Source organism: Malaclemys terrapin, chromosome 1 (assembly GCF_027887155.1).
Source record: "Malaclemys terrapin pileata isolate rMalTer1 chromosome 1, rMalTer1.hap1, whole genome shotgun sequence".
NCBI lineage: Eukaryota > Metazoa > Chordata > Testudines > Emydidae > Malaclemys > Malaclemys terrapin.
The window spans coordinates 194,208,323-195,344,190 of NC_071505.1; the positions used below are offsets into that span (position 1 = coordinate 194,208,323).

General features: G+C 41.6%; 5 protein-coding genes across 7 annotated transcripts; 4 read left to right on the plus strand and 1 right to left on the minus strand.

Annotated features, from left to right (window-relative positions):
• Positions 1-736: 736 nt before the first annotated feature.
• Positions 737-71,053, plus strand: PCP4 (Purkinje cell protein 4). The gene is made up of 3 exons (XM_054016469.1): positions 737-834; positions 26,996-27,047; positions 70,714-71,053. Exons 1-3 carry the CDS (start codon positions 826-828, stop codon positions 70,839-70,841), a joined length of 189 nt encoding a protein of 62 aa, XP_053872444.1. The 5' UTR covers positions 737-825; the 3' UTR covers positions 70,842-71,053.
• A 58,080-nt stretch (positions 71,054-129,133) lies between these two features.
• Positions 129,134-760,036, minus strand: DSCAM (DS cell adhesion molecule). Its single transcript, XM_054049425.1, has 33 exons — positions 759,912-760,036; positions 667,246-667,563; positions 661,427-661,573; positions 389,687-389,833; positions 381,070-381,348; positions 379,008-379,283; positions 376,239-376,535; positions 375,134-375,409; positions 356,658-356,936; positions 342,315-342,434; positions 335,037-335,210; positions 272,438-272,634; positions 267,563-267,659; positions 266,008-266,136; positions 256,278-256,445; positions 248,611-248,681; positions 242,394-242,634; positions 240,545-240,691; positions 238,128-238,283; positions 222,256-222,389; positions 207,586-207,739; positions 192,133-192,250; positions 191,166-191,329; positions 187,075-187,173; positions 186,592-186,780; positions 184,971-185,261; positions 180,570-180,746; positions 172,322-172,352; positions 165,853-165,968; positions 162,511-162,660; positions 157,665-157,862; positions 152,139-152,441; positions 129,134-130,072 (listed from the first exon to the last, which is right to left on the minus strand). The coding sequence occupies exons 1-33, from the start codon at positions 759,952-759,954 to the stop codon at positions 129,732-129,734; spliced, it is 6,027 nt and encodes a 2,008-aa protein (XP_053905400.1). The 5' UTR covers positions 759,955-760,036; the 3' UTR covers positions 129,134-129,731.
• Positions 760,037-973,847: 213,811 nt separating this feature from the next.
• BACE2 (beta-secretase 2) lies at positions 973,848-1,042,202 on the plus strand. The gene is made up of 9 exons (XM_054049434.1): positions 973,848-974,650; positions 1,009,044-1,009,132; positions 1,023,252-1,023,468; positions 1,025,143-1,025,271; positions 1,027,577-1,027,711; positions 1,029,500-1,029,601; positions 1,033,763-1,033,912; positions 1,035,305-1,035,473; positions 1,041,347-1,042,202. The coding sequence occupies exons 1-9, from the start codon at positions 974,366-974,368 to the stop codon at positions 1,041,598-1,041,600; spliced, it is 1,530 nt and encodes a 509-aa protein (XP_053905409.1). The 5' UTR covers positions 973,848-974,365; the 3' UTR covers positions 1,041,601-1,042,202.
• Positions 1,042,203-1,060,585: 18,383 nt separating this feature from the next.
• On the plus strand, positions 1,060,586-1,078,951 carry FAM3B (FAM3 metabolism regulating signaling molecule B). Of its 2 annotated transcripts, none has more exons than XM_054049455.1 (8): positions 1,060,586-1,060,909; positions 1,068,731-1,068,874; positions 1,070,465-1,070,588; positions 1,072,014-1,072,072; positions 1,075,215-1,075,265; positions 1,075,855-1,075,942; positions 1,077,768-1,077,900; positions 1,078,746-1,078,951. In XM_054049455.1, the coding sequence occupies exons 1-8, from the start codon at positions 1,060,891-1,060,893 to the stop codon at positions 1,078,833-1,078,835; spliced, it is 708 nt and encodes a 235-aa protein (XP_053905430.1). In that variant the 5' UTR covers positions 1,060,586-1,060,890; the 3' UTR covers positions 1,078,836-1,078,951. The 2 variants fall into 2 exon arrangements, with proteins under 2 accessions (XP_053905430.1, XP_053905433.1); XM_054049458.1 differs by lacking the exon at positions 1,060,586-1,060,909 and adding an exon at positions 1,061,900-1,061,918.
• Positions 1,078,952-1,087,407: 8,456 nt separating this feature from the next.
• LOC128849097 (interferon-induced GTP-binding protein Mx1-like) lies at positions 1,087,408-1,114,616 on the plus strand. 2 transcript variants are annotated; one of them, XM_054049464.1, is made up of 14 exons: positions 1,087,408-1,087,758; positions 1,090,515-1,090,596; positions 1,094,112-1,094,304; positions 1,094,863-1,095,000; positions 1,095,950-1,096,104; positions 1,097,834-1,097,972; positions 1,099,265-1,099,463; positions 1,102,287-1,102,365; positions 1,104,668-1,104,790; positions 1,106,927-1,107,071; positions 1,108,160-1,108,318; positions 1,110,240-1,110,316; positions 1,112,256-1,112,498; positions 1,113,021-1,114,616. In XM_054049464.1, the coding sequence occupies exons 2-14, from the start codon at positions 1,090,543-1,090,545 to the stop codon at positions 1,113,249-1,113,251; spliced, it is 1,935 nt and encodes a 644-aa protein (XP_053905439.1). In that variant the 5' UTR covers positions 1,087,408-1,087,758; positions 1,090,515-1,090,542; the 3' UTR covers positions 1,113,252-1,114,616. The 2 variants fall into 2 exon arrangements, with proteins under 2 accessions (XP_053905439.1, XP_053905435.1); XM_054049460.1 differs by lacking the exon at positions 1,087,408-1,087,758 and adding an exon at positions 1,088,607-1,088,992.
• Positions 1,114,617-1,135,868: the final 21,252 nt, after the last annotated feature.

Genomic DNA, 1,135,868 nt, shown 5'->3' on the forward strand with positions numbered 1-1,135,868 from the left:
CTGCGCTAATGACTTTTTAATTACTTATCCACAGTGGAAAAGTTTCAACAGGACAGCTTGTGGGAGCCCCACATCGGAATATCCCATAGCTCAGTGGTTCGAGCACTTTCCTGAGAGCTGTAGGAGACTCCTCTTCAAATCCTTTCTCCCTCTCAGTCAATTCCCCTCTAGGTTTCCCACATCCCATATGAGTATTCTAACCATTGAGCCATAAAAGTTATAAGATGGACACCACCACTAACTGCTTTGTGTGCAGTGAGGTAGGTGCCTAATTCATTCTTCCAAGAAACACACAGAAAAGCTGGGTATGTGCAGGAAGTATGAGATTGTAATGAATATATGCATACACAAATACGGGACAGCACAGACACTCTTGTTTTCAGGAATACTGATTTATAAACTGGTTTGCTGTCTCCTCGCTCCTTTTGTTACAGATGATATGTTTTTGAATATTTTCATTTGTCACTCGGTGAAACCGTTGCATCTTGCATTTAAAAGAAACATTTCCTACTCACTATGTTTTCAGTCCTCATCACATATTTCCCCCTTATCAATGATCCTGAACTATGAACATTCCATTTAGTTGGAACAACCCAACCTGGAATTTGAATCTGCTTTTCAGTTTGTACCACTAGGTGGCCCTTTGTGCTCTCGGATGCATGCTGAGGAGTTCAGCAGGTGAATGCATCTTATTGGTTTACTAGCGGCATGATGCCACTGGGCAGCCCTTTTTAAGAGAAAAGCCAGGAACAGTGGAAAGAGCTTTTGTACAGTCTCCCTGTTGTGAGGAAGTGGAAATCTGTGAGCTGTCATTTCAAAACAAACATGAGTGAGGTGAGTGGATAAACCTATTATCTGGAGAGAGAGATGTAGGTATCTGAAGCAGGAATAACACCAGTAACAGGGGGAAATGCAGCTTAAGGAAAATCAGATGAGTTTTTTTAAAGTCAATTTAAATCAACTATGGAATGAAAAGTTTGAGAAATGAAGACATTCATAACTGAGTAAATTAATGAATACATATAGTTAACGGGATTATATAATGCTTTGTTTGAATATGTAAAGCACCCAGAACTAAATATTATACTTACTCTTATAAATAAGATTGTTTGGAAATGACCAGGTAGTTCTTATTTTTTTACTTAATTAAAAACAGAATGAGATCACACTGTACCTCTTAGCATAGCCTGCAGACATATGAAACGTCTGATCTCTGGTTGTGAAATATGAAATACATCAGTTTCTAACAAAGATTATTATTAATTCTTGTTATCTATTACTAAGTATAACTCCATAGGTGTGCATGGTACTTTGGAGATATAAAATAAGACAAGCTTTATCATTTTTTAAGATTTCATTTTATGTTTTTGTTCAATGTAGAAGAAGTGAGCAGAGAGGTCAGTGGTGTAAAAGTTAGATATTAAAGTATAAACCTCATTTGAAAAATGCCTTGTTTGTAGTTTGCCAGTGCTATGAACTGGGTAGCTATTGTCCTGGGAAAGATTATATCTACACTTGTCCTTATAACCAGCAAAGGAAAAATGCAAATAACATCAAGCATGAAAGGACCTTTGTGTATTTCGAAAAAGAAAGCTGAAAATTCAGTCACTACACTTACCCTATTTGCAGTGAAAGAGTTTGGCAGTGACAAGCCAATATTTTTATTTTTAAAAGTGTATTCATTCCAAATGTCGGGCAGGTTCAGCTAGTAGAACTCGGATTTCTATAGTTCAGCTTTTTAACTCATCCCAAATCAATTGAGCTAGTTGTAATTATGTCTTACTTAGCACTTATTTTTGGAGGCTTCTTTTCTATCACTGTCTTTTTTGACAGATGGGTGTTCCTTTCTTGGCAGTCAGGGTAAAATTAACAACCACACAAAGTATGTTTCTGCCTATGGCTATTGCTGTTTTCTACCACATCTTAAATGACTGACTTGTGATATAAACACAATGAGGAGACATGAGAGATGTAGTGCAGTGGTCTTTGCAAAAGGGTCATACGGCAGGCATATTTCCGTTTCCAGTATGCATACCCGAACAGGCTAAGAAATGGGGAATCCCCGTCATGTGTTCCTGCTATGTGTAATGTACATAGAATACTGAGATAAGGCACCAGTAACCCCACAGCTTTTCATCTGCTGATTGGATGTCTACATTGAATAAACTGGATACAGTTCATATTGTAGCTTTTATATACAAAGTATCCCTTTGTCACATACATTAACAGAAACACTTTGTCTGCTATGGCATCATTATGCTGGTAAAATATTAACTTTTCCTAACGTAAAACGATGACAGGTTGATTATTATTGTCTATATCTGTATCATGCCAACGCAGTTTTGTATTACATTGCCATTTCAGCAGCTGTTCATACAGTAGTGCACAGTGCAATAGTTTACATTAGGTTCCCTTCTTTGACATAACCTCTCTTTTCTCTAGTCAAGGAGCTAAGAGTTCTCATGAGCATCAAAGCCAGCACATCTATACAACAACTGGGATCCCGTATTTTTATTAATATAACCTGTCCCACACAAAATAGCACTTCTAGCAAGTCCCCATCACAGAGGATACTGCTTTCCTTCCCAGTACATTTCTCAGCCCCTGCCAAGTGTCTATTTAACAGTTTTTAACTCTATCATTGATGCTTCGGGGGACAGAGCTGCTGTCATTGTCATACAGAAGACGATAACACACGGAGCACTTATTTCTCAGGACAGAAAAACAAATGGAGCAGCCCAGGTTATCTTAATTAGAAGGGCTCTGGTTAAAAGAACTGAGGCAAAAAGAAAGATAGGCAGAAGACAATCACTTTAGTTGTCTGAGTGTGCAGTGTTTAGATTCCTGAAGTGGCTGCTGATGGATTTTGTCTGAAACATAGTAACTGGAAATGTTTAAGATATATATTTGCACCAGATCATTTTGTTATCCGCCATAAAATCAGAGGATAATATGACTGAAAAGCCAGACTCAAATATGGCTATCAAATATCCAGAAGTGGGAGAGGGAAAGCAGGGAGGATGGTGAGGATGGTCCAGCGAGTGTATTTTTTTATGCTAATCATTGTCACACTGTTAATGGACCAAGCAGTCAAACAAAGAAAAGAAAAAAATAAGTCATGATCGCAATCTGCGGCGACAATTCGGTGGGAGGTCCTTCGCTCCGAGCAGGAGTGAGGGACCGTCCGCCAAATTGCTGCCGAACAGCTGGACGTGCCGCCTCTCTCCGAAGTGGCCGCCCCAAGCACCTGCTTGGTAAGCTGGTGCCTGGAGTCGGCCCTGATAAGAACATAAGAATGGCCGTACTGGGTCAGACCAAAGGTCCATCCAGCCCAGTATCCTGTCTACCGACAGTGGCCACTGCCAAGTGCCCCAGAGGGAGTGAACCTAACAGGTGATGATCAAGTGATCTTTCTCCTGCCATCCATCTCCCCATAACTGAACAAAAATGAGACCCTTCAAAGCCCATTTGCTGCCCCTTGTTTTATTTTTCATATTACTGCTGCACAAAAGACATCAGTTTTGTTTCCTCTTTCTGGCCAAATGATTACAAATCAACTCCTGAAAAAAGCTGAGGAGCATAAAATAGTCACCAATGCGATCATGCCATTTTTTAATTTCTCTACATTTAACTTGGTTTTTGGGGGGAAGAGATAGAGGTTTTAAAGAAAAAAGCAACAAGGTTTTACTGTGGAATATTGACATCTGCAAATTTGTTTATGACACTAAGGGCTAGATCCACAAAAGGATTTAGGCACCTAACTGCCACTTTAGGTGCCTAAATCCAAAATTTAGATCCTCCACATTCCTGCACAGCTGCAGCCTAAATTACCACCACTGAGCATGCACCCAGCTGCCTATGTACTGATGCCCAGTATCTAGCTCATGCCTAAGAACCAATAGGATTCACAAATTAGGCCTTCCCCCACCTATCTTGCTTGCTCACAAGTCACCTTAGGCCAGGTATGTCTACACTGCAATTAGACACCCACAGCTGGCCCGTGCCAGCTGACTTAGGCTTGTGGGGTTCGGGCTAAGGGGCTGTTTAATTGTTGTATAGACATTTAGGTGCAGGCTGGATCCCAGGCTCTAGGACCCTGCAAGGTGTGAGGTTCCCAGAACTTAGGCTGCAGCCTGAGCCCAAACATCTACACTGCTCCTTTTAATTACTTTAATTAATTTAATTAAATTAATTAATTTAAACAGCTCCTTAGTTCAAGCCAGTGTAGTGTAGACATACCCTGTGAGTACATCTACTGGACTGGGCTCCACAAAAAACACAGGAAGCAGTGCTTGTGCTCTCGTTAATACTCATTGGTCATGACATTCACCCAGGATGTGTGAGACTGGGGTTCACAATCCCCACTCTGCCTGATGGGGAGCGGGGATTTGAATGGAGGTCTCCCACCTTCTATGGCAGGGGTGGGCAAACTTTTTGGCCCAAGGGCCACATCTGGGTATGGAAATTGTATAGCGGGCCATGAATGCTCATGAAATTGGGGGTTGGGGTACAGGAAGGGGTGAGGGCTCTGGCTGGGGGTGTGGGCTCTGGGGTGGGGCTGGGGATGAGGGGTTGGGGGTGCGGGCTCCGGGCTGGGATCGAGGGGTTTGGAGGGCAGGAGGGGGATCAGGGCTGGGGCAGGGGGTTGGGGTGCGGGAGGTGGTCAGGGGTGCAGTCTCCAGGCAGCTCTTACCTCAAGCAGCTCCCAGAAGCAGCAGCCATGTCCCTCTTCCAGCTTCCATGCAGAGGTGCAGCCAGGCAGCTCTGCGCACTGCCCCGTCCACAGGCCCCACCCCTGTAGCTCCCATTGGCTGCAGTTCCTGGCCAACGGGTGCTGTGGGGGTGGCACTTCGGGTGGGGGCAGTGTGCAGAGCCCCCTGGTTGCCCCTAAACATAGGAGCTGGAGGGAGGACATGCCACTGCTTTCAGGAGCCGTGCAAGCCCCCGACCCTGCCCCCTGGCTGGAGCACCAGAGTGCTCTGGACCCTGCTCCCCGGCGAGAGCTCGAGGGCCAGATTAAAACTTCTGGAGGGCCAGATGTGGCCCCTGGGCCGTAGTTCGCCCACCCCTGTCCTATAGGGAGAGTCCTAACCACTGAGATCCAGGACAGGGCTCTCTCAGTCTTGGTTCTTGAAGCTGCTCCACTCTGCATGGAAATATTTATCTATAGAGTGGAGCAGAGACTGGAACTGGACCCCCCATATCCCAGAGGAGTGTCTTAACCACTGGGATATGGAAGCACTTGTGCTTGTTCTCTCTGGCCCAATGAATATTTAAGTATCATCCAAAGTGGAACCGCTTCACCAGGAGGGATTGAGCTTGTCATAGGGCACTGTTTTGGGCATTCCTATGGGAGACCTGGGTTCAAGTCCCTGCTCCATAGCAGGCAGGATTGGGATTTAAACCCATCTGCCACAGCCTGGGTGCATGCTTAAACCACTGGCACATACAGGGGGTTCAAGTGCTGCCTCCTCAGGTTTTTTTTGTGTGTGAAAGGTCTGACCTGGTGTAAGCACCTAACTCCAGGAGCAGGTTCATGGCTGTGAATCCTTAGCAGCGATAGGCACCATTGAGCAGTGGGGCTTAGGCCACACACCATTCAGCCGCATTTTTATTGGCTAGCTTAGGCAGCTCCCTGCTCAGTGTGGAGGCTTTTGTGCATTTCATCCGGAGGCGCCTAACTCTCCCCATACATTGTATCGGGAGCCTGGGCATCTTGTTTGGGGCTTAGGATTCCACCAGGCAGCACAGACCCCCCACAACTTCCCAGTGCCCCATACAACCCCTCCACTGCCCAGTGTCCCCCACCCCGCTCACAATCTCCCGCCCACAATCTCCCCCAGAGATCCATTCTCCCAAGCCTTGCCCCCCGGCCTCACTCACTGGCCCCGCTAGGAGGTGGCGCTGTCAGCCGGGATGAGCAAGGAGCCCTCCAGCAGGGCTGCGTGGGGCCATCTGCCCCTCAGCCAGCCCCGCTCCCTGCCAGGACCCAGGAGCAGCAAAATTTGAATTTGTAGGGCCCCTAGAATACCGGCGCCCCTAAGCGTGTGCCTAATGGGAAATCTGGCGCTGGAGGTGGGATTTTTCAAAAGTACCTAAGCAGGATAGGTGTCTAAGCCCCATTGATTCCCATGGGAGTTCAGCACCTAACCTGCTTAGGCACTTTTGAGAATCCCACTGGGCACCTATTTGCATCTTTAGGCACCTAAACACCTTTGTAGATCTGTCCCAAAATAATTGTTCAATGAGGGCCTGATCCTTGGATCAATGGGAGCTTGTCAGTTGTCTCCAATGGGTTTTGGTCAGGCCCTAGAGTTTCAGTCTGAGTTCCTTAGCGATTTCCAGCTCCTTACTGTTCAATAGAGCTGGTCAAATAATGACAAAATATTGTGAATAAATTATTCACAGAAAAATGCCAAAATACATCAGATAAATTATTCACACCTAAGAGTTCTGAACAGCTTTACCATTGAGCCTTTAGACTCAAATCTGGCATAAACTTGACACACATCAGAGGAATCACAGCATCTCATCACAGACCATTTAATTATGTGACACTTCATGGGCGATGTCTGGTCATGCCGACATTTTCTTATGGTATGAGGGTTCACTGGAGACAGTTCATCACACGGTTTTTACAACAGTCATGGGCACATTTGTCTCCAGTATTAAATGTGAGGCTGTTGTTAGGAATCTGAGATCCAGGCCTAGGCATGAGCAGAAGTCTCCCATTAAAGGTCATGCAAGATGTTGCAGTCACCAAAAACATGAGCACTGTCATTCAGCCCTGCTGCTGTTTCTGTGATGAAGCATTAGCTGAAATAGGTGTGGCAGCTTGGAAACAGCTTTAGCAGGCATTTGTCTTGATGATTTTTTAAAAAGACATATAAAGGACCAGACTGAGGCTGGCCCTATCCAGGTACAGAAGGTGAGAGAGCTAGAGTACAAGGAGCCTTCCTTCTCTAATACGCTTGCAACAGCATGATTAGAGCTGGGTGAAATTTTTCAGCCAAAATGGTTTTGGTGAAAAATGCAGATTTGGTGACACAAAGGGTGTTGTGAATTTGTGTCTGTTTTGCCAAATTGTTTTGGTTAACCTCCCCCTTCTCTCTGTCATAACAACACACATACACACAATCCATAAAAAAACAAACATTTCATTTTGACATTTTCTAAACAAATGTTTTGATCTTTTTGTTCAAAACAACTTTTTGTTTCAAAAAGTCCTTTAATTTTATTTTTAAAATATTAAAAGCTTACAGGTGGTTAAAATCAAAACAAAATGTTTAAATTTTGTTGAAAGAAAACATTTAGTTTGACCCAAAATTATTTTTTTCCCCAGTTAGAGCCAAAATGATCCCCTCCCCCAATTTTATGGAATTGCCAGCAAACTAAAAAAATCCATTATTTTCCCAGCTCCAAGCATAATCCAGGCATGGAATACAAACACTAGAGTGGAAACTAACCTCCCTGAAGGAATTAAAAGGGCAGGGCCATGATATCTTAACCCCTTCACAATGCCTAGCAAAGCTGGGTGTGCCTGGGTAGAGGGAGTACATGCTACATCTTTCCCTTTTAATGATTGAACTTGCACTGTGTGAAGATCCAGGAGGAAATCTGTCTGAGCAGCTAAAATTCTCTGGGGATTGTCTTCTGCAATTTATTCTTCATCCCCCCACAACATCTGCCTCAGTGCAGCCAATTGTCTGTAGCCAAAATCAGGAGAAAATAAATATGCAAACTACAGTGGTAATATAGGGTGGAATTCTGCAGCTGGCATAGATTGGGGATGTGGGGAAGGAAAGCACAGCACTTTTTAATTTTATCTTACACCCATTTATTAGCTGGGTGGCAAACTGCAGCTCAAAAGGGGAGGGAAAAGGCAGAACCGTATATGTTAGACCTGTCAGTTTGCCTACTTTCTTCTTCAGCGTGGCATCAGAACATGATCGGGCATCTCTTAAAATATCCCTTAAATGTTAGAAAATTGGAAGTCAAGTTCTGCTTAAGTTTGAGAGACTGGTGACCATGTAGTTTAAAAAGAAAAGTATGAGTCTTCCTGCCAGGTGTGTAATTACTGCACATTTCAACACCATATAAATGTATTATTATTGACTACATTTAATTAATTAGAGATTTATTACTGGGTTTCATATCTTTCCATTTGCTTATGAGAGAATAACTACAAACTGGTGCAACTCTAAAGGGGGAAAAAAACCTCAAAACAGATTCCTTCCATGCCTGAGTCTGATGAGGGTTAGTAGGTTATCATGTTGTAACTCATGAAGACACGTTATTTTGTAGTCAAGTTTCTGGAAAAGAAGCAATCCATTTAGTAAAAGAATATGAGGTTTTGAAATTTTATTTTTGTTCTGAATTGGGGTGAAATGGAGCCCTTTTGAAATGAGAGCGAGCAACTTAGCACACAATAGCCCAGTGGTTAGGACCCTCACCTGCTATATAGGAAACCCAGCTTCAAGCCCCTACTTTGAATCAAACAAAGCTGAGGCTCTCACCACCTGGATGAGTCCCCTCCCCCATACTATCTGAGTGTCTCTCACTTTCCTGTCAAAACCAGAAATTCAATCCTGGACCTGAGAAACCTTCTAGATGACAACTTTGGTGACATTGATCTGTTTCTGCAAACAGTTTCAGGTTTGACTAACTGGCATTTTCTGACGGAAAAATATCTTATAAAAACATCCCAATCAGCTCTATTTAAAAGAGCAGTTCTTTTTCTCCCACAGTTTCTAAATCTTGGGCTTGATCCAGATCTCACTGAAACCTATGGCAAAAAGCCCACTGACTTCAATGGGAACAGGTTAGTCTTTTGATCATAGGGAAAAGTCACCAGTCATTTGCTTACTGATTTGAATAAAATGTATTTGGTTTCTGTGCCACCATTTGCCTGGCTTTCTTGTTCCGCTATTATGATGGCCAGGAAAATATCTGACTCCCTCAGAAAAACAAGTGGACTCTACCTATGGTCTATAACGGTGAACTCTAAAGCAGCGGTTCTCAGCTGGGAGTCTGCACCCCCCTGGGGGGTTTGTGAGCAGGTTTGTCAAGCAGGGCTGGTATTAGATTCGCTGGGGCCCAGGGCAGAAAGCCAAAGCCAGAGCCTCGCCACTGAAGCCCGAGCGCCAAGTTGCAGTGGGGCTGAGGCCCGGGTCCCACTGCAGCAAGGCTGAATCTGGGGGGAAGGCCAGAAAACCATTGTTGTGGCACAGATGGGCCAGGGAGTTTTTATAGCATGTTGGGGGAGCCTCAGAAAGAAAAAGGTTAAGAACCCCTGCTCTAAAGAAGAACCTGAAATACCACTAGAACTAGAGTGGGTGGCAAAAGATAGAGCAAGGATTGGCAACCTTTGTTTACCTGCAGCGTCCACAGGTTCAGCCGATCGCGGCTCCCACTGGCCGCGGTTTGCTGCTCCAGGCCAATGGGGATGGTGGAAAGCAGCGGCCAGCACATCCCTTGGCCCGTGCTGCTTCCCGCAGCCCCCATTGGGAGCTGCAATTGGCCGAACCTGCGGACGCGGCAGGTAAACAAATCAGCCCGGCCTGCCAGGGTGCTTACCCTGGCGGACCGTGTGCCAAAGATTGCTGATCCCTGAGATAGAGAATAGACCCAGGTCCACAACACAGGAAGGGGAAGAGGGGCATTTTCTTTTCAGACAAGAAAACTGGGAGAAAGAAGCATCCAACTGTGTATGTATGTGTGAGACTGTCTTTTTCTTTCTGCTATCTTGGTTACTACAGAGCCATCACATCATTCTGAGCCCCCATAACCCAATTTCCTTACACTGGCTACACTGTCCAGGATGCTCTAATGAAGATGGATAACCTGCAGCCCCTTATCTGACAGTATTCTACTGATCTTTCTCTCCACTTCCCTTGACGTTGTTTGGCAATAAAATTAAAAAAAAACATGCTAGTTAAGTTAAAACTCAAACAACATGCATCCATACATTTGCTTGAAATAGATGTTGAACCTTACCTAAAATCGAGATCCAGTGTTGCTGACCCCCACTTCCAATGCAAAATGACTTTCTGTTCTGATTTCTCTTTATCACAGAGATGGAAAAGAACTATTAGATCATGTAAGCCATCTTCCTGCTGAGGCAGGAAAATGGATGGCAGCATCTATGGAAAAGGCTCAAAGCTATGCAGTCACAGAACAGTTACAACTGCAAATGTTTTGTCTAATGACAGGATCACAACTCATCTCCACACTTGATGTCTGTATGCGTCATAGACAACACTCGAAAATGGTTATCATATCTCCTCATAGTTCTGGTTTGGGCAAGCTATATGTATGGGCCAGATCCCCAGCTGGTGTAATATGACACAGCCAATTTACACCAGCTGAGGATCTGGGATATTTATTTCTTTTAATATTTGTCTCAAAAGTTAATTCTGCTAATCACAGGAATTAGAGATAGAAAAACAAAATAAGTCAGCTAGTTCATACCCCTGCTGTTGCAGAATTGCTCCCTACAGTTTAGTTCCAGTGCTTTTTCCCATCTCGTTTTAAATGTCTCAAGTAATGGATCTTTTGCTACACCTTAAGGAAAAAATGTTCAACAATTTAATAGACCTCTAGACCCCGCCAAGGGCTAAATCCTGCTTCGCGTTTAAGGCCTGGAATGTTCTGGAAGCAGAGTTTAACAAAGGAGCCTTACTGGTTGAAACTCTCCCATACTACAAACTTCATGCATGTGTGTGCATGGCTTTATTTTCTCATTGTTTGTTAGTCAAATAAAATCTTTAGTAAATTGAAAAGCCAGGACTGGCTTATTGGATTTCAAGGACATAACAGGGAGGAGGGAGCTGGAAGGAAAGTTGGAAAAGTTATACACGATAGAAACAAACTTGAGGGGAAGAGGGAGGAATGAGACACTGAGATATACAGTCAAGGAGAGAAAAGGAAGAGCAAATACATTGGATACCAGGGCCAGCCCATAACATTTTGGCACCTGAGACGGGGAGCTCAAATGACGCCCCCATACCTCCTCGCTTGGGCCAAAACTTTGAAAGGTCTCAATTCTGCCTTCCTCCAGCACAGCTGTCCACCATCTCTATGCATCTAGAGCAGAGAGAATATATATGCACCAGCAGCAGACACAATTTTCTACACTCTGGGTCCTAGTGGTGCCCCCACACAGTCTGGCACCTGAGGCGGCTGCCTCAGTTCGCCTAATGGTAAGGCCAGTCCTGTTGGATACATAGCACAATTTGAAATGCATATGCAGGAGTACACATCCTGCAGTTAAGCTAGGGCAGCCAAATGCAAGCCAATGTCCCTCCAATTCAATACTTGGCTGTTTATTACTATTCTTCCTTTAGTTCATCCAATCAGCTTTGCAATCCAGGTGACAGTACTAATAGCCAAGCCAGTGTGAATTATCTTCTTAAGTAAGATTGTGAGGCACTCTATCATCATTTCACTGAGTTTGAGGGTTGAACATTTTTTTTTGTTTGTTTCATGTAAAAGTTCAAACATGTTTGAATCTTGAATGTGGGCTTTTCGGCCAGATCCTCAGCTGATGTAAACTGGTGTAGATGCATGGAAGACAATGGCGCAATGTCAGCTCGCATCAGCTGAGGAGCTGGCTTAAAGATTCAAAATTACAAAAATAATGTATATTGAAAATAATATGAATTCTGGCAGTACCCTTTGAGGGTTTTCCATGTAGTCTTCCCTCCCCCCTCCCCCCAGCTGTCTACAAAATTTTAGAAATAGATGGAACACAGAAGTGGATCTAAGCAACCAGAAATAGTGAACTTTCAACATACTTGGCTACTGTGCTTTCCTTGTGAAACTCTGAAAGGTACTTTTTTTTTTTTGCACATTCAATGCAACAATGAACTTATTAAATACATACATTTATTTTAAGGAGAAACATAATAGGACTGTTTTTTGGCTGCCTTTCACGATCAGCAGTCATTTTCACCTGTGCAGCATAGGTATAAAATGATATCATGATAATTTGATAGCATTTTAAATCCACTTTGCACAGGTGCAAATGACTACACTAGATACAAGGCAGCAGAGAATGAGGCCCAGTGAGTTTTGGGACCCATAGGCACACAGAGAATGTAAGGTTGAATGCCTGGTACTAGTTTCTTGGCTTTTCTTCAGCTTTGTGTCTATGAATGAGATAGAGCCGAGTAAGTGAAAATGCTTGACACTACTTCCTGGCAGTCACTGTAACCTTACATATCACCCTATCTATTTTCTTTCCAATGCAGTAGGGTCACTTCCAATAGCTTGGCTTCAGTTTAGGTTCACAGAGCCAAACCAGACAACAGGGTTTTGCTCTGACTTGTACATAATTTCAAGCTCTCCAAAGTCTTACCAGCTCAATTTCAATACTTTTGAACAATAAGGGGCAGATTCTCTGTTCACTTATATCTGATTTGTGCCACTCCAGTGTCTCAAAGCAAATTTAAAGCCACCGAAGTGGCCAGTTGAAGATTCTCCTTGCATAGGGGAATCTTCCAGTGGCATAGAGACAGCAATAACAGCTCTGCATCATGTCTCCATGCAGCTGCCAGCATAAGGATCGTGGCCAAGGACAAGGGGTCTGGATGCAGTGCACTCACCCTCAATCCCCAGCTTGTGGAATAGCCCCTGTGAAGTCACTGCAGCTGGCATAATCTAGACAAGCCCTGAGGCTGCTCTAAGTTGCTGCTTGTGACTGGACTGGCGGCCTGGACATCAAGAGTGGCAAAGGTGAAATATAGCCACTTTTGCTGCTTCTCCTTGGAGCTATACTGGATATTGAATAACTTGTCCTGTGGTTTTTGTCCTTCTATGAAAACAGGAAGCTGCACTGTATGACAATCTGAAACTTTCTTCAAATATCCTCTGTTCAAACTTTGACTGGTCAATTACTAGTTGCTAATGCAATATATACCAAAAGTTATTGAAATGTACAGTAATGCCTTTTTGTTTTATTTCTGTCTCTATTGAAATATGTAGGGAGTCCAGGGAGAAAGAGAAGACAAATGTGTTTTCAGTGTACAATTGATAAAAACACTTTCACTCTTCAGGCGTGTGAAGGAGATAAGTCTGTCTTAATAATGTTAGGATCAATATGTTCAGATACTGCGCAATTTGTTGGTGCAAACTTCTGCCATTAATAACTGTGCTGTCCCTTGAAGACAGCCTTAAACTAAATTACAGCTGGGTTTGTTTCCTAGCAAATTAAATTCTTGGGATTTCATGGAGGTTTGGAAAATGAAATATGAAGCAAACATTTGTTACAAAAACCCACCAATATTCATTTGGACTAGGCATGAACTAGGCAAAAAGTCTGATACTTATACTTGGATTAGGATACTATTCCAATTTGGGGGGGCCTAATAGTTGGGTAATATCAGAACCTATCATCTGACTCCAAATATCAGCATCTGCATGCCATTATCCAACAGCCCCAGGTCCCTGATCCACTCCCCACTGGACATTACAGTCAATACCATCAAATACCACGGATATTATTCAGAAAAATGAATAGAGCCAGATCATCCCTCTCCTCCAAACAGAGGTCTCTAGGGGCATTTCGGTGCACAATCCTGACTTCTCAGAATGTTGTTTAAAGGAAACTCCTTGTGGAGTGTCCTCTCTCCAGGGAAGACAAAAAGCTCTGGACCTGAATCCAGACTTCTGGGTCTGGCCCAATCTATATACATTTTGCAGGTCAGGAGATATGTATTGATGGTCTTAAATCTAAGATAAGAAATAGTAGTAAGAGGAAGAGACCCTTTTGCTTAAGAGGTTTGCCATTTTTTTATTTCTGTCAACCAGATTTATCAATTAAAAAGATTTAGAGCATTTCTCCTGGGCCACCTTGACATCTTTTTTCAACTTTAATTAGATACAGGCTGTATTACTGTAGACTGGAGTGGAGGTAATTTTTTTTTTGGCAAGCAGAGTGGTGAGGCTTGTTCTTTGGCCAACTGAACAATGTTTGCCCTTTGCTAAACAAAATTTAATATGTTGCTTAAAGGAATTTCATATTAGCACACCAAGGGCTTGGTCCTACTTCTCTTACTCTTGCAAGTAATCCTATTAAAGTCAATACAACTGCGTGCCTGAGTAAAGGTTACTACATAAATAACTCTTGCAGGATCAAACCCTCAGCCTCCACCAGAATAATGAAGGATATCTTCTTAAGGCCTGCATAGTAATTAACAGGATTTAGGGAAATACAGCACATTCTTGCAGCTGCTTTCAAAATTAACTGCAAAGATTCCATTAATTCCTGCCCCCTCAGAAAAATATGTGATTACAATGTCTTTGGAGAAATATCTGCTTAATAATGTTTTAATTCAAAATATGCTAATAAACCAAATATTAGACAGGCTACAGTTTGTGCTAATTATGTTGATTATATTTGCTGGTGGTGTAAATATTCTTTGTTGAGAAAATTACACTGAATTTGAATACAAAATCAGCGATTTCTCGCTGTGCTGGTTTATAAATTCCAGGATTGCAATGGTAAAAGAGAATGAGAAAGAAAGCTTTTTCCCTCTGTACCTTTACAAGACTTAAAACATGACTATTATATTTCCCTTACCCTGAATAAATCTGTTCTATACTTTATAAAATTTGTGGAATTCTATTGCAAATCTTTGCAATTGTAAACTATTAAGAGACATAAGAACAGCCATATTGGGTCAGACCAAAGGTCCATCTAGCCCAGTATCTTGTCTTCTGACAGTGGCCAATGGCAGGTGCCTCAGAGGGTATAAACAGAACAGGTAATCATCAAGTGATGCATCCCCACTGCTCATTCCCAGCTTCTGGCAAACAGAGGCTAGGGACACCATCCCTGCCCATCCAGGCTAATAGCCATTGATGGACTTATCCCCAATGAATTTATCTAGTTCTTTTTTGAATCCTGTTATACTCTTGGCCTTCACAATATCCTCTGGCAAAGAGTTCCACAGGTTGACTGCTCATCCCATCTGAGATTTCCAAAAATAGCTTTTGCTAATTATACCATTGTAAAAATAAATTAAGAAGGACATATTTTCAGTGGCAATATGACCTAAACTGGTAATTTTTAAAAGCTATGTCTGCCAGTTAATCAGTTAAGTATAGGGTCCATATTGACTTCAAGCAGGGCCAGCCCACAACATTTTGGTACCTGAGGCGGGGAGCTCAAATGATGCCCCATGCCCCCTCGCTTGGGCCAAAACTTTGAAAAGTCTCAATTCTGCCTTCTTCCTGTTCTACTCCTCTCATGGTACTGCTCTGCTACCTACCCCAATAAAGGAGAACTAAAAACTTAAAATGCCTTGTTCAAAAATTTTAAGTAACACTTCACTTTCAAACGCTTGAACAGCAAATGTAACTTTTCTTGTCTGCATAGTAAACACTGATATTTTTATCTGTTTCAATAATCAAAGTGGTGCTCTCCGTGCCTTCTTGGTTGCAAAGATTTGAACTGCTTCCTGCTGAAGGTCCACAGTCTGGGCCAGCTCATGCTCTATTGAGATGGTTGCAAGGCCAACCAGCCTCTCCTGTGTCATTGTGGAATGTAGATGTGTTTTTATTAACTTCTGCTTGGAGAAGCTGCATTCTCTGCTGGCAACTGTTACAGGAAATGTTAGAAGTAGGCGCAGAGCAACAAAAGCATTTGGAAAGAGGGTGGTCACCTTATTTGTGCACATATATTCCAGAACAGCCTTTGGAGTTGATCCTGCTGAAATGTATCTTGAAAGGGGTTTCAGTTCATCACCTAAATCACTCGCATCAATATCGTGCATGTCATCATGTGTCAACACTGTCTCTAGTGCCTTGCATTGCTGGTGTAGGTCTTCTTCAGGTATAGTGAGGAGTTTTGGAATATCCAACATCCCAAATATACTGCTGTGTTCCTTGAGCTGCATGAAACGTTCTTCAACTGACTATATTGCACAATCTAACACCTGGTTAAAGAATTCAACTTTGAATTGTTGTTTGGGGTCTCTTATGGGATTATCCCGTGCCTCGTAATCAAAATGTCTTCTTCTTTGGTGACTCTTGTATTCTTGAATGGGTGGAAAAATAGCTTCAAACTGGAACAGGTACAGAGAAGGGCTACTTGGATGATGTGAGGAATGGAAAACCTGTCTTATGAAAGGAGACTCAAAGAGCTTGGCTTGTTTAGCCTAACCAAAAGAAGGCTGAGGGGAGATATGATTGCTCTCTACAAATATATCAGAGAGATAATACCAGGGAGGGAGAGGAATTATTTAAGCTCAGTACCAATGTGGACACAAGAACAAATGGATATAGACTGGCCATCAGGAAGTTTAGACTTGAAATTAGACGAAGGTTTCTAATCATCAGAGGAGTGAAGTTCTGGAACAGCCTTCCAAGGGAAGCAGTGGGGGCAAAAGACATATCTGGCTTCAAGACTAAGCTTGATAAGTTTATGGAGGGGATGGCATGATGGGATAGCCTAATTTTGGCAATTAATTGATCTTTGACTATTAGCGGTAAATATGCCCAATGGCCTGTGAAGGGGTGTTAGATGGGGTGGAATCTGAGTTACTACAGATAATTCTTTCCTGGGTGTCTGGCTGGTGAGTCTTGCCCACATGCTCAGCGTTGAGCTGATCGCCATATTTGGGATCAGGAAGGAATTTTCCTCCCGGGCAGATTGGCAGAGGCCCTGGGTTTTTTTTGCCTTCCTCGGCAGCGTGGGGCACGAGTCACTTGCTGGAGGATTCTCTGCACCTTGAAATCTTTAAACCACGATTTGAGGACTTCAATAACTCAGACATAGGTTAGGGGGTTGATATAGGAGTGGGTGGGTGCAATTTTGTGGCCTGCTTTGTGCAGGAGGTCAGACTAGACGATCATAATGATCCCTTCTGACCTTAAAGTCCATGATTCTATGATTCAGTGTGAAGTTCCTCTGCCAACTTCTGTGCACTCTTCAAAACATTTTGAAATCCCTCAACTGACCGGTAAGACTGTAGGTATGACTTTGCTTTGTCCAGTTGTTCCATTGCTCCAGATATATCAAGGTCAACATCTTGGAGTCTCTTGCTTACAACATTTATTTCAAACAGTGTGTCATGCCACAACACTAAGACACACAGAAATTTGAAGTTATGTATGTTTCTGGTGATTCCATTTCCTTCTGCCACTGTTCTCCCATGAACAGTTCCTGTCATAGCATTATCCTCCATAATGGCAACCATGGCATCATCTATCTTCCCAATTTGGTGTTTGATAGGCTTTATCGCCTCCACTTGACTTTCCCATCGTATGGCATTCAGTGGTTTCAGTGTCAGAGAGGATGTTCCCAGATGTTGCTTCAAAATTTGCCATTGATGAGTTGATGCAGAGAAAAATACAGAGATGCTTTGAATTACATTAAAAAATTCAGCAGCCTCACTAGAAGCTGATGCTGCATCACTGACCACTAAGTTCAATGAATGAGAACTGCATGGGACAAAAAAAGCTCAAGGGTTTAACTCTTGGATCCATGTCTGCACTCCTCTGTTCTTTCCTCTCATGTTGGCACCATTATCATAACCCTGACCTCTCATGTCAGCTATCGCAATTCCCGTATCTTCCAGCTTTTTAAGAAGCAAATTTGTTATACCAGCTCCTGTAGTATCGTCAATGCCAATAAATTCTAGAAAATGCTCTCTGACAGTCACCATTGCAGGGACATTTTCACTAGGTTCTGTTGTTGTTACAAAATGCACCATTAAAGTAATTTGTTCCATACGGCTGATGTCACGTGTGAAGTCCAGAATAACACAGTAATATCTTGCTGACTTCAAATCTGCCGAAATCTTCTGTTTGACTTTTGTTGCCAGTACTTGTATGATATCATTTTGAATTGTTTTCCAAGCTAGTGGTGTGTGTACATTTCTTGGGTGGTGACTCTTCTTATATGCTCCTGGAGTACAGCATCAAACACAGCCATCAGCTCCACAATTTTAAGGAAGTTTCCATTGTTTGGCACATACAGCTGATCTGAAGTGCCATGCAGTGCTAGGTTGTGGGTAGCAAGCATTCTCACAATGTCAATGAGTCTTTTCAGAACATTTTGCCAATAAAGAGACTCTGATGCAATCTTCTCTTGATGCTGATCATCTATGGTGGCCTTTAACCTTAGTCTCATCTCAAGCTCTTTCCACCTATGGAATGCTCTCTGGTGATTTGCTGCCTTCTCATGGCAGGCCAGATTTCTAGCCAGATGTTTTCAGTCCTTTGTTCCTGTAGAACCCAATGTGGCTGGAACATTAGACTGGAAGAGTTTGCAACAAAAACAGTATGCAGCATTCTGGGTTTTTGAGTACATAAGCCATGGCCTCTCCACTTTGTCACCATTGGGGATTTCACACCAGTAATGTGTTGGATGGAAACTTCTATTTTCATTGTCTTTGGGGAACATGAAGTTTTTCACTTGCTGTAGCCCATGTGTTACAAGGAAGTCCCTCAGGCTACTGCTCAAGTGGGTCCACAGTCCTGGATCATCTAGACTTAAAGAACTAAACTGAGCAGGAGCTGTTTCTTGCGCCTCCACCACACTCTTCTCTGATCTACACTTTTCTTCAGGAATGTGCATGGTTACATCCATTTGAGATGGAGAGATGGATGCTGCAGTAGCTTCCGGGTCACCTGCACTCTGACTAACTGGAAGATCAGGCATCTCCTCACCACTCACATCTTCACTGGGGCCGGAAGGCTCACCATGAACATTTGTGTCTATGTATCTCAGGAGAGCGCCTTCCTGCTTAGATAGAAAAGCTTCCTTTGCTTGTTTTCTTTTTCTGAATGCTGCCCCACAGGGGCGTTTTCTTCTTTCATGCTGTTCTGTGCCAGCTATAGTGGCTCTCAGTACTCAATTGAAGGGGACAAATAAGCAGGCTGGTAGCAGGGCCTGAGTGAGGGAAGATATCAGCGGCTTAAGGGCCTAACTGGCTCCTCCTACTTCAATTGACTGCCTGTTCTCCTCAACTGGGTTCAGGGAAGCAGCAGGAAACAGGAAGCTCCCTGAGAAGCTGGTGTTAATCAGTCCAGGCTCCTGGGGGTGCTGGAGAGGTGCATAAGAGGCTCCTCCTCCTCTCTCTCCCTACAGCTCCTGCTGCTTTCTGTTATTCCCTCTCACCTTTTCTCCTGCCTCCCTGTTTTGTCTCTTGTGCCCTCCTTCCTCCAGCACAGCACTCCACCATCTCTGTGCATCTAGAGCAGAGAGAATACATATGCACCAGCAGCAGACACAATTTTCTACACTCTGGTTCCTAGTGGCACCTCCCCACCCCCAGTCTGGCATCTGAGGCGGCCACCTCAGTTCTCCTCATGGTAAGGCCAGCCCTGACTTCATGGGAGTTTTGCTTGTTTATAGACTAATGTATTCATCCTATGGATGTTGGGTGGGCTATTTTTCCAACGAGGTTTAAGTGGCCTGATTCCCCACTCCCATCCACCCTTTATAGACATGTACACTAGTGCAAAAAAGATGTAAGAAGCTACCCTCTGATTTGGTAACGTTTTAGACCCACTTTGCACTTATTTTACATAGGTGTAAGTGAATTCATAAGGTGCAGAATCAGGAGAAGAAGCAGGTCCCCTGTATCTAGAAGGCAGGTCTGCTCCATGTCTCCCCGTCAGTTCTGCTGGTTATTGAAAATATTACATCTGTCATTAAAATCTCATCATGTGCATATATGGTTGGTGTTTATAGAAGTGCATAAAATCATTACCACTGGCAATGCAATTTCTCAGCCATTGTAGTTTGGGTCAGGTCAGTTCATTGTAGTCCACCTGCAGCACTCTCACTCATAAAGCTAATAAGAGACGCCCAATCAAAATGACTGTCCTAGCAAAAATTAGTACAATCAAGAGATGGTTAAATAGCATACTACATGACCATGTAGCTACTGAGAGGAACTGCCAAAATGTCCAAAGATAATTTTTATTTTGACAGGTAGATGCTGTTACTGAGGGCCAGATTCTGGCGTGCTATTTTACACTGCTCTAATCGCACAAAACAACCAGAAAATTGGCTCCACTGGTACTTGTGAATTCCCAATGTGTCAGGGGATGGTGAAAAGCTGGCATACATAGGGGCCATAGCCAGGAAAAAGGAGATCTTGGATCAGTGATCAGCTAGGTATAAGTTAGAACAGCCTTTGTGCCTCTCTATCTTATGTCAGAGACTTGAGTCATTTCTGGTTAGTCCCAGAATCTAGGAGCTATAAAGGTAGCATACAGTGACATATGCCCCCTCCCCCTGAGTTGTGCTGAATACAGCTCAGACACATCTGTCTACCCAAGTAACTGTATATTCAAATATTTTGTTTATTGTAGCTTATGTTTACTGTAAGGTGCTCAGGCACCATTGCTTATGACTTTTTTTACATCCATATGTAAGACATAAATAATTGGGTAGCTTGACTCACCTTGTATTTATATCCAGTGTTGGCTGGGTGTTCTGCATTTGATGAAATTATCCCCAAAAGACTGATGGGGAATGACGATTTTGTCTCATTAATATTCAGCACCACTTCCCTAGCATGGAAACAAGCAGAGAAACATGAAGAGGAGGTAAAAGTAGAGCAACGAGAAGAAGAAAGGTTTCTTAACTATATTAGAGATTCTCTAAAGGATCCCTGACCTCTAGCTAATCCTAAAATAGTAACATAATACATGTTCTGCAGATGAGCAATGCCACCCATACAGATGAGCTGATTTGGCATGGAGGGTTTTGATTTTGTATATGTCAGCAGGCCACATGGCAGCCAGGTTTTGGGGAGGCAACACCAATGTTTTTTTCAGCAAGGGGTTTTCAGAGGAGAAGGGAGAGAAAGCACATATGTGTGTGTTATCAGCTACCAGCCAGTACTTGCTCTCTGTCTCTCAGTTCTACCTCATCCTCTCTAGTACATGGTCAAGAAGCAGGTGTATTAAAATAAATTTTAGCTTCACCTTTTAAAAGTCAGGTGTTCCTTATTGTCTTCATGAAGCAGAAGGTCCTTCTGTCTGTAGCTGGGGCATCAGCATCAGTGTTCCCCTTCTTAAAAGATTTTTTTTTTGGGGGGAAGATAGTGAATATCATTATGACCTTCTAATAATCCTTGGAGAAGACAAAGATCTGGTAAGTAGAAGACAAAGATTAACAAACTTTCTAGCTACATATGGAAGTACTGACTGCTACAATTACAGGTAAACTTCTGAACATATGCTAGCATGGCCAAACATAGTAAACAAGAACCCTTCATTAAGGAAAATTTTAATCTTCCAACTTTCATACACAAATGTACTTGGCACCCTAAATTTTCCAGGATGTATCTGTCGGCGCCAACTCATAGTTCCTTGGCTCTACCGTTCCTTAGTTGTATATTGGTCTTTCTGTTTTTCCTGTCTGCGGGCTGTTTGAGTCCAATGGCTACTATTCCAACAAGATACTTGTGTTCTCTGGACTTATAGGCCATGGGTGAAATTCTGACCCCACTAAAATCAATGGCAAAACTCCCATTGAGTTCAATAGAGTCATTTTGAAATGGCACTTGAAAGGATTTTGATCTACCAATAAGATGCAATATTTTCTCCAGTGTCAGCTGCCTATTTTTAAATGCAATTTAAAACCAAATGCAACTGTAGTCAATAGAAAACTTTCACCTGGTTTCAGAAAATACTCAAAAATGTAGAGTATTTGAAAACTTTCCAGAGTCAGGGAGTGCAGGGGTGTGTGTATATAGATTATATATGTAACAGAGAAGGAAGTCATGTTGAAGATCTGGATCCTGATTTTGGTAGTCAGGGTAGTCAGATCTGGGTTTTTATTTCAGACTTCTCTCTTATACTTTACCATAAATACTTTGTACAAATTAAAGACAATGTGATAGAATATAGGGCATTTTGATTGCAAAATTTTAAAAAAGCACTATATTAAATTTATACTGTAGCATATGGTAGCAATAGTCGTGCTAAATTGCATCTATCATGTACTTTGACCTCACCTGCCCAATTCCTAATTTACCTTCACCAGGGCTTATTCTAACATTCCAAACTTCTGAGCAGCTTCAAAAAGTCACCAATGTTTAAAAATCAGCTTGCAAGAGAAGTACTTCATTTGCCACTCAAATGTAAAAATTTTCCTCCAAAATTACATTTTTCTGAGGTGCTGGACAAGAAATACTTAGTCCTGGACAGACAAGGGGAAAGTTTAAGGTCTGGTATCTCATGACCGTTCAGGAGTAGAAATGGGAAATCCCAAGCTTTTCTTGCTTGGAAGCCATGGAAGATCCACAGATATTAGACATTAAAGGAGTAACATTTTTATGTATGGAAAAGCTATTATTATACAATTTGTAGAAGTTTTAAAAATGTATGAGTTATATATTGTCTCTTCCTCTCAGGTCTGTGCAGTTGGACACGCGGTAACCAAGGCAACTGGCTTTACAGGCAGAGAGATGAAAAATAGTAAATAGACATAAGACATTTGTGCAATAGTTTTTCTGTAAAATATGAGGTTGATACAGAATATATAATGGTATGGTATAAAGGCTTTACAGGTACCAATTTGGCATGACCTATATAACTCTCTCATGGCTTTTACCACTATGAATAATGACACTCCAAACTCATGAGGCTATTGCCTTTATGCCACATCACATCCGCATGCATTCTCTCACTCTCAATTCTGTTAACTCGGATTAAGATAGCAGTGAAGACATGGCAACTCGGCTTTTAAATGAGTGTGCAGCTCAGTTTCAACCATAAACTCCTACAGCTGCTAATCTGAGCAGTTAAGAGCTGGGTTGCTGTGTATTCATAAATATTTTAACCTAAGTTAGCTAACGAGGGTTAGCTAACACGAGTTAGCTTTTTTTTTTTCTTGCAGTGAAGGCATAGCCTATATTATATGTGTCTAACTTGGGGAGAAGGATAGCTCAGTGGTTTGAGCATTAGCCTGTTAAACCCAGGGTTGTGGGTTCAATCCTTAAGGGGGTCACTTAGGGATCTGGGGCAAAATCAATACGTGGTCTTGCTAGTGAAGGCAGCGGGCTGGCCTTGCTGGCCTTTCAAGGTTCCTTCCAGTTCTAGGAAATAGGATATCTCCATTAATCTTTAAAAAAAATAATTTTATTTATTTTTAACTTCATTGCTGATAGTGAAGTTTGTAATCGAGCCGTAAAATAGGACTTAGATGAGACCTATATGGTGCATAAACTTTGTTCTGCCTCTGTGCACATGGACAAATTTCACCCCACCTACTTATAACATTCTTATAACATATTTCCTCTTTACTAAGTGTCAATGAAATATGACTGTTTTTTGTCCTCCGTGCAAGCACATCTACTCCCCTTGCTTCTGATTTTAATTTTGAAAACAAGAACAGTTTATTTTCTCTTCCTACCCTTTAAAAAATCATAGCAGTTCACACACATCCAAAAATTGTTTTAAAAATGGTGAAATTCCAACAATTTTCTTTTTTGATGTTAACAAATTTTGACCAGTTCTATAGTTGGTCAAAAAATACAAACAGTTTCAACCAAAAATTTTTTTGTGGGGGGGGTCTCATCAAAAATAGAATTTTGGACATATAAAATCACCAAAAACTCAAAATTTGGAAGATGTTGACATGGATGATCAATGAGTGGCCAGTTATACTCTATAAATGCCTGTATCCCACTTCCACTTGAACTGTTCTTTACCCACTGAACACCCCATGGAACACCTCCTGTCCTTCACTTCTGCCTGTCTTCTCTTCCTTTGTCTAATTGCATAACAGTATACCTGTCTACGAGTCAAATAATCAGTTAAACAAACCAAAAAACACAACAAGCTCACACCTGGGGTCCCATTTTCCAATTTGTGTGCCTCAGCTAGTGTCCCCAGTTTTGCAGTTAAGTACCCAAATACATATTTCAGGTGCCTAGGTACCAACTGAAGTACCCAAATGGACATACTGGAAGCAAGGCTTAAAAGCTGGATTTCTCTTGTAACCCACTGTAAAATTATAGAAATATAGGGCTGGAAGGGACCTTAAGAGGTTATCTAGTCAAGCCCTCTGTACCGATGCAGGACCAGTAAACCTACACCATCCCTGACATGGTTTTTGTCCTTCCTGTTCTTGAAATCCTCCCGCAGTGGGGGATTCCACAGCCTTCCTTGGAAGCCTTTTCCACAGCTAAACTACCCTTATAATTAGAACATTTTCCTAATAGCTAACCTACATTTCCTTTGCTGCAGAATAAGCCCATTACTTCTTGTCCTATATCCAGTAGCCTTGGAGAATAATTGATCACAGTCTTCTTTATAACAGCCTTTAACATGTTTGAAAACTGTTAGCAGGTCCCAATCAGTTTTTTTTAACCTTTCCTCATAGGTGAGGTTTTTTCTAAACCTATTATAATTTTTATTGTTCTCCTCTGGACTCTCTCCAATATCACATCTTTCTTAAAGTGTGGTACCCCAAACTGGACACTCTATTCCAGCTGAGGCCTCACCAGTGCTGAAAACAGGGGGACAATTACCTACATTGTCTTACATATGATATTCCTTTTAATACACCCCAGAGTGATATTAGCTTTTTTTGCAACTGTATCACAATGTTGACTCTCATGAATTGGAGATCCACTATACCTCCCAGATCCTTTTCAGCAGTATTACTGCCTAGCCAGTTATTCCCCATTTTGTATTTGTGCATTTGATTTTTCCTTCTTAAGTGCAATACTTTGCACTTGTTTTTATTTAATTTCATTTTGTGGATTTCAGACCAATTCTCCAGTTTGTCAAGGTTGTTTTGAATTCGAATTCTGTCCTCCAAACCCCTCCCAACTTGGTGTCATCAATACATTTTATAAGCATACTTTCCACTCCATTATCCAAGTTATTAGAGAAAATAGTCAATAGTATGGGACCCAGGATTGCCCCTTGTGGATCCCCACTAGGTACAGCCTCCCAGTTTGGCAGTAAACCTTCGATAACTACTCTTTGAATATGGTCTTTCAAGCTGTTGTGTGCCCCCCTTGCTGTAACTTCAACCTAGACCATGTTTCCCTAGTTTGCTTATGAGACTGTGATGTAGGACTATGCCAAACGTCTTACTAAAATCAAGATATATCACACCTACTGCTTCCCGCCATTCAGTAGACCAGTAAATATATTTTCTCCCTCATTTCTTTACTTTTATAAATACAGAAGAGATCAAAAAGTAATACATTTAATTTGTTTAAATATATATTCAACTCAAATAAGGGGAAATAATTTTACAAAATATTTAAAAAATGGTTTTCAGGCTGAGACTTCCATCAGCCAAATTTTAGCTTAAAGGAAATTTCTATGGCTCAGTGATATAAAAAAGCCTTTTCCCCTCCAAATGTTTATTAACACCTGACCACAATCCCTAACCATAGCAGTGCTGATTGGTACAGTATAATAGCAAAGGTCAGTAAAATACAAGATAGGAAAAGAATCTGAGATCAGAGGCAAAATTGAAGCCTTGAAGCTTTTTGGGGCTGAAGAATACATTGAAAAGGTTCATATTATAATTTTAATTTAAGTCTCAAAAAAACCCCACTCCTGCCTGAAAATTCACTTCTGACCTTATTTTCTACATATAGGGGATTAAATTATCACTGTTTTAAATGCCACATTAACTAGATATTTTGTGTATTGCACTGAGAATTCTGTAGAAAAATATCAGGGGCAGAAAAGTAAACCCATTCCTTTCTTATAATATTTGGCATATTCTGTAGCCCTTTTCCCCCCTCTTCAGATAAATGACTAGTGACTTTGATTTTGGAGGAACATTTAATGATGTGCCTTTGATATTCTGCAGAACCACTGCGTTAAAAATTCATATGGCCCCAAGCATTCATAAACTATGTTTCCTCCTACGCATGCTAGCAACAAAACTGTTTATCCTGTTTTACTGTATAATCATTATGGTTTTCCACTTATATTCATTTTATCTTGAATATCTTATGTAATGCCTCTATCCTCTGATGATATCTGGTGTTTGCCTTAGAAAATCCTGGGGAAATTCCAGAAGGAATAAATAGTAAAACTGGCCAAAAGTGACATGTTGAATAGAAGACTGCTTTTGTCTCTTAAAATATGGTATATAGTTCAGGGCTGGTCTAGATATGAAAAGACAGTGTTGTGATCTGCAACATAATTTGTGATTCATTTAGTTTGTTGATTTTATTGATTCTGCTGTGTACAGGGAGAATTTATGCTATTACTCTCCCAGGGCTATGTTCTACTAATTTGTGACAATATCTACACTAACTACTTCCAGCTGTGTGTTCTTCCATACTTTGATCATGTTATTAAAAAGCTATCCCTTGTGTTGCACACCATGATGGCATCATTAAAGAGTGTAGAAGAACACAAAGACTCCAAGAGTTAATAATGCCAGCGTAGTACAATTTTTTTTAAAAAAACAGGACTGTTGACTGAACTAGATTAAGGCCAAATACTTTGCAGGAGGGTTGATGGCAGTGGATACTGCTTGTTTACAAGAGTTGCAATGCCCCTGTTAAGGTAAGATTGATTTTTCCCTTTCCTCCTGAATCCACTGCCATTAGCTGGAAGACAATACACTTCCTTCAGATCAAAGTATGTGTATGGCATGGAAGGCAAAGCTATCGAATGCATTTTGAAATGACTTTCACACATGGTCACCGGACTCTCATAGTCTCTGCTATTTTTGACTGAATTTAAACCAGAGGGAAATGTTCCGTCTCCATAGGGGGTTAAACCAGGAGGGACAGGGGAGTCTTCCCTCCAAACATAGGTCCTTATTCTTTTCTCCCTTGGACCTTGTGTGGAGATTTGCCTTTCTGCACAGGTGGTGTAAAATTCACCCCTCTGATTTTGCAGCATTTCAAATCCACTTTGCACTGGGGTGAATGACTTCACAAATGTGAGGCAGTCAAGAGAACCAGGCTCTAATAGCAATTCAAATGGAAGACTGCAAACCCAGGGAATTCATATAATAACATCCTTTTTATTTCTCTGTCAGAGACAAGATACTGGAGCAACAAATGGAAAAGACAAGACATCTGGTGAGAATGGTAAGACTAAATTTTATTTCATTTTGGAGAATATCAAGCCAAGTTGTTTTCTTGTATCAAAATGTTTCATTTACAATATTGACATACATCAGCCTTTCCCTTTTCATCAGTTTGAAAACTTGTGTTTGCTGTCTTCACATTTATGTTTTTAGCATTTAACTATGAGCACCAGAGCCCTCATTTTGAACTTACAGTAGTGTCAAACAGGAGTAACTCTACTGTAGTCAATGGGTTATATGGATATAAACTGGTACAAGTGAAAACAGAATCAAGTACCAAAATATTTGACATCATGGACAAGGAGATTAGAGGCAGGGCTGGCCTTCCCATGAGGAGAACTGAGGCGGCCGCCTCAGGTGCCAGTCTGCGGAGGGGCACCACTAGGACCCAGAGTGTAGCAAATTGTATCTGCTGTTGGTGCATATGTATTCTCTCTGCTCTAGATGCACAGAGATGGTGGAGTGCTGTGCGGGAGGAAGGAGGACACAAGAGACAAAACAGGCAGGCAGGATAAAAGGTGAGCGGGAATAACAGAAAGCACCACGAGCTGCAGGTAGAGAGAGGAGTAGGAGCCTCTTATGTACCTCTCTAGCACCCCAAAGAACCTGGACTGATTAACACCAGCTTCTCAGGGAGCTTTCTGTTTCCTGCTGCTTCCCTGAACCTACTCGAGGAGAACAGGCAGTCTACTGAAGTAGTAGGAGCCAGTTAGGCCCTTAAGATGCTGATATCTTCTCTCACTCAGGCGCTGCTGCCAGCCTGCTTATTATCCCCTTCAACTGAGTGTTGAGAGCCACCCTAGCTGGCACAGAACAGCAGTCATGAGTGAAAGAAGAAAACGCCCCTGTGGGGCAGCATTCAGAAAAAGAAAGAAAGCAAAGGAAGCTTTTCTATCTAAGCAGGAAGGCGCTCTCCTGAGATACATAGACACAAATGTTCACGGTGAGCCTTCCGGCCCCAGTGAGGATGTGAGTGGTGAGGAGATACCTGATCTTCCAGTTAATCAGAGTGCAGGTGACTTGGCAGCTACTGCAGCATCCATATCTTCATCTCAAATGGATGTAACCACGCACATTCCTGAAGAAAAGTGTAGATCAGAGAAGAGTGTGGTGGAGGCTCAAGAAACAGCTGCTGCTGAGTTTAGTTCCTTAAGTCTAGATGATCCAGGACTGTGGACCCACTTGAGCAGTAGCCTGAGGGACTTCCTTGTACTGCGTGGGCTACAGCAAGTGAAAAACTTCATGTTCCCCAAAGACAATGAAACTCCTCACTATACCTGAAGAAGACCTATGCCAGCAATGCAGGGCACTAGAGACAGTGTTGACACATGATGACATGCACGATATTGATGCGAGTGATTTAGGTGATGAACTGAAACCCCTTTCAAGATACATTTCAGCAGGATCAACTCCAAAGGCTTTTCTGGAATATATGTGCACAAATAAGATGACCACCCTCTTTCCAAATGCTTTTGTTGTTTTGCGCCTACTTCTAACACTTCCTGTAACAGTTGTCAGTGGAGAACGCAGTTTCTCCAAGCTGAAGTTAATAAAAACATATCTATGCTCCACAATGACACAGGAGAGGCTGGTTGGCCTTGCAACCATCTCAATAGAGCATGAGCTGGCCCAGACTGTGGACCTTCAGTAGGAAGCAGTTCAAATCTTTGCAACCAAGAAGGCAGGGAAAACACGACTTTGATTATTCAAACAGATAAAAATGCCAGTGTTTACTATGCAGACAAGAAAAGTTACATTTGCTGTTCAGGCGTTTGAAAGTTAAGTGTTATTTAAAATTTTTGAACAAGGCATTTTAAGTTGTTAGTTCTCCTTTATTGGGGTAGGTAGCAGAGCAGTACTGTGAGAGGAGTAGAACAGGAAGAAGGCAGAATTGAGACCTTTGAAAGTTTTGGCTCAAGTGAGGGGGAATGGGGGTGTCATTTGAGCTCCCTGCCTCAGGTGCCAAAATGTTGTGGGCTGGCCCTGATTAGAGATGATTCAGTATTATGGACTGGGTCATCAGTGTCTACTATATGACTGAGCAGAGAGCGTAAAGACAAGCCAGCTGTCCTAGGACTGCTCATATCAACAATAGTCTCTGTGTGCTTTTATTTTGGGGAGCATGTAATTGTGGGTTCTCATGCCCTTCTGGGGAGCTGGACACTGAAAAGGAGGCAAGAAGGGATAGGTTTGTGCCATTTGAATGCCGCTGTACAAGAGTTGACTCACTGATGGCTTGCCCCCTTGTGGCAGGGCATAGCATTGTAAGCTTTCCTCATCTGTCACTCCCTGCCAACAGCCATTCCAGCCCTGGCAGTTTGCCTTTTCTTGTGACTCAGTTCTCCAGGCAAATCATTTATAGTCCCACCTCTCCCAGGGTAACAGAGTCCAAGAAACAAAAATCCAACGTTTTTACATCAGGTCTTTAGGCCCTGTCTAGTCTCCATGATTCTTATACCCTGTTGTCTCAGGGCTTTCAAAAGTCCTTATCCCCTTATATCAAGGGGCTCCATGTCACCTTCCTGTGTGACTGGCCGGTGAGCCTAGGCCCACTCTCTCCTCTAGGTTCCAACCCAGAGACCCAGTAGTGAGCAGGCAAGGTCTATTCAGACCCACCCCTGATATCTGTATGGGCTTCTTCTGGGGCAGATTTAAGGGTCAGCGCATGATCAGCAAACATGCAGCATGCGGCCTAATGGTTATGTGACATCATGGCACATGACCCGAAGATGAGCTGTGTGTAGTTTTGAAAGCTTGTCTCTCTCACCAACAGAAGTTGGTCTAATAAAAGATATTACCCCACCCACCTTGCCACGTCACCTTAGGCTTTTTTAAACATAAACAGTTTAAAAAAAAAAACCCATACAGGCCCCTCCTGTTCCTGCCCAGTTGAGCCTGCTTCTAATTAGTGGCCTTCTTGTAGCCTACATCTCTCCCCTACTTGCTGTTTAATTAGGCCTACCTGGCCTGATTCACTCTCTCAGGGCCACTGTGGGGAATATACCCCATCACAGTCTCCTTCATTCTTCAGAAGCCTGTTCTATTTCATCTTCTGCATCAATGCTGTCAACTTCTTCAAGGGTCTAAAATGCATCATCAAGTTCCTCTTCTCTTTGAAAAACTGCTCTCTTGAGCAAGAATTTGAAGATAAAAATTATTTTTAGATTTAAGCATTAGTTTTCCCCATTGACAGGAAGAGTTTGCAAAATATTTATGTATTTCCTGCAAAGCTGGAAAGACAGCCTTCTGGTCCAAACTGGCCTTATCTTTATCAGCATGCACCAAAACTAGGTTAAAATAATGTGGTGGGCAATAGATGTATGTTGCATATACTTTGTCTCCCTTTCCTGAAAGAAACTTTCTCATTTTTGTTTGGAATCCTTCACGAGCTCCGGTTCATTGTACTGGCCCCATCATAACCCTGTCCAGATAGGTATTTGGAGTCTAATCCACACTTCCAGAATAAAACATTACTTAACAAGTCACACAAGGATGCAGTGCCTGTCTCACTTACTGTCCCAAAGCTTACAAAATGCTCTTTTATATCTACTTTTTTCCTTCAATATAATCAATACTAACAAAGTAAAGCTAAATGGACATTTGATCAACATATCCAGGGTTCCATCTACAATGACGGTGAAAAACAGCTGATTTTCAGCTATTAAGTATATGCCTCCTGGCTTTTGACGTTAAAAGACTTAAGTTCATCAGTAATTGTTGTGTTCAAGTATTTGATTATCTTGGTGTCACTATGTTGGGGAAAAAGTTGTATTACATCTGGCAAGTAGTTTATTGATGCTCAAGTAAATACCACAATTATTACTCTCCAGCACTTCACTGTGGCTGTGGAAAGGGAGACCCAAAATAGCTAAAGCTTTGATTGTGTCAAGCAATATTTTTAGTACATGCCATTTCCTGATGTTTTCATACGCTTCCTATGACCCTTCATGAGCTGTAGAGCTGCCACAAGTGACCAAGTATGTTGCCTGCTCCTCCATGAACAGACATTGACTTTAGTATATTCTTCCAATAGTTAGAACCTGTTATCCAAGTTGATTTTTGAGTTTCTGTATCCTCGAACATCCAACACAGTGACAGTATGCAGAATCTGAAAGATATGAGTATGCTAGCCACCTGATATGCAAATCTTCATGCAGTGCATTTTTCATTCTGTAAAATGAAAAGGAAAATGGTGGGTTGTAGGAAAAGAAATTAACTGTTCATTTGGCATATCACTGTTAGTGGGCTGTCAAGGACCAGTCCATATCAGCATAAGCAGTTGCTCAGTTGATAAAACTGAATCTTGAAAGTGACTTTTATCAGATGGGAACTTCAAACGTGTTTCAACAGGAAGATTGCTTTGACCTGATCACCTATGGGTCTTTGAGTTTTTGTTTTAAGATCATCTATGGGATCTTTGGCTTAGTTGGTTTGTGGCTTATCTTCAGGGACTTCAGCTGTGCTGGTTTCAAGCAAAGTTTCTCTGGAAATATCGTCAGCTACCATTACAGGTAAAATTTCAGTGGTACTGCACTAATAGTGTTCCAGACTTAATCGTGACACAACAACAGATTCATGCTTGCTGAACTGAGATGCAGTTCTTGACTTTCTACTTCAGACTGCAGGGGTTGATCAGGAAGTTTACAATGTAATAGTTTAGAGGATCTCTGGAGGCAGTTTGTAACAAAAAAATCTTTTTCTTTTCATTTTCTAAAACCAGACTTTTATTTGTGTTTGTTTTTTCATTTCCAGATATCTTCCAAGATGAGAATAACTAAGTTGGAAGTATAGGCCTAAATAAAGTGTCTTTTTATGCTGCTTAATTTAGCCTTCAGTTACGGAGGTAATCCTAAAAAATGTTGATTCTTCTCTACAGACTCTCCCCTGGGCCTTTTCTTTCAGTCTACCAGTCTCTCCATTCTCTAGTGCTACAAGCAGGATTGCTAAATTCTGTCTCTCTCCCCTTGCAGTCCCCTTCTACTCAGGGCTTCCTCTCTTTATAGTAACCACCCAGCTCCTCGCCCAGCTAAGACTACTATTTAATTGGGCCTGGTTCCCACTCCAGCTGCAGTAATTGAATATCCAGCTCTCCTTACCCCTTTTAGTGCCAATAAGAGATTTATACCCCATCACAAGCACAAAACTGCTATAAGTAGAGGTGGTTGGGAAACGTTTTTCTTTTTATCCTGTGGAAAACTTGACTTTTCATAAAACAAAACAAAACAAAAACCCACCAACCAAACACCCCCCTGAAAGTTTATGGCTGAAAACTCAATTTTCCGCAGAAAGCAAAAATTTTGCTTATTCAAAAACCTAATTATCCATCAATAAACACTTTTGAAGAACATTTTTTAACCAACCCTTGCTTTAACGCAGCTGAGAAATGGGGCCACTGTAAGCTTATGGACAATTCATGAACAGGAAAAGGACCAAACTTACCAAATAAATTGTCCATTTCAAATTCTTTGCCCAAGTCTAATCAAAAGAGAAAATGTTCCTGCAGCTCTGTGTAAGCTCAAAAGCTTGTCTCTTTCACCAACAGAAGTTGGTCCAATAAAAGATATTACCTCACCCACTTTTGAACTAACTGAAGGAAGGAAGAATTGAAAAAAAAGGCATGAACAAGCCTGTTCTCACAAGATTTCAAGCCCATTTTCCCCCAGAGTTGAGAGATTTGGATTGTTCAGATAAGGTTTGGATATGCCTATCAATTTTGTTATTCTGAAATGAACCTCGGTACCTCTTGAGAACTCATCCTGAGATGTTATTTCTGTTTTACTTTCCTATTAAGGATAGATGACTTTCCCATCAGTGTTGTTTATATAAAGTTATAGTGAAATGAAATGAGTACACTAGATTCCAAATATTCTAAAACTATGCAGTTAACAAAAATTAAAGAAGAAAGAGAAATACATATTTTACTAGGGTTTTTTAACACGTTGACTCATTAGGCACAAGTTCACACACACAGCAAAGTCATTCATGTCCTCAAGTTAACTAAAAGGATGTCAGAGAAAATATTTTAGTTATTGGTAAGGTTATTGGAGAGGTCTTTTTCTTTGCTGTTGCTGCACATTATGAACCAAGATTGTTTTCCTTGTGTTTCATCATGAATAAAACTGTCCAATTTCCTAAGTTAATACAGACTCAGAGACTCAAATCCTGCTGTCCTTTGATCTCAACAGGAATTTTGTCTGAATAAGGACTGCAGGGTTTGTTCAAAAGTAAATTAGATCTTTAGTTAAACGAGACATTTTTATGCATGGTGTTGACTATCTATTATGTACAATGTAAGCAAATTCGGTGTCAGTAACATTTTTTGTGTAATGTAATGATAACAAAGAGTGTCCTGTCTATAAAACAAAGTTCAGGGGCTCCCAGGGAGATGGGTGAAAGTCCTTTGTGCCATCTCAACCCCACACCCTTGCATGAGGGTCAGGGACAATCTGATTGCCCATTTGGAATTCAATTTTAAACAAAAATGAGGCAGCAAATATATGAAAAGGAAAGTTGGACCCACAACTTTAGATCTTGCTCCATAAACTGTGTATTGTAGGTACTCCTAGTTAATTAAGCAAATGTGAATTATTCCTTTGGAAGCTGTGCATATATTGTATACATATCTACACACGCTATACAGCCTCCTTAACATATTTTGGCTAGAAGACTGGAAAATGTCAACATCCTAAGCATGTTTCCATTGCTGCTGCTGCCACCCATTATCTCTGCTGATGCTCTCTCTAGGGTCAGGATGATGCTTTCCATTTTAAAGGAAGAAACCCCTTCTCTTTATTGAAGGCTGCCCAGCTGCAGAGTTATGCTAAGAAAACAGCACAAAAAGTGGCATTTAAAAACTAGTCATTGCCAATGTTCCCTCAAATTTTTCCCATGCATGTGCAGAATTAATTTTGCTATGTGCACCGATATGGAGGTGATGTGTGGTGGGTTTAGGGCCGAGAGGTTCAGAGTTTGGGAGGGGGCTCAGGGCTGGGGCAGAGGGTTGGGGTGTTGGGGGGCGGGTGAGGGCTCTGGCTGAGGGATGAGGGGTTTGGGGGCTCAGGGCAAGGGCAGAGGGTTGGTCTTGCGGTGCAGGAGGGGGTGAGGGCTTTAGCTGGGGGTGCAGGGTCTGAGATGGGGCCAGGGATGAGGGGTTCAGGAGGTGGCTCAGGACTGGCGCAGAGCGTTAGGGTGCGGGAGGTAGTGGTGGTGAGGGCTCTGGTTGGGGGTGCAGGCTCTTGGGTGGGGCTGGGGATGAGGAGTTTGGGGTGCAGGCTGCCCTGGGGCCAGAGGATTCCCCCCCAGCCCTCTCTCTGCCGGCAGCAGCTCTGGGGGAGAGGTGCTTTTTCCTGGCGGCAGGAGTTCCGGGGACAGGCCCGTGGCAGCCCAGCATGCCCCAGCTTGCTCCCCTCCTCATCCAACCCCTACTTCTCTTCTCTCCAGTCCCATGTGGCTGCGCACCTGCATGACCCTTTATAGCCTGCTGCGCAGCTGCGCAGCTTAGAGGAACTTAAGTCATTGCCCTTCTTCCTCCACCAGTCAATGATCTAACTGTTAAGAGGACCAGGAAGAGCTACTGGAGATTAGCGCTGGGTGAACCATAGAAATAATTACTTTCAAGCATTCTGATGAATTAGAGATGGAATTTTGATTCATCATGTTCAGATCCCTGTTTGCAGACACTGGTGCGGGTGAAGTTTTGTTCTTGCAATGTTTGTGGGAAATGAATTTTGGGCCCATAGCAGAAGTATACAACAATATGTATGTTGTTGCTGTTCTATTTGCTGATGTGTCATATGCTTAGAAAGGTTTATGTGAAACAGGTATGCCTCCTTGTGGCTAGGTCTGTGAATTAGCTTTTGCCCCATCTGGTGCCACCTTCTGTTGGTTACTCTCACTGAGTCTGTGACCCTTCTCTCTCTCCGTGACATGGGGTGCGCTCTCTTTGTTACTTGGCCCGCTGGTCAGGTCACTATATAGTTGCTGAGACTCCTCATGTTCCAGTTTCCCAGTGGGAAGACTGATTTATCATTTGAGCAATATAGTCACAGCCCCAAATTCACTCATCTGGGACTGCTTTGTGGTGACCCTATTGCTTGTTGGTTCTTGAAGAAGAGCAGCAGCAGAAAGTGGGCTTAGAAAAGGCAGTAGATCCCCTCCCAGCATCTAACACTGGTGTGAGCTGTGTAGATTTGGGGAGGGATGGAGTGGAGCAGTGCGGACTAGTTCCAAGAACTGTTTTGCCAGTGCAGGGTAGGATGGCTTGTAGCAGAGGGAGATCATGTGCACAAATCATATTCCTAACAAATTGGGGACCTGACTAGACCCCTATGGGATCATGGTGCACTAGCTGGACTTCCCTTCTGCTGCTCTCTTTAGTACTCTATCACGCTGCTCTGTGGGTCCAGCGGGGAAGGGTGTGGAGAAAAAGGCCTCTTCTCCCAGGCTACCTGTGCAAAACAGGACAGGATTTCTCTGCAGAACATTTCAAGGTGGCAATTCTCTGTATAACACACAACACCATGTCCTCCTCTTGTGTATGTACAGCAGTTAACACAGTGGGCCACCGACCCCGTTTGGAGCCACTGAATCCTACTATAATAGAAATACTAAATAATAATACCATGCAGCTGGAGCTCAGTGGCAAAAGTCACATTGACCGCAGTGGCAGCAGAATTAGATCATTAAAAATATTTATCTCGCCTGACAATTGTAAGTAGCCGTGGCATGGCTTAGTGTCCTTCTACAGGTTATGATCAAGTCACGCTGAAGACTGAAATTTTACCATTGTGATACCATCATGGACTGATCCAAAGCCCATGGAAAGACTCACATTGACTTCAGTGGTCTCTAGACGAGGCCCCAGTAGCCTTCTTGACCAATATTTACAATAGTCCTATTAAGAAGCTACAGTATTTCAGCTTGTTATCGCAGAGTGGGGAAGAATAAAATTATTATTAGGAAAAATGGCACAATAAATTAATGTTCTTAGGAGACAAGGTTGCTTGTGCTACTTACACAGAACAGTGAAAAAAATCATTCTCTGTTTTACTGATATTTTGTCATTAGTAATCTTTCCAAATAGCCTTTTAACCCCTATAGGCACTTAAATAAAAATGGTCGCGTTTGCACAGGCGCAGAAAGCAGATGCATCTCTCCACAGATTTCAGAGAGAGTTGGCAGTGCTCAACATCTCCGCAAACCAGGCCACATTAGTTTAGATGTCTAAATATGAGTTTAAGGACCTAAAAATGTATTCACTTATGTTTGAAATTTTTGCCCTAAATTTATATCTGTCTTCAATGCAGGACTTGAACTAGCATATCATCTTAAACACAGCTACCTGTGAATTCAGCATGTTTGATGTCCTCGTTATTCAGCACAGCTGCCACTGTTTGAACAAGGTCCCCAGTCTGCCCATAGAAAGAGGGAAACAAGAGATGATAAACTGAGGACACCAGCAAGAAAGCAATGTTTAGCTGGACTGTGGCACTGCTCTCTGAGGCATCAGACAGATTAAGCTTTGGTTTACACCAGCTTCAATGGTTGTAAACTCATGCTTAGAGCCCTGGCAGTAGGAAGGTTCAAAGCAGCCCGAACTACCAGCCTCGACTGGAAGATGTACAGAGGGCCTGGCACAGCCCAGACAGAGGGAGGCACTGGGTAAGAAGGGAGCATTGCCACCATTGGCAGGGGATTTACTGATTCATGGTATCCCTTCAGCAGTCTCTCCTAGCAGAGCTGCTACGGCACCCCTGCCATAACTTAAAGCTGCTCCCCCATGGTGGAAGACAGAAATGCTATCACCACTTGTCTCTCATGGTATAAATCTCACCTGGGCACAGGGAGCCAGAAGAGTGCAGGGAGGTGTAATTTACATTTCGTTTACCAATGGCGGTGAATCTGGCAAAGTGTGCTTTTAAGTGTCCTTTCTATTCTAGTGGAAAATAGTAGCCAAAGAAGTAGTTTTATTTCCTATCCATTCCAGGTGCATAGCCTCCTTGTGCTTACTAGTCTTGTGATGTCACAAAGAGGTTTTCCATAACTCAGCACTTGTCGCCGCTCACCTCATTTTACATCATCCTACATTCTTCTTACATAAATGACAAGCTGCCACCATACAAACAGCTCTTTACAACCTAGCACATTCTGCAGGAGAATAATTGCATCAAAACCAGTGGGCTCTGTCTTTAAATTTGGAAACATCCTTTTTAGCTATTAATAGAGCCCCTACTTATCTTCTGAAAGCGCACGAGGTACACAACTATTATTTTTGTATGGTTGTAAATTACATTCTCCATATGTCAACTCTACCATCAAACATTATGAACAGCTACAATTACAAAGTGTGTGTATTTTCATGTGACGATTGTGACAGCTTTCTGGGGCTGTTGAGTCAAGAGCAAAGTAGGACAGTTTTGCATTAACTCTTTTGGCAGGTAGAGTAGCCCCGTCCTGCGGGGCTCTGGTGATCATTTAACAAATGCTATTCTTCTTTCCAACTTTCTGTTCCTTTCTCAAATACTCATTTGATGTACGGTCTCTGCTTCAGAGTGTGTCCATAGAGATGCTAGTGGAACTGTGGTCTGGATCGCATAGTCCCCAAGGGTTACGATATGCCATGGCCACAACTGAAATTTTGCTTAAAGAACTCAAGCTATGGGCTGTTTTGCATTCCATCACTTCTGTTTCAGTCTTTATCTATATTTCGTCTTTCACATCTGAAACAACACAATCTGAACTCCCTGAAATATGAATGCTTATATGCCATATTTTACAACACGTGCGAAGAAGTCATCATGCTGTGCTTCTCATCATTATGTGAATTATTAATAGGCATGGAGATATCCATCATAACTCTCCAACCAGCTATTCCCATGCACTGTAGTCAGCACTCCATTCTGTAACAGCTTTGTCCAAACAAGGACTTATGGAGTACTTGCACAACGTAGGAGAGCTTGAGAACCAGAGAGAACTTCAGAATTGCTGTGTCGAGAAGACTAATCAATCATGTTTGCATTCACTTGTGTGCAATTCAGAGCATAATGGCACCAGAATCCTTGGCTGGGGCCCATAGGCATTAATGGGGTAAATACTTGTGTTTAGGAACTCAAAATTCACTTCCCACTAACATTTTCCAATACACACTCAACATTTATTATTTCTGGGTGCAGTCCTGCAAGTAACCTTGTTATTTGTGGAAAATGAACTCCAAAGGGAAGGGAACACCACTGAAGCTAATTTACTTACATATTCAAATTGAATATTCATGGAATATGTTTTGTAGTATCTGCTTAGCTATAGTTGTCATGTCCTTTTGTCACAAGGGAGGTTCATGACTGAGCTATCACACTGCATTATATACTACAGCATTCTTTATTTTGACCTTCTCTCTAATGCTGCTCATGTGAAAAAAGGTCTGGCAGGCATTTTCTGAATCAATGTAAAAAATTCTTTCCAGACTGAGGCTATCTCTGGTATTTTACCCCATGGCACCAGTTACGAGTTAGGTATGATGGCAGTGTCTGAAACTAATTAATATTGAGCTTTCTGGGTTTTAGGTAGAGTGGCAGGGGGAAGTGACCGTGCAGTACACATGTCCTCAACTGTTTTCATCACTGTATTTTACTAGTGTCCTCTCCTTAGAAGTGGTGTTTTCCAGAATGTGATGTCCAAATCAGTAACACATACCTTCCTCCTCCTTTGCACTTCTGATCCACAGATTCCAGCAGTCAAACTCTGGATCACCTTACACAAAGCCCAGCTGATGTCAATCGGGATGCATGACATGTCAGTCAGCACAGAACTTGGCCTCGTGTCCAACCTCTACCTCTTAAAGTTGCAAAAATACCCCTCTCAAAAACATCCATAGGCACATGGACATCAATTACAATTATATTACACCTTAACTAAGTGTGCATAAAAAAGTATCTACATCCCTGCCATAGTTAACTTAACCATACATTATGTATATCATTCCTAAGAGTCGCACGCTGAGAGTACAGGTGGGCCCTGCATCATGCTCTAAATGTCAATAAACTCAGCCTCTTTCAGACCAATGTAGGAAGCAAGTTCCAAAGTTGAGGGCCCTATACTGAGCCACCAGCCATTCATATCTAGGGACCATAGAAACAACACTCCAGCTGACTTATCTGCTGAGACAGCATTTAGGAGGAGAGCCAGACATGCAGGTAACCAGGTGCCAAACCAAACAGGTTTTTATAGCTTTATGTCCTCCCCATGACTGTTACTCCTTTAGTCATCAGATCTGATCCTCCAAATTGGATGTTCAGTATCTCCCACTGTCTTCCTCCTTCCTATCTCCTCACCTCAGCCAGCATATCTTAGATATAGCCAATCTTGTCCTTTATATTAGAGCTCTTAGGCTGTTCTCACATCTTCCATGTGTGAGGGAGTTACACATGAATTGCATTTCCTCTCCTAGGTGAGTTTCCACTTCTGAGGCGCAAGGCTAGGTACAGTTTCTGATCAGAGGAGCACTGTGTGCTTAGTTACCTAGAGGGAGAAATCAGCAGTCAAGAATCTTCTCCAAAACTTTCAAACCAAAACCAATTGCTTACATATGGTTTATTTAGTGTTAACACAACTTTTGCTGTGTGCATGAAATACAATCCACACCTTCTGAAATTACACACACATACACAAAATGCTGATTTTTTTTTTTTTTTTTTTTGGAGAGGACTGTCTGAGGGAATATTAAGAAAAAATATGAAAAAATCTATGATTTAAAAAATTGATATAGCATCTGGGAGAGAAGATACTGCTCTTGTTTCTTTCTTCTTTGACATTTCTAGTGTCGTTTTGCTTTTTATTGCAGCTGAATATTTCATCAAATAATAAAGAGAACTCTCAATTCCACATGTTTTCTTAACCAGTACCTTATTAAAAGTTGCATCAAGTAAATCAGCCCAGCTGTGACTGTATAGTCTGATCAGTGTTCTCTCTCTGCACAGGAAGTTTTCAGTTCTTGTATCATTTATCATGGATTGCAGTGACTCCACTTTGGTGTGCTTGTCTGGGAACATTTCATCAGATGAAAAAGGAATCTTTCTGTTCCAGTGTGTGGGGGTTTATCTGATGTGACTTTTAATGACACTGTTTAAAAAAAAAGAAATTTCTACCATTCTTCCTTTAAAGGCCCCCTCAGCAGAAAGCCAGCTAGCTGGAACATATGGGACAGAAAAAAATCCTTACGCCTGATGCTCCTGCCGCAAATCTGTCTGTGTAGGTACTTATATGGCCCTCAACTTCATAGTCTCTGAGTGCCTTCCAAGAGTTTAAAAATAGAGATAACAATAACTGTCTCTGTCTCTCTCTTTTTTTCCAGCCTGCAGGAGCAATAGTTTGATTAGTTTATACAGATTTTTGTGTTTGCTTCCTTATGCTTGTGTCTATGGGTGTATTTGGAAGAGATCTAAAATGAGGCACAGAGGAGCAGATAAGTCCACATTTTCAAAAAAATTAGCCACACTTTTGGGAGCTCAATACCAAAGCATGTGTGCAAGTTGGAGATTTGAATGCATACATACCTATGTGAATGTGACTCTGTAAATGCTTACTGGCCATTGCATGCTTGCAAGTCAGGCACACGTAAAAGTTCAAGTCCGTTTCTGAAAATGAGGGTCATAAAGAGCACTTTCCATGGGAAATCCTGGCTCAGGTCCCTGCACCATTGTTACGGAGTGAGAAAATCAGAACTGCAGTGGCTCTACAGCACACAGGTGGGAGGCAGCCTATAGAAAGATAGAGGATAGCTTCATTAATGATTATTACTTAAAACTGTACTATGGAAGTGTCTAGTGCAACTGAACCCCATTGTGCTAGATGGTGTACCTACACAGAATAAAAGAGTCCCTGCCCCCCCGCCCCCTCAAACAGAGAAGACAGGCAAAGAATAGATGGAGAAACAGAGGTCAAGTGACTTGCCCAAAGTCACACAGCAGGTCAGCATAGAGCCAAGAATAGAATCCAGGTCACCCGACTTCCAGTTGCGTGCCTTATCCATTAGACCTCACTGCTTCTCAATTACTGTCTTTTCTCACACACCCTTGTATTTCAGAAATTAGTGCCTCTCTCTCAATCTCTCCTCTGTCACACTCTGGTTTTGCATTGTGCTCTTTGTCTCAGCTTTCACCACTAATTCATGGTGACTGAAGCTATTCTGGGTAAGAGTCCGTCTTAGTTCATTTGTACTTTTAATTATGTCAGTCACTTAGGCCCAGATTTTAAAGGTATTTAGGCATTGCTATTCACAACATTGCAGTGCCTAACTGACTTAGGAACCTAAGTCCCATTGCCTTTCAGTGAGACTTAGACATGTAAGTGCCTAAATCATGTTGAAAATGAGACTTAGGCTACTAAATCAGTTGGGCATTGCAATGTTAAAAATCTGGGCCTAAGAGCCCCAAATGGGCATTTTTTATAATAGTTATACATTGAAATAAAGGGAACTTTGGACATGTCATTAGTTTTTTGCTGCTTAGATCACTCAGAAATGTGTTTAAGTTCCTGTCAAATGTTAGCGAGAAAGGGCGTAACTGAAATTATGCCCTTGACAAGTACCATATTTCTTTTTGAAGTCGGCTTATAATTATCAGTGTGCTGCTTCACCACATACCAGAAGCAATGAGACCGCTTCTTGTGATTGGCATATACCTGACACCTACTGACTTGCTCCTTTCAAATGACAGAGGTAACATTTAAAAACCTTCCTAGCACACACAGTGTTAGGATTCTGTCATGCTGCTGACATGGGAGTATGAGCCAAGTTCATCCATAGTAGAAACCCAGTGAAGTCAATGGCATTCCATCAGAGATGAATTTGGCCCAGTATCTTTAGGGACTCTATGGGAGTTTATATGCAGAATCAGGGGCAGATTCATAGCTGGTGTAAATCAACCTAGCTCCATTGAAATCAATCGAGTTAGGTTGATTTACACTAGCACATGATGTCAATCTCAGGGTTCAAAACCTCTAACACCATATGTTTAAAAAGCCTGATAAAAGTGGAGCAGCCCAGCAATTTACTTTCTAATTTAGTGGAAGTGAAAAATGAGGGAGGAAAGAAATCAGTACACAACACTAGTTACCAGTACATTCTAAAGCAGCAACATCACTTTTATTTTGACTACATGAACTAATTCATAGAACTACTCTTTCCCCACAGAAGACTTGTTTTTGGAAATGAAAAATGCCTCCCAATTATATAGTTCTTCTGTTAATAATTTGATAATCTATTAAGCATCTCCAAAGGTTTTTATGATTCTAATATATTGCATATTGCTGGCATAATGCATTTATCCTGATGCTCTACAATCACTATGTAATTTGGTATAATTGGAAGTCCCTGCTCAAGGGAGTGCCAGCATTTCAAATGGCAGAAGTGCTACAGGTTAGGACCGAAATCAAGGCTATTTTCAGTTGAACTGGTGTTCTGGACAGAGCAGAGATTTAGTGTTCTAAACCACCCCAGGTTGGGTCCTGTCTTCTATTATTCCCTCTTGACTCAGTGACCCTCCAGCTACTTACCTGTGTTTTTTTCACCTTCTCTCTCCCCCTCTCAGTCATTGAGTAATCATGTTTAGTTCCAGAGGTACCCCAAAATCCTTTCCAATGTTTACCACCTTGCTTTAGAGGAGGTACTGGAGTAACCAGCACAAAATATACTAAGTTTGCATCTGAGTCCCAAAGCCAATAGTTGCACTCAGCTAAGTGGAAAACTGCATATTTCCAGCTGTTGACATAAGTTCAGAGGGCAGCTCGGCTTGTGTTTAGCACCCCTTTATGTTAATCCCAAATTGCAATGCATGGGAAACAGAGAATCCTTAATGAGGCTGCTACAGCCCTTGCCCTGGTGCAAGTGGGCAGATCCTTGGCTGTATCATCCCCCTCACCACGCTGACTAACACAGCTACTCAGAGTCACTAGCTGCCTTCTGGTCTGGTCCAGGGGCAGGGCAACCATGGATTGTCCTTTGCTCAGTGCTCACGGCAAAACCATAACGGAGTCCATTATAATGCATGTGAATCCTTGTATACAAAAGTAGAAAAAGGCGAATTAAAGGGTTGTGACTTAAACTGTAATGTAGGAGAACAGAAGGCTGCCAGAAGGAGTAGGCTGGAAGGGGCTGGGAGTATGTGTGTGTGGTTGAAGGAGAATGGACAAGCACATGCTGGAAGACATCATGCCAAGGGATTGCTGCCGGTGGTTGGAGGATTCACAGGCTTAGAGAGCCAGCCGAAGGGAGGGCTGGCCAGGGTGAGCTTGAGCCCCGGATATTGCTGCAGCTGAAGGATTGAAGTGGGACAAAGAAGGTAGTTAGAAGATGGCATCACCGTGGCAGTGAGAAGAGTGCTTGTGTGAGGAGATAGCTGGCATACTAAAGTGTGGAACTGGCAGATCAGAACTTCCAGTAATGATACTAGTATTATTTAATAGTAATAATTAACAATAAATTAGATACTTGAGTTCTGTTTCTGCACTTTGAATTCCATCAGCGTTATATTTGTCTAATAATCCATATGGTCCCATAGATTACTGATGAGCTCTGCATATGGAAACTATTAATTCTTGATTAGTTATTAGTGAAACAACTGATACTTCCCAGTAGACAATTGAGAAAACCCTTTATTAGTAACACAGTAAGTATGGGGCAATATAAATAAATAGCCATGCTTGAATTTCAAACATATTAAAATCTGGGCTCATATCCAGGGACACAATGTGTTTATACATGATTTTGGAATTTATTCCTTGTCTATTCTAGTATCAGAGGGGTAGCCGTGTTAGTCTGGATCTGTAAAAAGCAACAAAGAGTCCTGTGGCACCTTATAGAATAACAGATGTATTGGAGCATAAGCTTTCGTGGGTGAATGTGGGTATTCACCCAAGAAAGCTTATGCTCCAATATATCTGTTTGTCTATAAGGTGCCACAGGATTCTTTGTTGCTTGTCTATTATAGTCAGTCCAAAAGCAATTGAGGTTCTCATCTAAATTAAAGATCTCAAATTGCTATCCAGTTAATGGTAGAGTGTTAACCCTTATAATCACAAATGGACAATTTCTTCCAAATAGTTTCTACTTTCACAAATCTCCCCCAACCCTCATATTTGAGAATGTATTGGAACAAGTGCCTCTCTCTCTCACAAAATCTAAGTCAGAGACTCTTTCACCTGCACATCTTCAGTTATACTGCGCATTAATGGTGCATTAACTTCCTAAGCATCAATGACCTTTGTCTTCCGTAGTTTGAAGCTCAGGCTAGCTTTGCTTTGTTACAATAATTCTTGATGGGATTTCTCTGAGTAAAAGATCATCATTGCTCCTGTACTTAGGAAATATTTTCTACAAAGAAGCTGCGATTCACTGTATATTCAAACCATATTAATTCATTATAATTTTATCTTGCTAGGCACAAAAGAATTTCATTTTTATGAGTAACTTTATGTACGCTGATATTTTACTTGCAAATTTTTTCATACTGTGATGTACTTTACACATATCAGTGTTTCATTTAGTTGTTATAAATATTTACATGGCACTGCAGTATCTGCATACACTGTGGGTATGTCTACCTGTCAGGGCTGGATCCCCACTTTGAACTTTAGGGTACAAATGTAGGGGCCTGCATAAAAACTTCTAAGCTTAATTACCAGCTTAGCTCTGGTTCGGCTGCCACCATTTTCAATTGATTCCCTCCCTGGGAAACCTTGAAAAACCTTCACCAAATCCCTGGTGAAAACAAATCCAACCCCTTGGATTTAAAACAAGGGGAAATTAACCATTCCCCTCCTTCCTCCCACCAACTCCTGGTGAATCAAGATCCAAAACCCCTTTGGATCTAAAACAAGGAAAAAAATCAATCAGGTTCTTAAAAAGAAGGTTTTTAATTAAAGAAAAAGATAAAAATCATCTCTGTAAAATCAGTATGGAAATCAACCTTACAGGGTAATCAAACTTAAAGAGCTCAGAGGACTCCCCTCTAGTCTCAGGTTCAAAGTACAGCAAACAAAGAGAAACACTCTAGTAAAAGGTACATTTACAAGTTGAGAAAACAAAGGAAAACTAACACGCCTTGCCTGGCTATTTACTTACAAGTTTGAAATAGGAGAGACTTGCTTAGAAAGATGTGGAGAACCTGGATTGATGTCTGGTCCCTCTCAGTCCCCGAGAACGAACTCACTCTCAAACAAAGAACACAAACAACAGCCTTCCCCCCCCCAAGATTTGAAAGTATCTTGTCCCTATTGGTCCTTTAGGTCAGATGCCAGCCAGGTTACCTGAGCTTCTTAACCCTTTACAGGGAAAAGGATTTTGGAGTCTCTGGCCAGGAGGGGCTTTATAGTACTGTACACAGGACAGCTATTACCCTTCCCTTTATAGTTATGACACGCCCCCCAAATCACAGATAGTGTTGGATGTTCGGTTCCACACTGGCTGTGATTTCTTCCTGGAGTTCTAGGAGAAAACAGAGTTAATAAGACACATGTACCTTTAGACATACTACTGATTATATAAAAACTAACAATATGTTTCATTCCAAAAACAATTGTTAACCAGTTAACTCTGGGAAACTTTCCCGGGAGAGTGCATCAACCACTTTGTTAGAAGCTCCCGAAATGTGTTGTATTTCAAAATCAAAATCTTGGAGAGCTAAACTCCACCGAAGAAGTTTTTTGTTATTTCCCTTGGCGGTATGAAGCCACTGTAGCGCAGCATGGTCTGTTTGTAGTTGGAAACGCCGTCCCCAAACATATGGGTGTAGCTTTTCCAGCGCGTACACAATGGCGTAGCATTCCTTTTCGCTGATTGACCAATGGCTTTCCCTCTCAGACAGTTTCTTACTGAGAAACACGACAGGATGGAATTCTTGATCCGGTCCTTCCTGCATTAAAACTGCTCCCATGCCTCGCTCGGACGCATCTGTGGTTACTTGGAACGGTTTGTCAAAGTCTGGGGCCCTTAGCACAGGGTCAGACATGAGTGTTGCCTTAAGCTGGTTAAAGGCCTTTTGACACTTATCAGTCTACTGAACTGCATTTGGCTGTTTCTTTCTGGTTAGGTCTGTCAGCGGGGCGGCGATTTGGCTGTAGTGGGGTACAAATCGCCTATAATATCCAGCCAAGCCTAAGAAGGATTGGACCTATTTCTTAGACTTTGGAACCGGCCACTTTTGGATAGCATCCACTTTGGCCTGTAGGGGATTTATAGTTCCCTGACCCACCTGGTGCCCCGGTAAGTCACTCTGTTTTGGCCTATTTGACATTTTTTAGCCTTAACAGTTAGTCCTGCCTGCTGGATGCGCTCGAAAACTTTTTCCAGGTGCTCCATGTGCTCTGCCCATGAATCAGAAAAAATGGCCACATCATCGAGGTAGGCAACTGCAGATTCTCCCAATCCCGCTAGGAGACCATCTACAAGTCTTTGGAAGGTGGCGGGTGCATTTCGCAACCCGAAAGGGAGTACATTGAATTCATACACCCCTGCCTGGGTGACGAAGGCTGACCTTTCCTTAGCGGGTTCATCTAGTGGTACTTGCCAGTACCCCTTGGTTAAGTCTAAAGTAGAGATGAATTGGGCATGTCCCAATTTCTCCAATAGCTCATCTGTGCGTGGCATTGGATAGTTGTCAGGACGAGTTACAGCATTTAGCTTACGGTAGTCCACGCAAAAGCGTATTTCCCCATCTGGTTTGGGAACTAGAACCACTGGAGATGCCCATGCACTCTTAGAGGGGCGGATTATACCCATCTGTAGCATGTCCTGGATCTCCCTTTGTATAGCAGTTTTGGCATGAGGTGACTCCCGGTAGGGTGGGGTTCTAATAGGGTGAGCATTACCTGTGTCAATGGAGTGGTATGCCCGTTCGGTCCATCCTGGAGTGGCTGAGAAAATTGGTGCAAAGCTTGTGCACAGCTCCTTGATCTGCTGTCGCTGCAGACGTCCAAGGGTCATGGAGAGGTTCACCTCTTCCACGCCACCATCCTTTTTTCCTTCGTAGTAGACACCTTCAGGCCACTCCGCGTCATCTGTTTCCTGGGCTGTAAACTGGCAAACGTTTAATTCTCTGGAATAAAAGGGCTTAAGAGAATTAACATGGTATACTTTAGGCTTTATGTTGGAGGTGGGGGAGGCTATGAGATAGTTAACAGCTCCTAGGCGCTCCTGGACCGTGAATGGTCCTTCCCACGACGCTTCCATTTTATGGGCCTGGATTGCCTTTAAGACCATGACTTGGTCTCCTACTTTGAAGGACCGTTCTCTGGAATGTTTATCATACCAGGCCTTTTGCTCTTCCTGAGCATCCTTTAGGTTTTCTTTAGCAAGGGCCAAAGAATGTCGGAGGGTGTTTTGTAGGTTGCTTACAAAGTCTAGAATGTTTGTTCCTGGAGAAGGCGTAAACCCCTCCCATTGCTGCTTCACCAACTGTAATGGCCCCTTAACCTCACGGCCATACACAAGTTCAAATGGTGAAAACCCTAAACAGGGATGTGGTACAGCCCTGTAGGCAAAAAGCAACTGCTGCAACACGAGGTCCCAATCATTGGAGTGTTCATTTACAAATTTACGTATCATGGCCCCCAAAGTTCCATTAAACCTCTCCACCAGGCCATTGGTTTCATGGTGGTAAGGGGTGGCAACCAAGTGATTCACCCCATGAGCTTCCCACAGGTTTTCCATGGTTCCTGCCAGGAAGTTAGTTCCCGAATCTGTAAGGATGTCGGAGGGCCAACCTACCCTGGCAAAAATGTCTGTTAATGCCTGGCACACACCTTTAGCCCTGGTGTTGCTTAAGGGTACTGCTTCCGGCCATCGGGTAGCAAAATCCATGAAAGTCAGTACGTACTGCTTTCCTCTGGGTGTCTTCTTTGGGAAAGGACCCAGAATATCCACAGCTACGCGCTGAAATGGGACCTCAATTATGGGTAGTGGCTGGAGAGGGGCTTTAACCTGGTCTTGGGGTTTTCCCACTCGTTGGCACACCTCACAAGACCGGACATAATTAGCAACGTCCTTGCCCATTCCCTCCCAGTGGAAGGACTTCCCCAACCGGTCTTTGGTTCTGTTCACCCCAGAATGGCCACTGGGATGATCATGGGCTAAGCTCAAGAGCTTTACCCGATACTTAGTGGGAACTACCAACTGCCTTTGAGGATGCCAGTCTTCCTGGTGCCCACCAGAAAGAGTCTCCTTGTATAAAAGTCCTTGTTCTACAACAAACCGGGATCGGTTAGAAGAGCTGAGAGGCGGTGGGGTGCTCCGCGCCGCCGCCCAAGCTTTCTGAAGGCTGTCATCTGCTTCCTGCTCGGCCTGGAACTGTTCCCTTGATGCTGGAGACATCAGTTCCTCCTTGGACTGTGAACTGGGGCTTGGTCCCTCTGGAAGCGATGCAGGTGCTGGGGCTGTTTCCATTGACTGTGAACCGCTGTCCGCTGGTGCACTATGTGGTATCTCAGGCTCTGGCTGAGCCTCTTGGGTAGGGTTATCTGCTGCTTCTGCCAGTTCAGGCTCGCTGGTGCCCTCTGGCGTTGGAGTTGTAGACGGGTTTGCAAGGGCTGGACTCAGGGCTGGCAATGGTTCTGGTGCTGGTTGCGTTGCCAGTTCCGGTTCTGGGACTGGCTTTGGCTGGGTCTCTGGGATTGGATCCACTACGGCTGTTGCAGTCGTTGGCAGAGGATCCAGTTCCACCACCTTTGTCTGGGTCTCCGGTAACACAGACGGGGCCCTGGTGGACGGCTCAGGAACAGGGATGGGGGTGAAAGCTTGCTTAGCCTGGCTGCGGGTGACTATTCCCACCCTCTTGGCTACCTTCACATGGTTGGCCAAATCTTCCCCCAGCAGCATGGGAATGGGATAATTGTCATAGACTGCAAAAGTCCACATTCCTGACCAGCCCTTGTACTGGACATGCAACGTGGCTGTAGGCAAGGTTACAGATTGTGACACGAAGGGTTGAATTGTCACTGTAGCCTCTGGGTTGATGAGTTTGGGGTCCACTAGGGATTGGTGGATAGTTGACACTTGAGCCCCAGTGTCCCTCCAAGCGGTAACCTTCCTTCCGCCCACTCTCAAGGTTTCCCTTCGCTCCGAGGGTATGAGAGAGGCATCTGGGTTTGGGGATCTTTGGTGTGATTGGGGTGTAATGAACTGTAATCGGTTGGGGTTCTTGGGGCAGTGAGCCTTTATATGTCCCAGTCCATTACATTTAAAACATCGCCCTGCTAAGGTATCACCGGGACGAGGTTGGTTGGTGGAGACTGGTGTGGTGGGGTGAGAAGGCGTCTGGGGTTTCCCTTGGGATGTGGGTGGGGCCTTGGGTTGTCCCCGGTGGTAAGGTTTTGTTTCGGCTTGCCCCTTCTGATATTCGCTCCAACTGCTAATAGTTTTTTTCTTTTCTGCCACCTCCACCCATTGGGCTCCAATCTCCCCCGCCTCAGTTACAGTTTTGGGCTTCCTATCTAGGATGTACCTTTCTATTTCCTCAGGAACACCCTCTAAAAACTGCTCCATTTTTACTAGGGAAAGCAGATCTTCCAGAGATTTAACATTTGCTCCTGATACCCAGGCATCACAATTTTTGTCAATGTGGTAGGCATGATGGGTAAATGACACATCCGGTTTCCACTTTAGGGCTCTGAACCGCCGACGGGCATGCTCGGGTGTTAGCCCCATTCTGAGTCTGGCCTTGTTTTTAAAAAGTTCATAACTGTTCATGTGTTCCTTAGGCATTTCAGCCGCCACCTCTGCTAAGGGTCCACTGAGCTGCGGCCTCAGCTCTACCATGTACTGGTCTGCAGTGATGCTGTATCCAAGGCAGGCCCTTTCAAAATTTTCTAAGAAGGCCTCAGTATCATCGCCTGCCTTGTAGATGGGGAATTTTCTGGGATGGGAAGTGGTACCTGGAGGGGGGTTGTTAGCATTAGCTGGTGCATCCTGCTTAGCCTTTGCTACTTCCAGTTCATGCTTCCTTTCTTTTTCTCTCTCCTCCATCTCTTTCTCTTTCAGCTCCATAGTTCTCTTGTGAGCCTCCTCTTTGGCTTTTTCCAGCTCCATCTCTCTTTCATGGGCCTCCTTTTTGGCTTTTTCTTCTCTTTCTCTCTGCTCTGTCTCGAGTTTTGTTAATTGAAGCAGTCTCTGATGTTTTCTTTCATTTTCTTCTGCTTCTAGTTTGGCCAGTTCTATTTTGTTAGCTACTTCTTTGGTAGTCATTTTCCTGTTTTCTTGTGCTGGGTAACCCCCTTTGCAGTTGACAAACTGGGAAGCTCTCAGCTCTGGCTGCTGCAGAGTTAACAGTAACTTTCTAACTAGCTACTCCAGAGGATGTAAAAAGAAAAAAAAACAATTCAGCTTGTAAATTCCCTTTAGCTTTGTTTGCTCATTTGAACACTTCTCTTAACAAAGGACCTGTTAAAAAAACTTAACACCTCTGCCTTCAGGCAAGGAGAGATAAGATATGCATCTATCTACTTCCAGCTCGGCTTTCCAAGCAGCTAGAAGGAGAAAAAAAAAATCTCACTGGCTTTTGGGTTTAAAATGATCCCACCGCTATTCACCATGTCAGGACTGAGATCCCCACTTTGAACTTTAGGGTACAAATGTAGGGGCCTGCATAAAAACTTCTAAGCTTAATTACCAGCTTAGCTCTGGTTCGGCTGCCACCATTTTCAATTGATTCCCTCCCTGGGAAACCTTGAAAAACCTTCACCAAATCCCTGGTGAAAACAAATCCAACCCCTTGGATTTAAAACAAGGGGAAATTAACCATTCCCCTCCTTCCTCCCACCAACTCCTGGTGAATCAAGATCCAAAACCCCTTTGGATCTAAAACAAGGAAAAAAATCAATCAGGTTCTTAAAAAGAAGGTTTTTAATTAAAGAAAAAGATAAAAATCATCTCTGTAAAATCAGTATGGAAATCAACCTTACAGGGTAATCAAACTTAAAGAGCTCAGAGGACTCCCCTCTAGTCTCAGGTTCAAAGTACAGCAAACAAAGAGAAACACTCTAGTAAAAGGTACATTTACAAGTTGAGAAAACAAAGGAAAACTAACACGCCTTGCCTGGCTATTTACTTACAAGTTTGAAATAGGAGAGACTTGCTTAGAAAGATGTGGAGAACCTGGATTGATGTCTGGTCCCTCTCAGTCCCCGAGAACGAACTCACTCTCAAACAAAGAACACAAACAACAGCCTTCCCCCCCCCAAGATTTGAAAGTATCTTGTCCCTATTGGTCCTTTAGGTCAGATGCCAGCCAGGTTACCTGAGCTTCTTAACCCTTTACAGGGAAAAGGATTTTGGAGTCTCTGGCCAGGAGGGGCTTTATAGTACTGTACACAGGACAGCTATTACCCTTCCCTTTATAGTTATGACACTACCCTACGAGAGTACTTCGATGTCACTTAAATCGAATATGTGGAATCGATATTACAAAGTCGAACGTGTGTTTCCACACTAAGGACAGTAATTCGACTGTGTGAGTCCACACTAACGGGGCAAGCGTCGACATTGGAAGCGGTGCACTGTGGGCAGCTATCCCACAGTTCCCGCAGTCCCCGCTGCCCATTGGAATTCTGGGTCGAACCCCTAATGCCTGCTGGGGCAAAAAATGTGTCGAGGGTGGTTTTGGGTAACTGTCGTCATCCAACCGTCACTCCCGCCCTCCCTCCTTGAAAGCGCTGGCGGGCAATCAGTTCACTCACTTTTCTGCTGAGTGACAGCGCGGGCGCCACAGCACTGCGAGCATGGAGCCCGCTGCGACCATCGCTGCAGTTATGGCCGTTGTCAACACCTCGCACCTTATCAGCCACCTTTTCCAGTGGCAGATTGTGAGAAATCGGGCGAGGAGGCTACGGCAGCGCGATGAGGACATGAAGTCTGAGAGTGGCACTGACCTGTCACAAAGCACGGGACCCCGTGCCGGGAACATCATGGTGGCACTGGGTCATGTTGATGCCGTGGAACGGTGATTCTGGGCACGGGAAACAAGCACTGACTGGTGGGACCGCATAGTGCTGCAGGTCTGGGATGAATCCCAGTGGCTGAGAAACTTTCGCATGCGGAAGGGAACTTTCCTTGAACTTCGTGAGTTGCTGTCCCCTGCCCTGAAGTGCAAGGACACCCGGATGCGAGCAGCCCTGACTGTCCAGAAGCGAGTGGCCATAGCCCTCTGGAAACTTGCCACGCCAGACAGCTACCGGTCAGTCGCGAATCACTTTGGCGTGGGCAAATCTACCGTGGGGGTTGTTGTGATGCAAGTAGCCAACGCAATCGTTGATGTACTGCTGTCAAAGGTAGTGACCCTGGGAAACGTGGAGGTGATCATAGATGGCTTCGCAGTGATGGGATTCCCAAACTGCGGTGGGGCTATAGATGGAACTCACATCCCTATCCTGGGACCGGACCACCAGGCCAGCCAGTACATTAATCGAAAGGGCTACTTTTCCATGGTGCTGCAAGCACTGGTGGACCACAGGGGACGTTTTACCAACATCTACGTCGGATGGCCGGGCAAGGTTCATGACGCTCGTGTTTTCAGGAACTCTGGTCTGTTTAGACGGCTGCAGGAAGGTACTTACTTCCCGGACCACAAAATAACTGTTGGGGATGTGGAGATGCCTATAGTGATCCTCGGGGACCCAGCCTACCCGCTAATGCCATGGCTCATGAAGCCCTATACAGGCACCCTGGACAGTGAAAAGGAACTCTTCAACTACCGTCTGAGCAAGTGCAGAATGGTGATGGAGTGTGCTTTTGGACGTCTCAAGGGGAGATGGAGAAGCTTATTGACTCGCTCCGATCTCAGCGAAACCAATATCCCCATTGTTATTGCAGCTTGCTGTGTGCTCCACAATCTCTGTGAGAGCAAGGGGGAGACCTTTATGGCGGGGTGGGAGGTTGAGGCAAGTCGCCTGGCTGCTGATTACGCCCAGCCAGACAGCCGTGCGATTAGAAGAGCCCAGCGGGACGCGCTGTGCATCCGGGAGGCTTTGAAAGCTAGGTTCCTGAGTGAGCTAACCTGTGACAATTTTGTTGGTTTACAGAGAAGCTGAACCTGCCCCCGTTTCTTTACCCAGTGATTGTTCACTATCCTCTCCAGTTTCATACCCCGTTCACCCCGTTCACCCCCTTCCAACCCATGTTTAAAAATAAAATCACTGAAAATTTGTTAATTAACAACGTTTTCTTTATTACTGTTTTCGCGGTAAAGTGTTGAAACTGGGACGCAGACTGTGGTGGGGAGCGGGTGTAGTGTACTGATGCAAAGGACGCTTCTAAACTCAAGGAATGCCAGGCTCCTGCTTCTACAGTGGTCCGCACTGGCGGACTGATTGTTTGAACGGAGACTGCCACCCCTCCTGTTCGGGACTCTGTGTGTGGGGGCTATGTGACTTTGTGGCAGGGGGAGGACGGTTACAGATTCCCTGCTGCGTGGCTCTGTGATCCAGGATAAGGACTGCTGCATAAGATCTGTAACCGCCCTCCCCCGCCACAAAGTCACATAGCCCCCTCTCCCCCACACACAGACAATGAAAACCACCTCCCAGACTGACCAGGGTGCCTACTGACTGCACTGTGTGTGTGACCTGCTGCTGAACCTGCCCCTGTGTCTGTACCAACCACCTTTCCCCCCCTTAAAACAGACTGTCCTCTAAAAAAACATGATGGAAACAGCAATTAACAGAAACGTATTTTTTATTAGCAAATGGACAGTTAGGGGATGAAACTGGGATGGGGGCTTGGGTGAGGCGGGAAGGAAAGGACTTATCAAATTTTGGGGAATGACAGCCTTCTTCCACTTGAGCAGTCTGCAGGGGTAGAGTGACAGTTTTCACGGGCTCTGCAGCCCCTCCTTCTTGGTACTTTCGGTGAGGGGGGTATGGGACTTTGTGGCGGGGGACGGTGGTTACAGATAGACTGCAGCGGGGCTCTGTCCTCCTGCCTCCAGTCCTGCAGAACATCCACAAGGTGCCGGAGTGTCTCCGTTTGCTCCCTCATTAGTCCAAGCAGTGTTTGAGTCGCCTGCTGGTCTTCCTGCCGCCACCTCTCCTCCCGTTTGCTGTGTTGCTCGCTGGTACTGGGACATGTTCTCCCTCCACTGAGTCTGCAGGGTTGCCTCGGCTCAGGAGCAGCCCATAAGTTCTGAGAACATGTTGTCCTGTGTCCTTTTCTTTCTACGCCTAATCTGCACCAGCCTCTTGGAGTCTGATGACAGGGTAGGTCGGGAGACAGCCACAGCTGTGGGACGGGAAAAAGGGAGTGAATTCCTCAGAAAGATAAATTTTTGGGTGAACAAAGAAAATAGTCTTTCTCTGTGAAAAAGACCATTCACAGCACCTATCACATGCGCACTCAGGACAAGGTCGAATTTTCGGCCTTCGCATTCAGTCTCTGGGGTCTTGCAGTGCAGATCACAGAATCGGAACAGCACAGCGGAATTTGGGTAGCGGGCTGACATGGTAAGCCGTAGACTTGTGGCAGCTTAAAACTTTAATAATAGCACTGCCCTACTTTCACGTTCAAAGCAGTGCTCCTAGCGTTGGCCAGTTCCTGCTGCCAGCAATCCGGCAAGCATGAACTCTGCCCCTGTCCCACCCCCTCGCGGCTGTCCCCGGGAAAGATCCCTCTATGCTGCCCCTCTCCCACCTCCACCGCATGGCTGTAAACCGGCGGTTACAGTTCTGTAAAGGAACAGGGAAGCAGTCCCAATACTAACATTCCCCTAATTCAAAGCAGGTCACCATGAGCGACATCACTCTGATGCGTATTTCAGACAGCCACAAAGAACGCATGCTTCGGGAAAGCCTGCAAAGACCAGGGCCGTATGCCGCCATGCTGTGCAAGGCAATGATACCGGAGTACTTGATGGTAGCCTGGCGCGGAAACGTTTCATACTACGGAGGACACAACAAGGCCGCTCTCCCAAGGAACCTCATGCAAAGGCTTTCCAATTACCTCCAGGGGAGCTTCAAGGAGATGTCCCATGAGGATTTCTGCTCTATCCCCGGACATATTGACCAAATTTTACTGTAGCTGCACTGGCAAGGGCTAAACAGTAGAGCGCCTAGGGCAAACCAATCAAGATATACCGGACATTGTTAGATTTTTTTGCAGCAGTTGCACTGCCAAAGACTAGAACTTTAAGTGCCTAGGACAATCTAATCATGAAAAACCCACAGTTAATATTAATGTTGTTTTCAAAATAAATGTTTACATGTTTAAACCACTTACCGGCTGATCCTTCCCCTGATTCTGGGTCTGGGTTAACGCCTGGGGACGGTTGGTATGGGATCTCTGTGAGGGTGATGAAGAGCTCCTGGCTGTCTGGGAAATCAGCGTTGTAAGCGCTGTCGACTGCCTCGTCCTCCTCATCTCCTTCCTCATCTACCCCGTCCACTACCATCTCAGAGGAAGCGGGCGTGGACAATATCCCATCCTCAGAGTCCACGGTCAGTGGTGGGGTAGTGGTGGCGGCCGCACCTAGGATGGAATACAGTGCCTCGTAGAAACGGCATGTCTGCGGCTGGGATCCGGAGCGTCCGTTTGCCTCTTTGGTCTTCTGGTAGCCTTGTCTCAGCTCCTTGATTTTCACGTGGCACTGCGTTGCATCCCGGCTGTATCCTCTCTCTGACATGGCTTTGGAGATCTTCTCGTAGATCTTTGCATTCCATCTTTTCGATCGCAGCTCCAAAAGCACAGACTTATCGCCCCACATAGCGATCAGATCCAAGACTTCCCGATCAGTCCATGCCGGGGCCCTCTTTCTATTCTTAGATTGCATGGCCATCTCTGCTGGAGAGCTCTGCATCGTTGCCAGTGCTGCTGAGCTCGCCACGATGTCCAAACAGGAAATGAGATTCAAACTGCCCAGACAGGAAAAGGAATTCAAAATTTCCCGGGGCTTTTCCTGTGTGTCTGGTCAGAGCATCCGAGCTCGGACTGCTGTCCAGAGCGTCAACAGAGTGGTGCACTGTGGGATAGCTCCAGGAGCTATTAGCGTTGATTTCCATCCACACCTACCCTAATTCGACATGGCCATGTCGAATTTAGTGCTACTCCCCTCGTTGGGGAGGAGTACAGAAGTCGAATTTAGGAGACCTCTATGTCGAACTAAATAGCTTTGTTGTGTGGACGGGTGCAGAGTTAATTCGATTTAGCGCTGCTAAATTTGACATAACCTGCTAGTGTAGACCAGGCCTGTGTATGGCTTGGTTAAAAGCATAAACCATTCTTCTATGTATAGTATGAGAAGCTACCACTCCTTGACCCAGCTCAGCAACAAAATTTTCAGTTGGAAGACACTGCCACTAGACCAAACAACAGAGGAAATGGAACTAGTTACTTATCAATAAGCCCAGAGAAAGAGGTGTGTCTTATAACGCATTGTGAAGGTGACAGGTGGAACTTGGGGAATCTCTGACAGTGACAAATACAAGGTGGCTTTAAGCCACCTTTGCTATCTTTTGATCCTGGGCTAATTTCTATTGGATGGACTCCCAATACAAATCTGAACAATCAGAAAAATAAGTTAACTTATACTAGCTACTTATGTCCCCAAGGTTCCATTGTAGCAGCCAAGGATGGCCAGGACATTGGGAACACACCCCTGGTGCCTGTGACAGGCAGAGAGTGTGGAATAGGAGCTGCAGGAGGAATCACGTGACTGGGGAAGCCTGCTTTATGGCTACCTCAGCTGGAATATACTGGAAGGTCAGGGCTTCTGCCTCCAGTTTCCTTCAGCTTTTTTTTTTTTTTTAAACCATTAACTTAAACATTCCATACAAGCACAGGATATGTGGCAGGTCAGAACTGGGGAGATGATTTCTGAGCTAGCTGGAGTCCAGGTCATTTTGGGTTTTGAGGTAGCCAGGATATTGCATATCAGCCAGAAGACTACTTAATAGTAGCTACTGCAGAGTACTGGAGTCATATACATTCACCAGGCTACTTTGCTTAGAAAGCAGGCAGGTATTTTTCATTAGGTGAAATTTCTGGGAGACCTTTACAGTTAGTCTACCAGTAACAAAAGCACGGAGGGCCATAGTAAGGTCTGCCTCAGAGAGGAAAGGTCAGTCTCTTGCCCTGCAGAAGATGGAAACAGGTGTTTCTGGCCTTAGGGTGACCCTAAGAGCATTGTAGTGACAGAGGCCAAGAAGGGGCTCACTGACATCAGGTATGAGTTTCAGCTGGCATGACCAATTCAGTGTACCTGGGCTGCTTCTGGGGCTCTACTACCTAATCCAGCTGGGGTGATTTCAGCTTTAATTGGTGGGTAGGAAGTCCTGAACCAGAGTCCCTTAAGTGGGCTGCCGCTCTCTTTGTGGCTTCAACCCAAGTTGTCTAGTTCTGCCACTGCTCCACATTATCAATCCCCTTGAAGGTGCTGCCACTGCTCTGAGCTGTCTATCACTTTGAAACTACTATCAGTGCCGCTGGGCATTGTCCATCACCTCGGAGCTGCCACCAGTCTGCAGTGTCCACTGTTAACAATCCCAGCCAAGTTCTCAGATAGGGATCAGTGGTGTCTAAGACCATTAACAAAGTGCTTAGCAGCAGAGAGGCAGCTCTAGCAGAAGCCAAGAACGTTTTCTCTCTTTCACTCTCCCTTATTCAGTGTGGCTTTATCCTCCTCTGGTGATGGGTCCAAGTAGAGCAGTGTTTCTCAAACTGGGGTCGCTGCTTGTGTAGGGAAAGCCCCGGCGGGCTGGGCCGGTTTGGTTACCTGCCCCGTCTACAGGTCCAGTTGATTGCAGCTCCCACTGGCTGCGGTTCACCGCTGCAGGCCAATGGGGGCTGCTGGAAGCGGCAACCAGTAAGTCCCTCAGCCCGCGCTGCTTCCATTAGCTCCAATTGTCCTTGAGCAGTGAACCGTGGCTAGTGGGAGCCAGACCTGCGGATGGGGCAGGTAAACAAACCGGCCCGGCCTGCCAGGGGCTTTCCCTAAACAAGCGGCGACCCCAGTTTAAGAAACACTGAAGTAGCAGATGACAACCTACTATTGCTTTCAGTCACTCCATGAGCTCAAATGACAGAAGTTAGGGTGGTGGACCCAAATGTTCCAACTTTGCTTATGACCTGGATGGATGTCAAAATGGTTCCACATGATAGAATTTCTGTTTGATATTAAAAAACCTAGGAAATAGCACATGTGTGCACATACACACAAATTTTGTTAAAAGAACATTAAGGTCGCCACATAAAAAGTTAGGAAAAGCCAGAATTAAAGTTGCCCATGCAACCCTAATTCAGCCTCCTTATATATATGCATCATGATACAGTCTTTAATTAAATGATCACTATTTTTCCACAATTCCCCCGCCTCATTCAGCTCAGGGGATGAATCAGGGTCATGCAATGGGGGTGGCTGCTGATTACAGGACCCCCTCCCTTATTTGTTATATAAGTTGGAAGGTTTTTAGTGAATGAGGTAGGGCACTGCAGGAAGAGAAAGAGCGTCTCATTGGTAAGACAACTGACTGTTGCCCTGGAGATCTGGAATTTACTCTCTTACTCTGCGATAGAGTTCCTGTGTGATGCCAGGTAGTCACTAAGTTTCTGTTCCTCATTTTCTGAGGGCCTGACTAGAAATCCTGGGGTCTGGCTTGCAGAAGTTCTTAGTACTCACAACTGCAACTGAAGTTAACAGGAGTGGTGCTTTGAGCATATGTAATGCTAAGAACACTAACAAAAAATTAGGCCCTAGTAATCTCAGATTGGGCATCCAAAATTAGCAGACACTTTTGACTGTGCCTTAGCTCCCAATCTGAAAATGGGGATAATACCATCTCCTCACCTTACCCAACTTTTGCGAAGATTAATTAAACACTCATTAATTAAACACACTATAGTGATGAGTGCCACAGAATAGCCCAGGATGAAATTAATACTTCTGTCTTCAGAGCAGGGTTTGAATTGTGTGCAGTAAATAAGGCTTGGAGCGACACATTGAACAATGAAGATAAAACAAAATATTAAACACTTGTTTATTAACTGAGCACCAGCCATCCTGTCCGCTGTAGGAGGCAGAGGTTCTGGGAAGAATAGTTTATGATGACATGATTAAAGATAACCATAATGCACATGCATAAGAGAGCTGAATTAAGGTTGCCCAGGCATCCTTAATTCTGGTATTTCTTAACTTCTGAATACTAAACTTTGCCACTTTAATAGCCTTAACTTTTGTTTTGATGTATTTACTCACCATACACGCACACAAACACCACTTAGTTGAGGGGAAAGCCTTTATTTCTTGGATTCAATTAGACTCATACTGAGTTTAATATATTTCTAATTGTGATTGCAAGTTCTTTGTTAAATCAATGCCCACTCTTCCCTAATAAAATAGATTTTAAATTGCAGTTTTGAAAAAAAGGCACCAAGTCAAATCTACATGAAAACAAATAGACAAAAACTCACAACCACCACAATCTTCTTTGTTTTCCTATCCCCTTCGCACTGGAAACTTTTCCATTTTCCTCATTGCAAAGGTTTTAATTGAAAAATAGACAATTTTTTCACCTTTTGAGTATCACAGAAATATTGTGAATCCACAAGATCTAAAATAGTGGACATGTTTTTTTTTCTAAGAAATATCTTTCTGGGTATTACCATTCTAGTACTTCATAGCATTTCTCTGCCTGAAGGTGATTTTTTTGAGGTTCAAGCAAAATCCATCCTCCTTTTTTGAGGTATGGAACAATACATTTTTCCATTATAAACTAATAAAAGCCATAAGGCCACTTCTGGTCATGCTCAGTGGGCATTTGCTAAACTTTCAGCAAAGCTTAACAAAGTCCTTCTTCCTTTGTGACATCACTGCATATTCTCCTTTCTGGTGCCTGGGCAAGGCGTAAGGGTTGCAGGTAAAAGCTAATCGGGGACATACTCCATAAAGAAGGTGATCATGGTATCACCCTTAAAGTTCTGTTACTACAGTTTATTTGCCTGTATATAGTCAAAGGGTAGATTGTGTCTTGGAAGGTAGACCCTACACTGGGACAGTTTGGTATCTCTCCATCCAAAGGGGAACACAGGAAGGCACTGTATTTTGAACAGTCACAATCCTTCCCTAAGTCCCTGGGACACCATACTTTCTTCTCAAAAACCTCAAGTTCAAAATAAGATGCTGGTTCGATGCCCCTTATGTAAAAGAAAAGTTGAAATTCTATTTTTCATTAGATGGAAAAAAGAAATGGTTGAAGAAAACTCTGTCTAATGCCTTTGGTGCCTGACCTTGCTCATTAGTCTCTCTTGCTTAAAAAAAAAGGCTCGGAAAATTGCATTACCCTATACCATCAACCCTCACTCAATACAGACACAAAAGGCCAGAAAGAGAAATCCCACAGAGCTCTAGTATTGACTTGTTAGAATTCCAGGCGTCTGCCAGCAATGTAGTAACTCTCTATAAGTAATGAACAAGCATCTGAGAAGGACACCGTGCCCTTTTTGATTCATGTTCTAGTCTTTTAGAGAATCTATTAATTGTCATTGTTTTTCCCCTGCACTTAACAATAAATTGTCCTGTATGCCAATAGGTGTTCTCTGCTACTTCTATGGGAGGAAATTTACCTTTTGCCCTGGTGGATTCTTTGTACAGCATGTTCCTCAATATCCCAGTTGGAAATGCATGTATTAGAGCTCAGACTGGGCAGAAATACATTTTAATCTTCTTAAGAACTCCTAATGTTTGTGTTTTATGTGGAGAAGTAACACTTTCCAAATTCTTTCTCGTGGCCACTAATAATTCTTTCTTTTGTGTGAATTTCGAGTGTAAAAATGTGTCATGTGAGATTTGTGCAAGTTTTCCAATAGTTAACACTGAATCAGTGATTTGCCTATTCTGGGCTTTTAAAAACTAAGATAAATATTTATACCATTTTCATGTGAAACTTGTATAGCAAATATCAAGCAATGTTCCATTCATAACTCAATGGGTACCCATGCACGGCAGGGAGGATGGATGAGTCCCAGTAGGGAGGGGGAGAAGATTCCCTACTTGGACAGCAGTGCTTGGAGGTACTCACTCTGCCTTTGCACATAGGCAATATGAGGACTTATCTAAAGGCCACACGAGGCTCCTGAATCAATAGGCATTGAATCAGGCCCATGGTGAGAAGCATCCTTTGCTGTACCTTTAAAAAGGCAGAGGCGCCAACTTTGAGTTCTCAGGGGGTGCTCGACAGCCACTCTGCCCCAGGTCCTGCCTCCCCACCACCCCTTCCTCCAAGCTCCCACCCCCCTCTTCCCGCCTCCCTCCCCCGACATCTTCTTGCCCCTGCTCCTCCTCCTCTCCCCAAGTGCCTCCTGCACACTGCTGAACAGCTGATCACCGGCAAGCAGGAGGCACTGGGAGGGAGAGGGAGGAGCTGATTGGCAGGGCTGCTGAGCACCCACTAACTTTTTTCCGTGGGTGCTCCAGCCCCAGAGCACCCACAGAGTTGGTGCCTATGTAAAAAGGGCTAGCCAGCGTCCCCTTGCCCAGCATGTCCATTCTAGTGAGCAAATAGGCTGTGCTGTGGTCCCATTAGACACACCCACTCAGTCCCCTCTGTCTCGCTATCCTCATTCCTGCAGCCAGTCATGGCTGCCTTTCCCATATGTGTGCTAGACATAAGAAAATTCCCCCACCCTGCAGTGCATGAGCATAAGAGAAGCCATAATTTGGCCTAATGTTAGCAGAATAATACAGCAGATTTTGTGTTCACCACAGGCAGTCAATTCCATGATTGTTTCCACAGCAAGTGTCACTTGGGTCCTTTTTCACATAAAGTATTTTCTCTTAATCACTATGTCGTTAACTTTAATCCCCTATTACAGAAGCATGAGAAACATTGCCAAGTTAACTTCAAAATTGTCAGCATAACTTTTGTTCCTGAAAATACTCAACCTATGTCCTATCAGCAGGTTTAACATTTCGTATCTTTGATCTAAATTGAAAGGAGAATAAAAGGCGCTGATGTATTTGACTGCTCAACTGCAAAAAAGGCAGCAAAACATGCTGACCAATCAGTAAATGTGAAAGAACTTTGTAAAAAGTCACCCTCCTAGTCGACACCCTTACTGTCAATATGCTGAGTTGTCCTTTCACCACAAGCAATGGGTTTGAAGCACATGGTTGGGGTAACATGTCTATTTTAAATCTGTCCCTTTCTGGGGCAGGTAAGGGGTTTGAGATTTTAATGCAGTAAATATAGAACCTTTTGTGAGTATTAAATTATAATTTTTAACATGAAGGATATTTAGATTAAACAGAATAAACATTTCCTCTGCACATAATTTTGTCCTTAACTTCCATGGAATCCACTTACGGCACTCCCTAGCTATGTGCTTCCTTCTCATCTTCTTTTATTACTACATTGAGAAAGGGGCCAACATAAAGCTGATTCATCTGTTTAAATAATGGGCAAGACAAAAGAAAAACACAGGAAATTATCTAGAAGTTTCCCAAGATACAGGCAGAAGTTGTTTTGCTCTAGGGAAGAAGACTCTATGGGGTACCAGTTTCCAAGGGAGTTAAAGGAACTAATAACCAGTATCCTTCATTTAGTGAATGCCATTTTTACTGTAGGCGATTTAAATAAACGTCTTAAAAGGGGTCAGTTTATATGCTCATTCAAGGAGTACCCCTTGTGCATTTCAAATAAATTGATGTGTATTATTATTCCACAGTCTTTGCCCAGATTGCGACCAAATCTCCTTGGGGCTGATTCAGCATTCTTTGGGCAAAATGGGAGCCTGGGATACAATGATACTGATTTTACTAGTAATCATCATCACATCGCTGCCAATCCAGTCGAGTCCATATTTCCTGAGTTCGGTTGGCAGGACATGGTGGGCTGCAGGGGGAAATGGTCAGACTTTCTTTTGCTAGTTTCTCTCCAGAAAGCACTGGCTCCTCTAGGCTGGTGCTCTGCCATGACAACTTTGTGACATCAGCAACACGCTGCAGTGCCTGAGTTCACTGACATCATACTTTTAGTGTTTAGATTTAAAATCAGCAATGGTAATTTGTGAGGGCTTATATTTCCCCCCTCACTTTTATTCTTAATCTGCCCAATAAAAGAAATACCCTTATATAATCTTATTTGGGAGCCATTCCTTGATATCATATCATAAAATGTAGAAGTTATGAAATAACTCCCTGCAACAATTACTTTGCTATAAATGACAAATCCCAGAGGTGTTGTGCCTTGCACTATCTGCTGATGGACTGTACAATTTATTACATTATAATCAACACACAGCGATAGCCTTTACTAAGAGAAAAATATACCACTGTGACTGTTACAAGCTCTAATATATCACAGTTACTTAGTTTAACTTTTCCTTATAACTTAACTTCTCATTAACTACTAATAGAATTATCCTGGTGTACAATGGTCTCCTGAAAGTGTCCTCATTTGATAGTTTGAAGATGGAGTAGCATAACATTTTGCTCTTCTCTTTCCTGAAATTTGTGTATTTAAAGACGCCCACTTTGACTCTATGCTGGAGTTTTTCTGAGTCCTCATTTTCCTCATTGACAAGTTTTCTGCTGTAACCTGTGTCATCTTTCTTGTCTCTTCTTACTTTTGCAGTGTATGTCACCTTTTATGCTGCTTTTGTATGGTACTTCATACTCACTTCCATTTCTTTGAGTTTATTCACTGCACTATCTTATTAAAGTCAAAGCAAAAGAGGCATTCTTGGAGAAATGTGGAAGTCATAAAACGAAGGAAGCTGTATCAGAGTTGAGGATGAATATTTCTTTTGTGTTGTTGTTCATCAAGGCCTTGGGTGCCATTGGTCATTGCAATTAATAATTTGTTTGAAGTCATTTTAATTACATTTGTTAGATGTCCAGGGTGGCACAATCTTCCAAAGGACTCGATATTCTACTTTTGAGTAAGGACTAAGGTCTTACTTTTAAACTTTACATTCTGAAAGTATTAGTGCACTTCATAAAAACTGTAAGCTCTTTGGGGCAGAGACTTATTCTGTGTTTGCATAGCACCTAACACATTGGGGTCCCAGTCCATGACTAATGCTCCTAGACACTACCACTATAGAAATAATATATTAATCAGTTAAAGAATATGTTCCGTTTCACAATAGATACACAGTGAAGTTAAATAACATACAATACTCTTGCTGGAATGTTGCAACATAACCCTACTTTATTTCTTAGAATTCACAACATTCAACACAAGAACCCAAAACTAAGAGAAACAAAGCAGGCTGCTCCCTAAGACAGAGGAACAACTCAACCCACCTTACTCTCTGTACCATGATCAATGGAACTGGAGTCAGGAAGCCCATGTTCCCTGGAGGGACTGCTATTGATAGGACACCAGGAAGGAACACAGGGACTTAGGCTGGGAGCCACTCAGGCACATGGACAGAGCAGAGCACAAATGTTCATGAAGTTCCACTTGTTCAACTTGCAGATGTTATCCTCACTGTCAGAAAGGCAGCAATGATACAGAAGCTGAATGAGACCATGACAGAAGACTATAAACTTTTCTACAGTGATATGGGGAAAAGAGCATAAAACTCAGCCTAGAAAAAAATGTGACTCAAACAGCGAAGGTGAATATATTGGATGTTTGCTCATAGCAGAGGGACTGAAAGCAGATCCCAACAAGATCAAAGCAGTCAGAGACATGCCAGCTCCAGTGGATGTTTATGGTCGCTCCAGTCTACAGACTGGAGCGACCATAAACAACTGCATTACAAATGAAGTCATTCCACTTTGTGCCCAATATATGACATTGACATTTTTGTGTGGAAAGTCTCCAGCTTTGCCCAGTGTGAGCAGTATAGTGTCCTCTATGGATGCTAGTGGGGGGATGGGTGTTGATAATTTGTTTTTAGTGTTTATGTAAAAATATTTGTAAAATTAGGACTCATGTATCATGATCAATGGAACTGAAGCCAGAGAGCCCATGTTCCCTGGAGGGACTTCTTGATGGGATGCCAGGAAAACTGAAACATGGGAAGTTAGGTTAGAAGACACTCAGCAAAATGTACAGAACAGTGCTCTTGTTCAACTTAGTCTCCATTCAGCCTCACTCTTCGCTAATGAAACGTTATAGGCTGGCTTTCTGCAGGCGGACTGTTGCTAGGCCCAGACTGCATACATCCCTACAGACCCCGTTAGCATGCATAAAGGACCATGAAACTTCTTGCATTTAAAGTGATAGCTTGTAATTTTCATGCAGTTTACAATACAGCAGAGTAGGGTGAGAGGGAGGTTCACTTCACACATTACTGAAATGCAGCCAGTTCTATGGTAGAACAGTGTAGTTGTTCATTTATACACAGCAATACGGTACAACAGCTTCAACAGAAAGTATAATGCAGGGAATTTAATAAGGCAGCATGAAAATTCCTAGTTTAAACTTGTCCAGTACATTGGGCTAATGCTCATATTCCTGCAAAGAGTCTCACAGGACCTTGAGCTGACTAAAAGTGGTCAGGAGGACCTTAGTTTTTCATATCATCATAAGTATAACACCTTCAACAGCATAGTACCTGCTGGTCAGGAATTGGTTCAGTAGTGATTCAGAAGGAAGAGGGAGTGCTGTCACATGACCATCAACACCATTTCCTGTGGCACCCTGAGTTTTCCCTATGTGCTAGCCACTTGAGGACTGATCAGGCACAACCTTAGCTAATAAGATCTGATTAGATTAGAAGCCTGAGGTGGTCATTACAACTGGCATGTTCTATGTGGTCATCATTGCATGAAGTAGAATCCCTGTATTGGTATTTTAATTATATAACTTTACACCCACAATCGCTCCAAGATCCCAGTTAGCACAATCTCATATTTCTAAGCCTTTTTAAAAGTCTACAATTGGTGCATCAATATAATTATTGCTGAAGAAAGAAATGACTTAAAATATTAATGTTTCAGTACAAACAATATTTGTCACCATGTTGTTGAAGAAAATCATCTTTAGCAGGCTAGATATTAGTTTAAAATAGAATTTTGTAAATGTATCTTTATGACTGTTCCTTTCTGTCTCATTATATTTTATCCGATTATACATAATTTTCAGCTATTGCATTTATCTTGTGTCAGAAATAATATTGCTGCTCTCTAACATTTTTAGAACTGGAAAAATATTAATCAGACACTTCAAAGGCCTTATGCTGAAAAAAACATTTTTAAACTCATAAAAGAACCACCATCTTTGCCCTACATCAAAACTAATTTTTCACATTTGAGATAAAAACACTGCATTACCAAAGTAAAGGTCAATCTGAGGGAAAAAAGGATTCTGGCTGACTAATAAAGTAATCTTTATACCAAACGATAATTTACAGTTTTAACAGAAAGATGTTAATTCCTTTTCCCTCTTGTTTCTAGGGATATTAAGGAGTTGCTTGCTGCTGGTCAGATAAATAGCTGTAGATTTAACCTGATCACTAGTCACAACCTTTATTTCTCTTCACATTGAGTCTGCAGTCATACTAGAGATGCAGGTTCTAGGGTTTGCTGTTCAGGGTTAGGTGGTGATTACTGTGGGGAAGTTATACCATTCAGGCACCTGTTTTTTTCAAAATAACCAACCAAAAATCAGCAACATGTACAGAACAGACTCTGTTTGAGAGTATGAGATTGGGTTTTATTTTATTTCTTTTGCAAGAAATCCCATACTCTCAAACAGAACTTGAGATTTGAAAGTGGTACCTGAAAATGTAAAATTATTCATACCATAAGTTAAGGAAATCAGAACCAATATATTGACATGCAGAGAAAACTCCATCTCACCAAGTAGAATGATTACAACAAAATTATATCCGTGTATACACTACCCTGTAGAATTTTAAATGCATAGATAGGAAAGCTCTTCTGTAACTCCTGAGCTAGTTGGTAGGAATGTCCTTCTTTTAAAATAATGAAATTATTGTGTTGATTCACATCTTTAGAATTAGATTCTGATATGCCATTGTACAGGGGTTGGGAGAGGGAGCTTCATTCCTCTCCCCCACCCCCAAATCTGTGTACCGACCTAACACAACTGCAGAGATGTGAAGGCACAGTACCCCAGCTGTGGCCTCAAAGTTGGTAAGGAGTAGATAGGGCCACGTTCCTCTCACACAGGCAATGACTTCATAAAGGCCTATGTCTTGGCATTATACCAGCAAGCTAGGCAAGAGCTGAGCCAGAATGGGACACTGGTCTTTCACATAAAACCAACAAGTTGGAGAAGATCAGCCAGGAATCTCACAGAGGGCTGTCTCTTTACATCAGCCCAGCAAGCTGTAGTTGAGCCATGGAGCTCACAGAACTTTGTGTCTTGACATCAGATCAGCCAACCAGTGGTGCTGAATAGGTAACTTCTCAGAGGTCTGGGCCTAGATATCAACTCAGGAAGCTAAAAGAGCTGGCCAGACATGCCAAACCTGTGAAACAAAAACAGAAATTGGGCTTGTTTTTGGCTTAATTGGCTTGTGAGTTGCTTGTTGGCTAATTTTTGGCTTGTAGCTTGTTGTATGTTTGGCTTGTAGCTTGTTGCTTCTTTTTTTTGATCCGCTCCCAGCAAGCAGGGGCAAGGGGCGGGGAGAGTCAGGGGTGCACAGAGGGCCCACCACAGTCCCAGACTGCACGCCGGCTGTATCTAGTCACATAGAGTTTTGGGGTTCTCAGAGATTGGCTTGTTTTGGACTTGTTTTGAAATGGGATTAGCTTGCTTCTTGGCTTATTGTGAAAGTCGGAGTGTTTATTTACTGCGTGGAAGTTGGCAACTGTGGAGCTGACCCATAGAACTGATAGACGATAAAGCCAGCCCAATAAGGTAGAGGTAGTAAGGCAGTAACCACACAAAAACCTGGTCTCTGACCAAGCAAACAAGCAAGATTGGTGGTAACCAGTAATTTCACAGATATTTTCCTTGACTCACTAAAGCTACTGAGCTGGTGACTTCATAAAGGCCTGAGCCATGACATCAGCCCACCAAACTAGAAGTATAGAAGGAGAGCCCTCTCAGAAACTAGTGCCCTGAAATTACCCCCAACAAGCTAGAGTTGCTGAGCCGGTGAGATCACAGAAGCACGTGCTTTGATATCAATCAAGTTCAGAGGAGCCTAACATCACCGAGAACAGCAAGGTAGAATTGCTGAGTCAGTGAGCTCAGTGGTATCTTTTAGTGAGTGATGCTGAGCAGGGGTTAAGGAAAAGGGGGAGCATATTGGAACAGAGCTTGACTCTGCTAACACCAGAAACAGTGTTCTCTCTGGGCGTGGAAGAGCTCAGCTCCTTGAAGTTTCCCTCCTGCCTGTTCACTGTCTGGTAAAATGAGGACATATCAGGTAGGAGTATCTGCAGTCCTGCATCAGAAGAGCAGGAGGTGCTGTCCCTGGCTGGGGAGTTTATAGGGCTCTAACCCTTCCTGCCAGTGGGTGGATCAGCACCAGCATCTGATGGGAGAAAAACTGTCTGAGCTGAGACCCCTATCTGCCTCCTTTCTTCAGCTGCAAGATCTGTCCTTCTGCTGGCTCCCTCTCCCATCCAGGGGGACAGAGAAGGAAAGAAGCTGTCTGACACCTCCAGCTCTCCCTCTATTCCAGGGACAGATGGAAACTCTGTCTCTGGCTTCCCTCCTTTAGCCTGAATCCAGGGGAAACAGAATGGTCTTGTCAGTTCTCTCAGCTCTCCTGGCCCTGTATAATGGAGAGAGTCTTTGGGAAGACCATGATTTGCCTATTGTGCTGCTCCACACTCTGTGCACAAACCCACACTCTCTGGCAGGGTATGAGCCTTCATGGGAACTGCTGTGGAGTTTGGTCAGGTATTCTCTTGTCCTATCACACAAGATGATGCACCATCCCTTTACCACATGGATGTAACATCCATGGGACCAGAAATGAGGAGCTCCCCACTTCAGTTTTGGTCTGCTTTAACCATGGCCTGTACTGGCTGGCTTAACAGACTAGGGTCAGGGAAGCATAAAGAATGGTGCAGCCTGTGTAGTCCTCTGAGAACTGGGCCACTTGAGGAGGTATTGACCCTACTGGAGGCAAAGTGCCTATGTGAGCTAGCTTTCTGTGGGGTGATGACATTCTTCCCCATCCCTTAGTTGCGCCAGTTGCTAAGTACTGCAATCCAATCCTTGAAAACAATGTATTTGTTGGGGTATATTCTACCCACGTTTCTGTAACTCCTGTTGATCCTTACTGGGACTAGGAGAGAGTGTGGTACTTAAGATCTGAAGTGTCATTACTATTTATAGTTTTCGGTCCATGCTCCAGTACAGTTTCATACCAAATGTTGTTAGAGGAAATGAAAAACAAACTGCTTCATTTATGGCAACATGAAGCTATTCTGAGAGCAAAGAGTGAACTGAAACTCTTAAGTTTAACTCTCTAATTTTCTAACATTGTTTGAAACGTGTATTTCCCTAAACCCTCTTGCTTTAATGCCTCATAGGGCTGTTTTGTATTCATGGCTTGGGAGGAAAATCTAATGTTTTTCCATTTTCCCGTGCTGTCATCATTCATTTTGGTACAGACTTGAGAAGTAAAGAAAGAAGTTAGCCAAAGGCATTTGTGAGTAATTACACTTGCACCACATTTCTCAGGAGTTAGCTGGGAAGCCTCGGTGTGTACAAGGATTGTTCGCCTCTTTACAGGAAGAGTCTGACAAAGTTTCATTATCCTTATCATTATCCAAAGTACTGGTTATTGATTATAGCTTTCTGCAGCACAAAAGAAGGTTAACATGCTAGTGTTTGTTCTGGAAATGGAATAGATAGTTCTGTAATACTCACTTATAGAATTAGAGATTTATTGGACACTGCACGTTCCAGTTCCAACTCCAGCACACACAGGCAGGAAGACTGAACTTGCTAACCACCCCAGATCAGAACAACAACAACATAATATACAAGACAACAGCTTACTGCTAAGATAAGGATATAGCACCATCTACTGATGGAGGCAAGACAAGGCAAGTTGTTCTGAATGAGTGGACCCCTGGTTCTGCACAGAGCCCTACTAACGCCATTGGGGCTCCATGCAGACATAGATGTCCACTGGCATGCAGTTCATTGTAGGACTGGGTGCTAAGTTTGGCTATAACATTTTATAAATAGAGCAGAGTGAAAATTTTTGGATGAAGCTTTTTTTGTTGTTGTTGTCATCTCCCAAGAATGCAGGTTGAAACTCTGTGCACGTTCATGTTGAATTCGCCATATTGTTTCAGTCAGAACTCCCAAACCCCTCAAAACAAAAATTCCAAAGAAGTCAAAATGTTTCCTTTTGACATTTTCAAAAGAAAACATTTTGACTTTTCAACTCACAACGACTTTTCATTTCAAATTTTACGCCAGTTTTATTACAAATACTTTTAAAGGTTAAAATAACCTTGAAAACAAAACAAAACTTTTTTGGTTCAGACACCAAATAAAGAGATCTTATTTATAATGAGAGCTCTGCTATAGTTAGAGCACCAATTAGAGCATTGGAGTTTCTGTGACCAGACTGTTAGTTCAGCTGCTGGGGCTCAACACTCTGTCACAGTTGCCTTCTGGTTCTCGAATAGCCTTTGTGGCTTCATAGACAGACTATGTGAGAGAAACAGGGGGGAGCGACTTCCATCTCATGGTGCAGTTGGTTAGCATATTCTCAAATTAATATTAATTTGTTTTTCATTTTCTCGGGACAGATGGACAGAAGAAAGTTCAAGAGGACTTTGACATAGACATGGACGCACCAGAGACAGAACGGGCTGCAGTGGCGATACAGTCTCAGTTCAGAAAATTCCAGAAGAAAAAGGCAGGATCCCAGTCTTAGTAACTACCTTGTAGTTTAAAGTGGTAGTTCTGAGGTGATCTGTCAGGAAATTAATAAATAAAACCAAGATGCATGTACAGAATATTTAAAACCCTATTGGCAGGTATATAACAATGAGCTTGTGAGTGGCTTCATCCTTGTGATCTCCAGTCCCTTTTCTTCTGTAATTCACCATTTTACTTGATGTTGTAATAAAAAGTTAGGATGAAGTAATTAAAGTGTCTTCTTTCATCTGTCTTTATATTAATCCAGCAAGCACAGTGTTAGAAACAAATCCAGCCCAGATGCCTATTTTCCTCTTCACTTACAGCTTGGAGACATAATGTAGCACCGTATATTATGAGATTTTTGCTGAGGGAAGAGAAAAAAGGTCTGAGCCCTGCTTACCTCATTTAGAGAATTCCAGCTGCCAGTCAAATGTGACAATAACATGATTTTTCCTGCAATGAGGTGAAAGTGAAAAATCACAGACAGGAGGTGGTATGGAGGAGGCAGGTGAGCCATTTATTTTTGTCTCACAATTCAGACGATAAAATGGTTTAGGTGAGGAAATCACCACCCATAGTGGGTCCCAAGATCGAAAACAGAGAACACAATACATCCCCATTTGGATCCTACTGGTCAGAATTACACAGCTTATGCCAGATGTCAACAGTTCTAGAAATAACCCTCCCCCTTCACCTCCCACCAACAACATACACATTCAGAGATTTGATGTAGAGGGAGATTTTCCCCTCTAAACTCTTTCTTTCCTGATTATAACTGTTCATTACCTATCCAAACAATGAATGTATTTTTCCTGACCCTCTATATTTTCCCATGGTTTGCTAAGTAAACCACAACATATGCTTTGCCTCCCACTACAGTTTTCTCTTTCTCTAGGTACATGTGACCATCCCTCCCTCCCCACCATCAGTGAAGTATGTTAGCTTTTCATTAATACATTTAATGAAACGCTCACAGCTCACAGCACCCTTGTAAGGTAGGGAAGCACTATTTTTCAGACAAAGTAAGTAAGAGCCAGGAATAAATTAAGATTTTCTGAATCCTAGTTCAGTGCCTCAATCACAAGATCATATTTTGTCTCTAGCTTTGATGCCTTTCTGTTGCTTACCTCCTTTAGAAATTTCACAAATAACTTGCCAATATGAGCCTAGTAATCTCAGGATATGGAACGTAGAGAACACAGACTTCCCATTTATCTTTCAAAAGGTACACCACATCATATAATAAGAGCCTCAGGATGTTAATTTTAAAATTGTAATGGGTTTTGGGTTGTGGTAATACCATTTTGTTTAGGTCAAAAGTCTTTATAAAATAAAATAAAATAATGAAGGATTGCATTAACCTGGTGCGCTATGTCATCTGAAATAGCATAAACTTTGTAATAGTTCCTTAACTGGATAAAAGCTATGGGCAAAGCAATAGGCTTTTATTCTTTATCTGACACCCCTTGGAGTAATTTAACTCACATGGTTAAATCATATGGTTGGGGCAGAATGAAAACCATTTCATTGTTGAATCACAGCAACTAGGGCTATTGGTAAATGGATTACTGGCCTTTCGGCAACAGGATTATTTTTCAGCTTCAAGATCAGAGTGCAACTCACAAATAAAGTCTGCACACACAATGGAACAATCAAGAAGGCGTGAGAGAATGACATTTGGATTGCTACAGACTTTGATGCAGACGATCCTTTTATAGCAGAGTATTTTTATACCACAGCTTCACTGCAGATTCCCATCCATGTGGGCAACATTCTAACACCTAACTCTTGATTTTTATTGGTTCTTTGCTCATGTTCAAGGCAGAAGAGTTTTAAACAAGGTTTTCCTTGTCACAAACCTGTACCATCAGTAGGCAAATATGGCTATTGTGGGAGGGGTTTGCAGACATAGGCATACTTTTCTGAAGCACATGACCTATATTCAGCCAATAACTTACCCTATACTTGGGGCTATGCTTATACTTTTCATTTGTATCTCATTTTTACTTCCAAACACCAAATGGGCACTCTAATTCACTTGCCTTGGGAGTTTCCTAGATGAGAATAGTTAATATCTCAATTATGTTTATGTTGCTACTGAAATACCCAGGTCCCAACAGGTAATCTGAAAGATTGTTCCACAACAGATGAGCTGAGAGAATAGAAGGACATCAGCCCCCAAAAATACCTATCACAAATGGGTCGAAGATAACGTAATAGTAGACAGTAGGTTGAGTGGATCTAGACCCTTGCCATGTGTGGGATTTTAACTGTGAATTCAATGCATAAAACCTCCAGCCAATCACGAGGTGGAAATGATGAAGATACCATCTTTCCATAAGCAGCTCCAGAGACTGCAACACTAAATGATTCCTGTGAGATGGCCCCACTAAATGGTTAATACTCAACCTCATCAGTGAATAATCAGCAATGCCATGGAGACAGGGATCAAATGCTTAAGTCATTTTAAAAAAAAACCCAGCAGCTTATTTTTTATAATTATAGCGGTGTACATGCCTGGTTAAGTGTAGTTAGGACAAAGTAAAAATGTTTTATTGTTAGCCTATACTTCAGTGGGGAAGGCTTGTAGAATAGTCAGCTACTCATTCCATGGTTGTTTACTTCAGATCAGAATTTAGGCAGATCCTGTGCGGTAATACGACCTATCTTCCTGTGTCTGTGAGCTAGACAGCCGGGGAACTGCAGTGTCTGCATGGGCCCAGCAGCCTCAATAAAGGAACTTCCTTATGTTTACTACACCTATACCTGTCTCTTCCCTGTTATGAGGGATCTGGCAAGTCCTCTAGATTTGCAAAGTGCTCTCCACATTATTAATTTTCTTCCTGGATTGCTTGCACATGTTGTTCATTCTCAGGCCAGTAGTACATTTTCTTCTGCCTTGGGACCCTGGTGAGCTGCCACCCCTGGGTGCCTCACTTGCATTATGGCCAATGGTTCTTCTGATCCAGTTATCCACCTGTTATCCCACAAAGTAGCCTGCAGCCCATGTGTGGTTGTGGTAGTGTTCCTGAATATCCTGTCCAGGCCCCAGTTCTGGCATCCAAGTAAGAGGTATTCAGGTGTCTTGTTTGTGCTTATTTCACTCCATGTGCTAATGATTAATAATGACATGTTGTTCTGGATGCAGCAGTAAAAAATATGCCTGTCTCCCGTTGTATTTGTACATCTTATATAATGCAGATCACCACAAGCCTTGCTAGACTATGCAAATGGCACCTCTTTTTGACATTCACCTTCTTGAGTATAAAGTGACCCATCTAGAATCAGCCAGGGAATCAAGCCCAATGAACGTAAAGGTGCAATGTTAAGAGATTGAGTAACTGGAAAGATAGTTTCAACTATATGTACCCAGTGCATAGGCAGTAACAAATACTCTTTTGGATTGCTTGCAGAGCAGACTTTTCATCAGATCTGTTTAGCGAAATGTATTTCAGCAGCTACTGTATAATCTAGTTCAGCCAGAAATACATCAGTTTGCAGCACATTTGAAATTGATCCAAAATATCTTGGCTGAATATAGCAGTGTAAATATGTCAGGAAAGATATTTACAGAAGTATGAATTGGGGAGGAGGGTGGCAGACAGCAGAGGAGGTTGCCTGAATAAAAAGAAAATAAATGTAGTAAATAAGGGGGGTGGGTGAAAGTTCACAGAATCATTTGAACGGATTTGTTAAAAACCACTCTTACCCTTTTTGTGTGGGTCTTCAAAACAAGTTTTTCTTCTTCAGTCTCCAAAAATACCCAACTGCTGTCTACTATGATGACACCGTTATGCTTCGGGCTGGCTTGAGGATTTGGGGAGATTAGTTAGATGATTCCTTGGGATACAACCAAACTCAGCTGATTCGTTTTAAATACAATTTTGTGTGTGTTTTGTGTGTGTTGAAAGGGAATCTTCAGATCTCCCAGTTTCCTGTTACAGAAGTGTTGCCCATGTGCTAGGATCCATGTGTAGTTGCCAATATTTGATAAAGTTTTTTCTCTTCAGGGTAAATTGTTCAAACAAACAAGGGAACTGGGGGTTCATACTGCCAGAGGGATTGGGTGCATTTTGGTGAATTTTAGCACATATAGCACTTTACAGACATTTAGGGCCTGGTCCAAAACCTGCTAAGGTCACTTGGAAAGACTCCCATTGACTCCAGTGGGCTTTGGATCAGGTCCTATCTCATTAATCAGCACAAAATTCCTGTGAGGTAATAACAATAAGTAAGAATTGTTATCTCCATTTTACAGTGAGGCAAACTAAGGCAGAGAGATTAAATGACTTGATTAAGACCACAGTGGGAGTCTTTGTCAGAGCTGGGATTGAAATGCTGGAGTCTCCTGGTCTCAGTACCACATTTAGTCCTTTAAATAAAGTTGTCTCTCATGGCCAGAGGTTGCAGGCAGTGGCAGTGGGACAGTTTTTATCAGCTTTAAGATCTGTTATTGCCAGAGTGGGTGACACTGAGCTGGGATCCTCTCAAATGTTGCGAAACCTTTAGCCATGGCTGCCACAGGCACCAAAGTTGATTACTGGGAAGCTGTAAGAGGGGTCGTTAATTATTTATGATTCTAATGGATATGTGTACACTTGACATTTTAGTCATATTTTAACACACATTAACTAACCTGATTGTAAATTCTAGTGTAGAAACTCTACAGATGTTGGATCCAGGACAGGTGTGTGTGTTCTGTGTACACTAGACATTATAATCATGTTTGTTAATTAATGTGTGTTAAAAACACAAGTAAAAATTCAGATGGAGACATATCCAAGGTAAAATCAATTTAGTATTTCAGCCTAGTGATTGGGTTGCATTAGTTTATATCTTCACAGTGAAAAGGTCTAGAAACTCATCTAAAAAGAAAGCTGAGATTAACTGTGACATTTCTAGTGCTCACAGTCCAGCTCTGAGTTGGTTACTTAGTCCATCTCCTATAATGTGGCACTGCTGTTTTTATTACCCTTAAACTGTCCCTGACAGATGGGCTCCTACCCTTCAATAGCTCTAGTCCTGGTGAATCTAAGACACTTCTTTGGCCGCTTGTTCCATTCTGAACTTTTCTTAAAGCTATAGAGATTACTTTGTATTTTACCTAAATCTTCCCTGTGTCACTTATACTCATTTGCTGTAGATCAAATATGCCCAGTTCCCTTAACCTTCCTCACAGGTCTCATATTCCAAAACTTTTATAATTTTTGTTGCTATACTGTGAACTCTGCCAGTTTATCTACGCGCCTGAAACTAAATGCAGTCATCCAGCTGAAACATAACCAATGCTAAGCACAGCAGAATAATTCCCTTGATTATTCTATATGCGATACTCCCCTTACCACAGATCTATATGGTTTCTGGCATTTTCATGACAGTGTCACTTTGTTGGTTCATATTCACTATCATTTCCATTAAGTCCCAGATCCTCTCTGTGTTCCCACTGTCTAGTCAATATTTTCCCATTCTCTACACAGTTGTCTTCATTTTTAAAAGAATGTATTGGCTGTTAAGTACCTCTCCTATCTTTCTAACTCATGTACAACTTTGTAATGCTGTAACAGTTCAGGAATCCAGGAAAATACCCTTTACCCACAGCTCTTTACCCTGTAGATTGGGCAGGAATTTTAATTAGATCACACTTTTGTGTGTGTTTTCTAGTACTTAATTATTTCAGCCAGGTGCAGAAACACCAATGAACTTTTTTGATCTTAAGAAAATGTTTGGATCACTTATTTTATTCAAAAGAGTTGGCTGGTCTCTCCTTGCAATGAAGAATTATTTGGTGGGAGAAGTCTGAATATGCTTATCTAAAAATAACTCATAAAATAAGCCTGAGGACTGCTACCCGCTTTCAATGTGTTATGACTTAATGCTGTTGTGCAGGGGCCAGACTGTGATGCTATTATTTACAATGAACAGTAGTTTACACCATAAATAGCCTTACTGAAGTCAATAGGTCTATTTGTAAAGTAAGATACTATTTCACATGATTAAGATTATCGTGATCTGGCCCCCCAGGAAATACATCAAATAGGTAAATTTAGTTTAGAGTTGAGGCAAACTGATATTGCTATTTTTCTTTAATCACCAACATTTCAGGAATTCAAGTATAGTTCACTTAAAATGTTTCACTATATAAATATTAATAGTGATAATAAAATACTGATAATAGAACAATAACAAAGCCAAAATCTTAAATTGTGGTAGCACTTCCAAAGATAGAAAAAAATACTGTCCCAACTTAAAAGTGTATAGACTGGTATTGAACAAATGCATTTTTATTGAAACTAGGATTATTATTTTTTTCAGTGCAATATATTTTTCAGACAATCAGTTGTAGTTTATCTTCACTTTCTTTGGGCCAGTTTCTGGATCCAGCCACATGCAGCTGCCACGGAAGCATAATGGGGAGTGGGCCACAAACACACACACACACACACACCTCATGCCCATGTTAATATCCCTCCATCCCTGCTTCCAGCAGTAGCAAGGGGAAGAGAATCTACATACCGAATATTTTTCCTGCCCTGTGCAGATGGGCAAGGAGTGGTCAGAGTGCATCATGGAAATAGGCAGAGTCTTGAATCTTTTGCACAACATATCAGGCAACATAGCTGAGCTGATAGTCCAATAGGAAATCATTGTCCCACCCCAAGTGCAAGAGAGAGGTCAGAGAAGGAATTCTGTGTTAAGTGCTTATTTAAATGGCCCTTATTAAAGATAGGCCAGAGATGCAAAATTTGGAATTTTTTAATCTTAATTTTCCCAAAGTTGTAGTTGTGTGTTTTTAGAGGCAGGGTTTTGGTTCAGCCCATTAAGGGTGACCGGAACCAGTAAGAACACTGGGATCTGGATTCAAACTTCCCCACAACTCAGAGAGTTCAGTTTGGGGATTCAGTTTGAGGACATTTCTAAAGGTTGATTTATATTAAGCTCAAATTCTCCTCTTGGATCTGCACAGTAAATCCTGATGCCAATATTCTGCTTTCTCTTCATGTGTAGGACTTCCAGGGCAAGGAGGGCAGAATATTAGAGTCAAAATCTGTTGGGAGAAGAAGTTTGTTTTGAATAGTTTAGATTCACTAATTGTTTAGATTTCTCTTAACAATGGAGGCCCCACATCTAGTTTCTGATGTAACATTTGAAGTCTATTTATCTATTTATATGTATAGATACAAAAAGGCACGTCTCCAGTGCTCTAGGTGCCCTTGACACCAAGTTAAAAATACATAATTAAATAAAACCAGCAGCCAATATGCCCCCATAGAACTCATACCCACACAACACCCCTGCCCCCACAAACATAGGGCCTCCAAAGCCCAAGGAAATGGATAAACCTTGCAGCATGCATAGGTCAATAATGTCAGGCTGTTTTGGACTGAAGATTAGTAAGGAGCCACTATGCTCTTCAGTTGATTAATTCCCACAGAATAAACTCTACCACCAGCCTGTTCCTTTAAATCAAGGGGAAAACACAATTTGAGCATCTCTTTTGGTCATAACTGTGGCAGCATGACATAAGGAGAGTGTCTCAGGCAGGCTTTAGATCTCATGAAAAACTACTGAAGCTGAACAGCTAATTCAGGTTTAGAAGAGGAAAGTTGGAAAAAGTTTCTAGCTCATATGTTTTGGGATGCATAAAAAGAAACCTTATAAAAAGTATTAACTTGTAAAGAGTTTGGCCTAATTTTTTGATTTTGGATACCTCCATTTTTGGTTGCCCATCCTGACACATCTTGAGGGGACATGATTTTCAGAGGATAGGTGCTCACCACTGTCTGAAAAATCAGGTCCCTTTATGGTACCTCAAGTTGGGCACTCAGAAAATTAAGAAACCCAAGACTGCCAGTCACTTTGGAAAGTTTTGGCCAGAATCCAGACAAAAACCTTGCCACCATGTAGAAAGGAGTAGTTCTGCTAAACTAAGGAAGCTCCTTTGTTTTCTCATGATTTCAAAGTAACACATCCTGAACAAAGAGCTCCACTGTGTTGACTGGCTGAGTCACTGACTGCTTATTAGTAAGAATCCTTCACAAGCAAAATGACAGAAACCAACAGAGTACATCTAATCCAGTGTACTAAAAATGCTGTAGATTATCTACAGTAGGTCATAAAACAGCAAAAGATAGGAAGGAAAAGCTATTAGTACTAAATATGTCATTTAGTTATATAAGATAAGACTGCTCTATAATCACAGACTGGATGACAAGAATAAAGACATTTGAATCAGCTACGCCTCCAGCACACGAAGATAAGATAAGGAAAACGGAATTGGATATCAGGGGTACAGCTTTGCTCATTGTTAATTTTAACATACATGCATTATATTATGAAGTGCTAATAAGGAACGGTATGGCTCAGGCAATTGGTAATAGGATACGAAAACTGTCACCCATTGCTTATTGGTTCAGATTTTCCCATAGATCTGGACATATGTAATTGGGGTTATTCTTTATAGGCTCTGTTTATTCTTTTCTGGGAGATCTCAGAGGGCAGTTCCAGGTATTTGCTTATTTACCCTCAAGGGCTGTCTTGTAAGGGATCCTGCAAGGTCACAGTCTAAGTTGTATGTGAGAGACTGCTAGATGAGAAAGTGTAGCATTTTGGGCTACAGTGCCATTATGATGTGCCAGAGCCTCAGCTGGTATAAATCAGTGTAATTGCACTAATTGATTTATACCAATTTACACCAGCATGCCCCCTAAGTCAGGGACTGCAAGTGGGGAGCACAGCATCGAGTCATTATGGCAGTTGTATGTTGCTCAGTGAACCCCCTTATCCCAGGGGTATTCCACTGGGACTATTTCTGTTGGCTGCTCATGCCACTAAAGTGATGTATAAGAGCTGGATCATAATGGAGAATCTGGCTCAGCACATCTTCGCACAGGATAAGTGGTTCAGCCATATTCTCAAGGGTCTTTCATTCCTCATATGTTCTTAGGGTTAAGATCAGTTGCCTAAAGCTTGGTAAAGAAGCAGCCCAGCGAGCATAGGTTTGCCCAGCTGCCAGGGTAGTAAGCTACAACCTACACTCATTGCAATTTCCAACAGCATGAACATGTTAAAAAAACATGGAGTTATCCTGTTTTTACATGGGAACCTTTGTGTTCGAGAAAGTCTCTCTTCTTCCCAGCTTAATATGGTTTGGAATTACTTTGGTCACTCTTCAAAGTATACTGGTTTTGTCTTTGGAAAAGTCACATTCATTAGAGCATTACCTAAGTGTTGCCTGCTTAGTTATCTAAAACAAAACTGCTTATAGGCAATACCTAGGCAACACAGGAAATCCTGAGGTACTATAAAATTTTAAAGTTCTGTAAAGCAACTGGCACATTTTTAAGTATCACAGCTTTATAACATACATTTTGTTTTAGAATAAAAAATGAAAACCTCAATATTTGATCACTCATCTCTTCCTATTTGGTTCCTAGAATTTTCCTGACATATGGTACCTACCAGACTCTGGAGAATGATCTAACATCTCTTACAACTAGGATAAAAATGGATTTAGATACATCATATATGGGGAAATTAAAATAATTATTTACAAGGAAAGGCAATGTTAGTAGAATTTTTCTGTCATCAATATCTACTTACTCACTGAAGTCCCATATTTACAGTAAATAACTCAATACTATCAATCATTTTAAAGCAGTGAATGGAAACGCATAGAATATAATTTGGTCATAGGTAAATACAATACTATTTTTCCACTCAGCATTAATGCACATATCCATGGATATTAGTAGGGGTGTGAAGCGACTAAAATAATTAATCGTGATTAATCGTGTGATTAAAAAATTTAATCACGATTAATCACACTGTTAAACCATAATAGAATAACATTTATATAAATATTTTTGGATGTTTTCCATATTTTCAAATACAGTATATTGATTTCAATTACAACACAGAATACAAAGTGTACAGTGCTCACTTTATATTTATATTATAAGTATTTGCACTGTAAAAATAAAAGAAATAGTATTTTTCAATTCACTTAATACAAGTACAGTAGTGCAATCTCTTTATCATGAAAGTTGAACTTACAAATGTAGAATTATGTACAAAAAATAACTGCACTCAAAAATAAAACAATGTAAAACTTTAGCGCCTACAAGTCCACTCTGTCTTACTTCTTGTTCAGCCAATCGCTCACACAAACAAGTTTGTTTACATGCTTCCCGCTTCTTGTTTACAATGTCACCTGGAAGTGAGAACAGGCATTCACATGGCACTATTGTAGCTGGCGTTGCAAGATATTTATGTACCAGATGCGCTAAAGATTCATATGTCCCTTCATGCTTCAACCACCATTCCAGAGGACATGCATTCATGCTCATGATGGGTTCTGCTCGATAACGATCCAAAGCAGTGCAGACCGGCACATGTTCATTGTAATCATTTGAGTCAGATGTCACCAGCAGAAGGTTGATTTTCTTTTTTGGGTTCTGTATTTCTGGCATCGGAGTGTTGCTCTTTTAAGACGTCTGAAAGCATGATCCACACCCCATCCCTCTCAGATTTTAGAAGGCACTTCAGATTCTTAAATCTTGGGTTGAGTGCTGTAGCTATCTTTAGACATCTCACATTAGTAACTTCTTTGCATTTTGTCAAATCTGCAGTGAAAGTGTTCTTAAAATGAACATGAGCTGGATCATCATCCGAGACTGCTATAACATGAAATACATGGCAGAATGCAGGTAAAACACAGAGTAGGAGACATACAATGCTCCCCCAAGGAGTTGAGTCACAAATTTACTTAACATATTTTTTTTTAATGAGCATCATCAGCATGGAAGCATGTCCTCTGGAATGGTGGCCAAAGCATGAAGGGGCATATGAATGTTTAGCATATCTGGCATGTAAACACCTTTCAATGCCAGCTACAAAAGTGCCATGAGAACATCTGTTCTCACTTTCAGGTGACATTATAAATAAGAAGCAGGCAGCATTATCTCCCATAAATGTAAACAAACTTGTTTCTCTTAGCGATTGGCTGCACAAGAAATAGGACTGAGTGGACTTGTAGGTTCTAAAGTTTTATATTGTTTTGTTTTTGAGTGCAGTTATGTAACAAAAAAACAAACAAAATCTACATTTTATTTTATTTTGCTTGATAATTCACTTTGTTCGGTCTGTCACTACTTGGAACCACTTAAATCCTACTTTCTCTATTTAATAAAATCACTTTTTGCTTATTAATTAACCCAGAGTATGTATTAATACCTGGGGGGGGGGGGCAAACAGCTGTGCATATCTCTCTATCAGTGTTATAGAGGGCGAACAATTTATGAGTTTACTCTGTATAAGCTTTATACAGGGTAAAATGGATTTATTTGGGGTCTGGACCCCATTGGGAGTTGGACATCTGAGTGTTAAAGACAGGAACACTTCTGTAAGCTGTTTTCAGTCAAGCCTACAGCTGTTAGGGGACGTGGTTCAGACCCTGGGTCTGGGTTTGCAGCAGGCTAGCGGGTCTGGCTCAAACCAGGCAGGGCACTGAGGTCCTAAGCTGCCAGGGCAGGAAAGCAGGGGCAGAAGTAGTCCGGGCACATCAGTTGGCAGCCCCAAGGGGGTTTCTGTGATCCAACCCGTCACAAATATATTTGAAAATGTAGAAAAAAATCCAAAATATTTAATAAACATTTCAATTAGCATTCTATTGTTTGACAGTATGATTAAAACAGCGATTAATCATGATTAATTTTTTTAATCATGATTAATTTTTTCTGTTAATCATGTGAGTTAACTGTGATTTATCAACATCCCTAATATTAGTATGGGCTGTGTTGAAAGAGAAGAGATTGTCTGGAGATTGGAAGACTCCTAAAATGGAAAACTACTACTTAAGACTTCCATAACACACACACACAAAAAGATTGATGCTTAGCCTGTCCATTTCTGCTCATTTTCAATACTGCTGTGCTGATGAGTGTAAGGGAAAGTCATGCATTATATATTCATAGTCTATACACTTACACAGAAGTGTAGTAGTAAATGGTCTTTTTATAGTCAGAGAAAGGCACTTCTCTATTACCATATGTTTTCCTTAGCATTAGCAATCTACCTAAAATGGCTCAATTCATACATATATGAATGAGCCACGCAGTGAGGTTATAATTCTGCAAGCCTTATAGTAAATAAAACTGATTTAAAGGAGCAATTGACAATAGTGTTCACAGTTCATGTCTGTGAAGGTTTCAATATTAACAAGAAGAAGAAAAAGAAAGAAATATGGAAAATGTCCAGTGACTGGGTAGGAGGGAAATTCTCCAATGACCAGTCAGTTACAGCTGTACCTCCAATATACATGCCATAAATGAGCCATTGGTGCAAGTGGACAGAGAGAATAGGACACACGAGAATACTATTGGGTGCAATGTAGTGATGTTTCCTTTGTGTATGGGCTTGGATCTTACCCTCAATTGTGTGGAGTAGTATTTCACTCCACAGGTAGTCCAACTGACTGGTACAAAAGGCTTGGGTATAGCTACTGGTAATTCAAGTAAGGATGGCACAATCACTCACTAAGTACTTCTCTCAGACTCTTGTTTGCAGTGCAAATACTTGCATTTACAAGTTCAAAATTCATATTCTGTATATATCCTCTAATATTCTCATAAAATTCACTCTACCCACAAACATTCTTGCCAGTAAACTTGGCCATTAAAATGCTCAAAATAATGGTTAGGCAGCTGGTGTGATGAGACTGCCTATCATGGCTGACTTAACTTGCCTCATTGTTTCCATGTCCTCCCCTATCTGTCTGTAGCGATCTGTTGTCTCTCACATGTAGATTGTTGTTCCTTAGGGCAGGGATGTCTTTACTCTGTGTTTGTACAGTGCCTAACACAGTGGGGTCCTGGCTCATGACTGGGGCGTCTAGGAACTACCACAAAGCAAACAACAACCAAGAACAATCAGGTTCACAAACAGCCAAGGGGGAAAATGTTTGAGGAATTTACCCAACTCTGCTTAACATACACACCCCTGTACAGCAGCAGCAGAATGAAGAATTCTTCATAGAATATCAGGGTTGGAAGAGACCTCAGGAGGTCATCTAGTCCAACCCCCTGCTCAAAGCAGGACCAACACCAACTAAATCATCCCAGCCAGGGCTTTGTCAAGCTTGACCTTAAAAACCTCAAAGGATGGAGATTCCACCACCTCCATAGGTAACCCATTCATTTCACTTCAGCTCTCATTTAAAAAAACAACAACTTGTGTTACAGATTCATGACCTGTACAATTTAATTTAAAATAACCTTTACATTGCAGAAGTGCAACAACACATGTGCCAAGGAAGACATTAGAATGGTGGCATTAAAGCCCTCAGATAATAATATGAACCTCAGGGAGACACTTAACAATAGTGGCACTAATAGGCACAGCCAGAATCAGCTGGACTTGACACTTTTTCCTAGCAACCAAAATGTCCTCACTTTTGTTCTTTTCTCCTTCCTTCTGCTAAGATACTATCAAACAAATGGCTCTACTGCTGATACACTGCAGAGAATGTTTGATTTATATTCTGCTGTTGCTGGTGTCAACATTTTTATTTTTAGGTAATAGGAAGGTTCTGTTGAATATCAGCTTTAAAGGTTACCCTTGTTTGCATGCCTTATACCACATTTCCCCCCCATTAATCCATTATCATGTACTGCTGTCAGTGACGATATTCTTTAGATGGGATGAGAAGTCAAGGTTAGTTAGTTTTTCTTGCTTGCCTCTTCTCTGAGCTATGCTGACCAGATGATTTTCACCTAGTAACTGCTCTGTCTTGGAAGGTGGGGATACTTGCATGATTGACTCCCCCAGTTTAGGCATTATTGTTACATTCCATTTTTATAGTTAGCCTCTGAAAGAGTATTCATTATTATGGATTTGTTTTTCCTTCCTGTCTTAGTGTAATTAATACAAAAGAAAGCCTAGTCAGACACATGTAATATTGGATGGCAATTCATTTTGGTTTTGTCCTGAACTAAGTGCAAAAATATATTTACCTTAGTCACAGAGGATAAGGTTCTCAAAAGCCCCTAAGGGATGTAGGAGCACAAGTTTCATTGAAAGTCAGTGGGATTTGTGTTCTTAAGCCTCATAGGGTATGTCTACACTGCAATTAAAAACCTGCTGCTGGCCTGTGCAATTGACTTGGGCTCACAGGGATTAGATGGTGAAGCTCTTTCACGGCTGTGTAGACATCCCACCTCAGGCTGCAGCCTCAGTGAGCTCCCACCTTGCAGGGTCTTAGAGCCTGGGCTCCAGCCCAAGCCCGGAAGTCTACACTGCAATTAAAAGCCTTCCAGCCTGAGCCCCACGAACCCAAGTCAGCGGCACAGGCCAGCCGTGAGTTTGTAGTTGCAGTGTAGGCATACCCATTGGCACTTTTGAAAATCTCTCCCAGAATTATGACTGTCCTATATCTTATTGTAACGATTCAGTGATGAACAAGGTTTCTGCCAGCTAGTGAGGTTTGTCAGCCCCCTTTCATCATAGTGCAGTACAGTATTGTTAAAGAATTCTCATCAATAACATGATAAACCACATATATTAAACACCAGCTTCCAATTAGTAACCACCACTTTACACTGTCACAATTTTAGTGATATCCAATTGTTTTTAGACCGAAAAATTAAAACCCAACATTCCATCTTATTTTTGTTGTTGTGAGAGCTGCATATGTTAACAATAGAGTAAAACTTTTTATCTGTAAATGGAGACATTTGAAAAAACACAATTAACATTAATGGGCAGATTTTTTTCCTGGAGCCATTGTATGAACAACTGCTCACAGTTAAACTAGGTGATGAAATGAATGAGCAAGATGGGCTTCAGGGAGGATTGCCACAAGATAATACATCACATTTATGCTCTACATTGGCTTTTGATTCCAATTCCAGGTCTAGTTCAAGAACCACAGCCCAGATCCTGAAAAGTATTTAGACACCTCCCATTGGGAGTTAGGTGCCTAAATACCTTTCAGGAGCTGGGCCTTGGTCCTTATCTTTAAAGCCTTCAACTGTGTGATAGGGTTCTCAGAGGGCTGGCCATCCTAGTGGTTAGAGCACCTGACTTCCAGCCTCTTGCCTCTCTGTCAGGGTGGTAGAGATGCCTGTTCCTGTCCCTAAGCAGGGAATCTTCAGCTCTCCACCTGCATCTGGGTCTTGGCCCTTAGGAGTGTGGTAAGGGGACCTGGACCTGGACCTGCTGGAGGGTTGCCAACTTTCTGATTGCAGAAAACCAAACACCCCAGCCCTGCCTCCTGCCCCATCCCTTCTCTGAGGCCCTGCCCCCGCTCACTCCATCCCCCCTCCCTCAGTCACTCCCTCTCCTCCACCCTTGCTCATTTTCACTGGGCTGGACAGGGGGTTGGGGTGCGGAAGGGGGTTAGGGCTCCGGGGTGGGGCTAGAAATAAGGGGTTCGGAGTGTGGGATGGGGCTCCGTACTGGGGAAGGGGGATAGGGTGTGGGAGGGGGTACAGGCTCTGGGCTAGGAGTGGGGAAACTGGGGTGAGGCCAGAAATGAGGGGTTCAGAGTGTGTGGGGGGGGCTCCAAGCTGGGGCAGGGGGTTGGGCTTCAGGGGGGTGAGGCCTCCAGCCTGGGGTGCGGTGCTGGCTCTGGTATGGGGCTGAGGGGTTTGGAGAGTGGGAGGGGGTGCAGGCTCTGGGAGGGAGTTTGGGTGTGGGAGGAGGCCCAGGCCTGGGACAGGGGGTTAGGGTGCGGGAGGGGGTACAGGGTAAGGGATCCGGGAGGGAGTTTGGGTGCGAGAGGGGGCTCAGGGCTAGGGCAGGGGGTTGGGATGCAGGAGGGGGTTCGAGCTCTGGGTGGTGCTCACTTCAGGCAGCTCATGGGCAGATGTGTACTGCTCAGGTACAACGACCCATGTGCACACTTAACAAAATCTAATACCTGCATGCACACAAATGTTATAACTTGAAGGCAAAAGATCCATTTGCACCAATATATGCTGCAGGTAAAAATTCTAACACTTCCACATGAGCAGATGTTAAAATCATTCATGGATGCATATGTAACCCTTAAAAGGCTTAATTATTTGAAGAGGATCCCTAAAGTAGGCTGTTTAAGCTTTATAGATGATTTCTAAATCCAAGATTCAGGGGTGGGAAATGGTAGATCTGCATATGAAGCAGCCATTTTGTCTGCGTGGCCTAGAGAAGAATTGGGAGCAGGAAAGGAAAATAACTTTCACTAGAAAGTAGGGTTGTCAAGCGATTAAAAAAATTATTCTCGATTAATCACACAATTAAAAAAATTAATCGTGATTAATTGCTCTGTTAAACAATAATACATACCATTTATTTAAATATTTTTGGATGTTTTCTATATTTTCAATTATATTGATTTCAATTAGAACACAGAATTCAAAGTGTATAGTGCTCACTTTATATTTATTTTTTATTACAAATATTTGCACTGTAAAAAAGAAACAAAAGAAATAGTATTTTTCAATTCACCTAATACAAGAACTGTAGTGCAACCTCTTTATCATGAAAATTGAACAATGTCAACCGAAAGTAAGAACAGGCATTTGCATGGCACTTTTGTAGCCAGCGTTGCAAGATATTTATGTGCCAGATGCACTAAAGATTCATATGTCCCTTCATGCTTTGCTCACCATTCCAGAGGACATGCGTCCATGCTGATGACAGGTTCTGCTCGATAACGATCCAAAGCAGTGCGGACTGACCCACGTTCATTTTCATCATCTGTGTCAGATGCCACCAAGAAGGTTGATTTTCTTTTTTGGTGGTTTAGGTTCTGTAGTTTCCACATAAGCCTGTTGCTCTTTTAGGACTTCTGAAAACATGCTCTAACCTCATCCTTCTCAGATTTTGGAAGGCACTTCAGATTTTTAAATCTTGGGTTGAATGCTGTAGCTATCTTTAGAAATTTCACATTGGTACCTTCTTTGCATTTTGTCAAATCTGAAGTGAAAGTGTTCTTAAAACAAACATGTGCTGGGCCATCACCCGAGACTGCAATAACACAAAATATATGGCAGAATGCAGGTAAAACAGAGCAGGAGACATACAATTCTCCCCCAAGGAGTTCAGTCACAAATTCAGTTAATGCATTATTTTTTTAATGTGCATCATCGGCATGGAAGCATGTCCTCTGTAATGGTGGCCAAAGCATGAAGGGTGATACGAATGTTTAACATACCTGGCACATAAATACCTAGCAATGCCTTGGTGCCATTAGAACACCCGTTCTCATTTTCAGGTGACATTATAATTAAGAAGAGGGCAGCATTATCTTCCGTAAATGTAAACAAATTTGTTTGTCTTAGTGATTGGCTGAACAAGAAGTAGGACTGAGTGGACTTGTGGGCTCTGAAGTTTTACATTGTTTTGTTTTTGAGTGCAGTTATGTAACAAACTACATTAATTAATTCCAGTTCTGCAGCTTCAAGTTGAAGTCTGTTTTTGAAGTTTTTTTGTTGAAGAATTGCCACTTTTAGGTCTGTTATTGAGTGACCAGAGAGACTGAAGTGTTCTCCTACTGGTTTTTGAACGTTCTGATTCCTGATGTCAGATTTGTGTCCATTTATTCTTTTGCATAGAGACGGTCCGGTTTTGCCAATGTACATGGCAGAGGGGCATTGCTGGCACATGATGGTACATATAACATTGGTAGATGTGCAGGTGAATGAGCGCCCGGATGGTGTGGCTGATGTGGTTAGGTCCTATGATGTTGTCCCTTGAATAGATATGTAGACAGAGTTAGCACTGGGGTTTGTAGCAGGGTTTGGTTCCTGGGTTGGTATTTTTGTTGTGTGGTGTGTAGTTGCTGGTGAGTATTTGCTTCAAATTGCGGGGCTGTCTGTAGGCGAGGACTGACCTGTCTCCCAAGGTCTGTGAGAGTGAGGGATCATCCTTCAGGATAGGTTGTAGATCCTTGATGATGTGCTGGAGAGGTTTTAGTTGGGGGCTGTAGGTGATGACTAGTGGCGTTCTGTTACTTTCTTTGTTGGGCATATCTTGTAGTAGGTGACTTCTCGGTGCCCTTCTGGCTCAGTCAATCTGTTTCTTCACTTCACAAGGTGGGTATTGCAGTTTTAAGAACACTTGATAGAGATTGTGTAGGTTTTTGTCTCTGTCTGAGGGATCGGTGCAAATGCGGTTGTATCTTAGAGCTTGGCTGTAGACAATGGATCGTGTGATGTGGTCTGGATGAAAGCTGGAGGCATGTAGGTAAGTATAGCAGTCAGTAGGTTTCCGATATAGGGTGGTGTTTATGTGACCATTGCTTAACAGACCTAAAAGTGGCAATTTTTCAAAAAAAACCCCTTCAAAAACAGACTCCAAGGTGAAGCTGCAGAACTGGAATTAATTTGCAAACTGGATACCATCAGATTAGGCCTGAATAAAGACTGGGAGTGGTTGGGTCATTACAAAACCTAAACTTAATTTCCCCAATACTAATTTCTCCCTACTGTTACTCTCACCTTCTTGTCAACTGTCTGTAATGGGCCACTCTCTTACCACTTCAAAAGTTATTTTTCCTCCCTTGGTATCCTGCTGTTAATTGATTTATCTTGTTAGACTGACCTCACACTTGGTAAAGCAACTCCCATCCTTTCATGTATTTATACCTGCTCCTGTATTTTTCACTTCATACATCTGATGATGTGGTTTCTAGCACACGAAAGCTTATGCCCAAATAAATTTGTTAGTTTCTAAGGTGCCACAAGGACTCCTAGTTGTTTTTGCAGATACAGATGAACACAGCTACCACTCTGAAACCTGTGAAGTCACAGACTCAGCAACAGTGCTTAAAGTATCTCCAAACAGGAGTGGTGAGCTGAATAATTCTGGTGAATGCATGTTGTCCTGCAGGAATGACATCACCTACTAAAGTTATATTTCAACATCAGGTGAGAGGGGACATACTATTGGCAAGAGAATGGGGACAGGGGAATAAACATATCTGAATGCGAGCAGCGGCAGCCAACAGGGCGGCTAACAGGGGAGTTTGAGAGGGAGTTCTCATTGGAGGAGAAGGTACCTGTATTTGCATCTGTCCTGTGTGTTCTTCGGTGTTCTTGTGTGTTTGTTTGTAGGGGCCGGCAGGGGCTGGGTGCTGGGACGGACGCCGAGCCCTGAGCAGGGGGCGGGGCTTGGCTGATCAAGGGGCCCATAAAAGCGGCCGCCCAGCCAGGCAGCGGTACAGCTGCGAGCAGCGGCAGCCAACAGGGCGGCTAACAGGGGAGTTTGAGAGGGAGTTCTCATTGGAGGAGAAGGTACCTGTATTTGCATCTGTCCTGTGTGTTCTTGGGTGTTCTTGTGTGTTTGTTTGTAGGGGCCGGCAGGGGCTGGGTGCTGGGACGGACGCCGAGCCCTGAGCAGGGGGCGGGGCTTGGCTGATCAAGGGGCCCATAAAAGCGGCCGCCCAGCCAGGCAGCGGTACAGCTGCGAGCAGCGGCAGCCAACAGGGCGGCTAACAGGGGAGTTTGAGAGGGAGTTCTCATTGGAGGAGAAGGTACCTGTATTTGCATCTGTCCTGTGTGTTCTTGGGTGTTCTTGTGTGTTTGTTTGTAGGGGCCGGCAGGGGCTGGGTGCTGGGACGGACGCCGAGCCCTGAGCAGGGGGCAGGGCTTGGCTGATCAAGGGGCCCATAAAAGCGGCCGCCCAGCCAGGCAGCGGTACAGCTGCGAGCAGCGGCAGCCAACAGGGCGGCTAACAGGGGAGTTTGAGAGGGAGTTCTCATTGGAGGAGGTAAAGGGGAAGGCAGGAGGGCGGGGTGTGTCGTGTGGTCTGTGTCCCCAGGTGCTGTGGGCAGAGACTGCAGCAGCCATGAGCCAAGCAGCAGCAGCAGACAGAATGCAGATGGCTGCATGTGGAAGCTGTGGTATATATATAGTCCTAGCAGGAGACCCGGAACAAAGGTATGTGTGTATGAAGTGTCGCCTTATAGTGTTACTGGAGGAAAAGATTAAGGGGCTGGAGATGCAGGTAGAGACCCTGGTGGAGTTTAGGCGGGGGTTTGAGCAGCTGATGGAGGATGGGCAAGGCGGGGCTGAAGGGGAAGGCTCTAGGGTGCAGGAGGAGGCAGTAGTAGATGACAGCGAGAGGGGAATGGAAGGAGGAGATCCAGGGAAGTGGAAGCATGTGACTGTGAGAAGTAGGCCAAGGAAAAGGAGGGCCAGTGAGGGGGGAATAGAACTCAGGAATAGGTTTGAGTGTTTGGATAACGAGGTAGAGGGGCAGCAGGTGGTGACTGAAGGTGGGAGGGTGAGGAAGAAGAGAAGAGCTGCTAGTCCGAGAGAGAGGGGGGAGGAGTTGATGGAGACAGCACCAATTATGGGCCACCAGAGGATACAGGAAGGCATAATGGGGAGCATAAGGGAAGATAGGAGCAGACACAGGTCAGGACTAGAGGGATCGGAGACTAGATTACTAGATCGCACTGTTGCCAGGCGACGGCAGGTGTATGTAATTGGAGACTCTTTACTGAGGAGATTGGACAGGCCTGTGACCAGGGCGGACCCGGAGAACAGAAGGGTGTGCTGTCTACCGGGTGCAAAGATACGCGATGTGGACCTGCGGTTGAAAAGGATCCTAAAAGGAGCAGGTAAGAACCCCTTGATAATCCTTCATGTAGGAACAAATGACACGGCTAGGTTCTCGTTAGAGAGAATCAAGGGAGATTATGCCAGGCTGGGGAAGACTCTCAAGGAGATAGAGGCTCAGGTTATCTTTAGTGGGATTCTGCCTGTTCCGAGGGAAGGGCAGCAAAGGGCTGATAGGATTGTGAGGATAAATAGTTGGCTAAGGGAGTGGTGCTATAAGGAGGGCTTTGGGATGTATGGCCACTGGGAGGCTTTCGGGGACAGACACCTGTTCTCGCGGGATGGGCTTCACCTGAGTAGGGAAGGAAATAGACTTCTGGGAGGGAGGCTGGCTCATCTTATCAAAAGAGCTTTAAACTAGGAAGTTTGGGGAGATGGTTGGGAGATGCACAGTTAATCTCCACGCCAGTTTCCAGTATTGGAAAGCTGAGTGTAATAAGAGGAGACATAGCCGGGGAGATGAGATTGGACATAGGAGGGACAGGGGGGACGAACACAAAGAGGCCCGCAACATACAGTGCTAGTAATGGGAGACAGGCTAAACGACATACATTAGGCTGTTTGTACACCAATGCGAGAAGCCTAGGTAATAAAATGGAGGAATTGGAGCTCTTGGTCCGAGAATTGAAACCGGATATCGTAGGAATAACTGAAACGTGGTGGAATGGCGGTCACGACTGGAACGCAGGTATGGAGGGGTATGCGCTGTTTAGGAAAGACCGGGATAAAGGTAAAGGTGGGGGGGTGGCATTGTATGTCAATAGTGAAATAAGCTGTAAAGAAATAATAGTGAATGGAATAGATAACACAGAGTCCGTCTGGGCGATACTCAAGCTGGGTAAAAGTACTACTAGAGCCTCTCCGGGGATAGTGCTTGGGGTGTGCTATAGACCGCCGGGATCGACCCAGGATATGGATAAGGAATTGTTTAATGTATTAAGGGAGGTAAATACTAATAGAAACTGTGTAATTATGGGGGACTTTAACTTCCCGGATATAGATTGGGGAACAAACGCTAGTAGCAATAATAGGGCTCAGATGTTCCTAGATGTGCTTGCGGATCAATTCCTTTATCAAGTGGTAGCTGAGCCGACGAGGGGGGAGGCCATTTTAGATTTGATTCTGGTAAGTAGTGAGGACCTTGTTGAGGAAGTGGTAGTAGGGGACAACTTGGGCTCCAGTGATCATGAGCTAATTCGCTTTAAACTAAATGGAAAGAGTACCAGAATTAAGTCAAAGACTAGGGTTTATAATTTTAAAAAGGCCAATTTTAACAAATTAAGGGGACTGGTAAGGGAAGTGGATTGGGCAAACGTATTAAGGGACCTAAAGGCAGAAGAAGCCTGGGATTACTTTAAGTTAAAGATGCAAGAGCTGTCAGAGGCCTGTATCCCCAAAAAGGGAAAAAGATTACTAAGCAAGAGACTTAGACCGAGCTGGATGAGCGACCGGCTGAAAGGGGCGATTAGGAAAAAACAGAAAGCGTACAAAGAGTGGAAGAGGGGAGGGATCAGTAAGGAAACTTACCTTAGTGAAGTCAGAGAATGTAGAGATAGAGTGAGAAAGGCCAAAGGCCGGGAAGAGTTGGACTTAGCGAGGGGAATTAAAAGTAATAGTAAGAGGTTTTACAGCCATATAAATAGGAAGAAAGCAAAGAAAGAAGAAGTGGGACCGCTGAAGACTATAGCCGGAGAGGATATTAAAGATAATCTAGGCATGGCGCAATATCTCAATGAATATTTTGCATCGGTGTTTAATGAGGCCAATGAAGGTATTAGGGATACTAGCACCGTTACAGAGGGGCATACGGGATGGGGGATTACCGCATCCGAGGTAGAAACAAAACTAGAACGCCTTAATGGGACTAAGTCGGGTGGACCGGACGATCTTCATCCGAGAATATTGAAGGAATTGGCGCGGGAAATAGCAGGCCCATTAGCGACTATATTTAATGAATCTGTAAACTCAGGGGTAGTCCCGTTAGACTGGAGAATAGCCAATGTGGTTCCTATTTTCAAGAAAGGGAAAAAAAGTGACCCGGGTAACTATAGGCCTGTTAGTTTAACATCAGTAGTGTGCAAGGTGCTGGAGAAGATTCTGAAAGAGAAACTAGTTGAGGACCTTGAAGTTAATGGCAAATGCGATAAATTACAGCATGGTTTTACGAAGGGCAGATCGTGCCAAACGAATCTGATCTCCTTCTTTGAGAAAGTAACGGACTTATTAGATAAGGAAAATGCGGTGGACCTAATATACCTGGATTTCAGTAAAGCGTTTGATACAGTACCCCATGAGGAACTATTGGTTAAAATGAAAAACATGGGGATCGATATGAAAATCCAGAGGTGGATAGGGAATTGGTTAATGGGGAGAATGCAGCGGGTCGTATTAAAGGGTGAATTGTCGGGTTGGAGGGAGGTTACTAGTGGAGTGCCTCAAGGTTCGGTTTTGGGACCCATCTTATTTAATCTATTTATAACTGACCTCGGGACCGATTGCAAGAGTGGGCTGATAAAGTTTGCGGATGATACGAAGGTGGGAGGAGTTGCAAACTCGGAGGAGGATAGGGATACTCTGCAGGGAGACATGAATGAGCTTGTGAATTGGAGTATCAGAAATAGGATGAAATTTAATAGTAAAAAGTGTAAGGTGATGCACTTGGGGACGAATAATAACAATTTTAGTTACAAGATGGGGACGCATTGGTTAGAAGTAACGGAAGAGGAGAAGGACCTAGGGGTCCTTGTGGACCGCAGGATGACTATGAGTCGGCAATGTGACGTGGCGGTGAAAAAAGCCAATGTGGTCTTGGGATGTATTAGGCGAGGTATATCTAGTAGAGATAGGGAGGTCCTGCTTCCGTTGTATAAGGCGCTGGTGAGACCTCATTTGGAGTACTGTGTGCAGTTCTGGTCTCCTATGTTTAAAAAGGATGAACTCAAACTGGAACGGGTGCAGAGAAGGGCGACTAAGATGATCAGAGGAATGGAAAACCTGTCGTATGAAAAGAGATTAGAGGAGCTTGGGTTGTTTAGTCTGACAAAGCGAAGGCTGAGGGGGGATATGATTGCTATCTTTAAATATATCAGAGGGGTTAATACAAGGGAGGGAGAGGAATTATTCCAGTTTAGTACTAATGTGGACACGAGAACGAATGGATACAAACTGGCCGGGGGGAAGTTTAGGCTTGAAATTAGACGAAGGTTTCTGACCATCAGAGGGGTGAAAATATTGGAACGGCCTTCCGAGGGAAACGGTGGGGGCGATGGACCTGTCTGGTTTTAAGATTAAGTTGGATAAGTTTATGGAGGGAATGGTTTAATGATAAAACATAGTAGCCAATGAAAACCAAGCAATGGTACATGAACAGCATAATGGCCAACAAGGGTCAGGCTAGAGACTCTTGCCTATATGCTCGGGGTATTACTGATCGCCATATTTGGGGTCGGGAAGGAATTTTCCTCCAGGGTAGATTGGCTGGGCCTCTGGAGGTTTTTCGCCTTCCTCCGCAGCATGGGGCAGGGATCACTAGCAGGAGGGTCTCAGCCGATTGAAGTCACTAAAACACAGGATTGGGGACTTCAACGGTAGAGTCCAGGGAAGGGTCTTGCGGCCTGCAGCATGCAGGGGGTCAGACCAGATGATCATAATGGTCCCTTCTGACCTTAATGTCTATGAGTCTATGAGTCTATGAGTCCATAGGTGCTCGAACTAGGAGTGCTGCTGCATCCCCTGTCTTGAAGTGGTTTCCATCATATACAGGGTTTACAGTTTAGTTCAATGGCTCTCAGCACCCCCACTGTACCAATTGTTCCAGCCCCCCGATGGAGTCTGTGTCCTCCACCAGGTCCAGAGAGTGTGAGGCTATGCAGAACAACCGCCCTTGTTTTCTCAACCACCCTTTCTACACAACCCTGTTATGGAGAGCCAGTAGGGTAAAGGTATCCCAGAGGGCTATTCTGTTTTGCTTGGATTCTGGCTAAAGGGAAATCGGTGGCATGCTCTCCCTCCACAGAGAATTGAGTGTCAGAGATTGCGGGCTCTACCTCTTTCCGCCTCTGTCTTCTTAGGGGGAGAAAAAGCCAGCAGGGGGCATAAATCTTTCCGTAAAATAAAGGCAGATAGGGGACCCCCAGCTTGGACAATTCTTTTTCTCCCATCAGGAGTGATTGTGGTCCACTGACTGGCAGGAAGGCCTGGGACTCTATAAACACCTCTGTCTGCTGCTTCTGCCATAGATTCTCCTGCCAGATGCGCAAACTTATTTTACCAGTCAGTGAATAATCAGGAGAGAAATTTAGCTCCCTCAAACAAAACCCAGGAAAATAATCTCTCCCTCTACTTTTAGTAGGGGGTAGGGAGGAAGCTGCTTTCCCTCTGACTTTAAGCCCTTGAATGTTTGTGAGGTGCTCAGATGCTGTGTTGATTGGGGTGGATAGTAACCTAGTTAGGTAACTCATTTTGCATATACACCTCTATCCTGATATAATGCCGTCCTCAGGAGCCAAAAAAATCTTACCACGTTATAGGTGAAACCACGTTATATCGAACTTGCTTTGATCGGCCAGAGAGCACAGCCCCGCCGCCCTCAAGCGCTGCTTTACCGCGTTATATGCAAATTTGTCACATTATATCGGGTCACGTTATATCGGGGTGGAGGTGTATATCATTTTACTCTTTCTCTCAAGATCCTTGCAGGTTTTGTATTCACTTAAACTATTAATGTCCACCCTTAAAGGGTTTAAAGGCAGCTCCACAATCTGAACAGACTTGCTCTCATTCTTAAGAGTACATCTTGGGACCCCATTTTATTCTACAAGAAAAGTTTCTATCATCGCCCCCGTTAGCTGTTCATGGCTATTTGGTAGTAACTCAGTACTGTTGGTTTCCTCTGAGTTTTCTGGTGGGTTTTTTTTTTTTGTTCTTTTTCTGGATAAAGTCATAGCATGAATCATTGGACAAAGTCATGCTCCAATGGACCATTGCTAAAAGAATTACTTTCATTTAATGCCTGCTAGTCTTCCATGGGAGTTGCTGGGTGCTCAGTACTTTTGAAAATCTGGCCAGCCACCTCTACAGTGGCCTAAATATGGACTTAGGCCCAGATCCTCAAAGTCAAAGGGAGTTAGATGCCTAAATTCCTTTGAGGATCTGGGTCTTAGGAACCTAATTTTAGGTACAGTAGTTTTAAAAAAAAATCTCAGCTATGATTTAACCTATGTACTCAAAGGTATTTAAAAGTATTCATTTCTCTAGCAAGAGGGAAAAAGGTAGAATGTTATCAAAGAGCAAAATGCACCTTTTGTAAGCAAGTGTTTATCAGAAATCCGAATAGAGATATGATGCTTCTCTTGGTGTGATTTAGGTGTGATGCTATGACTTCCAGATAACTTTCCTAATATTATCTTTAGTTAATGTATTACTCTTGAAGGTTCCTGAATTGACAGCCTTGGAGATTGAAGTCCTGTATACATGTACAGTATACTTACAGCATGGAAAGCAGAGATGTAAGCTTCTGCATGTTGTCCCACAATGGACAAGTTCTAGGGCATACTGTTCCACTATAAACTCTGGGGGTGATTTAGTAGTACGATGTCCATGTTCCTTCAAACTTTGGATTCTTTACAAAGTCATTTAATGATAACATTTTAGGTAACACAAACACCTATTCTCTTGGGATATGACTGAGATGACCAACTTATTTCCCATGAGCCAGTGAACAGCTAGCCAATGGAAACTTTGAGACACTACTCATCTGGGCTATTTTTGAACCCATGACCTAGAAGTGAAAGGTGCAATATCAGAATTTATTGAGTCACCCATCCCTTCAACATCATCAGCTTATTATAGTGTTCCGGGCCAAGCTTTTTACATCAAACTTCCTTCAGTTATGCCTGTGATGGGTTGCCCCCTTTTAAGATGCCTCCTGATGTACTGGGATACCACTGAGCCTGCCTGTTCTGCCAGCCTGGACACCCTTTTTACCTGTCTTGCTGAGCCAGGCTCTTAAGCCGCCTCCAGCACACACACAGGCAGGGCCACACCCTGCTGCAGAACGACACAGATACTGATATCAGCTCTGGGAAGGCTCAGCTTAAGGGACTTGCCCCAGCACTCAGGTGCCCACCTCTCTTGGAGTGCAGACCCAAAGGTATATTGTCTTGCGCTGTATAGAAAAATCTGAACAGCGCAAGCTCATAAATATTCGCCCTCTTCCTCAATGTGAAGAGAGATATGCATGACTTCTTCCCCCCCCTTTAGAAATTAAATAAACTGGGTTTAATAATAAACAAAATAAATGGAATAACTATAAAAAGTAGATTTTAAGTGGTTAAAGAGATAGCAAACAGAACAAAGATTACTAAGCAAATAAAACAAAACATGCAAACTTGATTCACTAAAGAAATTGGTTACAAATAGTAATTTCTTAACCTAAATATTGTTGCAGTCAGATTACAGAAAGGCTTGAAAGGCAGCTGCACTGGTCTGCAGCTTGAGACCTCAGGTATTGTTACTCACAAGCTAGACGCCCTTCCAGCTTGGGCTCAACTCTTCTCTCCCCAGTTCAGTTCTTGGTTCCAGGTGTTTTTCAGTGTCTCTTTGTGTGAGGAGGCAGAGGAAAAACATGATGATGTCACTCCCCTGCCTTATATAGCTCTTGTGTAAGGCGGGAACCCTTTGTCTTCCAGTGGAAAAACACTGGCATTCCAAAAGGGGAGCGGGGACGTCCAGTACCAGGTAACTTGGACCCATGTCTCTGCAGGCCTGTATTACTCGCAAGCTGTCTGGAGCGTCCACAGGAAGACTAAGCTCTTTCACAGTCCATTGTCTCTGCTAATGGGCCATCAGCCTTGTCTGGCTTTTTCATTGTTGTACCTGAAGGGCTAGTTGGGGGTGTGTGGTGGGCCTGGCACTGCACCGCCCCTTTGGGGCGGAGGGGAATGGGGTGTCAGAACTTCACCACTCCCAAGTTCACACGCTTGCCTCTCTGTGGGCGGCCGGATGTGGCCTAATAGCCTCCCTCCATGCAATCACCCCTTGGTCAGGGTAGTGTTCCCTAATGGCCAGAGTTCATATAAATCGCTCCCAGCATCAGAGCAGTGCGGCCCAGTGGCCAGAGTCTCTCTACAATCCCCCTCACAAGTAGGGTAGTGCAGCCTAACGGCCAGAGTCCAGGTAACTCACCCCAAACGTCTGGGCAGTGTGGCCCAATGGCCAGGGTCCATATAAATTGCTCCCCGCATTGAAACAGTGCAGCCTAATGGCCAGGGTCCATACAATCCCCCTCGCAAGCGGGGTAGTGCAGCCTAACGGCCGGAGTCTGGGTAACTCACCCCAAACATCCAGGCTGTGTGGCCCAATGGCCAGAGTCCATATGATTCCTGTGCCAGGGGGTGGGGGACCCGGGCTTACCCTCTCCACTGGCTCCCAACCTAGGGCCCTGGTAGTGGGAAGTTCCCCATGCCACTGGCTCGACGAGGATCTGCCCAAAATACGCCGAGCCTCTGTGAGGCTTTAATGCCGTTTTCCTCTAACATTCCCCTGGGTCACTTCCTACCATAACCTCCGGGTCCTCCATTTCACGGGGTCCGCTGGTCTGTTCCCATTCTGTGATGTACTCTGTCTGGGCTTCGGGGCATTTCCCAGCTTGGCTGGCCTACAGATCCTGGAACGCAGGCTTTCCCTCTTCAGAAGCTGGTGACGTGCCTCCTTCCCCTCCAGTGGTCAGCCTTACTGAGCAGCTTTTAGACTTGTTCTCTAGTTGGAGCATGCCCAGCAGAGCCCCAGGGGCATGGCTTCCTCTGCTAGGAAGGAAGGGTTAACCCCTACAGTACCAGTGTGGGGCCGCTCTGCCCCATCACAGGGTGTTACCCAAAATAACACATTTGAAATACAGATACATGGTCAATATTCCTAACTTCAGATACAGGAAAGATTCAGGCATACAGATTGGATAATCACATTCAGTAAATCATAACCTTTCCAATGATATCTCACATGAGCCATCTTGCATAAAGTCTATCTCAATTATGCTATATCCATTTCATAAGCATATTTCTAAAAAGAATATGGAGTGTAATGTCAAAATGCCCTTCTTTGTTTTACTTCTCACACTTAATCTCCTCTTATGGGGGAAAATGCTTTGTGACCATGTTTAAGATTTGCAGCACTCCGTCAGCTGAGAACAAGCCATGGCTTCTGACAAAAAGCGGCATGCTGGCCCCTAATGTTCTGCCACCATTCTGGCGGCACACAGTAAACTTTTGTCTGAATGAATTTGCACAATTCACGTTTGTTTATTGCCCAAGCTAGCTAAAGGCCACGAAATGCTAATATTAGTGCTGAAAGCACGTTACTGCTTCTGTAAATTATTTCAGCCAACTTCTTTTGATGGCATTTGGGTAAGCTAAACTGCCAGTTGAACTGAATTTCTTGGGTAGTTCAACATAAAAAAACATGCTGGAAATAGGAGATTTGTATTCACAGGCATCTAATTAGGGAAACATCATAATAGTCAATGTGAATGCCTCCCAAGGAGCTGCATCTGTTCACTATGCATCAATTGCATATTAAGATTGCTGTATCCATTTCTGAAGCCATTAAAGCTATACAACCATCCAAATTGCACTTACAGCCTGCCTATATGAAAAAGCAAGGCTTCCTTCTTCGTTCTTCGTTCTTCTTTGTGTGTTAATTATTTTCCTCAATGAAATAATTAATGAAATAGAAAACAAAATCTGCAATCCAGCACTGGTATGTCATTGGGAGCTTGGCAGTGGTGGGAAAAGTTGATTGTGTTTACAGATTTTTTCCCCTCAAAAAGAAAAAAAAACCTAGCTCAGTATGCTTCAAAAATTAACGTAAAAATGTCAGTTTCAATGATAAACTATAATGGGGCCAATTAGTATTATGTGCATTGCAGAGGTGTCTAGAAGCCCCAGTCAGGATTGGGACTCCATTGTGCTGGGCCCTGTACAAACACAGAGTAATAGGAGACTCCATGACCTGAAAAGCTTACAATCTTAGGCCCCCAATCCTGCAAGGAGCTCCTCACAGGTGGCCCCCTTCTCCTGTGTAAAACCCCAGTGAAGTCAAAGGAGCGCTGCATGAGTGCTGGGGACTGCCATGCAGAGCAACTTGGAGGATTAAGGCCTTAGAATTTAGTTTGGGGGGGGGGGAAGGTAGTGTACATAGTGGACCAAATTGTCCCTCAGTTACACCAGTGTGACCCTGCTGAGTTCAAGGCTCATCTCCATTTTTTTTGTTCATTGACTTCAACAAGGTTACTTGGAGATAAGCAGACCCGCTGACAGCAATTCCAGGCCAGAACAGTTAATCGGCGCCCTTCTGGCATGGCCAGGGCTTCCACCTGTTCGCCTGGCTGCCTTTGCCACTGCTGGTACCACCCCGTGTGCGCCTAGAAGCCCTGTGGCCCACCCAGGTGATTTAAAAGGGCCCAGGGCAATTGCTCGCTTTGCCCCCCTTGTTGGCGGGCCTGGAGATAAGTGAGGACAGTATTTGGTTCATTGGATACGCCATGATCCCACAGGCAACACCATTCTTCTTGCTGCATGACATCTTTCAGCATTTAAGGGAGTTATGCATGTGCACTGAGGGGGAAATTGATCCTGTGTGCCATCAGCACAATCCACATTCTTTCCCCATTCCCTAATTAAATAGTGCACTGTATGCTTCCTTCCCTCTCTCTTCCTTTCTGCATGTTACTACTGTAGAGACTAAACTTCTTCTAAGTAATAAAGAATTTCTCTTTTCCCTATACAAGGAATCACTTTTTACAGACAAGGATCCATTTCAATTAAATTTAGGCACCTAAAAACCTAATTTATACCTAAATACCAATGAAATTTAGGCAACTAAATTTGAGGATGTGGGCTAAAGCTACTAGGGTCTTCACTAGCAGTAAGGTGGAAGTACATTGAAAATCAGAGGGGAAAAAAGTCTCAGTATATACAATTATTGTTACATTCAAAAATCTATAGACTCGGATCCATGAGCCAGAGTTTTTGTCGGCTGAATTATCACATTTGTTCTCCATCCTATTGGAGTGCAGCACTTCTACCAGTTTCTCAGTAAGATAGTAAGAACATCTTGTATAAATTTGGCTAATATACTGGTGTTAACATTCTTTATGGGTTTAACATTAAGGCTATGTCTACACTACACGCCAGGAATGTGATTTCCCTGCTCGTGTACACATCCTTGCCCTAGCTTTCATTGAGCTAGCATGAGTATAAGTAGAGTGTACCCACAGTAGCATGGGGAGCAGCAGCAGGTGCAAGGCTGAGTCATGCCATGTATGTACCCATAGCTTTCAGGCAGGTTGTATTCAGCATGGCTCAGCTGTGCTTCCGCTACCGCTACTGTGGCTACACTGCTATTTATACTTGTGCTAGCCTAGCGCTCAGTGAGCTACTGAAATATATGCACATGAGCAGGGGAACCACACCCCTAGCTCACACTGTAGACTATGTTTCTTGTAGGGGTTTTGTGGCTTTTATTTAAAGTTTTTAAAGCACTTTGAGATTGTCAGATGAAAAGCGATGTAGAATAGCAGTAGAATTATTCCTGCACCTTTACAAATGATATAAAAATCCTTGAGGATCTATACATACACTCTCTAATCATAAAAATAAACTTGTTGACCAGCGATTTATCCTGGATAAAAAGTAACAGCTCCATTAACCTCAAAGGAACAAACAATTTTGTTCAGGTTCATTTGGAGATTTGACAATACATTTGAAAAGTCTGGCAATTTTGAAAAATCAAATAGAAAATTAGACTGAGCTAGCAGCCCTGTTCAGTTACTGTTCTTTTTAGTAAACAGACATAGCCTTTTCAAAAAGGCCTTGCCTAACGCATCCTTAGAAAACTGTTTTGCAGGAAGTCCTAGTTCAAAAATCACCACAGTTCTGTTTGTAGAACAAATGAGGCTTTAATGGCCTACATTCTCATTGGAATATTCATGATAATGTGCACTTTTTCATTTAGGAAATAATTGTGTAGTAACGAGGCATACTGATTAATTCCAAATGTAGTTGTTATAGGAAACTAATTTACTCTGATTCTTGACAAGACAGAGAAAATTACCATGTCCATTAGGGAAATTAAAAAAAAAAAACGTATGTTTTCCTTTACCTACTCAAGCCTTAAATATACCCAGCATATTTTCCACAATTAAAGCGCATTCTAAAGAGAATCGGTCAAGTAATAAAAGCTCAGATGTAAGGTCATAATTATATTGATGTTAATAAAAAGCCCGAAAAGGCCACTTCAAAGCTATGTACTCAAATATATGTCATATACTGGGAGTGAAGAAGAAAAGAGAATATACAGCAATGAAGAATTTAAGGAGGCATTCGATCTCTTTCTCAGGGCAGGTCTACACTACAGCCTAAGTAGACATAGCTTATGCCGCTCAGAGGTGTGAAAAAGCCCCTCCGCGATCAACACAAGTTTTGCGCTGTCCACACCAGCGTTATGTCATCGGGAGACTCTCTCCCGCCAACATAGCTTCTGCTTCTCGCCGAGGTGGAGTAATTATGCTGATGGGAGAGCTCTCCCGTTGGCACAGTGCGTCTTCACCAGATGTGGTACAGCGGTGCAGCAGCACCACTGCAGCTGCGCCAATGTAGCGCTATAGTGTAGACTTGCCCTCAGGTTCTGATCCTCTTCCTCACCTGGTGTAAATTGTCATAGCTCCATTCCACAGCTATCCAGATGTAGACAGATATACTCATTCATATGTGTAAACACACACACACACAAAACCTCCCTTCCTACTATACCTCTAGTCCCTGCCAAAAGAAAGTTATGATAAGACAATGGAGACTTATACAATGAGCTAGATTCATAAAGGAACTAAGGCAGATAATTCCCACTTTAGAAGGCAGCTGAGCAGGGGTTTTTGAGGATCTCAATAGCACCCAAACAGGGGGGACTTCAACAAGAGAGACTGAGAGAACCCTTCATCAGAATATCCCGTAGCCCAGTGGTTAGTGCAAATATTTGAAAAGCGAGAAACTCTTGTTCATATCCCATCTCCTCATTAGGTAGAGGGGGGATAGGAACCAGAACTTCCCACCTTCTGTTCCCTAACCACTGAGGTAAAGGTTAAAAGGTAGACTTCCACCTGGCTGTTTTGCGTGGAGCTAGGCATGCTTTGAAAATGCCTACTAGATCAGGCCCTGCAAGTGAGATCAGAGGCAGATTACGTTTTTTTGAGACCCTGGGCCAGAGCAAGATGGGGTCCCTCCCCACCTCTTCTGCCTGCAGTTCCCGCCCAGTGCTCCTGCTGGGGAGCAGGGGCGGGGCATGGGGGCTTGCCATGCTCTGTTGCCAGGCGGGCAGGTGGGGCGGGGCAAGCCCCACGCTCCAACCCCGCTCACCGGCTGGACTGTCGGGATGGCGGAGCTGGTTGGAGCGCCCATTTTTCAGGGGCCCCCCAATTGGCCAGAGCCCCGGGCACGGGCCCTGTTGGCTCAGTTGCTAATCCACCATTGGATGAGATAGGTGGGGAATATCTAGCTTGAGGCTCCTGCTGAGGCTCAGGTAAGAGATAGGTGCCTGGGTGCTTAGACTAAGGCATTGTGCATGTGCCCACAGTCAGAAATTTAGGTGCCATGGGGACCTTTTTGGTAAAAATTTAGGCACCAAGCAATTTACATGCCTCCTGAGTGAGGCAGCAGCTGAGAAAGGGTTTTGAGGATCTCAGTGGAGCCTAAATTTTGGAGTTACGCTTCTAAAGTGGGAGTTAGGTACCTAAATCCTTTAGTGGATCTAGCCCAAAGTGTATAATATTTGGGTTAGCTGTGCTTTTTGGATGCTGGAATTACAGAGCTCAGTTAAATACAGACTCTCTCTGTGATACCCATCCACAAACATCTTCCAGGCTGCTTTTCCAAAACCTGGGTTGAGGCTTGGCCAAGCCAGGAAACAGAATGCTTACCTTAGCATGTGAATTTCTCTGGGTGATCTCTCAATGATTCCCAGTCAAACCCCAAATGAACAGTGACACACAGTGTCTGGAGAGGTTTAGTAACACATTTTCATCTGTGCTTTCGATGAGAGATTCTTAAGCTTGGAATAAAATGTGAACAGAATCCTGTTGGTTCAAAAATGGAGCGTGACCCCAAAACTGGAGAATTTTATGTGATTTCAGTTTTTTTAAAGCAAAATATAAATAAAATATAATTACACAAGAAATGAAAATGAGTTAATTGTTCAAAACAAATCAATTTGTTATTAACTGGAAATTATTTAAAAGGAAACTTGATTTAAAGTGAAAGAATTTAAAATATATAGTATGCTTGTATTTATGCTTTTTGTTTACTTTTTGCATTTCGCTTTACTTGACAAAGAAAATCAATTATGCCAGTTCACTTTGGTTTATAGTCATTTTCACTTTCAGCATCTCCATGCTGAAATATTTGGGTTGTAAAAATTACAAGGGAACTTTAAAAAAAAAATAATTCCACTGGAATTTACAAAAAAAACCATAGAAAACTTTTTGTTTTACAATATCTAATTTTGGGGTCAATTATAAATTGACAGTGTTTCTTTACATATTTCCCATATCTTCTATAAATACAATGGACAATTCTGTAAAGGAACTTTGTTTTGATTTTTTTGTGTAAACAATCTCATTGTACTATATTTACAGATGTTCTTTTCCCAACAACTTCTGTCATAGTTGTTCCTTGTTTTCTTTATCCATATATAATATAATAAAATGGTGACAAAACAAACAAAAACAAGCAAAGGAAAAGAACCCCTAAAAGTATAGCTGCACTATAGCTCCTTTTAAGCAAAGTATTTAAGCATGTGCCTTACTTCAAGCATATGATTAAGACCCACTGACGTTAATGAGTGAAATCCTAGCCTTATTGAAGTCACTGGGAGCTTTGCCATTCACTTAAGTAGAGCCAGGATTTCACAGAATGGGTCTTAAGCACACACTTAAGTACATCCATAGATAGGGATAGGCTTAAATACACGTTACTTGCTTCACTGAACTGGGACCTGTGGTTGCAAGACCAAAGAAATGTAGCTGACAAAAATAAGGGAATTAAGAGAAATGGAATGACTTGGGTACCTGTATTAGGTTAACAGATGAACTATTGGAGGAAAGGTAGATCCTGTGGAATGAACTGATGAAAAAAACGACATAACATTTATAGTAACGGTACACATATTTATTATAACCTTAACTGCCTTTGCTCTGCTACCTTCCATTATAAACTTGTATAGGTGACAACCTTTCTTTAATCACCGATAAAAAATTACTTGTCCTGTCAACAATTCTGTTTACCTTTAATGAAACAAGTAGTAAACAATGAATTAAAACAGTGCCATTTCTGATATAAAGGTGATTCACCTTTAATTCCAGCTTCATCATGCGTTTCCCAAATCTAAAACCATCTGACACCTAACCCATAGCCCACTGGTTTGTTGCAAATATGTCACAGTATGTTTTTCTTGAAGTATTTTGAATTGTTTAAAATTAAATAGTTTTTCTCTTATTTTTTCAGCAACTTTGACTTATTATTTTGCTTCCCCAGAGGTCATTTTGATTCATATTAAATTCCCTCCAGCAGATATTTCTGCTGCTAAACTAACATTTATGTCTTCTAATAGGAATGCTAAGGGAATACAATTAGAGTTGGGGGATCCCTTTGGAATTTCTATATTCAAGGTCAGATCACAGTGATGTTAAATGAACTCCTTTCAATAATTCATTGTAGGCTTACTTTTACCGGGCTCTTAGAAAAAGGAAATTCAATTCATGGGCTTCAGTTTTGCAGAGCTGAGGAATTGCTGTCCAGTTGCTCCACCAACTGCTGTACTAAGGGGACACCCTTCCACCAAAAAACCAACCCAAAACCAAATATCAAAACCCAGCCAAACAAAAAACAGGTGCTTTGTCATCAGTCAAATAGAAAAGGTGACAGATTGAAAGGAGAATTTATAAAATACCTTCCAGAAAGAAAGGGTGAAGGCTTTTTAAATCACTGTTGGGCTGATTGGTAGGTTTAAATACATCTTTTCTTTTCTATCCTCTCATTCCACTAGTAGAAATAGATTTCAAGGCTGAATGTAGTCACTGAATGAATGAGATATACTGTACGTTAGTGTTGGGAGATGAAATGTGAATATTACCTAGTGACCCAGTGGGGGAATCTCATATTCAGTGCTGCATTTAAGATTTGCCCCTGTTAGGTAAAAAGCAAGTCCTCACTCACCTCTCCAGCACCCGAGTTCGTGCGGAGTTGGTATGGGGCTCACAATCTGTCAGAGACCAGACACCAATTCGTTGATCAACGGGCTCACACTATCCTTAGCTTGAAAAGCTTCAGAGTAAGTGTGGCAAGTTTATTAGGGGTGAGCATCAATATTTATACACAGAAGTAAACAAAGTGATTAACAGATCATAATGGTCATGTATAATCAATCAAGATTCTACAGGATAAAACAGGTTAAAATGTAAATTCAGAAAGAGAAAAGGGGAGATGACTACTTAAGGGGAGGGGGGTGTCATGAGTAGTTCGCAGGTCAGAGCTTTGATTAAAAGTTCAGACAGAGACATCAAGTCTGGGTTAAGTTTAAGCTCATCAAAAGTTCAGACTCAACACCCCCATTGGCCAATAATTCATAGGGTACATCCAAACCTGATTGAAGTCAAAGGCAGTCTTCCATAGACACTAGATTGGGCCCATATACAATAACTAATGACATGATATACCAGTGTGAAAGCTTTAAAAAAATTAAGAATGTATAGGCTTACATACACAGTATTGTATTATAAATATATGGACCCAAATCTAAGTCTCCCTTTCTATTATATATATAAATACACACACATACAGAGTCAAATTCTCAGCTGGCGTAAATCAGCATAATGGCATTAATTTCAAAGAAGCGATGCTGCTTTACACTAGGTAAGCGTCTGGTCTCCTGTGCGTCTGTCTATCTATTTGGGTTTTTACAAGGTTGTCCATCACCATGGTATCAGAGCATCTTCCACAAGAAGTGAACACAAATTTTTCTATCTCTAGAGCCTGCGCAGTGAAAGGGGAGCCCCATGGATACTAGATCCTCCTCTTCAACAATCCTGGCCCAAATTATGGTTTTGAATAAGGAATGGGAAAACGTGGAAGTTTCATCCAACATGGCAATAGAACAGTTCATTAAACTTTTCTCATAGGTTACCCTCTCCTGAAATTGTCAAATGTCAAAAAAAAAAAAAAAAAAATCAAACAAAAAAACCCCCAACCTTCTAGACCTCACCTCTTATTTTTGTATTTCTGCTGATCTTCCATTTGTTAAGCACAAGCTAGTAAATGTGTTTACAACTAAACAGCTGCAGAGTAGGCTGACTGGGGTCAAATTCAGCTTTCAGCAGGATTTTTGAGCAGTCCTACTGAGCTCTCAGAGGTAACATAAGAAGAGATAAAAGAAGGGACTTAAGTGAAGAGTTAATTGGATGACACTTTGGCTTCAATTTATAAGTTCCAACAAAGCAGAGAACTGTAAATGTCATGGTAGTTTATAACCTTTAAAATATATGCATGCTAAAAAAGGAGAGTACCCATGCAACGACCCTCCTCCTTTTCTTTGTACTTCAGAGTGATTTCATTAGAGGGTAGTGCAGTCTCAGTGCTTCTTACATGTTATCTTATCTTGCGAGATCACACTTTCAGGTGAGAAAGTCAAGTGCTTTGAAGAGCACTAGCATTCTACATTTGCCAGAAGACACAGATTAAAAGAGTCTGTTCCTCAGTATCTGGAGGCGAGTTAGGGCTCAGTCCTGCAACCATTTACACAGGAGTAACTTTAGTCTCACAGAGTCCCATTGAACTAAATGGGGGCAAGTTATGTGAAGAAACTTACTCATTTGCATAAGTGGTTGCAGAATTGGGCCCTTAATTATCAAGAATCTGACATCTGGTTGGTAATTGGACTGTTATCTTTATAACTAGTCAAGTACAGGGATTTTGTCTGCATGTATCCAGGAAGTTTCCATGTCTTCCCCTTTTCAGCTATGGTTTAAAAGGTTAGACAGGTTTCTGAAGCACTAAGGGTATGTCTACACTACGGGATTACTCCGATTTTACAGAATTCGATTTTTGGCAACAGATTGTATAAAGTCGAGTGCATGTGGCCACACTAAGCACATTAATTCAGCGGTGTGCGTCCATGTACTCAGGCTAGCATTGACTTCCGGAGTGTTGGACTGTGGGTAGCTATCCCATAGCTATCCCATAGTTCCCACAGTCTCCCCCGCCCATTGGAATTCTGTGTTGAGATCCCAATGCCTGATGGGGCCAAAAACATTGTCACGGGTGGTTCTGGATACATCCCTCCCTCCATGAAAGCAACGGCAGACAACCGTTTCACGCCTTTTTTCCTGGGTGAACACTGCAGACGCCATACCACGGCAAGCATGGAGCCCATTCAGCTCAAGACAGCAGTCATGAACATTGTAAACACCTCGCGCATTATTGTGCAGTTTATGCTGAACCAGAACCTGCAAAACCAGGCAAGGAGGAGTCGGTGACTGCAGCGTGGCGGCGAGAGTGATGAGGACATGGACACAGAATTCTCTCAAACCGCGGGCCCCGGCGCTTTGGAGCTCATGTTGTTAATGGGGCAGGTTCTAGCCATGGAACGCCAATTCTGGGCCCGGGAAACAAGCACAGACTGGTGGGACCGCATAGTGTTGCAGGTGTGGGACGATTCCCAGTGGCTGCAAAACTTTCACATGCATAAGGGCACTTTCATGCAACTTTGTGACTTGCTTTCCCCTGCCCTGAAGCGCCAGAATACCAAGATGAGAGCAGCCCTCACAGTTGAGAAGCGAGTGGCGATAGCCCTGTGGAAGCTTGCAATGCCAGACGGCTACCGGTCAGTCGGGAATCAATTTGGAGTGGGCAAATCTATTATGGGGGCTGCTGTGATGCAAGTAGCCAAAGCAATCGCTGAGCTGCTGCTACCAAAGGTAGTGACTCTGGGAAATGTGCAGGTCATAGTAGATGGCTTTGCTGCAATGGGATTCCCAAACTGTGGTGGGGTGATAGATGGAACCTATATCCATATCTTGGCACCGGAGCACCAGGGCAGCCAGTACATAAACCACAAGGGGTACTTTTCAATGGTGCTCAAGCACTGGTGGATCACAAGGGACATTTCACCAACATCAATGTGGGATGGCCGGGAAGGGTTCATGACGCTCGCGTCTTCAGGAACACTAATCTGTTTAAATGGCTGCAGCAAGGGATTTACTTCCCAGACCAGAAAATAACCACTGGGGATGTTGAGATGCCTATAGTTATCCTTGGGGACCCAGCCTACCCCTTAATGCCATGGCTCATGAAGCCATACACAGGCAGCCTGGACAGTAGTCAGGAGCTGTTCAACTACAGGCTGAACAAGTGCAGAATGGTGGTAGAATGTGCCTTTGGACGTTTAAAGGGTCGCTGGTGCACTTTACTGACTCGCTCACACCTCAGCCAAACCAATATTCCCATTGTTATTGCTGCTTGCTGTGTGCTCCACAATCTCTGTGAGAGTAAGGGGGAGATGTTTATGGTGAGGTGGGAGGTTGAGGCAAATTGCCTGGCCACTGATTATGCACAGCCAGACACCAGGGCGATTAGAAGAGCACACCAGGAAGCGCTGCGCATCAAAGAAGTTTTGAAAATCAGTTTCATGACTGGCCAGGCTACGGTGTGAAAGTTCTGTTTGTTTCTCCTTGATGAAAACCCGCCCCCTTGATTGACTCATTCCCTGTAAGCAACCCTGGAGGATTTCCGCTCCATCCCCAGACACATTAACAGACTTTTCCAGTAGCTGTACTGGCCACAAATGCATCCCAAGTCCTCAGGATAAATTAATCATTAAAAAACGCTTGCTTTTAAACCATGTTTTATATTTATAAAGGTACACTCACCAGAGGTCCCTTCCATGGCTTCATGGTCTGGGATACTGCTTTGGGAGGGTACTTCAGTCAGGCTGAGAAAAAGATCCTGGCTATTGGGGAGAACAGAGTGCTAGGTGCTCTCTGCAAGCTCGTCCTGATCCTCCTCTTCCTCATCTTCCCCGTCCGCAGAATCCTCAGGTGTGGCTGAGATTACCCCCTCCTCGGAATCCATGACAAGAGGTGGGGTAGTGGTGGCGGCCCCCCCTAGAATTGCATGCAGCTCAGCGTAGAAGCAGCATGTCTGCGGCTCTGCCCCGGACCTTTCGTTTGCTTCTTTGGTTTTCTGGTAGGCTTGTCTGAGCTCCTTAACTTTCACGCGGCACTGATCTGAGTCCCTATTGTGGCCTCTCTCCATCATGCCCTTGGAGATTTTTTCAAATTTTTGGCATTTCGCCTTTTTGAACGAAGTTCTGCTAGCACTGAATCCTCTCCCCATATAGCAATCAGATCCAGTACCTCCCATACAGTCCATACTGGTGCTCTTTTTTGATTCTCGGACTGCATGGTTACCTGTGCTGATGAGCTCTGCGTGGTCACCTGTGCTCTCCACGCTGGGCAAACAGGAAATGAAATTCAAAAGTTCACAGGGCTTTTCCTGTCTACCTGGCCAGTGCATCTGATTTCAGATTGCTGTCCAGAGCGGTCACAATGGTGCACTGTGGGATAGCTCCTGGAGGCCAATACCATTGAATTTCGTCCACACTAACCCTAATTCGAACCGGCAATGTCGATTTCAGTGCTACTCCCCTCGTCGGAGAGGAGTACAGAAATCGATTTTAAGAGCCCTTTATGTTGAACTAAATGGCTTCATTGTGTGGACGGGTGCAGGGTTAATTCGATTTAATGCTGCTAAATTTGACCTAAATTCATAGTGTAGACCAGGCCTAAGATCAGTACTGAAATTCCTAGGAATTGGTGACCAGTACTTATGCTTTGTAAAAATATTACAGCATTTCCATGTGCTTGGAAACAATGTTTTGAAAACAAGACATATAAAACGATCCCAGAATAACATACAAAATTCCTAATGTATGGAATTCAAAAAGTCCCTGGGAGTCAGTATAATAAAAACGATAACATGAAACGGAAGCATAATTTTTTATAAATGTCAGTCCTTTATTAAATATGTAGGAAACACTTTAAATGTATATCAACCAGCAAACCTTGCAAGCTTCTCTGCATATTAATGTGACCTTTTGTTAATAGTAGTTTTATTATCTTTGTATTTTTATATGTATTGCCCCAGTGGCCACTTTCTAGGGCTCTGGGATACTTTGACATGTGATTCAAAACTTCATTGTAAACCTGTACTTTAGTAAAAAAGATTTTTTAAAAATATTGACATTCCTGTAGACAGAATATATTTAGGCTTGGAACCAGGATTGGTCGAATGAATCACCTATAAAAGTTATTTCTAAACATAACTATTGGCTGACACCTATTCAGTATTTTTGTAATATTATATTTACTATATTATATCCATAAAACTAGGTTGCAAAGTGAAGCACACAACAGTTAGGAAATGCCAGAATTAAGGTTGCCTGTGTAACCTTAATTCAGCCTCATTGTGCATATGTATTATGATACAGACTTTAAGTACATGCTCAGCTAATATTTTTTTCCAAAAAAATCGAAAAACAAAAAACAATATTCAATATTTAATTTTATCCTCCACTTTCAGTGTGTAGCCCCAGGCCTTATTTAATACCTACCATCCAAATCCTGCACTGAATACAAAGTGATTAATTTCCTCCTGAGTGTTTTTATGGTGTTCTCACTTCAGTACCTGAGTGCTGCACAAACTTTATTTAATTTATCTCCACAACTTCTCAGGGAGATTAGGTGCTACTATTATTCCCGTTTTACAGCAGGGGAATAGAAGACTAGGGAGATTAGGCCCAAATTGTCAAAAATGTTCCTATAGGGCCTGATTTTTCTGAGTATTTAGTATTAGCTGATTTCAGTTGCAGCTGTGAATGCTCAGCACTTTTGCAAATCTGGCACCAGATGTCTCATATTGGGCACTCAGAAAATGAAGGACACACAGTTATTGGCCACCTGTGCACATTTTGGTTTAAGGCCCAGATCCACAAAAGCATTTAGGTGGCTAACTCCTATTGAAGTCAATGGAAGGTAAGTAGGGTGACCAGACGTCCCAATTTTATCGGGACCGTCCTGATATTTCCTTGTTTGTCCCGCGTCCCAACCGACATGCGGTCGGGACAACCGGACAAACAAGGAAATGCCCCGGAGCCTAGAGCCCGGAAGTGCTCGCACCCCCCCCGCCCCGACTCCGCCCCCTCCTCCCCCGATTGGCTCCCTCCCCGAATCCCCGCCTCTTCCCCGGGCTCACCCTTCCTCCCCCCTCCGCAAGCGCTGGAGGGAGTTCCCGGGAGACTCAGGGGAAGCGCGGGGCCAGGGTGAGTAACAGTCCGGCCTGGTCCCCAGCAGGCAGGACTCAGTCGGGTGGTAGGGAGAGGAGGGGGGCGGCCCGCGGGGCCAGGCGGCGGCTGTTGTTGTCCCCTCGGGCAGCGGGACACGGGAGCAGCCGCTGCTGCAGCTCCCACTGCCGCGGGGGAGGAAGCGGCCATGGCGCTCCGCGGCTGCGGCTCTGGCGCCCCCGAACCCCCCGAGCCGGGGCCTGCTGCGGGGACCCAGCAGCGCGTACGCTGGGCCCAGCCCCTGGCCAGTCGCGTCTGGGCTCTGCCCAGCTGGTGCAATCCCGCGGCGGCCCCGGGGCGGAGGCATCGGCAGCCCAGCCCCGTTCGTTCCCCTGCGGGACCCGAGCGGGACGGGCGGGCTGGGGCCTGCTGCCCCCACTCCGGGGCCGCCGCGGGATAGCACCGGCTGGGCAGCAGCCCAGACGCGACTGGCCAGGGGCTGGGCTGGGCGCAGCGTACGCGCTGCTGGGTCCCTGCAGCAGGCCCCGGCTCGGGGGGTTCGGGGGTGCCAGAGCCGCAGCCGCGGAGCGCCATGGCCGCTTCCTCCCCCGCGGCAGTGGGAGCTGCAGCAGCGGCTGCTCCTGAGTCCCGCTGCCCGGGGGGGAGAACAGCCACCGCCTGGCCCCGCGGGCCGCCCCCCTCCTCGCCCTACCACCCGACTGAGTCCTGCCTGCTCGGGGCCAGGCCGGACTCTCACTACCCCGGCCCCGCGCTTCCCCTGAGTCTCCCGGGGCCTCCCTCCAGCGCTTGCGGAGGAAGGTTTTTTTTTTTTTTTTTTTGGCCCCGCCCCCCGCCACGCCCCCCCCGTCACCCCTCCCCCGCGTCCCGATATTTGTCTTTGGTGATCTGGTCACCCTAAAGGTAAGTGCCTAACTCCTCTTAAGGATATGGGCTGAAGTGGGATTTGCCTAGTATTGCCATGGAACTCTGCGACAGCGGTAGGCATAGAGTCCCCTTCCCAGGGTGGCATGCAACTGCCTTAACCATGAGCCCAGACTTTCCCTTCCTACAGTCCACTGGCTCATCCGTTACACATTTCCCAACTTCTGCAACAAATGAGGTGTGTATTAGAGAAAAGCCTCTGAGGAAACAAAATAACAGCTTTCCTAAGACCTGTCATCCCCTGGCGCTATAGTGCTAGGAATGGCAGCTTTATCCACTTGGGAGGGGAGATTCCCCTCTTTGCAGTGGGACACGGCACTTGGACCTAGTCCTGTGACATTTGAGCTTACAATTGTGCCACCCTTACAACAACTGAGGTCTTTCCACTTACCTCATCTCACAGAGCAAAACTAACTTTTGACAATGCAGTTGTTCCTAAATGTTTAAACTTGGATTAAAGCTATAAAAAGAGCAATAAAAAGGACGCTACCGAGCATCAGTTTGGCTCTGTAATACAGACATGTAAATGTGTAGCAACGTCAACATTCATATCATGCTGGGTTTAAAACTGTTGCAAATTTCAATACACTGTGCAGTTTTCGCTTTTGAGCTGCAACTTTTTCAGCATTTGCGCACCCAGGAGATCATTTGCACAGCTTCTTGCTGGCCTAATCCAGCCGTACTTTGCTCACCATAAAACCCCCCTAAAGTCAGAGAGTTCTACAGGTTATAAAGTAGGACATAATTTGGGTCTGTAGTATTATCATTATTATTTTACTGTGAATACAGGTGGTTGTCACATAATTTGATCACTAATTAATCTATTGTGGGTGTTAATTTGTCTGCTCTCTAGGCACCAATTAATTTGGATTGTGTTTTTACTGGTATTTTGATCACTTTAATTGTTCAAGTAGGAGTCAGCGAAAACGCATCAAAAGTTGGTTGGGTTCTTTCAGACTGAAGGCGTCATCTAAAATAAGCATGCTGAAAATTGAGTGCTGGTTGAGCTCTGAGAGGGAACTAAGCACTATCACAGGTCACTGAGCATGGCGACATAGGTTTCTAGTCCATCACTGAGCAAGTTGCTTATTTTCTTGTCCCACACTTCCTCTTCCTGTCTCTCTTTCTGCATGGTTGGAAATTAAGAAGGGCTGCCCCTCTGAGAATTACTTACCCACTCAAGGTTAATTTGCAGCTCTTCACCCAGAGTTTTGGATCGGTTGCACAGGCACATGTGTTACTGCAGCATGCATGGAAAAGTTACCCTGTATTTTGGTAGAAATAGCAAAGTAGAGGAGTTAGTAGGTTGGGTCTGATTTTCCTTGTGTGGCCCAGGTTAAGCTCAGAGAGTTAGTTCCCTTGAGCCTGCACCAAACCCATGTTCTGGAAAGCGGTCTATTCAATTCAGGGTATCTCACATGATGGAATACACTCCTGTATTCATACGGTACACACTATTGTAATAATCTTTGTACACATTATGCCTTGTGAGGTATCATTTGAAAACTCATAACTTGGCAATCAGTAATATTCTGATAAAATATGTGTGGCAACATTGTATGTGAAGTTATAATGATGTTATTAACACAGGTTCCAAACTCCACAGCCCTGCCCAGGCACAAGTTGGCAAACAAGTCTGTCCTAAACAAAGGAATGTGTGCTTGCCTTAATTTGCGTTTAAGCAGTAGAGAGTCAGCAAGCAGAAAGGGGGGAAAAAGCTAGAAATGTTTTGGGGGACTGACAAACACCCCGAGACACTCCCTGCCCATCACATTCTCTGCACCTGAGAAGACAAAAGGAAATAGCCGTTGGACTTCTGGGGGTGGGGAGGTGGAGGGGAGGAACCTGACCCAAAGTGTTTGGTCAATAATCTTGCTGGTAGCATGTGGGGAGAATTTTTTTCTTGAATCTAATATAGTTTGTTAAGTTAAGGTACTAGAAATCATTTTATTTTTCTTGTAGCCATTTCTGACTTTTGTGCCTCATTACTTGTACTCACTTAAAATCTCTCGCTTTGTAGTTAATAAACTTGTTTTATTGTTTCCATCTAATCCAGTGTGTTCAAGTTAAAGTGTCTGAGTAACTTCATTTATCATGATAAACTGGTGTATATTAAAGGAAAAACAAACATACTATTTCTGGACTAGCTGGGAGTAGGCTGGACAGTGCAGGACATAGCTTCCTGGAGGAAAGTCCAAGATTGGGCATGTGTTTGGATCATCCTACAGTATAATTAAGTCTGATGACAGCCAGGGTCTTAGTGGCAGGCTGCAGTTACACATACACATCTGGGAGTGACCTGCATGGTGATGGCTGATTGTGAGCAGTCCAGGTTGGGGGCTACAGCAGCAAGGCCAGTCAAAGGGCAGGGGTGACACAGCACCCCACTGGTCTGAATTGTACCCTGGTATGTCACAGTACCATCTATTTTCCAGGCACTCTGCATATTGCTAGTGTGTTTAGAGGTTGCACATGGGGATTTGCTAGGCTCAGTTTTCCATGGATTCTGAGATCAATGGCAGGTTCAAATACATACGTGCTAATTGATCACTCCATTGGTTGAGAATGTCTGTCACTAATTTTCAGGGCAAAATTTCAAGTCCTCTCAGCTAGTGCCCATCATACTGCTAGTTGAGTGTTATTTGAAAGTTCTAGCTCAGCACTGTGCGCTGTTTCTATATGGGCTATACCAAATACTTTCATCAAGACTGCTTAGAACCAGTCCTAGTCTGGCTGTTCCATTTTAAACCACACACCATGAGGCATAAGTATTAATGTGGTGTTAATTGCTTTGTTATACACTGAACATGTTCCTTGTTAGAGTGTTAATTTTGTAATAACACTGCTTGCATATGCTTTAAGGGGCAAGACCTTGGCCCTTTCCCCACATCTGCTTAGGGCCCCTGATGGGGGAATTGATGGCGTTCTGCTTTACGGGTGGGGGGGAGGGGAGAGAACAGGTGGAGTTGAACTCAGCTTCATAGCACTGTCTGTGTGCAGAAGGTGGGTCAGAGGCTCTGCTGCTATGTTAAGCCACATCCCTTTGAAGAGGATATTTTAGGACCACAAGGACTTGTGTAGCTTTAGGACAGATGTAGCAGCCACCCAGGGCCTGGGGAGAGGTGTCTATTCCTCTGACCCCTTCACATCTTCCCTGCACTCAGTCAGCGATTCCAGCTGTGCACTGGACTGAGCATCCTATTCTATATAAGTTCTTATAACATATTCCTTTAGAAAACTGCCCATAAATGCTCTGATTCATGGCCTGGTGGGCAAAGGGTTTGAAAGCTCAACTCAGTACTGTGATCAATTCAGAATAAGAACCAAAAGACCAAAATAAGGAGGAGACACTGTCTGCTAGAAAGGAAAACATTTGCTAAAGGAGTTGGCCTTAAATTAGTAATACCTGTATATACACCCACAGAAGAACATTTCAAAGTGATGTGATTGCAAGTGGTTGATTGATGAGGTTTCACAAAGATAAGCAACTTTTCCTCCTCTGTTCCATTAAGAAAAATGTACAGTGATAGTAACAAGAATGTGATAGATTTCACATTGATCTTGAAGTTTTCTGTGCAGGAGAATGTCTATTCGTGTCTTTTTGTTATAACCACAAATAAACAAACCAATCACAGTATTGATGACAGCGGGATCTGCAATGCAAGACTGACTTGAGACTCCTTGAAATCCCATTCTGCTGTTCACTAGATAGATGAGAGTATGCGCCACCCTTATTGCTGTCTTTCAGAATGTGCACTTTCTTCAGCGTACCTGGCTGTACCAGTGGCAATCAAACTGCAGCCAAATTCAAAACGTCCTGTGTGTCATATGTTGTGTAAGTAGGTGAGTACACCAGCCGAGTGTTATATGTAATCTTGCTGGAGTGGCTACATGTCCGTGTACTAAACTGAAACTCAAGCAGTTTTTGGGAGTGCACTTTCAGTGAGGTGTGTAAGGAACTAAAGGCCAACACTTTCAGATTTGGGGGTCTAAAGATAGATACCTAAGCAAATGGCCCAATTTTCAGAGGTGCCGAGCACACAACTTGGTGCCTAAGAAAACCAGGCCACATATTTTGGTGCCCTTATATGGGTTTAGATTGCTAACTTTAGACACCTATGCCTAAAAAGTTGGTGTATGTAAAATCACGACACAATGGCACTGAAATATACCCCATTTCTCCTTTTCCCCAGTGTACCAAACCAGTTTTAAAATAGCTATTCTAGCTACACTCTTCTCCCGTTGTTACACAACATCCCTCTTGTTTATTAAAAACAACACAATTCTTGACAGCATTATGAAATTTGACTCTTGATTTTCTTCTCACTGAAGTCAATGTCAAAACTCTCACTGATTTCAACAGTACAGAATTGAGCCCATGCTATTACTTTTCAGAGCCACTTTACCTTGCATTACTCTGCTTATAAATACTGAAAAGGGTTCACCTTTAAGGACAGTGATTTAATTAGAGCTGGTGGGAGCTGTTTGCCAACAAGTCAAAGCCTAATGAACAAGCCCCTCTAGGCTGGCTTGGAATAGTTTACCAAACCACCTGTCAGTCACCCATTTCCCTATGTTCAGGATAAAAGACAAGTGAGGCTGTTACTTTTTGGTTTTGTTTGTTAAATAATAGCTATTAGATTATTTTAATAGAGACTGGAATCCCCAAACAACATTAGCAGCTTTCGGTTCTTTGTATATGTTGGTTCAGGTGTAAATCTATATTCTGCCACCAACTTTAATTACGCCTTCCGTTAGCTCCTGACTTGTGGGAGTTTTAAGATAACTTGCTCTGTTGGCAACAATGGTGGTGTGTGCTTGGCAATTTTCAAGTTCAAGTTGATTCAGGTTGCAGTTAATGTACGTTCCCTCACAAAAGCATATAATTACACTATTACTGAAGCTAGGGTAATTATAGAGAGGTGAAGAAACCGATGTGGCGTGCAACCTTATAGCTCCATAATGCTTTTCTTTTTTTTAATTTGTGAACAAAAGTATCTTCAAACTAGGCCCTTAGATTAGCACTACTTATATCAAACAATCTCAGTGAACTTTTAGAAACCAATTTGTCTTGGTGAACCTAATGAAAAGAAGGAGATATTAAAACATAGATTATCAATTTGTCTATGTAGAGACATTGACAGGTCCCACAGTGTCGGACTTCCAATGGGACTAAAGGATTATGAACCGAAATCCTTAACAATATAATTCCATTTAACCTATCTGATACAACAGGGTCATTTTAACTGAAATGCCAAAACTAATTAAACACATGCCACTTTTTTCTTTATGGTTTCCAGAAAAATAATTCAGCATGTGAAACACAGCAATAATCCTGTGTACAACAGCAGCATCTTTTCTAGGTCACAAAGAAGTGAAGGCCAACATATTCAAACCCAGGTGCTTAAAGTGACAAAGAATGGCCCAGTGGTTAGTGTGCTAGTCAGGAGTTGGGAGACCTGAATTCAGTTCTCTGCTATGCTACTCCTCCCTGTGTAACATTCATAGGAATGTAGGGCTGGAAGGGACCTGTAGAGGGTTTCTAGTCCATCTCCCTGTGTTGACACAGGACTAAGGATACCTACACCATCCCTGACGGATGTTTGTCTAACCTGTTATGAAAAATCTCATATGATGGCGATTCTACAACTTCCTTTGGAAGCCTATTCCAGTACTTAGCTCTTCTTACCGTTAGAAAGCTTTTCCTAATATCTAACCTAAATCTCCATTGCCCATTAAGCCCATTACATCTTGTCCTACTTTCAGTGGCCATGGAGAACAATTGATCACCATCCTCTTCATAACAGCCCTTAACATATTTGAAGACTGCTCATCAGGTCCCCGCTCAGTCTTCTTTTCTCAAGGCTAAATATGCCCATTTTTTAAACCTTTCTTCACAGGTCAGGTTTTATAAACCTTTATCATTTTTTTGTTCTCCTCTGGACTCTCTGCAAATTATCTACATCTTTCCTAAGGTGTTGCGCCCAAAACTGGACACCCTATGCCAACAAAGGCCTTACTGGCGCTGAATAGAGTGGAACAATTACTTCCTGTGTTTTACATATGATACCCCTGTTAATACATCACAAAATAATATTAGCTTTTCTGCAACTGAATCACTTTACTGGCTCATATTAAATTTGTGATCCACTATAACCCCCAGATCATTTTCAGTAGTACTACTACCTAGCCAGTTGTTCCCCGCTGTATAGTTGTGCATTTGATTTTTTGCCTTCCTAAGTGTAGTACTTTGCACTTGTCTTTATTGAATTTCACGTTCTTGATTTTGGACCAATTCTCCAATTTTTGAAGGTAATTTTGAATTCTAATCTTGCCATCCAAAGTGCTTGCAACCCCTCCAATCTTGGTGTCATCTACACATTTTGTAAGCACACTCTCCACTTCAAGTCATTAATGAAAATTATGAATAGTACTGGCCTCAAGACAGATCCTCTGAAGAAACCCACTAGATATATCTGCCTAGTTTGACAGCAAACTACTGATAACACTCTTTGTTTGGTCTTTCAACCAGTTATAGTAAGTTCATCTAGACCACATTTTCCTAGTTTGCTTTGACATCAGACAAGTCACTTAGTTTCTGTGTGCCTCAGTTCCCAAGCTGTAAAATGGGGATAAGAGTACTGCCCTACCTCACAGGGGTATTGTAAGATTAAATACAATAAAGAGTGTGAGGCACTCAGATGCTAAGTGTATGGATGCCGCAGATAAATAGAAAATGTTAGGCTCTTAAATCAATATCTAGCCACCAAGATAAAAGTGGCCATATTTTCAAAGAAGACAACAGGAGCTAGATATGCCCAACACTTTTGAATGCCAGGCCTCATTTATTTAAGTGCCTAACTATGAGTTTAGGAGCCTAAACTTTAGACATCTAGATGTGTAAATTTTGACCTAAGGCTGCGTGGCTAAATGTACATTGTTCACTTCATGCAATGTGAACCACTTTTACTATGAACGATTAACGAAGAATAAATACATATTAAATGTGTGTTTTTACTTGGGAGTTCAAGGTTACAGTATTTTTTTTTTCCCTCGGGCGAATCAGTGGCAACTTTTCTTATCCAATCAGGACATAGAGATGCCTAAAACAATGTTATTGCTCTCCCTCCCAACTCAACACCTTGAGACAATGAAACTCTCTCTAATTATCCGAGAGAGGAAGAAATCCATTTCAGGCTTTAAATTATTTTCTGTAAAAGGCCAATACCACCATTGGATGAGAAGCACTTTTCAATTAGTCAGTGGAGTTGCAGCCACTTACACAAAGACTGAATTTAGCCCGTCGTGTTCTCGGAATCATCCCACACAATCACACTCTCACATGTCCATATGCACAGACTCAGTCCTGCAAAGTGCTGAGGACTCTCCACTCCCACTGAAGGCGTGAAAGTTGCACAGCACCTTGCAGGATCAAGCCACACACAATATATCTATGGCTTTTCTTGTGTCACAGCCTGTTTGGTGACTGAAATGGAAACGTGAAAAATGTTTGTTTCAGCCAAATGAAACATTTTGTTTGACCCAAAAGTATTATAATTCTTTGTGCTGTTGTTTTATTTTTAATTCATGTTGTTTGTGAGTGCTTTTACTCCTTTTTGTTTGTTTGTTTCTTTTCCTATATCGGGCTACATTTCTATACAAGATCATTTTGAATAATAAAAAAAATCTAACCATTTTGTTTAGAACAGGGATCGGCAACCTTTGGCATGCGGCGTGCCAGGGTAAGCCCCCAGCGGGCTGGGCCAGTTTGTTTACCTGCCGCGTCTGCAGATTTGGCTGATCGCAGCTCCCACTGGCCGTGGTTCGCCTCTTCAGGCCAATGGGGGCTGTGGGAAGTGGTAGCCAGCACATCCCTCGGCCCATGCCGCTTCCTGCAGCCCCAAGTGGCCTGGAGCGGCGAACCGTGATCAGTGGGAACTGCGATCGGCTGAACCTGCGGACGCGGCAGGTAAACAAACTGGTCCGGCCCTTACCCTGGCGGGCCACGTGCCAAAGGTTGCCGATCCATGCTTTAGAAAATGACAGAAGAAAATGGTTCAATTTTTTCATTTTTTTTGCCCAAAACTGTTCACCAAATTTGACCCAAAGGTGCATTTTTGGTGACTAAGCTATTCATCCAAAAATTTTTGCCCAGCTCTACCCACAAATTGCCACACAAAGGATACCATTTCTGTAGACTCACCCAGACATTTACAGAGACCTCTGAACTCTCCCAGAATCAGCCTGTTATGACATTGCCCAGTAATTGCATGAAATCCACTATTGATGCAGTTCATAAATATGGAACCTTTGAAACTTAAGTTAGCTTTTTAAAGTATGCTGCATGGCAATGCTGATATAAGGAAATATAACCTATTGGATATAATTGTCAGCCTTAAACCAAAGCAGGTGTAGAATGTCCCCCTCACTGCATTATGGTGTGACCTAATATGTTCACTGGACCTGTGTATTTCCTAGTGATAGACTTGTCTCTTTGGGGAGGAACTGAGATCTCCCCTGGGAAGCTCAGGCAAGATCAAACAAAATTAACAGTGAAAAGCATTTTTTCCTTTCTGGAATTTTCCAGAGTCAGCAGCAAGAGACCATTAAACCATTGCCATGACCTAAGTGGAAATAATTTAGCAAAGACTTACAAAATTAATAGGCTGCATGTTTGATTTTATTTCTCCAAAGGGGATCTTCCCTCCATCCTCCTTTCCCCCCAAAATATTTGAAAAATAACTCAATTTTTAAAAATATATATAGAAGAATGGACTAGATTCTCATGTGGTGTAAATTGTGTAGCTACTTTGACTTCAATGTATCATTCAGAAAGCTGAAGCTCCCTCTATACCTCAGGGGAGCAAGGTGATGACAAAGTTTGAATCGACTGCTGCACAAGACACCAAATTATAGTTAGAAAGAAGAAGTGAGAAATCAGGAAGGTTGTTTGTTCTGTGACTTTTCATGGCAGGTCAGCATAAACTGCTTCAGCACAGATGTTCTCATCATTATGATATGTTGGAGGAATCTGTTGTATTCAGCACATTCAAACTCACCTGTGTGTTGTTTGCATTGTCTATATAAAAATAAAAATTACACATACACGCATTCATCCTGGTGAAAGGTGTTGGCTTGACAACCCTGGGAACCAGAATTCTTTGAGGGGGTCAACAAGCATGTGGACAAGGGGATCCAGTGGCTATAGTGTACTTAGATTTTCAGAAAGCCTTTGACAAGGTCCCTCACCGAAGGCTCTAAAGCAAAGTAAGCTGTCATGGGATAAGAGGGAAGATCCTCTCATGGATCGGTAACTGGTTAAAAGATAGGAAACAGAGGTTAGAAATAAATTAATAACTGATCTGAAAAAGGGGTAAACAGTGAAGTCGCAAAATTTGCAGATGATACAAAACTACTCAAGATGGTTAAGTCCCAGGCAGACTGTGAAGAGCTACAAAAGGATCTCTCAAAACTGGGTGACTGGACAACAAAATGGCAGATGAAATTCAATATTGATAAATGCAAAGTAATGCACATTGGAAAACATAATCCCAACTATACATATAAAATGATGGGGTCTCAATTAGCTGTTACCACTCAAGAAAGAAATCATGGAGTCAATCCACTCAATGTGCAGCAGCAGTCAAAAAAGTGAACAGAATGTTGGGAATCATTAAGAAAGGGATAGATAATAAATAATCATATTGCCTTTATACAAATCCATGGTATGCCCACATCTTGAATACTGCATGCAGATGTGGTCACCCCATATTGGAATTGGAAAAGGTTCAGAAAAGGGCAACAAAAATGATTAGGGGTATGGAACAGCTGCCATATGAGGCGAGATTAATAAGACTGGGACTTTTCAGTGCTAAGCACCCACGGAAAAAAATTGGTGGGTGCTTAGCACCCACCGGCAGCTCCCCGCCCCGCCCCCCGCTCCAGTTTACCTCCACCTCCTCCGCGAGCATGCAACTGTGTCCTGCTTCTCCCCACTCCCTCCCAGCACTTGTGCCGCGAAACAGGTGATTCATGGGGCAGGGAGGAAGGGGGGAGGAGGGGGAACGCGGCGCGCCGGGGCAGGGATTTGGGGAAGGGATCCAATAGGGGTGGGGGGGGCGGAGTTAGGGAGGGGACTTTGAGGATGGGATTGGGGCGGGGCCTGGGGCGGGGAAAGGGTGGAGTCGGGGTTGGGCCAGGGACGGGGGGGCGCTGGCATCCACCGGCGCCAGACAAAGTTGGTGCCTATGTAAGCGGGGATATGATAGAGGTCTGCAAAATTATGATTGGTGTGGAGAAAGTAAATAAGGAAGTGCTATTTACTCCTTTTCATAACACAAGAACTAGGGGTCACCAAATGAAATTAATAGGCAGCAGGTTTAAAACAAGCGAAAGGAAGTATTTTTTCACACAGTGCACAGTCAACCTGTGGAACTCTTTGCCAGAGGATGTTGTGAAGGCCAAGACTATAACAGGGTCCAAAAAAGAACTATATAAGTTCATGGAGGATAGGTCCATCAATGGCTATTAGCCAGGATGGGCAGAGTTGGTGTCCCTAGCCTCTGTTTGTCAGAAGCTGGGAATGGGTAACAGGGGATGGATCACTTGATGATAACCTGTTCTGATCATTCCCTCTGGAGCATCTGGCATTGGCCACTGTGGGAAGACAGGATACTGGGCTAGATGGACCTTTGGACATACTGACCCAGTATGGCCATTCTTATGTTCTTATATAGTCTGTGTTAATCCAAAATCATGTAAAGCATCGTCAACTGTTGTACAAGTTTCCACACAGACCTCCACATCCTTGACTCTCAATCTCCAAGTCCATGCAATCTTTGGCTTTTCCGCAGAGACTGCCAGTTAGTGTAAATGAAGATGGTCCTTTAAAAGATACAGAATGAGACATGGTCCCTGCAGCAAGGAGTCCACAACTTACCACAAACAAAACAAGGGACAAAATGTAAGTAAAAAAGGGTCTGATGAGATAATATCTAGATATACAGACCCGTCATCTTCTGGCCAAACAAAAATCTCAATTTATGTCTCTGACATCCCCTTGTTGATGTCTAGCCTTCAGTTTAAGCTCAACATGGCTAAAACAGAGTTCTTAATCCTCCCCCGAAAACTCTCCCTGCTACCTTGTTTTTTGAGCACTATGGACAACACCACCATCCTGCCTGTCACTCAGGCCTGTAACATGGGTGTCATCTTCAATTTGGATCTCTCTCTAACTCCTCACATCCAAACTATGTCTAAACGGTGCAGATTCTTTCTGTATGCCATCTCTGAGATGTGGTGTTTCCTATCCATCCATGTGGCTCGAACACTCAGCCAAGCTCTCACTATCTCGCATCTTGCTTATTGTATCATCCTTTAATCTGGCCTCGGTAAATATAATAAGGCTATGCCACACTCATATCCATTCCGAATACTGCTGCAAAAATCATTTTCCTTGCCTGTCACTGACCAGGCCATCCCTCTCTAAAGACCTCCACTGGCTCCATCTTCTGTATTCCATCAAACATAAGCAGCTTTTCCTCACTTTCATGGTCTTTCATGGCCTATCTGCTCTTTACTTATCTTCTCTCAGTCACTATTGAAATGTCATCTCCCACTTCCGATCAGCCTATGAGGTCAGCTTCCATGGCTCATTTGTTACATTTCCAAACAAGCACCTTTGTGCTTTCTTCCATGCCGTCCCTCATGCTTGGGAGCACTCCCTGTAAACAGCTGCAAAGCTAACTCCTTAGCCTCCTTCAGAACCATCCTTAAAACTCTCCTTTGCCATGAAGCCTACAAAAAAACTTGACAACAGCTAGGTTGCCAGTGTGCCGAGACCACAGCCTACGGTGCAGACCAATATCGTCTCATTGTTTTCCTTGTACTCCCCCGTTGGTCTGTCTGTACCTAGCTGTTATATCTTGTCTTATACTCTTTGGGTGCAGGGACTGTCTTTTGTTATGTGTCTATACAGCACTGAGCACAATGGGACCCTTAGATGCTACAATAATACAAATAATAACAACCCATTATGTTAGTATATGGCCCCCATTTCTGTAGTATCTGAGCATCTCACACTCTAATGTATTTATCTTTGCAACACTCCTGCGAGATAGGTGAGTACTATTATCACCATATTTCAGCTAGGGAACAAAGAGACAACGTGACTTGCCCAAGGTCACACAGGTAGGCTGTAGCAAAGCAGAGGCTGGACTGCAGGTCTTCAGCTACTGCCCTAACCACTGGACTACCTTTCTTCCTCTTAGATCAATGGAAAGGACATAGAACGGGTGGTTGGTGGACAGAAAATAGGAGATTATTCCAAGCATGGCTAGGGGTGGATCATTGGAGGAGGTATGATGTAGACAAATAGCAGTTGCAGCAGAATCATCAGCTCCTGCAGAAAAATCTGTGCAAAGAACCTTGGGGACAGGTGGCAATGCAGGAAGAATCCTCACTGAGGTTGTCCTTATTTAGTTTCCTACAGTTCTTTTTATCTGGTGGATGGGGTTTCACCTCTATCCCACTCCCAAAGCTGTAGAACATGTGGTAGGGTTTATCCCCCCAGAAGGTGTCAGTCTCCACACTGAGTGTGGGGAATCCAACGGAGGGCCTGTGTCTACACAGAGGCTCAGAGATTGCCTGCCCCATTACTTAGGCCCTGGGTCTCTAGCACCAAGATCCACTATTTAGGCTTAGCTCCTACACAACTACCTCTAGAACTCTCCCCGCCTCATTATAAATGTTTCGCAATAAGGAGTGGGCTCCATACAAGAGTTAATGCAGACTCAGGTTACATTAGCGTTTAGTAGAGTTACCACTGGTTGCAATGTGTGTCCTCCTGGCCATCTCTCTCTATGTAGATCTATGAAGGGCACATGTTGGAGGTAGTTGACACACTCACACCAGTGTAGGAAAGGGGAAACCTGCACGCAACCTGGATTCTTTTTGCCTGGATCCTGGTTATCAATTCCTCCCATAGCTTGTTATTTTTGTGAAACATGTAAGAATGTTAGACATGTTTCTACATGATCTACACGTAGTTTAATTGGGGTGGCTGCTCCATTTCTATTTTGTGGGGTTAAAATAATAAAAGCTAAAATGGAGACTTTGCCCCCAACCCTGGGCACTGTCAACTATTCACAGTTACTGTATGCACCACAAGAAAGCAATTTCAACCAGGCATTTCTAAGTCCGTTGCAATACATTCAAGCCCAGGTTCCTTCCCTGGGTCATTCACGTGGTTTTATGTAAATCGATTAATTCTTTAAGAGACATTTTAACAGGTGTGTGTTTTTCTCTTAATAATAAAGGAGAAAGTGCATAAGGGTCACAGAGCAGTAAGGACTCAGTTTTGTGGGGTGCTGTGTACTCTGTTTCTGATCCAGCATAGCATTGCAGTGTGTGCTGGGATTTTTCATTTGATTTTCAGAAGATGAAAATGTTGATTATGAAAAACCCAAACAAAATGGCAATTTCTATTTGAACCAAAATGAAAAAAAATTCAAGTGACAAGTTTGCACTAAAAATGTTTCCATTTTTCATAGGCAAGTTCTAAGTGAAATTTCATGTGAAAAATTGAATTTTTTTTTTTTAGTGTAAATTTATAATTTGGACATTTTTGCTGGAAAAAATCCCTGGGTTTTGACCAGTTGTAGTATCAGCTTGCTGAGGTTAGTGGCCTACATGGGGAAATGGTCATCACTAAGACTAAGATTTTGTCATGGTTATTTTTAGTAAAAGTCACAGACAGGTCATGGGCAATAAACAAAAATTCATGGAAGCTGTGACCTTTCTGTGAGTTTTACTGCTGCAGCTTCATGGTTTCCCTCCACCATGGTGGCGGGGAGCTGTGGGGTTCCCCCTCTGTCCGCAGCAGCTGGAAGCTGCAGGGTGACCATATTTCCCAAAGAAAAAATGGGACACCCCCAGCTGCTTGCCCCCAGCATCCCGCTCCCCCCGTCACTGGAACTCTGAGGAGGGCCCCCTCAGGAGTCTGTCACCTGTCGCTGGAACCTTGCAGGGAGCCCCTTGTCGCCTGTCACTGCTGTTGCCTGTCACTGGAACCCTGCCAGGGCCCCACTGGCTGCCAGCGCCAGTCCCACAGCCCCAGGGGCTGAAGAAAAGAATGTCACTGAGGTCTCTGGACGTCAGGGATTCCGTAACTTCCATGACCTCTGTGACATAAACATAGCCTAGTTATCACCCTCTATTTCTCTATTGGCCTGCCAGCTGAAAAGGCCTTTGGCCATCTTCATTTTGTCCCTTCTGCAGTACCAACCACATTATTAGTGCTTAGGCCCTGATGTAATGAAGCATGTAAGCACATGTCTAAGTCCCATTGACTTCAATAGCATGTGCTCAAATACTATGCTCAGGGTCTTTACAAATACATAATAAAATAAGATATACAGTATGCTACTTCATTGTTATGGATATTTTGTCAAAAAGAGAAAGACTAGAACACAGAAATAGGAGCTTAGAGATTACTAAGGTTATTTTTTTGTTGTGTTAAACCCACAAACTGCATTGGCTTAATACTTTCTATTTTCTGCAAAATAAACAATAGTTTTCATGTAAGCAAAAGGTGCAATGAAGATCCGTGAGTGGGGAAGTCCTTCGTAAAAAGAGGTCTTTGTCTTCTTAAAAAGAAAAGACAGGTTGATCGAAAGCACATTTCTTATAATTGCTTAGGAAGTAATGCGTACAAAGATTTTTCTGGATGGTTGGAAAGACCCACCTTGTCCTGTCATAGGGAGAAGCTTGACTATTCAGTCTTGAAGTAGACAACGTAACAGTGAAGCCAATGGAAATGATGCCTACATAAAGGACTAAAGATTTACCCCTAGATACTGAGCAAAGTAATACCAAAACACTTCTGGTTACATTTTCAAAATGCTAATAAAGGATTTGATCAAAAACCTATTGAAGTCAATAGAAAGACTCCCATAGACTTAAATGGGTTTTGGATCAGGTCTAAAGAGTACACAGAAGGTCCAATGCTGGTTTTGTTCCAAGCACCTCATTCCTTTGCAACAGTCTTGCCCTTTATCCCATTAGCAAGGGATCTCTGTCTGAGCAAACCCCAATACATTTTAAAGGCATGTCCCTGCTCTCCTTACATAGGCCAAACTCCATTCCAAATCAAAGATTCATAGATTCTAAGGCCAGAAGGGATTCTAAGGCACAGGCCATAGAACTTCCCTGAATTCATTCCTGTTTGAACCAGGTCATCTCTTTTTATGAAAAGATATCCAAACAGCAAAGTCAATGAAGGTTTTGCCTGTGTAAAGTATACAGGGAGAAGTGCTGAAATAGTTACTGGACATAAAGAAAACCAAGCACAGCAGAAAGCGATGCAAGCAAAGATCACAAATAAAGGCAGAAGACCCTTTTATTTCGCATAGACAAAATGCAAAGAGTGTCTCATTAAATTATTAAAAAAAAAAAAAGAAAGAAAAACCAAAAGCAAATTGATCCCCCCCACACTCCACTGACAGCACTCATCCTAATTAACAACAAAACAAAAAGATCGATCAAGGACCCATTTTCTAATTAAAAAAAAAGTGTGCAAACATGACAAAAGACTTTTTGATTTCCCAGATCAATGTCCCTGTTAAATTCACAAATAGGGTGATTTGTTTTCCTTCTTTTTAATCTTGTGTGATGGAACTTCCAGTTAAAATGTTTTATTTAGTCCCCATGCACTTTGTAGAAAATCAGTAAAAACACAAAAGCTTGTGAAGATCAGAAAACTGGACTTCTTTTACCCAAAAATTCAGCTGTCCAGTCAGATGAAGCTCACAACTCAGACAGAAAAAAAGCAGGAGAGTCTTTGCACTGTCTGTAGTTTGCATTTTTTTCAAATATTTTGGCAATCTTCTTTAATTATAAATATTGGAATTCAATAAAAAAGGTAGCTTTGATTGGTTTTTTTAATTGTAAGTATTTACAGCCACTGTCCAGCCATGCTCTTTTTGTTATACCAGGGTGTAAGATTTTGCGTAGGGATTGTTTCCTTTCAAGTGGCCCCGGGAGTCCAGCAGGGATTCTTGGGAGCTGCTCATTTTAGCTGCCTGTCCTAGCTCAGCCCCTTCTCGCTGAGGTAATGTTGCCACGGCACCAGGTTGCCATGACTGTACTTCTCTCGTGGAGGATGTTTCCATAGGTATCGGCTCCAGAACTGTGGGACGCTTCAAGGTTCGGCTTTTCTGAGGTTCCAAGCAGGCTTGGCCCAAACCCAGGTCTCTGCTTGTGCCTGAAACTCCTCGGTTCAACAAAAAGTCCATTCTAAGATACGGTGGCAAATGCATGAGGTCACCTGTGAAGAAAAATATGAAAAGACACCTCTTAGTTATCTTCATACAATTCAGTAAAACTGCCTATTTGGCTGATATAGACTCAAGCATTTAGGCAGCCATTTAATCTGATTTCAAAACAAGACTTCCCTGACCCAGTCAGAATGTTCATAACACAAAGGCAACGAAGCTGGTCAAAATGTATTTTATTTTGTATGAAAAAAAATGGAAGGACTTTTTTCATAATTTATCGTTAAAGACCAAAAAAAAAATTGTTTTTGGTTTTTGATTGTCAAAAACTGGAAGTCTTTGGCTACTGAACTTTGAAAAATATTGGTTTGGTTTTCAGTGACCCCCCCCACCCCCTGAATTTTGACTAAAGGCTCCATCTAGCACAAAATTAATGAATTATAAAACATTTGGATGAAATAACACTAGGTTACAAATTTAAACACCCCAAAGTTAAAATATAAAAAAGTGATGGCTCTTACAGTAATCTCAATGTGCCCTCTTTGTACAGCCTGTATGTATTATGACATCCATCACTGGTCCCCAACACAACACCATCTGAGTGGTAGAGAAGTTCTATCATCCCTATTGTACAGATGGGGAACTGAGGCACAGAGACTAAATCTGTGGTAGAGCAGGGTATTGAATCTGGGTCTCCAGATTACCGAGGTTAGTGGCCAACACACTGTAGCATCCGTCTTCCTTTCATTATGGTAGACATTTAACTACACACACATTCACTTATTAGCATACACATTAAAAGAGCAACACAGGGATACAAAATACAACACATGAACAATTAACACTGTTCAGTTAACATTACTATGAACCCTCACTTTTTTCATCTCCTGACTTTTGAGCATTTATAGTTGTAGCCAATAATGCTACACTGACAGGGCTAGAGGATTTATGATTGCATACATCCTCCCATCATTTTTTGCAGGCAAGGGCCTTCCTACAGAGCTAGGGAACCCACTCCCACTGTTGAGTTGTAATAGCCTCTTTGGAGCTGCTCTGTGGTCACTGTGCACCACGTGGGGAAGAAGATGTAGGGTATCCTTGTTCTTATGTATGCATCTGCCCATCTGCTAGTCCTGCTACACAAACCAGTTTAATTTAATCTAATATTGTCTTATTCTTTCATAGACTGACTTGCAAAAATTCAAGGAGACCAGAAAAAAGAAGCAAATTTAAAGCATGTCTCCTCCCAAAAAGCTTTGATGTTGAAGATGTATCCATGGGTGATGATGGTGGGAAATACCTTCAGATCTGGGTGCTTAGTATAGCACGATAATGACAATTCATCTCTTTTGGGCCTCCACTCCCATCCACAGCCACATTACCATATGACCCATAACATGAGGTGGCTCTCCTCAGTCTACCCCCCAAGACTCAGCTCTCTCTCTGAGTCCTAGCACCTTCCCTCTGTGAAGGGGATAGAGGGTGCAGCAGGATAGGGACTGCAGCCCACAAAGGCCACAAGGTCTCACCCTATCACATGAGCCCAAGGCCCATCACCAAAATCACAGGTCTTTTACCTCTGGGAACTGTTCATTTTATTCTCTTACCCACACTGGAAACCGGCCATAAGTTGAGATGGATAAACAGCTACACCCAAGTACCTCATTTAGGTTGTAAGCATGAGCCTACTTAACCCACGGTGGCTTTAAAGTGTTGCTAGGAAGGCAAAAATCTCACTGGTCTTCTGCCAAATGGCCCATGGGAGAAAAAATTCCTTCCTGACCCCCTAATTGGTAGATTGGCTAGACCTGAAGCATCTGTCAGGCTGGGTTCGCATTCCTTGTTTGGGTGGGTAGGGTGGGCTGCTGGAATAGAACTGAATAAGGCTCCACATGGCCCCTGCACTGGACTAAATTCTGGTAAGTGGGGAATGCTGGCCAATAAGCATCCCTCTCCTTGAGCTGGCCAATGGGTGCCAAAGACTCCCATGGGAGGAGCTACATATTGTGCCTTGGCAAGTTCCTCCCTCCCTTGCTACTGGGACTGTCCCCTTTCACTGCAGGTCCTGTCAATTGATGCGGGTGGGTGGTGTTTTTGACTAATCAAACTGAAAGTTGCCCAATACTTTAAAATAAAGCAGATTCTTTACCTGTCCTAAAAGTAAAGGCAATGTTATTGTTATCTAAAAATAGCTTCTAATCTAGCTTCTAATCTATTCATGATTTAAAGTCACGGACAGAAAAATTGCTGAGAAGTTATATTTGGACAGAATCACAGTTTATTCCTATGGATCTCCTGCAGGCACTGTCTGGCACCATATGTTTTATTCTAGTTACATTTCCAATAGAGATGTACAGTACACTGTATTTAACCCCCACATAGTAGGATGTAGTGCACGTCTCAGGATTCAGCTGACATACTGCAGCATCATTTATACAAGAACAGGAAAAACAGCGTGTGCCCATAATCATATGGTTACCACTAATAATTACTACTTTACACTTCACTGATACCTCATCCCAGAGCAGTTTACATGTACACGAGTCACTTTAACTACTGCAGGACTGCAGCCACCACAAGGGTGAAGTGCACCAGCACACAGCTACACTGCTCGGCTGGTAAGGACAGGACGTGAACGACAGTGTTTGCAACTGAAATGGGAGGAAGAATTATGGTAGATGGTATGTAATTACGTATACAGGCCCATGGGATTCACACCTTTATGCTTACAAACATTTTGAGGTTATTTAGGGTGACCAGACAGCAAGTGTGAAAAATCGGGATGGGTGTGGGGGGTAATAGGCGCCTATATAAGACAAAGCCCCAAATATCAGGGCTGTCCCTATAAAATCGGCACATCTGGTCACCCTAAGGTTATTAGCCATCAGGACCTGGGTTTTATGTTGCATCTGAACAATGACACACTCAGCAGCACAGAGCCCTTTAACACCATGTTGGAACATTGGTTCCATATGCTTCAGGGAACAAGCGCCACCTACTGTACTGAATCACCAAAACAATTTTTGCAGCAACGGCTTTTTCCCTGGAGATCACTCTCATCATAGTAATGATTTAGCACACTTAACTCCTACTACCCACAGTGCAAGATGATACAGCTGTACCACTTCATTAAGAGTAGCATGGAACTGGTCATGTCTCAAATATGCCATACAAACTGGCCATTTATACCCATTGCTACTTGCACTATTTGTTCCACAATATACTTTATGTAACAGTAACAAACTCAGAGTGAAATCCAGATCTTGCATTATTGGCAGGACCCACTCTCATATTAAATATGCATTTTAATCACTTACCACTTTGCTGCTTCCTGAGACTAGTGGATTAAACATGGATTGTAAAAAAGAAAAGTGTTTAACTTCATATAGTTGAAGTTTTACTTTCAAGATGCTGGATAAAAAACAATATATATACACATTTGAGAGCTTTCTGGACTATATGAAAGAAAAAGGGTTTCTCTGAATCCACTTCTGCTAAGAGAGTCTTTAATCTTTACAAACAATATGCAGCAATTTTTATAGTAATTTGCATACGAAGGGGTGCACAATTTTAACAGGATTGTATTAATACATCACAAACTAAGAAGTGCAACTAGATACAACCTAGATGGAGCTACTATAAGGTGGGTGCATAACTGGTTGGAAAATTGTTCCTAGAGAGTAGTTATCAGTGGATCACAGTCATGCTGAAAGGGCATAATGAGTGGGATCCCACAGGCATCGGTTCTGGGTCCGGTTCTGTTCAATATCTTTCTTCACCAGTGATTTAGATAATGGCATACAGAGTACACTTATAAAGTTTGCAGATGATACCAAGTAGGGAGGGTTTGCAAGTGCTTTGGAGGATAGGATTATAATTCAAAATGATCTGGACAAACTGGAGAAATGGTCTGAAGTAAATAGGATGAAATGCAATAAGGACAAATGCAAAGTACTCCACTTAAGAAGGAACAATCAGTTGCACACATACAAAATGGGAAATGACTGCCTAGGAAGGAGTACTGCGGAAAGGGATCTGAGGGTCATAGTGGATCACAAGCTAAATATGAATCAACAGTGTAATGCTGTTGCAAAAAAAGCAAACATCATTCTGGGATATATTAGCAGGAGAATTGTAAGCAAGACACGAGAAGTCATTCTTTCGCTCTTCTCTGTGCTGATTAGGCCTCAATTGGAGTATTGTGTCCAGTTCTGGGTGCCACATTTCAGGAAAGATGTGGACAAATCGGAGAAAGTCCAGAGAAGAGCAACAAAAATTATTAAAGGTCTAGAAAACATGACCTATGAAGGAAGATTGAAAAAATTGGGTTTGTTTAGTCTGGAGAAGAGAAGACAGAGGGGAGGTGATAACAGTTTTCAAGTACATAAAAGGTTGTTACAAGCAGGAGGGAGAAAATTGTTTTTCTTAACTTCTGAGGACAGGACAAGAAGCAATGGGCTTAAATTGCAGCAAGGGCGGTTTAGGTTGGACATTAAGAAAATCTTCCTAACTGTCAGAGTGCTTAAGTACTGGAATAAATTGCCTAGGGAGGTGGTGGAATCTCCATTATTGGGGATTTTTAAGAGCAGGTTGGACAAACACCTGTCAGGGATGGTCTAGATCAGGGGTCGGCAACATCTGGCACGCGGATCGCCAGGGTAAGCACCCTGGTGGGCCGGGCCAGTTTATTTACCTGCTGCGTCGGCAGGTTCGGCCGATCGCGGCTTCCACTGGCCGCGGTTCGCCGTCCCAGGCCAATGGGGGTTGCGGGAAGCTGCAGCCAGCACATCCCTCGCCCGTGCTGCTTCCCGCAGCCCCCATTGGCCTGGGACAGCGAACCGCGGCCAGTGGAAGCCGCGATCGGCCGAACCTGCCAACGCAGCAGGTAAACAAACTGGCCCGGCCCACCAGGGTGCTTACCCTGGCGAGCCGTGTGCCAGAGGTTGCCGACCCCTGGTCTAGATAATACTTAGTCCTGCCACGAGTGCAGGGGACTGGACTAGATGACCTCTCGAGGTCCCTTCCAGTTCTATGATTCTCCAAAATCCACTAACACAGTGTGTCATCTTATCTTGGATTTACTCTGAACACTAGCTATTTTGTGTGATGTGCACATTTTCATATTGTAATGAAGCAGTAGTTTTTGTAACAAGAAAGAAGCATCATTCCCTGCAACTTCTGAGATAAACAGATGATTAAAAGTGTTGAAAAAGAAAACTTTCAAGAATCTAACTTCCCCCCTACCCTCCTTGCTAGGACTGGAGCCATATCACGGCATGAAAAAAGTCTTTGATTTGTTAGAACTAATATTTCTGACTGAAAAACAGTCTTTGAAATATGACCACAGGGGTCCACTTTAGCTTCCTAGATCAAGGGTGAGGGTATTTTAAGAAGATTAAAAAGGATGGGAGAGCCAGGGCTACAGAAATAACACGGCAAGATTTCATTTCTCATATTACTGGATACATTGGTATATTTATTTTTTGGTTTGTTCCTACTCTGCCAAAGTTGAATTCAGTTGAATGTTAAATTTTTCAGGCAAAGTGTTATGAAGTTTTAAGATGGTTCATTGCCTTTGATGCTCTAATTACCTCTTTTCAGTGCTGTGTGTGCCTTATTAGCAATGAAAGCAAACCTTTCAACTGCGTAAGCACTGCAAATGAATACATTTAATAATTTATGCATTTAAGCTTAATTAGTACAAAAGCCATTCAGAATCTATAGCTTTCTGATGGGTTTAAAAATAAGAGATATACTGTCTGTGGAAAAATGGAGTATGTACATCAATACTAATCATCCATTCAAATATGAGCCCAGCAATTTAATTGAGCATTGACTTTGTCCTTCCTTCTGAGTGGCCAAACCTCTACAGCAGTTGAAATAGTTCACACAGTTCATGTTATGAAGTGATATCTTCTAGAAAATTAAAATAACCAAATACTGTGACTTCCCTACATACATTTATCATTTACAATATCTTTTTCCCAGAAAAAGGATGTTTCCTAAGGCTGTGACTGTACTGCAAAATAGGTGTGTTTTTACACTGAGAAAGCAAACGATGGAAAATCCTAGCTGAGATGAGTAATTGTTAACTTCATGCAGCTAAGGGAGGTCAGATCCAGGCTGGGGGCCATAGGGCTGACCTTGACTGGCTACAATGAGATAAAAACTACTTATGTTTCTCCTCCACTAGGATTTTACAGTGAGATAGCTATTTTGATCCAAACCAAACCAAACCACCAATTAACTCAAACCCAAACCAAGCCCACATCTTTTTTCCTGTGAAGACATAGCCTAAGTATCCTTCAAACTTCAGAAAGTTCCGCCACCTTTTTTTTAAAGTGTTCCACACAAGCCAAGGATCTGAGCCATGCTCATTACGGGAGTCTTGTAGGTTGTAAAAAGATACCCTTACCAGTTCGGTATGCAGTATCTGTATGGTGTGTATAATGGATCATGACTTTGCCAAATCAAAACCAATTTTCACCTGAACGCCCCAAAGTATTTCTCCTCAATGATGACTATTTTCCTAACAAATTTCAACATTCTATCCCCACCTCTTGAGGTGTGAAATGGGTTCAAACAAAGGGGGTAAGATTTTGAATAATCAAAAAGGGTTTTCATTCTCAAATATGGCTAAACAGTTTTCACTCTAACATTAAAAAAAATTCAGCTTGGCTGATCACAGGTTAGGAAACATCAGTTCAAAAGAGACATTTCAGAAAGTTAGAAGTGTCTGAATTGGATGACAGGAAATTCTTAGGTAGCCTTAAATAGGGCTGTTGTCTCAATCTAGCTGTAATACTTCTTACAATTGTTGCTGTCAGTATTTTGAAACGAGATCTTGCGCCCACATTGTCCATTTTATGCTGCACTGAACCAAAAGAGTTGTCTGTGTTGCATTACAATAATTTCCATAGCAACAGGCTATGGAGTTATAATAATCACAAGGAATAAGTGGAGCTATGAGAAAGAAAAAGCCTCTATTCAAACACAAACCTCTTAGGATTAGATAGTGCTTATGTTTTACTCAACTGAGTAGGGCAGTCAGAAGGATCAGGCTCGTGCCTCCTTGCTTGGCCTACACAGATCTTGGGTTTGAGTCTGACGGAGAGCACATCTCTTGCTTTGTGAATGCTAGCCCCAGAGAATAAATGGGCAGGGAGAAACTCTGCTCTGCTTCCTCCCCTTCTTACTCACTGGCAGAGTAACTGGCCAGCCATCAGGGGGAAATAAGCTCTATCCTTTCAAGAGCTAAAGTTACTTATTCGCTTTCACAGGAAAAGGGGATCACCTGTTCCTGGCAAGTAGAAATTACGTCACCCCTTACTAAGCACTGAGTCTCACGCTATGTCTATACTACAGCTGGGAGGTGTGATACCCTGCACAGACATACATGTGCTAGCTCTGCTTGAGCTAGCACCTAAAAAATGCAGTGTGTCCGCAGTTGTATAGGCTAGCTGCCCAAGTACAATCCCACCTGACCCCTGACCCCACCCTAGTTGAGTGGCTAGCCTGAGACACTGCCTGTGTTACCGTGGTCACACTGCTATTTTTAGCGTGCGAGCTTGAGCAGAGCTAATGTGCATCTGTCTACCTGTGCTGGGAATTACACCTCCCACCTGCTGCGTGGACTTACCCACAGGCTCAATTTAGCCCTTGAAGAAAAGGAAAAAGGAAAAAGATTAGAAAAATATTAGCCCAATATTTTTAAAATGTTCACTTTTTTTCAAAACTGCTCCAGTGTGCAAGTCCCTCTAAGCGAAAAACAGGGAATGAACACAGCCAGGGTGTTTTTAATTAATATACTAATACGGAAAACTGAACAGAGGGCAGAGTGTTCAAACAGGACTCCACTGTGTGCTGAAGACTAGTTGAAAGGGAACTGAAATTTTCCCATGCAAATTAGTGGCTGCTCAACTGAACAGAGCCCTCAACTAGCTCTCAACCAAATGAAGCCCTCCGGTAGCAATGGCCTATGGAAACCTAAGTTCTTTTGGGCACTTCAGAGCACATTGGGTAACCTCTAGGCCCTCTAAGAAAACAGGCAGGGTGACTGAACAACAGATGAAACAATCTTTCAACTTTAATAGGAAGCTTTCCAGAACATGTGCTTTGTAGCAGCCTCAGAGCTCTCTCTGGTTGCTGAATCCCTTAGATTAGCCTAAACCAGAAGAGGAAGTGTAACCGCATGCTTTATACCACAGCATTTGACTTTCTCCAGGGGAGGGAAAGAGAACCAGTGGAGAGGAGACATGGATCTTAGTTGGATGGTCTGTGCAGAGAGCCAGGCAGGGTAACTCAATTAGAAAGACCCAGAAACTTCCAGAACAGATTGTGGTAGTTACTAGGCATGCTCAATAACTGTTCTGACGCTGTATAGGAAATTTTCATTGAGGGCCGCTTACCTGGCAAGTTATACCCTAGTAGTCCTCTGGGAGTGGAGCCAATCAGAGCCTTATGGACTCAGTGACTGATCAGCACAGGACTAAGAAATGTTACTGCTGTGAGGGCTGAGTCCCAATTCCTGTACTACTTTGGATACAGACTTCTGTTGCACCAGCAACTGTGAGAACCAATCAGCTATTAACCCAAGGGCTGGAATGCTGCTAGCTGTGGAGATCCCCAGGCTGTTTGTTGCTGACAGGGCTCTGAAGTGCTTGAAAGGACTGAGGTGCTGCCAGTCTCCTCCAGCTCTGAAGACTACAGGTGACACACGCAATATACTATGGTCACACTATAAAGACTGAGAGGAGATCAGCGGGGAATGTGTGTTATGACGAAACCTTATATTTGAATCTTTGTAACAGAAACAAAGGGGGATAATACTTAGTCCTGTCCGGCGTGCAGGGGACTGGACTAGATGACCTCTCAAGGTCCCTTCCAGTCCTATGATTCTATGAGTCTATGAAAAGTCTGTGTAAGGAACACCAATAGATTTACTGTGTAATAGCTTTTGTTTAAAAGTCATTCATAGTATTCCCAATACCATTTACAATGTTTGATACTATTAATAATGTGTTTTGTGTGCATTAAATATTGGTGTATGGTATGCTCTCTTTGAAATTGACTGGGACCTATTAACATCTATTTACTAAGGTTTTACCTACAACACCCCTAAGGTTTAACTTGGTGTACTGCTTTTCAAAAAGTAATGAAAAGACAAAATGCTGGCCTGTGCTCCAGCAAAGAGTTAAGCTCAGGTGCAGGAAGAAGGAGAGTGCATAGTTATAAAAACTATTGACTGAGGTATCCCCTGCCTCCCCTATTACAGAAGGACTGGGCCTAGCCTATTCACCCCAAGGTAGCTAACATCTCCTAGACACACTAATATAGAGATGTCATAGAATTATTATCTAGCCTGAGTTGGAAAGTGTTCGTCAAAGAAAGAGTGGCTCTATTATTGACTAGGCATGTAGCACGGAGAAAAAAGGAAGTGGAAGTGTAACTCATTCTCTGATTGGCCAGGAACCTAGTTGTGAAAGCACTCACTAGTTCTTAGCTTGGTTTGAATGCCTTCAACTAGAGCTCAAATGCCTATGAAAACACCTCAAAGGGCTCAACTTTTGGCATATTTAAATGAGTTAAAGAGTTAATTTTGAATGGGATCCAATAGGGATACTAAATTTTTGATGCATTTTAGTAGTTTACTAGCTTGCAGTTAGGTGACTGTCAGCTTCTCTTTTTCATATGGGTAACCACCATGACATTAGAGCCCACGCCATTCCATATTTAGAGTTTCTCACAAAGATGGAGATAGGGGTTTTAATAGTTCACAGATGGCACTAAAAAAACAAAAACAAAAAATAACACCAACCCAAGACGAAAACACAGACCTATGCCCGTAAGCACATAATGCAAAAGAAGTAAAATCTCCATGCTACACTCCGCTAGTGAGGCACTCATTTGGAGATATCCAGAACTTCCCTGTAATATTTACTATATCTAGACTGGGATATTAAAACTCCTTTAGCTCCCCTCATGGTTGCACTTTATACTTGGGAAAGGAATTGTTTTTATGAAATCTCTGTAGAGCTATATATCCGCGCAGACCTATATACTTAACTGCTTCTTGCAAGCTGCTGATGTTTGCGTGTTCACAAAAGCTTTTCCCCCTCTAGTTTTTTGAATAATTAGCAGTTAAGTTTCACACAATGAAACAAACCCACCTGCTGTTGACTCCATTCATCATTGTTCAGCTACTCGTTGTTTATAATCATAATCTAAATATCCACCGGGGGACGAGTAATACTATAGTTTAGTGGCCAGAAACTCAGTTTGTGTAAACTGGCATAGCTATATGGATTTCAGTGAGACTAAACTGATCTACACTTGCTGAGGACCTGGCCCTCAGTGATCAAAAATGAAAATTCCATCTAATATGGAACATTTTAAAAGAATGTAATTTACTAAGATACTTAGGCTTAAGCCTTCTAATTCCTAAAACAGGTTCTTAATCAATGAGTGTCTTAAACAAAACCACTCCCACTATAATTGAACTGAGAACATACATTTGTATTAAATCGATGAAACATACTTAACAGTGCACCTATTAATTGGATACTAGGAGGCATAGACATTTCTAGTTTCAAGCCTCTAATAAAACAGTAAAAGAAGTACTTTTCTTCTTCTAACTATTGCAAGCAGAAGTGGGACTGACTTACAGCACTAGACTTTAAAAACTTGTCAATTGCCTCATACTTAAGTAAGCATTTGTATTTAGACAATCTTAGCACAACATCTTCAGTATCCAAGGTATTTGCTACAGTAGAAAGTACAAAGGAACATTGCAAAATCTTTGAAGTAATTTTTAGTTGTATGTATCAGGCAAAACTGGTACATCTTTAAGGGCTGCCACTGTACTGCTGGTGCTGGCACTAAGAATGAATTAACTCCAGAGACCATAATGGAAGTACAGAATCCTTTGGATCACTCCGCTGGTGGGTGGGAGTCCAGGTTTTGACAATACCAGCACAGCTGCAGATCTGAGGCTTTTCTAGTTCAATATGAATGCAGCAGCAAGACTGTAAGACCGACCTCTCTGGGTAAATCAACATCATCAGCCAAGCTGTTTCATGTTTTTAAGGGCACTTAGAAACAATGCTCTCCAGGCCATGAGGAGATACAGAAAACATACTAAAGTCATCACTCAGTTATGCCTGGTTAGTAACACTAGTGTTTAACACTAGTTTGCTGCTGACTGGATGAACTGAATGAAAATTCTTTAAATATGCACCGTCTCATAGAGTTGCCACTTTCTAGAACCTGGTACACCTCACAGTATATTCCTGGGATATTTTAGGATATTCATCTGGAAAATATAACCTGATTCAAAGCCCGATGAGGTCAATGAGAGTCATTCTATTGATTTCAATAGGCTTTGGATCAGACCCTGCTGTTGAAATCCATGGTTAAATCTGACATAAACCTTGTCTACATACAAAATACAAGTTGACATAGTCACATTGCTCAGGAGTGTGAAAAATCCACACCCCGGAGCAACACAGTTATGCCACCCCAGCCCTTAATGTAGATGCAGCTAAGTTGATGGAAGAATGCTTTCATTAACCTAGCTACTATTGCTTGGGGAGGTAGTGTTCCTACACCAACAGAAAAACCCATTCCTTCAGTGTAGGCTGTGTCTACACTATGTGATTATGTCAGTGTAGACATGGTCTTAGAAACCCTAGAAAAAAAAGCTCAAAGTTAGGCCGTAGTTTCAATCTCTACTAATAACCGTAGTAGGAAGATTTGGAAGCAGCAAAAACTCAGAATTAAAGACTGTTGCTGATATATAACATCCCTAAAGTGATGCTCAGAGCACAGTTACTGTAACTGGGTGTCCTTATGCTCACCAGTGGAAGTAATTTGAGTGGTGCTGACAGGGTGCATTGTGTAATTCTTGCTAATTTATCAACTAGGGCCAGAAATCCAGATTTTCTTACTTAAATTAAGAACTTTCTAGCTGCTGACATCAAAGGTTGAACAACATAAAAATATGTATATATTAAATGTTACCATCTAAAGAAGCCTTCACACTGAGAAAAAATGCAGTTATGATAAGGCTATGCTGTTAAATTGATTACCTGCACATACAATGACACTTGTTATCTTGCATATTATGGTCTGACAAGAGCATGATCATGTTCTTGCAGGTAACCACAAACTAACATTTCCAGCTGCCAACATTTGAGATTTGTTGTAAATCTAAAATTGTAATAAGGCCCCATGGCATAATGGAAAGAAACAGAACCTGAGGTATGGGCTAGTTGTAACAGGGACACCTGTAACTGACCACAGCAGCTTATGACACAGCTGGATCATTTACTGTTTCTATGGAAACAATTGTTTCTGGTTACTCTGGGACTGCCTTGACATGGCATATAAAAATCACACAGCATCTCACAAAACCAGCAAGATGAAATGTTTCACTCAGTATACATTAAAACGATGCTTCTTAGGTCAATTTAGGTCCAAAATTAAGGTTTTGTAAAACCAAGGTTTTAAAAAATATCAGATTAATAGAATTGTTTTCACAAACTATTATTTTCATTAAAATAAAAACAATATTTTTAATTTGGATTTGAACATTCCCTTGTAGTTGTGTTTGCCATCTAAACATTTCAGCAATGGGCTAGAGCATCGACTGAAAACAAACTATAAATTTAACCCCTGCTTTAAGTGCAAAACTCTGCCTTCACTATGGAGTTGCATCCATTACCTCCATGGTATAAAACACACTGGGCTGTTTAATTTTATTTTCAGCTGAGAGAAATACAAAGAAAGTAAACAATCAGAATTAGTAATGGAAAGTAAAGATTTTATAAATCTTTCATTTTTAATCATTTAAGTTGTTGCTAATAAAGGACATTTGTGTTCTTTTATACATACACATTATATATAAAAACATGGGATTTTTTAACCTGACAGAAAGTGAAAACAAACTACACTGTAAACTAAAGCAGTCTAGAATAAGTACTTGTGAAAAACCCATTATAAACTTTCAAATGAGAAAAATAAAAATGAAGCATCAATTGAGAACAAGATGAAAACAGTTCACAGTTCTGCTGTTTGACACTGTTATTGGAATCGGTGAGGAACTGGGCTCTCATTCTGTTTTCTTCTAACAAAAGGGTGGGATAAAGTTACCTTATATGAGCTTTACTGATTCATATATAGTAGCTGCAGAAGCAATCTCCAACTCTTTTACACCCATTGAATTGAATATAATGTTCAGGTCTATCACACTCTGTTTAAACTGAAATTTTCACACTAAAGCTGGCTGGAAAACAGGATTGGATCAAAAGAGCTGCAAGATTTAAGCATTCAAATCACTTCAATATAGTTTCCAGTTTGATACAAAACCAGTAGAGTCACTGATCTAATACCTCTGTTAGTCTTAAAGGTGCCACAGGACCCTCTGTTGCTTTTTACAGATTCAGACTAACACGGCTACCCCTCTGATACTGATCTAATACTGTTCTAGTTCAATATTAATGCAGCAGTCAGGTTATACAAATTGTAAAAATGAACCTCACTCTGTAAACCAATTAAGGAAATGACACAAGCCAGTGATTTAAACTCTGTAATGAGTCTCTATTAAATGCGGAATTAAGTGGTTTGCAGAACATTAGCTTGTCAAGGCTCTAAGATGGTTAAACCTCTGATATCCCAAGAAAAAAGCTGAGAGAAGATGTTGAAAATGTCTCTTTTCTTCACTGATGTGCTGCCCCTGTGACAAGATGCAGACTGCATGGATCTGAATTTTGATGAGGTGCTCCCGGTTTACCAACAGCACAATAAAACATAAATAATTATCCCAAGCACAGAGAAAAACATAATAAAATAAGATGTTAGATGCCATTCCTGCAAAGTTGATCCAAGGGAGTAACTTCGGAATCAGGAGACATGTAAGGGTTCTGCCACATAGTACATATTAGGAGACTTGCTGGTGAAGATTAAAAAAACATAGTAAAAATCTATGCACAAACATTCTACCTGCTCCATTGTTTTCCTGCCTGCTTTGATTAGCCTACTCATCCAGTTTTCTCAGCACTGGTCCTGGGTCCATTTAACTCTTTTAAAGAGTCAAGTTGATGATTTGAATCAGTCTTGGAACTGCTTCCAGCAAACAAAACCTTGACTGAAAATATTTTCTATTGCATTTTAAGCCACACAATGCAAATATTCAACTGAAAAAGCATCCCCCTCCATCTGGTCACCCCATCTCAAAAAGAATATAGTAGAACTGGAAAAGTTACAGAAAAGGGCAACAAAAGTGATTAGGGGCATGGATCAGCTTCCTTATGAAGAGAGGTTAAAAAGACGGGGACTGTTCAGTTTAGAAAAGAGAAAACTAAGGGGGGGATAGGGTAGAGGTCTATAAAATCATGACTGGTGTGGAGAAAGTGAATAGGGAAGTGTTATTTATCCCTTCACATAACACATGAACCAGTGGTCAGCCAATGAAATTAATAGGCGTCAGGTTTAAAATAAACATAAGGAAGTACTTCTTCATGCAACACACAGTCAACCTGTGGAACTCACTGCCAGGGGATGTTGTGAAAGCCAAAAGTATATATATGGAGAACTGGAAGGGGCCTCGAAAGGTCATCGAGTCCAGCCCTCTGCCTTCACTAGCAGGACCAAGTACTGATTTTTGTCCCAGATCCGTAATTGGCCCTCTCAAGGACTGAACTCACAACCCTGGGTTTAGCAGGCCAATGCTCAAACTACTGAGAACTGAGTTCAAAAAGGAATTAGATAAGTTCATGGAGGATATGTCCATCAATGGCTGATGGCTAAAATGGTCAGGGATGCAATCCTATGCTCCAGGTGTCCCTAAACCTCTGACTGCCTGAAGCTGGGACTGGACAACAAGGGATGGATCACTAGATAGTTGTCCTGTTCTGTTCATTCCCTATGAAGCATCTGGCACCAGTCACTGTTGGAAGACAGGATACTAGGCTAGACTGACCATTGATCTGACACAGTATGGACATTCTTACATTCTTATATCATCCATTTCACTCTTTTTAGTCAGAATCCCGGGACAGCTGAATGTCCTCTTGCAATTTTTGTGCAGGTTGAAGAGCATAGAATTAGTACTGCAAATCCAAGGATATTAAATAAGCTCTGTAAAGAACTGGCTAATGCTCCCTAGGATATCTCTAGCAGCTACTGAAAGTTGATGGTAACTGGAGAGGGAATCCAGGTCCCTTCAAAAAATAGAAAGGATGGGCCTGATTCTCCATTGCCTTACACCTCATGCAGTCATTCACATTTCTGCAAATTGGGTGTAAAATGCTGGTAGCATTTTGCCGATACTTTTCTCTCACTTAGCCCAAGTATGAGTGATTATCAGGTATAAGGCAATGGAGAATTTGGCCCAATTTTTGATGAAAAATGGAGTGACCATATAAGTGCAAATTTTTCACATAGAGTTCAAAAAAGCAGAAAGAAACCCAATGCTATTCTAACCAGTTTAATCAACTCTATAGACTTGTCATTATAAAGGATAATCTCAAATCACACAACCTGCAATTACACGATTTATCAGACAGCATACAGGTTTCAGTTTAGATGTGAACTTGAACCAAAACTCCAGATTGAAACACCCTGCATCTTTTAGGAAATTCAGTTTTAGTTCTGGAAACAGACTTTGGGGCTTGGACTCACCTCTAGTTTCAACCAGTGCAGAAATACAAGAGAGAGAAAAAAGGGGACATAAAACATTCATTTTCTCAGGTCAATGCTATTCTTGAGTCAAGCCTCACAGTCATTAATAAATCTCCAATGGCTGAGTTCATATCAGGTTCAGGTACTGCTGCCAGCCACTTTTCAGCAGAAATTGAGTTTCAAAATAGATTTCCTCTCCATGTTGCACTCTAATCTTTGCCAGGTAGAAAACTGAACCTCCAGCTTCAGCATCATTGAATTCATCACATACCAGTTCACATCTCTTTTGCCTGAGTTGCAGGGCTAATGTTTGAAAAGAAAGAATGAACCCTTTGAACTTTATTACTGCATACTTCATTTTTCCCCCTCATTGCACTGAGTAGCTTATTTTTATCCCTACTGTACGAGTCTGGAAAATAAGATTTGTGCCCAGGCAACTCTCTTAACTTTCACCTCCTTCTTGGGATCATAAAGCAGCATTCCACATGCAGCAACTAATCTTCAACATCTGCTTGAGGGGCTTTATGAGCAATTATTTCATGGAAGTGATTGCATTCTGCATCTCACGGGCTTGTCCTCACTTAGAAATTTTGTTGCTTTAACTATGCTGCTATACTTAATGTGGCAAAACCCACTGGCGTAGATGCAGTTATAGAGGTATAGCTTATTGTGGTTTGGTAAGTGGAATAAGATATACTGATATAAGATACCGTTATACGAGTATAACTGCATCTTCGCTGGGGCTTTTACTGGCAAAGTTATGTTTCCAAAAGAATCATATCCCTAACAAACATCGTTATGCCACAGTAGACCAGACCTCAGTCTTCTGGCAGGCATGCCTAGCATTGAATAGATTAGAAACTAAAGACCTTATACAAGTTGTTATTGATAAAGGGCATATAAGAGAATTCTTGGACAATGTAAGCATATTTAAATCAGAGGATCTGGATAACATGCATACTATATTGTGAGTAGTTCTTCACATGGCCACACAAAGGATAGAGGACAGCCAGGATTCCATCCCTCAGACAGCCTTCACTCTGGGTGCTGTGGGGACTGCTAGGGCTTTAATGCCTGACATAATCCTCAAGGAGCAAGTCACCAAGGAGGGGTGGGAAGTGGACAGAGCCATAATTCCTCCCCCAGCGAGTGACACTAAATCTATTTCATTTTATTATGACTTTGGTTGATGAGGCCATTACAAGATTTAAAATGATAATAACAGAAATGTATTTTTAATAAACTCCATGGCTGCTATGTTTATTGAAGTTAGAATAATTGTTGTGATAACTCAATTTTGTGTTATTATTTTCAAAGCAGAAAATAGCAACATTATGAGAAAACTTCAACTATGTCATGGGGTTTGCTACTCACTGCTGTGACGCCTCCCTGTGGCTGCACCTGGTGATTAGCCCTCAAACAGTTTGATGCCCCCTCCTTCAGTCTTTGCTCCCCCCCTCTCTGAAATCAACTGCTCCCTTTTCATGGCTTGGCCTCCAGCCAGGTAACTATTGTTTTCCCCTTCCAGGGTATCAAAGTCCCATGGGATGATCTGTCTCAGGGAGTCTTCTGTTCCGCTGGCCAGACTACGCCAATTCCCCAGGGGCTGGTAGGGGAACTCAGGCCTGCCCTCTGCTCTGGGTTCCAGCCTAGTGACCCTATGTCTAGCAATCATGGTCTAAGCAATCCTAAACCCTGCCACTTTTTCTCTGGGCTCTTTCCTTTCTCTGTCTTCTGGCCCATGCCTGAGTTACCACTGGAATCTCTGCCATTCACTGCAGCTACTTCACCCTCTCTTGGGCTCTTGCCAAAGTCTGTTTTCTCAGGCAGGATCCCAGAGTTTATTCCCCCCTAGGACTCCTCCTTGTCTCTTGCCAACTCTCCTCCTCTCTAGGGTGTGACAGTAGAGTTCCTCCCTACAGTCCCCTGTTACCACCAACTTCTTCTCTTTGTAAACCCAGCTCAGCTCCTCCCCGAGCTGGGCTTCATCAGCCATTAGGCCCAATCAGCCCTGATTCTCCTCCAAGTGCAGCTTGTCACAGAGTAATTGGCCCTTTTTACCTGCTCAGGCCTTGTGTGAGGTAAACACCCTTCTCACAAACTATTACAATTATCTTTTCTTATCTTCCATTTAAAAAAAACATTGAGAGGGCAGTGAAAGGCAAGAACGGAGCATGTCTATTTCAAATTAATAGATTCCAAGGCCAGAAGGGACCCTTGTGATCATCTAGTCTGACTTCCGTATAGCACATCCAGGCCACAGAACTTCTCCAAAATAATTCCTAGAGCATATGTTTTAGAAAAACATCCGATCTTGATTTAAAAATTGACGGTGAGGCAGAAGTCACCATAGCCCTTGGTAAATTGCTTCAGTCGTTAACTAAAAATGTATGCCTTACTTCCAGTCTGAATTTGTTTAGCTTCAACTTCCCAAGGACTAGGGCTTGTGCTGAAATGATAGTTCAGTCTCCATAACTGGTTCAATCACAGTCGAGACTGCCAGATAGTGGCAATAGGGGTGCAATCTGTGATGTGGACACCTGTCCATTAAGAACCGCCCTAAGCCCATCAGCTCTTCTCACCTAGATGACTGGATCACCACAAAATGCTAATTGATTGAGGCACCTACTAGCCTGAGCTAGTCTGACATTGTTGGCCAAGAGGTAAAAAATCTCTGTATTTCCAATTGCTTTCATTTGATTTATCCATTGTTCTCTTGAAGTTAGGTGAACTCCCAGACTTCCAGGAGCTTTGAAGTTGAGGATGATATTAAGTTCAATGCTAACAATATCTTGGCCTCATTTTTCACATATTACATGTTATTAGCACTATGAAGATGATGGGCATTGGGGGTCTGTGACACAATGGCCATTGGTGGGTCACTACTTTGTGTCAGCAACTTTTGTCAGGCCTGACATCTAACCACACCTAATATCCTGTTGTCATGACGTGTACCCAAACAGGTAGCATGTAATATAATACATAATACTCACTAATACTAATAACTCACTGATCATTAGTATTCTTGAATGATGTATTTATGAGGTGTGTACAAAGAGTTATGGATTCATGCTAGAATTATGTTCTTAAAATGTGTTTGGCAAGCAGTGCATAAGCCCAGTCTGCTCTAGACAATGGAACATGTATTTGCTTGTTGTCAGGTAGAGACAATGAAGGCACATTTACATAAAAGATAAAGCCATCAACCTAGTGAGTGGGGGAGACTGCCTCTTGCAGGAGTCTGAACCTCAGATGATAAGCAAGCCACTCTGACTAAAGGGCTTAATCCTGCAAGGTGCTGAGCGCTACTGTGAGATGCTATGTTCCCACACAGGAGCATTCAGCAGTTTGCAGGATTGAGCCCTAAGGTTTCAGAGTTTTGTCTACATTAATGAGAGCAACAGACTGAAGAATGGTTAGCTAAGTACCTGAGTGGTTTGAATGTCAGCCCAAAACATCCCAAAATCATTGACTCACTGACTTTGGCTAATATTGGTTCTATACAGCAAGTTATTTTATGCACCTATCTCTATCCATTACCTTGCTCTAAGGAGCTCTTACCATCAGGCGGTTTAGCCTCAATATTTCCAGTCTTTAAAAATATCCAGTTGTTATAATCTGGTGTGGAATGTCTTGTAAATTCCAAATAGATTCTATTTGTAATCCAAAACTCTCTTGGGATTATTTTTGAACAATAGCTATTATTTATGCAGATTCCTACAACCATAAATTGGCAGCAGGAGGGCTACAGAAGTTTGACTGAAAGGTGAGATCAGAAATTAGGAAGAAGGAGGCATAGGTTACAGAAAATGATGTAATACAAGAGACAGAGGAAAAGAAAAATACCATGGAAACAGACAGGTAGATGTGATCTTGAAAAAGAATGACATTAAATGAGAAAACCAGAATCAAAGAGCATTGTCAAGGTATGCACCTTCAAATGTTGCCATTAAGCAAATCTAAACATTTTTATTTCTTCATCATGCTACCAGATGCACAATGATATCTTTAAGTAATTATATTTCAATTATTATTAACTTCCTCATGATTTCTAAAAAATTAAATGATTGAAAATATTGCCCCTTGAGTCACCCATCAACAGTGTGGACACTGGGAATATTAATCTATTTTTTAGCATTCAAGAATCAACTTCCTTATAATTCCATATGTTGTCTTAAGTCTTTTTAGTTATAAAGTATCATTGAAAGCTCATGTTAAGAAACATTTATTATCAATGAGCCATAATTAAGGCTCAGAGTCTGTCACGGAAGTCACGGATTCTGTGATTTTTCAGGACGTTCTATGACTTCCGCAGTGGCCGGTGTGTCTGGCCCCGGGGTCACCTGAGCTGCTTGGGCAGCCCCTGGGCCACCCCCACTCAGCACCAGCGGGGGTCTTGGGCTGCTGAGCCCCCCTCACACCTCCCAGCACCAGTGGGGGTCCTAGGCCATGTGCCGGTGCCCCCGGGCCACCCCCCACCACAGAGCATCCAAGATTTAGTCAGGGGTACATAGTACAAGTCATGGACAGGTCACGAGCTGTGAATTTTTGTTTACTGCCTGTGACCTGTCCATGACTTTTACTAAAAACACCCGTGACTAAAATATAGCCTTAGCCACAATCATGTTGGGCCACTAGAACTTGCATCACTATTCCAAGTTATTAAATCTAATTACCATGTCACATGATAGATTGCCTCTCCTTAATGCAAAAGGAAGTTAAAATTTAGCAAGAAAATGGGTGTGAATTCAAATCAATTTAGCTGATGGCCTCAGGGCTGACTACAAATCTTTAATTCACTGGAGGGGAACTGCTCAGATCTTAAACCATGAAGCTTTCCAGCTCAAGCGTGAGGACTGAATTTTAGCACTGGCTGCCCTCAGGGAGCATGTACATTATTTAGAATACATTAGAACATTTAAAAATATTAAATAAACATAAATAATTTATTTGGAAAAATGAAAGGCGTTTACTTTTCTATTTGCCTGAGGAATTTATAGAATGTCTGTTGACTGACTGGAAGGGGCAGATTGTAATTTTCCTTCAACTGTGAAATGTGGATATTTCCCCTAATCAAAGTAAGAAAAAATAATTACCTTTAATTCTTGTTTTCTGTAGATTCACATATCCCAAGTGATCACCACTCTTGGGGTCTGTGTTACCAGTGTGTAACCAGGTGGAAATCAGTCATTTTCTCCACTAAAGTATTTCCTCTATCCATCCCTCCTTCATCCTTTTGAATGGCTTGGTAATTCCCTTCCTATATTATTACAACTTCATTTCTTCTTTTTCTGAGTCCTTTCAAATTCTTCTTGTATACTTCTCCCACAAGCCCCTCTTGGCTTCCCTCCATGCTACTTCCTGCTCCTGGACCAACCGTTCAACACTATTTGTTATGCTTGTTTCCTCTCTTCCCCCAAATCCCCTTTGTTCAATTAGTAGTATTTTTTATTTGTGTTAGGATAGCACCCACAATGTATAAGCTGCTTTCTAAATGTATAGGGAGCCCTGACACCAACCCAGCCTAATGAACAAACTTACTAAAAATGAAATTAAAAATAAAATAAATAACCTCATAATGTTTTACTGTGTATATCCTTCTTCACTTATGTCGTCTCTCCCTGTGTCATGTCATGCATTGTCTAAGCTAGACTGTAAACTCTTCAGAGAAGGGATTGTGACATATTTGCCTGCAGAGTACCACACATACCTATGCATTGTATAAATAAATACATATTATTAGGGTGTCACTAAAGATAGAATTTGTTGCCTTCCAGGAGCTGGACTAAAATCAATAGGCACCCATCAGGCATTATTAGTCACTAACAATTTGGGTTGGACTTAAGTTAGTGACCTACCAGTGGAAGGCTCCATATCCCATTGTCAGTCAGGGGGGCTGGAACAATTGGTACAGTGGGGGTGCTGAGAGCCATTGAACCAAACTGTAAACCCTGTATATGTTGGAAACCACTTCAAGCCCGGGGGTGCAGCAGCACCCCTAGTTCCAGCACTTACGTTGTCAGTCCCCCGAGGTAGCCTGTTCCCTTGATATTTTTAACATTTTTCTTTTTTTTTCCAGTTTCAAATAGTTGTACTCTCCCCTTGATGTCTGTGCTTACGGAATTATAACACCTCAATGACGTCCTTGAAAAGATATTATACCTATCCGCAACCAATTTCAATGAGATTTTTGGCATTCCTCTGAGATCAGTGAAAGGGTATTACTAGGCCATTGTTTTTAATTTGTCTGTTTACAGGAGGATAAACTTACACTGAATATAACATCAGTTATGATAAAAAGTGATTCTTTACTCTGTGAATACTTACCTTAAAGATGAACTCTTTCTTCCTTCATTCTGATATATCTTGTTCCATCTATCATGTTATGCATGCAGTGAAATACTCACCCAAAGTACCAAAAAGTTAGCTCAGTGCTCTTACCTGGCCGATGTGCCTTTGGAACTGCCATGTTCATCACACGCCCTCCGTCCTGAGGTTTGGGGGGCGAAGCAGTAAATCTGCAGATCCCCGATTCTGATGGTGTGCTTGAGGTCAGACTGTCTGTGTACTCATTAGTCCCTGCCGTTAGCTGCTCCGATGATGTGTCTGATATAAAGCATTCTGTAATTGTGAACTTGGCATGTCTCAGCTGCTCTTCCATCTTAGCATGTTCATATGCTCTCGCTAGCTCTTCGTACGTAGAGGAGGCACTTTCTGTGGAGACCATGCTGCTTCTTGCTCGATCTAAACATCCAAAAAAGATAAAAAACCAGTGTGGTCATTTCAGAACCTAAGTCATTAATATTAAAAGGGTTTTTACTAGAGTGTAGTTTTCCTGACTATGACTTGGTTGAAATCTACTTCATCATGAGTGTTGATCTTTCACACTTAAAATGAGGTCTCATTGCCTTACCAGCAGCATATGAATCAGAATTGACTTGTTTGCTTAGAAGCAGAAAAAAATGTTTATTCAGTAAGAAAAATTTGATTACTCTTCCCCCTGCCCCCGCACCTTTCTCTTTTGAAAAGTAAGTTTAGTGCTTTACGTGTCAAAAGAAAAACAGAAGGCCACTGTTTATCCTCAAAACAGACACAGCACTGCCAAGGACAGTTTCAATACAGTATCCTGTTAATGTGCCTCAGACATGTTTCAGAGGGCTCACCTCGAATGGTGAAAGGATAGTTCTCTTTCTATATTCATTCTGTTGAGAATGCCAACAAAGGTACAACAGAATGGCAATGATTCTGAGACAGACATCTGTTTTCTGGGAACTGGACTGAAACCACCAACTCATCTCACATAGAGCAAATGGCTGCATCAGAAGGTAACAGCTTTTGGTCATTACCAGTGTGCTTGTATTCTAGTGCCTGATTCATCACTAGTGAAGTCACTGGTAACTTCACCATTGACTTTAATGGGCACAGGATCAAGTCCTTTGTAATAAAGAAGTGTCTCTTTTCCCATTACCAATTCCTGGAGACATCAACTTCCCTTGAACAAGCATCATTATTCTTGAAGATTTACTTAATCACTTGTGTATGGTAAAGCATACTGCAAATACAATGCCAAACCCTGAAAAGTGAAGCAGATGAGAGCTTTCTATTTAATTAAATGGGAAAGTTCCTGGAATGCTATACTTTTCAGCTGTGGTGTATCAGGAGAGAAGAGAAGTTTCACAAGGTCCTTGAACAGGAACCATGTCTTCTTCCAGATTTTGTACAGTTCCATGCACATTACTGATACTCAATAAATTAATAATAATAATAATAATAGTAGCTGCAACAACAACTAGTTCATAACATGAGACTACTACAGTAACTAGATGCAACAGTTTGTTAATTGCAAGTCTTTATTTTTTATATCATATACTAGAGACTTGGTATCAGTTTCTATTCCATAAGAAGAGCAATACACCTGTCAATTATAAAGATGTAAATGAATTATTTTAATTCATAAGTATTTTTGATATGACTTAATTTGATTAGGACCTTCAAGCTTACCTTGAATGATTAAAGCACTTTTGGACATGTCTCCACTGAGTTTAAAGCTACTGGCCCATAAATCTGGGACAATTCATGAAATGCTAAACTCTGCCCTCATATGTCCCAAGCTGCCTTACTTGGCAAATCTGAGACCAGAGCTTGAAAGCAGATCAAAATTGGTAGACTCTTCATTCATTTCATTTATTGATTCTTAGGCCAGCCCTACATTAAAAAGTTAGGTTGATCCAGCTATGTGTCTCAAGGGTATGAAAAATCCACACCCCTGTGCAATGGAGTTAAGCTGACCTAATCCTCAGAATAGACAGCAGTAGGTTGATGGAAGAATTCTTCCATTGATGGCCTCTCAAGGAGGTGGATTAACTAGAGTGACGGGAAAACCCATCCTGTATGTGTCTACATTGAAGCACTGCAGCTGTGCTGCTCTGGTGTTTCTAGTGAAGACATCATTTTAGACATGTAGCAGAGCTATGTTTGGTTGTACAACTCAATACACAATTGTTTCATCTTTTAAAATAACAATAGATTTATCAATCTGACACCATTCCTTTCCTAGAAATCAAAAGCATAGCATATATACTGTTTTGTCATCCCTGTGTTGTGTACCCCTTCCATGACCCAAGTTTACTTTTGATTTAAAAACCTATTTTAATTCTAATATAAAACCCTGCACATCTTAAAGGGCAGGGATAGAGTTGGAAGGTGTCTAGTAAATAACAACTTTTGTTCAAATACTATAGGTTATGAAGCAGGCTTGTAAAATCATTGTTAAAGTTTACAAGCCCATGCAGTGAACCCACTTGCATGTCCTTTTCCATGATGATAGGATGATAATGAGAAAACCTAATGATATTTTACTTGTCCGTCAAATAAAATGACCCTGGGTGAGAAGAATCTTGCTGTGCTGGGATATGTGACAATATGCTTGTGACGCATGTGAGAATTTTCTGTAACATTTTTATGAACTGTCCATATGACTCTGTACCTATCACCTCAGTACTGTTACCCAATGAGTGACAAAGGGTTAACATGTTGCTCTAGGGGCAGAGCAGGACACATGAGGTGTTTGACTCACACAGCTGCCTGGCTGGAGACCAGAATAATTAGCAATGGAGGTCCTAGAAGAGACAATGGAAACTCTTATGACCAAAGGTTAACACCTAACTGCAGAGGCAGCTGAACATGTGAACACAGCCAGGCTGTGTCCTGAGAACAAAGGCAAGAGGTGTCAGATATCTGTGATAAGAACTGGCAACACAGAAACACAGCAGCTCTCACGGGAGACTGAAGGACAAAGAGACAGGGCCAAGGTGAATTCTAGAATAGCTTGGCTGGATGCAGCCCTGGCATTGGCCAGTCTGAACTCTCTCTTTATCTTTGCTTCTCTGTGCTAACCTAAGGACTTCCCATTGCTGTATTCTAGTTGATTAATAAATCCTGTTTTGAAAAGTCACACCAGATATTTGCTGAAGTGCATCTATCTCCCAAAGGGGTAAAAATCTCTGAACAGCAGTCTGCTTCAGTTGGACTCACTGAGAAAAGCTCACAGTGAGGAACAGATGTTCTGGAGCCTGGGAGGCTCAGTGCCAGAGGCACTGAGGCCATGTGGCCTACCTTATGGAAGAATGTGACTTCTTGGGGGGGTCTGGCACACTAAATGGGTGCCCCTGGAGATGGTTTACAGATTGGGGCATAGCAAATCCAGGATCATGCCCGCAATCTAGCATGCCCATAATAAGGTTTTCACCATCCTTCTAGATAAAGAAGTCTGGATGAAACTGGAGGCATGTCTGATGGGCAACATGAAGTACTCTCTCTTTAACCAAGATGGACACACTGCCTTCCTCAACTCTTCTACTTCCTGACAGCCCAAGAGAGAGGCACCTGGATTTTCATGCAGCTTTGCACAGCAATATCCATGAGCCATTAGGGCAGCCCACCATTGCACTTTTTTAGATTTAATTTGTACATTATTAGGGCCCAACCTTCCCTTTGAAGAATAAAAAATATATTCCACTGACTTAGATATGCATAAATCTTTTTATAGCAAAGTAAATGTACCTTGATTCTTAATTGAATAAGTTTTATAAGTCTTTTTATTTTTATGTATCTATCCACATAGTCATGTAAATTTCACATAATTTGATTTAACGATGTACCTTACAATGACAAAAGCACAGCCCATAGGAAGTTCCTGATATTAATGTTGGATAGCATATGTAAGCAGAGGGTAGATTTTAAAAGATATTTAGAAGGAAGTTGTCCATTCTTAAAAGCTAACAGCTTAGTCCTACAAATATTACTGGGCACAGTGCTTACTACTCTGAGTAGCCCAGTGGAAGTCAATGGACGATATGGAGTGCTCAGCACTTCTGAAAATCAAGCTGCATATTTAGGTCTCTAAATATGGATTTAAGGAACTATCTTTAGGAATATATTTTTGAAAATCTTGCGCCAAACGTTTTTAGATCAAGGCAAGGCTGATGTCTGCTTTTTCTTACTCAGAGAATAACTGGATTTTTTTTAAAAAAACCCTCATATTTCTATTTAGTGAAAAGCTATTTGTGTATACTGCTTTGGATGGTTTTCTCTTCTGGGGCCTGACTGTTTTGAGACTTTCCTGTGTAACCACTCTAAACCCAGAGGTGAAAGTAAGCTGGTAAGGTATGGTATGGTGTACCAGTAAGAAGGTGGCCGCCAGTACACAGCCGACCAGACCAGCAGGGCCCTTGATGGTGGGGGGCAAAAGGGGCAGCTGCCCCGGGGCCCGATGATTTAAAAGGCCTGGGGCTCCCGGCCACCGCCGTGGCTACCCCGGGCTCCTGCGGCAATTTAAAGGGCCTGGGGCTTCCGGACGCCACTGCTGCTACTGCTTCCATGCCAGCGGGCGGAGCCCTGGGCTCTTTAAATCACCACCGAAGCCTCGTGCAGCACGGGCTGGGCAGTGCTGAAGAGCTGGCTGGGGGAGTCTGGCCAGCCCCGCCCCTTCCACGTGAGGCCCTGCCCCTTCTGGGGGCCCAGAGCCACCCCCCCCCCCCCGCTTAGGACCCTGGCCACCCTGCGTACCGGTAAGTCTGTTAAGTTACTTTCACCCCTGTCTAAACCCCAAGGGATTACAAGCAGTTGCTTCTAGCCAGCCTTGAGCTAGGCAGGGAGTCACCTCCTTTGTCAGTGATATGCCTCAAAACAAACATTTTCCTTGTTTTTTTGTTTTTTAACCTATCTTTGGAGCTGCTGTGTGAGTGTTTCCCTGATCACATGATGTAACTCATTTAAGGCTGTACATTTCTTCATCTCTTGTTCAGTATAGAGGAAAAAGAAAATCAGCTTCACTTTTCAATCTCACAACTGCATTTTAACTGGGACACAACAAGGCTAATATTAAGATTGAGTGAAGAATTGCATCTTCAGGTTCCTCCTTCTCATTAGTTATAGATACAGTTGCTTCCAAAGAAAATAAGGGCTTTGTCCAACGCCCATTGATGTTATTGAGTACTGGATTGGTCCTGAAAGCTGGGCATTCCCCCTATGAGCAAATTACACCACTGGAAACGACTTACCTTATAGTAGCTCAAACCTTAAAACCATTCCAGTTTTGACTCCATTTTCCCAGGGCTAATACTGCCACTTCCTGGCTGGTGCCATTTCATGAAGCAAATTCTCATACCTGTCCCTTAGAACTCAGGAAGTACATCGTTTCAGTGACCAGAAAAATTACCCACAGAACCATCAAAAAGATTTTGGAGTACATTTTCGGCATAGGAAGTCACGTACACAATGCCTGTTATCATAAATGGTAGTATAACCCAGGAGCAGTTGCAGTTAGAAGGTACGTTTTTAAAATGCTTTAAAAAGAAAAGAAAACTCTTAATCCCAGCAGCGACCATGGTAAATCTCATGCAGTGAATACTACTCCAGTTATGCTAGTCCTGTCTTCAGAGGGGAATTCTGCAAATAACATTATACCTGTATCCTGTGAGGGGCTGACACTGTAGCTGTCACTTTCCTTGTCTACTGATCCTGCAGCTCTGGGTGTTGGCAGCCTCCAATCTGTGGTGAGGGTGTGGGCTGATATAGTGGGATGGGGTCTGTTGAGAGTCCATTGACTAGCGTACCTGTTGCGAGCTGTGGGCCCAGTTTTTGCATTCCTTCTTGTAGTAGGATCTGTGATTGACAAACAGAGATTGACCAACTTTGCCATTAAGTTCTTCATTAGTCAATGAAAAATCACCAGCAGAATAACTGAAATGAAGTGGTGACTGAGGTATTGTTAAAAACAAAAACTGACAAAAAGGAGTTAAGGATGAAAATGTGTTTCAGCGAAGTGCAGTGAGTACATCCCCAAATTAGGACATTTTCTTCACAGAAATTCTACATGTTTATACAATCACAAATGTTAAACAGTCTGGGAATGAACAGGTAAAGGGATTCAAACAGTTCCCTACTGCCATGTAACTCTACTTTACTCATTATCACTTCATATAAATCATAATAACTCCCCCCGACCACAAATTTATAAAATATAAATGAAAAGATTACAAATGGCTAAGAGATTATATTATCACATTTCTTATTCTAGGGATCTTGGTTGATGTTAACATACAACAGTATTACTCACTACCAAAACCCTATGTGTGTATTATTTATTTATTAGTTTACATTTGGGCTAGTATGTTATTGATCATGCATGCTAAAGGGCTGCTACCAGGTTGCTGAATACATGGCAAATCTTAAAATCCTCCAAGTTCTGATGGTAAATTTATCCATAAAGATTCTTACAGTGTCTGAAAAAAATAAAATCACCCCAATTCTTCCTTAGAAATTAAAAAAAAAAAATCAACTATTTATGTAGGGCCTAAAATATTTTATACTTTGCTGCTCCAGAGACAATCCATCCATCCTTCCAAGGGAGTACAAGTAAGCTATCTGCCAAAATTGACTGCTTAGGCTTTGTTGACATCATTAGTAGCACTGGTACAAAAACAAGGCTTGTTTTTCGTCAGATGTAGGGCCCTACCAAATTCACAGTCCATTTTCCTAAATTTCATGGTCATAGCATTTAACATTTTTTGAATTTCATGGTTTCAGAAATTTAAATCTTAAATTTCACAGTGTTGTAACAAAATATAAACATGTAAAGCCCTTAAGACTCGGTGTTTCTCTAACTGGGGGTTCTGACCGACAAGGGGTTCACAAACGATTGTGTGTGGGGGGGTCATGGTATTGCCACCCTTCCTTCTACGCTGTTTTCAGAGCTGGGTGGCTGGAGAGGTGCAACAGCTGGCCGGGTGCCCAGCTCTGAAGGCAGCACTGCCGTCATCAGCAGCACAGAAGTAAGGGTGTACTTTTGTATACGTTTACCGTATAGTATGGAGTAAAAGTACAGAAAAGACCAGATTTCATGTGGGACACCAGATTTAACGGTCTGTGATGCAATTTGCACGGGTATGAATTTGGTAGGGCCTTAATCATAAGCCAAAGGGAAAAGAAAAATCTTTAACTGGCAAATGGAAAGTGACTAAACCATCAGGGAAAGATTTGTCTTTTGAAGCTTCTATGGTGAGTAAAAGAATTAAACAGTGCTCTTTGACATTCAAATGGTAAGGCTGTTCTATCACTTAGGAGTGGGAGATTTGAACAGGAATGGGTTGAAGGATAAACCATCACTAGATACTGACTTGGACATTGTTTCTGAATCAACATTCCCTATGAAGCATTTACAGTGTGTTACTTCAAAGGTGCAGGTTATTTATAAATACAAAATGGCCATGCCTGTTTGACCTTCTGTTCAGATCCTCCTCCAAAGCAAAACAAAAATACAAACTCAATGCCATCGATAAACACTGTATCACGCCTGCTCTTTAGAACAAGGACAATAGTTAGATGGCTAGTATCTAGCTATGAAAAGATAACAGGTTAATGTTGGAAATTATTAAGAGACTAGATTGTAAATTTTCAATCTACCCTGAGCAAGGCATGGTGCATAGCTGCGCCACTTCAGAAGCAGACTGAAGAGGGCAGTAGAGGGGGGTGCTGGGAACTGTGAAATTACTACACCATTAGCAGATTTCTTCCTCCTTTGTGACAGCTGAGGTCTGCTGGATGGAGGGACAGAGCTTTGCCTCTGATCATTCCCCATTCCTGTCTGTCCACTGTTGCTGCTCTCCCCTAGTACTATGAATTGTGATATCAGTATTTGGATGGTCAGGAGTGGGGAGCAAGGCGGTTCCTTGTGCCTCCTTATTCTCCGGTGTTGCTTTGTAAGGGTAACTCACATCCTCTGCAGACGTGAAATCCAAGAGGCAGTGGGTGTGTGTGGAAGATGCCATCCACAAATTCCCCGTGTCTAACAGCTGCACTCTGCAATTAGACACTGGTGGCAGGCCTGTGCCAGTTGATTCGGGCTTGAGGGCTCGGGCTAAGGGGCTGTTTATTTGCAGTGTAGATGTTCAGGCTTGGGCTGCAACATAGTTCTTTGCCATTTAGCAGTGTTCCCAGAGCTGGGACATGAGTAGCTATTCCTTGACTGGCATTTGGTAGCTATACTGTTTAGAAGATCTCAGCTAGCCCAGAATATCACTAATAAATAAACAATTGTCCATGTTTTCAGAACCTTTCATCCTGAAGGATCCCAAAGCCCTTTACAACCTATTGTGAAGTATATACACAGTGCACCACTGAAACACAATCATCTCTAGCAGGAGAGGGCAACCACCAACAGTACACAACACATAGCACAGCATTGGGCAGAGGACAAATTTTGGCCAAGGATATTGGAACTGCTCTTACAAAGAAAAATGCCAGTGGATCTTTGAAATCCACGCAAGTCATGTAGGACCCTCTGTTTTTTGAGGTATAAAAGTCATCACGAAGACATGACCTAAATCTCCTGAATTTTATTTGAGTCCATTTCCCAGACTTAGTCTTAGAATATCTAGAAACATGCATGAACTTTAAAAGATCAAAGGTGAAATTATGGCCTTATTAAAGTCAGTGTAAGTTCTGCCATTGACTTCAATGGGGCCAAGATTTCACTCCAGACTGTGACTGTCCCAGTGCAGGTGAGCAGCATGGGTAAAAAGTGCAAGAAACTTTCCTCCTTCTGTGCAACTATGCAGGTGCCAGCTATAATCCTAGACTTTATGCTCCTTGAATGCAAGGAACAGAAGAGTCTAATCACTAGACTTCCAAAAGGAGACAGAACAAATGGAATGAAGGCCCTAGCAGAGCCCATTTGGATTGTGGACACGGCAACAGTTGTACCCAACTTTTGTCTTCTGAATAAAAGTTTAGATTTTGAACAACAATTGTGTTACAACTTAAAAAAGGATGATGAAACAGACTTTTTGCAATCTCATATATGGAGTCTGATGGATGGATGGTCTCTGCATTGAGGGGGATTGGCAATCTCAGACTTCCAGCTTGTTTGGAGAATTGTTACTTCAACAAATCTGTTTAAATGCTAGTAGCTATTCCTGGGCCTCAGCACAAACAGCTGGGCTGTTCTTCCCTTGCAGCAGAGAAGGCTGACAATTGCATATCCTTGAGCCCCTCAAATTCATTTAAATGAGTCAGTTAAATGTGGGAAACTACTCAAAATTCTAAGACCGGTCCTGCGCACAGTAGGGGTGCTGGAACAATTTGCATAGAGGGGGTACAGCCCTTGAACCAAACTGTAAGCCCTGTATACGATGGAAACCACTTCAAGCCTGGGGGTGCGGGAGCATCCCCAGCATCCCTAGTTCCAGCATCTATGGTGCACAGTGTTACTTTCAAATATTCAAGGAATATTAAAATGCACAATAAATATATTTTACACATTTCCCACCACACTTGCTGGGGTGCATGTGAACCAGACTATTGGGCTTGATTAAAAGCCCATTTTAAGTAACAGTATTTCCATGGACTTCAATGGGCTTTGATTTGGAGGAGATAAGGGATGGAAAGTGTAAGTATTCTGGGGTGTTGTCCAGCCTCTAATCATCTCTAGGAAAGACAAGTACTTTTGGAGTGCAGGATCTTGCAGCATTAAAGATAGTTAGATTTTAAACCAATGCAGTGTTCTATTATATTGTTCATTCTCATAATCTTGATTCTTCAATTTAATAAACATCAATGACAGTATTTGATCTTTGTATTTCTATACATCCTAGGAATTGTTTCTATACTTCAAGTATGCCACATTACACCATATTACTATCTAATAAGTATTCCTTAGATTTAATGAAACTTTTTCAATTATACCGATAGGGAACACATTTATAACTGAGTTTAGGAAGAATGTAGTGTAATAGTACATTTATTCATTTTGTTTAAATCATTGTAAGATGATCTCAGCATGGATATAGCTGGGGAAATGGATTTAATATAGTAACTAGAAATGTAAATTTTCAAAAATGCAGTAATCAGAAAATGTATTTCTCGTATCCTAGAACATTAGGAACAATCACAGTTAATTGAGAAATGAAATAAAGATTGATTGCTGAGAAATAAATACCTATTAGCTATGAAAATCCACTAAAAACATTTACTCAATAGAGTCTAGATGCTAAAATGCAGCATAAATTTCCTTTGAGGAATATTCAGGTCTGAATTACCTTAAATTACATCTACATTTTAACATGCAAAAGAAACTTTTACTGTATTAACCTTAATATGTACCACTTTTACAGTGAGTCCAATTGTAAAGAGACTATTTCCTGCTGCACAAAATAGTTTCCGCACTACATTCTAAATAAAGGAAATACCATGATAATATAAATACTGTGGTAATGATATCTGCTATAGATAATATAGTCTCTTTTATACTCACTTGTTCCTGGCCGGGCATCAGAAACATCAACCAATGGTCCAGTAGCTTGTGAGACAGACTGGTAATGTACTGTATGAGTAACTGTCAATGACTTCTGTTTAGATGTCTCTCCAAAATCAGCATCAGTTAATAACACTGTTGATCTGTCATCTATAAGCAATAGAAAATGAATATTAAAATAATCACATTTTTGTTGATCCTTAAAAATAGTTTAAGTCCTCAAGTTTACACAAAACTAAAGAAATGAGTATTGCCTGTGGGCCTTCATTTGAGATATGATGACTTTAAGGGACACAGATAGGCTTTTTGTGTATCCTAAAATTTAGAAACTCTCTATTGCCTGTAACAATCTTTTGCCTTAAGTACTTGGACTTTTTCCATTTTGTAAACACTGGTCCCCCCAGGCCCTTCATGTTTGTCATTAGCATAAGTGATTGTATCTGTGATGTTGAAAGGAGATTGGTAGCTCACTTGTGCTCTCTCTTCTGGCTAGCTTCGCCTCTGCAGCACCAGAACAAAAATATTGCAGCATTAGGGCCTTCATCCAGCAAAGTGCTTATGAGCTTGCTTTAGCATTTGAACACTCTTGCAGAAGTTGGTGGGACAAATCTTGTGCTTACAGTTATGCACATGCATAAATGCTTTTGTGGTCTGGAGCCCCTGGGCCAAATCTTGCCTCTTCCTTATGTTGCAAAGTTCCTGCAGCAGAGCTGACTCCACGTACAGCTGCATGGAGGCTTCTTCCTATCGGCACAGCAGGATTGGTGGAGTGAGGTACGGGAGGGAATTAGACCTCAGGCCGAGTAGGGGAGAAAGAAACACTTGTGAATCCACTACGTGGGGGAGCAGTTGGTCCTGTGGCAGCTAGTAGCTTTTTTCTTTACAATTGTGATCACAGTGCTGTTTTTTTTTAAAGAAGCTATACAGAATGCAGAGTATGATGCCCACTCAATCATACAAGATTTAATAATAAGTCCCTTCCTGCCCCCACTATAATCAATGGTAAATCTTCCATTGACTTCACGCTTGCAGAACAACTACATTTGTATGCTTAGTGTTTACTTGGTCTCAGACTCCAGATTTTATTTTTACATTATTACAGTCTTTTTCCTCTATTCTTAATAGCAATGAAAACCATGGGGAATTCCTGCTCTCATAGAACGTATAGCTTTTTAATGCATTTCTAAAGGGACTGCCAGCAATGGTGTTTCTGTGAATTTACCTATCAGCTGTGGCTGATCCACTGCTTCTAACAATTGTTTTTTGTTTTGTTTTTTTCAACTGACAAGAGAACATTAATGTGAACAATTCTGCACAGTAACATAACTGGCATTTTTTGCCCAAAAAAGGCCCTAAATAGAATGAACGTTATGAAACCAAATTACGCGGTCCCTTGCAAAAGAGGAGCTCTTAGTCTGGTCATGAATAAAACCTGCCAAAGCCTATGTGAAATCCTGTCAAAGTGCTGGCTTACTATTACTGCTTTGTGCCGCACAGTCTATTACTGTGGCACCGATCACATTGCTGTAGTTAAGGAACTAATGGCATTTCCATTATAAACCCCCTACTATAACTCAACTGCCCAACTACTATAACTCAAGAGTGAAATCTCTTTCACAAAAGATTGCAGCACAAAAATGAACTTTGGAAACATAAAGCTGGAAACAAAAATGTCCATGTTGCAGGTGATGTGTGGATCTCATCTTCAAAGCAACCTTATAAACTGTGAAACAGAGAAAGGGCTGAATCCTCTGGTCCAGCCAAATCAAGCTAGCCTGGCCCAGGATGTGATGGGACAAAGTTAGCTCATTCTTCTCCAATTCTGGGACTGAGTAGGACCCTCAGAACTAAGCTACATTATACCTGCTGGCTCCACTGTTCCCCTCCCCTCTGACCACATCCTAAATGTGACCACTACATATGCTCTATATCACTGGAGGATTCCTCTATACAAGTGGAATCCTCTGCTGACCACTTAATCATAGAATATCAGGGTTGGACAGGACCTCAGGAGGTCATCTAGTCCAACCCCCGGCTCAAAGCAGGACCAATCCCCGGACAGATTTTTGCTCTAGATCCCTAACTAGCCCCCTCAAGGAGGGAATTCACAACCCTGGGTTTAGCAGACCAATGCTCAAACCACTGAGCTATCTCTCCCCACTAACTTAAGCTAGCTTCAAGTTTGCTTTAGACTGCTTTTTGTCCAAAATGGTAAAAATCTGGCAACATCAGCTCCCTCTGTGAGAGCCCTGCTATTTTGTATAGCAAGACACTCATTAGATCAGTTGTTTTTGCGAGCTTTCAGCCATTTGGGGATGAACTCATAGGGAAATTGCTGTTTTTGTGAGATTTCAGATGCATCCCAGGCATAACATAAGTTATTTATGACTTTTGACCTGAAACCAGAATGACAGTGGTGATTCTGGTTCCAGGAGATTTGGTATCCAACCTTCTGAAATGTAAAAGATTTCAGCTTCAGGGTCCCAGTTTTAATTAATCTCATTTTTTTCCTTATTTATTCAATGTAGCAAAATACAGAATAACTTTTGCTATAGCTAGATAGATATATAATTACATAGTTTTATGTAGATTTGGGTGGGAAACAATTTTCTAGACCTGCAAAAGTTGTAGAGATTTTTTAATTTTTTTTCTTGTCCCAAATTTGGGGCAAAAAATTGAAATCTCAAACATAAGAATGGCCAGGCTGAGTCAGACCAAAGGCCCAAATAGCCCATTATCCTGTCTTCTGACAGTGGCCAATGCCAGGTGCCCCAGAGGGAATGAACAGAACAGGTAATCATCAAGTGATCCATCCCCTACCGCCCACTGCCAGCTTCTGGCAAACAGAGGCTAGGAACACCATCCCTGCCCATCCTGGCTAATAGCCATTGTTGGACCTATCCTCCATGAAGTAGTTCTTTTCATTTCACAAGCAGATAGTCTGAAAAAAATTTCAGATTGGGTCAATCAAAACATTTTATTTCAGTAATTTTGAAATGTTTTGTTTTAATTTCAACCTTTTAAAAATAACCTCTTTTATAATAAACAAATTAAAATTTCAAAACAAAAAAATCATTTTAAAATGGAAAATTAAAGTTTTCATGTTGAAAATGTCAGAATGGAACACTTCACTTTTTGCTGCCCTACTCCTACTTTAAATTTGCTAGGGTTCCTTAAAGCTCAAAATGATTCATATGTAGAAAAGGCTTCAATTCACTTTTCAACCGTGACAAATTATCCTGTAAATTAGGACCCTAGCCCTTTTTATGTGTAAAGGATGCAGTGCAAAGTCCACCAAAAACATGTATTATATAAAGCAACATAAATGCATTGACATTTTACCAATGGTCTCCATTGTGTCCCTTTCTTCAATCAGAAGCTGAGCTCTGGGAATATCTATGTGCATCCTCAGCGTCTGCTGCTGCTTGTTAAGTGTATCTGAGGTCCTGGTGTTCTTACTAAGCACAAAAGAGAGACAAACATGAAAACACCCCCCATATGAAAAGATACTTAAATATTTCCTTTTTAAGAATCCGTTCAACTTAAGCTAATAAAATTACCATAGTCACCAAAATTCTCATACATTTTATTTTCTTTCTTTGTACTTTGAAGCAAATAGGTGGTATTAATTTAAAGTATGTGGTAGGGAGATGAGAAAAAATAGGTGCGGGCAAGGGACTGAGTCTGCCATTATTCAGTGGTTTATCTATCGAAAGCCCTTATTAAATCTTTTCGATGTACCTGTTCAATATTGAAACTGATGGAAACAGTTATAAAACTGCCATTTTTTTGCATTTCTAAGATTTGACTAATGAACCCTTCAGCTGACCAAACAGGTCAGTGGGAAGATGGTGTCTTATATAAATTTCTCATATTAAGTAATTTTCAGCAATGATTTAAATCCAGAATATCATAAGAATTGGTAAGTTAAGAAATCAATCAAACATTCATTAGAAATTCCATTAATAATAATGAATTGCATAAGGAAAAGTGAAGACTTGAGTTCTGTTGACATTGCAGTAGTAAGAAATTATAAACCTTGTTAGCATTCATGGATTAACTCCTTTCATTGGATTTGGTATTTTAGAACAGGACTATTGTATCCTCACACAAGCTATAACAATTTTAAAGTCTGTGTACCAGAAAATTACTCTGAGAATGAGCCATCTACTAATAAGTAAATGAAAATGGGTAATAAAACTGAGCAGCGTAATCATATGCAATACAGAAATTGCGGTAAAATCCTCCATATTACACTAAAATCCAAGGACCTATTCACCCCTTTCCATGGAAATGGTGAACGGAAGGAAGGAACTCTCCATACGGACCCCCTTGTTTTCCATGAATCATTTTGTAAGAGGAATTTCTTCCCCTCACAAAATGGGCAGCAGTTATGCCTCTAAAACCAACAGATCCAATGGGACCACCAGAACTGAGCTAGGACATATCTGCCAGATTCGACTTTTCTAGTCTTTTCCCCACTCTATCTTAGGAATTATGGCCCCTATCAACAGTATTTAATGAGTTTATTCTCACAACAACCCTGTGAGGTTCATAGACTCTTCCTAGATTCTAAGATCTGAAGGGACCATTGTGATCATCTAGTCTGACCTCTTGTATGGCTATAGAACTTCCCCAAAATAATACCTAGAGCAGCTCTTTTAGAAAAACACCCAATCTTGATTTTAAAATTGTCAGCGATGGACAATCCACCATGACCTCACCCACAAGAAGCCTTCTTCACAAAAGTCTCTCTTTCTCTCTCTATCAAAATTCTATCCTGGAGATGAGAAACCCTCTTATTAAAACTGATTTGTCTCCATGAATAGATGTTTTTTTTCAAAGAATTGGTATTTTCCAACCAAAAAAAATTGTTGAAAAATTCCCAACCCACTCTAGTGACTGGGTCTTCGACATTAGAAAATCCAGGCTATTATCATCAAGGGATTATAACAGGAATCAGCAACCTTTGGCACGCGGCCCATCAGGGAAATCCGCTGGCAGGGTAGGACAGTTTGTTTACCTGCAGTGTCAGGAAGTTCGGCCAATTGCAGCTCCCACTGGCCATGATTCACCATTCCAGGCCAATGGGGGCTGCAGGAAGTGGTGTGGGCCAAGGGATGTGCTGGCCGCTGCTTCCCGCAGTCCCCGTTGGACTGGAACAGTGAACCATGGCCAGTGGGAGCTGCGATCGGCCAAACCTGCAGACGCTGCAGGTAAACAAACCATCCCGGCCTGCCAGCAGCTTTCCCTGATGGGCCACGTGCCACAGGCTGCCGATCCCTGGATTATAATCTCATAGATAAGGATTCCAGAGACTACTTCCCTAACAGGAAAAATATAATTTACTTACATTGTAATTACTCTGAAATGATAAAAAAAAGAGACTCTACTGATCAAAAGCCTTAAATTTGTCTCAAGGTTGCTAATTAGCTCCCTAGACATTGTGATGGCATGTACATAACATACCTCATTTAATGACTATGGATACATATTTTTGTTTGTTTGCTTTTTAAGCAAGTGAAATGCATGATGTGTTAAAGTTTGTTCAAAACTGATTAAAGAGATGAACATCATTTTGAATAATTGATCTAGACCAGGGGTCGGCAACCTATGGCACGCGTGCCAAAGACGGCATGCGAACCGATTTTTAATGGCACGCTTCTGCCTCCCGGGGTCCCGCTCAGCCCGCTGCCGAACAGCAGGCAGCAGCGTGCCATTAAAAATCCTGCCCAGCCCAGCCCGCTCTTCTCCGCCCCCCACCTACCGCTCTCTCTGGCGGGAGCAGGGGACAGAAGCAAGCTTGCTCCTGCCGGCTGCTGCTGTACGGCAGTCTCCGCCGGCAGCCAAGCTTCCCCCTCCCCAGCCTCTTCCCCCAGCGTGCTGCGTGGAACCCAGCCTCCTCTCCCTCCCTGCCACCGATGGCCCTGGCGAGGGAGGGGGGAAGAGCAGCTCCAGCGCCCTCGCTGCTCAGACCAGTAAGGAGGTGGGGAAAGGGGGTAGGAGTGGGGCGTATCCCTCCAGCCTCCTGCCGTGAGCTGCTCAGGGCAGGGGGCTGGGAGCACTCCCTTGATACCAGCCGTCTGCCCCGACCCCTGCACCCCCTTTGCACTCCAGCCCCCTGCATCACCCCCCACGACCCCATCCCTGATTCCTGCACCCTCCACACATACCCAGCCCCCTCACACCCCATGCCCTGACTCCTGCACCCTCTCACATGCCCCCAGCCCTCTGCCCTGACCTCTGCACCCCCTTGCACCCCAACTCCCTGCATCTCCCCCACACTCCATGCCCTGACTCCTGTACCCCCTCACATGCCCCCAGCCCTCTGCCCTGACTCCTGCATCCTCCACACATACCCAGCACCTCCATGCCCCTGCCCTGACTCCTGCACTCCCCACACATCCCCAACCCCCCCACACCCCCTGCCCTGACTCTTGCACCCTCCACATCCCCACCTTGAGCACCAGGTTGGCAGCGGGCTGAGCGGGGCCGGCGACTGGGACCCCAGCTGGCAAGGGGCCAGCAGCCAGGACCCCAGACCGGCAGCGGGCTGAGTGGGGCCGGCAGCCAGGACCCTGGCTGGCAGAAGCCAGCAGACGGAACCCCAGACCTGCAGCGGGCTGAGCCACTTGGCCCGCTGATGGTCTGGGGTGCCGGCCCCGCTCAGCCCGCCGCCGGTCTGGGGTCCCAGCCCCCGGCCCCACTCAGCCCGCTGCCAGTCTGGGGTTCTGGCTGCCAGCCTCTTGCCAGCCGGGGTTCCGGCCGCAGGCTCCACTCAGCCCGCTGCCGGCCTAAGTGAATGGAACCCCAGGCCCGCAGCAGGCTGAGCAGGCCGACGGCTTAAGATCAGCATTTTAATTTAATTTTAAATGAAACTTCTTAAACATTTTGAAAACCTTGTTTACTTTACATACAACAATAGTTTAGTTATATTATATATAGACTTATAGAGAGAGACCTTCTAAAAAACGTTAAAATGTATTACTGGCATGCGAAACCTTAAATTAAAGTGAATAAATGAAGACTCGGCACACCGCTTCTGAAAGGTTGCCTACCCCTGCTCTAGACATTAACCCCCCGCTCAATTGAATGACTAAAAATATATGTACATTCACAACAGGGTTGAATCTTACACACCCATTTATACACAAAGGGATTACATATGGCATCTATGTAAAACTAAGGTAATTTTGGATGCTTGGCCAACAGTCATGACTCTTCATTAATTTTTGGGGCTGAGGTCAGTAAGTAGGTTAATGCAAAAGAGGTATGGAAAACTATTCCTTTGTAAATGTGAAGGCTGGGTTAGAGATTTCAGGGGCAACGTATATTTTAGTCTATGCTCAGAATTAGAAACATGAGCCAGTTCCTTATGCTAATCAATGATGAACAGTTAAGAGGAATTTATCTGGAACTTGCTGCCAAAGGAAACATCACCAAGCTGAGCTCAAATACTAGTAACTGTTACTAATTTGAGGTGCAAGGGGCAAATCATACAACTTTCATTAAACTGTTAATAAGTGGGGCTTGCGTAGCTTCCCCTGGGATCTGACTTAAATACACCAAACCAAGGCATTCAACACAAAGACTAAAGCACCATCCTTAACCCTTTTTATTCTTAAATGCACTCACAGGGGCACAAATATCCCCAAGGGAGATTTCTAGACTTTCTAGATTTGTATAGGATACTAGGTTTTGGTATAATATAAAGAAATCTTATTCTTTTTTTTTTTTTTTTTGGAGATATCCCATCTCCTAGAACTGGAAGGGACCTTGAAAGGTCATTGAGTCCAGCCCCCTGCCTTCACTAGCAGGACCAAGTACTGATTTTGCCCCAGATCCCCAAGCGGCCCCCTCAAGGATTGAACTCACAACCCTGGGTTTTGCAGGCCAATGCTCAAACCACTGAGCTATCCCTCCCCCCTATTCATAATGTACCAACAAATTTAACATATGTGACTGTGGATTATTGGGGTTTTGTCTCCTTTGTCTAAAAAAGGCCTAAATTTTCAAAAGTTAACTAGTCATTTTGGGAGCCTCAGTTTTTGGTTACCCAATCTGAGGTAACCCTTCAAGGGGCCTGATTTTTCAGACTGTGCTGTGCACACGCCCTCTGAAAAGCAGGCTGCCAGAAAGTGCCACAAGTTGAGCACCTTTTGAAACTGTCGTAAATCACTTTTGAAACTGTCACTTTTGAAACTGTCCTAAATCACATATTTTTTTCAAAATGCCTATTTTGATAATTGTTTGCTGTTATTTGTATCTTTAAAAGATATATATGCAGTAGATTTTTTTAAATCAAGCAACCAGGTTTTTAATGGGATGGGGGAAGGAATGACTATCAATACTCACAAAAATTAAAGGTTGGAAGAAATGACTACAGATAAGTAACATGATAGCTGTACTAAAACTAAAACTAAAACTTTTGCCAATGCAACTTGATCTGATCTGCTATGTTAGTTCTGGGTCTCTTTTGAGCAGAGGCTTGCCAAATATGCTGAACTATGTGGGTTTTTTGGGAGATGAAGAAACACCAAAGAATGACTCTATTGACATTATTTTTACTTGTCGCTTACAGTTAGTGAGGGCTCCAATCCTGCAAACATGCACATATGTAATTGTACCCACACAAGCAATACTACTGAAGTCAGTGGGACTCTACAGATATGTAAGTGTTTGCGGGATGGGGGTCTATATTTGAATCTAGGTTAACTGATTAACCCTATGTATCACCAACACACTAGACAGAGATAGTCTAATAACTAAGGTGTGCCGTAAATTCAAATGAAATCTAAAATCTCAGAGATGGGGGAGTTTGAATTTTTGAAAATGGTCCAAACTGGCAAATCATCAGATATCCTGAAGGTTTTTATTTTCTTAAAAATAAGTACGATTTTCAGTTAATATGAACCAAAATGGTCCTATTTTCAAAAACCCACAATGGTTTCAAAGTTCAACATTTTTTCCAGACAAACCAATAAACACTGAAAATATGAAATTTCCATATTTGTAGGCTATTGTTGCAAGAAAAGTCATTTTGTTGTCATTTCACAAAAGAATTATAGTTCTGGATAGTGAAATGACTCAGAACAAAACAGCAAAATAATAAATAAACTGTCCCCACTTTCAGAAAGCTCTACTTATAATCAGCTAGCAATGATATGTGTGTGCGTGTGTGTGTGTATGTATGTGTATTGTATTTTAAAATATGTGCTTCCAGGCATTTATTGCCTTCAATAAGATGATCTCTGAAGAGCAATTCCCTTTATGCATATTATGAATACACTTCAGTGAACAGGCAAAATGTCCAAAGGGACCTAAACATGTTCTGTAATTTAATCCAGTACCTCCAAGGGTTCTCAAACCTTTTTATATTGGGGTTCACATCTTAATAGAGATATTGTCTCATAGGTCACCTTTTTTGCCACTTATGACTGTACTGATCACCTCTCTTTTCACTGATTGAATAAAATCCCTGAAGCAAGTTCAGCAACTGCTTAAATGCACATCCAATATTAGGAAAGTGTTCAATGCATCTTCAGCCTCTTCTAACATGATGGGGGAAACAAAGAGGTGAATCAGCACCATGTGACTGGCCAGATTTCTGTGGAACTCTGCTTGTCTCTGGACCATTAGAAATCACTGTCCTCATTCCTAAGAGACACTAAAATGGTGTGTTTGGCACATACATACAAAGAATTCAGGAATGGAAGGTTTAATAATTAAGTTGTTCCCAAGAATGATTTTGAATATAATCCCTTGAACCAGAAACATTATTAAATTTGGAATTAATAAACATTATTCTTACCTCATAAGCATTTCAGCCAAACTCTTTGCATCTAGAAGAAAACAGGGCAAATATTAGTACCCGATAAGTAGCTAGTTAACACTTTAATGTTTGTGCCACAATGAAAGTTTTTTGGTAGATGGATTATTAAGGAGTGGAAGATTCAGACCAGCCATTTATTAGAGATTATTCTCTTTCCTCAGATCAGCCATCAAGACATAATAGCCTCTAAAGCTCCTTATTTTTGTTAAAACTGCATTTGACTATCATATATCTTTCTGACACACAGAGCATGTATAATTCTCCAGTGGCAGTGAAAATGCTCAGGAACATATTAAAGGCTTTATTGCAAACTGTTCGTCTTGACTTTGAAGAAAACTAAATTTAGAACAGAATAGAATTTAACTTGAAAAAGCTAAAGAAATTCAGTAGAAGAGAGAGACAACATAAAAACGAGAACAGCCCTAATAAAAGCATTAGCACTGTCCCTTCTTCAACACAATTAGCTTAAAAGAAATCAAGATGAGTTAAAGCAGTTCACAAAGTTTCAGGTACCTCTGAATAGGAGCAGGTCATGACATGAATGACCAATCCCCTACCTAGGCACCACCAAACCAAATCTAATTGCCTGGAGAATTGGCCAAGGAAGATCACAAAAGGCTGAGCTTCTTTTGTCACTATCAGGTATCCACACCATTCCATTAGCTATTATGCAGAGCTACCCCTTTGTGTTCAGAGGGAGCCCTACATACAAATCAGTAGGTAGCAGCTTATTCCCATAAGAGTCAGTCATTCAAAACTATCCCAGTGGGTGGACCCTTATTCCCTCACAACTTCAATAGGGCTCCAACCAGGAGTAAAGGTCCATTTGAGTGCTTGTTTTTGTGTTTCAAGCCACTAGTTTTTAATTCTTATTTTAAAACTTTCCACGGTAATCCCCTAAGAACTAAGTCTCACACTGAGACTCTACCACCTTGAAGTTTCTTTTGTCATAATGGTTCGCTGTATCCTCAGCCTGACTTCTTTGAGGGACTTCATCTTCCAGACAGCAGTTGGGAACTGGCAGCAAGGACAAAGCAGTTCTCATGGGAGACCAGGCCAATGGAGGAGGGCTGTTCAGACAGATAGGAAAATGGGGTGCGTTGGGTCTTGTTCCTCCCAGGAGTCCCAATCCAATCTGACATCCAGTATTCAGAAACTGTCCCACCTGCCTCTCACAAAAGTCCATGGTGGCTCTTTGAGATTAGCTAGCTCCCCAGTTAATATATATTTCAGAAAGAGGAAGCTTTTTATATTATTTATTATGAATATTTATTTACAGGTTTTCCAATTTCCAATTTCTAAGATTATGTTTTTTTTCCTCCTAGAGATCCAAACTCAATTTGCATCTGTAGCCTCCCTCCCTTCCCCTCCTTCTGCTCCTTTTATCTGTTTATTCATTTGCTACAGATTATCTAATTTTTAGATTGTAAACTGTCTGGGGCTGGGAGTGACTTTATGTTATTTGTTTGTAAATGTCTCCTACAATGGAGTGCTGATCCCTGCTTGGAACTGCATAGCAACAGAGAAATACCCTTTTCTGTTTATGTGCTCATATGCTCCTTGAGGAGGGAAAATTGAAGGCACGAGTCCCATCAACAGCCCCAGTGCAAAGCCAGCAGTTATTTCAGGAACAATTGTAATGCTCACCACCTCTGAGTATATCACAGTCCTGATCACTTCACAAACCTGTGCCATGACAACCCCCACAGCTAATTTGCCAACTCCAGACTGGATAGCCAGGGACCTGTAGCAGATTGGGATAGCCAGCTTCCAGATGGCTATAGCAACCTGCATCTGGACTCATATATGATCTCCTCTACATGGGTGTCCTGGCACCTGATGGTTGGGGTAAACTGATCACCAGCCTCCAGAAACATCTGCTTCTTCATGCAAAAGTTCTGGAGCCACTGCAGATCATCCCAGGTCCGCATGATGATGTGATTTCACCAGTCTGTGCTTATGGCCCTGCTCCAGAAGCACCAATCTACATATGAGGAGTCTACAGCTAAGGCATGAACAGCATCAGCTGGGTTGTAACTGGCATGTGAGTGTCCCTCTCTGAGAGGTGCCTTCAGCAGGCCAAAAACTGACATTGAAATGCCCACCGGCATCTCGCAGATGCTCTGCCTGATTCCTGAAATAGGACTGACGGCATGTGGTGATGAAGTTCTTCCACTGGGTTAGAATCCATGCTGATGGCTCTGGCTCTTGGGGGTGTGCAGATACATAATGGCTCAGCTGGATATATTGATGGGCAAAAACCACTCAAAACACTTCCAGCGTACTCCAGCTGGACAGACAGACAAGTTCTCCCACATCCCACTATGAACCAAGCCTGAGAGTGACTACAGTTGGCGAAAGCGCTAGGAACTCTCGGATATCATCGTCTATGCCCACCGAAGCTGAAGTTCTGACTCAGATCTGAGCGGGGAAATACGGATACACTAGCGTGGTTGTGAAGCCCAGGTTTCAAATGCAATGTGGATGCTCAAGTGCAGGCTTGGAAACACTGAGTCTGCAGGCACAGGTCCCACAGACCCAAGCTTACAATGCTGTGTAGACATTCTCATAGGCACCACTGCAACTACTATTAAAATAAAGCCATTTCTGGGTATCATTATCAACAGAGAGAACAGATAAAAGTGAACCTTTTGAAGGCTGGTCGACTCAAAGTCTGTCTTTCAATGTTGCCTCTTCTATTTGTTTGCAAAACGAATATAATTATTTTTGTGGCATTTTAACAAAAGAAAGACTGATGTGCATCCCCCCACATCCAAAACATGAAGTAATTTAAAAACTTGTGAGTCCAGAGATCACAAGCTATCCCAGAACAACAAAGCAGTGTGCAGGTGCAACAGAGGGAAAGAAATGTGATAAGAAAACAAATCTCAAGTTTCAAGCTTTTAAGGAGTTGTTCTATCAAATACTGGTCATGTGGAACCCTTAATTTACCTTTTTCTCCCTTGTCTCCTTGTTTGCAAATCTATCAGCATGTACAGGATACTGGCAGAATTTGTCTTTATCTTCTCCCTGCCTCTGCTGAAATCTTTTACATTCCTTAATCACCTCCGGGGTCTACTGCATGTATTGCAAGTTCTTCATACACGGTCTTTTTAAATGTCACATTTCTAAACTTCCAAAGATGTAGGAAACAATGGGCAAACCATTCACATGTTCCAGGAGACAGGAGCATATCACCACTAGCTTAATGCCTCACTCTTAATGGATTTTTATTCAACTTTGACTATAATGCAAAATGGGTTCTCTTTGCTTTTAAAATCCTACAGGGATTTGCAATACCCTACATCTTGACACCAGCCACCTTATCCATATACGTTGGGTTTTATACCTCACTCTGACTGAAGTAGCTGAATGTTTGTTCTCCCCTTCTGCTCGTTCCATTCTTTCAGTTTTAACCTTCTCTTTCCCTATGCAATGCAAGAGCAGATAGCGGGGGACGGAGAGAAGAGGGGGCTTTTTCACTTGAAATGCCCCATCTAATTTGAATCACTGTGCCACTGAGCCTCTCTCTCTCTTACATCAACGGGTTTTGCTGTTAACAGTTGATTGACAATTTATACAAATGGTGCTACATAATAACAAGAGCAATATTTTTAAAATTATAAACCAAACCAAGGGCCTGCTTCTGCTTCCAGCTGAAGTCGATGATGGTTTTAACATTGACTTTTAAGGACTTGGCAAGGTCTTTATGTACAAAAGACAAGGGAAAATGAAGTTTATATTGCCTAGAAAATGCAGCCATTGATGCAAAGTAAGTTCTGATTTCTTGCAGCTCTCAATTGTGTTTCTTGGTGCTGACAAGTTACAGCAATATCTGGGATGATGGAGAGACCAGATCCAAATATTATCCACAACTCAGACTTAATAACATTGCTGTGATACATAAAAACTCTCCTCTACCCTGCAGGAAGCTTTAAATCAGCAACTCATAGTTCCTACCGTGAGACTACAGATAGCTAGAATGCTGGTTGAAACCAAGGACAAGTTTTTTCATTAAATGTTTGCTCCTTTTTTAAATTGCAGTCTGTCCAATTGGCTCTAGAAAGCAAATACACTGTGAATCACCCAGTGCCACTTGTCTGGAATAAATGCAATGCAGCATCAATATGCCCACGCGTGTGTCCTTTTCCCTTGGTTTCAAGCAACCTCTTTCCAGATATTCTCAGCTGCTGCTCAGCTATATTGTGCTCCTCACTGTATCTGGAAAAAAAATGGAGCGAGTTTATGTTCTCATCACCACAAATATGTGGTAGGGTATTCATATGCTGATTTAGCTGGCCTTACAACATTTGTGTAAGGGAGCATCTCCTCATATTTCACCCAGACTGCCAGAAGGAAACCTGCAGCCCTATGCAACGCTGCATAAAACGTTGAATGAGAAAATGCTGCAGTTTAACTGCAGGACCAATATTTAGCACAGCAACTGCCCAAGTTGGTCCATTGCCTCAGACAACATAACACACAAGGGCTATATGTGCCTTCCATGCTCTGCACAGAGCTTACATGTGCATGGCAGTGACTTACTGAATGAAAACTAATGTACCGAGACTACAGGAAGGGTTACTCATAAGGTCTGTGAATACTTTACACATTTGGTAAAAAACACCTGTGCCAATTGCAATAAGACAACAATATGTTCAAAACATTAACTGAAGCAGAACTTCACACTCATTGGCATGTTATCTGTACATGCTAGAAAGGTTTCTGGTGCATGACTACATCAGGATGTGAAAAATGGGAAATCGAGTTATATTTCTTAACCCATTAGGGTTGACTGGGGAAATCAGAACTGTACTGCAGTTTTAAATTGGGCTTTGCCATGTATCAGGTATCATTCTGTGCTGGTATCTCTTGCTTGGATTAAAGAGAGCTGAAATTCAAAGCAAAGGAGATACTGTTTCAGTAACAGTGGGGGCTAGATTAATAGCAGAAAAAGAGTGAAAGTCAGCAGTTTCCTTGGTTCTACTATATATTGACCTCAGGCATCACTTGACCTCCTAGTGCCTCAGCCAATATGGCTGAAAAATTGGGTAAACAACTGGTTGAAAACCAAGTAGTGTCTCTGTACTGAGAGTTCTTGAATAAATAAATAAATTATACATCATGCGATATTGGAGGAAGACAATTTTTTAGCTGTCTCTACATTTTAAACCAATCAGTAAAATGCTTTAGAAGGAAGAGAATACTGGGTAGGTTGCTTAATTTGCCTGGGCAGAACTGAAGTCATAACCCCATTCTAGATCATAACCATAACCCCAAATATAGATCATGGAAAGAATGCTCTTATGAAAAATGCACTGCAAGTGACATCAATCTATGAAAAAGATGTCAGGGCCATGTCAAACTTTAACTGTAAAAAATATTTTGACATTTGTTTTGATCCTGAAATGGGATGAAAAGTCAAAATATCAACTTCTATTCAGGAATGAAAAGTTTAGATTCAGACTTGTCAAAACAGAGGTGTCTGTAGTGGGGTTCTGTAAGGACCAGCTCTTGGCCCTATACTATTTAATAATTTTTATCAATGACATGGAAGAAAACATAAAATCTTTCCTGATAAAGTCTGCAGAAGACACAAAAATTGAGGGAGTGGTAAATAATGAAAAGGAAAGGTCACTGATACCAACTGGATCAGTTGGTAAGCTGGAGGCAAGCAAACAATATGTTTTTCAATACAGTGAAATGTAAGATCAGACATCTAGGAACAAAGACTGCAGGGTATATTTACAGGATGGGGGACTCTATCCTGGGAAGCAGTGTCTCTGAAAAAGATTTGGGGGTCATGCTGGATAATTAGAATAACATGAGCTCCCGGTGTGATGCTGTGGCCAAACCGGCTGATGGAATCTTTGGATGTATGAACAGAGGAATATTTAGTAAGAGTGGGCAGGTTATATTACTTCTGTATTTGGCACTGGTGTGACTACTATTGGAATACTGTGTCCTGTTCTGATGTCCACTATTGAAAAAGAATGTTGTAAAACTGGAAAGTGTTCAGAGAAGAACCACAAATAATTTTTCTCTGAGTTGGATTAATTTAATAAATTAGAAGAACTTTAGGGTGAGTTTCACACTCTATACAGTTTGACAGAATGGGGTCTTGAATGTCTTGATAATGAAATATTTACACCCACTCATTGGCATGTGAAAAGTCCCCATGTAATGTTCCAAAGCAGGTTTTCATTAGAATAGGTTGGCAGGATGCTGAGGATTCTTTTGTAGCATTCTGTGTGTATGGAAAACATGCCTTATATCAAAAGACTCAAGGAGCTATATCTATCTAGTTTATGAAAGAGAAGGTTAAGGGGTGAGTTGATCAGAGTCTACCTTCATGGGGAATAGAAATTGATAGTAGAGGGCTCTTCAATGTAGCAGACAAAGATACCATGAGATCCAATGGCTGGAGGTTGAAGCTAGACAAATTCAGACTAGGAACAAGGTGCACATTTTTCCATGAGGATAATTTACTATTGGAACAATTTAACAAGGGCTGTGGTGGATTCTCCATCACTGGCAATTTTAAAATCAAGGTTTAGAAGTCTTTCTAAAATATAGGTTCTAGTTATGCTTTAACAGGAATTAATGCAGGGAAGTTCTATAGCGTGTGTTATGCAGCAGGTCAGAGTAGATGATCACAACGGTTCCTTCTGGTTTTATAATCTATGAATCTATGAAAACTCTAATTATCAGAGTAAAATTACTCTGGATGTGCATAATGATAATGCTTTTCACCCAATGATCTCAAAGCACTTTACATCATTAAAGGATTGAGTCTCACAATATCTCTGAGAAGTAGGTAAGTATCAGTATCCCCATTTTTATGATGAGGAAAACTGAGGCACAGAGAGGCAAAGTGTGACATGACTAATGTCGCACAGGAAACCTACTGAAGAGCAGGAAACAGAATCCAAGTCACCTGACTCCCTGTACTGTGCTTTAAATACAAGATCATTCCTCCTCTGATTAACCTACGCATCTGCACAGTTCTAAGGGCCCTGCGTCAACACACACACAGGTGTCACTACAGGAAGGCAGGAAGCAACTTGAAGAAGAGGAGGGTGGATACTAATATTGGGGGGAAGATGAACAGGGATTTCCACATGTTATCCTGAAAAACCTAGGGTTGGCCCTAGTTTTAATCATCAAGAACACATGTTGTGTGAAATATCTATGACTAATTTTTTTTCATGCAGTACTTGGAAATAAACTCATTTTAAGGATTACAAATATTTTTGTTATTATGTAGTGCAGGCTGTGAAAGGCTTTTAACAAAATAATTTCAGTAAGCCTTGATGTCATGTACTATTCTCCACGCTTCACAAACACAGCCAAGTCATGAGGCACGCAGGGCAGGGTGCAGCTATGGTACTCTGCCCCCATTGCAATTAGTGGTGATGGAGTGATCAGTGCATTCATCAGAAGAAACAATGAAACTGCATTAATTCATAGCTTTAATACCTATATCAAGTGCAGACACTTATGTATGAATAGGGTATTGATTAGAGAAAGGGACAGCTCAACAACAAAGAAAACGAGATATAATAGGAGAGCAGAGTTAGATAGACAGTATAAAACTTTTTCCATTTGAAGTGAACAATGAAGAATGCTATTATTAAACTTCTCCTGCTATAATACAGTATATTATACAATATAATTAATGCCCATCCCAATAAGCAATATGCGATCACATCTTTTGCAAATATACATGAGCAAGTCAGAGAATTGATGGGTGTGTTTTTCTAGCTCATTGATATCTGGCTACTGCATCAGAATTATCCTAGATGCGTGGTTTATGTTTTCTTGAAAAGTGGATTTCTCTCTCCCCCAAAGAACAGCCAATATGATCTTTCAAAGAAATTGTAACTAGGGGATGCTGAAATTCTTTAAAAAAAAATAAATTAATGGAACTCATGATCTTTTCCCCCAGATAAAATAATCACTTTGCTTATGGAGATGAGACTTATTTTTCAAAAAGTTATTTCTTTACAATATTCATTTATGTAAAAAAAAGATTTTTTTCAAGACAAATCACCTGTATTACTATAGTTACTAACTTAATATCACAGGAAAATGACACTTTATGTAGAAAAATATCTTTGGTACACCATACAAAGTCTCACAAGCTTTTCTCTTCACAGCCCCATTTATACATTCACTCTAGGTGACTATGAGTATGTGGGAATAAATGCCAGATGTCCTCTCTTACCTCTGAGTCTCTTCAGTCTCTGCTCCCTCCTCCTCCTTCGCACAATCAGCAGAAGCACAAAAAGCAGCAAGACCCCCACCAAGATACAGGAAATGGTCACCAGCATCTTTAGCCCTTCGTTGGTCGCCAGACCTTCCTCACTTTGGACAACTGATTTAATGAGTGGAGGGATTGTACCTGGAAACAGTGTCATGACATTAGATGCCTATTAATGAAGAGAAAAGGTTGAGTTTTCATAGAAACTGTACTGTATCTTCCAAGGGCATACAAGCCATTAAGAGGGTTTTGTCAACGTGGTATTACCTTCACACATGACATATTTAACTATTACAAAGAAACTGCAGATCTAAAGTCTAACCTATGTGTTTCATTCTTTGCTATGGGAAATTAGTATTTGTGTAACAGATTTACATCATTTATCAGGTATTCCTTTAAAAAGGAATGTACATTCACTGCTATGTACATCAAATGGGCCCTTTAAACAGAAACATTCTTGTATCAGGTGTCTAAGTGGGCAGCACTGCATTGATCTTGAATTCAGATAACCTACCTGCTGCTAATTCTGGAGCTGATAAAGACTTTCTGAGGTTTAGCTCATGAAAGAAATAGGACAACAAGGGTATGAGGAAGCCATGAGATTTTAGAAGTGGAGTAGGGGAAGTAGTTTATAACGCACAGCCATTATAAGTCAGGCAACTTGCTCTTTTCATTTTGGGATGCATTTGCATTTTCAGCATCATTCCCTGATGTATGGTCTGTAATACTTCACTCTTTGTTTTCCTTTTCAGGGATATGAGCAGCATGCAGCACTTTCTAAAGAAAGCTGTTTAAATCGTGAGAAGGTTCTCATTCACTTCCTGATTACTAGTAACCTGCTATATGCATCCACAAATGAGGCTATAAAATGTAGATTTGTGTGGAACATGAGTAGAAATATGTAAGTATTGTGAACTCTAATGACTGCAGATGGATGTTATTTAATTTTAACCAGCTACGGAAGCATAAAACTGGCAATCTGCTTGCTGAATGGATAGGAGGTTAGGATTAAAAAACAGATACATTCTCTTTTACATCTGTACTCCTGTATTGTGTCATATGGCTGTCTCTCATTATGTAGCATACAAAATCATACGAGTATTATGATGTGATGCAATGTAAGTGCCATAATTACAGGTCAAATGTAAAGATCTACACCCTTTTTGCAGAATAGCTACTTGTTTTGTACATAATAAGCACAGTGATACCCTAAAAGACTTTGGGTAACCTTGCCAACGTCCAAGGTTATCTCAGATACTTCAGCACATTTATTTTCATACGGTAGCATTTTTCATACACATTGTGTAGGGTTTTTTTTTCCCTTTGCTGAACTACAGTGTTCACGTTATACCAGAAATAATGTGGTTTAATAGGAAACCGAGAATAATAACAGCTTTATAGAGTAAAGCATGAAAACTCATTTACACAGAACTAACGGAAATGGTTAGCTAAGGAAATGACAGAGAGAATGATCAGCTAAAGATATGGAAAGAGCTGCAAAATAATGAAGGGCAAACTAATCTCTGCAAAGTAATCATCCCAAATTCTCCTGAATATTAATGACTAAAATTTGCCTTCACTTACAGTTACATATACCCTTTGGCTGAGGAGAGAGTTAGGCTCAGTAGTATCTAAAAATATGTCTTTCGCGATGCTATATTTTGACTTAAGTGGTATTAAAATAATATCCTAACTTTAAATTAAAACCTCAGTTTTTAGGTAAATACATTAAATGTTCTATAGCTATTCTAAATAAAGTGCAAACCTGGTACATTATAGATGAGCACTGTTAGTTTAATACAATATGTACCACAAGTTTAATAGAATTATATATGCTTCACACAATCAGTGTATGATGTTTAGTGTGTGTAATTAGTGCTGAGCAAAAAACAAAATTTCCATCCCATGGCAATTTCTGATATTTCAACATTTGTTTTCATCCCAAATTGCCATTAAAAGTTAAAATATCAAGACTTTTCACAGAACAAAAAGTTATGAATAATTTCAGTTTGCAAATGTTTTGTTTTGGAACAGTTCAATATTCAGCTGCATCTGCCTGAGCTGCTGTGGTGCCTCATAGGAGTTGTAGTTCGGGGGCCTCATGACCCCATTTACCCCTATGGGCCAGCCTCCCCAGCCAGCCTACATATCCCATGATACACTCTGGACCTGGTACTCCAGAGTGTCTTACTGCATTCCAGCTATTGTTGGCTGTTGGATGGGCCTTTGTGGGCCTAGTCAACTAGTGTAGTTTAGAGCTGCTACTGAACTGGTCTAATTTATTCCAGGATTAGTACTGAACCAGCCTTAGAATTAGGGATCCAAAACTGGCTCCTTTGTATTCCCCGATGCCGTCCCCGCCCCTATGCTCAGTGGATACTTACAGCTAAGAATCCAAACCTAAGTATTTTGGTTTGAATGTAACTGAAACGCAAGCAAAAATAGAAGGGACACAAAATACTGCAAACTTAAACCACTGGGAAAGGTTAGCTGACATGTGTGGGAACTGAAATCAAAGAATTTCACAGAGCTCTAGTATGAATGCTCTAGCCTTTCAGACTAAGTGGCTGTACAGAGCTTTATGTTTTAGGCCATTTAACCTAACACCTATTAGCTGTTCCAAACCAAATGCAAACCAAATAACTGAAAGGATGTGCAATTCAGAACTTTCTGCTAACTTTCTGAAGGTTTTATCCAAATTCTACTATTGCTAATAAGCACTCGTCTGTAGCACTTTACATCTTAAAACCCCAGAACAATAGTCCTTAAAACAACTTACAGTATGTACATCCAGAAGTATTATTATTTCCTTTCTACTGGTGGGGAAATTGAAACAAAGACCGGTAAAATGACTTGCCCTAAGTCACACAATCAGTCAAAAAGGTCAGGATTAGCACTCATGAATAGAACTGGTTGGAAATTTCACATCTGAATGATTTTCTAATAGAAAATTCACCTTCTGCAAAATCAGAATTTTCCTAAGGAATATTTAAATTTTGCCAGAATATTTTGAGTTTCCATTGGAAAATTGTCTCCAGCTCTATGGCTCCCCCTATCTTGGCAGCCCACCAGAGAGCAGTTAGGAGCCAGAGAACATGAGGAGTATATTTCATTTTGGCAACACTGAAAAACATCCCTGCGGCTGGAATGTTTTGGTGTTTCTACAACAAATTATTTCAGAATTTCATGGTTTTTGTCTCAATTTGGGATGAAAAAAATCCTTTCATTTAGATAAAATTCTGCTTCCCATCCTGCTCTACAAACTCTTCTGATTCCCAGTCATGTGCTCATTTTTCTAGATCAAACTCTCTTTCTCTAAGGCTGACTGTAGCCACTTTGGCTGTAGATCTTCACTACCAAAGCATTGTTATCAAACAGGATAATCAGTGTCATAAATGTCTGCTGCTCTTTGTGAGATTTTTCCAGTTGACCAGAAGCAGTGCCCCATTGAAATATAAATACTTTTACAGTTTTATTGTCTTCTTATTGCAGATTCCATATCGCAGCACACAAAGTTAAATGGCACTTAGATAACGTCATGTGAATTAAATTATTTACCGTCTACTGACCAAAAAGCATGTGAGCTGCCTTTAGAAAACAGTTTTTCATATGAATTTAGGGGCTAACTGCTCTAGTTCTTTTATTATACATTCTGGTCTGCCCCTTTCACAACATCCCAACTTAATATGCAGCTTAAAACAGCAGATCCAGTCATGCGGTAATTATTGTGCTTGGCTTTTTTAAATGTCAGGAAAAGGCAGAAAAACTGTGTGTGAAAGGATTGAGAAGGAGGAGACAGAAGGGCCTAAGTAAAACACTAAGAAGTCAGCTGATGGTACTTGAGTTATAGCCAGCACTGATTGTATAACACAGTAAGGAAACCTCCTGCACCAAAATAACTTACTACACTCAAAAAGGACTAGTTTTAACTGTTAGTCCAGCACTCTGAGTTGTTCAGTGTTAGGTTACTTAGTGAGTTTGGAGTTCTGTCACAAAGAAACTCCAGGGAATGACACTGCAGCCAATCACACTCTTTCTGGTGATGGTTGCAGGCACCAGTCATAAAAAAAAATCAAAATGACTCTTGGATGGAAGAGAAACATTAGATATTACACAAAAACTGCATCTAAACCAGTGGGTCTCAATTTATTTATCATTATAGGCCATATATGTGGCCCACAATATGTTACCTGGGCTGCAGAGGCTGGGTGACAGGGCAGTGGCAGCCCCCACCCCGACCCTGGACCCCTGGAGTTGTGGGGCCAGGCGGCTGCCCCATCCTGGACCTCCGGAGCTTGTGGGGCCGGGTGGCAGCGGGTTGAGAACCACTGATCTAAACCAAATACATAAAATGGATGCACTTACTGCCATCATAGTTGAGTGTGGCAAATTTGGCCTGTTTCTCTGCACAGCCTGCACTGTTGCACACTCTCATTTGCAGTTCATACCAAGTTGCTTCCTGGAGGTCATATAGTATGTAGGACTTAGAAAGTGACGTCCGCTGAGCCGTTGTCCATACTGTGGTCCGAAATGGCCGGTACTCCAGAGTAAAGGAGGTGATTGGACAACCACCATCATTCCAGCCAATAAGGTTCAATCGCACTCGAGTGGTGTTAATACTGGCAAAGAGTTCTTGTTCTTTGGAAAACTGTGGCTCTAAGATAAAGTATATTTTAAGTGAAATACTTAAAATAAATAAAAGTAAATAAGGAATAATTGACAGGACGGTCCTGCCTTTTTCATAAATCATTCTCAAAGTGTCCACTAGTCAGCAAATTTTTCTCCCCGTTTTAAAATGTTTTTTTTTTCAGAGACCCAGATTTTTAAACCCAGAAATAGTGTGCATGCACTTCTGTGTGAACTGGACTTGCACAACTCAGTTTGCACTTTTGCACAAGTCAGTTTGAAAATCTACAACCAACATTTCAGAATGTTATTCACTGCTGCCCAAACAAAAACCAAATATATAGAAAACTAAGTGAAAGTGTAATAGAAAGGCAGGTAAACTTGGAAAAAAATTGTACATTAGTGAATTGCCCTTTAGGGCTATATTCTTCCTTTGAAGTAGAATTGATAAAAATTTTTCAGCCGTAAATTTTGGGAAATAAGGGGCTTTGTCAAAATCAAAATATTTTGTGGGAAAATGTTAATTTTGACATAATCTTCTGTTTTTGTGATGGAAAAACTCAAAGCAAAAGCATCAAAATGTTGACATTTTGAAATGAAACACTGTTTTGTTCAAAAATGTCCAATTTTTTTGTTTTGAAGTTTCTGAATCTAAACTTTTCATTCCTGAAAAGCAACTGATATTTTGACTTTTCATCCCATTTCAAGATCAAAACAAATGTCAAAAATACTGGAATTTCCCATGCTACGGAAATTCTGTTTTCTGACTAGCTCTACTTTGAAGCATATGGGCAAGTCTCATTAATGGTAGAGGGAACAGACGGTATATCTTTAAATTAACAAAAAAGGACAAAAAACTTCAGATTCAGAGGTAAAATTTACCAAATCATTTTGGGATATTATTACCTTAAATCAAGAAAGAGAAGCAGCTAAGGTGCACATAAGGGCTTGTACTGCTAACCTATTCTGTCATGATAAAGACATAGCTGAAAATGTTTTCAGAGACAAGGTAGCTGAGGTAATTTACCCCTTCTGCTTAACAATCTATCCCAACTTGTATTTAGTTCAGAAACTCTGCTTCCTTTTCCAGACCTTGAAAGCTTGTACCTTCCACCAACAGAAGTTGGTCCAATAAAAGATATTACTTCATCCATCTTGTCTCTCTCATGCCCAGGGACCAACATGGTTACAACAACAATGCAAACAATGTTTTCAAAAGCAATAACAATATACTCAAAGCAACTAAAATTGGAACATATGTGTTTCTCTTTCTAACGGTAACAACAGAATTACTTCTATAGCAGGATGGGAGAGTTCACACTCACTAACTGTGTGAGTAAACAGGACAGCAATTCGGTACCTTTTCCAAGTGTTTTGGCCTCTATGATCTCACTGATGCGTCCTGGTCCCACTCCATTTTGAGCAGTTAGTGTGAACTTGTACCAGGTACCACATTTCAAGGTCTCTAAACGGTAGGACCGTTCACTAGGGCTAATGGGAAAACTACCCCACTGCTCACTATTATCTTCAGAGTACTGCAGTATGTAACCTGCAAGAAAAGCAAAGACAATGATAAACCAGGTACCTAACTTCTTTAGAAGATACTAATCACAAATTCTGCTGAATATGACAAGATATTATGAGGATTTTATATATTAGGAAACCTTTTAGCACAGAAAGATATTGAACTCTCTTCTTACTGGATTATAAATATATATGTGACTTGCATACGTGACTTCCGTGACCTCTGTGACAGACACAGAGCCCTAATCATTATTAAATGCCAGGCCTATAAAGAGAGGATAATTTAGTAAGAAGCTGCAGTTAACCTGAATTCTATTACCTCGGATAGAACTACCACCATTGTCTCCAGGTATCCAGGAAAGAGTGATAGAAGAAGATGTGGTTTTGGACACAGTAAGTCTTGGCTGGTCTGGTGGCACTGGATGGGAAGGAGTTAAAAATAGAAAATAGATTTAAATGATTATGCATAGCTTTAAACCATTCTAACAGTCATTTATCAAATAACTGTTTTGTGTGGCAAAAATGCAAATTATTTCTGTCAAAGTGTCTGTATAGTTGACATCCTCAGTTAGGAGCGAGCAGACAAGCTCTCATTTTTTATATTTAAATTTCTATACAATTTTATCTTTCATTTTTCCCCACTTTTTCTCTGAACATCTGTATTTCTCAGCACTGCTATCCTGCAGGATCTCCTTCCAAATGACCAGGAATACACTTGGCCTCTCATAATTAACTTTCTATTCATTTTCATGCCTGTTTTAAGCGCAATGGCTGCAAGTTTAGCTGGGGGAAATTGAGGCCCGTTTGCAAATAAATGGCACAGGCAGGGATGCGTTTGCACCAAATAGTGGTAATTGCATATGCAAAACTGGGTACGTACACATTTTTCGTTCGGCTCCATGTGCTGAAAATTTAGCTGTGTGCGTTAAATGGCACAGGAATGGAGTATCTCTGCCATGAGGAAATCCAGCTTCCTCTTTGCAAAAGCTGCTTTTGCAAAGCCACAGCTCCTCCAGATGTTTCTCTTCCACTCGCGATGCCCATCCACATGGAGGAGATGCAGCACTACCAACAAGAGGTGGGTGAACCTGGAGAAGTTTTGGTTCTGTTGCTGTGCACAGTCTATCAGACCCAAGAGTCTGCCTGGACATAGAGGATGGATTCCCAGAGCAGAGTGCGTCTGGGGCTGATTGTGGGAAAGTGACCATCCCTCCCTCTTTTTCACTGTGACAACATATCATGATTCCATCACGTGAGCTCATCTTGCAATATTCTGGTTCATTTTGGCAGACTCATACATGGCTTTGATTTCCAACAGAACTATTTATCTAGTCCTATTATGTCAACTGAGAATTCCTGAATGTGGGGACTGAAAATGCAGTGCATCCTGTGGACTCCTCGAAGAGGAACATTTGCCAAGCTAATTCTGTTTGTTAAAAAATGAACAAGTAGTGGTAGGTGAAATTCCAAAGAGTTGATTCAGTTTGGATCAGAGGCGTAGGGTCTGAATATTTATCTAAACTTTATCTGAATCACTTGGGTTTGCAATTCTGAACTAGAAATTTGATGAGAAAAAGCTCTCGTATGATTTCTGGGACTGCCTGGTTAGAGTCAGGCCAGAAATATGGCAAGGAAAATTTGTGTGGTATTTAGTCACTTCACGTCCCCTTCTGCTCCTAGTTTGAACCAAGAGAGGCAGAGGTTCAAGATTATCATAAATTAATATTTTTTAAAAAGTTATATACACTTCACAATCACAACACAGGTTCAGTTCAAGTCGAGGTTTTGTCTGAGAGTTTGGATTTGTTTTCTCTCTACCAAACCAGGCTTATCCATTCTTACTTTCAGGTACTGATGAGTGGATAAAAACCTTTCTGCCATTTGCCCTTTTCTGAGGGAATCCCTGCCCCTATCATTTACACATCTACATGTTCCTCCTAAGAATTCTATGATGTATTCCATACTGTAAGAAACACCTCTGAAATCCCTAGGACTGGAAACTAGAGCTGATCGGGAACTTTTTTTATGAAACGTTTTTTTCATTAAAAAATGCCAATACATCAAAAACAAAACTGTCTGAGAAACAGGTAAGTTTAATGAAACTCCTGGTGTGAAATTTTTTTGGAGAAAAATTTTGAAACTTTGAAATTTTGTTTCACTGTTTTCAAAATGAAAAATTCAGTTTGTCCAATTTGAACTGACTTTTTGTTTAGAAACCTAAGTCAATTAGAGTGAAAAAGAGGCATGAAGAAAAAAAAAGTCAAAATCAAACATTTTGAAATGATCAAAATGAAATGTTTCACTTATCCTGAACTGAATTATTATTATTTTTTTTTGGTTTGTGAAAATTTAGTCCTGATTCAGAATAAGGAAATATTTTCACACTCTTCAAAATATTCCCAGGATTGGAAAACTGTTTCCCACTCAGCTCTGTCAGAGACATCCTGCCCAGAAATGCTTGCAGGGAGCAGAATCTTAATATAGGTTCCATCTCTTTTTTCACCATAGATGGAAGAAGTGAGAAAGAAACTGGAAGCTGAAGCAGGTGAAATTGAACACTATGGGTGAAATCCAGACTCCACTGAAATCAATGGCAAAACTCCCATTGACTTCAATGAAGCCAGAATTTCATCCTATTGGTCAGATTCACTAGCATGCTTCAGCTACTAAGCACTGTTCTAGTGACACAAAGCAGCTGTAAATACAGCTGGATTTATGGACTCTGTGTTCCCCAGAGCAAAGCAGATGGAGTAATCTTCTGCTGAAATTCCCATTCAAGTCACAGGACAGCAATTTGATCTGTGCTGATGTGAAGCAAGACCACCAATTTCACCTCGTTTATAGGGGGGCTGATCTTAGTTACTTAACTCGCTAAGTACAGTATCTTGCATAAATTTGTTAGTCTCTAAGGTGCCACAAGTACTCCTGTTCTTTTTAAGTACAGTATGAGTGCTGGAGAAAAAATAAACTCTATACTCCAGGGAAGATTAATTACATCAGATGTACTGTACCATTGCTCCCTTATTCCTTTTGCTTTGGCACATTCCACTGAGAGTTACTGAACATATTACACACTAGAAGAGTGAACATAAAATTTTTCATCACAGTTCTCACCTTCTCCACCTAAGATCCCACATATTGGATGCCAATCTCCCTTTATTCCAAGGAATTAATAGTGATTTGCTTTTAATTATTGCAGTTTAATAACTTTGAGAATATACAATTATGAAAGTATGTATCAGAGTACAAGAAACAAGGCTTCAACTTAACATTATTTCTGTCCCATTTCTCTATTTCGATCATGTTTCAGGCATTACAAAAAAGCATCCCTGCTTCTTTGTTGGATTTTAGGTGAGTTAATGCACTCACTGATATTTGTTTCAAGGCTTAATAGATAGGGATACATAGAAATACCTACACTGCCATCGAGCCCACCTCTCTCTTTGTGTTCTAAATTGCTGGACTGCTTGAGCTGACAATTTTTAGGATCGTATATCTGGGGACTGGGAACAGAGTGTTTTCCAAAGAGTGTTCCATGTGCTCAATTCAGTAATATATTTCCCATATCTGATAAGTTTTTGACAATTAAGGGTTATTTGCTCAAGCTTTGCACTGAGGGGGAACGAGGAGGAGACTCTTGTGAGTTGAGGGATCTTTCTGTTGTGTGCACATGAACATTGTGTGCTTTTGTTGACATTAGTGTTATATATATTTTTACACTGTGCACCTAGCAATACCATATTGGGTGACTGTATACATTTAAAAAATATTATATGAGGTACCTGGTAATACCTGCTAACTAAGATTATAGTACGGGAAAATATTAATACCTCCTCTTATAGTCACCATAGCTTTCTGTACATTTCTCCTTTCATGCTGAAGTTTTCCAGGCTAGGTCTCAGTCCAGCAAAATTTGATTTGGGAAGTTTAAACAAAATTCCTTCAGCTATTGTTAAATTTTGCAACTTTAAAATGATATATTTATATATACATAACAACAGTAAAGCATAAGATGCTATTTTCCTTGTGTAGAATTCAAAACCAATTGAAAGTGAACACTTTGGACCCGATTCTGCAAATGCTTATCCAAATGCTTAACTTTAAGTGCATGAACAGTCCCATTGAAGTCAGTGACTTTATCATATTAATTTTTAGCTTGCAAAATGTATACCATAAAATATACAGGATGATAAACTGCAAAGCAGCCAAGTCACCATTACTAGGAGAACCTTTCTTATGAGTTCTCATGTCTCGTTTTTGATTATTTAAATTTGCAAAAATATTGTTTATACATAGACATGCAAACACGCGCACACACACTTAAATATACATTACACACACTCTCACACATTAACTAAGAGCCATGATAAGACTGTCAAAACAATTATGTAAAAGGTTCAATTGGCTTACCTTGCACCTGCAAATTCAAAATAATTTCATCAGATCCCCAGTTGTTACTGGCCACACAGCTGTAATATCCAGAATCCTCTGCTTTCACAGTACGGATAACAAAGCTGCCATTGCTAAAGATGCTTCTTCGCCCATCAATCATCACTAGACTGGGCGTCCCGTTACTACCTCACAGGAAACAAAATGCATACATTAAAGAAGTTACAATCGGATTAAAACAAACAAAAGAAAGAACAGGACCCCCTTTAGTTAAAGCAGCACTAGAAGCCTGCTGCTGGAGAATGCCAATGGTCAGTATTTGGATAAGTGGGAATCCTGGCTATGATTTGAATAATAAAGGAGAGGGCTCCCTCCTTAATTATCCACCACTTCAAAAAGTACCACCAACTCAGGACATAATGTAACTTAGAGTTGTACAATACATCATAATCACTGGTATGGGCCATGGATTGCTCTCTCATAGCTTCCAAGTATCACTGCTGATCCAATATTTGGATCAAATTATTGCCCATACAGTTACAAGCATGGCTCTCCAATGCATGACCAGTATGTTTAGAAAAGAGCAAAATGTGTGTCGTGTACTATACTCATGAATGTTTTCTTTTTAAAAAATTACTACTATTGGCATTTACCGTGGATTTTGATTCACATTAGCAACACAATGATCACTGACACTACAGTTATATTCCCCAAGCCTGATATCTAAATAGCAATTAAAACTATATTTAAAGTATTTAATATTTATCCCCTCTCCTCCTCCCCATTTTCAGTACCTTCTAACCCTTAAAGTCAACAAGTTTTAGTCAGTCGGACATTCTGAACTTCCCTTCTGCAGCTGTAATCAATCTCTACACAGTGAAACAAGGGTATATTCCTCCGGACACACTCATGCAGTGTCATGCCCAATCTTGCCCATGATTTTAAGCTAAAGTGCCTTATTCAAGCTACACATATAGTTGCTGGTTACCTATCCTTCATCCATTTGACTGTAGGAGATGGGTCCCCAACGGCCTTGCAAGGAAGGACGATATCCTTCATCCAAGGGGTTGTTACTGTGCCACTGAATGTCAGAATTCTGGCTGGAGCTGAACAATAAGAAGGAAGACTGAAACAGAGGAGCACTTTTTCATGCATTCTTTGCAGTAGAAACACACAAATGCAAAATTAATTATTTTTTACCAGCATTATCAGCTATTTATTTGAACACAAATAATGTATTTTTAATATCTGGAGGAAAGAAGACTGGGGATGGAAGAGCCTTGAAGTAGAATAAATCCCCAAAGCTTTTAATCCCTGAGCCCTGTTTCCTTTCCTATACTTTATGAGAACTTAATCTTTTGTATATTTATTGGTGGGAGCTAAGATGAAATGTTATATCAAAGGGATTCCCCTCTTCGAATTATCTTCTAGTCCACATTTTCTGGTAGTCGTATCTACAACACGTCAGAATCTTAAAGACTCTAGTTACTGAAGAATAGCATATAAGCATCCTATGATAGCTCCTAGTTTCATTTTGACTAGCAAACACAAAATCTTATTCACCTCAGTGAAGTGAAAGTTGAAAACAGTCTGAATTTATCAATAATTGTTTTGATAATTTCTTTTATGACTAATCTATGTCTTCAATGGCCCAGATACTTCAAAAGTCAACACTGTTTTATTCCTGCTCTTGCTATAAACGAGACATTTTTTACAAGTGTCAAACCACCTTAGGCTTTGTCTGTATGGTCCTATGCCCCACTGCATAGTCTTTCTAAGGTAATCATGTGATCAGAGCTTGTCCCAATACCTGCTCTACTTCTATGTGAGTGGCATGGGTAGAAAGGTTCTTCTTTCTCATTTTCTAGCAGTTCATGGAATACAATGGGATCTTTTGAAGCAGTCTTGCCCATTATCTATGTTTCCATCAAAAGTAATGTTAATGTAAAAAAGGAAACTATTACCCCAGATAAAACATTGTCATCTTGAACTCCCGTGGGTATCATCACTATTCACAGCCTGGTGAGAGTTAGCAGTTTAGGCTAGATACCTACTTTACCACAGTGGGATTGCTGGTGGAACTGCCAGGGTTCATAACCTGATGTGTGATTTTCAGTTAGGTCTATATTTTCTGGCTGAGACTGGCTCAATGGGGAAAAAGAGTGCCAGTGATTAAATACTAACATAAGAACATAAGAACGGCCATACTGGGTCAGACCAAAGGTCCATCTAGCCCAGTATCGTGTCTACCAACAGTGGCCAATGCCAGGTGCCCCAGAGGGAGTGGACCAACAGGCAATGATCAAGTGATCTCTCTCCTGCCATCCATCTCCATCCTCTGACAAACAGAGGCTAGGGACACCATTCCTTACCCATCCTGGCTAATAGCCATTAATGGACTTAACCACCATGAATTTATCCAGTTCTCTTTTAAATGCTGTTATAGTCCTAGTCTTCACAACTTCCTCAGGTAAGGAGTTCCATAAGTTGACTGTGCGCTGCGTGAAGAAGAACTTCCTTGTATTTGTTTTAAACCTGCTGCCTATTAATTTCATTTGGTGACCCCTAGTTCTTGTATTATGGGAATAAGTAAATAACTTTTCCTTATCCACTTTCTCCACATCACTCATGATTTTATATACCTCTATCATATCCCCCCTTAGTCTTCTCTTTTCCAAGCTGAAGAGTCCTAGCCTCTTTAATCTCTCCTCATATAGGACCCGTTCCAAACCCCTAATCATTTTAGTTGCCCTTTTCTTAACCTTTTTTGTGCCAGTATATCTTTTTTTAGATGAGGAGACCACATCTGTACGCAGTATTCGAGATGTGGGCGTGCCATTGATTTATATAAGGGTAATAATATATTCTCAGTCTTATTCTCTATCCCCTTTTTAATGATCCCTAACATCCTGTTTGCTTTTTTGACCGGCTCTGCACACTGCGCGGACATCTTCAGAGAACTATCCACGATGACTCCAAGATCTTTTTCCTGACTTGTTGTAGCTAAATTAGCCCCCATCATATTGTATGTATAGTTGGGGTTATTTTTTCCAATGTGCATAACTTTACATTTATCCACATTAATTTTCATTTGCCATTTTGTTTCCCAATCACTTAGTTTTGTGTGATCTTTTTGAAGTTCATCACAGTCTGCTTTGGTCTTAACTATCTTGAGCAGTTTAGTATCAAATGCAAACTTTGCCACCTCACTGTTTACCCCTTTCTCCATATCATTTATAAATAAGTTGAATAGGATTGGTCTGAGGACCGACCCTTGGGGAACACCACTAGTTACCCCTCTCCATTCTGAGAATTTACCATTAATTCCTACCCTTTGTTCCCAGTCTTTTAACCAGTTCTCAGTCCATGAAAGGACCTTCCCTTTTATCCCATGACAACTTACTTTAATTAAGAGCCTTTGGTGAGGGACCTTGTCAAAGGCTTTCTGGAAATCTAAGTACACTATGTCCACTGGATCCCCCTTGTCCACATGTTTATTGACCCCTTCAAAGAACTCTAATAGATTAGTAAGACATGATTTCCCCTTACAGAAACCATGTTCACTATTGCTCAACAGTTTATGTTTTTCTATATGTCTGACAATTTATTCTTAACTATTGTTTCGACTAATTTGCCCGGTACAGACGTTAGACTTACCGGTTTGTAATTGCCGGGATCACCTCTAGAGCCCTTTTTAAATATTGGCGTTACATTAGCTAACTTCCAGTCATTGGGTACAGAAGCCTATTTAAAGGACAGGTTACAAACCTTAGTTAATAGTTCCGCAACTTCACATTTGAGTTCTTTCAGAACTCTTGGGTGAATGCCATCTGGTCCCGGTGACTTGTTACTGTTAAGTTTATCAATTAATTCCAAAACCTCCTCTAGTGGCACTTCAATCTGTGACAGTTCCTCAGATTTGTCACCTACAAAAGCTGGCTCAGGTTTGGGAATCTCCCTAACATCCTCAGCCGTGAAGACTGAAGCAAAGAATCCATTTAGTTTCTCCGCAATGACTTTATCGTCTTTAAGCGCTCGTTTTATATCTCGATCATCAAGGGGCCCCACTGGTTGTTTAGCAGGCTTCCTGCTTCTGATGTACTTAAAAAACATTTTGTTATTACCTTTGGAGTTTTTAGCTAGCCGTTCTTCAAACTCCTCTTTGGCTTTTTTTATTACATTCTTGCACTTAAATTAGCAGCATTTATGCTCCTTTCTATTTGCCTCACTAGGATTTGACTTCCACTTTTTCATAGAATATCAGGGTTGGAAGGGACCTCAGGAGATCATCTAGTCCAACACCCTGCTCAAAGCAGGATCAATCCCCAGACAGATTTTTGCCCCAGATCCCTAAATGGCCCCCTCAAGGATTGAATTTACAACCCTGGGTTTAGCAGGCCAATGCTCAAACCACTGAGCTATCCCTCCCCCACTTTTTAAAGGAAGTCTTTTTATCTCTCACTGCTTCTTTTACATGGTTGTTAAGCCACGGTGGCTCTTTTTTAGTTCTTTTACAGTGTTTCTTAATTTGGGGTATACATTGAAGTTGGGCCTTTATTATGGTGTCTTTAAAAAGCGCCCATGCAGCTTGCAGGGATTTCACTTTAGTCACTGTACTTTTTAACTTCTGTTTAACTAACCCCCTCATTTTTGCATAGTTCCACCTTTTGAAATTAAATGCCATAGTGTTGGGCTGTTGAGATGTTCTTCCCACCACATGGATGTTGAATGCTATTGTATTATGGTCACTATTTCCAAGCAGTCCTGTTATAGTTACCTCTTGGACCAGCTCCTGCGCTCCACTCAGGACTAAATCGAGAGTTGCCTCTCCCCTTGTGGGTTCCCGTACCAGCTGCTCCATGAAGCAGTCATTTAAAGTATCGAGAAATTTTATCTCTGCATTTCATCCTGAAGTGAAATGTTCCCAGTCAATATGGGGATAATTGAAATCCCCCACTATTATTGGGTTCTTAATTTTGATAGCCTCTCTAATTTCCCTTAGCATTTCATCATCACTATCACTGTCCTTGTCAGGTGGTCTATAATAGATCCCTAATGTTATATTCTTATTAGAGCATGAAATTTCTATCCATAAAGATTCTATGGAACATGTGGATTCACTTAAGATTTTTACTTCATTTGATTCTACATTTTCTTTCACATATAGTGCCACTCCCCCCCACCCGCACGACCTGTTCTGTCCTTCCAATATATTTTGTACCCCGGAATGATTGTGTCCCATTGATTGCTCTCAGTCCACCAGGTTTCTGTGATGCCTATTATATCAATATCCTCCTTTATCACGAGGCACTCTAGTTCACCCATCTTATTATTTAGACTTCTAGCATTTGTGTACAAGCACTTTAAAAACTTGTCACTGTTTATTTGTGTGCCCTTTTCTGATGTGTTAAACATTCACATAAAAAAGAATCTATCATCTGATCTGGCCCTTACATTATCCTCCTCCATCCTCTGCTCCTGACTATAACCTGGAGATTCTCTATCATTAGACTCTCTCCTAAGAGAAGTCTCTGTCCGAGCCACATGCTCCTCTGCAGCAGTCGGCTTTCCCCCATCTCCTAGTTTAAAAACTGCTCTACAACCTTTTTAATGTTTAGTGCCAGCAGTCTGGTTCCACTTTGGTTTAGGTGGAGCCCATCTCTCCTGTAGAGGCTCCCCCCATCCCAAAAGTTTCCCCAGTTCCTAATGAATGTAAACCCCTCCTCTCTACACCATCGTCTCATCCACGCATGGTGTAGAGAGGAGGGGTTTACATTCATTACTATAGGGATGCATGCTATAAAAATGCCTAAAATAGACAGATAGATTTGGACAATTAGGTCAGTCTATGGATGGTTCATCTCCTCTAATGATATGAGCATTACATTAAAATTATCCATAGTTGTGAACTCTCTGTCAAGAATTCACTTCAGATATAGAGTGGAGGGGAAAATGTGGCTTTATGTGCCTCTGACCCTGGAGTCAGTCCCTGGTGCAACTTAGAACAGCCCTTTGTCTGATCTAAGTTGTTTCAGGTTGCAATAGTACCCAAGGACCATTTTGGCAACTAGAAATCACCAGAAAAGAACAGATCTCTGGTCATGGGAAATGTGATCACACACATGCTAAAGTCAGCAAGGTATCCCATCTGAAAACATTCATGTGGATGTGTAATTATGTCCTAAATGAATGGCCCACAGACAATTTTAGCAATATAAAACACAATTTTAAAGGCGCCTTCTAAATTTGGTCTTGCACCAGTTTGTGCCTACAAAACTGTTATTTGTGTACTCAAAATGGGCTGTCTGCTTTGAAAATGAGGCCTTTATGTAGTATGGGATGAATCTATGTGGGACAATGAATTTTAAAAATAAGAAAAGTGTGGTTGTCAGGATCAAGGAACTATTTTATAAGATGGCTCATAGAGGAAACTTCATTTCGTTCCACTTTAGCACATGCTTGCTTAAGCCATGAATTTTAAATGTCTATGGCTGCAGCAGCAGGATGTTCAACACAAGTCAATAGTGTGTTTTCTTCAACATGCTATGAGCAAGCACAGACTAAAACATTGAATCTGGGGAAGATGAATTTTCTTATGAACTGGAAAAGCTCAGATTGGTATTTTGAGCTGTGGGAACTTGCAAAATAGATTTGTCATTTTTAATAGATTCCTTTTGTGCTACATAACACAAAGCTGTTTTGTTTTTCAATATGAAATTTGCTAACTTTAGGAAGGATAGTCTCACTGCAATTACTAGGGAGTTAGGCAAATAAATCAGAGGGTTCGGAGGGGATAGGAGTCTAACTTGAATCCACAAAAGCTAATAAATTCAAAGTTAAGATGGCAGCTCCATCTTTAACACATACTGTACCGAAGGATTTCAGCAAAATGTTACTGTAGTATTTTTGTTTCATAATACATAAGCCCTGTGGGGTCATGTTTTAGCTTTAACATAATGCATTTCCCAGGTATGACACTTAATGTAATTATTATTCAGTTTTAGTCCTTAAATCTGCATCTAAAAGCACCATGCTGAATTTGGATGCAACTATATTTCATAGTGCATTTTTAATACTGATATTCTTCAATCGTGCATGTTGATCAGAACTGACAGTTAATGATCCATTTTGTGCCAATTAGACAAACATGAAAATGAGAGTCAGCATCAAATGTAACTGAGATGTTTCATCTCAGTAGGTTCTTATCCTCTGCAAATCATATTTAAAGTAAAATCATACATAGAACAGGTCTTGAAGAGTGAAAGAAAATTACTTCTGTGGGCTGCAGTGGGACTGCTGGGATACATGAAGAGAAAATGAAGCCATATATTAGGTACCGGTAATCATTTTGAACTGTGATGCCTAGATTCTCTTAATGTGTGGTAGAAGCCTGAACTTATTAGGACATTTGCTCTGGTAAAAAAATTAATTAAAACATACACCAAAAATCAGTTCTAATGACTGAGAGGAACAGATGAAATGAAACCTAGGTAGTAGGACTACAGTATATTGCTAAGAGAAAAAGAGCCAGACTGAAAATGCCCATTATTTGCTGATGCTAAACAGCAGCCAACAAATATGTGCTTACTCTACACATGCAGGTACTTCTGAAACCACCATCCCATCAAGGCTAATGGAGCACTGTCTTGAGTAAATGATATCACCAGAATAGCATGAAGGAAGTCAGTCGTCACCTGTCAGTGATGTTGCACTGTTGTTTTCTGCAGTGCCATTTTCAGGCACATATGTTTTGGGAAAGACTAACACAAGCATGACAAGACCACACAGTAGGAAAAGGTAACTGGATAGTTAAAAACAAGCTAACTAAAACAAACAAAATCCCAAAGTCTACCCACAGACTGACCACCTGGAGTGAAATCCTGCTTCCACTGAAGTCAATGCCAAACTCTCACTGACTTCAGTGGAGCCAAGATTTTACCATTGGAGTGTTTTTTTAAGCTAGTCATTCTGTCTAAGAAAATAGCAGTTAATGCAGTCACTATAATTTACCTACAAAACAGACCCAAAGACACCTTGAAGTATCAGTAAAAGCTGCAATCCACTTGTGAGCAGAGATGGGAAACTAGAATTCCTCCTGTTCCACTGAAAATTCCAAATTTTCAACAAAAAATAATCATTCCAAAAAAGTCCAAAAAATGAATTTACAAAATTTCCCATGGAACAGATATTCATTTCAGAAGTGTCAAGAGAATATTTCATTTTGATATTTTCAAAATGTTTCTGAGACTACTTAAGCTCTCTTATACTGACTGAAAATTTCTGTTAGTTTTTACTACTGTTTTGGATTACTGCAAGATCCCTGACTTGAAGAAAAAAATGTGTTCATACAGCAGAATTCCAGTAAAAGGCCTCACCAGGTTCCTACCAACCTTCTTGTGTAGTTTTCTTACTTTCTGAAGGTAACTTCAAAAGTTAATTCCTCCCTAGGTTACAAATCAGATTAATAAATTCATAGATTCTAGGACTGGAAGGGAACTCGAGGTCATCGAGTCCAGTCCCCTGCCCGCATGGCAGGACCAAATACTGTCTAGACCATCCCTGATAGACATTTATCTAACCTACTCTTAAATATCTCCAGAGATGGAGATTCCACAACCTCCCTAGGCAATTTATTCCAGTGTTTAACCATCCTGACAGTTAGGAACTTTTTCCTAATGTCCAACCTAAAACTCCCTTGCTGCAGTTTAAGCCCATTGCTTCTTGTTCTATCCTTAGAGGCTAAGATGAAAAAGTTTCCTCCCTCCTTCTTATGACACCCTTTTAGATACCCGAAAACTGCTATCATGTCCCTTCTCAGTCTTCTCTTTTCCAAACTAAACAAACCCAATTCTTTCAGCCTTCCTTCATAGGTCATGTTCTCTAGATCTTTAATCATTCTTGTTGCTCTTCTCTGGACCCTCTCCAATTTCTCCACATCTTCTTGAAATGCGGTGCCCAGAACTGGACACAACACTCCAGTTGAGGCCTAACCAGCGCAGAGTAGAGTGGAAGAATGACTTCTTGTGTCTTGCTCACAACACATCTGTTAATGCATCCCAGAATCATGTTTGCTTTTTTTGCAACAGCATCACACTGTTGACTCATATTTAGCTTGTGGTCCACTATAACCCCTAAATCCCTTTCTGCCGTACTCCTTCCTAGACAGTCTCTTCCCATTCTGCATGTGTGAAACTGATTGTTCCTTCCTAAGTGGAGCACTTTGCATTTGTCATTATTAAACTTCATCCTGTTTACCTCAGGCCATTTCTCCAATTTGTCCAGATCATTTTGAATTATGACCCTATCCTCCGAAGCAGTTGCAATCCCTCCCAGTTTGGTATCATCTGCAAACTTAATAAGCGTACTTTCTATCCCAATATCTAAGTCGTTGATGAATATATTGAACAGAGCTGGTCCCAAAACAGACCCCTGCGGAACCCCACTTGTTGTACGTTTCCAGCAGGATTGGGAACCATTAATAACTACTCTCTGAGTATGGTTATCCAGCCAGTTATGCACCCACCTTATAGTAGCCCCATCTAAGTTGTATTTGCCTAGTTTATTGATAAGAATATCATGCGAGACTGTATCGAATGCCTTACTAAAGTCTAGGTATACCACATCCACCACTTCTCCCTTAGCCACAAGATGTAAGGTCCCTGCGGACATTTCAGTTTTGGTTATGACAGGAAATGGTTTTCAACATTTTGTGCTCTACATCTTTAGGATGTGCAGAAGTAACATATAACTTCACAGGAACACAAACCACTTGCAAACTGACAGAATGCAGCTCACAGGACATTAGGGTGACCAGATCACAACACTAAAATATCGTGACACATTGGGGTGCTGTCAGCCCTGCCCACAGTCCACCCCCACTCCTCCCAGGCTCTGCCCCCTCCCCCCCACCGTGCCCTTCCTCATCCCCACAGCCCCCTGCTGGCTTGCTGCGTCCCTCCTCAGTCCCTCACCCACCACTCGCCTCCACACCCCCGCGCGCCCGCCGCTCACTCGCTCACCTCCTCACCCCTCCACCCGCCACTCACGCCTACGGTGCCGACTTCCCCTCTGCCAGGTGGGTGCTCACCCACCCCCCGCCTCTTTCTGCCCAAGCATCCACCCTCGCTGCGCCCCCATTCCATCCCCTTCCCCCAAGTCCCCGCCCCTGCCCTGCCTCTTCTCCACCTCCTCCCCTGAGCGTGCCACATCCCCGCTCCTCCCCCTTCCCTCCTGGAAAGCGCTAAGCGCCACCAAACAGCTGTTAGGTGGCGGGAAGCGCTGGGAGCGGGGACACGGCATGCTGGGGGGAGGGGGAGAGAAGGAGGTGAGGAGGGGGGAGCTTGGCTGCAATTTTTCCCCATGGGGGCTCCCTCCCGCTTGCTTCCTTACCTGAATATCAGGACAAATGGCGTCCCGATTGTACATTGATTGGGACGCGGGACAAAGAGTTAAATATCGGGACAGTCCTGATTTTATTGGGACATCTGGTCACCCTAAGGACATGTTCACAGTATAAAAGAAGATGATGCTACTTTTCTTGGAATTTATAAATTTTAAATTATAAAAGGGCTCACTTCATTCGTACCACAAAATAGAGCCATGCACGGATACAAAATTTGTATCTGCATCTGATCCGCAATCTGCAAAAATGATCCACAGATCTGAAGTGGATGTCTGCCGATTTGCAGGGATCTACCACAAAGTACACCACAACAGCTGGTCAAACAGAAGTCTCCACACCAAACTAAAGATCAGATTATACCATGTGATTGTATTGGTCACCCTATTGTAGCAGAGACTTGACCACTGACAGTGGCTAATGAAAAGAGATGGCTGCCCATTACCATCACAGATGGCTAAGGAAGATTCTACACATTTCACAGAAAGACAAAATAACAAATGCGAGAGAAGGGAGCTCACAGAGCAGGACATGTTAACAAATATCATCAAAGAAAGAAGGATCAGATGGTTGGGACACGTACACCATACAGAAGATGGGAGAGGTGCTAAGCAAGCACTGAATTGAGTACCGGAAGGAGGAAAGAGAAAGCGAGGAAGGCCAAGGAAGAACTGGCAGAAGACAGTGACAGAAGATACTGAATGTGTTGGTATCACCTGGAAGTACCACCATAATTAGCATCATAATCAATGGAGAAACTGGACTACCCGATGTGTCAGCGGCACAGGAGGAACTAAGGTCTAAGGTAAGGCTCACTACTTTCCATACACTAGATACTCTTTTAATGTTATTTGCTTATAAAGTAGATAGTAAAGTAGCTTGGAAATCTGGAACACAAACATTTCTGCATAACTTAACTTCTAATAATCTTCTGACATGATTCTAAAAAAAAAATACAAACAAACTAACCTAGAAACAAACAAAATTCCCAAATTCCCCTTAGAAAACAATGACTAGCTTTGAAATTATAGCAGGCATATATGAGTATAAAATACTTTGATCCTCATAACTGAGCTGAGAGAGCTTGTTTTGCCCAAGCTATCAACAGCTTACTTGCAAGTCTCACATTATTTAACTGTGTTGTCAAAACACCCTGCATGCCTGCAAACTGCCTACTATCCTTATATTAGAGGATATGACATTGTATTAGTGTGACTTTTGCTTTCATATATTGTAATTTCACCAGTCCTTAGCTGACATAAAACAGCTTTGCACTCCTCCTTTCTCCCCCAAAGGAGCTTCTCACACGTTCATCAATGAACACTCTCTCCCATGTCATTGTTCCTGGAGGGAACAGAACTGTAGGCACTGAAAATAAGTCAGGCCTGCTGAAGTAATCACAGAGGACTACAGCCCAGCACCTGGTCTGAGACTGGGAGGCATGCAGGGCCGGCTCTAGGTTTTTTGCTGCCCCAAGCAAAAAAAAATTTGGCTGCCCCCATGCTTTTTTTTGGCTTTTACACATGTTTGCACTTTGCAGTTTTGTTTTGACTGTTTAAAATTAAAAAAAATAAAATGAAAACAGAGAATTTGTAGTTAGTGAAATAAAACAATTTCCTATTAGTGTAATTTTAACATTTAATTTTAACAAAAACACAATTACAAACAATTTGAGTTCAACTATACACTGTAATGAAAAACGTTAGTGTCTTCCCGTTTCTCATTAAAAGAATTTATATGAACTGAATTTTTCTGGTTTTTATACTTGGGTAGGCTTTTAATAAGTCAGTGAAATCTAAATTTTTTGCAATAGTACTTTCAATTGAAATTAATGCCAGTCCTGACATATGATTTTGAGACATGGTGAACCTCAAATAATTTTTTAGTAATTTCAGTTTTGAGAAACTGCACTCACCAGAAGCCACTGATACTGGTAATGTTAAAAGAATGCGTAATGCTATAGCAGTGTTTGGAGTGAAAAAATCATTTCTTGCTATAAATTCTAATACTTTTAGAGGAGAAGTTTTAGGACTTATTAGCTCAGATAAAGCTATTAATTCATCATACAATTCTACTGCATCAATGTCAGCAGCGATATCAGTACTGAGCGCTAAATGTAGGTCTTGGCACTGCTTCATGAGGTCTTCTTTGAAAAACTGATTTTTAATATTTCCAATATCGTATAAAAATTCAAAAGTTTCACAATGACCATGCAACTGACAAAATCTTTCTTCAATGGAAGTTATAGCTACATCCAAAATACAATAGAAACATTCAACTTTAAACCTTTCATTTGGATCGAGAATAGGATCATCATGAGCCTCATAACAAAACTGTCTTGGTTTTTATCGAGGACAAATGAATTTTTGAGGTGCAAACATTGGTTCAAAATCAAGATCCTCTGCTATTGTTGTTGCTTCTTTGACAGTTTCTTCAAATCCTTCACCTGAACGGTATTTTTTTAAATATTCCAGCGTTTTGTTCAAAATCATCTTTGCCTCAGATATGTCTATGGTTATGTTCTGCATAACTTCGCTGGTCAAATTAATTTGATTTAGAATATTGTGCCAAATAACCATGCAACATGAAAATTGAAACTGCATCATTTTCTGAGCCAATGTTTTAGCTTCATGTCGAAATGAAGGATTATACGACAAGTCGAATAGTGCATCGTAAATCTCTCCTGATGAATATTGGAATGGTCTAATAGCTTCCATCCTGCTTTCGCATCTAGTTTGACTCAGAGGTTTAAGTGTGAGTTTTTGTTCAAGATGCTTCTTCAAGACTGCCCAACGGTGTGTGGAAGCACTAAAAAAGTTGTAAATTGCTTGCACTGTGGTAAAATATGAAATGGCATCTTTAGATGATTTGGCAGCATCACGGACAACCAGATTGAGCGAATGCGCATGGCAAGGAATGAAAAAAGCTTGATTGTTTAAATTCAATATTCTTTGCTGTACACCTGCATGTCGTCCTTGCATGTTTGAGCCGTTATCGTACCCTTGGCTGCACATATTTTCTACAGGTATTCCATAGTGTTCCAATCTCTGTAGAATTACATCTGTGAGGGCTTTCCCAGTAATTTCATTCATTGGTATAAATTCTAGGAAGTGTTCACAAATTTTCACTTCTGCATTTTCATCAATTTTCAGAAATCATAAAACTATTGACATTTGCTCGGTTTTGCTCAGATCTTGAGTACAATCAACTATAATTGAGTAATATTTGGCATGTTTCAAATTCGATAAAATTTCATTACGCACTCCACTAGAAATTAATTCTATTATCTCATTTTGTATATTTTTACCCAAATAATGGGTGCGAATCTCTCCATCTTTCACTCTTCGTACATGCTCAGCCATAACGTTATCAAATTTTGCCAATAACTCAACCAATTTTAAGAAATTTCCATTGTTATTCTCATATAAAATATCCAAGGATCCACGGAATGCGAGGCACTGTTTGGCTAGGAAATTAATGATTGCCGGTAAACGTTCCAACGCTGCTTGCCAACATAGAATTTCTGAATTTAGTTGACATTGCTGTACCGCTTCGATTGTTGTACTGGTACATAATCTGTTTGACAGCTCAATCCAATTTGTCAATGAGCGTAAATGATTTTTTGATGTTTCATGTTCTTTCAAATGCTGATGCAAATTTCGCCAGTCATTAAAACCTGCAGTTGCCAGAAAAATGTCCGAGTTACAGAACAGTTTGCAGCAAAAACAAAAAACTACATCTTTGGTCTGTGAATACACTAACCACGATCTATTAATTTGTTCCCCATTTTTCATTTTTTCTTCATACTGGATGGCATAAATCGTGGATTCAACTCATTAAATGGATATTCAAATGTAGGATCTAGTTTTGAAGGACCTTTTTTCACAATAATAATTCGCATTGTATCAGTAATTATTGTCGGCCATGTACTTGGATCCGATCCTATGTCAGTCTCTCCACCTTCCAATAATTGTTCTTCAGTTTTAGATTTGGATAACAGTTCTTCATTTCTGGACTCTTCAGCTGAAGTAGTAAATCTTTGGATGGATTGTGATTGTTCGTCTTTATCAGTTAGTGAAGATAATCTTTGGTCAGATTGTTGTTCATCTTTATCAGTTGATAAAGGTAATCTTTGGTTCGATTGGTCTTCATCAGTTGATGAATAATCACCTTCAATGCATTACTTAGAGCTTTCTCCTTGATTGTCGACTTTTTTAAAATACTTTTTGAAGTACGAGATAGTTTTTCTAATTCTTTTTGCCATTTCTCTTTGTTGCCGGTAAGCAGCACCAGAAAGTCGTTTTTGTCCCGGCATTTTAGCCCTATAACCACTGGCACTGACGCAAAACGGAAATTAGCGCGAATGGCGCCAATAGGGCAGCACAGTACACATACGTAATTGTGATTTGAGTGACCGTGTCACAACGTGACATGATATTTTTCATGTCACACTCCTATTGCACTGCTGTACTTGCCGTAGGTAAGGCGCTAGTCATTGGGGTGAGAGAGCTCCCCACGAGCTCGGATACACACTGGACCCAGCCCTGCTGGCGTTTTCCCAGCACTGAGGCCGCCCAGCTGGGAGCCCGATGGTCATGCAATGGAGAGAGCTCTGTGGCTGGAGGAGCCAAGGAAGAGGTGCTGGGCTTGCTGGACAGATGCTGCTCCTCTCTGCCAGGTCGCTCGCCCCCTTCAGGGGCGGAGGCAGAAGGAGACTCCTGGCACTGGAGTGCTGTGAGGGGTTGGGGAGAGAGGCAGCAGCCTCTGGGGCTCCAGCAGGCAGAAGCTTCCCAGGGGTCCTGGGGACCCTCCTGCCTGGCCCGACTCTTACCTTGCTGCAGATATGGCCTGAGGTGGAGTCATCTTCAGTCACCGCCGCTCCCAGGGCCAGGGGTTGTGGCTGCTGCTGGATCCCAGCCCTGCTCATCCTTGGGCTTCGCCTTGGCCCTAGCACGAGCTGGGCTCAGCCCGGGCTGCTGCTCCACTCCCCTCTCCCCTCCCCGGCAGGAGGTGGCGCAGAGAGGAGGAGGAGGAGGAGACAGAGGCGGGGACAAGCCAAGGAGGAGCGGACTGCCCGGGCGCCATGTTCCCCCGTCCTCTGCAGCCGGAGCAGGGCCATGCTACCGGCTCCCGCCTGGGGGGGGGGCGTTGCCTGCGGGAGAGTGGCGCTAACAAGCCGAGGAGCGGCCCGTCCTCTGCAGCCAGGACAGGGCCGCTCTACTGGCTCCCGCTGCTCTCCCGCTGTTAGCGCCCACCCCCCAGGCGGAGCCTGTAGCGTGGCCCTGCCCCGGCTGCAGAGGATGGGCCGCTCCTCGGCTTGTTCGCGCCGCTCTCCCGCGGGCAGCGGCCACCCCCCCCAGGCGGGAGCCGGTAGCGCAGCCCTGCCCCGGCTGCAGAGGACCGGCTGCTCCTCGGTTTGCAGTGGCAGGGACAAGCCGAGGAGGAGCTGTCCGTCCTCTGCAGCCAGGGCAGGGCCGTGCTACCGGCTCCCGCCTGTGGGGGGGGGTGGGGTGGCCGCTGCCCGTGGGAGAGTGGCAGGGACATGCTCCCCACTTAGCCGGCTCCATGCCCCACCACACCCAGCAGCAGAACAGGATCCAGCCCAGGACATTGCTTGAGGTGAGCCCCCAGCATTTTGCTGCCCCATACATTTTGCCACCCTAGGCACCTGCTTGTTTAGCTGGTGCCTAGAGCTGCCCCTGGAGGCATGTGTGATTCCACTCCAAGAGAGATGTGATAGCTTGAGGCCTGAGACCTGGCGGGGGTGCACTCCCCCCCCTCCAATATGTCCACTGTCAGGGCACTAGCCCCCCCCCCCGCAGTTCTGCCATCCTTATACACTGTTGTTTTCAGCTCTACTAGCTCAATTAAAGCTAAGACAGGTATATCTCTGATTGCCATGCAGACAGACCATACAGTAAACTTAGAACTGAAACTTAAAAATAAACAAACCACAACACCAATTACAATTAAGGTATGTTAGTAACCGGTGTTCTTAAAAGACAAACAGACAGGCTATTTTATAAATGGCAGTCTCCATACCTTTAGCCAATGGTTCCACGGTGATAATTTCGCTGCTGTTGCCTCTTCCTGCAGCAGTGACAGCCACCACCCAGACACTGTATTGTCGATTCCGACTCAAGTTGGGGATTCTGTAGGAAAATGAGTCAGGAGAGGCTTCAAACTCGCTGATTACCTGTGATGGGAGAGACAAATGTTTCCAACTAAAATAAACAATATCTAGAGAAAGATTGTTGAGTGGAGTAGCTCAAGTCTTTTACCTTTGGACGTCTGGAGTGAATGATGGTAATTGCTCCAAACAGACTGCACATGGTACTTAATAGGATAGAACTACATTTTGAAATCAATTTATTCAGTGAATTTAGCTCTATTTTCTGTTTGCAAATTGTCTGTACGTAGATTGTGATTTTTATGACTTTGTTTCTTTTAATTAGGTTGATGAATAATTTTAATTAACATATTTGACAACGGTACTCCATGAATAGTTCTTATGAACACATTGCATAGTGGGTTATAGTCAAATCATCCTGAGTGAATATTCACTTATTTGTCTGATTAGATTCACTAGACATGCTTTGTGACGGGTCACCCACGTCTTAAGGCCTGGTTTCTATACCTTGATTGAAGGACTTAACCCAGTTTCTTACTCCGATTGGATGATCTAAACTTTATAAACTACCTCCACTCCAGGTAAATTTTGTTTAGTCACAAAATTAATTTTGTTTTCATGATTCAAAGATTCTCAGCTATGGGTCTTCTCAGCTACTGGGCTGGATCAGGGCGATAATAGGTATAGTGCGGGCAATGGAAGGTCAGTCTTCCCCAAATTGCCACACCAATATGCTTCAACTGTGTGCTGGAGAGATGCTAACAAGGTGCCAGCTAGTGCCAGTTGTGGTGAGATAGTTTACAGTGTATCCAAAATAACTTATGTAATTAAAGAAGCATGGGGATTTAAGGATGGCCAGAGATTTTGTATGTAAGTACACACCGTACAATGAGGCTTTATTCTTCTGAGGATTTGATCTGGGAAGGAAATTTTGTCTCAGGCTTGAACAGTAAATGCAACTGGAATAATACAACAGACAGGGCAGAGTACCAGGAGCCAGCTGTGATATTACTGCCTGACACCACACTATTACCACCTTACTTTCTCCTGCTGGAAGGGAGTTGCAGTAAAAATATTGAAGCCAGTAGTTAGCAATTACGTACAGTCAGAACATCCAGTTTTATTTCTAACACAGGTTCTGTGAATCTTGAATATAAAAACAGCCAGGATAGCCAATCAGTTCAAAGGAATAAAATAGAATAATTTTTAAGTGCAACATTACACTTGGGTGTCATTAGCTAATGCCAGGCTACTAGAGTATTAATGATGCAAATTACAATTGTGTTGAGATTTTTTTTTATTACAAATAAATATTCATATAATTCAAGGTTCATTAAAACAGACAGGTTGGGTGCATGAATGCCCTTTGATATACAAATATCTCAGGGTGGTAAAGGCCAATTCCAAGTAATTGGTATTTCAAAGGAGACTTTGACCTGAAAGTGTTCACATAAATTGTCCTTCAAAAGGAAATTCAGAATAAACGGGCTGTTTCTCAGGTGTCAATTAACACCTCTGTAGTCTGAACTGACAGGAAGTCTCAGCAAACTGGTGGGGCAATGCATACTCCTCTACCTTTGAGATGGCATCTTCTACACTGGGAAAAATGGATCATGTTAGAACATTTCAGGATTCAGAGTAGCAACTGTGTTAATCTGTATCCACAAAAAGAACAGGAGTACTTGTGGCACCTTAGAGACTAACAAATTTATTTGAGCATAAGCTTTTGTGGGCTACAGATGTGGGCATCTGATGAAGTGGGCTGTAGCCCATGAAAGCTTATGCTCAAATAAATTTGTTAGTCTCTAAGGTACCACAAGTACTTCTGTTAGAACATTTGTTAACTAACAACATGTTAAACTCCATTTTGCCTTTAGGGTGGAGAAGGAATGCTTTGTTTAAAAATGTGTTGTCTGATCACTACCTCCGTTGCCACTGGGGCATTTACTGCCATTCCATGGTGGAAGAATCACAACACTGGTGTCTCCAATTCCTTTTAAGCTCCCTCATGTTTGGCTCCTTTCCAACTGCCACAGAGACTGGAGAGCATTAGCAATTTTATCTGCTTCAATTAATTATTTACTCTTTCACTGAATCAATTCATTAATTGAATTTGGCATAACTAGCAAATGTATCCATACTCAATTGGTACCTTTTTAGCAAGATTATTTAGCAAACCATTTCAGTTTCTAACTGGTTAACAGAATTCTCGCATTTCAACATCTAACATTAACTACCAAACACTTGGGGACATTCCAGTGACAAGGAATTGATTTTACTTCTAGCTTTTGTTCTTTCATTTCAGCTAGACTAAAATGTCAGAGACTTACATTGCATGAGGGGGGAAAGGGAGCTTTATGAGCAAGAAGATTAAATAACAAAAAAAAGTTGTAATAAAACATTTTAAAGGAAATGTCTCCTTGTCATATATTAGGCTTTGCATGTCCCATTATGAATGCCCTATGCTGAAAGGAATGCTAAACTTGTTTCTTTCTACTGACTACTCCTGGGGGAATTCTGCACCAAAAAATTAAAAATTCTGTGCACAATATTTTAAATTTTGGCAAATTTTATTTGTCAAAATAACACTGTAGAATAAATGTTGGTAATTTATTTAATAATACCTGTCAGCAAGTATGTCTGTAACAATACAGACAATAAAAAAGATTCAGGAATTTTTTTCTTGACAAATAGATTCTTTACTAAGCATATACAGAACTCTGAATAATAATTCACTTAAACTACAATACAGAAATGCATTTCCCGCATCCCTCACAAGCAGTGAAAAAGCTTGGTGGAGTCAGAGGTAACAGAGTAGCTGAGGGAGAGGGAAGTAATTGCTTGGAAGAAGTCTGAGAATGAATCTGGAGTGTTGGGTGTGGGTGGGAGAAGTATTGGATAGTGGGATGGATTCTTAGAGAGTTGGGGAGCCTCCCGCATGACCGCAGCCCCTCCCATTCCATCAAGAACATTTGCCCCTGTCTTCATGTGTCCCTGTGCACCCCTTTCCCCCATCCCCATGTGTCCCTGCTCCCCCTGCACCTGTCTCCATGTGTCCCTGCACCCACATTCAGCCACTCCTGCACTTGTCCCCATGTGGCCCTTCACCCCCCTCACCCATCCCCATGTGTTCCTGCATCCCCGCTCAGCCACTCTACCTGTCCCCATGTGTCTCTGCACCTCCTTTGCCCATGTGTCCATGCACCCCTACTCAGACACCCCTCAGCCCCATGTGACCCTGCTTCTCCTGCCCCCATTCCCATGTGGCCCTGCACCCCCACTCCCATTCAGCCCCTGTCCCAGTCTGTCTCCCCCCACTAGCCCTTCTGAACACCAGTTTATGTGATGCCCCAGCAGCCCTCACTCTATCTGTCCTCCACCATATCCTGGGCCTTCTAACCTGGCCTAGTGGGCAGGGTGCTGTGAGGAAAACAGCCAGCTGCTTCTTCCGGTGAGCCAGCTGCTCTGTTTTGGCACCACAGCAGGCCCTGGTGGGAAAAAGTGTAACTGCAGCACCTCTCCAGCAGAATATAATTTTGGGGAGAAAAGCGAGAAACATGAATTCTGCACATGCACAGTGGCACAGAATTCCTCCCAGAGTAACTGTCTGAGCTGGTGCAGTGGCTTCTTCAGCTCTCCTCTGTTGGGTTTATTGTTTGCTGTTTCAGTTCACTGTCTGTGAAGCACAGCATGGGGCATGACCATGGAAAACCTGCTGGGACTGCACAAATGGAAGCTATGTGACACATTCTCCCTTCTGTGCATTCTCTCTTCTAATTATCCATGTAGACTGTCTACCTGCTGGAATCCAGGCAACAGAAAGAGACTCAGAGGACCAGCCATTCTAGGTAGCATACTTTCCCTCCCACGTAGCCTCAAAAATATTACAAAATAGATTAGTTAATGTTGTTAGAGACGGCCTTAACTATCCCTTCCAAACTCTGTGACTTCATCAGTGGGACTGCAAGGTGCGGATAATTAGATGGTGCCAGCTAGATGCAGAACAGCAGCTGGGCCACCTGTTTTGCCATGGCTGGGGCAAACCTATGGAAACTGCAGAAGAAGAATGCCTCTATGCAGCAGTCCAGGTATCCACAGGGTTAGGATCAAGGCCAGGATTTCCTGTGGATACACAGCCAATGGGACAAGAACAAGCTGCTTCCCCTGTCTGCACTGAATCTCAGCCAGTTCTGCACTGAGAACAATTGCTGCATTGGAAATCTCTCTCTGTCCTGACCCTGCTAAGATTCCAAGGGATCACAAGTGTTCCTCTCCTTGCACATTTTCCTATGGAATCACAGAGATCCAAGTTAGGACTAGGATGAATTGAAAGAGCTATTTGAAGACTGCTGAGAGAAGAATGCAAACTGGGACTCAGACTTATGCTGTGGCTTGTGAAGAAACAGCAAAGTCAGTGCAGCTAACACCCCCAGCATGAGCATAAAAAGCATCAAATTAAAATGTAAAAGAAATGACAGCATTACTAGAAAGTGTGATTCTATTCTGAAATGTGACCTTCTTATTCAATAGACCTGTTCCCTGGGGGTATTCAGAATCACAGCTCCTTAGATTAGTGACTAAAATAAGATGTTACTCCTTTTTACTCCTCTTAACACTGCAGAGTCAACTCAGCTAATGATAAACTGGATTCTATGCCTTCTTGTACATCACCATCAACAGAACCAGCTTAGTCCTTAGGTGCACCCTTTGCAAACCTACTGAAGACCATGGAGTTGCACAGGTGGTGCTGAAGAAATGAATTAGCGAGAAGAACCTTTATTGATGGGTGATGAGTAAGGCCTTGGCTACACTTACCCGGTAGTTCGGCGGCGAGCGATCGAACTTCTGGGTTCGACTTATCGCGTCTAGTCTGGACGCGATAAGTCGAACCCGGAAGTGCTCGCCGTCGACTGCGGTACTCCAGCTCAGCGAGAGGAGTACCGCGGAGTCGACGGGGGAGCCTGCCTGCCGAGTGTGGACCAAGGTAAGTTCGAACTAAGGTACTTCGAACTTCAGCTACGTTATTCACGTAGCTGAAGTTCCGTACCTTAGTTCGAATTAGGGGGTTAGTGTAGACCTGGCCTAAGACAAAACCCAGTTTGAATCTTCCATCCTGTAGTGCAATCTATTCCTCAATAATCCATTTCATGATTACTCCAATTGGACTGGGATTTAGGCAGACACTGAATGGGGCAGCACAAACTGTGTATCTCAGTTGGCAAAGCAGAGAGCCAGGGAGTTACAGAGCATATATGTGTCTAACAGCCTCAATAAAGAATCACCTAGCTGTTTATTCCAGCCAAGTCCTGTCTCTCATTGCTACACATCACTGGTAGAGTTTGTAAGACTGGCAGTTAGAAATAAACATCACTTTACTTGTAAACCGAAGATGATTGAGCTTGGAGACTTAGAGAGAAAATAATCACAGAACTCCAGCAATGCTATTTGTAATGAGCCACACTTTAAAGAACGACTCTTTAATTTACAGACTTAAAAAAACCTGTATGTGAAATCCTGACCCTAATGAAGACAATGAGTTTTGCATTGACTTTAAAAGGGTCAGGATTTCGCCTGTGCTTTTGGAGCTAAAGGTTGTGAATTCTATGATATATGTTTAAGAGGGTGTGAGGAATCCATACATGTTGAAATGATCAGATACTCAGTATTTTCTATTAAAATCCATCAGTTGCCAAATCTGAAGCTGGGTAATGAGACAAGTCCACCATTTTATGAAAAAGAAGGATGAGTTTTATTTTTAGCAGGGCTTTAAAAGAATATGTGTTTAAAATGATATTATATAGTATATCAGTGCCATTTGTGCATATCAGTTAATCTGTTATTTCCAATCTATTTTAGAGATATGCACTATGGCTAAAAATGTTAAACAAAAAAATTAAAACTGACAGATTAAAACAATGAATCTACAATTATTTGTGCTGGTAATAAAGCTGTAAAATAGTTATAAAATAAGACTGTTGTATGAATAGGTAAGTATTTTTAAAATAGCTGAAACATATAAAATAAGTCTATGTGTGGTTTATAAAAATAAGTATTAAATAAACAAATACTCTCATGCTGTATAAAGTGCCATGTAATCAAATTGACAGATACTTCCTATAATGCATGAACCTAAGTGAGGATTAGAGACAAAAGGCTCAGCACCCCTCCAGCAACGTTGACTCCAGCCATGCCTCCCTCTTGAGTGCACCTTTTATCCCCTTGGCTTACCCCTGACTCTGCCTTTTTAATATTCACCAATTTTCTCTTTCCTCTTTTAAAAAACTGATCATACTCTTAATCTACAAGGCCTGTAGAACTGTAATGACCATACCCCCATTTTGTTTATAACTGGTTTTGCATTATATTGTGTAGTTTTGCTCATGTCTTCAAAACTGGGGACGGACAGAGATGGATGCAAAGACATCTTCATCAGGGTTAGGATGCAGGCATCCCCTGTGCAACACCAGTTGTGTTCCTAAATCTGCCGCTAGAGAGCTAGAACAGGGTTGTATTTGTTCACCACAGGTCATCTGCCATACAGTGCCATGTATCCTTATGATATTTATATAAATAACAGTATAAATTACAATCAGTGTAATAACCAACCTTCCTGTATTTTCTGCTTGCATATGTTCTGCGCAACAAAATAATCGCTCAAAGTGAGTAATGATGGGCAAGTCAGAGAGAAAAGTCACTTCAATAAGAGGAAGACTGATTGTAATCTTTTCCTCCCATTTTATTCTATGGATCTCCAGTGAATGGTGTGTAGGGATCTGTCTCTTCTCTGACTGTACAATCACAGGAGCCAGCAGACAGAGCATGTACAGTGGTGCATGCAAAAGTCACAGCATGCAGGGATTATACCACCAGCAGATATCCATATGTTGTGTTTGACACTAGGACAAACAATGTAACATAAAACTATGTAATACATCTTTTCTATTGGTGGATTGGTGTACAAATAAAACCTGAATCAGATACTGACTACCTTACGAAGTAAGTTCAAGATGTAGTGTCTAAAATAGTGGCAGACAAATTTGGTTCAGGCAAACCAAAAGTCGAACAATCCTTAACCTTTGTCAATTCCTCAATTCAAATAATATTTTAGGGTCCAATTGGTTTGGTTCCCTGGCCAAACAATCTTATTTTCCCCACAACCTCTTTAGGTCCCTCTATCTCCCCCTCTTACTTTTACATAAGTATTGACAGACCTAGCCGAATCTCTGCTAGGTCCACTGCACTTCTACTTGGAACTTTGGGGGAGGGGTGGTATTTATTTATCAAAGCCATTTTTCCCCATATCCGTTGAACTAGGCAATTTTCAGAGTTTCAATGTGACCAGTAAACACTATGAAAACTAGTTTCAGTAAGATGAAGAGTGTGAAGCACTTAGTCAAAGGCAACACACTTAAGGATCACAATTCTTCCATAATCTGCTGAAGTATTATGATTTCGTATGGCATTGCGTAAGGTATATCAGATCACGCAGACTCTAGGGAACCCAGTAATAGCTGTGCACAACAAAGATAGCTTTTCAAAGGAAAGTGATGATACGAGTTTACATAACCATACTTTCCTAACAAAAAAAAAATCCCCTGCAGTGTGTTTTTCTATTACACACACACATACTTTTACAAAAATAGACCAAATGAACTTGAAAAGTAATTTAGAAGTCACTCTAGTCTACTGTTCAGCCATTATGATTTGTCATGTAATTAAACCTTCCCTAATTACGAAAAGTGCATATTATTTCTTTGTCTACCATGGAAATATTTATGCAGTAAGTAAAGAAAAAAAAATCAACAATTTTATAGCTGAGATGTAATCTTCTGAGAAAAATGGAATGTATAATGGCAGCAAAGATACCTTTTTAATTAGGCAGAGGATAAGGCACCACTGAAATCCATCAGTGGAGGTTGCACACTTTCCATTTCAACCCTCACTAGGTACAATAGGCCAAACTAATTCTGCTTTTAGACTTCCCTTAGCAGGAAATCAGAGTATTGTAGTGAAGTCATCTTACTCCACACCTTAATATGGGTGGAATAGAAGACAAAAGCTAACTGTCTTCCATTTAGTATCCTTTCAGCGTGCTGTTTTACTTAAATCGCTCCTTTAACCATCTCTAACCATCCCATAGACGGAATAGCTGATTTATTTTCAGTTAAATGACCCACTTCATGGAAGCAGCAGAATAACCTGCTTTAATGATTTTCCTTTCTAAATGTACTACCTCATGTGATGAGCTGAGAGCTTTTGTAACCGGTTATGCAATCTAGGTTTTAATACAGTATATTTCTGATAGATGTTATCATACCCTGTTGAACTATATATATAGTCCACATTTTGCATAAGGTCACGAGTCCTTCGTTTTTCGCTCTGCTTTCCCATCACATCTGAAGTCCTGCCACTCTTGCCCTCTGTTTTTCCACCAATGAAATCCTGCTCCTTATTCCTCATCCCACTTTGAGCATGAGACACGTGTCTTTGGTCTCCCTTTTCCTATCTTGACATTGCTATTTCCCCTAAGCAGGGAGGCTGCTGTCACTTGCTATTGTGATGCTGTTTTCCAGGCTCTTTTGGCTTCCCAGTTTTTATTTAATCTAAATTGGTTCATTCATCTCTTATATAAATAGAAATCTGTTTCTGCAAGCAATTAAGGTTAGCAGTCAGCTTTAAAACGTAGCTGCATTTTTGTATTTTTCTCTGTTTTGCACAATGAAAAAATATTCTTCCAAAATGAAAAGAAAAGAGAGTGTAGTTCACAATGTTGTGTGGTGTAGGGGTCCTCTCCTGGAATCTTGGACAGAAATTGGGAATTCAATGATAGTTGCTTTTCTGTTTTCACTGGTGAATCAAATTCTTGTGTTTGAAATATTTCAAGCAGATGCTGCCCTTTGGAATCAAAATGTTTCAAGCTGAAAATTTCAGTTTCCCTTTGCCTAAAGTCAGCAGAAATTCTATCAGAGTCTGCCCTTGCAAATTGAATCTGGCTGTGAGAAGTGCTGGCAAATCTGCACTTCAGAAACCTAGAGGGCCATTTGATGGATGCATTGCGTAGAAGTGTGCACAATATGGCCAGCAATAATTGTTCATTTTTTTGTTAATTCAGAGTGGTTTATTGTGGCTTTTATATACCCAGTGGACTCCCAAGAATTGTTTTTACCGGAAAGAACATTAACTGTATTTAGGCGTGGCAGAATTTAATTTTTAATTTTTTATAATTTTGATCATCAATGTTTATTTTGAAGCTTTTTTTCTGGTTTTTGTCCATTTCAATTTTCACAGTTGCAGGAAATTATGGGGAGGTCAGAGAATAATGATTTAATGATAGTACACTTGGAGATTCAAAAAGTTAAAGCTTTATAACCATTAACGCACAAAATATCAACATCACATGTCAACAAATGCTCCTTGTACCCTGGTTCTGGTCCCAGTTCCCCCCTTGACACACACGCGAGGAAATTCAGTTCCATCCAGTTTGTTTACCTTTAAAAGTCTTGCTCCTCCTGGGGAGATTTGTAAAAGTCCTGTCCCCCCTCCGCTCGCAGGAGCTGACTAAAGGAAACGGGGAATGTCCAGCATGCTTTCTGGCCTCCCTCCCCACCAAGAACAGCCAGGATCCCAGCAGCAAGAGAAGGTTCATCCCAGCTTTGCCTTTTAGTGATCAAAGGAGGAAAGTTCAGCCACCGGGAGAGAGCAGTGGGAGCTGGTGGGTGGACAAAGTTTGCAGAAGTTCCCCAGATGGGAAGATCACACAAGACGGTGACAATGTGTTTTAGAGGCCATTTTCAGGATCTGAGACCAGAGCCAGGGAAAGGGGGCTCCGGTTCAAGAGAAGTGCTCATCAGGGGTGTTAGACAGATGGGTCCTGCATTAGCAGGGGAAAGGTCTCGTACTGGGGGAGTCATGCGGTGGGCATCCTGCATAGCAGGGCAATGGAGAAATGGGGACCATGCACGGGGGTCCATTATGGGAAACAAGGAGCATAGGAGAAGTGTGATGCCTTTTAGGTGGTCGCCCATCTCTTCTCAGTGCCGCCTCCCACTCTGTGTGCAGGTCTAACCATTCCGGGGAGTGGATGAACTCTTGAGCAGTAATGCTCTCGTGAGTGGTCCCCTGACTCCTGGGAATCCTGGGGCTGAAGTTGTCTTGGCTGAAAATGACCTGGGTTTGGGGATAGGAGGAGAGGGTGATTGGGTACAAGGAATGTTTCTGCTTCATCAGGCACCGGTACTGATTTACTCCAGATTTCAAATGCAGTGGCAGCGGCCGGGATGGGTGGCCACGAAGCCTCCCTCTGGAGCAAGAAGGCAGCCTGAGCCCATGAGCGGGGGTGTGTGTGTCAAGGCTGGGGACAGGCAGCAGGCTGGGGAGGAGTTGCGCCACCCTCCTGGCAAAGGCAGGAAGGGGAAGAGAGGCTGCCCCCTGCAGTGAGGGTCTCTGAAAAGTGAAAACCGATGCAAATGATGAGCCTCCAAAGGGAGGTGAGCCACGCCTGGCATTTGCCTCCTGCATGGACAGCCTTTTCCCCCTGATACTTCAGGCAAATTATTTTGGGGAGGCTTAGCCTCCCCAAGCCTCTTATACATGCCAACCATCATAAACATAGAGTAATTAAAGAGATGTAGTCAAAGTTGGTCACCTTAATCTCTGACCTATTCTCTTTTTCCTGGAATCTTTTTGCGCAAACTGTGTCACTCCGTTAATGTGGTAGATTCTCTGCAATCCTACAGGCAGCAGATCAAGTAAGGGGGTGAAGTGCAGAGCACTGATCCTCTCCCTTTACTGAAAGCAGAAAGAAGGTTCTCCCCTTCACACTTTCTATTGGGCTCGGAGGAGATCGACTCCCCTAAAGCTCTACCTTCTCCTACCACCTCTTCACTGACTGATGGAAGAAGGACAAATGAAGAAGACTCTGCAGTGGCAGCAGATGTACCTGGCTGGGGGGGGTTATGGAACTCCAGGTCTTCTTGCCACTAGCTGGAGCTGCACCAGCACCTGATAGGAGTAGAAGAATTGGGGAAGCTGGAGGTCACCTATTTTTCTTCTCCTGAAGATCTCTTCCCCTGCTGAATCCCCTCCCTGCCAAGTGGGGAAGAGAGGAAAATAGGCAGAGCTTGGTGCCTTCAGCTCATCCTCCAGGAGAAAAGGGAGCTTCTCACACAAGTTTCCCCAGCCCAGCCAAAACAGAGGTGGTTGGGAGCATAAGGATTATCCCACTACATAGTTGCACCCTCTATGAATGCACACATGCACTCACGTACGCGCACACACACACACACTATTTTTGTTTGGCTGGCAATAGACCTGATTGAGGATAAGGACTCCTGCCAAATACATTTATTCCTTTGTCCTCAGACCAAGTCCCCCCACAGAAGAGGATACCGGGTCACTTTGTTACATGATATCCAAACCCATGATGGCAAACCACCACCAACACTGATGACCGCCTCCTTCTATTTTCATCTACTTTACGAATGCCTACAAGTTAACATATGGGACTGGCGGGGGGGAGAATTTAGGGACGAGTGCAAAATTATATTATGGTTTCTGGGGGTAAGTGAGGGAAATATCTGGCTCTTGTTTAGGACACTGTTTTCAACTGTGTAATGTCAAAGAAGTGCCCATAATAAATCAGTGAACGTTTTTTTTTTCCCCAAATGAAAAATGTAATAATGGTGGCTTTTAAAACAGAGCTCTGCCAGCTCCGGGGTACTATAGCAGCAACATGCAATATGAAAGCGCCGTTCTATTTACAATCTCTCTCTCTGTTTAGGTTTCAATAGACGATGGTAAATTCCTTATCTGAGGATGTTTTTATGACAAACCAACCAAACAACAAAAAAACAAAAAAACCCAAGACATTTTCTCTTAACAAAAAAAGTATCAGGCTGAGGTCCTAAAATGAGTCTTGTCTTACCCAAAGAGGATGCCTAAATTGTGGTTTACAGATGCTGACAATTTGGTGTGATTGGCCATCTCTGTTCAAGATGGAGTGCTCTGTACTGAATAGGAGGTGCTGCTGGGAAAATCATCATTATATGAATCAGCAGAGTTTTATGGAGGAGTTTACACAGATTTTTTTAATTTATAATGTATGCAAACAGCAAAAGGGTCCATATCCATAAGCTCTAGGAACCTTGACATTACATCACAAAATTGCAGCAGCACAATGCAACATAATCCAACACCAGCAGTGGCTCTAGTCAGTCCTAGCAGAACACTCACATTTACTCCACAAAACATCTCTGTAGCATAAACCATGAGAGAAGCGTTTTGAGCCTCGTATTGAGGTGTTAGAAAAAGATGGAGGTTAACACAATTTGTGAGCCACAAAAAAAAAAAAAAAAAAAAAAAAGGATTTGCCCAAGAAAGAATATAATCAGAGAGAACCTTCAAAACAAATTCCAGTTACTGGGTGTATTGTATGGTGCTTAATCTCCCTGTGATATAAACCCAAGTACAACAATGTTTCCGGCAAAGAAGCTGGAGGAAATGTGTGAGAAGTACACTAAAAGAAGCAGCAGCACCACCTGGTGTTTTTTCTAAACCATAGACACAGTGACTTAGTAATTAACCTGTTTGAAGCATCACAATCATGACCTAAAAAATACAGGCAGGGTCTGGTTCACTAAAACCCAAACAACCTTCTTTGAGCAACACCTACTCCCTTGGTAGTCAGTGCTGTAAAACCAATAGCTAGTTTAACACCAAAAGCAGCACATCATATCATCAAGATATTTTGGATTTCAACACAGTGATTTTTGAAATAATGGAATTAGGGGGAAAATGTCAAAAAATGCTTAGAAGACTAAGTCCCATTTCTAAAGGGCCAGATTTTCAAAAGTATTTAGGTGCCTGAATATGCAGACAGGCACCTAATGGGGTTTCAGAAGCATCTAGGCAGGTTAGGAGCCTATTTCCCATTGATTTCAATGGAAGGTAGGTGCATAATCTCATAGGTGCTTTTGAAAATTACAAAAGGGTCCTGCCTGCATTTTTAGGTACCTAATTACCTTTGAAAATTAGTCCTTAGGTTCCTAACTCACTTTTGAAAATGGGACTTGGGCACTTTTGAATATTTCCCCCTAAGCCTCATTTTAATTCAGGAACAACATTTTTATTGCATCATAAACTGAGGATATGTTCAATTAAAAGTACCATGGTTGATGAAAACTCTCATTTAACACTCCCACACCCTTCTGCCACATAGAGAAATAAATATAAAATGCAATAAATAAAACGTATTGATAAATATTGTGACAGACCCAGACCAGTGGGGTACAGGAGTCTGGTAGAGGGCAAATATACTGGTCACTGGATGAGTAGTTTTCTGTTCCCTGAGTGACCAGAGCAGGGGCTGCACTAGAGTAATCAGGAACCTGCTAGAACCAGTTCAGGCAGGCAGGCTAATTAGGACATCTGGAGCCAATTAAGAAGAAGCTGCTAGAATCAATTAAGACAGGCTAATCAAGGCACCTGGGTTTTAAAAGGAGCTCACTTCAGTTTGTGGTGAGAGTCTGAGGAGCTGGGAGCAAGAGGTGCAAGGAGCTGAGAGTGAGAGGGTGGGCTGCTGGAGGACTGAGGAGCACAACATTATCAGACAGCAGTAGGAAGGTCCTGTGGTGAGAATAAGGAAGGTGTTTGGAGGAGACCATGGGAAAGTATTCCAGGGAGTTGTAGCTGTCATGCAGCTGTTACAGGAGGCACTATAGACAGCTGCAGTCCACAGGGCCCTGGGCTGGAACCCGGAGTAGAGGGCAGGCCCGGGTTCCCCCCAAACCTCCCAATTGACCTGGACTATGGGTTCTTCCAGAGGGGAAGGTCTCTGGGCTGTTCCCTAACCCACCTGGTGAATCTCTGAGGCAAGAAAATCCGCCAATAAGCGCAGGACCCACCAAGATAGAGGAGGAACTTTGTCACAATATGTTACATTTGCATCAGAAAGACAACCATTGATGTTTATAAAGAATAGATGTTCCCCCAGATTTTAAAATAGCTGGTTTCCTTCCTGATTGAGGGAGAGAGAAAGGCATGAGATGGCTAGCCAATGTTCAATTCAGTTATCCCTTGTCACATTTTCAGCAAGTAATAATGTGCATATATAGGATGGGCAAATGTTTCTGGCACAAATACTCATATTCACAAGCAAATATGATCATTCACACATTATTACATTCATTCACAAATGAATGCCCAAGCCAGAACTGTAGGAACACAGATCTAAATGCAAGTTGGAGTTAGCAAATATGTTCATAAATAAATGTTTCCACAATTTATCCAGCTGTAATTGTGTCACAGAGAGCTGGCAGTTGGTCTTGTGAGAACCAACTAAAAAGCTTCAGAACCTGTGCCTTTAAAATCATTTAACCTTGGAATCCTATGATTTGTAAATTAGTGTGCTGTATTAAGCTTTAAGTACTGTCAAGAAGGATATATATTATGGGGGGGGGATGTTTCAGAGAAAGGAGAGGGGAAAAAAAGGGAGAAAATTCAATAAAAGTGTTAGGCACTAAACATCTGGAAATCTATATGGATAGATCAATACTGAACTTCTAAAGTTGTTTTGTAGAACTTACTGTGGGGTAGGGGTGTGAGCAGAACACGGTGTACTTTCGGATGACACCATTTAACTTAAATGGGGGGAGCCAGGACACAAATACTGTGGATGGTGATGCTGCAGCTGCTTTAACTCCAGCAGGAGGACCTGGAACTGAAAGAGCAACATGTATAGTTATCAAAGTGGACCAACGCAATCGAAACAGACTGACCTGTACAGTACAGCATATCTAACAAGAAAACAGCTCAGAGGTCTTAATGTACTCAAGAAATGGAAAAAAAGGGGAAGAAATCCTACCAAGAGTCAATTGCATCCAGTGAAGTATTTGTTATAATTAATATTTTATATATCATCCCCCCCGCCCACAATTATTGAATCTTTGCAGAGATTACATATGTGAAATTATGTGCTCTACATATTTATAATATAAATTTGCATATATTTATACATATCTATATGCACACAATTATTTATTTACAGTAGATCCTTATGTATTGCATCACAAACTACGTGAAAAAACTAATTAACGCTGCACAGTTAAATACTCAAGTCAGGAAATGCCACATTGAATTTTCTGTGTACAACATTAACCCTGCCTCCCTGTGTATTTGCATTATGAGAAAGAATTTAATGATATGCACTCATTTCTTAAGCATACAATATATTGTATAATTTTTCTACAACTTCAGATATATAGGCATAGCCTCTTCCTATTGTGTATGTGAGACCGTCCATGAAATATGAAACTTATATGAAAAGTATGCAATAAACTGTACTTATTACAACATGCTACAAGGTCTTTTTAGTGTGAGAGCTGGTTGAATTTTTTTTTTTTGGACAGAATAGTTTACTACTGAAAAATGCAAGTCAGTAAAAAATCTACTGTTTTGTGGGAATGAGTCTATTTCAACAACATTTTCTATGGGAAAAATTCAGAATATTTCATATTGATAATGTCAAAACATTTTGTTTAGATAGTGTTGAACATTTTCATTATCATCATCATTATCATTTCAACTTAGAATACATTAAATATTTTAATTATAGATACACCTGTAACATAAAAATTAAAACAAGATTTTCAACACTATCAAAAAGAAATGTTTTGATAGTATCAAAACAAACCATTTGATGGTTCCAAATACATTTTTTTCTGAATTTTTGAATGGGAAATTTCAGCTTGTTCTGATTCTGAATGTCTTTTTAATGTTGCAAAAAGAAGAACAGGAGTACTTGTGGCACCTGTGGAATGAAAAGTTCGTTTGCTGATCTGGTCTTTTCAGTATCATAAAAAAATCGCTACTAAATACACACCATCTTAGGCCCTGGTTCTGAAATTAATAGGCACCACGTAGGTGGTAAGGTCTGCTCGCAAGAAGAAGCTAGCGAGATTGGGGCCTATGTTAGTTTCATAGTTAGTTTAGATTGCAGCTAAAGTTAGTTTCATAGTTAAATGCCTCAGCCTTTGAAATGCATTTAAGGAAAACTTCAGTTTCTACATGTGCATAGATAAATCAGCTTTGTCGTACACTGCCACTCAACTGGATCTAATATTTTTCTAAACAGTTTAAGAAAGCTGATTGGTAAGTACCACTAACTACAATTTTGCCTAAGATGCAGCCATTCAAAATACTACGGAAGCTTCCTGTAATCCAGCATTTTCTATTTATACTGTATTGAGGATGTTACTAAAGGTCCAAATGAGGAGCTCATCATTATATTCACATAACCCCCCCCCCACCTTCCCACCAATCCTTGCTCTGAAAGGCTAATTCATTTAGTAGATTCTATCCAATCCACAGTAAATATTGATGTTTGACGGCATTCAGCTCAATATTTATATCCAGCTCATTAGAAATGCTATTTGTTACTGCTGCTGAAGAATGAAACCTGGCTCTCCTGGGTAATTACTTAGCCCAGTGGGAGATTCCTTTATGGTTAGTAATGTCTCCTGAAAATCACTGCAACTAGATAAGCGGGTTTAAAATAATTTATTGCCAAATTAGTGTTTGATCCATGGGGAGAGGTTCTGACGGGAGTGGCTCTTATCTGTCAACTGCTGAAGGATTAATTCAAAATTGATCTAGAGTTTTCCAGACACATGAAAAGGTTTACTTTTCACTGGATTCCTATATTTTCTCCTAGAAGGTGTAGATATTGACAAACTTTAATTGCTAATAATTTTTCATTTTAGATATTCATTCAGAAAACCCTGAAGGATATTGCTGTGACATGTTAATCCAAGTTTGTTTTTATCTTCTCCCTCTAGATATATATACAAACATACATACACACATATCCAGCTTCTGCATTCAGAAAAACTACATGAGGCTGTGAAAGTGTTCTATCCTGGAGCATAGAGTGGGTTTATATAATAAAATAACTGCAATGCTTATTAAATGTGATCCCTGAATATTCTGAAGAACCTATATTTGGTGGTGATATGTGCTGCTGACCTTATTATTGAGAGACATGCTCACAATCCTACACTGGTAGCCACTGTCACCCATTGTCACTCTTTTCTATGGAACTAATAGTACAGCTGGGCAGGAAATGTTAGAGTTTTTCCTGATACGGTTTTTCAGATTTTGAATGTTTTTCTGTCCCAAAACAGAATGAAAAATTGAAATCACAAAAAATGTTGAGAGTTGATAATCTAGAAAAAATACAGACAAAAATACAATCAAAACATTTCATTTTGAAAATGTCAGAACAAGACTGACAATCTCAATTCTTTTTTTTTTTTCAAAAATTTGTAGACAGAGAGATTGAAACCAACCCCTTCTCATTAAAAGTTTAGATTTCAAGTAACTGATATTTTCCCATGAAAAAGTATTTTGTTGGAAAATTCCTGACTGACTGTACCTAATAGCTTCTGGTTATAATAGGACAGATAATCCCACATGTTCTCTCAAAATTGGCTAATGGCTGTAGTGATTTTAAGAGGGTGAATTCAAAGGTGATCTTTTGGTTGCAGCCTGAGATTTCCATCATTCTCACAATCTCTTTGAGTCCTCTAATTCCTAACAATGACAAGCTAGACATGGCATGTACTATGGACCGCTTTTCAGTGACTGCCAGGGGTGAGACAGAATAAAGGTGAGTTAGGAGGAAAGAAAGACCCAACACCAAAACACTAAACACCACTTAAAGCTGTCCTTGTGATCAGACATTGGACCCCAAGCTTGTTCCCTGGACAATAGGAGCTTAAAAACAGCATAGAGATAGCATGTTTCATGACATGCAGGAAAGGGAGCACTTTGTGTTGTCCCTGTGGCTGCATGAAACTGTGTTGAAAGGTGGGAGAGGACAATTATACTGAGAGGACTAGGATGGGGAATAGAATTTACTGATGGTGGAGCATGGGGATCTAGAGTGGCTGTGGCTCCAGGAGCTCTCTCACAGCAGGTGTGTAGCTGACTATTTTTCTGCACAGTACCAGACACCCGGGAGGCAAAAGTGCCATGAGTGGTACATTTGAAGGCTCTATCACTCCTGTGAGAGCAGAGCTTTGCTCTGTACTCAGGATTTCGACTCTGCAATATATAGAGCCAAGCCACTAACCATTATGTCTGGCACCCAACTTTTTTGGGTGGAAAAAAAGGCATTGCTGCCTAAACTTATATTCCTGCTAGACAATATGAGCAGAATGTTTTAAAATAAAAAAGAGTGAATTTGAAAAGCAAGACAGAAAGACACATGTATCTTTCTGGATCATCAGAGTCCCAAAAGCTGCATATGGCAGCTATGCAATAATACAAAGTCAGGCATAGCAGATTAAGGCTGCCACAAGGCCAAATTGGGCTGTATGTACCCACATCTAAGTATCCCTTTTTAACAGAGCCTTGCGTGAGTTAATAGCCCAGATTCTCAGCTTGTGCAAATTGGCGTAGTTCCATTGAAATCAATGGAGCGGTGTTGATTTACACTAGCTGAGGGTCTGGCTCAATGGGTCTATCTAATAAAGAATAGAGATTCATTGTTTTAATTAAGGTTTTATAATGTATCATTTCCAATAAAGAAATATGAAGGAAATAATTCAATCCCCATGCCATCAAATATAGCTTGTGAAATGCAGTTTAAACCCAAGGAGGGAGAGAATTAGAAAATCTATTTTAATTTTTAATGATCAGTAAAATAAATCCACGGGTGAAGAAGACACTTGGCTTATGAGTGGCTCCATTGAGAGTGAAAAGGGTAGGGTAAAATGCAATGAATTCTTAAAATAGGAAGTTTCTGCTCCACTTCTCATGGTGCCACTAGGATCTCTGAGAGGAACAATTACTTTCTCCGAAGGCTCCTGGGGAGAAAAGTTACGCAAAAACATTAATGATGCCACCTTCAAAGGAAGCCTCACTTCATATTCTCAGCTGGAACCTCTCTCATTTCCTAAGCTCAATAGCAACCATGTCTGACCTCTGGTGTCTAAAATGAGTATTGATTATTACAAGAAATCCAAATGCAAACTCATTTTCTCTAGCCTGATTTCCTTAACACTTGGGTTACTGTTTACATTTGCTACTTGGGAAGAAAATATTTTGTCAATTTCAGGGCTGTTAAAGATATTCTGGATTTATGGACATGTATATCGGAGCTGGGAACCCATATTTAAGTGATGAATGGCCACAATGTGCCTTTATCAATAATAATGGGACATACCAGGCCCTTGATTTAAGGAAAACTTCCTACTGATGTAAAAACAAGAAACAAAAACAAAAACAAAAACGACACGATATAACCCAATAATAATAATAATAAAGAACTAGGAGGCTTGATGGTAAGGTAAAGACACTCAAGAATAAGTTTATTATTGAAGAGTGGGATACTCTGTCCTCAATTTAAGTAGAGTTGAGTGACCACAAGTAGAAGATATGAGCTCTCCAGATCTGAACTCTCCCGAAGATGTCATATATTTACCACCAGAGTTTGTTGAAAGAGCAGCCAGCAGCATCATTCAGCTGCTAACTTCCTCAAAGTTCAGGGGTGTTTGGCTCCAGGGCTTTGGTTTGGACCATTTCTAATTTTAACCCTCTCACTATCCTAGCAAAGATCTGTACCAGAATTAAAATAACTGCAGTGAAGCTGGTGTAAGATATGTATATAGATAATGTCACTATTTCATATCTACATATCTTAAATGAGATTCTCTTTGAAGAATTAAACAGTAGGGCCATTGAGCTGACTCTTGCAATATCTGAAAAGGTTGGGCTTACTGATTTAGGGACAGATACTGCTTAACACCTCTGTGGTTTTTCAGGGAGGAGGAGGGTTAAAGGAGCCCCCTTTTGAACCAGGCACAATCATTGCCTCTGTGCTTTTCAGAATGCGGAGACTGCTCACTCTATGCATCCCAGGGAGCAAGACACCCAAAAGGAGTCAGGGAGAAGGAAGAGACACGACCCTGGCCCTCCATCATAAGACTGGCCAGCACACATTTGGTAGTATGCTCTACTCTCCCTGAAGGGACATAGCAGCAGGTGCTCTCCCTCTGTACTCTGAGGGGCTCTGAGAGGAATTCTGCCTCCCTGAGACAGAATTCTTCCTGCGCTCCCCTGGAGCAGCGTGTCCCACTCTTGACATGGGGGCTGAGCCCTCAGTGTTAGGTCACTGGAATGGAATATTTACTCAAGCATTGCCACATTGGCTCTCCTGTCACCTCAAATGCAAAAGTCCATTGAGAACATTTTACAGTATTTTACAATTTTAAATTTATTTTTAGACATTTCTTGAAGCCAGAGACACATCTATAGCAACTTCAAATTCATGGTGTTTTGGAGTGCGACAACAAGAAGGTTGGTGGTGATTGGATGTCTAACATAGTGAATGTCAGTGAAAATAAGGTAGGATCAGAGGCTAAAATAGGGAAAGAACAAGTTAAAAATTACTTAGACAAGTTAGATGTCTTCAAGGCACCAGGGCCTGATGAAATGCATCCTAGAATACTCAAGGAGCTGACTGAGGGGATATCTGAGCCATTAGCAATTATCTTTGAAAAGTCATGGAAAATGGGAGAGATTCCTGAAGATTGGAAAAGGGCAAATATTGTGCCATTCTATAAAAAGGGAAATAAGGACAACCGGGAGAATTACAGACCAGTCATTTTAACTTCTGTACCAAGAAAGATAATGGAGCAAATAATTAAGCAATCAATTTGCAAACATCTAAAAGATAATAAGGTGATAAGTAACAGTCAGCATGTATTTGTCAAGAACAAATCATATCAAACCAACCTGATAGCTTTCTTTGACAGGGTAATAAGCCTTGTGGATGGGGGGGGGCGGGGCGGGAAGGAGAGTGGTAGACGTGGTATATCTTGACTTTAGTAAAGCTTTTGATACTGTCTCACATGACCTTCTCATAAACAAACCAGGGAAATGCAAACTAGATGGAGCTACTATAAGGTAGATGCAAAACTGATTGGAAAACTGTTCCCAGATATGCTGAAAGGGCATATTGAGTGGGGTCCCGCAGGGATCAGTTCTGATCTGGTTCTGTTCAATATCTTCATCAATGATTTAGATATTGGCATAGAGAGTACACTTATAAAGTTTGTAAATGATACCAAGCTGGGAGGGGTTACAAGTGCTTTGGAGGATAGGATTAAAATTCAAAATGATCTGGACAAACTGGAGAAATGGTCTGAAGTAAATAGGATGGAATTCAATAAGGACAAATGCAAAGTACCGCACTTAGGGAGGAACAATTAGTTGCACACATACAAAATGGGAAATGATTGCCTAGGAAGGAGTATTGCAGAAAGAGATCTGGGGGTCATAGTGGACCACAAGCTAAACATGAGTCAACAGTGTAACACTGTTGCAACCCCTCCCCCCCAAAAACCGAACGTCATTCTAGGATGTATTAGCAGGAGTGTTGTAAGCAAGACACAAGATGTAATTCTTCCGCTCTAATCCGCACTGATTAGGCCTCAACTGGAGTATTGTGTCCAGTTCTGGGTGCCATATTTCAGGAAAGATGTGGATAAATTGGAGAAAGTCCAGAGAAGAGCAACAAAAATGATTAAAGGTCTAGAAAACATGACCTATGAGGGAAGATTGAAAAAATCGGGTTTGTTTAGTCTGGGAAAGAGAAGCCTGAGAGGGAACATGATAACAGTTTTCAAGTACATAAAAAGGTTGTTACAAGAAGGAGGGAGAAAAATTGTTTTTCTTAACCTCTGAGGAGAGGACAAGAAGCAGTGGGTTAAAATTGCAGCAAGGGAGGTTTAGGTTGGACATTAGGAAAATCTTCCTAACGGTCAGGGTGGTTAAGCACTGGAATAAATTGCCTAGGGAGATTATGGAATCTCCATCATTGCAGATTTTTAAGAGCAAGTTAGACAAACACCTGTCAGGAAGGGTCTAGATAATACTTAATCCTGCCTTGAGTGTAGGGGACTGGACTAGATGACCTCTTGAGGTCTCGTCCAGTCCTATGATTCTACGTGTTCTGATGGTCCAAACATATAGACTTACAAAATGATTTGAAAGGATTTCACTGTCTTTTGGGGTGTGGCTAAGACATACAGAGTGGGAAGCAGCATCTCAAGGCAGGTTCAGACAGAGTAATTGCTGCTGATGAACTAAAGGAGTTTCTGGTGTTGTAGCTGTGTTGGTCCTAGAATATCAGAGAGACAAGGGGGCTGAAGTAAAAGACGGTTACTCACCGTTGTAACTGTTGTTCTTCGAGATGTGTTGCTCATATCCATTCCATTAGGTGTGTGCGCGCCGCGTGCACGATCGTCGGAAGATTTTCTACCCTAGCAACACCGGCGGGTCGGCTGTGGAGCCCCCTAGAGTGGCACCTTCATGGCGCTGAATATATACCCCAGCCGACCCGGCGCCCCCTCAGTTCCTTCTTGCCGGCTACTCCGACAGTGGGGACGGGGGGCGGGTTTGGAATGGATATGAGCAACACATCTCGAAGAACAACAGTTACAACGGTGAGTAACCGTCTTTTCTTCTTCGAGTGCTTGCTCATATCCATTCCATTAGGTGACTCCCAAGCCCAACTTAGGTGGTGGGGTCGGAGTGAGACATTGCTGTGTGCAAAACCGCTGATCCGAAAGCAGCATCGTCTCTGGACTGCTGCACTAGTTCATAGTGAGCTGTAAATGTGTGGACTGATGACCAAACCGCTGCTCTACAAATGTCCTGGATCGGAACATGTGCCAGGAAAGCAGTCGAGGAAGCTTGGGCCCTCGTGGAGTGAGCGGTGAGGTGCGGTGCTGAGACACCTGCCAGGTCATAGCAAGTCCGGATGCAAGACGTAATCCAGGAGGATAGGCGTTGTGAGGAGACCGGTGAGCCTTTCATTCGGTCGGCCACTGCAACGAAGAGTTGTGTCGTCTTTCTAAAGTGCTTTGTGCGGTCAATATAGAAGGCCAGGGCCCTTCGTACGTCCAGGGAATGCAAACGTTGATCCTGGACAGTGGCATGTGGTTTGGGATGAAAGACCGGGAGAAAGATGTCCTGGTTGATATGAAAAGGAGAAACCACCTTAGGGAGAAAGGCAGGATGTGGACGAAGCTGCACTTTATCCTTATGGAAAACTGTATAAGGGGGCTCGGATGTAAGCGCCCTGAGTTCAGAAACGCGCCTTGCTGAGGTGATGGCTACAAGGAAGGCTGTCTTCCAGGATAGGTACAAAAGTGAACAGGTGGCCAGTGGCTCGAATGGAGGACCTGTGAGCTTGGAGAGAACCAGGTTGAGGTCCCACGTCTGAACGGGCTGACGTTGTTGTGGGTACATCCGGTCTAAGCCCTTGAGGAATCTAACGACCATCGGGTTAGAGAATACCGAGGACGCGAGTTCCCCTGGGTGAAAGGCCGATATAGCGGCCAGGTGAACTCTAATTGAAGATATCACCAACCCCTGCTGTTTTAGGGAGAGGAGATATTCCAAAATGAGAGGAATGGGTGCCTGCAACGGGGACATGGCTCGTTGTTCGCACCAACAGGAGAACCGCTTCCACTTGGCCAGGTACGTGGTGCGTGTTGAGGGCTTCCTACTGCTCAGCAGAATCTGTTGGACAGAGTGCGAGCATTGCTGCTCTGCCTGGGTGAACCATGGAGCAGCCACGCCGTGAGGTGGAGTGATTGCAGGTCGGGGTGACGCAGCCGGCCGTGGTCCTGAGAGATGAGATCCGGACACAACGGAAGCGGGATCGGTGTCTGAACCGAGAGTTCCAACAGTGTGGTGTACCAATGTTGTCTCGGCCACGCTGGAGCGACCAGAATTACCTGTGCCTGGTCTCTGCGCAATTTTAACAGTACCTTGTGGACCAGAGGAAACGGAGGGAAGGCATAAAACAGGTGGTCTTTCCAGGGAAGGAGAAACGCATCCGAGAGGGAGCCCGGAGCTCGACCTTGCAGGGAGCAGAACACGTGGCACTTCCTGTTGTCTCGAGATGCAAACAGGTCTATCTGGGGAAACCCCCACCTCCGGAAGATGGAATGTATGATGTCCGGACGGATAGACCACTCGTGCGTCTGGAAGGACCTGCTGAGTCGGTCCGCTAGAGTGTTCTGGACTCCAGGGAGGAACGATGCCGTGAGATGGATTGAGTGGGCGATGCAGAAGTCCCACAGGCGAATGGCCTCTTGGCATAGAATTGACGAACGTGCTCCTCCTTGCTTGTTGATGTAAAACATGGCCGTGGTGTTGTCGATGAGAACTAACACACATCGGCCACGTAGGAGGTTGAGAAATGCCTGGCACGCCAGGCGCACCGCCATCAGTTCCCGAACATTGATGTGCAGGGCTAGCTGGGGTGCAGTCCACAGGCCCTGGGTATGGTGTTCGTTGAGATGGGCGCCCCAACCCAGAGATGAAGCGTCTGTGACCAGGTGCAGAGAGGGTTGTGGGGCGTGAAATGGCATCCCCTCGCAGACCACATTGTGATCTAGCCACCAGGTGAGGGAGGTCAGGACCGAGATCGGGACCGTGACCACCATGTTCAGGCTGTCCCGATTTGGTCGATATATTGACGACACCCAGGTCTGGAGTGGGCGAAGCCGAAGTCTGGCATGCCTGGTTACGTACGTGCAGGAGGCCATGTGACCCAGCAGGGTAAGGCACGACCTCACCGTGGTAGTTGGGAACGCCTGGAGCCCTTGAATGAGGCTCGTGATGGTGCCAAATCGGTTGTCTGGCAGGATGGCTTGTGCACGTCTGGAGTCTAGAACTGCGCCTATGAATTCTATTCTCTGGGTAGGTTCTAGAGTGGATTTGTCCTTGTTGAGTAGGATGCCCAACTCGTTGAATGTGTGCACTATTATGTGGACGTGAGCTTGAACTTGCTCCTTGGTGCGACCGCGTACCAGCCAGTCGTCTAGGTACGGGAACACCTGTATCCCTTGCCAACGAAGGTACGCTGCCATGACAGCCATACATTTCGTGAACACTCTTGGGGCCGAGGATAGGCCGAAGGGAAGGACTGCAAATTGGTAGTGCACCATGTTTACCACGAATCGCAGGAAGCGTCTGTGAGGTGGGTAAATTGAGATGTGAAAGTATGCGTCTTTCATGTCGAGGGCGGCGAACCAGTCTCCAGGATCGAGGGAAGGGATAATGGCCCCCAAAGAGACCATGCGGAACTTCAACTTTACTACGAATTTGTTGAGTCCGCGCAAGTCCAAGATGGGCCGCAGACCTCCTTTGGACTTGGGGATCAGGAAGTAACGGGAATAAAATCCCCTGCCCCTTAACTCTACTGGAACCTCCTCTATGGCCCCCATAGCAAGGAGCGTGGAAACCTCCTGTATAAGAAGTTGCTCGTGAGAAGGGTCCCTGAAGAGGGACGGGGAAGGGGGGTGTGAGGGGGGGATAGAAGAAAACTGGATAGTGTATCCCCTCTCCACTGTGCGGAGGACCCAACGGTCCGAAGTTATAAGGGACCAAGCACGGTGGAAGTGGGAGAGACGATCCCGAAAGGAGGGGGCTGGATCCTGGGGGATGACTGGGGCGCCGTCCTCGACCGCACCTTCAAAAGTACTGCCTGGGGCCTGAAGGTGGTCTAGGTGGCCCCTGGTTCTGGCCGGGTTGAGGGCCGGCCCACCTTCTTCTACCACCTCGCCCTCGCCTCCGGGTCGAGTCCTGTCTCTGACGAGGCGGGGGGGGGGTAGAAGCGCTGAGGCTGCGGCCTAAATGGTCTGCGCTGAGGGCCCACAACATGCATCCCCAGGGAGCGCATGATTGTTCTCGAGTCCTTGAGGCTCTGCAGGCGAGAGTCCGTCTTGTCCGAGAACAATCCATGTCCCTCAAAGGGCAGATCCTGTAGGGTTTGCTGTAGCTCCGGAGGCAAACCCGAAACTTGAAGCCAGGAGATCCTCCGCATAGCGATACCCGAAGCCAGGGTCCTCGCAGCTGAGTCTGCTATGTCCAAGGAGGCCTGCAAGGAGGTCCGAGCCACCTTCTTACCCTCCTCTACCATGGCTCCAAACTCTTCCCTGGACTCTTGGGGAATCAACTCCTTAAACTTCCCCATAGAGTTCCAGGAGTTAAAATTGTAACGGCTCAATAGCGCCTGTTGGTTCGCCGCTCTAAGTTGCAGCCCTCCGGCTGAGTAAACCTTACGGCCAAACAAATCGAGCCGCTTAGCCTCTTTTGATTTAGGCGCTGCAGCCTGCGGCCGTGGCGCTCTCGTGCGTTCACTGATTCCACCACCAGTGAACACGGTTGGGGGTGGGTATACAAGTACCCGTAGTCCTTAGACGGGACAAAGTACTTCCTTTCCACCCCTCTCGCTGTGGGTGGGATAGAGGCAGGAGTTTGCCATATCGTATCCGCATTGGTTTGTATCGTGCGGATCAGGGGTAGCGCCACCCTCGATGGGGCATCCGCTCCGAGGATGTTCACGATAGGGTCCTGTACTTCCACTATCTCCTCCGCCTGCAGGTCCATATTACGGGCCATCCTACGCAGGAGATCCTGGTGAGCCCGAAGATCTATCGGAGGGGGACCCGTACATGAAGTGCCCGCCACTGCCTCATCCGGAGAGGAGGAGGAAGACGCCTCCGGTGGTACTGGATCCAAGGGGGGGTCCTGATCCCCCTGCTCTTGGGCCGGAGCATCACCTGTACTCGGGTCTATGGTGTCAGGTGGCGTGGACACGGAAGCCTCCATGCCCCCTGGCGGAGGCCGAGAGATGGTGGATTCTGGGGCCCTTCTAACCGAGTGACCCGAGCGAGAGGTCGATGGTATTGGAGCCCCTTGCTCCTGGTGGTACGCCCACGGGGTCCAAAATGACCAGTGAGATGGTCCATGAGAGTGGTCCTCTGCCATCTCCTGCCAATGGCCCAAGTTCCGTTCCTCGGCTTGCCCTTGAGGGGGGTATGCCGATCTCGACAGGTCCTCCGAGGAGCGAGACACCGATCTTGACGGCCATGGCGGTGCCGAGAGAGATGAAACGACCCCCGTGGTCTGCGGTGCCGCACGGTACCGGTCCGGAGATGATCTATCTCTGCGCGGTGCCGGCGAACGGTGCCGGGACCGCGATCGGTGCCGATGACCTCGTCGGTGCTGGGAGTCGGATCTGGACCTCGACGAGGACCTGGAGTATGCCCGGTGCCAGGAGCGGCCTCTCGACGTCGAGCGTCGACCGTAGCGGTGCCGAGAACTACGTCTCGACGTTGATCGGTGCCGACGATCATAGCGGTGCCGAGACGTAGACCGGTGCCGTGACGAAGATCTTGGCCGCGAGTACGACCGGTGCCGAGGTGATATTCGGTGCCGGGACTGCGAGCGGCGTGGGGACCTGCTTCTGGACCTGGACCGGTGCCGAGGTTCCAGCCCTTGTGATGGAGGGCGCATCAAGGCAGGTTTCCCCCTTGACTGGACCGGGCGGGTCAACGGTGCCGTCGGTGCCAGTGGTTGAGGCGGTGCCGGCTCCGTGAGAGCTATCAAGTCTCTCGCCGCCACGAAGGTCTCCGGAGTCGACGGGAGTTGTATTACCGCCGGTCTCGGTGGAGACGCTATCTGCACCGGACTCAACGGCCTCGGTGCCGGAGTCGACAGTGCTGGAGGCACCTGTTTCCGGTGCTCCACCGGCGCACTCGGCTCTACCCCCGGCACTGGGGGAGCCGGCGTCTTCGGTACAGAGGTCCCCGTCTTATGGGCTTTTTTATGCCCCGGGGATAATGACCGGCGCCGAGGTGCCTGCTGCGGTGCCGACGAGGTCCGGTGCCGGGGAGGTTTGTCCGACACCGCCCGCGTTGTCGGCATTGCCGGTGCTGCTGGGGCACTGCGCACCGAGGCGCTAGGTGCCTGGGCCTGGCTCGTAGAAGGAGTGTCCGGGCTAAGTGCCGCCTCCATCAGGAGTTGCCGGAGCCGAAAGTCCCGCTCTTTCTTGGTCCTTGGTCTGAAGGCCTTACAGATCTTGCACTTATCTGTTTGGTGGGACTCTCCCAGGCACTTCAGACAGGAGTCGTGCGGGTCGCTCGTGGGCATAGGTTTAGCGCAGGAGGCGCACTGCTTGAAGCCGGGAGCTCTGGGCATGAGCCCGGGCCCGCGGCCGGGGGAGAAAGGGGGCGACGACCCCCTTAGTCCCCTGGACTATTATAACAAATCTAACAACTTTAAACTATTTAACTATTAAACTATAACTGCGAATAACTAACTAAGCTAGGGAGAGTGGAGAACAGCTATGCCGCGCTCCACAGTTCCAACGACCGTCAGGGGCGGTAAGAAGGAACTGAGGGGGCGCCGGGTCGGCTGGGGTATATATTCAGCGCCATGAAGGCGCCACTCTAGGGGGCTCCACAGCCGACCCGCCGGTGTTGCTAGGGTAGAAAATCTTCCGACGATCGTGCACGCGGCGCGCACACACCTAATGGAATGGATATGAGCAAGCACTCGAAGAAGAATGTCTGTTACGAAAACAAGTTGGTCCAATAAAAGATAAGCTCTTAAAAAATAAAAGATAAAGGTAAAAAATTATTCCCTCACCCACCTTGTCTCTCTAAAGGAGTTAAAACATAGCTGCTTTTACTGAGCTCTGGAAGTAGAACTACATTTATGAATCATAAGACATGCTCCTGCTTTTGCGGTTAATCCATTTTTGTTCAAAGTAATAAAAGGAACTATGTAAATATTGAAAATAAAAACAAGTCTGGGAACAAATACCTTAGTAAAGCTGAGTGAATAATGGAAAGAAATATACATTAAGGGCATGTGTCATAGGGTGGCTCTGCCTGGAGTGCCCTCTAGCAGCAGGCTGTGACAGAACAGGCATGACTGCCTCAGTTTACCTTCTCAGGCAGCCCAAAACCTCCATGACAATCTCTTGCCTAATAATGTCTTTCCTTGGGACCAGTTTATTACAAAAACATAGTTCAAATAGCCCATAACAACAGTCCCTGAACAGTCCATTTATCACCCAAGTGCAGATAGTCCCTTAAAACCCCAAGACATCTAGTTCCTTAACATCTCACATATCAAACTCCAGTGTCTGCCATCACTCCTGGGCTCTTCTTCAGTTCACTTCCGTCCTTTAACCAGTTCAGCTACCCCAGACTTCCGTCTGGGCTATAATCCACTCTTCCCAGCAGTAACACCCTTCCCCCAGCCACTCTGATGGAGGGCACCACCGCTCCTCCTGTTCAGTTAACTTTTCATATCCCACACAGGCCAGCAGATAGGCCTTTCCATTGCTCACCTGACTCCCGCTCTCCACCACAGAGGTGTCAGCAAATAAGCCCTACACTGCTCCCTTACCTTCAGCCCGCAGCTTTGGCTCTCTGGCTTAGAAGTCAGCAGGCAACACCCTCTCTGGCCTCCAGCCTTAGCTCACTGGTTTAGGAAGACCAGCCTGCAAACCCAACTTGCTGCTCTCCTGCTTTCAGCCTTCCCCCACAAATCCCCTGCAGCTTCCTTCAAGCACCTCCAATCTTTTGGTCCCTGACAGCTCTCACCTGTCCTTTCCCTCAAGTACTCCTCCAGGCAACTCCCATTTTATATGGGCCAGGTGCCCTCTTAAGACTCAGTTAGGAGGCAGCTGCTGAGTCACAGGTACATAGCCTCTTCCTTCTTAAAGGCCTAGTGCCACCCTGCAATAGCCTGATCCTCATTTGCTGTGAGGCCCCTTGACACCACTCTGTCAGCGTAAAGTGACATTAAAATGGGGGTAAATTTCAGAACCAACCCCTTAATACTTGGTTTGAGTAACTTAATGGAATTCTTCAATGAATGAAAGTCAGTAAGAGTTGGACACCCCCTCTCTGACGCACTTCTGTAAATCCCCTTCCCATATCAATTATACTAATATTTATGCATTATCTATAAATTGGATGAATAATAAAGAGAAAAACTATTGACTAATTTATTTGAAAAAATATCAGAAATGTCACTGAAGAAATTATTGAACTAATATTACTCAGACAGCTCTGTGCCTCACATTCCTATCTCTGCCAAAACATCCTTGACCTTTTGAGAACAGATTTTCAAAGGTATTTAGGTGCTCACGGATGCAGCTAGGTGCCTAGTGGGATTTTCAAAAGTGCTTAGCAGGTTAGGCTCCTACCTTCTATTGATTTAGAAAGTCTATCTCAAGGATAATTCAAAAACAGGAACATGTCAAAGTTGTTAAATAAACTATTGTTACCTTTTAAAAAAACACTAACATGCTTAAAATTAATCATATTCTTAGATGCTTTCCTGAACTGGGACCTTAATCCTTAACCTGGCCATAAAAGGAATGAATAAATAGAAATGCCCAATTTTTTTTAAACTGTGCACACAGCACTGAATGTGTGCTCACAACTCAAGAGCTATGCATGCAAATCCCAATTTTTGCATGCACGCTGGGTGTTGTATACAGATTGCTTTGAAAATCTGGGCCAAATCAATCAGTGTCATATGTCAGGCTGGCTATGGAGCAGTTCTTAGTTCTTACCATCCTCTTTAGTGCGGGTGAAAATTTGTTCACTCCTGACTCCATCTCCAGCTCGTGTGAATGCCAACACCTGGATGCTGTAGTTGGTATATTTTTCCAGCCCATCAAGCTCTAGTGAAGGCTGTGTAGTAGTGACATTTTTAATCTCTCCCAGCTCTAGGGAACAAAAAGTGAAACAAGTTATTGGCAATGCTATTCTTCTTTTAATCACACGTGTCTGTATTGGTATGAAAATAAAAGGGAAATCTCCTGATTAAAGAATATGCACTCATGAAAGAGAATATTTTGTGATTATTAAATAGATAGCTTAAATGCTCACACTGATCATTATTATAAAATAGAGCAGATGGGAAAAAATGACAACATTTGAAATTTTTATGTCAGTTCCTTTTCACATGATTAACAGCAAACTTGTTTTTAACTTTATAATTTATTTAGCTTTTTTTAATTGAAATTAAGCAAAAATATCAAAACCACTGTCAAAAAGGTTATTGAAATTTTGCATTTACTGAGAAACAGCTTTTCGGTAAATAAAATATTTCTATAATGGTACTGACAATACAATTTAAAAATTGATAATAATGATGCAACATTTTCCCCTCAAAATAAAAACATTAGAAAAAGTCAACAATTTCTACAACAGTTTTCATGTCTGAAAAAAAGCCATTTTGTGTAAAGTTAAACAAACAACGCTTTTTGTTTGAAAAAATTTGCCCAGCTCTACTGTAAAGTGCACTATGGTCAGAAGCATTAGTTAACGATAGATTTAAATGTGGTAAAACCAAATTCACTTGCACGGAGAGATGGGGCTCATCACATAAACCTGAATGTATTAAGCTGGAAAACACAATTCATGTGCAAAAATGCTTTAAAAGAACAGCTAGAGCAGAAAATATATCTAACAAGATAAGGACATTCAAAGATAAATTTCAGGTCCAATAGCTGTGTTTTGCGGGGTATAGTAGGCTATACTGTAATGTAGCTTTTCAGCAGTGTAGGGCCTAATCCAAAGCCTACCGAAGTCAATGAAAAAATATTACCTTGTCTTGAATCAGGACTGCATATTTTCTCATCTTTATTTTTCATTCCCCAGTGAGTAGTCACTGTACCTCAAAAGATTTCTTCCTTGACCATTACCACCAGTAATAGTGAGTCTCCAGGTTACATTCTGCCCTCATTTACACCTGTGCAACCTCATGTTTGAACAGGTGTAACTAGCAGAGGATAGAACTTGGCAAGACAATTGGCATTTAATTACGGTAACTACTCTATTGATGGATACACACAGCAGAATATAATCCAGCTCATTCTGCCAGAGCTGAGACAGCTTTGCATTGCTAGCAAGAGTTAAAAAAAAGAAAAGAGTTAAAATGTATTGTTCACTAAAGTCCACAAAAAGGAAACAAATATTGAGGTGATATCATCATAAATTGCAGAATGTGATAAATGCATGCACACTTGATCACCTCCCTTAGGATCTATGTTAACATTCCAAAGATCTGAGCACTTCAAATACATGTTGGGGGGAGGGGGGGGAGGGGAAAGCTGCCCCAAACCTGTTTCCTTCCTTCACTCTAATTGTGGAGGCAAAAGCACATTGTCAGCATAACTAAAAAAAAATATAGTGGGAGCAGATCTATTGAGGAGGATGGTGTTATATTTACAGTGTCACTACTTAGTGTACACACACACTTTACTATGTAATTTTTGTTTCAAATCACATGGAGATGAAAAGTGATACTGTCAGATAAACTGCAACTTGTTTATTTACCAAAATGGTTGAAATACTTCAAGCCATTTACTAATTACAAAACAGAAATCCCCTACATTGTGGGCTTCAAAAGCCAATCACTGAAGATAAGTCCATAATACAAAATGATTTCAGAGGCAATTCTGTTGACCTTAAGAAAAAGAAATGCCAGGTAGGTTTCTTTTTCCCCCTCTGAAAACAAGAAACCTTTGAGTATTTCAAAAAATATATTTTTAAAAATGTTTGTGGAATTTAAACAAGGATTCCTGTGTTTAATTTTGTTCTTCCTGGATGAATAATCAGATATCAGGTATTTTAATAATGCTGCTGAAACTAGCACAGTAATCTTTAAAGGAAAGGCAGTAGCTTCATCTCTGAGGAGGTAAAGAGGAACTGATGATACTCCCACACTTGCCAAAATTCTCTTTTGAACATGTGTGTGTTCATAAATAGTTTTGTAACAACCTGTCAACTACTCAAAGCTCTGTACAAAATGATCCAGACAGAGATGTATGATGCTCTGTGTAAAATGATGATGAAAGAAAATTTAAAGTTTTCTGGTATGCTTTTCATACCGGAGGACAAAATGATATTAACTGCCATGAATTTCCTGTTATCCTGTCATTGCTATTGGCACACACCTGATGGGTTGGTTAAAGCTGCTTACCTCCATCCAAGAGATTAGCCCAGTAAATAACTCTGAATCCTTGTAGAATCCCATTCAGGGCTTCTTTGGGAAGTGTAGACCAGGAAATGGAGATAGTTTCTGGTGATGTAGCAGTGGCTTGGACATTCCCTGGAGGGCAACTGGGCACTGGAATGAGATATTCACCAATTTTAGCTCTAGATAACTTCTGTGGACAAGTAAAACTGTACTTTTAAGAGATTATAGTCACCAATGTGAAACTGAATGCACATATACATTTTCTTCATAATTCATTGGAGACACAAATTAAATAATAATCATACCCACTTCTTGGAAGAGTCCCTTTCTACTACATTTTCAATTTTCGTCACTTAAGCAAAATCCATTATTTTAACCTGAGTTTCTACTTTGCTATTGATGGAACTGCTTGGTTACTACTACATTTGTTTTTGAAAGTACAGATCACTTCCCAGAAATGTCTTTGGACCCTCACTGACTTGCCCGTCATTAGGATTTTCCCTCGCTACTAAAAGGAAAATAAATTCTAGAGCTGATTAAAATATACAGAAAAATTGATTTTTTGAATATCTTTGAGATTTTTCTAAATCAAAATGTACAGCTTTTTGAAAAAAATTCACAAAAATTTAGAACGTTTTCAAACTTTCAATCAGCTTTAACAAATTTATATTTAGTAATTTCTGTTTCAAATGCAATGCTTGTTAATCTATCGTTTTGCCTTCTTGATTTATCTTATCCCCAATTCCCATAATGCCCTCACAGTGATGTTACAAAAATGTTGCCAAGAAAGAACCCACATGTGCCAGATATAGCAGAAAAACTTTACACCTGTGACAGTAGTAAAAACATGCATGTTTCAGTGAATTGTCTTCCATCATGCTGCACTCTGTCTAGTTTTAACAGGATCTGCAGTAAATGTAAAACACCAGTGTTCTCTGAAGCATATGCCTCAAACACTGTAACACTCAAGAATGTACAAATGTGTTACTCTGTTTAACATACATAAAGTCAGATTCTCAGTTGGTGTAAAATGGCATTGACTTTAGTGGATTTATGCCAATTTACATTGCTGGAAATCTGGCTTTTGATATCTTCCTTGGTTGCTTGTGTTAGAATTTACTTTTATACTGTTTTAAAGTATTAAAGTCCTCTCTATAGCATATGGAATAACTCTTTTTTTCCACTAGAGGACTCTCTATCATTATTTGAGAAGTGCTCTTCTGTGTGATTTAGAAAAATAATTCTGAATTGCTTTTCTCAGTGGACAGCCTGAAATATACAAAAAGTGCCAGTGACTTTTCTTTTATTAGTTTGGACATTCTTGGAAAAACTCATGTCTCATTTTAGGCTGGCAAATTATGTTACTGCATAAACATAGCTCTGGGTTTCACAGCAGACTTATCTGAAAAAAATAGTTACTTCAGTTTTAGTATTTTTACTTTATGAGATATCAAACCACACTATGATCCTATGTTGAGAGTATGAAACTGGCAACTCAGTCAATATCAAAACAAGGGTGTTTCTAAGAAAGGCTATGTTCTCAATCAAGTTCTCTCACAACTGCAGATGTTATTAAATCAGAACAGTCATATTTCTTAAACTGAACTATATTGCATAGCTAGCAATTTGAAATTTGTACACAACACGCAGGCTGATTTGTTCCCTCCCACCTGTCTATAATATAACTATCATTTCCCAATGTAACCATTCTCTTATCCACTATATAATGAACACTAATCAAGCAGTAGATACAATTAGGTCAACATATCCATCAGTGAGAATAAAAGGCCTGATAAAGAAATCAAAAAATGTGTGCAATGGTATATATGATATTTGCTTGCCTAGGACCTACCATCCTCTAGGGTAGTGGTGATGATTTCCTGAGAAGAAGGTCCTATTCCAGCCCGGTTACATGCCTGTACTACCATGCCATACTGGGTGAATTTTTTCAGGTTATCCAGGGTATAAACTTCACTATCTCCAGTGGTGTCAATACTGATGATGTTGAACTGGAAATTGCCCCCTGCACTGTACTCCCGGTAGCCTATCTGGTATCCACGAATAATTCCATTTTGCAAGTGCTTCTTTGGAGCCTGAACAGGATAGGAAATATTATATGTTAAGAATATATGTGGAAATGCAAATAAATTCTGTCCCTTAAGCACTTTGAACTGCACAGAAAGTCAACATTTTCTTTAAATGAACACCACTCTATTTTTAGGTCATAAATTGAGGGAGTCACTGTTCATAAGGCAACCACTCTTTACTATGCTAAACAAATTTCGGGCCAAGTTGTTTATTACCCAGGATATAATCACCAATGAGTTAAAAAGAATTCCAGACTGTTATTTTACTAAAATAGCTAATGGTGAAATATTTTTGAAGCCTAATTCAGATTTGGAAGTTTTGTCTGGATAAATCAAGACGTTGAGGCAGCCATGTCTGTTGTGGGCACACAGATGACCTCTGAAGGCAGTAGTGAATCAGAATGTAGGAATTTCTACACTGAATGGCTATTGAAACAAGTGTTTGATATCCAAGGTTAAAAAATATGCCCAGTAAATGTATTGTACACTATAGTTCTGAGTCACCATACAAGATTCCTGCACTCTGACTGACAGATCTTTCCATTTCAGTAGACTGTAGCATAAAATATAGTAGAAAATAAAATAAGCATTGTTAACTTGGTAAGAAAGTCTATTAGTAACAGAAATGTTTGTTATGTTTCCACTTACGTAGATGCTGAAATTTGTTGAACTACTCTTTATTTCATTTTGTAAAAATGTTCCCATCTAATGCTCTGGGTGCATATACAATTATTGTAAAAGTTATAACTACCACTTAGGGTCCATGTACAAAAACTAACACACACCACACACAGATCCCATCAGACTACCCAGATAAGCTCTCCCACTACCATCAGCACACCATACTGAAGTCTATGATTTCCTAGAGTAACAGGATTTTATTTTCAGATGCCTTGTTTATTTTCCACTGCATTTGGTTTCCAAAAAAGGAGACAAAGCTTCAGGCAGGAATCTTTTCTTAGGACAAGAATATACTTCAATTCCCCCAGTAACAACACATTTTTCTAAGAGAGTGGTTGCCTCCTCTTTTACTGTTTCAATGTGGACCTTTAGCTAATAAGAAGTAGTAAAGACAAATATACATAGCCTAATCACTAAGCCCTCACACGCCAAATCCTCACTGATTTCAGCAGAAGTATGCAAAAGAGATGCAGAATCAGGGCCTAAGTTCATCCATGAGACCTCAGGTGGGAGTAGAACCATGCTTTCTGATATATAATAGACCAGTTATCTTTCTTGGGTTCCTGAATAACTCTGTCCTGTTGGGTGACTGAAGACATTTCTTTAAAAAGTCACATCTTATAAAAAATGCATTAGCTGCCAGTGTGGCATCATAGTCTCAATACGTTTACAGTTTCTTGCTCTTTAAATGACTGTAAAACTTCACATTTTACCATGGGGCGGGGTAAGCTGGTTGGAATTTAAAAAATCTGGATATCTTCATGGGAATGCACAACGTTTGTCCCAGTTAAGAAGGAAATATCACAGTTATATTTTAGTGGTTAAGTGGGTAAGTAAAAGGCAAGTAGTTTTCTTGATGGAAGCACTCTGCACTCTGTTTCATAACCACTGCATAAAATGTGGACCATCTTTGTGAATGGACAGTGTAGTTTTGTTGTTTGAGTGAAAAAAACATCCAAAAACAAAAACAAAACAAAAAATCCACCAGAGTATAGACAGCAGAATTATTAGAATACTCAGTTAACTGGTCATTCATTCACTTTCTTGCTTATATGTCCTTTTCTTATAATTTGTTGACATTGAAAATTTGTTGAAAATTTTCTGTCAAAACTGTTTTTAGATGGAAAATTATTTTTTTTGTGAAAACAGTCTCAATGGAAAATTTTGATTTTTTTTTGTTCAAAAGCTGAATATCTGAAAACCAAAATGCTAAAATAGGGTGCAGATGTGGCAGTAGAGGCAGGGGCTGAGTGCCCTGAGTATGATCCTATTTGAAATGCTGGACACACACAAGGAGTGGCTAGACTTGCCTGCTGCTCCTGCCACCACAGCTACAGTCTATTTTCAGTGTGCTGGCTTGATTAGAGCTAGCTTGGGTCTGTCTCCTCAAGCTAGAATTTATACCTACAGGTTGAAGTGCAGACATACCCGATTAGCTATTCTGAGACAGGTGTCTTTTTCTGACCAGAAACTCCACCCTGTACTTCAGAAAGTTTTGCTGAAAATGATATATACCTCTACCCCGATATAATGCGACCCGATAGAACACAAATTCGGATATAAAGCGGTAAAGCAGTGCTCCGGGGGGCAGGGCTGCACACTCAGGTGGATCAAAGCAAGTTCGATATAACGCGGTTTCACCTATAATGCGGTAAGATTTTTTGGCTCCTGAGGACAGCGTTATATCGAGGTAGAGGTGTATTGCTGCACCAAGTTTCAGCTGGGACAAATCAGCATTTTCTGACCAAAAAATTCCTGACCAGCTTGTGCCTAAATATGGATTTTTGAGCCTTACTCTATGTGAGCAGGTTTGAAAATGTTAGCTGCAATGTTTTACTGTTGTACTTTTTATATAGCAAGAACCAGGGATCACCCAATAAAATTACTTGACAGCATGTTTAAAAACAGACATAAGGAAGTGCTTCTCACAACATACAGTCAACCTGTGGAAATCGTTGCCCGTGGATGATATGAAGGGCAAATGTATAACTGGGTTAAAAAAAGAACTAGATAAGTTAATGGAGGACAGGTCCATGAATGGGTATTAGCCAAGATGATCAGGGACACAACCCTATGCTCTGAGTGTCCATAGCCTCTGACTGCCAGAAGGTGAGACTGGATAACAAGGGATGGATCACTCCATAATTGCCCTGTTCTGTTCACTCCCTCTGCAGCATCTGGCACTAGCCACTGTCAGAAGACAGGATACTGGGCTAGATGGACCATTGATCTGACGCAGTCTGACCTTTCTTATGTTCTTATCTTATCTTATGCAAAGCAATAAGGATGCAGCCTGTTTGTATCCAAGAGGTTGTGTACATGTCACTTGTATAGCAAAGTGCTCATTCCACCCCTAAATGGGGCCATAGAGACTAAGGCCCAAAGTCTCCCTGTCAGAAAAGAAGTCTCCCAGTAAGGATCATGATGGGTGAACAGTAGTCCAAAGGGAAGGGCACAGGAGGGCTACTGGCAGAGTAGTAGCCTGAACTTAACCAGTGAGGGAGATCCTTGGTCAAAAAAGAAAAGAAAAGAAGAAGTCATCTTGTTTCAAACACCATGGTGAAACCTAGCATTGTTTAGATGAACCAACAGATCATCTGTGGACACTTTATATTCTAGAACGACTCTAAATACCACTGAATCAAAGTGACCGGTTTCTTGCCCGACACCTGGGGAACTGAGAGCAAGGGAGACTGGTGCAGCTGTAACCAAAATGTACTACTTCTTAACATACCGTACTGAACTGAAAATAATTTTAATTAAGTGAATATCATGCCTCTTATGGTGCCTCTCTAGAGCAGAAGAGTGAAGGTTGTGGTTCATGGTCTATGGTGTATGATAGCTGCAATAGAATTAAGCTGTATTTTTATGGTTAGAAGAATAGAGGGTCTGTATTGATATGTGGCTTAAATGTCCATTTCCTTGCTTTTGTGGTTTATGTCAGGTAGGTTGAGTGTGTAGCAACTTTAACCGTTGCACTATTATTATTAATACTATTATTTATTTGTATATGAGTTATAATAAATTATCTTACTGCTACATTATAGTGTATGTCATTTGTTCTTTCAGTATAATGTGCTCTTGCATGTTCCTTTTATTATAAAGTGTATAATGCCATCACTTGAAAAGTGTTGTAGTTTCACAGAGCAAATCAGTCTTGGCCTTGATTCTGAATGCCCTCTGTACAAGAAAGGGACCAAGAAAAATACAACTACAGCTGCACTCATTTAGACGCATTTACTTTCCTGACAGCACACCCAGACTAGGTAGTTAAATGTCTAAATGGATACAATTGCAGGCACAGCTAATTGTGCCCACATTTAATTAAGAATGCAAAATTGTACCTATGATGATGGAGGCAATTTTTGAAAATTTAGGCCAGGAAGTTTCATTTCAGCTGTAAATATCTGCGTGGATGTGAGTCCATAATGCTTACGAGGAGATTTTCAAAAGACACCAATGGGCACCACAGAAAGTCAATGGTGCCTAACTCCCATTTGTGTTTTTGGAAATCTCCAAAATCAGCCTTTAAGTATTTCTTCATATAAGGCCAGAGTCAGTACACAGTGTACATTATTTCAGAAGATGAATATGTGCTCTCCTGCTAATGGTAAAATATATTAAAGTATGGCACTTCATGTGCCCTCTTTAGCTTTCTCTACTGGTATGTTATGGAGCTTCATTTTGCCTGCTATTCTTTGTAGCCACAAACCATTGCTACCTGTGAAAACCAAAAAAGTATAACTGTACGACATGAAGGTGATGCAAATATTATCACTGTATATCTGACAACTAAAAAAGGACTAGCAAAGAAGTTTTGCCTGATTGAAGAAGTCAGAGCAAAATCACTTCCTTACACATCACAGGACTTTTAAATAGGATGCAATTTGCTGCATTTTATAATTTTATCATCTCCCCTCCCAATCTGAATAATTATATTTTGCTATTAGATTTATATACTAAATGCAATGCTTTGCAGATGACACATGCACACAAAGAACAGTGCATACCTCAGCAGCAAAGGAGAATCATCTCCAGAAACCGAGACCACTGAGGAAAAACCTTGTTTTGTGCAAAGCACCTTTAATATTATTTGTACTTTCATGTACCCTCATATTTGTGGGGTGGAGAAGAATAAATTTAGGACTGATGATAGGGAAACCTGTATTTGTACTTCAGTGGACAGCCCCTGGAGACAGTTTTTTCAATGTATCTATTTTTAACTACTACTAACCTACTCAAAAATCCCTAGCATGTGAGGTTTGTCGGCATTAGCCGGACAATTCATTAGATATAGTCTGTCTGTCTGCACAGACACTTCCTTTATATGCAGGATAATCTTGTTTCATCGTGAACTGTCTGAAATGAGAGTGTGCTGGTATGATAAATTGCCAGCATTCTACAATTATTACCACGGCACTCCAAAAGTTCTGTGTTACATGGCAAAGTTCACATCACATTACATAAGTTACAGTAACCATGTAGAATTTCTACATAAGTTTATGGCTATTAGGCCGTAACTTTATTTTAACAGTTTACCCTACATATTTCTGAATATGGTATGAAAATTGCCACTCTTATTAAGATTATACATAGTGACTACGCATCTTTATTCTATCTGTCAGGATGTACAGTTTGGTTTAATGTATTTATAAACCTACTGGTTTCACTGTCAAACAACATATGTAAAACTTTTCAGTTTTCAGAACACTGCATAAAAACAAACCAAGTCACAAGCATTAGAGTACAGCAGTTACAATGGAGATTTGTTTAAATGACATTGGAAAAATAGATAATTTTGACTAAAGTATGTATGAACTCATGGACTCTACTTTTGATCAAATTGAGACATAGCACCAAAGAGGGTCTCCATGCCTCTATCTGTGCAAGCATTCCTTTGGTAAGGGCCTGGGCCAAAATCAATGGAAAGACTCCCATTGACTCCAAAGGCTTTTGGGGATCATGCCCTATAATCATATCAGTCCTCAGTGAGCACTAATTTTGTCAGCACAATGCCCTGCTTGCAAACTCATAATAAGGACACTTAGAGCACAAATAGCAAATGTAGCTCAATAGAAACACAGGCCTGCAGCAATGATTTTCCTCTGGAATGTTCTTTCCTGGAATAAAATGACAGTCTTATTGGCAAAGCTTGTAAGATCTGTTGGCAAAATGATCTGCAAATTGTATTCAAAATAAAATACTTCTGATCCACAGGTATTATAATATTCCCCCTAACAATAGCTCTCTGAACATGCATAACTACTGCTAGACTCTCTGTTTCCCGCTATGGTTACTTACTTTCCAAGTGACCCGAATGCTTTGTGAAGATACAGGCTCAAGCTGAACTTCCTGAGGTGGGCCATCAGGAGCTGGTGAGAGAGACAGAGAGGGAGACACATCCATCATAAGGCAGGTTCTTATCATGTGGCAGAAATAAACAAAATATACAGTGTTGATGCCAACACTGTGGCATAGAACAGAGCTTTGGGTTGGTATGAAACCATTTAACAGCATATGAAGCATTGAAGGTATCACTTTACTCAAACAAAACTAAAAGGCTAACTAGCTGGTTGCGTGGTATTTGTGACAATGAAATGTTGTTTATTTCGAGATTTAGCAAGTTTGCAAATAAAACAGGAATGAGTTGCATGTGACTTTCCTTCAAAAGCCTTGTTTAGTGACATGCTCAAGATGCTTTTCTTTCCCTTTGAAGTCTTCTCTACTGATGTATCGAATGTGCTTTAAGCTGCTGTGAATGCGCTGGCACTGAAAAGACAGCAGCACCCATTCAGAATTAGGGAACATAGCAACTCTTCAGCCAGCTTTGATCATTTCAACATGTAGCTTCTGATTAAACTCGTTCTGTTAACTAAAGACTGAGCATGTTCAGTACAAAATTATTATTTTATGAAGTAAAAACTGCACAAATAGTTTTTCTGTGTCTAAATATATCAGTGTGGAAGCCATATAAAGAATATCCCGCCTGATTAAATGAACCCGGGACAGTTCCTGCTGGCTCAGTCAGAAGGAGTCTCTCTTATTATTTATATACTGCCAACAGTATGTGTGGTGCTTCACAAACAAGTGGGAAGACAAAGTTCTGGTCCTGAGAAACTTCTGTCTAAATTAGCAGTTACAATGCAATGATCGCTGATTGGAGGAGTTAGTGTTGCAGTGGGGATTTGTAAAAGAAAGCTAATAAAACCAAGCCATTTTAACGGAAGGATGTGAAGGAAGAGACGGAGATATCTCAGAGCTCTAGTAGAAGATTTCTATATATATGAGGTGGCATGAATAAAAAGTAAGAAATCACAAATTTAATAATATGAGAAAGGGAGAAAAGTAGACTAGGTTGTGAGAGGGAGAGCAGGAGGAAATGGATGTTGCAATGAAAGCAGTCTGAGGGGTAAACAGCAGCAAATGACTGGAGTGAAAGAAATCCATTTGGCTTACATGGGTGAAATTCACGCCTGTATAGAGACCTAGCACAAGGCTTATGCTTCACTGAAGTCATGTACAAGTCCTATTTTGTGGGATTTTGTTGGCCCTGTGCAGTGGGGTGAATTTCACACATGGTGAAGTGGAACCATTGCCTATAGATCATGTGGGTCCTTAGTTTGAGGGCATGTCTACACTGCAATCAGACACTTGTGGCTGGCCCATGCCAGCTAACTCAGGCTTGTGGGGCTCAGGCTAAGGGACTGTTTAATTGTGGTGTAAATGTTTGGGTTGGGCTGGAGCCTGAGCTCTAGGACCCTCCCACCACGCAGAGTGCTAGAGCCCAGGATCCAGATTGAGCCTGAATGACTATACAACAATTAAACAGTCCCTTAGCCTGAGCCCCACGAGTCCAAGTCAACTGGCACGGGCCAGCCGCAGGTTTTAGTTGCGGTGTAGACGTACCCTAAGTTTCCTATGCAATATCACACAGTAATGAAAACAGGGTAAGTACAACAGCAAGAGTGGGGTCTCTGCTAGTTCTTTAAGTCAACTCTAGACTCTGACCACCAGTTTACAGACACAAATGTCATCACTTCAGATATATTATTCTGTAGTAGATATGTGCAAAACATTTGGCCCATAAAATGAGCTGATAAAATCCTGGCTTTTCATTGGCATCACAATATGGCAACCATAAATCCCCTTTATACCCACAGTTTATTTCGTTCCTCCATGTGCAGAAACATATTCTCTGTCTCTGATGTGGAAGTTATTGCTGTGACATATTTATATAAGCTAAACCTTTGCTTGTCTGGTCTGAAGAATTCAGACTCACCACAGGAAGCTCGTGCAAGTAGGAAGGAAATCAGAGAGAAACACTGCAGCAAATATTAGCGATTGTGCCTTATTTTTTGTAAAGATTCTGGATTGCTTTGCTATGCTTGGGATAACACATCCTGCACCCAGTTCTGCTCTCACATTGGTTTCATACTATTACTCCTGATTTACATCTATGTAAGTGAGAGCAGACTCAGGACCTTGCCTGGGAGACTGTGAAGGAGATAGTTGCAGTTGAATGGGTGGTGATAAAGAATGTGGTGAGTCCATGACAGAGTGAATGGTTGTATACTGGGTCAGTGGGTAGCTGGAGGGGGGATGAGATAGGTGTGAGGGAAAGTAGAGGGAGATGGGTCCTGAGTCTTGGCAGGGGGTTAGATTAGATGACCCTAGTGGTCCCTTCTCGCCCTGTGGTTCTATGATTCTAATGGTCATGACAGATGGTGTTATGGGCTGTGGGGTGCAGTAGATGGTATAGTGGAGTTAGAGGTGAGGGGGATTATGACAGAGAGTGTAGAGGAAGGTGAATGGTGGAGGCAGATTGTGGGTGAGTTTGTGATGGAGAAGCCATGACAGGGGATATGGTGGGAGGGAGCAAGCTGTGACAGAGGGTATAGCAGAATGTGTTTGTGGGAGGGCATTGGGCTAGGGGAGAGGATGGTGACACAGGGCATAGAGAGGAGAGAGGGGAGTGTGCTGTGACAAAGTGTGTGGTAAGGAGGCTGTGACAGAGGTTGTGGTGGAGTGAAATTAGTGTCTGCCAATTTCACTGTACACATTCACCACAGCTTACATGATTATGAAGAGTTGCTAGGAATCTAACTACTACCCTGAAGGCAATGAGGTGAATTTCCAGTATGGTTTCCAGGAATTAATTTGGGACCAATAGGTGATTTTTTGCAAAAACTCCATCCAAAATGTGCAAGGTTATGTTAACGTCTTAGGGCAGGGGAAGGCAATCTGTGTCCTGTGGGTCACACACGGCCCGTCAGGGTAATCCGCTGGTGGGCTGCGAGACAGTTTGTTTACATTGAACTTCCGCAGGCATGGCCACCCACAGCTCCCAGTGGCTGCGATTCACCGTTCCTGGCCAATGGGAGCTGCGGGAAGCAGTGCAGGCCACAGGGTTGTGCTGGCCACCACAATGCAATTAAAAACCCGCGGCTGGGCCGTGCTATTTGACTTTGTCTTGCAGGGCTCAGGCTGTGGGGCTGTTTCATTGCAGTGTAGACTTCTGGACTTAGGCTGAAGCCAGGTCTGTAGTACCCTGTGAGGTGGGAGGGTCCCAGGGCTCAGGCTGCAGCCCAAGCCTGGAATGTCTATATCACAATTAAGCAGCCCCACAGTCCGAGCCCCGTGAGCCACAGATTTTTAATTGCAGTAAGTCTGCACTGCAGCTGGGAGCGAACCTCCCAGCCCAGGCAGACAGACTCACGCCTGTGGGGCTCAAGCTAGCATGCTAAAAATAGCAATATGGACATTGCAGCTTGGGTGGCTGTTCAGACTCTGAAGCCCGTCCAACACCTCTGGTTCTGAGCTTGAGTAGCTAGCCCATGTCTCTGCCAGAACCACAATATCCACACTGCTATTTTAGCATGCCAACTTGAGCCATGCTAGCGCAAGTCTGTGTACCTGGGTTGTTCTTAACTGCAGTGTAGTCTCAGCCTTATACACATACACTAAATCCACTGAGCCTTTGATAACTATTTGCATGTGGGAGCCAACTTTCCTGCAACCTGGCTTGCTCTAGCATGCCATACATTTCTCTAGGGCTTTCCATCTAAGCATCTCTACAGGATTTACAGACATGATAGATTTAAGCCTCACAACATCACTGTGAGGCAGGTAAATGTTTTATCCCCATTGTACACACGAGGAGACTGATGCACAGAGAAGATAAATGAGCATCTTAAGGTCACTCAGAGTCTGTGACAAAGCCAGAAAGAGAACCCCGATATCTCAGCTTGCACTGTTAAACTTTACCAATACACAGAAACAAAGAAAAACAAGCCCTCTGCTTTCCTGTCAAACACTGAAGGAAATGAGCTCTCCCAGTCTATTTTTCAAAGCAATAGCTATTAAAGGTTATAGGGGGAAGAGCTCCAATAGCCCTGAAATCAGCTCCAGATTTGTGAAAGGACAGAAAATATTGCTTGACTCTCGTCCTGCTGAAGGCATCCTTTTCAGTTTACTTTCTAATAAATAATGCCGGCAGCCTGGAGTCACACTAGTGTAGGATATGTAATCTGCACCTTTGCAGTGAAGGGGTTTGGATTTTTAAATTTTTAATGTTGTTTTTCTTAAGCCTTCATTTTGATCTCTTCCCTTAGGTGTCTCCCTCCTGCTCAGCACCCTGTGCTAATTTAACCCTCCTGATGTAAGAGCAGCAAACAGTAAACAATGACAAATGACTGCACTTCTGCATATTGTGCCACTGATCAAACCAAAACCAAGACAACAAATGTTGTTGCCTTGCCTAGACCTGACCTTCCCTCTGCTGATTGCTCCCTGAATAAATCAATGACTTTTGACTGCGGTTCCACATAACTGACCTTTCACTCTGACTGGACAGCTCCTTAATGAGAGCAGTGAAAGGCCCAGTCATCCTGAAACTAGGTCAGGAGGCAATGGATAAAATGTGACATCCAGGTTTCAGCCTAATGGGGAAGCTAGTCTTTAATGGGAGGTCAGTTGCTGATGCTGACATATTAATTATCAGAAAAAAGAAAGTCAGTAAGTAAGGAACACTCCAAGTTTATTAACAGCACATACTAATAACTTGTGTGAGTATATGAGAAACACAATTTCTTTAGGAGATTTTGGAGAGGGGAGAGTGGAAGGTGGAGGTATTCCGGGCTCTGGGGATGGGTAACCTGTTTCTCTAAAGATTTCATATTTCACCTTGCAAACAGGAAAAACATTTCTGCATTCAGCATGTAGTTTAAAAGCAAACAAATTACTCATCCTTTCCTTGATATATAGTAAAGAAATCTGCCCCACCACTGAAGAATCATATAAAATTAAAACCCATAATGCAGAGTTCTGTTCATTCTCTCTTCCTTTTCTAACACAGACATTATTTGTGGGTCCAATATATATGCTGAAAAAGGGCATCAAGGGAAAAAATGAATGCAGTTCATGTTGTCTCCTGTTTGCTTCCGTTTGCACAGTAAGCCCTTGTGCTCTTATTCTTTGTCACAAATCCTTGAAACTGAGAATCTGATCTCACAGCAAGGGGTAAATTTTCACTGCGGTGATTTAGTCTTCTATTAATATTAATAAGATTTGCACAGCCAAATTCTCATGTGTGGGCTGAAAACCACACCACTGAGTGTCTAGAACCCAGATCATCATGTAGCTTTAGAATGCAGTGGGCCTTTATCTGACACAATCCACCCCCAACCACTTACATTATTATTTTACCTCTCAACAGTACATAGATTCATAAATTCCAAGGCCAGAAGGGACCATGGTGATCATAGGCTGACCTCCTGTAAAACACAAGGCCCTAGGGCGTCCCGAAAATAACTCCTAGCACATATCTTTTAGGGGGAAAAAAACCCCAAGCAGGGAGGTATTAGCATGTTAGCATAGAAAACAAATATGCATGGTGCAGGTATGCTTTACAAACAAGATATGGCAGATTCTTGTATGGCCTAGAGTTTTCAAAGGAACCTAAGGGATATAGGAATTTCAGTGATGTTTGTATGTTGAATTTTCTTAGGCTCCTTTGGGAATCCCAGCTGTGATTTAATTGCAATATGTAACTTTGATAGGAGATATTTGCAGACATTCAACATTATGACGTATAATTCAAGGAAGAAAATGATATGGCATTGGCTTCAGAAAGAGGGAGGCGTCAGAGCAAAGGAGAGCAATAAAGGATAACTTCTTTCACTTCAGCAAGTGAGCTACATAGAGACTTGAATGCAAAGAAGCCACTGCATACTGCAATTACAGGCTCAAAAGGGGCTATCCCGGGCATTAAGGGGAAGGTGTTGGCAGGGTACTCTTGCCAGAACAGAGAGACAGTGGCACTGGTATGACTGCTCTGTGAAAAATCAGTCACTTGCCTCCTGGCTGGAGAGGAAGTGCTGCAATGGCCAATGCCATCTGTGGTGGTGGACAGCATTCAATTAAATTCAAGAAAACAATATTAATTAATTACAGCAAACTAATTTTAATTGCAGTCAGGACATTAAATGGGTGGAGAATAGCTCAATAATAACGTTATTCGTGTAAATCAACATTTTCAATCTTGGGAATCTTAAGTTAGGCACCTAAATCCATATTTGGGTGCTTAAATAGGGATTTAAATGCATAGCTTCAAGTCCCCAGGGTTGAAAATGTGGGGCATAATGTCTTCTTTGACCACTAGATGCCACTGAACAGTTCTAATGACAGGCCTGCACAATGACGTTTCTGAAGTAATGCTTTCTTGGAATATTTTAGCATCCTCTGTGAGATAGTTGTAGTAGCGTAGCTGGCATTTCAAACAGAAATTTCTAGTAAGGAAGAAAATTTGAGCTCAGGTAAGATTTAGACCAGCAGTTCTCAAACAGGGGGCTGCAGCCCCCTAGGGGTACACGAGACCTTTCAGGGGCTGAAACCCTGTGAACCAAGCCCTGGCACGACACCTCCCCCCCCAAAGCCGGCAGCTGTGCAGCGCGGAGCTGACGCCAGCAGCGGCGCGGGGCAGAAGCTGGGAGCCCTGGTGCCCCCTGGTCTGAAGCCGGCAGTGGCATGGGGCTGAAACCGGAAGCCCCTCCCCTCCCCCCTGCTGAAGCCGGGAGTGGTGCAGGGCTGAAGCCAGGAGGCCCGACATCCCCCCAGTCTAAAGCTGGGAGCAGTGTAGGGCTGAAGCCAAGAGCCCTGGTGCCATCCCCAAGGGCTGAAGCCAGCAGCAGCATGGGGCAGAAGGTGGGAGCCCCAGTGCCCCCCAGGTCTGAAGCTGGGAGCAGTGCAGGGCTGAAGACGGGAGCCCTGGTTCCACCCCTTCCCCCTGCTGAAGCTGGGAGCGGTGGTGGAGCCCCGGCGCCCCCACTCCCATCTGAAGCCAGTAGAGGTGTGGGGCTGAAGCCAGGAACCCCAGTGCTGCCCTCACCCCGGGGCTGAAGTTGGGAGCAGCACAGGGATGAAGCCTTCCCTGCAGGAAGAAGCCCTGAGCCTATGGGCAGAATTGGGGAGGCACAAGGGTGTTGCTCCCCCAAACTGCAGTGCCTTACACAGAATGGGGACGTCCTGGGGGCAGCCCTTGCTACCCCTCTCCCTGAACCCTGAGCTACCCCCTGTCCACACATAGCCCCTAGATACCCCCTCCCTGCACCCTGAGAGGTTTTCAAACGTCTTGAATTGAATCCCCACTTTGAGTTATATTTTTTGGTTGCATCCCCCGTGGGTGGCCTGCTGAGGTGCGTCAGGGAGTGGAAGTGGCACTCCCTCCCTGGACCGCATTGTGTGGAGCCGGCCCGAGCCCCGCCGGCCCTTGCCTACCACCAAATAAAAGTCAAACTACGCCTATGCCCAAGGCCCCCTCTCCTCTGCCCCCCTCTCTCCCCACCAGCCTGGAGCCCTGAGTCCCCCCTCGTCACCGCTGGGCCCTGGAGTTTTTATAGCATGTTGAGGGGGGCCTCAGAGAGAAAAAGTTTGAGCACCCCTGATTTAGACAATACAAAGCCAGAACGTACCTGCTTCATCTGTAGTGATAGTGAGCTCATTGCTTGCTTCGCTCTTGCCAATGCGGTTTTTGGCATACATGCGGATGTTGTAGGTGGAGGAAGGGTGGAGGTCAATGATAGTGGCCTGGTTCAGCTGAGGAGAGACGTCTTTGGTTCGCTGAACAGAATCCCAGGAGTCTATGTAATAAATGGGGGGAGAGAAAAAACTAAAGAAAATTTCGCATTCATTTTGTTATTTCAAATATTTAAGTAATTCAACCTTATAAGAGAAGACCTCCTGTTTTCAGCATCAGCACTGGGAACATTTTGCTAATACAACCTAAATGGAATATCATGTTTCTCTTCAGTACTCCTTCTCACTGATCAAAGCTCTTAAAGAAAGAATTCTCAACCTGGGGTGCATGAACAGGTCCAAAGGGCTTGCTACAACCCTCTTTTTTATAGTGAAATGAGAGTGAGGGATTCCCCCATTTTTTTGGGGGGGGGGTTGTGATGTGGGAAAAGGATGATATCCGCTGTCCTAAAGGAATTCCATTCAGTGCTCCTCAGAGGGAAGGTTGGTTACTGTGACAAAGAGCCTTGAAAGGAAGTTGTTCGACAGGAATGAAAAGGAGGACAGGAAGGATTCTTAAAGATGCAAAGGATCATTTAGAAAGATAAAAATGTTTTATATTTTAAATTCTTAAGGGCTTGCTCCTGCAAGCTTATTCAATTAACTATGCAGATAATTAAGCCTGAGCTTAAGTGGGATTGGGGCCAGAGTATTTGGCACCTTTCAGTATTGAGTACTAAGCCATTGAGATGTTTTCAGGTTAACGATGCAGATCCAAATTCAATGAGATTTAACATCGGTGCAGTCATTAATCCCATGAGTTGTTTGCATGTGTTTGTAAAAGGAGGAATTTTATCCAGATTAAATCAATATCTAAGGAAACCTGGGGTTATCCAAATTTAGCATAAATTATTCACTAAACTTGCTTGACACATGGTATTAGAAAGGAAAGAATTTGGTTACATATAGTAACCACTCGGCCTCAACGTAACATTGAATCAGTCCAAATAAAACAACGGGACTGATCTGTTTTAAATCATCTTGACATCTCTTATGTGTTGTCATCTGTCATTTCTTTCTCACTGTATTGCATATTCCTCCTTTAATCTCTGTAGTATCTTATGGGATTTAGCTCGGAGCTATACAGTGGTGTTGTATAGCGAGGGTCACTGCAGGCAGCATCATGTCTCACTAGACAGAAAAGTCTTGGTTAAAAATAGGAAAGCATAGGAGGAAACAATATACCGTGTCCAGTTTTTGAGGCAGTGTGCAATTCTCTCTCTCTCTCTCTCTGTGGCGTCCCTTAGAGATGGGCAAATTGTTTACATACTAAATAATTTTGTTAGTTGCAGAACAATTTCATTCTTCATCTGTCTGTTTGTATTTAAAAACGCCCAAACATTTATCTATCAACTGATGCTCATTTAAAAACTCCTAAACATGTAGGTATCAATTGATGCAGTGCTAATCAACTGCATCTGAATTCATTTACTACTCATCACTGCTGCCTTTGCAGTGGTGCTCCCAGAATGCCTAAAGGCCTTCTCTGCACATAGCCTCGATAACATTTGCTTGGAATACTCTTTGTACACTTTATGGACATTTTTAAATGGTGCTCTTGAGCAAAAACTGACACTATCCTGATGTGTCTTGGAAGACTGTTAACATTTGAATTAATGACAGTAGCCATCACCCTTCAAAATGCTGCAATTTGGGGATTGCCATACCAGAATAAACCAATTGTTCACTTAGTCCTGTATTCTGTATATGAGACTGGTTGATGCCTAATACTTCAGAATAAAGAATTAAGCCACCATACTATATGAAATGGGGAATCATTCAGTGATAAACAAACCTCAAAATGTTTAAAGTTCATAAAAACATCCAGAAATGGGAGACTCTCTTCTAGGTATACAGCTAGCAAAACATACTAGTATGCCACCCTCCCTGCAGCCATAGTCACTGAAGGGCAAGAAGGATGCATAGCTGGAATACACTGCATTCTAGCTCTCTTTCGCTGTCATATGGTCCTTCGGGGAACTATTGCCAGCTGATACATTTAAGAGCAGCCATTGGGCTATACTCATCCGCTCTAGGGCTGGGCAAAGTATCAGGGAGCTGCAACTGGCTCCCTGATGATCCCACAACTCAGATGTACTCCGCAGAATCTCAGGGCAGCAGAGAATCCGGACGGTAATATTTAGCAATGGTTGTTGTTGTTAGAATAGTGCATAGGGACCTCAGCCAAGATATGTGCCCCATTGTGCTTAGTGTTGTAGAAACATAAAGAATGATGCTGTCCCAGTTTATATCATGTCAACAGTTCTGGACTAAAAAGATCCAGTCTGTATGGAGGGTTAAGTAAACTTCCTTTGTGGTAGATGATAATTTTGCTTTGAATATTTTACAAAATTGATTAAGATTTTTAAAAAGATTTCCTTCAATGTTAGAGGGTTTTTTTAACTATTAAGTTAATCAAATTAGAGTATCCGGCCTGGAAAAAACCCTAGCTTCTTTATAGATTAAATGACGACGTACCAAGATAAGGGAGGAGATGGAAAACCAGAATCTTGAAGACTTCTAGATATATTTTGTTCCAGAATGATAGAGTGTATGTAATACATGGATTTTAGAGTATATTTTTATATGAATTTCTGAGGGAAAAATAAGAAAAGCTTGAGACACATAGTCAAGAAAGAAATTGTTTAATTTCTCTCCAATGCTGTCGCCAGCTGACACAACAAAAACTAAATGGTGATTTAAATTCTGCTGCTAAATGATAGAAATAAAATGATTGTTCCTGTGTAGGCAGTAAAATAATCATCCAGTGGGGTACTGAGATTGATTTATGGCTCTTTTGTTTTCCTGCTACCATACTAAAGCATTTTAAAATCAATGTATTTAATAGGGTTTCAACTTAGAAATAATATGCAGAACAGGTAAGAACCATACATAAATGAAGCAAAAAGAAAACATAAAATTTCAGTTCATTTTTCCCCCTCAAAGAGATTTTTTTTTTAAATCAGGCAACTCTCAGTGCTGTATAAAATGAACATAAACAGAAAGGGTTTATGAAAATCCATAGCTCTGAGTTGTATTTTTCACTAATTCCTAAGATACTGATTGACCCATAGAGGTCCATTTACAGACTCTAGCTCGGCTAAATACACCTCTACCCCGATATAATGCTGTCCACGGGAGCCAAAAAATCTTACCGTGTTATAGGTGTAACCGCGTTATATCGAACTTGCTTTGATCCGCCAGAGTGCGCAGCCACGCCCCTCTCCCCCCCCCCCCCGGAGCGCTGCTTTACCGCATTATATCCAAATTCGCGTTATATCGGGTCGCGTTATATCGGGGTAGAGGTGTATGTTTTATATTGTACTTTACTTCTGATTTGGGAGAAAGATTGTATATATAATATTTTTGCCAGTGTTAAAAGAACAGGAGTACTTGTGGCACCTTAGAGACTAACAAATTTATTAGAGCATAAGCTTTCGTGGACTACAGCCCACTTCTTCGGATGCATATGGAGTGGAACATATATTGAGGAGATATATATACATACATACAGAGAGCATGAACAGGTGGGAGTTGTCTTACCAACTCTGAGAGGCCAATTAAGTAAGAGAAAAAAACTTTTGAAGTGATAATCAAGATAGCCCAGTACAGACAGTAAATTAGCCAGTGTTGTGAATTTCTATGTTTTGTGTGAGGTGCCATCTAGTGATACTATTTAAAACTGCACACATTTGTGGCACACTGCTAAAAGCTGTATGATTTCTTGAAGCTATTCTTGTCAGGCTGCAGATAAAGACCTTGATTCTGCAAATCCATGCACAGCATGAAGCAAGGATTGCAGAGCTGTTGTGCTTAAATGCAAGTGTGAGCTGAGTCTATGTATGGGCATGAGGAAGGCTAAGCACAAGGCATAATCCTCCCTTTGTGCACCTTGCTCCCTAACTTTCAAGGATACAGTGCCAAAAATAGGCAGGGTATGGACAAAGAATGGACATGTTTGAGAAGACATAAGATGAAGCATGATGAGACACCTGGTTACATCGTGTCTCCTACCCCTTGTCCCTTCTCCTGCTAGAAGGCTGGAGTAATTTGGTCACCAGACAGCAGTAATTTCACTGCAAAGTTAGGTTCCTGGGCCATAGATGGATTAAGACACAGATAGGCACTATCAGCCCAAGCCTGGAATCTTAGTTCCTGAAGCCATGTGATAATATCAAAATCTCAACTTTTATTTTAAAAAAAGTTTCTGGCCCACCTGGTTGTAAAGAAAAGCTTGAAAACTGGACATATAAAGGATGCAAAAAATGTCTATCTAAGTCTGAAGGGAAAGAGACAACAGCTCAGAGAGGGGTGAATTACCCCATTCATCTCAATGAGGTGTTAATTCCAACACCAACTCCTCTGGAGAGCCCTGCAACCCCTCCCCACCCTTTGTCCTGGAGGACTGTCTGTGTGGAAGGAGGATAAGAGTCCCACCGATCCAACAGTGACACCCCAGTTGTTGGAATAAGTATGTGAAGCTCCCCTTGATGCCATCACTGAAGCCCTGCTTCCATTCCTGGTGGAGAGATGGGAGCCTCATGATGCCTATAAAATCATAAATATTGTGGAGAAAGTGAATAGGGAAGTGTTATTTACCCCTTCTCATAACACAAAAACCATTGGGGGTCACTCAGTGAAATTAATAGGCAGAGGGTTTAACACAAATATAAGGAAGTACTTCTTCACACAAAATACGGTCAACCCGTGGAACTCACTGCCGGGGATGTTGCAAAGGCCAAAAGTATAACTGGGTTTAAAAAAGAATTATACCAGTTCATGGAAGATAGGTTCATCAGTGCCTATTAGCCAAGATGATCAGGGATGCAACCCTATGCTCTCTGTGTCCCTATACCTTTGACTGCCAGAAGCTGGGACTGGATGACAGGGGGTGAATCACTCAATATTTTTCCTATTCTGTTCATTTCCTCAGAAGCATCTGGCACCTGCCACTGTCAGAAACCAAGATACTGAGCTAGATGGATCATTGGTCTGACCCAGTACAGCTGTTCTTATGTTGCCCTGCTTTTCTGTGACAGGAGAGGGGCCCACTGCCATTTCAAATGGGGAAAGGGCCATGGTACATGGGTGGGGCCATGAGAGCTCCCATGTTATGATGCGCCTAAACCAGAGATTGCCTTTATATGGTCCTAGGTTGCCCTGTGCTCCCCAGACTTGCTCATCACACTTTACCTTATAACACAACACTCAGCACCTGCATTGTACAGGATCAAACCTACAGTAAAAACATCATGGTGAGAGTGAAAAGGGCTAATGACAATGTTATGCAGTGTGATTGGGCAATAATTTCAAAAATAGATTACTAAACACCGCATGCCATTTTAATCTGCAGAATGCTTCTTTCCCATGCTGCTCCTGAATGGGCCCCTCATATCCTCCTCTGCCATTGCTACAGCTCATTCATTCATGTAAAAGGCCTTTGACTCATGTTCTCATGGAAGTCATGGAAACTGAATATTCTTATCTTCTGTGATTTCCCATGTTTAACTACTTATCAGTACTCTTTTAAAATTGCAGGAACTTCAGAGCTACAAATGCTTCTTACTTGGTTAGCAGTAGGTTTGGGTGATAGAAGATGAGCTCAGGATTTTTGTCAAAGGTTTGTGGCCATTTCTGTCATTCTGGAAGTGGCAGTAAAACTGGTTGCTTTCTGAGAACAATTACAAGTGGGTTTACTCAAGAGTTGGAATGAAGTTTCACTGGAGGGTGTTAACGTGGGTTTGGTATCAGAGAAAGGGAGATGACATTGGGTCACTGTTTAGGAACGGTTGTGAGAGACTTGTTGGTTGGACTAGGGGTTTGCTGGACCTATGACTTTAACCTTTTTTTCCCCAGTGACTTGTCCAGGAAATTTTTAAATATTCACCTAAGACTTACTGTAGGTAGAGCTTTGTTCATTATCTGATATTTCTAGGCTGACACATATTTTAAGACTTGCAAATAAGACACTCAAGTATAATATAATCAGAAAAAACAATTGTACACATGTTCATGTTGGGTGTAATGTGTATGGCCATAAAGCCATAGCTCGGAGAGTAGTGTTCTGAGGTCTTTTCATGAATTCTCACTTTAAGCAGAAGTTCCAGAATAGGTGGGAAAAGAATCACCTCTTCTGGTTTCTAGTCACCACTCTGACCGCTATACAATCACTAGGACCCAGGTACCTACGTAGTCAGTTGGCATATCTATCAGTAACCTGCAGTGTTATTTCTTAAGTATCTAAGGCTGGGTCTACACTACCCGCCTGAATCGGCGGGTAGAAATCGACCTCTCGGGGATCGATTTATCGCGTCCCATCGGGACGCGACAATCAATCCCCGAATCGACGCTCTTACTCCACCAGCGGAGGTGGGAGTAAGCGCCGTCGACGGGAAGCCACAGAGGTCGATTTTGCCGCCGTCCTCACAGCGGGGTAAGTCGGCTGCGATACGTCGAATTCAGCTACGCTATTCACGTAGCTGAATTTGCATATCTTAAATTGACTCCCCCCTGTAGTGTAGATGTAGCTTAGTTCTCTTTAAACATAACTATGCTGGTTATTTTCACTTGTATTCTTTGTAGGGTATTACAGATGCTTATCAACTGCTGTGTGAATGTTTTGCCTAAATTATCTTCTAGCCTGTTATTTCCTTCTTTCGTCTGTGTACACCAAGCACTGGGTTTAATATTAGTTCAAGGATCTTATCTTCCTAATATCACTTTCTCTCTTAACACCTGAAAAAATGCAGCGATAACCCCTCGACTCTCTTTTTCTTCAGCATTGCTTTCCCCAGCCATTCTGCATAAGTTAACTTTACCAGTGCTTTCGTATTTTTTGTTGCCTTTCTATCTTCCAAAAATTGGGCACAGTAGTTCAGTGAAAATGACCACTATACAGATTTTAAAGTTTTGTCTTATACACCAGTTCCTCCAGACCATTCCTTTTTTCTTTCCAGACTCAAACTTTTATTATTATAATGTGCCCTAGTCACATAACCACTTTTTAAACTACTGTGCTATCCTTGCTACTGGTTTATCATGTGGTATTGTTCAGATGCAGTTTTGAAATCCAAGTACATTGTGTTCACTACTCCCCCCTTGCATGCACTCTGTATTATCACCTGAAAAGATTCCACCAGATTTACTAGAGAAGATATAGACCCTGATTCTGGGCTGCATTCTTGCCCCTTTACATCAGTCCTCCAGCCTAGCAGGAGAGGAAAGCAGTAGGATGGCTCCAGGCAGGAAGTCTCCAGGTGCAGGGGATTCCCTGAGCAGTGTAGGGGTAGGCTCAGAGTTGGAGGAGGGTGCGTCAGGGAGGGATGGCATTCTAAACTCCACTTCTTTTGGGTTGGTGGAGTGGATTACAGGTGGATAGGGAAAGTCAGACCCAGAAACATGGAAGTGCACACATAACTTAAAGTCATATCACCTGTTAAACTGCACATCCTGGGCTGTGCTTCCAGGGATGATAGACTGAGAATCTGGCCCATAATCTTTAGGGAACCATACTCACTGGTATAATTTCAATTTTTAAATAATCTCATTTCTCCTTAAAAAAACAAATAAAAAACCCTGACTTATGAGAAGTTTATTCAACCAAGTGTGATGTTTGCTTCTATTTTGTGGCACAGCATCCTCCTAACTCCCACTTCCTAATCTAGCAATAGTAATATTATATGCTATTTTTGCATATCAAAGACCATGCACAGGTAGGATTGCTACCTCTGTGCTACACAAATGGGGATGTCCAGGATGATCCTGAACCCATAAAACTGAACAGCTGGTATTGTGTACTGAGCACCCTTACAGACTTCCTGGGACAGCTACCTCAAAAAAACAAAAACAAAACAACAATTCAGGGAAAACCTGCACAGTGGCAACCCTATACACAGGAAAAATACAATACAGACTAATCATATGCAAAATATTAAAGACATATAGTGGAATATAATTTGTACAATTAGTTAGCAGTTTCAAAAAGTTAAAAATATAATGTTTTACAAATACTCTATTATTAATTTCATCAGCAATATGTTTGCATGGATAACCACATATATTCAAAATGCATCAGTTAGACTATGTCCACAGATAATCTCCATAGACAGAGTACAACAAACACCAAGATGAGAAGCAACACAAAACAAACAAACAAATTCAATATCCCTTTAAAATATCTTTTAAAGCTTACTTATCAATAAGGTGAATCTTATTCATCTATAATTTTCTGCTTCCTTCCTAGTCCTTTCTTGGGCTGTGATATACGAGAGTATTTAAACATAGGCTTAAATTTTAAGCACAACCTTAACTTGTATGGACTTCAACGGAATGTGAACATGTGCTTAAAGACAAACCTGTGTTTAAATTCTTTCCTGATTAGGGATGATTTCCTGAACCAGGAGTTATGTTTATTTTCTTCCAGTTCTTCAAGTTCTCACCATTCTCCAATGACCCTTTCAGCTTTGCTCCATAATCCTTTATGTTTTTTGCATTTTCTATACCTATACAAGGTATTTTCCTTCCCCTCCTCCTCCCCCGACAATTTGAAAGACTTTATTTGTGAGTGTGTAATGTCTTACAAATTTGTATATAAAATGTTTGTGAAACAGATGGACACACATCTTTCATCTACACTAAATTAACCACAGTAGCATAACATACAGCAACAACATATTATATGCGAGAAAGCATAAATGAAAGTGATGTCATGACCTTACCGGTAACGCTTTCTGCCAACTGTCCAAACACAGTAGAAACTCAAGCCAACATGCACCTTTTATGTTACAGAGCAAATGAAGTTCAGCCCAGAGGCAGAGCTATGATATTTAATCCAAAAGTTCATATATTTAACAGTTTAAAATGTCACTGTGTCTCTGTATTTTCCCTTTAAGAATATGAATTAGCACACCTGTAGTGATACAGACAGATGGGCCAGCTTTACTTATGAGCTGCATGTTGATATGGCTGAATGCTGACCTAGCAGAAATATATCTGCTTACGCTGTACTGCAGATATGTTCCACTAGTCTGTCCCTTGCAGCATTTCAGAGGTTACTGCAAACTCAGTTTGGTGGCTCAGCAAGCTACTATACAGCTTGCTTTGTCTATCCTAGTACACTCCTAAGACTGCAGTTTGGCGCCTAACCCTGCTGTTCAGGTGAAACGTCACACAACCCTACGTACAACAGAAGAGAATTTCTGTAGCTCATCACTCCAGATAAAAGGTCACTGTTCAGAGAAATTACCCCCCTGGGAAAAATGGGCAGTAGGGGAAAAAAAACAGAAGGAGGTAAAGGTAATAATAATGGCCTAGTACCATTCAGCATCCATTGTGGCAGTCACAAGGTGGAATGGCTAAGGCTGGGTCAGGAAATCTGTGGATATCCCAATAAAAAAAGGGAAGAGCAACAATCCAAATATAAACAAAATGGTCATAATACAAGAAATCAAAAACAGTGAAATGGCAAAAGACAAAGCCCATTGTAGAAAAATAAACAGACTGTGGAGGAAGAATTTCCATCAAGATGTTTTAATTTATGATTCACTGTTTACAGTACAAACAAAATAATGAAGGAATAAAAACACGTTATGAGAAATGGATTATTTGCAAATGAAGACTCTCTCTTACCAGACTTGTTCTTGCATTCAATATCGTAGCCTGTGATCGGGCTATTTCCATCAAATCCCATGGTCCATCTGAGGGCAATGCTGCGTGCTCTCACCTCTCGGATTTCTATTTCAGGAGGATCTGGTGGCTCTGAGTTAACAGACAGACTCTGCTTTAGTCAAAAGAACGCTGGTACTAAGCATAAACTATAATAATGAGCATGGCTCTCATGTGGTCTGTTAACAGGATGATCTCATGCCATTTTCTCTGCTCCCTCATGAATATCTATACTCATTTAACCACCCATTGAAGAACATTTTGTGGAGGAAGGAAAAGTCACTTTTCAAAATAAGAGTGACTGAATTTGTCTTGGATTACTAACTAATGGTAGACCTGCATAGATGCAACATATTGTAGTATTGCTTAAATTCTACTCCCATTTGCAGTATTCATGCCAGGGGAGGTTCTGGCTATAACTGTCACACTGCATTGGTACTTCTACATTTTGAATGTATGTGATGGTATATACATAAAGACAGTACTTTTAGGGCTAAAACTATCGGTGGTTGGGGGGAATAAAAATCCCCACCCTTTGAATATAAATTCATAAAAGAAGGGTTCAAAACCGAGGGCCTGATTCTCATTAACACTAAGCCCACTTTATGCTGTTACACAATGTGGCATATATATATATATATAGCTTATGCCCAGTTTAAGATCCCTTTACATTGCCAGAGCAGTATAAAGGACCCTTAGGGCAAATGAGAATCTGGCTCCCAGTTTCCTCCTGAATTTCTTGACAGGTCTGGTTCAGACATGCTGTGGAACCTGTAGTTATGGGGAACCAAGGGTTGGGAGAAAGATTTTTTGCAAGTATTAGAAATGTTATGCTCCAAGGCATAAAAGCACATGAGCTAGTGTCATGTGGCAAACCAGCAATGGCCAGTGGCTGAGTTCTGCCTCTGCTCTGCATCTAAAATACCATCACCTTAAACCACTCCACAACCTGCTGCTGTCTGCCCGACTGAACTCCCCACAGGAGGGAGAACCCAGCCCCAAGCGATACAGGCTACTGGAGCCTGAGTTGCACAAATATATTAAAATTTATTTTGACTGATTAAACTTGAAATATTTTGTTTCTAAATATATAGTAGGTTTAATATTTCTCCTGAAAAAACATCACATCAAATCGCTTTTGCTTTATTTCACCTGAGTTTAAACCATTTTTTGATTTAAAAAATAAATAAACCTCAAGTATACCATCCCTACAGTATATGTGCTGGATGGATTTTTATGTCTGACAAGTAGATTGTCAACTAGTGAATATAAGAAATACTCCCTTTACTCATCTGTACATTTCTACAAAGACTCTGGAATTTAAGCTTCATTGTGATTGATTCTATGGTGCTAGAAAACATGAGTTTAAGATTCTGATGCAACTTCTAATTTCTCTGACAATTAGGAATATGTTTAATTAGGGACTAGCACCTCCCCCCCAAAACAGATTTCTGAGCATGGCATACACTTACTGTACTACAATAGTTGTGTTTTTTTCCTTATGTTGTCCTCTTCCTACCTTGCACAGTGAGCTGAATTATTCCACGGTCCTCCCCGTAAGAATTGATAGCGTGGCAGGAAAAGAAACCAGAATCTTCACGCACAGTTGGCAAAATCTAGAGGTGGATTGAAAAGAAGCCATTGATTCAACAATATGTACAGAAAACAAATAAATGTAAGCATAAAATGATACAAACTGTTTCTCTTTGCAGTAGTACACAGATATTGTGTGTGTGTGTATACATGGAATATACAAACACACATAACTATGCAGAATAAATATTAATGGCATGAGTGTAAGGTCCAAAAAGCTGGTATCTATCAAGACTAGAGGCAAGAGCTAAATCTATTAGAAAGCTGGGCATCTCCCCTTTCCAGTGGTAGAACCCATTTTTAGCTCTGTTGGGTTACATGAGGTCAGATCTTTAATTTTTCACTGATCCAGGGCTCAATACTCCCTATTCTGCACCTAAGATCACTTTAATATTTTACTTTGGGAGCATGAAAGAAACTTTTCTTTGGCAGGTTGTTTTTTTTAAAAAGGAGAATGGCAGATATTTGAAGCAACTTAATATCTGGAAGTAATCTTAGTGGAGATGGATTTGTGGGCAGAGTGCAGGTGAGGTGGTCAAAATGTATAATAAATGCAATTTAATGTACGGTGTCACAAGTTATTGCAGGAAACTCTAGATATAAGCACCCTAATAATGATATCTATACATTATATATATATATATATATACACACACACACACACATACATACATATTTTATAGGTGGAGCTGGTAGAACCAGCTATTATTAAGCTTGCTTATCATTTCCCATTATAAGATCCTGTTGCTTATAACTTTGCCAGACTTTAATAATTTGGGCTGAGATTTTTTTTATACCAGGTGTCTGCCTCAGGCTACTGTTTTTTTTTTTTTTTTTTAAATTTCAGTCACAATGGTCAAACCCCATGCTTTGGAACAGGGACCTGAAATTTGGCTGGGGAGTGACTGTGTCACAGATGTGCCTTTTTTTCATCCCCTTGAAAATCCACCCAAATGTAGTCAAGTTATGACTTTGAAAAATCCCAGTTTGTAAATGTACAATATGACTTCAGCAGCTAAAATCTCCACAGACTGCCTCCTAACTGAGCATGTTCAAACCTCTCCCAGCTCAAAGTGCTGACTAGACTGCTCATGCATCGTCCCCTCACAGATCCTACATGTGACAGAACTGCACATGAGCCGTCCACACAAATTTACTGAACGTGCTGCATCCTCTCTCTTCTCCTAGAGCTGACCAGATTCTGCATGAACCATACCCACAGAGTTGCTGAGCGTGCACCTTCCAGCCCAAGGCTACAACATAGAAGCTGGAGTTTCCCTGTAATGGCTGCTCCCAGCTGCTCCAGGCCAGCATGGGGCCAAGCAAAGGAACGGAGAGACAGGAACCTGTCTCTCCTGTGCTCTCAATAACTCCCCGGCTGGTGATCCAGGCAGTGTGGAGAAGGGATTGTCTGATTCTAACATAGAAAGGGCAGGGAACTGTGGGAAGTGAAAGGTTAAAGCAGCTGAATGCTGCCCTGGAGAACTAGATTCTATCACTGCCACTGTCCCAGAGTTCTTATGTAATACTCAGGGCTGCCCGGGATGGGGTAATTTGCCCCAGGCACCACTGGGGCCCCCATGAGAATATAGTATTGCAACTTTTTTTTAATGGAGGGGGCCCCCAAAATTGCTTTGCCCCAGGCCCCCGAATCCTCTGGGCGGCCCTGGTAATACTTGGCAAATCACTTAAACCAGACTTTTCACAGATGGTCTCTATTTGTGTTTTTCTCATTTCCTGGATGCCTGATTTGAGACCCTTGGATCTGATTTGCAGAAGTCCTGAACACTCATAGCTGCAACTGAAATCAATGGGAGCTGTGCTTTTAACATATAAAGTGCTATATCATGCTACATACTCTGAAAAATCAAGTTGTAGGTGTCTTAAAATGGACACCCAAAATTAGTGGAAACATTTGATCATAATCTCTCTGCACCTCAGTTCCTCATCTGTAAAAGGGGGATAATACCGCCACTTGTGGGGGGAGGGATAGCTAAACCCAGTATTGTGAGTTCAGTCCTTGAGGGGGCCATTTAGGGAACGGGGGTAAAAATCTGTCTGGGGATTGGTCCTTCTTTGAGCAGGGGGGTTAGACTAGATGACCTCCTGAGGTCCCTTCCAACCCATAGTCTATGATTCACCTCACCCAGCTGTCTGTAAAGATAGATTAATTAATGTTTGAGAAGTACTCAGATAGTATAATTATGAGTGCCATAGAGAATCCTATGAGGAAATGAATAGTTTTTTATTCAGAACAGGTTTGAATAGTGTGCAGTAAATACGGCCTGGGCCCCACACAGAACAACTAAAATAAAATATATATCTATATATTCAATAGCTGTTCATTAAGTGAGCACTGTCCATCCCATGTACTGAATAAGGCAGGGTTTCCTGTGGAAAAAACATTATGTGATCATGTAATTAAAGACTATGAGGGGGACAAATTAAGGTTGCACGGGCAACCTTAATTCTGACATTTCTTAACTTTTGAGAGCTTGACTTTGCAACCTTAATGTTCTTGTAACTTTTTTGTGCATTTATATCTATAGTTCTCTCTCTCTCTCTCATATATATATATATATATATATATATATATATATATATATATATATATATATATATATATATATATATATATATATATATCACTACCATATTATTTTATGAACAATTTGCTAACCAAGAAAGGGATTAATGCCCCAATCTTGCACACAGAAGTGCTATCACGTGCACCCAGATGGAATCACACTAAAATCATCAAGATGGTTGTGGGTGCAGGGACCCATGCTAATGTATCTATTTGCACAATAGATTCATTTGTATGTAATAAATATTATTCATCGCATACGTACATGCACACACACACTTAGGACCTTATCCTCTCTCACTGAAGTCAATGACAAAACTCACATTGACTTCAACAAAAGTAGAACAGGAGCTTTACTGGATATTCTCCAAAACATCTTTCAGCTAGTGAAGAAAGAGCTATATTTTACTGTGAGAGTATACCTTAGCATCATCACAGAGCTAAAGTTATTTCCTTGAGTTTGATATAAAACATCTCTCTCTTTTTTTTTATATAGTATAACTGAAAAGCAGTACTGGAAAATTAAAAGAATTTTGCCAACTTATGGAGAAAGTTTTGCATTGTTTTCTTTGGAAGGTTTTTTGAAAATCTGTGGGATATTTTTTGTTAATATATTACTAAATATACATGCAAAAACATGTTTTTACTAAATATACATGCGGGTTAGTAACTTATGTTTATTGATGAGTTTTAAATAAAACTCAGTGTTTAATTCACCTGATCTTGTCTTTTCTTAATCCTTCCCATCTGCTGAATATATTTTCTTCCCAAAAATATTTTTCTTTCCAAAGACCCCCCACTTCCTTTTATCCCTCCCTTTGTAGATGTTGTCAGTCCTTCCTCCACTACATCTTTCCATCCATCCCCAGACAGAATACAGTAGCAGCTCAACAGAGGAGCTGCAGAAAAGTGAAGTGTTGCTTAGCCCTGCTGCCCAGAGAGAAGTGGGGGGGGAAAGAACCTTGTTGGTGCCCTTCCCATGTAGAGGAGGGGGATAAAGGGAGACATCGGCACTTCCAGGGATCTAGAGCCTGGAGGGATTCTGATGACAAATCACACTGGAAACAATACTTAAAAGTAAAAGAAGATCAAAGAAAGGTGCTCCAATTGCTACATTAGGCATGGCATCCATCTAAATCTTTAAATACCGGGTATTTGGGCCAAAAAGTGCAGCAGCATCAGATGTCCTTAGTCCTGATGTCAATTTCAACACTAAGAAGGGCCGTATTACAAAACCATGTTAGGATTCATCACCTGGTCTCAGCTACTTGGATAGTGTGTTATACATGTACTGGTAATACAGACTCCAGGCCAAATTGTGGCTATGGCAGGCTGGAGGTGGGGAGAGGGCACAAGAAGCCCTTTGTCCCTTGCTTAGCACACTTGTGCAGGAGGCAGCATTATTTGGCTGCAGGCTGCCGTAATGGAAGAAGGGACAAGCTAGCACCATGAGAAACGATACTGTATCCAGAATGCATTTCTTGGCAGAGTGAGGGCAGGATCATGGCACCAGCCCACTAGGATAGCTTCACTTGTTTAGCAAGGGCTACCTCTACTCTTACTCCAACTACTGCCCATGCGACACTAATGCCATTAAGGTGGTACACCTCCTCCCCATACCCTTTCCAATGGAGCCTCTTCTGGCTTAACTGAGCCCTGTCTATATTTGACAGATAAAGCAAGAGTCATAGCTCTGATACCACCAGAGAGCTGTATTTCACATAAGTAACAGCAAAGCTGTGAAATATGACTTCTTGCCAGCTGGCTGGCTGATTTTTGCTACAATATCCAGTATCTGCTGAATATTAACAAACACAGCGCAAGTCCTTCTCATGTCCCTGAGGCACTTTTTCCTTTAACCTCACTTGGCTTAGGATATTGTAATGGACATTTTATCTGATTATTACTCTGACTGCCTGGATGCCACTAGAAGTGCAGATGGGAAGAGGGAGAGAAGGCACTTGAAAAACACAGGGCCTGATTCTCTTGATACACTGGTTTTGTACCAATATGACTCCACTGACTTCAGTGGGGTTACTCCTGTTTCAAACCAGTATAAGAAAGAGGAGCATCAGACCCAAAGTCATTATTTTTAGATTGGCAGGAGGGGGGAGGGGGAGGAGCAGCTGTGCCTGGTGTCCTCAGCCATAAAAAATAGAAGCAAGCAATGCTCTAGAATGTATAAACAGGTCATTGGTCGCTTTGCTTTAGTACCTGCAGGGTAGAGATGACTTCATCACCCACTTCCTTGGTGGAAACAAGATAGCGGGACATTTCAGGGTTAATGATTCGATCCTCTTTCTCCCAGCGGACTATGATGGGTTTCTCTCCATGTGCTGTGCAGCTCATCTCCTTCTTTTGACCCTGTGTTGCCAAAGTGGTGTTTGGATAGGAAGTGATCATAGCAGGAACTAAAATCAAAAACAAGGCAGCTCATCAGTGAGACAGCTATTGTAACTGAGGTCTGGCCTTGTAGTCTCAGGCTCAGCCATGCTCTTGATATGTCACTAGCTAGCACAAATACTTAGACAATGGTTTTATTTTCATTTTTATGTAATATATCATATTTTAGCTGAAAATGGACCTGAGCCAACATCTGAGATCCAAACAATTCTTCCTACACATTAGGGTTCTAGGAATCTAGATTTGAAGCTTGAGTCCATCCTTATCTTTAATAAATTAAAATATGCATAGATACAGAAAATTACCGTGAGCCATAAGCAGTCAGGTCCGTGGCCTGTAAAGATGTGATGGAAGAACTTTATACTCAGTGCCATGCTACTATGTTGAGATTCAGCAGAAATGACTGAGGAAGACCAATTGGACATGTATTTACATTTTTATTTATTTATAAATATATTCTGCATTATTGTCAGCATTACAGTGGAGATTAGAGCCCCATTAAGCTAGGAGCTGTACAAAAACACAAGAGACAGAGGGCTGCATAGAGGAACTTATGATCTATGTATGCAGAGTATATACCGTAATTATCATATGTACCGCACATGTTTATATATAAAGCTGATGCTAAATCTACCCTGATTTTCTCCTACTATATTGAGTAGTCAGTTTGGACATGATTTCAGCCTATTCACACTAAGTGTCTGCTGTGTTGGCTCTACAGGGCTAAGAAGAATAAAAAAGCTGTAAAATCTTACTTTTGTCACAATCTATATAAAGAAAATGCAATTTTCAAGTTCCATTTCAAAATCTACATTATGGCATAGATGTAATTATCTGTAGTGCTCAGAAGTCTTTTACTGCAGGTCTTCCCCTAACGGTTCCTTAAAAAGACCAGCTCAGAACTGACAAATCCAAAACTGAACCTCCTCTCAAAATACCATTTCAGCGAAATCAGACCCTGAAATCTCTGCCTTCTTTTTACACTGGGTGATGCAATAAAGTAAACCACAGCTGAGTGACTCACCAACAAGCACACCGGGTGCTGGGTTAGTTTGTCGTTGCTGCTCTGCACTGTCTCTCTGCTCTGCTTGTTCTGGTCTCCTGAGTCAGAAGGTAACTGACATTTAGAAGACTCCTAAATTTTGACAATAGCCTGATCACAAGAAAGAAGCAGCAGAGCCACACAGAGGAACAGTGTGGCATCAGCTTTGTGTCCAATTGTATATGTAAGTTTCTGAACAACATGCTCTAAAGCAGGCCAGGATGGACCGTGGAGCAATCAGACATGTAGCCCGTGAAGTGGAATCTGGAATGAACTCAGAGCCATTGCCTCTCCCCACCGCACACATTGGCCAAAAAGTGAGCACTGCCACAAATGCTGTGATCTGCAGCTGAATATCACACTACACTACACTCACTCTTGACCACCTATGGCTTTTCTACACAGCATTTTGGAGCAAGCCACCCAGCCTGCGTCAACAGCCTTGGGCTAGCAGGGCTTGTGCTAGAGCAGTGGCTCTCAAACTTTTGTACTGGTGACCCCTTTCACATAGCAAGTCTCTGAGTGCGACCCCCCCTTATAAATTAAAAACACTTGTTTATATATTTAACACCATTATAAATCCTGGAGGCAAAGCGGGGTTTGGGGTGGATCTCACAACCCCCCATGTAATAACCTCACAGCCCCCTGAGAGGTCCCAACCCCCAGATTGAGAACCCCTGTGCTAGAGCTCTAAAAATAGCTGTACAAACAATACTTTAAGTTGTAGCTCAGGCTCTGAGTCAAGGAGGGGTGTGGGCTTCAGAGCCCTGCTCCAGCCTGAGCTACAACTTCAGAGGCTCTCTATACAGATATTTTTAGAGTGCTAGCAAGAGCTCCTCTAATCCAAGTTGGTTGACTTCAGCTGGGAGATGATCTCCAAAATGCTGTGTAGACATACACCTAGATTCTGCTCCCTGAGTTGCCACCTGAGGGAGTGGAGAAGTGCTTTATTCACTCACACACCTGGCTCCCCGTTTATATGGAGATCATGGCAGGTGAGAAGAAAGAACCATTCAGTGATTAGAACCCAGCCTGACCTGCGCTGCTGCAGCAGCATCAGAATGAGACACGGCTGATGTCCTTCTTTCTGTCTGTCTGATAAACCAGCCACAAGCCTCCTGCTTCTTCCCAGGAAAGGAGCAAAGCCTGCTTCCTTTTCTTCATCTTGGAGTCAGGCAGGCTAAGTGTTCCCTTCTTCTGGGTGCTACCATCATTAAGCTGTTGGCTGAGCAGAGTGAAAAAACAGTCCCCATCTGAGGAAATGGACTGAAGTAAGTCTGCTCAAGAGAGCCACATCCATCTTTACACTGACAGGAAGTAAGTTTGCCCACAGATTGGATTTTGGGTACAATCTTGAAGATGTGTCCTCTGACCTTGGGTTTCCCGATAAGCTACCACAAGTATAAAAAATGGTGCCATGTTGTGCCTCACCCTGCTATCCAGTGTTTGGAATAACAGTGGATAAAAGGGTGTGGACATGAGTGTCAATGATAAGAACAGGCAGATATGAGGAGTGCCACCATTGTAATGATGCTGCTCTGGCAGGACACAACTGAGAGTATCAATTCAGGACAAATTGCTTAGAGCAGGGCAGTTATAGCCCAAAGCTGGGTTTCCTTTATTATTAAGGTACACCAAATCAGCCAAACAGAGAGGACTTCAGTCTCATCCCACTGGCTAACCAGAAGTCATACAAGCAATTCCCTTAGACACTCCAGTTTCCCAGTATCACCACCAGTGCCACTCGTTATGGGGATGAATGCTTCTGAAAACCAATACCCCAGTAAAAGAAAAAAGGTTCTTCCAATCCCAAAGGACCAAGCCCCAGACCCAGGTCAATATATAAGTCCAATCTTACCCACAAATCACTCTGTTACCAATCCTTTAGAATCTAAAATCTAAAGGTTTATTCATAAAAAGAAAGAAATATAGATGAGAGTTAGAATTGGTTAAATGGAATCAATTACATACAGTAATGGCAAAGTTCTTGGTTCAAGCTTGTAGCAGTGATGAAATAAACTGCAGCCTCAAATCAAGTTTCTGGAGTACATCCACAGCTTGGATGGGTCATTCAGTCATTTGTTCAGAGCTTCAGTTTGTAGCAAAGTTACTCCAGAGGTAAGAAGCAGGATTGAAGACAAAATGGAGATGATGCAGCTGCCTTTTATATTCTCTGCCATGTGGAAGGACACCCCTTTGTTCTTACTGTGGAAAATTACAGCAGGAAGATGGAGTTTGGAGTCACATGGGCAAGTCACATGTCCATGCATGACTCATTTCTTTACAGGCCGATGCCATTGTTTACATGTTACTTTGAACTGTTCCCAGGAAAGCTCAGATGTGGATTGGCGTCTCCCAAAATCCATTGTCAGTTAAGTGTTTCTTGATTGGGCACTTAATCTGCAGATTCCTTTCTCAAGAAGCTGACCAAATGCTTCACTAATGCTACTTAAAATCAAACACATTGAGATACAAGTACATAGCCAATATTCATAACTTTTACTACAAAATGATACACACATACAGATAGCATAATCATAACCAGCAAATTATAACCTTTTCAACAACAACCTTTGTACAATATTTGCTGCAAATATGTGACAGTGGTTGCAACAATGATCTATATGGTCACAGTTTATGTCAATAATGTCACACCCTGCTATCCAGTGTTTGGAATAATAGTGGATAAAAGGGGGTGGACATGACTGTCAATGGATAAGGACAGGCAGATATAAAGAGTGTCGGTGGATAGAGGCGATGAAGGATTAACCCTTTCAAATGCTCTGTACTGAGACTGAAAATGTTGCTTCACTGCCTCAGCCCTCTCCAAGCCTTGGAAAGTAATGAAAAAATAAAGACTTTCTGTGTATGGGTGTGTGTGTGTGTGCGAGAGGGAGCATAGGAGAAACACAGTATATTATTGTGATAATATGTTCATATGAAGAACATAAAGAAAGCGTATGACAGAAATAAAATCTTAAAGAAATGATTTCAGGTCTCCACTATCAGCCATTCAGGCAGTTAAATCTAGTACCTTTCCATGTCAACCCTTGCTGTAGGGTTGATATGCAGTCATGGATGAGAGGAAAAGGGGCCTGGGCAATTGCAAATAGGAAGGACGTCTGTCACTCAGTTAAGATCTGGCCCACACTGAAAAAATTTGAAAGCTCTGTGTGCTGAACGGAACCACCTTCCTCTGAATCGAATCAGGCCCTTTACTTGGAGGTGCCTGGGGACAGGAGTAGAGAGAGGACACTCCTTGCCAACCTCTCACATCCAGAGCTACTTCCATGGTACCGTTCTCTCCACTTCTATGCCTGGTGAGCCTGCCTCTTTCTGTCAGGCAAATAGTCAATTTGTTTCATTTACATTTTTGTGGGTCTCAATTTCAGAAAGAAAATAGCGCCACTCAACTTGATTCGGGGCCTTTCCAGTCTTGTCTTCCAGACTAAGCCACTGCTAGTGGACAGAAGAAGAAATCTTTTTTAAACGAATTACTATAATTGCTGTTTTGAAATGCTAATGTTTGGTGGCATGACCTTTTCACATGTCAGAGCTATTGATGCTTGGATATGACAATATGTCAGGCTGCAGCCCTTTCTGTTAGAAGGGTTTCTGAACCATAACAAACGGATCTGATAATTAACAGGGTTGTGGAGCTGTGGGTTAGAATTAAAAATTGGATCTAATTACTGAAGGGATTCTTAGAAAGGTTTTCTCTGAGATATGATGCACTTACCAGGCATCATTATGCAGTCTGATTACCTGTCTTGTAAAACTGTTTGTATATTAAATCCTGATAAACTTTCTTACAGAGAAGTGTTCCACATTAAAGATTACTTGGAAGAGGAAACTGAGTTGAGAGGAATTCCTGCTTTCATAAAAATAAGTTGTGGTCCCCATTTCTCCAGGAGTCTCACAAAATATAATACTGTACTGCTCAGCTGATTTATTTCACAAAAGCATGACTTTCCAACTATCAAAAAGGACATATATACAGGGGGTCAGCTTTTGGGGGCATGCACCCATTTGCATCTAAACTTACAAATCAGTAAACTAGGCATATACAGTTATCCAATTTATGGACACAAAGGTAGGTTTTATATGTGTACCTGGGGGCACTGGCACATTTTGGCCCTGGTCCTGCAACTTTGGACAGACAGCTGCACCTATGCACTACATGTCGTAGGAAATGAAAAGGAGGCCCTTTGAAAATGTGGCTTACAAGTTCTAGCGCCAAGTGCCTGAGCTTGCACCTTTGAATTTAGTCAGAGCGGGCATGGGGCTTAGAAGTTCACAAGCATTTTCTGTTTGTTGTAAACTATATTCAGTTGGCATTTCTACAATAGTGTATGAACTCAATATTCACAAATTTGGTTAATCATGGAAGCTAGCAATGGAAAAAAATGATTAAATTATCTAGTTGATTGATTCCCTGATAAGTATGGGATATAGTCCCCAAATAGGGGTTATAGCATGATGTAGAACTTAGTAAAAAGAGGAAAAAAGAGGACCTGGGGAATTATAGACCAGTCAATCTAACGTTGATATCTGGATATGAAACAATTTATTAAAATCCAGTTGTAATCATCCTATTATTCCCTAGGTGCTAAGTAATAGCCAGCAGGATCTGTCAAGAAAAAAATCATGCCAAGCCACCCTAATTTCTTTCTTTGGCGGGGTTACTGGCCTACTGGATAGGAAGGAAAGCAGTAGATGTGATATAGCTTAAGTTTAGTAGGGCTTTTGACACAATCCCACATAATATTCTCAGAAGCAAATTAGGGAAATGTGGTTAAACTGAAATTACTATAAAGTGGGCACATAACTGGTTGAAAAACCATACTCAAAGAGTAGTTATCAAAGATATGCTGTCAGATTGGGAGGATGTATCCACAGAAGTCCTGCAATGGTCTGTCCTGGGTCCAGTACTATAATGTATTTTCATTAATGACTTGGATAATGGAGTGGAGATTATGCTTATAAAATTTGGAAGTGATGCCAAGCTGGGGGGGATTGCAAGCACTTTGGAGGACAGGATTAGAACTCAAAGTGACCTTGACAAATTAGAGAATTGGTCTGAAATCAACATGATGAAATTCAATAAAGAAAAGTGCAAAGCAGGAGCAGCTGTAGTATGGATTCAATTGCACCCACCATGAAACCAAGCAGGCCAAACCTGAGTGGCACTGTGAATCTGTGTGCCAGGTCACAATGGCTGGAGTGGGGAGCCCAGCCCAGCCCCATGGGACAGGAGGCCCCACTTCAGGGTGAGGTCACTCTCCATTAGCCCCTCCCTTTGGGCTTCCCCTCCATATCGAGACAGGATTAGGGTTGCGGTGCTGGGGCAGAGGGTACTTCTGTGGGTGATTGGTGACCCCGTTGAATACAGTATAGTACATCCATTGAATCAAGCAGCTACCTCTGCCCTGGTACAAAGTATTACCACTTAGAAGGAAAAATCATAGGCACAAATACAAAAAGGAGAATAACTGGGTAGGTGGTAGTACTTCTGAAAAGGATCTGGGGTTACAACTGAATATGAGCCAACAGTGTGATACAGTTGCAAAAAAAGCTAATATCATTCTGAGGTGTATTAACAGGTGTGTCTTATGTAAGACATGACAGGTAATTATCACACTCTACTTGGCACTGGTGAGGCCTCAGCTGGAGTACTGTGTCCAGTTTTGGGTGCCACACTTTAGGAAAGATGTGGACCAATAGGTCAGCGTCTAGACGAGAGCAATAAAAACAATAAACGGTTTAGAAAACCTGACCAATGAGGAAAGGTTAAAAAAACTGGGCATGTTTAGCCTTTTAAGAAATGAAGAAGGAGGGGTGAGGCCACCAGGGGGAGGGGGATGGAGGGCTGAAAACAGTCTTCAAATAAGTTAAAAAGTTCTTATAAAGACAACAGTGATCAATTATTGTCCATGTCCACTGAAAGTAGAACATGAAGTAATCGACTTAATCTGCAATGAGGGAGATTTAGGTGAGATATTAAGAAAAACATTCTAACTATAAGAATAGTTAAACTCTGGAACAGGCTTTCAAGGGGGTTTGCGGAATTCTTGTCACTGGTGGTTTTTAAGAATAGGTTAGACAAACACCTGTCAGGGATGGTCTAGGTTTATTTGGTCTTGCCTCGGCACCTCTTGAGGTGCCTTCCAGCCCTACAATTTCTATGATTCTGTGTGTCATTGATTTTTTGGTTCAGGGGCCAAATCAAAAAATTTGAAAAAAACTCCCAGCGTTTCTAAACTTAATTTGTTTTATTTTCTCACCAAAATGAAAACAAAACAAAGTTTGTTTCAGATTGAAAAACACCCAAAATGAAACAAAACCATGAAACCATTTTTTTTGTAATAAACAGCTAAACTTCAGAATGAAAAGTTTCAAAATGAAAAGTCAAAACATTTAATTTCAAAATGGTCTAAATGAACCATTTTGACTTGTTTGAAAAAAATCCATTTTTTTCAGGTAAAACTACTCACCAAATTTGATCTCAATTCATTAATATTTTCTCTAATAGCATTTGAACTGATAACAAGTATCTCTCCCTCTACTACAGAGTTGTAGTTCAAGAATGTCCTGGACACAAGTCTGAGAATAATTTAATTTAAATACTTGCTGCATGAATTTAATTATTCAAACATTAAATCTCATATGGCCTACAGAATGAAAGGGGGGTATTTTAAATGCTTAACTCGAAAGGGTCAGCTTAATAAAAAAAGCTTTTGATATTTTCAGAATTTGAGTGAAGCGGTCTATAATGCTAATATTTCTATGTGTACTCAAAGTCCCAAACTGATATTTTACATCTGAGGTATACATAAGAATCTTAAAAATACATTGGGTGGTTATGAAACTAAGGCTAGGTCTACACTACCCCCCTGAATCGGCGGGTAGAAATCGATCTCTCAGGGATCGAATTATCGCGACTCGTTGGGACGCGACAATCGATCCCCGAATCGACGCTCTTACTCCACCAGCGGAGGTGGGAGTAAGCGCCGTCAATGGGGAGCCGCGGAGGTCGATTTTGCCGCTGTCCTCACAGCAGGGTAAGTCGGCTCCGATAGGTCGAATTCAGCTACGCTATTCGCGTAGCTGAATTTGCGTATCTTAAATCGACTCTCCCCCCCCCGTAGTGAAGACCTGCCCACAGATACTGCATCTACCAATTTGCATGTCTGAGTCACAATCTGCTTTTGTGGCAACTATACCTTGCCCCATACATTAAGCTAGTGGCAAAGGAAGAATTTAGCACTGTATAGCTGCAAAAAAATGTCAAGTTTGGCTCTGAATCTGAATTCCCCGAGCTTCAGGGAAATTTGGTTTTGGGGTTCTTTTTCATTTCTCTAGTTTTAACTGTGCCAGCAAACAGCTAACTCGCTGATATTTCAGTGCCAAACCAAACTCCATCTATCCTTTTTCCTTTATAAAAAAATTGTGATGATTTGGGAGAGTCTATCTACGTGCCACTTATGAATTCTGGTTGATATTGGGGACCTTCTGTGTTTCTGTGTCAGACTGAAAACGATTTTGAATGCAGAAACTGTTTGCCTTCTCTGTTGTCTTTTGCCTCCATATTGAGCTAAAACTCACAGGAGATAACAGGAGAAATTCTTGCACCTGGCACATGGCTAACAATAGATGGTCATTAACCTCTGATGATTGAACATTCAGATGGAATACCCTTGGACAAAGATGGCTGCCACCCAGTGAACACCAGTTTTTCAAGTCTGAACTTCAGGGGTGAGGTAACTAAGCAACGAATCACCTGATTTTGATCACCTGATGAGGCTGCCAAAAGGGATTGGAGGTTCTAAAAGAGAGGGCCTCTCATTGAATAGTGGATGGTGTGGGGAAGAGTATGTGTGGCGGGATACTGACTGGAAAGATCAGAGAGAGACACTCTATGATTCAGAGGAGAAACTATGAACTGCAGGAGAGGGATCAACACTGCAGAAGACTCTGACCTAAGCCCAAGGAATGTTCCAGGGCGGAGAGGGAACCAAGGCAGGGAAATGTTTATAGGATCTGTGTATCTTTTTTTCTTCTGGATCTGAGTATCTTTTGTGCTCGCTAATGTAAAGAGTAATTGTGTTTAGAAATCTTTGCAAAGCCTGTGTGTGTTATGTACTGTACCTATCATGTGTCCCTGAAAAAACTGAATGGTAAAACCACAGTGCGCACAAGGATACAGCTCTGGGAGAGGGTTTGGTGAAGCTACTGGAGGGTTAGCATGCAAGTCCTGGGGCAGCTGGGCCATCTGGGCCTGTTTTGTTAAACAGTAGCAGACACAGGGCCTGTGCCCAGGAAATGTGCCAGAGAGGCCAAGGAAAGAAACAGTGTGACAGTCTACTCAGAGCAAGGGAAGCTTAAGGACAGAAGGGTCTATAGCAGAGGTCGGCAACTTATGGCACACGTGCTCAAGGTGGCATGTAAGCCGATTTTTACTGGCGCACTGCTGCCAGCCGGGGTTCCAGCCACCGGCCCCGCTCAGCCCCCTTCCTGCCTTGATGAAGGGAATCCTAGGCCAGCAGTGGGCTGAGCTGGGCCGATGGCCAGGACCCCGGCTGGCAGGAGCTGGCGGCCGGAACTCCAGATCATCAGCTGGCTGAGCCGCTCAGCCCACCACCGGTCTGGGGTTCCGTCCACCGGCCCCGCTCAGCCAGCTGCCGGTGTAGGGTTCTGGCCACCAGCCCCTTGCCAGCTGCGGTTCTGGCCCCGCTCAGCCCACTGCCGGCCTGGATGGAAGGAACCCCAGGCTGACAACGGGCTGAGCGGGGCTGGTGGACCGGACCCCAGCTGGCAGGGCTGGCGGAGAGAACCCCAGACCGGCAGCGTGCTGAGCCACTCAGCCCGCTGCCGGTCTGAGATTCCGTCCGCCAGCCCCTGCCAGCCGGGGTCCCTGCTGCTGGCCCCGTTCAGCCCGCTGCCAGTCTGGGGTTCTGTCAGGGGCCCCTGTAAATGTAAAATTTATTTTGGCACATGAAACCTTAAATTACTGAAGACCTGGCATGCCACTTCTCAAAGGTTGCCTGACCCCTGGTCTATAGGGACCCAAACACAGCAGTCCGGTGAGTGTCCAGCAGAGGGAGTGTTACCAGGGCTGTGTGTGTGTGACAAGTAAATAAAAAACAAAATATTCAAGAAAACTTTCTTGGAAAGGACATTAGAAAAATTATATCAGAAAAAATCATTTTATTCTTTACTGACAACTTTATCCCTCCTTAGCCTCCGTTTCCTCTAACACAGTCATCAGCACTGACTCTTCATTGCAGAGCAAGGACTCGTACAGCTACATATTTCCTTTCCTTTCCTTTCCTTCCAGAACTGATTTCTTACTCTCCACAATCTATTTGCAATGATCCTAACCCATAAACTCTCCAAGACTCTCCTCTTATTCTCTCCATGTCAAAAGATTTCTGGTATCAAAGCCACATTCCTAAGACTGCATGTTTCTCTTTCCTTCTGTCTTTAACCAACTATTGTTAAGTGGTGTAAATAGCCTAATTAAATATCTTGGTTCTTTATTGACAAACCATCTTGAACAATCTATTTAATAAAATCAATAAAATATATTTCTCAGTAGAATTTACTTTACCCTTTTGGCTTTATTGGCATAAGAAATGTGCCGAAACCCGAATCCAAACAACTTCTGACATTAGGAACATTCAGATTAAGATAAATAGACTGTGGAACAAACTCCCACAGCATGTCATCAAGGTCAAAATTTAGTAAGATTCAAACAAGAACACTTATATGAACAACAAGAAGTCATAGTTGTAGCAGTAAATACTTACTTCTAAAGTGTTTTGGAAGGGATATAAAGCATCATGATTCAGGGCTTAACCATCTCCAGTTATTAGGATTTAGGAGGCGGCCTCCCTGGGGGTCAGATTGCCCACATCTGCCTTCTGGGGGGTTCTTTGCATAGTATTTGTTGCTGTGCTGACCCCTGTTGAAGATAGGATTGTGGACTATATAGACCATAGGTCTGAGCCAGTATGACCATTCATATCTTCAAGATCTGAATTTTGCAATGTGAGCCCAGATCTACTGGTTTGTATGTAGTCAGGGTTCTATATTTAAAGCTGGTCTTTGGCCTGGAAGGATGATGATTTAATTTTTTACATGTCAACCAGTTATCTTCCCCTTCCTTAAGTGGACATTGTAGGGAATAACTTCACTGGCAGAGATTGCTAACTTCCCCATCCAAAAATCAAGGTGCAGAATTCAGTTGAACAGGTAAGAACTGTTGAATTGATTCACATAAAATAAGAGCTTGTGCAGACACCTTACACCTAAATCTCAAACTAAACTGAACCTGGACCTTTACTGAGTTTCAGTAAAGTTTGTTAACTTGCCTTTATTTCCTCTCTTTAATGTTTGTCCACCACTGCCCTTATTATTTCATCAGGAACTGAAATTGGACGTATTGATTTACTGTTATAAAAGCTATTCTTATTCCACACCAAGGAGGCTCCAATAAGTTAGGATAAGCTTGAGATAACCATCTGAGCCAAACTTCTCAATCTTTTTAGATTCACCCATCACAAGGCATTAATAAACTGAAGTGAACTTGGCATGAATTCCACTGAAAATCCCTTTATAAGAAATTTGCAACATTGTGTGTTTTTTCATTTTTTTTTTTTCTGTTTTTAGCTGAGTTCAACCAGTTAGCTAAAAACATCCACCAAGGAAGAAAAATGTTAAAAATACCCTCTCTCTGAACATATAATGAATAATTACCACTATAGTGAGCTTCCAAGCAGCAAATAGGTGCTATATTCCCCAGGATTCCTAGAAGTTGAAGAAAGAACTGTTGATGGGATGATAGCACTGGCAGGCTCTCTATAGTAGGGTGAAGGAGCAAATGTGGTTTGCACAATTCCAAACCATCTTTAAAACTAGGGTGACCAGATGTCCCATTTTTAAAGGGACAGTCCCATATTTAAGCCCTCCTGCAGGTGTCTGACTTTTTCTTTAAAACGGGCAAATTGTCCTGTATTTTCTGTTTCCCCCACATCAGTGCTGATGGGTCCTGCTGCTGGCCAGATCCCTGCTCGCCAGCCACCCAGTGAGGAGGTATGATAGGGGTGGGTGTGCAAGGCTGGGGCGAAGATGCAGCATGCAGGGCCAGCCGTTCCCCCTGCTGGTCCGTCAGTGCAGCCCCCACTGCATGCTGACTCTTGGCCAGCAGGGTCCTACCCCCCCCCCCCATCCTGTTTCTGGCTGGCACTGGCTGCGTGCTGCAATCTGCGGTGGTCAATGAGCGCGGGCAGGCACCAGGCAGTGCTGGTTATATGTTGCCTCTGCTGCCCACCCATCGGCCATTTACGTGCTTCCCCTCTCACTGACCTCTCCCTGCTTTGCCCCTCCCCAGCCCTGTAGCTCCTCCATATCCCCTGCAGCAGGACACGTCCCATTCCCAGCACTGTGCAGAGAACCAGCCCCTGGTCAGCATGCTCAGCTCACTTACAGCCTGGCCGGCAGGCTCCTTCCTTCCCCCACTGCCTCTGGCTGGGATGGTGCACTGGGAAAGCCCAAGACCCTCCGGCCTGAGGCACTGGCCAGGAGGAGCTGAGCCCTGCATGTGCCAAATCCCCACACAGCGTTGGCACGGGGAAGCCTCTCTGCCCCTTAGCTAAGCTCTGGAGTGCAGGGGGAAACAATTTCTAGCCTGTTCACGCCCTGACCCTGCAGGCTCCACAGCAGCCCCCCAGGCAGGGGCTTAGCACCCTCTTCACCCACCCACCCTGCCCTGGGTTCTGCCCCCAGGGAGCGCAGGGCTGCTCTGTCCTCTAGGCACCCTCCTCTGCTGAGCCATCTCTCTGGCTGGGTTCACTGAAGCCCCTGCAGACAGGTTCCCTGGGCCCTGGTGCACAATGCATCCTAGGGCTTAACCCCTTCCTGCTCGTGCTGTAACCAGGGAACAGGAGGCAGCTGGGTTATGTCGGTGGCCAGCAGCAGCCTGGAGGTGTTAGGTGCCTTGAGACACTGTATGCGCAGGAAGTGACAAGCTGCTTCCAGCCACATGGGAGTGGTGGGGAGCTGGGGGGGAGAAGGAAGAGATGAGCTCTGCAAAGACATAGGCCAGGGCATCCCTTCCCCCCTCCCCTGCGTCTGGAAGTAGCTCCTATCCCTTCCCTCTCGCACAGTGCCAAAAGTCTGCTGCTGCCCATATTCTGGTGTGAACCCTGGCAGACATCTGGGGAGCAGGGGCATGTGACCCTGCATGCTGCCCCCTCCCCATGTGTTGCCTTAGGAAGATGTGGTGCCACATACTAGGAGAGGTGGGTCTATCCCAGGAGACCAGCCAGGTATGGAGGGTGGAGATCTCCGGGCAGCAAGGGTCAGATTGGTCAGTCACCCCGCCGTGTGAGAGAGATGTATGGGAGTGTGTGTGTGTGCGTCACCCCTCCCCGTGTGTGGGTGGGTGTTAGGGGTGCGTGTGTCACCCTTCACTATGTGAACCCTAAAGCCTTAAAGAAGGTAAATGAAAAGAATTCAACTACTCAGTGTTTCTTTTTAACAGGGGCTCAGTCAACTTGATGTTAATTTGAACATTTGTACGATTGATTGTCGTTGAACTCGCTTGAATTCGAGTACTTTTACCAGGTGTCCCATACTCAGCATAGAGAAATCCGGCCACCCTATTTAAAAGTGTTCAAAGGTTTGAGTCAAATCCAAACATTGCATGGATTCAAGTTCTGCTTAAGTGAGGTGATGAAAACAAAGAAGGAGAGAGGGTCCAATGAGAAAAAAACCCATTTGAAAAATGAAGCGGCAAATATAGCAGATAACAAGCGGAGTTAAAAAAGGAATACAAAGGGAACTCGAGTGGCAGTATGGTCGAGTAGAGATGATGATAGACTGCTGTCTCAGAAGATGTGGGCTCTATTCCTGGTGCTCTCACTGACCTGCTATGTGACCTTTGGCAAGTCATTTCACCGCTGTTTCTTCTCCCACTCTTGTCTATTTAGCTCTTCCGAGCAGGTCCTGTCACTCTTTGTCTGTACAACTTCTAGCACACTGGGGTCCTGAGCTCGGTTGGCGTTGTGATCCAGAACCCCATATTCTTCACAGTGATGTTATTATGATATGGTGATAGCTAGGGCCTTACCAAATTCACAGTCCATTTTGGTCAATTTCACTGTCATAGGACTTTAAAAATCATAAATTTCATGAGTTCAGCTATTTAAATCTGAAATTTCACAGTACTGTAATTTCACGGGTTGAGGTTCTGCTACCCTTACTTCTGCACTGCTGCTGGTGCCTTCAGAACTGGGCAGCTGGAGAGTGACAACTGCTGGCCGGGAGCCCAGCTCCACCAGCAGTAGCACAGAAGTAAGGATGGCTTGGTATGGTATTGACACCCTTACTTTTGCGCTGCTGCCTGCAGAACTGGGCCCTCAGTCAGCAGCCGCCACTCTCCAGTCACCCAGCTCTGAAGGCAGCAGTGCAGAAATAAGGGTGGCATGGTAAGGTATTGCCATCCTTACTTCTACACTGCTGCTGGTGTGGTGCTGCCTTCAGAGCTGAGTGCCTGGCCAACAGCTGCCACTCTCCAGCTGCCCTGCTTGGACGGCAGCACAGAAGTGAGGGTGGCAATACCATGACCCGCCTAAAATAACCTTGTGACACCCCTGCAACATCCTTTTGGGTGAGGACCCCCAATTTGAGAAACGCTGGTCTCCCCGTGAAATCTGTATAGTATAGGGCAAAAGCACACAAAAGACCAGATTTCATGGAGGGAGACCAGATTTCATGGTCCGTGATGCGTTTTTCATGGTCGTGAATTTTGTAGGGTCCTAGTTATAGCATAATTATGATGTATTTTATGCAAGATAAGTCATATGAGATGTCATTGAAAAGGTTATGATTTGCTGAATATGATTATCCTATTTGTATGCATGTATTGTTTTTGTTTCTGAAGTTATGAATATTAACTATATATCTGTATTTCAAATGCAGTTACACCTGGGTAACCTCCTCTAGACAAGATGTTTTCAGTCTAGATGGGCGTGGAGGGGAAGGGCCTATTCGGGGCTATGGGCCAATAGGAAAAAACAATAGGCCTTAGGAGAAACTTCTCTCCCACATGGTGAGCCTTCCTGTGAATGCTCCAGATAGCCTGTGAGTGATGACTGCTATGACTCTACAAGGACATGTGATGAGACCACATGTCTCTAGACTCCATCTTGGGATGTCAGTGTTTTTCCATAGACCAGTCTGGGAACCAAACTTTGAAACAAGGGGTTCCTGCCGTATACTAAAGCTATATAAGGCCGGTAGTGACATCATCTGGTATTCTTCACTCCTCACCCAAGAAGACTCCTGGAAACACCTCAGGAAAAAAGGCTGAACTGGGGGAAGTGCTGGACCCAGGCTAAAGGGATTTTTATCATGTGACTGAAACATCTGGGGCTTCCAAGCTGTAAAGCCTTTTAATATGCCCCTTAAGAATTCCTTGCCCCTTAAGCATCTGCAGCCTCCTTGTATCATCTCTTAGGGTGAGAATCTGCTATTAATATAAAATCTATTTAGTATATTAAGTTTAGTTTGCATTTTTTGTTTATTTGCTAGGTAATTTGCTTTGATATGTTTGCTATCACTTATAATCATTTAATAAACTTGTTTTTGCTTTATCTAAACTAGTGTGTGGAAACCATAACTCAGGGGCAGAAGACTGTTGCATATTCCTCTCCACATTGAGGGAGGGAGCGAATTTTATGAATTTACGCTGTATGGCTCCCTATGCAGCGCACGACAGTATAATTTTGGGTTTATACTCCAGAGAGGGGGAGCTGGGAGTAGCTTTCCCATGCAGGGGCTGGTCAGAGAGCTTTCTTGTAACTGCAGCTGGGTGTGTCCCTGTATGTGTGCTGGTGAAAGTGCAGGCTGGAAGGCTTTGTAGCTTGTCACAGCAGCACAGTGTGAGAGAGAGCCCAGGCTGGTGGGTCAAGGGGCTCAGTGGTACCCCAGATCCAGGTGGCACCCCAAGGGGAACCAGTCACAGGAGTTTCTATGTACTTCTGTAACTATAATAATATGAACAATGTAGCATGAAGCAGAAAAGAAAAAATGTGAATGAAAAAATAAATGTAATATTTAAAACGTATGCAGGAAACCCTCAGGGTATAACGAATGATCTCCTAGTGATAACACATACAGCAGATTTCACTTTAGCTAGGAAAAAAACATGTTTTTTTCAAAACTGAAACACCCTTAAAAATAAAAGAATTTAAACTTCAGGAAGAAAGTTCACAGTTTCTAAATAGTTTCGCTAAAACCAAAACTAGATCAACTGGTTTGCCCATATCTATTCTATTAATTCCCATTAGCTAATTTCCTTTCAAATACAAATAAACCTATAATATCCTACTGGTAAACCATTACAATTTGCCATTTAATTTCAATTTTCCCTGTTGGTAGAGGCTAAGTTTAATACATTAGCATCCATCTTTTAGAGACCTGAATTCAAATACATACACTGGCCCCTATCTAGCAAAGAACTTAAAGTCAATGGAACTACTCAAGTGCTTAAAGGTAAGCGTATTGTGACAAAGTTCCTCCTCTATCTTGGTGGGTCCTGCGCTTATTGGCGGATTTTCTTGCCTCAGAAATTCACCATGTGGGTTGGGGAACAGCCCAGAGACCTTCCTCTCTGGGAGAACCCACAGTCCAGGTCAGTTGGGAGGTTTGGGGGGAACCCGAGCCCGCCCTCTACTCCGGGTTCCAGCCCAGGGCCCTGTGGACTGCAGCTGTCTATAGTGCCTCCTGTAACAGCTGCATGACAGCTACAACTCCCTGGGCTACTTCCCCATGGCCTCCTCCAAACACCTTCCTTATTCTCACCACAGGATCTTCCTCCTGGTGTCTGATAATGCTTGTGCTCCTCAGTCCTCCAGCAGTACACTCTCTGCTCCTTGCGCTTCTTGCTCCCAGCTCCTCACACTCCCACCACAAACTGGAGTGAGCTCCTTTTTAAAACCCAGGTGCCCTGATTAACCTGCCGTAATTGATTCTAGAAGCTTCTTCTTAATTGGCTCCAGGTGTCCTAATTAGCCTGCCTGCCTTAACTGGTTCTAGGAGGTTCCTGATTACTCTAGTGCAGTCTCTGCTCTGGTCACTCAGGGAACAGAAAACTACTCATCCAGTGACCAGTATATTTGCCCTCTACCAGACTCCTGTACCCCACTGGTCTGGGTCTGTCACATATCCCTCCTCCCCGCTCAACGCCAAGGGGTTCAGCAGCTTGGGACGCCAGACAGTGCACACATGACAAGCCATCGGCGTTGCCATGATGGCTCCCTGCTCTGTGTTGCACACGGAACTGGAAAGGTTGGAGGGATAAGAACCATCTGGTCACCCTTGTGTTCTTCTCCTTGTTCTGCTGCATCCATTGAAGAGGGGCATGGTCAGCCACGAGGACAAATCTGCACCTGAGCAGGTAGTAGCGCAATGTTTCCATGGCCCATTTTACAGAGAGGCATTCTCTCTCCACCACTGCATATTTTTGTTCCCTTGGAAGGAGTTTCCGACTGAGGTATAGAATTGGGTGTTCCTCCTCCCCGACCATCTGTGATAGAACAGCCCCCAACCCTACTTCTGATGCATCCGTCTGCAGGATAAACTCTTTGGTGAAATCAGGGGCTATCAGGACAGGGTTACTGCAGAGGGCAGTCCGTAGGTCTGTGAATGCTTCCTCTGCTGCGTCAGACCATCTCACCAGATCAGGTCCACAGGCTTTCACTAGGTCTGTCAGGGGGCTTGCCCTTGTGGCAAAGTGGAGGATAAATCGTCGGTAATACCCCACCACATCTAGGAACGCCCGGACTTGTTTCTTGCGACTTGGTCGGGGCCAATTTTGGATGGCCTTTAACTTGTTCACTTGGGGTTTTACCAGACCTTTTCCCACAATGTAGCCAAGATATTTGGCCTCTGTAAACCCTACAGCGCACTTGGCAGGATTTGCTGTAAGGCCAGCTCGCCTGAAGGTATCGAGGACTGCCTCCACCTTCTCTAGGTGGGTTTCCCAGTCTGGGGTATGAATGACCACATCGTCCAAGTAGGCAGCAGCATAACTGTTATGCGGGCGTAATAGCTTGTCCATGAGGCGCTGGAAGGTAGCTGGGGCCCCATGTAGTCCAAAAGGGAGGACAGTATATTGAAAAAGACCCTCTGGTGTAGAGAACACAGTCTTTTCCTTTGCATCTTCTGCAAGGGGAATCTGCCAGTACCCCTTTGTCAAGTCTAGGGTAGTCAAGTACCGGGCATTACCCAGACGGTCCACTAGCTCATCTATGCGAGGTATGGGGTACGCGTCGAACTGGGATACTTCGTTTAGTCGCCGGAAGTCGTTGCAAAATCTTGTGGTGCCATCAGGTTTGGGCACCAGCACGATTGGGCTGGACCACTGACTGTGGGATTCTTCGATGATCCCCAACTCCAGCATTTTTTTTTACTTCTGCTTTTATTTCCTCCCTTTTTGCCGCTGGCACCCAATAGGGCCTCATTGTTACTCTGCCCTCAGGGTTCGTGACGATGTGGTGATATGTCTCGGTTGTTCAACCCGGTTTTGTCGAGAACACATCTTGGTTCCGGAAGATCATCTCAGACACCTCATTCTTCTGGTCTGGTGTTAAATTGGGAGATACTCTCACCTGTTTGGAAGGCTTGTTTTCCTGGGTTAGGTCTTTTTGGACCATTGTGCATGCCTCTTGTGCATGCCAGGGTTTCAGAAGGTTAACATGATAAATCTGTTCTTGTTTTCTGTGTCCTGGCTGCCGCACCTTGTAGGTTACTTCCCCCACGGGTTCAACCACCTCATAGGGCCCCTGCCATTGGGCCAGAAGCTTGCTTTCTGCCGTGGGTACCAACACCATAACCCAATCCCCTGGTTGGAACTGTCGCACTTTTGCCTGGCGATTGTAATGGGTTCGCTGGGCCTCCTGTGCCTTCTCCAAATGTTCCCATACAATAGGGGTAACCCGGGCTATCCGGTCTCACATCTGCATTACATGCTCTATTATATTTCTCCCCTCACTGGGTTCCTCTTCCCAGACCTCTTTGGCGATATCTAGTATGCCACGGGGGTGACGCCCGTATAATAACTCGAAGGGGGAAAAACCCAGTTGAGGCCTGTGGTACCTCCCGGATAGTGAACATAAGGTAGGGTAGTAGGGTGTCCCAATCCTTCCCATCCCGACTTACCACCTTCCTTATCATAGCCTTGAGGGTTCGGTTAAACCTTTCTACCAACCCATCAGTCTGTGGATGGTAGACCGAAATTCTCAGGGTATGTTTATGGAGCAGCGTACAGAGGTCCTTCATTAGCTTCGACATAAATGGGGTTCCTTGGTCGGTTAAAATCTCCTTTGGTAGCCCCATTCAGGCAAAGATCCCCACCAGCTCTTTGGCTATAGTTTTAGAGGCCATGTTCCGCAGGGGGACGGCTTCTGGGTAGCGAGTAGCATAGTCCAAAACAAGTAGTATATATTGGTGGCCCTGAGCCGTCTTCTCCCGCGATCCCATAAGGTCCATGGCTATTCGCTCGAAGGGGACCTCTATGATGGGAAGGGGTACTAAAGGTGCCCTCAAGTGGGGACGGGGACTGTGCAGCTGACACTCCGGGCAGGAGGCACAGTACCTCCGCACTTCTTCATGTACTCCGGGCCAGAAGAACCGTCGTAGGACTCGTGCCAGGGTCTTCTCTACCTCCAAATGCCCCCCCAAAAGATGACTATGAGCAAGACCTAATACAGCGTTCTGATGTTTTTGAGGTACTAGGATCTGCTGTACCTTCTGCCCCTGTACTGGTGCAACCCGGTATAAAAGATCCTTCTTCATTATGAAGTAGGGTCCTGGTCCCTGGGTTTTTCCTTCCACGGGGACCACATCTATTTCAGTCACCTCCTTCCTAATGTTGTCATACCTTGGGTCTTCTGCCTGGTCCCGTCCAAAATTTCCTCTCCCGGGGCTAATCTGCCCAAGATCTAGGGGCCCAGTCTCTGGTGCCTCTACTGGTTCAGAAGCATTAGGGTGGGGGTCAGACTCAGGTGCTTCTCCCTCCTGCGTGGCCTCCTTTTCAGCTGCGTGGGTCCACCTAACTACAAAAGCAACCCTCTGGTTTTGGGTCAGTATTCGGGTTCCCAAGGCCTTAGCTGCCCTTCTTTCCCTTTTTGTCTTTCTACCCTGTCTGGGAGTGGAGAACAAATCTGGGGATATTTCAGAGAAGATTGGGGGTTGACAGTCTGCTGTGGATGCCTCATCAATTTTAGGGTCTCCATCTTTCTCCAATCCCCCTACTGGGAGTAAGTTTCCAAACCCTGGGAAGTCCCTCCCTATGAGCACCGGGTATGGGAGTTTAGGGACTACACCTGCTACTACCTCAGTAGTGTTCCCTTGGATCTCGATTTTTACTGGGATGGTGGGGTAGTAACTAACTGTCCCATGGACACATGTTATCCCTGTACGTTTAGCCTGCAGCAGCTGACTACGCTTCACGAGCTTCCCTGAGATAAGCATAATAGCACTCCCCGAATCAACCAGTGCCGTGGTCCCTACCCCATTTAGTTTCACTGGTCTGGTATACATATGTGGGGTTAGTGAGACCCCCACAAGGTGGATTAGGGAGCATGGATTCACCTTCCTTATTCTCACCACAGGACCTTCCTCCTGGTGTCTGATAACGCTTGTGCTCCTCAGTCCTCCAGCAGTACACCCTCTCACTCTCTGCTCCTTGCGCTTCTTGCTCCCAGCTCCTCACACTCCCACCACAAACTGGAGTGAGCTCCTTTTAAAAATCCAGGTGCCCTGATTAACCTGCCTTAATTGATTCTAGAAGCTTCTTCTTAATTGGCTCCAGGTGTCCTAATTAGCCTGCCTGCCTTAACTGGTTCTAGCAGGTTCCTGATTACTCTAGTGCAGCCCCTGCTCTGGTCACTCAGGGAACAGAAAACTACTCATCCAGTGACCAGTATATTTGCCCTCTACCAGACTCCTGTACCCCACTGGTCTGGGTCTGTCACAGTATGCTTACATGGATTGCTGGATCAGGGCCTATACAACAAGTGAAGATACTCATCTCATCTTAGTTCACATCATTTGACAACTCCGGAGACGCCCAGGCCTAGAACAGAAATAACGTTGCCTGTCATGACTGACAGAGCTGTGTGAGAAAGATAGCAATGTGGCTGGTTCATATTAATCGAGCCCTGCAAAACTGTGGATATCAACTTTATATCCGTGGATGTGGCTATCCATGGATCACGTTTGCAGATCGTGGATCAGATGCAGATACAAATTTTATATCTGCACAGGGCTCTACATATTAATACTATATTAATCACTCACTTTTAAGAACACTAAATTCATTCTCAGTAATAAATTAGAAAAATCAGCCCTATCATATCTCGCCAATTCTTCTGTAAATAGTGCTATTTCTAATGGAAGCAATGGCTTACAGTGGAGCTGAGCAAATAATGGAAAGCATTTTCTATTAGTATTTATTCAAATTTGAAAATGAATTTCAGTGTGACTGCTTTTGGAGATCCTTTCATATTTGCTTGTCATGAATACTGAAAATCAAGCTTTTTGGCACAAATACTTGCAAAAAAAATTCTAAGCTCAAATATTTGAATAGTTGTTGGAACGGAATTTTACATTGTATATTTTATTATCGTGTTTGGAATTCATCCTGAATTCACGATATAAGTAATCTATTTGATGAATAGAAGCAATGCGAGGTGACTTATGTAACTAATTAATGTGGTATGAATTTCAAAGTTCAAATAGCAAATATTTTGGAATGAACTGTTAGTGAGGTGTTAATACAAGGGGAAGACATTACAGATCATTTCAAACAAATAAATGAAAATTTTGCAATCTGTTCATGAACACTGTGCAAACAGAAAATGAGGGAGAGTCTGATGAATTAATTATTCAGTATGAATTATTCACTCAGCTTTAGTTTAGAGTACTGCACTGAAATGCAGGATATTTTGCAATGTGTATGAAATTAGTTCAGGCCAGCTAGTTAGCTTATTTTTTTAAACAATCAAAGCTGGCACAAAATAAGGCCTTTCAACCTTATATTTACATGTGTAACAGCACTTGTTAATTGACAGTTGTCTTGCAACTCATTTAGGTTTCATTAAATGTTTTCTCTACTAGCAGGACAGTTGTCTGAAAGTAATACTTGTTGAGAAACAGTGGCATGTTGGATGAAAGATAAAAACACAGGAGGGATCTTGTCTTCATATTTGTTTATACAGCATCCAGCATTTTAATAGCAGCATATAAATAATAAACTAAAATTGTAAACACAAATAGAGTTCTTGTCAGTGACCTTGCAATCCCCAGATCAAAACATTTTTCTTACCCAAAACTTTATGATATGTAAAAACTGCAGCGTTAGGCCCTGATTACTGGGTAACCTTAATCCTTATGAATGAAATTATTTCTTCAGCCTGGAATTAATAAGCATTCAGCACATTCTTAAATATCATCTCTGGTGGCTTACTACAGTTATATAATGAAGTTACTTGATTAAAAAGTATTACTCAAACATTTGTTTCCAAACTAGAAAAGACCTTATTGAATGCTAATCTTTAAAAAGAATGACAATGTTTCGAACACTAGGCGGCTTCTCCGGAGCCTCATGATATGATTGAATGTGTCAGGGTAAAGGCTGTGAACATTTAGGGTTCATATCTTATTCACCCAGAAGCAGTTTCAGGTCAGATTATAGGAAAAGGAGTTGATATATTTTGCATGGCAACTATGAATTTTAACCAAAAGACACATTAATAACAAGTTTTCTCTCAGTTCACTACAGGCAAGACTTTCCCTTTTCCTGAGCTTTTTCTTGCACTCATTTTATGTTGGTACACTGCAGACTGCTGTCTGCAAATAACATACCAGAGACTAACAGTGCTTATATTTTTCATTCTTTCTCTCATCTGACATAGTTCTGAAATGAATGTGACTTGATTCTGCATTGCCATGTGTGTACAATCCCCACACTTCCTAATAACCAACAGAAATGAAAATGGAAAATAGTAAGTTGACAGCTATGTTCCCTGCAGTGAATTACAGTAAAAGCCTGAGGAAATTTGGGAGAAATTGTGATAGATCATATGAGACTTTGTGAGATAAATATCATCGAAGCTAGACTAATAGCTAATAAGAAGAATAACTAATTGGAGATTTATAAACAGTTATTTTTATTTTAGCATGATTCATGAAGAATTGGACAAAGACCAGCTTCTCCATGGGAAATTAATGAGCATTATTATTACATTACAAAGGATGGATTTCTCAAAAATGTATTGGTATTTGAAATGTTCATCCACTAAGAGGAAATTTTCTTGGACCCTTTTTTAATCAGCTTTATTATCTGCTGTGCAAAAGTTAAATCTCAGATCAATAGAAATGTTACAATAGTTAAAAGTAGTAGTAGATTATTCTGGATGTTTTTTCCTTTGCTCTGATCCTAGGTTAAGTTCAGTGCATGCACTGAAACACCATCAGGTTGTAATGTTAAATAATAATATATCTGTTACCACAATTTTAGACCCATTGAGTTTTCAAATTTTTGTGGCTTACTCTTACAGATTATAAATCAGTAAAAACCAGCAGAGGCTGTTAGGGTCATTGGGGAGAGTTCCTACTTACTCTCTGATTAGTTGCCATTCCTGAAATCTTCTGTTTGTGTCCTTTGATAAAACCATAACTGTTTACAAATTAAACAAAACAGGGGCAGAAAGTCCTTGGAAAACACAAGCTTTTAATCCGGAGATATTTTATAACCATGCTGCTCTCAGGGGCTTTTTAGATTTTTGAGCCTTGTGAAGTGACATGTGTAAATGTCCCTCCCAGGGGAAGAGAAGCAGGCACTAATTGAGGTATTGAGGGGGTTAAATGAAGCAGAAACACACTAAGAAGCTCCAGCTACAACAAAAATGAGTGCTGCTGAGCAATGCATGCTGGGACACTAATGGTTTTCATTCACTGCTCGTTCATGCAAGTAAGTATACTTTTAAGCACAGTGACTTGGGTGTATAACCGCACAGTTCTGAGCTAAAAAGCCATGAAATACGATCTGCTGATGTATACAAAGTAGAGCTCTGGTACAAACAGTCTAGTATTGTTTTGCCTTTTCAGAATGAATTATAGTTCTAGTGCATAGATTGATAGATAGCATCTGATACCATGGTGATGGCTGCAGCATAAGAACTAGAATAGAATAGAAGCAGGATATATCTATTAATATCTATTTGTGTGTGTGGTACATACACAGAGACAAGGTGGGTGAGGTAATATCTTTTATTGGCCCAATTTCTGTTGGTGAGAGAGACAAGCTTTTGAGCCACACAAAGCTCTTCCTCAGATCTGGAAAAGGTACTCCCAGCAAAATAAAGATATTACCTCACCTGCCTTGTCTCTCTAATATTCTGAAAACAACATGGCTACAACTACACCATATGGCACACACAGTAGATAGAGCTCCTCTGCATATAGATAGAAAGATGCGTTTATACACACACACACTCTATATGCATGGTTGTACATACATACAATCAAGCACTGAGTCTAATTTAGACAAAAACAAGGAGATTCATTATATCAATAAATACAACTTTCTGAGAAGGCAAGACAGTAGAATTATCTCTAGTTTGAATGAAAAACCTAATCAAAGTTCTGAAGACATTGTATTTACATTAACATACATCTATCTTGCTTCTCCAATCAAAACTTTAAGATTGTCCTTTGCTCCAGAGACCATTTGGGGAATTAGGCAGGCAGGTAGGAATCCTGACTGTGTTTGGACCAGCTCTGTGGCTGAGTATTAGCATCATCCACTGCCAAACAAAAACACCAAACTTGAATCCTAATCCACTAAATGTTTTGCCCTCTTTCAGCAATATGTTCATCTATGGCTGGTTGGAATGTCAGTAGTTTCTGCAGGGGAAAACAGACCCCTGAACTTTGGCAAGTAAAAGGAAAATGTTCATGAAGAGTGGGGAACCTGCTCAGGGAGTGAAAAACTAGGCTGCCTGGTCTAAAAGCAGACAGGTAGGTAGCTGTATTTACTGTGTGTACAACACCATTTTATGTAGGAAGACCTATGAAAAGTGAATATGGCATTAACCACAGGGATAAAAACCACCTAGTTCTTGCCTGTTGTAAATTAAAACTGCTTAACTGAATATGATTTAATAGAACATATTGGAAGATGTATATGTGACCTAGAATGGAGGAAGCAACAGATGACCACAAAGGGTAACCCTCACTTTGTTTGCCTAAATCTGGGTTAGGGCGTAGAATGGCTTACCTATCCCTTTGCGATAGGTGGGGAAGCCTTTTGCTTTTTACATGTATTGTACAGTCAGGGTACGTATAGATTTAAGGCCTAGGTCTTTATCCTCAAGGCAGTCAGTGAGTTGGGCCCAAGATACCTAAAAGATCACCTAAAGCTCTAGGATGAGGACCGTGGTTGACAGGTCTGATCCTTAGACACCATTGCAAAGAGTTCTATGCGGCTGAGAGAGCTTTCTTGCGGACCAGTCCAAGAACCAATGGCTACAGCATCTCAGCTCCATCTAGAACCTCCTCTCTTTCCATTCTAAGTGCAAGATATACTGCCTCAATTCACACCACTGCATCTACACAATAAAAGTGCTTTAAAGTTATTTTAAAAATCCAACTTTGTATAGAATTTTCCTCCTTGTGAAAGGAAGGAAAAAAGAATGAACCACATCTGACAGATGTTAGTCACCTCCCTCACCTCCCTTAATGATTTTATGAAAGGTGTCAGATGTAGTGATGGGCGTGCCGTGGTGTAAGAACTAAAATAGAATAGTAGCAAGACAGCAAGAGGTGCTCAGACACTGTACTGATGACCACTACATACATACGTGGCAACAGAGATACAAACTCTATGGCCAAATTTTGCTATTGATGATACAGAACTCGGTATTTACAGGTCCAGATCCTTGCACTGCCATCATTTTTTGCCACACTCACAGCACAAAGAAGCCATAAAGCCAGTGTAGCCAGCCATAAGAGGTTTGCCTCCAGTGCAGTGAACTCTTCCAGTGGCACCAAGCCAACACATCCTATGACTCACACCCTCCCTGAGTGCAGAGGAAAGTGGCATGGCCTGGGCATCCCTACATGCTGCTGCAATCTGGCTGTTGTATGAAGCCCTTGGGGCCAATGGAAGTTGATGCAACTTAAAGCAGCTTTATGGCTGCTCTGACTTATTCTAAGGAACTAACCTGTCCAGCCATTTGAGGATCAGGGGAGCACAAAACCATGTTAGTACTGCTCCTCGGTTGTACGTATTCTCATGGGCCATAGTTGATGCTTTGGACCAAAAGGATCTGATTTTTTAAAAGCTGTTTTTTAAGGAGTCAAATAACTTGGAATAAGGATTTAAAATATCTTGAAAAGAACAGAGGAATCCCCCATCACGCCCATACCTAGTGTTTCCATTATTATAAGGCTTTTTGTTTTCAGCATACTCTGAAAAGAAATATGTTTCTACTTCTCTGAAGACCATGTTTATCCCTGGGCTAAGGAAAGGCATAATAAATTCCAGTGCTTCAGGCTGGAGTAAATTATAGCTATCAATCTCATGGACAAAACACATGGTAAAAGACTCCAGACCCCTTTTTACCACCACTGACTGGCACATTTCATAAAATCTATGAAGATCTTCATTCGTTTGGTTTATAGTTTCCTTTAATGTTTTGCTTTAAATGAATGGAAACACCTCCACTTCCACAAATATGTCAATGTGCAGTGAACAAGAATGGCAATAGGGATATCATAGCTGCATGCAAAGTAAGAATTAAGTTATGTCACCCAGCATGGGTTAACACACGCTTTGCAATAGGTACTGAAATAATAAATCAAGCTAAGCCACCCGCTACAGTATTATGTTAAATAAGGACTATATTTTAGCATGACTTTTGATCAAATTGTCCATATTTGCCAACTCGATTGCACTCACAAAATGGGTCTACCCGTTGTGTGTACAAAACCCACACCTCAGCACTGGTCTAGGGACAACACTGCAAGATGAGTGGCTGATCCAGTCTAGTCAATGCAAAACTTTGCTCTGGCCAAACTCCCACCAACACCCCTGTATCTGGCCAAACTTCCCCCAGGGTACTGGAAGGCTGTCGTGCCTAATGGAGCAGATTTGACAGTGTGGTGCAATGGCTGTTGTGTATGGTGGTTGTGCTAATGGTGAGGTTTGTGTCTCAGGGTGGAAGAACAGATAGAATGCACTGTTAGGTGCCTTAACTTTTCGTTTCCCTGCTTTTCAGGTTGCGTGTTAAATATGTAAAGTGGGGAGCAGCTTTTACTGACAGTCTTTTTGTATATGCATTCCCTCCATTTTTTAGACTGAGATAGGATCTGTGATACAGCAGCATGAGTCTGCTTTCATGAAACACAGGATTTCCTTGAAAGCACCAGCTGGCTTAGGCATAGACCTGCTAGAAAAAAACAATGAAAGAGTGTCATGAAAATGTTGTTAAATTTGTCTCTTTACAGTTGTTCTCTACATTTTAATAGAATTAATCAAAATAATAATAAAAAATGATTAGCTCAACTCCAGAACCCCAATCCTGAACTGTCTGGACACTTTCCAAAAGATGCTGAGCCACTCAAAAATAATGCTGTTCACGTCAGCCAGTGTCTCCAATAGGGTCAGCTCAAAGTGATTCATCGTAACAATGGCTGATGATGACCTAAAAGAATTGGTATGAACATCAGCTCTATTCATCATTGTAGTAAGACATCACCAACCAAATTGACTAGGCCCAAATAGGGCATGGAGATGGCATTAAAGCCAGAATGAAAGTACTCAAGAAAGTCACAGTACTCAAGTTAATACTACAGGTGCCTTGCCATAACCTTATCAAATAGCCTAGTTCAAAAACAGGAGATTAGAGTCAGAGCAATAGTTGAAAAGACTGTCAAGAAAGGCATTTCTTGGGGGGCAAGGGGTGTCTATCAATTGGTTGCTTGGGGAAAGTTCTGCCATTGCTCATATTGAACTTGTTCAGTCAAGAAACAGAAGATGTTGGTCTCCTGTGTTGTCTGTCAAGTGTGTATGGAGTGTATACGTGGTTGGTAAAGATTGTCATTATCACCACCTCTTGACTGAGGCACACATCTTCTATTTATTCATCAGGAGACAAACATGTTCTGTTTATTAATTCAACAGTTACAACATGGATGGCAGCAATACAAGTTTTCCCCATACCTCCTTGCTAATGCCTCTCAGCTATTACTTGTACAGTCCATCCGCTGCCAAAGTGTTTTTGGGTATCCAAATTGAATCAGTTCTAAGCCTCCCTGTTTAAGATGTCAACTGGGGAACTGACTGTAACAGTTAGCTTTGTTATGCGGAAACCTGTCTATTCAAAAACTGGACTGAGAGCACCAAACAATTGTTAGATATTTTCATTCACACTAATCTAGTCCGATTCAAACTGGTGTCCTAGAAGGAAAAGTCTACTTATTCCATTATCAATCTCCAGAGCTACCAATTCCCTAGGTGGTCCATATTAATACTCTGACACATGGCGACCGATGTAGCCCATTAGAGTAAATCTACTTAGAATTACAGAAACCCTCTTACAAAGAATATTTATTATCTGACAAAAGCTGCTTATCTAATACGGATTGCACGATAAGCAGAGCATAGTGTATTTGTTTTAAATCTCCACCCTGCACCCTGCAGTAACTAACAACTAATATCTTTCTATAACTAACAAGAAAAAGCACCACCAAATGAAGACATTTAGAAAAATGTGGCAGAACTGGAGAAAGGAATAAAGCTATGCATCATGCTAGGGAAAAGAGCAGTGAGGGATATCATTTAATTCTATAAAAAGAACAGGAGTACTTGTGGCACCTTAGAGACTAACAAATTTATTAGAGCATAAGCTTTCGTGGACTACAGCCCACTTCTCCGGATGCATACCGAAGAAGTGGGCTGTAGTCCACGAAAGCTTATGCTCTAATAAATTTGTTAGTCTCTAAGGTGCCACAAGTACTCCTGTTCTTTTTGCGGATACAGACTAACACGGCTGCTACTCTGAAACCTGTCATTTAATTCTATATTGTCCAAATCTTCCTTGCCTTACTCATGCAAGATAAATCCTATTTTATACGTAAGAGTCCTGTAATCCTAGTTACAGTTGATTGGAAAATTACAAAATTAACTGAAAAATTTTTTGTTGAAATTTTGAATCGATATGAAAAGCCAGACAATATTTTTGTGAAAAATTTCCCTAAAATTCCATTCATTTTTGGAAGCTGCACTTCCTAGAACAGCAGTTCAAACTAATTATGGCAGGGATACTCAGACTGAGGCTCGGGAGCCACAAGTGGCTCTTTAATACATACAGAAACCATACATCAAATGAACATTTTTTTGGTTTGCAAAGTCCAGCACTCAAACACAGGGAAATGACAGAATTTAGGCTTCCTGGGAAACCTTAATTCAGCCCCCTTGTGCCTACGCAGTATGACACAATCTTTAATTTAATGATCACATACTGTTTGTTTCACAGAAATCCTGCCTCATTTAGTTTGCAGGATGGACAGTGTTCAGGCAATGATTTAGGGGTAGGTAGTAAATGCGGCTATTGTAGTATTCCTGTCTCTTTTACTTGAGAAATTCATGGCTGTACACTGAATAAGACAAAGAAGTGCAGGAAGACAAAGGATGGTTTTGTGGAAGGCATGTGGAAACTACACAGGATAACTTAGTCCTAGTCTATCTTCTGCCACAGTGTTTCTATATTACATTGGGCAAGTTGTTTAAACCAACATTTTGGCAGGTGGTCACTAACTGTGTGTTCCTCATTTTCTAGGTGCCCAGCTTGAAAGCCTGATTTACTGATGTGCGGAGCACTCATAACAGCAACTGAAGTCATCCTAAGAGGAAGTCCTCATTATCTGGGCAGTAAAGAATTTTCACTGGAAAAAAGTAAAGCAGTTGTTGCCTTTTAGAAATGGACCCATAACTAGAAGAAACAAAATTTTAACATTATGTTTGCCAAAGACTCAGAGTCTGATGAAGCAATGCTTTCTCCAGGGCACATCTGGAAACTTCATGAAGATCTGTGGGCTTAGAGCTCAAAATGTACCAATATTAATACTGTATATTTAATTCAGTTGCTTTGTATGAGTGTGGCATCAGCCAAGAGTCAGACAGTTCAGAGTTTGATCTACATGAGCAGCTCATTAGAAAGTTGACCTGTAGAGAGCTGTAAAAAAATAATTAAAAAAATGCAGGCTTATCCACAGCAGGGACAAAAGGAAAAGCCTGCTCAGTTCTGTCAATTCAATACATTTTTAATACTGCTGCTAACAAATAATAACTCTTTGATTCTCTTTCCAAAAGCCTGCAAAGTTGCTGGCAGCTCCAGTAACTCACCCAACTCCTATTGTCAGTTCTGCCATCTTCTGTGTTCTAATCTTTCACAAATCTCAATCCCTTCTACCTGTCTATCTGGAGCTCATGTTCCTTGCCTTGGCGTTGGCCAGAATAAAAGCCTGTAATACCATACACAGTATTTTTCCAAGTCTCTTCCCTTTCTCAGCAGGCTCCTGCTGGGTCCTTTAATTAGGTTGTGTTCCTTGTAGAGACTTGACTTGGAGGGAAGGAGGTGAAAAAAAGGCCAATGGAAATGTATTGTATGTATCAGGCAGACCTAGCTGGCAACTGCAATGCTGTAAACCTAAATAAGCAGGAGTTTTGCAGAAAACATTAAAGGTTTGGAACTTCAGTTCAGAAAAAAACAACAACCAAAATTTGGATCATTATCTTAATCATATCCAATCATCTGAAAATTAGGTTGGAAATCTTATGAAAATGAGTCACTTGTCAAGAATTCTATTCTATCCTACACAGGTTTTTATACCGTGCTCATCAGCATAGTATCTGGGTTCCTAAATTCCTATATTTACTACTTCTGGTAGGGATAGAAATATTGCAAGAACATGCATTCATACTGTTTTGGCACTTCCCCTTCTGGACTCAGCTAGAAACAAATAGTGCACAGGTGTGAACTGGAATATTAGTGTTTTAAATGTTATCCATGTGATTTCCCAAATCTCAAAAGGATTTCTTTGTGTTCAGACTTGCACTTGCTTTCAACTAGATTGTATTTGCTACATATCTGTATTTGCTACATAAAAAGGCATTAATTTCATGAGGATGTGTTTATTGAAATCCAAGGTTTGATAAAGGTAAATGGGATGGCAAAGGTCAGATTCTCTCCATTATTACTAGTATCTGAAGACTGAATAAAGCCACTGAAAGGAATAACGAGATGGTCATTCAGAAAAAGCACAGGTCTGTGAGAGAACATTTAGCTCTTATGTAGTGCTTTATCTCATCAGATCTCAAAATGCTTTCCAAAGGAGGACAGTGTCATTATCCGCATCTTATAGATAAGAGTTCTATTCTCAACTCCGTCACAGATTTCCTGTGAGGCCTTTGGAAATCACTTACCTTCTCTCTGACTTACGCCATGTCGACACTGCAAAACTATGTCGACCTAACTTACATTAGCATACAGCCACCACAGTTATTAAATCTCGTGTGTGTGTGTGTGCACACTTGGCTCCTTGTGTCGGTGGTGCACATCCTTACCAGAAGTGCTTGTATTGATTGTACTGTCAGTATGGATCATGCGGGATGGCTCCTGAAAGCCAATAACATTCAATGTAAGCAATGCAAAGTCTACACTGACACCGCGTCAAGCTAATTACATCTACCATGACTCTACACTGCTCAGGAATGTGGTGTTACTAAATCGGCATAGAGAGGCACTTACGTCAGCAGGAGCCAAACTTAAGTGAAGACACTTCCACAGCTAGGTTGGCACAAGGCAGCTTACGTCAACCTAATCCTGTAGTGCAGACCAGACCTTAGTTTCCCTTCAGTAAAATAGGGGTAGCAATATTTATCTAACACAATGGAATGTTGTTGTGAGGCTTGTTTCATTCATATTTGTGAGTTCCTTGAATGTACAAAATATTATACTACTCTCTGGAGTCTGGGAATGTTCACAGCTAGGATTTTAGTTTGGCTCTGCATAGAATTAGAAGCTACCAGAGTATTTTGGATTCCATTTCTGGATCCAAAAATTCCACTAAGTTGAAGTCTTCAGACCTAAAAATTTCTCTTGGAACCATCTCTACTTGCAACAAGACTGACATGAGATCTGCCAAATGCATGTGATAGTTACCAACATTGGAGGCCGAGGGGGGTGGGTGAGAGAGAGGGAACTGGTATATAATAAGAAGTAAACATTATTGCTATGCCATCTTATTGTATTAATATTCCCAGTACTGTAACAGAAAATACAATAGAACAAAAATATAGAAAGCAATTAACTGTAGCCTTATGGTTTAGAAAAAAAACCTTAAAATATAGCACAAATAAAAATTAAAAAAACCACCGTCAAAATGATTCGGAAACAATTATCTGCCCAGAATCTTCATTCATGCACTCCTGTTTAAAATCTGGACTGCTCTTCAAGCTTGGACTGGTTCAGATAAAGAAACCTCCAACTTTTCCCTCCATCTCCTCTTATGGATGTGGCTCCCTTGTATCTTTCTCATTAATCCTCACCAATAAGCCAAGATAAACTCATGGTCTGGTAAATGGAATGTGCTTAGACATGGGTAGCTCCCAAATAGTCCAGTTGCATTGAAATCAAAAGAGATCTACTGCGGATAAATGGGGCACTCTGAGCTTTCCTACAAATCAGCTATTAAAATAAATGACTCACTAGTGCACAGGCCAGGAAAACTACTCTCCTGAACTACTCTGCCATGGTACTCAGCAGGAGCTACAATATTTCGGTCTTGTCTGAGTTCGTGACAGAATGTGTGTCATCTGTCTCGCCGTTGTCAAGCCTCTCTCAATGAGCTGGTCTTAGAACTTTTCAGAGCCCATCCAAGAAGACTTTGAGGTACCAATCCATCAGTAAGTAATATATTTATGTGGGGTTGTCGTCTGTGACCATGCATGTACAGGCTTAAGACTAACTATTCATTCCTTTATGAGACAATATTAAAGTGCTATTGGATTTTTGTTGACAAGTAACTTTTGCATCAGTGAATTTTCTGGATGCTTACTCAGACTTACTGTGTATTTCAAACTGCCAACCAAGAATGTAGACCCTTCAAGATTAATCTACCTTCACATTCACACTCATTCATTTCTTTCTACAGGCCAGTATATTTGACACTTGAGTGACCTTCAGATCTAGTTTCCCCTAAAAAAATACAGTAACAGTAAATCTTCAATGGGAGTTTTGCTTGCATGTGACTGGGAATGGGCCATTCATATGAAGGAAAAAGAAAAGCAATGCATAGTGTAAATTGGATAGTGTGACTGAATCGTTTATACTTTATTTGTATGACTTTTAACTTTAATAGAATAGAGTCTACATTATTCATTGGGGCCCCCAACTAGCAAAGCCCTTAAGCTTGTGAGTAATTCCACTGACTTCAACAAGAAAACCCATGTGCTTAACGTTAAGCATATGCTTACAAGCTTTGCTGGATCAGGGCCTAAGGATGAAATTAACTATAATTGCAGGGGACTCTGCACTCGTAAGACCCTTAGAACTATTGGAGTGAAATCCTGGCCCCATTGAAGTGAGTGGGAGTTTTGCCATTGATTTCTGGGGGGTCAGGATTTAACCCTTAGCCTTTAATGAAAATGGGTTTATAGTGGAACTGCTTGACAGCTCTTAACTATACCAGTAGTCACTGACAACAGCTATAATGAGTATGTTAAATCAGATTTAACCACAGCGTGTTACAAGAAAATCAATTAGTATTTAGTAAGCATATGATAATTCACTTCTGCACATTTTTAATTCTAAAACAGTTATTGAATGCTACTTATTACCAGGTAGATCCTTGATTCATGATTAATGTACTGTTATTCAATCACAATAAAAGGCTTAAACAGTTCATTGTTGCATCATTCTGTGCATTTAAGATGTCTAAAATCTCAATTGTTTGCTCTCTCCACTATTAGTCACCTAATAAATTCACCAGAAATTCAGCTATGATGGTATTGTTTATCATATATGCAATGGTGACACCTGATAATTTCACAATCATTGCAAGACACCATGTGGTTTCTTTTGACATCTTGTGACAGGCTGTATTATCACTCACAATTGTTTTCATAGGAAGCAACTGCAGCACATGGTCCTTGGGACATTGTATTATCTCCTGGCAATGGTGTCATTACAAGTGTATACTATAATTAAAGACTACAAGAGTGATTCATTTGAGTAAAGCTTAGGAATCCATTTTATCTAAATAGAGTAGGAAAACCTAATATCTTTTGGGCTCAGATCCTAAAACCTACTCATTTACAACCTGCTGCAGCGATATCGGGTGACCTATTAATTGCGGCACATTAATCAAGAAGTGTTTATTCCCTATTATATTATGGGATCTTGGATTAGGATCATTATACTAATGATTGTTCTCATGGAGATCAATAAGAGAAACACAAACCTAACCGTGTTACAAACCCTTTGTCACCTTTGCTCTACCAACTGTAGCCTGAAAACAATTAAATTTCAGAGTTCTTGACTAACCTAATGAAGTTGAAGTAATTTAGATAGCAAACCTACTAAAGTTGATGCAACCTCCTCGGCCCACACAAGAGATAAGGCAGAAAAATACATTTCTCACAACCTTGTCTGTAAGCCACATACAAAGCAAAATTTCTTTAAGAGCTTTAGACAGACCAACTTTCTATATAAACCATAATTATTTCTATGAATTATGCTGTAGTAATATATACCTCCTTAGCCATGTAAACATATTGTCTACAAACTGTAAGAAGGAGTCACCTGCCAATGCATTTTGATGCTAATGTTGATTAATATTTTGATGCACTTATACCAGTTGTAGTACAGTATTATAGCATCAAGGTCATGGCACTTTGATTGCAAATCCCCATTTATAGCATTCTGGGATGGAAAAAAAAACCTAAAACCTTTGGGACTTCTCGAAATTTGTTTTCAGTACAAAATTTATTTCCTCCTCTCTTAAATTTGGTAAAATTCGAAGTGGTCTTTTTGAGTTATTAGAATTTTTTTAAAGTATGTTAGTGCTTACTGAATATTTTCATATAGATATCTGCACTTGGATAAAAATTGTTTGATTTAAGCAAAACTCCAAGCCTGTCATAAATTTAGCCCTCAACAGCAATTGCCTATGATACATTTGAAGAGACTGAAATTAGCTTAGACAATATTAAAGATCTATAAAAATCATCTCTTGGCATGCACGTCACATAAGCCTCTAAGGGCTAGTTCATATCCAATTCTACAAGTGGAGGAAAATCCACATCAGCTACATATTGTTATGACGGCTTCATGTCTCCTCCCCTACTCACTTCTTCCTGGGACCATAGGTAAGCTTCTCAGTTGGAATGAGAGGTGGGCAATGGATTATATTGAGAGTGGGCTTGAGGCAGGACTGGAAAGGACAGAGAACCAGTCAGGAATAATAGCAGCATTGTCCCCAGATTTTGAAGCAGAAATCTGATCTGGAGTGAATGCTGCCTGAAGCACCACTCATCCCAGCTAGGCTATCCTATGGCAATATGGCTCCTGTGGCAGTGTGCTGCCAAGGGCATGGGATGATGGGGCCCAGCAGAACAGCCCAAAGGATTGAGCTCTCCACCTCCTGGCCCTGAAGGTCCAACGCTTCCATTTGTAATCCACAAATGAGAGATTGTACATACCCCTGCCTACTCTATGCCCCACACCAGAACTCTACAATCTGAGAAGATGACTGCTTGGAAACTACAAAGTCAACCTCATTACCCTTCCTGTGCACCCTGACATATATTTTTATATGGCAAGGGAATATTTAATCTCAAAATTGTTAGCATTGCATTGAGGTGCAGCACACTAGGTACATATATATATTAAGCCTACACATATTGGCTCCCTGAACACTAAAAAAAACATTGTTGTGTTTATTACAATTCTTTTACATTGCATTTATTTTGGTGTGCAATGCTATATTTCTTTTAAACCAAAGAAAATTAAGCAACAACTAAAATAACAATAATATACTCTGTTGATGCAAAGAAAATTAACCAAGAACTAGAGCAACTCGGTTGATGCAAAATTATAGTTGAATATTTAGATGCATGAAGGTCAGGAAATTCAAAATTAGGTTTCTAGAACTGTAACTCAACAGCATAGTCTGTCACATGGATAAATTTAAAGTTTAGACTAATGCAATGCTAAAAATGTCCAAGGGGCCAAGTCATTGTTGCTGGGAGAACTATAATTAAATTTCCTAACTTTTATACATGTGCTTAAGTCTCCTTAACCTCAACATGCTTAAGTGCTGTCTAAAAGAGAGATGCTTTCATGAATCAGGGCCTAACATTCAACTATCCACATTGAATTAATTTGACTTTTTATTTATAGTATTTTAAATAATTACTCATTACCTCGTAGTCTAACATAACACTGTTCGTACAGCATACTTCCCAAAACAGTAAAAGAAAAAAAATCTTATAAGTCCAAGCAAACTCTAATGGTGCTGTAAGAAGCATTACCGAGAAGTATTTATTTTTATCTGAAACAATTCAATTTTAAGTAGATCACAGACCTTAAAACTGATGGAAGAACAAAACAAAATATTGCCATGAAGTCAATATGAGGGATGTAAAAGTTCACTGAACATTCAAATTTCTCATCTGACTCAACAGTTTGAGACACAAGTGCTGATAAAGCATTGTTTTTAGCAAATAAGAAGATGTATGCCTTGTCAAAGTTCATGAAAACATATTTCTTATAATCTAATACTACACAAAGTTTAGCTGGAAAATGTTTGTTTAATACAGACAACCACAAATGATACTTTAGAGCAACTAGTCTTATACTTTCACTGTAAATGTATATAGTGAATGATGTTAAAAATTAAATATTCATGGCCCTGGGTATTTTCAGTAACCATGGTATCTTCTTATACAGAGGAGATACCACTATACGCAATTACTGTGGAGTTTTAAATGTTGACTTTTTTCATGGCCCCATATAGGAAATGATATGAAGTGTGGTTTTTTTAATGTACTTGTAAGCAGAGTCAGGATGAGCTCTACCCTGACATCTGGTTGTGAATTATGGCGAGTGTGGAAAAGAACTCCAGGGGCTGATCTTGTTTACATAGGCACACCCACCCATCTGGCATGAGACAACAGCAACTGATAATGGTTACTTTGGATGGGGTGGGATCCCCAGTTTCTCTGTTATTGGGGCAGGATGAATAAAGTGTTGTTACCCTGATTATGTGAATCAAGGACAATGAAACTGTTTTATGACAGAGGATCTCACCATCACCTAAGTAGCACTCGCTAGACAAGGGACATGGGTTCCACAACCCAGTGAATTGAGAGAGGATAGAGACAGATATTTGTAACTGATGGTAAGGGGCCCCTTTGAGGACCTGAAACACCAATTGCACTGCCTTCTCTCTTCACTGTTAAATGTCAGAGCTAACTTTGATTCCATTAGGAGTCTAGTTACAGGCTGCTGAGCTGAATTCACTTTGGGCCAATGGTGCATCAGCACTGGGGCTCCCCTAATATGAGCTGAAATCACTAAGAGCTGAAATCACAAAAGAGCTAAAGTTACTAAGAGCTGAGTGCTGTGTTAACTAGTGGGAGAGCCTGAAGCTATATTGCTAAGCGGCTGGCAGAGCGGTGCGGAGCCTTGCGGAGATGGTTGGAGCGGCCCAAGGAACGGTGAGCGGAGCCGTTTGTGGGGACGGCTGGAGCGGCTCACAGGTCGGTGAGCGGAGCGGAGCAGCTCATAGATCAGAGCTGTTCGTGGGACGGCAGGAAGTGGACTGGCTCATGGTGAAGGCTGCGGCAGAACCCCATGGAGAGATGGCTGGTCGGCCTCGGATCATGTAAGGTGCCCCTTAACACCCTGCGTGCCCCCCTTTTACTCTGGGGCTGCACTTTGACCAGGGACAGAGACTTTGGAGGGGTTGTTGGACTTTTGGGACTTTGGGTGGTTGCTGGACCCAAGAGACTTTGGGGGTGTTGGACTTTGGGGACTCTGGGTAATTTTTGGGTTGCTGGATTCAAGAACCAAAGGGAAAGGACACGGCCCAATTTGCTGGGGTGGGTCTTTTGCTCATGGTTTGTGTTAGGAATCCTGTTTGTGGTGTTTTTTTTTTCCAATTTAATGCTGATGTCATTTACCTCATGTTATTAAACATTTTCTGCTACACTCAGACTCCGTGCTTGCGAGAGGGGAAATATTGCCTCTTAGAGGCGCCCAGGGGGTGGTGTGTAATTGTCCCAGGTCACTGGGTGGGGACTCGAGCCGGTTTTGCATTGCGTTATTGAAACGGAACCCCTAGATACATAACCCAGCCCTTGTTGCTGCCAACTTAGATGGGCAGAAGGGTTACATACTTTTTTAAAAAAAGAACTCTCATTTTAAAAGAATTCTATGCAATACCACACAAGTCAGATTTTTAGTGAATAGTCAATATTTTGCTAGGAAAATATCACACTGCATACATTTGGTATGCCAGACTCAAATTCCACTCAAGCATTACATTACTTGCATGAGAGCTATGAAAATCAATCATATTTCATTGCTGAAACGCACAATAAGAAGACTAAATGGATACAAATGCAATATCTTAATCTCATTGGAAGTATAGGAAGTAAAAAAAGGCAAAACAAAACAAATATAGTATCTTGATGATGACTAATTCTACTCATTAGATATGTAATAGGTTCTTAAGAAAAAGATGTAACCCTTCCCCCCCTTGACATTATGGGATGTAGAGATATCTATGAAGAGAAGGACAGAGCCTATGTGTCTTGAATTAAACTTGAGACAATTTACTAGTTTTTCTATAGCGTGGTGCTATATAAATGGGGCATGCTCTTATGTTGATCATCTTGGCATGGCTTGTCTTCTGGGATCTTCACCTCCTTTCATCTAAAGGCTTGTCTGTGTGGGAAAGTTATTCCAGTATAAGGTACGGTGTGAATTTAAAGCACTATATTTATACTGGCATAACTCCATATGTGGACACTCCTATTATAGTATCAGAGGGCCTTTTTCCAGTTTTGTTTATGTTGCTTTGCAAGTGGTTTAAACTAAGCTGAAAAAAGGCACTCTAAGTCCAGAATAAGAGTGTTCACATGCGAAGTTATACCAGTGTAACTATAGCACTTTAACTATACTGGTATATAGGAAGAATTGGAAAAATATGCCAGGTAGACAAGCTCAAATGAACTGAATGGAATGGTTGGAGAGCATTTATACTTGACAGCATGTGAGTGAGTAGCCATGTAGGGCGCCTGGCTCACCCTCCACCTTGCTACTGTTGCCCTCATGAGTCAAATAACCTTAGGAGCAATGGTTAAAGTAGATTGAAACAGGAGGGGGAGCTCTCGCCACACCAGCCAGAGCAAATGTAGATGGGGGAGCTGCTCCTCCAGGGCAAGGGAAGAAAAAGCAAGTATGCTCTTCTGCACAGTACCTTATTTTAATCCCTGCTTAAGAGCTTTGTGAGTTCTGCCAGTTTCGTGCTCAGGAGCTAAAGCCAAGAAGAGAGAATCCTGCACAACTGGTATCTTTATAGAAATTGTTTTGTTGATAGCAAATATTTTAATAAACCTGAACTATTACTACATGGAATTTATAAATTAACAAAATTCAAAAACCTTTTTCAAAACAATCTGGCTATAGGTGTGCTGCTTTAAATATGTTTGAGTTTAAGAGGGATTAGATGAGTAAAGCTGCAACTGGTATTTCATACAAATTTTCCTTTTGAAGAATATATACGTTTATAAAAATAGCAAGGACACAAGGCAATTGCATTTGCTTGTTACTCCCATGTCTAATGGATTATTTAGGATCCATGAAAAATGTGAGTCAAGCAGAGATGTTTTATGACGAAAAACAAAATCCTGTCTGGAATATTTCAAATCAGATTGGCTGTATGATCAGGTCCATGTATCACATGGAATCAACAAAAATCATGAGGGCTAGGGCTTTGGCAGTCATATTCACCATTTACATACATGCCCATTTGCATTAAAATACATTAACTTCATTAAGCAATTACTTATATCTTAATTAGAGAGGGACATTAGGTTTGCAAACAGTGAGGGGATTTTCACTGATAACACACAATCATTTATTGGAAGTCTGCTCTGCCTTATTTCACTGTTTTAAAAACTGATTTCCATCTGAAAATACTGGAGTATGACTTTAAATTTTTGGCAGGGAGTCAACCTTTGTCAGCCAGAGGTGTATGAAACAGCGTGACGTGCCTACATCACAAAATGCCTCTTTCTTGCTGTTTGCAGTGTAGCTGTAGCCATGTTGGTTCCAGGATATGAGAAGGTGGGTGACGTAATATCTTTTATTGGGCCAACTTCTGTTGGTGGAAGAGACAAGCTTTCAAACTACACAGTGCTCTTCTTCGGGTCTGGGGAAGGAAATCAGAGTGTCTGAGCTAAATACAATTTGGGACAGATAGTTAAGCATAAGGGGTAACTGTGATGCTTTGGGGGTTCACCTAGACCACTAAGAGGTTGTGTCACCACCTGCCTTACAACTTGGGGGTTCTTCTATGCTGTGCAGCTTTAGCTCAGATTTCTGACACCAGCAGACTGCTTTCAGCACAATTGCCTCATCCTGGCTTCCACCAGCCTAGTTATTCCTTGCAGGGTGATGCCAATACTGCTTCCAGGCCCAAGTCTCTCCAAAACCGTCTCCCCTGCAGTGATCAGTCCCTCTCACTGTAGTACTAATAAAACCTTACCAAGGTCACTATTCCTTTAAAGAGACAATACACAGCACCAGCCTCTTAGTTTGACTGAGGTTTTTACTCTTCAGTTTGAAACACTGCTCTGAGATGGTTGTGTAATAAAACAAGATTACATTTATTAACAACAACAAAAAAACCCAGATATTTAAGTGATACCAAGTTGAGGGAATTGAGCTAGACATGGTTTAAACAAACAAAAGTAAAAATATGCTTCTAAGGTGAAAACCTAACTTAACAAACTAGAGTTTTGTTCAGGGTAATTTTCTCATTACAGTTGTTCTTCCAGCATGACTGGCAAGTTCTCAGCCAGGATCCAATACAGAGCTCAAACCGCTTGCTTTCTTTGTCTCTTCAGGTGAACGATACCAAAATGACCTTTTCTCTCTGCTTAAACCCTTGAAGTTTTATCTTTGTTTTCAAAGTCAGGAAGCCCTCCTGGGGGCTCGGCTTGCTGTTTCCATGTTAAATTTTGCAGTCTCCTCCCCGTGTCATCATAGTTAAGTGGTTGCGCCGCTACATACTAGTTTGACGGCTTTGTTTACCTTTTTTGTAAAAGTACTTTCATTGTCTCTCTTTGCTCAGTTTATATTGGAGACGCATTCAAGCATGCAAGACCACATTCCTTTGTCTAATGTGGGGTGATTTAAGCCCTACCTGCCAAACATATGTTAAGTACATATTTCTAGTACATATTTATAATTTTTCATATATCACCCATACATACACCACATAATAATATTAATGACCAGCAAGTTACCAGTTTGCACATGATATCTTACATGGCAGCTTTTAGAGAAGGATGAGGACAACAGTGAGTTGGGGTACACTGAGTCAGGCCAGCTGAGACTCAACTAAATACCAGAGAGACCCTTGCCATCTGACACTGGAGTACTGTTAGGGTCACACTAACACATGTTGTAGGAGGTCACTTGAAATAGAGTGGACAATAAGCGTGGGTGAACACTTTTCACAAAATAATCACTCCATATCTGATCTTTCAATACTCACCCTCAAAGGAAACCTGCACAACACCTTCAAAAGGTGAGCCTGGGAACTTAAATTTATGACGCTGCTAGACACTAAAAACCATGGATAGAGATAGAGATATTGGTTTCATGGTTCATTACAACAATCTGTAACACGCAACGCATATTGGGGAGCCATACTAGTACCCATGGCAGTTCCCATGGTTTAGACAAAGTGTTTGTTGTTGAATGTAAAATTATTATGGGTAAGGATGAAATGGATGAGTTTGGCGATGTGTTTGGGGTGGATATCTGAGGATTGTCCATTTTCTTGTCAGTATTTGAGGCAGGTAGCTATCCTGTCATTACATGAGATGCTGGTGTAGAGAGAAGTGACATGCATGGTGGCAAGGCTGAGGGAGGTTGTTAATGTTGTGGAGTTTGTGGAGGAAGTTGGTTGTGTCCTGGAGGAAGCTGGCCCTTTGTATGGTGAATGGTTTCGAGGATAGTTTCTATGAGTCCTGATATTCCTTCAGTAAGAGTGCCGTGGCCAGATATGTATAGATACCCCTGAATTCCCCCATCCCCCCCGCACAGTGGTCAACTAGTTACATGTAATATTGCCAATTTAGTTGTTTTACAACCCCACTTGTAAATTCAAACACCTCCTCTAATTTCAATTCCTGGGAAGGATTGAGTTCCCTTGTTTGTGTATCTTGGGAAGCATGTAGAAGGTCCCTGGGGTAGGCTTTTTTGGAGGGGATGAATTTATAAAGTTTCTCTTGGAGTGGTCTGGGGAAGGATTTGATGATATCCTTAAATTCCTGGGTAAATTGCAGTGTGGGGTCTTCTTTGATTTCTTTATAGTTGGTGGTGTTACCTACCATCCCACACTGTAACCCATATGGGGTATCATCAGACAACTACAACCTATACTTGATGAGGACCCCATCCCAAAATAAATCTTTCCTGAAATCCCTCTTCTAACCTTCACACCCTCCTATCTCTATAAGCTCATCATCAGAATCAAGTTCCCCACAGACCAGGACAAACCAACCCAAAGCGGCACCAGACCCTGCCAGAACAAGAGATGCAAAACCTGCAGACTTATCTCCACTGTTACAATGATCAACACCCCCCATTCCACACCTTTCAAGATCCATGGGTCCTGTACATGCCTATGACAACATGTGGTGTATCTCATCCAATGCATTAAATGTCTCAATAACAACTATGTGAATGAAAACAGACAATTACGACACTCTCAAATGAACTGACACAGGAAAATGATAAAAGACAAAAAACAAAAGGAACGGCGAACCATGGCCACTGGGAGCTGCGGGCAGCTGTGCAAATGTAAACGAACTGATGGGCCGCAGGTTGCCCACCACTGCAGTATATAGTACTATCATAAATACTAGCCATCATTGTTTATTTTTCTTAAACGTTTAGGCCAAGATTTTAAAAGATAGTGCCTAAATTTAGGTGCCTAAATAAATGTCCAGCTCTTCAAAATGTATAGTATTAATCAGATCTCACTGAAATCACTGGGAACTATTGGTTATTCAGTATGTTTGAAAATCAAGTCATAAAGCATATAGGTGTATAAATATAGACTTAGGAAGCAATTTTTCTAAAATTGTAGCCTTGAAGATTACATTTAATGCTCATAAATATGAAAACCATGCATGGTGTTGGCAAGCTTCCCCATATGGTCTTAAAAAGTTCTCTCAAAATCTGTGTGTGTAAGTTCTTGTACAGGAGACTCGTGAGTAGAAATTGCCACCAGTATCAAAATGGACAGAACTATCTGATGGAGGGCCATGCTATGCAAAAACTAAATTAGAACTGGGCATTAGTGGAAAAAATATGCATAGCTATGTTTATGAAATCTGATTCCCAATATCAACTGACCATATTTGTACCCCTTTTTGTTCACTTTTCTGTCCCTTCACTTAGGTAGGGTACAGAATGCATCACTCTCTCTCTCTCTCTCTCTCTCTCTCACACACACACACACACACACACACAAAGTGTTGGTGACTGTGGCCAGTAATTAAAGGAGATCAAAAGGGGAAGGGTAGCTGAGTACTTTTTGTGGTTGTGTGTTTTAATGGATGATGACACAGTGTGACATTCTGCAAAACTAAGCATGGAAATATTCAGCACAAAAAGTTTTGAGTATACGGAAACAGGGTGTGATATAGAAACCATTTTACCAGTCTTAACTATACTGTGCAAGTTCATTATACAAGTGATACTGCTTCAACTTGTGTGATGGGAATAGCATGGGAAAGACACACAAATACAATAATAGTTATAACAATTACATAATGTTAATCACATGCACACACTTTGCCCACACAGATGGATATATTTAGATTTCCAACTAGCTGTCCACAATGAATGCTGTTTATAAGTAACTTAAATCCCTAAATAATATCTGAAGTTGTAAAAGATCAATTAGCACTATTACTGAAGCCAGTGGTTCTCAAAGCCGGTCTGCCGCTTGTTCAGGGAAAGCCCCTGGCGGGCCAGGCCAATTTGTTTACCTGCTGCATCGGCCGATCGCGACTCCCACTGGCCGCGGTTTGCCGTCCCAGGCCAATGGGGGCGGTGGAAAGTGGCGGCCAGCACATCCTTCAGCCCACGCCGCTTCTTGTCACCCCCATTGGCCTGGAGCGGCAAACCACGGCCAGTGGAAGCCGCAATCAGCCGAACCTGCGGACGCGGCAGGTAAACAAACTGGCCCGGCCCACCAGGGGCTTTCCCTGAACAAGCAGCGGATCAGCTTTGAGAACCCCGATCTAATCTTTTCAAAGCAGAGTGAGTAATAATGTTTCAGAGGCTCAAATTAATCCTGGAACTTTAACAGAAGTCCATAAGGTAAAGAACGTATTATCCTGTCATTCAATAATAACAATACTTTTCTTCAACGAAAGAGAAAAGACTTTGGTGTTTATTCTCATCTTGAAGAATCATGGAGTATTTTATGCACATACATCCCCACACATTAATCTGAAACTACATCCCCGTGGGCTACCTTTGCATTTGCCAGATGGAAACTAAGTGTTAAATAAATGACATTAAGGGAAGCAAAATGAGTTTTACAAAGTAGTCTATTACTGTTATGACAACACTCTTTTACAGGTTAAATGAAAATACTCAAATATTTCATCATATGATGGAAAAGAGAAAAAAGTCAATGCAGAACCTGATGGAGAAAGATACAATTAACTAAGACTGTTCAGTTTTTAAGGGATTAGGACAATATTCTGAGTTCTTTCATTGGCTAATCATGGCTCTTTGTTTGACAAGACTTAACCCTGTATTCCCCTAATGAGATTTATTTAAAAATTAAGATACATTTCTTTAGTTCTTTATGATGGACTGTGTACCATAAAGACATTCTTACAACAGTTTAAAGGTAACAGCCATTGTTATAAATGGACAGCTCCAAAGGCTGTCCTTGCTTCCAAAGAAACATGCAGGCAGTAGATTATGGTATGTATGTATGGCATCACACATTGAAAATATCTGAAGAAAGGAAAAAGAAAAAACTTTAATAGGCATTCAGACACTGATGCTGAGATGAAATCTTTGTTTAAGTATACAATTCAGGCCAAAGAAAAACAGTTTCCCACAGGGCAAATCTATCTAGGCTGCTGAAACGACTGTACTTTACTAACCATTTGCAAGTGCTTCTTTGTGAATTACTGTACATGATGAACGCACAGCAAGAGGCAGTCTGGGAAACAAAATGCCAGAAATTCACTTGTCTGCAGGGATCTTTGACCTATTGTATAGTCCTCCTTTAGTCCTGCATCTTCTGTAACTTCAGTGTGTCTCCAAACTGTATACTTAACCTTTGCTTTTACTGTGATTATTATAGGATACACACATGGTATTTATACTGAATAATCATAGGATTTTCATAGAAAGATATGATCACAGCTACCATGTAACTCTTGAATAACAGTTTGAAGTACAAAACAAAAGACTACTAAAATGCTGTTCTTTTATCTCTCAAGACAAAATTGCTTCCTTTACAAAAAAATGCTTATATGTATAATGATGGAAGCAGCGGGATGAGAACCTCTTTGGCTAGCAGATATACTTAATATTGTATTTAAAATCAAATATGCTTTTTGGATCCAAAGCATAAAATATTTGCATAGGAACTATGTTCTTTACATTTTCTTTTGCCACATGAATATTATGCAGCAAAATATATGTAACTACTGTGGAGTGTGTATGTCACTCAGTACTCAGGGATGGTTTATACTCTCTGCATATATTCTCAAAGGATGCTTTTTTGTTGGAATTCAGTGCCTTTTTTTTGAAAATGACATTGTTTTAGACTTAATAAAAGTCTTGGCTAAATAGTCTAGTATAAGATGCTAACTTATAAAATGCTCTCTAAGTTTTCCACGGTGTTAAAAAGCTTGCCTGGGGAGGGAGGAAGAATGAGGAGTCTAAAATTAACTTCTTTGTAAGGATCCAGAATGCAAGACCATTTAATTTTTATAACTAATATAGTGAGCACCTGGTAGAACCTATGATAGTAAAAACAGTTTTCGTTATAACCCCCATTTTCAAAAATGCATAACTTTTTGAAACAAACATTTTGTGCTGAAAATGTCCATGCTTAGCTCATCAGGAACACAGGAAACTGTAGGCATGAAAAATCATGGATTCATGTTTTAAGGATCTGTCCACAACTTCTGCTGCATTTGACAATATTCTTCAAATTCTACATTTTCATATGACAGGTGAGGGGAAGACAGCTCAGATATAGATTTTTGAATAATCAGTAAGGAGATGGTAGCTGAACATGCGTAAGTGGATGAGGTCACCTAGGGTTAAGAGAGGAAGGCAGGAGGAAGGGCTGAGCCTTGTAGAATACCAACAAATATGAGGTGGAGGAAGGAGGAACCTCATAGATTTTGGAAGAAGGGCAGAGAGATAGAAGAAGAATTAAGAGAGAACCAACTCAGAAAGCTGACTGGTAGGACAGGTTGTTGATGAGGCAACGACCAAGGATACCAAAACCTTCAGAGAGATCAAAAAGGATGAGGAAGGAGTAAAGGTCCTCCAATTTAGGCCTCAATCCTGCAATTCATTGCATGTGGTTAGACTGCTGTGCTCGCACAATGCCCCACTGAAGTCAACACATCATAGGAATGAGGCCTTAGTCAGGAAGGGGTCACTTAGGCTGGGGTAAGAGCAGTTTCAGTAAAGTTCAGGGAGCAGAAGTCAGGTTGAAGGGGTTCAAGGAGGAATTACATATACATGAGATTAAGTGAGTTCGAGTATAAGGAATGAAGATAGAAAGAGTTACATGTTAAACAAATAAAATACGCTTTCTAATGGCTAAGATTTAACAAGCTACAGTCTTTGTACACGGAAGATTTCTTATTAATCTTTTTTCTTTCCAGCCACGGCCGACTTTCTCTCAGTCAGGACCCTCCACAGAAGCACAAAAGGCTGCTTTCCCTTGTCTTCCGAGGTGAAAGATCTTTGCCTAAACAGGTTTCTCACCTATATTCAGTTTTCAGATACTTCAACCCCACATTGGTAGAACGACCCATCTTTCTCAGCTTGCAAGAGCTCGTTCCATTGTGTCTGTCTAGTGATGGATGCCAAAGATGGCTTCTGTCCTTGCATATATCTTCCAAAGTTCAATTAATTTGTTTCAAGAGGACGGATGACCTCATACTTTTCTTCATTTCCTGTAGGTTTTCCATTCCTTTGTATGTAAATGGGTCTTCCATTGTTTTGATTCCACGATGCTTAATTTATGTAGGAGACAGGTAAATAGCTGTGACGTTCCCTCCTCTCTGGGAAAGATCTGTTTTTCCCTTCATTTGGACACAGAGTGTAAAGCCTAATATCAATGAGTATCCACAATTCCTTATATAATGTCAATTCATACATTTTACCATGATATTAATCACCAGGGTGTCACAGACTTTCATAAAACACCTCACTCGATAAACTTGTTTAATACAATCATATTGTAATTTGATTGTCTGTACCCCTATATTCACCCCTTTTATGGGACTATGATACATTTTGTATGAAGTATGCCTTGTGAAGTATCATTTTAAAACTCATAATTTGCTTATCACTATTGCCCTGGTAAAATATGTGTGGCAACATTACATGTAAAGCTATAGAATTCCTCTGTATGGTATTACAAGACATATTCCAAGTCGGGGGGTGGGGGAGGGGGGGCAACCACAAACCAGTTTCCCAGGGACAAAAGGCTAGCCAACATCTCATCCAGTGTCAACAAAATCAAATAGACCATCACCTGGTTAAGTGGCCATTCTTTGGCAGGAAAGAGGATGTGGGTGCAAATCTACATCCTGAAAAAGAAACAGCTGGGGGTTCCTGTCCATGCAGACTTTCTGTTTCCTGAACCTTAGCTGGAGATGATTCTTGAAGAAGAAAAAGAACTATAAATGGAGAGAGGAGGTGCCCCAAATTATCTGTTCCTCCTTTCCTCCCTACCCCTGGCAACCACAAAACCTGGAGAACAAAGGAAACAGCTTTGGACTGGAGGAGGTATCCTGACTGAAAGAATTTAGCCAATAAGACTCTAGATCGTGGTCAGAGAGACCTTTGCTTTGAATTTACTCTAACTTGTTAAGTTAGGCAATAGTTGTGATTTACTTTTATTTTCTTGTAACCACTTCTGATTTTTATGCTTCATTACTTGTAATCTTAAAATCTATCTTTCTGTAGTTAATAATCTTGTTTATTGTTTTCTCTAGACCTGTGTGTTTGTGTGTTTGTATTGAAGTGTTTGGGAAGTTCCATTTGAGATAACAGGATTTGTTTCTATTAATAAAATGACGAATTTTATATGAGTTTGTATTGTCCAGGAGACTGCTGGGCAGTACATAATGCACATTTCTGGGGGGAAGTCTGGACCTGGGAAGTTGCTGGTGTTGCTCTGCAGTATAATTCAAGGATGGCTGGCTGTAGCATTCTTGCAGTATAATTTATATGCTGGAGGCTGTGTGTGAGCAGACTAGGAACGGTGGCTCTCACAGCAAAACAGTGTAAAAAGTGCCCCAGATTGGAGAACTGAGGGGACACAGTTGTTCATCAGTCCAGATTGTACTCTCAGTAATGTCACATGTATACAATCAGTTGATTCAATTGCTTATCACTTGAGGTTCTAACCCCCTGCCTTTTGTAGCTCAGATAAAGTTTAGTAGTAAAGATAAAGATAAAGTTATAATTTCAGCATATCTCCATAACTCTCAATAAACACTGTGTACATACATCATACAAGAATATTAATGATCAATGAATTATTAATTTTCCAATGACACATTACATGACACCTTTTAGATACAGATTATAACCACAGTGAGTTGGGGTACACTGAATTGGACGGGCCTGAAACTCGTTACCTGATACCAGTGAGCCCTGGCCCTCTGGCACTGGGATGCTCTTAGGGTCACAAAACTTGCATTTTTGCTCTTTATCATTTGAGAATACCAGCTTCTGCCTCGTACTTGAGTTTTGAAACATACTGTGATCAAAATATACTGAGAAGTGGCCCGATGACCTGTACGGAAGAAAGTGGCTTGGTGGGCTATGGATAGAAGAAAAGAGGGAGAGCAGGTGAAAAATGAGAAAAGTTATGAGCAACATCCATATCTGTTAGTCTTAAAGGTGCCGCAGGACTCTCTGTTGCTTTTTACAGATCCAGACTAACACAGCTACCCCTCTGATACTTGACATCCATATCTTGGTGCATCCTGGCCTTGGAGTGTATTTAAGTTGGTATATGCTTATAACTTTATAAGTAGGAAGCACCCTCAAGTTAGCACTATAGTAAGTAGAAAGAAGAAAAACTAAAAAGGAGAAATGTTCATTTCTTAAAAATAGGGATGAAGTAATCAACACTTCTGAGGAGGAAAATAGTCACATGTACTGTATATGGCTGGTAAATTGATTGGTATCTCGCTATCAGTTTTACCATATCTTCTTTAGAAGTATGCCATTTATCACTGATTTAAGCATATTCATTTTCTGTTAGCAAATTTAGCCCCAACTCCTGATGAACTGCAAATACAAAAATAAGTGATGATGAATCATGCATGTATTTCCTATAATGGGAATTTATATTCTGCTGGGTGCCAACACACACACACACACACACACACACACACGCCTTCCACATTAGGAAAGTAATTTAAATTTGCTCCATCACCAATGACAAAAATCTATTCATAATTGCACATATATTTTTAAACATTATTCAAGAAACAGGGTTGATATGACCACCAAATAAGGTGAATGTATAGGGAAAAAGTGGAGTTGTAGACCTGTGTCTATACGGTAGTATAAAAAACTCATCCGCCTGCATGTAAACTAATCAGAATCACAGATGAGCTGTGTGCATATACTAGCTAATACTTCCTATTATATATTGAATAAAAATTAAACTACCACAAAACTGTTTTATCAGAGTATTTTGGTGGCATGGTAACAACTCCATATTTAAGGCAGCATTAATCTTTTGACTTTGAGAGGACTTTAAAACCTCTCTGTAGCTCCCAGGTTCAGCTTCAGCTCATCTATGAGCTGACCTAATGCAAGTACTGGGACATCTTGGGGGTAGAGGTATGGTCATATGTGATGAAGGATAGGTAGAGCTGTGTGTTATCTGCATATTGCTGGCACTTTAGTCCTTGCATCTGACAAGTTCACCTAGTCACTGAATGTAAATGTTAAAAAAGAACCAGAGAGAGAATTGAGCCTTGTAGGATGTATTGGTGGAGGTCCAGTTTCCCATCACTATTCTTTGGGTGCATCCCTTCAGGAAGAACTCAAACATTTAGTGCACTACCCTGGACTCCTGACACCTGTCTCAAGTAGGGCTTGAGGATTTACAAAGACCAAAAAAATAAAATAAATAAAAGCCAAGAAAAGGAACCCTCTGGAGTAAGAGACAATAGTCTATAACTATATAAGTGATAAAGGGAGAGCACAAGTTGTCATCATTGCAGAGGAGAGACTCTGCCAGGAGGGATGTCTCATGAAAGGTAGATCTGAGCTTTCTGAACTAGACAAAAGCTGTAAGGATTGACTATTGGGTAAGAAGTACCTTATTAGATAGGAAATAACTTGTTAATCAGTGTAGGCTATTGTCAGGACTGAGATCCCCACTTTGAACTTTAGGGTACAAATGTAGGGGCCTGCGTGAAAAACTTCTAAGCTTAACTACCAGCTTAGCTCTGGTTCGGCTGCCACCATTTCAATGGATTCCCTCCCTGGGAAGCCTTGAAAAACCCTCACCAAATCCCTGGTGAAAACAAATCCAAAACCCCTTGGATCTTAAAACAAGGAGAAATTAACCATTCCCCTCCTTCCTCCCACCAACTCCTGGTGAATCAGTTCCAACCCCCCCCTGGGATCTACAACAGGGAGAAATTAACCATCCCCCCTCCTTCCTCCCACCAACTCCTGGTGAATCAAGATCCAAAACCCGTTTGGATCTAAAACAAGGAAAAATCAATCAGGTTCTTAAAAAGAAGGTTTTTAATTAAAGAAAAAGGTAAAAATCATCTCTGTAAAATCAGTATGGAAATTAACCTTACAGGGTAATCAAACTTAAAGAGCTCAGAGGACTCCCCTCTAGTCTCAGGTTCAAAGTACAGCAAACAAAGATAAACACTCTAGTAAAAGGTACATTTACAAGTTGAGAAAAACAAAGGAAAACTAACACGCCTTGCCTGGCTATTTACTTACAAGTTTGAAATAGGAGAGGCTTGTTTAGAAAGATGTGGAGAACCTGGATTGATGTCTGGTCCCTCTCATTCCCGGAGAACGAACACACTCCCAAACAAAGAACACAAACAAAAGCCTTCCCCCCCCCCCAAGATTTGAAAGTATCTTGTCCCCTTATTGGTCCTTTAGGTCAGATGCCAGCCAGGTTACCTGAGCTTCTTAACCCTTTACAGGGAAAAGGATTTTGGAGTCTCTGGCCAGGAGGGATTTATAGTACTGTACACAGGACAGCTATTACCCTTCCCTTTATAGTTATGACAGCTATTGATTGCATTTTATGTTTTTCTTTTACCTGGAACCTTAATTCCAAACCCTTAATACTCTCTTTTATTTCAATCTCTGTCTCAAGCTCCATTAAATAAACTTCAATTTGGTTTTACTATAAACCTAAGTGCATAGGTGCTGACTCTGTGGGTGCTCCAGGGTTGGAGCACCCACAGGCTGCGCCGATCAGCTCCTCCCCTCCCCCGCAATGCCTCCCACTTGCAGAGGATCAGCTGTTCAGCAGCAGGCAGTAGGCATTGGGAGGGTAGAGGGGAGGAGTGAGTGTGTGGTGTGCTTGGGGGAGGAGGCAGAACAGGGAAGGAAGAGGCGGGACGTGGGTGGGAAGAGGCGAGGCGGGAGTGCAGCCTGGGGGGAAGGTGTGGAGTGGGGGCAGGGCCTGGAGTGGACCGGGGATTGCGCACCCCCCAGGAACTCAGAAAGTCGGTGCCTCTGCCTAAGTGCCTTGTGCTAAGGAGACTGGAGAAATAGGACTCACTGCTTTCACGGAGGCAGCAGACCTCAAAGTGTACATTGTGGGTGTCCAGAAGAGAAGAGACGGGGCACTCGAGTGTAACAAAATGGCACGTGTAAATTGATAGCCTGAATTGGGAAAGAGCTGGGCTCCTGGGGGCTGGATAGGAGCGCCTGTGTTGCCAACTGCCATTGGGGAGGGTCTCCCCTGGTGGACACAGATCAGGCTCTCTCGTGCTGTAAGCAGGTGATAGTGATCCACACCAGATACCTTGAGTAACTCTGAAAAGTGTCATAATGGAATAACAATTAAGGGGGCAGGATAGAAAAAAATACAGAGCTCTCTCCAAATATACTGTAACAGTGCAATAAGCAAGTACAAGTAATAGTGAAACTCTGTTAAGCTAGTTGGCATATACTTGCTTAAAAGCCTATTTAGAAAAACATATATTATTCCAGGAATCTACATGCAGGCTTCATGTGATGGTACATCTAAACTGAATAATTTTGTTTTAAATTCTCTCTTTCAAAAAAGAAAAAGAAAACCCAAACTATAAGTGAGGACATTTTCCAATACACTTCCTGTAAGCCTTCCAAGATTAAAGTATGCCTCTTAACCAGCTTCCTTTATATTCTAGTGCCACTGACATTGCATTTCTATGACAAATGAATTAGACTTGAATATCGGGAGAAAAAAGAGAAAAAAAGAAAGAGAGGCGCTCTACATTTCAACGAGCCACCTATAATATACACTGGATTAATTTCCCTCTCTCCACAGGAATTGCACTGCTGTGATAGGTGAACTGTTCTCTGAGCGGGGCATACTGCCCCTTTAACTAGCTCAGTGATTCCCAAACTTATTCCGCAGGTTCGGCCGATTGCGGCTCTAACTGTTTGCTGCTCCAGGCCAATGGGAGCTGCTGGAAGTGGCGTGGCTCCCATTGGCCTGGAGCAGCGGACCGCGGCCAGTGGGAGCCGCGATCGGCCAAACCTGGCCCGGCCCACCAGGGGCTTTCCCTGCACAAGCGGCGGAACAAGTTTGGGAACCACTGAACTAGCTCGACTGTATCTTATATTTTAAATATCCATTTTTAATTCCACTCCCATCAACACAAAAGGTTTATAAGATTGATGAAGGTAAATATGAACTGGATAATTTTCTATCTAAATTAGCCAGCATGGAAGTACCAGAATATCAATGGAAAAATGGAAATATTTTACTATTATTTATTCTGGTCCTGCTCATAATGTGCTAGGTGCTGTCCATATACATAGGAGACACAGATCCCAACCCTGTGATGAGCTCTGTTGGGCAGACCCTTGAGTGCACGCAGTTCCATTGCCTTCAGTAGGGCTCTGTCTGGGTGCTCATTGCAGGATCAGAGCCACTATCCTGTCTCCAAAAAAAGTTACAGTTTAATAGGAAAAGTAACATACCAAGGGCAGGGAAGAGGGATTCAGTGAAAATATCTGTAGTTTTATACACATTTCACCGTGATTATTAAATAATTATTTAATAAAATTATTAAATATCGTGATTATTTATACATTTTTAAATATAAAGAAATAAAATATTGGCTACACTACACCATTTCCCTCAGACTATCCAGTAGTAATTGGCTAGTTTCTTGTAGGCCTCATAGCAAAATTAAGTTTGAAAGAAGGCTTTGAAGGAGGAAATGGTAATGACTTTATTACGTTGATCATCTCTGCAATGATGCCTTAATATTTTACCTCCCTTATGATACCTCTGACAGCAGAACACTTCTGAAAATAGAATTACAGTCCCAGCTGAATGTTCTCTATGTAAGTATTAAAAAAAATCCACATATACTTCATGTTTAATTTTGTTATGCAAGCACCACAGGGCTTGGAGAGACGACTATCTACAAGAAAAGATAATGAGTGTGATGGCGTTTATCCAGATAAAAAGATATTGTAGGTCTATATATACTTATCTATATTTGCCTTAGGGTGAGAATCTCTATGTTTCATCTTCCTGCTAGCAGCATTGCTGGTGCAGCTAGTCTCCTGGGAAAGAAAAAGGCGCTGCTATTTTTTTCCCTCCCGCATAGCCAATTACTACTGGGTTCTTTCCTTAAAAAAAGAGAGCAAATTTCCAGTCCCTTCTTTAAAAAATGATAGTAATGTAATGATTTGCATACAAAAGCACTTTAATATTTGTACTGTAGTGCATCTGGCAATTATCTGACGAGATATAGCAGTCGTTTCAGCCATTTGCCACAGGCTTGACATTAGTGAGAATAGTAAAAAGCATTCAGATCTACAAAAAAAAAGGGATATTCCAGTTTTCTACCAGCTACCTTGAACATACTTCACGTTTAATTTCACCCTGTTGCCACAAGCACTGTGTTGTTATGACAGCTGATCTGCCATGGAATAGCTGTAAAAGAAAATCAACAAAGGGTCGCTTCAGCGACTTTCAGTGCAATTTACTGGCGCTTGTATCTTGCGGCTGCTGCCGCCTGTCGGGGTAATGACACATGATGGGTGATTAAAGTGCAAGTCCTTAAATCAAAGCTGTGCCGATGGTCTGAAGAGGCAGCAAACAGCACTCAGAGCTTGTTCATTTCTCATAGTGGGAGGACCTCATTAGAATAAAAAGGGGCCTGTTATACTAACAAGAGTGAGTATTTGTGTCTAGGGAACCTTTTCATGTTTTCAAGATTTACCATAGCTTTTCTCTAGCTTCTCCCAGACTGCATTAAAAAATAAAAGTACTACAATCCATCAACATTTACTTGAAATTAGAACAGAGGCTCCCAATAGTTCGTTTATATCTACATATTTCAACAAAGATACCCCATCTTTTGGCCAGGAGGGTGGGGTAGAAAAAGGCAAGGCAATTGGGTCTGGCAAGAAAAAGGCACTTTTTGGGTGTATATGCTGCTTTCGGTTCAACTGAATTAATTTTTCATTATTTTTCGCCTTTACGTACTCCATTGTTCTGATGAGATGTTTAAGTCATTGAACTATGGAGTCTCCCTTTTCCATTGGCCAGAATCTCAGCCCTCTCTGCCTAAGGTAGCTGCAATAGATAAGAAATTTTAAACTTTGGCTCAAGATGGCAGAACATAGAAGGAGAAAATAATAAAACACAGAGTGTACAACCGGAGTTTTGTCATGGAAAACACTATGTATTGAACATGGAAATGCAAAATATGGAATAAGGCCAGATGAAGAAATATCAGTCAGAATAGTTGGGCTTGTTCACAGTGAACTTGACACCATGAGACAACTGTTCTTCCTACAATGGATTTTTGAACATGCTATGGATGGTAATTTTTATCTTCCTTTACAGCACACCATGGGTGATTAGTTGGAGTTACTTTGCTGAGGTAAGCACACTGAATGCTCCATTATCATCCACTGCAGGAACCAGAGGTCACTGAATGAAATTAATAGGCATTAGGTTAAAAACAAACAAAAGGAAGTACTTCTTTACACAACACACAGTAAACCTGTGGAACTCTTTCCAGGGGATGTTATGAAGGCCAAAACTATAACTGGGTTCAAAAAAGAACTAGATAAGTTAATGAGGATAGGTCCATCAATGGGTATTAGCCAAGATGGTCAGGGACACGACCCTATGCTCTGAGTGTCTCTGACCTCTGATTGCCAGAAGCTGGGACTGGACAACGGGGATGGATCATTTGATAACTGCCCTGTTCAGTTCATTCCTTCTGAAGCACCTGGCATTGGCCACTACTGGAAAACAGAAAACTGGGCTAGATGGACATTGGGTCTGACCCAGTATGGCCTTTCTTATGTTATTATGTAGGTATTTTGGTAAGACAAACTCATTTAAGTGTGTCTTTATCCTGCAGGGTAAAGGTACACAAAGGAGGACAGGTGTATATATTTTTTTCACCTATGACTACTGCAATGTCTCCATGATATGGTAGCGTGTTACCTTTCAATAGTGGAAGATATAGTTTCAGGGGACTCAAAGTTCCCTTATATAAGCCTCCATTTGTTCTTCTTTGTGTTTTTGTATTTAATTATCATAATTTCTTTGTATTGCAGTAGTACCTAGAGCCCCCAATTGAGATCAGAGCCTCACCATGCCAGGTGTTGTACACAGAGTGAAAGAATGAAAGACAACCTTGCTGTGAAGAGCTTACAATTGAAATGGAGTTACCAGATATAGGGTGGGAGGGGAAACAGACACAGAGAGATGAAGTAACTTACCCAAGGTCATACAGCAGGTCAAAGGAAGAGTAGGGACTAGAACCCCAGGCTCCCAACCCAGGGCCCTAGCCACTGGGAAGTGCTGCCTATCCCAGGCTGTTTTCTTCTCTACTCTGAGCTCTTGTCACAGATTTCTAGCAGGGTTTAGCTAAAATATTTAAAGTGGGGTAGCTTAGCATGATAACTATTATCTGCGACTAATACATTCATGCTGGAAGGATGCATGAGTCTGACTCTAGGGTACAGCTTTAGGTTTATGTATTAATCATGTATAATGCAAATTGTCAAGAAGTGTATTTTAGAGGAAAGTGAATGAAGTGATTTTATTGGTAGACAAGACTTGCTGGATGTGTTTTGGTGTTCAGATTAAATATCACCAGTCTCCCGGCTGGCACGCAAATGAGTGATAGATTTAAGAAGGATCAGGGAAATCACGGCTGAATCCAGTTGATGATTTGAATAGGAACATACCACAGATTACTTCCTATGTTTTATACTGAAGCTTGGCTCCCATTAGAAATTATTACCAAACTGTTTTAACATATTATATATGCTCTAGTTTGGATTCAGATGAACCAATCTGTGCAGTTAATTTTTGAATGGTGCCCATTTTAAATAGACATCTCTTCTCCTATGACTCCTGGACAACCTTCAATTAACTTTAGTCCTTTCCTCAACTTGAAAGGCTTCTTATCCTCTGTAGAATTTCCTTAGAATCCCATAATTCCAACCACCACTGGAAAAAGTCCATTTCTGGATGCCTTCTTTCAGGCCTCTCTCATTGGTTTTTTTCACATTTTATATATCCTGGCACATGTGAAGTTTGAAAATTGCATATGTTGAGCCCAGCAGAAAGACAGTCATACCCGATGGTAATCTTCAGATGGACTTATCAAATGGTAAAGGGATGGACAATAATTGTTAGGCATAGACTATGTTTTTACGGTTCTCAGTCTAGCCCTTTGGCTGCTGCTCCAATATCCACTTTGGAGGCTCTTTCTCCTCCTCACCCTCGGTTGATTTTCCTTGGGGCTCTGTCCTTTGGTACCATCACTCTTCCCTGTATGCTTATTCCTTACGCAATCTCCATCAGTCATGCAGCTTTAGCCATATTGTCTGAGGTGAATCATCTTACAACAAGTGCCATTTGGAGCGCTAAATAATATAAATGCATATGGAATTGCCACCCGGTGCTAGCAAGGTTGTTTTTTAGCCTATATGAACTGCACAGTAAGTCTGTTTATTTGAGAAAAAATGAGGAAGAGGCAATAAACCAGGAAAGTATATTAGTTCAAATGTTCATTCTAGCCAGTTATAAACTACCAATAAAAACACTTATCTTATGTTAACACCTACTGTAAATAGGGAATAACTTTGTATACTTGATACTAGAAATGATGGAAGAGGAAAGAATCCAGTCTTTCCAAAACATGAGATTTATCTCAGTTAATATAGAAGACGTCTCTGAAAGTGTTAAGGTAGACAAAGGAGAAAATGGAGTAGACATAAACACTCATTAAAAATGGAAAAAATAACCTGCGTATAAGATTATTATTTTTAATTCATGGTTATACTTTCAGTGGTTGGCATATGCGTACATATGTTGCTAGTCGTTCAAGAGATAGGCTAAAAAGGAGGGGTGGAAGAAACCACCCCTTATGTCTCCTTTTCAGAGTGGTTTCAAGAGCTCAATGACTTTAAGTCTGTATTAAGCCACTTATTTCTTTCTCAAGTGATCTGAGATGCTACGGTTTGGTATACAGATTGAAAATCTATATAGAGTGTCAAAGAATACGGGGAGGGGGAAAGGAAGCTGATTTGTCACAAGGAATCTTCAAAGAAAATAAGTAGCAAAATATTTGTGTTAATCTTTTTGAATTTTTGAAAGGATATTCCGTTCTAACCCTGTCACCCAGAAATCACTACCTGTAGCATATTTTATCCCCTTCTGCCTTTGAGTAAAAGGAGGCAGTTAGGGTGAACACATGGAGCTGGGCAAACATGTTATGCAGGATCAATTAATGACTAGCACAGTGAATTTCACTGAGGAAATCTGAGGCTTTCATCTAGTAGCAAGGATTTCCCTGAGGACTACAGCATAGAAGCCAGTGTGTGACAGAGTGGGAAAGGGAGCAAGAATAATCACAGGGGAAAATAAAACAACATACAAACAATAGAATACATCTGGAGAACACCACATGGGTAAAGGGTCTCCTTTGGAGTGACAACAGTTTATTACATTTCAACCATAATAATTCCTATTATAACTGGGGATTCAGCCATATCATAGGCACACAACTGCACTATTCTACTGATGTCACTCCAGAAACCAGATTGCCCTTAATGTATGTTTGATTACAGCTAAATCTGAATCTCCTTTAAGCATATACCCACATATAAACAGTGTATGTTATAGCTGCTTTACTAATCCCATGCTGGGAACAGTATGTGTGTGAGTGTGTATGTGTGAGAGTGCATGCATGTGTGTGTTTGCTATCTTAGAGCCAGAGGGGTTTTCATTAGATTCAAACAGTAACTAACTCTCCAGGGAGGCCCCTGCTCTTATTTGATAAGGGATGCTCTTTTATCACACATGAAACTGCATGCAGTGATCAGACAGGCACTGTGCAGAGCTGCCAAGAAGGGAGAAGCTGCTTTTCTATAGCGTATTACAGAAATGTACTGCTACTGTAGTTGAAAACTGGTCCAAAAATGGTCAATTACAGAAGCATGGGAAACTGGTGTTAAAACCTGATTTATGAAAACCATTAGTAATTGCTCATATTTTTGGTTTTGGAAATTTTGGATATCACATTACTCTGGTCATTTCTGCAGTGATCAGGAAAAATGGTCCCCTCCTTTGTACCAATCAGTGTGTCACTTTTGGCAAAAAAACTAGAGCGTGGAAGATGTTTGAGGCTATAAACTAGCAGGTGTAATAAGATTCACACTAGTCTTTGCAATCCATTTACAACAATCTGCAATTCTTGGTATTCTAGGGTTACCATATCTAATAAATAAAAAAAGAGGACCCTCCACGGGCCCTGGCCCCGCCCATTTCCCCACCCCAGCCCCGCCCCAACTCCGCCCCTTCCCCGCCCTAACTCCGCCCCCTCCTCTCTCCCACTCCCAGCCACAGGGAAAGGGCTGCCCCAGCACTACCGGCTTCACGGTTTGCCGGGCAGCCCCCAGACCCTGCTTCCCCAGCGCAGCTGGAGCCCGGGAGGGGAAGTGCCCGGCTGGGGGCGCAGGGTCTGGAGGCACGGGGGCTGCCCGAAGCCGGTAGCGCTCGGGCAGCTCAGCTCTTAAACAGAGCCGAAGAGTCAGGGGAGGAGCAGAGCCGCCATTTTCCCGGACATGTTCGGCTTTTTGGCAATTCCCCCCGTACGGGGGTTTGACTGCCGAAAAGCCGGACATGTCCGGGAAAAAGAGGACATATGGTAACCCTAGGTATTCAAAAACTGTACATCCTAGACTACAGATCCAATGCAGAATTAATAATCTGGATTTCCCCTCCCTTTCAGGGAAAAATACCTTTTTACTTTCAAAGATAGCCCTGTGTCAAGACAATTGACATCCAGAACTCCCAAAGCATTCAATCAATCTGTGAAATACAACAGACTTGAAAATGCATGCTGTCCCTGGCGATCTCCAGCAATGCTGTTCTAATAAGTCAACAAGGAATGTTTGAAGGATGGTGTGTGCTGGTGTGTCACTATTTTCTGTACCTCTCTATGGTGAGGAAATGTATCAACATTGTGACTTCCTCTGGAATATATCTGTGACACTGATAAACCAGCTCTAGCCAAAACCATAGGCCGATTCACTTGTATGTGAAGAAGGGTTGAGTGTTAGTATGTGTTCAAACTAATTCACTCATATGCTAATAGAGATCAAAGGGGGGATGTTGATTGTATGGTTTTTGTCTGTCTATAGCTTGTAGTTTGCTATTATATTACTTCTACATTATGTAAACCATGTAATTAAATAACCCTAGATCAAAAGTGTGGTAAACGAAGAGTGTATTCAGGTGTTAGAACTTCATGAAAACTAATGGACTGTTAGGTGTATTGTTCTCATTATCTATTCAAAGGAAGGCCCATGTGGGTACAGAAGCTGTCAGCTAGCATTCTGTGTGAAGAAGTTATAAAAGATGAATTCTAGGAAAGATCCTTCAACTCTGGACTGTTTTGGATTCCATCAGAGTAGAAATACTGAGGGAGTGGACAGAGATCCCCAGAGTTATATTGGGTAACCCTGAAAGACTTTTGGAGACTAGCAGATTACCAAATCTCTGCTATCATTTTGGACTTACAAACGTAGACTCGCCTGTTAGTGTATTTTATCTATTTTAACCTCTCAATAACTCTCATTTCTTTTTCTTAACTAGTAAACCTTCAGTTATTTTACTAGAGAAATTGGCTGTCAGCGTTGTCTTTGGTGTGAGATTGAGAGTATCCATTGATCTGGGGTAAGTGACTGACCCTTTGGGGTGGAGAGTAACCTGACGTGATGTGATGTTTGGTATAGCGACCAGTATCACAAAATCCACCTGAGTGATCAGATAGGCTGGAATGCTTAAGGGGGCTGTCTGTGACTGCATGGTAAGACTGTTCTAGTGATCCAGGAATACACATTTGTTACTGGCTTGGTGAAATCTAATTATGGAACATACCACCAGTTTGGGGTGTCTGCCCTGTTTTCTGACAGCCTGACCTGAGATTGGCACTTTCGGTTGTGAGCCGCTCCAGACAGTATGACAATATCATCATCTCTATATTCTCACCTGTGTTTACGTTAAAAGAAGTTGTGTAGATATTATTATGAAAATGTATTGTTTGTATTATTGTAGCACCTAGGAGCCCCAGTCACGGGGCTGGTCCACACTAACCCCCCAGTTCGAACTAAGATACGCAACTTCAGCTACGTGAATAACGTAGCTGAAGTCGAAGTACCTTAGTTCGAACTACAAGGTACTTACCGTGGGTCCACACGCGGCAGGCAGGCTCCCCTGTCGACTCCGCGTACTCCTCTCGCGGAGCAGGAGTACCGGCGTTGACAGCGAGCACTTCCGGGATCGATTTATCGCGTCTAGACAAGACACGATAAATCGATCCCAGAAGATTTATCTGAATTCGGAGGTAAGTATAGACGTACCCATGGTCCCAGGCCCCATTGTGCTAGGACCTTTACAAACACAGAACTACAAACACAGATGTTAAAAATTGTCCCTCCTGCCCGCACAGTAAAGAAGATATGTTTAAGCCCCGTAAAGATCTCAGATCAGATAGAAAAGGCTTTGACCAAATCTTTTGCAGAAGTAAATATGTATGTGTTTTCTGAAAACAATCGACCAATGACCAATTTAAAATAAATATAATAACTGCAGTACCTTGAGAATTAGTCCAAGAATTCTTCATCCTTCTTCTCAGCCAATCGTGGGGTTTGATAGCAGATACTCATAGTATTTCTCCTTCATTATTCATTCCTTGTCCTTACCCAAAGAATGTTCTCACCACATTCTTCACTGTTGAACTATAAGTAGTGTCAACGCTCTGCCTTTTCATCGGTTTTTTAACTCTCCTAAATAAACCTTACCCAGCTATACTGACATTCCAGTTACAAGAATATGCAATTGAATTTCAATGTTATCAGGAACAGGGAGGTAACAAACAAACCTCGGTAACTCAGCTTTGGATCAAAAAGAATTGCTTTTAGTTCTTACTTTTAACAGTGAGGTACATGGACTTGCTGACGTCTGCGCCCACATCATTGCTGACCTTGCAGAGGTAGTATCCACTGTCTTCCTCCAGCACATGTTTAATCAACAAGGAGCCATTTGTGAGAAGTTGGATACGGCCATTCAAGGCAATGGGCTGGAACTGGGGGACCCCAGCACCTACAGCAGAACCCAAAAGATTAATCAGAAGGGAAGAGGTGGGGAAAGAAGAATTTGTTTAAAAGGCAGCAACAACAGCTACTTATTATTACAGGCTAAATTCAATTAAAATGAAATGTTGCTTTCTGGCATTATAACCATCTACAGAACAATCTGAATGCCTTTTGCCAAAACTAAAGTCATTCAATAGAAAGAAACAAAAGTCTTATCTTATCAGTTATAACTGTAGTTACAATTCACTACAAGGTAGAGGGTGGAGACGGAGGGAAAAAGGAGTGAGAGGGAGAGAAAGATTTGCAGAGAGCTCCTGGGTAAAAAGCCTCATTTGTTGTACATTTAGTGGCTGATAAATTATTCAAAATTACAGCTGAACAGCCACAAAGTCTGGATTCCTTATGCATATACCAAATGAATTCCTTATGATCACGAGGGATGTCTATTGTAGTAAACATGAAATGCTCAAGGGACTTTAAGGACCTTGTTCACTAAACTCATGGTAGCATGTGGACAAGCACATCAGTGAATATTTCCTCCTGCAACTGACAGTTTGATCACACATAATCTCTGAGTCACTGTGTTCTGGGACAGCATTCAGATTGGTGCAAGAACACATCTAACTGCAGGTGCAGTTTGCCATTAAAGAACTACAGTTGGTGCACAACTCACTCAGAACATGCCCTGGTCACTTTTCTATCAACAGTGAAATGAGGCCTTGAACCAAATACAACTCTGGTGTAACTGCATTGCAGTCAAGGGAGTTCAGCAAGGACAAATTTAGCTCATTGATCTCTGTTATGAGGGACTGCGAGATGGAGTTGTTGATATTCATCTCCTTAAGAAAATCCTTACTTCTCAAGGTTAGATTTACAGTATTGTATAACACCCTCCTGCATGTGTCCATTAAATTCAGTTTATTTCAGATATATTTATTATTTGCTAATGGGTATCCCTTTCTAATAGTACATATTCTCATAGGGTCTGCATGAGGCCTACGCTGTGCTTAAGTCCCACTCTTTTGCTCTATTTTATTCCATTCACCAGTGCTGTAGTGTTATTCCCCAAATAGTGGCATCTGGGGTGGCACAGTATTGAGGTGTGCATGTAAGAGGAGGACAGCTTTGCAGCCCCACGCTGACTTGCGCAGAGCATTCCTTGGCTGGATATCAGGCAAAATAGGTATGATGCTCTTAGATAATTGTTACTTTTTAAATTGTTTTTATGGCTCCTAGATACCACAGTGATGGGTGAATTTTAGATGCATTAGATTAGATTAGACTGAGTACTGTAATATACTGGGATGTCTAATAAACGATACCAAACATTCTATTACCAGCATCAGTTATGCAAAAAGAAGCCATCTTAATAATATTTTTTGGACTGAAACAACCATCTAAAGATAAATCTATGATATCTGCAAATACGTAGACATGTAGCCAAACTTCACTCTTTGGCATGAGTAGGAGCAATGAAACCAAATTAAAATGCAATGTACAATTTAAAGGATTTCAATCTGTTAATTTTCTCAGTCAGCTGCAAAGAATGTAATAAGGTGTGAACAAAGCTGTTAAACTTTTAAAAACAAAAACAAAACCCAAACTGTGCACAGCCATCAGGGAGCAGATATGGAAACTGTCATAAGCTGCGTAAATGGCTCTGTGATGTTTCACTCTATATTCTTTATGAAAATATGCTTATGATATGGATATGACATAACTGAGATAGACTTTATGCAAGATGGCTCATGTGAGCTATCATTGGAAAGGTTATGATTTACTGAATGTGATTAACCAATTTATATGCCTGTATCATGTCTGTATCTGAAGTTAGGAATATTAACTATGTATCTGCATTTCAAATGTGTTACTTTGCGTGTCACCCCCAACCAGCCCTTCAGGTACAACAATGGAAAAGCCAAACAGGCTAATGGCCCGTTAGCAAACACAATGCACTGTAAAAGAGCTTAGTCTTCCTGTGGATGCTCCAGACAGCCTACAAGTCCTGCAGAGACATAGGTCTGAGTTACCTGGTACTGGACCCACCCCTTGGAACACCAGTGTTCTTCCACTGGGAGACAAAGGGCTCCCGCCATACACAAGAGCTATATAAGGCAGGGCAGTGACATCATTGTGGTTCCCCTCTGCCTCCCCACCCAAAGAGACACTGAAAAACACCTGGAATCAAGAATTGAACTGAAGGGAGAAGGGTTGAACCCAGGCTGGGAGTGGAAGTACCTGAAATCTCAAGCTGCAGGCCAGTGTAGCTGCCTTTCAAGACTTTCTATAAACTATCTGTGACAAGATTTAGGTGAGAAATTATATTTGTAACCTGTTTCTTTAGTGAATCAAACTTAGTTTGCGTGTTTTGTTTTATTTGCTTAGTAATCTGCTTTGTTCTGTTTGCTACCCCTTTACCCACTTAAAATCTGCTTTTTATAGTTAATACAATTTGTTTTGTTTATTATTAAACCCAGTTTCTTTAATTTCTAACGGGGGGTGGGGAGAGAGAAATTATGCATATCTTCCTCCACATTGAGGGAGGGGGCGAATTCATGAGCTTGCTTTGTATAGATTTCTCTACAGCACAAGGCAATATACCTTTGGGTCTGCACTCCAAGGAAGGTGAACACCTGAGTGCTGGGGCAAGTCCCTTAAGCTGAGGCCTTCTAGAGCTGATCTCAGTGTCTGTGTCGTTCTACACTTGGGTGTGGCCCTGCCTGTGTGTGTGCTGGAGGAAGCTTAATAACCTGGCTCAGCAAGACAGGTAAAAAGGGTGCCTGGGCTTGCAGAACAGGTGGGCTCAGCGGTATCCCAGCACATCAGGTGGCATCCCGAAGGGGGGATCCCATCACAGACTCAACTTAACAGCTAGTTTAAAATACAGAATTCAGATCCGTCTTATCACTTGGCAGACATGGAGGCTGGTTGGAAAGAAATGAATCATCTGCTTGGGGTTAGGATCATACGCTTCCTTTCACGTGTTAAAAAGGAGGACAGATCTAGAAGGCCTTGGGCAATTACACTTCCTGGAGGTGGGTCCACAAGCAGTGTGTACTCTGCCACTTCTTCTGACAGACAAAGATTCGCTGGAATAACAGAGTCTTGCCCCTTAGATCTCAGCCTGTCTGCTCCTCTCCCAGGCTTCCCACACAACAAGGCAGCACAGCATTTGTCTTTGCTGCGTTGACAATGGCTGAGCCCCGTCACAGTCCCCACTGGAAAAACTGCCGAGAGGGATTTACTCTTGCTCATGGCAGCACTACATTTTGGTACTTTCATGCTGATTTGATAGGGGATTAAGCCACACGGAGTAGTTGTTCCCTCAACTCCTTCCCACATCCTTCTGGCCGTACCCTACCCAGCTCTGTGGAGTAGGGCTTTTATATAACAACTGTCAAGGAGAAAAGGGCAAATAGACAGAGTTGGTTAACCTCCCATGTGGCCACTTTTCCCTTCCACCCTTTAGCTGAACACTTTGACTCCCTTCCACCACACAGCCGAGTGAAGCATAATACCCTTCAGTAGCAAAGTTATTGTGCATGTTTCTGATCTGGAATCATCATTAAACATCCAGGGTCTTGCTCAGGCAAGAGAATAAAGGTCCCATTTCCAATCCCAAATGATTGAGCTGAAGCCGTTTTTGCCTGGAAATGGAGAGACTGGATGAATCAGGGGTCAAGTGATAAGATGCAGTACCTCAGTTGCTTGAATTGGGCCCAAGTCTGTACTGAATATCGTTGCTTCTCTAGTCCCACTTCAACATGGGTGGTTTCAGTCCAGTTCTAATGCTACAAATGCTCTCCTCACAAAATTCACAAAGAACTGGATATGGCAACTAAACGACCTTTTTGCTTTTACAGGTACTCCTTCCAGAACAGACTAGAACTGAAGTGCGTTTAAAAGGAATCTTGCACTACCATTGTCTATGCTTTTGGCACTTAAGGTATGTCTACACGGCAAGTGGAGGTGCGACTGCAGCATGTGTAGTTCAGGGAATAATTAATTTTCATTTTGGTGGCTGAACTGAAAAAAAGACTTTCAATTTTGTCCACATTTTTTTTTCATTTTTGTTTTCATCTGAAATTATTTGACAAATTCAGCCTGAATTCATGAATAGTTTCGGTTCACCAAAAACTGTTCTTTTTTTTCAAATAAACTATAAATCCAAAAAATTTCACTTAGCTTTAGTGTAGATGTACCTGAGCTGGCTTTAATCTAGCTAGCAGGGGTACCAATAATAGTGTAGCCACGGCAGCATGGGCTTCAGTGCAGGCTGGCCACACGAGTAAGCACCCAGGGTCCCATGTGGACTTGTATAGTCCACACTGAAGCCTGTGTTGCCACAGCTTCACTACTCCAGTACCTGAGTTAGCTAGATTTAAGTTAGCTTGGGTAAGTCTACATGTGCAGCAACCACACACCTGACCACATGACATACCCTTTGATATTGTGTTGACAGATTCCTTGGAACACCTTAGAGAGATTACGTAGATAGTATTTGTATTGTTGACAGAGGATGCTAATTTCCATTGCTATCAATTTAGTTTACATTTAGATAGTTGATTACAATATAATGTTTACATTATCATAGTGCCTAGAAGCCCAAATCAGGATCAGTTCTCACAGTGTTAGGTGTTCTACAAACACTACAAGGACAAGAGCCCTGTTCCAAAGGTTTGACAGTCTAATTTGGGAGGCAGTAGGGGGCATTATCAGAGAAATCACATGGATATATTTTTCAATGGGATTCTCTTATATAACTTTCTGTACATGAATTTGATATCCATCGACATTAATTACTATAAGCAGTGAGCTGAGTAAGCCTAAAAGAAAATGGAATGAGAAAATACTATGGGGAAAGAGAACGCTATAACAACTCATGAATACAACATTTGGAATGTTAAAATTTAACATATGTGCAAATTTAAGCTTCTCTAATCCTAAAAGAGCTTACTTTTGGGACTGACAGTTACATGGAAGATTACCTAGGCAGATGCACTGAACTTGGTAACATTATAGGATAATGTCTGCACAGATATTAGCTGTCATTAATGATTTTTCAACTGTATTAGTCACATTAATGTTGTTTCTCTTTTCCTATTTCTTTTTCTTGAATGAACCAACTTTCTTGTGGTTAGTGCAAGGGAAATAGTTACACTTCATGAATTGTGTGTATTGGCAGTGCAAAGCCCAGGTATCTGTGCACAGATGCTCTCTTGTTGTTGTATCCAAAATTCTGTGGGTAATTTGGTGCTCATGGAAAGTGACTGAAGGGCTAATAGCACTGGTGAGAGACAGGCACAATTTGGGAAAGCATCTACATGTAGCTATGCAAAGGCATCTCACTCCTGACTTGCAAAACACCAGCTATTCCAGGCCAAAGTCCATCTTGAGCAGTGACCGTCAATCGTGCATTACTGTGTACTGATTTTTGTGACGTGACTGAATGTTCCTTAGTGACTAGGATAATACCACCTTGCTCATTATTACTTGGGTTCATATATTGATTTAGGTCATAAGTCTAGAGCAGTGATAAGGTTGTCAAACATTATCCCATTGTGCACAAATGCCATTCTGCCTTTCCTTTTGCACTAACTTTAGAAACCTTATATTGGCCATGATGCTAACTGGTTTTCAGATTTGTTGATAATCTGTAAACTGTACATGGCATCTACAAACTTGATGGTACCTGTGCACTTTGTTGCTAAAGACCTCCAGCACAGTACTTATTTTGGATCTGTGTACAAACCTGTCACAGTATACAGTGTGCCATTTTCAGACAAGATGGACTGTGAAGTCTAGAGATCTGTACAACATTTTAATTAAATCTTCTGATGAAATCATGATGTAATAACAAAATACAGTGTCAGCATGAAAATATTGTCCATGTCAGCTAGAACTGTTCTGGAAAAAAAATATTGGAACTTCAAAAATTCAAACAGTTTTGACCACTCCTAATATCAGCTAAAACTTCGTTCTGCATGACAAACCTATTTCATCCAAGATTCAGGAAGAGCTATGAATGGAGATCATTATAGGATTTTCACTTAGATGTGTAGAACATCATTAAAATGAAACTTCTCTTTTCTGCTACTAAAAAAAAGCCCTAGTGGTGCTTACATGCTGTTAGCTGGAATTTAGCTAGCCTGACTTGGTCTCCCGCTTCAGAATACAAATGGAATACAGAATAATTGTTTTTTTCTTATTAGCACAACATGGAAAGTGAACATAAAAGCACATTGTGAAGTGTTTAAATTAATTCCATATTTTCTTCCATGTACTGGTAAAGCAAAACAGTGCTATTAAACTGAAAATGACATGTAGTGTTGCCTCAGCTATTGCCCCAAACAGCACCAAATTTTAGCCAGAAGTCAATTTTTTTTGTCTATATACAACTTGGTGTGATAAGGTATTCTCTTTTATACAGTGGTAAAGGGTTAACATCTAACTCATGTATACAGTACAGTTGTTTTCTGGAAAAACACCAGCTTTGACACAAGGTAAGCATTAACAGATAATTGGCTAAAAGACACAATCTAGCAGGCAGCACATTTTAATTAAAAAGCTGTCAATTTCATGTGGTTAGTTGGGGTCAAGTGGGGCCAGTTTTAATGCTCTGTTACATAAAAATAAAATGTTAAAACATTATGTAAAGCGCATACTGAATTACTGGGTTATGCCAATACTATCTGACCTTTCTTCTTTGCAGAAAAGATATGATTGGCTGTGTTATCATGGATTTTAAAAGAAATAAAACCAAACCAAGTAGTACCAATGAACCTTGTTCTGAAGGTCACAGCAATCAAAGCAACATTTACCTTCCGTACCCTTCTTCTTGAGACTTTATTCAGATTTACTTTCAAGAACCTAAAATCACTGTAGACAGTCAAACGCCCACAGAGGAATGTATACACATACATGCAGATGCAGCACATGAATTTTAATAGTACTACTTACTCTAAATATCAGGGGAATAAATTGTGATATTCTTAACTCAAATTCAGTATTACTCCATGACTAGTGCTTTTAATTACATGTAGTAAGATGCTACTAAACAGAAGTATGAGTACCAGAATACGGACCCAAATGATTATGAAAGAAGTCATACCTTTTGAGTACTTCCAGACAATGGTGGGTACAGGATAACCCTCTGCAGAACAATTGAGGATTACAGCTTTACCATAAATCCCATCTTGATCACTTGGTTGAACCACAAATCTAGGGGGAACTGAGGGAAAAACAAGGAATCATTGAGAAATAGTGCAGCTGAGAAGATAATTCAAAAAATTATTGGCCAACTCTAGGAATTTTAATGGGAATAAAAATTAGAAATGGGCACAACATTTCACACAAAGCAAAATAAAAAAAGATAACTTTTCAGTATTCAAATCTAACAGCTAAACTTTTTACTTTTGATTTTTCTTAATTTTAATTTGCATTAATTTAAAGCAGTTTTTGCCATTGAAAATGAAATATATATATATTGTGCACCACTGTGTGAGAGATTACAGGGGGGGGAGAAAGGTTGAATGGTAAATTCCACTTGCTGACTCATGTGATCAACCTTAGAATCAGGCTCATATGATGAAATATCCTCACACTCTGCACAGGAGTGCTAGCTGTGGAAGACAGAGGTAGAACAGGTGTCTAAGAACAAGCAACAATTAAAAAAAAAACTGCTGCCCCTTTGTATCAGAATAATTATGTATGCTCACAGGTTTTAGAAAAAGAGGAAATCAAAGAAAATAAAGCAGAACAACAAACCTAAATATCATTGAACAAAGCAATATGATAACAAAAATATTAATACCACCTACCTTTTAGAAAGATCACTTTACTTTAAAATGATGTGTTTCAAGGCAGTGCCTATCGTTCTATAAACAAATGTGGACATTTTTGGCTGATCTCTACTTCTCTGAGGTCATGCTCCCTTGGGGAACAGATGGGCAGGATCCCCTGGGAGAATAACATGAAGGGCAAATGGGTCCAGGAGAGCTGGCTGTATTTTAAAGAATCCTTATTGCGGTTGCAGGAACAAACCATCCCGATGTGTAGAAAGAATAGTAAATATGGCAGGCGACCTGCTTGGCTTAACAGTGAAATCCTTGCTGACCTTAAACGCAAAAAAGAAGCTTACAAGAAGTGGAAGATTGGACAAATGACCAGGGAGGAGTATAAAAATATTGTTCAGGCATGCAAGAGTGAAATCAGGAAGGCCAAATCACACTTGGAGTTACAGCTAGCAAGAGATGTTAAGAGTAACAAGAAGGGTTTCTTCAGGTATGTTAGCAACAAGAAGAAAGTCAAGGAAAGTGTGGGCCCCTTACTGAATGAGGGAGGCAACCTAGTGACAGAGGATGTGGAAAAAGCTAATGTACTCAATGCTTTTGATACGGTCTCCCGCAGTATTCTTGCCGCCAAGTTAAAGAAGTATGGGCTGGATGAATGGACTGTAAGGTGGATAGAAAGCTGGCTAGATCGTCGGGCTCAACGGGTAGTGATCAATGGCTCCATGCCTAGTTGGCAGCCGGTTTCAAGCGGAGTGCCCCAAGGGTCGGTCCTGGGGCCAGTTTTGTTTAATATCTTTATTAATGATCTTTAATGATCTGGAGGATGGTGTGGACTGCACTCTCAGCAAGTTTGCAGATGACACTAAACTGGGAGGCGTGGTAGATACACTGGAGGGTAGGGATCGGATACAGAGGGACCTAGACAAATTAAAGGATTGGGCCAAAAAAAACCTGATGAGGTTCAACAAGGACAAGTGCAGAGTCCTGCACTTAGGACGGAAGAATCCTATGCACTGCTACAGACTAGGGACCAAATGGCTAGGTAGCAGTTCTGCAGAAAAGGACCTAGGGGTCACAGTGGACGAGAAGCTGGATATGAGTCAACAGTGTGCTCTTGTTGCTAAGAAGGCTAATGGCATTTTGGGCTGTATAAGTAGGGGCATTGCCAGCAGATCGAGAAACATGATCGTTCCCCTTTATTCGACATTGTTGAGGCCTCATCTGGAGTACTGTGTCCAGTTTTGGGCCCCACACTACAAGAAGGATGTGGAAAAATTGGGAAGAGTCCAGCGGAGGGCAACAAAAATGATTAGGGGTCTGGAGCACATAACTTATGAGGAGAGGCTGAGGGAACTGGGATTGTTTAGTCTCCAGAAGAGAAGAATGAGGGGGGATTTGATAGCTGCTTCCAACTACCTGAAGGGGGGTTCCAAAGAGGATGGAGCTCGGCTGTTCTCAGTGGTGGCAGATGACAGAACAAGGATCAATGGTCTCAAGTTGCAGTGTGGGACGTCTAGGTTGGATATTAGGAAACACTATTTCACTAGGAGGGTGGTGAAGCACTGGAATGCATTACCTAGGGAGGTGGTGGAATCTCCTTTCTTAGAGGTTTTTAAGGCCCGGCTTGACAAAGCCCTGGCTGGGATGATTTAGTTGGGAATTGGTCCTGCTTTGAGCAGGGGGTTGGACTAGATGACCTCCTGAGGTCCCTTCCAACCCTGATATTCTATGATTCTATGATTCTGTGATTCTATGCTCAAATGAGAGAGAAATGATCTGAGTTATCTGAGATAGATATGTGTTGCGGAGGTCACTAGATGTGTTGGTTTTGAGGAACTGACCAGAATGTGCCAATAAGTATACACAGGGTAGGAGATTAACTACTTGTGACAATATTGGCACTAAGAGCGGACCATGAGGTGCCACTACTAGACATACTTGCATAGACATAGACTTGAAAAGGTGACAACCATGATTTATGGCTTTCAGAGTTTGAAGTACTCTGAGCCGAAGGTTCTAAAAAAAAAAAAAAAAAAAAAAGAAGGCCTCAGGCATATAGGGTCTAATCTAACGAATCTAAAAGGCTTTGAATCAGGCCCATAATCATAGAATCATAGAAATGTAAGACTGGAAGGGACCTCGAGAGGTCATCTAGTCCAATTCCCTGCACTCATGGCAGGACTAAGTATTATCTAGACCATCCCTGACAGATTTTTGTCTAAGCTGTTCTTAAAAACCTCCAGTGACAGAGATTCCACAGCCTCCCTAGGTAATTTGTTCCAGTGCTTAACTAATGACCACTCATTTGGAAAACAGAAGTGTATAAACTATTTGTATCCTCAATATGTAAATATCTTCTTGTTGTTGTTTTAGTGCCAGACAGAAAACCATATTAGGTGACTGAGCCTGTAAAAGGTGTTTTTATTTAATTTGGTATACGACATGCAATGGAAGCAAAGCAGAAACAGCAGAATGACCAGTGCTATACTAATGACCTAAATTTTCCAGTATAGGTGGCTTAGTAGCTTATGTAAGTAGTACCATCCTTTGCAGGATGAGTTAGCACTTGTTGGAACAATGTTATTGAGGGCAGACAATCATTTTACGAGTTCCTTTTCTAAATTAAATCCTAAAGCTTTATCAAGGACACTGAATAATCTAATACAGTGTGAAGCTGTTAATTAACCAAATATGAATAAAGACAATGAGCAGAAAACAAGAAATGTCAGTATGTCTTAAATATTACTGCAATAAACCACAGGAGCTAACTGTGACAGAAACAATATCCACCTTTGCACTGAAAAAGGCCGATTCTCATTTATTACTTTGCAATGGAAAGGGCTACTGTATTTATTGTTCATAATTATTCTAGCTTTCCAGAGGATTGTCATGCTGTCAAGCACAAATCAAGTATTGCATTAATTCACATGAAAGCTATTCACCAAAACTGCAACCCTAGCAATCATAATCTTGGACAATAGTCCACATTATTCCATTTATTAACATAAAATATTTACATCACATATGAAATCAAATTATTATAAGTCCATTTCATCACCAAGCAAATAGAAAAGCAGAAAAGGGGCTCTGGGGTACTGATTCTCCAAGGTCTGCTAAAAAACTCCACTATTAGGCAGTAACACAAACATACTTGGTTTTATATGGCTCACAGTCTAGTGACATCAGCATGTTTCACCTGGAGAACTGTTAATGGGAAGCAAATTATCTTCAAGATTTCCCAAAATCAATAAAGAGGTGACCATCTGTAAATTCTTGCATGAAAATAAACTGCTAACATTCTGTAAAACAAATACTTTGCCTGATTCAGGAAACATCCTGTAAGGCATTTTTGGTAAAACGATATGGTGCATACAAAGGAGACTGCCTGAGACCCAGAAACAAAAGGCTACAGTTCTGATTAGAGTAGCACCTGCCTCATACAAGGATATGATGGAAAATGGACATATTTATAATAAAGGAGACATCATTTTAAAACTAATGAGATACTTGAATTTCCTCCAGAATTGGATGGAAATGTGTTGTACTCAGCTTGACAGGGCTTGATAGAGATGGGCTCTGAGTCAGTGGATAATGGGTCAATTCAAGAGCATAGGTATTCAGAGATTAAAATCCAAGTAACATTGTCAAAGGTTGAGAATAAAGATGTGTCCAGTACAGAATCAGTATCTTTACCCTTGGTTTTCCAAGGTGCAAGATACTATATCACCTAAACATTGCTAATACAATAATAAATGAACATAGTAGTCTAGTAACTATAAATGATACTCTAAGATAATACGCAACTAGATAAATACGGGACTTATTTTGTCCTTCAAAAAAGTGGAGGCTACAATGTTACAATACGGACCCATTTTTGTAAAGTGTTTTGAGATTCACAGATATATTTGTTATCTGTGAATCTCAAAACACATTACAAAAATGGGTCAGTATCATTACTCCAGGTTTACAGACAGGGTAACTACACCACAGAGACCTCATGTCACACACAGGCTTCATATAAACGGTGCTGACCAATCACAACTTCTGATGAGTTCAGCACCTCTGAAGATGTCAACTATGAGTTAGAATCTAGCTCTCCTGACTCCCAGTCCTATGCCCAACCTACCAGACTTTGGCTTCTCATCATGATGGGACAGGTGGCTTAGTGACATAGGATTAAAGTCTGACTCCCTGGAATCACTTGTTCATGTCCAGACATGGTCTCACATTCCTCCTAGAGCAGTGGTTTTCAAACTTTTTTTCTGGCAACCCAGTTGAAGAGAATTGTTGATGCCCATGACCCAATGGAGCTGGGGACGGGGGGTTTCAGGTGTGGGAGGGGGCTCAAGGCTGGGGCAGAGGGTTGGAATGCAGGGGTGAGGGCTGCGGGATGGGACCGGGAATGAGGGGTTCAGGGTGTGGGAGGGTGCTCTGGACTGGGGCAGGGGGTTCTGGTGAAGGGCGGTGAGGGCTCCAGCTCGGGGTGCAGACTCTGGGATGGGGCTGGGGATGAAGGGTTTGGGGTGTGGGAGGGGGCTCCGGGTTTGGGGAGGGGCTCAGGGCTGGGGCAGAGGATTGGGGCATGGAGTTGGAGTACAGGCTTAGCTCTAGCGGCTCCTGGTCAGTGGGGCAGCCGGGGTGCAGAGGCAGGCTTCCCGCCTGTCCTAGCACTGCAGACTACACTGCGCCCCGTAAGTGGTCCGGCTCCACGCGGCTCTCGCCCACAGGCACCACCCCATGCCAGCTCCCATTGGGCGGTTCCTAGTACAGGGTCATGGCCCAACGTTTGAAAACCAATGTCCTAGAGAGATAAGTTGAATTTCTTGTACTTTGGGGGTGAATGCCTTTCAGAGAAGGCCTTAAAAATCATACTCTGGGCTGCTCTTTATGGACACTACAGATTCCACTGTACTTCCATAATGTATGGTTTTGTTCAGATATCCTTAGCCAAAATTTCCCCTCTCAGGAGCAGCATGTTGTACATTAGCTGATTACCACTTTACCACAACAGTTGTGGTTGCTGTTCAGTGGTGCTATGTACAAACATAATTTTCCATAGGACAAGCTGGTCCATCACACACTCAGGCTATAGCCTACCATGAGCATGACGCTTAAGAGGATTTAAAAAAAAAAACCCTGTCAAGGTGTACCTGGTCAGTTGGGCGTACAGTGTTGTACATGAGGAGCGGGGGAGAGGAAATCCCAGTCCCACAGTGATCAGCCGATGCCCTGAAGCATAATATGTGATTACTTGTTTTACGAAAAGGAACAATAATTTTGTGAAATGGTTTGTATCCTTCAGGATCAGATGTGTGTATATAATTTATCATTATTAATTTATTGCTACTATTATCAAATTTAGTGCCAGATTGACAACTGTGGAAATTGGAGTCTAATATTTAGCTACTGAACAAATACAGCATGAACAGCAGCATAAAAGCTTTCCCACACAGATCCACAAATATAGAGTGCTTCAACCCTTACAATTATGAGTAATAAAGGAATTCATTTCTATGCCCATTCAAACTTTGGTCTCTCTGTAAAGACTACCTACAAGAACACCATTTTGTGCCAGTTGGGCTGGTATCTTTATTGCTATTACTAGATTTCCACTGGACACCAGAAATGTTGCTACAACAAAGCAAAATGACACAGACCTTTACAGTAGTTCAATGATAAATAAATAGAGAGATCCTATCTCCTAGAACTGGAAGAGACCTTGGAAAGTCACTGAGTCCAGCCCCCTGCCTTCACCATCAAGACCAAGTACTGATTTTGCCCCAGATCCCTAAGTGGCCCCCTCAAGGATTGAACTCACAACCCTAGGTTTAGTAGGTCAATGCTCAAACCACTGAGCTATCCCTCCCCCCCAATGATCTTTCAGCTACTTATTTTCTTTTTTCTTCTAGCCAAGGCAAAGGACTTCCTTCTTCTATGACTGGAATGGGAAGTAACCAGGTGATAAAAAGAAAGGACATCTTCAATTTCTCTTTTTATAATGCTTTTTTTGTTTGTTTTTTTTTTGTTTTTCTCAATCCCTACCCCCTGCAATTTTATTTGCAAATGAGTGATTACTTCAGTGTTACCAATATAGTTTTCGAACATACACACACAAGCTGTCATCTTTTGATTTTGACTTTTGATCTAGTTTTGCCCTATAAAGATGCTCTCATGGTCCAGTTTCTTCAAGGCATTCATTGGACCTTGGAGAAATCAAGAAAATCTGCCTAGTAAGGATTTCTTCAAGTTGACCAGGCTGATGAGCTTAAGTAAAGTCAGCTTTGGGAAGACAGCCATTAGTCTGGTGCACCTCTTGCTGTGTTATTAATGCTTTGGCCTACCCTGCCTACACATCACTTCACAAATACATTCAAAAATAGAATGAGACTATGATGGAGTGATTCCTTTCTGAATATTACCTTTGTTTCAGCAGCTTTGGCTCCTGAGCTTATAAAGGTAGACATTTTATATTGATTTAGCATTGAGTTTCTTTAAGGCTCACTGGTTTCCCGTGACCGATGGATCTGTGCTAAGGATTGAGTTGCCTAGGTCATCTCAAACTATTTAATGGCTGAAGTCAGAGGGACCTAAAAGGTATTTTCCCTCAATATCATGAGTAAAAGTTTCAGGCTTTAACAAAGAGAAAACAAAGGTTCAAAGAAATCAAAACAGATTGCAGAACATAAAATTTAGTGCCACGGTGACATTTTTTAGACTAGGAAATATTTTATCATCTGCTTCTCTGAAAAAGTCCCAAAAAGTTAGGGAAAGGTCAATCAGTGATCTAATTACACACTGTTCACCAGTGTCATATTGATGGACTTGATCCAAGGTTACTTAAAATAAATGATTACATAACCATTGCTGTTCTTTAATTTAATTTTGCTTTTCATAAACCCAGATATCCTTCCTGACCGTATTTTAAAAACAGTATTTTTTTATCCCAACTATCGTTAACAGTACATTATACCAGAGAGTAATTCTGAAGACTCCTAACATGAGCTTTTCTAGTGGGTCCCTGGAGTCAGAGGCAAAACAATCCAAGAGATTGGCCCAGAATACAATGTTCCATTTTTACATGGAACATTTGTAGTTTACATTTAGATCATACTGTCAAAATGATGGAAGAAATTTAAACACCAAAGCAGCCATTGATGTATTAATGAATAAGATCATTACACACTGTTTTTTAGCAGAGATGAACAGTTATTAAATTTGATAATTGGACCTATGGGGTCAATTTAGCGGGTTTAGTGAAACCATTTGCTCTGCAATTCTAGAAAAGAGATGTTCTTTGGCCAAGTGAGACAATGCATAGCAGTTCATGTTGATCAGGTACGTCAAATGAGAACACTAAATATGACGTGAGCTTTTCAAGAATAGCCTTCAACTGCAATGTAAATACCAACAAGGAAATTAAATGGAGTGTTCAATAACGACAATGACCGTTTGTCTTCCTTTCCTTACTTTTCAATCAGAGTCTATATTTGTTAGGAAATGTTTTCAAAATGTCAGTAAGCAGACACAGACTCTCTTCCTTTATGGAACATTCAAGGCTCTGGAACTCCTCATGGGCTGCTTAACTGTCTGACAATATAAGATAGACCAAGCAAGCACAAAATGAAATCACATTTCCACTAAATGCATTATGGGGGGTTATTAGGTACAGTATTTAAAGACCTTATCTCAATTTAAACTCATGATGTGTTCACACAAAAGAAGTTAAAATCATGATTTATGCATGCGCACATTGCTTTCTTTGAAATCTCTGTTCTAGTAGTATTTCAGAATTTGTGAATTCATAATATATTTATGAGGGTTTTTCTCACCAATTAAAACACTTCTGACTACACTTTTTATTTCACAGTTATTTTACTCCTGTATTAGAAAAGCCCCAGAGGAATTATTAATCATAACCTTTCTGCAGAATTTTTAACCAGCCTATTGAAGAGAGACAATGCTGAATTTAATTCTGTAAAATGGTTTAAAAATTCTATAGGAAGGACATAGTTCTCTGAAATTCTGTGAAAGCTTTTTACAGCAGGAGTCATTTTCTTTCTTTTGTGTTTGTATAGTGTTGCACATTGAGGGTGCGACCAGAAATAAAATAATCAAAATAATAATAATAATAATTAATATAGATTTGAGAGTAATTTTGACATAGCCATATTGATTTAATCCCTAGTAAATTCTAGAGGACTTTTCTATAAAAACTGACAGGAGCCAGCATAGCATGAGTTTATAAAAGTGAATCTCATTTTCATTCATTTGGCTTGATTTCCAGCTATCTTTGAAAGAAGAGAGTGGATGGATTTCCCTTCAAGTAGGTGAGTTTATTTTTTAAGACAAAGGACTAGAGGAGAGGCCTTCTAGTGATGTGTAGGCAGGGTAGGCCTAATTCAGACAGCACTGGGGTCACTCTGGCACTTTTATGTAGCACTACAGGGCTAGAGCATGGTGTAGGATCTGACCTAAGATGCACGCAATTCAAAGAAAATAATGTTTTCCACCATCACCATTTTTATTGCCTGCAAAATGTCAGAGTCTAAAGGCAAATTAAAACACTAAAAATAACACAAGACTTATTTGACAGCCCCCCAAAACTAACGAAGATATGCATGTTTAAAAATTACAGATAAATATGATTTGACAGAGAATAATTGAAGATTATTTTCTCCCCAATTTATGAGTCACCATATGGACCCTTCAAAAGTTTATACCCTCACCAGTAATAAACAATTTCCTATTCTGCTTTACAGTATTGTAGGTATTAATGATGTTGTCAACAGCCACTGCAGGAGAAATTCAGACCCCTAAAATCAACTGTTGGCAGATAAAATGCTCTTCAATTAAATTTTGGATTGCAGGGTATTTAGATGCTATTTTAAATCTACCCATGTGCTATTAAATTATCTAGACTAGCAAATATTTTTAAATGTAATTATCTATTTTATAAAAAGCATTTTAATTCAACTTTTAAATTAATAACATCAGTGTAAAGAGCAATAAGGGAGAATAATATTTACGATGAACAGTCATATTTCTCTTGACTTTTCCATACCAGCACACATGATTTCTCGCTATTCTTGTATAAAAAACCCACACACTTCACATAAATGAGACTTTCCCAAGAACCCATCCCCTGCCGGATGGTAAGCCCAGTGTTTAAGTCCAGAGCATATTGTTTAGAAGCTGTTGCACAATATGGATTAGAAACGGGAAGAGCTTAAGTACCATTTATTCTCCCGTTACATAGGGGAAAACTGCTTTGTTTATTTAGAAAACTAACACACACACACTCACACCATTCTGGCCTTGATTCAGGAAAGCATCCTTGTTCAGGTTAATACTTTAGCACATGCTTCAAATTATGCCCATACTTAAACCCCAAATGAAATATAAACATGCCTTCAAGTTAACAGTTAAGCACTTAAGTGCTTCTTGAATAAGGAGGAATTTAAGCATCTCCTTAAGGGCATTCTTGAAATGGGGCCCCAGCTTGTAAATTGGATCCCTGTTCCCCCCTGTCTTTGTCTGTTTTTGTCTTCATGGACAGTAAACTCTTCAGGGTAGGTACTGTGTCTTTGTACAGCACCTCACACAATGGGGCCCCAATTCTGACTGCGGTCTTTGGGTACTACTAAAACACAATAACAAAAATACTTGTAATAATATTATAATAGGATAGTAAACCTGAGAATATACCAAAGGTAATAATCTAGCACTGGGCCCCAGGAAATGGGTTAAATATAATATATAAAGCTGGTTGACATTTTTTTTTTTCAATTTTTTTCAATGACTTTTCATCAATAGCTTTTTTTATGAAATGGCTTTTTCATCAAAAGGAGAAATTTCAGTTGGAAATATCTACTTTTAATTATAATTTTTCAGAGTTATAATTAAAAAAAATCAAAAACTGAAAAATTTTGTCTGAACAAACAAAATTTCAATGAAACTAAACATTTTTCCTTGCAATAATTTTTTTTCATGGGGGAAGGGGTGCGTTTGGTTGCTGAAACTGAAAATACATCTCTCTCTCTCTCTCTCTCTCTCTTTGTAATGGAAACCCAAAAAATGTGGCAGAAAATCTTTTACAAAAACAAATTTTTTTGTTTTCCTGAATTTGTTTACAGGAAAAAGAAATTCCAGAGTATCTCTTCTAACAGGTCTTTTCCATCTCTAACTTTTGGGATCCTATATTCGCATTCCAGAGATTATGAGTTTAGAGCAGGTGCAAAGACACAGAAGGACAATATCTAGCTAATTACAATAATGTTTTAGAGTGGTATCCGTGTTAGTTTATATCAACAAAAAGAACGAGGAGTACTTGTGGCACCTTAGAGACTAACTCTAACTGTCGTCATCATGAATAGGTCAGAATATGAACGAGAGGCTGCTAGGCAGCTCTCTAACATCACATTCTACAAGTAATTACCCTCTGATCCCCCTGAGGGTTACCAAAAGAAACTACACCATCTGTTCAAGAAACTCCCTGAAAAAGCACAGCAACAAATCTGCACAGACACACCCCTAGAACCCTGACCAGGGTATTCTATCTACTACCCAAAATCCATAAAATTGGGAATCCTGGACGCCCCATCATCTCAGGCATTGGCACCCTGACAGCAGGACTGTCTGGCTATGTAGACTCTCTCCTCAGGCCCTATGCTACCAGCACTCCCAGCAGGGGTGAAAGTAACTTAAAGGACTTACCGGTATGCCGGAGTCCTGAGCGGGGGCATGACCTCAACTGGAAGAGGCCTGGCCTCAAGCGGAATAGGCGGGACTTTTCAATATTAAAAGGCCCTGGGACTCCGGCTGTGGCTGGGAGCCCCAGGGCCTTTAAATCACCCTGGAGCTACCAGCTGCAGAGGCGGCTAGGAGCCCCGGGGCTCAGGGGCGAATTAAAGGGCGCAGGGCTCTGACCGCTGCGGAGCTCCGGGCCCTTTAAATCACTATGGGAGCCCTGCTGCCGCTAACCTGGGGTAGCAGGGCTCCGGCGGTGATTTAAAGAGCCTGGGGCTCCAGACACTGAGGGGAGCCCCAGGTCCTTTAAAGTGCCACCCGAGCCCCGCTGCCGGAGCTCTGGCAATGATTTAAAGGGCCCGGGGTTCCCTGCAGTGGCTGGTGCTCTGGGCCCTTTAAATCACCGCCGGGGAAGACAGTCCAGTCTGGCACGGCATACCGGCTCTTGCCGGTATGCCGTACCAGACCGTACCGGCTTACTTTCACCTCTGACTCTCAGCTATCTTCGAGACACCACTGACTTCCTGAGGAAACTACAATCCATTGGTGATCTTCCAGAAAACACGATCCTGGCCACTATGGATGTAGAAGCCCTCTACACCAACATTCCACACAAAGATGGACTACAAGCTGTCAGGAACAGTATCCCCGATAATGTCACAGCAAACCTGGTGGCTGAACTTTGTGACATTGTCCTCACCCACAACTATTTCACATTTTGGGACAATGTATACCTTCAAGTCAGTGGCACTGCTATGTGTACCCGCATGGCCCCACAGTATGTCAACATTTTTATGGCTGACTTAGAACAATGCTTCCTCAGCTCTTGTCCCCTAACACCCCTACTCTACATGCACTACATTGATGACATCTTTATCATCTGGACCCATGGAAAAGAAGCCCTTGAGGAATTCCACCATGATTTCAACAATTTCCATCCCACCATCAACCTCAGCCTGGACCAGTCAACACAAGAGATCCACTTCCTGGACACTATAGTGCTAATAAGTGATGCTCACATAATCACCACCCTATACCAGAAACCTGCTGACCGCTATACTTACCTACATGCCTCCAGCTTTCATCCAGACCACCTCACATGATCCACTGTCTACAGCCAAGCTCTAAGATACAACCACATTTGCTCCAATACCTCAGACAGAGAAAAACACCTACAAGATCTCTATCAAGCATTCTTAAAACTACAATACCCACCTGCTGAAGTGAAGAAACAGATTGACAGAGCCAGAAGAGTACCCAAAAGTCACCTACGACAGGACAAGCCCAACAAAGAAAGTAACAGAACGCCACTAGCCATCACTTTCAGCCCCCAACTAAAACCTCTCCAGCGCATCATCAAGGATCTATAACCTATCTTGAAGGACGATTCCTCACTCTCACAGATCTTGGGAGACAGGTCAGTCCTTGCTTACAGACAGCACCCCAACCTGAAGCAAATACTCACCAGCAACCACACACCACACAACAAAAACACTAACCCAGGAACCTATCCTTGCAACAAGGCCCGTTGCCAACTCTGTCCACAAATCTATTCAAGGGACACCATCATAGGATCTAATCACATTAGCCACACCATCAGGGGCTCATTCACCTGCACATCTACGATGTGATATATGTCATCATGTGCCAGCAATGCCCCTCTGCCATGTACATTGGCCAAACTGGACAGTCTCTATGCAAAAGAATAAATGGACACAAATAAGATGTCAAGAATTATAACATTCAAAAACCAATCGGAGAACACTTCAACCTCCCTGGACACTCAATTACTGATAAAGTTGCAATTCTTCAACAAAAAAAACCTTCAAAAACAGACTCCAATGAGAAACTGCAGAACTGGAATTAATTTGCAAACTGGACACCATTAAATTAGGCTTGAATAAAGATGGGAGTGGATGGGTCATTACACAAACTAAAAATTATTTCCCCTTGCTAATTTCCCCCCCTACTGTTACTCCCACCTTTTAGTTAACTATTTGAAATGAGACATCCTGATTATCACTACAAAAGTTTTTTTTTCCAGCTGATAATAGCCCACCTTAATTGATTAGTCTCGTTAGAGTTGGTATGGCAACCCCCATCTTTTCATGTTCTCTGTATATATATATCTTCCTACTGTATTTTCTACTCCATGCATCTGATAAAGTGGGTTTTAGCCCATGAAAGCTTATGCTTATGCCAAAATACATTTGTTAGTCTCTAAGGTGCCACAAATAATATTTTAAAAACTGATAAGCAGGAGGAAACTGCTAAAGGCAGTTCCTAGAAATTTTCATGTTCTCCAGTTTATTAGCATGATTTGTAGGAGATACTGTTCTTCTAAACTAAAAATACGGAGAATCATACTAGAACACCAATAAAGGGAAACTAATATAATAGCAGTTTAAATGCTTTGTTCCTAAAATATGAGTGGGTTGGTGCTTCAAAATATTTTCCATAAATTAAATCCCATGGCACCCATCTGTGCCCTAATGAATTCCTTGGTTGCTGATTAGGTTCAAGGCTCAGTACTTTCAGAAAGAAAAAGTTATGTTTGTTTTTCTGCTTTATTGTTATGTGTTCTTTAAGATGAAAGAATCATAGAATATCAGGATTGGAAGGTACCTCAAAAGGTCATTTAGTCCAACCCCCTGCTCAAAGTAGGACCAATCCCCAAACAGATTTTTGCCCCAGATTCCTAAATGGCCCCCTCAAGAATTGAACTCCTAACTGTGGGTTTAGTAGGCTAATGCTGAAACCACTGAGCTATCCCTCCCCTCAAAGACAGAGCTTGTTAGGCCTGAGGGATTACCCCTTATATTCCACAATTTTATACCTCCATCAAACAGTGCTCATTTGGAAATATTGCTGACTTCTATTTAATTGGTGCCCTTCAGACTAATTACATATCTTACCTCTCACAATTAATTGGCTTTGGCGCTCCACAGCTGCAGCGTCATTTCTAGCTATACAGGTATAATTCCCATTGTGCATCAGTGAAAGATTAAAAATCCTTAAGGAGCTGGTGAAGTCAATGTTGTCAATAGTTACTCCAAGACTGGCTGGGATTGGCCTGCCATCCTTCTGCCAGGTGATTGTGATTGGCAAATCCCCTGAGACCACAACACATGGAACGAAGACTCGCTGTCCAATGGAGAACCTTGGAAACTCAAAAGGCTGGATGAAAGGTGGAACTGAAATGAAAAATTAAAAGAAAAAAGTTATTGCAAATATAGTATAATTATAGAAAACACTGATAATTGTTGAAAAGAAAACTATTCTCAGCCTGCCAGCTGGTATGTCACATATGTAATAGTAATAAAAAATAGTAACTACATAGCAGTTTTTATCCAAGGATCTCAATATGATTTACATTAATTAAATAAGTTTTACAGCACCTCTATGATGTAGGCATTATTTCTCCCATCTAACAGATGGATAAACTGAGGTGACAAGACCCTCAGAGATACTGATCACCTACAATTCCAACTGAAGTCAATGGCACCTGTGAGTGCTCAGCACCTCTTAAAATCAGACCATTACATGCTGATCCAGCAAGTTGTGGTTCCTGAAACATTCTCAGTAAGGCCTCCCAGAAAACAAAACTTCCATTTTGCAAAAAATGTTAAGGCTACAGCATTTGGTGGTGTTGTGCATTGGGACAAAAATTGAGACCTTTTAATTTTGTGTGAGAAAAATTAGAGCAAGAAGGAAACCCATCTCAGAATAGCCGAGGGTTAGAGCACTCCCCTGGGAGGTGGGGGAGACCCACGTTCAAGTTCCCGCTCCGATTAAGAACAGGGGATTAAACTTGTGTGGTCTGACATCCCAGATGAGTGCCCTAGCCACTGGACTACTGGCTATTCTATGGTGGATGGGTGTCTGTCCCTCTCTCTCAGTTCTATCCCTGATTTGAGAAACCTTCCCCACTAAAGTTTTATCAAAATCGATACCTTTCTGTGAAAAGTTTTGGTTCTGATGAAAAAATGTTTTGTTGAAAAATTCCTGCCCAGATCTAGTTCTGAGCACCCTAGACTCTCATAGAAATCAAGGGTGCTAAGTATGCTCTGGGAAGATTCAGCAGAATCAGGTCTTAGGCTGAGATCCTCAAGAGGTATTTAGGCACCTACTGCCAATTGATTTCAATGAGAAATCATTAAATACCTTTGAGGATTTAGGCCTTAATGACTTTCTGACATCACAGAATAAGTCTGGAATAGAATTTCGTGTTCTAACCATTAGACAACTCTGCAAACAGTTACTCACAGCCACATAATTATCCCTACTGTCTTCAAATGGGACTACTCAGATGCTTAAAGTTGAGCATATGCATAGGTATTTGCAAGATCAGAACCTTAGGGTGAAATTAATTTCTATGCACAAGGGCAGCAAAAGGTCTGTGCACTACTTCAGTCCCATGCAAGCCCTATTAAGAGGCCTAGTTCAACACATCATGTATTTATTAAGAAGCTTAACTGGAATTAAACATTGTGCATGGGCCTTGTATCTGAGGGGGAAATGAAGCACTTTAGGTTTAATATGTCAAAGACTATGATTTGTGTCTACAAATTAATCAGAGAAATAATAAATATGTGAAGTTCTGATATTAACTTCACCCATTTGCATAAGCTCTTATAATAGAATCATGGGATAGATGTCAAGAGACTGAAGAAAAAATAATTTGAATTTGGAAGCCTTGCTGTTGTTGATAGCAGAAACATTCTTTCAGGTAGCAGTGACAGTCCATACTGATCCAGTAAATTATTGTCAGATGTTGGACATTGGAACAGTCCCAATTCCCATTCACGTTGATGACAAAAATGGCTATACAGAGTGTGGGTTAGGGTTCTTTGAACTGTTCTTTCTTCAACTTGTATTTTTGAGATTGACATTTCCATAGTCGTGAAAATGGAGACAAAGAGGAACAAAGTACTGGCTTTCCCCCTTCCCCATTCAAAAATTCAGAGGACCCTAAGAGTAGTATAGCTTGAAGTAAAGATGCTAATTTAGGAGTACAGGCTCACATGCAGAAAGTCACCTGACATTACTTGTCATGGCTTCCAAATCTAGCAAATATTTGATAGAGATTGCATTAAAGCCTGAAAGTATTAGATACGCTGTACTAGACATCAGCAAAGCAGTTCAGACTGAATAGGGAATGTTTTTATGTAATATCTGAAAATAATTCACACATCTATACTTCTTGCTGGGATCAGAAGCAGGTGTATAGTCTGGGGCAATTTTTGGCTTAAGTACTCGTGGAAAGTTCCAGAAACTTGCAAGAAAGACTCGTCTCATGAAATTCCCACCCTAATTTTGGCGATTCTGAAGGATCAAATTAACATTCAAATTTTTGAGCAACTTTTTGCAAGGTATTGAATTTAGCCTCTCCACCCTAATCTCTTGCATTATAATATGTAGGTTGACTTCACCACTATGTAGCAGTTTTCAGATGGAATTTAGAAAGTAGTTGTGACATTTTGAAGACCAGCACATTGTCTCTCCAAACAGGTTACTAGAGCATAAATGAGACAGACCACTGTTTACTCCTGTTGTATAACCTTTAACAGGCACGTAACCTGTAGCAGTTTGGTGTCCTGGCAGGGAATATTTTTTAAAACCAATATGTTATTAGTATCATTGCTTTGATCAATTTCAATATTTCAGTGACAACTCCAACTTGTTGCTAACAGCTAATCTGATATTATATTTGTATGCTTGAGTTGCTCAAGACAGCTTCAATGAGCTAACCCGAGCAGGTATGTTCTTGGAAAACAAATATACTTCACATCTCAAGAACCCAATGACAGACAACAAAAAATCATTAGGCAAAATATGTCCCAATATTTCTAAAATAAAGTGGCTATAAGAGAGAAATTTCTGATATGTCATGTTTGAATAAATACAATTTGTACAAAGGTTGCATCTATCCCCAACTAAAGAAACTATTTCATTTCTTTTAAAAAATACAAAGCCCACCTTACCACTGTATTACTCCAGTTTTATGCTGGTATAACTGCAGTTACATTGGAGTGTAACACAGGGCCATATAGTACTTTTAGAAGTACAGACAAGTATACTATAACAAATACTTCAAAAATTGTGTTGCTAAAATGTACTGCTATAACAAACATTCTTTCCTGTTTGGCAAAAGCTTGGACTTGAGCAAACAGATCTCCAGAGCCTGTGGGCTTTTCCCCATATGCTCGGTGGATTGTTTTTCCAATCCCATGGTTAGGGATTGTCCCATGAGTAGGACAAGGAAAGATCCAGTGAAGAGTAAGCCTGGGGTAAAACAGTGCAAATTCCAGCTCTTGTAATGTTTTAGGAATGCTGAAGCTAAGAGCACTTATTTTATTTAAGAAGAGGATCATTGGTCAGGCTCACTAGTGCAGAAATGTTCAGATTATGTCTCCTTGCCCCAGCAAGCGCACCTGTGAGAGATTACCTTCAGTTTCACCACTGCCTTCCAGGAGAGAAGCAGCTTTAATATCTTGGCCAAAGGTCCACAGCAACCTTGTTGGAGGAAATTGCTGAGGGGATTCATTGAAACAGTACATCCTCCAACTAATCAGTCTTTGCAATCTTCCCTGTGAGCATTGCCACTCTCACCCCCTATGGTCCCCCACAGTGAAATTGAGGTTGTTGTCACTTTGTATCACTGTCCTTAGTGGATTTTTCTGCAGCATGTGAACAGAAACACCTACATGAATGGCTTCTGACACACCCTTTCACAGGGTACAGAGTGAACTCCCCTTCCCAGACTGGTCTAGATCCCCTGGCTGATACAAATAATGGCCTGACCCTCATCAACTTGTTCTGCCCCTTTGGGGCGCTTACTCACCTCCATTTGGACTGGAGTCACTTGGTTTTTATGCATTGAGAGTGCAAGGATCAGGACAGTGTCTGGGCCTTGTGCAGATACCCAGGACTAGCCACAGTCGAGCTCTTTGTAAATTTCCTTAACAACATCTGGTTTCTCCTAAACAGTTTCATCAGTTGTGTGTTACTAGGTGCAGAATCCAACTTAGTCACTGGAGCATTAGACTTTCAATTGTCTGCCCCTTACTGCAGCATATTGAACCTTATCAGCAGGGATTATCATTCATCAAAATATTTATTCCAAACTGAAAAGAGTGACCAAATAAACAGACTAGACATCTGCTAACGTTACATCTGCTAATGACATTTATTGATCTGAGCTACTGTCTCCGTATGTCCTGGGTTCATTGCTAAGTGTTAATCTAGCCTGTCCTGAAAAGGGAGAAACAATGTTCTAAAAGCCTTTGCTAAGCAACTGCATAAAAAAAGGGAGGGGGGCTGATCTGTGTGACTCTATTGCTGTGCAAAGACCCTCATTTATCAGGGCACTGTATCATAGTGCATTCTTCACTTCTATGCCAATGACATATATATAAAGTACCAACTCCCCTGAAATACCCAACCCTACATTAAAAATATTGCAAAATCAAGCACTCATAAATTAGGAAATGCAAGAAGGTTTACATAGATTCTAAGGCCAGAAGGGGGCATTGTGAATGCGTAGTTTAACCTCCCACATAACACAAGTTACAGTTTTTCACCCAGTCATTCCTCCATTGAACTGTGGTTGAGCTGGACTATGTACTTTACAGAGACATCAATCTTGATTTGAAGATCTCAGTTGATACAGAATCCAACATGTTCCTTGGTAAATTGCTCCAATGGGTAATTACCTTCACTGTTAAACATTTGCACCTTAGCTCTAGCCTGAATGTATGTAATATCAGCTTCCAACCATTGAGTCTTACTATGCCTTTGTCTGCACAGGGAGCTAACCATTTCCACAGTTTGGGCCTTAGCCACACTAGAGATTGCCTCTCTCCTCATGTTATAGGTGAGAGGTTGAGATCTACTAAAGGACTTGAGCTAAGAGCCACTGATGTAAGTGAGAGGGGACCACCGGCAGGATGATTTTAAAGGACTACTGGCTCTCGAATTGACTCCTGCAACTACTTTGACAGTCATACTGGTTTCACACCAACTCCCCTGCTATCATAATTCCAGAATTACACCCAGGCAGTTGGTTTTACATCCACTTTTCCATTATTCATAATCCTGATATTATAATCTTACATATATGTGTGTACACATATATAATATTCATGTGTAGTACATATATTATATATATCATACACATATACCAGCCATAACCCTCAAATAAATGAGTAAGAGCCAGTTATTAGAGAAGAAACACCCTGATATAATTCCTCTATCAGGTTTGCAGGAGGTAAGGTGGTGTAACTTCAGCAGGAGGTAGTGGGAAGGTCTCTAAATCACAGAGATAAATAAGCTTTATGAAATCAGTGACATCACTTCTGAACACTGCATTATTTTAAAATTGTGCTGCATCGTCCTCTCTCTTGGACTTCTTTTTCAATTAATATCAGTAAGGGAAATGAAAAATTCCCCCAAACAAGGGAAATTCAAATGCAAAGAACTTAAACCAAAACAAATGAAAACCCTGCATTAACATGGCGTTAAGGGTAGAGATGGATGACATTTTTCAGACAGTGATGGCTGTGCTTCCCTTAATGCTGTCAGCCCAGTAGTTAGCACACTCCACTGGGATATAGAAAACCCAGGTTTAAGACCCTGTATCTCATATCCAAGATGAGTGCCCTAGCCACTGGACTATTGGCTGTGCTGGAGTACCTCTCTCTCTCTCTCTCTCTTTCACAAGAAATTCCAAACTGGACTTGAGTAAAGTTTCATCAAAACTGCTATGTTTCTGTGCCCGATTTGATGAATTGGCATTTTTTGACGAAAAACTATTTTGTCAAAAAATTCCCAGCCAGCTCTACTACTCCTGTACACACAAATACAATACATTTCATAAAGAGTTATCAAACCAAAATTAATATGTCATACTTTTCTATTTGTATTAAACAACAGTACACAAAATATTTTGTTACATACATGTATATGACTAATTCTCCATCACAAATACAGTACAATCATAGCAATGTAACAGCTTCCACGTCTATTTTTCAGCGGTGCCATTGTTTGCATTTTTGGAAGTAAAATAATCAGAAATACATAGCAGAACAGATATATTGTCTACTGCAGGACTCAGGATACGTCACATTTGTGGTTTTTTTTTAATGGAATTCAGCAACCTCTACACTGTGTTAATGCATACAAAACAATTTTTAAAAAGTTGAGACGTGAATTTGGAAGGTTCCCACAGAAGATATTTCATGTGAACATAGCAATAAGAGCAGCAAGGTTGCCAATTAATATAAAGGTACTCCAAAATATAAAAATAAAACAGTACTAGGAAGGGGGATCATAGCTGATTTGCACCTGGCATATGCAATGGACATATCCATCAACTTTCACCTGACAAGACAGCACAAACTGTTTCCTTGCTTTGTTGAAAAGTATTACCCATAGACCATAGATTTTAAGGTCAGAAGGGACCATTATGATCATCTATCTGACCTCCTGCACAACGCAGGCCCCAGAATCTCACCCACCCACTCCTGTAACAAACCCCTAACCTACTATTAGAATAATAATACAGTATTAGACTATAGTGAAGTTGCAAAGCATATCAGCAATGAGAGGACACAGTGTAGGGCTGTCTTACCATATAGTGTTTTCTCAAGCCTATACAAGGTTAAAATATCATTTCACGCAAACTGTGTATTTAAGCTGTTCAGGCCTCAGTGCCTTGTCTCAGCTCACTTACAGCAGAGGCTAGGAAGGATATCAAAGCTAAAAATAGAACAGGAATACTTATGGCACCTTAGAGACTAACAAATGTTTCTCACCCCAAACCTTGCAACACTAGTCTCACTAGTGCAGAAATGGAGTAAGGCCTTCTTTATGTACATGCATGCAACGAAGCTCACATTTACTGTCAGACATATACTAACGATTGAACCAAGCATGAAAGAAAAGACGGTTACTCACCGTTGTAACTGTTGTTCTTCGAGATGTGTTGCTCATATCCATTCCATTAGGTGTGTGTGCGCGCCGCGTGCACGATCGTCGGAAGATTTTCTACCCTAGCAACACCGGCGGGTCGGCTGTGGAGCCCCCTAGAGTGGCGCCTTCATGGCGCTGAATATATACCCCAGCCGACCCGGCGCCCCCTCAGTTCCTTCTTGCCGGCTACTCCGACAGTGGGGACGGGGGGCGGGTTTGGAATGGATATGAGCAACACATCTCGAAGAACAACAGTTACAACGGTGAGTAACCGTCTTTTCTTCTTCGAGTGCTTGCTCATATCCATTCCATTAGGTGACTCCCAAGCCCAACTTAGGTGGTGGGGTCGGAGTGAGACATTGCTGTGTGCAAAACCGCTGATCCGAAAGCAGCATCGTCTCTGGACTGCTGCACTAGTGCATAGTGAGCTGTAAATGTGTGGACTGATGACCAAACCGCTGCTCTACAAATGTCCTGGATCGGAACTTGTGCCAGGAAAGCCGTCGAGGAAGCCTGGGCCCTCGTGGAGTGAGCGGTGAGGTGCGGTGCTGAGACACCTGCCAGGTCATAGCAAGTCCGGATGCAAGACGTAATCCAGGAGGATAGGCGTTGTGAGGAGACCGGTGAGCCTTTCATTCGGTCGGCCACTGCAACGAAGAGTTGCGTCGTCTTTCTAAAGTGCTTTGTGCGGTCAATATAGAAGGCCAGGGCCCTTCGTACGTCCAGGGAATGCAAACGTTGATCCTGGCGAGTGGCATGTGGTTTGGGATGAAAGACCGGGAGAAAGATGTCCTGGTTGATATGAAAAGGAGAAACCACCTTAGGGAGAAAGGCAGGATGTGGACGAAGCTGCACTTTATCCTTATGGAAAACTGTATAAGGGGGCTCGGATGTAAGCGCCCTGAGTTCAGAAACGCGCCTTGCTGAGGTGATGGCTACAAGGAAGGCTGTCTTCCAGGATAGGTACAAAAGTGAACAGGTGGCCAGTGGCTCGAATGGAGGACCTGTGAGCTTGGAGAGAACCAGGTTGAGGTCCCACATCTGAACGGGCTGACGTTGTTGTGGGTACATCCGGTCTAAGCCCTTGAGGAATCTAACGACCATCGGGTTAGAGAATACCGAGGACGCGAGTTCCCCTGGGTGAAAGGCCGATATAGCGGCCAGGTGAACTCTAATTGAAGATATCGCCAACCCCTGCTGTTTTAGGGAGAGGAGATATTCCAAAATGAGAGGAATGGGTGCCTGCAACGGGGACATGGCTCGTTGTTCGCACCAACAGGAGAACCGCTTCCACTTGGCCAGGTACGTGGTGCGTGTTGAGGGCTTCCTACTGCTCAGCAGAATCTGTTGGACAGAGTGCGAGCATTGCTGCTCTGCCTGGGTGAACCATGGAGCAGCCACGCCGTGAGGTGGAGTGATTGCAGGTCGGGGTGACGCAGCCGGCCGTGGTCCTGAGAGATGAGATCCGGACACAACGGAAGCGGGATCGGTGTCTGAACCGAGAGTTCCAACAGTGTGGTGTACCAATGTTGTCTCGGCCACGCTGGAGCGACCAGAATTACCCGTGCCTGGTCTCTGCGCAATTTGAGCAGTACCTTGTGGACCAGAGGAAACGGAGGGAAGGCATAAAACAGGTGGTCTTTCCAGGGAAGGAGAAACGCATCTGAGAGGGAGCCCGGAGCTCGACCTTGTAGGGAGCAGAACACGTGGCACTTCCTGTTGTCTCGAGATGCAAACAGGTCTATCTGGGGAAACCCCCACTTTTGGAAGATGGAATGTATGATGTCCGGACGGATAGACCACTCGTGCGTCTGGAAGGACCTGCTGAGTCGGTCCGCTAGAGTGTTCTGGACTCCAGGGAGGAACGATGCCGTGAGATGGATTGAGTGGGCGATGCAGAAGTCCCACAGGCGAATGGCCTCTTGGCATAGAATTGACGAACGTGCTCCTCCTTGCTTGTTGATGTAAAACATGGCCGTGGTGTTGTCGATGAGAACTAACACACATCGGCCACATAGGAGGTTGAGAAATGCCTGGCACGCCAGGCGCACCGCCATCAGTTCCCGAACATTGATGTGCAGGGCTAACTGGGGTGCAGTCCACAGGCCCTGGGTATGGTGTTCGTTGAGATGGGCGCCCCAAACCAGAGATGAAGCATCTGTGACCAGGTGCAGAGAGGGTTGTGGGGCGTGAAATGGCATCCCCTCGCAGACCACATTGTGATCTAGCCACCAGGTGAGGGAGGTCAGGACCGAGATCGGGACCGTGACCACCATGTTCAGGCTGTCCCGATGTGGTCGATATATTGACGACACCCAGGTCTGGAGTGGGCGAAGCCGAAGTCTGGCATGCCTGGTTACGTACGTGCAGGAAGCCATGTGACCCAGCAGGGTAAGGCACGACCTCACCGTGGTAGTTGGGAACGCCTGGAGCCCTTGAATGAGGCTCGTGATGGTGCCAAATCGGTTGTCTGGCAGGATGGCTTGTGCACGTCTGAAGTCTAGAACTGCGCCTATGAATTCTATTCTCTGGGTAGGTTCTAGAGTGGATTTGTCCTTGTTGAGTAGGATGCCCAACTCGTTGAATGTGTGCACTATTATGTGGACGTGAGCTTGAACTTGCTCCTTGGTGCGACCGCGTACCAGCCAGTCGTCTAGGTACGGGAACACCTGTATCCCTTGCCGACGAAGGTACGCTGCCACGACAGCCATACATTTCGTGAACACTCTTGGGGCCGAGGATAGGCCGAAGGGAAGGACTGCAAATTGGTAGTGCACCGCGTTTACCACGAATCGCAGGAAGCGTCTGTGAGGTGGGTAAATTGAGATGTGAAAGTATGCGTCTTTCATGTCGAGGGCGGCGAACCAGTCTTTAGGATCGAGGGAAGGGATAATGGCCCCCAGAGAGACCATGCGGAACTTCAACTTTACTACGAATTTGTTGAGTCCGCGCAAGTCCAAGATGGGCTGCAGACCTCCTTTGGACTTGGGGATCAGGAAGTAATGGGAATAAAATCCCCTGCCCCTTAACTCTATCGGAACCTCCTCTATGGCCCCCATGGCCAGGAGCGTAGAAACCTCCTGTATAAGAAGTTGCTCGTGAGAAGGGTCCCTGAAGAGGGACGGGGAAGGGGGGTGGGAGGGGGGGATAGAAGAAAACTGGATAGCGTATCCCCTCTCCACCGTGCGGAGGACCCAACAGTCCGAAGTTATAAGGGACCAAGCGCGGTGGAAGTGGGAGAGACGATCCTGAAAGGAGGGGGCTGGATCCTGGGGGATGACTGGGGCGCCGTCCTCGACCGCACCTTCAAAAGTTCTGTCTAGGACCTGAAGGTGGTCTTGGTGGCCCCTGGTTCTGACCGGGTTGAGGGCCAGCCCATCTTCTCCTACCACCTCGCCCTCGCCTCCGGGCCGAGTCTTGTCTCTGACGAGGCGGGGGGGGTAGAAGCGCTGAGGCTGCGGCCTAAATGGTCTGCGCTGAGGGCCCACAACATGCATCCCCAGGGAGCGCATGATTGTTCTCGAGTCCTTGAGGCTCTGCAGGCGAGAGTCCGTCTTGTCCGAGAACAATCCATGTCCCTCAAAGGGCAGATCCTGTAGGGTTTGCTGCAGCTCCGGAGGCAAACCCGAAACCTGAAGCCAGGAGATCCTGCGCATAGCGATACCCGAAGCCAGGGTCCTCGCAGCTGAGTCTGCTATGTCCAAGGAGGCCTGCAAGGAGGTCCGAGCCACCTTCTTGCCCTCCTCTACCATGGCCCCAAACTCTTCCCTGGACTCTTGGGGAATCAACTCCTTAAACTTTACCATAGAGTTCCAGGAGTTGAAATTGTAGCGGCTCAGTAGCGCCTGTTGGTTTGCCGCTCTAAGTTGTAGCCCTCCGGCTGAGTATACCTTACGGCCAAACAAATCGAGCCGCTTAGCCTCTTTTGATTTAGGCGCTGCAGCCTGCTGGCCGTGGCGCTCTCGTGCGTTAACTGATTCCACCACCAGTGAACACGGTTGGGGGTGGGTATACAAGTACCCATAGTCCTTAGATGGGACAAAGTACTTCCTTTCCACCCCTCTCGCTGTGGGTGGGATAGAGGCAGGAGTTTGCCATATCGTATCCGCATTGATTTGTATCGTGCGGATCAGGGGTAACGCTACCCTCGATGGGGCATCCGCTCCAAGGATATTCACGATCGGGTCGTGCACCTCCACTATCTCCTCCGCCTGCAGGTCCATATTACGGGCCATCCTGCGCAGAAGATCCTGGTGAGCCCGAAGATCTATTGGAGGTGGGCCTGTGCACGATGTGCCCGCCACTGCCTCATCTGGAGAAGAAGAGGAAGATGCCTCCGGTGGAACAGGATCCAAGGGCTGGTCCTGGTCTCTCTGTTCCTGGGCTGGAGCATCACCTGCGCCTGGGTCCAGGGCGTCAGGTGGTGCGGACACAGAAGCCTCCATGCCCCCTGGCGGAGGCCGCGAAATGGTGGACTCCGGGGCCCCTCTGATGGAGTGACCGGAGCGAGAGGTCGAAGCAATTGGAGCCCCTTGCGCCTGATGGTACGCCCACGGGGTCCAAAACGACCAGTGAGATGGGCCATGAGAATGGTCCTCTGCCATCTCCTGCCAATGGCCCAAGTCCTGTTCCTCGGCTTGCCCCTGAGGGGGGTATGCCGATCTCGAGAGGTCCTCCGAGGAGTGGGACTCCGATCTCGATGGCCACGGCGGTGCCGAGAGCGTCGAGACGATTCCGATTGGCTGCGGTGCCGCACGGTGCCGGTCCGGAGATGATCTATCTCTACGCGGTGCCGGCGATCGGTGCCGGGACCGCGACCGGTGCCGATGACCTCGTCGGTGCCGGGAGTCGGATCTGGACCTCAACGAGGACCTGGAGTATGCCCGGTGCCGGGAGCGGCCTCTCGACGTCGAGCGTCGACCGTAGCGGTGCCGAGAACTACGTCTCGACGTTGATCGGTGCCGACGATCATAGCGGTGCCGAGACGTAGAGCGGTGCCGCGAAGAAGATCTTGGCCGCGAGTACGACCGGTGCCGAGGCGATATTCGGTGCCGGGACTGCGAGCGGCGTGGGGACCTGCTTCGGGACCTGGATCGGTGCCGAGGTTCCAGCCCTTGCGATGGAGGGCGCATCAAGGCAGGTTTCCCCCTCGACTGGACCGGGCGAGTCAACGGTGCAGTCGGTGCCGGTGGTTGAGGCGGTGCCGGCTCCGTGAGAGCTATTAAGTCTCTCGCCGCCGCGAAGGTCTCTGGAGTCGACGGGAGGCACTGTATCACCGCCGGTCTCGGTGGAGACGCTATCTGCACCGGACTCAACGGCCTCGGCGCCGGAGTCGACGGTGCTGGAGGCACCTGTTTCCAGTGCTCCACCGGCGGACGCAGCTCTACCCCCGGCACTGGGGGAGCCGGCGTCTTCGGCACGGATGTCCCCGTCTTATGGGCTTTTTTATGCCCCGGGGATAATGACCGGCGCCGAGGCACTGCTTGCGGTGCCGACGAGGTCCGGTGCCGGGGAGGCTTGTCTGACGCCACTCGCGTGGTCGTCATAGCCGGTGCCGCCGGGGCACTGCGCACCGAGGTGCTAGGTGCCGGGGCCTGACTTGTAGATGGAGCGTCCGGACTAAGTGCCGCCTCCATCAGGAGTTGCCGGAGCCGAAAGTCCCGCTCCTTCTTGGTCCTTGGTCTGAAGGCCTTACAGATCTTGCACTTGTCTGTTTGATGGGACTCTCCCAGGCACTTCAGACAGGAGTCGTGCGGGTCGCTCGTGGGCATAGGCTTAGCGCAGGAGGCGCACTGCTTGAAGCCGGGAGCGTTGGGCATGAGCCCGGCCCCGCGGCCGGGGGAGAAAGGGGGAGACGACCCCCTTAATCCCCTGAACTACTTAGAACAACTAGAACAACTTTTAAACTATTTAACTATTTAACTATAAACACTAGAACTATAACTATAACTATAACTGTGATACAACAAACTAAGCTAGGGAGAGTGGAGAACAGCTAAGCAGCGCTCCACAGTTCCAACGACCGTCAGGGGCGGTAAGAAGGAACTGAGGGGGCGCCGGGTCGGCTGGGGTATATATTCAGCGCCATGAAGGCGCCACTCTAGGGGGCTCCACAGCCGACCCGCCGGTGTTGCTAGGGTAGAAAATCTTCCGACGATCGTGCACGCGGCGCGCACACACACCTAATGGAATGGATATGAGCAAGCACTCGAAGAAGAACTAGCAGATTGTTTGATGAAAGTATAAAGAGATCCAAAGAACCCTTGAAAGATTCTAGTTTTCTCCTTTCATGCCTATATAGTTTTCATTTTCTAAAGCAGCCTCCCATGCTCTGATCTGCAATGCAAATCAATGGGCAACATTTTATTTATTAATTAGAGAAAAACAGACATTTCCCAAGAAAGGCAAAGAGGAGCTATTGAGACAGTTGTAACATAAAATACCTTAGAAATAGCCCATAATTGGCTTTCCTGTTACCAGAGAAGAAACCCTCTAATATAATTCTTTTATAAGGTTTACAAAAGGTAAGGTTGTGCAACTTCCTCTAAACCATAGACATAAATAAACTCTATGGAATCAGTGATATATTACATTTTAACACTGCATATATTTAATGATGCTGTATCCTCCCCTCTCTTGGGCTTCTTTTTCAATTTGTTTCAGTAAGAGAAACGTGAATGAGAGCAGGCCGTTCAGCTGGGAAGCATCTCCTATGAGACTGACCAAAAAAATCACCACTTAGTTCTGATGGGTTTTACTATAGCTTGAATATATAATAATAATTTTGATCTCACAATTTGAAGGGTTAATTTTTCAACAATATGTTTCAAAAAATATCATTATATATATACACACACATACACACACCCTGTATTCAGTTACTTTAATGGTCTGGGCTGTAATTGTACATGCTGGGTGTCTGCCACGGGCTGACATTTTTTTGAAAATTTCAGCCACAATCATTTGGCTGTTTCCAAAACAAGGTTGGGGGAAAATACATTGTTATGCTCATGTAAACCATTCTAATAATCTTTCCTTCAAGAAGATCTCGCACTCCCATGCTTTAGGGCAGGGACTTCACATTTGTCAGGGAGGTGGCTTTTGTGCCAGGGATGTGCCCTTCACTATCCCTGAAAAAAAGCCATCCACAGTTGGCCAAGTTATGACTTTTTGAAAAATCACAGTTCACACTTGCTCAATAGAGACTTGCTAGAACTTCACAGCTAAAAACTCCAGAGAGTCTATCTGCACTCAGCATGCTCCAGCTCGGCTTGCAGCGGGCGGAGGGGGGGTCGGAAGGGGGGGGAGGGGGAGCAGAACTTTCCCGCAATTGCAGCTGTGGATGGCTGTGGGTGGGTTGGGGACAGGCATCAGAAATGACAGCAGGGAGCCTGTCTCTCTTGTGCTCTCAATGTTCCCTTGTCACAGTTCTCGGGCTGATGATGGGTGCTTTCTACTGGATGGGCACTGAAAAGTCCTCAGGGTGCCCCCCTCTGCCTAAATAGGAGTCCCTAGGATTTCTGGGGATGGAGTTCTTGGCTCCCACTCCCCTCGTCCGTTTTGTCTGTTCTCAGCTTCTCTAATCCCAAAAGGAGTAGAGAGTAGCAGCACCAAACAACTAATCAGCTTACCTTGGGGCTTGCCGGACCTATCTTACCTGGCTGGTATAACTGGGTCACTGTCTCCTTGTAAGCACATGGGGCCGGGGATGGTAAATGGCCTTCCCAAGGGAAGTTCCCATGAAGGCTTCCAGGAGTCTTCTCTGGGAAGTGTAGAGTTGCCATATGCTCTTTCCCACAGCTGCCCAGCAGCTGCTGGGAACTTCCTGTTTTTAAGCCTTTATTCCACCCTTGACTTGATTGACAGAGCCGGAGGGATGGGGCTAGCCTTGCCCACGGCACCTCTTTAAACCCTTTATCACCAGTGCAGGGTTTATACACCCTGTCACACCCCCTTTTGGGTCCGGTCAATATGGAGGAGCAAGCTGCCCAATTCAAATGCAGAGGGAACAAGAGTTGTACCCAGAGGGTGAGGGAGAACTGAAAATGGTTGGACAAGGAGACTGGGATGGGGAGCTCAGAGGGGAAGACTGGGACTGAAAAGCCTAGGAGTAGAGACTGGGATTGACGAGGTGAAGAGAATGGAACTGGAAGGAGGACACAGGTGGGGAAACGATAAGGACTGAAACAAGGACAGGTTGGACAGGACAGAGCAGAATGGGGCAAGTTTGGGAGGAATGAACAGAAGAGTCTGTGCAAACAGGAGAACCACCCTTTAGTTCAAGAGACAGAAGTCTGTGCAGTGGATATCAATATGATGCCATAGGATAGAATTTTTACTTTTGCAATTTGGTTTATTAAAAAGCCAGGAAATTACCCACAGATAGCTATATTGAAGAAATATTATTAAGGTGGCAAAGGCAAGCACTCAGAAGTTAGGAAATGCCAGAATTAAGATTAGCTGTGCAAATGAAATGGATGAAATGTAAGGGCCTGTGATATATAGAGGGTCAGACTAGATGATCTACTGGTCCCTTCAGGCCTTAAACTCTATGAAACTATTTCAAGATATTTGAATTAATCTATTGAAGCTGCTCCACATTTTGTATTTTTCAGTATCAGACATAACAGTGTCAGTCTGAATTATGGAGGAAAAGATAGCACACTAAAATTATAATAGTTTACATTATATTTTCAAGCAATAGGAAAATACTGACTGTTGTTAACTGCTAATGCTCCAAGGAACTATATATAATATGCAGGATAGAATCCGTATGTAGTTATTAACTATTGCAACAAAAAAAATGTGTAGCTGTCCAGGATAATTTACGGCAGTGCTGGACTCCAGCTAAAATATATAACAACTAAATTAAAATTTGTTCAGATTTGACGAGACAACAGAATAAAGCCCATTTTTGGAATCTTGTATTTAATGTAAAAATAATTTGTTAGGATGCGGATTTATCTAGTTTATTTTTTTAAATACCTCATTCTTGTCAAGATAAATTAAAGGCTTCTGAATCGTTTGAGACTTTCAGAGAGAGGCAGAGTCAAGTTTGAAATCTGTTATCCATGGAAGTCAAAATGCCACCCACCCACCTCAATGGGTGGGGGAACTTAATGGGGCTGGTGGCGAAGGAGGGGAGCTCCAGCAGCGAGGGTGGGAGACACATTGAGGGGCACCAGTTACCTCCTCTCCCCCCTGGAGTATCTGACACCCATTGGCCAGCTTGGGGGGGGGGGGGGGGGAGAAGGACAATGTTTGGCTCACATCCCCGAACTCCAGGAATTTAACCTGAAGCCTGGGCCATGTGGGGCCTCTTTCATCTCCATTCCAGCAGCCCCATCCTCCTACCCACCCGGACCTAAGAATGGGAATCCAGTCTGGCAGATGCTGTGGGTCTAGCTGTTCACACATTGAGGGTCAGGAAGGAATTTTTTCTTCCATATGGCCAGTTGGCAGAGGCCTGGAGAGATTTTTGCCTTCCTCACAGCACCTTGGAGCCACAGTAGGTTAAGCAGGAATGTACTTGCTAACTGAGGTAGCTGGTTGAGTTATTAATTCATCAAAACTTGTGGCCAGTTTCCAGTGCCATTAAAAAGATAAAGTGAATGGCTCCCAGAGGTAAAAGACATGGGATTTTGCTGATGGGTCTTGGGCTAATGGGATAGAGTGAGACCTGGTGACACTCATGGGCCAAGGTTGGATTTCCTCATGGGCTGAGGAAATCCTACCCCAATTTACGGGTTATACGGAAGGAGCCCTGTAACTGCTGTACTGGAACCACTTAAATGCCTGGTATAGGAGACCAGGAGTGATGGGTGGATAGCACCCCTCCCCTGTGTTAAAGTTTAATAAAAGTCATAGTCTTAAAATCCATCCACATGTCTGAATCTAAGGCATCAAATCGCTTTCAGAATGGCAGTTGTGTTTTGATCTAGATATCTGAATTGCATAGGTATGGCACCAATGCTTTTCTTTACAAATATAGTAAGAGCACTCCCATCTACATCTGATTACATTAGCTGTCATAAGCACTTGAAGAATGATATAATTAAAAGATGGTATTCTCAACCAGGGGGAACAGTAGAGACGATATCAGCACAATCACTAATTTAACATTCATTTTCACAGAGATGCACCAACGGCAGTTTTGCAAGACTATTACGGTGACAGACAAGATAGAGCATATGATAAAAAGCTGCAGTGTTAGCAGCTTTTTATAACAGATTGCGTGGAACAGTGCCCCTTCTGGGCTAAAGAACATGATGGGTCACTCCTTGAAGGGTTCACAGTACTACTGGTTACAACCTAATCCCTCCACCCCTTCAAGTAATAAGCAATTAACATAATTCTAGAATGAAAACAAGAAAAAAGGCTTAGAAATATTCTTGGTATCTTATCTAAGGCCTGAGACATATTAATCAAAGAAAAATGCAAAAGGGTAGAAAAGCTTTTGAACAAATTCATAAGGGGAAAATGTACTTCAGTTCTTCCTGTAGGCTTATGTGAAATGAACTTGTTAGTCATCTTGAATGGGGGACTGGACCACATCGCAGTACAACCTAGTTTTGAACAATCAGGCATAATGAGCACTTTTGTGCTTTTTATCTTTAATGTCTTTGTATATGGTCTGGATGCAAAGCTTGTAAATTATCATCATCTACTTCTGAATGTTTACATCCTTGTATGGGAACTTTTGTATTGATTCAAACATCCTGTTCCAAATTACAAGTGGTGTAACATTAAAATGAACTTAGAGAAATGGCTCTCTCTTTAAAGCATCAACATCTCCCTGAAAAGAACAATTCCTATTTTTTTTTAAATCAAGTTTAATTAATTTAGCTCTTGAATCTGTTTACTGCTTACTGGAGAAAAAGGAGAAATAGACACAATTCATAACTAACAAAACCTCATTGCATTTGCTAGCAGCTGAAAAATAACTAGGTTACAAAACTGACTTTAGTCATCAAGAAGAGACAATGACCAATGAAACTTCAGTGAACATAACATTGAATGATCAGTCATCCTCAGCCACTGAGTCATCTCATAAGAAAACAAAGAATTACATTCCATGCTCTTTAGTCTTCAGTTTTTAGAAGCACTTGTGTCCTCGTCATCATATAAGGCCAGATTCTCCGAGATTTACTCATGGTGCGCAGTACCTTACTAAGTAAGTAGCCCCACTGAAGTCAACAGGACAAGGCACAACTCAATGAGAGCAAGTCTGGTATAATATGATATCTATAGATGACTATTGGCTATATATCATGCCTACACAATTGTTAAAAAAAAAGCAGATTAACTGTCCTATTGCTTATTTTCTAATCACCAATACAATTTTACATGTGTGGATTCTTGTACTGATTAAAAACCTTCTGGCCATTAGCTTAGCTTTATATTTCAATATAAACATTACCTTTTACAGTCACATGTACACTCTGGCTTGTAGACAGCTGGGGTTGAACCAGAACATTGCATGTATATTCCCCCTCATCCACTTCCTTCTGCACATCTGAGAGTTTCAGCGTTCCATTGTTTTCGAATGCTACTTGGCGATGGTTAAAAGGAAGCAGGTCAGAGTTCTTGTACCATTTAATGGAGTAATATGGATAGCCTATCACACGGCAATGTATATAGGTGTCCCGTCCTGCTATTGCTGTGATATTTTTCATTGGACGGATGCTTGCTGGCCCTGGAAAAGTACAAAGAAACTCTTAAAAATAATTTAAGGGCATACTTGCTAGAGGAAATATTCATTTTTTGCTGATTATATAAATGTTTACAACATCCATTAATGTAGCCTGCATAACATTTCTTCTTAACATTTGACAGTTTTTGCTTTTAAGAACCACTTAAGCAGTCTCCCTAATCTTTATGTGCTCTAGTTTCTCTTGCCCTACAGCATACATTCTAATTAGGGCTGTGGTATATGTTTGTATTATTGAATACTTGTCTGATAAAATCTTTGCTGCATTACAAATTAAAGACTAGAGAATGATTTAATTAAATGTCCAATACTAAAACGTATGCTAAGCTAGAATCCTGTTATACATGAGAACACTGACAAAGTTAACATTCATTCTGATGTATATAAAATATAATATCATGAGGATGGGTATTATGCCATGAAGAACTACAAGTTCAAGCTAATGTACCATGTGCATGAGTAATTACAATGAATGCAGGACAACTAAAGGAGGAGAGGAAAATAAGAAACACATGCATGCAAAAACTAAAATAGGAAAACATATTAGTGAGGACGCTAACCCTCATGCTTGAGGAACATAAGTTTAGGGAAAGAGATTGTATAACAAGCTGACTTCACAAGCCAAAGAGGGAAGGGGCCTTCCAACCTTAAACCATACAACAGAGTTTCTAGAGGGGGTCGAGGGAGGTGTGAAGATGGGAGAACCACAGTAAGTCAGTTTCGGCATTCCAAGATTCAGACCAGTGCATGCAACAATCTTCTCCACTACAATGAGTTATGTGTGTTTTTTTTGAGGAGCTGATTTGACAAGCACCTCTTACGTTTATTCGAGCCTGGTACAGGATGACTCCAGCAGAGTTGTTGGCAGTACAGCGATAGACTCCCCCATCTCGAACTTGAGTGTTAGAGATATTCAGGTAGCTGACCACATTGCCCTCAGAGGTGATAATCTGGCTGATACGGTGATTACCATCTTTGATTATGGGGTCTTCATCTAGTGTCCAGGTGATTGTAGGCAGAGGAGTCCCCTTCACATTGCACATAAGAGAGACAGGTTCTCCTGGACTCACCACTTTCTCACTGAAGGCAGAAATGATTTTGGGAGTTCCATCTGAAGAGGAAACGGAAAGCAAATGAACAGCATGTATGCACAATAAAACTGCTCTCACTACCTTTGTTTAGCCCATAAACCAAGAATTCTGAAAGGGACACTAACCTTCATCCTTCAGGAACATAAGCCAACCTCTAATTAATGAAGGTTAGGAAGGATTTTTCCTGTGAACAGCTTATCTAATAACTGCTTACTGCAGGGTTTCTTTTGCACCTTACTCTGAAGCTTCAGGTACTGACCACTGTTGGAGAGATGATACTGGACTAGATGGACCATTGGTTTGTTCTGATATTGCAATTCACATGTTCCTGTGAAAAAGGCTCAGATGCCATAGGCAATTGAGAAGCCAAAGAAGTAGAGTGTAGGCCTAAGGTGGGGTTTGGGGATATACTTATTATACATTTCAGTTCCTTTGAAAGTTAAGGATGAATAATGTTGGCCAAAGCCAGGCGTAACTCGTGTATGCTAATTCCAAACAGCTCTGCAAATTCAGTTCAGTCCTGCAATATCTCTTTTATACCAGTATTAAAATAAGCCTTTTCCAACTATAAATTGCTACTCATGCTGATGATGACAATTTTTGAGGTAGCTTAGTCTTGTACACAAATCTACCAAGGTGGAGAGGACACCAAATATATTTTCCTGTGACCCATGTCACAATTTAACCGAAGTCTCCAAGGTGCAAGCGAGAAAAGGTAAGGATTTTCAAAGTATGGAGTAGAATTAAATTATTCTCTAACTGGATAGCACAGAAGGGTAATGGTTTTAACAAAAATGACACCCTATTATTATTTAGAAGATTCTTTCCCAGATTTTGCAATACAGTACACTCTTTCTTAAATTACGGTATACTTTACGAGTGGTGTTTAGAATGGATTTAAATATAATTGGGGGTAAGAATGCATCTGGTTCAGCTCATAATATGTAGGAAGCAGTCTAGTAAGAGGTTTAGAAAACAATTCTGTATGCCATTGTCTGGATCTAATGCATAGTGGGGCCAGCCAATTAGTTTTAAAGTTGAGAAAATATTAGCATCAGCAAAGACTATAAGGGGGTGGTTTAATCACAGTATAAAGAACAGCTTAAGCCTCTTGAAAACCCCTCTCTTCCCACCCAGTGGGCTTTGCCCTATGGGAATAACTCATTTTAATTCCATACAAGATGTAATGGGGAAGGACATCAGTGACAAGCATCAGTAACTCTAATGTTGTGAGAGAATACGTAGTGCACTCAGCACATTTCATGGAGGCATAATTCCATTGGAAATAGCCTCTCCTTACCTAGTAATCTCAACACAGGAGCACACAGAAAACTGAGGGAGATCTCGTGATGTGTGTGGAGCTTGAATTGCTATCCCCACAAAATGTGCTGAATCTCAGCAGGATTAAAAAAAAAGTACAGCAATGTTCTCTCTCCCCAGCACAATCACCTAAGAGCATCAAAATTATCATTTCCAGTACATTGAAACACCTACATTTCAGCAGGGACATTAGGTTGGGTTTCTTATATATTTTTTCTCTCTCCCTCTCTCTTTGTTCCTGTCCTATTGGATGCGTGACAGAGTATTTAAAATTTCTTTCTTCATCTCTGACTCTCTCTCTTCCTTTCCTTTTCCATGCATTCGCACTGTCATCTCTCACAAGACAAAAAAGCTATCGGCTTTTCATCCTGAATGGAAACTGACACACGACAAATAAATCAGTGAGTGCGCTCAGTATGCACCTCTGCCCTTTTTTTATTCAAGTGACAGGCTTTTTTGGAGATGAAAGCAGACATTATTTTCCCAGCAAGACCCGAGTGTCTTTGAAATCTTTCCTGCTGTCGCTCTCTGATAACCTGCACTCTCTCGACATCATTATAGATTATCAATATGCTCTTTAGGCTTTCTTAGTCACAAGAGATGGTTGCCGAGGTAACTAGGTCCAGGCAGGTAATCTCTTCTTTTTCTGTAAAGACTAAAAATAGTGGCCATGCCATGACTGCACTACAGCCTCATTAGTGAACCGGCTCTGTACAAATTGATTACTTTCCTCACTTGATTATTATGTGGAACATTGTGTCAGTTACTTAGGATGATCTCCAGACCTTCAACTGATTTCACAACCAGCCTGAAAACTGTGTTTGGAATGAAATGTTTGATCCTTGGTAGGGATCTCTCTTCTCTCTTGTCCTGGAGTTACAGAATTTTGGATAGTAGCAAAAAATTAATGCATTTGGTGGGGCTCCAGTAGGAGGGATATTTTTCAAATAAATTTCTTTGACACCTGGATCCTAATTTCCTCTCATTTGTTGTTCTGGAGCATGGAGAGGCACAAATATCCCCCAAAGTGTGTGGCTAGTTTGATCCTTCCTACAGGCACAGGGTCTTCTCTCTCTTTATAATTGGAGACCACAAGCATATTGTATATACTATATACATACAATAACACTTCACTGTAGCCAGTAACCCCACTAAAGCAGGTAATGACTAACCTTCTAGCACCACCTGAACATAGTCTTGAGCAGACATCTTGTCCTTGCGTACAAAGCACTGGTACGCTCCACCATCACTTTTGGCCATGCCATCCATAATGAGATTCTCATGGTTGATCCCCATGATCCTCACGTTGTTTCCAGGGTTGATGATTTCACCATTTCGGTACCAGGAGAGTTCTTGGTCCTCAGTTCCAGTCACACTGCAGGACAAGGACACTTGACTACCAACACTGCTTTTAACTTTCCGTGGACTGATTGTGGCTTTCAGAGGCTCTGAAGATTTAAGTCAAAAGGGAGGGGGGGGGAAGGAAGACATTATGTATCTTTTAAAAAAATATGACTAACAGGTGACCTGTCACTGAGAAAAAATACTGAATCACAAATACACATCTCTGAAATGAGAATAGGTGACCATGTTTGATTTCAAGGGCCTTTTAAGGCCACAGTCCCACAATTAGTTCTGCACAGGCAGATCCCTATACCCAGCTGGAGTCCCATTGCCATCAGTGGGGTTCTGCTTGGATGCAAGGGTGCCTCTGTGTGGAACTCACTGTGGGATAAGCACACCAAGCAGTAAGATAGCCCACCTGACTTTATTCTCAGTATCACCATTTAAGAATATGATGATATATTTTTATTGAAGTTTGATATTATGTGTGAAAGAAAATTCACAGTATTGAAGTAACAATAGTAAACACAAGGAAGGGAGTCTTTATCCACACATATACCAACAACTAAAGCTACTGAATTTGGATCTGCATCCCAACCTCCCTACATTTTGATTGGGCCCAGTACATATATAACAAACCACCATGAAATTTATATCCAGATGGGATTCTTCCCCAGGATTTTTGTTCAATATCAGCTCTATCAACAAGAAATAATTCAAAATATAATACATCTCTTTTATCATCTGTGGATATGTGTTATGAATCAAATGTGATGAGATATTGTTTATTTAGCATGTTTAATGACCAGCATTGTACCTAATATTGGATGCGCTCTCAATATTACTTAATTATTTTACATCTCTCTCTCTCTCTCTCTCTCTCACACACACACACACACACACAGAGCTATAGATATAAGATGTTATACTTTATTCTGTAAAACAGATGAGTTAAATAAATAATTATATATGATATTTTATACACACATACACAATTCCTTAGTTAACTTAATTCTGCTTTAAAGAATATTGTATAATATGATAATGGAAATGTTATTATTATTTCTCTATTGAGGATTGCTAGATAATCCTGGTCTGTTATGAGCCTGTACAATATTAAATGGATCTGATTCATCTACCTGTTATGAATGTTTTACAAATGTAGCCATCTTTTTAAATTTCTGAATCATTGATAAAAGATGCTGATTTTCTTTGGATGTATTTGTTATTTGTAATTATTTACTGAATAATTTTTAGATGATGGATTGTTCACACACTTTTCCTTTTCAGAATTTCTTATTCATGTTGTGTGGTTGCAAATCTAAGTCAAATGGTATTGTTTCTGTTCCTTTATACCAAAAAAATTAAACAACAGAAGAATAACAAACAGCAAACAGTCTTTCCAATACAACATTTCAGACTAATAATCATGTATGATAAAATTCATGAGACATTCAGGATTTGCATACATTTTCATGAATACTCAGGGATTATCTGAATATTCAAAATAATGAATAGCAGGAACCCCTGTGACCAGAGCTTGACACTTTTATTCAGAAGACTGTTTGCAATTCATCCACTTCTATTACTAAGCAAAATACATCCTTTATGTGAAAAATCACATAACCATGTGATAAACTGAGTTCATTTTGCACTTCTGATCTCTCATCTGCATTCTGCCCGCTAATCCATCTCCACTAAGACAGTTTATAACATTCCAAACCTTTGAGCAGCTTCAAGGAGCCACCACTGACAACAAAACAAGTAACAGCAACAAAAACAATAACAAAAGAACCTTCTACAAAATATTTCCTTCTTTTCCTTCCATTGCAAAACCAAGCACAATCATGGGTTTGAAATTATACTTGCCACATTCAGTCCTGGACTTACGTTTTACATGTAGATGCCCTATCACCTCAGCAGTACCATAGTTGTTCCACACCTCACAAACGTAGTTGCCTGAGTCCGAAGGACGTGTGTTCTCTATCAGCAGACCTGTGACTGTCTGCCGAAACCTGCTATCTGGCTCCCAGGGAACATTGTCCTTCAGCCAACGGTACTTTGGTGCTGGGTGCCCCGATGCTTTGCAAGGCAGCTCCACTCGCTGTCCTGCCATGGCTTTACGTTGGTCAAACCCATCCAGAATAGACGGTGCTGAGTTTGCTGGGTCTGGAAAGCAAATACATGTTTTCAGTGTAGTTAATTAAGATTATTACATTTTCTAAGCAATATGCTGCTATTTATCTTCTTTTTTTTAGTTGCTATCCCAGAATTTTATGTACTGTAAACTGGTACTGTGCACCAGTCATCCAGATTGTGGTATCTCAGCAGTACTGGCTTACATCCAGCAGCATGTACTAACTAAACATTGCATGATTACTTGGAAGACTGCCCACTGGATTTTTTCCAGGTGGCAGTCATTCTTCACGTCACCCATCAGGAAAGAGAAGAGCCAGAAACTGTAAACACATTTCACCTAGAACTAAACCAACATATTCCACCTGCTTCTAAGTGGTCGGAGAGTTTTGAACTAGAAGAGTGAATTATTCCCTTGTCAGAAGAGAAATGGGCAGAAGCAAGGGGCATGTAGTCTAATTGACAAATATTGTATATTCTTAAAAAGGAATCTTAGATAGCAAAAGTAAACTAGAGCTTATAACTCCAGCAAACTGCTCTTTGTTCAGGTTCCCAGGAAGACTCTCTCACACAAACAAGTCCCAACTGCCATGTGACTGTTGTTATTTCTATTCTAGAGAAATGTGGCACATCATGCTTCGATACCTTCACCAAACATAACGATCTATGTGTTATGTCTTGTTTTTTAGCCCGTAAGCTCTTTAGGACCAGGGGCTATCATTTTCTTATGTTTGTGCTTCATGCTGTACAATGGGGCCCAACCTAACTGAGGCCTCTAGGCATTACCACACAATTCATGTTTATTACTACTGCTACTAACATAAAATAAAATAAATAATTATTATAATATCAAATATTGACTTAAATGAAGCTATTTTTCTTATATCTTAGCCAATTTTATGACAACATTTTAACCATGGTAGACTCCACGTTAAACTTCCCCCTCTCTCTCACCTAGCACATGTTGATCTATTTGTTGCACTCCATCTGCTGTGTACTACAGAGTTGTTATGCAAGTTATAAAAACAGTTCTAAAAAATAAAATACCATTAGACTGCAACCAAATGGACTAAGCAGTCACCCATGTTAATTTTATATAAACAGTTAGTAAAATGTGAATTGTCAGGTTTAATCAAAGATAACCACACAATCTTTGCCTCTATCTGGATGCTAGCAAAACACTTGAACCACAATAAAATGGTTACTAACATTTCCGTAACTGTTGTTCTTTGCTGCCTTGTGTATTGCACACAACTATAAAGGGCAGAACTGTCCCTGACCCCCCTCAGTTCCTTCCCCCCAGAACACTCCGATAGAGAGGGGAAGGAAAGCAAGGTCTGGAATGGACATGTGCAACACATCTTGAAGAACAACAGTTACAGAAAGGTTATTAACTGTTTCTTCTTCTTTAAGTGACTGCACATGTCCATGCCACTGTAGCTGACTCACAAGCAATCCCAAGTGCAGGTGGGTTCAGAGTCTATGTGAACAGGGACAGGAGGACCACTCATCCAAATTTAGCATTGTCTCTAGATGGTTGGGAGATGGCGTAGTGAGAGGTAAATGTAGGACAAGATGACCAGGTTGCTGCTTTGCAAATGTCTAATATGGGAATGTTAGCCAGAAAGGTCACAGAGGCTGCTTGGGACCTAGTCAAATGACCCAACACTCTATCCAGAGGCTTCATGTTAGCCAACTTGTAACAAAAACAAATACAACTGGATATCCAAGACCAGATCCTTTGAGTGAATACAGAACTGCCCTTCCTTCTGTCTGCAAATGCAATAAACAACTGAGTCGGAGACCTGCAAGGTTTAAACTGATCCAGATAAAAAGTGAAAGCTCTTCTAACATCAGAGCATGAAGGCTCTCCTCATCCTGATGACTATAATGCTTTGGAAAGAAAGTCAGCAAGAAGATTTCTTGGTTAAAAGTGGTTTGAAAAGTGGAAACCACCTTGGTAAGAAATTTTGGGTGAGGATGATGGTAAACTTTTTCTATGTAGAAACATGTATATGGAGGATCTGTCACTAGCGCCCTGAGCTCTCCCAGTCTTCTGGCTGGTATAATGGCCACTAAAAAAAGGTACATTCATCAAAGGATGCAGCTGGGAGCAGGTCAATAGAGGCTTGAAGTGGGGGGGAACCCATCATCTTTGCTAAGACTAGATTCAGACTGCATGGGGGAGCAGCATTCTGCACATGCAGAAATAGTGTGTCCAGGCCCTTTAAAAGTCTTACAGACATTGGGCTGGAAAAAGAGATCAGTTAGCAATAGGTGGGAATGCTAGGCTAGACACCGGGGAAGAGATATCTCAGTGGTTTGAGCATTGGCCTGCTAAACTCAGGATTGTAAGTTCAATCCTTAAGGGGGTCACTTAGGAATCTGGGGCAAAATCAGTACTTGGTCCTGCTAGTGAAGACAAGGGGCTGGACTTCCAGTTCTATGAGATAGGTATATCTCCATATATATATGGAGGCTGCACACTGATTGAGCTAATCTCCAACACTTGGTGTTTTTGGGACAGAAGATAGTCTAGCATGTGCCTAATAGAAGCAACCCTTTCAATCTGGATCAAATGGAAAATCTCTTTCATTTAGCCAAGTAAGTGCTCTTACTGGTTTTGTACTATTCAGCAGCACCTCCTGAACTTCCCTAGAGCAGGACACCTCCACCAATGTCAACTGGGGGCTGGTCCCATTCCCACTCTTCTTGGGATTGCTCATGAGAAGGGTCCTGAATTTGCTTGGTGCTGGGCTCAGTACCAACGCTAAGTTGTTTGCGGCATTGATGCTCCTTATGGCCAGTAGATGGAGTTGGCTGAGATGGATGCAGAGATGCTCTTGATTGAGGGGGAAACCTCAATCCTTCCCAAAGCAGGTCCTAAAGCCCTTACAGATGCTACATCTGTCACTTACGTGAGCCTTCCCCAAGCACTTAAACAGCTGAGGTGAGGGTCCCTAATCAGCACTGCCTTACCACAAGAGTGGCAGGGCTTGAAGCCCCAAGAGTGCAGCATAACTCCAGTACCAGGGCTGGTACTCAGATTAGGCACCAGAAACACACAAACAACAACAAAAAACTATTTTTTTCTTTTTCAACTAATCTACGCTAACTACACAGATTCTAAAAATGGTACTGCGTCTATACTAAAAGAAAAGACTTGCAGAATCAATATAAGGGAGCTCTAGCAACTGTCATGGGAAGTAGGAGGGAACTAAAAGTGTGTGTGGGTGGGGTCAGGGTGGCTCGGCCCTTTATGCCTGCGTCTGGTGCACGAGTCAGCAGAAAGCGCTTGTGCCATCCCAATGGGTATCGTCAGAGAAAAAAACTCTACAACAGCTGTGCCGTGGAGCACACAAACACCTACAGTGGAACGGACATGTGCAATCACTTGAGGAAGAACATCAGTTCTACAGCATGCTTTCACCAACTGTAAGCTCTACCATCCAAACCAATGATTTTACATGCATCAGTAGCCATTGGGTCTATCTTTGGCAACAACACCTATAACATTTGTTAGCATGCCGTGCTGTGCATGTGCGGTTTTCAGAAATTACACTCTCCCCTGTAACATTTTAGAAAAGCTGAAAGCAATCATAACAAAGTGGTTAACCTGCTCCTACTTCATCTCTGGTTTGTAGTGTCAGACCGCAGCCACAATGTGAAGATGTTGTGTAACAAGAGTTTTCTGTATATATCCGGTTTGGCATCCTGCTGCCTCAACTTGGTTTTGATGGAGTTAACTCAGGAGAAATGCAAATATGGATAGGATGCTAGTAATGGTCCCTAAGATATGCTGACACTTCAGTGGACTGTTCAACATAGAATATATTTAAGGAGCTTCAGATGCACAGTGGTCTTCTCTGCTACTAAATGAAGTAAGGATGTGGTCTTAATTCCACCAGGGATGTGCCTGGGATGGCTATAGGAGCTGCATGTAGTGATACAACATTTTATATGCTTTCTAACCAGACTCAAGAGGACACTAACCTGTACATTACCCCTGATGTGTGCTATTTTATGGGCATTTAATCAAACCACAAAGCTGATGAGTTGTGATGATGCTGCTGTCAACCAGATGATATTGTCCATCATGATGCTGGAGTGGAAAAAAGATCTGAGGCCCATCAGAACAAAAAGGTAGATGAAGTAGCACTATCATGAGGGTGCAAAATACAACAGATGCTACAGAGTAACTGAGAATCAGTGATGAAGTGAGAAGATCATAACATACTGGCCACCTTAAGTCAGTTTGTTTAATTTTTTTAAAACTGATTTTATAACTTTTTTAAAACTTGGAAGTGACTTTTAAAATACATCCTGGTTGGGATTGTCAAAGCTACTTAAGGGACTTAGATGCCCATGTTCCACTAAAACGGATGAGTTTTGTGATAATAGGGCCTGCAAATTTACCCTGATTGTGAGCCCAACTGTAAAAAGTGAGTGTAAGTTCATGAGACGTCACAATAACCCATAACAACAAATGTTTATGGAAAAGGGTACCAAAAGGAGACAAAGACTGAATTTTTTTTAAGGCCTACTGATATTACTCAAGCACTGTGTTAAGATCGTATTTGGTAAACAAGAAAAGTGAACCATAATTGGTGTGTCAGAAACTAGGCCTAATTGTTGACAAAATAATGAGGGGACAGGTTATTCCATTCCTCTGTTTGCGGGTCCTTAAAGAAAGAGACTTTGGGGAGAAAAATTGGCTACTAGAGCAAGTTTCACCATCATGGCTGACACTCTCCCTATCTCCTGGGACCCTGGGCCTTTGTAATCCTAATCCTGAGAGGTCCTGACCAGACTGGGCTAGAGAGAGGGACCCAGATGACATCACAACCTCTACTGGCTCCAGCTGAATCCCAAACACCACCTAGGTAGATCTGAATAATTTTTTTTAAGTGTTTCCATCCCTCCTCTACAAGTTGCATATAAAATGGCTACACATTTTACAGGAAATTCTACTTTTTTGTTTGTTTGGTTTGGTTGCCACTTTTGTGCAACACTATTAAAAAGCTTCCAGGAGCAGGAGGTTTTTGAATAGATGTTTTCAATTTCAAAGAGTTTGATAGGTCTGAGTGGTACAGTTTGCAACCCCCTAAAATGCAAATCCATGAAGTGGCATTCAGACCTTGAAACACGACAAGGATCACCTATTCAGATTCAGGGAACTAAAGAAGTGGATTGAGGGAAAAAAAGAGATCTAACATACCAGAGTCCAACATGCGTGTGCTTGCTTCATGGAACAGTTATTCACTGTGGCACATGCACTGGTTTACAAAGCATGTGTGGTGGAGGAGATAATATATATATAGATAACACAGCGTTGTGGGAAGTCTGGTGCATCCTAATGTACACAACCTTAACGTCAGCATTTGGGGCTTTTGAAGTGTGTGGAATTGGGCAGGAAAGGGAACTCCATGTAGAGGTATATCCCCTGGGCTGCTCAAAGAAGGCATAAGTGATGGAACAGGCAGAAAGCCCTCTCTCCCCCTTGTTCCAGGAAGCAACCGGGGTAGAAATCCTCTTTTGCTGGTCAAGATAATGGCTTGATTACAGATTACCACTGGTTCAGTTTTAGCTTGACTGCATGAGGGAGTAGGGCAATATTTCAGGGCTGAATGGGAAGGATGGAAATCAACTTTTACTGTTAAGACCAAATAGCTGGAATAACCAGACAGACCATTGTTCTGGACTTACATTTCCTCATCTGGCTGGAAAAATTAGGGTGAGTGTTTCAACCACATGGGACATAGTACAAATAGCAGGACTCGAATAGTGAAATACTCCTGGATTGTATAATGAAATAATATTTAGCATTTACATACTGATTTATATTTTCAAAGGGGCTGACCAACCATTAGATAACATTCACAGAAGAAAGGGGAACAGTAGGTTTGATCCTTTTGCAAGTCTTTGTGACCCAAGATCTCAGTCACAGTTGACAAGCTGCAAGAAGTGGAGATTTGTGGATTTAATCACTAGATTTCCCTCATAAAGGATTAATCCCAGGGAAGGAGAATGAGTCCTTCAGTTATTTGCTTGTGACAGTTGCTATACCCAGAATGATCTGCAGGGCTATGACCACACCTGTTTGATAGTGAAAACAGGTAATTGCTACAATGCCATAATTAGAGCGTCTGTTTTCAAGTTTATTAATTTCATTTTTCAGAATTTATTTTTAGCAATTTTTGAGTTTTATGTGGATGTCCAAAAATCAAGGGCAGGTGGGCTTTCTTTTTGTATATACTGTAATGAGTAATCTCTTTGTAATATTCTCTAGCATGCTGTAATGTAGTACTGTTTCAGACAGCACTACATTAAAGCACACCAGTGAATCTTTAGTGAGCACCTGCCAGGTCTATACTGACTAATTAATGCACACCACATTAATGCACTTTAGAAATCACACCCCTGTATCCGCATTACTGCTCCATGTAGACAAACCCTTAGATATAAGTAACCATGTCTAGTGTTTACTGGATAAACACCAAATTTCTTTCTTTTTTTTAATGAGAGATATATGGGTGTTTTATCAGTGTTTATAAATTAAAACCGGGGAAAAAAACACCCAGAAACCGTAGTTATAACCCATGCCATATGCATCAAAAAGGAAGGATAGCCTCTTGGGGGGCTGGGAGGGGGAGAGGCTGTGCACTTATAGTCTGGGGCACAAAAGCAGATGATTTTGCAGATGTGTAATGATTTTTGGATACAGAAACAGACATGTACAAAGACATTCACACACACAAACACACACACACCCATTAACCATCAGAGGAGTGAGGTTTTGGAACAGCCTTCCAGTAGCAGTAGTGGGGGCAAGAAACCTAACTGGTTTTAAGATGGAACTTGTTACATTTATGAATGGGATTACATGGCAGGGTTGCCTGCAATAGCAGGGGACTGGATTCAGTAACCCAGAAGATCTCTTCAAGGCCTCTGTTTGTAAGTGGGGGTTCTAATCCTATGCTGTGGCACTAAATCCCAGTCCTAGCAACCATTGCCTCCTCTCGTCACTCTCAGCTCCCTCCCGGTTCCCTGTACTAAGACTGGGAACAGAGGGTAGGATACAGGGGACATGGAGGAGGGCAGTATTGACAACCCCTAGTGTTCCAAAATCACTAGACATACAACAATTGTGATGCTGGCTTTAAAATAATGAGATTGTAAAAGAAAAATAAAACACACTGCTCTATGATCTGCCTTCTCATTTGTAAGCCTGCAGAGTGAAGACACCTGGATGCAATTTAAATATTATCACTGACTCCTGCTTTCTAACCTGACTGCTGACACTAACACCCTTGGTTAAGTCACTTTCCCTTTTTTCTTCAATTATACCCTTTGGAAAACTTAGGAGAGTAATGCATACCTATTTAGGTAATGGAAGTGACAAGTTAATGTTTGTAAAGCACTGTAGACCTACTAAAATTCACCAAAATACACACTAAAGCCTAGCTCATATTTCCCCCCCCCCCTCCATGTTATTTGAAGAAGCATTATATTTTTTATACAGCTTGCATGTCCAATTTTGAAAATAGCTTCTTTTTTGGACATGCAAATTTGTTTGCATAATTCAACCAAATCCCTGGACAAATTTTACTGCCCAACCTCTTTTTCAAATTTTCAGGCCATGTGTATTTAATTACCAAGATACAGGAAAGTGGAGTTTCATTTTTAACTCTCTGTTTCCTAGCTTTATCTGCTTTTTACTCTTTGTGCACACTAATTAGGCAGACTAATACCTCAGCGATAGTTTGAAATGATGGCACTGAGTGTTGCATTCACAGGCCCAGTGGCTAAATAAATAAATTGTTAAATCATGAATATTGCAGAATGGGAGCCATCTCAATCAATATTTACTAGAAAGTAGAATAATAATAGCAAGTGAATCTTTCAAACTACAAGAGGAAAAGACCACGTGCCTCTAAATGTATATTACTCATGAAAGGGCCATTTGAGAGAAAAAAAGGTTCAGATCTTACTGTAGAAAGCAACATAATTTTGTGGATTAAGAGCCAGGAATTCCTGCGTTTTTATCCCAGTTCTGAGAATGAATTGCTGTGTAGCCTTGGACCTGTAGCTTCTATATTTTGAGGGAATAGTTTACATTATAGCATTCTGGACAGTATTTTCCACATAGGATATAACAGAAAATAAATAATCGAATGAAAAAAAATAGAAAAAGCAACTTAAATTTATAATGTTTCACTTCTACAGGAAAAGTACTGTAGATTCTTACCTATTTACATGTGTATTTAGTTTGCTAGACAAGTGATTATTAGTACCAGTAGTTCCTGCCTTATCAGTTCAGTATGCTAGAGAGAGAAATATGTAGTATGTAGTTTAAGAAATTCCAGAGTACCTGATACAAAAAGTCTTGCGCTGTTGCTTTGTCTTGTTTCTCCAGTGTATCTGTGCCGTGTGATACATCGGTAGTTATACAATCCATCTTCATTCTGTACATCTACAATATACAAGGCTCCCGTGGATGTGATGAGAAATCTAGATCCTGAAAGACACAAGAGTTTACAGTGTTCAAAACATCTGAAGATTTTTATTATTGTTTTGTCTTCTGAGGTAAAAAATTGAAATTTTCCTCATAAGAGTCTAGAGATAATGTGTTGCCAATCTTATATTTTACAAAGTGTCCATTTATGAACGCCAATCTTGAAATTAATTCAGGTGGATTTCTTATAAAAGTACAAGAATATATATGAAAAATATGACATACAAATATAAAAGAAAGATATAATTAATTCATAATCATTACAACACTAAATACCAGAGAGGTGTTTTAAATAAAATATAGGAGGGAATTGGCTAATATAGAATTTGAGCCAACTACTTTAAATGTCAAAGAGTATTATTTTATGCTAATAATTTACCTGGGGAATGATATACATTACAATAATTATTTGGGAGGGTATGCATAATAAAACAATATTAAACCAAATGGTCTCATTGTTCAGAAGCAACAGAAAACAAACAGAAAATTTTCAAATAAGATTGTGAGGAAAAGGGAGACTAATGAGGTTAGAGAGAAACTTGCAAAAATAGAAAGATTTTACACCAAGATCTGGAAACATCTCCAGCGGGGAAGACATATCTGGAAAAAGACTGGGACCCTGCCCTGAGAAGGCCCTGCCACTCATCTCTTTAAAGTGTGACCTCAGAATAGAAAACAAAGAGAGCAAAGCTAACATGAGATGACTTGAAGGGATATTGCAATGGGAGACTTCTCGGCTTTAAGCCTAGATTATGAGCTCAGATAAACTAGATCAAGAAAAGGGAAATGCTTTCAAGTTCAAATAACCAAAGATTTCAAAAAACACAGCAATATTCTTAAAATTTTAGAAGCAAAGTCTAATTTCAAGAAGAAAGTAATCCCAGCAGAGGTTGCTCTTTAAAAAGGGACAGGACGAATTGTCCTGCTCCATCATTTGACCCACAGTACTTTAACATTGTAGAAATGTGGTGGAAAGTCTTCTCCAATTAATTTTTAAAATATTATATTATAAACAGCCACTTGCATTTGGTATGAGTTTATGGAAGGGATGGTATGCTAAGGTTGCCTACAATGGTATATAGCCCCATCTGCAACTGCTACTAGCAAATGTCTCCGACGGCCAGAGATGGGAAACTAGATGCGGAGGGCTCTGAGCTACTATGGAAAATTCTTTCCCAGATGGCTGGTAGGTCTTGCCCACATGCTCAGGGATGGGAAGGAATTTTCCCCCAGGTCAGATTGGTAGAGACCCTGGATTTTTTTTTGCCTTCCTCTGTTATATGGGGCATAGGTCACTTGCTGATTTGAAGTAGAGTAAATGGTGGATTCTCTGTAAATTGAAGTCTTTAAATCAAGATTTGAGGACTTCAGTAACTCAGACAGAGGTTATGGGCCTACTACAGGAGTCAGTGGGTTAGATTCTGTGGCCTGCAACGTGCAGGAGGTCAGATTAGATGATCATGATGGTCCCTTCTGGCCTTAAAGTCTAAGAGTCTACATATAATATATGAATATATGTATTTACGTTTCTTTTTAATACATTCTTCTTTAACCTAGAACATGAAAAAGCTACTGTGTATACAAGTTTTTATAATTTTTGTTTATGTATTTATTTATTTATTTGGTGTGCTAACAGAACCAAGCAGGCAGCCAATAAAGGGAACACAGAATAATGAACAAGCTCTGTTCTCCATGTTGTGTTGGTCTAATTGATAATGCTAACAGCAATGACTGGAAATAAATAAGGCGAAGCAATGTTGTCCAGTGCACTATAAGAATCATGGATGATAAAGTGCTAGTTGTATTGATGAGGGGAACACTGTCAAATAAAAATGAACAACATTTGAAAGGAAAGTTGCTCTTGTCAGTAAGGAGACTGGAGATCTCGCTTCAATTTCCAACTCTATCACAGATTTCCCGCATGAGCATGGACAAATCAATTAATCAATCTGTGCCTCAATTCCCCATCCACAAACTGGTGGTAATACTCTCTTTCTTCCACTTTTTATCTACCTTGCCTATTTAGATCATAAGCTTTTGTGGACAGAAACTATATCTTACTTTGCAGATGTACAGTGCCTAGCACAAGGGAACCCTGATCTCATTTGGTGCCTCCAGACATTGCTGGAATATCAATCAATCAATAAACAAACAAATCAATCAATCAGTCTTTCAGGGAAAGAATAGGTTTTACCAAGTTTTTCCATTAGAATAAATGGGAATTAAGAGAGACAGGATAAAAAGAAAATATAAAATTGTTTTTGTGGTATCATCTATCATTTTATATCTAGCATTGTAATTTGAATGCAGTGCAAGCTTTTGCACTCATAAGAACATCCACACAACTCCCTCTGAAGACCCATCTGGAATTTTAGCCCTACATATGACTGCATTTAATAAAAGTAAGAGATCAACAGTGTATAGCAATTCTAAGTGCACTATTGTTCTCCTGGTGTTTGATAACTCTTACAACGAGAACATTAGTACATGCATATTGCAAAATATATCCTACTTTCTGAATTATGGTGGAAAATATACAGGGATGACAACAGTTATAAACCAATATTCAATAAAATGGATCTGAGAAACACTTCCTTTTAACCAAACACAGGTTTACATACAGATTTGTCTGTGATTAACAATATGAAGGGCATTTAGACACAAATGGGTCAAGGTATAAGCACTTCTAAGAATCAGTGAATCAAAATAAAATGGTATTTGTGGGGAGGACAATTACTCGAGCCATCCCATTTAAGCAGTGATCTAAAAGAATTTTTAAAATAATTTGTAGAAATTCATTTAAAACCACAGCACAGACTAACCTTTGGAACAAGGCACAGTGTGCTAAAACAACTGTAGACAACCTTTCTTTCTCCTGTTAGGTACTGAATGCTAAAATGACCTCAGATATGACACTGGCGTGGCCTGATCTTGCTTCCTTTCAAGTCTATGCAATATTTGCCAGTTATTTCAGTGGAAGCAGGGGTAGGCTGAACTTTGAATCTATTATTTTTCCTAATTTTTGCAAAAGACATTAAACTATTATTCTGAGCTGCTGTTGAAAACTCCTGTCGAAACATAAATATACAAGATATTGAGCTCCTGCTCACTTTGGATCAAATGCAGAGCTCAGTGCCCAACTTGAGCAGATGTGGTAGACATGGGACAGATGTCATAGGGAAAGCGAGGGGAAAAGGCTTTTCGGCCATAGTATATCTGTGGAGGCACTCTGGGAGTATATTCAAACCTTAAACATGAATTGTTTACCCTGAGATGTTGCATTTTTTTTTGGACTATCCAAGGACCATTGTCTTGAAAATGTTAATTACTGAAATGCACAGGCTTTGTGTTTCAGTGCAGATTACCTTGAAACAAAACAAGCTTCTTAGCATAGTGGAAGGCAGATACCACTCCTGGGAAATAGTATTTCAGAGCAGTACAATTATGACTAAAATATACAATGTAAAGTTTACAAGGAAAAAAATCAGCATTTGTATTTTAAAATATTGGAATATCTTTAATTACAATGTTTGGAGAATATGGTATAGTCGATCTAACAATGAATAACTAACTCAATAAGAATGGTCAGCACCATTCTTTTTACATAAGAAGTTACCAGTGTGACTACGAGCTCTTTCCAGGAGTAATGTTTAGCCAAACAAGGATTCTTTGGCTCTGCAGGTTACTCTTCATACAGCAGATGAACAATTTTACTGACAAACCTTGCAACGGGTGAAAACACAGAAATTAAAGATTGAAAGTATCTCTCAGATCGTCTAGGGCTTCACTAGCTGGTATATGCTTGCTCTCTACATTACATTTTCTAATTATGTGTACAGTCTACTTTTAAATGGCTCCAGTGATGGGGCTTCTACCACTCCTTTGGAAGGCTGTTCCATTGTGTTTCACTGGTATTCAGTGAAAAATTTATGTTGCTGAGTTTCACCATATTACTCTTCATTATACCCCCTTGCACCATGCTAAGTAACCCTCCTTTTTCCATGGCATTTACAACCTATACACACTCAGAGACAACTATGCAATCCACTCTCCTCTGTCCCTTACTCATCATTTGGCAACCTAGCTTCTGTGCAGCATTTTCATACATTTTACTTTGTAAAGATTCCAACATCTGTGCTAAAAAGGACACTTGCCATGTCATGCCAAAAACCCAGCCCACAGTCCAGATCCAGAACTTCTGAGGTCTCTGACCAACATGTCTATAGAATCTAGACTTTTTTTTTAAAAAGTTTATATTCCTTGTTTGCAAAGGAACCCTCATGATGTGAACCATGTAACCAATGCAAGGATATTTTCCTCTGACAGCAGGCAGCCTGACATCACTTCAAGAGATGTGAGCTGCCCTCATTAATCTCAGTTGGGGCTAACTCTTAAGCCTAATGATCACAGTTGAAAAGAATGAATTTTAAGTAATTTAAGTGTACAGTTATGGTCTTAATTATCTCATTTACTTAACCATGTATGAGAATAATGTAATTGCATGTGCAAATGGCCAAACAAATGTCCTAAAAGTACCCTGCATCAGTATCTCCTGTATTTATTTTTCTTAGCATATGCACAACATACCTCAGGTGACATGTGACCAGGATTCATCACCAAATTTGGTCAGCTGGTTGGATCATTAGCTTCCCAGGCTTGGGCTGGGTACTGACAAGGAGTGCATTGTGAATGCTAATCCATGTCCCCCTCTCCAGTACTGACTGATTCTGATTGCAATAGTATCTTTACTAAGTAAAGCCCCAGTCCTACAAAGATTTAAGTCACTGAGGGATTACTCATGCATAAAGTTACACACGTGCCAAAGTCTTTGCATATAGTTGGGTTTAAAAGTTGAATTCCCACAGCATCTCCCACCTAATGCATATTATTCCTACCAATATAGGAAAAGGAATCTTATGTTGAGTCCTATGTAGATTGCCTATTGTTCTAAGGGACATACGGTATATGCACGGATATGTAAGCCACTCCCAGACCCCACAATGCCCCTTTGCACCTCTGCATGTTGTTGGTTGAGCCTTCTTTCCCCTACTCCAGCCTACAAAAGTTCTCACATGTGCCTATGTACACATGCCAGTCAAATCTGGTCTTATTTTTTGAAAAGCCTGTCTGAAAGCTAGAGAAACATTACATAATGTCTCTGCACAGCTAAGAATTTGTAAATGATCATTATCTGAGTAATGTATTAAACACAATTATTTTGAAATATAGAGTTATTGATGTACATGTAATCTTCTTCTAGTCTTAGCCCCACGTATATGGGCTTGCCTCTTTGAATGTACACGTAATATTAACACTATTTAAATGATCTCACGATCGGATATAAGAAAGGGAGTTGTTAAATAAAACCTTTACTTACTACAATATTCAGGAATTTTTGCCTGACCCTCTTTAAACATGGCTAAAAATAAAGAGCTATTGCCACCGGTCAGATTTATCACACAGTACACATTTCTCACCCACACCCACTGTGTGTAATTACAAGGTTAAAGCATTTCTCTTCCTCCTTTTCTTAATATAGTTTACATACTTATGTAACACTTTTATAACCAACTCCTTTAAACCATAAAAATGCTAGACATAAAAGATGACAAAAAATAAAAGGGAAAATGTATGTAATTTCTGTCACCTTCTAAACGGAAAACATTTTCATTAAAGCCGACAGGCTGTCAGCTGCAACAAAGCCTAAGTGTTGAGCATTCTGTGTACTGTACTTCTAAAGTGTTTAGAAACGCACCAGGATGGGGAACGACATGCATTTATTACACTGTTGATCTTGGGGAGTGTTCTGTTCTCCAGGCATATTTAATTTAATCACTCTTGGTTTTGCTCTAGCAAAATCAATTTTTTTTTATTTACCTACTTAATATGCTAAACAAGAATGTTTGTAAAGATGCATCCTTTCAGAGAAATTTAAGCTTTTTGTTTGTTTGCTGTTAGCAGGCTTCAAGGGAGGGAGGGAGGCAGAGAAATCACCTTCACCCCAATTAATAAAAGAACACTGTCAAAATATATTTCATAATTTACATTTATTTTTCCTTGCTATTGAATGTAATAATCCCTTGGAAACTTGATAATTATAATAATTTTAGAGACTGATTTTCAGGGATGCTGAGTGCTTGCAGCTCCTATTAACTTCAATTGCAGTTTTCAGTGCTCAGCACCTCTGAAAATCAGGCCCATCATTTGCATATAGTGTTTTTCATTCAAGGCCCTCAAAGCATATTACAAACACTGATTACTCTTCAGAACACAATTGTGAGGTAGGCAAGTGTTATTACTAATATTATCATTATAACTGTATTACAGATGGGCAACCAAGTCACACAGATTAACCAGGGACTTGCCAAATATCAAAGGGTCAGTGGAAAAGATGGGAACAGAACCCGGAGTCCTGGCCCCCAGTCTTCACCTGTCTCCACTGTACAACTTCACTTCAGTATGAGGATGAATAGTTTGTGGATTCATAGATTTTAAGGCCTGATGGAAACCATTATAATCTTCCGCTCACACAGTAATTCCTATATGAAGTCCATATCTTGAAGTTGAGCTAGAGCATATTTTTGTAGAAAGACATAAATCTTGATTATAGACTTCCATGGAGAAACCACTACAACCACAAGGTAAATTATTCCAATGACTAATTGCCATCACTGTTGAAAGTTTGTACATTATATCTGGTCTGAATTAGCCTAACTTCAGCTCCCAGCTATTTGATATTGTTATGCGTTGTCTGTTAGATTAAAGAGCTCCTCTATTATTAGAAATATTCTCCTCGCGTAAGTACTTACAGACCATAGTCAAGTTACCTCTTAACCTTCTCTTTGATAAGCTAAATAGATTGACCTTCCTAAACCTTTGATTGTAAAGTGGATCTTTCAGACCTTGAATCATTTTTGCAGCTCTTTTCTGAACCCTTCCTAGTTTTTTAACAGCCTTTTTAAGTTCACACCCCTGAACTGGACACGATATTTCAGCAATGGTCTCAGAAATGCTGTATGCAGAGATAATACCCTCTCCATACTCCTACTTGATATTCCCCTGGTTAGGCATCCAAAAAACATGTTAGTCTTTTTAGCCACAGTAACTAATGTTGATTATTCACCATAACCTCTGATGTCCTTTTCAGAGTGCTTTCCAGAATACAGTTTCCCCCATCCTGCATGGGCCTTTGGCATTGGTGGCACCCAACACTCTCCTGTTCTCTTTCTGTGGCACACAGTATTTAAGTCTTCTGAAGACTGAAATGCTTTAGTCCAACTAAAGTCATAGGGCTCAGTATAGGGGTATATGGGGAAATTTAATGGCTTGTAATATACAGAAGATCAGACTAGATGATCTAATGATCCCTTCTGGCCTTAAACTCTATGAAAGTATGACCTATATTCTTTGTTCCTAGTCCTTGCATCTAGCTGTATTAAAACATGTGCTATTCAAATGAGACCAGTTTATCAAGTGATCCAGATCACGCTGTACAATTGACCTAATCCTTATCATTATTTACAACTGCACCAATTTCCGTGCCATCTGCAAACTTTACCAGCAACCATTTTAGTTTCCTTAATCAAATTACTTTCCATCAATTGTGAATAACATTCAAATTTTATTTATATAGGAGACATTACTGAAGCATTTAATCTGAGGAAACAAATAAAAAATTAATAATCTTGAAAAGAAATAGATGGAGAGAAAGTAGGTCAAATTGGAGCCTGCCAACCTGAACTGTCTCCCTTTAAACCTCCTGGATGGCATCTAAAGAAGTGCATTTCTTATTTTACTAACTGCTGCCTCCTGCCCTAAATAACCCAATGACTTCATTAAAGTTTAGCTGCATTGGCAAATATTGTATTAATTTCTCTAAGTGATGAGAGGCCACATTAACAACATGAAATTGCTCTTATGTAAGGTTTTATGCCATCCATTAGATTGGATAATATCAAAGAGTAAAATAAAATTTTACAGGTCTTAGTAATAAAGTTAAGATAACTCCGTTTGGGTTTCCAATATGAAATTTTTCTCATGTATAATTCATAAAAGTATTTGAATGCTTTCTTGTGGAATTAGTGTATGAAAATGAGCAAATTTTAAGACTCTAACATTAATTATTCTTTTAGCTTGTTTTCAAGGGTTTTTTTTTTTAACGTTATTTATTTCCCCCTTTCTGGCAGCCACAGTGTTAGTCTTTGAATAAGGGGTAATGTTATTCTCAAGATGGGGTAATAAAAAATATTTGATTTTCACTTTGTGGGAAACATATCATGATTTTGTATTATTACAGCCTAAATTGGGTTGACAGAAATTAAAACAACAGATGGTTCCTTTAATCAGATGCTAAATGATAATATAGCACAACTAAACTTTTATCAATTGTATCCATCGCTTCCAACTGAGAAAACTGTTTTTCTAGCAACGATCTAGAATGGTTACCCTGAACATTTCTCAAAAAAGCCATTCTAGAGAATAACCTTTCTCACCATTTTATAGCATTGCTACAACATGATTCTCTAAACAACAAAACAATCTGCGTGAACCAGATTGAGTTAAAAAAAGAGTAGTGGTACTCTTCTAAGATCCACTCACAAAATATGTTCTATCCATGTGAGTCATCAAAACGGGATGCCACTCACAGTCGGTTGTGCTGATGTCCAAAATAAGAGTATGCAATCCTCTGAGCTCCATTGGCTCCCCTTCAGGGGGACTGATTATACCCAGGGGCCCTGCTGGGCTCCTTAGGCTGGCATAACTCCTTCTTGCTTGGGGGGAAAAATAAGTTGTGATATCTCTCAAATGTTATACACTTTTGGCACTGAAATGAGATGTTATTCAATAAATTTTGCAGCTCTATGATCCCCCACCTCTTTTCTGACATGAGAAATAAAACAAGTAATCATTTAAAACATTTAAATCAGGACCACTGGGCATCTGAGTTAACACTTTATTGAGATGAATGGGGCAGTTCACACCTCTCAGAGGTATTGTTCCAGTTCTTTGCAGACTCTCACAGATACTTCTGCATCAGTTATACCCTAACTTGGTCCACATTACCAACTTGTATCAGTAAAACTACGACTCTCAACGGATTGGAAAAATCTATCCCCCTAAGTGATGTAGTTATACTGACCTAATTCCTGGTGCAGACAGCACTATGTCAATGGGAGGCCTTCTCCTCTTGACATCGCTACTGCCTCTTGAGGAGGTGGAGTGCCTATGCTGACAGGAGAAGCTGTACCATCAGTGTAGGTAACATCTTCACTAAGGGTTACAGAAACGCAACTGTGCCACTGCAGCGCTTTAACTGCAGACAAGCTCTTAGTTCATACTTCTGAGGTTTTCTTCAGAATGATAACAACTAGAGAGTTAGGTATGGTGTTTTTCGCTCTCTCCCCTCAAAATGAAAGTTGAGACTTTGTAAAACAAGATACAGGTAGTAGCTTCACAGAGCTGGCAGTACAGCATATAGGCTCATACTGGCTGTTTTGAGCCTTTATGTGAACTCAGTGAGATTACTTTCATGAGTAAAATTAAGAACACGTGTAAACATTTGCAGACTTGAGGCTCAGGATGGTTTCAGTTGTAGTCTGGAAAGGGCCTAAATTCTTGTTTTCATTGGTGGATAGTTCATTGGTTTGAGCTATCAAATTTACACACAAGCACAGAAGTTTCTTAATCTTTCATAATTTTCAAAAAAACAGATAGGTTTCCATTGAAATAGCTTTCTAACCCAGAAATGATTCTGCTAACTAATAATTCTGCTAAGGGACATAGTGGATTCTCCATCATCTACAGTCTTTAAATCAAGCCCGGATTGCTTTCCAAAAGATATGCTATAGGTTAATCAGAGGTCAAAAGCTAGATACAGAAATTATTTGGCGAAGTTCTTTAGCCTATGTCATGCAGAAGATCAGAGTAGATGATGATAGTGCCTTCTGGCCTTAAGAGCTATGAAATTCTGAATCCAAGAGTTTTCCAAGTTCAAACTCAAGAGTTTCAGACAAACATCCAGAGTTTTGCATGTTTATCAATCCTAGATCCAAACTTTAGACTTTTTCAGGTTTGCTCATCACTACCATCGACTTTGCTTGCAGCAGTGCTGACATATGACTTCCCTTTTTGAGCTTCCGGTGAAAGAAACCAGAATTTGCAAACTGAATAATTAATTTCCTGATTAGCACAATTATTAGCCATATTTGGCTGAGCAGCTGTCAGAGTTTTGAGACACCACTGAGTAAGCAAGCATTCTCCCTCCTCCAATCCTTCACGAAGGGGACAGGGAAAAAAGACCACCCTTCTCCCGTTTCAGTTCTCATGGGGAAAATAAAGCCCTCAGGTGCAGTTCCCCAGGTTCCCAAGAGAATACTGCCCTCACCCCATCCTTGAAATATCTCATGGGCAGAAGCCACTATAGTTATATGCAAACCAGGCAGATGCTTGGGGGGCAGAGGCAGCCAGACGAAACCTGAGTGGTGCTGCGACCCTGTGGCATAAGGTTTCAATGCCACCCACTCAAATTTGGCCTGGCCACCCTTCCGTTATGGCAAAATCTGTGACATTACTAAGCTACAATAACAATCTGCTTTTACATTTAAAAAAAATCTTTCCCTGCTCCTAAGACTATGAGGTAACTAAAAAAATGTTCAAAAATATGCAAACACCAGGTTCATCTTTATAAACTGACATGATACAAAGGACTAAGCAGTGACTAGCCCCTAGGTTTCGAAGCCATGTTGCATTCAGATCCACAGGAAGTGGTCTGAATCTGATGACACAAATCCAAACACCCCTAAAATGTATGGGAGTTTGAATTCATACTTTTGGTTGATATGGGCTCAACTCTATTATCATAATATACTGTCTCTCTCTAAGAGCAGAATAAGTAAGAAAAAATGAATAGATAATCTTATTGTGTATACAGTTCAATCATTTTAAAAAGTTAAATATAATATTTAGATACTGTGATAATGGGCACCATAGAAAACTGAAAGTTACATTATATAAATCAGAACATTTAAGGAGATGCGCCTCCTCATTTCTTTTTCCTTTCTCACCCATGTTTTAGAATTTGCAAAAAAAGAGGCATATTTGCTATCAGTTGTCAGTCCTAATTGTACTTGTATTATGTTCTGTATGGGGCTTTAAAATTACGTGTTTGTTTTCTGTTAAGGGATTGGTAGTTCAAGAGGGAAAGGAAAATGATCAATATTAAATTGTACTTTTATGTACATTTGTCAAGATTGTGTTAATTAACAGTTATGTCAATGTTAATTATTTTTGTGCTGTTTGATCATAAAAAATGATTCAAAACATGTACATAATGCACAGTCTCTTTTCTCTAAATCTCCCTTGAGAGCATTTGGTCTGGGTAGTTGCAAATCTCTCCTGTAGTAGTTAGCTGTCAATCCTCCAGCATGTTAAGGAAAATTGTCATAATCTTAATACTGCAGTTTTAGATGATTCAGGCCTTTATAGACGTTACTCTTGTCAGCTGCTTCCCTCTTTCAGTTGCAAAGAAAGCAGCTAAGTTTTAAATCACTAGCTAGTTTTAAGACAGCTTTTGATTAAACGGGTTTACTTGTTATGTATGGAGCTGCTTGAGGATTAAAATCAGTTCTTTCAAATTTTTGCTGATGAATCCTTAATAAATATGTGGCCTATAGGTGACCAGTGGCACAATACAGCTAAACTTACATTTTACGCTATGATACCAGGAAACCGAATTCATCCCCTTTTCCATCAACAGGGTGATTTAAGAACAAGCAAGACATCACCCATTATATGTAGGAAGGACTTGCATTTCTTCTGAACTGAACAATGGTTAGGTTTATGCATCAGACTTAATGGTTTGTACCTTCAAAGTCACTTTGTATGCATAGTACTTTAGGTATAAACAATATGATTAGCATAAATCATAGCCTAGGCCCTAGGGCATTACTAGTGCCAGTAGCAGCAGCCTTATTGTAACTAATTGCATATAATCAATATTATACAACATTTGATTAGAATTGCTGCAGTTTAATAGTTTCACATATTTTAAATACATTGATGTGTTACTACTTTGGATCACCTCACAAGTAACTGCAAAGGTAATGAAGCATCTCAAACTGGAGGGAGAGTCATATCAAAAAAATTACCCCAGTATCTCTTCCTCCCTCCCACGAAAAATCTTGTAAGACTTTCACAGTATATTCACCTATTGCATATGCTCTATTTTACAAAGTGTCACTTGACATATTCTAGTTTAGTATTTTGATCTGATGATTGACTTTATGTTAGTCAAATCTAGGAATCCCAAACAAATAATTTGGGGTTTGGGCTGGGGTTATTTTCTCTCTCTCATTGATTTGGCAAGTAAACATAAGCTATCCATTGGATAAGCACTCGTTGAAGTATTCACTTGCCTGGAAACAACCAGAAACAGAGACATCAATAAGACTAAATTAAAATAATGGCTTCTGAACACCAAGGCCCAGCTCTTTAGGTCCAGGAGTGCATTGCTTAGTCTAGGACCCAAGAAGGGGGAGAACTGTAGCTCTAAGCCACCTTTCCACTTCCCTGAACAAGACAGTAGTGCAAACTTAGTGCATCTGAGGATGGTCCACCACCCACTTGTTAAAGTTTCAAACAAGCACCTTTGTGCTTTCTCCATGCTGCCCCTCACAGTTGGGCGGTACTCAGTGTAAACATCTGCAAATCTAACTCATTATACGCCTTCAAATCCCTTCATAAAACTCCCCTTTGACATGATACCTACAAAAAACTTGGCAACAGTTAGGCTGCTCTTGTGCTGAGGTCACAGCCTATCATGTTGACCAATATTGTCTCATGGTTTCCTTGTACTCTTCTGTCTGTCTCTCTCCAACTGTACCAACAAGGTAGGTGAGGTAATATCTTTTATTGGACCCGCTTCAGAAGCTGGTCCAATAAAAGATAATACCTCACTTACCTTGTCTCTCTAATATCCTTGGACTGACATGGCTACAATTACACTGTATCCATCTGTTGCCTCTTGTCATATACTTATATTGTAAGCTATTTGCAACAGGCACAATATTTTTGTTCGTTAGTACAGCGCCTTGTACAACAGGGTCCTGGCCCATGACTCGGATTTCTAGGCATTATACTAATATAAATAATAGATAATAAAAAATATGACTGTTCTTTGGAAATGTCTCCAATGCACTAACCATATACTGTCCTTCCTATACAATCAAGTGGATATTTTCTCTCCCTCCCCCCATTAAATGTCTCCCTCTCATACACTATTACAGCATATTGGTAGAATACATTTCTCTTGTCACTCATATGCACTGTCATAGTGTATTGTGGAGCATAGGACCATCTCTCACACATTTTCAGTTTTAAGGTTTTTTTTCACCTCTGCAGTGCCACTGAGTTGGTGGAAATGTCTCAATGTCTTATGCATTGCTAGTCCCATCTTTTAGGATCGGAGGGTAATTTTTCTTGGCATTGAAAGATGCTGACTCTTTATCTGGTATCAACACAGAAAGATGTGTAGTTGCATTAACGGCAACCTATTTGTTGGAGAAGTGCTTTAAAGGATTAGAAGTACCAGCAGCAGGATCATTACAATGGGAGAATATGCAGAGGTGGCTGTGCTAGTCTGAATTATGAAATTAAATAATTCTTGTCTACTATGATCTAATGAGGCTGCTTCCTAGATTGAATATTTGATGTGATATTCAGCAACTAAGAATTATACAAGATGCCATACATGTATAAGTAAGGCTATAGGGGAAAACCAACTATATTACATTGTATTCATTGAAAATTCATATTTGAGTATATGATTAAAGACCGTAATGTGTCTGCACAAGGGATTAGATTTAAGGTGTGCATGCAGCTCTTTGTCATTTCCTGATTTTTTGAGAGTTTAACCTCTACACCTTAACATTTTCAAAACATAGGTAAAATCAACACTAAAATGACAAGATATGAATTGTGTTGTGATGCGGTGTTTTATATAATCTTAACATTCTGATTACTTTTTCTTGTCATGGTACGTTATTGGTTTTTAAGGCTGACGTTTTAATCACATAACATTTATTCAAAGAATGTTTTAAAAAATTGTAATTAAAATGTTTATTAAATATAGTCATTTAAAATGGGTGACATTCACCCACATGCAGAAGATCAACTGAAGGCTTATGAGCCACTCAAATCCATCTTAATTTCTAGACAGAGGGCGGAAGTGAGATTTAACCAGCACGTAAGTCAGGTCCTGATCTTTTTCCCTATGGAGGAATTTCACCAAGAAATATTGTGTCCTTCAGGACTGGCAGGATATGGAACGAAATGCATTACAGACAAAATCCTTTAGCATAAAAATCAATAATTTAAGTATTTATTTTACTTATGTATATGCGCCTTTCCAGTGCTCATCACTAGACAGCATCTGACTATCTCAGAAACACTAATGAAATAAGCCACCAAACATCTCTGTGAGGAAATATTTATTATCCCAATTTTTGTAAATCAGTCGGGAAAACAAGGCACAGAAATGTGAAGAGCTATAGAGGAAGTTTATGGCTGAATTGGGAATTGAACATAGATCTCCTGACTCCCAGTCCTGTGCTTTAAGCACAAGATAATAAATAAAATAATAAAGACAAAATAATAAAAAAACATCATTAGTACTTGCATGGTCTGTCTGTGGGCCTGCCAACTTCTTTTTGCTCTTTTGTTTAGATCAGTGCACAGCAAGACTGCACTTTGAACATGTAAAACACTATGTAAATACTAAATATTATTACTATTTTAATGGCCGAAGTGAACTCCCATTTGAGTGTACATTTGCCCACTTTGTATGCAGAACTCAAAATCAAATCATTTGGAAAATACAGCCCTTTGACAGACTCCATACTTTGTTTCAGATAGTCCTATTAAATATCCCTCCATCTACACAGCGTTTAGATTTTTTTTAACAGTATCTAGGGATTAAAATTGAATTCATTTTACATATCAGAAAAAAAATTATTTCAACTTGCGTTACTTAGCTCTATTGCTCTTTTATGAGATGTGAATTATTTTAAGAAGCATATAATGTTCTAATACTATTTCTCATTTTTTAAACTATGTATGGAACAGCCCAGCGGTACTTTAGGCTTTACCAAAATTTTTCCCCCAAGTTTTGCAATTTTTGAGTGTCACAAAACATTTCCTCCTTTATTTACAGCCTGTTTTTCAAGAAACACACCCGTAAAAGTCTGCCTTAGTGAACAGAAGACGTGTTGCTCAACCCATACAGATCCATGCTGGAAAGCAATTCTTTCCCTTCCCAGCTCCAGAAGCTGTTAGAGAATCTGGTGGGAGAAAACATGGCCATGTCTGCAGCCAGAGTCAATGTGGAGGCATGTCTTCATCACAGATGGCTTTGGCCTCCTGCATAACCCTGAGGATCTAGTTTGGGGAGTGTTCCTCACCGCCATTGTAAGGGACAAAAGGATGATAGGGGAGCACCTTAGTGAAGGGAACCTTGCACAGGGGGCCTCATTCTGAAGCCCATTCTGCAGATTGGGAGGGTATGAATGAGGGCAATGTTAGGGATATGGAAAATGTACTAGGTATTTCAGTTTGTGCCATTGGTACAGTTCCACTGTTCTGACACATTACCTGCTATCTCATTGACAATATTTCTATACAAAGATTAGAAGATGAGCATTTCTTATATTTATATGACATATGGGGAGTATGCTTCAGGGTGCACTTGTAGGAGATTAGCTAACATGGGTGAAATTTACCTTCATGCAGAGGACCAACATGAACCCTATGAACTAATTAAGTCTCATTTAAGTCCTCAAACCAAGGCTTAAGATGGTTTTAAATGGTGCATAGCCCTTTTGCTAGCACTCTGCATAGACGTGAAATTCATCCTATAGGAATATTCAATTTCCTTTTGATAGAGTGGAAAAAGTTAAACATACACAAGGCCTACAGATACTCTCTTATAGGCAAATTCACGTAATATGGGGCCATGTACCCAGTGAATTTGGAAAAGAAACATGCTGCAATTTTTATGATTTGGCATGCTATGCCTTTTTTTTTTAAATGGCAATTTCTTCCAGATTGCAAAGTAAAAAAAAAAAAGAAGAAGAATATTCCTGTTTTTCAAAATCAGACAGCATAAAATAGTAGAGGTTTTAGTCTAAAATTATTTTTGCTTCCCTTTCTTGATATTAAACTTTAATTTGATAACTCTATTTTCTGCAGCCAATGGTTTAGGGACGTGAACAGCCATCAATAAGTTTCATAAAAAGAAAACGAATGTGGTAAAATCTGAACAGCTGGATGGCATATGGCATTTATTATATGCTAATTCTCTTAAGCAACTGCCTCATTAGAATATATTAGGGTCATAGTTATTTCTTTAGACTCTCACAGGGACTTTACCTCCCAGGAAGAGGTCAATTTCTCTTGTTAAAATTCTTTATGATGCCCTCCCAGTAGCTTGTATCATAGTACCCAGTATTAACATTCTACACTGTGTACCTCTGGACACCCTATTCCCCTCCCCACCTCTAAAGAATTTAAATCAGAAACAAGATTTATAGGAACTCCATTACTGGACTTTGGTTGACTTGTGTTCTTTCTGTAGCGTAAGGATCATATTGTTCAAAATGTAATACATTGAAGAGCAGAGGAGGCAGAGGACAGGAGTAACTATAAAATACATTAAATTTTAAAAAAACTTGCTCCAAAAGTCAATATATTGTGCTTCACTTATTTTTCTTCAAGACAGCAGTAGTGGCACCAGAGTCTACTAGTTCAATAATAATGATTTAAGGCTGATCTTCAATAGTGACCCAAGAGCTGGCACATCTTCTATTCAAAATGACAAGTAAGTGCACAAAGAAGGGCTTTAATAATTAATTATAAGTGGTTGAATGGGATCTGATTGTGTGACCAACCGATTATGTTTGTTGGCTTTGACCTACTCTTTCAAAACTGGGTCTTAAAGCTGCAACTCTTTTACAATAATCTCTTATTACCTGGCTATCTTTTAGTATGTAGAATAGTCTGCCTGGGTATACCTCTGAGATGACTGTAAACAAAGGAAAGACTCTGATTTCACTTGGGGAACTGGGATTTCAGGCTGTGAAATGGAATCCTCTTTGGTTTTTGTACTCGGTACAGTATTCTCGACATTCAAAAATAACTCACATCTCATAAAAGAGCAATAGAGCTAAGTAACACAAGTTGAAATAATTTTTTTTCTGATATGTAAAATGAATTCAATTTTAATCCCTAGATACTTTATTCATTTCATATCATGGTAAACATTTGCTTTTTAATGGTACTTATACTATATGTTATATATGAAGCTATTTTTTGAAATGATTTGTAAAACTTTTGGGAGCAAGTTTTGCTTGGAATATAACCAAGGTTAAATATTAATACACTAATAAGAGTATTTATGTAAGAAAATATCCTATGCCCGCATATCTGCACATAAATGTCTTTATGCATGTGATAAATAATATAAGGCCCCTGTGTGTGATAAATTATGTAAGTGATGTATTATACATAAATTGAGAGTTAACTCTGGGCAAAACTGTTCACACACAAGTTGGAAGGTGGGAGTCCAGCTACCTACGACACTGTATTGAAGACAGAGGGAATACACGTAAATATCAAGTCTAGAGCACCAGCTTCTGAACTAAGTGTTCATAAACAACAGCTATCAAGTCTTCATATCCGGGAAGCAGAAATGGACTAATGGGGAGAAAGTAAGACAAAAATAAAATTTTAAATTACCATTAAAAATGTTGAAAAATTGGAAAGGGCACAGGAAAGAGCTACAAGAATGATTCAAGGTCTGGAAGTCCTGCCTTACAGTGAGTTAATCAGCACAAACTATTTAGCTTTTCAAAGGAAAGGTTAAGAAGTGATTTATCACACTCTATAAGCATCTTCTGATGGGGTTTACAGACCTCACACAAAGGAGCAATACAGGGCCAAGAGGGCCCTGCCCCTCAGCAGCTGGGGACTATACTCCAAATAGAGGATCTGCTTTAAAGGGGACTCTGACAGTCAAGCATGGGGGGTGGGGGAGGAAAGGCTGTGTGTAAAGATGAAGCCAGTTTGCAGCTTCTCGGACAGAATGATTCATGGGAGAAGAGTCTGGATTGCAGATAAGACCCAACTGGTAGGTCAAGGACCTGACCCTAGTCTGTCCCCTGCTCCCTGACAAAGGAGAAAAACTGGACATCGATAAGTGGACTGGGGAGTACCCATTTGGCTATTTGAACTGCTGAGACTGATTGTGAACTTTCTGCTGGGACAGGGGCTGGGGGCAGAGTGCTGTGATCCTACCCCAAATTGAAGAGAAAGCAAGGAGGTAGGAAGCAACCCACTCGAGGCTGGTCTGGTGTATCAGGAAGAGGAGACTGAGACACTCCTTTTCCCTTTCTCTTGGGCCTGGGCCAGGACCCGGTGGAGAGGGAGGGCCTGGGTCCCACTACTTTCCCCTCCCCAGAAGAACTCAAGGGACATCGAGGAACAGTGGACTGCAGTAGCTGCTTGGCTTCCGGACTGCCCAGCAAGGGTATCACAGGGCTTTAGGGACTGTTGAGCCATGGCTTGCCCACTAGGCCTGTTGGCCTCTGAGTGAAGCCTGCCACCCACGTACATAAGGAGAAGACAACGGCATCACAAGATCCAGTGCAGGGAATTCCCTGTGAATGGGCTGGGTGGAGGGATGGGAAGTGGAGGGCTGGAAAGGGGCATCCTAGTAGTTTCTACTGCTGTTCCTATGGCAAATCCTCAGCAGCTGGTGCCCAGTTCTATCCTACCTCTTCAGTGACTGGCATCTGTGTACTGATGTCCCCTGTCCTCCCCAGGTGCCAGTTCTGTCCTCAACCCAGGTGGCTGGTGCATGTGCTCCTGCCCTTCCCCTGGGCTTGGTGTCTTTGCCAGGTCCCATGGTGGTTGGAATTAGGATGGGCTGGGCTGGGCCAGGGTGACCTCTCTGATCTCCAGAGGCCTGCCTGATCTTGTGTGTAGCAGTGGCCACTCCAGCCCTCCTTAAGATTCCACTCTTGTCTCTGTCCTGCCCCTGCAGGCAGAACATAGCCAGGTCCCACTCTTGCTTCCACAAAATATTGCAGAAGCTTTCCCCCATGCAGGCCCACCGACAGCGGGCCTGCCCCCCAACCCCCAGTATTTCCACTGGAGGCATCACCCCCCACAACCGCGTTCCACCACCCCTGAAGTCCAGTGTCTGGAATTCAGACTGGAAATAAGGTGTACATTTTTAACAGCAAGGATGTGGTGGATTCTCCATCACTTGAAGTCTTTATATCAAGACTGGCTGTCTTTTTAAAGGATATGCTATAACTTAGTGGTTCTCAACTAGAGGTATGCAAAGCTCTAGGGGGTACAGAGAGGTCTTCCAGGGGGTACATCAATTCATCTAGATATTTGCCTAGTTTTACAACAGGCTAAATAAAAAGCACTAGCGAAGTCAATACAAACTAAAATTTCATACAATGACTTGCTTATACTCCTCTATATACTATACACTGATATGTAAGTACAATATTTATATTCCAATCAACTTATTTTATAAGTATATGATAACAATGAGAAAGTAAGCATTTTTTCAGTACTAGTGTGCTGTGACACTTGTATTTTTTTGTTTGATTTTGTAAGCAAGTCATTTTTAAGTGAAGTGAAACTTGGCGGTTACAAAAGACAAATGAGCCTCGTGAAAGGGGTCCAGTAGTTCAGAAAGGTTGAGAGCCAGTGCTCTAGCTCAGTTGCAGGTTAAGGGCTTTTGATGTAGGATGGATGAAATTCTGGATGAAATTCTGTGGTTGTGTTATGCAGGAGGTCAGATGAGATGATCATAATGGTCCCTTCTGGCCTCAATCTATGAGCAAAACAGCTAGAAAGCTTGAGTATAGAAAGCTCTATCAGGGGTCAGACAATCAATCATTCTGGGAAGTTATTTTTGTTCTTTTAATACATTTAATGGACTGAATGTATCATCTCCAAATAAAACATTTGTAATTTATCTATATTATATCAAAAGAAATGTGATAGAGGTATATGTCCTAAAAGTAGTAACATCACTCAAGGGACCCAGAACATCAGAAAAGCCTTCGAAAGTTTTTTTTTTTTTGGTCATTTTATTAATTACAGGTGGGAAAAGCTGTTCAAACAAAATCAGAACTGACAAACTTTTACAGAAAACTTAAACCAAAATACAAACCAAACCTTTTCTGAAATTTGAAAAATGGTTGGCTTACTTCACACCCATCCTCCTTTATATGCTTCTTTCCATTTTCACACTCCCCTGAACTTCCTTGTTTCAATCAAGATTAGAGCTGTGTAAAATTCATAATACTCTGTGAAGTTTTGTACAAACGTTTGTACTGTTTCACATTGTGTTACCTCATTCTGCTTCACCTGCATTTCAACAAAATGTCTGGTTTTGCAGCAGATTCTGAAAGCATGGATTTTTACCCCATTTTGCCAGTTTTGGACTCAGAAACCAATCTGAGGTTGCTCAAAGCTTTGTCCAGTCTCACTGAAAAGTGGTTCCAAATTTACCTAAAAATGTGCATATAATAGTAAAAACACTGTAAGAAAATATGCTTTGGGCCATATTCTTGCATTTTGTTATGAATATTAGCACCTCCACTTGGGATAGGAAGTGAAAGTGCCAAATACTATGGACTTCATTTTTTTCCCCACTTCACTTCAAAACACTGAAGACTGACTTACTTGTACACAATTTCTGAGTACCTAATAACGTAGGTAAGTTAAAACAAAATTGTTTTTAAAGCAAACAAAAGCACTGGTGCTTAGTGAGAACTCCTGTATATCCATGCCAAGTCACAGCTTGCAAACCTCAGCAGTTTTTGCTGTAGCACTGTTGGGAGAAGCAGAGAATTTCAAAGGGACAAGAAGTTTTTCTCCCCTTATTCTTGCCTAACTTGGAAATGGCAAAATATTTTTTGCTGAATCTTTAAAAGCAGGGGGAAGCAGAAGCATTTGTGAGGGGATATGAGAGGAAGTTACCTACTGGCAGAGACCAGGGGTGAAATCCTGGCTCCACTGAAGTCAATAGCAAAAATTCCCATTGACATCAGTGGGGCCAGGATTTCACATAGAGCATGGAAAAGTGATGAGTGTCTGAAAATGAGGGGTTGTAATGAAAACTTTTTGCAAGTTTAACTGTAGCAGTCAGTACCTATCGCCTGCGGTCATTTTTATTTATTTTGATTTGTATATTGTGTCTAACACAAACTCTCTACATGGATACAGAATGTTTAATCAAATTCACAACCAGTCCGAAAGATATTAAAAGGCCTTTTTAAACAGACATCCAACCTTGAAACAAAATTTTCCTAACTCAAGGCCCGAATCAACTCCACTCAGCTCTCCCAGGACAAACCTGAAGCCTGAAAGCCTGAAAAAAACAAACAATTCTTGCAGCATTCCCTGAAGCTTGCTAAATCTGATGTCTGACAGATCAAAGGGGTGGTAACAAGTTTCAGAGTTAAGGAAAACTTGCAGCCCTCTCCAATGGCAAGAATCACTGCAACTACACAAGGAAGTTGTGCTGGAACATGTCAACTGATTGCACACCCTGTGCTATTGTGATGCCCACCATCGTAAGTGACATGCTGAGGACTGTTAGAGCTAAAAGCATGAGTCTCCACAGCTTCAGTTTAAGAGCCAGAATCAAACTCTGTATCTAGGAGCTGTAACAGACTTTCATTCTCTATGGATCAAGCGCAGAAAGGGAACACATGACACATTGACCAGTGAGTCACATAATCAATTGTGGTGAAAAGTGTTTTCCTAAATCCAAACCATTTAGGGCTTTATAGGTTAAAACCAATACCTTAAATGTCATAAAAAAACTGACTAGTAGCCAGTGCAGATTACTGAGCACAAGGTTTAATATGTTTCGTGTGAGAAATGCATAGTTACTATTATTACTAGGAAACTAGAATTACAAATACTGAAAACAAACTGCTCATCCTGCATGTAGACATATTTAATTGTTGGACAAAATATTCCAGCTTCTACATTCTATGGCTTAGCTTATCAATATTTTCCAGGCAATATACTCCATTTTTCAATAAGGTGGAAAACGTATCTGTCACTGAAACTTCCAGTACTATAACTGTCAGGTCTTATTTTCTCAAGTTGGGGCTTGACAGTAAGAACATTCCTTTCTGGATGCTATAGTTAGACAGTGCTAGGTACCACAGGTGGAGCTACTGCAATTTACACCAGCGGTGTATCTGGCCCCACAAGAGGAAGCAACATGGAAAAAAAATTAATTCACGCAATTGATGGCTTCTACACTCCATTGTGCAGGCCGATGCACGCTTTTGAGTAAAGCATAAGTAATTTCAAGTTAGCCACTGAAGAAGACTAAGCCAAATGGGTAATCCAGAAGGTATCCCACAAACAGGTGTAATAGAAATATTCCAATAAAAGCTATATGAAAAAGCAGCAATTAAAAAACTGTATCATAAATACTTTTAACTTTATAGACTTTGATGACACTTACAACTATGTGACGGCAAAGGCCGGTTTGGGGGTTGTTTTTTTTTGTTTTGTTTTGTGATATTTTGTGCATAAAATTGGTAGGTCTTCTGGCGAAGTTGCATCATATTGCCAGATATTCAAAAGGAATTTTACTCACAAAATGACAAAAGGATGAAAAAGGAGGAGATGGAACTGAACCAAAATTCATTCCTGAGCCACCACTGATCATTTGCTGGCTTGCCACTTAAAATAAAATAAAATAAAACAAAAACAAAAACACAACAACAGAGAGAGAAAAAGTGAAGGGAGTATGCTGCTTCATGTCCGGGACCAGACAGGGAGAAAGAATCCCCCCTTTATGTTTGTGCAAGGTCTAGCACTTTGTGGGCGCTACTGGAAACAACAAATAATAATAATAATAATAATAATATATAATAGAGCCATATGTAATATTTAAATTTCAAGGAATCATTATAAGTATGATTTGTTTATATAAGATTGATTCCATTAACCTGACATTCTATTCTGTTCATCTGGAAACTCAGATTCCCTTAACAATATCTGCATTTTTGTGCTTCCTTTGTTTTATGCTCTGTTGCCTCTCTGAAAAAAGAATATTGGCACCTACAAAGTGAATAACTGTGGAGCCTGATCATTTGCCAAGCATTATTAAAAGCTCCCTGAAATCACTCCAGTGCATTGCCCTTTACAAGCCATCAGCCATCAATTCAGACCGTCAAACATGATTACCAGCACTCTTTCTGAAGCCACTTCCAAACCATTAGTCTGATCGAAAAGCTATGTCTTTGGTCCCAAGTGTATGTAAATCCACCATACCACTGCTTCCAAGTTACATGTCGACTCATTAACTCCAGAATAGCATTTACAGTGTTAAATCTCCAAGATAAGATGGCATTTGTAATGTTGAAATATACCCTCATATAAATATGATTTTAAGAACATCCACACATACACCCTCTTTCTCTCAAACAACTATATATTTCAAACACAATCAATTCTCAAAGATGTGTGAAATGTTAGGGAAGTAACAGTTCAGAAAAGTTTGATTATGCAAATTATGCTATCTTCCTTCCTGCAGTTATGGAAGGTGTTTTCACTACTGTTGCACCTCCCTCCACCCCTACTTTAAACAACAGCACAAGATCAGATAATTCAAAATAAGAATCCATCTAGGACTGTGTGGAACAGGTTAATAAAAATTGTAAACACTGGAAATTGGCCCCTTTTTTGCATTCACGTTGCATCTCGGAAAATACATCCTTTTTTGTGGAGTTTTCTGCACGAGGAAAAATTAGAAGCTGAGTGCTGGTTCCCCTCTCCCACTTCCCCCAAACTATCTGGATTCCCATGGGAATTTCAAGATACATTCAGAGCTGAGGTAGTTAGGAATGGTCATGTGGTTTAAATCATGTGCTGTTGTTTTTGTCTTAATTGTCTAACTCCCCCCCCCCCCATGTACTTAGGAGAGTCAGCAAGAGCCATTTTACTCTCTTTCTCTGAGGGAGAGGCTGGCTTTAGTTGTGTAAGCTCATCTCTCTGAGCTAGTCAGAAATACAGTGTCTGCGCTCCCCATTCAACCCACTTTTTTCCCAGTCAAAACTACAACTGGTAGTACAAGTGGCACAGACTGACAGATCAGAGAGTACTTCACTCCTCAAGGCGACTATTTTGTTTAATCACCCAGTTTATACAGGTGAAGGACTAATTATATTTTCATCTATTTGACATCCTATTAGATTTCATAGTTCTTCACCACATTACAGCACAGCACAATGTGTTCAAAGAATCGGCTGTGCATGTGCCCTAGGCCAAAATGATCAAACTTGGGTGCCTAATGTTAGGTACCTAAATCTACATTTAGGCATCTGAATCCATGGCCTGATTTTTAGAAGTGCTGAGCACTCACAATACCACCAAAGTCAATGGGAGCTTTGAATGCTTAGCATTCCCGAAAATCAGACCACATGGATGTAGGGGCCTCACTTTAGGTGCTCAGTTTTGCAAATGTTGTCCCTACTATCTCAGCTATGTGATTGAGATTCACTCATGAATAAAAATAAAACATGTATAGCCATGGCTATATTTAATCCCCTCTTGACTACACACGCTGGAAAGTAAGTGGACTGCAGATATTTGACAGATCTTCTCTTATCAAGTTAGAACAGAGCCCTGTTATAATCTCTCCCTATCATATAGTTGGGCAACTGAGCAGCTTTTAATCTATTTGAAATTGTAACAGTCTCATATTTAGTTTAGAGTTTTATAACTGGAACACAGCATCCCAGGATCAGAGATCTTTTTCATTTGACTGAGGAATCAGAATGAAACTGCACACAGTGAAGATGTCCTATAGCAACAAAAGCAGCAGAACTCATTATAAATGCAGGAAATATATATAGAGAGAGAGAGAAAGAAAGAGAGAGAGAGAGACAGGTAACTAAAAGATGCACCATTCCTAGGAAATAATTCATAGCAAATAATTTATTTATCAAATTTCACCGCTTTTTCTCTTCACAATATGTTAGCAAGATCACACAGTCCTAGAACTGATTCTTTACCTGAAATTATTCATTATATTGTTGTTTTTTCTTTGAAGATTAAAAAACCCAGCTTCTCACACACTGCAAACTTTTTTTTACTGGATTTGAAATTAACATGTAGAGATGGGTTCAAACCAACTCTGCATCTGCACTTTGAGGACTTTGAAATCTGGATCTAGACCTGAATTTTGCAGCTTGATCACTTCTACATTTATTTTTTAAAAAAACCCATACCCACTCCACACATATAAGTGGCATAAGCGCTCTTCATAGTTATAAATGATATATTTTTAATATTTTGTTCATTTTACTTTTAATAACTCAGCCATCTAAATAGCAGAAAAATTCAATTTCAGATAAAACTATTAACCAACAGGTAGCTTTTTTTGTGCCACCATTCTGTCTTTTTAATTTAAAGCTCCTTCTTTTTCCCCAGTTTGCTCATTAGATCAGAATCTGCCATAGTTAGTGTCAGACAAAAAGTCCTTGGTACCTGTCTTCTTGAGGAAGCACTCACTCCTAACAGGTCAGAAAACAAGCCCTCACTTCACCTTCCTCTACTCCCATCCAGAAATCCCAACCAGTGAGCACAGAAATCCTTGCAACCTGCAGTCAGAACTAGAGGTAACTGAACAGAGATGTCTAGATATTTGGTGTAATTGCTGTCCTCAGGTTTTGAAGACAGTATAAATGTAGATGGCAAAAGCATCACAAGCATCACCAGCAGTTAAACTCAAAACCAAAGACCCATTTTTTTTTCCCCTCTAGTGACTCTGATTTTAGGATCCAGTTTGAACAATGGCTTCTTTCCATTATCACCTTCTAGGTCTACTGAGAATGAAAGATCTAATGTGTCCAGTCAGACTCTTCTTCCCTGCACACCTGAATGCTACAGGCAAACCCGACAGCTGAAAAGCAGGAGCTCAGAAGTGTTGAGGTTCTACTAGTTAAAAGAGAAAAAGACCTTGCCTAAACGTAAGGGTTATTTAGTTGAACTTCGCATGAATCAGGCTTTTGACTGGTGAGTGTGCAGTGGATGTTATCAGCAGGTCAGGGTGAAGTCTAGCTTTTGCTGTCATTCTTATTCAGGTTCAGAGAGCTGGTAATTAAAAACTAAATTATTTTTATTTAAACATTACATGACAGCAACGACAGCCTGCTGGAAGCTGCATCCTGCATTGCTTGTTCTGCCCTCTGGGCTCCAGAACCCACCTTATAGCATGGAGGCGGGCTTTTGGGTCTGCAGGCACACTCCACATTCTAACACATCTGTGATGTCTACTGCACACATAGCCAAAGCCTCCTGGTCCATTAGTGACCCAGACATCAGCCTCACTTGCTCACCCCAGTGATCCCTTCTTTCCAACTGCACATGGCTGGCCAAAACCAGAAGTTCCCAGGCACAGCCACCCCCTAAGAGAAGTAGGGCATGCTCCAATCACAGCTCCTCCCAGACACATTCCCTTATATCAGTTATGGGGGGAAGGGGTGGCAAAGAGTAGGCTATACTGATTCTCTGCTACCAGCAGAATCCTCTGATGGCCACTTAGCACCAGCTTATAGAGGCTAAGGACCTTTAGCAAAAGTTTAATCAATTATTTAATTTATTTTCTGTTTTCAAAAGTGCCACAGTGTTAATTACTTTATTTCCCAGACAGTATAATGTCATGGCTCATGCTTGTGGCGTAAAATACCACTTTTAAAAACTCAAAATCCCAGTGTTGATGTAAACATAAAAAATACAAAAGCCATACCCATCAGTTATCTTGTCAATATAGGCTGCAAACAGAGGTGCATTTAAAATGTTTGCTTTCCTATGTAATCCTTTTTTTTTAGTTGCATGTTGTCTGTTTCCATTTCTTATTAATGGAATTATGCTGCACGTTTTGCATGATGCACATTTTGCAATAAAATCTTGTCCCAGAAAAGTGGTCATTAAAAGAATGTCCTGGATTGAATACATATCAATCAACACATTCTGGTAAATTCCAAGGAAACACAAAGAACAGATTAATGGAGATATTTTATCTCCTAGAACTGGAAGGGACCTTGAAAGGTCATTGAGTCCAGCCCCCTACCTTCACTATCAGGACCAAGTACTGATTTTGCCCCCAATGCCTAAGTGGCCCCCTCAAGGATTGAACTCACAGCCTGCGGTTTAGCTGGCCAATGCTCAAACCACTGAGTTATCCCTCCCCCCAAAAATACATCATTTATTCAGGATTCTTATATTTCCCCATAATTTTATTCACTCTTTAGATGTTGTGATATATAATTTATAAACACCCAAACATTGCTACAATGGTTCATGTGCACGGATTTTGCATCTTTCATAGTTGTCACACAATTTCACTTATTTTTGTGCCGCGCCATAGGTTACACTGGTCTACAATTTTTGAGAAGTCGTCTGCTTTAGAGATAAAATGTGCTATTTATTATGTATTTTGATGTGCTGAATTCAAATATGACAATTAAAACAACTGATTGGCTACTGTTTCTAAGATATTTAAGTTTTTACATTTTATGTCTATGTATATTGTGTAGATAGTAGAGTTTTAATCATAAATTGTAAACCTAGGTCTTTTCATGTGTTTATGGTTGCTTTACATGATAATATTTCACCTGTCCTGTTTATGCAACACTTTAAAAATCAGCAAAAGGGTTCTATAAATAAAATGTATTATGAAACAAAAGGCAAAAAACTATTATGTATATAGTTTAGTCCTATTCAGTGCCTACTCAGCGCTTCTTGGATTGTCTCTTGTATTCATTAAATGGAGCATCTCTTGTCACTGTCCAGCAATAGTCTGCAAGCATTGATGAGCTCCATTTGCCCTGATAGTGTTTCTCCATTGTTGCAATGTCCTGGTGAAATCGCTCGCTGTGCTCGTCGCTCACTACTCCGCAGTTCGGTGGGAAAAAATCTAGATGAGAGTGCAAAAAATGTATCTTTACTGACATGTTGCAACCAAGGCTTTTGTATGCCTTGAGGAGGTTTTCCACCAACAACCTGTAGTTGTCTGCCTTGTTGTTTCTGAGAAAATTTATTGCCACTAACTGGAAGGCTTTCCATGCCGTCTTTTCCTTGCCAGTCCACTTTTTCTTCTTTGACACACCTTTCCCAAATGGAGGCACCATGCAGAAGTAACAATTGCTGGTATGATCTGTTGGCTCTCTCCAAATCATTGGCACTGCAAAAGGCATAGATTTCCTTTTCCTGTTCAACCACTGGCGAAGATTTGTTGCACAAGCGTTGCAGCATATGTGTGGGGCCCACCTCTTGTCCTGATCTCCAATTTTGCAGCCAAAATAAAGGTGATAGGCTTTCTTAACCATAGTGGTTATACTGCCCTTTTGTGATGCAAAAGTCACTTCACCACAAACATAGCAGAAGTTATCTGCACTGTTCACACTGGCTAAACAGAAATGTGTCCCTTTGCAAAATCAAACACTGACAAATAAGAGAGCACGACACTGTATGATTTCTAGAGCTGATATAGGGCAATTTGTTCAGCAGAGTGATGTAAGCTTCATTATGATTGCATCATCCATGACTTCTAGGAATAACATGATGCAATTCCTATCATGTATGACGCAATACCAGCTTCAGATTGCATCATTCATTGTTTTGCCTAAAAAGCAAGTACTGTCCAAACCCAGTCATAGATTTATTCATAGATCCAGTCAAAGATGTATTTTAGTCATTTCTGGTTTAAATTGAGATCCCTTCCCTTTATATGTCACTTATCCTCCGCCATTCCCAAGTCAAGGGTCGTATATACTGACCCAATAGCATATCTTGAAAACTAGAGCCAATCAACAATTTTAAGCATCATTTTCGTTCTCAGTGATCCAGAATTAGTAAAGTTTGACTACATTTATTTCAGGAGCATTTTGGCTGTAGAGCAGTGTTATCAGGGGGGATGGTTAATTGAGTTCCAGACTATATCTCCTGACAGGCTGATTCAACACAGTAAGGAATCACTCTGGATTTTTGTCTGTATCCTCAAAAAAAAAAATCATATTGTTCTGAACATTCTGAATCATAGGGTATGTCTACACCAAAGGTGGGAGATGTAATTTCCAGCTCAAGTAGAAAACACCTACATTAGCTCTGATCCTGGTAGTACACTAAAAATAGAAGTGTAGCTGTGATGGTGGGGGCAGTGGGAGGGGTTAGCTGTCTGAATATATATACACGCAGGTTCTTGGACAGAATAGATCACACTTACTAATAATGTAGATAAGTAGAAAAATAAAAAAAAATAACTAGAAATTTAACTTTGGGGGAATTTAAAGTTTTTACATATTTTATTTACCTAAGCTAACTTTTTTTTTGCAACAAGTGACAAAACACATTGTGCCCTTGGGAAGATAAAATCGTTAGTACTGTTCCACTAGATCTTCAGTCTCCCTGATGAAAACAGAAAATACATGAAATAATTCATTACACTTACTAAAGACTCAAGCTAGGGTTTATACTGTACTTTAAGATCAAATGGCCATAACAACTTAATAGTTACATCATAGAAGAGGTCATGTGGGAGTAACGATTTGCAGTCTCAGCACATATCAATTGGAATTACCTTCCTGTGGTTTTAAAACCAGATACTTCAGTATTAAACTTTAGAACTACTGTAAGGTAAAGTCTTTGTTGCCATTTCCTAACATGTCTGCTAATATTTGCTCCTGCCGTGAAACTCGTGGGTGTATGTGTAAAGTACTGACAGCTCTGTGAAATGTTAATAGAATAGACATTGCTTGCATATGGGAAACTATTCTACAAGGTATCGCAGAGCAGGTTTCAAAAGCTACAAAAAACATAAATAGTTATATTTCAGCAACAGGCTAAGGGATTATGTCTACACTGCAAAGAGAGATGTGTTCTTAACTTTGGTTAGCTAACCCTCGTTAGCTAAGTCAGGTTAAAACAGAAGTGAAGACATGATAACTTGGCTTTTAACTCAGGTTAGCAGCTCAAATTAAAGCCTATAAGGAAATATGTGGGAGTGAGCTCCCAGCTGAGATAGACAGACTCACAGCATGCTATAAGTATGGACACTGGGGCTTGGGCAGCAGCTCAGGCTCTCAAGCTGATACGAACCCCGGGGTGAGAACTTGGGTGGTTAGCCAGAGACTCACCTGGATCCACAACATCCTCATTGGTCTGCTTAGTGCACTTGCTTGAGCCCCACTAAGGAGGCTTACTCCCCGTTGCAGTGTAGACATACCCTAAGGGAACCTGAGGTTGAAATAGAGTTGCTAAGCCAAGTTGCCATGTTGTCACTGCTGTTTTAACATGAGTTAGCTAATGTGGGTTAGCTAACCTGAGTTAACATCTTTTATTTGCAGGGTAGACATACCCTAAGGGAACCTGAGGTTGAAATAGAGTTGCTAAGCCAAGTTGCCATGTTGTCACTGCTGTTTTAACATGAGTTAGCTAATGTGGGTTAGCTAACCTGAGTTAACATCTTTTATTTGCAGTGTAGACATACCCTAAGGGAACCTGAGGTTGAAATAGAGTTGCTAAGCCAAGTTGCCATGTTGTCACTGCTGTTTTAACATGAGTTAGCTAATGTGGGTTAGCTAACCTGAGTTAACATCTTTTATTTGCAGGGTAGACATACCCTAAGGGGCTCCTTGTGAAAATGAGAGCCAGAAAGTGTTTGTGTTTATGTATGGGAATATATATCAAGAGAGAGAGTAGATAGAAAACACAGTGATGTCTATAATAAGGCTACACAAGCATTTCTATTCTAAATGGACATAGTCACACATTTGTCATACTTATACCTTTCAGGCTGATATTTTGCACATTTGTTTTCAGCTGAGCAGTCAATTTGGTCTGAACATTGTGACAAAATATAATTTGGCCATATTCAGAAATAAAACCATGAAAAAAAAGTACACTTTGCCATTCTGAAAATAATAGTTTGTAACCTTTTTTTTTTTTTTTTTTAAGAATAAAAGGCATCTCTAGCACCTCAACAGTTTGTAGAGATTTGAAATGTGGCAGACATGTAGATCCTTAGTTATGACTGTACATTGAAAAGTCATTTTGATTTGGCTGGATTACAATGTTTTAAATTACATACACCTAAGTGCACGCACACTGTATTTTGTATAGTATATAGAAATGACTTGCCGATAGACAACCACTGTTGTCTTGTGAATTATGCTTGGGCCTTAGAGAGACAAAGGCCTGGTCTACACTACGAGTTTAGGTCGAATTTAGCAGCGTTAAATCGAATTAAGCCTGGACACGTCCACACGACGAAGCCCTTTTTTTCTCAACTTAAAGGGCCCTTTAAACCGGTTTCTTTACTCCACCTCCGACGAGGGGATTAGCGCTAAAATCGGCCTTTGCGGGTCGGATTTGGGGTAGTGTGGACGGAATTTGACGTTATTGGCCTCCAGGAGCTATCCCACCGTGCTTCATTGTGAGCGCTCTGGACAGCACTCTCAACTCAAATGCACTGACCAGGTAGAAGGAAAAGCCCCACGAACTTTTGAATTTCATTTCCTGTTTGCCCAGCGTGGAGAGCACAGGTGACCACACAGAGCTCATCAGCACAGGTAACCATGATGGAGTCCTAGGATCGCAAAAGAGCTCCAGCATGGACAGAATGGGAGGTACGGGATCTGCTCGCCATATGCGGAGATGAATCAATGCTAGCTGAACTCCGTAGCAGTAAATGAAATGGCAAAATATTAGAAAAAGTCTCAAAGGCCATGAAGGACAGAGGCCATAACAGGAACGCACAGCAGTGCAGCGTGAAAATTAAGGAGCTAAGGCAAGCCTACCACAAAGCCAGAGAGGCAAACGGAAGGTCCAGGGCAGAGCCGCAAACATGCCGCTTCTACGCGGAGCTGCATGCTATGCTAGGGGGTGCAGCCACCACTACCCCAACCGTGTGCTTTGACTCCATCAATGGAGAATCACGCAACAGGGAAGCGGATTCGGGGTACGAGGAAGATGATGATGAAGACAATGAAGATAGCTCACAGCAAGGAAGCGGAGAAACCGGTTTCCCCAACAGCCAGGATATGTTTATCACCCTGGACCTGGAACCAGTAACCCCCGAACTCACCCAAGGCGTGCTCCCAGACCCTGAGGGCACACAAGGGACCTCTGGTGAGTGTACCTTTGTAAATATTACACATGGTTTAAAAGCAAGCGTGTTTAATGATTAATGATTAATTTGCCCTAGCAATCGCGGCCAGTACAGCTACTGGAAAAGTCTGTTCACGTGTATGGGGATGGAGCGGAAATCCTCCAGGGACATCTCCAGAAAGCTCTCCTTCATGTATTCCCAAAGCCTTTGCAAAAGGTTTCTGGGGAGGGCTGCCTTATCCCGTCCGCCATGGTAGGACACTTTACCACGCCAGGCCAGTAGCACATAGTCTGGAATCATTGCATAACAAAGCATGGCAGCGTATGGTCCCAGTGTTTGCTGGCATGTAGACAACATCCATTCCTTATCTCCCTTTGTTATCCTCAGGAGAGTGATATCATTCACGGTCATCTGGTTGAAATGGGGTGATTTTATTAAGGGGACATTCAGCGGTGCCCGTTCCTGCTCGGCTGAACAGAAATGTTCCCCGCTGTTAGCCACGCGGTGGGGGGAGGGGTGAAGTGATCATCCCAGATAATTGGGTGCGGGGGGGGTAGTTGGGTTTGTGCTGCATGTTAACCCGGAAACCGCAGCCACTCCTTTTACATTGAAAACCCATTTTAAATGGCCAACCCAACGGGTGCTTGGTATGGGAAATGAGGGCGCTACTGTTTGAAACCATTCCCACATGTTAAAAAGGTTAAAAAAGCCAAAAGACTGTGACTTACCATGGCTGCCTGCAAGCCGAAATCCGTTGCCTGGCACTGCGTGAGTGATCTCTCACACCAAACCGGCAGGCCCTCAATATAAGAGGAAAAATGCGACCTTGTAACAAAAGCACATGTGCTGTGTAATATGAACAGCAAAATTTAACGTAAAAGAGTGTACCCATTGTTCTCTAAAATGTGTCTTTTTTAACCACCTCTCCCTTCTCCTCCACCAGCTGCAAATGTTTCTCCTTCACAGAGGCTAGTGAAGATTAGAAGGAGAAAACGGCGAACTCAGGATGATATCTTCTCGGAGCTCCAGATGTCCTCCCACGCTGACAGAGCACAGCAGAATGCGTGGAGGCAGTCCATGTCAGAGTGCAAAAAAGCACAATATGAACAAGAGGAGAGGTGGCGGGCTGAATCGCGGGCTGAAGAGGATAGGTAGCATCGGCTTGCTGACAGAAGGCAAGAGTCGATGATCCGGCTGCTGGAGCATCAAACTGATATGCTCCAGCGTATGGTTGAGCTGCAGTAAAGGCAGCAGGAGCAGAGACCGCCGCTACAGCCCCTGTGTAACCAACAGCCCTCCTCCCCAAGTTCAATGGCCTCCTCACCCAGATGCCCAAGAATGCGGTGGGGGGGCCTCCGGCCACCCAGTCACTCCACCCCAGATGATTGCCCAAGCATCAGAAGGCTGGCCTTCAATAAGTGTTAAAGTGTTAAAGTTTTAAACTGCAGTGTGTCCTTTTCCTTCCCTCCTTCCCCACCCCTCCCAGGCTACCTTGGCAGTTATCCCCCTAGTTGTATGAAGAATTAATAAAGAATGCATGAATGTGAAGTAACAATGACTTTATTGCCTCTGCAAGCGGTGCTCGAAGGGGGGAGGGGAGGGTGGTTAGTTTACAGGGAAGTAGAGTGAACCGGGGTGGGGAGAGGGCGGAGGGTTCATCAAGGAGAAACAAACAGAAGTTTCACACCGTAGCCTGGCCAGTCACAAAACTCGTTTTCAAAGCTTCTCTGATACGCACCGCACCCTGCTGTATTCTTCTAACTGCCCTGGTGTCTGGCTGCGCGTAATCAGTGGCCAAGCGATTTGCCTCAACCTCCCACCCCGCCATAAATGTCTCCCCTTTACTCTCATAGATATTGTGGAGTGCACAGCAAGCAGCAATAATAATTGGAATATTGGCTTCGCCAAGGTCTATCCGAGTCAGTAAACTGCGCCAGCGTGCTTTTAAACGTCCAAATGCACATTCCACCACCATTCGGCACTTGCTCAGCCTATAGTTGAACAGGTCCTGACTACTGTACAGGCTGCCTGTGTACGGCTTTATGAGCCATGACATTAAAGGGTAGGCTGGGTCCCCAAGGATAACGATAGGCATTTCAACATCCCCAACGGTTATTTTCTGGTCCGGGAAGAAAGTCCCTTCCTCCAGCTTTTGAAACAGACCAGAGTTCCTGAAGACGCAAGCATCATGTACCTTTCCCGGCCATCCCACGTTGATGTTAGTGAAATGTCCCTTGTGATCCACCAGGGCTTGCAGCAGCATTGAAAAGTACCCCTTGCGGTTTATGTACTCGGTGGCTTAGTGCTCCGGTGACAAGATAGGGATATGGGTTCCATCTATCGCCCCACCACAGTTTGGGAATCCCATTGCAGCAAAGCCATCCACTATGACCTGCATGTTTCCCAGAGTCACTACCCTTGATATCAGCAGGTCTTTGATTGCGTTGGCTACTTGGATCACAGCAGCCCCCACAGTAGCTTTGCCCACTCCAAATTGATTCCCGATTGACCAGTAGCTGTCTGGCGTTGCAAGCTTCCACAGGGCTATCGCCACTCGCTTCTCAACTGTGAGGGCTGCTCTCATCCTGGTATTCTGGCGCTTCAGGGCAGGGGAAAGCAAGTCACAAAGTTCCATGAAAGTGCCCTTACGCATGCAAAAGTTTTGCAGCCACTGGCAATCGTCCCACACCTGCAACACAATGCGGTCCCACCAGTCTGTGCTTGTTTCCCGGGCCCAGAATCGGCGTTCCACACCATGAACCTGCCCCAGTAACACCATGATTTGCCCATTCCTGAGGCCTGTACTTTGTGAGAGGTCTATGTCCATGTCAATTTCCTCATCACTCTCGTCGCCGCGCTGCAATCGCTGCAATCGCCTCCTCACCTGGTTTTGCTTTGGCATGTTCTGGCTCTGCATATACTCCAGGACAATGCGCGTGGTGTTCATACTGCTCATAATTGCTGCGGTGATCTGAGTGGGCTCCATGATCCCAGTGCTATGGCGTCTGGGCTGAAAAAAGGCGCGAAACTATGGTCTGACGGAGGGAGGGAGGGGCGAGTGACGACATGGCGTACAGGTACAGGGAATTAAGATCAACAAAGGTGGCTGTGCATCAGGGAGAAACACAAACAACTGTCACACAGAATGGCCCCCCCAAAGATTGAACTCAAAACCCTGGGTTTAGCAGGGCGTTGATTTCACAGAGGGAGGGGGAAGCAAATGAATACAGAACAAATCTGGTCCACCTATTTTTTATATCTTAAGCTGGCAGCAGACAGTGCAGCATGACTGATAGCCATCGGCATCTTCTGGGTGCTTGGCAGAAGATGCTGTACTACGACTGCTACCCATCATCGTCAAGATGGTTCAATAGGACTGCCAGCAGGACTGAGTCTCCAGGAGACAAAACATGTTTGCCCAGGTGCCTCTGATCGAACTCACTGAGGAATATGACGATGACGGATATCAATTGTAATACACCATCTACTGCCAAAAGGCAAGGAGCTGCTGCTGTATAGCAATGCAGCCCCCCATCTGCCAGCACCTAGATAGCCGATGACAGCTACCAGTCATACTGCACCATCTACTGCCAAAAGGCAATTAGCTGCTGCTGTGTAGCAATGCAGTACCACGTCTGCCGGCACCCAGATGACATATGGTGACGGTGAGCTGGGCTGAGCTGAGCAGGCTCCATGCTTGTCGTTGTATGTTGTCTGCACAGGTAACCCAGGTAAAAAGGCGCGAATCGATTGTCTGCTGTTGCTGTGACGGAGGGGGAGGGGCCTGATGACATGTACCCAGAACCCCCCGCGACACTGTTTTTGCATCATCAGTCATTGGGATCTCAACCCAGAATTCCAATGGGTGGCGGAGACTGCGGGAACTGTGGGATGGCTACCCACAGTGCAACGCTCCGGAAGTCGACGCTAGCCTCGGTACTGTGGATGCGGTCCGCCGACTTCATGCACTTAGAGCATTTTATGTGGGGACACACACAATCGACTGTATAAAACCGATTTCTATAAAACCGGCTTCTATAATTTCGACCAAATTTCGTAGACATACCCAAAATGGGTGAGGTCATATCTTTTATTGGATCAGCTTCTGTTGGTGAAAGAGAAAGTTTTGAGCTACACAGAGCTCTTCTTCAGGTCTGGCTTGGGCCTGGCAGTCAAGAGAGCTGGATTCCACATCTTATTTTGATACTGATTTGCTGTGTGACTACAGGCTTATTATTCATATTCTATCTAATCCTAAAGTCCTTATTCATCAGGCAAAACTCCTATCTTCTCCAATGTGAGTTTTCCCTCAGTAAGGACTTCAGGATTCATACATTTATGATTATGCTGCTCTCTCTCCTGTGAAGTATACTAAAGAGGATTTATTTAGCAGGCTATGTTTCAGTATGTCAAGCTGTCTATCTTTCTTCCACACCCAGGTCTATTTTTACATACTGGTATGTTTCTACAGTACCCTGATCAGTAGAACAAGTACTATAAGGATGTGCCATTCCTAATAGGTAGATGCATTCTTGCATGTAGTACAGAATGTTGTGTTCCCTGTAGTGTCATTCATAATTCTATCTGACATAACTAGTGTTCTTAGGTTGATGCGTTTCAGATTAATGAGGCATTTGTTCTGTATCAGGTAGCAATTTCAGAATAGTCTATTTCCAATGAGTTATGAATATGACTTGATTATTCCCATTTGACCTAATCATGTGTTGGGATGATTTGTGGCTATATTTTTCCCAGAGGAATGACCAAATGCCGTTGCCTTGAATGTCACTGTTATGTCCCAGTAGTTAAATGTAGACAAAAAAAATTGCACAGTAGGCATGGAGTCTGTGGCATATGCTATTTTAAGATAATTGCATGTATACAAAAGTTGTTGTGCTTTAAAAATGCATGCAACGAGTTGTATAAAAATTCTACAGTATTGCTCTAATATGAAATACATCTGCCTTTGTTACAAAGACATTTGAAAATGTATGAAGTCTCTCTCTTTTCTTTTCTTCTTTTTTAATTGGATCCTGATCCAAGGCTTATGCTAGTCAATGGGAGTCTTTTCATTGACTTAAATAGAATTTGGATCAGGCCTATAGTGAATTCTACAACACTGTAGTTTTGCTTATGGGTCTCTGTGTGATTATGATAATGTGAATTGATTTGGTATTGTTTCATTTAATTCTGAAACTAAATGTCATCTTTGTCTATAGATAAACACAGATACATGGTCTTGGGAAAAACAACAATCTAGCATGGTTTTGTCATTTAATCAGATGACAATATAATAATAATTCTAATAATCATGATGTCATTTCCATTTTGATGTCAAGATAATAATATTATGAAAAATAACAGGAGTACTGCGCATGCCCAATGGCTAATTTTAAAACAAATATTTCTGCCATTTACATTTTTTTCAAATTCACAAAGGACATTCTTATTTTAAAAGCTCTCCGTCTGCAAAATGTGATCTTGTTTCCCATCTTATTAGATTTGTTTAGATCTGGTTAAAAAGCAGTATTCCCCCCTTCCCACCCCAACTTGTTTATTCTAAAACTATAGGGCCTTACCTGCAGTCCTTACTTAGTAAAACACATTTGAATTTACGGACTAAAAACTCATCCAAAGAAACTGGAATAGAACAAGTTATTAGAGAATTTGATGGACAGGTCATTATGATACAATATTTCTTATAGCAACACAGAGGTGCAGTGTTGCTATTGAAGAATAAACTATATTCTGTGTGGGATATTTGGGGTATGGTGGTTATTATGCATTTTTTCCACCAAAGTGGATTACATTTTTCAGGTGTCATTGTTTTAAGTGCGGATCCTGCAAACACCTAAGTATATGAGAGAGCACATTAACACATGCCTAAGTGTTTGTAGGGCCTAGCATGTAGTTTGTGTCACCATAAGAAATCTTAGCTGAAAAGAGATATTTGTAAGAGCCACTTGCTTATTTCCCATTACACCATATTACAGTGGTGTCCAAACAAGATCAGGGCCCCATCATGCTAGCCACTTTACATACACACAATGACAGAGCTTGCCCCAAAGAGCTTACTATCTAAGTAGACAACTAACAGGGCGGGAGTGGAATGGGAATACAGGGCAGGGTCCAAGGTTACACAGCTGACTGGTGGTAGAGAACAGAGGCCAGGTTCTCCTGAGGCACAGTCCAGTGCCCTACTCATTGGGCTACCTTGCCTCTGCATTATGAGGTACTTGTATTTGTAAAAAGAAGAACAGGAGTACTTGTGGCACCTTAGAGACTAACAAATTTATTAGAGCATAAGCTTTCGTGGACTACAGCCCACTTCTTCGGATGCATATATCCTCAATATATGTTCCATTCTATATGCATCCGAAGAAGTGGGCTGTAGTCCACGAAAGCTTATGCTCTAATAAATTTGTTAGTCTCTAAGGTGCCACAAGTACTCCTGTTCTTCTTTTTGCGGATACAGACTAACACGGCTGTTACTCTGAAGCCTTGTATTTGTAAAACATTTAGTAAGGTAACAAAAATATTGTCGCAATATGTGCTACTTGTTAAAATAATGAGAGCTTAACATAAACATACTGTATTTCCTACGAGTGTGCAGATTAAACTTCTAGTTTTTCTTTAAAAGGACCTGCAGAGTTTTATGTGTACTGGTTGTTTGCTTCACACCTTATTGAGAATTAACTTTTGCTTTTTCATATGTGTTTTAAAACCACCCAGAAAGTTATTTAATATAAATAGTTTACATTTCTCTCTGCACCTCCCTGAATTAAATAAAAAGTCATTGCTTTTGAATGGGGAGCACACTGCATAATAGGCAAAAACACCATCAAAAATAGTAAAACTAGAAAAGTGATGAGCCTCAACATGAGATGAGGCAATGAGTAAGGAGTGCTGTCATCTAATAAGGTCTGTTCTCAGTAATTACAGCAACACAATTTGATCAACAAGGACTAAGTATCTTCATCTGAAAGGGATCGGATGAAATTAGTGCTGATGTAATAAGTACCATTTGTCACTATTAGTGAGAGAGGTGTTGACAGGCCCCTGCTGTTGCCGTGGTAACCCTGCCTTTCTACTTCTCTTTGTGTGGGTTTAAATTATAACAAGCCATACATGTCTAGAAGGTACAGAAGATATTGCCAAGGTAACTTAATTACACTCTTTTCTAACTTGGGTCATTTAGGGCCATCTAATACCATCAGAGTCACAATGTGGTGCTCTGAAATTTGGCAAAACTAAAGCCTTAGGCTATAAAGACTTGATAGTGCCTCTACAGTAACTTTTGGCTCAGCTAGTCTGATGCCATTCCCTTAAAAAGGGCAAATCTCCAGGTCAGCATTTTGTCCAGAATTATGTTATAGATGCCTCTAAAGCAGGTGTGGACTGACAAAGTGGGTGTTAGCCAAAACCCAAACTAAGCAGCATTATAAAACACCCAGAATAGGAGGAAATTTAGTGAATTTAGGACTTATGAAATACCATAGTTTTCACCATTTATATATACACGTAGGGTAGAATTTTCAACAGGGAGTCATGCCCCCACCTCCACTGAAAGTCAAAGAGCTGGTTCTCTCTTAGGCCCTTTCAAAATCCCAGTCATAGTCACCAAGAAACTATGAGTGCACTTCATCCAAGATATCTCCCACAAGTAATCGCTTAAGTCTGGCGATTCCTTCCCATATCGACTTATGTAAAGGTGTTTGGCCATCTCACCCTCTTATTCCCATTATATAAAGCATATCAAATCTATGGGCTTGTCTAAACATACAAGTTGTACTGCTTTAACTCTACCAATACAGTTAAAGTGATGCAACTGCCTAGTGTAGAGTCAGTTATATTGGTGGCTGTAATGGAAGTGGAATAAACAATTTCATACTGGTATAACAGCATCAACAGGTTGTACTGGTGTGACCATTTTGGTAAAAATATCACACTCCTCACCAAAATACGTATACCGGTACAAAAGCTGTGAGTATACCAGGTCTTACATTAAATCATGTCAACTCCCAGTACAGCCCAATTCACATCAGTACTAACCACCCCTTCAAATAGGGAAAATCACTTCACCCCTGGAAAGGTCACCAATTATTGGTGCAGGGTGCAGATTAAACTGTACAAAGTTAGAGAGGTGAAATCCACAACCTAAACTAGGATCAGTGCATGGAGCTGCTGCAGGGATACCTGCAGGTGCTTCTTCAGTTTGTAGATCGGTGTATCGGCTGCAGCCCCTCCATGTCATTTGTGTTGTGTGAGAACCACAACCAGCATAAATATGAATCCTGTGACTCTCCCCTTGCTGTCAATCTTCATCGAGCTGATTGGCACAGAGATCGCTCCTCACTACTCAGGTTGGTCCAAAGATAACCCTCTGCACCTGCTCTGCTGGCAGCCTCTCCCATGCAGCCCTAATGAGAGACATAGGAATAGGGAGGGCTTTGCATTGGTCTGCTTAACTGTGGTTAAAAACTGTGCTTTTGAGAAAACCTGCTTCACTTCTAGACAACCAAGTAGAAAAATTCTGTTTTGAAATGTAAGTGCAGCTCTCATTGACTTCACAATAACCCTCTGATCTGCAACTGGACATATATAGCTAAATTACATGTTGTTATAACACTGTCTGGTAATATATCATGTAATGTGATATAAAAGGATAAGATCAATTGTACTTAACTGAACAAAATACTAACTGTGAAATACCCCTCCCCCCAAATTCTCTTCATCAGATATTCACAATCAATTAATTTATCCAAGCACAATCCAAATTACCATAAGTGGGTGGAAGTATCTTGGCTATTAAATTACCTGCAGCAATTCCAAACGAGTGAGTAACCTGTTTACTGCTTCCTGAAATTGTAATAATGTAATCCTGCAATCTGCCATATTTTATTTAATTAAAAACTTAATGTACCATAATATAATAGCAATATTAAAGCTGTCAAGGGGCACTCATCACTATTTACTTTGATCTCATCTATTATCACTAAAGAACGGTAGCTAAACTGCAAAGCAATAGGACACTAATAGGGCACAGAGAAACAAAGAGTATAAAAAGTTCCTTCCCATCCCCCACCCCCCAATAAATCTAGGGTTGCCAACTCTGACTGAAGCTATTCCGGGAGATTTTTTTTTCCAACATGCCATGTCATTTTCTTAAAATATCCTATTAAAATCTCCTGGGTTGCTATAAATCGTCACCGGGAGATCAATGCCAATTCCAGGAGACTCCGGGCCAATCCTGGAGAGTTGGCAACCCTAAATATATCTCAAATTCACATTCCATTTGTATAAGGTACAAAGAGTATGTATGAAGAGTAACAATTTGAAATAGCTAATAATTTGCTATGGGAGGTGTGACAAAGTTCCTCCTCTATCTTGGTGGGTCCTGCGCTTATTGGCGGATTTTCTTGCCTCAGAGATTCACCAGGTGGGATGGGGAACAGCCCAGAAACCTTCCCCTCTGGAAGAACCCACAGTCCAGGTCAATTGGGAGGTTTGGGGGGAACCCAGGCCTGCCCTCTACTCCAGGTTCCAGCCCAGGGCCCTGTGGACTGGAGCTGTCTATAGTGCCTCCTGTAACATCTGCATGACAGCTACAACTCCCTGGGCTACTTCCCCATGGCCTCCTCCAAACACCTTCCTTATTCTCACCACAGGGCCTTCCTCCTGTGGTCTGATAACGCTTGTGCTCCTCAGTCCTCCAGCAGCACACCCTCTCAGCTCCTTGCGCCTCTTGCTCCCAGCTCCTCACACTCGCACCACAAACTGAAGGGAGCTCCTTTTAAAACCCAGGTGCTCTGATTAGCCTGCCTTAATTGATTCTAGAAGCTTCTTCTTAATTGGCTCCAGGTGTCCTAATTAGCCTGCTTGCCTTAACTGGTTCTAGCAGGTTCCTGATTACTCTAGTGCAGCCCCTTCTCTGGTCACTCAGGGAACAGAAAACTAATCATCCAGTGACCAGTATATTTGCCCTCTACCAGACTCCTGTACCCCACTGGTCTGGGTCTGTCACAGAGGATATAAACAAATGGTAGAATCTATTATATTAAGGTTGGACAAAAATATTTTACCAGAATTGAATAATGATAAGTAATAATCACATACAATTACATACTACTGAGCAACCCTACAGGATCCCATAGTGCTTTACAAACTTATACAATGCACAAGAACCATTCATCATGAAATGCTGCCTCTGGAATGAAAATCTGCAGCATATGAAGAAATCTTATCCAACTGGAATTCATGGGGAATTAAGTGGAAAATGTATATACACCCCCTCTCCTAAAAGACTTATCAGAATATCAGGTTAACACCTCTACTTGATGTCCTTCTGACAAGAAGTACTCATAAGAATGGCCATACTGGATCAGACCAAAGGTCCATCTAGCCCAGTATACTGTCTTCCCATAATGGCCAATGCCAGGTGCATCTTATGTTGCCTCATGCTCAAGACAAGGTTATAAGGGGCCATGTGGGGCGAGGTGCCCTCAGTCTCCCTCTTACCCCTGAATAGGCTGTCTGCAGCAGAGGGGATGGTGGGCAGGTATTGGAATACAAATAGGGACCACACATCTCAAAGAACCTCCAGATACAGATACTGTGGGCCCCAAGAACAAGGATACCACCATGGCAGGACCGGGGGTAGCCTGTTTGGTGCAGTGGATGTGCTTGGGGGTCTGAGTTGCACTGGAACACCGGGGAAAATGGCAGCTCTACTGTCGAAAATCCCTCAGCATCTGAAGAGGCCTCCAGCAGCAGCGGGGCCATCGGAGTGGGCGGTCCCATGACTGTTGGGTACAGATCCCAGCCCAGTCATAGCAGTGTATCTGCTGGTGTAGGTGGCCGCAGAGCCAAGAGGAGCAGGGAAAAAGGGGAAATCATGGGTTGCAGCAGTTCAACCTGCTGGGCGTCCAAGGCAGATCCCGCTGACTGCTGAAGCGGGCAGGGATGCGCGGAGCAGAGTGTGGGGACTCCTGTTGAGGTGGAGGAGGGTGCCTCAGAGGGCTGTTGCATTGCATGGCTGGCGGGGGAGCCGATGGTACCAGTGCCGCCTTCTTCCTCTTGACCTCCCCCCCACATGTGGAGTCATAGGGGGCGGCGAGGCAGGTTCTGCATACAATGTCTTGTTCAATCAGGCATGGCTCGGGGAGGGAATGCTGTGCTTTGCAGTAGTCCGCGACGAGGACCTCCTGTGATGTCCATGGCAGCGCTTGCAGCTCTCTTCTTGGCCTTACCGTGCTTCGGTAGTGCCACTGGATCTGGACGGGAGGTAGAAGGTGGGGCACTCACCACCGGTGAAGTGTGGGGCACCACTAGTTTCACCGGTCCAGGATTGGATGCAATGCGGAGCCAGAGTGCTTCCTCCATGAGGAATTTTCAGAGGCACAGGAGATGAGCCTTTCAGGTCCGCACTAGAAAGGGAAAGTGGTATTGTCCGAGAATGAGCGATGGCATGAGGCACAGTTCTTAATCCCTTGACCACAGGGTTTAGTCCCCCGACAAAGTCGGGATGAGGCCCAAATGGGGCAACTATCTAAACTAACTACAAGCTATGTACACAACTAAGAAAAACAACTGAACTAGCTAACTATATGTAACAAGATGCAACGGATGATCGTTCTCGTAGGGGCTACTAGTGCAGGGAGAGAAGATTCCAACTCCGACTATGTGGCAGTAAGAGGGAGCTGGGGGTGTTTTGCCCCACACGGCCTCTTATAACCTGACCTGGAGCACAAGACATCATAAGATGCGGGTTAACGTACCCTGGTCTTGAAAACCTCTGGCTCCAGCGCGTGGTGCGCATGCACACCCACATTGGAATACATATAGAGACCATCATTCAAAGAAGAATATTTTAGGCAAATGAAAAACTAGAAAAAAATTGAATCAGGTCAAAACAATGTCAAAACAAAACAAGGTCAAAACCTGACATTTTTTATTTTGATTTTGGGCATTCTGACCAAAGCAAAGGAGGACTAGTTTCACAAAATGACCTGGGATGCATTTCCTCCTCTGCCTGATGAGGAGAAGGGATTTGAACTTAGGTGTCTCATGTTGCTAGATAGTCCGGTGGCTAGAGCATATTCTAATGTGGGTCTTTCTCAGTCTCTCCTGTTGAAGCTGTTCCACTTGTTATAAATAATTAAAGAGTCATTAGAGCATGGACTTGAACTTGAGGCTCTCCCATCACAGCTGAGTGCCCTGACCAGCAAGTTATAATGTCATTCTGACGCACTTTTCCTAGCTCAATGACTATTCATGGTCATTCACAGTGGCACTTCATAGTCATTCATAAGGACCATGAATAGTCATTGGACCAGAGAAAAAAAATCAGAATGACTCTATTGTCTAGGGTTAGGGCCCTAAATCAGGGAATAAGCTATTCTGTGAAATCATTTCACCAGCTCCACTAATAATTGCACATCCAATTCAGCATCCTTAAAAAAAACCTTTTTTCTTACTCTGTTTTGCTGAGTAGTTAAACTAGCTGGGTTGTGGGAGGGGAGTATTTCTTTTATAATTCAAGGTCTCCATTTCACAATGTGATATTATTTTGTGCATCACTAAGTTATCGAAACTGTGACAACACAGTGGTTTATTTGAAAAACATTCATTAGCAATGTCACCAGTGGGGCAAATCAAGTAGCACAAGATGCATTAGATTTGTAAGTAGTGAAGGATAAATTAACACCATATTCTACTGCTTGTAGGCTGCTAAAGAAAGAGCAACAGATATGGTTTAGATTACTCACAGTTTTCATAGATTCCAAGGCCAAGAAGGGACCATTTTGATCATCTAGTCTGACCTCCTGTATAAAACAAACCGCAGAACTTTTCCAAATAATTTCTAGAGCATATCTTTTAGAAAAACATCCAATCTTGATTTAAAAATTATCAGTGATAAAGAATTTATCCTAACACTTAGTAAGTTGTTCCACTGGTTCATTACTCTCACTATTCCAGATTTACACCTGGGGCGAAGCCGGGGGTCAAGCACCCACCGGCACTTTGAAAAGTCAGCGCCTGTCATACTAAAATGTACATTGTTGGCTTGAGCCCAAGCAATCCAGATCTGTATTAGCGAACTGTCCTCTTCATTATTTATCACTCCCCTAATCTTTTGTGTTATCGGCAAACTTCATCAGTGATGATTTTGTTTTCTTTCAAGGTATTAATAACTATGTTAAATAGCATAAGGCCAAGAACTGATCCCTGCAGGATCCCACTAGAAACACCTCTTCTATGATGAATCCTAGTTTTCAATTACATTTTGAGACCCATCAGTTAGTCATGTTTTTATCCATTTAATGTATGCTATGTTCATTTTATTTTTGAAATGTTGTTGTAGCTGTGTTGGTCCAGAATATTAGAATGACAAGGTAGGTAATGTAATAACTTTAATTAATTTTATATCATTCTAGTTTTTTAATCAAAATGTCATGTGGTACCAAGTCAAATGCCTTACAGAAGTCTAAGTGTATTACATCAACAATATTATTATATTTGCTTGATAAAAGACTCATAAAAATATATCAAGTAAGTTTTTTTTCAGGATCTATTTTCCATTAACCCATGTTCATTGGCATTAATTATATTATTTTCCTTTAATTCTTTATTAACCAAGTCCTGTATCAGCTGCTCCATTATCTGAGGCTAGGTCTACACTACCCGCCTGAATCGGCGGGTAGAAATCGACCTCTCGGGGATCGATTTATCGCGTCCCGTTTGGACGCGACAATTGATCCCCAAATCGGCGCTCTTACTCCACCAGCGGAGGTGGGAGTAAGCGCCACCGACAGAAAGCCGCAGAAGTCGATTTTGCCGCCATCCTCACAGCGGGGTAAGTCGGCTGCGATACGTCAAATTCAGCTACGCTATTCACATAGCTGAATTTGCGTATCTTAAATCGACTCCCCCCTGTAGTGTAGATGTACCCTTACTTGAGATCGATGTCAGACTGACAAGCCTATAATTGCTCAGGTCATCCTGTTTACCCTTGTTTAATATTGGAATAAATTAGCTTTCTTCTAGTTTTCTGGTACTTCCCCAGTGTTCCACTACTTATTGAAAAGTAACATTAACAATTCAGCAAGCACCTCAGCCAGCTGCTTTAAAACTCTTGGATGAAAAGTCATCTGGACCCGCTGATTTAAAAATGTCTAACTTTAGTAGCTGTTGTTTAACATCTTTCCAAGATACTAGCAATATGGAAAGAGTGTTATCATATTATATGACTAAATCATCTGTTTTCCCCCAAATACAGAACAGAACTATTTATGGAACACTTTTGCCTTTTCTGCACCATTACTGATAATTTTATCATTTTAATCTAATAATGGACTAATATTTTTAGGATTATTGTTGTTCCTAATAGTCATAAAAAAAACCCTTCATTTTTATTGTACTTAACTCTGCTGGCCATAGATTTCTCCTTGTGTCACTTTGCTTCCCTTATCAATATTCTACAGTTCCTAACTTCTGATTTATATTAATTACTATCAACTTACCCTCCATTTTGTTTGCTATTTGTTATTCTTAATTTTTTTATAGCTGCCTTCACTTCTTCTCAAACCAAGTCATTTTCTTAACCATTATGGTCTTCTTCCTCAGATTTGAGATTGTGTCTTTTGGGGCCTTTAGTAAAGTGTTCTTAACAATTACCAATTATCATTGACATTTTTCTGATTAAATTCTTCCTCCCAGCTGATTTGTGATCAAGTCATGATGACTTGTGCCTAAGTTACCATTCATTTTTAGTTCTCTGATCTGTTCCTCTGTCAAGATGAGCTCTAATATAGTATTCCTCCATGTTGGCTGCAACAGTTTTTGAGTTAGGAAATAGTCATCTATAATATTTAGAAATTCCAAAGATGTTATAATACTGACAGAAGTATCAGATTTTTATCTTTTCCTTTCCCATAATGTGGGTTTAGTGGCTAGGGAACTGACAAGGGAAACAGGAGACCTGGGCTCTATTCTCATCTCTGCCACTGACCTGCTATGTGATCCTGGGCAAATAACTTCACCTCCATTTATCTGTCATGTCTGTCAGATTGTAAACACTTCAGGGTAGGGACTGTCTCTTAGAAAGTGTGTACATATTGCCTCGCATAATGGGGTCTTGATCTGGTTTGGGACGTCTAGGCACTACTATAAAACAAAATAAATGCTAATATCATGAGCGGCAGGTACGGGAGGTTGTGCCTCCCCAAACAGCCAGGCATGGCCCCGCCCACACTCCACTCCCAGGGCCCCACTTCAGCGATGCTGCTGGGCTCCAGGGGCTGGGGAGGCTGCAGCCGTGTCGCTGCATGCTTTCCCTCCCAGTGCTTCGGGGCTGGGGAGGGGGACTGCAGCAGCACCACTGTGCGCTCTCCATCCCGGCACTGCAGGGCTGTGGGGACTAGCCAGCCTGGGGCAGGGGCTGGTGGTCACACTGGGGGGGGGGGCTCTGGGTTCTGGGGCACATGGAAAGGGCAGGGCCTCGGGTGGAATGGGTGGGGCTGGAGCTAACCTCTCCCAGCCAGCGGTTCATGCGCCGCCCATGGCTAATATAGTAATTCACCTACTATACTCGTAGCAGTAATGCAAGATGGGGGGGAAGGACACAAAATGCTGGTCCAATGCAAATAGAGCTATGTTTTTTGCATCCATTCGTTTAGCTTGGATCTTAACATTTCCCATTCTGATTCTTAATTTCCTAACTAGTTTTAATCTTTGAGCTTCCAAGTGAGGGAAGAGCTGCTGGAAGAATTCCATTTGAATGCAGTATCTTTCTGGGCTTACTTGAATATTTCAAACAAAAGAGAAGACAAACAACATGTACATATGCTGCATAGCTCTGAGGACAACAGCAGTAAAATAGTGCTCTCAAAAATGGTATTTGTTTTATTAAAAACAACAACTACTTTTGCTCTGTTTGTCAGAGCCGGATACAAACCTTAGGCCTCATCTACACTGGGCATTTGTCCTAGCTAAGTATTGGTGGGCAGTGACTGGGTGTAACTGCTTCATTACACACCTCTAGTGTAGACAGGCAAAGTCACTATAAGTTGTGATTTGCCTTAGTGCAGTTTACTTCCATTTCAAAAAAGGAGTTAAACTGCACTGGGGCAAACCACAACTTAGAGCAAACATTAACCAAAAAATAAAAATAAAACAAATAGTAACACAATATACAAATTCAACTTTAAATATTATGTCTTCTAATACAGAATAATTGAAACAATTATCCCTTCCCAGAATCTTCACACTAACGTATATAAATTTTCCCTAATATGGGTTATCACCCCAGTTAGAACCTGCAACTGTCAGGAGCACAGATTTTTACTGCTTCAGCTATTAAAGTAACAGGAGGACATATATATATATATATATATATATATATATATATATATATATATGGGGGTGGGGGGGTAGTATGCTGTTATTCTGTGTGAGAAGCTGTTTAGAGACCCAACATGCCCTTTATCAGTGGTTACTCAGTTTGTGAACCAGAACTAGAATACTGGGTATCAGGAATCCTGGGTTCTAATCCCAGGATCAGCATAGTGGTTAGATAGAGCATACTTGTGTTGAATGAAACCCTTTTGGATAACCTGCAGGGACTCACCTTTGGATGACTGGATCTAAATGTGCAAGCTTTTGTCACTTGAATTACGTGATGATGCAAGCTGGCATGGAGACAGTGTGTGGATTCATAAACTGTATACAGGTCTGATCCAGAGCCCACTGGAATTAATCCCAGTGACTTCAGTAGCCTTTGGATCAGCCCTTATGTGGTATAGCCACTAGAGGGAGAAAAAGACCTACACTCGCTGTTAGTATGGATTACGCAACACATAATGTGACAGCTTTCACCTAAAAGGTAATGTGGCTGTGAGCTGTCTTATTAGGGGCTTGGGTTCTAGTCCCGATTCTACCCAGAGTGACCTGCTTCAACTGATCAGTTACCTTATTTGAAAGATGAGTGAATAATAGTTGTATCCCCCTCAGTTAAGTAAGATAAGAGTTCTTGGCTAGAAAGAGTTGTGAAGACCATAGGAAGATTAAGAACAAACAGTAGAAGAGCTGAGATCTTGGTTTATAGTTCAATGCACCTTTCGTTGGGGGTTGGTCTGTCAGTAAGAGACATTTTACTGGTGGTGCAAGAATGCATGACAGGCCTGCAAAATGCCTGTGCACCACATGAAGTGTGTGACATTTGTCACATCTACCCTTAATTTTTTCTGCTTTTTGTTTGTTGCAGCAATGAAGCTTTAAACAGTACAACTTATTCTTTGATGGGTTGCAGCTGGGCTTTCAGTACAAAACTATAGAAAGCCATTTTCAAAGTTATGTTTTATTTTTTAAAAGTAGCATGCTTTAGTGACTGCATGATTAACAAGAACTGTTTGTTGTAAGTTCACCCCTCTGATTCAGTACAAGAACGATTACACCAGTCCATCTTTTATGCTAGGAGGGATGTAATGTCATAACAGGCTGGAATTTCTAAAAGTGGTGTGATGTTCTAAAAAAATAAATCAAAGATTATGAAAAACCATTTAAATAATAATTTAATTTTTTACAAATAGACTGTTTTATTAAAAGTTAGTGCCTTGAAGTGAAAGGTTCTCTACAATAGCGGCTCACAGCACAGCAGATGTCCTGGAAATTAAAAGTAGGAAGAAGCGAGTAAGAGAATGAAACTTTTTTCATGAGAAAGGGCCAATTCATCAAAACCTAAATAGTGTGTGTGAGGGAAAAGGTTGGTTTTCATGAACTTCTCATTTAAAAAAGTTTGGGGAAAACATTTCAAAATGGTCAAAATTACCCATTTAGACATTTAAAAAAAAAAAATTCATTTTCATTCTAAAAAAAAAAATAGCAAGGTTAAAATCTAAAATAAATTTTTTCATTGACCTGAACCAATTTTTTTTTTTTCAGATTGTCAATTCAAAAGAAAAAAAATGGAGAATACAACTATTTGTCCCAAATTAGGTCGAGAAAATGTTTCGAAATCTGGACAAATTTTCCTAGGACAGAAAAGCATTTACCATCCAGCTTTGTTGTAAAAGCACATAGCATGTATCCAGTCTAATCAAAATCTCTGGTTCTATCGCAGTGACAGTATGCTTCGCACAACTGCCAGGTTGTTCTTAATGTAGACCACTGTACAAAAGCTTCTATTACAATGAATCCTAAAATTAAAAGGGAAAGACAAGCAGGCTGAAAAGCAATCTATATTACTGAAAGACAGCATATCCAGAAGGTTCAAGTGGCATACTCTTAACAATCGATGTTTTAAGGAGAGAGGTATTAGTGAAGCCCCAATAGCAATCAGTATCAACAAAGCATTCCGGAGGCCCCTCCAGATGGCAAAATTATTTAGGAACACTTTGATGAGGGAATCGATCCATTTTATCAGATATTTCTAACTGGTTAACATAATTATTTAATTTGCACTTGCTGGCATGCCATTTCTCTACATTTTATTCAGTGGTAAATAACCCTTTGCCCAATTAATTTTGATTCATTCTGGTATCTAAAACGGGGGCATTGTCTGCTTTACCATGACATTCTGTTTGGTCACAACAATAGACTCTCATGCAAATCCATGTAATCGTTCGCCAGAAGGCTGTCCAAACCAGGCAGTACTTTTCTGTTTAATCCTGAAAGCATTTGTGTGCATAAATAAAGGTGGACAATGCCAAGAAGAAGGTAGTTTAAAGTTTTTTTACCTGAAAGGGGGCTATAGACAGACAGAACTGCTTTATACTTGATGTGGGAGAGGTGTGAATACAATTAAGTGGTTACAGCAGGGTTCATGGAGTTCAGTAAAAGTAATTTTCTAAAGTGGAGTGCTGTGGTTGGTAGTGTAGTAGAATGGGCTCATCCCAGCAGCAGCCTAAGGCTAATTTTTTTCTATTGCTCTCTTACGATTATTGAAATTCACAACAACATCAAAAACCCCAATCTTTATATCTTACAAAGGCCCAAATCCTCAGAGGCACAGAATACCTGCAACACACACTGACTTCAATGAGTTTCAGGTCTTCAGCACCTCTCCGGACTTGGCCCACTATGTACAACCTACAGTAGTTTTTGCTGTTGATTAAAGAAGCAAATGTCTGAGTCAAGGGCTTTCAGTCATTCCAGCAGAAGCAGTTACTGTGTGAGGCGAATTACAACTATGCAGTCCTGTTGCTAAACAACCACCAGGGTGATATTTGCTATTACAGAAAACAGCATGGATGGGATAGGTACCCAAGTTACGCATCCTTTTTTGAATTTGCTCTAATTTTTACTAGTTCGTATTTGACCCCCCACCCATCAGTACCATATAATTAGCAAATTTGACTACACACAATCCATTGTCCTTTAACATCTGTTAATATCTTAACACTCCCTCTCAGCTTTCTTTAATATGTATTCTTTGAGATGTTTCATTTATAGATGGGCCCACATCAAACTGTGGATCCTTATGCCCTGAAATCTGGAGGAAGGTTTGAATTGGGTCTAAATTAACAAAATGGGTTATGCCGCTTTGCACCACTCATGTAGCACAAAAGTGGCGTGAGCCAGCCACAAGTGTCTAGCAGACAATTCTACTGCTTTTGTGCTGCAGCCAAGCCTAGTGTCCCTGGTCTCACCCCTTCCTGAAATAAAGTGTGTGGCAGTTCCTGCACTAGCATAATGACCATTATGGACCCTAAGCCAGTCAAGCAGCAATGCTTTAAGTTATGTGGAGGCCAAAGTTGGCCCTCCGAATCTCTCTCTGTCCCTCCTCACTCACCTTCCTGTATCCTGTACGAAGTTTTGCTCAGACAGAAGGGAATCTGCCCCTCTATTGCTCAGGTCCCTCTCTAGCTTCACTGCACTAAAAAGCAAGTCCATTTAGAAAACCTGGCTCTTAGAAAAATCTAAACCATTTTAAATGGAATCAAGTAAAACAATAAAAACTGTTTTAAAAGCAAAATACTCATTAAGAAGTTTTGGATTTTTATGTTTTCCTCTCCCCGCTGGGTGGTCTACTGGCAAGGGAACTAGACTCGGAATCATGATACTTGGGTTTTATTCTCATTTTTGCCACTGCTCTGTTGTCTGACCTTGGGTAATTCACTTCACCTTGGTTTATCTGTCATGTTGTAAACACTTCAGGTTTGGGATTCTCTTAGAAGGTGTTTATGCAGTGCTTTGCAATAATGGGGCCCTGATCTGGTTTGGGGACATCTAGGCACTACTGTAAAACAAATTAATACAGTAGCTAACCTACTATACTGGTAGCACTAATGCAGAATGGTGGAGGGACAGAAAACATTCATTCCAATGCAAATGGAGTTATGCTTTTTTTAATCCATTCCTTTACCTTGGATCTTAACATTTCCCATTCTGATTCCTAATTTCTTGTCATGTTATGTGTATCTGACTAGTATTCTTACTGCAGAGGACACATTTTCTGAATCCAGTATCTCTGCCACTGCAAATAAGGAGGGCTATCAACTTCCTTTGCTCTCCGAATATGATTTTTGCTTCTAAATTTAAGCAATTTCCAAATCTAACTGTGGCAATGGTCAGTAATCCTAAAGCCACTTTCAAAGGTATAGGTTTCTGGAGTGACAACATGAGCAATAAATCTTTCCCAAATTCCTGGGTTTAAATACATTTTAGCCCAGGAGCTCAAAAATATCTGGCATAGGAAAAGGGAGAAATATGGCATGCTCAGGTTATACAAGCAATTGTGATGTAGTAACTCAGAGAAGTTTGATCTATTAAAAATTCTGAGAACTTAAAACTATCAGTTCTTTAGCCTAACTTACTTTATTACTGCAGTAATATTTAGACAATAGCTTGAGCATGTTACACAATTCATTCGATGTGGGAAGAAGACTGTCTTGCCCAACAGGAATAGAGAAAAAGGAAATTAATCCTAACAACAATGAGCATTTTGTAGTAAAGCAATAGAACAGGATACAATTTAGCATAATTACTGCAATGAGAGAATGTAATTGTCCCTCCCCCTTATTCCCCATTTTCAGTGTTAAAGCCTGATCCTAGGAGAATATGATCCCTACAACTCCCATTGAGAGAACTGTAATTTGCAAAACAGTTCCACAGCTGTATTTTCATATTTCACTTGCACTTCACTTCTAAGTCAGTTATGCTCAAAGAAGAGGTGCACATTTATATTGGCCCTAAAGTAAAGGTCTAACCTTGATTTAATTTCACTTGCCAACTGCCCAATATCTATCTGTTCCTATGGGAATCTAGTGGACCAATTATGGCACTTAAAAATCCACATCCTATTTCTAAAAAATAAAGAGTGAACAACTGCCCAGGAATAAAATACAATTCCTGGTGCCTTGAGGATAAATGGAGTTGGAGTTAAGCCTGAGTTTATAGGTCTGGCTCTGTCACTAGGCAACAAGTATCTTGCAGCAGCCAGCACTTTTCACTCCTTTTGTTTCTTAATGAAGCCTGGACCTTGACTGGTCAAAACACACACACACACACACACACACACACACACAGGTAGTGCTGCAATTGTGTAGGTGCATCAGGCAGAGAAACATCTGGAATTTAAAAAACAGGTTTCTGTATTGTGAGGCTTACTGTACATATACTATGTCTTTAGTGAGGTTCAGTAGCTAAGCACAGGAAAAAGCTAAGTTGTAGGCATGGCCAGAAGAATGGAAAAGTTTCCTTGATTAAAGCATAATTTGCTTGAAAACTGAAACTAGTTGCCTAACAACCTTGGAAATCTGTGGATTTGTAATTAAACCAAAAACATATTTTTTTAAAATAATCACTGCACTGTGTTAATAGATTCTAAGACCAGAAAGGACCATTGTGACCCTGTAGTCTGACCTCCTTTGTAACACAAGCCATGGAACGTCCCCCAAATAATTCCTAGAACAGAGCTTTTAGAAAAACTCCAATCTTGATTTAAAAATTGTCAATGATGGAGAATCCGCCATAAGGCTTGACACAATGTTCTAGTGTTAATTATGCTCACTGTTAAAAACATACGCCTTATTTCCATTCTGAATTTGTCTAGCTTCAACTTCCAGCCACTGGATTGGGTTATACCTTTCTCTGCTAGATTGAAGACCCCATTATTAAATATTTGTTTCCATATAGATACTCATAGACTGTAATCAAGTTACTGCTAACCTTCTCTTTGTCAAGCTAAATAGATTGACCTCCTTGAGCCTCCTGCTATAAGGCAGGTTTTCTAATCCTTTCATCATTCTCGTAGCTCTTCTCTGAACCCTCTCTGAATTATCACCATCCTTGTTGAATTGTGGGCACCAGAACTGAATACAGTATTCCAGCAGTAGTCACATGAATGCTAAATACTGAGGTAAAATAACCTCTCTACTCCTATTGGAGATTTCCCTGTGTATGCATCCGAGGATTGCATGAACTCTTTTAGCCACAGAGTCATACTAGAAGGCCATCATCCACCAAATCTATTTCAGAGTTACTGCTTCCCAGGACAGAGTCTCCTACCCTGTAAATATACCCTACATTCTTTGTTCACAGATGTATACATTTACATTTTGCCATATTAAAACATATATTATTTGCTTGCACGCAGTTTATCAAACGACCTTGATCAGTCTGAAACAATGACCTGTCTTCTTCATTATTTACACCTCCCCCAATTTTTGGGTCATCTGCAAACTTTATCAGTGATTATTTTATGTTGTTTTCCAGGTCATTGATAAAGATCTTAAATAATGCAGGACCATGATCCCTGTGGGACCCCATGGGAAACAGAAAATTACCCATTTACAGTTACATTTTGAGACCTATCAGTAAACCAGTTTTTAATCCATTTAATACGTGCCATGTTAAATTTGTATTATTCCAATTTTTTAATAAAAATGTCATGGGATTCCAAGTCACACACCTTAAAAAAGTCTAAATATATTTCATCAACACTATTACCTTTATCAACCAAACTTACGATCTCATAAAAAAAAGATATCAAGTTAGTTTGACAGGATTTATTTTCCATAAACTCATGTTGATTTGCATTAAATTACCCTCCTTTAGTACTTTATTAATAAAGTCTTGTATCAGCCACTCCATGATCTCACCTAAGATTGATGTCAGGCTGACAGGCTTACAATTATCTGGATCATCTCATTTACTCTTTTCAAAGATTGGCATATTACCTGTATCCTTCCCCAGAGCTCCAAGGCTTATTGAAAATCAACATTAACAGTCCAGCAAGCTCCTCAGCCAGCTCTTTTAAAACTCTTGGATGCAAATCATAGGGACCAACTGATTTAAAAATGTCTAACTTTAGTAGTTTCTGTTTAACATTATCCAGAAATACTAATACTAGTGGAATGGATATAGTGTTATCACCTTCTGATGAGACCACATCATTTCTCCATCCCCATACAGAACAGAAAATATTTATTGAACACTTTTGGCCTTTCTACAATATTATTGATAATTCTACCACTTCCATCTAGTAACAGAGCCATATCTTTGTCAGGATTCTTTTTGCTCCTAATATATTTTTTAAAACTAATTCTTATTGTCCTTAACTCTGCTGGCCACAAAGTTCTCTTTGTGTCCCTTGGCTTCCCTTATCAATTTTCTACAATTCCTAACTTATTATTTATATTTATTACTATCAACTTCCCATTTCTTCCATTTGTCATATATATATTATTTTTTTTTATAGCTGCCTTCACTTCCCTGCCAAATCCGGTTGTTTTTTTTAACTGGCATAATCTTCTTCCTCAATTGTGGCTTTTGGTGCATCTAGTAAGGTGTTCTTAAATGATTCCCACTTACAGAATAAGAATAACTTTTATCAGAATTGTTTTACAGAATTTAGATTTGGGGCCAAATTTAAAATTGACATCATTCCTTAAATTTAATCAGTTTATTCCCCCATATGGAACCACAGAGTCTAGATACCAAATATCAAATTAATTTTAATTATAAAGGGACATTGAAGAAAGTGTAAAGAGCACAAACAAATAGTGGCAAGTCTGACTGTAGATTCTGTATGGTGGTCTGTAATCCTTTATTTACTGGTAATTAGAAAGAAATTCCACAAAACATCCTTGAAGTCCTACAAAAATCATGCAGACTCAGAATGCATTGCAATGCTAACAAAAACAAGAAAATGATACATGATCACTGAGACATGCATTATCCTAGCACTTAGTACAATCTTACTTTATTTTCTCTTTACTTCTATGGTGTAAATGGTTCCAAGTTTACACCATATATTTCCAGTTCTGAATTGTAACTCTCAACACCATTATCTTAAAAAAAAAATACAAAAATTATAAAAACACCCATATCATACCACAAATTTTTGCCAACCTTAAGGTACTTGTTTTACCTGAGAGCACTGTAATTAGTATTTGTATGTACTGCAGCTGTAACATCTTACAGCAAGAGCAGCGACACTGGCATACCACTTTAAATTGTCAGAATTACAATGTTGCATGATAGTATAAAAGTACAGAAAATCCTCTATCCTCTCTGCCTGGAATTTAAACCCATCTTTCCTAGAAATGCACAGCCTCTGGGTACTATTAAGTTAATTTGACACTTTCTATCACTGATGCAAAGCAAGCCAGAGAGAACTACGCTCACTGTGCTCTCCTGATAGGATTTCACCAACAACTCTCAATTTGATTTGGTAATGTTTGTGCCCCTTTTTGCTCATTTTCCCATGAATATTTGGATAATTGGTTTCTGTTTATTTTTTGTGTGTGGAACTGCTGTTATTTCATATTAATACCAATCTTCCCACCTGTGAACAAGGTCATTTGTTATTTGGTATTCACCATTGTTTACTCTCCTGTTTTAAATAGTTTCAGTCATTCAATCAAGGAATAGAAACAACACCCATGTAACTTAGATGACCAACCACACAACAAATAATAGTATTCACTTCACAAGTCAGCCATAGGCTGTAATTTGTTCTGGCTAGTGGTGCCATAAATAATTATGAATGATAAAACAAATTCAGGAAAAGCCACATGGGGTCAGAGGTAGTTCACAAACAGAATATAAAACAGTCAATTCATTGAAAAAAGTCATCATTGTAAGTAGTGCACCCAGCTCTAGTCACACAGAAGCACAGGGTAAAGGGTATCTCAGGTAACTGGGTCCCAAATCATTCAAAGATTTAAAAATGTTAGCTAACACATTGAATAACACCTGGATAAAAATAGGAAGTCAAAGCATACATTTTATTAGAGAGATGTTATGTACTAATAGCAGCCTACCTCACTCAGGAGGCCGGCCACTACATTTTTCACCAGTGGAAGCCTCTAGATTGTCTTCATTATTGTTATCTCTACATAGAGCACTTTATAGTACTCTAGCCTGGAGATGATAAAGTTCTGGCTTATAGAGGAATCATAAAGAGTTCACTTTCATTCACATCCCTGTCAGAGAAAGGCATTTGGAAACTAGACTTCTGAGTTTAGTGTAATGAAAATAGAGCCAAATATCATCAGCTTATACATGGCACACCATGGCCCAAACATCTCTCTATTTTCTTTGGTGGGTTTACTTACACATTGAACAGGAGGAGGTGATAAAATAAAACCCCACGCAGCTAAAATATCTGCAGACTTCAGTACATATTTGCCATATCCTGGGGTGCAAACCAGACCAGTGAGGGGTTGTGTCATCACCTGCCCTGTCACCCTGGGTGCCTTAACTGCTCTCCTGCTGAAACTCACAGCACAGACACGAACAACCAGCTGATAAGCATGTAGTATCCTGAATGTCTGTGTGCTGTGCAGCCCTGGTTTAGCACTCTGAGTCCAGCAGCCTGCCTACAGCACAACAGCCCCACTCTAGTCTCTATCTCCCAGTTACCTGAGATACCCTGACCCCGACACACTCCCAGTCCCAAATGTCCCCCATATCATCTGTCCTGATGTGTCCAGCCCTCACCTGGAACACCCAGAGAAATAATAAGGTTATTTTGCTCCTTAAAGAGACAAAAGCACATCACAGTTTATTAATTTAATGGGGTAAATACACTTTTCCCTTCCAGCACAGCACTATTGTAAAAAGTAAAGCAAGTTTATTAAACAAGTCCTACGTTAAGTGATACCAAGTGGAAGGAATAAAGTTAGAAAGAGTAAAAAACAAACAAAATTTAAAATAGACTTCCCAATGGCTAAGATCTAATTTAACAAGCTACAGCAGGGATCGGCAACCTCTGGCATGCGCTCGCCACGGTGCTTACCCTGGCGGGCCGGGCCGGTTTGTTTACCTGCTGCATCGGCAGGTTCAGCCGATCGTGGCTCCTACTGGCCGTGGATCGCCACTCCAGGCCAATGGGGGCGGCGGGAAGCTGTGGCCAGCACATCCCTCGCCTGCGCCGCTTCCCGCCGCCCCCATTGGCCTGGGACGGCGAACCGCGGCCGGTGGGAGCCGCGATCGGCCAAACCTGCCGATGCGGCAGATAAACAAACTGGCCCCGCCTGCCAGGGTACTTACCCTGGCGAGCCGCGTGCCAGAGGTTGCCAACCCCTGAGCTACAGTCTTTGTTCAAGGTAGTTACCTTACTAATCTTCTATTCCCAGAGATTTCAACAATCTCAGCTTCCAAGAGCTCTGGCCCTTTGTGTACATACCATGATGGACACCAAGATGGCGTCTTCTCTTTCCTTATATCTTCCCAAACTTACTGTTTTGCTCCAGATTCAGGACAAGTTCATACTGTTCTTCCTTTCCTGTGGACTTCCCATCTCCCTGCTGATTCATATGTATCTGGAGCTTCCTTTGTTTTTAGTCATACCTTGCTTAATTTTGTTAAAGTCAGAAAGATAGCTTCCTTCCTTCCTGTCTGGAGGAAAACCTGTTTCTCCCTGTGTTTGGTCACAAACTTTAAAGCATAATATCACTAAGTATCCATATTTCCTCATATAGTGTTAACGCATACATTTCACAATGATATTAATCACCAGTGTGCCATTAGCTTTCATAAAAGACCTTACTCAATACACTTTTGTAATACAGTAACATTGTATACAATCAGTTGATTCCATTACTTATCATTTGAGGTTCAGACCCCCTGTCTATATAGCCCAGATAAAGTTTCTGTCTCATACTGGGGTGCAGACACCATGCTCTCTTCTCCCCTGCTTGATAGCATTGTTTGCTTTATATGTAAATGGACCTTGATTGTCTCTGCCTGATGTCCAGGCTGGACAGACAAGTACACACTCCTTTGTCTACTGCAAACTGTGCTTATGCATTGCTTGCCAAACATTTTAAGAACGTAACTCTAGCACATATCCATACCTCTTTGATCACACCCTGTATAAACATCATGCAAGAATATTAATGGTGAGTGAGTTATTAGTTTTCAAATGATATATTACATGTCAACTTTTGGGTATATAGCATGATAACAGTGTGTTAGGTGTGGTGAGTATGTCAGGCCCGATAAGAGTTGCTGACAGAGTAGAAGCACCAATGGGCCTCTGTGTCACAATGCCACATGAAGACCAAATCAGATTGGTTGAGGAGGTGAGCTTTCTAGAGAGAGAGAGAAAGTTCACAACATGTGTACATATTTTATCAAACACTAGTGCCCACGTAGCAGATATTGTAAAGGATTGTGGTACTATTTAATTATTTGCATGTGGCATAAAACATCAGTAACTGCTCTTACTTATAATCACAGTGCTGACAATGTATCAGGATGCAGCATCATACTTCCATGTGAAGCAGGTATAGATCACAGGAAACATGCTACAGGCCATTTCATCTTCCTCCCCAGTTCAATTAGAAAACAACTGTCTTTTCTTCTCAGCATGTTCCTTTTATCTTGTCTTCACATGTTTCTGAGTGATTTTTTTCCTCCTTCATGCTCTAGCAATGATGTTGAATGCTAATGAGGCAATACTTAGTGTAACCCCAGGCAGCTCCTTAGGTAATTACTTTGGATATTAAACACACCTGACCCACAAACATTCAAGCACCAAGCCAGTCTGTTATCTGAAACAGGCACGGGTGCATTGGTGATGCCTGAATCACTAAAACTCTATCTCTTAAAACAACACAAAAACAATCTAATCTCTTCGCAGACGGAGAAAAAAAATCCCTTTGTTTCTAATAGAACAAAGACTCAAGAAAGATATTTTCCTTCAAAATATGGCATTTTCCCAGGCTTACTTTCCAGAGGTCTACAGTAATTAAAAATAGATAGCAACTTAAAAGGTATTTTGTTTTACTTTACTTGCAATGTTGAAAGGATCCATTTTCTTTCACTGATGGGAAACCATGTGTCTCCTCCCAGCAGGAAAAAAATTGTTCTGTGATTATAATGGCATCATGCTGCCTCTCATGGAACGTTATAAGTCTAAGAGCTTGAGAAGAAAGAGGCAATAACACACACAATATAACACAGCAGTTTAATCTTTTTAGTAGAAAGAGTGAGAGAAGTAAATGAACATATTTTATTTGGTCTCTGAACTTTAAAAAACTCTTCCCTCTCCTCTAAAACACTTAGAAAATTCAGGAATGTATTACTGATGGAAATATATATGAATTGTAGCTTTATTTTGGGTGTTTTCAATAATTTAATTAGAACAGGCTAGATGGCCCAGAACCAAATCCCTGGATCCAAATCCCCCTGGAGAAGCTCAAATCCATTCTCCAAATTTGCAGCGCAGGCCCATTTCCATGACTGATGGAAAAATCTGAGAGAGACAGACAGAAATATTTGGTAGTATGTTGTACAAGCAGGGCTGGCCTTAGGGGTGGGTGGGCTGGACCACAACCCGGGGCGCCGTGCTATGGGGTGCCCTTCCTCCCTTTGCTGCTCTCTGCAGCCACTGTTGCTCCTGCTGCCTCCTCCCTGCCTGGAGCTGCCCCTGGCCAAGGTGCTCTTGGTCAAGCTGCTCCAAGGAGCTTTCTGTCTGCTGTGCAGAGTATGGGGGGGTTGAGGTCAGAGTGTCCCCATCCCCGCACCCAGTCTCTGCTGAGCTGCAGGGAGGGACAGGAGTCTGTGTCACTGCCTCTGGGTCAGGAGAGGGAGCTGCTATTGGTGCTGCTGTCTGAACAAGCTTGAAGAGACAGTATGATGTCTCTCACACTCCCCCAATACATATTCTCTCTCTCTCTCCCTCTCTCTCTCCCTCTCTCACACACACACAGTCTCTCTCACACACTCCCACAACACATACTCTGTCTCTCTCTCTCACACATACTCAACCAACACACAGACACTCCCCCAAAACACAGTCTCTCTCACAGTCCCCCCAGACACACTCTGTCTCTTTCATATTCCCCCAACACATACTGTTTCTCTCTCATACACACACTGGTGCTCTCTCTCTCACACACACACACACAACCAACACACACATGCTCCCCCAACACACACTCTGTCTCTCTCTCTCACACACATACTCTCACACACTCAGCCAACACATACTCTCTCTCACACTCCCCCAGCACACACACACACTCTCTCTCTCACACACAGTCTCTCTCTCTTTCACACACATTCCCCATCTCTTATCACTTCCCCAACATTCACACTCTCCCCCTGACACACACTTGCATTGTTATTGTTGTTGTTATTACTTCTTGGCACATCCTGTCAAAATGTGCACTGCACATATATTCTCTGTCATTTTATTCTTTCAAAGTTTGTTAAGGATTGCAGTGCCATTATTTTAGTATTTTGACTGGTCGGTGCATTTCCTAATTTTATTTCTCTTTTATGTTTAAATTTAATTATTTGAGTAGTGAGTTCTAAAATGCCTCACCTATCCTGGTTAGAGTAATTATCATTTGATTACCATATTGTGCTGTCATTCATTATTTAAATGGTACAATCAAATAATAGTATCCTTCTAGAATGTAAATTTAGCTTGTACTCACCTTAGCAGTGCCAGTTTAAAAAAAATTAGTTAAACACAACTTTAGACACTGTGCAGATAAAGGTCGCTTATTTTTAAATTGTATTTTTAGTTATATCTGTAAAATAACTTAAAATTCATACAAAAATAAATGCAGTTCCAAGTATGATACTAATAGCAATGATGGAGTCAGATGTCAGTGAGTCACATACATGATTGTGATTGGTAAACATAAATGCCAAAATAATTAGAAAAATAAATTCCCATTCTTAATAAAAGAGAAAAAAACCTTAATCGTGTATGTTAAAATTAAGTAAATACGTTTCTAGTGGAGTGAAAAACAATTGACTAAAATAGAGTCAATAATGGCAGTAACAGAGTGTGTCTGTTAGAGAAAGTAAATAGATTTTAAGCAGATTTGATTTATTTTTATTTATCTCTACTAAAGGTAGTATATGAACTATCAAACTTGTCTTTCTGATATCTGTGTTAAAGCTCCAGCACTGATAGTCCCAATCCCAAACCTTGAAGTATCTTGCTGTATTATCTCCAGATTGTTCAAAATTTAGGCTTGGGATCGGGAATATCTTCTTGTATTATCTCTACATTGTTCAAAATTTACATATACACTTAAAATCTGGCTTTAATTGGAGTTTGTATATATTTTTTCTTTCTTTATATAGGAATTAGAAATTAGTTGACAGGAGTAGCTAAGTTATTATTTGCAAAAAAAAACAGGAGTTTTCAGGTGCCTAAATAGCCCCTGGAATCATGGTTAAAATTGCTCCCCCCTAAAATCTGAAATGGTGCTCCCGGTGAGCCAGGAGTGACAAGAGGGCTGTGGGAGGGCCATGGGCTTTGGCAAGATGCAGTCCCTGTGTGACAGCGCAAAGTCTGCCTTGAGCCACAGGCTATGTGTCACTTCCCACAGCTCTCATTGGCTGGGAATGGCGAACTGCAGCCTCTGGGAGCTGCAAGCGACCGTGCCTGCAGATGGTCAATGTAAACAAACTGTCTCACGACCTGCCAGTGAATTACCCAGGTGGGCCGCATGTGGCCCGCGGGCCGCAGGTTACCCACCACTGACTTAGAGTGTAAAGTCTTTGGTACAGGCACCATATTTTTGTTATTTATTTGTACAGTGCCGAGCACAATGATATCTGTGACTAGGGCTTGTATGCTCTAGGACAATACAAATAAAGAACAATAATAATCACATCCAATAACATATGCAAGATATAATTGAGAAATAGCAATTTCTATTGAAAGGGAACAAAAAAGGAGAAAATAAAAAAACAAAAATGCTAGAAAGATGAAAATCAAATGTATAAAGAAAGAGGAAAAAGAAAGGAAGAACATGAGAGAAGAAAGAGAAAAAGAAGCTAGAGAAGCTTATTCATCTCCAGACCAATGTTGGAGCCCTATACCTGTGAGTTTTCTAAAGCCATTACCAAGAGAACAGCTAGCCAATATACCAAGAATAGACTACTGCAAGTGCTTTCCAAGTAGCCTGTTCTTAGGTGCAGAGTGGTTAATTGCCAGGAATTGAGGATGAACATATAATTTTCTTTACAGAAGACAAACAAAGCCTCAACCCCAGAGGAAATTTTGGGTGTTATCACATTACAGACATCAATTTACTACTGTGATATTCCCATCACTCATTTCTACACTATTACTCTTTGGCAGTTATTTTTATTAAACTAAAAAAACCCAGCTTAGACTCATTACATTAATTTATGGCATTATACACATTACATGATGATATATGTAAGTGTTTCTACACATATTCCATCAAACACTGCTTATGATGCAGTGTAAAGGCTTGCACATGTTTCTAGTGGTTTTACATTTGTGATGAAAACATTTTTTTTTGTCAGACAGTAATCAAGTACCATCCTTATCAAAAACAACAACATAGTAACTGGCTAACAAAACATGTTCCTACAGCAAATTACACTAACCCAGGGAAGAGCCATTATTGGCCAAAGGCTAATTTCACAGACCTGCTAACCCCCAGATGCACTATATTTTTTATTTTTATATATTCATTTTGATTGCTGTTCAAGTCTCTAGGCACCTTACAAGATTTACAAATACACAGATTGTCCTATTAATAGACTCCCTTTAATAGAAATAAAGGCAATCTACCCAGCCATACCATAAGACACAACCTAAATCCTCCTCCATTCCCCAGCCCCTTCTCATGAAAATCCACAACCACTGCCTGGAAGAAAAGAAGGGCGTTGCAGCCTATCTGAAAGGATAATATTTCAGGGCTCTAGCAGAACAACAAGAACAGCTGAGGAACCACCCCAGGGAATATCCTGCCAAGCAGCTTCCTCTTGTTTATATCCACAGGGCTCTAGCTTGCAGATTTCAGCAGATAACAAATGAGGTAATACCACACCAAGTGTGAGATAATACCAACCAAGTGTTTGGTTTCTGGTTTCACCAGAAACCAAACAATTTAGGACTTTATAGATTAAAGCCAGCACAATTCAGCTCCACCCAGAAATGGACTGGCAGCCAGTGAAAAACATAGTAGTACTGGTAATATATGCTTCCTGTGTGACAATCCACTCAGTAGGCAGGCAGCTGCATTCTGCAGAAGCTTGAGCTTCTGAGTAGTACTGATGAGCAGCCCCATCTGGGGTGTATTACAATTATCAAGTCTTGAGGTGACAGACATAGATGATGGTGTGCAAGGCCTGAACTGGAGGTCACATCCTTCTCACTAGGCAGAGATGCAAAAATATACCACCTTTTATCCTTTCTCCTTTTGTCCCTCTAGACCCACGAACATGATACAGTTCTGCGGTGATCTAGAATCCTACTTTTGCCGTCTCTGACTCAAAGAATACTTCCAACACACCTCTGAATAACATACTAACCCACAGAATACTTCCTACCAATACTACAAAAAGAAGGGTTCTACTTGGACTCCTCCTGAAGGTCGAAACCACAGACTGGACTTCTACATAGATTGCTTCCGTCGATGTGCACGGGCTGAAATTGTGGAAAAGCAGCATCACTTGCCCCATAACCTAAGCTGTGCTGAACACAACGCCATCAACAGCCTCAGGAACAACTCTGACATCATAATCAAAAAGGCTGACAAAGGAGGTGCTGTCGTCATCATGAATAAGTTAGAATATGAACAAGAGGCTGCTAGGCAGCTCTCTAACTCCACATTCTACAGGCCATTAGCCTCTGATCCCACTGATGATTACCAGAAGAAACTACACCATCTGCTCAAGAAACTCCCTGAAAAAGCACAGGAACAGATCTGTTCAGACACATGCCTAGAACCCCAACCAGGTGTATTCTATTTGCTACTCAAAATCCATAAACCTGGAAATCCTGGATGCCCCATCATCTCAAGCATTGGCACCCTTACAGCAGGATTGTCTGGCTATGTGGACTCTCTCCTCAGGCCCTACGCTACCAGCATTCCCAGCTATCTTTGAGACACCACTGACTTCCTGAGGAAACTACAATCCATCAGTGATCTTCCAGGAAACACCATCCTGGCCACTATGGATGTTGAAGCCCTCTACACCAACATTTCACATAAAGATGGACTACAAGCCATCAGGAATAGTATCCCTGATAATATCACAGCAAACCTGGTGGCTGAACTTTGTGACTTTGTCCTCACCCACAACTATTCCACATTTGGGGACAATATATACCTTCAAGTCAGCGGCACTACTATGGGTACCCGCATGGCCCCACAGTATGCCAACATTTTTATGGCTGACTTACAACAATGCTTCCTTAGCTCTCGTTCCCTAACGCCCCTACTCTACTCGTACTACATTGATGACATCTTCATCATCTGACCCATGGAAAATAAGCCCTTGAGGAATTCCCCCATGATTTTAACAATTTCCATCCCACCATCAACCTCAGTCTAGACCAATCCACACAAGCGGTCCATTTCATAGACACTACTGTGCTAATAAGCGATAGTCACATAAACACCACCCTATACCGGAAACCTACTGACCGCTATACTTACCTACATGCCTCCAGCTTTCATCCAGATCACCTTACATGATCCATTGTCTACAGCCAAGCTCTAAGATACAACCACATTTGCTCCAATACCTCAGACAGAGAAAAACACCTACAAGATCTCTATCAAGCATTCTTAAAACTACAATATGCACCTGCTGAAGTGAAAAAACAGATTGACAGAGTCAGAAGAGTACCCAGAAGTCACCTACTACAGGACAGGCCCAACAAAGAAAATAACAAAAAGCAACTAGCTATCACCTTCAGCCCCCAACTAAAACCTCTCTAGCACATCATCAAAGATCTACAACCTATCCTGAAAGATAATCCCTCACTCTCACAGATCTTTGGAGACAGGCCAATCCTCGCTTTCAGACAGCCTCCCAACTTAAAGCAAATACTCACCAGCAACCGCACACCATACAGCATAAACACTAACCCAGGAACCTATGCTTGCAACAAAGCCCGATGCCAACTCTGTCCACATATCTATTCAAGTGACACCATCATAGGATCTAATCACATCAGCCACCCCATCAGGGGCTCATTCACCTGCACATCTACCAACGTGATATATGCCATCATGTGCTAGCAATGCCCCTCTGCCATATACATTGGCCAAACCAGACAATCCCTACGCAAAATAATAAATGGACACAAATCTGACATCAGGAATCATAACATTCAAAAACCAGTGGGAGAACACTTCACCTGTCTAACCACTCAGTGACAGACTTGAAGGTGGCAATTTTGCAACAAAAAAAATTCAAAAACAGACTCCAAAGAGAGACTGCTGAACTTGAATTGATATGCAGATTAGATACAATTAACTTAGGTTTAAACAGAGACTGGGAATGGTTCGGTCATTACACTAAAATCTATTTCTCATAGACTCATAGACTTTAAGGTCAGAAGGGACCATTATGATCATCTAGTCTGACCTCCCACATGATGCAGGCCACAAAGCCGTCCCAACCCTTTCCCTTGACTCTGCTGTTGAAGTCCCCAAATCCTGTGGCTTAGAGACTTCAAGTAGCAGAGAATCCTCCAGCTAGCGATCTCTGCCCCACGCTGCGGAGGAAGGCGAAAAACCTCCAGGGTCTCTGCCAATCTACCCTGGAGGAAAATTCCTTCCTGACCCCAAATATGGTGATCAGTAGAACCCCGAGCATGTAGGCAAGATTCTCCACCCAGACCCTCATTGGCCATTGATACCATTTACCAGCGATGGCACGCTGTTCATTTGACTAAAATCATGTTATCCCATTAAACCATTCCCTCCATAAACTTATCTAGCTTAATCTTAAAACCAGACAGGTCCTTTGCCCCCACCGTTTCCCTCGGAAGGCTGTTCCAATATTTCACCCCTCTGACGGTCAGAAACCTTCGTCTAATTTCAAGCCTAAACTTCCCCACGGCCAGTTTATATCCATTCGTTCTCGTGTCCACATTAGTACTGAGCTGAAATAATTCCTCTCCCTCCCTGGTATTTATTCCTCTGATATATTTAAAGAGAGCAATCATATCCCCCCTCAGCCTTCGTTTGGTTAGGCTAAACAACCCAAGCTCCTCGAGTATCCTTTCATACGACAGGTTTTCCATTCCTCTGATCATCCTAGTGGCCCTTCTCTGTACCCGTTCCAGTTTGAGTTCATCTTTTTTAAACATGGGAGACCAGAACTGCACACAGTACTCCAAATGAGGTCTCACCAGTGCCTTGTACAACGGAAGCAGCACCTCCTTATCCCTACTAGATATCCCTCCCCTAATGCATCCCAAGACCGCATTGGCTTTTTTCACCGCCACGTCACATTGTCGATTCATATTTCCCCATATTAAGTATCCTCACACCTTCTATGGGTCATCTTGATTATCACTTCAATAGTTTTTTTTCCTCCTGCTGATAATAGCTCATCTCAGTTGATTGGCCTCTTACAGTTGGTATGGCTACTTCCACCTTTTCATGTTCTCTGTATGTATAAATGTCTTCTTTCTGTGTGTTCCATTCTATACATCCGATGAAGTGGGCTGTAGCCCAGAAAGCTTATGCTGAAATAAATTTGTTAGTCTCTAAGGTGCCACAAGTACTCCTGTTCTTTTTGCGGATACAGACTAACACGGCTGCTACTCTGAAACCTTTTAGGCTACATTGTCACTCCAAGATTGTGAAGCTGATTCACAAACTGTGGCCATACTCCTTCACCCAAGTGTGTAGATATCACCTTCAACAAAGCTTCCAGTTTCTTCCCCCAAACTATCGTCACCTCTGTGATCCTGTCTAATTAAAACTGAGCTAGCTTGCCCTTGTCCACATTCAGATTTCATGGAAACACTGGGTTATTCGTTCCATTGCAACAGGCAGATTCACTGTTATGGATACATAGAGCTGAGTATCATCAGCATGCTGAATACACCGCCATCTGTATTTCCTCACAACTTTACAGATGACCTCATATATGTGTTTAACATGAAGGGAGACGAAGTGTACCCCTGCAGAACATCAGAGCCCTCAAGGCACAACAAGCAATTCCTGGAAATCACCCTTTGGGACCTCCAAGATAGGAAGGAACAGAAACTTTCAAAAACAACTCCATTCACTTCACTAGGATTGTCCCAACAAAAAAAAAAAAAACTTGGGTGATGATTTGAAAGACAGCTGGCTGACTATTAGCAGTATTACTTATTATTTGTATTACAGCAATGCCCAGGAGTCCCAAACAGGATCAGGACCCCATTGGGCTGTACGTTGTATAAACTTATACAATAAAAAATAGTCCCCGCTCAACAGATCTAATAAAATCCACATGAACTCAGACTCTGAGCTCCTCAGAGCAGGGGAACTCCTTTCCTGAATGTATGAAGAAAATCTAACAAATTGTGCGGGCTACCGTACACACATTAAAAATGAACACACTAATTTTATTCTAATGTTGTCCTGAATATTGGTTCCACAGTATGGCCAGCTCTATGAGAAGACCCAGAAGTCATATGGGATAGTCCATTTGTCTTCATGGAAGTCATGAAATCCTGCACTGATCCAGAGGAATCATATGTGTGGACCCTGAAATTATCAAGCACTATTAGCCTGTCTGTTTCCACCACCACCACAGTGAATAAACTGATCAACTCAGCAAAGTATTCCTGACAATCAGTACAAGCCCCTTCACACCCCATCTCGGACTCAAGCACCAGCTGGACACACTAAGTTAGATGTATCTTCAGGATAGCAGAACACCTACACTTGAAATCAAATGCAAAAAGCACAGCCAGCACCGCACAGTCTGACCCCCTTCTCACCTCATACTGAACCATACGCTTGCAGACTAATAGCACTTTGATTCCAATTTTTACAAACATGATGGATTTTCTGTGAAGCAGCAATTTGAAAATAAAACTAAATCTTCACTGAAATGATGATATCAGAGGGGAAAAAAATCAAACAAACAAGGAACACGTTTTTAAATCTGTATCCAGCACAATCTAAATGAAATAAGGGCCAAATGCCAAAGTGTTATAAAACTAGCCATATAACTATCATCTCCAAATTATAACACTACCAAACTCTGGCTCCAAAATCCAGCATAGTCCATTTAACCAATGCCCTTTAAAATTTGGAACTCATTTGCAATACATGAGTATGGCTGCCTTAGCTCCTAAACACAGTCTTCTGGCTATGTGCCATAATGACACAAAACAATAAGGATACACATGTAGAGATGTAGCCCTACAAAAACCAGCTGAGACTCAGTACTTGTGAGGTTCTGAATTAATCTTTTCTGTTCTTCTGCAGTGTCAGCAACAATGTGTAAACATCCTAAAAGGTGTGTGGGAGGGCAGGCAAAGAGGATAGAAGCAGCGGGATGAAGATACTTGTCAAAGAATTAATAAGGAGAGAATGTCAAAATTTGATACCTAGAAGAGGTCCTTGGCAAGTGAAGTATTTTGACCTTTTCACTTCTAGCTCAGGCTAAAACCCAGTAATGCAAAATTGGAGAAGGAATAAAGTAAATCAAAACACTCAAAAATAAAAAAAGGTTTGGGAGAAAGTTCAGATTTTTACTTATTTTACACAAAACCCATTTGCCTAATGCTACAAGGAATTCTAATATAAATCAACACTGTATATGGAAAATCTGTTAATTTATTGTATGGTATTGAACTCAGCAATTTTGCACCCTTTCATTACCATAGCACTAGTTAGTTTTCTTCAGCGTTAGCACCCATTCACCCATTATGGCACCCATTCATGTAAACAAATGATGTGAACCAATTTTCTGCACTAGTGACAATGGCAATGGGAGTCTGTTCACTGACTACAGTGGGTTTTGGATTATGTCCTATATGAGCAATGACTTTTGCATAATGGATGGAAATATTTGAAAAAAGATTCAACTAGATTGAGAGGAAAGGCAAATTATATTCCCATTTACTGGTTAATTGGCCTTCTGTTAGTCAGTCAATAACACACCAACATTGAGACTATCTCGCGTCACACTGACAAGCTAGATGACAACCAGTCATCATTCAGGATTTTCCTGCTCTCTAGGGCTCCCTCCTCTACTTCTCCAGTATGATTCCTTCTGATATCAAGATATCATTGACCTAATTTACCCCCCCTAAATGAGATGTTGAGTCTCTTCTCAAAGCCCGGGCTTGGAAAGCCCAGTATGGTGAAAGTCTCTGTTGTCACCACCTTCAAGAAATATGACAAAATGGGGGAAGGATCCAAAGTCCCTCACAACTACTGAACCCCTTAAGACACTTAATGCAGAAGCCTTAACCCTAACAGTGCAAAGGTCAAAATCTAGGCCTTTGACAAAATCTTCTGCAGGTAATCTAAGATAGCTGGGAATCTGGCCTGTCTAGCTAAGAAAACAAAACAAAAAACCAACCACGATAACCCCTCACCTTTCCTCTAGAGTCTACACTATCTGGAAAAAAGCACTCAAACCCAATAGAGAAAAGGGTAATTCAGTCATGTATACAACATGGGCTGGCCCACCCTGTTGGAGATGCCATTTAATAGTTTAAATTAAACTTAGAAAATACAACTGTGTTAAATGCAACATATGTAGTGCATCAACTTACATACTAATACAACACAAAATCAGTTGTAATAAGCATTTATACATGTATTATGGGCCAACACCAGCTGAGGTCTAGTGCTATATGTTATAGCAATCACCATTAAAAAAAACAGTATTTGCCAACTAGACTAAGAAAAAGAAAGACGAGTAGGGATAGTTTTTGGTACCTTCTACTACATGAAAAATGTAAGTGTCTTAAACAAGGTCTTCATCTCTTTCATGAAATTGCCTTAGTATCGGTATCTTTAATGTAAGAAAGAAGGATTTCCACAACACTAATGACAGATCTAGGGTCTGTATTCTGTTGCCAAAAATTTCACAGCTAATACACAAAATGTAGATTGATTTCTATGTTTTATCATCAAAGTCAGCCTTAATGTAGTGTTTTTGTTTGTTTTGGTTTGGTTTTAAAAGGAAATGATGAAAAATAGTGCTGTTATCTGTATGGCCCTTGTCACTTTGCAGACACATAACCACCACAGATTGCTACTAGAATTGGACCTAGGCATTTGCATTTAGTTCTCATTATATTAGATGTAAAGAGATAATATTACATAAAGAATTTGAGTGACATTCTAAACTAGCCCTGACATTTCAAGTTTGTTCTTGTCACCAAGCATAAAGCATCATGACTGCCTTGCTAGTTTATTTGAATTTTATAGTGTATTTCTAAATATAAATACATACATGCATACATACAACAGAGGGAAGGGAGAAGCGTGGGGGGGGAGGTAAAAGAAGTATGTCTTGCAGTATGACCTTTCTCTTTTCAGAGTTCACTGAATCACCAAACACTGGATATACTGAACCTTTCCTCTTTAGGATGCAAACACTTTTGAGAACGTGAAGGGAAAACATTAGAAAAGCTCTGCTCGGTCCTGTCACGTTGTCTTAGTGTGACATGAAATTCTGTGACATGTGACATTAAAAAAGGTCACATTGACAAGCTGACTACTGCAATGCCAGCATATTTTTCACTATCCCTAGCAAATAAATGGCAAATGACTTCTTCATGTCTGTAACAAACAAGAAAAAAATAATTTCTTTCTGTGCATTTTAATAAATACTACAATAAGCTTTGTTCACTCCTTATCCTGTTCTCACCCCTTTCCCTCAAGTGTTTTTCTGCAGCAGTTTTTTGGTTTGTTGGTTGTGTTTTTTATGTTCAAATACTACAAAAGATTCCTATCTACTGCATGGCCAGAAAAGGAAGCAAATTAGCCTCTTTCGTATAATATCTCAGATAAGGGTTAGAGCAGTAAGGGAGTGGAAGCTATAAAAGCAATGTGTAGTAGCCCCAAACCTTCCTTTTGCAGAGTGATCAGCATTTCTGTAGATCATCCAGGAGCCTCCAGCCTCTTTCTGCTAACAAAGCCTTTGATTGGCATCACAACAATCAACTGCCATTATAATGAAGTTTCAAGATTTAAAAGGAATGGCATCCTTAGAGAGCGATGGGGCAGTTACCCTGTAAGGTTTGCAACTCCTAATCAGGAAAAACAGCAACGGCAGCAGCTTTGCTGGAGAGCTAATAACACAGAATTTATCTGGTCTTCCTAGCTTGTACGTATTTAGTTAGTTTCCAGTTGCTTAGTGATGTGACTCTTCTAAAAAAATCTGGTTCATGTTTAGATGCTGATTGGCTTGTGATTATTATAATGGCACTTCGCAGGGTCACTACCCTGAGTGTCTGTTAGCTTTTTTAATGTCAACCATTGCTCTGATGGGATTGTCTGTTTTATTCCACTTCCTGCAATGGTTAGGTGCTCTTGGGTGTTGCGGGTCTTCAAAATTTGTCTTCAAGTTGCCAAAGCTTCTATTTTAAAGAGAATGGCAAAATTAAAGGTTTGTTTTCCCAGGCATTATTTGTATTGTCACAGCACCTACGAGCTTTATGCATGGACCAGGACCCCATTGTACTAGGAGCTATATAAGCACAGGAAAAAAAGTCAGTCTCTGTTCCAAAGAGCTTACAATCTATGTGAGAGATTTACAAGGTTTACTTACTGGGCTGGTGGTCAATGAGGGAGTATAGATAATTTATCATTGGTTTATTTATAAGCTTGGGCTGGGATTTTCAAAGAAGCCTAAGGGAGTTAAGTGACCCAAACCCTGGTTCCTGATTCCTGTAGCCTCCTTTAAAAAGAAATAAGGAAGAAATGGCAAAACAGTGCTCATTGGGCACATCTCTAAGTACGGAATGAAGCAGAGGTGCACACCACTAAGGAAGAATCTGGAAGTGGGCAAGGCCATGGAGCTATTTCCATCTCTCCCCCTTTTGGGTCATGTGTGTTCTGAATTCAAGTACTGTAACGGTCCCTACATTTATCTGAAAGTGTGGGCTCTTTGCCCTTCTCTGCCTGCCACACCCACACAAGGGCCAGGCACAATCCAGCCCCAAAGGAAAGCGCTCAGTTTTGTAAATTGATAGTGTGTCTGTGTATTTAAAAAATAAAAACCTTTTGGAAAGAGTTAAGCTTGCAAGTGATCAAACAGTATAATGTCAATGTGGTTGTATGGGTGTCACTGAGTTTGGAATTTGCCCTACTCTGCAAGATGTGTGGAAAGCAGGCTTTCATATCTGCCCACCCTTTTAAACCTCATATTGTAAGGGAAGGGATGCTCTTTGGATGTGATACCTTAAATCAAGCCCTTACAAAAGATCCTGTAAGAGTAATTGAATTCATTCCCAAACTTCATGGCCTGATATGATTATCATGGGACAAGATGACACCAAAAAACAACAACATTTGACCCTATACCTCAGTTTCATCATGAAAACTGATCCTATATTGTGATGTTAAGGCACTTGCTTCAGAGTCTAAAATTCCTTTTTCAAAGACACTCAGGAGCTTAAGTCTCATGGAAAGGCAGCTCACGTGCTTTTGAAAATGTTATGCTTCATGAAAGTTGGCTTTGAGGCACTAATAGGGCTTAGTTGATTTCAGTAAAATTGTTGCTAGGTCATGTCTTTTTAATCAGGTCTGTCAGGCTCTGGGTTCTAGATGATCAGATGCAGTGGTCAAGAACAGGTATCAAAGGTTGAAGCTGGATGTAGAGTCGGGACTGGACCAAGGGCAGGGCTGACACAGGGTCCAGGGACAGGCCATGGGTCAGAACCAGGGTCAGAGTTCATAGACAAGCCAAATCAGGTTCAGAGTCCGGAAGCAGGCTGAAATCAGGTTGGAGTCAGTCCAAGGGTTTGAGGGTCAGGGCAGGAGGAGGTCAGGAACAAGGACAGAATAGGGCACAGACAAGGCTGACGCAGGCTGGAAGAAGGCTGGGGTAGGGGCAGGCTGGAAGCCTAGGGAGTCTAAAACCATGAGGCTACAGGAGGGTTCCTAGCCGAGCAGTACTGTTGCACAGACTAACTTGTGGCGCTGACAGTGAGAGTGAAATACCTGTGCCTGGGGGTCATCTGACCTAGACCCTGCCCAGGGATAGCCTGCTGCAGCATGCCTGAGGGTGAGTCACTGCAGGCTCTGCAGGAGGTGGACACTATTGAGTGTCTGGGGGAGGGGTGGGCAGAAGCCCACCCACATCTGAAGGCCCTTTCCCCCACCTAAGAAGAGGAGCTACTGAACCCAGGTCTCAAGTAAGGTCAGGGGACAACAAATGAAACAAACAGAGATGGGAGTGAGGGTCACAGGGTCAAAAGCAGGGAGCCAGAAGGGGACACCAAGCAGAGAACCCGGGACAGTGCCTACTGCTCATCGAAGGCATCTGGTGTTATTCTTTGTAAAATTAGGCTCTCTAGAATATTGAGACACATAAAAAGCAGCAATATTGGGTAGTTTTCATGTACATTTGCTCCAAATATGCTGTTATACATGCACAGTAAATTACACACTGTACATTTGAGAGCGAGACAGAGAGATTTTCTATTAGAAGTTTTAAGTAAACTATTTAAGCAAAATATTTGGATTCCTGTTCCTGAAGTGGGTACATTCCTATTTAGTGAGTAGTATTACAACTGTTTTCTACATTACAGCATTTATAAGTAATTCTAGGAGTTCTGTGGAAAAATAAACCTTAAATATTTAGAATTGCTTCACAATAAAGGTTTAAAGGCATTTTAACAATTTTAGAAAAACAGTGTATATTTATAAATATTCCCCATTAGAGAGCTAATTCAAAGCCCATTGAAATCAATCAGAGTCTTTCCATTGACTTTAATGGGCTTTAGGTCAGGCCTTAGAGGAGGTAGACAAAATACCATCTTTATATTCACCCAAAAAATTAAAACACCGGGCTTTCAGGGTTTCTAAAATATAGACATTTTAAATATTTGTGCAAGTGTGCGTATGTTGATGCATACTTGGTTATATTTGCTAATGAGTTTTTAAATTGTTTTCTCCTTCCCAACAGAAGAGACTATAATCCCAAAGACCTGAAGCAGCAAATACTTTCAAAAAAAGAAAATACATTTGCAGAAATCATGATAGGCTTGAAAATGGCTTGCAAAACAGAAAAGTGGTCTAAATGTGTAGGATAATTTAGTCACAACAAACCACTTGACAAGCTCTATGGAGGAGTGAATGCTGGATCTAAAGTAGCAGTGAAATGAGAAACAGCATTTAACCAAATTCAGCTCAGGCATAAATGGGCACTATTCTCATTGAGCCAGGTCTGATTTGTTCATTACATTTAGATTTCAGTAGAAAAAGTGTAATGCACATAACTGAGCCAAAGAACCACCAGATCCAGTGTCATCCAGTTTTCTTTTTATTTCATTTTCTCTTTCTAAAAAATATGAATGGCTTGAACACACTAGTAAGTGTACTACTTAAACCAAAAATATATTCAAGAATTCTGAGATAAGGCTGTCGCACTGTCCTAAAGATATTCTGCCACACCTAAACATTGCAGAGACCTCCAAACAATTATGTACCATGTGGGCTATAATGTCTAGTTATAGAATGATCTCTTCAAAACAGTGCACATTGCATAGTACACACTATCAAACCTGGACACTGCGGTCCTGATCCAACTCCCATTGAAGCCAAGGGTAAGATTCCCATTGATTTCAATGGGAGTGAAACTGGGCCCCAAATGAAGCATGAATCCTAGAGAAATAATAATATATGATAATAGGCCTGTGTTGCAAGGTCCTGTCCCAGAGTGTGATCCTTTGTGGCACAGCATGGCACTGCAAGTGTCCTGCATCAATTTCCCTCTACCTTCAGCACATTGCAGTCGCTAAACAATGAGGTTTCTGCCCCTGTAGTCACAAGCTACCCGGATTCCCAGGGCCTCTTCCTTTACTGGCTGCTTTCCTCCTCTGTTTTAAAGCATGACTCCTGCAACCCTTCTTCCTGAGGTTCCTCTGTTCAGCTCTCTGACGGGTTTGGTCACAGAAACTCCCTCAAGACTGTCAAGAGATGTGCTGGGATACCACTGAGAGCAAACGCCTCTGCCAGAGAAGGTTTCCCTCCACTCCCATCTTGCTGAGTTAGACACTCCAGTCAGCTACAGCACAGACCAAGAAGTTGGGCCACGCACCCCTGGAGTGCACAGAAACTAAGATTCACTTAGCCCAAGGGCTTCTCAGTTAACAGGTACTTTCCCAGCATTCAGTATTCAGTGTTTCTGGGAGCCTAAACCCCAAATGAATCCGTTTTACTCTGTAAGAATCTTACGCATAAATTGTCTGCCCTCTATAACACTGATAGAGAGATATGCACAGCTGTTTGCTCCTCCAGGTATTAATTACTTACTCTGGGTTAATTAATAAGCAAAAGTGATTTTATTAAGTACAAAAAGTAGGATTTAAGTGGTTCTAAGTAATAACAGACAGAACAAAGTAAATTACCAAGCAAAATAAAACACAACACGCAAGTCTAAGCCCAATACAGTAGGAAACTGAATACAGGTAAATCTCACCTGTTTCAGTAAGCTTCTTTCACAGACTAGACTCCTTCCTAGTCTGGGCCCAATCCTTTTCAGATCAACTTTGTGGTTTATGGCATGGGTCCAGCAATCACTCACATCCCTGTCGTTACAGTCCTTTGTCCTAGTTTCTTTGAGGCATCTCTTTGGGGTGGAGAGGCTCTCTCTTAAGCCAGCTGAAGACAAAATGGAGGGGCTTCCAGAGCCTTTTATATTCTCTCTCTTGGGGGCGGAAACCCCTTTGTTCTTCTGTGCAAAATCACAGGAACAAGATGGTGTTTGTAGCCACCTGGGCAAGTCACATGTCCATGACTGATTCAGCTTTTTGCAGGCCGATGCCATTGTTTACATGATAGTTTGAACATTCCCAGGAAAGCTCAGATGTGGATTGGCATTTTCCAAAGTCCATTGTCAGTTAAGTGTTTCTTGATTGGACACTTACTCAGAATAGTACTTTCTCAAGAAGCTGACCAAATGCTTCACTGATGCTACTTAGAATCAAATACATTCAGATACAAGCACATAACCAATATTCATAACTTCAAATAAAAAAATGATACACACATACAGATAGCATAATCATAACCAGCAAATTACAACCTTTCTATAGATACCTTACTTGACCTCCTTTGTACAAGTTTTGGTGCAACTAGAGGACCTTGCAACAATGATCTATACGGTCACAGTTCATGTCAATAACATCACAAGCTCCACCTCAGAATTCCTCCCTGCTCCATTCCTCTTCTGGAGTCACTCCCAGTGTGTTCCTTGCCTTCAATCCTGGGCTCAAACATCTTCTCCCTTGGGACGAGGGACCACTACCGTCCTTCCTGGGATTGTGTTTCACTTATGGGAAGCTTCTCCAGAGGACCAGGTTCTGCTCTATCCCCAGGAAACCGCTCCCTGCAGATCTCTCCTAATTTTTGTCTTCCCCCAGTCTCTGAAATCTTCTCAACTTGTCTCTTCTTACTTAACCATAGGCTGCCTTTTTATCTCCCTGTACACCTCACTCCTAGTCACCTGACCCCTTGTCATGTGACTTTACTTGTTTCCTTCACCTGGAGGGCAAGGTAAGTGTGACACAGCTGTAGCTGAGCCCCAACCCTCTTAAAGGGTAGGTTCATCCTGCAACAGCCCATTTACATTATGATCCTTTACACCAGAGGTTGGCAACCTCTGGCACACGGCTTGCCAGGGTAAGCACCCTGACGGGCCGGGCCAGTTTATTTACCTGCTGACGTGGCAGGTTTGGCCGATCGCGGCCCCCACTGGCTGCGGTTCGCCGTCTCAGGCCAATAGGGGCGGCGGGAAGCCGCGGCCACCACATCCTTCGCTTGTGCCGCTTCCCGCTGCCACTATTGGCCTGGGACGGCGAACCGCGGCCAGTGGGGGCCGCAATCTGCCGAACCTGCCACGTCAGCAGGTAAATAAACTGGCCTGGCCCGCCAGGGTCCTTACCCTGGCGAGCCACGTGCCAGAGGTTGCCGACTCCTGCTTTACACTACCACATTGGTTTTCTATGTATTTAAAATTTGTAGAGTAATGCATACACAAAAAGGTTCAGAGTTAAGGTTATAGTCAACCTTAGCTTTGGTGTTTCCTGACTTAAGAGTGTTTCATTTTTGCAACTGTAACCCTCATTTAACATAGTTTTTCAAGTGAATTTAGATAATGTTTGAATTGTACATTTTCTCATTGTAAAGTATACCACCACCCTTCAGCTTTAAAATTTTGTTTTCAATGTTCAAGCAATACTGTATTCCTTCTATTATCCCTCATGCGCAATTAAAGAGATTTATTTAATTCCTTAATATTCAGCTGACCTGATCCACTCTCATCTGGTCATTCCAAGATGCATTCTCTATTCAGGAACACAAAAATCTTTTCCCTTAGATATTAATATTCAGCCTAACAACCGGTACACAAACACAAAGATACACTCTTTTTCATACTGGGGTGTGGCAATCTTTTCCAACTAGGCCTGTTCAATTAGTTTATCATTTCATCATTATTAATCTCTTTCTGAATTAAATCTGGAGTCCAAGGCTATTGCTCGGCTGAATTTAGGGATCTTTGCTGTCTTTCGTGGTTTGGTCTAAGCTCGTAGGTATATTTTTGATTATTTTATTCATTGATCATATTAATAAGAGTGTTTAGTAATCAGAGGACTGCTCCATTGGATAAGTCAGTTCATTATTCTGCATTATTTTCTTTTTACCTTAAATCTTTCATTACACTTCCAGTTCTTGGAGAAAGTCCAAAACTCTTTCCATGCCATACATTGTCCAAAGTTAATATTATAGAATTTTTTTCTTTAATAAAATAGGGGGCTAGAAAATAAGTAATTTTAGGCCATGATACAGCAAAGCACTTAAGCCCATGTATAAATGTAAGCACATAAATTAGAGCCATAAGCTGCAAATTCCAAATAGACAACAAAAAACTAGAGTTTATGCAGCTGGAAAAATTATTGGGGTTTTCTTTTGTACAAAAAAAAATCGAGTTTTGAATAGGTTAATGGCTACTTATTTTTTTAAGATACTCCTGTGATTATTGGGGTAACCTGCTACTCTTAATCTCTGAACAGAGTTAGCATTCATGGACAGACAGGCTGGGCTGTAGGTCAGGATACTATGCTACAATTAAAGGCTACACTTGAAATCTCTCTTCCATGTGCAGATCTACATTTAAAAGAAAAAAAAGTTTCATGCCCAGATGGTCAAAACCACAAGCCATTTACCATACAAGTCAGGATGGTTTCAGCAATTCAGTACCTTGGTCCTATCACTCTGCTGCTATTGATATCAATGAGAATAGTGTATGGGGAAGGGAATAGAGTGTGCATTGGAAATTCCCTTTACAAGTTATGGAGTTGTCAACAAAGTATTTTTAATGCTGAGAATTGATTTATGGTGACATTCTAAATGCATTATCTCGGGAGATTTATTTATCAAAGAGCTGATAAATAAAGGGATGGAATAATTTGGGCAACATTAGCTGCATTGAAACTGAGATTTCAGCAATGGTTCACTGCCTTCTCTTTGAGGATGGTATTTAAATCTGTCAGAATATGCGACATTTGAAAAATTAATATACAAAATGAAAAATAATTTAGATTTTTTCTTTTAAAACAATATGCTTCTCATTTCTGAATGACCTAGTGGAACCTATCCCAACAACCTCACTTATTTATTATATGCAAGGTAATGTGAGTGATGTTAATTAGCATACATTTACATACAGGTGTCATTTTTCCATCAGAAAAAATACTGCCACATGAGTATAACCACAGATGGCATCAAGAAGAGAGATAACTCCCTAAGAGGGCTGTTCCTGCAGTTTTGAAAATGGGGTCCACGGATTTTCACAAGGGTAAGTTGTTACCAGTAATCCATTTAATGATTGCTGAATTGATATTTCATTCCTCCCTTTGAAATAGGTAGAGGACTAAAACATTAGTACACTCTGTGTAATTGACATTTTATTTTTGCCATGAACTTTAACAGCAGGAATAAAACACCAGTCATGCAGGGTCAGATTAAATAATAACTCTGACCAGTTTTTACTCTACAAATAAGTCCACAAAGCCATGCACACACTGAAAGAATCAATGTTTAGGGTGAAGGGAGGGTGGGGTAGCTTTTGACATCACGCTCACAATATTAATGAATTACTGAACAAGCAACTGGGAGCTCACTCAAAAAAATTACAATATTATAAAACCAACTAATGAAAAGAAGAATTCTTCAAGGCTGTTAAATTGAGGAAAACTGGAATTACATTTAGTCTATCAATCGAGCTGATTAATTTAATATCAACACTGTATTTCTTATATTTAGGAAGCAAAATCAAGTGAGGGAGTATGCACTGAAACAGCATACTATGGGGACATTTCAGAAAGAATTAGACCAAATGGCAACACAAACCCCACAGGAAAAACCTTACTGGCTCCCCAGAATCTGTTTCTACTCATGTTTTTATTCAGTCTACTGCACCTGTGTAGTCCATTTATTTATTTATTTATTATTCCTGTGACTTTCACCAAAGCAATTCATAATTGTTAATATAATTGCCTAAAGGCTTTTAGGTGTAAGTCAGTGAGCAATGAAGTGAGGTGGAAAAGTAGCTTCCCTTTGACAGATGTATGCTTGAAAACCAGGTGATAATAGATAAAATGGTATTAAGGAGACTAATGACATACAATAACAAGCCTGTGATGATTTAATTAAAGCAGAGCTGCTGTAATGGTAATGTAATTATTAAAAATATATATCTGGCTTTCTGTGTCAGATCAATCTGTTGTTTCAATGTAAGAATAGTAGGCAAATTATAAAAAAGACCAGATCTAAGCAATTCATATAAATATTTTAATTTGCTCAATTGTAGGTTGAGAATATTTCAATAGAATTGAAAAAATAATCCACATTTGTGAGTTCTAGTCAGAAGCATAGAATGGCAGTGACTTATCTTATATTGCAGCCCATTATTATAGTGCATAGCATTTTTATAATATAACTTCAAATGCTATGAATGGCAAAGATGACTATATAAATGACAAAGTACGCAATAAAGATTTTACGAAGAAAAGTTTTGTAGCGTATGACAAAATTAAATTTGCTCTCTCTCTCAGTTCTTTCATTGTGCATTATTTTCCAGAGACCAGAAGATACATTATTTGGAATTATCCAGGATGATATATACGTTGCTTCTACAGTCAGCAATTAGCTACGTTATGCAGCATAACTCAACAGTGCACATTGTAACTTTAAAGTTTTGTTTAGCAGAAAATATCTTCCTTACAATCTTACATAAATGTAATGCTCATGAAAAAAGCAAATTCACACAGGTGCAGAAACTGACACACAGAAAAGCTAAGTGATTGTCGATTGTCAAACAGCAAGTCAGGTCAGTGGTGGATCTGACTATGAGGGGATCCTCCATACTCCCCAATCCACTGATACTGCCCTCAAAAAAGTTATTGATCACCTCTTCATTTCCAAGGCTATGTTTACATTGCAGAGTTTTGTCGCCAAAAGTTATGCCGCTTTAATTAAAGCGCTGTTACATGCCCACACTAGCTCCTTGTGTCAGCAGAGCACATCCACACTAGCAACTCTTGCATCGACACAGAGAGCAGTGCACTGTGGTAGTTATCCCACTGTGCAACTGGCTGCAGGGTGCTCTGGGAAGGGTTTGCAATGCATCATGGGGCAGGTACAGCATCACATGATGCAGGTTTTTCAATCCCATCATTCCATGGGCATCCTACTAGATTGTCAGCTGCTTTTCAAATGAAGTGTGTGAGGGGGGAGAGCATGTGCAAGGACTGTGGGGGGGGAGGGAGAGACAGAGACAGTGTGTGTGTTGGGGAAGTGTGTGTGAGAGTGAGGTGTGTGTGTGAGAGAGAGACAGAATGTGTGTTGGGGGAGAGTGAGTGTGTCGGCATGCTGTCCAGCTGCTGAAAGCAACCAGTCCTGAAGCAGGGGGAGGAGGACACCCTCAACATCAGTCCCCGCCTCCCTCCCTGGCTCTTCACAGCACAGCAGTCTCTCTTTCTCTCTCTCTCTCACACACACACACACACACACACACGCCCCTGCCTGCCTCTGTGTTCCTAGTACGGGAAAGAGCAGGAACATTCCACCTTAATGCTTTGGTCTTTGTTCCTGGAGCAGAACAGCAGGCTGAGCTGTCAGAACTCCAGGAAGCTTTGAAAGGGAAGGGGTGCATGCCTGCAGGGCAGCCAAGTTAAAAACAGTGAGCAGAGCAGTCATGGCAGGCATTATGGGATACTGGGGGAGGCCAGTTCTGGCAATATAACAAACAGCAGCGTCTACACTGATGCTTTCTCATTTTAACTTTGCCACAAAAAGCCCTATGTTTCTCATATAGGTGGTTTTATTTTGTCGCCAAACGTGGCATTGCAGTGTGTACACCTCCACGGTTTTCCCGCCAAAAGCTGCCTTTTGCCAACAAAGCTCTGCAGTGTAGACAAGGCTCAAGTCTTGTCTTCATTCCCGCTTCCTCAATTCCTCTGCCACCATAAAAGCATAGATTTTTAGGGCCAGAAAGGACCATTGTGATCATCCAGTCTGACCTCCTGCCGAACACAATTGACCACCAACTTTTCTTCAGGGCTCGATGAAGGGATAGACACTATTGGCCTATGCCTCCAGCTCCAGCTCCAACTCCTGCTGTTATGTGATTACATCAGAAGCTCAGCTTCCATAAAATAAATTTTAAAAACGATTTCTAGATTTCACAGTTGTGAAGAAAAACTTGAAAACGAGACTCAGATGGAACCAGTGCAATGATGTCTGAGCCTGCAGAGAGTTTGGAAAAACAGATCTGAGAAGTGTGAACTACTCCTGGCATCTCAACAGGGGAACATCAGAACCCTCTGCTCAGGATGGAGGGAAGACGTCAACATCAACCCAACAGGGGATTCTGGGTGTGGCAGGAGTAGATTGTATTGAGCTAGCACTCCCCACTCCCCTAAGAAAATGCACTCTGGCTCCTGGGGTAACTATGGCAAAGAGGCCCTACTGCTGCTGCTGGGACAGGGATAATGGAGCACCATGATGCTGGCCTTGGCTCACTGGGATCTCTGGTTGAAAAATACTCACTACTGCAAGAGAAACATTTCTTGTATTGCTCCCTTTGCCCACTCCCATTCTCACCGCAGTGCATTTTCACACTGCTCTCTAAGCCTGGAACAGTGTCCCTCACTGGGTTCAGTAGGCACTTTCACTCTCCTCTTTTTGATCCCTTTTCAATATCAGTTTCCTTTGCCTTTATTTCCTCTGCTGATTCCCACCACCGTGTGCTAGAGACGCCTCACTTTTTCCCAAACTCCATCTCTGGCAAGTACTAGAGATTACAAGACTGGCTCGTTAGAATATGACTCAGTATTTGTTATTAACCCCTCCTTTCCTATCTACTTCACTTGGGCCCAATCTGTGGCCCTCACTCACATTGAGTAGCACCTTACAGGAAAGGCAATACCACTGACATCCTTCCATAGCAGGGATGGATGGTGCAGTGGTTAGAGTGTTAACCTGGGCTATGGGAAACCCAGTTTTAATTCATGCTTCATCACAGACATCCTGTATGACCTTCTGCAAGTCATTTAGTCTCTCTGTGCCTCAATTCCTCAACTCTAAAGTGGGGATAATAGCACTGCCTTACCTCACAGGGATGATGTGAGGATAAATACATTAAAGATTGTGAGACACTCAGATATCAAAGTGATGGGAGACATAAAAAGTACCTTAGACAGATCAATTTAAATTGTTCTAAATGCAACTACATGTGACGTACCCTAGGTTCTATGTTTGTATACACAGATTATAAATTCTTTAATGTAGGGAAAATTTCTCCTCACTTCTGTCCTAGTCTCTGTAAAAAGCCATAAACAACAACAGATGGTGAGTGAGCAGATAAACTCTGAATAAGCATTCAAACATTTATCTGAACTATCCAAAACACCTGAGTCTGAAAAACTGGGCTTGAAATCTTTCACATGAGATTTCCAACTCTTTTGCTTCCAGTCTCATCTGGAATTACTGGGAGAACAGCATTTCTCCTGTTATTTCAGCCCTTCTAGACCTTGCTGGAAACCAGAAGTGAACAACATTTCTGAACCTTAAAGAAGGTTTGGTTAGCCTAGAAATGAGTGAAAGTTTTTATTTTGACTACACTTGTGCCCAGCTGGAAAAGGACACAGGGTACCCAACTCATTTCACATAGGGCAATGAAGGCAGGTGAAAGTGACTTTCTGTCAATAGCATCCTCAACTGGAATTGAACTGGTGACCCAGAGGTGAAGATGTTGATACCTCAAAACCCACAAATCATCCCGTGACTCCACCCAATTAAGCAATTTTTCCATAGTTTATTTCTTCTTGCCTCTCTCCCCCATGTAAAATAACTCAGCCCATTTAGGGGAAAACATTCTCATAATGATTTTACCTTTTTCAGTGTGTCAAACACACAAGCACCGCATTTCAAATGTAGCTCAGACAATTCTTCCCATCCCCGCATAAACTACAGCACCTGTATTTTCAAATTTATTCTAGCAAGACATCTTGTTTTCTGATGACTCCAAGACTCCAAGACATCTTGTTTTCTGCACCAGCATCATTAATGGTAGCTCCAGGAATAGTATGGTTTAAATGCTGCTACTGAGCCTGAAAAGATTGCACAAAATAGTTTTTGTGGGTCTCAAAAGCAGCTCATTTGCAGAGTGAGAATTTGGCTCAAAATATCTAAACACATCTACATCACCTGAAGGCATCGTTATTGGCAGTAGGACAGCCAAAGCAGTGGAGAGCCCAAGGAATCCTTGAAGCTCACGTGGAGACACAAGGCCTTGCAGATCATTGGAGAGCCACTGGTTTTGTGGGGGCAAACCGCCCACTTTTTCCACAGGCATTGGGCAGGAGGTGGGCAAATTATGTTTGACCCAAACAAAGAAGGAAGATGAAACTCTAAAAGTGGAAAGTCATGGATTTACCTGTCTCCTGTGCTGGAGGAGCACATGCAGGGGTTAAGTCTCATAGAACATGCACTCTGTTTCAGTGTAAATTACAATAGAACTTAACATTTTAGAAGGAAAACAGAAAAGGAAAGTCTTCCAAATTCATAACACTGAACAACACAATCATGTCACTTGGCTAAAAGAGATAAATCTAGTTCTAAGATTCTTTGTTTTTTTAAAAACAATGAAAAGGAAGGACTCATTTCAGTGCTTTTTACAAAATAGCTAGTGACTCCAGCTAAGGAAGGAGAGCAGATATGCAAAACAGGAACAATTTTGTATGATTGGTTCCAATTAATCACTGGATAGTCACAAAATGCAAAACCTGCACCTTCTTTATATGTACACTGTCACTTCAGAGCAATACCATCAAATAGAAAATGAAAAAAACCTGGAAATGGGAAGAAAAATGAAAATGAAAGCCATATAATAATGGGGAAACTGACAGCTATGTAGGTTTTGGTAATGCACCCTACATGAAGTTTGTTGCTTTCTGTTATCAAAGGACCATTTACACATAATAAAAGGTACTTCATTTTTTATTTGGGATATCTAACTTGATTAAATAATTTTTGGTCAAGGAAACAAGAGTATTTATTAGGACACATTTCTGCTGCCACTGGCTTCTATGGCTGCAGGACTGGACATCCAGGATGAGATCCTGACCTCACTGAAGTCAATGTCAAAACTCCACTAACCTCAGTAGTTTGGGATTTCACCCAAAGTCTCTCTAGTGCTAATTATTCAGCTATATTTTAACCTGGTCCCCAACCTTGTGAACTGCTATGCATATGACTAACTATACTCACATACCTAGAAAGATTGGACCTTTAGATTGCACGCTCCCCCATGGCTTACTCTCTCTGTAAAGTGGCATCCACATTTTTTGTGCTATATACATAAGTAAAGGAACTGAAGAATGCAAAATATTTTTTCTATGATCAAATTGTGGTGGCAATCACCACTACTACTGCAATCATAGCTCCACGGCATGACATTCAATCTGAAAGAAAGCCGCACTCCACTAGGCAACACTACAGAGATCTTGTATAAACAAAGTGGTTATTGTATGCATAAAATGCAATAGAGGAGAGAAATCCCTGCATGTACTCACAGCTCTCAATTAGGTCTTCAGGGCTCAGAGTCATTTGGGATCCTTGCCATGTGGCCAAGTAATGGCAAAAATTCAACCTTAATTTCCTGTGAAATTGATGGATTTCCCAAATCTTGGCAAATGCTATATACTGCTTAATTGGACCATGTTAGATTCAAGTCATTAAACTACTGCTGTCTATAGTGTACTGGCCTTTTTTCTTCTATGTATCATAAATACTTAGGGGTATTTTTTCCCTTCCAGCCTCAGGGGGGCAACATCATGAATATTCATGAGCCATTACTAAGTAAAAATAAATTCCTCACCTAGTTTGTTAGCAGAGAAATGTCAGATTAAGCTTGAATATATGGTGATCTATCTTTGCTGTCAACGTTTTTTTTTTCTTTCTTAAAGATCTAAACGGGAGATGGAATATACAGTACACAGATTCCCAATGTTTAAATTTTCATCTTAAAATGTAATCTGTATAGTATTAAGAACAAAATAGGCCATACAGGGCATAATTGCCTCCCTCAACTAATGAATTTAAATAAAAAATGTACTGATTACCAAATTACAGTTTACCTCATGAATTCTGATTAGTAGGAAGGAAAATCATTTATTTCAAGAAAAAAATTGACCTTGGCATTCAAGTAGGACAAACTCTACTTTGAAAGTGACAAACATTACAATTATTTCTTTAAGAACTCTTTAAAAGAAATTTCCTCAACTAAGAATAGTCTTGTTACAAGCTTGCAACCAAGGTAATGTGTGTGTATTTTGTTTTATATAATATTTTTAATGTTCTATCATTATAATGTTCACATAAATAGCTTGTATGGAAGTAGGGGACATGGGAAGAGACAGTTTGTTCGGCTTACAAAAGGTCCAACCACACTGAAGTCAATGAAAAAACTGCCAGTGATTTCAATAGACACATAGGGTGGGGGAGGTAATATCTTTTATTGGACAAGCTTTTGAGCTACGCAGAGCTCCTCTTCAGGTCTGAGAAATGTACTTAGAGTGTCACTGCTAAATATAAGGTAGAACAGATTGTTTAGCATATGTAGTTAACACACATCATACGAGACCATTCAAGGTTAGGTGGCCTGTTCACACCTCTGCAGTCATAGGACAAAAAAGGGTGCTAGTGGGTTACAGGTTGTTGTAATAAGCCATAAATCCAGGCTCTTTATTAAGAGCATAATTTTTAATATCTTGCAAAGTTACAAATTTAAGCTCCCAGTCTAGTGTTTCTTTTGAGAATGAGAACTAAGAGGTCAGATATGAAGTGATCATTTTGTAAAAAGTGTTCGCCCACAGGTGAAATGGTGTTTCTATCTTTCATCATTTTTCTTTGTGAGTTCATTCAAGAGCAAAGTGATTGTCTGGTTTCGCCCACATGTTGTTATTGGGGCATTTAGTGCACTGGATGAGGTACACCACATGTTGTGATAGGCATGTGTTGGACTCATGGATCTTGAACAGTGTGTTTGGAAGGAGTATTGACTATCGTAGCAGCGGAGATATGTCTGCAGGTTTCGCATCTCTTGTTCTGGCAGGGTCTGGTGTCGCTTTGAGTTGGTCCAGTAAAAGATATTACTTCCCCCACACCTTGTCTCTCTAATATCCTGGGACCAACATGGCTACAACAACACTGCACACAACTAATTTAAGTGGTATTTGGATGAGATCCACAGTGCTTAATCATAGGAAGTAATCCTGCAGTCCTCACTCAGGCAAAAATCTCGCTTCCTTCAGGAAGTGTTTTGCCTGAAAAAAGACTGCATACTTTGGACACATAAACAACCCATGATAAATTACATTATTCTAATTCTCATCTGCTGTTGAATACACTCCTTAAATTAATTTATTTACCAGAATTTATACTGGTGTCCAAAGAGCACTACAAAAAATCCAGACACTAAAAAAAAAAAAAAAAAATGTTCAAACAATATTAAGTTTTGCACTTTAAGTTTGAATACAAGTCTTGTCAGTTGTATGGCCTAAAACAGGACCCAGTCCTGCAAACACCTCCTACCAGCAGCAGCACTTACTACTGTGAAAAGGCTCAGAAATACATTTTTGCCAGATTTGGTCCATAAGCATTATGGTCTATGTGAGAGACACAAAATTAGAAAGTAAGAGGGGGGAAATTAAAAGAGAAATAAGCAGATGGCTGGAGGAGTTTTGCACTTAATGTTATTGTCTGAATTACATAAAGGTACCAGGAGAAATTTCCAAAACTGCGTAAAGGATAACGTAACTCATTAATTTTTTGATAGACTTGTGTGTCTTTATTCATTTTCTTTGAAAATGTTAACCAGTGTGTACCACAGTCTATCAATCCTACCCGTAAATATATATAGTTATACATAAAACACTGTTAAAGTTGCAAAGTTAAGCACTTAAAAGTTAAGAATGCAAGAATTAAGGTTGCTCGTGTGACCTTAATTTGACCTCCTTGAACGTATGGATTAATATAGCCTTATCCAACATCACATATGAAGTCTGTGACAAAGCCAAAAAATAGAATTTAGCTCTCCTGGATTCTAGTCCAGGGCCTTAAATTCAAGAGAACATTCTTCCTTGCAACCCTCTGCCTCAATCAACATCTGCCTTGGGCATTGAGTGAGAAAGGGGTTCTGTAGAACAAAGATTATGTGATCATGTAATTATAGACTGTATCTTAATGCATACATACAAGGGGGATGAATGAACATTGCAGGAGCAACATGAATCCTGGAATTTCCTAACTTTTGAATGCTTGACTCTGCAACCTTAGTGTTTTAACATAGTTTTCTGTAAACAATTTCTTAATGATTCTTTCCTGAAGAAAACTGAATCACAACCCGCCCCTTCCAAATCCCATCATGTGGAACCATATTTACCCCCTGCATGGGAGGAAAAGGAAAGAACATAGAATCTAGGGTCCACAGCACAACCTCTACCACTTAAGCTAATGATGTAATAGGTTGTGGTAAATATTTGTTGTTATATATATGGACCAGTTACTAGAGGGAAACAAGACACATACTTTACTAGTGGCTTGCACAACTATTTGCTAGACAGCAGAGGAATGTTAACTTTAATTATTTTTCAACCTGGACAGTTTACTTTGCTTTTGGACATATGGTGATTATTAACGTTCTGCATGTTCTCTCATTAGTTCTAACAGATCTATATTAAAATGTCCCTATCATAGCTAGAAAAAAGAACCAACAGGCATTTAGACTTAAAGATGGAATATTCACATGGTAGTATTGGGCTAGCTTCTCAGCTGGATTACAAAGTAGTTTCATTTAAATCAATGGAACTACCCCAAATGATATCAGCTGAAGGTCTAATTGATTTTAAATTCTTCAGGGGCTGTGTCTGTACAGCGCCAAATACAATGGAGTCCTGGTTCATGACTGGGGTGCATAGGCATTACGGTACTAACAAATAATAAATAGTGTAGTTTATTTAGTCATCTTCAGTAAATATGCTAAGGGAATGATAGGAAGTAGGGAGCAAAGATTTTTCCATTCTTTGTTGTAAAGATACTCCTGATACACAATTACTACAATTTCTGATAAATCTGTTATGACATGGCAGAATGTTGGCTTCCAATAACCACTTTATAGAGAAGTACTCTGCAAATATAATTTGTCATCGTACTGTTTTACATATGTGCACATACTAAGACACAGATACAGTCCTTCTAGGAGAACAAAATATGCATTTCACTTGCCCATTCTTATTGGACTTGATTCTGTAGAAGAGGTGCCATTCACCACAGTAAGTGCAAGTTTCGACATTGCTATATCTATGGATAATGACTTTCATTAGTGAATTGAACTGTGGTTTAATACAGAGACTGAGCTGGACAAATCTCAGAGAGCATGGAAGACCAAGTACTTCAGTTGTACTTCTAAATCCTGCTGTAAAGAAAGGAGAGTGGCCAAGGACAGCAAAACAAGCTAAGTGATGATACTTCCTAGGGTGCTGTGTTTGACTAGACCCAGTTCCAGAGAGACCAGAAAGCCCTGTAAGATGAGCTAAGAATCTCAAGCATACTTCATGCTTGTTTAAATTTTTGCTTGTTTCTAAGTTAAAGGAAATTAAACATGTTGTACTGGTGAGAGAGCACTTGCATTAACAAAAAATAATTATAGCATCTGGGGCATTTTAAATTTAGCTAATTGCTTTGAATGACCTGCTTCTAACTGTGATTCTGTTCTTGTTTTGCTAATCTTTTTCCTAAAAAATATTTCATTACACAGTTATGATCTTCTTGGTTCAGCCAATGCGTCAAACACATCCAACACAGTTACTCTGTAAATATTGCAGTGTGTAGCTTTATTAAACTCATGTAACATTTGCTACTGCTGGAGTTTAGAATTTCTTGTATCGTATACTATTTTCAGATACTTGTATGTCATTTCATGCTTCATCATATCCTTCATTATGTTTTATCTCCCCAGGAAGACATAGAAAATTTTGCAAAAGAAATCTGAGGCCAGATAGCATTATGATGAATGCTGACCTTAACATTTACAGGGTATTTGAGCAAGAACAAAAGTGGCTCATGAAGCTTATTTTGAGAACTTGGCAAAGGAGGCAGAAAAGGGAACAAGATGTCATAAGTTATGACCTGCATTCAGAGCTATTCAATAACTTTGATCCAAAACTGAACTTTGTGCAATGGCTATGCTGATAAACAAGACAGATGGTAAAACGCGCTTAAATCCAAGAAGTCCTGCTTAGATGGAAAGAATATTATAAGTCCACCCTTAACTATCCTGAAGTGACTCAGTGTTCATATCTGGATACATTAGCAGTAGACGCAATCCCTGATCCTGAAACATGTGTAGATGCACCTATGTTGGAAGAGGTTTGCTGTGCCATAAAGAAACTGCAAAGCAGGCATGCTGCTCGATCTGACAGCATAGAATCCAAACTTCTCAGTGGTGCCATAGAGTTCACACTCGTAGCATTGCATCGACTCTTTGTCCAAACATGGACTATTGGGAAGGTACCAGCAGAGTGGAAGGGAGGGATCATTATCCCACTCAATAAGGGGAGGTTTCAGAGTAGAGGCCGTGTTAGTCTGTATCCGCAAAAAGAACAGGAGTACTTGTGGCACCTTAGAGACTAACAAATTTATTAGAGCTCTAATAAATTTGTTAGTCGCTAAGGTGCCACAAGTACTCCTGTTCAATGAGGGGAAACGCCTGTGCACTGAGTGCAGTAGCAATTCAGTAATTCTGCTCTCTGTTCCTGGAAAAGTCCTTACACATGTCCTACTGGCTCAGCTTCTTCCTCTCCTTGTGAAACATCATTGCCCAGAGCAATCGGGTTTCACTTCCAGGAGATCTACAATGGACATTATACTTGCTCTCCATCTTTTATCTGAAACTTATTGTGAATTCAACCGGCCTTTGACAGCAGCATGCATAGACCCAAAGGCAGCCTTCAATTCTGTCGATAGAGCTGTCTTCTAGAAGGCCCTAGGAGGTATCAGTATTCCCGACATCCTCCTGAGGCTAACTGAAGCACTACATAGTGACCCAGGGGCACGGGGACATTGTGGGACCTATAGGTCTGACAGTTTCACACTAGTTCCAAGGTGAAGCAGGGATGTGTCCTGGTCGCAGCCCTATTCTGCCACACAATGGATTGGCTTAAAAAAAAATAAAATAAAATAATGGAGATATCCCATCTCCTAGAACTGGAAGGGACCTTGAAAGGTCATCAAGTCCAGCCCCCTGCCTTCACTAGCAGGACCAAGTACTGATTTTGCCCCAGATCCCCAAGTGGCCCCCTCAAGGATTGAACTCACAACCCTGGGTTTAGCAGGCCAATGCTCAAACCACTGAGCTATCCCTCCCCCCCCAAGATGCTTCTTGAACATCTCTCTGCAAATAGCAGTATAAATGTCAGTTCAACTTCTTTTACTGACCTGGATTATGCAGATGATGTCATTCTCTTCAGACAGGATGCAAACAACCCCAAAGACACAGTAGAGAGCTTTTAGTATGAGGCAGCTTCCCTTGGGTTAAGGGATTCTTGGGCAAAAACAAAAATCCAGAGTGTTGGCATAAAAGTTGTGATACAAGACATCTGTGGAAGCAGTGAATGACATCTATCTAGGCACTAAATTGTCATCAAATGGGCACAGCCAGATGGACATCCTAAGGAGAATTGGTTTAGCAGCATCAACCATGTAGCACACACATAAGGTCTGCAGCCAAAGGAAGGTGAAACTATATACAAAGTGATGGATTTACCAAACCTTTGTACTCCTGATCCTCTTCTATGAATCTGAATCATGGACTTTGCTTAAGCAAGTCATCAGGAGCTGGAGACACACTGTATGCATTGCCAATGGCAACTATTTGGTAGAAGATGGTTTGACGTTATCAGTAACATTGAGAAGTGGCCTTGAGAGGACTGAAGCCATCATCAGCCACCACCGGCTGGTCCTTTCTGTTCATGTTGCCCACCTTGGAGACAAAGTCCCCACACACCAAGCTCTGAAGATTGGACTTGAAGTCAGGAGGGGACACTGCCCAGTCATGGACTGGCAGTTGTCATGCAGTAGTTCACAATTTATTTGGCTTTATCAGATCAGTACTAACCCTGTGGAGCTCCTAGACATCTGGAATAAAGCCATACAGTGTGGCCATGGACATTCAACACTATGGATCTCTGTTGTCTAAATGTATTTGATTGCTTTACCCAAGAAGATACAAACCATCATGGTTTTCTGTAGGTTAGTGTACCTAGACCATATAATGTAAACTTTGACATTACTCCTTCCTTTTAGATATGGGACAAAAGTTCATGATGCCAATTCTTCACTTACTCACTCACGCTAAGTGTAACTCTATTGACTTCTATGGAGTTACTCCTGATTTACACTGGTGTGAGTGGGAGAATCAAAACCACATTTCACACAATCTGGATTTTTGGTCCATACAAAAAGCAGAACATCTTGTGCTCAGAAATTAACTCTGTGTGTGTGATACAGAAATCAGAAGAAATCTAGATGAATATTTTGTAATTGTTATTGGATAGTACAAACATGCCAATTTCTAGAAAATGCCCTGTTCTAATTTAGGCCTGACAAGGTGCCAAGTGTTTTCCACTGACTTTTTTGCAGGTTAAAGTGTTATTTCTCACCACCACTTTTAAATGATTGCTCTGCTATTCAACACTATGTTGATCAACTTGGGTTACATTTTGCTAGGATGATCTCAGGCTGACGTGATACGACTGCATTTTTTTTCCCCAAGAGATAGATGGTATTCTGCTGCTAGGCAATCAAAGTCATTTTGCTTATTTAAATTTGTAAAATGCTATAGTAATGGTAAAACTTTATTATATAAATATTGCTGTAGAAGCAGGAGTGCTTCCATCATGTCTTAAATGAAAGTGATTAGAGTTTATAAACATTAATTAAAAAGTGGAGTTTGGATGACATTGAAATTTTTCACAGAAAAACTAGTAATTTTATTTTTGTGTTTGTATATTTTCTATTTGAAAAAGTTAGGGAAACCCCGCTTACTTTCACTTTTTTACTTACCAATGGTGGAAAAATGAAAATTCAAAATTAAAGCTTCATTTCAATTTTTTTCAGAATCTATAAAGGGAAAATGTTTGAACTCAACAAAATTTTCATTTTATGCAAAAATACAAAAAAAAAAAACCCCTTCAAAACAACCCAAATTTCAACCTGCAGTGTTGAAGGAATGCAATAATATATGCCCTCCCTAAATGACATCACTGTGATTTGGGGTGTTAGAAGGCATATTAGGACCATATTTTGTTATTACAATAAACACTTTTAAAAAGTTATAGCTTTCTGAGTATACAGCAAAAGAATATTGTCAGACTTTAGTATACTATACATGGGTAGATGAGTGTCACATATTTGCTATTGCCAGAAAAAACTGTCTATCCATGTTTTCCAAACCTACCAATTCTCGATTTAGAGATTCAGGTACTAGATCATAACAGTGAAATCCTAGCCCCACTGAAGTCAATGGGAGTTTCGCCACGGACTTCACTAGGACCAGGATTTCACCCTAGACAATAAAATCACATGGTTAATTATTGCTGCAAGGAGTAATTTACTTCTTTTGCCTATAACAAGTAAATGTTACTTATAAGTGTGGATTTCACAGTGTCACAGATCAGCAGTTAAAAAAATTACAATTATACTTAAATTTTGAAATATTAAAAATGATGGATTAGGAAACAAACACAATTATTAATTATTATTTGTATTATGATAGTATCTAGAATTCCCAACCAAAATTAGGGCCCCATTGTAGTACATGCTGTAGAAACACTAGCATGAGCCACTATCTTCTGCAAAGATTTTACTATCTAAATAGACAAGACAGACAAAGAGAGGGAGAAGAATGAGGCACTGAGAGTTGAAGTGACTTGCCTCAGTCACACAGTAGGTCATTAGCAGAGCCAGTAACAGAATCAAGGGTTCCTAAGTTTTAGTCTAGTACTCTAGCCACTGGACCATGGCACTAAACTTCTTTCAAATGAATTAAAATTAAAAAAGTGTTTTTGCAGCATTGGAATGCAAGTTATCATGTCTCTTACATGTCTTCAGTGTAAATACCCGGGCCCCAATCTGACAGGGAATTGAATTAACAGTAGAATTTTTTTTATGTTAATATGTTAAGCAAGAGTGTTTTCCTTCTCAGTTTATGGATTTACAAATGGCTTTGTTTTACAAAGTGGGCATATGCTGCCAGAGCTGTTGCCAACAGTAGCAACGTCTGATTACTGGGATTTTTTCCTCTTCTTGCAGTTACTACTCATTGCTACTTTGAAGAAAGGTGCAAAGGAATATAAGTGAAGGCATAAAGGAGAAATATTGGTAGTATTTCCATCTCTAACAGTAAATGGTAGAAAGCGTAAAACATGCAAAATATCTCAATATACTGCAAATGAACTGACAGCACTTACATGGGAAGAGTCGTTGGTCACAGGATCGAGTTACTTGGTCTATTGTTCTATTATAATCATCAAAGGAGAGATTCAGAGTTCTGAACAAACCAGTTTTAGGTGGATTATCATTTCTGGCAAAATAATACTGCAAAATCAGGTTGAAATAACCAAGGTAATGTGATATAGAACTGAGGCAGATCACAGAGGAGAGGAACTAAATTCATTGCTACAGTACTTAAACAAAATGACTTTCAAACAATTGACTTTAATACATTCTTCTATTTATCTAAGAGGAAAGGATGAAAGTCTAGATTAAGAGAAACAGATTGCTCCTTAAAAACTATGTGCACATGAAGAAGCAACAATGTCAACTTCTTTGGTTTTACATAACACCATATAATAAAAATCATGTCAAGTATTAATAGTTTTTTGGGGAATTTCAGATGATGCCTAATTAAATATTGCAAACATAAAATTTCAAGCATAAAATGATAGATAATTATAGTTTGATTAGTTAGAAACTTTTGACACAGATCAAAAAGATGGAGAGAAAAAAAGACATCATTTAAAAGGATTCTGTTTTATGCAGGGCACTAGAATATAAGGCTGATTTATTTCTGCCAACTCAAGGTGAAGGATCCAAGCTCTTAACTAAGGGATTGGCCTAACTGATATGGATTAGTTTTAAAAAATGGTGTATAAGCTTTGGGACATCCAAATCACAAGTAAAATTGCTGCTTTCCTAGAAAAGCTTAGAGGGAGGTGAGAGCTAATTTGAATTCACATTTCCATAGAAATCATAGAAATTCAGGTCTGGAAGGGATCTTCATAGGTCATCTAGCCCAGTCCCCTGCAGTGAGGCAGGACTAAGTATTATCTAGACCATCAATGACAGATTTTTGTCTAACCTGTTCTTAAAAACCTCCAGTGACAGAGATTTCACAGCCTCCCTAGGTAATGTGTTCCAGTGTTTAACTACCTTTACAGTTAGGAAGTTTTTCCTAATGTCCAACCTAAGCCTCCCTTGTTGCAATTTAAACCCATTACTTTTTGTCCTGTCCACAGTATTAAGGAGAACAGTTTATCACCCTCCTCTTTATAACAACCTTTTATGTACTTGAAGATTGTTATGCCCTTCCCTCTCCCACCCCAGTCTTCTCTTTTCTTCTCCATACTAAACAAACTCATTTTCCCACAATCTTTCCCTGAAGGTCTTGTTTCCTAGATCTTTAATCATTTGTTTGCACTTCTCTGGACTTTCTCCAGTTTGTCCACAGCTTTCCTGAAATTGTGGCATCCAGAACTGGACACAATACTGCAGTTGAGGACTAATCAGCGCAGAGTAGCGTGGAAGAATTACTTTGTGTGTCTTGCTTACACAATCCTGCTAATACATCCCAGAATGATGTTTCCTTTATTGCAACAGTCTTACATTATTGAGTCATGTTTAGTTTGTGATCCACTGCAACCCTCAGATCCTTCTCTGCAGTACTCCTTCCTAGGCAGTCATTTTCCATTTTGTATCTGTGCAATTGATTAATCCTTCCTAAGTGTAGTACTTTGCATCTGTCCTTATTGCATTTCAACCTATTTATTTCAGACCATTTCTCCAGTTTGTCAAGATAATTTGAATTCTAATCTTGTCCTCCAAAGCACTTGCAACCCCTCCCAGCGCGGTATTGCTCACAAACTTTATAAGTGTTCTCTCTATGCCAGTGGTGGGCAACCTGCAGCCCGTGGGCTGCCAATTTGTTTATATTTGCACGGCCACCCACAGCTCCCAGTGACTGCGGTTCGTCGTTATTAGCCAATGGGAACTGCGGGAAGTGGGACGGGCCCCAGGGACGTGCTGGCCACCACTTCCCACAGCTCCCATTGGCCAGGAATGGCATACTGCAGCCACTGGGAGCTGCAGGCGGCCGTGCAAATGTAAATAAACTGTCTGGCGGCCCGCCAGTGGATTACCCTGATGGGCCACATGCGTCCCGTGGGCCGCAGATTGGTCACCACTGCTCTATGCCATTATCTAAATCATTTTCTGAAGACATGGAATAAAACCAGTCCCAGGACAGATCCCTGCAGGACCTCACTGCTTCCATGTTTTTTTGCTGGGTTCTATGTCAGGAAATGCAACTTCACCTGAAACACTGATGTTAAAAGATACATCAGAAATGAAGTTTATGTTCATCCTTATTTGAGATTCTTTAGGTAAAGGCTGCTGAAATCTAGATTTAGTGAATTACTGTAGATGATTTTCAGATTGAATTAGAAATCAAAATGCCCATCCATGTAGAAAACAATATTTGTAATCATAGCAAATTTCCTTGTCCAGAGGCTGCAGTCAACATGAGTTATTTTCTAGTGAGACATCTTCTGCCGCCAGAGGAAGGCAGCCCTAAAGGGAAAAGAACCCAAGCATTCTGAGGATGGAATATTGTTTTGGAACAATGGCAGATAATGATTAAAACCATTTCAGTAGAAGGAACGTATTGTGTGAGATCTCAGAATTTCACTGTACAGAAGTTTCTCTCAAACACAAAGAGAACATGACAGCATGTAGGAATGGGAATATCCAAAGGTGGTTTCCAATAATACATTCCATGCCGACGAGTGGGGGTGGGGGGGCGCAAAGGGGTTATTTGCCCAGGGGCCCGGCGATTTACAAGGGCCCGGGTGGATGGGATAGATATGTATTTTATTAATAAAAATTAAGATAAAATGTTCTGTACAGAGTGCTGTCCCTCATTGTGACAGTAACAGTTTGCCAGAGCGCTGCTGCACCCCGCTGGTCTGTCAGATTGTCAGCAACAGCAGCCTGGGAACCGTGGAACTTGCTGCCTCCTCTGGCTGTTTGGGAGCCGCAGTGCCTGCCGTGCTGGCTCTCCGGCTGAGGGGCTGAGGAACTTGAAAGAGGGAGACTTGAAAGAGGAACAAGCTCCCTCTGCACTACCAGATTTCTTCCCCCAAGACTGCAGGCTCCTCACCAAACACAAGCCAGCAAATTCAGCCACCCAATCGAGCTGCCCAAGTTTGCCGAGAGGCAGCTGGGGATAGCCCCCTCTTCGCTGCCACTAGCACTGGCTGATGAGCTGCTATCATGAACACAGGATGAGTAGCCAGCTCCACCGCTCTGCCATGGAACGAGGCGTGGGTTTTCCCTCTGCCTTTGTCCCTGGCCGCCTCCTCGAATATCTCCTGGTAGGTGTGGCGTGCCATGCCTGCCGTCTCCTCACTGCTCTGGGTGTTAATTTCCCACAGCACCAGCAGTGCAAGTATTGTATTCTACATTTTAACTTTGTTGATTATATTCAGTTACTTTTTGTATATCAGTTTTTTCCTTGATATTAGATTACACATGAATCACGATTAGGTATTTAATTAGCCTACTTGATACTTTAGGTGTTTTCTTACTCTGTGCTTTTTTAAATGTCTTACATATTAATTAATTTCATTCCATAGTGTATTTATTTAAATTAAATATATAATTTAAAATAACAAATTCTACATCTCATATTTAGGCTCATAATTTGTTTAATACTGGTGCTGTAAATGGAAAAAAAAGTTAACTAGATCCAGCAACATCACAACTTACGCATGGTGGGTTCTAATGTGTTATCAATAGGATAAAAAGTAGTGTCATAAACCTCAGCCATCCCTTTCAAGGGGGACCATTGATTGTTCTGCCCTGGGGCCCAGAATTGCTGTCGGCAGGCCTGCATGTAGCAATTATCTGCTGGAAGGCAGTGTGGTTTGGAAGAATGTGTGCAGGACTGGATATCAGGAGGTCCTGAATTCTAATGCTGGTTCTGCCAGTGACTTGCTATGTGGTCTTGGACAAGTCATTTCATTACCCTGTCTCAATTTCCTCCTCTGCAAAATGTGGATAATAATCCTTACAAAACACCAAACCGTGAGGCAGGTGGGTTTATTAATTAATGTCTGTACAGTACTTCGAATATATAGTGCTGAACTCTGTACTGTGTAAACTGGCATGGTTCCACTGACTTTCCTGTAGATGCATCAATGTACAGCAGCAGAGAATGTGGTCCATACTGTTACGCAAATTCTAAGTATTATCATGCTGTGTTACTCCCAATTCACTCTGCTTCTAATCTGAAGATGAAGTTTTTTCACACCTTGTCAGTGTGAAAAACAAAAGTGCTTTATCTGACTGCTATGATTTTTAATATCTCACCAAGGTTATCTCAAAGTCTCATTTCAGTCACAGAGGACAGACTCAATAGCATTTTCTTATGCCTGAAAATTTGGGGTTATTGGTGTTGCCATCTTGCATCGTCGGCTTTCTCCAAGGTGATAACATCCTTCCTATGAATAATAATACCTATAGAATATCAAATTGGGACCAACAAATCTCTTATACAAGTCCATGTCATCATGTCGGCCACATCTCATAGTGTGAAACTTCTCCATGAACAGTGTTTTCTCAAGCATTACATATGTAGGGGTTTTGATTTTGATTCCTATTTCCAAGCCCACATGTAATACTAAGGAAATAATATCCAAAAACACACCTTGCACGAGGGGCTGGAGTCTCTCTTAAATAGTAACCCAATTGCTTATTTTTGGTTTTGTATTCCATCCCTTTGCTAGTACAATTTAGCAGTGTTTGCATTGTTCACTATTGCTCTGTCCATAGTCCTGATGATTTTAATGACTTTTCCTCAATAACCAATGAATTCTTTCCTGATTAGTGTGCTGGGGTGGTTGGTTTCTTCTTCCCAGACTAATTGTTTTACATATTTCTATATTGAACTGCATTTGCCATCTGCTGACCTAATTACCTAAATAATCCAAATCCTCTTCAGTCTGGTTGCACTGTTTCTCATTCTTTGCTCTGATTCTAATTTTAGTGTCATCTACAAGCTAGGAGAGTTCCTTTTCCATACCTCATCCATATATTTATATGTACACACACACACACACACGCACAAAATATATATAAATCCTAAAACCAACCACGAAGTTCTGACCAATGGTCACACTAGGCATAAGCAGACTAAACAATTGTTTAGAGCTCCAAGCAGCTCAAGATTTATAAGACTCTTCTGCTTAACAAACCTAAAGCATACCAGTGGATAATGTTTCTCCTGCCCTGCAGTAGTGTGACACGAGTGTTTTATATTATGGTACAAGGTACCTTATTGACACAGTGGTGGTATTAAAAATTGTGCTCATTACAGATTACATGATTTATCATGGTTTCCAAAGTGCTTTGCACAATCCCTCTTAAAAATGCTACTGTAACAAAGCAAAACACAATAGCACTTCAATAAGTGGTGGTGTCTGGGAATATTACTACAGAAGATGATAGCATGGTTTCTTCTTTTTTTAAAAAAAAAAATGGGATGGCAGAAGGCCTCTTTCTCAGCATTGGTTTCAAATAAATGGGAGAACAAAAACCAGAAGGGAAAGAAATTTGAAGGTAGTGAGTTAACAGGCTGCCTTTTTTTTTTTTTTTAGGACTAGGGATTTGGAGTTTGCTCTAATTGCCTGCTTATTCCTTCATTATGGTTGAAGGGTTCTGGTAATTCACCATTATTAAATATTCAAGGACTGGTCTGGAGGAAACATTCTTTGGGGATTGCTCTCATCACTCCAGCGCCAGTTGAGAATCCAGCTTTGTGCCTGTTCATGTGTGCAAATAAAGCTCTGCTTTTCCCTCTTTTATTGACTGCCTCCATTAAAAAGATGTCAAGCATAGCAGTAATGTGAGATTATCTAACAAATTAATGCTCGTGAATCTTTCATGGAACTTTCCCCCCTTTGGAAAGTCTGGCTGTTCATACTTCGAAAGAAGAGAACGCTACTCCCCTTGAGCAGGGCTACCATATACACCGTTTCCTCCCCCCCCCCTTATTACAGGAGTGTCTCTCCAGCTGGCACCATCTGCATACCTATTAGCATCCAAACGGCACCCTCCTCTCACTTTTCAGATGAGGCTGACATGGATAAAAGAAACAACCACATAGTGCATACCAATCAGGTGTAACTTGGGGATATGAACAAATTGTGACCAGTACAGGGGAGCTGTCATTTGTATTACAGGAAAAGCCCCAACCAAGATCAGAACCCCATTGTACAAGGCACTATTCATACACATAGCAAGAGACCATCCCTGTCCTGAAGAGCTTACAAACAAAACAGAGAAGACAGACGCATTATTTATTATTATATGCATACCATTATATGCATATCTGTTTGAGGAAAAAACAGGGTTTAACCTCCCTCAGATAAGCAGGTGCACACAAATGCTCCATTAGTATGTGTCTATATCCTGGCTAGCAGAAACCTTGTATTTATACAGCCTCTTCTTACCCTACAATATATCATTTCAAGGAACAGGAATAAAACATATGGAGAGTTGAGGAAAGCATCAGGGCACTGTGTAGTGTTAGGGACTATTGCTGGTGCAGAGGCTAATTTCATTTCCTGTGATGTTCTAACCGAGGTCTGAACTATGCAGCACCGCAGTCACAGCATGACACCTACTTGTTGGAAAAATTGGAAAGGGTCCAGCGGAGGGCAACAAAAATGATTAGAGGGCTGGAGCACATGAGTTATGAGGAGAGGCTGAGGGAACTGGGATTGTTCAGTCTGCAGAAGAGAAGAATGAGGGGGGATTTGATAGCTGCTTTCAACTACCTGAAAGGGGGTTCCAAAGAGGATGGATCTAGACTGTTCTCAGTGGTATCAGATGACAGAACAAGGAGTAATGGTCTCAAGTTGCAGTGGGGGAGGTTTAGGTTGGATATTAGGAAAACCTTTTTCACTAGGAGGGTGGTGAAGCACTGGAATGGGTTACCTAGGGAGGTGGTGGAATCTCCTTCCTTAGAGGTTTTTAAGGTCAGGCTTGACAAAGCCCTGGCTGGGATGATTTAGTTGGGAATTGGTCCTGCTTTGAGCAGGGGGTTGGACTAGATGACCTCCTGAGGTCCCTTCCAACCCTGATATTCTATGATTCTATGAGCCACAAGTCTCATTTCAGCATGGAGAGGAATAGTTCCCAGTATACATTTCTTACTGGAGAAGGAAAGAAAAATACTCTAGGAATTACTTTAACTTGGGTGGATGCTATTTTCACACCTGCATTACCAATGTTCCCCTTCCTATTAGCTTTGTAAATTATGGTTTGCTTTGTGCAGGAAATACCTAGGGAGCATAGATATTAATATACTTTCAAATGCAATGTGACAAATACATTAAAGTGGGGTTCTATTCCAAAGCTATATAAAAATGGCATCTCCTAGCTTAACCAATCTACTCCTTGTGCACATTGAGTCATAGTCACTTATTTTTTGCAGGAAGGGAAAAAAAACTGTATTGCTTTTTGTCCCTGCTAACCTTGCAGAGACTACAAAGCTATGGCAATGCGACCTGGTTCTATAGAGGTTGTGTATCAAAAATTATGTTTACTGTATCTGAACTGCAGGGCTAAGTGTTGCTTTCATTTATACTTGCACAACTCTATTTAGGACATGTATTATCAAAGACAGAATCTGAAGAGGAATTTGCAAAGGCATGAGTTGGGCATCCATAAAAAACAAAACAAAACACAACATCACAACCTTGGCAATCTTGATGTCAGAATGTGGCCTATTTCTAGTGATGAGGCACACTTCTGAGGATTAATTACTATGCGGCTGTTAATGGCTTTGAAAATTTAAGATGCTAGAGAAATGTTATGCATTATTACTACTACAGATCATGAGTCAAGTCAGACTTGGAACTCCTGACCTGAGCTACTCTGGATTTTGGCAAAATTTAGATTTGCTTTCTAATCTAGACACAAATAATTTCAGGGCAGTCTCTTCCTGGAGCCACACTATCAGACAACGATATTGCCACTCACATCATAGGATAAAAGACACTATGTTCCCCACCCACCATGTCAGTTTTTTTCTAACAGGATTATTTATCACTGTATATTATGTTTCTGTATATTTGCAAATCTACATTTAATGGCTTAGAAAATGTAAATTAAAAGTTAATTACATTGAAATATATAAGGGAATAGAGTTGTTAACGTACCACAGTGTCAAGTCAACACATTTCAATAGTTGAATTAAACTGTGAAGTTATCTATCTGTATGAAATTCTATGGCCTATGTAATGCAGATATGAGACTAGGTTATCATAATTGTTCACTGAGGCCTTTAAAATCTATGATTATATATATATACATTTAATGCATCTTAATATCAGCATCATTTTTTTCCAAAAGAGTATTTCAGTGTTGTGAAGTGAGGTATTGCAGCGAAATTATTTTGTACCCAATGCACCTCCATTTCCCCCCAACTATTTTATACTGGTGAAAGCGTGAATATAATGCCACACTTCTGTTTTCACAGCAGTAGCCTCTGAAATACTAACACCCAAACTATCTTTGCTTTTTTTCCTGGAGCACCTAACCAGACTAGAAATGCACTTCTGAAACACAAACTCAAGTCACTTCTGTCATCAGCCATCCTGCATTACCAAAGGAGGCCTATTAACATAAATTTCTGACAGGAGAGGGGCATGTCTTCTGTCATGGTCATGAAATAACTAGAATAAGCAAGTAAGCAGATGCTCATTTTCTCACAGAGCTGTCATGTGTTTTAAGTCCTACCCACATCAGGTTTTGTTACCTACAGCATGTCACATAGCTACAAGAACTATGAAATGCTTAAAAAAAGTTAAGAAAGAATAAAAATGTCAAGTATTATGACAAAAAAATCTTTTATGTTCTGTCTCTTTAGTACTGAAATTTAAGGGGTTCATATATCGCCTACAGAGTAATGCCATAAGAACTGAGAACTGTTTTTATTAATCTTCTTCTGTAAGACTTGCAGTTCTTAATGCCTGAGGCAAATCAGCATTTGAAATATACCGATTCAATTCAAAATAATTCAGCTGTTCGAGGCACCCCAATGGCTTTAGCCCTGATGCATCAAAGTACTTAAAACTATGCGTAAGTTTAAGTATGAGAATAGTCCCAAAGAAGTAAATGGATCTAGTAATATATTTAAGTTATGCATTTGCCCTAATGAAGAGAGACATAAGACAAAATCCACTCAAATACCCAAGTTCAAAAGAGAGACATTGGGTTGTTTTCTCTACAGGCTGGTAGTATCTGAAAGTATCATGTCAATCAGACCTACTTTGAGCAAGGATACATGACATTGTGTTAAACATGACAGCAGGCTCTTCACAAGGGCTCCCCTACATTGCTAATACCTATAAAGCTGAAGAGAAGTTAGCAACAGTAGGAAATTTTTAAAAAGTTTCTTGGCTGTAGACGGTAACTCTGGATCTCTGCAAATCCCATGGTTTTCTTGTCCCCATGCCTCCTAGGATACTCAGAATAGGTTTGTTTGTATAGTGTTTATTACTGAGGATTTAAGCAGTTAAAATTAACAATGAATGTTATGTACAGTAAATGACTTCTGGGCTCATTTTGAAAAGAATCTTCGCTAGTTGAAAAAGTTCATAGTAGGTTTGAACTAAAAAATGGCTGCTTTCCTTGCCATTGCATATTTATATTGACATTTTTAAAGCCAGTTAGGAGATTTGGCTGTCTGCTGGGGAGGGTATCATTATTATTACTACAATTTTCACACTTTTCACAAATCCATTGGACTGAGAAACGTCATACCAGGCTTCTAAGTGTGTTAATGAATTACCTGCCAAGTCTCTAGAAACGACTGGTTTGGTCTAAGGTGCTTCTCCATCATTTTGAAATGTGTCACATCCTCCCACTAGAGAGACATCTACTTTTCTTACTGGAACTCCAGTTCACATCTAGGACTGTCCATACCACAGAGCTCTCACTTGGTAAACACTATTGATTTGCTTCAAATTTCACACCTGTTTACGGTAACCGCAGTACATGTTGGCAAGAGATCAGGCAGTTGCTAAGGTGTGGGTGGCAGTCAGAGAGAACCCTGCAGCGTCTAGTACTCCAATTAAACTATTCCCCTAGGATTTAAATTCACAACACAGGATCATTTAGGACCTGTTTAATGACAGTGACAAACAATGCTCCTAATTAAAAACACCACTACTATTTCTGTTTGCAGTACCTCTGTGCACAGGGATAAAGACATTCTAGACTAACATTTTACCAATAACCCTATTAATTGACACATCCTTCAAATAATGAGCATGCAGCAATTATAAATATTTGGCGTTTTTTCATTCATGTTCATGATGATGTAAGGTCCCATAAATAAGGAACACAGCCCCCCCAAAACAGGAACAATAATACCCAGCTGACTTCTGCTACTATGAAGCATCTTTCCAGACTACTGGAGAAACATTTATTACAACATACTGCACTCTTGTTTCATTAATATGTAGACAATGTATAAAACCGCTCTGTTAATCTTAAAGACTAATGACTGCTGTCAGAGCTTTGTTACAGATTTATCTCTACCCCCAACACTCATGCATTGGGACAATAACGATGTACACTGCATCTGGTCCCAAAACAACTAATGAAGAATGCATGTTCCAACTAATTAAAATACTCAATTCATGGGTCTGATCTTGTTTTCTAGGACCCTCTACCAGAGGTTTCATTAATGAGCCAGAGAAAGGACCAAATGGTAGAGTTAACCTACAAAATTTAATCTGAGGGGAAAAAATGAATTATACTGTAGGTTGTGGGTTTTTTTTTGCCAGTTTCTTTAGCTTCCTACTTTCACTCAGAGACTGAATAATCCAGACTTCAAGGAATAATAAAGTCAAAGAACACGAAAGATTCAGTGTTTAAAGATTAATGTTTAAACTTGTTCTACTAAGAAAGTGGCTAAAGAACTTCATTGATGGGCCTGCCATTTTAAAAATCCTTTGGTGGCCAGAGACAAAGCCAAGCGAGGCTAATATGAAGCTATATGTATTACTGTACAACTCTGCAAAAATTCAAAGGAAAGTACACAGACTAAATTTGGATTCTGGTGCTTTCCTTATTGTACACCTGCACTTATGTATTTTTCAATCACTATAAAAGGAGCTAACAAGTCATACTTAAGGACAAGTTGGGGGTGGAATTAAATGGATTATAGTCAACTTCATTTAGAGCCCAGAAGAGCATACTCCATTTCTTTCAGATAAATAAATGGACCTACCTAGGGACTGAACAGTTCAGGGGATTAGAAGAGTTTCAGCTGTAGGCTGCTATTTTGAATCTGGCCAACGCTTTTAGTGACCAGAACTTATTAACCTCTGGTGGCTCTTTGGTGGACTATATATAACGGTTTGGTGGCCTATATTCAGTGCATGGGGGAACAGATATCTACATTACTAAAGCCATATTCACTATTACGTTTATGTGATTTGCTGAATTGGGGGCCTACTTGGCAGATCATTTTGTTCTTCCAAGCCAGAATGTATTTTAGGAGACGAAATAAAATACATTAAATAGACATTTATGTAAGAGAGAGACCTCACCACAGTCCCCCCAATAAAAATGCTGTAGAAGTATAGTTCACAAAAGAATGCAGTTTAATTCAAATATAGAAACAAAGATTATACTGGGGAAAATGTATTAAATGGAAATGCAACATTAAATCAGTAACAAAAGTTGTTTTATTTCAGCAAAGCCAATATATTGCTGCAATGACTTCTTCAATACATCCAGAAAAGTCTATTTTCTTATAAGATTGAATGTTGCAGTATTACATTTATCTTCCATATGGTCATTCTTCCCATATTTAAATTAAACTGTGTTCTTAATTGTTTTGGGAAGAATGTGTCAAAAACATAATCATGATATTATTATTAGAATCAAAGTGAGAAATGTGGCATCCTTGGAAATGGCTAGTCTTCAGAATAAGTTCTGCAACAGCCAGTTTGGTCCCAAGAATAAGATTTCCATTTCACTTTGGAAGAAAATTCCAATATCACAGTAACATTCAAGTGAGTTCTGTGGTCTGTAGGTGATTCTGCAGAAAGTGAAGCTACTTTACTTAAAATTAAGACATGCAATTGGGTTTATATAAGTACATTAGGATTTTTGTTGGGGCAGCAGAAGGGAAGAAATAGGTGGGAATAAATGGACAAATCTATAGAAAAAATTCACTCAAGATGAAAGCCCCTAAAAAATCTTCTATCCACAGGCTCAAAAGTAAAGGTGACTAAAATATATTAAATCTGGCTTAGACAATGTAAATCACATCTGGGTTTGATTTTAAACCTTCTGCATCTATAGTTTTCCACTACCTGACATACAATTGTATTTTTATTTATTGCTAAGTGTACCCTCTTAGTCCACACTTGAATCTCATTTCTAATTCCTGAATTCTCTTAAACCAAATATCAGGGGATTTTAAATCACTTTAAACATGGTTTTGGATATTATTCTTTTAGGGCTATATTGGAGGGGGGGAAAAACACAAAGGGAGGGAAACTTCCTCTTGCATTTACAGATGTCATAAAAACCATCCAAGTTGCACTGATGCATATTCTAATGTCCTGTGGTAATATCTAATGGGGGTGAACAAGATGGAGAATACCTGATGTTCCTTTAAATGACACAAATGTTTTGCATTACAGGCCACAGAGGTAATGCATATTGCCATCAATAAGGACCCCTCTGAAATGTTTATGCTGCTTCACATATTTTTCTCACATGCTGTATCTGTAGATCTGATAAAAGCTAATCATCCTTGTCTAATGTGAATGACACTCCAAAATATCTATCTTGATTGCCCACTAGGTGTCATACTAGAAGGCCTATATTTAAAACACACACTTAGGAGGTACCTTGTGTTCAGATAAAGCACACACCAAATATATTCTCTGTAAGAATAAGATACCAATGATACACTCAGAAAAAGTCATTTTCCACAGAAATTCTCTTAAAATAAAAAAATCCACACTGATCTTCCTATAAGCATTCACAAGGCTTCAGTGTGTGCTTCAGACAGCATATTCCCAAAGAAATACATTAAAGGGGAAAGTCTTCTACTAATGGGAGACTCCCTGGAGAATCTATAATTACAATTGGATGAGACATAAACTTACCTTTGCTTACCATTTTAAAATATCAAGGTGGAATTTCCTGATGGAATAATTTAAAGCTAACTCTTAAGGCTGTGTTATAGAAATGGTGTTTTAAAAAATTGACCAGTTAAGGAAATAAAAGGTAAAAGTGAAGTCTCAGTATGGCAAAATGGAAATTAAGTTCACTATTGTTACTTATAGAAAAATAAGTAATGCATTTCATAATAAAGGCCTAACATACAATAGTAAGTACTGTAGCATTTTGTATCATTACAGCTACAAGCTGTAGTGTTTTGCATTACTCCTGTTGCATACTGTACAGATATCTATTAAGCAATGATAAAAAAGTCAAGAATGTTTTGGAATAAATCTAAAAACAGTCTTTGATTCTGAAGCTGTAATGAGTTGCTGGTGCAAATATTGGAATTTATACCTCGCACTACCTGCGTGTGCCACAAAGCAAGTAGTTAGTTCCCTAAATGCTAGCATTTGTATTTACAGTAAATTGCACACTGAAAATTCTGCCTTCAAAATCAAAGGCTGATTAGTGACCCCTTTAAGTTTATTAGCAGCTTATGAAAGACATTGAGCTGACAACCCTTACATCCAAAGTCTGCTATCCACAGAAGAGTGGCAGGTCCTCCACTCCATCCATAATCAACTTGTATATTATAACACCATTTTGGAAGGACCATATCAATGAGCAAGTTCAGGCTCCATACCCAGATCACTTTCCCAAATGAGCTTTTGAATAAAGTGTCCACCTAGTCCCTAATCCCTTTGGATGGCCTGCTAGCACACTTTCCAAATGCTGCAACTCAGGAGTGTCTCTTCTAGTTCTAATTAACTTAATTAGACACATTACAGGTAAAACACTACATATGCACCGGTTAACAGGAGTGTCAAAAAAAGTTTCATTTTACCTGCTCATACTGAATACCCTTATGGAGCACTATTGTAACACTCGATTAGCACTGAAATCTACTCAGGGCAGGTAGCACTGATGCAGACTTTAATATCATGTGGTGAGATCTAATTATGAACAGGGCTTCAGTATTAAGATAATGATGGAAGTAATCATTTTATGTCTCTCTCAGAAAAAAGCCACTAAAAAGTCCAAGACTGACTAAGAAAACTGATTTACTTCCATTAGAATGAATTTTAAATAATGGCTTAGTTTTATCGCTGTTACTTCCAAAAAATGCTAATTAATTCCAATTCAGAATGTACGTAATTATAATAGTTCAGCTGGAAAACAAATTATCCAGTGCCCTTGGGGTGAACTAGATGGAACATATTTTATATTCCTTTCAACAGCATAAATGTTTTACCTTTTAGGCCATACATGTAATGTGCCAAATCATAAACATTTTTTTCTCTCAAATGTTTACAGTCACTGTTTTGTTCCTCTTAGCATGAAGACACTAAACGAGCTGACAGTTTGCTTGCCAGTCAGTTTAATCCTCCTCTCTCTGTGGGTTTGTGGGAAACTGTGGCATGCCAAGTTATTTTTGGCCAAGTGCTGCATTACAAAGAGCCTTCAGGAGTCTTCATTTCATCAGTGGCCTGACTGGCAGCTGCTGTACCTGCAGAATGTGAATTGATATTGCCATGGAAATAGAATCGCTCTTTTTTGTTTATTTGTTCCGTCATAGAATATATGGATCTGTTCTTGTACAGAGGGTCACTTTAGGAAGAATCTGCGAGATCTGAAGGGAAAACACACAGTAGGGTGGGGCTTCACATCCACTTTTGCTTTCTGAGAGAATTCCAAAGCCTATTTGCACTGACCAATGAAGAACATATTTTCTTATGAATCCCCTGTTCTCAGTTCATTTGGGTCATCTCTTGGTATGAGAAAAAAAAAAAACATTCTTCATTTGTCTAGCTGTCCATTGACAGGAGTATATTTTTGTTAGCTTTGTCACAATGATCAGACCTCATATAAGCCACTCCTTTTAAAGGAAGATAAAAACAGACTTCATGATAGCTCTATTCAGGATTTAAAAAAAACAACCCTCTTATACCAATCATCTTTAATTACACACAGGGTTTGTGAGTTTGTAATGAAAGCTGATTTCTATTAGCATATGACCCAGAGTCACAAACCTACTTAAAGTTGGAATCCCCAGCTGGATGAGAATTGTGGCCTGAAAAATGAAAATTATGTGCCTCAGAATCACAGTCAGTTCCAGGAGAGACCTCTCTACCCTGGTTCTGTCTCCATATTTAAAAAAAACAGTCAGACACACATTCCCATGTAGCAATAAACCCATCATCATTTTATCAGACAGTATGTTAACCTTGACTCTCATACAATCAATTAAGTATGAAGTCACTAAAAGTGTGACAAAGCCTATCCTCTAAGGAAGGTTTTCAAAAACAGAAAAAACTGCTGACACTGTTAATTATGTTTATTTTCAGTAGAAGACTAAGAGTCCAACCAACAGCAAAGGAGCTGCATATATCAGGATTTAGCAAGTCCTTTCAGACAACAGTCCAAAGGCTAAGTCTGAGTTACTGTATCTGCAGAATTCAGCTATCCTTGTGAGTACAATGTGCTCTCTCTCTCTTTCTTTTTGAGGCATACAGATTTGTGTGATTTAAAATGTTCAGATGAGATATGAAAGTATAGTGGCTATGGTATTATTATTATATAAATGCCATATTCCCTTGCAATGTAGTATCTGGTCAGGAATAAAAAGAACAAATATGTATGATGAGGTGGGATTTTCAAAGGCACCTAATGAATTTAGGAGCAAAAGTCACATTGAAAGCCATTGTGACTTGTGCTCCTAAAACACTTAAGTGCTTTTGAAAAATCCCACTCCATGATCTGCAGAGTGCCCTGCAAGTTTTAGTGGAGGGTAACTGAGGTACCAAGATATCTTCCATTTCATTAATTGTCTTCCCACTTGAATTCTAAAAGAGAGACAAGTCCTTCCTGATTGGTCCCTAACATTAATTGCTTCAATATTTCAACAGAAGGTAAGTCTTCCCCAGGTCTTCTGCTTGTTGATGACATTGAAATTCTTGCAGGATTTTAGAAAAAAAGTCTCTGCATTTGACACTCATCCATGTCTTCCCATTTGCTTTGCATTTCCTCTTTTCACTGCATGTCTATTTTAATAAATATTCAATCACATGTACCAGCACTTCCCATTTACTTTTTACTTAAGGTAAAGATAACTGAAGTAACGTATTACATCAAAAAGAGGGATAAAATCATTTTGCTCAGACACATACTTTTAAACACATCAGTGTTTGCCTGATTTGCTTTATGGGGTAAGAGATGTTAGTTGAAGATTCAACAAAGTATTAAAAGGAACATAGGAAGAATGGAGAAGGTTTTGGTATATATGCATAATATAGGATATTTATGTTAAGAATTACTGAAAATATACCAAAATAGCAAAGATATGAGAAACAATAATGGTCTGAAATAAATATTTGAGACTAAAACTCACAGAAGAACCATTTCATGGGCATCTACCTTGTTGATGGGTTGATAGCTCATTATTAGAAGCTATTTCTGTTAGTACAATATGTTAAAACTACCAATTAGCTTATTTAAGACCTTGAATGAAATCCTTGAAGTTAATGGCAGTTTAGTCATTGACTTCAGTGGAGCCAGGATTTCATCCCTTGTATTTATAATAAACAGGAAAGTTCATTGAGTTCTAGTCATCTTCCTTTGTGTTCCAGAGCAACTGGACAAAATAGGAAAACTCATTTGCCCAACACAGGGCTGATCTTCACTACGGGAAGATTGACACTGCTGCAGTCGATGCAGCAGGGATCGATTTAGCGGGTCTAGTGAAGACCCACTAAATCGATGGCAGAGCATTCTCTGGTCGACCCCAATACTCCAGCTCCCCAAGAAGAGTAGAGGAGGTCGACCGGAGAGCAACTCCTGTTGATGCAGTGCAGTGAAGACACTGGGGTAAGTTGACCTAAGCTACGTCGACTCCAGCTACGTTATTCACATAGCTGGAGCAGTGTAACATAGGTCGACTTACCCCTGTAGTGAAGACAGGCCCACAGATAGAAATCTCAAGCTAAATTTTGCACCACATACACCAGAGCTGACCTGCACCACTGAAAACAAGACCACCTATCTTAAATGCAGAATTAGATGCTTAACAAGGAGGCACACAAGCATAAAGCCCCATTAACATGTATGTTTAAGTTTTAAACCTATTCAAGATATTTGCATGGATAAATTGTTGATTAAACACCCTGAACATTTTTTTAAAAGTTCAAGTTATTGGAGTTGTCGTTTTTCATGTTATACATCCAATAATATTTATAACATTTGCAAATATAAGGTGGTTGTTTTTTAAGGATTAAATGGTCTATTTGCCATCTACTGCTGAATGTGTATTTCAGCACTGTAGATGTTTCAAGGCACTATGTATGAAAAGAAATGCATTGTGCTGCATAATACTCACATTCTTCAGGCACCGACAGCGGCCATACTAGCTCAGATTTATTTTTTCCAACACGGCTACTTTGTTTTTGTGACTCTAGAAAAGGCAGTAAAAGAGTCTACATACAAAAGCTGAAGTATATAAACACCCCTCCCCTTGTCGCTTTGTACTGATTCAGGGTCAACTTCATTTTAGTTTAACTTTATTCATTTCAGTGGAGTTATATGGGGATGAATCTGACCCTGCAGTGTTTAACATAATTTTAACATGAAGGACTGTTGAATAGCAGGAGGAAAAAAATATGTAAAAATATGGTCTTTCAAATTTCCTATTCATATTTCATGACTTCCAGCACCTTCTTTTAAAATACTACTATATTTAGCGAGTGCTATTGCACATATAAATATAGAGTAGTGCCAATAAATATTTCTTTGTTGACATGCAGTGCAGAATTTTCAGTGCTACCATATATCAACACAATTTCTGTCAACCTATCAGTCTGCCTCAGTAAGAGGTAATAGATCCATTTCTGCTTGTATTTTAATCATAGAAATGTCTGGTCTGGACTTCACTGGTTTTGCTGGAGGATCTGTGGACCTTCCTGAGAGTTTTCACCAAGACATCCTTTTTCCAATCTATTCATTAATTATTGGAGTTTATGAAATGTAAAAAAATAAAACAAAAAGAGCCAAAAGTTGTAAACATTCAGACTAAAATCCCTTCTCTGTTCAGTGTCACTGCTTTCCACCACCTATCTCATGATGTCATAATTTCATTAGTTCTCCACTAACTGTTAACTCTTCTAGGTCAAACAAAATTTTAATTTATAATGTCAAAAAGAAACAGAACAAGAGCTTCTTTACATTAAAAAAATCAGCCTTTCAGGCCTCCCTTATACATCATAAAGGAGCAAAAAAGGACATATGCCCTTTTTGTTTCTCATCTGCAAGTCACCTTTTAAAATAACTTAGGATGTTAGACTGTAAACATATGAAAAGGGCTGTGAACAAGCATGGCCTGACCTTAGCAGTGGGCAGCTGAAAAGAAGGAAAAGAAACAAAGACACCCCCAACACACATATGCACGTGCACACATAGGCGCTAGACCTAGAGGTGCTGGGGGTGCTACTGCACTCCCGGCTTGAAGTGGTTTCCATTATATACAGGGTTTACAGTTTGGTTCAGTGGCTCTCAGCACCCCCGCTATAAAAATTGTTCCAGCCCCTCTCCGCACATGTATACTCTGACACTTTATGCTGCACCAATACCAGAGTCCATAGAGTGTTTCTCTACTCTGGATTATTTTATGGGGAGTTACGTTTTGTCCTTTCTTCAGGCCAACCCAAAAGAAAGAGCAAAATAGTAAACAAAGGATGGGTTGTTTCAGCTAGAGGTAAAACCTAATTGCTTTAACTTACAAAAGCATCTGGTTAGCAATGTACAGTATCATGTAAGCAAAGTGGTCAGATTCCCAGCTTCTCACTGTTTCCTGGTCTGGTGTGTGGGGGCTGTGAGTTTCCAGTCCCTGTTTGCAACTGGGATAGGACAGGCAGAAAGCTTCACTTTTGTCTCAAGGGTCCTCCCCCAAACTTCCGCTGCTTCCTCTTTATATTTCTGATCTAATGAACATATAAGTAAAGCTTTCCCTGCTTCTCTTACAGTCGGGGTATTCCAACCCCCATCACAAGCTCTTTTTGAATCTTAGTAATTTCCTCACCAGCCCTACCTTCCCAAAACAATAAAAGGTTCCAACCAAACACACGACATTTGCAGCACACCATTTTGAAAACATGAGCCCCTCTTCCAAAAGAGAGGCTATTTACAAATTTTCATAAATTTAGGGAATTTTTGTAAATGCCAAAGTTTCAAAACTCCTCATTTGAATTCTTCCTCCAATCTTCCACAAAAACAACTCTCCCTGAGGATGGAATGAGATATGTAATATTTCAACAATATTCATTTCTTTCTGAGAAGAAGGGGGTTTGGAAACTAGAAGCTAGCTTCATCCTCCACTAAGGAATACCTAATGCTCCTCAATGGCCTTATCTAAAGCTCACAGAAGTCAACCAAAAGATTTCCATTTATCTTAATAATCAGAAACTCCTCTTTTCAGATGTTTGTGCCCTTTGTAGTCCAAGAAGATTCACAGTTATAAGTTATAAACAATCATTTTCTCTTGCTGTAAATAATGTAGCAAAACCTGGGATCCCTGCTTTTTTTTTTCCTCGTAGGAGCTCTCAGCTGTGTTCATGTTTTGAAGATGGAATGTTAGAAGAGATGATCCAATTGTGATGACTGTTGATGCTGTAAAGATTCTTCATTCAGTGGGGAGTAAATGTGATAAGTTGTTAAATAATTGATTATTTCAAAAGCTTAATGCTGAGTGCTTTTTATATACCAGTACAGTGCGCCATTTTATAGGTGTCAGTGTGTCAGCAAGGCTCAGCTCGAAACGCTCAGCTAGAGCTATTTACAAAGTGCACTACTGGTGAAAGCTAAAAATAAATAGTGTGCCATCCGTTTTTTGAAAACACTTTGCCTTTTCACTTCAATTTGGTTTTTTTAAACAAATCCCTTTGGTTCAGATTTGTGCCTTAGGGTGGGCGTTATTCCCACATGGGGACTGGTCAGCAAAACTATGTTGGCAGGTTTTTTCTTGAATTCTTCCATAAGCAGAATTGCTCCACCCACACCAAACTTATTTAGGTTTCATCCCCTAAACCTCTTACCTAATGGGCTCAAGGCCTCCACACTGCTACTCAAACCCTCTTGGCCCCTCTGTAAGAGGTTTGATGCCAGGTGCTCCAAACTGTGAAGATGCTTAGCTGGTAATTAACATGGAGAGGGTCGTGATTAACATAGACTCATAGACTTTAAGGTCAGAAGGGACAATTACGATCATCTAGTCTGACCTCCTGCACAACGCAGGCCACAGAATCTCACCCACCCACTCCTGTATCAAACCCCTAACCTATGTCTGAGCTATTGAAGTCCTCAAATTGTGGTTTAAAGACTTCAAGGTGCAGAGAATCCTCCAGCAAGTGACTCGTGCCCCACGTTGCAGAAGAAGGCAAAAAAATCCCAGGGCCTCTGCCAAGCTGCCCTGGAGGAAAATTCCTTCCCAACCCCAAATATAGCGATCAGCGAAACCCTGAGCATGTGGGCAAGACTCACCAGGGAAGAATTCTCTGTAGTAACTCAGAACCCACCCCATCTAATACCCCATCACAGGCCATTGGGCATATTTACCGCTAATAGTCAAAGATCAATTAATAGCCAAAATTAGGCTATCCCATCATACCATCCCCTCCATAAAGTTATCTAGTTTAGTCTTGAAGCCAGATATGTCTTTTGCCCCCACTGCTTCCCTTGGAAGGCTGTTCCAGAACTTCACTCCTCTGATGGTTAGAAACCTTCGTCTAATTTCAAGTATAAACTTCCTGATGGCCAGTTTATATCCATTTATTCTTGTGTCCACATTGGTACTGAGCTTAAATAATTCCTCTCCCTCCCTGGTATTTATTCCTCTGATATATTTATAGAGAGCAATCATATCTCCCCTCAGCCTTCTTTTGGTTAGGCTAAACAAGCCAAGCTCTTTGAGTCTCCTTTCATAAGACAGGTTTTCCATTCCTCGGATCATCCTAGTAGACCTTCTCTGTACCTGTTCCAGTTTGAATTCATCCTTCTTAAACATGGGAGACCAGAACTGTACACAGTATTCCAGATGAGGTTTCACCAGTGCCTTGTATAACGGTACTAACATCTCCTTATCTCTACTGGAAATACCTCGCCTGATGCAACCAAAGACTGCATTAGCTTTTTTCACAGCCATATCACATTGGCGGCTCATAGTCATCCTGGGATCAACCAATACTCCGAGGTCCTTCTCCTCCTCTGTTACTTCCGACTGATGCGTCCCCAGTTTATAACAAAAATTCTGGTTATTAATTCCTAAATGCAAGGCCTTGCACTTTTCACTATTAAATTTCATCCTAGTACTATTATTCCAGTTTACAAGGTCATCCAGATCTTCCTGTATGATATCTTGGTCCTTTGTAGGCAGAATAGTGAGGGTTTTTGTTTTGTTTACACGATTTTTTTCTTAGTTTTCCCCAGTACAGTCTGTGTTTAACACAAGTGCTGTACATTGCCACAGACTAAATTAAAAGTCATGTGTTCTGTATCCACAGTGAAAGAGGTTGGGTTTACGATCTTATTAAAATCAGAACACAAAGTGGAAATCAGAGCCAAACTAAACTCAGGAGGAAATCCTTTTACTGACCTCCAATCAAAATGATTATTGCATCCAGGTGGCAAATCCCACATTATGCAAATTAATTCTCAAAGTTTATGCTACACATTTTGATATGAAGCATTTCACTTTTTCATGCTTTTCTCTTCTCCCTATTTTCTTTCTTTTTCTATGTCCTTCTTTGGCTCTCCTTCACTTGACATCCTTATTTAATATCACTGGATGGGCCAAACTGATAGTTACTTTAACAACCAAAGAAAATAAGAGTAGCATGGCATCAGTGACAAGAACAGAATGCATGAACAAAAGGAATAAATGGTACCTCGTAAGACTCAGTCTGCCTCTCTCACATTCTCTCTTTTCTATCTTATTTCTGCACTATAATACAGAAAAATCAGTTTCTCTCTTACATGTCCTCCTTTTAAGCTCTGAATCATAGAATATCAGGGTTGGAAGGGACCTCAGAAGGTCATCTAGTCCAACCCCCTGCTCAAAGCAGGGCCAATCCCCAGCCAGATTTTTACCCCAGTTCCCCCCTCAAGGATTGAACTCACAACCCTGGGTTTAGCAGACCAAAGCTCAAACCACTGAGCTATCCCTCCCCCCAGGAGCAGTAAATAACCCTGAGAAGGCTGTAGGCATGTTTCTTTCTTTGCATTAAGGAAGGCAAGAGGATTTTCAACAGCCTTCTGTTATATGTGCTCTATACACGTCCTAAACAATAGGTAAACAAATACATTGTAGCACCATCAAAGGAAAATAACAAATGGTGATAACAAGCATAAAAATACTTATGGAATCATTATGAATGTTTCTCCATGGATTTGGAAATTCATTTAGAAAGCACACACTTTTTCCCATAAAGATTTTTTTTATTGACTTTTGGCTACTGTTTACCTTTACATAATCATTACATGTCATAAAAAAATAAATGTTTGTTTTGCTGTACATGAAGCAAGATATATACATATATTTATCCAAATATATTTATATAATATTATAGGTGTAGCTGGCAGCTATGGCTATTTCTACACTACCGAGTCTATGCTGGCATAGCTATGTCAGCATAGTCATGCTTGTACAGCCCCCTAGCGTAGATGCAGCATCTGCTGGCAGAAGGAGTTTTTCTGCTGGTATAGGAACACTGTCTCACTGAATGACATTAGCTATGCTAACAGAAGCACACTTCTGGCCGTATAGCTGCATCTTCACTGGGTGTTTAGTCCGCATAGCTAGATTAGTCAGGGCTGTGAGCTTTTCAGAACTATGCTGGTATAATTTTAAGTATAGACACAACCTATGTCTATATTTAAGGTTGCCCAATAGTTTCCATTATAAAACCCCATTTTCTGTCGCATCTAACTTCATCAAATTTTAGCCATTTGGGCTGATGCTTTCCATGTTGATGATGTGCCTCTGGCTGATTCCCCCTCTCCACTTCCCGAAGAAGAGCTGAAGGGAGCAGAGGCAGTCTGGGAAGTGGAGGGAAGGAGAAAGGGAAATAAGGACAGGCTGAGAGGTTGGAGGGCAGAAACAGAAGGTACTATAGCCACTAGAAAACTGTCCATTGGAAAAAGAACCCAGGATTCCCAAGTTCCAATACCAGCTGGGCAATAATTTTTGACCATTTTTCCCCCCAGTGAAAAACGTAGATTTGGTAACAACAAAATGTTTGGTGAAGTTGTGCTGATTTTGCCAAACTGTTTTTGGGGGAAAACACCTCAACATTCAGGAAAAATTGAAATGTTTCATTTCTTTCCTTTCCTTTTTTTTTTGGTTCAAAATAACCTTTTGTTTGGAAATTTCCTTTAACTTTTAAAATTTCCTTTTTTAAATGTTTAAAATTTCAAAAATGTTTAAAATCCTCAAAATCAAAACTGAATGCTTCCTTTTCGGTAAAATGAATCTTTTGTTTGACCCAAAACATTTGCCAGTGAACTGAATAATCCATTATTCACCCAGCTCTAGTCCCAGTATTCCTCTGCTGTCAGCAAATAGCTGTGAAATCCACTGGCAAGTGTATGTTTCATCCCACTCTGGTGCCTGACTCATTAGAGAGGAAAACTGGTTACTACTACTGAATACTCCATTAGCTCAAGTGGCAGAGGTCAGTGCAGTGGATCTAAAGATCCAAACCATGCTGATGAACCATGTGGGGCCCAATAGGAATTTTCATCATATGAAACCATTTTTTTTTTTAAGGACTAGAAGAGTATATATGAAGAACTATGTTAAAAGTATCAGAGGGGTAGCCGTGTTAGTCTGTATCTGTAAAAAGCGACAAAGAGTCCGGTGGCACCTTATAGACTAACAGGCGTATTGGAGCATAAGCTTTAGTGGGTGAATACCCACTTCGTCAGACGCATGTAGTGGAAATTTCCAGAGGCAGGAAAGAACATTGAGGTTGTAAAGTCAAAGACTCGGAAGTTAGAAAATGCCAGAATTAAAGTTGCCTGTGTAACTTCTTGGCTTTCATTCATTCTCTCTCTCACTCCCCTACCCTAAGCTTTCTCCAGTGCTGGGAGGAGAGGTCAGTTGCAGCACAGGAAGAGGGAGTGCTGCAGTATCTATGTCCCTTCCTCTCCCTGCACACTCTGCTGTCTGTAGCATACAGACATGACACCCATCATAGCCAGGGTGGGGAGGAGACAGAATGCATTGAATGGAGAGAAGCAGCAACAGGAGGCTACGTTGTACCTTGCAGTCCTTTCTAACCCTATGTTTCTATGGGAAGTCTATTTTTTAAATCTCCAGACCTGAGGCAGGCAGTGTTGGTTGGCCATGGGCATCACTGACTAAGAAAATAGTTTTGGAGCAGGGAACATGTCTTAGCCCCCCCCACCCCAATTCTTCCATCTCCACCGCACCCACACATGCACAGTAGTTGCATCTATGATTCCATCTGGCTGCTTTAGATATATGCAGGGAGATGCCTGAGAGCATGCTGACGGTGAGCATGCTGGCTGGGGCACATGCAATGTTCATACTTTTTTCTTTGCAGCAAGCCTCTAGTAAGCACTATTGAGTAGAACACAGACGACAAGTGGGGATTTTTCAGCAAATTATAACTGCCAATTCTGAATGGATTTTCAGCAGAACGTACCTCTCTGACCTCAGGATTATCCGCTTGCCAAATTTCAAGTCCTTGCTGCAAATTATGGAGGCATTACAGATATTTCAAACATGTTTTGAATTATTTATTTTTAAATAATGGAAAGTTTTAAGCAACCTTTCAACACATTAAACTGCTCGCAGAAACAAGTACGAAGACAGTTCAAGCAATGAAACAGATATTCCATGCTCCCAGTGAGCAACACTAAAACAGGCAACTACATGCCATCCTAGCTTACATTTCTGAAAGATCAGTGGGTGTAGTACCAGAAGAAAAAGAAGAGAAGAAGATATTTTCAATCTGTGCTCCATTACTTATTACTACCTAAGTTTTTCTCTTTGTTTTTTTCTCTGGCCTCCAACGGTATTGAATATATTTGGAACACAGGGCCTTTGGATCGTACAGAAGAGTGTATTATTGAAAGGAATCTATTTAAATTTAAGAAAATAAAACATTTCCCCTTTGGAAAACATACTAATGACATATGTTGATTTGGCAGGGGATCCAGTTCTTGGTATATTATTTCACACCTGCTTTAGATAGTGAAATTCCATTAAAAAGAAGTAAATTACACTGATGTAAAAATGATACAACTGAGTGGAAAATTAGACTATGGATGAAATCCTGGCTCCATCAAAGTTGATGGAAGTTTTGCCATTGACTTTAACGTGGCTAGCATTTCATCCTATATCCTTAAGTGTAACTTCTGAGAGTAATTTCTATTCTACTAGAAACCATATTTTGTCATTGTGTAATGTCAAGTCAGTTGAGGCCCTCATCTGTATGCTGCCCAATAGAAGTCTTGCATACTAGATAATGCTAAGAGTTCTCTATCTCTTGGGGTTATGTATTATCAGAATCTTTCTACTTGATCAGGAAGATTTTTTTGTCCAGCAGCATTTTCATTTTATCTTATATTTTACATTAGTGTATACAGAGCAGATTGAAAATCTATAATTCTTTCAACTTGCACCTCCATAGAAAATACAATTTATTCCTGGCAAAGATATTCATGTTTGCTTCTCACTTTATTCCTATCTGAGATATATTATAGTTTTACCATTCTAGCGGAACTTTAATTATTTTCTTTAAAATCATTGATAATGGCCCCCTTCCCCCATATAGTATCTAATTTGTGGGTCAAATAGGCTGTACTTCCTGGTATTTAATTGTTCCTTGTACCTATTTCATTTTAAAATGTTCTGTAATTCTCATTACTATTCCTTCGTTAATATGCAATATTTATGATGTGCCTATATTTTTTTAAAGCTTGATACTTGTCCACATTTTTCAGCTGTTTTATAACTATAAGTGTAGAGACTCTTTGTGATATTTAATATAATTAATTCACTTGGGGCCACAGAGAAAGCTGATTCTGTCAAGGAAGCCATGAAAACTTAACAAGGAGAGTGGTCAGAAAAATTCTTTGTTCCTCAAAGGAAATATCTAAAAACTCAATAGATTAATGGTGCATTTCAAAGGCGTTTTACAATTAAGTAGACCTCTTCATCAGCCAGTGTTTACTCTTTATTACTAATACAAATTTTCAAATTCAAGAGCAAACATCCAACAGGCAGACTTGTCAAACAGAAATGGTTTAAAAGTATCACAAATTGGCAGACAGTGCCAGATTCTTGCACTATGAAAGTTTTGTTATAGACTTCAATGGGAAGAGGATCAGGGCAATAATGATCATTTTAAAATGTAGGAACATAATAGGGGGCTAGCAATCTGAATGAGGGAGCATTCAGAAAAACTGAATGAAATTTTAAACTTTTCACTGAAATATGTTTCTGCGTAAAAGGGAGATTCTTTCAAAGCTGTCTTAAAATTAATGTGAAATGAAAACATCTCCCAGTAGCTGAGTGAGGCTTAGGAAATATAGAAATGTCAGAAACATAAAAAGATAAAACTCCATCGACCAACAAAGAAAGCTGTGAGAAACATATGGTTTTACTGCCACAATAGCTGCCTTGGATCAAATGGCCTTTTGGGTTTAATAAAGGAGAGTTTCCAATAGTAGGGGAGAAGAGACTTCAGTGGTGACAGATGGCAATGACACTTTACTGTAGCTACAAAAAACAAATAAAAATGCTGTCTTCTTGGGGTTAAAAAAATAGATGTCTTGGTTCTCCAAAGCAGTAAGATTCTCTTCTTTCATTATCTTTCTGCTGAATAAAATATTTCATTTTAAGAATGGTGCTAGGCAGGGAAAATATACCCATTTATGCTTTTTAGTTTTGCTGCTTTTTTCTTTTGAAGTGGTAAGCCTTGTTAGAGGGAGCTACCCCTTGAAAATAAATGTTTAATACATATGAGGTAGTTCATCATGTGCCAGCAATGCCCCTCTGCCATGTACAATGGCCAAACTGGACAGTCCCTAAGTAAAAGAATAAATGGACACAAATCGGACATCAGGAATGGTAACATACAAAAGCCAGTAGGTGAACACTTCAACCTCCCTGGACATTCTACAACAGATTTAAAAGTACTCCTCTACCCTGATATAATGCGACCTGATATAACAGGAATTTGGATATAACGCGGTAAAGCAGCGCTCCGGGGGGCAGGGCTGCGCGTTCCGGCGGATCAAAGCAAGTTCGATATACCGCAGTTTCACCTATAACGCGGTTAGATTTTTTGGCTTCCAAGGACAGCGTTATATCGGGGTAGAGGTGTAACTATTCTTGAACAAAAAAACTTCAGAAAAAGACTTCAAAAAGAAACAGAATTAAAATTCATTTGCAAATTTAACACCATTAATTTGGGCTTGAATAGGGACTGGGAGTGGCTGGCTCATTACAGAAGCAGCTTTGCCTCTCCTGGAATTGACCGTTCCTCATCTATTATTGGGAGTGGACTACATCCACCCTGATCGAATTGGCCCTGTCAACACTGGTTCTCCACTTGTGAGGTAACTCCCTTCTCTCCATGTGTCAGTATATAATGCCTGCATCTGTAACTTTCACTCCATGCATCTGAAGAAGTGGGTTTTTTACCCACGAAAGCTTATGCCCAAATAAATCTGTAAGTCTTTAAGGTGCCACCGGACTCCTTGTTGTTTATGAGGTAGTATGAATCTAAGGCTTACACTGAACCAAATGTTCAAACACAGGGGTCTGCACAGGAAGAAATTAGGCACCTGTTTGAAAATTTGTCCCTTACTGCCTATGGATTAGATAGAACATTTGTTCTATGTTTTGGGAGCATGGGGTGATGTGCAGCTACATCACCCAGTAGGAACTCCAGTGCAGAGTGGTGACTCAAGGTTAATGATCCAAACCCTACTGAAATCAATTGGAGACTTTCTACTGATTTTATTAGACTTTGGATGAGGGCTAAGGGCTTAACTTAAAGGTATGTAAGGGTCCTTTGGGGTGAAATTCATCTTTAGTTGCATCATTAACCCAAAATCCTTGTTTTAAATCTTTAAGCTTCAGAATATTCTATGGAAACAGATAATTATGTTGTTCCCACAAGTAGCAACCAATTATCCATTTGAAACATCTTAGTTAACATTAACTGCTGTAGATTTTAGACACTATGGAATGGAACGTTCACTCCAGCCCAAAAATCTCTCTCTAGAATAAAAAGAATGCCTCACTTGGCAAATGCTGATCATTATGTTTCTTTCACTCCTCAAGAAAACCATAATATCCTGCAAGGCAAAACAGTTCTTTTCACATTGGTTGTGGAGGCACAGTAATTACCTTTCATAGGGAAAGTAGTTGATATCAACTTCAGGAGTTGCATTTAGGCCTATACTTTTAGCTCAGTACAGGGTATCTGAACAATTATGCACATAATGTCAGTTATTAGTTAACAAGTTTTACATGCATCAGACATAGAACTCCTCATGTACCATACTGTTTACCCAAAAAATCCCCAAATAAATAACATACCATTAGAGTCAAGCAAAATTTGAAATTTCCACCCTGTAGGACATTCCAACATGTCAACGGGTTTTCATTTTGGCGTGGGTTTTTTGGTCCCAAATTGGTACAAAATTTGAAATTTTGGCTTTTTTCTCCACAGAACAGGAATTTCAAAATATGTCATTTTGGAAATGTCAGAACATTTTGTTTCAATATTTTTGATCAAAATGAAACATTTCAACATTCCCAAAATTGAAATGTTTCATTTTGGTTAATTTAATTGACTCAAAACACTTCATTCTGAGTCAGTTCTATCTTAGACTGCTTTTTCCCATAGTTGTGCATTGCCTCATGGAGTTGTAGTTCGGGAGCCTGATGCTCCTCATCATCCCCTATGGGCCAGGCTTCTTGTCCAGACTACATCTCCAGAATGCACTATGCCCCTCTGTCAGAGGAAAATCCGCATTTCATTATGGAAGAGGTAGTCCTGCAAGGGGCCCACACCACAGAAGAGAATGGGAGTCCAAATTGCAACTCCCATAAGGAAATGCTCTGATACGGAAATGCAATTTAATGTTTTGTTGAACTGGTTTGAAATGAAGCATTTTGGAAATATTCGGATTCAGGTCAAAGTGATTTCAATTTTTCTGATGGAAAACTGAAAAATCTTATTTTCTATTGGAGAACTCCTGACCAGCTCTACCCATCACCTTGTCAAATACTTACAGCTAGAACCCTGGGTATGGCTACGAGGTACACTGTACAGGTGGGGAATACAAAGATGAGATATAGCCTGGTTTCTTATTCTCCTGAAACTGGGCCAGCTATGTGTTGGCTCAGTCTACAAGGTTAAGTTAGAGCAGCCTTAGAGTTGCTCTAAGTTACAACAGATGCCAATGACTCTAAAAGGCCAAAGACCTTATCTAAAGTCCATTGAAGCCAATGGGAATCGTTCAGCTGGGTTCAAGCCCCAATACAGCAGACAGAGATCAGCAGGGTGAAAAAGTCTCTGGCATGCCCCCTTTCCTCTGAACACATTCTATATGCCAACTGAAGAGAAGTATTATGATATAGGAGCGCCTACATCAGCTCTATGCTGCTGTGGGATCCTCCTTCACTGGAAGGATTCTCCTATAGCCAGTTATGTGGCTGGATTCTGCCAGCAGTGAGGAGCAAAGCATCCTCACTGCTCCCAAGAATATGGCCATTATTAGTGGTGCTCTGCAGGCAGCTGTAAAAGAGGAAATAGTCCAACAAATGTGCATTTCTCTCCTTAGATTACTGAAAACATACTGTAGCATAAAGTACAATCCCAAAAGTCTTTAAAATATATGCAGGCCTTTGCAATATATAAAAAGAAATATATTAAGAGGAATCCACTCCATCTTTCACATTTTATATACCGGTTCCACCTTGTTTCCAGCAGTTTGCAATGCAAATGACTGAAAAGAGGGGGAAAAACACATTTTTAGAGCACAGAAGTAGATAAACTGGGTTTGGAGCACAAATCTCTTGAAACAGGAGTAGTCATTAGTCAGATGTCTGCGAGCAGGTTTATGTTAAGTAGTTAGCCAGTCATTACTTCTGATGGGTACCATAAACTTATCATCATTCTTAGAAGTCCTATACCAAAAGGTAGTACTTATAGGCCAATATCATAATAGCTGGCAATAATACTTGGCCAGCATTAGCACATTCCCTAAAGTTAGCATAAGACCTGCTGAAAACAATTAAAGCAATTCCATAAATATATGGTCACTAATACTAACTAGGGTATTGCTAAATGCATAAGAAATATCTGCAGCAACCCAGTTTGGATTGTTTATTCCTCCTTGGCCCATTACCACAGTACATAAACTGTAATATACAGGTCAATAACTAACGGGTGTTTGGAGGAAATATCTTAAAACCACCAAAAGGAAAGACTAATTTAAAAAGGTGCACGTAACCAAGGCAACAGCTCAACAGAATATGTGCTGTAGACTTTCATAAAAGGAACTCTTGATGTTTCAATGCAACACTCACAATGTTCATGTTTTCCTTTTAAATTCATGAGCTAGATAGACATAATAGATACACTTGGTCAAGCCCACAATATATTTGTTTATTGAGAACAAAAGTGCTCTGATTTCCTGATTAATTTCAGGAGTAAGAAGGACTTTTAAAAAAAACAAAAAAGTTGCAGTCACTCTTAGATGTCAAATACCATTAAATGCAACTTTGCCTGTTGCTAGAGAAGATAAAAGCTGTATTTAAAAGCCTTGCCAGAAATGTCCTTTTCAATACTAATTAGAATGGTCAAAGCTGCCAGAGCAAAAGAAGAAGGGGGAGGGGATGAACAAGAGAAATAAGTATCGTCTCTGACACTGACAGTATTTTTTTTTAACATCAGCTCACGACTGAATTTTTTTAATGTAACATCTTATGTTTATATAGCACTGTGAGCAGGTGCCCTTCTCAACCTGCTCTATAATGATGTCCAACTCCGCACATAGAAAATCCACACACAGAAACTCCCTTTTCCTAGAGTATGCCCAACCAAGAAATTAGCAATAATACAGCATGAAGTGAAGCACAAGTCCTCTGGCCAGGCTTGACTGCTCCAAGGATCCCTACTTCAGGATTCTTCAGCTCACACCCTAGATTTTTTTCTCTCTCTTTCTCTCTCTGGACGCTCCAACCTCCTCTTTCCCACTTGAGGTAATGAGTTAGAAGAATGCACTCAACCTTCTCCCACCAGGGAACCCCCACCCCCCACCAACAGGTAAGGTGTTGCAAGCAAACACTTGCCAGACTGTTACCAGCCTCTTTCTTCCCAGAGGACCTGAAGTTCAAACATCAATGAAATACATTCAGTGTTATAAACAGATCATGATTTTGTGACCTTGTTCTGAAAATGGACCTGAACTGCTGCAGATTTTTGGTTCCACGATACATTTTTGGTTCCTGATTTTTGGTTTAGAGCCACCTGAATTTTACAGATAGCCTCCATGACAAGGTTCCCTATTTTATGATTTGCTTTAGGCTCATTCAAACTTGAAAGACTGAACAAACAGAGTAGACAAATGTTAATGAAGCACTAAACTTTGTGAGATGGGAGAGGCTTGGTCCCTAATGTTTCAAACTGGCCAACAGGTCACTAGATTTGTATTAATTTGTTGCCAAATACAACTTTGCCATCTCTTTTGTAAGAATCTGGAGGCCATTCTGTGTATCTGGAACATTTTCCCCTGCTATGCAAGGTGAACTTCACATAGTATCATCAAACAGATTTGGAAATTAACATTGGTTTCATCAGCTGAACATTTTTAAGTCCTTCCAAATGTCTACTTTATGTCATAATGCTATAGCCCCTGGCCCTCCTCCTTCTTGCAGTGATGTAAATCAGGAGTAACTGTGAAAATTAATGGAGTTACACTCCAGGAGAACAGGCCATTCGAATCTGTACATTTCATAGTTAATGCCAGTTCTAAATATGCGTCACATCCTAAAAACTGATTAGCCCTCAAGTCTCATATTCCCGGGCATGGACCCATTTTAACTAACTAAATAAATAAGTAAAATATAGTGCTTGTGAATTGGCAGCCTTGGGCACTGAAATCCTCCTCTATGTATTCCCAGAAGAGGCATAGCATGGGCGCAGTGGCAGTATAAGCCTCCCAAACCTACCCTGTCATTATGCTTCAGCTGTGTTTTGGAAGGTGCTGTCTTTCATATCCTCTTTAGACTGCCTTAATGCCCCAAATGCTTCTACTTTTAAATTAGACACTCTAATGAATCCCTCAAGGGGTAAAAGCTCAGTTCATCCTCCAGTCCTTGGCCTTACGGCTGAGACTATCACCAAGAATGCCCATTGTTGTACTGATTTTTGTGAAGTACAGTGGACATCTAGTCTTTAGGGATTAGGCTGTAACTACTAATGCATTTTATATAGGTCATTGAACATCCAGTAGATGGAAATGGCTTTCACTCTCTACCAGTCCTGTATCTGAACCAATGACATATATATATATATATATATATATATATATATAAAATTAGTCTGCTGATCCACCCAGTTCCTTGATGTTTCCATTGTTTTGTTATGTTGAGCAAATAAGGTGTTTTTTCCTCCTGTTCTAGGACAGGAGCCATAAAAGAATACTGAGCTGAGGTTTCAGGAAAGGAGCCTCATAATTTATGATACAGAAAAGTTGGCATGCCTATGTATTCTCCATACTAGAATGTCCAATGGTCTAAATGGTAGGAATGTCACTGCACAGGATACATTTCACAATATGAGAATCCAGAGGTTAAGTGAAATAGTGCTTCTTTTTCTGAACCTTCATATCCACATCTCTAGGGTAATCAACATTGCATCTTCTGTGAAAATCAAATATTCTTAAGATTCTTGCATTTTGTGAGGCCAGGAAAATAATAAAACAATTTAGAATTCAAGTTACCCCAAAGATGAAATATTTACCAAAATCCAAGTATAGATGAACAACCCAGTTCTAGAGAATATTAAAAACTAAATTCTTCAGGTTGCATTTAAAATGTGCTGACAACATAAACAGATGAGGAAATCTTTCATAATTAATGCACTCATAATTAATTACACCAAGCATGTCATTTGGTCTGTCTGTACCTCAGCTCCCTATATGTAAAATGGGTGTTTTGATGACATTAATAAATGTGAGGTACTTAGTTAGCATGGCGACAAGAGCCATATAAGTACATAGACATATAATTATAAACAATATCAATTACTTTTCCAATTTAACAACAGATATGAATCAAAACAGCAAAATAATGGGTCAGAGTTAAGGTTGTTTTGTGGTGATGAAATATACCTTTCTTTATACTTTATCACAATTGTCATGTGCATTAAGTTTTACAATATTTTCAGTTATCTATTCCCTTTGTTTTAAGTAATTGGGTTTCACAAAATGGTGTGATAGATTATTACATTGCTGTCAGCGTTAACTGTTTTTTCAATATTTTTTGTTTGATTTAGTATTAAATAGCAATTTAACTTGTTAATCATCTTTATATATAATATATAATTAAGACAATTAACAAGTTAACAAATCACTATTCAATAAATCATAAAAAGCAGCCAGCTTAGGCTTCTGTATGGTAAAGAGAATAACTAGAACAAGTCTACCCCACCTAGGGGAAAAATCATTTGAACTCTTCCTATAACAGTGTTTTATTTAAAATATAAAATTCTCACGGGGTAAGGGTTGATGCAGCGTGAGGAGAAGGGATAAGGAAGGCAACACCAGCTTTTTCTTTCCAGTGTGTTTCCTATGCCCTCAAAAATTTCTCTTGACAGCACCTCATGTGCTGAAGAGGAATTCTTCAATGTGCAATCAGCAAGGGGGTCTCTGTAGCTGCAGGTTGGCATATGGTGTCTCAAATTTCTCAGTGACAAGTGGCATGTTAGCAGAGCAACAGAGTAGCAGGAAAAAAGACGTTTTGCTAATCACTCCCTGTTGCCTGCACCCTCAGGCAGAATCATATTGCTTTATGCAGATGAGCTCATAACAGTTTCTTCAATTTAGCTTTTATATAAAAAAGTGCCAGCTCCTAACGCTATGTCAACAGGCACCCGAGGGCCTACCACTTTACATTGCAAGTGTATTACTATTTAAAGACGAGCTTTTAGCTTAACATCAGTGCTTGCCTTCAGAGTTTAATTACCGCCCTCCCCATGGGGCCCAATGAGCCATCTACTCCTCCCGAGGGATTTCTGCTTGGTGATGATCTTTAACTAAATAAGTAAATGCCAAATAAGCACTTCTTAAAGATGCAGTATCTTGTTTCTTGCCTGACTTTGATGACTGCAGAAGCTAGGCTGCAATTTGCCTCTGATTCGCAGTGTGCTATGTTGAATTTAGAAAGCCCAGTTATAAATCTCATGTTTAATATAAAGTGGTAGAGGGATTTTAAAAGAAAGATAATGGAATCGTTATTAGGGCTGTCAAGAGATTAAAACAATTAATAGTGATTAATCGCACCGTTAAACAACAATAGAATATCATTTATTTTAAATTGATTTAGATGTTTACTACATTTTCAAATATATTAATTTCAACTACAACACAGAATACAAAGTGTACAGTGCTCACTTTATATTTATTTTTGATTACAAATAGTTGCACTGTAAAAAACAAAAAAAATGTATTTTTCAATTCCCCTCATACAAGTACTGTAGTGCAATCTCTTTATCATGAAAGTTGAACTTAAATGTAGAATTATGTTAAAAAAAACTGCATTCAAAAATAAAACAATATAAAACTTTAGAGCCTACAAGTCAACACAGTTCTATTTCTTGGTCAGCCAATCACGCAGACAAACAGGGTTGGTTACAATTTGCAGGAGGAAATGCTGCCTGCTTCTTGTTTACTATGTCACCTGATACACTAAAGATTCATATGTCCCTTTCATACTTTAACCACCATTCCAGAGGACATGCATCCATGTTGATGATGGGTTCTGCTTGATAATGATCCAAAGCAGTGAGGACTGACACATGTTCATTTTCATCATCTGAGTCAGATGCCATTAGCAGAGGGTTGATTTTCTTTTTTGGTGGTTTGGGTTCTGTAGTTTCCGCATCAGAGTGTTGCTCTTTGAAGACTTCTAAAAGCATGCTCCACACCTCATCCCTCTCAGATTTTGGAAGGCACTTCAGATTCTTAAAATCTTGGGTCGAGTGTTGTAGCTATTTTTAGAAAGCTGACATTTGTACCTTCTTTGCATTTTGTCAAATGTGCTGTGAAAGTGTTCTTAAAATGAACATGTGCTGGGTCATCATCTGTAACATGAAATATATGTAGAATGTGGGTAAAACAGAGCAGGAGACATACAATTCTCCCCCCAAGGAGTACATTCACAAATTTAACTGACACATTATTTTTTTAACAAGCATCATCAGCATGGAAGCATGTCCTCTGGAATGGTGGCCGAAGCATGAAGGGGCATACGAATATTCAGCATATCTGGCAAGTAAATACCTTGCAATGCAGGCTACAAAAGTGCCATGTGAATGCCTGTTCTCACTTTCAGTGTAAATAAGAAGCAGGCAGCAATATCCTGTCAATGTAAACAAACTTGTTTGTTTTAGAGATTGGCAGAATAAGAAGTAGGACTGAGTGGACTTGTAGGCTCTAAAGTTTTACACTGTTTTGTTTTTGAGTGCAGTTATGTAACCAAAAAAAATCTGCATTTGTATGTTACACTTTCACGATAAAGAGATTGCACTTCAGTACTTGTATAAGGTGAATTGAAAACTACTATTTCTTTTGTTTATCATTTTTACAGTGCATATATTTGTAATCAAAAATAATAATATAAAGTGAGCACTGTGCATTTTGTATTCTGTGCTGTAATTGAAATCAATATTGAAAATGTAGAAAAACATCCAAAAATATGTAATACATTTTAATTGGTATTCTATTGTTATAAGTGTGATTAATTGTGACTATTTTTTTTAATCGCGATTAATTTTTTTGAGTTAATCGCGTGAGTTAACTGCGATTAATTGACAGCCCTGATCGTTATTCCTTTGCCGTTTCTCATCCTCAACATGTCATTACCTGTGGGCAGAAGTAAGTCACTGAAAGGAGAATCCCTCATACCCAGTTTTATTTCACCTAGATACGGAGATCCAACATCTATAGTCACCCTCTGAGAGCAGAAACATTCCTCCATGGTATCTTCTCATTTTTCCCTCCCTTGCCTTGAAAGATCTGTGATAGAGTGGTCACGATCATCATGTTCCCATTACGCCTCTGATGTTTAGGGCAGCAACGAAGCTCCTCCACTCCTGTCTGTTTCTGGCAAGTCTTTCAATTGTTCCCCAGCTGTGCCCCAGGTTTTTCAGCTCGGCTTCCACAGCTCTTCGCCATGTTGTTTTTGGGTGGCCTCATTTTCACTTGCCTTCAGGGGTCCATCTTATTGCCACTCTGGTGATGGAATCAGTATCCATCTGAAGCATATGGGCAACCCATCTCCAACGCCTCCTGGCAATGATGGTGCTCAAATCCTCTTCATTCCATACAACCTGCCTCAGGAAAATCCTCCGTATCTTTTGGCCCAGAACAATCTCAAACCAAGATCTATTGACACAGAGTGGTACTACTATGAAATTAATTACTCCCTTGAAATAGATATCTGAGTTGGGAACCCAAAGTAAGGGTCCAAAAAAATATCCCTATTTCAGTAACAACAGTCTTGCAACCGAGACCAGTGTGTTTTGGGGAAACTAAGGGAGCTGCGGAAGGCCAGTTTGGACTGGTACCGAGAGTATGGGGATGAGGGTCCACGGACGAAAACACCCCCAGAAGAACCCAGGGCTTAAAACCCTCCCGAGAGCTGAAGCAAGTCAGAAATTTACAGCGGACCCTAGAGGACCCGTGCACAGGGCAGAACTCTCGTCTACCCTCCCCCCCCTTCTTCTTACGTTACACCCAGACTTGGCTAGACTTGGGTTGTGCATGTGTAAGTATGAAAGTGGGTTAGGGCTGGGGCACTAACGCTTTCTTCCTCCTTCTGAGTGACGTGGGGTGTGCCCAGCACGCACCGCTGTTATTTGGTTAATAAAGCTTTAAACGTAGTCACTTGGTGTGCTCCTGCATCTCCCCCCCTAAAGATCCTGCAGCCTCAGCCTGATCATCTGAAGCCCCAGACAGATTGGTAACATAAATCTGTCACAAAAGTACCAGTTGGTACACTAAGAGAAACGGGGTGGGGAAAAGGGACATGGGGCTAGAGATTAGGTGAGAGTCCTTGGCTAGTGTTTTGAAGTGGAATTACATGAGCCTTCGTTTCACTGTCTACTACTCCCAACAAAGAGTGTACATAATTATAAATAAAGGTTACAAAAGGTCCTGTGGCACCTTATAGACTAACAGACATATTGGAGCATAAGCTTTCGTGGGTGAATACCAACTTCGTCAGACACATGTGGTCTATAATGTGCCACAGGACTCTTTGTTGCTTTGTACAGATCCAGACTAACACAGCTACCCCTCTGATAAATAAAGGTTAGAATAAGATACAATATTGTGGGTCTGTTTCAACATACTACTCAGCTAACAGAGGAAAAAAAACATTTTTTGTGTTCAAACTTTCCTGACTCCATGGAAACCATAACATAATGTCCTGGAAGGTCTATTCACTAGCTGTATTTTCTACCATTCTATTCAGCAGCCATTGGAGATGATATTGTGCATATTTATCATGCATGTCTGAGATTTGTGACTGGATTCAGAAATGAAATTCAGACTCAACAAGCACTCTGTTCTTAAAGCAGAGAGAGCACCTGAGCTATATCCAAACTATGCTGAATTAATGAAGGTTTTGTAAGAGCTTAGAAAAAAGGGGAACCTTACATTAGACAAACATGGCCTTTTCCCCCTCAACATTACAAAACAGAAAATTTCAGGTCATAGCTTCCAAGTCATTTTCATTTGAGTGGGAAGAGGGGAAATTATTTTGATTGTGTTTCAACTTTGCAAAAGTGAGGGAGCTCACTTTAAATGCATATTTCAGAAGAAAGCAGAGATCCAAGGTTTTGAAGCTGTGGGCTTGGCATGAATTATGTATGGTGGGTTATTATTGTGGCAGTCCTCCAGCAACATTTTGCTACAATTTTAATTTTCTTCTTTTTGATTTTCTATTATTTGTATTTATAAGAGAAGCTGTAGAGAAATCAAAAACAGACGTGTTCTTGAAACAGTTATTATATCACATATGGTGTCAATAGTGTCTGAATGCAAACTAGCCTCTTCTCATCACCAAGACTCTATTTTTATACAATACCCTTTACTATAAACATAACCATCTCTTTTCTTTTCTTTTTTTAAAAAAAGACAGGTATCAGCTTCTTTCCTTAGCCCCTCCCACAAATGCAGGTCGGGTTACTGTGGGAAAGCTAAATCAAACAAGTGAGCTTTACATTTTGTTCTGAAGGCAGTGAGATTTGTGGCCATTCTGACGTGCTATGTCATAGCCTACACACACGAAGCAGAGCACCATTTGGGGACTGGATGAATATAGGAGAATAAAAGGGCCTAGTGTAGAATCTATCTAGCAACGTGAGACTATTCTTTGCTGGTTCGACGATGGACCTAGAACAAGACAAGTTAATGATATTCTGCTGCCAGCACAAAGTATGAGAAATCTGTCCACTTTTACCTACATCTTTTGAGTAGTGAGGTGCCAGAAATGAACAAAATATTTCAGGTGCATCCTTTACCAGGGTCAACTATCATCTCCCTGCTCCACAATGTGCAGCTTCTGCACACACAGTCCCAAAACTGCTTTCCTGCCCCCACATTTTATTGCAAACTTGCATGTATTTTTATTGCCAACTTGCTCTATTACTCCAAGGTCTGTCTTGACTGGATACCACTCTTCCAATGAATATCTGCTTCAAATTCACCTCCCTCTCCCCTGCCCATGTATTAGCGTGTATTCTTCCTAACTGAAACTCATTTTATTTTTTTTTAATGCTTATACCATATTTAAACCTATCTAGGTCTCATTACATTAATGTTTGTCCTCAGTGATATTTGCAATAGCTCCTAATTTAATATGATCTGAGAATTTCATTAATGTGCAGTTAATTAATCCCCACTTCCAGATGAGTAGCGAAGATGTTAAATTAGATGGGACCTAACACATGTCTCTGAAGCTGCCCATCATTATCTCTTTTGGCCAGATTGCAATCCATATGTATTGAGGGTGGTACAACGTAGGGTGGACAACTGGATAAAACTAAAAGAAATTTAAGACCAAGTATAGAGGGGGTAACTTTTTGATAGTGAGATTTATTAGATAGTGTAATAATATTTTCAGGAACTGGTGAAAGCCCCATAGTTTGGAACTGTTAAAGAGTGGACAGCATCGTCTGGAGAAATTACACACACACAGAGTTGGGGCTCTTGGGCAATAAACTAACAACATTTGTTTTAAAATGATGTTTTACTAATAGTTAAATGTGAATTCAGTGTTGCATTTTCCCATCCCTGCTTCCACTTCCTAATTCAAGCTAGGAGCTGGGAATCACTTGTTGGTGAGAGTGGACATGAAAGCAGACAGACACAAAACAAGCAGTATCCTACCTGAAGTCTTCCTGGGATGCTACAGAGTGATCATAAACCACCCGTGGGGCCTTATTTACACCAGCATTTCCCCACAGTTGGCCCGATCAGGGCTAGACAACATTGCACTCTACCTACATTAGCACTCTCTCCCTTGCAACTGAACAGGTGCAAGGACAAAGTTTGGAGCAGTGCTAAAAATTCAGTGTAGACGTAATGTCTGCTTGTGAGGACAAAAGTGAGGGCAGATAATTACTGTAATGATCAGGGAGGGGAAGCCAAATTTCTCCAGCTGTGTTTGGAGGTGGCTGAGGGGGTGGGGATGGATGCTGCCGCTGCTAGCAAGAGCAAGCGAAGCAGAGAAAGGAAGCCCGCCAGAAGGGAAGGACAGTGCCCAGCTGCTATAATAAAACAAGGGTGAGAACTGGGGATGAGCTGTCCTCTATGAACAGCTCAGGCTTGGATTGCTTCCAGGATCCAGTCACAGCTGCAGCACAACCTTTGCTGCTTACTGCATGAACAAGGAAAAGAACCAGCAGCTAGCAGCACTGCACAAAGATGCAGCCAGGTCACTCCAGCAACAGCAGCTGCTCACAACCGGGGGACTCCAACTCCCCCAGTTACTAGTAGTGGTCACCTCCTTTTCTTCCCCTTTAAGCTTAACCTTTAGAGGAAGAGGCAGAGAGGGCAAGAGTGTTCTCCATTACTAGCATTAAGTCCCTAAGGGGCAGAAGCAGATAGATAGGAGATAATTTACTGACCCTCCTCAAAGTAGTGAGTAGATATAGGAGCTGTGAAAGTGCATATTCAGATATTAAATCACTCTCTTTAAACAGTTTATGGAACTTACTTCGAGCACCAACAATACTTGCATGCTGTTGGAGATTAGAAAAAGTTTTGACAACCATACATTAATGGACCAGATTATCAGATGGTGTAAATCAATGTAGCTGCATAGAAGTCAACAGAGCTATGTTAAGTTATACCACTTGAGGGTCTGGCTCCATCCATCTAACCAGAACACAGCACTAGCCCATTCTCCACTGAAATAATCTAGCACCAGCAGGAGGGATGATACACTAACTTCCTTCTGTCTCTAATTTCTATGCTTCAAGTGACAGCACTGATAGCCAAGTCACAATGATTTTTTTCCAAATAAGATTGTCAGTCTATTTACCAAACATTTTACTAAAATCTATTTGCTGGCTTTATGTCTGATACCAAAACCCTGCTCCTGCAATTAGCTCCAGATCAGGGACTGATACTGTAGTGATACAATCAAAAGCAGTCAAGGTTGTCAGGTTTATAAACCCATGCTGATAATGGCTCAGATGTCCTTTATGGTTTATGTTTTATCTTCTTTGTAATTTTCCCATAATTTTACAAGGAACTGAAGTTACCTACTCTGTGTTAATTGCTAAAATGGTTCTCCTTTTTTGAAGGTCAGTAAGATTTCGCCAGCCCAATTCTCCATGACTTTTCAAAAATAAGCAACATTGTTTCCAAAAAGGCTAGATTCTGTCACCCTTACACTGAATAGCATCTTGCTCCATGAAGAGACCCATTGACTTCAGTGGGACTACTTGTGGAGAAAGGTATGACCCAATATGAATATGGTTATTGGAGAGTTGTCACTTAGCTAATCCCCTTAACATCCAAGCATGCTTATCACAGGGACCCATTGCAGATGATGTATTCAAATTTATCAGGCAGTCTCTTCCCTGCTTTCTATCAATTCATGTATTACAAGGCCTTTCAAAATTCTCCATCTCTATTTATGTCTTTAACAAAAGAAAATCAGATTTTTATAAAAGCAGTTTGGTATCTGAGCCATTTTGGAGTCATCTGTGATTTTATTTTCTTTGTGTATTAAATAAGGGAATTTTGTTTTCATTGCAAACTTTCACAGATATTTCATGATAGTGCTATCCCCTTTTCAATACCAAATCTGACCTGCACTACATGTCATATTTAGCATGGTTGAATTGTCTACTATTATATGTCACATGACATAATAGGGTGAAGAGCTGTATATTTCTGCACGGTCTTCTTAGATTTATTCCTTCACTAAATATTATAATGGGGATTATTTTACAGACAGATAGCTGACATATTTCAGTGATTACAGTAAAAGAGCATTAAAATCAGATAAAAACAGATTTCTTATGTTTTAGACTTGGATTATTGTTAAAATCCAGCCCGGAAATTGAAACAGTCCTAAGCATCTTTGTTTATCTGCATTACAGCTCCAAACCATCTGCACTTAATTGTAAGACAACAAATTGTCTAAAAATCAGTGAGGATTAAAGGACAAAGCTTCTTATGAACAGTTTATATTAGTGAAATTTAAAGACGACAGAGATCACAGTACTCCTTTTTAAATGTTTTACGTCAGTCAAGTCCCTATGCTTGTGTTCTTAGTATACGCAAAAATATAGACTGTCACCACGTTCATCATTTTATAGGGGGCAATAATCGGTTTATCAGAGTTTTAAACATCGCTAGTTTGTGAGTTGCCTGACATTTGGCCCTAAAGTTCATATCTGGCAAAGAGATCAGCTGCTGACACCAAGCATTCATTGACTCCCATGCTTAAGAAACTGGGGCAAAGGAGCAGAAGTCAATTTGGAACACATGCTGAGAACATATGTCTTTTTTAAAAAAAAAAAGAGGTCTACTAGCCCTAGCCCATTTTTTTCTGCCTCAAAATGAAGAATATATATAGTGCTTGAGCTAGGTGGACTAGGGAAACATTCTGATCCTTGGATGAATTAAATGAGTCTAGCTCCACTGTAGTCAATGGAATTATGCTGATTTGTACCAGCTGAATAGCAGCTGGTCTAAGATATATACTGAATGTTGCAGAAATACAGTTTCAAACAGCTGGTTGGTTCAATTATGTTCATGGCCCCTTTTATTTATTTTGTTTTTTGATATTCACCACTTGTTCCATTCATCCAACAAAAACAGTGTGACTTAGGTAGCCATTCAAATACAACAAATAACGACCATCTACAGTCTGGAAACAACCCATATACCGAGAACCAGTCATCTAAACTATCTGGCAAATTTTGCAAAGAATTATACGTCTGCCAAGATTAAAATGATTTATAAATCATTTGAAAATAGAAAAAATAATCATTAATTGGCTAGTTTACTCACAATAAGTAACTTGATCAGATCCTCAAAACCAAATCACTCTAACAACTCCAGTCTTCTCTCCTCTCTGTGCTCTGCCCCATTCTCTCATACTTCAGGACTCCTTCACTTTTAATTTTCTGTATTCTCCCCCTCCCCCTTTTTTAAAAACCAAACTCTTCCTATTCCTGTTTCAGGGTTTTGCCACCTCAACTCACATTGGTATTCCTCGCCAATATTGCTGTTTGCCTTATTCTCCTACTCTGATTTTTAACTTTGATGCACTATTGTGCATATATATATATATATATATATACATATATATATATATATACACACACACACACCGATATATACACATATATATTAGGGCTGTCAAGCAATTTAAAAAAATCAGGATTAATCGTAAAATTAAAAAATAATCATGATTAATCATGCAAATAATCACGCTCTTAAACAATAATAGAATACCATTTATTTAAATATTTTGGATGTTTTCCGCATTTTCAAATATATTGATTTCAATTTCAACACAGAATACGAAGTGCACAGTGCTCACTTTATATTATTTTTTATTATAAATATTTGCACTGTAAAAATAAAAGAAATAGTATTTTTTAATTCACTTAATATAAATACTGGAGTTCAAATCTCTTTTATCATGAAAGTTGAACTTACAAATGTAGAATTGCTTTCAAAAATAAAACAATGTAAAACTTTAGAGCCTACAAGTCCACTCAGTCCTACTTCTGGTTCAACCAATCGCTCAGACAAACAAGTTTGTCTACATGTGCAGGAGATAATGTTGCCTGCTTCCTGTTTACAATGTCACCTGAAAGTGAGAACAGGTGTTCACATGGCACTGTTGTAGCTGGTGTTGCAAGATATTTATGTGCCAAATGCGCTAAAGATTCATATGTCCCTTCATTCTTCTACCACCATTCCAGAGGACATGTGTCCATGCTGGTAACGGATTCTGCTCGATAATGATCCAAAGCAGTGCAGATGGACACATGTTCATTTTCATCAGCAGAAGGTTGATTTTCTTTTTTGGTGGTTCAGGTTCTGTAGTTTCTGCATCAGAGTATTGCTCTTTTAAGACTTCTAAAAGCATACTCTACGCTTCATTCATCTCAGATTTTGGATGGCACTTCAGATTCTTAAACCTTGGGTCGAGTGCTGTAGCTATCTTTAGAAATCTCACATTGATATCTTTTTTGCATTTTGTCAAATCTGCAGTTAAAGTGTCCTTAAAACTAACAACGTGCTGGGTCATCATCTGAGACTGCTATAACATGAAATATATGGCAGGATGCAGGTAAAACACAGAGCAGGAGACATACAACTCTCCCCCAAGGAGTTCAGTTACAAATTTAATTAAAGCATTATTTTTTAATGAGTGTCATCAGCATGGAAGCATGTCCTCTTGAATGGTGGCCGGAGCATGAAGAGGCATATGAATGTTCATCATATCTGGCACGTACATACCTTGCAATGCCGGCTACAAAAATGCCATGGGAACGCTTGTTTTCACTTTCAGGTGACATTGTAAATAAGAACTGGGCAGCATTAATTCCCGTAAATGTAAACAAACTTGTTTGTCTTAGCAATTGGCTAAATAAGAAGTAGGACTGTGTGGACTAGAAGACTCTAAAGTTTTACATTGTTTTGTTTTTGAGTGCAGTTATGTAACACAAAAATCTACATTTGTAAATTGCACTTTCACAATAAAGAGATTACACTACAGTACTTCTATGAGGTGAATTGAAAAATACTTTTTCTTTTGTTTATTCTTTTTACAGTGCAAATATTTGTAATAAAAATAATAATATAAAGTGAGCACTGTACACTTTATATTCTGTGTTGTAATTGAAATCAATATATTTGAAAATGTAGAAAAGCATCAAAAATATTTAATACATTTCAATTGGTATTCTATTGTTTAACAGTGCAATTAAAACTGATAAATCGTGATTAATTTTTTAAATCACAATTTCTTTTTAGTTAATTGCATGAGTGAACTGTGATTAATCGATAGCCCTAATAATATATATATAAATATAAAACACACACACACACACATACATACAGGTTGCCCAACTTGGGGTGGAGTGGGGGGTTGGGGGAAGAAAGAGGGATATCTTAAATGTAAACACTCTGACAGCATCAGTACTACGGTCCTTCTGAAGTTAATATATGGCAGTCCTGATTTTGTTGATTCTTCATCAAAATAAAGATAATCCAAGCTTTGCATAATGGATCAGAGACTGAATCAAAGATTTGAAGGAAATGTCTCCTGGCATCCACAGAGTAAATACAATGAATTTACCTTGAAAATAAGTGGTTAAAATATTTAAAGATGAATGGGAAAATAAATTTAATAATCCACCACCTAGAGTAAACATATATTTAATACACTAGTAAATACTTATTCTGAGCTACTCAACACACTAACACTGTTATGATTAGTTTCATCATCTTATATTACCCACATGCTACTGGCTGGGTTCTGTATTACAATGAAGTTTATTCTCAACAGACTTTTTGTACATGATTCTGTGTCTTAGCTAAAAAAATACAACACGAACAGTAAATAATCCCATCTTTGCATTTTCTCAGTAAAATAATGTTAATTAAGTTAATATTGCTTACTTTGTGATTTGTACAGCTGGTAGAAGTTTCTCAAACAAAAAAAGTTTAATTGAAAAATTGCATTTTGTGCTAAAAAGAATGTTTCTCCCCCCCGCCCCAAATTGTTGGTACTGTTGATTTTTTTTTTTTTTACTTTCAAAAATGTGTCTTGTAAATATATTTTAAAATTTATCACAAACATTAGAAGAATCAGGATTTTGGCAAACAAAAAATTCAATAGCTATGTCAATCATGTTTAATATATTTATTTTTTAAATTGAAAAAAACAACAACACTTTTTTAAATTGCCCTATGACTAGAAGGGACCATTGTTATCATCTATGTCGTGTATTGTACGAGACTAGAGCGTCCCCAAAATAATTCCTAGAACATATCTTTTAGAAAAACATCCAATTTTGATTTAAAAATTGTCAGTGATGGAGAATCCACCACGACCCTTGGTAAATGATTCCAACTGTTAATTATGCTCACTGTTTAAAATTTACACTTTATTTCCAGTCTGAGTTTGTCTAGTGTTTCAAACACTTCAAAGTAACTTTCCAAAGTATCGGTATAACATTCACTTGTGAATTAAAGGCCCTGATTCAGCCCCTGACTTAAGCAGATACATTGCTACTTTGCTGAATCAGAACCCGAATCCAGATTTTGATATACAGTTTCAAAGTTGAAGAGTTAGTGCACTAACCCACAATGAAGTTTAATTCCTTGTGCATGATAATTTTCCATGACAAAAATCTGTGGTCCTAACGCCTTTTTAACTCAAAGGAACATAACGGTTTCTATTCTGAATTTTCTCTGCATAATTTATAATGACATATGGCCCCAAGTGACTTAAAAAGCCATTTAATGTGTGTAGGTGTCTAAAGCAACTTTTTAACAGATGTGCCAAAAAACAATGTGTATCCCCCACCTCACGGAGCAGGACTGACCCCTCAGTATTGTGTAGTTTAATAGATACACGATATTTTTAAACGACTACAAACCTGAACTGATTCTTTCAAATTTTGAAGCCAGACACTTTTCCACACCTAACAGCAAATATTCATATTATACTCAGGGATATTTTCACAAAATATATTAAAAATAAAATACTTAAAACTTGTATAAAATATACTTCAAATGTCATGCTTTAAGATTTTCTATTTCATTTCTAAGTTTTGTATTATGGCAAAAGGCTGCCTTAAGGATTACAGTGACAAAATATCTTTCATAACAAAATGTCTCTACTACTACTTTTCTAGCTAATTTTATACATGTAATTTATTAAGGCTGGATGTAATATTTTTCTGAGCTTAGGGTGATCTTTATACACAAAGGTATAGGTCTGAAGATTTTTTTTAAATAAATCCTCATCTTTTTCATTTGCAAAATTGAAGTACTAATGTAGGTGGTTTGTGGGGTGGTGTAAACATTAGATATCGATACAAAAAATAATAATTACAAATCCTGAAACCCAGATCCGCAGCTGGTGTAAAGTGGCATATCCTCAATGAGCTCACTACCATCTATTTCCTAAGACACATAATACACTGAAGTCAAAGGCCCTATGCCAGTTTACCCCAGTTTACCACAAGTGGGGGTTTGACCCCTCTGTGTTACCCATGACATTGTCTTAAATAAAAATATTGATACCCACAAAAAATGTGTCGGATCTTGTGCTACCCACAATCCCAAACTGAACGTAGCTTCCAGAGTCATTCTTAATCTCAGAAATTCTCTGTCCCATGTATCTCTAAAACAGTAAAAGCAATAACAAAAAAAAGCGCAGAACAAAGCAAATCAAAATAAATTCCGCTGGGCATTATGACCGAAGTCTAGAAGTCCCCTAAAGTTGCTAGGTATCCTAGTGTGGGATCTCATCTGACCACTGGCTATATGAGAGGTTGGTAACTGCCACCATCACCATTAAAACTTATCCAAATAATGTTTGATTCTGACATTAGCTATTAGAGATCTTTGGAGATACAGGTGAGCCTCTGGGCACCAACCAAGACCAGAGGGTAGAACTGGTTGGAAAATGGGGGGTTTCCTGTGGAAAAAATCCAAAAACCAGACACTTTTGACCAAAACCCAAAAGTTTCCATCAGAAAAATTGAAATGAAGTACTAACTGACTAAAACTATTTTGGTTTGTTAAACTGAATTGAAATATTTTGTTTCAGAGCAGTTTGACCTGTGCAGCCATGGTGCTTCATGGGACTTGTAACTCAGATGCCTCCTGCCACTTTTACTTCTATGGTCAGACTACAGCTCCCATTATTTACCATGGTCTCTACTTTTGCTGATCTGTTGCAGGACTTAATGGGAGTCACATGGTTGTACGGCATTATGAGACATGTCATCTGGTCAGGGAGCCCAGCCCATGGACAAGACATCCAAACGACAACTCCCATTGGTCACCACAGCACTCACTCACTGTTAATGAGACTAGGCTCTTAGGAGCCTAAATTGGAAATTTTACCCAATTACAGTTAAGTATTTATATTAACTCAAAGGTGCAAGTCAGGCTCAGGACCCCATTGTGTTGGCACTGTACAAACACGTACAAAGATAGGTGAGGTTCTGATGTGCTTACAGTCTAAGATGAGGGATATTTTCACAAAATATATTAAAATATTTAAATATAAAGTTACTATATAACAGAAGTTTAAATCTTATACACCTATGAAGCTTGACACACAAGTGCAATATTTATTTGTGCATATAATTTAAAACATTGCATAAAGCAATGAAAGCTCTGCAGTATGCTCAGACAGATATAGCTCATGACATATGGTATCAAAAGAACATTTTTTAATAACAACAAACACTTTCATACTGTATCTTTTCTAATTCCCTGGGGTGCTAGGAAATGATAGAATGGGGTTACTAAGCTGACCTCCATTAACTGTTCAACTCAAAATCAGGATTCTGTTACAACAGTTTCTTAACCCTCTCCCTTCTCCCTCTACTCCCCTCCCCCACTCAGAATTAGAGGGAACTTTTTGCTAATGCTAGAGTGGAAGATCATAAAAATTTTGTCACATACAAACTCCAGATTGGAGACATATTGCTAACTGTTATAACAAGTATAAAGTGCAAAGGTTCCAGTTGCCTGCTCATCCCACTATTGCAATTTCAAACCATCTAACATACTGCTTATTATTTCTTCTATTAATTCTTAACCTCAGCCTAGAGACTTCCAGGATTACCTGGGATTTTTTTGCTAGCCCCCACTTGTTTTCTAATACCCACTCTCAAAAATTTAGACTTATGTCTCTCTTCATTATCTCTTGACTGGACTAAAACAATGCAATCTAGCTGGGCATGAAACTGTCAGCCTTGAGGAAATGACATCTACAAAATGGACATGTGGACTCTCTAAACTGGTTCCCCACAGATATCACATGAAATTAAAGAGCACAGTCTTTACCTTCAAGGTGCCTAATTATTTGGGATTGGGATACTAAAAGATTGCCAAAAGGTCTAAGACTACTGTTGACAACTCCAATATTTGGCACAATTGAACTGTCTATATCAAGGGTAAAGCTCATTTCTGTACAAGACAGTTTCTTCTGGCACTGGTCCATGACTGTGGAATGAATTCCTCAAAGAATGACCACAAACCTCCCCACTCTCCACTGGAAGAGCAAGGTGCACTTTTTCATCTTCACTTCACTAATAAACATCACCTAGCACATCATTCAGAAATAACAATACTCTACACACAATCTTCCTCCTGGGGAGTGGAAGAAAGACAGACTGAGCCACATATGACAGATGTTAGTCATGTCAATTACTGCACTTTTGAAAGAACTCAGACACTACATTGATGAGCATGATATAAAAGATCTGAAGAAAATAGAACAGAAAGAGAACAGAATAGGAACTTTAGTTCTACTTGCATGCAGCCACATTGATTTCAATGGGAATGCACAGGGGTATCAGAGTAGAAGCTGTCCCAGCTATATTGCTGCGGTATCCAGATTGAGGATGGAAGACGAAAAGGTTGCTATGTCAGCTAGCCTATGACTTCTAGACTTCTCCACTTGGATCCTCACTTTGGCCCTATGGGTAAACTAATCATTGGTTGAATGGCCCAGATTTCTCTTCACATTGGAGAAGCTGAACAAATCCAGGCCATTCTGCCTTTTGCTTCCCATCAGGGCCACCATTGTGACAGAGTGGCATATTAGAAATATTACTGGCATTGTTGTCACCCTGTTTTCACTCTTTCACTGCTACATTGTCACTGGACATTATTTATTATGTTATTTTAGCCATGCGTTTTCTTTTTCCTCTTTTGGGAATGCTAACATAGCACTTGGACATAAGCAGTTTGTTCTGGTTCTCATTATGACTATGAACCATTTGTCACAGCTTGTTGATTGAACAAGCACAGGGAGTCCTTACAAGAGGATCAAATTATTTAGTCAGAGCAGACTAAAGTTGAGGGGAGGTGGTCTGTATCTCTCAACCTTGAGGCTTGAGATACCCAGTGTTAGAGATTGATATGAGTCGGTCTCTTGATGGCTCTAATGCTCAGTATGGCGGCGGAGCATTATACCACTGACTGTCTGGATTACATACACAGAGGTCTGACGAGGGATTGAGGGATTCTCTTGTGGCCATCCAGTTCTGAGTTCTACAGCCAGAGCTTCTCTTTGATGCAAGGACTATTCACAATTGTGTTACCTGACCTATTTAGTAAGCTAGCACTTCCCAACATCCCACTCCAGAACCAGGGTCAGACTGGTAGATTCAGTCAGCTCAGATAATATCTTTAGAGCCGTCCACAAAATTTAATCACCCTTCCCTTCTATTTCCCACATTCGCATGTGCATGTGCTCTGTGTGTGGAAGATTTAGTGGACTTCTGTTAGTCATTAAAAAGACAGTGCTCAGTTCTTCTGCATACTCAACATTAATGAGGAGGTTTAGTTATTGTAACCTTTTGGAATGAAATGATCTATTAAATTAGATTACCTTATGATGTCTCCCTTCATTTTATTCTTTTTCATTTACCTTCGTTCACTTCATTTCTTCTTTCCCTCTAGTGTGTATCTTGATGAATCTTCCCTCCATTTCCCCTCAGTCTAGGTTTCCTTTAATTTATGGAGTAATAATACCTACTCTTCTCTCCTTTCATTTTCTATATCCCTTGTATTCTTACTCCTCCATTTTCTAGATCCTTTCAAATCTCTGAGTTCTGCTCCCATTCCCATTCCTGTCACTCTCTTGCTCTATTCACCTTAATCTCCAGCTCTCCCTGATCCTCTGTCTTTTCCATTTCACTCCTATCTTCACTCTTCTCCTTTTCACTCACTCTCCCTTTTCTTCTCCACTCTGTCCCCAATAACTTTGAACTCCACCTGATAACTCTGACACCACAAACTCACCCTCTGCTCCCATGCACCATTTCCCCCACTACAACACAGTCACTCATATTAAATCAGACCTGCTGGGTAGGTCCCTTCCAAGGATTGCGGGTCCAGTCAGGGTCCATTTCTTCACTCCTGGTCTCTGCTGAAGGTGGTTTTTGTTTGTTTTGTTTTGTTTTTTGCGGGAGCTGGGAGGGGGGAGCTCTCTTCTTTCCTGCTTTCTTTCCCACAGAAGTAGCAGAAATGAACCTAGATAACAAGGTTTTTCAGTTTTCCTACCTGAGGCCAGGGAAGGGAATTGCCTGCTTTGGTGTTTCAGCAGTGCCAATAAGTGGTGCTGGTGAATGGAAGCATGGACTTACTGACACTCAGCTCACTTTACTTGGTCTAACAATAGACATGGGGAAAACCATTGGTGCATCCGGCCAACTCTACAGCCCAAGCAAGGGACTGGCCCAAGTGCCAAAATGCCTGCTAAGTGGGTGCCTTAGTTAAGACCAACTTAAAACTGTCCTTCTATCCTCTTTTAGACATACTCACGATAATATTTGTTAGACAGTTGAGGAAAACTACCACTCTTACTAACTGTTGCTCTCGCTTTTCTTTATGTTTCAACAACTGCCTTTGTGTGGACTATCTGTTGCACAGCACTGCAGACATGGGATATTTAGTGTGTCTCTGTGTGCTTTGAAACAACCCACCAATACAGCCTGAGTTTTTAAGCGCTGATGTTTCCAAGTGCACTATGACATAGTTAGCTAAGGCTGAAGACATTCTACGGAGAGCACTATAAATACTTATGGGTTTTTTTGCAGGTAATGAAGCCTCGAACAATTACAATGAGAACTCTCCGATATGTGGTTCAAACTGATCAGAAATAAAGCAGTGGGTTTTTAAAGTGAGATTCCTACTTGAACATGTTTTCAGCTATATCCTTGAAAACATATTGTTTTCTAAGTTAGAGCAGTGCGGCTTTATAGTATCTGATCTGATACATTACTTAGAATACTGATTTAGTGTCAGTCATAACTGTTCCAGGAAAGTAGTTTCTCTGTTACAATAAACCAGGTTTATTGGGTAGTTGTCAAGTAATGAGTCTGCAGTACAGTTATTATTTTACTATCACCTGATTTAATTCTCTATGTAGTAATGGTTGATAGACAAACAAAATTGCCAAAACAGTTTTATCTCTGATCCACCATGAAAATAATAAAAAATACCAGAAGCATTCGATTTTCATTCTTTTACTTAGCAAATCTTCAGATTACAAGAGGAGGAGATTTGTTTTCTAAGTCAGCTCTTTCACTTTGCTATGGTTTAAGTACTCCAATCAGCTCTCCTCTACTAATTCTGACACCTATCATTCTTTATTTCACAAATCATAATGTGCCCACCAAATAGAAGGAGTTTTAATCCCTGGTTACTTTTAGCTTCATGTAAAGTAATGTCCTTCATCAGGCACAACAGGATACGGGATAGAATTTATGAGCCAATGGATAGAGCTGACTAGTGGTCAGAAATCATTTTTATTATATATATAAAATGGCATTTGGATTAAAGGACAACTACATTTTTCAAGATGACAACCACCATGCACCTTAGACAAGAGACTCTAAAGCCCATGGTTTGTGTGCTTGTGTGGGGGCAGAGGGGTTAACGGCTTTTGCCCATTATTTTAGACTCACAGCTATGCAAGAATGTTAGAAGAGAAAAAAAATTAGCCAACAGGATTTAAAAAATAAACAAATAATAAGTTAGACACAAAATCCTCCCACAAAGTAAACACTTAAATTGATTTTTTTAAATCTATATAATATATTCCAGGAATGTCACTCTGAAATCTAAAATGGCTGTTGAATCAGTAAGAGGCAATGGAATCAGTTACAAGCATGGTTGAGAGCTCTTTTTGTTCAAAATACTGCCAAGTTGAATCATCACTGGGATTCACAGTCTGTTACCAACCAAAGTCTAACTTCTGAGGCATTTTGACTTTACAAATTACACCTGTGCAGTGTACAGCTACAGTAAGGCAGGTATCTGTGCCATGCCAAGACTCCTACACCATTGTGATATCAGAGGTAACTCAGCCAATCACCACGCTTATATTACAGCTACTTTGAATGCAACAATTTCATTGGCTGTATGAAGGAGGCTACACAGATGGGGATTACTTGACCCATCCGCTACACCCATGAACCCAACTGTCACCTGCATAAATTCAATACAAATCTATCAGCACAACCCTCCCAGACACAAATCAACACAACCATCCACACAACACCACAACCAGCATACACAATAAACCACTGCTTAATTTGTAATGAAAGCGGTGTTGAGACTCAAGCAATTAGGTACCGGGGCTCAAGAAATTTTTTTTTAACATTCATCAGTCCTGGCAAGCCTTGGCACAAATTAAGCACTACAATACACCCCAAAACACAGCTCCTCACTGCAGCACACAGCCCTCATTTGCCACATACAAAAATCCACACAATTCTGCCAACCCAACATAACCTACATGCAATTTTTTCCAGCCACCCACACAAATACCACAAAGAGCACACATAATAAACTCAAACCTCATTCTAAAGCCTTGAAAGTTTGTTGAGTCACTGTGTAAAGAGATGGAAACAGTCACACACATGGTTGAGAGCACTTTTTGTTTAGAATATCACCAGTTCAATCATCATTGGATCTGCTGTCTGTTACAGCCCAATTTTTAAGTTCTTAGACATTTGGCTTTTTTACACACATGATTTTTGAATTGCCTCTGTTTAACAGCATGGGCTTTCACCTACTAGTAACCATGTAAAATTTGGTAATGATCCTAATACAGCTGAGTCAGGAATGTTCTTCTAATGTTCCTGCAATAAGTTAATCAAATTTCTGGTCTTAGAGTCAGAGTCAATAACCTAAAAGAAAAGTGTGTAAGATACACTTGTAACCCTTCTGCCCCTCTAAGTTGGCAGCAACAAGGCCTGGGTTCAGTATCTAGGGGTTCCATTTCAATAATGCAATGCAAAACCGGCTCGAGCCCCCACCCAGTGACCTGGGACAATTACATACCACCCCACCTTGGGCGCCTCTAGGAGGCAATACTTTCCCTCTTGCAAGCACAGAGTCTGAGTGTAGCAAAAGCCTTTTAATAAAGGAGGGAAACAATGCGGCATTATGTTGGGGAAACACCACAAACAGGATTCATAACACAAACCATGAGCAAAAGACTCACTTCCAAGTAAGTTTGGCCGTGTCCTTTTCCCTTCAGGGTCTTAAGTGCAACAACCCCAAACTCTCTGCCCCTGGTCAGTGCTGCCCCAGAGTTCAAAAGTTTATCTGCAGAGTTTTACCTCCCCCAGCCTGGGCGGAAATGGGGGGAGGCACACGGGGTGTTAAGGGGCACCTTACGTGGTCCGAGGCCGACTGCCCCACCTCTCTGTGGAGTTCTGCTGCAGCTTTTACCACGAATGGCTTCGCTCTACCAGCCGCGCCGCTCCGCTCCTCCAGCCGTCCCCACAAACTGCTCTGCTCGACCTCCTGTTCCATGGGCCGCTCCAACCATCCCACAAACTGCTCAGCTCTGCCAGCCGCTCCACACCACCAGCCATCCCATGAACTGCTCCAGCTGCCCTCGCAAACAGCTCAGCTCCACTCCGCTCGCTCTTCCGTGGGCCACTCTAACCGTCCCACAAACTGCTCGGCTCTGCCAGCTGCTTAGCAATATTTCTGCAGGCTCCCTCACTAGTTAACACAGTACTCAGTGATCTCAGCTCAGCAATTTTAGCTCTTTTAGTGATTTTAGCTCTTTTAGTGATTTCAGCTTGTAGTAGGGGAGCCCCAGTGCTGGTGCACCATTGGCCCAAAGTGAATTCAGCTCAGTAACTTCTAGCTAGACTCCTAATGGAAGCAAACTTAGCTCTGCTATTCAACAGTGGAGAGATGGGGTAGTGCAATTGGTGTTCCAGGCCCTCAAAAGGGGCCCATCCCATCAAGTACACATACCTGTCCCAAATCTCTCTCAATTCACTGGGTTTTGTAACCCATGCTCCTTGTCTAGCGAGTGCTACTTAGTTACTGGTGAGTCCCTCTGTCATACAACAGTTCCACTGGCCTTGATTCACAGAATCAGGGTAACAACACTTTATTCTTCCTGCCCCAATAACAGAGAAACTGGGGATTCCACACCAGTCAAAGTAATCACTTTCAGTTGTTGTTGTCCCAGGCTAGGCAGGTGGGTGTGCCTATGCAAACAAGATCAGCCCCTGAAGTTCTTTTCCACCCTTGCCATAATTCACCACCAGATGTCAGGGTAGAGCTCATCCTGACTCTGCTTACATCCTCCCCCCGAGCCGAGAATTTGTCGTCCCGACAAATCACACTTCCTATTATACCAACTCACGGGTTCCCTCCAAAGGGCCTCAGATAGCCCACTTTAGCTTCCACAAGCCTGTGTGCTAAATGTATTGGCTCCTCACTAGTCACCCCAGGTGCATCATAAGTTAACCGTTTTACTGGTCTTATTACCCTGTCTCGTCTATTGAGAATCTCTGCTGCCGTGGTAGGGGGGGACATCCTCTTGCACGACGGATGGAGAGGCTTCCTTTGAGGGCCCCTCGGCTACTGGCATAGGCCTCTGCATTTCTAGTTCTAACAGTGGAGGGTCCAAGGTGCCAAGGACATCCTCCACCTGTATGTCTCCACTGTCCAATAACCTGTGTGTGTCATCACACGGCGGTCCCACCAGTGCCTCAGGTGGGTCAGGAATGGGCCTAAATATTTCTGCCATGAGGTTTAGGGCAGAAGAGGAGGAGCTCTCTTTTGATTCAGCTGATCGAGACTGAAATCTTGTCTCCATCCCAGGATACACCATGGTTGTGTCTTCCTCCTCAGACTCACTCTCAGATGTGCTGCATAGGGGTAGGTTAGCTGCAGGGGGCTGGCTGTCCACCTCTCCATGGAGTTCTGCTGCAGCCTTTACCAGGAATGGCTCCACTCTACCAGCCGTGCCATGCCACGCCACGCCACACCACACCACGCCACGCCACTCAGCTCTGCTCCGCTCCGCCAACCGTCCCCACAAACTGCTCTGCCCCCTGTTCTGTGGGCCGCTCCAACCGGCCCACAAATTGCTCGGCTCTGCCAGCTGCTTAGCAATATTTCTTCAGGCCCTCCCACAGTTAACACAGCACTCAGTGATCTCAGCTCAGCAATTTTAGCTCTATTAGTGATTTCAGCTTGTAGTAGGGGAGCCCCAGTGCTGGTGTACCATTGGCCCAAAGTGAATTCAGCTCAGCAACTTCTAGCTAGACTCTTAATGGAAGCAAACTTAGCTCTGCTATTCAACAGTGGAGAGAGGGAGTAGTGCAATTGGTGTTCCAGGCCCTCAAAAGGGGCTCATACCATCAGGTACACATACCTGTCCCAAACCTTTCTCAATTCACTGGGTTTTGTAACCCATGCTCCTTGTCTAGCGAGTGCTGCTTAGTTACTGGTGAGTCCCTCTGTCATACAACAGTTCCACTGGCCTTGATTCACAGAATCAGTGTAACAACACTTTATTCTTCCTGCCCCAATAACAGAGAAACTGGGGATCCCACATCAGCCAAAGTAACCACTTTCAGTCATTGTTGTCCCAGGCTAGGCAGGTGGGTGTGCCTATGCAAACAAGATCAGCCCCTGAAGTTCTTTTCCACCCTCACCATAATTCACCACCAGATGTCAGGGTAGAGCTCATCCTGACTCTGCTTACACACTCATCACAGGTAATAAATAAAACAAATAAATAAATAAATAAAAGATTTTTTTTTTTGTACTGACAAAATGTATCTCAGTTATAATGTTATGTTAAACTGACCCTACTTTTGCCCAAAAAGTGGAGTTTCAGGGATCAGAACCTGATTAATATAAATTAAAAAAACATCTTCTGTTTAGTGGTCATCAATAAGCCTAGATACCATCTTCACTGTTCTATTTTACAACGCACTGTTATGAAAGCTAGAGAGGAAGCTGATGATGATTTACTATATTACTGGATATATTTAGTGACGAGGAAGAGATCAGACTTTTAGGAAAATGATAAAAACCTCCAATGGTAATGAGAGAAGACGCAGTAGCAAAAGATCAAGAAGTTCCACACAATAAGTAGATGTCGCAATGGGAAGAGATTGGATTGGTTGCTAATTATATGCACCGTTACCAAGAAGCCAAAAAGAAGAAAAATTCTCAGTGCAGTTTTATACTCAACATTCAAAAGACATTAGCAAAGAAATGAAAGAGGAAAAGTTTCTGCAAAAGGAATATCACCAGGTTCAAATGGCTGCCATAAGAACTCACCTGAAAAATAACCATATGCCTTTATAGGAATCCTAGGGGAAAACAGGCACACAGGTCCAGAGTTTTAACGGTGTTTAGGCATCTAAAGATGCAGACAGGCACATGATGGGATTTTCAAATGTGCCTCGACACCTATCTGCATCTTTAGGTGCTTAAACACCTTTAAAAAAGTGGCCCACCGTGCCTATATTACTGAGGCTTCACTCAAGAGCCTCTCCTATTGCAAGGACGCTCAAATTCTCCCACTGATAGGCTACAGAATGTGTATTAGATTAGGCAGAAAGGTTATGCTATACCTAATAGGTGTCAGAAGATATGGACAGTATGTCTGATTGTCTTCTCACTGACTGTGGTGTAAGCTGAGAGTAGCTGCATTGGAATCAACGGAATTACAACAGTGTAAAATCTGGCAAAAGAAGAATCAGGCTTTATGACTCTTATTAGCATTGATTAATCCACACCTTATGTGGACAGCTAACAAAAATTATTCAATAAGGTAATTTTTCAAGTGGTTTCTTAGAACAGATATTTCACTTTTTTTTTTTTTACATAGAATCTTTCTGCATGCAAACAGTGTATTTCTTTACTGTTGACTCTTGGTTCTAATGAAAAAACCACACACCGGGATATTATTTTCCTTTTCACCTTGCTTATGATGAAGCAAGTCTTAGTACGCCCCAGCTTTCTCTTGGACTCACCTACCTGAGCTAGATTGAATCCAGCTAGCACAGATAAGTCGCTCTGAAGACAGCACAACACGGGCTTCAGAGCCGGCTAACGATCCAAGTACAAACCCGGGGTCTATGCCTGGCTCGCCCTGTGCTGAAGCCCTCATCCTCTGTCTTTACTGTTGGTACCCAAGCCAGCTGGATTCAAACTAGCTTGGGTAGGCTTGCCCATGTACCACTTTTGCTATATAGACATACCCTCAGTGTGTAAAAACAAATGTAGCACTACACATCCTCTTTGCTTCCCTCACCCCTAGTCAACAATCTGCATAGCTTAAGCAGTTGAGAGCAGAAACTTGCTTCAGGTTGTTATGCTGACATTTTTACCAAATTTACATTACCAAGTAGCAAATTGGGATTCTCAAGCATAGTAACATTTATAAAGAAGCCTAGGGGGTAAAGTGCATATGTACCTATCTATACATCCAAATCACAGCTGGACAATTGTTCCTGACTACTATGAGAGAAGATATCTTAATAGGTTTTCTGATTCGACAGTACTTCTTTTTCCCCACAGAGATACTTTGCTTTGGAAGTAAAATATAGAAAATGGTCAAAGCATGCATAAGTCTGGATTTACAGTCCATGCTGGCTCTTAGCAGGCAGCACAAGGAAACTGATTATATCTGACCAGGAAACAGATGCTGCAGGGAACTCAGAGGTGCAGGACTGCATTAAAACTTTAATGATTTTGCCATTCAGGACGGAAGATAATCCAGTGATATATCGTAAGGAATCTGTTACTTAAAGTTCATGTAAGCAATACTGGAGAGTACATTTTACAGCAAATTCTATTTCGACCACTACCGTATTTTAAAGCCATAAGGCTGAATCATCACATAAGCATAGGAAATTAGATATAGAAAAGACCAGTTAGATCATTGTGTCCATTCGCCTGCTAGTGAAGGATTGAATGCCTTTATATGTGACCCTTCAGACAGCTTGAAATGCATATTTCAATACTTAATCTGAGCCAATCTGAATGAATTTTTCAAATATTTTAACTCAGATTTCTTTAACAAATGAGTATCTATTCCATTCAGCCACTAATTTTATAATTCCATCCAAAAAATTATCACCCTTGTGTGAAGCAATTTGTTCCTTATATAGCTTTGCTGTTTATTGCTCATTGGTCTGATATCCCCTAGGGCTGGGATTTTCAATGAAGTTGTCCACCTAACTCACTTTTGGAAATCCCAGTCAACGTTCTTATAGACTCATATTAAACCCCCACCCCACACACACATTTGAAGTCAGATTTACTAGACAGTAATCTCCAGGATTGATTTGTTGCCCTTTTTTAAAAAGGCCAGTGCCACATTTGCTGTTTCCAATTCTCTGGTATTTGCCCACTCACCATTATTGTGAAAAATAATTGCCAGAGGGTCAGTAAATTAATTTGCTAATTCCCTTAACAACCAAAGACACATCAGCTGGACCCACCAATTGTGTACAAGTGTTGACTGTATACATCATAGACTAATGGCAGGTAATGAATTATTACCTTTTGAGTAAAAAAAAAAAATCACCCTATGAAATATCAAGGATGTTTATGCTTTGTTATGCACATAAACAGCCATCCCATCCTTATTCAAAATTTTCCTCAATACTAATTTGTTTCACAAAGCCTGTCAATGGTATTCCAACACTGAAAATGCCTTATTTTATTTTTAAATTTAATTAAAATAAATAACAAACAAGGAATCCATGAAGAAAACAGCTTTAACCTCTGTTCTCCACAGCTAAGTTGTCCCCAGTGCAGGAGTGCTAGAACAATTTATTTAGTGCTGAGAGCCACTGAACCAAACTATAAACCCTGTATATGATGGGAACCACTAAGTCAGGGGGTGCTGCCATACACCCCAGCACCCCTAGTTCCAGCACCTATGACACAATGTCCGTGCCACGTTTGTATACCTTTGCCCAAATCACCTCTCCTCATCTTGAATAGCCTGTTGTCCTTTTGTTGTGTTTTGGGCTAATTTAAGATTAGAAGCCTCTTGAGGAAGAAACACTGTATTTATATTTGTCTATAAATTGCTATGTACATGTAAGACACTATACACATCCTAATAATAGTATATGAAATGTATTCTCCCTCCCACTTCTTTAACAAGTGTAGTATAGTTCTAATTATTTATGACTTTACAATATAGTATTGAATATTGTACATTATGTAAAAGCAAAGCAACTCCAGTAACATGAGATCTCATAGCATTGTTCTGCTATCCAGTTGTTGAAAAGTGGGGAAGAAAATAACAATTTGTGTGTCTCAGTTAAATGTACACTTTGAGGTTTTACTGTATTCTTTTAGATACTTTATATTAAACCATTAAATTTACAAGGTCTTCATTACTTCTTAACTGTCCATGCTTTCCCTATTTTACCTCTGCAGTTCAGTCATTTTAAAAAGCACTTCATGAGTTCAGTCATTTTAAAATCATTATTTTACTTTCTTCCACTCTTTTATTAATGTAACTATTTTCTTTCTACGATTTGTTTTCTGTCTGATATATTTGTACAAATACAAATTCACTTTGATCTGTTTTGCTACCAATGTCTACCCTTCCCCCTTTTAAGCCTTAATTAAATCTATCTGTTCTTGTTTGATTCCCACCCTCCTTCTCTATTTCCAGCCCTCTGATCCTTCAGCACTCCTTCATGAAGTCGTATTACCACTTCTTGTTTCTTGCATTTTTCGAGTAAACAGGGCAATTGCCTCCCATGTCTTAAATATGACATTCCTGTTGATACACGCTAGAATAATATTAGCCTTTTACTCAACTGCACTGGATTGTTGACTCATATTCAATTTGTAATCCACTATAATCCCCAGATCTTTTCCAGCAGTACTACCACCTAGCCAGTTGTTCCCCATTTTGTAATTGTGTGTTTGATTTTTCCTTCCTAAGTGAAGTACTTTTCACTTGTCTTTACTGAATTTCATCTTGCTGATTTCAGACAATTTGTCAAGGTCATTTTGAATTCTAATATTGTCCTCAGAAATGCTTGGAATCCCTCCCAACTTGGGATCATCCTCAATTTTTATGAGCATAATCTCCACTCCATTATCCAAGTAATTAATGAAAACATTGAATAGTACCAGACCCAGGACCGACCCCTGTGGGACCCCACTAGATACGTTCTCCCAGTTTGGCAGTGAGCCTTTGACAACTACGCTTTGAGTATGGTATTTCAACCACTTGTGCACCTACTTTATAATAATTTCACCTAGACCACATTTCTCCTGTTTGCTTATGAAAATGTCATGTGGGACTGTGCCAAAAGCATTACTAAAATCAAGATATATCACGTCTACAGCTTCCCACAACCAAGTAGGCCAGTAACATTCTGGAAAAGAAAAAAAATAGGGAGGTTTGGCATGATTTGTTTTTGACAAATCCATGCTGGTTATTCCTTATAATCCTATTATTCTCATGGTGCTTACAAACTGATTGTTTAATAATTTGTTCTAGTAACTTTCCAGGTATCAAAGTTAGGCTGACTGGTCTATAAGTCCCTGGCTCCTCTTTGTTCTCCTTCTTAAAGATAGGTTCTATGCTTGCCCTTCTCCAGTCTTTTGGGACCTCACCCTTCCTCCATGAGTTCTTGAAGATAATTGCGTTCCTTTCCTCATTTTTAATATTAATTGTGTTGAGTATCTGGTCACCATTAACTTTTTTAATGGCAACTGAAGCAAAATGGGCATTAAACACCTAAGCCTTCTTGATTTCATCAATTATTAGCTTTCCCTCCCAGCTAAGTAGGGGACCTACACTTTCCTTCATCTCTCTCTTGTTTCTAACATATTTAAAGAATCTCTTCTTATTACCTTTTTATGTCTCTTGCTCTATGTTACTCATTTTGTGCCTTAGTCTTACTGGTTTTGTCCCTACATGGTTGTGCTATTCATACTCCTCCTTAGCAATTGGTCCATGTTTCCACTTTCTGCAGGAATTCCTTTTTGATTTTCAGGTCATTGGAGAGCTCCTGATGGAGCCATATTAGCATCTTTCTATTCTTCCAATCTTTCCTTTGCAATGGGATAGTTTGCAACTATGCCTTTAATATTATCTCCTTGAGAAACTGCCACTACTGAACTCCTTTATCCCTTAGATTTCTTCCCAGGGAATCTTATCTCCCAGTTCCCTGAGTTCGTTAAAGTCTGTTTTTTGTGAAGTCCATTGTTCTTATTCTGCTGCTCTTACTCCTTCCTTCCCTTAGAATCATGAAATCTATCATTTCAGGGTCACTTTCACCCAAATTGCCTTCCGCCTTCAGATTCACAATCAATTCCGCCATGTTGGTCAGAATCAAGCCTAAAAATCACTGTTCCTCTCATTACTTCCTCCACTTTCGGAAACAAAAAGTTGTCCTCAGTACATTCCTAGAACTTAATGGAAATGTTGTGTTTTGCTGTATTACTTTTCCAACAGATGGCTGGGTAGTTAAAGTCCCCCATTACTGCCAGATCTTTGGTTTGGGATATTTCTGTCGTTCTAGAAATGCCTCATCCACCTTTTCTTCTGCATTTGGTGGCCTATAATAGACCCCAGGGATGACATCATCTACTTTTCCCCCTTTTATCTTTACCCACAGACTTTCAACGGATCTGCCTCTCACCTCCTTCTGGACCTCAGAACAAGTGTACATATTCTTGATGTATAGTGCAGCACCTCCTCTTCTTTTCTTTCCTGCCTGAGCCTCCTGACCAAGCAAAACGCCTCTATGCCAATATTCCAGTCATGAGATTTATCAGATCAAGTCTCAGTATTGCCAATTAAGTCATAATTTAACTTGTGTACTAATACTTCCAGTTCTTCTTATTTATTCCCTATGATCCTTACCTTTGTGTATAGACATCCAAGATGCTGAGCAGGATTCCCCACTGATTTCCCCCTTTGAACCTAGTTTAAAGCCCTCCTCACTAAATTGGTGAGTCGGTGCGTGAAGATGCTCTTCCTCTTCTTGGTCAGGTGGATCCCATCTCTTTCCAGCAGATCTCCTTCCTGGAACAGCATCCCATGGCCGAGGGAGCCAAAGCTTTCCTACCCATTGACATAATCTATGCAGCCAACCATTCATCTCCAGGATGTGCTGGGACCTGGAACCATGCCTGGGACCTTACCCTCAACCAGGAGAATGGACAAGAACATGACCTGAGTCCTCAACTCCTTCACCCTAGCTCCCAGAGATATGTAGTTACTGCTGATCTGCTCACAGTCAGACCTGGCAGTATCATTAAAGCCTATGTGGTGAACTACAGTCATTCAGCAGAGCACTGAGCACTTTAAGTCATATATATATATATTATATTAGTCTCATGTGGTTTCAACCCCATTAATAGCTGATCCAGAAATTTCAAATTCTTATTCTGTTCCAGCCCTCAGAATTAAAGCTCAATAACTCTCTCTTTTATTTTTTCCATTTTGACTTTGAATGCTTTTTATAAACTTGTTTCTTTGCTCACTGGTCATGCTGTCTGCACTTTGGCTCTTTGTAGCGTGATCATACTCAAACTCATCCACGGAAGAATCTCTATAAATGGTGCCTACACTGAATATCTTCATATGTTTTTTCCCATTCTTTCTATCCTGCTATCAACATACCGTTTCTCTCTTGCTTTTTTGATGACATTCCCTTTGTGAGCCATATGATTCAGTTTCCCTGAGTGACTTGTGCTTCTCTTTCTCCTCCATCATGGAAGCAGCTTGATACTTTGAGAATATGTAGCCCTGCCCTGATCTTAAGAAATAGGAGCACTACATTGTGACGTTGTGCAGTCTATATGGTTTTATAAAAACTTGATAATAAGTCAATATAATGTAACTGAGCTGGTTTTAGAAAAAATACGGTAATAAGTGAATGTAACGTAACTGGGATATGCTTCATGCAAAAGGTCTCTTGTAAGGTATCATTACAAAGCTTATAATCTACTGAGTATGATCATCTGATTTGTATAAATGTACCACTCTTGTATCTAAAACTAGAAATATAAAATGTAACTCTGAGGGCCTATTGTAATTGTGTAAAGTGTGGACCATTAATGATGGTTTGGAATCTTGATGACTCCCATTGTCTGCAGATGGCTGTATTTACCTGTGAGTCTTCCTGTATATGTGTGTGCTGGCAAGTGAGTAATGAAGTCTTGCAGTGACATGTGATCATGTCACCTGAACTGGAATCCATCTTTAACCTGGTGCTTTTCCAGTGAGGGGGGGTGGAAACCCAGAGAGACAAAGAGTTCCCGCCTTATGCAAAAGATATATAAAGGGGGGAAGAGAAGAGAGAGGGAGAGGAGCCATCATGAAGAATCCCCTAGCTACCACCTGAGCTGCAACAAGAGCTGTACCAGGGGAAAGGATTGTGCCCAGGCCTGGAAGATGTCCAGTCTGAGAAAAACTTACTGAAGCCTCTCTGAGGGTGAGATTATCTGTATTTAGTTTGATTAGGCATAGATTTGCGCATTTTATTTTATTTTGCTTGGTGACTTACTTTGTTCTGTCTGTTACTACTTTGAACCACTTAAATCCTACTGTCTGTATTTAATAAAATCACTTTTTATTTAGTAATTTACTCAGAGTATGTATTAATACCTGGGGGAGCAAACAACTGTGCATATCTCTCTATCAGTGTTATAGAGGGCGAACAATTTATGAGTTTGCCCTGCATAAGCTTTATACAGGGTAAAACGGATTTATCTGGGTTTAGACCCCATTGGGAGTTGGGCATCTGAGTGCTAAAGACAAGCACGCTACTGCGAGCTGTTTTCAGGTAAACTTGCAGCTTTGGGACAAGTGATTCGGACCCTGGGTCTGTGTCTGGAGCCAGACGGGAGTGTCTGGCTCAGCAAGACAGGGTGCTGGAGTCCTGAGCTGGCAGGGAAAACAGGAGCAGGGGTAGTCTTTGCACATCTGGTGGCAGCTCCCAAGGGGGTTTCTGTGATCCAACCCGTCACATACATATCTTCAGTATCAGGGTACATCTACACTACAGGGGGGAGTCTATTTAAGATACGCAAATTCAGCTACGTGAATAGCGTAGCTGAATTCGACGTATTGCAGCCGACTTACCCCGTTGTGAGGACGGCGGCAAAATCAACTTCTGCGGCTTTTTGTCGGCGGCGCTTACTACCACCTCCGCTGGTGGAGTTAGAGCGCCGATTTGGGGATCGATTGTCGCGTCCCAACGGGACGCGATAAATCGATCCCCGAGAGGTCGATTTCTACCCGCCGATTCAGGCGGGTAGTATAGACCTAGCCTCAGACTGTTTTGTTTCTTCTACTGACTGTTTTATGTACTAGTGATGCCCTTTTTTCTCATTAGACCTCACTTGAGCTCTAGGCACTTTCCAAGAAATTTAATGGTTTGCTGCTCACTTGGTTGGTAATGCCCCTGCTGCTATACAACATTCAGCTCTGCCTTCTATTGCAATCACTCCCAGCCACAAGAGAGTTTCAAAACAAAGCGTGTTAACAAGATCACCCACCAGATCTGAAATCATCTACTCAAATCATCACTTCTAATCTACTGTTTTATTCTACTTGCTTCTCTAAAATCTCAGAAGCAACTCCTCAGGAATTCACCTTTTTGAGGTTTTCCTGTACTGATAACTAAAGAAAAAAAGAGACAGGTGGGAGGGAGAGCATGCCCTCAGTTATTTTCCCACTCAATGATTACATATCTTATTCTGGGCCCTTTTAGAAGCCAGGTTCTAATGCTAGGATTCCTAGTGATCATAGTCATGCTAATAGTAAGCTTTGGCTGAATGGCAGTGCTGAGGAGGAAGGTGACAAAACGCCTTCATTTTAGTTGATTGCAGTTGCCTGTTTAATATTGTACAGTAGGGTGCTGCTTAACAGCTTCTGAAATGGTGAACCTGCTGCAGATTCAACTTCAACAATTAAAAGATTTCAAGTCTCAATAACATCATATGTAGAAAGAATTAACCAATTTATACATAAATGTTTATAACAACATGTAAGAAAATTCTTCTTGTTCTATCTCCTCACTTCTGTACATTTGATCTGCTTTCTTTTCCAAAAGTCTGAGTAATGTTACACTGCTGAATAGCAATGGTGGAATAAGGGATCCCCATACATAATTTATGCTGCATATCACTTTCTAAAGTGCTTTGAGATCCTTCAGGATGAAACAGATGAGATCATATATCTATATATAATTTTCTTTAGCAGTTCTGAAATGATCAGCTTACTAGAAAGTGGTCACAGCCTGAGTAGGCAATTGTATATAATTATATAAAATTACAGAGATCCTCAACCACATTCACAGCTAAATCAGTAAGCCTGGAAAGCAGAAGACACAATTTAACTCTAACATGTTAGATCTCTGTAGAGTTGTATGGATAACATGAGAAGGCAAGGTAATAATTCTGAACTTCATCCCCTCCCCTGGCTTCTACCATCCTTGATTATTTATAGTAGGGTTCACTTGAGTGGGGAGAGGTAAGGGGGGGGGAATAACAGTGTTCAGATCTCTGCGTTTGCAGCTTCCACTTTTAAATAAAATACAGGGACAGAAGAGATTCCTAAATGTGGCTTCTTTAGGATTTGCCATTGAGCTATAGTCCCATGCTGAGGCAGATTGAAGCTCACTAATCATGGTGTTTTCCATCCAAGAATAGCACTGTTATCAGCCACATGCAGGCTTTGACCCCTGTAGGCTGCCTATTGTGCAGCAGGTCTGCTGCATCTTGGGCTGTCAGCAAGGACAATAGATTGACCTGATCAGTTTTTGCAAATTGAAGTTGCTTGAGAAAACCAGGTTTAATACCGCTGGCTGGTTGAATTAGAATGAGAAAGAAGAAGAAGAAGAAGAAGAAACAACCACATAGCATCTTGATCAGTCATTGGCAGGACTTTATTCCTGCAATGAATCTGATCTAGACAGATAGGACTCATCCATTTTAATAAAAAAAAAACAATTGAATTTATTTAGCTGATTACGAAATCTACGGCCAGGCTATGGCCCACAAGTATACTAGCTGCAGATATAGGAAGGGACATGGAAATAGCAAAATCAGCTGAATGATGTAGATAGGGTGACCAGATGTCCCAATTTTATAGGGACAGTCCTGATATTTGGGTCTTTGTCTTATATAGGTGCCTATTACCCTCCAATCCCTGTCCCGATTTTTCACACTTGCTGTCTGGTCACCCTAGATGTAGATTTACCAGAGTAAATATAAATGAAAAAGTCTCGAAAAATAAGGTAAAAATTGAAATGTAATAGGGAAAAACGGAGCATCACTATTTTTTAAAATTACAAGTTATTAAAAAATGCAGTGGATGATAGAATTGCCATGTCTTCTCTTAAAGGATGATCTGCAAGTATGATTATTATGAACTATGACATTTTCCTAATAGAAACAACTTGATTGACTGAAAATTTCTTTTGGACATACTGTTATGCTTAGTTATAAGATTAATAAATATGAATAATACTCAATGAAAAAAATACGTATAGGAACAGAGAGTATTATTCATGATACAGTATATTTACTTGGGGGGAGGGATAGCTCAGTGGTTTGCACATTGACCTGCTAAACCCAGGGTTATGAGTTCAATCTTTGAGGGGGCCACTTAGGGATCTGGGGCAAAATCAGTCCTTGGTCCTGCTAGTGAAAGCAGGGGGCTGGATTTGATTTGATTTGATTTGATTTGATGACCTTTCAAGGTCCCTTCCAATTCTAGGAGATAGGATATCTCCATTAATTTATTTATTTAATGTATCTGTCTGCTGAACTCCATCTTCGTAGTGTTTGCGTGAAAGAGTCTGTTCTTTTTTCCATACTATGTATAAACCACTAATGGCAATTATACACGGAGGAAAAGGAGATTATACCTCATAAACTGGGCTTAAGACAACAGGGACAATTCAATTCCCACCCAACAAGCTTATGGGCAAACATTCTTTTCATTTAAAAAAACATTAATAATATATATTGCAGTATATTGAGGCATTGGAGTTTGAACATCGAGCTGTGCAGAAGCCTTTCTTTCCAATTACAAAAAATGTATTTGTACGTAATAATCATGTGATGTTTATTATTAAAAGTTACTTATAGCTTTTTATATAGCACAGTAAGTTGGAATATTATATTTCTAGAGGTGTTATAATACCACAGGAAATGAGTAGTGGCAACACCATCAACACAGACAGATGATACAGTATATTTACTTAAATGAATCACTCTTGTGGCATTCCTGAATGTCTTCTTCTAAAGCCAACTGCATACAGAATTTCTAGATCAGAGCTGGTCCCCAAAATAATTTCTATTTATGGAGGATAAATTCATTTTTAAATCCAGTTCTTGCCAAGTAAGTAGTGCACTTACCTTCTGTCCTGCCCACCCTTATCTGTTATCAATACTTACATTTCATGGTTCAGATTTCTCCAACTAGTTTGCATTAGGCATGCGCTCCAGGAAGGAGAAAGCCAACTAAAATTACTGTCTGTCTGAAGACATTGCACTATGGAAAGCATAGGCAGATATACAATTTCTGACTGGATGTGCAAAAGGTATTTGTAATACTTTACAGGGAGCAGATATTACAGACCAACTACTCAGATACTCGCAGGATTTATTCTCTCCTTGGTGAGGTGGAGAGCAGCAGAGGAGTAAGGCTCACAGCATTTTTGCCAGAATCTTCATGCAGGGGAACTCCCCAATGTGGAATGAGCAGGGCATTCAATTCCTCAGAACTCACATATCTCAGGAGGATCTTCTGGAGGCAGTAGGGTGACTAGGCCATCAGCAGGTTTCCATGGTGGCTATGGGACCCTCTGCTCCTTCTTGTTCCCTAGCAGTGTTGGGTTCCCAGGAATCTTATGGCTACTGCCGTTGTTGGATGTTCCTGGAATATCCTCTCCCCACCAAAGCAAGGAGGTTCTCCAATGCGGAGAGGCTACCAGGCAAAAAATGATCCCGACTCAGGCTGTGTTATTAACTTTTAGGTGGATTTATGACTCGTACCCACAGGGAAGCCCTGCCCCAGTCCCTCCCCAGCCCTGAATCTGCCATCTCTTCTCCCTCATGCAAACTCCCAGACCTGCAGATGTCTGGGAAAGATGCAATGGAGAAACATGCAAACTTTTTTTGAAATCTCACTAAAGTTTTGGTTCACCCAAAATGTATGTAATGACTATATTCTATATATTGCAAAATTAACTGTTGAGTCATGCTGTACTTTCAGGTAAGCAAGAATACTAATTGCAGCACTTGAACAAATATACAGTTTACTATTATACATTCAGAGAGAAAAAAATCTTATGTAGAAGCTAAAAGAAGAACAGGAGTACTTGTGGCACCTTAGAGACTAACAAATTTATTAGAGCATAAATAAATTTGTTAGTCTCTAAGGTGCCACAAGTACTCCTGTTCTTCTTTTTGCGGATACAGACTAACACGGCTGCTACTCTGAAATATGTAGAAGCTGTACTTTATATTTACCATTCCCGTATCAACATGTCCCAGAAACAATGGAAAAGTTCATTTCTTACTGATAATTCCCTGATTCCCTATACCAGTAAGAAGGCCTAAAAGTAAAATCTTTCTAGAGGAGTTACCCAGGTAATTATTTTAGACAGTGATCATTCTGTGATTCCAGATTAAAGAGGAGAATTATTTTTTGACAGGTCACCACCGAACACTGTTTGAGTTGGCTTCATAAAGCTGTTGGGGGTATACTGTTATTTTAGTTTAACACAACCTATGTAATCAATCTGTAAATCAATTAATGTAAATACCTTTTAATGACTAAATTAATATTTGATTAAATGAAGTTAGGCATTTTACAAGTTAGAGCAAGGAAAGTACTCATTGTTATCAGCCAAAACACTAATTTAAATGATGACAAAGATGTGAACAGAAAGGAAATAAGCCAGGAAATTCAAAATGAGGGATATTATGATTATCCACAGGTCAAACCAGAGTTTAAATAAACAAACAAACATAATAAAATAAAATAATCAATAATAAAATAATGATAATAAATAATGATAATAAATAATAAATAATACCAAGAAATCATGGATCCAGGTATTATAAGAAATAAAATTGGGAAATAAACCCACACACAAATAAGAGAAAACTACTACTACAGGAGTACAATTCCCAAAGTGTGAATAGAAAAAAATGAGGGGCTTTCTTCTCCACTCCATGATACCAGCATTATGTCACTGCATTTACACTGATATAAAAGGTCATGCAATAGAGTGGAGAATCAAGTCCAAAATATTAAAAAAAAACCAATAACAAACAATTCAGCTTTGCACTGGCTATTCAAGAAGTAGGCCTACTGTCCTCAATATTATTTGTCACAGCTATTGAACCAGTGAGGTATTACTCATTAGTAAGATGTGTAGAAAGGTATTTGGCCCAGAAATAAACTTAAGCAACCAGATCTAAACTTCAAAGCATGATGCTGTATGTATCTAATGGTTCAGTCCATTACAGTGATGGCTGTGAATTTCAGATCAGACCTCCCTAAAGTTCATGGGTATTTGGATTCAGGATTTTGGGCTGGACTATCCTCAAAATTAGAAAAATCAAGATCAGGCCTGAGTTCAACAAATATAGAAAGTGAGAGGAGGGTTGGTCTAAATGTCTAGCTGTCTAATGAATGCAGCGAGAACACAAATTATACAGGTTGTTACAGAGAGTTCAGTGGGCATTGAACCACTGCCTTTCAAATCACAGGCATAGTAGCTGCACAAACAGGAAATACAGGAGGGTACTAAAGGAGAGGCTTCAGGAATAACAAGATTCCTGACAATTTGATCCTACTACTGAGACATGAGATGCTCTCCCAAAAAAAACAGACCATCATGCAGCCTGAAAAAATCCACCTTAAGGGTGGCCTGCAACCTAGAGATGAAACATCCCAGAGGGTGTTGACCATCCCCCCTATTATGCAGGACCAGATCCAATGGTGGGGCCTGCACAAATGATGTAAAATTCCCTGGTGCGTGATTTCCATGACTTGTTGGCTTTCAAAACCTGTACAACTGGCGTAAAATCTCTAGATGGTGCTTAGTGTTGGCCTTCTTTCAGCAAGATCCTTCCTGTTCTTGTCTCACTTGTCCCTCTCCCTATTTCAGAGTTTTCTTTACTCTTTTCTTCTATTGCCACAGAGGAAGTACAATACAGAAAGGAGAAGTTGAGAGAGCTGAGAGCTGAATTCCAATGTTACAGGAGAGGAGGCAAAGAATACTGATGGTTGGGAAGGGGGCGCTTGGGTGTCTATAAATCTGCCTTCTTGCTTCCCAGAAGATGGACCCATAACATTGATGGTCTGTAATCTTTTGCAGGATGGAAGGAAAGGGGGACAGATAGCAAACAATCTGTGTTCACCTTAACTAACATTTCACCACTTTCATAAGACATGTGAAATGATCACATAATCGGATTTGGTTTGGATCACTCAAACTTCCAGTGTTAAAATGGGCTGGAATTTAATCCAAGCTAAATCACTTAACCTTAATAAAAGCCTTATGTAACAGGCAGTTTTGAGAAGGAAGAATATATGCAACTTTTATGCACAGTTGGATATCTAATGACATACTAGTCTCTTGTCTCTGTATCTAGTATATTTGGAAAGGGTTTATTTTTTCCTTGTTGTCCCTGTAACCCTTACCTGCTCTATCCCAGCAGGAGAGGATTTCAGATAGGTTAAGTCTGCACAGTCTATTATCTTCCATAGTTCTCTGTGTAAAGTTAAGTTGCCAAAGAATTTTGTGGTGTGTGTGCGTGCATACCTACCCTAGACCAAACACACACACAGAGACAAACAGATTCAGGAATGTGCTTTCATTCAGCTGACATAATGCCTGATGAGAAGCACCAAACAGGAAGAGCCTCTGCCTCCAGCAAATAGCTTCCAATGCAACCAGCATTCAGTACGGACAAATGCAAAGTTCCTTAGGAAGGAACAATCAGTTGCACACATACAAAATGGAAATGACTACCTAGGATGGAGTACTGTGGAAAGAGATCTGTGGGTTATAGTGGATCACAAGGTAAATATGAGTCAACAGCGTAACACCATTGCAAAAAAAGCAAACATAATTCTGGGATGTATTAGCAGTAGTGTTGTAAGCAAGACAGGAGCAGTAATTCTTCCGCTCTACTCTACACTGATTAGGTCTCAACTGGAGTATTGTGTCCAGTTCTGAGTGCCACATTTCAGGAAGGATGTGGACAAATTGGAGAAAGTCCAGAGAAAAGCAACAAAAATGATTAAAGGTCTAGAAAACATGGCCTATGAGGGAAGATTTAAAAAATTGGGTTTGTTTAGTCTGGAGAAAAGTTTTCAAGTACATAAAAGATTGTTACAATGAGGAGTGAGAAAAATTATTCTCCTTAACCTCTGAGGATAGGACAAGAAGCAATGGGCTTAAATTGCAGCAAGGGCTGTGTAGGCTGAACATTAGGAAAATCTTCCTAACTGTCAGAATGGTTAAGCACTGGAATAAGTTGCCAAGGGAGGTTGTGGAATCTCCATCATTGGAGATTTTTAATTACAGGTCAGTCAAACACCTGTCAGAGATGGTTTAAATAATACTTAGTCCTGCCTTGAGTGCAGGGGACTGGACTAGATGATCTCTTGAGGTCCCTTCCAGTCCTACAGTTCTCTGATTCCTCGCTCCTTACTCCTGACAACTACCTACAACACGGGCTATAACTCCCAGCTGGGAAGACAAAGCCACTTTCTAAAATAATTTCTTGAATGGATATTAACTCTCAGACAAACATTCCCCTTTACATCTTAAACTTTAAATAATGGTATTTGTAAAAACCTCATTATCCTATCTGGTGTCTCATCCTCTCACTCCTATGCCTTTCCTTGTAACTCCTGCCTACCAGAGATAAGTTCTCAGATTTCTTGTGAAGAGGAAAAAAGTCTTTCTGGGAGGAAGACACGGTCTCATAAGCCTTAGTTTGTAATCCCTCAGAATTTCTTTTTCATCAGAGGAAGCAGCAAATCTGACCTTCTCAACATTGGACCTTAACCAAGGCTGTGGCTGAAACACACTACATTCTTATACTTCCATTAACGTTAAAGGGACAGCCAAAATACATGAGTAAAAGCAAACATGGCATATGAAGAGGGAAGCTAGTAATGTGCCACAATCAATTAAAGAAGGTTATTCAGCCAAATGTGGGCGATACGCTGACACGATACAGTTTCTCAGACCGGAAAACTGGAGTTCCTGGAGTCCACTGGCTGTTACCTTTGTAACACATACTGCCTCCCCTCCACTCCTGTCTCCCCAAAAAAGTTTTTTTTTTTTTAAAGTTTTAGAGTTATGTATAGCAGAAAATGGTGAACATCACCTGATTTTCCTAATTTGTTGAAAAACTGCAGGGATTTTTTGGGTTGAAAATTCAGTTTTCAGAAAACTTTGATCTGCTCTACATTTGCATCAATGTTTCCCTTGGTTTGAAGTAGGCAAAAAAAGTTTGTACTTCCCTAATGTATAATGTTAAGAAAATGTAAACACAATGAAGTGGATGGATCAAATGTACTGGTAATGGAAGAGACAATTTCACTTGTAAATCAGCAAATAGAGCCCGAATGACAAAGTCACGGGTTAGCTGTTGTGAGGCCCGACGGTATGTCTACACAGCAATAACAGAACCTTGGCACAGCCGCATCTGGCCCAAGTCACTGACTTGAGCTCCCAGGGTTTGGGTTGCCAGCTATAAAACTGCAGTGTAGACATTCAGGTTTGAGCTGGAGCCTGGGCTCTGAGACCCTGGGGGAGGGGGGAGTCTCAGAGCCTGGGAGTCCAGCCTGAGCCTGAATGTCTACACTGCTATTTTTAGCCTGGCAGCTTGAGCCATGTGAGCCTGAGTCAGCTGACCCAGCCTCTAAGACTTGGTGCTCAGGGGTGCTGGAACTACGGGTGCTGAAGTAGTAACAACAACCAACTACATGGTTTCTGCTTTTAGCAACCACACTAGAAAAATTGCTCCAGCACCCCTGTTGGTGCAATGGGTTTTTTTTAATCGCAGCAGAGACATACCTTAAGTGAAAGGAGTTCCAGTCCTCAATAGAAGGGTATCTGGATTGCAAAATGCAACAGAGGGTCCTGTGGCACCTTTGAGACTAACAGAAGTATTGGGAGCATAAGCTTTCGTGGGTAAGAACCTCACTTCTTCAGATGCCTTGCAAAGGTGCCACAGGACCCTCTGTTGCTTTTTACAGATTCAGACTAACACGGCTACCCCTTTGATACTGGATTGCAAAATGTTATCACACATGAACTTAGGAAGCCACGAAAGCTCTGTGGTGCTAGTATGGTGGGATACAGTTAAGAGGCTTTTAGACATAGTAAGGCATTATGTTTCTATGCCTAAGACTTCCTGATGATCACCCTTATTGGCAGTGGCAGCAGAGAGCTGTAGGTGAGAGTGAGCATGGAGAGTGAACTACACGCTTATCCTTACAGATGTCCTCTTCAGCTTAAAGCTGAAATACTTTAGTGAGATGTATGGGGAGGTTTGTACCACTGCCTCCTCTGTTGTACTTGTCCTGAGAGTAATAAGAAGACTTTTGTCACCAGTGCTCTGTCAACTCAGCACTAAATGCATTTAACAAAAAAAAAAAAAAGAAGACGACGACACCAATAATAAGAAAATAGGTATACATATCAAGGTGCAGTATCTCACTTTTAAGCCACTGTTCTGCTATGACTTATGGAAGGTGCTGATCTGCAAAATTCATAATGAAAAAGCAAATGAGATTTCCTGGTACTGTGAGCCCCAGAGAGACTTTGGCTGCTACAAAAAGGTATTAAATGTTTAGTACAACTGAAATCAGGGCCCTCTGAGAAATTCAAATATATATCTATTTATAAACAGGGCTGTTTAATTGCTAGAAAAGCGGTGGGAAACAATGAAGTTATGTGTGTATTTTACTGTGTATAATGCACCTGGGTCAAGTAGGATTAATGGTTATAACCCACACAGATGAAAGAAAAACATATTTATCCATGGAACTCTTTTTGCATAGTTCAAAAATTATACAGTGTATACATGCCAGTGTATTTTATTGTTCTGATATGCTCTATACACCCACCTGCTCTAACCACTAGAAATTTTTCTGAGCACTGTTTATCTTTAAGCTATTTGCAGAAAGATAGTTATATGAAACACAAGCCAACAAGAGAAAAGTATGATTAATTATTTTAGTCAGTTTCCTTTGTATAGATGCATTAGAGCAATCTTTGAGACCTCGCAAATTTTAAAATCTTCCCTTCATTCACTGACTCAGTGCTTTAGGGGTCTTTCATTCTGAGCCTAGTGTGTGTTTGGTTTAAATTCTAGTGCAGTCATCTATCCCAAGAATCTTAGCTTTGGGATTCTTTGCTAGTCACTTTCAATATGCGTTACTATGGGTACTGGAAAGCCTATTACAATACACGGGAAGAGCAACAAGAAAGAAAAAGATAGACACACTTTTGTAGCAAAAAGAAATGGGTAGGGGAAAATTTCACAAACACCAGTAGAAAAATATTCTCTGTGGCCTTTTTCTCTAACAAAGGCTGAAAGTCTTAATGTAATTAGTAGCCAAGAAATAAATGAAGGGGAGCACTTCCCACCTCCCTTGAATTGAACAGACTGTACATTAAACAGTGTGACACTCCAGTTCTTCTCACCTCTCTTGCAATATTATGGGAGTAAATATTATTCACATCAGAACAGCACTCTGTCAACAAGTCTCTTTTACTACTGAAATAATCAATGAAGAAACAGCAATCTGCCCTGCAGCCTTCTGCACTCTCTAACATCTACAATAAGATTTCTACACGCTGGCAGTCAATATGGTTCAATTAATGTTTAATTCATGTTTTCTTCCTGAAGCGAGATGAAAAGACAGAACATTTATCAATAGCAGAGCTACAGCAAAAACAAACACTTTTTGTTCCAATATTACCATCTTTTTGAGATGCAAGACATCATAGCTGAGAAAAGGCAAAATGTCATCCGCCTTTTATTTTCCAGAGCTAGATTAAGCTCTGTAGATGATCAGATGAAATATTGGTTCTAAAATATATTGTGAGGGGAATTTTAAATTGTTGTAGCAATCAAGCTTAAACAGTGTGTAGCCACTTCCATTCTTTCCAGTGGCAATACTCTGAAAAAGACAAAACATCAAATTTAACCATTCTTCATTTCACCTTGCTAAAAAATCTTCCTCTCTCTCTAGTTTATTTCTGGTCATCAGAAAGACTGGTGGTCATCAAAGTGAATGCTTATGGCTAATAGGAATTTGAATGAAGAATTTCTTCCAGAATGGCCATGATGTCTCTCTGCACAGCAAGCATCAGTCTCTCTGAAGGCACAGGGTATTTTATCTCCATGACAGAATTGGTGTCCTACATCCAAGAGTCTAGGAATATGAGTTTAAATCTAATTCGCACCTACAGCCCACCTCATCACTCAACAGGTTTTAGTAAGTGTTTTTTTTTCCATTTCCTTTTTAGATATGTTCTTAACAGGCAGACATGGCTATAGTTCTTTTCTATATTAACCTCTGGGCCCCCTTCCTAGATCCAAGCCAGTCATCAGAAGAGATTGTGAGGAGGGAATATGCAGTAGGATAAAACCACAGCTGCCCTTTATGTAATAAGTGTTTTAATGTTTGTGGGTACAATACTAGTTTAATGTGAGGCATATTTCTGTCCATTTCCTTGGAAGTTCCCCATTACTCACACTGGAATGTCAGATTGGGAGATGGTGATTTGGCAGGTGGGGAAGGGAATGGTTTATACTACATGCAGGGCCAGTGGGTAGCAGAGAATAAAAAAGGCAGCAACATTTTTGTATGTTCTCAGGGTACAAGGCCAGGGATTTTCCATGTGGCCTATGAATCTGAGTTGAGAATATCCACTCTAAAGCACTTGGCAAGAGAAAGAAATGCAATTGACCAAAACTCTTATAAAGAGTCACAGACATCAATAAGTCTGTAGTTCTCTCTCGCACATTATTATGGATATCTTCCCCCTCACCAGGTGAATCAAAATATTTCTTAGTTTGGGCACGTATTCTGTAGTGCTTATAAATACCCTACGTTAGTGACTAGGAGTGATGACTGTCTGATAGGTTGGGCAGGAGAGGAGAGTGAATAAGAGATATTCTATCGTTCCTTTGAAATGGGTACATATTATTTTGACTTTTAAATAATTCACAATATTTAGCAAAGATAACTTTACAATCTTTGCCCAATAATATTGATTAAGAAACTCAGTTCAACATTCAGAATCATATTTGTAATCAACATAATACTGTGCCTTTCACTGCAGGCAATGAGCGCAGAAGTATAACACATAAAATACAATGAGGGGTCATGTCCTCACATACAGTACATCAATAGAGAATTAGGTAGTTGTTTTTATTCTGATCAACATCCCAGGATTCATTTAATGTTAATATTCAGAACTATATAATAATATTCAAGGTTAGAGCAAGGACTCGGTTTAGTGTTATAACCAAGACCTATGTACCTTGCAGCTAGATGGGCAGAAATCCCCTAGTTTTTGCAAGGTGTCTTAATTTTTGCAGAACTCCAGTGCATCAGGCTGGACATTAAGTATGAAAATGAATAATATAATGAATACAGTGTCCCATGTTATTTATTTTTATATTAGATTTGATGTGTTTAACTCTGTCCCTATATTTGAAATTTTTAGTGGGACATGGATGTTTATACTGACTAAGCCTAACTGCACTGAAGAGGTTTAGAAAGCGGAAGCATGGAAATTTAAACAGTTGGGTAGGGGAGCACTCTAGAATGCATGGGAGAGTTTGGAATTGTGAGATAAATACATGGCTGGATGTTTATGTCAAAATGGTCATTAGTGAACCAATAATGCTTAGAGAGACTAGTTACATGTGTAAAGAACTTGCCTAATATAGGTAAGAACTATTGACTTTAGTGGGACCACTCATGTACCTAAAGATTAAATACATGCCTAGGTGTTAGAGGGATCATAGCTAAATGAAGAAATGGTACTGACAGGCACATACCCTGTAACTTCAGTTAAAGGAGAATATTTTTAAGTGCATAGGAAATTTCAATAAGTAGGGCATCTGATATCTTAATTGTGGACCAGCTTTCACATATACATATGAAAGAGAATCGTAATGCTTCACTTTTCTTTTCTGGGTGGAAGATTGCCATAGACCTCAGGCTGAGCTCCAGTGGAACTTTGTAGCTCCATGGGAAAAAATACAGTAACCGAATTTTGGTCTGGTGAGGGCTCTTAGCCACTCCCACTAGTACATAAAGTAAAGAGAACAAAGACAAGAGTTGAATCAAATTTTTCATGGTGTAAGCAAGAGGCAACCCCACATAATATTTTAAGTTACATTTATCATTACAAAATTCTTCTTTGCTAGTTATGTCAAACTAAAAGGATTATTTGTACAAATACTGAATTTACTTTTTAAGCATACATTGTAGTTGCATTACTTTCATTTGTTCTGTGTTCTAAAGAAGGTAAAGATATTTAAGAGTTTCACTTAAAATAATTTAAATCAGAATTTTTGCAGATTTCAGGAAAACACTTTTTTTGGAGGGTGTTTGCACTGAGTGATAGCTGGTCAGAAAAACTGGTTGCATATGATTTAGGAATAATTTAACTACTAGTGTCCAAACCCACACACAGCTAGTTTGGGAACCAGACACCTTAAAAATCTACATAAACTGAAAATATTACTGCTGATTTATATTATTTGGTTTACAGTAGCACCAAGAGATACCATTCAACATGAACGGGGCACTTCTAGGTATTTTACAAAAACAGAGTAAGAGAGATCTCTTCAAGGGCCACACTATGAAAACCTAATTCACAACATTGAGCAGTTATTCAAGCAAGTAGTTCCATTTAAATCAATGGGACTAACCCTGTGATTAACTTCTCATCAGTGGAAGTAAGGTGTTAGAATTTGATATCAAGTCAGTGCCAGTGACGTTAAGTAATCCTACCTGCCCCCAATTTGCTGCTATACTTTGATTTTAAAAAGAATGGCTAGGGTTTTTCCCCCTACAATCGAAATAAAGTGGCATATTTAAATTCCACCTTCTGTATCTAGATTTTGACATGTTTACAAGAGAACAAACATAAATGGGATGACCAGAGGAAACAATATTGCTAATAAAACTGTATTTTTCCCTATAAGACATAAAAGCTAAGAAGGTGGTGGGGGAGGGGTGTGTATGTGGTTTTTGTTTTGTTTTCTAGGTTTATTTAAACATTTTGTTCCCTTTTAATCCTGACTAACCAGAAGGCTATTTAGGCACCTGCTAGGTGAAATATCTCATTTCTCTAGAAGGAAAGGATTTCAGCATTTTGCTCGCCAATTCAGCTAATGTTTAATTCATTGCCTTGTCTGCTAGCTAGATTAAAAGAAAGAACATTTATCAACAGGAGGGAGCAGTAAAATACAACCTCGTGCTCTGATCCTAATTTACAAGATGATCCAGTTCCAACTTCTTGATAAAAGATGTATTTGAAGGGAGGCCTAACTTGTGATTGCAAACCATAAAAAAAAAACTACTGGGACACAAACATAACTGATGATAAATCCTTTAGGCAAAGTACAATTTATGATTTAGTTAAAATGGAATATCCTGGCACCTAATGTCATCATAGTGCTAATGGGATATATCTGTTGCAACAAACTGCATTCTCCATAAAATACATTATTTGTTATTTTCCTATTTCTCAGCTTGCCTCTGGCTTTACTCTAGGCAGGGACTAATAACAGAGCATACTGCAACGGAGTCATTTTTGCACAGTATTTTGCGGAATTCATGTATTCAGTACCACTCTAAGAAAGCACAGGTATTTTGGAACAAAAATCACTGCATAGATCAAATCTGCAGACTTACATGTCCAATGGGGAGCTACAGAGAAAGAGGAGAACTATAAGGAAATGCTTTTTAGGGATTTGTGTCTATTTTTGAGCCATAATAAAGAGGTGATTAATCATAGTGTGTCATGGAGCAAGTCATGTAGTGCAGTACGCGTATGAGAGGTAGGCATTATCAAGAGAATTACTGGTCATGACTTTCCTAATGAAAAACTGTTTCCGCCAAACTGGAGAATATAACTGATGTGCTAATTTTTAAGGTCTATGATTTCTGTCATAATAGTTCAGAGTTTTGATGGCAACACTTCTTGTTTATGTTTTATGAGTTCCAAAATTCTGGCATACTCCTTAAACACTCACCCCTTCAAAAATGTACTGATTTTTATAGTTCTGATTAGGCAGTTTGATTCAGCTCTATGGGAAGCAAACTTTCATATCTGTATATGAACACTACATGATATTTTGAGCATACCAGAAAGAATGACAAATGCAAACTGCTGTAGGCTCACATATTTGGAAGGCTGACATCTAGAAAACTACTGAACTGCTATGATTTCTATAATATAATGACATTGCATCATATAGCAGAATCATAGAAGATTAGGATTGGAAGAGACCTCAGGAGGTCATCTAGTCCAACCCCCTGCTCAAAGCAGGACCAACACCAACTAAATCATCCCAGCCAGGGCTTTGTCAAGTCGGGGCTTAAAAACCTCTAAGAATGGAGATTCCACCACCTCCTTAAGTAACCCAGTCCAGTGCTTCACCACCCTCCTAGTGAAATAGTGTTTCCTAATATCCAACCTAGACCTCCCGCACTGCAACTTGAGACCATTGCTCCTTGTTCTATCATCTGTCACCACTGAGAACAGCCGAGCTCCATCCTCTTTGGAACCACCCTTCAGGTAGTTGAAGGCTGCTATTAAATCCCCCCTCACTCTTCTCTTTTGCAGACTCTCTCCAATTTGTCCACATCATTTCTGTAGTGAGCGCCCCAAAACTGGACACAGTACTCAAGACGTGGCCTCACCAGTGCTGAACAGAAGAGAATAATCACTTCCCTCGATCTGCTTGCAATGCTCCTATTAATGGAGGCCAATATGCTGTTAGCCTTCTTGGCAGCAAGGGTACACTGCTGACTCATATCCAGTTTCTCATCCACTGTAATCCCCAGGTCCTTTTCTGCAGAACTGCTGCTTAGCCAGTCAGTCCCCAGCCTGTAGCAGTGCATGGGATTCTTCTGTCCTAAGTGCAGGACTCTGGTTGCAGGACTCTGCACTTATGCTTGTTGAGCCTCATCAGATTTCTTTTGGCCCAATCCTCCAATTTGTCTAGGTGACTCTGAACCCTATCCATACCATCCAGTGTACCTACCTCTCCCCCCAGGTTAGTGTCATCTGCAAATTTGCTGAGGGTGCAATTCATCCCATCATTCAGATCATTAATAAAGATGTTGAACAAAACCGGCCCCAGGACTGACCCCTGGGGCACTCCGCTTGATACCAGCTGCCTGCTAGACATGGAGCCATTGATCACTACCCGTTGAGCCCGACAATCTACCAGTTTTCTATCCACCTTATAGTCCATTCATCCAATCCACACTTTTTTAACTTGCTGGCAAGAATACTGTGTATCAAAAGCTTTGCTGTACCCCCTGATAGAAAAAGCTGGCAAACATATATATAAAGGACATAGTGTAGGGGGTAAAAAAACAAAAACTACTAACTTCTATTTTGTTACCCATTTTTTCCACTGTTTTTATTTTAATATAATGAAGTCTTCGTTGATATTGCAAAATTAAAGCGGGGAAAAAATTCAGCCCCAAGGGAAGGAAAAACCTTGCAGGTTTCATTTATTCCTCAATCATTAAGCACAACCTTTCACAAGTAGATTTTATCAAGAGAGATGTGGGCATGTTTCTGGAATGTTCCAGAAACTCAAAAGAAAGTAACAAAACTGAATGAACTCTACACCAGTAAGGGTTCAGATTAAGAGTTTCTCCTATTCCCTCTCTCCATTCGCAGCATGGCTACAGCTTACTCCATCTTCACCATTACTCTCTAAAAGAGCCTCTTCTCAGTTCTCAAAAATTGATTGTTTGTAACTGAATTGAAAGAAGCCTGCAAGTCTGTTTAGGTTCATCTATCATTAGAAGAAAGGAAAATAATTTGTGGGCTCCCTTTTGTTTTCTGCATGACATCTGCACCAGGCACTTCCTGTTACTCCCTCACCCCCACACTTCCCAAGAAACACCAGCAAAAACAAAATCATAATGCAACATGCCCTGACTCCACAACCACAGAAATAGCTATTGAATCCATCCTTAATGGCAGCATCAGTCTCTAGAAATTAAAATGTCATTAATTAATAATTTCTAGCCTGTGAGGATAACCTTGGAAATAAGGCCTGAATGTAAACTGAGGCTGTGTTATTTTTCTGAGTCTGAAGCAGCATGAAGCAATTACTCTGAAGTGCCATAGGTAACATACAAAAAATTAAACTATTAACAAAGCTGATAATTTAACGTGAGTTTTGGGGTTTCATATTCATATCAATGGGGTATTAATTCTGAAACACAAAGTTGTTAAAATGTCAACTTCGTTAGCTATTTGCTTGCTGATCCTTTTATCAGAAATATGCAGCCAACATGCATATCTCAGAAGCACAAACCCACTCCCATATACACCCCTCATTGTCAAAACCCCCATTCGCCCACATCTCCAGATTTCCCTCACAAGTTCTCTGATTTAGCAATGCATTGCCAATGGACAAATCTACAACGTATTGAAAACCGGAACTGTGAGAACAGAGTCAAATAATAAATAATATAATTTAATATAGGTAGAACAGGGCCTATTGTCGTGGCTGTATTGCTCATTTTCAAATTAAATTCATTTAAATCCTCCATTTTTGAATTTAAAATAAGCTGTTGAGGAAATGCCTGTATGCCACACACCAGAGCACTTTCGAATGCTGGGACCTCAGTGCAGAATTTAGGTCCAGTTTGCCACCAGGCACACTGAGCCTTGCCTGTATGCAGGATACAGTACTTCCTTCTCCTAATGTCAAGGGATTAAGAACAAGAGCAGTGAAAAAAAAAAAAAAGCAATGTGAACAGCATTCTACAGGGAATCCAAGCCTGTCCCCATTAGAGGGAATGGTTCTTCAAAGCCATGCAGCAGCTTTGCGAACAGGGGCTGCTAACAGGGAGTTTCGCAAGGGAGTTCTCCAGGTGAAGGAGGAGCAATACAGCAACCTTTTGGGGTAAGTGACTGTCTGTAGTGTGTGTTTGTTTGTGTTTGAGGGTTACTTGCTGTGTGCTGAGCTTGTGTTTGTCAGTCTGTTTGTTTGTTTTGGTTGTTTGAAGGACCGTGTGCTGTGGCTGGCAGTTGGAAGCTGTGAGCTTCAAAGGAAGGTTTGAAAGCTAGAAGCCTCTGGTAAGTGGCTGAGCCTTAATCAGTGGGCGGGGCATTCATACAGGCCAGGGCTTTATAAAGCAGCGCACAAGCGAACAGGGGCTGCTAACAGGGAGTTTCGCAAGGGAGTTTGGAAGGGAGCAGGAAGGGGGCGAGGGTCCCTTGCCGGTTCCATCTGTTTTTCTCTTGATTCCCCTTAATACCTATAAAGCAACTACATTCTAACTGTTTGCTTAAACAACCCTTTCAGCTGACAGGGGGCTGCAGACAGGAGTTTGACAGAGGGAGGCTTACGATGGTTAGGAAGACCCGCAACACCTGTGCCAGCACTGCTGCTGTCTCCTCCACCTGTGCCTGTAGCCAGACAGAGTGCCTTAGCATGGATGCCTCTACCCAGATCCTGGTGTGGTTTTGCAAAGACTGTAACTTGCAATTTCCACTTACTGATATCCAGGCTGGGGGGACCATCCAATGTGAAAGGTGCCTGCTGGTGGAATCTCTCAGGCAGCAGGTGGGAGAGCTACAGGAGGAGGTGGCTAGGTTGAGGAGCATCCGTATCCACGAGCAATTCCTCGACAGTGTCCATGTGGAGACAGCTGAGGTAGCTGTCCCAGTACACAGGACTGCTGATACACCACTGGTGGAGGAGGAGATGGCTCAGGGTGGACGCTGGCAGCTGGTTACTTCTGGCAGCAGGCAGTGCTCCACCCTTGCTCCGAACCCTCCTGCCGTGGTTATAGGTAACCGTTATGCTCTTCTTGATACAGGAAAGAAGGAATCACTCCCTACAGTAAAGGAGGAGAAGCCTCGTACCCCTAAGGCTGGAGAGTCTGCTGCCACCACTGCGAATAGGAAACGTAGGGTAGTGGTGGTCGGAGACTCTCTGCTGAGGGGGACGGAGGCGCCCATCTGTCGCCCTGACATTTCATCTCGGGAGGTATGCTGCCTGCCGGGGGCCCGTATCCGAGACGTTACGGAGGCATTGTCGAGGATTATCCGGCCCTCTGACTACTACCCCATGCTACTCATCCATGTGGGCACAAATGATACTGCGCGGTGTGACACTGAGCGGATCAAGAGTGACTACAGGGCTCTGGGAGCACGGGTGAAGGAGTTTGGAGCGCAGGTGGTATTCTCTTCAATTCTTCCTGTTAAAGGTAGGGGCCCGGGCAGAGACAGATGCATCATGGAGGTGAATGCCTGGCTGCGAAGATGGTGTCGCCAGGAGGGCTTTGGCTTCCTAGACCACGGGATGCTATTCGAGGAAGGACTGCTAGGCAGAGATGGCGTTCACCTTTCGAGGAGAGGGAAGACCCTATTCGGACACAGACTGGCTAACCTAGTGAGGAGGGCTTTAAACTAGGTTCGACGGGGACAGGTGAGCAAAGCCCACAGGTAAGTGGGGAACATGGAGACCGGGGAAATGAGTCGGAAACAAGAGGGAGTGTGGGCTATATTGGCAGAGAGAAAGGAGAGTCAGGAAAAAACTGGGAGGAAAGATCAAACCAGTATCTTAGATGCCTATATACAAATGCGAGAAGTATGGGGAATAAGCAGGAAGAATTGGAAGTGCTAATAAATAAATACAACTATGACATTGTTGGCATCACTGAAACTTGGTGGGATAATACACATGATTGGAATGTTGGTGTGGATGGGTACAGCTTGCTCAGGAAGGATAGACAGGGGAAAAAGGGAGGAGGTGTTGCCTTATATATTAAAAATGTACACACTTGGACTGAGGTAGAGATGGACATAGGAGACGGAAATGTTGAGAGTCTCTGGGTTAGGCTTAAAGGGGCAAAAAACAAGGGAGATGTCATGCTAGGCGTCTACTACAGGCCACCTAACCAGGTGGAAGAGGTGGATGAGGCTTTTTTCAAGCAACTAACAAAATCATCCAAAGCCCAAGATTTGGTGGTGATGGGGGACTTCAACTATCCGGATATATGTTGGGAAAATAACACAGCGGGGAACAGACTATCCAACAAATTCTTGGACTGCATTGGAGACAACTTTTTATTTCAGAAGGTTGAAAAAGCTACTAGGGGGGAAGCTGTTCTAGACTTGATTTTAACAAATAGGGAGGAACTCGTTGAGAATGTGAAAGTAGAAGGCAGCCTGGGTGAAAGTGATCATGAAATCATAGACTTTGCAATTCTAAGGAAGGGTAGAAGGGAGAACAGCAAAATAGAGACAATGGATTTCAGGAAGGCAGATTTTGGGAAGCTCAGAGAGCTGATAGGTAAGGTCCCATGGGAATCAAGACTGAGGGGAAAAACAACTGAGGAGAGTTGGCAGTTTTTCAAAGGGACACTATTAAGGGCCCAAAAGCAAGCTATTCCGCTGGTTAGGAAAGATAGAAAATGTGGCAAAAGACTACCTTGGCTTAACCACGAGATCTTGCACGATCTAAAAAATAAAAAGGAGTCATATAAAAAATGGAAACTAGGACAGATTACAAAGGATGAATATAGACAAACAACACAGGAATGCAGGGGCAAGATTAGAAAGGCAAAGGCACAAAATGAGCTCAAACTAGCTACGGGAATAAAAGGAAACAAGAAGACTTTTTATCAATACATTAGAAGCAAGAGGAAGACCAAAGACAGGGTAGGCCCACTGCTTAGTGAAGAGGGAGAAACAGTAACAGGAAACTTGGAAATGGCAGAGATGCTTAATGACTTCTTTGTTTCGGTCTTCACCGAGAAGTCTGAAGGAATGCCTAACATAGTGAATGCTAATGGGAAGGGGGTAGGTTTAGCGGATAAAATAAAAAAAGAACAAGTTAAACATCACTTAGAAAAGTTAGATGCCTGCAAGTCACCCGGGCCTGATGAAATGCATCCTAGAATACTCAAGGAGCTAATAGAGGAGGTATCTGAGCCTCTAGCTATTATCTTTGGAAAGTCATGGGAGACGGGAGAGATTCCAGAAGACTGGAAAAGGGCAAATATAGTGCCCATCTATAAAAAGGGAAATAAAAACAACCCAGGAAACTACAGACCAGTTAGTTTAACTTCTGTGCCAGGGAAGATAATGGAGCAAGTAATTAAGGAAATCGTCTGCCAACACTTGGAAGGTGGTAAGGTGATAGGGAATAGCCAGCATGGATTTGTGAAGAACAAATCATGTCAAACCAATCTGATAGCTTTCTTTGATAGGATAACGAGCCTTGTGGATAAGGGTGAAGCGGTGGATGTGGTATACCTAGACTTTAGTAAGGCATTTGATACGGTCTCGCATGATATTCTTATCGATAAACTAGGCAAATACAAATTAGATGGGGCTACTATAAGGTGGGTGCATAACTGGCTGGATAATCGTACTCAGAGAGTTGTTATTAATGGTTCCCAATCCTGCTGGAAAGGCGTAACGAGTGGGGTACCGCAGGGGTCTGTTTTGGGACCGGCTCTGTTCAATATCTTCATCAACGACTTAGATATTGGCATAGAAAGTACGCTTATTAAGTTTGCGGATGATACCAAACTGGGAGGGATTGCAACTACTTTGGAGGACAGGGTCATAATTCAAAATGATCTGGACAAATTGGAGAAATGGTCTGAGGTAAACAGGATGAAGTTTAACAAAGACAAATGCAAAGTGCTCCACTTAGGAAGGAAAAATCAATTTCACACATACAGAATGGGAAAAGACTGTCTAGGAAGGAGTACGGCAGAAAGGGATCTAGGGGTTATAGTGGACCACAAGCTAAATATGAGTCAACAGTGTGATGCTGTTGCAAAAAAAGCAAACATGATTCTGGGATGCATTAACAGGTGTGTTGTGAGCAAGACACGAGAAGTCATTCTTCCGCTCTACTCTGCTCTGGTTAGGCCTCAGCTGGAGTATTGTGTCCAGTTCTGGGCGCCGCATTTTAAAAAAGATGTGGAGAAACTGGAAAGGGTCCAAAGAAGAGCAACAAGAATGATTAAAGGTCTTGAGAACATGACCTATGAAGGAAGGCTGAAAGAATTGGGTTTGTTTAGTTTGGAAAAGAGAAGACTGAGAGGGGACATGATAGCAGTTTTCAGGTATATAAAAGGGTGTCATAAGGAGGAGGGAGAGAACTTGTTCACCTTAGCCTCTAAGGTTTAAACTGCAGCAAGGGAGGTCTAGATTGGACATTAGGAAAAAGTTCCTAACTGTCAGGGTGGTTAAACACTGGAACAAATTGCCTAGGGAGGTTGTGGAATCTCCGTCTCTGGAGATATTTAAGAGTAGGTTAGATAAATGTCTATTAGGGATGGTCTAGGCAGTATTTGGTCCTGCCATGCGGGCAGGGGACTGGACTCGATGACCTCTCGAGGTCCCTTCCAGTCCTAGAATCTATGAATCTATGAATCTATGTTCTTACTGCATCAGGGGCACTTGCCACCGGCCTTTTTAAAATTACTTACAGCGTCTTCTGCCAACACTGCAACTGTCTAATCAGATTTACTTCTACATTTTAATATTCCCCAATTTACCAGGAAGTTCTCCACTGCAATGAAATGGACCACAGGAACAGTGACTACTCAGAAGATACTAAGGGTTTCTGTGGACTTCATATGGGTTTATTCCTGATTTTTCTTGTAGGATTATTATAAACAGAGGGCACATGGGTTCATCCCATGGTGAATTAAGGATAACTTGAGGAGAAATTTTTTTGACTATTTCTTTTACTCGTTCAGAAAAAGAATGTGAGATACTCAAGATTTTTTTAAAAAATAAAAGGAGTGGGGAAGAGGGCAATCCTTTACTCATTTATTTCATGCTTGCCAAATACAAGATAAGCTCTCAAAATGGCAATAAATATGGGGTAACTTTTCTACTTAAGTATCAGAGGGGTAGCTGTGTTAGTCTGAATTTGTAAAAAGCAACAGAGGGTCCTGTGGCACCTTTAAGACTAACAGAAGTATTGGACCATACGCTTTCGTGGGTGAATGCCCACTTGTCTTACATCTGATGAAGTGGGCATTCACCCACGAAAGCGTATGCTCCAATACTTCTTTTAGTCTTAAAGGTGCTACAGGACTCTCTGTTGCTGTTTCTACTTAAGCTCTAACTTATCTTGTGTTTTGTACCCATGAGTACAGTGCCATGCTGGAGGATACTTCTTTGTTCCATTCTCCTTCTTTCAGGGTATCTAATACTTGCAACCACACACCATTACTTTGGGTGTCACCTCTTAGTCTTTAGTTAAGCCACTAGTCCATGGATAGCCAGAATGAGGAACTTGACAAATGTTTGCTTGCTGAAACAGGACTTTATATATGTACATACTAAATGACTGAGGACCAGATGAGCTATGAGAACAGCAGCATCTAAATTATAATAATCTAGTGCAATAAAACATCCCTAGCAGATTTCTGCCCAGGAACATGAAACTGTATCAAAGTAAACATCTTTGAAACTTCAGGTATAAAAAAAAGTCCAGGTTCTACATTAATTTCTCTCAGGCAATAGTGTCTACAGCTGGGGACTGGGAATCAGGGCTCCTGTGGGGAGTAGAAGTCCATTTACCAAAAGGGGTTTTCCCCTGCACTCATCCATCTCCCTTTCATTCTCTACATTTAACAAAGGGCCTACATTATAAGCCCTTTTTTTTCATTCATTCAAATGTTTCCTCTCAAGGGGATGGAACCACAGCAAACTGCTAAAGAAAGCCTTGGAAACCATTAAAATCTGTCAACAATTGATCAAAATTAAATCATAAAGAAAATATATTTAATACCATTAAGATATTAGAATCCATCAATTGTTAATTAAAAACATTAAAACAGTCAACTTTGGTGCAACGGCCATCACAATACAGGAGTTCTACATTTGGTCACTTATCACGTATTTTGATAGGCCACATCACACATTGGTAAATATGAGGGCCGAGTGGCCTGAGACCTACTCTGAATTCTGGATCTCCAGAAGGCGCAAGGTACTGCATGGCCAGTTCATTAACTGCTGGAGTGCAGTTGCTATTTCTATTTGCATTGTCTGACCTTCCTTCTTGTTCCCTCTTTCCACAATACAATTAGTTCTCTTGATAGGTGACATTGTTCATCTCCTTTAGGTTCTTCCCATCAACTTAGATATACTATTTTCTTCTATCATGTGGACGCTTTCTATGACCTTCAATATAGGAACAATGATACTAAGGGCAACTGAACAATACTGTTTTCTTCAGAAAATGTAGAATATAATAAAGCTTCCTTGCCTGAGAGTGCTGTGATACTGCATTAATCTGAACAAGATAACTATGCACCATAGCAAAACATGGAAGTCTTATTTGCAGCCTTCTCCAGGAGTGTTTGAGTGCACAATCACTGCTCTCTTCCAGTCTGCTCTAAGGGTACGTCTTCACTACCTGCCATATCGGTGGGTAGCAATCGATTTATCCAGGATCGATATATCGCGTCTCGTTAAGACGTGATATATCGATCCCCGAACACGCTCACCATTGACTCCGGCTGACTCCACCGTTGACTCCACCAGAGCGAGCGGCGGTAACGCAGTCGACGGGGGAGCTGCGGCCGTCGATCCCGCGCCATGTGGACCCCAGGTAATTCGATCCAAGATACTTCGACTTCAGCTACGCTATTCGCGTAGCTGAAGTTGTGTATCTTGGATCGAGCCCCCCCGCCCCCAGTGTAGACCAGCCCTAAGTGCTCATAGGCCCAGGGCTAACACATGAAGAAAGGTGATATTCATAGGAATCCCAGCTTTGTGGAGAAAAATATTAACTGGGACTGGGAAAAAGGAAAAGGAAGGTGACATTAACATTAGTTAATGGCTGATCTCATCTATTGTTTCTGATAGGTCTTAAACAGCTTGCCACATTCTAGTGGCTTAACACAATAACAGGGGTGTGCATGTGCTGCTTGCTGCAGTTAAAAGACTGTGATCCAGTCGGCCTGGGAGTTGCAGTTGTGGTAGTGGCCGTGAGTAGAAGAGACAGAATGTGGGGAGGGTGAGAGAGAAAGGATTTTAGGGTAATCCTTAGAGGGAAGCTTTAGAGGCTCTACTTCAGACTTTTACAATTGTGATTTTGATTGGTGCCTAGCTGTGAGTCAGTTTGTTATTGGCAGAGCTCTGAAATGGGAATGTCTACAATGATATGACAACCTGTCACCACCAGCAAAGTAAGAAGGTGCTGCTGAGTTAATAAGCATAGGAGCCTTTAAAGACACAAACACAACAAACAAAAAAGGGTAGGGAAGAACATAAGGTGGTAAACAAAAAAAATACACAGAACTCTACCCTCCGTCTCAAAAACCAAACCAAAAAGATGACCTTTGCACCCACAATGGATTATGCATCCACAATGGATTATTCATCCCTCATTCATAGATTCCAAAGCCAGAAGGGACAATTGTGATCATGTAGTCTGACCTGCTGTATGGCACAGGTCACAGAACTTCCCCCAAAATAATTCCTAGAGCATTTAGAAAAAAAATCCAATCTTGATTTAAAAATTGCCATTGATGGTGAATCCACTACAACCCTTAGTAAATTGTTCCAATGGTTAATTACTCTCACTGTTAAAAAATTAACACCTTATTTCCAGTCTAAATTTGTCTAGCTTCAACTTCCAGCCATTGGATTGTGTTATATCTTTCTCTGTTAGATGGAAGAGCCCATTATTAAATATTTGTTCCCCATGTAGATACTTCTAGACTGAGATCAAGTCACTTCTTAACCTTTTCTTTGTTAAGCTAAATAGATCGAACTCTTTAAGGCATACTTTCTAATCCTTTAATCATTCTTATGGCTCTTCTCTGAACTCTCTCCAATTTATCAACATCCTTCTTGAATTTTGGACACCAGAACTGGACAAAGTATTCCAGCAGAGGTCACTAGGGCGGGGTGGGCAAACTTTTTGGCCCGAGGGCCACATCTGGGTGGGGAAATAGTATGCAGGGCTGGAGCAGGGGGTTGGAGTGCGGGGTGCAGGAAAGGGCTCGGGGCAAGAGGTTGGGGCAGAGGAGGGGCGCGGGGTGTATGAGGGGGCTCAGGGAAGGGAGTTGGGTGCAGGAGGGGTGTGGAGTGCAGGAGGAGGCTCAGGAGGTTGGGGTGCAGGGAGGGGTGCAGCACGGGGCTCAGTGCAGGGGATTGAGGTGCAGGAGGGGTGTGGGGTGCAGCAGGGGACTCAGGGCAGGGCGTTGGGGTGCGGGGTGCAGGAGGGGTTCGGGCTCCGGCGTGGCGCTGCTTACCTGGAGCACTTCCGGGGTGGCAGTGGCATGCACCGGGGCCAGGGCAGGCTCCCTGCCTGCCTGCCTATGCTGCACCACTCCCAGAAGTGACCGGCACCACATCCCTACAGCCCCTGGGGGAGGTGGGGCAGCGGGCTCTGCGCGCTGCCCTTGCCTGCAGGTACCTCCCCCGAAGCTCCCATTGGCCACAGTTCCCTGTTCCCGGCCAATAGGAGCTGCGGGGGGTGGGGGGGGCAGCGCACGGAGCCCTCTGCCCCCCGTCCCTCAGGAGCCACAGGGACGTGGTGCCAACCACTTCTGGGAGCGGTGCGGGGCCTGAGGCGCCACAGGGGTGGCCATGGGCTGGATCCAAAAAAAAAAGCCCTGAATTTTGGGACTGTCCCTATAAAATTGGGACATCTGGTCACCCTAGGTCACACCATTGCCAAATACAGAAGTAAAATAACCTCTTAATTCTACTTGAGATCTCCTGTTTATACATCTAAGGATTGCATTAGCTCTTTTGGACACAGCGTGACACTAGGAGCTCATGTTCAGCTGATTATCCCCCTCAACTCTATACCTTTTTCAGAGTCACTGCTTCCCAGGATAGAGTCCCCCATCCAGTAAGTATGGCCTACATTCTTTATTCCCAGAAGTATACACTTACATTTAGCTATATTAAAACACATATTGTTTGCTTGCACCCAGTTTGCCAAGCGATCCAGATCACTCTGTATTAGTGACCTGTCCTCTTCATTATTTACCCCTACCTCAATCTTTGTGACAACTGCAAACTTTATCAGTGATGATTTTGTTTTTTTTCAAGGTCATTAATAAAAATTTTAAATAGGGTAGGGCCAAGAACTGCAGCACACCCATTCAATGATGATTCCCTGTTTACAATTACATTTTGAGACTTATCAGTTAGCCAGCATTTAATCCATTTAATGTATATATTAATTTTTAATTAAAAAACTAAAACAATATAAATGTCATGTGGCACCATGTCAAATGCCTTACAGAAGTCTAAATATATTATTGTAACACTATTACCTTTTATCAACCAAAGTTGTAATCTCATCAAAAAAAGGTATCAAGTTAGTTTGAGAGGATCTATTTTCCATAAAACCATGTTGATTATTTTATTAATTATATTGCCCTCCTTTAAATTCTTCATTAATAGAGTTACCCTTTTAAAATATTGGCGCAAGATTAGCTGTCTCTGAGCCCTCTGGAACTTCCAGTATTCTAAGATGTACTGAAAATCGATATTAATGGTTCTGTGAGCTGATCAGCCATATCTTTTAAAAACTCTTGGATCAAATTATTTGGACCTGTTGATTTAAAAATGTCTGACTTTAGTAGCTGCGGTTTAACATCCTCCTGAGTTACTAGTGGAATAGAAAGAGTGTCATCATCATCATCATCATCATATGATATGATTACATTGTTTGTTTTTTTCCCAAGGGAACAGAAATATTTATTGGACACTACTGCTTTTCCTGCATTATTATTGATAATTCTAGCATTTTCATCTAGTAAAGGATCTAAACCATTGTTAGGATTCTTTTTGTTCTGAATAGATTTAAAGAATGTATACAAAGAAAATATTTCTTCATACTGAACTACTCTTTCAACCCTAAACATCACTGTGCTCCTATGACTTAGGACAGCAGCTTTTCTGTAGTGGCATGCAGTGTGTGGACCATAGACAACTATGTAAAATTATTACTGATATCCACCTTTAATTTCCATATCCAATATGCTAGGGCACACCCTGCGTATAGTTATTGCTAAGGAGTTAAGTTCTCAGATTGATTTGTTGTTTTTCCCCAAGAGAAAACTCAAGGCCTGAAATGGTGACACATTATAATGGTGGTTGTAATTTGTAATGTAAGATACAGGTGCCACTATGAGTCATTATTACCTCAGGAAACAGGTGCCTAGTAGTGGGAACTTGTGGTTCAATGGGATAACGATGCTGCATTATCTCAGTAATGGTGCTGCAGAATATGTGTCACCACAGCATCCTGTTTGATGTGAAAGACAGTTTTCAAAATATCGCAGCTGGACAAGTCTTTCCCCTCTTTGGCCTTCATATTTACTGAAGTGTTGCAGAAGTCTGAGCTAAAGAAGCATCTACATTATCTAAAGGAGCAACTATTGTACACTGACCCTTATACACGTTATTTGCCATGCTACTCCATCACTTTATTATTTCAGAATAATGAGCAACTGTATAAAATGCATGTATAAGCATGCTGCACAGTAAGACTTAGGCTATAAAAACATGAATATATAGCAATTCTCTAATCATAATCCAGATTAGAGCCTGATTAGACGATAAGCGTAAAATGTCAAAACAGGTCACAAAATAATTCCATTGAGTTAAACAGAGTTATGCTGTGACTACTCACTGTATTTCACATAGACAATCATTTGTCATCATTGCAACTTTCCTGGATGTTTTCAGGACACTACACTGAAGACAAATAATTCTGAGTCAGTCTCACAACAGAAATGCTCAAAATCCAGTGGATTACACAATCTCTGTCTCATAGTGTCAGAGCTTCCGGAGTAGTGTTTTTATATATACAACAGTGCATAGATTTATAGTTTTAGTTTTACACAATACTGACATTTTTCACTTATCCTGTGGTTTGGTCCATCCAAATCATTCTTGGTGGCTCTACCCTGATATTCCTTGCTCCTGCCACTCACGTTTATTTAAGATTTCACCACACCCTGTGTTGTGGGGGCTAGTTCTGTAAGGTGAGTCAGGGACCAGCCCAGCTGTGATAGGCTCTGCTAATGAGAATGAGCCAATCCAGATTCACCTGTGAGTAGTTAAATACCTAGGTAGCTGGATGGCAACTAAATAGTTAGGGAACACCTGAGCCTTATAGAATCATAGAATCATAGAATATCAGGGTTGGAAGGGACCTCACGAGGTCATCTAGTCCAACCCCCTGCTCAAAGCAGGACCAACACCAACTAAATCATCCCAGCCAGGGCTTTGTCAAGCCGGGCCTTAAAAATCTCTAAGGATGAAGATTCCACCACCTCCCTAGGTAACCCAGTCCAGTGCTTCACCACCCTCCTAGTGAAATAGTGTTTCCTAATATCCAACCTAGACCTTCCTCACTGCAACTTGAGTCCATTGCTTCTTGTTCTATCATCTGCCACCACTGAGAACAGCCTAGATCCATCCTCTTTGGAACTCCCTTCAGGTAACTGAAGGCTGCTATCAAATCCCCCCTCACTCTTTGCTTTTGCAGACTAAACAAGCCCAGTTCCTTCAGCCTCTCCTCTTAATTCATGTGTCCCAGCCCCCTAATAATTTTCGTTGCCCTCCGCTGGACTCTCTCCAATTTGTCCACATCCCTTCTGTAGTAGGGGACCAAAACCGGATGCAATACTCCAGGTGTGGCTGTACCAGTGTCTCATAACCCTTATAAAGGGTTATGAGGGCTCAGACTGAAAGTCCCAAAACACAGTAAAGAAGCTCCTGAGGAATGGGACTGCTCGGGAAGCTGGCTAGAGAGCTCATTAGAAAAAAGAACATAGGAAAGATGCTCCTGCAGTGGGTTCAAAAAGGAGTATAGGTGGTAAAGGCCAAGTCCCCGTGAAAGGACCTTACCATACAGCTGCATGAGATCCAGGTCATTGGGAAACTACACACTACTCCAGAGGAGAGCTGCAGAGGTTTGCCCTCTGCTGGGGCCCTGAGTCCAAGGAATGAACCTGTCCTCAGGTGATGGCAGAAGGCCTGACTCCAAAGATGGCCCTGGGTCAAGAGGGCCTTACTGGTGAAAGGAGAAGGATGGACTCAGGTGGGGAAGGCAGATCAATATTAACTGCTCCCCTCTTCCTCAGCGAGGACACTGGGGGTGAAGACTTGCTTGCACATCTGTTGGGTCTTTGATTAAATAAATTAGACCCCTGAAGGGGCATCATTCACTCTGTACAAGTCTTGTTAAACTTACTGATAGCTCACAAGGGGGAACTGAGTCAGGGACACACCTGCCACTCCACACTGGGCCACCAGCAGGCATGCGGGGGCCCCCAGGGCTAACGCCAGGGGAGGCTCTGAGGATGAATGCCCACACTATAACACCCACCAATGACCACAGCTAGCATCTCTGCCGCACTTTTTGACAATAAGCACCCTCCTGCCACACATCTTTGACTGATTAATTTGGCTTTTTATCCCACTTCTGCTTTTCTTATTTATACTGTTTAGGGATAAACATTATTACATTGCCACTTGAGACAAAGTCATCTTTTGGAGCAGTATATGGACAATGTTATTTTCTGCTCTATTCTATAGTTCCCTGGAATAAGTTTATTGTCATTTCCTTTCTGATGTAATATACCAATGTATCCAATTTTTAACATAACATTCCTCCATATACAATCTTTCTTTCTTCCCCCACTACAATTTCCATTCACATAATAGGTTGTACAACAAAGCAACCTATTGAACTTGGATAAGAGCATAACCTTTTAACATACAGTTGAACTTCACCTATTAGAAGTGGTATGGTTTACTTTCTTAGCAACGTCAATTTGCATACTGATAGCTCTCTTCCTCTTTTAATCACTACATATAAAGCTACCATATTTCTGTAATAATTCCAATGTACAACATATATTATTTCTTTTGATGTATTCAATCACTTGTAGCAGCTAATGAATTTTTCCCCCGTACTCTTTTGTGCCAACATGAATGTTTGCAGGATTCCTTTATTTTTTCTAAAAATCAAAGAATACATATAGAGAGTCATAATGGTTTCAAAAGAATTATATTGTTTTATGTTGAAAAAAAAATGACATCTCATTCCCCTGCCTTCTTGGGTTCTCTGCCACTTAAACGTGAAATAACTACAAAGTCAACAAATCCTCATTATTATTAATTACTCACCACAGGGAACTGCATGCTGATGGTTCATAGTTTCACATGGAAGAAACATTATTCAGACAGAGTCAAGTGAAAGGAGTTTAGGGTCTGTTGGCTGATTGTGTCAGAATTTACCGCAGAAAGAATGTAAGAGGTATAAGTTAATGAAAAAGAATAAATAAGGTACTTACAAGGTTAGGGCACCCATACAATTTCCCTCAAAGGTATCAATAAGACTATACTTTCTGCAAGCAAAAAAGAGTGGTAGTAGAAAACATAGCTATTTTTATAAATGCTTAATGTTAGCATGCCTTGTCTCACTGCATGCCCAGGGCCAAATAAACCATTAACATTATTTCTTATTGGCAAGAGCACACAGATTTTATATGCAGAAGACCAGGTATGTGCCTTTTTTACAGAATGCACATTTATAGCCCTATGTTATGAAATAGGTTAATTTAAAAATATTTTCTCTCCTCTTACAGCTTTTTGTTTTAATATGTATTTATTATATATATTAATATATCTTGCTAGTTCGAGGCTATTGTTTACACAAAATTTCTAATGGCATTATCAAAACCAGTAGTTTAAAATATGTTCAATCCTTCAATTTTCCCCATCACTACTCATCTCTCTATCTGTATTGGACATGCTGACATACGTAAGTGTGTGAAACTATGCATTACTGTCAATCTGCACATTAATGTAATGGGTATTTTAAAAATATCAGAGCTAGGTATTTTCCCATTTTGCAACCCAGTGAAATTGCACTTATGCTGAATTCTGTATTTTCACAAACCAGTGGAAATTCACAACTTTCCTAGCAAATCAAAAAAGCTGAATGCATGTATGAAAGGGTGAGAAGAAGAGTAGTTGTGATGGAAGCTGTCTTTTGTTTTCACTAAATAATAAATGTGAAAACAGAAGGTACCCCACCCTCTTCCTTTTTCAAATTAACCCCCCCCCCCTGATTCACTGCTCAAGAATAAGAATTTTGTTTACCCAGATCTGTTCTCCACATGGAATGAGAGTATCAAAGATGTGATGCTCTTTCCAGTTTTGTCTCCCTATTGGTTCTATCATTAAGGCTGAACCTGCAAATATAAAATTCTCAATGTCAGCATCACATGGTGATTCGTCAGACTTGGTGCCACTGGCTCACTAATTGATTGTGGTTTCTCCCATTTCTGGAACAGTAGGTTTCTTACATGTAGCTATTTTACAGGTAAGCATTAACTATAGCAGAACCCTTGTTTATTAATGCAGTGCTACTGCACCTTGGTGAATAAGAACAGAAAAGAATTTAACACAGCATTCTCAAACATATTCCTTTTCATCTCCTATAATTTCCATTTTGAATGACAAAATATTCCCTCTTCAAACCTGAAGTTCTGCATTCCCTAACAAGTTTTTAAATTTCCTCATTAGAGTAACTGTGATGTTGACCCTGAGCTCTATCTTCCACTTCCAGTAAATGTCTCTTTTTATGTTGAAAGGCAGAAGAGCACTAGTTGTGCAACATACCCATCCATGAAGAGAAGATGTAAAATCTGTCTCAGAGAGCCTGATTCATAAGCTGGTATTCTCATCAATAGAGATATTTTCCCAAACAGAGTATTAACCCATTATGGATAATGCATTTGTCTCAAATTCTTGAGTTGTTTTTCTTTAGGTGTTCTGAACAAGACATTTTGGCTTTTTATTAATATTAGAATTGCCAAAACTATGATTGGGGAGGGGTTGTGTACTCTTTAAAACAATACTTTGATAGGAGTGATTTGTTATGTTACTTTACTGATCAATTATCAACTTCTAGTTACCTTTTCATCAGTTGCTTGGCTTTTCTATTTACATAACGAACAATGCGTTCTGCTTTCTTCTTGTTGAGTGTTGATCTCTACAATAGTGATTCCGAATAGAGGAACACAAATATGAAACAAAAAAATACTGAAGTTTATTTCCAAGGTAGTTGTTTATAAGAGAGATATTAACATCATTTTGAAACCTAAAATCATGGTAAATTGACTGTAGGCAATTCTATATGTCAGTAGGCTGTCCTTCTGACCTTCTTTGGCACAGAGACATACTTTGTTAAGACTCGTATAATTTCTCCAGTTATTTTATCTGACAAGGAATCATTCCATATGGAAATAAGGAAAGTAAGAATGATGCTGTACAAATACAGATATACTGTATATACTCGATCATAAGCTGGTTTGTTTATAAGCCGGTCCCCCCAAGATGGATAAGTAAAAATGGAAATTTTTTATGACCAATTCATAAGCCGACCCTATAATTCAGGGGTCAGTAAACTTTGGCTCCTGGGCCATCAGGATAAGCCACTGGCGGGCCGAGACGATTTGTTTACCTCGAGCGTCTGCAGGCACGGAGGTAAACCTAAATAAACAAAGTGTCCCGGCACGCCAGCTGCTTACCCTGACAGGCCGGGACAGCAACTGGTGGGGAAATTTTTTGTGGGGGAGAAGCTGGGGGTCAGCAGAGTAACTCCTGTGACCACCCCCCACATGACCCCATCCCTAGCCCGGGACCCCCACACTCTCCCCATCCCATCCCTTACCACCTTATCTGGGGTGGGCCAGGGGAGGATGTCTCTGACCTGACTGGAACTGCTCCGGCAGGCTGGGCAGTGCGGCCGCAGCCTGTTCTGGTGGGCCAGACTGGGCGGCACGACCGCAGTGTGTTCCAGCAGGCTGGGCCGGGCGGCACAGATGCAACGTGCTCCGGCAGGCCGGGTGGCGCGGCCACAGCCTGCTCTGGGGGGCGGGGTTGAGTGGCACGGCTGCAGCCTGCCAGCCCTGGAGCTCAGGACCGGCTCTAGGCACCAACAAACCAAGCAGGTGATTGGGATGGCATTATTCCAGGGGCGGCATTCTGGGAGGTGGGTTTTTTTTGTTTGTTTGTTTTTTGCTTCGGCAGTTGCGCTCTCGGAGGTTTTTGGTTTGGTTTGGTTTGGTTGTGTCCCACCTCTCCCTCTCTACACCCGTTCATAAGCCGACCCCCTTCTCTGGGGCTTCCCTTTTTTTACTAAAACTATTCGGCTTATGAATGAGTATATACAGTACTATTTAGATATCTATGCTCTTGAAGTGGCATAGCAGTCTGAATTAGAATGCCAGTATAAAATGCACAAAACCTTGACTTTCATGTTATCTGACTGATACACTTAGAAAAACTACAAATGTGCAGCACTTTGGACAAGTAAAAAATCCAGTTCCCTTGAATCCAGCAAAAACAGATGGATATAAAATTCTCATACAAGATGAGGATGCCTGCTTTGCACATTATTGTATACATGTGAAGGAAGGAAGGATTTTGGGCTTCCTGAATTTGAGTTGCATTTATGAAAGGGAAATATAAATTTCTGTAACAGTGAACTATTGCTGCTTCACTAGGAACACTAGCTACCAAGACAGTGTATACTGCCCTACAACCACAGAAGGGATGTGTCAAGAATCGCTGTATGAAGGGCAGAATTGGACAGGAATCATGGAATCAAGCCAGACAGTATTAACCTACCATGGTCCAAAAAGGTTGAAGACACAAGTTAGTGGTCCTAGAATCAGTGGCACAAAATAAATCAATCAATAAAATACAAAGGGTAAGAAATGTATACCTTAAGGCCTTTAAACAGCTGTAACCTTGGAAACCCAGCATTGCTGGTAGAATCAGAAGGCAGGGCATGAGCTGTTAGAGATGATGACGCAAACTGCTGATCCTCTGCCAATAAAACTGTGTTCAGCCTGTCCCATCGTGTATGCGGATTTGCTTTCCATCTTCCATAAGCTCAGTTTCATGATTCAGGTAATAAATTACAACAATAAGTGAAACAACAGAGTTGCTGGGGGGACAAATGTTAAATGGGGTTTCATATGGGGTACCTAAGCATATATTGATTGATTTGTAGTTCAAACACTGAATGACATTATGGAAGCTTATTTTGTGTAAACAGCTTATCTTACAGAAGTATAGGCCACTTGCACGAGTCCTTGGTGGGGAGAGCAACAGCAGCATAAGCGTGAGAGGGGGAAGCAGATTAAGCCTGATCCCAAACCAACTGAAGTTATTGGGAATCTTTCCCTTGACTTCAATAGGTCGAGCAGATTAAAAAGGGTCCAGAAGAAAGGACAGAGATTTTCTCCTTCATTTTAAGAAGTATTCTTATATAGACTAATAGATTTTAGAGTCAGAAAGATTCTTTAAGATTATCTGCTCTGACCTCAGATATACCACAGGCCATAGAATTTCACCCAGTAATTCCTCCACTGAGCCCAATCACCAGAGGTTGAAATAAATCACCCAGAAGAGGGTGGAATAGCCACTCAGAAGACTGACTGATTGACCTGGATGTACTTCTATCAAGGTACCGGACACATTTTAAAAACAAAACAAACACATTAATAACTTCTTTGCAAGAACTACTGGCTTAATATAAAGGTGGTGTGGAAGGTATAGTTCTTATAACCCAATATTGTTTTATGTACAGTAGTCGTATTGGTGCCCAGCCACGATGGTGATGGGCACGTGTGATTATATGAGTGAGATAGATGGATGGATGTCTATATTCCCTGAATACAAAGTACTTTCCAAATATTGTCAATGCTAAAATAGAATATACTGAATGTATGAATTTAAATGTGGTTAAAACATTCAGGAATAAAGGTATTAATCAAAAGACTCATCTAGCAATAAATCTCTCTGATGAGGAGTAAATTACTATGTGTATTTATAATGAGTCCATTGTCTTAATAGTTTCAAAATACATGCTTTATTTTCAGACGTGTAATTACCTTCATATTTCTCTCATTTACCACCAAATACAGTAACCATCTCAAACAGCTACAATCTGTTTGCAAACAAACCCCCTGAACCTTTTTGTCTCCTTCACAGGGCTCTTATTAAACCAAACATAGCAGTGGGTCTCTTCAGTAGAATCAAACCAGAATATACAGGCTCTGCATTCTCACAAACATGATTATTATAGTTAACCATTTTGTTCTATGGAAGCTGATGAATGCTGATCCTATTCAGAAAAAGAGAGGAGGAAAAAGTCTTATGGACATAAGTGCACACCCCACAAATAATATAACAGATGCTGACTCCACTCCCTCGGCACTTAATCCTACAAAAAGGGACAGATCTGGGCTTCAGTCACATTTCCCAAATCTTGAAGATGCTCATTCCCAGATAAACATATATGAAGATAGTCAGCTATGATGACATCACAGAATTTAACTGCAATGTGTCCTTTCCCCGTTGTCATTGCTTAGGCAAAGGGGAAAATGTCTCAAGGCATACTGGCAGCAAGCCATTCACTAACCTATCAGAGAGCCTAAAATTCTTTGTAAACACTTAAAAATATTAGTACGTGGATTGAGGCATATTGCTTTCAGTCAAGTAATGAGGAATCCTTTTACTAAGAATCAGGTACAAGACTGAAAACAAAACAACCTCCATCAGAAAACAGTTGTCTTCCTTGTGCTTGTAGGAACTCAGACCCAGTTGGGTGATCAACAGCCCAGAAAAACTAGGTCAGAAGTATAGCTACCTCACCCCTTTTGGCTATTTTAATAATCTTAAAACATCCCTCCACCTTCAGTAGCTGTGCAAGATCAAACATATTCTGTCAGGTGGACTTGAGAGCAGCAGGACTCATTGTTATAAGCTTCTGTCTCCTTAGCAACCGTTCACATCTAGCTTAGATACTTATGGCTCTCCCATAACCATACTATCTGAGCACCACACTAGGTGTTAATGTATTTATCCTCATAACACCTCTGAATTGGGGAAGTGCTACTATCTTCATTTTATAGATGGGAAACTGAGGCAAAGAGCGGGCAAGTGACTTGCCCAAGGTCACATGGGAAGTCCATAGTGTGAAACAATGGAATTGCCTGCAAACTATTACATGGCTTAATCAAATTTTTGTTGAATGGCTCAACTAGGGGTGCAGATATCACTTTTGTCCATAGTGGAGTAATTACAAACACTTTGAATTTCAGAAAGAATCCACAGTGAGTAGGTTTTAATGGTTTCTATTTAATACTTTTATTCTATTTTATCTCATCTCTCAGTACTCTTTATATGCTAAAAATATATGGAAATCTGTGCTAAAAACAACGTCAAAAATTCTTTCTCCTTAATTTACCTCCAATTTTTGTTTCATACCTGGCTGTTTTGACACTACGTAACACCAAAAAGCTTTGGTGTTTAAATTATATTTTGATACCTTGACATGGATTTTAAGTGTGCACAGGAGAACAGCTTCCAACTCTGTGCATCTGCACTGCTTGGACAAGGCCCGTATACACAATTGCTTGAATGGTATGCTAACTACATAGCCAAGTCACGGATATGCCCATGTGAGGACAATGAAACAATAATAGATTTTGTTTCTAACACCCAACATCATCTTGATGTGAAATCCAAATTGGCAACTCTGCTTAATGGGAGGAGAGGAAGAGACAAGCTGTGCTGTGAGTATTGTTATCTTGGGAACAAATGCCAATTTACAATGCAGTACTTTATGCAGATCTGTGCACATCCTCAGGGTTTCACTTTGCAGGGATTCATCTAAACTTTCCTTTTGGTTCAGGAAGTTCATGACCCAATAATTGTCATTTCTTTTTTGTTTGTTTGTTGTTAAAAACAAATATCGGAAACTCAGATCAATACTGGATTGAGACCACTAACAACCTCCTGGTTTCGCACAAAAACATAGTGAAATCATGAATTTTAACACAAAATCATAATCTGGGTCATGTGTTCTGAGGCAAAGTATGTCCTTCAACCAACAGCCTCAGTATTTGTACAGTAACCCAAAGTTTTACAATTTCAAGTGGTTTGAGATTAATTGTGGATACTTTGCATAGCTAATAATGTGTGTATGATACATGTACACTTAAGTTTATTTAAATACCAAATTACCTCAAACATCTAAATAAGTAATAATAATAATACCTCAATTTATTATTCACATCAAGCAGAATAAAAAAATATACCTGTGGTTAAACCCAGAAAAAGGTGAGTAACATTTTCTCATGGGGGCTTCCTGACTCCCTGTTTACTAACTGTCGCTGCCTTTTGCAGGGTTCAATCTCTTGGGAATATAGCTCAGAGAATCCCATTCTTTTGCTTCCACTGACACAGTTCTCTTTGTGGCAGATGGTTTTAAAATATTTTAAAGGAGGTGCTCAGTGTATCGTTAAGAATCCTTCTATCAAGCACTGAGCAACAGAACTCTATAGAAAGGGCTCGCGGTGTTTCGTGTGCAGTCTCCTGAGTAGTGTGACTTTATTAACCACTTTGAAGTGGTAAAAACGTGATTTGTATATGTACAGAAGATCCAAACAGTATAAAAACCAGCCAGGAAATCAATCAAGCAGCTTTTTAACAAAGGTATTTCGAACCGATCAAAAGAATAGCCTAACAGATACATGCAGCTGATCTAACACTCATTACATTATCATTTCAAGGAAATGTCTTTTGCAATTGAAAGGTGAAGGCTATCCATAATGAGCTCCTTCTGAGACAGCAACATGACACTTTTTTATAATGCTGAGACAAAATAAATATGTGGCAAACACCAAGGAGGAATTATTCTCTGCAAACAAATGGTTTTCTGTATGGAAGGGCTCTTGCTTTGAAATGGAATGCTGCTTAAAAGCCATGAAATGTAGAAAGAAGGAAGGCTTTAATGTGGGACCTTTTCATTAAAAGAGTGAAAATGTAATGTAGAGGTGGTTGCCGTGAGGGATGGGTAAAAGGGGTGGGAAATTATACTCTGCCTAACGTTAGCAGATTCAAATATATGCTGAGAATGCAACTCTGTTTGATTTGGTGCTAGAGAAGCTGTGTTTGATATTTGCCACGGATCTCTCAGTTGGAGAAATGGTCTAACAAAATTGTATTAAAACAAAATGTATTTTGCAAATGAATGGGACATACGGAAGAGCCTCAGAGACAGGAAATGGCATGGGCTGCAGCCTCAGCTGGAATAAATCGGCATAGGGCCCATTCAATAATAGACCTATAGATATTCATACCAGCTGAGGATTTGTCCCTAATTTTATGAGTGCATTTTATTACTTTCTAGTAGAATAACTGGCATGGACCAGGAATGGGCAGGTGGTTCATTTTTGTAACAGAAACTCACCTGCCTACCCCAGCAATCAGTGCTTCAGATGACATACTAGCCAATAGGACACTGTGTGCGCGCATGTAGATGGAGAATAATAATACTGGTCAGAGGTTTGTTGCCAACATGTTAACAAAGGGGCCTAACAAAATAAACAAGATGAACAGGGATGCATGTGTTTACAACAAGTAAGGGTGTGGGAACTGGGAATTTCCCCCTTTAATAAAAGCACCCTGTCATAAACAGAACTAAGGCTGGAGGCAGTGCCACTTGGCAAGCAAACATATACTAGGTGTCTCTGCTGGACCTTATAGGAGAGGGTAGCGTTATCTTCCAAGGAAAGTGTTAAAATAATATTTGTCCTTTGGTGTGAGCTCTTCAGATTTGCTCTTCAGAAATATTTTTCTGAGCCTCAGGAATAGGTCATCTGACAGCAGGAATTATTTAGCAGTTTCCTAAACAAGGTCTCACTTCTCTCACATGGACTTCTGAAAGACTGAAAAGAAGAGCCGGACAAATGCCTCAGATATTTTCTGCTCCTCATATGCATTTGCTTTCCGAATGAGTTTACTGGTAGGAATGTTTGCAGACGTGGCAAATTAACATAATATTCAAGAATGTTGCAGAAAGCAAATTCTGAACATGTAAACATGAGTATCCACCCCAGAAACCTCATTATAAGAGAGTTATTCTCATTCAATCAGAATAGAAAATATTAAGTAACATGTGTGTCCAATCAAACACTCACAAATATTTATGATCAATACACAGACCAAGAATAAACAGTACAGGTATTTTGGTAATTAATCAGACAATTTGTGAACAGAGAGAGGGGCTACATGTAAATAATTTATTTCCTACAAATTATTTATTCAGCTGCACATGGAATAACTAAACAACAGGGATTTTGCTTATTTTTTTTTCTTGCAAAAGGAAAATAAGGAAAACCATCATTAGCATTCGTATACAACCAAAATACAGAAAATTCCAAAGACTTTCTTGGAAAGGAATATTGCACAAGTGAAAGATAATGGCTTTGGGCCAGTGCACTGCCCCATGGATAATTCTGAAACAGCAGGAAATTCTATTTCCGTCAACTTGTCCTTGGAATTTCAACAAGTGGTTTCTGGGAACCCACTAGAGGACCCCCTCCCCCAGCATATCAGAAATACGAGTCAATAGAAAGTATCTCTATCTCTGTTCCAACTGTTAAAATTACTTCTTTTCCTTTTCTAAGTCTGTGCTGTCTGTACTGTACTGAGTGGTCTGTCTCAAAGTAAGGGTGAAGCCCAGAAGACAACACCTAAGGTGCAATCCATGAAGCAATTCAGGGACCTATACTCCAGAGTTCTTCACCTAAGTCCCTGTGCATAGCACCACTGTGATCCACAAAACTCCCGCTCAGCTGATGCTTGGTGTCTACATCTCCACTGTAGAAGTTACCTAGGCACCACCTAAGTTTTAGCCCCTGGGCAAGTGCACTGCTGCCTCCCTCTAGGCACTCGGGTGCTGAAGCCCCAGAGCAATTAATAAATCAGGGAAAGATAAGTGTTTGTCAGCCTAAGACGTATGCAAGGCCTGATCCAACACAAACCAAGGAAAGACAGGTGTTTGTCCGCCTAAGTCACAGGCAGGACTCGCTCTGGTTGTCAGCCTCTTAGTATTCCTAACAGACTGGGTCCCATTCAAAATCTGGCTGCAGGAGGAGGTGGTGGCGGTGCTGATGGTGGTGGCACTCCCTCAATCTCTCCTGCTGAAGCTCTTCTACTGCAGATAAATACTTCAATAGTCACACACACAACCCACCTTCTCCTCCAGCCATCTGTTGTGGAGTGAGACACGCGCCTCACTCCTTCCTGCAAGAAACAGCTTAGGCACCCAAGCTGCCTCACTCCAGGCAGCTGGCTCCCGTTCATGGATTGCAAACATAAATAGGTGCCTCCCTGCAGCCTGGAATTAACATCTATCTCTGAGAGAGGATTGGGACTTAGTACACCTCATCAGTATCACCCATTAGCTAGTTTAGGCAGCTCCCTGCCTAGTGTGCTGCTGGCTTTTGTGGATTGCATTTTTAGGCACCCCTCTCTCTCCACATTCATTGTATAGGGAGCCTAGGTGCCTAACTCAGCTTTCAAGTATCAGGGGGTAGCCGTGTTAGTCTGTATCCACAAAAACAACAAGGAGTCTGGTGGCACCTTAAAGACTAACAGATTTATTTGGGCATAAGCTTTCGTGGGTAAAAACCTCACTTCCTCAGCTTTGTGGATCATAGTGTTGTTCGTGTGATTTTCTAGGCACCTATAAGTTAGGTGGTTTGATCCTCAGCACTGTAATAGCTTTTAGTCTTTTACTTTGGCTACCAGCTTTTATTAGGAGACTAATGATAAAGTAAGCTATTGATGTAAGGCAGAGATAGACTCAGGTCTAGGTTTTCCCTCATTTTCCCCAGTGAGTTGTTTTTCTGGATCAGTTTTTGCTTGACAAAATAATATTTTTCAGCACTTTTGACTCAAAAGGTTTCAATAGCAGGAAGAGGTGCTCCACTGTGCAGAAATGAGAAATTGTTTCCCCACTCTCACTGCACACAATGTGGTCAATACCATTACTTTCCGATCATCCATGCATTTCAGCATCACTGGGGACACTGAATGCCCAAAAAGAGATCCTGATTGGCCTGTTGGTGCCTTTTTGACGTTACATTTGTGCATAGACTCCTCACCATGCATAGCTGTGATCTAACAACCAAAAAACCAAAATATTCCCTTTACCATTAAGTTACTAAGGAAAAAAAGTTGTTAAAATATCTTATTTTGTCATTCTTTCTACCCTCTCTCACCTCTTTTCAAAGTGATATTTCAGTTCATACTACACACACGCACATGCACAGGCTGAAATTTTCAAAGTTGAGCAAGGGATTTAGACACCTAATTTTCAATGGGAAATGGGCATTCAGGCCTTTTAGATGATTTTGGAAATCTCAGTCTTCATGTTTTAGCAGGTAAGGCAGTTTTCGGCTTAAGGATATTATCTTCTCTTCCCCTTCCTGATCCCCCTACCTCGTCCCTCACTCCCAGCTGCCTTTCTATTATCATCCTACTCTTTGGCTGCCTTTAAAGGATCCCAGAAGCAGGTGAGAGGGAGAATGGTAGAGGCAGCATGAAATGTGAAGAGAGGTGTGTGTGTGGAGCAGAACAAAGTGACAGTTTTATGTTATCATGTGACGTTGTGCAGTCTATATGGTTTTATAAAAACTTGATAATAAGTCAATATAATGTGACTGAGATAGTTTTAGAGAAAATACGGTAATAAGTGAATGTAACGTAACTGGGATATGCTTCATGCAAAAGGTCTCTTGTAAGGTATCATTACAAAGCTTATAATCTACTGAGTATGATCATCTGATTTGTATAAATGTACCACTCTTGTATCTAAAACTAGAAATGTAAAATGTAACTCTGAGGGCCTATTGTAATTGTGTAAAGTGTGGACCATTAACGATGGTTTGGAATCTTGATGACTCCCATTGTCTGCAGATGGCTGTACTTACCTGTGAGTCTTCCTGTATGTGTGTGTGCTGGCAAGTGAGTAATGAAGTCTTGCAGTGACATGTGATCATGTCACCTGAACTGGAATCCATCTTTAACCTGGTGCTTTTCCAGTGAGGGGGGGGGGTGGAAACCCAGAGGGACAAAGGGTTCCCGCCTTATGCAAAAGATATATAAAGGGGGGAAGAGAACAGAGAGAGAGAGGAGCCATCATGAAGAATCCCCTAGCTACCACCTGAGCTGCAACAAGAGCTGTACCAGGGGAAAGAATTGTGCCCAGGCCTGGAAGGTGTCCAGTCTGAGAAAAAACTTACTGAAGCATCTCTGAGGGTGAGATTATCTGTATTCAGTTTGATTGGCATAGATTTGGGCATTTTATTTTATTTTGCTTAGTGACTTACTTTGTTCTGTCTGTTACTACTTTGAACCACTTAAATCCTACTGTCTGTATTTAATAAAATCACTTTCTATTTAGTAATTCACTCAGAGTATGTATTAATACCTGGGGGAGCAAACAACTGTGCATATCTCTCTATCAGTGTTATAGAGGGCGAACAATTTATGAGTTTGCCCTGCATAAGCTTTATGCAGGGTAAAATGGATTTATTTGGGTTTAGACCCAATTGGGAGTTGGGCATCTGAGTGCTAAAGACAAGCGCACTTCTGTAAGCTGTTTTCAGGTAAACTTGCAGCTTTGGGACAGGAGATTCAGACCCTGGATCTGTGTCTGGAGCCAGACGGGAGTGTCTGGCTCAGCAAGACAGGGTGCTGGAGTCCTGAGCTGGTAGGGAAAACAGAAGCAGGGGTAGTCTTTGCACATCTGGTGGCAGCTCCCAAGGGGGTTTCTGTGATCCAACCCGTCACAGTTATCACCTCCCCTAAAGCACCAAGCTGCCTTTTCACCCTTTCAACAGAAGTCTGGGGAACTCCCATTTCTTTTAACCAACTCTGTATTGTAAAAAAAAAACAACACCAAACACAAAAAGCTTGGGGATCATTCCTGTTGTTTATAATTTAAAAATGGTTGTTTGGAGCACAGATTGTTGCTGAAAGTTCCTGGGGGTTTTGGGGAACAGAAGGAAAGAAGAGATCCTTCTGCAATTTGTCTTCACTACCAGCTGGATCAGCGGGCAGTGATCCATCCAGCGGGGATCGATTTATCGCGTCTAGTCTAGACACGATAAATCGATCCCCGAGCTCTCTCCCATAGACTCCTGTATTCCAGTTCTGCGGGAGGCACAGGCAGAGTCGACGGGGGGGGGGGGGGGGGGACGGCAGCAGTCGACTCACCGTAGTGAAGACACCACAGTAAGTAGATCTAAGTACATCGACTTCAACTACGTTATTCACATAGCTAAAGTTGCATAACTTAGATCGATCACCCCCCAGTGTAGGCCAGGCCTTACTGTTCATAGTGTAAAATGATTAAAAAAGGCCCATAGTGTAAAATGCAAGCATCCATTCCACAGCTACCTCTCCCTCCTCTCCCTTGTTTTCAAAGGCTTTCTTGACAGACAAGAAGCAATGGTCCTCACCCTGAGGAGCTCACAGCACATTCAAGCATACATGCAACCACTGGGGAGGTGTGGTATGTTCACCACCCAACTTTAATATCTTGTTATTGCCTCTTCAAGGTGGCTGTGGGATTAAGGCATTCTCATTCCTGCATCCCTACCCAAACGTTTTTTGTGTACAGTTACACATATGCTCCTAAGACATGCACTGAACGGCTACTACTGTATAACTTGTTATGACAGATAGAATGCTATCTGGTTTGCTTGCAGATCTTGTGTGAGCTGCTATAGCAGAAGTTTGTTCATTTTTTACTCTGATTTTGCATGTTCTCACTGGCTCCAAAGTATATGTAATTTTTCATGTCCACCTGTAGCACACTACCTTTATTGTGTTGTAAATATCTGAGGTTTTATAGCCTTCCCCTTACCATGACATCTGAGCACCTCTCAATATGAATATTTAAACTGTTACTTTAAATAATTTCTGTATATGTGCAGTAGCTAATTTTCAAGTGTTAATCACGCCATTTTTGGTAATTAAAAATAATGCTAGCAGATCTGTGTGGATACTAAAAAGGAAATTGGAAAGTTTGGAGGACTATGATTGAAGAAATATTTTTTGTTAGTACAGTTAGTATAGATTTGTAAGTGTTAGTGTCAGGACTAAAATTTAGTGTAATCAGTGAAAAATGCAATTACAAGTCCAAAAATTTCCATTGTACACTTGTGCTAGCTGGGTTAGGTTTTCCATATGTGTTTGTATTACTGTATTACTCCACTAGAATGCAAGTACATGTTAAAATATTCAATGTTTGGCAAGTGATTTTAGAATAATAAACTCATCATGTACCCATTAATATGTAGAATTTCAAGGGTAAGGCAAGCCAGTGATAGGTGAGTGTTTATCTCCAAAATATAGCATAAGGCAGAGAGCATTCTTCACAGAGAAGTAGTATTAATAAGTGTGACAGAAAGAGAACATTACAAAGAATGCTATTTCCAATTATTCCAGGCTGATTTCCCCCACCATATCTGTATCAGATTGATTTTTGCAAGATGGACTTATTGTAAGCACTGCAAATTAACAACTGCATGAGGAGTCCCACTTCTTCCCTTCCAGCCTAAACTTCCTGAGCACATCTGCCATTGACAAACACCACTGAATGAAAGCAAACACAGTTGAAAGGTTCCAGTTATTACGGCTAAGAGTATTTGCTTTTCTCTCATTGATCACCTGCCCATTTACTTACAGCAGCTGGAATGTCATCTCCATGTGACTATCTAAAAAGGTTATCTTACACACAGATGAGCAGGTGATATACTTGTTGACACAGTACAAAATATTCCTCCTCCTCTTGTTGTAAAGAGTTTGACGAAACACAAGCATAATTGTTGTATAAAGTGTCTTCTGTAATGACAAAAAAAAGTTTCCTAGACAATATGGTTCCCTGTTTTGTCCTGCATTGTCTTTTGGTAGCTTCTTCCCATATTATTTCTCTTTATTTCTGCTTAAAATGCTACTGGGTTAAGTACAATAACTTGTGCATTTTGTACAGACCCTCTTTATTATTTTGCAAGTTATTATTTTACATGTGGTTGGCGTTGGCAATTGGGTCCAACACCTTACAGTTGACTCTTGGTGCTGCAAAAATGTTTAATATATAATTAATCACGATTCTTTCACTTACGGGTTGAATGGAGGGGGGCAGGAGCAGTAAGGATACACTTTCAAGCCCTGCCTATGAATCAAGATCCATCCACAAACAAATTTCTGTCCATTTGACATGCCAAATTGAGATGGCCCTCAAAACAGATCATGTAGGTGCTCAAAATATGGTCATGTATGCTCTATTGGGTTCCACTGGGCTCCTTTGGTTTGACTCATTGGCAGAGGGGTTCCCATTGGCTCTGCAGAGTTCCTCAGTAGTTGCTCAGATGCCCTGCTGAGCTATGCTAGGCTTCTTGATTTATTCTTCATAGAGGGCAGGAAAGTGGTTACACTCTCCCAAGCGCCACAGACTTCAGGCAACAAAATAAGCTGTCATTCCCTGTAATTTGTGCAGATTTTTATAATAGGATCATCCATCTCCTTTCTTGCTTATTTGATAAGTAATGAAATAATTAAATAAGGTTGACATTTACATTATCCATGAGCATCTGAGCTAATGCTTCATTGAAATGGAACAGGAGTAGTTCACACCTCTCCAAGCTTTTGTTTCATTCTTCAAATTCAGGGAGATAGCTACACTATAGAATTAGACGACACTGGGCTACAATATAGAATTAGGTCAATAGAAGGCAGTTTATGTTGACGTAACTCTGTAAATGTCTACACTAAAATTTTGCTCCTGCCAACGTAATTCGCCAGCTACTCTGATTTAATAACTCCACGTCCACAAGAGGCATAGAGTCAATGTCTATTTAGTTAGGTTGATGCAGTGTCTGTATACGCTGCATTGCTTACATCAATTACTGCTGGCTTTCAGAAGTCATCCACAATGCCCCACACTGACAGTACAATTGATACAAGCCATCCTGATGAGGATACGCACCGCTGACACAAGGAGCAAAGTGTAAACACCCACAAGCAAGGTAACAACTGCGGCGGCTGTATGCCGACATAAGTTAGATCCACTTAATTTTGTAGAGTAGACATGGCCTCCATTCATACTTTGAAGGGTTTCTTTTGAACATTAAGTATTAGAGGTTTATTTATTTATTTATTTTTAAAGTTAGCTGAGACTTTAGAGTACAAAAAGGCAATTTAGAAAAGTAAAGGCACTCTCTGCTTCCACACACTACACCTAATTTGAAATCATCATCTAATATAATTGAGAGAGATGTTTGGCACTGATATTTTAAAAAATATATACTTTTTTCTTCTACTATTGAATTTAGCTGTTTATAATAAATCCCTATTGATTTCATAAACCTGTATATGAGCAAACAGGTCTTAAATCCTTCAAAGCATGAGAAGTGGTAATCACCTCCAGTTTCATGGAAGTTAAACAAAATAAATAAATAATTGGGAAGCATATTTCTCAATAATAACAGAGGCCCAGAGATTTAAGAATCTGGATTATAAACTGAGACTGAAGACAGATAAAAATTCTGTAAAGTGAAACTTAAGTTTGTTGGAAGAGAAGTGAGTGGAGAAGAAAATTTTACTAGTAATTCCAGTAAGCAGCTTTACACTATATAGAAAATGGAAATCTAAACATTTTAATGTATTTACATTCCATAAGCCTTTTAATTAGTTTGAAAATACCGAAAGGTAGGGAAGGGTCCAAATTCCAGGAAAGCAAAATATCAAACACTAATACGACCTTGGACTGAAATGGAATAACTTGGAAAAAATTCCTGGGAAACTTTAGAAAGAACCCTACTAAAAAAAATCCCAATGCTCACGTATTAAAGGTTTATACCTTTTGGAGGCATTGTTACCAGAGTGCCAACAAATACAATAAATATAAAAACAACAGTACCAAAAGCAAAACCCCATAAGGGAGTTTCATATAGTATAGTAGCAAGCACTATCCAGCTGAAGATCTCTAAAGTGCTTCTAAAAAATTAAGAGCCAAGTTCTCAAAGCCATTTTACCCCAGTCTCCCATTTGTGCACACAAAGCTTAGTTCCTGCAAACCTCTGGTAGTACATTTCAAGCACTAACCTCCAGGTGTATCAGTTACAGAATGTAACAGAATGCAGTCCCTACCACTCCTAAATGAGTTTTAGGCAGGTAAATACTACTTCCTGTGCATGCAGGTGTTAGTGCTTGAAAAATACATATGTAGCTGTGGGCAGGCATAGAGCTGCATGCGTATAAATAGATTCATAGATTATAGGACTGGAAGGGACCTCGAGAGGTCATCGAGTCCAGTCCCCTGCCCGCATGGCAGGACCAAATACTGTCTAGACCATCCCTGATAGACATTTATCTAACCTACTCTTAAATACGGGCCACTTTTTGAAAATTTGCCCCTCCCTCACTAAGTCTGATAATATATCTGTGAGATAGACAATACCGCAGCTGAAGTTCCCACTGTTTTTAAGCAGTATTTATTCTGGAAGGCTCCTTTAAGATCACTCTCCCCCCTCAAATATTCAACAGCCTGAACAACTGATTTGCAATGAATCACAGGAAATAAGCAATCTTAAGTGTTAGATTTATTCTGATTGGTTCCAACCATCAGTCTGAGGTCTTGGGTATTACAGATTTTTTGGATTGCACTAAGAGAGGGAATTCATTGTTTTAGAAGCAGAATTGTGTCCAGCCACATATTTCATGCCAGGCAAGAAATCAAGGGCCAGTGTTTTTACCACATCCATTGCCAACCATTTTTTTTAAAAACATTAGTATATTGTGGCTGTTTTCAATAACTGCTCCATCAGTTGAAGGGAATATGAGTATAGGGGTTTATTTCTGAGAAAACGTTCCAAGTGTGAATGAAAAGAAAAGTTGTCAATGCTCTCACAGCAGACATGATTGATGAGAATGGTGAGGTTGAGGGTGACTATGACAATGGTGATGAGGATGATGACAACATCCTGTGTTCATCATAGAATAACAGTTGCCATTCAAATGGAAACATTATTGCCATTCTCCTGCTAGTCAGCTGAAGTGGTGAATATGGCTAATTGGCCAAGGCGCACAAACCAGACACGGTTGTAACTCTGAGTGATTTATACCACTGATTGGGCTGGGATGACAGCTGCTAAGAATGATATGTGAACATCTCTAAGAACCGTTAACCTCTGGCATTCAGGCAGATCCATTATTTTCTCAGCTGAGCTGCAGTGACCTATCTGAAATTGTCTAATTCAGATTTTGACAATGATGGGGTAAAACTGAGGAAGTCATCCAAAACCAATGTCATGTTCCAAGCATTTCCTGAAAATAGGAAATAAATTGAGCACACAACTTCTTTCCTTATACCAGTTTACTTACTAAGATATGGCTGGTTAATGTTTAATGTTGACACTCAGTGTTGCATCTGGGGGCTAAGTGAAGCAAACAGACTTTCAAAAGGACTAGTTATACTTATAAGATGTATTTTACTCAGCAGTATCAAAATGAGTAGATCTCTGGAAAAAAAACAATAAAAATGTGTATGTTGTATATATATAAAAGATATGTATGGTTTTAGATTCTCTGTCAAGAAAGTATATCACAATGGCCATGCATTTTTGTTTGTTAATTATTTTGCTTGAGTCTCTGCTGGGTCTACACTCCTTTTGCCATGTTGTTGGTCATTGGTCTCCTGTGTTCTACATGTATCAGGGGGTAGCCGTGTTAGTCTGTATCTACAAAAACAACAAAGAGTCTGGTGGCACCTTAAAGACTAACAGATTTATTTGGGCATAAGCTTTCGTGAGTAAAAACCTCACTTCTTCGGATGCATAGAGTGAAAGCTACAGATGCAGGCATTATATACAGACACATGGAAAACAGGGAGTTACTTCACAAGTGGAGAACCAGTGTTGACAGGGCCAATTCAATCAGGGTGGATGTAGTCCACTCCCAGCAATAGAAGTGAAGTTTTCCATGTGTCTGTATATAATGCCTGCATCTGTAGCTTTCACTCTATGCATCCGAAGAAGTGAGGTTTTTACTCACGAAAGCTTATGCCCAAATAAATCTGTTAGTCTTTAAGGTGCCACCAGACTCTTTGTTGTTTTTGTGTTCTACATAAGTAGATGATGCAAACCTATCTAACATATTCTATGCTTAGAGTTATTCTGAATTTTACTATATTGCTTCTTTAGATTAATTTACTCCCTAATTTTCTATCAGCCATTTAATCGCCAAACTGCATATTCCATCCTCAGGTCATTACAAAGTGAACAGTGTTAATCCTTGTGGCATTCCATTAGTCACCTGCCTCCATCCAAAACTGCTTCTATGCAAATTATCCTCTTTGATAACCTATTCTTTACTCTCAAGTATCCCACACATTGATCTCTAACATTACAGATTAGTTCAGGTAAATTATTTCCATAGCTATTCGCATAACATCATATTATTTCTAAACTAATAAGTTTTAAAAGAGAATTAGATTTGGTAGGCATGACCTCCCTTTTGTGAACCTATGCTTACTTTTTAAAATCAAATTGCCTGTTTAGGTGTTCTATTATCCCATCCCTAATTAATGCAGAGTGATTTCCCCTTCTCTGACATGAAGTTTATAAATACGTTATTTCTGAGATCTTCCCTAGACCTCTTCCCAGATGTGTTGTAGAGGTTGCTAGTAGCCTGGAGAGTACCAATTGTAACTTTCCTGCATATAGCTAACTCTTCTCGGCTCCCTACACAGAATACAGAATTTAGACTTAAACTTTCATGCTGCAGACAAGCTATGGAGTAGACTTTATATTAATTTTTTTTTAAAAGCTACAACTAACCTCACGGTCCAATTAGTACAACACAGCAATCTTTTGTATTTACTAAACATGAGCAAAAATTCTTTCTTTAGCTGAAGCTCAAGATGAACAACAAATGCTGGCAAAGCAAGAGAAACAAAATGGCTCTTAGAAAGGGCACGTGTACACAGCACCTAGCAGAATAGGTCTCTGCTTGGGCCTTTAGGTGCTATGAAACACAAATAGTAAGGAAAATGGCCCCAATCCTACAAATAGATGCATCTGTGTGGACCTTTATGCTATTATAGACTAGCATTGACTTTACACTGGAGTGAAGCTCCACTTCCACACATCGGATGGCAGGACTGGGGCCAAAAACAGTAGTCCCCCGGAGTTTAAGATAGTTGATTGGATAAATGCAGAATGTCCTAGCAGCACTAGAAAGATTTTCTTTGTCAATATTAGATAAATATCTGTAACTATTTCAATTCTCTTTTTGTTAGTATTGTCTAAATGACACTGTCAAACGAAGTATACTCATTTTTTGAATGCTGTATCCAACATGAGTTTTAGGCAGATCACAACTCCCCAAGAAACATGGGTTCAGGACAGTTCTGCCTGTGCCAGTGTCAGATATCTCTGTTGTCCTATCTCTGGTGACAGAGAGGTTGGTGCCAGTGATTATTGCTCCAATTGGTGCAAAGGTGTCTTTCTCAGAGCACTACGGAATTGGAAGCTAGGCTTTCTATTCTCCTTTCGCTAAGGCATCTACTCTGATGAAGCGCATTTCAACACAGCCAGTGCCGGGGAAGAGGGGAATTGCCTTCAGATCCCTAATAGAGGTGTCAGCTCTGGACTCCTGAATAGGTATAACATGCTGAAGCTGTCACAGCAGATAGCTTCAGTGCTGTTTTAATGCCTAAACAGCAATCAATCCTTCAGAAGAGCTTCTTTTGGATGTTGGGCTGAAGCCAGAGCAGATGCCTTTGCTCACTTGGCAATACTGGGCCTCAGTGTTGCTGATAGCCATTGTGGGCCCTGCATTCAGGTGCCAGTGCCTATCACTTTAAGGCTTCTCCTGTGAGGTGGGCTTGCAGTCTCGGCGAGTCCATCTGTGATCCCAGCACACTCTGGGGGTGAACACTCAGAAGACTGAGCACTGTTCGGGGGAATGAGTTTCCCTAACACATATGAGGCACTGAACACACACGTCCAGTTCCAGGTAAATTCTCAGGCACAAGGTGCACCTCTGAAGTTAGGGTTGCCAACTTTCTACTCTCACAAAACCGAACACCCTTGCCCCGCCCCCTGCCCTGCCCCTCCTCCAAGGTCCCTCCCATGCCTTGCCCCTTTTCCGAGGCTCCGCCCCTGCTCACTCCATCCCCCCTCCCTCTGTCGCTCGCTTTCCCCACCCTTACTCACTCGCTCATTTTCACTGGGCTGGCTCAGGGGGCTGGAGAGCTTTGGCTCCACCACCTGGGACAGTGGGGCTTGGGTGGGTTCAGCTTTGGTCCCCCTTACTGGGGTCATGTAGTAATTTTTGTCAGAAGAAATTGTGGAGCAATGAAGTTTGAGAACCTCTGCTCTAGGGGACGGTCGTGCAGCCCCAGAGGACCCAAATTTGCTAAGAGTTCTGCAAGCTTAAGGTACCCAGAGGCACCACCCAACAGCTGTAAGGGACAGATGCCCTTGTAAAAGAATATATAATTTCCCAGCAATAATTTGTGCTTTTTTCTCCACTCTAACCCTTTCTTTGTGTTTTATTGCTAACCATGATATTTATAAAACTACACATAATCGGGAGCAGGACAGAGACAGTGAAAATGGAAAATATCTTTGTGAAGTAGGGTGTCAAACATATCTAGCATGTCCCTTCTTGAATTTCAACAACTAAAAGAGCTGCTCATGTGGATTTTCTGACCATTTTTTAATGCTCTGCCTTTTTCTGAATCATACATTTTGGGATATGTGCAAACCCATACATAGCACCAGTAAATGTGTCAGAAAAGTTATTTTTAAATGTTCACCGTGTAAGAAAATGCAATGCTTAGCTCATATCCTTATCTTTAAATTTCAATCCTTTATTTACTTTGTACTATTATGGGATATATAGAGCTACACTTTTGCTCCAAACACCATTAAAGGCCATATAAACTCCTTCTAGTTCTTTAAATTCTAGCTCTAAACCAAACACTTCCCTATCTCTATTTTGATGTTGTTTGGGCTCTTCATCTTTTTTATATGGAAGTTAGAGGTATATACACAGAAATTACTGCACCATTAATGGGAAAGCATGAGCTTTCCATACAGAAAAGGATTTAAAAAACTAACATTTCGCTCAAGCTTAGGCATAACATTTCCACAGCAAGAATTTGGCTTTATTAATGTCCCATTAATATCAAGAGGGGTTTCAAAGCAAGGTCTGTCTCTTTCTCTGCTTCAGACATTAAGCTCTTGAGGCTTGTCATCACTTGAAAATGAGGTCAAGTTAGATGACATGGTTCTTCAAGGTTATGTTTTAGTACTGCATAAAGCATGGCACTGTAGACAGAGACCATCATGCCACTTGATCATGGGTAAATCCTACTGGAACTATAGGGTTTATGTCAGCTGATTATAATTGACCCTATGGTTCCAGTAGGATTTACCCACAACCTGCTGAAGCAGTGTTAAAACACAACTCACCCCTGGTGATTACAAAATCATATTTAACATCATGTTAATTAAAATGACGTAATTTTCTAGGGAAGACAAGAACTTAGAGACTTAGAATGTTGTTTTGACGTTTTTTTAACTAATGGCTATTTTGAGTTTATTTTCTTCTCTTTTTTTCCTCCCTAGTTTCATTACCTGATGTTACTCTGAATTGCCTGTGTCATTTTTCTGCTACATCTTTCAGTTTGTGTTCAAGTAATTTTGAATGTTATTGTCCCCCTGCCATCTGCAGTTGTGTACCAGCAGCAAATTTCATAGCCTTATCACACATTCTTTCTACTAGGTCATTTCTGTCTGGGGATATGTTCACTGAAGGAATAACAAAGGTATTTTATATTTTCCAATTTTAAACAAACATGATGCAAATGGTAAATAAAAAAAACCACCAGATATGTTTAGTGATAGTTTCTAAGGTTGGGTAAAATTAGATCATTATGCCAAAACTATTTGAGATTTGGGAAAGTTTCATTTAGTTGCACTTCTTGTTTCTCAATCCCTTATTTTAGCATAACAGGATCTTTGCCCACTGCTGTTGCAGCCTGATGCTTCCTCAGTAGCTATGCATCAAAGCGTACAGCATGTCTGGGAAGTTCTAAACCTGGTACATCTTGGGGCTAGTGAACTTTCCTCTGAAGATTCTAGATGGTGACAGGAGTTATGAAGCTTGCTGTATGAAACAACGGCTGATATTGAGAAGGGAGAACTGCCAAATATCTCTTACAAAGCTTCTTGCAACAGAAGGGAGGCATTAGAATCCCTATAAGATTGCTGGGGGTGAGGAAACAGGGCCCTAGCCACTCCTCTGATGAGTGCTGCAACTGACAGGATGAGATAGGTGCCCCATAATAGAAGCAAGGTGCAGAGGAGGAACATATGCATATGATTTAACTCAGTTTAAAGAGGGAAAAAATGCAGAAACATCTTCCAAACACACTGACAGCACATCACTACTTTTGTATCTTATTTCAGAATTATGAGATAAATGCAGAATTTTGTCCTTGAATTTTTTCAGTTTCAAGAATATCAAAATACGCTTCTGAAGCAGAAATCACACAGCAATGGTTCTATACATAGTCTACGGGGCCAGCAGGAAAAAATAATCATGTCAGCTCCTGGCAGCAGGTGGAACTGCAGTGTACTGTTACATTTTTGAGATCCAGCAAATAATCCATGCAACAAGATAACATCTTTGAGACCCTGCACTGTGATGCAGTGATCTGGTGAGTCACCCTGGCAGCCACACCAAAGGGACCCGATTAGTTCCAAGCCAGGAGTAAACTATACAAAGTTTGAGTAACAATCTGAGGCAGAGGAAATATTATTGACAGAGAAATCCCTTCAGGGAGCAACCCCGGAACAGAAAAGCTCAGACTGAAGTCTATCTTTGACGTCATGTAAGTTAACAGAAGAGATAATATCAGGAAAGGTGTAAATCTGACCATATCTAGGTTGGGAATGCTATCGCCTTAAATACACTCAATGGATTAGTTGAATTAAAGTTTAGTCTTGAAGCCATCATGAGGTGTATAAAAAATTCCAAGATGTAGTTCTATGAGACTAGCCCTCTCAGACAGAAGTAGAAATCACAAGTAGATATTTGGTTACCCATGAACATAGACTAGATTTTCAAAATGTTCTCAGAACCTAGAGGCTCTCCCATCCCCCACCCCCATTGAGAACAATGGACAAACACTTTATTTAGGTACCTGAAATAGGAGATGCAGGCTGAACTCTGAACATTTTAAGAGCAGGCTAGACAAACACTTGTCAGGGATGGTCTAGATCAGTAGCCCATCATGGTAATCCGCTGGCAGGTCGTGAGACAGTTGGTTTACATTGACCGTCCGCAGGCACATCCGCCTGCAGTTCATCCCATCTCCTAGAACTGGAAGGGACCTTGAAAGGTCATCGAGTCCAGCCCCCTGCCTTCACTAGCAGGACCAAGTACTGATTTTGCCCCAGATCCCAAAGTGGCCCCCTCAAGTTCCCAGTGACTGTGGTTCGCCGTTCCCGCTCATTGTAAACAAACTGTCTCGCGGCCCACCAGCAGATTACCCTGACGGGTTGCATGTGGCCCACGGGCTGCAGGTTGCTCACCATTGGTCTAGATAATACTTAGTCCTGCCATGAGTACAGGGGACTGGACTAAATGACCTCTCGAGGTCCCTTCCAGTCCTATGATTCTGTGATTCTATGATTCTAAAATCTAATCCATGATGTATAATATTCAGAAAAGGGGTGTTAGCTATCTACCAGCATCATTAAACCTTGCTGCCTTGAACTGAGATTTTTCTGACATACCAGCGCTTGAGAAAGAAGCATAATTAAAAAGTACTTTATGGATCCACTGATCTAGAAGTATTTTAGAGATACAAGGTGCACCTTTCCCTGTTGGTCTGTTGTTATAATTCCCACCCAACCCCAGCTGGTTCAAGAACAGTGTGTTTTAAAGTTCCTCTCACAACCTTCTGAAGAGTGGTTTGTAATACTACCAGGTTGATCAGCCAGCCAGCTGAGGTGGTGATGACCTTTCATCTATAACCACTTCTTCCCCCCCCCATAAAATTTCTCTATAGCTGTGATTTTCTATCATATCTTAGCAGACTGTACAGTTGCTGGTGGTGATGCTACTGTAATGCTCCTTTTATCTATTTTCTAGCTGTTATGTGCCTGATAATTATAATGTAAATGGGCTTTCATAGCTACTGGGCAATTCTTGTTTTTACTCTCTTTATAATAAATTACTCTTATTAAATTACAAATAGGAGCCTGAGGCTGTATATTTGATACCCAGAGGCTATTAAAAACTTTCAACCTCATTTCTGACAACTGGGGAATTAAACAAAAGTCCTCACATATGTTACAGTATAATAAACAAGCGGTAGTTGCTTGTATCTTAAAGAGTATTATCTATTCTGCAGATATATTTTTCTTAACATTTTATGAAGACACAAGCTGTTTTATAGCTTTTAATACTGTTTTCAATGCTGTATGGTTTGCAACTCCATTTTGCAAGCTAGAAAATAACATTTATTTTTGTGTACACCATTTCCTTGACAAACAGCAATTTCCCCTAAACAGCCCCCACCCTCCCAATTTCCAACAAAGCTGAGATTAACATTACAATTTCTTTTGATATTTGCTTCTTGGTGGATGATGTTAGCATGTAACTCAGGCCCTGTTTACATGAGAAAATTGAACCAGTTGAACTAAAGATGTGATTTTAAACCAATTGAGTTAAACCAGTGCAAAACACTTATTTTGGTTAAATGTCACTGGTGCAGCTTTCTTGTGTAGACAAGGTCTACGAGCAGTTCACATTAGATAGCAGTGGTTGCAAATCCAGCAGAAGGGAAGCACACTTAGGTCACAGAAATATGGTAGGTTTTGTTTTTTTTTTAAATCCTCTAATGAGTGATGGATTTTTAAAAAGTAGATATTTTTGGTGGCAAATAATATTTTTTAAAAGGTCAGATCTGAGTTTTAATAAATTGGGTAGGTTTTAATGAGCTTTAAAGTAATTCATTTTATACTTGTTAAAAGAAATACTTTAGGGGCTGTTAAATTTGGAGCTTATCTGATTTAAGAGCACTTAACAACCTTCCTCTTTTTTGTTTATTTGTTCGTTATTTTCTAGGGAGTGAACACAGCTAACGCTATGCCATAATTTTTAAAGGTCCAACAAATTGTTAAGGTGGACTTAACAATCAATGGCAAGCCATATTGTATCAGTGCAAATCAGGTATATAGATGTTTGAATTTCTGTGTTTATTAAGAAGATTCAGTGGGTTAGGTGCCTTGGAAATTCTCTATTGGGTTTACACTGCTATCTCAGCCTCTCTTCTCCATTAACATAGACTATGTACCTCTGCAGTGTACTATGAAAAAACCCCAAACATTACAAGATTCACTTTGCTGACCTGAAGGAACAGGCCTCCTGAGTGCTAATTTTCATTAATTGAAGCTGAGATGCACAGCTGAACTGAATCTATATATCCCAAAGGACAATATCCACTTTCATGTACCTATCCTTCATAGTCTAAACCAAATATTAAACATTAGACAACACACACGTAGTGAAACAAACAGCTATTTGGGTAGACCTTGTAAAACCTGACTCATGCAAGTGAGCCTTATTTTGTGAGAGAAGTCTGACTAATTTCAGTCGGGCTACATTAATGCATAATGGTAAGAAGAGCATTTCATTAGCTCTGTTGGTTAGCAGGCCAAGGGGATCTTTCATTCTGGGTGCAACATAACAAGTAGTTCTACATCAAAGAAAAAATAAATTCCAAAGTAGTAACATGTATTGATAGCATTTAAATTATTAATACTTTTTTCTACAATATACTATGTCTGGAACACAATATCAGAAATAAAATAAAAAAGAAACGTGAGCTTGTTTCACATAACAACCTTGTGCTTTCACTGGCATTCTTCTAGGATGGACAAAGGTTAAAGAACAGTTATTTGTCTAAAAGAAAATATTCTTAAGATGAATAAAACACAATGAAAATCTTTTAGACCAAGAGAGAAAATCAAAATGCATATGGTCATGAGAAAAAGTAGTATTTTCCCCCTAATATTTTCCTAATAGATTATTCCAAACATGTTAAGCCGCTTTCAGGAAACCTAGGTGACTCTAGAAAGATTATGCAAATAATGATTTCATTTCTGCTACTTTTAGGGTGAAATATCCTTGCCATTTTTAATCTGTGAAGTCCCACCATTCCCTATCTCCACCACACAGCTGGCAACTGTAGCTAATGGATTATGCATAATATGCATGTGAGCCCACGAAGCAAATACATTTATTCAGAGTTGAAAAGAAGCGGGAATGCTGCAGTCCTCTAGGCACAGAGCAGAGATTCTTAAATACATTTTCATGATTTCCCCCTCCCCCACATCCACAGAAGAGGTTAAGTATCACAAAAAAAAAGAAAAAGAAATCAAAGGCCCTTCTACTGCTGCTGTGTGTTTTGTATTTTAAAGTAGGTTAATCTATAGAATCTATTCTCCCGTCCGGGGACATGTGCAAATCCCCATTAATGTTAATGATGGTTACACAAGCATATCAAAAGAATGGTCAGTCATGATACCCTTTCCTACCTATTTCCCATAGAAACAGTCTATCTTCTCCTCACCTCAGTTCTGGGCATAGAAAGATTCCAGCTCTATTATAATGGCAATGACTAAGACTACAGGCATAACAAGAACCAGATTTCCCACATATTTTAGATCATATACCTGGTTCATTTAGTTGTGGTACTAGCTAGATAAACACAAGTGTTATGTTTTATGGGCTCCTGAAGTCATTACTGCCAACTCAAACACAAAGCTTTAGTTAGCTTTGACTGATTGTTAATAATGTTGGTATAATGTTAGTGCCTAAGGAATGATCAAGAATAGGGCCCCCATTGTGCTAGGCATCATACTGTCAGAGCAGTAGATGGTCCCTGCCCCACAGAGCTGACACCCAAAATAGACAAGACAGACACTGGGGAGTTAAAATGTACATTAAAAAGTGGTACTTCCACTGCAAAATTTAGGATCAGGTCTTCAGCTGGTGTAAATTGTATGCTGATTTATACCAGCTGAGGATTTAGTCTCAAGATCTTGTTAAGACAAAACTGAACAGCTGCCATTACCGGAGGGGTTAATGGAGACATCTTTTCTAAATGTAAATTCCATTTTCTGCTTTTCCTGATTTCAAGCACAGAAAAGCAGGGACTGTAATTAGAGAATGGGTAGTCAGCACCGTTCACCAGTTGTGCGTAAGCTTTAAACTAATAACTCAGCAATTAGAAGAAAAATGAGCAGTAATTACACAGATTTTTACTCACTACTAGACAGATGGAACATTTTCTGCTCATTATTGGCAAACTGTCACCACATTTATTTCATTTTTAGTGTTTACTGTTTGTTGTAGTTTGATTAGGAATAATTACAGAGTAGGAAAAATATGAAAGAAATGAATAGCTTTTTGGGGGGGAATACAGCTGTTTCCACCCCCATCATCTTCAAGATGAACAAAACCTCCTTTCCATGTTATTATTAAATTAAGACATCATCTTAGAGAGCTTGGCGACCAAGCACGTTAGCACACTAGCCTTCCACGTCCATGGGGCTGACTCAAATTTGTTTCAGATCACAAGTGACCTTGGTCGTTTCCCTAGTGGGCTTTGATCCATATTACAAAACTATTGCACCAGTTGGTATGCATTTATTGCGATTAGTAGTCCACCAGAGTTGGAAAAGATTCCTAGAGGTACTGCTGGCAGGTCCTGAGCTGAGGAGAAAAACTCTTTCATTTGTTATATCATTTAAATACGTATGCAGACAAGGCAAAGAGTGACTGACACCTCCCTCTCCATGACTTAACCGGTAGTTAAGATTGCTGCAGGCTCTTGTGCCGGAATCCCCTAAATATAAATGAGAGGGAGCTGGCAGCAGGGCACTCTCCATGAGGGGACCTTGGAACTTGCTCTCCCCTTGGTCCACCAGAGCCTGGGTTTGTTAATCATAGAATCATGTAGGTCATCCAGTCCAGTCCCCTGCACTCAAGGCAGGACTACATAATAACTAGACCATTCCTGACAGGTGTTAGTCTAACCTGGTTTTAAAAGTCTCCAATGATGGAAATTCCACAACTTCCCTAAGCAATTTGTTCCAGTGCTTCACTACCGTGACAGGAAGTTTTTCCTAATGTCCAACCCAGGGGTCAGCAACCTTTGGCACATGGCCCATCAGGGTAATCCGCTGGCGAGCCTGGAGACATTTTGTTTACATTGACCATTTGCAGGCACGGCCCCCCCACAACTCCTACTGGCAGCGGTTTGCCATTCCTGGCCACTGGGAGCTGTGGGGATCCATGCCTGCGGATGGTCAATGAAAACAAAATGTCTCACGGCCTGCCAGCGGATTAGCCTGATGGGCCATGTGCCGAAGGTTGCCAACCCCTGGTCCAACCTAAACCTTCCTTCCTGCAATTTAAACCCATTGCTTCTTCTGATTATTAGGCTATAGCAAATCTGTGGCTTTAGAGGTCAGGGAACTTCATAAAGGTTACGCGTGTAGGCAAGCCCTATTGCTCAACATTTTTGGAAATTAAATTTCTACAGAACAAGGCCCAACAGAAGTTTATACTGATGTAAAACTGCTGAAAAGGAGTGGAGAATTGAGACCTAAATGTCCAATTCTGATCACTGTGGAATATGTATTCTAACTGAGCTGAGACAAACAAGGATTGTTTCTGACATAACTAATATACAAATTAGAAATGTCAAACTGAAAAATTAAGAGGCAGTCCTTCTTAAAGCACAAAAATCACTGACATTGGTCATTTAGTGTATGTTAATTCTATTTATAGGAATGCATTCATAATATTTGCAGGTGATGTTTCAGCTCAGCCATGCTCTGCATATACAGATACACACACACACACAACTTCATTAACCTAATTTACAATATTCTGTGGTAAAAGCATTTGTCTAAAAGTCCCAGCTAGTTCAGAAACAGAGCTTCCTTTTGTCTATCTTCATTGACAGCAGAGCTTTACAATGATATTTAATGACACAAGCTTCATTAGACCTGGCTCAGAAATGTCCATATTTGTTATGCTACTCATAGCCTTTGGGTTGTAAGGATTTTTCTAGACAGATTATTAGTGTATTTGGAAGTGTGGAAAACATCTCTAAGTATTTGTGAGCAGCTTAGACTGGATTCTGATCTACTCCAAATTGAAGCATCAACATTCTTTCTTGTATTTTCGGTATGCATCCGAAGAAGTGGGCTGTAGTCCACGAAAGCTTATGCTCTAATAAATTTGTTAGTCTCTAAGGTGCCACAAGTACTCCTGTTCTTTTAACATTCTTTCTGTGTTTTATTTTTATGTTTTGTTGGGTCAGTGGACTACCCTGCTGCACATGTACATAAGATGCAGAGGGTGAAAAAGAGCTGAGAAGAGTTCTAACTAATCTTGTATCCTATGAAATTTGTCTCAAAAGTGTTTTCTTTACTTAGGATTTTGAGCCATGATTCCTATCCAGAGTCTAGGTTTAGACACACAAACACCTGTCTGTAGGGACTTCTGAAAGATAGGTTAATAAAAATAAAGTTATTTTTGGTAAGCTTCAACTAACTATGACAAACATCTAGCAGGTAGGAAGAAAATAAGATCCCAAGGGGTTCTCTTAATTCTCTATTTTTAGGTAATAATAGTCATCTACTTCTATTCTGCTTTAGCAACAACAAAAGATAGAGAGTCAGGCTCAAGTAGTCAGCATTCTGTTGGCTTTTCTTCCCTTATTACCACTGTGACAGAAATTTCCTGCAGTACTCCTCTAAAGCCTTATTGAATTAAGTTTCAGTATCTTTGGTGTCCACTGTATTACATGCAAAGGTTATGTAATATTGCAGACCTGGATGATCAAAGGACTATATTGAAAATGTGGCAGACAAGAATGGTATTTTGGGACAACAGGTGTGAACTGGAATTCCTGGAAAATATCTAAGGGGAAATGAATGCAAATGCCCCTCCAGTTATGCAAAAACCCAGCCTTTTGAAGCTATGCCCTGAGGAAGGGACCACTGTCTACTGATTACCTGTTCCCAGAATCTGAAGATCAAAGACCCAAACTGCATGGGTGTGCTTGTTCTAAGCTAAAGCTGTTATGAACTTGTAATCACAGAAAAAAACTCTTTGTGGAGTTTGAAGAATTGGCTACTATCAGACCCTTGTTTGAGTTGGGCTGAGCTCTGGTAAGCTTATTAGCATGTATGTAGGTTCATTTACTGTTTTTATATGTTTTCTCTGTAATGCTTTCACCTTCAGAATAAATATACTTGCTTAAAAAGAGCTGTGTGGTAACTTATAACTGCTGGCAATTATGCTGTTTATAGCCTCTGAGGACAAGGCAAAGCACAGATGCTGGCCTATTTAGGTAGTTTGGCTTGCTGGGAATAACATAGTGTAGGCAGGGAACAGTGCAGCCTGGAAAACCCCAGTCAGGAGGGAGAGAGACATGGATCTCTTTCTGTTCACGAGAGGTGACAGCTGAGGAACCAGGAGTCTAGAGTCGGTGCCCTTGGTGGACCACAAGGGGGAAATAAAGGTGCAGTTGCCCTGAACCATGACAACCACTGTCAGTGGAACCTGCTTTATAATGCCATAGAACACGCTATGCAAGGTTTTAACAGTACGCCTTGATTCCTAAAACACTCAGATTATGTCCACAAGAGTATACTTTAATTTCAGAGCCAAGCAAGGATTAGTCTGTGGTTCAGTCCACAAGTTTAGTTGTTTTAAACGTGGTACATGAAGGTGGAAACAATGAGACTGTGGCCTACACTTTTAAAAGAGATGGGCAGTTTCCATGAAAATGTTTGAGAGTTTGAATTTTTTTTCCATCTCAAATCAGGATGAAAAGTCAAAATCTGAAATATTTATAAACCAGAAAACATTTTTTTTTCCATCTTAGGTCAATTGAAATGTTTCATTTAGATTTCCACTTTGTTATACCTTTTTTCACTCTAACCAGATAACATTTTGTAACAAAGCCATTTCAAACAGGAAACAAATGAAATTTTCATTTTGAAAATCTCAAAGTGAAATGTTTTAACAATTTCAAAACTTTTCCTCCACAATTTTTTGAGTCAGAAAATTCATCAATCCCACATTTTTTCACAAAGTTTCAGTTTTTATGAATCAATGTTTTTGGACAAAGATGATCCTAAGTTTCATTGAAAGCTACTGGGACTTTGGCACCTAAGTTACTTCAAAAATTGACCTTTAGGTGTCTAAGTATGTTAGGCGTTGCAACACTGAGTGGAACAGTGACACTTTAAAAAATCTTAGCCTATGGTCTTAGGCAAAGTCATTGCAGGACTGGCTATGTACTGAATAAGATAGCTGGACAAGCTAAAGGGGGTCTTATTTTAGTTGCATCAACTGAATCCCACCAATATAGTCTGCAGGAGTTGGCAATAAACTAGCCCCTAAGGTTTGCTTGAATGTTTAGTGTTTAACATTAGGATCAACCAATGAACACACTTTATAAAAGGTTACTTATCCATGTTCTCAGTCTAAGCAGCAGCTAAAAGAAATCCAAAATGGTGGTCACGTGGTTTGGCAGGAACTACATATCACCACGAATTACTCTGCAGTTTCTCTTTTGGAACATCATACTTTTCTGCATTTAGCCATGTATCTTTATCCTGCTTAAAGACATTTCAGATATTAAAAAAGAAAAGCTATGAATTGAACAGTTCAGTCACACACATGTAAACATAATATATAATGTTATCTATTAGAAAAGGTTTGTCCCTACAATAGGTCTGCACAAATATCACCACTGAGGGTGATAGGATGTAACCTGAGGGCCAAAGCTGTGTAAAGCGGCCTTCGTATAAATGAGAATCAGGCCCACAAAACTGTTTTTAAATATCTTGTGAATAAACAGCCTCTAGGAAATAATAGTCTCAATCCAGTTCCTACACATGAATTTAAACAATGTCATTTTTTGGAAGCTGATATGCAATCTGGCACTTCTTTCATGTTCACTAATAAAGTTACACATACAGAGAAATACTTATGGTACAGGTCTAGTAACATGCTAAACAAACTTTTAAATGATCAAAATAATTTCCTTGATAAGGTCAGGCTAGAACTTATGACACATGCATGAATGTTTTAGGTCAAATATCTTCCTTGATTTTTTATTTTAAGTATATGAATGGCTAAAGAAAAGCAGTAGTAAGGATAATTGGCAAACAAACTGTACAATCCATTTGGCTCACGTTTCCTCCCTGGTGTTTGCTACTTGGAGTGGCTTCTTCCCTCTCCTCACAAGGGCTGGGTCCTGGGTTCTTTTTTGTGACACCTAGTGCCTCCACCCAAGGTGACTTCTCACTGTCGCTGGAACACATGGGTGCTGTCCATTGGGAAAATTAATAATGCTACCACTGCTGGCCAGGAATATAAAACCAGTACACAAAAAACAATAAAGTACATTAACACAAACCCCAGCAAAGAAATGACACACCCAAAACTAACAGTAAAACAAAGGTGGACTTTGTTGGGAGCAGGAAAATAGGATCTGGGAAAGGGTTAGGGTTAACTAATAAGTATTAAAACATCAACAAATCAACTAATTCCCCATCTCCCAACACTCAACTCTTCCCAACCCCAGCTACCTCCCTGCTTCCTTCCCAGGCAGGTGGTATGTTGAGAGTGAGTCCAGAGATGAGTGCTGCAGTGCTGTGAACATTGGATGGCTTAAACACATAACAAAATGTGTCCTTTTACAATGTCTTTGCCCTGGTGGGGCAGGTTCTTCTCCTGGCTCCCTGGTCTGGATTGCTGTAGAACTCTCGATTGACAGCACCAGGTCGCATCTCTGCTACACTGGGTGCTGGCATTTGTGGGGCTGAAACTGCCTGACCCATGCACTAGATCCCACAGTAGTTCAAAGACACTCTTTGTGGGGAGGGGGAGTTAATCAGAGACTCCCTGGGCTGTTCTGCTTCTCTGTAAGATCCCAATTCCCAGACACACAGCTCAAAATCTGAAATTAAAATTAGTCTCTTTGTCTCTGTGTCAGGCTGTCCCTGCCCACAGAAGGGCTGAGCAGCCCTGGCTCATCATTGGCCCAGAAAACTGCCTGTCCCTATTACTCCATGCAGAAACTTGCCTACTGACCTCAGCAGGGTAAAGTCTATTCTATCCCCAAACCTGACTTCAAGCATGTCGGAGGGCTCTGAAGCTCAGTCCAGAGTCCCAGAAGCTGGTAAACGCCAAATGGGCGTTACACATTGAATAATTTATAGTGCGTTCTTTGATGTAATCCTAGGGATAACATTTTTATAGATAATTGTGAAGTGTGTTTTGGTTAGGATTGTCTGATTTATCTGGTCCAGTAACATGAAAAAGAAATAAATCCAGATCCAGCCAACTTAATCTAAATAAACATTGTAGGTGTCCGTCAACTCTGAAGGTATCTGATTACGTTCTAGCCTTTGTGGTTAACTTATTATCTTAGATAATCATGTCTTAGTGATCTGGCAATTTGAATGCATCTACTAGAAAAAGAATATTAATTGAGTAGCATGTATAAATAAACTGTGTCTCTAGTAAAAAAAAAACATTAAAAATTGTTTATTATTGTGCCTTACTCTTCTAAAGAAGACTTGTGGAAGTTTACGGACAGTGTTTATGTACCAAAGCATTAGTAACTAAACCAGAACACCAACTTCTTTCTTGAGCATATTAAGCAAATTGTCTCTCTAAGATTGGAATACACATACCCTTTCCCAGTTACCGCTGGCTCAGCTGTGAAGACAGCAAGTTTTTTCCCCGTGATTAAAAAAATACCAGACCAATTTAAATTCTTTGCCACCCTTTCTTAATTCAAGGACTGATCAAATGACAATACTAATAAAGGACTGTTTTATTAAAGTATTATGTATCTTTTTTATATTTACGTGAACTTTGCACTGTTAACCATTATCCCACATAGATTGTGGGCTGGAGCAGTACTCAGGTCAAAAGGGAGTAATGTTTTCCTTTTTAAAGTAGTAATATGAAGAGAAAGGGTGAAAAAAAAACATTTTGTGCCTTTTTTGTGTGTGTTCTTTTACAATGTGTAAAGGAGGCCTAGTAAGGTTTGTTTATTTTGTGGCTTACAAATATCACAAATGTCAAAGCTGATCCTCCCTGTTTTGCTGTAGGTCTTTCTTGGAAGACCCAAGATGTGGTTTAGGGTCTGTTTCAGCTCTTACCTGCAGCAGAAAGAGTTTGGAATCTTTAACAAGAAAACTTCTTTTTCCTGCTGTTTATTCAGGCATTTAAGTTCCCCAAGAGTTCCAAAAAAAACCCTAAACAAACAAACAAACAAAAACCCAAAAGGTTTCAAGCAGTTTGACCAAAAATCACTTCTTTCTCAATCAGGGTTCACTTCAGCATAGTCAATGATGCCATAAACTTATCAGTTTTCCACTCAGCTATAGAGACTTTCAGGAAAAACAAGGTAAAAAAATTAAGATCTTAATTTTCATTTAAAAAAAAACCAAACCAAGTAAAACAAAAACATTACAAAGCCAAAACATCTTTCAGGACTTCTTTGGATAAAACAGATAAGTTAAGACAGCACAAACCATTCTCCCACAATCCCCTCTCTAGATGACCTTTAAAGAAACCATTCTAATCAATGGGCCCACCAGCATGGAGCAGTTTGCAGGATTCAGTCTAAGTGACTGACCTAAGATCAGGCAGTGAACTGTTCATAGTATTTATAACACCAACTAAGAGCGAAATCCAAATCCTTGCCCCATTGAAGTCAATAATAATTTGCCCTTCACTTCAGTGGGGCAAAGATTTCAACCCAAGACTCCTGACTCCCAGACCTGTGCAGTATCCACTGTAATCCCCACTCAGCTCCAAACAAACTCTACATACTTGTTGTAAAGTTAAAACATCACCCCTCCTGGGGCCTGGCTTTGTAAACCGAAAGGTTAATTCCAAAACTGGACATTGCATACATCTCAGCCTAAGTATTTCACCAAGGCTTAGCTTTGCCTAAGGTCCCTTCCCTCAGGCCTCACAACCCTATGTCCCTTACATTCAGCTTCATGTGTAAGAAGCTAGGGCTTGTCTATACTTACCGCGCTGGTTCGGCGGCAGGCAATCGAACTTCTGGGTTCGATTTATCGCGTCTAGTCTGGACGCGATAAATCGAACTCAGAAATGCTCCCCGTCGACTCCGGTAATCCTGCTCGCCGCGAGGAGTACGCGGAGTCGACGGGGGAGCCTGCCTGCCGGGTCTGGACGGGGGTAAGTTCGAACTAAGGTATGTCGACTTCAGCTACGTTATTCACGTAGCTGAAGTTGCGTACCTTAGTTCGATTTGGGGGTTTAGTGTAGACCAAGCCCTAGACCTGCCCCACTGAGGCCTTGGCTACATTGGCAATTCACAGCGCTGCACTTGCTGCGCTCAGGGGTGTGAAAAAACACCCCCCCCCAAGCGCAGCGAGTGCAGCGCTGTAAAGCGTCAGTGTAATCAGCGCCTGCAGCGCGGCACTCTCGCTCGCAGCGCTGCAAGCTATTCCCTTCGGAGAAATGGAGTACTTGCAGCGCTGCGAGAGAGCTCTCGCAGCGCTGGCGGCGCGACTACACTCGCGCTTCACAGCGCTGCCACCGCAGCGCTGTGAATCCACAAGTGTAGCCAAGGCCTGAGTAATAAAACTGCAACTCCCTGCTGGGCTCCAACACTTGCTAATAAGGTGAGCTAAAGGAAAATCCTTGTCAGCTTGTTACACAGCCTCTTTCAAAAATAGATGTCATTGAATGACCCGAGACCAGAAAAAAAACCACCCACCACTATTACTAAACCTCCTTTTGCACCCCAAAAAAAAAAAAGTTAGGAAATGAAAGCTCCATATTTTGTTCTGGTTTAATTTTTATTTTATTAACGCCAGAATAGACTTTGAATTGACTAATGCAACACAATCATTCTCCAAGTATAACTGCTTATTGGCCTCTCTTTCACAAAGAATTTATGTGCTTGCTCTTCTCTTCTCCTTCTTTAATGTTTTTCCTCTCTTTTTTCCCTTCTTTTTATGACATAGTTAAAGCTGTGACAATTATGTAAAATATAAGGGTAATAAACAATGGCCACCACATTTGTCTTGAGTATGCACTTGGGAGAAGATTAGTATAATGGGTAAATATTGAAACCTATATGAATTGCCTATGTTAGGGCTATTTAAAAAAGTGTAGAAAGTGATATATTCTATAAAAATAGCATAGGAAAGGCAACTGCATAAAGGTAAAAGTTAAACTGAAAGGTTGAGGGCTTGCCAATTGATTCTTAGCTGAATTAATATTGTTATTACAACAGTATAATAGGTAATATAAAGTTATTGATGTTACTAATTGCACTATGACACCTACTGTACCACTGTTCTGTCAGGTTCCTAAGCAAATTGTAATAAATATAGTAATTACCCTTTTCAGCTAGCTAGTAACATTTTAATATTCCACACACTGAAAAAATTGTCAGAATCAAGATATTTTGGAAAAACCTTACTTCATTAGAAAATAATCTAGATATTTACATGGGGTGTTTCATTACCCAGTCTACTATCGGAAAAGGAAAGGAAACAATTCCAGTGTAGTACAAAATTCTAAAGCAGAGGTTTTTTACTATCTATTGTTTGTAAGATAGAAGTCCCCAAAGAGATCAGCACACTACAGTTGTAGGTGTTGTACAGAAGGGGAACTGAAGCACATAAAGACTAAGGGACAGATTTTCAAATATATTCAAGCACTTAAAAATTCAGATAGACTCTAGTGGGATTTTCAAAAGTGTCTAAGCAGGTTAGGCAACTAAATTCCCATGGTTTTCCATAGGTTTCAGGGTAGCAGCTGTGTTAGTCTGTATCCATAAAAAGAACAGGAGTACTTGTGGCACCTTAGAGACTAACAAATTTATTTGAGCATAAGCTTTGGTGGGCTACAGCCCACTTCATCAGATGCATAGAATGGAACATATAATACGAGTATATATATACATACAGAAAAGATGCCATCCCAGCTCTAAGAGGCTAATTAATTTATGGTTTTCCATGACAGTTAGGTGCCAAACCTGTGTAAGCACTTTTGAAAATCCCACTTGGCACCTATCTAAAATCTTTAGATGGCTTAATACCACTGAAAAAATGGCACTAAGTGACTTGTTCAAGGTCATAGGAGTTTGTGACATTGTGGGGGAACTGAACCCAGAGCTTGTGAGTGGCAGTTCACTTCTTTAACTACAAGATCATCCTTTCTATAGTTCACCTATAAACTCTAAGGCTTTGTCTACACTATGCACCTTTTAGCGACACAGCTGTGCCGATACAGCTGTGCTGCTAAAAGGCACACAGTGTAGCTGCTGTTTGTCGGCAAGAGAGAGATCTCCTGCCAAAAAAAACTACCGCCCCCCCCCCCAAGTGGCAGCGGCTCTGTCAGCAGGAGGCAACAGAGGGTCCTGTGGCACCTTTGAGACTAACAGAAGTATTGGGAGCATAAGCTTTCGTGGGTAAGAACCTCACTTCTTCAGATGCAAGTAATGGAAATCCCCAGAGGCAGGTATAAATCAGTATGGAGATAACGAGGTTAGTTCAATCAGGGAGGGTGAGGTGCTCTGCTAGCAGTAGAGGTGTGAACACCAAGGGAGGAGAAACTGTTTCTGTAGTTGGATAGCCATTCACAGTCTTTGTTTAATCCTAATCTGATGGTGTCAAATTTGCAAATGAACTGGAGCTCAGCAGTTTCTCTTTGGAGTCTGGTCCAGAAGTTTTTTTGCTGTAAAATGGCTACCTTTACATCTGCTATTGTTGCTTTTTACAGATTCAGACTAACACGGCTACCCCTCTGATACCTGTCAGCAGGAGAGCGCTCCTGCCGACAATGCGCTGTTCACACTGATGCTTTTCATTGGTAAAACTTTTGTCATTTGGGGGGTGGGGTGGTTTTTTTACCCTCTGTGTGAAATAGTTTGAGGGGAAAAGTTAGAGCCTTGCTGGCCCAAATTAAGATTTAGTCTTTACCTTAAAAGAGGACTGTGACAGTGTACCCCATAAGGCTTTATGGGGGGGTGCTTATAAATGTATGTACATACATAAGAACATAAGAACAGACATACCGGGTCAGACCAAAGGTCCATCTAGCCCAGTATCGTGTCTACCCACAGTGGCCAATGCCAGGTGCCCCAGAGGGAGTGACCTAACAGTCAATGATCAAGTGATCTCTCTCCTGCCATCCATCTCCATCCTCTGACAAACAGAGGCTAGGGACACCATTCCTTACCCATCCTGGCTAATAGCCATTAATGGACTTAACCTCCATGAATTTATCCAGTTCTCTTTTAAACACTGTTATAGTCCTAGCCTTCACAACCTCCTCAGGTAAGGAGTTCCACAAGTTGACTGTGCACTGCGTGAAGAAGAACTTCCTTTTATTTGTTTTAAACCTGCTGCCTATTAATTTCATTTGGTGACCCCCTAGTTCTTGTATTATCAGAATAAGTAAATAACTTTTCCTTATCCGCTTTCTCCACATCACTCATGATTTTATATACCTCTATCATATCCCCCCTTAGTCTCCTCTTTTCCAAGCTGAAGAGTCCTAGCCTCTTTAATCTCTCCTCATATGGGACCCATTCCAAACCCCTAATCATTTTAGTTGCCCTTTTCTGAACCTTTTCAGATGGTTGTATGTATGGTTAAAACAATAGTAAATTGGATCTGCTCTTGCAGCATGGTTCCTGTATGTCTAATGTGATCTTGCCAAGAGCTAAAGAAAACAGCTACTTTATCCATACAAGCTCTGGCAAATTTTTGAAACCACTTAAATCCTATGTTCTGTATTTAATAAAATCACTTTTTCCTTATTAACTCAAAGTATGTATTAACACCTGGGGGAGCAAACAACTGTGCATCTCTCTATATCAGTGTTATAGAGGGCAAACAATTTATGAGTTTATCCTGTATAAGCTTTATACAGGGCAAAACGAATTTATTTGGGTTTAAATCCCATTAAAAGTTGGGCATCTAAGCTTCTGTGAGCTGTTTTCAGGTAAACCTGCAGCTTTGGGGCAAGCAATTCAGACCCTTGGTCTGTGTTGAAGCAGACAAAAGTGTCTGGCTCAACAAGACAGGGTGCTGAAGTCCTGAGCTGGCAGGAAAAATAGGAACAGGGGTAGTCTTGGCACATCAGCTGGCAGCTCCCAGGGGGGTTCTGTAATCCAACCCGTCACAAGGACCTTACAGATCAAAATAAGTCACAGTAGGAACTGAGAACAACCACTGTGGCATTCTAGGCCCAAATGAATGGATGATAGCAGAAGAGAGATCCTTGGACTCTGCAACATGATACAAGTTGGTATAAGCCAACTAAAACCTGCACAGCTCTGTTAATTAGTATGCAGTAAATATGAATGTCTACAGGCTCATACAGTAGTCAAGCAAAACAAAATCAATTTTCAAAGCTTCATGTGTGTGCCACACTCTGAACAGGTCATCAGATAGAAGGGAGAGCATAATGCAGAATGCATGTGAGAGAAGAATGGGAGTGGGGGTTCTTGGCTACCAAGGTAATGGATGTCTCACACACCACAGATAGATTGGATTAGATATGGATTCAGTTGATCAACCCATGTAACCTGAAATGTATAACTCTTTGAGTCATACTTTAATTATTGATTTACAAGGTTGATTTAATAATGAAAAAAAATAATGATAATAGAATTGGAGCCTCTATGTTCTTCTCATCCACTTCAGAATAAATCATCTCTCAAATATACTTTATACTGTATATGGGAAAATTTTAGTGAGATGGACAAAGTTAACCAAGAAAAAAAAGATGATTATTAGGTAAATAAAATAAATTGATTGAAATTAAGGTAGAGAACAAAATAAAAACATTATGGATTTGTGGGTGAATTTATGCAAATATTTATCAGTTAAAGTGAGTTTGGTTGACTTCCAAGAAATACCAAAGTATAAATCAAAGGTCTCTTAAATCAGTCTGTTAAAATTAAAATGCAACCAGATACAACTCTTTGAGATACCTTTATCCTAGACTATTTGGCAAATTCTGACCCTTTCGTTGGTAAACGTATTTTTAAAAGCACTGCATTTCTTTTGTGCAGTTGTTCTTACCCAACCCAGCATCTGTTCTTGCTCAAGATTGATGTAGACTTTCTATAGATATGTTACTAATAATGCCATAAAAATCAGACACATTTATGGGTCCAATGGTGACATATTATAGGAGCCGTTATGGTGACTTCCCATTTAAGCTTATCATCAAACTAAATCCTACTGGCCTCCCCACATGGTGCAATAACATACCATAACATTTGTATGTTAGCTAGGACTTAGTCCTTAATCTGCCTGCAGAACTCTCAAAGATTTAAATAGGCGTGATGTGTATGGACAGATGACAAAATAAGGAGCTTTGGCCAAATTTTCTGCTAGTGTGACTCCATTGACCTCAGTGGAGTTGAGCCAGTAGAACATATGGCCCTTGTGTTTATTCTGGGGGAGAAGGAGTTTATTCCAATTCTTTGTAATTGGATAATATTAATTTTCAATATATTTTATATAAACTATCATTTCCAGCAAAGGGAGATGATCCATTTTGATTAGAGTTGGTACAGTGTGATTAGATTTTCAAGTAATAATTATGCATTCCTCACACTGAGAAATGTGAGCTATTCTGTAATTTACTTCAGAAATGTATCAGTGTTGTAACCAGAATACAGGCATTATTCAATATCAAACCCCATGGCAATGTGGTGAAAGCCTGGCAGGAAAGGAAGTATTATTTGCAATTAATTGAAAGAAAAACTGCATTTTGCAGTATGATCTGGATTATTCCAAGATAATATATGACAAAATAAAATCCATAGTCACAAGCATATAGATTTGGAATGTTTCAGAATATAAGATAGAAGAAAATCTGCTTTTTACTATAATGTTTTTAAAACTATTCCAATCAAGTCCAGAGCCTTGTTTTTAGAAAAGGCAGGCTGTCTCCAAGCTATATCAAGCCTGTTCATCCAACCTTCCGTTTTGATGGATGTATTTAGGTCTATGTGAATCAACTTTGCCCCCTTCGTCCAAAGGAAGAAGGAAAATAACATCATTTAGGTACCTGAGGTGACAACTCTCTGTCACATACACATATCAAGTTTTATAATAGGATTCAATGCAGGCTTTTTCACCTTTGAATGCTGAATTCAATAAATCTTGGTAAACCATAAAAGTGCTGGATGCTAAATTATCCCTCCTAGCCCTTTAAGCCTAGCAAGAACAATAGAGCCCTTTCAAACTGTTGTATCAGAGCTCGAACTCCCCACATGGTGGCAATCATCCCCAAGTACAGTTTTATGCTTCTTTGGGGGCAAAATTTCTGTTTTCATTTAAAAAGAAAAGCTTCTACATATAAAAACATTTTTATTAAGCTGCAGATTCATAAGCCCTGAAATGTTACAGCAGCAGCTAAAGTCAGCTTGTCAAATTTATTTATTTTATTTATTTTGTTCCAAATTGAATCCACAACCACTGGCTGTCTAAACCAGTTAGCTCAAACTCAGGCCACTAAATCTTGTCCTGATGCTGTCCATCATCTGCAACACAAAGCAATTTAAATAGAAATGAATTATTTGCTATTTTTTCCATGGCTAACAAACTCTATTTTGGAATATTGCCATATTATAAAATAGACAAACCATATTATCACATCTATACTGTGAACGCAGAAATCCTAATTTTCCTTTATAGCGATTTTTACTTATTTAGTTATTTTGCATTCCCTCACTGGTACAAGTCTACTCTTATCATTTATCTTACAATGACACACCACTGGTCCCTCAGCTCCCTCGGGAATCTGAATACCACTGGATTTCCATTTATTTTCACAAAGTTTCCAGGCACTCCCTGGTGTGCAGTGAGCAAAAAGCCATTGTCACTTACTCCATTAGTGGCTGGGCTGTCAGACAAGCTATGTGTGCATTATTTTTTTTAATACCTCCTCAACCTGACAAGATTGAACTAAATTGCATTATTATGTACTTCAGTGTGAAAAGATTGTCTGTACGTACAATCCTATCATTTTTGCCTCCCTTTTCTGGAGAAAAAGGCAGTTTATTTTTGCACTATCACCACCATCACCATCACAATTAGTCCTCCAGCATAATTGCCTCAGTACAGTTAATTGTGATATTAGGTACAGTCTTTCTACCTGTCTGTTTTGAGGATAAGAAAAGTCAAGAATGAAGTGTTGGATTGCCATTAAATTTGACACATGCACAGAGCATGACTTTCCTTGGGCTCTTAGATATTATAACTTCCCAGGTCAAAGAGGGGGATGACAGTTAAAAGGGAAACCTAGATGATGTGAAATCCCTCTGACTTACACGAGGTCACAGCTTGACAAAGGAAATTTGCCTTGCAAATTATGCTTACCAGAAGTAACATCGCTACAGTCCTAAGAGGACACTAGAAAATTAGGTTCAGGAGTCAAATTGTACCAATCGCAGAATCTTTGCATTCAGAAACTTTCTGAAATAGATTTTTATCTGGATGTATACAACACTATCTCCATTTACTTCTGGAATCATGGTACGAATTTAACTTCATATGGATGACATGAGTTTGGTAGTCTCTGCTCTATTCCCAGAGAACACTAATTTACATCACAAAAGTAACTATTTTAAATATAGTGAGACAGATTGGATGGTGTCTGCTCTGGAGAGCTCTCTTTAGCCTGGTCTACACTAACAAGGTAAGTCAATCTAAGTTACGCTTGTTAAGTTACGTAACTTAAATTGCCGTAACTTAGATTGACTTACAGCAGTGTCTACACTGCACCATGTCGACAGAAGATGCTCTTCCATCAACATAGCTTCCACCTCTTGGGGAGGTGGAGTACTGAAGTTGATGGGAGAATGCTCTGCCATTGACTTATCATGTCTTCACTAGACCTGCTAAATCGATGCTCACTGCATTGATCACAGCAGTGCTGATTTAGCTGGTAGTGAAGACAAGTCCTTTGAGCTGACATGGATCATATATCAAAATCAGCCTTTGAGAAGATGTTCACTCTAGGTCAGGGGAAAAAACTATTACAGCATTATGTCTTGCACAATGCAAGTCCCGTGTCATACTGGCCAACAGAACAAGAAATATTTACACAGAAGTAAATATTCCATCATTTTATAAAAAAGGAGCATTCAAAGTATTTTCAAATATATGAGAAGGTAGAGTAATGAAATAATAAAGTGACCCTGCCCTATATTTTAATATTATTTACTATTTAACATAGGAACTCCATATTGCATCACTCCAGTGGCCCACAATATCTTGTGTCTGACAGTGACCAGACATACATCACAATAGTGCTCAGAAGCGTCATTGCTGTAGATGTTGTATAGCCATAGAGTAAAACACAGTTCATACCCCAAAGAGTTTACAACTTTAGTAAGACACAACAGGTGGATGAAAAACTAAGATGGAGGAGGGAAACTGAGGAAGGATAGAGAAACAGCAACAGGAACTTGTTTTAGTTTTAAGGCCATAGTGGACCATTATGATCATCTAGTCTGACCTCCTGTATAACATAGGTCATAACATTGTTAGTGATTCCTGCGTCAAACCTGTAACTTCTATCTGAGCTATAGCATAACTTTTAGAAAGCTATCTAATCTTGATTTAAAGACTGCATGTGACTGCTCCATGTCTCTAGGTAAGCTGTTTTAATGGGTTAAGTATTTTCACTGTTAAAAATGTGCACCTTATTTCCAGTATGAATTTGTCTAGCTTCAATTTCCAGCCATTGGATCTTATGTGGTTGCCTGCTAGATTAAAGAGCTCTCTATTTTCAGAAGTCTTCTTCCCATGCAGGTACTTATAGTCTATGATCAAGTAACAACTTAGCCTTCTCTTTGATAAACTCATTAGATTGCTCCAGAATGAGACACCAGAATGAGAAACAATATTTCAGTAACGGTCTCACTGATGCCATAGAGGTACTACCACCTTCCTAATCCTACTTGATATTCTTCTGTCTATCAATCCAAGGATCTCACATTAGCAGTGCAAGTTACCCAAGTGCTACTGTAAAATTAACTCTTAGGCCTGGTCCACACTAACCCCCCAATTCGAACTAAGGGCAGGTCTTCACTACAGGGGGGGGTCAATTTAAGATACGCAAATTCAGCTACGCAAATAGCGTAGCTGAATTCGACGTATCGCAGCCGACTTACCCCGCTGTAGGGACGGCGGCAAAATCGACCTCTGCGGCTTCCCGTTGGTGGAGTAAGAGCTGGTGGAGTAAGAGCGTCGATTCGGGGATCGATTGTCACGTCCCGATGAGACGCAATAAATCGATCCCCGAGAGGTCGATTTCTACCCGCCGATTCAGGCGGGTAGTGTAGACCTAGCCTCAGGTACGCAAATTCAGCTACGTTAATAACGTAGCTGAATTCGAAGTACCTTAATTCGAACTTACCACGGGTCCAGACGCGGCAGGCAGGCTCCCCTGTCGATGCCACGTACTCCTCTCGCCGAGCTGGAGTACCGGCGTCGACCGCGAGCACTTCCAGGATCGATCCGGGATCGATTGCTTACCGCCGGACCCGGAGGTAAGTGTAGACCTACCCTTAGCTAATTATGTCAACATTTAACTCTGAATTAAAACTTAAAAAACAAAACAATTTGATTGGTAAGTGGAAAGTGTGTCTTAATTTTATTTTTTGACTGTGTTTTGTATATTTTCATTGAAGGTCAAATTCTGAAGTCAATGGGACGACTTGTGTGAGTAAGATAAAGAGTTTCTAAAACAATCAGTTACTTTTACATAGTGTGTGTATGTATTGTAGAGGGGTGGCTACCCCGCTCCTGCTGGGAAGGGCTTAAAACAGCCCAGGCAGAGGGCTGCAGCTCTAAAAGCTAGGCTAATTGGGGAAGCAGCCATAGCAGGGCCACGCCCCAATCAGGCCATAGCTGGCCTGTATAAAAAGGCTGGGAGCCAGAGGCCAAAGAGTCTTTCTCTGTGTTCAGAGAGAGAAGGGCCTGGCTGCAGGGAGCTAGACAGGGTACCTGTAGTGGAGCAGGGCTGGGGAAAGGCTGAGGAGCTCCAGCCTGGATAGCCCCAGGCTGCAGCCTGGTAATAGGCCAAGGGGTACTGGGGGTTGCAGAGGGCAGCCCAGGGCTAGGCCAAGGCAACAGGTCCAAACCCAACCTTGCCAATGATGCGTGGCCTATACTGCAGTCTGCCCCAGAGAGTGGGGGCTAGTTGGTGACTGGCAGTGGCCTTATCCTGAGGTGAGGTGGGGATAGTGGGTGGGGGTTCCTCAGGGAGGGGAGACCCAGCATGTGTGTGTATTGCCAGGGGGCAGCACCCAGAGCAAGGGGCACAGGGGCTCTGGGAGGGACACGGGGGCCAGGCCAGAGGATAGGCGGATCACCAGCCTGCAGGGGGCACTCCAGGATGCTGGGTGAGCTAATTCCCAGAAGTGACCAGCAGGAGGCGCCACAGGGGTGAGTCTGCTCCTCTTACATGTGTATATATACATGTACACAAACGCTTTTTTTTATTTTTTGGACAAATATTTTATTCAACAAAAAATAATAATAATGCAGATTTGAGTCAACTGAAACTATTGGTGAATTCAACATGAATTTGCAGAATAGTTTCAGACAAAAAATTGAGGTGGGAGGGCTAGATTCACAGAAGAGGAGGTGGTTTCCTTACATCCTATAGCCCAATGGTTAGGGTATTCATCTGGAGTATGGGAGACCCAGATTCAAATTCCTGCTCTGAAGCACGTGTGTAAACACACACACATGCCTATAGCCTGGTGGTTAGGAAGGGGGAAATATTTTGTTAGACCCAAACAAGTTTATTTTTATTTTTTGGAACCACCAGTGAACCAAAAATGTCAGTTATTCACCCAGCTCTGTTTGTAACCTCTGCCCTATATTCCCCCTGCCACATCTCTCTGTTTTCTCTTTTCTTGTCATAGTTATACACAGATTGTAAGCTCTTTGGATCAGAGACTGGGTCTTTTTGTCTGAAGGTGAGCGGGGAAACAGAGGCACTGTGAAGTGAAGTAACCTGCCCAAATCACACAGTAGACCAGCAGCAGATCTAGGAATAGAACAGTGCTTCTGACTTCCAGTCCAGTGCTCTGTTCACTAAACTACACTGCATTCAGTATCAGTATTATTTAATTCCAGGCTGCTGCTGAACCTTTAAAGACTTGACCTTCAGAATTTCAGAATCTGCATCGTGATGCAATTGAGCAACAGAGAAACACCAACAGGTTACGATAAGATGAGATGGAATTTTACTGCTAAACTGAACCATAGGGTATCTAAGGAATTCTACATGAATCTTTGTTTTCGTGAAGCTTAATTATTGCAAAATTGCCTATCTGCAAAATACAGCTACATTCAAGTAGTGATTTCAAGAGTAAAGCATGAACAAAGAGAAGATGTTTCCCATGAGATGTCTCTACAGTATGTGCAGAGAGGCACAATGTAAGCACATTCAAAAAAAAAATCAGACACATTTATCCTGAAAAACTAGAACTGCTGCCATAGAAAGGAAATTACATATGGTTTCAGAAATAAGATGTTTTTAATCATAATACAACTTTCATAGCAAAGAGGGTCCATAACAACTGAACGGCATATTATAGGAGAAAAGCAAGAAGTAAGTAAGTTGTATTTATTATAAAATAAAACAACATTTCAAAGCATTAGAGATCACACACACACGTCACTGCTAGGAATGATGACAAAAGGTCACAAGCCTCTTACAAATTCAGGCTTTTAAAACAACAGTCATGCATGGTGTAATATGTCATTCCTGGGGTTTATTAGCTCCTGCTATAATTTCAGACTCTGTTAAAGTTAGCTATGAACTAGGCATTCATGTGGGAAAGGAAAATGCATAGGCCCAAATCTTTTCAGGGAAAGCAGGAAGACAGACAGAAGAACCAGTGTGGCATGCTGCCAACATACCAACTTTATGTCCCTTGTCTTACAGTCTATGGAATAAGGAATGTGTTAGTGGCATGAGCAGGAAAAAGGAACTGTGGCTGGAGCATTATTTTCTCATCTGCTGCTGTTGCCTCTGGAAATATAGGGAGCCAGATGTAGGTTACAGCTGAACCCAGGGAGCTGCGAAGGTAGCAAACAGCCATCTGTGATCTCCTGCTCACTCAGTCTTGCTCAGAATAAGTTCAGCTCAGCCACTGCTCAGAATGGGGACCCTAATATTTTGGGTAAATAATGTGGGAAAACAAGGACTTAGCATGAGAGTAGTGGGGGGGCAAAAATCCTAACTGGCTTCAAGATTTGACAAAAGCAACAGAGGGTCCTGTGGCACCTTTGAGACTAACAGAAGTACTGGGAGCATAAGCTTTCGTGGGTAAGAACCTCACTTCTTCAGATGCAAGACTTGACAAGTTTATGGAGGGGATGGTATGATGAGATTGCTTATAATGGCATGTAGCTAATCTGTGACTGCTAGTAGCAGATATTTCCAATGGCCAGTAATGGAACACTAAATGGGGAGGGCTCTGAGTTACTACAGAGAATTCTTTCCCAGGTGTTTGGCTGGTGGGTCATGCCCACATGCTCAGGGTCTATCTGAGCTATGTTTGGGGTTGGGAAGGAATTTCCCCTGGGTCAGATTGGTAGAGACCTTGGAGGATTTTCAACTTTCTCTGCAGCATGGGACAAGGGTCACTTGCAGGTTTAAACTAGTGTAAATGGTGGATTCTGTATAACTTGAAGTCTTTAAATCACGATTTGAGGACTTCAGTAACCCAGCCAAAGGTTAGGGGTCTATTACAGGAGTGGGTGGGCGAGGTTCTGTGGCCTCCAATGTGCAGGTCAGACTAGATGATCGTGATGGTCCCTTCTGGCCGTGTAAAATATGAGCCTATGAGTCTACAAGATGACAAGTAAAAATAAAATAGCAATGTTGTTTAAGCCAATATAGTTGGAGATGACCAAATTTCCACTCCATCCACTTTTAAATCCAGCCTGTGAAATCTGAAACAGGTAAAGACAAAAATGGAATATCTTGTGAGGTAGCTGCAGGAAGAACTGTGGGTAAATCAGTTGATGGTACCCTGTCCTGAGTCAGTACTGAACTAGTGACCTAGCATGGTGCTAGGAGATGATGTGCTGCAGAAGGTGCTGTCCTTCAGGTAAAATGTAAAACCGAGGTCCTTGTGTTCACTAGTGAGTCCATGACAGCTTTTACGTGAGTAAGGGTGTTCACACTGGTTTCCAAATTCCAGCTTGAGCAATTACATGCCAACTATTTAAATTCCATGTAGATATAATGTAATAAGAATTTTTCACTGAAAATCATAATTTTTATTATGATCATTAATAACAGAAGGCAGTCACAGTAGCAATTTACCCAGATGCTGGAGCCCTTCAAATGGTAATAGCACTATACATGTTAAGTGACTTTGTTTAGACATCTGGGGGAAAAATAGCTTCTGGGCATAACCTTCCATATATCCACAGGAGAGGCACAAAACTGGCATCATCCTCACACTGTCCAGCCAGAATCTCTCAGTCTGACCTTACTGGGTCACTGCCAATCCTTGGGTTCACTTGGGAGCATCATTGATGTTTAGTGGCATTGTGGTGGTTGTTTCAATAGTTACTTGTCACCTAGTAACTTGACTGAGACCAACTACCCAGCAGTCTAACCATATTTGAACAAGTGATCTACAAGTCCACATCATGTTTTGTAGTTGTCTGCATTAAAATAAATAAATCAGATAGCTGTACAGACCAGCACATTACAGTGTGAAAGATGGCCTGCCTTAATGTCATCTAAGCAAGGCATCTCTTTGGCCATTTATTCTGTTAATAGCAGTGACCCTTCATAGTGTACTGCCTACCCAACACTGAACCTGGGAGATATTTGTCAGAGGCAAGAGCATCTTAGGTCAGAGATGAAGGAGCTGCTAATTACTCACAATTACTGTAAGGCTGCAAGAGTTTTACAAGTGTAAAACATATTGTGAGCTTTATGACAATAATGAGGTAATGGAAACAATCTATTTTCTTATTCTGAAAGCATTAAAATACCCACTCTTCGCACATGCACACCAGTTTAGCTATTAATGAGTCCCCTATAGATGTCAATATCCAGTAGGGATTCTGGTTTGTCTTGACAGAGACCTCACTACAACTCCTAAACTAGGGAAGCTTCCTGAAGTGTCAATGTGTTATTAACACATTAGCCCAAGATGATGTATATCACAACTTGAATATTATGCAAAGGATTTGCAGATGATCGCACCACGAAACATTTGGTTAAGAGAGCCGTAATGCCTTTTGGAAGGCAATTATAAATAAGTGGATAAGGTAATCCTTTTGTGTCCCCAGGCAGTCAAGAGCCTGGATTAAAAGGACTATTTTAGTAAATGAAAAAGGGCTAAAGTCCATTTTGCATGGGTAACTATCACTCAATGTGGAGCAAAAATGGATTTGCAAAGCATTTAAAAACATGTTCTTTGCACCTACCTATACAGAGGTTAGAAGAGAAGTTTCCCTGTTTAGTTTGAATATCTGGTTGTAAAGCACTTTAAGATCCTTTGGGATGAAAGGCCCTAAGGAAAAAATACTACTACTAGCAGATCTTTATTTGTCTCATCCATTTTCTTCTCTTCGTTATCCATCTAGTCTCTCTTCCATTCCCCTTTCTGGTCCACTCACTTTTTTCAGAGTCCCTTTCTCTTATGACTGTTCCTCTTTCCTTTCCAAGCTAATGAGAAATAGAATTCTCCTGTAAACCACAGAGTGCTTTTAAGCAAGAATCTAATTCTCATTATGCAGCAAATATAATTTTAAACAATCACATGCTAACTACAGAATATATCTATCCATGATCATCAGATAGTCAGAGCAATTTTGTACTGGGTAATCAGAGACTGTGTGATTTCTTTGTTTATTTGTCAAAAAATGGAGGTTATGCCTGATGTTTTTTTAAAACTGATTTTCAATACTAACTCATTACATCATCTCCATCATCACTTTAACTATTTTAACCCCTCCCCACTGTGAGCTTCCAACTCTGTGAGCTTCTTCTGTTCTTTGACAACTGAGTCTGCAATCCTGCAACTGATAGCCCACAAATGGACTGCTGCATCCATACAGAACCCCAGCACCACTAAAATCAACGTCCACTGTAAATTTGAGGATTGGTGTCTCAAAGGAGCTGTATATAAAAAGCAATTTCTGAATACTAAAAACAGCACCATCTTCTTCATAAAGGCAGTCTTGATGGTGGGAATTGTCTTGGTGCCCTCTCCTGATACTGTGCAGATTACCTGTAGCATTGTGTATGCTTAACATTTATTCAGCTACTTTTTAGAAAAGGCTCCCCCACCACACCCAAAATCAATCTATTATAATCAAGCGATTAAAGTGGATGTGTATTGTTGCCTTCAGCTGGATGGAATCAGTATTGCTTTAATATGTTGAGCATATGTCTATCAAGCGGCTAATAGATAACAAGAGATTTTCCTCAGGCTCAAGTGTCTGTGCTTTGGGAACATGAGGTTCTGAATCTTACTCCCACAACTGGAATGAAGGTCTGAGTGGCCATTGCAGATGACTGGCTTGTGGATTTGTGGCATACAGTGGTAGTTAGTGGTACTTACTGATCATCTTAGGGGTTTTTGTTTTTAAGTTAAATGAGGATTAACTAAATTTAAATATTTTAAAATATTTTTATGTTTATTTTCACAGCGTGTTTTACATTTATAGGGGGGTCATTGGAAATTGGTGGTTTTAACACTACTTTTGATGGTTTAAAAAGTAATTACATACAAAATACTTGAGTGAAATACGATGGCTTTGACATTAGACAATTTTTTACTACAGTTGAGCCTTTTGTCATTTTCACTATTCCAATCCATTGCTTTTCCTACGTAGCCCTAGTTCTCAACATTTCTAGGTTTCTAAGCATCCAGGGGAATATTGTTTGTAACAAGTCAATTAATTTAATCCACTTTATTACTTGTGGCTAACTCTTACTTACAATTTCATGACCTTTCTAATGGAATATCTTTATCTTGACATTTGCCATTTTCTCTGTCTGGAGGGAATTGAACATCTCTTCTGTAAGAATATATTACATTCCAAAAAAACCCTACTTTAAAAAAATCAACATCAGCATTGCATAGTTAAAATGACAAGTCAGGAAATAAAAAAGCTGAGGTTCCAACAATATTAACTTGGAAGAGCAGCACATCCAGTACATTTTATATATATATATATATATATATATATATATATATATATATATATATATAAAATCACAATATATTAAGCGACTGTACATACTTAACCAAAAAATTGATAGAAGATACTATGACTTTGTAACAATTGATAGAACATTACTGTTAGAACCTTAATATTTGCATTTCCTGACCTTTGATTTTAGTTCTGTAACTATAGATGTAAAAAGAACTGTTAACGAAATGTTAATCTCCCTTTTTTAAAAGGAAAAAAAAGGTCATATGCTTAATAATGCTAGCATTTAAACTGCACCAATTAGATTCTAAAGAGCCAAAAATAAGGTAAGATATTTATCTTCCTTTGGGATTTTATAAATCCCCATCACGACAATAAGTAGGTGCTGAACTGAAACAAAAGTGGGTTGGTTTGGCTCTTGGTTTATTGCCATTTTTGAGTCTGAAAACGGAATTATAATGGGAACTGTTTTGTAACCATAACAGATACTGCTAGGTGCTTGCTATAATGCACATGGAAAGGAAAATAGTTCCATCAGTGCTATAAAAACATATAAGAGGACATCCTCTCTGCCTAAGGAGCGTGCCACTAGTACAGACAAAACAGATCAGACATATACTATATAGTACTGCTTCAGGTGCCAGAATAAGTTTGAGTTTGTGCAGGACTGTTGCTGACGTTTTTTCCAAAAGTTCTTCACAGAAGAATTTTGTTTCTGAGGGCGATATTGCTATATTCCTTCTCATAAAACACCATGATCAATAAAAAGCAGTTCTGAAACTTGGGGTCAGGCCACTTTCTTACAATGGATATATTGAATTCTACAGTATTAGAGACTTTCACTTACTTTATGTGTGGCTCACTTTCAAGGATATGCAAATGAATATTTTTCATGAAATCAAACTAAGATTCATGGAGAGTTCTGAGAAAGAGCAAATGAGGGATTTGCAAACTTTTTCCATTGTATGGACTACATCTTAGGAAAGAGGGTATCAGTAGCTCCTGGACACCTTGCCTATTTATGGACCATCCCCCAACCCTTCATATACCAGCTACAGCAATTGCTTGTGTAGTAAAACAAAATTAAGAAAGCAATGTATTATACCTTCTTTTAAAACTTATGTTCTCTCTAGCATGGTTATCAGCCAATGGAATTTCAGAGCTAGATCTACAAACATCTCTATCACCTTTGTTGTTTGTGTATTTAAGTCTAGAATTCACTCTTTTAAAAGTTGTTCTAGATTTTATTTGAATAAAATAGTTGAGAGTTTCACTGCATATGTAGGGTCTAAAACAAGACATGAGGATTCTGAAATGGTAGCTGTTGAATCTTGTGTATGGGAAGAAGTGACCTAACATGTAAGTTTTGGCCCAGTAAACCAAACTGAGGATCTGAACTTGGGGAGTAGTGACAGAACTGAGTTGGTTAGGAATTTTATTAAGTTCTATTCCTTGACTCTGTGACCTACATTCAGGTAAATAAACTAGGAGCTTTGTTAAATTGTGAGCAAGTGCCTCTTATGAATACTCCCATTTGTTTCCCTGATAAGTTGAGGGTATTGGATTCCGCTACCAAACACCTGTAGTTCAGTTTATCGAGTAAACTTCTGATATGTTGACAGTAGTTAGGTGTGCTGTCTATTCCAGTAGCAAACACAATCGCTAATGAGGGATCCATCTGAAATGATCATCAGGATCACGACAAGTAAAGATATCCATCGTTTTAGTGACTTACCAGTTTTACATGCTGGTAAAGATAGTCAATACCAAAACTCACGATGACTTGCTATTAAAAGCCATTCTAGACATACAAACCTATTTTTGCCCTTCTTGACATCATATGGCCTGAATGAACAAGACTGAAAATGCTAGCTGTAGAAGCTGAGCTCTCTCTAAACAATTAGACCTCAGTACCCAATCTCCTCCTCTCCTGCATCAGACAAGCTTGGCACTGAGCCTTTCAACTTAAGAAGAACATTTGAATCTATGTATTTAAAGTTGCTGTTAAGACTTGTATCTGAACATCATTTTTCATAAAACACAAGCAGAAATGGATTGCATTTAACTCATTAAGTTACTAATACTTTAGTGACTGGGCACATTCGTTTTGTTGCGAGGTAATCAGCCCTATATCCCCTCCAGGGGTTGACTTTGGTGAGTTTACCTCATGTAAAACTAAAGTGTCCAGTGTCACAGCTACAAGGGTTCCAGTGGTACAGTCGCACCAGGGCCCATGAGGTAATGGGGGCCCAACCAGCTGATGCTGCGCTACCTTACACACCATTGTAATTACGCCACAGGCTACCTGGGTAGATGGTGCTCTGAGGAACAGAAAGCAGCCTGCAGACAGCCAGGCTGCCAGGGAAGTGCTCTCACCCCCTACCCAGCCGCTCCCCACTCCCAGCACGTGTAAGATCACAACTGTGGCTCAGCTTCATGTCAGCTCCCATACTGTATCTGCCACCCCACACCTGCCTCCCATGATCCCTACATCCTGGGCCCTGTCCCTTCCCCTGCCACCTTCAACATACACTGTGGCCTCCATTTCAATAGCTAGGAGTTTATCAAGACAGGTGTGGGAGGTGGACTCGGGGGGTGCAGGCTCAGGATGCAGGAATTGCTGGGGGACAGATAGGAGGTGCAGGCTGGGATGGGTGTGTGGAGTGCAGGTGTCCTGTTGTGGTTGAGCTGATAAGCTCCAGGAGAAGGGTTGCGGGGACTAAGGAGGAGGCAGCTGGGGGGAGGGTTGTGGGGGAGTGAGTGGATCGGGCGAGAGATGGGGAGTAGGTGCCTGGTCTTGCAGGGTGGAGGAGAAAGCCGGGGAGAGTTGTGGGGGAGGAGGGCAGATGGGGAGTAGGTGCCCAGCCCTGAAGGATTGTGGAGGAGGTGGCCAAGGGAGGTTTGCACAGAGGTGAGGGATGGAGGGGGGAAGCTCCTGATCAGAATTAATCTCTTTATTTTCTTAGTATGTGTTTCTCCTAACTAGGCTAGATTCACTGGTGCAGTCTAGTGCCTATGCAACATTTTGACAAAGGAAAACCCATTGTCAATCTGGTGTGATCAGCCAGTTATATTAGGTTTATGGAGTGGCCCAAAAGAAGCTGTAGAATACAAGTGAATCTTGCCTTATATTGGGGTAGAATCAAACCCTATCCAAATACTGTGTGTATCTTAGAGGTACTTAGAAGACATTACAAATGTTGCAGGGTGGGAGCTGGACTTTTTATGTAGGTCAGGTAACATTTCTATCATATGGAAGCAGACTGACTTAGTAATGTAAAATGGACTAGGTATCACAATCTTTGAGAAGTGCTGAGATAGCAGTTGTGTGAATAGAATTTTTGTTTAGTTTAGTTTTTTTAATTGCATGGCAGTATGGATCCTTGTGTTTGGTTTCTGTGACACAGACCACATTTTCAAGAGTGGCTTGAATATTTGTGACAAGTTTTTTTGCATTTGGTGCCCACCCACATGACTGGCGAATGCAAGCAAATGTTATTTGTGCTCAAAGTACAAGTTTTTCCACAGGCAAAACTGGGTTCAGCTATAAATATTTGGGGCTTGATTCTCCATTGCATTACTTTCCTTTTACACAGTATAATTCCATTTGTATAATTCCAGTAGCATTGCACCAACCTGAAACTAGAGTAACACAATGATGATTCAAGCCTTTGGGCTTTCTGACTAGCTACATGTGTGCTTTGGCTGTGCCTTGCTACTTAGCTTTAAGTATGGCACATAAAAACTGAGGTACACGTGTTCTGTGTTATGATAGGTGTATATTACCAATGTCTGAGGTCTCATAATTGCTGTTGTGCAGATTTTCAATTAGCTAAAAATTTACTGGTAAAATGTTAGTTAGGTTTTGAATACGGGAATTTTACTTGTGACTACGTCACACACAAGATAAATTTCGGAGACTCTCTCACCTGTAGCAGAATTACTAACTTCAGATAATTTCTGCAGGACTCTTGCATTATAAAATGTAGCATTATATCACGGCCAGTGAGCATTTTGTATAAATGTGTAAGCAGAACTTTTCTCTGTGTAGATGTCTATGCAGTTTTGCAAGCTATAGCCCGCACATTATGGTTGGGTTATATATAATTATGGATGGCAAGGAAAATGTTAGGTGTCAGAATTGGGAAGGTGACCCCAACCTATTCTTGCACCGAGCTTTCTGAGACCTTGCTACACTCCTGAAAGTGCTGGGTCTTCACTTGTCTTTACCTCTAAATTTCTGATGTGAGCTATTTACCCCCAAAGTAAAAAAAACACTTTTTAGCAGGGACGACAAAGCTTTAGTATTGACTGACCATCAATCAGTCACATGCAGGGAGATGATTCAATACAGGTGTTTCATCTTGGCTCTAACAGCACAACAGCTCTGCAGAAAAAAGTCTTACTTTAAGTAATGCTAAAATATATGTCCAGAAGAGCAATTCTTGACTGAATCTCAGACGGATACACAAAGAAGATATTCTGGAGGGTAAAATAAAAGGCATGAGTATTTCCAAATGATCAGTACTGCAGCATATTGGATTTCAGTCTAATGTAGGTCAAATGTACCTCTTCAACGATGGTGATGCCCAATGAGTCCAGGGAAAGAAAGAACAGAGTCTTTGAACATAGTGCTTCCACGCAAAAAAACAAAAACAAAAACAAAAGTTACTAAAAGCTGGTCAGGTGGGTACTATTGGAATGGAAGGGATCTCTGGAGTTCTGCTTCTCAGTGAAGTGACTGGATGCCTCAGTGAGGAAAAATTCTATTTGAAGGACCAGTTTGAATATTCTCCTGTAGAATTTATGATTACTCTTTGTGACCTATAATGTGATATTTTAAAAAAATAGGTCTGTGCTCCTCTTGGCTTCTTTAATAAAAAATAAAAAAGAACTACAATTTTTGTTGCTGGTTTTTCTAAAATCATTTTTTCTTCTCTTTTTATACCTTTCCAAGTATCAGTATCATTATTGCTCCTCTCTGCTTTTCCTAAAAGATTTGTTCCAGGTTTTAGATATATATTTGAAATTTATAAACACCTTAATTAAAGGAGTTCAGGGTGTTGAATCTAAACGAAAACCTCCTCTCTCTAGTGTCATCCTGCATCAGAATTTTAAAATGTTAACAAAACCAAGAATTTTAGAGAGTTTGACTAACTGTCCCTTCTCTCTTTGCTGATGTTTCACTCCTTTATAGTTTGTAATACAATAATTTCACTGGTTCTCCAGTCACCATAGAAATCTCAAGGATGGTCAAGTCCTAAATTTCTAATAAAAAAAAATCCTCGGTTGTTCTTCATATACCATAACGCAACACACAAACACATAATTTTTCCTTCCTTTCGAGGTCACTTTTAAATGAGCTGCCAAGGACCACTAACTGCACAATGGCAGCTGGCTACCATGAAAAATTAGAAGCAGTGGGAGAAAATGCACATCAAAAATGGTAGGCCTTTATTAAAGGCTGCCCAAGGCAGACAGCTGAAGCCTTGCCACTTGGGGCTGACAGCTGGATGGCAGAGTGGTCTCCCGTCAATGTCTGTACTCCACCTCTCCGAGAGGCGGAAGCCTAAGTTGGCGGGAGAGCATCTCCATTAAGTAATCTCAAGATTTTACAGATATAAACCCAGGCTCAGCAAGATACTTATCATTTGCTTAACATTAAAGTACCTTGCTGAATTGGGGCCTTAGATCCATCCTGCAACCCACTGGACAGTTTTGTGTGGAAATTGGATGTTGTTTCATTCATTCTGCAATCAAGATGAAAAGCCGAGGAAAAGCTCTAATGGCTTTTTACTCAAAGAATGAAGCTTGGGATAAAATACCAGTAAAGAGAATCTCCTGTGTAATTCTGAAGGTAGGAAGAGAGATTCTGGATGTAGTGTCATCTTATCGCAAGAGAACACAGTGTTTGATGGGTCAGCCATTAAGGCTCCAAGCTTCCCTACTCTCCTGGCTGAAGTAATGGCTATGAAGAACAAGGTCTTGAGGGACAAATGAAGGAGGCAAAAGTTCCCCACAGGTTCTAATGGGGCTTTCTGCAGTACATTGAGGACTAAGCTGAGGTCCTATGGTGGAGCTGGCTTGCTGACAAGAGGGAAGAAGCTGAACAGGCCGTTGATAAACCTTTTAGTGGTCAGGTGGGTGAAGACTGAAAAACTCTCAATGCGGGTTGTGTGTGTGTGTGAACACCTGTGATGGGAACTAGGTGAACCTTAATGGAGCTCAGCAATAAGCCTGGGTTTTTTAAATTCAACAGGTAAGCAAGATTGTGTGTCAGACAGGGTTCAAGAGGGGGGAGGGATAGCTCAGTAGTTTGAGCATTGGCCTGCTAAACCCAGGGTTGACAGTTCAATCCCTGAGAGGGCCACTTAGGGATCTGAGGGGAAAACATTTGTCTGGGGATCGGTTCTGCTTTGAGCAGGGGGTTGGACTAGATGACCTCCTGAGGTCCCTTCCAACCCTGATATTCTATGAATCCCCCAGACACTATGTAGGAAATGCTGGCCAGTGTAACAAATCACTATGCGCTCTAATATGGAGGATCTGCCTCCTGATGGGTCCATTTGCCCTGAGCTGTGAAGTCCTGGAAGTGTGAACCCCAGCATATCAGGGTGGGGGGTGTAGGGATGACCCTCACGGAAGAGGCTGCAAGAACACAACTCCTATGCACACCTTTTGTGGCTTCTTTTACTAGTTAGAGAATCGAGGACCCTCTGAGGTATGGACAGCCTATTGGCCAGAGTTAGACTGTGTTTGTTGAGGGTGTAGATAGTGAAGAGCTAGGCCTAGGGGGGTGGGAGGTGTTACCTAAAGGGCTGGAAAACTCATGAGAATATCTAAACTTTTGTATTTCATCTATAATTAATCAAGTGGCTATGAAAATATTTTAAAACATAGAAAGCCTTGAGGTTCAAAATAGATAAATCCTTGACTGTGTGAAATATTGAATTTTTAAAAATCTGAAAACATCGTTGTGATAAATTATAAGCATCTTTCAATGGCTTAAAGGCTAATAAAATGTCACAGTGACGCATTTCAGCATCTCTTTATTCCTTCCTTAAAGATTCCACTTTGCAAACTAGGAAAAATACGATAATTACATTTAAGAATTTGAAGAGATAGCATATTGCTATACTGCAGCATAATGTTAATGATATTTATCACTTACATTAGAATTTATGCATACTTTTAAATTAATCTTCCAACACTCACAGGTGGTAGTTCAATAAGTAATTTCATTTTACACCTTGAAACACTGCGGGGTTACATGATTTGCCCAAGGTCATACATCAAGTCAGTGCCAGAAATTACACTGTAACTAAGTCCTATACTTAGACCACACTCTATAACCTATAGGCCACATTTTCAAAGCCCTCCACAAGGCATTTCTATACATTTTGTATGTGCCTGCATTGGCTTTCATATTTTAGTCCTTTGTACTTAACCCATTGGTGATCCTGACACTGGAAGCACTCCTAAGTAATCTTCCATTGCTGAAAGAGACAACCCTTTGAGCTACACAGAGCTCTTCTCCTGAGCTTTGTGTAGCTCAAAAGCTTGTCTCATTCACTAACAAAAGTTGGTCTAGTAAAAGGTATTACCCCACCCACCTTGTCTCTCTAATATCCTGGGAACAACGCAGCCACAACAACACTGCAAACAATGTGTTCTATGTCAGTCCAATCAGGCCCCAGTCCTATCATGTGTAATGGAAGCTCAGCTTGCTGTAAGTATAGTCCCCGGGCCTGTGGCTCTATTTGATTCAAGTGTTCCAGAATTGGTCAAACATTTTGGTTTGAAACTTTGGGGGAGGAGGGGAGGTATAAAAAACTTTTTTGAATGAAAAAAGAAACTTTCATGTAAAGTTGATCTTTTATTTATTTACATATATGTTTAAAAATATCCTGTTTTTTTCCATCAAAACTGAAAACTTTGAATTTTAGTGTATTTTTATCTCCCCCTCTCCCCAATACACATTTCTTTTGCTACTGAATGAAGCAGAATAAATTATGCTTAAGGTTGCCCCTCAATACACTTTTTACATTTCCTTTACCCAGTGACTTCCCCTGCCGCCCCTCCCTAACCAAAAAATTGCAGAAGTTTAGAAAAGCTACAGAATGGTAAAAGGAAAAATGAAACAGATGGGGGGAAATGAAATACTGAAAAATCCAAACCCTTGACACCATTCATTCAGTGGCAAAAGGGGAAATAAAAAGGGAGGAGGAGAAAAAAAAATGAACTTTCAAAATTTTAAAAACTTTTCCAAAAAATTGTAAAAATTTTCAATGAAGTGAAAAAATGTTCCATTTCAAATCCTGAAAACCAGAAACAACTTGAACATTTGGAAGTTTTTTGCAAAGTTGTTTCCCCATTTTTCAACTAACTCTAATGTCTCTCCTCCCTTTGGGCCTTGAAATATGGTGAACATATTTGGATCAAACTTCAGAAGCAGATGGTTATTCTGAGGACTGCATACCAGTCCAGTGACCTCCCCCCCTGTTTCCAATAATTTCCATGGTGATATTAAACAGGGCATTGGAGGAACAGCCACCCTGTGGTGGCAAGCCGTGATACCCTCAGATGAAATTCCATTACTTTCTTTTGAGGGTGTTGGGGTTGTCTCTTTGCCACATTTTTCATTGTTTTATATTCACTGGTACGTCTGCATTTTAACTTTATTGCCACATGTCTCATTCTGAGGCCGCTTCCAAAGCCAGATTAACCCAATGCTCAGTTCTGTCCTGCTCTTCTGGACCCTCACTAGTTTTCTTTCTAAACTCGTGCAATTCTCACACCTGCTGGTTTTAAAAGCAATAAATCTAAAATGGCCTAATAGATTGTCATTAAAATAATGTTGGACCTACAGGACCAAGTTCAGTCCAAAAATCATTTTTATGATCTTATAAACTCCAGAATAGAAGATTTCTGAACAGAAATGTTGATAGATCTCTATAAAAGTACCCATATAATAATTGTAATGTAGAGGTAATGGTGTTAAAGATCAATTTTAAAACGTCCCTCAAACCTGAGTTGCATGAATCTTGGTTGTGATACTGTAGGACAACAAAGCAGTCTTAACGAAGCAAGCAAGGAACCCAGATGTGACAATATACTTCAGTACTCCTCATTAATGCACTGGGTTGAAGCCAATACCTACTTGCAACTCAGCAACGCGGGAATCTTATGATCCTGCAATCAGAATGAAGATGAAAAATGCCTGTGTATTTAACTAAATAGGTTCCTATTAGGAATGTAAAAATGGCATTGATTTCATTTAAGAGGAGCAGCTTGGATGAATGGCATAGTTAAACTGCTACATACAAATCATCTCAGCTCTAACAGTTTTAATTCAGGAGAAAATACAATATTCTGCACAAATGTTCTGAAGGAGTTTGTTAACACACAACATGTTAACTTAATTGAACTGAAATATTTAGTATTCCTTTCTCCATATAAGAGTCTAGGGAAGAATGTGGGAAATTAACAGTACTGTAGAAAACTCCAGCTAAGCCACTAAACTTCCACACATGATTCAGATACGGTATTAACTGGAGCCATTAGAATGCGACTTAAATTCAGTAGTGCATGTCATTTGTAAAGGACATGAGTCACAAAGAAGAAGGGAAAAGTCTCCAGTTTTAAATGCAATTCATTTTCACTTATTAAAACACAGACACTCTTCAGTTTTCTCTGACATATTTAGGGCATTTTTTAATATTTGTTCATACGGCTTCCTTACAGTGATTTATTACTAGGCAATATCACATGCAGTTAGAAAATACATCTAAATAAAATGAAGCTGCAAAAGGCAAACAGTTTTATTTGATTTTTACTGACTATATTTATCAGCAATGATTTCCCATCGCATTTCTTTTAGCAAGCTTGACATTCTAAGTCTTCCACACAGGGAACTCCAATCCAAGTCAAGGGAGTTCTGGCAATAGCAATCCAAATCACAGAGAGCATGCAGGATTGGGTCTATACACAAGACAAAGCAGAGGCATTCTCACCACAAAACTGTGGCCATTGTTTTCCCAGTTCTGATTTCTTTTGTGTCTTTGTTGGAGGTGATGGGGAAATGAACTGAGAAAACTTACAGGGTGTGAAATCTTTCTTCTGCTAATCCAGTATTTATAAAAAATATATATGAAAATGAAGGATCAAAACAGAGGACTGCACATTAGGAGACCCACTTTCTGTTCCCAGCTTTGCCACAGAGTCTCAGAACTTGGGCATGTTAATAAAACTCTTTCGGTCTCAATTTCTCTATACGTAAAATGAAGATAATAATACTAATACCTCACAGATCCTTAATATTTATCAAAGGGAGATTTTCAACTGATTTTCATCAGCACTTGTGTTCCTAAGTTCCTTAAGCACTTTTGAAAATCTGGCCCAAAGTACCTTAAGATTCGTGGATGGAAGGCCCTATTGAACTGCAAAATATTACTATTAATAATGCTATTCCAATAACAAAATTATAATGATATGAAAAACAGGGTAGGCAAAAGTAGTAGAGAATTTTTTAAAATCCTTTTAAAAATTAGCACAGCACCACAGAATGTACGTATTTGTTCCATCATGACATTTAGGGGAGATCTTTCTATTTTCCACCCTAAAAATGCTGAGTATTTGTTGAACCACTGGTTATACTATCTGACTTTCTATTCTTTTTCTCTTCTGTTGCAAAGTTCTAAAGTTGCTTTTTGGCAAGGCATATAACTTCCACTTGGGTAGAAATGGTTGGAATTTTTCACTGAATATTAAATATTAGCGTGGGATAATTTTCAGGGACAGAAAATTTTATGAAACGCTAATATGTTTATGAAACCAAAAATGTTTGGAAAAAAAAGCCATGAAGCTCACAAAACTTCTTACTTCACCAGTGTTCCCAGCCTTGCATTCCATATTTAAATATAACATGGTGCAAGTGTATTAGTCTTTGATACATTCCTTGTGTTTCACTATGTTCTTTTTTCCAACCCCTCTCCCTCACTCCATTAATTGCTTATGCTTTTTTATTGCAGGAGTACTGAGGAAGTTGAATGAGACTTCAGATAAATGAATTGCAATAAAAAGATTATTGTAAGTCATGCTGCATGCACATATAAAAATTATAAGAAGGCTGAATATACAGATCTAAGACTTCACACAGATATTTTGTTTTAATGAGAAATTTGCTTCAAGGCAAGTTATTTCATTTGTAAGGACAATTTCTTCTTTTTTGCATTGAATAGTATTTTACATAGTTTAATTCTTTTTTTAAAAATGCACATACTATTTTTTACATTTAAAGGGTCGCCATCACATGAAATCTAACCAATTTTTTTAAAACCGGAGATAAGTCATTTTGCACATGGCATCAATTCATTCAGCCATATTATTGTGATAAAAATAAAAACACACAGCAGATTTTCTATTTTCAGATAAATGGTTCTCTTTTTTCTGTGTTGCCTGACTCACACAGAATGCGTAAATGGACAAAGTAAACAGTATAAAAACAAAGAAAAAATATTTTCCCATTGTTATCTCTCAATGACTGCTTTGAGGGTTACTTCTAACAATGTAGAAAAACACAACACAGAAATGTGATTTTTATATTGTGTCCCTTTAAATAAAACCCTACATTTTATTATTTATATAAATACCAAGGTATTTAAAAGACACAAAAATGACAAGCCCCAAAGAGATTTTTTTCATTCCAAATTCAACTTATTCCCTGACTTTGAATACTTTTCTCAGAGTGTGTCTGTAATGTGGTATCCTCCTTTTGGAAACAGATGTTTAGAAGGAATTTATTTTTTCCACAACGAACATGATCAGAAAGAAATATGCTGTAAGTCAACTTTGTTTTCTCTGCTGAAACATGTAATCCCTGAACTGAGTTGCTCTGACCTTCCACAAGTAGCAGGGTGATCATTCTCAGGGAATTTATGAGTATCACCATCTATTTGAAAAGAAAGCCCATGGATAAAAGAGGAAAATTAATTTGAATGTACGGTGAGAGTGAACATCAAGTGCTGGGCCATTCCCCAAATGGAATTTAGCCAAACTTGATCCTTAGGCAGAGAGCCAGAGACAACGTCCTACTGGTCGTAAATGCTATATTTTTCAGAAGTAGATATATGTTGTGTGTGGAGTGGGGAGGTGGGAGAGTCTCTTCCTCAAAGCAGACTGACAGTAGGATTTAAAGACCCTGGAGCATTAATCTTATCAGCTGTCCATGTTACCAGACTCAAAACCAGGGCAGCAGTAAAGCTTAAGTTTTTGCTAGAGGAAGATAGATGGAATGATCCACCTAAAACCACTACAGTGTAATTAAGGATAAATCCTTCAAAAAAAAAAATCTGATGAAACTGAAGTTTATAATCTAGACCACAAAGATCTATTGAAAAGACAAATATGTTAATTCATAATTAGTTTCAATCAGCTCATAAATTTCACAAGCATCAAATTACTCTCCACAGTGCCCCCCTCCCCACTTTTATTTTATTTTTTGTTTGTTTGTTTTTTTAGTTCCTCATGCTTCTGACAGTAATCCAGATTTGGAAGCCAAGGCTCAAACACACACACACACACACACACACACTTAGAAATCAAGCTTACTGATTGTGATTGTCTGTGATATACTATTCAGAACAGCCTACTCAGATGGGGAAGTTGGGTTGGCATTCATGCACAGGTGTGGATTTTTTTTTCTCCTGAGAGGTCAAAGCTCATACCCCACCGCACTGCTGCAGAAGTGCTCAATTAGACATGAGGACAGTGGCTCACCTGAGACATCAGCAGAGCAGACATGAATTTTTAACTCTTCTGTGCAATGAAGCATCAGTTGTTTTCAGTCCAATTCACTGCATGAGATGGAAACATCTTCGCTTTATATCAAGCTAAAATTCTTGTATTAATTATATCAATTTGCATAAAATTCAGATGGAGAAAAATGGCAGTACAGAGAAAGTTAATACACATTTTTCTGTGAACTGAATTTGATTAGATAGTTTTAAATGGATTCTGAATGTTAGAGGAACATATTGGAATAGACACAGGACCATTAAAATAGAAAAAAAAAAAACAGGTAAGCACAGGAAGAGAGACTGAACTGAGATAGAAAAAAAATAGTTGCCATAGATATATACCTACATACTTCATTTCATGCACTCATAATTCTCTCCGGCAGCTGCATGATTAATTCAAAGATTTATTGATTTTTTTTTTCCTTGCACAATCCTGCTGACCTGCTTTTGTTGACAGGTCTGTGTGGATCACACTACTCTGTCAGTTGAAAGTATGGCATCATGTTGGTCTCCGTGGCCTGGAGTAAACATTTTTACTAGTTCAACATAAATAGCATTTGAGTGCATGATAAAACAAACACCCTTTGTTTCTAATTGGGCAGATATGAACTAGAAAACCAGTAGCCTAAAAGCTGAGAAATATACTGAAAGTATAATGCATTTCTTTGTATTAAAATAGTTGTTTAGGGTTTCCCCTACAAAAAAGCCAACAGATTCAATTCTTCTAACAAATCACTAGAAAAAGCAAAGAAAATTTGGGATAGCTCTTATGGAATGCCAAAAAGTTGTAACTGTTATTGTGTATACATGGGATGATCAATTATCATCAAACAAGAGGATAGTGCTTCCCCCAGAAAATTAGGAGTAAGTAGTTCTTGTAATTATTGCACAGACCACTGGTTGTAAATTGACCCGTATTCCTAAGTAATGACTGATCATCTAAAACTTAGACTGAACAAATATATATACACCATTTTATTGGGGTCTGCATTTTGGAGACCAAAGTGAAGAAACAGAAGAAGAAAAGCTGTTCTTATGATATTTTTAGCCAGAGTGAAATCAGGAGATATCAGATATATCAATAGAACTGATTTTCTAGTGATCTTTTCAGTTCAATTTTGACTCTCAAGAGAGATGGATGGATCAGAGTAAGCATCTGAATTTTGGATGTCTGTCTGTCTGAACCTCTGAACATTTAAACGTTTATCCATGGCAACGATACTACACCCATTAATGGAGTTATTTTACTTCAACCAGTTAGACTGGTCAAAAAACTTCACCAGAAAATACTATTTCAAACTTAATCAATGTCAATGTCAGTTGTTATGAATTCACTCCATATCAAAATAAAATACAGGTCAGACATCATTGCTAGTGAAAGTTTCTACGTTTTACCACTTTGAAATCACAGCTAAACCACAAATATATAAACTTGGAAGGATTAGATATGTATCAGTAAATGCCAATTTCACCATACACACATAAATCAACACATATATATTTCCACGATAATATCAATTTAAATTTACAGATAGGCAAAGTAAGAAAAATGCAGTTGGAGAACTTAAGAGTTTGACTTAAGGATATTTAGTTTGTGTATTTTAACATATGATGTTGACAATTTATGCTTTAATGGTTATGAAGTTTTAACCTTTTGAAACTCAATGTCTGCTGTCATTACATAATTATTGTCTGACACCCACTCCCAATAATTTCCCACAACTGTGAAAATGTAAAGAAATAAATACACATAGGAAAAAAATGCTTACAAATAAACATTGGTATGATCCATTAAAATTATTAAAAAATAAAAATCAATTTTTATAGGACAACAGCTTTATGGCGTAATCGGTTCTGAGCAGCAAGGCATCCTTTCATTAAAATGAATGAGCTGATACCTCAATGTCATCCCTTCATATCAAATCCATCAGTGATCAAAAGGTTGTTTTTCTCAGGTCGGTTTCAGAATTTTGTTGGAATCATCTTGAAAACCCAGAGGATACTCAGTATCTATTCACCAACATATATACATGATGTAAATATCTAGGAGGGTAAGAAGAGCCATAAGCAGCTAACAGCATAGGATAATAAAAAAATAATGCTATGATCACTATTTTTGATAGAATTGCAAAGTTAGGGCTAGATCCACAAAGATGAGCACACCAATCCGCATCTGTATTACACATCATGGGATTGGGCTTGAATGAGTAGAGCCCATGCAGAAATTATAGGCTTGGACAGTGTCTCACATGCACAAATTAAAGGCTTGGACAGTGCCTTGAACACAAACAAAGTCACATGGATCAAAAACTGTCTGAGGAATTGTGAATAAAAGAAAAATAATAAAATTCAATGTGTCTGGTACAGGAAAGGAGTCCAGTGAGCAACACTGAAATTTAATAGTCCATTCTATCTTAATTCATATCTTTAATAAAGATCCAGTGGAGGGGAGGGGTAAACACCATGTTAATTAAGAGAGCAGAATATTTGGCAGTGCTATGAACTCCAGAAAGAGGACAGAGAATATAATGGGAGACAGAGTTGCAAGAAAAATCCGGCAGGCAATAATATGTGATTTAACCTGGAAAAATACAGATAAATTCAGGTATGTCTGGAGGGAAATAATCCAATGCGTAGATATTTCCAGTGAGAGAGAGAAACATTGCTGAAAGTACCTATTCATGACTGTGGATATCAAATTAATCATTAGTGTACAAAATAATAAGATAGCCCAAAAAAAAATCAAAACCAAAAACCAGTATAGTTTGGCGCTCATGTCTTGTAACGTGATGTATTGCACAACAGGCCACTAGGCCTGTGCTGAGCTCCATGAAGGGTACTCCCATACATACTGTGCTGCAGCATTGCCGTAGGCCATATATTAGAATCATTATGAAATAGTCTGAGAAGGTGAAAGCACCTTTCTTTGTGGCACAGGTCAGGCCCTAGAACATGGTGCTACTTTCTGGGCCCTTCAGTACCAGAAAGATGTGGACAAAACTGGAAGGAGAACCTGAAGAGAAATAAAATTGATTAAGGACTGAAAGGACTCCATCATTTGAAAAAAAGAATTATTATGTATATATTTATATTTGGTGAGGCTATAATGATGAGGGAGTGTAGCGTGTAATTGCCTATTAATATTCCAAGGATGGTGATTCAATAAAAGGAGAGTGGTTGTAACCAGGAGGAATGGCATTAAATTAGAAAGATATATAGAGATTGAGTGTCAGGAAAAGCGTCCTAATATTTGAAGACCTGACCCAGGAAGAAGATCCTCACTATTTCTCCTTCCCCACTCGAGGAAGGAAGGAAGGGCAGTGCCCCTTCTCCTCTCCAAGGTACCCATGCCACCTCTTCTTCCCCTCCTTTTGTGCAAGATCCCTCCCCTAGAGAGATTTGAATCCCGTCAATACTCCTATGCTCCTTACCTTTAAAAGGAAAAAGAAAAAAAGGCTGTGGAAGAAAGAGGGAAGAGATAGGGTGGAGAGATTTAAATGAAGGAGAAGGAAAAATAAATAATAAAAAATGCCATTTGCTTCCTAGGCACTCTTCAGTACTGACATATCTACAGTACCTTCACCCACAGCTGTGTCCTTTCACTTAGTGTAATACAGATAAAGTAACCAAAGGTGGGGCAGATTTCTGCCCCCTGGATTTTTGGTACATCCCTTTCTGATATATCCCTTGCCCCCTACTCCAACCTCCCACAGGCATCCATCTACATTCCCAATACTAAAAGGAAGAAGGGGCTGGGGGTGAAAAGTCTGAAAGGTCAACTATTACCCGGAAAGAAAATAACTGTGCTACTTATGTCCACTCCATCTGTAGCCACTCTAAGAAATACAAAACAAGACACTGCTCTCACAGCTGCCAACCCACCTCTTGCACATATGTTCTGCAATGCTAATTCAACAGTAAAAACACATTCGCTATCCATGACCTTAAATCCAATGAACCCTCTTTCTCTTTGTCTACATTATCAAAACATGATTAGATGACTGCAGACCTGGTGTTACCCCATAGCATCCCTCCAGGCTATTCAGACATCACCCTGTCAGAGGGCCAGAACCAAAATCCATTGAAGTAAACAGAGAGACTCCCATTGACTTCAGTGAACTTTAGACCAGGCCCAGAATGCACAGAAACAGAGTTGCTGTCTCACTCCTAAAGAAGAAGAATCTTTCCTGGGAAAAACGTCAGAATATTTCAAGTGTATCCCTTATTTGCAAGTCAACAAAATCTAAGTTAAAAGTCATGCCAAACAACTGACCTCCAGAGCATGAAGGTTTTCACAGAGAAGCTGAGAGAGACTGTGGAAGAGTCCCAAAAACTCATTGCCCTAGGAAACTTCAGGCCCATGGAGAGGACACATCTAATACAATGGTCTAAAATTTTCTATGCACCTATAGACCATGAATTGCCTGAACAACACATGTAATTGCTCACACCTTAATCTAAAAGTGGATATAGGAGATATATACATCTCTATCTTGATTAGGGTTACCATATTTTGTGCCTCCAAACGGAGGACACTCCACGGGGCCCCGGCCCCGCCCCCAGCCCCGCCCACGCCCCCGCCCCAACTCCGCCCCCTCCCCTGCTTCCCGCGAACATTTAATTCGCGGGAAGCCTGAAGCAGGTAAGGGGGGGGGAAGGAGGTGCGGCCCAGGCTGGCCCCCTGGTGGCTCCAGCCTGGGTTGGCTCGGGCCCTGGGGTGCCAGCCCCAGCCGACCACCCCCGGCCCGCCCAGCACTGCCGGCCGGCCCCCAGCGGCCCGGCGCACCCCCCGCGACCCCGGACCGGCTCCCGGCCCAGACCCCCGGCCCGGCGCACCCCCACGGCTCCGCGGCCGGGCGCACCCCGCGACCCCGGACCGGCCCCCCGGCTCAGCGCACCCCCGCGGCTCCGCGACCCCGGACCGGCCCCCCGGACCGGCGCACCCCCGCGGCTCCGCGGCCCGGCGCACCCCGCGGCCCCGGACCGGCTCCCGGACCGGCCCCCCGGACCGGCGCACCCCCGCGGCTCCCGGCCCGGCGCACCCCCCGGCCACGCGGCTCCATGGCCCGGCTCCCGGCCCCGCGGCTCCGCGGCCCGGCTCCCGGCCCGGCGCACCCCCGCGGCCCCGGACCGGCTCCAGGACCGGCTCCGCGGCCCGGTGCACCCCCGCGGCTCCCCGCGGACCCTCCAGCGGCCCGGCCCACCCCCCAGCGGCCCGGCCCCGCGGGCCCGGACTGGCTCCCGGCACCGCGCCCCCTGCTCCCTGCCTGGCCCCGCGCCCAGCCCAGCCCGGCACTGCAACCCTGGCCTGGCCAAGCCCTCCCGATTTTCCCGGACATGCCCGGCTTTTGGGGATTTCCCCCCGGACGGGGATTTGAACCCCCAAAAGCCGGACATGTCCGGGAAAATCCGGACGTATGGTAACCCTAATCTTGATCGGATCACTAACCCCTCCAATCAGACATCATAACCCAAATTCACAAACAGTAAACCTTAGTCACCACGGTCTGTCCTCAAAGACTAACAGATTGTGGTGTTTAGATGCTGCTTGTATTATTAGAACTGGGAGCACTGGCTGTTGCAAGTCTGAAAGGACAGGAAACAGGAAGGAGGGGGGAGGAGTTGAGGAGGCTGGGAGAGTTACAAAGTGTGCAGCTACAGCTTGGAGAAGAGACTTGCACTGACTAAACTGCATCAGCAAAGCAGGCCTCAAGCTCAATAGGTCCAAATGCAAATTTAGACAAACTGAGCTCTCCTTTCTGGGGCATACAATTTCACAGGCTGGACTAAAACCTGATGCAGATCATATCCTGGCAATTTCAAATGCTCCTCCTCCAACAGATTTGCAAACCTTACATTCCTTCTTGGGTCTTACCTCCTGGTATGCAAAATTCATTTCCAATTATGCTTCTGTCATTGAACCGTTACGAGAATTACTACGGAGAAGTTCAACCTTAGTGTGGACAATGGATGCACAAGTTAGTTTCGAAAGGGTGAAAGACTTGATTGTACATAGTCCAGTACTTGCATTATTCAGTCCTGCATTGCCTACAATTGTAACTACTGATGCTTCTGATTATGGACTTGGGGCTGTCCTCACACAACTTCATGAGGACATCACAAAGAGGACTGTTGCATTTGCTTCAAGGACACTAAGTAATGCTGAAAGAAAGACAGTTGAACAGAACCAAGCAAAGTCTAAGGCTTTCACAGACAAATGGTGGGGTGCTAAGGAACCAAAGTTTAAGTGTGGTTCCTTTGTTAGAATATGAAAACCTGGAATCTTACGCAAAGGGGACCATAAATTCACAGCTCCTCTTAAAATCATACAGAAGACGGGACCTTACACCTATCGACTTTCTGATGGGCGGGTATGGAATGCTGCTTATCTTGCACCTGCCTATGCACCAAGAGGAGATTATGCCAACACCCAGTCTGCATTGGATGACTTCACTGTAGAACCAACACAACAAGACATTGAAATGGAACCGGGGCTTAAAAGACGGCCTGTCAGACTCAGACGACCACCTGCCTGGACTAAAGACTATGTTATGTAATATCTACAGTGTTTTCGGTGTAATATTCCTGCCAACAGTATAGTGTCTTGTTTCATATTTGTTCCTGGGGTTAGAACAACAATGTTTATTTTAATTTGGAAACTTTCTTAAGAGAGGAGGGAGTGTGGTGTTTAGATGCTGCTTGTATTATTAGAACTGGGAGCACTGGCTGTTGGGAGTCTGAAAGGACAGGAAACAGGAAGGAGGGGGAGGAGTTGAGGAGGCTGGGAGAGTTACAAAGTGTGCAGCTACATCTTGGAGAAGAGACTTGCACTGTAAATAAAGTTCTGTTGAAGTTGTTAATACTTTGCCTGGGGATACAACACAGATCCAGTTAAATTCCAAGGCTTTCTTATGAACACCATAGCCAACTCATGGACCAAGGAGCGGAAAGTCTGGTGAGACATTATTCCTCCCTGTGTCCTCTGCTATTGACACACTCGTATCTAGACATATCCTCCCCCACCCAGTTTAGCATGGTTCCCAGATTATCACACTCTGATACAATGCAATAGAAAATACAGATGGAATAGATACTGTATATCAGCCAGTGGGAAGATTCTCCAATGAATGGGAGAAACAACATTGCTTGAGTCAGCTAAAATTGAACTATGTAAGTCACAGGAGAGCATACCACAAACTTGCACTGGCAGGAGAGGTATACAAAACCTAATAGATCCTTCCCATCTCTAATTTCTATCATGTGGTACTCCCCACATTAAACACTACTACCAAATGTAGAAAAAGTTGCAAATGCAATAACCGGGCATTTCTTAAATAATGCAGTAAGTTACTTTTCCCTAATGGTTCCTTAGGAAAATAACTTTGTTGAAAGAGAAAGCTAAGAAGCAATATCAGTTTTAGAGTTAAGTGAGCTTTACAAGTCTGCATGAAGCTTGGAAAACATATTGCTGTTGCAGCAAACTTAAAGTCCAATCCTGAAAAATGCTGAGCATCTGCACTTCCTATTAACATCACTAGCAATCAACAGAAGTTGCAGGTGCTCAGCAACTCTCGAAATCATGCCCTGAAAAAAAGAAAAAGGAGGAGGAGTCTGGCTGTGGCATTTTTCTGTGTAGTATTACAATTTAAAAGAGTATTTTAAGTCCTTAGCTGCATTATTGATATTAGATTATTCAAAAACTCTACATATGTTTAAACCTCTTTTACTGTCAACATCAGGTCTAGCGATTTAGATTTTTATTCTGTTCAACTTGGACAATGAAAAATCTTAGAGCTAGCATTTGAAGTTATGTTATATGGCTGTTGATTGTTAGAGAGAAATGGGTGAATTTTGGATGCATTCAAATCTAGATCTCATCTTTGCATGTGGGACCATCTTCTATATTGCCAATATTTCTAAAGGACTAGAATTTATATAGAAAACTATCTACATTCATAAATAATATTAATTAGAAAATTTAACCCATTTTAACCATGCGCAGTGTTCACTATTAAGGAGAAAAATGTTCACCCCAAGGATTTTGAGATGCTGCCATAATCTCCAAATATAAGTACAGATGAAAACTTCAGTTCTGTATCTTAGATACCACTATGTGGTAACTACTGGCAAACAGGACTGCTGACCATCAATCATTGCAATTCATAGAACTCTTGGTGGAAAGAGATCCAAGAAACCTTGGAGCCTTCTAAAGTTAAGACTTAAAGAATGTGGTGTAAATTATGCAATTCGTTATATTAAATGCAGGTCATTGTGCATCAGTGACACATTCTCAGCCTTGGTCCGCTCTGCCTAATTTATGGCCCATGGAAAGTGCAGAGGCTCAAAGACTCAACAGCTGTCATCCTTATGTCAATCAAAACCCTTCAGGGACTTGTTTACCTTTCATAGTTCTATACCTTTCGTTCAAAGCTGCTATTCTTTCACTGCTAATTAAATCCCCACAATAAATACTGTCCCTCTTCTTTATCTACCTTTTTTAAGTCATCCTATTTTTCACACAACTCAGATCCTTTCAAGGTTTGTTATTAGACAGGAAAAGGGGGGAATTTACGCAGAAGGGTCCATGCACCTCTTGTTAACCTCATTAAACTACACAGGTCCATTAAAATCTCAAAAAAACCTCACAGTTCTCATCATCTAGCTAACATGGTATTCATAATAAACCAAGAACAGATATAAAGAGTGTGTGTATTTAGATTATATACAGCTACCCCTTCAAAATGTAAAATTGCAAATATTTTAATATAAAGATTTTTATAGACAATATTATTGAACTGTTTTGTTTATATTTTTTCTCTTTTTCTTTTCACCTCTATTTTCTTCTAATGCATATCATAGTACATCCTTTCTGCTGTCTTCTCAGTGTCTGCTTTCCCTTGTCTCTTTAATGTTATAGGGAAAGCAGACAAAGTTTCAATTTGTTTGTGTCTCATACCGTTGTAACCCCCAGAAAGACAGGTTCTCTCTTACTATGACTACAGTTTATTTACCCTCCTCCCTTCCACTCTTTTCCTCACTTTTCCCTCCACTTAATCTTCTCCTTCCTTGTCCCTTCACTGTTCTCTTACACTCACCCCTTTTCATAATCCTCTTTCAGTCACCACTCCTGTCCTCCACTCACCCCAGGAACTGATCAACAATCGAACGGGTATGGAGCTACTCTTTACCCACCCAACACAGGGAGAATCAGTGACTATTTTGCCTTTGCCTGTCCTCTTCCCCGCCTGGCTTTGCTGTTTGTTGGGGCTGCCTGAAGTACACAGAGCAACAGTTCGGAACTGAGACAGAGACCAGAACCAAGCATTAGTCCCCTTTTGGTGGCTGAATGCAGAGGGTGGGGAGTGGGGCAGCAGCAGTGGAAAACACAACAGCACCGTGCATTACACTTTGTTTTCAGTTGTCACTGCACAAATGTGCTTTACTGCATTCATTAGGCTCTTCTGGAAAAATGGTTTTCAGTAGTTGCAAAATCAACACAGCACAGTGCCAGATTCTAATGGAGTGACAATCTATGGGGGTAATTTCATGAGGGAAAATAGTGAGGACTCAGAAGAAACTTTGTATGTACAAAGTTAGCTAGTAGTCACATGACAAGATTTACAACAAAGGATTACTTAAGTTTTCATGTTTAGTGTGACCTGCAAGACATGATTCACTAGAACGCATATGTGGGTCTCAAAGATCTAGCTACAATACTTACAAAGACACAAGTGCAAGTCCCTCTAAAATTGCTCCTATCTACTGTCCATTTTTCTATTTTTCACATTTCAAATGTTAGGCGAGGTCTATACTGTGGGGGAAAAGTGATTGATTTCCCCCACAGAAGAATTGTTAGTATTAGGAAAGATGGGTGAGCAAATGTCTGTCTGAATGGATATAATTTTACTATTTGTAGTTTCTAAAATTGATTTTATTTTAATTTTTCATTGAAAATTTTTGTGGAAAAAAGTTTGTGGGAAAATTTTCATTACACATATTCACCATTTTTATTAAACATAGGCAACTACTGCTTTAAATGAAGGGGAATCTGTTAGCAACAGAGCTCCAGATAAGGTCCAGGGCCTACCTTCTGGGGATGCCTTCCAGTGGCCTTCTACCCCCTCACCTTTGCACTAACCCTGATCCATGGCATGAAACCAGAACCAGGAAATAGAGAAGGGTCTCTTACCAGCAGTCCTGTGCATTACATATTTACTACAAACTAAAATCCCTATGGACAGCTTTCTGCTCTCAGATAACTTCAGTGGGACCTCCTTATGCACAACCAAAAGCAGAATCCAGCCAATAGATTATAAAGTTACAGATGTCTAGCATGTTGCATCATTATGAAACCAACAAGACTTCTAGTGTCTGAGCTAAGACATATTTCCTGTGTACTTCTAAAAAACTAGATTTTGGTATATATAATGAGCAGCAATGCTTTTAAAAGCAAGCAAGCAAGCAGAGAGTTGGTTTTACATAGAAAAAAGGACAACTAACATACCGTGTAATAGCGGAGCATCTGAAACAAGGATTGTGGCTCATTTGCAAGTCCCTTTATTCTAAAATTCAGGATGGGGTCTCCATATATTTTAGTATCTGAAATGTTCACTCTAGATTATATCTGAAAGGATTGTATGCAAGTGTAACTAATTCAAAAGCAAAAATCACTCTTCTAAAACTAGAACATGCAGCACCTGTTAAGAGTGCTGGCTTGTTTACCTTTTTTAGGAAGTCTCACACTTCCCTCCATGGGTCTACGCTTGCTGTCTTACTTGTGTGTTCTTCAACAGATAATCCTTATGGGAGATTTTATTTTCAACTTTCTCTCTTTTATGGTACTGTATACTTAGTTTTATACCACTGTTTCCATGGCATTTTGTCTAATACAGTCTGTGATAATCTCCAGTAAATATACATCCCTAGCAGATTCCTTGTAGTGGTTTCTGCTCATTTTAACTTTCCTTTCTGATGACATCCACTACTCACTGATAATCAGCCATATTTCTCTTTTAATCCTATCCTGTCACTAATGTTCTAATATTAAATTGTCAGATGCAAAAACATACTATTGTCTATTTCTTTTCAACACTTCACAAAAGTTGATCAGACACACATGGGAAAGTTGTTCTCATATTTGGTACCTATGTTAGTATACATTTTCCCTCAAAATATAGATCACTAGTAGAAAACAGATCAATAGTCCTGTTATGTCTTAGCATCCTATTCATCAGCACTGGGAATCCAAGACTTTGAGGTTAATCAATATCCACCATTTGAGTTCATGGCCATATTATTGTTGAATTGATCATGGAGAGAAATCAAGGCAATTGTCTCATAAAACACATCACTTTTTAAAAAGCTAGCACTATTAAGCTGCTGCTAAAGTACTGTGATAGTAAACAGCAAACCCTACAGTCATTCTAGTTAAACTGGACTGATGTCCCCTGCCTCCCTTTAACACTGGTACTGAGGAGTTCATCAGAACAACTGTAATTAAATATAGACTTTATATTTGATCTGGCAAGATATACTAAACAACCTTTTAAAGAGCATCAGTTTTAATGGATAGTTTTTGCTTGCTTTGTGACTGCACGCAATTTTTTTTTCAGATATACTGTTGTAGGATCAGAGCCATGATAAATGTATTAAGTCTTCATTTTTAATGGCTTGCTGTACTGTTTCTAAAACAAACAAGTTCCAGATGTAATGGCTTATTAGGTGAATCCACCCTATCCAGCTCATGGAAATGCAGTTCCACACTTTTTTTTCTTCCAGGGACATAACCAAACTGGATTTAATGGAGGAACAAGACACGGACAGGAATGAATGGTGATACTGTACTGCTCTCTGTGTCTATAAAGATGCTTTGGGAGGAGAAGAAGATTTTTAATGGATGCAGCTTCATCAATTAAAAAAGTCAAAAGTACTATGAGAAAAAATGTTTAGGCCCAGCTGATCAATAAAGGACTATTATTATGTTCCTTCATAAGAACATAAAAATGACCATACTGGGTCAGACCAAAGGTCCATCTAGCCCAGTATCCTGTCTTCCAACAGTGGCCAATGTCAGGTGCCCCAGAGGGAATAAACGAGTGATCCATCTCCTGTCGTCCATTCCCAGCTTCTGGCAAACAGCGGTTAGAGACACCATCCTTGCCCATCCTGGCTAATAATCATTGATGGACCTATCCTCCATGAATGTATCTAGTTCTTTTTTGAAGCCTGTTATACTCTTGGCCTTGACAACATCCTCTGACAAGGAGTTCCACAGGTTGACTGTGTGTTGTGTGAAAAAATACTTCCTTTTGTTTGTTTTAAACCTGCTGCCTATTAATTTCATTGAGTGACCCCTAGTTCTTGTGTTATGAGGAGTAAATAACACTTCCTTATTTACTTTCTCCACACCAGTCATGATTTTATAGACCTCAATCATATCTCCCCTTAGTCGTCTCTTTTCCAAGCTGAAAAGTCCCAGTTTTATTCATTTCTCCTCATATGGAAGCCATTCCATACCCCTAATCATTTTTCAGCCACTAGAAGGACAGATGTTGAAGGCAGAGGCTTGACTAACTAGGTAGACTGTTTCTATGTTCTATGTAGCCATTGTGGCTTCCAGAGGAGCAGCATTCCCTCTACAATAGTAGGGAAGAGGCTGCAGAAACATATATTGTACTCTAGACTTCAGAATTATGAGGAAAATCCAAAGATGTGGTGGTGCTCCAACAGGGTAGGAATCAGGCTGTGAGGAGACAAGTCACGTTGGTGAAATTTTTCAAGATGTTCTGAATTGATAATTGAAGGAACTTTTAATAATATTAAATTATCTAACTTAATAGACTATTTTAAGATTAAGAGAAATTAAATAGAAACCCATGTAATTATGTGTTTGGTAATTTTAATTATATTATATATTCTTTTAACAGGTTACAATAATAATAAAGATATTTGTAACATTTAATGGCTCAATCCTGTTCTTTAATGCATGACCACAAATCACATCATCTGTATTGTATTTGCAATCCCGGAGTCCCAACTACTATAACGGGATTTGTGGTTCTTGTGTTCAATGGGGGTCTGCATGGGTGCAGGTTTCTACCCATGAAGATCAGATAGTTGGATCAGAGCCCACATGGGACAATGTAAAAAAATGGACTAAAGTGGATTTAGTGCACTTAAAAACTATACCGATATCAGTGGACAAGGTGATTAATCACTTTAAAATACTACATTTCTGTACCAAACGAGTCTATTTTCATATTGTCTCAAAAATATGTATGAAGGGACAAACCATTTAAACAATAGTTTTACCAGAAACAGGAAGTCAAATTTAGAAGACAAGATATATAGAAACAAAGAATTCCATTTCTATCCGCACCACATTTATCCAAAATGGAGGGTGGTTAACCTAAGAACTTACAATCTTTAACTCATTTCATCACATACTGTAGCATAGTGTAAACACATTCTTAATATACAATGCACTGACATTTAGCTCTGATTATTGTCCCCTTGCTGCAATACTCAACAGCTGTACTTTCACATCCTGTGCATGTACATCATTTACTTGAGCATATAATAGCAGATGTATTCTGTGTTTATCCGCATAATACACATTTCAGCTGTAGTACAACAACATGCTCTTTCCATATGATACAGTCTATATACACATATGTTGTTCTATGGATTTTTTACATACTATTATCTAGAAAATGTTGGATTGCTACGGTGAAATCCTGGCTCCCCTGAAGTCAACAGTAGAACTCACACCACTGACTTCAATGGAGCCAGGATTTCACTCCTAGACCCGTTTGTGAGGTTAAATCAGTTCAATGGGATTCTTCTTTTTTTTTTTTAAATGGGATCTTTGCTGCATCTATACATACTTTCAGTACATATTGTAGATGTTTTGCGGAGTCCTAACTAGAAAATTCAATTATTTTCATGAAAGTTTGCAGTTTTCCAACAGCAAAGTAAATTTTCTGTATACACAGCAGTGCAGATAGTTCTTTTTATAAACATACAGTTTAACTTCAATATATGCATAAATATATTTGGTTTACATCAAAAATGTTATTATGTTATGTCTGTGGATAGTATATATAAGCTTTCACACTGTGAAAGCTTCCAAATGTTGTTTATAGGCGTACCTGATACAAAAATATTATTGAAATATGGGAGTCAATTGCACATATCATTTAAAAGAACCAAAATAAATGTAATTCAAAATTTCTTTTACTCCATAACTAACTTCATCACTAGAAAACAATCACAACCCAACAAACAGTTTGACATTCAAAACAAAAAATTCTATGGCAAACAGAATTTCCTTTAAAAAACCCATCAAGTCAACACTACGCCACAATGCCAAGAAATTCTGACTTTGTGTCTAGTGTAAAACAAAATACATGTTAATTTCCCTGGGAGCAAGCTAAAAAAAGCCAGAGCTGTCTCAAAGCTTCAAGTCACACCTAATCACGAGGATGCATCAGAGCTAAATGTGCTATACATTAATTACAATGGAAAGATGAAATATCATTCAGCTATAATCAACACAAAGGAACCATTGAGCATTATAGAAAACACAGAAACCATATCCAATAGGGAAAGAAAGCCATTAAAGCCTACCTGAGACAAGTGAGACTGTGTCTTTCTCCCAAGAGACAACAGTGATGTATGCCTCCACAGAGGAGGGGATAATGCACTTGAAGACCGCTACATTGCCTCTCATGGCTTTCTGGTCCTCCACACGGACTGTGTAGGGTTCCCGTAAAACTAAAATGGAAGAATAGTGAGTTTTTGTTAATGAGTGAGATGGTAAAGCCAAGGTAGAATTAAATAGAAAGAAGTCCTGTCTGGAAAGACAGGTGGGTATCATTTCCCCAAGGACTGAATGTAAACAACACATTTCCTCGGCCTTTATAAGGGAAATCAGAAGATGAGCTCATGCCCATCACTCCTTTCACTTTCACATGCCTTACAGCAGGCTTAGTCAAAGCCACAAACCCAAAATGGTGGGATTGTGCCCTGCTCCAGTTCTTCCATTGATCTTGCACAATTCACCCAGGATAAAGACAAATTAGGCAGGCAAGTAAAATATTATTAGACTTTCTTCATCCTAATGGCAAGGGTAAGAAAGTACATTTTGTGTCTTGGCTGGTAAATCTGTGATAATTTTACACTGCTGATCTGAAGGGTCTCCCTGAAAGAACTCCAAGATCCTCTTGTTTATTCCAATAGTATATTATACCTCATAAACATTTCAGTGTTCATCCTCTAGTTAATTCTAGGTGCAAGGGGGGAAATCATTTCCCAACAGAAACAGTCTCCACATGGAAAAAAATTATGCTCTGTCTCATGCCAGCTTGTTTAGGTTCTTATACCATACTTCCTTCAGAAGCTCAGTGTTCTACTTTACCAGAGGGAGCACAGGTTCCCCCAATACTGGTGGGAGATTCCCATATGGTGGTTCCGTTGAATTAAGCTACCAACCTTCTCTTAGTGCGAGGATAAGTGGGACAACCAGAAGGATGGGAGAGAGGAATTTAGGATGGAGGAGAGCGAGAAGAGTTGAAGGTGCTAACTGTGGAATCAACAGAGGTGAGTGAGAGGGAAGGAAAGAGGGTGCTCAGATTTCCAGAGAAGTGAAGCGTGTTAATAGACTGAAGGTCTCAAAGGTTGAGCAGAAAAGTGAGGCTGGAGGTGGAGTGGGCAACACTGAAAGAAATAAGGTAGTGATCAGAAAAAGGAAACTCTGATAGTGAGGTACATTAGTGGGAACAGTACTAGTGACCCTGCTGGCAGCTTGGAGAATTGATCCAGAGATGAAGGTCAAAGGAAGATGATAGGGAGTGGAAGATGCAACAGCATCTACCAGGTCAATACGACAGCTGAGCATTTTTGGGGTAGGGGGTGGAAGATAAATGGGAGAAGAGGAAATCCAGGCACTGTAATCGATAAAAAATAGAAATGAGAAGCCTGTGGACAGTAACTAACAGGAGAGGGAGATTAATGCCTGATGGAGTACAGTTCAGAAGTGGAAAAGGTGGGAAGTGGCATAAGTGAGACAGTAGGAGCTCAATACCACCATTGCTTCATATCTGGGCTGTGTGAGAAGAGACCACTACAAGAATGCAGCTACAAAAGAGGTGTTGGAAAAGGGGGAGGCCAGTTTCAGTGAATACAAAGAGATGAAAGGAGCAAGAGGCAAAGCGGCCATGCAGGTCTAGTAGTCATCATACTAATGAGAGTAATTTCAGTGCCCTAAGGTAATCATGTCAGTCGAGCTATGGGACCATTGTATAGAAACTTCCTCTACTCCCACTGCAAAACAAAACAAAAAACTAAACAAAAAAATTCACTGAGAGCAAAATTTAAGTACAAGCATATTCACTCTAAGTGGGTGTGGCTGTATTTGCTTCCCAGTATTTAGATATATATTTCTGGAATAAAGAAGCCATGGACTTATAAAATGGTGACCTCTTTACAATTGCTCCTCATTAAAAACAAACAAACAAAAAAAGTGTGTATGGCCAGATTCAAATTGTAAGTTAAGCATGTACAAATAGTGAAGGGTTTCAAGTAACAGTGCAACCACTGCTCATGAAGAGGAAAGTGTTTTTTGTTTTTTGTTTTTTTGTTTTTTTCAGTTTTACAATCTGGATAGACAATTATATAGTTTAAAGGTCAACAGGTCTAAAAATAATATGAATCAATTAAGTAGTAAGAGAAGACGGCATCATTAGTCTAAAAATACTGTATATTACTGATTATAAATAATGAGGCAAAGTTACTAACTCTGATCACAGACTTGCTGGATTGTCAGAAGCATATGTTCTCTTACAGCAGCTTCCTTGGAACACCTCTTCACATGTGAAAGAAGCCAGCTACCATCTTCTTTCCATACTCCAGTGAAGGGCTCACAAAGCACAAGGATCTCCTTCTTTATGTGGCTAACTGTCCCCTACCACTAATGCTCCAGGGATAGCTCACAGAGCATGGGCTATTTTGAGAAGGTATCATGACACAATATTATGAACAGGGATAGTGCAAGGTGGTTCACATTTTTTCTGAACTACTTGTACAGTTACAAAAACCTGTCATGTCGTTAAAAAAGCCACTTCCAGGGCAATTTTTCCAAGAAGCAAATGTACACAAACACCTGTAAATCAGTGAAACTTGACAGAGGCAGAACTAATCTCATTTCCTCAATCCTTTGCTGGGGAGATTTACAGTATCTGGACCTTGACATTTTGGCATATGGGAAGGGAGAGGGCACACGTTCATCAGATTTCCAAACCAAACTATTAATCTTTGGAATTTGCAATATCCAAGGAGGTTGAGGTAGATCACAAGTAATTATTCAGTTCCAAACTGCATGAGACAGTTCTTGTTTGTGTACATGCACTAACTTCTTTGTTTAATGCATTCACAATGTTGCTAAGCCTCATGATTTTATCATGAGCCTTGTGATTTTTGCTGTTTTTCTTAAAGCCCCAGATCCCAGAGTCATTTGATTGCATGAGACTCATCTTTCATGGGGAAAAAAAAAAAGTCTAGCTTTCACAGTTGCTTGGGGGAAAAAAACAACTTGAAAGCAAGATGGACCTACCTCCATTTTCCCCCTGCTAAGGATCTGGCCCAGAGCGTTTATCTACATTACATGCAAAGCCAAACAAATTTCAGCTCAACCATCCCTTTGAGCACCTCCACCATCCACAAAAATCCACAGGGTAGCTGCTGGACAGGCTAAGTTTTCTTCCAGGGATTTCCTAGGATGGATGCCAGGGACTCATTGCCTCTCCTGACCAAACAGGAACTAGCTTTGTGTTAGGCTATTCCATTAGTCACATGTCTAGCTCTAAGAAATCCTCTGATTGGCTGGGAAGGAGGGCACTGCACCCACTTTATGAGGCACTAGGGGGGAGCAAAAGGCCATTCCAGCTTTCATTCTGCTTGCAGCAGGGTTTCTCTCTACCTGCGGTGGGGTAAGGCTTAGGCCCAGTCGTTGGTCCTTTCCTCAGGATACTGCATTTAATTACCAAATAGAGAGAGGTTTTATGTTGACTTATCGCAGCGTTCTCTTTTCTGCTGTGGCCAAGCCAGAATCATGTTCAGGCTTCCATATGATCCAGCATTTTGTGTCAGAACTTCTGGGGGACTGTGTAGTCTTTGCCAGAAGTTACATTTTGTCATCTCTTTGCTCTCTTCATAACATAATACGCAGAGGCTGCATTGGTAGCTGGGTTCCAAATAACCGTGTTTACTAACTATATAAAAATATACAAGGCCTTGCTATCTGTACACACTGCTACTCTGGCAGGGTTCTGATGGCTCCTGCAATAAAAAATAGGGAGGCCCACTAGAGGGCTCCGAAACTATTTATGGGGATATCACCCAGTTCCTATACATTGCAAATACATTATCCAGTTTCTGTAGGGATCGCAGGGAGGGGTATATATCTCCCAGAATTGTGGGATTGGGCGTATCCCTGAGACTGAATGATGGAGATAGCCTGGTATCTGGCTCAATGGCAGCTCTAATGCTCTTGATATTTGTTGGTGAGGAGGAGGGGGGATTTGTGATCCAAGCCCTGTATGCAGGCCCAGATGGGCTTGGCTGTTTATCTGGATAGATAACTGTAGTGGGGAGAAAGGGTGGAATATGGCTGGGCAGAAGCTGAAGGCACACTTTGCAACGGCTATAGTTATTCCCTTCTTTCCTTTGCTTATGCTATTGATGTTTGTTTATTAGCAAAATTGCTGTCTTTTGTGCCATAGACTATCCTTAGATTCTAAGGTGTTGTCTTGGTGATCCCATGAGCCACAGAGGGAACAGGAAAATGGCTTTCACATTCAAGTACCTATTTGCATAATTACTTCTTATATACACCTATATACCGGTACATGTTTGGGAGTACAATGGAGGTATGCACACATTTTCAGCTGCTTCATAGGTCCCTGCAGCTGCATGGACCTCATTGCTTGATCAGAGCCTTAGTTAGCAAGGTTTCAAGATACAGTCTTCTTTAGGCAGTCACATTAGTGTATCCACAAAAGAATAAGCAACGAATATTTGAGTCTTTAAACATCATTAGAATGCAAAATTTTATGAGGAAACCACCCAACACTATAGCGTTTCTGCTTAAAAGAAGCTCAAGGAAAGAACTGCAAGGAAGTAAAGACTGAGATGCATTGGCAAATCCACAGAAAAGCTAATATGACATCTTCTCTCCCTAAAAAGATCAAATCTCTTGTCTACAGATTCAATAAACTCAAAAAAAAAAGTATATTTTACACAGAAAATGAATGTATTTTTGTAGACTGTATGTTTTGGATAGTGCATTTCATGAATTTCTTGGAGATGTCAGTTTTTCTTTGTACCTTCTAAGTTATCACTTTGCATGTCTTTGAAGTCATATTTAGCATTAGTAAGACTAAAAGTCAGGAAATAGAAACTATTAACTGGCATAATGCACTTCACGATCTGGCTTTTCCTTGTTTGCAAACATAGAATCATAAGAAGAGCTATAACCCCAAAGCGCCATATTTGTGCATGGTTTGCAATTTCTTTAATATAGCTACTGGATTGCAGATCCTCTAGGGGACAGATCCTCAGATGGTATAAATTATGCTGATTTAAGCTGGTGTAAACTGAAGTTACTGGTGCTTTTTGACAATTTCTATCCACTGAGGATCTGTCCCTAGAATTTTTTTTAATTAAAATTTTGATTAATTAAAATGTCTAGATACCAGGTTTCAGAATTCTGTGCACTAGTAGAATAGCGATAATAGACTTGAGTCTAATTACATTTAAAATCAATTCTCCCTTTATAGAGGCCACCCCTTTCTATTCAGACAACTCAGAAAATAGTTGACAAACTGCTATGCCCACAATACAAAAAATCCTTTGCATAAAGTTAAGTTAAACAGAAAGCTATTCCTATATATTTACAATACCATTTTATTATTATATATCAATACACATGTTCATCTCTGTTGAGTCACAAAACCAGATCATAACTAAAGACAGGCAAAATAAGAGGAAGATTTCGTTATGCAAAAATTTGATCTGTCAGCCATTTTCCAGCCCCCCCCCCCCCCCCCCCCTCCCACACACACACACACAAAAGAAACAGTGCAGGGCGAGTCCCCATTTCCCAACTCTTTGAAGAGTAAATAGATTCTGATGAATGGCTCATCTCTAACTGTTCAGCTGGGAATCTTGGCATCTTTCAGAAACTCATTTTATTGATGGACTTTTAACTTCTCTTTCATAAAAATAGGCTAAGCCAATATTGTTTCCGTTGATTTTATTAAGAACTCTAGAGCTTGCTCTTCTAGACCCACAGTCTTTGCTCCAGTTCACAATGACTACCACTTTTAGCCAGAAACACATGGTCTCCCCCTTACCCAACTTGAAGTTATAACGTAAAGAACCATACTTACCGGCCTTAATGTGAACATCCTGACTTCTGATTTTCCCTGAAGGATTTTCAGCTGTGCAATAGTAAGTGTTATCATGGATTAAGTTATTAAAGCTTGAAGGAGGGAAGGGGAAAATTTGGAGAGTGCCATTGGGGTGGACGTGGCGGATCCCTGGGACATCATAGATCTCCTCGCCCGTTGCTAGGTACCATCTGAGTGTCACAGGAGGGATCCCTGCTGCAGGACAGGGCACCAGTGTGCCCGTGGTGCTAGCAAACACTACCTCTTGCAAAGATGCATTGACAAAATACAGGCTGGCATGTAGATCTTCACTGAAAACTGCAAGATAAAACAGACAAATGTGTATTTAACAGCTAAGAAAATATTACTGCACATATCACAATTTTACACCTACAACTTAGTAGTAGGATAGTGATGCTCAGGACTTTTCTGCTCCTTAAGTAATTTCTTTTTGTAAAACACATACATCACAATCAATTTTGAACTGTTATGACAGTTGATGGAGGTAACTAGAGCAACTGGATCCTAATATAGGATAGGACAATTTGTTTCTGTGTTTGTCAGAATAAAACAATCAAAATGCTATGGATCTCAAAACACAAAGCAAAAGAGTTACTCCCCAGCAAGATTACCATTAGTCTAGAAAGAAGCAAATTAGATTACCTTTCCCATTGTTGATCCAGTATTCTTGCTAAGACCAGTCAAATACTAGCAGTAATTTACTTCAGTGAAACTTTCAGTAACTACAATTTGCTGTCTGGCAAAGGCTGTTAGCATTTATAAACAGAATTTGCTTTTATGTATTTTTCATCTCTGAGGTATATCAAACAATGTAATGAGAAGAACCGAGCAACTAATGAAAACAAAAATCACAGTTTCTTAAAAAATAACAAGAAATGTGTAGAAAAAAATTATTTGACCAGCGCTAGTAAAAAGAGTTGGATATGTTTAGGAGAGAGACTGTTTAAGGCTAACATGTCAACTATAGTTTGCTCAGCAATAGCTCCCCCCTGGCCTTGGACAATAGATCTTGTTATACTGAGAGGGTAAATACTGGCCAGAACAGGAAGTTATCCCCCTATTCTTTTAAGAAGGAAAGCCAGGAGATCATTTACCTTTTACCCAGAAAGCCAGAACTAAGCAGAAGGAACCTCACTCTGTTTCATCCAGAGTATAAGACCTCTAATACAACAGCATCTCCCTACTGTTCTGTGTTTGAGAACATGGCAGTGGAAAGCTTTACTTCTACATTTCTAGAAACTGGGATTTTTTTTTTTTTAACTGTACAACCATACCAGTGCATTATATATTTTTGCATTTAATATACATATAGTATTTACGCTAAAAACTAGCCAGTTCTACCTTAGACAAATAGGTAAGGTTGCATTATTATCTGCATTTGCACATCACTACAGCTTGAATTCTATAAACATTAAAGTAAAGTTATCCAGGGTAACTGCCAAGTTTTAAAAAGGTATCTATTGTGTATCAGGCCAGATTAAACATCTGCCAGAGAGTTCAATACTAACCTTTATCTGCAAAATGTATTATCTTGTGTTGGGTATAAAGAACCCCTAGCAACCACAAAGCTAATCTTTACAGGGTGCTATCTACTTCTGCTGCTCAATCTTATGGTGGTTGGCTGTGTAAGAGGGAGGGTTTCCTTACTTCTCCTGCCCACTAAGGGGGTGGGTGATAAGGAAGGAATAAGTTGTTTCCTGATACCTCTTTGAAGACCATAATGGGTTGGAACAAGTGACCCTTCATGGTGACCCCCACAAAGAAAGATGAGGATTGGTCTGGTATCCCCAGAAGACCTCAATGGGAGAGATCCTCTAGACCCCTTAGGTATCAGGAAAAGCAGATTGTCCACCTAAAAGACAGCAAAGCTAAGTGGAGAGGGATTTCTGGGGAAATCTCAGGAGGCAGGTTGAAAGGATCTTGTAGGTTTAGGAATCTGAATCTTCAAGCAGACTGACAGGGGATGGCTTACAGCCAGCCCAGGCAAACAGATATTACAGGTGCTGGTTCAGAGTAACACACATGAAACAGATCCTTCAAGGTTGGTTCAGCCATAGTCAAAACTTGATTTATTTTTTTTTAGTAAAGCAAACAGATATGAACTGAATACATACAGGAAGAAGATGGAGCCATTTCTATATAGTCAGATTTCTAATTATAGCCACATTTTAAAGTAGGGAATAAAACTGATTGTAACAGGATAGAGAATGAAAAAAAAAGTGGAAGTCACCATTGTTCATTTAACTATAAGAGCTATTCTCTATAATTAGAACTGAAATATTGTTTAACATATTTTAATATTCATCTCCAAAGAAGAGACACTCACAGTAATAAATACACTGTACAATCGCTAGCTCTTAATATGCTGTGCTGCATCTCAACAGATGGTCAGGTAGAACCAGTAGGCTTTCTGATTTAGGATGAAGAGATATATACAAATGGTCAGTGTCATAAAATAGAGAAGATGATCAGACATTAAGTTTGGTGCCTTACATAGAGCCTAACTTTTCCATGCACAATTTAAATCAAAATGCTATGCAAGTGAACTGGATGCATACTAGATGCTATAATATACCTTTAAGAAAATATCACATATTCCAGTTGCATGGTATCCCCTATAGCAACTTTCAATACTCCTGACTAACTTTTCATCCATCTGCCTACAGAATAATGCTTCACTTTAAAGTAGCATCTAGTACATATTCATCTTAATGGAAGCCACATGCACATATCAAAAAGAATCCCTGGAAAGTAATTGTAATGATATAATACACACACACAAATAGAAGATCCAAATGTATTTTGTTGCTGAGCACAAGGGATAAGCTGTTTGGATACATACTGCAGAAAAAAAAATCCAGAATGGGATAATGTGCAGTATCTTTCATTAAAAAGCTCTCTCTACTATGCTTCATAGAAAAAAATAATTTGCTGAACCACAGAACAGATGAGGTACCAAAAATTAACTGAAACTGAGATAAGGGGCGAAATATAAGTATATGTTGTTGTACCTTAAAATCTGTTAAATATTAAAATAGAAAATATGGGGGCTTAGTCAGGAGAGCAACAGTGAGACCATACCTGATGGCACTGGATGGAGGAGAAGGACTGTTATGAAAAGCAGTCAGGTTAAGGGTGAAAACAAAGACATGAAAGCTTGAAATAGGAAAGCGTATGAATACAAGCAAAGGATAAGAAGATAAGACAGATGTTGGAATGAACCCATCAACTTTTCAGAAAACAAACTTCTTTATTTATTTATTTTAAAAACTGGATCTAAAGCTGATTTGAAGACGTTTATCCACATTTCCCAGCATAGAGCCCAACATGCTATAGATACAAGTAAACACATTTAGGCCCTGCTCCTGCAAATTGTTCTGTGTGGCAGACCCCAGCACTCACAAAAACATCCACTGAAGAGTTTCAGGAGGTCTGCCTATGTGGAGCAAGTTGCAGGGCCCTGGAGGTGATATGAATCCAGACTGGACTTTAACTTTCTCCCCTAAACCAAAACGTGTTTACAGGCTAGACTGGGTCTAATAGCCACACGTTTTGATAAGTATAGTCCAGTAATTATCCTATCTCCCAGCCTGAAAGCCACTCGCTTCCCACAGCTCTCTAATGAATCATGAGTCCCATGTCCTTACATATACTCTGTATTTGAAGGTCTTCTGACAAGGCCAGCCAGTCTAATAATTGTTCTGCTTGATCCATATTGCTGGTGTCTACGGGTGTCTCTTGCTCCAGAGCTCACACCATACTAGGTGGGACACAATAGGGGCTGCTATAACTGCTGATTATACAGTGGAACCAAAGGCAAAAGGAAGGTGAGGTCATTCAGTATCTGCAGGGGGAGTCATAGTAACTGTGAGAGAGTGCTAGACATAGGAATTACCGTAGTGATTCAGGCCAGTGGAGAGGTCCATCTAGTTGTAGTATAACATCCTGTCTCCAACAGTGATCAGTACCAGATGTGTTGGGGAAGATGAAAGAAACCCTGCAGGGAGCAGTTCTGGGATAATATGCACCAGGTAAAGTTTCCCCCTAACACTTGTTAATTATTGGTTTATGTTCTGAATCATGGCAATATAGATCCATCCCCTCCACAACTGCTCATTACCTTTTTTTATTCTTGCTATGACCACTCAAATATTCATGTTATCCATATATTGTCCAACCCCTTTTTGAATCCTATTATTGTCCAACTCCATGAAACTCATTGCCACATAATTTAATTGAGGCTAACTGAGTTGTATATTTCCTTTTATCAGTTTTAAAGATGCTGTCTTTCATGTTCCACTGAATACACTAAAATTTCTTTGTTTTTATGTTCTTGTCTATTTAGGGGTCTAAGGCCACTTAGGGTTTTATTGGTCAAAACCCAGCACCCTTAACTCCACCCAGAAAGCCTTCAGACAGCAAGTGTAGATTCTGGAGCACTGATTGTATAGGGTGTAGTGCAGGGGTGGGCAAACGTTTTGGCCCAAGGGCCACATCAGGGTGACAAAACTGTATGGAGGGCTGGGTAGGGAAGGTTGTGCCTCCCCAAACAGCCTGGCCCCTGCCCCCTATCCAATCCCTCCCACTTCCTGCCCCCTGACTGCCCCCCTCAGAATCCCCCAACTCATCCAACCCCCCTACTCCTTGTCCCCTGACCGCCCCCTCCTGGGACCCCTAGCCCCTTATCCAAACCCCCTGGGACCGCAACCCCATCCAAAGCCCCCTGCTCCCTGACTGCCCCGACCCCTATCCACACCTCTGCCCACTGACAGGCCCCCTGGGACTCCCACGCTTACCCAACCCCTCTGCTCCCTGTCCCCTGACTACCCCCCGGAATCCTCTGCCCCTTAATCCAACCCCCCCGCTCTCCGCCCCTTTACCATGCCACTCAGAGCAGTATGTCTAGCAGCTGCACCGCATGGCCGGAGCCAGCCACACCACCGCACTGCCCTTCAGGAGTGCGCAGCCCCACCGCCGCGACAGTGTAGCTGTGGGGAAAGGGGAACAATGGGGGAGGGGCCAGGAGCTAGCCTCCCTGGCCAGGAGCACAAGGGCTGGGCAGGATGGTCCCGCAGGCCAGATGTGGCCTATGGGATGTAGTTTGCCCACCTCTGGTGTAGTGCATCACTAATTAAGTAAGCAGCCCCCACTTTGTACTAAATTTAGTTTCCAAATAGATTGATGGGGTCTAATCCTATATATCGAGTGCAACCTTGTTAAAGCTGGTGGGCATAACAGCTGCCCTCCATTCAGGCTAAAAGGGGGAACAATTATATGCCCTTTTGTTTAGCGACAAGTGAAGCAATAGGAGCCACCAGCCAAAACAAAGGTTATAGTGCATGTAAGGTAGGGTGACCAGATGTCCCGATTTTATCGGGACTGTGCCAATATTTTCCCCAGCACCTGCACAAAAATCCCTTCATTTTTAATATTTAAGATGCACAAAACTTAAATTATTAAAATTGAAGCTGGACAAAAGAAATAGTTTAATCATAGAGAAGACTCAGAAGAAATACTCACTTTCTTTAAAAACTGGCAAAGAAAAAGAGAACGTTACTGGCATTAAAAGAAGTGGCACCCAGAGCAATAGCTAGAAATTGGGTGGCCATGAGAGTTTACAACAGAGCTAGACCTGGGCAAACAACTGATTTTTGGTTCATTGGCAGTTAAACAAAGTCAGTTTGGTTTCCTAATATTAAAAAATTTCAGCAAATCAAAAAAGTTGACAAAAATTTCATTTTAGATTAACAAAACGTTAAGTCTCTGGGCATTTTTAAAATAAAAGCAAGGGAAATGAAGGAAGGGATAGATTCACAAATTGTGTGGGGAGTGGGATCTCCCATACAGCCTTCAGCCCAATGGCTAGAGCGATCACCTGAGATATGGGAGACCTACATTCAATCTCCCCTCCTTCCTGCCTGATGTGGAGCAGGAATTTAAACTTGGATCTCCCATATTGCAGGAGTGTGTCCTAACCACTGAGCTAGGGGGTACATCACTCTCAGGGTACATCTACACTACAGGGGGAAGTCGATTTAAGATACGCAAATTCAGCTACGTGAATAGCGTAGCTGAATTCGACGTATCACAGCCGACTTACCCCGCTGTGAGGACGGCGGCAAAATCGACTTCTGCGGCTTTCTGTCAACGGCGCTTACTCCCACCTCCGCTGGTGGAGTAAGAGCGCCGATTCGGGGATCGATTGTCGCGTCCCGACGGGACGCGATAAATCGATCCCCGCGAGGTCGATTTCTACCCGCCGATTCAGGCAGGTAGTGTAGACCTAGCCTCAGTATCTCTGATTGAAGCTGTTGTACTTTGTAACAATATTTGAATAGTCATCGGGCCAGAGAGAGTAAGCGATACTGACTCTACAGTCTGGTGGTTAGGGCACTCACTTGATAGGGGAAGACTCAAGTTCATATCCCTGGGTCAATGACTAATTTATACACAGTAAATGGCACTGTTTTAAGACTACTATGGAAAGGAAAGAGAAAGTTGCAGAGATCTCCTTTTGTCCATTGTAAGAATTTTTCAAGATGCTTGGATATCACTGTAGTGGGCATAGTATACAAGAAAGATAGATTAGGTAGACAAGTCTAAATGTAGTCAAACATTCCTTCCTCTCCCCAAAAACACTACCCACACCTTGGTTAAAAAAAAAAAAAAAAAAAAAAAAAATTGAATGGACAAGTAAAAATAATCATGATTACTAGGACTATTCAAAGAGACCTAATAGAGTAGCTTCAGCCAGAAGAAGGAAGTCAGAGAAGCATGGTATAGAATACACTGGCTGTGGTCATGTCTCCCTCTAGTGACTTGCCCCAGTGACCAGCGAATGTGGAATTGCAATAGATATTAAATATTTGTATTAGAGGAAGAAGAAAATGAATGAATGAATGAAGGCCAAATTCTGACCTTAGAAGCATACACAGCTCCTTTTAAGTCAGCGGGAATTGGATTTATACCTGAGGGAAGAATTTGGTCCTCTGTATTTGGGGATGAGAAGGTAAATGGGGATCATACAAAGAACAAAACTAGGACAGAAATAAGGCAGACACTCAGGAATGTTGCGGAAAGTAGGGGAAAAGAAAAATGGCATTGAATGACAGCAAGTTAGAAGTGGGACCTCAAAGAACTCTCTGAATGGCACTAAGAGAATGAAGGAAAGATTGGGTGCATTGAAGCATAATAATGAGAGATAAGGAGAGTGATAAATCAAACACAAAATATTTCAAATACAGAAAACAAAAAATGAAGTCAATTGCACAAACAATCATGAGATTAAAAATATATAATTAACAATGAACCGACAATGTGGATATTAAAATAGTACATAAATATATAAATTAATATGGAAGCACCAATAAAACCAATACCCTATAGAACAACAATTTTAAGTTTAACTGGAAGCAAAGCAAGAGATGAACAGAAAAAAACATTTACTTGCTACAAGCCACTTCAATCTCCTTGCCCAACGCTGCTTTCTTGTAAGAATTCAAAGAAGACAAAAAAAATAAGGTTCTCTTTCCCCAAAAAGAAACTTTCAGAATTTGTTCTAATCAGACAGGTAAATAGATAGTTTTACTAGAGGAAAGGATTTACTAAATACTTCCTATCTTCTGGCAAAAAACACTAACTCATCCCCTGCTCTAAGTAACAGAACAAGTTTCTCCAATCTCTCCATAAGTGGCTCTGAATGGTTTTCCTGAACAAAACATAATTAAATAGTGTTGGTCAAATATTTTTCAACTAAACATATTTTTGTCCGAAAGTGCCAATATGTCAAAATTTAAACTTTTCATTGGGTTGTTTTTCACAAATTTTTCAACTTGAAACCAATTGAGAAAAAGTTTCAAAGTTTTGACTGTTCAGAAATTTAAGGTAGCTGAAATAAAAAAAAATAATAATAAAGTGGTTGAAATTGAAACAAAATGTTTAGATTCACCCAAATACAAAATTTGGGGGATTTTTGGTTTGTTGAAATTTGAGATTTCAATTTTTCAAGCCCAATTTGGGAAAAAATTTTCAGTATCTTGAAAAATTTTGCAAGTAAAAGCAGGCAAAAGCTGGGAAAAGCTATTTTTCTGCCCAGCTTTACCAGTAAGTTCTGTTCTCCGGGAACTCATACCAATTTAAACAGATTAAACTAACTGAAATACCATGAATCAGAAAGCTGAAAAGTTAAATATAAAAAAGGAGCCAGATAAACATCGACTTCATCTCCCTGTTACTGTAGCATTGTTTTATACAGTATTTTTTCCAGTCCATTTTCAATAGTGTGTTTACTTGTCCTGAACCTTAAAAGAAGAACTACAGCCTGGCTACCTCCAGGTATCCTATAAAGGATACTGATTACATACTTCCCTTATTTCCCTATCTTGTTATATCAGAAGCTAGGACTAGTAATATGGCTGCTATTTTAGACTACCTATCCCAGCCTGCCCTGCTCTTCAAGTTCTGAGAAGGAAACTGGTAGAATCCACCAGGACCTCTCATCATTGTGGTGGAGAGTGGAGTTTCAGCCCATCCTATCCATGGGACTCCAAACGAGGGCTGTAAAGCCAGCATCAGCAGCTTCAGCTTCTCAATGAAATCCAGACGACTTCTCTCTCGGTGACAGTGTCCCCTAATGCCACAGGCAAACCTGGATTGGAGTAATACTAGCCCAAGAGGTTTTCCCTTAAATTTCAAAGGGTCTGTACACCCAGTTACAGTCTGTAAATTCCATTAATATGCTACTTGCTTCCTCTTTCAGGTCATGATACAGATCCCGAACAAGTCAGCTACCAACTCGAATCCCTTTTGTACCTAATACGCACCTCTCCGCCATCTTGATACACTATATCATCAGAGGGTAATGAGGGGAGAGTTGTAAGATTTAATCATGATAATGGATTAAGTTGTCGGGGCAATTTTCTAGAGGGAATCCACATGTATTGGTGTTATGACTGTTTGCCCATTCGCCATTATGACTTATTCCCTGTATAGTGCTAGTATGATAGATATTAAGTTTGTTTTATGTCAAATTCCATACTGAAATTAGATGTTTATTGCTTTAATGTTCTGGCACAGTGTCAGTTAGTGAACTGCATCTGTCATAATTTACATTTATTGTACAAGAAAATTCTAGTTATTCTCCGGCATCACTGTAGCACCCAAATACTTTAAATATTCAGAGTCAGTTTACAGTCTAATAAAAGTACAATTCAAATACAAAGCAATTCTTGGCCGTACTATTCCACGAAATTCAAGCAATCCTGTAGTGCATTACTATTGCAGTAATGTGCAATGGAATGATCAAGGGGCAATATGGAACACAATATGTGCAAATAAGTTTTGTTAGCTTACATATTGTTTTAATGTGTCTTATGTAACCGGTGCCTCTCAAAAAAACAAACAATTTCTTTCCATGGAATACATTCCATAGTTGTAGAACTACTTCCCATGTAGTATATTCTGTAATGTTAGTCAGGCTATTAGTATTTTCGGGCTGAGAAGTATAAAATTACAGTGTGTTCAAAAGGAACAAAACCAGACTGTGCATTTCCAAATTGCTACTCTTATTCCATGTGCCTACTCTCAATTTATTATTCCAAGGGTGTATTCATCCGAAGCAGCCTCAAAACCTCTAATGAGGATAATTAAGTAGGCAATTGTTTTTTCCATAGATAAAGATTACTACAAGTCAACAAAAAGCGCACATTTTTACATTGCCAGTCTCACAGGATAGCATTTTATATTAAAATCAAAGCAGGCTTCCTCAATTAAAATAAAAGGTCCTCAGGTCAAACCATAAAATAAAAAGTGGAACCCACAAATGAGTTGCATCTCTGGAAGTGTGAAAAGTGGGGTTGTTTGGTATAGTGCATGGCAGGGACATGAACACAGATACTAAATGACAAATACCATGGGTGAAAGGCACGGAAACCTCTAATTAGTTAGGAAGGTATCATTTGTTTGTGGTATAAATGCATGCCTTCAATTTTGTGTCCAGTAATGTCTTGACTGATAGAAATGCAAGTAGGACAGATACTTCATTGCTTATTCATTTTGTAATTGAAAAGTTAATGTTTTAAGCTGTGCGATAGCAGTATAATTTTTTTGGGGGGGGGGGATTGGTCATTTCCTTTTTAAAATACAAAAGAAGTTTTAATAGGACACTTGACTTTTATTTGTTAGCTTGTTTTCAATGCGCTATTCTTGCCTCTTGCAGTGGAAAGCTCAGGTGAGGCCTATTTGTTATTTTAGGGTAAGAATAAAGAAATGAGCGGACTTGAAGAAAGTGGTTTGACGGTCATGAATAATCACTCAGAGGCAAGAGAATAGTCCAAAAGGTACTTTGTGTCTCCCCCAGAAGATTTAAAAGTCATAGAGAGGAGGAAGAGGAACATCTACGGAGCAGCACTCTGTGGCCTAGTCAAACAAATAAAAATATTAGTTAGCCCCTTTTAATTTTGAATTACAAAATGATCTCAATTTCTCAAACATTAATTATTTCTATGTATTTGTTGACTTGAGTTTTCAGCCTCTGAATTGCCTGTGAACTGCTTCAGTTTAAATATTCCTTGTTCGTGGTGTGCAATTAGACATCTACATAAGAAGATAAGAACGGCCATACTGGGTCAAACCAATGGTCCACTAGCCCAGTATCCGGTCTTCTGACAGTGGCCAATGCCAGGTTCTTCAGAGGGAATGAACAGAACAGGTAATCGCCAAGTGATCCATTCCCTGTTGTCCATTCTCTGGCAAACAGAGACTAGGGATACCATCCCTGCCCATCCTGGCTAGTAGCCATTGATGGATCTATCCTCTGTGAATAGGGCCCTACCAAATTCCTGCTCCATTTTGGTCAATTTCACGATCAGAGGATTTAAAAAATTGTAAATTTCATTATTTCAGATATTTAAATCTGAAATGTCATGGTGTTATAACTGTAGGAGTCCTGATCCAAAAAGGAGTTGAGGGGAGGGGGGGTCACAAGGTAATTGTAGGCAGGGGGTGTAGTACTGCTACCCTTACTTCTGTGGCACTGCTGTCAGAGCTGGGCAGCCGCAGAGTGGCAGCTGTGGCCGGGAGCCCAGCTCTGAAGGCAGAGCCGCCGCCAGCTGCGGCGCAGAAGTAATGGCATGGTACGGTATTGCCACATTTACTTCTGCGCTGCTGCTGGCAGGACACTGCCTTCAGAGCTGGGCTCCCGGCCAGCAGCTGCCACTCTGCGGCCACGCAGCTCTGAAGGCAGCACAGAAGTAACGGTAGCAATACTGCAACCCCCCTAAAATAACCTTGCGACCCCCCCTGCAACTCCCTTTTGGGTCAGGACCCCCAGTTTGAGAAATGCTGGTCACCCCCATGAAAACTGCATAGTACAGGGTAAAAGCACACAAGACCAGATTTCACAATCCATTACATGTTTTTCATGGCCATGAATTTGGTAGGGCCCTATCCATTAACTTATCTAGTTCTTTTTTTAACCCTATTATAGTCTTGGCCTTCACAACATCCTCTGGCAAAGAGTTCCACAGGTTGACTGTGCATTGTGTGGTTTTTGTTTTTTTGACTGCTGCTGCACATTGAGTGGATGTTTTCAGAGAACTATCCATGACGACTCCTGATCTCTTTCTTGAGTGGTAACAGCTAATTTAGACCCCACCATTTTATATATATATAGGTGGGATGATGTTTTTCAATGTGCATTACTTTGCATTTATCAACACTGAATTTCATCTGACATTTTGTTGGCCAGTCACCCAGTTTTGTGAGCTCCTTTTGAAACTCTTTGCAGTCTGCTTTGGACTTAACTTTCTTGAGTTAGAAACAGGAATTTGTTTCTGCATCCTGATTGGATGACAAACTCTTACAATTATATCATAACAAGTGAAGGGTAATGTAATTCCAATACTAAGCTAAAGTTGATTAAACTTTCAGGATTCAAAAATGCACAGCAGTTTTCCAGTATTCAAAAATCAATATTATGATGCCATTAATTTGAGGGAAAAAATGGGAATTGGTTTAAAATATTGGACCAGTTGTAATGATTAGTCAGGTTTACACTAATTTGCTGTATACTCTCTTTCTGCATATACCTGGAGGCTAAGTCATTGGTCCTACCTTAATGTAACCAGTGGATACAGGCATTTCCCTATGTGTCAAGATCAGTTCAATATTATCCCGAACCTTATGTAGTTCTATTATACCCTCTTGTTGTTTTTAGAGATTATACGACTTTTAAAAAGGGTACACAAGATCTTTTTCTCAGAGTAGATCCCATCCCTGCGAGGGAACTATTTCAACAAAAGAAACTAGGAGAGAAGAATGGCAGGGAGGGTAAGTTTGGATCTGCATGTCTCCTCCACACACACCCCCCCCCCCACACACACACACACACAAACACCAGACTACATCACTTTTAGGTGCAGGGCCATAGTTCCCTTCCCCACAGCCACTTTGAACCACAGACACCTCAGCAATTCTTCATCTCCTGCTGCCTCTTTTGAAGTCTTTTCCATTTGCCTAAAGGAGAGACTTCACTGGGGTCTGAGGAAACTGGAGCAGCAATAGCTTGTTTTTATGGGCATAAGATATTTATAAATGTTCTGCTGCAACAAAGATGAGGGAGATATCGGTTAGAAAAAATGGGGCATGAGCTGGAGGTAAGGTGAGAGGTGATAAGTAGGAAACAAAATTAAATAAGCATTATTTAATCTCACTATTACAGGGGTGAATTGCCCCTCCCCAAGAAGTCTTATTAATGTCTAAATTTTCCCCAGCTACACACTGATAACAATACCCCAACACCACCAAGATGTCTAAAGCATCACTAAGCTAACCCAAGATTTCATCTGGTACCTTGTTCTTCATGACTCCTTCCTACACTTTGTCTTCCCTCATCTACCATGTCTCTACTCAGACTGTGAGACCTTCAGGATCTTATGCAACTTGATTTGTCTGTATGACACTTAGTAACTTTTGGACACTAGGGCATACACAAAAGGCGCAGTGAAGAGGACAATGTTAGCACAAACTAGGAGCCGTTTAGTTTGTGCTCAGAGTGTCCACATGGGGGGAGTTACAGAGCAGCACTTTGGGGCACACTGCTATTCAGACCCTGTAGTTTGGAAAAAAAAAAAAAAAAGCCACAGAAATCCCAAGTTCAGTCACCACATACAGCACAGTCAAGTGCATAATCACATGTGCATTAGCAGCATATAGAAAACAGCACAATAGAATCCTTCTTGGCAACATTGTTCTCAGAGCACTCTGAGTCCCTATGCTTAGTGAAGGACTGTAGGCTCAAGGACAGCCAGACTATCTCCCTTCCCCTTATTTTAAAGGGATTTGTAAAGGGTAACATCAGAGTTACCAGGCAAACTGCACCTCTGACCCCACAGATCTCAGGCTATTTACTCAGGGTGGAATCATGTGATTCTCCCACTCAAACTGGGTACTTGCTTGTACTCCCCTGTGTATCAACTGAAAATATATCTTAAATAAAAAAAACAGACTGTATGCATTTCTATATTTTCCGTAAGGCTCACCATTCCCTGGAAATGGGGAGGCCGAGTTCCTCTAGACTCCTCCCCTCAGCCTGTCTCCCTAGACATCTGCTAACAAGATTCTTGTGAAGGAGGTTACAAGACACTTTAATTGTTTGGAGCCCTTTAATCAGGTAGTTCTGGCTCTAGAAAAACAAGGTTTGCAACTCACTGGAGACAGAGGACATAGGAGTCTTAAAACTAACAGCTTGGCCCCTGGTCTTTCTAGGGTGATATCTAGATGGTATTATCTGGGAAGCTACTGAGTTGCTTTCCTGTTTGTGCTTCCCACAGCCCATATTGAATCCAAGTATTACAGTGTGTAACAACATTCCACTACCCCGATATAAAAGTTATGCATCCTCTTTCAATAACTAGGTTACATATCCATATTCTTACATAGCAGCTCCTTTTGTATTCATAACTTTATTACATACCAGCTTTACTTGTGTCACAAACAGGACCTTCCTTTCCTTGATGTAAGCCTCATCCAACTGCCTCTGAGGTCAATGGAAAGACTCATTCACTTCAATTGGAGTTGGATCAGGCCCTAAAATGGTGAGGGGAGCACATACGTCACATGAGGACGGTCCTACACACAGAGGCACTTTCCAAACAGGACTATATTTTCCATCCAATTTGACTAGAAACTTAGCCCAGTCTGGCCCATTAAAATGTTGACATGGCACTGTAGTAATAGGATTCCCTTTTTTAAAACCTCTATAAACTGGGCCCTAAAACCTTCTAAAAAATGTTCTAATACTCTTAAAAGCCTGGAGTTGCTATAAAATATAACAAATAATATTCTGTTAGCTAGTACTATTATCTGATATCAACTCATGAAGAAAACATAGGAAAGTGGACCCTAAAACAGATTTTATCTTGGGAGTGGTGCTGAAAGCGTAATGATACACAGTACTATATATTGGCCAATGGATGAAGGACACATTTTCTCTTGGCTCACAATAAAACATTACAAAATGTTCTCCCAACTTCAATATATGTATTACTGTGCTCTGGAACAAGAAACTAAAATACAGAATGAACTAGACCAAAACTTCGATTGTATCATTCTAATCCCAGTATGTACAACAGAGACCAACAATGGAGCAGGAAAGGTTTTGCAAGTCAGGATTTGCAACCATAGCAATATTGCCAAAAGCATTGGGTCATTCCAGTTCTATTCTTTACTAAATATAGCAACCTGTTCAGGCAGTACAGTCATACCTAAAGCCACAAGGGGCCTCTGGGTTCTAGTAGCCTCTCTACCCCCAGCCCACTACGGACAGGTTGAAATGCTATGTGTAAGGGGACTGTTGCCCCCTTACTAACATTCAGTGGGGGTGTTTTGGTTGCTAGCTCCCAGCACTAAAAGGGGAGGGGTCGATGAGAAATCAGGAGCCTGAGACTGACAGTCCCCAGGAACAATGGCGAGAGGCCAATGCTCCAGATCAGCCTGATTGACAGGGCGGGCAGGCTAATCAGGGAGTCAGGAGGCCAGGGGGGGTCCCATCCTTCATGTGAACTGGAATTGCCTGGGTCAGACAGAGTGGGGCCGAGCTAAGGAGAGAGCCGGGGCCCGAGCTAAGCTGCTGGGAGCAGAGCTGCAGCCCCAAAGCCAGGGCACAGCCCAGAGAGAGCAGACCTGTCCTGGGAGCAGAGCTGCAGCAACCAGAGCGAGAGGGGCCAGAGAAGTAGCCCAGGGAGCTGAAGGCAGAGCAGCAGCAGCAGCGCTGAGGCAAAGTGGAGCAGTCCAGAGCCGGGTATGGTGAGCAGCTGGGGAGAGTGAGGGAGACCCTGGGCAGTGGGGCCAACGCAGGGAGACGCCTCAGTCAAGAGGCTCTGCAGGCCAGACTTGGAGGGGGATTGTAACCCTGTCAGGGCAGGGGCAACGCTGGGAAAAAGGGTCCTGCCACCTAGAGCCTGAGAGCGTGCAGCCACCGCCAGAGCAAGTGTCCAACCCACAGCGTCTCTGCAGCACAGCCAGGGCCTGAGGAGGAGGCCTGGGACCTACAAGAAACAGACTGTGACCTGCCCTGACGTTCCAGAGACACTGTTTGTGATGTTCCCTGCCACAGAGCAGGGTGATGTGTTTTCCTTTAACCTTTCCCATTTTTAAATTAATTGTTAATTAAACAACTTGTATTTGCTTTAAATTGTATTAAATGATCAGTGGGTCGGGAAGGTGCCCAGTACAGAAAGAGTACCGCGGAGTGGGGACACCCTAGCCCCATCCTGGGTGACCACAGCAGGGTTGGAGATCAAGCCCCCCAGGAATCCTGGACCCAGCCTTGTCGGGGTTACAAGGACTCTGCCAGACAGGAGAGTGGAAGGGGCGTCCTCAAGAGCCGGGAGGCCTCTGGGTAAAGGAAGTGGGAGCAAGGACTCAGATCCTTTCGCTAGCCCACTTCACCGGGGTAGTGCAGAAGCCAGGAAAGTTCAACAAGGACAAGTGCAGAGTCCTGCACTTAGGATGGAAGAATCCCATTCACTGTTACAGACTAGGGACCGAGTGGCTAGGCAGCAGTTCTGCAGAAAAGGACCTAGGGGTTACAGTGGACGAGAAGCTTGATATGAGTCAACAGTGTGCCCTTGTTGCCAAGAAGGCTAATGGCATTTTGGGCTGTATAAGTAGGGGCATTGCCAGAAGATCGAGGGACATGATCGTTCCCCTCTATTCGACATTGGTGAGGCCTCACCTGGAGTACTGTGTCCAGTTTTGGGCCCCACATTACAAGAAGGATGTGGAAAAATTGGAAAGAGTCCAGCGGAGAGCAACAAAAATGATTAGGGGGCTGGAGCAAGCAAGGGTATTTTGTAGCGTAATGCTAGTTCACAACTGTACCAGACATTTCCCCTTGAAGACTGGATCTCAATTTGATTTCATTAGTTTTGTCACTTTGCCCATCATATTAGACAAGGCTGGATTGGCTGAGTCACAAACATCCCAACTACAGAACAAGAGTGGCACACCTTTATCCAGCACATAGGCATTGAGAACACAATAAGAACTACTTCCCATTGCCCATGCGAGAGTTGGGCACCAAAGAAAACACAGATTCTAATCATGCTGAAGCGATGGCCCACAACTAGTGCATGGTGCAGGCAGAGTAAAATGTCCTTCATGTCAATTTGGACAGCAAGTACAAGTTCAAATACAGTCAGGTCTTCATGGGTCTAAGCAGATATTCTCCCCTCTGTAAAAGGAACAGAATCTGTATTGAAATTGGAAAAAGACTCCTAAAATGATCTGACTTTAGTCAAGCATCAGAATAAAGCTATTTATTATGTAGGCACTATATAGTTAGATACTGCAACACAGTTAGGCATAGTAAAGAAAAGATGCCTCTTTAGCACATATTGATAAGCTTCATTTTTAAGCTACTTTGCAGTTTGCTATAAAGTACTAATTTTTATTTAGTTCTCTCTCTTGATGAAGAGAAAGTATAATGGACTAACTGCTCTTGGCCTCTATTTCTCTAGAAGACTAGACAAGCTATGGTGAATTACATGTACCCAAGAGAGTAGATGATTTTCACCCAGCGTTTTGGTCTCCAAGAGCATAACGATTTACACACTTCCTCCTCATTTACTTCTATTTCTTACAAAGACCAAAACCACCTTATTCCATCAATCCTTGGGTGGTGGGAAGCTCAGGCTCACTTTGAAATCTGGGTTTTCTATTCATGTAGAATGTTTTCTTTTTAAAGAGGATATTCCATTAACAGGACAACTAACTTCCTCATCAGCCAATTGGAGACACAAAGTGGGTGAGGTAATATCTTTTATTGGACCAACTACACTGCATCATCAGCCAATTAGCATTCCCAGGCATTCTGAAAGAGTCGTACAATAATATTCAGTCCTTGAAAACAGAAAATCATGTGTGCTGATCAGCTGAAGAGCAGAGATTTACAATGAATTAAAAAAAAGTCACCAGGGGCACAGTATGTAAGCATTTTATATACCCCCGCCATACAGTTATACTTTAGTTATTCTTAATAAAATACAAGACTTTTGCCTTAAGGACTTCATAGTCTTCAGACTTCCTGAAAAGCTAGCATACAATGCACCAGACTTGGACTCAGGAGATCTAGGTTCAGAACCTGGCTCTGTCAAATTTCTTGTGTGACCTTGAGCAGGTCACTAAGTCTCTCTGGGTATTTTTCCCCCATTTGTAAAATGGGGCTAATAAAAGTTTGCTTCCTCACAGATGTGTTACAGGAATGAATTCATTAACATTTATGACATGCTCAGATACCACAGTGATATGAGTGCCATAGCTAAACCTATCAATTCATACTAACTTAATCTTATATTACCTTTGTCTTTGTAGAGCGGACACCAGTTTCCAAGTGCTTGTACCTTATTTGTTCCAAAATGATTTGCCAAATTCAGATGTTTCTTAAACTTCATCCAGTAGAAAGTAGTGTCAATGGCCTGAAATTAATGACTGACCCAAGGGAATGCTCCTTCAAGCCTGTATCAGTTAAATAACTGCAGCTAGTCCATTTACTACATTTTCGATAAGTTCATTTTAAATAAACCCTCTGTTCCAACTCCTGTAGCATAATATTCTAAAGATTGTGCCCTCGGGTGCTGGTGCTGCCTTAAACAGTTTGTTTACATAAAACATTTTCTTCTTATTGCCTGAAAGCGATTGTAAAACAATCGGGGAAGTGGGGGTGAGGGTTAAATATTCGAATTGAGGTTGCTATTTGGTAATAGTTCTCTAAAGAGCAGATAGATATATAATTTTCACAAGATTTAAAAAAAAAAAAAAAGGCATTTCAAAAACTACAGAAATCTTTATGCACAGACAGAACAATGTTGGACTGTCTACCTTGAGCACCAAGTTTAGATAACTGATCGGGAAGATTGTCAGAAGGTCTGAGGGTTAAAAATCACAAGAAACCAGTGATGAAGAGAGATTCATAAAGGATTCAGTCCTGCAAATCCTTGCTAATGTAAAGGGTATGACAGGCCAGATCCGAACTGTCCAAAGGAAAAATGTCCCAGTTCTACCTTTAGTGTCACAGGTTAAATTCCCATACAATGGGAGTTTCCCTCGCATAATTAGGCCCAAAGGAAGTGAGAAAGTGACTTTAAAGTTCTAAGCAGTTACATTACCAAATAGGACAGTGAAATAGTGTATATACTCTAAATGATGACAAGAGTAGTTTTTAGTGAGGGGTTTTGTAAAAAGGAAATCCCATAAAAGCTTAACCAGGGTAGAAGATACAGAAAAGGACTCAGACTGCATCCAGTAACTTCAGCTCTATTAAAACATTTTATAGCAGCTAAAAGGTACATTTTCAAAGCATTTTGTGCTCTTTTAGTTGCCTAGCTTAAAACCTGCACAGTGCTTTGAAAGTATCTCTCTAATTCCTACCTTAACTTCTCAGAAGGTAGTAACCCCAATATCTCCTTAATTTTCATACATTGATATGGTGAAATACGCTAGTAAGGGTATGCCACCGCTGCCCTCCTGCATTCCCCAAATAATCTGGACCACAGTCATTATCTATAACAAAGGCCTGTAAGATCCATCTTTTACCCTCAGCCTGATGGACTCATTATGCGTTGATGTGAACACGGCAGTTGGTCTTCATGAAAAGTTGAATCTGCAGTTCATCAGCCAGCTTAGTTAAATAATAACTAAGGCCCAATAAAATGAACCTATTTGACAAAATACTTTTTTTCGCTTTTACTTCTAATCAGTGCTAGTTAAGTACCTGCAACATATAACTGCCAGCAATGTAGATTTTGAAGTCTGATTTAAAGTATAAATAATGATGAGATAGAAGATCTTTTAAGCAAAATCAAAGTATGAAATAGTCATTATGTGTAATCATTATCACAATTTAAAGGCATTTTCTGCTGGAACAGGGCTATGAGCTGGCATGAGGGTGTCTAACCACCTCTTATTATTTTATCCTTCATGTTTGTCCCAGCTGTCTAGAAAAATGCCAGCTGCCACGTGTACCTTTGACAGGTTAGTCTGGTTCAAATAAGGCAGAGGTCCCCGAACTCTGGGGCATGTCCCCTTAGAGGAGGCATGGAGAAACATTCGGGGGGCACTGCACGACGGGGCCTGGGCCACCCCCAACAGGGGATGGGGAGGAAGAGTCACCCAGCCCTGCTCTGCCCCCAGCTCTGCTCCAGCCCCACCCTCAGCTGCAGCCCTGGCTCCTGGCTTCAGCCCCAACCACTGCCTGGCCGTAGCTTCCACTCCCAGCCCTGACCCCAGCCTCGGCCCCTGGCTGCAGCTCTGTTCCCAGCCCCAGCCCCGTTCCCAACCCCAGACCCACCCACAGCTGTGGCTCCAGCCTGGGCCCCCTTACACCTGTCCATGCCCTCATCCCAGCCCGACTTGGGGAGGGAGGCACGGACAGGAATAAGGGGGGCACGACCATGAAAAATTTGGGGACCACTGAAATAAGATATCTGGGGCAATTATAGTGTTATAGTTCAAAGGATATGAAGAGCCCATGTTGGGATGAAGAATTCTAATACTAACTAATACTAATATTAATTCTAATTCTATCCTTTAAAAATTGTCATATCACTGATTGACAAGGCTAAGATAGGAAAAGCCACACCAGACGACTTCCCTTCCAGTCAGACAAACCAACCCATCCTGTAATACACATCATACAAGACTACACACTCACTAGTGAAAGAGAAATCAGGAAATACGGAAGAGTATATATTTTTATGTGTGCATATATACGTAAACATCACGCTATGTGCCTAAAATACATGCTGAGGAAAAAATGCATGGGCAGAAGAGGGGTAGAAGTTATACACTTCAAAATGCCCAGACCTTGCTTTTGCTTTATTAATTTATTTATTTATTTGTGTTTGTTTCTATTTTGTGAGCACTAATTAAGGTCTCAATTGTGCTCCTGAGTTTAGCGGGCAAAGGACTTCCAACCATGAATAACTGCATAACTTCAATGGAATTACTCATAGTAGGAAGTACCATGCCTGGTGTGGTGTGCAGGATCAGGCCTGCAAACTAGTAGTAAAGGTATTTCTATTGAACTTATCCTTTTTCAACAGATTTCTGTGTTTTTAGTTTAACACGTAATCTTCAATTTGTAGAACAGATTAGCAATAGCAAAGAAACTCAAAACAACAAACACTCCTTAATCTGTTCTGTTAAACCAGGCAAGGCAGAAGTCAATGAACAATAGCAATATAACCATAGCATGTGCTACTTAAGCACGATGGAAAGGAGGGAAGAAGAGTTAAGGACTATGAATGAAATCCTGACCCGACTGAAGTCTATGAAAATTTTGCTATGGACTTCAGTAGGGCTAGAATTTCACTCTATATTTTCATGCATTTGTTGATATATGGCATACTGTGTTTATTTGTTTCATTAGTTTCCAATGTACTAGGCTATTAGAACAGCATCCTTCTGATTGTGTAGTACAGAGACATTTAGGCATCTGTGTGGGAGTGCTGGATCTAATCTGTCAAAGGATGACATGAGATGTAATTTTCTGGGCCAAAGAAAAAGCTCTGGATTGATCCAAAAAGTATTGGATTTCAAGTTGTCACTTTGCCCATGAATGGGGAAACACTAATTCAGCCAGTGGAGTCTGCACACATGCTGAGGAAATGTGGGTTTAAGATCATCTGGCAGAATCTTAGCAGCAAAAGAGAGACTGCACACAACAGCATGAGAGGAGTTTGAATACACCCTTGCCCTATTTGCTACTTGCACAGACAGAGAAGAAGCCATAAGCAGAGGACATGTTCAGACAGAAGACCATAGCTTTTATTTACTCACCCAGATATATTTTGAATTCTGGTTGGTTCTCTCTCATCAAAGCCAGGGTATAGACTAATATCCCTTGCATCTCTGAGGCTTGTACTAATGTTGTGTAGAAAAGCTTATTATGGTACTGAGAGCACATTGATCAATCCCTCACTTTTTGGCTACTGGTTCAGATATTTTTGCTCTGTCTTTCTCCCTTTCCTCCTCCCCTCGCTGTTGTATCAAGAATTTTCAGGGATGATTATTCAAAATGTATTTTCTTCTTCATTTGTAGGAATTAAAAAGGAATCTGGACAAATCCTTCAGCTACCCCCACCAAGAGCATATTTTCCCTTTCTCTGGCCTTCTGCTTCTTTACTGAGAGATATCAGCTCCAAATCTCCAACAGATTGGCTTACTACGATAGAACACCAACTACTAACCAGTGAAAACAATAGAAACATGCAAAAGTAATGCTTAATTACTAGCAAACACAAACTGTAACTTCTACAATTAAAAAGAGACAAAAGTCAATCAAAATACTGCTAGGAGGTATGAATTTTACAAACAGAATATCATATTTTAATAACTGCTGCCCTTTCCCCCCAAACTCCTCTCCCGATCACTTGTCCTTACGGCCGGTAAAAAGTGGGAGGGCCACTGCCCAGACACCATAGCATGCATTAGCCAGCTTCAAGTTCTTTTGCACGAGATACTGAACATTTTGTCTAATTTTGTTTTGAGTCAAACCTTAGTGCTTAAAGTTAATTCCTCAACACCTAATTCCGTACTTCAACACCTATAAAACGTGGTCTATTTTTCAGAACTGTTGAGACACTCATGGGTCCTATTGATCTACTGTAGTGTTCAAGTTTAGAAAACAAAAAAAGGTAACAAGCAGTGCTCAATACCATAATCTGATTAAGGATTTTTTGCTTTTGTTTCAGGTTTCATAAATTAAGGTGTCCTTTGTAACTCAAGAATATCTAGTTTTAATCTGACAGTATGAGTTTAAAATTATTCTGTTTTTGGATTAAGTGAGATCCTACCTTGAAAAAAATGGAAGTGTCTTCTTTCCACATACCATTTTCTTAAAGAATATAGTTACCTGAAAAGTCTCAGAATCTAGGTCATTACTGGGTGATAGACCCAGAAGGACACAAATATAAAAGAAGCATTTGTTCCTCTGTGCAAGTAAAACTGAATTTTAAAAAACATCCACTCAGAAACAAATAAGATGATAATTTGATAAAGTAACATGATTTTATATTCTCAAGCAATCACTTGAGATGTAAAGTATAATATTTTGATGTCTTGACTATTACAGTGGGTGTGACAATTTAAACTGGGATTTGTTTTGAGATCTTAAATCCTCTATTCTTTATCCTCAAGAACTTTGAAAATGGTTTTCTTCTTCCAGTTCCTGGCCCTAGGGAATCTTTACAATGCACATGCTTCTTATGAATAAACAAATATGCCTTACCTTCTGGGAAGAATGCAAACAAACCACAGTATTGATTACTGCTTTTCACTAAGCTGAACATTTAAATTGAACTTTAATAACAATATACTACTGAGATCTTAAGGGGGGTGGGGGAACAAAGAGAGCATGATGCAGGTCTGAGCCGGTATGAATGTCCCACTTTGTAACTCCTAGCAATCTCTTCTCAGTCCATACCAAGGGGTCTATATTCTCTCAGCTGACATACTTTAAAAATGGAAGAAGATCAAAGTGTAACCCACATACCTCCTGGGTGTGGTGTTCTGTCACCGAGACCACTTACAGAGAGTTAAATGAGTCTGCTCTACAACCTTAGCTAACAGTCAGTTGGCTTTTAGCTCATGTGGCAGAGGCTCATGCACTAAGCTCCACCGAAGACCAGGGTCTGTTGGCTTTACAAAAACACATTAGGGAAACTGTAGGGTCCCTGCAAACTGTTGGAGCACTACACGCTAGTGTGCTGTAGAGCTACACCCCAGCTTCCCATGCAAGCTACAAATGATTAGAAGGACCACAGCCTTGCTTTCCTTGGGAGATCCCTGGAGATAAGAAAACTTCTCTCTGAGACACTGCTTCCATGTGTGTGTGTGTGTGTGTGTGTGTGTGTGTGGTCTTTGAAATACATATCTGGGGATATGATTTAAATGGTTAAAGCTCATTTTTACCATGAGTTCAAACCATAGACCACATTCATAAAATGGAGTAGAGTGTAAAGATGAAATTATTGCTGCTAAATGTCTAATACTGAAAACTGATACAGCAGATACTAAATCTGTTATCTATATTTCTACTAGAGTTCTGAAAATATTCAAATTCACTAGAGATTTTCTGCAAACTATATTCATGTTAACAAATCATGCATAGTGAACACAAACTAACTACTTAAGGGGCACAAATGTCATTTATGTTTAAGTTAGGGAAGTGGTGGGAAGAACAAAAAAAATGTATTTGAAGAATATGGGTTTGTTTGTAGCTTACATTTCTGAAGAAAAGGTACAGTATCATTAAGAAAGCTAACTCCCCTAACAGGGCACAGTTTAGTGCAACCATGTCTGGCTTCTTGCGGATTTCACACTGTTTTATTTGACTAGATCAGAGGTGGGCAAACTACGGCCCAGGGGCCGCATGCAGCTCTTCGGACATTTTAATCTGACCCTCGAGCACCCGCCGGGGAGCAGGGTCCGGGGCTTGTTCCGCTCTGTGTGTACTGTGGTTTCACGCGGCTCCTGGAAGCAGCGGCATGTCCCCCCTCTGGCTCCTACACGTAGGGGCAGCCAAGGGGGCTGCGCACGCTGCCCCCATCCCAAGTGCCGCCCCCACAGCTCCCATTGGCCAGGAACCACGCCCAATGGGAGCTGCAGGGGCAGCGCCTGCGGATGGAGCAGCATGCAAAGCTGCCTGGCCGCACCTCAGTGTAGGAGCCGGAGGGTGGACATGCCCCTCTTCTGGGAGCTGCTTGAGGTAAGCATCACTCGGAGCCTGCACTCCTGGCCCCCTCCCATGCCCCAATCCCCTACCCCAGCCTTGATCCCCCTCCTGCCTTCTGAACCCCTTGGTCCCAGTCCAGAGCACCCTCCTGCACCCCAAACTCATCCCCAGAGGCCGCACCTCCAGCTGGAGCCCTCACCTCTTCTCCCGTACCCCAGCCCTGGGCCCCAGCCTCGAGTCCCTTCCCACACACTGAACTCCTCATTTCTGGATCCACCACAGAGCCCAAACCCTCAGCCAGAGCCCTCACCCCCTCCTGCACCCCAAGCCCCAATTTTGTGAGCATTCATGGCCTGCCATACAATTTCCATACCCAGATGTGGCCCTCGGGCCAAAAAGTTTGCCCACCCCTGGACAAGATTGAAGTTGCTAGACAAAAAGTACTTGGACTACAACCATCCAGTGGAGAAAAAATAGCCTTAGAAGTAGGGTTTATTTGAGGTCTGTTTGAAGATATCAGTATTCATTTACTGGAAGGAAACTATTTGAGGTATGGGAGAAGCCTACGTTATATAGTTGAGCCACTAGAATTCTTTTGCTGCCGACATATGCGATATCAGTCTTGTGGAGTCACTAGTGGAACGAGGCCTTATAGTTCAGCACCAATATAATGTAGTTGAGATATTATGGGTAATGTAATTCAAAAAGCAATTTTCAAATTAATTTGACTGCTAACTGCATTTTATTTACTAGCACACTTATCTAAGGCAGCATTTTAATTGTTTATTTAATCTAAAAAGCTAATTCAAGGACATTTTAAAATACCCTATTTGGATCTTTGTACAAAAAGTATAATGAAAATGCCGTCAGATAACAGGACAGAAATTTAGTGCAGGGAGAGAAGTCTTAAAGCAGGGTAGGGGAGACAAAAAGAACAGGCTAGAGCTAGATTTGGAACACAAATAATTGTTTGGAGACCCATTTGAAAATGCTATGGTCACACCACAACATGCATAGCATCAGCCTAGTGGTTTTGGAGGTGGTCTGTAAGAAGATTCTTTGGGACCACTCCCAAATTTAATTGACATATACATAGTTGTATACATACATACAAATAAAGAGGGGTAAGAGAGTTGACTCTTCGGGCCCACTACCAGTCTCCTCTATTAGCGTTATTGTCTGTGGTCACGTAAATACATCCGTCACCAGCAGGAGGTTCTGAATCATGAGTACTTAGCATAGAGCGTTATTATGACTGTGGTCACATACACACAGTACAGTCATCAGCAGGGATCGAAATAAGGAACTCTGTACCAAACACCCCTCTCCCCCCGCACACACACACCGACAACTCTACAACTTGAGCTAAAAGGAAAACTTCCTAGCTGTAAGTAGCAAGATGTTATAATCCCTGCAGCAAATTGCTAGAGGGACACATGAATTATACAGGTTAGGTCAATGTATTACACCTGCATACAGGAGGTGTGAACCTTTGTCTTTTCAAGGGAAAACTCTCTCACTAAGATAAGCATCTGGGGGCTGCTAGTCTTCCTCTTCGCCCAAACCAGAGGAATATTTGAACAATTCTGGTGAAATGTAGATTATTTTTTTACTGTCATTTTCTTCAGTTAATTGATTGCACAATCAAAAGTAGCCCTCAATATTAATATAAATAAAAGTGTTCATAATAGCTAACTCATTCCTTTCCCCCATATTTAGAGACCTGAAATATCTTTCAGGTAAGTACAATAAGATTATAAAGTATATTTAATTTAATTCAGCAGTTCAAAAGTTACATATCTTTTCTTGCATATCTCCTTACTCCATTTCTTTATACGCCTCCCTTCTCCACTCCTTCAGTCTCCACACTACACCTTTTCTCTCAATTCTTTTTTAGTAAACAGTGGTTTTCCTAGTTAGCCATTGTCTGAAACAGGGCATCTAATGCTAAACACTTCTAAAGGAAGGTGCACAACTGCCATAACGGAGTGTTATGCAACAATATGCCTTTGGAGAGTGTTTCCTCCTACTTCAACCACCAACCTTTGGAGTATAGCTGCAGTAATGTTAAATGGATAGCAATCCTCATTCTTCAGGCTAAGATAAAATACACACAGGTGGAGGAAGAGAATATTCATTATATCTCTTCAAAAAAAACAACAACCCCCCACTTCCTCCTGCACACACAAATATTACAATTTTTCCCCTTCCTATTCTTGATTTTGACAGGAATTTACCAGCTCTCCAATTCATAAAAATGAACAATTTATTTTGTATCCAGCTAAGCTCTTTGTCTCCACAATATTGAGTGGTAGTGAACTGGATAGGCCATACATTACTTAAAGTAGTATTTCCCTACAATTTCATTCAGTGTCCAGTAGATCTTGAATGATGAGACACTCCTGTTTCTTTTCTCCATACTATTTACTAATTTTATACACCTCAGTCATATCACCTCATCATCTTCCCTCTCTAAATCAGTTCTCTCTCTTCCACTCTCTTATTGAAGTCTCTCCATACCTGCAATAGCTTTTATGGTCTCCGTCTGGATTTCTGTTAATTCTTTTGGAGTGGGAGTGAGCAAAACTGAACTAACCGTGCCCTCACTGCAGTCAATGGCAGTTTTGCCATTGACTTCAGTGAGACCAGGATTTCAGTGTTTACACAATGTCATTATAATGTTTTCAGTATTATTTTTTATGCCTTTCTTGCAGAAACTTAACCCTTTATTTGCTCTTTTGACAGTCATTATACACTGAGCAGATATTTTTAATGAATTGTCCACAGTGACATCTAGGTTTTTTTCTTGAAGGTTAAATTTAATGTATCAATTTTTCCATTCTCTCTCTCTATGCCCCTCTGCCCTTTTCAAATTCACTCCATCCTCTGGTGCTGACACTCTCCCATATTAGTGTCTTTCCCCTTGCTCCTCTTCTGTACTGTCCACTTTTCTCCCTGCAGTCTCATCCCTCTGCCCCACCTCCTTGCTTCTGCTCGTCTCTGTCATTCATCATACTCTCTCCACTTGAATTTTCCACCTATACAGAACTTCATGCACGTCGGGCTCAAATTCACCCTCATTGGCACAAAGGGTTGAAAACTGCCCCCTGCCTGTGCCAACGGGTGTAGCCCTGCCTTTAGACTGCTCTCCATGAACCATGATGGCTGGCGGGACAATAACAATTTTATTTTGCAATGTTTTGGAGTTGTGGAATTTGTTTTTGATCTGATAGGGAATGAAAATGAGGTCTTTCAAAAATGTTCATGAAGAACCATGAAAGAAAGAGACTCACCCTAGATTGCCCTAACCACTGAGCTATTGGCTCTCACCTGGGTATGTAAGACCCAGGTTCTAGTCCCTGCTTTGCTGGATTCAGACGAAGAATCCTGCGCCTCCTGCATCCCAGGTGTCATAACTATAAAGGGAAGGGTAACAGCTGTCCTGTGTACAGTACTATAAAACCCCTCCTGGCCAGAGACTCCAAAATCCTTTTCCCTGTAAAGGGTTAAGAAGCTCAGGTAACCTGGCTGGCATCTGACCTAAAGGACCAATAAGGGGACAAGATACTTTCAAATCTTGGGGGGGGGGGAGGAAGGCTTTTGTTTGTGTTCTTTGTTTGGGAGTGTGTTCGTTCTTGGGACTGAGAGGGACCAGACATCAATCCAGGTTCTCCACATCTTTCTGAACAAATCTCTCCTATTTCAAACTTGTAAGTAAATAGCCAGGCAAGGCGTGTTAGTTTTCCTTTGTTTTTCTCAACTTGTAAATGTACCTTTTACTAGAGTGTTTATCTTTGTTTGCTGTACTTTGAACCTGAGACTAGAGGGGAGTCCTCTGAGCTCTTTAAGTTTGATTACCCTGTAAGGTTAATTTCCATACTGATTTTACAGAGATGATTTTTACCTTTTTCTTTAATTAAAAGCCTTCTTTTTAAGAACCTGATTGATTTTTCCTTGTTTTAAGATCCAAGGGGTTTGGATCTTGATTCACCAGGAGTTGGTGGGAGGAAGGAGGGGGGATGGTTAATTTCTCCCTGTTGTAGATCCCAGGGGGGTTGGAACTGATTCACCAGGAGTTGGTGGGAGGAAGGAGGGGAATGGTTAATTTCCCCTTGTTTTAAGATCCAAGGGGTTTGGATCTGTTTTCACCAGGGATTTGGTGAAGGTTTTTTCAAGGTTTCCCAGGAATGGAATCCATTGAAATGGTGGCAGCAGAACCAGAGCTAAGCTGGTAGTTAAGCTTAGAAGTTTTCATGCAGGCCCCTACATTTGTACCCTAAAGTTCAAAGTGGGGATCCAGCCTTGACACCAGGCGTGCGCCCTAACCACTGGTCTCTTGGCTGAGGTATGTCTGTCTCCGACCAGAAATTTCACCCTAGACCTATGAAATCTTCCTGGAAAATTTGTCAAAACCAATACATGACTACAAAAAGATTAGGTTTCAATTAATTGGTATTTTCAGATGAAAAAAAATGTTTAATTGAAGAGTTCCTGAGCAGCTCTAGACAGCATCCATTCCCCATAATTCAGTTCAGTATTTAAGAGATTTCATCTATAACTAGGCTTGGAAGGATTCGATTTTTTTATTGGTAAATGTCGATAAATGTCAATTTCACCATACACACACACACACACACAAACCGAGGAAAAAATATTTTCATCAATAATAATAATCAGAATGTACAGACTGGCAGAGAATGATGCTGCTGAGTTATTAGAGTTTGACTTAAGGATATTTACTTTCTATATTTTGACATGTGACATTGACAATTTCTGTTTTAACAGTTATAAAGCTCTAACTTTTTGAATCTCAATATTTACTTTTATTAAATAGTTGTCTGGCCCCTCACATTGTCTGACTCTCCACCCATAATTTCCTGCAACTATGGACATTTAAATAAATAAAAATGTAAAAAACTTAAAAAAAACATTCTCCATTTTACTTATAAAAAAAATTGAATTCTGCAAGACTATCTGACATACTAAATCACATTTTACACCAGCTTCCAAATAGTATCCACCAATTTACATCACATTACCTTCTGGATTACATTGACTTCCACTGGTAAATCAAAATTAAGCACCACTACCACAATACTCCAATGTACAGATTATCTCCATTTAAAGATGTGAAAGCTAAGGCAGAAAAGTGAAGTTACTTGATCATGGCTGCAGAGAGATTCTGTATCAGAGCTTAGGTTAGAAAGTTTTGGTAAATTGTTCTAAATTCCATGCTTAGCACACTGAAGTACATTGTAATATTCTTTCTTATGCTATTGAACTGCATTTTGTTCTAAAAACTCAAGGGAGGCTGCAGAGGAGACACATTCTATGCTCTCTCATGAAATCTTCATTTTTATTCTTTTTTGTAGGTTTTTCTCACTATAAAACAAAGAACAATATAGCTGCAAGTACCTGCTCACTGTTTAAGAACAAACTTCTTCTTTACAAGTTATTACAGCTTAGATTTTTCCAGAAGCCAACTAACCTTTTTTCTTCCTCTTGCAAGGAAAAGCTTCCCATTTACTACTGTTGAGAAGCGAGTGGATTTTTCATGACCTGGCAGTAGTCATAAGATATTGTAGCATGAGGGGAGAGCACATTGTCAAAAACATAAAGCTTTAATGCAGCTAGAGATCCCACCTCACCATCCCTCTCTCTGCTAGAGCAGCCAATTAGAGCCAGTTGGAAATTGTCCAGTGAAACGGTTTTATCAGAAATGCCGATTCCTAGAACCCAATGTCGTGTTTTTGTTGAAACATCACTGGTTCAAGAATTTTAAGTGAATCAAAGACAGGGTGAATTAAAGCTCATCGGATTGGTGGGGATACTGGTCTTCCAGGGTCCACAGCATTTGGGCAGCCCCACCATGCCAGGGCTTCCAGACTCCCTGCTGTGGAGCCAGAACCCTAAAAGTCTCTCAAAGCCCAGTTCTAACCAGGGCTCATCTCTCTGCCATGCAACTGGAAGCCCCGAGAACACCAGTTTGAGCCAAAGCTTCTCAGGACTTTTAAGACTTTTGTCATGGAGTTAGAAGCCTATGTCTGTGGCTCTGGGGCAACCCCACCATGCGACAGGCCCCAGACTCGGGACCTCGGGGGTTCCATGCTCCCCAGCCTGATTCAAAATAAAACCAAATATTGAAAACACACAAAACTTTCCCCACAAACTGGAAATCCCTCATTTAGACCAGTTCTACTGCCAACAGGGAGCGCCACTCTCCAAGACAGACAGTTTGTTTTATTTTCCATTATTCCACCAGTATTTCTCAAATCACATCCATCTGCAGCCTAGCTGGTTGGGGTTAGAGGGAAGCTGATTACACTATGAATTTATATACTGACAGGGACTTGTTACATAATTATCACTCCTTCCTGTGCTAGCCCTAACACCTTTGCTGCTTCTAGCAACCATTGCTCTAGTTACAAAAGTGCTCTGTCAATGAGAGATGTCTGGATATACATAAATAGTTCCTAGATAAAATGGCAGTCAACAGGATTCATGAGTATGTACCATAATTACTGAGTTTTGTAGGTTCAGTAAGACTTGTGCACAGTATTGCCACCCACAAGCATTAAAAAATCAAAAGTCAAACCTTAAAATAAATACCTCCCCTCCCCCCCACACACACACAATTCAGGTCCCCTAAGAAATAGATAGAATGACTACAAACTAACCTTCTGTATACAAAAACCAATTATTGCTCCTTTCGATTAATGGTAAAACCATTAAAATGGTTTCTTTGTAAAGATATTTCATTTCATTGAAAATACATATACTTTAATCATATCTGTTTGCAAGAAATATGTTGTCCACATATATGTTTTTATATGACACACACATGCAGAAGAGAGTTCTCATAATATTGACATGGCTTAGATTTAAATGCCCTTACTGTTGGGTTGTCCCCAACCCCCTTTTCTCCTCCTTCATTTTATGTCTCAGGGATTAGGATTTTTGCAAGCTCATCTCCAATAATTGGGAATGACATAATGAGCAACAAACGCCTTGAAACCAAATTAGGAGAGAAAAAAAAATCAAGTTACATATTATGCTTTTTCTAACCAACGGCAATTAGGCAAAGAAATGATCTATCTAGGGAGGTAGTTGGCACATCGTCATTAGAGGTGTTAAGAGCATGATCAATAAAACACTTGAGGGACTAGCATAGGAAAACATATCTTGCTCCATGCCAGAGGGTAGACTAAATGACCCAGGAGGACATTTCTAGGCAAATTTAAGACTGTAAGATAATACTTTTAATCTGCAAAAAGAAAAATTATTGAAAGCAAAATCTCATCTCTTTCTGATTTTAAGGGTAAGTGAAAGCTGCTATTTTTGTTTTTCTAAATTCCCTTATATCCATTTGCTAGTAGTTTTTCTTCTAGTAATATGTTTCCATGCAATGTATTTCAAGTGACTCCACTTAGATAAAAAGGTCTTTGAACTGATCTTGTAAAAGTATTTTCTTAAAAATGCATAGATAGAAATGGACTTTAAAGGTCAGCCTTGTGATTTTCAAGCTGCTATGTTCACATATTCCGTTAAGGGGCACCTGTCTTGCTTACAAATGAGGAATGGTTTATTCTAAAATGGAAGCAGATTGATTTGTGTTTTAATGAAATCTAAAATAAAAACCAGCATTAATTTTCCTAATGAACTGCTTCTCCTTTTAAATGCCACAAGCTGGCTTTTCTGGATAAATAGTCCATCAGAATCAACTATCGGGACTAATTCTTCCCTTGGATGCACACGCAGTCCTTCCGTAGAAGTGAATGGGGGTATGCATGTACATCTAAACACAGAATTTAAGCCTTAGTATGTCAGCGACAGCAACCAATATACACCCATAAACTTGTCCTGCAATCAGAAGAATTCGGTTTCACAACCTGGTTCTAGTTATGTGTTAGAAAGTTTTCACAGGTTAAGTATCAACACACAAAAAGTCAGTCCCGTACAATATAAAACATAAGGATCTGAAAGTTTTCCCTTTCTAGCAGGTACACGAGGTTAACAGGTTACTGGAATCATATAATGACACATTAATTGTTTGAAAGATGGAGGATCACCAGGCCCTTTCTTCACTTCCCTCATCCAATGCCACATCCGTCCTCCTCTGAAATGTCATTGGCCAATTGTGGAGAAAAATAATTAGTTTCACTCTACTTCCTGCTAATTATGGAGTGTATAATCTGCCAAATGATGTACATGCTCTTGTTGACTGTGCCCTACTGCCTCCCCTTGCTATCACAGACATACGCACAGGCAGGCAGCGAATGGCTTACCAGTGACAGCTGGCAAACCAGCCTCTGGGAATAAAACATTTTAGCACTTCATAAATTTCTAACAAGGTTTCAAATTGCTTCAGTTTCCCTCCTCTCAGCTCTATCAGCCTAGCAAAAGAAGGGAAAATGCTAATTAAATCTACAGCGGGAAAGTATAACTGGTAAGATAGTTCATTATTTTTAACAAGTAGCAATTAGACCACAACTCCAAGGAAAGTTGGAGTCCTCCCCCATCCCAATGGGCAATGTGGAAAAGCCAAAATAAATTCTTCTGTCTCATTGGTTTTAACACACTAAAGAGTAAAATATGTTAAAGAGCAGCTGCATAACATTCTGAAACTTAATGGAAGGTGATGCACAGCAAACTAGAATCCTGAAAGGAACATGCAGCACAGTTGAATGTTTATGTTAAGGTTTCATACCACCATTTATAACATATGTAAGTCTGCCATCAGGATAAAATGCTGAATTATTATTGATGTGAACATGTACTGGATTATTGTGCATCTGACATCTTGTCAATAGGAATACAGCTGATATAAAGTAATGGAATGCAAATGACAATTGATCATATTTATAGCACACTATCTTACGGTGAACAAAAGCAGCTCTCTCATTTTAAATGTGAAAACAGAGGAGTAGGTCTAGGGACAAGGGCAGCAGGAAATCAGCTTCAGTTAATTTGGTGATAAGGAAGGGTCTGAACGACGGGGTATACATGCAAGTTGGAAGTGTGGGATGGAGGAAGGGAGAAGAGGCCTCTGGGAAAGATTATAAAATATAAATATAAAAATGTTTTATGGAAAACAAACACTGCTGTAGATAGTGTAAGAGAAGAGACTGATATTGCCACACCATCATATCTATTTTACCTAATGCACCAAATTCAGCCCTGGATACATGCATTCCTATCTCATCATAATTAGTGGAAACCACACACAAACATTTGTTGGCAGAATTTGTCCCTTTTGCTAGTACGGTTTTATTTAGACAGAGTTCGTGTACTGTAACTGTAGTGTCAGTACAGCACTCTTCACCTGAAATGAGAGGGAAGGGGGAAAGAAACAGATACTAGGAATTAAAACAAAACAAAATAAAATGGTGAATTTGAGTTTGAATCACATGGCCACAGTGGAGCCCTCATCTAAACAACGTGAACTCTCATATATGGGAATTGAGGACAATACACATCAGAGAAGATGCCTTTATTCTGCTCTGGCAAAAAGAGGCTTGTGCCATTAGGACAACTGACTGTAGTGCCCTCCTCTCAGTTGATTCTCAAAACACAGATGCCTCTTCCAGACAGACATTTGCCATGAAGTATGTTTGTTTGTGTGGGAAAGAGTAATATAAAAAAACCATATTGTCAAATAGTGAGGCAAGTTGGGCGAGGTAATATCTTTTATTGACCCAACTTCTATTGGTGAGAGAGACAAGCTTTTGATCTTACACAGAGCTCTGCAGGTATGTGTCAGTTCGAAAGCTTACAATAAAAGATATAACGTCACCCACCTTGCGTCTCTAATATCCTGGCACCAACATGGCTACACCACCACTGCAAGCAATATGGTCAAATATTCAGTCCCCCTAATTATCTCACCAGTGTGTAACAGGAGGCATCCACACTTGGGCATATTTCTGAAAAATGACTTGCAATACAAATATATCAAAGCTGCTGTTTAGTTTTTGAAACAAGTAGGCTTTAAAACTACAAAATGTCTGAGCGAGCATACTGAAATATCTGCAGACTGCTACCTGTTTTTGCCCATTGGCAGTTCAAAACAAAAGTGACCTACTTATGTCTGGTTACCCCATTTTCTAATTAACCACAATAACTTAGGGCACTGATGCTATCTCTATGGCACGTGATGCCTGCTAAGCCGGCCTCAAGTGCAGTTTGGAATCTCAGAGAAGATCGGCTTGTAAGGCTGCATTGCAGCTGATCCTGACTCAGTGTCACATCTCTTCCCCATAAAAACATCCTTCACAGGCAGTTACTAGCGTGTTCCTGCAAGAGGTTAGTGTTTTATCATCAGAAGTGGAGGCAGGGAGAGGACGGGTGTTAAAGTGGAAGAAGGCAGGGAGGGAGGGGACATAGACTGAAAAGAGGAAAAGGAGCGTGTGGGGACCAATTGAAAGTAAGAGAAGGGACAACAGAAAGCACATCATGCTGGCCTCATATCTGGAATTCACACTCAAAGAGATTCAGAATTACAGATTTAGGCTGATTGCTGAACCACCATATCCTACATCTCTTTTCCATGACAGAGTTGATTCACATACAAAGGGTTATACAACTCTCACAAGTCACCTTCCACAGATTAAAAAAAATTCACCAAAAATAACTCTCCATCGCGCTGGTAAAGATTAACAGCAAATAGATCTTTTCTTACTCTTAGCTCTTAATTCATCTTTGTAACAACAAGGTCATGCCTAAGCAATAAACAGGGTGATGGTCATTGCTCAGTTAGGTCTTCCTCACAAACACTACATCCCGAGTGCTCTCAACTACAGGATTTCATGAGAAGCAAGTGTAAATCATTTCAGTCACAGTACTGAAAGTTGAAAGCTGCAAAGTTCAAAATGCAAATTAGATAATTTTTTTTAAAAAATTGAGGGTTATTAAACATTGGAACAGCACCCCACGGGGTATAATAAATTATCACTTAAGGGGTCTTTAAATCAAGATTGGCTGCCTTTGTAAGAGATATGCTTTAGTTCAACCATTGGACTAGATGCAAGAGTCACTGGGTGAAAGTCTATGGCCTCTGTTATGCAGCAGGTCAGACTAGATTACAGTAGGCTTTTCTAGCCCCCAAAATCCATGAAAGGTGAACATGAGAAGAAAGATGAGCAGGTATGTTTCTCAAGTACAATACAAATCCAACAACAAAAATCATAAATTTGTTCTCAGAGTTCACACAAGAACATTAACTTTAAGTAACAGTTACTTGGAACTTTTACAAAAGTGGGGAAAAATCTAGAAATTCAGCTGCTTATTACAAAGTAGGGTTCCGATTCATATTCTTCTGAAATCAATGAGAGAGTCTTTCCATTAGTTTTTAATGGGATTGAGACCCAGCTCCTATATTGCTTAAAGTCATAGTCCTACCAATAAGTACCAACCCCAATAAGACTACCAAAAGCAGCAATAACAGTTAGCGGGCTCTGTCACCATGTTAGTCCCTGAGGCGGTCAGAATGAGATGATCAACACAAAAATGTGGGGGGGAGGAGAGGAGGCAGTGAAGCTGGAAAGTATAGCAGTTTTTAAAACAAAGGTATATTGGTATTTACCAGTGGTTTACACCAATTTTACTTTTAAACCCAAATCCTATAAATTCTGTGTAATCTGTATCTTAAGGGCAAATGAAATATTTTTTCCTTTCACACAAATACAAAGTTCATGTCCTTAAAGGGAGGCAAGCCCTAGCATATGCCCAAACCTTCCCTGGTGCAATGCTTTCCTTTCTGAGGGTCTGTCCTGTTTTCCAGTATGCTGTTCTGTCCTGCTTCTGGGCACCATCCTAGCCTTCCTGAGCTCTTCACAGTTTCCCCACTCCCAGCTGTCACTGGGCCCTCGCTTCCCCCAACTACTCCTCGCATGAGCTGGGCCTGACTTATAGGGCCCCAGGCCCCTCTCACTCCCAGCAGCCTTTGTGAGGATTAGTGGTTTATTAGAGCCAGCCGGACCACACCCTAGTTTAATTTCCTTGGGATATTCAGTAAACTACCTATGACTGCTTCTCAGAGGACTCCCACTGACTTGCACTGAACTCAATGGGAGTTAGGTGCCTAAATACCTTTGAGGATGAGGCCCTGGAGTTGTTTTGTTGTTTCTGTTTACCCAGTGATGAGTTTACAATGTCAAAGAGTCATAAGAAATCAAATTAGCTGACAAAACACACCCATACAGTTGAGGGAAATACAAATGAATTTTAACGAGTTTTAATTAAGCAGTTTCTGTAAACGGTACAGAGTTATGAAGATTTTTTTAAAAACATCATTAAATAATAAAGTTCAACAAGTAGATAATCCTAAATAGCAGAAACCTGAAACAAACAGTTACCAATTAGCTCTGTATCTGTTTTTCACTATGATGTGTTTCACATGTCCATTCCACTTCAGGTGTGCACACGCCAGTGAACTGTTGTCAAATTTCTCCTTCAGCAGTATCCGTCTGGGTGGCAGGTGCACCCTCTACTGCCTCAAATCCTGTGCAATGGTACAAAGGGAAGAGTTGCGCCGAGCTCCACTCAGTTCCCTCTTACCAGACACACTCTGATATAGAAAGGAAGGATAGTGGGTTGGGCAATGGACAGGTCTATGTGGGGAATCTCTCCCAACTGGAAAATGAATCTGGCTATGTCTGGGAAGAAAGACCACTCATGGTGCCCAGTGGAAGATCCCCTTACTTGGATGGCCAATTGTTCTGAACACCCAGAAAGTGGGAAGCTTTGAGGTGGATTGACTTAGTGATACAGAAGTCTCATAGCCTGATCACCTCCTGGCATAGCATAGTCACTTGAACACCTCCTTGCCTGTTCACATAGAACATGGCTCCTGTATTGTCTGCAAGTACAAGCAGATTTCATCCTTTGATATGCAGAAAAGACGCCTGACTAGCTAGTCAGATGGCCCCCAATTCTCTGACATTTACATGTACAGTTAAATCCTGAGCAGATCTTGTATCTGCAGGAACTCCAGCTGACCCCTACCCACCCAGCCTAGAGTAGAAGTGTCCTTAACTAGGATCGAAGTTGGCTGAGGAGGAGGAGCAAATGGAACCCCCGCACACAATTGAAGGGTCTGTCCACCAGTCCAGAGATGCCAAGATTTGAGTGGGCACCTGACCCACTAGGACTAGAGAATGATGAATTGGTGAGTAGACCTATACTAGCCACCCTTGCTGCTTCCTGAGATGGAGCCTGCCATGCGGGAACTATGAAAGTGCATGAGGCAAGTTCACACTGTCGAGACAGGATGGGCCTTCAGATCAAAAGCAATGGCCAGCAATGTCTGGAATCTTATCTGTAGAAGGAAGGTCTTGGCTTCCGATGGTCCAAGACTACTCCTATAAACTCTCTCTTTTGTACACATGACAAGATTAATTTGTCTGCGTTGATGAGCAATCCTAGCATGTTGAAAGTGGACTGGATGACAGCCATCAGGACAGCACCTGAGCCTGGGACCAGCCTCTCACCAATCATTCGGGTAGGGAAACCCTTGAACTACTGATTTCCTCTAGAATGCTGCCACCACTGCCATGCACTTTATGAACATATGTGGGGCTGCAGACAGGCCAGATGGTAGTACTGCAAACTGGCAGTGAGATTGGTTGACCAAAACATCTGAGGAATTTCCTGTGGCTTTGATGCAAATACGTGTCCTTTAAGTCAAGGACATCATACAAGTCTCCGGGGCCCACAGAGGGAATAATGGAAGCCAGAGTGACCATGCAAAACTTTATTTACTTCACGTATTTGTTGATTTCTCACAGGTCTAAAATAGGTCTCTCATGTCTCAAATCCCTTTTGCTTTTGAGATTAGAAGTAGTGAGAATAGAAACCCTTTCCTCTGTGTGATGGAGAAAATTCTTCTATGACTCCCAACCAGAGATAAGATTGTACCTCCCAAAGGAGAACGTCCTTGTAAGAGTGATTCCAGAGAAGGGACAGGGAAGGGGAGTGGTATAAAAGGGTAGGGGTAGAAATAAACAGGAGGGTGTATCCCAATTCCACTGTGCTTAAGACTGTAGCGATGCAGAACCAAGCATTTAGGTGGCAAATGGTGCGGTAAGAGAAGCTGTCACTCTGGAAATTGACCAGCACTGAGGATGGAACTGCTTCTTCTTTTGGACAAGTGTATAAATGACCAAAGACTTGAGCGTAGCCCTGGAGTCCTTCAGGCTACGCAGCTTTTTATTGTCACTCAGCGAAAAGTGATGGCCCCTCAAAAGAAAGATCCTGGATGGTTTGATGGACTTCTTGAAGGAGACCCAATTACTGGAGCCACAAATATACGTGCATCATAATGGCTGATGCCGTGGTTCTATCTCTAGAATCAACAGCATCCAAACCTGCTTAAAACAAGGTTCTGGCCACTAACTTTCCCTCATCCATCACAGTGAGAAACTGTTCCCTTATATCCTCTGGCAATCTGTCCCTAAACTTTAAGATATTGTCTCAGAGGTTAAAATCGTAGTGTCCCAGCAATACCTCCTGGTTAGCAATTCTGAGCTGTATAAAATTTTCTGCAAATGAGGTCAGTCTTCCTTGCATCTTTTCCTTTTGGGGTAGATGCCTGATGACCCGGATGCGCACGCTCATTGGCAGCTGAAACCAACCTGAGTTGACTTTTCAAAACCCTGGGAGGAGACATACTACCAGCATTCAGCCCTTTTTGTTATGGTCAGAAGGGAAGATGGAGTCGGTCACAGCACCTTGGTGGGCTCCATCATTAATTGAGATCGCCACTTGAGAAGGTCCTACAGAAGCTAAAACATCGACCAACCTATGAGACCTCTTCTCAAACCTCTTCCACCTGAATTATCCAAGGCAGGACCCATCCTCTTTAAAAGTTCCTGCTGGAGGTGGTGAGGAATCCTCTGACCCCACTGCCTCATCAGAGGCAGGAAGCCAAAGTTGGATGGAAGAGGAGGAAGCCAAAGCTGGATGCAGTAGAGCCACCTCTGATGCCTGCAAGGGGAGATTCCCCAGAGCAGTTTCTTCTTCCTTGGTACCGAGCCCTGTACAATGTGGCATGCAAGTGTCTGAAGGTGTTCATAGTGCCACATGCTAGGATGAAGCCGTTGGCATGGTTTAATAACAGCTGATGGTATCGCATAAGAGCACTCTTGGATTGCTAGTGAAACCAGTTGCCTGCTGCACTTGGTGGGATGGGTCTTGATGCCTACTAGATGAAGTAGAGTCAGGAGAGTGCAGAGACAACCTGGGAGAAGGGGGAAATCCGAAAAGGTTCCAAAATGGCCATTGGTAAGGTACTGGCATCCCATTTCTTCCAGGCCATGGACCTCTACTGACTGGCCAAGACAGAGCCTCTGGTGGGTACCAACGGTGGTAAGAACTCAGAGGGAAACTACGAAGTACATAGCATGACTGCAACATGTATGAGCCAACCTCTGAATCTAAAGATGAATCAGTTTCCTCCAACCAAGGGGAGGTTGTTCCTGTTGGTGCCAGGGATCAGTGTTGGAAGCCAGAGAAGATGGTACCAGAGAGCTCTTCACCAGTTCCCCTCTGGACAGCACTGTACAATGTGGCACGCAAGTGTCTGAAGGTGCTCATAGTGCCACATGCTGGGATGAAGCCGTTGGCATGGTTTAATAACAGCTGATGGTATCGCATGAGAGCACACTTGGATTGCTAGTGAAACCAGTGCCGAAAGACTCTGCAGATCCCTTGATGCAGCTTTCAGGAGTTAGCAGCACCAGGATAGTCTCTTGTTGCTGAGACAAGGAGGATGGCTCTGCAGAGCTAAATGATTCTGCTTCAGGTGCCCGTGTCAACAGTCCTGTCTGAGTAGATGACTGCCTTGGGGAGTGTCTCTGCCTCGAGCACACTACACTCTCTTTCTCAGCATGCTTGGTGGACTTTGGTGCCAGGGACCTTGATCTCATGGATACTGAATCCTTCAATCCTTCTGGTGCCTCTTCCTTAGCTGCAGGATTCAGCAAAAACACGGGGAGTGCTCCTGACAGAAACAGATGTTCTTGGTACCAGTTCTGAGCAGGGAGGCTCTGAGTGTGGGCACAGGGCTGCCTCCACCAGAATAAATTTAAGTCTGCCTTCCCTGTCTCTTTTTGGTCCTTGGCTTAAAGTGTCTGCAAAATTTGGCACCAATCCCTGACACGAGTCTCTCTCAAGATACTTCAGGCAACTGGACTGTGGGTCACTCACTGGCATCAGTTTCTTGCCAGAATGACAGGGTTTGAACCCCAATGACTGAGGCATGCCCTGGCACTGGTATGGTACCAAACAATGAGAGCCAAAGTGTATCTAAAAATTAGTCTAAAAATTAAAACATTACTAAAACTGCCTAACACTAAATAAGCACCAACTATATACAGAGAGTGAGAAAAACTTGTGATAGCAAGATAACACTGGTTCTTGTATTATTTACCCCTTCATATAACACAAGAACCAGGAGTCATCCAATAAAATGAATAGAAAGCAAGTTTAAAAATAACATAAGGAAGTACTTCTTCACGCAAACATAATCAACTTCTAGAACTCATTGCTGGGGGATGTTGTGAAGGCCAAAGGTATAACTGGGTTCAAAAAAGAATTAGATAAGTTCAAGGAGAATAGGTCCATCAATGGCTAGAAGCCAAGATAGTCAGGGACACAATCCCATGCTCTGAATGTTCCTAAATCTCTGTCTGCCAGAAGCTCAGACTTGATAACAGGGAATGGATCACTCAATAGTTGCCCTGTTCTGTTCATTCCCTCTGAAGCACCTGGCACTAGCCACTGTTAGACAGGATACTGGCTAGATGGACCATTGGTTTGGCCCAGTATGGTCATTCTTATGCTCTTATTAACACATTCCAACAACTGTCACAGGCAGTAAGAAGGAACTGAGGGTTGTCGGGGAGACTCTACATTTTATAACATCACACAACAGCATGAGGCAACAGAGGGCATATGCACCGCCCCGACTGGTACCATGGAGGGAAAAGTCTCAGACAACAGTGCACTAGGAATCACATACCTGGAGTGGAATGGATACATGCAATCGCTCAAAGAAAAAAACCAAACCTTTTAAGACAGCTTTTGGACTCAAAACAGTAATGAAAATAGAATGCAATCTCCGCTTACATGAGCCCCCAAAAGAGTTCCTAAATCAATCTGGTTCCAGAGCTAGTTTGTCAGGCAAAGATTTGGAAAGACTGACAATGGCCGTACAATCTCTGCTGGACTTGTGAAGGTCAGTCATTGGCTACCCCACTACCAAAATACATCTACCTTCGAACAGGTTACAGCTAAGTTCAGCCTCTTTTGTATGCTACAAAAATTCTGCAAAGACCAGTGTGTTTTGTTTCTAGACTAATCTTAATTTCGGAGGGTGGGCTTTGCTCCAGAGATGTTCCCATCTGTTGACTACAGAAAACTTCACTGTCATAACTATACGAGGAAAGAAATTTTCAGTTAACTCACCTTTACCTAAATTCTCTGATCATTGGACAAGGTCACACTAAAGCACTTCTGGGTCAATCCAAAGCTTTTGTTTATCCTAGAAAACATGCTGCATTTAATCCTTTGGTTTATTACATCCAGCAGCACACAAGGAGGTTTAAGTAACCTGCATTACATAATCTGAGTGATAACTTAGTACAGAAGACACCAATAAAACATACCCATTAAAACAATAAACCTCTTGTAAGAATAAGTGATTTCATGATCAAAACTTAAATAGAAAGACCACGTGTATAGGTATTGTTTTATATATCACAACTTTAACAAAGGTAAGGTTGACACTTGGTTCTTAATCATATCATTGTTGCTTAATATAACTGGTACAAGAATTAAAAATCCTCTCCATGCTGCCCATTTCCTAGGCAGTCTTTGACTTGGCAATGCTTACCCACCCATCCACATAAGGGTACATCTATACTGCATCTGGGAGCGTGCTTGCCAGTGAGAGCAGACAGACACGCACTACCTCTGCTTGAGCTAGCATGCTAAAAAGAATCGTGTTGAGGGGAGTAGCATGAGGGGGTACCAGTGGGTTTGTACTTGGTGGCTAGCCTGAGCTGCTGCTTGGGCTATCCCCAGCTATGCTGCTATTTTTAGCACTCTAGCTCAAGCAAAGCTAGTGCATCTGTCTGCTCTCATGGTGAAGTACTCTCCCCACTGTAGGGTAGATGTATCCCAAAAGAAAAGAAAAAAACCCCACAAGATTCCACCCCAAGCAAGAAGATGCATCAGACCAGTAATGAAAGAGTTAACCCACTCCATGGTGCCCTGACATTTTTACATAGTGTCTGGGGGAATTCATAGAATATCAGGGTTGGAAGGGACCTCAGGAGGTCATCTAGTCCAACCCCCTGCTCAAAGCAGGACCAATCCCCAGACAGATTTTTGCCCCAGACCCCTAAATGTCCCCCTTAAGGATTGAACTCACAATCCTAGGTTTAGCAGGCCAATGCTCAAACCACTGAGCTATCCCACCCCCACTAATAACCTTGCAAAATTTTGTCAACCCATGCAACACAAGGAGGGATCCTAACCTTTTCTTAGATCATGCTCTGCTATACCTTTTGCTTTATAGTAGGATCATCTGCAAGTTATTAAAATAATCAAGAAAAATGAGCCAGTTTATACACATCCCTATTCCGTGGGACACATTCCATTCACCATTCTTGCTATGACACATGCCAAGCTCTGGATAGGATTGGATTGAAAATATTTAAACTCAGATGGATTATGTGTGTGACTACTATACATTTATATTACCTAGGACTCTCACTAAGCCATCAAATATTAATAATGCTTTTAGGATATTCCAAATCTAGAGACAAAAACTTAAACATATAAAAACTACTGGAGAATGTTCTTCATCTAAAAGGCTTTCATTCTGAATCTTTTATTCCACATGAATTCCTACCACTGGGAAGAATCCAGAAGTACTAAATACTACTCTATATGGAAAAAAGGGAAAATATAATAACAGTATATGCTTTATTGGCGCCTTTAGGCTCCAAAGATAACCCCAGCAAACTAGTTTTATATAGGCGAATGTGCTAGCTACAAGACAAAAGAAATTAAAATACCAGGGAGAAAAAAAGCATTGTCTAGGTCCCTCTCATACCCATACAGAGTCAGAAATCTTCATATTCGTGTGTACTAAATAAGACTTATACAATGTACCAAATACACACACAATTTGTGGGTATTTTATTAGAAAGCCCTAAAAACATTCATTTACTTAAACAGCCACACAGTTCCCTCGCCCCATCATAAGAGCACTGAGGGAAGAGATATCAAAACTCACCATCATTTTATTGAAACATGTGGCCAATGACTCTGAAATGTAAAAGTCTACTTTAAGATCCCGTATAGAGAATACATAATCTTGAAGTGTAAAATACTCCTTTTATTCAAGTAAGCAGCAAATAGGCATGTAGCTTTTTCTGGTGGAAAAACTAAATGCTAATGATATTTTAGGATACACTATCTTGCACTGATGGATATTCAGGATGTATTTTAAGGAGGATAGAAAACATAGCATTTACTGTTATCCATACTTTAAAAATAAAAAATAGGTTGAAAGTGGAGAATAATCAGGATTTGTTTATATCATAATAATAGCACCCAGTTCTCACATAGTGCTTGTCATCAGTAGATTTCAAAGTGATTTAAAAAGGAGGTTACCTTATCGTTATCCCCTTTTACATATGGAGCAACTGAAGCACGGTGAGGTGAAGTGACTTCCCAATGTCCCCCAGTAGAACCAGTGGCAGAACTGGGAACAAAACCCAGGTCTCCTGAGTCCAAGCCTAGTGCTCTAGCCACTAGTCCACATGGCTCAGGCTGTCAAATAGGTTTTAAAGATATCTATTTAAGAATTTTATAAATCAAGAACATTTCTACAGACTACTGCAGTATCTGTGCTCCTTAAGGAATCCTAGGAGAGTAACGCTGAATGATATAAGAAATCCTCTCAACATACAGTGAACACTGATGTCAGAGACAAGGCAGCTATGAAATACCAAGGGTTAATAAAGAAGTTAAAACTAGGGCTGTCGATTAATCTAACTGCGATTAAAAATATGAATTGCGATTAATCGCACTTTAAGAAATAGAATATCAATTGAAATTTATTAAATATTTTGGATGTTTTTCTACATTTTGAAATATATTGATTTCTAGTACAACAGAGAATATAAAGTGTACAGTGCTCACTTTATATTATTTTTTATTACAAATATTTGCACTGTAAAAATGATAAACAAAAGAAATATTATTTTTCAATTCACCTCATACAAGTACTGTAGTGCAATCTCTTTCTCATGAAAGCATAACTTACAAATGTAGATTGTTTTTGTTACATAACTGCACTCACAAACAAAACAATGTAAAATTTTATAGCCTACAAGTCCCCTCAGTCCTACTTCTTGTTCAGCCAATTGCTAAGACAAACAAGTTTGTTTACATTTACGGGAGATAATGCTGCCTGCTTCTTATTTACAATGTCACCTGAAAGTGAGAAGAAGCATTTGGATGGCACTTTTGTAGCCGGCGTTGCAAGGTATTTACGTGCCAGATATGCTAAACATTCATATGCCCCTTCATGCTTTGGCCACCATTCCAGAGTACATGCTTCCATGCTGATGATGCTCGTTAAAAAAATAATGCGTTAATTAAATTTGAGATTCAACTCATGGAGGGAGAATTGTTTGTCTCCTGTTCTGTTTTACCTGCATTCTGCCATATATTTCATGTTCTAGCAGTCTCGGATGATGACTCAGCACATGTTCATTTTAAGAACGCTTTCATAGGAGATTTGACAAAACGCAAAGAAGGTACCAATGTGAGATTTCTAAGATAGATACAGCACTCAACCCAAGGTTTAAGAATCTGAAGTGCCTTCCAAAATCTGAGAGGGATGAGGTGTGGCGCATGCTTTCAGATATCTTAAAAGAGCAATACTCCGATGTGGAAACTACAGAACCCGAACCACCAAAAAAGAAAATCAACCTTCTTGGTGGTGGCATCTGACTCAGATGAAGAAAATGAACATGTGTTGGTCCGCTCTGCTTTGGATCATTATCGAGCAGAACTTGTCATCAGTATGGATGCACGTATTTTGGAATGGTGGTTGAAGCATGAAGGGGCCTATGAATGTTTAGCACATCTGGCACGTAAATATCTTGCGATGCCGGCTACAACGGAGCCATGCAAACACCTGTTCTCACTTTCAGGTGACATTGTAAACAAGATATGTGCAACATTATCTCTGCAAATTGTAACCAAACTTGTTTGTCTGAGCGACTGGCTGAATGAAGTAGGACTTAGTGGACTTGTAGACTCTAAAGTTTTACATTGATTTATTTTTGAGTGCAGTTATTTTTTGTACATAATTCTACATTTGTAAGTTCAACTTTCATTATAAAGAGATTGCACTGCAGTAAGTGTATTAGGTGAATTGAAATATACGATTTCTTTTGTTTTTTACAGTGCAAATATTTGTAATAAAAAAGAAATATAAAGTGAGCACTGTGCACTTTGTATTCTGTGTTGTAATTGAAATCAATATATTTGAAAATGTAGAAAACATCCAAAATTATTTAAATAAATGGTATTCTATTATTGTTTAACAGTGCAATTAATCACGTCATTAATCGCGATTAATTTTTTTAATCGCTTGACAGCCCTAGTTAAAACAGCTATCAAGGTAGGTGAATTTTGAGGGTAAAATTCACCAACTGCCTCATTATAAACTGATGAACTATTTATGTGATTAAAATGTCATACATGATATTGTGATGTATATTGATTTTATGCTCTATTTCCTGAGGTTACATATTCATTTCTAAACTAAAAAGGTGAGTCTCAACACCAAACTGTTAGAATAGTTGTAAGAGTGTTGAGGGGCATCTTTATAAACAGCAACCGCATATTTACATGCATGTAATAATAGAGAATGCAAATATCTGGCCATTGGGACCCTGGCAGTTGGTGGTTGTGATGCCTTCTTCTAGTGGCCTAATGGACAGAATACAAGAAAGAGCACTACTTCGGCTACCTCGATATAACGCGACCCGATATAACACGAATTCGGATATAACGCGGTAAAGCAGTGCTCTGGGGGGGCGGGGCTGCGCACTCCGGTGGATCAAAGGAAGTTCAATATAATGCGGTTTTACCTATAACGTGGTAAGATTTTTTGGCTCCCGAGGACAGCGTTATATCGAGGTAGAGGTGTGTGTATATGGCTGAAATGATAGCTATTCTCACTGCATTGAAAAAATAAACAGCAGAAATAGAGGCATATGTTGTGAGATTTGTTGACTTGCAGATGGCAATTTTCAGTTTCTTTCAAATAAACCAGAATGCTACCATCAATGTAATTCATAAAAAGGCTCAGAGTATCAGAGAGGGAGGCAACAAATTGACTTTTCAATGTATTCCATCATATGTTCGTATGTAAGGGAGTGAGGTAGCTGATGATTTGGCCAAAGTTGGAAGGTTGAAATTCAGGTAGGAATGTCAACAATTGAAGATACTGACGAGTTATCAAGGAAAATTTAGCTGAAATAAGTGGCCGAAAGATAAAAGAGCCTCTGATTGACATCAAAGTATCTTACTATTGCAAGCTTGCACACAGGGCACACTACAGGAATGAAAGTCAGCAGCTATGGAACTAAGATATATCCACTCTGCAAAATGTGTTGGGAGCAGGCGTTAACACCTGTCCACCTTTCTGAATGGTATATGGTAAGGAAAGCGATACTCTTCAGATTTGACACATTGAATCATGTCCATTTGAAGGACCCTGTAAGAGTTTCCCAATTCATGCTTGAACTTCATGACTATCATGAGACAAGACAAAAACAACAACGAAAAATGTATTTTTCTTTGTACCTTATAAGCTACATTTAAATGGGGGACTAATGTTGGAAAGACAGACAGAAGATTTGCTTACTCTACAAAGCACAGAATGATATGGGTAAAACTACAGAACTGAATAAGAATACTCTTTATCAAACTGTTTCCATACATGCATTTATTAAGCTTAATACAATGAGACTAAATACCTAAGCACTGAGTAAAGTCCACTTGGGCCTAAACTCACTCAGAGTTTGCATAGTTTTTTTTTTTTAATTGGGTGTTTTATTTGGGAGACAACAACACACGCTTGTTATAGGTGATTGGATTTAAATATATCATATAAATATGAGAATTGGCAACTATTAATGTGAAACCAGACCACACACTCAATGAATGAATTCACCACCACACTCAACTCAAATGAAAGAGGCACTATTAAGATTAATCAAGACAGAGTGGAATGTTCTGTGTTACAAAGTCCATATAATTATTTGTACCTTATAAAAGGACCTTTCCTTTGCCAAAAGCACTAACATCCTGAGAATATAAATATAATGCTGCAGCAACAACAGTTAAGAGTCACTTTTTATTTTCAAGTGCCCAAAGGGTTATTATAAGGAGGGTGGACAAAGGAGAGTATTTAGACAATTGCATGTTACTGTATGTTCAAAAATTGATATGTAGTAATTGTACAGACTGTAACTAGAACTTGCATGTCCAGTTGTTATAATCAACCACACTGAACAAAAGATGACATTACTATATACAGAAATCTCACATCGAAGCCATGTTCAAAATTATCATGGAATCCCCAGCATTCTTCCTCCCCTATCACATTTAAAAATAAGGTGCTCCATTCATTTTCTTACTGCAGAACCAAAGGCTGTGGTACCTCGCAGTAGCAAGCCCAGCAGAAGCAGGAAATGGCAGGACCAGCCTTCCACTATCTCCACACGGCCAACCAGACACATGGCAGGGGCCAGGACACCAGCCCAATGGTGCTTGATACAGCACATGTCCATCTCATATCTGCTTTTGGGAAAGCTAGCAGGGTTTCAGTGTACAATGGAGTCCTAGCTGGAGTTTATAGCTGCTCCCCTTTTCAGCAGAGGAAAATAGCAGTACTTCCATCTGCCCTTCCCACCAGCCGTCAATCCCCCCTTAGGCGCAGCTACTCCTACAGATGCAAGGAATGCAAACTGTACTCCACTACACCCATGGAGGTGAGTCAAGTTCAATATGCTTTTACTGTTATGCTCCAAGGCCATCATACCTCTTCATAAACAAGATATAACAGGGCATTGTTCACACACAAAACGTAATAGAGATGGGAGGAAGCTATAGCAGTGACTGGAAGCAGAATTATAAAACTTGAATAAAGGTCTTCACTACCCCGGCATTTGGTTATTCTTTACACAGTACTTGACCTGCATTAACTAACAAAGAGAGACTATAAAGAGGTAAAATGTTCTTACTAGAGGATTTTTCTGAACAGCTTCAGAATGTTCAATTTGTTCTCATACTACTGACACACTTGCTGTTGGCTTCCAGTTTGGTTTGGTTCAATTCACATTTTAGACACAGTTGTGGATGAGTTCTTATTTTATCTAAGCCATTTCCTCCATCCCCGTAAGAGTTAGGCTGAGACTACCAAGTAATTTCATATAAGCCTCAGAATTCCTCTTGGATTCTTCTTTTGACTACTGAACTTGAACTAGTGACTTTGAAATGGAAAAACTAATTCATTTAGCATTTCTCTAGTTCAAACTATCCCAGTGTGTATAAAATAGTTGTACCGCTGCCTCTCAATCAGTCTGCTGGAAGTCTCACTTGTGAATTCTGGGAGATAGATTCTTAGTGATGTCACAAAGCTTCTGAGTGGTAGTGGAGTGTAATGTCAGAAAATATGCAACTACAAGTCACTATCTTTTCTGAAATATTTTTTCAGTTTCCTTTTTAAACTTTTTAAAGTTTCCCATGAGCAATTAACATCAGTTCAACTCCACAAGTGCTAGCAATCGTGATAACACTAGTATGGATGGGCTGCCAGCTGCAGCTGTCATTCTAAATACTGTAATGATTAGACCTGAAGCCTGTCTACATATGGCCTCCCAATGTTGTTAACACTTGTGGAACCAAAGTGGTGCTAACAATGGTGAGATATTTTTTCCAAATTTTTCCTAGTTTGGCTACTCAGGGGCCAAATTGACCACAATGACATTAAAGCAGCTGTCAAATGGATGAATGTTTCCAGTAAGTCTCCATTTTGCCTCATAATCCACTAAAATATTCATGTTATTAAAATGTCATAATTAGAGCTAGATGTTTTTCAGATGAAACGTTTAAGCAAAAAAAGAAAGAAAAAAAACACATACAACACACATATCCAGCAATCCTAAAACATTTTGAAAATTTGTATCAGCTTCACCAAATTGTTCATTCGGAAAAAAAAGTTTCAAAATTTTGCTTCAAAATGACTTTTCATTTTGAAATTTTCTTCAATTTTATTGTTAAAAAATCAAAAATGGTCAAAATGGTCAAAACGGAAATAAACCATTTCATTGGGGTCAAACTAATATTTTGTATGAATGAAAATGGATGAGGTTTTAAGCTGTTTTGGAATCAACAGTGAAACAAAAAATCTATTATCCTCCTAGCTCTAGTTGTGATATAAATCTTTCCAGCAGAAGTCTTAAGATTCCAAATGACAAAATAAGCCTTTGAAGTTAACTCTTAATGTTGTATAGAGTAAAAGCAGTGAATGATAAAGTAATAAGTAAACAAAAGGCTAACCACTAAAATATTTCTTTTGTAGCCATTTTCTTCCACTACACCTTTATCCACTGTTCAGTTCTGGAAAAGCATAATTTTCAAGCCATATAGGGCATAAACTTTTAGATTTACACAAAAATGTACTTTGTGTGACAAAAAAATATTCACAGTACTTTTCCATCAAATGCTTCATCAGAAATGCAACAGACGAGCTCTTCCTGGGGAATTCAGAAGAGGGAAAAATGTGTATAAATCATTAAACATAAATACAGACACCTGGCCCATAGTGCACCAGGCCTCTCTTGCCACAAAGACAACACAAGATTAAATTCACTGGAAGATTAAGAACATTTGCAAAAAGTTAAGTCATCCATTTCTAAAAGTTGTGACTAAGACCAATAAACCACCGTAGAGAAAAAGGGCAATTACTCCGTATACCTAACCAATCTACCACATTCTGTCACAGGTTATAGTTTCTGTAAGGTTGTATGGGACTGAACTTGTAATCAATATGTTTCTACTCTTGCTCGATAATTACACACCTCAAGTGGTGGATAACCAATCTGCTCCTTCTACAGTTGCACTATCAGAAGATAAGACCCTGAACGTTCTCATAGACTAATATACTAGTCGTAGGCCTAGCATTTCCCATGTCCACAGTATCGGGATTTCAATGATAACTAGTGTGGGGTTTTGTTTGCTTCTTTGTTTTTTTAAAGATTGCAATCCTAAAATATTTCCATGTCCACAAGGAGGCTGGAATCATCAAACAACTTTCCTTTAAAATTGACGCACACAGAGGCCTATGTTGGCTGACCTGGTGCCAAAGGGACCTCTTCTTTTGCATCAGAAGTGTACAGGACAGCTTTAGTAAATAAAATGTTCCTCTCACAATTGTATCCCAAAACACTCTACAAAACTAATATAAAAATTTTACTTTTAAAAATATCAAATCTTTAATGAATTTTAACAAAAATAGGAAACCCCCCTGAACAATTACAAGCTAGACAGTTTATTCACAAACACTCAGTGAAATCCTGTCCCCACTGAAGTCAATGGCAAAACTCCCACTGACTTCACTGAGGCCAGCATTTCACCCTATGCATATATACATATTATATATACAGATACCACGCACCTCCCCTACAGACTCTCCTTATACGTATATATTCTCTCCCTTTCTTCCTACCTACCTTATTTATACACATCTATATGGTATCATCTCTAACAATGTTCATGTAAGTGACTGCTTTGACACTACCTCTGCTAGTTCTCATCTCTGACAGTTGGATTACCGCGGTTCTCCTCTATACGCTCTTGCCAAATTGCAATTCTCTACTTCAGTATGTGCAGAACATTGCAGTCTTCCTTCTCAGATGCAGGGGATCCCAATCACATCTCCCAATGCTCAAACAATTCTACTGGCTACCCTTTCCTTTCAAGCACCTGCTCAAAATGTCCCTCTCATTTTTAAAATCCTTCATGCATTTGCTTCAATCTGCTTCGTGCAGCTGGTCACTTTCTATTCATCTTCCTGCTCATCTTGCAACGGCCTCTGCATCTCTTCATGGAATGGTACTTGTGTTAGCACATGGGCTTTTTTTTTTTTCCTTTGCAGCCTTTGCCATCTAAAAGTTCTTGAATCTTTCCAACTCTCATCAACTTGCCATCTATTTTGTCAAATAACTCTGTTCTTCTCTGTAGTACCTATTGATTTATCTCTGTTATTGCACTTTACCTCTCTTCCTTTTTGTTGTTTTTGGTTGGCATGGGGTAGGTCAAGAATCCTATATAAACAAGCAATGTCAGACATACACAAATGGTATCCATGCAATAAGATGAAGAGCCTTCTGATAAATCACTATCATATACAGCTGACCACCTCATCTGCCCTTTGCCTGCTAATCCATCTCCAACATGAGATAGTGACTGATCACATGATACAGCATAGGGTAAAAGGTTCTATTAGCACTCAGTCGGGATAACACCAAAAAGTTTTGCTGATAAAACCTCTATACTGAGAGTATGGTGTAATTCCAAATGAGTGCTAATAGGACCTTTATACCATGCCACATCAGCAGGAATTCTCCATTTGCAAACAAATGCACACGTGTGTTTTACATATGGTGACAGGCTTCATGATGTAGGCTGGGAGAAGTGTATGGAGGGATTTTAGGGGGTAAAGAGGAGATTTTGAATGGGATCTTGAAATGAATCAGAATGATGTGCTCATACTTCACATATGAGAAGGAAGGCAACAATGTGCATGCTAGAGTCGACAGCTGTAGCTGGGCAAAGGCAAATAGAAGGGAGCTGCAACAATCAATCAAGAGAAGAGGAGGATTCCATCAGAAACAGTCTCAACAGCAGTGCACTTGTGATTATAAACAGACAGACATGCGTAAGAGAGATAGGAAGAAAAGCAAAGTTCAAGGTCAAGGATGCTGCTGCTGCTAAAGTTTCAGACAATGAAACTAAGTATTTTCATGTTTCAAGGATTACAGACTTGCAGACTAAAGCATGTTTTTAATTGAAAAAATGCATCTTAGTTCAAAACAAAAAGCAAAAGGACAGAAATATTTTCCCCTCAATCTTTCCAGTTTACTGACCGGCGTCAAAGGAAATAGTTCCACAGGTCATAATGAATGAAAATGCTCTTATCAGTAGAGCAAAGGAGCCAAATTGGGCCAGAAGATGATAGGAATGAATCATCTCTTGTTGCTCTTGAGAAAATGAGAAATAATAATTCATGGAGAAACTGTGTCTACTTCATGCATATAACATGAATTGTAGGGGAACCAAGATATTTTTGACAAATTGGGCCTTAAAATTAACATGCTTATTAATTCATAAATTAAAAATAAGCTCAGTTACTCTATCAGAGAAAACTTTACTTGGTGTTGTTTCCCTCTTCCTTGCTAGTTATTTTAATATCATCCCTGCTGTAAAAACAGACTTTAAAAAAAGAAATCCTAAAGGACTTTGCATCCATCTTGAACCACAGTGCCTCTTTGCATCTCCGAGTGAGCTGAAAATTTTAATTGAAATGATTTTTCATGAGTTAAACTATAAAGGAGAAATAAGTGATACATTTAAATTATTTATTCAGCTTATTTATAATTAATTAGCTTTTTCTCTGTGCACTGCCAGGCTGTACTGGAGTGTTTGATTTTTAAAACCTTCTCTATCATCAGGCAACAATGGATGACTGCTTTTCGCATGTCACTTTTGTTTTAGTTTGCTATGGAGACTCAGACAACTCGAGTTCAAATCAATGTTGACTTTAATGCATTAACTCTTTTGTAGTCCACATTTTGGCTGGAATTTTAAAAAGGTGTCTAATGGGTGTTAGAAACCTAACTCCCCCTGAATTTCAGTAGGATATGGGTACTTAATTATCTTGGGTTCTTTTGAAAAGTCCCAGCCTTTATTCCAGTATTGGCAACACCAAATATTCAAAAACCAAGAGTCAGGTCTCCCAAAATGCAGGTTAGCTTAAAACAATCACAAGGATTTTAAAAAAAGATAATAAATGTTTAGTCTTTGCATTTGACTTCTGAGTCTTTAGGATTCATGTTTTCAAGCTTTTCTCAATAACCACAAGGGCTAGAAGCAGCCTTCTTTTTAAACTGAAGCCAAGATTCTCACATCATCACATGATTCCAGGAGTTGGGCTATATGATTTGCAATAAAAATCACAACAGAGGGCAAAAGTGTTATTCTAAAAAACAAGTAAACAACTGTTACAGAACACAAAAAAGGTTTTCACCTGTTTATTTTCACTTTTTTTGTTGTTGAAGACTTCAAGGCCACCCAAGAGGCCTACAGTAGCAATGTATCTCCTCCAACCTTTCTTTATGGAGCTCTGTGACAATGTGGGTAGGCCCCGCATTGACGGGAAAGGTGCCAGAGAGGCCCTGTGTGCAGTGTTAGCCCTCCCCCTCCAGCCCTGACAATCATGTATGATGGGATGAGGCCTTTAAAAAGGAGGATACTACAGTAAGCTGGGCAAGAGAGATCACCGTGAGCAGACAACTGCTGGAGGGACTCCTGAAGCTTCAAGGGGGAAGTTCCATCCAGGAGATCTCCACCCCCGACCCTACAAGTAGCACAGCAATCTCCCAAGGTAAACCTGACAGAGGGGGCCTGATTCAGCAGTGCAGCCAGAAGGACTCCTTGCAAACAGCTACACAGACAGCCCAGAAATAAGAAGGCACTGTTGGCCTTTGTCCCTTTGAGCTGGCCCCGGGAAGAAGTTATTCTCGGGTGCGCTGGGACATTTAATTTTCCTTTTGAGCCCTCATCAGAAGAGACTTAAGAAGGTGTGCTAAGGGTGGGATTCCTTCTTACAAGGCCTAAGAAACAGGGACTTGTGTGTAAGCCCCCCCCCCTCCACACGCAAACACTGTAGATAACTGGGCATGTCCAGTGTCTCACACCTTCTGTGAATAACCAAAGGGAACTCTTTTTTACAAGCTCCCATACCTCCACCAACTTCATACACCAGAAGGTAACTTTGGTAATACAATAAAATGGTGAGAATCCATAGCTTATATGGCTGGAGGTGAAATCCATGTGATAAATGGCAGAGCCCTGTGATAAAGGTGCTTGATAAACTGATGTCACCATCTCTGCTTTTCTCAGTCAACTGATTTCTCTCCCTTAGTGTAAAATTCCAAACAGCTGAGCAGTTTCAAACAGATGCCATTTAGAACATACACACAGTATATTTATAGAAATATATGAAAATAACTGACTGCTTGATTCACTTATTTTCTGTATTGCCAACCCCAGTCATTTAAAAATATGTAAGTCAAGCCCTCGGCTTTAAGACAGGCTTAAAAATTAGACTAAAAATGTTGTGATTTTTTATTTAACTTTTATTTTCTTTGTGGTGTATTTATGTCATGTCTTCAAGTTTTCTACTGCAACTGTGAGGTCTAGACATGTTTTTATTTTGAATGAAAGCTGAGAGTCTCATGTATTCAAATGACTCCAGAAACTGGGGCTTCAAGAAAAACACTAAATATCGTGAGACTCCTGATAAAATCCCAAGAGTTGACAGCACAGCTTTCTCCAAATAGGAGATGTATTACAGACAAAACAGTCTATGAGATTCAATAACATATAACCAATGTTGCAAGTGGGGAACTTGTACTTTACAATTCTATTAAAATAAATTAGCCTTAATCATGGAAGACTACTGGAAATTTAGCCCCACAGGAAAAGGCAGAAAATGTATCTCATCAGAACCTGTACTGTTTAACTATGTGTGGGCAATCTGGATTTTCGGATATAATATTTTATCCAAGATTTACTAGAAATGAGAGGGGCAAGTCTCCAGAAGTTTGAAATTTTGCAAAAACAACCTGTTTGAAGTGTTGGGTTTTTGTTTTTTGTAATTTGCAGAACTAGTTACATAAAAAAGACATTTTCAAACTCTTCAGTTCATTTCTCCCCTCTTTCCCACCCTCAGCTGCCCACAGGTCTCCCAATTAAAAGAAAAACTTATTCTAGGAAAAGAGGAATCGTGTGTGCTGCAGATGAGGAATGGAACACACCCACCTGCCCTTTAACTATAAAACGAGCTCGGCTGGAAGTGGGAGTACAGCAAATTGTACATGGCATGTTTTTTTCATGAGAAGTGTATTCTCCCTCCACCCATTTCCCCCAGTAATCTCTCTTCAGCAGAACACAAATGCAGTGCTCAATTCATTCTCAGTCAGAAAGATTGTAAAAAGTCACTGTCTATCCCTATATAAAAGTAATATACAACGGCATGCTGAGTTTAAGATTATGCTATTTTGCACACAAAGCTGAAGAGATGATAGTTCGATACAGCATAAAATTCTATTTTTGGTTACTTTTTACACTCAAAAAGCTGGCAGTCAGACAGTCCTAGAAAACTATAGTGGTCTATCTGCACATAAATAGTTACACTAGAGGCAACAGCCTGAATTTTCCTATATCATCTTAATGCTCCTTTGAACTATTATTTTTAAAAGGTAACTACCCAGGAGAGGGTGAGAATTGAACTGTTACATTGACTCATTTATCAGAGATGACTTCTAAATTCAAATGCTAGAAATCCAAGCAAAATACTTGTGTGTTCAGTCACTGGTGCAGGTTACAGACCTCAAGGTGAATGATTAAATGATAGCTGGAATAATTACTAAAGCTCTGATCCTGCAAATAGATGCATGCAAATAACTAAATCACATCAACAGTCCAAGTTCAGACAAAATATTCACCTGAGTACATTTACTAATGTGCAAAAGTATTTGCAAGATCAAGGCTGTAATTTGATCCTCCTGTTGGGATCAAACCCGACTGTTGGAAATGCAGATAGGTTCATGGTACTGATGTGTTTTAGACTTTGTCTTCACTGCAGAGTTAATTATAATTATCTATACTCAGGGCTTACATTCAGCCAGAGCTGACCAGAGCGGAGCTATAGTAAATATTTTCAACTACCCTGGAGTTTTTATAGCATATTGGGGAGGAGACGTGGTGAGCTCTGGGAAATGCTCTGAGAATTTAAGCCTTGTCTATACTCAAGAGAGTGGCCACACTGCAAAACAACACTTGAGCCACACAAAAGAATTGTGTTAGCAGCTGAGGAGTTGTGCTAACTCAAGCTGTAGCCTATACCCCTTATCTCGTTTTTATGTGTGAACAGAATTTGAGTTTAGGGTCAATGCTTGAGTTAATTCAGCAGTGAAGAGATGCCCTCAGAGATTAATTAACCAATTTAAGATATTATTGTCTTTAGTTCAAAGGAAATATAATACTGGATGTATTTTACATAAACCCACACATCTGCCATACATTAATTCTCATTCAACAAGATTAAAAAATTCCTTGAAAAAAAAAAAAAGTCACTACAATTTCATTAATTTACCTAATAAGAGGTCCTAGAAATTTCATTATGTACATCAGTATCTACCCCAACCTCAGGGTTTGGGGTTTTTGTTTGTTTGTTTTTTATACTTACCTTGCTTTTTGCACAACCCTGTTAGCCTTCTGTTCCACTTTCAAAATTTTACACATTTTTAGAGCATCCTAATGCTGTCCATGGAAACACACAAACTTCCCTAACAATGGGGCTTTCCTGGTAACACAAGTTTGATTGCTAAAGCTACTGATAACTAGCAACCCAAATTATTACTGTAGAAAACATACCAAAATTTTAGAGTACGGCACCACATCAGGAATGCCACATAAATAGAAAAAAAAAAAAATCAGGTCTTACCTTCCAAAAAAAATGAACAGCTCAAATATTTATCTAAACTCCAATACTTTTTTTTAGTGCAGTATCTAAAAAGTAGTGTTATTAGTGTACTGGCAAGGTGTCCTTTGAGCCCTAGGCTGAGCCATAGCTCTCAACCTCCTGAAGCTCAACTTTTAACAAAATATAAAATGAAGGACCATAAACTGTCCCACAACCTTAGTGACCTAATCTTCTTTTGCACATGTAAATTTTCTAAGTCAGTTAGTAGAGTCACAATTTATAGAGACAGGGAGGAAATAAGTTATCTGTAGGTCCTAACTAAATCTCAATCGACTATTCAGAGCGATGTACCTCATATTCTGGAAGGGCAGAGAGAAGAACTTAGTTCTTCTTACAGACAGATTTGGTTTCCCCCCATAAAGTCACTACATTATACTGTTTATTTCTAATGTGAAAGTTATATGTAGTTAAAGGGGAAAATAGCAGAATTACATGTGTTTCTTTCCCTTCAGGGGGTTCTATTTCACCTTTTGATTTAATCTTGTTTGATGTTTCGCTCACCATATTAGAAGCGTTTTCAAGGCAGACAGTCTCCCACTGAATCTCCTTTCTAAAATAAAAGCTTATTATGGCCGATGATTTATGTAGGTCAAGAATAGTTTTGCAGATACTAGTGTAAATAAGGCTTAAAAATGAATTACCCATTGGGACTTCCTGTGCCGTCGGGTATGATGATGTTTTAATTCAGATGGTTACACAAAGTCGTACCTTTGCAAAATGAGTGTTGTTTTTCTTTTTTAGAATCAGAAAATTTCATGTCCCAAGGCCTAAGGGTTTTTCTGTTTGCTTGTTTTGCTAAAAAAGCTGTGATTTTGGCAGTCTGCCTTGTAACCATGTTTATTACAGGAAAGATTTTCAAATATAGTTTGCAAAGAAGTGTTTTTGCCCTGTTTGCAGGTATTTTGATCAGTACATATTTAGCACTAGATTCTGAATCCTTTAGTCCTACCACTGCGCAGTTACTCCCACAAGTTGTCCCACTGAACTAGCCACATTTTGGGTACTTTTGTTCAGCATAGTGTACATAATTGCACCATTTCTCCCATATTATAGCTTAAACATAACCCAAATGTGATACCCTCTCTCATGGTGAGTAGCCCCACTGAAGTGAACGGGGTCACAATCTGGCCCTTAATATCTGTGAGCAAGATTACAGTAGGTACCAGTTAACATGAGTACTTTATTCCACAAGTAATCCCATTAGATTCACTGAAACAACTCATGGTGAAAAAGTACCACTCAGCATGAATAAGGGCACCACAGTCTGGCCCTGTACAAATAACAGAAGGAGGCAAAGGTAATGTATTTGTTTGAATTTATACTGCACTTAGCAAGCTCTGCTCAGCTTTAACAGCCTATTTTATTAGATACATTTTAAAAGAACAGACTCTAAATAACACTACCACATCACCAATATGTGTAATGAATCCAACTTAAAAAAAAATAAAAAATAAAATCAGCAGTAGACCCCAAACCAACCTTGCTCTCCACAAATATTTTGGAGATCATCACTACAGAATTTCTCAAAGTTAACATCTGCAGAAGCTGATTTTAAAACAAATAATGCCCAAGCAAATTATGTGTTGCAATGGGATAGGTCAGGACACAGTGGTCACCAATCCCAATTGTCATCATCATCATGTCGATTCCTGTTGCGTTCAACTTTCTTGTGAGTGTTAAGGGAACCTGATTAAACTGATAATAGAACCAGTCGGTACAACCAGACAAAGTATACCAGAAAGAAGGATTCTAAATCTTGCATAAAGCAGCAAATAATTCTTTTTCAGCTATATGACTTGTTCTTTGAAAGACAGGGATGAAATTATCAAACATGAAGATGAAGTTCGGGAATCAAACATAACTCCCATTCAAAGCAAAGGGGGAATTTTTCTTGGGTAAAGACTAATGGTCTCATCCAAAGTCCACCGAAATCAATGGGCTTTATAGCAGGCCTCTTGATGCATCATGACATTGCCTCATTTTTTTTAATTGTACCAAATTCGATACTACTTAAGCATGTCTTCCCTAGCCAACATCTTCAAATTTTCTCAAAATTTTGGCAGAAGTGTCAACTAATAAGCTGTGGAACTACAAAACTGCTTATTGTGGATCTCACAACCTCACTAGCTAGCGCACAAGAAATCTCTGCGTGCTTGACATCTTTATTTTAGTGGGAAATTTTCAGAAGCAGACCTCATGCACAGTAGCCAAATTTACCAGCTGTAAACTTGGTACATTTGTGAAGGTGGTAGACCGGAAAAAGGAGGGGCTCCACAGAAGCCAAGAACTACAACTCCAATATTTAACCACCTCTATCAATTACCTGTGAACAATGACTGTGGTTACATGAACATTTCATTGTTCCCATGAAAAATGTGTTAGTCATATTTAGCTAATTAAAAGAGGCAAACAAGTGACTTTCAGAAGAGAAGCCTGAATCTTTATCAATCTTTATCAGGATACAACGTGAGGGTATACAAAGCTCCCTCGTGGCTTAAACAACTCAGCCTTCTTACCACAAGAGCTCAGCAGCAGAAAGTCATTTGTTTTTAAAATCATAAGGATTACCAGCAGTAAAATTGATACAGATGGAACCACTGACAGGTTGTTTTTTCTTTTACCAGCTTTTACTTCAGTTTTTAAAGATAGTGAATAAGTGGATCCTGGGTAGGTGCTCAGATACCACCAGGATGGGAAACATGTGCGTGAAAGTATATATTATAGACACAAGAGATTAGATGGGGCTCTTCAACTGTAGTTTGCAGCAGTGCAATATCCTTAACCTGCCCCCCCACCCCAATTTTTCCATAAATTAAATTGTAAATAGCTTGTAGTGCTCCGGTCAGTTCTTAACACATTTTGCTTCCTGACAGAGATCAGTGGTCCCTTTCTTTTTAAAATAAATAAATAAATGCGAGTTTGTGAAAGTTACTAGCTGACAGTCATGGAGAGATAACTATGTATCTACAAACATGTGAAGCACAGACATGCGCAGTATACGCTTCCCCAGACTGCCACTGAGTAAGATGAAACATGTTTAAGGGTGAAAATTGAGGATGAGCCTGGAGACAGAGCTGCCATTTGTGTCTCTGTTTAGACGGCTAACAAAGGGGCCATGGGGTGATGTGGATGCATGCCCGATGGATTGGATGGAGACCACAAACTAATCTGACAAGACAATAAATAGCCATCAGGTGGCAATGATTTTGGATTACTGCAGACATGCACTTTTATTTAAACTGGAGACTTGGAAATGAGCGTCCGTATATCCCATTACAAATTCTAGTAAATGATCCACCAGCGCCCCCATCCCTCTCTCATTTTGACCTGATGCTGCCTTGCCACATAACGTAATATACACTTAATGCATTAAACCATTTAATGTATAAATAGGGCCTATTCCCCCACTGACATATGTGCCATTAGCTCATTAACTTTACTGAGAACTCCAGACGCTGAAAATTGCTGATTTACAAATGTGGTTATATACACTAATCCAAATTACCATACATTCTATCAAACCACTCTTTCCGTCTCCCCCCACTCTCCCCTCTCATCCTACACAATGTAACTCCATTCCAGAGGTTCAGGTAACTGGAAAGTATTTTCCACTGATGTAAATGATCAATCTAAGCATATTGATGTGGACACAGCGGCAAAATGAGGACGGATACCTGCATGGAATTAAGCGGCAGGCCGCAATTTTTATTAAACTTTAATACAAGGGAGGGGTGCTACCTATCAATCACCCACCCTCTCCTTAGTTTGTTCTAGTGTGGGGGTTACAGGGCTCCTTACCATATAACCCATAACATGGAGTGGCTCTCCTCAGCCTACACCCCAAGACTCAACTCTGAGTCCTAGAACCCTCCCCCTGCCAGCAGGACAGAGGTTGCAGCAGAGTGGGACCCTCAGCCTGTGAGGGCCACAAGGTCTGACGTAGGCCCACAAAGGCCACAAGGTTTCACACTATCACATGAGCCCAAGACCCATCACCAAAATTGCAGATCTGGGAACCATTCATTTTATTCTCTTATCCGCACTGGAAATTGGCCAGAAGTCGTGACAAATAAACAACTCCACCAAAGCACCTAAAATAGGTACTAAGCAGGTTCCTACTCGACACACTGTGGCTTGAAGATTCTGTGAGGAAGGCAAAAAACTCCCTGGTTCTCTGCCAATTAGCCCATGGGAGAAAATATTCCTTCCTAACCCCCTAAATAGGCGATCAGCTAGACCCGCAGCATCTGTCAGGCTGGGTTCCCATTCCTAGTTCAGGTCAGAAGGACAGTGCTGCTGGAATGGAGCTGAGAAAGGCTCCACATTGCCCCTGAGGTGGTTAAATCCTGGGAACTAGGGAATGTTGTCCAATCAGCACTCCTCACCTGCTGCTGGCCAATGGGTGCTAGTCACTGGCGTGGGAGGATCTACCTATTATCCCTTGGCGAGTGTCTCCCTCCCTTGCTCTGGGACTGTCCCCCTTTCACCACTGGCTCCATCAAGTTCCCCCAGCTGTTGATGCAGGTGGGTGGCATTTCTGGCCATTTAAAAACCCAACAATACAAGCAACTTTCAAAAAGAATGTAAGATGTCATCTCCTTCTAAGGGTACAAATAATATTCTTGCAGTGAGAGTATTATTGATTTTGGGAATCAAATATTCTATGTGAGCAAAACTCTAGGGTAAGTGTGAGATGGTATGTACCTGCAGGATATTTTCATTAAAACATATGCATGTGTTCTAATAAAGACTGCACAGAATTAACTAATTCTGTCTGCTTTAATTCTGAGTAGATAACAATAAACCTAAAGAAAATATATACTACAGTACACAGTTTTTTCAGCAATAACAATGGCTGCCACTTTCCATTTGGTGGGAAATTGTCAAGATACAGTTTAAATTTCAGAATGGCAGACATGGTGGACAGCTGGTGCTGCATTTCTTGTATCTAATAACAGCATCAGCCCATATACTCTTATCAGATCATCACTGACTAACCTGGTAACCCATATAAAATCAGTCAGCAAACCAGCAGCCTTCACAATGATCAACTCTGTGATTCCCATTTCCAAGATATGTTAAGCAACAGATGCAGAGGTGACCTATTTACATGGAGTATGGGGTGCAAGTTACACCAATTTATAGGTCAGTATTGATGACCAAGTCATAGAGCTGTAATGATGGACATATGGAAGGGGACAGAGTTAAGATTCGAATACAATGGTTCTCAGACTGGCAGTCTGTGGTCCTGGTTCTGTCACATTAGGGAAGCACCTGACACTGTTCAAGCTCTGATGCTTCCTGATGACTGTAGTCCAGGATACAACTCTTATGGTTTCAAAAATAAATAAATAAATAAATAAATTTGTGCATCTAAAACTCAAATACACAATTCTAGTTTGTATCATGTACAACTGTTTCTTATTTCTTATCTCATTCAGTATTTTAATGTCTAATCTACAAAACACACATAAAAATATGCAAAATAGGTGATCTTAAAGTCTTTTGGGGGAAATAAAAATCCCTTCTGGCAGAGAGCAAGCATGAGAAGTTTATTTTAGCCTAAAAGGTAATTGTTTTGGAAATGAATGTGCCACTGAAAATAGGGTAGACAATAGGAATTGCCATCTCAACCATCATTATTATTAGAACAGCTAACAAATAAGTGCACTTTGTCAGTAATAGTTAAAATTGCAAAGCTTGATGTGGATAGTGCAAAATACATTAAAGTTTCCAAATGAGTAAGCAATAAATGAAGGATAATCCTTATTTGTGAGAAATCCATTCCAGCAAGAAATTGATCCAGGGACTTCTGAATCCCAAACCTCTAGGGCTTTCCCCCCTTTCCACCACTTCAGTAATAATCTGCTAATGGCGCGTAGGCAAAAATCTTATACAGAAAAGATACCATCTTTTTTTCCTTGAAGGTATTATTCCCATATTGACAATGAATTGCTTAGTCTGAAAAACCAGAAGTGATCAGGTGTATTTGGCACAGCCATACTTTTTCCAAACCTCACCTACCACCTCTTCTTTTGCAGCTTTCTGTGATTTCCATAATTTACTCCTCACAGGATGTACCATACATAACCTATACCAAAATGTATTTAATTATGTACTTTTAAATGCTAAATGTGTCACCGCAGAGTCGCCAAGTAAAAAAAAGAAACAAAGATTAATATTGAGAGGCATTTGCCTAGAGAAAGAGATTCAAGTTCTGGAGAAGGTATATAAAATTTAAGCATAAGGTCTCTGGATCCCAAAAATCATCAGGTTTAAGGTCAGCCATGAGTCCCCTCTCTGTCACATCCAATAGAATGCAATGATTGTAGAATGAGGCATTGGAATCTGCAAACAGAGTCACAGCCTGCTGCTCACTTCTTAATTATGTGGAAACCGATTTAGTGCTTGCAGGAGCGCCGCCAGCTTTTCTGCCGCCCTAGGCGGTGGAAGGTCCTGCCCCAAAATGCCGCCCCCCCACAGAGGCGGCAGAAGGTCCCGCCGCCGAAATACCGCCGCAGTCGCCGCCCCCCAAATCGTAGCGCCCTAGGCGACCGCCTAGGTTGCCTAATGGGTTGCGCCAGCCCTCAGTGCTTGTGCTCAATGCGCTATTTTTCAAACAGCTAAATAAGCTTCTAACCTTCCATTCTTCAAATATGGGAAAATCACTAGCCGTTGTTTGAGACTAGAGACAGTCAGAATGCACCACTCTATCTTCGCTATACTTGTCTGTGTAGATCTTTCACTGCATTTTTTAAAAAAAAATTCAGCCCCAAACTACAAAAAACATGAAGAGTTTTTGGTTTTCTAACACAAACAATCAAGGAATTTGAGAACAAAGCCATTGGAGTTATAAAACAACTAAAACAAAAACACAAAAGAAAACAATAACTATTTCAGCTGCAATGAGTTTAACTAGTGAAAACGACAACATGCGGATTTGTATACAACTTTCCAAGAGTAATTTCTTGACTGAAGGGAGGGGGAAGATCAGAGACACGGCGCTTCCCGCTCCTGCCCCTCCCTCCCAGAAAGTCCTAAGTGCCACCAAACAGCTGTTTGGCCGTGGGGGAAGCCCTGGGAGGGAGGGGGAGAAGGCGGAGAAGCGGAACTTGTGCAATGCTCCCTTGTAAAGTCGCTGCTCTTCCACAGAATCTTACAAGCAGGCAGCCAAATGACGTTATAAGGGAGCATTGTACAAGTTTAAATGAGCATGTTCCCTAACTGAGCAGGGACGTAACATTGAAACAACGTTAAGTGGGACAATGTTAAATGAGGAGTTACTGTAAAGGTTTATCACAGCATCAGCATTTCCTCTGGCTGACCTGGTAGCATAAAAGCATAAACAGCATAAAAGCTTTATAAACAGCATAAAACTTGACTTAATTGGGTGCAGAAACTGCATTGGATGCTTTCATAGACTTTCCATTTAGATCAAGTCTTCCAGGACAGATCCACTTAGTGTAAACACACTACTGTTAAAAAGGAAATAAAAAAAATCATTTATACCTGTATGATAAATGACATTCAGGTTGAAGCATTATCCAGGAAGTAATCATATATTACACAACTCTCCTTGAATTTGATTCAAATTTACAGGTGTGCAAGAAAACCTAGCTACCAACATACCACAAAGTAAAGCATTGCTGATTTAAAATATGCTACCTTTTATCATCAAACAGCAAGGGAATACAAACCTTTACTTTATTTATTTTACTTTAAAAAATCTCAATCCCGCTTTTCACACACACACACACACACACACACACACACTCCCTGCAGATGTGGCAAGAGAAGGAGCTAAAAGCCTGCTCCCTTTTGATTCTGAACAGCAAAAAGTATCAGGAGACATGGGGGAAGTATGAGGAAGTCTGTCACACTTTCCTTCAGAGATCCTCTTTCCTCAATAGATTTCAGTTGTAGGAAGCTGAAGATGACTATACACCTCTACCCCAATACAACGCTGTCCTCGGGAGCCAAAAAAATCTTACCGCGTTATAGGTGAAACCGCGTTATATCGAACTTGCTTTGATCTGCCGCAGTGCGCAGCCCCGCCCCCCGGAGCACTGCTTTATCGCGTTATATTCGAATTCGTGTTATATCAGGTTGTGTTATATCGGGATAGAGGTGTACTAGGGTTTAGATCAGTGGTTCTCAAACTATTGTACTGGTGACCCCTTTCACACAGCAAGCCTCTGAGTGTGACCCCCCCTTACAAATTAAAAACACTTTTTTATATATTTAACACCATTATAAATGCTGGATGCAAAGTGGGATTTGGGATGGAGGCTGACAGCTCACAACCCCTATGTAATAACCTCACGACCCCCAGTTTGAGAACCCCTGGTTTAGATCCATACCATCTTGTTACCAAAGTACTATATGCCAAGTATTTAGACAGATGTGCCTCACCCCCTGTACTCCCTGTAACAGATCAGCCACCTTCCACACACCTCCTCATGGCAGGCCTACAGCAGCCTGCCACAGTTTCCTTTCTTCCAGGGTGCCTCAATAAAGTTCACAGACACAGACCTCTCTCTGTGTCTTTACCCTGCCTTAGAGTCTGGATTTATTAATATCAAAGTTGAAAACAAAACTCAGAGTTGCAAATATAGGACTCAAAATCCAACTCAGGTCCCTGCTGTTAGCAGGCCACTCCCAGCCCTACCTGGTTGAAATCTTGTTCCTGGGTGTCTCAAACTTACCTAAAGAAGCCTTCTAATTTTCTACAGTTCCCCTCAGCCACAGGTTCCTACCTGGCTCTTTAAACTAAGGGATCAGCTGCCTTCTATCAGGCCCCATCACAAAGCTGTTAATGAGACACAGATAGGTTGGCCCAGATCCCTCTTAAAGGCACACGTGCATACTGTGACACCTGTCAATCACTGCCCCATTTATTTCCATCAGTGACCCTCTCACTCTCTCATACTTGCAAGGGGAAAGAGATGTGTTGCCCCCAGGACTCACTTCCCCTTGAAGAGGGCAGAAAAAAGAGAAGAGAAGGAACTGTTATTGTGTCTCCCCTGGTTACCAGATTTCCATTACTTTGGAGTATGCTCATTTATTAGGATTACTCTTCTGGGGTGGGGCGTGTTCTGTAATTCTATCAATGTACTGCTTGTGTCACTTGTGTTCTCATATGGAGCTCTACTTCTTCCTTCTGCAAGTTCCTTCCCAATGGAGCTATCCTGCAGGACCCACGTTCCCCAGGGTTGGGTTTCTTCAGTCTCAGAATCAGATGAACACACACACACACACACACACACTCTAACAGAGCACGTCTGAGCGGACCAGGTCAATCAGCACTCACAAGCTGACCCCTTATATGTCCCTGGACTCAGTAGGCTGGATCAAGCAGTACTTCCAAGCTGTCACCCTCATAGGCCCTTGGATTCAGAAGGCTAGGTCGAGCAGCACTTCCAAGCTGCCACTTTCATATGTCCCAGGTTCAGCATGTCCCTATCCCCACTTTCACATCACAATTGTTCTGGTAGTAACCCACTTGATGAGCAAACCCCATAGGATTTTTGGGCGCTACAGGGATCTTTAGCTTAGGTAAGAGGAGCGTTGCTGCAGAGCAAATGGGGAAGCCAAAAACAAAAAGGGGGGGGGGAGGGGGAGAGAGAGAGAGAGAAGCAACCAGCTTAACCATAAAAGTTATTTATTGGCAGGTAATAACCATAGGGAAGCCAAACAAACAAAACAGTTACAATATTAAATCTAACTTAAATTTAATTATAAAATTCAGGTTTAGAAAACTAACTGATCACACGAGTCAGGGTTAGAAAGCTATACCTAGAGTAGAAAAAAAAAGGAGAGAGCGAGAGAGATGGGTTCTCACCAGTCTGTGAAGCTTGAATCGATCGGGGGGTCCCAGGTGGTGGTGGTAGCTGAGGGTCCAGAGTGCAGGAGTCAGGCAGAGCCCCCAGCACGATCAGTTAGGAGAAGATGAAGTCCCAATGGAACTGATGCAGATTTTGGATCCAGGCATCAGAACACTTACTTGAGCATGAGTAGGAGTTTTTGTAGGGAAACAACACTGGCTCAAGGGAGAATACTAGATTTGTTTATGGGTAAACTGATGGCTCAAGGGAGTATACCAAAGTTGCTTTGTTCAGGCTAGACAATAGGAACTGATCATTCCTGGCTATGGGCGGTGTTCCTTCAAGGGAGCTCACAATGCAATTAGGCAGCTTCAGTATTTTGGATCCCAATAAAGGATTTATTACTAGAATGGGTCTGATAAGTACCGAGCTGGGTCTGTGCAGGCGTAGGTTCATTAACATCTGGAGCAGAGATCCCCATCATGCAGTGCTTCCCTGCTTTTCTGGTCCCAGAGTTCCATGCGGTTCTTGCCTTGGAATCTCTGTTCTCTATTCTGTACACTAATGGAGATGCCTCCCTGTCCCATCTTCGATGCAAATGAGGCTAGGGGAGTTGCCTTAATCTTATCACCCTTGTGGTGCGTCTCCCACTGCCTTTTCATTGCTTTTTGTAAGTCTTTCTTCTGATCAGTTTTGGTTCAAGCAGAGGCTGGGGTGGGGGTGAGTCAGATAGGTTGGATACTGCATCTTGGTTCCGCAAGAACACAGAGCTGACAGGTAACACCCTGTTCCCATGAGGATGACAAGAGCTGCAGCCATCTTCTCAGAAATGTGAAGGCAGAAAAAGGTGAGCTACTCCAGAGACTCCCACAGGGACAAGGACCCACCGCATTGGTAAGCTGGCCTTCCTTAGCTGTAGCTCCCCCCCCACACACACACACACACACTAAGCTGTATCTCTTCCCCCTTAGGAGGAGATAGTGATGCTGTGGAAGGTGTACTGGTGCCTCCCGGACTGAGAAGTAGCAGTGAAGCTGACCAGAGTACATGGCCCACCTCTGTCCTCAGGGTAGCTGAGTCCAAGGATCAGTTCCTTCCTCTGCAGAGTTCCAAGACAGGCACTTGCTCTTCACCCCCAAGGAGCTGTTCCTCCAGCCCCACTGCGGGGTTTAGAGGTTGTGGAGTCCTTCTCTTCACCTGCACAGCTTTGGGGTGAGCTCATGTTATGGTGTTAGGTTGGAGGATGGATCAAAGCCTCTGGCTTTTGGTGGAAATTGCTGACTTTCTTCTCTGATTTTCTGACCTCCCAAGCATGTGTCTTTGACCTTCCTGGCTCACTACAAAAGTCATTTTCCTCATTGTGCTCTCCTATGGCTGCTGAGTGGCAGGAGTTGAATGCAGAGATTCCCTCCCTCCCTTTCCAATTCCCTGATGGATGCTCACCAACCTCTACTCCTGGTTACTCTTCTCCCATCTGCCCCCCTATATAGAAACACAGCAGCAGCTAGGAGAAGACTACAGACTGGCAAGCAGAGATATGAGAGGATCCTCTGCAAGCCATGGGAAACTTAAGAGGAGAAGGGGATATGGGCCTGCAGCAAGACTCCTAATCGAGGCCCTGAGAGATAGATGGGGTTGGAGAACTGCATTAGGGTGAAAGAAGGAAGAACCTGGATCATCACTAAGGGGAGGGAGAGATGTGAATGTGGTGCTTAAGACATTGGGGGAAGTGGGACAGATAAAGATGGGCGGTAGAAAGGAAGTATTTGGAAGGGTGGCACAGTGTGAGATGGGGATAACTTATGTGATCATCTCTCTGCAGAAGGGAGGAAGGTGCTCCTGGAGATTCCAGAAAGGTAATGATGTTTCATGCTCCCAAATGTGTATAACGTGAAAGATACTCAACTACTGAGAAAATGTAGTATGTAAATTTATGCAAATTTATGTTAGAGCTCTCAGACTTTTATTACCCAGTCAAGTCTTGATGCAGAGTGAGTCCTGTCTTTCTAGACACTTAGCACAGGGGCTACGTTCAGGCTCCCTGCCCTGGTCAGGATCCCCTCTCAGTACATTTTCCTCAGCTCTTTGGTTTTAACTGTCTTGCGCAGGGCAAACAGAGAGTGTCTGGAGGAGGTTATGTTGAGTACCATTATTAACATGAGATCAGATTTGCCATACCCTGTGCTGTCACCCTCTTTTAATCATTGGCAGGGGGGGAAGCTATCTTCTTGTAACCATAAAGTGGGGGGGGGGGGGACAAGATTCACTTTAACAGAAATATCACATTACAAAACCTCCACAGGACATCCACAATTTTAGGAGAGAGAAATACAAGTTAAAATTGAAACTATTCTGTATTGCAGCAAGACTAGAAGGTGTAAACAACCCTGTTTGTACCTCAGCTCTCTCTCTGAAATGAACACAAATCTTTATGGTTCAAGTTTGGTTCCTAAGGGTGACAGCACCCTCCAGTTAAAAGGTGGGATCCCTTAGTACCTCAGAAACAGTTCCAAACACACCCTTAAACATTGACAGCACCGCTACACATGGATTAATTTTCTTGATATTCAAGGGGTGGAAAAAGCTGCCACACTTGCTTTCCGGAGATGTATGTTAACACTTTCTCAGTGGGTCACTGAGTGGTATCTTGTTTAAACGCAAACAATGACACTGAAATTATATTTCCCCCAGCCCTCAAAAATGAGATACAGTGTTATATTTGCCTTCTGGGGAACTGCAGTAATTTTTTTAAAATCCACTACCTGCTGCTGACTCATTAAACATCTGCTCAGACTGACCTTTCTCTCTCCCTCAGATTTGATAGCAGATAGATATTCACGTAGATTGCCTAGACTATTAAAAAATGTAAATAATCCCCCCACACCTGACACTATATGGCTTTTCCATCACATCCCTATTAGTCTATGCAAAACCCTAATATAAACTGATTCTGCCCTGGAAGCCAAGGAAGTCACCCCTGATTTGACAACACCATATTGAAAAGTTTTACCTCATGGACAGTACCCATAGCCCCTTTTAAGCATTTAAAAGGCCCTGCCACATCCTTTTAAATATCTATTTTAAGATTATGTGTAAATTAAGATAGGGAAGGGAACATACATTATATATAAGATTGTGCATAATGGGACTGATCATGAATCCATTGAAGCCAGCTAGTATTTTGCTATTGATGAAAATGAGGATAGGAGCAGGCACTCACATATTTAAAACAGCGAGACCAAGTTAAATCATTGCCAGTGTTAAACCTATAGGTTTGTTATATTGCCTACTACCAGGGCACCTTTGATTAAAGGTGACTTTGCCTTGACAATTACCTAGGAGCTAATAATTAGTGTGCCTCTAAGTGCCTTTTAAAATGTGCATATTCTTTGGCTTCCAAGAAAGGCTGCAATGAAAGTCCCTAGAAACAGAATATGACATCATAAGAATGTTTTGCAGAAGCTCTCACTGTATGTCCATTTATATTAGTCTCATCATCCATAACAAGTGTTTAAAAAGCAGAATAGCAACCAGGATGCATAATGCATTGTGTCATGATGCATAATAATTAGGACCCCTCCTCCAGCTCCTGAAGTTCAAAATCTCTCCGAGCAAGCATTTCATTCTAAAGGCTTTGACAAAAACACCATTTAGAGACTTTCAAGTTTACATCTATGCAATTTGTCATCATTTATATTAGAAAGAAGGTAAAAAAGAAGAGGATATTGCTACGCAATTCTCCACTACATGAATCTCCTGTTGACTAAAACTCCCTTTGCCTGGCAGTCAAAAAAATTATTAACCTGCCAATTACAGATTGAGCGGGTGTATTTCTTTTTCCCATAGAATTCTTTAAGCAGCACAATATTGGGCATTCTATGCTCAAGTATTAGCTAGGGTTATTTGCCGTTGGAATATTGATTAGCACAACTCCTTCGGGAATTATTTCACTTTTCCAAAGCAAATTAAAGATCTAAAAAGCAATTCTCAACTTAACTTCAAACGTAGTTATTTAAAAATGGACGATTAACTCAATTACTGTCTAGTGCACAGAACAGTGCCTTCCAGAAGCAGCTGATGGAATTCTCAGTTAACCCTGCAACCAGATTACCTCAAAGGACTCCCCTTCTCTAGGGAGAGAAATAAAATTGGTACAGGGGACTATATTTCTCACTTGAATAACAGACACACTTTCCTTCTAGGTATACTGTATTTGAAAGAGACGTGGGCATGGTCTGTTGGGGCTTTTAAAAATATTTCATAGCTAAGCAGGAGTGCATGGAGTTATTGACCTTTCTTATAATGTTATTTACTAATTCACCAGCATTTCTTGTTTGGCTACTGGACAGAGAGTCACCTGTTATTTTTTTCCTCACACTTAGAATGGAGATTTTTTGTTGGTTTGTTTTTAGGAATGATTTACTGGCGTAGAAAGTGTATCAGTCATTAGTACCTATCTAAGGTACTTATATAGCCCTCATTGCCATGGTATCTGATTGCCTCATAGTTTTTAAATGTGTTTATCCCCTTTGAGGTAGAAAAGTACTTGTAACACAGAGGCCCATTGGTGCCCAGGGCCGGCTCCAGGCACCAGCCCAGCAAGCAGGTGCTTGGGGCGGCCAACGGAGAGGGGGGCGGCATGTCCGGCTCTTTGGCGGCAATTCGGGGGCGGGTCCCTCACTCCCTCTCGGAGCGAAGGACCCGCTGCCGAATTGCTGCCGAAGACTAAAGCGGCAGCGGTAGAGCTGATCGCAATTGCAGCTTTCCCCTCCCCCCTCCCCCCCCCCCACTTGGGGCAGCAAAAACCCTGGAGCCAGCACTGTTGGTGTCAACTGGCAGAGGGTTCACTACTCTGTGACAGCAACGCCTAATAGGCCTGACAAACTCACGACATTTAGCACACCACGTTAATTGTATTTATTCATAAAGAATATCATGTAAAGTATCTATAAATGCTTGTCATATTGATTCTCATAATCATTGTAAGATGTACTTACAGATGATATTTAAGGAGTTGTGTATATGTCCTGAAAATGTATTTTAGAGTCTATGTCCCAGGCAGGGTTGACAAACAGGTTCTGACAGAGAAAGGGATACATATTCACCCACCTGCCTATGTTCATATGTAGATTAAGCATTGTAAGCCAACACAGTGGAAGCAGAGTTTGCATATGGAGTCAACACATGTATGTAAAGACATCATGGAGCCAGCATACCAGGAAAGTAACCACAGGGGTCATCCTGATTCTGGGGATAAAACAATGAGTTTGGGGAAATATACGGAGAAGCAAAAGGACATTTTGTGATCCATTCACTGAGGAAACCTTTGAAGAGTGGGAAGTGTTCATAAACACTTGGATCCTGGTTGAATGAAAACCAGCTAGCTCTGCAAAAGACTGAATCCGTCGGGGGAAATCTGCTTTATTTATAAGTATAGACCCAGGCTTTCATTTTATGTTTTACATGTAACCATTTTGGTTTCCATTATCCTTATTCATTATCTCTTAAATCTTAGTCTTTCATAATAAATTTAGGATTATTTTCACTATAACTATATCTCAGGGCTGTGATGTTATAAAGGACCTGATCTTGAGTTGTACTAGTCAAGGTGTGTATACACTGTTTCCTTGTGGACAGCAAACCTGGTAATTTCGGTTAGTGTCCAGCAACAGGGTTGGATACTTCAGAGGGACTCAGGTGCTGGGATACACCTACTGCTAACCTGCAAGGCAAAGTAAGGACTGGTGGAGGCCTAGAGAGATTGTTTGGATAGCTAACGGGCTGGTGGTATCAGGGAGCTGACACCCGGTTAACCATCAACAGGTTTTCCTCTCAGTGGAGGCATATATTAAGGCAACTTACAGCCCCCAGCCCTCTGAGAGAGCATCAAAGTACTATTATCTCCATTTTTACAGCTGAGGCACATATCTTCTACGTGATTTGTCTAAGATCACACGAGAAGATTGAACCTAGCTCTCCAAGTTTTAGTCTACACCCTAACCACTGGACCATCATTCCACTGCTTAATCAGCATATGAAAACATACTAGTAAAAAATGAAGTGTAAATATGTCTAATTAAGAATTCCTTCAATTAGTACTCAATTTAATACATGTTAATTGTAAGAAAAACAATGTGTACATCTGTTTAATATTATACATGCACAGTAATATACATCCCAATTAATTACTTCAGTCACATTTTTCTTATTTCAAGTTCTAAGATTTCAATTATACGCTTTCATTAGATAGCATAAGTGATGAGTCATAGATCAATAGAACTAAAATGTTGGTAGCAGCACTATGTACAGTTTGTCAATCAATATGCCAAAGAACATGTCAATATTAACTAAAGTTCATTGCTGTTTTTCAGTCATGAGTAAATACCACGTCATATCATATGTACCCCCAGATTCTGTAAAATTTGTACTCTATTTTTGAAAAGGTAATTTGTAAAAGACTCATATTTTCCAATTTCATATCTTGCACAATCTTTGTGCATTGTCTTAAAAGATGTGCACTGAGGATCTAGTGCCCAATTTTCTTATTTCTTTCCAAAGGGGAGGTAGGTACCATAAGCCTTTGGTCCTATCTTAAGATGTCTGTGTTATCTATACCAAGGATTTGGTTGTACTTCATATCCAGCTGATTTCTTATTAATTGGGTGAGTTTGTGTCAGAACACTTGGATCTTTCGGCAAACTCCAAAAACAGCTTGATCTTGGCCAGGTGTTAAATGTATTTAGGGTTGATCCTACCTAAGGCATGGGAGTGCAATATAGTCTATGCAAAATAAAATCAAACCCATTTGTATTTGTTAATTATGAAGTGCTCAAAAGGGAAGTACACATTCCATTGCTCCTCATCCAGCATAAGTCTAATATCTTGCTTTTGAGCTCTGTGGTATTTTTTTAAGTGTGGTAATCAATATGTCGTTCACTCTAGACAGAAGTAATTTTGGCTTATGACTTTAGCAGAGAAAACTCAAATATACATAAATCTCAAAGCATTTCCTGCTTTGTTTACAAAATACCTGTTTATTTTGAAATCATAGATCTCTCTATGGGAGAAGTTATTTGGCCTTTGGTTGTTAATACTTTGCCTTTAGGTGTTAATATTTGCTATAGCGTCATCCAAAAAGAAGGCATGAATTTGTGCCAGTTCTTTGAATTCAGCATTTGCACTTATAGTTGTCTGATCCTGAATATCCCAGCAGATGTATTAGATACATGTATAGATGTATTATGGACCTTTTACCTGAGAAACTATGCTGGGAACTACTGCCTTGCCTTACCATTCCAATCTGTGGAGAGAAGCAGTATGGAGCGATGTTTGTATGTGATAAGGGTGGAGGAGGAAAGACTGGGACTGTCCAGGAGCCAGCCCTGACAGGAGCAGACTTTTTAGAACACTTTTGGTCAGTCTGTAACTACCTATTTGTTCCTTCCTGCACATCTCACATACGGAGTGACGAGAGTGGAAGGCCATCACTTTGGGTCAGTAATGGCAGAGAAGGTTGGCTGGGGCCACAGGTAAGCAGGCTGGGGAAAGCTTTGAGATACTAAAGTATAACCAGTAAGACATGTATCTTTGCTATTTTGTCAAAATATCTGTCTGCCTGACTTGTCCCTTGAGATAGGAAGACTGTTCACTCTTTAGGAAAGGGACTGTGTCTCTACAGAGTAATTAACACCTGACTGGACATTACCACGATACAAACACACAGTAAGCTGTTGTGCTGGTATTATTTACATCCAGTCATATCCAGAGATTGTCCACGTGTATGCATTTTGAAATTATAAATCAGATTGTGTTTTTAGGCTTTACAAAATAATTTACTTTGATATTTTGGCCGATAGATTTATTTCCTATAGTTTCTAGAAAAATTTAACTGGTCCCAGGTGTAAAATTTCCAGTTAATAAAATTAAATCACTCCAATATTCTTTTCTGTGGCAATTTCATTGATCTGCTCTTTGATCTCTTTCTTCAAGAGAAAGGCTTTCTAAATATTCTAATTTTTTTAAACCAGCTTGAGATCAGTATGGACAAAACTTGAAAGAAATATTAACTCTATGGAAGCACATTTATTTGGATTAAGTTAGCTCTTCCAAGAAAAGGCAGAGGTAAGTTGTGCCAGCTGTTTAAATCCAAGTTAGTTTTAGCATCACATAAAATTGAATAAGATCAGTTTGTGCATCTTTGAGGACAGGTTTATTCTGATTATTTACATTTGTGAAGTGACCAGTTAGTTGTGAAGAAAAATCAAGTAAAGTAAGCGGTGATTTTTCTTTCCTCCAACCCATGTATTTGTACTGACAGGAAGTCATGAGATGGAACGGTGTTCTTTAACTGAGTACAGTGATTTAACTCCGTTTAACTTCACTAAATAGTATAAGATGTGTGCAATGTGGGCTATCTTGTGCTCCTGCTCATTGATCATAATTCCAAGTCTGTTTAGTTGTTCTGGACAGCAATTTGCTTGTTTTACTATGGAGATGACAACTATTTATGAAATAAAAAACAAGAATTTGCTGCTCATTCCTATACAGGACATACCAATTTCTATCCTAGGCCACTTTGTCTCCTTTGCCATCATTGGCTCAGCATCTGTTGAGATCTGTTCCTTGCGGTTCACAATAACCATTATTTATTTAGGAGAAAGTATGAAGACTCCAAATAGATTCCTAGGCAGTCACCATTGGCCAGAAGGATTGCAACTGCAACACTTCAATGTGGAGAGGAGGAAAGATTAGGGGTGTGGTAAATAAAGATGAGGACAGATCACTGATACAGAGTCATCTGGATCATTGGCAAACAATATGTGATTCAATATGGGTAGGTATAAATGTATATATCTATGAACAAAGAATGTAAGCCACACTTAAAGGAAGGAGGATTCTATTCTGGGAAACAATGACTCTGAAGAAGATTTGGGGGTTGCAGTGAATAATTAGCTGAATAAGAACAATTCAATAAAGATGTTGATAAATTGGAGAGGGTTCAAGGAGCTAAACTTATTTAGCTTAAGATAATGTTAAAGGGTGACTTGATTACAGTCTAAGTATCTACATGGGGAACAAATATTTGATAATGGGCTCTTCAATCTAGCTGAGAAAGGTATTACACGATCCAATGACTGGAAGCTGAAGCTAGATAAAAATTTACATCCTATTGCCAGTCTGAATTTAACAGTGAGAGAAACTAACCATTGAATCTATTTTCAAAGGGTTGTGGTGATCGCTGATGATTTTTAAATCAGGATTGGATGTTTTTCTAAAAGCGATGCTCTAGGAATTATTTCGTGCAAGTTCTATGCCCTGTGTTATATTGGAGGTCAGACTAGAGGATCACAATGGTCCACTCTGGCCTTAGAATGTATGAAACAGGAAGCATACTTGGACTTCCTGGCAGGGGCACAGAAACCCATTCTCCAAACTGTAGATGCTGAAAACTTTCATTTAAAACCAAACCCTCCCCCCCCCACACACACACACACATACAATGAAGTAGTTGTGGGTTTGATGACCACCCCATAAGATAACCCCCAGGAAGAGACCTTGGGGGAGCCAGGCTCCCTGAAATTAACCTCAAAGATCCCCCTCCACTTCCCATTATACCTTTGGGAGAATGAGGATGGATCAGGATCCACCATCCTAGCAGACAGGCAGCTGTTTGGTAGTTAAATACCTCATTTCACTCAAGAGCCATGCAGATCCTGGTATCTCCTATAGCAGAGGTATCAAACACCCAGCTTACAGGCCAGATCTAGTCCATTTGGTGTATTTATATGGCCCACAAACCATATTCATATTCTGCATATTTTTTAATTTTTAAGTAAGCTAGCGTCTAGTCCTCACACTTGCAAATAAACCTTTCAAACTGTGACCCGAGAGTAACCCGTCTTCCTGAGTCCGCAGACAGCCTGAAACAAAGACCAAGACATGTGGACTCTCCTGTCCTCATTACAGCTCATTGGAATGTTGATTCTAAAATCCGTAACACTTTAAAATGGCAGCATTAACTATTTCATTTATTGTTTTTCAGCAGATAGAATAAGAATGAAGCTAACCAAGGGAGTAGGAATTGGGAGCTGCTGCAGGGCAGGAGATGTAGAGGAAAGAAAGGAACAGGAACATACACAGACGGTGAATGAGAGGGGTGGGGTAACAAATGGCAAAAAGAATCCTGGTCAGAAAGGCAAGCATAGTTTCTAATGAGAAGACTGAATGCAATGTCCTGAACAAATAATCATGTTAACAATAAAAAGACCACTCTCCCTTTGATCTTTAGGTAAACAACACGTTGATTTTTGAGAGAGTTCTGCTGTGGCTGCGGGTGATTCTGTAATCCTTAATTTACATTTTAGCTCCTGGACTATAATTAAATGGAATTCAGCTTTTTCCCCAAAAGGCATTTTACAGATGAGAGAAGGGTGATCCAGTGATTAGGACACTATCCAAGGACTGGGGAGAGCCAGGTTCAGTTCCCTGCTCCACCACCAACTTCCTCTGTGACCTTGGGTAAGTCATTTAGTCTCTTTACAGTCCCCCCTTTGAATAATGGGGATAACAGCACTTTCCTAACTATACAGTCTATACAAGAAACTCAACCACCTCCAGACAACGAAGACATATGGTAAAATTTAAATCTAGGAGTTTCCCAAAATATAACCAAAGGGCACTACCTATAAGTAGCATTTGATACATACCACATGAGCAGGTGAAAATGGGATTTTGAAGTGTATGATGACATTTGATATCTCTCATCCCGCCCACTCTCCCCCTCCCCGCCCCAATCTCCCTGAATATACCAGGTGCCTCTCTTACATTGAATACAGAAAGGATTTTAAAGAAAATATCTAATTATGGAAGCGCCAGATTCGAGACACACACAAGTTAAATGTGTATAGCTCTAGTACAGGAATTATTATTATTTGTCTTATAGCACCTAGGAACACTAGTCATGGATCAGGACCCCACTGTTCGAGGCACTGTACAGAACAGAAAGATGAACCTTGCTAAAAGGATCCTGTCATTTAAGTAAAAGACAAGAGACAGCGATAGAGAGGGGAGTACAAGGAGTCAGCATGATAGGCAGTGGGCTCAGCATTTATAAACAAGAACACTGTAATAGACAACAGTACCAGATACTAATTTTACATCAACCTATTTATATTTTTAAAAGGTAAAGCTTGAGAAAGAGAGGGGAAAATTCATATTGTACATTAAAATAGAACAGAGAAGCTTGAGTATTTTCCCAAACAGAAACATAAAAGAGTGCCAGATACATAGAACAATCAGGGCATGCAACAAGGATCTGCCAAATTTACCAGTAGTTTTGTTATTTCAGAATGCCACTGAAGTGGCAAAGAGTATGAAATCATTTAGTATCCTAATTTAAAAGGAGGAGAACATTTACAGCACTGTGTCCATGTGTGTTGTATTTAGAACGGTTCACTGTAGTGGTAAACTGCTGCACATTGCCAATCTTTTACCCCAAATAATAGGATGGAGGAACTTCTAAAAACCCAGCGACACCATATAGAGAGGGCATTGATGCTAGTGGGGGGGGGGACAGAAGGGAGGAGTTGGTGAGGGCTGCCTCTTATGCTTAGGCTTAGATTTGTCCCTCTGGTACATGTGTGTGTTTGGCACCATGCAATTAGCTCTGACTTCTGCTGCTAGACACCATTAGTTTATATGCATTTAACAGCATAAACTTATTTCTCTAGGAAAAGAGAGTATGAGGTCCAGTTTTGGGTACCACACTTTAAGAAAGATGTGAACAAATTTGAATGAGACCAGAGAACAGCAACCAAAATGAGAGGTTTAGAAAACATGACTTATGAGGAAAGGTTGAAGGAACTGGGCATGTTTAGTCTAAAGAAGAGAAGGCTGAGGGGGAACATAACAGTCTTCAAATATGTAAAAAAAAGTTGTTACAAAGAGGACTCTGATCAATTGTTCTCCATGTCCACCAAGGATAGGAAGTAATCAGCACATGCAACCCCTCCCAGAGTGGTATCGTCTGCAAACTTTATAAGTGTACTCTCTATGCCATTATCTAAATCACTGATGAAAATATTGAACAGAACCCAGAACTGATCCCTGTGGGATCCTACTCAATATGCCCTTCCTGCTTGACCTTTAAACACTGATGATTTCTGTCTGAATACAGTTTTTCAACTTGTTGTGCACCCACTTTATAGTAGGTTCAGCTAGTCATGTGCAACAATACCAAAAGTCTTACTATATACTATACATACGTAAGTATAGTTAAAGCAGCGCATCCACCCAGTGTGAATGCAGTTATATTGATATAAAGGTGCTTATGCTGGTTTAATTTATTCCCATAAGGGAAGCAGAACAAATTGCACTGGTATAAGCAACTTTATACCAGTATAATTACGTCCACACTAGGAGCTGAACTGTTATAGCTATTTCAGTAGAAAAATTACAAATCTAACCAAAATAGTTAAATTAGCATAAAAACTGTGAGTTGGCCAGGCCTTACTATGTGGTGTATTATTGTGACTAGCATAACGTGGCCTCCATCTCAGCCGGGACCTCTAAGTGCTACTGAAATACAAATAATTACAAATGAAAATAAGATCAGGGACTCCCAAGCTGAAGGTTTTGCAGAAATCGCTACTTTAGCTTTTGTTGTGATTAACAGGTATATTCAAAAGTATAGAGGTATTGGAGGGGTTTGTTGTTGTTGTTGTTTTGGCAAACCTCCTCTGCTCATGTTACTGGCAGTGCGTGGATTTTCTCATATTAGTCGTGTGATGAGATATTAAAATCCACTATTGCTATATGACTCTGTCTTGTAAAGACCAGATGTGGAACGGGGCTGTTGAGCAACAGCCCTTTTAATTAAACTCCCAGTCTCTAATCTTCCTCACTATTTTGATTTGTACTTGGTAAAAAACAAATAAAGAACAAAACACCCTATTATATCATGAAACAGCTACCGTACGGGCTAAGTTGTTTTATGGACAACCTGGCAGAGGTTGAATAACACTTAATATGGGTTTCACAAATGGTTACTTGCACTGAAGGTAACAAAGGGGTGAGGATGTGTAGGACCCAGTATCCCCATTGCCTTGCTTTACCTTGCTGCAGCTGGGGTACAGAAGAGGGAGATCCCCATACACAAAGCTTGGCATCTCTTTGTTAAATCTGTCTCTCACACTTCCCCTGGGAGAAAGTTCAGTAGGATTCTCAGTTGGGGAAAAACAAACAAAAAAAAAAAACAAAAAAAAAGATTTTGCACTATAATTGGAAATTAAAACAAAGACTCACAGGGTAAAGCAACCGCCAAAGCTACCACAACCCTTCCTGACCTCTTGCAGCCACTGCTGCCCTACAGTGGCTGCTAGAACAAGTCACTGGTGCCTACAAATGTTATTGTCCTGTCCTGACAAATATGGAAAAAGCCACATTGAAGCCAAAATGTCCCCCTTTTAACAATGATTTAGGAGGAACACAGCATTTATTTTTCTTGGGAATTTATGAAAAGGATGTGAATAGTAAATATCAGACAGAACTCTTTTCCCCCTTCTATTTTATTCCCCTCCATACAATTCAGTTCAACTAGGAGGAGCCACATTTCAGGTCCTCATAATGAGGATAGGAATCAAAAAGGCTTCTCCTCCCTTTCCTAATGTCAAAGAGAATCAATGGTGCTTTTAAAATAGAAAACACTATCCACAGGAAAAAGCAAAAGCCTCGTATCAGGCTGCAAACAGGGGCGCTTAAGCACAAGGCATTCAGGCAATGGAAAATGCATTCAGAGCGTTTAGCACACAGGATTAATCGAATTATAATTTAATCATCTGATCAAACACTAATTAGCATAATCACTTGAGGGGAAAAGCTGCTAGAGGAACAGACGAAGGAACACCTTAGGCACCCAGCACATTAATGACGCCAGATCGTGCACAGATGACTTTTTAAAAAATAAAAATAAAAAGGAAATTGAGGTTTGTAGTGCTGGAGAAGCAATTTAAGTTTGTCATCTGGATTGCATGTTATTCTTTAACCCTGAAGAGATGTTGTCAGAACCAGATTTGCCATGGCTATGATTTCTTAATTTAGACATCCCCCAAATCCCCAGGACAGTTCTGCACTAGATTATCACAGGAAGATTTAAGAGTGGGCGCATATTTTAGCCCATACAATTTTATCATAATCATATCCAACCTTATCCTGAGAGTCTCCCCCCTCCCATCCACCCCCCACACGCATGAGTGTTTAAGGATAGTCACTTGGATGACCTTCAGGGATACAGTAAAGTATTAGTGTCCTTTTACAAACCCTGCATTTATAGTAATTAGTCCAATGCTCCACTACTTGCTTTTGGTGGCTCAGTTAAAGGGAGGGTGAGGCTGAGGGGGAAGGGAAAGAAGACCCATTAAGTGATGTTCTCTGTGTAATAAAATAGCAAAATTTGGTTGTAAATCCATTTCAGTTATAAAAGCAGAAACAGCAGAAAATTTCCTGAAGCAGCAAAACATTAAGCATACCCTTGATGTTTACCTGAGTAATCAAATGACACTAATTTGTATGGAGACAGTGGGGGAAACGTAGTGACAGAAGGAAACCTGGAAAATATTTTAAACAATATTTAAAAAAAAAATCTATAGTGTTTGTTTTATTCTGACAAAAGATGGGATTTGAGTTATTTTTAAGGCAACTAGTTAGCCTTTTCAAATTGACTGTTCTAGTTGAATTTAGTTGTACTAAATATAGTGATGTGGGAGTTTATTATATGTTAGTGAGCAAGCCCTGAATGAAAGAAATTCCCTACAGTACAATATAACCTAGTAGAATAATTAGGCGCTACCTACATTTTAAAGATTCCAGATCATAAGGGATAAACTGTGAGCTAATTTAAATTGACTATATCCCCCGCTAAGGACCTCTATCGATAATCCTTTAGGCATTTCAAAATAACTTTACATTAATAAAAAAGGCAACCAATTACAATACAGCACCCATTATTTTCCCTACAATTTCTCCACATTATGCTTAGAGGGGATGCTAATTTAAAATATATAGTTCAGTATGCACAATTTAAGAACCACACCCCAAAGTACAGTATGCATTTTCTGTAGAGGAAAATTATTACGCCAAAAACAAAACCTCAAGGACTAAAAGTAATATGAACAGTATAGTCATCTAAAAATAAAATAAAGAGCTGAATCTTCTCAGTTTTTAAAGATGTGTCACTAAAGATCTCTTTGTGCTAAAGGAGCTGGTACAATTCAACTGACTTGTTTTGCTGCTGAGACAGTGAGAAACACCCATGTTGCAGACATTCCTGGATTTAAATCAATCATTCATTCATGCAGCAACAGACCGGTAGCCCACTTAGTTGTAGTACGGATCCCTGGATGCATGAGCTACAAGATTTTTAGATTTTTTGTTTTGAGTTTTTAATTACTTAGTTTAAATCTACACTTGTTTTTACTACATGCTAATTTTAAAAAAATCAAACAAACTCAGGAGACTATGTCATCTCAGAACAATCACACTGGGGGGAAAGGGATAGACAGTGGGGAAGGAACAGCTGGTAACACAGTTTGAGACCACTGCCAAGGTCAGAGATAACATGGTAGAGGAACAACAAAAACTCTTCTCCTATTGGCTTATCGTTACACAGCAATCTTTAGCCAGATAACAGCATCCCCTGCTGGCATCAGCTATGTACCTCTATACTCTGCAGTCTGCTGTTTATTCAAAGGGAGCTGCCAGTATTGTGCCAGATCATTTTATACAATTACTCAATGCTTAAGTTATTCATTTTCCAGTTCCTATCAATTCACTACAGATAAGACCTTCCCACAGCCAATATATATTACTTCCAAAATATATATTTTAAATAACTTTATTTAGGTTGCAAAGTCAAATATTAAAAGGTTAGGAAAGGACAGATTTATGGTTGTCCATGCCACCTTAATTCTGCCCCTTTGTGTACCCATGCCATGCATTAAATGCAGCAGGGCTCTTGTGGGAAAAATAGTAAATGATCATGTAAGAATAGATTAGCAATGCAGCACACTTTTACCACTTGAGATATCAGACTAACTGCATCAGCCGGCAGCAGAAGGCTGATATCCCAGAAGGTGGATGGGCTTCTCTAACTCAATAGCTTCATCCAGTCCTCCCCTTCCCCTGCTACCATTTACATTAGTGCAAATTGTTTCCCCCTTTATATGTTACAACTGCTGCTGTTTCCACTTCATCCTGCCCCTTTTTTTCCCCACTATGACCCTTCAGTTGTCTTTGCCCCTTTCTACCTCCTCTTAACCCAGCTTCCTTCTTTACCCTCTCCTCTCTCCTACTCCAGCAACTCTTTCCTGTTCCCATGCATTATTTGGAATATCCCCCCAAAAGCTGGCTAAAAGCACTTCTCATAATATAAACAAATAAGTGGGGAAAAAATGAAAACAAAACATCCAACCTCAACAAATCTGCAGATAATATGATGTGAGCCTGCCCTTATCCTGATCCCTTTGCTTGTAGGATGTACCTGTTTGCTTCTCTTCCCACTGCCTCTCATTTTGATTATAAGCTTGTTTGTACAGTGCCTAGCACAATGGGGCTGTGATCCAGATTTGGGCTTTTGGGTCTACAGCAGTACAGACAATAATAAAGGAGAAAAGGGATGTTGCTTGGTGCATAGAGAAGCGGGAAAGTATTTCAAGCATGCAGCGAGAGTGAGAGGAAGGAGAGAAAGGGAATTTTCTTACATATGTGAAGCTAAAAGCGTGGACTGAAATTTTTTTTAAAAAAGTGTATCAAAAACACCACCAGAAATACTAAAATAACCTACACCCTGGTTAGGGGCTCCCAGATTAATGGGTGGACATTATAACATAGCATCATTAAGTTTCAGTTTTGCCAAATGTTGTGCCTGTAATCCAACATCTTCCGGTTCAGCACATGATTCTTAGTGGTAGTGGAATTTGGTATAGTGCTCCTGGGTCCCCTCTGAGGATAAACCAGGATGGGCCTTTTCTATTTAAAATGTGTCCCTTGTGTATATCTAAAACTGGCCTGGATTAATAACTCCCTTGTTTCCTCTTTCACCACCATTAGCCTGACCTAGCAGAACAGTACATTGTACTTCCCCTCTCTAGCACATGTCCTGCTCTCCCCGTCTTTATGTGCCAACAGCCAGAGAGTGTTTTGTTTCTAGTCAAACAAACAAGCAAAGATCCAAAACAAAAAACAAGAGTGGGAGACAGATTGCCAGGTTCAGCTAGTCACATATGTATGCTTAGAGACTTCCAGTGGCCCTGGTTTGAGCCAGTACATAATTTGGAAGTCCTTCCTCCTCTCCCCCCACCCCATCTCTATCTTCTTTTAATCTTCTTCATGCTCTGACTTAATAGGACTTAATACCATGCTTAAGTGCATAAAGATGTTTTCCTGAATTAGGACAGTCAATAGTCTATCCCTTGCTGCTGCAGTTGCACAGCAGTCCACATTCATGGCAGGACCTGGGATGAGATATCATGGCCAGGAGAAAAAGTAATTTAATATTTTTATTCATGGCTGCTCCATGGCACAATTTCTATATTTACGGCAGGTTAAATAAATTAACAAAAAACCTCTCTGCTTTCAACTGTAGAAAATAACATTGTTGAAGACAGGTGGGAACAATGATTTCTGATTGCCTAACCCATCAGGGAAGGGAGGTCAATCAGATTCAGAGCTAGCATTTCTAGTTTTATACACAACCTTCCGTTGTCTGGAAAAGCAGATAATTGACTCATTTCAGGGAATACTAACCCCACTTTGTGACTTGTCTACAACGGGATATTACAACGTACGGGTTCCTCAGAGGTTGCATGTTTCACTGTATGGCTGGTCCTCTCAACCAGCTTATATCCTTGGATTCACACACCTACACCCCACTTAGACTCTCATTTAGTACCAAAGAATGATGCTACTAAACAACTAGTGACCACACGTTAATTAAAATATGCCCATCATGAAGATACCACTTAAGAGCAGCACTAAAGCTAACGAGCCAGTGCCAACCTCCATCAAGTCACTTCATACTGTGGCAACTATAAAACGAAGCAGTGAGAGCAGCCACTCTGCACTGGGAAAGAAAGAAGTTCTTAGCGTGCAGACTTCAGCATAGGTCAATCATTTGCAAACACAACATGGCAGCATTTCTTTTCCCTGGAATTCACACTCTGGGAGATGCTTGTCGCAGAGTTGCTCTGTCTGTGCTTTATCTTTATAATTGCCATAGCTATAAGTAAAGATGCATAGACACCAAATTATTCAAAGCTTCAATGCAACGCATTTTAATTCGTGTCAGAATGTATTAACAACGCTATCTGTCCCATTCGAATATTTCTGGTCACTCCAGAAATCATGTCTCTAATTTCTTATTATGTAATAACAGCCACCTTTTAAATGCTGTTTGTTTTTTGTTTAAATAATTTTTTACCCTTACCTTAAAAGAAATTAGAAAAGAAATCTGTGGAACTATCACTTTTCAATATTTGCTGACAGTACAAAGAGAGGTATCATAATTTAAGACAAACATTCAGTACAGGATTAATGTGTAATTAAGTGTAAGGAGACAGCAGCACCTAAAGTTGGACATTGGAGCTAGCATCCTGTTTTTCCATACACAGTCGTTTCCAAGCCATCACACATACTGTATATAATTTTGTCCCTGCTTGTAACACTGACAGCGTTAGATTAACAACTGCATGCTTGGTCTTCATTTTAGGTGATGCAGTGCACGTTCAGATGCCTTGAATGGTATTTCATCAACATAGCCTCTGAGCTGCTGCACTCCCATTTGTTTGCATCTGGCTTTGTAGCTGCCATTTAAACATGGACCATGAGTGCCACTCCCAGCGGTGTTCCTGTGCTCCACTGTGTTCCTGAGCTCATGTGTGGTCTGCCCTTCTAGAATGTTCAGCAGATAGCCTGATCAGTGATTCAGCACAGTTTGCTGCACTGCTCTCTCCCCGAGTTACTAGGAAGCTCCAGGGATGCAGGCGTTTAGTATGGAGGTGACTCTCCTTCTCAAAGCCACTGGATTTAAAAATGGCTTTCTATAAATAGGACTGCTGGCTCATTCTTAAATCTTACTCTCTGCCTCCTGAGTAAAAATAACTTAAATAGGGACGCAGGCAAGACTCGTTAATCTCTGTCATTCTGACTATCCATCCACTAGCCTCTCTTTCTTCCTATCTCAATGTCTATGTCCTTAATATCTGTTCTCCCATTTCACTATGAGATATATTTATGCAGCCTATTTTCTCTTTTTCAGGTGATTAAACCATTACTTTAAAGGGGGGAAATATTTACAAAAGTCATGAGAAATGAATGACATATGATAGCTGGAGATCAGTATGAAAAATCAATGGCAAAAAACACCAGGTAACAAGTATCTGTGGAATGCATGGTTTACTTTTAAAGATCATTTTCTTCAATGCTTTTTTGTGATACGAAAGGCTCTTCTGAAACACTTCTTCCGTTTCATTTTGTTGAAGATACCAACCTTTAAATGTGGTTCCTATAAGACAGTGTAGGCCCATGAATTAATGAAGTGAGATGGCTCTGTAAATAAGCAAGGTTAAGAAGGTGGGGTTTATTTTATAGAAGAATACAAATAATGTAACAGCCTTCACCCACTCATTCACCTTGGAGTAGGTATTCAGGATCTTATAGTCTGCAGTACATTGGAGAACCTTATTGCTCAAGAGGGTTTTGTTGCTACTTTTACAAAATTATGGTATCAGTAACTGTATAAGGAATAATAATTAAAAAAAAACAAATATTCTGCAACTTTAAGTAATCAGGGCAAGATAATAAATTCCCACATCTTTTTAAGGAATTTTCATTTTGCCATGCTATAGGAATTGCAATACTAAATCAGAACCAGTGTCACACTTAAAGAAAAGATTCCACTCTAACAATAGCCAGTACGAGATTCTTCAACAGAAGCTGTAGGGCCTGTGTGATAGATAATATATACAATAATCTGCCTTTAGGGGAAATTTCTTCCTAACCCAGAGTGAATAGTTTGCCTTGGACTTGAATAATTAGCAATGCTACCACTTTTAAATAATAGAGCTAATTGGAAAATGGATTTCCAGTCCCATTAAGGATTTAAAAAACACCGCACACACGCACACACGCACACACGCACACACACTCTGAATGGAGAAAAAAGCCAAAATTTCCAAATTTCTCACAAAACAAAATTCTGAAGAAAAAAAATCATTAAGGCATTTTATTTTGATTCATTTTAAACATTTAGTTTCAATTTTGACATTTTATTTTTTTTAAATTATATATAAAAGAAAGTAAATTTTGAAATAAGTCATTTTGGGAAAAAAATCAAAACTTTCCATTGTGAAAATGTTGAAATGGGATTATTAAAAATTTGCAAAACATTTTTTCTAATTTTTTTTCCCAAACAAAATTGCTAAAACTGGTAACATTTTACAACAAATGTCAGTTTTGTTGAAACACCACCTTCTGACAAAAAAAAAAAAAAAATTCAACTGGTTCTACAAAATAACACTAATCCTAGCTAGTGCAACTGCCAAAAACATATAGGCTGTTCTGGTTTAGAGTTTTGTACTGGTGCCCATACCTGTAGTATCTGATCATTTATAATACAATGTTTTGCAAACACGTTTGAAAATCAAGCCATGCATTCCTGGCCCTCCTATAGACTCCATTTATAACACTAATCAAGTCAATAACGTCTGACTCACCTTCTCGAGCTTTGGGGTCCTGAGAGAGGCTTAGACCAAGATTTTCAAAAATGGGGCCATAAAGTTAAGCTCCCAAGTCCATAGTTTAGGCACTAAATAGATGGCCTGATTTTCAAAAATGCTGAGGACCCATTAGCTTAAATTAAAGGAAAGGTCTGATGTTTGATGGTGTGGGGAGTTGAATGGTACCTCTATAAATGCCATAATTCAATACAGTGTGGAACTGCTGAGTGAAGGCAGGTTAAAATCAATCAACCAACCTCAGGCTATCCATTAGCTTTCCCACTCATCAGTTCCTCCGACCTTTAATACCCAAAAAGCCTGATGCTGCACCACTGAAAGGAAGGGAGTTTTACCATTGTCTTCAACGAATGCAGAATCAAGCCCCAAGTTCTCATTACAGAATATTGCCATTTGTGGAAATCAACCTCATTTTAAACTTTAATACAAATGTAGCCTCTAGACTTCTTGTCATTAATAATTGTTATACAATGCTCACAGGAGGAAAAGAAAACAGAATAGCGAGCTCTGCAAATTAAAGGGATAGTGACCCTGCAAGACAATCTACCTTCATAAATCCTCCCTTCAGTGACTGTTTATTCCCACTGCTGTTTTGAAGTGTTGCCAGTCTTGTGTGGTTTGCTGCCCACTAGTGTCCTGTGATACTGACACACTAACATGCAGGCAGCATGTCATAGTATCTCAATTTGTGTTTGGTGAAGCTGGTTAGGAATTCTTAATGTGCAGTAATTGCTATATTCTGGAATATTACTAAAAACGTAAAGAAGGGAAATGAGTTCTCTTTCAAAGTGGAGGAGCTGATTTCTGTTGCACTCTGTCTAGCTTTCTAGTTAATGCAAAGTTCATTTTAATCACTCAGTGATCAACTAATACTTATTGGAAGAAAAGAATTAAAAGCCTCAGAAGTAACAAGGTCAAAATCAATCAGTAAGATTGGGCTATCCACAAACACGTCAATAACTATATATCAGCACATGAAGTATCTTACTACCTGAGAGCAAGGCTTTGGCTACTCAGACTATATTTTGATGTCACAGCTATTCAAAAAAACCTTCCATTGGGGGGAAAAACCCATTTATATCAGTAAAGTTGTTAGCCTTCCTGTTTGTTTCTAGCAGTACTGATCACTGTTTCTTGTGGCAAGTATTCCTATTACCTCTGTTGTTCCTTCTTACAGTTTTTGTCTACTCCCTCTGCTCCCATCCCAATTTACAGTCTGGCTCTTGTCCCGCTTACAGTCTGATATGCTAGTAAAAACTCCTTTGATATATCAAAGATGGACATGTGCACACTGGGATTCATGCATTATGGATACAAAATGGAAATCATTTTAATGGGAATTTATTTTTAGTATCAGCTGTACTGTATTGGGTACATCCTGGTGTTCCATTGATTTCAACACAGATCAATGGACCACAGGCAAACAAGAGTTACAGTGGAAGAGAAGCCTGCAAATGGTTTCAGTATATTTATGTCAACATATTAAAATGTTACCAAAAGATACCGACATTTGAATACACAGAGCAATAGCATGTTTAACAAACACATTTCAAATAATCCAATGAATCACATGGGTGCAGGAATTCTGAAATATGTAAAAAAAAGTTTGATCTTTATTTTTTTTTAATGAAGTAATCAATAAAATATGCCTATACTCATTGGGATTGGACTAAGATGGATTTTTTTCACTTATATCAATCATTTCAAATGTTTGCTTCTAGAATATTCTAATACAGTAACCCAGAAGGTAAATTCTCAGTGTGTTGCTCAGGGTTATAACTGCATGACTCACCTTACCATCAGTTGGAGTTATGCAGCTTAATTCACTGTTTTGAAAGGGTACCCCCATCTTCTCAAATGGGTTGACTGTATTTATGGTTAATACTTTTTTATCCATGTTTTAAGAAACCAATAGTGTTAATAAATAAAATCAGTAGTTAGAAATAACAATTGCAGTTAGAATTTGGAAATTTTGTCTCAGAATCCTATTATTTGGATATTTCAGTGTACTAATATTCTATTGCACTCATAAGTAAGATATTTTACAGATAGTAAGTCCATTCAATGAAGGTGCCATTTATTGTGATGAGATTTATTTGTGCTGAGAGATTATAGGGAGATATGGGGGCCAATCCCGCTGTCCTTATTCAGATGGCTCCCAGGGACTCTCCAATAGAAATTTTGCCAGATGGAAAGATTGCAGGTTTGGGCCCCATGTTTGTTAAATGAAAAAGAAAAGAAATTAAAACTTGTAGTTTTACATGCTATACTAGATTTTTATTTCATTTTATAATATATCTAGATCATAATTAGATGCCACACACATGTGGATGCAAGAACACATGCGTGTTATAAGTAGATTTGTGCATTTCCCAGGGGACTTCTGAAAGGCAGATGGGTAACAGCAATAACAGAAGTCAAGCTTCAAGAGTTAATTTTTATACAGCATCATAAAAGAGTGCCACATATTTTATAAATATATAACATTTATATTTGTGTATACTGTATATACTGTATTTTCCTTCAAATACAGAAGTATTAATCATTTTCAAAATATCACCAAAATCTTACTAGAGTCATGTGAATAGTGTATTCTAAATTCAACAGTGTAACTAAAGGCACTTTCACAATGAGCATTTGATATTTTATATGCAGCCAGACACTACCTCAGGAAACACTTATCACATGTATTCTCATAATATATATTTATCCTTAGCACCCCTAAATGCAGAAGTATCATCTTCCCAGATTTTATGCTGGTATACATACCCTGTGTCTGTGTACATATAAGAATCTGCAATACACACACAGAGAGAGCTTACTATCTTATATTTACTATATCATTGAAAATTAATGTCAAAATACCCCATTTTAACCAGTTTTTAAGTTAAAGATTCACTGAACCATCCATTAGATATTCCTAGTGTTGTAAGATTTAAAAAATTGTGTTGTGTATGTGTATATATATATATATCAGCATAAAATCTGGGAAGATACATGTATCTTCTGTGTTTAGAGTGTTAAGGATAAATATGTATTCTGAGAATTTTTTATGTTTGATTTTGGTCCATACTTGTGGATGTTGAAATTGTGACATTGCTGCAGACTACATTAATAAATGAGAGAAACTGTTTTTCATACAATTTCAACCTTAAAAGGAAAACAAGGTTAATTTATTATTCTTCAGAATTGCAGATTTTTTTTCAGGTAGTCTACCTTAAAAGTATGCAATTTAAATGGATGTGAATTGATGTGTGTGCAGGGTACAGATGTATCTCTCTTTTAAAGACATACAATTTTTGGACACAAATGTTGCTGCTCTAATTTTCTATGCAACTTCTTGTTTAACTGAATAGCCCTGATAAGCGAATATACTTTCACAGTGATCCTGTGTTATTAAAAGCAAATATTTTCTCCAAGGTATCTGCCTGCAGAGGATACAGAAAAGGCATAGTGCCATCTGACAAAATAAATAAATACATTCTTAATGCCAGAACTTATTGCAATGTCTTACTGCTAGGAGGATTTCAAAATAAAATAAAAAGTTTGGGGGTTATTTTGGTGATTTTACATTGTACAGTATACTGTGCATCAAAACATACCTCTCGATACATCTTCCTTACTCCCTTGCCTTCCTTCCTGCTTCATCTCTTATTGCCTTAATTTTATGATATTTCTATCTATTCATACTGGATTTGCTTTCCCTGTCAATGTATTTTCCCATCCAGTATATACCTAAGCAAATGTGAAGGCACTCTCATCCAGCATTCATTCGTCACCCTTTGCTTGGAGCTTCAATTATATTTGTATCTTCCAGGAAAATTTTTACACTTTACCCTGAGTTTATCCCTCATTCATTCATTCAAGCAACATTTTTCTGTTCTGTCTGGTTTGCCTGGTTTTGAAAATTGTGTGCTTAATCTTTTCATTTTAACTGCCAGTGTACAATGAATTTTAGGCAGAGCTATGTTTTCAGATTTGAAAATAGGAAGGCAAAATAATAGGAATAACTAGCATCACAGTATACAGCATAATTTGTTTTCTATCCTAAAGATACTATATTTATGTGCATTTTACCTAAGTGTTGTATAGTTCAATATGCACCTTAGGGTGATACATATGGTCAAAGACTAACTATGTAAGTCTAAGTATTAAATATATAAAACCTCACCTCTATTAATAACAGCATTAAAAACTGTGAAAACATTTATCTATTGCAGAGGAATACACAAATAAGGGTTTGTTTTTTATTGTCTTTCCATTGTTATTTCCCCTTCATAACTTTGAAATTGACTGAAAGAGTCAACCTTTTTTAGATGATGTAATGCTTATCAGTGCATATTTTTACATAAATGACTGTGTTGAACACATAGCAGGTACCTTATCAGAGAAATGATGGCGAGAGAAAATTTAAAAATATTTTTCCTTAAATGAAAAGCCTGCATTATTTTGGTTAAATCACATGACAATTTAAGAATTGAAATATAAAAAAACATGAAAACAAAATCAAAATCCAAAAGCTTGATATACAAGCCCTTCAAATTCATTCAGTATGCTCTCACAGATTGATGCTCTGCTTGGCAAAATTCTGTACTTTTTTCAGCCAAAAAAGAAAAATTGCATCTATCCCTATTTCATCAAGCACAGTTTTATTCTGAATGAGGAAGATATATCATAACACACTTAGGTTATGGGCACTTACTTTGCTAGGTAAGCTAGTTTAAATGATTACAGAGCAATTTCTTCCTTCTCCCCACAGCTGCTAACAACTAGCGCAATGCTTTAAACACAAAAGATAAAAAATCATCCAATTCCCTTTGACACCCTTCCCAATTAGCTGAAATTAAATGAATCACAAACTAAATGATTATATTGCTCACCATTCAAGATGCTCTGGAACAAGAAGATAGCCAATATCCACATGCCCCTGCTCCTTTCTATCCGCCCAGCTATGTGCTTTTAGCTTTCCACTCTTTTCCTTGCTTTCTGTTTCCCTGTTTGTCAACTGCAAGGTTAAAGCTGCAAGCTAAGAGGGAAGATCAGTCCAGCTTATTTTGCTGGTAGCAGTGTAGCTGCTTGGAGAATGCGTATATGTGTCTGATTGTCCTTAAAGCAAGTGATCTGTCTCTCCTTTAGCTTCTGTTCTCCACTGACACTTGCTTGCTGGCTTTCTGTTTCAGAAAGATGCAGCTAGAGGGAAAAGGGAGGCGGGTGCTTTAAGCCCAGGTGTGTCGTTAGCTCAGGGAGACACCAGCAGGTTTGCAGAGGCAGGTCCACAGGTGAAAAAATCCTCCAATGCAAGCATAAGATCATCCCTGGTAATATCCAGCCCAGATCTGCAGAAACCAAGCTGCATATACACCACCCTTCAACCACCACATCCAGGCAGCAAGCAAGCAGACTGACACATCTTTCCTCTCCTACAGATTTAATCACATTGATCCCTCTGCTAACCTTCTCTGCCTCAGAGCAGAACAGAGGAAAGTATTAACCCTATCACAAGCTTCTGTCAATTTTAGCCCTCTGCAGTCTTAAAGCAGCAAAAAGTATCCATAGCGGGGAGAAAAACAAGACGAATAGAAGAACATAGAATATTATACAGTTCTATAGTTGGCTGAACTGCGTCCGTTTGGCATCAGCTGAGTTTTATATGACTAATGTGTTGACAAGAAGTAGGGGGTGGCACTTCTGGAAGGTCATAGCCTAGACACAGAAGCATGTGAAATAATTTACTGAGATTCTTAACAAAATAGTAAACTTCATTTCCGACACTTTTAAAGCACCCAGTACAATTAGACTTTGAAGTGTTTCTCTACTGTGGGAACTGATTTTGTTTCCTCTTTTAGCAAAACTGTAAATTGCAGCCTCACTAACTAAAAACAATCTGTGCTTCTACCTTGTCTTCCATGATGTGAAGGCCAATCAAAAAATAGAAACATTAAAATAAAATAACTAGAATCAACACTGAACTACACTGCAGCATTAGGCTAATTTAAGATTTGTGTTAAAATTAGTAAAACTTAAAACAAAAAAAGTCATTTATTATTGGACTGGAGAATCTTGCATTGTCCCAAAGGGAGCTCTGCAGGGTACAAGCTTAAAGTGGGGACTGGCACATAACAAATCAGTATTAAAAAAACACCTGCTTTGTGGTCATAAAGATGGCCAACTTGGCAAGACCCAGCCTTGTTCACTATAGTGGAACCCAAGAAAGGATGCCCAAAAATAAGACAAAAGGATGAATAGCGCCAGAAAGGTCACTAGTATAGCCAGACAAGAAAGATACACAGTCCAGAGACTTCTGTGGTACATTAGTAATGGACTAAAAATGGACTAAAAAGTATCAGAAGCATGATATAAGGCCATAAGAACATAAGAATGGCCGTACTGAGTCAGACCAAAGGTCCATCCAGTCCAGTATCCTGTCTGCCGACAATGGCCAATGCCAGGTGCCCCAGAGGGAGGGAACCTAACAGGTAATGATCAAGTGATCTCTCTCCTGCCGTCCATCTCCACCCTCTGACAAACAAAGGCTAGGGACACCATTCCTTACCCATCCTGGCTAATAGCCATTAATGGACTAAACCTCCATGAATTTATCCAGTTCTCTTTTAAACACTGTTATAGTCCTAGCCTTCACAACCTCCTCAGGTAAGGAGTTCCACAGGTTGACTGTGTGCTGTGTGAAGAACTTCCTTTTATTTGTTTTAAACCTGCTGCCCATTAATTTCATTTGGTGGCTCCTAGTTCTTATATTATGGGAACAAGTAAATAATTTTTCCTTATTCACTTTCTCCACACCACTCATGATTTTATATACCGCTATCATATCCCCCCTTAGTCTCCTCTTTTCCAAGCTGAAAAGTCCTAGCCTCTTTAAGCTCTCCTCATATAGGACCCGTTCCAAACCCCTCCAGCTGTAATTCTTAAGGAAGCTAAAAACCAAAATGAAAATCAGCAAATTGCATCAGGGACAAAAGGTTCATTTTCTGCATCATGTTATAGCTGGGGTTGTGGTCAGGAAAGGCAGGAGGATCTCAGTTATTCAGTAAAAAGTAGTATAGCTGGGCCTAATAGGGGGCAGGGACTAATTGCTCATAGGGGTAAGTGGGGAAAAGTGTTTCCTAAAGTACAGCGGAGAATACTGGGTGGAGACAAGTGTGGGGGGGGTGCAATTTTTTTTTTTTTTTAAAGCTAGTTTGCTTTGATGGGATTCAATACCCTGAATATTAATTTTTCCATGAAGTGTTTTCTTAGTTTGCAAAAGCATTGGTGACAAGCAAACTCTGATGAATACTCATGTGAATGAGTTTCGACCAGACTTATTCATGCAGCTATCTTTGAATTGCTTTGTTTTCCTTCTTTTTGTTTGTGTTTCAGTCAACCAATCAGAGAACAGAAACAATGCCACATGATCACCCATACTCTGAGTATGTGAAATCATAGTTAGCATGCACTCTTTCAAGTCTGGATGCCAAGAATGGCCAGGTTCATCATTTGGGATTTAGGATGCATTAGAGTTTCATCCAAGGGGGAGGATTTTATTTTTATTTTTATTTTTGTATTATTAGTTTGCCAGGCCTCTCTTTTAGTATATTTTACTGTAAAGAACATTGTGGATTAAAGATATGGAAAAGCAATTATTTTTTTAAAGCTTACCAAAACAATCAAAGAATTTTCCAGAAAAATGTCAAAATTTTTAATCTATCTATCTATCTATCGTGTCTTTTCTGGAAAATCAAAATAGCTGCCATAGTTCCTCTGCGGTCCTTCATCGCATCACCTCTATCAGACAGAAAAGCTGTTTTAGGCTCCATCAGAAAGACCACTATCAAAACAAGATCATTAGATTAAATTCAACCCTGTGTAGAAGGCCAGCACAAGCCCAATCCACCACATAAATACCTCTTAGTACTTGAAAATAGGGCTTCAGTGGGATGTAAGGGGCACACAGACCTCATGCTCACCTTCTGCACAGGAAGTGAATATCACCCTTACTTTCCAACTTTCAGTGGTCACCTTACAGAGTCTAAGGGGCATATCCTCAGCTGGTGAAAACTGCAATATGTCCACTGACTTCCACGGAGCTATGGCAGTTTGCACCAGCTGAGGATCTGCCCCCTACATTTTTAACACTTAGCATTCCAGATGATGTTATATTATAGAACATGAATGCAGAAAACTATTGTGTTGGGATCTCATTAAGACCCTGAAACACTTGGGCCAGTTGATTCCAATAGAGCATCTAGAACAAAATTTTCTGACAGTTCTGCCCACACATACTCTAAATATAGTGTGTCCTGGACCAAAACAACCTAAGCTAAAAAGACTACTAAGTCCAGGACAAAAAGCACAAAAATTCAGCTTTCTGAATAACTAATACCGGAAGGTTTAAGTGGTAAGGTCAGCAAACTAGCCTGACATCCTTTATATACTCTGTTCCCATTCTTGATGGGAAGTACTGTTGTAAGATATTTGTTGGATGTGCTATCAAAATCAAGTGGCTACAGCAATCTCATAGACTCAGACTTTAAGGCCAGAAGGGACCATCATGATCATCTAGTTTGACCTCCTGCACATTGCAGGCCACAGAACCTCACCCACCCACTCCTGTAATAGACCCATAACCTCTGTCTGAGTTACTGAAGTTCTCAAATCATGACTATAAAGAAGATTGAGTAGGCTGCTATATTCTAATGGGCTGAACATCTCATGTTCTAATAAGAAACAGAAGATTGGACCAGTCTTCCAGAGATGATGTATCAAGTCCTGAAGTAAAATTCCCTTTCCTTTATGGACAAAGATATGAGGACCTATCTACTATAAGCCAACACTGATTTAGGCCTTAACGACTTCTGTGAAAACCTTTCACAAAGACTGATTGGATTGGAAATAATAGAGATAATCAACCTAATCAGATATAGGGTAGTGTCATGGTCCTAAGGCTTAAGGAAGCTCACCCAAATCCCTTCCACTGGAGAACTCAACAATTTGAAGGGAGCACCTCACTGCAGTTTATTCCATGTACCTGGTTTCCAAATTCAACTTCTAAAAGGTAAGGATAGTATTTAGAGACAGGGCCTTATTTACTGTGAGAAAATGGTCAGATGAGTAGAGAAGTTAACATGGGTGAAAAGGCTAGATGAATAAGAAGACAGACCTCCAGTGACCATTATCATGGATCATTCATCTCCCAGCTTCTGAAACACTTTTGCATCTTTTGGTCATTATTGATTATCAATTTCTCATCTAAGTAAAGGTAACCATTACAAGTGCAACTCTGTAATGGAAACAGAGCTAACATTAAGGGCAATCTTTACAAATGATATTATTTACCCGTCATGATGCTTTGAGTACCATTGAAAAGAGTTACAATTCTTTCAACTGAAAAAAATCCAAGATGGCAATATACACTGAAATGTTCCATTTTTTATTGAGCTAAAGGCTTATCAGAAAAATTTGTTAGCTAAAATGAAGGATTGGTGAATAAGTTAAATTAAAATAAATTCCAGTCCAAACTTTTACTCAAATCTCAAATTGTATCCAAATCAATCCTATTTGAATATTGAAAATAAAAAGCTTGATAAATTCCCCTCCTCCCTCATTTTCATATGATCCTGAGACTTGTAGTTTGGGCCATTGTTAGAAGAGAATGCATTCAAAAAGTGTGTGTGGAGTGAAGGGTGCAGTAGAGGGGGATTTTTCTTGCCATATTTCCAGCCTGACTGGGAGCAAGTAGAACCAGGAGGAATCTTGTGAGAAAACATGTTCTCACAAGATTTCATACCAAAGAGATTCAGATAAATTTTGAATGCTTGTCAGAACCAATCTCTAAACCTTTTGCTGTTCACTCATGACTGGTTTAACACTTATTTTCATGAACTCACAATCAGCCATTTTGATCACAATAAGTTGAATTTAAGACGCACAAATCAACTATTTTCAATGGGATACCTCAGAACTGAAAGCCATTTCTAGGTCTATAAATATTGCTATTAACTTAATGGTGAAAGACAATGAGTTTGGAACATAAAATAATGAAACAAATTGGACTAATAGAATCTATATGTCCTCCATTGTGCAAGCATTGGAAAGATTCCTTGATATAAAAATGTCTTGTTTTTCCCAGTAATGCTAGGGGATACATGTGATTAATTTTCTCATCTTCCCCACAAAGCATACATTACTCCATGAAGATAATATGCAACAATATTGTCATCTGGTTAAATATTTGTACTTTCTTGAGACTTGTCCATGGAGCTTGCACACACTTAGGGTGGGACTGACAAAGGTTCTTAGACGTCTAAACCCCAACTTTAAGCACCTAAATCTCAGGTTTAGACACCCAAGTCCAGTGGTAGACTTCACTGCAATCCACAAAACTCCTGCTGAACCCTGCAGACATATATACTCACTTGACGCCTAAGTTTTCAGGGTAAAAGTTCCCTAGGCACTTAAAGTGTCTGCCTCTGAGCGTGAGCACTGCTGTCTCCCTCGAGACATCCTCATGCCTATCTCCAACCTAAACCCCAGAATGACTCATTAACCAAGGGAGGATAGGCCTTGGCCACCTAAGGTGCATGGGTGCTCAGATGGGTGCCATAACCATTGGACATTCTCAGTCTCTTTCTTTCTCTGCCCCAATGACTATATAAGTATTTATCCACATTGAAACAGCTTCAGCAGGAGAGACTGAGACAGCCTCACATCAGAATATCCCATAGCTCAGTGGCTAAAGCACTCTTGAGAGGTGGCAGACCACTGTTCAAATCCTCTCCTTTTCTGGCAGAGAAGGTGTGTGGGGGGAGGAATTGAACCTGGGTCTCCTACATCCTAGGTTAGTGCTCCAAATTGCTGGTTGGAACCACCACAATCACCTCCTTCCCATCCCCATGCCATTGTGCGTGGAGTGAGGCAGGTGCCTAATTCATTCCCTCGGGAAAAGCCTTAGGCACCTAAGCCGCCTGACTCCAGAAGACAGGTTCCCATTCATGGACCGCTAAGCAGAGATAGGTGCCTATATCCAAGAGAGGGGTGGGGCTTTTGTCAGCATCTCCTACTGGCAAGCTTAGGCACGGAACTACCCAACTGATGGTTTTTGTGGATTGCATTCTAAGGTGCCTATCTTTTCCTCTTCATTGTATAGGGAGCCTAACTCGGCTTTGTGGATTGTTGTGTTGTTCCTGTGACTTTCTAGGAACCTAAAACTAAGGTGCCATAATGCTGAGTGTAGCAATGCCTAAGTCCCTTCATGGAGCCCATTCTTGGTTTATTAGTCATGATATGTCCATGAATCCATGCATCATAAGTGTTACTATAGTATTCATGTTAAAACTACTAAAGTAGAAAGCACATAGAAAACCAAAATGGTCGTTCTAGGAGTATTTTCACTGAAGTTTCTCTTTCCTTCAGCAAGCTTCTGTTTCTAGAGATCTAGGAATGTCCTGCAGACATTTTTTTTAAAAGAACCTATTTCTTATTGAGTATGGGAGAACCTACTACCTACAAAAATGGTATTAAGACGATATATGTAATTCATATTCTCTTGGGAGCTTTTCTTCCCAAAATTGCTTTTGTTGCTTCAAAAATTATCAAGTTTTTCTATTAGAAGAGAAAAAAAAACAACAACAAAAACTGCCGCCTTGACATTTAGAACTGATCAAACACCAGGACAACATTTTTGAAAAAAAAAAAAATGATGAAAAATTCAATTCCCCACCCCCTCAAAATGTCAACAATTTCCTTAAATCAAAATTGTGAAATTTCCAGAATTTCTGACCAGCTCTACTAATAACTAATTGTAATGATTAAAGAATATCACTAACAAGCTTTGGTAGGAAGCTCATTCAGTTCTCATTGGCTGGACGGATGGTGACTAGAACTGTAAGAATTTAAGAAAACGTGTCCATTTGGGGCAATTTTTGAATCATGACATGCAAAGGTACAAACAGCTACATTTATGTGAAATTTTGGGAGGCCTCAGGATTTGGAAGAATGTCTAGAATTTTTTTTTCTTTTGTAAAGAAGAGAAAGGTAGGAGAGAGAATGACTAACTTCTTCATATATAAAACATGTTCTTGTGATAGAACTGAGGAAAAACTGCATGTAAGGTAACTGAGGGTGAAAGATCAGAACAGTGTGTCCAAGGTTTCAGACAACTTTATCTTGCATAGAGTTGGGCTTGCAGTATTACAGGCAGGGTTGGCATTAGACTTGCTGGGGCCTTGGGCAGAAACTAAGGAGCCAAAGCAGAAGCCTGAGCCCTGCTTCACAGGGCTAAGCTGAAGCCTGATCATGTAACTTAGTGTTGAGGGGGCCCCCTGTGGCATGGGGCCCCCTGTGGCATGGGGCCCCAGGCAATTGCCCTGCTTGCTACCCGCTAACACCAGCCCTGATTACAGGAAATGCACAGGTGGCAGATGGTGGTTAGTCCTGGACCTGGGAACCAGGCAAGAGTATAAGAAGCTATAGAAGTAATACAGCACTATAGATGCACATCTAGACACCATAAAGAGGAGTACTCTGCCCTTTACATGTCTGACGTATGCACAACGAGAAGACATTAAAAAGCTGAGCCTGAAATTCTGTATTAAACCCACCCTATTGTGCCTTACTACTGCAGCAGTATCAAAATCAGTGACTTATCCAGACCATACAGTATGCGCCACAGGAATTTCACTGGTAAATCTATTAAAGGTGTCAGTCAGATTTTTAACAGTGTTTGATTATAAGAGGCTGAGTAATCAAGTGGTCAGAATAAATAACTGATCTAGGAAGATTCGGGTTCTAGTTTTCGTGGAATATATATATAGCCACATCCTTTAAAAATGCCACAGGAGCTTGTGAGGAAATTTGGGGTCTTGCAGATTCCAAGAGGCTTTTTCAAAAATGAATGACAGTCTCAGAGGTCAGCAGACCTTTCTTTTTAACTATTGCTACAGTGCAATCCATTAAGTACCGTAATTATATGGGAAGGAGTTTATCCCTGGTCTTGAGTCAAATTCTGCCCTCATTTACCTGTGTGGAACTCCTCTGATTTAAACAGTTGTATCTATATAAATGAGAGCAGAACTGAACCATTTACATGGGCCAATTCTCCTCTGGTCAGAATCAGCATGCAGAAGGAGCCGGAAGAACAGAGTTCTGCACGTCTCAGGGGATGCAGAGTGTTCTCTGTATTCTTGTCGTCCACAAATGGCTTCCACCTGTGTAGACGTGCTGTTGAAGAGGCACGTCTGCTGCCTGAAAATTTCTATGACTATGAATCTTCCCAAGTCATTTATGTATGTGATGGGAAGAAAGCAGCGCAGCTATGAAGCAGGGTTGCTGAGCAGAATTGTAAAGGTGGGGTGTAAAGCTGAGAAAAGAAAAGCAGATATAAAATACATCTGCCCATATGGGGCAATTGCCATCGGTTTTCCCCCGCCATCCCACCCATCTCCACTTAGTTTTTTGGTGTAGATCTGATGACAGAATCTGACCCCAACTATTTCTCATACCATGAGCTGTACTCTGTTCCTGGAGAAAGTTAAACAGGACAAGGGGAAATGGAGAATATTATCCTTGCCATCTTGTTTTATGGAAAATTCAGGAAAAAAACAAAAACAATCTACTGTGTCTCCCTTGAACAGTCGTAAAAAAATAAAAAGAAACAGGCTGTCCCTGTCCACATGTTTGCATCAGCTGCTGTTCATTCAGGAAAACCACTGACAATCACTCAGCTTAAAAAGAAAAATGAGTGCACATCATATTGGAAGTTTTAATTTTCCCTATACCTCATGAGAACCTCGACTTCTCAACAATTTTCTTCTTTCTGCTGATCACTTCCATATTAAGTTTTCATCCACTTTTTGTGCCATTTGTGATGTCACAAATATTCCATACTAAACATGACATCAGTGACATCATTATAACATCAGTGGATGAATTTCTAATGTAATAGACAAAAATGATGAACGAAAGAAGGAATTAATAGTGGGGAAGAGAAATACAGAACATGCAATAGAGATCACATGGCTTAGAGGAACATGCCCAGGGCTGTAAGCCCAGAACTTCTGATTCCTACCTTTGCAACTGAATGACCCTTATGACACTGTACACCTAAACAGCACTTTACAACCATTGTTAGTCCCCACAATGCCTTTTCTGTTTAAAGCATCGTTGCCCCATTTTACAGTTGGGGAGGACTTATGCTTAGAGAGGTTAAGACCTACATTTTCAGAAATATTCACTACATGAGGGTACCACACATGAGATCTGCTAGAGTTTGACAGTTGGAGGGACAAGGAATCTCATTCTATTTAGCAACATAGGAAACGTATGGTGATCATGACACTGCTCTTCCCATATTGATCATTGACTTCTGTGGAGCTCTGCATAGGTGCAGGGGTCTGCCTGCACAGAGCAGCTCACAGGATTGGGGCCAGAGTGATCAGGAAAATCATTGGCACACATCTTGTTAATTTCATAATTTTTTTTTACCCTCAGCTACCCTGTAATCATTCTTAGGGTTTTGTTTTTTTTTTTTTTTTTTTTTTTTTGCCACATGTAAGTAATGGTGACTCATTAAAAAGTCAACATTTGCTAACAGTTATTTCTTTTTGTGAGTATAAGGAAAAAAACTGTTATCTCAGATACAGCAATGTGCTAACGGTTGATAACGGTTTGCTTTTAATGGCAGCCACTTTAATAAAATATTTTTAATGTCAGTTTATAGGAAGGGAAACAGTGAAAGAGGCTACATAATTCACCTGGGAGACACTGATCTAGAGGTTTAAGCATGGGTCAAAAGCATTTTCCCCACTAGTCTTAACCAGCTCTAGGAATTTCGATCCAAACATAGGCCTAGATCAAAACAAGACACAAGACTGTGGGAAGAGCTATGTAGTATGACACCAGGTGTACAATACCCAATATCGTGATATCCCTTTTCCTTATATTAGGAAGAGTAAATAGGAGTGTCTGGTTTGTCTATTCTCTATTTATTATTTTATATATGTCATTTATGATATTATGTATCTGTCATGTCCCCTCATATTTATCAGCTCTTTAAGCATGCCTCATTTTTTCCATGCTCTCTTAATATGGAATTCTTTCCTGCCTCTATCATTTTCACTGCCCTTCTATTTTTACTACATCTTTTATGGAGATGTTATGACCCAAACTGACCAGAGTATTTGAGTATTTTTAAGGGGGTTAGTTAGATGATCTAACAAGAGTAAGCTCTCTTATGTGATGGCTAGTACTTCCTGCTATTGTCATGCATTGAATGCATGAGAACACCTTTTTACTATTTTGGTATCTCTGCTTAGGACTGAAACAAGAACAGTGAGAGGTAAAAGAAAAGTATGCTCAATTGCTATCATAACAATTTCAGAAATGAGGTTTTTTTTTCCATAAACATAGGATTATGAATTCACTGCAGGATCAAACTGAAAGAGAAGCTGGGGTTGTGAGGAAAGATCTTACCCAAGCACAAGGTATACATTAACTGTCTATTTTATAGTACCTTATATATCAAAGCACTAATGACTGGCCACATCAACTGTTTTTATGCAATTTCCTCCCCCAGAGTTAGCTCTGGTATAAAAGTCCCACTTTAGATAATGCTGTAGAGATGCTAATGAGTTAATTCACCATTCTTGCATTCAAGATTAACATTAGAGTGCATCAAAAAATTTCCAAGGGAAGTTTTTCATCAGAAAATGCCGATTCACTTAAAATCAAAATAGTTCCTGTGAAACATCAATTTTATCCAAATTTTGGATGAAAAATGATTAAAGTGCTTCATTTCAATATGGTTGAAGTACTTCATTTAGACTCCATTGTTTTTACTATTATATTTCATAATACAGAAATAAAAATTAAGCACTTCAACCTTATCAAAACAAAGTGTTCTGATAAGATGGTTTCCATATTTCCAAAATTAAATTCTTTGGAATTTTCATTTTGTGGGAAATTTTGATTTTGCATTCCAATTTTTTTTGCAGGACATTCTGAAATTCAACCAGATCTAGTTAACATGCTAAAATCCCAATCCTTCAAATTGACACAAGCAGATTCCTGCTCTCCCTGAGAATCTTGTGCCCGTCATACCAGCTTGCAGTATTGGGGCCTAAACTTTCAGTCCTGGAAGCCAAAGTTCAAATCCTGTTCAGGTTACAAGTGAAGAGTTTGGTGGTCTCACCTCAGTCCCTACTGGATACTTATCTTAAAAAAAAAAAAAAACCACCACACAATCTCTGCTCAGTAGAGGTTTATAACACCAATAACAGCTGTGGCAGGTCAAGACTGATGGACATTGTCAGAGCTTTGTGGGAAAATGGCAGAATGCCTGCACTCACTGTGTCCTGCTGAAGTGCTATCAGTTCTTCATTTTAATGAGCATCAAATTCAGCCACACTACCACATTTAAAAATAACTAAAAACCCAGTGATTACCTGTTCATAGTAGTTAATATTAAAATCTTGTCAGTCCTCTGAAATTAGTAGTGCTCCTGGACAATTTATTAACTGTATGTTTCCTCAACAGTCTGGAAATTTGATTAAATAATTTTTGCTTGTGTCCATTATATATTCATAAAAGTGTAATAAACATGAAAACTGTCTCTAGATTAATTTTTTAGAAGATGTAATTGAAATATTTCCCTCTTTTTACAATAAGTTATGTATAACCTCACTTCAATCATGTGGCAAGACAAATTAACAATTGTAATTCTAAACCAATCAAATCAAAATACAGACAGACATTAATTTTTCTTTAGATTAAATAAACACATTGCTGAAAGGCATATAGTTAGCTGTGTACCCGTTTCAGAAAATAATGTACTTTCACAATAAAACCAAACCACATTGATCACTAACGCCCAAATAGCAGCATCTAATTCCAATTGTAGCGGATATGTTGTTAAGTTATGGACGGTCACTTTGCTAGGTAAGCTACTTTAAATGATTACAGAAAAATTTCTTCCTCCTCTCCATGGCTGTCAACAACCAGCGTGATGCTTTAAACACAAAAGATAAAAAAATCATCCTATTAACACCCTAACCAATTAGCTGAAATAAAATGAATCACAAACTAAATGATTGTATTGCTCACCATTCAAGATGCTCTGGAACAAGAAGATAGCCAATATCCACATGCCCCTGCTCCTTTCTATCCTCCCAGCTACGTGCTTTTAGCTTTCCACTCTTTTCCTTGCCTTCAGTTTTCCTATTTATCAACTGCAAGGTTAAAGCTGCAAGCTAAGAGGGAAGATCAGTCCAGCTTATTTTGCTGGTAGCAGCGTAGCTGCTTGGAGAATGCGTGTATGTGTCTGATTGTCCTTAAAGCAAGTGATCTGTCTCTCCTTTAGCTTCTGTTCTCCACTAACACTTGCTTGCTGGCTTTCTGTTTCAGAAAGATGCAGCTAGAGGGAAAAGGGAGGCGGGTGCTTTAAGCCCAGGTGTGTCGTTAGCTCAGGGAGACACCAGCAGGTTTGCAGAGGCAGGTCCACAGGTAAAAAAAATCCTCCAATGCAAGCATAAGATCATCGTTGGTGATATCCAGCCCAGATCTGCAGAAACCAGGCTGCATATACACCACCCTTCAACCACCACATCCAGGCAGCAAGCAAGCAGACAGGCACATCTTTCCTCTCCTTCAGCTTTAATCACATTGATCCCTCTGCTAACCTTCTCTGCCTCAGAGCAGAACAGAGGAAAGTATTAACCCTATCACAAGCCTCTGTCAGTTGTAGCCCTCTGCGTTCCTACAGCAGAATAAAATATCCACAGAGGGGAAAACTAAGACTGATATAATAAAGTGGAATTTAGTAATAAAGTGGAAGTTACTAAATTTTGGTTATATTAGGGTCTTGCTAGTATGCATTGAATGTTTACTGATAGTTATATATAATGGCTATTAGGAAGATGTATAGATAGATACACTGGAGGGACCATCAGGAAAATAAATTGAACTAAATTATATTGAGCATTACAATTTTTAAACTATCCTATGTCTGTCCAGTTCTATTTTTAAATAGTGTGTTACACAGTACTTTTTTAGTTGCAATAGGCTCACCAGGTTTGAAATCTCTTTTACTGAAAGGAATAGCTGAATTTCAAATTTTAAAGTAAATGAGAGAACATAAAGTTGTCAAACCAATTACTGTATTGTGCAAGCCAGAAGAAAGTGCCAGTGCGCCAAGGGTTAAAATCTAGACTAAAATCCCAAACCCATATGTGCATGCTTCACTTCAGGCATGAGTAAAACCTTCTGTCCCACAGAGCTCACAGGTATTCAAGGTTTGGGGAAAGGGAACAGTAAAAAGTAATTTTTATTCAAGTGGATTAGAGTCACCCTAGGCAACCAAGCAAAAGTGGGTGTTTAAGAGAAATTTTAAAAAGTGAAGAAGATAGGGGCCATGAAGATGGGCTCAGGAAAGTTGTTCCATGAATGGGGTTCCCTGGGAATGAAAGCATGATGGCGGTGATTGTTTGAGAAGTTTAAGTTGGAAATGTGGTGGAAAAGAGATGATGTGGGGCAACATGGAGCTTCTCAAGAGAAGATAAGCTGAGAGAGGCAGAGTTGTGTCATGTTTTGAAAGGGATGACAAGCTATTAGCAGATGGAGAGCCAGCAGAGGGATTAAAAAAGGACACAGACACCATCAAATTAATAGGCAAGGAAGCTGACCTCAATGGATGTATTTTGTAGGGATTGAAGGGGGGAAATTTGTGTATTTGGGAAGCCAAAGAGGAGGATCCTGCAGAAGTTGAGGTGGATATAATACGGACGTGGACAAGAGATTTGGTTGTGGGGGTGGAATGAAAAGCATGGATCTTGGCGATTCTGAGGAGGAAGCAGCAGCAGGATTTGTGAGGCAAGGAAGAGGGAAGAGTCAAAAGTAACCTCCATACTGTGGTCTGAGTGATCTGTAGGATGGATAGAAAAGAGGGAGAGGAAGTGGAGAAGTCTAAGGATGAAAGATAAGGAGGGGCCTAGTTAAATTTAAGTTGCTTCCTGAGAAGTTTTTTGAGGCTCAGCTAAATGATCCGTTTACTCTACCTATCTCAGCCATCTCTCCAATAAACATAACTCCACAAATTATCTGCAAAAAAAATCCCCTTCCATTTTCAACCCTAGAACACTGAAGACCACTTGTGAAGACATTGCATTAAAGTATGAGTGTTGAAGAGCAACTAGGCTCTTCATATCTTGATCTTCAAGGATCCCAATATCCCAATTACCTGCACATTGCTCCTTACATTTAAAAAAACATTAGATACCAATAGGATTTTCTGTACATTGGAACATATGTATCTAGTGCTCATGTATCTAGCCAGACTGTCTGGAATTCTAGAGACAAGGTGGGTGAGGTAATATCTTTTATTGGGCCAACTTCTGTTGGTGAGAGAGACAAGCTTCCAGAGCTACAGAGAGCTCTTCTTCAGGTCTGGGAAAGGTACTCACAGTTGTCACAGATAAATACAAGGTTGAACAGAGAGTTTAGCATAGGTAGTTAACACATAGTCTAAGGGATCATTCAAGGTGAAGTAGTCCAGAATTCTAATTAAAAATCATTAAAAATAAATAGATAAATAAATCACTAGTGGAAGCCAGTACTGCCCTTAATTTCAACATAGTCAAACTGTCTGGTGAACCAGCAGAGGAAGCTAAGGTGTCTGATGGCTTTAGTCCTGACTGAAGTTTAATTTGTCCTCTCTTCTCTGCCTATGATTCCTATATTCACATACACTTTTTATCTTCTGAGACCATGAGCCTGTAACTGGGGATCCCAGTGTGATTGACTTCATGGGACAAGTTGCAGGATTTGGCCCAAATACTTGTCTATAAAACACATTTTAATACTAAAGGAGGATACCTCTGAGTCATGTGGAGCATGATGGAGGAATTTTCAAAAGCACCTTCTGTTTGTCTGACTCTGCTCCCATTGAAGTTAGTGGGAGTTTTACCAATGCCTTCAATAGGAAAAGAGCTAGGCTAATGCTGAGTACTTTTGAAAATCTCACACTGAATGCATAGCTTTTAAATACACAACGTTAAGTAATATAGGACATGCTCCAAGCTACCCCATTTCAATATGGTATGTTGATGTCACCTCAGAGGAGGTTTAAGCCAAGTTATTCCATGTGATTTATCTATCTTAGATACTTATAGGGCTCCCATTACCATGGCATGTGAGCACCTCAAAATCTTTAATGTATTTATCCTTACAACACCCTGGGAGGTAAGGCAGCACTATTATTGCCATTTAACAGGTGGAAAACTGAGGCACAGAAAGGCTAAGTGACTTGCCAAAGATCAGATAGGAAGTCTGTAGCAAAGAAAGGACTTGACACCCCCCCCATTCTATCAACTCCTGTGCTAGTGCCTTAACCAGTGGACAATCCTTCCTCTCATGGCGATGGTATTAATATACTGAGGTATCCTTTGATGCTGAATATTTGATAAAAATTTCTTACAGATACCTGACATTTTCCAAGTGTAATTTGTAACTTCTAATTTATGAAGTGATTCTTTCCATTTGTTCTCAAGCCCTTTCTTCCTCTAAAACCGTCTGGATAATTGAAAATGTCAGTAATTATATGTCTCCTTCTATTTGAAGGTTCATTGTTATAGTGTTAGTTCCAGGGGGTAACATTACTGAGAATCTTAGAGAATAGCTTACCTTTATGTAAAAACTACTTTCAATACCTTATGAAGAAAGGTGGCAGCCAATTTTACCCTCTGTAAATATGTAAAGATCACATCGAAGTTCTCTTCAAAGGCTGTTTGAACAATTTGTACTAACTGTACCGGCGATATCCTTGTTTTGCATCTACAAAGGTTGACAAGAACAAAATGTAAGTGGAAAAAATGCCACAGAATGTACAAGTTGTGGACCCTTAACGTTTCTCCGCTGCAAGTTCCTATTATAATGCAGTTCAATTGCATGTTCATAAACACCACTCCGCGACCTGGCTCCCAGAGGCTGATGCCATATTCCCTTGGCCCAATTCCCAGGGCCATCGAAAAGCTGCTCCGCTTGTGGCCAGCTGAGCCATAAGCGGGTTTAGCACAACAAGGATGCGGAGTCCTAGGTCCAAACAAGCGCTCCTCAGTCTGTGGCAGCCAGGCCAGGGGCTTATCCTTCACATCCCACCCACCAGTGTTTCAAATGGTGTGGAGATTTAGCCTACATCCAGAAGGAATGGTTGTCCCTGCTTGCCAAGCCCAGATGATAAAATGCAGACTTGGCAATAGCTGCTAGCTGAACACAGAGGGGCAGGGTCAGCTCTCGAAAGATAACTTTGGGTTATTGAGCTATGTAACAAATGGCAGGCAGTCAAGCATGCTGATATAATTTCTGCCAATTCTTCCAGTTGTTTTCCTCAGTCTTCATCAAATTGAGCTTCAGCCAGCTCATCCAAGCTCCAGTCTCATGCAGGCTCTGGCCAAATTGCTCACCCAAACTCTCTGAACTGGAGGAGATGAAGAATAAATCTGGGTGTCATCAGCACACTGAAGGTATCAAAGCCCACTCCTCTTCATTAGCCCTCTGCAATCCATCATATTAGGAAGAGAGAAGCCATTACAAGGCAGCTCTACCATCCCTTATTAGAAGTTTCAAAAACCTGAGGCCTAACTGTATCAAAGGCAGCCGATAGAGCCAAAAATAAACCAAAACAAACAATCCCCAAAATACAGCCTACACACATGCTCTTCATCTGCTGGCATGAAATCAACTATTTCATCTAGCACAGTTTCTGTGCTTTACCCACACCTGAAACCAGACTGATTGGGGTCATGGAAAAACTCCAGATACTGCCAGATCTGTGTCTTATCACAAGTTTCTCAATTACATCTGTGAAAAAAAGAGTCAAAATGGGTAAGTCTGTCTATATGAGAAGATGGCTTCTTGAGCAGAGGCTTAACAAAGGCTTCCTTAAAGGAAACCAGACCCCACAATCCTCCAGAAATGAAATGCTGACTGTTTTAGCCAGGCGTAGATCCAGCACTTCCCCATTGCTATTCAGCAGCCACGAAGAGTAGGTAATACCTAATAACTCACCAGAACCAGAAGGTATTCTTCCAAGAGTTCTGAAGGAACTTAAATACCAAATTGCAGAACTTCTAATTGTGGTATGTAAACTATCACTGAAATCAGACTCTGTACCACATGACTGGAGGGTAGCTAATGTAAAGACAATTTTTTAGAAAGGCTGCAGAGGTAATCCTGACAATTACAGGCTGAGAAGCCTAATTTAATACCAGACAAATTGGTTGAAATTATAGTAAAAGACAGAATTATCAGACACATAGATAAATACAACACGTCATGGAAGAATCAATGTGGCTTTTGTAAAAGGAAATCATGCCTCAATCTATTAGAATACTTTGAGGATGTCAACAAACAGGTGGACAAGGGTGAGACAGTGGATATAGTGTACTTGGACTTTCAGAAAGCCTTTCACAAGATCCATCATCCCCAAAGGCTTGTAAGCAAACTAAATGGTCATGGGATAAGAGGGAAAGTCCTCTCTTGGATCAGTAACTAGTTAAAAGATAGGAAACAAAGGGTAGGAATAAATTATCAGTTTTCACAATGGAGAGATGTAAATAGCTGGGTCCCCCAAGAGTCTGTATTGGGGTCAGTGCTGTTCAACATATTCAAAAATTATCTGGAAGAGGGGATGACTAGTGAGCTGGCAAAATGTGCAGATCATACAAAATGACTCAAGATAGTTAAGTCCAAAGCTGACTGCAAAGAGTTGGAAATGGATTTCACAAAACTGGGCAACCAGGCAACAAAATGGCAGATGCAATTTCTTCATCTTTGTAAAGCATTTTGAGATTTACTGATGAAAAGAGCAAGGTACTATTATGAATGATGTTTATTAAGGTTGTTCCTTAAATGGCATATGGTGTACAAAATAAAGAGAATCCCTGTTTTCAAGAACTTGCAGTTTAAGTTGAGGTGGAACTTGATGCATGTTGATTACAAACACTAAGGGTGGGAGTGAATGAGGGTCACTGCGAGGTTATGTGATTGATCAGGTTGGCAATGCATGCATCATGGAGGTTCCAAGCATATATTGATTTTTCAGCTGTGCCTGCATGTGAGATATGGTTTCTTTGAAGGGAAAACTGGGCTTTATAGGCTTCAAGAAAAAAAGTATATTTTGAGGAGGGAGCTTAAAGGTCTGAGGAAGACCACGGTCAGCAACTTTGCTCCTCTGGCACAACAAAACTTTCTACAATAAGGGTAAAGCTCATCTGTGCAGGAGACAGAACTTTCCCAGGGGCCAATCCCAGACTGTGGAACAAACTCCCACAGGAGCTAAGGGCCTTCACAAACCTCACCACTTTCCACTCTACGTGCAAGGTGCATTTCTTTGATCTTGCCTTCTCTAATATAAACACATACAGACTCTCTCTGTGTGTGTGTGTAACACTACCAACAGAAAACATTGCACTGTGCAGACTTCTCCCTCTGAGCAGAGGATGAGAGAACATACCACATGACAGATATTAGTCAAGTTGCTAGATGCACTTCTCAAACATTATGTTGATGAAAACAGGATAAGAACTGATTTCGAGAAGAAGAGGGTTAAGAGAATATGGGTGGTACCCAGTGCCCCCACAAGCTCTCATCTTTCTGACCATTCTCATTTCCACCTATTATGAAACTAGGACAGATTACAAAGGATGAATATAGGCAAACAACACAGGCATGCAGGGGCAAGATTAGAAAGGCAAAGGCACAAAATGAGCTCAAACTAGCTACGGGAATAAAGGGAAACAAGAAGACTTTTTATCAATACATTAGAAGCAAGAGGAAGACCAAAGACAGGGTAGGCCCACTGCTTAATGAAGAGGGAGAAACAGTAACAGGAAACTTGGAAATGGCAGAGATGCTTAATGACTTCTTTGTTTCGGTCTTCACCGAGAAGTCTGAAGGAATGCCTAACATAGTGAATGCTAATGGGAAGGGGGTAGGTTTAGCAGATAAAATAAAAGAAGAACAAGTTAAAAATCACTTAGAAAAGTTAGATGCCTGCAAGTCACCAGGGCCTGATGAAATGCATCCTAGAATACTCAAGGAGCTAATAGAGGAGGTATCTGAGCCTCTAGCTATTATCTTTGGAAAATCATGGGAGACGGGAGAGATTCCAGAAGACTGGAAAAGGGCAAATATAGTGCCCATCTATAAAAAGGAAAATAAAAACAACCCAGGAAATTACAGACCAGTTAGTTTAACTTCTGTGCCAGGGAAGATAATGGAGCAAGTAATTAAGGAAATCATCTGCAAACACTTGGAAGGTGGTAAGGTGATAGGGAACAGCCAGCATGGATTTGTGAAGAACAAATCATGTCAAACCAATCTTATAGCTTTCTTTGATAGGATAACGAGCCTTGTGGATAAGGGTGAAGCTGTGGATGTGGTATACCTAGACTTTAGTAAGGCATTTGATACGGTCTCGCATGATATTCTTATCAATAAACTAGGCAAATACAATTTAGATGGGGCTACTATAAGGTGGGTGCATAACTGGCTGGATAACCGTACTCAGAGAGTTGTTATTAATGGTTCCCAATCCTGCTGGAAAGGCATAACAAGTGGGGTACCGCAGGGGTCTGTTTTGGGACCGGCTCTGTTCAATATCTTCATCAACAACTTAGATATTGGCATAGAAAGTACGCTTATTAAGTTTGCGGATGATACCAAACTGGGAGGGATTGCAACTGCTTTGGAGGACAGGGTCATAATTCAAAATGATCTGGACAAATTGGAGAAATGGTCTGAGTTAAACAGGATGAAGTTTAACAAAGACAAATGCAAAGTGCTCCACTTAGGAAGGAAAAATCAGTTTCTCACATACAGAATGGGAAGAGACTGTCTAGGAAGGAGTATGTCAGAAAGGGATCTAGGGGTTATAGTGGACCACAAGCTAAATATGAGTCAACAGTGTGATGCTGTTGCAAAAAAAGCAAACATAATTCTGGGATGTATTAACAGGTGTGATGTGAGCAAGACACGAGAAGTCATTCTTCCGCTCTACTCTGCTCTGATTAGGCCTCAGCTGGAGTATTGTGTCCAGTTGTGGGCACCGCATTTTAAAAAAGATGTGGAGAAATTGGAAAGGGTCCAGAGAAGAGCAACAAGAATGATTAAAGGTCTTGAGAACATGACCTATGAAGGAAGGCTGAAAGAATTGGGTTTGTTTAGTTTGGAAAAGAGAAGACTGAGAGGGGACATGATAGCAGTTTTCAGGTATTTAAAAGGGTGTCATAAGGAGGAGGGAGAAAACTTGTTCACTTTAGCCTCTAAGGATAGAACAAGAAGCAATGGGTTTAAATTGCAGCAAGGGAGGTCTAGGTTGGACATTAGGAAAAAGTTCCTAACTGTCAGGGTGGTTAAACACTGGAATAAATTGCCTAGGGAGGTTGTGGAATCTCCATATCTGGAGATATTTAAGAGTAGGTCAGGTAAATGTCTATCAGGGATGGTCTAGACAGTATTTGGTCCTCCCATGCGGGCAGGGGACTGGACTCGATGACCTCTCGAGGTCCCTTCCAGTCCTAGAATCTATGAATTTCAAAGAAAGCGTGGATACTAATTCAGGCAGCTTCACTTTCTCCAAAGACAGAAGTGACCGTGAAAACGGTGTTCTCAACAGAGCAGCAACCCAGGAGCCCCACAGACCTGAGATATAGCTTTTTGGAGTTCTGGAGCATACTAGAGAATGCTGATGCACTCTAGACCAGTTTGCAATACAGAATTGGAACCACTCAACTGTCCCCCGCCCCTCCACAAAAATGCCTATCAGGTATAGAAAATTAATATTCTTTAATGACCTCAGCTGCTGAGGTCTTTTGCCTGCAATTGGAGGATTCCCCTTCTTTATGTTCTTTTTAGCATCCTAAACATCCCTGCAAAGAACAAATGAAAGGTCTTTTTCATGAGCCAAATTAGACAGAAGTGGGTCTCACATCTGCAGGACTCACATCTTCAGGTTGTCATAGGAAGACCACAGTGTTAATATTGTTGTTTTATTTCACCATCCTATAGTGAGACTTGCCTCAGCAATAAAATCAGGGTGGGGGTATAAGTATTAGCATTTTAATTTATGTATGTCTGCTGATTGGAGTAAAACTGGTTATTAACCCACATGGAATTACTGATTTCCCAGCACTGCCACTTCAGTGCATGCTCTTTGCTCCAGGTAGAAAATAATACCTTAAAATGTGTTGGTTAATAAATCATTGTCAGATTTTAATATTAATAGTCCCTTTGAAACTGATTCTTACCAAATATCACAGTTAGTGGCTGCTTTGCTAATGTGTTAATGGGTCATTAACTAAAACCAGTTATTAGCTGCCAGTGTAACAACTTCCATAAGGATTTATTAAGGTAACCTCATATATTATTAAAGAGAAATTTCATGGATGTAATTTTTTAAAAATTTGTCTCCCTGAGGCTTCCACTGATATTGCTTCTAAGGTGGAAATGTTTTCATATCAGATAATGATAAAATCCACTTCTATTCTTTTTAAACATTCATAATTTTATTTCTAAAGTTGCCCTTCTCTTCTCAAGCACTAGGAGGCACTGTACATCGCTTAAAAGGCAAATGCAGCAAAAGGGTCATTTTTTTTTAAAATACTCTTTTAGTATTCACAATTAAATAGACCAACTTGAGGGGGACCTGGCACAGGAAAAAAAGAAGAAAGATTAAATGATTTCATCCATGTTTATTATCAAAACCTACAAAAGGAAATCCTATTTTCATACATTGCGTCATCAAACTGTGGAACTCATTGCCACAGAAAGTCACTGAGGCCAAGCGCTCAACAAGATTCAGTATGAGACTGATCATTTATATGACTATCAAGAGTATCCAGAATTCTCATAATTTATGTGGACATCTCTGGAAGGGACATTAAACCTTGTGCTTCAGGGCTTAAGCCAATCCCTGTTAGAGTCCAGGATGAGATCTATCGAGGGGCAGATTATCCCATATCCACCTACTGTGGGGTTTTTGCACCTTCCTCTGAAGCATCTGGTACCACTCACTGTTAGAGAGATAGGATACTGAACTAGTTAGACCATAAGTCTGATCGAATATGGAAATTCCTATGTTCCTGTGTTTTCCTTATTTTTTTTTTTAAATGGATGGATCTCAGGATGCAGGAGCTTCCACAGCTATTGTTCACCACAGAAAAGGAACAAATGATTGCCTGGTGACCTACAGACATTAAAAAAAATCCACATTGCAATCAGTTGCCACACATTGGTATCAGAAATATCTTTTTTTTTTCTCCATCACTAAGAATGTGAGGTAACTTTAGCCTTGATTCTGCAATGGGGTCTATCCTGGCAGACTCCTGCACCTATGCAGAGCCCGGTTAACTTCACTGGAGTTCCACCGAGATGTGGAGATGTGCCCATGCTGAAATTATTACAGGATCAAGGCCTTTGTGGTAACAATAACAATTCACTTTTTGTTAGGTTCCACATTGAGGTGAGAATGATGGGATCCCTAAAAGTTCAAAGGTGTGTGAGCACAGACTGTCAGCATCTAGAAGTACTGGACATAGGGTACCAGATGTCCTGATTTTAGAGAGACAGTCCTGATATTCAGGGCTTTTTCTTATATAGATACCTATTACCCTACACCCCCTGTCCCAGTTTTTCACACTTGCTGTCTGGTCACCCTAGGACATTCTATCTTGTTCAAAGAAAATATATTTTAAAAAAACATATTGTCATGAAAATTGGCAGTCATCTTATGTGAACCAAAACAAATCAAGCCATCGAGCCACTGTAATTTACATCACTGCAAAAATAAAATTGTGATTTACAGGCTGTTAAAGGTTAGTAAGTTGGTACTAAATGGTTCAAATTACATCCTGTTTTGTAATCCGTGGATGAGCTGAAATTATTTATGAATGCCATATTTTCTCAGAATGGTCTTGTTTTATTTCATCTCTGCAAGGCAATGCTACAGAAATTCATCTACAAATATTGCAGTGATAATGTGTTAATTTATACCTCATTGGAGGGGGGGGGAGAACCATAGAAACAGAAGGGATGTGAATGATATCTGATAAAACTTCACAACTTCCTGTTTGAGAAATTACCTGTGAAATGTTCTTGTATATTAGAAAAATCTTCAGCACTATCACTTAAGCACCTTGTCAAACTAAGGATCCCACAACTGAATACGGAATCGTGAAAAAGCCTTACTGTTTTTGTGTCTGATTAATTACAACATTTATAGCTAGAGATGTATTTTTTTCACTAGCAACTGCTGATATAACTGTTAACTACATAATCAGCTGAGCTCAGTGTTGACTGTACCTTTGTAAAGCAAGAATGCATCTTTCACAGGGTGGAGAAAGACTGCTGGGTGTATGATTATTATGCTTACATGCAACTGCTTTTCCCTAAACCAATGTATTCCTTGTGATAAAATCACAACCCTCCTGAATACTATGAATCAAAAAGGCTAACACTTCCTGGCAGAAGCATTCTGTAGCATGACTGGAAACAAAGCTTTCCCTACAGTAAAGACTAGAGATGGCCCTAAATCAAGACTCTCAATCCAAAGACCAAATGGGAAAGTTCAGATCTGAATCTGAAGTTTGTCACTCACGAAATCTCTGATAAAGATTAAATTTACCAGCCAGTATAAAATAGTAATTAGAAAATAAGTTCTGATTTTCAGCTAATTATTCAGTGTAATGATGTCTAGAGTAGGTGGAAGGCAGAATGCCAACAGTCACATGATGAAAGTCAGCACTAAAGTGAAAGGTTCAACATCATGCTGCATCTAAGAAAGCTCACAACCCCTCCTCCCCACTTTGTCTCTCCCCGCTGGCTCCACTGCAACAAAAACAAGCTGCTTTTCCTTGCCTTTAAGGCCTCTCACTAGGGAGCTCCACCCCAAAAACTCTACTGAGTTATTAAGCAGTCACTCCCCAGCCTTTGCTCCACCAATGATGCCAGCCTTGATTGTCTGCCTATTCACTCCCACATCAAGCACCTCCTTGTTTTCTCTCATGCCACCTGCCCCCTGGGGAAAAAACTATCAAATTCATGGAGCCACCACCTCGTCCTCTTACATCCATCCTCAACGCCTAGCTCTGCTGGAATGCCTACAAATCACTATCATCTGCCATTGATTAGGCAAGTGGCGAGCTGTACCTTCTACTTTCCTGCTGAATTCTGTTTTATTGTTACCTCATCCTCCCAACTCACCCTCACCTTATTCGTCTCCTATTTGTGCTCTGTCTGACACCAAGGCTGTAAGCTCTCTGGAGAAGTGACGGTCTTTGTTACTTTTCAGTACGATGCCTAGCACAATGGGGCCATGATTCTTGATTAGGGGGCTCTCCTAGGCACTCCTATTACAAATAAATAATTATAAGAACTCTGCAGAGTTTATGTGGCCAAATCTATATTTTAAAATGTGCTTTACATTATTGCAAAAGAACATGTGAGTGACTGGTCAAAGAGGTGAGCTCCGAGTATTATTTCTATAGCAATTGAAGTGCATGGGGCACTGTCCAAACAAGTAAGGGCCCAATCCAATGTCCATTTAAAACATAAGACCATAAGAATGGCCCTACTGGGTCAGACCAAAAGTCCATCCAGCCCAGTATCCTGTCTTCTGACAGTGGCCAGTGTCAGGTGCCTCAGAGGGAATGAACAGAGCAGGTAATCTAAATTTGACCATTTGGAGGGGAAATCCAGGACCTAAAGCAAAAACCACTGCTTCTCTCCTCTCTGCAAACTCTGCATAATACATTATTGTACAAATCACACCCCTGTAGAGTGCATTACCCCACTTTGTAAACATGCCACCAGTGATGAGGGAACCCAGCACAGTGGATAACACCAGGGCAAGGCCAGTTGCTTCCTGAAGAGGTTCTCCAACCCAGTGTGAAAAAGAAAGAGTGGGGGGGAAAGATAGTGAAGATAATCCTGAAAGATTCTTAACAGTAAACTCCCAACTGCCTGTCAGTGGAAAATATGTGACCACTTTATCCACTGACATGAGGGGTAACAGAGGAAGAGTGAACAAGCTGCAGTAGTTGTAATGCATCTATATGGCTACCGGTGCCTACATGATTGTATTAGACTTTTTCATTTATTTCTGGTTGTTAAAGTAATGTGATAGGTTACTGTACTTTCTAACATGGAAATGAAAGGAAACCTAACTTTCACTAACTTGCTGTACTGTTTAGTGCCAAAGGCACCAACTTTTTAATCCAAAGCAAAAGTTGTAAGGTGAAATACATTTACCAGGATAAAAAAAAGGACCTTTCTCAACCGCCCATGTATAACCGTGTGAGCTAAATTAAAAACATATTGTAAGCTGGGAGCTCATTTGGGTGAAGAATTCTTAGTACGTTTTGACAATGTACAGGCAGAGCACGGCGATGGAGCTAAGCATCTTTCCCTTCCTCCTGGCTGTGCAGTAGTGAGCAGGTGGGGGAGGTGATACTCCCCTAAGGCAAGTCACAGCCTTCAAAGGATGGAATCCCAGGGAGCATCTATTCTGGATCCCATTTAGAACGCAGAGAGGGACACAATGAGTGGTAGTGGAAATGGAAACATGGCCCTCCCTCAGAGGCACAGTACAATGAGGAAGATGCCAATTTTCAAATCCAAAAATTAAACAGGAGAACAAGAAATAGTTGGACTCCCACCAGCAACCCCCTCCATCCTCTATAATTTTAATAAAGCAAAGGGACATCAGTTTGATTTATTACTTATTGCTACCAGCATTAGCTGAAACAACTAGCTATACAGTTTCAGTGTACGTGAATTAAAACAATAATGGGCAACGCTGAATATGGTTTAATCCTGTACCACTGAAATCAATGGGATTTTTACCATCAACCTCAATGTAACAAGTATCAGGGTTTAAATGACAGAAAGTGCATCGAGCCTTATTCTTCAGCGGGGCCGGCTCCAGGCAGTAGCCTAGCAAGCAGGTGCCTGGGGCGGCCAATGAAGAGGGGGGTGGCACGTCCGGCGGCGGGGCCGTCACTCCCTCTCGGAGTAAAGGACCTGCCGCCGAATTGCCACCGTAGAATGAAGCAGCGGTAGAGCTGCCGCCGCTTGCGATCGCAGCTTTTTTTTTTTTTTTTTTCCTGCTTGAGGCGGCAAAAACGCTAGAGCCAGCCCTGTTCTTCAGGGTCTCTAAACAACACTAAACCGAGAATGACAGAATAGCCATTAATTCACAGTCAACTTGATATCACTGATTATTAATAATTTAAGTCTCTTCTCACCATTGCTGCAGCCCCTGTGCCTGGCTGTTACAGAGCCTCTCGTGCAAGTAGAGACTCACTGCTCTCAGGGATGGCAGAGGCTCACTTGGTGGTTTTCTCACAGTGCATCTCTATACTTTACTAATTAGTTAGAGAAACCAGCAGCACATCTCTTGTCTCTAGTGGCAGGCTATTAAAATGAGAATAAACTGTTCAAGAGGAATAACTATGGCTGCTGCCACCCCTGCTGGCCTTGGTGAATGGGGAGTTGTGCAGGAGAAGCTGCAATTTCTGTTAGTACAGCTAATGGCGCATCTACTTCCAGTGCACTGCCATGCTTGTAGCATCCACTCCAGCCTCTGGTGCTTCCTCTCACAGAAAGCTTGGGGGATGGGAGCACTTCATCTAGGCTGCTAGTTTTTTCTTTCCACCCTTTTGACGCTCATTTCTTTTTTGATTTTTGTTCTGATTTTATCATAATTCTTCTTGTAGAACCACAAAGTATTGGCTGCTTGTTTTCCTTCCAGTATTTTTAGACTAAACTACCTCTAGAAGCTTACTTCTACTTTTCTATATTTTAATTAATCAATCTCCCTATATCTGTTGCCCAAACTATTAATTTAAATTGTGTATGGCTCACTACTTATGAGTCTTTATGGATCCAGTAATGAAATCTAGATAAACTAATATAGTTGCTGGGTATGTTTAGGGAACAGGTGAGAAGGCTGACAGAGTTCAGTTAAGGTTACTTAGGAGATTTTTTTTTCTCCTTGAGAGAGAGTGTATGTATGTATGTATGTAGTGTTTTTCTTGGGACTACTCTATGTGATATGTTGCTGAAACTTTTTGTTGTCTTTAAATTTAAGTTACTTGATTTAAATTTAAGTGAACATTTGATTAGAAGCCAAGATTTCTTTGTTGGCCATTATGCAGTTTGAGGATGGAGTGGGGAAAAGGAATAATGTCATGTAAGTAATGACTGATAGAAGCAGCTCTAATCCCAATGAGTGAAATTCCCATATTCACTCTTTGTTTTGCCTCTTTCTGAAGGTTTTAATTCAGCCAGGAATAAATTTTAGTGTTTTAGGCAGTAAAAATACATAGTATGTTGGAACCTGGTAAAACATTACTTAAAATAAGATTGAAATGGTAAAACTAATGTTAATACTATTTATATTTAGAGGGGTGTGTGTGTGTGTGTGTGTTTTAAAAAAATAGTCCAGATGCCTGTAAACAGACCCCTTTAAAAGTGAACAGGTATGTTGTGGTATTCATCTCCTGCAAAGCAACATTTCTCTTACATTACAGAAATAGGAATAAGTATCTCTACTTCCTTTGTAAAATACTTTAAGATCTATAGATGAAAAGTACTACATTAAAGTCAGCTCTTTTATTTAATAAAGCTATAATTTTATTTATTAAGACTTTTGTTCAAACAAAAAGTGAGAAGAATTAATGAAGAATGCATTCATGGAGATGATTAAAAACGGAACATTGTATTAGCTGGGAGACAGCACATTGCACTTTTACCAGTAATTCACAAGCTAATTCCTCTCTGCACTTGTCCTACAACACACATGCTCCTAAAATGCTGGATTACACTAGGATCAAAGCTAGTGGTTAATCTACAGATTCACATAGCAAAAAGAGAAGAAAACATACCCACTCACTCCCCACCCACCCCCAGTAATTGGGCCCTTTTTAGAAAAGCTCAGCATGAATTTTGGGGGGACATTATTCTCAGACATGCAAAAACATGCCAGTGCTGTTCAAAAGGTTTAGTATAAATATACTGTAGGTAATGGTGAGAAAGGCTACGCTGTGGCTGGCAGCTGCAATTGTTAGTTTACTGCTTGCACCATTAATTACTTTCCTGAATGTTCAAGTCAGTATTTGTGACTTGAATATTTATCAGTAATTGCTAAGTAAGAAAGCAGACACCCACTATTGCTACTACAAGGTGCGTGATTGTGTTGACTTATGTTCAATATTCCCTTTAGCATGTGCACACGCATGCATGGGTGCTGGAACTAGGGATGCTGGGGGGTGCGGCAGCACTTTCTGGATTGAAGTGGTTTCCATCATATACAGTGGCTTCAATAGCTGCAACGTTCTCTTCAGGGGGAGTGGCAGAGAGTTAAGTGGCCAAGAAACTTAAGTATCTGTTAGCTGGCCACACACTTTTTCTTCCCATCACCCCCTCTCCCCACTGCTCCTGCCCACCTCTCTAGGTGCTTTCCGCTGTACTTCTCATGCTACTAGGTGCTCCGCCTCTTCTCTCCCTACCTGGGCTTCTTTGGGATGTTGCCGCTGCTGTTGTATGAAACAGCAGCACCTGCATGTTACCTATCCAAGAAAAGGTGATTCCCCGACTCATTTTCACAACAAGCTAAATTAGAGTTTGTATCGATTAAAAAAAAAATACTGACCAAGGTTGGTCACGTAACTCACCATAAATCTTATTTTGTCAGAAAAGCGAGGCTGTCGAGTCCAGCAGCCCTGTACACAGGTGATGATTCATTGCAAGCTGTTACAACAAGCAGGGTTTTCGTGTCTATAACATTCTGTCCAACAGTATACAGTAAGCAAGTCAGCTAGGGCTAGTCAAAACATGTTGGTGACTCTGAACAGCACTCACTCTCCTCCCCCAATACAACAGGTTAAGGTGCAAAACTCGCTCCCTTTCCAAGAGTTTATCTTGTAAACTTAAGCAACCACAGAAAATAAAATTAGGCTTCCACTTAAGCATGATTTTGTTCTAAAGATTTCTTTCTACAAATTCTCTCTCCTCAAAGTAAATAAAGCAGCTGCAAGCCCACACCTCGCCTAGTGGGCGTTAACAAGATACACCTGCCACTGTGAGTCATCATTTGCACCTTTATAGGAGTGTTTTAATTCCCAATAAAAGGTTGAGTCCCAAAAGCAATATACACATTAATAAGGATCCTAGACCATGCCACCTTTATGTAGTAACTAATGAAATAGGTTACATGAAAAACCCCACATTAAATCAGTGTGGGTTTTGTCCCCCATTAGTGGCTGGATCACTTAAGTCAACGGTTCTCAAACGTTTGTACTGGTGACCCCTTTCACATAGCAAGCCTCTGAGTACGACCCCCCTTATAAATTAAAAACATTTTATATATTTAACACCATTATAAATGCTGGAGGCAAAGCAGGGTTTGGGGTGGAGGCTGACAGCTCGTGACCCATGTAATAGCCTCGCGATCCCCAGTTTGAGAATCCCTGATTTAAGTTTTATAAGCCTTATGAGCAGAGCTGGGCAAGAACCAGATTTTTCATTTCATGGGGTATTTCATGACTTGGAATTTCTAGTCTCTTACAAAATGGAATGAAAACAAAAAAGGAATTGAAATTTCCTACAAAATAAAATTAGGAAAAAAAGTTAATTTAGGGTTGATTGAAACATTTTGACTTTTTGCATTTTTTTAATTAATGTTAACAATCTTTTCAAAACAGAAATTCTAAATATTCTGTTCCAAAATGGTCAAAATTGAAGGTTTCAACATTATCTAGAAAGAAAATTTTTAAAAAGTTGTCAAAATTGTCAAGTTTCCATGCAATATTTCACTTTTGACAAAGTGGCATTTTCCAACAAAAAAATACTTAATCCGAAAATTTCCAATAAGCTCTATTTTATCTTTGAATCTGCTTCCGCCCCAAAGCTAATGGACCAGTTTGTTTGGGTTATTTTAGAGGCTCATGCTTTTAGATTCAGATATCCAAGGTTCAATCCCTGCAGGTGACCCAGCCAGGGGTGCTATTACATGTGATTTGTTCATTCCATCAGAGGAGTATGGGTCTGGAACAGCCTCCCAATAGGAACTGTGGGGGCTAACAACTTAATTAGTTTTGAGAGAGCTGGAGACATTTATGAGTGGGATTGTATAATGTGGTTGCTTGTGATGGTAGGGATCAGAACACAGCCACCCTTGCATTCCCTTCTGCTTTATGTCTTCTGTTCCTAAAATCTCATGTGTCAGGGCTTCAGCCAGCAACTTTCAGGGGTCAGAAAGGCATTTATCGCCCATCCTTCCCCAATGTATTCTGGGTTTGTTGTTTTTTTGTTGTGGGGGTGGGGGGTGTTGCTATTGTTGTTTTTGCTCTTCTTCCCCTGACGCATCAGAGATGGCCATGGCTGGACATGTGACACAGGACTGGGTGGGCCAGTTCACTGAGGTGGCGCTCAGCATTTTGTCAGGAGCTTGGCTGGCTGGTTCTTGCTCACATGCTCAGAGTGTTACTGATCGCCACATGTGGGGCAAGGTAGGAATCTTCCCCCAGATCAGACTTGGGATGTTTTTTTCACCTTCTTCTGTAGTATGTGAGTGCCGGTCACTTGCCAGGATTATTTGGGTATATGTCACTAAATCATTTCTCGGATATTGCAGGGCCTCAGGCATCAGTGTACCTTGGTCCCCTTCCTGTGGCCTATAATTGTTTAATCTCCTGTGAACTATAAGACCTTGATATAATTTCAGTTGTCAGGTTTAGTCTGTGGATACTGGGTGCTGCTAATGGCCTCTGATACACTTCAGGTCCGACTAGATAATCTGGTAGTCCCCTCTGGCCTTACACTCTGACTCTCTGAGTTCATTGTATTATCTAACTTTCACTGTGTTATGGGGTGTTATGGTCAATTCATATGCTATTTTATATATATATATATATAATATAAAAATAATCAATGTATGCTACATGGGTTTTAAATTGTAGGATTACAGAAGTATGAGATTGACAAGTATTTAGGAGTGATAAGTATGTATTGGGTATATAAGTAAAGCATGGCTGGCACACAAGGCCCACAGGCTGAGACTTGTAAGACTTTAGCTTACCAGACTAGACTATAAGCTTAAGGATGCTTAACATGAGTGGGTAACGCTATACCAGTAATGTCACAAGATTACTGTAAAAGATGTGCCAATAAGTGATGTTACGAAAAAGTAGATTGCAGTAGACCCCAATGTATTGTCCAACACCACAAGACACCTGATTGTAACATCTTTGAACGTTCAGTCCTGACTGCAGGTTGCCATAGAAACACATGTTGTACTTAGATCCTAAAAGTGTCAGAGGAACTAAGAAACAACCTATGAAAAACTGGGCACCAAAATATTTATTGGGTGTGGAAGTACAGATAAGGAAAAGAGGGTTGAAACCTTTATGCATGTGCATAAGGTTAGGTGTGGTCAGAATGACAATATTAAAAGGGTTCCCTGGTTGGGTAAAGTAGGAAGATCCAGGGATGACTGCACGGGAAACTCCGGAAGGAATCATCCCTGTATTGATGATTATCTGGTGAAAGATCTATCATTCCCCAGAATCTCTTGGAGGATATAAGAATGATTACAGTTATAATTCTTGCATGGATTTTTGTAGGATTTATATATATATGCACAGATCATTGTAACTTTACTTATTGCTTCAATAAAATGTGTAGTACAGATAAGACTTTGTACTTGTGATTGTGTCTGTAGTCACTAGCCTTGGACTTGGTATGTTCCTAGCATCTCCAAATTTGAGAAAAGCATCAGAGGTGACTTTCACTTTGCTGCAGTTTCAAGCTCAACAACCAGAGCTGAACCCATGGTGCTGTCATACAAAACTGCTACATTTGATTCAAATAGATCAATATGGTACAATGTTCAAAGTGTGTTACAGACCCTTGCAGCAGTAGCTTTTCACGTAAGTCAAAATGCAACCTTTTATTGCTTATACTACACCTAAAGGTGTGCTAGGCACCTTCCAGAACAGATAATTAAACAAAGTCCCTATCCTGAAGGCCTTACCAAGGGAATCGATAAAACAGCATTTGACTTGAGGTGATTCTGGAAGCGATCCATGCATGTCATTTCAGTATTGGAGGCAGTGAAAGTTAGTGTGTAGATATATTGACAGCTAACAAAATGTTCTGATTGCCGTATGCTATTAATGAAACAGAGAAGGCTTTTCTGTCGTGCATTTTTTTCCAGAATAGTCACAGCACAGCCAAAATAGTTACCATTATTCTTTAGATTACAAGAAGCGTTGGGAATCAAACTCCAGTGCCCTAGGGTCCTAAAAGCCTGTCTATATCCTGCTGACTTTCAGAAAGTTTAGTGACATCTAACTCTGAATCTCTGCCAGATAATGAGAAAGTCTAAAATGAATGCCTTCTCTGACATTAGAATACCCTGGATTCCACAGGTATGCATGTCACAGACTAATCTCACAGACAACTCAATACTGTGCTTGTTCAGTTCTTGGCCATATGATGCAGCCTGAAGCTATACGAAATGCTAAAGATTATATAACAGTGGTATCATTTCCTGGTCTTGCTTTGTGATTATAAATAACCATATTACTTATCACTTCATCTTCAAAGAACATTACCAAAACTACCTAATTAATCAATTAATTCTCACAACACAAGACAAGGGTTTCACTATGTTCTGGAATTTCTTTTTCAAATTTTCTCCTGTCTGCTGATCAAATGGCTCAGAACATCACCATCCATGATGGATTGGTTCTCTCTTGGATAATTGGCTTCCACAAGCCTCAGCTGATGGATATACCTGTATATAGTCACAGTGAAAAACGGCACAGTGATGGCATTTATTCTTATCATTCACAAGTCCAAAAATATACAGTAAAAGAAACATGAAATACAAAGAGTTAAATAACAACCAAATTACTAAAATTATCTTTTAAGTACTCCTCAGGTAACTGGAGAGACACAGACACAAGATAAACAAAATGGGACAGCTTCATGCTGGATGTTACTCCAGAGAAGTTCATGAAATTACATCAGGCATCCTTGTAGCCAAGCAAGGCTTACAAATACACATTCTGAGGAATCGTAGAGACTAACCCCACTTACCTCACTTTCTCAAGACCCAACCATCTCACCAACTAGTATGTGTGTCAATGACTGAGAGGGACCCACCAAGAATGACACATTTTGTTTGATCCTTATCTAATGTGATTTCCATCCCCCATCCTTCCTGCACAAAACAGAGAGACTTGCTGTGCTTATGTCCAGCCTCCAAACTGAATAATTTTAATGTTTAAGCTAGATGAACCAGCTATGAAGTCATAGGCCAAATTCTGCTCACAGTTACCCAGGCATTGTTCTCCGTGACTTAAACAGGATTTGCATCCGCATAACAGAGAAGAATATGGCTATGCATGCTCAAGTCAATTTTATGATACTCTAAGTGGACCTCTGCCTCCAGTCAGGAGAATGTAATATAAGGACAACCATTGGGTGTCAGTTCACGTCAAGTCATTGGGAGGGGGTTGTCCTTTTGTTTGCATAGTTACAAAGTGAATTGCTCCATTACCATGGCATAGATCATAAAAGGCCCATTAGAGGCACTGTCCTTCTACTCAGCAGAAGAGATTGCTCTTTGTGAATCACCTTTTCCCACAGACACTTCATGAACTTCAATTTCATTAATTCTCACAGGATCAAAAAAATATATCTTATTAAAGAAAAATGTGCACACAAGCCATATCTTTTCACAGTGCTAAAAATGCATAGTTGAAATGATTTGAAGAGAATGACCTGTATGTCCCTGTCAGTCATCTCAGTCTTAGGTCAGATAAGCATTGAATGATTCATACATAACGACATTCTTTGGTATTATTTTATGGGGGCTTTATTATTTTATTGTTATATTTGACACTGTGATTATATATAATTGATCGTTTCCCTGATATTGCCTAGAAAGCGCTGATACCCATAAACCCAAGCATGTTTACTTCTATATACACATGTGGTTCATTTTATGAGTCTTCTTGACTAAGTCACCATTATAAAGGAAAATGTGTTCTCACTGAATGAAGTGGTTAAATACATGCTTTGACTGACAATGGAAATAATTTTCCAACAAATCCCACATATGGCAAAGCAGATAATTTCTTTAGGTAGTATTGTCCACTGTAGCATGATGAAACAATGCATCAGATCTCTCTCTCTCTCTACTCCATAGCACTCAGAAATACTATGACCTCAGGGCTCAGAAGTTTCTGCCACTTCATAGTTTCCAAAACCTTTCCTGCACATTGCAGTAGGTTTCCTGATAGAATTTAATTTAGAGTTAGATTCAAACCAGGGACATTCAAGTCAAAGGTTTCATTTCACATTGCCAGACTCCCAAGCGCACTAATAGCCCTATTCTTCTTGGAACATTTGGTTTACCAGCAGATCTCTACCTTAATTTTTCTTGGTTTGTCCACTCTAATCTCTGCTTACCTTTTATATTAAAAGCGTGAATAAAGCTATTTCACATAGGAAGAACACCCTCCATAACTGCAAATTTACTATATACTATACTATATAGTAGTCAATTAGTCAATAACGTGCCATCGCTGGTAAATATCATCAATGGTCAATGAGGGTCTGGCTGGAGAATCTTGCCTGCATGCTCAGGGTTCTACTGATCGCCATATTTGGGGTCGGGAAGGAATTTTCCTCCAGGGTAGATTGGCAGAGGCCCTGGAGATTTTTCGCCTTCCTCCACAGCATGGGGCAGGGGTCGCTAGCTGGAGGATTCTCTGCGACTTGAAGTCTTTAAATCACGATCTGGGGACTTCAACAGCTGAGTTAAGGGAAAGTGGGTGGGTCAGCTTTTGTGGCCTGCATCATGCGGGAGGTCAGACTAGATGATCATAATTGGTCCCTTCTGACCTTAAAGTCTATGAGTCTATCTGCAAGTTCACTTACCTCTAGTTTCCACCCCAGAGGTGAATGTGTCAGAAATTAAACATTGTTCAAAGTAAACACTCCTTTCGTAAGCAGAAAGAGAAAAAAATGGACATGAGTAGCATTAACCTCTGCTTCATCTAATCTATTTCCATCATGCAGGTCAAACCCTTAATTATACTATCTGTTTGAGAACAATTTTAGAGCTTGACCTACAGACAATTTTGCTGAAAATAAAAATGTATTTTCTTTGTATACAAAAATAGACATAATCCTGCATACAACCTACATTGCATAGTAGATATTAGAAATACAATTTTCTAAAAAAATCAGCACAGTTATCTTTGATGTTATGGTTTTAGGAAGGTAAATTAATAATTTGATTTTTTAAAGATATTGACTATATGAACATCCTGTTTTCAAATATCACATTTAGTTAAGCGTAAACTGCCAAGACAGCACATTCAAGCTGACAAAGAGAGAATGGACTGGATTTCGATCTCCCCTGACTGATAAAAGTCAGGAATAATTCCATTGAAGTCACTGGAGTTACACCAATGTAAAAGCAGCACAAAGGAGATCAGGAGCCTGCCCAACGGGGGCTGTGTCCAGCCCTCACCATGAAGAGAAAGTTCAGCCCAATGTGGGCAGGGCCGGCTCTACTGTTTTTGCCACCCCAAGCAGCGCGCCGAATTGCCACCACAGGCAGCTGAACACAGAAGCTACCGCCAAATTGTCGCCGCCCTGGAAATGCGCGTGCCGCCCTAACGGCGCACGGACTACCCCCGCTGCCCCAAGCACCTGCTTGGAAGGCTGATGCCTGGAGCCGGCCCTGAATGTGGGTCATTGTGGAGGGAGAGGAACTAAATGGAGAGAAAACCCTCAAGGCTTCTTGATGTTATTGAAAGACCCAGGGGAATAAGCTTCATAGACAACTGTATTATAGACAGCAGTGTCTATCAAATGGTTATGCTACTGCACTATCTTTCTAGATACTATTTCTTCTAGAAAATCCTTTAATACTTAATTTCTATGATTCTACTGGTTAATAAAGTCATAATTGCTCAGTTCCAGGCTCCTAAATATAAAAGCAATGCATGTTTTATTATAATAAATTATTAGTCACAAAGTCACTGTTGTATAGTAATATATAAGCCTGATTTGGTAAGATACGTTGTTTATATGCTTTCTATTCCATCTTGAATTACCTTGAATTAAAATATATAATAATTGCAACATCTGTAAAAGATAAAGAATGCATCTGAATCTTTTAGCTAAACTCTCACACAGTACCTGGACAATTGCCAGGGGACCTCAGTAAAACCTTCCACAGTTGGTGGTATAACTATGTCCTTGCCTCAGGGAACTTTAGCATTAAAGTTATTAAATAAAGCAGCCAGCCTGGCAGTTGGCTATGAGAAGCAATTTATACCATTGTAAATGGATTAGTAAATTGTAATTTCTTTTAACATTTCAGTTTCAATTATTCCAAATGGATGTGCAGTTATAAATGTTAAGGAATTGTTTAAATGTTTCTCAATGTAAAAAGTAAATATATGTTATAGTTTTTGTTTCCCTGGTGTATTTTCCTGGTTTTTCTCCTCTCTGCTTATAATACTGCTTTTGTGCATTGCTGTATAAGTTGCCCATTTGGAGACCAGAAGAAAAATATTTGTGCTCTTGAAGATACAGGGTATTATACTAATCAGGAATGTATAGATTTGAAATGTCTTGAGGACCAGAAGAAAGCCTCTGGCTGTTCTTATCCTACATTCTCAGCTGGTATATTTTGACATGAACACCCTGGAGCAGTGCATGAGATACCAGGAGAGAGACTACACCAGGGTATCGGGAGGGTGGTGGGGGAAGGAGGGAAAGAAAACATTGTCTCTTAGAGTGCCTCTGTGGATTTTCTCTAAAAAGGGTTAATTAATATACATAGCTTCTGAGTTGTTAGCTATCACAGTATCTTAAAGTGGTTTCAACAATATCTCACCTGATTTTTTTAAAGGATGCTGCAATTAAGCAGTAAAGCATGACAAGGAATATGACTACTGGCATGGGATAATCGCATCCTTGGGGTGTGATAGAGAATGTGGAACAGATGAGTGGTTCTAATCCCCTGAGGGTGTGATTACCTCATGATAGCTGTATCCACTGGAGAGACCACAATGCTATTATGAATTGTTTTGCTATTATACACAAATATATTATCAAAGTGAATTACTGTGTGCATTGCAACTAACATTTTGTGTCAGAATGCTTAGAAGCAAGAGGTTATAGTGGTTATAAACAGGCCCCTCAAAATGCTTCACTGACACCCATTAGAGGTAGGATTCTACCAGAAATCCTGCATGGTGTAGAAAATTCCCACTTTTTAAAAAAGCTTGTGCATTTTTAGCCACACTGGCGAGCTTAGTCAAAGTTGCTGGAGAATTTAAAGGGGAGGGGAGCTGGGGAGGCAGGCACAAAACTAGGGCAGTAAGAAACAATAAAAAAGACTAGCTCAGTTGAATGCTGTCATGGAGAAGCCCAAAGGCTATGATGGCAGTCATCATTGATTCAAGAGAAGGGATAAGTCAAGGACAGGAGAATAGCAAAGAGGCAACACAAGGGTGCTTAGCATGGCCCATTCTTCTAACATCAGAGCTAATGAAACAAGTGCATTGTTGTATTTGTCTATTTGCTGCTTGATATTACTGAGAAAAATGTCCAAAATATTACACTTACAGTAAATATCTGTCTTCTCCCCCACGCCGACTACTCACACCTAATTTAAAATGTGCTATCTACCAGAGTCAACTTAAAATAGTTATTTATAAACTAGGTTAGCAATAAGAGAATGCTCTGTGCAGTATCAACCATGTCAATATGCAGATAAGAAGCTGCAACATATTTGGCCCCAAAAGGATAATCAAATGCTGAAAGAAAAGCTATGCTAAGCAACTAGGGCCTAGTTTTCAGCAGGCTGCATCTACTTGCAAACATTCTTCTCTGCATCCATGCGCCCTAGTGCATTAACATCTGTGCTTGTAGGTGATAGAATTTTCTGGCACAAGCCTCATTTACCCAGTGGGTTTTGCACATGCTACTTATTGTACTCTCGCACACAAGTGACAGAAATAATTGTCTACGTGCTGATGTTTGGCATTTTTGGTGCGCTGTCCTTTTGTGCATGAACACCCCCACACAGGAAGGTGAGGTTCAGGACACACCAAAAAGAAGGCCCATAATGTGTTTGTTAAATTGGCCAATAAGTTCTTTTTACTAATGGCTGTAGCTGAGCAAAGAAAAGTCACTCTTTTTTGTGGAGGATTTTGAGATTTCAAAATCTGGTTTCATTTCCATTTGGAACAAAACCCAAAGATTTCAAAATTCACCATGAAAGGAAGCTCCGGTTCTGGGGCAACCCACCTGACAGGAGTGCCCCAGAGCTGTGGATCTTGGAAGCTGGAACTCCCAAAGCTTCCAGGCTCTTGACTCCCCTTCGGCCAGACAGGCAGGCTACGGGGGAGCTGGGTGGGTGAGTTGGCAGGAAACCTGACAGGTTTCCAACCCTGTATGAGTTCCATCACAACTTGGTCGAAATCGGACCATCTCTGTGAAACATATTTTGACTAATCAGTACTGTTTTTCCCTTGGAGAATTTTGAACCAGCTCTAGTAATGGACTGATCTTTCTGTCCCAAATCTACGTACAGACACTGCCATGTGGAATGTTCTTAGGGGAGGCAGTGGGGGCAAACCCGCAGGGAGGAAGCAGCATAGGTGAACCCCTGCATGACCCAAGAAGCAGAGCATTTCAGTGTAGCCCAAAAGGGGCAGAAGAAAAATTAGTTTAGATATTTATTTGGACTTAGAGTTGGACCTTGTGTTACCTTGGAAGAGGATCAAACTTATAGGTGACCTGGCTGAAGGTCAAGCACTGGAAAACATGCACAGAGGCAGGCCATTGTGAGGCTAAGGAAGTGGCCATCAGAGGGGCGGCTAGAGTCAAAGTCCTCTGCAACACCACCACCTGACATCAGGGGGCGCTATGACAGTAACTACACAGCAAGGTTGTTGTAAGGGAGGGACTGTAATGAAATAACCCACTCTTGTAGTAAAACATTTTACTTTTGTCACTGAATAATAATACATTTCCTTCAACACAGGGTGAATTTCACCCTAAAGTACATCTGAAATGGGAATTCAGTGGTGTATAGGCCTTGTGCTGGTCTTCTCCACAGCAAGGAATTTCATTCACCCTTAGTGATGAAGTCAAAAACACTATTCCCCCTCTCTACCCCTGAATCTGTTATCTGACTTTGATATTCTCTGTGCTTCCATACAACTGGAGACATTGTGTGGATTACTTACCTTACTTAACATAGTGCCGAGAATGTAGTATGTGCTGGAGCCCTGGGCTCTTTAAATCACTGCCGGAGAAGCCGGTCTGGTACACTGTACTGGACCGTAATGGCTTACTTTCACCTCTGAGTAAGGGTGACAATATGTATAATATATAAAAACAATACAAGTTCTTATATGCAAGCTAAGAGCTTAGTTGAGGTCACCCAATGGTCTCATGGGGCCTCAGTACACCCAAGTCTTTCCAACCCTTCCCAGGAAGACTTGTGCCCCCTCCCCCCCTTCCCTCCCACACCAACCTTTCATAGAAGGTCCTGTCCATTTGCTGGATCAGAAAGAAAGTCATGAGTCAGTTTAAACTCAGGCTATTTAACCAAAAAACCTTTCTTTGTCTGTTGGTCACTCACTGGAGAATCCAGTTTGAACTAGTATATACAAACCTCTCCAGGTGGCGGTACCTCTCTAGACGTGTTACAATCTGAGTGAATTTGTATAATCACCCCCACACACACTGTGCATAGTTCCTGGAGGAGTTGTGGTCACCTTCTCACATAGAATTACATACAATACCTGGCCCACAATATTATATAAACTGAATACAGTAAGATTCCCCCAAAGACATTGCAGGAAATTGCCATGTCTGTCAAAAAAGGCACTCAACTTCTAGCAGCATCAGCCCTTTGATTCCCAATGAGTTCCACTAACTTCTCATCCTAACTGTAGTTTTTCTCTCTCATTTATTTTGCTAAAATTCAGCAAGTGGAAGACTCAATGGGGTTGGTTTGTCTGGAGGCTGTTTATCTTGTCTATGCTGCTGCTGACAAGCTTCTACAAAGTATCAGTATTTGCTCTTACTGAAATCTCTCTCTGATAGAACTTACTTTACATAATATGGCAGATAAACCAAAATGAACTACCTGATCCACAGGAGAACCCCTGAGTGTACTGATGCTGAGGGTGAAGTGAAAGATAATTACTCTTCCTGGTTCTCACTTGGTTCTCTGACCTGGTTTCATATTTGACATTCTCTTATTAAAATGTATCCTTATTTTATAGTTTGAGGTGAAAGCACTTGGCTGAGGATTTTTGAAGCTATAAGAAATGTACTGGGCATCATCTATAAGTTGTGTGGATTTCAAGGTTGATCAGAGGTGACAGATAAGACAGCCTTGGAGAGAGAAATCTTATTAAGCCATAGAACAGGTGCAATGCAAGTCTCAGCAACTATCCACTAATATCTCATGCCTGTCCTAGAAGAACAACTATTAGGAAGGGGAGTTTAGTTTCCATATTCATTTAGGGTCTGAACCTGCAGGTTGCTGAGCTCCTCCTTGCAGCATCAAGCCCTTAACCTTTCTGCTGAGGCCGCCAAAAATTCCAATTAATGGTGGTTGTTTTTGTGACATCTTTGCACTGGAAACTAGAGACCAAATGACCAACAGATAGTAACAACTTTCAGCTATTTACTAAACCCCGGGCTTGATTTGATTTAGTGACCTTGAGGACACCAGAGAGATTACTGATGAACCCAGGAAGCTGAATAGCACATACGGCCTCCTCCCTAGAACCTGCATGGGGCATATAAAAGTTCAGGTTCTTCCAGAAGAGGCAGAGCACTTTTCTGGCAGGGCGGCTTGGGACCTGGGGAGGGGGAAGCACGGCATGGCTGGGGCAGCTCCAGCCAGCCCGGGGCTCCGGCCGGCTTGGGGCTCCTTTGGGCAAGGGAGGGCAGGAGGAAGAGGCGGAGCCAGCAGCAAGCCTCCCAGAAGGGGGGCTTCACCCGCCGCCCATGTCTCCCCTTACTAAACCTGGTAAGCGAAAGTGTAAATCTTGAACAAATGTAACCTAGCCCTCATTAAAAACAACTGTTTTGTGTTCTGCAGCAACAGTTTAACATTATTTGGTGATTTTAGCAACTTTGCTTCACATAAGATTAGTTTTCACTATTGTAATATTAGAAACTTTAGTTATTTTATTACTTAATACAGGATTTTCATTTCCAGAACAGCTATATTTGCTATACTGCAGTCATTATACACAATGGGGACATCTTTAATTCAGTTACCTCTGGTTTCCCAAAGTTCTGGAGATTTTGTTGTTGTTGTTGTTTAAACAAAGAACTCCCAGAGGCCTTGGCCATCATATCACTAGTAAAAAAGTTTTTCTACAACAGCCTCTGTTATTCTTAAACTTCAAAGGCCAGATACTTTTTAATTTGTTTGCATTAATTTTGGCAACAAGATTGAGATTTGAATAGGTTATACCAATTTGGCATCAGTTTGGCGTCTCACTGATGCACAGAAAGATTGAGAAAAGAAAGAAATGAATGTGGATGCCAACAAACTATTTGAGATTACTAAATCAGAAACAAGAGGTCTCAGGCCATGGTGAAGGAGGGTGATCCCAAAAGCAGGGTGAGACAGAATTTCTGTTGCAGAGTGGCTGAAATATAAAATAAGCTGCCAATGATACCAACAGAAGAAAGAAGCATTAATTAGCTCAAGAGGGATATAGACAAATTTTGGGTAAAGGTGGGAACTGTTGAGTCACAAGCTAGACTTTTAAGGTTAGATGCTGATTACAGAAGTTGATCTAACAATGAAATAAATATTCACTCATGGGAGGACAAAAGCCAAACTAAAATAAGGTCAATAAGATCTGATGCTAGTGGATGACTTATTTCAGGACGAATGAAATGCTTTGTTTAACCCAACATAAAATGTTTGTTTCATCTGAGCTTTTTTAACTTTGATATAGAAAACTGTACTAAATATCTAAACAAACATTCATTTTGAATTAAAAAATCTAAATGTTTTATTTCAAAAATGTCAAAAAAAGTGTTTGGATTTTGGGGGGAAAATTTTGTTTTTGTGTTTCATTGGTCTGCAGTCATGGAGTCTTTTTGACCTTACCAATGCTATTAGAGTCAGCAGCTTTGGCTTGGTGACAAGCCATAGGCTTTTGTGAGCCAACTGGCTCAAAACCCCTAGCTTGCTAGACTAATTTCAAGATACAAGCCACTGTGAGGTCAGTGAATCAGCACACTAATTCACTGGGATGTTGCTAAGGAACCGGCCTCTGTGAGGTCACTGGTGCAGCACCTCCAACTTCCTGGGATGATGTCAAGACATAGACTTGTGCAAGGTCATTTGATCAGTATCTCTACCTGTATGGCTATATAGCTTCAATTTTTAAAAATATGACTATAGGCCCATATCCTGTGCCCTGGGTATCTATCCCATAAATTAAACAAAGGATTCTCTAGAAATACCCTCCCTCAGTACCTTCCCTCCTCAAAAGCCTTAGAGAAGAAAGAATAAAGATGAGTTTTGCATCATTTGCAGAAGATTAACAAATATGGGCTCTGGCAGACCAAAATGGGGAGTGAGTTTCAAAACCATGGACTGCTCTCAAAGAACGACCTACCAGCAATTCTCTCTTATTGATATTGAGATAGCTCCAGCTCAAGTTCCAATGCTGATCTCAACTGTGGCCATACGTCACACAGAGACAGATGATCTCTCAGGTAAGTAGGTCCAAAAACATTTTGGGCATTATAGGTTAAAATTAATGCTTTTAATTCCTCTTGGAAGCTTCTGGAAACCAAGCACAGATCACAGAGAACTGGTCTAAAAGTGTTCTCAACATGCTATTCCAATAATAAGCTTATTACAGATATTTTATCACATGGTGACAATTGCACGAATCAATTGTAGCAAGGTCCACATCAGCGTGAAAAGGCTCAGGTGAAAAAAAATTGCTCTTGGCCACAACTGCTATCTAGGCATCCAAGAGTAGCCCACTATCAAATACCCTCATGTGGCATGTCTGTTTTACAAATGGTAGTCAAACTTCCCAATGCAATGTGCTGATACAAGTTCCACCAACTCTTCCAGCAGCTTTTCCCATCCCATCAGCATTAGGAAATGATCTTGGAACCATTAGCAATTATTGTTAAGGTCTCATGGAGGACAGGCGAGGTCCCAAAGGACTGAAGGGGGCAAACATAGTATCTATCTTTTAAAAGGTGAACAAAGAAGACCTGGGGAATTATAGACCAGTCGGCCTAACTTGAGGATTTTTTTCAAAATGGACAAGATGTACAATTACCAAAATACCACAAGAAATATTTTCTTACAGAACATTTGGCCTGATCACAAGCCCCAGAAACTTTACGGGAAAGCCTGACCTCATGAAAGTTGCAGCCCAATATGTTGCAGATTCCTAAGGATTTGAACCACTGGGAATTTATCTGAACCACAGAACTAGTTGATATTAACCCCTCATAGTAAGCCACCGACGTAGTGCAAATGATAGTGTGGATTTCTCTTTTCTAAAATAATTCTTCTTATTTAGAGGGTTTCTGGGAATCCATTCAATTATGTTCACATTGCTTATGCGGGAAGACTGCCTCATTACACAAGTGTACATTGATCAGACTTATAGTTTCCCTGTATAGCCCAGAAAGGTGAGTCCACTCTGATTCCATATTTAAAATCTGCAGTCAAATGCACCATTTTGCCACATCTATTCCAGAAGCCTGTGCATGAGTAGATCTTGTGGATACAGCATAGGCAGGATACTGTGCAGGCAATACACTCATACGGCTATGAAGGGCTCTATTTGCTTGGATTGTATATAAGTTTTAGTGTATAGTGTATATTCCAGTGCATGGGTAAATCCTATGAGACTTCATCTATTGCAGTCTGATGACCATGCTGTAAGAAAGAGGCCCCTCTTTCTGTGCCACTTATAGTCAGTGAAGCTCCATATGAATAACAGAGAAAAATCCCCTTGATTACAGATCTAATTCTTTTCTGTTTTGGGTATTCTCTATATTACGATGAATGTGCATAATTCATTTTCTGCTCCCCACATCCTTCAATTGTTTTGCAATTACTGTTATGACTCTGTAGATATCCCAGTAGGAGCAAAAAAGGCATGTTTCTGTACCAGGATTTTTTTTTTTAAGTTATTAGATGCTATATTTTTAGTCCAGAACTGTGAAGAAACACATGCAGCACATTATGATAATGTGCTATGCCAGGTTACACTGAGTCACATTGTGTTTAAACAACCACTTTATTCTACCATCTGCTACATAATGGGCTTTTTGATAAATGTGTGTCTGAGCTTTGACTATGGGATGCACATGAGTATTGAGGCTGCACTTTTCCAAGATGTTAAATGTGCCTGAATCTCCTTCACACTAAGTCCCTGTACACTTTAGCAATATGCAAAGGCCCTAAAGTGGGTGTAATTGTAATTCCCTCCCACTTTACAGCCCCTTTATACAGCTAGAGCAGTGTAAAGGGGACAATGTAAATGAGAATAATAAGGGCCTTTCTGGCCAGTGACTGTGCTGTTCAATAAAACATTAGAAAATACGCTGTTGGGAACAATCCTGCATTGCACACCATATTGGGTCTTTACCAGCTTCTAAATTCTGTCATTCCATTATACATTCTTTTCTGCTGATTCTGTGATGCTAACACATAATATTTCACTGCAAATTTCCAGCATCATCCTGTTACTTAAAAGTCTTTCAAAACTACAAATTTAGCAGTTGTCTAACATACTAGATAAAATACACCAGGCACAATATAACTCTAGTGCTGTTTATTTTTCATAGAAAGTGCCATACCAGGTCAGTCCAGTGGTCCCTCTAATCTGATATCTGCCTCCAGCCTTGTCCAGTACCAGATAAAGTATATTTCACTTCTACAGCAATTTTCATCCAAGGTGGGTAAGCAGTATTAACCCCATTTTATACAGCTGCTTCAGGAAGAGTTGAGAGACACCCACAAAGGACACTTATGTAATAATATGTCCATGTGGAAAGTTCATTCATGTTCCTAGTTAATTAGTACTTCACTTATGTCCAAAAGCATAAGGGGTGATACCCCATAAATTTTTAATCTAGGATATATAACTGAGGATGTTTTTATTTTACATATTCTATTACATCTATTCTTTTTTGAAGTCCTACTGTGTTCTTTGTCTTCATGATAGCTTGTAGCAGTAAGTTCCATAAGACATTGTGTGCTTTGTAAGACAGAAAAAAGATCCTTGTACCATTTTTAAAATCCTTGCCTTACTTATTTATTGAGAATTTCCCTTTGTTATTGTGTTATGAGGAACAGTAAACACAATAGCCCAAGTGACTCCTTCCACATAATATTCTTTATTTTATGTATGTCTATCAGGTTTCCTCTTATAAGTTCTTCTCTGAACTAATTACTTCTAACTTGTTTAAATCTCACCTCATGGGAAAGTCTTTCCTCTAATCATTTTCGTTGCTCATCTCTGGGCCTTTCCCATTGTGCTATGTCTTTTTGAGACAAATTAAAAGCTGAACAGTATTCAAAATGAGGGCATTATGACATTTGCACAATTATTCTCTATCACATCCTTAATGCCAGCCTAAAAATCATATTTGCTTTTTGACTGAAGCAAGGCATTGAGATATTCACAATGATAACTGTAACCACTCAAGGAAAAGACCAAGGTAAGTTAAAACTCATCAATGTTATGAGTAGTTCAAACAGTTCTTTTCAATGCACAATGCCTTGCACCTGTTGAAAGGAACAACTCAAACTCCTCATACATGTTGACTGATTCTAAAAGCATACGTATGTCATGACATTCCATTGAGTTTGGAGTATTTGTCTTTTGGAATCACAGTAAGAACTTCCACCCCCTGAGGCATCCCCAAAACTGCTGTGCAAGACTGCCCTAATAAGTGACTACTTAGGTCTAGGCCTAGTCCCGAGGATGGAGAAAATAATTTTGCCAATTTTATTTTAGGCATGATTTTTTAAAACCCAAATCTAACTGTTACACCCACCTTTTTAATTATATATCATAGTGGAATTACTGTATCCTTACAAAATAGCTACCATAACAGAGATGTGATGCACTGAACAATTTTAAGTCAGGTGACTGTTAAACAATGGTTCACAAGTAGCAGCAGCAGCAGAATTCTTACTATCTTTGGAGAAAAATATAACTTAAGGGGCTTTGTACCTGAAATAATTTTAGACCTACCTAGAGAAATTCTGTCCAGACTGGATTAGGTTCCAGTATTCCATGTTGTACTATGTCATCCAACAATGGAGCTGAACTGATCTAATATAAGAGGATAGGATGTGTTAGCACAATATGGATGTTACAGAAATATAATAAACTGTGGGGCCCACTGTCATTTTGGAAGCAATTTCATGACCTAATTTTTTCCTGTAATTAGTAAGTAGTGAACAGAGTTCACTGAAAGTCTCACATGGACTTCACTATACAGGAACATTTTCAGAGGTTCCCCACTATATCAGAATAAACTTTAATTTCTCAATTGCTTGTGGCTAATTCCACACTAAATGCCATGGGACTTTAGTTACCAAGAAGTAATTTATGTCCAAAATAACAGGGAAGAGTCTATAAAAGTGCCTTGAAGATTGAATTTTTGATGGCTGATCACTTTAGAAGCAAGGCATCTAAAACCCCAATAGTGATGTATGTTACCATAGCGCTTTGAGAGCCTTCGATGGCAAAACATGATAACTGCACAAAGTATTATTATTTAAGGCCAGATTCATCCCTGCTGTACCTCCATAGGAATTTGACCTATTCTATATAGTTTTATTACTACTACTTGATAAAACAAGGATACTTTTAAATTTTTAGTTTTACTGGATAACTACATATCCATTGAAAATTATAGTGACAAGATACCTTATGAGTAATTGCTGTCACTTAAAAATCACTTCTCTACTTTAAAAAAAAACAAACAAAATAGCTTAAACAATTTTTTCTCCTTTATCTATAAGAGAGCTTTCTCCCAAAGGATAGTAGATATCCATGTGCTTAAGTGTGTGAATTACAGCAAATGCACATCTTTGGATACTTAACCTTTGCTGATCTAGAACTCTGGCCTGATCAAATTTCATTTTCAGTGTATTTTGCTGCAGAGCCTCTGCAGTGTTTCTTCTCCTGCTGAGATGAATCCTGATTCTACTGACCAAAGTTGCTCAGAACTTGCTCCATGGATAGCGAGTCCCAGCTCTAGGCATGCCTTCCTGAGTAGAAAAAAAGCCATGTCTACCCAAGAACATACATAAGAACATAAAAACGGCCATACTGGGCCAGACCAAAGGTCCATCTAGCCCAGTATCCTGTCTTCTGACAGCGGCCAATGCCAGGTGCGCCAGAGGGAATGAAAACAGGTAATGATCAAGTGATCCATCCTGTTGTCCATTCCCAGCTTCTGGCAAACAGAGGCTAGGGACACCATCCCTGCCCATCCTGGCTAATAGCCATTGATGGACCTATCTTCCATGAATTTATCTAGTTCTTTTTTGAACCCTGTTATAGTCTTGGCCTTCAAAACATCCTCTGGCAAGGAGCTCCACAGGTTGACTAGGTGTTGTGTGAAAAAATGTTTCCTTTTGTTTGTTTTAAATCTGCTGCCTATTAATTTCATTTGGTGGCCCCTGGTTCTTGTGTTATGAGAAGGAGTAAATAACAACACTTCCTTATTCACTTTCTCCACACTGGTCATGATTTTATAGACCTCTATCATATTCCCCCCCCCTTAGTCGTCTCTTTTCCAAGCTGAAAAGTCCCCGTCTTCTTAAACTCTCCTCACACAGCAGCCATTCCATACCTCTAATAGTTTTTGTTGCCCTTTTCTGAACCTTTTCCAAGTCCAATATATCTTTTTTGAGATTGGGTGACCACATCTGCATGCAGTATTCAAGATGTGGGCATCCCATGGATTTATATAGAGGCAGTATGATATTTTCTGTCTTATCTATCCCTTTCTTAATGATTCCCAACATTCTGTTCGCTTTTTTGACTGCCACTGCACATTGAATGGATGCTTTCAGAGAACTATCCACAGTGACTCCAAGATCTTTCTTGAGTGGTAACAGCTAATTTTATATGTATAGTTGGAATTATGTTTTCCAATGTGCACTACTTTGCATTTATCAATATTAAATTTCATCTGCTATTTTGTTGCCCAGTCACCCAGTTTTGAGAGATCCTTTTGTAGCTCTTTGCAGTCTGCCTGGGACTTAACTATCTTGAGTAGTTTTGTATCATCTGAAAAGTTTGCCACCTTACTCTTTAACATATTCATAAATGATCTGGAAAAAGGGGTAAATAGGACTGGTCCCAGTATAGACCCCTCAGGGACACCGCTATTTACCTCTCTCCATTCTGAAAACTGACCATTTATTCCTACCCTTTGTTTCCTATCTTTTCACCAGTTACCAATTCATGAGAGAACCTTCCCTCTTATCCTGTGGCTACTTACTTTGCTTAAGAGCCTTTGGTGAGGGACCTTGTCAAAGGCTTTCTGAAAATCTAAATACACTATATCCACTGGATCCCCCTTGTCCACATGCTTGTTGACCCCCTCAAAGAATTCTAGTAGATTGTAAAGGGAAATCATGCCTCACCAAAAATCATGTTGACTATTCCCCAACAAATTATATTCATCTGTGTCTGACAATTTTGTTCTTTACTATAGTTTCAACCAGTTTGCCCGGTACTGAAGTCAGCCTTACCGGCCTGTAATTGCTAGGGTCTCTTCTGGAGCCCTTCTTAAAAATTGGCAACACATTAGCTATCCTCCAGTCATTTGGTACAGAAGCTTATTTAAATGATAGGTTACAGATGAGAGTTAGTAGTCCTGCAATTTCACATTTGAGTTCCTTCAGAACTCTTGAGTGGATACCATCTGGTCCTGGTGACTTATTACTGTTTAGTTTATCAATTTGTTCCAAAACCTCCTCTAATGACACCTCAATCTGGGACAGTTCCTCAGATTTGACACCTAAAAAGAATGACTCAGGTTTGGGAATCTCCCTCACATCCTCAACTGTGAGACCGATACAAAGAATTCATTTAGTTTCTCCATAATGGCTTTATCTTTTGAGTGCTCCTTTATTATCTTGATTGTCCAGTGGCCCCACTCGTTGTTTAGCAGGCTTCCTGCTTCTGACCTACTCAAAAAAAAAAAATTGCTATTACTTTTTGAGTCTTTGACTAGCTGGTCTTCAAATTCTTTTTTGTCCTTCCTAATTATATTTTGACACTTCATTTGCCAGAGTTTATGCTCCTTTCTATTTTCCTCATTAGGATTAACTTCCACTTTTTAAAGGATGCCTTTTGCCTCTCATTGCTTTTTTTACTTTGTTGTTTAGCCACAGTGGCTCTGTTTTTGGTTCTCCTACTATGTTTTTTAATTTGGGCTATACATTTAAGTTGAGCCTCTATTATGGGGTCTTTAAAAAGTTTCCATGCAGCTTGCAGGGATTTTACTATTGGTGATGTACCCTTTAATTTCTGTTTAACTAACCTCCTCGTTTTTGTGTAGTTCCCCTTTCTGAAATTATATGCTACAGTGTTGGGCCGCTGTGGTGTTTTCCCCACCACAGGGATATTATATTTAATTATATTATGGTTGCTATTACCAAGCAGTCCAGCTATATTCACCTCTTGGACCAGATCCTGTGTTCCACTTAGGACTAAATCAAGAATTGCCTCTCCTCTTGTGGGTTCCAGGACCAGCTGCTCCAAGAAGCAGTCATTTAAGGTGTCCAGAAACTTTCCCTCTGCATCCCTTCCTGAGGTGATATTGTACCCAGTCAATATGGGGATAGTTGAAATCCCACATTATTATTGAGTTTATTTTAATAGCCTCTCTAATCTCCCAGAGCATTTCACAGTCACTATCACCATCCTGGTCAGGTGGTCTGTAATATATCCCTACTGCTATATTCTTATTATTCAAGCATGAAATTACTATCCATAGAGATTCTATGGTACAGTTTGGTTCATTTAAAATTTTTACTTCATTTGATTCTATGCTTACTTTCAGATATAGTGCCACTCCCCCACCAGCATGCCCTGTTCTGTCCTTCGGATATATTTTGTACCTCTTGGTATTACTGTGTCCCATTGATTATCCTCATTCCACCAAGTTTTTGTGATGCCTATTATATCAATATCCTCATTTAATATGAGGTACTCTAGTTCACATGAAAGAGGAATCATTTTGATGATATAATAAGGGCTCAAATAAACCTGCTTAGAGGCAATAATGATAGCAGTATTTCAGGAGGAAGGCTCCGAAGTTTGACTACAGAATGTTATTGGTGAATGAGCCTTAAAAGTCTTGTGCCTACTGGCACTTCATCAGATATTTAACGGATTTGAATCATGAGTTAATCTTTCTTTTTTGTAAAAACGGTATAAATCTGATCCTGGGGAGAGGACTGAATTCCATTTTGAATTATAGCTTGTGGGCCAAAGTGAAAATTTAGAACAATAAACTCCCATCCACACTAGAACTCCCAAAGGTGTGGATCACAAAGCAACTTTCAATGGAACAGTTATGTCAGAAAACGATGTTTCATGGAAATCAAAATGTTCCAGGGGAATGTGCAGACTGATGACATTTTCACTGAAAAAATGTTGAAATGAATAATTTAGACTCATTTAGATAAAGTCAAAACGAAACAGTTTCACCCTATCATTTTAAAATCACTGTTTCAACATTTATATTATATTGAAATATTAATTTTATATTATAATGTTGCAACATTAAAACAAACTGATTCAATGTCTCAAAATGAATTTTTTTCCCCTCAATTTCTGTTCCATGGGAAAATTTCAACTTTTCATTCCAATTCAGAATGAAAACAAGTTTCAAAGTGTCAGAATTCCCGTGGAATGGGAATTCCATTTTCAGACCAACTCTAGTCAATGCAAGATTAGTAGAGAGCAGGTGTGAAATCCTGACCTTAATAAAGCTAATGGCATTTTTGCCATTGACTTGAGGGGAGTAGAGAATTTCACCATGGGTATAGAATATGGCCCTAATGTACTAGCTAGACTTTGTTATTTTTGATTATTTGTTCAGAACTTAATTGTCAGCATCACTCAGTAGGAAAATATGCTCCTGTAGGAGAGTGCACTCACTGCTAGTACACCCCGTTGCAACTGGGTATGGCATAGCAGGCTCTTTCCCCTTCTGGCATCCCCTGCTGATGGCTGGTCTGGCCCCTTTCTTCCTGTAACTCAGCCTCTGGCTAGGTCATATTTTAGTCCACCCCTTGTGTGGTAACAGAAAATCCAACAGAAAACAGCCCAATGTCCTCACAAAAAGTCTCAGCCCCAACTCTGGGTCCGTGGTCTCCATTCCTGTCTCTCAGTGCTTTCAGTAGTTCTTACTCCCTTATCAGGGGCTTCACGCCATCTTCTCTGGTGGGTAGTAGGGGAACCCAGGTCGTTCCACTCCACTGGATTTCAGCCCAGAGACACTGTAGTGATCAAGCAAATTTTGTCTATATGACATGTCCCTGGTACCTCACTGTGCTTCTTCTGACAGTAGTCTTTTAACAGACCTTCTCCACACAACTTCCCCTCGGTTTACCCCTCCTTCAAGCCTCTTCCCTAGAATCTCTCCCCCAACAAAATCCCAAAATATGAACAAACCCAACGTCACCCCTCCTCAGGCTTGACCATCTGTCCCTCTTGGCTGCTTGGTTTTCCCTGCTTTGTTCCTCAACTGAACACCTCCAAGGGCTCTCTCCCTGGAAGTCCAGATCCCAACCTTTTTTCAAGGCACACCACCAAAGCCTGCTCCACCCCACTGGCTGCTCTTATCTTTCTCCTGGTCACTTGTCAGCCTTCCCTATTCAGGAGAGAATCCCAGAACCAATTGTCCCCTGGGCTTTCTTGTTGATCCTGTTGGTCTCTCCAGTCTCTAGCCCAAGGCCTAGAGGGTGACTGCAGAGTTCTTTTTCTCCCAGCCTCTCTGTAGCCAGGGCCGGCTCCAGGCACCAGCCGAGCAAGCTCTTGCTGGCAGATTGTACGAGGCGACATTCGGCCCAATCCTAGGGTGGCACGGCCGCTTTTTTTTTTGTTCCGCTCCGGCCGCCCTGTAGGGGGAGGCAGTGCAGAGGAGGGGAGCACCCTGCAGCAAGCCTGGCAGAGCAGCCCATGTCCTCCCCTCCCAACCGACTGCGGCGTTGAGCCCTCCCGGCAGGCGGCTCGGCGGTTGGGGCTGCTGACAGCACCCCACTGAAGCCCTGGCCGCCCCCTTCTCTCTCTGCCCCCGCTAGCCGGGGCACCAGCGCAGGGAGTCCCCCTGCACCGTGGCTCCGGCCGCGCCGCAGGCTTTTTTTTTTTTTGCTTGGGGCGGCAAAAAAGCCAGAGACGGCCCTGTCTGTAGCCCCCTTCTGCTCCACTCTTTTTGCCTCTATAGCACCACCAACCTCCTTCCCAGCTGAGCTTCATCTCTAACGAACATTGTCCCATTCTCCAGGTGCAACCAGGTAACAATTGGCCTCAGGCCCATATTAACCATTTCACTGCCTGTGGGAGGTACACACCCCATCACAGCTCTTCATCAGGGCCACCATTCTTTCTGCCCTTTGTTTCTCTTCCTTCCCCAGCCTCCTTTTCCTATTTCTCATTTTCTTTTCTGCCTTTGATTCCCCTCAACAATTCTCAATTCGCCTCCCACACCTTGTTTTTCTCTCAGCCTCTTTCCCATCCCATGAGCTAAAATAAGCAAAGAAATAGTAAATGTTGACATTTAAAATGTCATTTTGCTTTAATGTCAATGCCCCAATAAGATTAATGGTAGGTGGGGAAGCACACACTTCAAACATTTAAAAAAAAAGTAGTTTGCAGATTTAGGAAAGTCATACCACATTGGTTACACTTAGTTCACATTTGGAAGGTTTTCTTCAGAACCATAAGGGTTAGACATTTATTTTTAAACTTAGATTCTTGCAAAAGTTGAATGTGCCACATGGACCACAAACACATCGTGCAAGTCATGTGTTTGACATTTCTGCAACAACATGCCTTTTCTGGATTCTGCAAACTACTATGCACATTTATGACATTAGTTGTTTATTATTAATAATAATAATGTGAGATCTTGATTCCGTTTTCACTCAGTAATTGTTTTTGAAAACCACAGATACAGCACAGAATAATAATAGTCAAGTTAATCCTAAAATTGTCTTGAATAAAAATTAATGCCATATGTTACTGATATAAAAAAAAATTACTGCAGTGAAGCAGATGAAGTATGATATCACACCACACAAAAATATATTGATGTTAACCACTTTATAAACTGCATATGGAACAGATATTCCATACTCTATTAATAATCAACAGTTCTGAAAAGTTTGAGTAAACTTTCAGACTTAAATGAAACTTACAAATATCATAGGGAAATTGTCTAGTGCAGCGTATATCTATAGCTTGTAAGGATAGCTTACAATATATATGATCATCCATTAAGAAACGTTCCGGATTCCTGGGAAAAGTCAGGGTGCCGGAAGCCCTAATTCTGAAAAGTAGTACACATAGGTGAGTTTAGAGACCACTGATTTCAACAGGGCTCTGTCCAGATGCAGGTATTCATCATGTACAATACATGGCAGAATCCAGGCCATAAATGGACCACTCAGTGCTATTTTTACCACCTCCCTCCCCAACTTAGCCTATAAAAAAAGATGGCAGTTGATTTAGAAGCTAGTAAATACCACACTCTTCCAACAGCCAGTCTTGTTGCAGCCTTCCTCTGCAGGGGTGTGCGCGCGGGGATGGGGAGGGGGGGGGGGGGTCAGGTCCAGAGGGTGCCGGACTACAGAGGTTCAGCCTGTATATCATCTTGTCCAAACAACTGCTAGTGCTTAAAGTAGACTGAAAAAAGGAGTCGGAGGTTTCCTTGCACTGATCAAACAGGAGAAAAAGCAGTGGGAGAGCACGGGTCACCCAACCCGGAGAGAAGAGGGGGAGTGCTTCCTTCTTATTTTAAGCTATGCTTCATTCCTGCTCTGCCTTACTTTAATCTCTGGCAATTGCTCAGACTTGCTCATGTTGTCCTCCCTCTGACCCAGTCTGATTTTCAGAAGATGGGTGCTCAGCACTTCTGAAAAAAATCAAGCTCTTTCAAAGTGTCTCTGGGCACTCAAAATCACTAGTTACTTCTGAAAATTTAAGCTTGAGCTTAGAAAGAGAAGATAGGTAAAATTTTGCAGGGACCCGAGATATTGTATATTTCTGCTTTTTTGAAGAAAAAAAGTCTATTATACTGTGCCAGTGCAATCACACACAATTTTGGCTGAAATTTAAACAATAAGAAACCCCCACACCAACCTGAGAGTCCCTCTGCATGGAAAATTTCAGCCCTAATGATTAAAGTTTGGGAAAACTATTAACCACTGAAAACAGGGTCTAATAATGGAAAGTGTTGAGCAACCTTCAATAGGTGGTGCTACCAGCTTCAGCTACAATATATATATCGAGAGAGAGAGACCACCACTTCATATGTATTCTGATAAGACAATTTTAACAGAGAAACTTTCTGAAACCAGAGCTTTCCTGAAACCATGCTGATAGAAGTAGCCCTGAACCCAGAAAGACAGCATGGTCAAGAAACAAGAAGTTACTATGGCAACACTGCTTGCGCAAAAGAAGAAACCCATGGTTAAAAGGGTATGGTCAGTTATGTAACAGAATGGCCCCACCAACACAGTGACAGTTCAAGTGACTAAGTGTACTACTACAGCAGAAAGACAGTCATTTGGCCAAATGACTAATACTTTCAGTCATCTTGTCAAGTGAGCAATTTCACTTGGGCATTTGTCCAAATGCCTAAAACTCCCAGACATTTGGGGATCCGATTGAAAAACTAAGTGAAGGCATTTGAGTACAGGCTGAAAATTGCATTGTGAGGGTGATATTTACCCCTACCCCTGAGCACAGGGCCAACAAAAGACTACACACTAGCTTAAATGGAGTTCAAAAGATTATGCAGGTCCTCTGCACTGGAACAAATGTGCCCCTCAGTTAAACAACCAGAAAAATATCCATGTTCTACTTTATTGCATGTCAACTATGAGAGAGTATCAAACAGCCACTAACTGCGAGTGCTCTGGGATTTTCTATCTCATGCACTTACTTGTGGAGGTTTGAGTAATATTGTTTGTTAAGGATTAAGTTACATGACAGTATTTGCTAGGATTTTCCTCCCTGGGTGAATCCAAAGCAAAAGCTCTTTATTGAGATCACTCACTAACATGGGTATAATATTTTAGGACACAGCCCATTTCAAATGTCTTAGGCAAAGCTAAATCATCCACGCAAAAAAGCCAAAAATTGAGATTATCAAAAGTTCATCAAACTTCAGAGAGATTGGCAACAAGACCCATCAAAGATAAACAAATTCATATAAACTAAACTGAATTAAAACAGATTGATATTCTGCCGTTAAATGGCCAAAAGAAGGGTTCCTGAGCCATTCTGCAGATATGCTTTCTCTCAAGGGATATGTACGCTGTCTGTACAATATTTCCAATCTACCAGCCAGAAATCAAACCCAGTTTCCCTCTATGGAAGTGAATTGCATTATAATTATGCCTCCTCAAGATGCATGACAGTAGATAATGATAGAGAAGCCAGCACTAACATTAACTTGAGAAATAAAGGAACACAACAGAGACTGCTTATATGGTAGAATGGAGAGTGGTCTCTATCGTTACTTACATGGCTCCCATCACTGAACATCTCCCAAACAAAATGAATTTTCATAACACCCATGAAACATAGGAAGATATTATTACCTCTATTTTGCAGAGGGGAAATTTAGGCACAGAGAGATTAAGTCACCTGCCCACAGTCTCACAAAGTCTATGGCAGAGCTGGAAACTGAATCCAGGGTTTCCACATATCCCTGTTCTTCACCTTAACCAAAAAGCCAGTTTTCTGTAAAACACACCCAGCACCAATAGAAATTTACATAATATAAATAGAGTTGCTGGCATGCAGTAAGCAGTATTATATGGCATTATGCAATCAGAGACTGCGTTGGTGTTTAGCTGTGGGTTTTTTACACTTACTCCAATGCTATTTCAAAAAAAGTTACTCAGACCTTGCTTTCCCATATCCTCAAGAGTGCCTTGTGTAAGGATAAACCATTGATTTTTGCTCTCAGGCAGACAGCTACAGTCATAAACATGCATTAAGCATAATTTCCCCAGGATTCATATCATTTGTTCTCCAGGGTTTCTTCTTTATGGAAATTGAATTTTGAACAATTTTTTTGTAATCTTTGCTATTAAGATTATAGCTACTGAGATCCATTCAGGATATGTGCAGGGCTCAACATTTTATTTCTCCAGACTTCCCTGAAGAAGTACTTTTTGTAGGATGAAAAGAAAGTGTTTTCTTCCCGCACAAGTCAGCTGTAGTTCTTACTTCTTTCTGAGCTGACTCCCAGCCAAGTCTCATTAAAAGTTTTGAAAAAGGGGCTACCTTTCCATTACTAGAGTAGCTCATGTATTGACCAAATTCTCTGCCTGAAATCTAATTTCGATTTTCACTCGACATCTTCTAAAACACACTTTTTGTGCAATGTTTCAGTGCTATACCCTAGAACATGGAGAGCAAGAATCTTCAACATAAGTCTGTTGCTGTAAGAGACTTGATAGACCAATGTGTCAAAGCGCTAGCCTTTTGCCTTTGGAAAATGGGATTCAGTCCTTGTTTAGGTGACAAGTGAAAATTCATTTATGGGTCATCGTAATGGATCTCATCTTAGTCCACTGTGGACATGTGTCCACACAGCTAATGCAATATACTGTTGTCAATATTTGCTCAGAGATAACCTGTAATAGCTGGTCAAGATGAAGGTGCATCTATAGATCTGTTTAGGGAAATTTACCAACAGTCTATCCACATTAGGTCTTGCTCTTCTAGGTAGTACTACTAGCACTGCCCTTACACAAGAACCCGGTCCCCCCTACTCCCCACTTTTTTTCAGCATGAGTATTCTAGAGCTTGAAATAAACCTACTATTCTCCTTGCACTGTAGCTAGATGCCTTTCCAACGTTTCATTCGAGAAATGATTACAACAGTGTGAATATGATGGCTGTGTGGATTGTTGTCAATGTATAATTTGTTAATCTCAAATTATTGAGCAACCATATAGTACATTCAGGTATTTTTCCCCCTAATAATTTCAGAGATACAATACTGAAAGCAGGTTAGCAATTTTCACCTACAAAACCATTAACAGATACCATAAGAAGTGATTAGGCTTTTATGGTGTATAATATATACTACTGTACATGATGTGAGAAGGTTCCTCCTCTATCTTGGTGGGTCCTGCACTTATTGGCAGATTTTCTTGCCTCAGAGATTCACCAGGTGGGTTGGGGAACAGCCCAGAGACCTTCCCCTCTGGAAGAACCCACAGTCCAGGTCAATTGGGAGGTTTGGGGGGAACCCAAGCCCACCCTCTACTCTGGGTTCCAGCCCAGGGCCCTGTGGACTGCAGCTGTCTATAGTGCCTCCTGTAACAGCTGCATGACAGCTACAACTCCCTGGGCTACTTCCCCATGGCCTCCTCCAAACACCTTCCTTATTCTCACCACAGGACCTTCCTCCTGCTGTCTGATAACACTTGTGCTTTTCAGTCCTCCATCAACACACCCTCTTAGCTCCCTGCACCTCTTGGTCCCAGTTCCTCACACTCACACCACAAATTTAAGGGAGCTCCTTTTTAAAACCCAGGTGCCCTGATTAGCCTGTCTTAATTTATTCTAGCAGCTTCTTCTTAATTGGCTCCAGGTGTCCTAATTAGCCTGCCTGCCTTAACTGGTTCTAGCAGGTTCCTGATTACTCTAGTGCAGCCCCTGCTCTGGTCACTCAGGGAACAGAAAACTAATCATCCAGTGACCAGTATATTTGCCCTCTACCAGACTCCTGCACCCCACTGGTCTGGGTCTGTCACAATGAGATATTTGTTACAGATTAGGAACACCTCCCCTCTTTTTTCACCACCAATTTTTAAATGTCCATAGACAAAGAATGGTGAGTAAGGCTTATTTTAACCATTAAAACCATGTGTACACTTTGATTTAAATAATTCCCAAAGAACTGGTCTAATGAAGAAAAAATGTGCAAATGCAACTTTACCACAAATGCTGGGTGGTCACTTGTACACTCTGCTTCTGGTCCCACTACTGACTGAACCATGAAAAATATGGGTTGTAGCATATTTGCTGCCTATTTTTGATATTGAAAGGACACTGCAAAGGTCCTGATGAAAAATGATGGAGTATTTAAAATATAAACTGTCACCAAGTTTTTTTTTTCAGTTTATTTTTGAATTTCAGTCAGCATGAACACGGAGGCCCAGGTCCAGCAAAGCACTTGCATGCACTTAAGTCCGTCCTTGTTCGGGGGAAAGTACAGCCAACCCTTTTTTCTTCAACCTTAGATAGACACGTAGTATCTTCTACTATTCATTGTATGCTAGATATATAGCTCTTATATATGTCATTTATATAGAACTTTTCCATAAAGTCCTACAAAATTTAGTAGAGGATATTCTACAAAAAATTGTAGGAATATTACCAGTCCACAGAATTCTTAGAACAGAAATATTATTCTCTTTTTAAGTGTATAGGTGGCTATAAAAATCCTGTAGATTTTTGAGTCATTTCTATGAAACCTGCTAGTTGCATCCCTATTACATTCTACAGAGCTTTTCTTTAAGGGCAAGATGATATTATATAGTATCCATAGGGTCCAAGACTGCATCATAGTGCATATGCACCAAGGGCATAGTTAAGATTGGGGTTTAAGGATGCACATACAATCTGCAGTTTAACAAATATATTTGAGCATAAGCCTCACTTTTTACCCACAAAAGCTTATGCCCAAATACATCTGTTAGTCTTTAAGGTGCCACCAGACTCCTTGTTGTTTTTGTGGATACAGACTAACATGGCTACCCCGTGATAATCTGCAGCTTGTGGCATGAGGGCAAACTACTGCATCCATGCGGATTCCCACTGATTTAACTGGGGCTCTGCACCAGTCTATACACATGCAACAAGCTGCAGGATCAGGGTCTGTCTGGCATTTGTAAGGTGAGTGGGTACTTGAGTGCTTAATACTGCAACCTTAATATAGTTATTCTTGTAAAATGTAGAAAAAGAACATGTATATTACTTTGTTATTCCACTCAAGACTGGTCTAAGTCATCAGTCCACAGCAAGAAGCAGAGGTCAGGCTCTGTGGGTTGCTGTTGTGGTTAATGCCACCATCTACAACCAGTGGGAAAATCTCTTCTTGAAAGACCTCATTGAAAAATCCTGGAAGTATACAATGTTTTCAGCTTAAAGAAATATATTGAACCCTGCACAAATGTGCTTTATGTCACTGACCTCACCTTCAGTCAATGACTTGTATATGGGACCCTGTACAATACAATGGGATACATTTGAATTTTAACAGGAGAGGAATTTAAAAAGAAAATTCTCACAAATAGACTGTATTAAAAAGTCTATTTTCTAAGAAAGAGCTGGTAGCAAGAGCCCAACTTTCTGACTTGTAAGTTTTAGAATGAAAACTGTACGACAGAGTGTGAAAAACCTGCAGCTCCTTTTTCCAATTTGTGATCTTCTGGTGTGTCAGAGGGGAAAATCTAACTTGGAATATCTGATCTAGCTACATACTGATTGTCTGCTCTACAGCCAGACCACCTACACCCTGGTCTCGTATGCTATCCCAGGAACCAACGTAGCCTTTGGATTCACAGAGAATTCTGCAGAGAGCCATCCAGGCTTTGGATATAGTGCACTTGGCGTTCCATCACACCCAGCACCACAGCCTCATTGGAGTCCTACTACCAGGGCTTCCCCTGACTACAGCTACCCATGGACACCCCAGTACAGAGGGGCTTCATAGAAAAGGAGGCTGTATTTTCTTAGTAATCTCCATAGAGCTGATGAGTTTGGAGGTGAAGCAGGACAACTTAAGTCCTCCTAGTTCTACCCAATCCCCGACCGATCAATACCCCATCCCCAGCCTTCTCAGCCCCTGTTCCTTCTACTGCATGGATCCCAACAGCATAATCGCAGAACTGGAAGGGATCTCAAGAGGGCATCTAGTCCAGTCTCCTGCACTCCAGGCAGGACTAAATATTATCTAAACCACCCCTGACAGGTGTTTGTCCAACCTGCTTTTAAAAATCCCCAATGATGGAGATTCCATAGCCTCCCTAGGCAATTTATTCCAGTGCTTAACCACCCTGACAGTTAGGAAGTTTTTCCTAATATCCACCCTAAACCTCCCTTGCTGCAATTTAAGCCCATTGTTTCTTGTCCTATCCTCAGAGGTTAATGAGAACAATTTTTCTCACTTCTCCTTGTAGCAATCTTTTATGTACTTGAAAATTGTTATGTCCCCTCTCAGCCTTCTTCTCTTGTCCAGACTAAACAAACCTAGTTTTTTCAATCTTTCCTCATAGGTCATATTTTCTAGACCTTTAATCATTTTTGTTGCTCTCCTCTGGACTTTCTCCAGTTTGTCCACATCTTTCCTGAAATGTGGTGCCGAGCTGGACACAATATTCTAGTTGAATCATAGAATATCAGGGTTGGAAGGGACCTCAGGAGATCATCTAGTCCAACCCCCTGCTCAAAGCATGACCAATCCCCAACTAAATCATCCCAGCCAGAGGCCACATCAGCGGAGAGTAGAGTAGAAGAATTATTTCTTGTGTCTTGCTTACAACACTCCTGCTAATACATCCCCGAATGATATTTGCTTTTTTTGCAATAGTGTTACACAGTTCACTAATATTTAGCTTAATGTTCCACTATGACCCCCAGATAGTTTTCTGCAGTACTCCTTCCTAGGCACTCATTTCCCATTTCGTATTTTTGCAATTGATTATATCTTCCTAAGTGGAGTACTTTGCATTTGTCCTTATTGTATTTCATCCTATTTACTTCAGACCATTTCTCCAGTTGATTTTGGATTTTAATCCTATCCTCCAAAGCACTTGAAACTCCTCCCAGCTTGGTATCATCCGCAAACTTTAAAACTGTACTCTTTATGCCATTATCTAAACGATTGATTAAGATATTGAACAGAACAGAAGTCAGAACTGATCCCTGCGGAACCCGACTTGATATGCCCTTCCAGCTTGACTGTGAACCACTGATAACTACTCTCAGGAAATGGTTTTCCACCCAGTTATGCACCCATACAATCCATCTAGGTTGTATTCCCCTAGTTTGTTTATGAGGAAATGTGAGACAGTATCAAAAGCCTTACTAAAGTCAAGATATACTACATCTACCGCTTCCTCCCTAACCACAAGGCTTGTTATTCTGTCAAAGAAAGCTACTAGGTTGGTTTGACATGATTTGTTCTTGACAAATCCATGCTGTCTGTTACTTATCAGCTTATTATCTTCTAGGTCAGGGTGGGAAAACTATGGCCCATGGGCTGGATCTGGCCCGTCAGAGCTTTGAATCTGGCCCATGGGATTGCCACCCCCATGGTGCCGTGGGCCCTGCACCACTGCTGGAGGCAGTTGGCACCACATCCCTGCAGCCCCTGGGGGAGAGGGAGGCAGAGGGCTCCACGCGCTGCCCTCCTCCAGGCACCGCTCCCCGCAGCTCCCATTGGCCAGGAATGGGGAACCATGGCCAATGGAGGCTTTGGGGGAGGTACCTGCAGGGGAGGGCAGCGTGCGGAGCCCTCTGGCCCCTCCCTTCCCCCCAGGGGCCGCAGAGACATGGTGCCGGCCGCTTCTGGGAGTGGCATGGCACAGAGCAGGGCCAGGTCAGGCAGGCAAGCAGGGAGCTTGTCTTAGCCCTGCTGCACACTGCTGCCACCCCGGAGCCGCTCCAGGTAAGCAGCACTGGGCCGGAGCCTGCACCTGAACCCTTCCTGCACCCTGCACCCCAACTCTCTGCCCTGAGCCCCCTGCCATACCCCTCCTGCACCTCAACCCCCTGTGCTGAGCCCCCTCCCACACCCCACACTCTCTCTTGCACCCCAACCCCCTGCCGCAGCCCTACATTCATGGCCCTGCATGCAATTTCCCCACCCAGATGTGGGAAATTTTGCCCACCCCTGTTCTAGGTGTTTGCAAATTATTGATTAATTATTTGCTCTGTTATCTTTCCAGATACTGAAGTTAAGCTGACTGGTCTGTAATTCCCCAGGTTGTCCTTATTTCCCTTTTTACAGATGGGCAAATATAGAGCCCTTTTCCAGTCCTCTGGAATCTCTCCCGTCTTCCACGACTTTTCAAAGATAATTGCTAATTGCTCAGATATTTCCTTGGTCAGTTCCTTGAGTATTCTAGGATATATTTCATCAGGCCCTGGTGACTCGAAAACATCTCACTTGTCTAAGTAATTTTTAGCTTGTTCTTTCCCTATTTTAGCCTCTGATCCTACCTCATTTTCACTGGCATTCACTACGGTAGACACCAAATCACTACTAATCTTTTTGGTGAAAACTGAAACAAAAAAGTCATTTAGCACTTCTGCCATTTCCCCTCCCCCCTCATTGAGTAATGGGCCTACCCTGTCCTTGGTCTTCCTCATGCTTCTAATGTATTTGTAGAATTTTTTCTTGTTACTCTTTATGTCTCTAGCTAGTTTAAACTCATTTTGTGCCTGAGCACATGGCGAGTACAGAGTTTCAGGATAGGGACAATTGTGCTGCAAAGATGTCTGAGCCCCACCTCACCCAGTGTGGGAAGGGAAAGATCAATGTGCAGAGGACAGCTTCTGTGTGCAGATCTCAGGGACACAATGCAGCCCTATGAGACCATCTGAGGAATTATTTCATCAGCACTGTAGGAGGAAAAGTACATCCTATCCAGACTACTTGCACATTCATCCTAGAAGACTAAGAACATCATTAGAGAAAGTACGGTACATTGTGAAACAGCTTTTTCCCTAGGGAAGTAAAGAACATTCCCAAACCATACAGTTAACAATAAAACACTAAAGTAATATAGTGCATCTTTCTCCACAGAATGGCATCATCTTCTGTTTTTTTAGAGCTGTAAAAAATAAAGCCACACAGAGAAAAGGTGTTATAGATCTCCTTTTTGAGGCTTTAAGGGCTGGGCAGAAAAAAATATTTTCCTCACTTTCACAAGCAGTGTCGGCGGTTTTGCCAGCAGTGGAACACATTTATTTGTTAGTAAGAACAGAGTCGATTGCTACATCTTTCAGAGAAATTAATATGCAAAACCCCCAAAAATCCTCTGAGAACTCTTCTCCTATTTATTTGAGATCTACTGTAAGACAGAAGACTATTTTATTTTTAAGGTGAAATTAAGGGCCCCTCCTTTCACAGCTATTGGGGGTTCTATGCTCAGGGAAAACCATGTGGTTCTGTTGGATCCAGAGGGGATGAAAAGCCAGAACCCAGCAAACCCACAAAAGCTAAGGTCCTCTTCTTATTATAGAAGGGAAAATAAACCTTACAGTCTAGTTAGTGGCAAGGCATGCTTTTCCACCCTGACTTGCTCAAAAGCCTCAGTTCTGACCCAAAAGGGATAATTTAAGGATGACAGGTTAATTTAGTCTCCAAACCTAACCTAACACACACACCAGTTCATAGCCTCCCTGTTGAGACTGTTAAAGTTACCAATTATGACTGTGATGTTTGTCACATGGACACCTGTGCAATATACACTAGACCTTGACCACTAACTCAAAAGTATTTCAGGTGACGCAGATAGAGACCCTAATAGATTTGGTCGCCCAATACTTTCATTAGAAGATCCTATTTTCAGTCGCTCATAACCTTACAAATTCAAACTGTTCATGCTGCAATTTAGGTGTCTGTCTCAGGCTGAATCTTTTTTGAAAGTTTTAGCTAAAATAGTTCAGACATTTCTCAGAATGAGATCAAAGAAAGATGATTATTTTGTTCCTGTTAAAGACATTCTTACAACCGTTTTATTGAGATGCTCCAGTGCATCCATGCTTTGGAGCAAGAACTTTACATTTGACAAGCAGGGTTGTCCTAATGCCAGGATGTAGCTTTTACCATCTCTAAAAAGTACTCATATTTGGCCAATTTATAAGCCTCAAATTTAAAAAAATCATTTACACATACTCACTAGACACCTGTGAGAGACTGGCAGCTAAAAAAGATGGCTGAAGAGTCCATCTGCACTGAACATACAGTACATACTCCATCCCACATGCCAAACAGACTGCACATGTGCTCTCCCCACAGAGCAACTGAGCATGCTCCATTCAAGGGATGGAGGAGCTGAGTAGAATTTTCCTTGTAATTATTCCTCTTGCCTAACAGGGGCTCGTATGGTGGCAGGCACAGACACTGAGAGCAGGGAGACTGTCTCCTCTGTACTTTCAATGACCTCACACATATATTGGGCTGAGGCAGTATGAAGCAGAAGTAGGAACCTGCCGGACTCAAATGCAGAGGGCTAAGAAATTAAGAGGTGGAGGAAAGAGCTACAGTGTTGGGGTGGGACAGGAGCAGGAGAAGAGTGGGGAAGGCAGGAAGAGAAGGATGGGTCAGGAGTTTGGCAGAGGTGAGATGGGTAGGAGCAGGGGAGAAGAGAGGAGAGAAGAGGAAAGGTCGCAGAAGGCTCTGTAACCACTGGAAACACCCTCCTTCAGAGCCTGATATGGAACCCAGAAATTTTAGGTCTCGGCATTCCCTTGCTGTCTAGCAAACAGCTGAGACACCCACCAGCAGGGTCTCTCTCCATTCCTCTCTTGTGGCAGATCCACACAGAAGTCAGCAGCCATCTGGTGCTACCAATTACGCTGGTCTACAATTTTTGAGAAGTCGTCTGCTTCAGAGATAAAATGTGCTATTTATTATGTATTTTGATGTACTGAATTCAAATATCACAATTAAAACAACTGATTGGCTACTGTTTCTAAGATATTTAAGTTTTTACATTTTATGTCTATGTATATTGTGTAGATAGTAGAGTTTTAATCATAAATTGTAAACCTAGGTCTTTTCATGTGTTTATGGTTGCTTTACATGATAATATTTCACCTGTCCTGTTTATGTAACACTTTAAAAATCAGCAAAAGGGTTATATAAATAAAATTTATTATGAAACAAAAGGCAAAAAACTATTTTGTACATAGTTTAGTCCTATTCAGTGTCTACTCTGCGCTTCTTGGCTTGTCTCTTATCACTTTCCAGCAATAGTCTGCAAGCATTGATGGGCTCCATTTGCCCTGATAGCGTTTCTCCATTGTTGCAATGTCCTGGTGAAATCGCTCGCCATGCTCGTCGCTCACTGCTCCGCAGTTCGGTGGAAAAAAATCTAGATGAGAGTGCAAAAAATGTATCTTTAGTGACATGTTGCAGCCAAGGCTTTTGTATGCCTTGAGGAGGTTTCCCACCAACAACCTGTAGTTGTCTGTCTTGTTGTTTCCGAGAAAATTTATTGCCACTAACTGGAAGGCTTTCCATGCCGTCTTTTCCTTGCCACACAGTGCATGGTCAAATGCATCATCTCGAAGAAGTTCACGAATCTGAGGACCAACAAAGACACCTTCCTTTATCTTAGCTTCACTTAACCTTGGAAATTTTCCACAGAGGTACTGAAAGCTGCTTGTGTTTTGTCAATGGCCTTGACAAAGTTCTTCATCAGACCCAGCTTGATCTGTAAGGGTGGTAACAAAACTTGATTCAACAAGTGGTGGATGCTGAATGCTTTTCCTCCCAGGCTCCAATGACTGTCGGAGTGGCCAATCTTTCTTGATATAGTGGGAATCTCTTGCACAACTATGCCATTTGCAGAGAAAACAGCAGTACTTTGTGTATCCAGTCTGCAGACCAAGCAAGAGAGCAACAACCTTCAAATCACCACAAAGCTGCCTCTAATGTTGGTCATAGTTTATGCACCTCAAAAGTTGTTTCATGTTGTCATAGGTTTCCTTCATATGGACTGCATGACCAACTGGAATTGATGGCAAAACATTGCCATTATGCAGTAGAACAGCTTTAAGACTCGTCTTCGATGAATCAATAAACAGTCTCCACTCATCTGGATCGTGAACGATGTTGAGGGCTGCCATCACACCATCGATGTTGTTGCAGGCTACAAGATCACCTTCCATGAAGAAGAATGGGACAAGATCCTTTTGACGGTCACGGAACATGGAAACCCTAACATCACCTGCCAGGAGATTCCACTGCTGTAGTCTGGAGCCCAACAGCTCTGCCTTACTCTTGGGTAGTTCCAAATCCCTGACAAGGTCATTCAGTTCACCTTGTGTTATGAGGTGTGGTTCAGAGGAGGAGGATGGGAGAAAATGTGAGTCCTGTGACATTGATGGTTCAGGACCAGAAGTTTCATCCTCTTCCTCGTCTGACTCAAGTGAGAATGATTCTGGTGCATCAGGAACCGGTAGTCCTTCTCCGTGGGGTACTGGATGTATAGCTGATGGAATGTTTGGATAATGTACAGTCCACTTTTTCTTCTTTGACACATCTTTCCCAACTGGAGGCACCATGCAGAAGTAACAATTGCTGGTATGATCTGTTGGCTCTCTCCAAATCATTGGCACTGCAAAAGGCATAGATTTCCTTTTCCTGTTCAACCACTGGCGAAGATTTGTTGCAAAAGTGTTGCAGCATATGTGTGGGGCTCACCTCTTGTCCTGATCTCCAATTTTACAGCCAAAATAAAGGTGAGAGGCTTTCTTAACCATAGTGGTTATACTGCGCTTTTGTGATGCAAAAGTCACTTCACCACAAACATAGCAGAAGTTATCTGCACTGTTCACACAAGTACGAGGCATCTCTGCTCACTTTGGCTAAACAGAAATGTGTCCCTTTGCAAAATCAAACACTGACAAATAAGAGAGCACGACACTGTATGATTTCTAGAGCTGATATAGGGCAATTTGTTCATAACAAAGCTTACATCACTCACAATTTGCAGAGTGATGTAAGCTTCGTTATGATCGCATCATCCATGACTTCTAGGAATAACATGATGCAATTCATATCATGTATGATGCAATACCAGCTTCAGATTGCATCGTTCATTGTTTTACCTAAAAAGCAAGTACTGTCCAAACCCAGTCATAGATTTATTCATAGATCCAGTCAAAGATGTATTTTAGTCATTTCTGGTTTAAATTGAGATCCCTTCCCTTTATAACTCACTTATCCTCCACCATTCCCAAGTCAAGGGTCATATATACTGACCCAATAGCATATCTTGAAAATTAGAGCCAATCAACAATTTTAAACATCATTTTCATTCTCAGTGACCCAGAATTAGTAAAGTTTGACTACATTTATTTAAGAAACATTTTGGCTGTAGGGGAGTGTTACTCTTAGCTCATGTGGTAGAGGACGGTGCTGTGGATGTAAAGATCCCAACCCTGCTGATGACCCATGCGGAGAGTCGATATGATTTTTCTTTTTCAGTTTAAGTTTTATAAAAAGTGAGGAAATTACATTTTTAAAGCCTATGTTAAAAGAGCATGTTCTATCCTGTGTGCTGAATGATGTTGGGATCCTGGGGGGGGGGGGGGGGGAATGGTATGTAATTGTGTAATTAAAGACTATCATAATGCAGGCACACAAGGGACTGAATTGAAATAAGTATGGGCAACCATAATTTGGGCAGTTCCTAAGGTTTGAGTGCTTGACTGTACAACCTTAGCATTCTTTTAATGTTGTTTTGTGGGACATAATTTTATATATAAGCTACTGAACAGCTATCAGAAAATGATGACGGAGAGGCAGTTCTTGCTTCTTAGCCTTGTTTCAAGAGGGCCGGTTGCTAATGGAAATGTAATCCTCACGGAGGGGAGAGAAGCTTTCTTCTGTCCTGTCTCATGGATTTACCATCAGATATTAGGATTCTCTGTGGAATGGGTCTTATGCTCACTCAGCAAATCCTTTCATTTTTTCTCAGGGAAGCTGCTGTTGGGTACTCCATCACGCTGACATTTTTTCAGCCAGGATAATGATGGAGCAAACAAGCAGAGCAGCTGACTCAGGAGCAAGTTGCAGGATTGCAGCGTGGCTAAGTATTGAAGCAACTGCTCATTTTAAAACAAACATCTTGTGAATTATAAACAACCACCTTCCGCAAAATTAGAAATTACAGCAAGACTGAGCTGAAGTTAGTCAAATCCAAAAGAAAGGCTCTTAAATGCTCACGAAAATACAACAGCAAATTACCCTTTAGAGCTTGTACAGAGCAGATGATTAGGAGCTAATCAGTAACTAGAGAACCAAAAACATGCTCAGCTATAAGGAGGCAATGCCAGACATATCAAAATTGGGATAATGGGAAAAAGCAGGGATTATGCAGTATTTGGGGAGGGTTTTTTATGAACCAGTCATATATTCATCTGTGTGTCATGAATCTTTTATCTAACATAGTAAAAAGTTAGTCGTATCTAATAAAAAAGTCTCAGTCACATAATGGCTAGATGAATCCATATTTTGTCAATAGACAGTCTACTAATACTTTCACAGGGTAATGTAATACTGTAATGTTTTGAAATAAGACATTAATCTACATCGGGATCATTATTTTCTCTCAGATGTGTAATATTTCATATCATGGATATAAGCTTGCAATCCTGTCTTATTGAGGGAAATAAAGTCATATTACCGCAGTCTTCACCAAATAAATCTACCTCCAGTTTCTTCCCACTTTCTTATTCCACAAGCCTCTCCCTCATGGTACATGACAGAAAAACAGCAGGTTGCTTTCACGTTAGCAAATGGTGGGTTTTTTTGTGAAAATAGAGTAGGTATTTTTTCTTTTCAGTACCGCGACTGGTAGAATTTCTTGTGTGCAATTACAAATAGTATCATGGCTTGAAAGGGCAAAACTTTCAAAATCAACTGTTTCAGAGTAGCAGCCGTGTTAGTCTGTATCCGCAAAAAGAACAGGAGTACTTGTGGCACCTTAGAGACTAACAAATTTATTAGAGCATAAGCTTTCGTGGACTACAGCCCATTTCTTCGGATGCATATAGAATGGAACATATAACTTTGGAGCCTAAATTGTATTTTCAGAATTCACTTAAGCACTTAAGAGCTTAAGTACTATTGACTTGCAATGATACTTAGGCTCCTAAGTCACTCAGGGCCAGATTTTCAAAGGTATTTAGGCACCTAAAGGTGCAGATTGGCACCTAGTGGGATTTTCAAAAGTATATGCGTGCAACTTTAGAAGCCTAAATATCTTTGAAAATCTAGCCCTTAGACACTTTTGAAAAAAAAAAAAATCTTTACCTGTTTCAGAGGTCATCACGATGTCAGTCCTCTAACACTATTTTCAGTTTTATTTTACTTTTTGTTTCCCTTTTATAGTATTATTATAATAGTAGTAGTATTTCCTTTATGGTGTTATCTAAGTGCCCATAGAATACGTATTAGGAAGGGTGCATTTTTAAAAGTTGCCTAAATATAGATAGATGGACTCAAACCAAACCCCCAGATCCAAATACCCCTGAAATCCCTGCAAAATGCATGGACGTTTTTTAAAGACACCATAATAGAGGCCTAACTTAAATGTATACCCCAAATTAAGAAATACAGTAAAAGAACTAAAAAAGAGCCACCGTGGCTTAACAACCATGTAAAAGAAGCAGTGAGAGATAAAAAGGCATCTTTTAAAAAGTAGAAGTCAAATCCTAGTGAGGTAAATAGAAAGGAGCATAAACACTGCCAAATTAAGTGCAAAATGTAATAAGAAAAGCCAAAGAGGAGTTTGAAGAACGGCTAGCCAAAACCTCAAAAGGTAATAACAAAATGTTTTTTTAAGTACATCAGAAGCAGGAAGCCTGCTAAACAACCAGTGGGGCCCCTTGATGATCGAGATACAAAAGGAGTGCTTAAAGATGATAAAGTCAGTGTGGAGAAACTAAATGGATTCTTTGCTTCAGTCTTCACGGCTGAGGATGTTGGGGAAATTCCCAAACCTGAGCCGGCTTTTGTAGGTGACAAATCTGAGGAACTATCACAGATTGAAGTGTCACTAGAGGAGGTTTTGGAATTAATTGATAAACTTAACATTAACAAGTCACCGGGACCAGATGGCATTCACCCAAGAGTTCTGAAAGAACTCAAATGTGAAGTTGCGGAACTATTAACTAAGGTTTGTAACCTGTCCTTTAAATCGGCTTCTGTACCCCATGACTGGAAGATAGCTAATGTAATGCCAATATTTAAAAAGGGCTCTAGAGGTGATCCCGGCAATTACAGACCGGTAAGTCTATTAGTCTATTGAAACAATAGTAAAGAATAAAATTGTCAGACACATAAAAGAACATAAATTGTTGGGCAAAAGTCAACATTGTTTCTGGGAAGGGAAATCGTGTCTTACTAATCTATTAGAGTTCTTTGAAGGGGTCAATAAACATGTGGACAAGGGGGATCCAGTGGACATAGAATACTTAGATTTCCAGAAAGCCTTTGACAAGGTCCCTCACCAAAGGCTCTTACGTAAATTAAGTTATCATGGGATAAAGGGGAAGGTCCTTTCATGGATTGAGAACTAGTTACAAGACAGGGAACAAATTGTAGGAATAAATGGTAAATTCTCAGAATGGAGAGGGGTAACTAGTGGTGTTCCCCAAGGGTCAGTCCTAGGACCAATCCTATTCAACTTATTCATAAATGATCTGGAGAAAGGGATAAAAAGTGAGGTGGCAAAGTTTGCAGATGATACTAAACTCCTCAAAATAGTTAAAACCAAAGCAGACTGTGAAGAACTTCATAAAGATCTCACAAAACTAAGTGATTGGGCAACGAAATGGCAAATGAAATTTAATGTGGATAAATGTAAAGTAATGCTGATTGAAAAAAATAACCCCAACTATACATACAATACGATGGGGACTAATTTAGCTACAACGAATCAGGAAAAAGATCTTGGAGTCATCGTGGATAGTTCTCTGAAGACGTCCATGCAGTGTGCAGAGGCAGTCAAAAAAGCAAACAGGATGTTAGGAATCATTAAAAAGAGGATAGAGAATAAGATGGAGAATATATTATTGCCCTTATATAAATCGATGGCACGCCACATCTTGAATACTGTGTACAGATGTGGTCTCCTCATCTCAAAAAAGATATACTGGCACTAGAAAAGGTTAAGAGAAGGGCAATTAAAATGATTAGGGGTTTGGAACAGGTCCCATATGAGGAGAGATTAAAGAGGCTAGGACTTTTCAGCTTGGAAAAGAGGAGACTAAGGGGGGGTATGATAGAGGTATATAAAATCATGAGTGATGTGGAGAAAATAGATAAGGAAAAGTTATTTCCTTATTCCCATAATACAAGAACTAGTGGCCACCAAATGAAATTAATGGGCAACAGGTTTAAAACAAATAAAAGGAAGTTCTTCTTCACACAGCGCAAAGTCAACTTGTGGAACTCCTTGCCTGAGGAGATTGTGAAGGCTAGGACTATAACAGCATTTAAAAGAGAACTGGATAAATTCATGGAGGTTAAGTCCATTAATGGCTATTAGCCAGGATGGGTAAGGAATGGTGTCCCTAGCCTCTGTTTGTCAGAGGGTGGAGATGGATGGCAGGAGAGAGATCACTTGATCATTACCTGTTAGGTTCACTCCCTCTGGGGCACCTGGCATTGCCCACTGTTGGCAGACAGGATACTGGGCTAGATGGACCTTTGGTCTGACCCAGTACGGCCGGTCTTATGAAGTTTGGGGTGTTCAAACACTGAAACCAGATCCAAATTTTGCAAATGGCCTCTTTCTCGATAATGGGCCAAAGCAAAACCCGAGGTCTGAACATCCCAAAATGATGGGAAGTTTGATGTCTACCAAAATCTGAATTTGCTGCTTTGATCCCCATTTAGGCAACCACTTTAATAGCCTTCCATATTGGTTAGTGTGATGGCTCCACCTTGCAAATGCATGTATTGCAGGTGATTGGGACTGTTTTAAGTATTTTATTTGGCTTATAGCCAATAGGAGTTGCTATTTCCTCTTGGGTATACCCTGAGCAGAAGCACTTTGATAAAAAGACCAATTTGTCTTAGATCACAATACCTCCATCAAATCTTGCATTTAAACCTTTGCCTTGAAACCTTGTCATGTGCTACTATGTTGGGTTACTTTACTCACTGAAATGCCTGATCAGAAAGGTTTCTACCAAGAGTTACATCATAATAGCACTACTTATTGAGATAACATTTCTTATAGGCATTTTTAGAGATCCATGTCTCAACAGCAGGTAAGTAGTACTGGGGCCCAATCTGAGGCCAATTAAACTCAATGGCAACACTCCCATTAACATAAATAGGGTACAAGCAGGTCAAATCATAATCCCATTTGATGTGAACAGCAAGATTCCCCACTGACTTCAATATGCACTAGCAGACCCTCAGTAAGCAGCTAGGCAGGTCAGGTCAGTTCTCTCAATCCCCATCCACACGAGTATATGTATTGAAAGTTTCAGATTAGAACAACTTTTAATAGCCAAGATATAAATCCCTGAAAAATGAGGTTTATAATGAATTTGCTCACAGACTCTTAACTAGAGTGCCACAAACAGCACTGTTGTAATGATTAGTTGAACAGGCTGATTACTGGGCTTGTCTGCTCTCAGCAATGGCAAAAACTCATTTGATTTTCAATACAGCTAGCCTCTTGAATCAATATTTTGTATTCTGTATTCCATCTGAAGTACTTGCATAAAAATGAAAAGTATTATTTTACCTTAATGTTTTATTTTTAGAGCCAATATAACAAAATTAAACATATTTAATGTTTGGCATGCAGTCTAATCACAGGGAGAGCTTACCTGTTTGCATTATATGCAAGGTGTGTGTTTTCTATATAGCCATATGTTTATATAGCCTATAATGTATATGGCCTACATTTTCAAAAACGTGGCTAGTGATTTTTGGGCATCCAAGTTGAGACAGCTTAAAAGGGCTTCATTTACGAAACTGCTGAGTGCTGCCCCTTTATGACATGCAAAAATTGAGGCACTCAGAACCTCTTGTTACTTTTGAAAGGATAGGCCAGAATATGGAGACCGCTTGTGCATGTGTGTGCAATTGCATAAAGGCAGACACACAAAAATTAAAGCATACTTGAGTTCTTTACATTTAAACAAACTCCATTCTCTCCTTGGAATCAGTGTCATCATAGCCAGTCCAGCAAATATTTGTATTTAATTAACAAGGTCACACTAAAACTGAAATCACCATGGTAATGTAATGAAGCACACAAAGTTAATTCTACTTCTGTGTTTAAAATACTTAGTTCTTTAGCGATAAATTGAAATGCTTTAAACAAAATACTACATTGAAAAAACTGTTTGAGATCTCAGATCACTGAAGGACCAAATTCAGGATCCATTGGGTGGCAAATGGGCTGTGAAATGAGGATGCCCAAAGCAGGTGATGTCAGGTTGAATCCTCTCCCTACACTATAAAGTTGCAGCAGAACAGAATGAAACTCATGTAACTACCGGACACATTCTCTCAGCTCAAGACGACATACCCATATTTCCTCTGATTGAGCTAGGTTGCTAAAAATAGAGTTTAGCTAAGGCAGCGTACCCATCTGAGATGTTAGGCACATACTTAGGGTGGCTAACCTCTGCCAGTGTTTGTGCTGCTGCAAATACACTCTGTTTAATGCACTAGATTGATCAGCGCTAGCGTGGGTATGTCTCCCCAGGCTGAAACCTCCACCTCCAACTCAGACTGAAGAACCCTAAGTTCACACAAGGTGTTGGCTATTGGTTTCAAGTACCTGTGAATCCACTGACCCATTCCTTTCTTCCTCCTCCATGCTGAGGCTCAGGAAGCCCCCACACAGTATATTCCATGGAATCCAGGTGGCATGGCCTCTCTGTGTAGAGGTATTGCATTCTCCCTGTACTTTTTCATGTCTTATTCACCTGTACACAATAGAATTGCATTCCAGGCCTTCCACTCATGTAGATTGGAGACAAGGTGGGATTAACCCCTGTGATTAATTTGTGAAGCTATATATCATATATTAAGATCCGATACAGTGTTGTCATAGTGGGGGGAGGGGTCAACTGACATGGAGACCTATGGTATTCCATGAGGCTCTGAATAGGTACAGTTCTGACTGCAGGATCAAGACCTAAGTCAATTTAACTGTGATCTGAAAGGGTCAGATGCTGCAATCAGTTACACTGATTTAAATTTGGAATAACTCAGTTGAAATGAGATTTACTCGGGTGTAGGAGCAGAATCTGGACCAAACATGTTTTTTTAAACCTGTCTAGCATTCAGGTCCTTCTGAAACAGCTGATATTATTGGCATCTAAAAGTAGTGTAGAGAGTTGTATACACTGCCCCGTGTTAGGTGTTGGAGATGCCATTGACTCCTTGGTTCTTTGTGTGACTATGGCACCAATCACTTTTTAAGGGAATTTTTATTTTAACATGTAGCACTTCAGTTGGGAACTTCTTGCTTGAAGATTCCCTTACAGATGGAAATCTTCATTTTGAGGAAGTTATCCTAAATTTATGAATATCACACCAAGACGGGGAGCCAAATACTTTATCCACAAGACACCAACTTATTGGGTGAAATCCTGGCCTCACTGAATTCAACAGGAGTGTTGCTACCTGCTTCAGCGGTGCCAGGACGTCACCCACAGGATCTTCTGAGAAGAGGAAATAAGTAAAGTACAAGTACACTGCCCATCTAACTAGCATTTATCTTAATTCTTCTGCAAAAAAATCGACTGCTGTTACAGCACGAATGAAGGTACTAAAAAGTTGTATTTGAGCAAATTCTCATACCTGCCCATTTGTACGGATATCAGCTTACAATTTTCTCCAGGCTGTGATTAGCCAAACTCCAGCTCTCCTGTATTCCGATTGGTTGTTGATAAAGTAATGACAGTATTAACGTATGCTAAGAAATGCTGTACAGTGAAAATGAATAGAAAGGATCCCCTTTAGAAACTAAGATCCTGATTCAGGAGAGCACTCAACCATGTGCGTAGAAACTAGTGACTTCAATAGGACATAAGCATGTGCTTCAAGTTAAACGTGCTTAACCGTGCTTCCTGAACTGGGATGCTTCCATGCACCAGAACCTAAAGCATTTTCAAAATATCCTCTGCAATGTAACTTTGTAATGACTGTGAGACTTGTAATTGGCACCCTGAAATCCACTCCGCTGCCTAGGCTTCCAATCCTCACAAACATCTTTCCCCCAGCCATCCAGTGAGAGACAGCTATGTTATGAGAGTTCAAGAAAACTCTAGCTAACCAAAAGCTCCCACTCCATGATAATCTTGTTCACCCGCCTTGTACTCACATTAAGACTCAACAAACATTCTGGGTAGCTGGAGCAGCTCTTTTGTCATCCAACTTCAACCCAAAAGACACCTGGCAGATGTAATGGGCAGGCTGTGATGTAAACAACAAGCATCTCATAGACGATCCCACTGTTGAACCTCCTTGTTTCTTCCTCTGCTGAAGACAATGGACAACCTTAAACTCTATTAGGATGGTACACGGAAGATGCATGCACCTGATTCACAAATAGAGAATCAAGTGTTCACCACAGTGCGAATATGGAGACTTCCAATCCACTGAACATATTGTGAACAAGTGTCCAATCTTTTCATTTCCAGGAGGTATAGCAAAGTTGCACGTTGCCTCTCCTGAAGCCCTCAAATAGATTTCAAATCTTCCTATTAACTTGGAAATGTTGCTATTTCCATATGAAAGAAGATGACTTTGTAATGTTAGGAACAATTGGCCATAGGTGCTTTTATGGTGAAAAGTCAAAGCAAACTCCATTGCATGTTTTCATGAAAGTTCTTTTACTGCTTTGAGCTATTACTGGAGAAGGAAATAAATTTGGATGTGAAAATTGAAGTCTGAAATGTTGCTGGGTGAAATTTTGGAAGTGCTAAAGATAAAAGGAACACTAAAACCCACAGTTCACTGTAAAAATGTGAGTTTTCAATCAAACCAGCTCCACATGTATGGGGATTAATGCATCAAGAGTCCTAATCTCCCTGTTAGTAGACTGGGTGTTTTCTGAGTAATAACTGACACACGGGATAAAAATACAGTATCTCTATAGTACCTTTCATCTGCAGACCACAAAGTGGAGGGGACTCAGGAGTAGAGAAGCTGCACCTAGACCTCCAAGGTACTCATAGAAGGGCTTGTGTAGATATACATCATAGAGACTGCGGGGTGGGGTTTGCAGCCAAATCATTGCCGACGAGAATGCAGCTTTGTCTGGAGAACCATGTGGAGGGGCCCCCAGTGAGTCAGCAGGTGGTGGGGCTGAGCCCTGGCCAGTGGGACCTGCATGTGATCCGTAACTGGGGAAAGGGGTATTCTAGGTGCTTAGGCCTCAGGAATGCAGCTGCCCCTAGGGGGCCAAGCTAGGAATTGCTGTGATAATTGTAATTAAGCCACTCTACTTAAGGTATTTGTAACAACTTCCTCTTTTGCCAGCCCCAGTAAACAATCCTGTTGTGTGAGCCATGGCTCTGCGTGTTTACTGACACCCACCAGATGCTAGAGCCTCTCGTGTTTGCCTTAGAGTTGCGGTACATTTGGCACATGCATGTAAGGAGGTTTGGAGTTCCTCAGCACTCCAGCAAACCTATAGGGTGGGGATTCTTACAGTACCAGGGTTTGCAAATGTATTTTGTTTTTTAAATGTACCCTCCCAGTGCTCAAGTCTGGGCACATACTCAGGATTTCTGCAGGCTCTTGAGCAATCTAGATACTTATTCTATTCTTCTCGGTGTCAGGACACCAGGATTCAGCTGTTGCCCCCATCCAGTTAGCAGATGTTGGAACCCTGCAGAGTGCTGCAGATTAATTCCTGCTCACTCACTAAGATAGACGTGGCTGATTAGATTTCACTTCTGAAAGAGGGAGCTTGGGTCTGGAACTGACAGGTCCTGAGAGAATGAACCCCAGAAGCAGTCAAGCTTCTAGTAGGAAGGCTTAGGCTGGGAAAAGAGCCTTAGGAGCAGCCTAGTTTGAGCAGGCATTTTAGGCTGATATTCTGTCATGGCTTTTAATCACCTTTTATGTTAATAAAACCTACCCTCAAGTGGGGTAACTGTTTTGAATGTGTAGCTTGTTTTGACTTGCGTGGAGACTCCACTAACTTACATCTCCATCCCAGCTCGACATGACACATTTGAACGGTTACTCAGTGAGCTTTTACAGAGTTCCAGTTGCTAGGAAACCTTTGTCTTCAGCTGGTGTTAGTACTGCTGCAGTTATATTCATATTGACTAGGTCTGAATTACACCCTCTTGTCCATGGGTTACAAAGGTTACCGACATCACAATCTGACGGCCAAACCAAAAATGAGGTCATTAAAATAAAAAACCAAGATAGATTTCTTTATAATTCAGCAGCCTCATCCACAGTTCTCATCTGGAAAACAAAACAATGGGCAAAATCCATCCCTGGTATAATCCCAGTGAAGTCAATGGAATTAGACAAGAAGGAATTTGGCCAGTGATTTTATCACAGTTTCACCAGTGATAAGAAAAATGGTTTAAGTTGTTTTCAAATATGAAAATATTCAGACTAATGGAATCAACTGCTTTCTCCATGGGCACATTGTACAACACTGGGCAGTTGTACTCTTGCAGTCTCCTTAGGGTTCAGGTACATGCACTGGAGTAACAGGCAAATTCTCCCCTCTGCTTCCGTAACTGGAGTAAAAACCTTCGGATTCAGGCATGAGCAGAAGTGGGGATAAGGAAGAGCAGAATGCCTGCTCTAGGGCATGCTCACCCTTTCCCCTCAAGCCCTGCTGCAGGGCAGTGCCTGCCAGGGAAGCCCAGCCCCGACTAGAGCCACATGAGCTTGGGGAATAAGGGAGGGCAAGAGAAGACAGAAACAGTGTCATGTTGCTGGTCACAGTCTACAGCTTTCTTAGGAACAGGTTTTGTGGGCTGCGCCCCCTTGCCAGTTCTCTGTGAGAGGGGTCAAAACCCCTCCTGAATGTACAATTTGCTGAAAACTCAGTGAGTGGAAATCCACTGAGTTTCCAGTTTCTTACATGCCCATACCCAGCACCAGGGATGATCTGGGACTGACAGCAGAATTTCCCCAAATTTGTAACTGGGTTTTTTTGTTTGCTTTTGTTTTGGGGCATCTTGTAAATATGGCGCCACAGGGAGGGATCTCTTCTTTTCAGAAGAAACATATGCAGTTGGCAATACTGCCTTTGTTAAAAGAAAGCAACTTGAGCCTGGCTTAAAAATAATGAAAGTTATTGCCCATCTGAGTTTTGAGCCTTTGGGGTTCATGTTTTCAAGATCTTCTCTACGACCCAGAGGGCTAGATACTGCCTTTTTTATTTTAAATGAAAGTTGAGATTCCCATGTAATCACATGATTCAAAGAGCTGTGTGGCAGCTTCTCAAACTGCGAGTCACCTTGTTATCCCCCTCTGCCTCAGTGAGAAACAAAACTTGCTTGTGCTTAACTCAATGTCAGCTCCCTAATACCATCTGTCTGTTAGCCACCCACCCCAACAAGCAATATCCTCAGGGCTCTGCCAGCTCTTATTTTGCCTTTCAGGTAACAATAGATGTACCCCAGCCCTCACTTCCCACTGAAAGCATCCCCCTGTAGTATCCAGCCCGTCACTGGACGCTCACAAAAGTCATCAGGTTTGCTGTCCCCCAGGGAACAGTATACACACAGCTTAACTGCTACAACTCAGGATCAGGTCCTTTATACCATCACAGCACTGAGCTATAGTTATCGCAAAAACAATCATTGATAATAAACTTAAGTTGAAGATTTAAGAGATACTGAGTAAGAATAATGGAAACAGAAATGGCTGCATATAAAATAAGCAGAATAGACTAAGTAGTGAGTTAAAGTTAACGTTAACAGGCTAAAATCTTTGTCTAAAGTAGTGTTTCCCATCTAAAACCACACCAATGTGACTGGGACCCATCCACCTTTCCTTAATGCAAAAAAGCACTGTCCTTTTTGCTCCCTCGCTGGTGGATAAACGTATATTATCCTTCGTATATTCCCAAAGTTCAATATGTTGTCTCCAGAGTCAGGATAACCCCTGATGGTTTAGACTCCAGTGACTTCCCAGCTCTGTTTACACCGCATGAAGATTTGGCTTCCACTATGCTGACTTACAAAGTTTAATTTACATTGCCGCCACCGCAAAACAGGTGAATCAACATCTTTTGTCTGACTCAAAAACTTGTTTGTCAACCAAGCCTTAGTTTAAACATATGTTTAGCATATATACACTAGTTCTTAAATATCTGTACATACATCATGCAATGATTGAGGAGCAGCATGATCCAGACTTTCATTTAAGACCTCATATGACAGTCTTTATAGATAAACACTATCACAGCAATGTGTTGTGTGTCTTGAATTTGCCAGGCCTGTCAGGGGCTACTGTTACAGAATGGTAAACCCTTTGCCAGTTGGCACTGAGGGGTTCTTAGGGTCACAAGTCAGTTGTAAAGTCTATAAGGATGTACTCAGCAAAACATGTGAGGCTTCAGTTCTGTTAGCATGAAGGGCAGCTGTGCAGGTCTAGTCCCATGGAATGAATTGAGAATAAGTTGCAAAAACATGTGCTTTTACTTGGCTGTGAATAAAGGCTATTCAAAACTCCCCAAAGATGCTCTAAGTTAACACAAAGAGGAGCAAAAGCCTTTTGTAATCCTTTCAGTTATATCTTTTTGATGATTGTCATTGTTCAGAAAGGAAAAAATACAATGCAGTTTTGTAAATTAACACACAGAAATCATAGCTCACTCCCCCAAAAAGCATTCTCAGCTGGGTGCTCTTGTTCCCGGGGAGTGTGCTCTCAATGCCACTCTTAAAGAAGACACATCATATTCTGAGTGGCCATTTCAGGGGAGGCGCATAGCCAAGTTCCTCCTTACCCTACCCGCAAAGGTTAGGGGTGCTAGCCCTAGAACTCAAGGACTCCTCTACCCAGCCACTGTGCCAAGGTTATAGGGCAGGGTTGTTTGCCCCCTTGCCTCTCCTTGAGCTGGACACACAGACTTGAAGACTGTAATGCTGTGGGCATTCAAAACAAAGTGTTGGGGTCACTGAGCTAGATAAGAGGTTTGTCTGGTGCATGATGGAAAGTATAGTGGTTAAAAAAAAAAAAAAAAAACACTTCAGTCTCCTCTTCACCACCTCCCACAGCTGCTGCTGAAAGAAAAATGTGAATCCAAAAGGAGAGAAAATGATTACACAATACAGATTTTAAGAATTCTGAACACACTGACAGAGACATGCTGTGTAGCTTAAATGTGTGACAGTTAAAATTAAAAGGTTGCTTGCTGCGGTCTGAATGGCGTAAGATTTGACTATTTCTTGCTTTTTCTGAAGCACCTGAATTTGTTTCAACTCATACAAAGTCTTGCTCATTCGGGGAAAATGATTACATAATAAAGCAAAATATAGTATAGAAGGTTGTTTAACCTATTTCATCACGTTATATCAAATGTACCAAACATAATTGCTTTCTCACCCCTTCCACTCCCAGCCTCCCCAGAAAAAGACTTTTATGGCTGACTTAGAACAACGCTTCCTTAGCTCTCGTCCCCTAACGCTCCTACTCTACTTGCACTACATTGATGACATCTTCATCATCTGGACCCATGGAAAAGAAGCCCTTGAGGAATTTCACCATGATTTCAATAATTTCCATCCCACCATCAACCTCAGCCTAGATCAATCCACACAAGCGGTCCATTTCCTGGACACTACTGTGCTAATAAGCGATGGTCACATCAATACCACCCTATACCGGAAACCTACTGACCGCTACACTTACCTACATGCCTCCAGCTTCCATCCAGGACACACCACACGATCCATTGTCTACAGCCAAGCTCTAAGATATAACCGCATTTGCTCCAATCCCTCGGATAGAGACAAGCACCTACAAGATCTCTATCAAGCATTCTTAAAACTACAATACCCACCTGCTGAAGTGAAAAAACAGATTGACAGAGCCAGACGAGTACCCAGAAGTCACCTCCTACAAGACAGGCCCAACAAAGAAAATAACAGAACACCACTAGCTGTCACCTTCAGCCCCCAACTAAAACCTCTCCAGCGCATCATCAGAGATCTACAACCTATCCTGAAAGATGATCCTTTACTCTCGCAGATCTTGGGAGACAGACCTGTCCTCGCTTACAGACAACCCCCCAACCTAAAGCAAATACTCACCAGCAACCACACATCACTGAACAAAACCACTAACCCAGGAACCTATCCTTGTAACAAACCCCGATGCCAACTCTGTCCACATATCTATTCAAGTGACATCATCATAGGACCTAATCACATCAGCCATACCATCAGGGGCTCGTTCACCTGCACATCTACCAATGTGATATATGCCATCATGTGCCAGCAATGCCCCTCTGCCATGTACATTGGCCAAACCGGACAGTCTCTACGCAAAAGAATTAATGGACACAAATCTGACATCAGGAATCAAAATACTCAAAAACCAGTGGGAGAACACTTTAACCTGTCTGGTCATTCAGTGACAGACCTGCGGGTGGCTATATTACAACAGAAAAACTTCAAAAACAGACTCCAAAGAGAGACTGCTGAGCTAGAATTGATATGCAAACTAGACACAATCAACTCCGGTTTGAATAAGGACTGGGAATGGCTGAGCCATTACAAACATTGACTATCTCCCCTTGTAAGTACTCTCACACTTATTATCAAACTGTCTGTACTGGGCTAGCTTGATTATCACTTCAAAAGTTTTTTTCTCTTACTTAATTGGCCTCTCAGAGTTGGTAAGACAACTCCCACCTGTTTATGCTCTCTGTATGTATGTATATATATCTCCTCAATATATGTTCCATTCTATATGCATCCGAAGAAGTGGGCTGTAGTCCACAAAAGCTTATGCTCTAATAAATTTGTTAGTCTCTAAGGTGCCACAAGTACTCCTGTTCTTCTTTTTAAGGATATCTATAACCTCAAATAAGGTTTCAGTCTCAATGTGGTGTGAGTGGGTGGAGGGAATTCACTAAAAAAATCACATTAAGAGCCAAGGAACTGAAGCACTTAATTCCCGATACATCATTTGGAAAATACAGTCTTCTGTGGCAGCGGCCGGGGAAGAGGGAACAGGGGACATAGTCTGAGGAACAGCTTAAACTAAACTACTTGGTGAGCTTCTCCTACCGCTTCCTAACTTTAATATGAATTTAGGTCTTCCATATCTTGTACAGCTTTCCTGCAATTGAAACAGATCACACACACAGTTTCATTTTTGAAGACAATGGGAAATCCCCATCTTGCCACATCAGTAGAAAACAGAGAAGGTAACTAGAGGAATGAGCTGGTGTAGTGTTTACCTGAAGGGGTTAGCAGGCTTGAGCCTGAAGAAAATGTTGCAGTTTCTCTTTATGCATTTTTAAATCAATTCTAAGCTACTTACAAATATGGGCAATTACTTTCTGCACTTTGCTTTGTAATAAGATTTAATGACTGCTGTGTGATTCTCTTGGTGAGTACTGATAAAATTTATATCAGTGTTTGGTTAAGTTTAACAATTTTGTATGAAATAAGGAAGGTTTTTTCAATCTTTTATTATAAATTGGGAATCTTTCAACTTTAATATTCACAATCAGAATAAAAGCAGGCGGGATGGGCGGGGAGGGGGGGATAACATTTCTTTCATAATGGCTACCAAAATACCCTACACCCATGAACGAGGGTTTTTTTAAATGAAACTGTTTTGTCTCCCATAAATGTATGGTCCTATTTTCAGCAAGCTTGGGTATCTGTAAAGCTGAATAGTTATAAAATTAAGTATCTCTTCCATATTGAGATATCCCAGTGTGAAATAACCATCACTTTATATCGGTGCATCTAGGAAAACATTGTCTTTCCTTGGCCAATTTCTCTGTTCATATTAAAGTGAATTTAGTGCTTGTGAAAGGTGTATGACTAGGATTGGTGGCTGGAGCCCACCAAATCAACAGAACCTTCTCTCCTTTAAGAGAGGGGCCACAGAACCCAGACACAATCGGAGTCTGAGAGGCAAAAAAGAAGAACAAAGAGAGAGGGATGTTTTGACCATATGACCTACAAGAGAACCAGAAGGAGAATCCCAGACAATGCCCGTTGCTCCAAAAATGAGTCCAAGGAATCAATGGATGCTGCCCAGACTAAGTGTGTGTGTGGGGGGAAATCTATTCACCTCTGAGTCATGGACCCAGCACACCTCTACTGCACCACTCTGCTGTGCTAAAGGTAAAAAATACAGCATGGACAGTGATGAAGAATTAAATCTTGTTTTTTTCCCCAAATATGTTCAGCAAAGGCAGCACAAGTGCAAGCTTCTCTACACTACCAAGCACGGTACCTCACCTTGACGTGGAGGGACCATTTACAAGTCTTACATCTTCACTTCCAAAAAAAGTGCTATGACATAGGTAGGTGAAATCGACACTATTTCCTCCAGCTGTAGTCGACCTTGGCCTAGCTAAATCACAGTAAAAACTTATACAGCTGGATAGCTAACACACACGACTTATCTCCCTGAAATGTCTTTTTGTTATGAAGATATAGCCTAAGGCCGAGAGGGCATCATGGACAGTTTTATGTTCTACAATTTCTTGGGTGTAAATGGAATGTCTTTCAAATGCAACATTAACATTGTTCACAAAAATCCTTCAAATCACCATTGAAGCAACAGATCTGACTGAAGTTTGATTACACTATAGCAGGGCAGTAGTACCTAGGTCTATGCATAGGAATCTAAGCTTCTCTGTTTAGCCACTGCAGATTAGGGGCTGGAACTTCATATAAAAAGATGATGATTAATTACTGCTGACTCCTGCTGGAAGGCAACTCTTGTTAGCTTTAACCAAGACATGAGGGGATGGAGTATCTCAGGACAGAGGGAACTAAGGGCTAGAACAGTGGAGGTCATTCAGGGGAAACCATCTGATCAGTGAAGCTTAAGGAGTAAGTTTAGGCCAAGGTGTAACGTGCTGTTATTTGAGTTACCAATAACATTTCTTTCATATGGATAGGGTGTTTTTGTTTTGTTTTAAAGGTGCTAAAGGATTGAGGGTAGCTTTTTTTCAAACTTAAAATGTGACTCTGCCAGAGGGCTCATACAAGAGTATTGCTAACTCCAACCTACATACACACTGGTAACCTGAGATAGTGTCATTCATGATGGGCCATCACAGAAGTGGAGATACTGTACTTCATATATAGGGATAGCCTAATCATTTTGGTAAAGAAAACCTCATAAGACTCATCCTAAAACTCATCCCTACTCTGGAACAGAACCCATAAGAACTCGTATCTGATTTTGGGTAGGAAAACATTTAAATAAGTGCAACCCATCCTTCTTCTCAACTCCTAGTGAATCTTCTATCTTCATTGAAATCCAGTCAAGGAGACTGTCACTGGGGCTTGGAGTTCCCAGCTCTGTTTGTGGTGCTTTCCCTGTTTTACCACCACAGCTGGAGTCAATCCCATTATACCCAACTGAAGTCACTAATTAGCTCTGATGTTGCCAACTGATCAGTGAGGCTGTGGGACAGCTCCTAAGTCATGAGCAAAGCTGAGCCCAGCTTTACTCACCATGCCAGCCAGCCCATGACACTACCACAATGGATTCCTGATCTCAGTTGGAGCCTCTAGGTGTTATAATGACTATTATTCCCAAAAGAACCAGAACCCTGTGCTATTTCAACATCTTATGATGGATATGATATTAATGTGTATCATTACCATCATCAGACCACTTCCTTATTGTCTTTACTGTCTACTAAGATACTATTTAAAAAAAACTCTTCAAATATAGGATCCCTTTATGATGGTACTATTCATTGAGAATAAGGCTTTTATTCCATAAATTATCCCATTCCAGCCAATATTTCTACACTTGGAGGAAGATGCTACTCAAATGAGTAAGGATATCAGAATTTGGTCCATACTTAGCAGCTCTGAAAGCTAAAAGATTTATCCCTCCAACATGAAATCATTTATTTAATACTGATCCAAGTCTTCTGTCCATTTGTTGCTATGGCATAAGATGAAAATAAAAAGCAACGTGAATGGAAAAAAATTGAAATTGAATATGCATTATCAATTCAAATATACTGTAATGGTATCTGATTTCAATTTCTGAAGTGAGCTAGGGCTGTTGAGAAGCTTTTAACTGTAATTTTGAGAAGAGGGCAAACAGCAGGTAGATAGCACAAGTTATTTTTGAACTATAGTTTCTGGTACAACTCTCTCTAAACTAAAGATAAATGCAAGCAGAGGAGACATTTAAAAACTGGAAAAAGAATACTACAAAATTAAATGGATTATTTCATTGCTTAGTGCAAAGAGTCCTAGATTATAAGGCCAGAAGGGACCACTTTGATCACCTAATCAGACCTCCTGCATAACACAGGCCATAGTACTTCCCTAAATTAATTCCTGTTTGAACTAGACCATATCTTTGAAAAAAAAAAAATCCAGACTTGATTTAAAAATTGCCACTGATGGAGAATCCACAATTGCCCTTGGTAAATTGGTTAATTACCCTCAATGTTAAAAATTTGCCTTGATTTGACTTTATTTTGCTCCACTGAAAAACATTTAGGAATAAGTTCTATCTGAAGGTGTGATAGAAAGTATTGGCAAAAAATGACCTTTTTTCCGGGGGGGGGAGGGAGGAGGAGGATTTCCCTAGTGTTGGTTAGGGGGCAGGGAAGGGCATTGAAAAGGCTTATATGGCTTTAGGTGTTGGTTGTTTTCCACTAAAATTTCTATTTCATTCTGAAGTATTTATATGAACATAACGTATTTGAAAGAGTTTTTATACTATTTTAATTCTGAATGAAAATTAACTATTTTAAAATACCAAGAGGAAAGTAATAAGAATATTAAAATTCTTGCTTTCATAGAAATGTAGGGCTGGAAGGGACCTTGAGAGTTCATCTACTCCAGCCCCCTGTGCTGAGGCAGGACCAAGTAAACCCAACCATCCCTGACAGGTGTTTGTCTAACCTGTTCTTAAAAACCTCCAGTGAGGGGAATTCCACAGCCTCCTTTGGAAACCTATTCCAGAGCTTAACTACCCTTACAGATAGAAAGGTTTTCCTAATATATAACTTAAATCTCCCTTGCTGCAGATTAAGTCCATTACTTCTTGTCCTACCTTCAGTGGACATGGGGGACAATTGATCACCATCATCTTTATAAGAGCCCTTAACAAATCTTCAAATATATCAGCCCCTCCCCTGTCATCTTCTTGTCTCAAGAGTAAACATTCCTAGTTCTTTAAACTTTCCTCGTATGTCAGATTTCTAAACCTTTTAACATTTTTGTTTCTATCCTTTGGACTCTTGCCAATTTGTCCACACCTTTCCTGAAGTATGGCGCCCAGAATTGGATACAGTACTGCAGCTGAGGCCTCACCAGTTCCTTTTAATACTTCCCAGAATGATATTAGCCTTTTTTGCAGCTGCATCACATTGTTAACTCGTATTCAATTTGTGATCCACTATAGCCCCCACATCCTTTTCAGTAGCACTACCAGCTAGGAAGTTATGTCCCATTTTGTAGCTGTGTATTTGATTTTTCCTTCTGAACTGCAGTACTTTGCACTTATCTTTATTTAATTTCATCTTGTTGAATTCAGACCAATTCTCCAATTTGTCAAAGTCATTTGAATTCTAATCCTGTCCTTCAAAGTGCTTGCAACCCCTCCCAGGTTGGTATCATCTGCACATTTTATAAACATACTCTCCACTCCATTATCAAAATCCTTAATGCCTATTAGGAAACAATAAAAGAGTTATGAAAAACAATAAGTCTAGAAGCCTAGAGGAGGGAAAAGAATGGGTGGAATTATTTTGTGACTAGTGGGTGAAATCAAATGTCACTGGATACTGAAAAGAGAGAAGGGTGGCATTGTCAACTATTGGGGAGGAGGGGTTGGTTTGCTAGAATCTAGAAATTTCTGGATGATCTGCATGGCTTTGTCTAATGTGGTTCTAAATGAAACTAGCTAGTTCGTCTTACTATTCTGTTTGAGTTTTCAATGTACAGTACACAGGGTAGGTGTTTTTCCAATCTGTTGTACTAAATGTGAAAGCTGGTGATCAAAACTGCAAGTAGATAATTAACAGAGCTGACAAAAAAAGTAATTTTGCGATTTAAAAAATATTCCCCTTTTTTGAAGTTAGAAATTTCAGAAATTCAAAATTTTAGACATTCAAAACCAACTGTATACTAGGTTAAAAAATGGAGGAGTGATGAGGGGATTTCACAATAAATTCAAAGTTTTTCCAATTTTTTTTTATTTCAAAATTGTGGATTTCAAAATTGTTGAAGTTTGGAAATTTAAAATATATCCAACCACTCTAGTGATTAGTATTAGTGATTATCACACATCAGTGTTTGAATTTATCCAATTCAACATACCTAAAGTTGAAAGGAGTGCTAGGAGCGAATAGGGTGAAGTAATAAAAATAGATAATTCTTTCAAAGCAAAATATGAACATTGTCATAAATTAAGATAGACATCATCCAGAGGTAATTAGCAAGATCTTGTGCTCATGTAAAAAAAAAATAAAATAAAATGTGGAAGGCTTGTTTCTGTGGATCCTTCAAGATCAAATGTACCATTAACTTGGAAGAGCAGAATACTGATGTGTGGGATGATAAAGAAAAGGAGAATTTTATAAATCATCATAATTATTGAAACATAGTCACAATGGTAATTAAGGTTCTTCAACATTATTCCACAACACCAACCCCCCCCCCCCCCACACACACACACACCCCTCAGGATTGGATGACTAAAAAAAAAAAAAAGTTGAATGCCCCAGCTTCTCAATGACACTTAGTGGAACCCTCAGGAAGACTGTCTATGTTTGCATCCAATACCATAAATATGTCGACATTTGCACTGAATTTGAAGAGGACTTCAACCAAAACGTAGTAGATATTTGGCACAAGGGACTCCATCCATTAGTCTGCTTTATTACATTTACATTGATTTGATTGAAGCTTCACAATATAAAATATGCACCAGAAAGCAGAGGTCAGAAACAAAAGAGTGGGAGGCCTAGTGTTTTACTTGAAGAATTGCAAGCTCAGACTCATAGACGTTAAGGCCAGAAGGGACCATCATGATCTAGTCCAGTGGTTCCCAAACTCGTTCCATCGCTTGTGCAGGGAAAACCCCGGTGGGCCGGTTTGTTTACCTACCACATCCGCAGGTTCGGCCGATCACGGCTCCCAGTGGCTGCGGTTCGCTGCTCCAGGTCAATGGGAGCTGCTTAAAGCGGCATCTAGCATTTCCCTCGGCCCACGCCGCTTCCAGCATCTCCCATTGGCCTGGAGTAGTGAACCGTGGCCACTGGGAGCTGCAATCTGCCGAACCTGTGGATGCAGCAGGTACACAAACCGGCCTGGCCCACCAGGGGCTTTCCCTGCACAAGCGGCGGAACAAGTTTGGGAACCACTGATCTAGTCTGACCTCCTGCACATCACAGGCCACAGAACCTCACCCACCCACTCCTGTAATAGACCCCTAACCTCTGGCTGAGTCACTGAAGTCCTCAAATCATGATTTAAAGACTTCAAGTTACAGAGAATCCACCATATACACTAGTTTAAAACTGCAAGTGAGCCGTGTCCCATGCTGTAGAGGAAGGCAAAAAAAACCCCCCAGGGTCTCTGCCAATCTGACCCACGGGAAAATTCCTCCCCGATCCCAAATATGATGATCAGTTAGACCCTGAGCATGTGGGCAAGACCCACCAGCCAGACACCTGGGAAAGAATTCACTGTAGTAAATCAGAGCCCTCCCCATCTAGTGTCCCATCACCAGCCACTGGAGATATTTGCTGCTAGCAGTTTTTCCCTATTTAGATTTGAACCAATATACATTAAAGGGAATCATATGTACTTTATTTTATTACAAGTTATTTGCTGACCAAAAAAAGATGCAAGTCCTATAGGCTCAGTCTATTCATCTGGGTTTATCCTTTCATTTATCATCAGTCACAAGGCTGAGCTACAGGAAGAGTTATCTTCAGATGTCCCAATGATGCCATTCCTCAGCTTGTCAAACAACATTGTGTTGTGTCCCTATTAACGACATGATATGTCCTTTCACTATGATACAAGGCATTTCAGGGTATGGAAGGGCCACTTGGCCCCACACACCAACCCCATCTACTACAGAATTCTGACAATAGGTAAGGGAAGCTACCATTAACCATGATGCTGTAAATGGAGAGAATGAAAGACCTGACTGTGGATTATTATTTGAAAGACAGGATACTTTGAGATGTTTGTCAGTAGTAAATGATCAAAAACACACAAGAGTTTTGCTTACAGGTACTCTGTGTAGTGTCAGCCTTCTTTCTTTGTATGAAGCATCTTCATTGCTTGGAAATAGCTCTCTGTCTGACAAAGATTAAAAGAAAAAGGATTTAAGGCTCAGAATGTGTCTGCACACAAGGAGATTGAATTTTATCCTGTTCCTCTTCTGATTCGCCAATAAAGAAAATCCCAGACCTCAATCTTGCTTGATTTTGTAATGCTCTCTTCAGCACTTTGTTTCATACTATTTTATTTCTTCTCTGTAACAGCGAGGACAGTGCACTTCCTTCTCTTTCCAGCTTTTTGGTTTTGATTCAGAGGATATCTGATGCTGACAGGAAGATAATCTTAATTCCCTCAAAATAAACATCCAGCAAATTAATTTTCTCTTTCCCGACCTGCTCCTATATTATGTTGAGGAGGCTTAGAGAAGATAATGAATCTACCTATTCTCACAGTAATGGACCTACCCATCCCTCAGTGTACACGTTGCAGCTTGGGTGGTAGCTCGGGTTCTCAAGCCCATCTACTGTGGTCTGAGCTTGGGTGGCTCTCCCAAGTCTCCGCTGGAGACTCAACATCCACGCTGCTATTTTTAGTGCACTAGCTTGAGCCCTGGTAGAGTGTGTCTGTCTACTGAGCCTGGGAGGCTCACTCGTAGCTGCAGTGTAGACATAACCACGAGTAATGGAGGAAGCCTCTAGCCCAATGACTTATCAAACCCCCATCTTATGCACAGACAGTGGCTCCAAAACATCATGTATTAACTTCTAAAGTGTGCACACCTGACCCTCTCTGTCAGCCCCCATCAACATCCTGTGAACTGCCATTCTAATGAAGGATTTGTGCAGATCCCATATTGACAGAGAAAAGATCATTTTATAAGTGGGTGGGGGGAGAGAGAGAGAGAGAGAGAGAGAGATTGAGATTCTTTTTATTCCTTCTCTCAGCTGCCCTTCCAAACCCAAATTCCTTCTTATGAGCACCTCTTGTGAACACCCCTATTTGTCAGGTCTTTATCATCTCTGCTATCCTCAGGCAAAGCTAAAACATTTAAAGTTATAACCAAGGCCGTAGTATGTAACCAGGTACTTGGTAGCAAGCTAGAATTTTGTGGAAGGTGCTCCCACTTTCCTTCTTTACCAGCAGTAGACTGTAAAATAAGATCTGTGGCACATTCAGGTAAATTCGTCAGTGGAGGTTTCTTATAGAATTCAGTAAGAAAAATACTATCAGTGCACTATATCTTATATTACTGGTTTTGACATTAAATTCAATGAGGTTTTTTCTCTCTTTTCAGTGTTGTGTACATTGCAGATTTTTGTACTTAAAATGCAGAACTGCACATTAGAAGTTGTTAAAGGAGAAAGCTGGAGGTCTTGACATCTGAGTAGAGCACATTTGAGGCTTTTGTCACTTGGGAAGTTATGGGAGATGATTTAGGATTAAAGCATAAGTACATTAGTGCATGTTTCTGCTAAATTGATTAACAGTGAAGTTAGCTGCATTGGCATTTCTCAACTTTAGATTTCAAATTGGCCAAAGAGATGAACTGTGCAATTCTGACCTCTTTGAGCTATTGCTATAGGGCAATTGAAGACTACGGTCAGCTTTACTGCATCAGTCACACACACTGTTCATTTTAAAAGCTTCTTTAAAACCATTAGGGCTAGAAATTTTTAGCCTGCTTCTCCACTGCCTTGTGTATTCACACAGACCTATGCAAAGTGGGTGTAAAATGCTACTTCCTCATTCCGTGGACATTGTGATTATTGGACATGGGTAGATCACACTTTAAAAATGTAATTCCCCTCTCTACTCTACAGTTCAGACATGACTTACCAGGGACTGTGTTCTATTTAATATGGTCTTATGATTGATATAGCACTCATGTGGGGGGGTCTTTCCTCCCCCAGAAAAGAACCCATTGTTCAGTATAACGTGTACACAATTGCATATCTAGTTATGAGTCTGAAGTTATTTTAAATACACAAACTTTTTCTAGTTATACTGTGTTTGCATTCTAAACCTCAGTCCTCAAATATCCCAAGCTATCCTCTCAAGACCTACAACTCATGATGATCAATCAAGAATTTTTATCTGTAAGAAAAACCCACACAAAACCAGCAATGTTGCATCATTGGGGTTTGCTCACTGAACTTAGTAAGTGAAATATCTGATCTGACATGGATCAACATGAATTTATTATGTCAAGCACTATTGCAAAGACACAAGGCCTGGTGCGGACACATGAATTATAGGGAAGAGTTTGAGTTTTGCCTGCCAGAGACTCTTATTGGTCTGCTAACGGCAAGCCAGTTAACTCTTGTGAGCTCTGGGTTTCCCTTTGGCCAGTGAAAGATGGTTGCATATAAAAAATAATGGGTAGGCAAACTTGACACTTATATATGAACTCCGAGCCAGTTTATAGAACAGGTTAAGGATCATCCTAAAGATGACTTAAGGCCTGGCAGGCAAAGCCCTGCTCACAAGGTTCCATTGTTAATATCCCACAGCTACAGCATACAGCTCAGTGCCCAACTACCTATGACTAATCACTCATCAATATAACTTTACAAAAAATTAAAAAACATGAACCCCCTTTGCCTTATGAAATGCTTTAATTTGTCTTGTGGCTCATGAGACACCATCAGCACTCAGACGTCATGAAAGATTCCTCACATAAAAAGTGACCAGTGGTCCTCATGTCTACCTGCAAGTCAATTGCTGTTCTTGAATAAAGGTTATCAATAGTTCCAATGTGTAACATCCTTTGAGTGGATGATGAAGTGGCTCATTCTGTACTCTAAACTAAACTGAAATCAGCAACTGATTTCAACATTAACTAATAAAATATGACTACATAATACACTTCTTAATAACATAATCTCTGGACATACACATAGGTCTGAAAAGGTAAAAGACCAGTGCTATGCAAAGATTAAACTAATCCATCAAACAAATCCCTCCTCCCAGATATTTCCATTTATGTTACTCATTCAGTACTAAGAGTAAAGAACAGGTAAACATCTATATTCTGAGGATGATATTGCTACCACTGCAGTTTGATTATATATATATTTTACACACACACACACACACACACACACACACCAACCAAGATCAGTCAAAATTGGTTTTACACCCTTTCAGATTACAACATGCTATTCCTGTCATGTGACCTGTTCAACACACGATGCTTATCACATTTTTAAGAATACACCACTCATTCTGGTGGGGATTGTACTAGTTTTTGTAGCAAGAAACCACACAACTCCTCGCCTCAAGGATTCCATACAAAATGCCATGGTAAACATTTCAATGCAAAGCTGCTGCAGCTGTACAAGAAACATCACTTCAGGTTGAAGCTCAGACCAACTGTTGTGAAAGCTGGTATTGAAATTAATCTTATATTATTATTGAATCATAAAAACACAACACACCTTGGGCAAGTTTGCCAAAGCACCAAGTGATTCAAGAGCATATTCCCAATTAGGTGCTTCTGAAAATTTTACCTTGCTATGGTCTCTTAGCAACATTAACTGGTTTCCATAAACTTAAAACCACAGAAAACCCAGGAAATACAAAATAAAGTCATATATGAACATTCGTCATCCCTCACATATACACACACCATCCACTACCCTAAGGAATAAATCTACAGGTATTAAGCTGTCATCCAAATAACCTTAACTCTGCCCCTTATGGAACCCCATGAAAGAAAAAGTAATCCACATGTCTCTTGGATGAGAAACAATACAAATATATTCAAGTCAGAACAGAACAAGGTTAAAGGCCCTGTTTAGAAAGAAAATTCTAGGAAATCCTTACCTTATGGCACTGCTATTGCACCACTATAATGAGTGGTGTTTTATTGACACATGTCTATAGTTTGGGGGTGGTTAAAAGAATTCAATGCTCCTTAAAGTTACCCCATTGACACCTGAAGAAAGCAAGGCCTTCTAGTATCTACAGATTGAGTTCAGGTAGGGGCAGCCAAGCTTCCTGAAACTGCCTCAACCCTGACCTGGAAGGAGCACTTCTCATGTCCAAGTTTTGTTTGGTATCCATGCCAATTCAGTCCTTGACCTCTGATTACACTGCCAACACAAGTATCCATTTGTGCCATTAATGATGGTGGCTTTCTGATCTGGACAGTTTTCAACTAGGAACTGGTTTTGAGACCAGCAACAAATGTTACATAAGCCACTAAACAACCATCAGATGATTGTAACTTTCAGTTGTCTCTAGGATGCTTCATTTATTGTGATCTGCACAGTGCAATTGTGGAGATAAGGGGGAATTGTACAGATTTTATATTCATTTTAATTTTAAAGCTTTAAATTCTGCAATGCATTTTATTTCTAGGCAAACTGTATGACATAAAAAAAAATCTTATTTCCAGGGCTCTGTTTATTGCTTGCTATTTTCTTGGCTTTCCATTTCATTCATATATTTTTAATGTATTTTTATTTCTCTATACCAAAGAGGGTCATCTCTGCCAGCTAAGCTCTTCTGGTAGCATAGCCTAAATGCCCCTCAACGGCCTGTGATTTGAAGTGACCTTGGGACTACCTTTTCCTCTGTTCCCCAAAGGCCAGTAAAAATCATAAAGTGTTAGCTGTAAGTAACTCTGGATTCCTCTGGTTTCTCTGAGATTCTCCTGACATAGATTCTTTAACCTTTGTATTTTACTATAAAATAAAAGGAGAGTGAAGGACCTCTTCCCAAATAACAGCAGCAAAAAATTCCAAGTGTTTCCTCAGTGATTCTCCCAATCAGCATAATCACCGTTTAATCAGAGTAACAGTCATGTATTTTCAATCCCTATAACATTGTGTAGATGAAGCTTCTAATGGTTGCAAAGAGTGGCAAGTTTCTTGCAAACACCTTGCTGCTGCTTCCTGGCCTCATGACTGGAATGTTGATGATGCATAGTGTTAAGTATCCGATCATCCCTCCACTCAACGTGGGCATCTTTGTAGCTTATTAGAGAGATACTGTCAAAATAAAGAGCAGCAGGCCACCTTCCTCGGACTTCAGCTCAAACAAGCAATTTTTTGTTTGTTTGTTTGTTTGTTTTAACACATTGTTATTTCTTCTCTCTCGGGGGGGGGGGTGTACCCCCTTCCTGTTCCTACTATGGCAGCAGTACTGAATACTAACCAGAAAAAACTTGCTCTAGTTACTGATGCTCATTTCTGCTAATATCTTTCAGAGTAGCAGCCGTGTTAGTCTGTATCCGCAAAAAGAACAGGAGTACTTGTGGCATCTTAGAGACTAACAAATTTATTAGAGCATAAGCTTTCGTGGGCTACCGCCTACTTCTTCGGATGCATATAGAGTGGAACATATATTGAGGAGATATATATACACACACATACAGAGAGCATGAACAGGTGGGAGTTGTCTTACCAACTCTGAGAGGCCAATTAAGTAAGAGGGAAAAAAAACTTTTGAAGTGATAATCAAGATAGCCCAGTACAGACAGTTTGATAAGAAGTGTGAGAATACTTACAAGGGGAGATAGATTCAATGTTTGTAATGGCTCAGCCATTCCCAGTCCTTATTCAATCCTGAGTTGATTGTATCTAGTTTGCATATCAATTCCAGCTCAGCAGTCTCTCCTTGGAGTCTGTTTTTGAAGTTTTTCTGTTGTAAGATAGCCACCCGCAGCTCTGTCATTGAATGGCCAGACAGGTTAAAGTGTTCTCCCACTGGTTTTTGAGTATTATGATTCCTGATGTCAGATTTGTGTCCATTAATTCTTTTGCATAGAGACTGTCCGGTTTGGCCAATGTACATGACAGAGGGGCATTGCTGGCACATGATGGCATATATCACATTGGTAGATGTGCAGGTGAACGAGCCCCTGATGGTATGGCTGATGTGATTAGGTCCTATTATGATGTCACTTGAATAGATGTGTGGACAGAGTTGACATCGGGGTTTGTTACAAGGATAGGTTCCTGGGTCAGTGTTTTTGTTCAGTGATGTGTGGCTGCTGGTGAGTAGTTGCTTTAGGTTGGGGGGTTGTCTGTAAGCGAGGACAGGTCTGTCTCCCAAGATCTGTGAGAGTAAAGGATCATCTTTTAGGATAGGTTGTAGATCTCTGATGATGTGCTGGAGAGGTTTTAGTTGGGGGCTGAAGGTGACAGCTAGTGGTGTTCTGTTATTTTCTTTGTTGGGCCTGTCTTGTAGGAGGTGACTTCTGGGTACTCGTCTGGCTCTGTCAATCTGTTTTTTCACTTCAGCAGGTGGGTATTGTAGTTTTAAGAATGCTTGATAGAGATCTTGTAGGTGCTTGTCTCTATCTGAGGGATTGGAGCAAATGCAGTTATATCTTAGAGCTTGGCTGTAGACAATGGACCGTGTGGTGTGTCCTGGATGGAAGCTGGAGGCATGTAGGTAAGTGTAGCGGTCAGTAGGTTTCCGGTATAGGGTGGTATTTATGTGACCATCGCTTATTAGCACAGTAGTGTCCAGGAAATGGACCGCTTGTGCTAATATCTTTGAGTACTAAGCACTGACAAGTTGCCACCTAGCACAGGAGTTGGAATACGCCATTGGCTTAGTTTGGTGGACCCTGCAGCTATTCTGACACATCAGGGAATGCAAGTTCTCTAACATTATAAAGTAGAACATTTGAAGTTATACACACAGCATGAAGTTGGAGATTTTGAAGTTTCACTCCTCAGAGCATCTTTCACTGGGGATCTCAAAGAGCATTACAAAGGTAATTAAGTGTTAACAGACATGACAAATACATGGAAAGTGTCTTTCCCAAGGTGACACAGTGTCTTAGCTGCATCAGGAATAGAACTCAGGTGTCTAACTCCCTATCCCATATTTTAACCACTACATGACATTGCTTCCCTATATAATATTAGTACAGGAGTTACGCTATTAGTAAACAATACCTACAAATAAGTTACTCTGTGTACACCACTGCTGTTTTGGGAACAAACAGTTGTTTTAAGTGATTTTGTTTAAAAATATGCCATGATGCAGCAGTCCAAAGTGGGTGTGCCAAATTAAGGCCCTGATTCAGAAAAGTTATTAAGAATGTGCTCATGTCCCATTGACTTCAATGGGAGTACTTGTGTGCTTAAATTTAAGCACATGCTTAAAAGCTTTTAAATTAGGGATGGAATTATTCCCATGCTTAAATTTAAGTACATGTTTGGGAGCATTTACTGAATCAGGACCTAAGAGTCAAAGCTTGAGAAAGTCTAGAGGACTTAAGATGATGTAACCTTCTTCCAGTCCTTTTAACATGAAGGGTAAAATGCACCAACTTAGGGTCCATCAGATTCACTTAGACTTAGACTACAGACAAACATTTATCTCCTCACCTTAAATATAACCTCTGAATTTGGCCTTCTGAGTCTACTCATACACCAAGGAACGAGAAGAGAGCAGCAAAACAAACAACTAAACCATGGTGTAAGAATGCATAGATTAAAACTGGCTACTTGTTCCTTCTTATGGCAACTCAACAACCAACTTAAATTTCCTTGCACTAAGTGGGAGTAAGACAGTCTAAAGGAGAACATGTGTAAAGCAATGTTTCTCAAACTGGGGTTGCCGCTTGTGTAGGGAAAGCCCCTGGCGGGCCGGGCCGGTTTGTTTACCTGCCCCGTCCGCGGGTCTGGCCGATCGCGGCTCCCACTGGCCGCAGTTCGCCGCTGCAGACCAATGGGGGCTGCTGGAAGTGGTGCCAGTAAGTCCCTCAGCCCAAGCGGCTTCCTGCAGCCCCCATTGGCCTGGAGCAGCGAACTGCGGCCAGTGGGAGCCGCGATCGGCCGAACCTTCGGACGGGGCAGGTAAACAAACTGGCCCAGCCCACCAGGGGCTTTTCCTACAGAAGCGGCGACCCCAGTTTGAGAAACACTGATGTAAAGGGAATTTAAATTTTATCATCTTACCTGTTATCTCTGAAGTTGGCCAGGTGGCTCCAAGATACAAATTAAAAGAAAGACAGCATACTTCATTGTATAATATTATGAGAGAAATAACACCTCATATTAAAAACAGAGCAACTTTGTGACTACAAAATAGCTAAAGAAATCTAAATAAAATTTTCTAAAATAGTTCTTCTGAGCAGATAATTTGCCATTTAGGTTACAGCCCAAACTGAAGCATACGGATTGAATTATTATATGAACCGTATTCTTTATTATTTGTTAAGTGCTAACTAACAATATGGTCAGCACTGAATAAGACACAAAGTAAACCACTTCCCTGTCCTGAGGAGTTTGCAAACTACATGATGAGGAGATTGACAGTCTCTCCACAGTTAAGAACATTTCCATTATAAGGCAGAAATTCATCCACTTCTAACTCCTGACATTCAAATCCCTCTGTTTTCTAATTTTTAAGGTTAACTCTCAGGGTGAAGAAGAGGTGTTTTACTATGTTTGAAGGGAGTTCATGAAAGACTTAGCATAACAAACAGTACAATATTAGCTTTTGAAATGCTGACACAATGTATTAATATTTCTTTCCACCTTTTACATTGCTAATGTAATCAAATTTTAACTCACCCCTTGGTGGAGAACTAATATAGGTGAAGAATGGGAACCTATAACTAACTAGCTTTTTCATTTGGAATTTAACAGCTTGCTCTAGATATTAGGTGAAATCCTGGCCGCATTGAAGTCAATGGGAGTTTGGCCCGTTACTTCAGTGGGGCCAGGATTTTACCTACTGTCCACTAATTATTTGGAAGGGGTGCTAGAGATGCATGAGACAGGTAACACAGGTTACTACCTGTAGCTGTGTGGAGTACACATGCATGAGGAGTGTGATTTTATTTCTTTTCCATTTGGCTAGGCAGAAGACTTCTCTTTTCCTTTTGTAATGACCTGGGATAATTCTAAAACATGTAAATCTACAAAGTAACATTTAAAAATCCACCTATAAAGAGACATATTTAATAGCAAATACCTAAATACAAAGCAATCCAGGGGGGTCATGAATTAGAGATTGATTACTAAGAAGTATCTTCTTTTGTTATTATTATTATAAATGAATTGTGTATTTGTTTGCAAAAGGTAAGCAATGTGAGCCAGAATATTACTATTACTAACAGTTTCCTCACTGTAATGGCCCTGGATTCAACAGAGCACACAAACACATGCTTAACTTTAAAGGCATTCTTTAGCCACATTGACTGTAGAAGCGATGGTGGCAGCAGGAAGCAGATTAACCTGCAGAGCTTCTCAGCTCCCAGAGATTTTTCTCCAGCACAGCTCCTTTCTCTCCAGATTCCCTCACCACTTGACTCCCGTTTCATTTTTGCTCTTCCTAAAACATTACTAAATTAGGTGATTAGAAGGGCAAGTACTCTAGTTTGAGCCTCTGAATCCCACAAATTCATTAAATGAATGGAAATTATACAGAAGCAGATGTCTATACCTTGCAGGTCAGTGCCCCATTGGAGAAGAAATCAGTGGTGTAGAGTCGGGGTATTTTCTTAGTGTAAATTATTTATATTTGATCAAATGCACCAGTTCTTGAACAGAGGTGGCCACAAACAGAATGCACACAATCCCTTCACACTTGGTTCCTAGGGGCCAACTATGATTTGATTCTAGATAGAGACACTAAGGATACATCTACACTTGAAGGTTGTTGCAGATTTTGCGTATCCAAAACAACGTTGCGCAAGCAGTAGATCCATACCACATTGTTATCACAGATTAAGCCACGTCCCTTTGGAATCTTGCATCCATAAAGGGCTGTATTGTTTTGAAATAAGTGCTCAGAATGCTGAGCAGACAACCCATCAGGTATTGCGCTGCCATTAGGCTCTGTGTATTCTGGGATTTTCCTGAATGCGTGTTGTGGGATACCTACCAGAAGGTATTGGAACTATGAGATTTGGGTCAAACTAAATACTTCCTATTTTCCTTCTCATTTCATTCCATCATGTCTTGTTACAACAGAGCAAACTGTGCTACTGCTTGAAAATGCTCATCCAAAAAGAAAACTGCATCATAAAACGAACTACAAATAAATGATTTCCTCAAAAACTGTGTACTGCCAGAGACTAAGATAAAGAACTTTTAAGACTATGTCATACCAACACATGGTATCTCCTGCCATTACAATATGTATAAAAAAAGAATATTAATTCAAACTAACTTAACTTAAAAATGAAGACATTAACACTGAAGGGAAGGTAGAAAAGTAGTCAAATACCCACGTATTTCATACCGTTTCAAATTCACGGGTGAGAAATATTAGGCCATGGCTACACTTGCAGATGTAGAGCGCTTTGGGTTAAACCAGCAGTCGGAGAGTGCACCAGGGAAAGCGCTGCAGTCTGTCCACACTGATGGCTGCAAGTGCACTGGCGTGGCCACATTTGCAGTACTTGAAGCGGCATTTGGAGCAGTGCATTATGGGCAGCTATCCCACAGAGCACCTCTTCCCATTCTGGCAATGTGGCTTGTGGGAAGGGGGTATGAGGCATTCTGGATCCTGTCCCAATGCCCCATGATGTATCGCTTCACATCCCAGAAATCCCTGTGTTTCCGTTCACATTTGGCGCCATCTTTCAACGGTTTCTGTGCAAAGCGTGCTTTGTCTTCCCTTTTGGTCTGCAGGAATGGAGCCCGAAATGCTGTGAAACATGCTGATGAGTCTCGCCAGCACGTCTCGCTTGGCAGTTGAGTTACTGCTTAAGATCCAAAGTGACAGTGAGGAGTCCGACGATGATATCGAGTCGCATAACACATACGACACAAAATTGCGTGTCTCATTCACAGACATGCTCTCCACCGTGGAACGCCGCTTTTGGGCTCAGGAAACAAGCACTAAGTGATGGGATCACATCGTCCTGCAAGTCTGGGATGACGAGCAATGGCTGCAGAACTTTCGGATGAGAAAAGCCATTTTCATGGGACTGCTGAACTCGCCCCCATCCTGCGGCGCAAGGACATGAAATTGAGAGCTGCCCTGCCGGTGGAGAAACGGGTGGCTATTGCAATCTGGAAGCTGGCAACTCCAGACAGCTACCTTTAGGTCGCGAACCAGTTTGGAAGTAGATGGTTGGAATTGTGTTGATACAAGATTGCAGGGCCATTAATCGCATCCTGCTCAGAAGAACGGTGACTCTGGGTAACGTGCATGACATTGTGGCTGGCTTTGAACAAATGGGTTTCCCTAACTGCAGAGGGGCGATAGATGGGACGCATATTCCTATTCTGGCACCAGCCCACCTAGCCTCCGAATACGTTAACCAAAAGGGGTATTTCTCCATGGTTCTCCAGGCGCTTGTGGATCACCATGGTCGTTTCATTGACATCAACGCCGGCTGGCCTGGAAGGGTGCATGACTCATGCATCTTTCGGAACACTGACCTGTTCAAGAAGCTGCAAGCTGGGACTTTTTCCCCAGACCAGAGGATCACCGTAGGGGAAGTCAAAATGCCCATTGTGATCTTTGGAGAACCCACTTACCCTTTAATGCCGTGGCTCATGAAACCCTACACAGGGAGCCTGGACAGCAGCCAGGAACGGTTCAACTACAGGCTGAGCCAGTGCCGAATGACTGTGGAGTGTGCTTTTAGCTGTTTGAAGGGCCGCTGGTGCTCTCTTTATGGGAAGCTGGACTTGAACGAAGACAGCATCCCCGCGGTTATATCCACGTGCTGTACCCTCCATAATATTTGTGAAGGGACGGGTGAAAGCTTCACTCAGGCATGGGCCTCGGAGGTTCAACACCTGGAGGCTGAATTTGCACAGCCAGAGAGCACGGCTATAAGGGGCCCAGCGTTGGGCTGCAAGGATTAGGGATGCCTTGAGGGAGCAATTTGAGGCTGAAAGCCACCAGTAATGTCTGGAGCTCTGCACGGGAGTTAAGTGCAGTGGCTGTGTTTGGTACACAGGCTTGCAGTGCTTGTTGCTTTCCTGGGCTAAGGTATATTTTGCTTTATGCACTAATAAAGTGTGTTTTCAAAGTAAAAAACTCCATTTATTGAAAAGAAAATTCATTTATTGAAAAAAAAACAAAGTAACACAGAAATACCAAAAGGGCAAGTGGGTGGGGTGGGGACCGGTTCACCCATAGGCTTGAGTATGTCCTGATTTCATACTCTCAAATCCTGTCTGGAGTCCTGTGCACTGAGTGCTGTACTTCAGGATGGCTATAAGGCACGTTGAGGGGGGTTGAGTGCAGTGGATAAGGGTCGTAGTTTTCGTGGGTGGGTGGTGAAGCTACGGGTGTAGGAGGCAGCTGGGGGTGGTAAGAACCCAGATGTTGGGGAAAGTGGGTTGGAGGGGGCATGGAGGCACAAGGGGAAGAGTTTTGGGACAAGGGCTGCAGCGGGGGGCGAGTGTGGTAGTGCTCCACCTGCATGGCGATGAGCGCCTGGATAGAGTCCACTTGGCGCTCCATTATGCTAATCAGTCATTCTCTGCTTTGCCGCCGGTGCGTCGTGTTTTCCTGGCGGATCCTTCTTTCACTTTCCCTCCACTTCTGTGCCTTTCAATTCTCATTTACAGACTGCTGCATGACTTCATGCAGCATGTCTTCTTTGCTTTTACATGGCCTCTTCCGGAGTCTTCTCAGACTGTCGGACGGTCATAAGAATGACGGCTGAGATCTCAAGGTTGCACCTAGATAGGCAAAATGCAACACTTAACAGAGGCAGCATTGTACACACCAGACAGAGGAATGATTCCCCTGCACTTAAGGAGGGCAATCACAAAAACCATATTTTGCCTGTCCCAAAGCGAGCGCACATAACCCATGGGAGCCCCAGAAATGGTGAGTAAGCACAGGGTCCATGGGGACTGATTGTTTCATGGCTGTACTGTCCTCTGGGTTTCTGTGCCTTGGGGAGAGCCAACAGCTGCAGGGGGCACCTACACTGAACACTGTCCCAACATTCTCCACAGGAGCTTGTCCTGGAAGATATCTCGCTGCTGAGGGTGACCAGGGAAGCAAGGGAGGGTCTTCTACTACAATGCGGCTTCTGCCTTGGTCCATACGCAGCTTGCCTGTGTGCAGCAATGGTCCCCCCACCCCTCACGGCACAGTGGCATGGACACATTAGCCTGACTGGGACAAGAACCATGCTGGCTCTCCCAATAAACCTGCGCAGATGCATTGCCCACGTTCTGGCTGAGACTTTTGAAGAGATCACCGATGCCGATTACTGCGATGTGATAGACCACATCAATGCACTATTCCGCATCTAGACATGCATACAGCCTAACCCTCCTCGCCCAAAGAGCCCGTACCTAAAAACTTCCTTCCCGAAAAGAAAGCCGCTTACCAGGAACCCCCTTTGTTGTTTGTCCTTGCCCAAGCACCAGACGCCACGACTGGTTGCCTTCCTCCTGGCTCGAGAAGAGCTCCTGGCTGTATGCATCTAGGGATTCCGGGGTGTCTCCCCCTGCCTCAGCACCATTGCTTGTGCTTTCCTCCTCCCCCACCTTGCTGTGCTGGGCTCAGAAGTGTCCATGGTGATTGTTGCAGTGGAGGTGGGGTCGTCCCCAAGTATCGTGTCCAGCTTTTTGTAGAATTTGCAGGTTGTGGGGCAGCACCAGAGCGGCCGTTTGCCTCGTGGGCTTTGGGGTAGGCATTCCGCAGTTCCTTCACTTTAACCCGACACTGCACCGCATCCTGGTCATGGCCCCTGTCCATCATGGCCCTTGATATGTGCCCGAAGGTATCGTAATTCCTACGGCTGGAGCGCAGCTGGGACTGGACAGCTTCCTCCCCCCAAACACTGATGAGGTCCAGCACCTCGCCATTGCTCCATACTGGGGATCGCCTGGCGCGTGGAGGCATGGTCACCTGGAAAGATGTGCTGAGAGCACTCCACGCCTGGCTGAGCAAACAGGAAGGCGATTTTCAAAATTCCCAGGGAATTTAAAGGACGGGTCTGATGCTTGGTCACCTGAGGACAGGGCAGCAGAGTTCAAAAGTGATGATCAGAGTGGCTAGAACAGGCATTGTGGGACACTTTTGGAGGCCAATCAGAGCCAATCAGAGCGCATTAGGAGTCCACACTGGCACCACGGCGCTCCAGCGAGAGCGCAACAAACGCTATTCCTGTGGGGGAGGTGGAGTACCAGGAGCGCTCCAGCCGCAGAGTCAGAGCGCTCTACGTGCCTTGCCAGTATGGACAGGGAGTTAGGTAGAGCGCTCTTGGCAGCTTTATTGCGCTATAACGCGCAAGTGTAGCCAAGGCCTTAGATGGCACATTAAAATGACAACAGCAAAAACAAGCTGAGTTGCAGCCTGGAGATCACAGCCTACACAGGTGGTGCACATAGGTTTTTGCAAGGGACACGTTCCCATATGCTTCCCTGCAGAATCCAGAAGGAATTTATGTGGACAATACAGGGGTTATAGAACATCACTACACATGTAACTGTACAGACACAAGTATAGACGGACCCCAAAATACACAGGGTTGGAGTTTGTGGGCTTAGTGGAGGAACTGAGTTTCAGGGAGGGAAATAAAATGCACCAGGAGAAGGAGGACGTTCCACAATGGAAGAAAACATACGGGTGAGAGAGTAGAAGAAACTAAGGCCCAGTCCTGCAAGCAGCTCCACACAGGCAGAAGCTGACACCTGCCCAAGTGCCCAGAGCCCCAGCACAGTCAATAGCATTCTGCATATACCCAAGGTTCCACCAAGGCTGAGCAGCTTGCAGAACAAGAGAGTAGGGAGGAGGTCTTCATTAGAGAATCATAGAATATTAGGATTGGAAGAGACCTCAGGAGGTCATGTAGTCCAACCCCCTGCTCAAAGCAGGACTAATCCCCAACTAAATCATCCCAGCCAGGGCTTTGTCAAGCCTGACCTTAAAAACCTCTAAGGAAGGAGATTCCACCACCTCCCTAGGTAACCCATTCCAGTGCTTCACCACCCTCCTAGTGAAAAAGGTTTTCCTTATATCCAACCTAAACGTCCCCCACTACAACTTGAGACCATTACTCCTTGTTCTGTCAGCTGCCACCTCTAAGAACAGTCTAGCTCCATCCTCTTTGGAACCCCCTTTCAGATAGTTGAAAGCAGCAATCAAATCCCCCCTCATTCTTCTCTTCTGCAGACTAAACAATCCCAGTTCCCTCAGCCTCTCCTCATAAGTCATGTGCTCCAGCACTCTAATAATTTTTGTTGCCCTCCACCGGACTCTTTCCAATTTTTCCACATCCTTCTTGTAGTGTGGGGCCCAAAACTGGACATAGTATTCAAGATGAGGCCTCACCAATGCTGAATAGAGGGGAATGATCACATCCCTCAATCTGCTGGCAATGCCCCTACTTATACAGCCCAAAATGCTGCTAGCCTTCTTGGCAACAAGGGCACACTGTTGACTCATATCCAACTTCTCATCCACTGTAACCCCTAGATCCTTTTCTGCAGAACTGCTGCCTAGCCACTCGGTCCCTAGTCTGTAGCAGTGCATGGGATACTTCCGTCCTAAGTGCAGGACTCTGCACTTGTCCTTGTTGAACCTTATCAAGTTTCTTTTGGCCCAATCCTCTAATTTGTCTAGGTCCCTCTGTATCTTATCCTTACCCTCCAGCAGATCTACCACTCCTCTCAGTTTAGTGTCATCTGCAAACTTGCTGAGGGTGCAATCCACGCCATCCTCCAGATCATTAATGAAGATATTGAACAAAACCAGCCCCAGGACTAACCCTTGGGGCACACTGCTTGATACTGGCTGCCAACTAGACATGAAGCCATTGATCACTACCCATTGAGCCCGATGATCTAGCCAGCTTTCTATCCACCTTATAGTCCCAGGGAAGCAAAGGGAGTGTGAGGGTAAGAGAGGAGAGGAGAGGTGTAGGGCTGGATGGGGTTGTACAGAGTTTTGAATGCAAGGACAAAATGTTTGAGTTGGATATGGAAGGTGAGAAGATGGTGAAGGGCTCCAAAAAGGGGGATCCATGTGGTTTAAGAGGGTGAGGATGGTAGTTTTAGCTACTGCACTATTCTGAATAGATTTCACTGCAGCAAAATGGGAATCAGGGAAACTAGAGAAAAGGAGGTAGCAGTTGTGAAGGCAGAAGATAATTAAGGTATGGATGAGCATTTTAGTTGGAGAGCTAGAAAGGAAGGGTCAGTTATTAGAAATGTTGTGGAAAAAGAAATGGCAGGTTTTCTCATAAAGGGTTATGATAATGAAAACACTGACAGGCCCTTAACTATGGCAGCCCTGCTGGGTGCCTGCAAAATATAGCAGATTTTAATTGCTTATGCATACAACTTTTATCAGTGTTCTGAGTCACGACCCTTTTTAGGATTATTCTGTTTGACCACAGATTGGCGGAAATCATAAAGTGTCATGCAAATGACCTTGTCCCCAGAACAACCTGTGTTATTTTCACTGATATTCAGTATTTAGATTTTAATGCAAACAGATAAATGGGCAGACACATGGACAGCAGCTAGATGGGGGCGGGGGGGAAGAGAAATTGACAAAAAAGTAAAGACAGGGACTGACAGAATGAGGAATAGATAGAGAAGTACCTGAACAGAGGTAAACTGATATTTCGATGCAGATTGCTTGAGAGAGGTTGATGAATGACAGGCAGAAAGAGAAATGGGAGTATGGAACTGGAGAAAAATAAAAAATTAATGTTAGAAGTAAAACCTGTTTTATTTTAAATTCCATTCTGGCATTTTTCAAATGGCATTATATAAAAGGCTTGATTCAGGTCCAGAATGCCTTGTTTTTTCAGATGTTTCATTGTTAGCTGGGGGCTGGCGAAGGATATACATTGCTTCTCTCCCATCTGCTGTTCATTTCATAAACTGCAGTCAGAAGATGGTCATCAGTCAACACCCAGGTTATTTTTTGTGTGGTACAGTTGGAGTATTTATTTGGAAATTTCAACTACTGACCAAATTCCATCTTCATTTATACCTGTACCCATGCCCTTGCCCATTTAAGGGTTGCATAGAAGCACTGCACAGCAACTGAACACAATTTGGCCCAGGGAATGGAATGATCCAATATATATTCAGTGTTAACACTTTCTATTCTTTGAACCACAAAGATACTGTTCTGCTATTGCTCATTATTTAAAGATAGCTGTGCATACTCATACCAAAAACTAGTACACAGATACCAAAACTGCAGTCCATTTATACAGAGCAGAACTAAGAAATGTATCACATCATACATTTATAATACTATAGTACGCTACAGGAACTGGATAATTTGGCCTCTGCTGAAGAGCTCATCACAGATGGTATCACTTCAGAGATATCAGAGGCACAACTGATAGGGATGTCTAGTTAAAGTTTCCTAACACTTTCCATTATAACTTACAAGCCCTATTTTCAGCTGCTTAAAACTTTGCCAAAAACTTTCAACATTTGGTCTGATATTTTCCATTGTTTCCCGAGGCTGGTCACCCCCATTCCCCTACACCCTCCGCAGCTGGCCCCCAAGTTTCAGCTAAAATGGACCAGCCTTTCCTGAGAATAAGGTTACAGGAAAATAGGTAGTTTTGCTAGTGTCACAAAGTTTGTTTCCTCTTTCTCTTTGAAGAGCTCTATCAACTCATTGCTTTGGAACAGGGACTTGAAATTTGGCAGTGGGACGATCCCAGCATCAGTGAGTTGCACTTTACTGTCCCTATGAAAACACTCACAAATTTGGCCAAGTTAGAAGAATCTGAAAGTGGTCATTTGCACATGCTCAACAGAGCTGCTTAGAGCCTTGCTCCAAAAATCCTGCAACATGCCAACTGCATTGAGCATACTCCCAGGCCCCACAATCCTTTCTATCTTTTAGGAACACAGCTAGAACACTGACACTGTCAGTGACAGCGCACGAGCTAACACCATCACAGCAGCCCCTTTGGAACAAAAGAAGATAAACTGAGCTAGGAGTCAGAAGAACAGGAGTTTTATTCAATCTTTCCACTAACTAGGGTTAAAGGCTGTTAAATGCACAGAATCATTATTGTTGATCAAGGCCTCATACCTCCACCTTAGGAAGCAGCCCCATATTATCCTCTCCCCTTCCCCCACTTTAGAAATGGGGTAATTTAGAGGTTGTACATTTCACGTCAGGTAGAACTATGAAAAGGATCCTGTCTGTAAAATGGCAGATTCAAGTCTGATCTGCTTAGCCACGTTGACTTTCAGAATGAATGGACCAAATCTTTGTGCTTGGCTGTGCTGCCTGTCTCCACTAGACCATAATCCCTTATGACACAGGAACAGAACGTAGGAATTCTGATTCCCAACATTTGTCTGCTTTCTACCAAATAGCTGTGCAACCAGCTGGCAAAGTTTGTGTCACATCCCTTTCTAGGGGTTAGTCCACAGATAAAAACAAAACAAACAAAAAACCTTACCACTGCTACTAGTTCCTTCTTTAGCTCAAGTGATAGAGATCTGTACTGTGGATCTAAATGAATTAAAATATGTGATGACCTTTATAAGACATCAAGATTTCACATGTTGGAAAGAAATTTTTCTTTTTCTTTTTCTTTTAATACATCTGGAAAAATATAAAAGAAACCTAGGAAATTACAAAAACTATGTTGTGAAGTAAAGCACTAAAAAATTACGAAGTGGCAGGATTAAGATTGCTTATGCATCCTTAATTCTTTCCCCATACATGTAAACATTATGATGCAGTCTTCGGTTACATGATCACATACTCTGGTTCTACAAAACTCTTGCCTCATTCAGTGCACATGATAAGAAGAGAAAAGTTGTGCTTGTGTGATTAAGGCACAAGACTAGGATCCAGGTGAACTAGCTTCTATTCCTGGCTCTGTTTCAGTCTTCTTATGGGACACTGGGCAAGATCACCATAATGCATATGCACAAAGGGGTGAAATTAAAGTCGCAATGGCAACCTTAGTTCTGGTGTTTCCTAATTTTTGAGTGCCTGACTTTCCAACCTTAACATTCTTTTAATGGAGTTGTTTATACCCTTCTTGTTATAGAATTGCTCATTGCAAATTGCTTTGAAAATCCTTTAATGTATACAGCCTACAAAGTAGCCCCTAAGGGGTATGTGTGCTATACAGACACTGCTGATAGATATTCTAAAATAGATCCCCTCTTGTGTTTCCCCAGGTGAAAGGGGTTTCTGGAAAGAGAAAGAAAAAATATAAGTATGTGTATGTATATTATATAATAATATTAATAATAATTTTATACATCTTTTCCACAGTGGAAAAATCACAAACACGGTATATTTATTTCAGACAACAACAGTTGCTTAATTTCAAATAAAATTGCGTAGACTTCTTGCTGGCTCTTTCTATTTCCCCGAAGAACTTGCATAGAAACACAGACCAAACTTGTTACAGCAGGGATAATCCACAGCCCCAATTTCCCACCTACAGGATACAAGTAACTTCCATTGCAGATGGAAAAATTTGGCCCCGTTTATTTTAGGTCAGGTCAGGAATGGTCTTGCCCCTCATGCATCTGCTCAGGTAAAGAGATATAAGGTGCCCCTTTACTCTCCTGGGACTCACAGCATGCGGAGATGGAGATGAATAATAGCCTCCATGAGGGCTCTACTCCCACCCTTCTACTCAGATGGGTGGGCAGGGGTGGGAAATGGGCAGAGCCTTGACTCCACATATACCCACACAGCCAAACACACGAGGCCAGCACAATGGAGCCAGCCCAGAAGGGGGATGTAATCTAGTGTTATAGACCAGTAGTAGATTATTTCCCTCCCGGAGCAAGAACTGGGGATTAGTGGAGAATCTCCTAGGGCAAATGTTTAAATCACAATCTAGTTATTAATTTTCAATAAACTTGGAAATAATGCATCCCTTCTCATTCACAATATTTTCCATGGGTCTTATTCACAGAAAGTTCCTGAAATTAGACAGGGCTTGTCCTGTATTGAGTCAGATCTATGCTTGCTGATACAAACTGGCTCTGAGGACACTTAACATGCCAGATTTACTATTGGGACGGTTTATTTACCTGTAGCGTCCGCAGGTTTGGCTGATCGCAGCTTCCACTGGCCACAGTTCACTGTTCCAGGCCACTGGGGGCTGCAGGAAACATTTTCAGCACATCCCTCAGCCCACGCCGCTTCCCGCAGCCCCCATTGGCCTGGAGCAGTGAACTGCGGCCAGCGGGAACCGCGATCGGCCAAACCTGTGGATGCTGCAAGTAAACAAATCGTCCCGGCCCGCCAGTGGATTTCCCTGATGGGTCGCATGCCAAAGGTTGCCGATCCCTGCTCAATGGGCACATACGTGGCCCATCAGCTCTAGGATTAACAGCCTGAGGCTCATTCTGATTTCGAGTAAGCAGAATTCATACCTCACCTGTAGTGGAACATTTTAAATACTAGATTTTATATTTGAAAGTATTACATTTTACTCAACTAATTTTAACATGAAATTCATGGGTTGGTAAGAAGAGAGTGGAAATCTTGAGGAGGCACCGCTGAACATTTAAATGGTAGCAGAACTACAGTACAATTTGCTTCCTACTTTACTATCCATAAAAGAAGTCTTTATTGTAATGCTGGCTCTAAATACAGTGCAGACTACATTTTCAGCTTTTCTACGTAATGAAAGTATGCTCTGCATAAAAGCTAGTTATTCATTTATTCCTTCCATTAGGGACTTCATTACTAAAGAGCCCAATTAACAACAAACTACAACAACAAAAAAGGGAAATTATGTACAGTACTTTGTTTATTGCAAGGAGACAATCACTGAAAGATTATTATGTACACTGATTATAGAATTAACACACTGCTGTTCTGTGGCTGGATTTAGGGCTTACACACATCCAGGCTGGAAAAGGACCCTTTTGAAATCACAAAGGGAACCATATTGGCCATAGTCTTTGTTATAAATCACAGGAACAAGCAACATTGCCTCTTGCTTGGAGGCACTAATACACAAACATAAATGGGCATATGCAGAATCTGATTCTGCTCACACACCTCTATAAATCAGGAATCACTCCACTCAAGTCAGAGGATTTAAACTGATGTAGATAAGAGGAAAAACTAGACGTGAGTCATTTCTGTGATGATCCAAATCTGTTAGAGGGTCTTGTTGGGGGCTTTTTTTCTACCATAACAAAATACTTATGTTTATGGAGTAACAAAATTAAAATGAAGAAATTCAATGTGTTCAGAAGCTCTTCTAAATATTTCCTACAGCAGAATTATGTGTTTTGTCCCATCTCAAAAATACCTAACCCATTTAGGTATTACCTAACCAAAAAATACCTGTTAATGAGAGCTTTGTCATTGATCTCATTGGGATTAAGATCTGGCCCCAATAGAAATATTTGTGTATGAAGCACTGGGACACTCTCAAGTTTTTTCAAGATGAGTAATAAGGCGGGGGGAGGGAGGGAAGGAAAAAAAGGAAAGCAAAGTGGGGAGCAGAAACAAGTGAGCAACAGAACAGTCAGTGCCAAGATCCTGGTTAACAATGAGCACAACCAGGAAAGAAAAGCAAATCTGCAGATTTGAAAGAAAGTAAGACAAAAAGGCAAATTAATGTCATAATTAAGACAGAGCCATAGAGAACAGCAGGAGTCCATCGCCACCATTGTTCCTAGATGCAACGTAACAGAGAATTGGAAGAGATGGGAGCATGTTTTAAAATTGTTACAAAGGTTTAGAGACAGGTAGCAAAGATATGAAAACAATATCATGTTCTTCAAGTGCATACCACCACATTAGCAAAGAAAGGAAATGAGACACTCATCCTGCACAAATTCTTAATGTTTAGGAGCAGTTGCAATCCTAAACAGAACATTATCCTAATTTGTCAGCAAATGAGAGAGAAAAGATTATATAACAGATTTAAGACTGAAGCCACAAAACTGAGCCTGTGAACACTGAAAGTGATCTACTTATAGAGAAAACTGTATTTAGTGTGACTGGTAGAAGACCGGAAGAAAGCCTATTTAAAGAACCTGCTCTGTGTTTGCCAAGAGCTAGAGACATCTGCAGGGCCTCAAAAGCTACAAAAATCACAAATAAAGATAGGGGCCGAGCAAATTACAGATGAACTTGTATGGGCTGTTAAACACAATTTTAGCATCGCATGTTCAGAATCCAGCAGCTATCAGAGTGCTGGCACAAAGCAACAGTCACTTCTGACCCCTCCCTCCCCCCCTTGTCAGAAAGAGGAAAAAACACCACCACCACATCACTGAGAACTTGCGTGGAAAAGCAAATCATCTCCCAAACATCCAGAGTAACATAAACATAACAGGAGCAGGGCACATTAAATCTCCCAGTGTCAAAAAAATGATTGCACAATGCCATAAAGCAGTGCGGAGCACCCCCTACGGCGGCATAGAGGAACATTCGGGGGGGTAACGGACCAGGCCAGCCCCCACAGGAAGCAGGGAGTGAATGCCATCCAGCCCCACCCCAACTCTGCTCTGGCCCCGCCCCCAGCTGCAGCCCCAGCTCCATGCCTGGCCCTGGCCCTGACCCCAGCCTCAGTGCAGATCTGCACGCAGCTGGGATCTCGGCTGCCAGCCCCCACGGCAGCTCCATTCCCAGCCTGGGGCCAAGGCTGGGAGAGGGGGCCGGGCCAGGAGTGGAACTGCACCCAGCCGAGGGCCTGGCTGCTGGTCCCCACCATGGCCTGGCTGCGGCCTGCTCCCAGCCCAGCCTTGGCTCCTGGCAGCGGCTCTGTCCCGGCCCAGACCCACCCCCAGCTGCGGCCCCAACCTCGGCCCCCTTACCCCATCCACAACTCCCCACTCCTGGCTCCAGCTCCAGGGGGAGGGGGCGCGGCAGACAGGGGTAAGATGGGGCACGACCCTCAGTAGTCTGGGGACCACTGCCATTAAGCCTTCTAGAGACTAGTACAATTCTGTGGTATACATCACATCTACATAGACTGAGCAGCCATCTTTGTCCTACAAGGATGCAGGAAATACCATTTATAGTGACACATTCACACCTAGTGATCACTTAAGTAGCTGGCAGCACCAGAATAAAAGTCATCCTTTTCTCTCAGTCAGAGCTTCTAAAATCTCCAAATCCTAGTAATCTGAGGGCACACCAATCATGTTACAATCTTCTGAAGGCAAATTTGCTAAAAGCATATATATCACTAAGGCATGCAAGACACTTGTATGAAAAAAGCACTCAGAAATTAGTACCAGACACAGGCCTAGCTGATGGTAAAGCCTGAGCTTCAATGGGATAAATGGCATTGATCCAGACTGATTAAGATCAAGCAGCTATTGCTGTATCAGACTTACATGTTTCAAGACTGGTAACAAGGGCGTTGCTGGGACATTGTACAATAAATATTTGCAAGAAGAGTGAAGTAAAAAAAAGGGGGACCTAGTATACTATCTCTTAAATTAGATAGTCATGACCAGACTCACCATTCCTTCCACTGACACCAGGCTCTAGGTCGCTCAAAAGAGGAGGCTGATGTCCCAAAGCCATAAAGCAGATATGTGGTTTCAATTCTGTTAGTATGTTATTATTTCTCATTTGTATTATGGTAGCACCCAGGAGTTCCAATCAGAATCAAGGCCCCATTTTGCTGACAGCTGTACTTATAAAATATTGTACTGCATTTGTAAAATAAAAGAATTACTAAACCTTATGGGATTGTAAAATGCTAATTTCCAAGTTATTCTTCCTAAGCAATAGCAGACACACAAAGAATAACCCTTGTGGTTACCGCATCACTTTAGAGCATTCAGATCATGTGCAAAAATGAAAGGGAGGGAACATGCAAAACTGAGTTGTCACAGTCCCATAATGCATTCTGTGAATTAAACTCCAGTGTGATTTTAAATTTTAAAGAGCTAGAACAGTGGGATCCAGAGGAGATAATTGGGCCGGCTACTCCAGAATAGGGGGAAAGGGTCATCTCTAGAAGAGGCCAGGAAAATAAGTTTGGGGACCAGTAGGCCAATTCAGGCTGGTATGTACAAATGCTGCAAAACTGTCATGCACTGAAAGCTTTGCAGTAACCCTATTCATCAGGCAGCATAATGTGTAACTTGCCTGTTTTCATGATAGTGGTGGCTGTATTGGAGGTGTGTGGGGGGGAAATCCCATTTAAAATGAAACATTTTCAGAAAATTTACTGACTGCAGAAAGCTGGAATATCATTACAGAAAATTCATGGCAGATTGTGGTGAGCATTGTAGTGTCTAACAGAATGTTAACAGAGAAAAAATAAATCAAAGCTAATCATATGATGAAATCCATTCCCCACAGCTTTCCAACAAAGCAAAGGTTTCATTTTGTTGATATTAAAACCCTTTTCAGGGGTCACCATTTTAAGAAAGTTGGGGGGGAGGGGAAGAGAATGGGAATCACCCTTCTGACCTTATCCAATTTATCAGAAAATGTAATTTGCAAGTATACATACTGATTGAGTTCTTCTCTGGGCAAGTCAAATATCTGGAAAATATTTTGAGAGCTGGTGAAACTGTTGCTTCACAAGCTTACAGATCCCATGGATACCTTACCACTGGTTTTCCCCTTTCTGGGTGAAATTCTGGCCCCATTAGGTATGTCTCCACTGCTATTAAACACCCAAGCTGGCCTGTGTCACCGGACTCAGGCTCACGGGGCTCAGGCTGTAAAATTTCGGTGTAGATGTTCAGGCTCAGGGTGGAGCCCAAGCTCTGGGACCCTGAGTGACTTTCGGCTTCCCTGATTACAGTGTTATATATATATATATATATATATTTTCTTTCACAAGGCTAATACTAATATTGGTGATAGCACATCATACAAAGTACAATAATATACAGTAAGTGCTGTTTGCTTACATGTTAATTGTAATGACATAGCAAGAAGGAATGTGTACTAGCCATATATATTTGCAAGGAAATTGCCCCGTAGCTGTAAGATAATTATTATTTCTCTCTCAAATCGGAATGTTGACTATATGGGGGTATATCAGGGCACAAAATCACTCATAGCAATAGCTTTTAGACCCACTAGGCCTGATCCTGACTCCCTCCCACATTTAAACCTCTCATTGACTCCAATGAGTAACACCCATGTGTAAGGACTGCAGGAATGGGCATGAATTAACTTCAGTGGGAGATGTGCATTAATTTTAAAAAGTGCTTCTAATCCTTTCGCTGCCCTCGTGCTTTGTTCCATGCTGCCCCTATGGACAGAATGACACCCCTGACATCCAGTTTTCCAAACCCCACTCCTTCTCCTTATTAAATCCCTCCCAACAACCTATTTCTCCCTGATGCCCACAAATACAAAAAAACTCAATAGATTCAGAGGGGAAAGGAGCTTATCTGCAGCAACTCCTACCTGTATCTTGTCACACCTTGCTCTTCTGTGTCCTAGATTGTACACCTTTCCTGAGCAGGGATTGTCTTGATATTTATGTATTGAGCAATGCTGAGCATACTGTTAGCATGTACATATCTAATACTATTAAGGGGAGCAGGATTTTGGAGGGTAAGTGTAATTGGAAGGGGATCCAACTTAAATTTCCATTTAAAAAGCAACTGATCATGTAAATTTGCTACATCCATGCAAATCTGACTGAATTCAATAGGAGTTGAACAATTCCTACTTAAAGTAGTTAACCACAGCTTCATGAGCTGGGAAGAATTGCAGAGGAACTTTGTGCCATTAACAGTGGCAGGTAATTTGTGTCTTTGTTATATACTTGGCCAACATAGTAATTCTCTCCCCCTGACAGTGTCTCTGAAAAGCAATAACCAGTTGCGGGACTAAAAATATGGCAGAAACATTGTTGAATGTGTCAGAATATGGTTATAAAAAGTGATTTTTGGATTGGAAAATCATGATTGTTCCACTTACAGTGGTTAGACAAGTTAATTACATAGATACTCTGCAATAAACTACATAGTAATATCACAGTAACTCTATTGGAAACCATGGTAATTACAGAGTTACTGAACTGAAAGATTCCTAAATAGAAAAAGAGAGCTCCAAAAATCCATATAGATGTGGGCAATTTAACCAATACTTCATTTATCTCCTGATAATTCAACTAGTAAGTATCCACCTACTTTGTATACAGGTGTCTGTGCAATTAGGGGCTTAACTTTAAGCATGTGAGTAGTCTCAGTGAAGTTAATGGGACTGCTCATATGCTTAAATACTTTGTTGGACTGGGGCCAGTGCACTCATCAGGTTCCAGGATCGAGCCCTTGGACAGCTCACCTCTCCTACAAAGCATTGCACCAGCTCATGTCTGATGGCAAGAGGGGCAAAGATATGGTATGGATGGCTCAAGGAAGGTGCAGAAAATGGTCCTGATATCATGTAAGGTTGGAATATTTTTCCACTTGATGCATCATGCTGAATTTAGATTGAGCTAGACCAGACCATGTTCAGATTCAGACCATGAGCATGACTTTTCCCGCACTTACACCAGTTTTACGCCAACATAACTTTCATTAACATCAGTGCAGTTCAGCAAAGTCCTATATCTTTACCTGTTTCTGTGAGGCGCCTTTCAAATATCTGGGTACTTGAAAAATAAATGCACAAATAAAATAGTAACAGCACTTTTCAAACATTAAAGCCAGCCTCACGCCACCTGTGACAGGCAGGCAAGCATTTACCTCTCTCTGAAGGGCATATAATCGCCTTCATTCTGAAATGAAATGATTTGCCCAAGGTTACACAGCAAACCAATGCCAGAGTGGAAAATAGTCCCGAATCCCACTCCTTTGCTCCAACCACTAGATGACACCACCTCTCCGCAGGAAACTAAGGGGCAACGACTAATAAAGGTGTAATAAAGAAGTCGGGTGTCCATTCACAAGTTCTGACTCTGTGAGGAGTCATTCTGTAGCTCAAGCTGAACTTTTACAAATCCCTGTGAGGAAAGAGGGTTGTTACACTGAATGCATACCTTTGATTGCATGGGAATGCTTTGGGAAGGGGTGCCCTGACTGTCCTAGATGCACCAATCAAGGAGTTAAGAGTTTGAGTTCTCGCATGCAGCAAGATACAAGTTGGGGTAAAAAGAACACCTTCCAACATGGGCATGTGTATTTTTCTCCCATAGGGATTTCATTGTGTGAATCATAAAACGTATCCTCGAAGGTTTTAAAATGACAAGTTGTCAGAATATATGGTGCTTTAAAGCCTCTATTTGGTCTCTTACAAAATATTTCAAAGATTAAGTCAGTTGTTTTTGCATTCCCTTTGGTTTTAATATTGTAGAAATGAATGGATCTTCTTGGGAGCTGAACACTTAAAAATAGTCTCTAGACAAACAAAAAATGTGATGTGTGAATTCTAAGGAGTGACAATAGTTCTTTATGGTTCACTGTACGCCAAGCAGATCCAGAGCCCATGTACCCTTACGTTTTCCACCTCCTCCATGTAGTGATCATTATAGCTTAATACCATATTGATAATAAACAGGTAAATGAATTCTCACAACCAAATAAGTCTCTAGTACATGAAGCTATTGTGAATGTGGATGCAGTTCTTGCCATTATGTGCAATTAGAGCTTTTTGAAAGTGTGTTGCCTGACTCTCTGTTGCTTGGTAACTGGTGCATCTAATTCTTCTTCTAAGAGGTCACAGAAATGTCAGAAAACCCATTTTGTGTGTGTGGGGGGGAATACCCCATCGGAATAGGAACATAGATCAGCTAAAGAGAATATCATTTCTTCCATTAGTAGGTAGAAAAATAGTGATATTATTTGTATAGTTCCACAGTGCTGTACAGTTTGAGAGTTGTGCCAAATACGTAGCAAGCTTTTATGATCTGCAAGCAGGCTAGCACAAAGAATGACATGGTCAGCGCAATGCACAGTTGTGGTGGCAAGTGGCCATTATGGGCCTGACAACAGCCCTTGGAAGTCAATGGAAAGACTCCCCAAAATGGTAACGCATCATGGAACATATAAGGTTTAATGAGTGTGTGACAGAAAAAGCTTTGCAAGTGGTGATTGTGAAACTGTTCCAGGCATGGGGAGCAGAACAGAGGAAGTCATGATGCTGGGAGTGAACTAATAAAGCAGGGGGTGAAATTCTTTTCTCTGCAGAGAAGTCCAGCACAGAATCCATGCCACAGTGAAATCCCAAAGGGAGTGGTGGAAAGTGATGCTTGTGAAAAAAGGTTTTGGATATATCTGCTCATGTTTTAAGTCAAACTTGAAAATAAATTCCACCGATATGGAAGTAACAGTACATTATGCACCAGGATTAAAAAAAAATTGACTAGCCACTGCAACAGGCAGGAAAAAAAAGAAAAACGCAAGTTTGGAGACAGTAAATCCTATTTCATCTGTCAGAACAATTTACTTTTCAATTTTGTGGCATGCTTTGGCTTTCAAATTAAAAATATTTCCATCCCCTGCCTATTTCCAGGGTTTTCTTCTGATGTAGTCAGTGTGTTGTAAGTACACTGACTACTTAAAAGGTGATATTCACTGTTGTACAGTGGGCGAGGCCAAGGCTGGTGCACCAGTGAAGGCCGACTAAAACTCTGAAATAAGGTTTAAGTGGGAGTTCAGTGGTACACAGGGCTGATGCTGGCCTTCTACCCAGGAATAAATTTCATCCTGTAATGTTCGGCTTCAGCAGAGGCTGCATTTCCTAAAATGCTTTCCGTTTTCAACAGAGAAATATACTGCAAATTTTCCTTACTGCACTTATTGTAAAAGGTTTCCTGGATGCATGAAGGCAGCTGCACATAAAATGCTTACACATTTTAGGGGGATTTGCATCTTGTAACTCAGCTGGAAGAGCACTCACCTATGAACCTTTCAGAGACTAGATTCTAGTCCCTTCTCTGTCTTTGCCTTGTTAATTCTTTTCTTAAAGGGAGCCTGTTTGGGATCTCACTTACTCTTATGTAGATCAGCATGCACATTGATCAGCACACCTCACTTAGATAAGAAACAAACATGGACTACAATAGTTTTCTATACAAATGCCACCTCCCCATGAAAAAATCTGTATGTAGCTATGTGAACATATACCACTTAGTTATCGTAGGACACGACAGACCATCTGCAATTGTGCAGAAAAATGGAAGGAGCAATAAGGCCTTGTTACTTGCAGCCCCGCCATTTATTTTGTGCACTAGCAGCCACCTTGCCTACTCACCATCCAGAACTCTTCTTCTCTTAGCTTCCAACTGATATGCAGAAATTCAAACCAAGGTGTAAGATAGAACATTAATTGCAACAATGTTTCATTTGGTCTTTTCCCAGAGACATCTAGGTAATATATTACACAACATGCACCTGGTATCCTAATTAGCCGATGGGCAAATAGGTTATCACACTCCTTTAAACTTAGTTACTGATTTATTTAGTATGGTAAGCATAAAGCAAAATAGGTTTTATTTTAGTTATAGAAAAAATGTGAAGATAAGAGATGCATATTTTGGAGGGCAAACCAATGAAAACACGATTTTTCCACCAGTGATTATTTTTCTTATATATCTAGTGAATTCATAATGCATTGCTCTTCGTTACATATTGGGTAACTGATACTCATTAGATCAAGATTATAGCTCACTCAGCATGTCAGTGCCTGGCTAAGCAAGTATCTCTTTGTACACACACAGAGGTGATATTTCACTGACTGCTACAGTTGTGCATAGGATTGAAGTTCTGTTTCACAAAGAATTTCAAAATCTGGTTTTGTTCTGAATCAGAGGAAAAAATCCTAATCTTTTGAAGTTCTCAAAGAAAATGCGGGGGTGAGGTGGAAGGGGGGGAGGGAATTTATGGGACAATCCAAACAAATCATTTTGATTTTTTGTGTGAAATAACTTTGGATTGTGACTTTTCTTTATTTTGTATAATACCAAATTTTGAAAGTATGGAAAGTCATTTCAAAATGAAAAATCAAAAATGTTTTATTCTAGAAATACCAAAACAAGACATTTTGACAATCAATTCTCCCCGCCCCCAGTTTTCTTCTGAAACAAGATTTCAATGAAATTGCAAAATCAAATCTAAGCATTTTGATTTTGTCTGAATATAGTTCTGTTGAAATTTCTCCCACAAGCTGTACTGACTATCTAATTTGGTGTAGGCTGCCTCAGACAATGAATTTGTAGTATTTAACTTTAGCAGGAGGTTTCCTGTTACATATCTGTATGTCTCTCATGCCAGCTCCAGATCACCTTCAGGAACCTCTTGGTAACCTCAAAAGGTGCCTGCCTGAACTGCTTCCATTTTACAGGAGTATGGCAAAGTGGACAATAAGTCCAATGCAGTTACACTGGTATAAGTGAGAGGAGAATTAGGCCCACGATATTTATCACATATATTTCATACTGCACTGTGTCCACGCCCCATATTCTAGCTTCCTCTTATGCAGAGTGAAAAAAGATATTGTCAGGGAATGTAGAAGAAATAGAAAGTGGAACCTACCAAATGTTAGAGCCAATGTGATCCATATGAAATATGTACTTATAGATGACTGAGCTGAGGACTCTATCAAGTACACTGTGTATTATTTAGTTTCTTTATTACTGAACTGGTGGGGGAGAGCAGAAAAAGCTTGAGTAAGGTCTGGTTCAATATCCAAGCTTTTGGAAGCATCTCTCATCTGAACCAAGCTGCCAAGTCTTGAGTTTCAGCCATCACTAGTTAGCAATGCACAGTGTGCCATAAGTACTTCCCACAGATCCACTTCAGTTTGACTTGAGCAGCGTACCCGAATTTGTAAGATGTAGATTAGATTGTACCTGGCATAATAAGCCACTGTTTACCACTGAACTTCAGTCATTTTCTTGCCAAGATGTTGGCTTGTCATGAGTTGTCACTGTAGTGATTCTGCAAGAAGTATCAAACAATTGCAAAGATTTTAGGAAGAAAGAAATGCATACAGTACATTCTGCACTTAAGAAAACATACCCATCTTTATATGCACAAACTTTATTTCCTCTTGAAATGGCATGTACCGCTTGTGATTACACATTTATAAAACCCTGGCTTTGTGCCACATGACAGACGTAAAAAGAAAGGAAATCGGTTCTTGTGGTTAAAGCACTAGATTAGAATACAGGGGGTCTAGGTTCAACTCCCAGTCGCTCCACACACAAGCACAATATGGTTCCAATCTCAGTTGGAGCATCTATGCACTATTAGGTAAATAGTAATAAACTGCTCCCTCAAAACAATGGAAGAATAACTGATCAAATAGTTATAGTATTTATAGCTCTTTAAATAGATGTTTGTGATTAAGTCATATACCATCCTCTATTCAGACTTTTTGGTTTGATATGTCTAATCAGACCCTTTGAATGTTTCAGCTGGATATTTTTATGTAGACTGTGTGTGATTAGGGTGATCCTATTATTAGTGAGGTTGTAAGTAGCCAAAATTAAACAAAAGAAGTTGATCATCCCAGCCTTAGAAGCATTTCTTTGTAACTCAGTCCCTCTGTAGTTGGCAGGTATTTGCATGGGATCATTGATCCTGGTGATCTCAGTGGGAGCTCTGCCAGATCTTTGGACCAGGATTTGCCCAGAGACCATAGAATCATGGGACAGGAAGGGACCTCAAGAGGTCATCTAGTCCAGTCCCCTGCACTCATGGCAGGACTAAGTATTATCTAGACCAGGGGTCAGCAACCTTTAAGAAGTACTGTGCCGAGTCTTCATTTATTCACTCTAATTTAAGGTTTCGCGTACCAGTAATACATTTTAGCGTTTTTAGAAGGTCTCTCTCTATAAGTCTATAATATTTAACTAAACTATTGTTGTATGTGAAGTAAAGAAGGTTTTTAAAATGTTTAAGAAGCTTCACTTAAATTAAATTAAAATGCTGATCTTATCAGTTCAGTGCAGTGGTTCTTAACCTGGGGTGCGAGACATGTGAGATTTTTTTAGAAGGTAAATCATCGAAAACACAAATTAAGCACAGGCACATAAGTACAAATACTTTGTTTCATCAAACTTATGTATTTATTAACATTATACATTTTTAATGATTACTGTAACATACAAACAAAATTGTTAAGTTTTCAAGTTTTTAAGCTAATTGTAGTGTAATTTTTATAAGGGGTGCGAGAACATATTCTGAGAACTCCAGACCGTCAGCAGGCTGAGCGGGGCCGAGTGTAGTGTATTAAACTGCTCCCCATAGGAATGTGCTACTTACCCTCTACTCCTTAGGGCTGCCAGTCCTGATGCTCTGAGCGGCATGGTAAGGGGACAGGGAACAGGGGTGGTTGGATAGGCATGGGAGTCCCAGGGGGCCTGTCCGGGGTCAGGGCAGTCAGGGGACAGGGAGCAGGGGGGCTTAGATGGGGGGTGGGGTCCCGGGGGGAGGACGGGGGGAGGGGTCCTGGGAGGGGATGGTCAGGAGACAAGGAGCAGGGGGGGTTGGATGGGTGGGAGGTTCTGAGGGGGGCAGTCAGGGGGCGGGGGGTCCCGGGAGGGGGCGATCAGGGGACAAGGAGCAGGGTGGGTTGGAGGGGTCAAGGGTTATGAGGGGGGCCATCAGGGGGTGGGAAGTGGGAGGGGGCAGATAGGGGTCGGGCTGTTTGGAGAGGCACAGCCTTCCCTACCTGGGTGTAGTGTATTAAATTTCTCCCCGTAGGAATGTGCTACTTATGGTGTACTACTTATGGCTGCCAGTCCTGGTGCTCCGCAAGTAGCACATTCCTACGGGGAGAAATTTAATATACTAAACCCGCAGACAGAATCCCAGACCGGCAGCGGGCCGAGCCACTCAGCCCGCCACCAGTCTGGGGTTCCGTCCGCCAGCTCCTGCCAGCCAGGGTTCCGGCCGCCGGCCCGGGGTTCCATTCACCCAGGCAGGCAGCAGGAGATGGTGGCCAGGCCCCCGGCCAGTGTGCCAGTAAAAATCAGCTCGCGTGCCGCCTTTGGCACGCGTGCTGCAGGTTGCCAACCCCTGATCTAGACCATTCCTGACAGGTGTTTGTCTAGCCTGTTCTTAAAAATCTCTAATGATGGGATTCCACAGCCTCCCTAAGCGATTTGTTCCAGAGCTTAACTACCCTGACAGTTAGGAAGTTTTTCCTAATGTCCAACGTAAACCTCCCTTGCTGCAATTTAAGCTCATTGCTTCTTGTCCTGTCCTCAGAGGTTAAGAAGAACAATTCTTCTCCCTCCTCCTTGTAACAACCTTTTATGTACTTGAAAACTGTTATGTCCTTTCTCAGTCTTCTCTGCTCCAGACTAAACAAATCCAATTTCTTTCAATCTTCCCTCATAGGTCATGTTTTCTAGACCTTTAATCATTTTTGTTGCTCTTCTCTGGACTTTCTCCAATTTCTCCACATCTTTCCTGAAATATGGCGCCCAGAACGGGACACAATATTCCAGCTGAGGCCTAATCAATGCGGAGTAGAGCGGAAGAATTACTTCTCATGTCCTGCTAATACATCCCAGAATGATGTTCGCTTTTTTTTGCAACGGTGTTACACTGTTCACTCATATTTAGCTTGTGGTCCACTATGACCCCCAGATCCCTTTCCACAGTACTCCTTTCTAGGCAGTCATTTTCCATTTTGTATGTGTGCAACTGATTGTTCCTTCTTAAGTAGAGTACTTTGCATTTGTCCTTATTGAATTCCATCCTATTTACTTCAGACCATTTCTTGATCATTTTGAATTATAATCCTATCCTCCAAAGCACTTGCAACCCATCCCAGCTTGGTATCGTCCACAAACTTTATAAATGTACTCTCTATGCAATTATCTAAATCATTGATGAAGATATTGAACAGAACCAGAACTAATCCCTGCGGGACCCCACACATTATGGCCTTCCATCTTGACTATGAACCACTGATAACTACTCTTTGGGAATAGTTTTCCAATCAGTTTTGCACCCACCTTATAGTAGCTCCACCTAGGTTGCATTTCCCTAATGATGGGAAACCACGATGGGCTGTGAAACACTGTATGAACACCACACTATATAATTAATTTCTATTGTAATGGTCTAAATGTTTCTCCTGACACATTTTCCACAGACTCAGTAGAAATGGAATAGGTGTATTAGATAGGATCCTTGAAAAAATCTAAGCTAATATAAAAGTCTTGAGATATGTTTGACACACCCAAACTGCCTGTTGACTTTAGCTGGAATTTTGGATGAAAAGGGAGTCAATGAAGTACTTCTGTAAAAATAAACCCCCAAACAGATAGTCAGTGGAAGGAAAACATGGAAACAAATACTGAAAGGGAACTAGCTGTGGACGGCAAATTCAATATGAGCTTGCAATAGGGGAACTGGGCAGGGAGTGAATGTTCTACCAGTTACCTGCCTGCTCTTGCAGTAGGTGATGGTGAGAAAAGACCAGTAAAGATTTCAGCTACAAGGAGCAAGAAGGACATAGGGCCTCTAGCAGATAAATGGGGAATTGGGGAGTGTTTTTTTTTTTTTTTTTTTAAATAAGGAAAAAGCTATCCTGAATACTTTCTGATTTCCAGGAAAAGTCACCATAAAATCTTTACACCAGTCCCGGCCCAATTCTACCCATCTAACTTGTGTTGAATAGTAACTTGCTCCATACATGGGCCCATTGGTTCCAATAGGGCTCTTCAAGGGAGAAGATACAACTTCAGCACAGATAAGGCTGGCTTATTATTTGGGTCTTTAGTGATCAGCTCACATATTCTACAAGGAAGTATGACAAATATTTACTTTAAAATTAAAAAAAAAAAAACAGCTTAGATAAAGAGGAGCAGAGTTTATATCATTCTCCTCTCACCAAACCTGTAATACGCACAGGCCACTCAAATACAATTCATATTTTTCTACTCCAACTCCCCAAAACATTGTTATGCATTAGTGGGGTAAGATTCATTCTTGCGCAAAGGCTCAGCACAAGACTTCTGTATCACTTAAAGCCTCAAAAGAGGGCTGTGCTGTCCACTCATACAGGAGTAAATTTCACTCTAGTGATCATTGAGGGGCAAGGGGAGAGAGACTGTCCATCTTCACCCCCCCCTCCGCCCCCCAAATGATGAATGGCCCATTATTCCAAGAAAAGCTCAGAAACAAAAAGAAAAGAAAAAAAAAAACACAGGAGTAGATTAACATACACAACATGTGGTTTTTACAGCCAATAATGTAAGCAAGACACATGAGAAAATTGCATGTGGACAGTGCATTCTTGGAAGATGCACTACTGAAGAACTGATTCCACACGTCTCATTGGGGAATCCATAGTTCACCCACAGTTTTCTGCAGAACACTAACCTCCGCAGGCCCTGCCCTTCCAACGAGATTACTCAGTGACATGCATCAGTGAATATGCTATGCACCTGGAGTGATTTTTTTCCCCCTGTGCAAGATGATTTGGCATACTGGAATAGTAGGGGGGTTATTTTATAATTTAGAGAGGTAACCACCTGACATTTCCTCATTGATTTCCTACTGAAGAATCTGTCCCAGTTACTTCTTGGACTGTGAGACTTTTAGTAACTCTGATAATGGTAAGTCTTTTACTTCTCCATAAATATTGTTGGTGTTTCCTATTAAGGATCCAGCCACAAGTGAGATATAATACCCTCCCCTGGATTTGGTCTATCACACACCTTTTTTCTATAGTTCACATGCTATATTAGTTCCAGGAAGAGCAGAATATATTTTGGTTTGTTTTACTATTTACCTTACAGTTTTGTAAACAGTTACACAAGTGAAAATATAGCTGCTAAGCAAAGGTGTTGAACAGTGCTCACCATGGCTGAGAACTGTAAGCCTTATAGAGGGTGCACAAATGTAAATACTTAGAAAGGAGTGTTCCGATAGGAGTCTTATTTTGATAGGCTTTGGATCAGAGCCCAAACCTCTTCCCTCTCACACTCCCCTTCTCCAGTGTCAAAGATGCAATACCACATTTTATGCATCTGACAGGGATTAAAGATAAATTTGGGAGTGTGAAGGGGAAAACAATTTAGAAATGGGGGATATTAGCAACCTTCTGTGAATCACTGCCATTTTGAATTCCATCATCCATGCCAAAGCTATTATTTTTACATCAAATGCAGTATTGAAGACCCTCTGAGTTAGAAGTATTGTTGTTTTCAAGTTAGACAAAGCAATTGACCCTCATTAACTGCTTATATGCTGCTAGGTAGACTTGTTACATGGGCTACTATGCTTCTCAAATGTTGCTCCATGTATCAGATACACTAAGTTTAAACACCACCTTTCCAATTGTGTTCTAAAAGAAGTCATAATACTGAGAACTGAACCTACTACATGGCTATTTTGAAATCCAATCTCGCTCAATAAATCCTTCCAAGACCCAAAGCTTATTCTTAGGAAAATCAGAAACCGCCTGAAGTGGGATGCAGTTGTAAATTAATTTTCTTCAGGAGGGAGGAACAAAAAAAAAAAAAAAAAAAAAAAAAGGCGCAAAAAACCACACTACTTTGTATGTTTACTTTATAGAACACTGTAGTTATGGGTTTTTTAAAAAAGGAGCTAGAACAGATGAAAGCTTAAGTATATTAGATGCTCAAAAGGCACTTCAAAATCAAGCCTGAAATAGTGCATATGAAAATGACAAATTTTAAAGAGCTGATGACACCTGTTTAAAAGCTACCCTATCTAGAAGTGGTTATACATTGATATACAGTATTGTGTATCTTCCCTTATTCACTACTAGCGTTATGGGTATCAAAAGAAGCTCTCAGACTTATCATTGGACAAAACTAATGAACATTTTATTATTAAAATTCAGAATTAATTTTGTCCATTTCACATAATTTTGCACTCCGATTTTTCCCCACAAACATAAGATGAAATGTTATATTAACAAATACAGAACATTTTAAAAGCTTCTCATGATGAATCTCTCCCCCATTTCTACTTTTTGCCCATGTTGCTTATTCAACATCTGCAGTCATGTTTGCAAGATACAGCTGATTGCTGTGGAAAGCTCAGACTCTGCTCATTGGTGGGTCATCACAAATAGGCATACTCCCCAGGAAAATCATAGTGCACATAAGTTTATTAAATGGACGAACCAGGTCAATCATTAGAAGGGAGATACAATGGCAACTCACCACCTGCTGCTACTGTTGATGTATTTATTACCTGTTTAGAGAATGCATAAACATGCCCCGAACTTCCTGGCTGAAAGTAATTCGGAGAGAAGTCCTTCCTATTTGTGAAGAGTTGCAATCTTCTTGCTACTCACCCAGAGACCCTTCAACACATTTGCTCACCGAGCCACCAGTTACTCTCTTAGAAGATAAACAGAACACGTAGGGGAAAATTCAACTCGCAGCCTGTAGCATTACACCAGAGATGAGTTTTCACACTTTGATGAAAGGCAGTATTTTCAGTCAAGAGTTTGTCTCCTGACACAAGCTCCTCTGTTCCTTCACCCATGCTGTTCCCTGTTTGTGGAATGACTTCCTTTGGCCCCATATGACACGTAATGTCCTTTCCCCCTTCCTTTCTCTTGGCAAAAGTTTACCTGGTCCAGCCATTTCTCAGACAATCACTCATCTGATGATAATTTAAAAAATAATAACAGAGGGTCCTGTGGCACCTTTAAGACTAACAGAAGTATTGGGAGCATAAGCTTTTGTGGGTAAGAACCTCACTTCTTCAGATGCAAGACATTAAAAAATAATAAAACCTCAAAAGTAACACAGACAATACTGTGCCATCTTCACAACTCCATAGACTTCAGTGCGCTCCTCCTTCCCCCTTGTCAGATATTTATTTCCATACATGCTGTCTTTTCAATGATCACTTTTGGCTCTGATCCTGCAAGTCCTTATGCATATGCTTAATATTATACATGTGAGTAGGCCCACGGAAGATTCAGAAATTCATTGCTATGAGGGGAGCATGCTGTGAGGCAAGTGTACTATGGTTGCTACTCTAACTCTTCCCTGCAACATGCTACCTCCCTTACCATGGAATCCTATTCAGGAATACATGGGGAAAGCATGACAAGGTCCCACTGCCATACCCTCTGCCCATTTTTGTTAAATTTAGCTCCCTTCAACTTGTGCAGAGGGGATCATGTATCCTTCTGGAAAGTTACTAATGTATATGTTAGAGGGGAAACTACAGGGTACATTTTTAAAATGGGGCAAAAGATATAGAAATGGAGACATCCATAAGCCGCCTAGAGCTTAGAACAGGGGTGGGCAAACTACAGCCCATGGCCCGGATCCGGCCCCTCAGGGCTTTGGATCTAGCCCACGGGATTGCCCCCATGGCGCTGCAGGCCTCGTGCCACTCTGCAGAAGCAGCAGGCACCACATCCCTGCAGCCCCGGGCGGGGGGGGCAGAGGGCTCCGTGCATTGCCCATGCCTCCAGGCACCGCCCCCTGCAGCTCCCATTGGCTGGGAACGGGGAATCGCAGTCAATGGGATCTTCGGGGGAGGTACCTGGAGGCGCAGCAAGGGCAGAGCACACGGAGCCCTCCACCTCCTCCCCCCCACCCCACGGGCCGCAGTGCTTCCTGGAGCAGCACGGGGCCGGGGACAGGGCAGGCATGCAGGGAGCCTGCCCCCCCCGGAGCCCGCACCCCTCCTGCACCCCAACTCCCTTCCCGCACCCCTCCTGCACCCCAACTCCCTGCCCTGAGCCCCCTCATACACCTCACATCCCTCCTCTGCCCCAATCCCTTGCCCTGAGCCCCTTCCTGCACACCGCACCCTCTCCCACACCCTGCACTCCCTCCTGCACACCAACCCCTGCCCCGGCCCTGCATACAATTTCCTCACACAGATGTGGCCCTCGGCCCAAAAAGTTTGCCCACCCCTGGCTTAGAACTCTCTTAAACAGTCTATAGACCCCCAAATTCAAACATAAGTCCCACAGCAACTTTAGAAAGAGGTCTGTCTGCTTTATCAACTGAACAGAGGGTAGGGGCATGGGCAGATATACCATGTGTTGTAATGGGATTTCTGAAGTGTAATTTTTTTTTTTAAAGTGGAACCATGTGGTGGAAGATTAAGCAGCATCCTGTTAATCTCCGATTGTCCAGCTCCCCCTGCTGTAATTACATATCTGACACAAATAGCAACAGCTGTTCAGTGTCTAAGATAAGAATTATATACTTAGTCAATATCCTAGTGATTCAAAACACTGATTGGGAGGCCAGAGTTTCTATTTAAATTGGATGACAAAATGAAAGATTTGTAGACATGTATGAGCCACAGAATATTAATATGAACTTAAATGTGAACCCAGGGAAAGAGATACAGTCTAAATAGCACACAGACTAATTAAAATAAATTTCTCAATTTGTGATCATAATCCATCCCCCTTTCAAAGCTCTGTCTCCTTTGCCATCTTTTATATAAACTAACTGAAGCTCCTCAGCTTGTAGATATAGGTTGGATATAAAGGCCTTCATGTGCATTTCATTATAGATTTAATGGGCAGACTAATTTCCTCAACTTAAATCCAATAGAGATATATCAGCATATATATTTTGCCTTACATCCCACATTAGAAGAGCTGATACTTGACCCTCCCTGCGCAAAAGGTATTTGTTGTTGAGATGCTTTCTCGGGGCATCCAGAAAAGTTACCCATCTTCTGTAGCAAAAGACAGATTTCTTGGTGCTAATCTGTGTGTGACAGCTCCCCATCACCCCAGTGTGCTAGCCAGCCAAAAAACTCCTTAAGGCTCTGGGACCCCTTACTTTGTCTTGCAGGTTACACTCGCTCCCCCTAGCTCCCAAAGCCACAGAAAGAGCGTTCCGCTGCAATATCAAGCCGGTCATCAGACGTTCACAGAAATGCTCAATTCCTCTGTCTCCAAAGAGACAGAATACATATCAGCCTGTTGGCTTAGTGAAGATGCACCCCTCACTTTACTATAACAGTACAAAGGTGAAATTATAAAAGCAAGAATAAGTTTATTCATGAAGAACAGATTTCAGTGATACTAAGCAGAGATAGAAATAGAAAATGGTTACAAATGAAAAGTTTAATCATGCTTACTAATCCTTGACTATTAAGTTTCTTATCTAAAGCAACCTTTCAGTGTCACTCACCCACAAAGATCAGCACTCTGTCCCCTCAGCTGTGGATAACAAGATGCCCTTTTGCTTCTCCTTATATATCCCCTAAAGTTCATTGTCTTTGTCTCAGCCAGGATGAACCCCCCACCCTCATATTTCAGATTCCAATGTGCTGATGTCATGCTGTTGCCTCATACTCCTGGTAATTGGTGTTTACCTCAGATGCAAATGAATAGAAGTTGTCTCTGGTATTGCCATGCTCAGTTAGCACTGGAGAGAGGGAGATAACGATCCTACCTCTTGTCTGGGAAAAATAGTTTCTCTTCCCTTTGGTTGGTTGCATACTTTAATGCATAATATCAAAGAGTATCCATAATTCCTCATGTAGCATTAATACATAGATTTCATAATGGATGTCAATCACCAATGCATTGCTGGCTTTTATTGGATATATCATGACATTCTTTATAAACACTGACAACACTGTGTTAGGTGTAGCGAGTTTGTCAGGCTTGATAAGAGTTTGTCACATGACATTGAACCCTTTGCCAGTGGACACTGAGGGGCTCTTTGGTAACACTTGGTTTGGTAAGATGATTACTGTTTCATTGTGATATCCCAGTACCCACAGTGAGACAATCCTAAGGGAGGAGATGTTTTAAATTAGAGATAGACCTGAGACAAAAAGTTTAGACCCAAATCCAAAGTTCAGGGTTTGATTCTTCCCTTTAGAGATACAGAGATTAAATTTAAATATTCATTACGTCGGGGGTGCATGGAGCTGGAGTTTTGGTCTATCTGTAGTTTATATAGCCATGCTTTTGAGCACGACAGAAATTTCTATTCTTGGTTCTTTCACAAGCAAGAGTGGTTAGTCATTTACCCAAAGCTTTTTTTGGATGCCAAAACTTTCAGCAGCAGCTCCATTCCCCCACCCACCGAACATCAGTTAGATCATTTTAAAAGTATACGTTATATGCTGTATATCTTTCATTATCTTTTTTGCATTTCAACTGTAATATTGTAAACATTTCTTGCTACCAGATGATACATGGTGGGGGGGGTTAACTTTACTTTTTAAGAATCACTATGTGGCAGGGGAATGCTAGTCTCATACTTATAATCAGTGGAATATCTTTGAATGGGATAGCTTTACGTTACTCTCATATTTTCTTCCCCTTCTACCTAAAGCTTATGAAATTAGATGGAAACAGCACTTTTGGCAAAAATGTTGGGGGAGGGAAGGGGACGGGAGGGAGGGAGAAACACTTTTTCCTGATTTTACTATTTGCAGAGCCTCAAAAAGCCAGCTAGGCTGACCTGTGGAAGGCAAAGGAAAACCTCTGTTCACAGCTGCTCTGATTAGTGGCCACTGCACCTCAATGGCTGAGGTAACGTCTATGGGAACTTGTGTCTCCTCCCTCAATAGGGTGGAGAATGGGAGTCCACAGGAGGAGTTCCACAAAGCAAGACTCTGTACAAACCAGCGGTACATACCCCTGCACATCCCCGTGGCTTCCCCTGATCCCCCTTCTTCTGCACACTGTAGCCATGAAGGAGGGGACTGAATTTACATCTTCTACTGAAGAAATGTGTTGATTATTGGAATAGTAGCCAGTATTTTACTAGCTCTCCAACAAAGTTATCTAGAGTTTTCAGCTGAAGCATAAAATAAGGAGTAAAAGCTGTGAAACATTTTGGGAAATATGCTGGTGTGCCTGTATTGCATGCCAGGACAGATTTACAAAACAGTGCCACTATCTGTGATATTTATTGGTAAATGTTAACATTTGAATGGCAACCACTTTATAGATTTCAGAGTAGCAGCCATGTTAGTCTGTATCTGTAAAAAGAACAGGAGTACTTGTGGCACCTTAGAGACTAACACATTTATTTGAGCATAAGCTTTCGTGGGCTACAGCCCACTTCTTCAGATGCATAGAATGGAACATATAGTAAGGAGATATATATACATACAGAATATGAAAAGGTGGAAGTAGCTATATCAACTCTAAGAGACTAATTAATTAAGATGAGCTATAATTAGCAGGAGGAAAAAAACCTTTTGTAGTGATAATCAAGATGGGCCATTGCAGACAATTGACAAGAGGTGTGAGGACACTTAACATGGGGAAATAAATTCTATCTGTGTAATGATTCAGCCATTCCCAGTCTCTATTCAAGCTCAAGTTAATGGTATCTAGTTTGCATATAAATTCAAGTTCAGCAGTTTCTCCTTGGAGTCTGTTTTTGAAGCTTTTCTGTTGCAAAATTATAGAAATTCTACATGACAACAGTGTATTTCACTTTTCTAACTAACTGCTTAGAAAAAGTAAGAAACTCTCCTCCTCTCTTGGGCAAAGCAATGTATAGCATGCACCTGCTACTAAAATTGTATTAGCACCAATCTCCTAAGGATCAAACACTCCCACGCTGAATTTTGATATGATTATTTTGCAAAGAATGTGCCAAAAGATTTACTTATTCTGTAGAACTGTTTAAAGAACATTGTGGAGATCAAAGAAGCAAGTATTTTCATGACAAAAGGCATTTGTACTCTTGACTCTAGCACAGACAGTGATTAGTGAGTCATACACAAGTGTCTTGCTTTTCTTTTTTAAATAGCTAGTGTAGCATTTAACTAGACATTACAGTGCCGAATCAGTAGTTTTGCATGTCTTCACTGTTACTGCTTGAACTGATCACCATTAGCTGCTAATACCCCACTGATGCATTGGAGTTTGAAAAAGATATATATTCTCTCACAGTTATTTAGGCTGCTCATAAATAAGCATATACATTTTTATTTAGGATTTCTTGAGAGGGAAGGGAACAACAGCAGTGTTTGACATTTTAAAACATGTCTGTAAAGGATTTACTTACAACAAAAAAGCATGAAAATGGAAAGTGTCTTTTCATTGAGCTCAGTTAAGCCCAGATTTAACACTATTTTGAGTAACAAAATTCTACATGCACGGTAACATCTGAAAATGGACATTTGCTCTCCATTGCTACATAATCCCTCATCATTCACCCATTGATTTAACAGTCAAAGTTAAACTAAGATTTGGTTGACTTTATGGAAAAAAATGTAGACTAAAAATAGTGAGATTAAAAAACCCACCTTCTACATAGGTGGGAGATACTGGAAAACACCCACCTTTGTAGCGGGAACTTTAACATTTCTCTGCCTCAGTAGTAACAGCAAGCAAGATTGATTCTCCACTGCAATGCATCATCCTCACTGACTTCACCACTATAATAGTTGAATTGATGCATTCAGCTGAGATGCTTTATGTCTAGAGCAGGGGCACCCAAACTGTGGTACTTGCACCACTGCTGGTACATGAGCTTGTTGGAAGTGGTACACATTTGATCATGCCAGCATCGTAATAGTATTATTTAGTTGTGTGCTGCGGCTGTGCAAATGGATACTGTATTCTCATGTGGTGTCCATCTGGCTGGCTTTCTACTAGGCTCAGCCTTCAGCTTGTGCTGAGCTACACAGGTAGAGCTACTGAGGGAAGCTTGATTCCATGTCATGCCACAAGAGTTCCCCTCATAAGAACGGCCATACTTGGTCAGACCAAAGGTCCATCTAGCTCAGTATCCTGTCTTCCGACAGTGGCCAATGCCAGTACCCCAGAGAGAATGAACAGGTAACCATCAAGTGATCCATTCCCTGTTCCTCATTCCCAGCTTCTGGCAAACAGAGCTAGGAACATCATCCCTGCCCTTCCTGGCTAATAGCCATTGATGGACCTATCCTCCATGAATTTATCTAGTTCTTTTTTTAACCCTGTTATGGTCTTGGCCTTCACAACATCTTCTGGCAAAAAGTTCCACAGGTTGACTGTGCATTGTGTAAAAAAATACTTCCTTTTGTTTGTTTTAAACTTGCTGCCCATCAATTTAATTTGGTGATCTCTAGTTCTTGTGTTACAAGAAGGAGTAAATAACACTTGCTTATTTACAAGTTTCAGAGTAACAGCCGTGTTAGTCTGTATCCGCAAAAAGAAGAACAGGAGTACTTGTGGCACCTTAGAGGCTGTAGTCCACGAAAGCTTATGCTCTAATAAATTTGTTAGTCTCTAAGGTGCCACAAGTACTCCTGTTCTTCTACTTGCTTATTTACTTTCTCCACACCAGTCATGATTTTATAGACTTCAATCATATTCTCCCCTTAGTCATCTCTTTTCCAAACTGAAAAGTTCCAGTCTTATTAACCTCTCCTCATATGAGTGCTCATAGACTCATAGACTCATAGACTTTAAGGTCAGAAGGGACCATTATGATCATCTAGTCTGACCCCCTGCATGCTGCAGGCCATAAAACCGTCCCTACCCCTTCCCTGGACTCTGCTGTTGAAGTCCCCAATCCTGTTTTAGGTGACTTCAATCGGCAGAGACCCTCCTGCTAGAGATCCCTGCCCCATGCTGCGGAGGAAGGCGAAAAACCTCCAGAGGCTCGGCCAATCTGCCCTGGAGGAAAATTCCTTCCCGACCCCAAAAATGGCGATCAGTCAGACCCCGAGCATATAGGCAAGAGTCACCAGCCTGACCCCTGTCAGCCATTATACGATTTACCTACCATTGTTTGGTTTTCCTTGACTACTATGTTTTACCATTAAACCATTCCCTCCATAAATTTATCTAACTTAATCTTAAAACCATACAGGTCCGTCGCCCCCACCGTTTCCCTCGGAAGGCCGTTCCAATATTTCACCCCTCTGACGGTCAAAAACCTTCGTCTAATTTCAAGCCTGAACTTCCCCACGGCCAGTTTATATCCATTCGTTCTCGTATCCACATTAGTACTAAGCTGAAATAATTCTTCTCCCTCCCTTGTATTAATCCCTCTAATATATTTAAAGATAGCAATCATATCCCCCCTCAGCCTTCGCTTTGTCAGACTAAACAACCCAAGCTCCTCTAGTCTCTTTTCATACGACAGGTTTTCCATTCCTCTGATCATCCTAGTGGCCCTTCTCTGCACCCGTTCCAGTTTGAGTTCATCTTTTTTAAACATGGGAGACCAGAACTGCACACAGTACTCCAAGTGAGGTCTCACCAGCGCCTTGTACAACGGGAGCAGGACCTCCTTATCCCTACTAGATATACCTCGCCTAATGCATCCCAAGACAGCATTGGCTTTTTTCACCGCCACGTCGCATTGTCGACTCATAGTCATCCTGCGGTCTACGAGGACCCCTAGGTCCTTCTCCTCTTCCGTTACTTCTAACCAATGCGTCCCCATCTTGTAACTAAAATTGTTATTAGTCATCCCCAAATGCATTACCTTACACTTTTTACTATTAAATTTCATCCTATTTCTGATACTCCAATTCACAAGCTCATTCAAGTCTCCCTGCAGGATATCCCTATCCTCCTCCGAATTTACAACGCCTCCCACCTTCGTATCATCCGCAAACTTTATCAGCCCACTCCTGCAATCGGTCCCGAGGCTCCTTTGTTATCTCAATCGTCCAGTGGCCCCATTGGTTTTTTAGCAGGCTTCCTGCTTCTGATGTACTAAAAAAAAAAAAAATTACTATTACTTTTTGAGTCTTTGGCTAGCTGGTTTTCAAATTCTTTTTTGGCCTTCCTAATTATATTTTTACACTTCATTTGTCAAAGTTTATGTTCCTTTCTATTTTCCTCACTAGGGTTTAACTTCCACTTTTTAAAGGATGCCTTTTGGCCTCTCACTGCTTCTTTTACTTTGTTTTTTAGCCGTGGTGGCTCTTTTTTTGGTTCTCTTACTATGTTTTTAATTTGGGGTATTCGTTTAAATTGAGCCTCTATTATGGTGTCTTTAAAAAGTTTCCATGCAGCTTGCAGAGATTTCTGTTTAACTAACCTCATTTTTGTGTAGTTCCCCTTTCTGAAATTAAATGCTACAGTGTTGGGCTGCTGTGGTGTTTTCCCCACCACAGGGACGTTAAATTTAATTATATTATGGTCACTATTACGAAGGGGTCCATGCAAAAAGACCCAAGGGAAATTCCTTCCTGTCTTTAAAGGGAAATTGTGCTTATTGTGAAATCAATCATTCAAAAGTCATGTGTCAGGCTCCAAAAGTTAGGTGTTTTTTTTTGTTTAAGCTAATAAAATGTTGGGGGTGGGGGTTAATTTGCCTTCTGGTTTGAGGCTTTAGGGTGAACTTACTTCACAGTCAAGCTTTTCTCTGAAAACATCATGAAAAAATAACCACATGCACACTCTCCCCTGTTAAAGAAAGCAGAGAATCTCAGAGCCTCTCACTTTCAGGAACTGGGATTTAAGAAACACCAAAAATATCACATCACTCAAGTCTCAAAAGTTAGCAACACTGGAATGGTTGGTTGGTTTCAATGACGGCAAGCCTGGCTACAGGACTATGTAGAATTGCCTTGCCTGGCTCTTCAGGAGCCAAGCAGGCTGCTATTTGAGCCTCTTAGTAGTGGGGAGATGCTGTGCCATTTGCCCTGCATTGCAGGCATCCAAGGGCCCGGCTTAGGAGGGTGCCAGAGCTACTGAGGAGCTAGAGGCCTCCTGGAACTGAAGCTGCCCGAGACCTATATAATGCCCTCACTGCCAGGCAAAACTTTGGCTCATGTTCTCCCATAATCCAGATCAGTTTTAAATTCCTACTGCTGCTACCAGAGCTAGCTTTGATCTAGACAGCTTGCATAATAATGGTAAAAAAATAGTGTACTTAAGCAGCTACCCTGTGCTGCTGCCCATGCTGCCACAGCTTCACTGCTATTGTTATTCAAGCAAGCTAGATTAAATCTACTTCCAATATGTCTACATGTGGTGCAGTCACATCTCTGACTGCAGTGTAGGCATACCCTATGTGTGACTGCATTCCACCCACAGTCACCATATGCCAGACCATGATGGATACACTTAGGCTTGGAAAGATTATATTTTTTAAATTGGTAAGTGTCAATTTCACCACAAACCCAATGAAAAAATATGTCCAGTGATAAAGTTTACACATAAGCAAAGAAAGAAAGATGCTGCTTGAGAACTTAGTTTGATTTAAGGATAAGTGCTTTGCATATTGACAACCTGTGTTATAATGGTTATAAAGCTTTAACTTTGAGTCTCTGCATCTATCAATAATTGTCCAACCCTCCCTTATTTCCTGCAACTGAAAATTTAAAAACACGATAGAAAAATTCCTGAAGACACATTATTATGCATCAAAATTACAACAAACTGAATCCTGCCAAGTCTAAAATGTTTTTTTTTGTTTTGTTTTTTTTTTGGTTACTGTTTCCAGTACTTGCTTCTTCCTAATAGTAGTGGGTTGGTGGAGGAAGAGTAGGATGTAGTAGTGGGGTGCACCACATGCCAAGAGAGAAGTGGGACTTCCTTCTTCTCCCCCTCCTCCAATCTGTATTTGCATTTGTTCACAGCCTGTTATAAAAATCAGCTTGTATGCTCAATTCAGCTCTAATTTCTCCACTAAATCACCCTACCGACTACAAATGCACATTTGTTTTCTTTTTTGGAGCCAAAAAAAGTCAGAAGTCTAAGATAGTGGTCTCCAAACTTTTTTGATCGCGCACCCCTATCAGTAAAAAAAATTTGAGGACGCACCCCCTCTACCATTTTTGCTGCCTCAAGCAAAAAAAAAAAAAAAAAGAAAGCCACCCAAACTGCCGAAGTGGCGCTGCTCCGGCGGCGCTCCTCCTGCCGCACACCCTGAAGGATCATCTTGCACTTTCAAAACACCATACCTTCAAAAAAGAAAAAAAAAAAACATTTTCTGATTTTTACCAAGCTTTCCAGAGAAACTTGACCCTGGAATAAGAAATAGAATAAAAGCAATTTCAAGAACAGAACATTTTGGAAGACTAAGTTACAGGTGACAGGTTTCAGAGTGGTAGCCGTGTTAGTCAAGGACTCCTCGTTGTTTAAGTTACAGGTGTGGTTGAAAATGGGGCTTATAATTAATACGTGGAAGGGTATTTCCTTCCCTTGAGGATATCATCTATTCTTTTCAGCATTTAGTTCTCACTACTTAGATCCTGGAATTCTGATGCATGCTGTGAAGGAAATAAGTGACAACGTATTGTGCTAGAAAACAGAGGAGCACACTTGTGGTTCCTGAGGATTTGTCTTGTCAGATCTTAAATATTTTGCATCTTTTTGTAACTACGCATCATTTAGTTTATTACTGACTTACTTCAGGGCCATTGTGTTGTTGCAGTCTTCAGGTCTTTATTTTATTTTTTCAATATAGCATGGTATTTATATTATACATTTATTTCCCCAGTCAATTTAGACTGCAGGAGAGAATTAGCTCCCTTACTTTTAAAAGTTCAGTGAACTTGCTCCCCTTTATCAGTCTAGCACTGGACTTTTCTCCCCATACAGCCCCATCACCCTTGGCACAAGAATAATTCTCCTCTGCAGCTCCTAGAACAGCTTTCCTGTGCCTCTCTGCCTGATTTGAATTAAGAGCGGTAGCTAATCTTACTTCATACTTCTGAATCCCTCTCTCTGGGCTGTTATGTATTATTTAACTCTGTAATTAAGCTGCAGGTGACAGTGCTTCTAGGAGAATTTCTCAGGAGTGTTCCAGCTCCTATTTCCTTAACCCTGCCTCTCTTCTTTCCTGAACAGTATTGCTTGTCCTGGACAGACTCTCATATTGCTAGCCTCCACTGGCTACACTCTGCCTCCAACCATCTTCCCAGCATCCTCTTCTGTGTACTCCCCTTCGCCTAACTGCTTCCTCTGTCTTTCACACTCATGGCTTACCACAATGCTGCCCCTACAGCTGGTCTGAAAAAGCCAGATTTTTGTGGGAATTGTCAAAAAAAAATTTTGTGGTGGTGGGGCGGGGGAGGCGGGGTAACTTCCTGGAACAGTTGTGACAGAATGTATATCCCTATATTCATCCTTTTTACAAGTCTATGATAAATTTTGAACAACGTATGCCTTGTGAGGTATCATTTGAAAACTCAATCTGCTGAAAACTCAATCTGCCTGGTAAAATAGATGTATCAACATTGTATGTAGAGTTAAGATTCTACTGTATAACATTGCTGTAGCATGGGCCAAGTTTAGAAATACTAGTACAAACCAGTTCCTCAGCCAGGTGTCAACAAAGTCAAGTGGACCATCACCTAGTTAAGCCGCCATTCTTTGGCAGAAAGAAGGGTATAAGCAAAATGTACATATTGGCAATGGAAGACAGCTGGCAGTTCTCATGCAAACAGATCAGCTGGGGTTAAGATGACAGCCAGAGATAATCCTCGATGAGAGAATGGTATAAGAATGGAGCACACACACACACCACAAATTACTCCTGTCCTCAATTCCTCTCTGCTCACGGCAGCAACGTTACCTGAAGAAACACTGAACTGGGGAACAGGTTCTGGCCTAGAGACTGTCAGCCAATAAACAGTACAAAAAGCAGGTGGTGAGAAACCTTTGTTTTGAATCCAATTAGCTTGCTAAGTGAGGTATTAGTTTGCATTTTATCTTTATTTTCTTTGTAACCAAATCTGACTTTTATGCCTCATTATGTGTAATCACTTAATCTTTCTCTTTAATTAATAAACTTGTTTTATTGTTATCTAAACCAGTGTGTTTGGACTGAAGTGTTTGGGAACCTCCATTTGGGATAACAAGATTTGTGCATATCATTTTCTATTAACGAAATCATAGACTTTCTATGACCTTGTACTGCACAGAAGGAAAGAGTTGGGCACCCAGGCGAGCTCAGGGCTTCTTCCACCCTGTGGCTTACGCTGTCTGCTTGGCTGCCCATTTTTCAGGGGGGTCCCATGTTGGCCGGGGTGGGGGGGCTCTGGGCACATGCCCTGTTGGCCTGTGTGTTAATCTGCATCGAGGGGGATGCTGAAAACTCTGGCCAGGGCCCGCCCCCAGCTTTGAGAGGAGATGCTGCTCTCCAGCGCGCATGGCTCCCTCCCAGCACTCAGAGCCCCATATCAGCTCCTACCTTGTTGATCTCCCAGAGGGTGGAGAGAAGCCCTCTGGCCAGCAGGCGGCTGAAGGGAGGAATCAGGGGGCTTCTTCCACTCTTCCCCTTTTTTTTTTTAATTTCCCACCTGCACTGCTGGTTGGTTGTCCTGATTCACTCTGCACATGTGCAGCAAGGAAGACACCGGGTGCAAACTGCACCCAAGCAACCTTGTCCAGCCTGCCCATGGGTAGGGACAGTGGAGTCAGAGCACTGAACAGGCCAGGGCCCCTCAGCCCGGTGGCGCCCCAAATTGTCAGGTGCCCTATGCGCGTATGCCATGTATGCCTAAGGACGGCCCTGACTGAGGCTGCTTAAAAACAGAGGCATTGCAATAGGTCCCCTGTGGAATGGATACCGAGGAAAGGATCTGCTTTGTTTCAGTTTCACATGAACTGCATGTGACTTGGTTGGAGGGCTGAGTCACTGAAACTGCCTAATGCAAAAGGCCACTCTGTTATCATGGACAGCGGGTACTGTAGACACGGGAAGACGTTGCCTTCCCAAACAGCCTGATGTCCTCCCACCCATGCTCCACCCCCAGGCCACATCCTGCCTGCTGTTCCTTGGGGGCAGGCAGGGGGCCACGGTGTGCCCCTGGGACTGTGCTACACCATGCCGCCTGTCTGCCCGGGGCTGGGGCTGCTCCGGCCAGGGCCATCTGCCCAGCTCTCCGGGGCCTGGGGCATGCTGGCCAGGGGTTGGGCTAGGCAGAGTGGCCCAGGAAGACTGGGGCCACGTTGCCTGCGCTCCGGGCCCAAGGGGGCTGAGATTAGGGTTGTCAACATTCTAATCGCCCAAAACCAAACACCCTAGCCCCACTCCTTCCCCGAGGCCCTGCCCCCCCTCTACATTCCCCCCCTCCCTCAGTGGCTCGCTCTCCCCACCCTCACTTTTACTGTGCTGCGGTATGGGCTCCAGGGTGGGGCTGGAAATGTGGAGTCCAGGAAGGGATTCCAGGCTGGGGCAGGGAGTTGAGGGAGCTCTGGGCTGGGGGGTTGGACCAAGGGAGTCGGTGTGTGGGAGGGTTCTGCAAGTTGAAGCAGGGCATTGGGGTATGGGAGGGGGTTCTGGGCTGGAGTGCGGGAGTGGGTAAGGGCTGAGAATAAAAAGAAATATATAAGAAGAAAGGCCATACTGGGTCAGACCAAAGGTCCATCCAGCCCAGTATCCTGTCTACCACCAGTGGCCAATGCCAGGTGCCCCAGAGGGAGTGAACCTAATAGGTAATGATCAGTGATCTCTCTCCTGCCATCCATCTCCACCCTATGACAAACCGAGGCTAGGGACACCATTCCTTACCCACCCTGGCTAATAGCCATTAATGGACTGAACTTCCATGAATTTCTCTAGTTCTCTTTTGATGAGGGGTTTGATGTGCAGGAGGTGGCTACAAGTTGGGGGGGGCCTCAGGGCAGGGGGTTGGGGTGTGGAGTTACCTCTGGCGACTCCAGCACAACAGGGGTGCTAAGGCAGGCTTCCTGCCTGTCCTGGCACCGCGGACCACGCTTCACCCCAGAAGCAGCCAGCAGCAGTTCTGGCTCCTAAGCAGAGGTGTGTGGGTAGCTCTGCACGCTGCTCTTGCCCACAGGCACTGCCCACCCAATGGGAATGCGGAGCCAGTTCTCAGGCCAGCAGCAGCACACAGAGTCCCATGCCCTCCCCCCCCGCCCGCCTAGGAACCAGACCTGCTTGCCAGTTTTGGGGCGCATGGTGTCAGAACAGGTAGGAACTAGACTGCCTTAGCCAGGCAGCACCACTGACGGAACTTTTAACAGCCTGGTTGGCGGTGCTGACCGAAGCCGCCGGGGTCCCTTTTAGACCAGGCTTTCTGGTCGAAAACTGGACAGCTGATCACCCTAGCTGGGGCCACACTGCCTGACACTCTAGGAATGAGGGAAGCTGGGAGCACTAGCCAGGGGCAGGCTCCAGCAGCCAAGGTGGGAGGGGAGCTGGGGTGCTGGGTAGGGGCCAGCAGCCACAGCGGGGGCTGGGCTCCGGTGGGTGCAGAAGTGGCGGGACTTTGGACAGAGGGGGCAGGACTGGGGGCCTCCTCAAGCCAGGGGTTCACCCACTGCCCATGTCTGTTACAGTTGCAAATATCCTTAAAAATGGGAAGTAAGCACAAACTAATAGTGTTGTCATTCTGTCAAGAGGGGAGCAGTTGGGATTTGCTGAAGGGACAAATGCAAAGAAAAACAAAGGAGCAGACAAAGCCAAGGAAGAAAAGAAAAGATGGCAATAGCAGACATCACTAAAAGTGAACATATTTTCCTTCTGGGGGGGTGCAGAATGCCATAAGGTGTTGGACAAATGATAATGTTTACTTACTAAGTCAAGTCACATTCCATCACTGACATTGGAACAATTTACCAAGGGCTGTGATGGATTCTCCATCGCTCACAATTTTTAAATCAAGATTGGATGTTTTTCTAGACGATGTGCTCTAGGAATTATTTTGGGGAAGTTCTATGGCAGGTGTTATACAGAAGGTCAGACTAGATGATCACAATGATCTCTTCTGGTCCTTGGAATCTGTGTCTGATACTTGTGGAAGCCTCCAGTTGACATCACTGGGAATTTGAGTACTGCATACACCAGAGACTACACTCCACAGTGAAATTCAGCTATCGCCATAAGATCAGTTTGACATCCTTGTAGTAGATGAACCATCTAGGTACCCAAAGATGGAGATTACAAGACACTTCCACTCCCCAAAACACTGCTGGAAAGCAAAAAGTTTCTGTATGAAGGCAGCTTCTATTTTAGTGTCCTGAGATTAATATTACATTTGTTATTACTGCCAGCAAGAACAGTCCCTCTCTATAGCCACCTTCTTGTGTAACTGTGGATAAGTCACTTAATTTCTCTGTGCCTCAGTTTTCTATGTAAAGTGTCTTTCATGTTGATGCGCTTCATAGAGGTTCTCCTCTAGCTGAATTCATTTATCTTTGTAAAGCACATTCAGCTTCCCAGACAATAAACCACTAGAAAAGTGATAATTATTAGCAGCTACAAGCATAGGTGCTGACTTGTTTTACCCCAGGGGTGCTCCGCCCTTGCTCTGCCACCTCCCCCAAGGTGCCAGCTGCTTGCTGCTCTCTACCCTCTCTGAGCCGCTGAACAGCTGTGACTGGTGGGTGCTGAGCACCCACTATTTTTTCCCCATGGGTGCTCCAGACAGAGCACCCACAGAGTCGGCACCTGTCGCTACAGGGACAAAAGTAAAACAGATTCATAGATTTTTAAAACCAGAAAGGACCATTCTGATCTAGTCTGACCTCTGCATAACAGGACAAAGAACCTCACTCAATGATTTCTACATAAAACCTCTAATTTCTGCTTGAGCTATGGAATCTCTTTTAGAAAGAGATCCAGTCTTGACTTAAAGGCTTCAAGTGCTGGAGAATCCACCATATCTCTGGATAAATTGCTCCAATGATTAGTTACGCTCACTGCTAAATCTGAACCTTATTTCTAATGAGTTTGTTTAGCTTCAGCTTTCAACCACTGGATCTCATTATCCCTTTTTCTGCTAGATTAGAGAACCGCCTATTATCAGAAATTTCTTCCCTAAGTGAATATTTTTAGACTGTTCAAATTCCCTCCATCTTCTCTTGGATAAACTAAGCAAATTGAGCTGCTTTTGTCTTTCTCTATAAAGCATATTTTTTTTGTACCTCAGATCATTCTTGTTGTTCTTTCCAATGTGTGAACGTCCTTTCTGAAGTGTGGATACCATGGATGGACACAGTATTTCAATAATGATTTCTAACAGTATAGAGAGGTAATACCACCTCTCTACTCCTACTTGATATTACCTTGCTTGTACAGCCAAGGACCACGGTCACCCTTTTAGCTACATTATCACATTGGGAGGCCATGTCCAATTGGTTATCTATTATGACCATTCAGTCCTTTCAGAGTCACTGCTTCCAGGAGACAGTCCCCCATCTTAGAAGTGTGACCTCTGTTCCTAGATGTATGACCTGGCATTTGGCTGGGATAAAAATGATTGTTGTTCAAATGAGCCCAATTTACCAAGTGATGCAGGTCTGTCTGGGTAACTGACCTGTCATTATTTGACACAAATTGGTGGAGTAGTATCTGCAAATTTTACTAGCAATGATTTTATATTTTCTTCCAGATCAAGATACTGAATAGCATTGGAATAACAGATCCTTGTCAGACCCTATTAGAAACAACCCCATTGGATGAGGATTGTCCATTCACAGTTAACCAGATTTTAACCCATTTAATATATGCTACATTTTTTTAAAGGATTATACAAAAAGTATAATCAGACTACCATTCAGGACTCAAATGTCTTATAGAAGCTTAAGTAAATTGTCAGTTCACAAGTTTGGCTGGAAAAAGGTCTCTCACCAAAAAACCCAAGTTTGTTTGATAAGACCAACTCTCCATAAAGCCATATTGATTGGCATTAATTATGCTGTCATGTTTTTATTGATTGTGTCACAGATCAGCCTTTGATTTGATTTCATTCAGAAGTGTTTTGGCCATGCCACCCTTTACGAGATTATGGGACAAGGCTAGGAGGGCAGGTCACACTCTCAAGGTGGAGTTGTAGTGCCCTCTGGCTAATGACATCCCTCTTAAAGGGCTGTTAATCCCAGAGCCTCCAAGGGTACATCTACATAGTCTGCAACAGCAAGTCTCAAAACCCAGGTTGACAGACTCAGGGTCACAGGGCTTGAGCTGCTGCAGTAAAACCAGCTGTGCAGATGTTGCAGCTTGGGCTCTGAAGCCAGAGCCGGCTCTAACTTTTTTGCTGCCCCAGGCGAAAAAGAAGAGCGCCGCCCAACCATAACACCCCTCCCCCCACCGAGCGCTGCACCGGGTCGCCCAACCCCCCCCCAGGGCCTCGCCAGGCCGCCCAAACCCCCGCCCCCCGGAGCGCCTCACCGGGCCACCCAAACCCCCGGAGCGCTGCGCTGGGCCGGCCAAACTCCCGTCCCCCCGCCCCCGAGCGCCGCGCCGGGCCAGGCTGCCCAAACCCCCCGAGTGCCGGGCCAGGCTGCCCAAACCCCCCAAGCGCCTCGCCGCCAAAGCTCCCACCTCTCCCCCCCCCCCCAGCGCCGTGCCACCGAAACACCCCCCGTGCTGGCCAGCCAAAAAAAAACAAACAAAAGAAACCCTCGAGCACCGCCCCGCCGAACAAAAAACAAAAACACCACGAGCGCCCCCCGCCACCCCAACATTGGCCACTCCTTCTAAGGAGCAGCCCCAAGCACGTGTTTGGTCAGCTGGTGCCTGGAGCCGGCCCGGTCTGAAGCCCACCCCACTCCCAAAGCTTCAGAATCCAGACAACAACATCTACACAGCTGGTTTCACTGAAGGAGCCCAAACCCCATAAACCCAAATCTGTCATCCCAGGATCTGAGACTTGCTGTTACAAGCTGCCACTCTGTATAGGCACATCCTAAGGAGTGCTGTGATTGGCTGGCAGGTGGGGAAGCACCTAGTGTTGCCAACTCTTGGGACTTCATTGTGAGTCTTGTGATATGGTGTTTCTTTGAGCCTCAGCTCTTGGAATTAAGGGATTGTAGTATCTCATCTTTCATTAAAAAGGGTCTAGCCCTCATGGTTGCAGAGAAAAGCCTGAAAAATGTTATCCAAATGCAACCTAGATATTCAGAAACCAGAAGGCAAATTAAAAACTATTTTTAAAACCCTCAATTTTAGCTAGACTCATGATATTTGAATGCTTGGGGACAGCAATAATTAACTGTCAAATGATGTGCCAAACCTAAGCAAGACCCTGTACTCCAACCCTGCCACTGCAAATACCTCATCTGCCCCATAATATCTTCTTCTTTGGCTATCCCTTGATGCAAGGATGTCTGCCAAGGGGGTTCACTGGTGAGTTTTTAAGTGGCACAGGAGCCCAATTCTTGCCCTGCAGATTTTCCCACAGGGGTGACAGGTGTAATCTTGGGGGCGACATAGCTGTTGGCTGGAGTGTTGTGCCCTTTCTTTCCTCCTTTGTCACTGCTCTGTCTCATGAGCACGTCTGTTCTCCTCAAAGTGAGCTGTGGCTTGGTGTATGGTATGGCATCACTGTGTTCTGTTCCGTGCCAAGTCCTCCCAGTTTGTTGGGCTGATGCCTCCTTTTTAAGATGTACTTTCAGTAGGTCTTTGAAACATTTCCACTGCTCTCCGCGAGCCCTTCTTCACTGACTTAACTGAGAGAAGAGTACTTGCTTCGGGAGGCGAGTGTCAGGCATACGTACACAGTGACCAGCCCAGTGGAGTTAGAATCATAGAATCATAGAATATCAGGGTTGGAAGGGACCTCAAGAGGTCATCTAGTCCAACCCCCTGCTCAAAGCAGGACCAATTCCCAGCTAAATCATCCCAGCCAGGGCTTTGTCAAGCCGGGCCTTAAAAACCTCCAAGGAAGGAGACTCCACCACCTCCCTAGGTAACGCATTCCAGTGTTTCACCACCCTCCTAGTGAAATAGTTTTTCCTGATATCCAACCTAGACCTCCCGCACTGCAACTTGAGACCATTGCTCCTTGTTCTGTCATCTGCCACCACTGAGAACAGCCGAGCTCCATCCTCTTTGGAACCCCCCTTCAGGTAGTTGAGGGCTGCTATCAAATCCCCCCTCATTCTTCTCTTCTGGAGACTAAACAATCCCAGTTCCCTCAGCCTCTCCTTATAAGTCATGTGCTCCAGACCCCTAATCATTTTTGTTGCCCTCCGCTGGACTCTTTCCAATTTTTCCACATCCTTCTTGTAGTGTGGAGCCCAAAACTGGACACAGTATTCCAGATGAGGCCTCACCAATGTCGAATAAAGGGGAACGATCACGTTCCTCGATCTGCTGGCAATGCCCCTACTTATACAGCCCAAAATGCCGTTAGCCTTCTTAGCAACAAGAGCACACTGTTGACTCATATCCAGCTTCTCGTCCACTGTGACCCCTAGGTCCTTTTCTGCAGAACTGCTACCTAGCCATTCGGACCCTAGTCTGTAGCAGTGCATGGGATTCTTCCGTCCTAAGTGCAGGACTCTGCACTTGTCCTTGTTGAACCTCATCAGGTTTTTTTCGGCCCAATCCTCTAATTTGTCTAGGTCCCTCTGTATCCGATTCCTACCCTCTAGTGTATCTACCACGCCTCCTAGTTTAGTGTCATCTGCAAACTTGCTGAGAGTGCAGTCCAAACCATCCTCCAGATCATTAATAAAGATATTAAACAAAACCGGCCCCAGGACCAACCCTTGGGGCACTCCGTTTGAAACCGGCTGCCAACTAGACATGGAGCCATTGATCACTACCCGTTGAGCCCGACGATCTAGCCAGCTTTCTATCCACCTTACAGTCCATTCATCCAGCCCATACTTCTTTAACTTGGCGGCAAGAATACTGTGGGAGACCATATCAAAAGCTTTGCTAAAGTCAAGGAATAACACATCCACTGCTTTCCCCTCATCCACAGAGCCAGTTATCTCATCATAGAAGGCAATTAGGTTAGTCAGGCATGACTTCCCCTTCGTGAATCCATGCTGACTGTTCCTGATCACTTTCCTCTCCTCTAAATGTTTCATAATTGATTCCTTGAGGACCTGCTCCATGATTTTTCCAGGGACTGAGGTGAAGCTGACTGGCCTGTAGTTCCCCGGATCCTCCTTCTTCCCTTTTTTAAAGATGGGCACTACATTAGCCTTTTTCCAGTCATCTGGGACCTCCCCCGATCGCCAGGAGTTTTCAAAAACAATGGTTAATGGCTCTGCAATCTCACCCGCCAACTCCTTTAGCACCCTTGGATGCAGCGCATCCGGCCCCATGGACTTGTGCACGTCCAGTTTTTCTAAATAGTCCCGAACCACTTCTTTCTCCACAGAGGGTTGGTCACCTTCTCCCCATGCTGTACTGCCCAGTGCAGCAATCTGGGAGCTGACCTTGTGCATGAAGACAGAGGCAAAAAAATCATTGAGTACATTAGCTTTTTCCACATCCTCGGTCACTAGGTTGCCTCCCTCATTCAGTAAGGGGCCCACACTTTCCTTGATTTTCTTCTTGTTGCTAACATACCTGAAGAAACCCTTCTTGTTACTCTTAACATCTCTTGCTAACTGCAACTCCAAGTGGGATTGGCCTTCCTGATTTCACTCCTGCATGCCTGAGCAATATTTTTATACTCCTCCCTGGTCATTTGTCCAATCTTCCACTTCTTGTAAGCTTCTTTTTTGCGTTTAAGATCAGCAAGGATTTCACTGTTTAGCCAAGCTGGTCGCCTGCCATATTTACTATTCTTTCTACACATCGGGATGGTTTGTTCCTGCAACCTCAATAAGGATTCTTTAAAATACAGCCAACTCTCCTGGACCCCTTTGCCCTTCATGTTATTCTCCCAGGGGATCCTGCCCATCTGTTCCCTGAGGGAGTCAAAGTCTGCTTTTCTGAAGTCCAGGGTCCGTATTCTGCTGCTCTCCTTCCTTCCTTGTGTCAGGATCCTGAACTCTACCATCTCATGGTCACTGCCTCCCAGGTTCCCATCCACTTTTGCTTCCCCTACTAGTTCTTCCCTGTTTGTGAGTAGCAGGTCAAGAAAAGCTTTGCCCCTAGTTGGTTCCTCCAGCACTTGCACCAGGAAATTGTCCCCTACACTTTCCAAAAATTTCCTGGATTGCCTGTGCACCGCTGTATTGCTCTCCCAGCAGATATCAGGGTGATTAAAGTCTCCCATGAGAACCAGGGCCTGCGATCTAGCAACTTCTGCTAGTTGCCAGAAGAAAGCCTCGTCCACCTCATCCCCCCTGGTCTGGTGGTCTATAGCAGACTCCAACCACGACATCACCCTTGTTGCTCACACTTCTCAACTTTATCCAGAGACTCTCAGGTTTTTCTGCAGTTTCATACCGGAGCTCTGAGCAGTCATACTCCTCTCTTACATACAACGCAACTCCCCCACCTTTTCTGCCCTGCCTGTCCTTCCTGAACAGTTTATATCCATCCATGACAGTACTCCAGTCATGTGAGTTATCCCACCAAGTCTCTGTTATTCCAATCACATCATAGTTCCCTGACTGTGCCAGGACTTCCAGTTCTCCCTGCTTGTTTCCCAGGCTTCTTGCATTTGTGTATAGGCACTTAAGACAACTCATCGATCGTCCCTCTTTCTCAGCATGAGACAGGAGTCCTCCCCTCTTGCGCTCTCCTGCTTGTGCTTCCTCCCAGGATCCCATTTCCCCACTTACCTCAGGGCTTTGGTCTCCTTCCCCCGGTGAACCTAGTTTAAAGCCCTCCTCACTAGGTTAGCCAGCCTGCTGGCGAAGATGCTCTTCCCTCTCTTCGTTAGGTGGAGCCCGTCTCTGCCTAGCACTCCTTCTTCTTGGAACACCATCCCATGGTCGAAGAATCCAAAGCCTTCTCTCCGACACCACCTGCGTAGCCATTCGTTGACTTCCACGATTCGACGGTCTCTACCCCGGCCTTTTCCTTGCACAGGGAGGATGGACGAGAACACCACTTGCGCCTCAAACTCCTTTATCCTTCTTCCCAGAGCCACGTAGTCTGCAGTGATCCGCTCAAGGTCATTCTTGGCAGTATCATTGATGCCCACGTGGAGAAGCAGGAAGGGGTAGTGATCCGAGGGCTTGATGAGTCTCGGCAGTCTCTCTGTCACATCGTGTATCCTAGCTCCTGGCAAGCAGCAGACCTCTCGGTTTTCCTGGTCGGGGCGGCAGATAGATGACTCAGTCCCCCGATCACCACCACCCTCCTCCTCCTCTTGGGAGTGGTGGTCGTGGAACCCCCATCCCTAGGACAGTGCATCTTTTGCCTTCCAATCGGTGGAGTCTCCTTCTGCTCCCTTCCCTCAGATGGGTCATCTAGTCCACTTTCCGCATTAGTACCTGTAGAGAGAACATGGAAACGATTGCTCACCTGTATCTCCATTGCTGGTGCATGGACGCTCCTCTTTCTCCTTCTGGAGGTCACATGCTGCCAAACCTCCTCACAATCCTTCTGTCCCTGCTGCGCCTGCTCTGAATCTTCAGAACATTGTGGCAGTAGAAGCATCTCCTGACGTCTGTCCAGGAAATCTTCATTTTCCCTTATGCAACGCAGAGTCGATACTCGTTTCTCCAGCCCTCGAACCTTCTCTTCCAATATGGAGACCAGCTTGCACTTTGTACAGACAAAGTCGCTTCTGTCCTGTGGAAGAAAGACAAACATGGCACAACCTGTGCAGGTTACAACAGCTGATCGCTCACCTTCCATATCACCGTCCTCTTAAGAGCTTCCTCAACTGTTGCAGGAACTACTCAGAGAAACCTGCAGATGAAAGCCTCGGTGAGCTCTCCCCAAGCGAACTCCCAGGCAAACTCCCTCTGTTAGCCTCTGCTGTTCACCGCTCAGCTGGTTCGGTTGTTGTTTCATGACCTGTGCTTCTACGCTGCGGATGTTGGCTGCAGAGAGAACGCTGATGTTAGTGCATCGGTTTTCCCAGCTGATCCTGAGAATCCTCCTGAGGCACCTCTGCTGGAACCACTCCAGCCGCTTGAGATATCATCTATAGATTACCCAGATCTCACAGCCATAGAGAAGGGTGGGGATGATAACTGCCTTGTAGACCTTGGTACCTGTTTGTAGATCCCTATCAATGAAGACTTGTTTGAGTACTCTTCCAAAAGATGTGCTGGCACAATGAATCCTGTATTCAATTTCTGTGTCAATGTTGGCTGTTTGAGAGAGATGGCTTTCAAGGTATGGAAAAAAAATGGTCCACATTTTCCAGGGGTTCTCCACTTATGGTGATTTGTGGAGTATGAAGAGTAGTTTGTGCAGGTGAGGGCTAGTAGAGTACCTTGGTTTTCCTCAATGTTAAGAGAGAGACCCAGGCTGTGACAGGCAGCTGCAAAAAGATTTAGGGTTTTGCAGGTCAGCTTCTGTGTGTGTGCAAGAATGACAGTCATCTGCATACTGAAGGTCAGTGACACCAATTCTCGTGATCTTAGATTTTGTTTGGCAATTAAGGAGTTGGCCATCATATAATAATACACAATCCTGATTCTGTCAGGAAGGCGGTCACAAATGAGAATTGGGATCATGGCAAGGTAAATGGAGAAGAGTGTTGGAGCAATGACACAGCCCTGCTTGACACCACTGCAAATGGTTCAGTCTCTGAGCCGTTGCACAAAATGGTGGCAATCATCCCATCATGGAGTAGTCTGATGACGGAAATGAATTTCTGTGGCCAGCCAAACCTACATAGCACCTTCCATAGGGCATCACGATTGATAGAGTCAAAGGCCTTGGTTAGGTCCACGAATGCCATGAACAGTTCCTGGTGTTTCTCTCTGCACTTCTGCTGAATCTGTCATGCCACAAAGGGCATGTTGACTGTGCCTTGGGATGGCCTCAAGCCACACTGATTCGGGCAGGAGTTCCTCAGCAAGGGGGAGGAGGTGGTTTAGTAGGATCCGGGCAAGAATCTTCCCTGTAATGGAAAGGAGAGCAATCCCTCTGTAGTTCCCACAGAAAGATTTGTTCCCTTTCTTGAATATTGTAACGATGTTGGCATTCTTAAAGTCAAGTGGAATTTCTTCCTGGGTCCAGATTTTGTCGAGGAATTGGCAACGTTTGTGCTGGAGCATTGTTCCACCACTTTTAAAAAAAAAAGAAAAAAAAAAACTCAGCTGGGATGCCGTCTGGGCCTGGTGACTTAAGATTTTTTTTGTCTGAGTGATGGCATGCCAGATTTCCTCAGAAGATCGGGGATCAGCAAGGTGTTCCATTGCTGAGCATTGTGGAATAAACTCAATGGTGTCCTCAGAGGCTGTGGATTTGCAGTTTAGTAGGCTCTCAAAGTGTTCCTTTCCGTGTTTAATGGCTGCATTGTCCTTGAGGAGGGTGGAGCCATGCTGAGAACCTAAGGCCTTTGAAGCTTGGCCCATATATAGCTTGTGTTGCTTGAAAGAAGCTTCTTGTGTCATCCTGGCCTATGAATCCCTGGATCTCAGTGTCCTTCTCTTGCCACCACTTGTTTTTGATGTCACATAGCCTCCTTTGGACTTTGGCTTTAATCAGCTGATAGACCTCATGGTTTTCATTTGTTAGAGGAATCATTTTGCCAGTTACAAAATGCATTTCTTTTCTGTTGAAATAATGCTAGGATTTCCTCGTTTTCGTCAAACCAGTCTTGGTGCCGATGAGTGGAATATCCTATTGTTTCAGCACATGCATTGTGAATGGTGTTTTTAAGTTGATCCCAGTGCAAGAGGAGCAGCTCAGACAAGTCTTTGCATTCCCCAGATCCTAGGGTCAGTCAGGGGCCAGCCCTGCTCTCCAAAAGTTAAAGCCCCCTCAGTGCTGCTCTAACTTATACCCAACTGTCAATGGTGGCAGGATTGCCAGGGCATAAAAGCTACCCAGCCAAATCCCTGGTGCCATGCAGAGATTCCCCACCGGCAGGGAAAATTGGAGGTGGGCTGGACCCACTATGACAATCAGAAAAGAGTTAAGAATGAGGCCTTGAATCTCCATTTCCTTTCCATTTACCTTTCTAGAGTGGTGAATACAGACTCCTGTAAAATACACACTCAGAGTTGCACTTTGACCATCAAGTAGCAAAAAAGCAGGTTTTCCTTAGTATCAATTCCATACACTGCCACTGCATATGGGTCTCAAACCATTTTTTGAAACACATTTTCTTCAAGGACATTTTAGAAAATGTCAATTTCTCTTCATTATTTCTATTTGCCAATAAAGATCAAATACATATGCTTAATGTCTTCCAGCTGAAATCCTTTAACATAGAGAACAACGTCAGTGTTAAACTAGGGCATTTTTTCTTCCTAAAATGGCATACAATATTCATTGGCATGCAAGAACAAGATTGCCACTCAAAAAAAGTTTCTGCCTCCAAGTTACACATCAAACTTTAAAAATTTAAATATTAAAAGTTAATAAGCCACTCAGAAGGAAATAATGAAACTTATGTCCAGACAACTATTCTTGATGAAAACAAGTTATTGATGCTCAGAAGCATAGAATCAGCTACGCACAGTCATCTGAACTGTTCAGGAAAGCCTCAGTTGCATCACTGATACTTTACATTTAATGTTTAAGAAATCACAGCAATGTCATACTTCAGAGGTTATATGCACATACATGTACCACATCCTTGATGGCTGTGAAAGAAACCCCAAAGAGTGAGATGGAATAGTCAGCTGGCATAAATTGTCACTGCTCCATTGACATTTTCATTAATTGAAGATCTGCCCCTCAGAAGCCTTTTCCTGTAGGACTGAATAGCACTGGGTCAGGTCTTGCAATAAATTGATTCTTTCCCCTTATACTTTTGAACTGTAAGCTCTTTGGGAGGGTGAGCACAACTTCCTGTGAGTTCGTACAGCACTTTGTATAACGGGGCCCTGATCCTAACTGGCGTCTCTAGGTACCACCACAAATATAAAATGTCTCTTTAGCACAGGTATTTCCTGAAAGGGAGAAGTAGTTTTAAATATTTTTAGCCCATCAGAAAGAAGTGTCCTTCTGTAGCAGCAGGAAGAGGCTGTGGGCAGCTATTACAGCATATCAAACAAAAGAATCTTAGACATATGGAGTAAAAAGGCAAGATTAAATTTCAGCATTTTTGACCAGCTTCTTTTCTGCTTGATGGAGAATAAAGGAAGCATGGTCCAGTGGTTAGGACACTAGCCTAGGACTTGAAGACCTGAATTTGAGTCCGTGCCCTGCCACAGGCTTCTTGTGTGATCTTGGGCAAGTCACTTAGGCCAGGTCTGCACAAGTTTCTGCTGACATAGCTATGTCAGTGAGGGGTGTGATTTGTGACTACCATAGCTGTGCCAATAGAAGCCTCTAGTGTGGAGACAGCTTATTTGCGATATAGCTTTGTGATGGGGTGAATTCCCATCCTCTGCTAGAGAAGGAAAAAACCAGAATTAACAACATGCTCCGCACATGTGGGGTGACTAATTGTCTCTTGGCTGGCAGGTGGGGAAGTGGAAGAGCTAGATGATGAGCTCTAACTCACCTGGGTCTTATAAGCAGAGTGAGGGAGCTCAGCAAAGGGGCTGCAGAGAAGTCAGGACTCTCCTGCAACAAAGAACCACAGGAGCAGGGTAGGCATAGGTTTCTGTGATCATTATTTCTCTTCCTTTTAAATTGGTTTTAGTTTTGCATTTGTAATTACTTCAGTGCAATTTCTCACAATAGACATAAATCACACGCCCTTAGTGCTGTGCCTTTCAAAAGAAACATGAGTCACAACCCTTAGGTAAACTTTGTGAGCTGGCTGTTAGTATGTACCAGAGCTGCAGCAAGCTCTTCACCAGAGATTCAAACTCCTAAAGCGAGTAAAATACACTTCCATTTACTGATTCCACTCATGATGGTTACCATCATCACTGCAGGACCATTCTGTTTGCTACAGTCTTTTCATAGTGCTGTTGCCAATGTTATTTTCTTAACCAAATGGAACGAAGTATTGGTGCCTTTTTGGCTGAGCAGGTGGCTGGTATTTTGGGCCTTGAAGGGTTATTTCTGTTAAGTGGGAAATCGAGGATGATACGACAAGGCATTCTTGGGCTGAAGAATGACACAAAGCAGGTAGTTTTTGCCCAGAAATCCTGAAGTCTTCACTCCAGAAAGCGCTAGGCCCCAGAAGCCTTGTACTGCTCCTTCCTATTACGGTCACATTGAACTCCTCCTCCTAGCTTTCTACTTCCAATGCAGGCAGCTTGCAACTGATAGGAGTCCCTGTGTTTGCAACCAGGGGAAACACCTTAGTCTGCATGTCTTAACTCTGGCCTGCCACATATCTTTAACCTCAGGAAATTCCCACCTTCAGCAGTTTTTACTATAAGGGGCTGACCAATGGCTCCTTCTGTTGAGCCAAAAAGAGTTCATGGCACACCCATTGGCTTTAGTGGGGTCTGGGATGGATATTGGAGCCAAAACTCCCTTTATGGCAGCCATTAGCATCTCTCAGCCTAACAATATTCTACACCCTGCAAAAGATCACAGGTCATATCCCTCTTCATTGACAGCTTTACCTCTGACATGCTTGTGACCATGGGAAAGCCTCTGCTTACCCACCTATAAAACAGGCAACAACCCTAGAGCCAGTGAAAACCTACACATTTGTAGGACACATCACACCTCTATTAAAGCAGGGACTCATATGAATTTGACCATTACAACAGCTTTTTCTATGTCTTTTGGCAGGGGGGAGGAGAGAAGAGAAAAGGAAGGGGAAAAGGGCTAGTTCATTGGGAGACATTTTTCTGCATAAAGCCCTAATACTGCAAAACATGATAACACAAACTTTAGCACACTACTTTGACCTGACCTCCATGGGACTATTTGTATTTAAAGTTAATCACATGCCTGGAGGATCATCAGTGAAGTAACTAGTTGCATATGTTACCGTGTCTAGAGGTATGGCCAACTTTAGACAAAGTCACCTGAACTATGCACAGCACATAAGTGGTAAAGATCCTTAGAGAGAGCTAAAGCTTTTTTTCAAAAGTTGAAAAATGAAACAAACTGTCTTGAAAACATTCAACACAGGTTCCTCATTGATCATGGTCAGTTTTCATAAGAAACCCCTGCAACAAAGAACTGCTTTGTGCGGTTAAACATTCACAGCCATTCTACAGTATTTGAACTTTCAGGATGAAAAGAGGCACACAAAAAAAAAAAAATTCAGACAACACATCAGTGTCTTGAGCATTCTCTAGAGCAGCAGTTCTCAACCAAGGTCTGCAAGTTGGTTTCAGGGGTGCCATACTCCCTGTGGGGCTTAAATGCTTCAATACCCCCCAGGAGGCTGAAAGCCCAGAGCTCTAAGCCCTGGTGCCCCCACAAGGCAGAATCCACAAATCCAACCCCATGTGGAGCTAAAGCTGGGAGCTTGGCCCCTGAGGCCTAAGCCCTGGCACCCCATAGGGCAGAAGCCCTGAGTCCCAGCAGCTGAAGCCCCATGTCTCTTCCCCACCTCTCATTTCATGGCTGAAGTCCTGAGCACCCCTCATTTTGTGGCTGAAGCCCAGAGGCCCACACACATTGGGCCCTGGAGTTTTTATAGTATGTTGGGAGGCCTCAGAAAGAAAAAGGTTGAGAACCCCTGCTCTAGAATTATCAGCTGCAGTCACTATTAAACCTGTCACAGGCTTTACCTTTAAAGCATCCCATTGCCAGGGATACTGGCACTTCCTCTGTCCTCAACAGTTTCCTGTTACAGCAGCACTTGCTATAGAGTCATCCTGGAAAGGGGCGACATCTCTCTACCTACAAGTATCAGGGGAGGCAATTCTCCCTCTTTCTGGGAGTTAACCTTAGTCCACATGAAAAAGGCAAGGTTGAGCACTCTCATAGTGCAGGGTCACCCCTCTCTCCTTAGAGGAGCAATAGCACAAATGTCTCTCTGAGATAGGGCTACATTTCTAACCCTTTGTCCGCTTAAGGGCCTACATAGAGCTTTCTAGGCTCTGAAGAAAAAGAAACTAATGTAAAAAAGATTCCTCTATTTATACAGGAAGTCAGGCAACAGGTTATCTTCAGTCACTTACTTAATTAGCACTCTTGGCTCTGGGATCTAGCTCCCGCTCCCCTGTAAGTACTGCTGGTTATTAAGCTGGAATCCTTCCTTGTAGGGAGTTGCCTTCTCACGGGTGTATTGGGTTGGAGTTGACTGTGCCCTGAGAGGTCATTAACCTCTTCCTGGCTGGCCTCGAAGCCTGTCCCACCACAACTGTCTTTAAAGAAGACACAGATCACGGTAAGTATTACAATAAGCTTAAATCCTAACACTTCCTCCTCCCCACATCTGTGCTTCTAATATTGGTGCAGCTTCCAGACTGTAAAGAGACATAGCGGTAGAAATATCACATTTTGCTCAGCTATGTGTAGAACAAACACTCTAATATTTTTTCAGTTGAATGTAGCTTTTTTTGTTCAAGAATGAAATGTTACTTTTTCATATTGCCAACTCTCACGGTTCGTTGTGAGTCTTGTGATGCTTTTCCTAAAGAGGCAGCTCCTGGCGTTAAGTGTTTACATGAGAATCTCAGCTTTCATTTAAAAAAAATTCTAAGCCTCATGGTTGTGAATAAAAGCTTCATAATGTGGCCCAAGTGCAACTTGAAGGCTCAAAAACCACAAACACCAATAAAAGGAACCCCAAGTTAGGGTTTTTTTTTTTAATCACATGATTTATAAGCCAATCTCAGAATTTTTGATGGCCTGATTCATTTTTGAATGACTGAGGTAGCAATAGTGTTTCTAGTTCTTTAGGTCTGGCTACTTATTACCTTATAATTTGTTTAGCAGGACTGGTTTGTTTTGTTAAATCCAAAACTTTCCATAATGTATTTAGCAGTATTAGTATGTCTGCTGTCCCATATAGAAAATAACACCAGGCCTTTGCCCTGCGTAGGGTGAGCGTGAGACAGGTATCAAGCATGAGCAGGAGATAGAGATGGTTTGGGCTGCTACTGTGTGGGCTACATAAGCAGCTGACCTGGCTTAGGTGTCGGGAGAGGGTTTGCAGCTGAGGATCCCAAGAGGGGGATGGTGTCTACCTCTGGCCTATCAACCAGGTGAATCAGGCTAGCCACTTGAGTGCCTAACCCCCCTTCCCTTTGCATTTCACTCCTTGCTGATTTAGGCAGTTATCCACTCAGCTTTCTGGATTCTGTGGATTCCCTCTTTAGGTGCCTAACTCTTCCCAGGCATTGTAGGGGGTGCCTAGTTCAGAGCTTAGGATTCCACTAGGCAGCAGGGCTATGACCGGTTAGGCATTACAATGCAAAGTAGAGCATTGTGCCTTTGAGGATCTAGGCCTGTGTTACCAGGCAGTGCATATTTCAGTATTATATAAAACTTCCTATCAAACAAGTACAGAACATCAGTGATTTGTCTGATGAATATTTCTCTGGCACTCGCTCTCGCTAACTAGTGTTAAGGGAGTAGACTCCTGTTGCTGCACCTTTGCTTTACTGATGTTCCCTTTGTTATAAGCCTATCAAGAGTGCTTAGTTCAGACATGTAAGTGTTTCTCTTACATCATTGTACATGGCACTGAGAGACATAGAATTATTCTGAGAACTACGTAATACATCGATTGCTGTGGGATTTGTGGGTGCTTAAGACCTTTGAAAATCAAGACACTTTTATTTAAGAGCCTAATTTCAGTCACCCTCATTTTAAAATATGTACTAATTACTCATACTGGCCACAGACAGACCCAAGCCATTACCATTTACCCAAAACTTCTGGGTTTGGATAAATGGAATCTAGATCTGAACCATAAGCCCAAATCAGCCCTTGAACTGTGAACATTTGAACAATGGAATAGCTTACTTGATCCCTCTTGTTGGCTATACAATGCCAGTACAGTTCAGTTTCTTCTGAAGACAATCCTAAACCACAGCCCTCGATCTATAAGCCAATAAGATTTGTGATGGGAATCTGAAACACACCTACACCCACACACACCCCTACCTGTCACGGCCCTGGCCCTATCTTTATAATAAGTGCAACTCAAATCCTGGTTTCAAACACCCAAGAACATTGGTGTGTTCAATACCCAGATATGGAACCACATTTTGCAGCTTACGTCCATTTCTAATTTCTACCCAGTCAGTGTGACGTGGATGAGGTGCAGTGCTGTCAGATGGCCAGGAATTAATTCAGGGAAATCCTATGGACTCTGCTATAAAGGAGGTCAGACTAGAGGATCACAATGGTCCCTTCTGGCCTTATAATCTATGTAGGGCCAAGGGTAGTAAAGCAGCACACTGTATTTGCAAAGTAAAAAAAACTACTTTGTCTTACTTTCCTGTTTATTGTAAAAACAACCCTTGTTTTTAAGTTAAATGGGAAACAACTGAGTCAAGTGAATTATCTGTCTCAAAATAATTTTATAAAAGCCAAACTAAACACAGAATGATAAAAGTAAACTGCCACATTTTTATTACATGGCAGTAATTTACAAAACAAATTCCCAAGAGAGGAGTTCAGACTGTTTATCCTGCAGCTTGCTACCCTACATCCATGTAGCCTACATTACCTAGTGTAAACAAGATGATCACAACTAATGAATTCTAATCTTAATGGGTTATCTTGTTCCTGAGCTGTCATGTTGATTATTATAGGTCATTCTGTATCACACAATAGATATGTATATTTAAAGCAGCAAATGTTATAGTAACTATTACAGCTTCCTCTTCTAAGCAAGCAGATCCTGCTACTTGTGATCCTGAAAATTATTTTTCCAGTCATTTCTCTTTCCATTTCTGGCAGAGATCCAGCTTGTATTTAAATAGATGTATACATATTTCTGTCTTTAAACCAAAAGGACTACTTTATTTTTGTTATGCGTTACGAACACACGTAATATTTGATTAATGTTTCTGTCCTAAGGAATGCTGCAAAGATCTGAAACTTGCTCATTAAATAATATTTAAAAGAAAGAAACAAGTCACTTGGTTCAAACCACAAATTTCTCTGGTAGGCAACCTGCATATCAACTGACCTGGGAAAATGAGTTACTTTGATATCATGTGTAAGTCACCCTGTTCCTTCCCTCTGCTATCTGTTCCATTCCTGTGAGCAGGCTGAGAATTGAAATGTAAGACTCCTACTTTCTCAAGCACTTATAGTTCTACTAATATTATTAATACTTTATACTTACTTAGTGCCTTTCATCAAGGAATCTCAAAGCACTGTACAGAAGTGGATGCTAATCCATTTTACACATGGGAAATAAAAATGGAGAGTGAAATCCCAGCCCTATTGAAGTCAATGGGAATTTTGCCATTGATTTCAGCAGGGCCAGGACTTCACCAGAAAGGTTAAAATGACTTGCCTAAGGTCAAACGGGAAATCAGAGTCAGGAATAGAACCAAGGTTTCTGACCCTCTGTTCCTTTCTCTAACTTTAAAATGACACTGTTTCTATCGAGAAGGATTACTATCTGTTTCAGTACCCAATTGGCTCATAAGATGAGAGACAGGGAGTGGTGGGACAGCAAAATGTGTCTATTTTCCCTATGGGGGGAGGGAGGGAACAGCACTTGCCAGCCTCATTTACATAAAGTCTAACCCATAGTTTACCTATAGTTCCACATGGTGTGTGTTGTTGGTTTAGTTGGAATTGGTCTATATTTTTATTGTTACTATAACTGTGTTATGAAAAGGCATAGAAATTTGCAAGTTTTATCCTGGATTCAGTGGGTCACCCTGGTTTCATAAGCGGTGAAATAGTTTAGGAACAGGATTCAAGTTCAACAAAAGAAACTAGTAGGCTCTGTCTTAGGGACTAGGACATCTCTCTCATGGAGAGCCCTGTGTGTTTGGGGTGCCCCACCTAGGTATTCTGAACTATGCATAGAGTGGTTCTGCGTGACTGGGCCAAGCTGAATTGGCAGTGAGGACAGATGAGACCAGCAGCGCTGACAGCATGGAACTGAACCAGGTAACTGCACATCAGAGTAGGTCCTGGTGGTGCAGACTTCTTTGGACAGGAGCAATCAGGCAAAGGAGAGCACCTACTTACGTCCTTAACTACTAGTGAGTCAACTTGGACCTGTGAGTGCGGTTTTAAATAGGTGGGGGTGTTTTGTGACTAGGAATTCTGGACTTCAATAGGCCAGACAATTAACATTTGGGGCTATAGTGTTGGTCGTATTCCTGACACACTGACTGGGTTTTGCTCAACTTGTTGTCTGTAAATCTATATACATGGTAACTGTATTTTCTCTTGTTCAGTTTTTTCCTCTTTTCCCCTAAATGAAAGGTACTTTGGTTCCACATTCCTAAGCACTCTGAGTGCTTGTGCGTGAGGCAAGGCTATTTGCAAAAGTGAGCAGGGAGGTTCTATTTTAATTAACCAGAAGTTGGAGTAATTGGTAAGTAGGAGGTCTGGCTGGGGCTCTAGCCTTTATTTTAGAAAAGGACCTGGGCATTGTTTCTGCCATTGGTACCCGGCAGAAAGGTTATAGTTGGAACTTCTAATTTTAAGCAGAAAAGTCCCAATCCATGCTCCTTTAAAACTCCTTGCTGTGGGAATGTAGGAAAAAAATACATTTGTGCGCTCATTTGACTATTGAAAATAAATAATGAGATGGAAATGAAAGCCTGTCATCAAATCCTTATCTTAGGTATTGAAACATTTGTAGGAGAGACATTGTGGTTTATGGCCTTTCAGTACTCAGCTAGACCAATTGCAAAATAAGCAGCGTAATGCTTACCCTCCTTCATAATGTTTTTTGAGACCGATAGAAGAAAATACACCAACCCAGCAAAAAGCATTCTTACTAAATCACATTTTTCCAATGTGATAACAAAGAAGTGCAGTGGCTTGGGTGGGAGCCTCACTGACCTAGTACATTAGGCATTAGCTGTTGGTACAAAAAGACCCATGGTTTAGTTTAGAGTCTGCCACTAAGTTTGCGGTTTCTTTTAAAGTACTTTTAGTGAGTGTTTGGAATGAAAGGAGGCAGTGCATGTGTATATATAGCTAACATAGGCATGTGGTGCATATCTTGTAAAGTGTGTGTGATTAAGGCATGTGTTTAGACATGCTTTCCTAAATCAGGGCACCTGTAGAGCCTTGCCCATCTGATGTCTATCAAAATGAGAGATTTCTCTCATTTTAACTCCAAAACTTTCACATTTCACTCAAACTGTGTTTCTTCGCTTTTATTGTTGAAAGTTTATGTACCTCAGAAAAAAAGAATCATTAAGTTAAAGGTTATAGAAAGTCATTTTTATTAAAGGACTTAATCCCACAGCATTGTCTGTCACTTAGAACTGACGTGCAATAACCAAAGAATTATTACTAAGGCATTCTAGTGTTTGTAGATCAAGATTAGAGTAAACTGACTTTTCTGAAAGATGTTATTCCTCCTCCCCCGCCCCCCGTATGCCACCTCCTTCCCCTTTGTGGCATCACAGTGCAGTGCCAGCAACTGGGATGTGGTTAGAGCAAGAATCAGGCACTATTAACAAGAGCTTAGGGTCACAGAAGGAGCCAGAACCAGAAGCCAGAGCAGGGCTGGAGTAAGGCTGGGAACAAACCAGACAGTGTAAGTGCTGAGCAGCTAGTAACCTGTGCGGCTGGTTCCCTTCAGCCGATCAGGCAGTTCTGCTGTAGCTGTAAGTGCCAGGCTTGGCTGCTGGCCCTCATTCCTGACAGGCAGTTACTGGTTTGATTCCTTAGTGTGTTTGGATTTCTTTTAAATGTAACTTTAATTCAATTTCTTGGGTTTATAATCCCTATATTTTTTTTTAACCTTAAAGTTACTGATATATACTCTCCGGCTTAACTCGATTTTGACAGTGTTTTTTTTAATCTCAAATTTCTTTAACTTTTAAAATAATTTAAAAATTCATACAAACACTGAAGAAACCCAAAGACAGTGCTACTCTGTGATACTAAATAGCTTCAAATAATTAGGCTTTGAATAATTTCTTTTACTTTTTAAGATCAGATTCACTGGTACACCAATGCAATTGGAGCACACCAGCCACGTTAGCTGGATTTACCACAGCTTTGCACCACTAGAGCAGTGGAGAGCAACCAAAGCATGCTGGTGAATCTAGCCCTTAATTTGCAACCTTCACTCATTTAGAGGGTGTTAGTGAGACTGGCACTACGTGAAGGGGAGATGAGGCAGGCCCAGTCCACAGGGCCGTCTCCAGGCACCAGATGAGAAAGCACGTGCCTGGGGCGGCACATTGTAAGGGACGGCATTCCAGCCAATCTTGGGGCGGCACATTCCGGCCGCCCTGCTGTGTTTTTTTTTTTTTTTTTTTTTTCCTTTGGCAGCCCAGTCCGCAGCCCTGGAGCCCCCGGCCGGCTCCCCGCGCTCTGCCAGTCCCAGCCCAGCCCTGCAGGGGCACGGACCCCGGCCCGGGTGGGCAAGAATTAGCGATCCCCGCCGCTCACCTTGCCGCCAGGGTCCCCAGGACGCACCACTCCCCGCCACCTGCACCGGCCTCCGCCTCCCGCACTGCTCTGAGCCCGGCCCAGCCAAGCCGCCTTTAAAGGAGCGGCTGAGCCAGCACCTCCTGCAGCCCCCAAGCCGGGAGAGGCACCCCAAGGCCGGAGGGGAGAGCCCCTCTCGCCTGGCTGCGAGGTGCCGCCCTTCACCCCCCTGCGAGCCGCCTTGACCGCCCTCCACGCACTTCCTGCGGCTGCCGGGTTTTTTTTTTTTTGGTTTTGTGTTTTTTGTTTTTTTTTTTGCTTGGAGCAGCAAAGAAGCTAGAGCCAGCCCTGCCAGTCCATGACCCCCAATGTCTCTGCACTTTAAGGACCTACTGGTGTGATTTCAATCCATAATGGAGCTGAGGCAGTTTTGCCATTCAGAGCCTTTCAAGCATTCATGCCCATGGGATCTTTAAACTCTCTCCCAGTCTTCTTCTTAGCCTGTGCACAAAATGTCTTGTATGGCATCTGGCCAGGATTCATCACCGAATTGGATCTGGTAGTTGAATCATTAGCTTCCTTGGCTTGGGCCAGGTACTAACGGGGAGTGTGACGTGAACACTGATCCATGCCCCCCATTCTACCAATGGGAGTTCTTGATAGGTGTCCAGTCTTCCTCATGCCACTGAATCATTACAACCAATAGAATTAATGCATATAAATTAGCTGTAGATGATTGGTTGAGTTATTTCTGATGTCACAATGGCACACTTTAAAGTAACCTGAGCCTGCCTGTTGCTTCTATAAACATAAGCTATTAATTGTATTTGATTGTTATCTTAAAAACCTAATTTCTTCAAATATAGTAATGCACAAGATTTTAATTAATTTTAGTTATATGGGAAGTTTGAAGTGCCTGCATTGTTCCATTGTTGTAATCATTTGGCATGAAGAAACATGGTAAATTTCTTAAAGGACCCAGTTTTAATTAATTTTAACTCAAACTAATTAACAGACTTGCTGGTAAATTCTTAGAAAATTCATTCTGTACACCCAGAGTAAGGGCTGTCAGTTTGGGGATGAGGTGCTGTAATTTTACAACACAGAGGCTGAATCCCTGATTTAAGTGTAAAATGGAACTTGATTAACTATGTAGTCCTAACCAGCACCTCCATCTTTTTTTTTTTTTAAGATTAGACTATAAACTATACTGTTAAGTACAGATGTTTTATTGACATTGATTTAGTAGCTCTAGAAGAGTTATAGCAGGAGATAGATTGCTGTTATTTTAGCATATAAAAGGCCTTATGCCTCTGTCAGCAAACACTGAAGTTCTTTAAAATAAACAGAGAAAGTATATTGGCTGGAGAAATCCTTTAGGCTGCAAGGGAAAATAAATAGAAAAGCAGTGTATTCAATATTTCTTTCTGGATAGGAGAGCTATGCAAATCTTTCTGTGTCCTAATCTTTAGGCACCTGGAGAGTAAGCTAAAGCACTCTTCATGTCCCATAGGAAATACTCTATGCTTTTGCTATACTCTTTACAATAGCTTTCCAGAGAATATCACCTAGGAACTCAGCCTTCTCTTACCCACTTCCTTTCTTGGCTTCTGAATGCAATGCTGATACACAATAGGCCAAATTCAACCTGACTGAAGTCAGAATTGCACCTGTGAGAAATTTCATCCAATCATTCATTCAGCTTCCTTTGCCTTCACAACATCAGCAAGAAAGTAAGAAAAGGTACTCGGCTAGTTTTCCCCATTGTCTTGAGAATGATGAGCCCACATTTACTCCTGCTTTGATTACTTCAAAGAATAGGAAAACCCATAGGCACAGGAAGTGTTTTTACAGCGCAAGTGGTGCACAGAGTGGCAGCATGTTATCCACCTCTTTGTGTAACGTCATCTTTCACTTGTTAGCAGTCAGCCAAAAGCTAAAGAATTGGCCAACCAACTCCAATTAACTAATTTGTAAGGCTATGTTTCATATATGTTTTAGAGTGATTTAATCAGTGCTAATTACCTTGTCTTCATATATATTATGTGAGACAGCATATACACAGACTTTTTTTTTTATTGGGCCATATGGCAGTCTGTAATATACTAGCCAAAAAAGTATAATGAGACACACACACAAAAATCAGTCTGCTATGCAACACTCATTGATAATTTTCAAAATGAATGTCAGTGTTTGCCCAATACAGGATGTGCCGTGCTGTTCTTTCCTTACACAGCCCGGCTACAAGCGCAGACCCACGCTTCATCATATGGCCATATGACAAGATGCTGATTCTCAATTCCAAATCCAGCATGGACGTGGAGAGAGTTAATTAACTTTTAGTGCTGAGCTACCCCACTTCCAAAGAAGAGCAGAGGGAGATGATTGTTACAAGTAGGGAGACCCCCAAACTGAGGAAAAGGAACCCAATCCTGGGCATAGTCAGGAGTTAATGGTTGGGAACATAGGCGTGCGCACGGGGTGTGCTGGGTGTGCCCAGGCACACCCTAATGCCTGTGGGCTGGATCTGGCCCCTCAGGGCTTTTGGATCCGGCCTGTGGGCACCCCGCACCCCTCCTGCACCCCAACCCCCTTCCCTAAGCCCTCTGCCTGTACCTTGTACCCCAACCCCCTGCCCTGAGCCCCCCTGCTGCACTCTGCCCCCCTCCTACTCCCCAACCCCCTGCCCTGAGCCCCCTCCTGCATCCACGAGTCTACAATGATCAGATTTCCAATATACTGTCACCCCTTTTGGTCCAATCAGTTAGCCAGTATTTTAGGCTTTGTGGATTGTTTCCATTAGGAGAAGAAATACATGAGTCATTTTTTTTCTGTGGAGCTATCTTGTTTGTGTACATCTTTGTTAATAAAGTCCTGTTTCCTTGAGAACAACAGGCAGTTTCCAAGCTGCTTTCCAGCCAGCACTCTGCCCAAAAGCTTTCTCTTGGCTTTCTCCTAATGTCACACTAAAAGTGCTTTTCTGTCTGCTTTCTCAAGAGGCTTTCAGCTTCTGACCCACACAGAACAACTGCCATCCAATTGGGTCTGTTATCAAAGAAGCATTGAATTGCTCCCTCATTTAGGCTGAATGGAAGGTAACTAGCATGCCCTCCAACATAACAGTATGTTGCTAGGGTGAGTAAAAAAATTAAGAAAGGTTTTGTGAAAAAATTTCAGCTTGTTTGCATTTTGTAGGGTTCAAACTGACCCATGTTACATTTGCCCAAAAATTCATGGTAACTTTTACACATTTTTTTCCTAGGGTTTCATGTTTTGGTTTTTCCTCCAGTCACTTTTGAAACATAAGCCTATTTAAACGACTGGATCAAGCAGAAAGAGGGAAAGAATTAAAAGTGATGCAGGAAAAGTTTCCAGAATGGACAATTTCTTGCGGGGGAAAAATTGTGGATCGCAAAAAATGGCATTATAACATTACAAACCTAACCAATGAAGGGTTGGGAGAGGCTGCAACAGTCCTTTTCTATTAAGTGTTTTGGCCACAGTAGGTGTCAAGAAAAAAATCCACACCACAAATGAACAAACACCACTGATCCCTTCCAGCATCCACTACTCTGGCTCTGGGACTGGAGGAATCAGCATTCTCCTACTGCCCGAACGCTCGCGACTTCCTAAAATTTTGATTCATCCAAATTGACAGGCCTGGGTCTGAAATGATTGGGCCAGGCAGAATGAAGCTCCTCCTCAGTGACTCCATAGGTGCTGGGATGCTGCTGTACCCACTGGCTTGCAGTGGTTTCCATTATATACAGGGTTTACAGTTTGGTTCAATGGCTCTCAGCACCCCCACTGTACCAATTGTTCCAGCATCCATGAGTGACTCTCACTCAGGATTGATCTGGAGATTAGGGGTAGAATTAATTCCTGGTCAGGGGTTGCTTAAATATGGGGTGAGACCTCCAGAAGCAGGGGCCAAAATCCCCTTACCCAGTACATTTCAGAGCATGGGCAACACTAATTGTCACACAGACACACTGGGGATGGGGAGGAGTCTCAAAAGTCAAAGGCCAGACCAAAACCACACAATACAATTAAAAAAACAACAACCCTCATTTGGGGGGCCTGACTCATGATTTTTTGAGCCTTCAGTTTTGGTAAGACGAAAGACCCATGCCTTGTTTTGGGCACAGCTGCAAGGCTAATGGCCTCCGAAAAGCATAAGCTCTAACCTCAGCTCAGACTGGTAGAGATGCTGAACTAGAGACTCCAAATAGATCTATTTACTGAGCTCCACGTGCTGAGCCAACGATGTCACAGAGGCCTGTCCCTTCAGATTGGACCAGCCATCTACTTGTGCTGAACCAGTTACATCACAGACACTCGTTACTTATCAGTCCAGCAAGTTACATAAGCTAAACAGGAATTAGAAGGGGGGCGGGACTTGCAGTGGGACCAGCTGGAGGGGCTGAACATGGCTGAAGTGTTTGAGACTTCAGGTCTTCCTGCCAGTGGGTGGAGCAGCACCAGCAACTGAGAGGAGGAGAATTCTCCAAGCTGGGAGTCCCCAGAGTAAGAAGGAGGCAGATACAAATAGTGAAGATCTGGGCCTCTGCTGGTTCCCCTTTGCTTGCAAGGTGACAGAGACATGAAGATGTGACATCACCAGCAAAGTGCTTGCTAGAGTATTGCATTCTGAAGAAGTGACTGTGGATGGGTGGGCATGCAAAAGGATTAAAAAATTGTTACTAATATGAGCCTTCATCCCTCAATTCAATCTGTATGGGTGGATTTTTGTACCCACAAGGAGCCTCTTTGACTTTACTGAGGCTATACAGAATTACAATAGTCCACCTACATGGATCCAGTTGCAGGATCAGGGTAGTGCTGATTGTCTTTCTACACCTTTCTATTTAGGGCATTCATACAACACCACTGTGACTGGGTCCCCAGGATGCAACCTGGACGGTGGGACCACTGAGCCCTCAAACACACCAACTGGGGATGTTTCTCACACTGTGATCCTGATGTCAAGCTACAAACCTCTGGCAGCCTCTGCTTCCTTCTCCTTTAAGGCTCAGAGGTGAGCCTCAACTTCCAGCTCCTTTAGCTCCAAGATTTGCTGATGTTCTTTCTCCTTTTGGGATGCTTGCAGTTTGTACAGTGTCAAGCTTGCAACTGTATCACTCTTGCTAATTTTTATGCCTTTTGTCCCTTCTTCCCTTTCCTGAAATAAACAAACAGAAAATAACAAACTGGTAACCTTCTCCTTGACTGTTCTCAGGCACCACACTAACAGTCTCGCTTAAAATCTCTACACCAGTGTCTGAAGTGCAACAACCCTTGTTAACCTGAGCTAAGATTTCCCAAGCACTTCAACCAAAACACTATTTTAGGTCAAATATAAAACAGAAACTACAGAAAGCTAGGTTTTAAGTGATTATAAGGTCAGAGACCGTTATCTTAATAAAATCATAAGTAAGCACACATTCTAAATCCTAAACTTTTAGTCTAAACAAGAGTTGAATCAAAGTCTCACCCTGACAAATGGTACAAGCAAGTTACCGTTCCTCGACACACAGGCTGGGACTACCTTCTAGTCTGAGACCACCCTCCCCCACTTCAAAGTCTTTGTCTTCCAGATGTTCTTCCAGGTGTTTGGGAGGAGGAAGGAGAGGCCAAGTGATTATGTCTCTTCCCCTTGGCCAGACAAGAGCAAAACAAACAAACAAAAAAAGCTGAGTGCTGCCAGCCAGCCAAGAGAAGAAGAAAAAAAAAAAAGCTGGCGCAAAACATTGGGACAAGGCGGGCGCAAAATATCAGGACAAAAATTGCATCCTGACCAGAGATCAGTCGGGATGCGGGACAAACAGCTCAAAATCGGGACGGTCCTGATTTTATCAGGACGTCAGGTCACCCTAGCTGTAAGGAGAATTAGTTCGCCCCATGGCATATATGCCTTCTGCAAGAAGTTTCTAGGATAGTGGATTCTGTGTTGATGAGCCATTAATGCTGTCTAGCTATTGATGGCTGCTACTTTGTTGTAAATGGTTGTGGGTGTGCCCAACCTTACAACATATTTCAGTAACACATATAATAATACTTTATAACTTCACATACAATGATAGTATGTACAATCCAATAGGTTATTATTGTTTAACAGATCAAGACTTACAAAATGATACCTCACAAGTCATACTTTGTACAAAACATATCATACTGTAATAATATCACAGTGGTGAATATTGGGGTTCCAGCATGCTACTGTGAGGTATAGAATGTCACAACCACGCTTAAGTTTATTTCTCTTATCAAATGTTTATTTGGTGGGGGGGGGGGCGGATCCAATTCTCTGCTGGAGCCAATGAAACTGTGCAATTTGCACCAGCAGAAAATTTGGCCATTTGTCTGAACAGTTAACAATTCCTTGGAGACCAATACAGACCAGAAAACAGTAACTTTCCTTCACTGTCTGAAGGAGACTAGACTACACGTTCTTCCCCTCCACCACCCCCATTATTTTCTGAACTTGGGCAGGGAAACATTTAAGACACCTTAGTACCTCTTTTACAGGAATTGAATCTCATTTAGTTTGATCAGGTGCCCTTTGTAGACCTATAATATACTGACATCTGGTGGACATGGGAGTAATTGATTTTTTTTTTTTTAATTTTTTGCTATTGTTTTAACATAAAAGTTACACAAGGAAGAGAGTAGGGGTCCAATCTATGCACCTCAGCTCCCATTACAGTCAGTGAGAGTTCATGGGGCTTGATAGTTTGCTGGAATGGGATCTAGGCATGTCCCCTAAGTTGCTAGTCTCAAGAGGTTTGCTCAGACTAGTTTTAAATGGCTCAAGAAATGGGGATGCTACCATTTCTTTTGGGGGACACTGTCTTTCAGTCTGTTCTTCAGCAATGTTTGCTTCCCACTATTACTTCTAATTATACATCCCTGGACCATGTATGACAATTATTATTTTTTTAGTCTGATGTTTACGCCCTTCAAAAAATTGTAGAAAGCGTTTGTAGACAAAGATACATAATGTAATACAAAATAATACTTCTCTACAAAAAAAAGTGTCTTGCAGAGTTCATTTTAAAAGTCTGTGGCCACAACTTTATAGGCATGAAATGAGTAAATAATGGAGGAAAAAAGCAAGATTTATACTAAGAAAGTGTAGCAAACTCCCCTGTTGATATAGCATTTCCTTTGTGATTAAGAAGCATTTGCACAATTTTATGGCAGGTCGGTATTTGACTGTACAGCCAAACTAAATCGCTTCACTTCAGGGAACCACATTCAAAGTCCAAACTACCCAGTCTGACCAGCTCAGGCAGCTTGAAGGCACCTTCAATGCATCTCATTCTTTCTGTTCAAGTTTGGTGGCAAAAGCTAAGTGAACAAAACAAAAGTCAGGACAAAGCAAACTTCCCCACCCTCCTTCTGGGTTCACAGGATCTCTACAATCACTTGATATCAGTTTCCCAAAAAATTCTCACTCCAGATTTCCTCATTCGATCTGGATGTCTCCCACGAACCTTACTGGAGATACCAATCACAGCTCCTGCTCCTTTTTACTCTCTTATTAAGAGAGATAGTAGCTGTTTTTTAATATTCTTTCCCAGCCTTCAATTCAGGGGTAGCCTTCAGTTCCCAGTAGTTTCCTGGACTACAATTCCCAGCATTCTCTGGTGTTGTTCTGAAAGTAGGAACTCAGTAAAGCGAACCACCCTGGAAGGGTCAGTACACCCTGTTACTGTACCATTAAATGTACAGCAGTGACAGAGCACGGATTCTAAAGCAGTTCAAGTGTGGCCAAACAACGTCTGTAAATGTTTGCTTGAATACTGAATCACTACCATGTCCATGTAGTCCTTATTGTTTCCTGTTCATAAACATTCAGGTGAACAGCTTTTGGTTCCTGTGAATGTTTGAGGAATAGCTGTTCTCTGTACAAATACCCTTCTTCAAGCATGAACATCCTTGTTTATATGCAAATATGGGTATCTGTAATTCCATTTAAAAAGTCAGTCATCCAACCAGGAGGCAAATATGTAGCCAGGTGACCAGTCACACACCACAAATAGTCAGATTGACCAGGCTGGAAACTTCCAAACTATACAGTGAATAGTAATTTATAGATTTGTAGAAACCAGTTGCAGTCTGTGAATACTTCAAAAATGGGAAAAGGACTACATTGCCAATGCATAATTTTTATTGGACCAACTTCTGTTACAACAATCTGTAACACACACCTGCCTGCTAACCCTTAACAGCCCACTTCAAATCCTTTTGCATAACAATCTACCCTTCTTGCCCATTCCATCTCAAGTGAGCGACTTCAAGGTGTCACCCCTTATGGGTAACTATCTGTCCCAACTTGTATTTAGCTCAGACACACTGCTTCCTTCCCCAGACCTGAAGAAGAGCTCTGTTTAGCTCAAAAGATTATACCTTCCCCAAACAGAAGTTTGTCCAATCATAGGCTCTGGTTTTTGGTTTTGCAGGTGGGTGCTTTTGAAAAAGTGTATGTGTTTGGGGAGGGGAGGCTATTTTCAGCATATTTATACACTTCTTTCATATTCTAGTTATTGAATATGTGTCTATCATTGGTATCTTTACTATTTTAATAATTACTTTGTTATGAACTACATAATTACTGTGACGTTGCACTCCATATGCTTTATGAAAATAAGCTGATGAATGTGAATATGATGTAACTGGAATATGCTTTATGCAAAAGGTCTCTTGTAAAGTATCATTACAAAGCTTATAATCTACTGAGTGTGTTCATCCTATTTGTATGAATGTATCATTCTTGTACCTGAAGCTAGAAATATGAAGTATAACTCTAAGGTCCTATTGTAACTATGCAAAGTGTGGGCCACTAATGGTAGTTTAGAATCTTGATGGCTCCCATTGACTAGGATAATTGGTTGTAAATGGCTCTGTTTACTTGCAAACCTTCCTGTGTACCTGTGGGCCAGCCCAGGAAGAATGGAGGCTGGGGTCTCACAGGACATGTGATCATGTCACCTGATATTGGAATCCATCCTAAATCTGGTACTTTTCCATTTATAAGGGGTGGGGACCCAGAGTGACAAAAGATCCTGCCTTGTGCTAACGCTATAAAAAGGGGTGGAGCAGGACAGATTTGGGTCTGTGTTGCAGCAGGCTAGTGTGTCTGGCTCAGTAAGGTAGGGTTCTGGAGTCCCAAGCTGGCAGGGAAAACGGGCTCAGAGGTAATTCCAGCACGTTAGGTGACAATCCCAAGGGGATCTCTGTGATCAAACCCATCACAATTATATTCTCATGAATTACAGTATATTAAAATCATTGCAATCACCTACGAGCTGTCTTCACTGACATCCCAGTTTATAGACATTACATCTTACTGTAGCTTTCTGGATAAACCAGTCAGCAATCTTATTTACATCTAGTTCCCTGGCATGGTCTGGATGCATGTTAAGGACAGTTGCATTATTCAGTTGCATCTGTCCAATTGATGACTGGAGGTATTTTTCTTCTGAAGTTGGAGAATGAGTGTTCCACAGTTCAGGATGATGCAGCACAGTGAGAAGGATTCTTATAAATTTGCAGTATTCTGGAATCATGGTGCTTCCAGGGTACTGCAAATAACTCCAAGATCTTTCTTGAAGGGTAACAGCTAAGTTAGACCATATTATTTGTGTATATATAGTTGGGATTATATTTTGCCATGTGCATTACTTTATATTTAACATTGAATTTCATCTGCCATTTTGTTGCCAACTCGCCCAGTTTTGTGAGGTCCCTTTGTAACTCTTTACAGTCAGCTTTGCACTTAACTAGCTTCAGTAATTTTGTATCATCTGCAAATTTTGCCACCTCACTGTTTACCCCTTTTTCCAGATCATTTATGAATATGTTGAATAGGACCGGTCCCAGTACAGGCCTCTGGGGGATACCTCTATTTATCTCTCTCCATTCTGAAAATGGACCATTTAGTCCAACCCTTTGTTTCCTATCTTTTAACTGGAGTGCCTGGCAATGCTTTCAGGATCATCTAATGATCCTTAATTTAATTTAATGATGAGCCTTGTTATCCTGACTCTGTTCATAAACAAACTCCCTGCCCCAAGGGCAGAAGCTGGGAGCAGCACAGAATTTATCACATTCTACACTCCGAGCTCCTTCTAGGGTTAGGGCATGCACTGTGAGGAGACCTCCAGTACGAAACTCGGGGGGGCAGGGCAAGAACCACTATGGCTTGTGTGTGCTGAGCAACCCTATTTTTTTTTCCATGGGTGCTTGAGCCCCGGAGCACCCACAGAGTCAGCCAGAGGCGGTGAGTTATATGGGCCCATGGTGCCCGGGCTCCAGCAATATTCAGGGCTTGGGGGCCCAGCTCCACCGATGTTTGGGGCTGGGTCTCTCCCCCGACCCCACCTGCCACCCCCATGCGCCTCCCCCGGCCCCAGAGCATCCCTGCCTCAAGCGGGCAGCTGCCCCCTGCAGCTCTGTGCTGTGCTCCACTCTGCTGGCTCCCGGCATAAACTGTCGCCACAGGGTCCTAGTGCCCCCCCCATCCACTAGTGCCAGGGCAGGTTGACCCTGCCCTGGCCTTCTGCCTCAGACCCTTCCCTTTTCCAGTGGGACCCTCCACCAGCCCAGACCCCCCTCCGCCCCACAGTCACCCCTCCTGCCCCACGCTGGGCAAGGGGCAGCCCCATTCCCCACCCCAGTGAGGCTACAGTGAGGGGCAGCAGCAGGGAAGGAAGTGTACATGTGACAGCAGACCCCACCCCCCACCCGTGCACCCACCGCAGGGGAGGCGATGGGGCTTCCTGGAGCTGAGGGGCCCTCGGAGCATGTGCAGTGACAGTGGTGCGAGGTGAGTGAGCTGCTGGGGGAGAGAGGGCTGGGAGGAGTCCTGCTCTCTGGCCCCAGCCCTGGGGCAGCCTGCCTGCACCCCAAGCTCCTGCCCCCCCAACCCTCATCCCCAGCCCTGAGCCCCCTCCTGAACCCCTCATCCCTGCCCCCTCACACCCACACCCCAACCCTGTGCCCTAGCCCTGAGCCCCTCCCACACCCCAAACCCCTCATCCCCAGCCCAAGTCCTCATCCCCCTGTACCCTAACGCTCTGCCCCAGCCCTGATCCCCCTCCTGTATTGTGAACCCCTCATCGCCAGCCCCACCCCACTGCCCTAACCCTTGCACCCAATCCTCTGCCTGACCCCCTCCCACCCCAAACCCCTCATCACCAGCCCCACCCCAGAACCCTCACATTTTTACATTATTTTAAAAATATATATATATAGGCTTACAAGGCAGGGGGTGGGGAGGGTATTTGGACCTGTTCTGGGCACCACCAAAAATTAAACAAACCTGCCACCCCTGGAGTCAGTGCCTATGGGTCCAATAAAAGATATTACCTTATCTATCTTGTTTCTCTCATATCCTGGGACCAACATGGCTACAACACTACAAATGAATAATTTGACCATCTTTAATTACTATGTTTGTCAATATCTTTCACCTTCTGAACCATTATTTTAACTTCCTTTCTTTAAATATATGTAAATTATTAGATTACTGGGGTAATACATAAAAATGTCCTGATTCATTTTCTCAGAGTAAAAAAAATGCTCTCAGACAAGACGGCTTGGCATTGCAAAACATAACAGCAGGCCTTTGGGAAAGGTCAAATAAACATATCAGCAGACTAATTTTGGCCTACACGGGATCTCCTATCTTCTAGATCTTCACTTGTAAGCTCTTTGGGGCAGGGACTGTCTTTTTGTTCTCTGTACTGCACCTAGCACGACTGGGTCCTGATTCAAAACAGGGACTTCTAGGTGCTATAATAAAACAATTATTAATAATCCTCAGTGAAGGAGCTTAGAGAAGGGAGATATTCCTCTCTTTATTTTAGGAAAATAGGAGTTGTGACACCAGGTCCAACGTTTGCTGTAAGGAAACCATTACCTTTCAGATGCTCTGAGGAAGGCAAAAGCATAGAGAATACACCTATTCAGATGCGGAGTTCTATGGCAGAACTCCTGCGTGCTAAACACTTTATGGCCTGAAATATTATGTATTATTTCTAGGGCTGTCGATTAATCGCCGTTAACTCACGCGATTAATTAATTAATCGCACGGTTAAACAATAGAATACCAATTGAAATTTATTAAATATTTTGGATGTTTTTCTACATTTTTAAATATATTGATTTCTATTACAACACAGCATACAAACTGTACACTGCTCACTTTATTTTTATTACAAATATTTGCACTGTAAAAATGATAAAAGAAATAGTATTTTTCAATTCACCTCATACAAGTACTGTAGTGCAATCTCTTTATTGTGAAAGTGTAACTTACAAACATAGATTTGTTTTTGTTTGTTTGTTACATAACTGCACTCAAAAACAAAATAATGTAAAACAAGTCCACTCAGGCCTACTTCTTGATCAGCCAATCGCTAAGACAAACGAGTTTGTTTACATTTATGGGAGATAATGCTGCCCGCTTCTTATTTACAATGTCACCTGAAAGTGAAAACAGGTGTTGGCATGGCACTTTTGTAGCCAGCGTTGCAAGGTATTTATGTGCCAGATATGCTAAACAATCGTATGCCCGATCATGCTTTGGCCACCATTCCAGAGGACATGCTTCCATGCTGATGATGTTCGTGAAAAAATAATGCGTTAATTACATTTGTGACTGAACTCCTTAGGGGAGAATTGTATGTCTCTTGTTCAGTTTTACCCGCATTCTGTCATATGTTTCATGTTATAGCAGTCTCAGATGATGATTCATCATATGGTTGTTTTAAGAACACTTTCACAGCAGATACAATAGCTACAGCACTTGACCCAAGGTTTAAGAATCTGAAGTGCCATCCAAAATCTGAGAGGGACGAGGTGTGGAGCATGCTTTCAGAAGTCTTAAAAGAGGAATGCTCAGATGCAGAAACCACAGAACCTGAACCACCAAAAAAGAAAATCAACCTTCTGATGGTGGCATCTGACTCAGATAATGAAAATGAACATGCATTGGTCCACTCTGCTTTGGATTGTTATCGAGCAGAACCCGTCATCAGCATGGAGACATGTCCTTTGGAATGGTGGTTGAAGCATGAAGGGAAATCTGAATCTTTAGCACATCTGGCATATAAATATCTTGCAATGCCGACTAGAACAGTGCCATGAGGATACCTGTTGTCACTTCCAGGTGATATTGTAAACAAGAAGCGGGCAGCATTATCTTCTTCAAATTGAAACCAACCTTGTTTGAGCAATTGGCTGAAGTAGGTCTGAGTACATTGTTTTATTTTTGAATGCAGTTATTTTTGTACATAATTCTATATTTGTAAGTTCAACTTTCATGATAAAGGGATTGCACTAAAGTACTAGTATTAGGTGAACTGAAAAATATTATTTCTTTTGTTTTTTACAGTGCAAATATTTGTAATAAAAATAAATATAAAGTGAGTACAGTACACTTTGTATTTTGTGTTGTAATTGGAATCCATATATTTGAAAATGTAGAAAACCTCCAAAAATATTTAAATAAATGGCATTCTCTTATTGTTTAACAATGCAATTAATCGTGATTATTTTTTTAATTTGTTTTTAATTTGATTTGGTTTTAATCACTTGACAGCCCTAATTATTTCCCTTTTATCTTTATTTTTTCATGGCTATAAATATTATACTCTAGACTAAAGAGGGAAAAAATGGCTCTCAGGGTGTAGCCCATTGTAATACCCCCGGCCCCCACCAACATAGAGCTGAAAGAAAGGCGCTATGCTTGTGCCTCCCCCAAGCTCTATTGTAGAGTGTTGAGGGGCATGTCTGTGTGTGGTGGACCATGTCAGGAAAGGGTGTGACTAGAATGCTCCTGCACTCCAGCTATTTTCTACTTCCTGTGGCCTATAGGAGGCATGGGAAGTTGAATGTAAACTACAGCAACTCTGGAGCTGCTCTGACTTATACCAGGGGTTGAGCAGGGCCCAAAAATGGGTGATTCAAATGTGTCTTAAAGCCACCTTTCCTTCCATCACCCAACCCGTCTGTTCCTGTGCTGAACATAGACAAATGGGCCCTTTGTCTCAACTTCTGGTGGCAACAACTCCAGAGACTGGCAATATATTTAATAAAGTATTGTGTTTTGGTTTGTTTGTTTTAAATGTATTGCCTTTCACTCTCCTGAAAGAACCTCTTGTTCTTTTACTGTGGGAAGGAGTTAAGAAAAGTGCCTGACGCTGTTTTTCACTCTAGCTTTCATAATCTTGGCTATTTTAGTCAAGTCTTTTACCAAGTTAAATAATCCCAATCTTTGTAGTCTCTCATTGTAAGTGCCACCATTCTCAAATTATATTTGTTTCCCTTCAATGCACTTTTGCAGTATTTCAATTAGCTTAATTCTCTGTTTTAAGGCAGGCGTGTAATATTCTGTTCTTGATTAGATTATTACATACACTTTTGTGTTCAACCAATGGATTAACCAGATATGTCTAGATTTGTTGTCCTTGCCCTCAGGGGAGCACAAGTGCTGTAACTGTGACCAGATCTAACAGTGGAGGGAAGACTAAAAGTTCCTTCTTCTTCCCTCATTACCCTTATGTGGGACTACTCACAGACCAGCCTCAATTTGGCCCTTAACTTGTAAACTCCTTTATGACAGGAGCAGTCTGTTTTTAATATTTGTCTTTAAATGTCATGCACAGCTCTGGTGCTGCAGCAATAAATAATAATAATGAAAACAATTGTTGCAGGTCTGGATGGCTCAGGGGACTGACCATGTGACAAGGAACGTTTCACTTCTGGGTCATCAGTTTGAATCTAGCCCCACTTGATACAGACTGAAAATTATTACCATTTAATTGTTTGGGCACCTGTGTGGGAAATGAGTAGGTTTCTCAAAGCATTGCTTTAAGCATCTGCACCAAATTTGGCATTCATTAGCACAGCTGTTGGCATTCACCACTAAAGTGTGAAGGGCGTGGAGACTCAGAGCTGGTCTACACTAGAAAATTAGATGGGCCCAGTTACATTGATCAGGGGTGTGAAAAATCTACACCCTGAGCATCAGAGTTAAGGCAACCTAAGTCCCCCAAGACAGCAGTAGGTCAGCAGAAGAATTCTACTGTTGGCCTAGTTACTGCCTCTTGGGGAGGTGGATTTACTACAGTGGTGGGAGAACCCCTCGAGTTGCTGTAGTTCTACACTAAAGCTCTACAGCAGTACAATTGCAGCATTTTAAGCTTAGACATAGCTGCTGCCTCCTCCATCTAGTATGTGCATGGTGGGGGCTGAGGAAGGGTCCTCCAGTATAAATTAGACAGACACACACACTGGTGGAACAATGAAAAGGAGCTATCTGTGCTGTGGATATTTATTATTATATGGAGATACACCTATCTCAAAGAGCTGGAAGGGACCTTGAAAGGTCATAGAGTCCAGTTCCCTGCCTTCACAGTAGGACCAAGTAACATCCCTGACAGATTTTTTTTGCCCCAGATCCCTAACTGGCCCTCTCAAAGATTGAACTCACAACGCTGGGTTTAGCACGCTAATGCATAAGTCTGGTCTAATAAAAGCAGTTAAAATTTTGTGTCACCATCTCTCAGGGCGGAGTCCTGCACTTAAATCAGCCTGTGGTTTTACCTTCCAAGAAGAGGAATGGCAGGAGAGCCATCAAGAGAAGGATTGCCCCTGCTCCTGTCCCTGTTAAGTGAGAACAGAGGAAAGGGGAGACTGCCACCCCAGATTTGGGAGAAATGACATTCACTTGATTGCAAGGCTCTTTTCAAATGCATCAGTCTGGTCTAATAAAAGCAGTTAAAATGCCTGGTCTTCTTTTGTGAATTAATTTTCCTCTTTTACTATCCTACAATTTTAAGGGATCATTCACTTGGTCAGGTAGCTGCATTGATAATATGGTATAAAAGCCTAGAAAGATAGAACTCAATCATTTCATTAAGAAATTTACATCAGAAATTGTCTAAATGGTGTCAAGTATCAGAGGGGTAGCCGTGTTAGTCTGGATCTGTAAAAAGCGACAAAGAGTCCTGTGGCACCTTATAGACCAACAGACGTATTAGAGCATAAATGTCTAAATTGTGTAGTTTCTGGGAGGTGATTTCTGTGTTTTTTTCAGGCATTTCCCCAATAGATTGAAGATTAGGAACCTTTTTCCCATAGTGAAGTTGATGTGTATTGCATGTTTTGTGAAAACAGAAAAAAGAACAAACTCGTGACAGAAAAATTTGGTCCATTACACATGAAGGATAAAGCCTGTGGGCCTGGTTTTTCTTTTTGTTTTGTTTTGTTTTGATTTGTTCTGTTTTGTTTAGTTACCCCATTATAAAACCATTGACTCGTTTAGAGTAATATCAGATTTATACAGTATAAGTGATACTAGAATCAGGCTTTCTGAAATTATTAAATACCTGGAGGGGTTCACATAAACTTTGATCACCTTTTTAAAGGGAAAACATTACCCACTTGCCAGCACACAGGTATACAGGGAGACTTACAAGTCAAAGAGAGCCATCTGCAGACGATTGTCCTGGTTAATGGGAGTCATCAAGATTCCAAACCACCATTAATGGCCCACACTTTGCATAATTACAATAGCCCCTCAGAGTTATATTTCATAACTCTAGTTTCAGATACATGAGTGGTACATTTATACAAATAGGATGACCACATTCCGTAGATTATAAGCTTTGTAATGATACCTTACAAGAGACCTTTTGCATGAAGCATATTCCAGTTACATTATATTTAACTCATTAGCATATTTTCATAAAATCATATAGAGTGCAACATCACACAATGGATTTGGCCCGATGTGAGGGGTTCTCTCCAGATGCTGTTTTTAAACCGGTCTCAGAAAATAGCTCACGAACAAGAGAAGCGGCTAATCAAACCTGAGAGTGACAAATGGTGAACACTTGGGTTTCTGGAATGGCAAAGAACCCTTACCATGGGCTTGGGTGCCATGAGGGTTCTCTAAGAGACGGGAAGCATCACCAAGTTAAGGGCTCCAGAGAAACTGGCCCATATTTTCAAACTTTAGGATGCCTGAATTTCAGCCCCTAAACCCACTTGGAAGCAGCTAACTAAAAGTGACCTGATTTCCATAGGTGCTGAGCACTCAAAACTCCTAGTGAAATCAACAGGAGCTGTGGGTGCTCGGCTCCTCTTCAAATCAGGCCACTTATAAGTTATTTAGGTGCCTAATAAAAGGCATCTAATTTTCAAAATGTAACCAAAGCCTATTTCATGCCATTACAGGATGAGTTTTGCTAATAGCAGATATCACTGACTAAAAATCCAACACAAATGGTAAATCAATGGGAATGATGTCACAAAAGGATGACATATCCCCTCTGGCTTGGGTAACAAATGAAGTAGCTGCCCATTGGTTCTCAGACAACCAATCAGAAAGTATGTTTTCTCTGTCTGCACTGAGGTTATAAAAGGCTGCAGGCTCAGACAGGGTCAGCATACTACTGTGGTGATTTCAAGAGGTGGCTTAGCCAAGCCACACTGTGTCAGGCCAGTCATAATCAGGCCAGACCAGGAAGAAATCAAAGAAGGCAAAATAAGAGAGAGAAAACCAAGTGAGCAGAGCCAGGAACAGAAGGAAAGAGAGTCAGGCAAGCCAAGCAAAGAAAGACACAGGCAAGTGGAGCCAAGCAAGGAAACATCCACTGAAGCCAAGCAAGTCAAGAAAAAAGCGAGGCAGGCCAATTCCTGAGTAAAGACTCAGGTAAACCAAGCAGAGAAAACAAAAGAAAGCCAAGAAAGTCAAGCCAAGTGTTGCTGGAACACTAGAAGTCTGCAACATGTCTGAGACTGAGTCTGAGTCTGAGTCTGAGCACTCTGGTGAGACCTCAACCGCAAAAGACCCTAAGGCCAAAATCACCCGTTCTTCCAGGGCTGGGCTGCAGTTCTCTGTCAGTCGCATAGACAGATTGCTCCGCAAAGGACAATTTGCAGACCGTATTGGAGCTGGAGCCCCAGTATATATGGCCGCGGTGCTTCAATAAGTGACTCATGAGATTGTGGATATTGCTGGGGAAGTCGCTGCACGCAGCAAGAAGCGTCGGATTTCCCCACGGCACTTGCAGCTGGCCATTCACAGCGACTCAGAGCTCAAGAAACTGCTGGGAGGTGTCACCATCTCTCAGGGCGGAGTCCTGCACTTAAATCAGCCTGTGGTTTTACCTTCCAAGAAGAGGAATGGCAGGAGAGCCATCAAGAGAAGGATTGCCCCTGCTCCTGTCCCTGTTAAGTGAGAACAGAGGAAAGGGGAGACTGCCACCCCAGATTTGGGAGAAATGACATTCACTTGATTGCAAGGCTCTTTTCAAATGCATCAGTCTGGTCTAATAAAAGCAGTTAAAATGCCTGGTCTTCTTTTGTGAATTAATTTTCCTCTTTTACTATCCTACAATTTTAAGGGATCATTCACTTGGTCAGGTAGCTGCATTGATAATATGGTATAAAAGCCTAGAAAGATAGAACTCAATCATTTCATTAAGAAATTTACATCAGAAATTGTCTAAATGGTGTCAAGTATCAGAGGGGTAGCCGTGTTAGTCTGGATCTGTAAAAAGCGACAAAGAGTCCTGTGGCACCTTATAGACCAACAGACGTATTAGAGCATAAATGTCTATATTGTGTAGTTTCTGGGAGGTGATTTCTGTGTTTTTTTCAGGCATTTCCCCAATAGATTGAAGATTAGGAACCTTTTTCCCATAGTGAAGTTGATGTGTATTGCATGTTTTGTGAAAACAGAAAAAAGAACAAACTCGTGACAGAAAAATTTGGTCCATTACACATGAAGGATAAAGCCTGTGGGCCTGGTTTTTCTTTTTTTTTGTTTTGTTTTGATTTGTTTTGTTTTGTTTAGTTACCCCATTATAAAACCATTGACTTGTTTAGAGTAATATCAGATTTATACAGTATAAGTGATACTAGAATCAGGCTTTCTGAAATTATTAAATACCTGGAGGGGTTCACATAAACTTTGATCACCTTTTTAAAGGGAAAACATTACCCACTTGCCAGCACACAGGTAGGCAGGGAGACTTACGAGTCAAAGAGAGCCATCTGCAGACGATTGTCCTGGTTAATGGGAGTCATCAAGATTCCAAAGCACCATTAATGGCCCACACTTTGCATAATTACAATAGCCCCTCAGAGTTATATTTCATATTTCTAGTTTCAGATACATGAGTGGTACATTTATACAAACAGGATGACCACACTCCGTAGATTATAAGCTTTGTAATGATACCTTACAAGAGACCTTTTGCATGAAGCATATTCCAGTTACATTATATTTAACTCATTAGCATATTTTCATAAAATCATATAGAGTGCAACATCACACAATGGATTTGGCCCGATGTGAGGGGTTCTCTCCAGATGCTGTTTTTAAACCGGTCTCAGAAAATAGCTCACGAACAAGAGAAGCGGCTAATCAAACCTGAGAGTGACAAATGGTGAACACTTGGGTTTCTGGAATGGCAAAGAACCCTTACCATGGGCTTGGGTCCCATGAGGGTTCTCTAAGAGACGGGAAGCATCACCAAGTTAAGGGCTCCAGAGAAACTGCCCCATATTTTCAAACTTTAGGATGCCTGAATTTCAGCCCCTAAACCCACTTGGAAGCAACTAACTAAAAGTGACCTGATTTCCATAGGTGCTGAGCACTCAAAACTCCTAGTGAAATCAACAGGAGCTGTGGGTGCTCAGCTCCTCTTCAAATCAGGCCACTTATAAGTTATTTAGGTGCCTAATTTAAGGCATCTAATTTTCAAAATGTAACCAAAGCCTATTTCATGCCGTTACAGGATGAGTTTTGCTAATAGCAGATATCACTGACTAAAAATCCAACACAAATGGTAAATCAATGGGAATGATGTCACAAAAGGATGACATATCCCCTCTGGCTTGGGTAACAAATGAAGTAGCTGCCCATTGGTTCTCAGACAACCAATCAGAAAGTATGTTTTCTCTGTCTGCACTGAGGTTATAAAAGGCTGCAGGCTCAGACAGGGTCAGCATACTACTGTGGTGATTTCAAGAGGTGGCTTAGCCAAGCCACACTGTGTCAGGCCAGTCATAATCAGGCCAGACCAGGAAGAAATCAAAGAAGGCAAAATAAGAGAGAGAAAACCAAGTGAGCAGAGCCAGGAACAGAAGGAAAGAGAGTCAGGCAAGCCAAGCAAAGAAAGACACAGGCAAGTGGAGCCAAGCAAGGAAACATCCACTGAAGCCAAGCAAGTCAAGAAAAAAGCGAGGCAGGCCAATTCCTGAGTAAAGACTCAGGTAAACCAAGCAGAGAAAACAAAAGAAAGCCAAGAAAGTCAAGCCAAGTGTTGCTGGAACACTAGAAGTCTGCAACATGTCTGAGAATGAGTCTGAGTCTGAGCACTCTGGTGAGACCTCAACCGCAAAAGACCCTAAGGCCAAAATCACCCGTTCTTCCAGGGCTGGGCTGCAGTTCTCTGTCAGTCGCATAGACAGATTGCTCCGCAAAGGACAATTTGCAGACCGTATTGGAGCTGGAGCCCCAGTATATATGGCCGCGGTGCTTCAATAAGTGACTCATGAGATTGTGGATATTGCTGGGGAAGTCGCTGCACGCAGCAAGAAGCGTCGGATTTCCCCACGGCACTTGCAGCTGGCCATTCACAGCGACTCAGAGCTCAAGAAACTGCTGGGAGGTGTCACCATCTCTCAGGGCGGAGTCCTGCACTTAAATCAGCCTGTGGTTTTACCTTCCAAGAAGAGGAATGGCAGGAGAGCCATCAAGAGAAGGATTGCCCCTGCTCCTGTCCCTGTTAAGTGAGAACAGAGGAAAGGGGAGACTGCCACCCCAGATTTGGGAGAAATGACATTCACTTGATTGCAAGGCTCTTTTCAAATGCATCGGTCTTGTCTAATAAAAGCAGTTAAAATGCCTGGTCTTCTTTTGTGAATTAATTTTCCTCTTTTACCATCCTACAATTTTAAGGGATCATTCAGTTGGTCAGGTAGCTGCATTGATAATATGGTATAAAAGCCTAGAAAGATAGAACTCAATCATTTCATTAAGAAATTTACATCAGAAATTGTCTAAATGGTGTCAAGTATCAGAGGGGTAGCCGTGTTAGTCTGGATCTGTAAAAAGCGACAAAGAGTCCTGTGGCACCTTATAGACCAACAGACGTATTAGAGCATAAATGTCTAAATTGTGTAGTTTCTGGGAGGTGATTTCTGTGTTTTTTTCAGGCATTTCCCCAATAGATTGAAGATTAGGAACCTTTTTCCCATAGTGAAGTTGATGTGTATTGCATGTTTTGTGAAAACAGAAAAAAGAACAAACTCGTGACAGAAAAATTTGGTCCATTACACATGAAGGATAAAGCCTGTGGGCCTGGTTTTTCTTTTTGTTTTGTTTTGTTTTGATTTGTTTTGTTTTGCTTAGTTACCCCATTATAAAACCATTGACTCGTTTAGAGTAATATCAGATTTATACAGTATAAGTGATACTAGAATCAGGCTTTCTGAAATTATTAAATACCTGGAGGGGTTCACATAAACTTTGATCACCTTTTTAAAGGGAAAACATTACCCACTTGCCAGCACACAGGTAGGCAGGGAGACTTACGAGTCAAAGAGAGCCATCTGCAGACGATTGTCCTGGTTAATGGGAGTCATCAAGATTCCAAACCACCATTAATGGCCCACACTTTGCATAATTACAATAGCCCCTCAGAGTTATATTTCATAACTCTAGTTTCAGATACATGAGTGGTACATTTATACAAACAGGATGACCACACTCCGTAGATTATAAGCTTTGTAATGATACCTTACAAGAGACCTTTTGCATGAAGCATATTCCAGTTACATTATATTTAACTCATTAGCATATTTTCATAAAATCATATAGAGTGCAACATCACACAATGGATTTGGCCCGATGTGAGGGGTTCTCTCCAGATGTTGTTTTCAAACCGGTCTCAGAAAATAGCTCACGAACAAGAGAAGCGGCTAATCAAACCTGAGAGTGACAAATGGAGAATACTTGGGTTTCTGGAATGGCAAAGAACCCTTACCATGGGCTTGGGTGCCATGAGGGTTCTCTAAGAGACAGGAAGCATCACCAAGTTCAGGGCTCCAGAGAAACTGGCCCATTTTTTCAAACTTTAGGATGCCTGAATTTCAGCCCCTAAACCCACTTGGAAGCAACTAACTAAAAGTGACCTGATTTCCATAGGTGCTGAGCACTCAAAACTCCTAGTGAAATCAACAGGAGCTGTGGGTGCTCAGCTCCTCTTCAAATCAGGCCACTTATAAGTTATTTAGGTGCCTAATTTAAGGCATCTAATTTTCAAAATGTAACCAAAGCCTATTTCATGCCGTTACAGGATGAGTTTTGCTAATAGCAGATATCACTGACTAAAAATCCAACACAAATGGTAAATCAATGGGAATGATGTCACAAAAGGATGACATATCCCCTCTGGCTTGGGTAACAAATGAAGTAGCTGCCCATTGGTTCTCAGACAACCAATCAGAAAGTATGTTTTCTCTGTCTGCACTGAGGTTATAAAAGGCTGCAGGCTCAGACAGGGTCAGCATACTACTGTGGTGATTTCAAGAGGTGGCTTAGCCAAGCCACACTGTGTCAGGCCAGTCATAATCAGGCCAGACCAGGAAGAAATCAAAGAAGGCAAAATAAGAGAGAGAAAACCAAGTGAGCAGAGCCAGGAACAGAAGGAAAGAGAGTCAGGCAAGCCAAGCAAAGAAAGACACAGGCAAGTGGAGCCAAGCAAGGAAACATCCACTGAAGCCAAGCAAGTCAAGAAAAAAGCGAGGCAGGCCAATTCCTGAGTAAAGACTCAGGTAAACCAAGCAGAGAAAACAAAAGAAAGCCAAGATAGTCAAGCCAAGTGTTGCTGGAACACTAGAAGTCTGCAACATGTCTGAGACTGAGTCTGAGTCTGAGTCTGAGCACTCTGGTGATACCTCAACCGCAAAAGACCCTAAGGCCAAAATCACCCGTTCTTCCAGGGCTGGGCTGCAGTTCTCTGTCAGTCACATAGACAGATTGCTCCGCAAAGGACAATTTGCAGACCGTATTGGAGCTGGAGCCCCAGTATATATGGCCGCGGTGCTTCAATAAGTGACTCATGAGATTGTGGATATTGCTGGGGAAGTCGCTGCACGCAGCAAGAAGCGTCGGATTTCCCCACGGCACTTGCAGCTGGCCATTCACAGCGACTCAGAGCTCAAGAAACTGCTGGGAGGTGTCACCATCTCTCAGGGCGGAGTCCTGCACTTAAATCAGCCTGTGGTTTTACCTTCCAAAGAGGAATGGCAGGAGAGCCATCAAGAGAAGGATTGCCCCTGCTCCTGTCCCTGTTAAGTGAGAACAGAGGAAAGGGGAGACTGCCACCCCAGATTTGGGAGAAATGACATTCACTTGATTGCAAGGCTCTTTTCAAATGCATCAGTCTGGTCTAATAAAAGCAGTTAAAATGCCTGGTCTTCCTTTGTGAATTAATTTTCCTCTTTTACTATCCTACAATTTTAAGGGATCATTCAGTTGGTCAGGTAGCTGCACTGATAATATGGTATAAAAGCCTAGAAAGATAGAACTCAATCATTTCATTAAGAAATTTACATCAGAAATTGTCTAAATGGTGTCAAGTATCAGAGGGGTAGCCGTGTTAGTCTGGATCTGTAAAAAGCGACAAAGAGTCCTGTGGCACCTTATAGACCAACAGACGTATTAGAGCATAAATGTCTAAATTGTGTAGTTTCTGGGAGGTGATTTCTGTGTTTTTTTCAGGCATTTCCCCAATAGATTGAAGATTAGGAACCTTTTTCCCATAGTGAAGTTGATGTGTATTGCATGTTTTGTGAAAACAGAAAAAAGAACAAACTCATGACAGAAAAATTTAATCCATTACACATGAAGGATAAAGCCTATGTGCCTGGTTTTTCTTTTTGTTTTGTTTTGTTTTGATTTGTTTTGTTTTGTTTAGTTACCCCATTATAAAACCATTGACTCGTTTAGAGTAATATCAGATTTAGGTTAGAACAGAGCAAAGGGGAGACTGCCACCCCAGATTTGTTAGAAATGACATTCACTTGATTGCAAGGCTCTTTTCAATTGCATCAGTCTGGTGCTATCCCTGAGCTATCCCTCCCCCAAGCTTTCATTCCCTGGGCATTTCAATCAGGCATCTTTTCATCAGAACTACAAGTCAGAGAGGTGCAAGTGTTTTTCAGGGCAAGATTCTGCTACCATTACTCACACTGAAAATAGCTTCATTGATTTCAATGGGCCTATTCACAGAGTAAAGAACTAGTCAGAGTGTGGCAGAATCTGCCCATTCATTTACAGAGAACAGGGCAGAGACTTCTGAACAGCACCAGCTGCAGCTTCTGGTCCAACTGCAGGTTCTGTTCCACAAGTTTTCTAGGACATGAAAGAGGCAGAGAGGCTTCTCTGAAGTATAGAATTTGACCATAAAATTCACTAAAATTCAGCCATAGAAACTGACTTGGCCAATCAGAATGAATGGGATTAGAGTGACTGCCAGAACTTTAAAACAAGGAGCCAAACTGAGGGTGACATCAAACCAGAACAACAGGCTGTCAAAACACTTTTTTCAATACATTCAATTATATTTCAAGTCTTTTATCGTTTTAAGAAGTCTGGTGATGCTGTAGTGTTTTGATAACACCATTCTCTAATGTTCAGTTCACAATATATTATTCAGATAACAATAGGCTAGATTGAGTTGGTCTACACACCTGTATGGGAGGAGGGATGAAGGAAGAACCCTTCCCCTCCCGCTTACATCTGGGTGTGAGCTACCCAGACTTTGGTCCAGGCACATAGTGGAAGTGGGTGCTACGCTCGCCTACTCAGAAGTGTGGAGCATTATTTCCACCTCCCACCACACCAGCTAGCACAGCTGAGCTAGTAGAAGGGTTGTAATTTGCTGCTAGTATAAGCCAGCAGTTCCATGCACATACACCCTCCCCCAGGGCAAGGGAGAAGCAGGGACAGAACTGTGCCTCATTGAGGTGTGTCTAGGGAATAATGTCTCACCAGGCTACTCCTGGTTTGATGCAGCTCATTCAATATCCCTGCCTCAAGGCAGAGTCTAAAGCCACAATCTATCCCCATATGAATTAGCTATAGCCAGTACTGCTTTATGAGAGCTTCAATCTTTATGCAATCCCCCTCACAAACAATTGCACACGGTCCCCTTCCAGGTTTCCCTTCTCCAGCTGTCTGGCTCTCGCCACATGACTCTTGCAACAGCTGCAGCCATTGGCATGCAAGGCCCTTTCCCAGGGCCCTTAGGTATGTCTATACTGCATCTGAGAGCAAGCCTCCCAGCCTGGGTCCACAGATGTGTGCTAGTAGGGCTCGCCGTGGTGCTCTTAAAAAGAGCTGTGTAGCCATTGTGGCTGGGGCTATGAACCCTGCGGGTGAGGCAAGCTGCACCATCAAAGCAACATCTGCATTGCTACTTTTAGTTCGCTAGCATGAGCCCCACTACCATGAGTGTGTGGACATGGGCCGGGAGGGTCTCTCACAGATGCAGTCTAGGCATACGCTTATTGGGCAGACAGTGAGACCATACTCTAGCTCCTTCCGAAGTTTTCCATTGGACAGGCCTGCTAGAAGCCCTGTCCTCTTCCAAATTTCTCCTTTTATGGAAAAGTGAGGTATTCATATTTAGTATTGTCAACCCCAAATGTTCAAAAATCATGAGGTTGGATTAAAAATAATGATTCTTTTTTTAATATTGGGTTCTTTTTTTGCCCTTTGGTTTCTGAGTCTTTCAGGTGCACTCAGGTCACGTTTTCAAGCATTCCTCCACAATCATAAGAGCTAGAAAGTTTTTTTCATCTAAATGAAAGCTGAGATTCTCACCTATCCACACTCCAGGAGCCAGAGCGTCTAATGGTACACCAAATATTGTAAGACTTGAGATAAAATCTTGAGAATTAGCAACACTCCGCATCCCTTGCAGCTGCCCCTGTTTATATTTCTTGCTGTGAACTATATCTGCACTGATATAGGGACTACAACCCCCCCAAATGCCTGGGTTCTGGGCTGAAATAGTACCAGGATAGTGCTGCAACTGGGGTCTACCCTTAAAAGGCCAGCACTTCCCACTGCAGGTTTTTAATACATCACTTGTAATTCTGTGGAGCTGGACAACAGTTACAAAGGAAACAATGAAAAATAATAAACAGAAATGGCAAAGTCAGCAACCGCTAGACCCTAGTGTAAGTGCAGTATTGAGGCATAAGGAAGCTAAGAAGAGGAATGTTGATGCATCATAGACACTATTGTAGGATTAGGTTGTAGAACATAGAAAGCCTTTAAGATGAGACTCCGAAGGAAGAAAGCAATGAAAATTAAAAGGGGAAGGGACATATTTGCAAAGGGAAGGAGCCAGAGGAGAAAGCTTGATGTTAGAAACAGCATGGGATAAACACATTGTGCTAAAATTGAGAATTTGAATAAAGGAAACAGGCGGGTGGCTAGGGAGTGAAGAAGAAGGAAAAGTATTTTGAGCAGTAGGAATAAAAATAAGGTGAGAATAGTAGGAAAGGAAGAGGGAGCCTTTGGAGACAGAACAGCTGGGAGACATAAGTAATAGATCAGAGGTGAGCCACATCCAGCCCGCGGGACCCTAATGCCTGTCCCCTGAGCTCCTGGCCTGGGAGGCTCGTCCCCGGCCCCTCCCCTGCTGTTCCCCCTCCCCTACAGCCTCAGCTCACTGCACCACCAGCACAGTGCTCTGGGCGGCCGGGCAGCGCAGCTGCAGAGCCACAGCCTGACCTGGTGCTCTGTGCTGCGCGGTAGCATGGCTGACTCCAGCCACAGCCGTGCCGCCAGCCACCAGTGCTCCAGGCAGCACGGTAAGGGGCAGTGAGCAGGGGGGGTTGGATAGAGGGCAGGGGAGTTTGGGGTGGTGGTCAGGGGGCAGGGGTGTGGATGGGGGTCGGGGCAGTAAGAGGGCGTGGAAGGGGGGGTTGAATGGGTGCAGGGGTCGGGGGGGCAGTCAGGAAGGAGGGGAGGTTGGATGGGGCAGCGGGGGGCAGTCGGGAGCAGGCAGGAGCAGGGGTTCCGGGGGCGGTCAGGGAGAAGGGGTGGTTGGATGGGGGAGTCCCGGGAGGGCATTCAGGAATGAGTGGAGGGGTTGGGTGGGGGTTCCAGGGGTGGTCAGGGGACAGGGAGTGGGGAGGGGTGGATGGGGCAGGGGTCCTGGGAGGGCCATCAGGGAACAGGGGGGTTGGATGGGGCAGGAGTCCTGGGGGGGCCATCAGGGGGTAAGAAGCAGGGGGGAGGATAGGGGGCACGGGCCAGGTCACGCCACGCCATGCCTGGCTGTTTGGGGAGGGCACAGCCTCCCCTAACCGGCCCTCCATACAATTTCCGAAACCTGATGTGGCCCTCAGGCCAAAAAGTTTGCCCATCCCTGTAATAGATCAAAGTGAAAAATCAGTCATGCTGTATGGTTTTGAGCAGATTGAAGGGGGCAACTAGGGAAATGGGGGGAAAGGTATGGGCATAGACAGTGTTGTAAGAGTTGAGACACAAAACGAGAAGTGCATGAAAGATGGCACTGGTAGAACTGAAGGTAATAATTTTGATTGGAAATGCTCAAAAGATATCTGCAGGATTTGATAATTTGAAAGACGAGGGTTTAAAAAAAATGAACATAATTAGTTTTAAAGAGACTATGTACTCTTGGTGTTGGCAACTGAAATTATAAGAATATAATCAATAGTGAGAAAGGAGAGGAGAGAAGATGAATAGTGAGAATTGGAGGGGAAGGAAATTATGTTTTCATAATTATTACTTGAAAGTAGTTGGCTTTCATACACAAAGGAGATAAGGAAGATACAAATAGAATTATTGATGAGTAGTGACCAGACAAGAAAGGAGAAACACAGCTGGGTGTCATCAGCATACAAATATTGCAGGTCAGGAGCAAAAGTGTTGCTAAAAGGGCAAGTATAAAAATAAAATAGAGACCAAAAACAAAACCCTGAGGAACATACACTGAGGCTTGGTCTACACTAACCCCCCAAATCGAACTAAGGTACGCAACTTCAGCTACGTGAATAACGTAGCTGAAGTTCGAAGTACCTTAGTTCGATCTTACCTCGGTCCACACACGGCAGGCAGGCTCCCCCGTCGACTCCGCGGTACTCCTCTCGCCGAGCTGGAGTACCGCAGTCGACGGCGAGCACTTCCAGGTTCGACTTATCGCGTCCAGACAAGACGCGATAAGTCGAACCCAGAAGTTCGATTGCCTGCCGCCGAACTAGCGGCTGGGTATAGACGTACCCTGAGAAAGGAAAAGGATCATCCTCTCAAGACGCCTTGAAGGATCAGTCAGACAAGCCGGAAGAAAATTGAAAAAAATATGAAAAAGCATAGTTGCCAAGGTGAGGAAGGAAAAGGAAATGATCCAAAGACTCTGATAAATCATGAAGAAAGAGGACAAGGGAGAAACTTTTGGATTTACTCATTTTAAAAAGTGTGGGTTTTTTTGTTTTTTTTTTAATGAGAGCTATCGTGGTAAAATGACACAAGGTAAAAATGGTTTGGAGGGGTTCAAGAGCAAAATGCTATGTGCCCCCTTTGCACATATGCACTATGAGTCAGTTTTTAATTACATGATCACATACTATCTTTTCTACCGGCCCTCTGCCTCATTTAGTGCATTCTTGGGGCTATTGTAAGTTATGTTTGAGACCTCTCTGTGTTCCTAATAGGGTGACCAGATGTCCTGATTTTATAGGGACAGACCTGATTTTAGGGTCTTTTTCTTATATAGGCTCCTATTACACACACCCCCTCCCACCCACTCCCTGTCCCGCTCTTTTACACTTGCTGTCTGGTCACCCTAGATCCTAATGGCTCCCAGAATCTGAGAGATACACGGGGGTGTATAACGAGGTGCAGAACAGAGCAATGGCAATCAGGGGCAAAGTTATGGCGAAGAAAAATAAACACTATCCCTTGCTAGAACAATAGTCAGTATCAGTGTACAGGAGGGCCCATGGGTTCTGGGACATAAAAGCAGACAAATAGCTCAGCTGCAGTGGGACTGGATCAAGGGAAGATTTAAAGAATAGAGAAAATGGAAGTGTTGGGTTAATGGGGACAGCAAGAGTTTTATATGGGAAGAATGAGGGAAGGACAGGGTTCGTGATGAAGGCCACAGATGACTGCAATACAGAGATTTCTCTCTGTCCTTGTTTGTAGGATGGAAAGAAATTTTAAGAAGCAACTTTAAACTGCCTTTATGAAAACTGTTGATTCCATGTCCCGTGATGACGGAGAGTGTTGAGTCAATTAAGGAAGGCGAGGAATCAGTGCGGGGAAGAAGAATAGGTGAGGTCCAGGTGAGACTGAAAGCATAAGAGAGAAAAGGCAAACTGATTAGACATCCTAGGAAGAGTTTCAATAATGTTAGTTATGCACTTTGTACATTAGCACAGCATTAGCTGAACAATTCCTGCAGAACAGAGAAAATAACAGGTTTTATAATAACTGACCTACACAATAAGGCATTGTACACACATCCAGGGTTCTGATGGCAACATGCTTGCATAAATTCCTCCTGCTGTTTTAAGTGAATAAAGTATTCCTGGCTTTCTGTCCTGAACTGTTGCTGGGCACTGTTAAGGAACCACCCTGTTTGACTTGAGAAGTGGTTGCACTTCATTGGTGAGTGAATTCATGTACTGGAGCACTTGCTGGCTTTCCATGAAACCTTATTTCAGCCTCTTTGTATGTGTTGATACATTTGTAATTACAAGCTATTTTTTCCACAGGACCCCCTTCGTTGTTCTGTGCACAGAATGATCAATGCTTATGGAGTGGGCAGCTATTCTATATTTCTTTGTATCCTCATCATTCAGTTTTATCTACCGTACTCTAGCCAAACCCTGCACTCAGTACAGAGTTATTAGCTTCCTCATGGGCTTTTCTGTGGTGCTCTTGTCATAGCTCAGTTCTTTGCAAACATGAATGAATTTATCTTCACAACACTCTAGTAAAGTGGCATTATTATCCCCATTTTATACTCAGGTATTTTAATTGAGGCACAAAGATCAAAGCCAAAATTGTCAAAAATGTCAACTAATTTTGAGTGTCGTGTTTGAGAAGGCCTGGGCCTGATTTTTCAGAGTACTTTACATTTTACAGCACTTTATATGTTCAGAGCAGCGCTCCTGTTGGCCTCCTGCCTCATTCGTTAGGCACCTTCCAACTTCTACAACAAAGGAGGAAGAAGTCCTGAAGACAACAGCATATTTCACTACACAATCTTGATACATCCCTCGAGCACAATCCTTCCTGTACACAGAATGAGACAGGTATCCTATGGAAAAAATAGTAAGTAATCATGTAATTCAGGACTGTATCTGAATACACACAAACAAGGGGTCTGACGTTTCCAACTTTTGAATGCTTGACTTTGCTACCTGAATGTTCTTTTAATAGCTTTTTAATGTAATTTCCTTTGTTTTTTTACATCTTAAATATTGGGGGGGGGACACTACACTGACCCTCCACATGGGTCATCAGAAGAACACCCACAGCACAGTCCTCTAGTAGACAGAGTAACTGGTAGCAGTCAAAGGCTGTTATCCTCTGTGGATGGGCTGTTAGAAGGGGAAGGAGATATACACTTTGTCAGTGGGTCTCACAATTCTGTGCTGTATAGCAAAGAAATGTATGGACTTAGGACCCAGCTTCTGTAGAGGAGAGTGGTCTATCAGATCCTTCTGCCCCTCTTATGCACTCTCCTCTCTCTCCTCCCCTGCTATTCCCCGCTCCAGCTGCTGCCCAGCCATCCTCCTGCCCCATCCTTCCCCCAAGTTCTTGTTCCAGTCCTCAGTTGCTGCCCTTTCTTCTACCCCCTCTGCTCCTTTCTCCAGTTCCTGTTCCTAACCTCTTTCCCCTAGACTCCTACACCCTCTCCCTACTGCTCTGCATCTCTTCCTCCCCTCCTCTACTCTATTTCTCACTCCTGTGCTCTCACGCCTCCACACTGCCTGGATGCTAGCAAGAGGAGCATTGACACTACAGAAGAGACAGAATCTCCCTGTTTTAATTTGAGGGCACTGGCACTGCAAGGTTTCCTGGCCATTAGGAGGAGCAAGTGCAGGGAAAGTCCAGTTTCCCCTGCAGCCCTTGGCTGGAGCATGCTCAGTCACTTTGTGGGGAGGATGGAACATAGGCAGTCTGATTACATGTAGGAGCTGGTGACATGTGAGGGGTTGGAGCATGCCCAGTGCAGGTGGAACCTCTAAAGAATTTATCTGCCAAATCCTAACCAGCCTCGGAGCATATGCCAACTAAATTTTTTCAGAGGTTTAAAAATTCACCCAAATTTGGGTGCATTTTTATAGGGACAGTAAAAGGCACATCGCTGATTACAGGGAAATACCCTTGCCATCTTTCTAATCCTTGGGCCAAAGCATGCAGATCTTACAGCTTCTCAACTAAATGTTGTACGAATTTTTTTTTAACGGGGAGAACTTGCATTTTTCCCTAACTTGGTTCTCTGGCTGGAACATTTAACTGATGCTTCCCAGAAAAGTTCAACCTGAGGCAGACAATCGGCGTGGAAAAATTCATCCCAAACGGTTCAAATTCAGTGAAATTATAAGTAACTAAAGACAGTGTATTCTAAAGAAATGCATTGGGCAATGTTAACTGTAGGCAACTCTATCAGCTTTGCCTATAATGATGCAATTTGTTGTACAGCTCAAACAACTAAAAGATGGCAACCCTATATTTCTTGTGGAGGGATGAGGCTTTAACTTGTAGGCAGTTTTGCTACTTATATTTTATTCTCACAAAGCAGTTTTTGCAACAAAAAATTAGAGACATTCCTGTATATTCCAAAAGGGAGAGAACGTTCCTCAAAAAGGGGAAAGGAATCACTCCAAAATAAGCATATGATCACTACCAATCATCTCTTCTCCACATATGATTTACTCTCAGAAAAAATGGTAAAGTTGAAAGCTCTCTTGTGGGGTTTTTTAAAACTTGCATAAGCTGCATTTCCCCAGCAGATCATCCCTGCTTTCACGGAGCTTGGCAGCATTACAGGGGTCACATTTTCACATGGATGAACTGCTCTTGAATGATTTTTCCAAAGTATGAAGTAAGGACATTCTTCCCTTCAAAGCAGCCATGCATGTCCTTTTTGCCCCTCCAGCTGATTTTTAAAATTCATTAGACACTTTATATGTTTTCATTGCAAGGAAAATTAATATTAATGGATGAGTTCTTCTTACACTATCCCTTGGTGACAAAGTATTTCACTCTTGGTCTTTTTGGGGGGTGGGGGGTTGGGAGGGGTCCTAGTGCAAGAGGTATAGGATTTTCTTCATAGCAATAGTTCCAATTTTTGAGTGTCTGGGATGGAGGGGAGAGTGACAGTTCTGATTATCTTCTGCTAACTCTTTAGAGATCCATAGTGTTGCCCTTGTCAGAGTTCCCACGAGAGTACCCGTACCACACACAGCAACTTCTCACGCACTGGAAATCGCAGCAGAGGCATTAGCAAGGGTCACTAAGCATGAGGCACTCCTGCCACCATTTCTTACAAATCCAAGTGGTTGTTGTAAACTACTCGTGGCAGAGTGTAATTCTGTGTGGTAGGGTGAACCCACAGTGGCTTGTTAAGGCCTTGATTCAGCAGAGCTTTAATTTTAAGCACATGCTTTGCTGAAGAGGGTTGAGATTACTAACAAGATTAAAGTTAAGCACGTGGTGAAGTGCTTTGCTGAGCAGAGTGTTGCCTGATCATTTTATGTGATTAAAATATGGATGCTTTTCTAGGGCCTAGAGATGGTGATCCTTGAAAGTGGTCTCCCCCCCACCCCCCAATCGCCTTTTAGATTTGTATTTTCAGCAAGTCCACTGAAGGGGATTAGCTACCACATTGCAATGAATTTTGTTTTTTATTCTTTGTTTTCTAAACTGGCTAATACGATAATGTAAATGTAATCCTGAAATTCATATTCAAATACAGTAGCAGCCAAACCTTCGTCATGGCCAGTGTATAGGCAAGGGTTTTTTCTGTAGAATGTAATCAATGCAGTCATTCTCTGGGGAGAGAATTGTGAAGGAAAAAGCAATGATAAATATAACTATAAGGATCCAAAAGTCTAAGTCAGGGGTTGGCAACGTTGGCACCCGGCTTGCCAGGGCAAGCACCCTGGCGGGCCGGGCCAGTTTTATTTACCTGCTGACGTGGCAGGTTCGGCCAATCGCGGCCCCCACTGGCCGCGGTTCGCTGTCCTGGGCCAATGGGGGCGGTGAGAAGCCGCGGCCAGCACATCGCTCGCCCGTGCCGCTTCTCGCCGCCCCCATTGGCCCGGGACGGCGAACCGCGGCCAGTGGGGGCCGCGATCGGCCGAACCTGCTGCGTCAGCAGGTAAATAAAACTGGCCCGGCCCGCCAGGGTGCTTACCCTGGCGAGTCGCGTGCCAACGTTGTCGACCCCTGGTCTAAATCTTGTTAAGATAGATAAGACAGAGCACTCTATGAGAGAGACTTGCATGCAATGACAATAATACATTAACACAATATTTCTATCATATACTCAGTATCCCAATGGTATATTCTAGTGCAGGGAATGAAGTGGAGAAAAACAAGTTTTATCAACTCAATTCGACTTTTAATCCTATGTGTGTGTGCACATACATACATGTGCTAAGATTTACCATTTACAAATAGGACGTAACTATAGTTAATTTAAGAGATTTTTCACTTGCTAAACAGGCTTCACATTCAAAAGTTTTCTTCTCTAAGTCTGTTTTCACTCGGGCTTATTATTAACTAATGAGTCTGCCAAGCACGACAGCCAACAGTTACATTTTTACAGTTAAAGATGACATAGATATGGCACACCTATAAACATACATATGAATGTGTGTGTTATATATACCTACATCAAACAGCATAAAAACATTATCAATATCTATCTTACATCCCAAAAATTGTTAAAATAAAATTAAGGGTGCAAAGTCAAGGACTCAAGTGTTAGAAAGTGTCAGAATCAAGGTATCCCATACAAATTTAATTTGGTTCCCTTGTGCATCTGCATTATGATACAGTCTTTAATTATATATAATATCATACTATTTCACATCACACATGCACACACAGAATAAGCCCTACCTAGGTCAGGGAATGGGTAGATTTTCCAGCATTTCATCTTATCCTCCACATTCAATGCATGGGCCCAGGTCTTATTTAACATCCACTAGCCAAACCCAGCACTGAATACAAAATTGATTTCCGCCTTGACATTTCCATAATGCTCTCAGAGTATCTGAGTGCTTCACAAATAGCAATCAATCTTCATAACACCTATCTGAGTTTAGGTGGTGGTATCCCCATTTTACAGCTGGGGAAATGGAAGCGCAGAGATTTAAGGCCAAAGTTATCAAAGCGTTCACTAATTTTGGGTGCCAAATTTGAGATGCCCAGGACCTGATTTTTTCAGAATACTTAGAATTTCTACAGAAGCACATATGAACTCTGTGGCAGAGACAGGGATAGAATTCAATTCTCCAGGGTGACATTCAGCTACCTTGAATATGAGAACAATCTTTGTGCTCTTGGAATGAATCAGGGTTGTATAGTGAAGAAGGCTGTTATCTGTTGGACCCCTCCCTCATTTGGAAGGTAGGTGGTGAACACGAGGCAGAGAACTGCTGGAAGACAGTCTATCCTGTGCACTGAATGAGGCAGAGGTCCTGTAGAAAAAAATAGCATGTGATCATGTCAAAGGCTGTATCGTAAAGCATATGCACAAGGAGGCTGAATTAAGGTTGCATGGGCAACCTGAATAGTGACATTTCCAAACTTTCCAATGCTTGACTTTGTATCCTTTTAAAGTAATTTCCTATTTTCTTATAGGAAACTGAAAAAAAAATACCACATGGAACCATATTGACCCCCGACATGGTTCATCAGCAGATCTGGGCTATTTGGACCCACAGCAGACTTCTACCACTTGAGTAATGGAGTAACTGATAGTGATATGAGGCTGTTATCCTCTATGTGGACCAGCCACTAAAGAGGGATGAGACCTACACTTTGCCAGTGTGTATCACGGCTATTTTGCAATTATACAGACTGACCTGGACCACTTGGTAAGGTGGACTCATATGAAGAACATGGTGTCATAGGCCATGCCTGCTCTGTAGTGCCCCCTGCTAAGTCAGTGTGATGCTGTAAGTACATTCTGCTTCAGTTTCCCCTCTCAAGAAGGCAATAATTCTCCTCACCTCAGTCACTCTTGATGCTTGATTCAATAATACCCTCCTTAAGGCTTGTTTATTCCAAGACCCCTACAAAAGGGCCAGAACAAATAGTTCCAATAAGAAAAGATGAAGAGTGAGAGCAGACACTGTGTACAGGCCCATTAAACAGGATGGACCAGCTGTTCCAAATGTTTTTTGTTACTGTCAAGCCCGTCAGCTCAACTCTGTACTGGATTGGAGGTGCTCTAACCCAGCAAAAACACTGGGTCTTTGCTGCAATTTTCTTCTTTAGTAATATAAAAAAGGGGTAAACTACCATGGATTATAAAAAAAAAAAAAAACACACACACACACACACACATACGACAGACCCTTCTGAAATTTACACATTCTTCATCCTATGGATTTGGGATAAAACTAAAGAGAAAATCCATTCTTTTCTCTCAATGACACCCAGTGCTAATAATCCAGGTCTTAACCCAAATCACAAGCCTGAGAGTTTCAAAGATTGGGGGGAGCTGAGGAATACACACAGTGGGCCAGCTAGTCAGTAAAGAAACTTTTCTAACTTATTTAGAGATCAAAACTAACTTTAACTGGCCTATTCTCCCCTGGTACCAGTACTTTCAAGTCAGGAATTATATTTCTCAATTTTTTAGAATGCTTGTTTTATATAACAAGCTAATTTTAATAGAAGCTATGCTATCTGGTCAGCTAGGAAACAAAACAAAAAAAAACATTTATAATCAAGCTTTGCAGACAGCTTTCCTAACAAGAGTGTCCACATATGACATGCTCGGAAAGGGACGTGGATAGATAAATTACCCCAAGAGAATGGGTTTTGATCTGGAAAAGAGAACCAGCAACCTTAGTCTGTAGTACAATAAAATAAAATAGAGAGAGATTGCATGCGGATACATGTTGGAGAAACTGTGGTGAAAGAGGAGATTTTATGTATGTATGTATGATGGACCTGTCCAGTCATTAGAGACTATTGGAAAATCCATAACCAAATATCACAAATTGTTGAATATTTATTACCAAATGCTCCTTTGGTAATCCTCCTAGGGGAGGGGTTGGCAACGTTGGCACGTGGCTCGCCAGGGTAAGCACCCTGGCGGGCCGGGCCGGTTTTATTTACCTGCTGATGCGGCAGGTTCGGCCGATCGCCGCCCCCATTGGCCCGGGACGGCGAACTGCGGCCAGTGGGGGCCGCGATCAGCCGAACCTGCCGCGTCAGCAGGTAAATAAAACTGGCCCGGCCCACCAGGGTGCCTTCCCTGGCGAGCCAGGTGCCAACTTTGCCGACCCCTGTCCTAGGGCTTCCTAGTGGAAATGGTCACACAAAAAGAAAATAAAGAATGAATCTGCTAGTAGCAGCTCAGCAATTGGTAGCCTCTTATTGGAAAAAAGAAAGATAGCCCAACCATTGAGGAATAGTTCCAAAAAAAAGTTGTGGTTATGGAAAATACATGCACCAGTTATGCATCCAGCACAATAGATAGAGAACAGATAGAAACTCAGATATTTGGTTACCTTTTATTAATTCAGTGCCCAGACAAAGTACATTCATCTCCAAAAAAACCCAACACACCTGTCCAGTTTTCTGGAATATTAACATTTCATAGGCATACCTGGTCTGTTATGTGTATACAGAGATTTCACACGATTTAATAAAATCACTAAAAATGACACAGGTGTTGTAATGATGCTCACTCTGTAATATGGTAACACCATGTTAAATAGAAAGATCTGATGATGATATTCCTATATAACAGCTCTTAAAACAAAACTAACTGTTGTAATGATTGTTTTGTTGCCGATATTTGCATGGCAAGGATTTGTAAAATTGTTAGTTTCCTAAATAAATAGCTTAAAACCAACACAAACAAAACAAATCAAGAAGTCCCAAATAAACAAAAGGTACTTCTGGCTTTCAGGTTCCTCTGACGCCTGCCTGCTAAGCTCTATTCCCAGTCATCTCAGCATTCTCAGTCTTTAAGTCTCTCCTCATGGCAGGAGCCTCAGCTTTCTTCTGGAGCTGGATAATTCCAGAAATTATTATCCCTCTCCCTACCAAGGATCCTGAGCTCTCCTCGTGGAGCTGGCTAGTAATTTATCTCCCTCAGCTGACCCCATTAATCATCAGGTTCAGAGGGTTTAGAAACCTTCTCCTGCTGGGTTTGGATCCCAACTAACTCAGGGCCCTGCAGGGGCCCTCTTACTCCTTTCAGCATCTGCAAACAGCTGTCCTTATTGTGAAGGCAAAGGCAGCATTTATGCTGGCCCTTTCCCTCAGCTCATTCCTTATTAGCTGGGTGAGAGAAGAGCCCTGCCCCACGTTTTCTGCACAGCTCCAGGTCACACTCCCATAAGGATACAGTACCAGGATCCCATCTAAATGCTACTTCTTCCTGAGATCCCTTTCCTTTCTCCCCATGTCTCCTAAGTCTTTGTGTATAAGACCACCCCAGACTCAAAAAGGGCCATGCCAGATGGCAGGATAGACTGACAAGTAGGGGCAAACCGCACCACCACATGTGCATTTTAACAACCAGAAACAAAGTCCTACTTCTAGGAATAAAAATGGAGATCACATTTATAATATTGAGGACTTTGAAAAGGACTTAGGGGTTGTGGTAGAGAACCAAATGAACATGACCTCACAGTGCAATGCTGAAGCTGGGAGGGTGAATGCAAATCTCGGATGTATAAGCAAGGGAATATGAAATAGGAGTAGGAAGGCGGTATTACCTCTCTATATGGCATTAGTGAAACCATTGCTGGAATATTGTGTCCTGTAGGCCGCAGAGCTGGGGGGAGGAGGGGAGCACCTGAGCTATGGCTCAGCAACTTTTAAGCAGAAATGTGAAAAAAATTGTTGCCACCTGACCCATTTTTGACCGCCCTGGCCACCTTTTCTACTCTCTTGCCAATCAAAAGAAATGTAATTTGCCAGAGTTTTTTGCTGCACAGACGTACGGCTGCACATGGAGTCAGCTTGTAACTAGTGGCCACACACATCATGGCTGGAAGCATGCTGCAGCCAGCACCCATGTCCGGCTCTGTAGGCATGGCATGCAGTGACACGCCCTCACCTACCAGCTGCCAAAACAGTGATGGCGCCTCTTAGAGCTGGGAACCAGACAGGAAGCAGGACAGACCCATCACCAAGGGTGAGACTTGCCAGCAGAGAGGGGTAAGGTAAGAAGTGGGGTGGGGGAGGCAATGGCTCCTGGGAGGAAATGATAGGAGGTCTCCCTCTAGGGCTGAGGCTCCTGAGAGGGGTTTGGGTGTGGAGGCTTACTGGCCTGAGAGGGAGGGGTGGTCAGGCTGCTATTGGGGGGTGCCTGAGAGGAGGAAGAAGAATCAAGTGGGAAGGTTGAATGAGGCAGGGGGGGCACCACTTTAAATGATGCTCTGCAGCCACTGTTGTGTCCAGTCCTGGTGTCCACAATTCAAAAAGTATGGTGACCCATCAGAAGGAGTTCAGACTAGAAATAGTTAACAGATTTTTACATTTGAGGATAATTCATCATTGGAACAACTTACCCAGAGACCTGGTAGATCCTTCATCATTTGAAGTCTTTAAGTCAAGACGGGATCTCTTTCTAAGAGATACACTATCGCTCAAAAAGAAGTTATGCACTTGATGCAGAAAATATAAGCTAGGGTTCTTTGGCCTGTGTTGTGCAAGTCAGACTAAATGATCATAATGGTCCATCCTGGCCTTAAAATCTATGCATTTATTATAGAAATTTATTAATCTATTTTCTGACAGCAGAGAAATGTAAAGACTGAGGAATCCTGGGTTCAATTTCCAGGTTACTTAGGGGAATGTGCTGTAGTGATTATAGACCCTTCTAGCCTGCCTCTGTCCCCCTATGCTCCTAGCCAACCACGCACCATACCTCCTGACTCATACCCCCCCACTCACTTAGCGCCCATCTAGGCCCCCAACCCCTGCTCCTGTCCCCCCTCCTCTGTTTCTCTGCACTATCTGGCTGCTGCAAACCAGTCTTCTTCTGTACCCACTTCTCCATTCTTACCACTTTGCTTTCCATTGTGGCGGCTGCTGCTGCTGCCGCCGCCACCACCTCCTTCTCCCGCATGCTGTCTGAGCACCCCCAGAGGAGTGTTAAGACCACAGGTGACACAGTCTCTCTACTCTCAGTTCCTGTGCCCAGCACCACTTTGGCCTCTGACAATTACAGGAAAAGTCCAGCTTAGCCTCTGCAGCCCTAGGATGGAACATGCTCAGTTACCCCATAATGACAGTGCATACAAAGGGTGGAAACATGTAGGAGTTCTGAGGAGACAGAGCATGCTCAGTGCAGACGGAGTCTTCAGAGAATTTAGTTGCAATACGCTAACAAGTCTCTACTGAGCATGTGCAAACTGAGATTTTTCAGAGGCTTATAACTTGACTAAATTGAAGTGAATATTCATTGTAACAGCAAAAGATACATCCGTGGCATGAGAGCAAGCTCCCTTTCAAATTTCAAGCCCCATCTCCAAAGCACAGAGTTGCTGGAGCTTCTCAAAGAAAAGGTTGCTCACATTTTTTTAAATGGCAAAACACTATATTTTCTCCTTAGCCTCATTCTCAGAAATGTCTGAATTGTTTTTGCTGAAACTGTCCAAAACAATTCAGCTGAAGGCAAGATACCTAGCATGGAAAATTTCAGCTCAAACAGCTAAATTTTGGCAAAGTTATAAGCAACAGAAAACAGGGTCTTATAATGGGAAGTGTGGGGAAATCTTAACTGTAAATAGCACTACCAACTCCTGTAATGCATTATTTGAATGTCAAAACAAAAGAAATAGTATAAAAATGAATTAGACTAGAAAAAAATGGTTAAAGAAAAATGGCTCAATTCTGCCCATATAAAGAGCCAGCCAATCTCATTTACTTCAGTGGGTTACCCAATTATAAATGAAGGTAGAATTACCTGAAGTTTCTTAAGCTGTTTTCAAAGTTTTGCCTTCTTTGGCTATCTGCCTATGAGAATCTACCTTAATGGAACAGTTTCCCTGGTCCATTGTTTCCTGAAAACAAAGAATGCCAAAAGTCAAGTATAATTAGTCTCATTGCCAGGTATTTGGAACAAACAGTGGGAGATACAAAAGTTACAAGGAGACCTATGAGGCCAGATCAGGATAAGAAACGATGAATGACTACAAAGATTAAAATAAATAGAAAAATTGAAGTGCAGAGGCAGGTAATAATAATATTTTTAAATGTAACTCAGTGTTTTACAAACTTACTAATGTTTCTGGTTTGTTTTGAAAAAGGATGTATGATGTTTTGTCCTGGTTCATATTTTATACAAACTGGCTCACAAATATCTAGTTGCCATATGGCTTTAAGATGGCATGTGCTTTTATTACTAATTAACTTTAAAAAACCTGAACTGCTTTGTCCCTATCTCAGCAGAAGGTCCTGTGCCAAGAGCTATCAGTAGTTCATTATCAGTTTTTAAACTATGTGTGAGTTTTAGGCAATGGCTGTTCTTCTAGTTGGAGATAACACTCAAAAAGCTACATCTACCCTGGAACATTGTGAACTAAGATTATAGTTGCTATTGGAGTGCATTTTCTGTGAAATAAAATTCTATATCTTTGTCCTTTAGCCCCAATAAAATGTTTAATTTAATGAAGGTCTGCAGAGGAACAAGAAGATACTAACAAGGCATATTTTGTAATGTTTATAGCTATACACTGTGACAGATATTACAACTGCCTGCAGTATCTTTGCGGGAACATATTGCTTTAAGTTTATGAATGGTCTATATGTCATTGTGGGCCAGAGAATGTATGCAACTTCAGGGGGCAAGGGTTACCACAACTCGTCCAGGAATTAAAAACAGCTGGGAAGGTATGGGAGGGTGAATAAGGCTAGTTGTGGATGCATACACTGGTTCAAACTGGGTTTCCTAGAGTTCATCAGACAAAGAAAGGGGGTTTGGTATGAAAAGACTGAGTTTAAACTGACTCGGGCCTTCATTCTGATCCAGCAAATGGACAGGACCTTCTGGTGAGGGGAGATAACCCTTGTGAAAGGGTTGGAGAGACTTTGGCTCACTAGAGCCATCTAAGACAATGGGTGACCTCTCATAAGCTTTTAGCATAGAAACCTTTTTTTTTTTTTTTTTTTTGTCTTTGTGTTTTAAATGTTTTCTGTGTAATGCTTTTACATACATATTTTTCTTTGAGAAGTCTGATTGGTAACTGGTATGCACTGTTGTAACCCCTGGAGAAAGGTTAACCACCAGTGCTGGAACCTGGTCAGGCCTGCTGGGGAAATCGCAGTGAGGTATAGGGGAACTGCAAGTTGAAACCGCCCAGTCTGGAAGGAGAAAGATGCAGGTGTCCACCTGAGAGAGGTGATGGTTAGGAGCCTGAAACCTTACATGGATGCCTTCAAGAAAGACCAGGAAGGGGGACAAAGGTGCTCTTAACCCTTAAACTTTGACATATACCCCTGTCAAATAGATCATGGTTTGGTTGCAAGGAAGATCTGGATAATTTGGAATATTATTTTTTCTTGGTAATATGCCCACATTGCAAATCTAATCATTCTGAGACATCAGGAAAGATTTGAACCCTATTGTTGAGTTATTTCCTTGTTAGAAGAGTGGACATATGCTAGAAAGAGTCTAATTTGATGTCTATAATGCTGGTCCCAGTGATAATTTTCTCATTGACTTCAATGACACCAAGATTTGGCCCATAATTCCTGTGATAATTTTAGATAAAAATAGCAAAGTTTACACACACAAAGCACCACTTTCAGAACTCCAAACAAATCAGCTCCGAGTTAAAATTCTCAGTCAGACTACAGCTAAACTTTGTGTTCTAACTCCTCCCCAAACACATTTAATGAATCCTACTAAGTACTGTACCCAGTTTGTCAATCCAAATCCCCCCTCCTCCTGCCAAGAGTCACTCAGACACACTGATCTGAAATCTATGAGCCACATTCAGTTCTGAACATCTACTCTGGGGTTACATTACATCTAACTTAGAACCCCAGGACAGTGTAACTTATCTGTGGTTTCAGGGACTTAGACAAGTTGCAGATTTTAGCATAAATCTTTATGGATGGTGGTAATTTTGTATAACATACCCAGTTTACACAGTCTCCTCCAGGAATTAGTCAGTGTGAAAAAGAGAGAAAGGTAGATAACTAAAAACTGGATCTAAGAGCAATCTACTGGGATTGAATGAGGGTGTCAGATATGACAGAGATACTCTTTATTATTTGGCTTTGCAGAAATAATGACTTATGCAGTTGCTTCCTTTGTGTAATCTGCTGGCCATTTCCTAGCTATTGGTTGGATGAACAGATAGTGTAATATGGCAGTGTCACAAAATGCCTCACTGTTTATGAGTGGTCAAAAAATTGCAAAATTCAAAACTTCCACAAAATTTTCATCCACATTTCAATACCAAAGAAAATTTGTGAAAATATAATTTTGGGTTTTTTTAGACTGATTATGTTCTTAAGTGACTTCTGTGTCACTCAGGATGTCTTGCATGCAAGGTTCTATGTCTTGGTTAGATATTTTGGTTGTGCCAGTCTACTTGCCACAATCACAATGTGATTTTATTTCCTGTAGCATATTCAGCAACCCCAGAAGTATCAGATATGGCCCCTGCAGACCAGAGCAGTTGGCCCTGAGCAATAAGCCACTTTAAAATCTTATGTGTGGGAGAGTGAGGAGGTAGTTTAACTTAGAAAGTTCTGCTAGTCACCATTAGGTGCACTTACACTACCACAGTAGCTGTAAGAGTGTGCAGCCAAGGAAGGGCATGCCTCAATTTGTATTGACCACATTCCCTTTTCTACCTGCATCCTCTCTGCAGTGCTACCCCCATGGTAAATAGGTGGATTTGACTGGCTGAAGCATGCAAGTTATATTCTCCACACACTTAAACCTCCCAAAGTGGTCAATGGGCAGATTTTCAAAAGTGCTCATCACCCACTAGCTCCTGTTGTTCTTAGTGGGAGCTGCTGGCTGCTAAACTCGTTTGCAAATCTGGCCACTTCATTTAGATGTTTCAGTGGGAGCTGAGAACTTTTGAAAATCTGGCCGTACATTAATATTTGCCTTACTATTTATACCACCCTTAATGTTATGACTTGACCATATATATATGTTTTCTAGTGTTGGTCAAGTGGATTGCAGCTCTGCAAATTTATGCAAATATCTGAATAATCTTTGCAGCCTGACAGTTTTAGTGACTTTTTAAAGTGCTATAATAGTTCATCACATGTTTGATTTTTCCTTGTTTATAAATGTATAACCATTGCTAGTTGTAATGTACGAATGTTTGGAATCAGAAGATCAATGATAGATAATTTAAAGTCTAATCCAGAAATAAATTTTCCTATATGGCTGCTGCCTGGTGAAATCTCTGCAAGCTTCCTGAGCAGTATTCTAAGGAGTAACCCCTGTTTAGTGGGTGTGGAATGTGGCATCTGATGTTCTCCAGCTTCCCCCATACCAAGAGACTGAGGTTCTGACTCCAGTCTGCCAGATATGGTAATTGCGCTCTGACCTGACCAGGTTCCAGCACTGGTGGTTAACCTTTCTCCAGGGGTTACAACAGTGCATACCAGTTACCAATCAGACTTCTCAAAGAAAAATATGTATGTAAAAGCATTACACAGAAAACATTTAAAACACAAAGACCAAAAAAAAAAAGGTTTCTATGCTAAAAGCTTATGAGAGGTCACCCATCGTCTTAGATGGTTCTAGTGAGCCAAAGTCTCTCCAACCCTTTCACAAGGGGCTCATGGGTATTGTGGTGAAGAAATGGATGAGTTCTGAGATGGGCTAACAATAACTGAATGTGTTCAGCAGGAGCTAAGGAAGTCTTTTAACCAGTGCATGGATGGAAGACTATCAGTTCCTTATGTCTCACTTAATGGTTTCAACCAGAGAGATAGATCGTGATCCAGATATCCTTGAAAATGGTGATCAGAGATGAAGATTCTCTACTATGATTCTTCCACAATGGCCTCCATGCAAGCAAACGCATATCCGCTGTGTGGCTGGGGAATGTCCTTTCCCCATGCCATTTCCAGATTAGTTATATATTTTGAACATATGCTCAACTCTTAGGCTAGTCCCAGAACTGTCCATCTCACCACTTGGGGCAAAACAGAAATGTTACTACAACCCTGGTACTGTTGCTATAATTCCCATGGTCTGCATATCTCTTCTGCCCCAGAACAGCTGTTTTGTTCTTTGTCTTCAATGGCAGGATGACCTGTCATCCCGTTCTCTCTCTTCCCCCCGCCCTGCCCCGCCCCCCCGTGACAGGCCTGCCACTTAGCCAGGATCTGTTGTCTCTGCTGCTTGCAACTTCGGCTATATCTTTTGCCAGATATAGTCTACTGAATCAGGCCCAGGATGTCATAAAAAGAAACTGCAAAAAGGTAATGGGCAAATGAGCTACTATTTGTGTGATATACACAGGCAAATAATATGAACTACTATTCACATTACATTAGTATTTACACCACATATTGATAGTATCTGCCAGTACTGCAACCTTCAGAGTATTTTACTATGACAAGGAATACAGGAATATTTGCAAGAGATAATTAGCTCTTGTGTTTTTCTTTTCTATAGTATATAGTTTCTTGTTACCTTGTTTTAAACGTCTCATGTAGGAATTAGTCATGATGTGAAATGCTGAAATACTCATTTGATTTTTATTGAGTACTTGCTTGGCAAAATGGCCGTTGATTTCAGTGGGTGTTTTGTCTAAGTTAGGACTGAATAAAACGTGAGAGGAGGTCTGATGTCAGGATTGCAGGGCTAGCTGCACCTCTGTCTTCTTTGTAGTCTGAGTGCATCCTCTCAGCTGTCAGGCCTCAAGCCTTTACCTGTCCTTGGTGGAATTACCCAATCAGTTGTCCCACTCTTAGATCAGGCCCAGAGCTATAGAACCCTGTGTATCAACCATTTGTACTCAACAGGTTTGAGGCACCTGCAGCTCATCCCTTTGGGAATCTGTGACCAGAAAGCCTTCTTAAAACCAAAGCATTATTTTATTTTAATAGTAGGAAAAATGTATTTAGCAAAAAGGATTTCAAAACAACAAAGTCTACGCAGACATCTATCTTACTAAAGGCTTATCACTCTCTGATGATAGCCTGGGCAGGCCTAGCTTCTTCAGACACCCTAGCAGGTGGCTGTGTCAATCTAAATAGCTCCCCAACAATTACCTCTCTTCTGAAAAGAGAGAGCATCTTTTTATCCAGCCAGCGTTCCTTTGTTCCTTTTACCCTACTTGTCCAAATCAGTACAGTAAGTTTCATGGAAGGCAAAGCCAGACTCCTCACAGCTAGAGGCTCTCCCATTCTCCCTAACTACCCACAAATGTTTATCATGGGATGGCTTATGTTGAGTCTTTGTGTCGTGTCCAGGGACTGGATAGTAAGACCTAGCAGTGGAGCACCTGGGCCCAGAGCAAAGGATCAAAGCTGGAGCCAGAAGCAAGATGAAGGAGCAAGGCTGTCATAGCAGCCGCTGAGGATCCACCTAGTTGCAAGGTAACTTCCCCGTGTCCCCTCCAGGCTTAAGTAGTGTGGCTGGGCCAATCAGGGACCCCAGGAACACTGCTAATCAGGCCCCTTGTGAGCGGCACAGCCTGGGGGGGTCTGGGCCTACAAGGCTTACAGCCTACAGAGTGCTGTTTTGCCAAAGGTGTTGGGTGGTGGCATGGATGTAGTAGCCATCCGGGGAAAAGCAGACCCAGGAGCCTCGCACATTGTTCCCCCTTCCTGTTAGGGTTGCCAGGTGTCTGGTTTTCGACCGGAATGCCCGGTTGAAAAGGGACCCTGGCAGCTCCGGTCAGCACTGCTGACTGGGCCATTAAAAGTCCGGTCAGTGGCATAGTAGGGCTAACGCAGGCTCCCTACATGTCGTGGCTCTGCGTGGTTCTTGGAAGCAGCAGCATCTCCCTCCTCCAGCTCCTACACATAGGGGCAGTCAGGGGGCTCCACACGCTGCCCCCGCCCCAAGCGCCAGTTCTGCAGCTCCCATTGGCCAGGAACTGTGGCCAGTGGGAGCTGTGGGGGTGGCGCCTGCAGATGGGGTAACACACACAGCCGCCTGGCGGCACCCCTGCAAAGGAGCTGGAGGGGGGACATGCTGCTGCTTTCAGGAGCCACCTGAGGTAAGCACCACCCGGAGCCTGCACCCCCCTCCCGTGCAACCCAATGCCCTAGCTCTGATCCCCCTCCCGCCTTCTGCACCCCTCAGTCCCAGCCCAGAGCACCCTCCTGCACCCCAAATCCCTCATCCCCAGCCCCACCCGCACCTCCAGATGGAGCCCCTTTGCACACCCTGAACCATTCATATCTGGCCCCATCCTGGAACCCACACCCCCAGCCCAAAGCCCATACCCCCTCCCACATCCCTGCCCCAGCTGAGAGCCCCCTCCCATACTCAAAAACCCTCGGCTCCACCCCCCAATCCGGAGCATCTTCCTGCACCTCAAACCCCTCATCCTTGCCCCCACCCCAGAGCCTGCACCCCCAGCCGGAGCCCCTCCCATATCCCAACCGCCTGAGCCAGCCCGGTGAAAATGAGCAAGTGAGTGAGGGTGGGGAGAGCAAGTGATAGAGGGAGGATGGAGTGAACAGGGGTGGGGCCTCTGATAAGGGGCATGGCAGGGGCGGGGGCTCATAAGATAGGTGGGGCAGAGGGCAGGGCAAGAGTGTTCAGTTTTGTGCAAGTAGAAAGTTCGCAAACTTCCTGCTTGTTTTCTCAATGGAATATTAACCCAATATAGTCATACAGTAAACATTCCAATAACAAGGTCAACATAAAATATTCGTAAAAATACAGATCAGCTTCACATCTGTCACACATGGCATTCTGTAAATACCAGTGGAAGGCTCTTTTGGATATAGATATGGATACAATAGGTCTGGTTCACTAATTGGTTACTCCAATTTTATGCTGGCATGATTCCACTGAATTGGATTAATACAGTGGTGAATCAAGTTCCAATTTGCATTTCTACATGTAAATGGATGTCTTCATAAATATAGATTTATACCTATGCATAGATGCCTATATCAAAATAGATATTCAATCAAATAACTTTCTCATATTTATAATAAGAGAAATATATTATAGAAACCAGGATTATTTAAAGATATTTTAGAAAACAGGAGAAACAGACAGTTAAGAATACGTGCTTCCAGCATTTCATATATATTGTGCACAAGTTTGTATTAAATTTATATGTACCATATGCAAATGACCTGCCCTGGAAGAAATATTTTGGATATGGGTGTCTTCAGATTTTTTGAAGGACTTTCTCTTGCTTTCATAAACCCTGATCCTGCAGTGGCACTGTCATGCATATGAGTATTTAACAGGACTATGCACATGCATATTATGGAATCAGGGTCATAGTTATAAACCACCAGGGTGAATAAAGGAGAAATGAGGAGTGGCAGAGACCATACAATTAACCATTGTGAAACCAAACACAAGTCCTGCTGTCATGATGTTGTGGGAGGGAGTACAGTGAAGCTGTGCACACATAACCTATTATAAAATAAAACACAGTCCTTCAATATGCAAAAGGTTTTTGACTCCCATCATTTGTAAGCAGGCATTCTAAAAGCCCAATCCTGTGTGCAACAGGACCAGATAGATTAGAACTTTTACCAAATGCTTAAATTTAAATGTTACAAAAAGACTAGTTTTCATTTGAACATTTAGAAGAGACTACAGCATATGTTCTATACTTTTAAAAGCTTATACTTCACAGATGTTTCTTCTGACTGCTGTTGCTTTAGCCAGAGATACCATCTAGATATCTTGGCAACAGAGGGGAAAGACTTATTGTATTGCACAAGAATTTAAACAAAATTTATATAGCTGCTGACTAATATAATATACCCTTATTGCTGTGAGGAGATGTTAAATTGTTTTCTAATTTCCTTTTCCTTGGCAAGGTGAGGTCATTCCTCTCATTCTCAGCACTCCCACAAAGGGTCCTAATCCTTTGACTTCCCCTGGTTGAGAGTAGACCTCATATTGACCATGACTAGACAGGTCATGGTCAGGTTACTGAATAACCTGTCACTATCAGTGCATTGCTAGACTAGAAAAGTCATTACTACAGCAATATAACCTTTCTTGGAAGCTCTGAACATGCCACTTCCACAGTTGTTTAGCTGCTATCAATCTAGACACAGGGAGTCTGACTCTTTGACCCAAGTGGTGTTGTCTAGTTCTATTATCTATGATTCCAGGATATGAGAGGCCAGATACAGCAGGGCTTGAAAAATTTCACTCACCTACTTGTCAGTGGTGAGTAGCAAGTTTCCCATGGCCAGGGATCCTAAGTAATTGCTCAAAAATGTAAGCATCCATTTAAAAGCATAGTGTCTAATCCTTGAGTGCAAAAATAACCTTCCAACTGTGAATTTAAGCAGTAATCAAAGTAGCAGCCGTGTTAGTCTCTATCCGCAAAAAGAACAGGAGTACTTGTGGCACCTTAGAGACTAACAAATTTATTTCAGCATAAGCTTTCGTGGGCTACAGCCCACTTCTTCGGATGCATAGAGTGAAACACACAGACAGAAGATATTTATACATACAGAGAACATGAAAAGGTGGAAGTACGCATACCAATTGTAAGAGGCCAATCAATTGGGATGAGCTATCAGTAGCAGCAAAAGAAAAAACTTTGAAGTGATAATCGAGATGACCCATAGAAGGTGTGAGGAGAACTTAACATGGGAGAAAAAAATTCAATTAGTGTAATCACCCAACCATTCCCAGTCTCTGTTTAGACCTAAGTTAATTGTGTCTAATTTGTATATTAATTCGAGTTCCGCAGTCTCTCTTTGGAGTCTGTTTTTGAAGTTTTTTTGTTGCAAAACTGACACCTTCAAGTCTGTCACTGAGTGATTAGAGAGGTTGAAGTGTTCTCCCACTGGTTTTTGAATGTTATGATTCCTGATGTCAGATTTGTGTCCATTTATTCTTTTGCGTAGAGACTGTCCAGTTTGGCCAATGTACATGGCAGAGGGGCATTGCTGGCACATGATGGCATATATCACGTTGGTAGATGTGCAGGTGAACGAGCCCCTGATGGTGTGGCTGATGTGGTTAGGTCCTATGATGGTATCACTTGAATAGATATGTGGACAGAGTTGGCATCAGGCTTTGTTGCAAGGATAGGTTCCTGGGTTAGTGTTTTTGTTGTATGGTGTGCGGTTGCTGGTGAGTATTTGCTTAAGGTTGGGAGGCTGTCTGTAAGCGAGGACTGGCCTGTCTCCCAAGATCTGTGAGAGTGAGGGATCATCTTTCAGGATAGGTTGTAGATCTCTGATGATGCGCTGGAGAGGTTTCAGTTGGGGGCTGAAGGTGGCGGCTAGTGGCGTTCTGTTATTTTCTTTGTTGGGCCTGTCCTGTGGTAGGTGACTTCTGGGTACTCGTCTGGCTCTGTCAATCTGTTTTTTCACTTCAGCAAGCGGGTATTGTAGTTTTTATTGTAGTCAGGAGCCTGTGAGAAGCATTCAGAGAGGGTTGTGGAGCCTCAAATTTATCAGAAGGTGATACAAAAGCTGGAGGCCCATATTTGGGTGCCTATCTCCCACTGAGGATCTGGGCTGGAGCTTCTAAACAATGTTCTGGGATAGCACCCTCACCTGTATTTCTCCCCAGCATGTTGCTCCTGGACCTCACTCGTGTCTCAGTTGTCCCATCTGTAAAATGGGGGTAATACTTTTTGCTTTATAAGGTTGTTGTGGGGATTGATTAATATCGGTAAAACACTTTGAGATCTTCTGAAATGCAGTATAATAATAAAGGAAGTCAATGCCTCCCCCTCTCTTTCTCTCTCAGTGCAAAGCTCTCCTTCCTAAGCCATTTAACTGAGGGCTGTCTTACACATAAAGACAGAACAGGTGGTTGCCCAGGACAACAAATTGTTTAGTGATTCTTTAGAGGTTTACGATTTGGGTTTGGACATTTTCCTGTTTACTTAGTACAGGGGGAAAAGAGCTAGAAATGATGCAGATTGGACTTGCATCCTATTATTTTTCAAGGGTTTCAGACCTTCATCTCAATTTAATTATCTGGCACTCACTTTATCATTACCGGAGAGGTTAGAAAAAACTAATGCTACAGTAGGTTAGAGGAAAAGCTCGTTCGATTTCACATCTTTCAATTGTTAATAATTATTTGGGTTATGATTATGTTAAAAACCTCATCATGTTTACAACAAAAGGATTTATTCCCTGTAACTACACTTCATACTCAAGTCAGTAAACAATATACCATATTAATATAGAAAATTAATGTAAATGCATAGCGACTGAGATCAGGGTGATTACTAACATATGCAAACTCATTTATCTTTATTGTTACCTTGAACTTCTTCCCGGTTTTGTTTGTTCACCTCGTTATTGTCAAATCCTAGGCTGTGAGCTCTCCAGGACAGATCTAGTCTTTATTTTACTTGTTTACACAGACAGTATCTGTGACACAATGGGGTCCTAATCTCTGATTGTGTTCCTCGGGCGCTAACCCAAAAGAAATAGTAAATGGTCATCATCTCGTTTCTGATCTTGGGCTAGCAGATGCTCAGCCAGTGTATTGTGCACAGCTACATCAATGCAGTTACACCGATTTAGACGGGCTGAGGAGCTGGCTTCTCGATCACAAATTATTCCTCTAATTACTTCCTAACTATATACATCTATCTCTCGGTCTCTTGGAGGTGGTGGGAGAGAGGAGCAGTGCATTAATGGCAGTTCAGAGGAAGGCTGGAGGGTGCGATTATAAAAGCTATTTACTTGCGTAAAACGTAACGAATAAAGAGAGAGAATTGAAGCTCCCACAGCGTGGAAAAATGTGTAAAGAGGAGGTGAAAAACAAGCTCTGGAAGGGAAGGTGATGATAGGTGTCTCTGTGTGCGAGGTTATTCCTTACGCTGGCGGTGAGAGCTGTATCCTCTGTAATGAAAAGCACTGGCGAAATGCCATGCTCGCACACAACCTCATTTGCAAAAGCGGCTGGCGCTGGGTGATGTTATCTGAACTGTGATTTCCATACTTGGTTCCAGCGCATCCCTCCCGGCGACTCGCCCGCTCGAACCTCGCAGGGGGACTTTGGAACCGGCTCTTTCTCTTTCTCAGTGTAAACGCGGCCAAGCCGCAGAGGACGGGGCAGTAGCTGGCAGGACAAACTTTTCCCTGGGCTGAGCCCCGCCCTGCCCTGTTGGGGGTGGGTGGTGTTTGCTCCCCTCCCCCTTGTCCCTTTAAGGGCCTGGGTAAACTTTTTCCTGCTGGCTCCGGGCGGCCCCGTCACATCCGTTGGCCGGAGCCGGGTGGGGAAGTTTCTTGGCGCTTGTTCCCAGCACAAACTCTCGGGTCCCGCTGCTGCGCGCGGAGCGTCCCCCGGGCTCTGGCGGGAGCCGCGGTGGGGTGCGTGCGAGGAGGAGCCGGGCTCCGGGGTGCGAGATGAAGCCGGGGCGTGGGGAAGCCGAAGCCGCCCTTCTTCTCCTCCTCCTTCCCGGCTGCTCCAGCCCCGCGGCCAGGCGGCTGCTCCCTCCTGCCTGAGCCCCCGAGTGTCCCGCTGCCGCCGCGATGGGGACGCTGCCCGCGGCTCCCTGCCTCCTGCTGCTCCTGGCTGGCGCTGCCGGGCTGTGCCGGGCTCGCTTCTCCTTCCCCCTGCGGGTGTCTCCGCCGGCCGCCCCGCAGAACGGCTCCGCGAGCAGCCTCCAGCAGGCTCCCCCCGGCGAGGCGGACGGCTTGGCCTTAGCCTCGGAGCCCGGGGCCGCCGTCAGCTTCTTGGCCATGGTGGAGAACCTGCAGGGGGACTCCGGCCGGGGCTACTACCTAGAGATGCTGATCGGGACCCCGCCGCAGAAGGTGAGACTCCCCCGCGGGTGGGACTCCCGGGGGTCGGGCAAGGGACTTGCCTTCCAACTGGGCTAGAAGCCAGCCTGCTACCCCCGAGCCTACTGGCTGCCCTGCGTGCACGGCGCTGCTGCTGCCCTGCCAGCCGCCCTGGGCACCACGGACACGTCAACGAGGAAAGGTTCTTGGGTGGATGGGGGAGCGTTCCTGCATATTCCGGGGAGGGGGGTCGTTAGACGCCTTTAAATTTTCTTCCCATGGTGGCCAACTACTCACGGTGAGGAGTTCCCCTGATTTTTCCTCCTCCCCAGTGCAACGTTCTCCTCCAGCGCCGCTGGTAGTGGCAGCTGCCACTGGTGCAGGGGACAGGGCGCCTTCCATTAATAGGGGCCTTTTTCCTTAATAAAGTCACTGGTGCCACCATTCACAGGTGAGATCCCTTGCCGAAGGGGTTGTGCATGAGCTCCGTTTAAAAGCACTATTAAAAAGGACACACACAAGCACACACACTATTGACAGGACCCAAGAGACCCTTCTCATGTAGTTTGGAAGACTAGAGAGGTACCTTTGATTGTTTATGGAGAGGAGGAACAGTCACTCCTGGCTTCGTCGGCTTTTTCTTTTTTTATAACATTGGAAGACCTTAAATATCATAAGCATGTTGGTGAGTTAGACGTGACTGTTACACATGTGAGCGATGACGGCAAGTGTTAAAGGACTGGATTGACTCTCCGTCTCGTCCCCCGTCGCCCTCCCCCGATGCCTTTTAATTGCCAGACAGTATTGTTAGGTGGCGAAAAACAAAGAGAAACTAAAAGATATTGTATTGCACCCGTGCTAAGTACAGTTATACCGCTTGCAACTTTTCTGAAAGGTAGGATTTCCATTCATTGGCACTTTGCATGAAAAACGAATGTCCCCAGGCACAGTAATTTTAAGGAAATCCTGCAGAGCCGGTCTCTTTGTTTAAAACTGTTTGATGTCAATTTGATTTGAAACAAGTTTCTCTGTCAGTCAAAAATATTTTATTTACCATACCTCATCTTATTTTTGAAGTCAGCCTTGAGGTGTGATGGAGTAGGCTGACTGCCAGACGCTCCTGATTCCCCCCCCCCCCCACAGAGATTACTTAACCACTCTTACTAAATTAAGTGCGACAGTAATGCAAAGTTTTAAAACATCTTAATTTTTATTTAAAATGTAGCCTCTATATTTCGAATAGTTAAACAATGCACTTCCTGTGGTTAGAATTTGTAAAGGGAGGGGGCAAGGAGGAGGAATAATTCTTTCTTTCAAAAGTTTTGAAAACTTGGTTGTTCTTTCATCTGTGTCATGTGAAGCCTTGGTGGATTGTTGGTGGGGATGACTTGTCAGCTGAGAAGGATTAATTTTCTAAAAGTCCTTGGGGCTTTGTGTCACATTTTTTCCCCTCAAGTTTAGTACTCCCACTCTTTTAATGAGATTTAAGTGAATGAAGGGACCTTATGTAGGTGAAAATGCTTGATTTTTTTTTTTATTTTTTTTTATTATTCTTACTTCTTACCATAATGAAAAGTTAATCAGTCATATAGATACTTTGAAAACATTGAAACATGATCCATTGACATTTATAAGTAAAGTCATGCATGTGCTTAATAGTTGGCGGGATCAAGACTTGTACATTTAAAACTTTTAAGTGAGGTGCTTTACAAACTTCCTTCTCTGCTTGACTCTGAAATCACAAACATATATCTGATGCAAGTGTACTTCAGAGTGAATAGTATAAACTGCTAAGTAACTAAAGGATAGTAGCTCTCTTCCTCTTTCAGCCTCTATGAAAGATGATGACTTATAGCACAGTATCCTAGAAATACTAGAACTCCAATTTAGCTGACAATCCACCCTCATTCTATTATTACCAATAGATTCAAGTGCACATACATTCTTTGAGAATTATTTGAAAGCTAAAATGTCATGGTGTTTTGAGGAGTGTTATTATATATGTCTTTTATTTCATGGAGTTGTCCTATTTCTGATGAATGGTGTACTTTATGGCTGCCTGCTATTCCAAATCTGAAGATTGAAATATTAGTTGGGGAGAAGGCATTGACTGCACTAGTCTAACTTTTTATTTCTTTAAATAATCTGGAAACAGATTAAATGCCTTTACTCAATATTGTATTATTTTTCCAGCCTCAAAATGGAAGCTATAAGCACTTTTGATAAGTGGAATGAAGTCTAGTTTTATTTGTGTTGTGTTGTCTACTTTGCTTCTTCCTACAGTTTTTGACAAATAAGAGACAGAAGTCTAACTTTTTTTTAAATATACCACATTTCCCCCAGATTCCTCTAGTGCAGTGTTTCCCAAACGTGGCTGTGGTTCGCTGCTCCAGGCCAATGGAAGCTGCTGGAAGCGGCACGGGCCGAGGGACGTGCTGGTCGCCACTTCCAGCAGCTCCCATTGACCTGGAGCGGCAAATCGCGGCCAGTGGGAGCCACGATTGGCCAGACCTGTGGACGCAGCAGGTAAACAAACCGGCCCGGCCCGCTGGGGCTTTCCCTAAACAAGCAGCGTCCCAAGTTTGGGAAACACTGATCTCGTGCGTCTATCTTGAGCGTTCCTAACATTTGCAGAGTAACACTTTCCTCTGATTACACTCATCTTGCTATCCTCTCATCCCATTGTGTTCCCAAATTGTGCCTATATTGAGACTACACAAATATTCCCCTTGTAACTTTAATGCAAAAGGGTGGGTGGAGGAACTATATAGCTCTGAGTAGTCAGCATGATGCAGTTGAGTTTTGATCAGTTGCCATTGAAACCATGGTGGAACTTGAATTTCATTCTAGTGACCAAGCATCTGTTTTACGCAATCAGTTCAGTTTAATTATTAATGCTAAGCATGAAAGCAGCTTTTGTAATGGCTGTTTGTTCTGCTCAGAGGGTCAGCAAAAATCTGACCTAATAAAACTTTCTAAATGCCAGTTTATAAGGATAAAGTGGTTATTGGGACTAACTGTCTTTATTGCAAACTATGAATTCCAATTCCCATAAAATTATCTGGAGACAGTCCCTCTATCATTGTCCAACTACAAAAAAAAAAACGAGGAATATGTATTAAATACCTTAACTATGTGTTGGGCACTTACAATATGTGGCTTGATGTTTCAAAGGTTCTAAATTCTGGCAGTTCTGGATTCAGTTCAGGGTGTGGTGATGGGAGAGTAATTGCTGCCAGTGAGGATGTGATAGGATAGGACAGAAAAAGGGAGGCCAATTGGGTAAAAGCCAATTGAACTAGGGCAGGATAGCAGATTATTACAGGCTAAATCAGTGAGCAGTGTTGGTAGGGAAGGGAAATAAGGGATAGAACTAGGCTTTGAATGAGTGGGTGAGAACTGGAAGGAAAACCTAGGATGGAATCAGCAGAGTAAGGAATGTTTTTTTTTGTTTGTTTTTTAACCATACACACATAGGAACATGGACTTTGGGGACAGGTGATGCTATGTGGACCTGCTATAGACTACCTTTGACATAAAACCTTAAATAGTCATGTGCCTGACAAGATGTGTGCCAAGATAGATTAAAAAGTGCTATGTGTTGATGCAACATATAGTAAGTATTTTTCTGGAAAGCATCTTCTACTCTGTGGGCTTGTCTAGACATGTTGGCCAATGCATTTTAATTAACATGATTTTAAACAAGACTTTGGACATACTATGGATAAAGCACGTCTGTGACACCCTGCACCCCATGTTCACCACTTTTATATGGTTATGATATATTTTGTACAAAGTATGCCTTGTGAGGTATTGTTTGAAAACACATGATCTGCTAAACATCATTGTCCTGTTATGTGTGTAACAACACTGCATGTGAAATGATGAGATTTTACTGCATAATATTACTAAAATGTGTTATGGTTCTGGAAATGCCCAGAATTACTCCTTAAAAACAACACAAGACTGAGCACAGGTGCTGAGAAACTATTAACTGTTTAATTGGGCATTCACCAGCAGGAGGGAAGGTATAAATAGAGTATTTGCAATTTTCCTGAAGGACCGTTTGCAGAGCACATATGCATTGGAAGTGCCTACCCCCATGACCCAGCAAGGATTTTTCCAGTACAAAGAGTTGGGGTATAAGAAAGGGGGGGCGGTAGGGGAAGGGCCCTGTCCACCTCTCCTCTCCACCACTTTTCTCTCTGCTTATGACATCAACGAATATCTAAGGACACTGAATCAGGGGGAGAGAGGTCCCAGGCTGAAAGGAAATCCAGCCTGTGAACTGACAACTGTGAATTGCCTGCAGCATCTGGTGGGTGAGAGATCTGTTTGCTTCAAATCTTACTTAGCTTGATAAAGTTTAGAACTGCAATCTAATTCCTATCTTTTTTTCTTTTGTAACCAAATCTGACTTTAATGCCTTATCACTTATAGTCACTTAAAATCTATGTTTCTGTAGTTAATAAACTTGTTCTATTGTTTTATCTAAACCAGTGTGTTTTGGTCGAAGTGTTTGGGGAATCTCTACTCAGGTTAACAAAGGCTGGTGCATAATCATTTCCTTTGATGGAATGATGGACTATAAATGAGCTTGCACTGGCCAGGACTCTACTCAAGAGTGCAAGACGCACATTTCTGAGGGGCCAGACTGGGGGCTGGAATGGGTGTCACCCTGTATATAATTCGTGGGTGGCTGGGCATAGCATTCATGTATCCACCAGAGAGTGATTTTTACATGATGGTGGCTGAGTGAGCAGAGCCTGTAGGGGTTGCTGTTCACCACCAAAGCAGTGTAAAAGGTATCTCAGGCTGTAGGATTAAGGGGACACAACAGTCCTGTGGTCCAGATTGCATCCTGGGGAATGTCACAGTCATTCACATTTAAAAATGTGTTGGTCAAGCCTAGGTACTCCTCTAGCAGAAAGCTGAGGAGCACTTCTATATTTCAACATCTGCTAATATGAGTTGAATTCCTTTCTATCTTTTCTCTGTTGCCATGTAGTGTGACTATATTCATAGTTAGAGTGCATTTGAGGGGGAAATGGCTCACAGCCTTTTTTCTGCATGGATTTTGGTTTGGGTTCAAGTCTTGTAAGTGCCCAAGATAGTATTCAGTTGTTCCATCCTGTAACTTGTAAGCATCATATTCATCTTAAGAAGAAAAGTGGTTTTTCTGTCAAAGACACAGCATTTCTACAACTATGTCTAACCTCTTACTGATTTTCCAACTTGGCTTTTATTATGTAAACAAGCGTGTGTTTCAGATGGTTTTGTTTACTTTAAAATATACCCTACTAAAATCAAAAAAGGATATATTTTTTTTAGAATCTGTTCTGTGTGCAAATTTGAGTAATGCTATCTGAAGAATTGAAAGGGGAGGAAAAAAAACTGCTATAAAGCAAAGTAGTATGCAGTGGTGGTATAGCCATGTCAGTCCTAGGATATTAGAGAGACAAAGTAGGTGAAGTAATATCTTCAGGTCACTGAGGAAGAGCTCTGTGTAATCTCATCTGTCTCATCAACAAAAGTTGGTCCAATAAAAGATATTACCTCACCCACCTTGTCTCTCTAATAAAGCAGAGTAGTTTAGTTATCCCAGGGAGAAAAGTGGATTTGACTTAGTCATTGTCTTTACTCTTCACACTGGGAAGAAGCTTTAAAATAATAGTATAGACAAAGTGCTCTCTCTCTCTTTCTCTGTGTCTCGGTTCTACAATACACCTAGCACCATGGTCTCTGAGAGCCTCTCAAGAGAACTAAAAACATAATAGTCCACTAGTCTTAACTTCCTTTTCCCAAGTCAGTTTGGATTGTCATTATTGTTTCCTTCTCTCAGTTCCCCCAGTATTGTTTCCCTCTTTCTTTCTTTTCCTTTGACCTGCTTCTCCTCCTCTTACTTTTTTTTTTTTTTTTTTTTTTTTTTTTTTTTCTGATTGGCGTCTTATTTTCTGGAAAAATAGACCATGTATTAGGGAACAAACTCTTCTTCCTGCTCTGTAGCATTCCTCCTGAGATGCAGTTTTTTGGTTTCCTGTTTAACAAGATGATCTAGGAAGGTTACATGTTCATACAGTACACAAATGTGCCACTTACCTTTTGTGGAAATCCCCTCTTTCCCATGCACTAATTCTTCATAATGTAACTTAAAAAGGTTGGATGAGAAATTTCCTATTAACTGAAAAAAATTATAGTGCATCAAATACAATTAATGTGTCATAATTAAAAGGCTCTGTTTTAAAGAGGTAGTGTCAAGATAATGATTACACTTGAGAATTATTTCTCCTTATCTATGTTTTCTAATAAATTATGAAGAGTAAATTAGACTTTTAAAAATTACTTTTCTTCGAAGTCTGTACTTAATTCAATTTGTGAATGCTGCAATTAAACTGCCAGTAAAATAGAACATAACCAGCTGTCTCTCTGTCTTTCATGCGTTAGCACAAACTGCTGTTATGTATGGCTTGTATGTGTTCAAAAAAGTTCAAGCAAATCAGTGTCAACTGCATTGTTTTATATGTGATTTAAACTAAAAAGATATTCATATTACAATCATATTTAGTAATAATACACAATAATACTTTTTAATAATACACAAATGAACCCGTATTTGGGGCTAAACTACTTGACATCATCACTTTTATTCATTATATCCATTATCAAATACAATAGTTTAAAAAAATAATAATTAAAAAGTGAATTTTGAAGTAGAGGGACTTAATACAAGTCCCTTCTCATTAAAGGCCAGGTTCTGCCATTTGAAGGGGGGAAGTAATCCAATCCTTTTGACAGATAGCTTCCAGATAATGCCTTTTGATATTTGTTCATGGATCTAACTGTGTGAGTAGTCTGCAAATCAACACTTCAGAACCTCAGGAAGTGTTTAAGCATATAATCTATTAGTTATGTGTGGAAGTTATGTGTGGAAGCAAGATTTTTGCACTTTCTTCCCCATGTCAAATCTTTATTCCTTGTTCTTGCCTCAACAGTAACTTTCATAGCTGGGAACGCTGTTAATCTCTCTAATTTGCGGGGAGGAGTGGGGGAAATACTATATATAAAGGACATTTTTCTCGTTTTGTTTACTGAAAGGCCAGAATGCCAAAACAAAATCTGAAAAGATTGTTCAACAGTAAAATAATTAAATGGTATTAGCAATGGGAGCCGCGATCGGTCGAACCTGCGGACGCGGCAAGTAAACAAACCAGTCCGGCCCATCAGGGCTGTCCCTGAATAAGCAGCAGCCCAAGTTTGAGAACCACTGATCTAGGCTGTAACCACCATACTGCTGACTTGTGGTATGGCATGGCCCACATTTGACAGCAAAGTGGGAAAAGTCTGTATCTGACAAGTGTGATGGTGAAATGAGAGGCATGTCCCAAAATGCTTTCCCCGCATATTGCTTTTTTGTGTGAAGAAGCAATTGCCATATCGGTGTGTTTTTCTCAGATTCACAGAATTGGTTCTTGGCACATTACCATGAGGAGAAGTAAGGAGCTAAACAAAAAGATATGTTAGATACTTAAAAAAAAAAATGCTTGGGTATGAGCTGAAATTCTGCAGCTCTAATCCGAGAAAGGAGTACAGGGCTAGGGTTTTCCTTCTATGCCACCAACCTGAAAAGTGAACAGGATAATTTTAATATGACTGAATTTTTTCGCTAGTGTAGCAAGATCATATTTGACAGTCAGAAATGTTACTCTGTCTCAAAATAATCCTCATTCACTTATGGATATGAAATCCTTCAAGGAGGGACAAAAATTCACATGCTCCTGAGTGCTAGATTTTTGCATTTGGATATCTGATATAACTGACAGTTGGATGAAAAACTGCAGATAACCAGAAAACTCCTTAGTGACTAACTGTGGATGCTCACCTTTGCCAGATAAGGGTGATGTTTGTTGAGTCAGTTGACTCTTCTGGCTTGCCTTTGCCTGACAGTTTACTAAAGATTAGTGTAATCTTCCCCCCACTTTCCTTAATGCTACATCATTTTCCAACTTGCCCAGATCTTCTGAGTTTCTCTGTAGAACTGCTCTTTCTGAAAGTTGGAGGATTTACCTGCAAATGCTCATTTAGGGGTGGAAACTACTGTTGGTGTCAAATATGTGATCAGGGTTTTGTTTTGTTTTAAGACAAATGTTTGAGATCTTCCGCATGGATAATGTGGCTTTTAGTATGTAATTAATCACTACATGGACTCAAAGGTTCTTCTACAAGGTGAGTGAACTTCTGAGGACCCCGACTGTTGTAATATGCCCAGTTTGAGCTCACCCTTTTTTATTCCCATGTCTCCCTATACTAAAAAGCTTGCTTGGTGCCCTGAGGGGGGCACCAGTTTCTGTGGGGTCTTCAAGGGCAACTGGAAGTGACCTGACCACTGTCTCCTTCCACATTCTCCCCTCCTATAGCAGTGGAATTGGTGATGGTGGAGTCCTTTTCCTGCTGCAAGAGAAGATGGTATTCTGTGTCCCCTAGCAATTGAGGGTTTCCCCCCTATCTCCCCATTCTTTCTTTTATGCTTATCTCCCCTCTTTCCCTTGTGTTTCCCTTTCTTGCTGCCAATATGGATGCTTCTTAGAGTCCCAGTCCACATCTGGCATTCCTACCCACCTGACTCAAAGAAACCGCCAATATGTTAATCATGTTTTCAAAACCGTCCTAGATATTTGGATATCTTTCCTTGATTTAGTAATCTGAATATGTGCTAAAGGTTATATATGCCATGAGGTTAGTATTGGCAGGGCAGAGGTGAGAGTAATAAGATTTTATGTAACAATTCTTTTTATGTATATTCTAGTTGTCATAGACTTCGTATCCCTCTTTGGGAACCCTATTAAGCGTACGTGTCTGGATAGTGACTCACTGCATAGCTCTTTGTGTTCTAGAACTCTTAAGAAGCAGCACACCTTTGTGTACTATTTGGAAGGAAGTTGCAGAAAGCAGAATTTGCCATATTGATAAGCAAACTGATGGAGATCAGAACTTTAAGAGCTGCTGTCATCACACAATAGTTTGCCAGTCCTTGCCAGAGCTGAGGATAGTTAGTTTCACACACAGGCTGAAGGGGAGTTATAGTCACAAGTAAGGAGGGCAACTATAAACATGTCCTGTGAATTATGTTTGCAGTGACTTTCATATCACACTTCATCTTAAGAATCAAAAGATGACTTTCTAACTTCTAACCCTGCAAATTCAACCTGACATCTGAAAACAGGGCTGGGTTCTGGCTAGGTCAGCTTCCTCCTTTGTAATAAAGATTTTTATAATGAAAATTAGTTAACATTTCTGTTGAGGCATGAGCCACAAGAGAAGCCAGCCATCAGCCATTTTGCATAGTTGTTGGTTCTGCATTAAAGTAAATCTTCAGTAAATAAGTCAGGTAATAAGAAAATATATATATATTTTTTACCAAAGCTGCACTTCAACTGTCCTGTGTAAGTAAAACTGTTTGAAGCATTTACAGTGTGAATATTTTTAAATGTACTTGTGTTACTTCTAACTGTCCCATATGGCACAGTATAGTGAAAAGTTGTCCTTTCCAGTATGCGTGCTAATCCACTGTAGGTGCTGGGAAATGTCTAGATGGTTCTGAAAAGGTTAACATATCAAATTGTGTTAGTTGGTAATATCCCAATTATGGAAAGCAGGGAGAGACTAAAATGTTAGGCATAGTCGTAAAATCTACTTTGCCTATATTATTTACTAGAAAAAGATCCTGGAGTTGCACCACCTTATCTTCTGAGATCAGAGGCACCAGATATATTCATGTAGCTATTTAACAAATTAAAATATCTGAAATACAATTAAAACAAGTCTTAAATAAGGCAAAGCATAATACTGTACGTCAAATCTCACAAAACAAGTTGTGACAGTTTATCAGAGACTCTTACTTGAGATGCGTAATGCTCTATTTTTTATGTAGTCGCTCTCTGAGCTCTTAAGTTAATTTACTATCTGCCCTTTGGAGCACTGAAATCCAAAGCTGCAGGATGCGCCTAGTATGAAGTCTGGTATTCAAAAATCTGAAGCATTCAACTGAGAATCTATAGTTTTAGTTTTGGCAGCCCATTGATCTATGAACTTGGCAGCATCCATGGAAGTAGGAGATTTAAGACTGTGCAACAAAACAAAGCTCTTGGCCTGGCTTGGAGTTTAAGTCCATAGACTTGTATACATTCATACAGCTGTTTCTTGCCTCCTTTATAGATAGCATAGTTCAGTGCCTTGAATGTGTTTGAGGACTTGGTTTCTAATGGCATCTCTTTCATTGACTTGTATGATTTTTTGGGGGTAATAACTTCATGTCTCTGTGCTTGTTTTTGGCATCTGTATAACAGAGATAATATTTGCGTTGCTGAAGTGCTCTTAGACGGATGGATGGAAAGCACTAGATAAATGCTTACTATCATATCCCAAATAGTACTTTTAAGTACAACTAGCACAATGGTCTAATGAGTAGACCCACTTTTTCTTTAAATCATCTTTGAGGCGAACACAACATTCTGAGTAGAACAATATGACCTCATGTGTTCTTCCCTCACCTATCATTCCTGGAGCTCTTAAGCTTTGAAAAGCCATGTATTAACAAAAGCAGGGGGTGGCTCCAGGCACCAGCGTAGCAAGAGTGTGCCTGGGGTGGGAAGCCGCAGGGGGCAGTCTGCCGGTCGCTGTGAGGGGCGGCAGTCAGGCAGCCTGAAGGTACGCCGAAGCTGCAGGACCGGCAGATCAGCTGCAGAAATGCCGCCGAATCCGCGTGACCGCGGACCACCCGCAGGCATGCTGCCGAAGGCCGCCTGACTGCTGTGCTTGGGGCGGCAAAAAATATAGAGCCGCCCCTGAACAAAAGTATCTGTCTCCAAAGCGAATACCTTGAAGAAGGAAAAAAAAGCATGATTGAAATATATCTACTCCAATGAGTTTAGTTTTAAATACCTATTTTTTCTTTGTGTTTTGAGATCGCAGCCTTTTAATATTCTTGCAGTATAAATGACTGTCTTGTTCCAACTCCTTTCCCCTCCTTCTCACCTTCAAAATATAGTTTTCTCTTTTTCAAAGCATAACTTTTTACATTTTATATTTGCCCCTGCAAGTCCTTCTCTCAAACTATCACAATATTTTGACCTCAGATTCACATCTCTTGTGCAGTTTGAAGCCAGCGTTTTTTATTTATATTTGAGACTGTTAAATAATAAGGCACTGGCCTAGGGCAGTGCAGTTCACACTGGGGGATCAGAGTGAGGAGTTTGGAGAGTGGGAGATCCTTGTGTTGCTCTTTAATAGCTCTACTTGGGGGAATTCTGGAGGAGTGAGGTTGATTCGCTCCTGAGATGACTACCGGTTCTATGTCTGCTACAGAGAAAGTTGCTGTACCACAGCAGCTTTGGTAGAAGGGAGACCAAATGGCATACAAAATATTTCCATGGGGCAGGAGGACCCCCTCTTTCATCCCTAAAAAAACCACCAGTAAAGATCTGACTTACCTGAGTTTTCCTAGTTTTGTGGGTTAGAGTTTTAATCACTGCACTTGATTCGCTCCATTTATTTCCAGGCAGTGCAGCAAACATTAAAAATGGCTGTGCTTGGAAACCTGTATAACTAGGCTTGGAAGGATTTGGTTTTTATCAGTTATTGTCTGTAAACGTCTATATCCCCGTACACACGCAAACTCATGACAAATATGTCAATAGCAATTGAAAGTTATAGATACGCAAAGTGAGAAAAATGCTGCTTGAGAACTTGTCAAAATGCAGTGATTTAGATTTTTGAATTTGGCTTATTATAACTAGACTAACGAATGAATAGGAAAACAGATATGATTTGTTGACGTAAGGATATTTACTTTGTCACCATCGCATGTCAAAATATACAATCTGTGTTTTACCAGTTTATAAACATTCAACTTTTTGAATCTCAACACCTGCTCTCATTAAATATCTGACCCCTCTATAGCTTCTCACAGCTGTAAAAATGTAAATAAACAAAATTTTAATAATGCTTACAAATAAACATAAATATTATCTGCTGAAATGATTTTAAAAAAACAACAAATTCTGCCAAACCTATTTATAACATGAAGATAAATTCACACTCTCTCTCAATATAGAAAACTACTTGGATCTTACTGACTTCAGGATTACACATGTTTTTTGTTTTTGTTTGTTTTTCCCATTTCAGCATTACCTTTTGTTACATGGTATGACTTCTGAAGCTAGGTAGAGAATAGGTATGAACGGAACTTGAGATTTTTTCATATAGCAGAGCCTAAATTATTGTAATGAACAATTGAGCTAAAGAAAGGTGGCTGTAACTTGACAAATTAAGTTAGAAGCTAATTTTGGAGAGCAAAACCATGAGAAGATTAGAAATTGTATATGGTTTAGAATTTCAATCAGAATAGTTCACTTGGTATAATGCAGTTTTTATATTTAAGCTTGCTGATCTTGATTTTTTTTTTTATTTTAATTTTTTTCTTAATATGATATGGACTGTCAGACTTCCTTTTCTCTTTTTTTTTTTTTTTTTTTTTTTTTTTTTTTTTAAGAATAGGACAGATTTAGTAATTTTACTTTCTTATAAGTTACCAAACTGGTTACAGAACATGTATATAAATTTGGACATGGTAAATAAACAGATCAGCACAAACAGGGTTAGGACTCCTCCCCTTCCAATCAGTATACCACATAACAACACTACCAGATTCCCATGGGGGGTGGGATCAGCGGTACAGTTTTCTATGGGTAGATCCTTAAGGTCCTTATCTGCCTTATTACCACAACACAGGAGTGTAGCAGTCCATGTGTTCCCTCCTTTTGCCACTTTACATCATGGAATCTGGGCAAGGTTTACAGTAGTGACAGTTGTGATTAGCAACAATGATTGTTCCATTCCAGGCCAGGGAATCCTTGGGTTCCCCTTTGTAGGTCTACCTGTAATATTTATGTAACAATTTATACATCATCCTTCTTAACTCCCATTGTGTGCCTTTTTATTTGCACTTGATTTCTCAGCTTGGGTAGACTGTGCTTCCCAGGCAGGTCATACCATGAATTGATCTTTGCTGCTATATGTATTAACCCTCCTTGAACAACATCCACCAAAATAACGGTAGTAACAACACAAACACACAACACAATCTTCGTAGTGACAGTAGACCTACGGTGCTCTGGTTGTTTTTCCGCTGGAGCCAGCTTGCTTGTAGAGTGTCTGACAAACAAAAGAAACATTTCCCAGCCCCCCTGGTGAGGACAGATTATTGCCTTTTACAAATCTCCTTCCTGATTGCAGGAAAGACAAAAGAATTACCTCCACACTGTCCTTGTTTTGTTCTATAGTCAGGTTAGTGAATTATCCCACTGTTCATTTATGAAATTCATGAGGTGGTGTATCTCAGTTTCCCCTCTTGTACAACAGATTGTTTGTAATGGTTTCTCTGCTGTGCCTAGCTTTAAGTTTATTCACAGGTAATAGGTGAGAAGCATTATTGCCATATGAACTAACAATAACATTGGCATCAAATCTATTACCAGTGGGTGTTTATAAGTATCTTGTTATACTATGCCTTTTATTTAGACCATTTGTCTTTGAGGCCAGTGGGTTCATTACCCTCTTGAAATCTTTGCATACACTTTTTAATTTAATTGTGTCCTTGGGGTTTTGGTGAATTACAAGGTGGTAGGGGTGTCGTGCATGTAAGCAGACTCCTTTTGTATCTGTCTTCAGATTTTAGACACACTCACACACCCACCCACCCTACCTGTTTCCTCTTATTTTCAGGCTTCACTTGTTTTCCCTCCTCCCTTTCCTGGAGGGCCATAATCTCAGTCTTCTTGCTTACAAGTAGCTTGTTTGCTGACCAGGTATATTTGTTATTTGCAGCTCCTTTGTGCTGCCATTTATGGGCAGTTCTCTCCTTCCCCTATCAGCTAGGTAATTTGTATTCACACAGATGCTTTCTGGTTTGCTTTTGGATCCAAAGCTATTAGCAGCTCAGAGACTCTGTCTTAAAAGGGACACAATTAACTTCCCTCCAAACTCTCTAGTATTAATTTCTGTAAACAACTGCCTTTTACCCTGTGCTGCCTTAACCTCAGGATTGTTCAAAAAGTCAGTGTAAAACTTTGATCTCCATGGTCGCCCCTGGATCTTTTACTCTAAAAATTTCAACGGAATCCAGCAGAATTCCATCATGCGTTTTCCAAAAAACCCAAACATTTCACATGAATATCTAAAGTACTCTCCATTAAAACTTCAGAAAAACAAAAAGTATGAGAGAGGGGGATAGGGTGGAAAGCAACCAATTAACCCTGTGAAGTTATTTTAAAGTACAGGCTAGGAGAATGAGAAGAAGAAAAGGATATAGTTAGTTCTGAGCAAAGGTAGGGTTCCTTACGTTTAAACAGTTGGGAACCCCCCACCCCGGTTTTTATCCTGGCTCTGGGAGAAGGGCGGGGGGGGGAGGGGGATGTTCTCCACTCCCTAGGACCAAGTCCCAGCTCCTGTCTCTTAAGGTGGTCTGTTAACTCTGCTTTTGACTCCAAACCCTGTTATGCCAAATCATAATTACCACCTCTAACTCTAATTTACAATCCTCCAGTAGCCTTCACTGGAGTAGCACCAAACTTGAAAGATTACTGGCAGCTTCCCAGTTCCCAGCTCTGATGCCGCAGAGCATTTACCCTGAGTTCTTCTTCCCAGCTCTGACACCGCAGAGCCTTGCCTGTGTCCCTGTTCCCCATTCCCGCCCCCCCCCTTAGCGAGCATGATTCCATATTCCCCTTCCACTTCCTGTTTGATCCCAGTTTATATAGCAATATTCTCAGCTATACCGTAAACAACCATTTTACTGAAATTTAATTAACCAATCCGAACACATTGTAACATAATTCTCTAACCAATTATATCCCATTGACCTAATTAACTTACTCCTAAAAAAATTAATTATACAGCAGACAGAAACAATTAGAGAACCAGACAGATTAACAATAGAAAAGTGGGGGCCATAAAGATAAAACAGTACAAAAATGAGGGTTTCACAACCATTGATAAGTGATTTCTTGCCAGACAGGATGCTATCAAACTAAGAAGAACAGGAGTACTTGTGGCACCTTAGAGACTAACAAATTTATTAGAGCATAAGCTTTCGTGGACTACAGCCCACTTCTTCGGATGCATATAGAATGGAACATATATTGAGGAGATATATATATACACACATACATAATCAAGCTAGCCCAGTACAGACAGTTTGATAAGAAGTGTGAGAATACTTACAAGGGGAGATAGATTCAGACTGGGAATGGCTGAGCCATTACAAACATTGAATCTTATCAAACTGTCTGTACTGGGCTAGCTTGATTATCACTTCAAAAGTTTTTTTTCTCTTAATTAATTGGTCTCTCAGAGTTGGTAAGACAACTCCCACCTGTTTATGCTCTCTGTATGTATGTATATATATCTCCTCAATATATGTTCCATTCTATATGCATCCGAAGAAGTGGGCTGTAGTCCACGAAAGCTTATGCTCTAATAAATTTGTTAGTCTCTAAGGTGCCACAAGTACTCCTGTTCTTCTTTTTGCGGATACAGACTAACACGGCTGCTACTCTGAAACCTATCAAACTAAGTTTTCTTTAACCATCTTAAGATCTGTTTCTTTAGCTGGTGGTGATGGGCACTATCCGGACAGGATCATCTTCCTAACCGCCCAATACCACCTTATTTCAGTGTGACTGGTTTGGGATGTGAGGATGAGCCAAAGGCCTTAGCCTAGGAACAAGACCTCAGACTATCCCAGTGAGAGAAAGTGCATACGCAGGCGGACTGTGATTTTGATTCTTTGTTTTATACCTCTATAACTAGCTAAGTGATAAAAATACACCTAAGTTCTTAAAGTATAGGCCAAAGGTTGGCAACCTTTCAGAAGTGGTGTGCCGAGTCTTCATTTATTCACTCTGATTTAAGGTTTCACGTGCCAGTCATACATTTTAATGTTTTTAAAAGGTCTCCTTCTAGAAGTCTATAATACATAACTAAACTATTGTTGTATGTAAAATAAATAAGGTTATTAAAATGTTTAAGAAGCTTCATTTAAAATTAAATTAAAATGCAGAGCCCCACCCGGACCGGTGGCCAGGATCCAAGCAGTGAGAGTGCCACTGAAAATCAGCTCGCGTGCTGCCTTCGGCACGCATGCCATACGTTGCCTACCCCTGGTATAGGCCTTTACAGCAGTGTTTTCTCAGGAACTGAAATTGGGGGGAGGGGTGTTGGAATAGTCGGGGGGGTGAGGGCCAACAAGGGTTGAGACCGTGACGGCAAAGGTGGGCTGTATGGCACCACAGTAAAGACTGAAAAATGTTTCATGACCATTTTATTAGATTTAACTAGTGTTTTAAAATTATCCAAAAATTAAGGTTGGCTACTCAAGCCTGCTACAAAGCACTACATCTACATTTGTCTTGGTTTCTTGTTGTAATTTTGCACTCTTTGTTGTCGTCTTGTGTGTCCGTTACTTCCAGGCTTTCATGATATGTTCATCATCAGGCAGAAGGTGACTTTTTCAGAACACAAAATTCTATTCAATGAGGAAAAAGTATGTTCAACTATAGCTGTTGTGACTGGGAGTAGCAAGAGATGAAATCCTCCTACTTTTGTCTCAGGAAACATAGCACAAAGATTGGGTTGAACCACTAGTGATGAGAAAGAAGTTGAAGTTAAATCTTCGTTCGTCGTATGCCGTTCCACTCTGTGTTCAAAATTCTCCATTCTGTCCTGATCACATAGCAGCCCTATTGCTGGCAGTGCCTCACTCCACTCAACTGTAAATGTTTTATAAGACAGGCATCTGTAAAAGCTATGTGGAGGTTGAGTCGAATCCAGATTTCTGGATTCAACAAGCACTTCTTGTCCTCTTCAATTAAGGAGTCAATATAAGTACCTTCATTAGTCAACTTCTGGACTGAAGTCGTTGCTTCTTCCAGTATATTTTCCATGGATCTCTCTGATTGATCCAACGGTCACTTCTATTGCTGGACAAAGATCTAGTACTGTTGTACCAGATGCCTGGATGACATTGTTTAATGACCCAAGTGGTTTCAACAGTAGACTTACAAGAGAGAGAGAATCGCGATAGTCTTCTCTGAACTTAGTAACAAAAGTAGTCCACCAGCCTCCTATTTAGATCTGTCCTATCTTGATGGATGCTTTCCAAAGCCAGTAATAACAGTTGCAGTAATTTTAAGACAACAGCCGAGAATCGCTCATGAGAGAGCGCATGTTTTCCCAGGTTGGACTAACAATCCCAGTGTATCTTCTATTTGTTTCCAAGACGTTCAGTCCTTTTGAACTCTTTTTGAAAAAAAGATTATAAAAAAGCCATTAAATTTGTGGCTTTTTTTATAGACTTTTTAAGATTCTGTAGCTTGTACTAGTGCTAGCTGGAGTAGATGGCCTCTGTAGTGGGTATGAGAGAGATTAGGGTTACACTTTTCTCTGAGCAAAGCTTGTACTCCACTATGTCTTCATGAGAAGTTTGTAACTCCATCAAATGCACAAGCAGCCATTTGTTTGGGGTTCAATTTACAAGCATTTAAGTCTTCTAAGATATCACAGATGCAGCTGATGTGTCTTCTATAACCTGAACATCCAGAATGCATCTACTGGCCTACCACAGACCTCAAGGTAACATATGCAGTGACTTAATACTTGATGCCTATTTGCATTGGTGGCTCATCAGTCATGTATGCACATACTTTGAATATGGTGAGAGAGTTCTTCACTTTTTCAACTGCTGAATCTTTCACGGTTACACTGCATGCTTCTAGAGAGTCAGCTGAGGTTTTTTCAGAAGCATAGCGAGCATGTGCCAGCCTTGTTCAAAACCAGTGTCCAACTTCAGGATTAACAAGTGACAATTCATTTACTACAAACTGGAGGCCAATGTTGTGTGCTAGCTCTTGCTTAAATAGAAAATATGGTGCAACAGCCATGTTGGTTCACATAAACTGAGTTGTGTCTCCAGCATTCTTAAGTCTCATTAAGTTCTTCTAAAACTGCTTTGACAGTGACTGGCTTATAAGGCTTTCTGCATATTGATACAGTCCAGAGGCATGGTATTTTGCAGCCTTTTCATATAGGTTGTCAGTATTGGCTTAGCTGATCAGTCTGGCAAACCAAGCTCCTCCACTTTTACTATATAAATTCATGGTATGCCCACATTTTAAATACTGCATGCAGTTCTGGTCACCCCATCTCAAAAAAGATATATTGGAAAAGGTACAGAGAAGATCAACAAAAATGATTAAGGATATGGAACAGATTCCATATGAGGAGAGATTAAAAAGACTGGGACTTTTCAGCTTGGAAAAGAGATGACTAAAAGGGGATATGATAGAGGCTTATAAAATCTTAACTGGTGTGGAGAAAATGAATAAGGAAGTGTCATTTATCCCTTCACAAGAACTAGGGGTCACCCCATGAAATGAATAGGCAACAAGTTTAAAACAAACAAAAGGAAGTATTTCCTCACACAATGCACAGTCACCCATGGAAATTTTTACCAGGTATGTTGTGAAGGCCAAAATTATAACAGGGTTCAAAAAAGAACTAGATAAGTTTCATAGAAGTTAGGTCCATCAATTGCTGTTAGCTAGGATGGACAGGGATGCAACATCATTCTCTGAGTGACCCTAGCCTCTATTCGCCAGAAGCTGGAAGTGGATGACAGGTGATGGATCACTCGACGATTCCCTGTTCTGTTCGTTCCCTTTGAAGCACCTGGAATAGTCACGGTCAAAAGACCGGATACTGGGATAGATGGACCATTGGTCTGACACAATATGGCCATTCTTACATAAAAAATAATTATAATAAAGTTTAGTACAGAAACTCCCCAAGAAAATGACCTCTTGAGATAGCGATGATGTGAGATAATGACGTTGGCAAATAATGCATTTTAAAAATCTTGGCCTACTAGGAAAAGTATTTATATAAGTTTCCCAGTCACAAATCTAACCTTCTGTAGTGAAGTCACTAAAACATAGTCCAATGCTCTGGCCGCTGTTATTTGTCATGCCACCGTTCACTCTACTGCTCCATCCTCAATGGCCCTGAATTGTCACCTTCTGTTGCCACCTGCCACTGTGACCTCTGTGAGTCGGTCTCTGGAGGTTCTACCCAGCTCTCAGTAATTTCAGCTCTCAAGGGGGGAACCTTGCTGCTAGTCCAGGCTGGGCTGTGTCTTCCACAGAAACACTGTCCCACAGCAGGTCTAAGCACTTAGACCTGATTCTCAGTGACTTCAGCTCTAGTGGTCACTTATGAAGTCTAATCAGCTCTCTCTCTGTAAACAGGAGAGTGTGGCAGGTCAAATAGTGCCTGTGACTCTTAGGCAGAGCCTACACCACCAAGCGAAACACCTGTGCCCCACCATCTCTCTCTTCACTAGGATATGGCATCCAAACCTCCTGTTTAGGGAGTGCAGTTCAGTTGAGGGTGATCAATGCTTAATTTGTAATGAAAGAGGTGCCCAGGCTCAAGGAAGTTTGTTACTTTCATAACTGATGTGACAAGCCCAGAGGTCCCAGGGCTATGAACTGCCGAGCCTAGAGGTGCTGCCAAGCCCTAGCACAAATTAAGCATTGAGGAAGACCCCCTCATTCAGTCAGGCTAAATACAGTTCTGCTGCCCTTTTACTCATACAATAAGAATAACAACATTTCATATCCCCCACAGTTAATATTTAAGTGATTTGTAACCCAATACCAGCCAAAATTGATCACTTGGGTAGCACAGCTCTGTCTGCTGGATACCTAGGCAGAGTAGGTGTGTTCATGTAAATACAGTCTGGTCCTGAAGCCTTTCCACCTACCCCTGGCTCATCACTAGCTGTCAGGGGAAAGCTCATTCAGACCTTGCTTATAAATAATAATTTTGAAATTATTAGGTAGGCCAATATAGCCAAAACAAATGTGCTGACATTGTCATAAATAACAGCTGTATGAGGAAGCTAGTCTTTGTTCATACTTTTCAAACCTATTATGCTTTCTCGGGTACAAGTATTTTCTCATATATTGTATATACTCTTAAAGTGTGCATTAATGTTTCAATTTCAATTCAAATTTCCAACCATCGACTAAATTGGCAACACTGCATGTAACGGGGGGGGGGAGGTGTTGAGGTGGGGGAGGTCTAGGGCAGGGGTCCCCATGGTGCCCACCAGGGCATCTAAGTGCGCCCACGTACTGGCCGGCGGACAAGCATCCGCCGAAATGCCGCCGAGAAGCAGCGTCATCAAGAGGCATCGCTGCCGAAATGATGCCAATTTTCGGCATCATTTCGGCGGCGACACCTCTGGATGATGCTGCTTCTCGGCGGCATTTCGGCGGATGCTCATCCACCGCCACGGTCCTCCATGGCTCGTCGTCTGACACCTGCCAGATGAAAAAGGTTGGGGACCATTGGTTTAGGGAAATCCCTGCTTTACAGGCAGGCTTGAATATCTATATTCTAATGTACTGTATACCTTCTCCGACTGTGATTGCTGGGGGCACTACACTGAACTATGGCTATAAAGTTTGCCAATATAGGTGGGGCCTAATTTAAGTCTGTGAGTTTGTGGTAATTTCTAGTGACTCTGGTGTTGAGTTAAAAAGGGTAATTTTCAACTGTTGGACCCCAAGTAATTTTATTTTTAAAACTACCAAAAATACTCAGTTCTGTGAAATGAGAAGTGGTAGGCCAGCTCTTCCCAACTGTTTCTCTTACTGTTGACTCAGAGAAGATCAAAATTAAAACATACAATTATTGATACAGGCTATTCCTGAGACTGTCTCAGGAATTGCAGTTCCCCTAGTTAGTCACAGTGGTTCTTTTACATATGTTAGGGGAGACACTATCCTCAAAACCAAGCAAAATAATCACAATTATTAACCAATACTATTTTCTTATTAAAGAAAAGGGGAAAAAATCATTAAACAAAACAACACAAATGACAGAATATAAATGATAAGCTGGCTATTTCTGGTGCAATCTCTTCTATATATGTCTCTGTGGAAAGCTAACAGACATTACACTTTGAGAATGGACTGCCTCCTTGGTGGTGTTCATTTGGCAAGTTAAGACCAAAGTTACTGTTTCCCATTATTATGAATTCAATTTTAGTATCTTATTAGATTTATGTATGGGCAAAACAACTTGTTTAAGTGCAAGAGGATCTTGTTACTTGTTAATAAATAATCAGACTGTTCATAATTGGGCAAAATAAATAATATTAACTAAAGTAAATATTTAAATTAGTTATTTAGAAGTAGCCATTTAAGGATTTGTCTTGAGAAGGGTCAATTACAAAGATTCAGAATTTTTAAATACCACTATTTCTCTTTAACAAGATGTATTCCAGGAGACAGGGACTAAATGGTCTAATCACTTGGTGATTAACAAGAGGAACTGTTAGTATTTTAAGTTACAGTAGCATTTCAGTATCCCAGTAAAATCATGATACAAGTTTAAATCTAATTCCTTTGCAGTGTCTTATTAGTTAACTTTCTATTGCCAATCCATATTGAAGTTTTGGAGTGACTTTCCTTGGGTAAATTTCTTCTCTCCCCTCCTCCCCCCAAATCTGTCTGTGAGTGTTTGCTGCCTATGCAAGGTAGTAGAGGGTGTATGTGTGAGGGGTGCTTGCTTCAGAGTTATATATAAAATATTCTTTTTCTCTTATTTCCATAAAATTAGGAAAATGCACCTTTCAGGCTTGTTTAGATTCAAAGCTAGTTGCTGTTGCTTTTTCATTGGCATCATGCCTGTCGGGATGGCTGAGGTGATATCTTCAGCTCCTGAAGATGCAGTCTGCCTGATGAATATGCAATCTTTCTTTAATTACCTTTTGTTCTTGTGGTGGGAAAACATCAGATAGAATTAATTCTAACGTTAAATGTTTTCTTTTGATTTAGTCAGTTCTCTAAGATATCCCTTCAGTTCCTTCAGCATTTAATAGGAGTTGAAATTCTATTTCAAATGAGTCCAAACACTTCTGTTCTTTATTTTAAGAGCTGACTTGTATAGAATCTTTTTTAAATTAAATTCTTATAAAATCTTGAAGCTTAAATGGTCATAAAAGTCCTACCTCAGCCCTGTCTTTTTTTTTTTGTTTGTTTGTTTTTTTGTTTGTACCAATCTTTGGAGCGGTTGTTTTTGTCCTCATGAGTTAGGTGAGGGGTTGATTAAGCATTATCAGATCCTAATTTCCCAATTAATATTCTTCTATGAGTAACCTGTTATAGAATCAAATGACCTTGCTATATTTGTACATAAAGCATTTTACTGTTTACATAGCAATCCTATTAGGAGCTTTGCATTTAGCGAACATATTTGCAAGTATGTGTTTCACAAAGGTTTTTGCTATTTCAGTGTTTAAGAAACAAACAAAAGGTTTAAAAAACTTCCAACTAAGCACCTTTCCAACAGGCTCTTCTGCATGAAGTTTTTTATGTTAATTATAAATTTCATTTCCGCTAGGATATTTCTAGACTTCTTTGTGTAGATTTACTTAGACCGATTATTCTGATAATGTACCCTACATTCTTTTCACAATCCGATCTCTGCCTAAAATATGAATGCTTGACATGGTTTGCCTTCTTGAAATAAGGATTACCTTTGTATCAAACTCGCATCTTATACAAAGAAGTGTCCTATTCTTTGATAAGACAAGCTAATAAGTTTTTTTGTTTTTGTTTTAGACCAGATGGTTTCTAGTTTTAGAATCGACCATTTGCAGTATAGTTACAATTTGTAATTACAGGCTCTGATAAAATATTATGCATAAAACACAAAAACTAACTTTTATATACATCCTGCAAAGCATCATATAAAGGAAAATAATACACAATGTTAAAGCAAAATCGAAGTTATAAAGCTGGCTTCCAGCGTCTGTATAAACATACTTGGAGGTAATAAATATTTTATGACTGTAAAGCCATGTTCATCTTCCCTGATATTTGCTTGTGCTTGGGAGATAAGGTAAAAGCCTCTTAAAATTGCTTTGGTCAGCTTCAATATTTCATATAATTAAACAAAAATGTATGCATGTGAGGTACTTTTCTCCAAGTACCATACATACGAAAGTAATGATAAATATACCATAAGCTTCAGTAAAGGCACTCGCAAGTTTAATGACCTAGTATTAAAAATAATGTTGTTAATATCATTTTTGCATCTGTATTGAGACCTCTCCTCTATAGTAGTTTCTAAAAGCAAGTCCCAGTGGCATTCTGCTTGTAATCAGTTTTCCTGTAAATGCTGAGCAGAATGCCAATGCTTTAGTTCCCAAATCCTCCCTAAAGGATAGAAATTTTAATTTGTATTTAACAAGAATTGCGGGGAGGGGGAATTTTTTAAATTTTTTTTTCATAATTTTCATGGGACATTTGTTTTTAAATATTTTATTTTTATATATATAATCTTGTGTTCTGTGAGTTCAAAGAGAGTTTGTATACGTTATCTATGTACACTACAGACCTCAGTTAATTAAATAAATCAATGCAAGATTTTGAGAAGTGCTACTGAGATTAAAATTCTATTCCTTGAGCACCCTTGTAAATAAGGGACAGTAATTGGCCTACAACATGCAGACAAGCATTGCTGATCATGTTGGGAAAACTTGGCTAGTGGCCCTTGTGCACGCAGGTCATACAGAGTAACTTTTTTCTAAGACATGAGGCTGGGCATTTGCACTGAAGAGCAGGAACAAGCTCTGATTAGAACATAATTTTAAAGAAATACCACTTCCATTAATAGATGTAGAATGTGGCTTACCCAGGGCATTTTTTTCAATATAATTACCTCATGTTTTCAAAATCCCCTATCTTAAAATAATTGCTAGCAGCCTAATGCTCAGGAGCAACCCTACAAACCAGGGAGTTTATGTACACAGTGGAATGTGGCAGAGGTTTGGGGCTTTGATTCTGGAGATGTTTAAACATGTGCTTATCTTTAATTTTGAAACCAGCAGGACTCCTCACTTGCCTGAATTTTAAGCGTGTGCATGTTTGGAGGATCAGGGTCTTTGAGAAGCTAGAGAGAGGACTCAACTCACAAAGACTTATGTTTTGAAAAATGGTTTGTCTTTTAAACTTCAAAAGTGCCTCTAAAAATAAAATAAAATAAATGTTTGGTTTAGGAATAATGGCTGGAAATTACCTGGAGTACATGTAGGAACCCATGACTGTCAGCAGAGGCATCTTACAGCAAACCACGTCTTTTTTTAAAAAAAATTAGTATCTTTTAAAAATCTGGTACAAGGAGGAATTAAATGAAGTTGCTAAACTTCACACCGCTTTAAAATAAACAAGGAATAGCTCGTGTTCAGCAATGAAGCATGTTCATATATCATGACTAGGATAGATGGGATATGCGATAAATCTAGACATTGAGCATAAGTATCAGTCTGAAAAATGACACCACAAGAAATGACGTGTTGGGGGAAGAAATGTTAATGTTCAGGCAACTGAAGGAATTGGCAGAAGGGAAAGCACAGTAACAAATACTGGATATTTTGTTACTATGATTGGCTTATTATTATTATATTTAAACTGTAATAGCCTTTTATTATTCTCAGATGAGATATATGGCATTTCCCATATTTCTTTTCTAAATGACTGTTTATCAATCCGATGTTCATACTTCTATTGTCAGTCTGGTTTAGCAAGTTTCAGTAGCTCATTTTTGGTATTTTAAAAAAATGCTAATCTAAACTACAAAAAGCACCATCCATGTAGCAGGGCAGATTGACTCGTCCATAGAACGCCCATCCCCTTGTCACAACAAAGGAGAGAGACTAGTGCTTTGTAGGGAAGGGAAGGAACTTTGGCCCAAGTCCTACAATGTGCTCCACAGGGGTAGATATATGCGTTGGACAGAGCCTTACTGTTTTCACTGGGGCCCTGTGCAGGTGTAAGAGTCCACAATTGTAGGAAAGGGGCCACGATTAGGGTAATACTTACAAAGTGAAATCTTGGCCCTATTGAAGTCAGTGGGATGTATGATGGTTGAGAAAATACTGTGGAAATACTATCGAGGAACTTGTTTCTGAGTTCTCTTCTGTTTCACTGCAATAGAACCTTAATTTGTGTTTTAATCATCTGCTAATAAACAGTAGTAGCTCAGTAAAGAACTAGAAGTAAGGTTGCCAGGTGTCCAATTTTCAACCAGAACGCCTGGTTGAAAAGGGATCCTGGCAGCTCCGGTCAGCACCGCTGACCAGGCCATTAAAAGTTCGGTTGGCGACGTAGTGGGGCTAAGGCAGGCTTCCTGCTTGCCCTGGCTCCACGTGGCTCCAGGAAGTGGCCAGTATTTCCCTTCAGCTCTCAGGCAGAGGCATGGCCACGGGAGTGCTGCCCCTGCCCTGAGTGCCGGCTCTGCAGCTCCTATTGGCCAGGAACTGCAGCCAATGAGATCTGCGGGGGCGGTGCCTGTGGATGAGGGCAGTATGCAGAGTCGCCAGGCTGCCTTCCCACCTAGGAGCCAGAGGGAAATGCCAGCCACTTCCGGGAGCTGCCTGAAGTAAGCACCGCCTGGAGCCTGCACCCCGAACCCTCTCCTGCACCCCAACCCTCTGCCCCAGCCATGAGCTCCCTCCCAGAGCCCACATCCCCTCCTGCACTCCAAACCCCTCAGCCCCAGCTCCACCTCAGAGCCCTCACCCCCAGCTGGAGTCCTGAACCCCTAATTTCTGGCCCCACCCTGGAGCCCTCTCCCCCTCCTGCACCAAATTCCTGCCCAGCCTGGTGAAAATGAATGTGGGGGGGAGAGCGAGCGACGGAGGGAGGAGGGGATGGAATGAGCAGGGGTGGGGTGGAGGCAGGACAGGGGTATTCGGTTTTCTGCAATCCGAACGTTGGCAACCCCAGCTAGAAGTGCTAGGGGGAGGTCTCTTATGTTAAGCCAGTACTCAGTACATGCTCTGTAGAATATTTTGTAAAATCACTACAATCATTTTGCAGTTGTCTGTGTGTTTGTGTGTTGTGCTAGCCTTGACGTTTTCATTTGCTTACTCACTGACTTGCAAAATTTGTTCATCTGCCTATCTTTCAACAGCCTAACCAAACAATGTGACACACTGGTAAAATGTGTGTAACAAAATATGTTGAGAAATGATTAAGTTTCCACGTCTGCATTTTGTCTTGTACACCTTTTTTCTTTTTCATGTGGATTACCAGTTCCCTAACCCTAGCTTCATTTTTAAACCTTCCTTCTGTTTAGATATCTTTCTTCCCCTCTGCCACTCCCACCCGATCAGCCTGGGGACTCAGTTTACCTTCATGAAACTGCATGCTGTCCCTTCTCCCTTTGATAGCCATTATAAAAGAGCTTTCGCTGTTGGTCTGGCTATTTACATGGAGACAACATTAGCCAGTGTTGCAGAATTAGTTGGGTAGAGCCTGGTGGGCCACTTATTCAGAGTCAGAGCATCTGTATAACAGCCAGTCAGAAACAACTGAGAACCATTCTATGGGTTCTTCTGCAGGGTACAACAGAACAATTGATGACTGTGTAACTGCAATCTGGGAACTGCCCAGAAATGATGCAAACCTGGAAATTCTTTGTCACCTGTGGAGTTCGACAACAGGATCTCAATCATTTGTAGAGATTAGCAAAGTTGGACAGTACTTTGTTCCAGGCTCACTTGAAAAGCATTAGCTGTAAATGTATATTCTACTTTATGTGCAAAAAAGTGGGGCCATGTTTCTGACTGCTGTGCACAACACTGGGATCCTATACACTTAGGCATTCTTCCAAATATTCCTCTAATTCATTTTAATTTAAATAAATAAAATGTATCTTCAAAAGGAACAGGTGAAAAAAACTATAGTGAAGCTGTCTTTTGTTTTGAGAAATCTCCCTGTAAATGTTATAATCTCATTCCAGATAATAAAAGAATACTGTAACTGTTTTTAAAAACCAATATTTCAGAATTCTAAAATGATTAATTTTCAGAAATGAAATTGTAAAAGAACCCAACTAGCAAAATCAGTGCCAATAAATAACACACAACTGTGGCAAACACAATATAGAGTAAAAAGAACAGGAGTACTTGTGGCACCTTAGAGACTAACAAATTTATTAGAGCATAAGCTTTCGTGGACTACAGCCCACTTCTTCTTATGCTCTAATAAATTTGTTAGTCTCTAAGGTGCCACAAGTACTCCTGTTCTTTTTGCGGATACAGACTAACACGGCTGCTACTCTGAAACCTGACAATATATAGTAGTTAGATTGCATTTTCTGTCTTGTTTGATGGTTGCAAGCAATTCTTACCAGATGGGCTGATAATGTAATTAGGAATCATTGTGTTAAATGAGGCAGTATTTAAATTGGCTGCTAATTTTCCTATCTATTAACCAGCTTTAAAAAAAAAAAGTGTTATCTGAACGATTTCTGGCTGCTAATTACTAACTACAAACCTAATTGTTTTCCCTCTTTTAATGCATTGTTTAGCAAATTACTTCTAGTAAGGTTGATTACAGATGTGTAAAACAAAATAAGAGATGAATTAATGCTACAGGTTTGGGTTTTTTCAACTATGGTCGACTTGTGTCTCGTGAGATTTGCATGTGTCAGGGGATACTGCTTTACTAACTGAGCTTCTCACTTATGCAAGCATTGGAGTTTCTATACATATTAAGGGAATAGTCCCTAAAGGTGGGCAGCAGCCCCTTGAATACCCTTATGGTAGGGGCACACTCCAGCAAGAGAGTAGGACTATAAATCTTATTTGAAGCAGGAGAAGTAGGAAGCACGAAAGCAAGGGCGGACCAGTTTTGAGCAGTGTGAGACTTAACTCCCCTGAATGCGTCTTTGTATCTTCATTGGGGTTGGGGTGGGGGTATGTTCTTAAATTGAGGTAAAAGCCTAGTGAAGACCAGACAGTTAATAACTTGATCTGCTAAATTATGGAAAAACTAAGTGTTTTAACTCAAGCTGCTAACTCGGGTGAAAACTACAAAATGCCTTGTCTTCACTAGGATTTTAGCTTGAGGTAAGAATTTACCTACCGAGCCCCCCCTCTCCATCACCACCTCAGTAAAGATAAGGCCACAAGAAATTGAAAGTGTGACCTTTCGATCTAAAAGTATAAACCTCTGCTGCTGCAGCTAAAAGGATCAGGTCCATTAGTTTGGAGGCAGTAGCGGGCTCAAAACAAACAAAAAAACCTATTTGCATAGTCCAGTCTTCAGAGTCAAAGATCAGCTGTGGATTATACAACAAATAGCATCGAAAGCAGCAGAGTGGTCTATGGGAATGGAGTGCAGGTCCTGGGACTCGATCAGGAAAAGGTTGTGTTAAATGTTGGCAATGGTGGGAGCAGTTTCAGTGAAATGGAGAGAGCACGGTAACCAGTCATTAGTTTGTATCAGAACTGTACTATGATTAGTTTGTGTTTGAGAACTCCAGTGAGGGATGCCAGGTGGTAGAAAGTAGGGAAAGGCCAGCTGACCCCCATCAAAAACCAGCAAGAGATCACTAATAACTCTGACCAGTGTGGTCTCAACTCTAAAAGAAGGCCAGGATCCAAGCAGGTAACAGCTCTATGGGAGGGTTCCAGTGCATCTAAACTTGAATGATCACTGCCGTCTCATTTGCCTTCTCAAGAAAATATGGAATGTTGAGACTCTCAGTGATTGGCAGGAGATGGTTTCCTGAAGGGGTGGCTGATGTCTGCACGTTTGAGTATTTAGCTCCCACCCTTTAGGCATTATCAATACTTCACATAACTATCAATAATGATACTATAGCAACACAACTTGTTCTAGCAAATAAGCGGAACAGGGATCAGAACCAGAGATGACTGAGGTGTTGCCAGATGGAAAAAGAAAACAAATCAATAGTCAAATGTTTTGTAACTTCTAAAATTGATATTAATCAATGGAGAGGTTTAAAAACAAAAAACCCTAAAGGCACTCTGGTAAGTCTGTCGCAGCCCTGGTCGAGCTCCCCAGAATGTTCACCCAGCTGCTAGTTTTGGACCCACATGCTGGGCCTTTGTGCCTGTAAGCTCCCCTTGGTCACTGGCTAAACTGGCTTTTCTGGCACACTCCCTGTCTGGTACCCCTTCTGGAAGTGGGACTCCATGGCCTAACTGCCTGGGCCCCCAGGACCATTGTCTACCTCTGCAAGACCCGAGTAGCTTATGCATACCCGTTTCCAAGAGCTCCCTCTCATGGGTATTCTGGTTAACTGTTTAATCATTCTGGGACACTTTATAGTTAAAGGAAATGGACACAGACTTTGCAAAAGAGGTTTTTTAAAAAAAATCACTGTTTTTACTTCAGACATCACAAGAGATACAGCTCCAGGTAAAATATAAACACTGTAGGCCATTCCCTGACTCAGTTTCCTCACCACTCTTGAGTGTTCTTTGGAATTTGGGTCAGTATTCTTTTTGGGTTCCAAGTCCCCTGTGTTGGACTGTACTCCTCCAGCTCATGGCTTTTCCTCCGAAACATATATGGAGTCATTGACTGCAGGAGGCAGAGAGAAAATCCTTCAGCTCCATCAAAGAGGTTTCCTCTTACTCAGGCAACCTGCCCCATTGAGTCCCTCTGTGAGTACTTCCCCAATTTCTCCACCTTTGTGTGCTAGTGTGGATAACTGGCTTTTTTGTTCACATTCTGTAGGAATTCCATCACCTCTTCCTGCAGACAAGCTGGGTCGAACTGGTTTTTGTAGGCTTTAGCCATCCCATTGTTCAAAGGTACTCCAATTTGAATGGGAGCTATTCAGGTTGATGACTTGGGATTGTCCCAGGTCTGGGAGACATGACACAAGTAGATGGTTGATTCCACATATGCTGAAACACAATAAATGACACCGCAACTTCATAAAATGAGCCAGAATTCATAAGTGGTGAATAGCTTCCCCAAATCATTACATCCTTGTTTTAAATTGAAGTAGAGCACTATACAGAAAACTCTGCTTGATGTTGGATCAAAACCAAATACTGGAAGATTTAAGGAACTCTTTAAATGAGGTGTTGGCAGGGAGTTTGACTCCCCATTAGATGTGCCTGGGTTTAATATCTTGGCCATGTCCAAGCAGATATAGATTGTGCCATATAAATGTACGGCCTTCCCCCTCCTCACTGTTATAACATGTTTAGCATATGGGATTTTAAATAAATGTATGGTTTTGTTTTATTTCTCTTTACTAGCACAACTTGATGGCATTTTATATTAGTGTCTTCAGCAAAAGAGCTACAAAGAATAGTGTGTAAAGTGTCATGTTCAAATTTGGCATGGCAAAGATAAATGTCACTACCTTGTCTGCTTTTTGGATTAGATGCTCTTAGTGTAACCCTCATAGTGGTCAACCTAACATTCATCGAATTAGTGGTAAATTAGCAACTGGGCCAACAGGGTCTGTGCCCAGGGGCCCTGGCCAATTGGAGGGCTCCAGAAAAATGGGCATCCCCATTCCCCGGAAGGAGTGCTGGGAGGGTGGAGTGGGGCAAGCCCCCACGCCCCGGCAGAAGCGCCGGGAGGGGGGGCAGGGGTGACTGCAGATGGAAGGGGTGGGGAGGGGCCCCCAGTTGCTCTGGCCCCAGGCCCCACAAAACCTTAATCCACCTCTGCATAGGACTTAAATCCAACAAAATAACACTCAAGTGTCCCTATAGATTTTCATTGCATGTCCTACAGTTCTATTAAAGGTGACCTACAAAGGAAAAGGTAGCTTGTATCTATACACACTCTCACACTCTCTCTCTCTCTCTCTCTCTCATTTATTTAATTTGTATTATATATATATATATATATATGAGAGTGAGTGTGTGTATCTCTCTCTCTAGATAGACACTCTAGAGACACACTCACTCACTCACTCTCTCATATATATATATATCTATATCTATATATATCTCTATATATATAAAAATTGAAGTTAGAAACCGCAATTTAAAAAAAAAAACTTTCAGGCTTTCCTTTATACATCAAATAGGAGCAAACAAGCAGGTCTTTTTTTTTTAATAATGCTTTGCACTTAAGCAGTCTTGCCAACTTACAATCTTTTTTGTTTGTATCTCTGTTCAGTTGTGATGCTATGCTCTTGGATTTCTCAGTAACTTACTCTGACACTTCATGACAAAACCATTCTATACCCGTGCATAAGTAACAACGATAACTCTAGCTTTCAGTGTGAACGGCAAGCTGCTTCTGTTATATTGGCAATGTACAGCGCAATGTAAAATAGGCATTGGTATTGGCAATGCAGAAAGGGTTTCCTTCGTGATGAGATGTGAAGGAGCTGAAAGGAATTGCAGACCTAAAAGAGAAAACTCAGTAATTTACACCCCTCCCAAAATGTTCCACTACTCACTGGATCTATTGTGAAGACTACAATATATCTGTGTTTGTATTAGCTGTCTGTGTCTAGTTATGCATAAACATATATATGCAGAATGTCAGTTTGAATAGCAATTTGTCATGTGAATGCTGGTTATACTAGAGTGGGCTTGCAACTTTTTTGTGTTCTACTGTTCTTTGTATTTTATGGGGGATTTTTTTTCTTTGTTTAAGAATCAGACAGAGTGAATCCTGTATTGCTCAGTGAAGTGGGCAGTAAAATTGCCTTTATTCAGGGATTCATGAATTGTGTGTTGCTGCCTTTCTGTGGTTTTAAAGTATCTTTCATATATGAGCTATTTGTAATTTTGATTTTTAAAATAAACTCCTCCTCCATGTATGGAGCCATGTATTTTATGGATGTCAAGGCTGTGACTTACACGTATAATATTACTTCACTCAAGGATCACAAATTGCTTTAGAAACACTAATTACTTTGAATTCTTGCATCTAGAGTTGGACATAATTTTTCAACTGAAATTTTTTCAGCAAAAAATGCAAATTTGGTGACACCAAAACGTTTTGTGAATTTGTCTGTTACACCAAATTATTTCAGTTTAAAAAAAAAAAACTTTTTAAAATTTCATTTCTACACATTTGAAATGAAATGTTTCAATTGTTTTATTTCAGATTACTCTTCTGTTTTAGTGTAAAATTATATCTATAAATTAAATGTAAAAATGCTTGGAATCAAAATGTATTTTTCATTGAAATGTTTTTCATTGAAATGTTTCATTTCAGGTTGAACAAAATGTTTTATTTCAAAATAAATTTATTTTTTCAATTTTGGGGGGAATTGCTGGTGAACCAATCCATTATTTGCCCAGCTCTCTATGCAGACCCACTTTGAGGTAATATTTGTTGTTTCTAACGGGCTTAGTCACTGTAGCCATTTCTTTCTGAAAGAATACTCCTTTCTACTGTAAAGAAAAATAGAATAAAATCGTTACTCTCTGTAGATAAATTGTAAGACATTATTCCAAGCCATTGTTAAATGAAGGATACAGTTTGTCAGCTCATTATTTTATTGCCAGTCATACATAGTGTTTTTTCTTAAAGCCTCAGCTCCTGGAATCAAGGGAGTATGAGTATTTCAGCTTTCATTTTTTAGGGAAAAACTAAGTTTCTAGCTCTTAGGGTTGCAGAGTAAAGCTTGAAAACATGATCTAAATGTACCCCAAAGTCTGAGAAACCAGAAGACAAGTAAAAAGTACCCAAAAGCTATTATTTTAACTTACTAGTAATTTTTGAATGCTTTTGGCATTGGTAGCAATGAGGGTAAGCTATTCTGTCAACAAGTGAACAGTTCAGAACATTGTGCCATAGACTGATGGTCAGTTATTTTATCTCTACTTATCTGTTCAATCCCATATCATTTATTAACTAGGTAAACTAAAGTTACCCAAGAAAGTGAGAATGGAAACGTTTTTATTTTTTAAATCTGCTCCTTGTAATTGTCAATGACTGCCCAATAAAAGTTACCTGAGATGCACTCCCAATGCAAGTTTGAAAGTGACAAATTGTAAGGTCATTTAATGATGATGGTGTTCTTGAAAGGTTAACTTTGGAGAATTTCTGATTTTGGAGCATTTCTACTCAATGCTGCTAAAATGATCATTTTGGGATGAACTGTGAATTAAAATACCTTCACCCAAACTCTACCTTTTATTTTATTTTTTATCTGTGTCCTAATGCTCCTGCTTCCCCCATATTTTATCCTTTTCTCCACTTCCTTTCCCATTTCTAACCTGACTTTTTTCCTTCCCATTCTCAGATCTCTCTCTCTCTCTCTCTCTCTCTCTGCTGCTAATGCTATAGATATTTGAAATCTGTGTTTTACTTACCTCATCTTTCAGTTAGAGAAAACATTTCCTCTCCCCTTAGTTCTGCTACCAGTGAGCCCTGAGGCAAAACCTCCATAAGTTCTAACATATCTAATATTTTAATTGCACTACATTGGAAATCTCCTCCCCCCCCCACAACTACCCTCTCAATTTACATTGATTATACAATAGCCAAATTTTCAAGCCCAGGTTATTAACATATACCTTTGATCCCTATAGCCCCAATCCTGTCCAGGGCTGGCTCTGGCTTTTTTGCTGCCCTAGGCAAAAAAGCCACCTGCCGCCCACCCGCCCCCCCCTCCGTGCTGCAGGGGACGATGCCGAGCCTGGCCGCGGGCCCGCAATCCCCGACTGGGCCGAAGCACTGGGGGGAGGGCGATGAGCCCGCCGCAGCTCCGCTCTCCCCGGCGGCCAGAGCACCAGGGTGAGGGCGAAGAGCCCCCGGCGGCCAGAGCGCTGGGAGCAGGGCGGAGAGCCCGGCAGGGGCTCTCCGCTCTCCCCGGCGACCAGAGTGCCCGGGGGAGGGCGGAGAGCCCCCGGTGGCCAGAGCGCTGGGGGGAGGGCGGCGAGCCCATCGCAGCTCTCCGCTCTCCCCGACCGGCCGGAGCGCCGCGGGGAGGGCGGCGAGCCCGCTGCGGCTCCGCTCTCCCCGGCGGCCGGAGCGCCGCGGGGAGGGCGGCGAGCCCAGTCGCGGCCCCGCTCTTGGGCCGGAGCGCCCAGCCATGCTGCCCCCCTCCAGGCGCCACCCCAAGCACATGCTTGGTGGGCTGGTGCCTGGAGCTGGCCCTGATCCTGACAACACTTATACATGTGCTTAACTTTAAGCATGCATATAGTTCCATTGACTATTTGTGTATCTTAAGTTAAATGTGTCTCAAGACCTTGCATAGTGACAGGTTTCAGAGTAACAGCCATGTTAGTCTGTATCCGCAAAAAGAACAGGAGTACTTGTGGCACCTTAGAGACTAACATTTATTTGAGCATAAGCATTTTACTGTAGTGGGCTAATTTGATGAAAGGTCACAGCAACATATCTTCCCTTACAGTGATTTTTGCATAAATATTTGTTTATTCTCCACAGCAATGTTCATCTTCATTTATAAATTTAAGATTGTACTTGTGTTTTCATCGAAGATTAAACTGAAATGAAAATAAAAACCCCTTTCTTTTCTGGTTTTGCAGTTAAATATTCTGGTTGACACTGGAAGCAGTAATTTTGCAGTTGCAGGTGCCCCAAACCCTGATGTAACATCATACTTCAATACAGAGGAGTAAGTATCTTTTTAAAACTCTTTGCATAGGATTGAATGTCCTGGGTTCTGGCTTGTATGTGGAAAAGACCATGCAAAGCAGGTGGATGGGCTTCTATTGCAGTTGATTGCTGAATGTGGTATATGTCTCTTATTTTTAGCACCAGAGTCTGTCACCCTTCCTCATGCTGAGTAGTTCCTTACTCCACAACAGGTTCCATTGATTTCAGTGAAGCTACTTGCGGCATGAGGTGTGGTTTTTGTTTTTAATCTGGCCCTGAATTATTTGTAGGATACCACATACTCTAGAATCTAGGCACCAAATACAAGATCAAGATAAACATCAAGATTAATTGAAATGACCTCATGCCTTGTCATCTCAGGGTTTGGCTGTTTTCACCATTTTTCTTCTTAGTTTAAATTATATTAGGTAGACTTCTGCAAAAAAATGTAACTATATCTAGGTTTGCCAGAATTTGACGTTTACTTTTTTATAATTTTAACTGTTATGAATCACACATGCCAAACCCACAAAAAAAACACAGAAATTGGGCTTTTGTTTTGGCTTAATTGGCTTGCTTATTGGCTTAATTGGCTTGTGAGTTGCTTATTGGTTTTTTGGCTTGTAGCTTGTTGCTTCCTTTTTTTTTTAATCAGCTCCTGGCAAGCAGGGGGAAGTGGGGAGCGAATCAGGGGTACACAGCAGGCCTGCCACAGTCCCAGACTGCACACTGGGGGGATGGAGGGAATCTAGTCACATAGAGAGTAGGGGTTCTTGGGGATTGGCTTATTTTGGCCTTGTTTTGAAATGGGATTAGCTTGATTTTTGGCTTATTTTTAAAGTCGGGGTGCTTATTTACCATGCGAAAGTTGGCAATTGGGATATCAATGTATGTTTTAAAGCATTTTTTAAATTTTTATTTTTAATTTTAATGTGCAAACTTATGCATTGTAGTAATTTTTTATTATATTTAAAATTTCACAGTTGTAGGAAATTATGGGGGTGGTTAGAGAATTATTTAATGACAATAGGCATCGAGATTCAAAAAGTTAGAGATTTATAACCATTAAAATGTGACTTGTCAACGTTGTGTCAAAATATACAGAATAAATATCTTTAAATCAAACTCTGCATTCTGAAGCAGCATTTTTCTTACTCTGTCTTTCTGTAAATTTTGATTATCATCTAACAATATTTTCTTCGGTTCATGTATAGATGGTGCAATAAAAAAAATCTCATCCTTCCAAGCCCAACTGTAGATCTTTAATTGATGTATGTGGCCAAAACTATTTAGAAGATGGGGATGCTGAAAGATACTTTCTATTCTTGATACCTCTTCTCTTTATAAATCTTAGATGGGTGTGTTTTTCATATTTGGCTTTTTTAAATGTCTTCAATGAAACATACTTGGGGTGGAGACAAATATTGCATTTCTACAGATATATGGCAACAGATAAGACTGCACTTTATCCAGGAAACACCAGTGCAGAGTATATCTAGAAATAAGACATTTTTGAAGATTCCAGAATGTCCCCTTCAATGCTATCCTTGGGATTCTTAATATTGGAGACTTTGTATGCCAACTGAACAACCCCTATTCAATAATGGTTTTAAGGAGGATATAAGTGTTATGGGGAAGCCTTCCTGAGTAAAGCTGTACAAATAACAGATTTTTTCAGTTTGCTGGCAACTCAGAAAAACCGGGCAAAAAAATTGTTGTGCGTCAAACCAAACATTTCACTTGGATTTAGAGCATTTTTAATGTCTTAAAATGAATTAAATTTGAAGGAAGTTTCTAAATCAAAAGCTGTTTTGAATAAAAAATAATCGAAATGTTTTGTTTTAAAATTCCTAAAGGAAAGGCTTTGACTGTTTTGGAATTATTTTTTGTTTTTTCTACACGAACAGGTCAGCAAAGCTGACATGAATGTCTGCAAAATGTTTAAATGTTGCTGGATCTGCATTTTTTTGGCTGAAAGTTTTGGCTGAAAAATTTCACCCAGCTCTACTCTTGAGTTGTGAATGAGGGGAAATTCCCCTCTCTTCTCCTCCCCCCTCCCCCGCCAGTAAGTTTTCAGAAGCTAGGCAGGGGGATCAATTCCAGCCCTCCTGTGAGTTTTAGTAGACTTGTGGGGACAGGTGATAATCTAATCTTGGCACATTGGGGTGGGAGCTAGAGGAGGAACAGTGGCTAGCTCTCTAAGGGTTTGGTTTTGGGGGAGAATTTGAGAGGCCCCACCTGCCCCAAGAACTTAAGACCTAGGTGTGAAAGTGGGGTTTCAACTTACTAGTTAAGGATCATGGGGAGGGCCTGTGAGCCTCTCCAGGGCCATAGGGTGGGGGTTGTGGGAGGCCTTGATGAGTATCCTAAGGCTCAAAGGATGGGAGCAGAGGAGGAGGGGAGAAGTGTTTCCTCACTGGGACCCCAAAGATAGTCTGGAGAGTGGCAGGGAGAGTCAGGAAGATGTTTCTCAGTCCTTGTGATCTCCTCCATGGGGGCTAGGGAGCAGTGGTAGAAGGGGGAAGCAGTTTTCCTCTTACCCTACACCAGCTGGGGTTTGCTGATCCCCAATTCTCCAGTAAACCATGCTCTTTCTTGCTCCTGCCCCAGCAAGCCTTAAAACAGCCCCAGTCCTGCAGACATCCAGAGGCTCACAAGAGGCGAGCCCAATTCCCATATACCTCCTAGGCTGTGTAGCAAACGATCCCCTATCTTGAGGACCTGCAGAGAGTGGGATCTCCCTTTTTATAGAGACTTTAGGACATCAGAAGCTTAGGGACTCCTTTCACAGGCTGGTAGGTGAGGACTGGGTTATGAGGAGACTTCATGGCCAACAGACCGGGCGGGGAGGGTGGGATCCTTCCTTGCCCTCCTTCTCTTCCCCCAGGGACTTCTTAGTATCTGTAGGGACAGGTCTTATCTCTAGGATTTAGGACCATTTAAAAACAAATCTACACCGCTCTACCCCCCCCCCCCCCAAGAAATGCCATTCAAAACACTTGAAGGTTGTAATTACATGTCAGTGTTTTGTGTATGTTATCTTTGGAAAACACTGGCAGGAAAAATGGACATTGAAATCTAGGAAATTCAGGGTTAAGGTTGCTCTTTGCTGTGCATGTAATGAGTTTAACTAAAATAACCACAACTGTAACTCACTCCTGGGAGATAGTTAACAAAAGATAAGTGACATTGAAGGAATTCAGAGAGGAACAAAAACATTCAACAAATCCTAACTAAACATAGCATAAGACTTTGTAGCACAAGCACTTGGAACATACAAACATGGATGGATCACATGTTTCTAATTCCAAACACTTCTTTAAAGCATAGACATACTGTGGGTGGAATCCTGGCCCCACTGAAGGCAAGGAGAGTTTTACAATTGATGTCAGTGGGACCAGGATTCCATCCCATTGCAGTTTACAGAGGCTAAAGATGGGTGCCTATTTTTATTCCTCTAAAAGGAAATAATAATTTCAAATCCCTCCTCACCTTCAATTATATCTCCTGCAATTTCAATTCCATTAAACAACAGCAGTACACGCTTCGACTACAGTTATAAAAATGCAAAATAGGGGGTGGGAGAAAGGGAAGAATTAGTGCTTTGTTGTAAAACTGTTGAAAAAGTTATGGACGTGTGTCATTTTTTTATTAGAATGTCAGTGCGATGTTAGAAATGGAACCTTAATTCTGAATTTCCTGGGTGTCTAGTTTTTTGTGGCTTCTTTTAATTCAAATGACAAAATATACATGCTTAATTTCAACTTAATTCAGTTTTCTGTGTAGATCAGAAAATTATCTTGCTACCCTTGAGTCTCCAGGAAAACCACTTGGAACTATGGGGTTTTAGAGGAAACCTTGAACTCCGTGTTCTAGAAAGAGAAAGTTTGTTTTTGCTGAGAATGTCCTGCATGATGTTTTATTCATGAAGTATGTTGTATTGCCCGCTCAACAGGTTGGATTTTTCTATAAACCAAGCAAAACATTATAATTGGGCAGTCCAGCCGTATAATATGCAAGTAGATTGATATTATCTTGAATACTATCTGGATCACTTCAATAGTTGGGGATTATGAGGTGCTCTGACAATCTTTAATTTGAAAAGTTAATAGTTCAACTATTGTTAGTTTAGTGTGTAAATTACCATTCACAAGGATCTGTTTCAGTAATCCTGAAGTGGGATAGTGAGAATGTTCTCTGGTAATGGATGGAAATCACTTGAGACTTTTGCAAGTGGATTGTCAAGAAAAAAGTTCTTGAACATTCTATTTCTCATGCTGCTCAAAAATACGTGTGGTGATTGTAGCTTGCTACTTTTCCACAAAGGATTTACTGGAACTGTTGTGTGGGGTTTTTAATATGATATTTCAGATTATATCCTGTTGAGTCTTCAATTAGCCTAATCCTTTATTTTTTTTTTTTTTTTTTTTTTGAAGTTACATTTTCAAATTTTTTGGTTGTAAAAATCCATCTAGTTTTCGTCTCTAAAACCTTTTAACTAATCAGTTATGTTAGCTAAGTCTACTGCCTTAGAACTGATCTGAAACGCCGACTGAGGCATTCATATATTTTTATCATCCCTTGGACTTGGGAGGTAAATCTAACTTCCCAATCAAACATATCTAAACATTGAGAGCCAGGAATATCCCTAAACTAAGAGTCTACAGCCAGAAGGACTACTGGGATCATCTAGTTGGACCTCCTACATGACATGTATGTTATGTATGGTTTTAATGATACATGCACTGAAGAACTGAGTCCAAATAGAATACCCAACTTTCTCTTCTTGGTTAAATATTTGGTAATTTAAACCCTGGAGGAGACTTATGAGGAGTTTTACTGTTTTGGTTTGGTGGCTTTTTTGTTTTTGTTTTTGCTTTAGAGGAAGAATTGGCAACAAGGGAAATGACTGAAGGTCTGCTTGGCATTTTGATGTTTTTGTGATTGGCGGGGGGAAGAGACAGAAACAACTTTTTTTCATTAAAATAGTTTAATCTATTGATTCTTAACATTAAAAAGATTGCAGAGCAATTTTTAAACTAGGCGATGGGGGAAAGCCGACTGTTGCAGAGGAGCATGTGGATCGGACAGAGACTTCTCTTAGAGGAGAGTCTATTGAGGGATTTTCTAGGTTCTAGTCAGGAGCAGAGGAGGGAGGAGGATAATGTAAGGGCCAGATCAGATGAGAAACATTCACATAAAGAATCGGACACATCAGAAAAGGGCAGACAAATAAACAGTGGCAAGTTTTTAAAGTACTTGTACACAAATGCTAGAAGTCTAAATAATAAGATGGGTGAACTAGAGAGCCTCATGATAAAGGAGGATATTGATATAATAGGCATCACAGAAACCTGGTGGACTGAGAGCAATCAGTGGGACACAATCATTCCGGGGTACAAAATATATCTGAAGGACAGAACAGGTCGTGCGGGCGGGGGGGGGGGGGGGGGGGGAGTGGCATTATATGTGAAAGAAAATGTAGAATCGAATGAAGTAAAAATCTTAAGTGAATCCACATATTCCATAGAATCTGTATGAATAGAAATTTCATGCTCTAATAAGAATATAACATTAGGGATCTATTATCGACCACTTGACCAGGACAGTGATAGTGATGATGAAATGCTAAGGGAAATTAGAGAGTCTATCAAAATTAAGAACTCAATAATAGTGGGGGATTTCAATTATCCCCATATTGACTGGGAACATATCACCTCAGGACAAAATGCAGAGACAGAATTTCTTGATACTTTAAATGACTGCTTCTTGGAGCAGCTGGTACAGGGGGCGAGGCAACTCTCGATTTAGTCCTGAGTGGAGCGCAGGAGCTGGTCCAAGAGGTAATTATAACAGGACTGCTTGGAAATAGTGACCATAATATAATAACGTTTAACATCCCTATGGTGGGAAGAACATCTCAACAGCCCAACACTGTGGCATTTAATTTCAGAAAGGGGAACTATGCAAAAATGAGGGGGTTAGTTAAACAGAAATTAAAAGGTACAGTGACTAAAGTGAAATCCCTGCAAACTGCAAGGACACTTTTTAAAGACACCATAATAGAGGCCCAACTTCAATGTATACCCCAAATTAAGAAACACAGTAAAAGAACTAAAAAAGAGCCACCATGGCTTAACAACCATGTAAAAGAAGCAGTGAGAGATAAAAAGGCAACTTTTAAAAAGTGGAAATCAAATCCTAGTGAGGTAAATAGAAAGGAACATAAACCCTGCCAAATTAAGTGTAAAAATGTAATAAGAAAACCCAATACCTGTCTGTCTGTCTTCCTTGAAAGCAGATCAGTTCAGGAGACGATTCACTGGCAGAGCAATGTGAGGAAAACCTAGCACCCAATTTGTCCACAATCAGTACATGGAATTCTTCCATAATCCCTGTGACAGGTTAGATCACAGAATCCCCCTTGGGAGCTGCCACCCGATGTGCCAAGACTACCTCTGCTCCTGCTTTCCCTGTCAGCTCAGGACTCCAGCACCCTGTCTAGCAGAGCCAGACACACCCGCCTGCCCAACAAAGACCCAGGGTCTGAATTACTTGTCCCAAAGCTGCAGGTTTACCTGAAAGCAGCTAACAGAAGTGTGCTTGTCTTTAACACTCAGATGCCCAACTCCAAATGGGGTCTAAACCCAAATAAATCCGTTTTACCCTGTATAAAGCTTATACAGGGTAAACTCAAATTGTTCACCCTCTATAACACTGGTAGAGAGAGATGCACAGTTTTTTGCTCCCCCAGGTATTAATACATACTCTGAGTTAAGAAAAAAGTGATTTTATTAAATACAGAAAGTAGGATTTAAGTGGTTCCAAGCAGTAACAGACAGAACAAAGTAAGTCACCAAGCAAAATAAAATAAAATGCGCAAATCTATGTCTAATCAAACTGAATACAGATAATCTCGTCCTCAGAGATGCTTCAGTAAGTTTTTTCCTCAGACTGGACACCTTCCAGGCCTGGGCACAGTTCTTTCCCCTGGTACAGCTCTTGTTCTAGCTCAGGTGGTAGCTAGGGGATTCTTCATGATGGCTCCTCTCCCCTCCCTTTGTTCTCTTTCACCTCTTTATATATCTTTTGCATAAGGTGGGAATCCTTTGTCCCTCTCTGGGTTCCCACCCCCTACTTCTCAATGGAAAGACACCAGGTTAAAGATGGATTCCAGTTCGGGTGACATGATTACATGTCACTGCAAGACTTCATTGCCCACTTGCCAGCACACACATATACAGGAAGACTTACAGGTAAACACAGCCATCTGCAGACAATTGTCCTCATTAATGGGAGTCATCAAGATTCCAAACCACCATTAGTGGCCCACACTTTGCATAATTACAATAGGCCCTCAGAGTTACATTTCATATTTCTAGTATCAGATACAAGAGTGGTACATTTATACAAATAGGATGATCACACTAAGTAGATTATAAGCTTTGTAATGATACCTCACAAGAGACCTTTTGCATGAAGCATATTCCTGTTACATTATATTCACTCATTAGCATATTTTTATAAAACCATATAGACTGCAACATCACAATCCCCACCTCGCCATTCAAAAATGCCAGACCCCAAAAGCCAGTAAAACCAGGCAGAGAAAGTTTGCTTCATATTTTCCTGTAAATCCCTTACAGTCTCCACAGATCCAAGTCAATGTCTAAAGAAACTCAAACAATAGCAAAGAATGAGAGAATAAAAACATAAGAACGGCCGTTCTGGGTCAGACCAAAGGTCCATCTAGCCCAGTATCCTGTCTGCCGACAGTGGCCATTGCCAGGTGCCCCAGAGGGAGTGAACCTAATAGGTAATGATCAAGTGATCTCTCTCCTGCCATCCATCTCCACCCTCTGACAGACAGAGGTGTCAAAGTTAGACTCAGGACTCATAGTTTGTTAGACCACTCTGTTTTATTAGCACAGCACTCTGCTAATACATTCAGATAATGTGAGCCGCCATGCAAGATTCAAACAGTCTTATTTATACAGATAAAAGGGTGCAAACTAAACAAAGGGACAGAGAGAGCAAAATTGTAAAATTTGCATAGGGCACAATATGCATATCCTGCTTCCTTATTAACTCTTATCGATCTAAGGCAAATGCTTCACCAATTGCCCTTAAGTGGGGCAATTCATTAAGCAGTTAATGTCTGCTTTCCTGCCCCCTGGCTTGCAGCATTTCTCATTTCTACTTAAAGGTACATACAGCATTCTTTAATTCATTCTATTTCTTTAATATAATTCATTTCACTTTCACAGAGGCTAGGGACACCATTCCTTACCCATCCTGGCTAATAGCCATTAATTAACTTAACCTCCATGAATTTATCCAGTTCTCTTTTAAATGCTGTTATAGTCCTAGCCTTCACAACCTCCTCAGGCAAGGAGTTCCACAAGTTGACTATGCACTGCGTGAAGAAGAACTTCCTTTTATTTGTTTTAAACCTGCTGCCCATTAATTTCATTTGGTGGCCCCTAGTTCTTGTATTATGGGAATAAGGAAATAACTTTTCCTTATCTACTTTCTCCACATCACTCATGATTTTATATACCTCTATCAGATCCCCCCCCCCTTTAGTCTCCTCTTTTCCAACTTGAAAAGTCCTAGCCTCTTTAATCTCTCCTCGTATGGGACCCATTCTAAACCCCTAATCATTTTAGTTGCCCTTCTCTAAACCTTTTCTAGTGCCAGGATATCTTTTTTTGAGATGAGGAGACCACATCTGTACACAGTATTCAGGATGTGGGCGTACCATCGATTTATATAAGGGCAATAATATATTCTCTGTCTTATTCTCTATCCCCTTTTTAATGATTCTTAATATCCTGTTTGCTTTTTTTGACTGCCTCTGCACACTGCGTGGACATCTTCAGAGAACTATCCACGATGACTCCAAGATCTTTTTCATTGTAGCTAAATTAGCCCCCATCATATTGTATGTATAGTTGGGGTTATTTTTTCCAATGTGCATTACTTTACATTTATCCACATTAAATTTCATTTGCCATTTTGTTGCCCAATCACTTAATTTTGTGAGATCTTTATGAAGTTCTTCACAGTCTGCTTTGGTCTTAACTATCTTGAGCAGTTTAGTATCGTCTGCAAACTTTGCCACCTCACTTTTTACCCCTTTCTCCAGATCATTTATGAATAAGTTGAATAGGATTGATCCTAGGACTGACCCTTGGGGAACACCACTAGTTACCCCTCTCCATTCTGAGAATTTACCATTTATTGCTACCCTTTGTTCCCTGTCTTTTAACCAGTTCTCAATCCAGCAGTGAGAGATAAAAAGGCAACTTTTAAAAAGTGGAAGTCAAATCCTAATGAGGTAAATAGAAAGGAGCATAAAAACTGCCAAATTAAGTGTAAAAATGTAATAAGAAAAGCCAAAGAGGAGTTTGAAGAATGGCTAGCCAAAAACTCAAAAGGTAATAACAAAATGTTTAAGTACATCAGAAGCAGGAAGCCTGCTAAACAACCAGTGGGGCCCCTGGATGATCGAGATACAAAAGGAGTGCTTAAAGACGATAAAGTCATTGTGAGAAACTAAATGGATTCTTTGCTTCAGTCTTCAGGACTGAGGATGTTAGGAAGATTCCCAAACCTGAGCTGGTTTTTGTAGGTGACAATCTGACAATTCGTCAGATTTGAAGTGTCACTAGAGGAGGTTTTGGAATTAATTGATAAACCTAACATTAACAAGTCACTGGGACCAGATGGCATTCACCCAAGAGTTCTGAAAGAACTCAAATGTGAAGTTGTGGAACTATTAACTATGGTTTGTAACCTATTCTTTAAATCGGCTTCAGGTATTTTTGAGCTTTTTATATGGAAAAAGCCTAATCTCTGTGTGATCATTTCAAGCTTCAAATTCAACCTTAAGTGCATTCACACGAGATCTCGTTGCTTGCTCAGAGTAGGACTCTTCTTAATCCCTCCTATCCTCTGGTGTTTGGGAAGCTATAATTTTTCCCACTCTTTTGCCCCCTTCTTTATCCTTCCAGCCCCTCCCTCACCAATTCTCACACTCCCTCCAGGCTCTCCCATACTATGTTGTCCCACACAGGCCCCCCCCAAATTTACCTGCCCCCATCTTCTCTCCCTTTCCCCAGCCCCTTCAATTTCCTTCATAAAAATGGCCAATTATTCAGACCCTATTTTGATTTTATATTTGTTTTAATATATTATGGTACTGCTTTGAGACTTCACTTGGGATCAAGTGCCCCATTGTGCTATGTTCTATACAAATGCAGAGGTATACATAGTCACATTAACACAACTGTAGCAGTGACAAGTTAAAGGTGGTATGACTGCTTCTGAAATTTAAGGAAGTCGGATGCTCAGCTGGTTCTGGGACATGTTTAGCGATTGAGGTACACACCTGGCAGGAAGTTCATGAAGGTATGCTGTTGGAAACAGATATTTCCAAAATTTGTAAGGGAATGTGCTTAATAAAACTGCAATCAAAGAAGAATTTCTCAAATTCAGATGCATGAAGGAAGTAATTTTTTCCCCCCACTGATGGAGAAGAGGAGATCAGACTCTGTAGACAGACTTTCTAAAGAAATCCATAAGTGCATTAGAAAAGAAGTGCCATTAAGATAAGACAAAAGTACAGTTTCTGTATGTACTGCACTAAAGGTAGCACTAGGAAAGTGGCATTGAAGTGGTGCATTAGTTCACCTTTCTTTTTTTCTTCTTGACGATTATGGACTCTAACGGACCACAATGACCTTTTAATCTTCAGACAGCCCTGAATTTTAGGGAATCTATGAAGAACTAATTGAGGATGGAGTTCAGGTTTTTTCCTTTTCCCATCACTAGGCGTAAGGGCTTCAAATTTAAGTGAAAAATGTTAAGTTGAAAACTGCAGTTTGGCTGCCTGATAGTCCAATAAAATAGCCATGTGCCCCCTGTGCAGGCGTGGATGGATGGCAGCATTTGAGACTATAATTTGGTCTTTTGTTCATGGGCCAGTAGTTTGGGCATGCAAGGAAGTTAACACTTTGTTTCTTGAGATTGCTTGCCTTTCCCCCTTTTCGGACCAGAGGTTGAGCTCCAAAGAAAGCTTTTGCATCTTTCTCTTCAACAAGGGCTGTGGGAATGGCATGCAGACCAGGCTGGGAGTTCTTAAGGAGTTTTCCATTGAGCATGAAAGGAGCTCTCCTTTCTAGGGAATCAGAGTAGCAGCCGTGTTAGTCTGTATCCGCAAAAAGAAGAACAGGAGTACTTGTGGCACCTTAGAGACTAACAAATTTATTAGAGCATAAGCTTTCGTGGACTACAGCCCACTTCTTCGGTGGGTCTTGATTATCACTTCAAAAGTTTTTTTTCTCTTAATTAATTGGCCTCTCAGAGTTGGTAAGACAACTCCCACCTGTTCATGCTCTCTGTATGTGTGTATATATATCTCCTCAATATATGTTCCACTCTATATGCATCCGAAGAAGTGGGCTGTAGTCCACGAAAGCTTATGCTCTAATAAATTTGTTAGTCTCTAAGGTGCCACAGGTACTCCTGTTCTTCTTTTTTCTAGGGAATGTGATGATTGCACAGAAGGCTCCCAGTTTTTCCATATAATCTTGGATGCTCATCCAGTCTCTTATACACCACACGCATTGCTACTGACCTAATAAGTTTCATGTGTTTTTTTTCCCCTGGCTCTGCTGAGCTTACGGAAGGCCCTGTTACAGAGTAAGTTCACAGGAAAGGAAGCGAGTTGACCAGTTTCCACTTGCCTCTTCGGAGGGGGAAAAAATCTGGAATCCTTATAACAAAAATATTCACAGCTATGTTGGTTCTCAAGGAAAAAAAGTGCTGAGGTATGTTAATGTGATAACCATTTTGGTGGGGTCCCCCCCCCCAATTTTGGGGGGAAAAGGTATCCGGTTATAAAGTCAAAATTTTCCTGTCCTTGGAGGTTGGACAATTTTTATTTATAAGTAATAAAAATAAAAAAGCATGCAAGGTAAACTGTTCAACTTCACTGTGATTTGCAAAAATACAATGCACAATTTTGGGAGAGGATGCTGTGTTGTGTTGCATAGGCTCGCTGCACTCTTCCTCAAGATTGCCATGAACATTAGAGATTAGGGAATTTGTATCAACCTCCAGGCAAGTTTTGTATCAAAATCCAAAACTACGCAAAAAAATTTCATCCAGCACATCTTCATGTATAACTGAATATAAATGTAAATGCAAGAACCAAATGCAGATGGTTCAACAAGCACAGCTTGTCTTTAATGTATATTCCCTGCTATATATTTAAATTATACATAGATTGCACATGTACATTATAATACTGTTTTATGTATTTACACATATATAGTCATCACTATAAAACTCACGAACTTAAAAGCTCCCAGCAAAGGCAGTTCTTACTCTGTGATAGTAAAGGTGTATTGAACTAAATTGAGCCCTGTCATTTGGCACTAAAACACTGAGTGCGAGGAAAATGGATCAAAACCGAATTGCAAGAAATTAGAGTTTCATTGCTCTCCTGTAATATTCCAAAAAAATAATCCTTGTGAAGTTCATGAGATGATGGCTGTGTTCTTGTTAGAAACAGGGCCTTCAAAATAAAATCCTAATCACTCTGTTTTAGTGCCCTGTCAAGGCTCCTAAATATGACTTACACTTTTAGCTTTTAAAGAATGGCTGTTGGCATAACAAAGCACTAGGCTATGGCAATTCCATTTTCTGATACCAACCCTCCCTTCTCCAGCCCTGCACACGTGTGCTTGCTTAGGCCCTGATCCTGCTCTCATTGAAGTCAAGGGCAAAACTCCCACTGACTTTAGTGATGTAGGATCAAGTCCTGAATGTTAGAGTTCAGAATGTTGTACCCAGACTTTCTTCAGGAAGTAAGCCCATACCAACCTCAACTTACCTGTTTCCTTGTCAATCTCCAAACCCAATATAATTTCTAGTTTCCAAAACCCTGTGGATTTGCCCCTTCCTTCCTTTCAGAACTCATGATTCCTTCTGCCCTTCTCTTTGACTTGCTGTTCCTAAACTTTTGCTGCCCCAAGTCTATAAAGAACTTTTCTCCCTCCTCCTGTAAGTCAATGACTCGCTATTAAATCTAAGTCTCCTTCCTTGAATTACAATTAAGATGGTCTGAAATGCATATAACTTTTGTTTTGTTGGTATATGACTAGGAATTACATTCCTATTTACCCAAAATGGAATTTTTAATAATGTTAATTAGGTGTCTGTCTAAAACTATTCAATTAACTTGGCATTTCAGTTTTGAACACAGAGCTTTTCAGTTTCCTGTAAATTGAATATTTGCAGTGGTGTTGTAGCTGTGTTGGTCCCAGGAAATTAGAGAGACAAGGTGGTTGAGGTAATATCTTTTATTGGACCAACCTCTGTTGGTGAGAGAGAGACAAGCTTTCAAGCTCACACAGAGCTCTTCTTCGGGTCTGGGAAACTAACTCAGACCCGAAGAAGAGCTTTGTGTAAGCTTGAAAGCTTGTCTCTCTCTCCAACAGAAGTTAGTCCAATAAAAGATATTACCTCACCGACCTTCTCACTGTAAATTTAATGCACTATTATTTCTTTCTATAGTGGTAGTGGCGCAACCAGAATCAGGGTCCTATTGTACGTGTCTAGTACAACCCCAGATTAAAAAGCCATCTCAAATTCTGAAGAGTTTAATCACTGAAGGGGTTAAATACCAAAATAGGGGGTCAACTTTCTCTTTCCATTCCCTTACAATCGTCCTTGAGTATATGTGATTTGTTTGCAAGAAGTTGCTTTTTTTTTCTTGAGTAGGAATAATTTTGTTAAACAGCATTTGCATGATTAGCATTATAAAGGAGCAGTTCATTTATTTTATAAAAAGCAACAGAGGGTCCTGTGGCACGTTTGAGACTAACAGAAGTATTGGGAGCATAAGCTTTCGTGGGTAAGAACCTCACTTCTTCAGATGCAAGTCAGGTTGTAAGTCAGATGCAAGAAGTGAGGTTCTTACCCATGAAAGCTTATGCTCCCAATACTTTTGTTAGTCTTTAAAAGTGCCACAGGACCCCCTGTTGCTTTTTACAGATTCAGACTAACACGGCTACCCCTCTGATACTTTATTTTATAGCATCTCTTTTGTCTCCTGCCCCGTTGTATAGGTCAAGTACATATAAGTCACAAGGCACTGATGTCACTGTTCGATATACTCAAGGAAGTTGGACTGGAGTGCTTGGCACTGATATCATTACCATTCCAAAGGGAATCAATGGCACTTACACTATCAACATTGCTACCATTCTGGAATCGGAGAATTTCTTTTTACCGGGGGTTAAATGGCATGGGATCCTTGGACTTGCCTATGATGCCTTAGCCAAGGTAAGGCTCCTCTCCTGACCCACCTTTCAGGATTAAAACAAAGCTAAAAATAAAAACAAGGTAATGAAGGGAGGTGCTTTCAAATGTCATGGAGCACTCCCCTGAAGGCTTTAGACTCCTTGTTTTTTCTCCTCCACAAGCCCTTAGCAAAGTTATCAAAACCAGTTACCCCATGTCCACTGGGAGCCTATCAGGTTTGGCAGATCCCAGCAAGCCTAAATGGAGCTGTTGTCCCCAATGAAGATTTAGGTTTGTCTGGGGGCTGATGATCCAGTTTTTGCTCATTTGGGCTAAACAATCTTCTAGTGGTGGAAGGGTTGGCTGTTGAACACAGGGCAAGTAAAGTCTGGTAGGAGGCCACACGTCTCCTAATACATATAAGTTTGGGACATGGAGCGTTCTTGATGAATCTCTTTATGCTTGCTTGGAAGCTGATGCATGTACTAGACAAAGCCCCATGTTGCTTATTTTATTTCAAACAAACAAAAACCAAACATACATTAAGAGTCGGAATATGTATATCTGTAATGTAAGGGGGGGGGGGGAAGCTTTTACAAAAACGTGCATTCTCTCGCCAAACAGAAAATTTGGAGAGAGAGAAGGTTAAATTTACAATAACTCTAGAGATCTGGAAATGAAAATCAGACCACCCAAACTACTTTAACACTACATTCATTGTGCTGCGCTGAGAAATCCAGAAACTCAAACTTACCCACTTATAACATACGTTGTGTTATCAGTTGCCACCAGAACTAGAATGCTTTACTCCTAATTGGATGGCAATTACATTGAGTTCAACCTTCTTTACTGTCATTCACTGGTGTAGCAGGAGGGAAGAAAGCTATTTTTCAAATTGCTGATTAGGCAAATAACATACTCAAGGATTTTGCTCTCTTTTTATTAAGGCCTTGGTCTTATGAAGTTCTACGGGTGCTCACCTCACAGGATCAGGCCCTAGTATTCTGTGTGCCAAACAAATAGCCAAGTGTTATGAAATGCAGAGCTGATATATTTTAATATAAAACCTGCCCAGCCTAACTGCTTTTATAGAAAATGTAAAGGCTAGCGTGGGGGCACAGAGTCACTCTAGATATGTAGTGTGTAACACCAATTATTAAACTAATAGTTAATTAAGTGCATTTTGATATTCCATCCCTTCCAAAGGAAGGAAGGTGAGACTTAAAGGCACTGAAGATTAGAGTTAAAATCTGAAATGCTGGATGATTCAGCTCTAAAATGCTGCCATTTGATCATGGAAAAGTGGCAGGGAAAACTGATTCCTGATTCTTCTGCTGACCCACAATGCAATATATGGCAAATACTTCTGCAGAAATTGAGTGCCCTTGGGCGCTTTTAGCAGCGAAATTTGTCAGGAGCCAATACTGCAATCAATGAGTACACTGATGTCTTCTGGATGCATGTAACAATGACCAAGAATAAAAATGTGAGAGAAATATCTAGAGAAAGGGAAATAACAAAAGTTTGTCTGTTCCGTTCTCCTTTCCAGTTGTCAGAAATTCATCTTCATCCAGTGAAGAGGGATTTTATGTGATTGATTTGCTTGTTTCTACAAAAACTTTTTTAAATGATTCTTAAAGTAGTTTATCATTCATCTGTGTGAATAATCCTGTATTTATCTGCCTCTTCTTCCCCCTCTTTCCCCACATACTCTAGCCTTCAAGTTCGGTGGAGACATTCTTTGATTCCCTTGTGAGTCAAGCAAAGATTCCCAACGTTTTCTCCCTGCAAATGTGTGGTGCTGGAATGCCTGTTTCTGGAAGTGGTACCAACGGAGGTAGTCTTGTGGGTATCTGTCAGTCTGAAAGGGAAAAATCATCCAAACTAATCATTCTCTCACTTTCCAAAATTAATAAACATAAGAAATCTATTTTTAATTTAAAAAGTTTAAAGTGCCTCCTTATTCTTTCCATCCTTCATCCATTTTTACTTAAATATGCTTAACTAATTACCTTTTTTTTTTTTTTTTTTTTTTTTTTTTGAGCCAACCACTACATTGTATATTGAATTTTGTCTTTTTAATTAGAAACTTGTAAGAAAGAAGCACTGTCCCTTAACATCTTCACTTGAGGCCAGATTCACCACCTTTGCTCACACTGAGTTGTACCTTACTCTGAAAGTAACATAATTCCAATTAACAGGAACACTCGGAATAAAGTAGTACTTGATGTGAATAAGGCTGGCAGAATCTGGTCCCTACTCCTTACAAATTTTTACTACAGTTATTTTTGACAAATGTGTAAGTTAATACACTTGAGAAATGTGTATGACAAAGACCAAATTCTGATCCTATTGTATGGCCATTCTTATGTACAAGTCATCTAGCCCAATATCCTGTCTTCTGACAGTGGCCTGTACCAGAGCCTTTAGACGGAATGAAGAGAACAGGATAATGTTGTGTGATCTGTCCTCTGTCATTTAATCCCAGCATCTGGTAGTTGAAGATCTAGGACACGTAGAGCATGGGGTTGTCTTGGCTAATACCATCAATGGACCTATCCTCCATGAATTTATCTAATTCTTTTTTGAACCCAGTTATCCTATTAGCTTTCACAACATCCCTTGGCAATGAGTTCTACTCACCCACCAGCATGAACTACTGTTATTCCAGCATATTTTGTATCCCACAATTACTGTGTTTCATGGATTATCTTCATTCCACCAAATTTCTGCAATGCCTATTATATCAATATCCTCATTTAATGCCAGGCACTCTAGTTCACCCATCTTAGGGCAGGTCTTCACTACAGGGGGGGGTCGATTTAAGATACGCAAATTCAGCTACGCGAATAGCGTAGCTGAATTCGACGTATCGCAGCCGACTTACCCCGCTGTAGGGACGGTGGCAAAATCGACCTCTGCGGCTTCCCGTCAATGGCGCTTACTCCCACTTCCGCTGGTGGAGTAAGAGCGTCGATTCGGGGATCAATTGTCGCGTCCCGACGGGACACGATAAATCGATCCCCGAGAGGTCGATTTCTACCTGCCGATTCAGGCGGGTAGTGTAGACCTAGCCTTAGTATTTATTCTTCTAGCGTTTGTATATACGCACTTGTACATTTTGTCAATAGTCCGTTTACCTCATGTGTTTATATTTTAATGGGATTCTTTTATGTGTGACTGTTCCTCACTAGCTACTACCCGCACTTTACCAATTTATTTCCTATTCTTTGTGTTAGACTATAGAGTTCCCCCTTTAATAAATTAATCCCTATGGGATGTCTCTGCCCAAACTGTGAGCTCCTCTGCACCTGTTGGCTTTCCCCCAGCCCTTAGTTTTAAAAAAATCCTCTACAACCTTTTTAATTTTACATGCCAGCAGTCTGGTCCCATTTTGGTTTAGGTGGAGCTCATCTTTCCTGTATAGGCTCCTCCTTTCCTCAAAGGGTCCTAATAAATCTAAAACCTGCCTCCCTACACTATCATCTCATCCACACATTGAGACCTTGCAGTTCTGCCTGTCTGCATGTGGAACTGGAAGCATTTCAGAGAATGCTATCCTTGAGGTCAGTAAGACAAAGAAACGTCCTTAAATTAAAACTAACTAACTTTACTGTATCAAAGGTACAATTAACAGAAGTAGAAATGCTACCAGGAACTACTAATGGTAGCATTGGCTCAACTGCCATATTGCATTTCTCTTAAGTGCATCTAAAAATTGCATTATTAGGCTATATTAACTCTTTTGTACTCTTAAGTGAATTTTTAATGTGAAGGCTTAATGCTCTTTCCCATTCTTGTGTGTTGCCTAGATTCAGCCTTGGCAGTACCATTAAAAACACTGTTTAATTTTAACTCAAGAAGGGAACACCCATAAGGAAATCAATTTGAAGTTGGCAGGCGTTGCGAGTACTTAGGATATTTCAAGAGGAGTTTAACTTGTTAACTATAGCAAGTGCCCTCTGGCATCTTGACGATTGAAATACTTGAAATGTATCCTCTTATCCAATTGTGTTCAACAACCGAATTTTTGAAGATGGAGCTCAGTAAAATTTCTTTGCCCTGTGTAATCACAGTTGTCTTAGTTTTTATGCAAGTATGGGGTGGGGGAGTTTGCATTACTCTGAAACTTATGATTTTCTCTCTTCAGGTCATGGGTGGAATTGAACCAAGTTTGTACAAGGGTGATATCTGGTACACCCCTATAAAAGAGGAATGGTATTACCAGGTTGAAATTCTCAAACTGGAAGTTGGAGGCCAGAACCTTAACTTGGACTGCAGAGAGGTATTTGTCTATAGATTAGAAAAACAAACAAACAAAAACCAAACTATTTTTTAAGCAAAGATTCCATCCATTTGATTTAGAACAAAAGTGAAGCAATCAAAGTTAAACTCTGAAATGTACCGCCCTTCTAAATGGAAGTATGTTGCAGCCCTCTTTATAAGATTTAAAAGTCAGTGACAACCTGTGAAAAAGAACAAACTTTGTACATCTTAAACAATACATTATGTGTGTATATATGCCAAACACATTAAAAGGAAAATGTTTCAAACAGCACTGTCACAGGGTGCAGGGCTGGCTCCAGGCACCAGCATAGCAAGCAGGTGTCTGGGGCGGCCAATGAAGAGGGGGGCGGCACGTCCGGCAATTCGACGGCGGGGCCATCACTCCCTCTCAGAGCGAAGGACCTGCTGCCGAATTGCCGCCGTTCACGGCTTTTTTTTTTTTTTTTTTTTTTTTTTTTTTGCTGCTTGGAGCAGCAAAAACACTAGAGTCGGCCCTAGCAGGGTGGGTGCCTGAAATAGGTCCAATGACTCTGTGCCAGAACAGCTGCCCCCAGTTGAGCCAGTTAAGAGGGCAGGGCTGACTTTGGGCTATAAAGGGTCTGAGGGAATTCCGTGAGGGTAAAACTAGAAGGGGAACTGCAGTGTTTGTTTGCTCGCTTTTGTTGTTGTATGTTTAAAACGAAACAAAAACAACAACATGTCTTGGCCACAACCTCCTCCCCCAATTCCCTTTGCTCCATAGAAGCATTTCTGCACACATGCTGAGTGAACACTGAATGGTTCAAGGTAATGCTTAGACTCTCGGCATTTTTTTTAGCAGTGCTCAGCAATCTGCAGGGCCAAGCACTACCAAAAGAAAACCAAAATATCTTTTGGTTTTAACAAGATTTGAGTTTAATCGGCGCGTTTCAGAGCTGCATTAAAAATATTCCATGTAATTGATATTCATTAAACTTAAGGATTTCAAATTGTGCTACTACTTCTGTAATTTAAGAGTGTAAACTAATTAAGGACCCTGTTTCCTTGTTTGTTTTGTTTTTAAATTGTGCCATAAACATCCAACTCTCAAATAATATTGCATCTATTGGTTCAATTGATAGAAAAAGCATTCATAGAAAAACCTACCATTTCCACATGATTTTATCATTAACAATAATCACTAACATGTATTTTGTAAAAGGCATGCCTTGTTAATGTTTATGTATTCATATACTGTACTCATGCTTGAGAAGCTTCTTAATTTATTGTATTTTGTATAGTGAAGAGAAACATGTCCATTTTGAAAGCATGGATTATAATGTGACAAGACTTGAATTCACCATTCTGGTTCAGTAGTTCCTTTTGCACTTCTGACTTTTTTTCCTTTGTTTCTGTAGTAGGCAAAAAAAAAAAAAAAAAAAAAGATAAAAAGTAGGTGAAGTGCTTGACATTTGTACTGTTGGTGGTGACTCAGGACAAGCAGGAGGGAGGACTGAAGTTTCCCAATTACTTTTTAAGTCAGGTGCATAGTACTGTAGGTCATAATACATCAGCCTGCTGTGGTATGTTCAAGTTATGGTGAGCCATTTCAACTATGGGGGAAACCTTAATTCAATGTCTTTCATTCTTAGTCCTCATTTTAATGCAGGTTGCCAGCTGTAAAGTGCTGTCAGGTTACATGAAGTAAAGATTTTATGATGACTGCTACTGAAAAAGAACAGTCTAGTCATTGTTATGAAGCAACTGACTACACCATTTAACCTGCATATGGTGTATAAACTCTGTTCCTTCCCTCTTGTTCTCTTAGTATAATGCAGACAAAGCGATAGTAGACAGTGGCACCACTCTCCTCCGCCTGCCCCAGAAAGTCTTCAATGCTGTGGTCGAAGCAATTGTGAGCACATCTTTGGTAAGCTGATCTTGTAAAACCTGCCTTGTTCCTTGAAGGAAAACCTGCATGTGAATGTTTTCGGGTGTTGTCTAGCACATGAGTTCATGAGTTCTCAACCTGGGGGGGTCCTGAACTGGTGTGTTTGGAGGTTGTGATCACCCTGCACTTGTTGCTAAATGGACAATGGCTCTGGGTAGGGTTGGGTCCCAGTATGGAAAAAGGGGTCCTAATATGGAAAAGGTTGAGCACTTTTGCAGTGGCGTAATACTTGTTCTGATGCACTGAAGAACCATTAATGTAATCCCTGCTTCTCAAATTCAGTGTACTTGGGCCTGACAATTAGTTCACTGATTCAAAAGTAAATGTTCATGAAACATAAAGGGCTGATTCTGCAAGAGCTTCCTGTCAGGCATAATGCCTTCTGTCATTAGAGTCTCGTGGACTTCAATGAGACTATTCATATCTATAAAGCTACTTATGGGTCTGATTCTGCCACCATTATGTTTAGAGGCATCTTGCTCTTGAACCAGTCCTACTGAAATCAGGACTGTTCATGGAGGGGGAGTCGGAGTGTCAAACTCTGACTCACACGAGTAATGTTAGCAGGATCATGTTTAGCATCCGATATATTTCAGTAGCTGTACTTTCTACTGCAACACAGTGCTGTAGTAGCACTTTCAACATGCTTTGCTTGTGAAAGGCATTGTTTCATTGAAATATGACATTTGCTTAGATTAACATTCTGTTAAAAAGTGGTGGTGGGAGGGGGATTCTTAAATACAGCTAAAATCTTTATTTCAGTGACCTGCAGGGTCCATTTATGTGGTGTAAAGCCATGCCTCCCAAAATATATTGGTTTGGCATATAAAAATAAGGCAGGCAAGTATAATGTAAGAAACTATTATTCTTGAAATCAAAGCAAGCATTCAAAATCTTATAGTCTTGCCCTGTCCACGCTGTATGCCAGCACACAGTATTTTTCAGACTGCAGGGTCTGTCTTCCTAGAGAAGGTTGAGAGAGAAAAGAAGTATTTTTTCTTTCTAGATTATTTTTCAGTAGGACAGACCAAAGGCTGAGACCTTCAAAGTGCTGAGCACTCTGTCCTGGGCCTGCCAACCACTTAGCATGTGCTTAACTTCAAGCACACAAGTAGTCCATTGACTTAAATGGGACAACTCCCATGATTTAAGTGCTTAGCTGGCCCAGGAACAATGCTTGCCCCCTTGCCATACTGAAGCCCTTAACACAGAGCAGCCTGTTCAGTGCTGGATAGCCCACTGGCAACTTTGATCTTCCAGAGTCCTTTGTGGAAATGAGCAGGTCACCATCTCAAAACATTTCTCCAGACATTGCTGTTATGATGATGTCACCCATTCTTTGTAAAATAAGTGATCCCTATCCAACGTGTGGGAGGAGTACTATGGCATCAGTTCAGCTGACCTTGCCCGAAAGGGACCAAGTTTGGTTCAGTAGTTAGGATGTTAGCCTGAGACTTTGGAATCCTGCTGAATTCCCTGCTCTGTGTGTGACCTTAAGTAAGTCACTTAATCTTTATGTGCCTCAGTTCCCCATGTGTGAAACAGGGATAATAAGTGGTGACATGAGACTAAATTAAAGATTGTGAGGTGCTCAGATACTATAGTAATGGGGGTTATACAAGAATAATAGACAGGTATTGCATTAGGAAATGTTGAAATCTAAATGATTGATGGCTGTGTACTGACTTCCAAGCAGGAGGGTTTTTTTATTCACATATTTATTTTAAGACTTGGAGAAAGTTTTAAGCCCTGTTTGCAAATACGTGTCACCACTGGAATTTTCTATAACTAATTTCTGGGTATATGGCTTCAATTTGTTATGAGAGTCTATTATGGTGAATACGCATAAATAAACCATGTAAAAAGAAGTTAGGGTTTAGCTTTTTTGTTCACCTACACAGAATGTTTGGTGTGATGGCGTTTCTGACAGCAAGGTACGGTGTGGTGTGTGTTTAATAAGAAACAGGAACAGGCACAAAGTACTGCACAGGATTAAGGAAGTGTGTTTGCCTTGTCTGGCATCATGTCAACATTTATGTGCTTCAGGGAGTAGGACGGGATGTTTGTCTTGGGTGGGGAAGCTCTGCAAGGGTTTATTGTTTGCTTGGTTAGTACCATGGCTTATTAAGAAATGCTGTTAATCAGTTTTATTTCAAAAGCATGTCAAGTTGTATGAGGGGTAAGGCAGGAAAAGGGACTAAAGGCCTGATCCAAAGTCTGCTGAAGTCAGTGGAAAGGTTCCCTTTGATTTCAAAGGGCTTTGGATCAGGCCCTAAATTCACAGTTTGGAAGTCGCATGAAGACAATAGTGTCTCTCTGGAGAAGGGAGAAGGTTCTTGACTTTGTTAGATTTTTTGTGTTTAAAATGTACCTACTCCTTTGTATCTGTGCTCTGCTCCAGATGTACATGAAAGTTTGTGGAGTGGGTGGGGAAGGAGCAAAGGTTAGTTTACTACTTTTCCTGGTTGATGTTGCAGTAATTGCTCAGGAAGCTCATGAGTTTGACCATCCTGCCTACATATTTACTGCAGTTAGTTAAATAGTTTCTAACAATTCTGTCCCTGCTGCCAAGGCTAAATTAGTTTTTTGATCCAGAGACCTAATTGAAATGTTCATGTCCCACAGTCCTTCCAAAATCCTACCACTAGGCATATTAGTCCTTATATAGACTCATAGACTTTAAGGTCAGAAGGGACCAGTATGATCATCTAGTCTGACCTCCCGCATGATGCAGGCCGCAAAAGCTGACTCACCCCCTTTCCCTTGACTCAGCTGTTGAAGTCCCCAAATCCTGTGATTTAAGGACTTCAAGTCGCAGAGAATCCTCCAGCTAGTGACCCCCGCCCCATGCTGCGGAGGAAGGCGAAAAACCTCCAGGGCCTCTGCCAATCTACCCTGGAGGAAAATTCCTTCCCGACCCCAAATATGGCGATCAGTAGAACCCCGAGCATGCAGGCAAGATTCTCCAGCCAGACCCTCATTGACCATTGATACTATTTACCAGCGATGGCACGCTGTTGATTGATTGACTAAAATCACGTTATCCCATCAAACCATTCCCTCCATAAACTTATCAAGCTTAATCTTAAAGCCAGAGAGGTCTTTCGCCCCCACTGTTTCTGCCACAATAAGATTTTTTTTAATAGACTGTCTTAACACTAATCAGTTTGATGCATTAGAACAGCCTGAAGGGTTGACGTGACCTCACTGATGGCTTATAATGTATACAAGCTTCATGCGTCTGTAGACGTCCGGGTGGGGGCTCGTCCCTCGCAGGGGCGAGTGGGAGCCAGGCCGCCTCACTCCACGGGGCTGGGGAACAGATCAGTCTCGCAGGTCCAAGCCCTAAGTCAGGGCGGGGTCGCGAGCAATCAGTAATCCCGAGCTCAGGCCCTCAGGCAGGGGAGGAGGAGAGACTGCCACCTGGCGTGGGGTGGCAGGGGGGAACACAGGCCCACCCATTCCACTGTGTTCCAACCCGAGGCCCTGCCAGCAGCAATCCATCTGCTGCTGGGTCAGTGGGGATCCTGACCGCAACACACTGACATAGGTTCGGGGTCTGCTATCCCTGGGCCACCTCCCATCTCCTCCTCCATGGGTACCTGCATGTCCTTAGCCTCGTCCGCCATGTCCCAGATCATGGGCTCCTCAGGGCAGCGAGCGCTGGGTAGATTGGGCGGCTCCTCCAGACCCTCAGTGAGGGGAAGTTCAGTCCGCTCCTCCGGATACCGGGCTCGGGGCAGGCATGGCCAGTCCTCCTCAGGATACTGGGTCTGGGGCAGGCTCGGGCACCAGCGTCTGCCCTCGCCGCGGTCGGGCCGCAACTGAGCACTGGGGCCGGGCCTTTATACTTCCTGTCTCGCCCCTTGACTTCCGGGGGGCGGGGATAGGCGGCGGTGACTCTGCCCACTCTGGCAGCTGTTCTGGCTCGTCCCTCGCAGGGGGCAGTGGGAGCCAGGCCACCTCACTACAGCGTCTTATCACAGAAGAAGATAAACACCTCCACTGGACTTGTCCACCCCTGTGCTCCCCTACTTAAGGGAGAAGAAAGCATGCCTGAATACTAAAGAGATTAAAATTATTGTTATATGCATCTATCAGAGGATATGTAACATGTATGTATCACATTTTTTTCCGTAGATCCAAGCATTCTCCTCTGGATTCTGGACTGGTTCCCAGCTTGCATGCTGGGCTAAGACTGAAACACCATGGTCCTTATTTCCTAAACTTTCTATCTACCTGAGAGATGAAAACTCCAGCAGATCATTTCGGATCACTATCCTACCACAGGTTTGAACTTGTCTTATTATTTGGATTTGATCAGCCACACTACAGTCTAATAATTCCTTACAGCAATAAAGAAGTAAACTTTATGATGACCTAGTTCTTTTATCATTGCATTGTACAGCTTCCCTGCTCATCCCATTTGTATAAAACTATTTTGGTGATACAGAAATAATCAAGCCCAATCATTTCTTTTAACTATCATTGGAGTTCCTACTTACAAAAAACGTTTGTAATAGTTGTCTGAACTGGGCTACTTCCAGATCTGCTGAACATTTTTGATGAAATTTGAAAAATAAATTTTAAAAGGGAAAAATGTCAATGACACTTTGCAAAAACATCCCCATTTTTTCACTAACTCTGGAGCAGAAGGGGGATTTTTCAAATTGTCAGGAAAAAATTCCAAGAATGCTTTTGTACTCCACTTCCCTCCCCCCTCCCTCCCCCCCCAAAAAAGCATCCACTCTGTCTACATCAGACACCAATATATATTTTTCTTCCGCTGATTTTGACCTTTCCATTTTGGCAAACAAATTTATTCCTCTCCCCCACCCCTCCCCCCATGATAGTGTGAGGTAAGGCCCTTCTTCCTGAAAATGGCACTCTTGGCAAAGGACCTGTATGATCCCTTTGCCAATTTCCATAACTTGGTCAATTTGTTTTTATTGTCATTATAGTCTCGATGCAGTATGTAGTGCCTGGTTTTTAAAATATAATCTGCCATTTCTGCTTTAATCATAAACCAATATAATTCCTGATTGCCTTTTTAGCATTAGTGGCAATATGAACTAAACATCAATTTACATCAGTTTCACACCCTCTTACCTTGGCTAAAACATATAGGTATACTTAACATGAAATAGAGCAAAGGCTTGATGTAAGCTTTTTCTGTATTGACCATGTAGCTTAACAGTCTTTCATCCCCCTAAGTGAGAAAGAAGGGTGTGGAACTGACTTTAGTTTATTCATTTAGAGGCTTGAAGCTGACATGAATGCTCTCTAGATCCACTGCATCCAGACAATCCTTTTGAATATTCCTGTAACTTGAATCCCTGCCCCCCCCCCCCCCACACACACACACACACCCCACTTAGATGAAAGTGAAGGTGACCTTTAAGTGTCAGCTAATTAAAAGTCCAAATTTAACCTGTTCCTGGTTCTTAACTCCACTGACACTCTGCCCAGTTTTAAGTATCTTACAACACTCATTTTGCTCTAATTCATTCATTTCTTATGAACTCCTGAGTGCTCAAAATTAGATATCAAAAGCTCTGGAGAACACTCCAGATTAAGGGATGTGTTTATGCATGCTTCCACAGTTATAAGCTAATGTCATTATCTTCTAAATACTGTGGATTACTGCTACTTATTTTATTTATTATTTATTTGAATGAACAGCTTTATATTCAACCCATCCTTGGGATTGGACAGAATTTAGAATGCTACCGGTTTGGCATCTCTTCCTCCAGCAGTGCCCTGGTTATTGGTGCTACAGTTATGGAGGGCTTCTACGTTATCTTTGACAGGGCTCAGAAGAGAGTGGGCTTTGCAGTTAGTCCATGCGCAGGTAAGAGAAACATTCCCCATGGGAAATATCTGCCATTTTCAAAATTGGAGCCTTATCAGCTGCTCTGTCAACAAGGATGATCATTTTACAAGTTCACAATTTGCAGATAAGTAGAGGCTAATGCGAACTTTCCACCATTGCCAGTAAAGATGAGATCATAGTAATAAGCCAGCACAGCTTGTGAAAGAGTAAAAATTGTGACATTCTGACCTTTCACCAATATCTGAAAGGATTAAGATAGGTAAAGGTGGAAACGGTGTATATAATTTATTAAAGACTTTTACAGGTTTTTAATGGTCCTAAGCAAATGGGTAAGGAAATGTTGTTGTTACCAAGGGGTAAAGAGTGAACTCCTGTCACTCATCTCTTACCTAGTCTTTAGGGAAACACAAGAGAGTGCATCAGTAATTCCCCTTGTGGTGTGCCAGAGCCTGGGCTCCTTCACAAGCCTAAATTCCCACATTGCTATTTTTAGCCCCACAGTGTGAGCCTGAGTCAAATGACCCAGGCTCTGAGACTTGCTGCCATGGGCATTTTATAGCTGTAGAGACATTCCTTAAGTGAGCCGAACCAGCTGGCTTAGTTTAGAGCAGCTTCTAAACTGGTGCGTCAGAGAGCCAAATGAGCCAGAATTGGCTACCTGATGGCGTCCTCCCTCTCTGTGCCCTGTTGTTGTCATAAATCCATGAAATTTGGATACTTCATTCTGTTCTGAGAATCTTACTTCAAAGAAAAGGGATTACACTTGCTGAATAAGAATAGAATCTGCATTTACATTAGCTAGGATATAAACTGATCACTAGCTGGTGTCAGGAAGAATTCCTCTTTCAATCAACCTCCTCAGCTGTGTGGTACAGTATCACACATTTGCTCATGTTTGTTATGAGAACTTGCTTTCTTCAGAAATCATGTGATGTAAGCCACTGTCTAAGACAGGCTATTGTGCAGATGTGGCAATTCCCACATACATGTGAGAGTTGATACACTGCCAGATACACTAGTTACTCTGAATTCACTTCTTGACAGCTTCCATATTATGGATATACAAGAGGTCTGGTAAAAGAATTTTTCATCAGAAAACCATGACTATATATGGTAAACAGTCAGCATGGTGTGCAGAGATTAAGCAGCATAACTGGCTTCCCACAGGGGCCAAACCATGACTTCCATAGCAACTCTATTACTGTATTTTAGTTGGGACTCTTAAGCCTATTCACAGGCTTAAAATAAACTGAATTACTGATTGTTTCCTCACTTTTGAGAGATTGTTGAATACACAGTTTCTTGTCCCTGGTTTTATGATAAAACCAGGTTGGTAGTTAATGATAGAACATTGACCTGCACTCTGAATTTGCTGGGGTTTATGGCCTTTTAAATAGAAATTAAAAATACAATTAGCAAACATTAAGAACTGAACCAAAACCAGTTTTGAGGTTTGACTTGGTAGAGTCAGGCTCTCCAGGATGTGCCAGGCAAACATCCTATATCAGGCATGCACCACCCTGCTGTGAGGGAACTAACTGCTGTCTGGATCCCATGTGCTTTAAGCCTCTAGACCTCCAGAGTCCAGGCACTGCCCCATCTTGGAGAGCCTAGGCACTCTCTTGGGTGCTGATCTTCCTGAGAGCGTAGATCCTGTGGTCCAACTGCCTAGTTCCTGGGACTAGGGCTGACTCCTCAGACTCTCCTCCGTCCCCCCATCTTAAACACACCCTCTCTGAGAATTCCAGTAGTGTGGATGCTTTGGGGGTCACAGGTTAACAAAAACCACACACAGAGACTTTGGACAGGATTCTAACGCCATCGCTCTTTAAGTGCACAAGAAATGCACAGATCTGTACAAAAATAATAAACTCTACACTCCTTTCCCTTTCCTCACCACTCTGGAGGAGAGAATTCACAAGTTGTACAGATAGATTCCCCAAATCTTCACACCCTTCTTGCTCACTTACACCTTCAATTTCTCCAGGACTTGCCTTGCCTGTTCGGGAGAGGCCTTGGCTACACTGGCACTTTACAGCTCTGCAACTTTTTCACTCAGGGGTGTGAAAAAACACCCTCCTGAGTGCAGCAAGTTGCAGCACTGTAAAGTGGCAGTGTAAATAGTGCCCCAGCGCACGGCTCCCAGTGCTGTAAGCTAATTCCCTCGGGGAGGTGGAGTACCTGCAGCGGTGGGAGAGCTCTGGCGCTGCGACCACACTTGCACTTCAAAGCGCTGCCCCGGGAGCGCTCTCGCGGCAGCGCTTTGGAGTTTCGAGTGTAGCCAAGTCCAGAGAGCTGAAGTTTGAGGAGAGTCTGATAGAGGGCTAGGGGATTATTTATTGTCCATTATTCCATTATTGCAGGAAGAGAAGAAATCCAAACTATTACTAGTTCATATAAGCCTTTGAACTTTTGAGCTTAATATAAGTGAAGCTTCAAAATGTGTTTCACCCATTGCTAATTTCAAATCTGTCCCAATGTTGTTTAAAGGAGTATACTGAAGTAGACTGTCTTTTCATAAGAATTTGTGAAAAGTTCTCAGGTGATCGGCTGGGGAGAGTATTCCAGATTCTAAAGATCTAGTTTATTTTTAAACTGTTGGAAAAATTCATAACAAAAACAAGCTTTGGGGGAGATGGAGGGAAGAGGAGGAAGGTTCATAAACTGTGGCTGCCTCATTAGAGCCACTGCAGCCTGTCAGTGTCTCTGCAAAATGAAAACAAAGGGTTTTGGATCAGGCCCTAAATTCTCATTTAGGAATAGATGTTCAGATCATATGATTTTTTTCTTTTTCTTTTTAAGCAATGCGACTCTCATTAACCATAACTCCTACATGTAGTAAGATTCTGCCTTTTAATTTTTTTGTACTAAGTGATAAGAATGTAAGACTGTCTCATGAATGAATTATGGAAGAAATATACTGAGAGTTAGCAATATAAAAGAAAAGTATAAAATAGCAGTATTTAAAAAAAAAAAAAAAAACTAGTGTGACCATATTGCTGATTAATCATTTTCTAAGCTAAATCTGTCAAAGCATCTTCTGAGGGATTCTCATGGCCAAACACAGAAAGCAGATACGGTATAAAATGGTCATATGTACATCATTAAACTTTTATCTAAAGTAATTTTCAGACACCGCCAACATTTAAAATTATAAACCACTGAAATAAATGTGTGCTGAAATTTGCTTGGTCTTGCTACAAATTTTTCAAATTATGCATACATGTATGTTTAAAAAGGAGCACTGCCCCAGAAGTGAAATTCTTGCCCTATTGAAGGCAATGGCAAATCATACACTGACTTAATTTTGTTGGAATTTTAAGTTGTATCATGGGCACCTAGGATGGAATCCTGGCTCCATTTTATACCCTAATATAGCAAAAGTGCAACAGTGGTCATAATTGTTGGTTCATACTAAAATTTTCAATAAGTTAGACAAGTTTCCCTATTTTATTCAGTTGTATTTTTGTGGGATGTTTTTATGCTTCTGTCAGCTGCTCTGACAACCATTTTTGATAGCCTTTTTGTTTCTCTCAAAATAAATTGAGAGATTAGGAACTGTATATATTTAAAGGCTCCCTGCAAAGCAGTAAGATTGTGTCCCTTTTTTGCTGTGTTAAAATATATTTTGTCTCATTTTTGTATTAGTAGTAGTATCGAGTTTGATTTATGTTGTTTTTGCTGGAGTACTCCGTGGGTGATTGGTGAAACAAAGAGAATGACACCAGGGGTGAAAGTAAGTTAGGCCAGTTACCGGTATGGGCCGGGGCTGGGGGTCAGTATCCCCCAACCAGCCCTTTCAGACAGCCTGGCCCGTGCCGCCCGGGGCTCCTGTGTTGATTTAAAGGGCCTGGGGTTCCGGACGCCGCTGCTGCGCTAGCGGCAGCAACGTCCGGAGCCCCGGGCCCATTTAAATCGCCAGCCCCAGGGCAACTGCTCCCTTTGCCTCTCTCCCTCCCTCCCCCCGCCCGTCGGAGGCTGCGGGGAGGGGGTGCAATGGAGCAGAGACATTAAAGTTCTGCAGGGCCCTTTGCCACGACAGCGTTTTAATGTTGCTGTGCAGCAGTGCAGGAACGTTAAAGCGCTGCCGTGGCAAAGGACCATCCTTAAAGCGCTGCCAGAGCAGTGATTTAATGTCCCTGCCCCTTTTGCCTCCCCTGTCAGCGGCCCTGCCAGTACGGACCCTACCAGCAGGGCCCCCGACGGTGGGAAGGGACACTGCTGCAGCAGCGCTTTAATGTGGGCTGGGTATGGGCCGGTGCAGGTTCTTACCGGTACGGAGTACCGGCCTGTACCAGCTCACTTTCATCCCTGAATGACATATCTAGGGTTACCATTCGTCCGGATTTACCCGGACATGTCCTCCTTTTTGTGCTAAAAATAGCGTCCGGGGAGAATTTGTAAAGCACTCACAATGTCCGGGATTTCCCCCTCCCCCGGCACAGCAGAGCGAGCGGCTGGGAGGGCTGCAGGAAAGTCCCGGGCTGGATTCAGGAGCAGCTGGAGAGGAGCTCCGCCCTGCATTCTGAGCAAGTGTCTCAGCACAAAGTGCAGCCCTCCCCTTTTGCAACTGGGAGCGGTTTCTGCCATGCAGCGTAGCAAAACGGGAGCGAGAGCACTTTGTGCTGATACAAGGGCAGCTCTCCCCTGCAACCCGGTCCGGATCAGGGACCGGGTTTTGTTGTGCAGGGCCAGGGACCGGGTTTTGTTGTGCTGGGGAGCTTAGTCATGTGTCCGGCTCGCACAGAGCCCAACACCCTGTTCTGAGCAGCAGGGTAAGGGGGGGCAGGAGAAGGGGCAGGGAGGTTCTGGAGGGGGCAGTCAAGAAACGGGGGGGGGCTTTTTGGGGGGAGTGGAGAAAGTTTTGGGCAGTCAGGGTACAGGTAGGGGGTAGGGTCCTGGTGGGCAGTTGGGGGGGGGTCTTAGGAGGGGGCAGTTAGGGGACAAGGAACAGGGAGTCTTAGGTAGGGGGTGGGGTTCTGGAGGGCAGTTAGGAGCAGGGGTCCCAGGAGGGGGCAGTCAGGGGACAAGGAGCGGGGGGGTGGGGGGCTGGGAGTTCTGGGGGGGAGCTGTCAGGGGGCAGGGGTGGGGAGAGGGATCGGAGCAGTCAGGGGACAGGGAGCAGAGGGGTTTAGATGGGTTGGGAGTTCTGGGGGGGGGCTGTCAGGGGGCAGGAGTGCGGAGAGGGATCGGAGCAGTCAGGGGACAGGGAGCAGAGGGGTTTAGATGGGTTGGGAGTTCTGGGGGGGGCTGTCAGGGGGTGGGGAGTGGTTGGATGGGGCGTGGGAGTCCCAGGGGTCTGTCTGGGGGTGGGGGTGTGGATAAAGGTTGGGGCAGTCAGGGGACAAGAGGCAGGGAGGCTTAGATAGTCCTGGGGGGCAGTTAGGGGCAGGGGTCCCAGGAGGGGGTAGTCAGGGGACAAGGAACGGGGGGAGGCTTGGGAGGTCAGGGGGGGCGGGAAGTGGGAGGGGCAGGGGCGGGGCTAGGGCGGGGCTCCTCCCGTCCTCTTTTTTGCTCGCTGAAATATGGTAACCCTAACATATCACTAGAAATTAGCTGACGGGGTAAGTGTTTATTATGTAGAAGTAGTAAGGAGGGATAGAAAAGCATTGTTTTTTGTCATATAGTGTTGACATCAGGTTAATGTGTTAGGGTTTTTACCACAACTGTTTCCTGTTTTTTCCAAAAATGTAAATAAAGCGTACTCTTATCCAAAAACTGTGTGAAGAACACAGAGCTACTGCAGTTATTCCAAATATCTAAAGTACAGAACTATTTGAATTTTGCTACTGTTGTAGTTTTTTATTTTAAATCTTGCTAAGAAAAGTCATCTCTTTCCATCCTTAGGAATTGACTGTTTAGATAATGTTTCTCTTTTTGTAATTTCTCAGAAGTTGGTGGCTCTCCGGTATCTGAGATTGAAGGCCCTTTCACAACAGCAGATATAGCAAGCAACTGTGTCGCCACAATGACCTTGCACGAACCGATGTTGTGGATTATCTCCTATGCTCTCATGAGCTTATGTGGAATCATCCTCCTTGTTTTGATAATCTTACTGCTTCTTCCACCTCGCTGTCAGCATCGCTTCACTGACAATGATGTAGTCAATGACGAGTCATCGTTAGTGCATCATCGATGGAAATGAGGAACTTGATCAAAGTCAAGGAACCTTGGATTCTCTTAACACAATTAAGGATAAAGTTTCCAACCCTGGAGAGAAAGCCAAGGCCTTGTTCCGTATACATTAATCTCAAATCACTGTTCTACTGCTGGATACTCTCCAGGCATATTGCATCATAACTTTTACGCTTTATTTTCTAACACTGATTCTGAACCAAAACATTATAACCACTCTCAAGTGCTACCTTACTGGGTTCTGCTCCTCAATAGCACAGCTGAACCTTTAAGATCTCAGCAGTGCGTTTTTAAAAAAAAAAAAAAAACACATTGTGATGTTCTTCCATCAGATGCACAATGTTCCTCATCCCTTCCTCAAAGAAGAAAAGAACTGTCAAGTTTCTAACATTAATCAAGCCTTGAATATAGAAAAAGAAAAAAGATCATAAGTTTTAGTGATTTTCTTATTAATCACATTAAAGAAATACTATTTTCTGTTTACAGCAATTCATTTTGAAACAGTGCTCACAGTGTGGGGGAGAGGGAAAGGTGAGTCTTGCGCAGCAGATGGAAGAAAGTCAGGTCAAGAAGAAATTTTATTTTCCAAGAAAATAAACTGCTGTCATTTGAGTGGGTCTCCCTTTGTAAGCCGTCCTTCCTAAATAGATTGAAGAGGAAAAATGGGGGAAAAAAAACCTACTCAGCCTTAGTGTAAAACAAGACTACCTCTGTTAATTTATAAGGATACTTACTCTTGGTAAGTGTGGCACACATAAAACTGCTCTTAAACTACAAGAAATCCCTTACCACAAGATGCATTTTCTTGACTCCCAAATAGTTATTGCTTAATCCTCCTTTTATAAAATAGTTTTTCACTTAAACACATTAAGGTATGTCAGCTTAGCTCTGGCATGTCCATCTTGGTGAAAAATATATTATGTTGACACAGAGTGGTTGGAACACTAGGTAAGAGACTGAAAAGTACTAGTCCAGTAATCCTAAAAAGAATATTGCAAATTAAAAAAAACACTCTGGACCAGATTATTATCTCAGTTGTACAAGTATAAATCTGGAGTTTAACTGGGATCAGAATGTGACCCTTTCTTTAAATACTGATGAGTCTTTTCTTATAGCTAGTAAGCCAGTGTTGCAGTAGTTCAACTTTGGTTTCCTTCATAAAGTTCTTGAACAGTCAATGAATGTGAGTGTGGGGTGGGGTGGGGTGGGGTGGGGGGGTAGGGGGAAGGGAGAGAGAAACAGTGCTAGGCTCAGAAATTAAATTATAATTACACTTTTTAAACACCACCTACATTTTGCATCCTGGCTAAAAGTGTCTTTTAAGGTGTTTTATTATAGTTTCAGATTGCTGGGTTGGCTGAGGAAATAGCTGGAGTTTGTTTTTATATCTGAAAATGCTTTTCTTGGAACTAGGAGTAGGAAACTTCTGCATATGTCTTGTCTTGTTTTATTTTTCTCCTGGCCTTTTCAAAAACTATACTAAGAAATGTAAAAATCTGCATAGCAAGAATGAGAAAAATGTGTTACAATTAGACTTTTTCATAGATTTTTATCCCCATGATATTTATCTCTCTAAATCCACACAACTTCCCTTTTTTACATTGCAAAAATTAGACTTTTTTCCTTTGTCAGTTCTAATATGAAGATGACTAAAATTGTGCTAAGAAAGCACTTTTTGTTTCCTCAGGTGAGCTGGGTGACTGAGTTTCTTTTTCTTTCACATATCATGACATTTCTGTTCCATAGTGTACTTTCAGATTGTTTGGATTTTTTTTTTTCTTTGCACAAAAGGAGAATAAAATGCAATGCACCTGATTTTCTGAAGTCCTGAGCTCCCACAGCTCCTGTTGATTTCACCTGGCATTGGGGTGCTCAGCACTTTTGAAAATGAGGCCCTGTGTTTCTTTATAGTTGAATTGTTATACTGTTGAAACAAATTTGCATTAGGAGCATTGAGCTGAAACATAAAAAGAAAAAGTTCCTTTTTTGAGTTTTACCCAAAGTTTTTTGCTTTGGAAAGAATGGTGTTTCTAGTTCTTCAATCCAGCTCCATTTGGTCCTCCTGGGTTTGACTTGGCACATAGGAATGCGACTGAAAATATCTGTGTTTTGTTAAGGAAATATATTTAATACTCTTGTCATATTTTGTTTTAAATTAAAATATTTTTTGACTTTCTGTACAGAGTCTGGATTAATAGTGCAGGGGAGAATGGAGCCATCTTTATTACTTTTGAAGGGGAAAAACTGCATACCCTTGAAATATTTTCACTTTAGCTTTCTGATTACTGAAAAGGATCTTAAGAAGCAAATGATTGGACAAAATTCTTGGTATGCTTTGTATTAAAAAGTTAGCTCTCTCCAGAGTAGTTCAATAAAGTATTTTTAATGCACTATATTTCATATAAAAGCCCTTCAGTTTGTTTCATTTTAAATGTCATCAGTCAAGACATTTTAATAGAAATACTTGAATTACCGTATATACTCAATCAGAAGCCGGTTCGTTTATAAGCTGACACCCTCCCACCCCCAAGATGGATAAGTAAAAATGGAACATGTTTATGACCCATTCATAAGCCAACCCTATAATTCAAGAATCGGCAAACTTTGGCTGAGGTGCCGAGACCGTTTGTTTAACATGAGCGTCTGCAGGCACAGAGGTAAACCTAAGTAAACTAAGCGTCCTGGCATGCCAGCTGCTTACCCTGACAGGCAGGACAGCAATTGGTGGGGAAATTTTGGGGGGGGAGAAGCCGAGGGTAAGGAGAGTAACCCCTCTGACCACCCCCCACATGACTCCACCCCTAGCCCGGGACCCCCAGACTCCCCATCCCATCTCTTCCCACCTTACCTGGGGTAGGCCAGGGAGGATATCTCTGGCCTGGCCACAGCTGCCCCGGCGGGCCAGGTAGTACGGCCGCAGCCTGCCAGCCCTGAAGCTGCATGTGCTTCGGAGGCTGGGGCGAGAGCAGCGTGGCCAGAAGCGGAGAGACGCTGGCCCCACCTCTTCCCTTCTGGCTGTGCTGCCTCTCCTTGCCCCCTCTGTTGAGAGGGTTGAGGGGCTCTGTCCCACCTCTCTCCCTCTATACCCGTTCATAAGCCGACCCCCTTCTCTGGTGCTTCCCTTTTTTACTAAAAAAAAATTCGGCTTATGAACGAGTATATACGGTATATAAGCAATAATCCAGTAACAATACACTGTGTTTTCATGGCATCCCTTGCCACTAAAAATCTGGCTTATAGTTAAAGTGCTATTAGTTACATCCGCTAGCCACACAAACTTCATCTCAACTACTAAATTGATACTTACAGTGGCAGATATTCAGGTGGGTATTTCTTTGTTGCTCTGGCAACAGGAAAAGCAATGGGAACTCTTACGGGTTTCAATTGTTAGCTAGCAGCACATTAAGAAAATAATGCACTTGAGCATTTTTCTATGAAAGATGAAGCTCAATGATGAACTAGAATCTTATGAAGTGTTTCTTATTCAGGAGGATTTTTTTTTCCCAATTTTGAAATAGCGCTATAAGGTATTTGTTACTCCTATGAATATCCCTGAAATAAATCAACAGATTTTTAAACCATGCCTTCAAAAACAAGGTTATAGGGGAAAAATAGGTATTGATTTCCAAGACAATTTGTCACTTTAAAAAAAAAATAAACAAATGATGGGGTAATAAACCAACATATACCAATGCTAATAAAACCATAGTAGTTTCTGATGCAATGCATTCCCAATTTTAACATAAAATTTATTTACCAGGCAAATTGGGAAAGTCATAGTTCATTGCATATAGCTGCTTTAATCATTAATAATATTTAGCTGTTTCCTAATGAATTATATGTGCGATTGATTTCACTTCATGCTGGATTTCGAGCTGCAGCAAGGGAAAACAACAATTCTGTCTTCACTGTTCTGTTGCTCCAAGTTCAGTTTCAGGGATCTTATTTTGGGCTACTTTGCTCAACTCAGGCAGTGACGAGAATAGATAAATATGACTTTGAAAGCATTTTTTATATATTGTAATGAAGTTGAGCTGAACATTAATGTTAATTAAATAGCCTACACTTAGCATCCTTCTGCTATAGATAGTGAACTTACATCACACTGATCTATCGGACATTAACATTCTAGTTCTGAGCTTTGCCTTTGTGTAGATTAATGGATAGTAAATCAGACTCCTCAGAATTAAGAATCTGTATGTCTTTTTAAAAAAGAAACACTAACCTCTTAACAACATTCTTATCTTTATTAGTTGAAAGCAAGAAATTGAGTAGAATCCTAAGGTGTTTTCTTATAAGAGTGGAAGTCTGTCTTGGTATTGATTGTTTTGGTAGTAGGTAGTTTGTATTGTCTGTGTATGAAAACCCCTAGACCAACTATTCCAACACGTAGCAATTCTATGTAGGATTTGCTAAATACAAGAGACTAGATTCTGTGGCTCAGAGGTACTCCAGAATGATTGTTCCATTGAAGTGATTTTTGACTTCTTTAATGGTCCCAAGACTAGTCTTCCAATTCTGACATCAAATTTGCCAGCATGAAGAAGCTTGGAAAGGTAACTTATAGAAATGAATGTGAAAGTAAACGAAATATGCGTAAATCAGAAAAGTAAGCTGCCCCTAATTTGTAATTGTTTCTATTGTAAAACAGTTTAAAATCTACAAAATTGGCATTCTTTAAATGAATTTCAGGTAAAAATTTGCCAAAATATTACAATTGATTGTAGACTAGTATATGCCTCACATAGGTTCAAGTTACGTCAGACTCTATTCCCTGACCATTGCAAACAGTTTTATTTTAGAACCATTGACATTCTTGCCGCTGTTTGACTATGATAAGCGAGTTAGGTTGTATCCCATTACCATCCTCCCATCGCTTGAGCAGCTCTGTTGCTACTGGCACTAAGAGGCAGAGAGGCTAAGGATTAGTTGAAATGGATTAGTTTTGTAAAATAGTATGGGAAGAGACTGTACTCGGCCCCTACTAAAAGGTGGATCATGGCTGAAGCATGTTTGTTGGCAGGGCAGAATAGAAAAGCTTGCATTGCTGCTGCTTGTGCTTTACCTCTGCCATGGATACTTGGATCTTATTTCACAGTCTGGCACCTTTTGTGAGAATTCACTTGTAGGTATGTTTTTAAAAAATAGGACGATCTCATATTCTTCACACCAGAGTGGATGCATAATTCTCATTAACAAGTGTAATAATTCCAAACTGGAATCTCAGAATCAACTACATAATTTTCCCCCCATTGTGTAATAATTGCAGATAACCTTGTTTTTCTGCATTGCTGATAGTGTATTTGCAGGCAAAGGAAACTAGATTCTTTTATATATTTTTTATAATATATTAAATATTAGTTACTACTTGCATAGCTTCACAAATATTTAAACTTTTTTTTTCCTTTTCATCACTAATTCAGCATGGTTGGCTCTCCAGTGTTAGGCAGATAGTTTATATTCTGACAAAAAATGCAGACAGGATACCTTTTTCAGCCAACAAAAGGTTAAATACAGAAAGTAACTCTAACTTTCCAAATGAACATAACTTTCAATTAAATGTTTAATGTCTTATTTAAAATTAAGTGATCATTGTCCTCAGAATTTAACTGTGAATTTGACTCCAGTTTGTATATTATGAGCAAAATAGGGAGAGACACTTCTGATACAAGTTATTCTTTCCCTTTTGGAATAAAACTGAACAGGTGACCAAAGAATTCAATTATGGCTGTGATCACACCAATTAATAATGGTAGCTAAAATAATGTTTCTAAACATTAGTGTGAAAATATTATCTACATGTATATCTTCTCTCTCACCACTTGAGAAATGCTGGGGGTGGGGGGGTGACATCAGGGAATAATTGCAAGCAGGGCTGCCCTGAGGATTCAGGGGGCTTGGGGCAAAGCAATTTCAGGGGCCCCTTCCATAAAAAAAAGTTGCAATACTATAGAATACTATATTCTCGTAGGGGCCCCTGCGGGGCCCGGGGTCTGGGGCAAATTGCCCCACTTGCCCCTCCCACCCCCTCCCCTCTGGGTGGCCCTGATTGCAAGAAAGTTAGCAGTAAGTCAGGACCAGCCCTTAAGCCAGCATTTCTCAAACGTGGCCACCAGGGGCTTTTCTTGCAGCCACAGCCTCCTGGGTAGTGATGGGGAGTGGGGGGAGAAGTAGCAGCCCCTCCTCTGGGGCTGCCAGGAGGGGTTGGGCCTTGTCCCCCTCCTCCTCCACAAACACCGGAGGAGCAGACAGCTGGTGTGAGCTCCCCATCAACAGTCAAAACATGTTACTCTAATGCCTCATCTGAAGAGTGCATTACTGGCCAAAAGAGAATGAGTGTGAGTGATTATAAGAATTTGAGTTCTGAAATGTCTCATCTGGAAGGGAAAACATAAATGAGCAAATAGTGTTTTAAGTTGCCTTGCTATTTAAGAGAAAATCATGTATAAATTTCTAAAACTCTAACACTGAATACATTTAGTTCCACATGATACACCAGATGGAATTTTCACTTAAGGAAATAATTCCATTTCCTGGAGAAATTTCTCCACCTGAGGACTCAATTTTATTTTAATGGTTCATAGTTGAATGATAATTAAGGGAAGATGGGGCCAAAATCTTGAGAAAGGGGGACGCTACATTTATAAAGCCAGTCTTCAGCTGCTGTGCAATGTTGTTCCCAATGACTGCTAAGCATCATTACTGGATTTTCTAAACGTTGGTATTTTTGTACAAGTTCCACTGTTCTTCAATGTGAACTATATAAAAAATTAAAGTTTCTGCTTGTTTAAATAAATGAATAATTGTTCTAACTTGTTCAGTGTATCTTTTAAACATGTTGTATTTCAATTCCTGGTCACTAGTGTTCAGTATCCAACCAAATTGTTCCCAATGCAATGAAATTCAGGATACCTGTAACCAAATGTAAGGCCTGGTCTACACTGGGGGGATTGATCTAAGATACGCAACTTCAGCAACGAGAATAGCGTAGCTGAAGTCGACGTATCTTAGATCAACTTAGAATCACTTACTTTGCGTACTCGCGGTGTGGGATCGACGGCCGCCACTCCCCCGTCGACTTTGCTTCCGCCTCTCACCAAGTTGGAGTTCAGCAGTCGATGGGAGAGTGATGGGGATCCATTTATCACGTCTACACTACACATGATAAATCAATCCCCGACAGATCGATCGCTACCTGCTGATCCAGCGGGTAGTGTAGACAAACACTAAGACTCTCAACAATAACCCCTCAATATGGCTTCAGCTCTAAAGTGAGAGTAGAACTTGTCTATAAGTGCTTGAAAGTTAAAACCTGCAGAAGGCTGACTGCTGTATGTGAGTGTGAGATTTTCACATTCATACTTAGAAATAAATTATTTTTGCTTCATCTTTCCCTCAAAAGTATTCACTATTGGACGGAGATCAGACATGGAAAATTTTAGCCCAGTAAGTTAAACTTTTGGATCATTTAGAAAGACAGATGGAAAACAGTTATACTAATAACACTTTGGCTACTTTAACTATAGCTATCTCTAATGCTCCAGCTATACGATAAAAAGGGACACAAACTTCATAGTACTATTTTTAATACTACATCTTTTTAGGTATTTATTTTCTTTTGGTGTCATATATAGAGACCTAGAAATATTAAATTCGCTCTGCTTATTGGATTCTTTCTCACAAGGTGGCACTCCTGTGACATCTTTCAGATGTGACTTCTTTGAGACTTTCTTCACAACTGATAGATCAATAAAATCAAAGCAGTTTACGCATAGTTTCCTTTTTAAAAATACCCATATACATAAATAATCTTATGCCATAATGATGGTCTGATTCTTTTTGTTGAAGAATCAGCATTCTGTTTTTTAAAATCCTTTATTTCTAAGCTGCCAGGTGGCATCTTTTATGTATTTGTACAAAATATGTTGCTAGTCAATGGATACCAGGAATATTTGGTCAAACAAGATACATTTTTATATTATAAAATGGAACAGTATTTTCAACTTACCCAATACTTTTGCATATATAACTATATATGTCAGTTGATTTTTGCCTTTTCCTGTTCAATGAAGCCTGGTTGTAACACATCCATGTTTCCAACTTATTGGTAACAGGTTAGATAAGAGTTCGTTCCTGAGCTTGACTTCCTCCTACACTTCTAACACGTCCACTGCTTCAGTGTATAGCCCATGAAATGCCCATCTGTATTCCTGAAAGTTTTCTCTAAGACTGTATATAAACTTTGTCCTAACCAATACAAATATCACTGTGACGGGTTAGATCACAGAACCCTCCTTGGGAGCTGCCACCTGATATGCCAAGACTACTTCTGCCCCTGCTTTCCCTGCCAGCTCAGGACCCCAGCACCGCATCCTGCTGAGCCAGACATGCGCGTCTGCTCCAACACAGACCCAGGGTCTGAATTACTTGCCCCAAAGCTGCAGGTTTACCTGAAAGCAGCTAACAGAAGTGTGCTTGTCTTTAACACTCAGATGCCCAACTCCAAATGGGGTCTAAACCCAAATAAATCCGTTTTACCCTGTATAAAGCTTATACAGGATAAACTCATAAATTGTCCGCCCTCTATAACACTGATGGAGAGAGATGCACAGTTGTTTGCCCACCCAGGTATTAATGCATACTCTGGGCTAATTAATAATTAAAAAGTGATTTTATTAAATACAGAAAGTAGGATTTAAGTGGATCCAAGTAATAGCAGACAACAAAGTGAATTACCCAGTAAAATAAAACACGCCAGTCTATGTCTAATCTAACTGAATACAGATAAAATCATAACCCGTTCCAGAATGCTTCCTTTTAGTCAGGATCCAGCAATCACTCACACCCCTTGCAGTCATTGTCCTTTGTTCCAGTTTCTTTCAGGTATCTTTGGGGGTGGAGAGGCTCTCTCTTTAGCCAGCTGAAGACCAAATGGAAGGGTCTCCCATCGGCTTAAATAGACTTTCTCTTGTGGGTGGAGACCCCCCTCCTTTCTCCTCTGCAAAGTCTAGCCCAAGATGGAATTCTGGAGTCACCTGGGCGAGTCACATGTCCATGCATGAGACTCAGTTTTTACAGGCAGAAGCCATTGCCCATATGGTATCTTGAATGTCTCCTGGACGACTTCTTATGTGGATTGGAGCATTCCAAGATGCATTATTCCTTAAGTGCTTCCTGATTGGGCCCTTAACTTTGCAAATTAGTTTCTCCAGGAACTGACCAAATGCTCTACTAAGGTTATTTAGAAATCAAGCCAGTACACGGCCAATATTCATAACTTTGAGTACAAAAATGAATGATACATGCATACAAATAGGATTAATAGATTCAGTAGATCATAACTTTTACATAGATATGTTACATGGCATATGTAGCACAGAACATATTCCAGTTATGTCATATATATTCATAAGCATATTTCCATAAAGCCTTATGGGGGGCGCCGTCACATCCACAATTGGATTGGTTTGGCTTAACAGAACCATTCTTGCCTCTTTAAAAGGAGAGTCATTGTGTGTAGCATGCGCAGACAAAACACTTGTTTAATTTGAGTACAAGGTTAAGAATAAAAATTCCTACAAAGAATACTGTATTTAGCACAAACCCTATTCAAAGCCAGGACGTTCAGAGTTAAGGTTAAATATATAATACTTCAAATATCTGAAAGTATGAAAGTTCACAGTTAAAGTATCCAAACTAATTTGTGTCTGCTCCCTCAACAATTACAGCTTCCCAATGTTCCTGGTTTTTTTAACAGTGGCTTTGCAAGATATCTGATTTTTGAGGAAATGTTTCTGAGAATTATAAGAATTCGTCTACCTAAAGGTTTAAATTTTGAACAGCCGTGGTATTTGTACAGCTGGCAAATGAGATGGAATAGTGAACTGTGCTCCACAGCCCTTGGTCTATAACTGGTTTCATGTCCTCATTGATCTAATGGCACTTGCATTTTTGGTACTTGGAATCATTGGGCCTTATTCTAAGAGGTGCCAAATGCCTTCAATACCACACAAGACTTAGCATTTAAAAGGGGAATGGGGAATAATTACCTTAATATGCTGTTTGTCAAACCAGGAATTTATTTTTTCCTATGGAACGTATATAATTGTAAAGAAGGCTAGAGTTGTCAGCGCTAGCAAATGTATGAGTAAGAGGGTGATGATCATATGGTGTTCGTGGTCATTGATAATATGAAACTTTGTAATGGATACATAAGGTAGTATGATTTTCTCAGAACATTGCTGCAGGGACAGTTAAATTAGTTTGGGGGACCTTAGGTGTGAATGTTCCTACTTTTCAATGTTTGAGTTTCTTAAGTACAGTCTTAAATCTAACTTCCATCTTTTTTAATTTTTGGGGTGGGGGTTGGTTTGGTTAGTTGGGGTTTTTCAGGGGGGTGTTTCTTTGGGATTGTGTGTTGCTACCTACAATGCTCAAATTACTGATCTCTCCTTCAGTTCACTCCTACACTCGATTTCTCCAATTAAACTCATTCCTACCATTCTCCCCCATTCAGTCCTGCAAGTCCAACCCATCTCCACTCATTTTGCCCATCTCTACTCCTGTGCCTCTACCACAAGTACTGATTCAAGCTTGTAATGTCAGTTTTAATGTCCTTTGTCTGGAAGAGGTGAAATCTAATTTTCTCGTACGCGGTCTGACTCTGGGGTAATAGTATGTGCCAAACCTCCACCCCTCCAGGTTAAAGAATGTTAAGCATAAACAAAACCATAAATTGGTCACCACCAACCCATTGGATTCCAGTCTCGCTGGCTTTTCCAGCTCATCATTTGAAAGTGCTTATTTTATTGCTCACCATTCTTTTTCTGTTACTTATTTAATTCCTCTGTGTGTGCGGGGGGGGGGGGGGGGGGAGGTATTTTGTTTAAGCCTTCTGCTTTTCAGTGAAGCTAATCTAATATTCTCAAAGTCTGGCCTGTGTCCCAAAACTTTGCTTCCAGGTTTCATGAAGGATTTCAAGGGTCCCCAGAGAGACTATTTCATTATTTTTGTTTTGAAGTAGTCATAGGCCCTGATCCTGCAAGTTACTCTCTGAACAGAACTCCATGAGACTGCAAGGGTCCACATGCATGGAAAAACAACGAGGAGTCCTTGTGGCACCTTAGAGACTAACAAATGTATTTGGGCATAAGCTTTCGTGGGCTAAAACACACTTCATCAGATGCATGGAGTGAAAAATACAGTAGGCAGGTATAAATATACAGCACATGAAAAGATGGGAGTTGCCATACCAATTCACAGAACCATGACCTTCCTGGTGTTATAAAAATACTGACATTGAGTCATTCTTAAACATATCTCTGCTCTAGCACAATTGCAGGCTGTTTGCCAGAGCTGCTTTTTTTTTTTTTTTCCCCAGTAGATTTTCTATGTCCTTCATCACCGTAGCAGCTGAGCGCCTCACAAACATTCGTGGCCAAAATTTTCCAAAATAGGTGCCAAGTGTTAAGCTCTACAATTCATAATTAGGCACCTAAGAAAGTCACATGGTATTTCCAAAATCCTGAGCACTGGACATTTCTCATTAACTAATTAATTTACCCCCAATGGTATTATAAAGTTAGAGGGAAGTATCCCCATTTTATAGATGTGGAACTGAAGCACATAGGATATCCAATCCCTTCGCTTTTGGAAATGTTACCCGAAGAAATTAAGTGACTTGCTTAAGGTCACACAGGAAGCATATTGCGAAGCAGGGAATCTTGCAAAGTTGTTCTGAGTCTTAATTCAGTGTCTTGGCCACAGACTGGAGAAAAGAAACCTCCACTTGTCAAGTTTTAGATTCAAAGCCATTCTAATTCTCTCTTACAGCTAGCTAAGGCCTTGGTTACACTTGCAAGTTACAGCGCTGTATGGCCTCCCCCAGGGCTGTAACTCACTCCCCGTCCACACTGGCAGGGCACTTGCAGCGCTGTATCTGCCTGGGTACACTGCTGCAGGTACTCCACATCTGCGAGAGGAATAACAGCTGCAGCGGAGAGGCTACGACTCACAGATGTGAGTGTAAAAGCTTGCAGCGCTGTACTAATCACCTTGTCAAGTGGCCAATTCTCTCCATTGTTGTGACCGGTTGCAGGAATAGGGAAGTGCCGGTTTCAAAGCTCATACTGCAGAGAAAAGCAAACAATTTGCAGCTTGCTTTGAGTGAGTAAACGAATGAGCAGGGGGTCGGGAGTTCGGAACTTGCAAAATAGAGAGCTGCCATGCTCCAAAAAGCACTCTCTCTCCCCCCACACTCCCCCCGTTTTGAAAAGCACATTGCACCCACATGAATGCTGGGATAGCTGCCCATAATGCACCGCTCCCAACACAGCTGCAAATGTTACAAGTATGGCCACACCACTCAGGGCCGGCTTCAGGCCAATTCCACCAATTCCCCCGAATCGGGCCCCGTGCCCAGTGGCAGGGCCGCCGGGATGGGGGCAAGTGGCCGAGAATCCCTTCCCTGGCTAGAGGCTCCTTTTTAATTTTTACTCACTCGGCAGCGCTCCGGGTCTTCGGCGCTTCAGCGACGGGTCCTTCACTCGCTCTGGGTCTTTGGCAGCACTTCGGCAGCAGGTCCTTCAGTGCCACCGAAGACCCGGAGCGAGTGAAGGACCCACCGCCAAAGACTAGGAGTGCCGCCCGGTGAGTACAAGCCCCACGTGTTTTTTACGTGGGTTTTTTTTTTTTTCAGTCATCCCTGCCGGGGCCCCGTCAAAACTGTTCGAATCGGGCCCCGCACTTCCTAAAGACGGCCCTGACACCACTGCGCTGGCAGCTGTCAGTGTTGACAGACTGCAGCGCTCTTCCCTACTCAGCTGTATGAAGACAGGTTTACCTCACAGCGCTGTACAGCTGCAAGTGTAGCCAAGGCCTAAAACCTTTTAATAAGGAAGACTACATCTCCTGGCCCCCTCCCCTCTTATGTGCTGTCCTGCAACATTCCTGTGGCAACCACAGCAATTGCTTACTTTAAAAAGTAATAGCAGTTCTGCTCCTTCTCTCATAGCTTTACTTCCTCACACAAACGCACACTTCTCCATTCATTGCATGTGCTTTTCTGCCGTCTGGTATCCTTCACACCCAGCCATGTTTTCCACCTGTCTTGTCTCCTGGCATCTGCTTCCTTATTGCCTGATCCTGTTTGGCTATCCTGGCGATGCTGCCCAGTTAGTTCATGGCTCCTGGACGTTCCTTTTCACCTGCTAGCTCTAGTCATGTTGACAAGGAATGGCAAATGGCGGCAGGTGGCTGGCTAACTCCTGGTGGTGGGAGGGGGGACTACAATATCCCAACCTCCAGTAGAGCAGGGAGTGACTCCCTCTCTGTTGGCAGGGGCATCCGTCTCACAGTGCACTCCCCACTGCTGGGGGGAAGAGAGTGAACACTGCAAATCGTCCTATCTTTTTTAATCTTGGGGCTCCCTGAAATAGGGGGAAGGAGTATCTTTTAAGGGTGGAGGAGAGGGCACAGAAACTGATCTTGGCAAGATAGAGGAAGTCTTGCTGCCACTCTCCCTGGAGAAGAGGTTAGAAATATTGTCACGGATCTGCCTCAATGTATAAGGTGAATATGTTGGAATTTTTATTAAGGGGGAGGAGGGCGCAAGGGAAACAAGATAAATCATAGATATGAGGGGGGGGTTGGATTATTTGATCAAAATTTGCCTTGACTAAGTTCTGAATTTTGCAACCCTATTAATTATTCCCTGTTCCTTGCACAACCCTAGAGCAGGCTTCCCCTCACTCTTCTGCGTAGGCTGATTGATCATTAAGACTGGTTAAAATCATTTATATTTTAAAACAAAAAAATAGCTTTTGAATTATACAGAATTTTTTTGTAAACTTTCCTAATATTTTCATATTTTTGATTAAACAGCTCTAAAAATTTTCATTTAAATCAGTTGGAATCATTTTGAATAGCTTAGTCAATTCACTGATTCTTTTGTTTGTTTGTTTTGTTTTTGTTTGGCACAAAAGATTTCCCCTCTTCTTTATAAGAACATAAAAATGGCCTTACTGGGTCAGACCAAAGGGCCATCTAGCCCAGTATCCTGTCTTCCAACACTTTCCAGTGCCAGGTGCCCCAGAGGGAATGAACAGAACAGGTAATCATCAAGTGATACATCCCGTCACTCATTCCCAGCTTCTGGGAAATAGAGACTAGGAACACCATCCCTGCCCATCCTGGCTAATAGCTATTGATGGACCTATCCTCCATGAATTTATCTAGTTCTTTTTCGAACCCTGTTATGGGCTTGGCCTTCACAACATCCTCTGGCAAGGAGTTCCACAGGTTGACTGTGCGTTATGTGAAAAAATACTTCCTTTTGTTTGTTTTAAACCTGCTGCCTATTAATTTCATTTGGTGACCCCTAGTTCTTGTTTTATGAGAAGTAAACACTTCCTTATCTACTTTCTCTATACCAGACCAGTCATGATTTTATAGACCTCAATCATATCTCCCCTTAGCTGTCTCTTTTCCAAGCTGAAAAGTCCCAGTTTTATTAATCTCTTCTCATATGGAAGCTGTTCCATACCCCTAAACATTTTTGTTGCCCTTTTCTAAACTTTTTCCAATTCCAATATATCTCTTTTGAGGGGGGGCGATCACATCTGCACACAGTATTCAAGATGTGGGCGTATCATGGATTTACATAGAGGCAACATATTTTCTGTCCTATTATCTATCCCTTCTTAATTATTCCCAGCATTCTGTTTGCTTTTTTGACTGCCGCTGCATATTGAGTGGATGGTTTCAGAGTACTATCCACAATGAGTCCAAGATTTCTTTCTTGAGTGGTAACAGCTAATTTAGACCTCATCATTTTATATGTATAGTTGGGATTATGCTTTCCAATATGCATTAATTTGCATTTATCAACATTAAATTTCATCTGCCATTTTGTTGCCCAGTCACCCAGTTTTGAGAGATCCTTTTGTAGCGCTTTGCAGTCTGCCTGGGTCTTAACTATGCTTGGTAATTTTGTATCATCTGCAAATTTTGCCACCTCACTGTTTACCCCTTTTTCCAGATCATTTATGAATATGTTGAATAGGATTGGTCCCAGCACAGACACCACTATTTACCTCTCTCCATTCTGAAAACTGAGCATTTATACCTACCCTTTGTTTCCTATCTTTTAACCAGTTACCAATCCATGAGAGCACCTTCCCTCTTATCCAGTGGCAGCTTACTTTGCATAAGAGCCTTTGGTGAGGGACCTTGTCAAAGACTTTCTGAAAATCTAAGTACACCTCTACCCCGATATAACGCGACCCAATATAACACGAATTTGGATATAACACGGTAAAGCAGTGCTCCGGGGGAGTGGGGCTGTGCACTCCGGTGGATCAAAGCAAGTTCAATATAACGCGGTTTCACCTATAACGTGGTAAGATTTTTTTTTGGCTCCTGAGGACAGCATTCTATGGAGGTAGAGGTGTACACTATATCCACTGGATCCCCTTGGTCCACATGCTTGTTGACCCCCCTCAAAGAATTATAGTAGATTGGTGAGGCATGATTTCCCGCTACTAAAACAATGTTGACTCTTCCTCAACAAATTATGTTCATCTATACGTCTGACAATACTGTTCTTTATTATAGTTTCAACCAGTTTGCCCGGTACTGAAGTCAGGCTTACAGGCCTGTAATTGCTGGGATCACCTCTAGAGCCCTTTTTAAAGATTTGCCTCACATTAGCTATCCTCCAGTCATCTGGTACAGAAGCTGATTTAAAAGATAGGTTACAGATTACAGCTAGTAGTTCTGCAATTTCACATTTGAATTCCTTCAGAACTCTTGGGTGAATACCATCTGGCCCTGGTGACTTATTGCTGTTTAATTTATCAATTTGTTCCAAAACCTTCTCTAATGATACCTCAATCTGGGACAGTTTCTTAGATCGGTCACCTAAAAAGAATGGCTCAGGTTTGGGAATCTCCCTGCCATCCTCAGCTGTGAAGACCACTGCAAAGAATTCATTTAGTTTCTCCACAATGGCCTTATGATCATTGAGTGCTCCTTTAGCACCTCGGTCATCCAGTGACCCCACTGGTAGTTTAGCAGGCTTCCTGCTTCTGATGTACTTAAAAAAAAAAAATTGCTATTACTTTTTGAGTCTTTGGCTAACTGTTCCTCAAATACTATCACCCCTATTGTTTTTTCCCCTCTGGATTAATTGATTTATTTAAATATTTATTGTCAAGCCCTTCCAGAATCATTATGGGTATAGACCTTCACATTTGTGAAAATTAGGTATAAAGCCCCTTTTAAATAGGGGGGGACAACAGATGCTGGTGTTTTCTGTCCTGGGGTTTTTAGTTGGTTGGTTTTGGGTTTTTTGCACATCCTGTTTCTGTTTTTCACTTGAGCGGTGTAGTCATGATTCAATATGTTATGTAATCTATGCCATGCAGTGAGGTAAAACAAGATCAGGAAACAAAATCAAGGAGACGTTTTATTACCTGAACTCTCTAGAGAGGTGATCTGGGTACTTAAACTTCTTGTGAAGGGCACCTTAAAGACTAACAGATTTATTTGGGCATAACCTTTCGTGGGTAAAAAAACCCACTTCTTCAGAAGCATGGAGTGAAAATTACATATATGGGCATAAATATATATTGGCACATGAAGAGAAGGGAGTTACCTTACAAGTGGAGAACCAATGTTGAAAGCCAATTCAGTCAGGGTGGATGTGGTCCACTCGCAATAATTGATGAGGAGGTGTCATCAAGAGAGGGAAAATTGCGTTTGTAGTGAGCCAGCCACTCCCAGTCCCTATTCAAGCCCAAATTGATGGTGTTAAGTTTGCAAATGAATTGTAGCTCAGCAGTTTCTCTTTGAAGTCTGTTTTTGAAGTTTTTTGTTGTTGAAGAATGGCTACTTTTAAATCTGTAATTGGATTGAAATTGGGAGACTGAAGTGTTCTCCTACTGGCTTTTGTACGTTACCATTCCTGATGTCTGATTTGTGTCCATTTATCCTTTTATGTAGAGACTGTCCAGTTTGGCCAATGTACATGGCAGAGGGGCATTGCTGGCACATATCACATTAGTAGATGTGCAGATGAATGAGCCCCTGATGGTGTGGCTGGGTCCTATGATGGTGTTTCTAGAGTAGATATGGGGATAGAGAAGGCAATGGGGTTTGTTACAGGGATTGGCTCCTGGATTAGTGTTTCTGTGGTGTGGTGTGTAGTTGCTGGTGAGTATTTGCTTCAGGTTGGGGGGCTGTCTGTAAGTGATGATTGGTCTGCCTTCCAAGGCCTGTGAGAGTGGGGGATCGTTTTCCAGGATAGGTTGTAGATCGTCGATGATGCGCTGGAGAGGTTTTAGCTGGGGGCTGTACGTGATAGCCAGTGCTGTTCTGTTGTTTTCCTTGTTGGGCCTGTCCTTTAGTAGGTGACTTCTGGGTACCCATCTCGCTCTATCAATTTGTTTCCTCGTTTCCCCAGGTGGGTATTATAGTTTTAAGAATACTTGATAGAGATCTTGTAGGTTGTATCTTAGGGCTTGGCTGTATACAATGGATCATGTGATGTATCCTGGATAGAAGCTGGAGGCATGTAGATAAGTATAGCCATCAGTAGATATCCCATATAGGGTGGTGTTTATGTGACCATCATTTATTTGCACTATAGTGTCCAGGAAGTGGATCTCTTGTGTGGACTGGTCCAGGCTGAGGTTGATGGTAGGGTGGAAATTGTTGAAATCCAGGTGAAATTCTTCAAGAGCCTCCTTCCCATGGGTCCATATGATGAAGATGTCATCAATGTAGCAGAAATAGAGGAGGGGCGCTAGGGGACGAGAGCTGAGGAAGTGCTGTTCTTAAGTCAGCCATAAAAATGTTGGCATACTGTGGGGCCATGCAGGTACCCATAGCAGTGCCACTGACTAGAAGGTATAAGTTGTTCCCAAATCTGAAATGGTTGTGGGTGAGGACTAAGTCACAAAGCTCAGCCACCAGGTGTGCCATGGCTTCATCAGGGATACTGTTCCTGACAGCTTGTAGTCCATCCTCATGTGGAATATTGGTGTAAAGAGCTTCGACATCCATGGTGGCCAGGGGGTTGTTTTCAAGAAGATCACCAGTGCATTTTAGTTTCCTCAGGAAGTCAGTGTTGTCTCGCAGATAACTAGGAGTGCTGGTAGCGTAGGGTTTGAGGAGAGAGTCCAAATAGCCAGATAATCCTGCTGTAAGAGTGCCAATGCCTGAGATGATGGGGTGTCCAGGATTTCCAGGTTTTTGAATCTTGGGTAGCAGATAGAATACACCTGCCAGGGCTCTAGGGGTGTGTCTGTGCAGATTTGTTCCCATGCTGTAGCAGGGAGTTTCTTGAGCAGATGGTGTAGTTTCTTTTGGTGGTACTCAGTAGGATCGGAGAATAGTGGCACGTAGAATGTAGTGTTGGAGAGCTATCCATCCTCCAGATGGTCGAAATGACAGACTGTACTTCTACATAGAGTGCTTCCGCAGACGTGTACAGGCTGAAATGGTGAACAAACAGCATCACTTTCCCGATAACCTCAGCTGTACAGAATGCAACGCCATCCACAGCCTCAGGAACAACTCTGACATTATAATCAAAAGGGCTGACAACAGCGGTGCTGTAGTCATGACCAGGTTGGATTATGAACAGGGGGCTGCCACCAGACAACTCTCCAACACCACATTCTACAGGCCACTATACTCCGATCCCACTGAGGAGTACCAAAAGAAACTACACCATCTGCTCAAGAGACAAGGTGGGTGACCAACTTGTGTGGGTGAGCGAGAGAAGCTTTTGATCTCCTGTTGAGCCCACTAGGGCACACCAGAGAGCATTTCCTGTAGGAAAGGTCGTGTACATTGTAAGTACAGCAGCGTTCCTGAGACTGAAACCGAAAGCGCCGGCAGTGGAGACGAGTGCGGGCAGCGCTGCTGGCGGATGTACACGCCCCGGGGGGGCGGGGAGCGCTCCTATCACTTCTTCGCCCTACAGCCCAGCCCCGCAGGGTGCGCCGGCGGCCGAGCGGCCTTTGGCACCGCGATTGCCCAGCGGCCGCTCTCCCCGGGACAGCGCCGTCTCCTGGCTGCAAATCGGTCCCTGGCCGGGCAGAGAGCTCCGCTCCCAGCGTCGCAGGGGTGCCCGGCTATTACCGCATGTGACTCAGCCCGTCCCCGGGGCGTGCCCGCCCGGGCGCCCAGGTGCGGCTAGTTTGCGCTCGCCCGCCTGTCCCCGGGGCGCGGCCGGGCTCTTGGCGGTGCAGGTGGCCGGCGGGAGCGCCGCGGAGAAGCCCCGCTGCCCGGGAAGATGCGACTGGGCTGGAGCAGTGAGTAGGCGCCGCGCACAGGCGGGAGTGTGGACTAGCGGGCTGCCCCCTGCCCTGGGGCCGGGCTGGAGGCTGCGGGCGCGGGGAAGGGATGGCGGGCGCTGCTTGTTTCTCCGGGGGGCGGGCAGATCCCCTCTCCCCGCGGCCCCCTTGCAGGGGTGTCGGGCTGGCCTCCAGAGCTCAGGGCTCAGCTTCCTGGTTCCCTCGGGCCGGCGGGTGTGCTCAGCTCTGGACCCGGAGAAGAAACCTGTTGCTGCTTCTTCATGTTTGTCCCCCGATCGCTTCCGGGAGGCGCTTGGGACATTAGACGTGTTGGGGCTTCTCGTCGCCTCTCCCATTCCTGCTTCTTTTTGCACTTCTCCTGGGCGTCTCCCCTCTCCCCAGCCACACTGGCACCGGCTGGGACCCGCTCTTTGCCCCGTCTGGCCACCTCTACACCTCCAAGTTTAATCGGCCCAGGCACGGATGTGTCAGTGCAAGTGCATGTAACCACAAATGCTTGCATTGATGTAAAATGTAGTGCCCCACAGATAGGTAACTACCCCAGGGTGCCCTGCACCGCCTGGCTCTCTGCCTTGTGAATCATTTGCACGGTGTTCTGTGGGATACCGGTGATTTGCGAGGGGATTTTGAGGAGCAAGGGGTCATGTTCTGGAACCCCACTGAACTCAGGTGGGGTGATAGCACACATATCTCTTTGCCACCAAGTATATCGCCAGAGAGGGATATTTTTTCATGGTTAGATAACAGCTAGTGAATCACTGATATCAAGGTAGACTGCTTAGGGAAGGTGCATGATGTTTGCATGTTTAAGAACATGTGATTTAAAAAAAAAAAAAACCTGCAAGAAGGGACATTTTCCCCAACAGACAGATTACCACAGCAGATATTGAAATGCCAATATTGATCCTGGGGGGGATACAGCCTATCCCTTGCTCCTCTGGCTCGTGAAGCTGTACACTGGTCATCTTGGCAGCATCAAGGAAAGATTCAACTACCATCTCAACAGGTGCAGAATGACTGTAGAATATGCTTTTGGTACCGATTGAATGGACACTAGCACAGCTTATTCAGTAGGTTGGATCTCAGAGAGGAAAAATATCCTCCTAGTTATAACTACATGTTGTGTAATGCATATCTGTGAGGCAAAGGGGTAAAAGCTGCCATCAGGATGAAGGGGCGAGATGGACAGACTGTCTGCTGCATTTGAACAGCAAGAGGCAAGGGCTATTGGAACCGCTAACTGTGGAGCTTTGCAGCTGAGGGAGATCTTAAAAGGCCGGTTTAACACTCAGCCATAGTGGTGTAGTCTAATGTTGTTGTTAAATAAAATCTCTTGGGTGTTCTTACTATGGGTGGGGCTTTGCTTCCTGCTATTCGCTGTAATTCCTGGTGTAAACTAATAAAGAACTTCATTATGTGCAAAGAAGCAGAGAACAAAGTCAAAGTGCAAACAAACAAATACAAAGTTAAAAAATCTTTTACCCACATTGTGACTTTAAAATCCCAAGTGAAAATAGAGGTAGGGCAGGGGAATATGCATGTCCATGTATCTGAAACCTGCAACAGTGTAGCTACATATACACTGCCAGGTGGCTTTCACAAGTACTGATGTATGTGGCGCTATTGTTCTCCTTGTTGTTCAGTGTGGAGTGATAGGCATAAAGATGTACACCATGGTGCCACTTGGCATGGTGGTGGGAGTGTAGTGAGCAGCGACTAGTTTTAAATGAGGAGGAAGGCGGGGGGAAGGAGAGAGAGATGAGCACACATTGGAAAAATTAACAAGCTTGCAGTTATGTAAGTAAACCACAAGAATGCGATAACTGAGTCCTTCGTCTAATTAGGCCTTCTGCTCTTTTGTATCTTTTTTTTTTTTTAGGCACCAGTACACTTTTGACTAATTTATTTGCTCTTTCAGCACCAAGTTCATTACAGAATTTGACCAAACCAATAATTAAAAACTAATAATAATAATAACCCCCAACTGAACAATAAGAAACACTTGACTGATGCTCAACTGGGTGGACAGGCCTGCAGAGCCCTTGCTATTTTTTTTAAAGTTCTAAAATCAATTATTTTTTCTGTGATTTTTAGTTCTAAAAATTTCAACCATTTTGATGCAAAAAGCTGTGACTCAACCTCCTTCACAAATATAGACTTGTGGTAGAAACCTGGATCTTTAACTTTTACATTCCATCAGAAACTTTCACCTTCTTTTTTCTGGCTTGACCTCTGACCTTTTTATTTTGGCTCAGTAACAGGTTCTCGGAATCATTTTCAATTTGGTCCGTGTGTTCCATTTCCTAGTTAATTAGATCAGGCCAAGTTTTCACTGAGACTGCAGTGATTTATAATACACCTCTACCCCGATATAGCGCTGTCCTCTGGAGCCAAAAAATCTTACCGCGTTATAGGTGTAACCGTGTTATATCGAACTTGCTTTGATCTGCCAGAGTGCGCAACCCCCCACTACCACCCCCGGAGCACTGCTTTACTGCGTTATATCCAAATTCATGTTATATCGGGTTGCGTTATATCAGGGTAGAGGTGTATATTGTGTCTGTCAGGGTAGATCTGACTTCCATGGGCTCTGTAGACTCCCCCAGCCCAACAGCTTCGGGCTTGCAAGGCTCATATTAGCACTCTACGAATAGCTGTATAGACAGTGCTTTGAAGTTGCGACTTTGGCTTTGAAGCCTATGGAGGGCTCCTTTCTGAGGCACAACTTTAAAGCACTGTCTACAAAGCTCTTTTAGATCACTAGCCCAAGTCTGTCGACCTGGACTGGGAGGCTCACTTCTGCAGCTGTGTAGACATAACCTCTGAAGCCTCTAAGTTTGCTTTTGTAATTCTAGTGCCATGTGGAAAATGTGCTTTTTTTTAATTCAAAGGCCTTATCATATATATATGCAAATTTCAACATTATTTATGGTCGCTGGATGTGGCTGTGGCGAGAGAAACTTTTTGAGAATTCTACCAAATGTCTGGGAGAAACTGGGAACATTAAGTTCCCTTTTTTCAACAAAAATGAATCTGATGGTGGTTACAGAAGAACATCTGAATGCATTTTAGAACTGATTAGGTTTTCCTTCTTCCTCAATGAGGTTCAAATACTGTGGTGAACACTCATATATTAGAAGCTAAGGATGAATCCAACTGAGACGTTCACTCATCTTTTTCATTTTACTTTTATTGCCAGAGCCAATGGCAAAGACTTCCTTGGGATATTTCTCTTCGTATTCTTGGCTGGTCTCTTCAGCAACTTGGACACAATATTCTCCTTTTTTCTATTTAGAAGTAAACTCAGTAGCATTAATTAGGAGTGCAGTTTTCTAAGGATGGCTGCTTATAGCTCTTGTAGGGTCATTTTTCATGTGTCATCATCTTTCCTTAATGTCAACGCTGATCCTTTTAGTTCTTCCTTTACTATTTCCTCTATTTCCATTGGAGTACTTAAGTGTTGTGAAGACATAGCCTTAACTTGAGTTATTTAAAGTTGCGTCTCTTGAGCTAGGCTAACTTGAGTGAATGTGGACACACTTTGGACTTGTCTTCACTGCAAAGTTAACTCAACATAGAACTTGAGTGTTGTGTCTAACTTGAGTCCCACATCCACACAAACTCTGAACTTGAATGTGGTGGTGCTTTTAACCCTTGCTGGCTGTCCCGTTGGGGGGTATAGGCTAACGCTTGAGTTAGCACAACTCATCAGCTGCTAACTTTTGTCCACTCTAGAGAGTGGTCTTATCTCCCTTCAAATGCTGCTAGTCCTCCAGCACTTTTCCACAATTCCTCCCAGGTGCCCAGGAAATATAGAAAAGTCCTCCCACAATTCACTGGGAAAGAATTCATGGACCAAGTCCGCTAACTGCAACATTAAAAACCCTGTGATACGCCCCCAGAAGTCTTAGGCTATGTCGTTACTGACAAAAATGGTGGTTTTTTTTACCACAGGATAACTAACAAATATGTTAGCTATACTGCTGTAAAATCCTAGTGGAGATAAGGCACTACTTTTATTGAAAAGTAAACTAGGTGACGTCAGCTACAGACAGGAATATAGTACTGGCCTCATCCAAGGTATCTTGCGATAAACAATATAAGTGCTTTGTCTGTATTTAGGATTTTACAGTGGTATAACTGTTGTTTGTTATCTAGCTGTAAACAAACAAAAAAAACCCACCATCCCGCACACCTTTGTGTTAGTGAAGACAAAAGTGTAATGCCACACGAGTGAGTGCTGTGCCTGTGTGGACAAATCAGCTCAAGTGTTACGTGTTACTTTGGTGTGTGGCTGCTCCCGCTAGGGCTAGGCTAGCTCAAGAGGAATACTCAAGCATAGAAAACTTGAGTTAATTTTTCAGTGGAGACAATCACGAAGAGTGGGTCTGTCGGTTGAATATTGTCTGGAGGAGTATACCCAAGGCTAAGTGCATCAATTATTTCTTTAAAATGCTTATTTTGTACTTCATTTACGGTAATGTGTAAAGGAAGGTTGCAAGGTTTTTGTTTTGTTTTTTTAACCAAGTGGAAAATTTTGCTTTTCAGATTTGTTTTAAATGGCATAAACACTGATTGACCTTTGCCTTTCTTTGGATGCTGAAAATGAACAAAAGACTTCTCTTGAATTAAGCTAATGTTAAAAAGCTAAATAAGCCTGGAACAAGGTTCTTAACAGACCAGCATGGATATTTATATGATCATGACAATCTCTCACATGATCACCAAACTCATCAAAGTTCTGCTCTTTCACTTTGACAATTCTATTCAGTGTCACATTTGATCTGCAAAAGGTGAAAGAAACTGAGTTTCTGCACTTTTTTGAGGATGACCATGAATCCTGTCTAGCTTGCTGCTTAGCAACTCTTGACATTGTTCACATTTTACTTCAGAAGAATCCTCTGTTGTCATTACTTAACTCCATTCAATTGTTTGTTTTTCTGTCACTCCCTTCAACTTCAGACATGTTGAATCAGATAAATCATAAACTAGGGTTTAGCAATCAGTGAATGCTAAATACAGCTAGCCAAAATGTACTAAGACTTGACTCAATTTTTCAATACAATTTTTTATTGGAAATGTAATTTTTGACATATTTTGCAAAAATTACATCCTGTTTTCAACTAGCTCTTTTTCAATATCTAATTACCTCCATCTCTAGCATAGACCATGAGCAGCTTAACTTAGTTGTTAAAAAACCTGTATAAATTGGATACTAATTAGAGCTGGTCAAAATCTTTTTCCATCAGAAATGTCATTTTGTTGCAATCTAAACTCTCAGCAATGTGTCAGTGTTGATGAAATTTCATTTTTAAAAAAAATCAAAATGAAGCATTCTGTTATGGTCAAAATGTTCTGTTTTGACTTCTGTGAACTGGGACATTTCAATTTTCCATTTTGAAATGACTTTTTCTCCAAATTTTTATTTTACATTCTAAATTATAATATAAAAAGTCAAAATGGATACAAAATATTTTGATTTTATTGAAGTGTAATGTTTCACCTGGCCTGAAATATTTTTTTTTTTTTTTTTTTTTTTTTTTTTTTTTACAAATTCCATTTTGCGGGAAATTTAGAAATTTCCACTGTGACGGGGCAAGGTCAGATGACTATAGGAAAGTAGAGTGAAACAGGTATGTTAGCCACAGGCTAAACAAATCCCTGTTACCATGGCAAATGGCAGTTGCTCTAGGTTAATCAAGACACCTGGGGCCAATTAAGAGCCTTCTAGAAAGCAGTGGAGACAGGTTGATTGGGACAAATGGAGCCAATTAAGGGCTGGCTGGAACTAGTTAAAAGCCTCCCAGTTAGTGGCGTGTGTCAGGAGCTGTAGGAGGAAGCCGTGCTGCCTGAGAAACTGGGTGGGAAAAACCCTTCAGGCACAAGGAAGGATGCCCTGAGGTAAGGGTGAAGTATCATAGAATATCAGGGTTGGAAGGGACCTCAGGAGGTCATCTAGTCCAACCCCCTGCTCAAAGTAGGACCAATCCCCAGACAGATTTTTGCCCCAGATCCCTAAATGGCCCCTTCAGGGATTGAACTCACAACCCTGGGTTTGGCAGGCCAATGCTCAAACCACTGAGCTATCCCTGTTGAAGAAGTGGGGGCTACTGTGGGAAGTGGCCCAGGGAATTGTACTCCTCCTGTTTCAAAAAGTCAGCTACAAATAGCTGCTACTATTAGAGTCCCTGGGCTGGAGCCCAGAGTAGAGTGCGGGCCTGGGCTCCCTCCCCCCCTTTCCTCGATTAATACTGTGAGACAACAGAGACTATGTGAGGGAGGGTAGCGTCTCCTCACCTCCCTTGCTGGTTTATGATGAAAATGGCTCAGTAGGCAGTGACCCTTGCCCCTAGAGAGAGAAGGGCTACGTAGAGGGACACAGTGAGCCTCTGAGGCTAGCGTAATCCGCCTGAAAGCGCGGGACCCACGGAGACAAGGTCGGAGCTTTGTCACACCACGTAGCAAATTAGCATGAAAAAAATTCAGCATTTCAGAATTTGACGTGAAACAGAAATGTTGGTTCCTGTACAGCCCTAGTGCTAATGTTTTAACGTGATTTATTTAAACGCTGTTTTAACTTGCATCATTTTAAACTTAGCCCACCTACCACTCCAGTATAGACGGGACCTAGCTTGCTGGGATTGTGCTAAAGCACGGGGAATTTGTGAACTTTTTGCTCAGGAATTTGATTTGGGAACTATCCATATATCCCATATTTATTCCTGAGAAAGGAAACTTAAAAATAAACAAGAGACTCTCCAAATTTGATGTTCAGGCCTGATTTTCTTGTCTGAACTGCTGAATATTGTAAAAAAGCTCCCATGTTTTCCCTGGCCCTTCCCCATCTTCCAGCCCCCCAAAAAGGCTGCATTTCAGTGATGGTCAAAGTAGTTCCTTAATGAACACAGTGTACATACTCACAATGTGAAGCGCTTGGGTCATTTTGGGGTGAAAGATGCAATAGAAATGTGATATTTTATTAACATGGGGGAAGGGGGTATGACACTTTTCTCCAGGTCCAGGTATACATTTTTATTTCTGGAGAAGGGGTAACCAAGTGTCTGGTACAATGTGACTATATTTATCAGCTTCACTCCCAAAAACATAGCAAATACACACCTGTCTCCTTGCCTATATAGACACTACTATAGCTTCTACAATAGTGATGGAAATTATAATATAATTGAGAGCGGCTCGACTAGTGGTTGCTGTCACTCCACATCTCTGCAGGCTTCTGGGCCTCCAGAGGTGTGCAAATCTAGATTTCACAACTCCACCCTCACTATGAACCCCAACTCCATTTACATATCTGCCTATTCAGGCCTAGCTTAGTCTCCTCCTGTATTTCAAAGAGGATACGAAGAGCCCGCTGTGAGCTATCTGTAGGGTAGGGTTTTAAACTGCCACCTATCACCGTAGCATCTGGGTGCCACCAATCTAAAATGGATAACAATAGCTAAGTCTCTAGATGATTTCATGGAATCTCTGGCATGTCTCCTTTTCCAGGGTCAAACCTCTGCTTGGGGATAGAATGGGTTTTTTTGATGTTAGTTGTGTTTTAAGACTTTTTTTTTTTCTTTTTTAGCGGTGGAAGGGGTTGTCATTGTTGAGTGCTGCGCTCACTCTGTCTGCAGCCCCACCGAAGATCTCCAGTGGTGTGGAATGCCTGTGCATTAGGACTGAATTTCATGCTCTCAAAGTACTGTATTTGTGTAGCAGCGCCATAGAAGATACTATATTTTTAGTAGCCCTGTGTAGACTTCTTATCACATGCTGCCTTTTTTCGCATTAAATAATGGATTTGTTGTTTCTTATCAGACCTTGTGAAGTTATCAGGACTTATGTTAGCATCAGTGTGTGCTTGGTATTTGGGATACCTGTTTGCAGATATCGTACCTGAAGATTCGCTATCATCAGCTATCGAAAATCTTCAGAGTATTGGAGAGAAACCAGTACTTAAGGGTATGTGGTACATGACTTTTTTTCCTACTAATAGGAACTAATGCAGTATATTATAAGTGAAGCACAGTGTTTGTAATTTAACCTGCAAATGGGTTGTTAGTTACCGAATAATTGGTTATGTGTTGCTCTCCTAAGAGGGCTGTCAATTAATCACAGTTAACTCACACGATTAACTCAAAAAAACTGCGATTAAAAAAATCAGTTGCGATTAATCAGTTTTAATCGCACTCTTAAACACTAGAAATTTATTAAATTTTTTGGATGTTTTCTACATTTTCAAATATATTTATTTCAGTTACAGCACAGAATACAAAGTGTACAGTGCTCACTTTATATTATTTTTATTACAAATATTTTCACTGGAAAAATGATAAAAAAAATTTTCAGTTCACCTCAGACAAGTATTGTAGTGCAATCTCTTTATTGTGAAAGTGGAACTTACAAATGTTACATAACTGCATTCAAAAACAAAACAATGTAAAACTTTAGAGCCTACAAGTCTACTCAGTCCTACTTCTTGTTCAGCCAATCACTAAGATAAAAAAGTTTGTTTACATTTATAGGAGATAATGCTGCCTGCTTCTTATTTACAGTGTCACTTGAAAGTGAGAACAGGAGTTCACATGGCACTTTTGTAGCCGGCATTACAAGGTATTTACGCGCCAGATATGCTAAATGTTCGTATTCCCCTTCATGCTTTGGCCACCATTCCAGAGGACAAGCTTCCATGTTGATGATGCTCGTTAAAAATAATGTGTTGATTATATTTGTGACTGAACTTCTTGGGGGGAGAATTATGTCTCCTGCCCTGTTTTACCCGCGTTCTGCCATAGATTTCATGTTAGAGCAGTCTTGGATGATGACCCAGCACATGATGTTCATTTTAAGAACACTTTCACTGCAGATTTGACAAAACGCAAAGCAGGTACGGCACTTGACTCAAGATTTAAGAATCCGAAGTGCCTTCCAAAATCTGAGAGGAACAAGGTGTGGAGCATGCTTTCAGAAGTCTTAAAAGAGCAACACTTTGATGCAGAAACTGCAGAATGTGAACCACCAAAAAAGAAAATCAACCTTTTACTGGTGGCATCTGACTCAGATGATGAAAATGAACATGTGTTAGTCTGCACTGCTTTGGATCATTATTAAGCAGAACCCATCATGAGCATGGACGCATATTCCCTGGAACGGTGGTTGGAGCACGAAGGGACATATGAATCTTCAGCGCATCTGGCACATAAATACCTTGCGACACTGGCTACAAAAGTGCCTGTTCTCACTTTCAGGTGACATTGTAAGCAAGAAATGAGCAACATTATCTCCTGCAAATTGTAACCAAACTTGTTTGTCTGAGCAGTTGTCTAAGCTTGTAGTATTCTAGAACACTGGTCGAAAGATCATCTCAGAGGACTGCTGGGACCCATTCTCCCCAATCAAATTCCTCATTCCTCTCTACCCTCATTTGGCAAGTAGGTGCCAATTTCAAGCTCATATAAATCTGCAGTGTTTAATTAAGTGGTCATTTTGGTATATGAATGATGTTTACATAGTGCTCAAACAAAGCATGTTCTGCTTTCTTATTCACTACAGCACCACCCCCCAAAAGACAGAAATGTGACCATTGGTCTCCGTGCTCACCTGGGAGCTATGCTTATCGATTACTCAGTGGTGGTGGCAAGGAAAAGTTTGCCAAGATTTGTTTTGAAGATGAGCTGTAAGTACCAGTCTACTTTGAGTCGAAGCAAGGACTGCCTGGAGTAATAGGGACATTTTGGTTTAGCAACAGACTAAACATTTATTATTAAGAGACATTTCTTGGATTAACGCAAACTTTGTAACACACAACCACCAGTCTTGGGGTTTTCCCCTTTCAATACTATTTACCATGCTATGCTCCTGAAGTCCCTCAAGCAAGAAACCACCTCCTCTGTAAAGTATAGGTGTGATTCTAGGACAGTCACACAGCAAATGAGGCACGCTTGGAAATCCAGAGGTGGGATTCATTTAGATGTTGTGATTTTTAATTTAATGATTCTAAACTTTTTTTAAATCCTCATCAATTTTGTTACCCCTGATCCATGTGTTTTCTCCCTTTGGATAGCTCATTGCTTTCTCATCATTGTGTCAAAAAGCTGTTTTCATTGAAGTCAGTGCCAAAATTTTCACTGACTTTATTGAGGCAAAAATTTGACTCGGTGTCCTTCTTTCTGTGCAGCTGACACACCCCTGGCATTTTGATTTCTCTCTCTTCTGACTACATGAGTGGCTTCATTGTGTCAACTCTTGGATCTCTTATAACTTTAAACCCTGAATAATTCTGTTCCATCTGTGTAGAGAATAACCCCACCCTTTTTTTTAGCCCATTACCAACACTAAACCCCACCTAATTTTCTCTGTTCCATGGCATCTTTCCAATCTCCCTCGCTGTATGTATTCTGAAAGTATACTTCTGTTTCTTTGACACTTTAGATTTTTTCCTGTTAGTCTACTTTGTCATTTTGTTTTCTCTGTGCTTGTGTCACTAAAGTAGTCTTTCTGTTCTATCTCTAACTTTTTTTTTAATCTTGCATCTTGGCTTTTCTCTTTTTTGTCCATATACACTGCTTTGGGCCAAGATTTTCAAAAGTGATTAAGATTGTGGGTGCCTCAGGTTTCAGATTCACAACTTGAAACACTGTAAAAGGGCCTAATTTTCAGAGGTTGGATGCTCAGTGCATTCTGAAAATCAGGCCTCTTTACAGTATATCTAGTTAGGGACTCAAAAACTGAGGCCCTTAAAATCAATAGTCACTTCTGAAAATCTTGGTGTAGAGCTGTGGTGAAGATACACTGGCCTGTTCTATAAATCTGCATGGAATGATGCCGCAAAACTAATGATTTTCTCTGGCATTGTTTTTACTCTGCTTGTGCTGCACTTGTACAGGCTACAGTGTTGAACTAGACTCATTATGGGCTCTCTGGAGGAAACTGTCCAATGTGCCATAGATTTTTAAGACATGACTCCATTGCTTTCAGCAGACTCCTCAGTTAAACGACTAACCTAAAAACAAGAATACCAGGAATGACTTTGCATAGGTAAATATCACAGCCCTTCTGGAAGTACAATTCCTGACTGATTGTGTATTTATTTCAATTTCAGGCTCATAAGTGAACAGAAGGGTAATGTTGGAAGAGGTATCAACATTGCCATCGTGAATTGTAAGTAAGAAAAGAATGTTATGGGGACAATGATAGTACACTAAGAAAAATGATTTTGCATGTCTGAGATGCAATCTAACAGTCGTCCTTCTATATTTTTTAAACTACCATTTCCTCTCTATTGGATGCTTATGAAAGTAGAGTAACGAAGCACAATAATTGTCTGTCACTCCTAGTCACTTTTAGTGTGGCCTTGCAATGTATGAATGACTGAAAACCACAGCCTTCTCTGTGGCAGTAGTACAGAGACTGCCACATTCACATCTTTCACTGCCTTAGAGGAGTTCTGTTTCCTTAAACAGCAGCAGCTGGTAACTTTCTAGTTTTATCCGATTCAAATTCATCTCAGCTTTAACAACAATAAAAAGAAGCACTTGAAGAAAAAAATCTTAGAATAGTGGGGAAACAAAAACAAACAAACAAACAAAAAAGCTTGTTAAATTTTCAGTGGATGAGAATGGACAACCATGAAAATTTGTCCAAGTGGCCCTGGATTTTAAATTGGAGAGAGTAGAATTACTTTGCATGTCACATAAAAGAAATTTCTTAGTTCTCTAATAAGTAGGATGAGGTGCAATATATTTAATAGTGGTCCCTCCTGTGAGGAATAAGAGTCCTGAGTCTGGAAAACAAGCTCAGATGTAGTGTGGTGTTTACTTTAACCCAAAAATGTTGCAATATTTAAAAAAAAAAAAAAAGTGTTTGCTTACTCACTTGGAAGGTAAATGGATGCATAAACAGAACAAAGAACCAAGTTGTGTACATTGGTGTGGCTCCAATGAGGAAGGAGATATCCTGTTTATACCAGCTGAGGAGCTGGTCCAAAATTTTCATTTTCTTATCACCAAACTTATCTTGCATTTTTAGTTTATATTTAAAAAAAAAAAAATCATAAAGGATTTAGTGACCACAGTAGACAACCAACTGAACATGAGTTCTTCGTGTGAGACTGTAGTTAAGAGGGTGATCATGATCCTTGAAGGTATAAGTAGAGGAATATCAAGTAGGAGTAGGGAGGTGCTATTACCTCTGTACGTGGCATTAGTGAGACCATTACTGGAATATTGTGTCTAGCTCTGGAGTCTACACTTAAAGAAAAGGTTGAAGAAAATGGAAAGGGTTCAGAAAAGAGCAACATGAATGATTTGAGAGCAGCAAACCTTTAATAATGAGAGACTACAGAAGCTGACCCTAATTAGTTTATCCAAGAAAAGAGGTGACTTCATTGTGGTCTTCAAGTACCTCATGGGGAAGAGACAGCTGTTTAATCTAGCAGAAGAAGGCATAACACGATCCAGTGATTGGAAACTAGACAAATTCAGACTAGAAATACAGTACAAATTTTAAACTGTGAAGGTAATTAACCATTGGAGCAACTTACTTACTAATATAGTGAATTCTCTTGAAGTCTTTACATCAAAACTAAATCTCTTTCTGAAGGATCTGCTACAACTTAAACATACATTATGGATTTGATGTTGAAATTATTTAGTGGGGTTCTGTGGCCTGTGTTATGCAGGAGGTCAGACCAGATAGTCACAGTGGTCCTTTCGGGCCTTAAAATCTGTGAAAATATTGCAGAATAGAATATCTTCCATCCTTCCACTGAGAGGTAGTTTCTGGCTAAACAAATATTCACATGTACTCCTTAATTATCTTGCTTCTTTTATCCACTGGTTCAGATAGAAAAGTGGACATATCTAACATTTCAATACAGTAAAACATTCTCTGCATATTTTCTAATTAATTAAACCTCTCCAACACTACTTTTTTTTTTTTTTTTTTGTAGCATCACTTTAATATGTTAATTCACATTGCTGTCCCCTTTCTGTTCTGAATGAACAGTTTTTGTTGTTAAGGAAGAGAAAATTATAAACCAAGATTAACAACACAGAGAGAAAAAAGCAATATTCCACATACAAGCACAGTAAAAACCAGCATCCTCAGTTTGGTGTGATCTCTGGTCTCTGCTCAGGAGAGGCCCAGGTCTGGAATGTTATTTCTCCACTTCTGGACTCTGCCTCCTGAATTGTGGAGAATAAACTTTTACAGAGTCCTGTGCTTTTGAGATACTTCCCCCTCCCCTATGATTCTGCCAAGGATGAGAGCCAAGATGAGCCGGAAAGAGGGCAGCAATTGCCAAATCTTCCCACTGAGTGGCAGCATACAGTGCTCCAGAGGAAAGCATCCTCCTCTACCTGGACGTGTGTGTCTTATGTAACTGATAAATGCCTGACTCAGTTTGGCATTTGAAAGCGTAACATGAAAATTGGTTACTGGTTTTGCAGTTTTCCTACTAGCAAAAAAAGATGTTCCATGAATTTGTCAAAGAATTTTGAAATCTTGAGAATTACCTCCATTTTTACATCTGTTTCATGAATTCAAAAATGGGCCCATTTGAACAACACTGAAATTAATTGTGATTATTGACCAAGATTTGCTAAAATGACTAGTGTGTCTGGGAGCCTAACTTGAGCCACTAGAAAGAGGCCAGATTTTTCAGAAAGTGCTGAGCACCTGTCCATTGAAAATTAGGGCTATTGAAATTGTCTCAATTCGGGCCTCCAAAATCAACAGCCATTGAAAACCTTAGCCGTTGTTAGGAACTAGTATAAAGTGTATATGCAAGTACCAAAGTTCATAATATAATTCACTCATTCTTTTAAACATAAAGTAAAAAAGTAAAGCCAATTCCGTTATTTGAAAGAATCTGGGCAGAAATCTTTTCTGTCATGCTACAGTTTTGGTGTAGTTCAGTTGCACGATAGCTGTAATTGATCACTTCTGTGTACCATTGGTGGGCAGGAATTAATGCTGTCAAGGATCACACACACACACGATTAATTGTCGGAACTTGGAAGGAAATCTGGCACTAATGAAAACTTGAAACCGTAATAATATAAAATACTACATGCACTTATTTGTGGTTATCAGAGGGGTAGCTGTGTTAGTCTGTATCCACAAAAACAATGAGGAGTCCGGTGGCACCTTAAAGACTAACAGATTTATTTTAAATCTGTTAGTCTTTAAGGTGCCACCGGACTCCTCATTGTTTTTATTTTTAGTAATAACCATTGTTTACTTTCCCCTTACATATCCCTTTCCTTCCCCGTATTTAAAGTGTACTATTTCTTTATTGCAGATAAAACAGGAAAAGTTATATCTACAGAGTTTTTTGACATGTGGGAAGGAGGTAAGAGCCAAAGTATCACCAAATAAAAGTAGCAGAGGGTCTCTTGTAGACCCTTTTTTCCATACAGAAGAAATTTGGACTAAAAGTATTTTTTTTTCAATTAAATATTTGACAGTTGCTAAAGATCTCCAAGAATGATCAGTAATTAATATAAAACAGATGGCAAAACAGATTTATCTCTGCTTATCTGGAGTACTTCACAGTTTAATACTAAAGAAAAAAACTAAATTGCGTCAGGACTTTATTTTATTTCTAGATTGCTGTGCTGTAGGCGATCAGACTAGGTGATCATGATGGTCCCTTCTGACCTTAGTCTGAGTCTAATCTGTCTCTTCCTACTTATTCCAGAGCTCCTGAGAGGTGCTGATCATTCTGTACCCTCACAGTCTTCTGTGGGAGTTGAACGCAGTCAGTACCTTTCAGGATTGGGCCCTCTGCATGGGAATGGGGAAATTATCTGGCTAGAGAAAAATAAGTAACTTACTTCTGTTTTTTGGAGAAGCAAAGCTGCAAAGTAGCAATAAGATGAGTATATGGTGTTTTGTGCATCGGCATGGGGGTAATGAATAATCATTTGTTGTATCAACAGACTTCTCGGGACCCATGACTACTTTCATTAAAAATGCACCTCAAGGGTCACTTCTCTTGATGGTGACCCATGATGATGGAAGCAGCAGGTAAGCAAGCATTTGTGTACCAGTCCAGTGCTAGAATAATAAATGGCTTACAACTCTTCGAGGAGAGGAAAGTGATCAGGAACAGTCAGCATGAATTCACCAAGAGCAAGTCATGCCTGACTAACCTAATTGCCTTCTATGATGAAAGAACGCTCTGTGGATGAGGGGAAAGCAGTGGACGTGTTATTCCTTGACTTTAGCAAAGCTTTTGATATGGTCTCTCGCAGTATTCTTGCCAGCAAGTTAAAGAAGTATGGGCTGGATGAACGGACTATAAGGTGGATAGAAAGCTGGCTAGATCATCAGGCTAAACTGGTAGTGATCAATCGCTCCATGTCTAGTTGGCAGCCAGTATCAAGCGGAGTGCCCCAAGAGTCGGTCCTGGGGCCGGTTTTGTTCAATATCTACATTAATGATCTGGAGGATGGTGTGGATTGCACCCTCAGCAGGTTTGCAGATGACCCTAAACTGGGAAGAGTGGTAGATATGCTGGAGGGTAGGAATAGGATACAGAGGGACCTAGACAAATTAAAGGATTGGGCCAAAAGAAATCTGATGAGGTTCAACAAGGACAAGTGCAGAGTCCTGCACTTAGGACGGAAGAATCCCGTGCACTGCTACAGACTAGGGACTGAATGTCTAGGAAGCAGTTCTGCAGAAAAGGACCTAGGGGTTACAGTGGACGAGAAGCTGGATATGAGTCAACAGTGTGCCCTTGTTGCCAAGAAGGCTAACGTCATTTTGGGCTGTATAAGTAGGAGCATTGCCAGCAGATCGAGGGACGTGATTGTTCCCTTCTGTTCGGCATTGGTGAGGCCTCATCTGGAGTACTGTGTCCAGTTTTGGGCCCCACACTACAAGAAGGATGTGGAAAAATTGGAAAGAGTCAGGCGGAGGGCAACAAAAATGATTAGGGGGCTGGGGCACATGACTTATGAGGAGCGGCTGAGGAAACTGGGATTGTTTAGTCTGCAGAAGAGAAGAATGAGGGGGGAATTTGGTAGCTGCTTTCAACTACCTGAAAGAGGGTTCCAAAGAGGATGGAGCTAGACTGTTCTTAGAGGTGGCAGATGACAGAACAAGGAGTAATGGTCTCAAGTTGCAGTGGGGGAGGTTTAGGTTGGATATTAGGAAAAACTTTTTCACTAGGAGGGTGGTGAAGCACTGGAATGGGTTACCTAGGGAGATGGTGGAATCTCCTTCCTTAGAGGTTTTTAAGGTCAGGCTTGATGAAGCCCTGGCAGGGATGATTTAGTTGGTGTTGGTCCTGCTTTGAGCAGGGGGTTGGACTAGATGACCTCCTGAGGTCCCTTCCAACCCTGATATTCTATGATTCTATGAACTCAGGGTTGCAACCTTCTGAGAAGCAAAAGTTGTTACAGCTTGAGCTATGACCAGGTTTAATCACTTACCTCCTTCTCTCAGTCATTTGATGCTATTCCATTCAACACTTGCCCATATATAACACAGCCTGTACCTCTCAGACACTGAGATTACATGAAATTTGTTCCAACAATAAAATGTACAAAAGAGAGAGAATCCCTCATAACATAGAATTCTTCTCTCTGCTCCCTTGTGCAAACTCATTGTCTTTTATTAACATCGGTGGAGTTGCACAGGTATAAGTGGGGGTAGAATTTGGTACAATTAATTTTATGGCACATTACTAGTAGAAGATACAGGAAGGCTTTAAAAATTATTCATTAATGAGAAATCAGAAATTACACATCAAATATCAACAGACTATATCCTTTTTTACATAACTTATTTTTAAAGTTCTGAATTTCAAAGTCTCCAATGTTAAATTTTTCAACTCTTCTACTAGACTAAACGATGGTGCAAAAAAAGCAATAGCAGAGCTTGGCAGTAAAGAAATATGGAACATGAAGTTCAGGTCAAGCTGGGCCTTTATAGCTGCCAAAGGTTTCAACCTACCAGATGGCATTCAAAAAGAAAAGGTAGGGTTTATTTTGTTTTCTGTTTTGTTTTTTAAAACTATAAAATTTTCACAAATCCTTCACAACCTTGTGTTTGTGACTTCTTTCTGGAAACAAGTTTCCAAAAGTGACTAGTCATTTAGGGTGTGTCAGTTTTTGAAAGCCTAACTTTTGAGAGACCTTTAAGGAGGTCTGAATTTCGGAGGGCAGGTGCTCAGCATTTTCTGAAAATCAGGACCCTTTAAGAGTCTCAAGATGGACATTCAGGCAGGGAGATGCCCAAAATCACAAGTCACTTTTGAAAATCTTGGCCTCCTCAGACTTGAGGAAAATTTAACAGGAATAATTTCTGTATCAGAACTTCTCCTTATAGCAGTGGTATTTTCATTTAAATGTTTCGTACAGTCATCTTTCTGTGATGCAAAGAGGGGAAAGAAATCAATATGCTTGGCCCAGCTCAGTTTCCACAGATTTCTCTAACTATTCTATTTGCCAAAGATTATTGGAATTATCCCTAGTTTCACATCTTTCCCAGAGTGTTGTTGGATGTTACTTACTGAAACAAATTACCTACAGGAAATACTTCAACATCATTGTCCAATACTATGAGGTCTTCTGGGCAATAAGGGGCTTGGGTTATAACATTCTGAGGAACGATTATATAATAGAGAATGGGGTGAGGAGGTTAAGATCAGCAAAATGTGAAGTGTACCTGATGATTTCCAAGCCCCTGCCCCCATATCTTTTCCCTCTTGCTACGCAGGGAGGCAGGAAGTTTTCCTGACTAGTGATGACTATCTATAAACTATAAACTGAAGGTTGATTTTTATTTTTTTATTTTTTTATTTTTTTTTATTTTAAACCAGATCAACCATTCTGACAATAGCAAGAACAGATATAATGGCTGGCCAGCTGAAATCCAGATAGAAGGTTGTATCCCAGTAAACCTGATCTGATCTTACATTTTGCTAATAAAGTCATAGAAATTATTTTTATATATGGTTGCAGTCATAAAACCAATAAGCATCTAAACAGCTGCTATAAACTAATAAAATCATATATACAATTTTAACCACTTGTCCTTCAGAGATTGTATTCTGCAATTGGTCTGAAAGCAAATGCCTGTTTCAATGACAGGTACAGATAAAATAATCAATTTTCTGGTCTGTAAGTATGATGGTATGGTAGATCTGCCAGGATTATCAAAATGGTACCGTATTGTCACTGTGAATGGCAAGTCTAATTTTTTATAGGGTGCTTTCTGCTCTAGGTTTTAGGAGGTAACACGATATAAAACCAAATTCTATTTCTTCTATCACAGAAACCCTAGCAGTGAAACAGATTACTCTGATGCAGTGAATTGGTAATTCTTTATCTCCTAAGAAAAGTTTGAATTGCCATTACTTTTAATGTACATGCGTATTGATGATTAACCTATTCTAGCAGTCACCCGAGAGAGAGCTGATTGATCTATACCCTTAAATTTCATGGGTTTGCTCCTCCATCCCCCCCCCCACACACACACACACACACCCCTTTAACTTACTGAAAAAAATTGTGCAAAATAACTTCATACAAAAGTCATGGAACTTACAAGATAGATGCCTAGCTTCACTATTCAGTCACTGTTGTGTGTGTTGGTTCTCTTCAATTTCCTTTGTTTGGATGTTGCCTGTTTAGACTGTAAGCTCCTCAGGTCAGACATATTATCGTTCTATTTATCTGTAAACCACCTAGCGGACTGTTGGCAAACCCCTTAGTAAATTCAGATCTGATCCAGTGTAGCACCTGCTGAATATGGCCTCATTCCTATAACTTGTGTAATGAAGTTTTCATCTAGATATAACGAGGCTGGCTCATACTGTAAGGCAGATGATTTACTGACACTTGTGGGCTGCTTAGGGTATGTCTGCACTGCAATTAAAAACCTACGGCTGGCCCACGTCAGCTGACTCGGGTTCATGGGGCTCTGTCGAAAGGGCTGTTTAATTGCGGTTGTATCACCTTTGGGGTTTAGAGAGCATGGCCACTTTAAATCTTTGTCCAGAGGAGGAGGAAGTTCTGTTTTGGCAGGAGGGAGCAATGAGAGGGAGAGTGACAGGGTGTGTGTGTCTGGAGCTCCAAGGGCTACAGCAATTAGGCCTCACAGAGTGAAGCAGCTGAGAACCCGCCCGAAGCTTGGAAGGCACAGAGTGGCTGATCAGGAACACCCAGGACAGGAGCCAGGAGGAGCACTGTGCCAGGGAGGAATCGCCCGAGAAGGACAAACTTCTCACTGTACTGGACCCAGTGTCGCTGCTGCCGTGAGCTGTGTTCCCTCTAAGGGCCCATCTAGGGCTGCTCAGCAGCCGTGCAGGCATGCACACAGGTGAGCGGGAGAATGTGGAGGGCGGGGGCAGTGGGGTGAGCTGATGGGGGTTTGGGGGAGCTTGGGACATGCAGGACTGTGGGGGTTGGTGGGGGGGGGGTAAGAAGAGACACACCTCTCTGCCCCAGCCTCAGGGCTGCAGCGGGGACAGGAGATGTGACCTGGGGTGCCTGGGGCAGCCCTCACTGGAAATGCCAAGGACAGGGCAGGCTGCACAAGGGAGAGCAGATACTCCCAAGACTGGTGGGTAACACTGAAGTTAAACTCCCCAGCCAGTCACAAACTGTGCTTCTAATTCCCCCTCCCCCCCCCCCCCCACTGGTTATCAAGAAGCAAAAAAGAAATCACACAGCCCCCTTATTGCATTCCAGTTCTCTGGCTCCCAGCCAGCACCTAGGTCCAGTACAGTGAGAAGTTATTTAAAAAACTCTGCTCACATATACAAAGTATTCTTCTGACCCCAAAGGGTCAGCCACGTCACCAGGTCAGGACAGGTTTGGATCTTATCCAAAATACCATGCTGCCAGCCAATCCTTTAGTGTCTAAAATTAAAGGTTTATTGTAAAGAAAAAAGAACAAGAAGAGTGTTGTTAAATGGTAAAACAGTCACATACATACAAAGACTTCAAAGTCCATATATCCGGTTCCTAGCAGTCTTGGTGAATTTGCTGGCTTGAAAGTCTCTCTGGAACACATCCAAAGGTTGGTTACTCCAGAGGTAAGAAGGAGGACTGAAGACAAAATGGAGAAGATGCAGCTGCCTTTTATAGTCTTTTGCCATGTGGCTTGTGCTTGTGCTTCCCTTTGTTCCAAACACAAGCTGCCCAGCACATGGCCTGGAAGCCTTCGAGTTCTGTCCATAGGCATGCCCCTGCATGTCTGCCTGCGTCATAAGGTGTAGCCCTTGACATTTTCAATGGGTTCATTGTACAAATGGTTCATTGTACAATTTTCAATGGGTTCATTGATGCCTGCTTGATGGCTCATTAAGGAGCTAGGCAGTGCTGATGCCAAATTGTCTGAGGGTGTTACTGTCACCTAGAAGCATAGCACAAGTTTGAAATACAGACAGACAGACATACATATCTATAACTCATACTACCAAGGTGATACAAACATATAAACAAGATTATCATACTTGGCAAACTGACATTTTTGCAGATACCTTACATGGCATATCTGGCACTCATTGCAATTTTACAATTTTGATATTCATAAGATCCTAAAGTGTCCCCCAGGAGAGACGGGCCTCTTCCCCGGCCCCAGCCGCAGTGCCAGCCAGGGCTGTAGTGGTGACAGGAATGACACATCTCTTCCCCAGCCTCTGGCGGGGACAGGAGATGCCTCTCTACCCTGGCCCCAGCTCTGTCTGGGGCTGCAGCAGCCAGGGAGAGACGCGTGTCTGTCTGTCTGTCTATCTCTCCCTCTCTCTCACACACAGTGTGTCCATGTGTCTGTCTGTGTCTCTGTCTCTATGTCTGTCTCTCTCACACACATACACTCACCTCCCAACACGTACTTGTAGTGTTGTTGTTACTTGGTACTTCCTGCAATGCCCCTATAGTCTCTCTAATTTTATTCTTTCAAAGGGCTATTTTAGTTTTTTGACTGGTCTGTGCATTTCATAATTTTTACTTCTCTTATGCTTAAATTTAATTCTTTGAGGAGTGAGTTCTAAAATGCCTAACCTGTCCTGGCTGGAGTAATTATCCCTATGGTAACTTTTTAAAAACATATTCTATCTAGGTTTTTTGTTTCTACCGGTGGCGCACATCCACACATTTCCTTGATATTGGTGCACATAACAAAATTCAATCCACACACGGGTGGAAAAAATTAAAGGGAACGTGGGCCGTGAGTACCTGGGCTTGTGACTTTGCATTGGGAATAAGGAGGAAGGCTGTAGCTAGCCATGTGGGGAGGTTATCACTCTGTGTGGCTTCGCAGAGAGCGGCAGAAGAGGGCACCAGAGGGGTTTGTTGGGGAAAGTTTTCTATCACCGAAGACAACCAGGAGCCCCCAAGACTCACTGGACTGGAACTTCGCCCAGGAGTCCTGAACTCTGAGTGCAGACGCATTGCTTGGAGTCTGCCGTTTCAGACTGTGCTACCACTGGGCCTGTGGGTCCTTGGTTTAAATGTAACCCTGTTTTATCGCTCCCTTTATCTCTCTCCTCCCTCCCCCCCCGTTGTTTTTCTCCTTTCATCCTTCTGTAAATCAATATTTCCCTTTCCTATATTCATTGTACTCTTCCAGGGGGGTGGGAGGGGTGCGTGTGCGTACGCGTATGTTCACTCGGGGGGGGTGGGGGGTCAGAACAGGTGCCCCTGGGGTGGAAGGGATTTTCCCTGCTGCATTCCTGCGCCTGACTTTTCTTGGCCAGAGCTGCCTACAGCGCAGACTACATCTTGGCCATGAGGGCACTGAAGTTACAGGGCACAGATATTCAAGCGTGGGATCTGGGGCATTGTGAGGCAGGAAGGTCCCAGAGCTTGGGCTGTAGCCTGAGCCCAAATGTCCACACAGCAATAGAATAGCCCATTAGTCTGAGCCCCATGAGCATGGGTCAGCTGACACGAGCCAGCCATGGGTATTTAATTGCAGTGTAAACAGACCCTTAGCCGTGGACATGTCTTCATGACTGCGCTTTCTTACGCACATTGGATGATGTACCAAGAGAATGGGAAGTGGATCAAACTGTTTTTGTCTTTAATGTGAGCTTGTGCTGGATGCCGTTTGCTGAAGCTATGAAGATGCAGCAGCTGCCAGTGTTCTGGAGGTGATTGTGTAACGCAATGGCTCCAGCAGCTTTGTGCTGCTGTACAAGTGCAAAGCAGCCAGAAAACCAGGGTAGCCAGCTCCCTTCAGCAGCATGGCAGTTCTATGCCCCCCTATTTCTCTCAGCCCCTGGTGAAGGGGGTGTGACCTTTGTGCTCTGGTATTGCCGGTTGCCAGAATGATGCCTTAGAGCAGTGGTCTCCAAACGTTTTAACTCATGCCCCCCTGGCCCCTGTCCATGCCCCACCCACCCCCACAGCCGGGAGCAGGGCTACAGCTCTGGGAAGGGGGGGGGTGTGGACACAGGTAAGGGGGCCGGGGCCACAGCTGGGGGCCAGGACCTCGGTCACGGAGCCAGCAGCCGAGACCCTGGGCCATGAGTGGAGCTGGATGGCACTCCCTTCCCACCCCCCATGTGGCCCCAGGCATGTCCTCCTGCACCATCCTAGGGGCATGCCCCACAGATTAGGATCCTCTGCCTTAGAGACATGGGCAGTTAAGTGGGAATTACAACACTCCTCCACCTGTAAACTGCACCAAGTTCAGCTTGGATGCAACTCAGAATTGGACCAGTGTTGTTCCTTCAGGCTTGTAACTCATGGGAATAGGATAGAACAAATCCCAGAGGGCTGGGTTCGTGTAGGTATAGAGCTTATGTAACCTTGATCAAGGACACTCAGCCTCTCAGTCTCACTTTACTGAAGGAAAGTGCTAGTGTTTGGAGGAAAAAACTGGCCCTCAGGACATCATCACTGGACTGGGATGGTGAAGAGAAGAAAGAATTGGACATTACCGAAAGAAGAATGAAAGAGGAAAACTTGAGGAACAGTTGAGCCAGGAGCACTGAAAATTCAGTTTTCCTTCTATACAAGGAGCTCTTTAGAGTTTGTTGTATACTGCTTTCTACAGCTAGAAGACAGTAGGAATTCACTAATTTTTGTTCTCTTCTCCATTTAGCAAAGAGCTCATAGCAAAGCATTGTAGAGGTTTTTATAAAATGCACTACAGAACCTCTACTATTATGTAGTGTTATGTGGCATTGGTGCTCTGTGGTGGTGGAGCCCTCTTTGGTTGGAGGGTGTCCAAGTATAAGGTCTGGAGTGGACAGGAGTACAAATATCTGCATGCAGACTCCTGGAGGGTAACAAAAAATCCCTAAGCTCATCTAAAAATTGTTTTAATTTACAAGATGGGGCAAAAGTTTGTTGTTGTTGTCTTTTTTTTTTTTTAAACTTAAAGCACTTACAACTAGAGATGTTCAGTCTGGTGTTTCTAAACGCTGCCACATTTTATTTACATTTAACTTATACACAGTAGAGCTTGCACAAGTCAGACTAATGATGGCATGTTACTGAATTGGCAGATAAGTGAAAACACTTAAAACCAAGAGTAAATGCATCATAAAATGAATTTTGTTCATTTAACAAGTGTATTCTAGTTTTCAATATTTATCATACCTCATAGTGCACTAGGTAGCTAATCTTATTTCCTTGTTTTCCCATTTGCAGTATTGCAGAGCAGATTCAAGTGTCACGTTGACTGTTCTAAATCATAACTCACTTTTAATTTCATCAGTTTAAAAACTCATAGTGCATGTGACTGGGGTTTATTATATTTAAAAGCAAAACTGCAAACCAGAAGGCTGCAAAATATTTCCAATCTATGTTGGGTGTTTTTGATAACTATTTTCTCTTAAGAGTGTTTGTAAATGTACTTGCAGCCCTGATTGGCTGTGTATGTTGATATAAATTGGAAAGAATAAATACCTGCTAAAGTAATACTGTAGTTTTACTTGTAGCTAGTAAACAAGTAGTTTCATCTACAACTTGCTCCATCTCAATTGTTTCTTGCACCTTACTAGTGGCAGGCTTTAGTTTTCTCTTTTAATTGCCATGATTAGTTTAGAGGGATAATTATATTTTAAAATAGATTTATAACATGCTTGATTTAAAAAAATGGAAGCAGTTCCATGGTTAATTTATGGATATGTGATGTATGTCTAGAAAGTGTCAACCATTTATTCCTTTTGAAATACAGTACATTGTTCTGTAAAACAGGACACTATATTAAGCAGCAGGACCTATGTTTAGTTTTTGTATAGGTAGCATGCTCATTCTAAGTGTCATTGGTGAACTCTCCTTCCCCTCTGTCAGAGTAGCCTGCAAGAAGGAACTGAGAGGGCACTGGGTCGGCTGGGGTATATATCCGGCACCGTAAGGGCGCCACTCCAGGGGGCACCTCAGCCAACCCATCAAGTGTTGCTAGGGTAAAAATCTTCCGACGATCGTGCACGCGGCGCGCGCTCACCTAATTGGAATGGATATGAGCAACACATCTTGAAGAACAACTGTTACGAAGGTGAGTAACCGTCTTTTCCTTTCTCCCGTCCTCCCCCTTCACCCTCTTGTAACCTGCAAAGGAATCTTCCACTCCACACTCAGACCTTCAGCCTTCCCGTTCCCAAGATACTTTCCAATGCATATAAAGGCATTGGCAATATACAATGCTGGTGCTTACCCGGGAAACCCAATGTGGGGGAGCATTTTATTGTGACAAATTCATTCTTTTGAGTCACGTTTCCATAGAAGGGTATTTGGTTTTGTACCCATAGTACTGAAATACATTTGTCAGCTGTATTTGGAAGATTTCAGATGTATGACCTGTTAGACTGGACGAAGGCAGAAAGACATCTATGTGGGCCAGTGTGATACTTTTACATTGGATAGTACCTTACTCTGCAAAAACTCCAAGTGAGAGAAATAGAGCTACTTGTGGAGTAAGGTACTACTCAGTGTGAGTAAAGGCATCACAATCTGGCCCTATACTTTTATATTTTAAAAAACGGAAATAAATTAAATTACAAAAACTGTTCCTATGAATTACAATAATGAAACCACCACTATCCACGCTGATCCATTAGCTCCTTATGTTTGACAAAAATTAGCTACCCATTATGTTTCAGCCAGAGCTAATGTGTGTATTTTAAACTATCTGCTTCTGAGTCTGGTCACTGCCTTCTCTCCCCGGGTGTTCCTAGCTGACCATTGAGGCAGCACTCTGGAGGGTTTTCCCATCTCAATGATACTGGGAGTGCTGATGGCCTAGGGGATGTGCTACCTGGAAAAGAGAGAACTGGGGTATGAGGATTCAGCAAAATTCCTAAGTGACCTAGAAATATAAATCCCACTGAAAATCTCATTCCCAATTTTGCTCCCATCCCTTGCTCCTGTAGGCTGTACTGTATTACCTAAACTGTTCTATTGACTTCACTGGAACTGCTCAACAGCAGTAACAATGGCATAGCTGGGCTCTGAGAAGGCAGGTGTGACCTGGACAGCTGGAGCAGAATATGCAATACACTTAAGGGTCTGTCAACACAGTGGCAGGGCGGTGTAATTCCCAGATCACCTTATGATTGCAGCATCCACATACCTTCTAACACACAGGTGGGCTCCTGTGCCCATGAACTTGAGTGGAGCTCTGGTAAGATGCAGGGGACTACCTATGCATGGTAAATTTGGAGAATTAGGGCCTAGATCAGTCAAATATTAAAAATTAGACCCACTACTCAGCTATTTATCTTTAATATTTTGGGGGGGGGTTGCCTCACGCTGCCTTAATTATGTACAGTAAATACAAACTGCAACTCACTTCTGTCCAGTGCAATTTCTGAAGACTTAAATTAGGCACTATCTTGTAAGATTATTTCACAGAGAAGCTCCTGTGGTTTGTTTCATTTCTCCTGAATTGGGTCACAGAAGTTGGGTGGAGCTAATGAGCACTATATAGCCAAAAGCATCAGAGTATTAAGTTCCCTCTCAGCCCAACATCTGAAACAGGTAAGATCCTTTCTCCTATCTTCCTTCTCAATTAATCACTTACCCCTGCAGTGTGAATATCTGTGATTTTTCTATTGCAAGAGAGAGGAATTACTTTTGGTAGTCAGATGTGGGTAGCACAAAGAGCTGCTACCACGAAGCCTGAAACAAAGTGACATAACTGCATACAAAAGTTTTTTCTCTCACTAGACACAAACAAACGAACTCTAGATTATAAAATCTCTACTAGTAGCATAACGTTACAGGAGGAAATGCTGTTTCTATCTTAAGAGGATGTTTGTGGGAGGAATCGCTGATGATTGTTAATTTGATATTTTAAAACAGAAGATTGTAGTGGTATTTGATGGAGTTGATATCCAATGTTTTACACAGCTTTACAGCATAGGTAACCTCGCGGTGAGAGAGAGAGAGTGTGCATCATATTGTGGGACAAACGATAGCACTATGTACATTGCCTTAGCTTAGTTTCATTTTCAGCTGCAGTTTCTCGGGGATTCAGGGAAACTAGATGAATGCCTCTGAAAGCTCAAATAAACAGAGGAGAGAAAACATTACTGTGATTACCAGGAATTGCCCTCTTCTACTGGGTGTATTACAGCATTATGTCACAGGTGTAGGAGACCGTGAGTGCCCTGCGCAGTGATGCTGAGAACACGCCTCCTGGTTAGTTTCGTTTCTGCTATTTGCTGTCGAGGAAGCTGCGGAGAGTTAGTGACGTAGATGCTGCTTTTGCTAGCACCAGTGAAAAATCAGGAGAAACACAGCTGAGTTCAGTAGAGTTACACCCGATTTCCACCAGTGTAACCGATATCAGAATTTGGCCAACTAAGCATTACACCAAGAAAGAATGATTGGAGCTGCCAGATTTCTGACAGTTTCTGAAATAAGTAAGATGTAAGTAGGAGACTTATTTTCTACCACAGCTCTTTGTACCTCTCCTCACTTGTATAATAACCTAAAAGTTTGTGTCAATAATTGTACTGCTAGAGATTGTTTTTTACATATGTAGCCATTTGGCAGTGGTACAGGAGCCACTGCATAGGATTTTGAAGCAAGAGTTGCATAGAGGTTGTTTCACTGGAATAATATAAAATTTTCTGTTTTGCTTTAAATACTACCCTGTCTGCTAGTAGCCTAAAAATACAGGGCAAAAGATAATGACTGGTCCTTAACTATAAAGGTAATATTCTTGGGAACCAAAGATTTTGGCAATTCTAGCACTGGGAGGTTAGTTTAGTTTCCCTAAGTTCGGTCAGAGAAAAGAAGGACGGAGATAAGTAAGACCAGATAGGGTTGCCAACTTTCTAATCGCACAAAACCGAACACCCCGACCCACTCCCTACTCTGCCCCTTCTGAAGCCCCACCCCCACTTGCACCATCTCCCCTCACTCCGTCACTTGCTGTCCCCCACCCTCCCTCACCCACCAGGCTGGGGCAGGGATTTGGGGTGAGGGCTCTGGCTGGGGGTGCAGGCTCTGGGGTGGGACCAGGGATGAGGGGTTTAGGGTGCAGGAGGGGGCTCAGAGCTGGGGTTGGGGTATGGGGGGTGGGCTCTGGGAGTGAGTTTGGCTGCGGGAGGGGACTCTGGGCTGGGGCAGGGGGTTGGGGAGCGGTGGGGTGAGGGCTCTAGCTGGGGATGTGGGCTCTGGGGTGGGGCCGGGGATGGGAGGGACATGGGGGGAATATGGCTCTGGTAGGGAGTTTGGGAGGGGACTCTATGCTGTGGGAGGGGGTCCAGAGTGCAGGGTCCCAGTGGCGCTTACCACGGCTCTCAGGTGGTAGTCCCCTCATGTATCGGTCGATGACCAGAACCGCTAGTATCTCTTTCGGACTCTGGGACTCTGTTTGCAACCACTTTTGCGCGAGATGGATGAGGTCATACAATTGGGACCACGGGGTTTTGTCTTCCTCGTACCTCCAACCGTGATACTGCTGGGCGCGCACTGCTGTCGTTACTCCAGATCTGGCCAGGATCTCTGCTTTCAGCTGGGGGTAGTCTGCCGCAGCCTCTTCAGACAGATCATGGTAGGCCTTCTGGGCCTCCCCACACAGGAATGGGGCAAGGATACCAGACCACTGATCTCAAGGCCAGGCCTCCCGTAGGGCTGTCCTCTCAAAGGCCAGAAGGTATGTCTCTACATCATCCTCCCGTGTCATTTTCTGCAGCCAATGGCTCGCCCGTATGAGCTGCGTCCCATCATGGCCGCGATTCAGCTCTGTAAGGGACTTTATCTGGTTTACCAGTTCCCGCAACATAGCTCGGTCTTGAGCAGCCTGGTCCATCAGCAGGCAATTAGTCTCTTGCTGCAGCCACACTGCCTCCTGTTGGGCGGCTGCCTGGACACAGGTAGCCTCCTGCTGGGCCACCATAGCTTGTATCAGTGCCCGCACTACATCATCCATTGTGGCGAAAAAAAAATAAATCCTCTCCTTTTTTTTTTAATCACCCTCCTTCTTCTGGCACGCTGTGCACCCCAAGATCCCACCTCTGACACCAGTGTGACAAAGTTCCTCCTCTATCTTGATGGGTCCTGCACTTATTGGCGGATTTTCTTGCCTCAGAGATTCACCGTGTCTGATAACGCTTGTGCTCCTCAGTCCTCCAGCAGCACACCCTCTCAGTTCCTTGTGTCTCTTGCTCCCAGTTCCTCACACTCACACTACAAACTGAAGTGAGCTCCTTTTTAAAACCCAGGTGCCCTGATTAGCCTGCCTGCCTTAACTGGTTCTAGCAGGTTCCTGATTACTCTAGTGCTGCCCCTGCTCTGGTCACTCAGGGAACAGAAAACTACTCATCCAGTGACCAGTATATTTGCCCTCTACCAGACTCCTATACCCCACTGGTCTGGGTCTGTCACAATAGGTAGTAAGCTTCCTTTTAAAAAAAGTGGGGGGGCAGGGGGTGCAGATCCTCAACTGATATAAATCAATGTAGCTAAGAATTTTAAATTTATTAGTCCTCATTGGATCAAGTGATAGCTTATGTGTGTGTGAGATTATATTTTGTCAAAAGAAACTGAGATTTGTTAATAGGAATGTTATGGTATATCCAGCTTTCTAAAAAAAAAACCCTGTTTGTAGCTGCAAAGTAAATGTTTTATTTCTTATGATGATCATGATGGCTGGTGCTGTTAACTTTATTTGGGTGGACCATAAATCTTGATATATGGATTCTTACTACAGGTCCTAATTTTGGCCTAGTTTACTATATCTTATGGGGAGGAAGCAATAAAAGAACCTATGATCTTCCCAAGACACTGCTGATAACGGCCAGAGTTGCTCACTGTTGTTCAGTGGTTAAGCCTGATAATTCTGGGGGACTAAGATTATGCAGTAGGCCCAAAGAACTTGTTTATAAAATGAAGTATGCTGTGTAACAACAGTTTAGGTAGAACTAATTAGAACTTAAATATTTACTCCACTTCTGCTCATTTAGTCGAGTAAGGTTGGAGACAATGGGCTAGATCTACCACCAGCTGATGTAAATTGGTGTTTTGATTTCAGTGGAGCTTTCTAATTTACACTAGCTGAGCATCTGGCCTAATAAGACCTTAGCAGCTTGGTATATGAGCTAAATTAACAATGCTCTTTTGATTATGAAATGTGGCCATATTTTCTGTAAGGCCTAATGACTTGATTTTTATCCTAGGAAGACATCCCAAAGACTCCAGTGAAATATGTCAAGGGAGAGAAAAAAAAGCCCATCTCCCATGGTGAATAACAAAGCACAGGTGAGTGACAAATAGATATTTGGAGGACCATACACTAACATTTGCAAGGACTATACAGCCATCGTTTTGATGGAATACAAGACCAGATATTTGGCTGGTGTACTGTGGGCATAGCTCCACTGAAATCTGCTGTATTAACTACGCACATAGTATTGGGCATTGGTTTCATCATCAGTCGACGAGGTTTGTGAGAATTAGGTATATGCGTACATCCTCCTCTCTGGAGAGCTTCGGAGGCAGGAGCAGAGCTGTGCCTCCAAGCAGAGAAGCTCTGGAATGTTCTGTTTGGGCAGAGCTGATGCAGGCCGAATGCCTCAGGTAGCGCTAGAGAAAGGAGCATGCTGAGTAGCAGTGCTAGCGTAAGGTGCAATGGACTTGCTACCAGAAGCTCTCAGGCAAATAGTGAAGGTAGAGCCCTGGCCATCTCACCAACTGGTCTGGTCACGATCCCTTGTGTCGTGCCAGTTGTGCTAGCGAGCCCTCTTCTCTTACTGCTGTTCCCAGGAGCACTAATCTCAGCGTTCTGCCACGGTCCCAAGTGGGTGCTCTGGGTGACTGACAAGGTTCTCCGTCCCTGCACATCCCCAGCACGCCTGCACTAGGCAAGCCCAGCTTTAGCCCCAACTGTTAATAGTCCCAGTGCATGCTATTTAAGAACTTTTGCTATTTTCCTGCTGTGTAGGAGAAATGCAATTAATTATACACAGAAAATGCTTGAGTCTTCAAGCTCACTTTGGGTATCTGCTTTAAAAAAAATCTGTTTTGGTATGTGCAGTAACTACACAGTATTGTCAGTTCTTGTTAGTGCTTGTGGAAGGTGCTGGAATGACAGCCCTAGTGACTGAAATGCTTTTAGCCACAGAACAGTTACCCTGTGGGCACTAACAGCAGCAGCATACGTTTCCCCAGAAGGCCTTGCCAATGTATCCCAGCCCTTTTCTGCAGGGACTGCCTCTCAGGGTAAAACAGTCATTCAGTTTCTATGACGATTCCAACTTAGGCCCCTCCAATGAGAATGCTAACTAGAGAACCGTGCCAGTCATGGTGTTTGCTTTTGTGGGGTGGACACCAGTCGGGGGCTGGACGGCAATCCCCAACTCATTTCACTTGGGCAGCTGAATAGTTAGTAGGTGACGATAACTGTGGGCACTTCTGAAGGCTGCTTAACAGTCTTTGAACCTCTCAGTGTTGATCTAACTGTGCAGCGTAATGCACTAGAATGAGTGTGTGCCCCCTTTCTGTCATGTCCCTTGTCACTTAGGGAAGCTCATCAGAGAAGGGTGGAGAAAAAGCCACCAAATAATCTCCATATGAGCCTTCAAAGTTGGAGTTGTTTTGAAATTCAGAGAAATACCTTAAAATAATTATTGGGGTATAAGCAGGGAGGTTTTCAGGCAAGGGATTGTGTGAGGCTGGTAAGTGCGGGGTCTATTATAGGAGTGGGTGGGGCAGGGACTGTGGCCTGCAATGTGCAGGAGATCAGACTAGATCACGATGGTCCCTTCTGACTTTAAAGTCTAAGTCTATGAATGGGATGGGCACAGCCATGTTAGAGCTTTGGGAGCAGAGAAATGTGAGTGCCCTTTATAAAGCACTATTGGTTGGTATTTGACTTGTTTATCTGTACAGAAATGCCACACTGTCCTTGTGTCAGAGATGTGTGGCTATACAGAGCTACTTTATGTATCTGGGTCTACAAATTGACGAGGGGTGCCTATCTGATGCATTAGGCATCTCCAATGGCAATTAAAAACACTAGTACCGATGGAATCAATACAAAGAGAATCCACAGACAAGAATGATGAAACAGCTTAAAAGGGCTCCCCCATTTTCCCAATGCCTCACCCACCCCTTGAGTAATCTTCCCAGCCTCACCAGCCCTCTTAAGAAGATGAGCCTTCCAAGGTGCTCTGAATATCAACAGATCAGACTGTTCTGAACCAAATAGCTGGGAGGAGCCGAGTGCATTCCAAAGGGAAGCGGTCCTCATGGAAAAGGCCCTGCCAGCTGCCCCACTGTCTCATCCTGAGGTGGAGGGGGTCTAGCTGAAGCACCTCCATACATTTCAACTGCAGCAGGGATGGCACGAGGAGGGAGGTAGTCTCCCAGCCTGACATATTGAGACATGTGGGTTTTGTTATTCACAATATATATATATGGAATACACAGTTCTTCCCAATATTATGTATTTTAGTGTCTCACGGCGTATCCGTCACTGTAGCAATCACTCTTTTTACTACCGAGCTGTTGATAGCACAGTGCTGCAAAAAAACCTCCTGGCATAATGCTGCGTACCTGTGACGTTTCCCAGGGTACAATCTGGACCATTGGACAGCTGTCTTCCCCCACCCCGCCCCCCCAAGCTCTCTAGCATGGGATGACTTTTACACTGCTTAGCTTCCACCCCTTGGTGCTGCTCCCACACAGCTTTTAACATGCAAAATCATTCCACTGGATTATAGGAATGTTTCTAGTAAGCCACTCCTGAATTACGTACAGGGTGACACCAGCAAATTCTTAGTCCTACCCTTGCTGCCCAGAAATGTGCATCTTCTACTGCTCAGTACCCTCCTGGACAGTACACGCTCATATATAGTCTGTCATTTCAACAAAGGAAAATTACTATACCCCAGTCTTATCATTTCAAGTAGAGGTTCCCAAACACTTCAAACCTAACGTACACTGGTTTAGATAAAACAAAATAAATCAAGTTTATTAACTCTAGAAAGATGGATTTTAAGTGATGAGGCATAAAAGTCAAATTGGTTAAAAAAGAAATAAAAAGATAAAACTGTAAGCTAATTCCTAACTTTACCAAGTTAATACTATAAAAGCAAAAAGGTCTGTCTCACCATAAGCTGCAGTAAATTTCACAGGCTGGGTCTCCTTCCAGCCTGAGACCCCTCGCCCTGTTCAATCTCCTTCAGGAATTTGTTGATGCTGCGAGCAGAGAGATATGAGGAGGACAGGTGATGTGGCAGTCACTGTCTCCCATTCTTATACTCCTCTCCCCTCTTTGAGGATCCCCCCCTCCCCCAGGGGTGCAGACATACAGCCTTCTGTATACGTAAGGTTTGAACCGTCTCTGAGATAAAATATAAATTTCTTGTTTATACCTTCTCCCATGCTGGAGAATGGCTGCTTAAGCTGGTGATCGCTTTTTAACACCTTTTTGGTGTACCAGTGTGTCTTTGTCTCTGAGAAACTGGTTTGTGGGTGTTACCCAGAACTACAGCATATTTCAGTAAGAATCATACAGTAGAAACTTACAACTTTACACATAATGTTGCTACACACATTTCAACAGGATGATATTTAGCAGATTATGAATTTTCAAATGATACCTCAAGGCATACTTTGCACTAAATATATCATAACCTTATAAAAGTGGTGAACATTGGTTACTGGGTGTCACAGTATCTCATCACTTACACTGTGTCTATATTTGTAGAGACCTTTTATTGAAACTGGAGGTCAAGGTCCTTCTTCCATTTATAAGCAATTTTTTTTATCAGAAAGCAGAACACACCTTGTGCAGTCAATATGAGGAGAAAATCCGTCCCTGTATTGATCTCATTGACTCCCTGAGAGCCCTCGGAGTAGAAAAGGACCTGGCTTTGCCAGCAATTGCAGTGATTGGAGACCAGAGTTCTGGAAAAAGCTCGGTTCTAGAAGCCCTGTCCGGAGTCGCTCTTCCTAGAGGCAGTGGTAAGAATTTACCTCTCAGCTTTTCATATCCGAAATCTGACATTTCCCTGGGTCACAGTGGTGTGTTGTTCTGTAAAGGTGCTGGAGGACTGCTTTGAAATGGGGGGGAGCCTGTGATCTGTGAGACTGAACATGGGGCTGCAAGGCAGGAGACCTGGGCTATGTTGTCAGCTCTGCCAGGGACTTCTCATGTGACCTTGTACAACTCACTTCACTTCCCTGATCTTCAGGTACCCCTTTCTGCAAAATGAGGATAACTGCAATATATTTACACACCTATGTAATGAGCTTTGAGTTCTTCAGATGAAGAGCACAAAGAGCCTACTCTAGAGGTCCTTGAACTCCAGTGGAAAGACTATTATTGCAATGAACATTACATTTGAGTCCTACTATTGTGTAATGGCAAAGTAGTAGTAGTAGTACCTTTGAATATGATACATGTTGAAAATCAGCTAAAGACAATATGTTGGTACTGTATTTCAATGGCTTCCAAAGAGGAGGGAAACGTGTTTCATTCTTCATACTCGACTAGTGCTTTATGTTTGTTTAATTTGATAGGTATTGTTACCAGATGTCCTTTAGAGCTCAAACTGAAGAAAGTGCATTGCACGCAGGAATGGAAAGGAAAAATTACTTACTTGGAGATAAACCAAGAATTGAATGGTCCCTCTGAAGTGGAAAAAGAAATAAGGAAAGGTAAATGTAACCTGGGACGTAAATAACATGCTTTGAATCTTGTATTTCCTTGTGGCCCTGATTCTGCAATGATGTCTGTGTGGGCACAGGAGCGTATTGCAGGATTGAGGCCTGTGTTTGCAATGGCATCATAAAAAGTGGGGATTTCTCACTCTTCTGTTCTGGATGTTTGTGCCTAGTTAAGACATTATCATCACTTATGCTTTTCTATGGCTCCATAAGTGCATAGTGCTTACAATAAGTAACATTTGCAAGTGGGCTCCCTGCTGAGCTGGCCAAATAACAGATTTATTGGTTCAGTGGTGATTTTGGGGGAGGGGAGAAATCTTGTTTTGGGTCAAACTGAAAATTGTCAGTGAATTGGGGGAAAAAAATTGTTTCAGGTCAAATAAAACATTTCCTTTCAACCAACTCGAAACTTGTTTATTTGATATCAGCCGTTTGGATGGTTTTGAAATAAAATGGGAGTTTTGTTTTGAAATTTGTTTTATGTATTTTTAGCTGAAACAATTTTGTGAAATTGACATGAATTTGTGAACTGTTTTGGTGTCACCAAATCTACATTTCTCGCTTTAAAGAATGTGTGAAAAATTTCACCCAGCTCTACTCTGTGCTTCAAGCCAGACATACACTTATGCTGGATGCTGACAGATTAGCAGCAAACTTGTGGTTTAACACTCCTGTTTGTTGAGGCTGATATTTGCTATTCCCTGGGCCAAGTCTTGGATATTGTTGTCCTTTACAGTATAAAAAATGAAGACTAATTTTTATTATTTTATACTATATTTATAAATCTTCTTTCAAAGCTAAAATGAAGGGATAACTTTTCTGAGACCACATTTTATATAGAAATAAATTTAGCAATAGGATTTTTCTTAATCCATGTCATTTTCTAGTCTAAATTCCGTGACGAGCGTCTAATCTTTGCTTTTGTGTCTCCTTCCTCTAGCCCAGGATGCAATGGCTGGTGAAGGAGTGGGCATTAGCCAAGAATTAATTTCCCTAGAAATTAGCTCCCCAAATGTTCCAGATCTGACACTGATTGATCTGCCAGGGATTGCTAGGGTGGCTGTGGGGAATCAGCCAAAAGACATTGGAAATCAGGTAAAGTATGAAGCAATTCTAGACTGGGAAACTGGTAAATGATGGCAAAAGAAATAAGTGTCTTGATCTGCATAATCTTCTGCTTAATGATGGCACAGAACAGACAGATATATAATTTACCAAGAAGAATTAAGATATAACAAAATAGGGTTTTAGTGGAGGAAGTGCTGGCATTGAGAAGGATGTGCCATATACAAAAGGGGGGAAAAATCTAGATTCTGTAGACAATAATATTTGTTTGAAAATGTCTTTGTGCTCTAATGGAACTCTGTGTGTGTGTGTGTGTGTGTGTGTGTGTGTGTGTGTGTGTGTGTGTGTGTGTGTGTGTTCACCTTGCAGAGGTTTCAGCAGAGCTGGTTACAGGGATTACAAATTCCTAGCACATGCTAGCGTAAGGTGCAATGGACTTGCTACCAGAAGCTCTCGGGCAAATAGTGAAGGTAGAGCCCTGGCCATCTCACCAACGCATTCCTGCCCATCCCCATTAATTCTCCTCCAGCTTTCCTTTTTATTTTCCATCCTTCCTTTTCCCTACTCTATCCTAATTGAAGGAGAAGGTGGTTGTTAGATTTTCTGTCCATTCAAAATCTCCCTTGGACTCAACCAGAATTGAGAGCATCTGATCTTTACATCCTCAGTGATGTCCCAAAAGCTGACTCTGCATTTCTGGGGGAAGAAATAAAAATGGTCTAGAAAGCTTTTCTGATTCAAACACTGATGAGGATGATAGTCAGCCTGCAGAAATTACTTTGTGTGGCTTCACTGAAATTTTTGATCTAGTGTTTTTTTATTTTTGTAATGACCCTCTGACATTTACACTGAGGCAAATGACTTCTCATTGTCTCTTTCAAAACAGTATTTTAAATGCATGGGAAGAGAAGGTGCACATCTGAAAATGGCATGCTCAGGGCTTCCTTATGCCCCAGCAACCCCTGAGAGTCATGGTCCTTTGAGGCCATGGGCATCTGGTATAAAATAGAGCACCTCTGAGGCTACCCTAATTTATGCTCAGTATCAGTCCACTGACTACCAGCCCCAAGACTGAGGGGATACACAAGTTTGTTAAACTCATTTGCACTCATCCACCTCCTGAGCTGCAGCTCAGGATCTGGGCCTAAACATTAAATTGTGAGACTTGTTATCTTCAAGTTTTCAATAGCATCATAAAAAGCTAAAATTTGATGTTGCTTAATCATTCCTAATTTAGTTCTAAGTGTACCTGCTTTGACTTAACCTATTACAATAAGACCATCATAAATCTTATTCTGTGCTTTTAAACGATGTTGTCCAAGTTGGTCAAATGCAGTATGTTTACATATATTTATTAACACATTTAATTTTACCTTTAGATGATAAGATTTCAAGCTGTATTGTGTTCTTCTAAAATTCTCATGTAAGTTTTCATCCCATAGTCACATCTGTAATACTAATGTCATGCTAGCAAATCTGACCACAAGCCAGCTTGTTTTAGGAACATAAACTTTGCAGTACTGGACCCAAACCACTGAACCAATAAGTTATATCCAGTGCCTCCGGCAGTATTCAGTGCTTTGAGGCAAGTGAAAAAACACCATAATACACCTAGGCAATTATTCAGGGGGCGGGGGAGCTAAATTCCTTTGAAAGCTATGAACTCTAGAAGAACCAAACCTACCACTTGTAATAGGACTTACCTACCACAGCCTATGTGAAGTAATACACTTTTATTACATTTCTTATTTCATTACAGATCATAAATCTAATTAAAAAGTATATTTGTAAGCAACAAACTATAAATCTGGTAGTGGTACCAAGTAATGTGGATATTGCAACTACAGAGGCCCTAAGGATGGCTAAAGAGGTGGACCCTAAGGGGGAGAGAACTCTAGGTAAGTAAAGATGCATATATTTAAAAAGAAAATGGGATTGGGTTGTGCAAAAAGTCATTGTACTTGCAAAGAATGTTCAGTAATAAACACTGGAGAGGTTGAGCATTTTCTACCAGTTACCCAGGTTGCTAAAAGAATCATAGGAAAGCAGCAAAGGAACGAAAGATTTGTATTTTGGTGATGGGCTTGCTATCATCTGAAATCCACACAAGATTTTCCTATCAATGCTTCGTTTCAGAATCTGAATTTCAGGTAAAAAAATCACAAATGCTTTAGGGGAAAATGGCTAAAGGAGCGACCAACCCCTGCCCCCGAATTTATGAGCATTATCCTATTCTGTAAAATGTTCCTGCAAATATCTGTTCTGATACTTTGTGAGCCTAGAATCATTTGGGAATTTATTTTAGTGACTCTCCAAGGAGAATATACTCTTGTGTGAAAATCCTTTCCTGGGCACTCCATGGCATTTAGCCCTCACAAGTTCTTTAAAATATATAGTGTAGTATATAGAAATCTATGGAAAGAGGACATAGGTGCAAGTGTGCTACATTCATAGTGCATTAATAAGGTAGTAAACATCAAGTATTCAAAAAGAAGTATATTAGACAGTGGGTCAGATCCTCTGTTTCAATGGAGCTACTCCAATTTATACCAGTTGAGGATCTGGCCCTGTGTGTGGATAATTATATATACACACACACAAATTCCCAGACTAAAGCTATGTTCAGGTTGGGCGAAGAGATCAGTAATTTACAGTAAGTAAAGATTACACTGATGTAATTATCCAAAAAACAAGCATTATAAACCAAGGAAATTCAGAGATAAGGTTAAACTTAGAAGAAATACAAATATGTTAGGGTATGGAAATCCACAGGTAAGGCACCCAAACAACCTTAAATCTGACCTGTAGAGACGCCATGGAAAAGCTATATGGTTATAACTGAGACACTTTAGTGTCCCCAGGTTAAATTAAACTGATTTTTAAAGACACATTAGAATTTGTCTTTTTTTCCTTTACCGAGATTATTCAGGATATCAGATAATATAGGACACTAAGTGTTAAATTTCTTAAGGACCCATTTTAAAATAATTTTAATTCATCAACTAACCAATTTGCTTATAAATTCTTTAAAAAAAGAGAGTAAATTCTGTGATTTGGAGGGGGGGGGAGATTGGATCCCTGCTTTAAATGCAAAAGTCAGCTCAGTCCTAACTGTGGCAGCACGAGTGGTGCTTCCATCTATAAAGTGTGTCACCTCTCTAAATACAGTAATTCTTTTGTCACTCCACAGGGATTCTCACAAAACCTGATTTGGTCGACAAGGGAACCGAGAGCAATGTAGTTGACATTGTCCGAAATCTCAGCATCCCCCTAAGGAAGGGCTACTTGATTGTTAAATGTCGTGGGCAGCAAGACATCCATGACAACTTGACACTGGCCTCTGCAATTCAGAAAGAGAGAGAATTCTTTGAGGAGCATGAATATTTTAGGTAGCTTTAAAATCAATACACACTGAATATTGGACAGGTTTTTCCCTATTAAGAGGTTTTTTAAAAAAAAAAATCACAGAAAATTGAGTAAATGCATGCCTTTATACATCTATGCAATGCTTAAAAGCAGTCATTGGGACACATTATGAGTTGGACTATGCATGCACAAAGGGAAGTAGCTGGAGAAGGTATATGCCTCTACGTGGGCTCTTCAGGCTTTGGGTGCAAGCACACAGGAGTAAGTGGAGGTACTTGCTTGCTTACACCCCAACTGGAGCAGGTGAGTGGTGCCTTGGCTTTATCACCTTACTGGCCAGGATAGACAGGAATTCACTTGTGGTTATGGCCATCCGTAAATTACCACCCGCGGAGGAGAAGGCGGAAGCAGGGGAGGAATTGTGACTCAGCGGTGTGTCTCTGGGTTATAATGCCTCCTGGGGAGGTGCAGCTTACACACAACCTCTAGTTTAGCATTGTGCCTGAAGTTACAGTCTAGCCGTGTGTTGTTGTGCATATAGAACAGAGTAAATTCACTCATTCAGGAACAGAAGTAGTTCACTGACAATGGCGTGGAGACTTTTGATACACTTGTAGTTGGAGTAGTTGAGAACCTAGCTAAACAATGTGATTCTCAGTGCTAATATTGATGTTGTGTTGGCAGGTGTTCCACCCAGGACTGGTTAAACCAGGCCAGGACTGTGAGGCAGCCCAGATCTGGTTGCACACTTAGCCTGGGAATTAAAGTGCAAAAGACAACTACAGTCCTGTCTGCACCCAGCTGCCTGAATAAAAAAATAATCTTTTCATTCATCACCACCAGCTAGACAAAAATCTGTTCATCATTGTGGTGTGTGAGCACCATACAAAATTCCATAAATCCACATGGGTGGCCTATACACAGACCTAAAATCCTCTTTTCTTCCTCTTCCCAAGAACAGACAATGTCATAATCAGCATCTTATTAATACTTTCATCAGTAGATCTCAAAGCGCTTTACAAAGTAGCTCAGTATCCTCTCCATTTTACAGATGGGGAAACTGGGGCAGAAAACAATGAAGCAACCTGCCCCAGATCACCCAGGAGGCCTATGGCAAAGTCAGGAACAGAACTGAAGTCTAGTCCTGCACCAATAACTGATTTTTTTTAATTCCGTGGCCAATTTTTTTTCCTGACAAAATGAATGAGTTGAAAACATTCGACATTAAACAAAATATTTGTTTTGGAGCATTTTTAATCTTTTTTATAATTTTTTAAAAATACATTGAGTGAAATTCCAAAACAAAATATTTTTCGGAAACAAAAATTCCAAAAAATTTCTTTTTGACATTTCCAGACTTTTTTAAAATTTGACTGCAACAATTTGCCAAAGTTGACCTGAATTCACCAATTGCTTCAGCGAACCCGAATCTACATTTTTCAACAAAAAAAATGATTTGCATGGAAAACTTCACCCAGCTCTATCTACATCCTCCAAGTCCCTGTTCAGTGCTCCATCCAATAGGCTACACTGCTTTGAAGAGAAACCTGTGTCCTGCTTCTCTTCTTCCATTTCAGGAACAGAGTGAAATGGTTATTAATTAATTATTTCTTATTGTTAGTTCTACAAGAACAGTGGGAGAGCTTTCATTTTTGTCTCCAGAGCAGCCAGATTTGTAGTTGCTCTCAGCTCTTGTTGAAGGGAATGCCACCACTGATGACTATCGGCTCAGGAGGCTTTCTCTCTAGTTCCATTAATCTCACCCTGGTCTTTGATAGCTCCATCATCCCTGAGGATCACAGATGCTGTAGAATGGGGGCGGGCAAACTTTTTGGCCTGAGGGTCACATCGGGTTTCTGAAATTGTATGGAGGGCTGGTTAGGGCAGGCTGTGCCCTCCCCAAACAGCCAGGCGTGGCCCAGCCCCCCCTCCTTCTCGCCCCCTGATGGGGGGGCACCCACGGGACTCCTGCCCCATCCAACCCCTCCTGCTCCCTGTTCCCTGACAGCCCCTGGAACCTCCACCCCTGACTGCCCCCCGCCACCCTATCCAACCCCTCCTTTCATTCCTGACTGCCCCCCCAGGACCCCTGCCCCATCCAACCACCCCTTCCTCCCTGTCCCCTGACCGCCCCCGGAATCCCTGCCCGCCCCATGACACCCCATCCAACCCCCCCTTCCCTGCCCTCTGACCACCCCGACCCCTATCCACACCCCCAGCCCCTGACTACCACCACAAATTCCCCTGCACTCTATCCAACCCTCTGTGCTCCCTGCCCTCTTACCGCACTGCCTGGAGCACCGGTAGCTGGCGGCGCTACAGACGGGCTGCCCAGAGCCCCAGGACAGGCAACCGTGCCACATGGCTGGAGCCAGCCATGCCACCACGCAGCACAGAGCACCAGGTCAGGCCGCGGCTCTGCAGCCGTGCTGCCTGACAGGAGCTCGCCGCCCAGAGCATTGCGCTGACGGCACAGTGAGCTGAGGCTGCGGGGGAGGAGGAACAACAGGGGAGAGGGGCTGGGGGCTAGCCTCCCAGGCCAGGAGCTCAGGGCCGGGCAGGAGGGCCATAGTTTGCCCACCTCTGCTGTAGAAGGTCTTGGTCACAGATAAAGTTTTCTGAGAGCACCTAGGTCCATTTTATTTCTCCAAAAATTCATGCTGGAAATGTTATTTGCACACTTGCAAGAAATAATTTGACCGTTTTTAATACTATTAGTAAGTATGTATATAACTGGCCAGATCGGTCAGTATCTGTACTGTAGTGAAGTACTCTGGAATCCTTTGGGATGAAAGAAGGAATTCTTTGGGATGATATTATTTATTGTATTCTTTAATCTGTTTCAGTATTCTTTTGGAAGAAAGAAAAGCTACTATCCCACTTTTGGCAGAGAAACTTACGCAGGAACTGATAGAGCACATTAATGTAAGTTAGCAAACCTGGACTACTGGCTCTTTAAAAAACTATTTGGTGAACACACAAAGGAGCAAATATTGTTTGGCTCTTTTGCCAAGATATTTATTTAAGCGGTGTAGTAGCAGGTCAGAACTTTCTGAAACCTTAACTAGCTTGTAGAAAAGAAATAAATATAAAGAAGACCTTTTCTCATAAATTCATATTTTTAGCTAATGGTTTAGCACAGGAGTCGGCAACCTTTGGCATGCGGCTTACCAGGGTAAGCACCCTGGCGGGCTGGGCCGGTTTGTTTATCTGCCGCGTCCGCAGGTACGGCTGATCGCAGCTCCCACTGGCCGCGGTTTGCCGCTCCTGGCCAATGGGGGCGGTGGGAAGCGGCACGGGCCGAGGGATGTGCTGGCCGCGGCTTCCCACAGCCCCCATTGGCCTAAAGCGGCAAACCGCGGCCAGTGGGAGCTGCAATCGGCCGAACCTGCAGACACGGCAGGTAAACAAACCGGCTCGGCCTGCCAGGTGCTTACCCTGGCAACCCGCGTGCCAAAGGTTGCCGACCCCTGGTTTAGCATAAAGCAATTTACAGATCTTTAAGAAGCATTAGGTACATTTTTATATGTATCCCCTGATTTAAACCAGGGATTAGGAGATGCATACAAGTTTTATGTCAATGCCTTATATATGGATAAAATAGTCTTGGCTAATCAGAGGTTTTGCACACTATTCTCTTAGATTGGGTTGCGGATAAAAACATTTTTGCCTCATCTTGTTAATACCAAGTGACAATTCACACTTTCAGTTGTAGGTTAGTGATGACCCAGAATTCACTTCAGAAAATCGCTAGTAGAAAATTATAATTGTTCCATGTGGTATTATACATTTAAAACTTTTTTTAAAATGTAAGGGCTTTTGGGGGGTTTTTTTGGTTTTTTTCCCCCTCACTAAAGAAAAATCAAACCTTTTACTTGGGACCATCTTACCAGTTGTTTTATTTCTTTTCAATTTGTAAGCACCTGGAGGATAATAGGGTTATCGGAAATAGCCAACATGGATTTGTCAAGAAAAATCATGCCACACTTACCTAATTTCCTCCTTTGACAATGTTACTGACATAGTGGATAGGGGAGAAGCAGTAGATATTGTATATCTTGATTTTAGTAAGTCTTTTGACACAGTCCCACATGTCATCCTCATAAGCAAACTAGGGACATGTCATCTTGATGAAATTACTATAAGGTGGGTGCACAATTGATTGAAAGACCGTATTCAAAGAGTAGTTATCAATGGTTTGCTGTCAAACTGGAAAGGCATATCTAATGTGGCCTCATAGGGGTCAGTCTTAGGTCCAGTACTATTCAATATTTTTGTTAATGACTTGGGCAATGGAGTGGAAAGTGTGTTTATAAAATCTGTGGATGACAACAAGCTAGAAGGGGTTGCGAGTACTTTGGAGGACAGCATTAGCATTCAAAATGACCTTGACAAATTAGAGAATTGGTCTGAAATCAACAAGATGAAATTCAATAAAGACAAGTAAAAAGTATTTTATTTAGGAAGGAAAAAACAAATGCATAACTGCAAAGTGGGAATCACCGGCTAGGTGGTAGTACTGCTGTAAAGGATCTGGGGGTTATAGTGGATCACAAATTGAATATGAGTCAACAACGTGATGCAGTTGCAAAAAAGGCTTAAATCTTTCGGGTGTGTATTAACAGGAGTGTCATATTTAAGACATGGGAGGTAATTGTCCTTCTCTACTTGGCACTGGAGAGGCTTCAGCTGGAGTACCGTGTCCAGTTCAGAGCACCAAACTTTAGGAAAGATGTGGACAAATTGGAGGCAGTCTAGAGCAGAGCAACAAAAATGATAAAAGGTTTAGAAAACCTGACCTATGAGGAAAGGTTTAAAAAAAACCAAAACAACTGGCTATGTTTTTAGTCTTGAGAAAATAATAGTGAGGAGGGACCTGGTAAGTCATCAAATCTGCTAAGGGCTGTCATAAAAAGGACTGTTATCAATTGTTCTCCATGTCCAATGTAGATAGGACAAGAAGCAATGGGCTCAGTATGCAGCAATGGAGATTTAAGTTAGATATTAAGAAAAACTTTCTAATTCTAATGATAGTCAAGTTCTGGAGCAGGTTTCCAATGGAGGTTGTGGAATTACTATCACTGGAGGTTTTTAACAACAGGTTGAACAAACACCTGTCAGGGTTGGTCTATGTTTACTTGGTCCTGGACAGAGGGCTGGACTTAATGGCTTCGTAAAGTCCCTTCCCACCCTACATTTCTATGATTCTATTATTTTTCCCCCACAGAAATCACTACCAACTTTAGAAAATCAGATAAAGGACAAACTCCGGGTGGCAAACAACAAGCTACAAAAATATGGCAAAGGTGTGCCAGAATCAGTAGAAGAGCAGATGCTCTTCCTAGTAGATGTGAGTATAAATATGGATCTGGTAACTCATTTGCATAAAAACCATTGGTTAGCATTTGGAATTGTGTGGATATTGCAAGTTGGTCTCTCTTTCTAGGCTGCGTACTCAGTGTGTTGCTTAATGAAATCACTAACTACAGATACATCCATATGCACTTTTCTTAATATAGGAGAACTAGGCCATGAGCATTACTCTCAATTCCCGGTCTTCATAAATACAGAATATTTACTCACCAATAAAATAAACCAGATTAAAAATAAGATTGTTCCTGTTTTATCAATGTCAGCTTTGATAATACAATGGGTAAATTACATTTGGTTGCATTAATTATATCAATGCACTGAAAGTCACTGGTAATAGAAGATGCTGTAGTAGGCAAAGGCGTAATAGAAATCAAGAATAAGTAGTTGTATTCCATATTTACAAGGCCATAATATTTTGCACAAAATTTCAGTGATTTTTAAAAGCAACATTGTTTTCCACCTGTATTCTAACCAGCCCAGGTAATCCCATACTACCCCTTCACAGCCACTTCTCAAACAATCCCAGCAGTGAGTAGGGATCAGGGATGTGCGCTAAAACAGAGCTTCTCAAACTTTAAATCCGGCGTGGCTATATTTTAATACAGAGACTGCCTTGTGCATCACTTCCACTCACATTCAGAATAACACGGCATTCTGCTACAGCAATTGCTTACATGGAAAAACAACATTAGGGAAGTATTCAATATATTTTTAGGTTTCAGAGTAGCAGCCGTGTTAGTCTGTATCCGCAAAAAGAACAGGAGTACTTGTGGCACCTTAGAGACTAACACATTTATTTGAGCATAAGCTTTGTGGGCTACAGCCCACTTCATCGGATGCATGTAGTGGAAAATAGAGTAGGAAGAAAATGGCATGGGGAAATAGTTTTATTTTGTGTAATGGCCCATCCACTCCCCGTCTTTATTGAAGCCTAATTTAATGGTGTTCAATTTGCAAATTAATTCCAATTCAGCAGTCTCTCGTTGGAGTCTGTTTTTAAATTTTTTTTTGTGGTAATAGTGCGACTTTTAGGTCTGTAATCGAGTGGCCAATATTACCACAAAAAAAACTTTAAAAACAGACTCCAACGAGAGACTGCTGAATTGGAATTAATTTGCAAATTGGACACCATTAAATTAGGCTTGAATAAAGACGGGGAGTGGATGGGTCATTACACAAAGTAAAACTTTTTCCCCATGCTTATTTCCCCCCCCCCTACAGTTCCTCACATCTCCTTGTCAGTGGCTGGAAATGGGCTATTTTCATTACCACTACAAACAGTTCTTTTTTTTCTCTCCTGCTGATAATAGCTCACCTTAACTGATCACTCTCCTTATAGTGTGTATGGTAACACCCATTATTTCATGTTATCGGTGTGTGTGTGTGTGTGTGTGTGTGTGTGTGTGTGTGTATATATTCCTACTCTATATTCCACTACATGCATCCGATGAAGTGGGCTGTAGCCCACAAAAGCTTATGCTCAAATAAATTTGTTTAGTCTCCAATATATTTTTAGTTTCTTTTGATGAAATTTAGCTGCTGGAAACCAGGAGGATTATTGTTATTCATTTGTATTACCGGAGCATCTAGGACAGCCCAAATTGAGATCAAGACCTCATTAGGCTAAGCACTGTACATCCACAGACTAAAAGATATTTGCTTCCCAGAAGAGCTTGCAACCTAAATAGACAAGGCAAACAAAGGATGAGAGGGAAACAGACCCTGAGAAATGAAGTGACCTGCCCAAGACCACACAGCAAGTCAGTGGCAGAGCTGGGAATAGAACCCTAGGCCACCTCCTTGCCCTAAACACTGAACCTCAATGTCCTCAGATCAGCAGCAGGTCATAGGCCATGCAGTCTGAGCACTACTGTGCTGAAATACACAGCCTATGAGCTCCGACTGCATCTCAGAATGTCACTTCCACAGCTGGAGCTACAGGCAACCTGCAGAGTGTGAATTCCATAGTTTTGCAGGGAGCAGTGTGTAACATTTGCTTCAGCATTTCCCCTCTCTGCTGCAAAGTTTGGGTTATGTATCATTGCAAACAGCTCAGGGTCTGAATTTAGTCCCCTGAGTGTTGTTTAACTGACAATTTCCTGTCTCTTTACAGAAACTCAAACTCTTTAACCAGGACATCATGAATTCAGTGCAAGGAGAAGAAATTGTAACTGATAAAACAAAACAAAGACTATTCACAAAAGTTCGCAAGTTCTTTAATGAATGGGAATCCCATATTAATAACAGTACACTGAAAGGTAAGCACCAAATGTTGGCACTTGGCCTGAAAGTTGTTCTGCGCTGACAGCAGGGCCGTTCCTTAGGGTTACCATACGTCCAGATTTTCCCGGACATGTCCGGCTTTTTGGGCCTCAAATCCCCGTCCGGGGGGAAATCCCCAAAAGCCAAACATGTCCGGGGAAAATCGGGACATGCGGGGCCGGGAGTGCTGGGCCGGGGGCCGGGCCGGGGCCAGCGGTGCTGGGCCGGGGGTGCTTGGCCGGGGCTGGCCCGGGGCCGGCACCCCAGGGCCCGAGCCGAGCCAGACTGGAGACGCCGGGGGGGCCAGACTGGGCCGCACCTCCTCCTCCCCCCATCTCCCAAGCTTACCTGCTGCCTGATTCAGGTTTCCCGCGAATCAAATGTTCGCGGGAAGCAGGGGAGGGGGCGGAGTTGGGGCAGGGACTTTGGGGAAGGGGTGGAGTTGCGGCGGGGGCAGAGGCGGGGCTGGGGGCGGGGCCCCGTGGAGTGTCCTCTTTTTGGACACTCAAAATATGGTAACCCTACCGTTCCTAGCTATTCTGGGGCCCTACGCAGTCCCTCCGTGGGGGGGAGCGGGGATGGCTTGGGGGACAGGGGAAACCACCCCCCAGCACTCACCGGCGGCATGGCTGGGGCCGGGCCGCTGCACTTCCCGCCACCAGTGAGTGCAGGCCCAGTCCTGTCCGCTGTCCTCAGGGGAGTGGGGACGGGGTTGGGAAGGAGCAGGGGTGGGAAGAGGTGGGGCTGGGGCAGGGAAGGGGTGAGGAAGGGGTGGAGCAGGGCGGGGGCTTTGGGGAAGAGGTGGGAAGAGGCAGGGCAGGGACGGAGCAGTATGCAGCTGCGCAGGGCACCAGGAAATGTGGTGCACCAAATTTCCTGGTGCCTACGGAGCTGTGTACTTTGTGTATGGGTAAGGAAGGCCCTGTCTGACAGACAGACATCTGTGAGTGCCCAGAGCCCTAGTGAAATCAATGGGGCTCCATATGGGCACTTATTAAATCCAGGCCTTTTCACATAGATTTTAGTATAAAAACAAACACATCTCGAATTATTAGAAATAACAGTGCTGTTTTCACTGCTGTAGTAAAAGAAATTATGAAAGAAGAAGTGTGGGGCTTTGAAAATCACTATCGTGGAAGAGAGCTCCCAGGTTTTGTCAATTACAAGACATTTGAGGCCATTGTGAAACAACAAATTGTGCTGCTGAAATCACCAGCTATCATGATACTGAAGACAGTGACTGGTGAGTTTCATTCACTGAGTTTGCCATAAACTTTGACCATATTCACTTAGCTGCTTTTATAACCACTTAGCTTTAATTCATATGGAAAGTTTTTAGGGGGCAGATGAGTTTTGGGGCTACAATCAGAATGTTGGTAATTACAACTTGTGGAGTGTAGCTAACTGGTAAAATATTGAAATATTCAGTCCTCCCACGTACTGCTTCAAATCAAATATACAAATGCAAATGTTTTCACTGAGACCATAAATACCAAATCATATTTTTAAATGTAAGTAGGAGAATAGTATAAATTAGAGCAGGGGTCGGCAACTTACAGCACACGTGCCAAACACGACACGCAAGCCCATTTTGAGTGGCACGCTGCTTCCTGCCGCGGTCCCAGCCCCCAGCCCCACTCAGCCCCCCCGCCCACCGCTCTCCCCTGCGGGGGCAGGAGGCAGAAGCTTGGTCCTGCGGCAGCCAAGTTTCCCTCCTCCCCCACTTCTTCCCACAGCGTGGTGCTTTCCTGCCCCTCCTCCTCCCTCTCCCTGCCGCCAATCAGCTGATGGCCCTTGACAGGGGGAGGGGGATGAGTGGCAGCGTGCTCGCTGCTCTGTAGAGGAGGCAGAGAAGAGGTAGGGACGGGACCTTGGGGAAGGGCTGGAACAGGGTATATCCCTTCCAGCCCCCTGCCATGAGCCGCTTAGGGCAGGGGGCTGGGAGCACCCCCACGAGCCGAGCACCCCAGCCCTCTGCCCTGAACCCCCCCCCACACACTCAGCCTTCTGCCCTGCACTTCCACACACTCCCAGCCCTCTGCCCTGACCCCTGAACTCCCCCACACCCAGCCTTCTGCCCTGTACCCCCACACACCCCCAGCCCTCTGCCCTGACCCCGAACCCCCCCACCCCTAGCCTTCTGCCCTGTACCCCCCCACACCTCCTCTGCCCTCACCCCTGAACCCCCACACACACCCAGTCTTCTGCCCTGCACACCCCCAGCCCTCTGCCCTGACCCCTGAACCCTCCCGCCCCCAGGTCTGGGGTCCTGGCTGCCGGCCCCTTGCCAGCCGGTGTCCCGGCTGCAGGCCCCGCTCAGCCAGCTGCCGGCCTAGGTGAACAGAACCCCAGGCTGGTAGCGGGCTGAGCAGGCTGGCGGCATAAGCTCAGCATTTTAATTTAATTTTAAATGACGCTTCTTAAACATTTTGAAAACCTTGTTTACTTTACATACAACAATAGTTTAGTTATATAATATAGACTTATAGAGAGAGAGACCTTCTAAAAAATGTTAAAATGTATTACTGGCACATGAAACCTTTAAATTAAAGGGAATAAATGAAAACTCAGCACACCACTTCTGAAAGGTTGCCTACCCCTGGATTAGAGAGTTATCACTAAAATTGTATCAAATTTAAAGTAGCAATATATTGCTACAAACTGTGGAAGTATAATGCAGATAATTTTGGTGGAAGTGTCAAATTCATTTTACTCTGTTTCGTGCAAATGCCATTATAATATCCACAGGACCCATGGACTCAATATGATTTTAGTAGCAGTGCTACAAGTCTTCCATACTCAGGTTCCAAATCCCCAAATGGATTGAACTACTCAAGTGTTTAAAGATAAGAATGTGTTAACAGAGTTTTGCTAGACTAGGGCCTCAAAGGAGAATGAACTGAAAATACTTAAAGTTTATAATTAAGTTTAAATATTTTTATTCAACTTATTTGCAAGTGAAAACATTTATAACCGCCTGGAACACAAAATAATACACATCACAAAACCATCACCCACACAGAATAGAAATGCACAAACCAAGAAACTTTCAAATTAAAACATGATTTAAGCTATAGCTGAACCCAATTTGTTAATGACTCATACAGTTCTTATATTTATGCTGATAACATGAAATTATAGTTATTCCTCCTCTCTCTTTTTAGAGCTTGTACGAGAAACTTTTACTGAAATTGCCATGCAACACTTTGAGAACTTTTTCTATCTTTTCAGAGAAGCTAAGGTAAGGGGCTATTTATGGCAGTGGTTCTCAACCAGGGGTACATGTACCCCTAGAGGTACGCAGAGGTCTTCTGGGGGGTACATAAGCTCATCTATTTGCCTAGTTTTACAACAGGTTACATAAAAAGCACTAGCAAAGTCAGAAAAACTAAAATTTCATACAGACAATGACTTCTTTATACTGCTCTATATACACTGAAATACTCTTCACACAATGCACTGTCAACCTGTGGAACACTTTGCCAGAGGATGTTGTGAAGGCCAAGACTAGAACAGGGTTAAAAAAAGATCTAGATAAATTCATGGAGGATAGGTCCATCAATGGCTATTAGCCAGGATGGGCAGGGATGGTGTCCCTAACCTCTGTTTGCCAGAAGCTGGGAATGGGCGACGGGATGAATCACCTTGATGATTATCTGTTCTGTTCATCCCCTCTGGGGAACCCCGCATTGGCCGCTGTTGGAAGACAGGATACTGGGCTAGATGGATCTTTGGTCTGACCCAGTATGGCCATTCTTATGTTCTTAAATATAAGCACAATATTTATATTCCAGTTGATTTATTTTATAATTATATGGTAAAAATGAGAGCAATTTTTCAGTACTAGTGTGCTCTGACACTTTTTTTTTATATTTTTATGTCTGATTTTGTAACCAAATAGTTTTTAAGTGAGGTGAAACTTGGGGGGACACAAGACAAATCAGACTCCTGAAAGGGGCACAGTAGTCTGGAAAAGTTGAGAGCCACTGATTTATGATATCTTATACCTAAATCATCATTAATTGCATGTGCTTAGAACTATCTTTACTCTTGGTCAATCTATTGTCTAGTTGTATAACTTCCCACTGATTGGTAAAATGTCTACCACTGTATTCAGCGAATGGTGTAAAGCGACATAGTGAAGCAATAGATCTATAAAAGTGAGGGTGCTGAACAATAATGCTATGAGCTTGATGGCATGGGGCCTGATTCTGATCTCACTTAACTGGTTTTACACAAGTGTAACTTCACAGGCCTCCATAGAGTTATTCCAGAATTATGCTGAGACCAGAATCACAGGTAAACTCATGAAGTCCCACTGGATGCATAGTTTGTAGGACTTTGGTTCCCTGATTGTCCCACCAATTCTCCCTTTGACAGCAATCTTCACATGTAGGCTGGCAGTTAGTCTGTCCTATGAGGTCTTGCCTCAGGTATACAAAGCACAATTAGCAGAGACCTTGACTTTATTTAGTTTCGTTCAATGCGAGATTGTTTGTTAATAGATGCATAATTTAATCATAGAGGAGATTCCTGACTCTGAAGGTGTCACAAAGACTTGGGTGGAAGGTGCAGCTGCTGCTTTGCCAGCTCACTCCATCTGCATTCTCAGTGTGGTCTGAAAGGCTCAGGGTGGTAGTATAGCTTCATTCTTTGCATCTGACTTCAAAAGTGGGAATCTCCCTGCTCCTGAGTGTGTGTTTGTGGGATGAGCTTAACCTAGTAATGACGTGGGGGGGCTCAGATTAGTCTATTGCCCCTCTGCATTTCCAGCCAAGCTGACTACAGCTTTGTGCAGCCTGCGAATGAAATCACTGAGGCTTGTTGTTCTGGGTGGCTTTGTTGTCTAGCAGAGGAAAGCTGTATTGAGTCAGCTTGGTATCTCATGTCTGCCTTGACAGTCAAAGATACAATGTAGGTTGTATCTGGATCTATGCTTAGAGTGGAAAATGCTCTACAGCTGTTTTTTGAGCAGGGGTTGATGATTCAGTGAGTGTCTAATAACACCTTTGTCATGATTGGACCCTTTGCCTCTACAGACTGAGGTCAGTGCTGACTGTTGCTTCTTTTGGGGAAGTAGATACATTTGAATGGATGCTTAAGAGTCGTGAGTCGCTTTATAAATTGTTGGGTGGTATTGGGTCTGCTCTATTGATTCGTCTTCTATTTTTAAATCACAGACTAGAATTGAAGACATAAAACAAAAACAAGAGGAGGAAGCTGAAACTGTAATTGCCAATCAGTTCAAAATGGAACGCATCGTTTACTGTCAGGACAGTCTTTACCATGAGGATTTACAGGAAATTAGAAAAACTACTGAAGTCCTCCCTCTTGGTGTTGCTGTTACTCGTGTTAAGTCTATTGCATCTCAAAAACAGTATTCCATTGATGAAATGGCTTATCACTTGAATGCATATTTCAAGGTGAGTTTCTTGTCTGTGTATTTCCCCCCATCAGTCCTACTTTGTAGAACATAATTACCTGGGTGGAAATGGACAGCTGAAATTTAAGGAGAGGGGTGATTCCTTTACTCGTAGCATTTTTTTTAAAGAAAGTAGTAGTGCTTCGAGTAAATATTGGATTAACAGTTCTGGGCACAGAAGACCTTTATGGACAACAAATGTTCAAATATCCCTAGTTGTAGTCATTGCTTTTTGGCCCTTGTTCCCATTACTGTTCACGATTTGCAGTAAGCTATAGAATAACCACTTGCTGCCAGGTATAATAGTGTGCCCTATTGCTAGGAGTGTTGTAACATTGAGAAGTCATAACCTCAACATGAAAGGGAGTTAATTAACTATACTTTTATATTCCCAGCCTAATAGCTAGAAAGTCTCTAAGTGGAATGATCACTTGTAAAATTGCAGAATCCTATTTTCTGTGTTTCCCTCATATATCCTTGACTATTGATGCATCATCCTATCGATAATCTTCTTTTTTCTTAGGGTGCAGGCAATCGTCTCTCCACTCAAATTCCTTTGATTATTCAGTCCTACGTCCTCCAGGACTACACTGAAAAGTTACAGAATGCAATGTTGCAACTTTTGCAAGATAAAGATAAGTTCAGCATTCTTCTTCTTGAGAAGAAAGATGCTGCCACTGAAAGGAAAAATGTGAAAGAAAGAATTAAACGTCTGACACAAGCTCGACAACGCTTAGCAAAGTTCCCAGGTTAAAGCAGATGTGCTAAGCAGTAGCACTTTTCCTTATTTCTCTTATGTGTGAGTTAGTTAACCGAGACCTAAATATTCAGTGGGAAGTGTTGGGTATTCAGGACTTTTGAAAATCAGGCCACTTATTACATGTCTAAATATGGATTTTGGTGCCTAACTTTAGGCTCCCGTTTTTGAAAATCCTGTTTTGTGACCCATTCACCTCTAATTGGAAATAGTCTGCATAGGGTAGAGGGGTACCCTTCAAATTTCAGTGTATGGAGTTCCTTGTGGATTCTCCTGTCTTCAGGGGAGAGTTCCCTTGTAACACTGGCCACCCTGGATCCCTGATCCTGGGGCAAGGAAATAAAGTCTCAATTTCCTGCCAGAACTCCTCTGTCCGTGCCAGACCCGTATTACGTTCCCATCCCACAGTATCTGAGACACCCATGCAGAGGCATCTTCCAGCTGCACTGCTGCCCAGCTCCCATGATCCTCTGCTAGCCTCCTCACATGTCAGCTGCCTCTAGTCTAGAACCCCTCTTCAAAGGGATTTTTCCAGTAATGGAGAGGGACAGCAGCCTAAGGCCTGGTCCACACTAACCCCCCACTTCGAACTAAGATACGCAACTTCAGCTACGTGAATAACATAGCTGAAGTTGAAGTACCTTAGTTCGAACTTACCGCGGGTCCACACGCGTCAGGCAGGCTCCCCCGTCGACTCCGCGTACTCCTCTCGCGGAGCAGGAGTACCAGCATCGACGGCGAGCACTTCCGGGATCGATTTATCGTGTCTAGACAAGACGCGATAAATCGATACCAGAAGATCGATTGCTTACCGCCGGACCCGGAGGTAAGTATAGACCTACCCTAATTTACTGCAGTAGTTAGTTTTGCTTAGCCCTGTACATTTCTGAAGGGAGGGAGAGGATTCAGCAGAGCTGACCTACTCCACTAGCAGCTGTCTCCAAATACACAGAACTGGGAACACATGGAACTCCTGTTGTGGGCCTTCATACAAAACTCTCCCTCATAAGGAGAAGGGGTTTCCTTATCATGCTGGGAGAGAGGTCCTTCTCCCACATTTCTATAAGGGAGGGGACTACCAATAGGGGAGTTTAGGTTTGTGGTTAGTGCTTTTGCCTCCTTGTGATGCTTCCAGCTAGTGCTTTTGCCAAGGTTTTTAGCATATGCTGCTTTAAACTTTGATAATCATGTGGTATGTTATTTAAAGCCTATTCCTATATATTGCATAGTGTCCTCTGGAATTTGAGCTGAGTTACATATGTGAGTGTAGGTTGGTACTGTGTGTGTGTATTTTTGCTCTGGGGTCTCAGTGGAGACTTCCGTTTGATGAAGAATTATTCTGAGTTGGTAAATAAATAGTTGAAAGCAGCAGTGTGTGTGTTTTTTGTCTTGCATGGTATTTCACAATTCCATCCACTCTTCAGTTTATTCTAGAAGCATACAATATTTTTGGAAGTCAGCTGGGGATTTTAATGAAAACTCTTTTACATAAGCAAGATGAAATGTCTGACTCTATTCAGCATATTGTCTCGTTCTATAATATTGCATCCTTGAGTGCAATATGCTTCTGTAAGGCATCACGTTAATGTGAGATGTCTTGAGATAGCCTTTCCATGCATGATACACAGAGACATCTGCACTTACTGGGGACATTGGAACTATTGGTTCCCAGGGTAAAACTACTGAGGTCAAGATATTTTGGGTAGAGAGTCCTTGACAGTGGTCCCGCAGAAGAAATCAGAATATTTCCAAATCTGACAATGCTCAGAACATGTTGCAAAACTCTTCATCTTCCAAAAGCATGAGAAGAAACTAGGCATTCAGGCCAAGAAACTGGCAGCTTGGGATTGTTGTGCGTGATTACAATGTGGGGAATTTGACTTCCACTTGTCCTTTATTTTATTATGCCCTCAGTGTCTATGGTTACAAACTAGTACACAGTTACCTGGCTTGATGAGAGCCCTACTGGACTTGTGATTATAAGTCCTTTTCCTACTTTGGGCTGTGTCTTTAGTTGTACTGAGAGCAAATTTACAGGTTGTCTTCAGTCTGTCATGGTGACCTTTGACCCAGTCATCCAAACTGGTCACGTCATCTTCTTCAGGATCCTCTCTGTCCAGAATATCTAATGGCAACCTGGGATCTCTCCTGAACATGAGATAAAAAGGAGCATAACCCGTTGACGAATGGATATGGCTGTTCTAGGTCAACACCAGCTCAGGGAGATGTTCCTGCCAGGTTCGCTTCTTTTTTGGGCAGGAGTGAACTTAGCATGTCATGCACTGTCCAGTTAAACCTCTCACACTGAGCATCTTCTTGCATATGATAGGGTGGTGGTCAGCTTTTGCCTATGCTGTACAGTTTGCACAATTCAGACATCACCTCTGACTCAAAATTCCTCCCCTGATCCACAAACCAGTGTTTCATGAGAACTTCGGCCGTTGTCCACACCGTATGGTTTCTAGTTGGAACTGCGACATTGAATTGGGTAAACATGTCCATGAGAACCAATATGTTCTCAGACCCCCTCTGAAGATCTCTCTAGCCATGTGTAGCCCATTGCTAGGACCTCCATTGGGACAGTCACATTAGTACAGGTTAAAGGGGCTCGGGTGGGAGGAAACACACATCCTTGGTTAGGGCACACCGTTTGCACTGATGGATCCCTGATTGTACTTCACTACCCATCGTGGGCCAGTAATAGTTTCCCTCAGCACCTCGAGTGCTCCTGTCTCCAAAATGCCCCCCATGATCATGCCTGGCTTCATAAACTTGCCAGCGTAGTGACACAGGCACCACTACTTGCCACACTTCTTCGCCATCTCAGAGGGTGGTAGATCATCTGGAGCAGCACTCTGTGGGGTAATCTAAGTCGTTCCTACTGTCTGGCCAACTTCTTAGACGGGGGGTATCTGTCCCCAAATGTGCAGTCTGGTCTCGTTTGGCTCGTGACTGCCACTAAGACAGGTCAGACATCGCCTTCTCATTGCAGAGTTTGGATCTCCTCCCATGAGTACTCCAAGATTATGGCACTCACCTTTTACCAGGTTTTGTATTGCATTCTTTACCATCACTTCATCCTCGGGCTTTGGATTCTCTAGCCACAAACAGGTCTGCACAACATCTGCAGGAATGACCAGCAAGTCTTTTTCCAGATCTTTGCCCTCTTCTGATTCCTCCTGTAGAGGCAATCTAGATAGGGTGTCTGCATTGAAGTTCTGCCTTCCAGGTTTATACCATCTTTTCACATGTATACTGCTTACTGTATTTTTCACTCCATGCATATGATGAAGTGGATTTTAGCCCATGAAAGCTTATGCCCAAATAAATTTGTTAGTCTCTAAGGTGTCACAAGGACGTCTCGTTGTTTTTGCAGGTTTATACTGTAATTCAAAAGTGAATTCAGCAAGTTGGGCCACCCACCAGTGTTCAATTGTACCTAAGTTAGCCATTGAGAGGTATCAGAGTGGATTGTGGTCTGAGATCATTGTGACCTTAGAGTATGCTAAATAATCCTTAAATATTTCAGCCCACTTCAAAGGCCAGCAGTTCTAGTTTAAAAGCACTGTAGTTTTTGTCATGTCTTTCTGACCTCTTCAGCCCTCAGCTCACATATGTGATCATGCACTTGGCCCCCTCTGGCTGAGCACTGCACCCAGGTCATGCAAGCTTCCATTGGTTGTCACTATAAATGGCAGGCTAAAGTCAGGAGATGCAAGCACCATGGGTGCCAGGTTTGTATCATTTTTGGTGGTGCTCAAGCACAGCCATCCCGGCCATAGGCAACTGCCCCAGGCCACGCACTTGTGGGGCCCTGTGCTTCAGGAGAACGTGGGGTCCGGGGGGCCTGGAGGGTTAATGGGGGGCCTGACGCCAGCAGCAGCGAGCAACCCGGCCCCAGACCACCCTGCCCCACCTCTTCCTCTAGGGTTACCATACGTCCGGTTTGTCCCGGATATGTCCGGCTTTTCGGCATTCAAACCCCCGTCCGGGGGGAATTGCCAAAAAGCCGAACATGTCCGGGAAAATGCCGACCAGACACTTCCCCTCCCGCGGCAGCTCTGCTCCTCCCCTGACTCTTCGGCTCTGTTTAAGAGCCGAGCTGCCCGAGCGCTATGGGCTTCAGGCAGCCCCCTTGCCTCTGAACCCCAGCCGCCGGCCGGGCACTTCCCCTCCCGGGCTCCGGCGGCGCAGGGTCCGGAGGCATGGGGGCTGCCCGAAGCGGTAGTGCTGGGGCAGCTCGGCTCTTAAACAGAGCCGAAGAGTCAGGGGAGGAGCAGAGCCTCTGGCCACGGCGGCTCTGCTCCTCCCCGACTCTTTGGCTCTGTTTAAGAGCCGTGCGCTACGGGCTTTGGGCAGCCCCCATACCTCCGGCCCCTGCACCGCTGGAGCCCGGGAGGGGAAGTGCCCGGCGGCAAGGGGGCTGCCCGAAGCCCAAGCGCTACCGGCTTCACGGTTTGCCGGGCAGCCTCCAGACCCTGCGCCCCCGGCTGGGCGCTTCCCCTCCCGGGCTCCAGCTGCGCTGGGGAAGCGCCGGCTGGGGGTGCAGGGTCTGGGGGCTGCCCGGCAAACCGTGAAGCCGGTAGCGCTCAGGCAGCCCTTTCCACGTGGTTGGGAGTGGGAGGGAGGAGGGGGCGGGGTTAGAGCGGGGTTGGGGGTGGGAAATGGGTGGGGCCAGGACCCCGTGGAGGGTCCTCTTTTTTTTTATTTAAGTATGGTAACCCTACTTCCTCCCCCCCCAACCCCTTCCCCTTCCTCCAAGCCCCCACCCCTGAGCAATGCCAGAGTGGGCTGGGGCCAGGTCACTCGCTGCTGCCGGCACCAGGCCCCCACACTAACCCCCCAGGCTGCTCTGGACCCTGCGTCCCCCTGAAGCATGGGGCAGGGGTAGGCACCACCATGTTGTGCGATGGACACTTGACAAAATTACCGGACTTAGTGACGGACATTGGGGGGGGGGAGGGGAGTGTAATTATGTCATTCACTCATTCAACCTGAAAATAGCACACAATTTTCCACACTCGAAAAAAACAGTAATCTAGCTAATAACAACAACAATAATAATAAATTCAACTTGTATAATTAATGAAAAATGTGTGTACACTGTATATGAGATTATTACATGAGAAATGAAAGTGAGCTTGCTTTGGGATTTTACAAGGCACTTGTATTTAAACACATTTGGTACCCTGAGTAGCAGTATCACTTCTTGCAAATCACATAAATAGGGAACCCCTGGTCCCCTTCCCTCACCCCATTGCAAAGGTACAGGGGTTATTGCTGGCTGCCCTAGGGCTGCAGAAAACCCTATGGAAAGAAGGGGATTAATTTATACAAAGGGCTGAAGGGGGACTCCCATAGTGCATTAATTAACACTTAATCAATACATCAAAATTAAATATATTATAGAGATGATAACCTGTGATGACAGGTTTTACTTCATGAGATGCTTCAGAGAAAGAAGACCCAGAGGGAGTAATGGTAGGGCAATCCTAGGAAGGCCAAAGGGGCTGGTAGAGGGAGTGGACAGAGAACAAGGGTAGAGGCAGGGTTGGCCCAGTCTTCTGCATCTCCCCTGTGGGTGAAAACACAGATCACTGTCCCTATAGGAGGGAGCAATAGAATGGAATGCCCAGAAGAATGAATGACTTGAGGACAATTTCCTGAAGGGACCCTTACCCTTGCAGAGCTTTTCTAGCTTTGACATTTACATTTCTACACAGGGTGGTTTGGCCCACAGAAATAAAAATCTGCACATCTTCCATGTGTTTCTGGACCAATGGAAAAAACTAGGTACAATCCAAGTGACTTTTAAAATTGCCTATGAAACTGAGTTAACAAAATAAATGAGCTTATGAAACACCAGAAAATATACTTAAGTGAAAAACTATAAATGGACTTCTTTGCAAAGAAATTGTAAGTTTTCTTACAGGAAAAGCCACAAACTACCTGGAAAGGAAGAGTAGATTGAATTACTTGCCTCTGTGAAATTAAATACCCAGAGAAATGTTGTGCCTGTGATGATGATGACCAGGGCTTGCTCACCCGTGGCTCCCCTTCCTGGTGCTGTGGAGGCACGGCCAGGCAGGTCTGCATCTGCAAACAGGAGCCCTGCCTCAGGTGCAGTTCCCATTGGCCACAATGGCCAATAGGGGGAGTCTCCTGGCCAATGGGCTGGGGGGAGGGAGAAGGCAAAGGGGGAGATTGTAGGGAGCTCGGGAGCAGGGGAGTAGGGTGACCAGATTTCCCGATTTTATAGGACAGTCCCGATTTTTGGGTCTTTTTCTTATATAGGCTCCTATTACCCCCCACCTCCTGTCCAGATTTTTCACATTTGCTGTCTGGTCACCCTACAGGGGAGAGGGAAGCTGGCTGGAGGCACAAAGGGGGGGTTCTCTGGAGAGGGATGCTGGGGGCATGGGGCAGGTGGGGGTCTTTCAGGTCTTTCAGTCTGCCAGCTGCAGCCCAGGTCTACTCTGTGGGGGGAGGGGGTTCCTATAGCCTCCCCAGGAAGCCCCCTCTGTACTCTGTATTTTATGCCAGCCCCAGGGTGCCCATCGCTGCTCCTTCTCTCCCGCACTGGCTCCATCTGTCTGTCCCCACAACCCCCGCCCCCCTTTCCCCGGCTGTGTCTGTCTGACAGTGACAGACTCCTGCTGCTCTCTGCCCAGGGCTGAGAGCCGCGGCTGCAGCTCCCTCCCCCTCCCTGCCGTGGAGATGCGGCCAGGCAGCTCTGGGGCCGGGGCCAGCTGGCTGGGAGCCGGGTCAGCGCTGTGGGGGAGGGGGACGGAAGCAGCATGTGGAGCTGCCCTGCCTCTGCCAAGACTCTCTGCAGCACTCAGGGACAGGGGGAGCTGCTTGTGGGGATGCGGGGGAGCTGCCCCCAAGGTGAGAGTACCCCACATTGCCGACCCATGGCTTGGGGCCCAAACATTGGTGGAGCTAGACCCACCTTCATGAATATTAATGTAGCCTGGGCAACCCTGGCCCATATAACTCAAGGCCTAAAGCACAGGTGGTGACTTAGCTGGTGTCTTAATTTGTTAAAAGCTGTCTGACAGGCATCATCCCACACAAAGCATTGGTCCTTTCCCTTCCTTTGAGCCAGTTGGCCCACTAGTCTATAGGGGTGAAGCAATGTGCGCAGACTTTGGGATCAATTGTCTGTAATAGCTCATGAAACCTAGAGCCTGCTGCACTTGCTTGGCATTCTTGGGTACCAGCCATTTTCCAGTGCTCTGGTCTTCTCGTCTACCTGGATTCCATCCTTCAAAATCCCATGACCCCTGGAGTGGCGCTGAAATGGCGATCTATATAAGCCCCTGCTGGCCTGACCCTCCTTCAGTTCTTTCTTGCCGGCTACTCCGACAGAGAGGAAGGTGGGGGGAATGGAATAGATATGAGCAACACATCTCGAAGAACAACAGTTACAGAAAGGTAAGTAACCATTTTTTCTTCTTCGAGTGATTGCTCATATCTATTCCAGTTAGGTAACTCCCAAGCCTTACCTTGGAGGTGGGGTCGGAGTCAAGGAATCGCAGATTGAAGGATCGCTCTGCCAAAGGCTGCATCATCCCGAGAATGCTGGACGATGGCATAGTGGGACGTGAAGGTATGAACCGAGGCCCACGTGGCAGCCCTGCAGATTTCCTGGAGAGGAATGTGTGCCAGAAAGGCAGCTGACGACGCCTGAACTCTCGTGGAGTGAGCCGTAACAGCAGACGGAGGGACGTTTACCAGGTTATAGCAAGCACGAATGCACCCGGTGATCCACGAAGATATTAGTTGAGAGGAAAGCGGGGCGCCTTTCATCTGCTCTGCAATGGTGACAAACATCTGGGTTGTTTTAAGGAAGGGCTTTGTCCAGACTATATAGAAGATGAGTGCCCTTCTAACGTCGAGAGAATGGAGGCGTTGTTCAGCATGCAGTTTCGGGTAGAAAACCAGTGGGAAGATATCCTGGCTCATGTGGAGGCGGGACACCACTTTTGGTAGAAAGGCCAGATGAAGTCTTAATTGGACTTTATCTTTATGAAAGATGGTATAGGGTGGCTCACAGGTGAGAGCACGTAGTTCAGAGACCCATCATATGGAAGTGATGGCCACTAGGAAGGCGACCTTGCAGGAAAGTTAGAGAAGCGAGCAGGAGGCCAACGGCTCAAAAGGAGGGCCCATAAGGCAGGAGAGGACCAAGTTAAGGTCCCATGCAGGCATGGGTGGCTTTGTTGGAGGATGGATCTTCTCCAGACCTTTGAGGAAATGCCACACGACCGGGTGTGCAAACACCGAACGCCCCGCCGTGGCTGGGTGGAACGCATAAATGGCCACAAGGTGGACCTTAAGGATCCAAAGGCTAGGTGCTGGTCCTTTAAGGACATCAGGTAGTCCAAGATGCATGAAATGGAAGCTTGGAGCGGGGGTACCTGCTGCTGAGCGCACCAGCAGGAAAACCTCTTCCACTTAGCCTCATAGGTAAGTCTAGTCGATGGCTTGTGGCTTTCCAGAAGCACCCGCCTTACCGAGTCCGAACAGGCGCGTTCAGCCACGGATCCTCCAGGCCAAGAGATGGAGCCACTGAAGGTCCAGGTGAAGGAGATGACCGTGGTTCTGGGATATGAGGTCGGGGTCGAGAGGAAGACGTAGGGGAGCCTGAATTGAAAGGTCCAGCAGAGTCGGGTACCAACACTGACGCGGCCAGGCAGTGGCTACCAGTATGACATCTGCCTTGTCCTGGTGGACCTTAAGGAGCACCTTGTGAACCAGCGGGAATGTGGGGAAGGCATACAGCAACTGGCCCGAACAGGTGATCTGAAAAGCGTCCACTAACGAGCCAGGGCTGTGGCTCCACAAGGAACAGAAGGCTGGGCACTTTCTGTTGGTCCACGAAGCGAACAAATCGATTCGGGGAAACCCCCAGGTGCGGAAAACGGAATGAATGATATCAGGGCGTATATACCATTTGTGAGTCAGAAAACGCCTGCTCAAATATCCGCCAGAACATTTTGAACATCTGGCAGGTACAAGGCCTGAAGGTTGATGGAGTGGGCTAAGCAGAAGTCCCACAGAAAGAGGGCTTCTTGGTAGAGCAGCGATGACCGGGCTCCACCTTCCTTGTTCAGGTAGAACATGGCCATGGTGTTGTCCGTTAGGACTGCTACGCAGTGGTCCCGCAAGTGGGGAAGAAAGGCTTGGCAGGCAAGACGGATCGCCTTGAGTTCTCTGATGTTGATGTACAGCGACAGCTCACTCTCGTGCCATAAGCCCTGCGTTGTCAGGGTGCCGAGGTGGGCTCCCCATCCCAGGGCAGATGCGTCTGTAAGCAGAGTCAGAGTGGGTTGGGGTGGATGGAACGGGACCCTGGCACCCACCATCTGAGGGTCCAGCCACCACTGCAAGGAGTCGAGTGTGCACTTTGGGACCGTGAGGACCATGTCTAGGCTGTCGCGTCCTGATCGATAGGCAAACGCCAACTACGCCTGAAGCGGATGCGGCCAGAGCCTTAGCCTGGCGTGTTGCACCACATATGTACAGGACGCCATGTGACCCAGCAGCCTGAGGCAGTGCCTTGCTGTGGTGGTTGAAAACTTGCAGAGGCTGGTAACTATGTCTGCTATAGCCAGGCGCCGGGCTTCTGGAAGGAAAGCCCTCGCTTGGTTTGCATCCAGGACTGCTCCTATAAACTCTATTGTTTGAATAGGGGCGAGGACGGACTTGCTGAGGTTTACCATGATGCCCAAGCAAGTGAACGTGTCCATGAGTAGGCGTACCTGTGACTGCACGTGATGGTGAGACCGGCCCCGTATAACCCAGTCGTCTAGGTATGGGAAGACGTGTACATGGTGTCAGCGAAGAAAAGCAGCCACAACTGCCATGCACTTGGTAAAGACATGGAGGGCTGTGCACAAGCCAAATGGGAGGGCTGTGAACTGATAGTGCGTCTTGCCCACCACAAAATGGAGGAAACGTCTGTGAGGTGGGATAATCGAAATGTGAAAGTACGTCTTTCATATCGAGGGCAGCATACCAATCTCCCGGGTCTAGTGAAGGGATGATAGTGGCTAAGGAGACCATACGGAACTTCAGGTTGACGATGTACTTGTTGAGCTCCCTGAGGTCCAGAATAGGTCTTAGGCCTCCCTTTACCTTGGACACAAAGAAATAGCGGTAGTAGAAACCCTTGCCCCTGAACTCCTGAGGAACTTCCTCCACTGCCCCTAGGGCAAGGAGGGATTGAACCTCCTGGATGAGGAGTTGCTCGTGATAAGGGTCCCTGAAGAGGGACAGGGAGGGGGGTGGTAGGGCGGGTTGGAATGGAACTGGATAGAATATCCCGTCTGCACCGTGCGGAGGATCCAACGGTCCGAGGTAATATGGGACCAGGCATGGTAGAAACAGGATAGATGATTTAGAAAGGGATAACTGTCCTGGGTGAGAACTGGTATTCTGTCCTCTGGTGCACCTTCAAAATGGGCGTTTAGGGCCCGGGGGTGGCGTAGACTGTCCTTGACCTTGTCCAGAGGGAGGACAAGATGGTCTACATCGAGAGTATCTACCTCTGTGACGAGAAGGGTCCTGCCTCGGTCTTGGAGGGAAAGGACGTTGCTGGGTGTTCTGTGACCTAAAGGGCTTCTTCTGGGTAGCCGGGGTGTGCATACCCAAGGACTTAATGATGTTTCTTGTGTCCTTTAGGGTATGCAGGCGGGAGTCAGTCTGATCCGCAAACAAGCCCTGGCCATCGAAAGGAAGGTCCTGTATGGTATGCTGAACCTCGGGCAGGAGGCCGGAGGACTGGAGCCAGGTATTCTGCCACATAGTGATTCCCGATGCCAGGGTGCACGCAGCATCAAGGGAACCTTGGAGGGAAGTCCTGGCAACCAACTTACCCTCCTCAGCAATGGCCCCCAGTTCTGTACGAGCCTCTGCTGGGAGAAGGTCTTGGAACATAAGGACCGCAGACCAAGAATTAAAATTGTACCTACTGAGGATCTCCAGCTGGTTAGCGATCCGCAGCGAGAGACCTCCCATGAGAATAAACCTTTCTCCCAAAAAGGTTCAGCCATTTTGTGTCTTTTGATTTGGGAGCAGGCCCTTGCTGGCCCTGTCTCTCCTTGGCAATTATCGCATATACCACAAGCGAGCATGGGGCAGGGTGGGTAAAAAGGTATTCATAACCTCTGGTGGGGATAAAGTACTTTCGTTCCCCCCACTTAGCTGTGGGGGGAATGGAGGCCGGGGTTTGCCAGAGAGTCTTTGCATTGTTTTGTATAGTTTTATTCATCGGAAGGGTCACCCTGGAGGGTGACGTTGAGCTGTGCCGAGCTGGTGAGCGGTGCAATGACCAGGAGCGGTGCCGAGCTGGAGAGTGGTTCCGCCGTGGCAATCACTGACACGGGGATTGGGAACCCGCACCTCGTTGGTCCGAGCGGTGCCGTGAGGTCACATATTGGGACCTGGACCTCGAGTGGGACCATGTTCGTGCAGTCGAAAGTGACCTCGAGCAGAAACGGCTCCGAGATTCAAAACCGCGGGACCAGCGCCGTGAGTCAGACCGAGACCTGAGGCGGTGCAGGGACTCAGAACGGTACCGGGACTCCAAGCAGGAATGAGATGCTGGTCTGAGGGCTGACAGTCTGAACATTGCTGGTTTGCCTTTGGATGGTACCGGGACCCGAGCTGGAGCCGGAGGCTCCAGACCCGTCATTTCTGAGACCTCTCGCCGCCTTGAAGGTGTCCATTGTGGAAGGTAGAATGATCTCTTCTACTTGCATCATCCCGTGTGGAAGGGTGGTCTGAAGAGATCGAGGCATGGTGACCTGATCAGAGTACTGGCCAGGGTCTTGCACTGTCGGGCCCGTGGCAACTGTCTCGATCCTACGAGGGGGTCATCCCACGGCTTGCTTCTTGGCAGCAACTGGAGAATGGGAATGGTGCCGAGGTGGGCGTTTTTGGGGCCTGGGTGATCGCCGGCCCCGAGATGAGCGCGGGGTCTTCTGCAGTGCCAAACCTGGTACTGCTGGAGGGGTGCTCCGTACCAAGGCACTTAGGTCCACGTCTTGAGAGGGCCACAGGGCCGACTCCATGAGGAGTTGCCTAAGACGGAACTCCCTCTCTTTACGCGTTCGAGGTTTGAACGCTTTACAAATTCTGCACTTGTCTGCTTGATGGCTCTCCCCCAGACACCTGAGACAGGAATCGTGGGGGTCGCCTGTAGGCATGGGCCTGCTGCAACACTTGCAAGGCTTGAAGCCCTGAGATGGCATGCCCCAGGGCCCCGCAGGGCAGGCATTGATAAGACCACCCTCTAACAGCTAAACTACACTTAATACTATAGAGAAACAATTAACACTTACTAACTACAAACTATTTACAATGACGATAAGAGAACGCTAGGGATAAGTGGAACACTTGAAAAGACAAGAGACCACTGTTCCAACAGCCGTCACAGAAGGAACTGAAGGGGGGTCGAGCCAGCAGGGGCTTATATAGATCGTCATTTCGGCACCACTCCAGAGGGCTCCCCAGCTGGCCCGACGGGTAGCTGCTAGGGTAAAAGTTTCCGACATCCGTGCAAGCAGCGCGTGCACACACCTGACTGGAATTGTAATGAGCAATCACTCGAAGAAGAACACAAATGACATCACCCAGGTATATCAGTACAGGGTATGTCTGTACTGGAAACTTCAAAGCACTGCTGCGGCCGTGTTTTGAAGTGCGAGTGTGGTTGCGCGCGCTCCTGGTAAACGACCTCCACGAGGGGAATAGCTCTGAGTGCTGGGAGTGCGGCTCCCAGCGCTCGGAGCCTGTCTACACTAGTGCTTTAAAGCGCTCAGACTTGTGGCGCTCAGGGGGGTGATTTTTCACCCCCCTGAGCCAGAAAGTTAGAACGCTACAAAATGTAAGTGTAGACAAGCCCTAAGATATAGTCTCCCAACACTCCCGCTCCATTAGTCTCTGGAATGTAGCGGGCACAATGCACAAGCCAAATGGCACACGGATCCATTTGAACAGCCCAAACAGAGTCGTCACCACTATCTTTTCCTGGTCTTGTTTTTCCACCGCAACCTGGAAGTAAGCAGAGGTTAGATCGAGAGTTGAAAACACTCTTGCACCTCCTAATGCATCCATGATAGCAGGTAGGCACACTTGCTCTTACTAATACAGCCCAATATGCCGTTGGCCTTCTTGGCAACAAGGGCACACTATTGACTCGTATCCAGCTTCTTGTCCACTGTAATCCCCAGGTCCTTTTCTGTAGAACTGCTGCTTAGCCAGTCAGTCCCCAGCCTCTAGCAGTGCATGGAATGCTTCCGTCCTAAGTGCAGGACTCTGCACTTGTCCTTGTTGAACCTCATCAGATTTCAAGTTGCTGGCCTCTTCCAGGTTGGGAGGGGAGAGGAAGGGAAGGGAACTAAAACTGCAGGGTAAAGAAGAGACCAGTAAGTCTTAGGGGGTCCTGACCCTGTGCCTCAGCTCCCAGCCCCTGGGAGACCCCTCTCTGTGTCCCCATCTCTCAGCTCCCGAGGGCCCCTTTCCTGTGCCCCAGATCCCAGCCCCTAGGGGACCTCTTCCTATGTCCCCATTTCCCAGATCCCCCCCAGATCCCAGGGGCCCCTTTCCTGTGCCCCCAGCTCCCTCCCCAGACCCATCTCTGTGCCCCCAGCTCCTAAGGGCCCCTTTCCTGTGCCCCAGCCCCCTCTACAGCTCCCCAGGGACCCCACCCTGTGCCCCCAGCTCCCAGCCTTTCCAGCTTCCAGGGGCCCTCCATGTGCCTCTAGATTCCAGCCCACCCAGCTCCCAGGGGGGGCCTTCTCTGTGCCCCCAGCTCCTGAGAGATCCCTCCCTGTGCCACCAGCTCCCAGCCTCCCTCTGTGCCCACACAATTCCCAGGAGGCCTATCCCTCTGCCCCACAGGTCCCAGCCTCCCAGTTCTCAGGGTGTCCCTCACATCTTCAAGGTCCCCCTTCTGCATGCCACACTCTGAACCCCCAGTTCCCCATGCTCCCCAGCTCTCAGGGGCTCCCCCTTTTTCTTACTCATCCTAAAGGGAGGTGTTAGTGCAGGGGGTTGGGGATATTTCAGGAGCCAATCTTCCACCATCACCACCCACCCTAGCTACCTTCAGTGTGCAGGAGCATTTTAACCTCCCCCTCCCCCAATAACCCACTTTCCCTGGTACTGGTGAGGGGCACTTGACTATTGGAGATGCTCAGTATTGGGGTGGGGAGAGATCTGCCCTCCTGGAGCCCCCATGTCACTGCCCCTCCCCCTCTGGTATCCCCACACCAATGTGATTCTATCTATACACTTCTGGTTCCCTCCACTCCCTTAACTACTACAGCACAGCATTAGTGGGAAATGTAAATTCTGCAGAAGAGAGGTGCCCCAGGGGCAGTGAGTATTTTGTATACAGAGATGGGTGATTAAAATCAGAAAGGGCTGGTGATTAAATTAAGGATATGGAAATCAAGCATGTAAAACAGGAATCCCTTGGAGGGGGGAGGGGGAGTTGTTTTAGAGAGAACACAAGGGACTCAGATGAAATACAGCCAAGCCCTCTAAGCCAAGGTTATTCGGAAAAGGAGAGATTTGAGGGGCATTGGTGAAAAGGGGCTAAAACCAAGGGAAGGGATAGTGCTATAGAGAGGTTCCCACTCTAGTTGTGGTAATTATGTGGCTGCTCACAAGGTCTAACCTATTTCTCCTCACACCCCCTCCGTGAGGTAGAGCAGTGCTGTTATCCCCATTGTACAGATGTTCTCAATGGAAAAGCCCCAGGTTAAAGATGGATTCCAGTTCAGGTGACATGATCACATGTCACTGTAATATACTTCATTACCCACTTGCCAGCACACACGTATACAGGAAGACTTACAGGTAAACACAGCCATCTGCAGTCAATTGTCCTGGTTAATGAGAGCCATCAAAATTCCAAGCTACCAGTAATGGCCCACACTTTGCATAATTACAATAGGCCCTCAGAGTTATATTTCATATTTCTAGTTTCAGATACAAGAATGATAAATTTATACAAATAGGATGATCACACTCAGTAGATTATAAGCTTTGTAATGATACCTTACAAGAGACCTTTTGCATGAAGCATATTCCAGTTACATTATATTCACACTCATTAGCATATGGAGTGCACCGTCACACCCTCTTCCTGAACTTACTGCCAGAGACTTGTTTGTCTCTGGTCACACTCCCTTTCAGTACCTTTAAACCGTATGATGTAATTCATAGGTGTTCTTAGGGTGACCAGATGACAGAGGTCAAATATCGGGGGTGGGGGAGGGGAAACGGAGCAAAAAAAAAAAAACAACAAGCGGCCAGCGGAGCAAAACAAAAAAACAAAAAAAAAACTGCTGGAGCACAGGAAAAACTGAGAACCCACCGGCAGCTCCACACCCTGCCCCCCACCAGCTTGCCTCTGCTCCGTCTCCACCTCCCCCCTCGAGGAGGGAGGGGGGCAGCACGCAGAGCCCCTCCCCCCCCCGCTAGAAGGACTTGCCAGGGGGCCAGGTGAGTCCCAGGCAGTGCTAGCCTTACCTGGAGCGGCTCCCAGGGAGCATCCAGCAGGCAGGTCCTGTCCCTCTGGCTCCTAAGGTTGGTCAGTTCGGGTCGGGGGGGGTGGGGACAGGGGCGGGGGGCTCGCTGCCGGTGCCTACAAGCCCCCCCGCCCCTGCAGCACACAGTGGAGACCTCCTTGCCGTCTCTGTGCGTGCCTGGGGAGTGGGGCTGCAGCACTCTGCAAGCTCCTGCTGGTGGACAGGCAGGCGCTGGGAGTTCAGCTGAGCTGCCTCAGGGCCCAGGAAGAAGAGGTGAGCGGCGCCGGCAGGGCCGGCTTGCGTCCTCCACCAGATGGTCCCCCGATATCAGGACAAAGTGCATCCCGACCAATGTAAGGTCGGGACGCGGGACAAGTCCCCTAAAATAGGGACTGTCCCGATAAAATCGGGACATCTGGTCACCCTAGGTGTTCTAGCAAGGTTTGGTGTTCCTGGTCCCCGGGTGCCTGAAAACACATTGGGGTGTAGTATTGCTAACAGAATGCAGACAGCAATCTCTGTTAAAGTGTAGGTGTTTTGGCATTTAGCCACCAATGCCATGACGCGGTGTGCCTCAGTTTCCCCTTCCACACAGCAGCACGGGCCTGTTATGCTTTTGCTGCTGTGCCAGGCTTCCAGTCTGTTTACAAGTATAAGCTGAAAAGCAGCATGCTTGTGAGACTGTCTTGTCACTATCCCTAGAATGTACAAAAGTTTTTTCCAGAAATCAGGTATGTCCCACATCTTTAAAGGGTTTACCACTAGTATTAATTCCTTTGTCTTGACCCATAGATGAAGTAGCAAAAGACACAAGATTAACAGCAAATCTACGGTGGACAGGCTTTATTCACACAATTTAGCTTGTTTAGTGTCTATTGCATTTCCCAGTTCCTTTGTGTACCTTGGCAGGTGCTCTGATGCAGATTCTTCTGCCTCTTTTGGAGAAGGCTTTTAATTCAGGCATGTGTTTGAGGATTTGGCAAAAAAAGGGTGCACTGCAACCATGCCTGCGCTCGGCCCCTCCCTCTGGAATTTCTTTGGGTTGGCCACACACCCTTTCAAAGCTCTCCAAGTGCAGAGTTTTTCTCCTCCCAGCCTTGATTTGTTACAAGGGCAGCAGGAATAACATTCTTTAATGGAGTGCTTTGGATCGGTAAGATCCTCCCGGTTACCCCACTTTCTGCCCCCAACAGGTGGGCTGGGTGGGCGCTCCCCTCCAGATCTGACCCCCAGTCAGACCTGATTCACAGGAGAGGGGTCTGTCATTTTAAATGCAGATTTTTTACCCTCCTCCTGGGAAAAAGCCTCCCTACAAAAGGTGGGCAGACCCTCTGGTCTCCCCTCATCATCCATCTGGACTTCCCTCTCTGGGCTCCCCACTGGTCAGACACTCCTGTGTTCGCAAAAAGGGAAGGTGACTCTGACCCAGCTGTGGGATCACAGCTACCAGCTATGACAGACCCTTCACTGGCCAGCAAGCCCCCCCGACCTTACTCAGGTTGGGCTTGCTTTCAGCTACAGAGTCCTTGGGATCTGATCCCACCACAGCGGTCACCAGAATCCCAACTTCCACCTTCAGGACACATGTCTCTGTGCACCCCAGGGCAGGCCCTGCACCCTGCTGACCTGCAACTTCCTGGCAGTCAGCAGCTGGGGTGGCCCCCCTGCTACAAGGTTCTCCTCCCTGGGTGATGATTGTGGGACAGGAGCTGGCTTCCTCCAGCCCTTCCCTCTGGAACTTGCCTTGAGCCTGGGGCTACAGGAATTGGCTACAACAATCCCTTCCCCCAGAGCTGCATTCTTTACTGCTACAGAGGAAACTAAGAGACACCCTCTTATTTCCCCAGAAGTCCATGTGACTTCACCCTCCCCGCTATCCCCCGGGGCTTTTAGCACAAGATTCCTTCTCACTGCTAACCAATCCTGGGACAGATTCTGCCACATTAAAGAAATCATTCCCTAGTAGAAACTGTGCAAAATTGTGTGCCACTGTTGCAACAGTCAGCTCAGCCTACAAATGACTAGTTTGCATGTGTACTTTAGCTAAAGGTGCAAGGATTTTGTAACCCCCCCACCAGTTCTCATTCTGCCATTTTCCCTGGCAACAAATCCTTCTCCTGGATCAGGTCCCTCCTGACCACAGAAATTTCAGCCCCCATATCTCTCAATCCAGTGAGTAATTTACATTAAGTTTAACAGCACGCATATGCTCACTGCTTGGTTGTGTAAAAGCAAGCTTTACAAATCCTGTGTGGAAAGAGGCAGCAGCCGGGCTCTGAGAAGTAGCAGTTTTATGTGTTACTTGCTCCTTGTTCCCACTCAGCAAGGGACACTTATTCCTCAGGTGCTCAGTGGACTTACAATTATAGAACCTCTTGGGCTCCTCTGCTTGTACAGGAGATTTGGGGCGAGTAACAGGGGAATGGGGACGTGAACGCCCAGCCTCCTTTTTCCCAGGGGTATAAATGGTGATTCTGCTTTCCTCCATCCCTGTGCCCCTCTGCCAGTGAGTTATGTTTAATTGCAGCTTGTGACTGCTCAAAAGAGTCTGCAAACTCAGCCTATCCACCCACTGCATCCACCTTTTTGTCCCATAAATACTGTACTGTTTTACATCATCATTGCACATATTCAGGAATTGTTCCTGAGTAACCAAATCACACATTCCTTCAAAGCTTATAATGCCTTTTCCCCTCACCCACTTATCTAACAAGTCTCTCATTTCATTTACATAAACCACATTACTCAATCCAGATCCCCTCTTAAAACTCCTGAATTTAACCCTGTAGGTTTCAGGTGTAATCTGAAACTGTTTCAAAACCAGTTCCTTAAATTTACCATAGTTTGAAGCATCAATAGGCATCTTATTGAATATGTCCAGAGCTCTGCCAGTCAATTTTGCTACCAATGTGGTCATCTTTTGATTTTAAGGTATTGCATGGAGGGTGCACAGTCTCTCAAAGGTGATGAAATATTCGGCAGTATCACTGGATTCATCATACTGCGGACATAGTCGCTCCCATTTGTGGATTTTTGGGGAAGTAGAGCCAGCGGCTGAAGGGTTTTGTCTCTTCCACTCCATAACAGCCAGTTCATGCTTCTGGACCTCAATCTGGGTCTGTATTTCTCTGTCTCTTAACTCCAGGGCTCTTTTGTAAGCGGCTTCCTCTCTGGCTGCCTCTGCCTCCATAGCCCTTCTGTATGTATTCTCCTCCCTTGCTGCCTCTGCTTCTTTGAGCTTCAATTGAAATTCACGGTCCTTTGCCTTCTCTTCTGCTTCCAGTCTGGCCCACTCTAATTTTGTAGCTGCCTCACTGGTAGTCATTTTCCTGCTTTCTTGTGCTTATTTCCCTCACCTGAAATAAACAAACAGAAAATAACCAGTAACCACTTTGTCTGTTCTGGGTGCCAGCACACCACACCTAAAACTCACTTAAAATCACTACCAGTATCTCAAAGCAATCAGCTTTGCACAGATCCTGCCAACTACACCATTGTGATGGTTTGGGTCACAGAAATCCCCTTGGGACAGCCACCTGATGTGCCTAGACTACCTGTGAGCCCGTTTTCCCTGCCAGCTTGGGACTTCAGTACTCTGCCTTGTTTGAGCCAGACACTCTTGCCTGCTGCAAATACAGATCCAAGTCTGAACCATGTCCCCCACAAGCTGCAGGCTTAACTGAAAACAGTTTAAGAAGAGCTCCTGTCTCCAGCACTCAGATTCCCAGCTCCCAATAGGGTCCAAACCCCAAATAAATCTGTTTTACCCTGTATAAATATTATACAGGATAAACTCATAAATTGTTCGCCCTCTATAACATTGATAGAGAGAGATGCACTGCTGTTTGCCCCCCCGCCCCCCAGGTATTAATGCAGGGGTGTGACGATGCAGTTCTGGCAGGACCCACCTGAGAGTGCCAATTCAGGACAAATCGCTTAAAACAGGGCAGTTACAGCCCAAGGCTGGGGTTTCTCCATCTCTAAGGCAAACCAAACCAGACAGAATAAGAGGACTTTGGTCTCACCCCACTGGCTAACCACAAGTCACACAAGCAATTCCCTTAGACACTCCAGTTTCCCAGTATCACCACCATTGCCACCACCAGTGCCACTCATTATGAGGACAAATGGTTATGAAAACCAATACCCCAATAAAAGAAAAAAGGTTCTCCTGATCCCAAAGGACCAAGCCCCAGACCCAGGTCAATATACAAATTAGATCTTACTCACAAATCACACTGTTGCCAATCCTTTAGAATCTAAAATCTAAAGGTTTATTCATAAAAGGAAAAAGATATAGATGAGAGCTAGAATTGGTTAAATGGAATCAATTACATACAGTGATGGCAACGTTCTTGGTTCAGGCTTGTAGCAGTGATAGAATAAACTGCAGGTTCAAATCAAGTCTCTGGAATAAATCCTCAGCTGGGATGGGTCCTCAGTCCTTTTTTCAGAGCTTCAGTTTGTAGCAAAGTCCCTCCAGAGGTAAGAAGCAAGATTGAAGACAATATGGAGGAGAGGCATCAGCCTTTTTATAGTCTTTTCCAGGTGTAAGAACACCTCTTTGTCCTTACTGTGGAAAATTATAACAAAATGGAGTCTGGAGTCACATGGGCCAGTTCCTGCATACTTTGCTGAGTTGCAAGGTGTATTTGCCTTCTCTCAATGGGTCAATTGTATAGCTGATGGTCCTTAATGGGCCATCAAGCAGGTTAGGCAGAACTAACACCAACTTGTCTGGGATGTCTCCCAGAAGCATAGCATAACTTTGAAATACAGACAGTTTAGAGCCAATATTCATAACTTCAACTACAAAATTGATACACACATATAGACAACATACTCATAACCAGCAAACCATAACCTTGTCTTAGACACCTCATTTGACCCCCTTTATACAAGATTTGGAGCCACTACAGGACCTTGGTTGCAACCATGTTCTATATGGTCCCAGATTATGTCAATAACATCACAAGGGGTAGGCAACCTTTCAGAAGTGGTGTGCCGAGTCTTCATTTATTCACTTTAATTTAAGGTTTCACATGCCGGTAATACATTTTAACGTTTTTTTAGAAGGTCTCTCTCTATAAGTCTATATTATATAACTAAACTATTGTTGTATGTAAAGTAAACAAGGTTTTCAAAATGTTTAGAAGCTTCATTTAAAATTAAATTAAAATAATAATCTGACACCGCCAGCCTGCTCAGCTCGCTGCCAGCCTGGGGTTCTGTTCACCTAGGCTGGCAGCAGGCTGGGCAGAGCCTGCAGCTGGGACGCTGGCTGGCAAGGGGCCGGCAGCCGGGACCCCAGACCTGGGGGGGTGGTTCAGGGGTCACGGCAGAGAGCTGGGGCTGTGGGGGTGCCGGGCAGAAGGCTGGGTGTATGGGGGGGTTCAGGGGTCAGAGCAGAGGGCAGTGGGGGGGTTCAGGGGTCAGGGCAGAGGGCTGGGGGGTGTGGGGGTGCAGGGCAGAGGGCTGGGTGTGGGAGGGAGTTCAGGGGTTAGGGCAGAGGGCTGGGGTATGTGGATGTGCAGGGCAGAAGGCTGGGGGGGTTCAGGGGTTAGGGCAGAGGAGTGGGGTGCTCCCAGCCCCCTGCCCTGAGTGGCTTAGGGCAGGGGGCTGGAAGGGATATGCCCTGTTCCACCCCCTTCCCCAAGGCCCCAACCCTACCTCTTCTCTGCTTCCTCTACGGAGCTGTGTGCATGCTGCCACTCCTCCCCTTCCCCCTCCCCCTCGCAAGGGCCATCAGCTGATCGGCGGCAGGGATAGGGAGGAGGAGGGGCCGGAAAGCACCATGCTGGGGGAAAAAGCGGGGGAGGAGGGAAGCTTGGCTGCCGCAGGACCAAGCTTCTGCCTCCTGCCCCTGCAGGAGAGAGCGGTGGGAGTGGGGGCTGAGTGGGGCTGGGGGCCGGGACCGTGGCAGGCAGCAGCGTGACAGTCAAAATCGGCTCGCGTGCTGTGTTTGGCACATGTTCCATAGGTTGCCAACCCCTGTATTAATGCATACTCTGGGTTAATTAATAAGTAAAAAGTGACTTTATTAAATACAAAAAAGTAAGATTTAAGTGGTTCTAATTAATAACAGACAGAACAAAGTAAATTGCCAAACAAAATAAAATAATACACACAAGTCTATGCCTAATATAGTAGGAAACTAAATGCAGTTTAGTTTTCTCACCCTCAGAGATGTTCCAATAAGCTTCTTTGACAGACTAGCCTCCTTCTAGTCTGGGCCCAATCCTTTCCCCTGGTACAGTCCTTGTTCCAGCTCAGGTGGTAGCTAGGGGATTTCTCATGACTGCAGCCCTCTTTGTTCTGTTCCACCCCCTTATATATCTTTTGCACAAGGCAGCAATCCTTTGTCCCTCTCTGGGTTCCCAACCCTCCTTCTAAATGGAAAAGCCCCAGGTTAAAGATGGATTCCAGTTCAGGTGACATGCTCACATGTCACTCTAAGACTTCATTACCCACTTGTCAGCACGCAGGTATACAGATGACTTACAGGTAAAACAGAGCCATTTACAACCAATTGTCCTGGTTAATGAGAGCCATCAGGATTCCAAGCCACCATTAATGGTCCACACTTTGCATAATTACAATAGGACCTCAGAGTTATACTTCATATTTCTAGCTTCAAATACAAGGGTGATATATTCATACAAATAGGATGAACACACTCAGTAGATTATAAACTTTGTAATGATACCTTACAAGAGACCTTTTGCATGAAGCATATTGTAGTTATGTTATGTTCACACTTATTAGCATATTTTCATAACCTCATATGGAGTGCACTATCACACTTCCAACTTTCTTTCAAGAGGAAGAGATGCCCAGAACTTCTGTGCCTGTTTATTTTCCTTTCCTGCCTGCAGTGGCTCTGATATACCTCAGAAGACTCAATTTTTTTCTCAACTTTAAAATGTGGAATTTTCTTGGTGTTTGGTTTTAAATATTCTCTTGTGATAACTACAATTCAGTCACTTTAGTGTTGTGTTTAAGAGCCTTCTGGAAAGTAACTAGCCTGTAAATAGAAGTGAAAGCAGTGTTGCCTACTCTCATGATT

Bases quoted from the DNA above. Each gene is read 5' to 3' on its own strand.
- LOC128849097 (XM_054049464.1), top strand. From the start codon at position 1,090,543: ATGTCAAGGGAGAGAAAAAAAAGCCCATCTCCCATGGTGAATAACAAA. The intron at 1,090,597-1,094,111 runs GTGAGTGACAAA...TTTTTTTATCAG, and splicing joins TGGTGAATAACAAAGCACAG to AAAGCAGAACACACCTTGTG. The intron at 1,104,791-1,106,926 runs GTGAGTATAAAT...GTCTCTTTACAG, and splicing joins AGATGCTCTTCCTAGTAGAT to AAACTCAAACTCTTTAACCA.
- BACE2 (XM_054049434.1), top strand. From the start codon at position 974,366: ATGGGGACGCTGCCCGCGGCTCCCTGCCTCCTGCTGCTCCTGGCTGGC. The intron at 974,651-1,009,043 runs GTGAGACTCCCC...CTGGTTTTGCAG, and splicing joins TCGGGACCCCGCCGCAGAAG to TTAAATATTCTGGTTGACAC. The intron at 1,035,474-1,041,346 runs GTAAGAGAAACA...GTAATTTCTCAG, and splicing joins TGCAGTTAGTCCATGCGCAG to AAGTTGGTGGCTCTCCGGTA.
- PCP4 (XM_054016469.1), top strand. The intron at 27,048-70,713 runs GTAAGACTAAAT...TTCTCGGGACAG, and splicing joins CAAGACATCTGGTGAGAATG to ATGGACAGAAGAAAGTTCAA.
- DSCAM (XM_054049425.1), bottom strand. From the start codon at position 759,954: ATGTGGATATTGGCTATCTTCTTGTTCCAGAGCATCTTGAATG. The intron at 356,937-375,133 runs GTAATGTTTATA...TTTTCATTTCAG, and splicing joins TGTACATGTGACTGTAAAAG to TTCCACCTTTCATCCAGCCT. The intron at 192,251-207,585 runs GTATGGAGACTG...CTTATTGTTCAG, and splicing joins CGTGGAACCATTGGCTAAAG to CTCCAGCCAGAATTCTGACA.
- FAM3B (XM_054049455.1), top strand. The intron at 1,072,073-1,075,214 runs GTAAGTAAGAAA...TCTTTATTGCAG, and splicing joins CAACATTGCCATCGTGAATT to ATAAAACAGGAAAAGTTATA. The intron at 1,077,901-1,078,745 runs GTAGGGTTTATT...ATTTTAAACCAG, and splicing joins ATGGCATTCAAAAAGAAAAG to ATCAACCATTCTGACAATAG.